This window comes from Balaenoptera ricei, chromosome 18, assembly GCF_028023285.1.
Source record: "Balaenoptera ricei isolate mBalRic1 chromosome 18, mBalRic1.hap2, whole genome shotgun sequence".
NCBI lineage: Eukaryota > Metazoa > Chordata > Mammalia > Artiodactyla > Balaenopteridae > Balaenoptera > Balaenoptera ricei.
Genome location: NC_082656.1, coordinates 23,139,049 through 24,118,017, shown reverse-complemented (window position 1 = coordinate 24,118,017; position 978,969 = coordinate 23,139,049). Strand labels below are relative to the sequence as shown.

The 978,969-nt window shown below is 40.6% G+C and overlaps 5 protein-coding genes, 1 long non-coding RNA gene and 4 pseudogenes across 28 annotated transcripts; 3 read left to right on the top strand and 7 right to left on the bottom strand.

Moving 5' to 3' along the window:
- Nucleotides 1–10,692: 10,692 nt before the first annotated feature.
- On the bottom strand, nucleotides 10,693–11,265 carry LOC132352418 (dihydrofolate reductase-like; annotated as a pseudogene).
- Nucleotides 11,266–13,816: 2,551 nt separating this feature from the next.
- DNAJC15 (DnaJ heat shock protein family (Hsp40) member C15) lies at nucleotides 13,817–83,558 on the top strand. 2 transcript variants are annotated; one of them, XM_059902755.1, is made up of 7 exons: nucleotides 13,817–13,964; nucleotides 46,005–46,056; nucleotides 48,361–48,434; nucleotides 56,628–56,704; nucleotides 63,267–63,337; nucleotides 78,628–78,707; nucleotides 83,328–83,558. In XM_059902755.1, exons 1-6 carry the CDS (start codon nucleotides 13,860–13,862, stop codon nucleotides 78,693–78,695), a joined length of 447 nt encoding a protein of 148 aa, XP_059758738.1. In that variant the 5' UTR covers nucleotides 13,817–13,859; the 3' UTR covers nucleotides 78,696–78,707; nucleotides 83,328–83,558. The 2 variants fall into 2 exon arrangements, with proteins under 2 accessions (XP_059758738.1, XP_059758737.1); XM_059902754.1 differs by lacking the exon at nucleotides 78,628–78,707.
- On the bottom strand, nucleotides 35,549–39,656 carry LOC132352573 (integrin alpha-5-like). Its single transcript, XM_059903148.1, is given in 2 exon segments — nucleotides 35,549–38,698; nucleotides 38,700–39,656. Coding segments are annotated over 2 exon segments (3,162 nt in total). The 5' UTR covers nucleotides 39,633–39,656; the 3' UTR covers nucleotides 35,549–36,469.
- Nucleotides 83,559–162,535: 78,977 nt separating the features above from the next.
- On the bottom strand, nucleotides 162,536–163,869 carry LOC132352608 (spliceosome-associated protein CWC15 homolog; annotated as a pseudogene).
- An 11,649-nt stretch (nucleotides 163,870–175,518) lies between these two features.
- LOC132352745 (adenylyltransferase and sulfurtransferase MOCS3-like) lies at nucleotides 175,519–176,230 on the bottom strand (annotated as a pseudogene).
- Nucleotides 176,231–182,371: 6,141 nt separating this feature from the next.
- On the bottom strand, nucleotides 182,372–182,640 carry LOC132352503 (dynein light chain 1, cytoplasmic-like; annotated as a pseudogene).
- Nucleotides 182,641–217,407: 34,767 nt separating this feature from the next.
- On the bottom strand, nucleotides 217,408–829,740 carry ENOX1 (ecto-NOX disulfide-thiol exchanger 1). 12 transcript variants are annotated; one of them, XM_059902643.1, is made up of 19 exons: nucleotides 829,073–829,738; nucleotides 700,035–700,100; nucleotides 642,889–643,050; nucleotides 525,630–525,773; nucleotides 492,520–492,666; nucleotides 443,903–444,049; nucleotides 442,919–443,056; nucleotides 381,341–381,511; nucleotides 379,940–380,146; nucleotides 376,034–376,267; nucleotides 365,579–365,791; nucleotides 347,985–348,091; nucleotides 343,946–344,063; nucleotides 318,317–318,501; nucleotides 289,396–289,503; nucleotides 284,740–284,796; nucleotides 258,956–259,058; nucleotides 246,612–246,697; nucleotides 217,409–218,337 (listed from the first exon to the last, which is right to left on the bottom strand). In XM_059902643.1, exons 5-19 carry the CDS (start codon nucleotides 492,605–492,607, stop codon nucleotides 218,206–218,208), a joined length of 2,094 nt encoding a protein of 697 aa, XP_059758626.1. In that variant the 5' UTR covers nucleotides 492,608–492,666; nucleotides 525,630–525,773; nucleotides 642,889–643,050; nucleotides 700,035–700,100; nucleotides 829,073–829,738; the 3' UTR covers nucleotides 217,409–218,205. The 12 variants fall into 12 exon arrangements, with proteins under 12 accessions (XP_059758633.1, XP_059758634.1, XP_059758626.1 ...); XM_059902648.1 differs by having other exon boundaries at nucleotides 442,919–443,053; XM_059902644.1 differs by having other exon boundaries at nucleotides 642,893–643,050.
- On the top strand, nucleotides 507,410–522,512 carry LOC132352281 (uncharacterized). 2 transcript variants are annotated; one of them, XR_009498644.1, is made up of 4 exons: nucleotides 507,410–507,503; nucleotides 508,259–508,309; nucleotides 517,619–517,747; nucleotides 522,357–522,512. It is a non-coding gene; the product is annotated as an uncharacterized LOC132352281 (long non-coding RNA). The 2 variants fall into 2 exon arrangements; XR_009498643.1 differs by lacking the exon at nucleotides 507,410–507,503 and having other exon boundaries at nucleotides 508,196–508,309.
- Nucleotides 829,741–865,953: 36,213 nt separating the features above from the next.
- Nucleotides 865,954–901,079, bottom strand: CCDC122 (coiled-coil domain containing 122). 10 transcript variants are annotated; one of them, XM_059902667.1, is made up of 7 exons: nucleotides 900,583–900,654; nucleotides 896,842–896,927; nucleotides 891,177–891,264; nucleotides 890,546–890,661; nucleotides 881,583–881,981; nucleotides 880,709–880,825; nucleotides 865,954–866,898 (listed from the first exon to the last, which is right to left on the bottom strand). In XM_059902667.1, exons 3-7 carry the CDS (start codon nucleotides 891,220–891,222, stop codon nucleotides 866,749–866,751), a joined length of 828 nt encoding a protein of 275 aa, XP_059758650.1. In that variant the 5' UTR covers nucleotides 891,223–891,264; nucleotides 896,842–896,927; nucleotides 900,583–900,654; the 3' UTR covers nucleotides 865,954–866,748. The 10 variants fall into 10 exon arrangements, with proteins under 10 accessions (XP_059758650.1, XP_059758651.1, XP_059758654.1 ...); XM_059902668.1 differs by lacking the exon at nucleotides 900,583–900,654 and adding an exon at nucleotides 900,296–900,377; XM_059902671.1 differs by lacking the exon at nucleotides 896,842–896,927 and having other exon boundaries at nucleotides 900,583–900,644.
- On the top strand, nucleotides 900,575–915,554 carry LACC1 (laccase domain containing 1). The gene is made up of 7 exons (XM_059902666.1): nucleotides 900,575–901,048; nucleotides 902,233–902,837; nucleotides 903,450–903,628; nucleotides 904,775–904,940; nucleotides 907,743–907,968; nucleotides 909,080–909,240; nucleotides 910,255–915,554. The coding sequence occupies exons 2-6, from the start codon at nucleotides 902,288–902,290 to the stop codon at nucleotides 909,237–909,239; spliced, it is 1,281 nt and encodes a 426-aa protein (XP_059758649.1). The 5' UTR covers nucleotides 900,575–901,048; nucleotides 902,233–902,287; the 3' UTR covers nucleotide 909,240; nucleotides 910,255–915,554.
- The last annotated feature ends 63,415 nt before the right edge of the window (nucleotides 915,555–978,969 follow it).

Below are 978,969 nucleotides of genomic sequence, written 5' to 3'. Positions count from 1 at the left end.
TTCTCCCACCTGGTGCGGGTTTCAGTATCTGCAAAACAGCTCAAAGATATTATTTTGTGTATCCCTCGATGGTGAACCAGGACCCTGCCCCAAGGCTGCACTATTGTTTCTTGACTGTTCGTCCCTGGTCTCTGCATCCCCTCCCTTTAATTAGCAACTGTTTGAACCTGTCAGTTTGGAACTCAGGGAAGTTCAAGAAGGCTGAATGAAACTTATTTCCTGTAATCAAGAAATGGGGGATACAGAAAGGCTTTTGTGCCCAGGAGCCCCACAGGGTACTGTTCAGTTTCAATAGGGTAAGGTCTGGAAGAGTCTCCAGTGTAGGAACTTCTGTTCCCCTGGAGCTGGGGGGGCACCACCCTCCAGGCACGTGGATGAGTTCACCAACGTGGAAACTCAAATCTCCTCTTTTAGGAGGTTTTATGGAGCTTAATCTGCAGGCCACCCTCTTCTCCTTCCTAGAGGTTGGGGGGTGGGGCTGAGCATTTCAAACTTCGAATCCCTTTGACTATCCCCATCCTAAGGCTACCCAGGGACCCCACCCTAAATCACCTCCTTAGCTTAAACTCAGAGGTGCTCTTAAGGAGCTCCTTAGGAATAACAAAAGGCACTCCTTGCTGGAAATTCCACGTGTTTTAGGAGCTTTGTACCAGGAACCAGGAATAAAGACCAAATATATTTCTTATCATACCACAATTAGGAACATATCTTCCACACATTTCTCCTCCTTTGGGGACCGAGAGAGACCTGGGAAGGGCTGGATTTGGAAAATGTAAAACACAATAAGTTTTCATTATAATAGATAGGTAATACACAGAACTTGTTTTGCTATCTAGTAGAAAAAGGCCTCCTTTCTCAACTATAATTTTGGCTGAGAGACAAGGACAAAATAATTATATATTCACCTCAGTCTTTCAATAAAGGCAGAAAGAGCTTTCCATTTCAAATTTGTTTTGTTTTGTACCACATGTTGGTTAATTAGATAAAACCATGTCATGTGCCAGATTCAATCAGCCTGAAAATAATCAGAAAACCGGGTTTGGCATTGTTTATGCTGTTTTGGCTCAGCTAGACAAAAGCACAAAATGTAAATTGGAGCCAGAAAATAACATATGGGGACTGGTGCCAGGTTTTCTTTCATGGGATTATCTCTAGCTGGCACCTGAGCTGCAGACACTGCTCTGGGGGACCATTGTAGACAAATCTACATGATGCTGATACCCCTTTTCCACGATTAGACAGTGGACACCTCCATGAAGGGCACTTACCTTTCTGCCTTTGACATAGGCCAAACCCGGCTTTCCAGCTATTGGCAGTCAGTCAACTGAAAATATATGCTAAAAAATGAAAACATGTTTTTGTTTGGCTTATCCCCTAGTGATTCCCTTTAGATTCACTTCTTTGTTTTTAAAATCTCCTGAAAGATTAGAAATACAGTCCTGAAATCACTCTTCAGCTGTATTTTCTTGTTATAGGTAGTTCAGTGAATATCACCAAGGAGAAGGCAGAGCAGTTCATTGTCATCCTACTTAAGTGCCGAAGGATGAACATTTAAGAAAATATCCAAGTGATCACAGAATAACAGTCATTTTATAAACCTAATCATCTGATCGATGATAAAATCCAAATTAGCTAGTTTTCCCTTCTCTTCCTGCTATATAAACTGTCTGATATCAATACACAGAGAAATAGGATTACATACTGCTCTTTTTATACTTCTTTAAAAAGGATATTCTCTAGAATATTCTAGAATGTGGTGTGGGTATTGATGACTATCTAGTATGGATGAGATTCCACCAGCAACCACCTACTTGCCACATTCAATGGGAACATTTTTTCCTTATCTGTAGGTATCTGGCATTTCTCACTATTTCATCCCTTTTGAAATTTTCTTGGTTTCCATAGCCCCATTCTCTCCTGACTTCTAGCTCTTCTCCCTCCCACTGGGGAGTTCAGGTTATTTGAGCATTTGCTGCCCCATGCTCCTTGTCTGGTGCCTTACAGTAAACACCGGTACTTTCCTTCACCACAGCCCAGTGCCGGTACAGTAGATTGGCCAGCAGATACAAATTTGTTTCGGTAACAAGGGAATACAGAAACAAAGGAAAAGCAGTCAAACGATAGTGCAGTGATAAGGTAGAGTCCTTGTTCCTCCTCAAGAGATATACATAACAATATCTTTGAACTCTTCTTCAGGAACTAAGGCCCCCACCCACGTGGAGAATTATTCCTGGAATACCACCCTGTTACCTCACCACCAACCAATCAGAAGAAAGTCACACACCCTGCAGCCCACCCCCCAAATTTTGCCTATAAAAACTCTTCCCCCAAAACTATTGGGGAGTTCAGAGTTTTTGAGTACAAGCCACCTGTTTTCCTTGCTTGGCCCCTGTAATAAACCTTTCTCTGCTCCAAACGCCAATGTTTTGGTTTGTTTGGCCTCGCTGTGCATCAGGCACATGAAGTTGGGTTTGGCAGCAAGTGGCATGAAAAAATGTGGGGAAAGGAATTTTTGTGATTAAATGAGACTAATGTGACATAAAAATCAACTGTGGTGTGCGGACTTCGTTTGGATCCTGATGTGAACAAACCAGCTATTTAAACATTTTTCATAACGATGAGAGAAATTTGGATATAACTGGATATTAGATGACAAAAAAAGTTATCAATTTTTATTAGATGTCTCAATGGTGTGATATGTTAGAAAATTCCATATTTAGCAGGAAATATACTGAAATATTTAGGGTGAAATGAAATGGTATCTTCATTTGCTTTAAAATACTTCATCCAAGAAAGGAAAATAGAGTACTTTTTGTGTGTGTGTGTGGGATCTTAGTTCCCCGACCAGGGATCAAGCCCACGCCCTTGGCAATGGAAGCACAGAGTCCTAACTACTGGACCGCCAGGGAAGTCCCTAGAGAGAGTATTGTGGCAGAATCTTGACAATTGTTGAATCTGGATTTAGGGGCTGTGAGGTCTCATTATACTATTCTTTCTACTTTTTAAATGCTTACATTTTGAAAAACAAAATTAAAGAGAAATGAAAATAAAGGGAATTTTTACTTCATAACTAAAAATTTCAGAGATGGGGTAAACTTCAAATGAAGTTTGATTAAGGACTCAGTTTCTTTTTGACCTCCTTGTAGCTTTCAGGGGTGTTTGCTGCATCCTCAGGCCATCTCTTCTAATGGTCGTGAAACAGGAGGGAAGGGGGCAGGGCACAACCTTTGAAAGAATGACATAGCCCGAGGACATGACTTAAACTGATTAGAACCAAATGGGTCCAAGATGGCAGACAACTTCCACTAGACCTTGAGCCTCAGTATGTGCTCATTGTAACACATCATCAAGCTAAATGGCACACCCACAGGAGCCATGACAGTTCCAAGACCGACCATAAGGATCAAAAAGTGGGCAGTGGCCCAATTCCTGGAAATCCCTGCCCCTTCCTAAAATAGCTGGAATACTCCTCCCACTCGTTAGCCTGTGAAATTACCCACTCCTATAAAAACTGACAACCCCATACCCTGGTACCTTTCTCACCTTCTGCGATGGCCCACACTCTGTCTGTGGAGCGTGTTTCTCTCTAAATAAATCCACTTCTTACCGATCACTTTGTGTCTCACTGAATTCTTTCTGCGATGAGACATCAAGAACCTGAGCTTCATTAAGCCCTAAAACCAGGTGTGTGATCTCAGCTGGAAGACTGTGGATTTTGGCCAGGTTCGAGTCCCAGCCGCATGGGTTCAAGTCCCAATCTGAGGTGCACGGTTTCAGTTGGGGCATCATGTGTCCTGGTTGGCCAGGGCACTCCCAGGTACATCTATTGTCCTAACACAACTATTTATAGCACTATCTTTCATTCAAATGTGATCTAGTTTGGGATGATAAATTACAAGGTCACCCTAGCTCATGGCTGTCAAACGATTGTCAACCACAATTAGGGCTTCATGCTTCTCTGTTCATGTCCACCTGAATAGAAAGAAACTGCTTTCCCTGAAGCACACAGTAAACTTCTCCTATACTCCCGATATCCCAGAAGGACTATGTGCCCATCCATGAAAAAAACACCATGGCCAGAGTGGTGGGCCCACCCTGAGAGTAAGGAACAGAGTCAGTCCTTGGGTCCTTGTTGGATGGGGCCAAGAGGGATTGAGTGTGGGGAGGAAACCACTAAAGGTTACTACACGCCTTGCATGTCCCTGCCACTGCCCTAGTTTAGGCCTCAACATCTCATACTCAGGCTATTGCAATAACTCCCTTGTTGATCTCCCTTTTCTAGTTTTGGCACATCCATCCCACATCATTGCTACCAGAATGATCTCCCTAGCATGTAGATCTGATCACGTCACTACCACATTTGACATTTTTTGGTGTCTTGCCTTGACCTATGAGATAAACTCTAAACACCTTTTCTTATTAAATAAAGCTGCGCCATATCTGGCCTTGGGTTATCTGTCTACCCTTATCCATCTTCACTGTCTTCTTTGTACTTTAAGTTTAGCCAAACTGGATGACTTGCTGTACTATTCATATACAATGCTTTCTCTACCTCGTTCCCCACCCCCCAACCCAACCCCCTTCTCACCCCCGAGCCTGCCTCATTCTTATCAATCCAGCAAACTTGTATTCACCCTTCCGTGGCCAGTGTGAGCACTCGCTTCTCCGACTCCCGCCTGGGTCTTTTCTAGAACTTACTATGTACCTGGCATTGTTCTAAGAGCTTTACAAAAGTCAATTCATGTAATCCTCACACAGGAGGTGCTATTATTATCCCCTACTTTACTGACGAGAAACTGAGGCACACTGAGGTCAATTTATTTATTTTTTGCCAAAAGTCTTTTAAAAAAACAAATGTTTAAAACCTTTTTTTTACTGAGATATATCTAAGATATATTACCAATACCTGCTTTTCTGTTAAAAAGTCTATTGAATGTAGTGTTACCTGTCTCTGAAGTGATTTAACTAATAAAAATAGACCAACGAAAATTTAACGTGGATTCCCTTTTGGGTTTCACAAGAAGGATTCCTCTTCATTCTCAGGGAAGCCAGAGAAGTAAATGTAGCTAAATCAGGAAGAGATCCTTCTGGGGAGAGAGAGGACTTAATTGTTCTTGTTTCCATCCTTTTTTTTTTTTTTTTTTTTTTTTTTTCCGCTGGTGAGGGTAACCTTAGCAAAGAACCAAAGTCTGACAACTGAGTAGTCTTTGTGGAAGATTTTTCTTTAAAAGTGGCTACTGCTGTAGGGGGAGATACCCGAGGCAGCAGTGGAGCTGGGGCAAGCCTGCAAGCAGCCAGCAATCTGCTCTCAGGAGGTGGAGTCCGAGCTGCAACCCTGCTGAGCCCAACTCCCTTCCACCTTGTTATCCTCTCCCCTGCCCGCCTCTCCTTTCTCCCCTTTTCCTGACTTCCACTCTGGAAGCTTCCCTCCAGTTCTTGAGCAGGGGCAGCAGCTGCCATAAGAGGACCTGCATTTGACCTGGGTCTTGCTGTAATTTCTCCTTTACTCCAGGCTGGAAAACTGCGACTGCAAGGGCCCAGCCACTAGGGGACACCATAACCCTCCTGTGAAGTGGAGTCTGTGAACTCCAAGAAATCAGATACAGTAAGTCCCCTACCTAAGAACGAGTTCCCTTTCTGACTTACTTCACTCTGTATGACAGACTCTAACTCCATCCACCTCACTACAAATAGCTCAATTTCATTTCTTTTTATGGCTGAGTAATATTCCATTGTATATATGTACCACATCTTCTTCATCCATTCACCCGATGATGGACACTTAGGTTGCTTCCATGTCCTGGCAGTTGTAAATAGAGCTGCAATGAACATTTTGGTACATGACTCTTTTTGAATTATGATTTTCTCAGGGTATATGCCCAGTAGTGGGATTGCTGGGTCGTATGGTAGTTCTATTTTTAGTTTTTTAAGGAACCTCCATACTGTTCTCCATAGTGGCTGTATCAATTTACATTCCCACCAACAGTGCAAGAGTGTTCCCTTTTCTCCACATCCTCTCCAGCATTTATTGTTTCTAGATTTTTTGGTGATGGCCATTCTGACCGGTGTGAGATGATATCTCATTGTAGTTTTGATTTGCATTTCTCTAATGATTAATGATGTTGAGCATTCTTTCATGTGTCTGTTGGCAATCTGTATATCTTCTTTGGAGAAATGTCTATTTAGGTCTTGCTAACACATATATATGGAATGTAAGGAAAAAAAAAAAAAGGTCATGAAGAACCTAGTGGCAAGACAGGAATAAAGACACAGACCTACTAGAGAATGGACTTGAGGATATGGGGAGGGGGAAGAGTAAGCTCTGACAAAGTGAGAGAGTGGCATGGACATATATACACTACCAAACGTAAAATAGATAGCTAGTGGGAAGCAACAGCATAGCACAGGGAGATCAGCTCTGTGCTTTGTGACCACCTAGAGGGGTGGGATAGGGAGGGTGGGAGGGAGGGAGATGCAAGAGGGAAGAGATATGGGAACATATGTATATGTATAACTGATTCACTTTGTTATAAAGCAGAAACTAACACACCATTGTAATGCAATTATACTCCAATAAAGCTGTTTAAAAAAAAAAAAAAAAGAACCAGTTCCCTTCTGAGAGCATGTTCATAAGTCCCACGAAATTAGCCTAGGTACCCAACTAACACAACCGACTATATAGTACTGTACTGTAATAGGTTTATAATACTATTCACACAAATCATACATAAAAAACAAACACAAAAAATAAAGAAAACATTTTTAATCTTACAGTACACTACCTTGAAAATACAGCAGTACAGTACAACAGCTGGCATACAAGGGCTGGCATCTAACGAACAGGCAAGAAGATTTACTAACTAGAGGAGGGGAAGGAGGTGGGAGATGGTAGAGCTGAAGGATCGTCAGCAATAGGAGATGGAGGGCAAGTTGCAATTTCACTCACGTCTGATGTTGATGGCACAGGTCTGGTTCCTTGCTGGATTCAATTCTACCCTCCTGAAAAAAATGACCCAGTGATGTCTGGGAAGTAGCTCTTTTATTCTCATCATAGATGACATGGTAGCACTGGATTGCATTCTGAACGGCTGCAGCAACCTTTGTGTACCATTCTATGTTCGGGTCCTGTGCCTCAGAAACTAAGAGTGCCTCCTCAAATAAAGAATATCCCCTTGCCATTTCCTGTGTCATGAATCTTTTCGGTTCTTCAGTTACTTCTTCTTCCTCTTGTCTCTCTTCGTCCTTTCCCTGGCCCTCCAATTTCATCAGGTCTTCATTAGTAAGCCTCTCGTGATGCACAGCAAGGAGTTCAATGAAGTCGTCCTCTTGCAGATCTAGCTACAGCTTCTCGCTGAGGGTCACTAAGTGGCTGAAGACCTCTTTGGATTCCTCATCCACCTTCTCAAATCCACAAAAATCATAAACAAATTGTGGGCAAAGGTTCTTCCAAACCCCATTCATCGTGATGGCTGTAACCTCACGCCAAGCAAAGTCAATGATTTTATAGCTTTGTAGGTGTTAGAGTCCTTCCAAAATTGTCACAAGTTTGTTCCTGATTCGTCACTTGCCTTTACTGCCTGACGAAAAGTGTAACGTAAATAATATTTCTTGGAAGTCGCTGTAACTCCCTGGTCCATAGGTTGGCTGAGTGACATAGTATTCGGTGCAAAATGCACTACTTTGACGTTGGGATGAAAGTCGTCCATGAATGGGGAGTGGCCCGGAGCACTGTCGAGCAGCAAAAGAATGTTGAATGGGATGTCCTTCTCCAAGCAATATTTCTCTACCTCCGGGATAATGCGGTGGAAAAACCCATCCTGGAAAATGGCTTGGGTAACCCAGGCTTTGGGGTTACTCTTCCACACAACAGGAAAAGAGCCCTTGGCTAGGTTTTAAGGGCTCTTGGGTTCTCTGAATGATAAACTAAGAGAGACTTCAGTGTCATGTAACCGGAAGCATTGCCACCAAACAACAGAGTTAGCCTATCCTTTGCTGCTTTGTAGCCTGGCATCAACTTTCCTCCTTACTGATGTAACTTTGGTCTGGCATCCTCTTCCGGTACAGTCCTCTCTCATCCACATTAAAAACCTGCTTGGGTAAATATACGCCTTCATCAATAATTTCTCAGAGCATTTCAGGAAATTCCCTGGCAGCTACTGAATCTGCACTCGCTGTCTAGCCACTTACTTTTACATTGTGAAGGTTGGCTCTAGCCTTGAACCAATGAAACCAGCCATAGCTGACATTAAAAGATGTGCCCTCTGATTCTTCGCCGTATTTCTTCTTCAAGTTTTCAGAACGGCTTTTAGCTTTCTCTTGAATCAGCGTTAAGCTGAGTGGGACTCGACGCTGATGCTGATGTTGCATCCACACACTGAGAAGTTTCTCCATCTCCATCACTTTTTTTTTTTCCCCACACGTGAACATTTATTAAACATTTTGAGTATTACACACAATTTGCTTCTTTTACTTAGCAATTTTTGGCATTTTTCTGTCAGTACTTCATTCTTTTTAACTGCGGCAGATGTTACATTTTCTAGACATATTGGTTAGTTATTTCCTATTAATCAACATTTGGGCTGTTTCCAAGTTTGAAAAAAAAAGTTGCAACAAATACTCTTGGGTCCATTTCTTTGTTCAGGATTAATTTCTAGAAGTGGAAGTTCTGTGTCCAGACCCAGAATATTTTGAATTTTAATTCATATTGCTAACTTATACTCTAAAAAGCTTGCACCAATTTATAAGGCAGAAAATGCTTTTTTTTTTTTTTTGATACTTAATCTAAATCTTTGCTAATGTGATGGGTAAAACATGTTTTAATTTTCATTTTTTAATTTTGTGAAGTTTAGTTTCTAACTTACTAATTTTGGTTTCTAGCAATATTCATTCTCAATTTATTACCTCTGAATTTTTAGTTTTAGCCATTATGCTTGATACTAGATTATTCTTTTGTGTAATGAATAGCCGATTCTTGTTCTATCATTGTAACATCCCATGCAATCTCACTGAAGATCAGAAACAAAGTTTTTTAAGGTCTCAGACCTTCTCCTTTAACCACCGAAATGGTAGTCTTGTACCTGCCTCTTTACTATCCCTGTGGAATATCCTGGAGTTTTTTTTTCCCCCCCTTTATTTATTTATTTATTTATTTATTTATTTATTTATTTATTTATTTATTAACATCTTTATTGGAGTATAATTACTTTACAATGGTGTGTTAGTTTCTACTTTATAACAAAGTTAATCAGCTATACATATACATATAGCCCCATGTCTCCTCCCTCTTGTGTCTCCCTCACACCCTGTCTATCCCACCCCTCTAGGTGGTCACAAAGCACCGAGCTGATCTCCCTGTGCTATGCGGTTGCTTCCCACTAGCTATCTATTTTACATTTGGTAGTGTATATATGTCCATGCCACTCTCTCACTTCATCCCAGCTTACCCTTCCCCCTCCCTGTGTCCTCAAGTCCCTTCTCTACGTTTGCGTCTCTATTCCTGTCCTGCCCCTAGGTTCCTCAGAACCATTTTTTTTTTTTTTTTTAGATTCCATATATATGTGTTAGTATACGGTATTTGTTTTTCTCTTTCTGACTTACTTCACTCTGTATGACAGTCTCTAGGTCCATCCACCTCACTACAAATATCTCAATTTTGTTTCCTTTTATAGCTGAGTAATATTCCATTGTATATATGTGCCACATCTTCTTTATCTATTCATCTGTCGATGGACACTTAGATTGCTTCCATGTCCTGGCTATTGTAAATAGAGCTACAGTGAACATTGTGGTACATGACTCTTTTTGAATTATGGTTTTCCCAGGGTATGTGCCCAGTAGTGGGATTGCTGGGTCGTATGGTAGTTCTATTTTTAGCTTTTTAAGGAACCTCCATACTGTTCTCCATAGTGGCTGTATCAATTTACATGCCCACCAACAGTGCAGGAGGGTTCCCTTTTCTCCACACCTCTCCAGCATTTATTGTTTGTAGAGTTTTTGATGATGGCCATTCTGACTGGTGTGAGGTAATACCTCATTGTAGTTTGATTTGCATTTCTCTAATGATTAGTGATGTTGAGCATCCTTTCATGTGTTTGTTGGCAATCTGTATATCTTCTTTGGAGAAATGTCTATTTAGGTCTTCTGCCCATTTTTGGATTGGGTTGTTTGTTTTTTTGATATTGAGCTGCATGAGCTGCTATATCCTGGAGTTTTCAACTTATTGACTCCTGGTCTGGGTGAACAGAATTTTTTTCAGAAGTGTGATATAAAGTAATTCACAGTCCCTCTTTTGATCTGATTTTAATAATTGAATGCTAACTCTTCTGTTTATAATCCAGTTCTGACCTTTGGACCCATCTGCCTAGCTCCTAGCTCTAGGGGCTCTGGTTGTTTCAACTCATGCTACCAGGGGACTCTCCCACTTTGGGCTGTCTTGGTAGATATTCTGCCCTAGGCAGGTGCTGGTCACCTATTCGTGACTCCTGATGGGTATTCAGGCAGTTACAGCAAGAAATGTTTCACAAATGGTATCTGGTACTGTCTAGTTAAGATTAATGGGGAATAAAAGTACTTTGCTTAGAAATAATTATCCATGGATCTAAAATCAACAAAAGCCTCTACAACAGAAAATACATAATTTTTTGGGGGGGGGGGGAGGAGGAGGCTTGAAATAGATCAGAAAACACTTTCACATTAATCGTTCTTTTCATGTACTTCAAATTTGTACTTAATGCCTTTCTCCTCCTGGACATCAGAAAGAACACCTGGATATTCTGGGATAAGTTTATATTTTTCCAAATTAATTTCTGGAAAAAATGTGTCACTTTCAAATTCTTGCATGATCCTTCTCACAAATAGTCTAAGATGGCCTGGTCTGTTCGTGGCTTCCTTATAAACGGAATTGCCTGCCACTATCCAAACCATGTCCACTCTATTTGTTAATTCTCGTTGCTCAATAAGTTTTAAGGCATCATCCAGACTTTTGGCAAGAAAAGGAGCTCCCTGTGGAGGTTCCTTGAGTTCTCTAATGAGAACTATATTAATTCTGTCCCTTAAAGGTCGATTCTTCTCTGGAATGAATGGAGAACCAGGTTTTCCTACCCATAATCACCAAATTCTGTTTACCTTCTGCTGAAGAGGTTGTGGTCATTCTTTGGAAATACCTGTATTCATTCCTGAGCAGGGGCCAGGGCAGGTCCCTGTTCTTGCCAATGCCCATGTTCTGCCCATGTACACAGCGACCATGCGGTTTAGTGGATGAACCATGACAGCGGCAGAAAACACTTCCGAGCTAGCATGTCACACTGACGCGGGGATTACCCGCCAGCTTGGCGCGAAATTCCTCCATCACTTTTCCACGCTTCTTCTATATTATTGTTGACATCATCGGCATGGCAGACTTCACACATTCCATGATCTTGTTCTTGTTCTTTAGAATCGTGCCGGTGGTTGAACGATTCATGTTATAAGAATGAACGACGTCTACCATCTTTTCGCCTCACTCCACTCTCTCAATTATTTTCACTTTAAAAAAAAATAATTAATTAATTTATTTATTTATTTTTATGGCTGTGTTGGGTCTTCGTTTCTGTGCTAGGGCTTTCTCTAGTTGTGGCAAGCGGGGGCCACTCTTCATCGCGGTGCACGGGCCTCTCACTATCCGCGGCCTCTCTTGTTGCGGAGCACAGGCTCCAGACGCGCAGGCTCAGTAGTTGTGGCCCACGGGCCCAGCTGCTCCGCGGCATGTGGGATCTTCCCAGACCAGGGCTCGAACCCGTGTCCCCTGCATTGGCAGGCAGATTCTCAACCACTGCGCCACCAGGGAAGCCCCTATTTTCACTTTTGTTTCCATTGTTATCCCTTTGTACTTCTTAGCAGTACCAGCTACAACATGCTGTTTTTACGTTTGCTTCTGGACATCCTGGGCTTGAAATAAAGGTACTGTACTACTGTACTCTATACAGTACTGTACAGTAAAGTACATAAAAGCACAACCACTTGTAGAGTATGCACACATGTGACAGTGTATTCCAGACACATGAACTAACTTATGTGATTGGACATGCGAACGCACGTTCACATTTTGAAAGTTCACAACTTGAAGGTTTGTATGTAGGGGACTTACTGTATCTTATTTATTTACTTGGCATTGTAGACTCAATGCTGAGTAGAGTGTCTGATACCTAACAGATGCTTAACACATATTTATCGAATATATGAATGGATGAATGAATGAATGACCTGTGGGTTCCAATCCAATTTATTTACTTAGTTCACCAACGTCCTCGATACTTGTGGATCAGTCTAATGAAAATTAATTTCTGTAATAAGACCATTTTTCTGAAGAGTCTTGGCATGTTTTTTTTTTAACCCAGTTCTACACGCCACCTTTTTCATTTCTGTGTGTTTGTTTCCAGCTAAAATTTCCAGTCTTCCTTCTCTTTCATGTAAAAAAGTCTTACCCATTCTTTACTGACCACCTCAATGGCTCAGTCTCCACCAACCCTCCTCTGATGACCCTGGTTAAAAATGGCCGTTCCCTCCCAGAAACACCAATCAAATTGTGGTGGTAACTCTCTTCTTAAGTGTATTGTACAAATGACTTCCATATTCTTTTTTTTCCTTTTTTCATTTTATGCTTACAATTTCCCTGAGTCAGAATGTTGGACAAATGTTACTCCCCTTCCACAGGTAAGGAGAGATTTGAAGCAGTTAATGGGTATATTCAGGAACACAAGCCTAGAAAATGAAGGAACATACACCAGAACTCAGATCTCTTCTATCCTCCTAGTCCCTTCCTCTTTATACTGCTGTATGATGCATATAGTCTTATGCTCTGGAATACATTATAATCACTTCGTATTAGTTTTATCTTCTCTACTGGATTGTAAATTCCTCCAGGCCCTAACTTCTTGGGCTTGTTAATAATATTAACTAAATCAGTAAATTAGTAGATCCTCAAAACTTTTAAATCAGGAATTAAAAAAAAAAAAGAAAAGATTTGTAAGCTGCTTTTGCAATGGGTATAAAAGTCAGAAGAGCTGCCAAGTTGGTACAGGAGTTGGAAAGCACTACACTGGCTTCATTTGTTGGTTAATTTTTGCTCCAAAAGGCTTTACTTAAAAATTAATAATAATAAATCAGAAAAATAAAATAAACAAAAAAGAAAAAAACGAATAACGAAGTGCGTCTTTCTATATCCAAGTCAGCACAAAACCATTTGTGGGGTGGAAGGTTTATAAGTTTCTTCTTTGCAATTTCACCTTACATATAGCCAACCATATGGCGGGAAGGGGTGGAGTAAGCAGATTGCCACTTCTATTGCCCTCATGGATGGGAGAACCGTGGTATTATGAAGTATGATCAGTGGTTGGGCGGGGTGTGTGTGGGAGGGCAGGTTTAGAAAGGTCTGGTGTGGGTCTCAGGAAATGTCAGGGAACTTCGGCACCGCACTTAGACTCTCTGGGTCTCTCCTGGTCCGACATCTGATGAGACCAACATCAGATCTAACATCAGACTGTAGGGCTTAAACCCAGGCTCTCAGGTCGGGATAGGGGAAGGAAGAAAGGCCCCATCACGCTTTGCCCCACGAGTCCCAACGTTGGCTTTAGGCCTGCAAATCTGAAACAAAGAAAAAAATCCTCCACATCCTAGGGCCCCCAGCTAGGATCTGACCTTTGGCTTGAGGGGACAAGTTGGTCTGAGCCTGGGCGAGAACGAGATCCCTTGGGGCCCCGCCCTTCACTAGCGCAGCGGGAGAGGCAGAGGTAAAACCCGCGAACGGGGCCGCCCTAAGTAGTTTGTCCCTGCGGCCGCCTCGTAGGCAGCGGGGCGTTCCGAGTGCCCGGCGCCGCATTGCCATGGCTGCCCGTGGCGGCGTAGCCACCGCCGGCGAGGGCCTGCGCTACGCTGAGGACTCGCCGCCCCCGACCAAGCGGTCGGACACCGACATTGACCGGAGACTGGTGAGTCTGCCGGCTCTCCTGCCGTTCTCCCGCTCCAAGCTGCCCGAGCCTACCCGCTAGCGCTCCCCAAACTCCGCCCCGCCCCGTCCCTGCCTCACCTCTCTGCACCCCCTTACCCCCGAACCGGGGTCGTCCCGGTGTTCATCCACTACCTTTGTCCCACCCCTCATTTATTCAGAGTTGATGCTCCTCGGTGCCCGGCGCTGACGAGTAGGCGTGTTCGGAGAATCTCTGGTCCCTCAAGGAGCTTTCATTCTTGTCGGGAAGACACCAGAGAACAGGCAATTGCAGACGCAGTGTGATAAGTGCTGTAGGATGGGTGTTCCCATCATGTAGGAGGAGACCCCAGTCCAGTCTTTCGGGGCCAGGGGGTGAGGCCAGGGGAGGCTTCTAGGAGAAAGCGCTGTAACCATTGTTGTAAAACTAAGATCTGAAGAATGAGTAGCGGCAGACTCGGTGAAGAGGAAAAAGCGTTTCAGGCGCCAGTAGTATCATCTACAGAGTCGTAGACCAGGGCCCAGTCAGACGTAGTAAGGGGTCTCTTCAGGCTGAAATGTAGAGCTGGGAAAAGAAACTGTCCAGTGGAAACATAATGCGAGCCGCATACGTGTTTTTAGATTTTCAATAGCCATATTTAAGAAGTTAAAAAGATAGGTGGATTTAATTTTAACAATGCATTTTTATTTAATCCAGTATGTCCACAGTGATATTTTGACGTGAAATCAATATGAACATTATTTTTTTAAAAAATATATTTATTTATTTATTTTTGGCTGCGTTGGGTCTTTGTTGCTGCTCACAGGCTTTCTCTAGTCGCCGCCGGCGGGTGCTACGCTTCGTTGCGGTGCGCGGGCTTCTCGTTGCAGAGCACGGGCTCTAGGCGCGTGGGCTTCAGTAGTTGTGGCACGCGGGCTCAGTAGTTGTAGCTCACCGGCTTAGTTGCTCCTCGGCATGTGGGATCTTCCCTGACCAGGGCTCGAACCCGTGTCCCCTGCATTGGCAGGCGGATTCTTAACCACTGAACCACCACCAGGGAAGTCACAATATAAACATTATTAATGAGATGTTTTCCTTTTTTTTTTTTTTTGTACTAAGTCTTTGAAATCCAGTGTGTATTTTACACTAACAGGACATCTCAGTTCGGACTAGACACATTTCACATACTCAGTTGCCACATGTAGTTAGTGGGCCACCTTACTGATCTGTGCTGTTCCCAAATGGGGGCCAGAACATAGGAAGCTTCTGGTAAATCACGTGAACAGCTTGGGGTATCCTGAGGTACCATTTTGATGAGTTTTAAGCAGAGGAGTGACCTGTTGGGCAGTTGTAAAGTTCTCTCAGGCTACGTGTGAGAGGAATAGATTAGTTGGAGAAATTCTGTTTTATCCCTTTTCCACACCACCTTCCGTGTTGACCCAGCCAACAGTGATAGATGCACAGCACTTTTTGTCCATATTGTTCATTGACTAGTCATACACAGTCTTGTGACGTCTTTTATGTTGACCTGTCATTTTCCAGCGTTTTTTTGTTTCCTAAGAGCAGAGACTGGGTGTTTACTTCAAGTAAGCACTCAATTGGTAAGCGCTCAGTTATTGTTACTTAACTGATAAATTTCTGGAACAGAGTCAGTGGGCTGGAAAGGTTTCAGAAAGCAATATGCTTTTGTTCAACAGACACTTCTTGAGCACTGCTGGATACCAGCCAGGTGTCATCCTTGGAAGAAGTAAATGAACAAAACAGATAAAAAGTTTGAAGTAGCAAACTCTTTGAGTTCCTATGTCTGATTCATTCCATACCACAGCCCTGTGAGGAAGGTCCTTTTCAGTTGTCACTTGAACGAGGAGACGGAGACTCAGAAAGTGGTAATTCATCCAGGATCATTCTCCTAATAAGTGGTGGGCCTAGGGTTCTAAATCCTAACACTCTTTCCACTGTGACTTGCTGACTCCTTAGAAATAAGACTTTCTTTCTTTTTTTTTTTTATTATTTAACTTTTTTTTAAAATTGAAGTACAGTTGATTTACAATGTTATGTTTGTTTCAGGTGCACAGCAGAGTGATTTGGATATATATATATTCAGGTTCTTTTCCCTTATAGGTTATTACAAAATATTTCAAAATATTGAGGATAGTTCCCAGAAATAAGGCTTTCTGAATAGTGTTCAGTCTGTGATGTGCACTGGATAAGATATTAGGTTAGGCAGAACTCACCTCTCTATGGAGAGTTGTAAAAATCTCAGTACTGGACTGATTTGCAAGGCAATTGGAGCCCTGTGGTATTTTGAAGGTAGAAATAATATTGGTGATTTTTTTTACATCTGTAGGTACTTTTCTTTGGAAAAGGGAGTGTATAGAATCCAAGCTATCAGTTAGGAGACATCTTTAGTAGTCTGGGCACGTGAAGGCTAAAGTGTAGGCCAGTGATTCTAAACCTGTCCAGCCCAGAGCCCCCTTTTTATAACAAATATTAAAGTTTCCTGTAATATCCTAAAGATTTATAGGCAATAAAAAATACCCATAAGCATAATTTTAAAAAATCAGTGTACTGCTCTAATTGAAGCATAAAGGTAAAATAAGTATTTTATTAGAAAATAACGTGTCTACTATTTAAATATGTAAGTACTCAGGCATGATTACATTAGAAGACACAGTGAAGAACTGATCAGTTGCTGGCACATTGCACCAGTGCAAAGGAATCATTGTGAGTGTGGTGGCTATAAATGCAGGCTGATTTCAGATGTATTACATTGGCAGCTCAAATACCATAAGGGCCATTGTCATCGACAAACGAATTTTTCCCAAGTTGTAAACAATTTTTGGTAAAATTTTGAATGAAACAAAGTGGAATCTTACCTCAATTTACATGATAGCTGCAATTCTGGAAAATTCAGTCTTCACTAAAATGGTGCAAAAATGATATATTTTATATGTAGTAAAGTCCTAGACTAAGATGATCATACATAGGCTTTTCACCTACTCAGTGTCCAGTAGAGTCTTTTAAAATCTTGAGCGATGCAGGCAGTTGTTTGTTGTCCAGTGTTTTCTCATATATTTTAGGACTTCTAGGATCCATAGTCCTCATCCACTAAATACCCTCCTTCCTATCCAACTTATCGTGACAACCAAAAAATGTCCTTGCAAATTTTCAAAAGGTCCCTAAGGGTCTGTTCTGCTTCTGTAGGGAGTCACTGGTCCAGGCAGTGACCAATGATGGGGTGGAACATAAGAGAGTTGATAATAATAACTTTGGGGAAACTTAGAAGTACCGAAAGTGATGGGAAGTTGACAAAGTGTAGGATAACAAAGTACAAATGGGGAGACGCAAGAGGGAAGAGATATGGGAACATATGTATATGTATAACTGATTCACTTTGTTATAAAGCAGAAACTAACACACCATTGTAAAGCAATTATACTCCAATAAAGATGTTTAAAAAAAAAGGAACAAATGACCTAAGTATGGGATGTATTTGCTAATCTTACTGAAAATAGTAGAAAATAAAATATTTGTCAAGGAATTGAAAAAGACATTTTTCATACCATTTTTTAAAAAGATGCAATTTATTTTAAAGTTTTTGAAATATATATCTGCAGTTGTAGATGTTAAATAACTGTCTCATGTAAGCTTTCCTTTAGGGATTAAGAATTCAGGTTCATTAGCCTGTTTGGGAGAGTAAAAGATAAAAATGTAGGAGGAAATACCTGCATAGTACTTTGAATAAAATACTATCTTACAATTAATTGTTTAATAATCACAAGTCATGATCAGACTTTGCTTTAGCAAAGCTGCTTCTCATGGAAAAGTAGAAAAGAAACTTTAAAGTTAAGAGGAGAATATTAACAATTTTTAAAGCAGTTTGAACAAAACTCAGTTTGTATGACTTGGTAGCCTTTCAATTTTCAGTACTTTCCTGAAGAGTGTAACTCCTAGTATTATTAGGATGATGTAACATATAAGAAAATTAGCCACATATATGTTTCAGTGTAAGCAAACCTGATACATGAAAATCAAAACCTATCAAACATGTAAATTATCAAGTGCTTATTCATTACCAAAAAAAGAGACCACTTTTATTTTTCAATTGCAATTTGAATTTAAAATATTTACCTTGAAGCTTCCCTTTGAAGAAATCACATGGATTATGTATTGTATATCCATATTTTTAACCTTGCCCTATTTTTTCCTCACTGTTCCTTTCACTGTAAAACACTGTTCCTATCATTGTTATCATAAGAGGAGGCTAAAATGTAAGCTCCCTGAACAGGGACTTTGCTGTCTGTGTATTTCCAACATATATAAAGGTGCCTGTTATGTGGTAAGCACTTTAAAAAGAAATTGTTGAATGAGTAAATGTTATTCTGGAATGGGAAGGAATGAGAAGAATGGAGTTAATAAGAATTTTCAGTTGTCTACCAGTGAGTCCTACAAATAAAAATACAAAATTCAGCTTATCTAAAGTGTAGCTCATTATATCCCCTCCCTATGCATGGTGATTCTCGCCTATCCACTACCTTGAATAATGCCATCATCACTCCACTTTCTCCCTTCTCACTGTTATTCTGTTGGTCTTAAGCATCTCTCCTCTGACCTATTGTATTGATAATAGCCTTTAAAAACAGGTCTCTTTGCTTCTGGTCCTTTACCCTTTTTACACTTCACTCAGCCATCAGTTATTTTTCTATACTACACACCTAATTATGGTACTATAATTTTTTAAATTAATTTACCAAGTTCCTTTTCATAAATTTACCGAGGTCCAAACTTCCCATGGTAATCATATAAATTGTATAAATATACCATTGTGATATACAGGACTGTTCATGAACTAACCCCTAAATGACTTACTTACGCAGCCTCATTCTCCATCTCCTTCACTGTACTGTGCCCTGTGCTATGACTTTACTTACTGTAGTTTTCTCCTCTGTCTGAAAGTCGTTGCCTGGCAAACTGCTGTTCTTTTTTTTTTTTTTTTTTAAATATATTTATTTTTATTTTTGGCTGCATTGGGTCTCTGTTGCTGCGTGCGGGCTTTTCTTTTAGCTGTGGCGAGCGGGGGCTACCCCCTTCTTGCGGTGCGCGGGCCTCCCATTGGGTGGCCTCTCTCGCTGCAGAGCACGAGCTCTAGGTGCGTGGGCCTCAGAACTTGTGGCACTCAGGCTCAGCAGTTGTGGCTCGCGGGCTCCAGAGCGCAAGCTCAGCAGCTGTGGCTCACGGGCCTAGCTGCTCTGCGGCATGCGGGATCCTCCCGGACCAGAGCTCGAACCCATGTCCCCTGCACTGGCAGGCAGTGATTCCTAACCACTGCGCCACCAGGGAAGCCCCTGCTGTTCATTTTTTAAGACTCAGGTTACTGATGTGAAGCCTTACCTGCCTCGAGTTCCCTTTCCCTAGTAGAATAAAGTTGTTTTATCCTAAGTACTTCCTTAGAAAGTCATATACAGTTTTTTATTAAATTATTTCTTATAATATATCAAAATTATTTATATATGTATAAGCACCTAGGTTGTGAAGTCTTAAGGGCAAGAACTTACATGCTCGCTTCTGTGATTGGCATTGCAGTCGATACATGGTAGTTACTTAATTGTTTATTAAATGAACAGCTATTAACTTTTTTTTTTTTTTTTTTTAAAGTATTTGTTTTATTTATTTATTTTATTTATGACTGTGTTGGGTCTTCGTTTCTGTACGAGGGCTTTCTCTAGTTGTGGCAAGCGGGGGCCACTCCTCATCGCGGTGCGTGGGCCTCTCACCATCGCCGCCTCTCTTGTTGCGGAGCACAGGCTCCAGACGCGCAGGCTCAGTAATTGTGGCTCACGGGCCCAGTTGCTCCGCGGCATGTGGGATCTTCCCGGACCGGGGCACGAACCCGTGTCCCCTGCATTGGCAGGCAGATTCTCAACCATTGCGCCACCAGGGAAGCCCAGCTATTAACTTTTATTACTACTGAGTGGCTTAATAAATAAACATGGATGTTTGGTTCAGCATATTGATGCATGTATTCTTTTTCTGTTGGATTTCTCCTTTGTGTTAGTTTCTAAGGGAGAAGAGTCTGTGTCTGTCTTGCTCACTACTCTGCCCAGAATTTAGCACAAAGCCTGTCATAGATGCTAAATAAGTATTTGTATATTTATAGATAAATGCTAAACAAATGTTTGTTGAGTGAGTGACTAGTCTCCATATTTCTCCATCACAACTACCATTTTGATGCAGAATTTATTATTTTTTTAAAATTTTCCTCTGGTACAACTATTGTCTATCTTGAAACTTAAATGTTGCAGTCTCAAGATAGAAGTTTTAGCATTTTATAACACTTTCAGGCAGTTCATATTTATCTAGAAGATTATTTACTGCTTTTGCTGTTTTGGAAGAATATAATGCCTTATGGAATTTGTAAACAATTTTGATGCTTTTTTTTCCCCCCAGCAGTAGCAGCTATGATGGAGTGGGCTGTTTTCCCAGTTCTCAGAAATTCTTTGATTCAAGATGGTGGAACATTTAAAGTAATGTGTGTTTGTGTGTGTGTGTTTTTCTGGTGGATATTTGAAACTAGGTGATAGTAACAGATACCTGACTTGGCCCACTTGTTGATTTGCTGGCATTATTTAAATAGTGCTTCTTCTCCTTTTTTGAAACATGTCTTTTAAACTAAAATTAGATATTCTTTACAGGCAAGGACCAAGGTTTAAGGATCGTTGTTCTCTCAGTTCTCAACATGGTACCAACCTTGGTTACTGCTCTATAAATCCACTGAATAATTAAATTAACAAAGGAATGAAACAACAAGATGGAAGAAAAACAGAGGATTAGAGGACATGTTTTACAGTATGATGAACTGACGGCCTTAAGGAATAAAAAAGACTAAGATAAATGATATTCTCTCTCTGATTTTTTTTTTTAAGTATTTATTATTTTATTTATTTTATGGCTGTGTTGGGTCTTCGTTTCTGTGCGAGGGCTTTCTCCAGTTGCGGCAAGTGGGGGCCACTCTTCATCGCGGTGCGCGGGCCTCTCACTATCGCGGCCTCTCTTGTTGCGGAGCACAGGCTCCAGACGCGCAGGCTCAGTAGTTGTGGTTCACGGGCCCAGCTGCTCCGCGGCACGTGGGATCCTCCCAGACCAGGGCTCGAACCCGTGTCCCCTGCATTGGCAGGCAGACTCCCAACCACCGCGCCACCAGGGAAGCCCTGATTTTTTTTTAATGGTAAAGAGAGGCATAAAATATAAGCATGTATTAAATATTAGGTGTAGTCAGAGTACACATGATACTCTGACTTCTTCTGACATGCTTTTCCAAATTTTGGTAACTTTATTGCTTGATGCCTCTGATAACACAGGCAGTCTCCAGCTCTGTTTTTAAAGTTTGTTGATTCAATTCAGTATAATAGATTTTTTTTTTAACACCAAATACATAGAAGCTATATACTAGGTGTGTGTGGGGAGGAGATGAGTGAGCCAGGATTGCCACCCTCAAGGACAGAGGGCAGCAAACTTCTTTTGTAAAGGGCTGAATAGTATTTTAGGTTTGCAGACCTTATGGCTTCTGTCACACTACCAAACTCTGCTGTTGTAAAGCAGAAGCAGCCATAGACATACAGCCTAGCTGCAATGATGTTAAAGTTTTACTCACCAAGAACTTTATTACTGTATAGTACTTACAGTATTTCTAAATGTGTTACGTGGTTTTGGTAAAGATTTTTTTTTTTAACTAATTAATTTATTTTTATTTTTGGTTGCGTTGGGTCTTTGTTGCTGCGTGTGGGCTTTCTCTAGTTACAGCGAGCAGGGGCTACTCTTCATTGCAGTGCGCGGGCTTCGCATTGCGGTGGCTTCTCTTGTTGCAGAGCACGGGCTCTATGTTTGTGGGCTTCAGTAGTTGTGGGGCGCAGACTCAGTAGTTGTGGCTTGCGGGCTCTAGAGCGCAGGCTCAGTAGTTGTGGTGCACAGGCTTAGTTGCTCGCTGGAGGTAAAGAATTTTAAGTAGAAGTTTTAGTAAGTGCCATGAATTGATACCTAATTTGTATATTTCCATTTGGGGTAACGCATTTCATTCTTTACTTCCATGCTAGAAAGCTTGTGATATACTACTATTCAGAAACAGTTTAGAATCGTTGACTCTTTTACTCTCAGTTTTGTGTCAATGGATCTCTTCCTAGAACTAAGTTTATTGTCTGTATTTGATCAATATGGTAAGATTTTTTAACTGTGAGATTTTGTAGGGGATTGTTTCAGGTGCTTGTAGTATAAAATCACTTTTGGCCGGTACAAAAGCTGTGACCATGTGGGATCTTCTCATGATTTTTGTTTTTTAATAACCTTTATTTTTTTTCTGAGTTTGTTTGTCTTCAAACAGTGCTTCCCAATCGTTTAAACTTTTTATAAGGTAACAAGTTTCATACCTGTCTCTTACCCCCATAATATTAGTAATATTTTAAATTTTTAATCATTGAATGTATAAAAATAAGGTAAAAATTAATGATATGCATGAATGTATTGAGTTTATGATATGCAAACAAATAGTTAGGGAGGAAATGAACTAACATTTAGTGAATGCTCTTTACCAGGCACTGTATTATATTCTCCCGCTTCTCATAATAACCCATGAAGTTAGATGTTACTTTTCACCATTTTACATATAAGAAAACTGAGGATCAAAGAGGTTAATTAACTTTCTCAAGGTCATATAGCTAGTAAGTGGCAGGACTAGGATGTGAAACCAATTTTGACTCTAAAAGTCCTTGACTTTTTTACTGTACCATATTATTTCTCCATCATTTAGATATCAGAAATTGATGAAATTCAACTCCAAGAAATGATACACAGTCTTGGTTTTTGTGGTAATTTTCAGAGTCTTCATAAGCTTCAAGATATGTTTTAAAATTCTGTTTTTTTTTAATAAATTTATTTATTTTATTTATTTATTTTTGGCTGCATTGGGTCTTTGTTGCTGCGCTCGGGCTTTCTCTAGTTGCGGCGAGCGGGGGCTCCTCTTCATTGTGGTGCGTGGGCTTCTCATTGTGGTGGCTTCTCTTGTTGCGGAGCACAGGCTCTAGGCGCGTGGGCTTCAGTAGTTGTAGCATGTGGGCTTAGCAGTTGGGGCTCGCGGGCTCTAGAGCGCAGGCCCAGTAGTTGTGGTGCATGGGCTTAGTTGCTCCATGGCATGTGGGATCTTCCCGGACCAGGGCTCTAACCTGTGTCCCTTGCATTGGCAGGCGGATTCTTAACCACTGTGCCACCAGGGAAGCCCTGTTTAAAAATTCTTAAACTTCAAAGCAGAGTTAATTTTATTTCACCTTAACTCAAAAAGGAAGAAAAGAATATTGTGTAATGAAATTAAGCTATAAGCATTGCTATTGTAAGAAATTACAGCCTTAAAGTAAAAGACCCTATTGTAAGGGAGTAAAAATAGCTTTCAGGAAATGGGATGATTTCCCAAGCAAGAAGAATAACCGAATTACAAGGTGTTGCAGGTAAGCCGAAAGAGAGAGTTTAAGGGGTGCTTGCCAGGGACTTCAAAGTCAGTATAGTAAAAGCTTGTAAGAGTACATGATAGGAGATGTGGCACATATATACAATGGAATATGAGTCAGCCATAAAAAGAAACGAAATTGAGTTATTTGTAGTGAGGTGGATGGACCTATAGTCTGTCATACAGAGTGAAGTAAGTCAGAAAGAGAAAAACAAATACCACATGCTAACACATATATATGGAATCTTAAAAAAAAAAAAAAAGGTTCTGATGAACCTAGGGGCAGGACAGGAATAAAGACGCAGATGCAGAGAATGAACTTGAGGACACGGTGAAGGGGAAAGGTAAGCTGGGACTAAGTGAGAGAGCAGCATTGACATATATACACTACCAAATGTAAAATAGATAGCTAGTGGGAAGCAGCTGCATCTCACGGGGAGATCAGCTAGGTGCTTTGTGACCACCTAGAGGGGTGGGATAGGGAGGGTGGGAGGGAGGCGCAAGAGGGAGGGGATATGGGGATATATGTATATGTATAGCTGATTCACTTTGTTATATAGCAGAAACTAACACACCATTGTAAAGCAATTATACTCCAGTAAAGATGTTAAAAAAAAGTACATGATAGGGAGGAGGCTAGCTAGAGACACAGCAAGATCACTTTTATGATCAGGGTGCAAAATTAAGTGCAGGATTAAAAGGGAGATACCAAAGATGAGGTATATTTGTTTCTATTGAAGAATTTGTTTTTAAAGTAGACAGATCAGAGGGTTTTCTGACTTAAGAAGTTATTTATTAAATCCTTCTAACTGGTGGGATCTTCCACAACTTTTCTTTTTTAACCTTTATTTTTTTCCCCTGATTTTAAAAGAAACAATTATATAATAATATCATATAGTAATTGAAGTAGATACCATTTATTGAATGTTTACCACATGTAAAATATTAGGTGATGTATATGTATGTCCTAATTTTTAAAAATTCATAGCAACCCAAGGAGGTAGGTATTGTTTACCTCATTTTACAGATGAGGAAGCTCTAGTATAGAGGTTAAATAACTTGGCCAAGGTTATCTTGCTGATATGTAGAGAGCAATTCAAACCATATTTCTTTGAATTCCAAAGTCTGTGGTCCAAAGATTTTGTTTTAGTGATGAAAGGTAGGTAATAAGAATATATAACTACTGTTAATGTTTTGTTTCATAGCAGTCCATTTTTTTTCTGTGTGCATATATGCTGAACATGCTGTCGTATAACTTGCTTTTATTCTCTAACATGGTCTGTAAACATTCCTCAATATATTATTTAATTGTGGATGCATATTTTAGATGTGCCTTAATTTATTTAATTATTCCCCTATTGTTGGGTATTCAAATTGTTTCCAGTTTTATATATTATAAATAATGCAGTGATGAATATTCTCATATAAAAGTTTTTATGCACCTCTCTGATTATTTTCTGAGCCTAATGACATGAATATGTTTAAGGCTGTTGATTCCTATGGTGAAATTACCTTCAAGACAGATTGTCCCAATTTGAATTCGTAGCATCAGTTTGAGAATGTTCATTGAACCACTCCCTTGACAATTGTAAGGCTTTGAGTTGTTGGCTAAATGGATGCCTCTCATTATTAATGGCCTTTATACTGGAGTGTGACAGATTGCCACGTGGCCCCATCCAGAAGTTGAAGGAGGTACTAGTAATCCTACTTTCATACTTAACAAACTGGTTGGTTTTATATTAAATGTAGGAGTTTTGAACATACAACTTCTTGTTGGAGGTTGAGGGAAGGTAAAATTTTGTGAAAAAAAAAATAGGGAATTATAAGGAGTGAGGACATCAAGGACCAGTGCTAGAATCTAACTTGACATTAGACAATTAAGTGACACTATTTTCTCTGGGTAATTTATCAAACTACCTAGTAAGAAGTTGTACAAGGCAAAAGGTTTGCGAATGGGCACTGTAGTCAGTTAGGGATGTTTCATTGAGTATGAGCTCACACTGGAAAGATAATTGAATGATTTTTATAATCTATTAAAAGACTGTAGGAGATTAAATTGTTGCTTGAAGACCTAGGCTCTGGTCTGGAATTAGGAAACCTGTGTTCCAGTCCCAGTGCAGACACTGATAACAATTGCAGTGGCGCTTCCCTGGTGGCGCAGTGGTTAAGAATCCGCCTGCCAATGCAGGGGACACAGGTTCGAGCCCTGGTCCGGGAAGATCCCACATGCCGTGGAGCAACTAAGCCCGTGTGCCACAACTACTGAGCCCACGCACCACAACTACTGGAGCCCGTGCACAGCAACAAAGAGTAGCCCCCACTTGCTGCAACTAGAGGAAGCGCGTGTGCAGCAATGAAGACCCAACGTAGCCAAAAATAAATAAATTAAATTAAAAACAAAACAACACAAACAAACAAACAGAAAACAATGGCTGCAACTTGGACAAGGCATGTGGCTATTCAGGACCTCAGTGTCTTCCTCCGTAAAAATGGAGGAAGTGGAGTGGGTTTTGGCTAGATGTTTTCTATCATTTCTTTCAGCTCTAAAAATACCAACAAAACATTGGACATCTTATGGAAACTATTGAAAACAAAAGAGAAACATATCTTTTTTGTGTGTGTGTGTGGTATCTTAGTTCCCCAACCAGGGATCGAACTGGGCCCCCTGCAGTGGAAGTGCAGAGTCCTAACCACTGGACCACCAGGGAATTCCCAAAACATATCTTTTCTGTATAAAAGTATAATGTGTCTGTTCCTAGAGTACTGTGTGTACTTCTGTTTGCACCTTTCAAAAGTCAAATAGAAATGGAACATTTCCCGAAAGAGAAAATATATAAATGAATTGGCGGGAGAAGTGTGTGATTGTGTGAGGGGGAAAGAGGCAGGGAAGGCTCATTTGAAGGTAGGCTAAAATAGTTTAGAACTTAATTCAGGAATAGTGTAGAACTCTTAATTCAGGAAGTTATTGGACAAAAATAATTTAATAAAAGTCAGTACAGGGGCTTCCCTGGTGGTGCAGTGGTTGAGAGTCTGCCTGCCGGTGCGGGGGACACGGGTTCGAGCCCTGGCCTGGGAGGATCCCACATGCCGCGGAGCGACTGGGCCCGTGAGCCACAATTACTGAGCCTGCGCGTCTGGAGCCTGTGCTCCGCAATGAGAGGGGCCGCGATAGTGAGAGGCCCGCGCACCGCGATGAAGAGTGGCCCCCACTTGCTGCAACTGGGGAAAGCCCTAGCACGGAAACGAAGACCCAACACAGCCAAAAATAAATAAATAAATAAATAAATAAATTTATAAAAGAATAGGTATACCTCTATGGATAACTGAATCAAGTTACTGTACACCTAAAACAAAACAGAACATTGGAAATAAACTCTAATTCAATATAAAAAAAACAAAAAAATTAAAAGTCAGTACAATAACAAAATGATAAAGGATATCTGTTAGGTAGAAAAAGTCCCTTTTCTCCAAATTTTAGATAATAGAAAGAACTAAGGAAAATCCTTAAATTTGAAAGAGAGAAATTTAGGGCCAGTGAATAAAATAGCAGTGACGAACAAGTTAAAGAAACTAACTCCTAGAACTAAATGAACCTTGAATTGCCCAGAAGACCAAGCTTTTTAGAGCAGATATATCTGAAGCTTCAGGCCAAAGAACACATCTCAGAAGCTTCACTGATAGACTTGACCCATCTAGCATGAAGAGCCACAGAGCACGGATGTAAAGCTTGCCATAGTTCTTACTTCCTAACAGATATCTTCCACACACTGAAGTCATCTTTCAGTATCATTCTGGTTTAATTTTCTAATTAGAATTTGGCTTTGAAAATCTTGCCCCTTTTTGGCCTGTCTGCTTAGGGTTATTATCTTGAGATGATTCCGTTTTGTTAAATAGATGGAAGTTGACTTATATTTTACAAGTTGTCTGCTCTATGAAATATTTCATAGGTTACTGGTCTAGTCTATATTTAGCATATTCTGTAGATGATCCCTGCCCTCCAACATACACATAGATTCAACTGCAATAACCTAAGGTCACCGTGAGTTAAGGGCAGAATCTCAATCAGAATTCAGGTTTCCCAGCTTCTAACCTTTGTTCTCTCCTGTATCCTCCCTTTGCCCTCTTGGTCTAGCATTGACCCTATCCTTCAGTTTTATCTGGACTCTTCTCAGAAGCCATCTATGACCCAGAGGCAGAGTACTTAGCAACTGGCCACCTGTCTACCTAACCATCTACACACACATTCATCCATCCAGTCAATTAACACTAACTTTTATTTAACCCATACGTATTCTAGGAATACAAAGATGAATAATGCCTGCTTCTTGCTCTCTAGAGGCTCACAGTTCAGTAAAGGAGACAGGTTATGAAGTTGTAGTCTGGGGTTACAATAGAGAAATAAACTGGGATGTAGAGGGGTGGGAGTATTTGAATAGGGGAGAGGGTACCGTTGGCATTGATTTCTTTCATATTTGGAAATTTACTTGTTCCTGCTGCCTATCTAGAGTCGTTCCTTTTTTCTTTGCTATTTAGTAACTGAGAAGTCATATATATACCAGACATCCTTCTGTGTTAGGGACTGGGGTCAATAATACTATCTTTATATGAACAGTGGTGAAACAGAAGGGTGGAGACATATTAGACTCAACTGAATGAGGGTAGTAGGGATATGACTCAGATACCCCAACTCCCTTACTCAGAGCCAGCAGCTTCAGAGGATGGAGAGCTTATTTTGGGAAGTGACCCGGTCCAGACACAGGTAGGGACCAGCTCACAGGGAAAACATGTAAGGGTAAGTGCAAGTTTTTTATTGGCAGCCTCTGATCAACTATCTGCTGAAACCGTCTTTCAGCATTTTACTTCCACTACTCCCTACTAGCACTGACTTACTAAATTGTAATAAAGATAGAAAAATGGAATCTCTCCCTCAGGTTAAACCTAGTGTTAAAGTGAAAGTTTTTACCAATTAAAAAAATATCAATTACTATATTATTATAGTTGTATACACCTTAAAGAGAGTTTTTAGTTAGGGCATGCTTGTTTCAAATTTGATGGAATATGTTAACACTAATTAGTAAAATCTGTGCACTAGATTATTCTCAGCACATTGGTTATCTCAGTGCAGCTGTATAAAGCAGTGGATCTTAACTCCAGTGTCTCTGCACATTGATGAGGTATCATGCGGTAACATGACAAAGGGATGGGGTTACAACCATGTGCCTTTGCAAATAGCCTAGAGGGAATCTTATCTATGGTCCATGATCTGATTTAAAATCTGGTCCTAAGAGAGGGTGTGTCATGTGTCAACTTTTGAGAGTCATTGACAACTAGAATAACCATCCCTTTATTATCCTAAGAAATATTTCTGGCTAAAAATCTAGTAAGTTCTAAAAGAAATTAGATAAATTTATGGAGAAATAAAATATAAAAGCAAACTAGTAAGGTTTTGAGGACTGGCAGGTTTTGTTTTGAGATTGTGAATCCGTTTGTAACCTTTGTGAGGCGACCTTATTGAGCCATATCTCTACCCCTAGTACAGTGCCTGGTTTGTAGTAAGCACCCCGATTAAATGTTTAAATAAATGTTGAATTAGTGAATAATGAATGAGTCAGGGCGATATGCCTAAAAGCATTATTTTCTGGTCCTGAAACACAGTAGAAATATGTATCAGCCAGGGTTCTCCAAAGAAACAGAACTAAGTAGAATGTATTATTCATCTATTTCCAGGAATTGGCTTACACAGTTGTGTGGGCTGGCAAGTCTAAAATTTGTGGGGCAGGCCTGCAGGCTGGCAACTTTCAGACAGCAGCTAAGTCTTGAGGCAGAATTACTACTTCCTCAGGGAAGTCTCAGTTTTCTTAAGGCCTTTCAACTGATTGGATGAGTCACACCTACGTTATCAAAGATAAACTGCTTTACTTAATAAAGTCAGCTGATTATAGATGTTAGCCACATGTACCAAATACCTACACAGCAACACCTAGACTGAGGTTTAGTTGACTGACCTAGCCAAACTGACACATAAAGTGAACCGTCAACAGTATCCTTGGGTTTGAGAACTTGAAGCCAAATGTGCAGCCTGGTTTGGCAAACCTACGATGAACCCAGGGACTCCTGGTACTCTCTGAGGCGACCAGGACTAGGTTGGTATTGGGACAGGACTTTCTGACTAGTCACATTTAACAAAGAAAGCTGCTTGCGTTATTAGAGACAAGGTTTGTATCAGTGGGTCCCTGAGTATATGCTAAACAGTACTTAAAAGGTTATTCGTAAGATCATCAGTTATAGCAAGGATTTAAGTTTGGAGAATTTTTTGTTCATTATATTGGAGTGGAGAAGTACTCATTTGTCCTGAGCCTGAGAGTTTTGTTTCTTGTTATGTTTGCTTTTGGGTTTTGTTTTATTGTTTCAGTTTGTTTTTGTTTTGCCCTTTTATTTACTCTCTAGTCTTGCTGTAGATATTAATGCTTGCCTATGGTTTAAAATAAATTAAGTGACTTTAAAGTCAAGCAAGTAAGATGTAGTTAACATTGCTTTTTCTTTTTACTTAATTTAAATTTTTCACTTAAATTAATTAAAAAATTGGTGCTTTGAGAGAAGTTCAAGTGTATTTTTTTTTGGCAATGGAACAGTAATGGTAAGGGCCAGGTGGATTTAGATATGAAAATCTGGGACATTCATGCCAGCTTGAAAATTTTAGGGAAGGATAATTGTAAAAATTCTCTTCCTAATGTCATTTTATCATGTCTGACACTTTTTCTGGAATATAAATTCCCTTGCTCTCCTTCTTTTGATCTGCATGTGCACTACCTCTCTTTCTCAAATTCTGCTGATTTGGCAAGCAGTCTTTCTTGTTTCTTCCCTTTTTTCTCCTTTCCACTTGCTGTTTAAATTCAAAGAGCTTTCTTTGTAGAAATTGAACCAAATAATAAGGCAGCATAAAACACTGAGTTCAGCAGAAAGTGATTTGCTTGTGATTAACCCTTGAGAACTGAACCACTGCAAGATAACAAAGAAGGGATGTATTTTGAGACAACCTGCTCATTCTTCTTTTCCATTAGTAGATGAGACCGTTTCTTCCCCAGGTGTTAGGAATTCATGTACAGCTTTGCTTGGGTTTTATTTATCACTCTCAGGGTGGCAAGTGTTCTAGAAAAGCAAGACCAAAGGAGCTTATGACAGCCCTTCCCTCTGCCCCACTTCCTCTCACAGACTTTCCTCCCAGCAAAAGGCAACTCCATTCTTCCAGTTCTGTAAGGCAATAACCTTGACATTCTTTCCCCCCAGCTTTACGGAGGTATAATTGACAAATAAAGATTGTATATATGTAAGGTGTACAACATGATTTAATAGACATATACATTGTGAAATGATCACCATAATTCAAGCTAATTAACACATTGGTCACCTCACATTGTTACCTTCTGTGTGTATATATGTGTGTGTGCGTGCGCACATGTATGTACACATGCGGTGAGAACGCTTAGGTCTACTACTCTTAGCAAATTTCAAGTATAAAACTTATTCATCTGACAGGAACTTTGACCCACATCACCCCATTTCTCCCACCCCAGCCTCTGTTAACCACTGTTCTACTCTCTGCTTCCATGAGTTTTTGACTTTTTTAGATTCCACATGTATGTGAGATCAATCAATATTTGTCTTTCTGTGTCTGGTTTTATTTCACTTTGTGTAATGTCCTCCAGGTTCATCCATGTTGTCACAAATGCTAGACTTTCCTTCTCTTTATGGGTGAATAATATTCCACTGTACACGTGCACCACATTTTCTTTATCCATTCATCATCTTCTCTCTTTTATACCTCACATCCAGTCTCTCAACAAATCTTGTTGGCTTTTTAAAAAATTAATTTATTTATTTGTTTTTATTTATTTATTTTGGCTGCGTTGGGTCTTCGTTGCTGCACGTGGGCTTTCTCTAGTTGCAGTGAGCGGGGGCTACTCTTCGTTGCAGTGCACAGGCTTCTCACTGTGGTGGCTTCTCTTGTTGCAGAGCACGGGCTCTAGGCACGCGGGCTTCAGTAGTTGTGGTGCACGGGCTTAGTTGCTCTGCAGCATGTGGGATCTTCCCCGACCAGGGCTCACACCCGTGTCCCCTGCATTGGCAGGTGGATTCTTAACCACTGTGCCACCAGGGAAGTCCCCACACATAATTCTTTGGCTGCTTAATTTTCTTCATAGCACATGTCACTTTCCGTTGTATATTTTTCTGATTTCTATTGTTTATTGTCTATCTCTTTGAAATACTCAGAGATGGGAGAGAGTCTCCAAATGGCTGCTTGAAAAAATGCCTGACTTTTTTTATTTGGAGTTTTGTTATTTTTCTTTGTTTAACAATTCAGTTACTCCTTCATGTTTTTCTACATGGATCTGTGAGTTATATTCATTTCATTTTTGTAATGAAATTTACCTGGCACAGGCCCTTAACTTCATTTTCTTTTTCTTCTGTGAGACTTTTGGATATATATACCTGGTCCAGAATATTTTGAGACATGATTATGTGTTAATTTCTTAATTAAATTTAACTATCATTTTCCATTATATTTTCCCATTCCCATCATAATTCCATTCACTAGCAGACACCAATACAGTACACAAATAATTCAAGTTCCAAAAGGCATCTGGATAGTGGGGATGCTTCTTAAGATCATTTTCATCCCATTATATTAACTTTTGAGAAGCTACTATGTACTAGGTACTTTGTTAGATTTCGGAAATCCGAAGAAGTAAACAGTCCCTACCTCCAGAAGCTCACATGTTAGAAAGGGTTTGAAATAGGTAAGCCATTATTAAATAATGTGCTATGTACTATAATAGAACTGCTAAGTACTATGGGGTCACTAAAAACTTATACTTGAGTGAGGAGATGGGTGGCGAAAGTTTTACCTGGAGGTGACCTTAAAGCTATTTGAAATAAGCAGGGATTTTCCAGGAGGAATGAGCAGAGAAGAACAGAAAGGAATAAGAGTAAAATTGTGGGTGTGAATAAAGAGCTAACAGACATCTGCCATGTTTATACAGTGCGTTGGTCATTTTTCATAATCTTTTCTCATAAATCATTTTGAGCACACTGTGATTAGGTTTTCACATTCCCACATTCCCATTTTATAGATGAGGAAATGGGCCTAGAGAGATCAGCTTAGGGTCACAGATTTGGTAAATGTTGAGCTGAAATTGGAGCCCAGGCTTGATTAACTTTGAAGCACATGGATTATACATTCAGGGGTGAAAGGGTGGAAGACTGAGGAAGTTCATGCTTGCTTCATGGGTGAAAAACATGAAGGCTAATGACAAAAGTAAAATTTAGAACAGTAAGGGCAAAAAGGAATGGGGAATGGTATGAATCAAGGATGAAGGAGATGATGATACTGAGTGGATTTGAAAGCCCAGCCGCCATCAGAAACCATAATTTTTTAATGGTGCTATGTAGTGTGTTCATAAGACTTTTCTCCGGTCAGCTTTAGCAGTCTAGGTAGAGGAGTCTTTTTTTAAATATATGTATTTATTTATTTATTCTATTTATTTATTTAGTTGCGCCGGGTCTTATTTGCGGCACGTGGCCTGCTTTGTTGCAGCTTGCAGGCAAGCTGTGGCATGCATGTGGGAGCTAGTTCCCTAACCAGGGATCAAACCCCGGCCCCCTGCATTGGGGGTGCAGAGTCTTAACCACTGTGCCACCAGGGAAGTCCCTAGGCAGAGGATTCGTTTTGGTAACTCTCCAACCACTTTAAATCAGTCAGTGATTTCATTGGGAATTTACTGTTCGTTAATTTCTGCAATGCTATTATACATATGCTTGGACATTTTAAAATCTAAAATATTCATGCATTGTGTATGGTCAAAGGGGATGCAGTGAAAACTATGCTTTTTGGCATTTTTGAGAAATATAATTTAAAGTTGCTATGAATTTTTTAAAACTTACAATACCATTGGCCAATAACACATGAATTAGTTATATGTATACATATCATCTGTATTTTCTGTGGTGACCATGATGAGATTGTTAAAAACTGAATTTCCAAATTTGATATGAATGGAATTTTTCTATTTTCCTTATATAGACCACTTTCCCCAAACACTGGTCTGGACCAGTTGTAAAAGAATTAGTTGGTAGAATTTTTAACTGATTTGTAACTGTATTAGTTTTAGGTATATATTTGCACATATATACCTTTTTTATAGAAAGATCAACTTGTTCTAAATATGTGCTTGCATAATTTTATATAGAAAAAAATGTATCTAAGAATTTATTTAGATCTTCTGCAGGCCTAGAAAGTGTTAGCTACTTTTCCATCCAGCTGAACCTTCAAAGAAAAAGTTTCAAAACTAAAACTTCCTGAAGGCAGCCTTGTGGATATTTAAAACAACAACAACAACAACAAAAATACCTTGTATGGCACCCACATTTACCATCTACTGTCTCCTACATATGTTTGACACCTATGGCCATTTTAGCTTAGGCCAGAGTACAGGTGTATACGTATCTTTCTTTTTAAATCACACTGCCTGTCTTATTTTCAGCCCATATTCTAATTTCCCTAAGTCAAAGAAGTAGCAACATTTCCCTAGTTTCTGTAAAAACACAGATGTAACGTGATATCAGTCTAGTTGCGTGAGCAATCATAGACATTTAACCTGGTTATTGCCTAGTTGGTAGACAATGACAGTACTTATGATACTAACACTTATGCCTCACTCTCCATTTTGCTTTTAAATTGTCTTTTCAATGTCGTTTTTGTTCTGTTACTGGCAATTTAGTTTTAAAGCATCATTGTTTAAAAAAAATTCAGAATAAAAATTGAAGCACATCATTGTGCTTGACATAGATCAAATATGGTGTTGCGTATATAAAAGAAATAAAATAGATCCTGTTAGCCTGAAGGTACAACACTGAAGTTTAAATAAATGTGAAATAGCATAGTGATAAAGCGTATGTGAAATTTTTTTCAACAGTAGTCAAATAGAGAAGATGTTGATGGAATTTTCTGATATTTACACAGTTATGCCAAATGAACCATGGGCTTTTTTTTTTAAGCCCCAGTATGCTTTAGATGTTATTTTACTTTAAAAAATTTAAGATCAGATAAAGGTATGGCTGAGAGTTCTGCATGAACTACTTGCTCAGATTTCAGATGGATTTTCCTGTGCTTCCTGTCTTCTGTATTTGCAACTAGATGATCTCTTTTTTCTGTTTGGGTCATTCACATATGTGGAGAGTTGGTGGAATTTGTTGTTTTAGAGCTCTCTTAAATTTGTGTCTGAAAAAAAAATACAAATGACTTTCTAGTGACTGAAAAACAGGTAGTAGATAAATATTTTTCTCTAGGAAACAAATAATATTCTTATTCTGGACCGTTTGAGGTTAAAGTTTTAACTTATTTGCTTATCTCTCTGACAGTCTTAGTATTTCCATAGAAAACTTTATGTGGAAGACCTTTATTCTTATTACAGAGTACAAAAATCTGGTAGTGCAGGATGCATAATAGTTTTAAAATTTCAAGTTGAGTTCAACTTCCAGATAATAGATTTTTGTTATCAATTGTTTATGCTCAAAAGGTATAAACTATTTTAATATCAAATTAATTGAAAATACTATTAAAGAGGTAAATCAGATACAATCCCCTTCCAATAAGTAATTTAATTCCAATAAGAAATGAGTTGTTGATTAGCTATGCTAATACTTTGTCCATTTTCAGTGTGGATGAGTAAGACTTGATTGCACAGTTTGGGGTCATTTATTGAACATTCTTGTTTGCTCCAATGATCTACCTAATTTGGGTTTGTTTTTGTTGTTTTTAAAGGTTGCAAGGCCTTTAGTGTTTATCTTTCTATAAAGTTAGTCTTCAGAAATAGAGATTAATTCTGGCATTAGCATTATTTTTCTTATTGTACTATTGTTGAATGAATGAGAAATGAAATATAAATGGCAGATCTGATATGCTCTAGGAACTCAAAGTAAATGAAACACCCTTCTTATTTCAGTGAGCGTTTGTTTATTTATTTATTTATTTTGTCAGTGGGGGCACCGGGCCAGGTTTATTGCACTTGCAACAGAGTTTAAATAAGTCCCGGGTGTCCGGAGCCAAGGTGAGGGGAGGGTTGGGCAGGGAGAGGAAGGGCAGCGTCAGTGCAGCTGGCGGGCCGAACACAGATCCTGCAGGCCGGGGACAGCGGGCTCCCCCTTTCTCCAGGGGACTGGTAGGGCCTGTGTCCGGCCAGTGTTAAGGTTCCAGATCTGTTGCCATCGTGGCCCCTTCAGGGTCCTGGGCAATTCCTGACTTCTCCTGAGTCAGAGGTGGATTGGGCCTCCAGGCCCAGGTCTGGAGCAGGCTCAAATGTAGTCCTGGATCTGCCTAGTTAGGTTACCAATGTCTGAGTCTGGGTCCCAGATCAACCCCAGGCCCCAGGTTCGATCTGGCCCTGTTCGAGTTCTGATTCCCCTTGCAGCTGGTTCTGGGCCAGCGTGGATCCTGGTGTGGGATCTGTCCTGAGCGGGGCCTGGGGCACCATCCACGGTTATTGTTCCTTGTTGGCCCACCAGGGTGGGGGCTGTCCAGAGCTGCCATGTCTCGCTCCCCAGGTTCCAGGTTCTTAACTGGGGGCTTCTGGCAGGGCTGAGGACAGATCTTTGCAGGCTGGAACTGGACAGGAAGTCGTGGTGGCACGTCTGAGCCGGAAAACTGGGATTGGATCTCCCAGTTCTGGTTCCAAGTTGTTTTCAGGAAACTCTCCAAAATGCAAAGGCTGCAGGGAGGCTGGGGCCTCTGTCCCTGGATCTGAGTTCCCCCATCCATGAGGAGGGCATGTGTAAACGAGGGTCCTTCACAGTGCATGGGGGGAGGGGATCCCCAGCTCCACACCTCCCGGCTCTGGCCCTTCAAGTATGTCTCTGGGCTGGGGAGAGGAGCTTCTCCCTGGCCCTCAGCACCTTCAGGAAGCGCCCAGCCCCCTCCCTGTCAGTAGACTGGGGGTGGGGGGACTGGACCTTCAGGATTGGGAGTCTGGGAGATCGGGAAGAGTCAGGCATCAGAGGTGGCTGGAGGCTTGAGCTGAGCTTCTTCCATGGCGGTGCCGTATGGGAGGGAGCGTTTGAAGAATCCCAGCTTGTAGAGGATAAAGATGAGCAGACCTAGGAGCAGGAGGCCAGTGAGGGCGGCTAGGGTGATGATCCACAGCGGGACGCTGTGGCTGCCCTCTGCCTTGATCCACTGCACGGCTGTGGCCACCTGCAGTTCCTTTCGGGGAAGCTGCCGAGGCAGGATTCGGTAGGGCATCTTCAGGGCTTCATACACAGCTTCACACTGCAGACTAAATGGCTGGTGTTCCCGCTGGAGGAAGGTCTTGGCCCAGACGCGGAAATGCAGTAGCAGACTTCGGCTCTCTTGCCGGTGCAGTGGCCCCAGCTCGCAGCGCAGCCTGAAACACTCGGCCTCCGGGCATTTCAGGATCTGAGGCCCTGAGGAGGCAGGGCTGCGGCCCAGAGCATCCCGTCTTTGCAGCCGGTGGTGCTGGGAACCCTCGGGATCCAACTCCAGGCCCTGTGGGTTGGGGGGGTGACTGGTGGTGCAGTTGCTGAGTCCTGTGACCCGGGTCACGTAGAGGAGCTGCTGACCTTCCAGAGCCTGGGGACAGCTGAGCTCCAGCACGCCCCGGCTAATGGAGCTGGGGCCCAGGTTGATGAGCTCATAGACGTGGTGGACAGCAGGGCCCACGTCCCCCTCTTCCTGCGGCTGGTCTCGGGGATGCCAGTCGCTCACCGGGAATAGCACTGCCTCGGGCTTGGAGACACCGTTAAGGGAGACCTGGGCCTGAGCTTCCACGGAGAGCCGGAAGGAAACCACTTCACTTTGCGAGTTGTTGAGATTCTTGCTGAGGATCTGGAAGTCAAACTGGATGGTTTTCTTCGTGTCCCTGAGGTGCGGGACTGTGAACCGAAGGCCACCCCAGAGACTGGCTCCTGCCTTCATGGGGTTGCCCAGGTCACACACCAGCAGGCGGCTCTGGTTCACAGCAAAGTAGTCACAGCTCAGGCTGGAGAAGTTCCCTGGGTGTCTGACGAGTCCTGAGTACTCAGCCTCCGGAGGGGCCGTGACGCGAAGCTCTGCCTCGTAGGCGCCGCCCTCACCCACATTCTGGGCATGGAAAGTGAGGTTCAGAGAGTTCTTGTCGCCCAGGTACACATGGTTCTGCTCCCCAAACACTTCCAGCTGTAGGTCTGGCACACAGATATTGTCTTCTCCACAGTCCAGCAAGATCTGAGCCTTGTCCTCTATGCGGCTCTTGCTCTGGTAGTGTAGGACGGGCCGAAGGCCGTGGCTGTCCACAGGGGCTTGGGGGTCCAGGGAGAAGTTGAGAGCGATGTGAATTGGGGAGAGTTTGTCTCGAAACTCTGACTCGTTCCTGAGGTAGATCTTCATCTCTCTGCAATCCTCCCGAGCCCCGTTCTGGATGAGCAGGGTCTGGGTCAGGGTGGCCTGTCGGGAGGCCAGGAACAGGGCCCGCCGCGCTCCGCCCTTCTGCTTCTGCCAGTCCAACTGGAGCTCCACCGTGAAGCCGATGGAGTCAGGAACGTGTTTTCCAGAAGCATTGAGGCAGAAGCTGAGATTGATGCAAGCCGCAGGGTTCCCCTCCAAGCTGCAGCTATGCTCCTCTGGGTTGAACATGGCGGGAAAGATGGTGAGGGAGGCACTGGCAGACACGATGGGGCGACCCCTGTACACCACAGCCTTGTCTACACCAAAGGACCCCACAATCAGATCAGGGTATCTGTTGCCATCCAGGTCTCGGCCTCCTCGAAGGGCGGAGCCAAAGAAGTCCGGCGTGTGGCTAGCTGTCCACAGGGGCAGCAGAACCTGGGAAGGCTTAGAGGCCAGGCCCCCTGGGCCCCCAGGGAATACAAACACCACTCCCTGCTGGTTCTCCCCACCAAAGGCAGCCCCAATGGCTACATCATTGTAGCCATCCTGGTCCAGGTCCCCCAGGGGGGTCAGGGAACTGCCGAATCGACCAAACTCATCATGGCCAGTGAGGGTAAGGGTGGGCATGGGCTCCATGCCGGCCGGGCGCTGCAGGTAGATGTAGACCCTGCCCACCTCCTGCGGCCGCCCATCGGCTGTCCGCTCCATGAGCAGGGGCGCCCCTACCAGCAAGTCGTCCAGCCCGTCCCCATTGACGTCTGTGGCAGCCACTGCATAGCCAAAGTAGGAGGCCATCTGTTCCCCTGAGAAGTTGTAGATGGACCGGATGGATATCTGAGCCATTAAGGATGGTGACGTAACCATAGGTGAGGTTCCCTTTGGGCACGCCAGCAACGAAGTCTTCTGTGTCATCACCACTGAATTCACCTACAGCCACAGAGTATCCCAGGTAGCTGTCATCGTAAATGGAACTGGCCTGGCGAGTCTGCAGCTGCCCCCGAACTGGGTTGATCAGGTACCCGGGGTAATAGGATTCTGCAATCTGCTCCTGGGTGGCGGACAGGATCTGGCCTTGCCAGAAATAGCTCCCTGGTCCGCCCAGGACCACACGCCCAGTCTTGGTGAACTCGGCACTGAAGCCCCCTTGGCAGTAACCCTGCCCTGCTGCCCGGCTGAAATCTGAGTGGCAGGGCGCATACTCCAGAATCCGGGTGAAGTTGTCTGTGGAGAGGTAGCAGGTGCCCACGGGATCGCTCAGCGGCTCCTTCTCGGTGCGCCAGCTGTAGAGGGGAGCACAGGCCAAGATGGAGGAGCCATGGGCTCGCACCGTCGCTCCGAACCACTGCAGGGACTTGTACTCCACAGGCTCCTCTCCCTCGAGGCTGGACGGCGGTGAGGACTCCAGGATCCAAGAGCCTTTGCTGTCAAATTCAATGGGGGTGCACTGTGCCGGGCTGGTGCCCCAGGGACAGAGGTAGACGGCACCGCCCTGCAGCACTCCTGGCTGGCTGGTGTTAGCCTTGGGCGCTCCCACCAGCACGCTGACCTCGTCTGTCCCCGGCCAGTAAAACTCCACCGAGAAGCCGAAGAAGGAGCCCGGGGACCCAGAGAGCACTGCTGGGGCCTCCGCGTCTAAGTTGAAGCCCCCGACCCTGGGCGGCGGTGGCAGCAGCAGCAGCAGCAGCGGCAGCAGCTGGGATCGGCGCCGGGGGCCCCAGCGCAGCTGCACGGCGAGGAGAGGGGACCCTGGCGTCCGGCTCCCCATAGCACCCGCTCTTCCCTGTCCTGGGGCCACCGACCTGGAGCCGCTTCCTAAACCTCCCAGAGGCGAATGACTCAACGCGGGGAGGAGTTTGCCAAACTCCCGGCTGAGCCCTCCCGCCGCCTGCCGGGGGCGGGGGGCGGGCGGGGGGGCATTCCTGGGTCCCTGGAACGCTGAGCCCGCGCCCCCCACCCCGAAGGGGCGTGGGGGGGACGCACCTCTCCACTTCCCTCGCCCCAGCCCCAGCTCTATTTTTAATTTTTTATTTTTTTTCTTATTTATTTATTTTTTTTGGTTGCGTTGGGTCTTCATCGCTGCACGCAGGCTTCCTCTAGTTGTGGCGAGTGGGGGCCACTCTTCGTTGCGGTGCGTGGGCTTCTCATTGCGGTGGCTTCTCTTGTTGCAGAGCACGGGCCCTAGAGTGCGCGGGCTTCAGTAGTTGCGGTGCATGGGCTCAGTAGTTGCAGCGCACAGGCTCTAGAGCGCAGGCTCAGTAGTTGTGGCTCACGGGTTTAGTTGCTCTGCGGCATGTGGAATCTTCCTGGACCAGGGATCCAACTTGTGTCCCCTGCATTGGCAGGCGGATTCTTTTTTTTTTTTTTAATTTATTTTATTTATTTATTTATTTTTGGCTGTGTTGGGTCTTCGTTTCTGTGCGAGGGCTTTCTCTAGTTGCGGCGAGCGGGGTCCACTCTTCATCGCGGCGCACGGGCCTCTCACCGTCGTGGCCTCTCTTGTTGCGGAGCACAGGCTCCAGACGCGCAGGCTCAGTAGTTGTGGCTCACGGGCCCAGTTGCTCCGCAGCATGTGGGATCTTACCAGACCAGGGCTCGAACCCGTGTCCCCTGCATTGGCAGGTGGACTCTCAACCACTGTGCCATGAGGGAAGCCCCACATTTATTTATTTTTTAGAGGTTCTCATGTTGGGGTTTGTGAGCTGAAGGGCTTCAGGGAAACCCATGGATTCCCTCAAATTATATTCAAAAATATTTGTGCTTTTCTAGGGTGTATATATATATATATATATATATTTGTGCTTTTCTAAGGTGTTGATCCATAGAGTTCATCAGATTTTGATTTTTTTTTAAAATACTGATTAAGTTTTTAATGTCTATAATATACATAGATGCCTGTCTTTTTTTTTTTTAATAAATTTATTTTATTTATTTATTTATTTATTTTTGGCTGTGTTGGGTCTTCTTTTCTGTGCGAGGGCTTTCTCCAGTTGCGGCAAGTGGGGGCCACTCTTCCTCACGGTGCGCGGGCCTCTCACTATCGCGGCCTCTCTTGTTGCGGAGCACAGGCTCCAGACGCGCAGGCTCAGTAGTTGTGGCTTACGGGCCCAGTTGCTCCGTGGCATGTGGGATCTTCCCAGACCAGGGCTCGAACCCGTGTCCCCTGCATTGGCAGGCAGATTCTCAACCACTGCGCCACCAGGGAAGCCCCTCATCAGATTTTTTAAAAGCTCTTGCTATCTAGAAAAGCTTAAGGAGACAGAACACATCTAAGCATACATTAGTGAAATAAATGCTATAGGTTAAAAATAAAGATCTTTGGGAGATTAGCATAAACGTTGGAGGCTCACCATGTTTAGCATCCTGTAGAGGATCCATTTGATATAGGCCTTTGCCTTGTTGTATATAGTGACTGGTGTACAGTCATGCTTGTATCATTGAGGGTCCTGGTAGTAATGGATGGTTTTTTGGAACATAGTTTAACGAAGGGGCTATTTGCAGAGTTGTGGGCATAGTTTAAAGTAACCAAAAAGGGATGAAGAATCACCCAGGGACTAGCACCAGTTGGAAACAGTTATCCACTCAGGCAAAGAGGCAAGGGGTTGGGAACTATGCTCCAGAACCCAGTGAGAGTTACAGGTATGGAAGAGGAGCCACTCAACAAGAGCCATGGCCAAAGAGGAAATATAGCAGGGAATAAGTTGTACTATTGTTTCTACCTCCTTCCACTCTTTGCTTTTCTGCTGATGCTTCCTGTTGGGAAAAAGTCTCATGTGCATAGCCTTTCAACCCCTTTTGGCCTCGTAAGAATGGGTCTTGGACTTGGAACACTTCCTTACCAAGAGATGAGGAGCTCACACAACCTGTACTTTGTGGGATTATCGTCCCCTGTTTCAGGCTTGCCCCCAGCTTTCAGTATTTCAGACTCTAGGGATAGTGTGGGATAAAGAGGGGGAGGGTGCTCGTGGGCCAATTTCCCTTTGTCGGCTGGCTGGCATCCACTAGCCATATGAGACTAGTGCACATGACTGGAGCTGATCTTACTCTGTCTCTTCTCTATGTGAGTAAATCACTGTTCTACCTAGTGCTTGACTGTTGTGTTTTCCTTCACAACCTTGATACCAAGATATAATGGGCAGAAATGTATAGAGTCCTTTTCTGGGATTGGTAACCAGTGCATGGTGTTCTGTTCAACACTTCCTCTCATTGGCCAAATCCAACCAGAAGCGAGAGAGGGCAAGTGAGGACTGGATAATGTAGTCTTTTGAGATAAGGGAAGACAGAGGTAAAGAGCAAGGCAGAGAAGGGTGGAAAATGAATCTGGAGAGACAAATGGAGAATAATCATCAGAGTACTTAATACTTAATTTGTTAAATTAAATTGAATTTTTAATTGTTAAACACAATTGAGCCTTACGTATTGTTAGATTAAAGTGAAAAATGATCAAATGTCTGATGATTTAATGTTTCTGATATAAATACCTTGACATAAAAATCTCTTTAGGATAAGGAGGCAACTATTTGTCTCATATGTATATATTTGAATAGTAGAAATAATAAAAATGATGCAATAATCAATCTATAAAAATGTGAAATTAAAATAACTCAACTTTTCAAGACTTTATGTTTTTCAAATATGCATTTTTCAAAATGTGAAAATTTGGATTATCTAATCTAGAGAAGACCAATTCATTTTCCACGGCCTACCTCAAAAACCACTTCTGTGAATCTTTTACTTGGACAAATTTAAGAGTTTATGAAACATTGTTCGTATTTCTGTTACACCACTTACATTCCTAATAGCTAGTTATTCTTATTGATAACATTAAAGTGGTTCACGTTTACTGCCTGTTTACTATGTGCCAAGCCACTGTGCTAAGTCCTTTACATACATTATTAATATTATCCTCAGAATAACCCTAGAAGTGTAGATATTATTGCTTGGTGCTTGATGCATCGGTGGATGGAACAAATTCCACAAAGGCCAGAGATCTTTATATTCTTGTATTAATATTTCTACAACATTTTGGTTTTGTGGTTATTGTTAGTATTCATATGTTTATTAGCCATTTAGATTTTTTTCTATGAAGTCCCTGACCTACTCTTTTTTTTTTTTTTAATATTTTATTTATTTATTTATTTTTGGCTGTGTTGGGTCTTAGTTGTGACACACATGGGATCTTCGATGAGGCATGTGGGATCTTTCGTTGCAGCACGTGGGCTCTTTGTTGTGGCACGTGGGCTTAGTTGCCCCGCGGCATGTGGGATCTTAGTTCCCCGACCAGGGATCAAACCCATGTCCCCTGTATTGGAAGGCGGATTCTTTACCACTGGACCCACCAGGGAAGTCCCCCTGGGCTCTTTTGTTCATTTTCTACTGGATCATCTGTCTTTTTAATGTGGAGGAATTCTCTGTATTTTTGGGTATGTGCTCATCGTTATGTGTTGCAAATGACTTCTCCCATTCTGTGGCTGGTTCAAGCTGAAATATTAAGAATACGTCAGATCTTCATAGGCAAAGATAAATATTTCTAGTCAGGTGAAAGAATAAACAAGTTTTATAAGGAAGGAAAATAAATTCACACATGAAAACAGTTGAGTACTTTTTTAAAAATAAATTTATTTATTTATTTATTTATGGCTGAGTTGGGTCTTTGTTGCTGCGTGCAGGCTTTCTCTAGTTGCAGTGAGCGGTGGCTACTCTTCGTTGCGGTGTGCAGGCTTCTCATTGCGGTGGCTTCTCTTGATGCAGAGCACGGGCTCTAGGCGTGCGGGCTTCAGTAGTTGTGGTGCGCTGGCTCAGTAGTTGTGGCTCGCAGGCTCAGTAGTTGTGGCGCACGGGCTTTGTTGCTCCGCGGCACGTGGGATCTTCCCAGACCAGGGCTCGAACCCGTGTCCCCTGCATTGGCAGGCGGATTCTTAATCACTGTGCCACCAGGGAAGCCCCATTTGAGTACTTTGGTTGGACTGAGGATCCTTAAAGTGAACCAATGGAAAATAAGCCTGGAAAACTCAAAATATGTAGCCCCTGGGAAGCTCTAGAAAATGGCAAAAATATACCTCAACAGAACACCTTCTTGAAATCAATACTCGTTTCCCTTCAGTTCAGGAGTAATTACGTCTAGACAACCTGAAAGGAACCTCAAAGACTGTTTGGTCTCTTGCTAGCTAGCTCTAGGCTTGTCCTTCTCTGCCAGGGAAAGAATCTTCCTTTACTGAGATTGCCCTAGTGCTCTGCCTGGTGAAAATGTGAATCTTAGAACTGGAGCTGAGGACTTCCCTGGTGGCGCAGTGGTTAAGAATCCGCCTGCCAACGCAGGAGACACGGGTTCCAGCCCTGGTCCAGGAAGATCCCACCTGCCGCAGAGCAACTAAGCCTGTGCGCCACAACTACTGAGCATGCAGTCTAGAACCTGTGAGCCACAACTACTGAGCCCACATGCCACAACTACTGAAGCCTGCGCGCCTAGAGCCTGTGCTGCGCAACAAGAGAAGCCACCGCGATGAGAAGCCCGCACGCTGCAGCAAAGAGTAGACCCCACTCACGGCAACTAGAGAAAGCCTGCGTGCAGCAAGGAAGACTCAGTGAAGCAAAAAATAAATAAATTTATTTTTTAAAAAAAGTCTAACTCCTTAACAAAAAAACAACTGGAACTGAGGAGGGGAAACCTAGATGAACTTTCCTCGTCTTGTCTATGAAGAGCTCTAGACTTCCAAGAGAGAGTTACTGGGTGTTAAAGTTAGAGCACTTTCATACAGTTGGCCTTTGTGTCTTGATGTTTATCCTTATAGAGTCTCCTCTTGAAGACTTGGGGCTTTGATTTCCTAAGACTTGCATTCCCTTACAGAAGTTGAAAACTGATGGCTATAGGGCTTTTCGGTTTTACTATCCATCTAGTCTCAGCCTCCATCTTATGATTTCTGCTGTACTGTTGTGAAATGACTCCATTCTATTCCCTAGTGAGATTATTGTAGCTTTTTTTTTAGTTTTTGGATTCTTATGGGTTTGCCTCTTTCACCACTAATCAGACAAAAACCGTTTCTATAGTGTCTCCTTAGTTCTGATCCTATCAAAATTTGATTTGGCTGTAAGTACCTGAAAACTGAAAATAGTAGTAGTATCTTAGGAAGACAATTTTATTTTTACCTCATGTAAATAGAAGCAGTCCAGGGGTGCTGTGGCAGCTCCATGATCATCCAGGACACAATCTCCTTTCATCTCATTGTTCTTCCTTCCTTATCCGACATGGCAGCTCCTGGTATAATGTCTAAATTGCAGCCAGCAGGAAGGAGGAATGGAAAAGGAGAAGGACATTCCACCGTCCCATGAAGGACTTCTCTGAGGCTGCACACACCACTCTGCTTATATCCTATAAGCCAACACTTAGTAAACATAGCTGTACCTAAGTCTGAGGGGGGGCTTGGAAATATGTGTCTGGCTAAAAATAGGAGTTTTGATCCTGTAGAAGAAGGGGAAAATGGATCTTGGGGGGGCAACCGTTGATCTTTGCTACATAAAACCTTCTTCTGTTGTGACATATATTTTCCCAAGGTGGTTAAGGAGAAAAGCATAGACTGATATGGAGTATATAACTAATTTAAAATTTATCAGGATGAGCTCATAACTTTAAATTCTGAATTCTTGGCTCTTACTGTAAAAATTTTACATTGATCTAGAAAGGTAGAAATAAGCTAGCTCTTAAGTTATTCATCACTTTTACTAATTTTTCGCAGTTTGACTTCTTTTCTAAACATGGATACGTTTTATCAAGTTTTTTAAATATAGCAGAGTCCATTGAGCATTGCATATGTAAAGGAGGAGGAAATATTTACCTTTTAGCTTTATAGAAGATAAATACATTAAACCCACTGTTAAGAATAGTCTATAGGAAACATTTTAGCAATAGGTAACATAAAAGCTCTTGGTTAGAACAAATTCAAATACATGGAAATTAAATGAAGTCTAGAATTATTTTAATTCACTGAAAATTAGCTGTAATCCTGAAGATTTTTAAAAATTCTACACCGCAGAGCTTGAGGAAAATGTGTTATTAATCATAATTATTCTCATTATTTAAAATGATTTACTTAAAAAACCCAGTATGTAACACTATAAGTGATAATCATTTTTTCCTCCATAGGCAGGAAGTTTGATAGCTGTGGGACTGGGTATTGCAGCTCTTGGATTTGCAGGTAAGATAAATAAAGGATATATATCAATAAATGTTGTAGGAGAAATATTTCCAAATGGCTTCTATAGTGATTCATGAGAAGACTCTTAGTATTCTGAGGTTTTTGGTTTTAAGACATACGTTCCTATTCTTTGCAACATTTATAGTCACTGAAGATTTGTCAGCGTAGCAAATCTAGATAAACTTTGTAGTGAAGGAAATTAACGATACAAAAGCTAGGAAAACTAGCCCCAATAATAATTGATCCTCCTGACATTTTTTTAGTTTGAGCTATAGTGTACTATTAAAAAATAAAATCTCTTTAATATGAAGCAGTGTAAGTGATAATGGGGCTCTTTTATTCTCCCATATTTTTTTCTTGCCGATAAAAATACGCATTTTCTGAGCTGTCAGTTCTTTCTGATGAGCGTAGCCATTCATTATAGTATATTTATCATTCATTTTAACATGTTGGTGTAATTTCTTTGACAAACCCAGGAGAATTTCTTTTACTGCCAAAATCTTTTTAGAAAGAATAATTATAAAGATTTAAAGTAAAATTGCTGTCTCTTCTAACCATTAATTTATAGTTTTAAATTGCATAGCTATTCTCTAATTAAATGTTAATCTGAGAGCATTTCCTTGTTGATAAAGATTTACATTTTTCATTTAGCATTTGTGTCTCTTAAGTTCCGTGGATTTGATCTTGTTAATTGGATCTTCTTTTTAGGTGGAGCTACATTCCATTGTGGTTGTATGCAGTGAGATCCAATAGAAAAAGAGACATAAAAGATTTTGTTTTGTTTTGTATAATATTTAATTCCACACAACTCTATTTAAAGCACCTTACCAGTAAGAACTTTAAAATCAGGAAGATCAGTGGTTCAGATTCTCTTGGTTCTTGTACTGTCAAAGTCTTGTGTCTCATATAACTATAGTTAACTACTTACTGAGGTTTCATGAGAAGAGTATCATGTCTGAAAAGGAATTCTGACAAACTTGCCCATAAACATAAAACAATTTTTGTATTAATTACTGTAGCAGAATAGGCATAGTTATTTCAAATGCAAATGTAAGATTTTTATTTGAAATTAGAGAAAGGTATACTTTTGCCAAGGTCTTCTTTCTACAATGAGAAGAATTGGTGTATGTATTCTATACATACTACTCTGTTGCCAAATTCAGTTTACTAACTAGAATATTAATAGCAGGCAGTTCTCTTTCAGGATCAAATACGACTGAAGAGTAGAATTTAGGAGAAAGTACCCCTAGACTATTGGAACTAGATCTTCTCCTTTATGGTTAAAGTAAATGTCCAGATGTCACTTCTTGAAGCCTTTAATTGCTTTTTTACATTGAGATTGCATGATTGTGGTTTTGAAGGAATTTTGAGGTACGTTAAAAGCCATATTTTATACTGTTGTAGAATCAAATGGAAGTTGATATTTATATAAGAGATTTAGATGAGTTAGGGTTCCAGCTTCATTTAATTTTACTCTATTTAATGTTCTACTTGATCTCAAGAGCTTTTTATCTCCTACTTAGATTTTATCTCCTACTTCACATCTTCCTATGTCTAGCATCCTTTGTTTTTCACTGTAACATGTTGTTTGCACAGGAATGACAGTATATTTAGACAGGTTACTTCTTATAAAATATCTATGTAGTTGAACTTTCCCAGTAGAAATCTTGATTTGCAAATAACATTATGGTTAGAAATTGAATTTAAGTTCAGAGGGTCATAACTGGTTTTCCAGCAGAGCTTTGGGAAAAGAGACCCTAGTATTAGTGGACACACATTCTGATTAGGGTACAAAAGGTAAATTAGCCAGATAACATTTTATTCTTGTTCTATACCCTCAAAACAATTTAGGACCTGTTTTTCTATTGATACTTAGTTGTCCAGACTCAGAGGAGTTTTGATTATTAGGATGCCTAAGAAAGGAAAGCACTAAAATAAAAGAAGCTTTTAGGAGAGTAGTCATCCTCAGTGAGAAATTGAATGCTAGGATGTTATTGTTTTTATGACCTGTAACGTATTAAAGTAGGATTTTATACATAACCATTGAAATTTTCTAATTTTCTAATTATGAACTAAAGCTTAATTTAATAGCTATGAAAATTATATTAAAGTGAAATCTGTCCTCCATTTAATAAATTAGAAATTTGAAAAAACGTGACTGTCTTTCTGGTAGATTTTGAGATAGTTATTAAAATAACATATATAAAGTAAACTATTAATAAGTACTATGGTGAGCACTTTGTGGGTGTTGGCTTTCATTATAGAAAATATATTATATTTGCTTTTATTCCTGTTACTATTTAGGTCGCTACACATTTCAAATCTGGAAACCTCTAGGACAAGTAATCACAGAAACTGCAAAAAAGATTTCAACTCCTGTAAGTTAAAAATGGCTTTAGTTAGAAATCTAACCTTGCTTTGATTTTAGTTTATATGCCATTATTGATAGTAATTCAGAAAAATGTTTTGGATTTTCATACAAATGTTTGTATCATTGGCAACTTTATCTACTTTATTGATTTAGTTTCTTTTAAGTTTCTTGGTCATGTTATTTTATACCTAAGCTTATTCCTGATTTTGACTTTAATTATCATATTCCTTTAAGTAGTATTACATCAACTTTGAGGTAATTTATTTTCCTTGTTTAATTAGTATTCATTTAGTGATTGTCCTGTGCCAGGGGCTAGGCATAGCTGGTGAACAAAACAGACATAGTCCCTGTCCTGATGGAGCTTACCCAAAAGTTTATTTCATCTTCAAATTTGAAACTAGTTTCCTCGTACCACCACACCTGGCTATCTATCTCAAACATAAAATTATACGATTCCAACCTTGAAACCTATAGGGCTTATACGTTCATCTACCAGCATTACAGCTACTCTGCTGAGCTGAATATAAGTAAAAAATGAATGATAGTAGGTATCTAAAAAGCTATAGTGTGGTGAACTGTGGTTTGTGACCACTGGAGACCATGCAAAGAAAACTCACTGAAGCAGTACAACATAAACATTGATTTCTGGTAAACAGAAGATCTGGGATAGATCAGTTTGGCTTACAGCAATTTGAGAATGAATGGCTTGTTTTAGCAAAGGCATTATAGGTTTGTGAGGCTTAGTTAGTCATGAACAATAACCACACTTTCAAAGGATGACATACTATTTTATGACAGATAATTAAACTCGGGGTCAAAAGAACTGCAAGTGATTTTGCAGACTTATAAATGCATGTCTGTGATTAGAGGGAGCATGTGTTTATTTTATGTTTTCCTGTTTATATTTTATTTGGCTAAAGTATTAATAGGTATTTAGCATTCATTCAATAAATGTTCATTAAGCACCTACTACATACTGGACATTATTGTGGGGAGTGGGAGGTAGTCATGAACCAGACAAAGACACTGCCCTCTAGGAGTTTACTTTTTAGTGGAAACAATTAACAAATAAATAAGATACATAATATGTAGAGGTGTTGAAGGTAGAAGTTTAGTTTTCTTTAGAGAACTAAATCAGCGTAAGAGATTGATTCTTTAACAGCAGAGAGGAATCTATATTAGATAGGTCTGGGAAGGCCTCTCTGAGAAGATGAGGGAGCAGGCCATGTGAACATCTGAAGAAAGAGCTTTCTAGTGGGAACACTGCAAAGGTTCCGAGGTGGAAATGAGTTTAGCAGCAAGAGTAACTCCAGTGGTGTATGTGGAAGGAATAGTGGTAGTTTGGGCCCAGATCACTTAGGGCCAAATAAACTGTGACAAAGACAGCAGATTTTGGTTTAAGTGTGATGGAAAGCCTTTGAAAGGTTTTGAGCACGTGGGCAACATGATTACCAATTTAGGTGATCACTCTGCCTGCTGCAAAGAGTGTAGACTAGAATGAGTCAGAGGAGAAGCTGTGAAACCTGTTAAGAGGGTATTGAGATAGTCCAGGGACTTAGGTGATGGTGGCTTGACATAGTTATTTAAATGTCTTTCCATATGTTTATGTATAGCAAATTGAGAGGCTTTCAGAAATCATTTCTCTCCTGTTATGCTGATCTTCAGTAGATATATTTATACCATAAATAGACTTGTGTTTTGTAGAACTACATTATTTAACACTGAAAGGAAAAGAGAGAAAGAAAATGAGAAACATTTCACTGCTCTGTGGAGGCTCACAGATAAGGTAGAATAGTTTAAGAGATTATTATGGGTACCCTGAATGCGGCCCCTGCATTTCTTTTTTCTTTTCAAAGGTGTCTCTATTTATTTATTTATTTATTTATTGGCTGTGTTGGGTCTTCGTTGCTGTGCGAAGGCTTTCTCTAGTTGTGGCAAGGAGGGGCTACTCTTCATTGCGGTGTGTGGACTTCTCATTGCGGTGGCTTCTCTTGTTGTGGAGCATGGGCTCTAGGCACGCGGACTTCAGTTGTTGTGGCATGCGGGCTCAGTAGTTGTGGCTCGCGGGCTCTAGAGCGCAGGCTCAGTAGTTGTGGCTCACGGGCTTAGTTGCTCCGTGGCATGTGGGATCTTCCTGGACCAGGGCTCGAAACTGTGTCCCCTGCATTGGCAGGCAGATTCTTAACCACTGCGCTACCAGGGAAGTCCCGACCCCTGCATTTCTTAAGGAGAGAAAAGTGATATGTGCCCCCTTTCCCTCCCTTTTGTGGGCTTCAAGTTAAGACAAGTGCCTTTTGATAAATCTGGCCCCTTTTCCACAAAGTACTACTCTTGCAGTTTGCAGTGAAACATCTTGGAATATCTTTATCATCATCATAATTATACCTCAGTGAAGATAGGAGTTTTTAAAATAATTCTTTAAATATTAATTATTCCAGGGAAATTGAGGAATGAAATATATACATACTTTCTCTTGGCACTGATTCCAAAGAGCCAAATTCATAAGCACACCATTTACAGTGTTTTGATTTTGTAACTGTGTTCATTATTTAATCAAATAGAGTTGCTAACAAATAGGGACTGTAGTCGTGTATCAATAAATCCCTGTCACTCAAAGGAGAATGTTCAAGGCTCAAGTTCCTATGGGTTCTCTTTTCATTTTTTTCTTAAACTTTATTCACTTCTTCGATGCTTTAACATCATCTTTTTCTTAAATCTCATCTTTCTTTTTCTCATGCTTTTTTCCCCATTCTTCTGGAATGTTGCCTCAAATAATTTTGTTCATATGGAATGTGTGGAGAGTTTGTTTCTTTCCCTCTCACTGTTATCATGTAGCTGCTGGCTTCTTGGAATCTGGTGGAGCCAGTATTAGAGGGATACTACGGAAGTCTCTGCTCAGACTGAATCTCCGTGCCCACCTTTACACTTCCCTGCATACTCTCAGCCACATTTTTTGGTACTCTCAGACTTAGCCAGATTTTCTGGTGTTCTTTTTCCTTTGTACACTGCTTGTTTTGATTTTGATTTTCTTTTGTTTGTGTTTTTGGTTTTTAGGTTGGGGTGATTTTTCTTTGTGTGTTTGTCTGAGCGCCGGAAATTTGGGGGATTTTCTCTTTATTATTGATATTCTGAAATTTCACAGGAATTTTTAGCCTTGGCTTATGTGAAAATTGTCTATTTTTTGTTCTGTAAGATCCTCATATATTTTTTCTTTATTTTTTCCTTCCAATGTGTCTCTGCTCCTGGAACTCATACAAGTGGCCTTTCTTAGCAGTTGGGTAGATTTACTTCAACAGTTTAATTGAATGAGAAGATTGGCAGTGTGCTGTGAGCACGTAGGTGTCTTATATCAACAGTCATGTCATGTCTCTTCCAAATCAAGGAGCCCAGAGGCAGTCTTGGAATCTCCAGAACCCAGGAGTGGTTGAGTACTATGTGTATTTTACTCCTTGGCATAACTCTTCAGCCCTCTGGGTTCAGTGTGATCTGCTGGTACTCTCCTTTGCTTCTCTTGGGACCTACCACCCACAGTTAGATGCATCCGAAGCTGTGATTCTCTTTCTTGGCCTGAGGGCTAAAGTGGTAGGTGGCAGGCCCTTATGCCCTATACTAATGGAGTTAGGAATGGTCTCTCTCTGCTGTACTGGTTTAATTAATTACCCTGATGTTATTTTTTGTATTTATTGACTCTGAATTTAGTCAGAGGGGCTGCTAAACTGGGGCTACTGTGATTTTTCTATATGTGCAGTCTTACCTGTTTTCAATCTTCCAGGATTTCTTTAAACTTTCTGGTTTGCTACTTGATCCATTTCTTGTTTTCTAGGCCTCTTATGGATTTTTCTTGTTTAAAATATCTCTTTTCTCATTTCAAAGGCACTTTGGAAAGCAAAAGACTTTTATTATTCAGTCTGCTGTTTTGAACCAGTACCTTTTACTTGATTTTTTAAAGTATTAATGTATATTATTGGCCCAGCTATTGTCTAATTACCTCTAATTTTTTTCTTGGGGAAAAAACCCCAAGTCATTTATCTTCTTTTGAGGCTTTTCTTTTTCTATTTGTGAATTTTTCTTTTTACTTGAATATAAGTTTTTAAAATTGGACTTACATTGTTTGATGGTTAAGTGAAATTCATGGAAATAACACTAATTAAACATCCTTCTGTGGCTCTATAAATCAAATAGATTATTACACATAATTAAAGTTTATAGTTTATGGTAAATATGTTTCTTCTCTTAAGACTGTAGAATGATATATTTTCCTGGTTGTTTGGAGGGCTTTTATGTTTCAAGTGATTGATTAAATTAGCTAATGAAGACTTTAACTTGGTTCGTTTCACATCTTCTTTAATAATATATAGCACTACAGCATTCAATGTTAATTTTAGAAGGAAAATTATTTTGATTTTTGTTTATATATATATACTTTATAAATAAAATAATACAAAATAATAATTTGTAAGGTTCAGGGTGTGTTTCCAATAGACAGCAGAATAAATCCCACTATTACTGTTCTTGGAAATTCTATTAGAAAAATCTAACCATCTACTCCATCTGTTTGATGATATAGTTGTTCCTTATTGTAATCACATTTTTTTTTAATTTAAACATTTCCTTGACCCACCAGTGTTGTCAGAAAATAGTTCTGCATTGTCTATGTCTATATATCCTAATATAATGTAGTATTGGTGTATTACTTGTAAGCTTCAAAGGGCTTACAATTTCTTTTTAAAATTATGTAATGTAAAACCTAAATTCCATATGAGTTTAGGAGGCATGATTTTTTCTGAAGTAGCATGAGCAGTTTTTTTTCGTTGTTTTCTCTGTCTGCCTTTCTGTATATAGCCCCCAAATATTAAATGTCTATCCTCAAAAATGATATAGTTCCCTTAGAAAGATTGTGATGATTGTATATTTACTTGTAAGCTTATTTGTAAACAGGTCAATGTTTTAGGGTATGAGCCTCATCCAGATGCTAGACTTTAAGTAACTTTTTCTTAGTCTCCTTTTCTACCTGGAAAAAACAAAGTAAAAAATTTGCATAGATATAATGGCTACTTTTAAGGTTAATGAGCTTTGTGAATATAGTGGAAATGACAGTTCATGAAACATCATCAATTTATGTTTATTATGCTGAAAATTTGGAGCTCACAAAGGTAGATACTCATAAATATTAGGGAGTAAGGTATGCATCTAGTAAAAATTTTGATCACCTGAGAGAAACCTTCAAACCAGCTGTTCTTCCTCTGTTAAGTTTTCTATTCCTTTATCTATATTCCCCTATATATCTCTTATTCCTTTATATATTCCCCTGTGTGTGTGTGCTTGTGTATATATACATAATTTGTCCACATTAGTATGTGTACTTAAACAATTTGATTCCCTTCCTCCCCTCACAATTTGGAGGAGGGGGTTGTTTTTTGTTTTCTTACTAGATTGTTAATTACTTGAAATTTGGAATAGTACATCATATTCCTCACAGTACTGGTACATTGATAGATTAGCATCTATGTGATAAAGGGCAGAACTTCACTTGTCTCATTTGAAAAGTTCTGGCACATAGTAGGTGCTAATGTATTTGTTGAATGAGTTAATTGCCAGGGAATTATTACCAATGGAAATTTATGACAAGCTGTTCAAAGAGAATAGCTTACACAAATGACCAGATCTGGCTCCTTAGGACTCATTTCTTAAGCTCTGATAATTTACTTGGTTTCCTTTTAGTCCTTTTTTTTAAAAAAAAATTGTATATGTAACTGTGTTTATTGTTGAAAATTTAGAAAGTAAAAATAAACATGGAGAAAATAATTATTCATAATTCTACCACCCCAAAATAACATTTTGGTGTATATACTTTCAGATTTTGTTTTATGCAAGCATACACTTATTTGTTTTTCCTTAGAAAAATATAGGTTCACGTTTTAGAAACATGCACGCATTCAATCATGTGTGAATTTTTTTCCTTCTAAAAGTTGAGTTCATGCATCCTGTTTTCTCTAAGAGCTCCTGAAGAGTTGTCTCTCTTTGCTGTCTCCCATTCCTTTCCTCCTGTTCTCTGTTTTTTTTTTTTAATTTATTTTTGTCTGCGTTGGGTCTTTGTTGCTGCGCACGGGCTTTCTCTAGTTGTGGTGAGCAGGGGCTACTCTTCGTTGTGGTGCGCGGGCTTCTCATTGCTGTGGCTTCTCTTGTTGCGGAGCACAGGCTCTAGGTGCATGGGCTTCAGTAGTTGTGGCTCGTGGGCTCTAGAGCGCAGGCTCAGTAGTTGTGGCGGGCGAGCTTAGTTGTTCCACGGCATGTGGGATCTTCCCGGACCAGGGCTCGAACCCGTGTCCCCTGCATTAGCAGGTGGATTCTTAACCACTGCGCCACCAAGGAAACCCTCTCCTGTTCTCTCTTAAACTCACTCTAATCAAACCTTCACTTCCAGTACCTTCACTAGACTTAGATTTACCAAAGGGTAAATCCAGCCGTCAGTCCTCAGTTCTCATCTTACTTGACCTATCAGAAGCACTTCAAACTATTTTTCACTTCCTCACTTTTGGCATCTGCTTTTCCTCCTCCTGCACCGCTAGGCCGTCACAGTTTCCTTCACTGATTCCTCTCCATCTCTGTGCCACTAAATGTTGCAGTTTCTAGGGCTCAGTCTTTGGACTTCTTATCTACACTCCCCCTCTAGGTGACCTCATTTAGTCTCACACCTTTAAATACCCTCTGTGTACTCATGACTCCCAGATGTTATCTCCAGGTCAGACTTTTCCTCCACTTATATAGACATTTGAAACTTAATATAACCAAAACCAATCTCCTGATGTGTGTTACCCACAAGAAACAAATAACCACTCCTTCTCTAAGTCATTAATGGCAATTTAGGCCAGAAACCTTGCAGTTATTTGCAGAGTGAGACAAAGTTTAGCAACCTGGTAGTTTATTAGAGAATGCTTTTAGGGTCAACAGCTCCAGAAGGCAAGAGGAGGAAGAAGAATGGAGGGATAATTTAAGCTGCACTGCAGTCTTAGTAAAAGGCCTGAGGCAGCCAGCCGCCGCCACCCCACCCCCCCCACCCCGCCCGGGAGCTCTGACGCTCAGGTGACTCATCGTGATTATCCCGATTTGGGGCAAGAGGCCATGAAGCTAAGTGACATCACCTGGGAGGTAAATATAGCTAAGAAGTCCAAGGACTGAGCCCTGGAGAACTACAGTGTTTATACTCTGACGTCAGCCAGTCATCAGCTAGAGACCCTCCTGCGAAGGGAGCGTGAGATTGACATTCTTCAGCCAAGGCAATTGCTGGAGTTTGACAGCTGAGTGCTGTCTGCCAGCAGCTGCCCCAGTGTCTGAGGAGTAAGTGCCTCAGCTCCGAAGGGGGATCTGTGCAGTGTATAGCAGCATTTACTGCATCATCTTTAGTTCCCTGCTTTTTCTCATATCCCATATTCAATCCAAACAAATGTTATTTCTGCTTTCAAAATACATACAAAATCTGACAGCTCTCACCTCCTCCTCTACTATCACATTGGTGCATACCAGCATCATCTCTTGCCTAGATTACTGTTATGTCGTCCTAACTGGTCTCCTGCCTGCACTCTGCACCTGTCTTCTCCACACAGCAGTTAGAGTAATTCTTCTAAAGCCAAGTCAGATCTGTTACCCCAGTGCTCTGGTTCTCCTGCCACTGAGAATAAAATCCTAAATCATTTCCATTGCTTCCAAGGCCCTCCACAATCTGGCGCCAGTTATCTCTCTGCTACTTCTCTCCTCCTTGCTCAGGCCTCTCCAGCCACGTTGACCTTTCAGTCTAGTCTTCCGGTCTCTTGGCCTCCGTGTCTAATATCCTGATGGTCCTCCCCACCTTGTCAGTTTCTCCTCTTTCTCAGTCAGCCAGTCTAGTAGGTTAAAAAGATGTCTGTCATCTCTACAGTAAGTGACTTGGTCAAGGTTATCCAGTGAGAAAATTACCGTAGAGCTTAGATAAAGTTCAAGCCTTTTGCTTCTACTGACCTGTTTTATTCCTTCAGTGTAGTGTTTATCTTGGTCATAATTTCTTGTAGAGGATTATTGTTTAGTGCTCTCCCTCCCCACCTCCCACAATTCCAAGTTGACTTCTGGAAAATACATTACTCTTATTGCAGCTGTGTGATGGGATTGAGGTCATGCCACCTCATACGTGGAACTAATTATTTCTTGCTCTTTCTTTCCTGTATAGAGCTTTTCATCCTACTATAAAGGAGGATTTGAACAAAAAATGAGTAGGCGAGAAGCGAGTCTTATTTTAGGTGTAAGGTAGGTGTGCTGCATATGTATTATTTTGTTCTGTGGCTAAGTTTGTCTTGAAAAAGGAGAAAATGTGACAATAAAGTTATCCTTATACTTTAAATTATGAATAGGAGGCAGAGGAGAAAATATCAAATTTTTACATTTTAAAACCTCAAATCTAAGAGATTATCCTACCACCCCTAAAAAAAATCAGGCATATTTGTGATGTGCCTTTATTTCTTAACAAGGAGCTACTGTATTTGAATACTAAAGTTCCAATGCAATTATCAAAATAACCTTTATTGTGACAATGAATTCTTTCTGGATTCAGTTTTCTAATTTGATATGTATCATATTTTCAATTATAACATGGGATCTGTTTCACAGTTCTTTCCTTGTTCCACAATTTGACATCTAGCATATTTCGTTATACTTGTTTTACCTTAGTATCTATTTATTGTCTAACTTTGGACAGTTTGGAGAAAGTTAATGATATTATGTGATTGCTGTATATCATTTAACACTTAAAGTTAATAATACATCCCCTACCATAGATTTACCAGTATCTCTATTTGTTTACCTTATGTTCCCTTAGAGCTCACTCAAATTTTTATGGGGGTTGGTTACAATATGTTACCTACAACACATCTTATGGTGACTTAGTCAACATAATTAAGGAGAATAGATCATAAAGTCCTATATCAACAGAATTTTTTAATCTCTTTTAGATTAGCAGATATTTAAGGCCAAACATTTTGTAATTTCTTACGACCAATCAAGAAAAAACAAAAAGGTGGGTAGGGGAGGAACAGCTCAATTTAGCTTGGTGCTTCATTTAAATATAAGAAGAGATGGGGGCTTCCGTGGCGCAGTGGTTAACAGTCTGCCTGCCAATGCAGGGGACACGGGTTCGCGCCCTGGTCCAGGAAAATCCCACATGCCGTGGAGCAACTAAGCCCGTGCGCCACAACTACTGAGCCTGCGCTCTAGAGCCCGCGAGCCACAAGTACTGAGCCCGCGAGCCACAACTACTGAAGTCCATTCCCCTAGAGCCCATGCTCTGCAACAAGAGAAGCCACTGCAACGGGAAGCCCATGCACCGCCATGAAGAGTAGCCTCTGCTCGCTGCAACTAGAGAAAGCCCATGTGCAGCAATGAAGACCCAATGCAGCCATAAATAAATAAATAAATAAAATAAATTTATTAAAAAAATAAAAAATAAAAAAAAAAGAAGAGATGGGCGCTCTCACTGAGAATACAAAAAAAAGAAATGATTTTAAGCAGGGGAACCAAACTAGGAAATTAGCTATATTTCTAACTATTCTTTGCTTTAATATTATTCAGAGTGGCATTGTTATTTTCCTTGGGCCCCCATATCATCCCATTCATAGTGTTGAAATGTGAATATGATGCACATTATTAAACCAAACACAAAAGGTTTTGAGGGTATCATTTAATATCATCCAAGGTACTCCTGTTTTTAGGAAAGATAATTAGGAGTTGACTTAAGATACATAGTTATAAAGTTTTATCCCATTGAGCTGGAAGCTGTACAAAATTTCACAAGGAAAATTGAGTGGCTAACAGCACAGACTCTGATATCAAGTGAATCTGGGTACAAATACCAATTTTACCACCTGTTAGGTGCGGGACTTCAGTCTCATCATTTGTAAAATAGAGAAAATATTAGTTTCTACTGCACAGGGTTGCTGCGAAGATGAACACATATGAAGTTTTAGCATAAACGTAGAACTTGGTAACTAAATAAATATTAGCTAAGCAGACAGATCCTCATCCTGATTCTGTTGCTGAGGCATTTATTGTTAGCTTTTCTGCCCTTCAGCTTCTTAAGTTTTGATTTGGAATTAATAATATCTGCCTTGTCAGAATTTATAATGACATGAGTGATACCTTTTTATCAAAGTGCCTACCAAATAACAGGTGCTGAATAAATGTTGGCACCGCTCTATTCCCATCTCTATCATGAATGCAGAAGCTAAATATTTGCCCTTAACACATTAAGTAGAAAGGTGGAACTTATTTGCTTTCCTCTAGCCCTTTTTTTCAGTCAGGCAGTGTTGATTTTGAGGAGATTCTTTAAGGTGTGAATACATTGCTGTGGTTCCATTTTCTGTGATAAGTGAATCCAAATGATTTAGACTACATAACAAGTAGGTAAAGACAAAATGGAGCTGACTCTGTTGATACTCTATTTAAAAACAAAGAAACCCCTATGTTACTAGATGACTATGTTACTAGATGACTCTGTATAGTCTTACATATTGCGTAAGCCTGAAATATTTTACTGAGCTGCCCAGGAAAACTTAATATACCTGATATATTCTGAAATTATGCACACATTTGTGATTTTCAGACTTTCTAAAAACTTCTGTGGAACTCTGTTTAAATGTTATTCAATAGACTGATAGTAGAAAAAGATGAGACCAAAACTGCTCCATTTGCTACAGGATCAGGGAGCACTACTCTGTTCTACACACCGCACTCACCTACTCCCAGTCAGATGCATTCCAGGGAGCAGCTGGAAATCCCTGATCTAGGCAAAATGATATTTAAAGTTATGTTTTCAATTTGTGGTGGAATTATCTATGCTGGAGATATATCAGAGCTACATTTAATTTTTAATGCTTTGTTTAAGAACTAGGATTCTCTCATCTTGCTTAATCTTTACAAGACCAGTATCAAGGAGCTTATCTCCTATATTTTCTTCTAGTAGTTTTAAGGTGTTAACATCTAAGTCTTTAATCCATTTTGAGTTAATTTTGGTGTGTGGTATAAGATAAAGGTCCAGTTTTATTCCTTTGCATATGACTGTTCAGATTTTCTGTTCCCAATAAACACTATTTATTGAAGAGACTATCCTTTCCCTCACTGTATATTCTCTATTCCTTTGTTGTAAATTAATTGACCGTATATGTATGGGTTTATTTCTAGGCTCTGTTCTGTACCATTAATCTATGTGTCTTTTTATGCCAATACCATACTGTTTGATTACTAGAGCATTTGTAATATAGTGATAGATTGAAATCAGGAAGTTTGATGCCTCCAGCTTTGTTCTTCTTTCCCAAGATTCCTTTGGTTATTCAGGATCTTTTGTGGTTGGTTCCATACAAATTTTAGGAATTTTTGTTCTATTTCTGTGAAAAATGCCTTTGGAATTTTGATATAAGTTGCATTGAATCTGTATAGTGCTTTGGATAGTACGGACATTTTTTAAAAATTACTTCTTCCAATCCATGAGCACAGAATATCTTTCTATTTATTTGTGTCTTCAGTTTCTTTCATCAGTGTCTTCTGGTTTTCAGTGTACAGGTCTTTCACCTCCTTGGTTAAATTTATTCTTTGGTATTTTATTGTTTTTGATGCAATTTTAAATGGGATTGTTTTCTTGATTTTCTGATATCTTGTTATTAGTATATAGAAACACAATAAATTATTATACATTGATTTTATAGCCTGCAACTTTACTGAATTTGTTGATTAGTTCTAAAGTTTTTTGGTGTAGTCTTTAGGGTTTTTTATATGTAATATCATGTCATCTGCAAATAATGACAGTTTTACTTCCTTCTTTCTCATTTGGATGCCTTTTATTTCTTTTTCTTGACTAATTGCTCTGACTAGGACTTCCAATGCTATGTTGAATAAAGGTGGTGAGAGTGGGCAACTTTGTCTTGTTTCTGATCTTAGAGGAAAAGCTTTCAGCTTTTCATCATTGAGTATAATGTTAGCTGTAGGCTTTTCATATATGGTCTTTATTATGTTGAGGTTCGTTCCCTCTATACCTACCTTGTCAAGAGTTTTTATCATTAATGGATATTGAATTTTGTCAAATGCTTCTTCTACATCTTTTGAAATGACTATGTGATTTTTATCCTTCGTTTTGTTACTGTGGTATATCACATTGATTGACTTTCAGATGTTGAACCATCCTTGCATTCCTGGAATAAATCCCACTTAATCATGGCATATGATCCTTTTAATGTATTGTTGAATTCGATTTGGTAATATTTGTTGAGAATTTTTGCATTTGTGATCATCAGGGATATTGGCCTGTATTTTTCTTTTCTTGTAGTGTCCTTGCCTGGTTTTGGTATCAGGGTAATGCTAGCCTCATTAAAATGAGTTTGGAAGTGTTTCCTCCTCTTGCATTTTTTGTAAGAGTTTAAGGATTGGTGTTAATTATTCTTTAAATGTTTGGTAGAATTTAGTGAAGACATCTGGTCCTGGACTTTTCTTTGTTGGAAGTTTTTTGATTGCTGATTCAGTCTCATTAGTAGTAACTGGTCTGTTCATATTTTCTAAGATTCAGTCTTGGTAGATGCTTTGTTTCTAGGAATTTATCCATTTATTTCTCCTAGGGTGTCCAATTTGTTATTGTATAGTACAGTTCACAGTAGTCTCTTATCCTTTGTATTTCTGTGTTATCAGTTGTAATCTCTCCTTTTTCATTTCTGATTTTACTTGAGTCCTCTGTTTTCTTCGTGATCTAGCTAGTGGTTTGTCTGTTTTGTATATATTCTCAAAAAACTAGCTCTTCGTTTCATTGATTTTTGGTTTTTTGGTCTTTTTAGTCTCTATTTCATTTATTTTCACTGTAATCTTTATTTTCCTTCTACTAATTTTGGGCTTAGTTTGTTCTTCTTTTTATACTTCCCTGAGGTGTAAAGTTAGGTTGTTTATCCAAGTTCTTTTTTTCCCCCCTGAATGTAGGCTTTTATTACTGTAAACTTTCCTCTTAGAAATGCTTTGGCTGCATCCCATAAGTTTTGGTAGGTTGTTCATTTGTCTCAAGATATTTTTTTATTTCTCTTTTGACTTGCTTTTTGACTTAAGACTTATTTATTTTATTTATAGAAGAATGTTTATATGCTTATGTAGCAATTGATAGTGTATTTTAACATGTTTGATAATCTGTTATTTAACCCCAGGAGATTAGAAGTAGCAAGTAACTGGCAAGTAACAGCTAGAGACTAGAACACTGGCAGAACTGAGGATTGACAACTGGCAGCAAGGAAGGCAGTGTTCAAAACAGACAGAAGAACTTAAATGGGTAGCATTTTATGACCACTTAGTATAAAGGCAAGCAAACCTCTGCAGACCTTGAGAGTTTCTTTGCACTTAATTGATACTCATGATAATGCTTTTTGAGTCATTCAAAATATGCTAGATTAGATTATTTATACCCCATTTTTTAAAAAATAGGAAATGTAATACATTTTCATAAGCATTCTTTATGTTCATGATAATAACTACTATTCTTTGAATACTAACTGTACGCCAGGCCATGCTCATCCTTTTGCTTATATAATCTAATTTGTCCTTAAAATAATCCTAGGAGTTATGCTTATGAGAAAATTTTGCTTGTGAGAAAATTATAACTCAGAGAGTTCAAGTAAGCAAGACAAAGTGTTTTTTTTGTTTGTTTTTGCCGCACCACATGGCATGTGGGATCTTGGTTTCCCCACCAGGGATCGAACCCACGTCCCCTGAAGAGGAAGTACGGAGTCTTAACCACTGGACCACCAGGGAAGTCCCAAGACAAAATTTTATAGATTATGAGTGATGGATTTAAACCTGTGTCTGAATATCTCTAAAAGTTCCTGCTTTTAGCCCCTACAGTGTGGTTCATCCATATAGATTATTTTGAGTTTCACAGCAACCACTGTGTACTTTGAGTCAGCTACTGTTATTTCCATTTGAGGCCCAGAAAAGCAGCTTAGATAAGCTAGTATTAATATTAAGTAGAAACACCAGGATTTTGTTATTATTAGTGTTAATTTTTTTCCTTACCTGGAAAATGTACTAGAGAGAAGGAGTTCCAGTACTGGATAAATTAGGTTTTGCAGGAATAATTTTAGGTTTATTTAACTTTCTCCTTTAATTTTTGTTTAGAGCATAGGCTCTAACAGCCAAGCTTTTCCCATAGGTTTCTCACAAAGCTAAATAAATTATGAGCTATGAAGCGTTTTGAGATGTTCTGTTGAAAGATAATAATAGTAAAAGCTAACTATTATGGAACATTTGCTACACACCAGGCACTGCTGTAGCACTTTGTTGGCATCAACTAATTTAATCCTTGTAATTGCTCTATGAGGACTATGTTGTTCCTAGCCCTGTTTTACAATGAAGAAACCAAAGCTCAGAGAGGGTAAAAAATTTGACGAAGGCTACCCCATCTTTTCATGGCAGTGCTGGGATTAAAATCCTGAAGTCTGGTAGCCCTAGAGTTCAAATACCTGTTTGTTACATTATATGTACTGCCTTCCCCTCAAAGAGCTTGAAGCATAAACTTTCAAACTCACAGTAATAGTCTACAGGCTATGATTCTCCTATCCTATATATTGTGTATATGTTTTTTTAATTGAGAATAAGGACTGAAGGAAAGCACATGCAGCATTGAATATGATTTATTTTGATGGTTGGTAGAATGAAGTGACAAACTGTAATTTCATATTTATCCACAAGATGGTGAAATTCTCATTAGTTTTTAATTTCTTAAAACTCATATAAACCATTAATTTATAATCTGCATTTGACACTATTTGTTACAAGCACTTTAATTTCTTTTTAGCCCATCTGCCGGCAAGGCCAAGATTAGAGCAGCTCACAGGAGAATCATGATTTTGAATCACCCAGATAAAGGTAGGTAAAATTCCTGTTTTTCACAATATGTGGATCAGAATATGCTCTGAATTCCTTTCAGTTTACTTAAGCTCATTATAAATGATATATAGCTGAAATGGAAATTTATGTGTCACACGTGTTGTGATTTTTCTTATAAATAAATGAGCCTTTAGATTGGAGTTCAGTGACCCACCGAAGTGATGCATTTATAGTTATCAGTTTTGGAAAACTTAGTTAGCGATTTCTATATATGAGTATCTAACCCCTGTTTGAGGCTCCTAACATTTTTTAATCTTTTTAAAAAATATTTATTTATTTTACTTATTTATTTTCTTTATTTTTTTGGCTGCGTCAGGTCTTAGTTGTGGCATGCAGGGTCTTTTGTTGTGGCGCGCAGGATCTTCTTTGGGGCACGCGGGCTTCTTTCTAGTTGTCGCATTTGGGCTCCAGGGCACGTGGGCTCTGTAGTTGTGGCGCACGGGCTCTCTGTCGAGGCGCATGAGCTCAGTAGCTGTGGTGTGTGGGCTTAGTTGCCCCACAACATGTGGGATCTTAGTTCCCCGACCAGGGATTGAACCCACGTCCCCTGCATTGGAAGGCGGATTCTTTACCACTGGACCACCAGGGAAGTCCCGAGGCTCCTAGCATTTTGATGGAGAAAGAAAAAACATGAGTTGTGGACACTTTGACTGTATTAACTGATTTGGGCATCATGAATTACATTTGTTTAACCTTACACATAAAAGTACAAGACTTAGAGGATATTCTCTAAATCTCTTAATGTAGTATGTCACAGATGATCCTGAATTTCTTAATTTTATTCTGGAAGGCTCTGAGGCTGAGCTATTTTTTTTTTAACTGGCCAGGTTTTAAATGTAAATTTATCTTACAGAAAGACAATTATTATAACTTTAACTACCCTACAGCTGCTTGAGAGAGAAAGCCCGTATGTTTTTTACTGTTCCTGCTCTAAAATAACAGATGGCAGAAGGTTACACTGTATTTCAGAAGTCAGAAGTGGGGGAGTAGGGGACAGAGAGTGAAGGGTTTCTTGGGTTCTTACAGACTTTCAGTTTTCTAATTATTTTGAAAAAAATTAAAAACAAATTTTGATTTCTACCCATCCTGACTCCAAAATCAGGCATTCTTTTTCAGCTTTCTCACTTAATTACTTACTATAAAAATTCTTTTCACTAAATATCATCTCCTTTGGTTTTTGCACTTGCTATTGTTTAGTGTGAATAAACAAGAGAATAAACTTTGAAAAGAGGTTTTGCTTAAAATTTCTGAACAGCTTCAGCAGTTACTAAAAGATTCATTCAACTAATTTACTTTGCATTGTGGGCTTTCAGAGTAATTGACTCAGAAAGAAATGTGTTTAAGTGATTCTGATGAACCTAGGGGCAGGACAGGAATAAAGACACAGACATAGAGAATGGACTTGAGGACATGGGGAGGGGGAAGGGTAAGCTGGGACGAAGTGAGAGAGTGGCACTGACATATATACACTACCAAATGTAAAATAGATAGCTAGTGGGAAGCAGCCGCATAGCACAGGGAGATCAGCTCGGTGCTTTGTGACCACCTAGGGGGGTGGGATAGGGAGGGTGGGAGGGACATGAGGGAGGAGATATGGGGACATTGTAGAGCAATTATACTCCAATAAAGATATTAAAGAAAGGAAGGGAGGGAGGGAGGGAATAAAGATATTAAAGAAAGGGAGGGAGGGAGGGAGGAAGGGAGGGAGGAGTTTATCAAGTGTATGCCCTTCTCTCATTGACTGCAGTGGGATCAAGCACTCATGTATTTCAGATGATTGACAAGTTGTTGATTGTGTCTACTGGCAAGGAAGTGAGCTCTAAAATGTGTCTAAAAGAATATATATTTTTAGATACCTTTAGTAAAATATAGAAAATGTTTATATATGTTATGAGCCAGTAGTGTTTAAAGAATTACTTGATTTATTCTGAGATTGTATATTTATCAGAATTGGGGTTGTTGGCTGCCCATAGTGTACTTACTAGTATCCTCTAGTCTGGCCTTGCATTGGTGGCAGAGTGGGAGGGAATGGATCTGGAAGTAGGAGCCAGCATTCTTCATCTTCTGCCTTCTAGCTAGCAGCATGGCCTTGAACACTCCCCTAACCTCTCCAAATGTCAATGTTATCATATGCAAAATGAAAGGATTTATTTCTAAAGCTTTTTTTGGATATATGATATAATGTAATACTTTTATATACCTATTCAGTTAATTAAGAACCCGTACCTTGTATTTCTATTCGGATCACATTTTTAACCTAAGAAAGATGCTTTTAATCAACAGTTGTCAACAACAAATGTGACAACTGTAGACATCTTGTCCATATAATTACTCATTCACCCAAAATTTTATAATTTTTGGAGTTTCAAAGAATTCATAGACTTCTTAAAACCCATCCATATAATGAGTTAACCCATCTTAACTCATAGTTAAGAACTCGTGCTCTAGTACAAGTATGATGATTTAAGGAATATTGCAACTACTTGAGGGAAAAAAATTCATGTTTGATGGAGTTGGGAGATGATAGCTCATAAATCTGGAAATTATCTCTTGAGAAGGAAGGTTGTTTTGTTTTGCTTCATTTTTAATGGGAAGAAGATAATGGATTTTGTTGTTGTTATTTATTTTCACAATGGTTTATATTTTCTGATTTCTAACTCTACAGTAGTTATATTTAGATAAGGGTATTCCTCACCTGGTACAGTCTGTCTCTATAAGAAGATAATAGATTTTAAATGAAAATGTCTGTCCTTGCAGAGAAAAAGCCAGGAATATTTGGGGAAGTATGAGAACGGGCAACTTTCAATTTTGCCTGCTCTTTTTACAGTTCTTTACCTGTTTGCTTGGCCAGGTCACCACTGAGTGTTATTTATAGGTGGTTGCAAACACTTGACTCCTCCAGCCAGTGCTTCTGAAATTCGTGCATATTCTTTCTCTCACCACCTCACCCCCGCGTGACTTTTCTCTTGGTTTTGCTACCAGCTGGTAAAACAAAGCGAGAACTTCAAATGTGTGATCAACGATAACTTGTTACACATTTCATTATTAGCTTGTGCAAAGAAAGTGACACCAGAAAATTAGATGTGGGAAATGACTGGAAATAAATTTTTTGTAACCAGTTTTAAATGAGCATTCAGATGTGCTTTGGTAAAAAGTAAATTTTGCCTTTTCTTTTAGTGAGATAAAAGGTTAATGCAGTAAAAATGTCTCAGCTCTTTGATCTAATGCTTTTAGAATATCTTGTAGCTTATACTTTTTTAAATTACTGGAGAAAACGATTAGTTGTTATGAAGTCAGTAGTTTGATATTAATGCCTAACGAAAATAGGAAGACAGACTAGGTAAATTTGAAAAACTATAGAACCTCAGAGATCTCTCATAGACTGTCTAATCCAGTGCTTCTCAAAGTGTAGTTTGCCTGTTCATACCAGGCCAGTTTGTTACCTGTGTGCAACAAATCAAAAACTGAAATCAAAAGTAATCATTCAGAAATCTTTATAGCCATTTGACATTGCTATGACATCCAAGAAAATTTTTTAAAAAGTGCTTCACCATAGTTTGAGGACACTGATCTAATCAATGCTGCCTACTAAATCTTTCTGCTCCATCCTGGGAAAAATGCCCTGTTAGCTTTCCTTAAAGATATTTAGTGACGGAGAGCTTCCTGCTTTGCAAAGCAGTGCACTGATAGGCAGCGGTAACTACTAAAAAGTTCTTCCTTACACTTAGCTGAAATCTGCCTGCCGCAGCACATTCTCAGTCTTTTTTCCATGTATGTCCCCTTTCAATAAACATAATGCTTTCTCTTCTTTAATAGTATTTAAATCAAAATTAAATTAAATATTGGGATTAAAAACAAGTCAAAGTAATTTATACTGTTGAATGGGTTTTCCTTAATTACCCTTATTGTAAAAGAAGCCAAATTTGACATGAAGCCCTGGTAATAATATATTACAACTTGTTACAATATATTGCATTTAAAAGATGTATTTCAAACATTTAGAAAAAGGAAGATATGATCACTAAGAGTCAACATGGAATCACTAAGAAAAAGTGATGCCTAATTAGCTCAATTTCCTTTTTTGATAGATGTACTAGACTATTATTTGTTTTAGAGGGCTCATCTTTCATTTCCCTTCATTTCAACATTTTAATTAGATTTAAGACTTTGTATAAGATAATTTTGTTTTCTCACATATTAATTTTCCTTGATAAGTGGTGAGATATTTAAAAGTAAAGAACATGGCTTATTTATCTTTAGAACCTATGTGTTTGACATTTAATAAATTCTGATTTTTTTCATGAGTGAATGAATAAGCAAATCAATAAAAAGAAGGCATACAAATTAAATGTACAGATAAAATAGTGTTGTGAAAATGAATATATAATGATCATATCAAAATTTTAAAAGACTTATTAGCTTGATGTGAAATGACCTGAAACTATTATTCATTCAGAAATTATTTATTCAACTTCTACAAGGTGTCAGAACATTGTGCTAATAAATCTTGGGATTTAAACTGTAAAACAGGGCAGGGCTTCCCTGGTGGCGCAGTGGTTAAGAATCTGTCTGCCAATGCAGGGGTCATGGGTTCGAGCCCTGGCTCGGGAAGATCCCACATGCCGTGGAGCAACTAAGCCCGTGTGCCACAACTACTGAGCCTACGCTCTAGAGCCCGTGAGCCACAACTACTGAGCCTGTGTGCCACAACTACTGAAGCCCACACGCCTAGAGCCCGTGCTCCTCAACAAGAGAAGACACTGCAATGAGAAGCCTGCACACCGCAATGAAGACCCAATGCAGCCAAAAATAAATAAAAATACAATAAATAAATTTTTAAAAAACCCCAAAAACTGTAAAACAGGGCAACTAGATCCTTGTCCTCATGGAACATACATTCTAGTGGAGGGACAGACAAAAAACAAGTAAACCTATTTCAAATTGCAATAATTGCAATAAAGGGCACAATGGCCTGAGATTATAGAATACAGGAAAGAGGCAACTTTACATGGGATGACTGGGGAGGCCTCTCTGAGGAGCCCTAAGGGATGAAAAGAAGCTAGCCATGTGAAGAGTGGTTGGAAAGTTAAGGAACTAGCATGTTCCTAGGAGGAAAGAACTTATTGTGCTTAAGGGAGAAAACTAGTGTGATAAGGGTGTAATAAGCAAGGGGAGAAGCTGCATGAGGTGAGGTGGTGCCCAGAGTTTGAAAACAGTATGCTTTATGGTAATGAAACACTATAGGTTTTGTATAATATTAATATTCCGTAAGATGTCACAGAAAAACCCGAACGACCCAATATTTGGATCGTGTTTGGCCAACCCAATATTTGAACTTTATTCTAAATAGAGTGGGAAGTTACTGTCAGGTTTTAAGCAGTAGAGTGATGTAATTCGATTTACTTTTTTTAAAAGAGATTATGTTTCTCCTCAATCTCTATTTTTATTTTTAGGTTCTCTTTGTATTGAAGTAGAAAATACAGGCAGAAAAGTTCACATCATAATATATATCTAAGTAAATTTTTACAAACATACTCATATAAACAGCCCCCAGATCAAGGACGAAAACATCACTATACCCCTGAAGAGTATGGGGTAGTTTCAAGACCCCTTTCAGTCTACCTCAACCTTAAAAGGAACCACTATCTTGATGTATATATCATAGGTTAGCTTTGTCTCTTGAATGTCTAGTCATTTGCATCTGGCTGCTTTGGGTCAACATTATCTTTGTGCAATTCATCCATATTGTAATGTGGAGCAGTCATTCGTTCATTCTCATTGATGTATAGCAGCCTTAGCAAGGCGTGCACTGTGGACCCCCAGGGGTTCCTAATACTCCTCTAGGAACTTATTTTCTCCCTTTTCAGGCCTTCTTTGGGTATACAAGGTAATTATTTTTTTGAATACCATGTATTTTGTATGAAAGCAACAGTTTTCAAACTTTTTCGTCTCAGACCAAAAAGTGTGTCAGTGGAAATGATCAACTAGAGAGATCAGTGAATTAGAAGAGATTAAATTTAAATTCAACAGGGATAAATGTAATGTTCTTTTAGGTCCCCAAAATCAATTGTGTAAATATAGGGCAGAGACTTGGCAGTGTTTCACATGAAAAAGAGCCATGGGGGTATATTTGATCTAAAGGCTATAAGGTTCAACGGTGTAAAAGCCATTAGAAATAAGCCAGTGCATTCTTAAGCTGCATTAAAGGGCACACAGTATCTGTATTATGAGACTGAATATTACCCCAATCTTCTGTACTTGTCACTCACTTATTCAACTACTATTTATTACCCAGCTGTACTGAGCTGAAGTTAGATCTTGTCCAGAATTTTGTGTCCCTTTCTGGATGCTAGATTTTGGAAGACATTGACAAACTAAGTAGTATTCAGAGGAAACCAAACAGGATGTTGAGGAGCTGGAAGCAGTGTCATATGAGGAATCATTCATTCATTCAACAAAATAGAATATAGCAGAAGTAACATTGTATGAATTCTGAGTCTAGGCCTCAAAAAGCTTTGCAGCTTCAGCCATTACCCTCTTAGAACCTGGAGACTACCATGTGAAGAAGACCAGGTTGGTCTATGCCTCCTGAAGGATAAAAGACCAAGTTGAGAGCAAGGACTAGCCATCCTAGGTAAAGTCCCAGTGAGGCCATCCTGTACCAACCAGCCCTAGCTAACCTGACCCAGCTCAGAAGAACTGCCCAGCTAATCCATGCAATAGTGAGGGAAAAAAAACATTGTTGTTGTTAGCCACTAAGTTTTGGGAGTAGTTAGGCAGAAAAGGCTAGTATGAAAAATGTCACATGATAATAAGAGCTTTTAAGAAAAATAAAGCAGAGTGGGGGAAGGGTAGAGATCAGCAGCTGGAGAGAAGGCAGTTGCAGTATTACTTATATCATCTTAAAATTCTCTGTAAGGGGATAGTATTTGAGCAAAGACCTGAGGGAGTAGGAAGTCATGCAGAAATCTTAAGAGTATTTTAGGCAGAAGGAAGATCAAGTGCAAAGGTCTTGGAATGAGAACATACTGTGTATTTCTGGAATTGTAAGGAGATTGGCTAGAGTGTAGTGAGAAGGAGAAAAGTGGTAGAAAATATGATTGGAGAGAACATCCAGGGCCAGATGATGACATAGCTGGAGAGCTAATGCTAAGAACTTTGGCTTTTACCTTTAAGTGTAATGGGAATGATATGATCTGGTTTACAATATGAGAAAGTCTGCTTTGGCAGCTATGGAGAAAAGATAGCTACAGGATGTCAAGAGTGGAAGCAAGGAAGTTAGTAGAGAAAATTGTTACCAAAGAAAGAATGATATTGATTTGCACTATGGGTTTTGTAACGAAGGAGGTAAAGAATGGTCCAATTCAGGATATATTTTGAAGATAAAGCCAACAAAGCTCATGGGGGGTAGTAAAAATGAAGAAGGGTAACTCCTAGGTTTTTGGGTGAAGCAATAATGAATAAGAAACCTTGCTATCGTGAGAAAATTGGAGGACCTCTATGCAATATCTAATACTTAAAATGTTGCATGAATATGTGAAGTCTCTCTTCTGTGCCCATATGGAGGCAGAATTATGTTCACTTAGAAGAAACTACGAGCAGTGAAGATTGGGCCTCTATAAGGAAGAGTATGCTTGTAGTTGGAGCTATCCTAGTTCCCCTTCATGAGATATCAATCAACTAGTAATTACAAGTACCTACTGGGAGCTAGGCACTGTTCTAGGCACTGGAGCTACAGCAGTGGAAAAAGTGATGTTCAAGCAAAGCAGTAAAGGTAATCTGAGATCGAAAACTGTTGGAGGACAGTTTGTTGGTGATGTAATAGGAGGTATTCATGTATTGTGTAATAGGTAAGAACCCTTTAAGACTCTTCCAACCCTAGGTTTCTGTGATTCTCTAAGGATCTGATAAACTGAATCAGACTCAAAGTATTCTTCAGAGCCTTCTGTCTGTTTTTTCTTTTTTTAAACAGCTATATTGAGATATAATTCATGTACCATATGATTCATCCATTTAAAGTGTACAATTCAGTAGTTTTTGGTATATTTACAGATGTGTACCACCATTACCACAGTCGATTTTAGAACATTTTCATCACCTCAGAAGGAAACTCTGTCATCCTTTAGCTCCACCCGCACCCCATCTCCCAATCCTCAGTTCTGTTCCCTTGATCTGTATGTTTGTCTTTGGTGCCAGTACCACACTGTCTTGATAACCTTTGCCTTGAAATAAGTTTTAATTTTTTGAAGTGTGACTCCTCTTACTTTATTGTTTTTTATAGGATTGTTTTGGCTATTCTGGGTCCCTTGCAATTTCATGTGAATTTTAGAATCAGCTTGTCAATTTTTACAAACAAGTCAACTGGAATTCTCATAGAGATTGTGCTGAATCTGTAAGTCAGCTTAGGGAGTATTGCCATCTTAACGTTAAATCTACTGATCCGTGGACGTGGGATGTTTTTCCATTTATTTAGATCTTCTTTAATTTCTTTCACCAATATTTTGTAGTTCTAAAGTGTTTTATTCTTTTTGATATTGTTGTGAATAGAATTATTTTCTTTTTTTTATTATATTTTATTTATTTTTATTTATTTATTTTTGGCTGCGTTGGGTCTTCGTTGCTGTGCACTGGCTTTCTCTAGTTGCACCGAGTGGGGGCTACTCTCTGTTGCAGTGCTCGGGCTTCTCATTGTGGTGGCTTCTCTTGTTGCGGAGCATGGGCTCTAGGCACGCGGGCTTCAGTAGTTTTTGGCTCTCAGGCTCAGTAGTTGTGGCTTGAGGGCTGTAGAGCGCAGGCTCAGTAGTTGTGGCTCGCGGGCTCTAGAGTGCGGGCTCAGTAGTTGTGGCTCACGGGCTTAGTTGCTCCGTGGCATCTGGGCTCTTCCTGGACCAGGGCTCAAACCCAGTCCCCTGCACTGGCAGGTGGATTCTAAACCATTGCGCCACCAGGGAAGTCCCTAGAATTATTTTCTTAATTTCATTTTTGAATTGTTCATTGTGAATGTATAGGAATATCATTGATTTTAATATATTGATCTCATATCCTTCAACCTTGCTGAACTTGTTTATTCAAATAGTTTTTTTGGTAGGTTCATTAGGGTTTTCTATATATAAAACTATGTCATCTGTGAATAGAGTTCGTTTTACTTCTTCCTTTCCAATCTGGATGCAGTTTATTTCTTTTCCTTACCTAATTTCCCTGACTAGAAGCTCAGTACAATGTTGAGAAGAAGTTGTAAGCAGGGACATTTTTGTCTTGGTTCTGATCTTATGGAAAAGCACCCAATCTTTCCCCCATTAAGCGGGGTATTAGCTGTGGGTTTTTCATAGATGCCCTTTGTCAGGTTAAGAAGTTACTTTCTATTCTTAGTTTGTTGAGTGTTTTTATCATGCAATGATGTTGGATTTTGTCAAATGCTTTTTCTGCACGTATTCAGGTTATTATGTGATTTTTGTTTTTTGCTTTTTATTCTGTTGATGTAGTGGGTTACATTAATTGATTTTTGGCTGTTAAACCAATCTTTCATCCCTGGGATAAATCCCACTTGGTCATGGTGTACAAAATTTTTTTAGTATATTGCTGGATTCAGTTTGCTAGTATTTTGTTGAGTTTTTTGCATTCACATTCATAAGAAATATTGATCTATAGTTTTCTTGTGATGTCTTTGTTTGGTTTGTTATCAAGATAATATGGGCCTTGTAAAATGAGTTAGGAAGCATTCCCTCCCCTTCTATAAACCATCTAGACCTGGGTTTTCTTTGCATAGTTTTTTGATTACTGATTCAGTCTCTTCACTTGTAATAGATGTATTCAGATTGTCCATTTTTTCTTGAGACAGTTTCAGTAATTTGTGTCTTTTGAGGAATTTGTCTAATTTTATATATGTTTTCTAATTTGTTGAAATAGTTATTTATAGTACTCCATTATAATTATTTTTATTTCTGCAAGGTATGATAGTAATGTCCTCTCTTTGATTTCTGATTCTAGTAATTTGAATCTGTTTTCTTTTTTTCTTGGTCAGACAAGCTAAAGGTTTATTTTGCTGGTCAACAAGCTAAGGACTTCTTTTCAAAGAACCATCTTTTGAGCTGGTTGATTTTCCCTATTGTTTTTCTATTCTCTCTTTCATGAATTTTTGTTTTACTTTTTACTATTTCCTTTCTTCTTCCTGCTTTAGGTTTAGGTTGCTCTTCTCTTTCCAGTGTCTTAAGGTTGAAGTTTAGGTTATTGATTTGAAATCTTTTTTTCTTTTCTTTTTTATTTAATTTATTTATTCATTCATTCATTCATTCATTTATTTTGGCTGCGTCGGGTCTTAGTTGAGGCAGGCAGGATCTTCGTTGCGGCATGTGGGGTCTTTTGTTGTGGTGCGCAGGCTCTTCCTTGCAGCGCATGGGCTTCTCTCTAGTTGTGGTGTGTGGGTTTTCTCTCTCTAGCTGTGGCGCACAGGCTCCAGGGCTCGTGGGCTCTGTAGTTGTGGCGCGTGGGCTCCAGAGCACGTGGGCTCTGTAGTTTTGCGGCACGCAGGCTCTCTAGTTGAGGCGCGCGAGTTCAGTAGTTGTGGCGTGCAGCTTAGCTGCCCCATGGCATGTGGGAACCTAGTTCCCGGACCAGGGATCGAACCCGCAACCCCTGCATCGGAAGGTGGATTCTTTGCCACTGGACCACCAGGGAAGTCCCTAGATCTTTTTTCTTTTTTAACCCAGGAACTTAAAACTGTAATTGCTCTCTAAGCACTACTTAAGCTATGGCCTGTATTTATTTCCCAAATTTGTCCTTGCTGTTGATTTCTAATTTCATTCAATTGTGGTTGGAGAACATAATGTATTGTTTCTATCCTTTTAATTTATTGAGGTTTGTTTTATGGCCTATCATATGGCTTCTCCTAGAAAATGTTCCATGTGCACTTGAGAAGACTGTATATTCTGTTGTTGGGTGGAGTGTTCTGTAGATGTCTGTTAGGTCTAGTTGGTTTTAAGTGTTGTCCAAGTCTTCTACTTCCTTGTTGATCTTCTGTCTAGTTGTTCTATCCATTATTGAAAGTGGGGCATTAATTCTTATTGTTGAATTGTCTGTTTCTCTGTTCATTTTTCTTAGTTTTTGTTTCATATATTTTGGTGCTCTGTTGTTAAGAGCATACATATTTATAGTAACACTTTTTTGTTTTAAACTCTATTTTGTCTCATGAGTATAGCCATTCTAGTTTGTCTGTGGTTGGTGTTTCATGATACATCTTTTTCCATCCTTTTACTTTCAATTTATTTGTGTTTTTTTTTTTTTTTTTTAAATTTGGTGTGCGTGTGTGGTGGAGGGGCCTCGCCGGCGGTGCCGCCGCCGATGCTGCCGATGCCACCGCCGCCACCCGGGCCGCCCCGCCGCCGCCGCCACCGCCACCGCCACCGCGGCCCTGCGGTGCGCCCGGCCCAGGCCCCGCGCCTCCCCGGGCGCCACACTCTAGGCCGCACGGCGGCGGCGGCGGTGGCGGCCCGCCACGCCGGGGCCTACGATTGGGGTGCGGGCCCGGGCGGCGGCGGCGACACCCTATTTGTGTTTTTGAATCTAAAGTCTGTCTCCTGTAAACAGCCTTTAGTTGGTTCATGTTTTTTTAATCCAACCCGACAACCTAATGACAGATTGGATTGTTTATTCCATTCACATGTAATTTTATTATTGATATAGTTGGATTTATGTCTGCATTTGCTTTTTTTAAAAATTTTATTTATTTATTTATTTGCTGCATTGGGTCTTTGTTGCTGTGTGTGGGCTTTATCTAGTTGCAGTGAGCGCGGGCTACTCTTCGTTGCGATGTGCGGGCTTCTCATTGCGGTGGCTTCTCTTGTTGCGGAGCATGGGCTCTAGGTGCATGGGCTTCAGTAGTTGTGGTGCGCAGGCTTAGTAGTTGTGGCACACAGGCTGTAGAGCGCAGCCTCAGTAGTTGTGGTTCACGGGCTTAGTTGCCCTGCGGCATGTGGGATCTTCCCGGACCAGGGCTTGAACCCGTGTCCCCTGTATTGGCAGGCAGATTCTTAACCACTGCGCCACCAGGGAAGTCCCTGCATTTGCTTTTTGTTCTCCATGTCATGTCTTTTTTACCCCTCTGTTAGTCTTCCTTTATTGCTTTCTTTTGCACTGAATATTTTCTAATGTAGCATTTTGATTTTATTATTTCATTATTTTTGAGGGTTTTTAAAAGTGATGCTCTAGGGTTTACCATATACATCTTAATTTCTCAGAATCAGCTTCAGATTTATACTAGCTTAATTCTTATAATATATATGGAAATATTACTTCTATATAGCTCTATTCCCACTTTCCCCCTTTTGTGGTATTATTGTTATACACATAACATCTACTAATATTACAAGCTGAACAGTACATTGTTAGAATCATTACTGTCTGCTGTTATTTTCTTAATCTATAACAGCTTTGCTCCTATACACCTTTGTGCTATTACTAGCACATGTATTATGCATGTATTATATTTCTATGTTACAGACCAAACAGTACATTTTATGCACATTTTTTTATAATTACCTTTTCAATCAGTTAAGAGAAGAAAGCAAAATAGGCATTTATATTGTCTTTTATAATTACACAGTTACATTTACTAGTGCTCTTTGCATATGTAAATTCAGATTACCATCTGAGGTCACTTTCTTTCAGCCTAAAGAATTTCCTTTAGTATTTCTTCTAAAGTGGATTGGTTAACAATAAATTCTTTCAGTTTTTGATTATCTAGGATAGTGTTTATTTCACCTTCATTTCTGAATAACAGCTTTGCTGAATGTATAGCATTCTTGGTCAACAGTTTTTTCTTTGAGGACTTTATGTTATACCACTGCCTTCCTGGCCTCCATTGTTTCTGCTAAGTTAGCTTTTTATGTTATTGGGTTCCTTTATAAGTGTCACACTGTCTTTCTCTTGCTACTGTTAAAAGATAAACTGAGGCATATTAAAAATTTTAAGAGTTCGTTTGAGCAAAAATTGATTTGAATTGGGCAGCAGCAAACCAAAAGTGGTTAGGAGCCCTCTAGTGGAAAGATTTTTATAGAGAAGAGGCAGAATCAAACCAAGAAAATTATTTGATTGGCTGTAGTGTAAGCATTTGCTTTACCTGGAAAAGTCTAGTTGGCTGTTTGTGATTAGTTGTCCTCAGGTTTTAATTTCTTAATGTTGAGAGATTTATAGCCTTAGGTTTTAGTTTGATTATGTAGTCTACTAAGGCATTAAAGCCACCTCAGTCTAATGGCCTCATTTTTTAATTAATTTAATGCTACCTTCCATATTTTCTCCTTGTCTTTGACTTTTAGCATGTTTTAATGATGTGTGTTTTAGGCCTTATTAAATTTATCCTACTTGGAGTTTGTTGAGCTTCTTGGATGTGTAGGTTATTGTTTTTCAATAAACTTGGGAAGTTTTTAGCCAATGTATCTTTAAAGATTTTTTTTCTCCTTTCCTCTCCTGGTACTCCCATTTCATGTATTTTTATGGATTTTATGATGTCCCACATTTCTATGAGGCTCTGGTGTTTTCTCCTTCATTCCTTTTTCTCTCTGATCTTCAGTTTGCATAATCGCAATCATTGTATCTTCAAGTTTGCTCATCCTGTCTTATGCCAGTTCAAATCTACTCTTGAGCCCCTCTAGTGATTTTTTTTTTTTTTAATTTTAGTTCTGTGAATGTATAATGGCTACTTTGGAATCTTTTTCCATAAATCCAGCATTTGGTCACTCTCAGAGGTAGTTTCTGTTGCTACTTTTTTCATGATGTGTGTATGGGTCATACTGTCATACTTGCCTGTTCCTTTACATGCCTTGAAATATTTTGTTGGAAACTGAATATTTTAGATTATGTATTATAGCAGCTCTGGGTATTGGTCTGCCACTCCCCACCCCCCAGGGTAGCTTGTTATTATTATTTGTTTATTAACTGGCTGGATTACTTTAGTGAAGTAGCCAGAGGTCTTCTCAGCTTGCCTCTCCTGGTGTGAAACCACCATGCCTTGTGGACTGGGAAAAGAGCTGTTGAGGTCCCAGTATTTATTCTAAGGGAGCCATGTCCACGGTAGAGCCTCTGTTCCACTTTCCTGTGACTAAGCCTCAGCACCAGGCAACTGGGAGTAGGAAGAGAAATACGAAAGTCCGTCCTACTCCTCCCAGAAGGAAAGCCCTCTGTCCAGGAGCTGGGGAGAGGTGGAGCCCTGTGTTCCTGCTAGAGCAGTCCAGCATGGAGTCTCTGCCTTGCTGAGCTGGGAGGGGAATAGGAGGGAGCCGTTTACCACAGATTCCTACCTTTCTTACTGACTTTTCATAGATCTTCTCTAGTAGATTTTTCTTTCTTCTTTTTTTTTTTTAAGACCGTTTCTAGAGGTTTCAAATGGTTGGGGGTTATTACATAGTTTTCACCAGTTTCACTGGGGAGCAGATCAGTGGAACTCCTCTGAAGTTCAGAGAAGTCAGTCTCCAATGTGCTTCTTTGTGATTTTAACATATTTCTTTTAAGATGGGTGGCTTTTAAGAACCCTTCAAATCAGCAGATGGCAATACTTCTTACTTCTGTTTTACAGATTTGGGATGTAGACATTCGTAAGTTTTAACGAGAGTTAAGGAATATATGGATCTGCATAAGGAAGACCCAAGGAAAAAAGGAACTTATATATTCTTAATCCTCGCATTGGTGTACTTTCTGTGAAACTCACATTAGTAATAAATTATACAGGCATACCTCAAAGATACTAGGTTCAGTTCCAGACCACTACAATAAAGCAAATATTGCAATAAAGCAAGTCACACGAATATTTTGGTTTCCTAGTACATACAAAAGTTATGTTTACACTATACTGTTGTCTGTTAAGTGTGAAATAGCATTATGTTTAAAAAACAATGTATGTTCATACCTTAATTAAAAAATAAACCTGTTGTAAAAATGGCACTGGTAGACTTACTTTACACAGGGTTGCTGCAAACCTTCAATTTGTAAAAGACTCAGTATCTACAAAGTGCAATACAACAAAGCATGAGAAAACAAGGTATGCCTGTACCTAACTTTGTAACAATTGTTAGTTGTAGAATATTTGCTTATTTTCTCTTGTGCTGGTTAGGATTGTTCTACCCAGATGTTTTACAGATATTTATTTTTAAAGCACCCACTCCTAACACACTTGTTTATCCTGTTTTCTGTCTCTCTGGAGTGATTTTACTTTTCTGAAACTGGTACTTGATTTAAGAAAATAAGGGAATAGTGATTCATCACTTCCTTCTCCCCATCAGGGACACGTCTCGACTCTCTTCTGTGTACTCAGAGCTGTGCTGATAATACAGAGAGATGTAAGACATGATTGCTCTTCAAGGTATTTATTATCTAATGAGTAGATAGACATATACTTTAAAAGTAAACCACAAAGCATGATTTCAATCTTCCTAAGAAGGAAGAGGACCTGGGATGGGGTTACCGGCTTGAAGAAAGTAGAAAAGGTTTATAACAACCAAATGTTTAACATGGTAAGAATTTAATAAGCAAAGAAGTTTGTAAAGAGAGTGAGAGACAGTGTGGTGTGGTGACCTTCCTGGGAATCCTGACTCCACCTCATTTTAACTCTGTGGCTAGTGTTGGGCAAGTAACTAAACTTTTTTGTGATTCAGTCTCTTTATGTAATGAAAATAAGAATTGAGCAACTGCAAAGGATAGTTGGATGAACCAAATGAAATACTATATTAGAATAATGCCTGGTTACTATGCTCATCACAGTGGTTTTGATCATGGGTTTGCTGAGCCCCAGTGATTTTTGGACAGTATGAATTGATAGTGTCATCAAACTTCATTGAGGTCAACATATATCCAGTGTTAGTTTTTCGATAATTTTGTTTAATTCATTTATTTATTATTTTTTTATTTTTGGCTACGTTGGGTGTTCGTTGCTCTGTGCAGGCTTTCTCTAGTTGCGGTGAGTGAGGGCTACTCTTCGTTGTAGTGTGCGGGCTTCGCATCGCGGTGGCTTCTCTTGTTGCGGAGCACGGGCTCTAGGCGCGTGGGCTTCAGTAGTTGTGGCAGGTGGGCTCAGTAGTTGTGGCCCATGGGCCCTAGAGCGCAGGCTCAGTAGTTGTGGCACACGGGCTTAGTTGCTCCACGGCATGTGGGATCTTCCCGGACCAGGGCTCAAACCCATGTCCCCTGCATTGGCGGGCGGATTCTTAACCACTGCTCCACCAGGGAAGCCCTGGTAATGTAAATTCTTTACATTTTTTATCATTTAAGATTTTTTGGCTATGTTTGGCCCTTTACATTTTATTATGTTAGGAACTATCTCATCAATTTGCATGTGCAAATGCACAATTCACACACAAACCTCCTAGGTTATGATTGGGATTGCTATGAATCTGTAGCTCTGTTTGGGGCAAATTGACATCTTTACAATAGTGAATTTTTCCAATCTGTGAACAAGACATCCTTTCATTTATTTAGGTCAGCTGTAATTTATTCAATGAGATTTTTCAATTTGTAGGCATATGCATAATTTGTTAAATTTATCCCTAGGTATTGATTTTTCAAATGCTATTATAAACTGTGTTGTTTTAAAAGTTATGTGTATATATATATATATATATATATATATATATATATATAGTTATTTATTTCTAGGGCATGAAAAGTTAGTTTTTGTGTATATTGCTGTCATAGCCACCATTTTGTTAAATTTGGTTATTAATTCTATGATTTTGTCTTTAGAGCCTTTTGGTTTTCTTGCATACTTAGTCATGTCATTTGTGAAGAATGATAATTTCTTTCTGTCCAATCCTTTGCAGGGACGGGTGGGGGGGGCAATAGAGGAGGACATTTATTTCAATGTCTAGAACCTCCAATGAAGTGTTAAATAGAAATGATAATAGGTATCTTTTTCTTGTTGCTGATATAAGAGCCAAAGGTTTCAACATTTTACTACTAAGTATGATATTTGCTATATTTTTTTTAACTCCTCTCACATAAAAGAAATTTCCCTGTATTCTTAGCTTACTGAAAGTTTTTATTGTGAATGTACGTTTTCTGCATTTGTTGAAATGATTATACATGTATTCTTCATTCTGTTAATGTGATGAATTACATTGATTAATTTTCTAATGTTGAAGCCAGTGTTGGATTTCTGATATAAACCTTACTTGGTTGTGAATTTAGTCTGATTTGATAAGCTGATATTTGTTTGTTTTTGCATGATTCACAACACTTCTGACTACCTTCCCAAAGTTTTATGATTTTTGAATGTGGCTTGGGCCGTTTAAAAGAAGGTGCATTCTGCAGTTGTAGGATGGAGTCTTTTAAGTATGTCATTTAGATCAAGTTTGTTCATCATGTTATTCAACCTTTTGATATTCTTATTAGTGTTTGTTTTTGTCTAATTCTGCTAGTGGTATATTAAATCTCCCACTGATTATGGATTTGTATATTTTCCCCTTTAGTTCTATGTTTTCCTTATATATCTTGCAGCTATGTTATTAGGTATGTTCAAATTTAAGATTGACTCTTTTAACCCTATGAAATTTCCCACTTTATCTCTAGTATTGCATTTTGCCTTAAAGTGTACTTCATCTGATAATTAGCATACCAATGCCAGCTTTATTTTCATTAGTGTATGCCTTTTTATACTCTTAAAAAGATGGTCTCTTATAACCAACATATAGTTTGCTGGTTTTAATTCATCAACTATATTAAGATATAATTTGCATACAATAAAATATATATTTAAATGCACAGTTTGATGAGATTTGACAAATGTATACACCCATGTAACCAGTAATATAATGAAGACATAGAACATTTCGAAACTCAAAAGGTTCCTTGGTGTCCCTTCTCATTGCCAATCCCTACCCCAACTTGGACAATCACCGTTCTCCTTTCTCCCACTATTGATAGGTTGTGTCTTTTCTAATGTTTCATGTAAGTGGAATTGTACAGTATGTACTATTTTGTGTCTGGTTCGTTGAAGAGATAAAGCAGTGCAGAATATTGGGCTCATCACAGTGCATTTCCTCATCTCCAAGATCTTGGCCCTCAACACCTGGCTGACTTGGTAGACCTCCAGTGCTTTCATACTGATGTGTTTGAATTTTATTAAAGTCTTCTAGTTGGTGTTAATGGGAGGGTTGGTTTAAAACCTGATAGTTCATGATAGCCCAAAGCAGAAGAGCTCCACTAGTATTTAGTGAAAGTACAAAGGTTCAGAGATCAAGAATGAGGGTGAGTATTCTAATTAAATGGAATCCAGATGATTTCCCCAAGAAACCTGAGCAGGATCGAAAGATTCAAAACTGTATTGTTTCCATTAAATAAAGGATATGTATCCTATATATTTTATATCAGTCAAGATTTAGTGCCAGAAACCAGATGTTTTAAGCAGGAGAGCATTTAGTGCAGGGAATGAATGGTTACAAATTGTTGGAAGGTCTAAAGGAGAACATTTTAGACTTGGCTTACAAGAATGGCTCCCCTGGTAATTACAGAGCTGCTCTGTCAGGAGAGCTACTCATTGACTACCTCGTGGACTGCCGCTGGAACTGTACGGAAAGCACAGTTGCCGCCATCACTACACCATGATTTCACTTGCTAGCAGCAGTAATAAAGAGGCCCAGCAAGGAAACCTTTCTCTTCAGCCTTTCAAATCTCACAAGAGTGCCTCTCATTGATAGATCCTAATTTTAATCAAACACTACTTGAAGAGAATATAGGAATCGTAGTTTTAGGCTTAGGAGCTTTTCCAAGTTTTAGGAAAGTAGAATGAGTGCCGAACCCACAGTTTCTGCCATGCACATAATTGAAAAGTCCAGTGTCCCTCTAATTAAAAGAGGGTGAAGGGTAATTCAATGTTATTCTGAATAAACTGTCAGTTTTTTTCCTTTAACATTGCCATCAATAAATATAATGTTTAATGAGACTTTCGATCTTCCATGCCTTTGATTTTTTTTCTTTCTGCTAAATGAGTGAGCATGTTATGGCCAGTGATTTAAATATCCAGAATGCATATCAATCAATTAAAGGTTATGTTTGAGTTCAATTAATATTTTAGTATTTGTTGAGGATATACAAGATGCCTGGCATTACACTGGTAACTCTCAAAATTTAAACAGCTTGTTACCAAGATTGACATTACCTAATTCTGAGATCATTTTCAAAGATAATCCTGAAGTCAGTTTATTTCATAATCAAGTGCATATGGAAACTTGCATCAATTTCATTTGTAATTCTTATTGTATATTCAAGGACACTCTGTGATATAATCCGTAAGTGTTTATAGCGATTCAGATCTTGATGTGAAAATGTCAGTGATATCCTCAAGGGTAAAAAGCTAAATATAGCTCCTTCAGCATTGCCCTTATGCTGTTCTGTTTCCCTGCTTTCTCCCCCCCCCCCCCCTTTTTTTTCTTTTTCCTTTTTAAAGTGGGTGGTATGATATCAGTAAAAGGCCTGGATAAAGTCAGGACAATATACACACAAATGCTATCTAGATGTTTTTGGTTTGTTGTGAGCTACTGAGGTCTTATGATGTTTTCAACAGCTATAGATCATTTGTACTCAAGGGGAGAAAAAAAAATAAAAACAAACACAAAGAGACTGGTGAACTGTAATATGATAGTTAGTTCTAGCGTTAAGCAATGAAAGTGTTCAGGACTAGAAGTTAGAAGGCGTATGATGCTTAAATAGCTTTAACGTGACAGTTTTGGGGCCAGTATTTTTGTATGTCAAATAGCGTCTGTTTGTGATTTATAATGATTCTGAATTTGAAATTCACCTCAGTTTTCCTCTTGCTCTTTGCATTAGCAATAATTCATTGTGAAGAACTCTAAAAAAGAACTGACAATTTTATTTTAGGGCACAGTCACTCTAAGTCTGTACTCCATAAGTATTATATTTCATTTGAGACTTTAAAAAATGTCAGTAATGAAGTGTGTTTTAATCCATTTACTTTTCTTTGTCCTCTCAGGTGGATCTCCTTACTTAGCAACCAAAATTAATGAAGCAAAAGACTTGCTAGAAGCAGCCACCAAACACTGATTGATGCTCAAGGACCACTGTGAAGGAGAAAAAGGGGCACCTTATAAAAAATGTCCTGCAAGTTAATCTAAATCATGACCTTCATAATTTTCATACATGTAGTGACCACAATCATTTCTTCCACTACTAAGCTATATAATAATAAAAGATGAACAATCCATCTTTGTTTTATCTTCCAGAGGAACACGTTAAAATTCAATCACTGATCTTTCCCCCTTATTTTCTTCCTCTCTCTGGTAGTCATACATTCTAAGACTTCTGTTAGTCCCGAATTCCTCCCACCCCCTCCTCCCCCCTAACCCCCCATACAAGTATAATAATCGGTAATATAACTGGAATTTGTGAGCGATGGGTAGAAAGTTTCTTGCTGCCTATATTTATGCTCGTGTTGTCCCTTGTTTCCTCAGAGGAATTTAGTACTCTGCCTATGTAAGGTGCTTTAAATATTTTGAGACCAAACACTGACTGCCATCCCGGGGAAGTGATTTGAAAGTTGATTGAATTTACTAAATGGTGTTTTGTAAAGCAGTGGTTAGGAAAGAACTCTGCTCTCCCTGAGACCCTATAACTGAAGCATGAGAACTTGGAGAGCTACTAAAATGATTAAAGGTTTACAAAATGAGCCCTGTGAGGAAAGCCTGAAAAGAGCTGGGAGAAGTCTGAGGGATTTGTATTTAATTATAGTCTTCTGGTACTCTATATTTATTCAATTATTCATTCTACAAATATTTATTAACCACCTGTAACGTGTGAGGCACTGTAAGTTTCCTCGAGAGTTACAGGTGTGAACCAGTCATGGATCCTGACCCAAAGGGACTTACATTTAGGGAAAAGATAAACCACACGAACACTATTTGAGAGGCAATGCTAAAGAAGTTCAAGAAAAGAAAACAATATTTTAAATTGAGCATCAGGGGGAGCTTCATAGAATCACGAGTAGCATAGACGTTGGCTTTAAAAACAACGAGATATACCATATGAGTGGTGACTCTTCTGTTTCCCCTGAGATCAGTCACAATTAGCAGAACTAGGATGTATTAGTTAGTTTGATTAGAGTGCAGGGTTTCTCCAAAGCAGGGTATGACCACATGGTCTGGAAGTCCTGGCCCTGAAATGTACAGCGTGTTAAATTATTTTCTCAAAACAGCCCCGGTCATCATCACTTTACTATTCCAAAAGCGAGAAAAGAGACTCAGAGGCAGAATACCAGCATTATTTTCTAGTACTCCTTTACAACCCTGGGTTCATCCCAGATAAGCTGAACTATTGTATTTCATCTATCTTAAAAATGCTTTCTTAATATTCTAGACGCATTTTTCAGTTTATGACATCCTGTAGTGGGGGAGTTTTCTTTTTCTTTTCTTAACATATTTATTGGAGTATAATTGCTTTACAATGGTGTGTTAGTTTCTGCTTTATAACAAAGTGAATCAGCTATACATATACATATATCCCCATATCTCCTCCCTCTTGCGTCTCCCTCCCTCCCACCCACCCTATCCCACCCCTCTAGGTGGTCACAAAGCACCAAGCTGATCTCCCTGTGCTATGCGGCTGCTTCCCCCTAGCTATCTATTTTACATTTGATAGTATATATATGTCCATGCCACTCTCTCACTTTGTCCCAGCTTACCCTTCCCCGTCCCTGTGTCCTCAAGTCCATTCTCTACGTCTGCATCTTTATTCCTGTCCTACCCCTAGGTTCTTTAGAACCTTTTTTTTTTTCCTGTTTAGATTCCATATATATGTGTTAGCATATGGTATTTGTTTTTTTATTTCTGACTTACTTCACTCTGTATGACAGACTCTAGGTCCATCCACCTCACTACAAATATCTCAATTTCGTTTCCTTTTATACCTGAGTAATATTCCATTGGATATATGTGCCACATCTTCTTTATCCATTCATCTGTCGATGGACACTTAGGTTGCTTCCATGTCCTGGCTATTGTAAATAGAGCTACAATGAACATTTTGGTACATGACTCTTTTTGAATTATGGTTTTCTCAGGGTATATGCCCAGTAGTGGGATTGCTGGGTCATATGGTAGTTCTATTTTTAGTTTTTTAAGGAACCTCCATACTGTTCTCCATAGTGGCTGTATCAATTTACATTCCCACCAACAGTGCAAGAGGGTTCCCTTTTCTCCACACCCTGTCCAGCATTTATTATTTGTAGATCTTTTGATGGCCATTCTGACTGGTGTGAGGTGATACTCATTGTAGTTTTGATTTGCATTTCTCTAATGATTAGTGATGTTGAGCATCCTTTCATGTGTTTGTTGGCAATCTGTATATCTTCTTTGAAGAAATGTCTATTTAGGTCTTCTAACCATTTTTGGATTGGGTTGTTTCTTTTTTTTGATACTGAGCTGCATGAGCTGCTTCTATATTTTGGAGATTAATCCTTTGTCAGTTGCTTCATTTGCAAATATTTTCTCCCATTCTGAGGGTTGTCTTTTCATCTTGTTTATGGTTTCCTTTGCTGTGCAAAAGCTTTGAAGTTTCATTAGGTCCTATTTGTTTATTTTTGTTTTTATTTTCATTTCTCCAGGAGGTGGGTCAAAAAGGATCTTGCTGTGATTTATGTCAGAGAGTGTTCTGCCTATGTTTTCCTCTAAGAGTCTTATAGTGTCCGGTCTTACATTTAGGTCTTTAATCCATTTTGAGTTTATTTTTGTGTACAGTGTTAGGGAATGTCCTAATTTCATTCTTTTACATGTAGCTGTCCAGTTTTGCCCACACCACTTATTGAAGAGGCTGTCTTTTCTCCATTGTATATTCTTGCCTGCTTCGTCACACATTAGTTGACCAGAGGTGCGTGGGTTTATCTCTGGGCTTTCTATCCCGTTTCATCGATCTATATTTCTGTTTTTGTGCCAGTACCATACTGTCTTGATTACTGTAGCTTTGTAGTACAGTCTGAAGTCTGGGAGCCTGATTCCTCCAGCTCCGTTTTTCTTTCTCAAGATTGCTTTGGGTATTCGGGGTCTTTTCTGTTTCCATACAAATTGTGCAACTTTTTGTTCTAGTTCTGTGAAAAATGCCAGTGGTAGTTTGATAGGGATTGCATTGAATCTGTAGATTGCTTTGGGTAGTAGAGTCATTTTCACAATGTTGATTCTTCCAATCCAAGAACATGGTATATGTCTCCATCAGTTTGTATCATCTTTAATTTCTTTCATCAGTGTCTTATAGTTTTCTGCATACAGGTCTTTTGTCTCCTTAGGTAGGTTTATTCCTAGGTATTTTATTCTTTTTGTTGCAGTGGTAAATGGGAGTGTTTCCTTAATTTCTCTTTCAGATTTTTCATCATTAGTGTGTAGGAATGAAAGAGACTTCTGTGCGTTAATTTTGTATCCTGCTACTTTACCAGATTCATTGATTACCTCTAGTAGTTTTCTGGTAGCATCTTTAGGATTCTCTATGTATAGTATCATGTCATCTGCAAACAGTGACAGTTTTACTTCTTTTCCAATTAGGATTCCTTTTATTTCTTTTTCTTCTCTGATTGCTATGGCTAAAACTTCCAAAACTATGTTGAATAATAGTGGTGAGAGTGGACAACCTTGTCTTGTTCCTGATCTTAGAGGAAATGGTTTCAGTTTTTCACCATTGAGAACGATGTTGGCTGTGGGTTTGTCATATATGGCCTTTATTATGTTGAGGTAAGTTCCCTCTATGCCTGCCTTCTGGAGGTTTTTATCATAAATGGGTGTTGAGTTTTGTCGAAAGCTTTTTCTGCATCTATTGAGATGATCATATGGTTTTTCTCCTTCAATTTGTTAATATGGTGTATCACATTGATTGATTTGCGTATATTGAAGAATTCTTGCATTCCTGGGATAAACACCACTGGATCATGGTGTATGATCCTTTTAATGTGCTGTTGCAGTCTGTTTGCTAGTATTTTGTTGAGGATTTTTGCATCTATGTTCATCAGTGATATTGGCCTGTAGTTTTATTTCCTTGTGACATCTTTGTCTGGTTTTGGTATCAGTTTGATGGTGGCCTCCTAGAATGAATTTGGGACTGTTCCTACCTCTGCTATGTTTTGGAAGTTTGAGAAGGATAGGTGTTAGCTCTTCTCTAAATGTTTGAAACAATTTGCCTGTGAAACCATCTGGTCCTGGGCTTTTGTTTGTTGGAAGATTTTTAATCACAGTTTCAATTTCAGTGCTTGTGATTGGTCTGCTTATATTTTCTATTTCTTGGTTCAGTCTCAGAAGGTTGTGCTTTTCTAAGAATTTGTCGATTTCTTCCAGGTTGTCCATTTTATTGGCATATAGTTGCTTGTAGTAAACTCTCATGGTCCTTTGTATTTAAGCAGTGTCAGTTGTTACTTCTCCTTTTTCATTTCTAATTCTATTGATTTGAGTCTTCTCCCTTTTTTTCTTGATGAGTCTGGCTAATGGTTTATCAATTTTGTTTATCTTCTCGAAGAACCAGCTTTTAATTTTATTGATCTTTGTTATCGTTTCCTTAATTTCCTTTTCGTTTATTTCTGATCTGATCTTTATGATTTTTTTCTTTCGGGTCACTTTGGGGTTTTTTTGTTCTTCTTTCTGTAATTGCTTTAGGTGTAAGGTCAGCTTGTTTATTTGAGATGTTTATTGTTTCTTGAGGTAGGATTGTATTGCTATAAACTTCCCTCCTAGAACTGCTTTTGCTGCATCCCATAGGTTTTGGGTCATCGTGTTTTCATTGTCATTTGTTTCTAGGTATTTGTTGATTTCCTCTTTGATTTCTTCAGTGATCTCTTGGTTATTTAGTAGTGTATTGTTTAGCCTCCATGTATTTGTATTTTTTACAGTTTTTTTCCTGTAATTGATATCTAGTCTCATAGTGTTGTGGTCGGAAAAGATACTTGATAAGATTTCAATTTTCTTTAATTTACCAAGGATTGATTTGTGACCCAAGATATGATCTATCCTGAAGAATGTTCCATGAGCACTTGAGAAGAAAGTGTATTCTGTTGTTTTTGGATGGAATGTCCTATAAACATCAATTAAATCCATCTTGTTTAATGTATCATTTAAAGCTTGTGTTTCTTTATTTACTTTCATTTTGTATGATGTGTCCATTGGTGAAAGTGGGGTGTTAAAGTCCCCTACTATGATTGTGTATTACTTTCGATTTCCCCTTCTATGGCTGTTAGCATTTGCCTTATGTATTGAGGTGCTCCTATGTTGGCTGCGTAAATGTTTACAATTGTTCTTTCTCTTCTTGGATTGATCCCTTGATCATTATGTAGTGTCCTTGTTTGTCTCTTGTAATAGTCTTTATTTTAAAGTCTATTTTGTCTGATATGAGAATTGCTACTCCAGCTTTCCTTTGATTTCCATTTGCATGGAATATCTTTTTCCATCTCCTCATTTTCAGTCTGTATGTGTCCCTAGGTCTGAAGTGGGTGTCTTATAGAAGCATATATATGGGTCTTGGTTTTGCATCCATTCAGCCAGTCTATGTCTTTTGGTTGGAGTGTTTAATCCATTTACATTTAAGGTAGTTATCGATAGGTATGTTCCTATTACCATTTTCGTAATTGTTTTGGGTTTGTTATTGTAGGTCTTTTCCTCCTCTTATGTTTCCTGCCTAGAGAATTTCCTTTAGCATTTGTTGTAAAGCTGCTTTGGTGGTGCTGAATTCTCTTAGCTTTTCTTGTCTGTAAAGGTTTTAATTTCTCCGTCAAATCTGAATGGGATCCTTGCTGTGTAGAGTCATCTTGGTTGTAGGTTTTTCCCTTTCATCACTTTAAATATGTCCTGCCACTCCCTTCTGGCTTGCAGAGTTTCTGCTGAAAGATCAGCTGTTAAGCTTATGGGGATTCCCTTGTATGTTATTTTTCCCTTGCTGCTTTTAATATTTTTTCTTTCTATTTAATTTTTGATAATTTGATTAATATGTGTCTTGGCGTGTTTCTCCTTGGATTTATCCTGTATGGGACTCTCTGCGTTTCCTGGACTTGACTGACTATTTCCTTTCCCATATTAGGGAAGCTTTCAACTATAATCTCCTCAAACATTTTCTCAGTCCCTTTCTTTTTCTCTTCTTCTTCTGGGACCCCTATAATTCGAAGGTTGGTGTGTTTAATGTTGTCCCAGAGGTCTCTCAGACTGTCCTCAATTCTTTCCATTCTCTTTTCGTTATTCTGTTCTACAGTAGTTATTTCCAGTATTTTATCTTCCGGGTCCCTTATCTGTTCTTCTGCCTCAGTTATTCTGCTATTGATTCCTTCTAGAGAATTTTAATTTCATTTATTGTGGTGTTCATCATTGTTTGTTTGCTCTTTAGTTCTTCTAGGTCCTTGTTAAACGTTTCTTGTATTTTCTCCATTCTTTTCCCAAGATTTTGGATCATGTTTACTATCATTACTCTGAATTCTTTTTCAGGTAGGCTGCCTGTTTCCTGTTCATTTGTTTGTTCTGGTGGGTTTTTACCTTGCTCCTTCATCTGCTGTGTGTTTCTCTGTCTTCTCATTTTACTTAACTTACTGTGTTTGGGGTCTCCTTTTCACAGTCTGCAGGTTTGTAGTTCCCGTTGTTTTTGGTGTCTGCCCCCAGTGGCTAAGGTTGGTTCAGTGGGTTGTGTAGGCTTCCTGGTGGAGGGGACTGGTGCCTGTGTTCTGGTGGATGAGTCTGGATCTTGTTTTTCTGGTGGGCAGGACCATGTCCAGTGGTGTGTTTTGGGGTTTCTTTGAACTTATTATGATTTTAGGCAGCCTCTCTGCTAATGGGTGGGGTTGTGTTGCTGTCTTGCTAGTTGTTTGGCATGGGTTGTCCAGCACTGGTCGTTGAGTGGAGCTGGGTCTTAGCATTGAGATGTTGATCTCTAGGAGAGCTTTCGCTGTTTGATATTATGTGGAGCCCGGAGGTCTCTGGCAGACCAATGTTCCTGAACTCGGCTCTCCCACCTCAGAGGCACAGGCCTGACACCCGGCTGGAGCTCCAAGACACTGTCAGCCACTCAGCTGAGAAGAAAAGGGAGAGAGAATGAAAGAAAGAGAGAGAAGAAAGAGAGAGAGGGGGGGAGAGAAAAAGAAGAAGGAAGGAAGGAAGGAGGGATGGAAAGAAGGAAGGAAGGAAGGAAGGAGGGAAGGAAGGAAGAAGAGAGCAACCAAACCACAAAAAACAAATCCAAAAGAGAAAAAGAAAAAATATATATATCTATATATTAAAAAGGAAGAGAGCAACCAAATCAATAAACAAATCTACCAATTATAATAAACTCTAAATACTAAACTAAGATAAACATAAAACCAGAAACAAATTAGGTGCAGTAAGCAAACCCTAAGCCTGCAGTTGCTCCCAAAGTCCAGCGCCTCAATTTTGGGATGATTTATTGTCTAATCAGGTGTTCCACCCATGCAGGGTACATCAAGTTGATTGTGGAGGTTTAGTCCACTGCTTCTGGGGCTGCTGGGAGAAATTTCCCTTTTTCTTCTGTGTTTGCACAGCTCCTGGGGTTCAGCTTTGGATTGAGCCCCGCCTGTGCATGTAGGTCGCCTGAGGGCGTCTGTTCCTGCCCAGACAGGACGGGGTTAAAGTAGCAGCAGATTAGGGGGCTCTGGCTCATTCAGGCCGGGGGGAGGGAGGGGTGCGGAATGCGGGGCGAGCCTGTGGCGGCAGAGGCCGGCGTGACGTTGCAGCAGCCTGAGGCGCGCTGTGTCTTCTCCCTGGGAAGTTGTCCCTGGATCACGGAATCCTGGCAGTGGTGGTCTGCACAGGCTCCCTGGAGGGGCGGTGTGGAGAGTGACCTGGGCTTGCACACAGGCTTTTTGGTGGCGGCAGCAGCAGCAGCCTTTGCGTCTCATGCCCGTCTCTGGGGTCCACGCTGATAGCCGCGGCTTGCGCCCGTCCCTGGAGCTCATTTAGGCGGTGCTCTGAATCCCCTCTCCTCACGCACCCCGAAACAATGGTCTCTTGCCTCTTTGGCAGCTCCAGACTTTTTCCCTGACTCCCTCCCGGCTAGCTGTGGCGCACTAGCCCTTTCAGGCTGTGATCACGCAGCCAACCCCAGTCCTCTCCCTGCGATCCGACCGAAGCCCGAGCCTCAGCTCCCAGCCCCCGCCCGCCCCGGCCGGGGAGCAGAAAAGCCTCTCGGGCTGGTGAGTGCTGGTCGGCATCAATCCTCTGTGCGGGAATCTCTCCACTTTGCCCTCTGCACCCCTGTGGCTGCGCTCTCCTCCATGGCTCCAAAGCTTCCCCATCTGCTACCCCCTGTCTCCGCCAGTGAAGGAGCTCCATAGTGTGTGGAAACCTTTCGTCCTTCACAGCTCCCTCCCACTGGTGCAGTTCCTGTCCCTATTCTTTTGTCTCTGTTTTTTTCTTTTTTCTTTTGCCCTACCCAGGTATGGAGGGTGTTTCTTGCCTTTTGGAAAGTCTGAGGTCTTCTGCCAGCGTTCAGTAGGTGTTCTGTAGGAGTTGTTCCACATGTATATGTATTTCTGATGTATTTGTTGGGAGGAAGGTGATCTCCACGTCTTAACTCCTCCATCTTGAAGCTCTCCAGTGGGGGAGTTTTCAACGTTGGCAATATTGACTTATTGAGCTGAATAATTTCTCTTTATGAGGAGCTCTCCTGCACATGGTAGGATGATTAGCAACAAGGGGCCTGTACCTATGAAAGACCAGTAGCACCCCCTCAGTTGTGAGAATCAAAAATGTTTGTGAATGTTGCCAAATGTTCCTTGGAGGGCAAAGTTGCCCTGGGTGGAGAGCTACTGCTGTAAATGTTAACTGTGTCTTTTTTTCTTTTTATAAATTTATTTATTTATTTTTGGCCACATTGGGTCTTCATTGCTGCGCACGGGCTTTTCTCTACTTGTGGCGAGCAGAGGCTACTGTTTGTTGCAGTGTGCGGGCTTCTCATTGGGGTGGCTTGTTTTGTTGCAGAGCATGGGCTGTAGATGCATGGGCTTCAGTAGTTGTGGCACACAGGCTCAGTAGTTGTGGCTCAAGGGCTCTAGAGCGCAGGGTCAGTAGTTGTGGCACACGGGCTTAGTTGTTCCACAGCATGTGGGATCTTCCGGACTACAGATTGAACCTGTGTCCCCTGCATTGGCAGGTGGATCCTTAACCACTGCGCCACCAGGGTAATCCCACTGTGTTTTCTTTTGTACGTAAAATAATGGATGGCTGACTTAATTGATTGATTCTTAGAGTCACTAAAATATGGTTCTTAAAACCCCCCTGTGTGTCCTAATTTTCTTGTGCTTTAGTATTTTTTTTTTTCTGCTCAGTGTTACCCCTGTACCTCAAATACCCTCCTAATTCTCCACATGCCCAAAGCCTAGGTATAGTTTAAGGCCAAGCTAAAATCTCTATCCCTCCTTTTCTGGTGCTTCCAGCAAAAGTAATATCGTGAATCATCAGTTCTTTGAGAGCAGGGACCATATCTGTCTTGGTCACTGCTACACTGGCACCCAATAAATATTTCTTTAATGAATGAATAAATTCCCACAGCACTTTATTCCTCACTTATGGTACCTTGTGAAACAACTCTTTGTGTAACATGACTTATTTCTTCTACAAAAGTGCAAGAGCCTTTAGAGCAAGAATCTTGTCGTTCGTCTTTGTAACCTCTTTAGTGTGGAGCACTTGGCACTTAGTAGACATCATAAAGTTGTAAGTACTAAAAAAAATGTTGTTTTCTGAATACTGTGCTTCAAAAAATGTTACCACTGATTTTGAAAGTTATGCTAAGCAATATTGGGGTACCCTCAGGACATACCTGTTAATTGACATCATTTTCTTCTCCATAATGTATTCATGAAAATTTGAGTCCCCAGCATTAGTTTGGAATTTCCTTCATTCTGTTCTCATTTATCTGCTGAGCATGTGCCCAAGAGACAGATCTGGTTTTGAATACTATCTTCCTATCACATGATCTTGGGCAATTAATCTGCAAGTCTATAATTGCGTCATCTATACAATAGAGAAAATAAGAATCCTATCTAAAAAGGTTGTTATAGGGAATAAGGTTGTATAAAGCATTTAGTCATAAAGCAAGTGCTCAAAAAATATAATTACTCCTTCTTTCAGTGTCCCATCTGGTAGAATACCTTGAATTAAGGTTTGGTGTGCCAGTAATCATTTATTTTACTCTTGAATCTGCAGTTTGGTTAGTGCATGGTGGAGACAACTCATCTCCATTCCATGCAGCATCAGCTGGGGCTGTTGGCTCGGAGGTTAACCGGGGGTGTCGGCCTGGAGCCTCAGTTCCTTTGTACAGAGGTTTCTGCCTGGAGCTACTAGGGCATCATCACACCACAGCAGCTGCAGTCTAAGAGACAGGAAGTGGAAGCTGCAAACTCAACCTGGGTCTGAAAACTGGCAGTTTTAATGGAAAACTCTTTCATGGAGCCCCCCTAGATTCATAGGGAGAGGATATAGAGGACTGTGAAAGAATTAGGGGCCATCTTTTTTTTTTTTTTTTTTAATTTATTTATTTTTGGCTGTGTTGGGTCTTCGTTTCTGTGCAAGGGCTTTCTCCAGTTGCGGCGAGCGGGGGCCACTCTTCATCGCGGTGCGCGGGCCTCTCACTGTCGCGGCCTCTCCAGTTGCGGAGCACAGGCTCCAGACGCGCAGGCTCAGTAGTTGTGGCTCACGGGCTTAGTTGCTCCGCGGCATGTGGGATCTTCCCAGACCAGGGCTCGAACCCGTGTTCCCTGCATTGGCAGGCAGACTCTTAACCACTGCGCCACCAGGAAAGCCCTAGGGGCCATCTTTAATATGTAGCAGGGCAGGGTCTGGATTTTTTTACCCCCTTAATCAAATCAGTTAAGGCATTGTCTTAATTTATTTGTTTTTAATATTTGGCCTCGCAGTGTGGCATGTGGGATCTTAGTTCCCCGACCAGGGATCAAACCCGTGCTCCCTGCATTGGAAGCATGGAGTCTTAACCACTGGACCACCAAGGAAGTCCCGGCATTGCCTTTAAAAAATTCTTCAGGAATGTAAAATTTAAGTTCAACTACCTGGTGTAGTTTCAGATGATACAACTATTTTTTAAGGTAGATATTAATTCAGTACTCAGTCTCTAAAAGGCAGAAAACTTATAAAATTGGATAAACAGCTACCCACTCAACTCCTTTTTATCTGTAAAAAGCTTATTTGAATGGTTACCTATCTTCAGTAAAGATTGCTTTTATGTATTTGCTGTCATTGCATATTCTTCTTAATTAAGTTCTTTGTTGATGTTGCAGTTTCTGTTCATTCTTACATCTTAGATGCAATCTGAGGGATTAGGAAAGACCTTTTAAAAACAAAGCAATTACTTCCCAGATTCCAGAGAAAGTGTAAGTCAAGTAGACAGTTAATTAAAGGAGGAGCACAGAATGCCATTTACAGTATAGTTGATGGTGCCAATCTCCAGCATGAAGTCAAAAGTGGAGAGAAGTTGGGCTTCCCTGGTGGTGCAGTGGATAAGAATCTGCCTGCCAATGCAGGGGACACAGGTTTGATCCCTGGTCCAGGAAGATCCCACATGCCACGGAGCAACTAAGCCCGTGCGCCACAACTACTGGGTCTGCGCTCTAGAGCCCGCGAGCCACAACTACTGAAGCCCGCGTGCCTGCAGCGCATACTCCGCAACAAGAGAAGCCACCGCAATGAGAAGCCCGCACACTGCAACGAAGAGTAGCCCCTGCTCGCCGCAATTAGAGAAAGCCCGCGCGCAGCAACGAAGACCCAACACAGCCAAACATAAAGATAAATAAATAAATAAATAAATTTTTTTAAAAGTGGAGAGAAGTTTAGTAAGGGGAAAAGTATGTTCACTGAGGGAGACATTGTTTTATTTAATCTTCAAATCATTTCCTTTATTTAGTTTGAAGTGCATTTTGGTTATTCAGCAAATATTGAATACTTACTATATCAGGCAGTAAAGATAGAAAATAGGTTCATCCTTAAAATGTGTTGTATGCTCAAACTAGATAGAAGAAAAAAGCAGATTCTTAAATATAGAGACCTTTTTTTCCCTGATACTTTTGAATTAAGAAATATTAAGAGTTGTATTATTGGGTATGCTTGTGATTACCCAGCAGGGTCATAAGAAATAACATACTTTATCCAAGTATAGAAATCCTCTGCTTGTCATGGGGGACCTTGAAAGAGCTTCTAATGATGAATCTGCAACACATTTGGCAATTAGCTTAAGGTAGTTTAATGACATTTGTGGGGGAAGATGAATTAGCCAGGCCCTTAATGTCAAAAAATATGAAGTTTCTATGACTCAGACCACTTAGGACGAGCTACAGAGGCCGCAGCAAGAAGTGAAATATACTAGGAGGCCAGCTCATTTCGCACAGTGGGAACCACACCATTCACAGAGACTCTGCACCTTGCCCAGCACCTCCTGGACAAAGGCCTCTGGCTACAAGGAGGATTTAAGGGCAGTGAGTAAATGTGTCAGCACTGAGCCTCCCTCCTAGTGGAAAAAGAGCATATCCAAAGAGCATATCCTGTTAACACTAGGTCAGTATCATCTACTTGTCAAAAATATGCCATGAATTATGAGCCAAAATTTTATTTATGGTGGAGTTAGACACATTAGGAGATTAGATGATTTATTAGCTGGAAAAGTTGAGAAGGTTCTCTGGACTTGTTTTTTAGGTGGCATCTAAGTGATCTGGATCACTGCCCACTAGTGAAATTGCTGGGTATGGTAGACAAAGAAAATGTTCCTTCTAATGATTTTTATGAGCTCTGTAGCTCCTGTTCCCAGCCGAGTGCTCTTTTCCCTTTTTTTTATTGTTGCTGAGCAAAGAATTTATAAAAAGCTTTTTCTTCCTTTTTTTAAAATTTTATTAGAAGCCCTGCTCAATTGAAATGGAAGTTCATTAAGTACTGTTCATTTCTCTTCCTGTCGTTATAACCCCGTCCCCCTCCGCTCTATTCAGCAGTGCCTGGCAGCCTGGCCAACATTTTAAGTCTGAACAGACTATTACAGAGATATAGATATGCAGCCTCCAACATCAAGAGGGAGTTCAGTGCCACATGGGCAGAACGTGATCACTCAGGCTAGAGGTCGACCGTAAATTTCAAATTAGCCCCTCACCTTAGAGGGGCAAATGACCTGGACAATTAAATCGGCGGTCGGGAACTGCTGTGCCAAGCGGACTGCCTACGTTCTCCCTCTTAATTTTCATGGCACCCCTGAGAGGCAGCTGCTATTGCTGTGCCCATTTTAGAGATGAAGAGACAAAGGCCCAGAGGAGCTTAGGAACTTTGCCAAGAATACACAGCTAGTCAGAGGTGGGACTGGGATCCGAGTCCAGTTTGGCTTGACTCCAAAGCCCACGTGCTTTCTTTACCTTTACTGCACTAATTGTAGACAGTGCGGGAATCATGGTAGAATTAAGGGGGCTTGCGTGGCTCTCGGCTCCTTCTTTGACAGCTGTGCCCTTGGGTTATAATTTGGGAGCTAGGTTTATGGCAGGATGCAGTGTCACTTGGCATGAGCAAGGAGTCCCTAATGTCCTTCCTTCTGCTCCGGAAGCCTGTGACATCCATCCGACCGCTCATAGCGAAAGTTCCGTCATAGAGTTTAGCAGTGTGAGCTTCTCTGACTTAGAGTGTGGCTGGAGGAAACTGTTGAGATTTTATTTGAAACACTGCTGGGTAAGAGCTTTCAAGGAGAATATCTAGAGCAAGGTTCAGAAAACAGCTCATGAAAATGAAGCAGCAGACCTTGGGAAGAGAAATGGAGAAATTACTCAGTATAATACAGATGAGAATAAGAAGCCTGCATTTATTGAAAGAAGTAGAGAGGCAATGAAAAAAAATTAAGGTTAAAAAAGAGAGACAACTGAAATAAAAAGAGGTAACTTGCATTTGAAAGGGAATTGAGTGCTCAGAAGAATTTTTGAAAATTGCTTTCCAGTATTCCCAAGTGTGGACTTGGTTATTGGTTCAAGCCATGCTTTTAGGCCAGATTCCACAATTAAATTTTGCACAGAGTATTGTCTAATAGAACCCACAGAACTGTAGTCACCAACCTAAGACTGGGTCTTTCAGGTTGTCACGTAACTCTCTGTTCTTTTACCTGCTCTAATCAAATGGTGAAAAGGTTTAACTCTTGGAGATTTCTACCTCCTCATGACTATAATATTCATAGCAGACTTGTGAGTTCCATGAACATAGATATACCTATATTCAAAAAATAAGTGCATTCCAAAGCCAACTCATCGATCTTTCCATTTATCCACTCTTGCTTTTGCTGTTTCCTTCTATGAATGTGGGTAACCAAGAGCTGACTTTAGAAACTGTTTACATTTTGGCTTCCATGCCTCTGGAGTAGGATGAAAATATCTAATAATATTTTTCCTCTGGTGGTGAGATGTCAGACTATATTTGCACAGTCTGCATCTCCCAGGCTGGCCTGGAATGTTGGATAGCAGTGTTGCAGAAAGAGCAGCGTGTACACACAAAAATGCAGCCTTCCCTAATTGACCCCCTCGGACCTGATGTGTGCTTTGTTCCTCAGCTTCTTGGTACGTAGGTATCCAGTTTGCATTCTGTTCCACTGCATTTTGTACTCACTTATATACTGTATTTTTGTTGGGCTTTTTTTCCCCTCATAAACAGATTTTTTAAAAATCCGATCTGTGAAAATAAATTAATAATAAATTCTGCCATGTTTGTTTTGCTTTAAAATTGTAAAGGATAAACTATAAGATACTTCTATCTATTTAGTTTTCCAAATACAATTAAAATTAAAGCTGACTTGCTAAAATTGAATTTACACTCAGTTTTTTCCGTTGTACAACTCTTGAAGAAAAGACACTAACCTTATGTGTTATGTAACTTCATCTGCCCTGTGAGCCCTCGTACAGGCCCTGCTCTAATTACTTTTTAGACCTCCCTGCTGGAGGAGATGCTCTGCCCCTTTGTCCCTCAGGACACAGTATTGATGGCTTCACTTCTAAAGGCAGCTATCAGAAACCAAAATCATAGACATGTGGATTTTCTCAGAAGCCTTTAATGAAACTTGGGTTTTCACCTCTCATACCAAAATAAGCAAGGGAAAAAATAGAAATCAGCCCAACAGTACTTTAAAATTGATTTTTGTATTTATCTTCTAATGCAAATGCCAGAGAAAATGCCTGCTTCCTGGGTTTGTTTAGTTGTTTTTTGCCTGAGGTATCTTCATGTCAGTTTTTGACCCACAGCACTTTCGACTGCATAAAGAACTCTAAACATAAGCATTGGTAATAGAAATGCTGACACAACCCAACTGTCACTCCTGGAATATGTCATTGAATGTCTGCACACATGCCAGGATCCTGTACTTGGGGTAAGTGAAGAATAAGGCCACTGTTCAGTTTCCAGCGTCTAACAGGGGGAGAGTATGGAGGGTCGTGCCCTCTGTTTCTCATCTCCCCCCCTTTCATCATCTCCCCCCACACACCGTGCCCTGGGGAATGGTCACAGCTTAATTATCTTTTGTTCCAAGGCCAATTAGACCTTCAGAGGGTACAGTGTATGTTGCCATCACTCATGCTGTCATGAGACTCTGTCCTGTGATCAAGTGTTTTCAAGTCCGTAGAGAAAGGAGGACTGACAATGTTGGGCCAACATAACATGAAGAGTCTGTGTACCATCAAACGCGAGCTTGGATCTTGTTTCATCAGGGAAGGAATATGATTTTCACAGCAGTCTGGTGCATTAAGAACAATATACAGAATCACGCAGTGAGTCTGTTATATTTGACTCTGTTAATGGGATTTACGTATGGAACATCAGTTTCCTCTACAGACGTAATTGAGTACATATTTACCGTGATATGAAAACTGCAAGCATATGTAGGGTGTGTGTAATGTTAAATTTTAAGAAACGTAATGAAGAGGAAAATCAGAGAAAACCTGAAAATATGCAAATAATGAAATTATTAATTTGAATTTTTTGCTCAAGATATATGTGAAGCAGCTATGCCCTCCATAATACTCTGTGGAAATACAACAACAGATAGATGATCTTAATGTGTTACCATCTTCCTTTTTGGATTTATTTTTTAATAGAGCCATAATGCCTGATGGGCGGTTCCTAGGTTCTGGCGTGTGGTTCAGGAATGCTCTGTCGGTTACAGCTTCTTCCCTCAGGGCTCTGAGTGGTGTCTGGTGTCAGTAGGTCTGAGGGCCCCTTGTATTTCTTAATATAAAGGGAGTAGGGTGTTTTCCCCCAAAGCCTGGCTGACGGTTACTCCTGGGGAAAGAAGAACAGCCGGGCCAAACTGACCAGGAATATCTGGAGGCACGAACACCTCGTTAGTGGAGGTCAGCAGTTCAGGCGGTAACTGCTCAGAGCGTCATTCTTGGGCAGCGGTGGGATTACCATGGTATAAATTGGCTTCGGGGGACAAATCGATCAACCAAAAGAGGTTTAACGATTTTTAGTGTTCAGTTACAATAAGGGTTCCGACTTTCTGGACCCAGTGAGGGGATGCGTGGCCGTCGACTCTGCTTAATTCTAGGCTGTGCGTCCCCCATCCAACCCCCAACACCACCATTTTTTGTTCCCAAGGCTGCCTTAGCCAAAACAGCTTTTGGTCTTTGCTGTCTGGGAGTTAGAAATCCACAATGGCAGTGAACGTTTCTCTTTCTCCTAGTGAGCCCGTCGGCTTTGTCCTCTCCTCTTCTTGGCCTCTTTTACACTCTTGCACCAGTGACACCTTGGGACCCTCGCAGCCTCGGGTCGCCTGGGTGAGATTCCTCCCAGACCATCCGTGAGCTGCGGGTCCAAGCCCAGCGCCCCAGCCTGCCTCGCCTTGCTTTCTCCTTCTGGAATACCACCCACCTGCCTGCCCACAGAGGGAGACAATGAGACTAATGAGAAAGGAATGGGAACCAATGGGGAGAAATGCACTGAATCCTCTGGACTCCTTGGAGAGAGGTGTTTGTTCAGGGCATTATTCATATTTTTGCGGGGAAGAGCAACATTGATTTTTTTTCATCCAAGAGCCATTCTGCCTTTGCACGGAGTCACCAGAGCACTGAACCTTCCTCTTTTGTAAATGGGCAAAGTGCCTCACGCATGGCCTAATAGCACGGGCTTTGAAGCTAAATTTTTTATTTCCAGCTCCAGGCATGAATTGTTGCTTCATTTTGCAGGTGACTGGGAGATCTTCTATTCACTGGAATCCGTCTTGGGTAATACTGCATTATTTTAAATTTTCTCTCTGGGGCTTGGTGTATGAGTTCGCCAATGTCAAGCACATACTCCATTACGCATAGAATGCTCTGCACGGGCTCCAGGCTGCAAACCTACCACGCTGCTGTGTTTAAAATTTTCCTTTGCAGCCCAGCCAATCAGGTGTCCGACTAAACCTTGAAGCCAATTAGTGTGTTTCACAGAGCCAGGTGCAGAGCTGCCAGGTAGCGCCTGCAAGTGAGTTGCATTGCTCTGATGGGATCTGCACATGTTTGGCTCTATATGAAGATGTTTTCACTTGACATGGAGTCATCTTTGGTCTTGTTCTCCAACCACTCCACTAAGCAGACACACCCACACATGTTACCAATTTGATCCGCTTTCAGAGGAGGATGGTACCTAGTCTTTCTCTTCCTGCTGCTAATATTTATGCTGATGCCCCTTGGGAAACTGTATTCTCCCATTCAAAGTTCTTTCAGAGGGGAGAGGACCACAAATCTTCGTTATTATCAGGGCATTTTCTGATAACACTGCATGTCTAACTTAAATTAGCCCATAAAGATCTATTTGAGAATTTTGTGCTTTCTTTTTCAAAAATATGTTTGAAGATGGCAATTTTTCTCAAAGAAAGAACACACCTGAGTTCCTGTAATTTGGGGACTGAAGACATGGGCTCTGGTCCTATAGCTCTGCAGCTAATGAGCTGTGTGCCTGGGCAAGACACAGCCTTTTCTGAGCCACTTGGATTCACTGTTCTCTAACGAGCATGTAATCTGTAGAAGCAGCACATAGACCTAAGTGTAAATCCCTGATCCACTTTCTATTAGCAGAGTGACCTGGTCGAAGTTTTGTAGCCTCTCTTTTGGTCTCCTGACCCATAAAATGGGTATAATAATATGTACCTCAGAGGGTAATTTGGGGAGATTAATGATTTCATAGATACAGATATACCAGCTTAGTGCCTGTACACGGTAGCTTTTCCAAAAATGTTCATTTTTACTTGCCTATCTCTTTGGCTTTGCTGGTTTTTTATTTCAAGTACTATACAGATATTACAACAATAAGTGGATTTTTAAAAATAATGAATACCAATACAGTTGACCGCTGAACAACGGGGGTCAGGGGCACCAACCCCCATCCACTACCCCACCCCCCAGTGGAAAATCCTCATATAACTTTATAGTCAGCTTTATACAACTTTATAAAGTTGTATAAAGATTTAAATTCTGGCTCATATACTTACTTGCTGTGTGGCTTTGGACAAGTTATATAGCCTCTATGAGTCCTCAGTTTCCCTATCCGTAAAATGGGGATTGTTTCACTTCACACAATTGCGGTGAGGATGAAATAAAGTGATGCGTGTAAAACATCAAGCACGGTGCCTGGAGCCTAACTCCACAACTGTGCACATAACCGATTTCTTTTCACTAAGCCAGCGATTCTCCACTTTGGCTGTTTCTTGCAATCACCTCTGTAGCTTTTACAACTACTAATATCCAGGCAGCACCCCAGACCATCAGACTTTCTGGAGTGGGAGCCAGGCAACAATTTTTTAAAGCCCCTCTGGTATTTCCATGTCCAGCCAAGGCTGAGCATCCCTGCGCTAGATGCACCCTGTGTGTCTCAGCCTGTCTACACGGGCTCAGCAGGAGCACAACTCAAGAAGGCGGCAGGACTGAGGTCCAAAGGGTGGTGTGGGAGGGACTCTGGGAGCTGCTGGCAGGGCCGTCCCCAGGGTCTGAGTGATGTTAATCACCCTGGGGCCTCTCCTTTTCCCACAGCATTTTTATCTAAGTGAAGCCAGCTTAAAATGGAATTCTGGGGGAGCCTAGAGAGGAATCATGTGCAGAGCAGGCAGCTTAAGGAGAGATGGTCAGCAGAAAGGGGAAGAGAGAGCGAAAGGTGATGGTGAGAGCAAGCTTACACCCGCAGGTCCTGACCGAGAAGGCACTCTGACCTTCAGGACAAGATAGCCAGAGTTATCTCCTTCTCCTGCAGGAGTCAAATCATCAGTGGGAAGTGCAGTGTGGTCAGTCCCAGAACCAGCAGCAAAGGTGTCACTGGAGAGCTAATTTAGAAGCGCAGACTCTCACAATCCCCCCACAAATCTTCTGAATTAGAATCACTAGGGGTGGGGCATAGGACTATGCATTTTAACAAGGTTCCCAAGTGATTACATGCTCATTAAAGATTGAGAAGCGCTGCTAAAGCAAAAACAGAACAAGCTTTAGAGGCAAACGGTGCTTCTGAAAGAGTTCTAGCTCTTTCACTTAATCTGTGATCTTTGAAAATTTACTTAACTTCTCTAAACTCCTATTTCCTCATCTGTAAATTGGGAATGAAAGAATTTACCTTAATCATAGACTGCCAAGGGAATTGTGGATGGAATACAGGAGTTCCGTGGACTTGGATAGGAAAAAAAAGTCATTTTTATTTTCACTAATCTCTATCTAAAATCTAGCATGCCCTTCAATTATGGACATAGGCAAGAGATCACAGTAGTATTAGTAGCCCATAACTGTCAGCGGTAGAAATCACAGATATTTTCATATCACATTACAGTTCTCTGCAATTAGATATTTACAGTATCTCTACATATCATTTGTGTTCATCTACTTCAAAATTATAGTTTTTAGACTTGCCAGATCTCAATACTTAATGTATTAATAATGAGGCACATACATTACTCTATCATAAATGTGTTTTAGTTTTATAAAAACTAATTTATTTTAAACAAATTGGTTTCCTTTGTAATTTTATTTTTTATTGCCTGCATTTGAAAACTATTCTGAAAAAGGGTCCAGAGGTTCAAGGCACAAAAAAAGTTTAAGAGAAGCCTCTCTTGCCTTGCAAGTTGTTGTGATGATTAAACAATGGAATCAGATGTGTCTAATACTTGGCAGAGACACAAATAACAGCACCCTGATTGCCCTCCTCCGCATCATCCATCATCGTGTTTGTCCTCAACCTGGACCAAACCATCCTTCAGCCTTTTCTGGGGGTCCATCAGAATGTACAGTGTCTAGTCAACTTCCCCCACAGGTATTTTTCTAGCTTATTCTGGTTTTATTGAATGAGAGTTAGTGTTTACTGAATGGCTGCTCTGTGCCAGAGAGGTGAAGTAAGCTGTTTGGGATCACACAGCTGGTAGTGGGAAAGGTGGCATTCAGCCTCCACACTGCCATGCATATGCCTACATCCAGGCGTAGGGGCACAGATGAAGGGCTCCTGCATCCTCCTGGTTCAAGAAGGCAACAGAGGGTTATCATCTGGCTCACTAAGCACCTATAATCTCTTAGTTCTTGTACATTCCATAAACATTTATTGAGCACTTACTATGTGCCTGGCTCTGTGCCAGTTGCTAGGATACCCAGCTGAGTAAGTCATGAGCCCTGCCTCTAAGAAGACACTATGTGCTCTGGAAGCACAGAAAGAAAACCCCTAACCCAGCGGGGGCAAAATGTAGAGACAGAAATGAGGGGAGGGTCCTCCAGTCACTTGGGTACAGTGTGAAGTTTAAAATGGTTAATTTTACGTGTCAACTTGTCTGGGCTATAGTGCACAAATATTTGGTGAAAGGTTATTCTGAATGTTTCTGTGAGGGTGTTTTTTTACCTGAGTCTAGCATTTAAATTGGTAGACTTTGAATAAAGCAGATTGCCCTCCATAATGTGGGTGGGCCTCATCTAATCAGTTAAATTAGTATAAAGACTGACCTCTCCTAAGCAAGAAGGAATTCTGCCAGCAGATGACCTTCACATTTGACCTGCAACATTGGCTCTTCCCTGGGTCTCCAGCTTCCTGGCCCACCCATCAGATTTTGGACTTGCCAGCCTCCATAATCACATGAGCCAATTACTGAAAATAAATCTCTCCATATATGCATACATATCCTATTGGTTCTCTTTCTCTGGAGAACCCTGACTAATACAAAATCCAACTGGAGCAGGATGGAGGAATAAGACATCTCTCAATTATATCTCCCCTTCAACAACAATTTAGCATCCATCTACAGACAAAAGTGCTTTATGGTAGTGGTGGGATTCAGCATCACACAGCAAGGGACCCAGGAAGAGTCTAGCCCACCCATGCATCAGGGTCCTTGGTCCTGCCTGTGAACCCTGAAGTGGTTCATGAACTGGCTAGAGCTCTTCTTGGCCACAGTACAGGAGCCCCTGATTTAGACAATCACCCATGGGCAAGAGAGCCTTAGTGGAAGTCCAGTGGAGAAGGTCCAGGATATCATTGGAGCAAAGAAATCAGATTGGATGCATTAGAAGGGGTAAGAGGACCAAGTTGACTTTATCCCATCAACCACCACCCCTGCCCTGGGTGGGCACAGCTTGGGGCCAAGAGAGCCCTTCTTGGCCTGTGATTTCCCCCCACAGGGGAAAGTGAGAGCATGTGAATGAGCGTCTGGCTTCTCCAGCTGTGCAAGATGCTGCCACAGAGGCCCAGTTCTCTCTCACTCCATCCAGAGTACTGAGTTGTGAGCTGCACAACTAGGGGGCTGTGAGCAGCTGGGGGGACAACATGAAGCTCATAGGTCTCCAAACAAATTCAACTAAAAAAATCTCTTCTTGAAAACATATTATAATGAAACTATCAAAAATCTAAGACAGAAACTTAAAAGCAGCAAGAGAAAAGAAGCTCACTGCTTTCAAGGGAACCCCCAAAAAGCATCAGTGAATTTCATCGCAGAAACCTTGCAGTCTAGAAGATAGTAGAATGATATATGTAAAGTGCTGAAAGGGAAAACAAAAAACAAAAAAACTTACCAACCAAGAATACTTTATCTGGTAAACTTGTCCTTCAGAAATGAAAGAGGGAGAAAACATTCCCAGACAAGCAAAGGCTGAGAGGAGTTCATCACCACTAGATCTACCTTACAAGAAATGCTAAAAGGAGTTTGTCAAGCTGAAATGAAAGGATGCTAATTAGTAACTTGAAAACATGACAAAATACAACACACTGGTAAAAGTAAGTATATAATCAAATTCAGAATATTCTAATACTGTAATATGGTAGTGTGTTAACCACTTAACTCTAGTAAAAAGGTTAAAGAACAAATGTGTTAAAAAATAACTATAGCTACAATTACTTGCTAATGAATACACAATATAAAAAGAGGTAATTTGTGACATCAAAAACATCAAAGGGGGAATAAAAAGAGTTTTTGTGTGAGGTCAAAGCTAAGTTGTTAGTGGCTTAAAATAGACTGTTAGGGGCTTCCCTGGTGGCACAGTGGTTAAGAATCCACCTGCCAATGCAGGGGACACGGGTTTGAGGCCTGGTCCGGGAGGATCCCACATGCCGCGGAGCAACTAAGCTGGTGCACCACAACTACTGAGCCTGTGCTCTAGAGCACGCGAGTCACAATTACTGAGCCCACATGCCACAACTACTGAAGCCCATGCGCCTAGAGCCCGTGCTCTGCAACAAGAGAAACCACCACAATGAGAAGCCCACACACCGCAAAGAAGAGTAACCCCCGCTCGCCACAACTAGAGAAAGCCCGCACGCAGCAATGAAGACCCAACACAGCCAAAAATAAATAAATAAAGTAAATAAATTTTTAAAAAAAGAGAACAACTGTGAAAATGATTTATTAAAAAAAGAAATAGACTGTTATATCTATAAGATGCTTTATGTAAGCCTCATGGTAACCACAAAGCAAAAACCTATTGTAGATACACAAAAAATAAAGAGAAAGGAATCATAATGTACAATGCCAGAAATCATCAGTTCACAAAGGACAACAGCAAGAGAGGAAGAAAGGAACAAGGGAACTACAGAACTGCCAGAATACAATTAATAAGATGCTGTTAGTAAGTTCTCACCTATCGATAATTACTCTAAATGTAAATGGATTAAAGTGTTCAATCAAAAGGCAAAAAGTAGTTGACTGGATAAAAAAATGAGACCCAACTATATGAAGCCCACAAGAAAGCAGCAATAACTATACTTGTATCAGAAACAGTAGACTTTAGGGCTTCCCTGGTGGTGCAGTGGTTAGGAATCCGCCTGCCAATGCAGGGGACACGGGTTTGAGCCCTGGTCTGGGAAGATCCCACATGCCACGGAGCATCTAAGCCCATGCGCCACAACTACTGAGGCTGTGCTCTAGAGCCCGTGAGCCACAACTACTGAGCCCACACACCACAACTACTGAAGCCCACGTGCCTAGAGCCTGTGCTCCACAACAAGAGAAGCCACCACAATGGGAGACCCATGCACTGCAGTGAGGAGTGGCCCCCGCTCGCTGCAGCTGGAGGGGGCCTGTGAGCAGCAGCGAAGACCCAATGCAGCCAAAAATAAATAAATTAAATAAATAATTTTTTTTTTAAAAAGTAGACTTTAACTCAAAAGCTGTAAGAAGAGAAAAAGAAGGTCATTATATAATGATAAAGGTGTCACTTCATCAAGAGAATATAAACAATATATGCAGTCAACATTGGAATTCCTAAATATGTTATTAAGCAAATACTAACAGGGAATTCCCTGGTGATCCAGTGGTTAAGAATCCGCCTTCCAATGCAGGGGACGCATGCTTGATCCCTGGTTGGGGAACTAAGATCCCACATGCCACAGGTCAACTAAGCCCGCACGCCTCAACTACTGAGCCCACACACCTGAGCCCGTGTACTGCAACTACAGAGCCCACACGCTCTGGAGCCTGTGCGCTGCAATGAAAGATCCCACGGGCCACAACTAAGACCTGACGCAGCCAAAAATAAATAAATAAATATTAAAAAAAAAAAGCAACGTGCTTCTATTCAGGTTTCAATTAAGATGCTATGAGATTCAAGTAGGATAAGAAATGAGATAAAAATTGGAACTAAATGTTATTTATTAAAAAAAAAAGCAAATACTAACAAATCTGAAAGGAGAAATAGACAACAATACAATTATAGTAGGGGATTTCAATACCCCAATATATCAATAAATAGATCATCCAGATAATAACCTTTGCATATATGATCAACTAATATTTAACATGGGAGCCAAGAATACTCAATGGGGAAAGAATAGTCTCTTCAGTAAATGGTGCTAGGAAAACTGGATAATCATATACAGAAGAATGAAATTGGACTCCTATCTTACACCACTCATAAAAATTAACTTGAAATGGGTTAAAGACTTAAACATAAGACCTAAAAAACCATAAAACTCCTAGACGAAAACAGAGAGAGAAAACTTTTTGGCGTTGGTCTTGGCAATGATTTTTTAGATTTGACACTAAAAGCAAAAGCGACAAAAGCAGAAATAAACAAGTAGGATTACATCAAACTAAAAAGCTTCTGCACAGCAAAGGAAACCATCAACAAAATGAAAAGTCAACCTACCAAAAGGGAGAAAATATTTGCAAACCATATATCTGATGAAGGGTTAATGTCCAAAATATATAAAGAACTCAAACAACTTGATAGCAATAAATAAATAAATAAATGTTTAAAAATAATAAAAAATAATTTAAAAAATAAATAAAAATTAAATTTTTTTTTTTGGGAAAAGGGTCTTCCCTGGCAGTCCAGTAGTTAGGACTCCACATTTCCACTGCAGGGGGTGCGGGTTCGATCCCTGGTTGGGAAATTAAGATCCCACATGCGGTGGAGCGTGGCCAAAAAATTAAAAATAAAAAATCTTATTAAAAAGTGGGCAGAGGTAGACATTTTCCAAAGAAGGCATACAGCTGGCCAACAGTTTCATCAGGGAAATGCAAATCAAAACAACAATGAGATATCACCTCACATCTCTTAGATATCTTCAAAAAGATAAGTGTTGCCGAGGATGTGGAGAAAAGGAAGTCATTGTGCACTGTTGGTAGAAATATAAATTAATGCAGCAAATAAGGGAAACAACATGGAGGTTCCTCAAAAACTTAAACATAGGACTACCATATGATCCAGCAATCCCATTTCTGGGTACATAGCCAAAGGAAATGAAATCAGGACATCAAAGAGATATCTGCGCTCCTATGTTCAGTGCAGGATTATTCACAATAGCCAAGATACAGAAACAACCTAAGAGGCCATCAACGGGTGAATGGATAAGGAAGATGTGATGTGTGTGTGTGTGTGTGTGTGTATATTTATATACATATATAAATGTACATATTTATATATACACAAAATGGAATATTTTTCAGCCATGAGAAGGAAGAAAATCCTGCTGTTTGCAACAACATGGATGGACCTTGAGGGCATTATGCTGCGTGAAATAAGCTAGACAGAGAAAGACAAATACTATATGATCTTACTTATATGTGCAATCTAAAAAAAGCCAAACTCATAGAAACAGAGAGTGGAATGGTGGTTGCCAGGGTCTGGGGCATGGAAGAAATGGGGAGATGTTGATTAAAGGGTACAGACTTTCAGTTATAAAATGAACAAGTTCTGGGGATATAGTATATAGGATGGTGACCATAGTTAACAAAACTGTATTATATATTTGAACGTTGATAAGAGAGCAAATCTTAAATGTTCTCACCGCAAAAGTTAAAAATGCTAATTATATGAGGTGATGTAAATGTTAACTAACATTACTGTGGAAATTAGTTTGCAATATAAGTGTATATATATATTATATATAAGTATCAAATTATCACATTGTACACCTTAAACTTATACAAAGTTATCTGACAATTATATCTCAATAAAGGTGGAAAAAAATAAAATTAAAAATTAAACAAACAAACAAAAACCCGAAGTCCAACTGGCTCTATCCACCTGTGATTATGCTTCGGTGTGCTTTACTTTTTGTCTGAATATGTCTTATATTACAAGGCTCCTGGTCTGGGATTCTGAGTCCCCAAGAGATTTTTGTTTCATTACAGACCCTTTGTGGCAGTGTTGTATCTAGGCTAATATAAGCAGTGCTGGGAAGCCTGGGTTTAGGAAGGAAAGGAAATAACGTTTATTGAGTGCCTACTGAGTGATGGGCACTGTGCATTTTACATTCATTTTAACCTCTAATTATTAGTATACAAAAAAGTAAATGGAATTGTGCCCATTTTACAGACAAGGAAACTGAAGCCTGGAGAGAGTAAGTGACTCTTCTGTGATCACCCAGCTAGCAAGGAGAATCAGAGCTGGCATCCAAACCTGAGTCTCTGCCTGACACCCAAGACAACCAAGGCCAGGCTCTTCAAGATACAGGGTGTCACCTCCCACAGAAAGTGCTAGGCCCGGGGAATAAGACCTCCAGCTCCTGTGAGACCTCACTCCCTCGCTGGCACAGCTTCCTACCCCCAAGGGGCCCCTGCAACCACACTAGCCCCTCCCGTGAGAGATTACTCTGTGCCCTGCTTGAAGCCCATGCAGAAGATCACCAAATCGCCAAATAAAGGAGCCCTTTGGTCTTAGTAGAGTCTTTGAAACATCCCACTTTGACATTGGCCCCAGAGCTTGGGTTTCACCCAGACTCTCCGGGTCTCAGTCGTGTTGATCATCAAGGGCCTCTTGACTTATTTCCATATGTCACTCCACCAGGACCCTGCCATTTTGCTCTACTGATAGGAACATCACGTGGGCAGAGCCAAAATCTCTCCTGCAGACCCAGAAGATGACATCTATTGCTGGTTTCCTTATCTGTGTTCCCTTTCATCCATCAGACAAGGAAATTAAATTGGTCTGGCACCATTGGCTCTCCAGAAAGCTCCTTTGGCTGCTCAATCTACCAAAGAGGGTGGATTTTTTTTTTAAACATCTTTATTGGAGTATAATTGCTTTACAATGGTGTGTTAGTTTCTGCTTTATAACAAAGTGAATCAGTTATACATATACATATGTTCCCATATCTCTTCCCTCTTGCATCTCCCTCCCTCCCACCCTCCCTATCCCACCCCTCTAGGTGGTCACAAAGCACCGAGCTGATCTCCCTGTGCTATGCGGCTGCTTCCCACTAGCTATCTATTTTACATTTGGTAGTGTATATATGTCCATGCCACTCTGTCACTTCGTCCCAGCTTACCCTTCCCCCTCCCCATGTCCTCAAGTCCACTCTCTACATCTGTGTCTTTATTCCTGTCCTGCTCCTAGGTTCTTCAGAACCTTTTTTTTTTTTTTTTTAGATTCCATATATATGTGTTAGCATACGGTATTTTTCTCTTTCTGACTTACTTCACTCTGTATGACAGTCTCTAGGTCCATCCACCTCACTACAAATAACTCAATTTCATTTCTTTTTATGGCTAAGTAATATTCCATTGTATATATGTGCCACATCTTCTTTATCCATTCATCTGTCGATGGACACTTAGGTTGCTTCCATGTCCTGGCTATTGTAAATAGAGCTGCAATGAACAGTTCCAATTTTAGTATATGTGCTGCCAAAGCAAGCACAAGAGGGTGGATTTATCTGGGTGTTTCTTTTTGGAGTGAGTGAACAGGCCTTTTCAGAGCCGCCCACAATTAGCTGAAAGGCCTGAACTGCCGTGCCAGGCCCACCTGTCAAGAGGATGGAGGCCAAATGGGGCAGATGGGATCCAAGCCAGGCCAGCAGAGAGCCTCTTAATTTAGCCTCGGAGTCCTTTTCCTCTCTTCTCTGGGCGCCCTGGAAATAGGACAGCGGTGGAAGACAAGAACGTGAGTCAGAGAAAACCATCCAGGAGCCTGTGTGTTAAAAACTTACCGCCAGACTGCAACAGTGATTGTTTAGAAGAGAAGAGCTGAGGGACTTCCCTGGCGGTCCAGTGGTTAAGACTCTGCACTTCCACTGCAGGGGCACGGGTTCAATCCCTGCTGGGGGGAGTAAGATCCTGCGTGCCGCACGGCCAAAAAAAAAAGAGAGAGAAGAGCTGAAAACCAGAATTAAACACTGGTTTTGCTCATGCTGCCTGGAAGGCTCTCCCTTGCCTTGTTTTTTTGGGGGAATAAATGTCTACTTCTCCATCCTTCAAAGGGCGCCCCCTTTCAGGGGCTTTCCCAGCACTGCCCCCACCCCACCCCACCCCACCACCCCCCCCCCCCCCGCCCAGCTCCTCAGGCAGAGCCCACTGGCCCTTCTTCGTGAATCCTTTGCACAGTGAGATGACCTCTTGGTGCAATTGTGGGTGCAGGTTATATATTTTTATTTTGACATGCTCCAAAAGGGAGGTAAGGTGGATTGCAAATATGTAACTAGAATGTAAAATAAACCATTTACTTTAGGTGACAAGATCAGGGCAAAGGGAGATAAGGGTTAGAAAGGTAAGAAACAACAAAGGGTGGCATTTGTGCATAAATTACGTACTCCGGGATCTTATACTCAGGTTTCAGGTGGGCCATAGCTGCTGCTCTAAGCTTTCCGGCAGCCAACGCAGCTCTGTGAGGGGTTGTGAACAATGCCCTCCACAATGTCCTTAGAAGGGACGCTATACGTTTCATGGGGCTGTGTCATATAACATCCTTTCCTGTCCACCCATGACATCGCACCTAAGTGCCCTTCAGGGAAAGCAGTTCTACAGGGCGGCCAATACAATTTTGGCCTGGTTAGATTCACAGATAGGCTTTACTGAATCAGGGGAGTTGAAGATCTTGCTGACTTCAGCGGAGATTTGGATAAGTGTTGTGTGGTGCTCATTAAGGAGTATTCATTCTTTTTTTTTTTTTTTTTTAATTTATTTATTAATTTTTGACTGTGTTGGGTCTTCGTTTCTATGCGAGGGCTTTCTCTAGTTGCGGCGAGCGGGGGCCACTCCTCATCGCGGTGCGCGGGCCTCTCACTATCGCGGCCTCTCTTGTTGCGGAGCACAGGCTCCAGACGCGCAGGCTCAGTAGTTGCGGCTCACGGGCCCTTCTCAGTGATTCTGTGCGCCTGTCAATATCCCTGTAATGAGTTCATTTCCTGCTTAAATCAGCCTGAGCTGGTTCCAGTTGTCGCAAGAAAGAAACTGTCTGATGTACAGAGCTCTTCTACTCTGCCTCTTGCCACCGACACATAGAGGGAAGGAAAGTCAAACCGCTGTGAAGATCGGGGGTGCATAAGGACATAAGGACACAATCTAGGTCGGCCCAGAGAGAGTCACTAAGAGGCATAGATAGGGAAATTGAACCAAGGGAGACTGTTCCAGTGCTGGCCCCCTGGAATCTCAAAGCCTGGAATTACATTGTCCAATATGGTAGCCAGCAGCTACATGTGGCTGTTTAAATAGAAACTTAAATTATCTACAATTAAAATTAAATACAATTAAGATCTTATTTTCTCAAGTGCGCTAGCCGCATATCAAGTGTTCAATAGCCACATTCACCTAGTGGCTACCATTTTGTACAGCAAAGATATAGAACATTTCCATCGTTGGAGAAATTTCCATTGGGCCACACTGCCCTAGAACCTTGAAATTCCAGACTGAGTGGCAGGATTACTGCCTTATTTGGTCACATCTGTCCTTTCTGGTGTTTGATGAGGCTCCGAGTACAAAGGCAGTGGGGCAGCAGTTCTATGCTTCTCTATCCTGGTGGACCTCAAATCCACACCAGCTGGCAGGACCAGGAAACGCTGGGTGTGCCCTGTGAGAAACAGTGGGGTCATGGGGAGCCCCCTTTACCCTCCTGTATGTTCGTCTTATGTTCCCTTTATACTGCTTGTTGTTGGCTGCCCCGGAGGAAACAAAAGTAAAGGCAACTTTGAATCTAGCCCGCAACATCATTCTCATCTTTCCAGGACCTGGACCAGGCTCTGCAGCCTAAGCCAGTGTAGAGGCTGCCTGAGGGATGCAGGATGTGTGTTAGCGATGGGGGCTACATGCTCACCCAGGACCTAGCATGGTGCTTGGCATATTGGAAGCACCCAGCAAACATTCACTGGATTGACATGGGTCTAATGCAGACTCCAAGGGACCTGACTTAGGACAGTCGGATAATTTTCATGCCAGATACCTTTCATCCAACGGTTGAAGGAGACGCTAATAATGACGATATGATGGTGAAGGTATGAAAAAAATGGGACTTAAGAGTATAAACTCATTATAATTGGAATTAGCCAAAAGTAGAGTACACATGTGAAGATGTTTGGAGCTATGGGAATGTTTCTCTTTTAAAATTCCTTAAATATTGTTGTAGATATCAGAGTGATTAAGAACGTTCAGACAGGTGTGATCCCTTTGGTGAAACGGCAGTAATAGTACCTACTCATGGGAACTAGGGCTCAGAGAGATGTCATGATTTGCACACTCTCGCAGACTTAGTTTCACTGCCCCAGGGCCCAGAATACTCATCTGCTAGGGACCTTCAGCCCCTGTCGTTCCCCTCCACGCCCCTGTCAGCTCTAGGATTCTATGATTCCCACCAGAAATTGCAAACCACTCAGATCAAACTTGCCCAAGAGAATCTGTGTAGCTTTGATGCACACGGTGTCCTCTATAAATCACAGTCACGGCCACAGATGTTCCTGGGGACTCCAGGCTGTATGGCCACTCAGAGCTCTAATCACGTTCTGGGTCTTAGTCCACTGCGGTGAATCCTACAGCAGAGCAGCGAGTGCTAAAGCAGAAACCCTGGTGACAGAAGGAGCTCTCTGAGGGTTTGGTGGAATAAATGACTCAAACAGTTGGATTTGTCTAAAAGCAGTGAAACTGAATTCCTTCTACGATACTGGGATAAACAAAATGTAATCTACAGCATTGTCCTAGCTCATCCAAATCGTGTCTTCCTTTTTCATGTAAGTAATTGAAAAAAAACTGCGGAGACCTTTAGGAGCCTTATCTTATTTGGATCCGATTTTAACCAGAACGCCGAACATTTCATACTGAAGGCGAGTGCAGCATTGCTGTAAACGCAGGTGAACTTGAGGGGGAAGGAGCGCCCCTGTACAAATGCAAATGTTTAAAGCGACTCAACAATTTTCCACTTGCAGCTGCCCGTTTTATCTCTCGCAAAACTAGTAATGATACAAGCAGTTGATTATGGTTTACAATAGCAATAAACCTCTCACAATTGGTTGTTTCCAAAATAAATAGCTATTCTGTTAAATGTTAAATAACAAGTCATAAACGGCGAACAACCAATTTCTTGTGGATTATTGCCTGAATAAATTTCAACAGGAATGGCAGATCATTAAGCTATAAACGCCACAGATCAAAACCATTGAAAAGTTTTTTAAAAAATCAATCAAGGAATTCATCAAGGACTCCCATTTTACAAACCAAATCACACCACACATTGTAACGTATTCTTTGGAGCTTTTCCTTTGCTGTTCATGGTTAGCTCTATTCTTGCCCAAATCCTTCCAAACTTTTTCAGAATACCTTTTTTTTTTTTTTTTTTTTGGCCGTGCTGCACGGCTTGCAGGATCTCAGTACCCCCAAGCAGGGGCCGAACCCATCCCTCACCCCACAAAAAAAAGAATACCTAGCCTGGTAGTTAAATTGGCCCATTCTGAGAGCATGCAGTTTCACTCAGCTGCATTCTATAAGCCCTACATTTAACGTCTACAATATTCCAATTGATAAAACACAGACCTGTCCACTAAGTTAAACATCTGAGTCAAAGCTCAGTGGCAAATATATTCAAACTGCAGCTCTAATAGAGGCTGTTCTTACAAGAGGAGCCAACTTCATGCGGGTGACTGACAGAAGATTCCTCGCCATAGCAACCGGGGTTATCTCTCTGGAATAACAACACTAACCTCTTTCATAACCAGTTTTTCATCCTTAAGTTTCAAAGGCAGTTGCATGCATATTGTGTGATCCTTTATTTTTATTTTTGAATGAACAGTTAGCACTTAGATAAAAATAAAACAAAACGCAGGGAAACCAAATTAATTTCGCATTCTTCCTGAAAAAAAGCGTTACAATGGGTCTTGTAGGCAGAACAGTTAAAGGGCAGGAAGGGTCCCTGTGTCTTCTGAGCACAGAGGGATGGCAGAGAGATTTTGATTCATCTGCCGCCTCTGAAATAGCCCTACTGCACTGATTTGCTTTGTGCTGTCATGGGATCAGGGTAAAGAATTTTTTTCAGATTTTATTCCTGCCTCATTATTTGACCTCATAATCCCTAATACACACACACACACACACACACACACACACACACACACAAACCCCTTAGGTATGATCCAGTGCAAAGTAATAAATGGTCTGTAGAGAATGGTAGAAAAATGTATATTCTCTCTGGAAAAACATGCATATTCCATCACCTTTTTGAAAGAAATTGCTAAATGAATCTCAAACCACCTCCTCTGTCTTATATCTAATGCTCTAGGGAAGCCATAGACATCAGTGTCTTTCAATGTCACTGAAGTGTCTCACCAGCCCCTCACAGGGATGCTGTGATAACGTTCTGGACCAGACTTCTAGTCAGAGACTTCAGTCTCTGCAAGTGAAAAGCATGGCCCTCAAGCCTCGAGGAACATGGAGGCTGTGACGGGGAGAGACAGACCATAACCCTAGATGGACCACTGCCAAACTCTCCCCATCTCTTGTCCCAGCTCGGATCCATTTCCCATTGGAGCCAACTTGATTGCAGTTGCTCTCTTGAAAGTTTGAGTGATCCTTCTCCAGTCTTGTATATCATTCAGAGCCACAGTCTTGAAACCTAGGACCTCACTGTAACCCTGGAGACTTTCAGTCCTCTACTGAGGAGAGAGTAGGCAGGAAGTGAAAAAGGTGCCACTAGGGCCAAAGCAAGAGGAATCTGGGGATATGGTTTCTAAAAAGAGCCAAATAATGTGGGGCCCTAAGAGGGGGAGGGTAGCCATCCAACAGAATCGCTCCAGGTGAATCTTTGACCTGATTTGGATTTAAGCAAAGAAACTAGCCAGAAGGCATGACAAATGGATTCCAAAAGATGTTCTGTATAGCAATTTTTTTTTTTTAAAGATTTATTGATTGATTGATTGCTATGTTGGGTCTTCGTTTCTGTGCTAGGGCTTTCTCTAGTTGCGGCAAGCGGGGGCCACTCTTCATCGCGGTGCGCGGGCCTCTCACCGTCGCAGCCTCTCTTGTTGCGGAGCACAGGCTCCAGACGCGCAGGCTCAGTAGTTGTGGCTCACGGGCCTAGTTGTTCCGTGGCATGTGGGATCTTCCCAGACCAGGGCTCGAACCCGTGTTCCCTGCATCAGCAGGCAGATTCTCAACCACTGCGCCACCAGGGAAGCCCCTGTATAGCAATTTTATCCTAAGTTTGGAAGTAGGAAGAACTCTTTGAGATCTCCATTGTATTGGACACAAACACTGCAGGCCTCCTAAGAAACCCTTCGTGGCCACCTTGTTTCCAAAGATGAAGCCCCAGTTGTTGGCTGCTCACTGAGAAATGGTGTCCAGGGCAGCACCACTGTATCACGGTTGCTTCTTGTCTTCCCTCCTTGTTTTCCACCTTTTTTCCTCTTACTCTCACCTCTCCAGGGTTTCACTTCCCAAATAAATTAGCTGCACTATAATCCTTGCCTCAAGCTCTGTATGGAGGGTGGGTGTGGAGGAAACCACCTGGATGAATCAGACTCAGGGCTGGGGCAAGGTTCTCTAGACACTTTATAGGCAAAGGAGTGGGTGATGAAAAGCATGGCCCTTCTCTTTGAGGGAATACAAAGATTCCTTCATTTGCTAAATGATCCGTGACATTACAGCCACCTTGGGAAGTTGCTTCCCAGAGGCTGAGGTTTGAGGAAAGGTTGCTTAATTGCTTTTCAGAAATAGGGTAATGGGCCTTTTTTACTCATCAGCAAAGGGCCGAACTGGGAGCAAATGAAGCCTCCTGGCATCCAAGGTGTTCGCAATTAGTTTCTCGTAAAACAGAAGAGAACTTTCTTTTAATAGTCAAAAGAACAATAGCAACAGCAGCAAAACCCCACGAACTGCTGCTGGTCATCAGACGGAGGAGACCTCATGCCCACCTTGAACCCACACAGAGGTGGCAGGGCCCTCCCGGCCCAGAGGGAGGAAAGCCGGTGCTCTACTCTGCACTCAATGGCCTCCTCACGAAGTCTTGCTCAACCCTGCGGCACCTGTAAATACTTCATTATTTACGGGTGTGCTGGTTTATTCATGCGCTGGCCCAGCATCCTGTGATCTCTCTCTGTGTTGCGGAGTCTGTGTGGGGCTGGTTGGTTGCAGCTGGCGCTAATGAGGCCAACGTGTGGTTCAATCCCCACGGGGGCCAGTGAACTTCAGTCCGCTCCTCGGCCGGAGGCCGCACCCAACCACGGCGCTTGCGTGCACTTCCGGCCAAGGGCATCCAGGGAAGGGGGCGTGGCTTAACACTCCGCCCCCACCTCTGCTGGAGAAAGTTACTCCGCATGGTGCCTTCACTCCTGCAGAGGTCAGCATGGTTTTCTCCAAGATTACCTCTTCGATCCTCTCTAAAGAGGTATGTATTTTTTAGAATCTTCCTTTTTCTTTCAGTGAGTGGGTATTTACCAAGCACCTGTTATGCGTTAAGAGCACACTCCTTTGAGCCCCTTTCTCATTTATTCTTCATGCACTAGAATGCAGTCTCCTAGGGGGAGAGGCGCTCTGTGGACCTCAGGAAATAAACTAGGTGGCGTTACAGATTTTTGTATGTTTCTGCATAATGTTAATATACTAGAAAACATTTATTCACTCAATAAATATTTATTGACTATTATGTCTTTCTTGGACACCTAGCGATACAACAGTGAAACAAAACAGCTTAAACAATTCCTATTCTCATGGAGTTTGTTTCAGTGTGGCGAGTGATAGAGAGTAATAAGAAAAGCTAGTTAAAACATATGTATGTTCCCTGATGGTAAGTGCCAAGGAGGAAAATAAAGCAGGAGCACGGATGGGGGTTTGCTGGGAAGGCTACTGCGATTGGAAATGCTGCGGTCAGGGTAGACCTCGCTGAAGCGACATTACGCGAGGACCCTTTGCCACGTGCCCTTGGCCGGAAGCGCACACAAGCTCCAGTGTCGGGTGCAGCCTCCGGCCGTGGAGCAGACGGAAGTTAACTGGCTCCCATGGGGACTGAACCCAGACATTGGCCTCATTAGCACCAGCTGCAATCTGGGGAGAGAGAGTGAGCTGCGTGGGTAACAGAGGGGAGAACGGTCCAGGCAGAGGGAACAGCAAAAGGTGGAGACCACGAGGAGGGAGCATGCGTGGCCAGTTGGAGGAACAGCAAGGAGGCCCTAGTGGCTGGGACAGAGTGAGTGAAGGTGGCAGTGGAAGATGCACCAAGGAAGCGGGGAGGGAGGGGGACCAGGGAGGGTCCACGGGCGCTCGGAAGGGCTTTGGCTTCTTTTGGAAGAAATCAGAAAAGGCTCATCAGAGACGTTACTTTGGACCCGGGTGGTACAGGGTGAGCGGTGTTAATGTGTGCGTCTGCACTCCCCTGGAGGGGGCGCTGCCGGACCTCGCGTGCGATTCGGGAGATGACTGTGCAGGTGCCGGCGTTGCCTTTTCAGACTTGAGGGCTGAGCGGAGGTAGCGCTGGCTCCCTGCCCCACCCTCGCCCCGCCCTGTCCCCCACGTACTACAAGCCTGGGAGTCACGTGTGGTCGCATGTTGGGAGCCCACACAGAGCCTGGGATTGCTTTACCCACCAGCCAGGCAGGTGGGAGCGCAGAACAGACGCGGGAGATCGAAGGGTTGAGTCATTTCTTACCTTGTAGATTACAGTCATCATTCCCACCTGCCAAGACACAGGAACATTGCCTAGCACGTGACCCAAGGCCACGTGAGTGAAGGAGAAAGCAGAGGCGTCCCGAGTTCCAGGAAGGAAGGTGTTGCCTTGGGGTTATGGAGGGGAGGGAAGGGGTAACTGTAGAACGCTTAGAGAAAGGGTGAGATTTAAGTGGGTCGTGAAGCATGGGAGCGATGTGGGTCTGTGGACAGGAGGAGGGAGGGATTTCAAGTCTTTGTCCCTGAGTGAGGAATGGTAGGACATTTGGACACATTCAGGGGTCAGGAATAGGGTGATCTAGGCTAGAACGGAGAGGCCGTGTTGGGAAAGAGCGAGAAAAGGCTGGCAAAGAGTGGGCCACGTTGTGGAACTCCTGGCATGCCAGCGGGAGAAGTTCGGACTTTTCCTGGGGGCGATTTGCTGCATTAGATGGCAGGGCTGTAGCAGACAGAACCGTGTCTGTTTCCTTTACGCCTATATATGTGTACGTGGTAGTCTTGCCAGATATAAAATACGGGAGACCCAGTTAAATTTGGATTTCAGATAAACAATGAATAATTCTCAGTATAAGTATGTCCCATGAAATATTTGGGACATAAATACAGGACACTCAGGTAAATTTAAATTTCAGATAAACAACGGACAATTATTTTTAGTGTAATGCAATATATGTCCCATGCGGTACTGGGGATGTACTTATACTTTAAAAAATTCATTGTTTATACGAGTTCAAATTTAACTGGACATTGGGTATTTTTATTTGCTAAGTCTGTCAACCCTAGTATGTGGAGCTGAATCAATGCTGCTTTCCGATGCTGTGGCCTCCAGGCCAGAACCCCTCTCCTGCTACACTAATTGGCCCGGACAGCTCTGCCACCAGGGAGCTGATTTCTTGGCCACCCTGGGTGCCGGCTCAGCTCTCTGATGTCTCCAGCCTAGGAGTTACCCCTGAGAACTGTGGGACTCCCAGCTGCCTCCCCAGGGACCAGCCGCAGCTCTCCACCCCTGCCTCTCTAGACATGGAATAGGAACGCTGACTTTGCCAGCAGAGCAGTGGCAGCGCTGAGAATCAATATCAGTCCTGTTGTGTAGGGTGAGGGAACACAGCCTGCTACCCGAAGTCAGTATTGATTATGCAAGCGGGCTGCCCTCAACCAAGCAGGCGTGCTGAAACAGGATGCTGGTGGCAGCCTGCCCTTTCATGGGGAACTCTTCAGCTATCCCTCAAAGTCTAACAGCCTCAAAAGGGAGGACCAGCAGAGTTCTCTCCTTTCACTAATGCAATGCCTTAGGGAGCTACATTGTATTCTTTGTTTTTTCTTTTTCTTAAAGGCAAACTTGAGGGGGGGGGGGAACCCATAGCCGTCTTCTCTCCTTTGGGACTGTCTCTTCTTAAATGTGGTCCATCATTCAGTTCAAGAAGCAGAGCACAGGGACTTCCCTGGTGGCGCAGTGGTTAAGAATCCACCAGCCAATGCAGGGGACACAGGTTCGAGCCCTAGTCCGGGAAGATCCCACATGCCGTGGAGCAACTAAGCCGTGCGCCACAACTACTGAGCTTGCGCTCTAGAGCCCTCGAGCCACAACTACTGAAGCCGGCGCGCCTAGAGCCCATACTCTGCAACAAGAGAAGCCACCGCAACAAAAAGCCCACGTGCCACAACGAAGACCCAACGCAGCCAAAAATAAAAAAATAAAATAAATAAATTTATAAAAAAAAAAAAAAAAAAAAAAAAAGAAGCAGAGCACAAAATATAAAAACTTGGACTTCCCTGGCGGTCCAGTGGTTAAGTCGTTGCGCTTCCAATGCAGGGGTCATGGGTTCCATCCCTGGTTGGGGAACTAAGATTCCACATACCATGTGGTGTTGCCAAAAAAAAAAACAAACCAAAAAACCCCACAAAAACCTAATAGAAGTTGCATTGAAAGCCTAGAATGTTGGGCTCTGTAGTGAGCATTTTGTATGTGTTGTGGGGTTTTATCCTTATGAGAATTCTATGAGAGGGATATTACTCTCCCATTTCACAGATTCAGAACTAGAGACTCACCAAGGCTCGGTGATTTGATCAGGGCCACATGGCCTGCCAGTGGGTCAGAACCTCGATTCAAACCCAGGTCAGTTTGACTTGTAACACAACTGCAGGCCCAAGGAGCCAGACAAGCCACATACACCGCTGGTTTGTCATGCCAGCTTGTCCTTGAAAATTCCTAAATGGGAATTCTCTGGTGGTCCAGTGGTTAGGACTTGGAGCTCAGCCACAGGCCCAGGTTAGATACCTGGTCGGGGAACTAAGATCCCCGCTCTGCGCGGCCAAAAAAAATAAAGTAAAAAATTCCTAAGTGATCAACATCCTCTGAGAAACTGCCCCTGGCTGCTCTGAAAACCTCAGCTACTTCTCTCTGCTCTTAGATGATTTCCGTTCCACCTGTGTTGCAGAACCTCTGTCGCTGTGCTGTGAAAACACTCACCTTGGTACGTCCCCACTTATCCCCGAGGTCCTTAAGGTCAAAGTCTTTTTTCTATCAAGTGTGTCCCTCTCTGTCTTCAGGGGCCAGAATATTGTTTGGCACACAGTAGACTCTCAATATATATCTGCTCTTGGATACTATTATTTCTAATTCTCTTTTCCCATTTGTTTAGGGAGCCCAAGGATGCCGTCGTGTTGGTGTGTAGCATTGTGACTGCAGGTCTTCTGCATGCCTATCTATTTTCTTACACTGAGTTTTCTATTCTCCTGTCTTCACTGGGGACTCAGCTAACTGGTCAACACCAATACTGATAGAAGGTTCTTCTGCGGTCAAAAGATTGGACCAGTGTGGATGCCAAGACGGGTATATTTGCAAAAGTCCAAGCTGGTCTCCTCAGTTGTTCTTCCCTGTGATTTGGTGGAAGGGTCGAGGGCAAAGTGAGCCCAGTGGAAGGCCTGACTTCCCAGACTCAGGGTCTTAAGGCTGATGTATTTTCAGTCACAGCAATACAGGGATGGAGTATCAGGAGAAGGATGAAAAATATGCTATTGAATGAGGATGACAGATTGGCTCTGATCTTACCTTCTCACAAAAGCTTCTTAGAAAAGTCACCCTGTTTTTGAAAAGCGTACATATTCCCACAAAACCTCTTTCAGGAAGTAGATAGGTTCATTCTCCCATGATTCTGCTTCCAGAAGGAAATGTGGGTATAAAGGGAAATGTGGGACCCCACGTGTAGTCTTGCCCTTCAGGGATGAATGGGCCGTGGAACAGGTAGTTGGTGCTCCGCATTGGCTGAGAGGGCTGGATGAATACCCAGCCTAGCCACCGGGAGCTCAAGCACGAAGGAAGTCTGTAAATGGAGACTGAAGCACTTAAACACTCCTGATCTTTGTGTTCTTCTGCACGTCCTTCAAGGGGTCTTATGACTAACAGTGATTGCCCTGTCACATTAATTCATCTCCCACAGGCTATTTTTCTTTCAGGTCCTATCTGAGGCAAAGATGACTGCGTTAAAAATCTGGGCTTGTTCTTGCTGACAGAGTTAAATTTGGTCTGTGTTTCTTCTGCACAAGAAGAAAAGTCTGAACTGCACAGAACAACTGTCTTGGGGGCACGTCCAGAGCTGAGTTTGTCTCTCTCATCTTCATCTTTTTATTGCTTTTGTTAACGGTACATATTTCAGTGGTGTCAGGATTTTTTAAGGCTCTACCTTGGGAGAAGCTCAAGAAATGGTCTGTGTTAGCATTGGTGAGGCTAAGACAGGTTTATGCATATGAGTCCGGCTGTTTATTGATCCCATGGAATGAGTAACCACTTAGAATATCCTGGCTGTGAGAAATGTAACCCTTGACCAGCCAAAGCCATTTGTCTGCCTTCCCTGTTGAGAGAAGCACATTTAAAATTCCTCACCTGGGAGGAACTTCTTGGAAAGAATATTTCATGCAAACGAATACACTCCTTGGACTTGCATTGCAATTTGGATTAGAAAATATGAGCTCGTTATGCCTGGGCATACATTTTGTTAGAGGCCATGTTGAGAATGAGAGCGTGGATCATTCCGGGAGTCTTGTGTAGGATCTATTGTGGAGTAGATTGGGGATGTATTTGGCTTCACATCTTGCGTGAGGGGTTTGAATCTTGGACTGCTGCTGCTTTTGGTTTAATGCTATATGTTGCTAGGGAGGAGGCCCAACAAAGTTCAGAATTTTGAAACAAAGCGTTGCCATCTGCTGGGAGGAAATGGAGAACAGTTCTCAATTCCCATCTTGAGAGCTTTATGGATAGTTACTGGGGGAAAGAGAACCTCCAAAAATTAAAGTCAGAGATTTATATTTTGTACACATTTTGCATTTGGGAGAATGTTAGGTTTTCCTCCAGAGGCTTGGTTTTGTTTTTTAAACTAGCCAGAGTTCTGTGAAATATGTTCTCTAAAGAATGTCGAAGAAACTTCCAATCAAGAATTTTAGTTTCTACTGCTTTGGGGGCACTAATCGTGCCCCAAACATTCTGCCTCACAACCTGCCATCTTTGAGGCCTGAGCTTGGAAGGCAGACGACTGAGTGGCATTTGAGTACCTTATTAGAAAAAGGACTTGGACAGCCCTGCCTGCTGTGAGGTAATGTGGGCTGTGAGCCCTGATTGGGACTCGGTTACGCATCTGTTGCAGCCATGTGCTTGGCCAAAGATGGAGTAGGTACACAACTACAGAAACTTTAGAAATTGACTATATATATATATGTATAAAAATTATAAATTTGTATATTATTTATAAATTTATAAATATACTATCAATATATAATATTAAATAGAAAGTTTATATCATAATAAATTATATTAAATATATAAATATAGTATATTTACTATAAATTTATAAATACATATATTATCTATGGATATTTATACATATACTCATCACATGGATTTTGAGAAGCTGCTGTACAGAGAATGACTGAGGGGATAAGACTATCCTTGTTTTTAAATTAATTTATTTATTTTATGGCTGTGTTGGGTCTTCGTTTCTGTGCGAGGGCTTTCTCTAGTTGCGGTGAGTGGGGGCCACTCCTCATCGCGGTGCGCGGGCCTCTCACTATCGTGGCCTCTCTTGTTGCGGAGCACAGGCTCCAGACGCGCAGGCTCAGTAGTTGTGGCTCACGGGCCTAGTTGCTCCGCGGCATGTGGGATCTTCCCAGACCAGGGCTCGAACCCGTGTCCCCTGCATTAGCAGGCGGATTCTCAACCACTGTGCCTCCAGGGAAGTCCCCGGTAAGACTATCTTGAACGCATTGGCTCATACTCAGCGTAAGGGATGTAGGAAGTGGTGTCTGCCCTGGTGCTCCTCTCCGAAAGTCGTGGACGTCATCATCCAGGGTATGTGCTAAAACCAGATTTCAGCACCTTTCTGGTTTTTGCCTCTCAGATGCTAAAGTGTTCATGAATCTCCACAATATCTAGGACAGAGTGCATAACTCTTCTGGTTACTTCCAGGTAATAACGTACATTCTTATTAACAGATATTAAAAACCCCCAAACAATCTGATATTAAAACTGTAATCATTCGTCCTGTTTAAAGCTCCCCTACCCACCCACTGCCATTTAGCTCAGGCCAGACTCAGGTTCAGACACCTGCAGGAAAGGAAGATAGAAACAGTTCCATCTGCTCTGGGTTAGGCTGGACTGAGTGGGAACAGGAGCAGAGAAAGGAGCTAGAGATCTTTTCCACCGGAGCTGTTGGTCTCTGCCGCTAAGGCCCTCCCCGTGGCCTGAGTCCTAAGCTCGCTGCCTGCTGGTTCCTTGTGGGGAATTTCAACAGGAGCATTTAGTCAGTAATGACAGCGCTGTTCTAGGTGCTACAGAAAATGAAGATCATCAAAATAACCCACTGATACTTATCAGAGTTTGCAAAGTGCTTTTCTCTTTCCCGATCTCGTAAAGTCTTCTCCCTCAAGGAAAGCTCTAGTTCTGAGCCTAAAAGAGGGCCTCCCCTGGAAGACTAGTATGCAGGCCTGAGGTGACCATGGGCAACCAGGTCCAGATAGGCCTCTTTGCTAAAAACTTCTTGTAACTTCTCACTCTGTGCATCTATCCTTTTCCTGAGTTCTTGGATCATCTTTACGATCATTACTCTGAACTCTTTCTCAGGTAGAGTGCCTATCTCCACTTCACTTAGTTGTTCTGGGATTTTATCTTGTTCCTTCGTCTGGAACATATCCCTTTGTTTACATTTCTATTTGTATTTTTATGTATGCAGTAGGTTAGTTACATTTCTTGACCTTGGAGAAGTGGCCCTCTGTAGGGGATGTCCTATGTGTCCCAGCAGTACACTCCCCTCTCGTCACCCAAGGGCCAGGGACCAGCTGGTCCCAGGGTAGGCCCTGATCTGCTTTTTTTTTTTTTAACATCTTTATTGGAGTATAATTGCTTTACAATGGTGTGTTAGTTTCTGCTTTATAACAAAGTGAATCAGTTATACATATACATATGTTCCCATATCTCTTCCCTCTTGCATCTCCCTCCCTCCCACCCTCCCTATCCCACCCCTCTAGGTGGTCACAAAGCACCGAGCTGATCTCCCTGTGCTATGCGGTTGCTTCCCACTAGCTATCTATTTTACGTTTGGTAGTGTATATATGTCCATGCCACTCTCTCACTTTGTCCCAGCTTACCCTTCCCCCTCCCCATATCCTCAAGTCCATTCTCTAGTAGGTCTGTTTCTTTATTCCCGTCTTGCCCTTAGGTTCTTCATGACCCTTTTTTTTTCTTTTAGATTCCATATATATGTGTTAGCATACGGTATTTGTTTTTCTCTTTCTGATTTACTTCACTCTGTATGACAGACTCTAGGTCCATCCACCTCACTACAAATAACTCAATTTCGTTTCTTTTTATGGCTGAGTAATATTCCATTGTCTATATGTGCCACATCTTCTTTATCCATTCATCTGTTGATGGACACTTAGGTTGCTTCCATGTCCTGGCTATTGTAAATAGAGCTGCAATGAACATTTTGGTACATGACTCTTTTTGAATTATGGTTTTCTCAGGGTCTTTGCCCAGTAGTGGGATTGCTGGGTCATAAGTAGTTCTATTTGTAGTTTTTCAAGGAACCTCCATACTGTTCTCCATAGTGGCTGTGTCAGTTTACATTCCCACCAACAGTGCAAGAGGGTTCCCTTTTGGTTCCGCACGCTGCTGGATCGTAGTTCTCTTGCTTCTCTGTCTGCCCCCTGGTGCGTGAGGCTGGTCTAGAGGCTTGTGCTGGCTGCCTGGTGGGTGGGGCTGGGTCTTGGCCCTCTGGTGGGCAGGGCCGTGTCTAGGGGTGTGTCTAGAGGTGGCTGTGGGCTCAGGAAGTCTTTAGGCAGCCTGCCTGCTGATGGGTGAGCTGTGTTCCCATCGTGTTGGTCACTTGGACTGAGGCGTCCCAGCCCTGGAGCCTACAGGCTGTTGAGTGGGCCAGGTCTCCATGTCAAGGACCCAAGCAAGATGTCTGCCTCTGGCCGGAGTTCACGTAGATGAACACTCCCCGATGTTACCACCAACTGTGTCTACGTCCCCAGGGAGAGGCACAGCTGCCCCTCCCCCACCTCCAAGAGACCTTCCAAGGCCAGCAGGTAGGTCTGGCCCAGACTCCTATGAAGTCACTACTTTTGCCCTGGGTCCCGGTGCACGTGAGACCTTGTGTGCACCCTCCAAGAGTGGAGTCTCTGTTTCCCCCAGTCCTGTGGAGTTCCTGCACTCAAGCCCCACTGAACTTCAAAGCTGAATGCTCTGGGGCTCCTCCTCCCAATGCTGGACCCCTAGGCTGGAGAGCCTGGCTAGGGGCTCAGAGCTCCCACTCCTGTGGAAGAATTTCTGTGATACAGTTGTTCTCTAGTTTGTGGGTTGCCCACCCAGGGGGTATGGGATTTGATTGTATCTCGCACGCACCCCTCCTACCATCTTGTCGTGGTTTCTTCTTTATGTCTTTGGATGTAGAATAACTTTTTTTTGGTAGGCTCCGATCTTTTGTATCGACGGTTGTTCTGTAGGTAGTTGTGATTTTGGTGTGCTCGTGAGAGGAGGTGAGCTTAAGGCCCTTCCAGATAGCCTTTTAGTTCCCATAGGAAATCTCTTTGTCCTGCAGTCACCTGCCCAGGAAGTCTGCTCACAACAGGCTTCCCCACACACTTTTGCTCAAATCGGCAGTCTACTGGAACTGAAAAATTTCAAGGCTCCCTGGTAAGAATTGCTTGGTTAATGTTGAAAAAGTACATTCTAGGGTTCAGAATAAGATGCCATGGGGGAAAGAAAGAAGGAAGAGAGAAACCAGAAGTCCATGGGCCACAGCAGTTAGACCTCAGTGGTTTATGGCAGGGCTGCCCTGACACTCAGAGGACAAAGGCCTGACCAGAACCAGTGTGAAATGCTGACCCGTTGTCAAGACGAGTCAGGTTGCATTCACGCCTTAAGTCCTGCACACAGAGTAAGGTTAAGCCTGAACGCCTTTCTCTCATTCACAAGAGTGCATCAAGTTTTAAAGATCCATATGTTATGTCCCCCACAGAAGGGATGTTGAAGTCCTAACCTCCATACCTCGGATGTGACCTTATTTGGAAATAGCGTCACTGCAGATGAAATCGGTTAAGATGAAGTCATATTCGTGGATGGATCTAGAGACTGTCATACAGAGTGAAGTAAGTCAGAAAGAGAAAAACAAATATCGTATATTAACGCATGTATGTGGAACCTAGAAAAATGGTACAGACGAACTGGGTTGCAGGGCAGAAGTTGAGACACAGCTGTAGAGAACAAACATATGGACACCAAGGGGGGAAAACTGCGGTGGGGTGGGGATGGTGGTGTGCTGAATTGGGCAATTGGGAATGACATGTATACAGTGATGTGTATAAAATTGATGACTGATTAAAAAAAAAAAAAGATGAAGTCATATTGGAGTAGGGTGGGCTCCTAATCTAATATAACTGGTATTCTTTTTTTTTAATTTAATTTTTATTTTTGGCTGCGTTGAGTCTTTTTTGCTACGCGTGGGCTTTCTCTAGTTGCGGTAGCGTAGCGGGGGCTACTCTTTGCTGCGGTGCACAGGCTTCTCATTGCGGCGGCTTCTCTTGTTGCGGAGCACAGGCTCTAGGCACGCGGGCTTCAGTAGTTGTGGCACACCGGCTCAGTAGTTGTGGCTCGCGGACTCAGTAGTTGTGGCTCGCAGGCTCTAGAGCGCAGGCTCAGTAATTGTGGCTCACGGGCCCAGTTGCTCCGCGGCACGTGGGATCTTCCCAGACCAGGGCTCGAACCCGTGTCCCCTGCATCGGCAGGCGGATTCTTAACCACTGCGCCACCAGGAAAGTCCTGACTGGTGTTCTTATAAGAAGGCCATGTGTAGACAGAAACACACAGGGGGAACACCATGTGATGACCAAGGCAGAGACTGAAGTGATGCACCTGCAAGCTAAGGAGCGCTGAGGATTGCCTACAACAAACAGAAATTAGGAAGAGAAAGAAATGGACCCTCCCCTTGGGTCTTCAGAGAGAGCATGCCCTGCTGGTACCTTGATTTTAGACTTCTAGCCTCCAGAATTCTAAAAGAATAAATCTCTGTTGTTTTAAGCCTCCCAGTTTATGGTACTTATTACAGCAGCCCTAGCAAACTGACGCACCCTTTTATGATGCTTACAGCAGGATCGTAACAGCATTTACTTGTGAGCAAATCTGATCTTTCTCAGGAGTCTGGGAGCTCCTAAGGATCCCTAGAGCCTACTGCCTAACACAGACCACAGTGCATGCTGGTGGATATGGGCGGAATGAACACGTTTTAGGAGTTTAGATCTCAATGGTATATTAAATACAAACAAAATATAAGAATTAACAAGGGAGAAATGACTGCCAAGATTGATGTGTGTATCTTATTTATAACATTACATAATTTCATTTACGATTTGCATAAATGAACTATTATGCCATAATCTGAAACCCCAAACAGTGGCTTTCCTCTGCAACATGAATGAAACGAAAGTCTACGTCTTGTCTCTGTAGCTTAGAGATGATTGTCGTGTTAGTCAAACAACAGACCCTGGTCTTTACCACCTCTTAACTTCTTAGCATTTTTTCTGGTTTCTCACTGGGGCTGGAATGGCTGCTGAGGGACCCTTCCTGCCTGTGAGATTTATATTATTGGAGATTTAAAGCAAACACTGTTTCAAAACTAGCAGTAGCTTCAATAACTGACTGAAGTTGATGCCCCGAGGCAGGATCTCAGATCATCAATTTAACTTACCTGGTTCCTAATGTCTGGGAAATAGCTGGCATCTGGATCACTGCTGTGTACCTGAGAGGCCACGACAGAAGGGACCCAGTGCCTTGGAAGAGATTTGTGGTATTAATCTCATTGGGTCTTTATTTCTGAATAGCAATTTAGCAGATACACAGTTGAGAGGGACAGTTGCACATATGTGTTTGCATGTGTATCCCTGCATGAACCAGAAGCAGCAGAGGTAAATGATTAAGAAGGATCCATATTGCAATCACTTATGGAGGATGTACAAGAAAATATATAGGAGATAAGAGAAAGAAAAAACAAACTCATTAGAGAGGGTCCCAATTCCTTTATTGTCTCTCTTTTCACAGTTTATCTATTCTCTGTACTTAAAGATTCTGGTTCCACTGGGTGGTGTCCTTTACTTCTTATTCAAAGGAGATCAGCAGTGACGTTTTGGGGGGTTTCTTTTTTAGACCCTGACAGAGCCCATGCCATCAACCTCATCCTTAAATTCAACATCCGCAGGCACATCTTATTCAATCCAGGCTTTAATTCAGTGCAATAAATATAGTGATTTCCTACCTTATGCCAGGTTCAATGCTTGACAGTTAAATACAAAGATAAGTAAAGCATAGCTCCAGATTATGAGGAATTTATAATCTAGAGAAGGGACTAGATGCATTATGTAGGTATGGAAGGGTCCCTTCATTTTCTATTCTTAAGGGTGATCTTGGCCAACCCTTGGAGGGCAATCAAGAAGTTAAGTCACATTGTCTCCGAAACCTGGAGTCTGCCCTAGCATCTCCTGGTCATGAGTCTCTTCTCTGCAGCTGAAGCAACAGGTAATCTCAGAAGTAACCCACTCAGAGGGCTGGACCAGGTCCACCTCTCCCTGGACCACCCTATGCTTCAGCCCCCGTGAAGTCCAATAACTCAGATGACAATGTAGATGCATGGAGTTCTTTACTGAATGGTTAGAGGTTTGGAGGTCTCATTTGGGTTCTGATCAATCCAGAGATGGTATAGGTTGCCACCCTGGGGAAACGAAAGGTGGGATCTACTTGACTGTGGGCCCAGAAAAGGCTCAATGACAAGTATAGGGCTTCTGGGCCACTCAGGACTGCAGCACTGTGGGCACCCAGGGCCAAAATATGCTCTCTTGCTACCTCCCCCAGAACTGAAGTTATGAGGCTCCCACTGAGGGCCAGCCCCACCTCCCCAGTGAGTCACAGATGGAGGAGAAGGAACTAAGAGGGCAGATACCTACCTGGACCTCCCAAAGCAGACCTGTCTGGTCTGTGACCCCCATCTCCACCCCCAGGGAGCTTGGGGACACAAAGGACCCTTTGGCCTGAGAGCAAGAGAGGGCCTGAGACTGTTCCCCACTTTTACGGCCAAGCACCCCGACCCACTGGCATGTGGGGTATGGTCCCAGGAGTTTCTTCCGCCCGCCATTCCTCCATCAGGCCAATTCCTCCTCCTCTAGCCAGAGGGCAGGGAGGGTGAGAAAGGGAACCAAAATATGCGTTCCGATACTTCCTCCTGATCTTGGAGTGGAAATTCCCTTTCCTCCAAGAAAACGTGCATGTGCTTTGGGTGCAGAAGGCAGCTAAGAATGTTCCTGGCAATGGGGCAAGAGAAACAACTGCCAGACAAACTCTCCAGAGTATTCTAAGTACGTAGAGAAGATTAGAGTTGAAATTCCAGGTAGACATTTCCTTCTCCCACACCTTCCGGACTTGGGCCTGCGCAAGGGAAGTGTCCTTCACACCTCCTCCCCTTCGATGCCAAAAGCTCAGCTTCTCTGTACACCAGTGCCGAATCGAGTCTCGGAGACAGAGTTTTGGGTGAAGCAGAAAAGGATAGCTTTATTACTTTGCCAGGCAAAGGGGGACAGAGTGCACTCCTGCCTCGAAAAACTATGTGTCCCAACTTGGAGAGGGTAGGGAGACGTTTTACAGTAATGGTTCAAAGAGGGCATGATCAGCTCGTGGGCATTCTTCTGATGGGTTGGTGGTGAGATAAGTGGGAGTCAGCATCATCAACCTTCTGGTTCCAACTGGTCTGGGGTCTACATGCTTGTGGGCAGCATACCATGTTAATCGTTAACTTCTCCCACCTGGAGGGGGTTTCGTATCTGCAAAACAGCTCAAGGATATTGTTGTGTGTGTCCGTTGATGGGGAACCAGGACCTTGCCCCAAGCCTGCACTGTTGTTTCTCTTGACTTTGTTTCTCCCTTGTCTCGCATCCCCTCCCTTCCCTAATTAACAACTGCTTGAATCTGCCCCGTTGGAACTCAGGGAAAGTCATGGAGGCTGAATGAAGGCTGTTTCGTGTAATCAAAGAAATAGGGGACACAGAAAGGCTTTGTGCCCAAGAGCCCCACAGGGCCCTGCTTGGTATCACCCTCCCCCATCAGCTCTGGTCTTGAATTTCCTCCCCCTGGTCATCCCTGTAGTGACCTCCCCAGGTCTCTCAATACTGGGACCCCATACCGGTGTTGGGAAAATGCTATGCCTTTCTTTTTAAAAAAAAAAAACATTTATTTATTTTATTTTTGGCTGCATTGGGTCTTCGTTGCTGTGCGCGTGTTTTCTCTAGTTTCTCTAGTTGTGGCGAGCGGGGGCTACTCTTCGTTGCGGTGCACGGGCTTCTCACTGTGGTGGCTTCTCTTGTTGCAGAGCATGGGCTCTAGGCGCACGGGCTTCAGTAGGTGTGGCTCCCGGGCTCCAGAGTGCAGGCTCAGTAGCTGTGGCACGTGGGCTCGGTAGTTGTGGCTCGTGGGCTGCAGAGCGCAGGCTCGGTAGTTGTGGCGCACGGGCTTAGTTGCTCTGCGGCATGTGGGATCGAACACGGGCTCGAACCCGTGTCCCCTGCATTGGCAGGCGGGCTCTTAACCACTGCGCCACCAGGGAAGCCCCTGCCGTGCCTTTCTGAAGGTTTCTTTGAGAATCTTTTAACCTACATCTTAGCCTAGGTGTGCCATGATGTTTCCTTCTCCAGCATCACGACTGCTGGACGGGGTGGGCTGCGGACTCCTGGCTGTGGACCCGGGGGAGATGTGGGTGGGCTGAGCACCTTACTAGGTCATTCATGAAGTTTACCTAGCGAGACAAGCACAGATTTTCCTCAGAGAGTGCACAGCCTCACCTTAGAATCCTACACGGAGAGAAGGGCGTGTTTCCCACTTGTCTGCTTTGGGCCTTGACTCTTGGGAAGAGTGGACGCTCACCGCCCCATCCCTCCCAGGCCCTGTGGCCATCAGTGTTACCGAGTCCAAGCTCGCTCTGCTCGCCGCAGGACGGGCCAATGAATCGGAGACGAGGTGTTCAGGCAAGGAACACGACTTTATTCGGAAAGCCGGCAGACCGAGAAGATGGCAGACTAGTGTCTCTGAACAACCATCTTATCAGGGTTTGGATGCCAGTTTCTTTTATAGAATAGAGAGAGGGAGGAGATGAGGAAGTGAAGTAAAAAGGCCATAAGATTTGCAAATGTCTCCTGGAATGGCCAGCGTAGGCGAGGGGATGTGTTCATTTCTTCTTTCTTGCAGCCATCCGCAGGTGGACCGGGTCAGGATGTACAAATGCACTTCGGTTTAACATTCAGGCAGAGGGGCAGGGTTCCCTGAGGCAGGCCATTATGTATGATTATAATAACAAAAGCAACGAAAAGCAAAGGTTAAAGTCAAAGAAACAGATCGAACCTAGAGTCTGATTTAGCTCTTCCCTGTTAACATCAGGAGATGCTCGCTGTCCCAGAGGGAGACGTGGCACCAGGCCTGTTGCGCCGCCTCAGATTAAATTGTTTTGATCCAGGTTCTTCCTGATGAGAGCCAGCAGGAACGAGGGTCTCCAGGTTCACTCTAACATGGAGATGTAAATAAATGAGTTTATTCGGGGAGGAGAAAGGTAGGGACTGCATGGGGAGTACTGACAGTTTTCAAGGTTTCCGAGACTGAAAAGCTTAAATGTAGGCAGGGACCAGAGGATACGCCCTGAAAGCAGCCCTGGGGAGGGAAATACAGGGAAAGGAGGCCACAGGATCAGACGCCGGGAGGTAAAAAAGCAAATCTAGCCCATGTTTGGGGAAAATGAGGTTCACCCTTTGGCTGTGGTGTAGGGGGTAAGGAGAGAGCTGGGAAGACTGGCAACGTATTGATGCCAGGGCTGAAAGCCAGGCTGTGGAGCTCCTACTTCACACGGAAGGCGTCCCGCAGTGATGGAAGGTAATGGAAGAGAGTGCGCTGATCAAAGCAGAACTTTAGGAAGATTGACCCCACAGTGGCATGGAGGACAGGTTAGGATGATGATGGTGGTGATGAAGAAGAAGATAATGGTGGTAAGATTCATCAAGATAGTCACGGTTTTAAGCACTTCACATCCGTTATCTCCTCTAATCCCCACGACACTCTTATGGAAGGAGATGGCCATTTTCATCATTTTACAGATAATGAAACTAAGGAACAGAGAAGTTTAGTAACTTATCCAGGGTCACCCAGCAAATAAGGAAGAGACCGGGGTACAGCCAGGAGCTCTCATCTGTTCATCCAGGCAAACCACAAGGAGGGCCTGAGCAAGAGTGGGGTGGTGGCACCAGAAAGGCAGAGACAGTTGGGCTGTCACGGAATCGGAGGCCACCTGATCGTAGTGACAGCAGGAGACTGGCAGAAGGAAAAGTGGAAAAGATCCCCCAACTTATTGCCATGGGTTTCCGGAAACAGTGGTAATATCACTGAAATAGGGGCGCCCAGAGGAGAAGCTGGTTTCCAGAACCAGATGGGGCACTGACGTAGCCACCAGCATCTTTGCTCCCAGCACTGTCAGTCCTGCAATCGCCTTCCCCCTGCTTTCCCTCCTTTCTCCTTGTCCCTCACCATCCATTCTTTACAGGGGGATCTCTCCCTGATGGAAAGCAGATCACGTTTCTCTGCTAAAATCCTCCAGTCTTCACAGCTCACCAATCTAAACTCCAAGTTCCTTACTCTGTACAACAAACCCTACCCGAAGTGGCTGCAGCCAGTCTCTCTGACTGCATCTCACAGCCCCGTGCCCTGGGCCGCCTTGCGTCCATCTCCCTGGCTTCCATTTGCTCCCCGCGCCCCTGGAGCCCCGCCCACCTGTGAGCCTCCACGTGGCCGCCGTCCTGTCTCTGCATTGCTCGGGGCTCACAGGCTCTTGCTGAAATGCTCACTGCAGAGCGGCCTGCCTGCACCGTGTCCTCTGAAGTGATTCCTCCGGTCACCGTTTATCACATCTCCCGGTCGCATTGATCGCCACTGATGTAATCCTGCTTATGTGCGCGTGTCTGTGTTAGTTTCCTAGTGCTGCTGAAACAAATTACCGCATTCTTGGTGACACAGAAATGTATTGTTTCACAGTTATGCAGACCAGAAGTCCAGAATCAGCACCACTCAGCCAAAATCAAGGTGTCAGTTGGCAGGGCCACACTCCCTCTGGACGCTCTAGAGGAGAATCTGTTCTTTTTTTTTTTTTTTTTAATGAGTGAATTGTTTTTGTTATTTGGAAAACTTTTTAAAAGAAAGATTTATTTATTATTTTATTTATTTATGTAATTTATTTTTGGCTGCGTCGGGTCTTAGTTGCAGCACGCATGATCTTTTGTTGCAGCACGCGGGTTTCTCTCTAGTTGTGACGCGTGGGCTCCAGGGCTCATGGGCTCTCTGGTTGTGGCACACACGTTCCAGAACGCATGGGCTCTGTAGTTTGCGGCACGCAGACTCTCTAGTTGAGTCACGCAAGCTCAGTAGTTGTGGCGTGGGGACCTAGTTGCCCCGCGGCATGTGGGATCCCACTTCCCTGACCAGGGATTGATCGAACCCCTGTCCCCTGCATTGTAAAGCAGATTCTTTTTTTTTTTTTTTTACATCTTTATTGCTTTACAATGTTGTGTTTGTTTCTGCTGTATAACAAAGTGAATCAGCTATATGTATGCATATATCCCCAGGATTCAGTTTTGGTTTTTTTTTCCTATTAACTTTGTTCTTTTTGTTGTTGTTTTCTTTTAGCATCTTTATTGGAGTATAATTGCTTTACAATGGTGTGTTAGTTTCTGCTTTACAACAAAGTGAATCAGCTATACATATACATATATCCCCATATCTCTTCCCTCTTGCGTCTCCCTCCCTCCCACCCTCCCTATCCCACCCCTCTAGGTGGTCACAAAGCACCGAGCTGATCTCCCTGTGCCATGCGGCTGCTTCCCACTAGCCATCTATTTTACATTTGGTAGTGTATATATGTCCATGCCACTCTCTCACTTCGTCCCAGCTTACCCTTCCCTCTCCCCGTGTCCTCAAGTCTGTTCTCTATGTAAAGCAGATTCTTTACCACTGGACCACCAGGGAAGACCCTGGAAAACTTTTTTTTTTTTTTTTTAAGGAATCATTTTGAGATATGTCAGAGCACACGGTTCTTTTTTTTTTTTTTAATTTTATTTATTTATGGCTGTGTTGGGTCTCCATTTCTGCACGAGGGCCCTCTCTAGCTGTGGCAAGTGGGGGCCACTCCTCATCGCGGTGCGCGGGCCTCTCACTGTCGCGGCCTCTCTTGTTGCGGAGCACAGGCTCCAGACGCGCAGGCTCAGTAGTTGTGGCTCATGGGCCCAGCTGCTCCGCGGCATGTGGGATCCTCCCAGACCAGGGCTCGAACCCACGTCCCCTGCACTGGTAGGCAGATTCTCAACCACTGCACCACCAGGAAAGCCCCCTGGAAAACTTTTTAAGGAGGTATTATTTTATCACTTTTACATTTGTGTTTTTTTGCTTTATTTATAATTATTATTTTTTAAAATTTATTTTATTGAAGTATAGTTGATTTACAATGTTGTATTAATTTCTGCTGTACAACAGAGTGATTCGGTTTTATATATATATATATATATATATATATATATATACACATTCTTTTTCCATTAGGTTTATCACAGGATATTGAATATAGTTCCCTGTGCTATACAGTAGGACCTTGTTGTTTATCTGTTCTGTATATAATGGTTTGCATCCACTAATCCCAAACTCCCGGTCTATCCTTACCCCTCCCCCACCTTTCCCCTTGGCAACCACAAGTCTGTTCTCTATGTCTGTGAGTCTGTTTCTCTTTCATAGATAAATTCATTTGTGTCGTATTTTAGATTCTACATATAAATGATATCGTATGATACTTGTCTTCCTCTGTCTGACTTACTTCACTTAGTATGATAATCTCTAAGTCCATCCATGTTGCTGAAAATGGCATTATTTTATTCTAGGAGAATCTGTTCTTCCCTCTTCCATGTTTTGGTGGCCTCTGGCGTTCCTTGGCTTGTGGCTGCATCACTCCAATCTTCAAGGCCAACATCTTCTCTCTGTGCCATCTTCACATCACCTCCTCCTTTGTGTGACACTGTCAAAATCTCCCTCTGTTTCCCTCTTAAAAGAATACATGTGCTTGCATTTGGGATCCACTCTGATAATCCAAGATAATCTCCCCATGTCAACACCCTTAATTTAATCACATCTACAACGACCCTCTTTCCATGTAAAGTGACATTTACAATGAGATTTCTGCATGGGGAAGGAGGTTGAGGCAAAGTATCTCCAAGGACTCCTCCAAAACTCAAGTTCTATGAAACAGTGAGTCCATAAAAAAGGAAGTACAGGGCAAAAAATGAGGCAAAACACGCCACTCTGCTTTGACATGTATTCTGGTCCAGGGATTAGGAACTGATATCTTTTGGGGGCCATTATCCAGCCTCCTATAATTTCTGTTTCCCTCCACTTGCTCAGTGGAAGAAATCTGCTGTATCTCAGGCACCTGGAACTGTGCCTAGAACATAGCAAGTGCTCAGCTGTTATTTATTAAATGATTAAATAAATTAATATAGCCAAGTGTTATTTTATTCTAAAAAGTATTTTTCATTATATGTTCATCATTTAATAATAATCCACCATACTCTTCTAACTTCTATAACAATAAAATTGCTTTGTTCTAACAGTCATCTTAAATAAATGAAAACATGATTTAACGAAATGGCACTTTATGAGCTTTAGGCAAGCAAACATTTGAATTATCTTGTTTAAATTAAATGGCTCTTTTGTGTTCAGGAGTAAGCATCACTAAGTGTGTCTATCTTGCTAATACAGTGGCATCATTATATTCTGAATTATACAATTTAATTACATGTAACTTGAAATTTAAACTGAAACATTGTTGAGGTACAAGCCTGACCTGCACATCCACTCACTACCGTTTTTTTCAAATGATGTGACACTCAGAAACATTTAACAAAATCATAGCTTTTCAGTTGCTTAAATAAACCTTAAGAAACGGACAACCCCGGTTCTAATGCTTGCTTTGCCACTTATAGGCTGCATAACCCTGGGCAAGATATTTGAGCAGCTAAGATGCTCAGGTCCCACTCTATAAAATGCAGTTCTTGAGAAGCGTGAGATGAGTTAAGATAAGCATCTCCAGTGTTCCTCTCCGCTGTCAGCCAGTACTAGCTCCCCCTTCCTCCTTCCTTTCCCACAAACATGCCAGGAAAAAAAAAAAAAAATCTATTTTAGATCTCATAACTCCTCCAACCCACACTACTATATGTAAACATATTGGCTTAAAATATATAGGTGCATAGCATGAAGGGCTGACTCTCCCAGCATGAGCTGTGCTGCTTTGCTTTCCCATCGCATTGTGAATCGAGACACAGCCACCAGCTGCTGTGTGGGAGTTGATGCCTCCCCCAGAGGGATCAGGGTCCAGGAATGAGAAGGAGTGAAGCTGAGCCCTTTTCAAAGAGGACACTCTCCTTTGAGCATCTGGTGGTTAACAAAAGCTTCATACCACAAATCAGGCTGAGTGGGCTGGCAGAGGGAAGGGGGGATTTGCCATCAGAACTGTCCAAGGGACAGAGAGAGAGAGAAGGAGACTGAAGCATGGCGACAGCCAGGTTTTCTTCAAGGAGAAACAGACTATATAACCGGGTATGTTTTTTGGAACTTAAAAAAAAAAAAGGGCCAGTTTACCAACCTGAGGCTGAGCAGGCAGCGGTATCAGAAGTCAGCAGAGTGGTGTGTTTTGCCTCATTTTGTCCCCTGTATTTCCTTTTTTAGGGACTCACTATTTCATAGAACTTGAGTTTCGGAGGAGTCCTTGGAGATAATTTGCCTCAACCAAGTTCCACATGCAGAAATCTCCTTTATGACACTCACAACAGATGGCCAGCCTTTGCCTTGTGGCTTTTGTTATAATTTATTTTCTTCAGTAATTGGTTTTTATAGAACACCATTAAGTTAAGGAGTTTATTTTTCAAGTCCCCATTGAAATTCCTCTCTCTTGTGTGTGTATGTCTGTCCCATATCAGAGTCCGCCCTGGGACTTTCTGCCCCCTGGTGGCCCCAACTATTAAGGGAAAAGGACTTGACTTTTCAGGTTAAGACTCCTGGGCAGGATTCAGTGCCAGGGAATGGGGAGGGAAGGGCAGGAATAATTAAAAAGAAATCTCCTAGCTTGAGAAAGATCTTTCTGACATTTAGTGGTGGTTGTTTTTTCAAATAGTGCCAATCGAGATTTCCTCCTTTTACAAGTAACCCAGATTCAAAGAAAAAATTTAGAAATACAAAAAAGGCACACAAAAGATAATAAACATTTGAGAATCCCAAGATTACGGTTTTTTTTTTCAGTTTTCATATTCTGTTCTTTTCATGGTATATTGTGGACATTTTTCATGTCATTATTTGTTCTTCTGCAGTGTAACTCCTAATTATGCATCGTGTTCTATTGTATGGCTGTGGAATTATTTACTTGACCAGCCCCTTCTAGTTCCCCTCACGTCCTGCCTCCTCATGCTGGTCAGGGAAGCTGCCTCTGGCATAAGCCCTTCTTAATCTTCCTTGACTTTCATCCAGACACATAAACGCTCATCCCAGTGCATTCGGATGGGATGATACAATTACAGTGTGTTTCCTGGGAGTCATCGTGGCGTGCTGTGGACTCCATCTTTGGGCTTTGCGTGAATGATATGTTAATTACACTCTGTCAAGTCACAAACTTCTATTCCCCAAGCCTGTCTCGGTGAGCTCAATCACTTGTGTTTCATGCCGCAAGTGGGAATAATTCTAATTGGTCTTTTTAAATCAGCCATGGCTGCTAACTTTGGCTCCACTGACTTGCTACAGTCAAGGCTCAGGCAATGGGAGGGTCATTGGACCAGGCCTGTATTAGACCAGGATGGGCTACGGTAGAGCCACTAGCCTCGTATTCTATGACAATCGACCCAGAACAAAGGGTGGTACCAGGGATCCCACTCCAGGACCGGGCAGTACTGCTTGCATGCTCTAGTCCCACCCCACCTGGCCCCCCGCTGTCCCTAATCCAAATGAGGCATCGTGCTGCACTGTGGCTGCTGATGAGAGGTGACAACAGGGCCTGATGACCTGATGCTTTGAGAAGGACATCCAGAGTCAGAGATTCTAAAGCTGCAGAATCTTGAATCCATCTAGAGCTGACTGGCTTATTCACTTGGATTATTCAGTCCCGTAAGGACACACACACACACACACACACACACACACACACACACCCCAACCCTTTAAAAGAAATCCTGAGCCAATAAGACTCCACCTGCTGGTCTGACCTTGACTTTCCAACTCTCTGTCTCATTTGGTGCTGCCTGAACAGCTGTCCTTAAGGGTAGCCTTGGTACGTGTTCCTTGACCTGGTTCTGATAACTTTCACCTCCTCCTCACACAGATCCATACCCTAGACATTGACACCAACTTGCTTCACCCTCCTCCCTCCCTCATCCTGTGCTACACATAACTGCTGACTTCACCGGGGTCCTTGGGTATCAGACTATGAGTTTTCACAGAAAAGAATGCCCTCCTCTTCTGGGTGATGTGCTTTGTCACCTGGACCTTCAGCTTGTGCTCTGGGTCTTATGGTGGCATTGGCACTGACGAGGCTTTACCGTGTGGCTTTGGAGGCAGTGGACACAGACACACAGAGAGGATGACAGAGGAAGACACGCGTGTAGTGGCCTGTGGTAGCTACTGATCTGGGCTGTCACTCTCTTTCTCCCAGTACCAACTTTGCCTCCTAGCTGCAGAAATGGCCATGTGCTCCCTTTCCCTGGACACAACGATCAGCCCAGGCTTGGGCGTGAGACCCACGCAGAGTTCATCAGAGTCTGTCCCTGGGGTTGATTCATGTAGCCATGTCCTGTGCCATGTGGGCGAGGAGAGAAACTGAAGCCAGTACATAAAGGAGAGCCAAGACAGCAGAAATGAGAGACAGGAGCAAAGGGAAGTGTTGTGGAGGCGCTGAACACTGCTTCTGGTCCTTGAGGTCCTGGACCCTCCACTGCTACTTCAGTTACATGAAAATCTTCAGCATCCTTCTTAACAACGGGAGCCACTTATTCTCTTGTCTTCCTTAAGCTAGTTTGTGATGGTCTCTGACACATATGGCCAAAATGGCCCGGACTCCTACACTTTCTGATGCCAGCAGGTGCCAGTTTGATTTGTGAATTTAGATGAGACATCCCTCTAGGGACTTCTGGAAATAGCAGGAGGGTACTTTGAGAAAGAACTGTTTCCTGCAGGCAAGCAGGATGAGGTCTCCTGCCATAATAATTTGGATTATAAAAGGGAAGTGTGACCTTGTTTTATAATCACAAACTAATGAAGCCAGGAATATGTAGGTTATACCCTCACAAAGTCACACAAACCTTTTAGCCAGACTGGCTCTGGCTAGATCTCCCCCATTTGCCTGGTGCCCCAGTGTCTCGGACAAGGTCAGACACGTCTGAAATGTAGCTGTGAAGATCACTTGATGATAACTTCACCCAACACTCTACAGAGAGAAGCTTCTAAGCGAGAATTGTGACCTTTTAATGGTAAGATCAATGTAGAGAGAGGAGAAGCGGGGGGAATAATCAAGGATAACATCAAGGTTTAAGGCTGGGGAGGCAGGTGTTTGGCGATGCCACTGACCTAGATTCAAAAATTATTGAAGGGAGACTAGGTACGTGGCAGAGATCTGTAATGTGTGCTGGACACATTACACAGACAGTGCAGGGCACTGAGATCCATTGTGTCTGCTGGAACTTGGAACCAGTGCTTGGAAACCAGATCTAGAACTCAGGAGAGAGAGCTCCCAGCCAGCACTTAAGAACTAGATGTCACAGGCATGTAGATGGACTTGAAACCTTGAAGATTAAATTCAATTATTTAAGAAGGTGGTTGTGTTAGTTTCCTAGGTTTACTGTAACAAATGATCACAAACTGGGTGGCAGAAAACAGTGGAAGTTTAGTCTGTCACAGTTCAGGAGGCTAGAAGTCTGAAATCAAGTTATCATGAGGGCCATGCGCCCTCTGAAGGCTCCTGAGAATTCTTCCTTGTCTCTTCCTACCTTCTGATAGCTGCTGGTGTTAAAAAACAAAATTCAACTGACTAAATTTTCAAGACCTTTATTGGCTTTATTCAGTGATTCACGAATGAAGCAACATCCCATGCAGCAGACAGAAAGGAGCTCTGAGGAGCTCTACAAAATGAGAGACTTTTATAGGCAGAAGGGAGCAGGAACAAGGAAGTTATACTAGACGAAAAAGCGACTGGTTATTGCAAGGTTACTTTCTTTTAGGGGAAGGCAGGGGTCCGCGTAGCAGATGACCTCACTAGAGCTGAACAGGTGATTCCTGATTGGCTGGTTTAAGATTCCATTTCTGGAAGAGGCTGAAACTGCAATTAAGTATTAAATCTCTTTTTGGTGACGTGGGGGTTTAGTATAAGTGACTCCATCTGGGGCCTGTCGTCTTGTTTTTAACACCGGCAATTGTTGGTTCTCCTTGGCTTGCGGTGGCACCACTCCCATCTCTGCCTCTGTTGTCACGTGGCCTTCTTCCCTCTGTGTCTGTCTATCTGTGTGTGTCCTCTCCTTTTCTTATAAGGACATTAGTGGGAATTCCCTGGCAGTCCAGTGGTTAGGACTCAGTGCTTTCACTGCTGGTGCCCGGGTTCAATCCCTGGTCTGGGAACTAAGATCCTGCAAATTGCATGGCACGGCCAAAAAAAAAAAAGAGAGAAAAAAAATTAGTCATCCTGGATTTAATACCCTTCCTAATCCAGTATGACCTTGTCAACTGAAAAAGAAAGAAAGAAAGAAAGAAAGAAGCACAACCTAAAAGTTGTGAGTTACATTCTACTCGGGGACCTTACTGAGGACTTCAGCCTGGGAGACAGCCTCTCAGATAGCTCTGAGGAACTGCCCCCCAGGATATAGAGGAGGGGTTGCTGGAATAAAAAATGTAGTCTGACATTAAAAGATTACTGCTAATGGCAAAACCCAGATATCTCAAGTTAATGATTTTAGTGCTTTCCTGTATGTGGGAAGATGCAAGAACCTGGGCTCATTGAACTTATTCCTTTGATCTGCACCTTAACTCTCTAGGGCCAGTGTCCTCTGTTTTACTCTATCCTGAGTTCCCCTCAGGGTGCACCACCCGGGGTGGCACCATTCCTTGTCCACAGCCTCATCTTAACTAATTACATCTGCCAAGACTCTAGTTCCAAACAAGGTCACATTCTGAGGTTCTAAGTGGACAGAAATTTGGGGGGGACACTATTCAACCCAACATGAAGTGAAGAGAGAAAGCAAGCAAGCTCCGGACAGAATCATGAGAAGCACTGGCATTGCAGAGGCTGGAACGGAAGTGTCAACAGAGACAGGAGGTAAAGGAAGGAGAGGTGAGAGAGGGAGGGGGCAAGGAAGCCCAGGGGCAGAGAGGCTGCTCGAAGCACAGGGGCTACCACACATCCAGAGCCGCTGAGAGGGCACGTGTCCATCGGAGAGTACTGGTGACCTCAGTGGGGTGACCGACCATCCCAGTTTGCCCATGACCGGTGGGGTGCCTTGGATGCAGGACCTTCAATGCTAAAACCAGGACGGTACCAGGCCCACCCGGACGGTGGGTCTCCCTCCTTCAGCATCCGCTGTTATTTAGAGCTGAGGGTGGAAAGAAGACAGGGATGCAGAGTAAAGGTTGGGGAGTGAGTGGGAGTTCACAGATGTACTTCCCTGAGGCATGGCTGTGGCTCTGATGGTGACTGGGTTGTCTTTTTCTGAAAATTTCACCACACTGGGAGTTTTCTCGGTTAAGATGTGGACTGGAGTTTTTAGTCCAAAGTAAAGGTCTTCAGGTAAGGTCAGCTCAGTCTCTAACATCATGAAACAACCAGATGATTGGAGATCAAAGTGTCCATCAGATGCAATGAAAGCCACTCTCACCCTCCTTGGCTGGTGAGACATTCTAGGGCACACTATTTAAATGAACCCACTGAATGTGACAGCTACCTTGCTCTGCCTTCAGAACACTTATTTTCAAAGCATTCAGCACTAGGCAAAAGCCTTAATTTTTCCTCAAAAGGAAATCATCAGGATGTCTGATTCCGTCCAGACCTTTGGATGTGTGATTTCATTATTCATAGTTGACACCCCTCTTCTGGCTTTTGATCTGTAGTTTACAGAATATGTGCATAACGAGACTCTCTTTTCCATAAACTGATCTCTTTACCTCTCAGCCCAGAATAACTTTCCATTTATTCCTCTGATAAAGTGTTGATGCCGTGAGCCAGCATATATTAAAACTATTCTTATACAAACACAGCACTAGACATATATCCAGCCCAGACCGGCATCCAGGTCACTGTCAGGGCTCCTCAAGTGTCTGCTGATGATGAACAGGAGAGGGACCTGGGGGATCTTCCACAACCATCAGATCTGGAGAAGGAATCTCTTCTGAGAACAGTTCTCACAGTCTAGCACCAGTCTCCCAATTCTGTTGCTAGCTTGCCAAGGTAGCTAAATAATCTCAGCCTTAACTCAATAATAAGCATTTTTAAAAATTATTTATTTATTTATTTTGGCCACACCCCACAGCAGGTGGGATCTTAATTCCCCCACCAGAGATCAAACCTGGGCCCCCTGCATTGGAAGCGTGGAGTCTTAACTACTGGACCACCAGGGAAATCCCAATAATAAGTATTTTAAAATACACATTAAAGCACCAATTAATTTAAGTTCTTCAGTGGCTTTCCACTCTTCTGATGAAGACTAATATTGTTAACGAGGCGTCCAAGGACCCTGCCTGCCTCGCCAGCTTCACCTACCCCGGACTATTCCTCCCTTCTGCTCTCAGCTCTGCTGCCTGTCGTTCAATTCTTCAGAGGTGATACTGTCCCCTCTTCTGCCTCCTCTGAGTTTAGTGTTCTTCATTCTCCCTTCACCTGGACATCTCCTACTCATCCTTCTCCTGTCAGCTCAATTATCACTATCTCAGGGAAGCATTTCCTGACCCACCCTATGTCCCACCCATCTACTCACCCCCATCCCTAGGCTAAATCAGAGTCCTTTATTTGCTTTCGCAGAATCTCTACCAAGTCAAGATAGGCTGGATATGTGAGCATAGCAAGCACCACCGAAATCTCAGGGGTAGATAAATGAGGATCCACTGAACTTGACACTCACCCTCCAAAGCTTGATGCCAAATCCTCTCTTGGGAACTCACCTCTCTCTCTTGGGAATTCATATCTCTATCTATCTGTCTGTCTATCTATCATATCTCTATATAGTTTTTGTAACACAATTATTTGTTAGGTATAGACATCCATCTTTCTAATACTTTATATTATTTGCGCTGCTCTATTGACTGCAACTAAATTTACAAAGGATATGTTTTGCTACAAGTAGCAGAAAGCCTAAATAGCAGGGGCTTAAGCAATAAATATGTTTTTATTTACTCACCAAGAAATCTGGAGGTAGGTAGGTGGGTCCTGGGTAAGCACTTAGCATTTCTATGACATCAAGACACTAGATTGTCATCTCATCTGTTTTTGGCTTTCTCCTCATGGTCACAAGATGGCTGCCACAGCTCCAGGCACTATATCCTCCCCTGACCATGTCCAAAAAGCAGCAAGGAGGGTCACATAAGAGTGTTCTCCTCGTGTGCCTCCCTCCTTTGATGAAGGAGGGAAAATACTTCCCAGAGACCTCCCAGCATAGTTCTGTTAGCACCACCTTTAGTCGCAAAGGGGGCTTGGAACATGAGTCTCTAGCATTTTCACTCTTTATAGTGGGAGGTGGGCAAAGGGAAGAGGGATTTGGAGTGTAGCAGTGTTTGCCATGGGAACATGTTTATTGATCTTAGTCCTTCAACCTCTGACTTGGAAACAGATAAACCATCTGTTTTCCCTTCCTGGGGAGTAGCAAGTTATTAATAAATTATGCTGCCAGAGCACAGAGAGTCCTTAAAACAAAGTACTGTCAATCCAAGGCCCCCGTTTCATTAAACCCATATTAGTTTCTATTGCTCATTTGATGGCCTCTGATTGTCCCCTAGGAGGAGAAGTATTAGCAGTAGAGGAGAAGGGGAGAACGGTCCCTCACATCTACTCTCCCACCCCCTTTCCCCAGTTGCTGAATAATCATAAGACCCCAGGCATTCCAGCCACTGTTGGGTAACCAGGGAACTAAGGCTACAGGTTCAGGGCAGGGCGATTGATACGTTCCAGAAACCTCTGTGCTAGAGCCCTGAAGAAGGCCACTGGAAAGCGGATACATTTCTGATAGAGCAGCGGTGAGGAAGCTGGCAGTGCCGGGCAGCGCTGGGCTTTCCTAAGCCCCTGAGATGACTCCTGTGTCAAGCCCACCGATGTACCTCCCCGCCTCCAACGCTGTTCTCATCTCACTATGATTTCATCTTCCCAATTCTCTTAATCTCACGATTCTCAAGAGGGTTTTAAGAAACGCTCCTTTCACCCGCACTCTTGTCTTCCTCTTCCCTCCTCAGATCCTCACTGCTTTGCTGGCCTGACTCCACTGTATCTCTCTGACACAATTTGTCTCCTGTTCCCTGGTGTTTGGGGGCACATGCTTTGCCCCCCACCGACCACTCCAGGCTCCTAGGGACCCATCCTGCTTTGGTTGGCCTACTCAGGTTTCCCAAGTCCATCATTCCAAGCCAAGAAAAGAGATCCTAGCTGTGAACACCACCTGGATCTTGGAGGTTAATCTAAACTTGAACAGGCTTCCTTGGGAGTTTTCTGGATCTGGTCTGCACCTGTCCTAGACCACGATCAGTTCCTCTCTTTCCCCTCATACTCTGGCCAGTGCTGGTCTGGCCCCCAGAAATGGGAATGATGCATGGCCTTCATGGAAAGGCCATCCCAATGGGCTCTCACCTCCACGGGCTGCTGGGGCTTGTTTGTGAGACCTGACTTGACATCTGTTTTCCAAGAGTACCAACAGACTCACAACACCAGCAAAATGTGGCCTGGCCCCTGACTCCATTAGTTTGAAAACTGTTAGTCACAAGGAATTTGCAGCCCAGATGTCAGCTGGGATCCTTGTGACTTTTGAGATTCGAATAGCATTGGCTTCAGAGCACTTGTGCAGGTGACTTAACCTCTCTGTTTGTCTGTAAAATAGGCATAATAATACTTTTATAAATTTGCGGTGATGATTCAATGAACCATTGCAAGTAAAGCACTAAGAACAGGGCCAGACATACAGTGTTACCATTAACTCTGCCCCATTTCTTCTAGCAACCATGGCTCTGAATTTCTGCGGTAGCTAAGGGGCCAGTTCCAGGGACTGTCTTGCCATCTCATGCTCTCTGGTTGTTTTCTACACTGCCACCGTGCTCAGTGCCACCCCATGCTCAATACCACCCTACTTTCTTTACTTCCCCAAATACCTCTGATCTCTAAGGTTGGGTATGCAGATGGCTTTCTGACGTTGTAGGGCAAGGAGGGGGATTTATAGTACAGTGCTACACAACTTAGATTGAAATATGACATCCAGTTCTTAAAAGTTCTTTGAACTCCACAGTCCCTAGCCTCACCATCTCTCTTTTCTGATTGCCTCTTTCCTTACCTTTATTCCTCTGTCTGCTTATGACAAAATCCTTGAGGCTTTACCTCTGCACCGAATATTCCCAGTAAGGTATTTTCTTGAACACAGATAGCTCTTTTGTCCTCAGAGGAACTCAAGTTGCAGCTTTTTAAATAAAAAAATTCTCCTCTTTATATGTTTTTCATGATAACTGATTGTGACAAGCAGAGATTTTAAATGGGCACTAGTAATAAAATGGTAACTAACAACTATCATTAGCTTGTGTTTTACAGTTTACAGAGTATGTTCAAATTCCTTATTGTCTCATTTGGATGAATTTCCTTTTCTGTTTATGCCTGAAGGGTTTACAAATAAGGGCTTCATAGCAGAGAAGGGACACACACAAGTACCCATGAATACACACATGCACACGTGCGCATAGCTCCCCGTTTTGCGTGGGCTCTGTGATGCTCGCATAAAGCTCCATGAGGGACAAGGCCCCAGATCAATCTATAGACAAAGTCATTGATGCAGTGTCTATTGATCCCAAGTCCTGGGCTGGAAACTTCTGACACCATGGGCCACCATGAGGAGCTATTACAACCTTGTTCTCCTAGTGGATACACGTATTGAGTTTCTGAAAATTCAGAGAACGGTTGGGCTCATCTTCCTCTGGGATTATTGGGTCATTTCTCAGCATGTCTGAAGTCTGAACAGGAGTGAGGCCCTGATGAATCACACTCAGCGTCTACAGTTCAAGCAGGAGAAATCTGAAATTTGAACAAAGATTTAAGTACTTCCGAGCACACCGCCTTTCATCTTCAAGGACTAATTCACAGTGTGCATTTTATACATCTTTATACGGTCATGTTACCATTCCTGGACCCTTATTTCTTAACAGTTGGTGGGTGGAGTGACACTTACAAGTGAATTCATTCAGTGGAAGAGCTTGCTTTGACACGTATTTCATTGGCAGAGGCCATACTTTCAGCACATATGTCTGTATATCCGTGTGATGCTTCATTTTGGAAAGCAACAATAACAACTGTGTCATTAAGCAACAGAGAGGCTAATGTGTCAGCTGGCCTCATAGAGAAGACAAACAAGAATTATCTTGTCAAGTCATAAAATGGATTGTGCTTTGGCATCAGGTGCCTGCTTATTGCTGGGTTCCACAATTCCAGGACTTGAATTGAACCTGTGATTTTAACTTAAGCTATCACCATGACCCCAGGCAACTTACCAGTTTCTCTCTGGCCTCTGGGGTCCTTGCCATGACTGGGATGGGAAGTTGCTGGAAGTCTACAACTTGGATCAGTCATTGCCCAGGCCTTTTCAAAGTGTCCCTGAATAGTTGCAAAAATGCAGCACAATGACTTGTCAGGAGTGTCCTTAAGGCTCTTTGCCACCATCATAGCTTTGAACACACATTTAATGTTGTAATTGGCTGATTACTTTTCAGTCTCCATCGTTGGATCAAAAACTCCAGGCAGGGACTATATCCTATTTATCTCCATATATCTAGCATCTAACATAATGCCTGGAATATAGTAATGAATTAACAGCTTTGTTGATTGAATAAATGAATGTCCCTGTCCCAAGGGGATAAAGGAATTCGTTTTCTCTGAACTGAATGATTCCCCTATGACAATGCTCACCTCTCCTAATTTCCTTTGGATCTCTTTATGTCTCTTGTGTGGTGCCAACTAAAAATTGTCACCTTTCCTCTGGTTCTACAAGGATTAAGTCACTAGCCACTGTAGTCGCTGACCTTCAACACACCCTGAAAGGAGTTTGGGGTGGAGATCAGGAAGGAGGCGCTCTGTGCTCTGGGAAAAACAGGCAGAACAGACCTTCAGATAGATAGTTTCAGGAGAAGATTTTATAAGCTCAATTTCTGGCATGTTCTCACATCTAGAAAAACACTAAGGGACTTCCCTGGTGGTCCAGTAGTTAAGACTCCGCGCTTCCCATTCAGGGGGCAAAGGTTCGATCCCTGGTCAGGGAACTAAGATCCCACATGCCACACAGCGCGTCCAAAAAAAAAAAAAAAATTAGAAAAGCACTAAAATCATTACGGAGACATCTGCTCCTCGTGACTAGCAGCAACCTTCTGCCAAAACGCGTGCTTGACTGCATGGATCCTCTCTTCGCTAAAATCATATGTATATACTAACCTCCCCCCTACGTCTTCAAGCAGTTCCTCAGAGCTCTCTGAGAGGCTGTCTCCTGGGCTACAGTCCTCATTAGGCCCCAAATAAAACTTCACTCACAACTCTCACGTTGTACGTTTTTTGTTTTTGTTTTTTCAGTCGACAGTTGCATGCAGGTAATGAATATTGATTGAGAACATTTACACTTTATTTATTCACTATCTCCCTCAACAGACATGACAGTGAATAATTTTATCATAAAATCAAATATAAGGTCAAAGGGAGGACTTCTCTGGTGGCGCAGTGGTTAAGAATCCGCCTGCCAATGCAGGGGACACGGGTTCGAGCCCTGGTCTGGGAAGATCCCACATGCCGCGGAGCAACTAAGCCCGTGAGCCACAGCTACTGAGCCTGCGCTCTAGAGCCTGAGAACCACAACTACTGAGCCCATGTGCTACAACTACTGAAGCCCACATGCCTAGAGCCCATGCTCCACCACAACAGAAGCCACTGCAATGAGAAGCCCATGCACCACAGCGAAGAGTAGCCCCTGCTCGCCGCAAGTAGAGAAAGCCCGCGTGCAGCAACGAAGACCCAACACAGCCAAAAATAAAATAAATAAATAAGTAAATAAATTTTTTTTTAAAAAAGGTCAAAGATGGGTTGGGACCATGGGAGAAGAGATGCCTAAGCTTATCCCAAGGCCAGGGGATGTATGAGTGACTTCAGCTGAGAGTGGGGCTCAGCCATCTCCTGGGGCACTTTGAAATGTGGTTGTCATGATGAGAGAACTAGCAGCCCTTAATGGGTGAGGCTCAAGGATGCTAAACATCCTATAACATTTGGGTTGGTCCCTATAATGAATAATTTTCTGCCCTAATGCCATTAATGACTCCCATAATGGTGAGTCATCTTTTCTATTGTAAGTTAGTTTAATTTCAGGATATCATGTTTGTTTCCTTCCTCCACCCTTTCCTTCCTTCTTTTTCTTCCTTCCTGCCTCCCTTCCTTCTTCCAATACTTACTAAACATCTACAGGAAATGAATGGTGAGGCTTATGAAGATGAACCAGGCATGGACTTGATCTCAGGGAGCACAGCCATCCAAGGAAAGGTATGACATGTGCTTAAAAAGCAAGAGAACTGGGACTTCCCTGGAAGACCAGTGGTTAACACTCTGCACTTCCAATGCAGGGGGTGCGGGTTTGATCCCTGGTCAGGGAACTAAGATCCCACATGCCACGCAGCGTGGAAAAACAAAACCAAAACAAAACCAAAAAACCAACCAACCAACCAAATAAACAAACAAAAAAACAAGAGAACTGGGCAGAAAATAATAAGTGGAAGACAAGTAAAGGTAAAGTGTTAGAGGAGATCAGAGGGAGAGATGTGCTTGGTGTTTTCAATGAAATGCATCTTATAAATCAATACCCAGTCATGTTTATAGAACTTTACAGTTTACAAAGGCCTCTCCTATAGAATTTCTCGTCCATATTCATCCTCACAATAACCCTATAAAGGCACTTTGTTTGTCCTCAGATTTATCCCTCACCAGTTCTCTGCTCTACTCTGTGTCTCCAGGGCCCTGACCATGTAGGCCATGCCCCACTCCCTTAAGAGCCCATTTCCAACAGGGTTTGATTAATGGGAAGTACTGGTGAGAGCTGGGAGCTTCTCCATTAAGCAGTGAGTGGCTCTTTCTTTTCTGCGACCCCACCTCCCACCAGACAGGCCTTGGTGCCTGGACTCCAGAGTTCTGCCTCCTTCCCCTTTCCTCTTCCTGCTGTTGCAAGTCTCTGGTTTCCCTTGGCCTCCCTTCCTGGGTCTCAGAGCCTCCATCACCTGACTAAGCAACTCCTTGCATGAAATTCCCTTGGCTGTAAATATTTGAAGGGGATTATGTTTTCCTAATTAGATCCTAATTAGAAGGAAATAATTTTTCTTAACATTTAGAGATAGAGAGAGGAAAGAATTAAAGGACTTTCCCAAGGTCAACCAGGTACGCGAGGCAGAGCCCAGGTCTGTCTCCTGACTCCAAATACAGGCCTTTATCCACTGCTTCATGCCCCTTCCCATAGAGAAAATAACAATGAAAAAGTCATACAAAGATTTGTCCAAGATCATATGAAAGACATATCAGGGTTTTTTTTTCTTCCTCTTTTAAGCTTTTGTGATATGGCTTTTGTTTTGATTTGTTCTCGGAAAAAGTTAATATATTAGCTAGTTTAGGGGAATGCCACACAAGTGCTTATGGATATTAGCCTGACATTTGGCAAAGTCGCTTATGATAGCCTCATGGAATAATGCATGTTGGTACAGTCACATGGATTAGCAAATGAGTGATACAAGATAAAGTCCTCATGGTACTTTATGCCCTAATATCTCAGCATATTGCTATGATTATCATGGTTAGCTCACCTTGGAAGAAGAAGAAAAGTAAAAATACTGAAAAGGCTTTGGGTTTAGAAACATTTTGATAAATATATGAATCAGAGATACATTTGTACAGATTACCACACCCTGACAAGAATATTTTAATTCCTCAATATTACTAAATTAATTACCAAATGTTACTAATCAATTGATTCAATAATAACAAATCCCTGTTCTCTGAAAAGGCCTCATGAGGAAGGGTCTGCATCTGAAGTAAGGGTCTTGGGGGATATGGGCCAGTGGGGTGCTGACCTGGGAGGGATGGACAGGAAACGGGGCTCTCCAAGAAGGCTCAGTTTGTGGAGGCTGCTTAGCCAGAAGTCCCATGCGGGGTGGGGTCTCCTTGTTCAGATAATGCCATGACTTGACTCCTATTATTTCTCCGATAGAACCAGCAACTGAAAATAAGAGTCTAGAAGCGTCAATCATGGTTTATCATGGACCATGGACCACATCCACCTCCAAGCAAATCTATCCTGCCTTGAACGCAGAGAAGGAGTAATAGGAGAAAAAGCATTTGGTGGTGCTATTTCCTTCTTTGCACATGAGACCCAAAAAATAGCCTCTCTCTCTCTTTCTCGTTTTAAGTGCATGGCACTGAATGCTAAATTATCAACATCTTTGAAGGATTGGGTTTGGATGAGTTTACATATAAATCCCAGTGATTCTCGATTGTGGGTTCCAGTGGACAATTGGAAAATTGTGGGTCATTTTTGTTAGACACAATGGCTAGGGGTCATTTGGTGCATGTTGGGATAGTAAGGACAGTTCCACACAACAAAGAATTATACTAAAATTATCGCATCTGGGGAGACCTTCAAGATGGTGGAGGAGTAAGGCGTGGAGATCACCTTCCTCCCCACAAATACATCAGAAATACATCTACATGTGGAACAACTCCTACAGAACACCTACTGAACGCTGGCAGAAGACCTCAGACTTCCCAAAAGGCAAGAAACTCCACATGTACCTGGGTAGGGCAAAAGAAAAAAGAAAAAACAGACAAAAGAATAGGGACAGGATGTGCACATCTGGGAGGGAGCTGTGAAGGAGGAAAGGTTTCCACACACTAGGAAGCCCCTTCACTGGCGGAGACTGCGGGTGGCGGAGGGGGGCAGCTTCGGAGCCACGGAGGAGAGCACAGCAACAGGGGTGCGGAGGGCAAAGCGGAGAGATTCCCGCACAGAGGATCGGTGCCGACCAGCACTCACCAGCCCGAGAGGCTTGTCTGCTCACCCACCGGGACGTGTGGGGGGCTGGGATCTGAGGCTTGGGCTTCAGAGGTCGGATCCCAGGGAGAGGACTGGGGTTGGCTGCATGAACACAGCCTGAAGGGGGCTAGTGCACCACAGCTCTCTAGGAGGAAGTCCAGGAAAAGGTCTGGAACTGCCGAAGAGGCAAGAGACCATTGTTTCAGGGTGCGCGAGGAGAGGGGATTCAGAGCACCGCCTAAACGAGCTCCAGAGACGGGCATGAGACACTGAGGCTGCTGCTGCTGCCACCAAGAAGCCTGTGTGCGAGCACAGGTCACTCTCCACACCGCCCCTCCTGGGAGCCTGTGCAGCCCGCCACTGCCAGGGTCCCGTGATCCAGGGACAACTTCCCTGGGAGAACGCATGGGGCGCCTCAGGCTGTTGCAACGTCATGCCGGTCTCTGCCGCCGCAGGCTCACCCCGCATCCGTACCCCTCCCCCCCCGCCCCCCGCTCCCCAGCCTGAGTGAGCCAGAGCCCCCTAATCAGCTGCTACTTTAACCCCGTCCTGACTGGGAGGGAACAGACGCCCTCAGGCGACCTACACGCAGAGGCAGGATCAAATCCAAAGCTGAACCCCAGGAGCTGTGCGAACAAAGAAGAGAAAGGGAAATCTCTCCCAGCAGCCTCAGGAGCAGCGGATTAAATCTCCACAATCAACCTGATGTACCTGCATCTGTGGAATACCTGAAGAGACAACCAATCATCCCAAAATTGAGGCAGTGGGCTCTGGGAGCAACTGTAGACTTGGGGTTTGCAGTATACGACTGACTGGTTTATGGTTTTATGTTTACCTTAGTTTAGTATTTAGAGTTTATTATCATTGGTAGATTTGTTTATAGATTTGGTTGCTCTCTTCCTTTTATTTTTTTTTTTAAACAGTGGTTTCATGAGCAGTGATGGGGGGGCCTCTGTGTTTTTTGTTTTGTTTTTTTAATTAATTTATTTTTTATTTATTTATGGCTGTGTTGGGTCTTCGTTTCTGTACGAGAGCTTTCTCTAGTTGTGGCAAGTAGGGGCCACTCTTCATCGTGGTACGCGGGCCTCTCACTATCGTGGCCTCTCTTGTTGCGGAGCACAGGCTCCAGACGTACAGGCTCAGTAGTTGTGGCTCACGGGCCCAGTTGCTCCGCAGCATGTGGGATCTTCCCCGACCAGGGCTCGAACCCGTGTCCCCTGCATTGGCAGGCAGATTCTCAACCACTGCGGCACCAGGGAAGCCCTCTCTTCCTTTTTTAAAACCATATAGTTATATATGTATTTTTAAACTTTTTCTCTTTTTGTGAGTGTGTATGTGGATGCTTCTTTGTGTGATTTTTGTCTGTATTGCTTTGCTTTTGTGATTTGTCCTAGGGTTCTGTCTGTCCTTTTTTTTTTTTTTAATATAGTTTTTAGCACTTGTTATCATTGCTGGATTTGTTTTTTTGGTTTGGTTGCACTCTTCTTTCTTTCTTCCTTTTTTAAATTACTTTTTAATTTTTTAAATTTATTTATTTAAATTCTTTTTTTATTTTTAAAAAATTTTTTATTTTTAATAATTTTTAAACTTTTAAAATTTAATAACTTGATTTCCTTTTAATTATTTTTTTCTTTCTGTCTTTCTTTCTTTCTTTTTTTCCTCCCTTTTCTTCTGAGACGTTTGGCTGACAGGGTCTTGGTACTCCGGCCAGGTGTCAGGCCTGTGCCTCTAAGGTGGGAGAGCCAAGTTCAGAACACTGGTCCACCAGAAACCTCCCAGCTCCATGTAATATCAAACAGCAAAAGCTCTCCCAGAGATCTCCATCGCAACACTAAGACCAGCTCCACTCAACAACCAGCAAGCTCCAGTGCTGGACACCCTATACCAAACAACTAGCAAGACAGGAACACAACCCCACCCATTACCAGAGAGGCTGCCTAAAATCATAATAAGGTCACAGACACTCCAAAACACAGCACCAGATGCAGTCCTGCCCACCAGAAAGACAAGATCCAGCCTCATTCACCAGAAGACAGACATCAGTCCCCTCCACCAGGAAGCCTACACAACCCACTGAACCAACCTTAACCACTGGGAGCAGACACCAAAAACAACAGGAACTATGAACCTGCAGCCTGCAAAAAGGAGACCCCAAACACAGTAATTTAAGCAAAATGAGAAGACAGAGAAACACACAGCAAATAGAGGAGCAAGGTAAAAACCAACCAGACCAAACAAATGAAGAGGAAATAGGCAGTCTACCTGAAAAAGAATTCAGAGTAATGATAGTAAAGATATCCAAAATCTTGGAAATAGAATGGAGAAAATACAAGAAACGTTTAACAAGGACCTAGAAGAACTAAAGAGCAAGCAATGATGAACAACACCGTAAATGAAATTAAAAATTCTCTAGAAGGAATCAATAGCAGAATAACTGAGGCAGAAGAACGGATAAGTGACCAGGAAGATAAAATACTGGAAATAACTACTGCATAGCAAAATAAAGAAAAAATGAAAAGAATTGAGGACAGTCTTCGAGACCTCTGGGACAACATTAAAAGCACCAACATTCGAATTATAGGGGCCCCAGAAGAAAAAGAGAAAAAGAAAGGGACTGAGAAAATATTTTAAGAGATTATAGTTGAAAACTTCCCTACTATGGGAAAGGAAATAGCCCATCAAGTCGAGGAAGCGCAGAGAGTCCCATACAGGAGAAATCCAGGAGAAACACGCCTAGAAACATATTAATCAAGCTATCAAAAATTAAATACAAAGAAAAAATGTTAAAAGCAACAGGGAAAAACAACAAATAACACACAAGGGAATCCTCATAAGGTTAACAGCTGATCTTTCAGCAGAAACTCTGCAAGCCAAAAGGGAGTGGCAAGATATATTTAAAGTGATGAAAAGGAAAAACCTACAATCAAGGTTACTCCACCCAGCAAGGATCTCATTCAGATTCGATGGAGAAATTAAAACCTTTACAGACAAGCAAAAGCTAAGAGAATTCAGCACCACCAAACCAGCTTTACAACAAATGCTAAAGGAAATTCTCTAGGCAGGAATCACAAGAGAAGGAAAAGACTTACAATAACAAACCCAAATCAATTAAGAAAACAGTAATAGGAACATACATATCGATAACTACCTTAAATGTAAATGGATTAAATGCTCGAACCAAAAGACATAGACTGGCTGAATGGATACAAAAACAAGACCTGTATATATGCTGCCTACAAGAGACCCACTTCAGACCTAGGGACACATACAGACTGAAAGTGAGGGGATGGAAAAAGATATTCTATGCAAATGGAAATCAAAAGAAAGCTGGAGTAGCAATTCTCATATCAGTCAAAATAGACTTTAAAATAAAGACTATTACAAGAGACAAAGAAGGACACTACATAATGATCAAGGGATCAATCCAAGAAGAAGATATAACAATTGTAAATATTTATGCAACCAACATAAGAGCACCTCAATACATAAGGCAAATGCTAACAGCCATGAAAGGGGAAATCTACATTAACACAGTAATAGGGGACTTTAACACCCCACTTTCACCAATGGACAGATCATCCAGAAAGAAAATTAATAAGGAAACACAAGCTTTAAATGACACAATAGACCAGATAGATTTAATTGATATTTATAGGACATTCCATCCAAAAACAGCAGATTACGCTTACTTCTCAAGTGCACACAGAACATTCTCTGGGATAGATCACATCTTGGGTCACAAATCAAGCCTCAGTAAATTTAAGAAAACTGAAAACATATCAAGCATCTTTTCTGACCACATTGCTATGAGATTAGAAATTAATTACAGGAAAAAAATGTAAAACACACAAACACATGGATGCTAAACAATACGTTACTAAATAACCAAGAGATCACTGAAGAAATCAAAGAGGAAATCAACAAATACCTAGAGACAAATGACAATGAGAACACGACGATCCAATACCTATGGGATGCAGCAAAAGCAGTTCTAAGAGGGAAGATTATAGCAATACAATCCTACCTCAAGAAACAAGAAACATCTCAAATAAACAACCTGACCATACACCTAAAGCAATTACAGAAAGAAGAACAAAAAACCCCCAAGTTACCAGAAAGAAAGAAATCATAAAGATCAGATCAGAAATAAATGAAAAGGAAATTAAGGAAATGATAGCAAAGATCAATAAACCTAAAAGCTGGTTCTTTGAGAAGATAAACAAAATTGATAAACCATTAGCCAGACTCATCAAGAAAAAAAGGGAGGGGCTTCCCTGGTGGCACAGTGGTTGAGAGTCTGCCTGCCAATGCAGGGGACACGGGTTCGAGCCCTGATCTGGGAGGATCCCACATGCCGCGGAGCAACTAGGCCCGTGAGCCACAATTACTGAGCCTGCGCGTCTGGAGCCTGTGCTCCTCAACAAGAGAGGCTGCGATAGTGAGAAGCCCGCGCACTGCGATGAAGAGTGGCCCCTGCTGGCCGCAACTGGAGAAAGCCCCCACACAGAAATGAAGACCCAACACAGCCAAAAATAAATAAATAAATAAATTTTTTAAAAAAGAAAAAAAGGGAGAAGACTCAAATCAATAGAATTAGAAATGAAAAAGGAGAAGTAAGAACTGACACTGCAGAAATACAAAGGATCATGAGAGGTTACGACAAGCAACTATATGCCAATAAAATGGACAACCTGTAAGAAATGGACAAATTCTTAGAAAAGCACAACCTTCCGAGACTGAACCAGGAAGAAATAGAAAATATAAGCAGACCAATCACAAACACTGAAATTGAGACTGTGATTTAAAATCTTCCAACAAACAAAAGCTCAGGACCAGATGGTTTCTCAGGTGAATTCTATCAAACACTTAGAGAAGAGCTAACACCTATCCTTCTCAAACTTCCAAAACATAGCAGAGGGAGGAACACTCCCAAACTCATTCTAGGAGGCCACCATCAAACTGATACCAAAACCAGACAAAGATGTCACAAGTAAATAAAACTACAGGCCAATATCACTGATGAACATAGATGCAAAAGTCCTCAACAAAATACTACCAAACAGAATCCAACAGCACATTAAAAGGATCATACAACATGATCAAGTGGGGTTTATCCCAGGAATGCAAGGATTCTTCAATATACGCAAATCAATCAATGTGATAAACCATATTAACAAACTGAAGGAAAAAAACCATATGATCATCTCAACAGATGCAGAAAAAGCCTTCGACACAATTCAACACCCATTTATGATAAAAACCCTCCAGAAAGTAGGCACAGAGGGAACTTACCTCAACATAGTAAAGGCCATATATGACAAACCCACAGCCAACATCATTCTCAATGGTGAAAAACTGAAACCATTTCCTCTAAGATCAGGAACAAGACAAGGTTTTCCACTCTCATCACTATTATTCAACATAGTTTTGGAAGTTTTAGCCACAGCAATCAGAGAAGAAAAATAAAAGGAATCCAAATCGGAAAAGAAGAAGTAAAGCTATCACTGTTTGCAGATTACATGAGACTATACATAGAGAATCCTAAAGATGCTACCAGAAAACTCCTAGAGCTAATCAATGAATTTGGTAAAGTAGCAGGATACAAAATTAATTCACAGAAATCTCTTGCATTCCTATACATTAATGATGAAAAATCTGAAAGAGACATTAAGGAAACACTCCCATTTACCATTGCAACAAAAAGTATAAAATACCTAGGAATAAACCTACCTAAGGAGACAAAAGACCTGTATGCAGAAAACTAAAAGACACTGATGAAAGAAATTAAAGATGATACAAACAGATGGAGAGATATACCATGTTCTTGGAATGGAAGAATCAACATTGTGAAAATGACTCTACTACCCAAAGCAATCTACAGATTCAGTGCAACCCCTATCAAACTACCAGTGGCATTTTTCACAGAACTAGAAGAAAAAATTTCACAATTTGTATGGAAACACAAAAGACCCCAAATAGCCAAATCAATCTTGAGAAAAAAACATGGAGCTGGAGGAATCAGGCTCCCAGACTTCAGACTTTACTACAAAGCTACAGTAGTCAAGACAGTATGGTACTGGCACAAAAACAGAAATATAGATCAATGGGTCAGGATAGAAAGCCCAGAGATAAACCCACGCACATATGGTCACCTTATCTTTGATAAAGGAGTCAAGAATATACAGTGGAGAAAAGACAGCCTCTTCAGTAAAGTAGTGCTGGGAAAACTGGACAGCTACATGTAAAAGAATGAAATTAGAACACTCCTTAACACCATACACAAAAATAAACTCAAAATGGATTAAAGACCTAAGTGTAAGGCCAAACACTATCAAACTCTTATTGGAAAACATAGGCAGAACACTCTATGACATAAATCACAGCAAGATCCTTTTTGACCCACCTCCTAGAGAAATGGAAATAAAAACAAAAATAAACAAATGGGACCTAGTGAAACTTAAAAGCTTTTGCACAGCAAAGGAAACCATAAGCAAGACGAAAAGACAGCCCTCAGAATGGGAGAAAATATTTGCAAATGAAGCAACTGACAAAGGATCAATCTCCAAAATTTACAAGCAGCTCAGGCAGCTCAATATCAAAAAAACAAACAACCCAATCCAAAAATGGGCAGAAGACCTAAGTAGACATTTCTCCGAAGAAGATATACTGATTGCTAACAAACACATGAAAGGGTGCTCAATATCACTAATCATTAGATAAATGCAAATCAGAACTACATGAGTTATCACCTCACACCAGTCAGAATGGCCATCATCAAAATATCTACAAACAATAAATGCTGGAGAGGGTGTGGAGAAAAGGGGACCCTCTTGCACTGTTGGTGGGAATGTAAATTGATACAGCCACTATGGAGAAGAGTATGGAGGTTCCTTATAAAACTAAAAATAGAACTACCATACAACCCAGCAATCCCACTACTGGGCATATACCCTTTGAAAACCATAATACAAAAAAGAGTCAAGTACCACAGTGTTCCTTGCATCTCTGTTTACAATAGCCAGGACATGGAAGCAACCTAAGTGTCCATCGACAGATGAATGGATAAAGAAGATGTGACACATATATACAATGGAATATTACTCAGCCATAAAAAGAAACGAAATTGAGTTATTTGTAGTGAGGTGGATGGACCTAGAGTCTGTCATACAGAGTGAAGTAAGTCAGAAAGAGAAAAACAAATACCGTATGCTAGCACATATATATGGAATCTAAAAAAAAAAAAAAAAAATTCTGAAGAACCTAGGGACAGGACAGGAATAAAGACGCAGACGTAGAGAATGGACTTGAGGGCATGGGGAGGGGAAAGGGTAAGCTGGGACGAAGTGAGAGAGTGGCACTGACATATATACACTACCAAATGTAAAAAGATAGCTAGTGGGAAGTAGCTGCATAGCACAGGGAGATCAGCTTGGTGCTTTGTGACCACCTAGAGGGGTGGGATAGGGAGGATGTGACGGAGACCCAAGGGAGAGGGGATATGGGGATATATGTATACTTATAGCTGATTCACTTTGTTGTAAAGCAGAAACTAAGATACCATTGTAAAGCAATTATACTCCAATAAAGACGTTAAAAAAAAAAAAAAGAGCACAGGAGCCTATTATGGAGTAACGCATTAAAGCAAAGGCACAATTTTTGAAAGTCTGAGACACTTTCACAGCAAGACAAAGGTGAGGAGAGAATGTACGTTCTCAGAGTCAGTTCCTTGTCTCGAAAGATGTTAAAGAAATAAATAAGATTTTTAAAAAATTATCTCATCTATCCCTAGGTGTAATACGTGGTAGGTACTCTGTTGTGATTGTCCTGCTTAAACTATAGAGTTGAGACCACACTGCTTCTGGGGTTGGGACTGGGGTCTCCCCTGAAAAAGAAAGGCTTACAGGTATCAGTTTTTTGTAAAGGAGGTGATTTATCAGGAAAAATTCTCATAGTTCTTTGGGGTAAGACATATAAGAGTGTTTCTGCTTGGAACAGATGTGGGACCACCTGCAAGAGAGAGTTAACATAGGATCGTATCAGGTTTTGTTGCTTAGAGGGGGCAACAATTCTCAGCAGAGAGAACTTGTGAATTGGTGGAGTTATCACCAAGTTTCTTTGGGCTGTGTAAGGAACAAGCTGGCCTGTTTCATCTAGCTCCACTGGTGAATAGCATCTTTTCCACATTGTTAGGTTGGTGGAAAGTGTGAGTCCCCCTTTGGTGGGTGCACTTAAATGGCTGCAGAAGCCTCTGATGTCTGCTTGGTGATGGTAGTGATGTAAATGGAAGAGCTCCAAAGGAATGCAAATTCTGAGGGGAAAAAGAGTAAGGCTGCAAGGTCCTCTCACCCCTTCCCACTTGGAAAGTCTCCTGCCAGTGCCAGCTTTGGAAGACTGAGGTTTTATTAAATTGAGGAAGTTGTGGGTAGATGCTCATCAATACCACTTCTTCTCCTTGGGCACTTTGGAAGATTACATTTCCCAGCAGTTAGTTTGAGGCTGGTGTGACCCATGAGATGTGGGCAGAAGTGATATATGCCACTGTTAGACCTGGCCCCTAAAATCTCCTGTGAGGTTCTTAGCTTACACTCTCTGTTCCCTATCCAAGTGCACGTTAGAGCCATTCTACGGAGGCAGCCCAGTTCCCTGAGTATTGCATAGTGGCAAGGTGCCCAGGAAAGTCATTTACCCTACGCTGGACTGAGACATGAATAAGAATTAAATTTCTGCTCTATTGAGTCCCTGAGATTTGAAGGTTAATTTGCTACAACATCATTGCCTAGTTTTTGTACAAAAAGGTTGAAAGAGCACTAATCAATGAAATGTTGCTGATTATCTGGAGAAAGGGGTACAGTGGTATATGGCACGGCTCTGCTTTCTGCCTGTTAATGATCTAGATGAGGACACTGGTAGTTTGCTAATCAAATTGGAAACTGACGGGAGACTGGAAGGGATACCTGTGTACCTGATGGTATCATAGAAATTTTAAAATAAGTTAAAAAAATTAGAATAATGGGCCAAAATAAACTTCTATAGGGCTAAATAGAAACACCTAGACATTTGCTCATGGCCATTTATATATCTTCTTTGGAGAAATGTCTATTCAGATCCTTTCTCATTTTTAAATTGTGTTGTTTGTCTTTTTATTGTTCACTAGTATTGGTTCTTTTTATATTCTGGATACTAGACTCTGGACAGACACATGACTTGCAAATATTCTATCCCAATTTTTGATTTCTCTTTATAATTTCTGTTTTTTTTTTTTTTTAGATTGTTAGAAACACATTACAAGCAGATTCCCTTTCCCATATTAAAAAGAAAATATATGACTGGAAGTATTCAGAGGTGAAAACTGGGTTAAACCAATTCCCAAGTCCTTATCAAATAAGGTATCAAATGAAAAGATATTTTGGAACTAAAAATTAGGGAAACCTATACACAATTTAGAAGGGGGGGAAAGAGAAAAAAACTAACCAAAATAAAGTCACAGTGTTTACATTTTACAGTCTTTAATTAAGCACAAAAACTGTACTATTTAATATATTTCTCCATGAACTTTTTGTGAAATTCAGATTGCAGCGTATCATTCACTAATCTTTTTCTTTCTTCTTCTGATCATCCACACCTTTTGCACAGTCCTTGAAAACAAAGTCATCATCCCACCTTCTTTTTTTTTTTTAAAGAAGAGAAAGGTGGGCTTCCCTGGTGGTGCAGTGGTTGAGAATCTGCCTGCCAATGCAGGGGACACGGGTTTGAGCCCTGGTCTCGGAGGATCCCACATGCCGCGGAGCAACTAGGCCCGTGATCCACAATTACTGAGCCTGCGCATTTGGAGCCTGTGCTCCGCAACGGGAGAGGCCGCGACAGTGAGAGGCCCGCTCACCGCGATGAAGAGTGGCCCCCACTTGCCGCAACTGGAGAAAGCCCTCGCACAGAAACGAAGACCCAATACAACCAAAAATAAAAATAAATAAATAAATAAATAAGCAAATATGGTTAAAAAAAAAAAAAGAAGAGAAAGGTAATTTTAAATTTATTAATTTATTTATGGCTGTGTTGGGTCTTCGTTTCTCTGTGAGGGCTTTCTCTAGTTGCGGCGAGCGGGGGCCACTCTTCATCGCAGTGCGTGGGCCTCTCACTATCACGGCCTCTCTTGTTGCCAAGCACAGGCTCCAGACGTGCAGGCTCAGTAGCTGTGGCTCACGGACCCAGTTGCTCCACGGCATGTGGGATCTTCCCAGGCCAGGACTCGAACCCATGTCCCCTGCATTGGCAGGCGGATTCTCAACAACTGCACCACCAGGGAAGCCCCATCCCACCTTCTTTTAACTTTGAAGTTGGCCTGAGGCTGGGATGGACCAGTGAGATTAGAGAGGATTTCCATTCAGAATGTTTTTCGTATGAATCCTTTTTTCTTCACCTTTTTGTTTTTGTTCTTTCCTGGCCTGCTCTTCAGCTCTTTCTTTGTTAATCTTTTCCAGTTCTGCAAGAGCTACAGTATCATCATCATCATCATCATCACTCTCTTTATCAAAGTCTTCATCTTCATCTTATCCGTTAGAGGATCAGCTGCATCAAGGTTGGCAGTGGGAATCTGGTCTAATCAAGGCTCCTTTGACACTGAAGAGGAGGTTGTATGTTCTCGGTTGGACAATCTCTTATTTTTTTCTCTCTCTTCCAACTCTCTCCTGAAGTCATGGTTCCTAACCTCTTCAGGGACATCCTGAGTGGTTTGTCTATATTTTATCTGTATGAGAGGATAGGTCTCTACTTGAATATTGCTTTGAGAGTTGGCTCAAATCACTTTCTCCTTTTCCTCTCCTACCTACTGCAGGTTCAAAAGTTGGCCTAGCTGCTGCTGTCATGTTTTATGGGTGGCTGAGGTCCAATGCACCAGTCTCTGGAGGTTATACAGACACCATTATGACTCTATAATTTCTTGATAGTATCTTTTGATGCACAAAAGTTTTTAATTTTGATAAAATCCAATGTATTTTCTTGTTGGTTGCTTGGGCTATAGGTGTCGTATCTAGGAAATTATTGCCTAGTCCAAAGCTATGAAGACTTAACCTAAGTTTTTTTCTTACATTTAGGTCTTTGATCTATTTGGGGTAAATTTATTTTGAGCAAAAATATGGTGCAAGGTAAAGGTCCAACTCCATGCTTTGCATGTGTATATTCAGTTGTCCCAGCACCATTTCTTTTCTTTTTCTTTTTTTTTTAAACAACAGCTCCTGTTTTTTGTTTTTTTTGTTTTTTTGTTTTTTTTTTAATTTATGGCTGTGTTGGGTCTTTGTTTCTGTGCAAGGGCTTTCTCTAGTTGTGGCAAGTGGGGGCCACTCTTCATCGCGGTGCACGGGCCTCTCACTATCGTGGCCTCTCTTGTTGCGGAGCACAGGCTCCAGACACACAGGCTCAGCAATTGTGGCTCACGGGCCTAGTTGCTCCGCGGCATGTGGGATCCTCCGAGACCAGGGCTCGAACCCGTGTCCCCTGCATTGGCAGGCAGATTCTCAACCACTGCGCCACCAGGGAAGCCCCCAAGCACCATTTCTTGAAGACTGTTTTTTTCCCCCTTGAATGGTCATGGCACCCTTGTCAAAAATCAGTTGAGCATAAATGTGTGGATATATTTCTAGACTTTCAATTCTATTCCATTGATTTACACATCTATCTTTATACCACTACTATACTGTTTTGACTTTGTAGTAAGTCTTGAAATTTGGAAGTGTGAGTCCTCCAAGTTTTTCAAGATTTTGGCTATTCTGAGTTCCTTGAATTTCTATATGAACGTTAGGATCAGCTTGTCACTTTCTGCAAAAAAAAAAAAGCCATCTGGATTTGTGATAAGGATGGCATGAATCTGTACATCACTTTGGGGAGCATTGCCACCAGAACAATATTAAATCTTCCAATCTGTTCACATGGGGGTGTCTTTCTGTTTAATTAGGTCTCCTTTAGTTTCTTTCAATGATGTTTTGTAGTTTTCAGTGTATAAACCTTGTACTTGTTTTGCTAAATTTAAACCTTAGTATTTCATTCTTTTTGATACTATTGTAAGTGGAATTATTTTCTCAATTTCGTTTTTAGATTGTTCATTGCTAGTGTATAGAAATACAACTAACTTTTGTTTATTTTTTATCCTACTACTGTGCTGAAATGGTTTATTAGCTCTAAAATATTTTTTTGTGTGTGTGAATTCTTTAGAATTTTCTATATACAAGATTATGAGTTTGGAAGTGTTCTCTCTTCTTCAATTTTTTGGAAGAGATTGAGAAGGTTTGGTGTTAATTCTTCTTTAAATGTTTGGTGGAATTCATCAGTCAAGCCATCTGGTTGTAGGCTCTTTGTTGGGAGGTTTTTTATCCCTTGAGCCACTCTATGTCTTTAGGTTGGTGATTTAATATATTACATTTAAAGTAATTATTGATAGGTAAGGATTTATGATCACCATTTTTATTAATTGTTTTCAGTATGTGTTCACACACACAAAATATATACATATTTTGTAGTGGTGTGAATTGATTCCTTTCTCTTCATCTTTGGGTGTCTATTAAAGATTTTTTTCTATGTCATAAATATGAAGTTTATATAAAATAGCTTGTATTTAAGATGTTATAAGAGCCTATTTTAAGCTTATAACTTCACTTACATACAAAAAAACATAATTTTACTTCTTGCCCCACATTTTGTGTTGTTAATTTACATAGTTTAAAATTGTATATCATTTAAATTATTCTAGTTATAGTTATTTTAAATAGTTTCACCTTTTAACTTTTATAGTAAACAGTGACTTACAAGGCATATCATTTTCAAATTATAGAAAATCAGAGATAAAGAAAAAATCATGAAGGGAACCAGAGGGAAAAAATATCTTACCTATAAAGGAACTAAGATAAGAATTACATCTGACTTCTCAGAAACCATGTGAGAAAGAAGTGAGTGGAGTTAAATAAAGTATTGGGAGAAAAAAACCCAACAACCTAGTATTTTGTACACTGGAAATTATTCTTAAAAAGTGAAGAAGCAATAAAGGACTTTCATAGACTATTAAAAATTGAGAGAATTTATTGCCAGTACACTAGTTTAGTCTGTTCTTGCTGCTAATTGTTATTGTTTGTGCATTTGTTTCATGACTTGTCTGAACTAATGTTGTGAAGTCTATATTTTTTTCTATGTGTGGCCACTTAAGTCTCTGCTCAGTTAGCTAAATGGTGCTGGGGAAGTAGGCTATACAGGTAGAAAATAAAACTTGACTTCTAGTCACCCCCCATACAAAAAATAATTCCGTATGGATTATAAATCTATATCTTAAAGATGACATGATAAAGTTACCTTTGGATGAGTTCTACATGATTTTGGAGTATAAAAATATTCTTAGAACAGTAAAGAAAGGTACTAACCTACAAAAATTGATGTTGATTTATTTTCCCACATTCAAGAGTAAAAGAAAATATTATCTCAACAGTTGCAGAAATTCAACATCCTCTCATGAAAAAAACAAAGCAACAAAACAAAACAAAACAAAAAAACCCCCAGAATACAAGAAATCCTTTGCTAACTAAGAATAGAAATGAGTAGTTATCATAGATGAGTATCTTTCTTTTTTTTTTTTTTTTAAATGTTTGTGGGTTGGCACTCCTAGGAGGGCTCCTCGAGGCCATATTTTTTATTTATTTATTTTTGGTTGTGTTGGGTCTTCGTTTCTGTGCGAGGGCTTTCTCTAGTTGCGGCAAGCGGGGACCACTCTTCATCGCGGTGCGCGGGCTTCTCACTATTGTGGCCTCTCTTGTTGTGGAGCACAGGCTCCAGACGCGCAGGCTCAGTAGTTGTGGCTCACGGGCCTAGTTGCTCCGTGGCATGTGGGATCTTCCCAGACCAGGGCTCGAACCCGTGTCCCCTGCATTAGCAGGCAGATTCTCAACCACTGCACCACCAGGGAAGCCCGATGAATATCTTTCTATATGTAGGTCTATCTTTTTTTTTTTTCCTGCAGCTACTGATATGATCATACAATTTTACTTTTTTTTCTGACACAGAACATTTTTAATTTATTTTTTATACAGCAGGTTCTTATTAGTTATCTGTGTTATACATATTAGTGTATGTATGTCAATCCCAATCTCCCAATTCATTCCCACCACCAACCCCACCCCCCTTCCCCCCTTGGTGTCCATACGTTTGTTCTCTACATCTGTGTCTCTGTTTCTGCCTTGCAAACTGGTTCATCTGTGCCATTTTCCTAGACTCCACATATATGCATTAATATAAGATATTTGTTTTTCTCTTTCTGACTTACTTCACTCTGTGACAGTCTCTATGTCCATCCACATCTCTACAAATGACCCAATTCCATTCCTTTTTATGGCTGAGTAATATTTCATTATATATATGGAATATTACTGTCAATGGGCATTTAGGTTGCTTCCATGACCTGGCTATTGTAAATAGTGCTGCAGTGAACATTGGGGTGTATGTGTCTTTTTGAATTATGGTTTTCTCTGGGTATATGCACAGTAATGGGATTGCTGTGTCATATGCTAATTCTATTTTTAGTTTTTTAAGGAACCTCCATACTGTTCTCCGTAGTGGCTATATCAATTTACATTCCCACCAACAGTGCAAGAGGGTTCCCTTTTCTCCACACCCTCTCCAGCATTTGTTATTTGTAGATTTTCTGATGATGCCCATTCTAACCAGTGTGAGGTGATAACCTCATTGTAGTTTTGATTTGCATTTCTCTAATAATTTGTGATGTTGAGCAGCTTTTCATATGCCACTTGGCCATCTGTATGTCTTCTTGCAGAAATGTCTATTTACGTCTTCTGCCCATTTTTGGATTCGGTTGTTTTTTTTTTAATATTGAGCTGCATGAGCTGTTTATATATTTTGGAGATTAATCCTTTGTCCATTGATTCGTTTGCAAATATTTTCTCCCATTCTGAGGGTTGTCTTTTCATCTTGTTTATAGTTTCCTTTGCTGTGCAAAAGGTTTAAGTTTCATTAGTTCCCATTTGTTTATTTTTGTTTTTATTTCCATTACTCTAGGAGGTGGGTCAAAGAAGATATTGCTGTGATTTATGTCAAAGAGTGTTCTTCCTATGTTTTCCTCCAAGAGTTTTATAGTGTCCAGTCTTACATTTAGGTCTTTAATCCATTTTGAGTTTATTTTTGTATATGGTGTTAGGGAATGTTCTAATTTCATTCTTTTACATGTAGCTGTCCAGTTTTCCCAGCATCAATTATTGAAGAGACTGTCTTTTCTCCATTTTATACCCTTGCCTCCTTTATCATAGATTAGTTGACCAAGGTGCGTGGGTTTATTTCTGGGTTTTCTATCCTGTTCCATTGATCTATATTTCTGTTTTTGTGCCAGTACCATATTGTCTTGATTACTGTAGCTTTGTAGTATAGTCTGAAGTCAGGGAGTCTGATTCCTCCAGCTCTGTTCTTTTCCCTCTAGATTGCTTTGGCTATTTGGGATCTTTTGTGTCTCCATACAAATTTTAAGATTTTTTGTTCTACTTCTGTAAAAAATGCCATTGGTTAATTTGATAGGGATTGTGTTGAATCTGTAGATTGCTTTGGGTAGTATAGTCATTATCACAATATTGATTCTTCCAATCCAAGAACATGGTATATCTCTCCATCTGTTTGTGTCATCTTTGATTTCTTTCATCAGTGTCTTATGGTTTTCTGAGTACAGTTCTTTTACCTCCTTAGGTAGGTTTATTCCTAGGTATTTTATTCTTTTTGTTACAGTGGTGAATGGGATTGTTTCCTTAATTTCTCTTTCTGATCTTTCGTTGTTAGTGTATAGGGATGCAAGAGATTTCTGTGCATTAATTTTGTATCCTGCAACTTTACCAAATTCATTGATTAGCTCTAGTAGTTTCCTGGTGGCATCTTTAGGATTCTCTATGTATAGTATGTCATCTGCAAACAGTGAGAGTTTTACTTCTTCTTTTCCAATTTGTATTCCTTTTATTTCTTTTTCTTCTCTGATTGCTGCGGCTAGGACTTCCAAAACTATGTTGAATAATTGTGACAGGAGTGGACGTCCTTGTCTTGCTCTTCTAAGAATTTGTCCATTTCTTCCAGGTTGTCCATTTTATTGGCATAGAGTTGCTTGTAGTAGTCTCTTAAAACGCTTTGTATTTCTGCAATGTCCATTGTAACTTCTCCTTTTTCATTTCTAATTTTATTAATTTGAGTTGTCTCCCTCTTTTTCTTGATGAGCCTGGTTAACGGTTTATCAATTTTGTTTATCTTCTCAAAGAACCAGCTTTTAGTTTTATTGATCTTTGCTATTGTTTTCTTTGTTTCTGTTTCATTTATTTCTGCTCTGATCTTTATGATTTCTTTCCTTCTGCTAACTTTGCGTTTTGTTTGTTCTTCTTTCTCTAGTATCTTTAGGTGTAAGGTTAGATTGTTTATTTGAGATTTTTCTTGTTTCTTGAAGTAGGATTATATTGCTACAAACTTCCCTCTTAGAACTGCTTTTGCTGCGTCCCATAGGTTTTGGATCATCGTGTTTTCGTAGTCATTTGTCTCTATGTATTTGTTGATTTCCTCTTTGATTTCTTCAGTGATCTCTTGGTTATTTAGTAACGTATTGTTTAGCCTCCATGTGTTTGTGTGTTTTACGTTTTTTTCCCTGTAATTAATTTCTAATCTCATAGCTTTGTGGCGGAAAATATTCTTGATATGATTTCAATTTTCTTAAATTTACTGAGGCTTTATTTGTGACCCAAGATGTGATCTGTCCTGGAGAATGTTCTGTGTGCACTTGAGAAGTAAGCGTAATCTGCTGTTTTTGGATGGAATGTCCTATAAATATGAATTAAATCTATCTGATCTATTGTGTCATTTAAAGCTTGTGTTTCCTTATTAATTTTCTTTCTGGATGATCTGTCCATTGGTGTAAGTGAGGTGTTAAAGTCCACTACTATTATTGTGTAACTGTCGATTTCCTCTTTTATAGCTGTTAGCATTTGCCTTATGTATTGAGGTCCTCCTATGCTGGGTGCATATAAATTTATAATTGCTTTATGTTCTTCTTGGATCGATCCCTTGATCATTATGTAGTGTCCTTCCTTGTTTCTTGTAACATTCTTTATTTTAAGTCTATTTTTTCTGATATGAATATTACTACTCCACCTTTCTTTTGATTTCCATTTGCATGGAATATCTTTTTCCATCCCCTCACTTTCAGTCTGTATGTGTCCCTAGGTCTGAAGTGGGTCTCTTGTAGACAGCATATATGTGGGTGTTGTTTCTGTATCCATTCAGCGAGCCTGTGTCGCTGAGCATTTAATCCATTCTCACTTAAGGTAATTATTGATATGTATGTTCCTGTTACCATTTTTTAAATTGTTTTGGGTTTGTTTTTCTAGGTCATTTTGTTCTCTTGTGTTTCCCACTTAGAGAAGTTCCTTTAGTGTTTGTTGTAGAGCTGGTTTGGTGGTGCTGCATTCTCTTAGATTTTGCTTGTCTGTAAAGCTTTTGATTTCTCCATCGAATGTGAATGACATCCTTGCCAGGTAGAGTAATCTTGGTTGTAGGTTATTCCCTTTCATCACTTTAGATATAACGTGCTACTCCCTTCTGGCTTGTAGAGTTTCTGCTGAGAAATCAGCTGTTAACCTTATGGGAGTTCCCTTGTATGTTATTTGTCATTTTCCCTTGTTGCTTTTAACAATTTTTCTTTGTCTTTAGTTGTTGTCAATTTGATTACCATGTGTCTTGGCATGTTTCTCCTTGGGTTTATCCTACCTGGGACTCTCTGCACTTCCTGGACTTGGGTGGCTATTTCCTTTCCCATGTTAGGGAAGTTTTCAACTATAATGTCTTCAAATATATTCTTGGGTCCTTTCTCTTTCTCTTCTCCTTCTGGGATCCCTATAACGCGAATGTTGGTGTGTTTAATGTTGTCCCAGAGGTCTCTTAGGTTGTCTTCATTTCTTTTCATTCTTTTTTCTTTATTCTGTTCTGCAGCAGTAAATTCCATTATTCTGTTTTACAGGTCATTTATCCGTTTTTCTGCCTCAGTTATTCTGCCATTGATTCCTTCTAGTGTATTTTTCATTTCAGTTATTGTATTGTTCATCTCTGTTTGTTTGTTCTTTAATTCTTCTAGGTCTTTGTTAAACATTTCTTGCATCTTCTTGATCTTTGCCTCCATTCTTTTTCTGAGGACCTGGATCATCTTCACTATCATTATTGTTAATTCTTTTCTGGAAGGTTGCCTATCTCCACTTCATTTAGTTGTTTTTCTGGGGTTTTATCTTGTTCATTCATCTGGTACATAGTCCTCTGCCTTTTCTTTTTGTCTGTCTTTCTGTGAAAGTGGTTTTCGTTCCACAGGCTGCAGGATTGTAGTTCTTCTTGCTTCTTCTGTCTGCCCTCTGGTGTATTGTGTAGGTGTATCTTTAGACTCTCCATTCTATTCCATTGTTTCATTTGTCTATCGTAGCTCCAATATCATACTCTCTTAATTTTCAAAATTTGATGTCCAGTAGAGTGGGCACTCTAATATTTTTGCACTTCAAAATTATGCTGATTTTTGGGCTTCACTGGTGGTGCAGTGGTTAAGAATCCGCCTGCCAGTGCAGGGGACACAGGTTCAATCCCTAGTCCAGGGAGATCCCACATTCCACGGAGCAGCTAAGCCCATGCACCACAACTACTGAAGGTCACATGCCTAGAGCCAATGCTCTGCAGGAAGAGAAGCCACCACAGTGAGAAGCCGTGCACTGCAACAAAGAGTAGCCTCCGCTAGCTGCATCCAGAGAAAAGCCCAAGTGCAGCAATGAAGACCCGTAAATAAATGAAGCCATAAATAAATAAATAAATAAAATTTATTTTAAAAATTATACTGATTTTTGTCTTTTGTATTTCCATATAACATTTAGAATCACCTTGTCAATTTCCACAATGAAAACACTAAAACATGTTGGTATTTTCTTTTGGAGTGCATTGAATTAATAAATCAGTTTAGAGAAATTGATATCTTGACAATGTTGAGTTTCTCAATGTATGTACATATACTTACTTAGATATTTTTTAATTTCCTCAATAATATTTTATAGTTTTCTATGTAGAAGTCTTGCATATGAGTTTTTGTTTGATTTTTTTCACAGATATTTTATGCATTTGGATGTTATTGCAAATGAAATCTCTTAAAACTATTTTCATTTTTTTCTGGTATAAAGAAGTATGATTAATTGGCATAATAGTGTTGTTCAGATAAACAGAACCAATAGGATATATATAAGTATGTATGAGGAGATATATTTTAGGAATGGGCTCATGCTGTATGGAGGCCAAGAAGTCCTTTGATTTGCTGTTTCCAATCTGGAGAACCAGGAATGCTAGTGGCATAATTCACTCTGAGTCTGAAGGCCTGAGAATTGGGCTCTGATGGCATAACTTCCAGTGTGAGTTTGAAAGCCTGCAAGCCAGGAGCACTGAAGGGCAGAAGATGGAAGTCTCAGCTCAAACAGAGCAAATTTGCCCCTTTTCTGCCTTTTTGTTCTGTTCAGGCTCTCAAAGGAATGCATGATGGTCACCCATGTGAGTAAAGGAGATCTTTAAGCAGTCTACTGATTCAAATGCTAATCTCTTTCAGAAATACCTTCACAGACATACCCTGAGATAATGCTTTACCAGCTATCTTGGCAGCCCTTAGCCCAGTCAAGTTGGCACAGAATATTAACCATCACAATTGGTATATTTACCCCATGAAAGCTGTAACCTTATAAATATGATTTTAAATTTTAATAGCTTGTAATTGTACTTTGAACTTTCTACATATACAATCTTGCTTTCTGCAAAAAAGAAAAAAGAAAAAAAAGAAGAGGAAAATGTTGTTATATTACTTCTTCCTCTCCAACACGTATATACTTATTTCTTTTTCTGCCTTCATTGTGCTGACTAGAACTTTTATTAAAATGTGAATATAGTGGGTTGTGTAGGTTTCCTGGTGGAGGGGACTAGTGCCTGTGTTCTGGTGGATGAAGCTGGATCTTGTCTTTCTGGTGGGCAGGTCCACGTCTGGTGGTGTGTTTTGGGGTGTCTGTGGCCTTATTATGATTTTAGGCAGCCTCTCTGCTAATGGATGGGGTTGTGTTCCTGTCTTGCTAGTTGTTTGGCATAGGGTGTCCAGCACTGTAGCTTGCTGGTCATTGAGTGAAGCTGGGTCTTGGTGTTGAGATGGAGATCTCTGGGAGATTTTCGCCGTTTGATATTATGTGGAGCTGGGAGGTCTGTGGTGCACCAGTGTCCTGAACTTGGCTCTCCCACCTCAGAAGCACAGCACTGACACCTGGTTCAAGCACCAGGAGCCTGTCATCCACACAGCTCAGAATAAAAGGAAGGAAGAAAGAAAGAAAGAAAGAAAAAGATAAAATAAAATAAAATTAAATTAAAAAGTTGTTAAAATAAAAAACAAAAAATAATTATTAAACAATTTTTTTAAGTAATTCAAAAAAGAAAGAAAGACCAAACCAAGAAACAAATCCACCAATGATAACAAGAGCTGAAAACTATAATAAAAAAAACATAAGCAAACAAACAAAATGGACAGACAGAACCCTAGGATAAATGGTAAAAGCAAAGCTATACAGACAAAATCACACACAGAAGCATACGCATACAGACTCACAAAAAGAGAAAAAGGGGGAAAATATATATATATATATATATATATATATATATATATATATATATATATATATATATATCTCATTGCTCTCAAAGTCCACCTCCTCAATTTGGGATGATTTGTTGTCTATTCAGGTATTCCACAGATGCAGGGTACATCAGGTTGACCGTGGAGATTTAATCCGCTGCTCCTGAGGCTGCTGGGAGAAATTTCCCTTTCTCTTCTTTGTTCGCACAGCTCCTGGGGTTCAGCTTTGGACTTGGCCCCGCCTCTGCCTGTAGGTCGCCTGAGGGCATCTGTTCTTCACTCAGACAGGACGGGGTTAAAGGAACAGCTGATTCGGGGGCTCTGGCTCACTCAGGCCGCCGGGAGGGAGGGGTACGGATGCGGGGCGAGCCTGCGGCGGCAGAGGCTGGCGTGACGTTGCACCAGCCTGAGGCGCGCCGTGCATTCTCCCGGGGAAGTTGTTCCTGGATCACGCGACCCTGGCAGTGGCGGGCTGCACAGGCTCCCGGGAGGGGCGGTGTGGAGAGTGACCTGTGCTCGCACACAGGCTTCTTGGTGGCGGCAGCAGCAGCCTTAGCGTCTCCTGCCCGTCTCTGGGGTCCGCGCTGATAGCCACGGCTCGCGCCCGTCTCTGGAGCTCCTTTAAGCGGCGCTCTGAATCCCCTCTCCTCCTGCACCAGGAAACAGAGGCAAGAAAAAGTCTCTTGCCTGTTCGGCAGCTCCAGACCTTTTCCCGGACTCCCTCCTGGCTAGCTGTGGTGCGCTAACCCCTTCAGGCTGTGTTCACGCCGCCAACCCCAGTCCTCTCCCTGCGATCCGACCGAAGCCCGAGCCTCAGCTCCCAGCCCCCGCCCGCCCCGGCGGGTGAGCAGACAAGCCTCTCGGGCTGGTGAGTGCTGGTCGGCACCGATCCTCTGTGCGGGAATCTCTCCGCTTTGCCCTCCGCACCCCTGTGGCTGCGCTCTCCTCCGTGGCTCCGAAGCTTCTCCCCTCCGCCACCTGCAGTCTCTGCCTGCGAAGGGGCTTCCTAGTGTGTGGAAACCTTTCCTCCTTCACAGCTCCCTCCCACTGGTGCAGGTCCCATCCCTTTTCTTTTGTCTCTGTTTTTTCTTTTTTCTTTTGCCCTACGTGGGGAGTTTCTTGCCTTTTGGGAAGTCTGAGGTCTTCTGTCAGCATTCATTAGGTGTTCTGTAGCAGTTGTTCCACGTGTAGATGTATTTCTGATGTATTTGTGGGGAGGAAGGTGATCTCCACGTCTTACTCTTCTGCCATCTTGAAGCTCCTCCTCCTGGATAGATAGTCTTTAATACATAAAAAAATTCCCTTCTATTCTTTGTTAACCAAGAGATTTATTTTTTATGAAAGGATGTTACATTTCTGCATCTGTTTAGATGATCATATTTTGTCTTTTATTATGTTAATGTGGTAAAATACATTGTTGTTTTTTTAATTCTCCCCTCCAGCTCTGTCACGTATTCAGATAACTTTTTGGGACAAGCAGTAATAAGAGTTCTGTTATATCTTCAAAACAGGAAGGGAATGAAGCCAAATCTGGCCTCTGTACCCTGACACTGAATGAATTCTCAGAGACAGAGTTTGGGGTGAAGTAGAAAAGAATAGCTTTATTCTTTGCCAGGCAAGGTGGGCCACAGCAGGCTTTTGCCTTCAAAATTCTGTGTCCCAGCCTGGAGGGGGTAGTGAGAAGTTTTATAGTAATGTTCAAAGAGGGCGTGATTAGCTCGTGGACATTCTTCTGATAGATTGGTAGTCAGGTAATTGGAAGTCAGCATCATCAACCGTCTGCAAGATATTTCATGGATTTCTGCGAGTCATTGCCCAGTTTTCAAGTCACGTAAATGGAGAGAGAGGGGCCACTTCCTATGCGAATCCCTTCCTGGATTACTTCTAGGATCTTCCAGCTCTTCTGCATCCCTCGATTACAAACGTTTCAAAGGGATGTGTAGAGCAAGAGGCAAACAACACATACTTTGAAGTGTGAAGTTCAGCCACAGGTGGGGTGCCCCAGAATCCAGAAGTCATTTAGAGTCGGTGACAGAAGCGTGCTCCCCTGGGCTCAGCAAGTGCAGGGAGCAGAACTTTCTGGTGGTTTCAGAGCCACCGAAGGCTTGCTTCGTAGTTCTGCGGATTAGCCACAGTGGGCTGCCCCTCGCCAGCTGCACAGTTGGCCCTGCTGCTCAGCTGCTGAATTCTGTGGGAATGCTTCTGAAGGCATCCCAGAGCGGCAGGCTGCCACTGTGAGAGGGCCCAGACGGCAGTGATCCTCAGCACTTCTAGGGTCTGCAGGCAGCCCAGCATCCGGATTATGGTTACACCACCAGACGCTGAGCATCCGCCATCCACGCATGTGGTTACTGTCTCTGTCAGAGGCAGTTGAGGGGAAGATGCAGGGATAGCAAGGCCTGCTGTCGTCGTAGTAAAAGGCTGGGATTTGGGCCTGTAAGCAAAGGCACTGGCCAACACGAGAGGCCGGCTGGCCAGCATGATGTGTCATTCACCAGGTGGCGAGTGAGCACGTGATCCGAGCAGTGGGGCATAAGGGCGTGGAGTAGGGCACGCACTCGAGGCCGAGGAGAGGTGGCCGCAGAAAAGGCCTCGTGGTGCAGCCCTCAGCAGGCCAAGTTGCTCATCTCCAAACAAGAGGCAGTCGCTTAAGCCGAGGAACGCCACCCCAGAAGTTGCCAGGTGCTATGGGTAGCTCAGCGCATCGTTGCTCACGACGCACGTTGCGCTCCCAAACCCAGCCGTCCGCGCATGCTCAGCACAGGCAGCACTAGCTGCTGGCCGAGCGCAGAGTCTCAATTCGGAGACGTTCTGGGGCAGCCGCAACACCAGAAGCACATATTCTCGCCCTGGCTACAGGCTCCAGCGCAGGGTCTGGCGCAGGCTCCGGCTCCCGCTCGTGCTGCAGCTCCAGCTCCAGCTCCTGCTCAGCCCAAAGAGCCTCCACCAGCCTGTGCTTTAGGAAATTCAGCCCCTCCTTACGCTTCAGCCTGCGAGGTGAGTACCTCCTCCCTGACAGCCATAACTGCCTGTTGTGGAAATGGTCTATACGTTGATTTTTGAATGTTTAATCAAACTTGCTTTTTTTTTTCTTTCTTAAACCCAAATCGGTCATGATGTGTTATCCTTTCTGTGTGTTATTAGATTTGGTTTGCTAAAATTTTGCGTAAAACGTTTGAATATATGTAAATGTGAGAGACGGACCTCTAATTTTCCTTTATTTAATATCCTTGGCAAGTTTTGTGCTTTCCTCATTGAATGAGCTGGGAAATAGTCCCTCTTTTAATACTCTACAGAATTTGTCAGTCTGATGTAATTTATTCCTTAAATATGTTGACTTTAAAAAGTACACAATGGGAGAATTGTGAGTTAAGTTTTATTTGGGGCAAAATGAGGACTGTAGCTTGGGAGACAGCCTATCAGATAGTTCTGAGGACCTGCTCCAAAGAGGTAAGGGGAGAAGTCAGTATATATGTGATTTTGGGGGATACAGTGCAATCAAGCACACGTTTTGGCAGAAGGCTGCTGCTAGTGGCGAGATGCAGATGTCTCCGTAATGATTTTAGTGCTTTTCTAGGTATGAGAAGATGCAAGAAATTGGGCTCATAGAATAAGTTCACCATAAAAACAACTTTTCCATATGGGATTTTTCTTCCCAGTTTACAATCTTCTTATCACAAACTTACACAAGGTATTTCTCTCAGAAGTCCCATTCAGTAGACTTCTTATATCTCATTGGCCAGAACTATGTTGACTATTAGATACAGGAGTGTTCAGGGAATTGATCATTTTCACCTGGGCCCACTGCTGCCACAAACAAGACTGGGGTTCTGTTAGATCACAGCAAAAAGCAATTAAGAAGATCTTAGTTATTTTGCTTTTGTATTTTTAAAGATTCCTCATAAAAGCAATATCATATGATATTTGTCTTGTCTTGTCTGACTTATTTCACTCAATATGATAATCTCCACGTCCATCCATTGTTGCTGCAAATGGCATTATTTCATTCTTTTTAATGTTTGAGTAATATTCCATTGTATATATGTACCACATCTTCTTTATCCATTCATCTGCTGATGGATATTTACATTGCTTCCATTTCTTGGCTGTTGTAAACAGTGCTGCAATGAGCATTGGGGTGCATGTATCCTTTTGAACCATGGTTTTCTTTGGGTATATGCCCAGTAGTGGGATTGCTGGGTCATATGGTAATTCTATTTTTAGTTTTTTAAGGAACCTCTATACTGTTCTCCATAGTGGCTGTATCAATTTACATTCCCACCAACAGTGTAGGAGGGTTCCCTTTTCTCCACACCCTCTCCAGCATTTGTTGTTTGTAGATTTTTTTGATGATGGACACTCTGACTGGTGTGAGGTGATATCTCATTGAATGTTTTTTTCAACTTTTTATTTTATATTGGAGTATAGGTGATTAACAATGTTGTGTTAGTTTCAGCTGTACAGCAAATTGATTCAGTTATACACATACCTGTATCTATTATTTTTCAAATTCTTTTCCCATTTAGGTTGTTACATAATATTGAGCAGAGTTCACTATGCTATACAGTAGGTCCTTGTTGGTTATCCATTTTACATATAGCAGTGTATACATGTCAATCCCAAACTCCTTAGCTATTCCTCCCCCCAACCCTTCCCCCTGGTAACCTAAGTTCGTTCTCTAAATCTGTGAGTCTGTTTCTGTTTTGTAAATGAGTTCATTTATATCATTTTTTAGATTCTGCATATAGGCAATAGCATACGATACTTGTCCTTGTCTGACTTACTTCACTCAGTATGACAATTTCTAGGTCCATCCATGTTGCTGCAAGTGGCATTATTTCATTCTTTTTAATGGCTGAGTAATATTCCATTGCATATATGTACTATATCTTCTTTATCCATTCCTCTGTCGATAGACATTTAGGTTGCTTCCATGTCTTGGCTATTGTAAACAGTGCTGTAATGAACACTGGGGTGCATGTATCCTCTTGGACCATGTTTTTCTCCAGATATATGCCCAAGAGTGGGATTGCAGGATCATATGGTAGGTTTATTTTTAGTTTTTTAAGGAACCTCCATACTGCTCTACAAAGTGGCTATACCAATTTACATTCCCACCAACAGTGTAGGAGGGTTCCTTTTATCTCACACCCTCCCTGGCATTTACTGTTTGTGGATTTTTTGATGATAGCCATACTGGCTGGTGTGAAGTGATATCTCATTGTAGTTTTGATTTGCATTTCTCTAATAATTAGCAATGTTGAGCATCTTTTCATGTGCCGCTTGACCATCTGTATGCCTTCTTTGGAGAAATGTCTATTTAAGTCCTCTGCCCATTTTTTTTATTGAGTTGTTTGTGTTATTTTGATATTGGCCTGCATGAGCTGTTTGTAGATTTTGGAGATTAATCCCTTGTCGGTCCCATAGTTTGCAAATATTTTTGCCCATTCTGTGAGTTGTTTTTTTGTTTTGTTTATGGTTTCCTTTGTTGTGCAAAAGCTTTTGAGTTTAATTAGGTCCCATTTGTTTATTTTTGTTTTTATTTCCATTACTCTAGGAGATGGATCCCAAAAGATATTTCTGCAATTTATGTCAAAGAGTGTTCTACCTATGGTTTCCTCTAAGAGTTTGATAGTATCAGATCTTACATTCAGATCTTTAATCCATTTTGCGTTTATTTTTGTGTATGGTGTTAGAGAATGTTCTAATTTCATTCTTTTACATGTAGCTGTCCCGTTTTCCCAGCTCCATTTATTGAAGAGAGTGTCTTTTCTCCATTGTGTAGTCTTGCTTCCTTTGTCATAGATTAATTGACCATTGGTGTGTGGGTTTATTTCTGGGCTTTCTATCCTGTTCCATTGATCTATATTTCTGTTTTTGTGCCAGTACCATACTGTCTTGATGACTGTAGCTTTGTAGTATAGTCAGAAGTCAGGGAGCCTGATTCCTCCAGCTCCGTTTTTCTTTCTCGAGATTGTTTTGGCTATTTGGGGTCTTTTGTGTCTCCATACAAATTTTAAGATTTTTTGTTCTAGTTCTGTGAAAAATGCCATTGGTAATTTGATAGGGATTACATTGAATCAGTAGATTGCCTTGGGTAGTATAGTCATTTTGACTGTATTGATTCTTCCAGTCCAAGAACACAGTATATCTTTCCATCTGTTTGTGTCATCTTTGATTTCTTTCATTAGCATCTTATAGTTTTCAGAGTACAGGTCTTTTGCCTCCTTAGGTAGGTTTATTCCAAGATATTTTATTCTTTTTGATGTGATGGTAAGTGGGATTGTTTCTTTAATTTCTCTTTAAATCTTTCATTGTTAGTGTATAGATATGCAACAGATTTCTGTGTATTAATTTTGTATTCTGAAACTTTACCAAATTCATTGATGAGCTGTAGTAGTTTTCTGGTAGCATTTTTAGGATTTTTTATGTATAGTATGATGTCATCTGCAAGCAGTGACAATTTTACTACTTCTTTTCCAATTTGGATTACTTTTATTTCTTTTTCTTCTCTGATTGCTGTGGCTAGGACTTCCAAAACTATTTTGAATAGAAGTGGTGAAAGTGGACATCCTTGTCTTGTTCCTGATCTTAGAGGAAATGCTTTCAGCTTTTCACCATTGAGTATGATGTTAGCTGTGGGTTTGTCATATATTATGTGGAGGTATGTTCCCTCTGTGCCCACTTTCTGGAGAGTTTTTGTCATAAATGGGTGTTGAATTTTGTCAAAGGCTTTTTCTGCATGTATTGAGATGATCATATGGTTTTTATTCTTCAATTTGTTGATGTGGTGTATCACACTAATTGATTTGTGGAGATTGAAAAATCACCCTTCAATACCAGCATGTAGGTCTGGCCCAGGCTTTAATGAGGTCACTTCTTTATTTCCTGGGTCCTGGTGCACACGAGACCTTCTGTGCACCCTCTAAGAGTGGAGTTTTCGTTTCCCCCAGTCCTGTGGAATTCCTGCGATCAAACCCCACTGGCCTCAAAGCCAGATTCTTTGGGGGCTCCTCCTCCTGTTGCCAGACCCCCAGGCTAGGGAGCCTGACATGGGACTCAGAACTTTCACTTCTGTGGGAGAACTTCTGTGATATAGTTATTTTCCAGTTTGTGGGTCACCCACCCAGTGGGTATGGGATTTGATTTTATCACAATCACTCTCCTCCTACTGTCTTGTTGTGGCGCCTTCTTTGACTTTGGACGTAGGATATCTTTTTTGGTAGGTTCCAGCGTTTTTTGGTCCATGATTGTTCAGGAGTTAGTTGTGATTTTGGTGTTTTTGTAAGAAGAGGTGAGCTCATGTCCTTCTACACTGCTATCTTGTTCCCTCCTCTCCTGTATGGGATGTTTTGTTTTGCATTCTTGAATTAATCTTTAACTGACTTCTTATATCTGCTGTCTTATTCCATTTAGGCTGCTATAACAAAAATACCATAGACTGGGTATTTTATTTTATTTTTTTAAGTGTAAATTCCTGCAGACTTTTTTTTTTTAATGAGTTTCTTGTGACTTTTTTTTTTTTTTTACTTTTATTTATTTATTTTTAGCTGCGTTGGGTCTTCATTGCTGTGTGTGGGCCCTCTCTAGTTTCGGTGAGCGGGGGCTACTCTTTGTTGCGATGCGCAGGCCTCTCATTGTGGAGGCTTCTCATTGCAGTGGCTTCTCTTGTTTCCAAGCACGGGCTCTAGGCATGCGGGCTTCAGTAGTTGTGGTGCATGGGCTTAGTTGCTCTGCGGCATGTGGGATCTTCCCAGACCAGAGCTCGAACCTGTGTCCCCTGCATTGGCAGGCGGACTCTTAACCACTGCACCACCAGGGAAATGGTGCACAGAAGGTCTCGTGTGCACCAGCCTTCCATGTGATTCTAATAGAGTATGCAGGAAGCTTTTTCCCTTTTAAGACCGCCTTTAATCTTTAGAGTATACTTTGGCCAAGGCAGAGGAGGGGACATAGTCTAGAGCCCAACAAATTTCTCAGTAGCCCAACTTTCTTATCAGCTTATTTCCATTTTACAGCCATAGAAGGTTTAAGGGAGTTCTACTACACGTTCATCACCAATTGAGGACTAAGGTCCAGAACACTCTAAATCAGTATCTTTTAACAAAATGAGCACTTAAGGAAAGTATTTATCAGATTAGGAGTAAGAGTTAATCCAATAGTTTCTCTCCCATGCATTTCTCAACATGCACTTCTAAGTAGTATTCTTCCATGCACAACAGTAGCAGGATGGGCAAGAATGAAACTCAAGAGTATTGAATAGGCTAGTCTATTATATCCCACAGAAACTTCAAGGAATCACCCCCACCAACCTACCCAAGATGAAATAATAGGCCATCTTCAACCCTAGATTATTATTATTATTATAGATTATTTGGACAAATCATAATTAATGCACACTTCTCCAACAGATTTATTTCTTTAAAGGAATGGATTTTGAAGAGAAAAAACATGGGGCAGAGTGGTATGGAATAGAAAATAAATACAAATATAAGCTGTTTTGCTAATTGCTTTATAACCACAACAAACTAGTACAGAGAATGCCCTGTACAAAACAACACTATAAAGATCGAGGTGTTCCCTTAGGCAAGGCTGAAGATTTCAGTCTGTGGTATTTGGAATTTAGGCTGCAGTTCTTGTGATGGATCACAGGGTATGTGGCACAGTCCATGCTTTTAACCAGATTTGAACAGGAGAATGGCCCTTGGCCCAGGTAGAAGTAGATGAAGTCTTTGGTTTCATGTGTCACATAACTACCGAAGTTCCTCCCCACGATGCAGTGCCAGGTGGGTTTGTACTTCTTGTCAAACTCCTTCTTGATATGGGCCGCAATGTGCTTCTCTATATTATATTTCTCCAGTGCCTGAGTAGCACACTCCAGCAAGTCCTGTTGCATCTCCTCTGACATATTGGCATTTTTGATCACAGCCTTTTGGTCACACATGGTTACCAAGAAGCAGGGGCTGGCTGACTGCAATGGTCTTCTGGGGGAGAGGCTGGCGAGGCTCAGACCCGTTGGGAGCAGCCAGATGGGGTATTTTAAACAACAAATATTTATTTCTCACTGTTCTGGAGGCTGCAAAGTCCAAGATCAAGATGCCAGCAGGCGTGGTGACTGGTGAGAACTCACTTCTGGTTCATAAAGTCTTCTTCTGAAAAATATTTATCTGAAGGCCTGTTCTGCCAGTTTTTCTCAGAGCACAGAGTGCCTCATTCCTGATCTCTACCCTAAACTCCTTTCAGAGTGTGTTGAAGGTCAGTGGCCAGAGACTTCATCCTTGTAGAGGCAGATGGCAAGTGACAATTTTTAATTGGCAAATATTTGATGGAAGGGACTGGTGAATTCTTCTGGATTTAAGATTCTCACTGAGGGAAAGCTTTAGATTATGGGCTTATTCCTGTAATAGAAATAGAACTATTTGGAGTTTATTTTTGGATTTGGTAAGTTGAGCTTTCCTTAGGGTACATTTCATCTAAATTTTTTAATTAATTGGCTTAAAGTTGCTCATAATAAGCTCTTATGATTTTTCCAATATAGGACCTGTAATGATGTCACCTTTTCCTTTTTCTTTAATATTTTTTCATTTTTTTAACTTTATTTTGTTTATTTTTTATACAGCAGGTTCTTATTAGTTACCTATTTTATACATATTAGTGTATGTATGTCAATCCCAATCTCTCATCCCACCACCAACCCCCCCCCCAACCCCGCTTTCCCCCCTTGGTGTCCATACGTTTGTTCTCTACATCTGTCTCTATTTCTGCCTTGCAGTCCAGTTCATCTGTACCATTTTTCAAGATTCCACATATATGTGTTAATATACAATATTTGTTTTTCTCTTTCTGACTTACTTCACTCTGTATGACAGTCTCTAGGTCCATCCACATCTCTACAAATGACCCAATTTCTTTCCTTTTAAAGGGCTGAGTAATATTCCATTGTATATATGTACCACATCTTTATCCATTTGTCTGTCGATGGGCATTTAGGTTGCTTCCATGACCTGGCTATTGTAAATAGTGCTGCAATGAACATTGGGGTGCATGTGTCTTTTTGAATTATGGTTTTCTCTGGGTATATGCCCAGTAGTGGGATTGCTGGGTCATATGGTAATTATATTTTTAGTTTTTTAAGGAACCTCCATACTGTTCTCAATAGTGGCTGTATCAATTTCCATTCCCACCAACAGTGCAAGAGGGTTCCCTTTTCTCCACATCCTTTCCAGCACTTATTGTTTGTAGATTTTCTGAAGATGCCCATTCTAACCAGTGTGAGGTGATAACCTCATTGTAGTTTTGATTTGCATTTCTCTAATAATCAGTGATGTTGAGCATCTTTTCATGTGCCTCTTGGCTATCTGTATGTCTTCTTTGGAGAAATGTCTACTTAGGTCTTCTGCCCATTTTTTGATTGGGTTCTTTGTTTTTTTAATATTGAGCTGCATGAGCTGTTTTTATATTTTGGAGATTAATCCTTCGTCCATTGATTCGTTTGCAAATATTTTCTCCCATCCTGAGGGTCGTCTTTTTATCTTGTTTATAGATTCCTTTGCTGTGCAAAAGCTTTGAAGTTTCATTAGGTCCCATTTGTTTATTTTTGTTTTTATTTCCATTATCTAGGAGGTGGATCAAAAAAAGATCTTGCTTTGATTTATGTCAAAGAGTGTTCTTCCTGTGTTTTCCTCTAAGAGTTTTATAACATCCGGTCTTACATTTAGGTCTTTAATCTATTTTGAGTTTATTTTTGTGTATGGTGTTAGGGAGTGTTCTAATTTCATTCTTTTCCATGTAGCTGTCCAGTTTTCCCAGCACCACTTATTGAAGAGACTGTCTTTTCTCCATTGTATATCCTTGCCTCCTTTGTCATAGATTAGTTGACCATAGGTGCGTGGGTTTATCTCTGGGCTTCGTATCCTGTTCCATTGATCTAAATTTCTGTTTTTGTGCCAGTACCATATGGTCTTGATTACTGTAGCTTTGTAGTGTAGTCGGAAGTCAGGGGGCTTGATTCCTCCAGCTCCATTTTTTTCCTCAAGATTGCTTTGGCTATTTGGGATCTTTTGTGTCTCCACAAGACTTTTTGTTCTAGTTCTGTAAAAAATGCCGTTGGTAATTTGATAGGGATTGCATTGAATCTGTAGATTGCTTTGAGTAGTATAGTCATTTTCACAATATTGATTCTTCCAATCCAAGAACATGGTATATCTCTCCATCTGTTTGTGTCATCTTTGATTTTTTTCATCAGTGTCTTATAGTTTTCTGAGTACAGGTCTTTTACCTTCATTAGGTAGGTTTATTCCTAGGTATTTTATTCTTTTTGTTACAGTGGTGAATGGGATTGTTTCCTTAATTTCTCTTTCTGATCTTTCGTTGTTAGTGTATATGAATGCAAGAGATTTCTGTGCATTAATTTTGTATCCTGCAACTTTACCAAATTCATTGATTGGTTCTGGTAGTTTTCTGGTGACATCTGTCTTCAAACAGTGACAATTTTATTTCTTCTTTTCCAATTTGTCTTCTTTTCATGGCTAGAACTTCCAAAACTATGTTGAATAATACTGGTTGTCCATTTTATTGGCATAGATTTGCTTGTAGTAGTCTCTTATGACGCTTTGTATTTCTGTGGTGGTATGTTGTAACTTCTTCTTTTTCACTTCAAATTTTATTGATTTGAGTCCTCTCCCTCTTTTTCTTGATGAGTCTGGTTAACGGATTATCAATTTTGTTTATATTTTCAAAGAACCAGCTTTTAGTTTTATTGATCTTTGCTATTGTTTTCTTTGTTTGTATTTCATTTATTTCTGCTCTGATCTTTATGACTTCTTTCTTTATACTAACATTGGGGATTGTTTGTTCTTCTTTCTCTAGTTCCTTTAGGTGTAAGGTTAGATTGTTTATTTGAGATTTTTATTGTTTCTTGAAGAGGGATCGTATTGCTATAAACTTCCCCCTTAGAACTGCTTTTGCTGCATCCCATAGGTTTTGGATTGTCGTGTTTTCATTGTCATTTGTCTCTAGGTATTTTTTGATTTCCTCTGATTTCTTCAGTGATCTCTTGGTTATTTAGTAACGTATTGTTTAGCCTCCATGTGTTTGTGTTTTTTTTCCCTGTAATTGATTTCTAATCTCATAGTGTTGTGGTCATAAAAGTTGCTTGATATGATTTCAATTTTGTTAAATTTACTGAGGCTTGATTTGTTACCCAAGATGTGATCTATCTTTGAGAATGTTCCATGTGCACTTGAGAAGAAAGTATAATCTGCTGTGTTTGGATGGAATGTCCTATAAATATCAATTAAATCTATCTGGTCTATTGTGTCATTTAAAGCTTGTGTTTCCTTATGAATTTTCTTTCTGGATGATCTGTCCATTGGTGTAAGTGAGGTGTTGAAGTCCCCTACTATTATTGTGTTACTGTCACTTTCCTCATTTGTAGCTTTTAGCATTTGCCTTATGTATTGAGGTGCTGCTATGTTGGGTGCATATATATTTATAATTGTTATATCTTCTTCTTGGATCGATCCCTTGATCATTATGTAGTGTCCTTCCTTGTCTCTTGTTACACTCTTTATTTTAAAGTCTGTTTTATCTGATATGAGTATTGCTACTCCAGCTTTCTTTTGATTTCCATTTGCATAGAATATCTTTTTACATCCCCTAACTTTCAGTGTGTATGTGTCCCTGGGTCTGAAGTGGGTATTTTGTAGACAGCATATATGTGGGTGTTGTTTTTGTATCCATTCAGCAAGCCTGTGTCTTTTGGTTGGAGCATTTAATCCATTCACATTTAAGGTAATTATTGATATGTATATTCCTGTTACCATTTTCTTAGTTGTTTTGGGTTTGTTTTTGTAGGTCCTTTTCTTCTCTTGTGTTTTCCACTTAGAGAAGTTCCTTTAGCATTTGTTGTAGAGCTGGTTTGGTCGTGCTGAATTCTCTTAGCTTTTGCTTGTCTGTAAAGCTTTTGATTTCTCCATCGAATGTGAATGAGATCCTTGCCGGGTAGATTAATCTTGGTTGTAGGTTCTTCCCTTTCATCACTTTAAATATAATGTGCCACTGCCTTATGGCTTGTAGAGTTTCTGCTGAGAAATCAGCTTTTAACCTTTTGGGAGTTCCCTTATATGTTATCTGTTGTTTTTCCCCTGTTGCTTTTTTAAAAATAATTAATTAATTAATTAATTAATTTTTGGCTGCATTGGGTCTTCGTTGCTGCATGTGGGCTTTCTCTAGTTGCGGTGACTAGGTGATACTGTTCATTGCGGTTTGCACGCTTCTTATTGCGCTGGCTTCTCTTGTTGCAGAGGATAGACTCTAGGCATGCACGCTAAAATAGTTGTGGCCCGTGGGCTCAGTAGTTGTGGTGCACAGGCTTAATTACTCTGCTGCATGTGGGATCTTCCCAGACCAAGGCTCGAAACTGTGTCCCCTGCACTGGCAGGCAGTTTCTTAACCACTTCGCCACCAGGGGAGCCCTCCCTTGTTGCTTTTAATAATTTTTCTTTGTCTTTAATTTTTGTCAATTTGATTACCATGTGTCTTGGCATGTTTCTCCTTGGGTTTATCCTACCTAGGACTCTGTGCTTCCTGAACTTGGGTGTCTATTTCCTTCCCCAAGTTAGGGAAGTTTCTGACTATAATCTCTTCAAATATTTTCTTGGGTCTTTTCTCTCTCTCTTCTCCTTCTGGAACCCTTATAATGCGAATGTATGTGTGTTTAATGTTGTCCCAGAGGTCTCTTAGGCTGTCTTCATTTCTGTTCATTCTTTATTCTCTTCTGCAGCAGTGAATTCCACCATTCTGTCTTCCAGTTCACTTATTCGTTCTTCTGCCTCAGTTATTCTGCTATTGATTCCTTCTAGTGTATTTTTCATTTCAGTTATTGTACTGTTCATCTCTGTTTGTTTGTTCTTTAATTTTTCTAGGTCTTTGTTAAACATTTCTTGCATCTTCTTGATCTTTGCCTCCAGTTTTTTTCTGAGGTCCTGGATCATCTTCACTATCATTATTCTGAATTCTTTTTCTGGAAGGTTGCCTATCTCTACTTCATTTAGTTGTTTTTCTGGGGTGTTATCTTGTTCCTTCATCTGGTACATGTCCTCTGCCTTTTCATTTTGTCTATTTTTCTGTGAAAGTGGTTTTCGTTCCACAGGCTGCGGGATTGTAGTTCTTCTTGCTTCTGCTGTCTGCCCTCTGGTGGATGAGACTCTCTAAGAGGCTTGTGCAAGCCTTGATGTCACTTTTTTCATTCCTAATTTTTGTTGTTTGTGTCCCCTCTTTGTCTGTCTCCATTCTTCTCTGTCTCACACACATATCGTCTCTGGGCTCATCTTTTTCAGGCTGGTCAATTATAGGCTTGGGCCAAATCTATCTTTGGATCTGTTTTTGTCAATAAAGTTTTATTGGGACACAGCCACACCTATTCATTTATTGTTTATGACTGCTTTCATACTACAGTGCCAGATAACGAGTTGCACAGAGACCATAGGCTTGCCAAGACTAAAAAAATAATTTACTTAGCCCTTTCCAGAAAAAGTTTTCTTACTCCTGATCTATGCTTTTAGTCTACTGAACGAGCCAACTTTTGTCTTTGTTTCTCCTGTGTTTATAAGTTTATTTATTAAACGTTATTATTATTATCAATAATTCATTTTCTTACATTTATTGTTTTCTTCCGTCTTGTTTATTTGCTATTATTTTAACTTCTTGAGATGGTTTCTCAGATAAATTGATTTTCAGTCTTTCTTCTTTACTACCTTATTTATGAAGCAGTAAATTTCCCTTTAAACAAGGCTTTAACTGCAACCCACAAACTTTGATGTGTTTTTAGTACAATTCAAAATATATTCTAATTTCCAATGTAATTTCTTATTTGATCCTTGGATTATTTAAATTTGGACTTCCTAATTCCCTTTGAATTGACAATTCCAATTCTGTTACCAGATCATAAGGAAATTATTGAAGATGCAGAAAATAGTTTTATATATAAGGGTATTCAGAACAACATTGAATAGAAAAAGTTGGGTAGAAACTAAATATTTAATGAGAAGGACAATAATTAAATTATGGTATATCTATAAGGTAGAATAATGTGTGGTGATTGAAAATCATATTTTGAAAAGCATTTACTAATATGGGAAAATAAAAGATATAAATAAAGGAGAAACAGAATATTGCACTTTTCACATAGCATTATTCCAACTTTTTAAAAAGGTGTATTTTCAGAGATAAAATGATAGAAAGATATAAAATAATTTTTAATGTACTTAACTCTGAATGGTAAAATCAATTTTTTTTTTTTTGGTAGCAGATTTTTCCCAGTTTTATTGAGATATAATTGCCATGCAGCACTGTGTATGTTTAAGGAGTACAGTATAATGACTTGACCTTCATGTATTGTGAAATGATTACCAAAGTAAGTTTAGTTAACATCCATCATGTCATATAGACTCAAAAAAAAAAAAAAGAAAATGTTGTTTTCCTTATGATGATAAATCTTAGGATCTACTCTCTTAACAACTTTCAAATATACCATACAGCAGTGTTAACAGTAGTCATCATGTTGTACATTACATCCCAAGGAATGTTTTTTATTTTTTTTTCTTTATATGTTTTTGTATTTTTGAAAGATTTTTATATTGAGTATGTAGTATTTTATAATCTAGAAAAAGGATCCTAAAAAAGTAAGCCCATAACTCAACTTTAATCCAGTGGATTGTGTGAACTGTTCCTTTAACACAGTCTTTTTTTCAATTAAAGTGTAGTTGATTTACAATATTATATTAGTTACATTAGGTGTATAACATAGGGATTCAATAGTTTTATAGATTATACTCTATTTAAAGTTATAAAATATTGGCTGTATTCCCTGTGCTGTACGATATATCCTTGTATCTTATTTTATACATAGTAGTTTGTACCTCTTAATCCCCTACCCTTATCTTGCCCCTCCCGCCTTCTCTCTTCCCACTGGTAACCACTAGTTTGATCTCTCTATGTGAGTCTGTTTCTGTTTTGTTATATTCATTCGTTTGTTTTATTTTTTAGATCCCACATATAGGTGATAACATACCGTATTTGTCTTTCTCTGTTTGACTTATTTGACTAAGCATAATAAGGTCCATCCATGTAGTTGCAAATGGCAAGATTTCATTCTTTCTTATAGCTGATAACACAAAATCTTTAGCAAGCTAGAGGTTCTTTACATTTTAAAATATTTAGTTCCTATATTTCACACTAATAAATGAAGACAGAGACACTTGGAAAAACCATATGGGAGGTTGCTGGTGAGGTGACACCGAGCATCTTCATCTTGTTCCAGGGAGCAGTCTGCTCCATGGCTCTAGTTGTCTTTTCTGTAGTTGAAAATGGTTTCATCCCTTGCAGCCTTGGTAGTCTTTAGTTTTATTGATTGAGTTAATACTTCTTCATCTACAAAAGTAGAATGGATTTTTAAAAAGTCCTTTTCGTTATGACAGGAATGTATCCAAGTGGATTCTATTAATTAAATATTTTGTTTTAAAAGTATCTAAGTAGTATTAGGGGAATTCTCTTCTTGAAATTTCTAGCTAGCTCTTTTAAGAACTGATTTTTTTCCTCTGTTCTTTATAGAGCAGGTCATTTGTGGAGGGATCTTATCTTCAAAGGAAGGCTGAAGAGGGACAATTTGGTTGCTTGACTGATTACTGTACACAGCTTTTCTATATGGGATGTTTTATTTCACATTCTTGAATTAATCTTTTTTTATTTACTTTTATTTTTATTTTACCTACTTAAACATGCAGCATGTGAGTTCTTTTTTTATTTTTATTTTTTAAATAATTTTTATTGGAGTATAGTTGATTTACAGTGTTTTGTTAGTTTCAGGTGTACAGCAAAGTTATACATATATCCACTCTTTTTTTAGATTCTTTTCCATATAGGCCATTACAGGGTATTGAGACATCTTGAATTAATCTTTAACTGATTTCTGTTATCTGACATTTTATTCCATTTGGGCTGCTATAACAAAAATAAAGACTGGGTGTTTTAAACAACAAATATTATTTCTCACTGTTCTGGTGGCTAGAAAGTCCAGTATCAGGATGCTGGCAGATTTGGTGTCTGGTGAGGACTCCCATCCTGGTTCATAGTCAGCTGTCTTCTTGCTATAACCTAGCATGGTGGAAGGGGCAAGGGAACTCTCCTGGGTCTCTTTTATAAGGGCACTAATCTCATTCATGAGGGCTCCACCCTCACCACCTAATCACCTCCCAAAGCCCCCACCTCCTAATACTATCACATTGGGGGTTAAGGATTTCAGCAAATGAATTTGGGGGAACACAAACATTCATTCTATAACATCTGACTTTTGTTTTCTTTCAAATGTTGATTAACTGATTTTCTTCCTCTACCCCATCACTCTTCTTTCTTCTCTAGCTGAGTTTCAGAAAACTGGTGAACTTATTTTGTATATTGATTCAGATATGAATAGTTTGCGAACTTTCCGAAGGTTTGTATTGCTCATTTTGGCTAAAAATTTTCCTGATATTCCCAGGACCCTGAATTCTTCCCTAATTCAATGAAATGGTCTGTTTTTATATTTAAACTTTGGCCTGCAAGAATAAGGCCATCTTGATAGAGCTAGCGGGTCTGCTACCTTGGACTGTTGCTTAAAAACATATTTCAGTTTTATTTAAAAGCTTTTTTAATGTGTATTCCCCCAAAGCACCTTAGGTGAAAATCAGATTTTAGTCTAGAGCTTTATACAGACCAATGTCTCTTTCTTTCTTTCTGTATACCAGTAAAATTGTGTATTTCATTTTAACCTCAATCTGCCTGTATTTAAAATATAAAGCTAAGGTTAAGGATTTCACTACTAGCAATCCCACCTGGACATCTCAGTTTCTAGATAAAATCTTTTACAGAGACTATTTTATTAGCCCCACAGCTCAACCCTACTATATATGCCAATTTATCCTATTAATCCTTAGCTACAAAAATATCAGAATCGTTTACAAGCTAAAGTTTGTTTTAGCTTTTTAGTTTTCTGAGCCTTTTCCATGCTATTTCCATCAGCTTGGGGGAGGAGAGTCTCGGACCTTGGGGACAAAGAGGTTTTAGGACTGTCCACCTACTGTAGCTGGCCCTCTCCTGCTGGCCCTTTGGCCTAAGGCCTTGGTACCTCCTGGTCGAAAAAGAGAGTGAGGCTTGCGGGGAAAGAGAGTGCCTCCCCTGGCCATTTATGGTGGGGCTCTGATGATCCTCCTTTGTTGTAAGAGGGTCTCCTGTCTTATCCAGGGAGGAATAACCTGGGACGCCTTCTGTTGCTTGGTTGGAGGTTGGAGATTCCGTGTCTGGGTGGCCTTCCTCTTTTGGGTGGGGAGATGCAAGATGCCTTGCTACTGTGTTGTTCCTCAGGTCCCGAGGTCCCAGACCAGTTGGCTTTCTTCTTACCACGTTTTGCTTTCCTTTGGTGCCTCTTGTGCCATTTGCAGGTTTTATGCTTGTGCTTAGTGGACAGGAGTCAGGATAATGGGTCTGTACCCATCTTGTCTGAACCAGCTGTTTTTAGCTGTATAAAAGGTTTTATTGTATTCACACTTCTTTTCTTATTTATAAAATGGTGCCCTGCATTCAGGGACCATATGTGATTTTCATGCCAGAAGAACTCCAGGACTTATTCTCTGCTCATATACAAAAGCAATGATTGGATTGAAATGCTGTAGAACCCATGAAATACTGCTTGGACCAATTCTGCAGTTGGGACTCAGGATGTCTTAGGACTGGGTTCCAGACTTTATACACTCATATTCAGATTTCAACATCCTACTCATGAGCTGGGAAAATATGTGTAAGTCTGTTGGAATTAGGGGCTGGGGAACCAATGCCATGTACTTTCTGCTCTTTCATGTTAAATAAGGAAACAGTCTGCCTGCTGAGTCGGAGATCTTTATTGCTTGGAAGATTTTACCTCACCTGGCTTTCTTGCCTCCCAACAGAAACTTGGCTGTGTCTAGAATTTTATTTACCAAAGCAAAGATCTCAAGGTTAACCTGGACATTACAACCACCAGGCTTCAGGAATGTCTAGTGGCAGGTGGAGAAGTCATAGAACAGAACTAATAGCCTGAGGCGTCTCCTGGGAAAGAACTTAAGCCCCGTCCACTGCTGGAGTTCAGACACAGGTGTGTATTTTTCTTGACTGTTCTCTTTCCTTCACATTCCGTGTCTAACCTCTGCACAAATCTTGTCAACACCACCTTCTAATATGTCCAGAATCCAACATCTTGTCATTGTCTCCATGGCTATCCTCCCACAAACCACCATCAGTGCTCAGTACACTGGCTCACCAGCTGGTCTCCCCTCCCCTGTAGCTCCTCCGCCACAGAACTGCAAGTCAGATGATGAAACTGCCCTGTTTAAATCCCTCCAGTGTTTTCTCCCTTGCTCAGGGTAAAATTCAGTGGCCCATAGGGCCCCACATGATCCAGCCTCTGATACTTCGCTGACCTCACTTCCTTCTCCCCTCCTCGCTTACTCCTCTCCAGCAATGGCAGCCCTCAGACATGCCAAACACCCTCCTACTTCAGCACCTTTACACTTAGAATCCCCTCTGCCTGTGGTGTTCTTCCCCACATATTCACATGGCTGACTGTTTGACTGCTCAAATGACCCCCTTGTCAACAGATCCTTGCTAACCCAGGTATATAAAATACTTTCTCCACTCCTGGGTTGCTCTTAATCCCCTTACTTTGCTCTGTTTTTCTTTATAGCGCTTGGCATCACTTGAAATAGATATGTATTTGTCTCTTTACCTCTTAGGAAAACGTAAGCTCTGTGAGAGATAGGACTTTGATGCATTCCTTCTGTATCACTTGAACCTAGAACAGAGCTTCACATGTTAGGTGTTCACTGTTTAATGAATACATGAATGAGTGAATGAATATAGATGATCTCATACATCTCTTCAAGGTGGAACTGGGAAGCCTCCTACAAGAACTCGTCATAATGAAATGAGGCATGTAAGAGTTTTAACCAAGAGCTGGGAAGGGTATTCTAAAGACTGAGTAATGACTATCCCTAGGCCCAGTACCCATTGGACACATCTTTGGATCTTTGGAAACAGTAAGATTGTACATAAAATCAAAGATTCATTTCCCTGGACTGTTAAACACGGGTACCAAAACAACACTGGTGTAGGGACCAGAGGAGAGAATTTTCCTCTCATTTCTCCATGTATAAGTTTCCTATTTCTGTGTAACACACTACCAAAACTTAGCAGCTTGGAACAATACCCATTCATTATCTCATAGTTCTGTAGGTCAGAAGTCTTGGCTGCATTCTCTGCTTAGTGTCTCACAAGGCCAAAGTCATGGTGTCAGTCCGGCTGAGCTGTTCCTTGGAGACTCTGGGGAAGAATCTGCTTCCAGGGACATTCATGATGTTGACAGGATTCCGTTCCTTGTGGCCAAAGGGCTGAGGTCCTTGTTTTCTTTCAGGGGCCAACTTCAGCTTCGGAGGGCACCTGCATTTCTTTCTACTTTGCCCCTCCATCTTCAAGGCAGCAACGGTACATCAAATCCTTGTGCTTTATATCTCTGACTTCTCTCTCTGCCATGAGCTGGAGAAAGCGCTGCATTTAAAGGGTTTATTCAGTTTAAGTTAGGCCCAGCTGGATAATCTTTCCTTTGCCATATAAAGTAACATAATCACAGGAGTGACATCTCGTTGTGTTCACAGATTCCACCCACACTCAAAAGGGAAGGGGCACAAAGTGAGGGTCACGGTGAGTCATTCTTAGAATTCTATCTAACACACTCATTGCACTGCACATCACAGCAAAGTTTGGTCCTGAAAGTTTGGTTTCGGGCATCAGAAATGATACTGATGGAGAGGCGGTGGAACCCACTGTACTTGTGAGACAAATAGTGGACTCCTGAGGACTGTTCAGCCCTGGGGAATTCTAGAGGGAAATGGGATACTTCTGGGAGTGGCAGTACCCTTTCAGCTTGGTAGACCAGTGGCACTGGCAGGAAAAGACTTGATTATGGACCCATGAGAGCTACCTTGTAGAGAACTATAGAAAGACTTAAGAAATAAAGAATTTCCAAAGGGTAGGTGATCCTGTAGCAGCAGATAGGGGCCACAAATGAATCAAATATGGGTAATTACTACCATTCAGGTGACTTGTTTGTGTATATAAGGTAGTGAGGACTGGGGAAATTTCCCCCTGTTGGAGCAGATGTTAGTAACTTAATCTGATGAGGTCTTGAAGATCTGATGCATGGCCTTCTATGGTCTTTCAGTTTCCCACGGATGGGAAACAAGTGGCACACTTACTGTGATTCACCACTCCCATGCCCCAGCGTTGGCTGACCGCATAGACCTACCTGCTGGGCCTCAGAATCGTCAAGACTCTGCTTCTGACCACCACTGCCAATGAAACAGAGTTGAAATCCAGGGTAGAACTCATCTCCCATCCCTGGACTACATTATACCTCAAATTCCAGCCATCCCAGAAACAGAAAATTTCTACTTATTTCTTATTCTAGCTGCAAAATTGCATACTGTAAATGTTAGAGGAATACCTTGACTCCCTCTATTATGTACCGTTAGTTGAATCTGACTAGAGAAAGGGAAGTAAGGAGAATTGAAATCTTTTATACATTTTTTTTTAGGGCTATTACTCAAACTTATATCAATTCTGGGATTCTCTTCTCCTAGCAGTCCCCTTTTCTAATGAATGGGAAAGGAATTAAAATGATTAGATGGCAGGAATACAGACTCATAGAGGACGTAGTAAAGTCATTTGTGCTATTTAACCTTCTTAGAGAGAACTCAGTATGTTAACATTAAGAGGTTGTGCCTTGTTCCCATGGAGAAGCAGAGCAGGCTTAGGAGAGCCGTCAGGAAGCTCAAGCGAATGCAAGTTACTGAAAGCTATGTGATCTGTTGCCAAGAGAGGCAGAGGGGTCTCTTGGGTGGTGCGGAAGCTCTGTTTGGAGGTACGAAGGTAGAGAAGGGGCTACTGGAGCCTTGTGTGGTACTGAGGTTTGAACCTTGAAGGTTAACTTTTTTTTTAATTTATTTTTTATTGAAGTATAGTTGATTTACAATGTTGTGTTAGTTTCTGGTATACAGCAAAGTGATTCAGTTATACATATATGTGTGTTTGTGTGTGTGTGTATATGTATATAATATATACTTTTTCATATTCATTTCCATTATGCTCTATTAGAGGATATTGAATATAATTCCTTGTGCTATACATAGGACCTTGTTGTTTATCCAATCTGTATATATTTAATAGTTTGCATCTGCTAATCCCAAGCTCCCAATCCATCGCTCTCCCACCCTCACCCCCTTCTTGGCAACCACAAGTCTGTCCTCTATATCTGTGAGTCTGTTTCTGTAACTTCTTTATATTGATGTCTCAAGGATGGAACTACACATCGCAGCCAGCTCACACAGTAGAGATCAGGTATTTCTAGATTAGACAGTTGAGTCAAAGAGAAAAACCATGACTCAGTCTAAAAGACAATAAACAGAGGTTACCCGTAACTTGGCCTTCCAGAGCCCAATGATATAACTCTGACCTATTCCCCATCACTTCTCATGGTCTAGGTGGGAGCCATCCCGGTCTCAAGGCTTTCTGGATGGCTGTTCTCTCTTCCTGGTCTGCTCTTTTCTCCCTCTTTGTCTGGTTAGCTATGGTTCAGTCCTCAGATCTCAGTTTAAGTGTCATGCCCTGCAGACCTGATCAGATGACCCAGTTACACACCTGCCTAGAGCCCTGTACTTGGTCTCAGTTACACTTGTAGTTACTTTTTAGTAATTCTTACTAATTAATTAATTACTTGTGGAGTTCTTTGTTTAATAAGGGTGTAAGTTCCTTGAGGGCAGGGCTTAGCTCTTTCTTCTTCACTTCTGTATCTGCACAGCTTGCCTCCATATTTAACACTCAGGCAGGGGCCCAGTAAACATGTATTGAATGAATGAAAGAACCAAAACACTAGGACATGGCCTTTGGAGCACTGGCTATGATGAAAGCGTGCTGCAGGTGGGTCTGTTATTTTTTTTTTTTTAACATCTTTATTGGAGTATAATTGCTTTACAATGATGTGTTAGTTTCTGCTTTATAACAAAGTGAATCAGCTATACATATACATATATCCCCATATCTCCTCCCTCTTGCCTCTCCCTCCCACCCTCCCTATCCCACCCTGGGTCTGGTTTTTAGTATGCCTTCCCCCTCCTGCAAACATCCACCAATTCTGAGTTCATGTGCGTAGGGCTTACTAGGCTCTCAGTTGGCTGTTTGGTATTTCCCCAGTTAAGGAGCTGAGCTGACAATGACCAGAGCTATTTTATTGTTGGAGAACCTTAACAATGTATTTCTAGGTTCCAGGTGCTGGGAAGATTGTAAACTGGTAACCAAGGTGCTGATCTGGGAAATGTCATGTGCTGTGAGGAGGTTCTCCTCAGACTGCTAAAGGAATGTCTAAAATCAGGCCACATGGCAGACGGTGATAGCTGGGAGGGAATTGTTTTGTGGTGGTGATGTGGAGGGAGGTGGATCAAACAACTGTTTCTGTTTTTTAACAGAAGCTGTGATAGTCAAAAATGTCTGCAAGACATCTGGCATTTTTATTACACCTCTCGAAACTATACACCTCAATAATATGTGCCTTACAGGCAAGGGCTCTGCTTGTTGGTTGATTGTGGGTGGTTGGTTGGTTGGTTGGCTGGTTGGTTAATTGTTTGTTTTCTTCTGGTCAAGTCTTGACTTTCTAATTGACTAACGAAGTCATGAAACTCCTTTACCTTGCCTGAAATGGGACTTTCTTGTCAGAATTAATCACGTGTGCCTTGGTGCTCCCAGAGAGGTTGGTAGACAGTTTATTTCATTCTAAGTGCTCCGCAGCAGGCAGCAGGCCATTTAGGGTAGGAAGCGCGTCGCTCAAATCTGTGTCCAGAGCCTCAACCACAGTGCATCACAAGTTTGTCCTCCAGACAGGTGTGTTGGTCTAAGCTGAACTGAATGTGTTAGAGTATTCACCTGGCCTCTCCGTCACCACCAAGCGTGGACTGGCCATGGAGAAACAAATCCAAAGCATCTGGCCCCCTTCCTTTTTCTTTGTTTCATGAGTCTTCCTTCTCTCTTCTCCCCTTCCCTCCCTTCTGTGTTTCCTTCTCTTCCCTTCTTTCTTCGACCTTCCCTCTCAGTTTCATTCTCTGCCTCTCCATTCCTCTCTCTTTCTGCGTGATTCTTTTTATTCTTCTTTCTTTGTCTGTTTCTCTCTTCTCTTCCCCCTTCCCTGTGCCATGTAATGGTTTGTAGGTGGTTAACTGCACAAGGATACCTTGCCAAGAAGAGAAGTGAGGGTGGAAATCCAGCCTACACTCTGTTTGCTGAGGCCTAAGCACTGGCATGGGGTTTTGTCTGCCCAGAGGAAGCATCTTTTTCTAATTTACAAAAAAGCATTTTTGGGGCTAACAGCAGCTCTTTCTTTCCTTAGAATACTCTCAGGGGAAGCAGTCGTTTTGTATTTTTCCCTTGACCCAGGCTTCTTCTGAATCTCAGCAGGAACCTCCTTTGCCCTTCTTCTCTCACCTGCTGACCAAACCTGAGCAGGTTAGAATTGCATTTATATCAGAAACATACCATTAAAAAAGTCTTTCTGCAATAGTCTAGTGGTTTCATCTTTTTTCTGCTGATCCTTTACTTTTTTTAAAAATTTTTAATTTTTTAAAATTTTTATTTGTTTATTTATTTATTTATTTTTGGCTGTGTTGGGTCTTCGTTTCTGTGCGAGGGCTTTCTCTAGTTGTGGCAAGTGGGGGCCACTCTTCATCACGGTGCACGGGCCTCTCGCTATCACGGCCTCTCTTGTTGCGGAGCACAGGCTCCAGACGCACAGGCTCAGTAATTTGTGGCTCACGGGCCTAGTTGCTCCGCGGCATGTGGGATCTTCCCACACCAGGGCTCGAACCCGCGTCCTCTGCATTGGCAGGCAGATTCTCAACCACTGCGCCACCAGGGAAGCCCTGATCCTTTATTTTTATTGGGACTCTTTTGAGTAGAAGAGCTAACCTTTCCATCATGTGCCTTAGGTGTTTAACTCTAATTTTCTCTTTTCAGTTGTCTACATAACTAAACCCTCCTAAGCTCTTGTTGATCCATTGGCATGGTAGTGTTTATTTAACAGTGGTGTCGGTTCCATAATTTCTGACAGGAAATCTTAAGGTGGGATATCTTTGCAAGCTGCTGGACAATCAGAGGACTGTAGACCTGGAAGTTCAAGTTCTTGGAATGCTCTTGAGGTTAAGGTCATTTCTCATTTTCATTTGTATCTGTAGTGCCTGGCATGTTGCTTGGCTGGCGCAAGATAGGCATTCATCAAGGCTGCTGAATGCCCCCAAAGAAGGGCATAAATCAAGCCTCCTTGCACTGAAGGCTGCCTAAGAGACTCATCCTGGTGCTAAAGTAACCATTATAAATCCACGTCAAGGCGGCGCACTGACGCTCACATTCAGCTGACCTGGGGTAGAGTGAGGTGATACCAGCATTAGGCTCTTGAGAAATGCAAGAAACAGGAGCATGTTAGGTTAAGCCAGTTAAAAAACATAAAGTACATGGGGAAAGCCAGTTTCCATAGAGCAAGGCCTCATGCCGGGTCCGTCAGGTTAGGAGAGCAGGAGAGATTGTTCCTTGATCTCCTGTTCCGCCATTGTGGTGACAGCAGTTTTGGTCTGCCTTTTTTTGTTCCTATTGACTGGCTTCCTGCTGTCCTCCAACCTCCCACCTCCTGCTTGGTGGTTGGTGTTAGAGTGTCCCTCAGCTTCTGGAGTCCCTCCTTTCTGGTGGCCTCCCTCTGTAGGTGCCATCATCCAGCTTTTCAGGAGGGACCTAGTGGGTTGCTGGGCCACGTCCAGCAGAGGACCCACCGCACTGTGCAGAGCCCTGTACCAGGCTGCGGCAGGGGCAGTGCCTTGTATATGGTAAGCCCCTCAGACAGGGACTGTGGGGGGAGGTATTCAAGGCTTCCTAGAAGTGGTCAGAGCGCATGGCCTTCATACCTTGTGAGGATTGCTGCTGTCCCTTGCGTGTCAAACCAGACTTTAAGGGTACAGTCATATCTCATTCAGCACTGACCCATTTAGTGCAGCTTGTCCCAGGAATACTTTTATGGTCCATAAACAAATCCAGTATGTTACTGAAACAGTCAGTAAAAGGACAGTGGAGCAAGTCAATCAGTAGAGGGAGCATTATCGAAGCTCTTGGCCACTGGGTACTTGCAAGTCATAGACACCTAGCTTTGCTTGATTCACAGTCATTTTTACTTGGCTGTGATTTCTTTTTATGTCATTGACTCAAATGACTGGCCAAAGGTGCTAGAGGTGCCTCAAAAGTGCCAAGGGAGAGTACCACAGTGGAGTGTTTTACTGAAGTTTGGGTCTCCTTCAAGAAAATGGTTCAGAAAACAGAATTAAGCCATTAGGGATTGGCAGAAATCCTTTGACATTATGAAAGAAGGACATCATAAAACTCCCTGCAGCCTGGGAGGACTGACTAAAGATTATATGGAATTGGAAAAAATGATGGTTGGAGCTTTCCAGATGTCAGGGGATTTGATGAGGATAGTCACCACCTTTTTAAGGATTATGCTATCATGATTCAGTTGGTGCTTTCATTCTGGGGAATGCGTTATTTTCAACCTCCCACCCCCATGCTGTTTCCCAAGAAATGAACTCAAGACAGTAACCAGGAGAGCCCCGATCTTTCCCCCATCCTCACACAAGTGGCACTCACTGGGATTTTCTCTGCCAGTGTGAGGAACAAATGGGGCTGAATCTGTCCTCTTGTCCCACAGTGAGTGTCACCATGAGCCCAGAATACAGTTTTCCTTTTGGGGACTTGGCAGCTAGCCCAAGCCTCCTGCCTGGGATTGGGGTTAGGGGGAATTGAGAAGATGCCGCCCAGGTCATTGTCCTTGTCCCCCTTGATCCCTCCCTTTAAGCGGCGGACTCAGTCACTGACGCCATCCATCCAGCACATTTCATAAACAGTAAATTCATTTTAAAAACCTGCCACTGAGCAGCCATCTGTCTCCATTTTGGTCAGTCTGCTATTATAACAACGCTCCTGTACTGTGAGGCTGTCTTTCATGGAAGGTTCCTTGATCTGAAGGAGAACATGTTAAACCTGGAGACAAGAGCGATGGGCCAGCTGACAGCATTTCCACCCAGTAGCCTTTCATCACTGGAGCTTGGAATTTAAATCTTGTTTTTGACCTAAGGTGATGATATTGATGGTTTCTATATTTCGCTGTGCTTGATTTATAGACTTTAAGATTACAGAGCGTTCCAACATCCTGATTTATAACTTATTAAGAAGAAGGCAGACAAATGTTGTTACCACTTGAGCATTGCTGGTGGATAAACTGAGGCATAGAGTAGTTCAGTTTCCATGGTCAGATAGCAAAGGAGGAGAAATTGGAACGTATCTTGGAGTTATGCTCTCCCTCTTGAACAACCAAGTCATCTCCCTTTATCTCTGTGTGTGTGTGTGTGTGTGTGTGTGTGTGTGTGTGTGTGTGTGTACTATTTAAGCATTTCACAAAACTGCTATACATGGACATTTTTTCTTCAGAGACCAGTCTGAATATAGCAGAGGGAACTGGAACCAGCCCTGGGCTGAGTTGTAAGAAGCTGACACCTGGATCCCAAGCCAGTTTTTAATACATAACATCCTACAGTGTTTCTTCCTGCAGCACTCAAGACCTCTCTTCACTAATCATGTTTTATTAGGGGGGAAAACATTAAACAAAACTCAAAAACCTCAACAACATAAAAATCTCTGAAACCAAGCCAAGGATGCAGAAGGCACCAGAAGGGTTTGTAGGCAGTGGGAACTCCTCTTACAAGGGAAGCCTGTTAATTTATGCTCTGTCCCCATGTGCTTGTCTCTAGATGGAATCCTTTGCAAGAGCTCGGAGTATATTTTCCTATGCTTACTTACCATCAGTGAACACCCTTAAAAGCCATTTTGGATGATAGAAGAAGAGTTTAGGTGGGGAACAAGAAGATAATATCATTATATTAGGTGGGGAACAGGTTTTCAGAGCTCTTGGGAATTTCACTATTTCCATGACTGTACCATACTTTTATCTGTTAACATGGAGACTTATCTAAAACAGTCGGATCTAATCTGCAGGTGTGGATATCAAGGAAGGCAGCCATCCTGTTGAGCTCATCCCTGCAGCATCCTGGGCTGTCACTAGCTTTGCTTCCCTCCACTTTTCTTTGAGGAAAGTGCTTGGCATTGACACATTCCCACCAGCCTCTGTGTTAATCCTCTTTGTGGCTTTCCCACTGCTTCTTTTTTTTTTGTTTTTGATGCACTGAGCACAGTACTTCCTTCCTACTGGAATCGAAAGGGCCAACTTGCCTTTGAACAGTCAGTGGATGTTAAGAAAAACACTTCTGCCTTACTCTTGTTCCTTGGGGCGATGGTTATAAGTGTCAACTTGGATGGGTATGGCACCCAGTTGTTTGGTGAAATATTAGCCTAGACATTGCTGTAAGGTATTTTTTAGATGTGGGTAACATTTAAATCAGTCAACGTTGAGTAAAGCAGATTACTCTCCATAATGTAGGTGGGCCTCATCCGATCTGTTGAAGAGGAAGAACAGGCCGCTGCTGGAAAGGCTGTACCCAAGGAGGACTGTCAGAGTGAGTGAGCTGCTCCAGGGCCCAAGTTTACTGCTACTCAGCCCGAGGTCACAGGCTGGTGTGTGGGTGCAGGTGTCCCCCGTGTCTGCCCAGCAGTTCCCTGCTGAGGGCTGGGCTGTGCTCCCAATGCTCAGGCCACCGGTGGGGCGGGGACCACTGCCGAGTGGTCTGAAGTGTTCTTCCACAGACTCTTCGCCAGAAAATGGAAATAAGGTTGACAAAAAAGTGAATTAAGAGAGTATTTACTGTGGATTATTAATGAGGATTAAATGAGGGTGGACCTGCCACACAGTGAATGCTGTATGTTTATTGAATTAATCTAGTATCACAGTCTGTTGATTTGATGTTGTAGGCATAAAAAGATGTCCGTGTATGTACTATTGTGTGAGGAGGGGTGGAGAAAACTGTGGAATGCCCTTCATAGTGTTCCCACATTGTTGGTTCTAGTTTTTCTGAAGGCATGTGGTTGGCGTGGTGGTGAAGGAAAGAGTGTGAACATTTGGAGGTAAATAAAGCCACCTTCAAATCCTTGTTCTCCCATCTGTGAGTTTTATGGTTTAGAGCAAATAATATTATCTTTTGGAGACTCCAGACTTTTTTTTTTTTTTAGTTGAAGTATAGTTAATTTACAATGTTGTGTTAATTTTTGCTGTACAGCAAAGTGATTCAGTTATACATATATGTATACATTCTTTTTTTAATATTCTTTTCCATTTATCGTAGGGTACTGAATATAGTTCCCTGTGCTCTACAGTAGGACCTTGTTGTTTATCCATTCCATATTTCCATCTGCTAACCCCAAACTCCCACTCATCTCTTCCCCAACCCCCTCCCCCTTGGCAACCACAAGTCCGTGAGTCTGTTTCTGTTTTGTAGATAGGTTCATTTGTGTCATATTTTAGATTTCACATATAAGTGATATCATATGGTATTTGTCTTTTCTCTTTCTGACTTCACTCAGTATGACAATCTCCAGGTCCATCCATGTTGCTGCAAATGGCATTATTTCATTCTTTTTTATGGCTGAGTAGTATTCCATTATGTATATGTACCACATCTTCTTTATCCATTCATCTGTTGATGGACATTTAGGTTGTTTCCCTGTCTTGGCTATTGTGAATAGTGCTGCTATGAACATAGGGGTGCATGTATCTTTTTGAATTATAGTTTTCTCCGGATATATGCCCAGGAGTGGGATTGCTGTATCATATGGTGATTCTATTTTTAGTTTTCTGAGGAACCTCCATACTGATTTCCATAGTGGCTTCATCAACTTACATTCCCACCAAAAGTAGGAGGGTTACCTTTTCTCCACATCCTTTCCAGCATTTGTTATTTGTAGACTTTTTAATGATGACCATTCTGACCAGTGTGAGGTGATACCTCATTGTAGTTTTGATTTGCATTTCTCTAATAATTAGCGATGTTGAGCATCTTTTCATGTGCCTATTGGCCATCTGTATTTCTTCTTTGGAGAAATGTCTATTTAGGTCTTCTGCCCATTTTTCAATTGGGTTGTTTGTTTTTTTGTTATTGAGTTATATGAGCTGTTTGTATATTTTGGAAATTAAGCCCTTGTCGGTCACAACATTTGCAAATATTTTCTTCCATTCTGTAGGTTGTCTTTTCACCATTTTTTATGGTTTCCTTTGCTGTGCAAAAGCTTGTAAGTTTGATTAGGTTCCATTTGTTGATTTTTGTTTTTATTTCTATTGCCTTGGGAGACTGACTTAAGAAAACATTGGTATGATTTATGTCAGAGAATGTTTTGCCTATGATCTCTTCTAGGAGTTTTATGGTGTCATGTCTTATGTTTAAGTCTTTAAAGCCATTTTGAGTTTATTTTTGTGTATGGTGAGAGGTTGTGTTCTAACTTCATCGATTTACATGCGGCTGTCCAACTTTCCCAACATCACTTGCTGAAGAGACTAGACTCCAGACTTTTTAAGACTCTCAATTTGACCCTGGCTTGATAGGGGTGGAGGTCTTGGGAAGTATGCTTAGGTGGGTCCACAGAGAATTCACCTTGAGAGGATGCATGCTTTGGTGAATCACCTTAGCTGACAACCGCTGAGAAGCAAGCCTTCTGAATGTGACACCATGTCATGCCACTGGAATCTTCCCCAATTTTGCCACAAAATTTGTCCCAAACTGCTCAAGAATGATGGTTATAGACATACTGGAAGCCTTATAAAGAGCTATAAAACTTCGTGAGTAGAGCAGCAAAAGTAATTGGGGGCAGAGGACAAGCGGAAAACAGAACAGCTGCCTTTGGAAGGTGAAAGGTCTTTCCCGTGAACAGCTGTGAGAAGTCCCAACTACTCACAAGGCTGGGGGATGGAAGGAAGCTCGACACCCCAGGGACATGGCTTGGTGACGGTGGAGGTGGCATCCATTTTTAACAGCAACAATAAAATTGGGATTTTTTTTTCTCATACTCTTGAGCACTGGTTCTTAGCCAGTAGAGAGGTTACTCCCCCCCCCAGGGGACATTTGACAATGTCTGGAGTCATATTTGATTGTCACGCCTGGGGTAAGGGGTGCTGTTGTCATCCAGTGGCGTCTAGAGCTGCTAAGCAGCCCGCAGTGCACAGGACAGCCTCACAACAAAGTATCCGACTCCAATTGTGACTAGTGCGGAGGTGGAGAAGCCCTGCTGTAGAGGCCCTCCCTGCCCTACGCGAAGGGGAGGCTCTCCTGGTGCGTGCTGTCAGACTGCTGGCAGTAAAAGCATAGGAGGCACATTGCGGCCTGTAGAACAGGACTCAAATGTATTTTGGTTGTTTCCTCCAAGACAAAGGATTTCATTCAAGACCGAGTTTGATGCTACGGGAGCTGCCACATCAAAACCAGATATTAGATCGAAGGATTTGAAACCAGTTCACCTCATTGCCCCAGCGTGATGGTGAGGTAAAGCCAAGATGGATTTCATGACAGTGTAATAGCTCCCCTGACAAAGGGATCTTGTTTCTGCCATTCATTTGGTGCTTTCTGTGTGGTCTCCTATTGCTCCAGGTTTCATCTCCCCAGTTAGAGGGCAAACTCAGAGCAGCCAAGGGCTACGGATTCTCCCCTTTTCTGGGCCTCCTGCCATTCCTAACAAAGGGCAAGCCCTCAGGAAAGAAATGTGTAATAAAGAAAAGCCACCACCTAGCTCAGTGTAGTCCAAAGAGCTGACAACCTGGAAGAAAAAAAAAAAATTAGGACAGGAAGAGAAAAACCATCCTTAGTGATGAATGTTCTAAAATTAGAGTCTGCAGTACAGGTATTGTATTTCCTCAGAATATTAATGTGCCCTCCCTGTAGTACATCATCGAGATTTCACTGGAAAATTAGGAAGGGCAAGGGAAGAGTTTCAGGCCGGAAGGATATTTTGAATATCTTAAGTGATTGAAATAAGCAAATTTAAAAATGAACTTGTTATATTCAGGACCAGATTAATGACAAGGTAGTAAGTTTTAGGTCATTTTTATGGTGGCAGATCGGAAGCATCAGAGGATTCTTGTGTCCTAAAGAGCGGTTCATCAAAATATTTTCCAGATTCTTCAAGTTGCAAGGGAACATAAAGAATGGTGTTTCCAATCTACCCTGCTTAAGAGGTTGTGACCTGTTCAAGAAAACTTAGTGGCAAAGTCAGGAGTAAAACCAATTTCTCAACTGCTAGACTGTCATCCTGTGCTGCTTCACCTGCCATTTGTCGTGGTGCCTGATATTCCACCACTGACAGGTAGGGAGATGAAAAGATGGTAGGTGTTTGGTCAGGCAGACGTGGGCATGCATCCCAGCTTTGCTGCTCCCTTTCTGCGGGGCTTGGTTAGCTTTCCTGACTCTTGGTTTCTCATCTGGGAGTAGAGAAAGTGATAACCACGAGCAGTTTATTAATCTGTGCCACGAAAGTTTCTAGGTCTCCTAAAGCTCTTTATTGTAATGCAGTTATTACAAGTTTTCATAACTTGGACGAGCGCTTCTCAGAATGTTATTCGGGAAACACGTGTTCTGCAAGATGTCTTCAGAAGTTTTCTCTGATTAATGTGTCTCATGGCTAAATAAGTGTCTGAGACACCAGTTAAACCAAGGTAAACAGACATGGGAATTCTCAGAGCCTTTAATAAGTTAATGGGTACTGTGATTCACCAAAAGGATATAATAAACAGCACTTCACAAATTTGTGTGACTATAGAACTCTTTTTTTAGTGGAATATCTCTTAGCATCTTCTGGAACATTAGTTTCTGTGGAAGACAGTTTTGGAGTTATGGTAGGTTGATTGCATTGAAGGCCCCACCCCTTGTCTGGACTCAGCTATGCGACTTATTTTGGCCAATCGGTGGTTAGCAAGTGTGATGAAAACAGAGACTTGGAAAGTCGTTGTGCGTTGAGGCTTGCTCCCTTGCTGCTCTTCGTAATCATAACCTTAATCATACTCTTCTCTTGCTCCTTCATCATTGCCATGAGTATATGCTAAGGCTGGTCTGCTGGAAGGATGAGAGACACTTACGGAGGAGAGTGGATTTGTCACAGCTGAGGTCATTGAGACATGCTTGCTGCAAGCCAACCGCCAGCCAACTACCACCAGAGACATGGTCCCAGTCAGCAGCTAGTTGAGTTAAAGTTCATGCAAGTGAACCTAAGATCAGGAGAAATTCCCAACTTAAATCACAAACCTGTAGACCTTGTGAGCTAAATAAATGATTGTTTTAAGCCGTTCATTTTTGGGTGGTCTGTTATGCACCATTATGTGTGGCAGTAGAAAATTGATAACAGAAATTGGAATGGAAACTGGTATAGAAGTGACGAATGTCTACACTCTGATCCCAACTATTCATTTTATTCACACATGCAGAATATGCTTACCCCCTCCTCCCAAGATCCCTAATGATCTCATTTAATCATAGCATCAGGCTCAAGGTCCAGGGTCTCAAGACATGCAACATGTTCAAATGTGGCTCCTGGATGTAAATTCTTTCTGACGAAGGCCTATGAATGAAAAAGGTAAGCTCTTTCACCCCAAACCTAATACACTAGGGTGAGAAAGGACAGGATGATCCTAGCAGACAACCCCATTCAAAAGGATGAAGAATGGAAGTTACATGAGGCAGTAGTTCATAGCAGTTCTGAAGTCTAGTCCTGTGAATGCTGCCAGGACCTCCTGTTCCAGAGGAGGGGAATATTCCTTGATTGGGCCTCAGTTCTGCTCCCTGAGAGTGACTCTGCAGTCCATTGTTTTCTATGGCTCTCTGCTCTACCATCCAGGATGACTTTAGTTATCCGCTCTCCTTGGCTACCTCTGTGTGCTTTGAGCAATTTTCTCACCCTCCTTTTTGTTTGTGGAAATGGGGGACCCAGAGATTTTCCTACTTTTTCAACAGTCTCAGTTTCTTTTAGTATAAATTGGTAGAACTCTTGCCAATGCGGTACCCGCAAAGTTTTTGTGAGTTTCTTATAAATCTGATGAGCCAAAAGCAAAACCTACAATTCTTTTAGAGCTAGATCTCTGTCTAGACTTAATTACTGTTATTTGGGCAAGTCAGGTTGCTGTGGGGCAAGGCTCTTAAGATTCCTAGCAGCCCTTTTGTCTAGCTTAGAGGTTCTGCTAGGTTCTGCTTGCTTTCTTTCAGAAGTCATAATAAAAGGTCTTAAATGTTTGTTTGGATCCTTGCCCCAGGCATTATTTTACTTTGAGACTCTTTTGCTGACTGAAGAGACTAGAAATAAGAAACAATTTTGTTTTCCAACCAAGTAGTTATGGTCCTTCTATAGTCCCTCTAAACTTGCTTACACACTGGTTGGTTATTTCTTGAACCCTTCTCTTTTCTTACAGGAACCTTATCAATATGTAGGTAGTGAGAGCCACTGATACTTTCAACATTCTGCCTGGAAATGTTATTACTCAAATCCCAAAGTTCAATAGGTACATTTCCTGTCTTTTGAATTACCAAATGGCAGTTTTACCAGGTTTTTTTTTTTTGCTGCTACATAATCAATGTTGCTATTTTTCCATCCTTCTATAGCAGTTTTCTCATTACTTTCCCAGCCTCTGCCCACTTCTTGGTCTCAAAGCCAATGCTACATTTTTTACTTTTTTGTTATAACAGCACCCTAATTCTAAATCTCAGTTTCTATGTTAGTTATCTATTGCCACAAATAATGCTGCATAATAAGTCACCCCAAAATTCAGTGGCTTAAAACAACCATTTATTTAAGCTCACAAGTCTGCCGACCAACAATTAAGGCTGGGGACTTCCCTGGTAGCGCATTGGTTAAGAATCCACCTGCCGACGCAGAGGACATGGGTTCGATCCCTGGTCCGGGAAGATCCCACATGCCACGGAGCAACTAGGCCCGTGCACCACAACTACTGAACCTGCGAGCCACAACTGCTGAGCCCACATGCCCAGAGCCCATGCTCTGCAACAAGAGAAGCCACCGCAATGAGAAGCCCGTGCACCGCAACGAAGAGTAGCCCCCACTCACCGCAACTAGAGAAAGCCCGCGCACAGCAACGAAGACCCAATGCAGCCAAAAATAAATAAATAAATAAAATAAATTTTTAAAAAACCCAATTAAGGCTGAATTATACTTCTTGTCTTTGACATGAGATCAGCTGGCTATCAGCTGATCTAGGGTGGCCTTGACTCAGGCCACTTGCCTCAATTACTTATATTATTCATCCTCCCATAGGCTAGCCTGATATGTTCTTATAGCCATGTCAGAGTGCAAGAGTGCACAAACCCAGTCATGCAAGAGGGCAAGCAGAAATTTGCAGGTGCTTGTCAAGCTTCTGCTGACATCTCTTTGGCCAAAGCAGGTCAATATGACCAAGTCCAGAGTTGGAATGGGAGGAGATTACAGAATTACAGGGAAAGAGGAGTAGATATAGATTAGCCATTAAATAGGGCTGTTAATAATCTCCATCTGCTATAGGAATTGTTGCTGTAAATATAAGATTTCCTGGGTTAGAACCTTGCTCCAGGGCCTCCCCGGAACAGGGCTCATTGATGTCCTCATGGGTTAGCTAGCTCAGTTTCCTTCCCTTTTCTGACTCTTCGTACATTTTTTGGAAAGTTTTCAAACCCACCTACATTTTTTGCCAGTGTCATCTTTTCAGAGTACGTTTCATATATTTATTATCTACAGTGGTTAGTGGCACCTTCTCTTATTTGTCCTAAGTTAATCATCCTCCTGGGAAGAGTGAATAGCTGATAGAAATAGAAGGAGAAGAGGGAAGAACCTCTTCTTCCAATCATTTATTTAGCTCACAAGGTCTACAGGTTTGTGATTTAAGTTGGGAATTTCTCCTGATCTTAGGTTCACTTGCATGAACTTTAAGGGGCAAAAATGATTACTGAAAGCAGAGATGTTTGAGTGTCAGTATAGTTGTTTCTGTGTAAATGTGGCTACATCTGTGTACATTTGCATTGTGTATGATATACACACGTGTGTACATGAAGTTTTATTAGTGTGTGAACATATACATGTCTGTGCACATGTGCATTAGTGCCTGAATATATGCATAGTGGTGGGTGTTCCTTCTCAGTTTATTAAAATATTCCATTATACTTGACCTGATAAATCATGAGACAGTGAGATGAGCACTTACAGGGCAAAGCCTTATGGGAAGAGAAGGAAACAGGAGTCCAAAGGGGGGTTATAAGAACAAAGCAGGAGTTGGGTGCTTCCAGGTTTGAGAAATTTCCAGCGGCAGTAATGAGGATTTCCTCACCCCTTCTCCTCCCATGTTTTTCCTTAAACCTGGATGCTGGAGAAATATGAGGTAAAACATCCATGTTGCCTTTCCGTAAAGTAATATGAAGCAGAGAAGCACAAGATAGATTTTATCCCTTCTATTCTCCCACCAAAATGTCCCCTCCTTACTGGAGATCGAAGACCAGGGATAACCTACCTAGTTCTTTCTCAGTCCCAAGATTGGGATGTTGTTCTGTTTCCCTTGAAATATTTTATATTTGAAAAAACACACCAGGTTTGTCTTTGCCAAGACTGTCTTCCAGGAGGTCTGGTGTGAGTTCGGAGCTTTCCTGGTTCTTCATTGATTTCATGAGTCCCTAAAGCCTCCCAGTGAGGCCACAGGAATCTGGAGTTCTTCGGAGGCCTCGTTCTAGTTCCACAAAGTCCACCAGGCTCGTGGGACTGGGGGAGATTTCCAGTTACCTTGTGTTAAAGCACTTGTTATTCCAGGGAGGAATCAGGAAGCTGAAGCCACTTGATATGTTAGTGGTGACCTCTGAGGGGATGTACTTTCCAACTGGCAGTGGCTGTGAGGCCATGAGATTGAAAACGTTTGATAGAAAACATTTGCTAAGGTCTATGAACTCAGATGACCTGGTAAGACCCAGATAATGGATAAAATTACAGAAAGACCCTATGAGACAGCTTGTTACCATCATCCCCATTTCAGAGATTTAGTCACGTTCCTGTGATCACTCACCTGGAATGATTCCAGAAAAATGCTCTTGAATGCCTCACTATACTGTCTCTACGACCAGGCAATCTACTCCTTCCATGGCCAAAAGGCTGGAAGCTTCATTTCTCAGCCCGTAGAAGCAAGCAGCGATATATGAGATACTTGACTGTAGGTTGGCATAGTCTAGATTTTGCTCTCTGTCCTCTGCCACCCATAGTTTGATTGCACACCAGGCCCAGCACCACAAAGCCTTTTCTTTGGCATACATTGAACCAAAGTTACCGTTATCGGCTCAAGGAACAGATGTTGAGGTGCAAAGCCCTTCCCAGTTGCTGCCCAGCCTTAGGAAGTGACAATTATCCTCACCAAGAATTCATAGCACTTTCTATTTGAAACTTGATTTACTGTCATAAAAATGATGCATGATATGTTGATTTGATGTAACAATCAATGCCTGTTTAATAAACCACCCACAGTGGTGTTCATACATTATCTCCGCCTGGAGACAGTGTTTGACTTGCCAGCCCATACTTCACATTCTGTATCAAAAAATACTAGAGAAACCAACCCTCACTTAGGCATAAACATATTCAAAGGCAAAAGATTTATTTATTGATGAGTGCCTCAACTTGACCAATTTTTAGCTTTTTCCATTCTCCTTGGAAAGAAGAATGCTTTCCAAAAAGAGATTGCTACCAGATGTCGTGGGTTACATAGCACTTGCTCAGATGAAAAGCATATGAAATGGAATATTCCGGTTTCTGATTCAGTCCTATTCTTATCTACACATAGCTCTTCTTAAGTGAACCTGACAGTGTTGGGGTTGATGTTAAGGCAGACTACTTTAGTAAACAAGAAAAAGAGTTTTACTCCCTACGGTAGCAAATAAGCTTTATATAGAAATTTCTTTGTGCAGGGAAAGATATTACAATTTTCAACACAGTAAATATATTTGCTAGATTAAAAAAAAAAAAGCATTTCATTACATGCAATGCACTTTCTATTGTACATTAACCACTTTTTTGCTTTGTATAGAAAAGTACCATCTTCTACTGTAAAATGTTTGCAATTTATTTTGTGAGTCTGTTTTTCCTGTGAAGTAAGAACATTCCATTCCATAGCCCTGTACAATACATGTACATTATAAAAGAGGTGAAAATGTGCATTAGAAACGTCTGAGCTTTATTGTTTGGGTGTCTGTACAGTTCTGAGAGCAGGCAAACAGAGTTAAAATTTTGGACCTAAACAGCTTATTTATTAACACAACCAGTCTGTAATTACTAGATTTACTGGAGTCTTTTACTTTGATACTCTCAGCAACTGTAATAGACATGTATGTTCTCTAAAATAATACTGTTGCATGTTCCAGCTACAACTGTAATTTTTCCTGACAGTGTTTCTGCTGGGTTAAAGAAAACATAATTAATACTTTATTTAATCCTTGCATACTGTATACCTAGTTGACCATCATTCAAAATGGCAGTTGCCCAGAGCCATATAGTTTCTTCCCAGTTGAATGTATATGACCCTGATTACTGTTTGTTGGAAATATGCAAAATAAGTAAAAAGGGAGTTGTAACAAAGAATTCTGGCTCTAGATTTACTCCTTGCTGAGGGTCACTGTGACGGTGACTGCCCATTTGCCGATAAGAGTTGTGAGAGTCTTTGCAGGTTAGAGAGTTGCAACTATTTTGCTTATGTTGGTCTTAACGTATTTAATGGACTATTGAACATATTTAATGGACTATTTGTGGGGATGATGCTTATACTTGTCTTATTTTATCCGTATGTTTAGAAACATATTGACTATCCCTAAAGACAGGAGTTGGCTAAGAGCAGGGAAAGGACTTGCCTGCTTTGCTTGGGATGATATGTCTAAAGTACTGTTTCTGAAGAAAACAATGCCTTCAGTCTCCCTGGCTCTGATTTGCGTGCTTTATGCATACTCTCTTATTTAATCATCACAGCGATCCTCCGACATAGGTGTTAACATTACCGTATCATGAATCTGGGACTAGCACCTCACTGGGTTTAAGTAACGAGCCTTAGTCACAAGGCCAGTGAGGGTTAGGGCTGGGACTCAGCTCTGACACAGACTGAACGCTCTCCTACATAGTATGAGAAATTGCTAAATGTTTGAAGCCCAGAAATTAAAAAAAAAAAGAATCCACTAGAAAGCAGAAGAGGGAAATTAGAGTTGGTGGAACTAGAAACACAGTATTTTTAATGATCTAATATATAAACACATTCATTATAAATTAACTCTGAAATGTTCATGTTTGGTGTGCTACACATAAAAGTACAGTTTATTCAGATACTAATGACAGACTGATTGAATATACATGTGAACCTTTTACCATTTTGATATAAAGTGAGCCAAGCTATAAGATTTTAGGAGTCTAACATCTCTTTATTTTCTCAGTTTATGAGGAGAAACTATGAGCATTATGGTAAAATAGTTCTTACGTTTTCAGGATAAAACATCTTTTATTGAGTGTAACAAATAAACACAGCACCCATTTTTAGAAAAGGGATTTAAAAAAAAAAACCATCAAAGTAAAACATCCCCAACCTTTACCAAGAAAAAACAACTTGTCACATACCATATTTATTGCATGGATGTTTGTTTAAGCAGTCTCGTTTTCTACACAATTACTGCCAACATTTTCTACTTTTGTCATTTCTTTTTTATTACCGTCAATGAAAACGAGAGGTTTATCAAGATGGAAGCAAACTTCTCTACACTTTCAAATGTTTTTGATGTGGTATTTACTAAAAGTATTTGAGTACTTTCAAGCATAGACAACTGACTTTTCCTTGCTCCAACAGAAGAAGGATACTTAAGCCAGCCGGAAGAGTTCTCATACAATGGAATATCATTCAGCCTCAAAAAGGAATGAAATTCTGACACGTGCTACAACATGGATGAACCTTGAAGACATTTAGCTAAGTGAAGTAAGTGAGATAGAAGGACAAATACTGTATGCTTCCACACGTATGAGAGACCTAGAATAGGCAAATTCAAAGAGACGTAAAGTAGAAGAGAGGTTACCAGGGGTTCAAGGAGGGGGGATAGGGAGTTATTGTTTAATGGGTACCATAAAATTTGTTGGGGATGATGATGAAAAAGTTATAATATAGTGGTGTCTGGTTATGTACCATTGTGAATGTACTTCATGCCACTGAATTATACCATTACGAATGGTTAAAAGATAAATATTATGTTATACATATTCTTCCACCAAAAAAATTGTTTTCCAAAAGGCAAGAATGCTGCCAAGATCTTACAACTGAGGGAAAGAAAGTTCTAGCCTCTATTACTGGACCTAATATCTCAATATGTTCTGATTCAGCAAATTCAGAAAATTCCTGTGTGGTCTTTGCTTTCATGCATTGGGTTCATTCAGTCGATAAATACTTAAAAGTCATGGTATGTCGTGTCAGTCTGAGGGACTAGAGGGGTGAGTGAGGGAGGTCTCCAGCCTGCAGGACATGGGAGAGACAGCTGCATTCATACATGGTTAACACACAGCGTTAGGGCTGCAGTAGAAATATACTGAAGTAGTAGTGGGAACACAGGAGAGGAGATTCCTGAGGGGATCAGGGCTTCATAGAAGAGTTAATAATTGACCTGGGTTTGAACTTTAAGAAGGAATTGGGTTGCTTTTTGTATTTCAGTAGTATGTAGTGCATTATCACTCACGTTGTCTGTCTTGGAATCTTGGATCTAAAATATTTGCAGCCTTTTCAAATGCTTTGTAATGTTTCCTTTTGTGTCTAAGCAAACTGGTCTCTGGAGGCAGGAAAACATCTTGGTTCCTTCTCTGTCCTGCTTTCTAAATATTTATAAGTAAAACCACTTTGAGAAATAATTCAAAGTAAGCGAGACATGCTTGGATCCCTCAAAGAACTTGCGGTCTAATAGGGAGATGAGGCAAAGACAGCTGGGCAGTAAATGCCTTAAGAAATAGTCAATGTGCGATGGCCATGCAGAGGCCGGAGAAATGACTTCTGGGGAATGGAGAAAAGCTTCACGGCTGAGGAGGGTCTTTGTGTTTTCCTCTTAAGGCTGTGTAGAATTTTGACAACTAGATGTGAGTAAGGTCTCTTCCTTCAGATAGAAAGATATGAGCAAAAGCAGAAAGGCAAAAAATGTTAGCCCTACTCAGGGGAGCAGTGAAAAAGCCAGCCAGAAAGCCCTGTTGGGGCCAGGGTACAAGGATGTCCAAACTTTCAATGCTCTGCTTATTCTCAGAATCCAAGAACAATGATTTGTTATTGGGTAGATTTAGGAGAGAAAGGCCAGGGTTTTCCCACTTGTACGCACGTGCAGGGGATGGTGGAGGATAAAGGAGTAAAAGCGGTGATCCGAAGGTACTGCATGGGCCTCGGGCTCACAGGAGGAGTGGGGATAGACTGAACTAGAAGCATGATGTAGTGAAAAGAAGAACGTGTTTTGGAGTCATTGGGTCCTGGTTTCAAATCCCATATTCAGAATTTTCTAACTGTGCGAATTGGGCCAAATTGTTAGAACTTCTGAGCCTCATTCTCCTTGTGTGACCAATGAGGACAATAATACTATCCTTGTATAGGGTCATCCCGAAGATTAGGGAGGATGGGGTGACAGACATATGTAGACGGCCCTCAAAGGTACCAATGTTAGTTCCTTCCCCAGGTGATCTCTAAAGTCCCATCTGAAACCAGAATGTGGGTGAAATAATTTAGAAGTTTTTTTTTTTTTTCCTGCAAAAATAAGTTATTTGCACAACTGAAGAAGTTAGGAAGTGGTGTCTTTTTGTCAGATCTAAAATAAGGTCGCACCAACTCCTTTTCCTAATCAGAGCTCTAAGCTAGGTTTACCCTGTGCAGTGTATCCTTCGGCTAAAGTGACTACAGGCAATGCTTTAAAGTATGAATGCACATTTGAAAACATCTACCAGACTTTCAATTTGCAGGTAGTCTAGATTGTGGTACCTCCCCTTGTGTCCCTACTTTATAACTGCCACTTCACAGAATTCGTTTTTTCTAATTATTTTTCAGGTCAACCTCTTAGGTCTTCTATTTTACAGTAATGTTATCTGTAAATGAGGTCATCTCCTTTCCGATTGTTGTATCCTTGTGTCTCCTGACTTTTTTTTTTTTGAAGTCTTAAAATGTTCTCTCATGTTTTATTTGATATTTTTTTCTCTTTCTCTTTTTTTTTTTTTTAACAAATTGACACTGTGTACAAAGAGTTCAAGTGGCCAGTAAAACTATTGCTTTAAAATTGTTGGCTTTACGTAACAGAGGTATAGTTTGAATTCACATCAGAGCTTTCCAAAATGGCAATAGTACAAGCATATGACTTTCTCTAATATCCAAAACCTGTTCTGGCTTTCCTTTGGCTAAGGAATAGAAAACTAGACAGCCTTCTAAAGCTGCCACAATTTCCTAAAATGCTTTGATAAAAGTTGGCATGCTTCATTTCTCTTGCTTACCCTGGTAACACTGGACTAAACAGAAAATTAAGAGAATTCAGTCAATAGTAACTTAAACAGTAGCTAGCTCGCTCTGGATAAATGTGTCAGGATGATGGTGGTAGTGGGCATTAACAGGTGGTAATGGGAAGGCCTCTAGTATTTCAACATTTAACATGACACTGATATTTAGTTTGCATCCCATAGCTCTGTTGTCACATCTTTCCTGTTACGTGGCTCACATCATATAGACACTTTTGGGAAAATGTCTTTTCCCCATTGAACTATGAGCTCATTGGGGGCGGAAGGGGGTGGGTCCTTTCTTACTCAGCTCCATATTCATGGTTTTAGCACTGAGCCTGAACATAACATATGTGTACATATTTATGGGAGGCATGAATAAGAACCTTAATTTATCAGGGCTCAGTAAAAAGAGCCTGAGGACAATAATGTCCAATAGGGAATTATGAATGTCTTTTCAGAATTTCAAAGAACATTCACTGTTCAGCTGTCTTCCTAAAAAATGTTTCATTTAAAATTAATATCTTGAATACTTGTCTTTTTAAAATAATTTTTATGTAAGGAAGCAGGAAGGAGATAACAATTTAAAGCCCTATTCTACTTGTAATTAAAGAAGGGAAGCCCAAATTCTCTCTAAACCGTTGGTCCAAGTGTGAATTCTTTAATTCCTTTTCTAACTTGTATGTATTCCAGAAAACATACAAATAAGTAAATCCAGGAATTAATAATATTAACTAATTGGCTACTTTGTTCCTATGCATGAGGACACAAAACAACGGTAAAATTTATGTTGATTACATTTGGATGTCATATCATCTTGGTATTTTCAAATACAATCTATCTATTCTAATGCTGTATAATATCCTTTTCTTAGTACTTTCCACTTTATGATTTTTATATATTCCTGTTTGAAATAACGTTTTGTCTCAATGTCACTCACTCATGCATTTACTTAATCATTTAAAAATTATGGTCTGTGAGATGGGACTGAATAATGTGAAAAATATTTCTTAAGGAAGAATGAAAATATATCAAAGAACAATTTGCAAAACCAATATGGTAGAAGTCATATTTATTGAAAAAAATTAATATCTTTGCTATAAAATTTGTAACAGGAATATTTACTGAATGTTTATTTTGATGCAGAAACCTGAATTTTATACCAAGTACAAGACAGTAGCACTAGTTTTTCTTTTATTTACATTTTATGAAAATTGTTATGCAGTCCATGTTAAAAGAACTTATGATGGAGAATTGTTACATTAGAAAAATAATACTCTTGGTAAAGCATTCTCAAGGAGTCCAATCACATCTTCTGCCTCTTCAATAAGGCAAAAGTCCCTAGAACAGCATATAACTTAATTTACAAAATACAGTAACTGTTCAGACACATATTCAAGTTTTCTTTTGGTATGATTTTTTTTCTCACTGTAAAATTACTTTTTTTTTCTCTCTCTTTTTTTTTTCTTTACTAAAACAGAAAGACTTTCAGGAAAATGTCATTGAATGATTTCAGCTATAGATTACATATACAACAACAACTCTGTAGCCTAGCAACAACCATTGCCACACCATCATTAACTTTAAATATTTTACTTGGTGAGCTATTCTCAAATGTAGCATATTTTAAGGTTTTTGCCATCATGACTGTGGAATCGTTGGTTTTCATAGCAAACAGATCTGTCACAGTATGAAGCTTTGTTTGTTTTAGGGAACTGGTACACAATTACATTTCCACTCACAAGAGAACGCCACAGATGCAACTAAAGTCAGGCTCTGATGGCTCCATAAAGGTCCTGCGCTGGACCAGCCCCAAACCTCTTGGGCTCACGCTGCACAGCCCTGGCTGGGTTCAGGCGGTTTCATATCCGGAGACTTTGCTGCTCTTCACAGTTAGTTAGGTAGTTTTAATTCCTTCAAAGGCACACAACTTCCACCTTTTTTCCAGCGTTGCTCCCACGCCTGTGAATTCCTGTTTAAACATGCGTGGCAACCTCATCAAAAGCATTTCGATTTCGTTTGCAGATATCTGTTAGAAAGGAAGAAAAGTCACTTTTGGGAAACAAGGCGGCAGGGGGTTGAGTGAAGACATGCTTTCCCAATGAGACAAACATATGTAGTTTCCTACTAGGCTGTAAAGTAATGTTCTTATAAAAGGAGCCCAAGTTCATTAAAGGGCTGAATGTGATTGGCTTCATCATCTCCTGGGCAGCTGGTGGGAAGGGGGCATGAGACAAGTGGGTGGAAAGTTTCAGGTTCACCCTTCATATGGATGACTACCTTACTGACAGCACCATGCCTGAACAGCCCTCCCTAGATAGATAAAAAAGGAGATGGGGTGGGATTTAAGACAGCTCAGAGCAAACTGATCACCACTTGGGGAAAGCTACCACTCCTCTGATACAAAGGGCAGCACTTTTATCTAACTTGGTGAGGGCCAGAGAGCATGTGGGTGGCTTTCTTGCCACCCTAACTTTCTCTTCCTTTAACTTTCACAGGGACCAGAAGACCATAAAGGTTTAGGAATAAAAATGAAACCCAGCACCCACAGCAATAAAATTCTCAATGTCCATCCAGTCATAAAACGCAGGTAGGTTTCTTAAATGCAGCTTTTTTTTCTTCTCCCAACTTTTATTACATATATTTTTATACCAGTAATTCATTTTTTCTTAAATAAAGAACAAAACAACCACAACCCTTTTACTCTAATGCAGCCATTGCTCTTTTTTGTGTGTGTTTGCATCCTAATCCACGCATATATAAAGGGATCTCAAATAGCAAGTTGACTGAGATCCTGGAAATGGAGGTCTGACATTTCTGTTTAAATTCCATATCATACTATTGTTATGATCTAAATGAGCCTAACAAGATAGTTTCTCTAAGTAAGTCTCAACAAGTGGGGATGACAACATTTAGTAAGGATGTGTGAAGACTACTGGCTTAGCACAGATTTGGGCACATAGAAATGTTCAGTGAATAAGACCTCAGTATTTTTCATGGTACAATCACTGTATGGATATCATTTTAGAGTCTGTACTTTACTTTCCATTTAACAATTAAGAGAGACCAGGGACTTCCCTGGTGGTCCAGTGGTTAAGAGTCTGCATTTCCAATGCAGGGGGTGTGGGTTCGACCCCTGGTCAGGGAACAATGATCCCACACACATGCCATGTGGCCAAAAAAAAACCCCAATTAAGAGAGACCAAACAACTGATACCACAGAAATACAAAAAACCGTAAAAGAATACTATGAACAATTATATACCAACAAATTGGACAACCAAGAAGAAATGGACAAGTGTCTAGAAACATACAACCCACCAAAACTGAATCAAGAAGAAACAGATATTTCGAACAGACTGATCACTAGGAATGAAATAGAATCTGTAATTAAAAAAAAGGAAAAAAAGCCTCCCTGCAAACAAAAGTCCAGGACCAGATGGCTTCACTGGGCAATTCTACCAGACATACAAAGAAGAACTTATACTGATCTTTCTCAAACTCTTCCAAAAGATTGAAGAAGGAATACTCCCAAAGTCATTCTATGAAGCCACCATCACCCTGATACCAAAACCAGACAAACAAACAATATAAAAAAAGAAAATTACAGGCCAACATCTTTGATGAACAGAGATGCAAAAATTCTCAACAAAATACTAGCAAACTGGGTCAGAAGACTAGATGTATGGCAAGGTGAGAAGGACTCATCTTGCCGTGGCTGGCTTTGAAGACAGAGGTAGGGAGCCATGATTCAGGGAACACAGACAGCTTCTAGAAGCTGGACAAGGACTCCTGCCAATGTTGCTGAGGCATCCTGCATCACTCAGAATCCAGTTGGTCAGTTACCCAGTTGGTGCTGAAGGAAGTTCTGTTATGGATGCACAATTAGACTTCCTTATTACTACTGTGAAGGGGTGCTCTTGAGCCTGTTGATATGGCACTGGTTTGTAAAAAAATCTATCAATCAGTAATTAAGAGTATGTACATCATGAAGATGGCAGAATAGAAGGACCTTGAGCTCACCTCCTGACATGAGCACACCAAAATCACAACTAACTGCTGAACAACCATTGATAAAAAAGACTGGAACCTACCAAAAAAGATATTCTAATCCAAAGACATAAAGAAGAAACTCAGCGAGATGGTAGAAGGGGCACACTTGTGAAATAATCAAATCCCATATCCCCTGGGTGGGCGACCCACAAACTGGAGAACAATTATATCGCAGAAGTTCTCCCACAGGAGTGAGAGTTCTGAGCTCCATGTCAGACTCCCCAGCCTGGGGGTCTGGCATTGGGAGGAGGACTGCCCAGAGCATTTGGCTTTGAAGGCCAGCGGGGCTTGAGTGCAGGAGCTTCACAGGACCAGAGGAAACAGAGACTCCATTCATTGGAGGGCCCACACGATTTCTTGTGTGCACCAAGACCCAGGGCGAAAGCAGTGACTCCATAGGAGCCTGGGTCAGACCTACCTGCTGGTCTCGCAGGGTCTCCTGGGGAGGCAGGGGGCAGCTGTGGCTCACTGTGGGGACAAGGACACTGGTGGAAGAGGTACTGGGGAATATTCATTGGCATGAGCTCTCCTGGAGGCTGCCATTTTGGCACCAAGACCTGGCCCCAACAGCCTGTAGGCTTCAGTGCTGGGATGCCTCAGGTGAAATGACCAATATGGCGGGAACAGAGCCCCACCCATCAGTGGACAGGCTGTCTAAAGACTTCCTGAGCCCACAGCCACCTCTAGACACGCCCCTTGACATGGCCCTGCCCAGCAGAGGGCCAAGACCCAGCCCCCCCCCACCACGAGTGGGAAAGCATCAGCCCTTCCCACCAGGAAGCCTGCACAAGCCTCTAGGCCAGCCCCACCCACCAGGGGGCAGACATGAGAAGCAAGAGAACTAGGATCCAGCAGCATGTGGAACCAAGTCAGCAAATGCAGATCAGAACCTACCCTGGGACCAGCTGGTCCCTGGCCCTTGGGTGACAAGAGGGGAGTGTACTGCTGGGACACATAGGACATCCCCTACAGAGGGCCACTTCCCAAGGTTAAGAAACATAACTAATCTTCCACATACATAAACATACAAATCGAAATTTAGACAAAATGAGATGGCAGAGGAATATGTTTCAGATGAAGGAACAACATAAAACCCCAGAAGAACAACTAAGTGACATGGAGACAGGCAATCTAACCGAGAAAGAATTCAGAGTAATGATTGCAAGGATGATCCAAGAACTCAGGAAAAGAATGGATGCACAGAGCAAGAAGTTACACGTTTTTAATAAAGAGTTAGAAAATGTAAAGAGCAACCAAACAGAGTTGAAAAATACAATAACTGAAATGAAAAACACTAGAAGGAATCAATAGCAGAATAAATGAAACAGAAGAATGGATAAGTGAGCTGGAGGACACAGTGGTGGAAATCATTGCCACAGAAAAGAATAAAGAAAAAATAATGAAATCAGGACAGTTTAAGAGACCTCTGGGACAACATCAAATGCACCAACATTCTCATTATAGGGGTCCCAGAAGGAGAAGAGAGAGAGAAGGGGCCTGAGAAGATATTTGAAGCGATAAAAGCTGAAAACTTCCCTAACATGGGAAAGGAAACAGTCACCCAAGTCCAGGAAGAGTGTCTCAGGCAGGACAAACCCAAGGAGGAACATGCCAAGAAACACAGTAATCAAATTGACAAAAATTAAAGACAAAGAAAAAATATTAAATTGACAAGAGAAAAGCAACAAATAACATACAAAGGAATCCCCATAAGGTCATCAGCTGATTTTTCAGCAGAAACGTTACAGGCCAGAAGGGAGTGGCACAATAGAATTAATGTGATGAAAGGGAAAAACCTACAACCAAGAATACTCTACCCAGCAAGGCTCTCACTTCAGATTTGACACAGGAATCCAAAGCTTTACAGACAAGCAAACACTAGAAGAATTTAGCACCACCAAAGCAGCTTTACAAGAAATGCTAAAGGAACTTCTCCAGGTGGAAAGGAAAATGCCACAACTAGAAACAAGAAAATTATAAAATGGGAAAGCTCACTGGTAATGGCAAACATACAGTAAAGGTAGGAAATCATCTACACACAAATATGATATCTAAGCCAGTAATCATGAGGAGAGTACAAATGTAGGATATTTGAAACACATTTGGAATTAAGAGATCAGCGACTTAAAACAATTATGTACATATATATAGACTACTATATCAAAACCTCATAGTAACTGCAAACAAAAAAATCTATAGTAGATACACACACAAAAAAGAAAAAGGAGTCCAAACAACACTAAAGACAGTCATCAAATCACAAGAAAACAAAAGAAGGAAGAAAAAAGACCTACAAAACCAATCCAAAACAATTAACAAAATGGCAATAAGAACATACATGTTGATAACTACCATATGTAAACGAATTAAATGTCCCAACCAAAAGACACAGACTGGCTGAATGAATACAAAAACAAGATCTGTATATGAGCTGTCTACAAGAGATCCATTTCAGACCTAGAGACTCATGCAGACTGAAAATGAGGGGAGGGAAAAAAGGTATTCCCAAATGGAAATCAAAAGAAAGCTGGAGTAGCAATACTCACAGAAGACAAAACAGAGTTTAAAATAAATACTGTTACAAGAAACAAAGAAGGACACTACATAGTGATCAAGGGATCAATCCAAGAAGAAGATATAAGAATTGTAAATATATTTGCACCCAACATAGGAGCACCTAAATATATAAGGCAAATACTAACAGCCATAAAAGAAGAAATCAACAGTAACAGTGGGGGACTTTTCATCAATGGACAGATCATCCAAACAGAAAGTCAATAATGAAATACAGGCCTTAAATGACACATTAGACCTGATGGACTGAATTGATATTTATAGAGGATTCCATTCAAAAGCATCAGAATACACTTTCTTCTCAAGTGCACATGGAACATTCTCCAAGATTGATCACATGTTGGGCCACAAAGCAAGCCTCGGTAAATTTAAGAAAAACTGAAATCATATCAAGCATCTTTTCTAAGCACAGCGCTATGAGATTAGAAATCAACTACATGAAAAAACCCTGCAAGAAACATATAAACACGTGGAGGCTAAACAAGATGCTACTAAACAACCAATGGATCACTGAAGAAATCAAAGAGGAAATTAAAAAAATACCTAGAGACAAGTGAAAGCAAAAACTACATTCTAAACCCTATGGAACACAGCAAAAAGAATTTTAAGAGGGAAGTTTATAGTGATACAAGCTTATCTCAGGGAACAACAAAAAAAATCTCAAATAAACAACCTAACCTTACACCCAAAGCAACTAGAGAAGGAGGAACAAACAAAACCCAAAGTTAGTAGAAGGAAAGAAATCATAAAGAACAGAAATGAAATAGAGACTAAGAAAACAGTAGAAAAGATCAATGAAACTAAAAGCTGGTTCTTTGAAAAGATAAACAAATTGATAAACTTTTAGCCAGACTCACCAAGAAAAAAAGGGCCCAAATCAATAAAATTAAAAATGAAAAAGGAGAAGTTAAAACCAACACCACAGGGGGCTTCCCTGGTGGCGCAGTGGTTGGGAGTCCGCCTGCCAATGCAGGGGACACGGGTTCGAGCCCTGGTCCCGGAAGATCCCACATGCCGCGGAGTGGCTGGGCTGGTGAGCCACAGTTGCTGAGCCTGTGCGTCTGGAGCTTGTGCTCCGCAACAAGAGAGACGGCGATGGTGAGAGGCCCGCACACTGCGATGAAGAGTGACCCCCACTTGCCGCAACTGGAGGAAGCCCTCGCACAGAAACGAAGACCCAACACAGCCATGAATAAATAAATAAATAAAATTTAAAAGAGATAAGCAAAACATTAAAAAAAAGAAAAACACCAACACCACAGAGATACAGAGGATGAGACTAGTACAAGCAACTATACACCAATAAAATGGACAACCTAGAAGAAATAAACAAATCTTAGAAAGGTACAATCTCCCAAGACTGAACCAGGAAGAAATGGAAAGTATGAACAGACCAATTACCAATACTGAAATTGAATCAGTGATTAAAAGACTCCCAACAAACAGAAGTCCAGTGCCAGATGGCTTTGCAGGCAAATTCTACCAAACATTTAGAGAAGAGTTAACACCTATCCTTCTGAAACTACTCCAAAGAACTGTACAGGAAGGAACACTCCCAAACTCAATCTATGAGGCCACCATCACCCTGATACCAAAATCAGACAAAGATACCACGAAAAGAGAAAATTACAGGCCAGTATCACTGATGAACATAGATGCAAAAATCCTCAACAAAATACTAGCAAACTGACTCCAACAATACATTAAAAGGATCATACACCATAATCAAGTGGGATTTATCCCAGGGATGCAAGGCGCTTTTCAATATCCACAAATCAGTCAGTGTGATACACCATATTAACAAATTGAATACAAACCATATGATCATCTCAATACATGCAGAAAAAGCTTTTGATAAAAATTCAACACCCATTTATGATAAAAACTCTCCAGAAAGTGGGCACAGAGGAAACATATCTCAAAATAATAAAGGCCATATATGACAAACCCACGGCTAACATCATACTCACTGGTGAAAAGCTGAAAGCATTTCTTCTAAGACCAGGAACAAGACAAGGATGTCCACTCTCGCCATTTTTATTCAACAGAGTTTTGGAAGTCCTAGCCACAGCAATCAGAGAAGCAAAAGAAATAAAAGACTTCTTTTCCAAATTGGAAAAAAAGTAAAACTGTTACATTTGCAGATGACATGATACTGTACATAGAAAATCTTACAGACACTACCAGAAAACTATTTACTAGACCTCATCAATGAATTTGGTAAAGTCTCAGGATATGAAATTAATACACAGAAATCTGTTGCATTTCTATACACTAACAACAAAATATCAGAAAGAGAAATTAAAGAAATAATCCCATTTACCATCACACCAAAAAGAATAAAATACCTTGGAATAAACCTACTTAAGGAGCCAAAAGACCTGTACACTGAAAACTGTAAGATGCTGATGAAAGAAACTGAAGATGACACAAACAGGTGGAAAGATACACTGTGTTCTTGGATTGGAAGGATCAATATTGTCAAAATGACTGTACCACCTAAGGCAATCTATAGATTCTATGCAATCCCTATCAAATTACTAATGGCATTTTCCACAAAATTAGAACAAAAATTTTGAAATTTTATGGAAACACAAAAGACCCCAAATAGCCAAAACAATCATGAGTAAGAAAAATGGAGTTGGAGGAATCAGGCTCCCTGACTTCAGACTATACTACAAAGCTACAGTCATCAAAACAGTATGGTACTGGCACAAAAACAGAAATATACATCAATGGAACAGGATAGAAAGCCTGGAAATAAGCCCACACACCTATGGTCAATTAATCTACAACAAAGGAGGCAAGAATATACAATGAAGAAAAGAGTCTTTTTAATAAGTGGTGCTGGGAAAACTGGACAGCTACACATAAAAAAATGAAATTAGAACATTCTCTAACACCATACACAAAAATAAACTCAAATGGGTTAAAGACCTGAATGTACAACTGGATACTATAAAACTCCTAGAGGAAAACATAGGCAGAACACTCTCTGACATAAATTGCAGCAATTTTTTTTTTTATCTCTCTCCTAGAGTAATGGAAATAAAAACAAAAATAAACGGGACCTCATCAAACTTAAAAGCTTTTGCACAGCACAGGAAGCCATATACAAAATGAAAAGACAACCTACAGAATGGGAGAAAATATTTGCAAACAATGCAACTGACAAGGAATTAATCTCCAAAATATACAAACAGCTCATACAGCTCAACAACAAAAAATCAACCCAATCAAGAAATGGGTAAAAGACATAAATAGACACTTTTCCAAAGAAGATATACAGGTGGCCAAAAGACATATGGAACCATACTCAACATTGCTAATTATTAGAAAAATGCAAATCAAAGCTACAATGAGGTATTACTTCACACCAGTCAGAATGGCCATCATTAAAAACTCTACAAACGGGCTTCCCTTGTGGTGCAGTGGTTGAGAGTCCGCCTGCCAATGCAGGGGACATAGGTTGATGCCCTGGTCTGGGAGTATCCCATGTGCCACGGAGCAACTAAGCCCATGCGCCACAACTACTGAGCCTGTGCTCTAGAGCCCGCGAGCCACAACTACTGAACCCACGTGCCACAACCACTGAAGCCCACACGCCTAGAGCCCGTGCTCCGCAACAAGAGAAGCCACCGCAATGAGAAGCCTGCGCACCTCAACGAAGAGTAGCCTCTGCTCATCGCAACTAGAGAAAGCCCACGCGCAGCAACGAAGATCCAACACAGCCAAAAATAAATTAAATAAATAAATTAAAAAAAAACTCTACAAATAACAAATGGTGGAGAGGATGTGGAGCAAAGGGAACCCTCCTACACTGTTGGTGGGAATGTAAGTTGGTACAGCCACTATGGAAAACAGTATGGAGGTTCCTTAAAAAACTAAAAATAGAGCTACCACATGATCCTTCAATCTCACTCCTGGGCATGTATCCGAAGAAAACTATAATTTGAAAATATACATGCACTGCATTTTTCATAGCGGGACTATTTACAATAGCTAAAACATGGAAGCAACCTAAATGTCCATTGACAGATGAATGGATAAAGAAGATGTGGCAATATTTATATAATGGAATATTACTCAGCCATAAAAAAGAATGAAATAATGCCATTTGCAGCAACATGGATGGACTCAGAGATTATCAGACTACATGAAGTAAGCCAGAGAAAGACAAATATCATACGACATTGCTTATATGAGGAATCTAAAAAAAATGATACAAATGAACTTATATAAACAACAGAAATAGATTCACAGACATAGAAAACAAACTTATGGTTACCAAAGGGGAAGTGGGGGGGAAAGGATAAATTAGGAGTTTGGGATTAACATATACACACTACTATATATAAATAAATAACCAACAAAGGCCTACTGTAAAGCACAGGGAACTATACGCAATGTTTTGTAATAACCTATAAGGAAAAAGAATCTGAAAAAGAATAGATATAGGAGGAGGAACAAAGATGGCAGAGTAGAAGGATGTGCTCTCACTCCCTCTTGCAAGAACACCAGAATCACAACTGGCTGCTGGACAATCATCAACAGGAAGACACTGGAACTCACCAAAAAAGATACCCCACATCCAAAGACAAAGGAGAAGCCATAATGAGACGGTAGGAGGGGTGCAATCACAGTAAAATCAAATCCCATAACTGGTGGGTGGGTGACTCACAGACTGGTGAACACTTATACCACAGAAGTCCACCCACTGGAGTGAAGGTTCTGAGCTCCACGTCAGGCTTCTCAACCTGGGGGTCCGGCAACGGGAGGAGGAATTCCTAGAGAATCAGACTTTGAAGCCTAGTGGGAATTGATTGAAGGACTTAGACAAGACTGGGGGAAACAGAGACTCCACTCTTGGAGGGCGCACACAAAGGAGTGTGCGCATTGGGACCCAGGGGAAGGAGCAGTGACCCCAGGGGAGACTGAACCAGACCTACCTGCTAGTGTTGGAGGGTCTCCTGCAGAGGCAGGGGCGGGTGGCTGTGGCTCACTGTGGGGACAAGGACACTGGCAGCAGAAGTTCTGGGAAGTACTCCTTGGCGTGAGTCCTCCCAGAGTCTGTCATTAGCCCCACCAAAGAGCCCAGGTAGGCTCCAGTGTTGGGTTGCCTCAGGCCAAACAACCAACAGGGAGGGAACCCAGCCCCACCCATCAACAGTCAAGTGGATTAAAGTTTTACTGAGCTCTGCCCACCAGAGCAACAGTCAGCTCTACCCACCACCAGTCCCTCCCATCAGGAAACTTACACAAGCCTCTTAGATAGCCTCATCCACCAGAGGGCAGACAGCAGAAGCAAGAAGAACTACAATCCTGCAGCCTGTGGAACAAAAACCACATTCACAGAAAGATAGACAAGATGAAAAGGCAGAGGGCTATGTACCAGATGAAGGAACAAGATAAAACCCCAGAAAAACAACTAAATGAAGTGGAGATAGGCAACCTTCCAGAAAAAGAATTCAGAATAATGATAGTGAAGATGATCCAGGACCTCGGAAAAAGAATGGAGGCAAAGATTGAGAACATGCAAGAAATGTTTAACAAAGACCTAGAAGAATTAAAGAACAAACAAACAGAGATGAACAATTCAATAACTGAAATGAAAAATACACTAGAAGGAATCAATAGCAGAATAACTGAAGCAGAAGAACGGATAAGTGACCTGGAAGACAGAATGGTGGAATTCACTGCTGCAGAACAGAATAAAAAAGAACGAAAAGAAATGAAGACAGCCTAAGAGACCTCTGGGACAACATTAAACGTGACAACATTCGCATTATAGGGGTCCCAGAAGGAGAAGAGAGAGAGAAAGGACCCGAGAAAATATTTGAAGAGATTATAGTCGAAAACTTCCCTAACATGGGAAAGGAAGTAGCCACCGAAGTCCAGGAAGCACAGCGAGTCCAATACAGGATAAATCCAAGGAGAAACACGCTGAGACACATAGTAATCAAATTGGCAAAAATTAAAGACAAAGAAAAATTATTGAAAGCAGCAAGGGAAAAATGACAAATAACATACAAGGGAACTCCCATAAGGTTAACAGCTGATTTCTCAGCAGAAACTCTACAAGCCAGAAGGAACTGGCATGATATGTTTAAAGTGATGAAAGGGAAGAACCTACAACCAAGATGACTCTACCCAGCAAGGATCTCATTCAGGTTCAATGGAGAAATCAAAAGCTTTACAGACAAGCAAAAGCTAAGAGAATTCAGCACGACCAAAGCAGCTCTACAAAAAATGCTAAAGGAACTTCTCTAAGTGGGAAACACAAGAGAAGAAAAGGACCTACAAAAACAAACCCAAAACAATTAAGAAAATGGTCATAGGAACATACATATCAACAATTACCTTAAACGTGAATGGATTAAATGCTCCAACCAAAAGACACAGGCTTGCTGAATGGATACAAAAACAAGAGCCATATATATGCTATCTACAAGAGACCCACTTCAGACCTAGGGACACATACAGACTGAAAGTGAGGGGATGGAAAAAGATATTCCATGCAAATGGAAATCAAAAGAAAGCTGGAGTAGCTATACTCATATCAGATAAAATTGACTTTAAAATAAAGAATGTTACAAGAGACAAGGAAGGACACTACATAATGATCAAGGGATCAATCCAAGAAGAAGATCTAACAATTATAAATACATATGCACCCAACATAGGAGCACCTCAATACATAAGGCAACTGCTAACAGCTATAAAAGAGGAAATCAACAGTAACACAATAATAGTGGGGGACTTTAACACCTCACTTACACCAATGGACAGATCATCCAAAATGAAAATAAATAAGGAAACAGAAGCTTTAAATGACACAGCAGACCAGATTTAGTTGATATTTATAGGACATTCCATCCAAAAACAGCAGATTACACTTTCTTCTCAAGTGCACATGGAACATTCTCCAGGATAGATCACATCTTGGGTCACAAATAAAGCCTCAGTAAATTTAAGAAAACTGAAATCATGTCAGGCATCTTTTGTGACCACAACGCTATGAGATTAGAAATGAATTCCAGGGAAAAAAACGTAAAAAACACAAACACATGGAGGCTAAACAATACGTTACTAAATAACCAAGAGATCACTGAAGAAATCAAAGAGGAAATCAAAAAATACCTAGAGACAAATGACAATGAAAACACGATGATGATCCAAAACCTATGGGATGCAGCAAAAGCAGTTCTAAGAGGGAAGTTTACAGCTATACAAGGCTACATCAAGAAAAAAGAAAAATCTCAAATAGACAATCTAACTTTACACCTAAAGAAAGTAGAGAAATAAGAACAAACAAAACCCAAAGTTAGCAGAAGGAAAGAAATCACAAAGATGAGAGCAGAAATAAATGAAATAGAAACAAAGAAAACAATAGCAAAGATCAATAAAACTAAAAGCTGGTTCTTTGAGAAGATAAACAAAATTGATAAGCCATTAGCCAGACTCATCAAGAAAAAGAGGGAGAGGACTCAAATCAATAAAATTAGAAATGAAAAAGGAGAAGTTACAACAGACACCGCGGAAATACATAGCATCCTAAGAGACTACTACAAGCAACTCTATGCCAATATAATGGACAACCTGGAAAAAACTGACAAGTTCTTAGAAAGGTATAACCTTCCAAGACTGAACCAGAAAGAAACAGAAAATATGAACAGACCAATCACAAGTAATGAAATTGAAACTGTGATTAAAAATCTTCCAACAAACAAAAGTCCAGTACCAGATGGCTTCACAGGTGAATTCTCTCAAACATTTAGAGAAGGGCTAACACCCATCCTTCTCAAACTCTTCCAAAAAATTGCAGAGGAAGGAACACTCCCTAACTCATTCTATGAGGCCACCATCACCCTGATACCAAAACCAGACAAAGATACTACAAAAAAAGAAAATTACAGACCAATATCACTGATGAATATAGATGCAAAAATCCTCAACAAAATACTAACAAACAGAATCCAACAACACATTAAAAGGATCATACTGGGGCTTCTCTGGTGGCGCAGTGGTTGAGAATCTGCCTGCCGATGCAGGGGACACGGGTTCGAGCCCTGCTCTGGGAGGATCCCACGTGTTGCGGAGCGGCTGGGCCCATGAGCCATGATTGCTGAGTCTGCGCGTCTGGAGCTTGTGCTCCGCAACAAGAGAGGCCGTGATGGTGAGAGGCCTGCGCACCGCGATGAAGAGTGGCCCCCGCTTGCCACAACTAGAGAAAGGCCTCGCACAGAAACGAGGACCCAACACAGCCATAAATAAATTAAAAAAAAAAAAAAGGATCATACACCACGATCAAGTGGGATTTATCTTAGGGATGCAAGGATTCTTCAATATACGTAAATCAATCAATGTGTTACACCATATTAACAAACTGAAGAATAAAAACCATATGATCATCTCAATAGAGGCAGAAAAAGCTTTTGACAAAATTCAACACCTATTTATGATAAAAACTCTCCAGAAAGTGGGCATAGAAGGAACCTACCTCAACATAATAAACACCATATACGACAAACCCACAGCAAACATCATTCTCAATGGTGAAAAACTGAAAGCATTTCCTCTAAGATCAGGAACGAGACAAGCATGTCCACTCTCACCACTATTATTCAACATAGTTTTGGAAGTCCTAGCCACGGCAATCAGAGAAGAAAAAGAAATAAAAGGAATACAAATTGGAAAAGAAGAAGTAAAACTGTCACTGTTTGCAGGTGACATGATACTATATGTAGAGAATCCTAAAAATGCCACCAGAAAACTACTAGAGCTAATCGATGAATTTGGTAAAGTTGCAGGATACAAAATTAATGCACAGAAATCTCTTGCATTCCTATACACTAATGATGAAAAAACTGAAATAGAAATTATGGAAACACTCCCATTTACCATTGCAAAGCAAATAAAATACCTAGGAATAAACCTACCTAGGGAGAGAAAAGACCTGTATGCAGAAAACTATAAGACACTGATGAAAGAAATAAAAGATGATACCAAAAAAAAAAAAAAAAAGATGATACCAACAGATGGAGAGATATACCATGTTCTTGGATTGGAAGAATCAATATTGTGAAAATGACTATACTACCCAAAGCAATCTACACATTCAATGCAATCCCTATCAAATTACCAATGGCATTTTTTACGGAACTAGAACAAATCATCTTAAAATGTGTATGGAGACACAGAAGACCCCGAATAGCCAAAGCAGTCTTGAGGGAAAAAAGCGGAGCTGGAGGAATCAGACTCCCTGACTTAAGACTATACTTACAAAGTTACAGTAATCAAGACAATATGGTACTGGCACAAAAACAGAAACATAGATCAATGGAACAAGATAGAAAGCTCAGAGTAAACCCACGCACCTGTGGTCAACTAATCTATGACAAAGGAGGCAAAGATATACAATGGAGAAAAGACAATCTCTTCAATAAGTGGTGCTGGGAAAACTGGACAGCAACATGTAAAAGAATGAAATTAGAATACCCCCTAACACCATACACAAAAATAAACTGAAAATGGATTCGACACCTAAATGTAAGACCAGACAGTATAAAACTCTTAGAGGAAAACAGAGAAAGTACAGTCTTTGACATAAATCACAGCAAGATCTTTTTTTTTTCACCACCTCCCACTCGCAAGATCTTTTTTGATCCATCTCCTAGAGGAATGGAAATAAAAACGAAAATAAACAAATGGGACCTAATGAAACTTCAAAGTTTTGCACAGCAAAGGAAACCATAAACAAGACGAAAAGACAACCCTCAGAATGGGAGAAAATATTTGCAAATGAATCAGCGGACAAAGGATTAATCTCCATAATATATAAACAGCTCATGCAGCTCAATATTAAAGAAACAAACAACCCAATCCAAAAATGGGCAGAAGACCTAAATAGACATTTCTCCAAAGAAGACATACAGATGGCCAAGAAGCACATGAAAAGCTGCTCAACATCACTAATTATTAGGGAAATGCAAATCAAAACTACAATGAGGTATCACCTCACACCAGTTAGAATGGGCATCATCAGAAAATCTACAACCAACAGATGCTGGAGAGGGTGTGGAGAAAAGGGAACTCTCTTGCACTGTTGGTGGGAATGTAAATTGATTCAGCCACTATGGAGAACAGTATGGAGGTTCCTTAAAAAACTAAAAATAGAATTACCATATGATCCAGCAATCCCACTACTGGGCATATACCCAGAGGAAACCATAATTCAAAAAGACACATGCACCCCAATGTTCATTGCAGCAGTATTTACAATAGCCAGGTCATGGAAGCAACCTAAATGCCCATCGACAGACGAATGGATAAAGAAGTTGTGGTACATATATACAATGGAATATTACTCAGCCCTAAAAAGGAACGAAATTGAGTCATTCGTTGAGATGTGGATGGATCTAGAGACTGTCATACAGAGTGAAGTAAGTCAGAAAGAGAAAAACAAATGTCATATATTAACGCATGTATGTGTAAGCTAGAATAATGGTACAGATGAACCGGTTTGCAGGGCAGACACTGAGACAGAGATGTAGAGAACAAACGTATGGACACCAAGCGGGGAAAAGTGCGGTGGGGTGGGGATGGTGGTGTGCTGAATTGGGCGATTGGGATTGACATGTATACACTGATGTGTATAAAACTGATGACTAATAGGAACCTGCAGTATAAACAAACAAACAAAACAAAAAAAAACAACTAATACTAAGCTTTCTTTGGGTTATTTGTATGGAAATATGTTAATATAAATGTTTCAGACATTACATGAAATTTCTATAAATCTTATATGTTCTGGTATAATGTTATAAGTCATAATTCTAGTTATTACTTTAAAATGTATACCTCAGAAATAACTAAATTTCCTTGTCAATTGCATTATTATGAACTTTCATGAAATCTTTAACCATGGTCATTTTAAAGTCTTCTGTCATTTACAGACAGTTCTGGGTGTACTCTGATGCTTTTGCAAAAATGTTCCTATAAAAGGGTTTCATCTTCAAGGAATTCATGGAAAAGACTCAGACAAGTACAGGTTTTCTGGTAACTGACTCTACTGCTGAACTGAATGAATAAGCATTTTCAGAACTCTAATGGATAACTGATGAATTCAAAAAGTGCTAACAAAAGATCAAGATGAAAAAAAAATTAATTACATGGGACTGAGTGAACTGATGAGGATGATTATAATTTTTGTGACTTTCTGTTTGAATAAAAAAATAAGAACAGATATATATCTATGTGTAACTGAATCACTTTCCTGTACACCTGAAACTAATACAAAATTGTAAATCAACTACACTTCAATAAAAAAAAATAACAAAAAAGTTATCAAACGAGATCCAGGAACACATAGAAAAGATCACACCCCATGATCAAGCTGAATTCATCACAGGGTCAGAAGAATGGTTCAACATACACAAATCAAACAATGTGATACACCACATCAACAAAAGAAAAGACAGAAACCACATGATCATCTCAAAAGATGCAGAAAAAGCATTTGATAAAATTCAATATCCATGGATAAAGAAGATGTGGCACATATATACAATGGAATATTACTCAGCCATAAAAAGAAATGAAATTGAGTTATTTGTAGTGAGGTGGATGGACCTAGAGTCTGTCATACAGAGTGAAGTAAGTCAGAAAGAGAAAAACAAATACCATATGCTAACACATATATATGGAATCTAAAAAAATAATAATAATGATGGTTCAGAAGAACCTAGGGGCAGGACAGGAATAAAGACACAGACGTAGAGAATTGAGGACGTGGGGACGCGGAAGGGTAAGCTGGGACAAAGTGAGAGAGTGGCATGGACATATATACACTATCAAATGTAAAATAGATAGCTAGTGGGAAACAGCCACATAGCACAGGGATATCAGCTTGGTGCTTTGTGACCCCCTTGAGGGGTGGGATAGGGAGGGTGGGAGGGAGACGCAAGAGAGAGGAGATATGGGGATATATGTATATGTATAGCTGATTCACTTTGTTATAAAGCAGAAACTAACACACCATTGTAAAGCAATTATACTCCAATAAAGATGTTAAAAAATATATAAATGAAGAAAAAAACCCAAATACTTTAAAACTTAATGGCATAAAAAAAGTTTAATATCCATTCATGACAAAAACTCTTTCCAAAGTGGGTATAGAGGGAACATATTTTAACATAATAAAAGCTATTCATGACAAACCCACAGGCAACATAATTCTCAATGGTGAAATGCTGAAAGCCTTCCTGCTCAAATCTGGAACAGGACAAAGATGCCCACTCTCACCACTTCTATTCAACATAGTATTGGAAGTCCTATCCACAGCAGTCAGACAAGTAAAAGAAATAAAATTTATCCAAATTGGAAGAGAAGAAGTAAAATTGTCATTATATGCAGATGACATGATACTATATATAGAAAACCCTAAAATATCCACACAAAACTATCAGAACTGAAAAAATAATTCAGTAAAGTAGCAGAATACAAGATTAACATACAGAAATCTGTTGCATTTCTTTACTTTACACTAACAATGAAATATCAGAAAGGGAGAGTAAAAAAAAATCCCTTTAAAAATCACATCAAAAAAACCGCCAAAAAACTGAGGAATAAACCTAAGGAGGCAAAAGACTTATGTGCTGAGAATTATAAGACACTGATAAAGGAAATTGAAGACGATTCAAAGAAATAAAGATATCCCATGCTCTTGGATTGGAAGAATTAGTACTGTTAAAATGGCCATGCTAACCAAAGCCATCTACATACAGATTTAATGTGAACTCTATCAAGTTACTCATGACATTTTTCACAGAACTAGCGCAAAGAATCCTAAAGTTTATATTGGAACCATAAAAGACCCAGAATTGCCAAAGCAATCCTGAGGAAAAAAGAACAAAGCAGGAGGCATAACCCTCCCAGACTTCAGACAATACTACAAAGCTACAGTAATCAAAATGGCATGGTATTGACACAAAAATAGACATATGGATCAATGGAACAGAATAGAGAGCCCAGAAATAAACCCACACACCTACGGTCAATTAATCTTTGACAAAGGAGGCAAGAATATACAATGGAGGAAAGACAGTCTCTTCAGCGAGTGGTGTTGGGAAAGCTGGACAGCCGCATGTAAGCCAACGAAGTTAGAATACTCCCTCACACCATACACAAAAATAAACTGAAAATGGCTTAAAGACTTAAATATTAGACATTACACCATAAAACTCCTAGGAGAGAACATAGGCAAAACATTCTCTGACATAAATTGTAACAATGTTTTCTTAGGTTAGTCTCCCAAGGCAATAGAAATAAAAAGCAAAAATAAACAAATGGGACCTAATTAAACTCAAAAGCTTTTGCACAGTAAAGGAAACCATGAACAAAATGAAAAGACAACCTACAGAATGGGAGAAAATATTTGCCAATGTTGTGACCAACAAGGGCTTAATTTCCAAAACATACAAACAGCTCATCCAACTCAATAACAAGAAAACCAAACAACCCAATCAAAAAATGGGCAGAAGACCTAAATAGACATTTCTCCAAAGAAGGCATACAGATGGCCAATAGGCACATGGAATGATGCTCAACATTGCTAATTATTAGAGAAAATGGAAATCAAAGCTACAGTGAGGTACCACCTCACACCGGTCAGAATGGCCATCATTAAAAACTCCACAAATAACAAATGCTGGAGAGGGTTTGGAGAAAAGGGAACCCTCCTACACTGCTGGTGGGAATGTAAATTGGTGCAGCCACTATGGAAAACAGTATGGAGGTTCCTTAAAAAACTAAAAATAGAGCTACCACATGATCCTGCAATCCCATTTCTGGGCATATATCTGGAGAAAACCATAATTCGAAAAGACACATGCACCTTAATGTTCATAGCAGCACTCTTTACAATAACCAAGACATGGAAGCAACCTAAGTGTCCACTGACAGATGAATGGATGAAGAAGATGTGGTATATATAAACCATGAAATACTACTCAGCCATAAAAAAGAATGAAATAATGCCATTTGCAGCAGCATAGATGGACCTAGAGATCATCACACTCAGTCAGAAAGAGATAGACAAAAACCATATATCATTTATATGTGGAATATAAAATGTGACACAGATGAACTTATTTACAAAACAGAAACAGACTCACAGACATAGAAAACAAACATATGGTTACCAAAGGGAAAGGGGGTGGGGGAAGGATAAATGAGGAGTTTGGGATTAGCAGATACAAACTACTATATATAAAATCGATAAACAAGGTCCTACTGTATTGCACAAGGAACTGTATTCAGTATCCTATAATAAACCATAATGGAAAAGAATATGAAAAAGAATATGTATACATGTGTATAACTGAATCACTTTGCCGTACACCAGAAACTAACACAACATTGTAAATCAACTATACTTCAATTAAAAAAAAAAAAACCAATTAAGGGAGACTAAATAGACCAGGAAGTCAAATTAACTGTTCATTTAATATTCACATCGAAAAGATTTTACATGATACGGTCAATTTTCCTAGGCCTATGAAACAAAATTTTAGTTAAATAGAGGCAGTCCTGAAAGTTGAAATCAATTGTATTCTAAAATTTTTATATGAATTGTTTTGAAATCTGAATGTATTTTTCCATAAAGCCATGTTAACAGGATTATTAGGTCCCCATGTCAACTCACAAAAGATTCATAATGAATTTGAAAAAGTAAGTTTTCTTTCAGTGAGCAATGTCCAAAGCACCTTCACCAGCATCTTGAGTTCCTTCTCACAACACTCCTGGAATATATATGGGACAGACATTATGATCTATCTTCATGTTATAGCTGAGAAAACTGAGTGAGCTACAGAGGGTCGAGTGTTATATCAGAGAAAGAACTGGGGAAGAGTTCACCACATGTGGACTGGCCCCTGGCATTGGTTTGCTCTAAATGCTCCCCATGATTGTCAGAAGCTGCGGGTGAAGAACCAGGGGTATAGTGCATTCTTTCTAAGCATCAGTCACCTGGGGCACTTGTTAAAAGCACATTCCCTAGCCTCTTCTCTGGAGTCTCTAATTCCGCCCAGTGTGGGGTGTACCCAGATTATTGTTAATAATTGCCCCGGGTCAGGCATATTTGGGTTTACATTGAGGATTTAAATCAGATACGCTTGAATTTGCATCTGGGCTAGGCCTCGAGCAAGCTGTCTGACCTTGGGCAAGTCATTTAATAGCTGTAATTCTCAGTTTCTTCATGTGTATAACAGAAATAAAAACATCTCTTTCAGTGTAGTTGTGAGGATTGTTTGTAAAATGTAACACAGGGCCTGGCACAAATACAATTTCTCTATATATCTGTCTTAGGTGATGCTGATCGAATACTACACACTAACAATCAAACCTTTTGTGGTAGATGGGTCAAGCCCTGTGTTCATAAGCCAAAGAAAACAAGTACAGAGGAGTGTGTGGTCAAACCCAGGTTTTAGTTGGTCCAGAAGGCAGTTTTCCTTAAGCTTTGTGAAGTCAAGGTATTCTCTTAACAAGCTCCCTTTTTTCTTTTGGAGGACAGTACAGGTCATCTCCAGTAGGTTCCAGACCCCAGTCAAATTCAAGTGATACCCCTGGGATGAGCAGTCTTTTTCCAGATCAAGCAGAGGCCATAGAGAAACTGACAGATGGAAGGAACAGCCATCCCACCACACACTTGGTTCCAGCACAGCTATCACCTTTTTTTTTGGAAAAGTGGGGAAGAAGCCTTGTACTGTTCATTAGGAAGGGGAGAAAAAGCTGAATTCTCGAGGGGAAAATAAAGATCTGATCTAAAGCTAATGGCTTTGTAGGAGGCCACCTGGGGTTAGGTCAGGCCATCCCACCTAGCAGTCCTGCAGCTGACTGTAAAAAGTGTTAACATCTCACAACCACTGCGAGACTTTTCCTTGCCAAACTCTTCTGAACACACTTTCTTTAATTCTCACCATGCTCTTATAAGAGAGGGAATAATTCACAAATGAGGAAACTGAGGTCCAGAGTGATTAGGTAACCCAGGCAGTAAGTGTGGAGCTGAGATGCAGATCCAGGCTCCCGGGCCTTGTTCTTTGACACTGACTCCAGTCCCCAAATGGGTTGGGGATTGTGGAGTGGGAATTAGAAATAATCCATTTGGTCATTGCCTCTGTGCTCATGGGTGGGGACCATGGGGGAGGTGTCCCTGTACAGGAGGGCAGAGCTCCTCTGTGATGAATACTGTTTTAGAGTGATATCAACATCAACAGCAAAAAAACCCCCTGAAAGTTCCCAACTCAACAGCCCATACACAGTCATATGCTAATGCTTGGGCATCCCCTCGTGAACCATTCACCAAAAATTTGCGAGCAAATCGTGAGGAATCTTGGCTCTCCTGTACTGAAAAGTAGCAACCTCTTGTTTTCCATGGTGGCTTTTGACCTGAGCCTAGACTTCAACCACAAAGGAAGCAGAAGAAGGCATGCAGCAGGAAATAGGTAGCGACCACTTCCTGAGTCCTCGCTGTGGACCAGGCACAGCGTACATGCTTTAAGCGTATTATCTCATCAAAAAGTTCATTAAACAAGCAAATAAACCTTTCACTTGCTGGAAGAAAGAAATGTAGAGGCAAAAGATCAGATTCCAGTCATGGAATGACCATTAACCAGCTTCACCATCTTGCCTAAGTCACTTAATCTCTTTGGGTATTTTCTCATTTGCAAGACAAGGGAATTGGAAAGAAGCTCATCAGATGCTCTAAGGACTTGGATTTGAGTGCTGGCCTTACCATATATTAGCACCGGTCTTTGGGCAAGCCATTTAAAATTCATCTGTCCACTAGGTTGTGGCAAAGATCTCAAACTGAGAGAATGTAATAGGTCTTTTTTGCACTTTTAAGCACAAAACAAATGGCAACCAACACTTAGTAGCACTTACTGTGTGCCAGATACTGCTGTGAATGCTCTTCATATATTAAGTCATTTAACACACATTATAGCCCATAAAAAAACCCATTTTATAGACAGTGAAACTAAGGTTACAGAGATGTTAAATAAGTTGTCCAAGGTCACACAGCTAAGAAGTAGTGAAACTAGGATTTGAAATTCTCATAATTACTTAGTTTGAATAACCAATTAGCCAGAAATTAGCATAATGAAAATTGGTGTCCTCAGAAGTAGTGAACTCTCAGTTGCTGTTGGTAGTACAAGGTAACAGCCTGATTCTGCCATGAAGATGTAAATAATGTGCACAGGGATGTGTGACAATTACGCAGCAGTCACCCTCAAATGGAATCCCATCTAAAATATCCATTTAAAAAAAAATAAAAAGCTTCTGTACAGCAAAGGAAACCATCCACAAAATGAAAAGACAACCTACCGAATGTGAGAAAATATTTGCAAAGCATATGTCTGATGAAGGGTTAATATTCAAATTATATAAAGAACTCATAAGCTCAATAGCAAAAATACAAATAATCCAATCAAAAAATGGGCAGAGGATCTGAATAGACATTTTCCAAAGAAGACATACTGATGGCCAATAGGTACATGAAAAGGTGCTTAACATCACTAAATCATCAGGGAAATGCCAACAAAACCACGATGAGATATTACTGTAAATGATCTAGAGATGATTTAAAGTATAAGGAGGATGTATAGGTTATATGCAAATACCAAGTCATTTTATATAAAGGACTTGAGCATCTATGGATTTTGGTAGTCACAGGGGTTCCTGGAACCAATCCCCTGCAGATACCAAGGGATAACTCTATTCGGGAACCAATAAAAGGAGCCTGATGAAAAAAAAATCCATTTAATAAGGCGCTCAGCTAAATTCTAGAGCATTTCCCTAAACATGTTTATATCTGATGTGAGAAGAAAAATGAAGGAGAAACTGCTTTCCTGTTAGTTTGATGGTTTCTAAACCTTTTCCCTACCCTGACAAAATAACCTATACGACATGTGACATTTTGGGATCTCCAAGACAAAGTCGAGAGAAAATTCAGTTTGTCCTTCTGTTTTACCCTATGGCCAAAGAATTTTTACTTTACAAATATCTTCATTTACTTTAATTCTGTTTTCTTCTCTTCCTTATAAAAATGTGTCAGCTCCTGTGATACTGCCTTCACAATATCCTTTCTCTTCCCGCCAACCATTTCAAGACCATTGGTCTTGAGACCTGAAAGCGTCATGGAGTCATCACGTAAACAAAGCATCCAGCACTCACTGGCTGAGCTCAGAGTGAGAGGTACCCGTTTCCCCACCAGGTGTGCAGGATTCCCTTCCCCATAACCCTTGTGAGGTCAGGGATCCTCTCTAAGCTCCTGTTTGTCAGAGATGGAACACCGCGGTCCAGGGAAGGGCTGCTGCTGGCCCAGCTGGTGAGTGGAGGGGCTAGAACTCAGTGCAGGGTTTCTGATGCTGAATCCAGCCCTGCTTTCGCAGCACTGGATTCGCTCTCTCACAAGGATACTATTAGGCGAATCAGATACACGTGGCTAAGAGAGTCCCGTGTGGCATTACGATACGGATCAGAAACGTGCCGTGACTATGAAATCTCATTTTCCCATATACCATGTATTGGTGCTGTAGAAACTGGGGAGGACTCTCACAAACATGATGCTTTTATTACCCTCTTACCCAGCTGGCTTTTATTCCAAGAAACTGGTGGTCTGTGTCTTTTTAGTCTTTGATGTTGTCAGTGGGTCCCTCCAATCCTATTTTGTTTAAAATTTTCTAACATTTATTCTTTTAGAAAGGATTGATTTGCTCTAATTAAAAAGAAAAGGAAAGATGAGAAGGAATAAAGGCTCCGTGTAACCAAGGGGCTTATGTGGTGGCAATACCACAGAGGTAATTTGTAATTTGACTTATTTTCTGATTTGCTGACTCTAGCTCAAGCCCATTGCCTCCTTGCCAGGCCACTAAGCACGTGTATAAATTGACACGGGCTGGCATAAATCAGTTGTTATGCGGGTGGTCAGCTCCATGCCCCATATCAGTCAGGCAAGGGAGGCAAGCGGAGAACGGTTCCTGTTTGGGGGACTGAAAAGACGCCGAGATAGGCTTTGTCAAGGCTGGAGAGTCAGAGAAGTCAACTGCAAACCCAGATTTCCTTCCATAGGATAAACTGATGGTTAGCCTTTAGCGCACATTTAAATCTTGTTCATCCTCATATCCCTGGGCAGAGCATGGCGTCAGCACACAGACACCTTGCAATAAACATCTGCAGAGAGAGAGACAGAACGTAGGTGGGGAGGGAGGAAGGACACAGAGGAGGAGGTATGAGAGGAAAAAGGAAAGAAGATAAACAGAAGTGAGAACTTAGGAAAAGAGAAGGAAAGAACTGGAAGGAAAACGAACAGGGAGGAAGGCAACGAGGTACGAGGAAAAGAACAGGAAAGAAGGAAGAAGATAAATAGAAGGAAAGAATTAGAGGGAGAAAAGGAAGGATCTGGATGGAAGATGAGAGAAGGAAGGAAGGAGAGAAAGAGGAGAAAGGGGAGACATGCAGCAAGGACAGCTAAAGTGCCCCAGAGGAAACCAGGAGAATGAACATGGACTCAAGGGCACTGCCTGGTGGTCATGACCCTTATGTACTTCGCCCTTCTCCAACTCCTATTTCACTCAGTATCTATCTGCCTGCCAAATTTAGCACTTCATGAGTTCACATCTGATTCTCAAGTTAGTTCATAAATATACCATTTCCTCATTTAGACTACAAGCTTTTTGAGAGCAGGGTCCTTTCTTAGATTTCTTTTGTGCCCTGGCCACTCCCCGTTCTGTTCTGCCTAGTCCCTAGACAGTGCTGGGTTTGTGAAAAGCAGTGACTTAGCCGAGCAGTCACTGGGTCCCTGGTGACCTTGTCAATTTCTCTTGCTGTGAACGAGCAGCTTCCTTTCTACTTTTCATGCAGCCAGATGGAAATCTCGTTACCTCCGAAGTTTCATATGCCTTATGCTTTCGAGAGGTGCTGTGATGTCTAGAAAACACATTCATGATAGCCTGTCTGAGCAACAGAAAACTCATTCACTCATTAACATACTGTGACAGGTGGCTATTTAGGAGAACACCAGAATATACATACTATTAAAGATTATTCAGGTGGGCAATCTTACAAACACTACTTGGAACATTTTCTCCAACCTTACTGCCTAGCTAGCTGTCATCTGGGAAAGAATGCTCTTCAGTTAAGGCTGATTTGAACCTCCTTGGAACTGACAAGATAGTTTGTGTTTCAGAGGCATGCTTCTCGTATACACATGCAAATGGTTTGCCCCTTTGGTGGGAAATGAACACTTCACGAGCACCCAAGCCTGTTACCAAACACGGTGTCATGCCAAAAATGGCAGCTCTTTCTAAAAAACTCCAGTCTCTGTGGCCACATTACATCGAGTCTGGTTTCAGAATCAAATCTTCCACTTCGTGGGTTTTGGGAAGAGGCTGCCGGTATGTAGAGGCGGGAGCTAGACACACTTGGAGAACTGGGTCTTAATCTCTTAGACAATATATAAATTGGGGGAAGAGTAGAGGGCTCCCTCCTCTTGACTATAAGACTGAAAACATTCATCCGCTGATGTTCAGATGTGACTTCCTTGCTGCTTAGGATCAGTGAGTGACCTTGAACGGCTCTGGGCTGATGTGAGAGATTCTAGATATTGATCAGAAACCATTTTCCAGATAGTGTTGCCTGTGTGGAAGAGCTTACCTGCCCGTGCCCAAGGCATGAGTTTTGAACTCAGCAAAGCTTCAAGAAGCCATCTCCTCCGACCACCCCGGCCCTGTCTCCCTCTGAATGCATCTTTCTGACTCGGTCATATATTTCTGATACGAGAAAGCTGAGCGAATGAGAGTGAGTGGTTTAGAAGAGGCAGAGAAGAAAAAGAAATATGCAAATATCATTCTCAAGAGCAGAAATAGTATTTAACTGGAAAATGGCCTGTTTGGGGATACACAGTTTTAGGGACCCATGTGCAATTTATATGCCCAGCCTAATTTAAATCAGTTCCTGTCTCCCCTTCTGTTTCTGATCATTCATATACCCAGCTGTGGCCTTTGGGGAAATCCCAAGAAAAACAGCTCTGTTACAGGCTGGACTGAGCCTGCTTCCCTTCTTCCCGTCAGCACAGGGGAGGGCAGAATCTAAATGTTATCTTAACAACAGTCGTGGTAATAGTGATGCTGTCTGATCTCAAGGAAACTGTGTTGTGCTAAGTGGAATTTTTAAAAAGCTCTTTCACTAGAGTCAGCAAACCTCCTGTGTTGCGAAGGCCGGGCCGAGTCCCCTGCTTTAATGCAGCATCCCCCTGACACTCGGTTTGTTTCTGATTAACCAGAGCAGGTGCCCCAGGCCGCTGTGCAGGAGAACCTCAGCATCAGGGTCTGGCGGCAGCTCCAGGATTATGAGCCTTCTGGCAGTCCGTGCAGGTAGAAGGCCCTGGTGGATACTTAGAGGGCAAACCTCTCATTATTTTGTTTTCTGCTTAAAGCCCCAAGGATATGGAATTCCAGTATACAGCAGTAATTTGCCCTCTGGATTAAAAAGTCTAAGTATCCTCTCAGCCTCACTGGGATAGAAAGAATATTCGGTCCAATCCCTGGCACCCAGGAGTTTTAGTCAGAACACTTTTTGATATATTTTCAGGCGTGAGGAAAGAATTCGACAGCCCCACTGAGCATTTTGTCCAGGAGGTGAAGGGCTGTCTGGGAGAGACCAAGACCCTGTATATTTCCTCTGTGAGGGAAATACCTTCTTTATTATCTTCTAAAACAAAGGTATCAGTCTGAGATGAAATGGAATTCCCCTTGACCGAATCCCTTCCGGAAAGGCCCTTCATCTAAGGGCCAGAGACCAGGTGTGTGAATTCTCTCCTTACTGAGGGAGACCACACAGATCTCACCCGAGCAAGTGAATGATGGACACTGTCCTGAGGGTAAGAATAGAACAAGAGCTCCTACCCATCAAATAATCAATTATACCTGGATGTGCACACACACACACGCGTATGCAACTCACATGTGCACGCACATTTCATAGACATACAGATCATCAACCTGCACTGATGGGCCAGAGGAGACAGGAGCCCTACAATTCTTAGATGAATGATGAGTGGATTCCTTGGCCATTTCAGCTCATACTGAAACAACCCCTACTTCTTCACAAAGGCTTCCCACTTGGGATTTCCAGAAAGGGAAGGAAAGAAATGTCAACAATACAAAGGAAGGATAATAGCAACAATAGGAATCCTTTCTTGAGGGCTTATTCTATGCCAAGTACAGTGGTGCAAGTGGCATTTCATTTAATCCTCCAGGCAAAGGTAGTGGTGATATTATGCAGAATGGTATTGGAGAAAGAAAAACAAACAAAGTAGGTCTTCAAAGCTTTCTTTCAACAAAGTAGCAACGTATCACCCCTCCTCCTCATTTCATCTGAGTTCATGTGAGCGTTTTCTGTCACCCTCCCCTCTCCCCATGGAAGTGAGGGGAGGCCACAGGGAAGGCAATGACATGATTCTGAACGTCAAGACTCTTCCAGTCTCCTCCTTCCATCTCACTCTGTATGGTCTACCCTGTCACCAGCTGCGGGAGAATAAGAGGGCATGGATCTCTATGACTGAAAAACACTTTTTGTTCCAGATGACTTCTCTCAAAGGTGAAGTATAAGACCCATTAGAAAGGTCAAGCGGTTGTGGGACTGTGAATTGATAAGATCATATGAATCAAAATTAGATGACAGTGTAGCAGGGTAATCGATACTGACCACTGAAGATTCAGAATGACTTCAGGTGTGTGTATTCAGGTCAGAGAGCTGTGGGCCTGGTCCTGCACATCCCAGGCGCTTTGCTGTGCTCTATGGAAGTGCTTCTTACTTCCATTTTCCTTCTCAGCAGGACACTTAGCAAACCGCCCAGTGACAGGCTTAGTATCTCTGTCCCCTTCCAGGGCTCCCCAAGGCAGTACTGGTTAATGCCATCACTTGATTTTCACAGAGGCCCCCTCACTATTCACTGGAATTTGATACATAAATTGAGCTCTTTTCGTCCCTTCTCTTTCAGCGCACAAACACCCCAGTGGGCTAGGAGGGTAGCTGGTCTGCAGAGGAGAAAAACTAGCCTCACAGAAATGAGGAGTGATGTCCTGACCCTGGGTATGACCCTCGAAGGGCACAGCTGAGAGGAACTTTTGTAGTCTTTTTTTTTTTTTTCCATTTGGAGAATGATGCTAAAAAACCACCATTAATACAGTTTTCTTGAGAGTCATATCAGATTTTTGTTATTTGAGGTGATCTTTCCTCTTTTGTGTGGAGCCCTTAACATAGAATCCTGTGAGAATATGGTCTAAGGATAATGCCCCATCAGTTACCCTGACATGATTTCTCCCTTGTGGTGGGAACTTTCAGGCCAACCTGCACTTTTAAATCCCTCATATGCTTTTCAAAGTAATTTGGCATCTGCTGAAAGTCATTGTCATTTTCGATAACTGCTTTTCTTTCTACAAAGACAAAAGCAAGTGAAAAGAAGACAACTCTCTGCCAGAAACTGAGTTCTTGTGAAGAAGTACAGATAATCCTCCATACACTATTATATCCCTAACCCAGCTCACGCAGCTTCGACCTGCAGCCAGCAATCAACATGCTACATTTTAGCAATGCAAGTTGAGAAAAAGGATTTACCTTGGAGTCCAGCTGCTGCATGTATGACCAGAGATATTCTATATTGGCTCCAAAAGGGTGGACGTGAAGAAACGTTGATATGATGCCTGAATTAAAAAGACAAACACTGGACATTATTGAGAGGCAAATAAAAGTCTCAGGCGAATAATGTCATCTGACCCCAGTGACAGTTTTGTCAGGCTGAGTCGTGGTCTTGCCATTTCTAACAGCTCTCGGCAAGCATTCAATAACTGCACATTTTGAAGACGGTAATGGTAACATGGCCAACAGAACACTGTCTCCTGGAACGACAGTAGTTGGAAAAGCGAGACTCTGAGAAAACACATAGATGAATGAAGGTATTTCTAAACAAAGACTCCTGGAAGCATTTCAACTACCAATTTTATGCTTGATTTGCCAATATAAAATTGTAGTTATTAGAAGGATAAAATGATCCCTTTTCTTTCCCTCACTAGACTCTGTAGTATGAAAACGGCTCCTACAGCTGTGTCAGATTCCCCTGATAATTACAGCTGCTAGTTACGGAAAGTATTTAATCCATATTTCCCCTCACTGCCACTGAAGGAAGCACAAATCCTTTGCCGTTTCCCCCTGGCTCTTGCTGTGGTTTAAAGGGAGCTAGCCTGCTCTCTCCTTCTCGCTGCTGTAATTTACAAGACCATTTTAAAAGGCCCAGGAACGGACGGTTTGGCTGGAGTTTGATTATAAATCAGAGGGCTTTTCCATCGTGAAATTCAACTGTCAACATTGTAGAGACAAATGAAAAGCGGAACGTTAGTGTCGGGGCTGATGTAAAAGCATTACCCTCCTTCCCTCCCTGCTCTTATATCCAAAATCAAAATGATGAAGATGAGGACGTCAACTCCATAGGCTGTATGCTCCTAGAAACTGTGTTCAGACTGACATTTTTGGCTTCTCTTTGAAACAGGCTTTGAGACGAATCCAATTTGAGGATAAGGCCTCAACGTTCTGTTTATTGTGATGCTTTGGTGCTCGAAAGCCAAAGGTCAGAGGGAAGACCCACACTTGTTTGAAATGCAGTCGGGGCAAGCACGGGCCAAGCACATCGTTCTGCACTAGGTCATGCTACGAACTGCAGGGTGGCCTTGCATTGACCTGGGAGAGGGTCTCATGGCCCCCTGATCTCCTGTGTGGTGCTTGGGATGTTCTGGATGAGTGTCAGTTTTTAAAGAAAAGTTCTCAGTTTATGCTTAGGCTGAGAACAGAGGACCAAAGAGTCTACGCAAGTACTTTCAAGACCTACCCTCAGAACACTGCTTTTCTGTGGGTGTTCTTGGTGGACAGTGAAATGAGGAACATAGAGACGATTAGTTACATTTCTCCGTAAAGCTAAAACCTCAGTCTTCAGAGATTGACCTTTTCCCGGAAATATAAAGAAATATTGTTTTATTCTGAGATTATGTTCTTTGTTTTTTGTTAAAATGTCCTTCTCTTATGAAGTAATGGTGACGATAGAAGGTAACAATGGTAGTTTTAATCTCTTTAAGTGGCAAATAGCCATTTTTAATATACATAAGTGGGATTGTTTTGCCCCCCTCCTACCACTTTGTTAATTTATGTTTTAACTGTATAGACCTGGCAACTACTTCCCTGTGTCCGAAATTCTCAAATCTCGTGAGGTGGCACTATAAGTAATTCTGTTACCAATAAGAGTTAAAGTATAGAATCTCATGAATGATTTACTTAGAAAATAAATTAGAAGTATTTAAAAAAATAACATTTCCATTTGCATTCCTTAAGTGGGAGAGAGGGGGCAGAATTCTTATGGGGAATTGATTTTTTTTTTTTTTTTTTTTTTTTTGGCCTCCCCATGCTGCGTGGCTTGTGGGATCTTCGTTCCCCGACCAGGGATTGCACCTGGGCCCTCAGGAGTGAAAGCACCGAGTCCTAACTACTGGACCGCCAGGAACTTCCCAAGGGGAACTGCTTCTATTTCAGGATGGTGAGTGGGGCTTTCCCTGCTGTCCCAGGCTGAGGACAAGTGGTACTATGTCTACTGCTTTCCACAGAGAGCCTCCAACAAATGGTAGGCAGACCCCTGCCCCCTAGGAGGACAGGGAAGGGAGAAGGAGTAGTCAGTGCTGGCTGGCTTTGTGAGAAGGCGAGGGTGTTCCTAGTGAGAAGCTTTTCTCTTCTCTTAAATGCGATGCTCCCAGGGACGGGAGGAGGCGCCTCAAGAGAGCGGCTTGTAGAGACTGGAGGGGCCCTGCAAGGTGGCGAAGCACATTCCTTTCCTTGGCTGGACTTCCGCTTAGGCAGCAGACTGACTAATCTGGCTTTGTGCCCAGCTGAGCACAGGGGAGGCGGTGGGGTGCTGTAGCCTTTGAGTGACACGAATGTGTGAGTTTCCCATGGGACAAGGGGGTATCTCAGAAGGTAGACGGGCTTGAGCAGCCTTACGAGTATCCCAAGGGCCCCAGCAAATAGAGAAAAACGTTTTTTATGTTAATATCCCTACAGGACAAAGAATCATCGACATCTCCTGGATAACCTGCAGCCTCTCCTATAAATGCCCTTGGGAGTGTGACAGGAAGTTAGTGAAATGCCTCCAACAGAATGAATAGGATGGTTCAGAAGAGGATGGGGGTGGGGCTGACAACTCTTGACCTAAGAAGATGAAGGAGGAAATTCAGGGATACCAGAAGTGGGAGGACCTGGAGTGGCCGCTTTTCTTGCCTCTGGGATGATGGCCTCCCTCACTGTTTACTGTCCCACAGCCCTAATCTTGGGTCTGTAACCCCAAGGAACTCTGCCCTTAGACAGTATTTGTGTGTTCTGGTTCAGTAGCAGGAATATAGTATACATTTACAATAAATGTATGTTGAATGAATTTATCCTCTAGAACTGAGAATGACCAGTGTACTTCTTTAAAATTTCTACTGTTCTATTATTGACAAATGAGGAGAAATAAGAACCTTAAAAATTGCTACCAGTACTAACCAAGGATGTAGTACTCTTTCAAAAACCAGGTAACTTTGAGGAATTTATTCATCAATGATTCCTGCCCTTAACTCATCCTGTTCATCCTGTTATGAATTCAGGACAGAGTAACTTGGATATTTTGGGCATGGAAACTTTTTATTGAAACTATTTTGCTCATAAAGCTAAGGGGAAAATGCACGTGTGATTTCTATATATCTTTCTAAAATCAGATTAGAAATCCTAATCCGGACATGAGTATTTTTCCCTAGGAGAGTATTTAGAACCATCTTAGTGGTAGCTGATATTAACAAGCCATTAGCTTTTCTTTATAAAAGTTTAGCAATTGCCACTAAATACCTGTGGGGTCAAAGCAGGTAGTTAAATAAAGGTTTTCCAAGCTTTTCCTATGGATGGCAACCAAGTTCTTCAGTATTGCTAGAGATGCAGTAGAAATGGGAACCCGTAGTCATCACCCCCCAAGTACTGCACCCCTCCTCCTCCTCCCCTTGCTCCTGCCCATCCCAGTAGCATCACAGAAGCATCAGGCATGGCGTCTGAGAAAATGTACTTTCTAGGCCCTGGTTCTGGATCAGATTCACTTTGGGGAAGCTTCCTAAACAATCAAACTAAAGCCTCTTAAAGCTCCTTTAAAGGAACAGGGATATTTCCTGAAAATGGGGGGGAAAAAAAAAAAGGGATAGCAGTAATTCAAAATCCAATGAAAAATGCTACAAACCCAGAATTGGAAACTATTTATGGTTCTCTGCAAGACCATAAACACTATAAAGGCTGGGTAAAAGGAACACTAGGAACTGAGGGTGGAGAACTCAGCCATTACTGAACTGGTGGATCTCCAAAGGGATGGACTCAACAATTGGTCTTGGCTGGTTCCATGGAGAAGCGAGGTCTCCACATGTAAGAATGGGTTTCCCAACAGTGGGAAATACAACTGTAAGTAGCTAATTTAAGAAAATAAAGAAGGAATAGAGGAGGCTGTCAGTACTCTTGAGTATCCTGCACAGTTCAGGGCCTGAAACACTACTTTAGAAAGATACACAAGCCAGCTCCAGACAGCCTGTGGCAAATCCCTCATTAGGCAGGCCCATATAAACAAGCACATAAAGCATTTTGAGCTTTTCCCATCAACAGCATCTGGTTTATTCTCATTTTTAGATGTCACCAAGACCAAGGGAGTGACATTTAAATTAACCAAGTAGTGCTAGATTTTTACTGATTCATTTCCTTAGCAGCAATTAGGTGCCAAGGTCCTAGGGACACAGCATTGCTCAGACAGACAAGGTTCCTGCTCTTGGAGAACTTATATTCTAGGTAAGCAACACAGATGATAAATGCAAAGATTAAAAAAGGAGATATTTTCAGAGGGTGGTGGGCATATTGCAGAAAACAAAACAGGTAATAGGACAGGAGTGGGGAGTATCCTTAAGCTTGGTGGAGGGCTGCTTTACAGGAGGTCAAGGAAGGTGAATTTGCCCGTGTGTCAGATGAAGAGGAGTCAGCCACAGAGAGCCTGGGGGAAGGTGACTCAGGTACAGGACCAGCAAGTGCAAAGGGCCTGAGGTGGAAATGAGGTGGCAGGAACAAACTTGGCTTCAGAGTGGTGCAGCATGCGTTTAGAGGTAGGTGAGGAGCCAGATCACGTAGGGCCCCAGTTTAAGGGGGTTGGATTAAGCTCTAAACGTAGTAGGAAACCAATGGAAGGGTTCTAAGCAGGGGCATGATATGAGCTGAATTATGTTTTCAAATTTTCATTCAAGCTGCTGTATGGTGAATAGACAAAAGGGAAACTGGGAAACCAATTAGAAGTGTTTGCAACAACCAATGGATCACTGAAGAAATCAAAGAGGAAATAAAAATATACCTAGAGACAAATGACAACAAAAACACCACGATCCAAAACCTATGGGACACAGCAAAAGCAGTTCTAAGAGGGAAGTTTATAGTGAGATAAGCTTACGTCAGGAAACAAGAAAATCTCAAATAAACAACCTAACCTTACACCTAAAGCAATTAGAGCAAGAAGAACAAACAAAACCCAGCATTAGTAGAAGGAAAGAAATCATAAAGATCAGAGTAGAAATAAATGAAATAGAGACTTAGAAAAAAATAGAAAAGATCAATGAAACAAAAAGCTGCTTCTTTGTAAAGATAAACAAAATTGATAAACCTTTAGCCAGACTCACCAAGAAAAAAAGAGAGAGGGCGCAAGTCAATAAAATCAGAAATGAAAAAGGAGAAGTTACAACTGACACCACAGAAATACAGAGGATCATAAGAGACTGGTATGAGCAACTATGCACCAATAAAATGGACAACCTAGAAGAAATGGACAAGTTCTTAGAAAGGTACAATTTCCCAAGACCGAACCAGGAAGAAACAGAAAATATGAACAGACCAATTACCAGTACTGAAATTGAATCAATAATTTAAAAACTTCCAACAAACAAAAGTCCAGGACCAGAAGGCTTCACAGGCGAATTCTACCAAACATTTAGAGAAGAGTTAACAGCTGTCCTTCTGAAACTATTACAAAAAATTGCAGAGGAAGGAACACTTCTGAACTCATTCTATGAAGTCACTATCACTATCACCCTGATACCAAAACCAGACAAAGATATTTTACAAAAAAAGAAAACTACAGGCCAATATCACTGATGAACATAGACACAGAAGTCCTCAACAAAATACTACTAAATCAACTCTAGCAGCACATTAAAAGGATCATACACCAGGATCAAGTGGGATTTATCCCAGGGACGCAAGGATTCTCCAGTATCTGCAAATCAATCAATGTGATACACCACATTAACAAACTGAAAACTACAAACCATATGGTCATCTCAATAGATGCAGAAAAAGCTTTTGATAAAATTTAACATCCATTTAGGATAAAAACTCTCCCAAAAGTGGGCACAGAGGGAACATATCTCAACATAATATACAGATTTCTTTTTCTCTTATGGACTCTTATTCTTAAAATTGTATTGATACTGGCACAAAAAGAGATATATAGATCAATGGAACAGGATAGAAAGGCCAGAAGTAAACCCACACACTTATGGCCAATTAATCTATGACAAAGGAGGCAAGAATATACGATGGAGAAAAGACAGTCTCTTTAACAAGTGGTGCTGGGAAAGCTGGACATCGACATGTAAAAGAATGAAATTAGAACATTCTCCGACACCATACACAAAAATAAACTTAAAGTGGGTTAAAGACTAACTGTAAGACTGGATACTATAAAACTCCTAGAGGAAGACACAGGCAGAACACTCTGACATAAATCACAGCGAGATCCTTTTGGATCTGTCTCCAGGAATCTCAGCTCTGCAGAGGAATAGATGTCTCTAGACACAGTCATATTTTGCTGGAAACCTACAGAGGACTGACCGGAAGTCTGGAGAGCCATCAGGGAGGGGTTATGTGAAATCTGGGTCTCCCACTAAGCCACTAGGGGACACTGGTCTGTGGGTGGCTGCAGAGTGACAAGGCATTTATGAGAAGTGGAGAGAGACAAGACTGGGAGTGGGTAGCAGAAGACTGATCAAACACTTGTGGTTTGGTCTGATGTTTCTAAGTGCCTTGGGATTCTAAAAACCTTTAATTTTCCAAAAAGCAGTTTTTTCTACTTATTTGGTGATTATAATACCTGATCTTGTACAGTTAGTTTTTTAGTTTTTTAAAAAATATCTGTCCTTCTGTCTTATTTTAACTAAACTCCTGAGACTGTATTTGGGCCTTTCAGTAAATTGTTCCTTGTATCTGAAATGGCCTTGACAACTCCCCATCTAACCAGAGGAAACTCTATTCATCCTTTAGGGCTCCCTCAACTGTCCTTTCTTCCCACAAGGCATCTGCAGCAGAAGTAGCTCCTTCTCTGTGTTTCTGATTTTAGTTTCATGGTCATTAACTACTTTCTTTCTCACTAGTCTATAAAATTCTTGAGGGAAGAGATCACCTTATCACCACCGTCCGCTAAGATACGTCTTGGTACATGGCAGGCCAGTAGCTCCTAAAACACAGTCCCAGAGGTGACTGCTTCAGTATCACCTTGGATGTTAGTTTTACAATAAACAGAATCTCTGTGTGTGAGGACAAAGATTCTGTCTTTTAAACAGGCTGCCCAGATGATTCTTTTCCACAATGAAGGCTGGTAATTTTTAGAGTAGGCTCTTGACAAATGTTTGTTGATTTACTGATACGGACATTTGTGTCTTGGAAACAAGATTTAGGTCAATGACTCATTCTTTATGGTCAGTAGCTTTCAGACAAGAACACACACCCCAGATTACTTTTCTCAGGTGCAGCCTAAATATAGCCTCAACTCTATTCACTGAAAACACCAAAAAGTCGCCACTCAACCTTCTTTAAGTGTTTTTCTCTACATTTCCTTCATCTGCTTCCTAATACCCATGTGTAAGGGGGGACATTCCAATTCAGATATAGGCTGGCTGTGAGGAGATGGGTTAAATGGTGAGTGATGGAAATGGTGGTGGTGGTAGGAGGGGCGGGGCTTGATGTGAACAGTCATCTTGGTTACCCATAATATGTATGTCCTGATCCGCAGAGGAGTCACGATGGTATGTGAAGAAGCTTGCCTGATCGTTAAGAATGTGAGGATGGTTCTCAGGGGTCTGGGGGAGTTTGGAACAGCAACTTTATAAACAGAGTTGTTGAGAAGGTTATGACTATATTTGGATGGGATTTACAATGATGACCAGCATTGACAGGGTACCAGTCAGGGCTGCTGGGATTGGAAATGTGTTGTGTTGGAATTAATTAAAAAGCAAGAGAAGATGGAGTGATACAGACCCAGGGTTAGACTGTCAACATCTCCTCAGAGCTATTTGCCTGTCAATAAAAAATTTTGATCCATTCTCCTTCATAACAATTGCCAGGGGTTTCCAACCAAACACAGCTCCAAAGCTTTGGTCCTAAACCAGAAGTATTGACTCATCCTCTCCCACACAGGTTCAACACATGCCAAATCCAACATGTAGGGCACATGTGAAAGGAACTAGGAGTTCTGGCATAGACACTAGGCAATGTCAAGCTGACCTAATGTGTGGTTACCATACAGTTTTGTTTTGTTTTTTTTTTAATTTTTAAATTAAAAGAATTTTATTGAGGTATAATTGACGTATAACAATATAGTACTTTCAGGTGTAAAGCACAATGATTTGATACTTATATATATTGCAAAAAGATCACCATAGTAATTTTAGTAAACGTGTAAATACAGTTTAATACCATACAGTTTTGAGATATAAAATGCTACCCTCCAAAACTCCCATAAAAATGTAATTCTTTTAGGTTCAGTTATATGCCAACCTGTCTTCACAAGGATTGATTGCAAAATAAATAATCTAGCAATCAATAATGAAGTGCTTCCTAAGGGCCTAGCTACTTTAGTTGCGTTGGAACATAGCACTGGATGCCCGTTCATTGTCAAGCAGAAAGTTTGGTAGAACGGTGGAACTCCCAAGGGACTCAGGATCGAAATCTGCAAAGCTCCAAGTAGTGTTACTGATGAAATTCCACTGATCTTCTGTAATGTATATATAATTTATATGTCTTAAAGACACCAATTTTATAAAATGGTCGTGAGAATCTCTGGAAAGAATATATACTCTTTTGCCCGGATAAATTAATGTCACAAATAACTAGGATTGCTCATTATTTAGGAAGCTCTAGCCTCAGTTTTATGTTTTCTGTAGATGAAATCCATTTGAATAGCTTATCTTTCACTCCCCTCTTCTCTTCCAGGCAATCAAGATTTGTGCCACTGTGCATTTTTTATATAACATCTGTGTGTCCCAAGAGGGTGTTACCTGAATTTATTCGCGTATAGCACATATGCAGGCATCTAGATGTGCTGAAGATTTTGCCAATAAGCATTTCCAATACAAGGGAGATTTTCTGCTGTGCTCCTAGCCTTTTAGAGTGACTTAGAGCAGGCCTACTGTATCCTATATGTGGGTTTAATTATTCCAAGGGAAGATTCCAGGGAAATTGCAGAGTATTCCTGACCCCTCCAGATGTATCAGAAGTCCAGGGGGCTCCCAGAATCATTCTCCCCACAAGTATTCTTCAGAAAAGAGTAGCCCCAGCACCAGAAACTCCTTTCTCTCTCTAGCCTGGTCCAGAGCAGTTTTGGACCCATATTCTGTCATTCTGTCTCTATCACAGTCCTTATACGGATTCCAGAAGCTGCAGGAGAGGTCTTTATGGTCCCTACATTGAGATTTCTACGAAACATGTTAGCAGAGAGGCACATTTAATGGCGGGGACAACTGCACCCTTTGGCAAGATCCGTTTTGCCAGTCTTGGAAACTCTTCTCTACCCTGGCATTTTTTTGGATGATTACTCTCTCTTTGACTACAAAACAGTGTAAGTACCTAGGAATTTTGGGGTAGGGTTTGGGCAGGAAGTCACATCTGTAATAAAACTTCCATTAAACAGAGTAAAATAAAATATTGTGGTGGAGAGGTAATGGAGAAATGAAGGGAAAATTAAACTCCTAAATTTAACCAAACCTTAAATCTCCAGCCTCCCTTCTACCTAAACAGTCTCATATATTGATTCAAATTGAGTGTCACATGCTGTTTTTCTTTTGCTCAACGCTGAACTTCAAATGCTAATATGAGGGACCAGTTTAAGAGACCAAAAGTGAGAGAAAAGGCCTGGAAAATTTGGAGTTGGTTGTACCTAATTTTTATTGAAGATCCCAACTTACTAAATTTTTAATCCCAAACACAGTTGAATTTACCAATTTTTAAGTTTTTTCTAATATTAGAGACCTCAGCAGAGTTGACACGTTATAAACGTGACCCTCGTATTTACTCCCATTAACCTACAGTGTGTAAAGCATATTGTTTTTAAACTTTTGAGGTGGCTGATTGAAAAAAATGTTGGTGTCATGTGTGTGTATACACATGGTCCCCAACTTACAATGGTTCAACTTAACGATTTTTTTGACTTTATGATGGTACGAGAGCAATACACATTTAGTAGAAACCATAGTTGAAATTTTGAATTTTGATCTTTCCCCCACCTAGTGATATGCAGTATCATATTCTGATGCTGGACAGCGGTATTGAGACGAAGCTCTCAGTTAGCCACACGATCATGAGGGTGAACAACCGACACACCATTCTGGACCCACACAACCAATTCTGTTTTTAACTTTCAGGCGGGTAGTCAATAAATTACATGAGATATTCAGCACTTTATTATAAAACAGGGTTTGTGTTAGATGTTGCCCAACTGTTAGCTAATAAGTATTCTGAGCATGTTTAAGGTAGGCTGGGCTAAGCTATGATGTTTGGTAGGTTAGGTGTATTAAATGCATTTTTGACTTACATATTTTAAACTTATGATGAGTTTATCGGCATGTAACCCCATCATGAATTGAGGAAGACGTGTGTGTGTGTGTGTGTGTGTGTGTGTGTGTGTGTATACACCTATAGTAATTTATATATAAGTACTGTAAAATAAATTTATATATGTAAAATAACATAAATACTGTGTGTGTATGTATATAATCTATCCATCTATCTATACAGTAACTATTTAGCAGATATTGTAAATGAACTATGTTCTCCAAGTAGAACATAAAAGGAGAAGCAGCAGCCTATTGTGAGAGGAAGGAAATAAAGAAAATGGATACCCATTCCCATTTTTTTACCGTCAAGTGGTCTATATTATTCAGACTTAAAGAGGGAGGGTTTACTGCTGATCATTAATTATGTGCTCTGTTCATACCCTGAAAGTATCGTGGGGGAAATCACAACTTTGTCACACTGAGAGAAAGAGAAACAGTTGTCAGAGTTTGACACATTTTCCAATAGAAGAAAAATCCAGTTGCCAACTACATACAGGTTCATTTTGGGTTCCTGGAACTGATAGCACATCAGCATGTCTTATGAAATTTGTGCACGGCATGTTATTACAGCTGTATATCATCACAGAGAAAAAAAAATAATTGGTTTTCCTTGGAGTAGCTCTAAGTTGATGTCATATTCAATAACCTTGTAGCTGAAAAATCTATAGATGATGGATGAAGTTGGGACTATCTTTTGAATTTAATTCCTCCTGTGCCAGCTTCTACAGGACCTGACGTACCTGTCATTTTGAGGTGAGTGCCTGCAGTATTTAGAAAATGCGGCCAGGCGGTACTTCTGCCAGATAACGAACTATAGAAGAACAGTTTGTCTCATGTGTACAAGAGCCTCGTTCCTCACTCTTAATCATGCCATAGAGGAGCCAGGCTAAACTTGGAAGCTCACGCTGGGGTCAGTGCCAAGGTGCAGCTTGAATCAATGCTGTGCATCAGGGAGTGAAGCTGGGTGGCTTCTCCTTCTCTGGATTTGAGAACTCTGGAGACAGCCTTAAATATACAGGCTTCGAAGGTGGGGTCCCAGGCACGGTACCACCCCAGCCCCATTGAGAAGACTTCCTTATGAGACTAAGAATTGCTTTTGTATACGCTGATGATCACTATCAAGTGGGGACAGGGTTGGATTGGGGGTTTGGGGTTAGCAGATGCAAACTGGTATATATAGGAGGGATAAACAACAAGGTCCTACTGTACAGCACAGGGGACTATATTCAATATCCCGTGATAAACCATAATGGAAAAGAATATGAAAAAGAATGTATACATATATGTATAACTGACTCACTTTTCTGTACAGCAGTAATACAACATTGTAATTCAACTATACGTCAATAAAAAAAAAAATAAATAAATAAAGAGAGAATATTTAGAGCTTTCTCTGGTCCTGACAAAGAAAAAGCCAACTTAGATATATTTTATGGGGCAACTGAATATGTTTAGGTGAACAGCAACTTCCTTGCTTCTTCTTTCCCCTTCCTTAGTGGCCAGCTCGTCTTATTTATCTTGGATAAATGAGTCCAGACTTGGGCAGAGAAGCCTGGTTAGACTGTCCTAGATTGGCCTAGCACTGTATCATCAGCATTTCAGGTTTGGCCTTGGGACTGACCTCAGGACGTGGACGTACCAGAGGCTGGGGATCTGTCTTGGTGTGGAACTTTTGGACTGAACCCAACCTGACGTCCAGTTGTGTCCACATTTTGAAATTCAGATTTATAACATGTGAAATGCAAGTTAATCTGTTTTCCTTGTACTCAGTTTTATGTTGGATAACCAACTAATATACATAGTTACAGAAGAGCAAAGTCCCCACTGGCTTGTATGCCCCTAATTTGAAATGTGTGTAATACAATCTTGATGAAGTTAATCCTACCTCTGACAAAGCTTTTAAATCATTAACAAGTTGGAGGTGAATTACTTAAATATTGTTTAAGTGAATTATTACCTACGAGAGGACAGATGAGGAAAACAGAATCTCCTTACCGATTAGCAGAGCTTCTTTCTCTGATTTTAAGCCTGGGCTTCTTTTCTCAATATTGTTCTCTCGGTCTTGGTTGACCAATGCGACTGTCAACACATTAATTTCCTATAAAGTTAAAAAACAAAAACATACAGGTGTTTATGTAGATTCTGTGCATTCCAACAAAAGCCACCAGGTCTTTTAAACTCTATAAGAGGTCATCGCTTCCATTTATAACTGAAGATCAACTTTTATAAGTGATTGATCTATTTGCCCAAGAGTAGAAAAGTAATTCTAAAACTTAGCCTCCTAGCTACTGCTCCCAGCAAACTAAGTAACTCTTTGCAAAAGTGGCACATTCTGTGCAATTATCTTAACTTTTTTTTTTTTTTTTAAGAGCAGGTGATATACAAGCTGGCTTTTTATTTTTTATTTATTTAAACACTATTTTATTTATTTATGGCTGTGTCGGGTCCCCGTCTCTGCGCGAGGGCTCCCTCCAGTTGTGGCAAGTGGGGGCCACTCTTCATCGCGGTGCGCGGGGCCTCTCACTATCGCGGCCCCTCCAGACGCGCAGGCTCAGTAATTGTGGCCCACGGGCCCAGCCGCTCCGCGGCATGTGGGATCCTCCCAGACCAGGGCTCAAACCCGTGTCCCCCGCATCGGCAGGCAGACTCTCAACCACTGCGCCACCAGGGAAGCCCCCAATTATCTTAACGTTTTTAATCCATGTTTTGATAAAACTCTGTTAGCAAAAACTATTTGACTTTAGCTACTTTAACAAAGTTTTTATTTCAAATATGAAAAAAAATTCCTGAAAAGCATATACAGACTCATTTATAATACTATGCAAGTAATTTGTGTGAGTGTGTAGGGAAACAGGGCCTATTGGGAAGGTGAGATAGAACTGTTGTTAGGAGTGTTTAAGGTGAGTTAAGTCTATGTCCTTACACATAACTGCAAAAGGTAGATAAAGCAAAGGTTGGGAAATTGTTTTCTCTGGACACTAGAAATGAAGAATTGTACAGCAAGCCAGTATGTGAAACACTGAGGCTGGACTATTTTTAGTTCTTTTAGTATTTTTAATTTAAAAACAGAGAAAAAGATTTAACTCATATTCTCCCAGACTTGCTATTAGGACTCAAAATGGAGAATGATTTAATAGGAGATCAAATTTAATGATCAGAGACCTGCATATACGGGATGGTAGAATCATTAGGGTAGTGGAGTCTCATTGGAGGGAAATTTCTCACTTAAGATAGGTCTTAAAGAAGGACTAGCACATTGGACAAAGAGTTAAGGATACTGTTTCCATTAGATGATAAGGACTCTGTCAGAAGGACAAAGGGTAGGTAGGGAGGGACAAAGGACAACTTAGATGGTTTGGCAGGTGTTCCCAGGACTGGAATTGGTTACAGGAGAGATATTTAGCTAGTTTATATAAATTAACAGAGTTGGCCAGATAAAAGAATATAGGAAATTATTGGGAGCATTTTGAACATGTAAAGATTTTACCTGAAGGCATTCAAATTAAGACTGGTCCAAGGCAAGTCGAGCCAGTTAGACTTAAAAGGTCATTAGAAAGATGCTCTTATACTTCTAAAAAGGGATCTTGGGAAGCAGTCCCAGTAGAAACACAATCCAGAATTTGAAAACAACAAACCCAGAGGTGTATGTAGATGGGATCAGAATATTTTATAAAGAGAAGTCACAGGGAATTCCTTCTGTGATGAAATAACATATGGATGTGTTTTAAGGGCTTGAAGAGGTATAGGAGGAAACAGAGCAGAACGGGAACTCTCATATCCATTATAGTCAAAGGTGTGTCCAAAAAAAATATGAACTAGGATGATGATTGTATTATTTAAGAAAAATATAAATAATGAAGCTCGTGGCTGAGTGGAAACAGTCTCTCCAGGAAGGGGTGATCTGTTAACAGCCTGGATGATAACTGGGGCCAAATGAAATTACTGAGGAGAGTTTAGCAGACAACAGGCCCACATCAATTGCCAACACTGAGTGGTGTCCTGAGGCCATCACACAGTTAAGGATCCAGGTTTATTACGGAAAATGAACCACAGAGGGCAGGCAGCACATGAGGAGCCAGCAAGAAATGGCAAGGGCAGGCCAGACTAAGCCTAGTCAAGGTGCTGGAAGGCACCTGTCCCCATGTCCAAAGCTGGAGTCATAAAGAAAGGGGACTTGGAGCAGGCTCCAGCAGATGCTACTGAACCAACAAGTCTACAAGGAGCCAGACAGGCCTTACCAGTGACTGTTACTTTGATGATGTTTTAGGGTTGGCTACATGAGGATGGAAAACTAAGAGTCTGTGGAAGTATTTCTTGAGACTGAATATTGCAGCCTATGCTCTGCTGACCACAAACGGTGCGTTCCTGCATGGTCACTGTCTGTGACCGTGGAGCAGACACACCTCTCTGCCAGGCTCCGACAGCAAGCAGTCCAGCAGGCCTGGCCCAACAGAGACCCAAGGCTCGGCAGATGGTTCAGCCTTTGGGTACCACTGTGAGTTCTGTCCAGGGTGGAGATGTTGCTGCATTTCTGACTCCCCCGGAGGGAGAAGAAGAACTCTGCCAGGAAGCCGGTGCAAGACTTAAGCTCATCAGGCAGGTTCCAGTTACAGTTGCATATTGTAATATGGTGGCCTCAAGAGCCTACAGAAGGGGAACTCTCATTTCCATTATAGTCAAAGGTGTGTCCAAGCATGTAAACAAGAGACTTGGGTCTTTAACATCCTTTAGTGAAGCAGACCAACTTGTGACCATTCAAAAGCGTTACTACTGACTAAGCATCCTAGAGCCTAAGCCTGCCTCAGGCATGATATAAAAGCTCAGACCCTTCAGAAAGAGACAGACAAATACCATATGATATCACTTATCTGTGGAATCTAAAATATGACACAAATGAACTTATCTACGAAACAGACTCACAGACATAGAGATCAGACTTGTAGTTGCCAAGGGGGAAGGGAGGAGTTGGGGGAGGGAAGGACTGGGAGTTTGGGATTAGCAGATGCAAACTGTTATTTATAGGATGGATAAACAATGAGGTCCTACTATATAGCACAGGGAACTATATTCAATATCCTGTGATAAACCATGATGGAAAAGAATATGAAAAAGAATGTGTGTGTGTGTGTGTGTGTGTGTGTGTGTATACACACACACACACATATAAATATATATACATATATATGTATAACGGAAGCACTTTGCTGTACAGCAAAAATTAACATTGTAAATCAACTATACTTTAATAAAATAAATTTTTTAAAAAAAGTTCAGACTAATGCTGACAGAGTCACAGAATTAATGAGATGGGTGAATGCTTTTGTTATACATTTTGGCAGAGACATAATTTAAAGTTAATATGGGTGTGTTTTAAGGGTTAGAAGACAGGACAGTAGTTTTAGATAGCCACTTGATGTGCTGTGCTTTTATCTTTTTCCACTATAACAAAAAAGGCGAGGAGTATTGTAATGACTCGTGACTCACTGGTTCCTTAGAAAAGTAAAGTTAATTTGATTTGTCTGTATTTGTAGTAGAGTTGTTTAATTTAACAAGAGAATTACAGTTATTAGTAGGTGGCGAGTTTGGGGTTGTCTTCAAAGTACAAAGTAGATATAAGCAATATCCGTACCCTCTTTTTGTGTTTTCATTTAGCTAAATTATCATCCAATGTTTGCCAAAAGAGCTCCATCATTATAACTGGTTAAAGGGAGTACACAGAGAGAAGGTGGAACTAAATAATTCCCCAAGTCAAACCCTTCTTGCATTTAAGTTAAGCCTATTTTTACTTTTAGCCACTCAATAAATATTTATGCTGCATACATATATTACATGCCTACCACATGCCAAGGAATGCTAAGTTTTAAAGGATACTGAGTCTAAAAGTGGCAAGAAGTGCATGCTTATCAGCAAGCAATTCTTATAAAAGGTCTGTAAGAAAGCTTACAGGAAATGTCAGTAGATGAAGCTGGAGAAGTAGGTAGATCTGGACAAGGAGCTTGGATTTTACCTGGAAGGCTTAATGAATGAAGAGTGTTCAACATAGGAGTTACATGAACAATTCTGCATTTTAGGATATTGGTTTGCAGGAAGTGGAAGTAGAGGCAGGGATGCCAGGTTAGAGCCTATTGCAATTGTCTATTTAATTCTGACCTTTTCATAACGAGGGTAGAACCCAAGTCAGTGATGTGCAGAGGGCAAAACATAAGAGATATTTAAGAGGTAGAACTAAAAAAAATCTGATGACCTGGTGAATGAGGAAAATGCTGAGAATGACTAAGTGCCTCAGTGAAAAGGAAAATAGAGAAAGAAGCACGTACGGGTGAAGATAATTTGTCCAAATTTGAACTTAAGGTTTCTATGACATATTGTCAAGGTATCTGAGAGAAAGTAGGATCCACAGGTTTTTGAACTTAGAAGCAAGGCCCTGACAGCTCTTTTATGGCCCATTTCTCAAGTTAGTGTTTGTAGCCCACATCCCTGATGTCTCCTTCTGGGACAAAGAAAAGGCTTGCTTATTGCTTGATATAAAAGAGATGGCTCTCTCAAGCTCACTGTCCCTCTCCTGTAACATAATCCACTGTATGTTCAGGCTTCCACCTGGGCCCCTCTATGGGGGCATGATCAGCCTGTAAGATTCATGAGGATAAAGCTGGTGAAGCCAGGACCACTGTCTTGGGAGCACAGGATAGAACCTCAAATGGACATTTGCCAAAACCTTCTCTGAGAACAACCCATCACAAAAGGGACAAATTGACCATAAGGGAGCACATTTTCAAGGATATCAGAGGATGTAACCAGTTTGTGCTTCATCTCTAACTCTATAAATCCATGCTTCAAGTCTAAGTCCTGGTCCTACCTTAAGAGTTTCACATTATCTACCCAGAATGTTCCAACTTATCTCTTCAGTAATTGGGGAATACCTTTTACTGGGATGTTGGATCATAAGTTAGAAAGACTTTGCCCCTTTCTTAAAAACTTCACTGTTCTTTTGACTCATTCCTACCCCAAATCTCTGGAATATAGAAGGAAACTTTCATCATTAGAAACATAAAATTAGAAGACTCTTTATCTTTTATCACATACAAATCCTTTACCCTGATAGTTGTAATATACCCTGAAGAATTACGTGTCTACTGGTGAAGGTGTTCCAGATTGCAAACTGGATGTGGATCAGTGCAGATGGAGGTTATTAAGGACAAATTGTTAATGGTGTACAAAGCGTACACTAGGAAGGAAACATTAGGATGGGGATCAAGAGTTTCCGCACAGTGAGATCAATAGGATTATGAAATAATATTCCAAAGGAAGTGGTAAGAACACCATTCACTTGACACAGTAAAAAGCACTCCAGACTAGAAAATGCACAATAAGTAACAATTCTGCACTTGGCAGGAGAATGAACAAGATTATCTAATAAATCTTTTCTCAGTCTACCTTTTAGCTCTAATTTCTGTGATACTTAGAAGGAATCATTAAAGGGCTGGAAGAAGAGGTTTTTCAACAACTGAAACTAGATATCATGGAGGTTTTTTTTTAGACTTCTTAAAGGTTAAGCTACTCAAAGGCAGAAATTTCCCCTCTAAGAGTCCTTGTCAATTACTTTAAGAAACGGTCAAAGTAATTTATCCATTTAGAAAAGCTCTTTTTTAATAATTTACTGAGCTAGAATTGTGCTTTGCTGTTGTTTTGGTTTTGTTCCCCTATACCTACCCAAGCCCCTAAGAACCAAGAATACGGTTTCTTCAGCCTGATAAAATCCTTTCGTTATTCCTTTCACTTCATTATTCCTGTGACCTGCTTAACTTTAGTGCTATTTGCTTTCTGCTGCAAAGCTTCTTGAATACATGGTGCATACCCACTGTATCTACTGTCTCACCACCTGAAACCTCAGCTTTCTCATTAATCACCCGATGAAACTATCCTTTGAAAGATTTTCAGTGACTATTTTCTCAGTCTTCGTACCATGTGATATTTGACATCACTGACTCTGCCCCCTTAAACCATCTGCCTCATTTGCTTCTGTTACATAAGAAGTCCTGGTCTTTTTCCTCCTAATTTTTTATTTCATCTTCATTGGTTTTTTTCTTCCCTCTGCTGGCCCAGTACACATGGATAAGAAGGTTACTTTCTCCTTTTATACTCTAACTTTGGTACTTTTGCCAAAGCTCAGTCACCACTTTTTCTTCTCTGTTTCCTTTGATCAGAGTTCTTTCATTCTCACGGGTTCAACTATCATCACACTTAACCCTTTAACTTCTGTTCCTTATCATCAACTGACCACTGGGTTTGTTTGCTTGAAATTATCACTTCCCATTTCAAATTCAGAATGAGAGGTGGTAGGAGACATACTACATGCTTAAGTTTTAGCCTTGGCTCTTCCACTAATAGTTAGTTGACCTGGGGCAAGTTATGCAACATCTTTAAGCCTCAGATCAGTTGTCTAAAAATGAGGGTGCTGGGTAGGGTCCATCACCTCTGAATAATGCTTTATGGAACCCCATCAGCTCTACAGAGGTGACATGGAAGGTCCAAGGAGCGGATGTCTAGAATTCCCACTCCATTACTACTTGCTTCTGTTTTATAATACAGGACTTCTATTTAAGGCTTCATTGAAAGGAATGTCCTTATTTTGAAAAATGTGTGAATCCAAGTCCTTCCTGATGTGGTGGTTCTTCTAAAATTCTATAATTTTATGGCTAAAGTCCAATTCACCTCACACGTCAGACTGCATTTTCTTCTAACTTTTCTGTTTCTATTAGTAGCACCGTCATTCTTCCACTTGCAGGCCTTTGATTCATTCTCTTCTATCCCCTAAGGCCTCTCTAGATCTGAATTCTATCAAGTATCTGTGAAATGTCTCTCATTCCCCTTCCGCATTTCCACCACCAGTGCTCTACTATCAGTTCTCCTCGTTTCTTACTTGTCTGTGCCTTTGGTTTCTTCCTCTTCCAGCCCACCTTACATGATATTACCAGATCAGTTTTCTAAAATGCCACTTTCATCTTGTCAATCTCCTATTTAAAACTCACTCCGATGCTTTCCAATAACCCATGGGAAAATGCCAGATTGAGCCCGGCATTCAGGTTCAATCCTACCGATACAGCCTACCTATCTCCTTTAGATGTTCTGTCCAGATACGTTCTTAGAAAGCTCTCTCCTTTTCTTCACCACCTCCTACATATATTTTTATACACAGCACAAGTCCCGTATCTCTTAAGGGCATTTATTCCAGGCTATCTGTACATTTTCCTTATCTCAGCACATTTCCCCTGTCACTTCTGTGGCAGCTGGCCACTTATACATTTGGAATAAACTGAGTCACCTGTGTTTGCTTCCTCAAAAAAACCGCCAACTTCTTAAGGGCACTCACCATATCCAAGCAAGTGAGACAGCATGGCCGAAAGGGATCCGTGTTCTAATTCTGTCACCATTATTTACGTACTAGGTAACTTTAGGCAGGGTTATCTCTGAACTTTCTTTTACATAAATCATGGATAATAACCTATACCTATCCCCCGGGGTGCTGTGAAGACCAAATGTCATATGTGACATGGTGCTTTTGAAAACTATAACCTTCCAGGAATATTGTGGCATCACTATTATCATGATTGTTACTCACTTTTCTTACCCTCAGGACTGAGTGGATACGGCACAGGTGCATAATACATACTTGGGGTCCTGAATCTAGGTGAGAATTCTGTATAAGACCTTGACTACAATTATATAAAAACATGTATGCAAAAGTGATAAACTGTCATGGGATTCAAATTGTACATATTTTCTGTTTTCTAAATGTTCTGTGGCACTGTTCTTCTACTGCTATCCTTATACTTTAAAAAGAAATAAAAAGAAGCCTAGGACAGGCAGATGCCATTTTGAAGAGCTATATGTAAGCACAGCCACTAGCTGACTACTTCACTGGGTAACATACCAAACGACATCCTCCCCACACCACACACGTATGAAATCTACCCTGTGGCCCTCCAAGGGCTGGCGGGCCCTATAGGTCCTAGCGCAAGGTGAATGGGGCAGTTGTCAAGATCCGCAAGGTGAAGATTCCCCATGTCACTTCCCACACCGTCACCGCCACACCATAAGGCCTCACACACCATGGAATCAAGGGCCCCGCAGACTACGGTCAAGATGCCAGTTAGCTACTTCAGTATCCTTTACTCAGAATTTTTTCAGAGTACCCAAAGCAATCCATCAAGTGATAGGCCAGTCTCCACTAACCTTCAGGGATTACTCGTAAGATTAGAACCATGGTCAGAGGAGGAAGGGGGATGGGGATACGTCTCACACTTTCCTTTATGAGCCAGTGACTGTCACGTAGCAGGTGCCCAGTGGCTGATAAATGAAGGAATGGCCCACAGACAATGGCCTGGAATAGTGAAAAAAAAATGATGGATTTGGACACAGAAGACTGGTTCTAATTGCCCCTCGCTGTGTACCCTTGTTTCATGATTCCTGTTTGTAAAGAGAGGGTTTTGAAGCAGATGAGCTCTACAGTGTCTTCTTGCGCCAATATTTCATCTCTGCTGCGTGCCCTTTTCCCTGACTTGGAGCTTCCCTTCAGAGTAAGGCAGCCAACTGGGTACTGACAAGATACACTTATCCTGGATTTCAGTGCCAATAAAATTAGAAGGAAGAGAAGAAGAAGAGGGAGGAATAAAACATTTAAAAAGCAAATGGATGAGAAAAGGATTGATGAGAATGAGTAACTGAGTAAGCTTCAAAATTTCTTATGGTTCAAGGGAATGCAAGAATGCATCAATCCCCAAGAGTGAGCAGGACCTCAGGAATTCTCTGTGGCGTAGAAGTCCCAAGGCCTCACTAATCTTACCAGTTGCTGAAGCTTGGTACTGTCAGTCCTGAGGGTCATGGGCGCCCCCCCACCTGATCCTTTCCTCAGAAGCCTTTGATGTCCAGGGTCTGCAGAGGGGAACCTCAGAGCCCCAACAGGCTTCAGCCGCAGAGAGACCATGTGAGAGCAGATGTGCGGAGCGCCCGCCCTCAGCCAAGAGTTAGTGATTCATCACAACACTAGCACATTTTACACACTGGGATATGAGCCACCTCACTGGGCTTCAGTTGCTGGACTCAGACCCAGAGTGCATGCATTATGTCCTAAGACAACTCCAAGATTTTCTAAGATTTCCACTCGCAAAGATTAAAATCAGTGAGACCTGGTTATGCATCATAAAAAGGACCCTTTAAGGGCTTCCCTGTGGCGCAGTGGTTAAGAATCCGCCTGCCAATGCAGGGGACACAGGTTCGAGCCCTGGTCCGGGAAGATCCCACATGCCACGGAGCAACGAAGCCTGTGCACCACAACTGCTGAGCCTGCGCTCTAGAGCCCGTGAGCCACAACTACTGAGCCCGTGTGCCACAACTACTGAAGCCCCCGTGCCTAGAGCCTGTGCTCCGCAACAAGAGAAGCCACCTCAGTGAGAAGCCCGCGCACCGCAACAAAGAGTAGCCCCCGCTCGCCACAACTAGAGAAAGCCCGCACGCAGCAACGAAGACCCAAGGCAACCAAAAATAAATGAAGAAATAAATTTAATTAAAAAAAACCTTTAAAAAAATAAAAAGGACCCTTTAAGAAAGAGAAAACTCACTGTGGTTTAGTTACCAGAGATATCCACGTAAAGCATTTCTCCTGGTGGCTTTCTTTTTAGATCATTCTTGGTTATATTTATTTAATAAACACATATAGTGCTTAATTTGTGCAGGTAGTATTATAAGAACTTTACAAATATGAACTCACCCAATCCTCCTAACAGCTCTAGGAGGTCAGTACATTTTACAGATGAGGAAAATGAGGAATGGAGAGGCCAAGGACTTGTCTAAGGTCACACAAGTAGTGAGAAGCAGACTCGGGATGTGAACCGATGCTGTCTCACTCCAGACTCTTAACCACTGTGCTGGGCTGCCTCTCTTGAATGGACTGTAATGTCAGCCTATTACAGTCCTTGTCAACTGAAAAATGCCTGTTGAGCACTGGGACGCCATCCCCTTCTGAGGGCTGCCAGCAGTCCAGGCCTCTTGGGCGGCCAGCAGGGGCTCCAGGCTGGCTGATGAGCGGTGGCTCGGGTGCAATCGTGAATGCAAAGGGGAGCAGAGCAGAAAGGCAGCAGGGGCCTGGCCCAGGAGCAGTGTCAGCTGGGATGGGCCTGGCTCTCTGCTGCTGTTAGGTGGTGACACCTTGTCCTTTGGACAAGCATGACTTGTAACCACGGTCCGTGCAACAGGCATGCAGTTTGGAAGATGTGTGTGGGGGAAAGCCGAGGTCGAGGCAGCGCTCCAAAGACCAAGTGAGGGCCACGGGCAGGACCGGCCAAGCAGGTGAAGAGACTCGGGCAGGGGGACTGGGGGAGCCCCAGCCATACCCCAAGTATGTGATAATAAAGCAGAACCACTGAGGTGATGGGATAAGAGAGAAAAGCAGGGGATACAGAAGCCATTCTAAAGGAAGAATGGACAGATTCTGTGTGTGAAGCAGAGGAAAGAATTAAAAAATTTTCAGCAAAGTCTGGACCACTAGCAGAATAATGATGCTAGAATCAGAGGTCACAAAGAATGAGAAGCACTGGCTCCAGTATTTCACAAATACTGGATGTGAGGTCTTGGAAAGGCAGCTGGAAATATGGGTCATAGGCTCAGGATAGCATCTGGGCTGGCAGGGGCTCTCCAGCCCATCTGCCGTGTCTCTCCCCCTCCCCGCAGGTAACGGGAAGAGTTGTCCCTGCCACCCTCAGAGTGTCTCTGCCTGGACTTCGTGTGCCTGCGCCACCTGCAGTCATTTCTCTACAAAGCGACAATGTCCTCAGTCGCTAGCACAGTCCCCTGCACACGGTAAATCTTCAACCAATATTTTTTGAAAGAATAAATGGTAGACTCTCGGTAATATCTGTTGAATGAATCTGTTATTACCCAGAGAGGATGAACTTCATAGGTGAGACAGACAGTCACAGGATCTGGTCAGTACCCTTGGCTGGGAGTGATTTCCCAGAAGTCTAGGAGGACTACATATAATGGAGAGGGAAAAAAACCAATGCAGTCGCTTTGGGTATTTTACATTCTTCTGGTCCCTAAATGTATTTGCTGTAGCATCATTTTAAAGTAAAATAATTTCTTTACTACTTTAGATTGAGACAGTAAAAAGTTAACTTTGAGTTTGTATCTATTATTAGTGCTTTCAATATGTTTTTAAATTAAATACTAACATTTTTTTTGGAGACCATAATATAAGCTTATAAACTTTTCCCTTTCTTTTCCTTTTTACAATTTAAGATAATTCTCTAGTTCACGTTAATTCTTTTTTTTTTTTTAAACATCTTTATTGGAGTATAATTGCTGTACAATGGTGTGTTAGTTTCTGCTTTATAACAAAGTGAATCAGCTCTACATATACATATATCCCCATATCTCCTCCCTCTTGCGTCTCCCTCCCACCCTCCCTATCCCACCCCTCTAGGTGGTCACAAAGCACCAAGCTGATCTCCCTGTGCTATGCGGCTGCTTCCCACTAGCTATCTGTTTTACATTTGGTATTGTATATATGTCCATGCCAGGTTAATTCTTAATAATAACGTTTCTTGGTTTTCTCTTTATAAATATATATATTGGCGGAAAATTTACAGAATATAGATTTTAAAAATTAACTGGAATTCTACCACTCAGATATAAGCACTATTAACATTCAGATATTTACCTTTCATATTTTATATATAACCCTCCTCCCACATACTCATATATATAATATTATGTAATATATATACACACACATGAATGTATATATATATAGTTGTGTGTGTGTGTGTATATATATATGTATGTATATATAATATATATATAATATATATATATATATATATATATATATATATAGTTGTTTAATTCTTATTTGAAAAAACAGGATTATCCCTCCTTTAGCTCCATTCATTGTTTAAAGTGTAGGTTGTAGTGTTTTATTTTAGTTTCACTATATGCCGCCATAACTGTTGCCAAGTGAAAAAAAATACACTTGATCTCAAAAACGGTTGTGTGTTTCTCTTCAATACGTAAAAAATGTAACCCATACTACTGTATCTACACAAGTGAGGCTACCCTTTGTAGCCTGAAAAAGTACTGACGTGAAAAATCTCCTTAACCAATAAAAATGGAGCAGCAAACAGAAGCTAAAGCGAAATACTTTTAAATGTATGTATGTGCATCCAGAATTAGTCAGTTTGATTCACCTTGTATAATACTGACTCTACTGTTGGTAAAGATTAATTGCATTATGGTGCTCTTGGCGTGTTATTTTCCCAGTCCATTTCTCAGTATGACATTTCGTATTTTTCTCTGCTATAAAGCACTCACTATCATAATTTTCACCTGCTGAGTTTACGTTACTAATGATAATATTAAAATTCAGAGCCTTTTTGACCTTTATAGAGGTAAATTAGGTCATGAGAATAGATGGGATGCAATCTGATAAATGGGAAAGAGAGACATTTAATTATTATTAAAGTAAAATCAAATTTTACAAGGTTTGCCAGCCATACTGTGAGATCTTAGTAAACATTAAATAGTCTCCCCTCCCCAACACACCAAAATCCAGTTCTCTCTTCTCACTGCCTTCTTGCATATGCCACCTATGAGAACTGCTCCAAGAACAAAGTGGTCTGGATTGCTGATGCATGGTTCATGATGGATGTAGAATTTGGGGTCCTCTGAATTAAAAAATAGTATGAATAAGGGCAATGATTATAATACTAATAGCTAGCCCTTGCTGAGTGCCTGGTAGATGCCAGGTGTTGGTCCTGCTATTATCCCCATTTTACAGATGATAAAATCGAGGCACAAATAAGCTAAGTACTTTCCTCAGCTCACATACCTAGAGAGTAGGGGCTGTAAGACCGGGCCCCAGGTAGCCAGACTTTGGAGCTATTAGTCTATACTGCCTTCTGTCCAAGTTACTTCTCAGGGAATCACAACTTCTGGACTTCGTTCAAGCCCCTAATCCCAGCCCAAGTCCTTTCCTTGCTGAGAACACTGAAGCCAGTGTTTGGTGATTTCCCTTTTCAGCATCTGCTGTCTCCACAATGGGCCATGTGCTCCTTGAGGATGGTGACCAGGCTGTGATCGTGTGTGCTCCCAACACACAGCACTCTGTCTACAACACCGCACTGCCCATCGTGTGGACTTGGGTGGACACAGGAGCAGCTAGTTGTGAGTCCACCTATCTTTTGTGTATTCTCCAAATGGCTGTGATTTCTTATAAACCAGAGTCTGGCAATTAGTAACTGTATATTTTCTTTTGGGGATTGAATCACAGCAAAGTTCAACACTTAGACTAAAGTCTGTGGACACCTCAGTTCAGTATAATTCGATTAGAATTTATCGAACCTCCACCACTCTCTCATCCATCAAATATGTATTGAGCACCTGCTATATGGTTGGTTTTGTGCTAGATAAGGTTCAAAGATGAATAATAGTGGTTCCTGCTCTCAAAGAACCTAAGAGTCTAGAGTATGGACAGGCATGTAAAATATATCAAAAGACAGTGTGATGTAACTATGACAAGGGTTGGCCTTGCGGGCTGTGGAAGCCCCTAGCAGCACCTAATCTGAACTGGAGTTGATAGCAGGCAGTAGTTACCCAAAGTGTGGTCTGCAGACTGATGGCCCTGGGAGCTTATTAGCAAATTCTCAGGCCTCAGCCCAAACCCTCCCCATCTCAAACTCTAAGTGGGGAGCCCAGCAATCTGTGCTTTACGTAGCTCTCCTTTTGATTCTGTTGCCTACTAAAGTTTGGGAAGTATTGCCTTAGAGAATGTAAGACTCACAGACGCATAGCCATAGGCAAGAATACTTACACCAAATTAAAGCTGTAAAATAAGAAAGTTGGATGAGTGATCCCTACTACCTCAATTCTAACTTTCACAGTCGGCAAGACTTCTGTACACATCTTAAACTGAACTGCAACGAGATGTGCTTAATCCTCAAGATCACCTGCAGATGATATAGATAAGGAAGGGTTTGCATTTCTCACCTAATCAGGCCAAACAGATTCACAGAGCTGTCTGAGGTGGCTGGAATTTCTACCTCCACTCAGTCATCAGTCAACAAGTGTTATAAATGTATTACAAATGTGCCCACCTACATAGGTTCATCACTCTGTTAGGTTCTGTAACACATACCTACACATTACCTGCCCTAAAGGCACTTACACCTGAGTTGAGAAGCTAGGCGTGTCATAACTGGGTTGTTCAGAATGTTTGGGATAATGATAAATACTGTGGGAATATGAAGAAGATGGTAATTGATTTGGGCTGATCTTAGGATAAGGCCCCAAGAAGTAGGAATTGAGCTGGGCTTCAACACAGCAGAATTTGCATTGCCGGCAAAAAGCATGACATGATAGATGGAGGAAAGCTGAATTACCAATAAAAAAATCTAACTATTTAGAGTTTTTCATGTATGGTGCACCTAGCTGAATTCGACCTGTTGACTAAAGTCATTTATTTATTCAGGATCCCAGGTCAACAGTTATTCCCAATAGCAGGCCAACAGTTATTCTGTTCTTACCAAGGGGACCAACTTGAATATTGCTGTGTAAAGTGTCCAGGAACAGGCTTCCCTGGTGGAGCAGTGGTTAAGAGTCTGCCTGCCAATGCGGAGGACACGTGTTCGAGTCCTGGTCCTGGAAGATCCCACGTGCCGCGGAGCAACTAGGCCCGTGCGCCGCAACTACTGAGCCTGCGCTCTAGAGCCTGTGTGCCACAATTACTGAAGCCTGTGAGCCACAACTACTGAGCCTGTGAGCCACAACTACTGAAGCTCGTGCACCTAGACCCGTGCTCCACAACAAGAGAAGCCACTGCAATGAGAAGCCCGCGTACCACAACAAAGAGTAGCCCCCACTCGCCGCAACTAGAGAAAGCCCGTGCGCAGCAACGAAGACCCAACGCAGCCATAAATAAATAAATAAATTTATTTTTTAAAAAAAAGAAAATGTCCAGGAACAATACCTAAGCTTACAGCGGTGAGACATGTTATACTTGTGTGTGTGTGTGCACGTGTGGTGAGGGGAGCAGGGGATTCCACCCACATAGGTTTGGGGGCTTTACATAGGTCGCACTTGCAGACCTTTCTCCTAGTTTCAAGTCATCTTTCTCAAAGCTGGCATTGGCAAGAAACTGTGCAAATTAGATTCTGAGAGTCTCATAAATGTAAGTAGCTCATTAGCATACACCAAACAGTCTGGAAACTGTCCAGACAAAGAAAGGCACTCTGAAATCTCACAAGGAAGCTGACATAACAATAAAAATGACAGTGACGCAGCATCGTGGCCACAGATCTCTCCTACAAGGGCAACTTCAGGGCTGGGAAGGCTGAGGCTTAGAGGATTTTCTTGGGGGAAGGAAAAAAAAAAAAAAAGAAGAGAAATCTTAAAACAGCAACAACCACAAAACCTATTAAGTGTTCCAAGGCTGATGAGTCTTTCTAGAAGGAACGTAAAATGTGAAGGCCTCTTCCACTGGGCAGGGGCAGTAGCTTTCCTCCCCGGCTCAACGTCTGCTCTGCCTGAATTAGGAAGAAAGCCACGGAGGGAGTTCAGGCTGAGGTGTGGCCCGAGGAAGTTCCAGGGGGCTGCAAACAGGGCGCCTGGTGCCTGGGAGAGCAGTGTGGCTGGGTGCCCCTCTGGGAGGGGAGGGCAGGCCAGGAGGGAGGGAGGGGAGGCTGCATTTGGCGGTGAACTCACAGCTGGGGCCGATTCCCACCTCTCAGGTCCTAGACAGGGCGGGGGGAATGGAGAGGGGCGCCTCCGTCAGAGCAAGGCTGAAGGAGTAGCACGCGCTTCACTTGCTCATGGGTAGTCGGAAATTTCCAAGTAGTATTTCCAAGTCTGACCTTTGTAGTTACCCGCAGGAAGCCCATCAGTATTGCATCTGCAGATTAAGATCTGAGTTGTTTGCTTCGAATTCCAGGATAAACTGCTTTTGGGGTAGAGTTTTCATTACGTGGGCATAGTCAGGCAACTACAAACACACCTTTGGTGAAGGCCGTTTCGCTACTCGAGTTGGCAGGGACGGGTGGGATGGTAACAGCAGAAAGTGATGAAACTTAGGAAGACTCTTCCCGGTACAGTCTTTTCCGCCCCTCTCCCCCTTGTTTCTTCTTTCCACCTTTCCAACTACTTTCCTTCTTTGTCCTCCTCCTACACATTTCCTCAAGGAAATACCACAGTCTAGTGAGTTCTGTGGCCCTGTGATGGACGAGGGCTGGAGACGAGCAGCGTGTGTGGTGAGAGAGAATGACTGCCCTGTTTGCAGCGTTACAGAACCCTCCTGAGACCCAGGGAGAGCTGAGCAGAGAATCCTTGAGCAAGACCAGCGTCAGGACGGTGAGCCGAGCCACGCTGACCCCAGCCCTGGCCGGCACATTTCACACCTCTCCCTCTCCTGGTCTCTGTGCTTAGCAGAAACTAGGAGTGTACAAATCACTGTAGAACATTTAATATTCTAAAAACAACAACAAGTGTCTAGGAAGCCCTATAGCTCCTGAGAAACATAGACAACTGGGCTTCCCTGGTGGTGCAGTGGTTAAGAATCCACCTGCCAATGCAGGGGACACAGGTTCGAGCCCTGGTCCGGGAAGATCCCACATGCCGCAGAGCAACTAAGCCCATGAGGCACAACTGCTGAGCCTGTGCTCTAGAGCCCATGAGCCACAACTACTGAGCCCGCATGCCACAACTACTGAGCCTGCATGCCACAACTACTGAGCCTGCGCGTCTAGAGCCTGTGCTCTGCAACAAGAGAAGCCACGACAATGAGAAGCCCGTGCACCGCGATGAAGAGTAGCCCCCGCTCGCCGCAACTAGAGAAAGCCCGCACGCAGCAACAAAGACCCAATGCAGCCAAAAATAAATAAATAAATAAATTTATTTAAAAAAACAAAAAACATAGACAACTAACAAGAGGCGACGCTCATCTCCTGGTGAGTCTCTGTTCCCTGCTGTTTTCAGGTCACTAATCCTGGTGATATGTCAGCAGGAACCGAAGCTGTGTGAGAGGAGGTGCCTCACTTTCCCCTACCATCTTCCAGAGGCACTAGAACGAACTGCTTCTGTCCACCTTTTGGGCTCCTGGCTTTTTTCATAAATGCTCCTCAACTTTCCTCCTGTTCCGTTCTGAGCAGCACATCAGGCAGTGCTAAGCTGTATCTCCTGGGAGGCCCGGTTCCTGTGACTTAGCTCTCTAGGTTTATTACACTTTAAAATGATATTGCCTGCACTCAAGTCATGTCTGTATATTCCTGTGTGCATCTCTTGTTGATGGTTTTGAGTTTCCATGTATCTTCTTGGCCATATTAGAAATAAAAAGTTAAGGTTCTGTTTGGGCTTAGAACTCATGTTGTCCTTTTACTTGGACGTTCTTCTCAATCTCATGTATTCTCTGGAGAGGGTGGACAAGCCTCATTTGGGTAGGGGTGGCCTGGGTTTGGGATCCACACAGAGAACAGGTTCTGCCATCCCTAGACCACCAGGAAGATGCTCTAGTTCACAGCACAAAACCCCCAATAACATGTTTCAGTATCATTCTTCTAAATCATTCACGAAGGCTATACCATTTGCCTTTCTCTTCAGAATGCAGACGTTCTTGGGAGCTATTTTCATCTCCTGTTGAAGAACTCAGTATCCTCTCTATGTGGTCACATCCAGACAATATTACTGGTTGTTTATCTCATCGCTTACCATGTAGGGGCTGAGCTTTAATCTTTTTAAAGCGTTGGTGGATCTCCCTCTATCCCTAAATCCCATTCAAATGGAAAAGCATCCCCATTTCAAAAGTGCTTAAATGGTGGATGTATTAACTAATACATTGTTAAAGAATACTCATTGCACACTATCCATGACAGCAAAAACCAATATTTTAAAGTCCCACAGCAGGGACTGATTAAATACACTACAGCACATCTGTGGCATGAAGTATTAGGCAGTCATTAAAAGTTGTATTAAGAAAACATTTAATAACATGGGGAAATGCTCATGATTTATAATGAAAAAAAATGTATGGCTGTAAAACTGCCCATATAATATGCTGTAAATTTGGTAAAAATGTATATATGTGCACATAGGCAAAGCTGAAGGAAACACAAAGAAGTGTAAACACTAATTTCTGAGTGGTAAGATTGCAGATGATTGTTTTCTTTATATTTTCCACAAAAAGAAAATGGCTCTTTTAAGATAAGAGCATTTTTGTGTGTGTGTGGGTACTGGATTTATAAAAGTTACCAATCTTCCATTCTAAACAATTGCTTTTGCTTCTGCATCACGTAGGATTATCATTAACCTTTTGGGGGAAGTATATTTGTCTCCAGAGTGGAAAATTTTGGTTTCAGATCTTGATTTTAGCTATATAGGTATCCATGTCTGTGTCAGACCATTTCAGTCAGCACTGAAATTTATGTCTACTTCGGCTGTTTTTGTCTAACCTGACCTGGGGGGAGAAGGTCTTTTCATGTCTCCAAACTCAACCTGTCAGCTTTATTAAACATGCACTAATCCTATTACATGCTCCAAATCCTCTAATGGCCAAGCAGGTCCAACCAGCTCCCGTCCTGACAAAAAGGACCAACTGTAGGCCCAGCTCCAGCTGTGGGAACACATGGTGGGTTGGCAGTGAGGCTCCTGGTAAGGAAACTTCTCGAGTGTTTACTGGAAACAAAAACACTAACCCTGAAGCCAGCTTTGTCCAACTTTGACAGCAGTTCCCTCTCTCATCCTTCCTTGGGGCACATGCTGAGAAGAGAGTTTATGAACAGGGTCTCCTCCGACCATCAATCCTCTCCGAGGGGGCTGGGTTGGGATGTGTGTGGTTTTTTTTCCCATGCAATTCTGGATTTCACAGCAAATGGCGGGGATACGGCTAATTCACAGCAGAAAACATGGTAAACTAGCTGGAAGAAGGCAGCTGGGTGGGCGCACGAGGGTGGAGTCGGGGTAGAGGTGGAAACGGAAGCACCAGCAGGAGAAAAGCAACGTTACAGAGGCTGTAACTGGAACGAAAGGCCAGAGTCTGGGTGTGAGCATTTAATACGTGAATGGGGCCATATATTACAGGCTAAAGGAAATATCAGTCCGTGAAAAGTCCCCCTTCCTGATTTTAGACATCTGCAGAGCAAGGGTGACCTCAGGCAGCTACAGACATGGGTCCATCTCTCCCTGAAGGAAGACAAAGTGGCTACGGATTTTCCAGTTGAGATTTTCAGGGGTCTCAAAGCTCCCTACATACCTACACGTATATACCATTCCCCTCAGACCCTCCTCCCCATGGACCCAATCCTTCCAATAAAGGTCTTGTCTCCAGAGAGTTTAGGGAAACGTGCAAACCAGCTACCTCAAGCCCATTCATTATTCGCACTGTGATATTGACCCAAAGGTGGAGAGTGAGTCCTGATGGAATGAGACAGAGGACAAGCAAGTTTTGGTGAGAGCGGGGCACGATGACAGAGTCAGCTCCATGTAGGGCAGGAACCACGTCTATATTAGTCACCAATGGATCTCCAGAGCCCAGCACAGCACCTGGCACGTGGAAGGATGGAGCAATAATAATTCCCAACGCTTCCCAGCCACGTCAGCACTGCTTAGCAATGCTCACAATAACCCTATGAGGTAGCTGCAGTCACTACCTTCATTTTAGAAGTGAAAAAAATGGTGGCGCAGGGTGCAATGAATGGCCCAGGGGCCCCCAGACAGTAAATGGCGGAACCAGGACTAAAGCCAGGCTACTTGGTGCCCAGATCTGTTCTTAATCTCTACACTCCGCTGCCTCCTTCAATGAAGTCTTGTTGATTTATTGAGTCAGAAAGGGATGGAAGGTGAAGTAAGTCAGACAGAGAAAGACAAATATAATATGATATCACTGATATGTGGAATCTAATTTTTAAAAAATGATACAAATGAACTTATTTACAAAACAGAAACAGACTTTCAGATAGCAAAAACAAACTTATGGTTACCAAAGGGGAAACGTGGCAGGGAAGGATAAATCAGGAGCTTGGGATGAACATACACACTACTATGTATAAGACAGATAACCAACAAGGATCTACTGTATAGTAGAGGGAACTCCACTCAATATTTTCTGATAACCTATATGAGAAAAGAATCTAAACAAGAATGAATATACGTATATGTATAACTGAATCACTTTGCTGTACACCTGAAACTAACACAACATTGTCAATCAACCAGACTCCAATAAAATTAAAAAAAAAAAGGGGGGGGATGGAAGACTGTGTTGAAACACAGACTGGGGGCCTTCGTACAGCCTCAGGCAGTGAGATGGTGAGAAGAAAGACCCCCAGGGGCTGGAAGGACCGTGGCGTCTGCAGTCTCACCCCCGGTGTCAGCAGGTGCTCCAGTTCCCTGCCATGGAGCCCGTGGAATGGGGCGAGGGAGGGACAGACCTTTGTGCTGAGGTGTTTCTCACTGTCTCATCTACTCCTCCTCCAGTTCAAGATCAGGGCCTCCAAGAGCAGGCCAGAAGTTACAGGAGGGAAGGATAGAGCCTGAGTTGTCTTTGTCCTCTGAGACTATGGTCCCAATTTCCTGTGGGGTTTTTCTTTTTCTTTAGCCTTGTTTGATACATCAGTATGTATATACTCTCTTGTGCTTACGTACCCGAAGGATGGTAAGCACATTCTGCAACTGGGCCAAGGGCTCGACACTAGCAGAGGTTCCGCCATAGGCATCATTAGAATACACGGTTAACGGTAGCTTTCTGCCGCAGCGTGTACTAAACTTGAAGACTGTTCTGCACACAGTATCTCTTCCATATGCTCTTAACATCTTTACTCTGACAAATTTAAAGACAACTTGAGGACTTACTTACTTACAGAGGCAACGTGAAAAACTGAAAAATCTTTTCTCTTTTGTGTTTTTTGTTTTATTGTTGGGTGGGAAAGGTGTTCCACTAGACAGTGGTAACCTTCAGTGCCACAAATTCAACCTCTTTACAGGCTGCAAATGATTTTTGTAACTCCAGTGTGTGAGCTTGAATTATGCAAGTAGAGGAGGGGGCGGTAAAAGCTTTCCTGTAGCAGAAACAAAGAGGGGGGAGAAAAAAATTCATGGAAAGCTTCTAGACCAAATTGTTCTATACGTTGCTGGCTTAAGTAGCCACTTTATTTGATTCCTCCTAGTTGTTCCTGCAACTAGGATTTCTTGCATCCTCTCCTTTCCCTTCCACTTTCTCGCTGAACATATGCACGCTAAGGATCATGGGTGGTGATACCTCTGGGAGGTACCTGGGAGGAAGGTCATCAAAAGAGATGCAAGGTGAGGACAGATATCAAATTAATTACATTCAATAAAGTAATTAAATTAATAGTAAATTTAATTTTAAATTAAATTTTAAAAGTTTTTAATTTAAGATTTTGATATCTGTTATACATAATGACCAGGGACCAGGTTAGTTATTCAGCAATCCTAGGGTTTAAGAGAGAGCTCGGAGACAGAGACCAAAAGAAAAATCATAGCTTTGCTTTTGAGGAAAGAAAATTGGTTCTGGAATAACTGAAATCTCTGAAGGATCTGTACTAAAGGCTAGTTTTAAACTTGGGTATACTAAAATATATCCAGTTCCAAATACAAGGAAAAACCTGTTTCAAATCTTAAGTGCAGTCCTCTTGGAGAAAAGGTCTTTGCAATTGATCTCAGCTTCTGGGTCTAATGCTTTTAGATTAGCCTTTCAGAAACCTCTTCTCATGGGCGTGAGCTCACAGAAGGTCTTGCACACGGGGACAAGGGTGGGCTTTGTAAGGGTGCCTCTGTTTGGGGACCTCAAGAATACTGAACAAGGTGTTAGTCAGATATTGTCGTTGCCCAATAAAATATAAAAACAATAGAAAATAATTAGTAACTGACTGACTCTAGGTGCAGCTAGCGCGTCCCATAAGCTTGGCTCTTGAGACTAAACAGGCAAAAGAGTTATTAAGTTGCAAGACCGGACACATCTTTGAGCCGCACGTGTGCATCTGTCACACTAACATTCTGAATGCCCAACAATTCTGTTAAGTCTGAATCTCCCTGCCAGACTTCATGACACAGCTATTAATATACAGAATCCCCCAGAAACAAATATGAGCAATGCAGACCAAGATTTATGGATGTGTTAATCACGGCATTATTTATAAAATTAAAAAAAAAATAGGAAGTTAAATGCCTAACACATAGGCACGTGGTTCAGTTAGTTCATATCTACATTACACAGCCATTAAGCACCATGTCTTTGAGGAACATTTACTGACAAGAAGAATACTCATGGTATAATGAGAAATCAATAAGGTACAAAATGGAAGACACTGTGATCATATTTATTGGTTCATTTATTTATGGTTTTTTCCCTTCTGGTCATATACATGCACGTGACTGGGAAGAACTAAAATAAAATACTGATGGTGACTATCTCTGAGTAATGAGATATTAACTTATTTTTCTCTACCTTTTTGTATACTTTTCTGTAATTTTCCAGTTTCATACAAACCTTTTCCTTTTCCAATAAAATATATTGCTTTAAGAAAGCAACTGTTAATTCTCACAAGAATACCCAGCTAAGCCAGCACCAGCCCACTATCTAATTATTATTAATAAATGATAATGTACACAGTTCCTATCCTTGCATGTGAATAATCAGGGTGAAAAAAAATCTATATGTCTCAGTCAGTAACCTCTGGGCCAGAAGCTTTAAAGCTCATGATCTGCACTAAAATTCATCCTGTCAAAGTACTACCTACTGTATTGAATACTGCTGATATTGATGCATGAAGAGGGAATTGATACTTGTCAAGGACGTACTCTGGGCCAGGTGTTTATATATGGGGTTTCGCTTAGTACGCTGCTGGATGAGGAAACTGAAGTTCAAAAAGGTCAAATTGGGCTTCCCTGGTGGCGCAGTGGTTGACAATCTGCCTGCCAATGCAGGGGACACGGGTTCAAGCCCTGGTCTGGGAAGATCCCACATGCCGTGGAGCAACTGGGCCCATGAGCCACAGTTACTGAGCCTGCGCGTCTAGAGCCTGTGCTCCGCAACAGGAGAGGTCGCGATGGTGAGAAGCCCGTGCACCGCGATGAAGAGTGGCCCCCACTTGCCGCCAACTAGAGAGGGCCCTCGTACAGAGGTGAAGACCCAACACAGCCAAAATAAATAAATAAATAAATAAATAAATAAATAAACCCAAAGTTTAAAAAAAAAAGTCAAATCACTGGCTCTGGTCACATGGCTACTCAGTGATCAAAATGGATTCAAACCCTCTCAGTCTGGCTTGAAAGCCCCCTCTCCTTTCACCACCACAGGGCTGATGAAAACTTCAGATGACACGTAGACTTCATTTCAGACATTTAAAAATATCTTAAAATATTTTGCTAGCGCTCCGACTGTGTGGCCAAAATAACTGATCTTTGTTTCTTTTCTTTCACACAACCTAGTGGAGGTGCTGGGGAAACTGCCCAAAGGAGACAACATGACAGACAGAAAAGAGAAGGACAGGTGAATAATCCACCTACTGGGAAACCCTTGAAAGAATAGGCAATTTTTAGAGTTGCACAAACGAGCCTAGCCCTCAGTGAGAGAGGAGGCGGCCAGTTGAGATGTCGGGCAAGTGCTACCAGACTCCATCAGTCCACAGATCTCTCCCCCAACCCGCCCCAGCGGGCAGGGTGCTGCTCCTGTCTCCTGCTTGGCCTGACTGAACCCCATTTCTCAACGGTCATCTTTGGGGGTTGATTACAAAGCACACATCATGGATTCTAGAGAGGTATTTTTAAATGTTAAAAACTTTCCTCTAAGAGAGGACAAACAGACCTTAAAGATGATCTCTTTTCACTCTTTCCACTTAACAATATATACCTTTTGACATTTCTCAAGAAAGAGCCTACAGACTAGATATTGTGTCAGGCCTATCTTTCCACGTAGCATCTAACTGAATTCAATCAGCAGATGAGTTTGTAATCCTAACAGCATCCCACGTAGTTAGAACCTCACAATTACAAAGTGCTTCCACATCAGTGATGTCATTTGCTTCTCACAGTAAGCCTGAAGGAAGGAAAAGGAGGTAATGTCACCCCCATTTTACAGATCAGGAAATTGAGACATACTGCCACTTTGTCTGGCTTATTGGATTAGACAGCAGCTTCCTTGGAAGGCACAGAGGGACTGACTCTGAGGGGGGGTGCGTATGAAAGTTTCAAAACGTGGCAGCAACGTGTCTCTGGAAAACAGGATCCTGAAAAGGGGTTTTCGGGTAAGGATGGGGTAATGAAATACTGGAGCGGGAAGACAAACACTACTTAGGTCACACTGTTGCCTATGGAGAGCTCTGGGTGAATGGCTTCCTTCCCTAACTTTCTGCTTTCTCAGTCCTATATATTCTTCAAAGCCAAACCCAAATCCCACAGATCCAGGAGCCATTCTTGAGTATCCAGCACAGAGAAACCATAATAACAACACCTTAAGATTTCCATGTGCCTTAGCTCATTACATCATGATAAGCTTTTGAGGTAGGCTGCAGAGTCAGTTTTACAAATGAAGAAAATGAAGCTCAGAGAGGTTCAGTAACTTGTCAAGCTGACACGGCTAATAAGCAGCAAAGTCCAGATTTCAAACTACATCACATCACAGCTGCCTCACCTTCCTGTACATGTATCACATCTTGTAAATTGCCTGCCCACGTGTCCCTTAGTTCATCAGCCTTTTGTTGTAAGTTCTTTGAGGGCAGACACCAAGCCTTATATTTCTTTCTAACCACCCCCTCCCACAGTTAGCAGAGCCCCATGTACACAGTAGGTTCTCAATAAGCATCATATGTTAAATATCTGTTTGGTAGGAACAGTAGTTATTAAGAGGGATTTTTTGGTACTCGGAATGTCAGGGTCTCTGCTGTATATAATTAAAACAAGAGTGAACATGGAATGTATAATTTCTCCTCGCTCTAGCTTAATCAGGCATTCATTACCATGTCTGATTCTGTGTTATGTGAAAAGAACTGCTTAGTAAGCATTTTCTATGAAGAGGATAGTCAAATACATACAGTTATCAAAGAGATTTAAAAAAATGGCGAAAACAAAACCATCCAACATATGGAGAGACAATGATCTACATGGCGTACTATTTCACCTGAGACTAAAGAACTTCCAAGGCAAAGAGAGTACTTGACTAATACTGGGAAATTCAAGGTACACCAAGGAGGAAGCAGAGTGCCAAGTGGGATCCTGTACCATCAGACTCTGTCTCAAGAGGACAGATGTTCCATGCAACCGATCGGGGTCAGAAACAGAGAAAGGTACGCTTTCAAGGGCTTCTCTGGGAGAAGGGGTCTGCTTTGAAACCTCTTCAGCATAGCAGCCATTTCACTACCCTCTTCATTGCCAGGCAAACTTAATAAATACGCATGCAATATACAATTTATTACCCTATTGGGTCTCATTCCATTTGCCCTCCCAACACCTCATTGGTCTATAGCTTTGAAAATATAAAGGGCTCGAATAAATTCACTGAGATTAGAATTTTTACGATAGACCTTAGCTCAAGTACTTCTATGTCGACATTTGGTAACCTAAGCTAACAGTACCTACCATATTTTATTGCCAAACCACACATTAGTAATCTTAATAAGCCGCTGAGACGCAGGGCTTCTGACTTCCTTTGTGTTAAAAAGTGCCACATTCTCGTGGGCATTCAACCAACACCAAGCAAGAAGAGCAAACACCAGGTTTGTGGTACCTACATTTGTGTCCTCATGGCTGTGGCCATTGGTCTCGACCAACTCCTTGGTACCCTTCAACTGCAGATTTTAAGAAAAAACAAAACAAAACAAAAAAACCCAAATGAATAAGTAAGCATTATCTACTAAGTGTATATCATCCTGTTAACCCTGATTTATATGAAGCTGCACTTTATGAAACTTCCAACAAGAAAAAAACAGATGGAGCACATAATTCTAACGAGTCTTACTGAAACCAGTTTGAGGCCAATATTTTACGAAACCTGATAGCTGGCAAGAAATAAATGGGCCTTGGTCATTATTTTTAAATAATAAATTAGAAAGCAGTTCCATAGGCATAAAATGCATAAAATTCGTTCTTAAGAATAATAAACGATTTCATTTCCTCGTTGTATTGCTATTAATTTAAACCCTGCAGTGTTTGCAAGTTGCCACTAGCTAAATGATGTTATACTAACAATTATTCGAGAATTACGTGTTTCCCCTTGTTTTAACATGCCGCGGTGCTACTGTACGTGTCCTCCTTGAGAACCTATTTGAATGACTAACATGGTTTCTGGAGGTCTAAAAGAAGATGATTTGCTTCTTTTTGGAAAGGAAGAATTGGGAACACATCTCCTTGGTCACCGAGGCATTAGAAGAAAAGCTATTTCTCAAATGAGATTTTTAACAGTGAACATCTGAAAATGCCTCTCCCTCAGAAGGCTTAGGAGTAATCAGTTATCAGGAGATTTCTGGCAACCTTTAATTGGCATTTTATCCTAGCCTGACTTGAAGCAGACACATGAAGACAGAGAATAAGGGCAAAGGGGAGCAGGTCTTGCAGCTGTTTGCCGGTACTTCTTCCTGGCTTATTATGCTTAGGAAGCAGCATCTTCTGCATCCTCTTTCTTATGCCTAAAATATTCATGGTGGGATATAAATGCTTAAAGTTTGAAAGAAAATAAATGCACCACCAATGTGTTTGATTCAAATGTTGGTTCTTTCGGGCTCTTTGTACATGTTAAAATGAAAGCTTCTTTGATTTTTGTCAGGCGATCTCAGACCCTCAGTAAGAAAACCACACGCTCTCCGTGCCAAGAGAGAGGCTCTGCCAAAGCAACGGCAACACGAAGGAGCTGAGGATGGGGCAGCTGACTGTGGGCCAGTGCAGCAGATTAAGACTCACCTCCACATCGTCCTGCTTGAGAAAGAGGCGTGCTGACCTGTGTTCTCTGGGGCTACAACACCGATGTTTCTACCCATAACAAAGACAAGGGAGCACGGGCAATGTGTGATACGCACGAGAAGAAAAAGTGCGCCTCAGTGACAGGAGTGCCATCTGTTACCAGAGGGCACAAAGGGACTTAAAAATCCCTCTCTGTTTTCCTGTCTTAAGGTTTTCCTTTCATAGGTGTTCCTCATCTTCTCCTTTTCATCAACCCTCTCTGCTTGTCCCACCTTGTAACTCGTGCTTCTGGGAGTGAAGAGCGGGGTTGGCTCAGAAGAAGGTTTTGTTACTTTCCATCGGAAGTAATGGACTCTGTCCTTGAAGCCTTTCCCACCTTCACATGTTTCCCAGTGCAAACACGCCGTCGCTCTCCACCCATTTAAGTGAATTCCATCGTCCTGCTCCATACTACCTTTTCGTTCCGCTGTGTGTGTGTGTGTGTGTGTGTGTGTGTTTCTCTCATCTCGCTCCCCATCTGTCTGCTGTCTTCTGAGGGATCCACACGGGTCCCCCCCTCTCCTGCCAGCTGAAGCTGCAGGCCAGCCACTGCTCTGCCCTCAAAGGCCTGCTCCCTGCTCTCTCCGGAGCTGCTGCTCTCCTCCAGACGGAGGGGCTAACATCTTGTCTGAGGATACCTGGGCTTGGGGATAGGCTCCAGGTGTTGGAAGCTACCACCTCTGTGAAGGAAATGAAAGGCAGGAGCCAGTGGGGCCTGGTGGGACCTGGTGAAGCTGCATCTTAGCAAACAGAGAGCTTAGGGAATGAGCCTGCCTTCCCTGGGCTGAGGGCTACGGACAGTAAGCGTCTGCCCTCACGACCTGTTCCTTCTTTTCAGGATTTCCATCAAGTGGCAGTCACTTTAAAGAGCAAACTTCCAAGTCTTCAGAGAAGGGTATATCTTTTCCTGTGTGTGTGTGTGTGTGTGTGTCTATATAATACAGTAAGTCTCCTACATACGAACGAGTTCCGTTCCGAGAGCGCGTCTGTAAGTCCAATTTGCTTGTAAGTCCAACAAAGTTAGCCTAGGTACCCAACTAACACAATTGGCTATATAGTACTGTACTGTAATGGGTTTATAATACTTTTCACACAAATAATACATAAAAAACAAACACAAAAAATAAAGAAAACATTTTTAATCTTACAGTACAGTACCTTGAAAAGTACAGTAGTACCAGCTCCATCACGGCTGCTTTTACGCTTGTTTCTGGACATCCTGGGCTTGAAATAAAGATACTGTACTACTGTACTCTATACAGTACTGTAAAGTACGCAAAAGCACGACCACTTGTAGAGGATGCACGCACGTGACAATGTACGCCAGACACGTGAACTAACTTATGTGATTGGACAGGCGAACGCACATTTACATCTTCGAAAGTCCTCAACTTGAAGGTTCGTACGTAGGGAACTTACTGTAGTAAGACTCTAGGCCCAATCAAATCTCTGGGGGTGAGGCCATCTGTTTAGGCCCTATCTATGCAGGCACTGAAAAGGTGTTTGCATGTATAGCTACTCTACACAAGTCCAAAGAAAGCTTTGTAAAGGCATTGTTCAGAGCGGCAGAGGTGTGGTTTTAAATGTATGTCTGTGTGTGGCGGGAGGCTACAGGGAGATGGAAGGAACGTGTCCATTGCCTGCTCTCATCTACAAGGATGACAGGGGCACCAGGCAAGGGGCTCTCGGGAAAACAGTCTGGTGGCGACAACAGCACCCAAATGCATTTGGCTGTTGTGGGCTCTCTTAAGCTTATGTATTCTCCGTGCCTTTGCTTGAAAAAGAGCCATCCCATGACTACAGCAGATTTAAAAATGCTTCCTTTCCAGTCACATTTCCTAGGTTTTTAATAATTTTAGTTGTTCTGAATCTTGTTCACGTTCCCCATTTATCTTTTTTTTTTTTTTTTAAGTAATGGAGAGTGAAGTGTGATGCTTTACCAAAGCCTGTGTGCGCACATTGCTCTTTAAAAACGCATGCCATGACGACAAGGATATAGCAATGAATTCTGCAAAACTTAGCATCTATTTTTATGACTGGAGTTTGGACTTCGAATCAAAATAAAGGATTTGAGTCATTTAGAGAAAGGAATTCACCCCTCCTCATCCCAGTAAATCAAGGAGGCAGAGAGAGAAAATGTAAAACAACAAAGCTCAGAGCTATGTCTGTTTGATCAGGAGCAAACCTGGACCAAATCAGCTCTACTTTGCTGAAAGCCTTTTAATAATGTAAAAGAAGAAAGAACAGCGACTGCAGGTCTCTTAGACAGTAGGTCATTGTGAATTTTGTCATCAACATTTTTTCAGTTCAATCTAACTTATCCAAAATCATATAATGTAAGCCTCAGTCTAAGTTATTAAATCTATCTTAATCATATAAAGATAACGATTAGCTTTAGAAAGCATTTTCCTCCAAAGCTATAAAAGCTTAAAGACTATCTAACATCTTCACTTTTCCCTCACAATTCACTTATACTTTTAGGGGAAAGTGACTGAAAATATATTTTTTTGAGTCCAAATCATTAAAAAGTTAAAAATCACTTGTAAAGTGACTGAGTCACAGCTGACTAGGCTCATACTCTCCCAACTTCATAGTTTTTTAAAAAAAATATCACTTTTGAAGTTATTTATGTTGTACAAAGGACCTCCTCATATACCACTGTGAGTGAGAATTTTAAAGCAATCTAAATTTGACTACCCCCAAAGGGCTACGGTTACTATATGTGATTTTTTTTCCCCTTCCATTTGCCATTCATTACATCATGGGCAGCATGTGAAGGCCAGAAATGGGAAAGCATTTCAAGAGCTTTCTCAGCTTCTCGCATGTAGATACTGGGCCTAGATTTCACTCAGCTGCCGAGAGATCCATCTTACCCTGCTGTAAGACAATAGTTTCAAATCTACTACTTATCAATGTCAGGCCACACTTTAGTATCAAAGAAAGCCAGGATGAAACGTTCAGATTTACAAACTTCACATAAAAGGTTTGTTGCTCACCCTGGTTAGATAAGTGCCCTGATGCACAGGGGAGAGATTTTTTTTAAATGTCGTTATGAATCAGTCCTTCTGATTCAGATGTCTGCAGGAGGATAGTGGGCTATGCTAAACTCATTTTCCTTGCGATTAGGCTTAAGAGGAAACGAGCTGCTTCCTGTGAAATTTATCTGCATTGCCAATGTTTTAAAACTGTATCAAAATTCATTTGTCTTCTGGAAGAAACTTGCACACATCGCTGGGGGGCTTGGGTGGTCTAAAGAGGTACCAGAGTGAAAGCAGAGATGCTGGAGAGGAGATTATAAATTCTACCTAGCAAAGCTGCTAAGAGGTGGGGAGGGGCCAGGCTGGTCATTTCCAAGATTAACTGCAGCAGTGTTTGCATATGTGTCGAACACGGGGGAGGCGTGTGTCAGTGTTGGAACTAATTCACGAGTCAGAGCTGTTGCATTCACTTACTTGTTCCTGGAGGACTTTGAGTAATGCTTGTGTGTGTGACTGCTCTTCCTTTGCTTGTTCCAATTCTGACTTTTTGTTGTTTAACTCCTCCTGGATGGTCAGCAATTGCTGTGAAAAGGATATTTAGGATAAGTAGGATTGAAGGCCAATGGAATACTGTAAGATATTGAAAACATCCATTCCAAAACATGAGGAAAAGGTTTGTACATGTCTTAAAGCTTAATCCAGACTTCAGTTGACTTTTTTTAAATGTCTGTTTCACCGCCCCCCCCACCACGTAGTGTAACAAGTGTGCAGTTAACGCCGCAGTATCAGGCTGTTTGTGATACTGATGCACAACGCTTGTTCCAGTGTTTGTGAAGGCACCTTTATATTCCTTTAAACAGATGCGTATTTGTAAAAATATGTAGAATAGTGGTAAGAAACTAAGACATTGACAGCTGAAGAAATTAAATCATAAAAACACTTAAAATAATGAGTCAACTTGTCCGAGGTTACATCATTTTACATATGACCCTAAAGCTAGCTTTACAGTAGCTCTGTAAAGCTGCTTCACCAGGTGGCTGGGAGCACAAAAGAGCCTTTTACCTTCTCTGTTATGATGGTGATGTTTTATTAGATCAGCAGGACTGAAGTCCAGACTGCAATCAATATATCAGTCGAGAAAACTGCTGATACAAGCTGTCATAACACTCAGCTATGGCCTGCACTGTTGTTTTGAAGCAGGGCCACTGAACGGATTGCTGTTAAGCCTTGAGCGTCCCCTGCCCTATCAATTGTAATGCATGGGGGGGCTTACCTGGCCTGCCAGGAGGATGGGGCTAGCCAGCACTAATTCTTTGGAACGTGGTTATATGCTAATATAGACACAGGCTGGAGAACACATTCAAGAGCTTCAAAACAGGCCCTGGAAGCAGCTCTGTCTATTCAGAGCTTCCTGACAACAAAGGGCTAGTTTGCAAAGACAGAAGTCTGTTTCCTCTGCTCCCACACATGACAAGTGCTGCACTAATGACATGAGAATGTCAGTGCGTTCCTGCCACGAGGGTAGCTGTCTCCACACCAAGGCTGCGACTTCCGGGGCTTGACAAGCTGGCTGCAGAGCTGCCTGGCCAGTTCTGAACTATCAAGGCCGGAATAAACACTGGCACTGGATTCCTGATGCTTCAGGTTGCCAAGTGGAAGGATTAAATTCAATCTTCAAAACTGCTAGTTTCGCAGTACGTTGTCGGGGAGGAAGTACTCAGAAAAACACACTGTGCCTTAACCCCTGGGCTTGCTTGTCTTGTTCCCTTGTCCGGTGCTGGATGTAGAATTAAGAACCTACTTTGGTCCCCCCAGCATAAACAGTGATTTCCTTGCAGTTTTCAAAACACTCAGCGCCCCTTATTTTACCACCTGCCCGTATCATACTCACATATGATGCAATACACACATCCCACACGGGCTCCCTTCACACGTTATGTGATTCAGTTGTGCACCAATTGATTAAAGTGCAGAAACCAGGGGGCCATGTTGTACTCTGGCACCATGATAAGTAATGAAAATGACCATTTCCAAACAGTGGGGAATGACCCTGTTTCTTTTTTTTTTTCTTTTTTGAAATGCAGATTTATTTATTTATTCGGTTGCACCAGGTCTTAGTTGCAGCAGGCGTGCTCCGTAGTTGCGGCCAGCAGGCTCCTTAGTTGTGGCATGCGAACTCTTAGTTGCAGCATGCATGTGGGATCTAGTTCCCTGACCACTGATCGAACCCGGGCCCCCTGCACTGGGAGCATGGCGTCTTAGCCACTGCGCCACCAGGGAAGTCCCGACCCTGTTTCTTTATTCTCATTCACGACCAGCCCCAGAACAGTTCTGAGAGGATCTGGTGCTCTGACTTCCATGATGCCTAGTGGATTTTTATGTCATTAGACAATTTCGAATCCACTCCTCAAACCTCCTTTAAAAATGAGCCAAATGAAGGACAGGAAATTGTCTTCAAACGTAGGTAGCTTATGTTCACTCAACTGTAGCACTCGAAGTAGCAAAATTTAGAAACGACTGATGTCCAGCAGAGGGGGACTGGCTACAGTAACGATGGTGCATCTGTGCAATGGGGCACCATGCAGCCATTAAAAATGAAGTTGCACAAGTGTCTCTGGACATAGAATTAACTCATAATATACTGTTCTCCACATGAAAAGTTCAGGCTATGAAAGGGTTTCACTGAATTTTGCAAACTATTCATAGCAACGAATCTGGATACTGTCTCTGGGTGAGTGGGCTTATGGATCTTTCTGTTAGTTTTGCTTGTAATTTTCTGGTATGTCTGTAAAGGAGCAGACACTGCTTTAGTAAGAACAGCAACAACAGCAAACAAATGAACTTAATTAAGGTTGAGGAAAGGACAAAGAAAGGAAAACCACTTGGACACAACTCTCAGCTGTTATTACCAACACTGTGAATAGATCAGAGGGGAAGTGAGAACGCCATTAGGTTTGCCATTGCATCTACACATTTACAACACTGCTTCATGCTATTAAAACGTGCGTGCGCTCGTGTACACACACACACACACACACACACACACACACACACCCTTCCCCTGACCTCACTTCCCATGTAAGCATCCATCCGTTCTCACTGTTCCTTGGAATCACACTTTTAAATTTAAAAAAAGTGTGATTCCAAGGACTCATTCCCAGTTCCTTTTCTTCTCATATGTAGGCAACCGCTTTCAACGGTTTCTATCTTTTTTATTTGAATGCGTTGTTCCAAAATATATACTGTTGTTTTGCGAGTATGCATTTGTATGTAAGTGACAGCGTTCATATTTCTTGTTTATTATGTTTTTAAGATCCATGGTGATATGTATATATATCTAACTATTGCTTCTGGTGGTTGCATACTATTTTACGGGGTACGTCCACCCACTTATACCTATTCCACTCTCCCAGGGAAGGCCCCTCGGATTCTCTCCAATTCTCCTCCCCCTGTGTAAGGCTGTAGTGGGAGATGCTAGGGCTTGTCCCTGTGGACCTGTGGGAGACTTGCCCTGCTGCATATCCAGCAGTGGAGCTGCGGGTCATGGGGCATGCCGGGGGAGTTCACTGCCAAAGCTGCGTCACAGAATGGCTGTACCAGCCCACCTGCCCACCAGTGCTATATGAGTAACTGAACCCCACACCCACACTAACACTTTGCATTACCCAACTTCCTAACCTCTGTCAGTCTAATAATATCAAGATTCTTCACCTTGGGACTTCCCCGGTGGTCCAGTGGTAAAGAATCCGCCTTCCAATGCAGGGGACATGGGTTCGATCCCTGGTTGGGGAACTAAGATCCCACGCGCCACGGGGCAACTAAGCCCACGTGCCACAACTCCTGAGCTCGGGTGCCTCAATGAGAGAGCCCCGCGTGCCGCAAACTACAGAGCCCGTGCGCCACAACTAGAGAGAGAAAATCCGCATGCCACAACTAGAAAGAAGCCCGCGAGCCGCAACAAAAGATCCAGCGTGCCTCAGTGAAGACCCCACGTGCTGCAACTAAGACCCGATGCAGCCAAATAAATAAATTAATTTATATATATTTTTAAAAAAGATTCTTCATCTTTGAAAAATCTCGTACTTTTCTGACCCCCTGGGGTTTTATGCATCTCACATGTCTGCCAGCTTTTGAGGTTTATTGACACTTCTTAAAGGGAGAGTCAAGGGTAGTGGTTTTTAAATCTGGAGAACTTTTCAAACACACTTATTCCTGGGTCCCACAGAAGACCAATGAACTCAGAATATCTAGGGGACGAACCCAGGCAATAATATTTTTTTTAAAAACCTCCACAGATAATTTTAATATGCAACTGGGAAGGAAAACCACTGTCTCTTTAAATGCTTATTTAATCCTGCTACAATGTTGCTTCTGTCCCGAGTACCCTACTCAGACTCTGCTCTTACTAAAGTCACTAACGCTGCTTTTCTAACTGCCAACTAGGATGCCAGGTTCTGTTTGCCTTGGCATGTCCTCTCTCTCCAGGCGATCCTGTTCACACCCACAGCTTCAACTGCACAGGCTCGGCTCCTGCGCTCCTGCTTTTCAAAGCTGACCTCACAGCCTCCGCCCCTCCTACTGCCCACCAGACCCTTTCCCTACAGTGTTTCAAACTGTGCTTACTATCACTCTGCCCCCACAAGGCTAATTCTATTCCCCTGGTAACCAGAGTTAAAACCTTGAGGTCCATGCCCACCCTTTCATCACCCTCACAACCTCTCTGCCCGTTCCTCTGCCTTCTCTCCAACCATCTTCACTGTCATGGTTAGGATGAGCATCTCTCTTCTGGATCTGCTTTTTCTTCCTGTCATTCACCCTACACTCCTGAGAAAATTGGCCACCTAAGAATCAAAGTGCTCCTGTGCTTAAGAAATACCATTGATCCCCCAATCTCTACTGGATAAAATCCAAACCACTGGCTGTGTCGTCCTTCCCCAGACATGCTAGGTCCTTTCATGACTCTATGAAAAGCTCACTACCCAGAATTCTGCCTGGCAGATTCCTATTCATTTTTTAAAGCCAACTTAAAGAATGTTTTCGGGCTAACGTCAACCCATATGATGACTTCATACGATAGAAAAGAGCCCCATCCTCTAGGCAGACAGGACCCTTCACTAAGGCACATGGTTGGGCAGGAGAGTAGGGGCTTGATTTCATTCCCTTTCACCCATTTGGCCTGGTGCCCTTGTCCAGGGCAAAACCCGCACAACTATAAGCAGTGGTCTTGGTTTCTTCCTCAATAAAGACCCCCTCTGATCACCCAAGCAAAGTTAGCTGTTCTAACTTCCATGCTCCAAAAGCACTTTTATATGATATATTACATTTCATAGCTATCTCCCCAACTAGCCTACATCCACCAATGGTAGGGCCCATAACTGGGTTACCTCTAACACACAGCAGGTGCTGAATGAATAAATGAGTAAAGAGGTGAATGAACGCTTGCTCTGGTTTCCCCAATTCTATGAGATTAAGCCATGATCTAGCAAAAAACAAAACAAAGGAAAAACAAAACACACACACACACACACACACACACACACACACACACACACACACACACACAAAAGCCAAAACGAGAACAATAACAAAAACAACCTGAGCCTCTATCACTGGGTAATTTATTGTTCTAGACATATGGGTGTATGAAATCTTCAGAGGAAAATAGCACTTAAGACATTTGGATTCTTTACTCTGGAAGTTCCAGATACCATCCTTAATCTATAGGGGAATATTTCTTAAAAGTCTAAGAAAATCAATCAGTGAATTTATAATTATGTTAATTTCTTCCCCATGTTCCACCAAAAAGCAAACAAATAAACCAAAACCACCACTAGAGGAAAAACAAAATAAACACCCCTAGACTATTTTCTGCATTCTTTCAAATGAATTGTTTCTTTTGTTTACAAAAGGTAAACTCACGAATCTAATATTTACGTATTCAAAACAGTGGTGATTGAAAACTGTGATTGTTCATATGACTATATGTCTTATAAAAACAATGAGATAGTCTGCAACTAGATAATTTAAGTCAGCCTTTCTGGTCTTTTTTCACTTGAAATCTGTGAGACTGTATAAGATTCTTTCCAGTTTGAATTTTTAAGTTCCAGAGTACCTCAATTACAGAAGTTCACAGGCAGTTAGAACTTAATCAGAAGAGCCTCTCGGTTGGACTGGCTGACTGCAGCATAATTTTAATTTAACACTGGGAAGTGTGGCATTAAACGGATGCACTATTACATTTTTGGTGGTTACAACTGAGTGTGTTCCAATTAGGCAATTATCCATATGCCAATCAAGTGCAAACACTCTGGCAGACAATAACAGGTAAATAAACGCCGTACCTGACACATCTTCATATTTCCAGGCCACTGATTTAATAGGATCATTTGTAATGCTCTTTGGGGATGTAGACTTCCGTGTGTAATGGGTCTTTCTCTCTGACAAATTCGAAGAGCATTATCAGTGTTATCTGGCGCCCCAGAATATGTGAGGTCACGTTTCCATTTTTACAGATGCGCGAATCATAGGCACCCAGAGGTTAAGTCATGTAGCCGAGGCCACGGTATCGGGGAGAGACCTACCACTTGCACAACTCCATTTTCCTACTTCAAGCTGTGGTTTCTACCCTGACAACCACACTGATTCGTCAATTTGAAATGGAAATCAGGACATGCCAGACTTAAAACCCTCCTAGCAACGACTTCTACCTAGGCATTCACCATTTCCACTTAAGACCGAGGCTGCTGGAGACGTGCCTTTGTGCATCCTTCTGTGAGCGCTGTGGTGGATTTAACTTTCCTTTAAAAACTGTAACCCTTTCCTTGTCTTTTTCCCTTAAATTTTATAATTTTGTCACTAAGGTCAAGTCTTTATATAGCTAACATATCAGATAAGGTTAGATTCCATGAAAGCCCCAGACTACGGTGCAGATTCTCTGTATGAAAGAACACCAGCAATGTCTCATGACAAGCTGACACTCACTGAATGGTGCCGCCTCAGGAATCTCTGGCAGGACTGGGGAGCTGCTGGGGGATGGAGCTGCTGGGTGGCATGAAACTGAGAGCATCTGACTTTGCGTCTTCCATGGTGGTGGAGGAGTACTCTTTCTAAATTCACCGTGGTGGCAGGTCACGTGAACTCGTGCCACAAGGTAGATATAATATATACTGATAGTGACTGACACCTATACACACACACACACACACACACACATTTTCTCTCTTTCCCTCTTCCCCTCATTTCAAGATTTCCCCAGTGACTGGCTCTATGTTCAGTTCTTTTAAAACAATCCAGTAACATTCAATTATCAATCAATCAAGCAATCATTCATTTATCCATTCTTTCAATCATCACTTATCTCCTAAGTACACAGCGCTGGGCTAGACAGTATGGAGGACAGGGAGGAAACAGACACAAAGTAGCCTGTCCTCAAGATGCTGGGTCACGAAGATGCTAGTCTATCCACTAAAATGAATTTAGGGTGGCACAAAATACTCTAATAGTGGCTACAACCAATGTGGTTTCCCTAGGAGATTCTCGGGGATCAGTTCATGTGTTAGGAGAACATGACCTCAGGGGATCCATTTTGAATCAGAACTTGTTCTCTACTCATTAGAAATGAGCCACCAAATACTAATGCTTAAAGTCTGGAAATATTTGAGCCCATACAGTGTCACCAATTTTTAATGTGTTTTTGCTCTTTTGATTCAGTTTTAATAAATGTTATTCCATCTCCATAACTTTGCTATAAATTCGATGCCCTACTTAGTGGGATAAGCCTTTAAAGGCCAGTAGGATATCGCCTAAGGAAACGAGGTCCGCTGGCTTCCAAAGAGAGTTTTCCACCAAAGGCCAGGGTGGGTGTGACTATGTCTGGACAGACCGATCAGCAGTTGTTTTAATGTCTAGACCGGGGGGCAACGCCTGTGGGCATCCAGCATCGCCATGTCTGCACACCTTGTCTCCAACCTGATTACTCCGCGTATTTCAGCCTGCCATCTGAACCCCACCTGTGGCCAGCTCTGCCAGATCCTTGTCATCTTGGCCTGCTACAAGGCGAGGGGATCCGCTCATTCGTCCCTTCCTGCTTGGTGAGATCCTGCTACCCAAACACAGCTCCCTGCTTCTGCTGCTTTTCTCCCCAGGCTCTCCAGACCTTCCACCCCTCAGCCCTGCTTTGCTTCTCACTGACTTCAGAACCACTTAGGAAGGGCAGCCCTAGGCCCCACTGCTGAAGTCTGCCTGTTCCCACCTCACATCTAACACTGAATCCCGAGCCAATCCCTGATTGTTGGGAAAAGCCTGAGATGTAAAAAATCAAGTGCATATTATCACAACCTAAGAGCAAGGCTTTGCCTAAAGGCAAACATATCTAACAGTATTCCTGACAAAGGAGAGAAACCTGGCTCAGGGGAAGGACAGTCATTTACTACCTGGTACCCACAACGTTCACTTTTCTCCTTGGGGAAAAAAAAAAAGATGGAATTGAACTAGTTTGAATTTTTTTGTCGCACGAGGTGGCAAGACTACTCCAAATTTGTTCTTGTTTAAAATGTCATCTGCTTCTACCTGCGGATGAAACTGCGCTTCAATTTATATCAAGGTCCAAGGGTGACCAAGCCTGTGGCCTGGTTTATCCATCCCAGTGCCTCCCTCTCTGCCACCAGCTCAGTGACCCCTGGGGGAGAAACATCTTTTGGAGAGAACCCCACCATTTAGATGACTGATAGCAGGAACACCAGATCATAGGAATGAAATTGTGCTCAGGGTCTAATATCCTATTACACCAGGCTATACATATTTAATTCCTTGGGTCTTTCCTCATAAATCAATTCCTTCAGGCCCTTAATCTTGTCAATATCTTTTCTGATATTGAATTTTAAATGCCATTCTCGTTGCTAGGCAGAAAGGCAATCTCTTACTCGTGATGGGATCAGGTTTCATTTACAACCGAGAGATGCTTGGAGGAACCTGGCCCTATTCCCTGACCCTGCTGTTAAGATCCTAATGCCGGTCAGAGCCAAACAGCCCAGGTGCAGGTCTGACAGGGCTGGCCCTCCAAGAGGTCAAGACAAGGAACCCTGGGGTCATGCCTATCGGTACCCTGGGAGCCTGGGACAGCTCTGGGAGACTGGGGAGAAGGCAGAAGTAAGGGTTTTCAAGGGTGTGGATCCTCAAGGGGGTCCCTGAGACATGAGGCACCCTGCCACCCACCCAGGGCGGTGTGCTCTGACAGGGGTTCCCTTCTCTGAACAGATGAGCAAGGGCCTGACCGAGGACACAGACACTGGAGCAAGATCTCGCGGGACGTGGGCGAAGGGAGGCCATGGGCCATAGGTTCCCTGGAGGGGAAGCGTACAACCCAGAGGGCAAGGGTTTGGAGCTGGAATGTTTCCAGGTTCCCTGAGGCTGGCCTCTAACGCTGGTGTTTCCCCTGCTGCAGGGAAAGGGAAGAATCCCTGAATTCTGTGAGCCGTGCAAAATTGCCGAAGGGAAGCAGGAGCGATAAATGTAAGACTTCAAGAGTGACCGAGAATTGGGAAACGCAGGTAACCACTGAGCTGCAGATTTGGGGGCCTAAGTCTGCAGGCAGTGGAAGGACTCCAAGGGCCCAAGGGCGGGGCTCTGGGAGCTGTCGACCTCGGTGCAGGAAATAAGCAGGTGCAACTGCACAACACTTAATGGTAATCAAACTAACCGAAGGTCCATCCACTGATTGTCAGCGTGCACCAGCAATTCTAACATAATCGGTGATAAAATCCTTTGTTGATCTAAAGCCTAACCAATTGCTGCCGTTACTGATGAGAGTCAATATACATGTGCAAGCTTCAAATGAGCATAGTTTCACTTCTTACCCTTTAATAAACATACTCGATGTAGAAATGAATTTGGAAAATGTCAGTAACATAGTCTGCTCCCATCCCACCCCTCCCCCACCCCCATATGCTCACACGGGACTCAGCTACACCCAGTTTTTGGATTTTGAGCTTGTCTCAGACACAGTGTCTCCAATCCCTGTAGCACTACATGTATTCTTACATTTCTACAGTAGATTCGAAATAAACAATGGTAGCACAGTTATTGCGAAGACTGAGAACTAAAACTGAGCTACTTCATTCCACAGGACCTCTTAAAAAATTTTTCTGTCTAAAATTTGAAACAGTGAAACATGGTGAGAACCATGAGTTGTATTATTTTTGTTGAGTGCAAATTTTAGTTCTTATGTTACATATTTTTACTGAATTTTAATATTTTACAAGTTGAAATGAGTTCTTTCAAAACTATTGACTGTTTGCCTTAAAGCTTTAAGGACAGATCAAGAAAATGTTACCAAATCAGTGGTACTACTAGCAGTTGCCTAAATTTTATCTTTTGCATTTGGATTTGTTAAGATTCATGTATTTACTGGACAATTATTTACAGACTGTAATATATTAACTATAATCAAAAGATCAAAGTTCAAACTGTTAGGTGGGTTAAAAAAATTATTTAATAGAGAGTTGTGATTTTTCCCTTACATTGTACTATTTTATTTAAAAAGTTTTTTACAGGCATAATTATATGTGAAATTCAATATAAGAAAAATTTCACTGTATTTCTTTCTTGGCCATTATTATTACTTGCTTCATTTCATGATTATTACTGAAAATAATTTTGTCGTGTAGCATAGGAGGACGTTTAGAAAAGGACCCCCTCGGAATGTCAAGTTACACCAGGCACACCCCTGGCACGCAGCCCAGGGTCTGGGCAGGAGAGGAGATCATGACCTTGGGAGGGGAGAAATGTGTCATCCGACATGGTTTTAGAGACCATTTCCTTTACTTGGATATCCTCCTGGGAGGGCCCTGTGTAAAAGACAAGATACCCTTTGGCATTTGTATAATCCAATGGAGTTACTTATCATGATACACTATACCCCGATAAGGCAACATTATTATGAAAAGAAACACAGCCAAGGATTGGAGAAAAGGCAAAAAAATAAGCCCCAGGTCATTGTCTCAAGGTTAATATGGTTAGCTCTATCGCTGACTTGCTGTGTGACCTCGAGCAAGCCACTTTACTGCTCTGGTCTCCTCTTTCCCTCACAACTGTCTCATGAGGAATGCTTTATCATTTGCAAAGCAACACATCAATTAATGTCTTGCTTACTGAACGCAGGAAAAGAAGATGCAAAAGTGGCTTAGAAGACTCAAAAACCTATTTTCTCTTCTTCAGATGATTTTCTTTTTAATAGTGTGATTTGCAGCGTCGTTTCAACTTCCTGTTTTTCACTTTCCTCACATGTTAAATCAAGATGACAATACTCATGAGTGGGATACTATGAGACTAAAGAACATCCATTAATATGTGAGGCTCCTTAATGGCAAAGGGTACTAAGTTAAATGAAAGGGCTGTTACTATCCTCTTTGCAAAAATGGACAGACTAAGGTCAAGTGAGTGGGCCTTACATGAGTGGGCACTCCTGGGGATTAATATTCATAGTGGAAGGTCTGTTGTTCAGTCCCATCCTGGCCATGGCTGGTTGTCCTCCTTCAGCCAATTTTCAAAACACAGGGCCAGCCAACTTGAATTAACACCATTCATGCAATTCCCAAGAGAAGGTGTCAAATGCATTGCCGAAGTAGGAATATATATCAGTGATATTCCCTCTGTTGCCTCTGCTGGCAATTCCGCTGCAAACGATAATCCAATTTGCTGGGATTTATTTATTCTTGTCACTTTTTTTTGGCAATTATATAAGGTGGTCATCACCCCAGCCTCTGGGCACATGTACAGCTGTTAATGTAGAAATTTAAAATATTAACATGCTTTCCAGCCAGGTTGGCCCATTTACTTCAAACAAGAACCTAATTGCACAGCTGGGTCTTGCATTGTGCCCCAAAGGCCAAAAGAGATTCGTTCTTTCTCTGCAGGGTTTATAACCCAGTCACGATCAGAGCTTATAGCTAGAAAACACTTTATGGGTGACTTGTGACCAAAATCCTGTGGCCATCTTTGGAGTTGGCTTATGCAAAGTGATCTGGGCCTCATTAACAGTTCAGCCCATGGAGAGCCAAACCATGCTCTTTCTGGCATCAATAACAGATACTACCACCATCAGTGACCACCTTGACTGCAGTTTTAGGAAAGCAGCTTTTGACTTAATGGTTACAGAGCAAGAACGTGAGTTGTGGTTTTGAGAGCTTTTAGTGGAATCCTAATTGGTGAGAAAGTTGTAATGATCTAACATGTAAATGAAGAGAGACAATACAGCTGAAAGTTCTACCTCTACATCAGCCACAGATGTCTGACTAGGAACGGACATGGGTCATCACCTATGCTGCTTAACTCTTGATTAATGGTAGAACCTGAGTGAAGCTAATTCAATGATAACAATATACCCAATTTTCCTTTGTCAGCGCAAGTTGACGTTTTTATGGCTAGGAGACTCAGACATCTAGGGGCAGGGTGAGGAGAGGAGAACTGTCCCTGAACTGAGTGCTGTGAATCTTTAGTGGCTCTGCAACAAGGTTTGCAAATAATGGGCACATTCGTCTGTCACAGAGAAAGTGTGAGGCAGAGGATGTCTGCTCGTTCCCCAAAGTCTCCACGTTATTTTAATACACTGGGGCTGGTCTGGGACCCCTCATTAGGAGTCTCAGAGTAACCAGAACCTCGTGGAGGTCTCCAAGTTTCACCTGTTCCTTGTTCCAGAGCCAAGCCCTGGGGAGACAGGTGAAGGCCTCACCAGATAAGGACAGTCTCCCTGAGGGGCTTTAACCACCTGCAGGTGGTCTCCGTGGCAATTACTTAGCCTCTGGACTATATCAGGTTTGCCCAGTCCCTGAACTGCAGACTGTCTTTAAGGAAAAAAACAAACAAAACTGCAGCAACAATAGCAGCAGCTGCAAGAGAAAAGCTCAACAGAGACTGCCACTGTGAAATGTGCCACATATTCTTAATATCTGGGGCTGAGATCCATTGGGTAAAGTAAAATATAGCACCACCCATTTTGCATAGCTCTCAAGGATGCAGACAGAAAATTACCATTTTAAACCAATCTTCTCTGCTTCTGGAACATTAAACATAGGAAGCACTAAAGAAGTGAGCTGAATCGCTCAGACCCTTTACAATAAATTGTGTCAGCATGGCCATGAATGGTAACAGCAAAAAAGGGTTCCAAGGTATAAAAATTAAGAGAAATTAAAGCTGTAGCTCTACACTTAATACCAATATCAATCTACCCTGTGATGATGTGTTCCTCCAGCCTTAGCAATCCCTCAACTTGAGATCGGCGATTGCATGCAATTTAACATTACATGTGGGAAGTCTACCCATGTCCTTCTAATGAAAATTTCAATCACAGGTTTTGCTGAAGTCAGCTGAAAGGCCAGCTTCTAACAAAGACGGCACAGAAAAGATCATCTTGTGTGATACACAGCTAGTTAAGTGTGCATTCTAGAAATAGGGAAATCAACACCAAGATTAGTGTTGATGACTTTAATTTTTTTCCAAAAGAAAGAATAGGGAGACCACATTTTTAGGGTCTGCCAATAGACTCTATATAGCAGTGATTTTTACTTCCTGATGACAATTTGAAAATGTAAATCATGATACAAGTAAGTGACATAAAGCAGTTATATTCTAATTCAAGTGATTATATCAGGATTAAGAAGGATTATGTGAGAATTACTTTGGGAAGTTTAAAAAAAACCACCTGTTTTGCCACTGAGTTCACTGTGGATAATCTTTAAAAAGATATGAAAGTTTTCTTTTATTCCAAGTTGTTACAATCTTCATTTTTTTCTGTAGTTTCATATTATGAATGGATATTCAGTAGCTATTAAAAAGGTTGTCTTATTCGGGTTTAACCTGTTAATGGGATTATATCATATTAATAGACTTTTGTAACATTGAACCAACCTTGCATTCCTGGAATAAATCCAGTTTGGTGGTTTATAAAATACCAGATTAAATTAGCTTTTAAAAAGGAATTTTAAATCTATGTTCATAAGTGAGACTGACCTGTAATTTCCGCCCCTCTTTTTTACTGCCTTTGTCCTGTTTTGATATCAAGTGTACTAGGTACACTAGCCTTATGAGTTAGTTGGGAGGCGTCTCCTCCTTTTCTATTCGCTGAACAATTTTGCAAAAGATGGGCATAATCTTCCTTGAATGTTTGGTAGAACCTTCCAGTAAATCTATTTTGGATCTGTTGCTTTGATGTAAGATTTTAAGTTTCTAACTCCAATTTTTTTATGAGCTCATCCAGGCTTTCAATTTTTTCCTGATTTAATTTTGATAAGGTTTTTTTTTTTCCTTTAGGAATTTGTTTATATCACCTGAGTTTAAAAATTTGTAGTAAAACTATTCCTGATTTTTTCATAGTTCTTTAATCTCTGTCACATCTATAGTTATAACTCATTTTCTTTTAAAATATTGTTTATTAAGTTATTCTCTTTATCATCAGTGTTGCCAAATTTTTCCATTCTATTAGTCTTTTCAAATAGCAACTTTTGGCTTTGTTGATCTTCTCTAATGTATGACTTTGTTATTTTAGTAATTTCTATCCTTACCTTTATTTATCTTTCTTTCTTTGTGTTTATTTATTTTTTTTTGTAATAAGAGTTGGATGCTCATTCCTGTTTCCAGTTTTCTTTTTTCCTTAAACAGACATTTAAAAGTTTAAAATTTTTCCTCTAGGTTCTGTTTTAGCTGCATCCCACAAGTTTTGATATGCTGTATTTTAATTATCAACTATTTCCAACTATTTTAAAATTACAACTCTGATTTCTTTTTAGACCTGTGGATTTAGATGTGTGTTTTAAAATTTCTAAGTACATAGAATTTATTTTAGTTATCTTTTGTGACATTGATTTCTAACAATTTTATTGTGATCAGAAAATATTATCACCCCTTTGAAATTTGTTGAGACTTGCCTTAAGGTCTAGTATGGGATTAATTTTTGTAAATGCCCCACATATATTTGAAAAGTACAGTTTTCTGTACAGCTCCTGCCAATCAAGATTATAGGAGCTGAGTGCTATGTAAATGCTTCATCAACTGCAAACATCAGCAGGAACAGCAAGAAGGGAACAGCAGAGCTGCTTAGGAAAATGTCCTCACTCCCTGACATCTTCTAGGGTCTTTCATTCAAAGTAGGCTTGGCATGTTGCCACTGTCCTTTAAGTATCGACGTGTGATGTAATCTCACTTTCAAAAGATTAGGAAAAACAATCAGGAAGAAATTTTAAGCACTCTATTGCCTGGCTTGGAGTCTTCTTACTACTCTTTCTAAGCCTTGGTTCCTTGATAAGTATGATAAAAATGTCAACTCCCAGGATGCAAGGCTCTTAAAGTATTTGGATAGTAGAAAACATTGTCTGAACAGAAACATTTGTGACTGCACGTACACACACTCAGCGTAAGTAAAAACACAACAGCTTATTTCCCAAGGTTGTAGTCATTCTTTCATAGCCCTGGGGCCACACCAGATGACGTCAGTGACTAATAAGCTCCTCAGCATCTAATACCAGCAGAGAGCATTCATGACCCCTAAAGACAGAAGGGCTCCATCAATCCTTACACTTCAACAAAGATTTGTCAGGAATCTGGTTCTATTCAATCAATGAGATGAGATTATTATGTATTCAGGCATGAGTAGGAAGAGCAGCAGAGGTTATGAATGAGGGAAGCTGGGGCTTCCCTGGTGGCGCAGTGGTTAAGAATCCGCCTGCCAATGCAGGGGACACGGGTTTGAGCCCTGGTCTGGGAAGATCCCACATGCCGTGGAGCAACTAAGCCCGTGAGTCACAACAAAGAGCGGCCCCCGCTCGCCGCAACTGGAGAAGGCCCGTGCGCAGGAATGAAGACCCAACGCAGCCAATCAATCAATCAATCAATCAATCAATCCTTAAAAAAAAAGAACGAGGGAAGTTGGTTTACAGTTTTCAGTAGCTGAGAATAAAACGTGTGGCGACTCAACAGTTTGTTCTTTTCTTCATCTGTTTATTTAGAGAGCTGTTGGCTACAAATGACTAAATTAGCCATGAAAGACTGGCCTTAGGTGCCAGAATTAGTCTCTACTCCAATATCAGAAGAAAAAAGAAACTAACAGTTATTTAACATGCTGGGGGGAAATCATAGCCCCTGTGTCTCACCTCATTTTTCAGGGGGCTAGGAGATCGATATAAATGAATGTAAGAGGAAAAGAGTCTCAGAATGCAAGCATGTGGAGGCCCAGTAAGGAGCCAAGGACCAGGAATCAGGAGCCACGAGCAGCAGGAGGTGAGAAGGGGGGTTGGGGGGGGGGATGCTGCTTAGCTCAGAGACTTAAACTCTATTTGATTAAAATCAGGAAATAAGTGGGCTGGTCTAGGGACTCACCATTGCCCCTCCTAGCTTCAGCAGTCTGTATTCTGCAGTTCTCTTGAGGTAAAAATAGTGGTGGAATTGAGCCCATCTCCAGTCCAAATTTTATATGTAAAGCAGAATTCCCATTATCATCACATTCTACACCTTGTTTTTTATACTGTGGGTGGACCATGAGAAATGTCCAGCAAATCGTGGACTTAAAATCAAGCACATCAATCACCAGCTGGGCAGAAAAGCAGACTGAAAAGACCAGACCAATCAACTAAGACCCAAGGACCCATGAGGGAAAGGTCGGACCTTGGAGTGCTCCTTAAGTGACCTGGCAACTCTCAGAAATCTATCTGAGCTCATGTTATCCGATGTAGAGCGGTGAATCTACATCACAGACACCTCTTTTCTCCTTCTCCCTAAATGATAAATAGGAGGATTACCTGGGGAAAATTATACTGTAAAAAGAAACTCAGCACAACAGCTTTTTTATGGACTTTACAGTTAGGTCATTACCAAGATCTTCCTGAAATAAATTGTGAGTAGCAGTGAAGAAATACAAACCACTAGGGAAGAAATATAAACCCAGGAGAAAAGAAAACAAGATGCACAGAGAATTAGTGAAGGACAAAATTGCAGGGTCCCACTCTGTATTTAAATGATTGAAAAATGTGTAATGCACTGGTTCAGGAAATGACTTAGGGTAAAATGTAAATCATGGGCGAAAACATGTATCTCTAACACCGTGAATGAGAGTCCCGGTGCTTGCCAATGAAAGCCTTCTGACCGGAATACCTGAGTGATACCTGGCTTAAAATAAATTAAAGTGGTGGTGTGGTGGAGGACATAAAAAATGGAATGTGTATGCATGGGGGACAGCAGAATAAATTACAAATGTAATTACAATAAACTACAAAACAAACGAAAGAAGAAAAAGGTGATAATAAAGGTGTGGAATGTCATTTTGCTCATCTTTCATTTATAAGCACCATTTGTAATGCCCCTTCCTTGGAAACCTATAACCAGAGTTCAAATATACTTTCTCCTTTTTTATCTTCCCCAATACTTCCAGAAAATAAAGCTGTTGTGGCCATTTACTTAGTGTGTGTGTGTGTGTGTGTGTGTGTGTGTGTGTGAGAGAGAGAGAGAGAGAGAATGAGAGAGAGAGAGGGAGACACTCAGAGACATACAGAGATGAAACAGAAAGCACCAAAGCTGGAGAGGTAATTACCAAACTGAGTAAGTCTCATCAAGTTAAGAACTTCATGAGGCAGGGTCTTTTCAGTGATCAATTGAATGAAGTGGGTGGTCTATAAAGTGAGCACCAGATTGGGCAATAAATTTGTTTAAGTTTCCCTTGATGATTCAGGGTGCTTTGTTAAACAGAGGAGAAAACTTAGTCTTTAACTAACCGTCTTACATCCTGGTACTGAATTCCCAATTCCACTCTTTGGTTACAAGTCCAGAAATGTTAACTGACTATGTCTGGCTAGCCCATTGATTGATCTTTAAAACCGGTAACACTACATGTTTATGTGCAAAGAGAGAAGAAGACTGAAAGAATATATGTGAATGTTAACCACAGTTATATCTGGGTAGTGACACTCTGAATGATGTGTTTCCTTTTATATGCTTCTTTTAGGTTTCCAAGTTTTTTTTGCATTGAGCACATACTCTTTTGTATGAAGAAAAATAAAACAAAAATCAAAACGACAAACCTAGACCCAGAAAAACTGCAGCTCCCACCTACACTTCTCGGCCTGTTTATTCTCTTACTCAGATAAAGAGGATGCTTTTCCCTCTGACTCATTCTTCTCCTTCCTCTTTGTTTCCATGTTGTATTCTTTCACCCCCCTACACTTCTCCCTGTGTTCTCTTCACAGCCTTCATTTCTGACGAGAAGGAGATGGGCTGCTCTTCCTAATCCTGTTTCCTCTCCTAACCAGCTGCACGGAGAAAGCCCCGGAGCACGACTCCCTCGCAACTGTAGCCCCACTGGAGATGATGGATAATTACATCAGCCTGGCTGGGAGCGTGACACCTGCTATACACAGGCGGCCATGTGTGCGTCCGGGTTCAGGGTTTCAGCGTGGATGAGGCTGCTTCTTTGCATGGTTAGACTCTAAAGAAATGGAGTCAAGGCCAGAACACACGGATTCATTTTAGTGTCCGTGGCTGGAGGGAGACACGACAACGGCCAAACAGTATGTGTCTGCGGCCAAAGCCCATTTTGATTTGCTGCATTCAAGAAAAGATCCATTTCACTATAAGGCTGGTACTCTTGGCCTGGAGGCAGTTTCTAAAAGAGGTGGTGGAGGGGAGGGTCATTCAAAGGTCATCCACCAACTGTGGCTGACAGTGTGCGGGAAAAGCCAAGTTCCTTTATCCTGGGAATGGCTGCAAGTCTCCCAAGGGTCCGTATTTCCTACTGCAGACACTGGGGAAAGCGGCAAAACGTAGAAGCCAAGTGATTTTAATGGTCTGCAGGGCAACGCCATTATTTCTACCCCTGGCTCCCACACGCGTTCATCTGCTAGCCTCACTGCTTTCAGAAGCGATGATTACTAATGAGGATGCATTTGATGATCAAATTAATTACGGGCAGAGCAGGAGCTCTAATGGTGAGCTGAAGCCTCCCGGAATTAAACTTTATTAGGGCTTCTCTTTCTCGTCCCAGAAGTGAAGAGATTTCTTTTCACAGTTCAAATTTAATAAATAAAAGCCACGTGTGTGTTACTTTCTTCTTGCTAGCTCTTACTCTGCTAATGTAAAAACCACATGAAGGGCTGTGACATAGTCAGAAAAGAGGCAATGGGTTTTTTGCCAAAAATATTTCTCGCAAGCAAGGAGCGCTGGAAGGGCAGAGCTTCCCCGTGTCCTGCTCCCCTGGTCACCGTGGCCCTGAAGCCCCACTTCTCTACCTGGTCCACCGTGGGGAGTTACGGGGTGACAGAGAGAACGCAGGGGCCGTGGTCAGCCAGGCCTGGGCTGGAAATCTGACTCTGCCGCGTCCACGCTGGACCCCGGGCAAGTCACTCGTCACCTCCGGGTCTCGAGTTCTACCTGAGAAGCTGGGATAAGCGCATACTCCTGAGATGTGAGTGCGGAGTGGAGAAATGAAGGAGTTTTTGAGAGTAAACTGGGGCGAGCAGGTCCTCCGGCTGTAAGGGGCGGAGGAGCAACAGCGCTGGCCACCCCAGGACCAGGAACCTCAGCTCTGGATTTGTCCAGACTTACCCTGCAAGTCCTGAGTCTTCTCTTAAACCTCTACGTGTCTTCACATTGGCCCCAGGAAAGTGGCGATTGCAGTTTGCATTTGCAGAACAGCTTTTCCAAATGCGTTCACATACATGACCTCATCTTATGGCCACAAACGCTGACCGAGGCTGGCAGGGTCCATTCTCCAGATGCAGAACCTGAGGTTCAGATAGGCTGATTTGTACAAAGTTGTGCAGAAGACGGCCAAGCTGGAAACCCTCTCCCTCCTACTGCTCTGGTGTTTTCATTTTCTTGGGCAGAAGCTCGGTGCCGCTCACGTCCACGAAGGCAGAGTATCTCCTTCCTTATCCGAAGGTCTCTGTCCAGTGAAAATGGCAAGATGCCCATAGTCCTCCCTTGTTTGAAACTGCTAAAAACTCAGGGCGGTTTCCTCTCCATGAGCTTCACTTTTAGTCCTTTGTGTCTTGTCCGGAGTCAAATGGGAATGTGCCTTAGTAACTCCTAAGCCCCTAAGCAGATGTCAGGTGCGATCATTTCAAACGGGTTGGGCTTTGCAATGTGAAGCCCTGAGCCAAGAACCGGAGCACTGGTTACTATTTCTCGTTCCAAATGTCCCCAACCATCCCTTCAAGAGTCTCACACTGCAGTGGGTACAGACATTCTGAGAGGTGCCAGGGAGTGTGATCTGCAAATGTTAGAAAATGCACATGCTGCCACCAAGACAGCTGACATTTAGCAGCCAAAGGGAAGGGGCACTGAATTATAAATGAGGATTATCATCACCATCACGCAGGCTGCTATGACAATGCATCATCCCAAGGTACTGGTTGAAGAACGGGTAGAAAATGAAATGACAAACTCTGGGGTAGTTAAGGAAGCACAACCACGGTAGACCCCAAATTAAGCAGCGTTGTGAACCTTGATATCCTGCCCTGGAACCTATGTAAAGCCACATCTGAGAGACGTACATGTTTTTATGATTGTTCTGATTCTAGCAAAATATCAAAGACTTTTAACATGAATGTGGAAAATGCCTTGTGAGTTGTTTTCTATTCAGAAAGAAAGAAACTTCATCTGGGTAAGTTGAAATAGAATAAAATAAACATGGATTATGTCTCTGCAGCCACAGCTCGTAAAAATTCCAGATATGTGTGTGAATATGTCTTTGTGTATACACATATTTTTTGAACTTTTTTTTAAAATAAATTTATTTATTTATTTATTTTTGGCTGAGTTGGGTCTTCGCTGCTGCACGCAGGCTTTCTCTAATTGTGGAGAGCGGGGGCTACTCTTCATTGCGGTGCACGGGCTTCTCATTGAGATGGCTTCTTTTGCTGTGGAGCACGGGCTCTAGGCGTGCGGGCTTCAGTAGTTGTGGCACGTGGGCTCAGTAATTGTGGCTCACGGGCTCTAGAGCGCAGGCTCACTAGTTGTGGCGCACGGGCTTAGTTGCTCCGCGGCATGTGGGATCTTCCCAGACCAGGGCTCAAACCCATGTCCCCTGCATTGGCAGGTGGGTTCTTAACCACTGCACCACCAGGGAAGCGCTTTTGAACTTTTTAACACTAAAGGTTTTACTACTTGCCCGTGAAAGTCTAAAAGAGAGACCCTTTCTCTGCACTGTAATAAGGCAATTTTCTTGCCCTGTCCAGTGATACTGAATTCTTTTCTGCACTGATGTATAATATTTTCATACAGTAAAGATGTTAAGGTTGTTACATACGTTTTCCTGCATGTAAACAACCAGATCGTCATGCATGTGCTACTTCTCAACTGAGCAATTTTGAGGTTCATGAGCCCTACTTAGGAGGAAGATCCTTCTAATATACTGCAACTTAAATTCCAAACTAATCAGTCTTTTGTTTTCCACATCCTGCATCGAGTTCACTGATTTAAATATTTCACAAAAGCTCTTAAAAGTTATCACTATAAAAACATTGAATTCTTTCTTTTAGAGAAATTTCTCCTCTTCTATGTTTACATTTGTGTTGCTATGTTTTTAGCTCTAGAGGAAGAGCTGTCTTCCCACTGCCTCTTCCATGTCTCCTCCCATCCTTCTCTTCCCTCCATCTCCAACAGCTTCTAATCTTCTGTACCGTTTGCAGGTCCATTGAAGCCTAGGCTTGCCTCCCTCCATACTAGCTGTTCCCCACTTCTCTGCCTCCTCCTCTCTTCAAGGGCAAAACCCAATACAGACTGGAGAAGAAGTCGCCCAGTTAAGCACTATTTGTATTTTCATTCATGAGGATAAGTCCCAGTGTCATATTTTTATTTATTTATTTATTTAATTTATTTTTGGCTGCGTTGGGTCTTCATGGCTGCGCACGAGTTTTCTCTAGTTGTGGTGAGTGGGGGCTACTCTTCGTTGCGGTGCACGGGCTTCTCATTGCAGTGGCTTCTCTTGTTGCGGAGCACGGGCTCTAGGTGCGTGGGCTTCAGTAGCTGTGGCACGTGGGCTCAGTACTTGTGGCTCATGGGCTCTAGAGCGCAGGCTCACTAGTTGTGGCGCACGGGCATAGTTGCTCTGCGGCACGTGGGATCTTCCCGGACCAGGGCTCAAACCCGTGTCCCCTGCATTGGCGGGCGGATTCTTAACCACTGCGCCACCAGGGAAGCCCCCCTGTGTCATGCTTTTAAAGAACCCACTTAAAAATCCAACTTCTCTCTTGTTATTACATATTGCAGCCTCTTCCTGTCACCTTTTTCAGACTATTTATCTTCCTTTTCTCCTCCCTTAAACCCCTCTAATTTGCGGATCTGCCTCCTCAGTCTGAAGCGTCTATTATCCAAAATATGCTGCCTTAAGTTCCTATGTTCCTGCCTCTTAGACATTCAGAAAATGTGCTCACTGTTCTTCCCTTCCCTTGTTTCTGGCAAGCCAGAATAACATGTAATATTCTTCCCCCAACCCCTCCCTGGGCACCATGCTAACCAAGGATTCATTCAACAACTGGATTAAGCTAAAAGCCCCTGAAACAGGTTCTTGTTCAAAATGTCAGACCTGGTCCATGTGTGTTTGCTTTTGCTTTTTCCTTCCTCCACAGGCAATTAAAATGTCTGTCAGTGATTAAACTTAAAAGAGCAGAGCGAATGGGAAGGGAATTCCATGGAGTTCTTAGTGGAGGACAGACTCTGGCCTTTGTGGAATTCCCAAATCTCCTCAAAATGAAGCCTGCCAATCAGTGAACCACCGGGCAGGAGAAGGACTCAGCTGTGGAGGTGACCTGCACTCAGCCATCAGTAAGCCACACGGAGTCCTAGAAAAGTGACCCCAGCCCTTCATCCCCGATACAAACAGGCTACCATGCATTACCTCCTGTGAGAAGGAACCTGGAGCATGAAAGAGACGGACGGACACACAGAAACCAAACCACCAGTCCTGGAATAAATAGAAATGATTGAGGAACAATAAGAATTAAAAACATTCTAATTAGTATTCTCAAAAAGATTTGAGAAGATACCGCAACCAAAAAATAAGACTGTGTGGAAAGATAGTAAACAAAGAACAGAAATAACATTTGCAAATAAAATAACATGATTATCAAATAGAAACTTCAGTGGGAAGGATAAAAGATAAAAGCTTAAACAGATACTATGAGAAAAAGGACAATGGGCACAGAGCATCAGCCTCATAGGTCCCTTATATGACTGCTGGGCATTTCAGAAAGAAAATGAAACCAGAAATGACAAGTGAACAGTTATCAAGAGAACAGAGACCCCGTTGCATTTATCCGTGTTATCTGTCTGCAGCACCTCGCCCAAGTTCTTTGTAGCACTACCTGTGAAGGCCACGGGGAACAGTGGGCTGCTGGCCTTTCTAGGATTTTCAAAATGTTTAAGGGACATGCTTCTTTTCAGAAATTAAAAAGAATTATCTAAAGTTGTCTGGGGTAAGTTCATTTTACCTGTCTTCCCCTAAAGTTTTCTGATGATCAAAACCACCACCACCCCCAGCAGAGGCACCACCCCCAGCACAGCCATCATCATCGCAGTCTTTGATATGACTCCTGCTGCCATAATAATGATCCTGGGGGCTTCCCTGGTGGTGCAGTGGGTGAGAATCTGCCTGCCAATGCAGGGGACACGGGTTCGAGCCCTGGTCTGGGAAGATCCCACGTGCCGCGGAGCAACTAGGCCCGTGAGCCACAATTACTGAGCCTGCGCGTCTGGAGCCTGTGCCCCGCAACAAGAGAGGCCGCGATAGTGAGAGGCCCGCGCACCGCGATGAGGAGTGGCCCCCGCTTGCCGCAACTAGAGAAAGCCCTCGCACAGAAACGAAGACCCAACACAGCCAAAAACAAATAAATAAATAAATAAAATTATTAAAAAAAATAATAATAATAATGATCCTGACTTTGACATGTACACGTGAGACTTCATTACATATGAAATCAGGAGGGGAATCGAACACAAACTTTTCACTATCTCTAAAAATGTACTTACTAAGCAACCGAATCGTTTAAAGAGATTTCACAAGAGATGCTTAACTTCCCTTAAGTGGTCAGATGCACTCACTGATGTTCTCGTTTCAACACACTTTCATTTATTTCTTAATATACATCCCAAAGACCAATCCTTGACCAACTTTTGGCAAAACTAGCTGGGGTTACTCTTGTATTTTAAGAGAGTAACATTATTGTATTTCTCTGTCCTCTTCTATAAAATTAGTCTAGATTAGCTTCTGTAATACATATACAGAGAATCCCACATCTACCCCTCTTTGAGCATAAGGGAAAAAAACCAATTACTTAATTTCTAAAATGGTGTTGATCGTAATAGTCCTCTTTCCCTCAATTTCTTTCCCTGGTCTCCCTTGCTGGAAATTGTCAAGGCAGCTGACTAGCCCTGGTCTTTAATAATGGCAAGCCAAGAGTGTTAGAGAGTTCTACGTGGGCTAATGGTTTACTGGCCTAAGACAGCTGGTCTGCAGATGACATTTGCTAACAGCGTTAAAGAGCATCAGCTGGAAGCATGTATGAGGGACCCTTCTGCCATAATCATCATTAGTCACTCGCAGTTTTATGACCAGCAGCTTAAAATGGTATCCTCTTACCATCTAAATATTTGCCAGTCCTATCAATATGATTTACACACGGCTTCAAAAAGAATTCTGGGGCTTCCCTGGTGGTGCAGTGGTTGAGAATCTGCCTGCTAATGTAGGGGACACGGGTTCGAGCCCTGGTCTGGGAAGATCCGATCCCACATGCTGCGGAGCAACTAGGCCCGTGAGCCACAACTACTGAGCCTGCGCGTCTGGAGCCTGTGCTCCGCAAGAAGAGAGGCCGCGATAGTGAGAGGCCCGCGCACCGCGATGAGGAGTGGCCCCTGCTTGCCGCAGCTAGAGGAAGCCCTCGCACAGAAACGAGGACCCAACACAGCCAAATAAATAAATAAATAAATAAATAAATAATAATTAAAGGTGCTAATAATTTAAAAAAAAAAAGAAAAGAATTCTGATTTTTAAGTTGGTTATTTAGAAATATGACATACTGACTTGTCCTCGTGAATAAAAATACAGATCCTGTTTAAATTCAGGTATGGTTAAAACCATAACGAGATACTAATATACACGTATTATAGTGGCTAAAAAAACAGAGTAAAACAGAACCAACTGGCCATTCCAAGTGCTGGCTGATAAGGACACAGAACAATTGGAATTCTCACGTAAACCCTCGGGAAAGCACAATGGGACAGACACTTTGGAAAACAGTTTAGCAGTTTCTTAAAATGTCAAACACACTTACCATATGACCCAGCAATCCTACTCCTAGGAATTTACCCAAGTGAGATGAAAAATTATGTCCAAACAAAGAGCCTGTAAGTGAATGTTTATAGCAGATTTATTCATATTGGCCTCAAACAGGAAACCACCCAAATGTCCATTAACTGGTGACTAGATAAACAAAGCATGGCCCTTCCTCACCATGGAATGCCATTCAGCATAAAAAGAACGAACAACAGACACATACAGCAACACAGATGAATCCCAAATTCGTTATGCTGAGTGACAGAAGCCAGACTCAAGAGGTTGTATACAGTACGATTCCACTCATATGACTTTCCTGAAAAGGCAGAACCATGAAGGTAGAAAACAAATCAGTGGTTGCTGGGAGTGGGGTGGACTAAAAAGGGGCATAAGGGACTTTTGGGGGACGGTGATGGAATTATTTTATATATTGATTGTGGTAGCGATGGTTACATGAGTGTATGAATTAGTCAAAACTCATAGAACCCTCAAAAGAGTATTTTTACTGTGTGTAAATTTTACCTCGATCGACCTAAGAAAATAATTCAGTGTGGTAACCTGAAGGTAAATAAGAATTTCAAATATGGGTATGCTTTTCTTGGATACCTAAAGATATAAACGAAAGCCCACGACCTTACTCTCCCTGTGGCAGAGACAGGTTAACTTTGTTGCCAGCTTCAGATCAGGTTAAGGCTACCATGTTACCATGGATACAAGCTATTATTTCCTTTTGTGTGAAACCTCTAATATTAAACTGTGACTCACATGCAAGGCAAGGGGAGACTAAGAAACAACCAGACAAAGTCACCTGAGGCTTTTTCATTTTTCAGAACCCTGCCCTTAATGTTTCCTCCATGAACTCATGAGAAACCACGTGAAGTCAGTGAACATATCCTTCAGGGATGAAAAGAAGAAAGGTTAGAAACTTTTTGGCTAAACTTGAAGGCAATTCTAAAAATTTTATGCTAGTCTTAAGGCTGTTAAGACTGTTTATATTCTTCTGCTTGTTGCAGAAATAATTTCCCCTATATGGATTGCTGAAACAATGACATACGAGAGACCAGCCCTCTCCTCTATCTGTTGACTTGCCTGGGAGACGATGCTTTTCTGATTTATAAAGTGGACAGAGGGCAGATTGAGGGTGGGTTTTAAAGTCAGGAGAATTCTTTGCAGTGGGGCTCAAACTGGCAAGTTGTGGGGATTCACTCAAAGCGGGTAAGGTAGAAAGATGACTCTTAAATAAGCACATATATTTAAAAACTATATTAAAGATGTGTTGCCACAGTGATCACCATGCATCCACCTAACGACTAGTGAAAATGAAAATCATAACTGCTGCCTTTGAGCTAGTGCTTTCCGCGTGCTAAGGAGGTGCTACGCGGACCCCTAGGGCATCACCTCTCCCCACACCCTGCCCTGCTCTTTATGATCCAAGAATCCCAAACAACCCAGAGCTCCCCAGAGGCACCAGGCGAGTTCTTGCCTCTGTGCCTTTGTCCATTCGTTCCTCCATTCAACAAACATATTTTGACTATCTACTCGTGTCTGCTGTTGATTGAATTGTGTCCCTCCAAATTTATATGGTGATGTTCTAAAGCCTGTACTTCAGAATGCAAGCTTATTTGGAAACAGGGTCACGGCAGATGTAGTTAAGATGAGGTCATACTGGAATAGTGTGGGCCCCTCAATCCTATACAAATTGTGACCTTATAAAAAGGGGAAATTGGGACACAGGCACACACGCGGGGAGAAGGCCACCTGAAGATGAAGGCAGAAAGCAGGGTGATGCGTCTACAAGCCAAGGAAGGACAAAGCTTGCCAGCAAACCTGAGGAAGAAAGGGGAGAGTCTGGAGCAGACTCTCCCTCGCTGCCCAGAGAGGGACCAACCCTACCAGCACCCTGCTCTTGCACTTCTAGGTCCAGAACTGTGAGACAATAACTTTCTGTGGTTTAAACCAAACCAGAACAAACCAAAACAAACCCCCAAACAAGATTCCCCCCAAAACAAAACAAACACAGTAAAGTACATTTCCTACGGACAAGGAGATTCTGCAAATGTGTGAGAAGCCTCGAGAACGGAACTGCTCCTTTAAGGGGCTGGAGCTCAGTGGGGACGCACAGCGGGGCTCCGGTGTGGACCGGCGCGGGGCGCTGACACCCCTGCATGCTTCTTCCTGATTGGCTAGCTCACCCTCACCTCCTGACTTCTTTCAGATTTGAATCTTCAACCAGCTTAAAGGTTTTTTTTTGTTTTTTTTTTAACATCTTTATTGGAGTATAATTGCTTTAAGACGGTGTGTTAGTTTCTGCTGTATCACAAAGTGAATCAGCTATATGTATACATATACCCTCATATCCCCTCCCTCTTCCGTCTCCCTCCCACCCTCCCTATCCCACCCCTCTAGGTGGTCACAAAGCACCGAGCTGATCTCCCTGTGCTATGCGGCTGCTTCCCACTAGCTGTCTATTTTACATTTGGTAGTATAAAGACGAAGACGTTGAGAATGGACTTGAGGACACGGGGAGGGGGAAGGTCAGCTGGGACGAAGTGAGAGAGTGGCATGGACTTATATATATACAGCTTAAAGGTTTTTATCAACTTTTCATGCAACCGGAGTAATCTTTTTGGAGGAAAAGAGGGCCCAAGGCATGAGGTATGAGAGACGGCCAGACGCTCCTCGTCCTGGCAAGGGCGCCACTCACCCCCAACGTGCGGACAGATGGACAAGCCCCGGGAGCTCCCCGCGGCAGCTGTTAACACCGATTTCCAAGTGCGGGGGCCTGAGCCCCGCCTGTAATGACATTTTCCTGGCTGGTTCTGACCTCTGAATCTCGCTGATTTGTCTAACACACACTGTGAACATCAGCGAGTTAGGACTCAAAGCCAAGACGCCAAAATTGCTTTTAAATGGCAGGAGATGTTGAAGACAGAATTTCTGTGACTTGGTCATTAACTTGTTTATATCCCGATCCACGCTTTTTTACATCCCTTCCTCTCAATTACTTTTTCCCTGCTTGGCGGAGGTTTCAGCAGCAGTTACCTCTAATCATTAAGACACTTTTGTAGGCAATTCAGTCTCCTGCTCTTAGAGAGCAGCCAATATTGGTGGGGGAATTTGAAAAAAATATCCTACTCACTATATAATTGCCCATCGTCTTGCTTATATTTTCCTTGTTTATAGAAAACAATCTTTCTTGTTCCAGAAAAGAGTGGTTAGATTTATATATTCAGAGGAGTAATACAAATAACCATGTGTGATGATAATTTAGGCTATATTATTCTACGATAACTCACACACCTTAAGGGTATCACATATCAATCAATGTTTTCAGATATAAATCCAGCTATGACTCTTTGATTCTACCCTCTGCTGCCAGTGCCCAGTTTTTTCCCCACCCCCTCAAGCCCTCATTTCCCACGCCCACGTTCCTTCCGCTTCCTCCAAAGCCCACAGCTTCTATCTCTTTCTTACATGAGCTGGAAAGACCCAGCTTTAACTTGAGTGTGCCAGGATGAAGCCTGTCGATCTTGAACAAAAGCAGAGATGCTGGCCTGTTTCTGAAGTTTGCCTATCACCCCAAATTCTAGTGCTTCATCCATCCCATCAACAAATATTTCTGAAATACAGAGTGTGTTCAGAGAACCGGTCTACATCCTAAGTATCATCCAAGAGAAATGGAAATGATACAGTTCACGTATTCATCGATCTCAAAAACAAACTCGCCACGCTTTTGTAGAAATCAGTGTGCCTGCTTTTAAGTTGAGAAGTTCTAAGATTACAGAACACTGGTGTCACAACTGGCAAGGCTTTTCTGACCTTTTGCCATGAGGCTAAATTTTATGTATGGAGCTTTCAAAGTCCTAGATTCTCTTCCTTGGCTTCCCACTTCGAGGGTGTAGTGCTTCAACCTATTTCTTTAGCGTGGCTTCTCCCCTGACCTTCCCCTTCCACGGTCATCAGCACTTTCCTGACCTAGCCACTTCCTGCTGTTCTTTTTTCTCCTCCACCTTTCCCAGCAAACAGCCGCCACTGCATACGCACGTCCCTTTCTCTCGAGAACAGAGACACCAGTGCGGGCGCAGGTACCTGTTGCATGCCTTGCATGGTCTGCTGCAGGAACTGCACCTGCTGGTCCTTGGTCAGGTTTTCTTCCGTTCGAAACAGCTGCTCTTTCTCCTGCTTCAGCAGCTCCACTTCGTTCCTGTAGGCGTCCAGCTGCCACCGGAGGCTGTCGTTCTCTTCTTTAAGCGCGTAGGCCTGGGCGGCCAGGGCTGAGGGGCAAACAGAATGAGTTCAAGTGAGTGACCTTCTCGCTTAGATGGACAGCCTTCAGTGCGAAGGGGATTCTAAACCGGATTCTTAACGTTTGTACCAAACCCAAATGAGCTACCCTGGGCTGCTTTATTTTGCAGCTGGTGAGCATTGCTTCTTTGGGAATTTTTCGCTATTCTATTTGTCCTGTCTTATGTATGATTGTGGGCACAGGATTGACTCCTTCCAGATTCTTGTCTCCTGACCTCTTCCCCGATCCTAGGCTCCCTCTCAGAAACTGATCCGTGTTGCTAGGTCATGACAGTGCTCAGAATTCCAGGCAATGGTCATATCTACCTTGTGGCTGTCCTTTCCCTTCCGGCAGGACGGCTTAGCTCCTTGGAGGGCCACTTTCTTTCAAATTATCAGCGGCCCCCCCAATGGAGGCATACAGCCACAGCTGCCCAGGGGAGCTGGGGATTGACCCCCACACACACTGTTCCTTCCTGCTCTACTGCCGGGTCAGACCGACTGCATGAGTCAGTTAGTTAGTTAGTTCCCTCTGACTCCTATCAGAATGCTGACCTGGTTCCATCTGTTTCACCAACAGATTCCTACCCTAATACTCCTTCCTGAAACCTGAAATTCTCTATGTGCAGATTCAGAGCTCACTCACATCTCCACCTGACTGACAAACCGAGACACTTAATTCAGGGTCTGACGCATCTCGAGGCTCCAAAAACAACTGAAATGGAATAAAACAGAGTGAATGGTTCAAAACAAAATTGAGGATGGCGACTCCCTTCCCTAGTTTCCAGCTTACTGCTTGGTGGTCTCCGCAATAATCACAATAGCTTTCTAAGCACTCTCTACATAATAGACGCTGGACCATGAACTAACTCACTTCATCCCCCCAACAAGCCTCTGATGTGGGTACTGCTCATAGCCAGCCCCTCTTTACAGATGAGAAAAATGAGGCTCCGGGAAGTTAGAGAACTTGTCTGATCCCACAAAGAGAGTAGCGTCAACAGCCTTCAAACCCAGATTGGGCTCCAGAGTCCCTGCTCCCTGTCACTGGGGTATTCTGCCAGCCAGGTGAGTTTAGTTTTTACCAGACTGTTTGAAAAGAACTCCAAATGCTCCCCCTCTACTTTCTCACCAGTTTCCCATACTTTCTTCCCCCCTCCTTCAGAAAATCCGTTCTCTACTTTTGTAAGCAAGAGAAAAGTGAAGGTATTTTAAAAGCTTGTTATCAGAAGCTTCTTTAAAGAAGTAACTTCTGGTTGGTAAGGGCATGGCATGGAGTCTCTGTCCAGGATCATTTCCGCACCCCACACCATGCCCAATCCCGATCCCAGAGCCAACTCGAGGTCAGCCTCTCAGATGTTCCACCCACACATTACCGTGCAATGGTGACAGATCTGTATGGAGGTGCTCTGAAACCCCAGTGAGTTCTCTCCTTAAATATCAACCATCAAATTACGTTAATAGGAGTTTTATAGTTGAGTGTTTTATGGTATTCTACTTTGCAAAATGATTATGTGCAGTACACACTGAAATACTAATCAAATAGAACATGCAATTAACCAGAAAATTCCCTACCTCAAACCATCAGGGATCAATTAGTCGACAAGCAGTTACTGCATATGTACTCCATGCCCGAGCCTGTCTGGGCATCTTGGATCACAAGACAAGGAGACAGAGTATGTCTCTTCTCTCAAGGAGCTTGAAATATAATAGAAACCAACACGTTTGAAAGGAACACACTCAAAGCAAGAGAGAAGAGCCTGATGCCTGGCATATAGTAGGCACTCAATAAACGTTGGTTGGATAAATAAACAAGTGACTAATTTAGTGTCAAGGTTTATGGCAAGAGAATCCATCCTACAGGAATTCACAGAGAAGAGAAAGGAAAAGGCAGACTGGATTAATAAAAGAGGGCTTTGAAGGGTGAAAGCCCAAGAACTGGGGAAGGGTACCTCACTCAGCAGCAAGAGCTGAAGCAAAGCCCAGAGATGAGAACTGAAGATAGAATATCTGGGGCAGGAAGCAGAGAAGCTTGACCAAAAGGCAAGAGTCTGTCTGGAAGCAGTGAGAGACAGGTGAGCCACGCCGGGTGACGAGAGAGGCTGAAGGTTCAGAAGTCAGGCTGGAGAGGTGGGATCAAATGGGGAGGCCAACTGAGAACCACTGAAGGTGCCCAGGCGGCAGAAGGACATGATGAAATCGGTGATTTAGGAAGACTGGTTTGGCAATGGTGCATGGAATGAACTGAAGGCTGAAGAGGGTGAATAAAGGAAATTTTATTTGGTGTATATGTGTGTGCAAAACCCAGGAACTGCCAATTTTACAGTTTTCAGGGACTGACATAAAAGCGGAAATGACCCAGGGTATACCCAGGAGTATGAGCTAGTGCTTTTTCAACACTGCGCAGCCCAACTTCAGATCTTGTCCACACCCTGAGGTACCACCTCCTGACAACTCCGTTTACCAACCCCTAAGGAAATGGTTATGAGGCATCATTTAAGAGAGGGATGTTGTAATAGGGCAAAATTACAGAAAATGCAAATGATGGAAAAAGTGTTGGCGCTACAGAAGCACATTACTACATTTCGTAGCATTCAAAGACACTTAAGTCATTTCCTTAGGAAGCTCTATCTGGCCCTTTCTCAATTCAGAGTGGCATTTTTATTATCATAACTGATAGCAGGTGTTTGTGAAGAAATCGATTAGTATGCAGGGATGGAAATCACATTTTCCAAACGAATTGCATAGTCTGCAAGATATGCTGAAATCTGTGTAGCAAAATGCAAGCAGCTATAAAGCATGTGCCAGCAACATTATTTCAATAAATTGTCTGAACATAAATACATATAGGGAAGTGCACCATCCATTATTTTAGGGCTTCTCTTATAAGCCTGTGGAATGGCACTGCTGACATTTCTTATTCTTGGCTTAAGCCAAGTGACCACTGTTCCTACCAAGTAGGATGCAGTGTCATTTGCATTTCTGGAATACGAATGTGATATCATCATATGAAAAAAGATTTAAAAAAAACCAGCAGCTGTAACTCCATCCCCTCCCATCCCCCCCCAAATCAATACCATAGCCAATCCCATCAACGTTTTTATAATTGGGGCATATAACTGATTTTCATTCCTTATTAAATAATTTCAAGCTTGATATTTGCAAAGAAAATGTTGGTTACTCATGTGGCAGCAAAGTGGTTTTCTTCTAAAGGGTGAGAAATTATATATTGACTCCACTTAACTTCTGGTCACCTGTTTGTAAACATTATTCAGCATCATGCCGCACGGAACCACCCCTCAGATGAAGCTTCCTGGAAGAAGCTAGATTATGTTTCTTGGACCAGAGCTCTAAAGGAAACAAAATCCTAATAATTTCTAACTTAACATCATTTCTCAGTGTATTCAAAATTCAGAAACTTGAAAGGACCACCCTTTCATTTCTCTCTTTCTCTCTTTTTCTCTTTCATTCTTTCTAGGACACTGTATTAAAGTAAACAGTTTTGAACAATGTATAATCAAGCTTCTGCGAAAAAACTGACCCCTGAGAGACGGCACAACCAATCCACTATTCAAATAAGCAGAAGGATTAAAAATAAACAACAGTATGCATCTTTTTATAGGAATCCCTGCAGACTGCACTGTGTTCCAATAAATAGAATATTTAGCTAACATGTGGATTACCAATTTTCAATACAATTTAAAAAAAAGAATACAGTGAGATACTTTAGATGTAAACTATTCTGAACATAACTGAATTTTCCTTTGGTGATTTTAAAGGCACTGCTGAATCCAGGGATGCCTCTGGATTATCATTCATTCATTCACCAATCAGCTATTTATAGTGAAGCCATGTGAGGAGAGCTGTGGCCTCCACGAGGGGAAGGCCAGTGTAGGCATCAGTTTATACTTGCTCAGGACCTTAGAAAAATCCTGTTACAGGGATTTTCTGATTGGATCAAAACCGAAATAACAACGTTGGAAAAACTCTGCTAAACAAGATTAAATTCCATTTCAAAACTTAGACTAGACTACTAAAATTACCAAAGTGTATGTAAGTTGATCCAAAGATTAAATTGCACTGCTGAAGAAGACGCTTAAAGGCATTACAGCATCTTGCTGCACCCTTGACTAGATCCTATATAAACCACTAGTCTTTGTATTAATTATGGTCAGAGTGACCTCCTCTCTCTCCTCCATTACTTACTGTGTTTCCATGGGAACAGATAATGGCATGCTTACCTTCTTTAAGTAAATACTCTGGTGAAAGCCTTGAAATCTCTCTCTTAGCAGCCTAAGCCAGCCTCAGAAAAATAATTAGCCCTATATGAAAATATGTAAGTTATTTTGGGTTATGTCCCTGTAAGCTGACAGTATGTTAATATCTCTTTCATGCTCAGGCAAGATGCAACTAAATAATCAAACACTTTAACATATTGTTTCTAACAATACCTGGATTTCTCAAAAACTGTCTTGGTGTCGTTGGGGGACTCTGTGTTTAACGTCCCCCCCCTCCCCTTTGCCAGATGTCCTCCTGAAATGCTGGGAGGACGCTGCCCAGCTGTGCATTTCCTCCCGACGCGCAAAGAATGTCTTTTTCAAGGTTTTCATCGGCTGCTGCCCAGAAAGGCACTTGTGATGAAAGGTCCAGAACCCAGGATGACTGGATGGGTCTGAGACCTGGAAGATACGGCCACCATATCAGCTCGCCTTCCAGCCCCCATGGCCTGGGCGCTTAGGGACCGTCCCCAGGCTCCAGCTGCCTTCCTGCATTCCGCTCCTCCTCCTGCAGGGTGCCTGGGGTGGGGGGTCCAGTGGCTCTGCTGCGGCACAGACAGCACACTGTGTCATGCTTTTCTCTGCTTAGTGAAGCTTGCTCCTGAGAGGTGACTGGCCCAGGGGCTGCCATCTGACTGGTCCTCACCGATGCAGCGTTGAGGGGGGTGTGAGGTGTACCTTCTGTTCAATCCCTCATCATCTTCCTGCTGCCGGAACGGGCCTGGGTCTCTGAGTCATCACGTGGAGGAAAGGTGCCCACAGACCAAGAATATCTGCTTTTGGACTCTACTGTGCCCAAGAAATAAACTTTTTTTCTTTGGTAAAGACACTTGAAGATTTGGAACTTATTTGTAAAACAGCTGGCATTACTCTAACCCAGAGTTTCCCAAATATTGGCTTGAATCAGAAATTCCTGGTGGGTGTGTTAAACACGTATTTCTGGGCTCCTTCCCCAGAGCTTCCAATGGGGTATGTCCGGGACGCAGCCTAAGAATCTGCATTCCTCCAAGCTCCGAGTGGTGCTGATGCTGCCGGGGCCGAGACCACACTTGGAAAGCGGCAGCTCAGGCCACGGCCGCTTCTATCGCCCGGCTTCTGAACTGGAGCTGCAATTGGCTTGTTTGGACAAATACGTCTGACAGCACCACAGGCTCAGCCTGGCATTCTGGTTCCATTCCCCGACCTTCTGAATGAGCCTCAGCCCCATGCGCTGCACCTGTGAAGGCAGTCCTGCCCCAGCCCTATCTCCATGCCCCAGCCACCTCCTTATGGAGGGAGGGGGAAACCTGGGCAAAAGGTACAGTCATGGGCTTCCCTGGTGGCATAGTGGTTGAGAATCTGCCTGCTAATGCAGGGGACACGGGTTCGAGCCCTGGTCTGGGAAGATCCCACATGCCGCGGAGCAACTAGGCCCGTGAGCCACAACTACTGAGCCTGCGTGTCTGGAGCCTGTGCTCCGCAACAAGAGAGGCCACGATAGTGAGAGGCCCACGCACCGCGATGAAGAGTGGCCCCCGCTTGCCACAACTAGAGAAAGCCCTCGCACAGAAACAAAGACCCAACACAGCCAAAAAAAAAAAAAAAAAAAGTACAGTCACTACTGTTTTCCTTCCCCCATTTTCCCCCAATAACAGTAGCAGTAGCAGCAGGAGTAGCCGTAGTCATAGGAATAGTAACAGTGGTAGTAATAGCTAATAATTTTATGTGCCAGGCAACGTTTGCACAATCTCCTTTCACCTTCCCAAAAACATGATAAATACAACTATTATTTTTATTTTCCAAGTGATGGGACTGAGTTTGAGAGATGTGGAGGTTTGCACAGCTGGCTGGAGGTGCAGGGTTTATCCTCCACAAGGGGGATTCCAGAATCTACACTCCCTGACGTGATGGCACCGGGGTGGCCCCTTGCAGGTAAGCACTGCAGCTCGAGCGCGAAGGAAACCAGGGACCCTGCTGTGGGACCTGATCAGCTCCTAACAGAGGCAAACATTCCCTTGCTGGGTCTTTTTGGGGACTGTTCTGCAGGAGAGGGGCTCCACTACAGAGGCAGAGAGGATGAGCCTATTTTAAAATGAACACATGTACATCTTCTGCAGGAGGAGTCTGGGAATGAGCCATACAGAAGTTAAACTCAGGCTTCTGGAGCCTTGAGGCCTGACTTGATCCGCTCAGGGATCCCGCCTTCTATGCTGTGTCCCCCTCCTCTGAAATGGCTGCACTGAGACCACCGACCACTGACCTCCTGGGCCTCGGCCGGTTATTAAGGCTCCATGAATTGACCATAAGTGGGTGGGTTCATTTCTGGGCTTTCTATCCTGTTTAAATCCTATTCCATTGATCTAGATGTCTGTTGCTGTGCCAGTCCATACTGTTTTGATGACTGCAGCTTTGTAGTATAGTCTGAAGTGAGGGAGCCTGATTCCTTCGGCTCTGTTCTTCTTTTGGAGAAAACTCTAATTTGAAAAGATACATGTACCCAATGTTTACAGCAACACTATTCACAACAGCCAAGACATGGAAGCAACATAAGTGTCCATCAACAGATGAATGGATAAAGAAGATGTGGCACATATATACAACGGAATATTACTCAGCCATAAACAAGAATGAAATATTGCCATTTGTGGTGACATGGATGGACCTAGAGATTCTCATACTAAGTGAAGTAAGTCAGACAGAGAAAGACAAATATCATATATCACTTATATGTGGAATCTAAAAAATGATACAAATGAACTTACTGACAAAACAGAAATAGACTCACAGACATAGAAAACTTATGGTTACCAAAGGGTAAAGGGAGAGGAATAAATTAGGAGTTTAGGATTAAAATATACACACTACTATATATAAAATAGATAACCAACAAGGACCTACTGTATAGCACAGGGAACTATATTCAACATCTTATAATAACCGATAGTGGAGAAGAATCTATAAAAAAGAATGGGTATATATATTATAACTGATTCACTTTGCTGTACACCTGAAACTAACACAACATTGTAAATCAATTATATTTCAATAAAAAATTTTTAAAAAAGGCTCTATGAAGAGAGCCGTGTCCAAGGACTCCGCCTGGTCTCAGGAGTCCCAAAGGACCAGTGTTCCAGTGCCTACCCCACCCAGCTTCTCTACGTTCTGCTTTTCTAGGTGTCCTGCGCCTTCAGCTGGAGTAAAGGCAGTGAAAACCCTTCTTCCCACAGATTCCCCAGGGTCTGAATAGGCTCAGGAAGGCCCAGGACAAGCACCAGATGACCCTCAGGTGACCAGACAAAGCACGGGGTCCTTGGAATGCTGGCATGTCGGTGTCCCCCCAGCGTCCAGGCACAGAGCTGGAGAGCATCAGAGATGCCTGCTGCACAGTCTCTTGCTATAGACAGCCTCTTGTGGTCCGGACGAACTATAATCAATCTGTTTTCCAGTAACACCTGTATTGCCACTGAAGCAGCAATCTTCCTCCAACTGCTGGCAGAAATTCCTTCAGCTGCAGTTTTGCAGGATTATTATTATTACAACTTAGCATTGACATGACATTTTCTATTTGTAGTGTGTATTATAGTCTGAGCATTAGCTGTGATTAGGGAGAGCTCACCAGAAGCACAAGGCAGGGTCTATTTCCATCTTTGTGTGAGGCCAGTGGAATAAGGGTAATTTGGAGAGTGCCGGTAAGCTGGATCTTGTTATTATAATGGCTTAAATGCGAGTCTGCAGGCACAACCGGCAGCAGGTGACTCAGGAAAAGAAAATCCTCTGTCACCCTGTCCACAGAGCTCCTCCTAAGGAAGCGGTCTGCACCGGTGGCCGTGACCGCGCAGTGCCTCTGGGCCACTCACGCTGCTGACAATTCACCTCATTCACGCCTTACCGCTTTTCCATTGACGTTATTGTATCTAATACCTCCCCCAACTCTCCCATTGCCCTTGGAGGAAAGGAAGTGAAGGAAAGAGGCACGCTCGCTTCTTCCAATAGCAGGGTGCCTGCCATTGAAAAGGTTGAAGGATACTCTGCTGGGTGAGGGATGCCCTAAGTGTCCTCAGGGAAGCACAGCTGCAGTGGGTCCCGCGAACCTCGGCTCAGAGCCTGCTCTAGGCAAGCACACTCGCCTGACCTCGGGGCTCCACGCCCAGGGATGGGGAAAATGATGCAGGTATGGACGTGGGGAGGCCGCATACCTGCTCTCCCCACCCCGAGCCCTGGTGGTCAGACCGAGGAAGAGGCTGGGGAAGGAAAGCTGGGGGTGGGTGAGGCTCTTTTCTGAAGAAGGTGGGGCAGGGCTGGGCCTTGAAGTCAGGCTCACACTGTGAAAAGCTGCAAGGAGTGGGAGTGGGGCTGTCCCACCGTGAGGACCACTTTCCCAAAGGACCCTGCCGACTCCAGAAGGAGCCCGTGCCCAGGAGACAGGGCAAAATGGGTGCAGGGAGGAGGGGAGGCTGGGCTGCCGAGGGCCCCATGTCTCGGGTCCCGGCAGCAGACACATCGAGAAGGGCAATTCCCCCCAACTCTTTTTTTTTTTTTTTTTGCTTAGGCTTCAGTTTTCTTTTTCACTTGCAATCCCTATTTCGATTTCCAAGATGCAGGTACAGTTTTTTCTAACTCTCTGAAAGCTTTAGAGAGTCTTTTTTAGGGCCATCAGACTTAGACCATACTACGTCACAGAATGGCACGGGTCTTCAGGAACAGGGCCCCCTCCCTGGCCATGTTCCCCCCTCACAGACAGCACACCTCCCCGGGGGACCGTGCCCCACTCTCGCTAGTGGTTGGTCTCATCCAAAGAGAGTAGCTTTAAATAGCAACCCTTCCCCCGAAGGGAGAAGCAACCCTTCCCCCACCTCTCATTTCTCCTTCGGCTGCAATGCCAGGGCCGGGCCGACACCTTTCTCTCCTCCCAACTGGCAGATTTCCTTCCTGTTTAACAAATGGTCACTTCCAATTTTCTTCAAGAAAGCTTCCCCTCAAGGAGTGATGTTTTTCTACTCCTTCTAAACCCCTAAACACACACACACACACACACACACACACACACACACACACACACACACTCTCTCTCTCTCTCTCTCTCTCTCTCTAATGGCTGCTTTCTACTACATAAAACATTTCCCTCTGAAATGTGCAGTGGAGGTCAGCCCACACCTGAAGCATGTTCTCAGTCCTAGGCATTGCCCTTTGCAAGGAAGAGCGACATTTCCCACAAAGCTTTTAAGACACCAAATACTTGGGCTAACAAAGATGAGTTGAATAGAAAGGCCTTCTCTTCCCTTGGGTTTTGTGCCGCACACAAACTCTATCCAGTCCACAGAGTGGGAACCAAGGCTGCTGGGAAGTGGTGGGCAGTGAATTCCCCTCCCTACCAGCCTCATCACCAACGCTGAGACTGGTTTATTTAAGCCCACGTGTTTGTGCCCGGCATCAGGGAAGAAGATTCCCATCCTCTCTAGATACATAACCAAGGCAGAATGACACTGGTATGAAAAAGTAACTGGTGTCTCCAGGCCAGCAGTCCTCGAAGTTTGTCCCACACACAGCCTCCATCTGTCCCACCTTGGTATCTCATACGTGAGAATTCCTAGACCCATCCCAGACCCTCTGAATCTGAGTTTCTGGAAGGGGGGCCTGAGGGTGTACATTTCAGCAAGTTTCTGGAGTAACTCTAATGCACACCGAAGTTTTGGAACTTCTTCACTAGCCTTTAGAGACCAGATCCCCACTTCTTCATAACTTTTTTTCGGGCTTGTGTTTCTTTCATTATTTTTTGACGCCTGCTTTCTCTCAGCCTTTTCTAACGGCTTCTCTGTTACTGAAAGGACCTACTCTCCTCCAGCTTTTACCATCCAACACAGCCTTCCAGGGTTCTCTGTCATCTGCCTTGCCTTCTCACATTTCATTCATCTATCTCCCTGCTCCTCTCTGAAGGCCGGTTACTGCCCCTCCCGTGATGATACTGTGACTGAATGCTTTCATAGATCCTCCAGGCAGTGTCTCCAAAACACATTTTTCTGACCTACTAGATGTGGTTGTGTATTACTTTTCTTTGCAGCCGTCTTTCTGGAGAAAGCTAGGCTGCAGCAGGTTTGTGGCCTGCCCCCAGGAGAGGCTGAGCTATGCCTCCGTGCTCTGTGGGAACTAATCACCCTCGACCAAGGGCCCTTGGACCAGGCTCTCAGTGGAGGAGAGGAGGCCCTTCCTGCGTGCACGCTCTCCCCAGACCAGTCGCTAGGTCCTCTGAGGCTTTTCTCTTTGGCAAATGCCCAGGCATCCCTGCTTCTCTCTCTTACCACTGATGGATGAGAAAACAGTCCTTGGCTATTCTAGCATCAGAGAAAAGCAGGGACTCTGTCTTTCTGCATCCAGCCTACTTTAATTTTTCCCTTTCCTCCCAGCTAGTCTTTTTCCCAATTAACCAAAGGATACTTGGATGCATCTCGCACAGATATTATGAGGGGGGTTCTCCACCCGTGTCACACATGCCATATTTAAACGAATAAACTACCTCCCTTTCATTTCTTCTTTCTTTGGTCCTTTATCATTGCCCGTGTCAGTCACTTCCTCTCCACTAATCATTTTTATCTTCTACTTCATTTTAATTTTCTTCTTGTTCTCATATCTTGTTACCTTACCTCTACTTGTTTTTTTGTTTCTTCTTTCCCACCTATAACTGACAGCCATCGATCTTCATGTCACACGCCAGTGGTTTCCAATCCTTTGTGCATCAGACTCGTCTGAGGAGCATTTTAATAACACAGATGCCTGGGCATTGACCCCCAGGCATTGGTGTTTGTTGTGTAAAGCTTCCCAGGTCTTTCCTGCGTGCAGCCAGGGCTGGGAACTGCTCATTTTACCTTTGTTACTGCTTAGCAGTATCCATTCTCCACATTGTCACAGTACCATTTGCAAAATGCCATGGAAACCCTTAATTGGTTATTTCTTACAACCTCAAGGAAACCCTCTTAGGATGAGCCTTATGTTACTGCTAAGAAAGCTGAGGCTTAGGGAAGGGACATCATTTGCCAAGCCACGCTGGAAACAAAACGAAGATCCCTCAAGGGGCCTCTGACCTCATCTGGTTCAAATTTATTTCTGCACTCTGTTTGGTGACTCTAAAACCTCTCTTCCAGGGACACCAATTCTCACTCATGTAGGCCACTTTCTCAGAGCTTTTCTAGTGGTTTGACCACCTCTCTTCAAACGAGCGTCAAGGTGAGCTCGGCGTTCCTCAGTCAGGCCCAGAAAATGGGAAGGAAACTTGGAAGGAAGTCTCTCAAAAACTTATTTTCAGAACTCTTGATTTCTTCTCCACTTGGATGGCTCCAGCTCACATTTGTCAACTGGACACCTCTTCTCATTACTTCTTCCCATCCTCAGAGCCTAAGTGCGACAAAATCCTGCTTTGACAAACTCAGAGTCCTTGGACAGGGAAAAGTGCATGCATTTTATAAACTGTCTGGATGGCTAAATTATAGCAATTTTTCCCTGGGAGAGAGTTGTTCGGATATTAAAACCCGCTATACATTGAGTACGATCATCTTTCTCACATCCCCATAAAAAAAGCAGTTTTTGCTTTGTTCATTAAAATGATTTGCTTTTGGTTTCTGAAGAGTATACTTTTTCGGGTAGCAATGTCTTATTCTTACTGGCAACTCCTTAGAATCCCTCTGCAAGTGCTGAAGCCCCAGGTCAGTGCTACTAATCAGATGCTAAATGCTTTAAAACAGCTCTACCCCTTTTTCTAAGTGAGAAATAGTGCTGTCTGGGCAAGTTTAGGAGGTGACCTTGATTGAATTAAAGAGGTCAGGGATGGAACAGACTTCAAATTCATATTCAGTGATTTTAAAGAAATGACTTCCCTCCAATTAAGCAGGAATTAGCATGAAATATTTTGTTTCTGAAAGGTGAAAAGAATTCCTCTGAGAAAGCAGCTCTCTCGTTACTAGCTTTTTATTGAATGTGGAGGAGAAGGCACCACGGATGGTTTTATATCAAGTGCTTTGTTAACATGGTGCGGATGACCTGGCATCAATTACAATATTCCTTAGGAGCCTAAATGTTATATAGCTGGGGCAAAAGGTTCAATTTAAGTTTTGATTTCTATTTCAAAAGCCCAAGGACTTAACAACTTTCGATTAATAAAAAAAAAAAAAAAAAAAGCTATACTTTCCATCTGCAATCATTTCAATGTAGTTCCAGGAAAAAACGTTTCAAATGTTAACCTTACTTATTTCTTTGTTGTTTCTCCTTTTAGCTCCATCCTTCACCTTGCCAAGTCCCCCATCTTTTAATGACCTGAAAGAACATGCCCTTCTTCCTGCTCTAAACAGTAACATGGTCAGTACTGTGAGGATGAAAATAGGTAATTTTTTTTGGTCTAAGCTGCAAAAAATATCCTTCGACAGATTAAAAAAAAAATAGTTCTTCCTGGTTTTCATTTCTTATCCGTTCATTTAATGAATTCTTGTCTACCTACTGTGTACAATGCAACACGCTGGCCATTCAGGGAGGAAAAGATCCCGAGCTAGTCTTGAAGGAGCAGATTGGGTAGAAGGTCCTCCATCTCAGCATGTGTTCACCTTTATTTGCTTAAAACAAACAAAGAAACAAACAAAACCTTCTACAGGGTTGGTAAAAGTTCAGATGAACAGATTTACACCACTTCTTCTCAGATACTCTCAGGTCTCACAGCTCTGCATGTTAGAGTTTATCTGCTAGTTTTGGCTCTGACTTCTGAGAGCAAGAGCTTTATGGACCCATGATCCAGTGCTATTCCAGGAAAAGGAGAATTCTGATGAGCTACTAGGATTTTTCAGAGCAGAGGAACACCACTCTCAGGTCAAAGACTGAGTCTCAAATAGTCTTAGAAGACTTTGTTTGCTATTTTCCCCCCTTAATATGGCACTGCAAGACAAATGATATCATGGTCCCATACATGTCATAAGTAAGAATTCACTAAATATTTGTTTTCATTTTATCATTGCTTTGTATTATGGTGTCGCTTAAGACAATTTCATGGAAGCAAAGAGCTAAGGATAGAGAAATGGATGGCTTTACGACGTTCGGATTATATAAACTATATGAGAAAAGTCTAGTATGGCAGGTGGAGACATTTCTTAAACAACTGACTGGTAAATCACTAAAAGAAGAATTAAATCTCTTATCCTACTTCCAAGAGGTTTGCCAATATGTGTTATCCTTAAGTTTTACCTGAAAACTTGTAATTACAAAAAAAAATATCCCCAATACAAACTTGCAGACATTATTCAGCATTCCAGCTGATTATTGTTTGGGGGTAAAAACCACATTTTTCTCATTAATTTCAAACATGGAGTAAGACGGGAGAGGACATATTACTTCTAAGATCTCTTCCCGATCAAAACTTCCCTGAGTCTGTGCATCTCAATAACACTGATATTATTGTAGGTGCTCTCCCTCAGACTTTTATTTTTAAGATTGATTGAGGGGTAGATCTCATAAAGAAAAGCCTCAGGAACAAGGAAGGACGGAGAGCACTTCAGTAAGTCTTGAAATTATATGGAGAGTCAATGAATGATTTTCAGGTAGGCTCTCCCAGGCCCTGGGGATGCAGGGGAAACATGGGATGAGATGGGAAAAGAAAGAACTAATATTGTAGCTCAGATCATTGCAGATCAATCATCACATCTGTGCTTGTGTTTAGAGAAGTAGTTTTATTTTTCTCTTTACCTTTTTGGAGAGTCAGGGAATGGAAGACTCGGGCTGTGACAGTGTGTCCGGTTTACCAAAGGAATACATAACATGGCATGATTCCTTCCTGATGTACTTTGCCTCTTCAAAGCAGTTCTTCTTCTTGCCCAAAGCCATAGAGCTGGTTGTTTTTGAGGAAATAAATATCATTCAGCTAGAAAAGGGACTGTGCCAATTTCCTAATATTTTTAAAAGCTGGCATTTCTGTTGGAATGGGCTAGAAAACAGTTTGCTGGATGCCCTGCCTATGTTGAAGCCAATCTCTTTCTAGTCAGTAGAAAGATCCAGAAAGTAATGGGAAGACTAAGCAAAAGCCCCAGTCAGCCTGGTCTGGATTAACATTTTAAGGTAATAAACATCTCCAGCCTACCTTTGCTCCCAAACGGCATCATGGTGCCATGCACATAGCAGGCATTCAAAATCCTTGGTTGATTTTACTGACTCTTACGATGCCACTTAAGGCATTTGAGGGATATTCTATTCTGGAGCTTTTTTTCCCACAACATTTAGTGGTGCCATAGAAAGGTCATTAACGTGGAAAGAAGGAAATTAGTACTGAGTTCTAATACTAATACCTAGTATTAGTACTAGCTCTAGTTCTAGTACCTTCCACTTACTATCTTGGGCAAATAACGTTAACTGCTCAACATGGGACTGCACATTCCTGTTTGTGAAGAAAGGAGAAGGTTATGCAAGGTGCTTTCTAAGGGTCTCTTCATATCTGAAGAGACTCATGGTTGCCAGTCTCCTTGTGGGTAAGAATTCAACATGTCTGCCTGGATCAGAACTTGAATTATTTCTTGGATCCTTAATTAAATAGTTACGCAAATATGATCATATTTGGAATAGGAAACTGCAAGACGATGTGGTCTAGGAAGGTGAACTATTATGGAAAATTAAAGGTGATTATTCCCCAAGTTGAAGCAAAACAGGGCAATTCAATAAACTTCTATCATCTGATACCAGTTACTATTCATGACTACTTTCAACTTTCCTGAATGATTAGAAATGGCCAGGTAGTATTCCTCAATCAATACAAATTTTACCACAGATTCTCCTGGGTAATTTTTATATTAATGTTTACTGTAGTTCAGTTATTTTAAATAATACATGTATGTGCTGTAGAAATTTTTGAGATGCACAAATAGGAAAAAAGATCACTGGTAATCACACCATCTAGAAATAGCCACTCTGAATATTTTGACCTATCTCCTTACAGATTTTCCCCTAACATATAAATTGTGAATACAACACATACACAAACACACAATTGGAATGATCTGTACATTGATTTGTAACTGCTTTTTTTTAATCACTTAGCAATATGCAGAGAACCTTCTCTCATGCCATTATATAGTTTTCTAAAACATGGTTGTTTTCAAGGCTGCTTATGGATATATGATTAATTAACCAATACCCTAGTGTTAGATATTTACATGTTCCTAAGGTAATTCAGATAACTGAAAATTTGGGTAACTGCATCAAGCGGCAATGACCCACATGCAGGAATTGGAATGCAGAGGTCTCTGGGACACAGCGACTCTAGAAGTTATCAGTACAATGGGCTCATTAAAGAACCTGCAACACCTGCCCTGAAGCACTACGATGAATCGACTCTGTTTTGCAACTTTTGCTCCAGAAATGTGTCTCCCTACTTCTCTGCTGGTAATGGGGAGTCTCAAATAAAACATCCCTTCTCTAGCCCCTTCCCAGAAAGCTTCCCACAGTGTCCTGGAGCTGGGGAGAAGGTCTGTTGAGCACTCTTTGGGATCAAGGACATGCATGCCAGTAAAAGAGACGAGTCTCTAAGCCATTTAGACATGGGAGCGCTCACTGTAATAATAATTTTTAAAATTGCTATAAACTTCAATGTCCAGCGCTTCTAAGTATCATAAATGGAAGGTGAAATTTCTAAGGAAGGGGAGAAATAATTACTGCTACTTCTGTCAATTACTTTTCCCATTAGTTATGGGGCATTTAACTGAGTGTGGCTCACTGGAATTCAATTGGATATCTGTCCTCACTTTCTGTATTCCTACAGTAGATCTTCAGGTCTTGGATTAATGAAGCTTATGGGCAACAGTGTTAGGAGTCAAGGTACAATAACTTTATGTCGCCAACTGTGTCTTGATGAACGATGCGGTATAAAAGCATAGGAGAATTAGGTCAATGGTGTTCATAAACAGTACATCAGGGCCAAGAAGCTGGTAGCAGCATAGGTTTTAATATAGTCTGGTATCGATTCTTTTGGCCAATGTCCCACTTTAACAGTGTTAAAGTCACACTTTAAGATTTCAGATGGAGAGGTAGAGAAGAAAATCAATAGATACTATCTTTCCACTACTAACCAGCTACGTATCTATAGTTCTCTGCCACACTCACATTTAAGGGACCTAAAAGATGCTGTGGGGAGGGCTGGCCCAATTTTCAGGCTTTAATGACCTCAGGTATCTACTCTGACCACCTCAAAGATTACAGCTTGGAGTCCTAAAGGTTCACGGGAAGGAGCCCATGATCCAGAAAGGACACACACGCACTTGCTCTACATTTTCTATTTTATTAATATATAAAAAAAGCTTTAAAAAGCCCCGCTTGTTATACAAAAAGGTCTGACTAAAAACATAATCATGTATGTATTAAAAAAATACACACAAAAATGCTTATAGTGTTAGGCTGTGAAGAAGAAAACGAATCAGAAACTAAAGAGTCTTTTGTAGTGTTATAACTAACAGTTTTACCTTTTATTATTCTTAATCATTAGACTTTCCAAAACGAATAGGTTTTTTTTTATATAAAAAATAGATTTCATTTTCAAAAAGTCACACGCTGCTGGAGGGCAATGAGCTGATCTACTAAAAGTGTTTTCTTTAAGCGCCAGCTAGAATCATAGGTGAGCACTTAAAAAATTACGTCAGTGTTGAAAAGGATAATCCTCGTTTGGTAATCAGAAATTCCGACTCATTAGTCACCAGCTAAGAGGAAAAACTAGGAATAAATGCCACTAAGGAATTCTTTCGTACATTTAGGAAAGAGAAAGAAGAGAGTTACAAACTTACCCAGATTCTGTCATCTAAACTCCCTCGAAAATATTCTGCTTTTTTCCAGAAGTTGTGCAAACCCCACTTAAATTCCAACAACACTGTGTTAATTTTGCTCAAATGAAAGCTGAAAACATACTTTAACATCCTGTCAGAATGAGATACTAAGAGTGTTGATAAAATGACACTAAAATAAATGTAAATTTAGATTGCTGTTATAAGTGGCCGCCTGGCTCTGCGAAGATGTTAGGTTGCTATAGTATTTTCCATAGCAACTTTGCACCTTATTACATAAATATTCCCTCAGTGTCCTCAGAGCCTGCTAAGAAAACAGGATTAAATCTACACCCCTATGTAATGATCCTGCGTCAAAACTTATCAGAAATAAATGCCCTGAAAACATAATAAACTGCAATCTAGATCATGGTGCTCCTGGCAGTTGAAAGGCATCACAGCGCTGCAGGCTGGGCACGGGCGGCTGTGCCGTGACCTCGTGCCGCCCACTGGCCATTTGTCTACATTCCTCCTGGGCCAAGGTCTCCGCACTTCTCCCTTTCTGAACATTGGCTGGTAAGTTCCTCACTTTTCTCCTCTGCCTGCCAACTACCCATCAGCCCAAGAGCCCTTCACCACACTCCAGGGACTCCTGTCACCAGGCCAGAAGCCAGGGCTTGATAGAGCCGGAGTCCTCTCTGCAAGTGTGGCTAAGCTGGGAGCATGTGCTGGGCTGTCACACAGAAAACTACTCAGAGAATAGTTTTCTGTGTGACAAGCCCAGCACATGCTCCCAGCTCCAAGCTAGTACTGACCGGCTCCAAGCTAGTACTGACCAGGCTCCAAGCTAGTACTGACCAGGCGTGAATTGATGGAGACCAAGCTAGTACTGACCAGGAGTGAATTGATGGAGACCAAGCTAGTACTGACCAGGAGTGAATTGATGGAGACCCTCAACCAGGGCTCGCCTGGGTTTTCTGGAGGCGCCGCTCAGCTGAGTGGCTGGAGCCTTATGGAAAAAATCTGTGGTCTCCGAGACACAACACACTTTCAGCAACCCAAATCGATTTGACACGAAACACACGATTATGGAAAATCTGTGCATATATGACAGCGATGTTGGGAATCCGGCATTGTCGCGGGCTACAGAAAAATAAGATTATAAGGGGGCTCCTCTTAAAGACAGTTTAGCCTCCAAATGTGAATTTACAGAGCAGATAAGCACGGTCTGGTTGGACAGGAGTGCTGCTGTGACAAAGGAATCCTGCTCCACGGGGTCGGTTTAACAGCATCTGCCGCTTACATTTAAAAGGTAAAGAAATGATTTCTACACTGTTCAGGAACATATCCATTACGAAATGGGAACACTAACTGCACAGGAAATCAAGGAACTGAAAAATCTACCCCAAATAAACACTGATTTGATTTCCTTTGGCAAGATTAGCAAGATTTAAAAAAATAAATAAATAAAGGGAAGGAACAGAGAAAAAAGCCTTGTCTCCTTGCAAATGAAGCTCTATTTCAAGAGATTAGGCATGAAGCAGGCTGCTCAGCCCACCTCGGAAGACTGATTTCATCATCTTTAAGCCATATAAGTTTTAATTAATCACACCTCCTCGTTTGGCCCTTGGGTTCCCAGAAGACATTCTGTCATGGTTGGAAATAAAACACTCGTCTTTAACTTGGCGGTGACTGATGGACACACGTCACTGTTCTACGTCTCCTTCAGATGGTCGTCACGTGTGAAAACAGAAGGTCTACAAACAGCCGATCCTTCTCACCACTGGTGCTCCTGCCTTTGGGAGTCTGCTGGGCAGGGAGCACAGTCCCAGGCATGTGAGACTGAGCCGTCTCACTCTCCACGTCTGAAGGCCCTTGTCCCTCTGCCAGGTTCTGAGCGACCCTGGAGTAAGCCTGCTAGGATCACACTCAATGTTTCCTAAAAGGAAGCTTCTGCCAGCTGCGAGTGATATGGCTCCCGTCAGGCCCCCATCAGTCAGCTGCAGGACCCTGAACTGGAATCCAGTGGCCCTTCCCTTCTGTGCCTAGGCTGGTGCTGGGGGCTGCAGTGAACCTCTTCTTGGACTCGTGCCTAAGTGTAATCTGTCTGTTGGGCATTCTTATGTCTTTCAAAAGTACTCCCATACAGGAAATAAACTGAATCAGAAAAATGAAGGCAGTCCTGGTGTTCAAAGAGATCAGGGGATAGCCCGAGAGAGCCTTATTATTAATTTTTTTAACCTAAGACTTCCAGCTATATATGAAACTGTTTAGACAGACTGAATACTGCTGATTCCAAGTGAACTGAATTATGAGTCCCTAATTTGACTCAGTTGGCTGAAAGAGCTGGAAAATCTTTGTCTGACTTCTTACTGGAATTAAAAAAAAAAAAGTCGGTACCTATTTTGTGGTGAGTTTCCATGGAAACTTGACAAGCCAGAAAACATTCTTCATAATTAAAAGAGTATTTGCTCCTATAAGGAGCTCAGAGTTTAAATAAGGTGTAATTAAAACCCAAGAGCATTTGTGCATATGGAATGGTTTAAGGGTCGTCTATTAAGCAAGGGCCGTTTTAGATTTACTCTCTTCTAAAATCTGTGTTCAATGTACAATGTATACTCACCAAATATTGGGTTAGGTACATACACTGGAGAGTGATGTTCATTCTGCTTTATCCTGAATTTAAATTAACAGCTTAAAATATATTTGGCATCAGGCGCTGTATTTCTATTAACTTAAAATGTTTATTTATCTCTTAAAAAGTATCTCACACCTCGGAGTGCAGGGTAGGCTGTGTCTAACTCTCTCCATACCCCCTGGGTCCACAGTGTCTTGAACACAAGAAGATGCTTGACAAGTGTTTGTCAATCATTAGAATGACGCTGAGTTTCAATTCTCTGGTCCATAGTCTCTTCAGCATGTGGCACTGAATTCTGGGTGTGCAAAAGTTCTGAACGTTGTGGAGAAATGAACCATTCTTGTCTGAACACGCTTCTTAATGCCTGCCATTTCAGTTTAACCAGAGTTAAGTGTTCTTAGGGCTACCATCTTCTGATCAACTTACGCGACGGAACCATCAAAAACAGGGACCAGAAGAAGGGGATTATGTAACTGAAGTCAACAAACTTTTATTGAGCACTTACTTGGTGAAGGGCCCAGGACTAGGTGTTGGGGGATGAGTAAGATGAGAAGCAGAGTCACAGTCACTGAGTTACTTGTTACACGCTCCCCACTAAGTACTGTTGGAAGGGCTTCATACGCACCGACTCACTGAACTCACGATACTGACACTAATCAGGTTCTGCCAGGGAAGCCTTACCATCTAGGACAGACCTCTCTTCTCCCTTCCTTCCTGTGCAACTCTTGGCCCTCCCCTACTGCCAACCTGGAGGGAGGGAGGAAGGATAAAGGGTGAGGGGAAGGAGGGAGGGAGAATAGAGGTGAGGGGAGAGAGAGAGGCAGAAGGAGGGATTGATCTGGCTTTTAAAGTTTGGCTTGATTGCAGCAGGAGACAGACTACTATGCAACAATACATTTGAATTTTTATCAAAAATTATCTTCACAGACTTTGGAACAGGATGCCGATTTTCTTGAATGAATGCTTCGATAAATCTGTCTTGATTTTCAAATGTATTAGCAAAACTCATTTTCACTTTTATCAGCATCTTAGTTTGGCTCCAGCAAACTCCTTTTTCCCCTTTAAGAGTCACCGGCTGAGCAGCGGTGACTGGCCCGCCCAGAGACATGTGGAAGTGACAGCCGGTCTGGCGGAACTCTGGCCAAAGACACACTGTAAATTACTATATGTGGTAAACAGCAAAAGTACAAGGAAGTATTCTTCATCATCAGAAAAGCAGAGATGCCCTGAAAAACTTTGATTAAAACAAAAAAAATTGAACCCAAGGTATCATACAAGTCCTCACATAATAAACCTTGCTTTTTCTGAAAACCGAAGTCAATTCTCTCCACCTCCCCCTCAGAAATGCAATAAAACCTGCACAGGTTTTTGTTCTAGGTGGGAGATGGAGGGCAGGGCAGGCCGGGGGCTCCCGGGAGGGAGGGTGTTATCCCCTGGGATTTCCAAGAATTCCTGGGTCAGCTGCTGCCCATGAGGCAAGGTCTCGCTGTTTTGGCAGAAAAGGAGGGGGCAGGGACTCCTTAAAGGATGGAGAAGTTTACTTCTATTTCAGGTCTGGCAATTCCTCTGTCCGTTCAGTACAGCGCTCTGTTTTCAGAGGCCTGCTTGGAGGTGACTAGACTAACACAGGCAAATTTGTACCTAAAAAAACGAGTGGCCTGTCACCTAAGGAGATACCGCTGGAAGGCCGGTTTCCCTCAGGTTGTAGGGCCTCAGTCCCCCCTTTCTGCAGTTCACACGATCTTGTCTGAAGCTTGGTCAAAAGACAAGATGGGATTCTTGCTGTTAGGCTGAGCCCCCTGAATATGCACGGCTGAAAGAACCACCACCACCTGCCTGCCTTTCGGCAGGATCTTGAGGGCCCAGCAGAATAAGGAAGGTCAGTTGCTTTCCCTTCCCTCCAATCAGTCTTGCGCTTTGCTCATAAACCACACACCACATTCTCCGGGTCCGTCTCATTTCGAAAAGCACAAAAAAGACTTTGAACTCCTCAGGGCCTGGCATCTGAACCTCGGTTCTTTCATCTCTGCCCTTGGCCTGGTGTGGAACACGCACTGTATTGTGTTCATTAATTCTGCTGACCAAGGAACGAGCCTGGAGAAAGTTCTGCAAGTTCAAGTCCTACTTCAGGCTCTTATCAGACGCCTGGGAGGAAAACCACAGAGGTCTGGGAAGAAGGCTCTTCAGTCAAACTTCCCGGGAGGACCCCTGTGGTCCCCACTGAGAGGAGAGGTCCTTGGTATCCCTGTGGATTCTTCCGGAGCACAGATCAGGGGCCAATCCTGCAGGTATATGCTTGCTGCCATGGTCTGTAAGATCTCCTCTGTGGCCTATTACTATTCTTGAGTCATTATTATTCTTGTCTTATCCCAAGCAGGCTATGAAATTATAGATATTTCTTACTTGAGAAATTGACAGGTTGTTTAAAAAGAAATGTCACTCCCCGCAAAATAAGGGGAAAAAAGCCACAGGTTCAAATCAGAATTCCTGATTGATTTCATTCTTTTCTTCTACACCTACCTTATAAAGATGTTAAGGATCCAGGTATTGTGTAAACTTGCCCCTCATCTAGCCAAAGACACACTGTAAATTACTATACGTGGTAAACAGCAAAAGTACAAGGAAGTATTCTTCATAATCAGAAAAGCAGAGATGCCCTGAAAAACTCTGATTAAAAAAATGATGAAAACTTTTTTTGAGGAAAAAAGTTATTTATTTATTTATTGGAAGAGCTCATTGAATTTAAGAAAAATCACACCCCAAACTCACTTTCTTCTTCTGATATATGAAGGTTTGCAGAAAAGAAACGCTGCGTGGAAGGTGGTTTCCTCAAATAAGCAAATCCAAACCCAGTAATTGAGCAGTCCTGAGAAATCTGGTATCGGTTTAATAAGAGACACACATTGACACATAAATGCTCGGTTCATTTTTCAGACAAAGGATATATGGCTTCAAAAAATACTGGCGTGGTGCCTGCTTTTATGCTAAGCTTCTAAAAGATTCAAATGAATGGAATTTGAGGATGAAAGGGAAAGTTTCTAAGGCAGTGGTTCTCAAACTTTAGCCTGCATCAGGATTCCGCGGAAGGCTTTAAATCACAGATTCTGGATCTCACATCCCCCCCTCCCCCATCCTCTCGAGTCTGATTTAGTAGGTCTCGAGTAAGACCCAAGAATTCACATTACGAATAAGTTCCTAGGTGATGCTAACATTGCTGGACTGGGGACCATGCTTTTAAGAACCACTGTTCTAGGGAAATGAAACTCCCCTCTGTATACGTCTGGATGCAGGAGCTTTTTCTTGTGATCATCTTATGCTTCTGGCATTCTCTTCTAAAGCCCTGGAGAAACAGAGCATTCTGACCGCTATTTATTTATTTATTGAAGTAGAGTTGATTTACAGTGCTGTGCCAATCTCTGCTGTACAGCAAAGTGACTCAGTTATACACATACAGACATTCTTTTTTATATATATCCTTTTCCATTATGGTTTATCCCAAGAGATTGGATATAGTTCCATGTGTTATACACTAGGACCTTGTTGTTTATCCATTCTAAATGCAATAGTTTGCATCTATAAACCCCAAACTCCCAGTCCATCCCTCCCCCTCGGCAACCACAGGTCTGATCTCTACATCTGGGAGTCTGTTTCTGTTTTGCAGATAGGTTCAATTGTGCCATATTTTAGATTCCACATATAAGTGATATCATATGGTATTTGTCTTTCTCTTTATCACTGACTTCACTTAGTATGATAATCTCTAGTTGCATCCATGTTGCTGCAAATGGTATTATTTTGTTCTTTTTTATGGTTGAGTAGTATTCCATTGTATACATGTACCAGATCTTCTTTATCCATTCATCTGTCAATGGACATTTAGGTTGTTTCCAGGAGGCATAACTCTCCCAGACTTCAGACAATACTGCAAAGCTACAGTAATCAAAACAGTGTGGTATTGGTACAGAAACAGACGTACAGATCAGTGGAACAGAATAGACAGCCCAGAAACAAACCCACACACCTACAGTCAATTAATCTTTGACAAAGGAGGCAAGAATATAAAATGGGAAAAGACAGTCTCTTCAGCAAGTGGTGCTGGGAAAGTTGGACAGCTGCATGTAAATCAATGAAGTTAGAACACACCCTCACACCATACACAAAAATAAACTCAAAATGGCTTAAAGACTTAACTATAAGACATGACACTATAAAACTCCTAGGAGAGAACACAGGCAAAACATTCTCTGACATAAATCGTACCAATGTTTTCTTAGCTCAGTCTCCCAAAGCAATAGAAATAAAAACGAAGATAAACAAGTGGGACCTAATCAAACTTACAAGCTTTTGCATAGCAAAGTAAACCATAAAAAAAAATGAAAAGACAACCTATGGAATGGGAGAAAATATTTGTAAATGATGCGACTGACAAGGGCTTAATCTCCAAAATATACAAACAGCTCATACAACTCAACAACAGTAAGAACAAACAACCCAATTGAAAAATGAACAGAAGACCTTAATAGACATTTCTCCAAAGAAGAAATACAGACAGCCAGTAGGCACATGAAAAGATGCTCAACATCACCAATTATTAGAGAGATGCAAATCAAAACTATAATGAGGTACCACCTCACAGGGCTCAGAATGGCCATCATCAATAAATCTACAAATAACAAATGCTAGAGAGGATGTGGAGAAAAGGGAACCCTCCTACACTGTTGGTGAGAATGTAAGTCTGTGCAGCCACAATGGAAAACAGTATGGAGGTTCCTCAGAAAACTAAAAATGGAATTACCATATGATCCAGCAATCCCACTCCTGGGCATATATCCGGACAAAACTATAATTCAAAGAGAAACATGCACCCCTATGTTCATAGCAGCACTATTCACAATAGCCAAGACATGGAACTGACCGGTCAACCTAACTGACCGCTTTGTAATCTTGATGACTTGACCATTTCGGAATCTTGATTTTGGCTTCTACTAACCAAACTAGCAAAGATCCTCTGTTCCTGGTCACCCAAAAAGGCCTGGGAGAAGTGAGGGTTTTATTCCCTTTTTGGCAAAGTTGGTGACTGTGGTTGTTCCCAGGACCTTTAGGAAACACTCTTCCCCTCAGACAAGCAGTCTCCCTTGGTGCCTCCTACGTTTGAGTGAGCACTTCTCCTGCTTGCTTTTACAACATCAAGGGAATTACATACAATTTGAGAAGAGAGTTTTACATCAGCATCTCAGATTAGGCAGAGAATATCAATCAAGGTTCTCTCTAAGCTTCTCTCCTTTTTATAACTCAAGGATTGATGCCCCTTTCTTGGTACCAAATGGGATCATCCCTTTGATTACAGGTTAGGAACTAAAATTTATTGGAAAGCAGTATAATTCTCCAGCACATTGCTTCAGAGGCTAGAAAGCTTCTTTAGGGATTAAACATGTAAGAAGTACACTGACTGAAACCAAATTTTATCTATATTTCAGCATCAGTGGTGGTTGCCACACTCTGGAGAAGGATTTTTATGGGAACAGGCAAATATCCCCAAAAATAAGTCTGGCCCCAGACCCACATACAGAGAAACAACTGGAACAATTTAAATCATTACGTTCCCAAGAAGGAATTTCAAGTTCTATTAATACAAGGCAGAGTCACTCAAAGATGAAAGTTTAGTTGAACTCAAATAAAAGTGAGTTATGTGGCCATTTCTCAATCTGTATGCCCCATCTAAGATTAGGAAGATCATCAAGGTATCTCACAGGGATGTGGCAGTTATCCACGTTACCTGATTCATCAACTCTCATTTTTTTAGTAGGGCTGTCACAGTTCTCATCATCCGACATTTCCATCTCTTCTTCTCGGCGGATGCCCATAAGCTGCTCACTCTGAGCGTTCCGGAGCTCCTGGAAGCAGAGGACCCATGGGCGTCAGAGTCAGCGTCACATGACACACCTTTCCCAGTGGTCTCTCCGTGCGTTATGACTGACATAGGAATGTCTTCACCTCCCAATCACTGCCCGACCTAATCTAGAGTGAAGTTCTGAGGGGTCTGGGGTGTGGACCAATCGAGGGATTCGGTATCAGACTTGGGAGAAATTCCTGATCACCAATGGTGAGTCAAGGGCTCTTCAGCAAGTTATTTAATCTCTGAATTTCCTCATTTGTAAAAAGGGGGACAATAACGTCCACCTGGTAGGGCCGTCGTGAGGCTCCCATAGAAATGCCTATTACCAGAACTGGAACGTAGGGGGCGCTAGGAATGTGAGCAAGAGAATTTCTTAAAAGGCCGGTCTACCACTGACCCACTGTGTCACTTTAGGGATGTTTCTTCATCTTTCTTAGTGTCAATTCACTCACTGAGATAGTGTGACAAGGAGAGTTTTGCGGATAAAAAAGTTAATACATGTGAGATACTTAGCATCATGTGAGAGACTTGGTTCATTAAGTTGAAAATGTTGACCACTATTATTATTCATGCAAAATAGTGTCCCTGCATGTGTGTATGTGCCCATGTGTGATCACATACACACACACACTCACACACACACTTCAGATATCCAAATGGTGAAATTCAAATGATGTTGGAGGACAAAATAAAAACAGATGCCTTCTTTGTTGGTGTTTTACGTTATCATGTGGGGTTTATTGTTTATGTTGTAATAGTTGTTTTAGCATCTCTTTAAGATCTAAGGGCCATTTCTTTCTCCACTTCCTAGCAAAGTGACTGCAATCAAGGTATTTAATTTCCTGAGCCTTTGTCTACTCACACATAAATGGGGTAGTAGTAATATAAGGCTGTTTGACTGCAAGAGTGTATGTGAAAACTCACTGTAAAAAGTAAAGAATTACACAATAAATTGTTTACTACTGTGCTTAAAAATCAGGACACTGTAATTGCCTACATTAAATAATTATATTATTATTTTGGATCAAGCTGTAAATTATATATTTGCAAATCCTTATCCATTCTGTTCTTTTATATGTTCTGTCCTCAAAAAAAACAAAAAACGGAGGGTAGGGTGGAAAGAGCTGCATTGTTGTTTTTCTCCCCATTTAAATTGGAGTCTCTAAAAAAAAGTCAAACAGTTAAAATAATTTCACTTCATAAAAAATCTATGAATAACAATAAAACTAAATTACAACACCTAATGTATTAATGGCATGACTTTAAACACAATTTAAAGTGCTCATTCGATGGATGGATGCATCTATATTATTCTGTTATAGGTGCTCTCAACTCTCTTCTCTCCTTAGCACACAGATTTTTAACTGTAGCACGATGGGAAGGGAATTCTGTATTGCTAACCACATTTGCGTGGTCAGCTCTGAACCCTGGGAACCACAATTGCAGAGACAAAGACAGGGAAGTCACCAAAGACAGGGAAAGGGGGAGGGCAGAAGGCAAGGTCCCTGGGACAGGGCCACCCATCACAGGGCAGTCCTGAGAGGCACCAGGATGACAGGCAGTGTCCCCTCACTTGACCATGCCACCTTGTAGAAAGAGGTGCCAATTCCGCCTCAAATAACACCATCCGGTCTTGGAGGCGGATGTCACATGTGATTAGTGGGGAAGTTTTTAGGTTGTGGACAACTAATCTTTCTACTGACAAAGAGCCCAATTTCCGAGGAGGTGGCCTGAAAATACTTGAAGCAAAGAAACTTCAGGTGGAAAGAATAAACGAGGCTAAAAGGACCTGTTGTTTAGTTCCTACAGTTAATGACAAACTGTCATACAGTAGCTGTTCTCGTGGGGAAGGGTGGCAGAAAGGAAAAAATTGGAGGAAAAAAAAAAAAAGCTGAGTCTGTTTCCACAGGGTGCCTCTGGTTCAGCAGTAAATCACTTGTACACTCTAATAAATCTGTAAAGGTGTTGCAGATAATTAACAGATGCTGTTCACAGGAACGTGGAAAAATCAAGCCAATTATCAAGCTCATATGCAACTGAGAAATCATCCACCATGTTAAATTGCCAACTGGTATTTAATCAATCGGGCAACACGTAGGAGAGAAAATCAAAGGTAATTTAGAATTCTATTTCCTACTATATCAGAAGAGGTGGTGGTGGGAGTGGCAGGGAGACACAAAGACCCTTTACAGAAGCATCTTTCTGGGCTGTGTCCCTTTCTACCTCCCAGTAGGGAGCAAAGCAAGCAGGCTTCCTTGGGACAAGGCTGGAAGCCTTCGCGTGTCCTGCTCAGCAAGGGAGGGGATGGCCCTGCACGGGGGAGGCAGGGCTGGGGGAACGGGATCCCACGTGGCAGGAAGCGTGATTTAGATCAGTAACGGATAGTTGCCGCCACTCCCAGATTAACGACAGCCTTTTTGATGCCCGGGTTTATTCAGCATCATGCCACCTGCCCTTCTCTTAACGTTTCTTTTAATCATGTCTGGTTTTATGTGAAGCCAAAAAAAAAAAAACAACAATTCATAGGCAGATCATTCCCAAATCTGAATCATAGTTTATGGATTCCAATTAGTGTTTCAGAACCCTCGATTCATGTATTTCATCACTGATTTTCGGGACACTTTCCTCATGAAAATCAACCTTGACATGGGGCTCAAGTCAGTGTCTGGGAGAGCACTGGGTAAGCATCCTTTGGTTTTCTGGTCTCCGAAGAATAAAAGAGAAATCCCACCTCTTGCATCAGTCACCAACCACCTTCTCGGTATTTGTGAACAAAATAAAAAATGTCCTTCTTAATAATAAATTGCACTAGCCTTTTAAGTGTCCCATTATTGTGCAGTCATTCAGTACTCACCATAATAACAGTGATAATAAAGAATTCACTTGGTATGCATACGGATGCTACATCAAGTGCCATTGGTATTCAACTGTAATTTAGCATTAGTTAATGGGCACTTAAAATGCTACCCAAATGATTGATACTGCAGTACTTTGTGGTTCCTCAAACTCTACATAAAACACTTATTTTACAAGTGTGAGCCCAAATCATTAAATTAATAAACCTTACCTTCTATGAGTTTGGGATTTGGAAAGAGGGGATTATCATTTAGAGAACTTTAATATTCAACATGCTAGAGACGGAGAGGCATCCAAATGAAAAACATTCTCTCATTTAAAAAAAAAAAAAAGAAGCAGCAAACAAAGACAGTATACTTACTTTTAAATTACAGGTTCAAAGCGTACACTACACTGAGGAGTTAAAAATAACAGCTGGACCACCAATGACTAATGACACAATCGGGTCCTTCCAGGTGGCAGCGAAGGTTAAGTTCTGAACTCTTGCCTTGGGGTAGATACTCACACTTCACACATGCATTGATGCAGTGGGGTGGACAGGGCTAGCCTGGACATTCACTTCCCTGAGGAAATTTGCTCTGGGGAGAGGTCTGATAGGACCTGCTGGCTAGCACAGGGGACGAAGACATTGCTTAGCATGAGAAGATGTGGGTGAAAGGCATACTTGCCATTTCTAGCCAAAGAGCAAACCGTCACCATCATGTTGTAGAACACTGAAAAAAAACTCAGTAATTTAAAAACTAGTTTTCTATTTTACGTTACACTTTGTTTTTTTTTTTTTGCACAGTGATTAGGCCAAGTGTCTTAGCTTATTTCTGAGCTCTTTGCTATGAATGGGAGAGATGCTTTTCTCCACTTTGCAGGGGAGAAAAGCACTCTGTCCTCTAAGCATTAAGTCAGCTGCTTTTCTGGATAAGGAACAAATCTGAGCTGCATTTGGAGCCGACAGTGAGGGCAGGATGACTGCCCACTGGAACAAAAACCATCGTGGCTGCAGCCACACTGTTCCCTGCCAATCCAGCTGTGTGATGGTGGTTAAAAAAGTAATAATAAAATCACCAACCTCAGAATGCTTTCGCCAAATGTCTATGTTCTTGCGCTGAGCTTTCGAGAAATGGTCCCAAGCTTTTTGTCTGGTAGAAGCGTTGAAAACGGCCACAATCTGCTCAACTTTGGTGAACAAGGAAGTCAAACAAGACAAGTAATTTATGTTGTGATCACTATAGGGAAGCAAAGCAAAGACACTAGGAGTCTATGGATGATGTCGCAGCAGAAATAACATCATCAATATCCATCCAATTTGTGCCTTTTTGTACTTACATTTTAGCAAGGTTGGGGAGGTCTCCCTTCATGTCTGTCTCCATAACTTTAGGTTAAAACAAATTCTAAATATGACTGGGAAAAGTTCATGGACATCTGCTTCCAAGCATTTGTTAGCTCTTGTCTAAAAATATGACTTGGTACATCTATACACCTAGATCTACAGATATACAGGCACTGGTGTTGACACACAAATATAGATATACAGATCAAGTAATGCCTGGATTGGGGCCTTAGAAGTAAAGCCCGGGGGCAGTGGCTGAATGAGGAAGAGCCAAACACATCTCTTTTTCGCTTTTGGTCTCCATCTCAAGGACCCCAGTGCAGCCTGCTGAAGACATTACCGTGTCCAAGTTCCAAGTTGGGGCAATGAGTAGTTGTGTCATATCTCCCTTCAGTCTCAAGGCCATTGTTACTCCTTGGTCCCCTTTTCTCCCCCTGTTGCACCCATTATAGCCAGCCCTCCAGCCCTCTGGCAGAAAATGGGAGCCACTGCCTTCACCTCAAGACAGACCAAGTCTCACCCAACCAGCAGCACCGCATGCAGATCTTATTTCAACACCATATGGCGTCCTTCGTAGTTCATCATGGCCACATACCATTCTCTGTTACTCCATTTTCACTTTCATAAGGCTCTCCTCCCTCTGGCTCCCGACCCCTGGAAGTTCTAACACTTTGACTTAATTTAGCACTTATATGGCTTCCAGGGGAGGTGCTACGTCCATGATCAATGTTGAAGGGTGGTGAACAAACGTAGATGTAGGGAAAGGGATGGGCTCTTAGCAGTGGATGTGAGAGGCGGGGTCAACCAACTGCAGATTCAATCTTGCGTAAGCAGTTATTGATCTAGTAAGCACGGGATTAAGGAAATTACAGCACTGAATGAACCATATGATTAAACCTGAACTCCTAAATATTTAGTTAGGAAGGCACAGTCAAAATGAGCTTCTTAGCGATGCTAATGCTCTACTTAACATAAATCTTTCTAAAGTGATTCCCAAGGCTCTGTTCTAAAGAAGGGCATCAAAGCTCTTCCAAATCTTCCAGGTGTCCAAGGAATGTCAAAGAGTAATAGAATAATCCCCACAGAGGAGCAACACCTGGTGCCCCAATTTCAAAAATTAGTCCATAAAATAAACAAGTGTGTGATGGAGGAAAGGAAGAAAGCAGATTCCCTTCACTTACTACACGGTAAATATCTTCTAATGCTAATAAGCAACTACTTCTCAATCTATGGGTGATTTTCACAGGGGCTTTTACATGGACCGTTTTCTAACTCAAGAAGATCACAACTCCAAATCTCCTTATTTATCAAACTTGATCATCATGTCCCTGATGAACTTGTTGCACTCGCCTGTAACAGGAGGATTTAAGCTAAGCTCGCGCTGCCCTTGAGCGTGTGCAGGTCCCCTCTCCTGCCTCACCTGGAGGAAGTAACGCTGCCAGACTAGTCACAATGAGTTGCTCCCGGTGCTGACTTTCCCCTGACCACCCACCCCCAGGGCTCTGCTCGGATGCACTGCCCGTGGCTGGCCGAGGAGAACTGGTTCAGCCCCACTGCCTGGGCTTCCTATGGCTTTGCCTGCAGGGAGGCTGGGATCATCTGGGGCCTCCAGATGCCTGCTGCACGGGCAGCACAGAGCATTCGGCCCAAAATGCCCATGGTGGAATCCACTGTCTGATGAGACTATCTGGCGGGGGTGGTGATCATGCGATTGTTAAAGAGTAATGGGTCTCATTGCTTTTAATAGTAGACCTCTTTGATCAGCATCACTTAGAAGAGTAAGACCTGTGGTGTCCTGACACCAGGCCTGAGAAGAGAGGACAGGAAGGGTCGAGGCTGAGTTATCTGGGTGATAGAAGTCAAAATTCTGCCATCAATCAGAGAAGGCTGTTAATAAAGGGGATACACTAAAGAGAAAATTATGTGGTCATACATGCATGTGTGGAGTGGGAGGAAGGTAAGAGAGACCAGGAACGCACTTGGAGGAGTACAGAAGGGAAGGTACTTAGAAGAAAGATTCTGCACAGGCTCAAGGGTAAAAATGGATCCCCTAATATCTACTCAAGGCATGTACTCTTGTAGATATTCCCTGTTTGAGGATAAATGCCTCAGTTATTTAGAACATGCTATTACCATATCCCAGGGTTTAAGTTCCATTCATTCATTCATTGAGAAAACATCTGAGATCCTCCTAGTCACCAGGCATTTGACTGATTGCTAGAAATATATGATTAAGACAAAGTCCATGCCCTTGATGAGACCATGGTCTCTAGGGAGCAAGAAAGACAAGCAGATAATTATCCTATGCAAGAGAGGTATGGATGACAGCTATGGGGACACAATAGCTAGCTAACTCAGTAGATGGAGTCAGGGGACACTCCCAAAGAAAACAACATTTGCAAAGTCTTAAATGATGAATCAATGCTTGCCCAGTAGAGAAGGCAGGGGTGGCCGGTTCAGAGGTGGGCATGGAATTGTGAAAGGACTTTGTGTGAAAGTAGGGAATAGGGCTAAAGCTGGGTGGGAATAAGTCAGGAAGGACCGTGTATGCCAAGTCAGACTGTGACTTTATACTGTAGGCTAGAGGAGGCATATCCGAGTAAGATTTGTTTGGGAGAGATGATGAAGGCTTGAATTAAGACAGAGCACTGGAATGGAGGGAGGAGCAAGGAGTCGACAGGACACGATGGCTGACTTGCTGTGAGGCTGGCGAGAAGAGAGACCAGGATGACTCAAACCTGAGAAGTACATCAGAGACCAAGAGCACAGGTGGAGGTCTGAGAAAGAAGATAAGGAGTTTACTTCTGGACAGGCTGAATTTGAGATGCCTGAAGGTCATCCAGAGGGAGCCAGAATACATACTGGAGGTTCAGAAAGAAGTCAGAATTCAGAGGTTTATCTTGAATTTTCTGGGCCATTCTCAATTTCATGTAATTGTATTCTTTTCAACAGCATAATTAATTAAAAGCAAAACTAAATGTGATTACTTTTATACTTCTTTTCTTATTAAGTTTTATACTTTCCCCCCACATATTAACAAATTAAAAAAACCCTCAACCTCCAAAAACAAAAACCCTGTAACTCAGCTTAGGTTTAAAAAATACTCGCACAGTATTTCTATGGCCCAGTTGACTTCTCTCATTTCTGTTCAGACTGCCCCTGAATCAGCCATTCGTCTTGCAAATGAAAGATCTTGGGCACACAAAAGGACTCAGCAGAGTGCTAGGATCTGCAGGAATTCATCATCACTAGTGAAAAACTACCTCAAAGAGTATGCCGTAATGAATGTGATTCAAAGACGGCATGTTTTTAAAACCATAAATCAGGATGACCACTAGGATTGGTGTCCCAGGGAAAGACCATCCTCTCTTCACTGTCTGCAGCAGGAAACACCAAAGAGCAAGTCCCTGAATCCGACTACCACTCACTACTTCTCCAGTATAACTCATACTGCTTATTCTATACACAGTAAAACTACAGGTAGTTGCTAAGTGGAATCTTTAACACTCTACTTCACCGCTCAGAGAAGACAGAAATAGTAAACAAGATGGCACTGGCCTTTGTTCAAAAAGGCAGCGTGCAGACGTTGAGCTGAGAGCAGAGCAGATTCACATCAACCGCCACCGGGGCCTTCACCACCCAGGGGTCTGCAGAGTGGTGGCTGCAGGGCCCCATAGGAGCCTATAGCAATTAGAATACTTCAGCATTTTGGAAGTGTTAACAACAGAAAGGGCGCTCCGTAAGAGAATTAATATTTACCCTTCACACCTTGCAAACCGCCCTCCCACAATTCTATGTATTAACTTTGCCTAAATTAGGTTATTGGAGAGAAATGAAAAAATTCAAAGTGACTGATTTTTCTAAAGTATGCTTGCATGTCCGTCTTAGGTGTCACAGTAGAGTCCCTAGTGCATTTCCAGCAGGTATAAGTGAACATTAGCGGAGGATAAATAGAGCTTTGAGCAAATTGCTAATCACTCTTGGCAGAGACAAACCTCTTGTTAAAAGATCAACTGAGGTATATTAAAATTTTTGAAGTTTATTTCAGCAAAAATGGATTCCAGTCGAGCGGCACCAAACTGGAAGTGTTTAGGAGGGCACCATTGACAGGAGTTGGGGAGAGACTTACAGGGAAAAGGCAGAAGCAAAGCAAGGAGACTATTGTTTGGTTGTCTCTCAAAGCCTAGTTGGTTATTTGTGATTGGCTGTCCTTAGGTTTCCATTTCTTAACCTTGAGGCATTTACAGGCTTAGGTTTTGGTTTGCACACTTAGGCCACCGCGACATTAGAGCCTCCTCTAATGGCCTCTGTGTTTAATTAATTGAACACCCTACTAGTGATTATTCATTCTCTTATACACATAACGTGCACACACGTGTATAAATTCTTCAGCATTTCAACAAAAAATCCTAAGACTAGGTAATTTAACAACCTTTTTTTTTTGTACTTTCCCCTCACCTCAAAATGTCTGGACATCTGCTGACTTCAGAACAGACTTCTTACATGAGAGAGAACTTTATCAATTATCTTGAGAAGCACTTGTCTTCAGTCTTCTCAGAAAAGACAAGCTCAGAACAGGACATTCTGGGTAAACATCCAGAAACAGAACACACTCAAACAAGCTCCCTGGGAAGGAGCCGGGCACCAAGCACAAAACCTCAGACTTCTGGGGGGCACGAGGCTCCTGATTCTTGAGCTCTGGGCAGAAAAGCTTTGGAAGCAATGAAAGAGAAAGGTTAGGTTCCTCCAAAGAACAAATCCAGACCTTTTCCTCCATGTGCTCCTGAGTGCGTGTCTTGAGTCCCCGCACCTCCTGCATCTTTTGTTCCAGCTAAGCAGCTGTGAAAGAGCTTTCAATCCATTTAGTCTCCCAAATATCAGGAGAAACCGATTAAGTCCTTACAGGCAGTAGGCCTGCCTAAATAGAGCACCTCAAACAAATCTTCCAAGCTGAATTTTTGTTTTTAATGTTATCTAGGCTCCTGATAGAGCCTTAGCTCTGTGGGGTTCAGAGGAAATCTTATTTTCCTTTAAGGGATAACATTTTCCCAAATCCTCTGTGAAGAGCTCCTAAGAGATTTTCAAAGGCGTGTAACAAATGAAAAGAGCCGAGTTCCCCCACTAGCGTTTTAGTGTTGTTTTTAAATACCAACAGCTAGGGTGGGATTGATGAGCCTTGGCCCTGGATTGCAGAATTATAACAGAGAATGGAGTAAGTGATTTGGGCCCTCTGGATGACCCAGAGGAGTGAGACAAAGCCAGAGGAAGGAGCAGTTAGTGCTGAACACGACAGGGGAAGCTGCTAGAGTGATTCCCAGAGAGGTTCCTGTGCCCTCACTTGTGTTCTGGGTCCTCACTCAGGAGCCAGTCAGTCTGGTGGGAAGCCCAGGAAACAGCATTAACTCCATCAAGCCCATACATTAAGGAGGCATGGACCAGAATTTCAAGTCAAGGAGGAAAAAGGGCATTCTGGGGTTTTTGTCTTGAGATGAGTAAAAAGAGCCATGCTGTGTAACCCTGTGAATCCATTCCAGCCCTGGTAAACCTGAGGCCAAAACGCCACCAGCAGGCACCACGGTTCTGAACTTCCTGGTGAGATGAGGCCAGAAATCTGGTTCTTTTGGGGAATGGGGTGCAGAAAAGAAGAAAAACATGCTGATCAAAGTATACAAAAAGAAACAGGGTGCTTTTGGCAAATTTTAAGCAAGCAGGAAATGGTGACATTGTTCCAATAAATGGTAAGATGTTAGGCAGACAGTGACTTTTGAAGCTCTGTATAGTATAAATCCCAATACACTTCAGGGAACTGTAGATACCCCTATTAATGCATCTGTTCAAATATTCTGGAAAGTAATGGAACAAAAATCCATGAAGCTATTATAATTTTAATGGTTCCTTACAATATATAGCATCTATTAGGCTTTTTAAAATCCAATCAATCACCCTGTCTGGATTATCCCTATTGACTAAATGAAAGTAATATACGTATATAAGAAAAAAATGAATAAAATGAAAAGTAAAAGTCTATCTTCCCATCCTGACTACCGCTCATCCAGTGTCTCTCTTTAAAGGTAACCACTGTTAACAAAGTATCCATCCAAAGAAAAAGTTATACATACAGTACACTATGTGTAACCTTGTTTTACTTACATAAAGTGCTCTTATTGATATATACACTGTGCTGTATTTTGCTCTTTTTTACTTAATGTATCTTGGAAATCTAGTCCTACGTGTATCATCAGTAAGGCTGCAGTGAACATCGTCAGACATATTTTCTGACACATTCTTACCTAAATATCTTTATAAGAAATTCTTAGCAGTGGAAAAAATACATAAAAGAGCGTATGAATTTTTAATTTTTGAGAGCTATTGCCAAGTCGCACTCCCATTTTATGCCCACAAGTGTTTTGCAGATTGTTTTCCTATCCCTTGTCAACAGCTGGTAATCAAATGTTAAATTTTGCCATTCCTGATCAATGAGAAAAGGCCTGAATTACATGATGACCAATTCTCTGAACCCGAGCTATCCACATCTGCAGTTTCCATTGTGAATTACGTAAAGAAGTCCACAGACTCATCAGAACTGCCCTTTTTATCAGTATCTGGCTTGTTGTGAAGACTGATCATCCAGCAGGAAGGGCAGAGACCTGGTTTCTGGGTATCCCTTCTCCTCTGTGACCCTCAAAATGGTGACCCTGCTTTCCTCTGGGTCACCATCAACTCCATGAGTGGTGTTAGGTAAATCAGGTAACAGTGGCTGGCTATTTCTGATTACTTAGACTTACTGGGCCAGGCACTATGCTTGATGATTTAAAACAGTGGTTTTCAAAGTGTGGATCCTGGGCCAGCATCATGGGCGTCATTTGGGAACTTATTAAAATGCAAGTAGCCCCTAGACCTACTGCACAGAAACTCTGGGGGGTGGGGTCCAGCAGATTCTTTTTCTAAAAACATTTTTCCCAGTTTTATTGAGATAGATATAATTGACATACAACACTGTGTAAGCTGAAGGTGCGCAGCATAATGATTTGCAGTATGTACGTACCATGAAATGACTACCACAAGGTCAGTTAATATCTGTCATCTCACATGGTTACAAGTTTTTTTTCTCGAGATGAAAATTTTTAAGGTTTACTGTCTTAACAACTTTCAAATACACAATACAGTATTGTTAACTATTGCTGTCGGGCTGTGCATTTCATCTCCGGGACTTACTTATTTTATAACTAGAAGTTTGTGTCTCTTGCCCTCCTTCGCCCCTTCCCTGCACCCCCCAACCTCTGCCTCTGGCAACCACCGATCCAGCAGAGTCTGTACTTCCAAGGTCCCCGGGTCATTCCAACGCATAATGAAGTTTGAGAACCTCTGACTTAAAACATTACCTCATTTAAATTCCCCAACAATGATCTGAGGCAGGTGCTCTTATCATGCCCATTTCACTGAGAAAGAAACTGAGATTCACAGGGAGGGTATCATTACCAGTCATACACTTAGCAAGTGGTGAAGCTGGGAATGGAAAATAGCACCTGTGCAACTGCAAATCGTGCATTTATACCCATCTGAATATGCATTTGTACTATGGGCCAAAGTCTCATGGACACTGGGGAGCATACCACGCCAGACCTTGCACTAGGCACTGGGGACAAAAAGATCCAGAGATGCTGTTGGTCCTTGCAGCCCCGGAGAATCCCAGTATGAGAACTGCCAAGAGGGAGGCTGCAGAGATCGCCAAGGCGGGCAGGAAAGGCTTTAACAACGGCTGGTCCAAAACGTTAAGGTGAGCAGAATTTTCTACTCAAAGAAGACAATTATTTGCGGCTGTGATGGGGCAGGAAGCTGCACTGAGCCCTCTCCAAAAGGGTACTGAGGAATGTGAAAGACAGCAAGGAAGAATCCCAGGGTCTGGCAAGAGGGCCCCTGCTCACCTGTCTACCAGACTGCAACCGACTCCGTTCGGGGTGCGCGCTCAGCACACGCTTTCATCTAAAATCCGTGCTGTCCTACTTTTGCTTATCACTGTTGTTGAATAAAAGCCTCAGCAGGGGAAGCTTGAGGTGGGGGCTGAGGGAGAGCTTTTAGGGGTCGAGGACTCGCACAGGGTTTCAGGGGGCACGCGGGCGGGCAGGGAGGGTCATTCAGCCTGCATTTCTGAGGCCGTAGCTCCACCTCTAAGCAGCTGTGTGGCCTGCAAAACCTCCACCTGTTTGAATCCCAAGGTCAAGGGGGGGGTCAGTCCTGAATATCCTTCCTACCTCTGCCATCCCATGGCACAGGGGTCTGCGAACTCTCTGTGAAGGAACAGACAGGATATATTTTTGGCTTTGCGGATCACACGGCTACCTGCTAGAGCACGGGTCTGCACACCTAAGCAGTCTGTCTCCTTAACTAGATGTTCTCTCACGTTGTCTGTGGCTACTCTGTCACGAGTCTCCCTGGACACTGTTCTTTTGTTTGAGCACAAATACTAATCGGTACTTCTTCTTCAGTTGCACAGAGAGTCAAGAACACATCATATCTGCCTTCAAGAAACTTTCCTGACACCTCACTTTTCCTCGGATCTAGCTTGAAAGTGTCCTGGCTTTGAAAGGTTTTCATGAAAGATTTTTTTTTTTTTTTTTTTTTTACATGTGATTCCTTCCAAAGTAGCTCAGAGACTGTTTCCTCACACGAGCCCCCGCCCCCTCCCCCTGATACTGGGCAGTGGCTTTTTTCCCAAGTCCCTATAACTGGGCTGGGATCAAGGTAGCAAGGTTTTCTTCCTTAGCTCCCAGGAGTTACGTATTTCCTGAACTTCTGTGTTTCACTCAACATATATATGGTAATTCTTGAAATCTAGCCTTCTACAATGCTTTATTGTTCCAGAGTATAAGACTTAATTTCTCTCTCATATTTTGCTATCATTAAATTTTAAAAGAAATGCAAATATCAATAGTGTATTACTTGGCTCAGTCACATATATATAGAGAGAGAGAGCCAGAGAGAGAACCCAGATATATATATATATATATGCAGGCTGAAAGCCGATACCAAAAAAAGCTGAACTCGGTTCTGGCGGGCTTCCAGCATCTTCTGCTATCAGCTTTGCTGTCCTGTGAAATAGAAAATTCTGTGCTCATCCTTGATTTGGAAGTTTTTATAAAAGGTATTTTCTCTGGACATTTTGTCCCTGAGAACAAAAAGGTATTTTTTTTTTTAATGAAAATTATGTTTGCAGCACTTAAAACACTGGCGAACACAGCCATCTGTATAATTTTGAAGAGAAACAGAAGACCTGCCGAGTCACTAAGGCAGTCATGGGGAATTTTTTTCCCATGCATGCACGATAGCGATGACGACCACAGACATGGGAAAACATTTTAACACGTCATAAAATTCTTTTTCGACAGCAGGGACACGGGAGCCAAATTTCCCCTAGCGGAAATTAAAAAACAAAGAGTTTAGCTGACATGTTTCTAAGAAGGAAATGATTTCAGAAAGAGCTTTTCAGGCAGGAGAAATGTGGACGAGGATGCCAATCTGCCCGAAACGGGGGTCGAAGTTCACAGGGAGATCAGACGCCCCTCATATTTCACTCCAGCACTCAGTGCTCTACCTGGCACTTAATAGGGACCCAATAAATACTGTGGATGAGTTTCATCATTCATTCAAACGCCTGAGGCTTTTAGGATTTTAGTCAAGAAAACAGATGAGGATGCGACAGAGGAGATGCAAGATGTAGCCTCTCTGACACGAGTTTTGGTGCATCTGCAGCACCAGCAGGAGGCCACACACACTCTAGGGGGCAGAAGTGGCTTAAAACTTACAGTACTGCCCGGAGATGTAACCTCCGCAGCCAGGCAGAGTCGGGACGGGCACGGAGAGTGTCATCTGATCCCCTGTTCTATGATCAGCTCCGGAGTTACTGACATCCCGGCAGGTACTTGTTGTGTGTAGACATTCAGAGATGTTCAAGGGTCGAAGTTGTTGATACGATAAGGACAGCTGAATTTTCAGAGTGGGAAGAGAGCCTAGGAGACTGTCTGGTCAAACCCTTTCACCACAGAGATGAGAAAACAAAGACTTAAGGAGCTTCAAGGCCTTTCCTAAAGTCACCTGGCTAATTTATGGTCAAGCTGGGATCAAAACCAGGATGTCTTGGTGCCTGGTCAAAAGTCTCTCCACTGTTGGCTTTTTTCGAGATCTAAGATGAGGTTGATGCCATTTCCTATCATAAACGCACAAAACAAATCTGCATGATAGTTCTAACCTTCCCAATCTCCAGGTTAAAATAACATCAATGACAGCGCTCTAATACTACTTCTGCAAAATTCTCAACTGAAGTATATTCTATGTATTTCACTTTTAAGGAGAATGGTATATTAGATCAAAGCCAGTTAAGATCACAGTTTACCCCCAAAACCAACATTTAGAATGTGTTTCGCAGTTATTAGGTTCCAGCCCAATTTCCAACACTACTTTCATTTCCACCTGTGACATATGATCAACAACCAATATTTGTATACTGAGGTGCTTACAAGAATGTTGCCTGAAAGTGGTGCAGTGAGGCAGGAAAAGAGAACAGCAAACGGTCTCTGTCTCCGCTTAGCCTAAAATTTTGCTGGAGGAAAAAACCAAAACCCCAGACCTGACGCTTAAAAGAATAATCGAATGCCCAAGTAGACAGTACCGACAAGCGCTACAGAGGGGAGGAGAAAGGGAGGTGATAATGCGTAGAATAGACAGAAAAGATTCATGGAGGAGGTGTGATAGGAGCTTCGGTTCTGGCCTGGGGAGGAGGGGAAACGCTTCCGACAAGGGATGGGGAGGAAGTACGAGTGCGGAGGGGGGAAAGAGGGCCGTGCTAGAGGCAAAGACTTTGTTTTCCGACCAGGTGGCGGCTCTTATATTCAGTGTGATGCCAGCACACTTCTTCACACCCACCTGTAAACTATAAACTTATACTTATCCTCCTCTGATCATTTTCATTTTTCATAAACACACACGCACACAGAGAAAGCGAACTGTCCAAGGAGCCAAGAGTCCTGGGTTCTAATCTGCCCATAAATTGCTAAATAACAGGGGCCTATCAGGGCTGCTCTTGGGACCTCAGTTTCCTCCTCTATAAAATGAAGGGGCTTGGGCCAACGAGGGTCTGAGGTCCCCTCCAGCTCTGACACTCAACAATATCTAGTTTTCCATCCTGCTCATACTTATGGCACATAATCTTAAATTAATATGACTAAGTCCTTCTCCATCACCTTCTGCTTCCCGTTTGCCTTTTCCCCACTTTGCTCCCTTCCCTCTCTCCTCTCTTACCAGGAAGTGTGCTGGGAAATTACCAGAGTGGGACGATCATGGAGTGTTTAAATTTTCATCAGATGTGTGTGTGTTGTAACAAGGCATGGACAACTGATCGACCTGGCATGCACATTAATAACTGAGTGTTGTGGAACATGCTTCCTCAACGTTATAAATAGCTCTTCTCTGAGCTTTGAAATGACAAGCTTTGCTCATAACTGAAAACCTGAATGTGGGCAGGCCTATGGGGAGTTCCTCTGACATATAAATGTTTAAAAAGCAAGGAAGATCAAAACCCGAAAGTCTCTCAGTTGGGAAACTTGGGGGAGTTTCTGCCCAATGGATAGGTTGAGAGGTGACATAAAGATGAGATAAGGATGATAATGAGAATAAAATGACGTAAGAATGAGATGATTCACCCGTACTGAATTTTTTTTTCCTTTCTTTATATATAGTGAATGAGATCTATCCAGCTGGCCCAGAAAGGAAGGGAAAGCCCTAGGTGCCCCACCAGTTTAAAGGATGCTCTCATCTAACATCTTTGAAAACTGCACATCCGTCATCACAGGTGAAAAATGATCCAAAGTAGAATGGATGCCATACTCCCCAAACTCTTGGTTGGGTTTAGTTGCTGCCCTTTGACACTATGCCAAGGCTCAGATGGAAACAATGCTTATTTGGTTATATTTACATAGCCCATCCTGGGGTGAAGGCCAGAGATAGGAAGAAGGTTAGAACTTAAACAAATGTTGGCAGAACTGAACACCAACAAAGTTAGAAGGTAACTGCTGGCATTTGATGTAGACCTTGAAATAAATCTCAACCTTTAAATTATTCATGGCTCTTGGGTTTTTTTCCCTTTGAACAAATGCTGTTTGTTCAAATATGAAAGCAAGGATAAGCAAGGCAAGGAGATATGCGCATTTAATCCATTTTAATGGACTCACATGCAATGGAATTTCCCTTCTCCTGGTCAACCAGTTGGCTATTTCCAACAAAATCTATATAGGGACCCACATTTTTACTGCACTCGGCGCTTTGTAATGTACCTGAATTTTCCTGGAAGTTGTTCAGTGGGCCTTCTCTTCAGGACACCAGGCCAGCCCCACTTGCTGTAATAAACTAGTTCAACAATAGACCTGCTTCCAAACCGCCTATGAACGACTCCCAGAGACTTGACTTTCTAATGGAGAGGCTGCCATGGAATGCTAGGAGCATAACATTGACATTGTGGGGATCTTTTACGTGGGAGGGAGCAACTGTCAAATAACCAGGAGATTTCCAGCCACTTTGGAGAAAGAAAGCTGAGATGTCATTCCCGAATCCCAGTGCTTTACAATCCTTATCTAATTCTAAAAGAGAACGCCAAATGTGATTCCTGTGGTGTTTGCCAGAAATATTAAAGCCGATAAATAGGGGTATGACTGGTTCTACTTTTGGAAAATATGGCAAGTATGTCGATCGCTGTGGACTTCCGCAGCTATTATTTTAGAGGCAGCTACGTGTATGGACACCAAACTCACCCTGAAGCCATCTGGGGAAGCAGAAAATGCGGTGGAGACAACCAAACATAACTCCACCAGACATGAAATGATATATTTCAAAATTCAAAGGATGAGGAAATGTACACACACCTACCAGGCTAGTCAGGTTATTGCTAATATTTTTATGGTGAATTTCATGTTAGAATTTGGTTCCCCTTTGCATCTGGGGAATTGGCGTCTTTGTAAAAGCACATAAAAACGAATGGAAAATTCTGAGATTGCTCAGTGAGCTATGCAACGTTCCCGTTCTACCTCACAGGCTTAACTCCAGCTGAGGCTCACATTGAAAGTATCTGCCATCTTCAAGTCATCCTGAAGGGTCCTGGCTATTGAGGATTCACACGAAGGCCCCTCAGGCCCTCTGTCGCTGGGGCGTGTACCCCTTGGACAGCTCTGGGGGCTGTCAAGTTCAGCTGGGGTTTTCACAATCCCTGTTGATATCTGCTGACTGCTGAAATACTTCCCAGAATCAAATTACAGGGTTAAGGGGGGAATCTCTCAAACAGTAATAGGGAGATGGGGAAGGCACAGGTTGTCAGACAGTGACAACTGGGGAGATGTCAACATGAACTTTTGTGTTTATTCTTCTACCCCAACTCTCCTAACATCCTCTAGCCTGTTACCAAGTGTCTAGTAAAATATAGCAGTTTCCAACAAAAGCACAGCTGGTGAGCTCCTTCTTCAACTTGTTTGATTACACATGCAAGGTGAAACTCTGTTATCCACAGACAGTGCTAACACCGATGCCAACCTGTTCTACAAGGTTCCTGGAAACTTCTGAGCTTACTGTTTCAGGCTTACTTCCTGCCTTCCTTCCAATGTACTCATTCATTCACTCACTCATCCCCCAAATATTTGTTGCATATTTCCATGTTCCAGGCACTTGATATATATCGATGACTAGGAGGAGAGACATGTCCTTTCTTTTGTGACGTTTATTATAATAAACCAAAACCAGACAATTCATTAAGTCATACCCATTTGGATAAGTGCCCTGAGGAACCTGAAGAGATGCAGGAATGGTGACCCTGCTTGGAGAGGATGGGTCAGGAAGGCCTCTCTGAAAGGGTGGCCTTACAGCCAAGACCTAAAGGATGAGAGGGATGGAAGCATGCAGAGTACAGGGAAGAGCCCATCAGACAGAGGGAAAAGATGTGCAAAGGCTCGGAGGTGGGAAGTAGCTTTGACGGGCTCAGCAGGAAAAAGGCCAGTGGAGAAGATGCCTCATGAGGTGAAGGAGAGCTGACGTTGAAGAGGCAAGCACAGAGAGCTTGAGGCTCGGGAGGATGAATGTCATTGTAAGTGCAATGGGAATCTACTCAAGGGATTTAAGTGGGGAAGACGTGCTCTGAATTATGTCAGACAACGTGTGAAAAATAGATTGAGCTGGAGGAAAGGCGGAAAGGGAGGAATTACACATGGCAGAAACTGCAAAATGTCTCTCTGTAGCCATTCTCCCCTCCTTCCTAACTCAGAGAACTCCAGTTTTATTCTGGAGAACAATGGGCCCAGTCAAAAAAGTATATTTCCCATTTTCCTTATAGCTCGGCATGGCCACATGTAGTAGTTCTGCACAACAAGACATAAATAGAAGCCTACTGGGGATCTTTGGGCAAGTTTGCTTTCCTGCTCTAAAGGTGCAACCCCTTCCTCTTCCTTTCTTCCTCTCCTTTTTCTTATGTGATTCCAGCTTGTAAAAACAAGATGTGATGGCAGGAGCAACAGCAGCCCTCTTAGACAACTATCTAAGAAGGTTAATATTGATAGTATCACAGAAGCCTCAGGCCTGACAGCCTTAAACCACTGAACCAGGGCCAACAAATCTGGATTTCACTGTGTATAAAAAGAAAAGGCTCCATTTGTTAAGATGAAGTTTGGTTAGGTTTTCTATTACTTACAGGTGGACACCATATTTAACTGACATACCAGGCTCTTATCATCGTTCAGGCAGCCTGCACTTGAATGGTGGCAGTGAAAATGAATAAAAGTGGGTCAATTTTGAATGTTGAAACAATGGGATTTCCTGCTGTCCTATATGTGGGCTTTGGTGGTGGGGGATGGTGGGTGTGAAAATTACTTACAGGATTTTGGTCTGCGAATTTATTAAAATGGGAAGGAAAAAACCAAAGAAGGACAGGTTTGAAGGTTAAAAGCAAGAATTTAATTTTTGATATTTTATAGGTGAGGTACCTAAGTGTTACCTATAGATAGTAATCTCCATTCTTGTTGTTTCCATGAGGTGGGATCTTCCTCCAAAATTCCTGGCCCTGCTCTAGCCCTTCATTCTCTTCTTTTTCAAGAAGCAAGTGAACAAGCCTGCCTGTACAGGCTGAACAAAGCAGGTTTGAACTGCGCAGGTCCACTTATGTATACTACAATACTGCATCATCCATGCTTGGTTGAATGTGCGGATATGGAACTGAGGACAGGGAGGGCCGACTATAAAGTTATACTCGGATTTTTCATCCTGCAGAGGGTCCAAGCCCCTAACCCCTGCGCGTTGTTCGAGGGTCACCTGTACTCATTCCCGTCTGCTTCTCCACGTGTGATGTGGTACATATGGATACAGACTCCACAGGAAGAAGCCTGTGGTCCTCGGAGCTGCCTGTGGCTGGATGCTCAACCCCCAGGTCCAGCATCAGGAACCCCATCATCGCTGCAGATCTCAACCCCATTATCCAATTCTGCTTTTATCAGGAGTAAAACACTGATGCTTGTATCCCCACGTGCTGGACTTCTTTGTCTATCTCTCAGTGGTTTTACACTTAGGTTGGCTTCTACCTGTATAATATCAGACACATCCCATTCTTTCAGCCACATGATGGGGGGCTTGTTTTTAACAAGTGCTTCTTTCAACAGGTATTGCAAGAAAAAAACTGAAATCCCTCCCCTATTCTAATGTGTGGCTGCCTTCCTATCTTCCTTGTGAGAGTCAAGGATTGAGTCTTCCCTGCCCAGTCGGACTGTAAACCGCACAGAAATGAGGATTTATTTAAACCTGACGCTAGTGAGCAAAAGGTAATCAGTGATCATTCTACTGTTCAGGCAGTGGGCTTCTTGCCATAACTTTGTAGGAACTGTATTATTAGAATGGTGTGGCCTTTCCCTCTCTCCCTTTTCTCTGCTATCAATCCACCCCACCCCACCTACTAATCAATTCTCTGCTCCCCTCCTTTAAAAGGTGGTCTGGGTGTTAGTGGACTTCAGCCTAGCCCTAGTAACCCCAACTTCAGAACTGCTGGGCATATACAGTCAGGTAAAAGGTCATTGCTCACCACCAGGGAATCTAGGTAAGGTGGTCTGACAATGGTCTCTATCAGATTCAGCAGTTCCGTTTTTCCTTTTTTTTTTTTTTTTCCTACAAAGACAGGGTGTCCCAGGTTGGTCTCATACTGGATATTTGGTCACTTATCAGAGTTTATGTTTGGGAGCTTCCTTATGTGACATTTTACGCTGTGGCAAAAATGGTCTTTTGACAACAAAGTCATATAAAACACATTTACAGTTAAGACTCTGGTTTTTCATCCCCTCCTCTCTTTCCATCCTAATGGATACCTTATGGCTGGGGTTTACACTGATGAAAGAGGTGATGGGCATTTTGGCACATTATGTCATTGAAAATAATACTTATTCTCAGAATGAATATGTAAATTGCATATATTGCCATCCCGTGTAGGGTCCTGCACCTGGTGTGGAATGGAGCGCGGCACCGTTACAAGTGTCATTTAATAGCTTTTACCAAGCAAGGGCACAGCAGCAGCTGTGAGGCATGATGCCACTGTGACATTAACTACAGACACAGAGTGCCCATAAAAAAATATATGTCCTTTGTTTTGAATAGAGCCCTGGGTAATTTCCCTAACTATTGTTCTATGAGAAAGCCCCGTTTACACCCTTTCATCAATTTAGGATCTGTACGTGAAAAATCACCGGCATCCAGTGGTTCAGGCAATTTGCTTTCCAAATGAATAAAGGACAAAAAATAATACTGCAGAAAAATCTCTACTCCTGAGTTGCCTGTGTTGACAGCCAAGGCTCACCTCAAATAAAGGATCCTGAGGAGGAGTCTTTCTGACCTTCTTTCTAAACAGAGCCCAAGGACAATGCGTGACAGTGTATTCAGGGGCTGCTTCTACTCTCGGCACGGGGAGGATGTGTGGGTCTGGGTGTAGAGCCCGCAGGTGAGGGTGGCCACCCTGCAGGGGCGGTGTGAACTGTAGTGGGTCCAGCAGGCACCGAAGCATCTGTCTGCCCCGCCCTGGGGGCCAGGCCGAGTGTTCTGCAGAAAAGCTACAGAAATGCTGCTCACCTTGAGAAGTAAGCTCTCAGGGCGGGGTCCGTGTTCCTCCAAGTTGCCACAGGACATGAAATCGGTTATGAGGTTTTGCCATTCGATATGGAGTAAGATGGGAAATTATGGGACTACTTACCCCCAAATGAAAAAAAAAAAAATGAGTACATAAGAAAAGGCAACATCATGACAAAAGAGATGGCCCCCAAAATCTTACTTACATTGAGTGAGGATCCCGGTTAAGGCATTTTTGAAATTCTCCTTGGCCTCCTCCATCTCCTGCTCATGGGTGGCTTTCTCGTTCATCAGCCGGCGGACGTGGCTGTTGGCCGACTGCACCATGGAATAGAACTGGTTTGCAGACCGCCGGTTTACTTCCCCTCGCTCAATCCAGGACAGCAGCACTGTGATGGCCTCTGAAAACTTGCTATCGTCTGGAAATGCAAAACCACCAAGTCCAAATCACGCCCAGGAAAGATTTTCGTTTTCACTTTGGTTCCTCTCTAAAGGCAAAGCACGGTCCATCCTAATGGATACGTTTTCAGAACTTGACCTTGTGAGCTTTCCTGCGACTAATGGCTCCATCATCTCTTAGCTTGTCTTCCCTCATCTAACTCCACGGCACTGCACAACCACCCAAGAAACAAAGGGTGGTTCACCCCCTCACTACCAACTCAATGAGCTCAGTTTTCAAAGATCTGTTCTGGGCATCCTTTGAAATACGGTACCACCTCACTCTTCCACCAAACCCAGATTTCTCTTTCTTAAGACTGGCTCGAAAAACTGTTATCCACCTATTTGGCCTCCAGTTGATTTCTTTATTCTTTCACCAGAAATAGCATACAGTGATACTAGTTTTCTGACTTAGAATCTGCTGAGTTATTGTCAAGATGTGGATGATAGATTAAATTACTTTTAAAAGTGGTTGTGATGTGAGATATTGTTCCCAAGGTGGTAGTAGGAATAGGTCAATTCTTATTCTACTGCAGTTCAAAACTAATTTCACTTTAGGTTTAATAGAACATATTTGATTAGGCTGAAAACTAGAATTTTTCCTTGTTTTCAACAAAAGAGGACCTGTTCCGGGGTGGTCAGTGTTTGCCTTGGAAGGCGACTGGAAACCCATTTGAACTTGGTTTGAGGGGTGTGTTGATGGGGGGAGGGGTTCTACCTGTAAATAAGTGATAAAGTTTATTTCAAAGAAATCAATATACTTGCCTGTTTGCAAATAGTTACTGGAACAGATCTGTGTTTTACGACTGACTTGGAGGGTGAAGAAGCAGCAAGTTTGAAGGAGATTAAGTTAATTGGAAGTGGAAGCTGTATGTCGGTTATTACAACATTAATTGATCCTATTGCTGAAGGCTCACTGCGTATTTTCCAGACAAACTTGAGGAGATGAGCCTTTCATCCGTATTTTTTACCCCCGAAAAAATGCGATTTAAGAGAAATATCCTAGAAACTAACACAACATTGTAAATTAACTAAACTTCAATAAAAATTTTTTTAAAAAACCCAATAGTTTCCAAGTAAACTGAGTAGAATCTGAGTTCTAAAAATAAGAAGCAAAATTAGACTAAAAGATTCAGATGCTTCTCACGATTCTGACAAATACTAAGTGACTACCATGTTCCCTCTACTAGAGGAACACCGGAGACATCCTTATACACTGTATGTGTATATTCCATTGTTTATATATTATTATATATTGTGTGCATACATATACACACACACATACATACACACTCTAGATGAACAGATAGAGGGTGATTCATATTTAGTAAAGGAATTTTATTTTATTTTACTCACCAGAGGTTTTACAATCAACCGTCGCCGTTAGTATTTTACACACCATACAAAGTCTGCATTTGCGGAGTGCTTTGTGAATTTTGCAGAGCGCTGTGGAAATACCATTAGTACCTTTTCTCCCAGAGGCCCCCTTTCAGACCAGGGCACTTCACTGCTGTGGCTGCTTCTTGCCCAGGAGGTACTTGCACTGACCGAAGGCAGGATCGCTTGACCCAGTGCCCGTGGATTCTCCAGGATGGAAATCCTGCTGTTGATGGACCACCACCCCGGGCCCTCTCCCGCCTGGGTGGTGCCAGTCTGGGCTTGGGGATCAAAGCTTTACTCCTGGGCAAACCTGCCCCCTCTGCCCTCACGCTTTGATCCGAGGAGGTAAGTGGCCTGGGGAAGGCCCACAGGGTAGCCTGCACGTGAAAGACTCAAGTTTCTTTGCCAATTTCAACCGACCCGTGAGCGAGCGCGCACTTGTTCAGCGTCACAGCTGGTTTGCACAGTTTTGTTAACTCTGGAATTTCAGTCTGAGTTCAACCCTCAGTGAACTCCAGCTGCACGGGGTTCTTATTTCATGGACCAGAGCGGCTTGTATACGATAGAATCCATCACACAACTTAACACTGCGTTCAACCCGTGGAGAGGCCCATAATTCAGCATTATGCTTGTGGGAGCCCCACTGCGACCCTTACAGTCAGAATAAATTCTGCCTCTCTCCCTCTCTCTGCCTCTCTGCAGATATGCGTTAGGAGAATGGGCCTCCGAAAAGACAGCAGAAATCAACCTAATGCTTATAAGAAATCTTTTTTTTCCCCTCTTAAAAAAATAACAACAACAGAAAAGAGAACTCTGACTTCATGGACCATTTTTCCCCTTTGCTGTGACTTTCATCTCTATGTAACACAAAGTAAAATCCTGGATGTTTTCGTTATGGGGCTTCCAAGGAGAGAGAGAGAGAGCAAGGGGGTCCCATCTTTCTTTCACCCTCGTACGGGTGCAGTTTTTTCTTCTCTCGCTTGTTGTTACGCAGTTCATAAATACCCTAATTTACTGTCAGGAAGAACACACTTAAATTTTAAAAATGCATGTTTCCTTGAATGACCTAAAAGCCAAATGTTATTGTTCTTCACTCCTAGACCTAAAGCATAAGTTCACCAGCAGATTAGAGTTAATTGATAGTTTTCAGAAAGAGAGACAGCAATTTTAGGATTAAGCAACTGAAAATACTCAGTTGAAAAAGTAAGTAGGCAAGAGACTGTCTAACATTGTAACAAGTAATAGGCAGAATTCCATTTTCTCAGTATATATGAATAAAATAAAAATATACATTATATACTGTATATATCTTATATATACATATATATATGGCTTACTACATAGTTTTGAAAACTCCCAATTTCATCCTCATTTCTGAACTTTCTGAGGCGGGCTGGTGGATGACTGATGTACTGACGTTCAAATTAACTGTGAAAACATTAGCTAACGTACGACTGGTTAAGTCTAGTCGATATCTGTTGCCATGTAAGAGGTGACTTTATATTAAATGAAGACTAAGTCAGCAGCTCCCCCTGAATGGCTACAGGAGGGTGTTGGGAGCGGTCATTTTCAATACCCAAATGAAAATTCAATTCTGGATTCAGGGGAAAGATCACAGAGAAAACAGAAAACAATATAAACTAATTTAAACAGGATTTAGATTGCAGCACTCTTAAAGCTATTCATGTGGAAAGAAATTAACACGGCTCATAAAATTCACATCAAAGATGCACTTATAAAAATTCCAAATACTTTCTGTGAACATGCATGGGTTTAACTCTGAACATGGGTGCCCTTCAGAAACTAGAATGTGCAGACATGCCTTCTCCACACAAAGAACTGGGAAAATTGGCACATTATGGAGTGACTATGGACCATTTGCTCATTAAAAATTGCCCAATGTTTTCTAATCAGCGTCTTCACAATGTCACACCTGGGCTACTGCAACTGTTTGCTCCTTGGCCTCCCTTGATCTGCAGTTTCCCCTTCAATCCGTTCGCCATTCCTTTGTCACACTCCTCTTTGTTAAGGACCGTGGCCTTGTCTCCCTACTTTTGCATGTACTGTGCACTCATCCTAGGGGCCCCGGAACTCCTGGTCCACCCGGTTAACTGTTATGCTTCCCTCAAGAGTCAGCCTAAGTGCCTTTCATAAAGGAAGCTTTTCTGCAACCCTAACATGAATTCGGTGTCCCTTTGCTACGTTTCCACAATTCCCTACATATCCTGCTATGAAAACATTAGTCACTCTATACAGTGATTGTTGGTTCATGTATCCACTGGCCCTCCCGTTCTGAGGGGTCAACGTGAGAAGAAAACTTCCAAAACATATTTCAGTCTTCTGCTCACTCTGACTTTTTCCCTTCGTAGTTTCTTTCATTATACTCTATTTCTAATAGATTTGCAGTGCATTAGTGCTGGAAAGTTATGGCAAATCCAGTGGTCAAAAGTTGGGAAATATCAGTTGATAATAAACATTTTAATTTCAGGTTGAAGAGTATTTTCACATTGTCTACCAGAGATAAATGTTCTCATGGCACTTAAGCTGGCTGGTCCTTTTATCCTTCAGGCCTCCGAGGTTATTACCATAAGCAATGAAAGTTAAGAGAGATGTCAGATAATTACACAGAAGCAGAGCTTTCCACAGTAAGCTAATCAGCTTATCCAATGACTTAAAAATCTTTTTGAAAGTTGTTTTTTTTTTTTTTTTCTAAGTTCTGGAAGGTAATAACCCTTGCATTTAGCTTTGTATTTAGCTTTTTAATTCTGGGAAGGTAATAACCTTTGTATTCAGCTTCGTGAGGACTAAATAATATTATAATGATTATCACACTTCAGTATCGCTATCTGAATCCATACCCAACTTACTTCATTTCTCGTCACATCAGAATTTGTCAACCTCCCTTCCTATCCCTCTTTTCCACGTTTACTGAGCATGGGGCACATAGTAGGCATTTTAAAAATTGCATATGGGACACATCTTTGCTAGTCAAAGATCACAAGCATGAACCTCATTTGGGGGCTTATCAAAAATGCAGCCTCACCCTACTCAGGCCTCCTGACTCAGAATCTGTGTCCTAGTCCAAGTGTTTCATATGCACATTGAAACTGGAGAAGCACTAGAAGAAATCACTCAATAAAAGCCAGGGAAACTGGTGAGGAGCTCACCTAAGTTAAAAGATAATGAAAACCTGAAATGGAAAGTAGCATCTGAGAGAGTGGCGAATACGGAAAGGCTCTGATGGGATTCTCATGAGCTTTGTGAATCCCTGTCCCCAAACCCTCCACCCCCATTTAAAGAAGAGCTGCTTAAACGTCAGTCAGCTTCATCCCATAAAAAAATGTGAAAAAAAAAGTCAAAGTCTTGGAAATGGGCACAGAGACTGCAGATCCTTTCGATGGAATGCTGGGCTAGAGGATCCTCTCCAACCCCCTCTGGGATTAACTGATTTTACAGGGATGTGAATCTCTAATTGTTATTGACTAGGCTATTTTACAACTCTTTAGGGACAGAACGTAAATTGTGAAAACGCATAACAATGCAAATAATTCTTCTCTGTAACAATGTAAATGAATTTTTGTCCAGAAGAAAATATAAGTCTTTACAAAGCAAACTCTCTTTTGAACCAGTTTTAACATCTTACTCATTCTCTCATTAATTAGTGAGTTCAGTAAAATCACTGATACAGGCTCATTTTGTATTTCTTCCCCCTCTTTGGGTGCATAGGGAGATCTGACCCTGAATTTCAGAACGATAAGTGTGACAAGAGCCAGGCCATGAGCCCTGAGTATGAAAACTGAAGTGGGCTGGAGTAGCCTGATTTCTGGTGGGTCTAGAAAGGAATGACAGGAAGGGAGATTCCATGTTTGAACAAAATGTCTCGAGAATGAGGGAAAAAAGGAAGACACATCCTACAACACTTTTCTTTCCAGAGAAATGGGGATAGACACACACACACACACACATACATATATACACACACACACACACAGAGAATGAATGGTATGTCTATACAGCTGTCCCTGATTTCTAGCTTCTGTGATAGGTGGAAATAACTTCTGGCGTACAGTCACATACTGATTCAGGCAGAATGGACATTCCAGGATGGAACAACATCCCAAATGCTACTACAACATTCCCAAAATTTCACTACGTGTACCTAAAACTTAGACAACCCTAAACAAATCTCCATTCTCTGGCTGCTCAATTAACTATCAAGAGGGGTGGTGCCTTACCTACCCTTCAAATCACGGATAGCGTGAAAGGCTACACAAATGTTAATACTTCCCCCTCTACCCTCAACATACCTACAAGTTCACTTACACACACAGAGACACACACACACACACAATCTCTCCAACAATTTAGTACCTGTGAAAATGAGAAAATTCAGCGGGGACAACATAAACATGCACTGATTGTTCCTGCTTTTGGATCAGGTAAAATGTTTCTAGATGAAATGGTCTATCTTGCCTTGTGAAGGTCAGTTAACGCCCAAGGACGTGATTCTCAAACAGGTTCCCGTGCTTCATATTTCCTTTGCCCTGAGAAGGAAGCTTGGCTTCTAGCTAATGGAACTTCGACTTGGCTCAGAGCATTATTGATTTTTTTAGTTTCTCACAACCATAAATATTGACAACCATCTCAGCAAGATGCTGGCAACCACTTCCGCGGTTTCTCCCTCTGGCAGGCTGATCGGGGGCCATTCTGTATGCATATCAGAGACTAGTCCTCAGAAATTACAAATGCTGATCGCAGGAAGACTGTATCCTGGATGACATATCAGGGAATCCCAAGGACAATGCTTGCAAAGCTTTGTCAAAACTTCACCTGATTCAGAGAGAAACTCTTCATTCATCACATAATGAAAGATTATGTGACGCTTTCCAAAGGGGGAAAAAGCACACAAAAACTTGTAAATGCTCTTGCCAGGAGAAATCCCCAGTGAATCAGGACATCATCTTTCCTTACTGTCTAATCAATCTCTCCCTTCCACAGTCCAAACATGGGGCTCCTCCAGGGGTGGACGGTCTGTGTTAGACAAAGAGAAATTCATTATCTCATCTGCCTGGTGCTACTGTTTCCAATAAAGTGTAATTATGGTGGTACTGAGCTTCTTCTCACTTTCTCAAAGCCGTGCTATAAACTTTGGATCTGCAAGCAGTTACTTCCCAGTCAGTCTTCATTAAGTTGAACTGTCTCAGAACAATGTCTATTTAATCAGCAGGGTGCCCGCTCATCTTCTTTTTTAGAATTTGTATTAACCATAACAGACACTGGGTGATCAGTGCCTCAGACGCTACACCATTACAACTCAGTGTCTCCTCTGACTTCAGAAGACCCAGGGACCACTGGATCGGGGCTACCTGGTCCCAGAAGGTCACCCCTCTCTCACCCCACCTCTGCCGGGCTGGGTTGCCTACCACTCCCGGGCTAGCGCGCTGCACTTCCCATGCATAATAGTGGGAAGAGCTTTGGATTTGCCTCTGTCACTCAGGAAACCTAAACTACACCTAAACTCTGTGAGGCAGGGGCTTTGTGTGCTGCTTCCCTGGCATCACAGTGTCAGGGATATGGCAAAGAGCTCAGCGAATACTTGTGGAGTGAGTGGAATGGTGGCCGAGGGCACATCACACTTCCCTATACTTCCCATCATGCCTCGTAGCACTGCTGGCCAGAAATGCAACACGCTCCTAACTCCAAACAGCTAAGAAAGAGAGACAGGAATTAATTTATTGAGCATCTACTGTATGCATAGTTTTACCACCGGGCAGGATATGGAGGGCCTTGTCGGTTATAATAAAGACTTGGCTAGTACAGATTTTTCTGGATAAAGCTGATTTTCCACAAGAAAATTGTAAGGATAAACGAGTATGGTGTAAAATCGGGGGAAAAAATGCTCGTAATAAACCCGAGATAGCAAGATTTCTCAGGGGAGGAAAGAAAATCAAATCCAATTAGGTATTTTCAGATTGTATTTCCATTTCCTTTCTGATCCAGGCTTTTTTTCACCTGAGGTCTTGATGGTGTTTTACATCCCCACATCAAGGAAATCATCTTCAGGGAAAGAGTTTCCTTGGCTCCTCCTGCCTAGCTTTGCAGCGTTATCAGGAGCATGGAGTGGATTTCCTCTCAGAGGCAGCCAATTTCCTAAGCAATTAAATGCTGTTTATATTCCAAACTCTGTGCTTGGGTTGAAATTGTCAAGCTTGATATTACCTGACTGTTGCCTAAGATGTCGCCCCAGCTAGCTCATTTTACTGTAACTGCCATCTATTAAAATTTCCAATCTGTTCTCTCCTCAAGGGATCACACAGTACTTGGCAAAGGTACGGCTTCCAAATTCTTCAAATTATACTCATCTATATAAATATATAGTTTTGAAATGGCAAGGTTTGCAAATGACTTTACCAAACTGACTTCCCAATCTGCTATCCTCTAACAGGAAAGGCAATGCTGTGGACCTCTTACACGCAAAGACACTTCTGTGCTGGTTTCTTAAAAAGAACCTAACGTAGATGCCAAACTTTCCTGAAACTCCTCTACAGGGTCACAGCGCCAAGGTGCTAGTTTTTGTCACTTCTAGGTGTGGACACGATCGAATACAGTTAAGCTGCTACAGCTCATTAGCTCAGACTACACAATGTACTGGATATTAAAGAAAAAATTATTTGTTCCAAAATCAACATTCCTGCTTGAGAATGTTGCTCTTTCTCATTCTGCCCACTCCTTGTGGACTCTAGTCTGAATGGAAAAGTGAGAGGACGTCTGCATTTGCATTTTACATGCTTTTTATTAAAGGGACAGCCACAGCCTATGATGGTAAGACACACCTTCTCGGAGCAGCAGAGCATGTGCCAAGGGCATCAGTAAGAGGTGCTCCATGGTTACGTCAACTAAAGAAGGTTCTACAAGGATCAGGCCATTAGCCACTGCAGTTGCTGACCTTCAACACACCCTGAAAGGAATCCAGGGCAGAGAAAAGGAATGCGGCACTCTGTGCTCTGGGGAAACTGGCAGAACAGGCTTCCACACGGGTAGATATTTTCGGGAGAAACTTTTATGAACCCACATTCTTGCATCTTCCCATACTTAGAAAAGTAATAAAGCCATTAACTAAGATATCTGTTCCTTGTGACTAGCGGCACCCTTCTCCTGAGATGTGTGCTTGGGTGCAGGCACCCCCTTCACCAACATCACATGTATGTTGACTTCCTCCTTTACCTCTTTGGAAAACTTCCTCAGAGCTCTCTGAGAGGCTGTCTCCTGAGCTAGAGTCCTCAGTAAGACACTGAATAAACTCAACTCACAGCTCTTACAATGTGAGGTGTTTTTTTTTTTTTTTTTTCCAAGTCAACAGTTTCAGTGGCAACTGCATCTGATTAGGGGTTCCCAAGGCTGGAGCAGGGGATGAGGGCTAGAGACAGAAGTCTTTTTTTTTTAAATGCTTTTTCAAAGAAATAGAATGTCCACTTTCTATCTTCCTAAAATAGGTTTCAGCAGCTTTTCATATTTCCTTTAGTGAAAACATCCAATCCACTTTAAACACTGCCAGGTATGTTCTAAAACACTCCAAGGATCAATCGCATCTCTCCTCTCCTAATGACTTCTCCATTGTTTATGGAATAAAACCCAGATCTGGTGGCAGCCCTCGGGGCTTCACCATCTGGCCCCAGGCTGCTTTCCCAGCTTCACCTTCTCTCTGTAAACTTCCAAGCAGCTCTCACATTCCCCCGAGGAGGCGACTTGCCTTTCTCCGCCTGTGCCCAATTCCCCTCTGCCTCCTTCTGTCTTTACTCCTTGAGCTCCAGCCTCTGACAAGAATGTCTTCAGGCCCTTTCTTCTCCTGGGGAAACAAATCTTGTTTATCCTGCAAGGTTCAAGTTCTGCCTCCTCTGTGAAGACTTTCTTGACACTGTCATCAACACCACTCACACTTGTCCGTGAGTTCCCAAAGCATGTTGCTCATATGTTGGTTGACAATCATGTCATTGGCTTTGTATTACAGTTCATCGTGGCCAGCGACCACGACCTGTTTTTTCATCGAAACCTGACACGCCCAATAGACTGAGGAGGGTGTGACCATCACTTGCCTGTAAAGTGCACCCATGTTGCTGGAGTCAAACAACTTTGCTCAATAATGGAACAGAACTGACACACGTGTCATCCTAACTTCCAAATCTGGCCTCTCCCCAGTCATCTGTAGTTCACTGTGGCAGGTACTAAAGCCTCCGTCTCTCTGTCTTTATCCCCCAGGGCCTCAAACCCGGGAGAGGAGCACAGAAAACAGTTAAAGAAATGACACATGCTCACTTCTAGTTCTAATTCTTCCCTAGACGTTAGGAGGGTCCCTTTCCCTCCATCTCTAAAGACAGGGACCCTATTCTGCATTTCTCTTCTGTCCTGCACGGGCCCCAGCACGGTTTCCGATAAGCCCTGTGTGGGGGGGTGGTGGTGGTGGCTTTGTTAAAAGCACAGAAGAGGTGCAAACTACAGACCTGGAGGAGCCCCGGGACCTGCCCGCCTGCAGGAGGAGACGCTGGGTCATTCAACAGGGGTAGCAAGTCAGACGGTGCCCTGCTACGGGGCTAGTGCGGAGGGCTCTTCTGCCCCTCTCTGCTTGAGTTTGGTCGATATACACACACATTCAGGGAGAAGGCTGGGAAGGCGCACGGCTCTGTCCAGGCAGCAGGAGGAAGCCCGGGTGACCCCGGTCCCATGAACTCAGCACGCAAAGGGACAGGAGAAACGCCGGGGCCCGGCGCCTGGGCATCACGCTGTTGCCCTGGCGGCGGGCGATGGCCGGTAGGGAAGCGGAGGAAGCAAACACGCGCAGCTCCTACCTTTCAGCTTCTCGGCCAAGAGCGCGGCCTCGTGCTCCGAGTAGTGCATGATGGGCGGCGGCGAGGGCGGCCGCAGCCGGTCCTCCTCCAGCTTGCGCCGGTGCCGCTCCTCGCGGGCGCGCATTCTCTGCTTGCACTCCCACTCGTAGAAGTCGTCCCGGGCCTGGGCGAAGTCCACGTGCAGCCGGCCTGAGTCCTTTTTGTCCGTGCTAGACCCTAAGCGCATCCGGTAACCTGAAACCAGTGGGAAGGCGGGTCACATCACACTGTCACAACACTGTCATGCACGACTGTCACAGTCGGGGCCAGGCCCTCAAGGCGGGCCAGGGGAGCTCTCACTGATTTCTTTTTCCCTTACAAAGGACATCCTTCCCATAGGAGGTGGGAAGCTGTTATCCTTCACCACCGCCATCCAGAAGCATGGCCCAAAGTACGCCTATTACAGATTTGGGGATAAACGCTCCACTGGGAGGTGTCTTCAAGCCAATGTTGCCAAGAGGATGATCTCAAGAACCAGGGCACTTATCCTAACTCCTTCTTCCTTCTGGCTTCCAGGAAGATCAGAAAAATATTGGGCATGTAGCTTTTTTCCCCCCTCCACTTTTAATGGCCTCAATTTTATATTTTCAATTTACTGTAACTCTGTTGCATAAGCCCTCTTCATTTTATTTTTTAGAAAGAGGTGGAGCGCGAGTTAATAAAGATTATCTATGATATTTAAAAAGATCTACAAAGTAAATTCCGCGACACCTCACTCACAGGCTATTGTTTCATTCTCCTAGAAAATGCCGCTTGCTCCATTCTCTCTCGGCAGCTGCAAAAGCCACAATTACCAAGGCAATTTTGCAATACTGTTTTATTTCCACTTATCCTCTGGGGCACCCAGGAGAATATTTTACCTTCAATCAAGAGGCCTCACCGCGGCCTTCCTTACAGCCCTCCAGCACCTCATCTGGCACGCAGCACTGCACAAATTGTCCATGCAATCTTTGAAGGCCACGGGAGCCCGTGTGAGAGCCCAGAGCTAGACCAAAAAATGGGCCTGGAAGTCTTTGGGGGATTTACTGTGAGCTACACAACTTATAAAGATTATAAGCAGAAACTTGATCTGAGAAATCAACACAAACAGAACTGAAACCAGACCGCCAGCCTAACTTCAAGGGAAGGAGGTTTGGCTTTGAGGTTGCTCTTCAGTTTGGGGTACTCAGATTTTTAAAAACATAAATTCAGGTCCCAGCAGGATCCCTGCTGTCAGGGGCTGCCAGAAGAGAGAGCAAAATAAGCACTTTTGCTGTGCAGGGACTTTGCAAATGAGGCACCACTGTGAAATGCTAGGCTGCACTGAACTGATGCTCAAGATCTTGTGGTAGATTTCAATGGATTATTTTAGCATTTGGGGTTGAAACCCAGCTGAAAAATCCCAGGAGAGGCTGGCTTCTCCCCAGTAGGGTACTTCACACCTTTGAAAAGTTACAAATGTGAAACAGATCTCAAGTCTGATTCCCGTTATGACCTTCTCCCTCCCAGGTTTAAAAGGTATTATCTCTCTAAAACTGGGAAGACATAACAATACCTATCAAAAATGCAAACATCTCAAGAGGGAGGGGATTTGGGGATGTATGTACAGGTATAGCTGATTCACTTTGTGATACAGCAGAAACTAGTACACCATTGTAAAGCAATTATACTCCAATAAAGATGTTAGAAAATAAATTTTAAAATAAGTGTTCACAAGCAAAAAGAAAAAAAAAAAAAGCAAACATCTGATCACAGAGGAGCAGAATTAATGCTAAAGCAGAGTCTATCTTGGTTGTGGGCTGTGGAAACTGAACAAATCAGCAGGCCATGGTGATATATACATAACAGCTGAGCAGGCAGAATGGCCGAAGACTGGCCAGCTGTCCCAACTGGCCAAGCAACTTTCCCCTGGTCATGTCCGGAGCATCACTTTTCAGACATTTCTGGTTCCAAAAACCACCCTCTCTTTCACCAAAACACCATCATTAAGGCCTTAAAAGAGCCCGTGATGAGGCTGAGCCTAAAATTAGCTTGGCCTTCAAATGTGATTGTGGTCCTAAAATTAGACAGGCCATCCAGCTGGGCTAGGGCTTGCCGGAGCTCTTAACACAGAAGCCGCAGCCTCCCTTCCTTCCTTCCTGCCCCTCCCAGTCAGCCTTTCAGATCTTCCCAGGACAATGCTGCAACCTTGCCAGGGCAGCCCAGGCAGAGCTGGGAGACCCCTGTGTACTCAGGCAGGTAGGCTGGAGGTGAGGCCTTTGCTGTGGGCTCCTTCTGATGCCAAGGGGTAGTCAGGCAGGGGCCCGGGTGAGAGCTTGAAAAAAATATAGCATCAAGGCATAAATCTGAAACTTTCATGTGCCTAAATTTGGAACTGTTCATCTTTGGCAATGTACTATGAGTTTTCTGATTGGGTCTAAACATTGTGTTATGTCAGTGTTGAAAAGCACCTCTGATTTACTGTAGCCCTTTCATTTAATCAGGTGGGGGTAAAGTCATAGTTGTATTGGTGGAGCTGTGATTAGAACCCAAATTCCCAGGGCAGGATTCCTTCTCTATCATCATCAGGATATTTGTGTTAAAAACCACCACTTACTGAATGGTTCCCATGTTGCACGTGCCCTGCTAGGCGCTTAATATCCCTTATTTTGATTCATTCCTCATAACAATCCGATGAGGTAGCACTATTACTATCTCGATTTTGCAGAAAAGAGAGGCTCAGAGAGAGGTTATCTTGCCTGAGACATGTGAAAGCCAGTGCCATACACTCAACAGAATCCCCAGTTGTCTAATAGATTACTCGGATGCTGTAGTTCAAGACTTTGTGAGAGAGATGAGCGTTGTATTTTTATTCGATGTTTTATCGTCCACCTCCATTCTGGAATACTTTCAGGTTTTCTTTTCCACTGTCAGGTTTTATTGGAATAAGGGTTTTAAAGTTCTCCAGGTCACTATCTAGCTCAGGAAAGTCTCTGCAGTGTTGGAGTAACCCCAAGGCTTCTGGGGTTTGCAAGACAACTTTACGGTAATAGGGGCTGACTGCAGAGTTAAGTAAACCTGGTAGTAATGTTCAGATTTTTTTTTCCCCTCTTCTTTTCCCACTTTTCCCCACTAGCTTTGCCTCTGGAAGAGGGACGTGATGTGCTGAGTGACAGACTGAAATATGCAGATGGAGACAGAGAGGGAATGACAGTGAGTTAAATCTAAAAAGACAACCTTCCAAAGCTACATTTCAATACCAGCTCTGCGATGCTTAGATTTGGCAAAGGCCTTGTTGACAGGCTCCATACATTTGCTCCAACACCCACAGGGTGGAAGGCAGGGGGAGGCTTAATTTCAACCTCTGTAAAAATTTCACTTATAAATGGCACCAGAGAAGCAGGGATGGTGGGGCGGGCTTAGCCAGGCCAAATGCACTAGCAACTGGGCGGTGATGCTGGGCCTCCTCCTCAGGCCCGAGGACCACTTTCTGCAAGGCACTCGTCTTGATCTGGTGCCCTGGTGTCTAGAAAGTGAACCACTTCTGAAAAACTGAAATTATGCTGAGAGAGGACTTTATTCCCCCAGAGAATTACATCCAATAATAATAATGGTCCTCAGTATTCATAATATTGCTTCTCATCTAAGAAGCACTTGAGAACATTAATTAGAAACTCAATGGAATTCCTAAAGCCTGGATGGTGGGACACCCTGTCTGCAGCAGGGAGGTGCGTTCACAGACTTAACAGGGAGCTTCTGGCAGCCTAAGGAAAGGGCAGAATTCCTCCTTCTCCAGCCCCAAACTGTGAGGACTTTTATTGTGCATTAAGGCAAAAGGGAATACGCTCATATTAACATAACAAAACATCACAAAGCGCCGAGAAAACCCCCTTATGTGATGCAAAGTACCAGAAAGGTAAATGGCTTTATCAACCATGAACTCCTCGGCAAAGCGAATGTGACAAAAATTCTTCTTGCTTTTCCGAATCGCTGTGATGTCACCGCACTGCTCAAAGACTTCTTGGATGATTTCCTCAGTGGCGTTTTCTGGTAATCCTCCGACAAACACGGTCTTACACCCGGGAGGTCGTTCTCTTGTGGAGGGAGGTGGAAGATCTGAGAATCACAACAAAACAGAGGGTTTTGCCTTTTAGTTATAGTTGCTTTTTTTTTTTTCTGGTTCACCTGGTGAAAGTCAAACTCGCAGACTAACTTTCTCCATTCTGAGTAATGATGGATTTCTAGAGTGATTTACACAGATGGCAGGCGGTCCTGGTTTTCAGTGCCTGTCCCCTCCTCCTCCCCACCTTTCTTTACTTTCTGTGTTCATTTCTACACAGAGTGGCTATGCTCGTCCGCGAACAGAGATAAAGCAAATGTTACCATAATTTCATTTCTCCTTCATAATACAGAGGCCCAGAAAATCGGAAAAAAAAAAAAAAAAAACACTTCATGAAGTACAAAGCATGATGAAATGAAAACATGATGAAAAACCGAGGCTTGTTATCTGCTTTGTCTTGTTGCGGGATAATGGAGCAGTAAGGCAGAACAGGGTGCAGAGCCTGAAAGCAGGCGCAGTACTTACTTGGCTGGGAAACACCAGGCCTGAAACCAACCCCTCCTTTTTTTTTTTTATTATTCACATTTAAATGAGCAAACTACTAAATCTGAGGGAGGCTGCATAAAGAGATAAAAAGCAATCTTCTGAAAAGTCCACTTTAAAAAGGCAACACTGATTAATATGAATAAAAAAAAATCCCAGCTATTTAAGCCCATAAATTTAGTATCAGAGGCTAAATGAAAAAAAAAAAAAAACTGCCCTATTTATTTCATCAAATGTATGTTTCCTTCAAGCGAACGCAGTCTGGTCCAGGAACTCTGAGATGCAGCCTCCCCGCTCCCCTCCACCACCAAACTGCTAACTGCCAAATTAATTCCGTTTTCCATCTAGCAAAATGCATTTCAGAGTTTCTCTCCCACATTTGTGAAGATGGATGGAAGTGTTCACATATTTCACACTCTGATCTGCAGCAAAAGCTAGACTTCGTTGCACGCAGAAAGGTTCTTAATGCTGGCTATTCACGCCAATCACCCATGCTCCCTTCGTGGTGTCAATTCAGCTCCTGGAATAGACACAGGGACCCACATATTTGTTTTAATCTAGAGACGAAGGACTTCTGTAGAATGATCCCCACTCTGTGTACCTAGGTGGGAGAACTTTGAGTCACATCTGAAAATGAATGCAATACCATATTAAAAAAGAAAGAAACTTAAATCGATGATCAAATACTTCTCACAGATATCACTTACTTGGGTTTTGGGGGAAAAGAGTACAGCTTTTGCAGTGGATTATTTCTTTGACGACAGCCACTTCTGTTGGCGGGGGAGGTACCAGCCCCAGGCCTGGTATCATTGGGTTAATAGGGGTGATCCCCGTCATCATGTTGAGGCCTGGATCAAAGCCTGGTACACAGATTGAGTCTGTAAAGTACACAAGATATCATTTTGGCTGGAGGATCTTAAATTAGTTTTTGTTGTTACTTTTGCTGTTTTCCTGCAAAGATGATTTGACTTTATGCTTCCTATGTTTTAGGAATTTCTCCTGGCGTAAATATAGCAATATAGAAAGCTGTTTCAGAAAGGTAAAGAGAAAATAAAAGATGAACTTAATGCTACATGGAAAGGAAGTTATATTATTTAAAATATTAACATGGCAGGACAGAACACAGCGTATTCAAGTGTAAAACCACGCACCATGAAGCTTTGCTGTGATTGTGAATGCGATTTTCTGTTTCTTAACTTCGATGTAGATGTGACTGCCTTATGACCCAGGATGTGGGAAGAATATCATTTAACACTGAAGTGCCCAATGAAAACAACTGTCAACCCGGTTTTATCAAAAGAGCCTTCTTACCCAAGTGACCTCGATTTAAGAAAGTTCAGTTTATATGTGCATATTTTATAATGATGCATTCAGGTCCAACCTAACCTATTCCCCCCAGGAAATAAAAAACAAAGAGTGATTATAATTACTAAGGCTGGGTTAGATACATGCGGGCATAAAATTAGCTATATACATTTCTGAGTTCTATTGGATAATCACACGTTCTTCCTATAATTCAATCAGCAAATAATTGACCATCCTTCTGAAATCTTTATTTGTTGTATAAAAAATACAAATTTATGCCCTGCATAAAAAATGGAAAGGCACAAAAAGGATGGGTTTTCCAATATAAACACTGAATTTTTTTTTTTTTTAATGGGATAATAAAGCAAGTCATTTCAAAGGTGATATACAGGGATTTTTTTTTTTTTTTTTTTTAATTAGTAAGACCTTTCTAAGAGTAGGGACTGCTAAGACATATTGAGTTTCTAGAGTAGCTGCAAGGGGATCCCTCTCCTGAGAATTTTTCTGTTTTCGGATAACATACTCTCACTGGTGGTGTGATACAAACATAAGCACAGATGCCCCCAGCAGTAGCCGTGGTGACCCTCCACTATAGTTCTCAGGGATGAAATTTCCTTCTCTTGTTTTCCTTTTCTCCCTATTATGCTAGATCATTCCCATTCTTCCCTCCCGCCCCCTCTCCTTTGTGGTTCTCAAGTCCAGCCAGCCCGTGCCTTAGGCCCCTGCATGGCCTCACCCTTTGCTTATCTGTGCTGAAAGGTCAGATAAGCCCAGCGGCAGGTGAAGTGACAACTATAGGCTTTGTTCACTAAGACTCTCCAGGGGATACAGAAGGACCAGCATGGACTTTTCCTTTCTAGGAAGAAGTTTATTATAGCTTTCCTCCAGCTGCTCTGGGTATTTCCATTCCTCTTCTGGGTTGAACAGAATAAGCAGGGTGATCCTGATTTATAAGCTCAAGAGGACTGCTGTCCCATTTATGAGGAAATCCATTTAATTTGACTGCATACCAGCCTTACTTCAGTAAAATGAGGTGGGGTTTTGGGTTTGTTTCTTGGTTTTGGCCTTTTTTAAGAAACCCTCAGTGTAAATGTCAAATAAGCATTCTCTTTCAAAGCAGTCACCCTGACATTCGAGGTACTTCTATAATTATGGTTCTCAGGTTCTTCTTCTCTCACACGGGGCTTTTGAGTGGACAATCTCTTGGAGCACTAGCCTCCTAGGACTCCAGGATTCTTCACTGATAATTGTTCAAAACAAAGTGAAGTACAAATGACATAAAAGTTTAGAAGTGACAGAGGCAGGACTCACACTTTGGTTATTCGTTTGAAATCTTCATCAAGTTTCACAGGTCTTATTCCCATTTCACAGCTAAAGTAATCGAGGCTTAAAGCAGTAAAGTAAAATTTCCAACATCACAAAGCAAACAAATGGCAGAGTCAGAACTAGGGTCCAGGTTCCGGATATAAAAACATCTCTTTTAACCACTTCGAAGTTTCCACCTAGAATGACCCAACTAGATCATTTACCTAATACATGCCACTACCACAAATGTACTCTACTCTTTAAAGCAAACCAAGACGTAGCCTTCTGATCCGGACACCAATTCTAAAGGAGAGCTCCAGAACAGAATGGCTTCCAAGGTCATCATCACTGAAATAACACATTGGCTTCTCAGGAGGATATATCAGAAATAGAAATACTGGTAATGGGAATACTGGCATGCTGATGCCTTTATTTAATCTCATTCCGTACATAAGATTGGTCTGTTCCTTTCCTGGCCTGGCCCTTACTATTGTTTGCCAACACAGGGTGATTTAAGGCTGAAACCACTCAGGACCACATGGGAGCTCCGTGAATTACAATAACCAGATGTTTCCCAAAATGAGACGAGAAGCCCAGTTCTTGTGTTCTCTTTTAGTTGTAGCAGACTTGTGTTTTCTTTTTTTTATATTATTTATTTATTTTAGTTTTTTGGCTGTGTTGGGTCTTCGTTTCTGTGCGAGGGCTTTCTCTAGTTGCGGCGAGTGGGGGCCACTCTTCATCGCGGTGCGCGGGCCTCTCACTGTCGCGGCCTCTCTTGTTGCGGAGCACAGGCTCCAGACGCGCAGACTCAGTAGTTGTGGCTCACGGGTCCAGTTGCTCTACGGCATGTGGGATCTTCCCAGACCAGGGCTCGAACCCGTGTTCCCTGCGTTGGCAGGCAGATTCTCAACCACTGCGTCACCAGGGAAGCCCTTGTGTTTTCTTTTTGAAGGCTGAATAAATAAATACATCTTCAGAAATGGGGACAAAAGATACTACTCTTGAGCAAAATATTTGAATACAGAGCAAGAGTTGCCTTGCTTTTTCTGAGACATTAATACAAACAGACTGTGGGGTTGAATGAAATCTGCATGGTGAGTATAGTAGCTTGAAAAGAGCTTAGCAAGGAATTAACACTTAAATTATGCTGAACATCAAAGGATCTGAGATTCAGTATTTGAGAGGAATAAGTGGGAAGGATTAGACTTTTTTTAAAAAAGTATGAACCCATTACTTTTTAACAATATATGAACAGATGAAAACTGTTTTTTCCAAGAGCACAGGAGGATCTCACCACGCGCCTGCCAGCAGCGTCTTCCGGATTCCACAGGGTAGAAGGAGTTTTTGACTGTGGCTGCTGCTAGGCTAGGGTCTGTGTCCCCAGCAGGAGACACCGCCACCCCAGCCTCTCCAGGAGGCTCTCCAAGGTCAGCAGAATGCAGCCTTTGAAGACCTTCAAGATGGCAGAGGAGTAAGCCGTGGAGATCACCTTCCTCCCCACAAATACATCAGAAATACATCTACACGTGGAACAACTCCTACAGAACACCTACTGAGCGCTGGCAGAAGACCTCAGACCTCCCAAAAGGCAAGAAACTCCCCACGTACCTGGGTAGGGCAAAAGAAAAAAGAAAAAAACAGAGACAAAAGAATAGGGATGGGCCCTGCACCAGTGGGAGGGAGCTGTGAAGGAGGAAAGGTTTCCACTCACTAGGAAGCCCCTTCGCGGGCGGAGACTGTGGGTGGCGGGGGGAAGCTTCGGAGCCACGGAGGAGAGCGCAGCCACAGGGGTGCGGAGGGCAAAGCGGAGAGATTCCCGCACGGAGGATCGATGCCGGCCAGCACTCACCAGCCCGAGAGGCTTGTCTGCTCACCCGCCGGGGTGGGCAGGGGCTGGGAGCTGAGGCTCAGGCTTCGGAGGTCGGATCGCAGGGAGAGGACTGGGGTTGGCTGCGTGAACACAGCCTGAAGGGGTTAGTGCGCCACAGCTAGCCGGGAGGGAGTCCGGGAAAAAGTCGGCAGCTGCCGAAGAGACAAGAGACTTTTTCTTGCCTCTTTGTTTCCTGGTGCGCGAGGAGAGGGGATTCAGAGCGCCGCTTAAAGAAGCTCCAGAGACGGGCGCGAGCCGCGGCTATCAGCGCGGACCCCCGAGACGGGCATGAAATGCTAAGGCTGCTGCTGCCGCCACCAAGAAGCCTGTGTGCGAGCACAGGTAACTATCCACACCGCCCCTCCCGGGAGCCTGTGCAGCCCGCCACTGCCAGGGTCCCGTGATCCAGGGACAACTTCCCCGGGAGATCGCACAGCGCGCCTCAGGCTGGTGCAATGTCACGCCAGCCTCTGTGGCCGCAGGCTCGCCCCGCATCCGTACCCCTCCCTCCCCCCGCCTGAGTGAGCCAGAGCCCCCTGATCAGCTGCTACTTTAACCCCATCCTGTCTGGGCGGGAACAGACGCCCTCAGGCGACCTATGCAGAGGCAGGCCCAAATCCAAAGCTGAACCCCAGGAGCTATGCGAACAAAGAAGAGAAAGGGAAATGTCTCCCAGCAGCCTCAGAAGCAGCGGATTAAATCTCCACAGTCAACTTGATGTACCCTGCATCTGTGGAATACCTGAATAGACAACAAATCATCCCAAAATTGAGGTGGTGGACTTTGTGTTATTTTGTCTGTATAGCTATGCTTTTACCATTTGTCCTAGGGTTCTGTCTGTCTGGTTTTTTTTTTTTTTTTTTGGTTTTTTTTTTCAGTATAGTTTTTTAGCACTTGTTATCATTGGTGGATTTGTTTTTTGGTTTGGTTGCTCTCTTCTTTCTTTTTTTCTTTAATTACTTTTTAATTTTCTTTTATTTTTAATAATTGTTTTTAAAATTTTTATTTTAATAACTTTTATTTTTTTTCCTTCTTTCTCCCTTTTCTTCTGAGCCATGTGGCTGACAGGGTCTTGGTGCTCCGGCTGGGTGTCAGGCCTGTGTCTCTGAGGTGGGAGAGCCAAGTTAAGGACACTGGTCCACCAGAGACCTCCTGGCTCCACATAATATCAAACGGCGAAAGCTCTCCCAGAGATCTCCAAGTCAACATTAAGACCCGGCTCCACTCAACGACCAGCAAGCTCCAGTGCTGGACACCTTATGCCAAACAACTAGCAAGACAGGAACACAACTCCACCCATTAGCAGAGAAGCTGCCTAAAATCATAATTAGGTCACAGACACCCCAAAACACACCACCGGACGCAGTCCTGCCAACCAGAAAGACAAGATTCAACCTCATCCACCAGAACACAGGTACCAGTCCCCTCCACCAGGAAGCCTACACAACCCACTGAACCAACCTTACTCACTGGGGTCAGACAAAAACAACAACAGAACTATGAACCTGCAGCTTGCGAAAAGGAGAGCCCAAACACAGTAAGATAAGCAAAATGAGAAGACAGAGAAATACACAGCAGATGAAGGAGCAAGGTAAAAACCCACCAAACCAAACAAATGAAGAGGAAATAGGCAGTCTACCTGAAAAAGAATTCAGAATAATGATAGTAAAGATGATCCAAAATCTTGGAAATAGAATGGAGAAAATACAAGAAAAGTTTAACAAGCACCTAGAAGAACTAAAGAGCAAAGAAACAATGATGCACAACACAATAAACGAAATTAAAAATTCTCTAGAAGGAATCAGTAGTAGAATAACTGAGGCAGAAGAATGGAAAAGTGACCTGGAAGATAAAATAGTGGAAATAGCTACTGCAGAGCAGAATAAAGCAAAAAGAATGTTGAGAACTGAGGACAGTCTCAGAGACCTCTGGGACAACATTAAACACACCAACATTTGAATTATAGGGGTCCCAGAAGAAGAAGAGAAAAAGAAAGGGACTGAGAAAATATTTGAAGAGAGTATAGTTGAAAACTTCCCTAATATAGGAAAGGAAATAGTCAACTCCAGGAAGCACAGACAGTCCCATACAGGATAAATCCAAGGAGAAACACACCAAGACACATATTAATCAAACTATCAAAAATTAAATACAAAGAAAAAATATTAAAAGCAGCAAGGGAAAAACAACAAATAACATACAAGGGAATCCCCACAAGGTTAACAGCTGATCTTTCAGCAGAAACTCTGCAAGCCAGAAGGGAGTGGCAGGACATATTTAAAATGATGAAAGGGAAAAACCTACAACCAAGATTACTCTACCCAGAAAGGATCTCGTTCAGATTTGACGGAGAAATTACAACTTTTACAGACGAGCAAAAGCTAAGAGAATTCAGCACCACCCAACCAGCTTTACAACAAATGCTAAAGAAACTTCTCTAGGCAGGAAACACAAGAGAAGGAAAAGACCTACAATAACAAACCCAAAACAGTTACGAAAATGGTAATAGAACATACATATCGATAACTACCTTAAAGGTAAATGGATTAAATGCTCAACCAAGAGACACAGACTGACTGAATGGATACAAAAACAAGACCCGTATATATGTTGTCTACAAGAGACCCACTTCAGACCCAGGGACACATACAGACTGAAAGTGAAGGGATGGAAAAAGACATTCCATGCAAATGGAAATCAAAAAAAAGCTGGAGTAGCAATTCTCATATCACACAAAACAGACTTTAAAATAAAGACTATTGCAAGAGACAAAGAAGGACACTACATAATGATCCAGGGATCAATCCAAGAAGAAGATATAACAATTGTAAATATTTATGCACCCAACATAGGAGCACCTCAATACATAAGGCAAATGCTAACAGCCATAAAAGGGGAAATTGATAGTAACACAATTATAGTAGGGGACTTTAACACCCCACTTTCACCAATATACAGATCATCCAAAATGAAAATAAATAAGAAACACAAGCTTTAAATGATACATTAAACAAGATGGACTTAATTGATATTTATAGGACATTCCATCCAAAAACAAGAGAATACACTTTCTTCTCAAGTGCTCATGGAACATTCTCCAGGACAGATCATATCTTGGGTCACAAATCAAGCCTTGGTAAATTTGAGAAAATTGAAATCATATCAAGTATCTTTTCTGACCACAACGCTATGAGACTAGATATCAATTACAGGAAAAAATCTGTAAAAAATACAAACACGTGGAGGCTAAACAATACACTACCAAATAACCAAGAGATCACTGAAGAAAGAGGAAATCAAAAAATACCTAGACACAAATGACAATGAAAATTGGGATGCAGCAAAAACTGGGATGCAGCAAAAGCAGTTTGCTTTATGGGATGCAGCAAAAGCAGTTTGCTTTATTGGATGCAGCAAAAGCAGCTCTAAGAGGGAAGTTTATAGCAATACAATCCTACCTCAAGAAACAAGAAACATCTCAAATAAACAACCTAACCTTATACCTAAAGGAATTAGAAAGAAGAATAGAAACCCCCTAAAATTAGCAGAAGGAAAGAACATAAAGATCAGATCAGAAATAAATGAAAAAGAAATGAAGGAAACAATGGCAAAGATCAATAAAACTAAAAGCTGGTTCTTTGAGAAGATAAACAAAATCGATAAACCATTAGCCAGACTCATCAAGAAAAAAAGGGAGAAGGCTCAAATCAACAGAATTAGAAATGAAAAAGGAGAAGTAACAACTGACTGCAGAAATACAAAGGATTGTGAGAGATTACTACAAGCAACTATATGCCAATAAAATGGACAACCTGGAAGAAATGGACAAATTCTTAGAAAAGCACAACCTTCCCGAGACTGAACCAGGAAGAAATAGAAAATATAAACAGACCAACCACAAGCACTGAAATTGAGCCTGTGATTAAAAATCTTCCAACAAACAAAAGCCCAGGACCAGACGGCTTCACAGGTGAATTCTATCAAACATTCAGAGAAGAGCTAACACCTATCCTTCTCAAACTCTTCCAAAATACAGCAGAGGGAGGAACACTCCCAACCTCTTTCTATGAGGCCACCATCACCAAGATACCAAAACCAAAGATGTCACAAAGAAAGAAAACTACAGGCCAATATCACTGATGAACATAGATGCAAATATCCTCCACAAAATACTAGCAAACAGAATCCAACGGCACATTAGAAGGATCATACACCATGATCAAGTGGGGTTTATCCCTGGAATGCAAGGATTCTTCAATATAAGCAAATCAATTAATGTGATACACCATATTAACAAACTGAAGGAGAAAAACCATATGATCATCTCAACAGATGCAGAAAAAGCTTTCGAGAAAATTCAACACCCATTTATGATAAAAATCCTCCAGAAAGTAGGCATAGAGGGAACTTACCTCAACATAATAAAGGCCATATATGACAATCCCACAGCCAACATTGGTTCTCAATGGTGAAAAACTGAAACTATTTCCTCTAAGATCAGGAACAAGACAAGGTTGCCCACTCTTACCACTTTTATTCAACAGAGTTTTGGAAGTTTTAGCCACAGCAATCAGAGAAGAAAAAGAAATGAAAGGAATCCCAATCGGAAAAGAAGAAGTAAAGCTGTCACTGTTTGCAGATGACATGATACTATACATAGAGAATCCTAAAGAAGCTACCAGAAAACTACTAGAGCTAATCAATGAATTTCATAAAGTAGCAGGATACAAAATTAATGCACAGAAATCTCTTGCATTCCTATACCCTAATGATGAAAAATCTGAAAGAGAAATTAAGGAAACACTCCCATTTACCATTGCAACAAAAAGAATAAAATACCTAGGAATAAACCTACCTAGGGAGAAAAAAGACCTCTATGCAGAAAACTATAAGACACTGATGAAGGAAATTAAAGATGATACAAACAGATGGAGAGCTATACCATGTTGTTGGATTGGAAGAATCAACATTGTGAAAATGACTATACTACCAAAAGCAATCTACAGATTCAATGCAATCCCTATCAAACTACCACTGGCATTTTTCAAAGAAGTAGAACAAAAAATTTCACAATTTGTATGGAAACATAAAAGACCCCAAATAGGCAAAGCAGTCTTGAGAAAGAAGAATGGAGCTGGAGGAATCAGGCTCCTGGACTTCAGACTATACTACAAAGCTGCAGTAATCAAGACAATATGGTACTTGCACAAAAACAGAAATATAGATCAATGGAACACGATAGAAAGCCCAGAGAGAAACCCACGGACATATGGTCACCTTATTTTTGATAAAGGAGGCAAGAATATACAATGGAGAAAAGACAGCCTCTTCAATAAGTGGTGCTGGGAAAACTGGACAGCTACATGTAAAAGAATGAAATTAGAACACTCCCTAACCGCATACAGAAAAATAAACTCAAAATGGATTAGAGACCTAAATGTAAGCCTGGACAGTAAAAAACTCTTAGAGGAAAACACAGGCAGAATACTCTTTGACATAAATCACAGCGAGATCTGTTTTGATCTACCTCCTAGAGAAATGGAAATAAAAACAACAGTAAACAAATGGGACCTACTGAAACTTAAAACGTTTTGCACAGCAAAGGAAACTGCAAACAAGATGAAAAGACAACCCTCAGAATGGGAGAAAATATTTGCAGATGAATCTATGGAGAAAGGATTAATCCCCAAAATATATAAACAGCTCATGCAGCTCAATATTAAAAAAACAAACAGCCCAATCCAAAAATGGGCAGAAGACCTAAATAGACATTTCTCCAAAGAAGACATACAGATGGCCAAGAAGCACATGAAAAGCTGCTCAGCATCACTAATTATTAGAGAAATGCAAATCAAAACTACAATGAGGTATCACCTCACACCAGTTAGAATGGGCATCATCAGAAAATCTACAAACAACAGATGCTGGAGAGGGTGTGGAGAAAAGGGAACCCTCTTGCACTGTTGGTGGGAATGTAAATTGATACAGCACTATGGAGAACAGTATGGAGGTTCCTTAGAAAACTAAAAATAAAACTACCATACAACCAGCAATCTCACTACTGGGCATATACACTGAGAAAACCATAATTCAAAAAGAGTCATGTACCACAATGTTCACTGCAGCTCTATTTACAATAGGCAGGACATGGAAGCAACCTAAGTGCCCATGGACAGGTGAATGGAAAAAGAAGATGTGGCACATTTATACAATGGAATATTACTCAGCCATAAAAAGAAACGAAATTGAGTTATTTGTAGTGAGGTGGATGGACCTAGAGTCTGTCATACAGAGTGAAGTAAGTCAGAAAGAGAAAAACAAATACTGTATGCTAACACATATGTATGGAATCTAAAAAAAAAAAAAAAAAAACAAATGGTTCTGAAGAACCTAGGGGCAGGACAGGAATAAAGACAGAGACGTAGAAAATGGACTTGAGGACACGGGGAGGGGGAAAGGTAAGCTGGGATGAAGTGAGAGAGTGGCATGGACACATATACACTACCAAATGTAAAATAGATAGCTAGTGGGAAGCAGCCACATAGCACAGGGAGATCAGCTCGGTGCTGTGTGACCACCTAGTGGGGTGGGATAGGGAGGGTGGGAGGGAGACGTAAGAGGGAGGGGATATGGGGATATATGTATACATACAGCTGATTCACTTTGTATAAAGCAGAAACTAACACACCATTGTAAAGCAATTATACTCCAATAAAGATGTTTAAAAAAAAAAAAAGGAGCACAGGAGCCTATTATGGACTAACGCATTAAAGCAAAGGCACAATTTTTGAAAGTCTGAGACACGTGCACCACATGACAAAGGTGAGGAGAGAATGTACATTCTCAGAGTCAGTTCCTTGTCTTGCTTAGAAAAGCTGCCCCCGTGAACTTGAGAGACAGTGAGCTCCAATTCCACTCAGGGAAAAGAGGGAGGAGGTGGAAATTGCAGGAAGAAAGAATCGAATTAAGCACATAATAGAACTTTCTTCTCGAAACTGTACTTAAACAAGAAGAAGTGTTACTTATTGCCAAGGCTGCGGCCCTGTCCAGCTCCTCTTTGTTTGGCTGGCTGCAAGCACAGAAGCAGTGAGGCCGAAGCTCAGCAAATGTTCTAGCTGTCTTTTCCCAACTGGACAAGACAGAAACAAACAAAAATCCTGTTGACTGATTCGCAGTCCAATGTTTTATCAATTAGATGAGCATCTATCAGAGGGCAGCCTGGGGTTTTGTGTTCAAGACTTTAGAGGTATGGCAGTTGAATTCATTCATTCATTCACTCATGCATTCGACATTTGCTGTGCATATACTATTACCAGGATCTGGAGTTACTGAGGTAACAGCTACATGTTCCCCACTTGGGGAAATCACAGGGTTTGAAGACAGCATAAAGGATGAGGACCAAACTCAGCAGAAGAGCTGAGAAATGTGAACAGAGGCTCAAAGGACTAAGAGTCATCTAGGAAGGGATCAGTCAGGGGGAGCCTGATAAGACAGGAGAATTCCAAACAATCATCCAAGGCTACAGCACAGTGAGCTTGTGTCAGTGTGGCCACAATGTCCTGAGGGGTCCTAGGAGGCAGATCAGAAGGGATCTTGCCGTTCAAGCTAGTGTGCCACCACTGGAGGGCAGCCACTGAAGGCCAGGTGTGCCCTGTGCCAGGCCACAGGCCCCGTGCCGTGCTACCCTCCATCCTTCCTGCTCTCTTGTCTGCTGCCCCTAGCGGTGGCTTGCCCCTTTTCTGCCCTTTCCAGGCAATGCCTTGGTAAAGAGTCTCGTATTTAAGGTGAGAACTAGATTCCATTTGAAAGAAAGGCAATAGAGGTCTGTCTCTGGTCAAGGCTGGACAGAACTAGGTTAGGTGTGGGCTGGGCTGAGGCTGAGGGGACAGAGGTAAGCTGTCAGTGCCAAGAACAAATGCGGCCCAGAAGGCAGGACACAGTGTTGCCAGAGAATAATAAGAGAAAAGAGGTGGGAGTCAGGCCAACTGGTAGCATTCTAGGTCTGGTGATGGGTAGAGATCGTTAGCAGCAGATAAAACGCAAGGCCAGCCCGGCCAGCTTTGCCAGGAGACTCCATTCGCAGGTCACAGGGCCTGAGCCACCCTGATCCACGGTTCTGACTCAGTCCAAGGGGAACTGGCACTTAGCAACCACACTGTGGGGTCACAGGTCAAGAAAAACTAGGCAGTCTAGCAGGTTACCTAATCTGGGACTCAGGCCGGAGAAGTAAGACAGGCTCCAGACACCAGAAGCGAGGGCTGGGGTTTGTAGAAGGAGCAAGACACCCTGGTAATCAGTCCTGGAGCACCGGGCAGAGCATGACCAGGTCAACCCAGCTGGATGCTGAGTCCCAGAAGCAGGGCTCTGGGATCCCCTTCCTCCTACCTGAGGGCCAGGTGGGACCTCAAGTCCAGGGAGATGCCATGCACGTGCGGGTCCCGGACCCAGGACTTGCACAGGCAGAGGCAGGCTAGAGGGGCTCGGACAACCATGCAGTAGCTCCTCTCCTTTCTTCAGAAGAATTATTGATTCAAAATATGATCTGTCAGGGGCTTCCCTGGTGGTGCAGTGGTTGAGAATCTGCCTGCCGATGCAGGGGACACGGGTTCGAGCCCTGGTCTTGGAAGATCTCACATGCCGCGGAGCAACTAGGCCCGTTAGCCACAACTACTGAGCCTGCGCGTCTGGAGCCTGTGCTCCGCAACAAGAGAGGCCGCGACAGTGAGAGGCCCGCGCACCACGATGAAGAGTGGCCCCCGCTTGCCGCAACTAGAGAAAGCCCTCGCACAGAAACGAAGACCCAACGCAGCCCAAAATATAATTAATTAATTAATTAATTAATTAATTTAAAAAAAAAAAGATCTGTCGTCCCTCGACAGAGAAACCACGTGATACTTGAGGACATTCTGTTTCCTGGGAGTTCAGGATGGGGAGACTGTCTTTCACAATGGTCTCCCGTTGCAACTGACAAGCTCTGCCCTTCTATAAGATCGGTTAAGTTCATGGACTATGAAGGTAACGCTTTTTCCATTCCATGTCCTCCTTTTCTTTAATATTCTTAAAAAATCATTTCATGATCAACAAAGGAAAGTAGTTTCTAAAAAGGTGATCTTCAAGTAAAAGGATGTGGGCACAGCTGGGTGACCACAAGGCTGGCTAGTTCCTTAACCTCTCTGGGCTTCAGTGTCTTCATCAGGTAAAGGTGAACATGAATACCAGACACGCTACATCCACAAAACGGGAGCATCAGAGAGGACAATCTGCAGGACAGCCGTCTATCGCGCCCAAGTCCGCAACCTGTAGTCAGGACCCTGGGTCTCCCACACACTGGCTGTGTGACCTCAGGAAATTTAACTAACCTTGCTAAGTCTCGTTTATAATATCTGTAAAATGGGGATAATCATATTTAAATCTTAATGTTCTTGGGTGGATTCAATAGGATTAAATAAAAACCCAAAGTGTTTAACAGAACGTCCAACACATGGTAAGTATGCAACTAATGGTAACAATTACATACAACATCAATATGTATTTTTACATCTATTTAATGTAACCTTATATAAGTATGTTATCAACATTGTCTACACATCAGAGATCATCATGGTGATGTATTTCATTTGACAAACAGTTGAGTGCCTACTAGGTGCTGGATGTTTTGCTAGGTACTTGGCCTGCAAAGACAAAGATATGAGTCCTCTCTTTGTGGAAGTAGCCGTCTAGTGGCAGAAACAACTAAACAGAAAATGACAATCACTACAGTGTGATGACACTTGTGGAACATTTAAATTAGATGTGCTATGGAAATACAGAGAAGGGGGGCATCAGAACCAGTCTGGGAGAGGGGGTGTCCTGGGTTAAACTGTGTCCCCTGAACGGGTATGTTGAGGTCCTAACTCCCCTGGTACCTGGGAATGTGACTTTATTTAGAAATGGGATCTTTGAGGATGTAATCAAGTTGAGGTCATACTTGGTTAGGGGGGGCCCCATCTAATAGGACTGGTGTCCTTATAAGAAGAAGAGAAGAGACACAGACAGACACACAGAGAGGACGGAGGTAGTGACTGGCGTGATGCAGCTGCAAGCCAAGGAACGCCGAGGACTGCTGACAGAAACCAGCAACTAGGAGAAAGGCGTGGGGCAGATTCTTCCTTAGATCCTTCAGGGAGACGACAGCCCTGCCAACACTGTGATCCCGACTTCTCGCCTCCACAACTGTGAGAGCAGACGTTTCTGCTTTAAGCCCTCCCAGCTTTTGGTACTTTGTTTTGACAGCCCCAGGAAACTAATACAGCCGGGCGGGGGTAACTGTCCCAGAAGGAACCCGGGAGGGCATGACAGCTGACCCGAGTCTTAAAAACGATGGCTTTTATATATGCAATGGGCATATAAAAAAGGTATCTCCACAATATCCTTATTGGGATCATAAACACAAAGATAGTTCTAAATATTCTCTTAGAAGAAATGTCCCAAATCGGTCCTCTGGAGGCAGAACTGCTCTTAGGTTCTCCCTCTGCGAAGAAGCAAACCTTGAAGACTGCCATATATTTGTCGAGAACAAAGCAACCACACAGATTATCAGTTAACATAATAGTGTGCTTTATACGATAAATGAATATCTACAAGCAGAGTCTCTACGAAAGCAAAACTGAAAATGCTGTTGTGATCTTTCCAAAGAGACCCAAAGGTGGAGAGGTATGTTTTCCGTTTAAACCCAGGATGTACATCCGAGGTGAGCTCCTGGAGCCCTGCTGTGCACACGTTATAAACAAAGACCTCATTCCATCAGTAAAGCCCTCTGTCCCCTTCCACGGGGGATGTGATGCTGGCAGCTGGAGGAATGTAGCCGTCAACAGCTATTTCAAGCACTGTTGACTTGAGTGAGGAAATCTGTGCCCATGTCTGAAAATATGACATGACACCACGTGAACAAGATTTTCAAAACTTCTGACCAAAACCGGTGCAGAGAAGAACTGACAGCTAGAAAGGGGTCTGACAGATCTTTCTAGCAACCTGTGCACAGGAACCAGATACATTTTGAGGGAGCTGGAGGTAAAAGCCCATCAAAGGTTCTGGGAAATTCATGCACGCTGGGGGCCGGGTGATTTGAATTCAGTGCCGGAGCAGTTTTTTTTACAGAGGCCTGAGCTGTCACACTCAAAGGAAGCGGCTTTGTGTCCCCTGGGCCTGCTGAAACACACCCTTCAGACACAATGGGCCGCACAGCTGAGGCATAAAAACCACGCTGGCAGTGCCGGCCAGGCGGGGAGTGGTTCACTTAGACAAGGAAGCAAAAGACACTGGGTGTTACTTCCAAGGTTGAAGGCGACTTGGGCATTTCCTAGTCCTACCCTCTTGATTTGGAGAGGAGAAAACTGAGGCCCAGAGAGGTTGAGTGACTTGCCCAAAGCGACACAGCTGGTTAGGAGTAAAGCTGAAATTGGAATCAAAAGTCCTGCGCTTCTTCACTGCGCATCTGCCGTCTCCAACGCCTCTCCATCTGCCTTCCTTGGGAGGCGTCTGGAGATAGCACATTCGCTAATGCCCAGGGTGGCCCATTCCATTTTCTAACAGTTTTCACAATGAGACAGTGACCCTTCCTGTGTTGACTCAGGACCTGACATCCTGTAGTTGAATCCGCTGTCCTTAGTCTGCACTCCTGAGCTGCTGCCCCAGGCCTAACTCTTTCTCCCACCTTTACTGGTCAAATCCATGAAGGAAGCTCACGGGAATACCCGCGTCTTCTCTCGGCCGCGCTCGGCACCCTGCTTCCCGCAGTCCTTCCACATGGGACGGTCCTCGAAGACCACCTTCTCTGAGGTCTGGGGTTGTCCCCAGAAACAGGCCACGCAGACGCCGACGCTCTGATCAGCAGTGCTCGCTCCCTTTCGGAATTCTGAACTCTGTGTCTTTTGCTGACTTGGTACATCGTGACTGAAAGACAGCGGTCACGTTCGAACACTTGCTCTGTGCCAGGCCTGTGTCGACAGCTTCACATCCTCTAGCGATGCGGGCCTTTCTGGCAGTCCCATCACGGAGTTGACATCACCGAACGGCCTCATTCAACTAGAACACACATGTCTTGTCTCCGCAGGATGCCATCGGGCAGCTCTGCAGTTGGCATTGTGAAATGAAATAGAAGATTTTGCGTCCTGCACTGAATTTTCCCCAGTCTGTCTTTTTAGGTTCTCCTCCTGTCTCGAATGTTCCCTCCCGGGCCTTCAATGTCTTGTACGACAGCGGGACGAGTCTCTCTGTAAGTTCCTGCCCCTTCCAAACCCCCAGCAAATTTCTCATTGCAGGTCACACTAAGCCACAGAAGGAGAGGAGATCCCCTTAGACAAATCCATCTAGACACCATCCCCCTAACGCTTATTTCTTCTGAACGCTTTGTTGTTGATTTCCACTTCGGAGGGCCATTGCCAAGTCCGCTGGCAAGCGGGGTTACCCCTACTTCCTGGAGTTGGAAGCTCGTGCTGAGTTCTTTTCCCTGCCCTGTGGCCTCCTGCACCCTCTCACTTGTTTCTATGTCTTGTCTGAATGTTCTCATGGCAAACTGTTGACAGTGAGCAGGGCATCCGTCTTGTTCCAGTGCTATCAGACACTCTTGAGCAGATGAAGTAACCTCAGGGTTTCCCTATTTCTTTTAATGGTACTTGCCCTTCCTCTCAGTTCCCAGTTTGAAACCTCTGTAGGCAAACACATCCAGGGTAGGCCTTTCAGACAGACCTACCCTTGAAAGGTTTTCTACGGCATCTTCTTTTTCCGCCCCACGGCTATTTAGATTCTCATTAGTTCTCATCCAGAGCACTGCAAAAGCCTCTTTGTGTGACCAGAAGTTTCTGTATCTTCTTCCCTCTTCTCCCACCCTTCCCTCCCCACACCCCCAGTCTCTCCCTGCAACCCCTTCTCACACCCCTGGACCTGGGATCAGCCAGCAATGCTCATGGGAGACCCACGAGAATAGGCCCTAATTGGGGTCTCTAAATTACTTCTTTCAAACTTCCTTTCACATCCCTATCTCATTAGCTGATGATTAATTTCCTCTCTGTACGATGTTATGTGACTTCGTACAGCAGGACTGTTACATAACGATAGGGAAAAAAGGACTGGATAGGCTCTTCGTGTTCTCTGCTTTGTCCTCACCGACAGGCTCGTGGCACAGGAGCAGAAACTACAGGCCAAACACTACTGAATCTTGAGAAATATTTTTGAATATTCAGTCAAGCACGTAAGAAGCACTCTTTAATTTTTAACCCATCTATTAATCCATTTATCTGCCTATCTTTCCAAGGAGTGGGGACACTCCAAGTGTATGTTGAAAGACTAGAGAATTTATGTCAACACGTTTCTTTCTGGCATTCAGTGCCTCTTCGCTCTGTAGAGCTGTTCCTCTTCTTTGAAGTCAGGGTAATAGCCTGGCGTCATACTGATATAAAGCCCGCTGTAGTCAGTGGTCATGACAGCAGAGGTGGTATTTCACAGCCTGTGAACGTCTTTATAGGGATCTTTCCTTTGAAACCTGCATCTTTCCAAGGCAATATACAGGGCCTAACCTTTTGATTTTATTTATCAACCTTGGTTTCAGTTTACAAAGGCATCTGGGAGATAGGTAACATCTCGTAAATTTAAACAGGAACAAAGGAAAATGTATTCAACGTTTAGCTTCAAAGAAAACATTCACATCATATTATTTTAAACAATTTATGTAGGTTTCAATTTAAACTTACTGTTTGAAGGGGTTGAAGGAACACAGAGTTGGTCTCTTTAAGTAAGATCAGTCCAGAGCTGTGGACTTGGAGAGAAAATTGAGCCTATTTTAAAAGTAAACACTTCATGCTCCTAAGGGAAACTGTGAATCGTGTGTTGCATTGAAATCATAGACTAATCTAACATTAATTTTTCTACTGTGTGAGCATCACCTTAACTCCTGGATCCAACACAGTCTCTGGCACCGGGTGTCACCCTCAAGAAATGTTTGTTAAATGAATGAAAGAAATTGCAAAATTCGCAGAATTGACAGAGTTCACACTAAAGGGACAAGACAATGTAATGCTTGGTTGTTGTTCAATCGTAGTGGCACTGCATAAATTCATGTAAGATTCTAGGGCAAATGATATCTGGTGTTCTTTCTGTTTAGCTTATTAACTGAACAATGAGAGCCATGAGGGTTTCTGCTAGCCATTCCTCTTGATATCATTGGGAAATGACATGATTGTTACTCACATGTGGCTGATACTGAGTCTGAGAGGCAGAGGTGTGAGGGGTGCTCGAGACCACAGAAAACACTGACGGGACAGGTCTCAGTGCTCGTCACTGGACCATCATACTCACCCTCCGGCCAGCTCGTGTCTGCAAAACACAGGCCTGATCCTAGAGGAATGGGGTGGAGAGGCAGGAGGGGGATACGGTACCACTGAAATTCATACAAAGTCAATCGGCTTGGGACCACTTGGAAAATTCAGGCCAGGAATGGATACTTTTATTAAAATTATTTATCATGGGTACAACTTACTTTCATGCCACAGGGGAATGCTATAATCTAACGGTGGCATAAGTGAAGAGCTACTTAATCAAAGCAAGCTGACAAAAGAGGTAAAATAAAAATTTTAACCCATCCACCGCTAAAATTTTACATAGGAAGCATAAACCATATTCAATAGACACTATCTTTGATTTTATATTATGGTCAATTAAGGGAAAAGTAAAGATGGAGAAAGTAAAGGAAATGTAGATTCTGGGTAGGAATGAGGAAATAAGGGGGCAAAGAGAGTTGAAGATGGAAAGAAAAGAGAAATCGGAGGGAAAGGCAGCAACAGACAGATGGAGGGACGGTCTGAGTCCTAAACTCCAGGGCAGGGTCACACTTCTGCCCCGCTGACCAGCCTCTCTGCTTCTCCATCCTTAATCTTCAAAAAAGAGGAATAAAAATACTACTTACCTTGATAGGGTGGTTGTGAGGCTTAAATAAATTAAAACACATAAAGGGCTTAAAAGAGTGCCAGGTACATAGGAAGTGCTCGATACATATTAGCTAACTACTTTAATGATGAGTATTATGTATATTTGTGTGTGTAGAACATGCATGTGTGTGCTACACTGTATACATGATACAATATTGCCTGAGTATCCTCTTTTTAAAAAAAGGCATATCTCAGTCCTCCGTTGCTTTCTAAGTTAAAGTTTTATTATCTATCCTAATTTCAAGAAGTAATTCTTTAGGTGGAAATCAGGAGGGTCTTCTAGGTAAACAACTGAGAGAGGCAGTGCTGTACAGTTTCCCCACAGGAGAAATTTCTCCGAGAGTTTAGTATCAGGAAAATACTCCTCCCTACCCCCCAAGGACCCAAGATGTTTTTCTGTGCCTGGAAATGAGAATTACAGAATTCAGTGCTATTTCCGCTCTGCTTTTTCTGCTAGGAATATTAGGTGTTATACCCAAACACACCATTCTGCTCTTCATATATCTGGCATATCTGTTTTCCCCTTAAACTTAGCTTTTCCCTTTGCAATCCTATTTTATTAACTTAAATGAACATATCTATGTTATTAAGCTTCTTTACACATACACATGCGCACACACGCATATCTTTTAAATAAATTAAAACTGAGCAGCACCAGACTTTAAAAATACTTTGTTACATCTGATGCTCTGGCCAGATTTAATTATTTACACGTTGGTGTGCATTTTAATTTAGAAAACACCAATGCCAAACCATACTCTCTGATAGCCTGCCATCTCTAGCGATATCCTGAGTAACCCCAGTGGCTGATTTTTTCAGAGAAGTAAACTAAGGTGGAATAATTTCACTAAGAAATGGCCATTTAAAACTAATTCAGCTTTTTGGGCTGAGCGTGGTATACTTTGAGGAACATTTCTTTTTTTTTTTTTTTTAATTTATTTATTTATTTTTGGCTGTGTTGGGTCCTAGTTTCTGTGCGAGGGCTTTCTCTAGTTGTGGCAAGCGGGGGCCACTCTTCATCGCGGTGCGCGGGCCTCTCACTATCGTGGCCTCTCTTCTTGCGGAGCACAGGTTCCAGACGCGCAGGCTCAGTAGTTGTGGCTCACAGGCCTAGTCGCTCCGCAGCATGTGGGATCCTCCCAGACCAGGGCTCGAACCCGCGTCCCCTGCATTAGCAGGCAGATTCTCAACCACTGCGCCACCAGGGAAGCCCCGAGGAACATTTCTTAACTGCTTGTTTTGGTCAAGTCTTCCTCCACGGTGTCAATTCCTCAGTATGAAAAACTCAGAGAACTCATTTCCCGCAAGAAATGTATGCCCCAATTTTTTTTTTTTTCCTGGAGAGTTCAAAGTTAAAAGCAGAGACTAGCTGCCAGATTTTCACTTGAAATTATTTTCTGTCCAGCTGTAAATCCAAAGAATGTTTTTGTTCTTCCTTTGGGGGTCCACCTCTCATGCTCATTCCCAGAGACATGTTGTTTTGAATTGTCACTAAGCCTTTAGGCAACACTATATTTTCAAAGTCCTTTTCCTATCGTTTAATAAGCCAGTCCTCATTACATCTCTCCAAGATCGTTCCCCCTTTAAACATGAATGAGGAGGTGGAGGTTTGGGAGACTGAAGACATTTGCTCACAGCATCGCTGGACTTGGAGGAGAGGTAGATTGCGGTCCATCCTCTCCTGGCTGCAGTGAGGGTCTACTTGCCTGTGGTCTCCAGGGAGGCCCAGGGCCCAGGGAAAGAGCTGGGATGCCCAACATTTAGGGGTCAGCCCCACGTCCACCTCAGGTTCCTCCTCGCAGATGTGAGGCTACAACCGGCCCTGCCTACTTCCCACAGTTATTGTGGCTGCCAGATGTTACGACAGGTGTTTATATGCCAGCAATTTACAAACCAGAAATCAATATACAAATGTAAATTATAGTTAGGGTTTTCCACTTCAAAGGCCTCTGGGGCTCCACAATGGTGCTAAGTGTTTATCTTGTGCAGAAAGAGAATTCAATACATTATTCCATATATTATTGTGCTTTAAAGAGTACACAGGAGCATGACAGGAGGCAGGAGGGGAAACGGAGGGAGCACGGATGTGTGTGCGTGTGTGTGTGTGGTGTACCCTCTTTCTTCTCACCATAACCTATGGTCCCAACACAACTATGCCATTCTCCACGTTAGGGTCATCCACTAAGTTCTTTTTTCTTTCTTTCTTTAAAGATTTTTTGATGTGGACCAGTTTTAAAGTCTTTACTGAGTTTGTTACAATATTGCTTCTGTTTTACGTTTTCTTGGTTTTTTGGCCCCAAGGCACGTGGGATCTTAGCTCCCCGACCAGGGATCGAACCCGCACCCGCTGCATTGGAAGGCAAAGCCTTAACCACTGGACTGCCAGGGAAGTCCCTGCACTAAGTTTTATAGCTGGAAGCACTGAGGAGCTGAGCGGCCTACTGTCCTAGATCCCTCTGAGATGTTTGCTCATTCAGTATCTACCGGGTTGCTACGCAATGTGCTAGTCGCTGGGGACACAGAGGTAAGCCAGGACCCCTGGCCCTGAGGTGCTCAGTACACTGTGATGCAGACACATGGGCACATAACTGCATTAGAAAGTAGCAGCAAAATTCGGGAGGGCTACACAGCACCTGTGCCATCCTCCTGAAAAGAGAATGTCCACACTCTGAATGACAAGTAGCCTTCCTCACCGAAAATATCTGTCTAGCTGAGCCACTGTGCCCCGAAGCCCGAGCACAGAGCACTTTGTAAATACAGTCCCAGGTCAGACGGTGGCTTCCCCTTGGGGCTGGAGCCAAGCTTTCAGTAGTGGTCATTTTTACTGCATTTATCGAATGACTTTTTTGAGGGCAGAGGATTGTTGGGTGTTTTATCTTTCTTTATCTATATTATTACATATCTTTCTCCTCTGTCTTAGTAAGGGGGGCATTCTGGATCAGCAGGCCTCCCTCAGGCTGAGTTTACATCAAAAGCGTCCATGGCATGGAGGACTGTGGTTACAAAGTACAGATCTGTCAGGGACCGAGTCCAAGGCCCAGCTAATCTACATCTGCTGGTTGAAACTGGACAGGGAATTTCCATTCTGGCTTTCTGGAAAAGTCAGAGTAGAAATGCTAGCTTGGGCCTTCATACCCTATTGTTATGGGTTTTTTTTTCTTTTGACTGTAACAAAAACAGATCATCACATTTTTTTTTCAAATGCATTTGGTAAGTCAGTCAAAAGGATATGAAACCTTTATCAAAGGTATTTGTCTTCCTTCCATCCCAGAGTGATGGGACAGAGGCGTGAGCCAAATGAATAATTTCAGCATAAAGTGTTTGTTGCACAAACAGAGCTAAGTTAAGCTCAAATCAAAGAGAGTAAATTGGGAGGTTGTATCAAGTGTATATTATGAAGGTTGATCCTGGGGCCTTTTCTGCTCAGTACCCTTACTTGATGTCTGGAACAGGGAACTCTGTGACACACTTATTAAACACCATCATCACCAAGCACTTGTGCTCAAACCTTGTGTTGGGTGCTGGGGACACAAAAAGGTTGAAGACTGGGTTTGGGCTTCACGGTTCTAGTGGGACAGAAACTTTCACGGAAAATAAAAGCGACAAATACAGAGTGACTTAATTTGTTGAAAAGCATCTCAAAATGAAATGAAAGGGATGATGGTACTTGCGGCATTACACGACTGACACATTCACAGTGGATGAGGAAAAGAAAGCCATATGTGTGAGAGGGAAATCCATGATGTCAGAGAAACCTAGTCCCACAAAGTGCCCCTCACACTGTCCCCCTTTGCCACCATTTGTCAAGGGACTGTGCCAGGATGGCTCTGAACTATTATCACCTCAAGAAGCAGAGAGGGATGTGTCAGGAGGATGCCGGCCAGACTCCCACCAAGTTCTCCTAACTGGATTCGGGCACCTCTCCCCTTGTGTTACCCCTCTGCCCCCAGCTGTGGCTGGTCCCCCTGGCACTGGCCTCTCTTGTGGCCATGGGCGCTAACTCCCCCTCGGTCTGACTTTACATTAGCCTGACGGGGATGTTTTCTGAGCTATGGTGATCACTACCCAGTTTTCCCCTCCCTCGCGCCCTCTCACAGTTCTGATTCTTTCGGATCCTTTTCCTCACAAACAGCTCCTGGGTATAGTCCCTTCTTCCTCTTGGGTGAATTGCCCTCTTAGTTGTGGGTGGCCTTGAAGAATCCATGTGGACCGTGGAGGAAGGTTTGGCTGGGGTCTGGAAGAGTACTCATTTCTTACTGAGTATTCTAGGGGTCAGGCAAGATGCTAGGCACCTTCGCAAACTTTATTCCACTTAATCTTCACTACAGCAGTTCAGGGGAAACTGAGGATGGGAAGAAATTTAAGTCAAATCGTCACTTAGCAATGGCAGAGTTGGAACGCAAACCCAGGTCAGTCTTACTGCAAAGCTCCTTTTGTCTTACCAAGACTGTCAATGACACACCGCTGAATTGGATGGATTATGGGGTTTTATCACTACACAGGACTGACTTTTAGCTGGTAAACACCAGGATGGCCATATCACCGTTTCAGGCCAGCATCTGTTCTGTTTGGTCAGTGCCCAAGACCTATCAGTTGTTAAATATTTGGGTATCATTGTTGCCCTTATCAAAACGAAATATGTGGCAAATGTTTAACTTCTGCTTCTGGCAAGGTGAGAGTCACAGAGACTGGAAATGCTCTCCCACCTGAAACAACTAAAAAGCCAGGTAAAATGTGTGAAACATGGTTTCAGATAATGGACATCAGGCAGTGCAAGACAATGATTCCTGAGAGAAGGGAAACAAACAAGGTGAGCCGTGTGACTCCGCAGCGCACTTCCAAGAGAGGGTTTCCAGGATGCAGCACAGGGACAAGGAGCCCAGGAGGAGCCCAGCAGTTTCCCCAGGTTAAGATATAGTTGGTAGTTTGGGGAGGCCAAGCGCATCAGAGCTTGCAGGGCAGAGTACTGGAGAGAAGAGAACTGCACACACCTGTACATGTACACACATGTACACACTTACATACACACACGCATATACACAGCCCAGAGATTAAAAGAGGATCCCCACACACCTGTATACACACATACACACACACACACACACACCCGCACACCCACAGCTTGGAGACTTAAAGAGGACCCACATTGAGCCTTCAGCTGAGAACTGATGATGAATGCATGTGAGGAAACTACTTAAGGCTGAGAAAAGAACCACTGAAAAGGATTAGAAGAAACAATCCATAGAGATCACAAAGGCTGGGGAGAGTCTGTGCCCTCATCAGCTAGAGTAGAAAAGCCTCACCATTCATGGGGTACTGGGTAGAATACTCTGAATGGCATTGCCTCAGTGGTAGGGCAAAATGAGCCCTGGATTAACAAAGCTTCAAAGCAAGCCTTGAAAGGTTCAAACTATTGCCAATTAACTTAAATGTCTCCTAGAATAAACCTCAAGGATATTTAGAGGAATACAAAAATATCTAGCACCTAACAAGGTGAAATTCACAATGTTTGGCAACCAGTGAAAAATTACCACATGTGATGGGCTAACCCAAACCTGTGAATATGTTATTTTACATGGCAAAGGAAGATTAAGTCTGCAGATGGCATTAAGGCTGCAAATCAGCTGACCTTAAGATAGAGAGATTACCCTGGATTATTCCAGGGGACCCAACATAATCATAAGGGTCCTTCAAAGGGGAAGAGGGAGACAGAAGAGAAAGTTAGAATGATTTGATGTGAGAAGGATTCAACCTACCATTGCAGGCTTTGAAGATGGAAGAGGACCATAAGCCAAGGAATGCAGGCAACATTGAGAAATTGGAAAAGGCAAGGCAACAGATTCTCTCCTGGAGCCTCCAGAGAGGAATGCAGACTTGATGGTGTCTTGATTTTAGCCTAATGAGACCTTCTAACCTATAGAACTATAAGATAATAAATTGTGTTGTTTTAAGCCACTAAGTTTGTGGTAACTAGTTACAGCAACAGAAAAAATACACTAGGCATACAAAGAAGCAAGAAAATGTGACCTATGCTTTGTGACCACCTAGAGGGGTGGGATAGGGAGGGTGGGAGGGAGGGAGATGCAAGAGGGAAGAGATATGGGAACACATGTATATGTATAACTGATTCACTTTGTTATAAAGCAGAAACTAACAAAGCAATCATACTCCAATAAAGATGTTAATAGAAAAAAAAAAAGAAATAACAAGTAAGTTAGAAAAGACAAAAAAAGAAAATTGATAAAGTCCATGTGTGGTCCTTTGAAAAAAGTATCAACAGAACAAGAAAATAATGAAACTATGTGTGCACCAAGTGAATTTTTAAAATGCAGAAGGAGGAAGCATGTTGAAGGCAGAATAACCACAGAAGGAGGGGATGAGGGAGAGGGAGGGGAGGAGGAACACGAGTGCTCTGCTCGACCTCAAATCCTCCCTCGGACCTTAGGGAAGAGACTGGTGTCTGATGTGGCCGCGTGTGCCCCTCCACCAACTTCCCAACTGGGCGGCGAGAGGTCCTGTGACTCCCATTCCTGGGGAATCCCATAGGGGAGGGTGACTGCGGTTCTCCGGGCTCATACGGTCCTGGTAATCCCTGGTCTGCAAGCTCTCAGAAGGCAAGGACGACACCTTTTTCACCACCAAGGATGACAGTCACGTACATACATGACACATAGCAAATGCTCCATAAATGGCTTCAAATGAAAAAACAGCACAAAAATTCTCTCTTAGCAAGATGTCATGAGTTCAAGGTCATGGAAGGGAAGAATAGTCCCCAAACAAACAAAAAAAACCAACTGATGTTTTAGAAGAGGGTATGAAGTATGACTTTTTTCTCTATTTTCTCAACTTTTGATAACCATTTGTTTATAAAACTAACAATAAAAGGAGAAACATATTAAATCCAGGATGTCTAAGTGACCTCAGAAATAGGACTGTCTGCCACCTCCCTATTATCAGGACAGCATGAATCAAACAAATATGCTCCAGATTCTTCCGTGTATTTATCCCTACTCTGGAACCCAAACAAAAGCCTGTCAATAAACTTGGAAATTAGGAAATCCAAAAAAAAAAAAAGAAAATGTGACCTATAATTAAGAGAAAAATAAATCAATAGAAACAATAACATAAATGACAGATGACAGAAATAGCAGACGAGGATATTAGAGTAGTTATAACTGTGCTCCATATGTTCAAAAAGGTGGAATAAAGATTGAACATGTTAAATAGACATGGAAGATTAAAAAATTATAAGTCAAACTTAATTAAAAATAAATCCATTTGGGGGCTTCCCTGGTGGCGCAGTGGTTGAGAATCTGCCTGCCAATGCAGGGGACACGGGTTTGAGCCCTGGTCCGGGAAGATCCCACATGCCGCGGAGCAACTAGGCCCGTGAGCCACAACTACTGAGCCTGCGCGTCTGGAGCCCGTGCTCCGCAACAAGAGAGGCCGCGATAGTGAGAGGCCCGCGCACCATGATGAAGAGTGGCCCCTGCTTGCCGCAACTAGAGAAAGCCCTCGCACAGAAACGAAGACCCAACACAGCCAAAAATAAATAAACTAAAAAAAAAAAAAAAATAAATAAATCCATTTGAACTTCTAGAGATGAGAACTACAATGTATGAGATGAAAACACAATGAATGAAATTAACAGCAAATTAAACATTAGATTAAAAAACAGTGAATTTGCAGACAATATAAACAGCAGTAGGAACTGTCTAAAAATGAGACACGGGGAAAAAATAAGAAAAAATAAACAGAACATAAAAAAAGCTGTGGGACAACTACAAGTAGCCTAATATACTTGTAATCACATTCTCTGAAGGAAGGAGGTGGAGCCAGAAAAATATTTGAAGAAATAATGGCTGAAGATTATCCAAATTTGATAAAAACTATAAACTCACAGATCCAAGAAGCTCAAGAATATATGGCACAAAAAACATGAAGAAAAGTACACCAAGACACATCATAATCAAGTTATTTAAAACCAGTGATAAAGACAAATTATTAAAAGCATCCAGAGAAAAGTAGTTATATTATGTACAGAGGAACAAGATAATAACAATGACAGCAGATTTCTTGCTGAAAACTGCAAGCCAAAAGACTGGAGTGACACCTTTAAAGAACTGGGAAAAAAATTTTGTCAATCTAGAATTCTGTACCCAATAAAAATATCTTTCAAACATGAAAGCAACATATTGACATTTTTGGACATAATAAACTAAAGAATCCAACACAGCAGATCTACACTATGATAATATTAAATAAAGTCCTTTAGGCAGCAAAAAATGATATAAAATGTAAATCTTAGTCTTATTCTACACAAAGGAATGAAGAACATGGGAAATGGTAAATATGTGGTTCAGTATAAAAGAGATTTTTGTATTTCTTTAAAAGATAATTGAATGAAAAAGTAAAAATACTAGGAATGTATTTGGGTTCATAATAAATGTAGAAGTAAAATGTATAACAGCAAATAGCACATAAGACAAGAAGGGGATATAAAATTATACTGTTTATGGTTCTTATACTATACATGAAGTGGTAAGCCAACAAGAGAGAAAATTGGAATCATGAAAGATACTCAATTGAAAAGAAGATAGAAAAATAGAAAGGATGGCACAAAGAACAGAACAGACAAATAAAACCAATTAGTAAGATTTATTTTAACCCAATTGTACCGATAATCATATTAAAGGTAAGCAGTCTAAGTATCCTAATTAAAAGACAGAGATTGTTAGACTGAATTACAAAAGCAAGACCCAACTATATGCTGCCTATAAGAAACCCATGTTAAATCTGAAGTCATAAATAGGTTAAACGTATTTAAATTATATACCATGCTAATACTAGTTAAAAGAAAGCTGGAGAGGGGGGCTATATTAATATCAGACAAAGTAGATGTTGGAACAAAAAAAAATGCTACCAGAGATAAAAGGGTCATTTCATAATAATAAAGGAGTCAAATAATCAAAAGAACATAACAAACCCCAAACATTTTTGCACTGAATAAGAGAACTAAAAATACATGAAGTAAAAATTGACAGAATGGAAAGATGAGGTAGAAAAATCCATAATATCAGTCAGAGATTTCAATACTTCTCTCTTAATAATTGTTAGAACAAATAGGTAGCAAATCAGTAAGAATATAGAAAGCTAAAATAACACTATGGATCAATTTGACCTGATTAACGTTTATAGAACACTTCTCTTAACAATAGCAGAAAACACATTCTTTTCAAGTGCACATGGTGCATTTACCAAAGATAGATCATATTTGGGGCATAAAGCAAATCTCAATAAAATTACAAAGATACAAATCTCACATAGTGTATTCTCAGACCATAATGGAATTAAATTAGAAATTAATGACAGAAAGACACCTGGCCAATCATCAAATATTTGGAAACTAAATAACATATTTCTGAATAACCTGTAGGGTCAAAGAAGAAACCAAAAGAGAAATTAAAAAGTATTTTAAACTAAATGAAAATAAATACAACAAACCAAAATTCATGGGATGCAGCTAAAGCAGACTTAGAGGGAAATTTATAGCACTAAAATGCCTAATTAGAAAAGAGTCTCAAATCAATGCACCTGGCTTCCACTTTAAAAATCTACAGAAAAAGATGAGCAAATTAAGCCCAATATAAACAGTAAAAGGAAATAATAAAGATAAAACAGGAATCAAATATAAAACCTTAAAACTATAGAGAAAATCAATGAAACCAAATGCTAATTCTTTGTGAAGATCAATTAAATTGATAAACTTCCAGCCAGGATTAGGAAGGAATAGATAGAAGATACAAACTATTAATATTAGACATGAGAAAGGTAACATAATTACAGATCCTAATAAGTATAAATTAATACTGCAAACAAATTTATGTCAATAAAACTGACAGCTTGGATGGAACAGGTTCCTTGCAAGACACACATTACTGAAGCTCACTAAAGTCAAAATAAATATATAGCCCTATTTCTATTAAAGGAATTGAATTCATAGTTAAAGTCATTCTTATAAGGAAACTGTAATTCCAGATGACTTCAGTAGAGAATTCTACCCTAGTGTAAATTAAATATTAAAGAAAACATAACCGTAATTCTTCCAGAAAATTGAAGAAGAGGCAATATTTCCCAATTCATTTTATGATGCCAACATTACACTGATACCAAGACCAGAAAAAAGCATTAGAAGAAAAGAAAATTATTAGTATCTGTCATGAACTTTGATGAAAAATTTTAGCAAACTGAATCTAACGATCCATATAAAGGATAATACATCATGACCAAGTAGGATTTATTCCAGGAATGCAAGATTGGTTTAACATTAAAAAATCAATTTAATTTACCAAAGTTGCAGACTAAAACTAAAAAATAAAACAACAAAACCCCAAAACCACAATCATCTCCAAAGATGCAGAAAAAGCATTTGAAAAAATCCAACATCCACTCTCCTAGCGAACTAAAACTTGAAGAAAATGTCCTCAACCAAATAAAGGTGATGATAAAACCTAGACGCATCCTCATGCTTAATTGTCTTTTCTTTATAAGATAAGGAACAAGGCAAGGATATCCACTCTTACTACTTCTATTCATCCATCAATATATATGACAACACAGGTGATTTTCAGGATGATTATACTGAGTGAAAGAAGCCAGAAATGGAGTACATTCTGTATGATATCATTTATATAAAATTCTGGAAAATGCAAAATAATGTATAGAGACGAATAGAAGATTCATGGTTGCCTGGGTATTGGGGTGTTGGGGAGAGTGGGTTTGAACAGGCAGGAGGGAGCATTTACAAAAGGAACAAGGACGCTTTTTGGTGTGACAAATATGTTCATTATTTTGATTGTGATGATGATTTCACAAGTGTATTCGCATGCCAAAGCTTATTGAGTTATGCAATTTAAATATGTAGAGTTTATTGTGTGTCGATTATATCAATACTTCATAGATATATGAAGTAAAATTTAAACAAACAGCCCACTATTATGCCAATTCTAAAATCTCAGAAGCCAACAGGAAACATATTGGGGATTATCGATGAACTCAGCAAAATTTGGCATGAAACATGGTTCCAGACCTCAAGCAGTTTTGGAAATTATAGATGATTTGGTAGGGTGAGATTAATTCTCACTCTCAACTCAATCCAAGAGCGAAAAAGTCTCCCAAGTAACATACCAACTTGCAGGGTTTTAGATGTCACTGTATATCTGAATTTCCTCCACAGAAATTCTTCTCCCAACTTGTTAAATTTTAAGACTTCTCCTTGGAACCATGAGCAGAATGAGAAAAACACAGATGGCTCAACCTCACTGTCATAATGATTCAAGGCAAGCAAAGCTTAAGCTGTTTGTATTTCAGATTTTAAAATAGAACTGAGGAGAGCAACGTCCTTATCCTGGTTGCTAAAATGAATATTAAGGCAAAGCTAGTTTAGATCTTGTTAATACTGCAATATGATTCTTTTCAGTTTGTAATGCAATGGGAAATCCACACATCCTTCCACTGCTTCCCTCAGAATTAGTATTTTAAATAAATTCTACTTGCTTATTAATAAATAAGGTCTATTTACTTACTCAAAGGCAACAGACCTTACAGTACTATCAACAAAGGCTTCCCTTGTGGTCTCCTGCTGCTGCTGTTTATAGGGCTGCAATTACAGGAAAGGGTTCTCAGGAAAAGAAGAAATGACACCATTACCAATGATAGGAATTCTCCCGGCGCTGTGGAGACTCTTTATTGAAAGAAATACAATGCCAGTTTGTTGTTAGCAGAATGCGTGGAGTTTGCTTGGCAGTGGTTTTGCTCCTTCTGGACACCACCCTGCTGGTTAGTGACGCTCAGCTCTGAGAATCCTCCTTCTCTTCTTTCAGCACCTTTCTGGGTTAAATGTCTCAGAACAGGAAGGCTGCCACTCCAGGGAGGCAGCACAGCAAAATGCAGGAGACTGATGGGCGGGGGAGCCAGATTGCCCATGTGTATTTTCTGGCTGTGCTTCTCACTGGCCTTGTGGCTCAGAACATATTCCTTAGCCCCTCTGTGCCTTGGGGGTACTCGTTTGTAAAAATGAGGTACTATTAGCACCTATTTCATTAGATGAGGATCAGATGAGATAACAACTCTAAGATGCTTGGCAAAATACCTGGCACATACACAATGAATGTAAGCAGTGATTACTATGAACACAGCTTTGCTGACACAACCGCAGTTGTGGAGAATGGATGACAGAAGCATCTCTAAGCTGCCTCCTTCTGACAAGCGCAGTAGGAATAAGACATAGAAGTACTTCTTCTAATGATGCAGCAAAACCTTCTTGGAAAGAGGACTGTACAAAACCAGTTTACCAGATAATAATTATACTAATACCTCCAATTACTGAGTACTTTGCATACACTGCAAAGGCATCACACACACTGTATTATTAATTCCCATCGCAACCCCAAGAAGCAGATGAGAGAACTCCCATTTTCGAGACAAGGAAATTCAGGTCTAGAGAAGTTAAATACTTTGCCTCAGCTCACATGGATGGTAAGAGCATTTCTGCACAGAGCCTGGCAGAGTCTGGCTCTTAGCCCATGGTTTTGCCACTATGCCAGGTGGTTTTTCAACCCACAAAGTGGTGCTGTGTTCTGAGCAAAGCCGTTCAGGAGGGAAACAAATCTTTCAGAAGGCAGTGTTTCCAACAATGCACAGTCTTTCGAAATTATTAAAACAAGGATAGTCTCAAGTACTGCTGGGTGAAACATACTTTCCTTGTCATACCTGAACATGGAGGTAACATCATTATTGCCAAGCCATCTCTGTCTGTCAGGAGAATATACTTGAAATGATAATGAATTTCTTTTTTTTTTTCTGCTTTTTCCTTGGTCCCTACCTGGTACCATAATTCACATCAGGCTGTTTAGTGTTTACTTCCTCAGGGAAGGATATTATGCAGAAAGCACAGAGCAAAGAAATATGTGGCATGGTGGCACCAAGGTCTCACAGGGGTTGGAAGGACCTGAAGAATCAAGATATAGAGTAAGGGGGCTTCCCTGGTGGCGCAGTGGTTGAGAGTCTGCCTGCTAATGCAGGGGACACGGGTTCGAGCCCTGGTCTGGGAAGATCCCACATGCCGCGGAGCGACTAGGCCCATGAGCCACAATTGCTGAGCCTGCGCGTCTGGAGCCTGTGCTCCGCAACAAGAGAGGCTGCGATAGTGAGAGGCCTGCGCACCGCGATGAAGAGTGGCCCCTGCTTGCCACAACTAGAGAAAGCCCTCTCACAGAAACGAAGACCCAACACAGCCATAAATAAATTAAAAAAAAAAATGACATGGGAGGAAAAGTACTAGGATGACCTTCATTAAAAAAAAGATATAGAGTAAGGCTTCCTGTTTCCCAATGGGAGGGAAGGATCCTCTGACTGATGCATAAATGAGTGCATGTTAATGTATATTTGGAGTATTTCATGAATAAAAATTAAGAAGTAGTTATAAGCAGGAGAAAATTTGATCTTATACTATCATAAGCTCATAGCTATCAGAATACTCTCAAGATTCTCAAGAAAACTTACCATGATTAACTTTTATATAAAGTAACAATTCTATTAAAACATAGTAGCCTACATTAAATTCAAATCGTAACTATTAAAAATATGTGCAACATATATATATATGACATATAAAAGGGCAAAGCCCCTAATATGGAAAGAACACTAATAAGTCAAAAAGAAACAAAGGAAAATGTTTCAGTAGAAAACAAACAGGGAATTCAGGAGAGGAGAAATAGATGCATATAATCAATTAAGATTTTGAAAAGGTCCAAACTCATAAAAAAGAGATTAGATTTGTGGTTGCCAAAGGTGAGGGGTGGGGAGAGGCGGAATTGGATGAAGGTGGTTCAAAGGTACAAATTTCCGGTTAGAAGATGCATAAGTAATGAACAACATGCTGACTAGAGTTAACACTGCTGTGTGTTATATAGGAAAGCTGTTAGGAGTTCTCAAGACAGGAAAAAATTATTTATTTATTTATTTTTCTCACCTATATGAGATGATGAATATTAACTATACCTATCGTGGCAAACATTTCATGATATATATAAATTAAATCACTGTTCTGTGTACCTTAAACTTATATAATGCCGAATGTCAATTATATCTTAATAAAACTGGAAAAATAAAAGATTTGAAAAGGTTCAAATAAAAGCAAGATTCTTTTCACTCATTAGCAAAGGTTTAAATTACAATAATAGCAGTTTTAGCAAGGATTTAAGGAATGGGCCAACATTACATGTGGCTAAGTCTACTATTATGCGTCCAAAGAATATTTACTGACATGAGAAAATTATGTCTTTTTCCTCCCTGGTAAGAAAAAGTGATAAACAATTATATATTTGAAACGACACCATATTTTTAGTATCAAATACATTTGTTTATACTTTTGTAAAAAAAAAGTGACCGGAAGTAAATATATTGATATAGGAGTGGTTATTCTGAGCCCTTAGATTACGATATTTTTCTTCTAAAGATAACTGTTATGTACTCAAAATTTTTATAATAAAACTACGCTATAAAATTTTTCTCTGTATGTTCCAAGTTCCTTTAAAAAAAATCCCTATCTTAGTTGGGAAATAGATGAGACAGGATTCATGTTACACACCCCTCTATGTCATTGAGCATGTCATTATTGAGACATGCTGATAATGTATACAATTTCTTTGTAACAGTGTTGATGTTGTTTTCCCAAGAGGATTATTTAGGATTGGATGAGTAGGCCTATTAAAAATTTAACTTTACATAAAATAATTTTTAGAACTAGGAGTCCAGTTCAGCATGGACAGACTCGTCTATGATAAAGGAATGAAGAGAATACAAATTACAGTACTATATTAACATATTGTTTTTTCTAAACAAATGATGTGCTTAATAGCTGCTTCCCATTCAGTAAATCTACAACTGGGAGAAAAGTGATAAAAACCAATGTTCACCAAATAGTAATATTAACAAACCATTGTTTACCAGCCATTGTTTACTTAGATATAAAATTTTTAGCTTTTTGTTTAATTTCCAGTTAAAAAATCAGAAGTAAAATTACTTTTGGGCATTGTAATTTAAGTGGTACAAGAACGTGACAGTTCCTTTGGGGAAATGAACTTTGAAATTCTACTTAATACTTTAGTAAGTAAAAGTTCTCTTCAGGTGCACTTTTAAAATGTTTAGAACTGATTTTAACACATCTTATTCTTTGTAGTAGCCTTTGACCATAGGCTTTCAAATTCCTACCAGCAATCAGACTTCAAATAACAAAACTTGACCTGATAACATTAACTATAGAAAAAGCCTGTGAAACACATTTTTTAAAATTGGGAGGTTAAAAAATAAACCCTAATGGATTTAGAAATGAGAGAAGGAAATTGTATGAAAGTTTTCAAGTCCTCTAGAGCTAATGTCTCATCAATATAGTTTTCCCCCAGCAAATATTAATAAGTGCCTTCTAAGGACAGAGTGGCCTCTCCCCTGCCGAACCTTACCTCCTGGTGGGGAATTGGTGGAACATAAACCATAAAGAAAGGAGCTACTTTCAGGTAGTGGTAAGTGCCGGGTGTAGGGATGTAACAGAGTTACCTGGAGGTGGAAAGGAGGGAGGAAGCCATCTGACTGGTGAAGGAAGGTCTCTTTGGAAATGTGACTTTTGATTTGAGCTCCTAATAACAAGGGGTCAGGCTGTGGGAAGTTGGAAGCTCTAGGTGAGGAGATTCTAGGCAGAGGGTATGGATGGAGCAAAGGCCCGAGGGCAAGAACAAGCTTAGCACGTTCCAGAACTACGAGGAGGCCAGTGTGGATGGAACCTGGTGGGCAAAGGGTACAGTGAAGAGATGTGAAATCAACAGCAGGGGGACAGATCATGGTTTTTGAAACGTGCTCCCTAGAACCTCCGCACCCCTACTATTCAACTGGATAATCACTGTCTTTTATGACTTTCTGCTTCCGTGATCATTCAAAAGTGTTTTAACGGGCTTCCCTGGTGGTGCAGTGGTTGAGAATCTGCCTGCTAGTGCAGGGGACACGGGTTCGAGCCCTGGTCTGGGAAGATCCCACATGCCGCAGAGCAACTAGGCCCGTGAGCCACAACTACTGAGCCTGCGCGTCTGGAGCCTGTGCTCCGCAACAAGAGAGGCCGCGACAGTGAGAGGCCCGCGCAGCGCGATGAAGAGTGGCCCCTGCTTGCCGCAACTGGAGAGGGCCCTCGCACAGAAACGAGGACCCAACACAGACAAAAAAAAAAAAAAAAAAAAAAGTGTTTTAACGTTAAAAAGATTTGAAAACGTCTGTAGTTTTAATTTGATTCTAATTGCTAGAGGATATATAGATACACACACACATATATGTATATATACATGAATGTGTATGTGACTATATAAACACACATACGTTTATAAACATATATACATATGCACAAACATGTATACACACAGACACACACACACACCTACATACCGGTGTTTTTGGGCATTTGCCAAGGATTCACTCTAGAGAATCAGTGGCTTAGAAATCGTGGCAGAGGAGGTAAAACTGAACCATCACGATTTAGAAGAGCTTGAAGCTGGGGAAGGAGAGTTAGCCACAAGCGGGTGGCAGCTTTTCCCCAGCCGGAGAAGCTCAGTATGTCAGTGAAACCTGAGATGACTAATAAAAGACACATGAATGGCACGAACAGGTATATTCTGAAAACAGCAGAGTTGGAAAACACTAACATTAGAGACGGAGTCAATAATAACAACGAAGGCTGCCAGGATTAAGTGGATCCGTGTCACTTAAGAGACATGATCTAAATAGAGAAGAAACTCAACCCACGTGGGAGAACGTTTCAACTATTTTGTTTGGGGAGAAACTAATCTTGCTCACTGGAAAAAGCCAGAAGACTAAGCAAGAAAAGACCACGAGGGGACGGTACCTAAAGAGCAAATCAGAATGACCTGAAAACAATAATGTTGGAAGATGAAGTATAATAATAAATTTGCTGTGCTTGCCCAGAGTTCCGGAAATGACTTGAGAGGGGAGAGGATGGCTTTTCGTGTACTCCGTCGCTCTTTGGAGTAAAATCTGTCTGACGTGGGATTCATTCCAATACCACAATCCATGTAAATTATGCATCCCTGTGTGTCTAGCACTGTGCTAGGCAGAGTCTCTGCTCACAGAGAGGAAAACCTACTACAGAGAAAAGGTCTGGTGTGAACATCCTCTGGCAGGTGGAGTGTATCCATTTTACAAACTCCTATCAGCAGAACAAATAATGGAAACAAACTGACCATAGCCCAGGGTCAAACCATATGGTAAGAGCAATCGCTGCCTTGGTGTGGAAGGGGAAGGGCAACACCACAGTTGGCCCAAGCTACCAGGGGAGGCTATTTGAATGGACTGGGACCTGGGACCGGAGGTGCCCTCGGAGGACCTGGTAGAATTTAGGTGGGTGGAGAGGGAGGCGAAGGTGTTTCTGAATCATTAACAGCCCAGCAAGAGCAGTTCAATCCGATCCAACTGTGAGCCTGGAAATATTGCCTAATTATTAACTAGCAGGTGAAAGAACAGAAAAAACACCTCTGGTGTCACTGCAGGCTTCCATCTGGCTGTGGGACCATTAGGAGGCCCTTTACATTACGGCTCCTGGGCGATACAAAGAAGGCAGAACTCTTGCTTACTAAATTAGCAGAAATAATTTCAACAACACCCAGAGTGAGCAAGGATGCTAAAAAGAAAACATTCAGCCATCGCTGATGAGGGTAGAAATTGTAAAGCCCTTTCAAAAATAATCTGTGATGCCTCCAGAGTAACTGAAATGACCACATCATCGGCTGACCTGGAAACTGACCTTAAAGAAATATTCCAAATGGGAAATAAGAAGTCCAAGACACTAACTGCAGAGTTAGAGTTACTTATGCTATTTGAAACTTGGGAACAGTTCAAAGACTACCAACAGAGCAGTCAAAGTAATGCAAATCGATGTGTGAGATCTTTTTCACCCAGAGAGAGAGTAAAGGTTAAAGTGCTTTTAAATATCCACTATTGGTTAAAGTGTAAAATGGGTGAAACTTTTGTCGAGGACAATTTGGCAACATCAAAATTTAAAACATTCATTCCTCTGAGTCAGTTCTAGAAACTTAGTATTTCAACTTTCCGAGCTCTAGAAACTTGGATAGTTAAAAATACTTAAAGTGTGTAAAGGGCTTTACTGATTCCAAGGCATCTCCTAATTTCCTTTTCAAAATTATATAATACACGCTACATCTGATCCCTGAAAGAAAGGATGTCATGATAGATATTATTGATAGGCCCATTTTCTAATAAGGAACATGAAGGTCACAGAGATTAAGAGATTTACCCTTACTACCCCTAAATTCATAAGCCTAGCAAGTAAAAGTCAAATCCTTTACTAGTGTTTACTAGAATTCCATAAGGCTAAATACAGTCATCTTGTTTATGTAAAATATCTCTTTGTTTAGGCATAGAACTCCATTTCACGGAGGCAAACCACTAGGGTCTGGGGAGCAATTCCATATTTTCTGTGGAATAATGGATAATACTGCGCCCACTATATCTGGGGGGAGGGGAGAGAGAGAGAGGGAGGGGGAAGAGGGAGAGACAGTGGGGTGGGAAGAGAAAGAGAAATGATTTGTTGGTCCTCTGACCTAGCATGTGTGAAAGAACAGACAAAAATAACTTATATGCAGATATAAGATGCAATGTGAATGCTTAAAAGGAGGTGAGGATTGTGAGAGATCTACTATTCACAAGTGTTGTGTATCCTTGGAGAGCTGGTTTCAAGAGGGAGGTGAGGCCTTATTATTTCACAGCAAGAGAATTAATAATTCTCATCATTTCTAAAAGCCATGTGTACTACAATGGGTTTCACAATAATCAATTAATTAACCAAAGTAAATATTTAGAATGAGTTACAGCACAAAGATATGAAATCAAGGCATATAAATGAACTTTAGACATGTAAAATCACTCTTCAGAAGGAGAGATTACACGAAAGAGAGCAATGGTGTCGCACGAGATGGCCGTGCCCAGTAATAACTTCAGTGAACACTTGTCGTCATTCCTCTGTTATTTATCAAGGAAAATGTCTGCAAAAATTCGGTCAGTACAGGCACAAAAACAGAAATATAGATCAATGGAACAGGATAAAAAGCCCAGCGATAAACCCACGCACCTATGGTCACCTAATCTATGACAAAGGAAGCAAGGATATACAATGGAGAAAAGACAGCCTCTTCAATAAGTGGTGCTGGGAAAACTGGACAGCTACATGTAAAAGAATGAAATTAGAACACTCCCTAACACCAAAATAAACTCAAAATGGATTAGAGACCTAAATGTAAGGCCAGACCCTATAAAACTCTAAGAGGAAAACACAGGCAGAACATTCTTCGACATGAATCACAGCAAGATCTTTTTTGACCCACCTCCTAGAGTAATGAAAAAAAAACAAAAATAAACAAATGGGACCTAATTAAACTTAAAAGCTTTTGCACATAAACAAGGCGAAAAGACAACACTCAGAATGGGAGAGAATATTTGTAAACGAAGCAACTGCCAAAGGATTAATCTCCAAAATATATAAACAGCTCATGCAGCTCAATATCAAAAAAAACCCACAACCCAATCAAAAAATGGGCAGAAGACCTAAATAGACATTTCTGCAAAGAAGACATACAGATGGCCAAGAGACACATGAAAGGATGCTCAACATCACTAATTATTAGAGAAATGAAAATCAAAACTAAACTACAATGAGGTATCACCTCACACCAGTTAGAATGAGCATCATCAGAAAATCTACAAACAACAAATGCTGGAGAGGGTGTGGAGAAAAGGGAACTCTCTTGCACTGTTGGTGGGAATGTAAATTGATACAGCCACTATGGAGAACAGTATGCAGGTTCCTTAAAAAACTAAAAATAGAAATACCATATGACCCAGCAATCCCACTACTGGGCATATACCTTGAAGAAACCATAATTCAAAAAGATACATGCACCCCGGACGGAGGGAGGGAAAATAGATGGGTACTGTCACTTTATACAATGAGAAATAGTACGGAATCCCTAAAATTGGGAGGGGGCAATATTAATTCAAAAATCCATTTTCTTGAGAATAAAATTTTAGTTTCAATACTTTCTACATATTTTGGCTTTATTTTTACATACACTTTAAAAATTACAATACGTTTTTCCTTAAAGGCTACTATTTTCTTTACCGATTTGTTTTTTCAGTCAAAGCACGAAAAGCGTGACTCTCCTGAGAAGTCTCTTGAAGAAATCCCTTCTCTGCGTTCTTCTCTCTGTCCTCAGACAAAACAAACAAGCAAACAAACACACCAACAAAAGGTGTGAGGGGTGAGGCTGCTACCGGAGTGGGGTGGATCCCCAAATCTTGACCACTGTCAGTTGGTACCAAGGAGTTTGAGGCAAAGCCAGGCACAGCTCTGCGGATATTTCTGATATTTATATTAGTTATTATAAATAATTCATATAAAAAAGGTGAACCACAAATAATAAGAGGAAAGAAAATGAAGCATTGTATGTTTCTGAATTGCTGCTGGAAGGAAATTCATTTTCAGCCCAAACACAATAGCACTTCACCCCTTTGATATGTCGTTGGCTGGAAATACAAGTAAGTAGAAACGAGAAACTTACACAGTCTTAGAGCTTCCTGCTGTGAGTACTCAGGTGTACGACCTGACAAAAGATAATCATAAGCCTTTAAGCAAGGTACTTTTTAATTTCTTTTTTTCAAATAGGAGAAAAAGGGGGTATAAATGGTTTGTATCATTCTAATAAAAAGAGAGCGGGTAAAGGGGCAAGAAATCAAAGGCAAAAAATTCCTTTTACAAACATTTACTGAACATGTACCGTGCTGGGAGGTGTCAGGGCACAAAGATGAATAAAACATAGTTCTTTCCCTTAAAAGGTTTAGCATCAAGCAGAAGATACAGACTGGGTGGAAGGAAGAAGGGATGGGTGGACGGATGGACAGATGGATACACACACAGATACAGCATGAGGAAAGGATGAATGAGTAAGTATGGTCTCCCAGGGAAAAGAAAGTAACCAGAATACAAAATTTAACAAGGAAGAGTTAAGGAGACTGATTATAAATGTGGAGAAATGAGCATGGTTCATTAATTTTATCCATATCTCAATTGCCTTGGGAAATATCAATAGGCTTTCCCTTTATTTTAATGTACACAGAACTCTTACAGTGAATGAATAAAAAATGTAGTCTCCTATGAAGTCTTGTGCTTAAGCAGCCAAGGTTAGAGTTTACTTGTTGCTTTGTAACCAGTTTCATTCAGTGGAAAATACAATGGCACTCCCAGACCTGGCACGTTCTTCACCAGGTGTGGAAGGAAAGGGGTAAGAGTGCCTGGATGGTCCTCTCCACCTATCAAAGATGGAGAAAACAGTCAAGATACATTATTCTGTAGAACTTAACTAGACCCTATCCAGACCTTATCTCCTCATCCATGAAATGCAAGGGCTGGACCAGATCAGGGTCAGCAGAAAGTTTTCTTCACGTCTGTACTGGTGTTGGCTGCCACTGTGGAGTGGATCACTAAGGTTTAAATGAAATATGGTATCTGAAATCTCTCTGAAAACTTAAACCCTAAACACCAGTATAAGATATTACTATCTAAAGTCCTTTCTAACGCCCAAATCTTATTTCTACTGAGTTGGAGCTCTTACCTTCCCATACAATGGATACCATGTTACGATAAATTCTTAATGATCCTTATTAATGGTTCTTAATAATTCTTAATAATGATTCTTATTTCAGTTATTTTTTGCCCCATGTCTTGTTTTCAGGTTCTCATGAACACGACTGGAACAGGCCTGGCCTTATTTCCTTTTCCTTCCTAAGCATGGGGCCCAGCAGGAGGCCACTGAAAACAGAACACGTGGTTTACTCACTCAAAAAAGGAGCCCGTCACACATCGACCGTGCAAAGGGCTGCACAGATGCCGTGTTGGCTCCTTTCCTCAGTTTAAGCCTGGGCTCGGGAACAGCAAGAGCTTTGTGAAGGGAGGTGGGTGGGAAAACGAAAACAGACACTTCTGGTTCCTCCCTACTCATGTGTTTACAAAGTTCCTAATTTTCCTTAAGGAACTGACAATTCATAAATCAGATATAGCCACGACGAAGAGCAACTACAAATACGAACAAACAAGACCGCTTATTTAGGATTTTAGATAGTCTGTCCCCTATTACCCTCTGTTGATAGGAAAAGGTGAGCTACAAAAGGCCCTGCTCACCCCTGCTCCCAAGGTTGCTTGAACTGAGACCTGATTTCTAGCATCTACACGACTCTCACCTTCACGTTTGCCCTGGGTTATTGGTTATTCAGTAGATGCCATGGCTCTGACAAAGGACTTGCCTTCCCTCTGTCGCAAGTTGTTTCTTCAAAGCCTAGAAAGATTAAAGTTCCTCGTAATGATTCTGCCACATCACTTCCGTGGCTGTGTGTGTGATTAACTCTGCAGGGGCTCTCTGGGTCCATTAAAGAACAAATACACAAACAAACAAATAAAAACCACCACTGCCGCCAGAAAGATTACTTTAATTATAGAGATACTCTTCCTGTGGTTCTTGTTAAAAGTTACCATCCTGCTTTATTTCCTCAAGATATTACCTGGATGCTAGTCACTGTGTATAGTAAGGGCTTATGTCTTGAATTTTGAGGATTTTCCTAAATCTAGCATTTCAGAGCTTTAAGAGAACCTGGACACCCTCCTTTGACAGGTGGGCATAGCAAGGCCCTCGGGACCTGTGCAACTGGTCCATGGTCATTTAGCCCCCACGTGACAGCGCAGAGGGGGATTCACACCCAGCCTCCGGGGCCCTCGTCACTCTGCTTCCCTATATGATGTTGACTGGCTTTTCCGGCACCTTCCTGCCTTCCCAGTCTTCTCTGGTCAGTCAGGGCCTCCTCGGGCCCCTGCAGGGCCTCTGGCCTGTCCCTCTCCCAGCCAAGCCCCAGCGAGGATGACATAGAAATCCAGACACGCATGACATCATCATCTTCCTCTATTATTTCCCTAAATTGCTTTTTTCCTACCATGACAAGGTAGTATTTTCTCACAGCTGGGGATGAACACATTCAAAAAGACGTTCTCAAATACATGGTTTCCGAGAGAGGCCACAAAGTTTTGAAAACAGAAAATGAGCATTTTTGAGTGATTGCCCAGTTCATGAAAATGTCTCTGGTTAGAGCCTCGTCAGCAGTGATTCACTGTGAGCGAGGGTCCCCTGCGGAGACTTTAGTTGCCTCGCATTAGAGTGTGAGGCCTATTTTTCCTGCTGAGATAGAATACATGGCTAGGAAGCATTAACTGATGGAGGTCACAAGAGTTCCAGCCAGTGAAGTGAGGAATATTTCTTTAAAGATGCCCTCGTGGTTGCAAAGCCTTAGTGAACTTGAAGACTACAGCATTTCCCCTTGCTTTTAAGGATAAAGTGTCTCTTCGCCCACAGGCATAAACCTGCAGAAGTAAAGCTTCAAGGTCAAAGATGTGCCTTCTATGAGAACAAGTAAATGTCCCTAATGAGGAGGAAAATATAGTTTATTATAGTTCAAGGATGTGTATCTTGATGCCCAAGACCTTTTTTTCCAAGATAAAACCTGGTTAGATAAGATTATACACAGTGCTTGAACATAGTAGATGTTCAAAATATGTTTTTTAGATTTGCATTGGCAGCTCCCTTTTAGGTACGTTATGGCTCGGGTACTTTTACCAAAAAAATCAGTTGTAAAATTATGTTACAGTTAAGACCATGGAAATGTAGCATCAGACAAGTTTCCCTACCCATTCCCAGGCCTAACGGGGTATTTTGTTTTGCTTTGTTTCCCCACCAGCCCAGGTCCTGAAGTACTTCAAGGAGTTATGTTCTCAAGTTTTCAGCTGTCATTTCCAGGCCTCGTGTCTCAGAAGGTTTGAAATAGGCCCTGGAATCTACAGTCCAGGGAATGTTGACACAGTGACTTGTGGAAATTACTTTGAGTAATACTGTCACAGAGCTACAATTTATGGGTGTACTCTGGTACATGTGGACGCCTCCACTTGGCTTGTAGAGGAGAAGGGTTGCCACTGCTCTTAGAACAGGAGAAAAGTCAGAACAAGGGGATCACTGTTCAGAGGGGCCACGTCTTCTTCTTTCTTTCCCTTAAAATAGAGAGTCGGCCAAGATCGCTCCCACCCCGCTACTCCTCCCTACACTGCCCTCCAATGAGGATAAGGGAAACTCACAGTTTGGATCCCTACACTATGTCCCACACTTTCATTACCCGTTGTGGAAACTGCAACAGTTCTCTGATGTTGAGAGTATTATGTCCCCTCTACAGACAGACGAACTCAAAGAAGGGAAATACGTCGCTCAAGGTTATACAGCTAAGGGAAAGAGCCTGGATTCAAACCCAAGACCTCAGGCTCTAAAGCCACCATATGCCTCTTGCAGAGGGAGAGTTCATCAATTTCTAATGAAAAGGATTTTTCTTTGCAAAGACCACAGAAAGTGTCCCCATTTATTGCTGTTATCAGCTAACTCCGCTTTCTCCTTCACACCTTCCAACCCTTCCAACCTCCTGCTTGCCCTTACCGGCTTCTCCCATCCAGTGACCCCTCCACGTTCTCCCTGACACCAGTCCTCCCCCTTTTCACTGCTCTGCCCCCAGTCTTGTAGGACTCTGTGGTCTGGCTCCGTAACGACTCTCCTGCAATGCTCATCATACCCACTTTGTGCCCTTGTCCTTTCATTTCAGCCACCTGCTGAAACCCAACCTGGATAAAAGCCACCCTCCTTCTCTCTGTGCCCCCCACCCCGGGAACATGCACCACTGCTGGGGGAAATCACGTCAGGCTCACAATGAGTGTTCATCAACCTTCCTAAATTTCCATAGTCAGCTTCTTCTCCCTCCTCCAGAGACTGCCTTCAAGGGCTCTCCCTTCTCAAACTTTTCATTCCTCATCAGCTCACTTAACCTCACCAGATAATTTTGCCTCCTACTCTTTTGGGAAAGCATCAATAGCATCCTTCAGCCAAGAACTCCCTCCACCCGTGTTACCAAATCAATCAGCCCACCTGCTCCGGATTTGGTACCTTCCCAAGAGTGAATACGTTGACTCAAGTCCATCTGACCTGTGTTAATCACTGACAAGTTCAAAGTTTCTTTTTTCCTTTGGGAGAGCTTCCTTTACTTATTTTTAGACTGAAATGTACATATTTGCCTTATATTTATGATCATTTTTGATTACTGACATTAACTGGAGGGCATGACGAGCACGGTCTTATTCACAGCAGTCAACTTTGTATTACTAAGTTATTCCTGGTTAAACTTTAGTACAGATCTTAGATTCCTGGACCCCAAGTCCTAAACTTGTAACTTTTAATGGAAATCTCCAGATTTCAAGCACAATAAATGATATGCATAAAAATTAAATAATTGAAGTCTTTTAAATTTCAATGCAATACAAAAAATCTCTACCATCATCACTCCTTCCCACCCCCCCCAAGATATATTTCCACCTGAGGTATTTATTTTTAAAAGTAAAAGTGTAAAGATAGGGCTGGCCTGAGGCAAAAATGTAGGAGGTTTTGTTTTAACCATTTCCCCCCAATTCCTGATAGAGTGGAAACAGTTTAGACAGCCAGACCTGGATTTCCATTCCAGCACTGCCTTGTTCTACCTGGCTAACCTTAGGTAAGTTAATTAACATCACCCAAGTTCAGTTCCCTTATCTGTAAAATGGGGTTAATAATATTTAGCTAGCAGAGGATTAAATGAAGCAAGGTATTTAGAGTATTTGGTACATACTAGGTGCTCAATAACTGGTGGAGTTATTACTATTATTTTCAGTATTCCCAGTAAAGCCATTCACAGCATAGCCTCAGATTATGTCCCTAGGGAACGAACACACACACACACACACACACACACACACACACACACACACACACAATTTTTTCAAAAGACTTTGAAAACTTCTGCTTGCAGCCATGAGGAAGCAACAGGGATAGAATTAAACCTTCTACTTCAAGCAACTAAAAAGTAAGACAAGATACATGAAGTGACAGTTTTCAGGGAATGGACAACGGGAAGTACAGGACAGTGATAACTGAGAGAAGAGAGACAGATGAAGTGAAACCTATGATTGTCCCTGTCTGCTGTCTAGAAAGTTTTGAGGATTTAACTCAGGGAAGAGAAACCCAAACAGAGTCTGAGGTGTACCTGAGTTCAGTGTCTGAGGAGGCCAAGCCAGCAGGAAATTATAAGGTTGAACGCTGGAAAGGAAGGAGCTAACCAGAGAGAGAGCTCTGGAGATCTTCAGATGATTCCCCTCAAGTCTTTGGCTGAGTATTGATCAGCCATGTGAAGGAAGTACCACAGCAAAAATCATGGAAAAGGAGCAGGTGGTACCATTTCTGAAGCTCACAAAGCTCTGGGAGCCCATCAAATTTCCAATAACCGGAGAGGGGAAACCTTGCAATGTACTGGGGTAGAGTTCCAAGTAGGGTCTTGCCTCAGCAGTAGGATAAAATTATTTCCAGGCCAAAGGCTTCTCTAGATCCAATTATCCAAACTTAAAAGCAAGCCTTTGAATGAATTAAACTATTTTTAAGGAATTTAACTGTATCTCAGAACAAATCTCAAAAATATTTAAAGGAATACAAAAAAAATCCAGCACCTGACAATATAAAGTTCACAATGTCTGGCATCCAACAAAGAATTACCAGGCATGCAAAGAAAGAAATAGAAAAATATGAACCATCACAAGGAGAAAAATCCACAGAAAGAACTTAGAAACATCACACATAACAGAATTAGTAGATAAGTACTCTAAAACAGCTGTTATAAATATACTTCACATGTATAAGAAGATAAATGAAAGAATAAGCATGATAAGGAGAGATGGGAAGATAAAAAGAAGAAAAAGACATCAAATCTCACAGACATCAAATAAGGAGGCTGATGGTTGTGGCCACCCTTCATATCTAACCATGATTCATGACATAAAAGCTATACTTTAGAATAGTCCAAGGACCAGGTATAAAAGTGACTTTTCCAAAATTAATACATTTTATATAATTAATTATATAAAGAAATCAAATCACACATTCAATCAACTATATAGTTATTGAGCACCCGGCTCTGTGTTTGATGATAGAGGAAATACAAAGATGAATTCGACATGGTTCTTGCTTGTATAAGTGTACAGTCTGTCACAGTCTGTTAGATAAATGATAGCCTAATTATATAAAGGCATAATGTGATATATCTACAGCTCAGAAACACAATATGTAACACAGAAAATGATAAGGCTGCAAAATAAAAGGAAATAAAAAGAAACAAGATACAGAAGTCACTATGCAATTATTCTATATTTACAAATAAAAGGCGTTGACATTAATTCAAAACAAAACTCCAATATACAGTAATATGCATGTGTGCACACAGGATAGAAAACACACAAATTGATTTTAATATAGGATTAAAACTGTTTGGTTTTTCTTTCTGTTCCCAGCTGCATTAGAATGTCTACTGTAGGGCCAGGACACAATTTTCCATTATGAAATGCAAATATCTCCCTTCAGCTCATGTTGCTGTCAAAGATATCAAAGCTGCTCTATCCCAGTGGAAGAAAAGGAAACCAAGAAAGCTAGGGAATGCGTGTGTTTGTGATGTATATGCACGTGTACATGTTACATATTTCTATGCAATATGTGTATACTTAATATATCTATACATATATAAATATACATGCAATTCTTTGAATATATTTTCTCTAGTTTTAGGCTAGTGGGTAAGAAAGTGACTTGTACAGTTCAACACGCTAGTTGAATGGTACATATACCAGAGTACAGCAGACCAAATAAAGACTAAGCTAATCAAGAGATGGAAACGAGTTTAAAATTTTCAAAAAAATTGTTATGGCATACACAGGAAGAAAGAAATTACACATCGATAATTCAAAAGAAGTCAATCTACAAAGGAGTAAATTTACAAAGCAAGTTTTTTTTTTTTATGTGCTTCATTCCATGGAAGAGAAAAAAATGACTATATTTCAAATAACTATATCACATTATGCAAGCATTTGGAAAGGACTTTCATTTCATAACAGCTCTAGCCAACAAGGATATGGGCTGTTGTCACTTGTGGAGAGTTACTGGAGGACAAGCCTTGATTTGTCTGAAGTGACATCAATTACCTTATACAGTACACAGTACAGGCAGAAGCAAATACTACAGTTTTTGGAAACAATTATCTACAAATTCTCTTACCTCTAGAAATACTGTAGACACACACATCATAAACAAAGCACTAGAACGAAAGCTCCAGGAGGGCGTGTACGTCCCCAGCGCCTACGGCAATGCCTGACACATAATAGGTACTCAATACTCCGTTCTACCATTAATCTCTTCTGGGATTTCCAGAAGTCTCTAGGTGTGAGGCCAGGTGCCTCTCACTGCTCTTCAATCCAGTCCCTATAAAACAACTTGGTTGACTTTTTTTCTCTTTTAAACTTGAGTCAGAGGTTGCTTCCCTGTTTAAAATCCTTCAATAGCCTGCACTTCAAATAAAATCTGTACTCCTTGCTTTAGCAGGCAGGATCTGGCCCCAGCCAACCTCTCCAGACATATGTTAAGCACCAACCTGCCAACCCGCCCCATGCCAACTGCCGCCCCTTGCCCATGCATACACCTACTTTCATTTCCTTGAAAGAGCCAAGTTCTTATCACCTCAGGCCATTCCACAGGGAATTTTCCGCTTTTAGAATTTTCTCATCTTCCCAAATGCGCCCTTTCTTCCTGTTCTTCCCTCCTGCTACCAGGATAATTTTCATTTATCCTTGGGGTCTTAGGCCGAATATCACTTCTTCAGGGGAACCTTTTCTGAACACACTCCAATCCCTCTGAGCTAAGTCAGGCTCCCGTCCCTCCTTTGTAACAGCCCACAACTGTAATTATATAATCACCTGCACAGCTATCTGGATAACATCTGCTTCTTTAGAAATGTGTATCTCCACAGGAACATCACCTGTCTGTCATGTAAACTGCTGTTTCTCTAGTGTCTTGTAACATACACTGTACATTATGAACTTTCAGTAACATTGTGGTGAATGAATGAACACACCAATGTACTGTCCTGCTGTCCTGGGGAGAAAAGGGTAAATAACCGTGGAAAGTATAACAGAACTGTCAAGGAGACATGAAATCAGGTACATAAATTGTGAAATATGAGTCAAGGGCCTATTTGTTTTCTGACACTTGATAATGAGAAATCTTCCAACAAGATGGAAAATGAAAACAAAAGAGGACCAAGCATCATCTTTTAGAGAGTCCAAATACTAAGCACCAGGCTACCTGCATCCCTTAATCATGCCTGTGACAGAGTGTCACCATCAGTATCTGAAGGGACTAAAGAAAGGAAGTTTGCTGGCTTGAGTATAATTTTCATCTTAAAAACGAGTATGGGGGATGGTTTATCATCATATAGTCTATCTGAGTGTCTCTGTGAGCTGATGAGATGGCTTCAGGTATAGATCCCTAGGTTACATTTTAAAGTCTCTGACTACTTCTCTTATTTCAAACCTTGAAGTCCAGCAACAGACAGCAATCTAGTGGGTCAAAAGAGAGGGCACAGATGAATGAGCTATTTGGAGATGCAATTAGAGGTTAGGCTGAGACCTGCATGAGCAGCTGAGGGCCTATTTCTAATTTCACAGCAAAAGTGTAACTAGGAGAGATAGGAGTCAATGGCCATCCATGTGCTGTGACTGCCAAAGCAACATCTCCATACCCGTTTCTTTCATGAGCTCTAGACCCTTACGTGTGACTGATCACCACGTGTTTCCTTCAACAGCTTCTTCATACTCAACACATCCAAAGAGAAACTGGCCATCTTCCCTCACCCTTTTCCCTTCCAGCCTTCCCCATCTCAGTCAATGACTCCACCATTTACACAATTTCCAAAGCTAGAAGCTCAGGAGTCACTGTTGATTCTTTACCCGCCTGACGTTCCACATGGACTCAGTCATCAATCCCTGTTTTTTTTTTTTTTTTTCTATAATTAAATGTCTCATGGGTCCCTTCACTTCTGCCTCCACCACCATGATTATTATTGCCATTATTTTCTCTTACCTGGTAACTGCTACAGCCTCCCAACTGATCTCTTTGTTGCCAATCTTCCCTCATTCCCATCAGTTGTCTGTAGGACTTAATAAAAGCACTCTGTAAAACTACAGCTCTAGATTCCACATATAAGAGATATCATATGATATTTGTCTTTCTCTGACTTACTTCACTCAGCATGATAATCTCTAGGGGAAGGATAAATTGGGAGATTGGGATTGACATATACACACTACCATATATAAAACAGACAACTAATAAAGACCAACTGCATAGCATAGGGAACTCTACTCAATACTCTGTAATAGCCTATATGGGAAAAGAATCTAAAAAAGAGTGGATATATGTATACGTATAACTGATTCACTTTTGCTGTATACCTGAAACTAACACAACATTGTAAATCAACTATACTCCAATAAAAATCATAAAAAACAAAACAAAAAAACAAAACAAACAAAAACTACAGCTGTAATCATATGACTCTCCTGCTTACTGCTTTTCAGCGACATCCTATAGCACCCTTTATCTGCTAGTGGCAGAACCACTTACGCTGATCTGTATTGGCTTCTTCCCTCTTCTCTATTTCCCCCACTAGGGTCTAATACAGGAGAGTGAGGTCTATGTCTTGTATTCCCAGTATTCAGCACATCTGGCTCAATAAACCCCAGTTAAAAGAGTGACGCTTCAGGAGATGAAAGGATTTAACAAATGCCTCTTCATATCTGGGCATACTGAAGAGGATAAAGTTGTTCCTGGGAGGATTAAACAACCCAACAAGGAAACTAGAGAAAAAATATTCTGAGGAAGCAGAGTAGAATTAAAATGAGTGGGGGCATCTGTGAGTCGGAGAGAGGAAGAGGACAGAGAGGGGACTGTCCCCATGAGTTGTAAATCTCAGCTCCTCCCAGAGTGGCAGAGAACAGAGGCACTGAGAGCAAACTCAGCTTCAGGAGAAACCTCAAGGTAGGAACCAAGGAACAACTCGGATACTTGTGAGAGGGAAGAGATCTTTTACTGGCTCCAGGTTAAGCCGTGATAAGGCACGTGGCACTTCCACAGCTAACAGGGAGGTGTGATGCCTTTTCCGAACACGTATTTGAAATACAACAAATGGCACACTGAGAAACTTCGGGTAAGAGATACATGTCCGCTTAAAGTCAGTAACAGCTAAGGAGAGATTGCTGACATTAGGAAAGAAAATTTCAAAAAGTTTAGAGCAAAGCAAGGTATAATCTTACAGTCAGAGAATATCCAGGAAATATTACCCGTTCCCAGGCAGGCCTGGGCAAGCAACTTAACACCTGGGGACTCAGCTGCTGCCTTCCAAGCTTTCCAGTTGATGATGATAACTTTGGAGAAGAAGCCAGGGTATATAGGAAGGGAGCAGCTGGTCACACAGATGGTGTCAAAGCTTGGGACTTGATATTCTTGGTTTCAGCTGATGACACCAGAGGTGGGGATCGGGGGGGCTCCTGAAAGGAGACAACGTGTATCGTAGGAAACTGGGAAGAAGCTTTCAGGCAACACCAGACCACGTGAGGATTATTTTGAAACTTGAGATTAGGCAGTGACACTGTTCAGTGGAAACACAAACAAACAAAATTGTAAACTAGATCACAAGGAAGATATCATATGTGGCAAAGAAAGATGGATGGTCCTAGAGAGGGATCTCCACAGTTGACGGGAAAAGTCTGGTGTAGATGGCTATATTCTAGTGTCTCATGAGATGCTAATAGATATTTTTAAAAGGCTAAATTATGTCTAGGGAATCCTACATAAGAGATACCACTCTTTTAAACTGCGCACTGCACATTAGCAGAGTAAAGGCTCTGAGGAACCTACAAAGAAAGCAACCTACTTGTGTTAAACCCAGAATTTGCCATGCTTGTTAGGCCACGTAAATACTTACATGACATCCACCCTACCTAACAACTGTGGGACACTGATATTCCAACAGGCCAGTTTAGGAAACCTGGATCTATACCAATGCACAAAGAATTGATAATTTAAAAAAAAAAAAAACAAGAAAAAATTTTAAATTCCACAAATCTAAAAGTATGAGGAATAAAATAAACATACAATACCATATGGAGGGAAATATTAGCTCATAGACAAAGGAGGACTTCGAGTATGGGATTTAGTATACCAGTGTACCAGTAGAATGGTATATTTTGGATAAAAGAAACAAATTCAGTGTGATGATCTCAAGTAGCACTTCATATGAAGAAGGTAAATGGGGAAGTTCATGAAAGTGGGAATGGGATTGTGGTGGGGAACATGTGGGTGATGATGAAAGGGGAGGAAAATGAAGGAGGTGTAACTGTGGGAGCTCACAGTGACCCATCAAAATGGCATGATATGGCAGCAATAACTGCATCGGATTTCCTGGGAAATCCTTTTGATTAAAATCAGAGGATATGAAAAATGTGTGCCTTGTTTTGCTGATAATTTTAATCTCTCAATAAATAGGAAAAAAGTAGTAAGGAAAGGGATTTAGTGTCAATTTAATGTTAACAAACATGGGAAGAGGCGTTGGTCATTTAGAAATATCAGAAACTTTGGGAGAAAGCCAAGCGCTCATAAAATCCAGCCTCTCCATAATTCTGTCAGAGACATTTTAGAGGAGATTTCTTGGAAAGAAGGATACACTAAATTATCTTTATGTCCCTTCTGAGACATTAAAGTTTGCCTCAAAGAGGCGCCAGCATGAAAACTGGGCCAGGAGCAACATTCTGTGTCTCTATGACTATGGGAAAAAGAAACAAATAGCACCACACATTGGGTACAGTAAAAAGATACTTTATATAAATATACTATAAAGCTATAAGAATTGAAACAATGTGGTGCCAGCATAAAAAGAGATCAGTAGTACAGAAGAGGTATTTCAGCAACAGATTGAAATATACATGAGAATTGAATTTCTGATAAAAGAAGGAAGTACATTCATGGAGGCAAGGCAAATTAGGACTATATATCAACTGTAGAGAGTGGGCAAAACCTTTCTGTATTTAGAAATGGAATAACCATAAGGGACTCATAAAGGAAATGTTAAACTTCTGTTTTTTTTAAAGGAACAATACTAAAGAGGCAAAAAACAGACTGGATAAATATTTTTAGAAAATATGAACGTCAAGATTAAAATGCTTAGGGCTTCCCTGGTGGCACAGTGGTTGAGAATCTGCCTGCCAATGCAGGGGACACGGGTTTGAGCCCTGGTCTGGGAAGATCCTACATGCTGCAGAGCAACTGGGCCCATGAGCCAAACTACTAAGCCTGCGCGTCTGGAGCCTGTGCTCCGCAACAAGAGAGGCTGCGATAGTGAGAGGCCCGCGCACCGCGATGAAGAGTGGCCCCCACTTGCCACAACTAGAGAAAGCCCTCACATAGAAACGAAGACCCAACACAGGCAAAAATAAATATAAATAAATAAAAATTTAAAAAAAAAGATTAAAATGCTTAAAAGTAATGACCAAATACAAGCTAATAAAAACATCACCCAGAACCCTATGTGATAAATGGATATAGTATGAAAGTAATATATTTACAAAAGAGGAAATATGAATAGAAAATAAATGCAGGAAAATGATACAATTTAAAAAGAGTACTTATAAAATAATTTAAAGTAAAATAAAAGGATGCCATCTTTGCATATCAAGTCAGTAAATATTAAATATGTGTTTATATTTTGGAAATTACCCAGTATTTAACAAGAAAGTTTAAAATGTTCATTTATTTTGACCAACTAATTCTACATGTAGTAGTCCACCCAAGCAAAATAATTCTAATTGCTGCAAAGCTCTATGCATAAAAAAGGTTCACTGCAATATCATTTGTTGAAAAACATCAAAAGGAAGAAAGGAAGGAATAACAGTTAATGTTTAATGAATGCTTACTATGTGTAGGTACTATGCAGTTATTGTATGTGAAGTTATCATATTATAATCTCACAACTGTCCCAGGAAACAGATACAATCATCATTTTACAGAAAAGGTAAAATGTTTTTACATACTCGAAGAGATTATGTTCTCCAAAGAAACTTGGTTAGTAAGAGTAAAAAAATGGAAATAGCTTAAATGTAAATACAGGAAAACTGTGGAAGATTTATTTAATGGATTAATCTAAAATTTTAATATAAAACTATAAAAAGGAAAAATAATTTAGGATAAGGTGCTAATTAAAAAACACAATAGAAAATTTTATATTTAATAGGATTCAAATATTTGCATAGAAAAAAGACTGGAAGAAAACATATAATAAACACTAACCAAATAAAACAGAACTTGACCCTGAGAGAGCGTCAATAAAGAGAGTCTGCTGGCAGCCCTGAGAACAAAGCAGAGTGTAGTTCAGTTGGTGGATGAGGGGAATGACGAAGGATGCTCAGGAAGAGCCCAAAAGGCTCAGACACAGTTGAAGCAGTTTGGCTAATACAGGAGATAGAGAATGTAATTCACGGCAGATACAGTAAATCTTTTATAACAAGTAGGGTTGTAATTCTTTTCATGGTAAGTTGCTGGGAAAATCATAAACTGGTCATGGTTAAAACGTCAGAAGACTCAAAATCATAAGAAAAAATCATGAATTATTGAGGTTGTAGCTTACTCTGGAAGTCACACAACATTTTCTGAGAAGAGTGGGAGATGGAGACAAGAGTAAAGTAATTTCTGCTATAGGAATATTTCAATTAGGCAGTTGAGAAAATTTGGGCAGAAACATATAAATCTCTGCTCTCAACTTATTAGAAGGAAGTATCTGTCTAGATTAGCTTTAGGGAAAAGGAGTCCAGATAAATGCATGTTCAAACCATAGAAAATGTCATTTTATGTATATACACACACATCCCACAGCAGACCAAACTGTATGAATTTTATAACATTTTGGAGAATTTTATAAATTTTATAAATATTCTAAGTATAATGCTTTCAACTCAATATTTGACTTTCCTTTTTCAGTTTCCCACTTTCCTGTCTCCTGTCCTCTCTTCTCATGTCCTTTGTTATATTAAATAAGAAACCACATATATATTTATATATGTATGTATGTGTGCGTGTACATATATGTTTGTATACATGTGCATATACATGTATACATGTACATATATGTTTGTACACATGCACACACATTTTATATAATTTACTACAGCTAGTTTAGACTTTTACATGTATGGACCATATTGACAAAAAGAACAAAAACAAACAACAACAACAAAAAACAAAATGTTTGGTCAACTCAACTCAAAGTACACAGGTTCGTGGGTGTGAAACTTAGTAACTCTCCAAAGGCAACTGGTTTCTACTTAATGCATACTGTCTACCCTCATCTAACTTGATGCGCAAAAGTGAACCATTCTTCTGACATATAACAATGACCACACTATAATAATAACTGTTGCTCCTCCATTGCAAATTCTGGGAGGGCAGGGACCGTGCCTATTTTGTTTACTGCTGGAGCCACTGCACCAGGACAGTGTCTCAAAAAATGTGTGTTGAGAGTGTGACTCCCTCTTGCAAGAGCACAGGAATCACAACTAAGTGTTGAACAATCATTGACAGGAAGACACTGGAACTCACCAAAAAAGATACTCCATATCTAAAGACAAAGGAGAAGCTGCAGTGAGATAGTAGGAGGGGTGCAATCACAATAAAATCAAATCCCGTATCCACTGGGTGGGTGACTCACAAACTGGAGGACAATTATACCACAGAAGTCTCCCCACTGGAGTGAAGGTTCTGAGCCCCACGTCAGGCTTCCCAACCTGGGGGTCCGGCAATGGGAAGGGGAATTCCCAGAGAATCAGATTTTGAAGGCTAGCAGGATTCGACTGCAGGACTTCAATAGGACTGGGCGAAATAGAGACTCCACTCTTGGAGGGCACATATAAGGTAGTGTGCACATCAGGACCCAGGGGGAAGGAGCAGTGACCCCATAGGAGACTGAACCAGACCTACCTGCTAGTGTTGGAAGGTCTCCTGCAGAGGCAGGGGGTGGCTGTGGCTCACCACGGGGACAAGGACACTGACAGCAGAAGTTTTGGGAAGTACTCCTTGGAATGAGCCCTCCCAGAGTCTGCCATTAGCCCCACCAAAGAGCCTGTAGCTTCCAGTGCTGGGTTGCCTCAGGCCAAACAACCAACAGGGAGGGAACTCAGCCCCACCCATCAGCAGACAAGCAGATTAAAGTTTACTGAGCTCTGCCCACCAGAGCAACAGTCAGCTCTACCCACCACCAGTCCCTCCCATCAGGAAACTTGCACAAGCCTCTTAGATAGCCTCACCTACCAGAGGGCAGACAGCAGAAGCAAGAGGAACTACAATCCTGCAGCCTGTGGAATGAAAACCACATTCAGAGAAAGACAGACAAAGTGAAAAGGCAGAGGACTATGTACCAGACGAAGGAACAAGATAAAACCCCAGAAAAACAATTAAGTGAAGTGGAGATAGGCAACCTTGCAGAAAAAGAATTCAGAATAATGATAGTGAAGATGATCCAGGACCTCGGAATAAGAATGGAGGCAAAGATCGAGAAGATGCAAGAAATGTTTAACAAAGATCTAGAAGAATTAAGGAACAAACAAACAGAGATGAACAATACAATAACTGAAATGAAAAATACTCTACAAGGAATCAATAGCAGAATAACTGAGGCAGAAGAACGGATAAGTGACCTGGAACACAGAATGGTGGAATTCACTGCTGTGGAACAGACTAAAGAAAAAAGAATGAAAAGAAATGAAGACAGCCTAAGAGACCTCTGGGACAATATTAAACACACTAACATTTGCACTGTAACATTTGGGGTCCCAAAAGGAGACGAGAGAGAGAAAGGACCCAAGGAAATATTTGAAGAGATTATAGTCGAAAACTTCCCTAACATGGGAAAGGAAATAGCCATCCAAGTCCAGGAAGCGCAAAGAGTCCCAGGCAGGATAAACCCAAGGAGAAACACGCCGAGACACATAGTAATCAAAGTGGCAAAAATTAAAGACAAAGAAAAAGTATTAAAAGCAACAAGGGAAAAACGACAAATAACATACAAGGGAACTCCCATAAGGTTAACAGCTGATTTCTCAGCAGAAACTCTACAAGCCAGAAGGGAGTAGCACAATATATTTAAAGTGATGAAAGGGAAGAACCTACAACCAAGATTACTCTACCCGGCAAGGATCTCATTCAGATTCGATGGAGAAATCAAAAGCTTTACAGACAAGCAAAAGCTAAGAGAATTCAGCACCACCAAACCAGCTCTACAACAAATGCTAAAGGAACTTCTCTAGGCAGGAAACACAAGAGAAGGAAAAGACCTAAAATAACAAATCCAAAACAATTAAGAAAATGGTAACAGGAACATACATATCGATAATTACCTTAAATGTGAATGGATTAAATGCTCCAACCAAAAGACATAGATTGGCCCAATGGATACAAAAACAAGACCCATCTATATCCTGTCTACAAGTGACCCACTTCAGACCTAGGGACACATACGGAATGAAAGTGAAGGGATGGGAGAAGATATCCATGCAAATGGAAATCAAAAGAAAGCTGGAGTAGCAATACTCATATCAGATAAAATAGACTTTAACATAAAAATAGTTACAAGAGACAAGGAAGGACACTACATAATGATCAAGGGATCAAGCCAAGAAGAAGATATAGCAATTATAAATATATATGCACCCAATATAGGAGCATCTCATTACATAAGGCAAACGCTAACAGCTATAAAAGAGGAAATCAACAGTAACACAATAATAGTGGGGGACTTTAACACCTCACTTACACCAATGGACAGATCATCCAGACAGAAAACTAATAAGGAAACACAAGTTTTAAATGACACAATAGACCAGATAGATTTAATTGATATTTATAGGACATTCCATCCAAAAACAGCAGATTACACTTTCTTCTCAAGTGCACAAGGAATATTCTCCAGGATAGATCACATCTTGGGTCACAAATCAAGCCTCAGTAAATTTAAGAAAACTGAAATCATATCAAGCATCTTTTCTGACCACAACACTATGAGATCAGAAATCAATTACAGGGAAAAAAATGGAAAAACACAAACACATGGAGGCTAAACAATACGTTACTAAGTAACCAAGAGATCACTGAAGAAATAAAAGAGAAATCAAAAAATATCTAGAGTCAAATGACATTGAAAACATGATGATCCAAAACCTATGGGATATAACAAAAGCAGTTCTAAGATGGAAGTTTATAGCAATACAATCCTACCTCAAGAAATAAGAAAAATCTCAAATAAACAATCTAACCTTACACCTAAAGGAACTAGAGAAAGAAGAACAAAGCAAAACCCAAAGTTAGTAAGGTTAACTAACTTTAAGTTAGAAGGAAAGAAATCATTAAAGATCAGAGCAGAAATAAATGAAATAGAAACAAAGAAAACAATAGCAAATATCAATAAAACTAAAAGCTGGTTCTTTGAGAAGACAAACAAAATTGATAAACCTTTAGCAAGACCCCTCAAGAAAAAGAGGGAGAGGACTCAAACCAATAAAATTAGAAATGAAACAGGAGAAGTTACAATGGACACTGCAGAAATACAAAGCATCATTAGAGACTACTACAAGCAACTCTATGGTAATAAAATGGACAACCTGGAAGAAATGGACAAATTCTTACAAAGGTATAAATTTCCAAGACTGAACCAGGAAGAAATAGAAAATATGAACAGACCAATCACAAGTAATGAAATTGAAACTGCAATTAAAATTCTTCCAACAAACAAAAGTCCAGGACCAGATGGCTTCACAGGTGAATTCTATCAAACATTTAGAGAAGAGCTAACACCCATCCTTCTCAAACTCTTCCAAAAACCTGCACAGGAAGGAACACTCCCAAACTCATTCTATGAGGCCACCTTCCCCCTGACACCAAAACCAGACAGAGATACTACAAAAAAAGAAAATTACAGACCAATATCATTGATGAATATAGATGCAAAAATCCTCAACAAAATACTGGCAAACAGAATCCAACAACAAATTAAAAGGATCACACACCATGATCAAGTGGGATTTATCCCAGGGATGCAAGGATTCTTCAATATATGCAAATCAATCAATGCGATACACCATATTAACAAATTGAAGAATAAAAACCATATGATCATCTCAATAGATGCAGAAAAAGCTTTTGACAAAATTCAACACCCATTTATGATAAAAACTCTCCAGAAAGTGGGCATAGAGGGAACCTACCTCAACATAATAAAGGCCATATATGACAAACCCACAGCAATCATCATTCTCAATGGTGAAAAACTGAAAGCATTTCCTCTAAGATCAGGAACAACACAAGGATGTACACTCACGCCACTATTATTTAACATAGTTTTGGAAGTCCTACCCATGGCAATCAGAGAAGGAAAAGAAATAAAAGGAATACAAATTGGAAAAGAAGAAGTAAAACTGTCACTGTTTGCAGATGACATGATACTATACATAGAGAACCCTAAAGATGCCACCAGAAAACTGCTAGAGCTAATCAATGTAATTGGTAAAGTTGCAGGATACAAAATTAATGCACAGAAATCTCTTGCATTCATATACACTAATAACAAAAGATCAGAAAGAGAAATTAAGGAAACAACCCCATTCACCATTGTGACAATAAAGAATAAAATACCTAGAAATAAACCTACCTAAGGAGGTAGAAGACCTGCTGTCCTCAGAAAACTATAAGACACAGAAGAAAGAAATCAAAGATGACACCAACAGATGGAGAGATATACCATGTTCTTGGATTGGAAGAATCAATATTGTGAAAATGACCATACTATCCAAAGTAATCTACAGATTCAATGCAATCCCTATCAAATTACCAATGGCATTTTTTACAGAACCAGAACAAAAAAATCTTAAAATTTGTACAGAGACACAAAAGACCCTGAGTAGCCAAAGCAATCTTGAGGAATCAGACTCCCTGACTTCAGACTATACTACAAAGCTACAGTAAACAAAACAATATGGTACGGGAACAAAAACAGAAATATAGATCAGTGGCACAGGATAGAAAGCCCAGAGATAAACTTACGCACGTGTGGTCAACTAATCTATGACAAAGGAGGCAAGGATATACAATGGAGAAAAGACAGCCTCTTCAATAAGTGGTGTGGGGAAAACTGGACAGCTATATGTAAAAGAATGAAATTAGGACACTCCCTAACACCATACACAAAAATAAACTCCAAATGGATTAAATGTAAGACCTGACACTATAAAACTCTTAGAGGAAAACATAGGAAGAACACTCTTTGACATAAATCACAGCAAGATCTTTTTTTGACCCACCTTCTAGAGTTAAGGAAATAAAAACAAAAATAAACAAATGGGACCTACTGAAACTTAAAAGCTTTTGCACAGCAAAGGAAACCATAACCAAGATGAAAAGACAACCCTCAGAATGGGAGAAAATATTTGCAAATGAATCAATGGACAAAGGATTAATCTCCAAAATACATAAACTGCTCATGCAGCCCAATATTAAAAAAACAAACAACCTAATCCAATAATGGGCAGAAAACCTAAATAGACATTTCTCCACAGAAGACATACAGATGGCTAAAAAGCACATGAAAAGCTGCTCAACATCACTAATTATTAGAGAAATGCAAATCAAAACTACAATGAGCTATCACCTCATACTGGTCAGAATGGCCATCATCAGAAAATCTACAAACAACAAATGCTGGAGAGGGTGTGGAGAAAAGGGAACCCTCTTGCAGTGTTGGTGGGAATGTAAATTGATACAGGCACTATGGAGAACAGTATGGAGGTTCCTTAAAAAACTAAAAATAGAATTACCATATGACTCAGCAATCCCACTACTGGGCATATACCCAGAGAAAACCATAATTCAGAAAGACACATGCACCCCAGTGTTCACTGCAGCACTATTTCCAACAGCCAGGTCATGGAAGCAACCTAAATGCCCATCGACAGACGAATGGATAAAGAAGTTGTGGTACATATATACAATGGAATATTACTCAGCCATAAAAAGGAACGAAATTGGGTCATTTGTAGAGACACGGATGCACCTAGAGACTGACATACAGAGTGAACTAAGTCAGAAAGAGAAAAACAAATATTGTATATTAATGCATATATGTGGAATCTAGAAAAATGTTACAGATGAACCGGTTTGCAAGGCAGAAGTAGAGACACAGATGTAGAGAACAAACGTATGGACACCAAGAGGGGAAAGCAGGGAGTGGGGGGTGTGTGGGATGAATTGGGAGATTGGGATTGACATGTATACACTAATATGTATAAAGTAAATAACTAATAAGAACCTGCTGTAAAAAATAAATAAATTAAATAAATAAATAAATAAATAAGTAGGGGGAAAAAATGTGTGTTGAATGAGTTAAGTGAATACTGAAGCCCTATGTATCTTTCCAGACAGCTCAAGTCTCACCTCCCTGATAACATCTTCCCTCAGAGCCCTAGGCATTGATCCTTCTGGAAATTAGTGAACCACCTCTTAGCACCTGATTCTACACATTTTTATTGCTGTTTTTGTCGCTGTGTTTTTCAGTTTGGGGAGATATGCTCCCTGAACCCTCAAGGACACTTATATACATATATATTTTTTTTCTATTTCCCAAAGCACTTGTTACAGGGCACATGGAAAATCTGCAATAAACATGTGTTATTAAATGATCAACTCTTTCAAATGACCTTCTACTTTGTGACATCTCCAACCATTTTCTAAATTGAACACACGACTGTTATTACTATTCCAAAGTGTGACGGAAAGAAAACAGGGAATGCAGTGCCAGTTGAGTTGGGTTTCTAAGTTCTGCCACTTCAATGCTGGACAAGTCACCCAAACTCTGGTCCCCTCTTTCCCTGTTTTTAACATGGGAACATGAACAAGAGCCACGACCACCATAAGTGTATACCTGTCTCAAAGAGAAGACTGTGGAATCAAATGGCATAACGTCTGTGGAAGAGTTTTGTAAATTGGAAAGCAAATATTAGCTCTTCTATTTACCCATTTAAAATACAAAATTGATGTTGCAGTGCCACCGGTGAGAGATAACTGTGTGTGGCTTTTTCTGAGAATGGCTGTTAGGCAGAAGAGTGAGGTGATGAGGGTAAGAATCTCAAGCACAGGGGCTTCCCTGGTGGCGCAGTGGTTAAGAATCTGCCTGCCAATGCAGGGGACACAGGTTCGAGCCCTGGTCTGGGAAGATCCCACATGCCGCAGGGCAACTAAGCCCGTGAACCACAACTACTGAGCCTGCGCTCTAGAGCCCGCGGGCCACAACTACTGAGTCCACATGCCACAACTACTGAAGCCTGCGCACCTAGAGCCCGTGCTCTGCAACAAGAGAAACCACTGCAACGAGAAGCCCGCGCACCGCAACGAAGAGTAGCCCCCGCTCGCCACAACTAGAGAAAGCCCACATGCAGCAACGAAGACCCAACGGAGCCAAAAATAAATAAATAAATTAAGAAAAAAAAAAAAAAAACAACAGAATCTCAAGCACACAGTCTGCCAGACCACGCCCCGGTCATAAATCCCAGACCGGGCTCAACACCTGCGCGTGGAAAGACTGCCAAGGCGCCTGTCACCCACACCCCGTGGCGTGGTTGCAGACATCTTCCAATCCAGGAGAAAGCTTACCCGACACGAGCTGCTGTCCAGGCAACCCCACGGGAACCATGCCCAAGTTATTCATAGCGGTGGCCCAGGCGGTGGGGTCCGTCACTGACATGTTCAGCTGGGTCGTGTCGATCGCGAGACTCCCCAAACCATCGGCTGCTGTGATGGGGTGGGGGGAAAGAAACTCTGACTTAGAGTCCACAGGCAATGGCGTCTCTTTGAAAACAAATCGCATTTCTAGAGACGTGAGGCTTCGTTTAAGCACATTCCCAAACCACAAAAAATAACAGCACTGTAATCTACAGCAATGCTTTCTCCAGACGTAAACATAAAAGAGTTTCCAAATATATTCTGGGAGGAAACTTAATGACATGCAGTTTATATTATACACACCATGCCATTAAGGAAGTAACCCCGGAAAAAACTGAAGAATCGCTTCCTTCTCCAGGTGAAACGTTAGTTAAGTTCCCTGGTGGAGAGGCAAAGTCAGAGGACTCTCTGGGTAAAACAAGTCAACTGGCTTAGAATAAATAAATTCATCTGTTTCCAAGTGTAATTCTGAAGCAGGCACACCCTCTAATCACGTAATAAAATCTCTAAAATCAGCTGTCAAGCAGTCAAACTGGTCCTGACTGAATTTATTAAGTGTTACCTTGTAACATATTCCGTCCTTTACAAACTATTTACATCCGTACATTAAGGAAATGCAGGTGTCTTTCTAAAGTGACTCCCAAAATATCTCTTACAAGCACAGGCTTTCATCGAAACAAAATAAACAAATAAATAATATTGAAAACAAATAGCACAGAGCTAAAAAAAAAAAAAAAAAGGTCAGCAAAATAAGTTACATTTGACTTAATGCTCTTTGATGGTCACTAGTTCCAGAGCCTGGTTTCTTTGAGGAGCCCAGGCTCCTGGTTCAATACTTATTTTCATGGCTGGGGAGGCTTTCCACTAAGACGCAGAATGCCTTGTTTGTGTTCCGTGCTGGCCAGCGACGTTTACCTGCAGCCATCATCTGAGGAAGCAGCTGGGGGCACTGTGTGATGCTTTCAACGCCGCCGCCTGCATCCACTATTGAATTACGAGCATCCTGAGGGGCGGGAGTGCTTTGATGGCTGAGTGCAGGGTCCCCACGGAGATCATCGGAGTCTGCAAAAGGGGAAGAAGAGCAGTGCGGTGAGAAAGCGTAATCGTTAACTGGGGGAGCTCTCATGGGAAGAACTGTTGTCTATTCAAAACAAACAACAACCACCACAGCCAAACAAATAAACAACAAAGAACAGCTTTCAGTGGCGGGCACAGAGGCGAAGCTGCATCCTTCTCCGGTCTCGGTCTTGGAGCCCGGGAGATGTGCGGGTCAACTGTCAAACCACCCGGAGCAGGGCTGGATGAAATAAACAGCCTGTCTGCGGAGCGGCTAGTGCCTGGCCTCCTACTGAAGAGACTTCACAGACGGGGCTTATCAGACCCTCACAGCCTGCTCCGCACATGACACATCAATGGAGAGGGCAGACTCGGGGCTAAATGTGATTTTTTTTTTTAAGTTAAAAAATTAATTGATGTTGTTATTTTCGAAGACGGTCGTCTGTGAAATGTATTCAGAGAGGGAGAAAAAGTCGGGAAGAGGGAGAAAAGAAAGCAAGGAGCTACTCCCCGTGAGATTGGTAAAGAGTGTGCCCAAATTACAATCGTCAGGAAAGGCAAAGGGAAAGAACGGCGTGCTGCCCACCCGTCAAGGAAGACGAAGAGGGTGCTGGGGCGGCAGAGGAAAAGCATTTGTTTTCTTAGTTCTATGACGAGATAAATTTAACTGGCCGCAATTTGGTCTGAATTTTCCCGAGAATTGCACAGCTTATATAGAAATGTATTTTTATAAGACTTTTCAAAGCACCTTTCTGAAAAAGACAAAAGACAAAACATTACTTAAAGTTACAAAGGGTCCCTCTATGTTGTACCATTTATAAAATGCTATGCCTTGTCTCCATCCTTAAAAATGCAAAGACATAGCATTCCTACGTACATATTTTAAGAGCACTTTCACCAGTTCAAGACTGGAAGACAAAACGTATCACTTGGATGGCTGATCTGAGAAGACTGAATTTTAAGAGCACTTTCACCAGTTCAAGACTGGAAGACAAAACGTATCACTTGGATGGCTGATCTGAGAAGTCTGAATTTTAAGTAGATTGGTAGAACAACTGAATTCGAAGTATTTATCTTTATTTAGGCACAAATTTAGAAATTTTTTTCAACTGTCTTTCTGTTAATATATATTTTAGAATTAGTGTTATAGTCTGTCAGTGTATCTAGTGCGAAGTTTGGCCCTTTTATGGTATGCTCTTTTATTTCTTTGATTCTTAGGTGCAAGAATCAGTGATCCTTTTGAACACTGTATTCTCAAAAAAACCCAAAAACCAAAAAACAAAAAAAAAAAACCCTTACTGCCAGGTGAGTGTAAGTTTAATTCAAATGGAAGCTCAGGTTTCAATATCTCAGGGATCTGTGGATATTGAGCAAATCGTTTCTATGGTCTCCACAAATCCCTAGCCCTCAGACGTAGGGGAATGAGAGATGGTGGGGAATTATTTCCAATAGTCTATCAGGAAGATAAAACACCTTCATCAAGAAGTAGTGAGTGATTTCAACTTTGGGAGCAAAGTGTACTCAGGACAAATGTTTCAAACCTCACAATTAGACTCTACCACCCAAATAAACTCAGAACGTGTTTATATATTATATGCATCATTTATCCTAGGCAGTGGATGCCATCAGACAAAGAGATTCTCACCATATAAAATACACCCAATAACATCAATACATAGCTAACCAAAATGCCTGCCCTTTAACTAGCCACACGCCAGCAACATTTCTGTGGTGAAACCTCAAAGCATTTTCCTCTCTCCACCTCCAGCCATTTCAGAACACCAAAGCAAAGTCAGGCTACAACGTGTTCATTCTTTTGCTCAAATGGCCCAGGAGGAGGAGAGGCCCTTCAGATCACTGCAAGGTCACTATTTGTCTTACTTATCTCCCCAGGGAAGTTTAGTTGGCTGGTTTTTTTTCTAGCTCAAGTTCTCCCCAAAGGGGCATTAATCACAACTTTTTTTTTCAGTCCATTGAGTCTGCAGTTCTGGAACACTGTATCAGAGAATATCCCTTTACTTTGTAGGCTTTATGACTTGTGCCTGACTGGCCATGTTTCACTTTGCCTTTTTCGCTACAGTATTTTAGGGGTGGTGGTAGCTCTCCTTGGCTTCATAACTGTTCCAGTGTTAGTTTTCACTTTAGTGACTGTGGTCTTACTAAGGGGCATAGAGTGTCCTCGGGGCCCTTAGGTTCTACCCACGCTTTCCATCTCCATCTTAACAGACTGATACTGTTTCACTGAGAATAGTAACAACACCGCTACTGTTTCATCACAAAAGTATTGCTTCTTGGCAAGCTGTGGATTGTAAACCTGAATTTATCCCCTAATGAGACGGTGACATTCTATGTATGACATCTCTTCAATCTCCCTATCCAATGGTTTGAATGACATACAACTTCATGTGGCTGCCATGTACCTAGAATGGTGACTCTAAAGGAAGTTCTATCATGTCTTAGGCATTTCCAATAGACTCAGGGATGCCTTGCAATTCTTTTTTTAATAAATTTATTTATTTATTTATTTTTGGCTGTGTTGGGTCTTTGTTGCTGCGCGTGGGCTTCTCCCTAGCTGTGGCGAGCGGGGGCTACTCTTTGTTGCGGTGTGCGGGCTTCTCACTGCAGTGGCTTCTCTTGTTGTGCAGCACGGGCTCTAGGTGTGTGGGCTTCAGTAGCTGTGGCACGCAGGCTCAGTAGTTGTGGCTCGCAGGCTCTAGAGCGCAGGCTCAGTAGTTGTGGCGCACGGGCTTAGTTGCTCCGCGGCATGTGGGATCTTCCCAGACCAGGGCTCGAACCTGTGTCCCCTGCATTGGCAGGCAGACTCTCAACCACTGCGCCACCAGGGAAGCCCAAGGATGCCTTTCAATTCTTTAAAAATTTTAAAGTGATTTGGTTTGGGAGAAAGGTGATATTTTAAATTAATTACTACCTGGTAATTTATGAATAGTTACAAGTGTGATTTTTATACTCTACTAACATCTATTGTTCCTATTGAGTACCTGCCTCTTTAAATGATTCAAGGCCATAATGCCTAATTCATCATTCCAATGAATGTCTCTGCCTTAGTTTTCTTATTTCTAAACTATAGAAAAGATGAATATTCTTAATGTTTATTTACACACAGAGATGTGGGGAGTTAAAAATTATAGCTAATAAAGCACTTGGAATATAGTAGGTGCTAATTATTATTATTTTATTTGAAAGTGTAGTGTTTCCATTAAGGTACCCTGGGATCTTTGTGTTCTACTGGATAATTATGTAATTAATTTTAAAACAGTAACACTTGATATTTCTAAAAGTAAGTGTTGCCCTAGTTTTCTGTGTCACATCTAAATTGTACCAGAATATCTCTTCCTTTTCACCGTTCCTTTATAAAATAATATAATGTAATTTAAAAGATGTATAAATTTTTCTCTCTAGGTTTTTTTTCTACCTGTGCAACTGCAAACAATTTCAAGAGATTCACGATGAATTGTGAAATTGGCAGTTTCTATTTACAGCTTTTAGTGAAGACCATCCCCAAACAATCAGATGTACAAAATGCCAAGGATAACAGTACAGTTTTGTCCAGGTTTCAACTGAAATCTAACCTGTTCTTTGTTAAGGTACATTCAAGTACAAAACCTCAGACCTAATTTCATAACTGTTCAACACGACATATTTATGCTCAGAATTTCATTGAGCTGTATCAATGGGGCAAATAGTTTTTGAAACTCACCAAGCCTAAGAAAATACTATTTGGCCTAAAAAAATGACACAGGCTTCTCCTGCTCTAAGAAACACAACTCATTCTACCTGTCCAAGGTCCCAAGGTCCCAAGGAACACAAGGACGGACACACACACCCCGTGAGTAATAAAATCCATCTGTAACTGTCCACAAAACACAGATTCCTATTAAAAGGGGGTGGAGATGAGTTAAGTCTTGAAAATTTTTCTTTTGTTAATTTAAAAGGATGATTTTGTTTGACTTAAGTCCTTAGGTTTATACCTACTTCAACAGAAGAATAATTATAGTGAGAAAATCTGATTTATTAATGTCTTGTTGAGAGTTCATTCCAAAGGAAACTTATTTCATATGACATCTGAAACTTTCTTATTTTATAGGAAGTATTCACTAGCATTATCATGGTTTATATTCTAGTAAAAAGAAAAATGCATTCCCATCCAAAGTTCTACTTTCTGCTTCTATTACTAAGAAAATATCTCACTTTGATCACCATGTAATCAGTAGGATGTTCTCTTGAGGTTATGGAAATGCTCATAGTTTAAAACAATACAGAGTATTGTTAAATAGACATTACTTACGTTTTAACCCCATGATTTTTAAGCAACCGTTTAGGAATAAGGGAGACATTTCTGCTTCCTATAATGGTAAGTGAAGTAATTCAGACTAATTCTCCCACTGAGGACAACCAGAAGAGCCTAATGTCTTTCGTCAGTTTTATAAAATTCTCACTATTATCTCTTCAAACACAAAAGGATCACAAAGACATGCTTAAATTATGGTAGAGGATTACTAAACAGGCTTCTAAGGAGAATGGGTCCTCTTACACTGATCTAGGAGATGGGTGGAATCTGCAAGTTTCGAGGCAGAGCAGAATTGCTCTGCAAAATGTGGCAAAAAGGGGTTTCCATGGTGGCGCAGTGGTTAAGTATCCGCCTGCCAATGCAGGGGACACGGGTTCAAGCCCTGGTCCGGGAAGATCCCACATGCCGCGGAGCAGCTAAGCCCGTGCGCCACAACTACTGAGCCTGCGCTCTAGAGCCCACGCGCCACAACTATTGAGCCCATGTGCCACAACTACTGAAGCCCGCGTGACTAGAGCCCGTGCTCCACAACAAGAGAAGCCACCACTGCAGTGAGAAGCCTGCACACTGCAACGAAAAGTAACCCCCGCTTGCCGCAACTAGAGAAAGCCCGCGTGCAGCAACGAAGACCCAACGCAGCCAAAAATAAATAAATAAATAAATTTATTAAAAAAAAAAAAAAACCGGTGGTAAAAAAAAAAAAGAAAAAAAAAAGGACACCAAGGCTAAGCGCTTTGAGGAGAAAGAAAGAAAGGATCTCTGGTAGCCACTCATGAGAAAAGGGGACTTCAGTGAAGAGAAATGACTAAAGCAGACCTTGAAGTGGTTCACTGGGAAATATACAATGTAAACCTTTCCCCTGCACCCTCTACGGAAATGTCAGCAAAGTCTATGTGGCTGCTTACTTCTTAGATGGAGTAGTTTTTGGAATGTTGGTACCCTTTAGAGGAGAGAGCCTGAAGAGGATTATAAGGAGGCAGCTGATAGCAGAGACTACCTAAGTACCTAAGGTACTACATGATAACGCATGATGAAGTTTTCACGTCTGCTAAATATACAGGATGTTGGTTATTAATGATTGATGTCTCCTGATTAGTGTGAAATAAGAGGATTAAGGTTTTGAAGAAAAGATTTAAATTATATTAAAGTTTATGAGGAATTAGATTTTGTGGGGGAATTTCTGATGAAGAGAATTGTAAGGTAGGAATATTATATCAAATAAAGCTAGAAAGATCCTACTCGGAAATGGACAGAAAAGTCAGCTCTTGGAAGCAGTATGGGCAGAGGATGGAACTGGGCTAAGATCGATTCAGGCAGTGCTGGACCCTGTAGTACTTTCTGTCAAAGCCATGAAATCAAAAGGTCTTCTTTAATACCTGACCTATGACCTTCTTTAATATCTTACTCACATGTTTATAAAACCACTGAACTCTTTTTCAAAGGGGTCATGATGTGACACACCTCACAGCACAGTGCACCTGAGGAGAAAAATGCCATTCCTGTTCTAAGTAGTTTTTAGTTTGCCCTTTAAGGCAAGAAGACAAAGGAGGTATGTATTCCCTCCTCTGTGTTCCCACAGTGCTCTGAACCTTTCTCTATACCAGCACTTGTAACTTCATATCCCAATTAGTTGTTTATGTCTATGTCCCTAATAAACAACATGCTTAGAATGATCATGGAAACTGGCCATTTTTGCATCCCTGCAGGGAGCAGGCATAGTACCTAGAATATGCCAGATGCTCAGTATACATATAAAATTATAATGTATATATAAATTTAAAATGTATTCAAATCATCATATAAATTACATATATAAAATTTTATATACACACACACGCACGCACACACACACACGCATGCACACACACACACGTATGTTTTTCAAATAAATTCAGGCATAGAAGGAAGGAAAGAAAGTAAAAAGGAAAATAAGAAAGGGAAAGAAGGAAGTAATAAGGGAACAAAAAAACAAAATTCAGTTCCAGGGTCCAGTCTCAAAGATTGGAGGTTTGAAAGCTAAAGAACACAAAAGGGAAAATTGCTGTTGGAAACTAGAACACAGACAAAATTTCAAGTATCAAAGACAATTTTTTAAAAATGTTAGATTTTTACAGATAAGCTCTTGGTGTGCTTAACAAGTCATTCTCCAAGATCTAAGATTCCACACCTCCCTGGTAACCAATGTAGGGTCATAAGCAGGTTACAGCGATGTTCTCCTTTTGTGAGACTTCTTCCCAGCTGCTCTTTGGAGGAGGTGAAATCTATAAATAACGGCATCGCCTGATCCATTAAGTGCTGCATTAGTGTAACAAAGGCATATACCTATAGTGCTAAAGAAGTGAAATCAGGCGAAGAAAGGAAAAGTTTCAATTTGGCATGCACCACAGAGGATAAAAAGCAGGTCTGGCCATTTCTCAAACACAAAATGCCATTAAGGGTCTGTGATTACATCCTCCATTTTTCTACTTTGTCTAGTAGCCAATTTTAAACTACAGATTATCATCCTTCCAGCTTAGGGAGGAAATGGTTACTAAATGGATGATAGTTTTACCCATGACATATCTGTCTCCGAAGAACTCAGTGTTGAAAGAGAAAAAGAGAGAATGAATATGAGAGAAACAGAAGGTCTCCCTCTGTAATGATGCAATCAAACAAAATAACCAACTTTACCAAAGAGATAACTCAACCAGCATGGCAGGATAGCAGATAAAGCCAATTATCTTTTGATACAAAGAAAAATACTGTTTGGCATTACATGTATAAGTGTAGACAAATGACAGAGGTAAAATTATTTTGTTTTCAGGAACTCTTTGCTTTTAAAAAAAATAACACTTTATATTTCTAAATTGAAGAAAATAATAAAAGAGAAAGCTTGAGACCATAGGAGTAAAGTACTTCTCTTTCCATTAAAAACTGAAAAGAAAATAGGACTAGAAGCTACTATGATAAAAACATGTAACTTCAAAGTCTTTGTAGAGACACCTTCCATACTTAGTATATTTCAGATTTTCTGAGAAGGGCAATATTATACTAGAAGACTGTTTATGAAACATGACATGGGTCAACTAATTCCCCTCATTAATGGATACCTATCAATCAGGACAAACACACCCAAGCTCATAGAACATCAAGATTCCAACCTGAGAGTTCATCACTTCTAACTTCTCCCAGATACAAAAGTCCCCAAAATGTTTCTGACAGGCAACTGTTTCAAAATAGCCTTAACAGTTCAAAAAGTCTCCCTGCAGCAAAGCCCTTATCTAGAAAACAAGATAGCTGAGCTCTGTCTTTCAATCCTACTTCTACAGTCATGTGTAGGCCTTGGGACTCTTCGAGCCCCTGAATAGGGACACTGAGGCATAACTGCCAAATAAGTAAGTCACAGACAAGTTTATTAAAATAAATAAGGACGTATCAGAGAATTCTTGCTTCCACTCAAATGACGAGTTTTTTCCTGCTGGCACCCTCTCTGTTCTCTTCCCTTCCCATTCAAAAAGTTCTACAGAATAGACAAGGTAAACAGAAAGCTGGAACTACAAAAAAACTTCACTTGAAATGGTAAAACTACAGGCTGGGGCTTCCCTGGTGGCGCAGTGGTTGAGAATCTGCCTGCTAGTGCAGGGGACACAGGTTCGAGCCCTGGTCTGGGAAGATCCCACATGCCGCGGAGCAACTAGGCCCGTGAGCCACAACTACTGAGCCTACGCATCTGGAGCCTGTGCTCCGCAACAAGAGTGGCCGCGATAATGAAGAGGCCCGCGCACCGCGATGAAGAGTGGCCCCCGCCTGCCGCAACTAGAGAAAGCGCTCGCACAGAAACGAAGACCCAACACAGCCATAAATAAATAAATAAATAAATAAATAAATAAATAAATAAATAAATAAATAAATAAATAAAAGATTACTATTAAACAAAAAACAAAAAACTACAGGTTGCCGATAGAGAGCAGCAGAGAGACCAGAGGAAGAGTCCTTTTGAGAAAGGGGGTAATGCCTCTGACATAGACTTCAGGTGGATTTCTGGCTTCAAAGACACAGCCATCAGGAGAGGTAACCTCTATAAACCATGGATGGCACCACAAATCAAAGAAGATTTTAAAATTAATGCATAGTGTATTAAGGCATATCATTCACATACTGGTCTTTTCAGCCACACTTAGGTACAGAAAGTGATTTCTGTGAACATTATCATCTTCTTATGTAAGGGAAAGCAGAGTATATTTAACTCCATAATTTGTGCTGTTTTGTATTCGTTTTTTTTTTTTTTTTTCATTACACACTCATTTTACACCTTGACCCAACCACGGAAAACATATTAAGCTACAAAGTGGAACATTTTAATTGTAGTGGGTGAAAAACTTACCCTTAAATGGCTGCAAACTCTAGTAAATGAGTTATCTGTTTTCCAAAAAGCCCTGATTAGAGCTCTTAAATCTATGGAAATCTACCTGCAATAAACCCTGGATCAGACCATGACCGGCCTGAGCTGGTTGCTCATCCTGTTTAATGTTTCTCCTCGGAGGGGCACCAAGAACATATTAGTTACTCTTTAAACTAATGTGCTCTTAATGATGCCATTGCAACACGATGAATAAAGCATTAGCCCCGCAGCAGTGATCGCCCCCGGAGCAGGACACCTCACCTCTAGTGTGTTACCGGGGGCTGGAGACCTTGTTTTCTCTTCTCTAAATGAGCAGGCACAGCCCTTGCTGATGCTCTGTAACCAGTGGGCAGGATAGTGGGGGCCTTGGGTTCCCTGGGATGGTTGGTCCTTTTTCCTCTTCAGGGAGTCAGAGATGGTGACATGGCGTTGGGCTAGTTGGGGGAGGGCTACTAGGGCACGAGTCATGCATGTGCAGCGAGATATCCAATTGGAAAAGTCTAGGCTGGCAGGGAGCATCCTAAGGAAATGCGTCAAACTTTAGTTGTTATTGGCTGTGTTTGGCAAGAGTCAAAAAGAGGGGATGGGATAAATGCTGATGGGAAGGTTCCAGCACTGAAGACAAGGTTGAAGGTCACTGTAAAACACTGCTGCTATAACCATAACTCCTTCCCTTCCTTCCCTCCTCCCTCCCCTCCCCTTTCTTTCACCCCACCTCTCTCTCTTTCTCTCTCTCTCCTCCCATACAAAGGTCTACGTAGATGTGCTGGTCCACCCCACCTTCTCCCACGAACACTCATACTCCTGACACTCAGTGCTATCTGCCCCTTAAGCATGTCTTAATAGAAACCATTCCTCTGTACAAGGGGATGGCATTTGGAGGACTAAGCTCCTCAAATGGAATCTCTTTCTCTACTCCTATCTTCCACATTAAGAACCCATCCGGCCCTGGGAAAGTCGCCTATTTTTCTAACTACGGCTGTAGTTACCAACAAGGCACTAAAGGCACTGAGGTCTACAATAATGTTGGAGTACTGAAAATTGTTTGTGTCAACCTGCAGTGAAATGCGCATGATCAAAAGCAAATAGTTATTTAATGAAATACCTATGCATTTTGTATTATGACAACTTCTCTAATTAACAAAGTTAATATCCATATAGACATCGTTTGAGTTAGAAATCATTTGTAAGTGGGGCTGTGTCGCACTGGAAAAAGTCTCTGAGCCCGCACGGTTATGGAGAAGTCAGAGCTGGCTGTAAATGAAATGAGCAACTTGTAGGAAAATAATTTCAAAAGCAGAATTATAAAAACCCTTCCCGGGACTTCCCTGGCGGTCCAGCGGTTAAGAATCCACGCTTCCACTGCAGGGGGTGCAGGTTCGATCCCTGGTCGGGGAACTAAGATCCCACATGCTGCGTAGCACCACCCAGAAAAAAAAAAATCCTGTCCAAAAGTTCTATAGACAAAATTTTATTGAATGTCACATGTGAGTGCATTTCGTATGTTTGATACGATGTGGGGTGAGGCCTCCAGAAGAAAGCTGCTGGCGCCTGGAGCCTAAGAAGTTTTAAGTGGCTGTTTTGAGGCACCATCTGGCCCCTTCCTGCCTATTGCGTGTGAGAAAAACAAAGATCCATCTCCCCTCAAACTCGCCAAACTCAAGTTCAAGATCCAATGCCATCCCCAGTTATTTATTCACAGATTACTTACATATTACCGGTGGTGATGGCGGGGGGCAAGCAAAAACTGACCCTAAAGAAGACAGATATGAGAGAAAAACATCTGGCTCCCGGTGCTGAAAGTAATTTCATGTGAGCTGAGAGTAATCATATTTATTTATGGTTTTATTATTTATAAAAAAAAGAAATTATGCTGAATGTGCTTTGTGGGAATTACAGTAATATTGCCATTGCTACCGTGGTTTATTATTTTTCACAGCTAGATGGCTTAAACCCAACCTAAACAAATATTTTAAAAGAATTCCCACTAGCATTATCACGTTTTCCCCTTTCTAGTCTTAATGAAAAAGATCATCTGCTCTTCAAGAACTCTGACGTTCTTGTTCTTGTGCATTTCTAAATTTTATGGTTTATTATGAGACAATGTTTACCGTAAAATGATGACTAAGAAAATAAGCAGCAACTGCAGTGCAGGGTATGAGGTGATGGCACTTGAGAACTACGTGGCTGCCAGCTCCAAATATTCCAAATGGACCAGGCCCTGGCCCATTAATGCAATCACGATAATGATTTTATTACTTGCACGATGAAGCAGACATGTGTTCACGCGCTTATCCAGCATATCAATCTGATACCATCTCTACAACACAAAGAGTTTTATTAATTATTAATAAGCTAAAAATAGGGTAGATAGAACCGTGAGATACATAATCATCATGAAAACTAAGTGTAGCATTATTTCCAGACTTCCCACAGCAAAATCTCCTAATACTAAACCCTTACTTTAATAGGAGACACCATCTTCATTCAAACACGCTCCCCAAACACTTGCTACCCTTCCTATCTACCAGCTAATTCAACTGCCCTTTTTTTGAGTAGTGAGATTTGCATGGAAATGCAGTGACGCAGTTCCTTTCAATCTGAGAATAAACATCAATATACATCAGGTAGATGGAAACTAATATTCTTTTAAGGACATTTTTATTTTAAAGGCACTTTTACTAATACTAATGCTTGGAATGAGTTAAAAAAAAAAAAAAAAGCTGAAGTCTATAAAGTGAAAGGAGAGTCATTCCCTCAGCCCTCCCCCAGAGGCACCCAGTGGGAAAACAGCTTACTATATAACAGCCCCACATCTCTGATTTCATGAAAACTCACAACAACCTACGTGACAGATGTTATTAGCACTTTTTTGCGAAAGAAGAAAAGCTAAGTTTCAGAAAATTAAGACCGGCCCATTTACCCCGGGTAACAAAGTTAATGACTGGCAGAGACCAGGGTTTAGTTTGTCTTAGCCTGGACCTCTATTGTTATAGATTTGGGGAACTTTTCTCCAACAAAGAGCCAGACTAGGAGGTCCCTCTTGGTTTGACTGGAGGAGTCTGGGGTAAAGGGTTAGTTCGTCCCCCGGGGATGCATTCACTCAGTAGATCTTTATTACATGCTTACTGTATGTGGGTCACTGTGCTTGAAATTAGGAATATAGTGGTGAGCAAGACACAGACCCCTGTCTCCAAAAAGTCTGCAAAGTAAGAAGCGCTAGCAGATGAACAAATACAACAAAACAGAAACAGAGTCACCGATGTAGAGAACAAACTAGTGGTTAGCAGTGGGGAGAGGGAAGGGGATTAAGAGTACAAACTACTAGGTATAAAATAAATAAGATACAGTACAGGGAATAGAGTCAATATTTTATAATTACTTTATATGGAGTATAACATACAAAAATATTGACTCACTATGTTGTACACCTGAAACTACCATAATACGTCCACTATAGCTCAACTGAAAAAAAAAATTAGCAAACCTGAGCTTGCTGCAGTGTGGCAAACTAGATACCCTTCAGAGCCTGCCTATTATAAGAAAACAACAAGTGGATTCTGGATATAACTACTTATTAATGTATTGTTAGTCTTGAAGGAAGGAAGGAAAAATCACTAAGATTCTTTGCTTCCCCCGCCCACCATTCTCCTCCTTCCCCCACTGCCCAACAAAGAGAAAGACAAGGAGGCTGAAACCAGGAGTTGCTGGCGCAGTAGGCAAACATGAAGCCAGAGTTACTTGGGGGGAAAAATGCCAGCATTGGCACTGTGCCAGGAGACAGCCTGTCATGGTGAAGTAGAGCCAGGGTCTGAGTCTCCCTCTGTCATCAGGACCTGGAAGCCTTGTTGTGTCTTTGCACGGCCCTCACCCCACCCCCATTCAGCCATCCTGACCCTACTACTTCAGTTATAAAAGTAGACAGGGGAAAGAATCTGAGCAAATCAGCAGAAACGTCTGCTGGAAAACATCTGAAGACCCAGGCTTTATGGAGAAGCACATTTTTCTTAGAATATTCATTGTGCATCTAGAGAAACAGAGGTGGGGAACATATGCATAAGATGTCTACGTAGGGTTGATCGACAGTCTGAGGGTTTTAATGGGTTAGGTTCTATCAGACAACCTCCCAGATGCCTCAGCCCCACATTGGGCTTAATTGTGTCCAAATACATGTAATGAGGGTCAATCTGTGGTCTGAGCTGAGAGCTTGGTGTAAGTATCGTTGCCATCGAGGCTTGCCTAGAACTGCTATCCCTGTGTAGACAACTTCTATTGGAATCTCCAGTTTACCAACACTCCCACCACATTTCTGCCACCTAACGAACTACGATAGTGAGAGATAAAGAGGGCGAGATGGAAAGGCTGGTCAGGGCCGTATGAGTGGGATGGCTGGGAGGTAGGGTCAGGTTACTACTCCTCTTTTCCTTTTCCTCACCCGTTTCGTGCTAGCACCCCTTCCCATCCTACCTCTCTTACTTCACAAGCTATCTCATTCCGCTGGCGGCTGGCTACCAGGCTGGCCCGGAGTTCAAGCCTGCTTTCTGCCTTCCACCATGAAGGAGAGCTACAGGAAGTAGGAAATGGGGGTACCTCAGGGCCGGGTAAAGCTGGGAGCTGAGTGAACCAGAAATCCCAACTTCTAATTCCTCTCCCAGGGGGTTGGCGACTGCAGGGGCTGGAAGCACAAGGGTCTGTGTTACTGTGTGATGTACACTTGAGTCCAGCTCCCACTGCGTGCGTATCAGGATCAGTACCATTGTGGCAGTTACTTTTTCGTTCCCAGTGAAGACAGCCTTAAACCCTGAGAGCTGGTCTGGGGATCCCATTTGTGCCTCTCCTGTAAAAACATGCACAGCGGTTTGGCAGCACAATTTGTACATCACAAGAGAGCTCTCATCACAAGTTCGCCCCGGGCCGGTTCCCTGAGCTTCTCCACTGTATGCCTTCACTCCTCATCTCACGAGTTATGTGAGGGGCTAACGCATAATGCCTCTTGGAGGAACTGAAAGAAACGAAGCATTACTGGCAACACGGTGAGACATTTTGATAGTTAAAATCCAGATCCCTTTAGATAGGTTCTCATAGAGGAATTCTTTGGATTACGTAACAGCAGCAAAACCTCCACCAACGACAATTTTGTGAGCGCATCTTCACACCAACTACTCCCCCCTGAAAAGTCCACATTCTGGTCTCTCTGGGTTTTTTTCCATCAGTATTTTGGCTTGATTCATTGTTGGTTCACACGACACCTAGAATAATAAGCTAGGTGGTCGGAGGCTGTGAGTGGCAGGGTCTGGCAGTAGCACCCCTGTTTTGGTCTGTAAACTCCTGTGGTCCAGGAGATCAAACGTGGGAAAGGCATGTAGCATTATCACCTTGATGACTTAATCCATTAAACGAAATTCAGAACAATGGCCAACAGCGGCAGGGATCTTTTGGCTATGATATCTGCCGTTGGATCACACACTCGGGAACCAGGGAGATGAGGAGGCCATTTTACGCAGGGCAGCAAATTAAAGAGAAGATGTGAGTTAATACTGAGATGTGATGCAGGATAAAATACAGGTTATAGTCGGATCCTTCCAATCAGAGTTGTATTGAGCTCAAATTGTTCCTGAATTTGCAAGCTTCTTGCTGAGTCAAACTGCAAAAATAAGTTCATATGAGGAGAAAAGGTGATTTCTGAAATATATTAAGTGTAATACGATGGTTGTAAATTTATATATGAAATCCAGAAAAGTGTTTTTCCTCCATGCCATGTGATCACAGTTTTGTTATATACAGTTACACAGTCTTATTTTATTTTATACTCTCCACTAGTTTCCTCTTTTTTTGTTTCTTTTTTTTTTAAATTTAATTTATTTTTTAATAGTTTTTTTAATATATTTTCTTATTACTTTTCATTCTTTCTTTTTGGCCATGCCCATGCAGCTTGTAGGATCTTACTTCCCCAACCAGGGATTGAACCCAGACCCACTCAGTGAAAGCGTCGAGTCCTAACCACTGGACCACCAGGGAATTCCCTGCCACTAGTTTTCTTGTATGTGCATATTCTTGACCCAAATCAATGAAAGCACATGAAGTGTAAGCAATAGGGGCCCCACATGGAGATTAACCAAGACACTGAACTGCAGAGTACTGCTTGTCTTGTCCACTGCAGCAAACAACATGCCCAGTATTAAGAAGTGGTACATGACCTAGGTCTCGCTAATGTGGGTGGAGGGGCGTTAGAACCAGAACAGAGAAGAAGCTAAGCCAACAGCCTACTCTTCAGTTTCCTCCATTTTCCAAAAAGCAAAACAACCAAACAACCGACCAGCTCTTAGTTAATACCACATTTAAAGATTACTGAGAGGCAGAACTTAAGAGCAGTAACATGATGTTGAGGTTAACAGAAGATGGTCTGCCCCTGTCCATTTACCTACATTATACTGCAACTAAATCAGGAAACCGCAGCATATTTGGTCAGAAGGTCTTTCTAGGTATATTCATAATTTCTACCCCCTCCCCCCCCTTTTTGTTCTTCAGAGAACACCTTCATAGAGAGGGGTGTTTTAAAATTCTGATCAGAATTGGCAGTGGGAAAAGAGCTGGGGAAATAATGGAGACTCCAGTACCTAATGGACACGTTTATAAACCCTATGAATTTTTAACAAAGGAACAATATCCACAATTAGATTTGAAATGAGCTTTTCTTTCTGGGCGTGCTTATGTTAACTAGATGGTGAGTGGATTTTACTTTATATTTCGTAAACGATACCAAGTGCAAAAGAAATCACGATTTAACAGAAAATGAAAGCAAACTGTTGATTGTTCCCAGATCTTTTTTCTTCTTCTAGATTTTCAGAAGTGTGGCGGTTTTCAAATTGTATTTCATTTTATTTAAATGCCACATATATGCCAAGGAACTCAGCAGTACAGAGAGTCATTTTCCAACACCCCTGATCTAAAGCTGTCTTTTTGCATTATATGGGTAAGTTTTTGTTTGTTTTCAACTTTAAAAAAAATTTCCAAATGTAAAACTTTGGGGAGAAAGACAGTAAGCTTTCCCATTTGCAAACAAAGCCATCTCAAATAAATATTGAAAAAATTGAATAGTGTAGAAGAAAATAGTGAGGCGGCGGCTATTTAATTTGCATTTTGAGACCAAAGCTTAACTCTTATCTTCATATGGCTTGAATTTCTAGCATCACAGAAGCAATACACAGCTTCCCTTTGCCCTTGGATGGCCTCCAAGGTCCTTCAGATTCTGCCTTCTGGTCACCTCTGCCGCCTCATTTCCTACAGCCCCCCTTCTCCCGGGGATCCCAGGACACGGGCCTTGTTACTGCTCCCTGAGTCTGCCAAGCAGAATCCTCTCAGTGACTCGGCACCTGTGGTTCCTCCAGATGCCTGGACATCTGCCCTTTTCTAGCCCCTTAGTCCCTTCTCTATTGAAATATCACCCTCTGCAGAGAGGCCGTCCCTGACCTACCAAAAATAGTAACTTCAGTTCCCTTCTGTCCTTCCACCAGCTGTATTTTTCTCCATAGGATTTCTCAGTATTTGAGGTTATGTTACATAACTATTTCTTTGATAAGCTGGTGTTCCATAAGGGCAGGCTGACTTTTAAAAGTTGTTTATGTTTTTCCTGCTAAATCGCCATCAACCAAAACAGCGTCTGGTACACAGTAGACATGCGTTCTCCCTTCCCCCCGCACAAATGCACTGAATAAGTAGAATGAGTGTGTATGTCTGTGTATGTGTGTGTGCACATATATATACATATATATACGTACTGCATTAGTTATTTTTTTTTTTATCGTTTCTATTTCCTGATGCTTTAACCTCTGGGCCCTTCCTGACACTGGAGGGACTGCCTCTCCCAGGGCTGGTCAATTCCTAAAGACAGCAAACAAGAGCAGCATAATCTTCAAATGCGAGCTAACCAATCCAGAGCTCACACCCTCAATAGACTCCACTATCCCCCTGCCCTAATCACCCCAGGGCTAGGCACCGGACAACTAAAGACAGCCCCTGTGCCTCAGAGCCCGAGGAAATGATTCAAACTAGCCAATCCTAAACGTGCTCACCCTGTTTCACCCGTTCCTTCTCTCAGAAACTATCATGAAGCCTCTTGCCCACTTTCTTCCCTTGCTCCTTCCGCACCCTGACCGACCCTGGTGCCTCCCCCTGTGCCCACCCACCTCCTGGGGTGGCACATACTCTCTCCTCTTAGGAACTGTGAGTGACACACTATCTTTTCAATGGCAGTCTTCTCCTGATCTCTTGGCTTCACCAGACCTGAAGAATACTAAAATCTACATTTTAAAATGCACACATACAAATTTGTTGAATGACTCATACAAGTGAAGTTCACTGTATCTTCAAGGAACATGATATATAATCATCACCAGGAGTTATGGTGTCCTTGGACTCACGATAAATAACTGTACCATTTTAAAGATCTGTGGGTAATTTGGCCCTCATCTTGGCTCTGAGATTAATTTATGGATTGATTGTTTTTGTGGTTATTACTGCTGGTGTCTATTTGACCTTCAAAGCTTGTTTTTGGATCTAGGGACCAGCAATGCAAGGGAGCAGCCCTGCCAGGTTCTTTCTGCCACAGACACAAATAATTAACACTGGATACCAAATGCCAATACACTGTCAAAACACATACAGATTTATTCTCTTTAAATATAAGGAAATAATTAGTCCTACCCCATACTTTCCTAAATTACACTGAGCTCTAAAAGTACTGAGGACACATTTCTACAGCTGAAGCACTCTGAGTTTTTCCAACACATGAGAACAAAGTTGTTTTCTTTCCATTCCAAGAGAATATAGTTCATGCTGTTCCAGGGCCCAATGCTCAGATGGCTCGATGTTCTCTGCTGGAACACACCTCGGGCAGGGCTAAGCCTGGGCCTGCAGGCATGGCAGCCGTGGAAACTGATCCTGGGAACCCGACCTTTGATTCACCCTCCCAGTAAGCGCTGGGGAGTCTGCTGGGTGTTACCCTCCTTACCCACCTGGTAAGGAGGAGAGCCCGAGGCTGGAGTCTTCAGCACAGCAGGGACGGGCCAGAGAGATAGAAAGACGTCCGCAGGGAGGGCCAGCGGAGCTTCTGGAATGAACTGGAGGGAACCTCAACCCCGTCAGTTGCTGTCTTTGGCAGGAGAGCCCTCTCTGGGATTTGACAGCCTGGGAAGCTTGACTCTCTAAGGGGGAGACAGCCACGGAGCCTCCCGCCCCATGCAGCTGTCTGCGTGCAAATTCACACCTCCTGTACTTGCATTACACAGCTCTTTCCAACTGTGGTCCCGCTGCAGACGACTGCATACTCCCTAACAGAAATGCTACCTGACCCTGCTTAAGGAATTAATCATCATAACAGAGCAATCTGCAGAAAACTTCAGAAGGGTCATAAAACTGTGCTCATGTGCTTTGAAAACATGTTTGCCAAATAAACGCGAGGATTAAGAATTTACATCAGAGCAGTCCGGAGCGCCCTCTCTGGTCCATCGGCTTTCCTTTCCCACTGGTGGCGCACTCAGCCCCCTACCCGTCCTCACGGACGGCTTCTCCCCCGTGATCCCTGCTCTTCCCTCTCTTGTCTATGCACCCTTCCTTCCAGCTTCACATCCTGGCCCCCCTCCTCTGAGAAACCTTACAAGATCAACTCTTAACAACTGCTTGCTCCCTCCAGCTCCAGAGTTCCTCCAGGGTGATATGTTCCTCTGGTGTTATATCCGGGGATTTAATGTGACTCATGAAACCATCATTTTAAATTTTGAAGAGTTATGTGTACTTTAAGCTACGTGAAATGGATGTTTTCGTGGATTTAAAAAATAGTCAAATAGCAGCAGCTTCACATAGTTCAACTTAACATGTATCAGGAAAAAAGTGTATTAGAAGAAAACCATGTGATTTTGCAGATATTATTACTTAGGAAGAAGCTTAAATAGATACTTTTTGGAGTCGTATATAAATAAAAAAGTAAATAAATGTTCTGATGATACAGACACGGCAAAAATTGTTAAGCTGGTATCCACCATCAAACTGAGGAACAAATGCATTTTGACAACCAGTGTTCCATATGCCCCTCTGGCCATTTAACATGCCCGATTTTTGTGTGTGTACATGGTTATTTTCTTTGTGTGTCTGTGTTTGTGTTTTCTCTCCAACTAGTTTCCCAGGCATGTAAAGGCAGAGAGCAATTTGAATGATCAACCTCTTAGCACAGTACCTTCTACGCAGCAGACGGACCTATGAGCAGGATTTGTCTGGTCACTTATGATGATGCTATCTCACCAGGAAACACCATTTGTTTTCCCTCTTATTATTCTAAAGCTAGAAACTGATGGGCCGTGCTGTTCTGGCCAGGAAGCCTGAGACCGGGAACAATTTATAACTCAGTACCCTTAGTAGCACTGCTTGTTAGAAACTGCCAAGAAGTGTTAAGAGGCAGTGTGGTCTGCTGGACAGAACGCAGTTGACCATCTGGACTCTCTGTTTAGCGGCACAATATGCATGGTCCCCTCCGCTTCCCAGTCCCAACAGACAGGGCCACAAGCAGGTGGGAGAGGACAGACTACGGGAAGCCACCTCCTCCTGTGACATTCTCCTGGCCCCTGACCTCTCTGTCCAGCTACTGAGCACTGAAACCAGCATCAGTTTCAGTTAAATACTGTCCTTTATAAAACGAAGCCCGCGTTTGCAGCAACATGGATGGACCTAGGGATTGTCATACTGAGCAAGTCAGGCAGAGAAAGACAAATATCATATGGTATCACTTATATGTGGGTACCAATGAACTTATTTACAAAACAGAAATAGAGTCATAGATGTAGAAAACAAACTTATGGTTACCAAGGGGAAAAGTGGGGGAGGGATTGGGAGATTGGGATTGACATATGCACACTACTATATATAAAACAGATAACTAATAAGGAGCTACTGTATAGCACAGGGAAGTCTACTGAGTACTCTGTCATGGCCTATACGGGAAAAGAATCTAAAAAAGAGTGGATGTATGTATATGAATAACTGATTCACTTTGCTGTAGACTTGAAACTAACACAACATTGTAAATCAACTCTACTCCAATAAAAATTTTTTAAAAAATGATGCCTGGGTGTTTTGAAATGTGTGGGGAGAATTATGACTCACATCCTTTAAAACATGAACTAATGCCACTCGTACGTTATTCATTTCATTTCTCTTTTAAACACATTATATATTTCATTTATCTTTTAAACACATATAAAATATTATGTGCAGTTGGTATTTTGACAGCTCTTATAACTTAGCTTTTATATTAAATCCAGTGTTTAAGGAAAAAAAAATTCTGCCTACTAACCAGTCTTTACAACCATGCACAGCACAGAATGATGTGTCTCTATAGTACCTAGGAGGTCAGTCACTAGATGTCACAATCAGAAAAAAAGTTATTGTAGAAATGCATGGTGAGGAGACAGAGAGATGGTATTTTCTTCTGGGGTGCCAGGGAAGTACCGCAGACAAGAAAAATATAGGCTGAGTCATGAAGGATAAAAAATACCTCAATAGGAAGAGAGAGAGAGAAAGTAAGCAGGCAGCTCAGGAAGGGAAAGGTAAACGCGGATGTGTGAAATCAGTGGGAGAGGCCACTGAAAGGACAAAGCTGCCTCTCTCTTCACTACTGTACACTGAAGTGAAGTCGTTCAGGTTACACTGGTCTCTGTATCCATATAATGACAGGGGTAGCTTTTATTCTCTAAGATGTTGCTTTGAGGAAAATGTCAAGGGATTTGAATGCATGCTTCCTAAGTAAAACATTTTCCTACATAAAGATGCTGGCTTATCAACTGGAAAGCTAAAGTGAGGTTTTTTTTTTTTTTATATAAAAGATAGACTGAAAAGATTAGGAAAGTCTTGACAATATAAACATGCATTTACTCCCCAACTCATGCAATACTAAAACTAGGGTTTTACTGCTCAAAGGCGTAAAAGAGATCATTTTAGTAGAAAGAAAATAATGCACAGTTTTTATAGCATAGAGAGTAATCTCAGAATTCATTAACCAAGAGACCGAAAAAATACACAAAATATTACAGATTTTAAGAGAGTTTTAAATAAAGTCATGGAGAGCAGATTACCAATGGTTTAATTAAACTAGGTTAAGAGTGGCAGGAATCTGTTCCCAAACTTCGAGGCCAGGGAAGAACTATATAACAGCCTTAATATTGACTAGCTGCAAAAAAAGTCAATAACAACATGAAGATCACTGGACTCTTAGAAGAAAGTTACTATACCAGCCTGGATTCCATAATAGAGAGGATAGAGAACACTAATTCTAATCAGATCCACACCACTGACTTAGGAAAAACATTTTAAAACACCAGCAAAAAGATAAGTATAATATGAACGCAGAGATGTCGGCTCTAATTTAAAAGAGATTCTGAAAAATAAGATTTTGATCACATAACTATAGAGTCATAATCCTAGTGAAAGAAAAGGGGATGCCATTATAGAATTCACCATGTCTTTACATGAACTCTGATGAATTCTGATTCTACAAGGATGAGAAATAAATGGAAGCAATGACACAAAGTAGAGACAATCATAAAGGTGTCAGCAGATTCCTTAGGAGAACACCGGAGAGGCCTAAATCCAGAAGGACTGGAATGAACATTTTGAAAAACAACCAAAGGTAGTACATAGAATATGTTTCAAAATATCTGAAGAGGAGGAACAAGGAAAAATTGAAATATTTGGGGGGAAGGTCATTAACAATAAACAACAAAGACCACAGAATTGTTCAATTCCCCTTTTGTGAATTTCCCCCTGCAAGCAAAATAATCCACACATGCAAGCAAAATAATTCATAAATTGGGAAGTTATAATAAACAATGCAAGCACGGAATGACAGCCTGAGGTGGTGGTAGGAGAGGTGAGAGGAAAGGCGTTAGGTGAGCCTCAGATATTCTCAATATGATCCTGCAATCCCACTCCTGGGCATATACCCAGAGAAAAACATGGCCCAAAATGATGCATGCACCCCAGTGTTTACTGCAGTGCTGTTTACAATAGCTAAGACATGGAAGCGACCTAAACGCCCATTGACAGACGAATGCATAAAGAAGATGTGATACACACACACACACACACACACACACACACACACACAATGGAATATTACTCAGCCATTAAAAAGAATGAAATAATGCCATTTGCAGCAACATGGATTGACCTAGAGATTGTCATACTGAGTGAAGTAAGTCAGACAGAGAAAGAGAAATATCGTATGATATCACTTATATGAGGAATCTAAAAAATATATATATATAATACAAGAGAACTTATTTACAAAACAGAAACAGACTCATAGACTTAGAGAATGAACTTATGGTTACCAGGGGGGAAGGGTCAGGGGGAGGGATAGTTAGGGAGTTTGGGATTGACATGTACACACTGCTATATTTAAAATGGATAACAGTCAAGGACCTACTATATAGCACTGGGAACTCTGCTCAGTATTCTGTAACAACTTAACTGGGAAAAGAATTTGAAAAAGAATAGATACAGGTATATGTATAACTGAATCACTTTGTTGTACACCTGAAACTAACACAACATTGTTAATCAACTATATACTCCAATATAAAATAAAAAGTTAAAAAAAAAAAAAAAGAAGCAAGTGTGAGACTCAATAACTGGGAGGAGACTGGCCAAGATGGCAGAGTAGGAAGACCCTGAGCTCACCTCTCCTCACCGGCACACCAAGATTACAACTACTTACAGAGCAGCTATTGATGAGAAAGACCAGAAGACTACCAGAAGAGACCTTCTACAACTGAAGATATAAGGCAGGAACCACAAGACAGGTAGGGGGGAGCAGAGATGCAGCAAAGGCAAGACCCACATCCCACAACCTGGAGGATAATTACAACTGCAGAGGTTCTCCCCAAGGAGTGAGGGGTCCAAGTCCCACGTTCTGTTCCCCAGCCCAGCGGGCCTGCACCGGGAGGATAAGCCCCCGTAATGTTTGGCTTTGAAAGCCTAGCAGGGCTTACTTTTGGGAGAGCCAGAGGTCTGTGGGAAATAGACACTCCGGTCAGACCCACCTGCTGATCTTGGAGAGCCTCCCAGAGAGGCAAAAGGCAACTGGAACTCATCCTGTGGATACAGACACTGGTGGCAGCCATTTCTGGGAGCTCGTTCCACCATGAGGACTCTGATGCTGGCAAGTACCATTCTGGAATCCTCCCTCTAGCTTTTCAGCCTCAGGATCCAGCCCTGCCCCCACCCAATAGCCTGTAGGCACCAATACTAGGATGCCTCAGGCCACGCAGCAGCTGGGAAGGGACACAGCTCCATCCGCCAGCAGACAGGCTGCCTAAAGATCCCCTGAGCCCACAGCTACCCCAGGACCTGGCCTTATCTGCCAGAGCGCTCAGGACCTGGTGCTACCCACCCGGGCACTAGCCCCAGGAACACCAGCAACCTGCAGTCAAAGACCCTGAGACCCAGCTCCACTCACCAGTGGGTCAGCAATAGCCCAGGGACCAGCCTCAATCCCTAGTGGGCAGGCGCCAGCCCCAGGAACCCCTGCGCCCCAGCCCTGCCCACCAGCAGGCCGGCGTCAGTTCTGAGACACCTTGGACCCCTCATCCAGCCACCCCAGGATCCAGCCCCCCTTACTAACAGACCAACACCGACTATGGGACACCCAGACTCTGCAGCCAGCTGTGTCAGAAACTGATCCCACCCACCAGCAGCCTGATACTAGATCTGGGACCCTTGGTCCCAGAACTACCCACCCTAGAACCTAGCTCTGCCCACCAGTGGGCTAGCAGCCTCCACACAAGGCAGGGCCTGGCAACCAACAGGCCTGGGAGCCAGCCTGCCAGACTGCCCATGGTGGTCAGCCCACCATGACAGAAGGACCCATGAAGCCCACTTAAGGGGCACCCCTAAAGCATACAGACAGCTCTGGTGACCAGCAGGAATTGCACTGCCAGGACGCCTAGGACGTCTCCTACCAAAGGCCGCTTCTCCAAGGTTGGGAGATATAACTAACCTTACAAACACATAGGAATAAAACCAGTAAATTAGGCAAAATGAGGTGACAGAGGAATATGTTCCAAACGAGAGAACAAGAGAAAACCCCAGAAGAACTGAGTGAAGACGGGCAGTCTACCCAATAAAGAGTTCAAGGTAATGATCGTAAAGATGTTCAAAGAACTCGGGAGAAGACTGGACGGACAGAGTGAGATGTTAGACGCTTTTAACGAAGAGTGAAAAAATATAAAGAAGAACCAAATAGAAATGAAGAATATAATAATTGAAATAAAAAATACACTAGAAGGAATCAACAGGAGATTAGAAGATACAGAGGAATGGATCAGCAAGCCGGAAGACAGAGTAGTGGAGATCACTGACTCTCAACAGAAAAGAGAATAAGAATAAAGAAGGACAGTTTAAGAGGCCTTTGGGATAACATCAAGTGTACTAACATTCATATTACAGGGGTCCCAGAAGGAGAAGAGAGAGAAAAAGGGGCAGAGAACATATTTGGAGAGATAATATCTGAAAACTTCCCTAACCTAGGAAAGGAAACAGACATCCAGGCCCAGGAAGCACAGAGTCCCAGACACGATCAACCCAAAGAGGACCAGACGAAGACATGTCATTAAAACAGCAAAAGTTGAAGATAAGGAGATAATATTAAAAGCATCAAAAGAAGAGCAACAAGTTACATACAAAGGAACACCCATAAGGCTATCAGCTGACTCTTCAGCAGAAATTCTGCAGGCCAGAAGGGAGTGGCACCATATATTTAAAGCAATGAAAGGGGAAAACCTACAACCAAAAATACTCCACCTGGCAAAGCTTTCATTCAGATTTGATGGAGAGATCAAAAGTTTTACAGACAACAATATCTTGTAATGGCCTATAATGGAGGGGAGTAAAAATGCAGGATTGTTAAAATGCATTTGAATGTATGAGATCAGCAGCTCAATCCTGAAACCAATGTAATATGATACTAGGTTAAATGCTACCCACTTTACTCTCTTGCAAATCTGAGTTTGTAGCAAGTTTATCAGGATGAGGTCATTTGACTTTGAGAACTTAGTGCAACTTTGAAACTACCCATAATGACTACTGGAATCCCAAGGAGTTGGTGTCAGTTTTAAAATGACAACTTACTAGGTGTGTGACTAGGGGAAAAAGACAAAGGGTGAGAGTAATCTTCATATATTAGGAGAAAAGCAGACATATATGATGGACTAGATTAGTTAAGTAATATACCAAAAAAAAAAAAAAATGGAATTAGGACCAGTGGGAGGGGATACAGCAAACCAGTTTCAGGTTCATTCATTCTTTTTCCCACTCATTCAGTGAATATTTAGTTAACCCCTACTGTCTGTAGCACCATTTCAAGTTCTAGGCAAACAAAAACTCACTCCAAAGAGGGATGGCCCAGATAGATATGTCAGTATATAGGTATGCACATAGACAAAGGGGTACATTAATTAAAACACAGGTTACTATAAAGAACAGAGAGGAAGACTCAATCAACTCTGCCAGTGGAAGTGATTTTAGATTTTCTTGAAGGACGAATGAAGGTGAAAACTGGAATAAAAAGTGTTTCAGGCATTGACAACATTATGAGCAAAGACGCTTAGCTGAAAAGTGCATGTTGTGGTATAGAAATGAGTGTTTTTAATCGCCTGGAGTTTGTGGGGCAAATGGTGAAATGGTGGGGAATGATGCTGAAAACATAGGTGCGGGCCAAGCTAGGGACTTTGATCTCCATAGGCAATGAGGACCAAACAGAGTGTTTTAAATTGGGAGCGACAGGATCAAACTTGTAATTTAGAAACCTTCTCAGAGTAAACTAAGGGTCAGCTCACAGGGAGAGAAGCTTGGGGGAGGGTAATTCTAAAGTAATTCCTAGCGCCCAGGCAAAATGGGGCAGTGGCAGTGGAGATGGAGAGAGGGAATAGACTGAGAGAAACTTTTGGAGACAGAGAGATAGGACTTGAGGAGCAGTCAGAATATATAGATGACGGTGCAAGAAGGTTTAGTTCAAAAGGAAGACAATGTGAGCTTTCCATAGAGCCGTCAAATGCTTCCACTGCTGAACTTATATAATATGCAAAGCCATGTTTGTCCCTAGGCAGGCATGTGCTTTTCTCAGTAGCCACAGAACTAGCCTCTGTGCCTGGCACACCGTGGTTCTCAGCCTTTGACGGACACCAGAGTCCCCTGAGGAGGCTTTTACAAATGCATATGCTGGTTTCCACCCTCAGATTTTTAAACAAACCCTCAGTAGATCTGATGTGAGGTCCAGGCATTTTAAAAAACAGCTCCAAAAGAGATTCTGATGTGCACCAAAATTTGACAGCCATGGGAGCATATAGTTGATAAATAACAGATTCATTAATTAAAAGAAGAAAGGGAGGGAGAGAAGGCTTCCTGCAGTTTTTGAAAGCAGCAGCTAGTTGACCTTCTATACTCAACAGTATAGTGTCGGCTGGCAAGTCTACAGGATGCCCTTTCAGATCTTCCGATTTCAAGGGTTCATGAACATGCTGTTACAGAATCCCTGGCTTTGACCCTTGCAGACAGAGCACCGGTTAAGTGATTGTTGGCCTGACTTGCAGAATCTTTTCTTATATCTCTTCCATGATTAATGACCATCCTCTCTTATGGCAACCTGTTCTTTAACTTCATAACATTTTGTGTATTTGTTAATACATATTTTTCTCCATTTGCTTTCCTCTCAATGCCTGTCTCTTCTACTAGAATGAAGTTCCATACAGGCAGGCATTCTGTTTCTTTTGCTCACGATTGTGTGTCCGGCACCTACCTAGCAAAACACAGGTGCTCAGTGAATAAATGAGCAATGAGCCAGACTTTTCTCATGAAAATGTTTAGGCCACATTGCAACACTTTCAATATGCCTACAGATCTGTCAGGAGAGTATTACAGACAGAAGAAACAGTTTCAGAAGTATTAAAATCACAAACAGCTGCAGACAAGATATTTTTAGATTTTCTTTCACGAGAAAACACTTTAGTTCCAAAAACTTTGATGTTCTATAGGATATCTCCTTATACAAAATAAGTCAAATTTTAAAATAGGGAATAAATAAAAGGGTGAAATAGGGACAGGTGTTTAACCTGAGAAATATACTTTAAGCCCTGGTCCTGTTCCTTATCTAGATCTAAAAAGTCATACCCTCAAAGTCTGATGAACCTGGGGCTTTCATATCATTTATGTGTTAATTACCAGGTCTAACAATTAGGTACAGAACAATGGGAAAAATCCTGAAGTTCATACTAGCAGAGCAATTAAAGAAGTAGAAACAGGCTAACTTCAAGAGCCAGAAATGTTAAAAACCTCTATACTAATTTTGATCCATGTGTTTCTATATGTTTGAACAGTAGTTTGAAAACTAGTAACTACTGCCGACAATAGTTACTACGATATTTAACTAACTCATGACTTTATTAAACATTTTACTACCTTGAGAGGTAATGTGATTTTTTTTTTTTTTACATAAAAAATTATCAAAAAGAGAATTCTACTTTTCCTAAAATTTGCCAGGCACCAACTATACGCTACCACTTTCACATTTAATATCTCATCTGATTCTCACAACCACTTTACAGATCAGGAAATAAAAAATCAGAGTTACCTTAGACGTATGCCTAAAACTGGAATACCGTAAGAACTGTTAATTACAATAAAAAAATTCATTGAAGAATCATGTTAATCCAGGTGAAAATGTATATTATATTTATAAAAGCATATTTTTATTAAAATGGTAAATTTAAACTTCAATCATTGGAATGATAGAATACTATGTTCTAATTAATGATATAAGTTCATTTACTAAGGAGAAAATAATATTGTTTCAACTGATGTTATCAAAAAGACGTTAAGACCAGTGATAAGATTATATTGACAGCATGTGCCCCTTGATATGATACACTGAGAAGTGTGTATCGCCTCTGTGGTATCTTTGCCAAAATTGTATAACCTCAATTTAGTTGTAAGAGAACATCAGACAAATCCAAATCAAGACATCTAAGCAGTACTCTTCAAAAATGTCACAAGTGACAGAGTAATGGCAAGGTTAGGGAGCACAGATGATGCTTGGGGGCAGAGACAATGCTTGGGAGGAGAATGACTCACCTCATCATGAAACAACGGCTGCAGAACTTCCAGGCCACACAGCCTCATACCACACCCTCTAGCCAAAGCCATGTGGCTGACAGGGTCTTGGTGCTTCGGCTGGGTGTCAGGCCTGAGCCTCTGGGGTGGGAGAGCCAAGTTAAGGACACTGGTCCACCAGAGACCTCCTGACCCCATGTAATATCAAACAGCGAAAGCTCTCCCAGAGATCTCCATCTCAACGCTAAGACCCAGCTCCACTCAACGACCAGCAAGCTACAGTGCTGGACACCCTATGCCAAACAACTAGCAGGACAGGAACACAACCCCACCCATTAGCAGAGAGACTGCCTAAAATAATAATAAGTTGACAGACACCCCAAAACACACCACCGGACGCAGTCCTGCCCACCAGAAAGACAAGATACAGCCTCATCCACCAGAACATAGGCACCAGTCCCCTCTACCAGGAAGCCTACAAAACCCACTAAACCAACCTTACCCACTGGGGGCAGACACCAAAAACAATGGGAACTACGAACCTGCAGCCTGGAAAAGGAGATCGCAAACAGAGTAAGTTCAGCAAAATGAGAAGACAGAGAAATACACAGCAGATGAAGGAGCAAGGTAAAAACCCACGAGACCAAACAAATGAAGAGAAAATAGGCAGTCTACCTGAAAAAGAATTCAGAGTAATAATAGTAAAGATGATCCAAAATCTTGGAAATAGAATGGAGAAAATACAAGAAATGTTTCATAATGACCTAGAAGAAGTAAAGAGCAAAGAAACAGTGAGGAACAGCAAAATAAATGAAATTAAAAATTCTCTAGAAGGAATCAATAGCAGAATAGCTTAGGCAGAAGAATGGATAAGTGACCTGAAAGATAAAATAGTGGAAACAACTACCACAGAGCAGAATAAAGAAAAAAGAATGAAAAGAATTGAGGACACTCTCAGAGACCTCTGGGACAACATTAAACGCACCAACATTCGAATTATAGGGGGCCCAGAAGAAGAAGAGAAGAAGAAAGGGACTGAGAAAATATTTGAAAAGATTATAGTTGAATACTTCCCTAATATGGAAAAGGAAATAGTCAATCAAGTCCAGGAAGTGCAGAGTCCCATACAGGGTAAATCAAAGGAGAAACACGCCAAGACACATATTAATCAAACTATCAAAAATTAAATACAAAGAAAAAATATTAAAAGGAGCAAGGGAAAAACAACAAATAACATACAAGGGAAGCCCCATAAGGTTAACAGCTGATCTTTCAGCAGAAACTCTGCAAGCCAGAAGAAACTGGAAGGACATATTTAAAGCGATGAAAGGGAAAAACCTACAACCAAGATTACTCTACCCAGTAACAATATCATTCAGATTTGACGAGAAATTAAAACCTTTACAGCCAAGCAAAAGCTAAGAGAATTCAGCACCACCAAACCAGCTTTACAACAAATGCTAAAGGAACTTCTCTATGCAGGAAGCACAAGGGAAGGAAAAGACCCACAAAAAAACCCCCAAAACAATTAAGAAAATGGTAATAGGAATATACATATCGATAACTACCTTAAATGTAAATGGATTAAATGCTCCAAACAAAGAGACACAGACTAGCTAAATGGATACAAAAACAAGACCCATATACATACTTCTACAAGAAACCCACTTCAGAACTAGGGACACACACAGACTGAAAGTGAGGGGATGGAAAAAGATATTCCATGCAAATGGAAATCAAAAGAAAGCTGGAGTAGCAATTCTCATATCAGACAAAATAGACTTTAAAATAAAGACTATTACAAGAGACAAACAAGGACACTACATAATGATCAAGGGATCAATCCAAGAAGAAGATATAACAGTTGTAAATATTTAGGCACCCAACATAGGAGCACCTCAATACATAAAGCAAATGCTAACATCCATAGAAGGGGAAATAGACAGTAACACAATAATATTAGGGGACTTTAACAACCCCTTTCACCAATGGACAGATCATCCAAAATGAAAATAAATAAGGAAACACAAGCTTTAAATGATACATTAAACAAGATGGACTTAATTGATATTTATAGGACATTCCATCCAAAAACAACAGAATACACTTTCTTCTCAAGTGCTCATGGAACATTCTCCAGGATAGATCATATCTTGGGTCACAAGTCAAGCCTTGGTAAATTTAAGAAAATTGAAATCGTATCAAGTATCTTTACTGACCACAACACTATGAGACTAGATATCAATTGCAGGAAAAAAATCTGTAAGAACTACAAACACATGGAAGCTAAACAATACACTACTAAATAACCAAGAGATCACTGAAGAAATCAAAGAGGAAATCCAAAAATACCTAGAAACAAATGACAATGAAAACATGATGACCCAAAACCTATGGGATGCAGCAAAAGCAGTTCTAAGAGGGAAGTGTGTAGCAATACAATCCTACCTCAAGAAACAACAAACATCTCAAATAAACAACCTAACCTTACACCTAAAGCAATTAGAGAAAGAAGAACAAAAACCCCCCAAAGTTAGCAGAAAGAAAGAAATCATAAAGATCAGATCAGAAATAAATGAAACAGAAATGAAAGAAACGATAGCAGAGATCAATAAAACTAAAACCTGGTTCTTTGAGAAGATAAGCAAAACTGATAAACCATTAGCCAGACTCATCAAGAAAAAAGGGAGAAGACTCAAATCAATAGAATTAGAAATGAAAAAGGAGAAGTAACCACTGACACTGCAGAAATACAAAGGATCATGAGAGATTACTACAAGCAACTATATGCCAATAAAGTGGACAACCTGGAAGAAATGAACAAATTCTAAGAAAAGCACAGCCTTCTAAGACAGAACCAGGAAGAAATAGAAAGTATAAACAGACCAATCACAAGCACTGAAATTGAAACTGGGATTAAAAATCTTCCAACAAACAAAAGCCCAGGACCAGATGGCTTCAGAGGTGACGTCTATCAAACATTTAGAGAAAAACTAACCCCCATCCTTCTCAAACTCTTCCAAAATATAGCAGAGGAGGAACACTCCTAAACTCATTCTATGAGGCCACCATCATCCTGATACCAAAACCAGACAAAGATGTCACAAAGAAAGAAAAGCATAGGCCAATAACACTGATGAACATAGATGCAAAAATCCTCAACAAAATACTAGCAAACAGAATCCAACAGCACATTAAAAGGATCATACACCATGATCAGGTGGGGTTTATCCCAGGAATGCAAGGATTACTCAATATACGCAAATCAATCAATATGGTGCGATACACTATATTAACAAATTGAAGGAGAAAAAACATGATCATCTCAATAGATGCAGAAAAAGCTTTCGACAAAATTCAACACCCATTTATGATAAAAACCCTCCAGAAAGTAGGCATAGAGGGAACTTACCTCAACATAGTAAAGGCCATACATGACAAACCCACAGCCAACATCGTTCTCAATGGTGAAAAACTGAAACCATTTCCACTAGGATCAGAAACAAGACAAGGTTGCCCACTCTCACCGCTATTATTCAACATAGTTTTGGAAGTGTTAGCCACAGCAATCAGAGTAGAAAAAGAAATAAAAGGAATAAAAATCAGAAAAGAAGAAGTAAAACTGTTACTATTTGCAGATGACATGATACTATACATAGAGAATCCTAAAGATGCTACCAGAAAACTATTAGAGCTAATCAATGAATTTGGTAAAGTAGCAGGATACAAAGTTAATGCACAGAAATCTCTTGCATTCCTATACACTAATGATGAAAAATCTGAAAGAGACATTAAGGAAACACTCCCATTTACCACTGCAACAAAAAGAATAAAATACCTAGGAATAAACCTACCTAAGGAGACAAAAGACCTGTATGCAGAAAACTATAAGACACTGATGAAAGAAATTAAAGATGATACAAACAGATGGAGAGATATACCATGTTCTTGGATTAGAAGAATCAACATTGTGAAAATGATAATACTACCCAAAGCATTCTACAGATTCAGTGCAATCCCTATCAAACTAACAATGCCATTTTTCACATAACTAGAAAAAAAAATTTCACAGTTTGTATAGAACCCCAAAAGACCCCAAATAGCCAAAGCAGTCTTGAGAAAGAAAAATGGAGCTGGAGGAATCAGGCTCCTTGACTTCAGACTATACTACAAAGCTACAGTAATCAAGACAGTGTGGTACTGGCACAAAAACAGAATATAGAGCAATGGAACAGGATAGAAAGCCCAGGGATAAGCCCACGCGCATATGGTCACGTTATCTCTGATAAAGGAAGCAAGAATATACAATGGAGAAAAGACAGCCTCTTCAGTAAGTGATGCTGGGAAAACTGGACAGCTACATGTAAAAGAATGAAATTAGAACACTCTCTAACACCATACACAAAAATAAACTCAAAATGGATTAAAGACTCAAGTGTAAGGCCAGACACTATAAAACTCTTAGAGGAAAACACAGGCAGAAGACTCTATCACATAAATCACAGCAAGATCCTTTTTGACCCACTTCCTAGAGAAATGGAAATAAAAACAAAAATATACAAATGGGACCTAATGAAACTTAAAAGCTTTTGCACAGCAAAGGAAACCATAAAGAAGATGAAAAGAGAACCCTCAGAATGGGAGAAAATATTTGCAAACAAAGCAACTGACAAAGGATTAATCTCCAAAATTTACAAGCAGCTCATGTATCTCAATATCAAAAAAACAAACAACCCCATCCAAAGTGGGCAGAAGACCTAAATAGACATTTCTCCAAAGAAGATATACAGATTGCCAGCAAACACATGAAAGGATGCTCAAGATCACTGATCATTAGAGAAATGAAAATCAAAAGTACAATGAGGTATCAAGTCACACCAGTCAGAATGGCCATCATCAAAAAATCTACAAACATTAAATGTTGGAGAGGGTGTGGAGAAAAGGGAACCCTCTTGCACTGTTGGTGGGAATGTAAATTGATACACCACTATGGAGAACAGTATGGAGGTTCCTTAAAAAACTAAAAATACGACCCAGCAATCCCACTACTGGGCATATACCCTGAGAAAACCATAATTCAAAAAGAGTCATAATTCAAAAAGAACCATAACCACAATGTTCATTGCAGCTCTATTTACAATAGCCAGGACATGGAAGCAACCTAAGTGTCCATCGACAAATGAATGGATAAAGAAGATGTGGCACATATATACAATGGAATATTAGTCAGCCATATAAAGAAATGAAATTGAGTTATTTGTAGTGAGGTGGATGGCCCTAGAGACTGTCATACAGAGTGAAGTAAGTCAGAAAGAGAAAAACAAATACCGTATGCTAACACATATATATGGAATCTAAAAAAAGAAAAAATGGTTCTGAAGAACCTAGGGGCAGGACAGGAATAAAGACTCAGATGTAGAGAATGGACTTGAGGACAAGGGGAGGGGGAAGGGTAAGCTGGGATGAAGTGAGAGAGTGGCATGGACATATATACACTACCAAATGTAAAATCAATAGCTAGTGAGAAGCAGCCGCATAGCACAGGGAGATCTGCTCATTGCTTTGTGACCACCTAGAGGGGTGGGATAGGGAGGGTGAGAGGCAGCCGCAAGAGGGAGGAGATATGGGATTATATGTATATGTATAGCTGATTCACTTTGTTATAAAGCAAAAACTAACACACCATTGTAAAGCAATTACACTCTAATAAAGATGTTTAAAAAAAATAAAAATAAAGCTACAATAAAAAAGTCACAATTATGAAAAACAAAGAAAGAATACAGAACTGTTCTTTTCATTTTTTATATCTCTGATTATTTTCATCATCATTCTGAAGATCAGTAGTCAATACATAGTACTGGATGTTTAAATGTAGGTTTAAGAAATTGGAATAATTCCTTATCGCATCCTAGGTATTAGCTAAATTCTATGATGTAAGCCTGTTTTTATATTATTTGCAATTTTCCCCAAACAGCTGTAATCAAAAAAGGATCCTCTATGAACTAGAGACTTCAGTTAACTGATTGAAAATTACTTTATGCTAAGCTAAATCTGTGTCATTTCTTACAAAGGCTGTACGTCTTTCTAAATCAGTATCTCAGCTCAGATTATTAGAATTATGATGGTTGTTGCCATTGTCCAAACAGGAAAGCAGGCAGACGAGAAAAGTAAAACAAAAAGAGAGAGGGGGAAATTGAAGCAAGGAGGAAGGAAACGCTATTCCCTTGAAACACATTCATTAACCTGGGATTACTGCTAGAAGCTCCAGGCTAGAAGTGAGCAGCTTGCTTCTAAACAGATTTTAATTTTTAATCCAGTGGAATAGGTCAGATGCCTCTCTCGCACCTGGAGGCCCATCCCAGAACCTACCTGCCCCAAGGCAGTACGGCGGGTCTGCTAGTAATGGTCACATTTGGGTAAACGCAACCTCTAGGCAGCCACGTGGCTCTGCGTGTTCTCATCCCAAGGACCAGCAATCAAAGTTGGATGAGCTCTGACAATGAGGTAGGGGGTTTCTCCTTAGATATTTTTTAGGAGTGAGAAAAGACACAGCCAATAAAAACATTTTTTAAAGTGGAGGCTGGAGGGGGGATATCTATGTTTGAAATTCTAATAAATAGAGATCAGCTTTACTACTTAATTAAAATTGGGTGGAGGCATATACGTTGGTCCAAATGTGATGCTCACGAGAGAAATGTCCAGGCACGAGAAAGATCTCCCGGGAAACTGAACGCCTAAACGTAGGGAGAATTGAACAGAGTAGGCCCCGTACTTCCACAGGTGGAGCTAAAACAAGCAAAGACGAACCGGGTGTGACCGATTCCCAAGCCCTCCGCAGACCTAAGATCAGCTGCGTATTAGCATAGGCAGGCCTCAGCCGTCCATGAAAATGAGCATAGGCAGGCCTCAGCCGTCCATGAAAATGAGAGCGCATATTTAAAGTTGCGTTTTAATTTAAAAGGTACTCAACATTTCTCGTCTTGTTCACTGAAAAAGGCCAACACCCGCGTGCTTTATTGATGCACTGCAGAACCTCAGTCTAAAAGAACTTGGTTTGCCACATGGCATTTGCTGAGGATGTGTTAAATGCATAGTTTCAGAGCCAAGAATATTGTTTTTCAAACTCAGCGAATGCATTATTAAAGGACTTCTGCTGTGCCCACCACTGGGGGATGGGAGAAGAGGTGGCAGTGGCCCTGCACTCTGAATGCAAAGGAACAATGACTAAGTCATTCACTATAAACTCTAACAGCAATAACCCCAAACTTACACGCCTCTGCCCCTCCAATTCCCTTTGGCCAATCTAGAAAAAAGGAAAATGGAAACCTTTAAATAAAACTCGTATAAAACTTTAGTTCCCAGCACAACATCTTTGATTCTTCGGATGGTAAGTATTTCACTGCGATGGGTGCCTGGTCCCCTTTTCCACATTCCGGGGCTACATAAGCCTTCACATCAGCCCCCAGTTCTACTTGCAGATCGAGAGTATAAATATACTGACGCCTTCCAAGAAGCTTTGTGTTAAAGTCATTAAATGCCCACACAAGTAATTTTTAAATTAACTGAACCAGAAATAATACATAATACATATCAATTTTATGACAGTGAGAAGTTATTCACTTTTAGTAAGCCAAGAATATCTGTTGTATAAATTTAAAATCTTAGGAGTAAGTCCAGTGTTTTAAATAGACTATGGAAAAGCACGAAATTTATGCCAGGTGAATTTTGAAAATAGGGGAGCCTTTATCATTCTAGGAAAAATACTTCTCTACAACAGGCAAATTCTCTGGTAAGTCCGGAAATGATTCATTTTACTTGGAAAATTATCCTGTTTCACTTGGAAAAATATTTTCTTTAAACTGCTCCCTTAGTACATTTTAAAACCTAATTTGATTTATAGACATCACTTTTACACACAACTTTTCTAGTATATATCTTTTGCACAAGGCAAAGTGAATTGGTGACAAAAATTTCTATCCCGTTAAGATGTGGGGAGCAAACACATGACCAGTACCCCAGATGCAGGCAATATATGCTAAGTTTTATGTAACACTTTCCCCTTAAAAATAAGAATATAAAATTCTTGCTTCAGAAAATTTCAGAAGACCATGCTTTTAAAATTATACCTTTACTTGACACACTTTCCAAAACCTCAGAACCCTGACGTTAAAAGAGCTGGTGCTGACATAATTTGAGTCGACCCCATAAATATGTATAGAACTCCCAGTGCACCTCATCTGCTGTGCTGAGCAGGCGATGCAAGATGACTACCGTCTGCTGGTCCTGCCTTCAAGTAGCCTGCGACTGGTCTGGCAGGACAGACACATGTATATCTGGTTGTAATGTGCTGGGATTATGTTCTCGTGGTATGAATCAAATGCTCCGGCAGCACAGAATAAAGAGTGAGGATTCTGGAAGGGAACGTGGGAGTAGGGAGGGTAGATGTTCAGCAGAAGAGATGACATTTGAGCTGGGTCTTAAAGGATGAAGAAGATTAGGCCAGGCAGGGGAGAGCATTCCAAGCCAGAGAAAAAAAACAAAAACAAAAATCAGCCCGTCCATACCAAGGGTTTAAAATCAGACTTTTAAAAGTGTTTTCCTTCAAAAAGATTCAAGTTTGAGAAGTCTAACATGACGTAAAAATCACAAACTAGATGGTTTCTTTCTCACTGGCCTGCCCTTCTCACAAGCACCCTAGATGGTTAGAAGTACATGTAACAAGGAGAGGACTTAAAGTACCTTGGTAGAAACAGAGAGAGAATGATTCCATAACTCAAGTAACAGTCGGAATTAGCACTGTAGGTTTGTGAGTGAGAAGTGCTACCAATGAAATCAGGAAAAGCATACTGCAATAATCATGCCTTTTCGGTCTGTTTAAAATACAAGTTAAATTGATCTCATTAAGAGGGTCTGCTAAGAAAAGAGTCTGCCAAGAGCTATCAGCTACAGGGTGTGTAAGAATTTTGCTCTGTGCTGGGTCCTATTAGTCAGAAGGGAGGAGAGCAAGGAGAAACCCATCATTTTCTCCCAGTCATTTAATCACATTGGTCTCTTGAATAGAGATGAAGGCTGGGCTGTAGACTTCACGTTTTGTACCGTGTCCCTCTTCTGCTACAGAGGGACAAGGAAGGGGGGAAGCAAGGTCTCCTGGGTAGACCTGGACGGAGGAAGCATGAGGCTCTAATGCCCAAGTGAAGATGCTGCTGAAAGGCTGAGACCAAGAAGAGGACAAGACTTTGATGGGTTTTCACAGGACCTATAAGCTAACGAAACTGGAGTTAAAAACCTAAGGGAAATTTAAGTTAGCTGGAACCTAAATATAATAGGTTATACTTTTGCTTATTCATTTTATAAGAGTTAATTCATTCATATTGGTATTTTTTCAAAGACGTGTGCGTGTATGTGTAAGTGTATGGGTGTGTGTGCCTGTGTGTGACAGAGAGGTTAAAAAGATAAACAAACCAAGTGTGTGGATTGTGTTCATTGTTTTCTCTGAGCCATCAACAAGTAGAGCCAAGACGTAGGAAGAGTGTATTTAGGAAGACGTGCCTTGGAGACTTAACCCTCCTATTATTCCCCATGTAAAAGAAGGCAGCTTCGGAGAGCTGAGCGTGTGGCTCTCTAGATCCACGTGTCACCCCTCCTCCCCGGGCAGGTGTGCAGACTGTGGGGCTGCCTGGATCTCGCTAGACTTGGGTTCTGGCTTCTGGCTCTGGGTCTGCTGCTGACTCACTGCATGAACTTGGGCTGGTCACGGTTATCTTCAGGTGGAAAGGAAAAGCCAGTGTTTGGATTACACACTCTGCATTGGCTTTCCTCTCCCAGTGTTCTCTGATTCGGCAGCACAACACGATGTTCTAAAGAAATGTTTTCCTCCTTCTGGGTTTCACATATTCACATTTGAAAGCCGCTGTAATAATAACAATGCCCCATCTAGTGTCAAGACAGGGAATATTGGTTCAGGAGTGCAGAGTGAGCAATGGCTCTGTGGTCCTTCATGGCTTCAGGGGTCAGAATGGCAATGGGCATAACTGCTGTCCGAGGGGGTCTTTGTCAGGTCCCACCCGCCCAACTTGGTGACGTAGGACATTTTGAAAAAGACTGTGTTTTACAGCTTCCATGTGTGATGCACAACACTAGCACGACAGGACTTTTATTAAGGTCACAAGGAATAATCTTTCCTACTCTTTTGACTGGTGGCTATTGCCATCAACATAAAAGAGCCTCTGGGCGATGGAGACGGGCAGGCAGTACCTTCCCGAGGGAAGATCAGAAGGGATCCTGGGTGAGCTGCAAGCAAGTCACCCAATTCTGGCATCTCGCAGACTTAAACCTGGGAGTTCTGCAGGGCTTTGGTCTTCCACCCTTCCCTCTTCATTTCTTTCTTTCCAAATGCTCCCACAAGGAAATCATCTCCGAGCAGCTCACAGCTCACCACACACACTTCCAACTTCCCAGGTTCTGTGCAGCTCTGTCCTCTCCTTGCTAAACGCCACCCAACAGGAAAGAAACCAAAGGAGGGAACAACTGCAATACAGGGGCAATGCATGTATCATTTAGACAAACGGTCCTCCTCCTCATGTGCCTGACTCTCCTGTGGCTTTTCTTTGGTCTCCATTAAGTGCCAGGGCAGTTTAATTTTTATAACATCGCCATGTACAAACCGCTTCATTTTGGAACCTGCCTCCCTCTCAGGACGCAGGTCAGTTTGGCAGAACGGTGTCTACCGCGTGCCAGACACCGTCTTAATGATGTCTGGGCTGAGAGAACGTAATGAGCCCAAACTCAGAAATTCTCTGCCACGCTGCCCGGTCTGCTCTCAGCCTGTGATCTAGGTAACTAGAAGCGCATTTTACTTCCTGTGACCAAGTTCAATGGAAGAGGTTTTCTCCCTGTTTTATCATCCTTATGCCTCATTCTCGTGATGGCTGGACCCATGCCAGCAGCAGTGGCTGAGGTTCTGGAATGCTCACGTGCTGGCTGGGCCGCCGGCTCCAACAACTCACCTGCTCTGATCTGTTTTAAGAAGTTGCCTCTGCTAGTCTGCCTTCTGTCCTTACCTTCTAGCCAGTCACTTGGAATTCTACCATTTACTGGCCCAGTGTGACTTCTGCCCAGCCCTCTGCCCTGGCTTGTCAGTTTAATGTGCCTCTACATTCCCCAGTCAGCTTGATTCTAAGTGGCCCAAATTGTCCTTAAGTCCGTTATCACCAGCCCCACATTCCTGCTCCAGGCTCTTCACGCCCATCCTGAGGGCGGCACATCCTTTGAGTTCAGAGTGATGGTCTCAGCTCAGTTCCACTGACCAATCAAGGTCTGGCAGCTGTGGTACTCTTGAGTACAACTGTTACCTGGTAACCAGCAACTGAGGTAGTCCCCACAGAAGACTCGCAAATGAGATTTGCCTCAGGGGGCCACCAGAACATAGTGGTCTCTGATAATTACCAAACAAAGAAAACATTTAGAATATTTACTGAAGACCTAGAGTGGTGCCTGGCATCCTATGGGGACTCAAAAAAATTTGGCAAACTATGTAAAGACATCTCTCAAATAACAAATTACAAATGTTGACAGTTATGATTGGATATTGTAAGCTCCCTCAGGATAGAGAGTCTGTCTGGGTCTATATCTGCATCCCCAGGGCCCAGCGCAGGGCCTGGCATCTAGCAGAATTGGCAAATATTTGCTGAGTTAGAATGACTTTGTTGAGAAGAGTATGTCAAAGGCACTTTTGGAGGATATCTAATTTCCCAAGAATTGGGATGAAGCAGGACTTTTGAAGATGCCCCAGACAAAACTATCAGATTGGTTGGAGCCCTGAATCTACATGCCAGGGTGTTCTTGAGGCACCAGAATCTCTGAGTCTATCCAGTGAGTAAGGACCACGACAGGATGGGTGTGGGAACTCTGCAGGACAGTCTATGACCTAACGTACATTTTCTCCTGCTGGGATCCTCGGCACCTTCAGGTTTGACCTGGGATGCAAGAGATTCTACTGGACAGCTACTTATAAGCAAAAAACGGGAATCTGGGTTTGGCCAAGCATCTTCGATGTCTGAAACACATCTGAGTGTGAAACAGCCAAGCTACAGGCCCTCTAACGGAGCCCAGCAGAGCTGCCAAAACAGCTGGGTAGCAATGAGCTAAGAATGCCATGCTTTCAGTGAATGGCATAAGGCTAGTAGTTTAGAGCATTTCTTTATTTATTTTTATGGTTTAAGCTCTCTATGAATGTATGGAACACTACACTTAGGTCAATCAAGGGTACTTGAATTTCAAAATATATTAAAATGTGTTAGTGTTCATTTCACATAAAATATAAAGCATCCATCTTTAAAGTGCTCACAGCAATCAGTGCTTTTAATCGAGCAGAAAAGCATACACAGATATAGAAATGTTTAGTCCTAGCTGGGGTCCCTGATAGTCATCTTCAGACATACGTTTACACAACAGATGTTTCAATTACGACAATAATATTTATTGAAAGGTGAACCATAAATGTATAGGCACTTGAAACATTATTTGAACAAACGTAATTTAAAATGCTGGTGAACTGCATTTTAGCCCTGCTTTGATTTTATCAGCATTTGTCAATTAATCAACGTGAACCTTGTAAAACATGTTCTCTTACGAGTGGAAACAAGCAAGTGCTTGCAGGCTTTGAAGGAAAGGTCATTTAATAATTTGCTAATTGTGCAAAGATAGATTTAAAAAAATTTTTTTTAAAAAGGGAAGCTCTCATTACCACTCTGCATAAACAGAACTTTATTTAAGCTTAAACTTGCTAACTGAAATATGGTCAATGGTTGAGCTGTGGGGTTTTTTTTTTTTTTTTTGGTATTAAATAGTGGAGAAACATTAAGACGGAAAGAAATTAATCTAGCTGCACATTTTCAAAATTTATTTTAAGAAGCTTTCCGTTGTCACCTCTGACATTTCAGAGCTGCCAACCTTGAGGCTATGGTTATAAACAAATCAACTATAACTTCTTGGCAGACAAGTGAAGAGAAAAAAGACAAAGCAACAGAAATGGGAAATGGAGCAGCGCAAAAGAGCCATGCAGGGGCAATGTTCTGGTTTCTTCTCTTTTCTGCTTTCTTCTTTGCTTCACTTCATCCTTCATTCTGCTAGATGGATGTCAGCTCCCTACTCCCTACTTCTGACTGCCTCGTTCATTTTAAGTGAGAAAGAAGCTGAGTCCAACTCTCCCTTGGGGGAAGCCAGGCCTCAGCACACCCGTCACCTCTCCTGGCCACCAAGGAAGTGCCTTAACTTCCGGGCACAGCACTACCACCACCCAGCCCTCTGCAGTCATCTGAAGGACTTGAGGAAGTTTAAAATGGGTAACGTACCTCGGAGAGCAATTTCTACCCTGGGGTCTGCAGGGCTGAACCGAGAAATCCGCACCATCTTAGAAGTAGAAGTGGAACTTGAGAGAGCGTGCCTCAAGGCGTTTGTAGGAGTCAGAATTTTGCACGGAGTTTACAGAGACAATGTTCCTTGAAGAGAGATGGGTCTTGGCAGGCGGTCTGGGCAAACCGCTTTGCTGCAGGACTCCTTTTATAAGAGTTACGAGGGCCTGGGTTGCTCTCTGCCTGCTCAAACTGGCTTATCAATCCATTCCATTCCATTCTGTTACTCGTTCTAAATAAGTCATTATTTCAGGCACATTTCCCTAAGCAGATGCAAACACTCTTTTCCTGTGTGAGACTCCCTTGGGCAAATTAGGTTTCTTGGAAAAGGGTCAAGGAGCAATCAAACAAAATACCTACTGAGAAAGAAGCAGGTGGTTTCAGGGGACGCTGTCATTCGTGCAGGCCACACCACAAGTCAAATTTTAGACACTGCTCGGGCAGTAATGTTTAATCTGATAGGGCCAGGTATGGAAAGCAAAATCCTGATATCTGTAGCCAAAGTTTCTTTTTCTCGTCATGACAAATAAGTTTTTTCCCCTCCCAGCGTTATCAAAGTATAATTGAGAAATACAATTGTATAACATGCATTTAACATGATGATTTGATATACATATGATGAAATAAAAATTCATATTTGAAGGCAAAATCAGAAAAATTTAAACAGAAATTTTCTTCTCTGCCCGTTTGGGCCTCCTGCCACCCCTCTGGTGTGCACTGTACACCTGCTTTATGCATTAACCAGACTTCCCCAATGGCAGAAAGGCCGGCTCAACCATAAAGATCAATTTCTCTTCTTCTGGCACCAGCCATGTAACTCCTTGGAAGATAACATTCCTGTCTCAATCCCGTAAGGGGTCAGGATGACCCGCCTCTCGCCTTGTATGTACAGACATCTCTGCTGAACTTTATGTATTGATACAAAGCCAATATATCATTCCCCTTAAAGACAGCGATTGGTGCAGACCACATGGGTCAAAAGACTGAGGAGATACTGGGTCCCCCCAGTGGAAGTCCTTAGCTTAAATACTTATGACCTTATTAATGTAACTAGCTATATTACTTGTATTCTTGTATTACTTGTATTGTATTACTTGTATTCTGCCTGTTTTCCAAGATTATTGTTTCTTGCATTACCAAATGTGTCACTGAGCCTCTGGTAAGAAATAATGATGACGAGGTGACTTGAAATAATTGACCAAATACAGAGTTCTGTAAGATCCATGATGCTAATAGTGCAACCCTAGATTTGGAAAGAAACAACAAGAGGGAACCGTCTCCTGGACCGTAACAGAGTCTCAGTTTCCTTACCTATAAAATGGGGTTTTTGGCTACTGTTAACAGGGCCTAGTCCAGTAATAGCACCCTGAGTGGTCCATCAACGAAACACTTGCCTTACCTGGGAATGAGCATTCCTAGCGTAGTGCGACAAATTGGTCATGGTATGCCTCCAAAACCTTGGTAGAAATTAAGACTGAAAAGGAGGGGACTGTAAAATAAGGAATGTTGTTCACCATCCAGTTCTACAAGACTCAAGTCATTAACCACTGCAGTCGCTGACCTACAACACACCCTGAAAGGAATTCAGGGCAAAGATCAGGATGCAGTACTTTGTGCTCTAGGAAAACTGGCAGAACTGACCCTTAGATAGCTGATATTTTCAGGAGAAAATTTTATGAACTCAGTTTCTTGCATCTTCCCATACTTAGGAAAGCACTAAAACCATTAACTATATCTGCTCCTTACAAAGAGCAGTAACCTTCTACCAAGATGTGTGCTTGATTGCATGTACCCCCTTCTCCAAAATCACATATACGCTGACCTTCCCCCTTTACCTCTTCGGAACAGTTCTCAGAGCTCTCTGAGACACTGTCTCTCGGGTTATAATCCTCAGGTTGGTTTGAATAAAATTTACAATTTTTTCTTAGATTGTTGATTGATTTTTCATCAATACACATATATTGTGAAATGATTACCACAATAAAGTTAATAACATATCCATACCTCACATAGTTACCTCTGTGTGTGTGGGTTTATTTCTTTATGGAAGCAAAACTGATGGTCATAAAATAATGGAAGATTTCCTTGTCTAATATTTCTAATTAAAAGTAGCTAATCAAATCCTAATTCCTTAATAAAACTGTAGTACCAATTTTTGTAAGGGAAAAGTTACTATGAAATTATTATCTGCTGTTCTCGTTATCTTATCTAACACATGTGGAATATTTCTGAAATAGATATTCCTTACTGCATTTTTTTTCTTTGAGTCATAGGGAGAAAAGTCCCTTTCGTGTTCCTTTAATATTTGCTTTTATTAACTTCAGCTTCAGTTAGCTCACTTCCGTATATCAAGATTCTTTTCAAAACAGAAGAGACAAGAGGTAAATGCAAATGTGGGAAGGGAAGCTGCTTGGTGACATGACAGCCGCTCCCTGGTAGGAGTTATTTCTACCTAAAACGTATACACCATATTAAGAAGCCACAGGGAAGAAATAAATGCATGTGGATGGTAGGTTTTCATTCGTTTCCTTGACGTCTCAGAACACTGTAAATAAGTTTGTGTGTTTCAGTTCAAGCGGTTCCACGATCTTGGAGGTCTTAATCATTTGTTCTGTTTTTTTTACTCTTTACTATTTTTTTTAAATTTTATTTTTTTATACAGCAGGTTCTTATTAGTTATCTATTTTATACACGTTAATGTATATAGGTCTTAATCATTTGTATTAACAGTTTCTGGAGTGTACAAAGCTTGTGCTTAAGGACCATGATTGGCATTCAGTGTAGTCAGACTGCATTAAGCAGAGGTACAACCTTGTTCATGGCTATCTTTGATCATCTTTATTTAACAGTAAGTTCAGGCCGATGAGGTGGCTTAGCATCCTCCTGTGTTTCAGCCTGTCAGTCATGCCCCACCAGAACACCTGGCTCTGCTGGGCACCCTCACGCTTCTCCAAATGAAACCAAAGTTGGCAAGGTAAATGGGAAGGACTGGCAAGTGGCATTCAACCTGAGAAAAAAGTTTAAAAGTGGCATATAACCCGGCAGCCCTGTTTTAAAATGTATCCAGGTCTGTGGTTTTATTCAGGTATGGTATGGCGAACAGGTTAGGAGATGCTTGCCATAGAAAAGATAGTTGGTTACATATAGTTTCCAAGAGGAAGAGGCATGAAGTGCCACATCAGGCCATGCAGAGTCACATGGAGAGGTACCAGGGTTGCTCAGGAGGAGAGGAAATAAGGAAAAAAACGTGGGCAAAAGCCTTTCCTGTGGTTTCTGCAGGGCAAGAAGGTTTAGGATTGGATAGCTTAAATAATTTCAGTGCGTTCTGCGGCACAGGGATGATTCCTAATTGTCCAGTACCTGGCCCTGGTGTGATTTAGGGCAGGGGGATAGTGTTCTGGACTGCAGGGGCCTGATAAAAAGGGGCAGGTGTGGGCATGGCCTCAGGATTGGTTCACTTGGCAATCTAAGGTGTGCTCCCAGGCAAGCTGTTTGCTGTCTGTAGGAATTAGCTAACCCTGGGAAGGGCAGTGCCTCCTTGGCATCTGCAAGACTCTAAGATGTCAAAATACATCTTATAAAATACAGAAGATAAAATAAGATTAATACAAGCCTGTCTGAAACACTTGTGAGAAGCATAAAAACAGAGCTTCTCAAACTTTAATGTGCATAGGAATTACCTGGGTATTTTGTTAAACTACAGGTTCTGATTCATTAGGTCAGGTGGGCGTTGAGATTTTGCTTTTTTTTTTTTTTTTTTTTGGCCACACCCCACAGCATGGGTAACTTCCCCCACCAGGGATCAAACCCACAGCCTCTGCAGTGGAAGCATGGAGTCTTAACCACTGGACCACCAGGGAAGTCCTGAGATTTTGCATTTCCAATAAAGTCCTTGGTGATGTTGGGGCCATGCTTTGAGTAGTTAGGGATAAGAATATCCCTTGGTCACCTTCTGCAGGGAAAAGGGAAGAACCTGACACTTGCCGAACCCTGCTTTGAACCAGATACTGCTAGGCCCTGAATACACAGACTTCATCTTGTTTTGCTTGGACAACATCCTCTGCTCTTAGGAAAAATTATCCCAGTGTTACAGGGAAGGGAACTGAGACTCAGGGTAGTTAAGTAACCTGCCCAGGTCACTTAGCTGAAAGTCAGAAGATACAAATGTATCTGGCCGAAAACCCGAATTTTTTCCCACCACAACATACGTACAGATGGTTCCACTCCAGTGGAAACTAAAATGTCTCTGTTGGTAAAGGCTTCGTAAAATATAAAGTGTGGACTTGAATCGTGGACCATTTACAACTTGAATTCTGAACAGAAGAGAAATTCTGAATGATGTTCATTATTTCAGGACCAGAAATAAATGGTGCTGACTAAATAACTTATATTTTATTATAGCTATTCGAGAAACACTTCACATGGGATTCCCTATTACACTAGTGTCTTTATTTTAAAAAGTGTCGCAGGTCCGTGGTAAGATATAAACAACAAAAGTCTGCCTTCCTCCCATGTGCTTCCATTTCTATTGCACAGAGAGAACTACTGTTAGGTTTGTGTAGCCTTCTAGAAATTCTGGGCAAATAGTAACCTTCTATGCAAATAATAAACTTTTTCATACAAATTCATTCACCCAGCCATTCATTTTTCCAGGGGGAAAAGGAGTAAGTAAAACATGCAACATCCCTCATGCACCTCACATTCCAGTAGGGGAGCCAGATCATAAACAAAAGAGTGAAATAAACATTATGTCAAATAAGGATAAATGATAATGAAGAAAAAGCCGGTGGAGTTGGGGAGGGGGCGGGGAACGTTTGCAATTATAAATGCAGTGGTCAAGGAAGGCCTCATGGAAAAGGTGGTATTTGAGTAGAGACATGAAGGAGGTCATGCTATTCCACATTGACTTTTTCCTTTAGCAATATATGTTAAAGCCCTTGCCGTATCACAACTTAAAGATCTACCTCGTTCTTGTTAATGGTTCCACAGTACTCCACTGTGTGCGTATACCATAATACTGATGGGCATTCTGTTACTTAAGCAAAGGGAATGTTTTAGATTAAGCTTGTTATCGAACTTATTAGCTGATCGTTTGAGTGGTCATAAGGAGATTTGGGGAGCATGGTATAAAGCCTGATGAAGTAGAAAGAGCACTTAGACGTGAAGCTGTGGCTGGGAGCCCTAGTGTGCCACTCGACCAGGTGACCATGTTATAACTGAGTATTCACTGAATGCCTGCTTCATATTAGTGGTTTTCCTTCTGCCACATCTTAGGCAGGGCTACATCCACCAGGTGCAGGGGGGTGTCTAGGAGCTTCTCTACCCTGAGGGCAAGGCCACAACCTACTTGCAACATTTTCCTCAATGCCAGGCTACCGTGTAACCCCTGCGGAGTCAAATACAAACCCTCCAGGTGACAAGTTTTCCACATTCCCCACACAGGAAGCACAAGCACAAATTTTAGGGAGCAGTTAACCATCTGGGCTCTGAGTACAATCTTCCTCTTTTAGGAGAAAGCACGTAAGCTTCCTTAAAACAGTAAGGAACAAAAACTCCTTACCTTCTAGTAATATTTATTTACATGGATACAGATGTTTATTAGCATTGGGCCATATGACTGAACATATTTCACATTTAATGAAAGATTCATTTATGCATTTCATTATTATCTGAGGCAGTACCTGGATGATGTCAGCACTCTGCCGGGCTCTGTAGGAGGAATAAATATCTGTGCAGTATGGTTTCTGCCCTTGTCACCTGCTAGCTCTTAACAAAGACTGGACAAGGGAAAAAATGACCGTGATTGAAAGCAGTGTGTGATCAGTTTGTGGTGCCAAGGACAATGTAACAGGAATTAAAGGAAAGGGGAGGATGCTATGATCCAGAGAGGGATCCTGGCTGAGATATAAACAGGTAGGGATGCAGGTGGAACCAGGGGACTTTGGGAAGGGATATGTGTGTGTGTCTGTGTGTGTGTGTGTGTGTGCGCGTGTGTGCGCGTGCACGCGCGTGCGTGTATGTGTGTGTGTTTTGGGAACGTGTATGAATGGAAGGTGAATATAACTGCACAGCAAGCAAAGGCCCAGGTGAGGGAAAATACAGGTATTATAAAGGGAACACAAAGTGGCCCACTAGAGCTTAAACACAGAATATGGGGGGTGGTCACAGATGACAGGAGATGTTGGTTGGAGTGAGACTGGCAGAGGGTTCTGAGGCTCCCACCTTGCAATCAGACATGAGATAAATAAATGAGTCTTGAAAGATGTCAAGAAAAGCACCATTAACCTCTTCCTCTTTTTCTGTTTTTGCTTTTATGGGGAGGAGGGGTACTGCGCACTTTGGTTTTATAACCTCTGTTTCCAATTCCAGTAATTTAAAAAACCAACTTAATACTTATCAAAGTAATATACGCCTGTAGCTTAAAAAAGCAAGTACTCCGTAAGAGGCCTATAATCAAAATCAGCCATCCCCAACTGTCTCCACCACCCCCTCCTGGCTCCTCAGAAACCCCTTTTTTGTTTGTGGTTTGCTTTTACTATGAAATGCAGAGCGAGTAGCCTCCTCTACGGGTAAGACTTTTGCCCCAAGCAGTTGCTCTCAAGTTTGGTTAATCTACGGGCTGGCCCAGGGCAGGAAGACTAACCGATAAGTCTAACCCAACTCTCCCCCGTCAAGGAGGTTGAATCCTGTCATGGGAAAGAAAGGACACCACTTTTAACTTTCAATTCTGATATTTGATTCCATATATTTAAGTGATATATGTACACTGATATTTCCTAAATGATCATTTTTAGAGATTATCTAACATCTTACTACTCTGCAAAATGAGGAAAACTTGACACTGTTACACCATCACCACCTCCCAACAAGCGTTCCTCCCCCATCTTTCCAGTTGATTAAACTGCAATTTGGGGTTAAATCGATATTCTATGTTTACATTGTTGTAAGCACGTAATATTGTTTACTACTGAGCCACGCAGTATAAGAACACACTTCCTAGCTTGTTCAATATTTTTTTCCTGGTGCTACCTTTTTCTTCCTTCCTTTTTGTGTGTATCTATTACTAATCACTCTTGACCTTTTCAAAGGAACTATAAAAGCCCTACTAAAATCATTTTTGGCGTGAGCAACTCAACCAATGTATCTCTCAGATCTGTTTTTCCCTCCACAAGCCTACCATTGAGTCCGTCCGGTCTAGTGGTTTCCCAGGCCAGCTGCCCACCTGTTGTCCTGGGGCTTCTTTTTAACACCATCTTGCGAAATCCCTGTGCCTCTCGCCTGTGTTGGGTCCCCCGCTTCCTGGATCCCATGGTTTCCTCTTTCTTGGTTTACATCCTCATTTTTGTGGAGCTCATTCTCTAGTAGCTTCCTAAGAAAAGGTACATGGGAGGTAAGTTTGTTGAGACCTTCCTTGCGTGTCTGAAAAAGTCTTAATTCTACTCTCACGTGTGCTTGCTAATTAAGCTTGTCATTTAATTCTAAGTAAAAATTCGTTCCCCTCAGAATTTTGCAGGCTGAGTTTCACGGTCTTCTAGCATCCAGTGTTGCGGTTGAGAAGTCTGAGGCCACTGGTTCTGCTTTTTTATCTGTGACCTGTTTTATTTCTCTGGAAGGTTTAGGAATCTTCTTTTTAGTCCCTGGTTTTCTGAAATCTCATAGTAAAGAAACCTTAATGAGGATATTTTCTTATCCATTGTTCTGGGCACTTTCTCTTCCCTTTAAAGTTGGAAATTCCTGTTGCTCTGGTTTGCAATTTTTCTTGAATTATTCTTTGATACTTGTCTCCCCACCATTTTATCTATTTTCTCCTTTTGGAACCTCTGTAGTGAAATGCTGAACCTTGTGGACTGATCCAATACCTTTTTTACCTTCTTTTTCCCACCCCACTATCCATCTTTGCCTGTTAATCTGCTTTCTAGAAAGTTTGCTTGACTTTACCTTTTACACCTCTGAATTTTTTTTTTTTAACTCTGAGTTTAATTTCCAAGATCTCTTTCTTATTTTCTGAGTGTTTCTTTTTTATAGAATTTACCTTTTATTTCATGGATATAATATTGTCTCCCATCTTTCTGAAGATATTATAGATTTTTAAAAGCTCTTCTTTCACTTCTTGATTATCTATATTTTTCCAAGCCCCCCAACCTGTTTCTCTCTGTTTTGATCTACATATTTTACTCTATATTTTCTTTTGGGAGCCACACTCAAATATCTGGTGATCCTCTCACTATTCATTTATATTTAAGACTTTCACATATATATGTAACACTTATATATAAAGAAAATATAGAATTTACTTACATTTAGGTACAGTGAGTCCCTACACAACTGATTAGAAACCCTGGCAGGTGTGCCTATCACCTGGTAGGCGTCCCATGAGGTAACTGGGTAGGAATCTAGCCATTCTGATAGGGACTCCAAATGCCAGTCAGGTCATTTCTTTGAGTCATTCAGTTTCTCTAGATAAGAATCTTTTAAACTCCTGTCTAAAGAGCCTGTCCCAAAAGAATTTGGAAAAGAATAGATACATGTATATGTATAACCAAATCACTTTGCTGTACGCCTGAAACTAACACAACATTGTTAATCAGCTATGCTCCAATATAAAATAAAAACCAAATAACAAAATAAAGAGCCTAGCCCTGGCTACAGGTGCTTTGGGAGCTACATTGTAGAACAGTCCAGGAGGGTCTCACCTGTTTACTCTACAGAGTTTCACTTAATTCCCCTGGTTTCACCTCTCTATCCTGGGCCTCGTTTCCCTGAGTCCAGAGCACCTCTGATTCAATTTAGCCCAAGACTATGCCTCAAGCCTCCAGCAGGGATGGAGACTTGGTAGTGGCAGTGCGAGGGTGGGAGAGGAACAGGGCCGAGCTATTCCCTGCACTCCATTCCACTAAGTACTACTAACTACTAACTACTCTGTAACTACTGTGAACTAGTCCCCCCTTTTCCAGGCTCACCCTCACACCCTTCTTAAGTCTCCCCAGGGTCCTGCAGAATGAACCTGCGGGCTTCTCTCAGTACCCCTCAGCCACTCCCCCTCCATCACTGGGCCATCTTCCCAAAGTTTGCTGACATCTCTTGTTTAGTACCACCTCCCCCTCTGTTCTCTCTCGCTCTCAATCTGTGTATAGCTTTTTTAAAATTCTTTGCTGAAATTTTAGGGAGATTTTTGGAATAAGAAGATATAAATGCATGTGTTCAATCTGACAGAACGACAAGTTACCAGTCTTATAAATTTTACTTTGTACTTAAGTACTTATTATGTACTTCACTCTAGAAAGTTTATCCAGAGAACTTTAGGTGTTGCCCTAAATCAACTACTAACTATGTAACAACTGTAATACTTTCAGGTAGGATATTACTGAAATCATTTTAATTCTCTGTGACTTTCTAGCGAGTACCAGGCAAAGTGAGTTAAACTCCTCCATAAATTTATCTTTATAGAATCTCATTATTATCTTGGCTCTAGAAATTCGGACCAATAGTCAATTTGAGGCAGATGCCACATCAATTTTTAAATATGAAGGAAGGAAGGGAGGGAGGGAGGGAGGGAGGGAAGGAAGGAGGGAGGGAGGGAAGGGAGGGAAGGGAGGGAAGGGAAGGAAGGAGGGAGAGATGGAGGGATGGGGGGAGGAAAAAAAGAAAGAAACAGACATCAAGAAAATGATTTAAAAATAGAATAGTGAGAGGATTGGCCAAAATAAATAACCATTTTAAGAAAAGCTATGTAAGTTTATTAAATAAGAAAAGAGACTGCAGAAAATCATCTGCCTTTAAGATAACTAAACAATGATCACTCACTTGGAAGGCAGTTGAATAATTTCTGCCCTGAACATTAGCTGTGAAACTCCAGTTATTCATTCAACAACTTGCACCCAAAATTCATATAAAAAAAATCACCATTATCCAGCAAGAAACTATCCACATAAGAAATTCTCACAATTACATACACAAATCACCTTCCAATTATGCACTCACCTTTTTATTGCATATATATATATGCATTCCTCACCTCATCCCCCAAACAAATTTAAGTCAGCTTGCTGGTTATCCTTTTAATATATTAGTTGAATGTATTTTTATTTTTCTGAGTATATTTCTTACAAATTTGTCTACCTAAAATTATGTAATCCTCTTTATTCTGTGCCACACTCAATTATGGGCCAATAAGCTTTTAAAAAGTTAACCATGTTGTCAACAGGAATGCTTCTAATGTAGCTGTAATCACATCTTCGAGCTTGATAAGATAAAAAACTTCGTAGTCAGATTGACCTTGTTTTGCATCCCAACTCTTCCACTTATTGAATGTATGACCTTCAGGGAGCTGATAACCTCCCCACAAGGAAAATGGACATACTATTATCTATTTTGCAGGTTGTTATATGGATGAAACTGTAAAATGCATATAAAGAACCTGACATATTGTAGGTGTCCAATAAATAAAAGCTATTAAAATCAGAACATGAGAAGACATTGATGCCTTAACTCTAAAAATACACTTTCTAAGTAAAGAGTTTTCACTTCCATTTTTAGGCATCAGATCACTGGTATGCTGGTCAACTAGAAGCAACTTGTCAGCCACTGAAAAGCAATGGGGAAGTTCTTACGGGCAATTAGGGAAAGCAATGTGAAAGTAGGGGTGTGGGGAGGAGGCCTGGAAAAAAAGTTAAACAAAGTATTTGACTTTGGATCAGTTCCTTAACCTTTTTGTAGTTTATTTAACTATAAAATTAGGAGGTTGGATGACGTCCCTCCAGATGTTCACAATAAAGAGTTCTGTGGCTGGATAATTTTGGAATATGACCCTTCATCCCATGCTTGCCCCCTCCCCCATTTAAGGCAGCAGTTTGATTTTGTTTTACCTGGCATATTACAAACTTCTCCGTGTACAAATCCTCCCCATTTTTTCCCCCAAAATATTAGCATATTTTGGAAAAGACGGATGAGCTGATCCGCAGTTTCTCATTCTATAATATGCTGCTCTGAGTTTTACTGCTTCACGTAAATGTTTGGTTAAGGAAAAAAGGGTAAACGTGACGTGTGTGAAGTTTTATTTATTGATGCTTTCTCCTATAGCAGCATATAACTTTTAGAGTGGGAGAAAAATCTATCGCCATTCCAGTGAAACCAGATATTTCTAAGTACAGTTTAACATTTCATCTATATGGTACCGTCAATGTCTTGAGCAGCTGATCACCAAAGCATCCACTGAACTGCTGCCAATGAAGACAGACATATTACTGGGACACATCTGGCAATTTTGGCAATCAGTGAATGAAATGAATCAACCATGTAGTGATCGGACTGGCTGCTTGGTGATCAACGTGACTGGAATGGAAAATAACTGTGGGATAAATTAATCCTTAGACTGCAGGACTGTACCGTGATACCAGAATAAAACTCAAATGGGTGTTCATGATGAATACATTTTCATGCTACAGTTACAAATCCAACAGTTAAATTATTTCTAATAGTAAAATACGTTCACTTTTTCTATCAATCTACCAACATTTACTTTTATCTGAAAGGAAAAGACTGTGCAAAGTGTTTGCTGGGAATGAAAAGATATAGTAGGAAAGAGGCCAAAGAACCTACCAGAAAAAGATCTAGGAGCCAGATGCTCTGTCAGTAACTTTCCACGCAGCCTTCAGTAAGTCTTTGTTTTCTTACTTTTAAAAATAACTAGCCTCAAGTAGCTTATAATTTAGTTGATTATATTTACAAATTTGGGATTTCCATTTAATGCCTTCTTACATTACAAAATCATTTTTAATTTATCTACATAGCGGAGATGAAAGTGAATGAATATTCTGATGTTCTTTAATTAACTACATGCAATGAAGCCCCCGTTTCACTTTAATTGTAGGAATTCTATGAGAACCTGTTGCAATGTGTTTCCTTCCTCTCTTGACATGTCTCCTGCCCCTCAAGGCTGCTAAGGTTTGAAAGTGTTCTAATTATTTCTATATTTTCATAAAATACTCTCTTCCCACCCCCAAAATACTTTTCCTTCTTCTCAAGAGGAAGTTTTTCAGAAAGCAATTCTGTAGAATCCAAAGGATGAGTGTTAGTAGTAGGGTGACCAACTGAGGGGTTTCCCACTGTGTAGGACTTTCTGTGCTAAAACTAGCACAGTCCCTGACAAATGGAGATTGTGGGTCACCTTGGTTGGTAGCTTGAGAGAAGGATTGGAAGTGGCAATGGATGCCTGCATCAGAAAGTTGCCATTTTAATCCTCCTATTAGAAGCACTCTTCTTTCATTGTTAACCAGCTGTAGAAAGCCATCCAACAGCAGATGGATGAATGCATTCAATGACCTTTAACTTTCTCTTACACCAGTGGTTCTCAATTCTGGCTTCTTACTAAAATCATCTGGTTAGCTTTCTTTCTTTTTTTTTTTTTTTTTTAAATGATACTATTCCCTGATTTAACTGATCTGGAGGTAAGTCCCAGTCATCAGCATATATGTCTAAAATTCCCGTGCTTATTCTACTGTTACTCAGGGCTAAGAAACACTGCTTTGCATCCATTCTGAGATTCAAACTATAGGTCTAGCAAGAGCTATTTAAAGCAAGGAGAAATCTACTTTGTTATCTCTGACTTTTAAAATACTGCCTGCAAGTTTCCACTTCATATTTAAAACAAATGAGAACCCACAAACTAAATGTATTCACCTAGGGTTCATGGTATGTTTCTCCCTTGTCATGATTATCAATCACCACCATCTACTGACATAATTTTTTGCACAAGAAACTGTGTTAGGCAGGTACTGTGGGACCACAGAGATTTCAAACTCAGGGTCTCTGCCTTCAGGCAGCTCACTGTAAAACACAGGAAGGTGACTAAATGATCAAGCAAAGGACCTCACGAGGAGCTCAAAGAGGAAACGACTATGGCCTGAGACGGTTGGGAAATCTGCACAGAGCAGGCAGGATTTAAAGAAGGCCTTTGAGGACTAGATAGGATTCTAATTAGAAGGCCAGAAAGGGCCTTCCAAGCAGAGAGTGGGTAAGAAGCAATCGGACTACCAAATTTAAACATATACACAAATAAGAAAGTTCACATTCTGAGTAATACAAACTATATGAGGCCAATTGCTGAGCAAGGGGACATAATTAGCCCTATCACTTTTTTCGGTGAGAACCACTCCTGACACTGAAAAGAAGAACTAACTTGGCAGATGAAACAGTTGGTTCAGCCGGAGCATAGAGACAAGCTTGGTGCACAACGCAGAGAACAAGCCACAGAACAGCAGCGACAGTACAAGTCCCTTCCCTCTCTCATGCTGGGCCCCCCAAAGAGACCTAATTACCCAGGCATCAAGGCAAAAGCTGCTTAGTTCATTGCCAAACGCTTGAGGTTCCTACTCTATCCGATCAGATGATTATTTAATGTTGAAGGAATACATTTAGGACAAAAATCACGCAAAAGTTATGTGCTGTCTTTTATGTCATGTTATGTGATTATCAGTATTGGTTTTCAATTACTTTTATAATGCGGTGGCCTTCTCTCTGGATTTCAGAATTAAAGCAACACTGTGCCATTTGTCCTTGACCCCTAAAATAGTTAACTTTCGTATTTATTCCAATATCTGGCCTTCATGCAAGATAGGAACTCAGTGGGTGTGGGTATGAACGATCTGGGTATGCATCATCTCAGGAAGGCAGTTGGCAAAAAGAACACTGAGAAGTAGGCACCACTGGTATTTCACACATTATTAACTTATATTACAATTCAAATAAGCTTACAGCTGGCAAAAAAAAAAAAAAAAATCTCTTCTGTAAAGTGATCTCAAACATTAACAGGCTTCATCAGAGATAAATTAAATTAGGCAGCCATGCATACTACAGCATATTAATTCTGAGTAGTTATTAAATACACTTTCTGTTATCAGTGGTGTGAACAACATTATATGCAAACAAATTCTTCGAGAGGATAGGAAATAAAGTTTATGTCTGGGATACTGTGTGCCTGATATCTTCCCATGCCTTCTTATAATGTTAAATAATCTTTTCTAATAATGGTACTGGGTTAAGTCTCCATAAATGAGTCAACTTCACTCCCAGGCAATAAGGCAAAAGAACTGCAGACAAAACTGCCAGTGTGGTTTTAGTTTTTTCCAAAGGGAGCTTTTCTACCTTTCTACTGCAATTTTTAAAAGAAGGCATTAGTGAGTCAAGCTGGAGCAAAGTTGTCCAAAACATAAGGTAGTGAATATTCATTATGTCAATTTTATGATGCATCTCATTCTGTGTTTTGGGTAACCTGTGTTGCCTGAGGATATTCAAAGAAGGAAATTATTAAGGTTGAGTGCTATTTTGTAAATAACATCCTACCATTCTCTCTTTGTTTCCTTAAATGGTAGTAATCTAACCCATCCAAGCTAGCATGCAGATTCCATAAACTAGCAGGTGGTGCTTCTGTGAAAGAAAAGAAAAAGAGACATCTAAGGGATGAAATATATCGAGAAAGGTAATATACACACATACACACATGTTACCTTCCTGGATGTACTTTTGCCATATTATCTTATTCTTTTATTAATCAATCAGGCCCTTCAATTTCTGTATCCAGAAGCAACTCAAGTTACTAGGTATGACCCTCCCACACACACCCAACCAAGTCTGAGAAAAACGTTTGACACTCTTTGTGCTTTGCACATTTAAAACTCAATGTAAGGTGACAAGAACATTAAGCTGCCCAGTGAGCAAAATGTGAGACTAATCACTATCTGTTCTTAGCCATGTGTATAATAATTGGCAAATTAAAGTGCCTGAGAATAGCTGGGCCACCTGCATGAGAAAGCATCACCCTGGAATGACTAATGAAGACAAATGTATGCGGCCAGCTTTACTGACGACAACTTCCGACACCCACAGCCTGAAAAGGCACATTACAGTACCTGTTTCATTTACTGTAAAGTAAGCACCATGTCAATTTTTTGTAATTTAAAGGCATAAAACCTAACAACCCTCAATATTTTGTATATACATACTGATTGAATTGACTGTTATTTACTTTTGAAGTAAGTTAGAAAGAGAAAGACAAATATTGTATACTAATACATATATGTGGAATCTGAAAAAATTGGTATAGACGATCTTATTTACAAAGCAGAAATAGAGACAAAGACGTAGAGAACAAACGTATGGATATCAAGGGGGAAGGGGGTGGGATGAATTGGGAGATTGGGATTGACATATATACACTATTGATACTCTGTATAAAATAGGTAACTAATAAGAACCTACCGTATAGCACAGGGAACTCTACTCAGTGCTCTGTGGTGACTTAAATGGGGAGGAAAACCAAAAAAGAGGGGATATATGTATACGTATAGCTGATTCACTTTGCTGTATGGTAGAAACTAACACAAAATTGTAAAGCAACTATACTCCAATTAAAAATTTAAAAGAAAATACTTATTTACTCTTGAAAACTCAATGTTTTTCTTTTTAAGCTGGCAAACTGGGATCAACTTGCTTATTAAAATGTTCAATTGAAACTTTATAACAACTAAATTCAAATAAATACAAATGCTTCAAAAATAATTTTGTTTTAATAAACTTGCTACTATTATTCATCCATCCGTCCATCCATTCGACATTTACTGAATACCTACTATGTGCTAGGCACTTCTTGATATTTGGCAGAGAGAGATGAATAACATATCCTTAAGGAGTTTGTCAACTATTGGAGGAAAGTTGCACGCACACAGCCAATTTCTACATGTTATTGTAGAAATCTTTTCAGAGCACCTCCCTTTCTCTTAGAGACTTCAGAGAGAAGACTCTTGAGCTGCATTCTAGGACCATATAAAGAGGGCACAAAATGAAGAGTTTTGGTGGCTGAACAAGCTTAAGAAAAGTCTTCCAAGCTGAGAGAGAAGCATGTGCAAAATCAACAAGAAGGTCATGGTCTGAGTGAGGAAAAGAAATCGCCTTCAGAGTAAATGAATGAAATAAACACAAGAGGCAAGAAAGTCAACAGATGATGGTGAACACTAGGCAAGGGTGAGAATGTGCAGGGCCCCAGAAGACATGTCTAGGACTTGGGATTTTATTCTATGGGGCAGTAGTTTGCAATACACATGCCAGGGAACCCTCGGGTCCCGGGAAGGGAGGGAGACAGACTGGGAAGGCGTGAAAAGAGTGAAGGAGAGGCCGACCAGTCAGGACTCTGGGCCCCGAAACTCTGCTTCAACCACAGTACCTTTGCCAATGTGTGTCTTCTGCTGGGCCTTCTAAATTTTTTAAATAACTTTTGAACTTGGAAAAATTTTAGATTTACAAAAGTTGAAAAGATAATACAGAGAGTTCCCATAAACACCTCACCCAGTTTCCCCTAATATTAATCTCTTCATGTTACCACCACGGCACATTTGTTACAACTGAGAAACCAACATTGGTACCTTGCTATTAACTAAACTCCGGACTACATTCGTATTTCACCAGTATTTCCACTTGTGTACTTTCTCTGTTCCAGGATCCAATCCAAGACACCACACTGCATCGAGACACCATGTCTCTTCTGTCTCTTTTGATGTGTGCCAGTTTCTCAGTTTTTCCTTGTTACTCATGACCTTGACAGTCTTGGGGAATATTAGCCAGGCATTTCACATTCACTCTGGGTTTGTCTGATGTTTTCCTCATGAGTAGACTAGGGTTATGGGTTTTGGGAGGAACGCCACAGAGGTGAGGTACACTTTCCATCACATCATATCAGGGGGCATATATCATCGACAAGACTTGGCACTTGCAATGCTAACCTTGATCGCTCGGTTAAGGTAGTATATACTGAGTTTCTTCACTGTAAAGTTAACTATTTTCCCTCTTCACAAGCTCTCTGATTTGGAAGCTAGTCACTCCAGCGCACACTGAAGGATGAGGGTAAGCTTTACTTCCTGGAGGGGGCTATATCTACCTACATTATTTGGAATTCTTCTACAAGGAAGATTTGTCCCTTCTACTCCAATTATTAATTTGTTTAATCATTTGTTTATATTAGGATGAACTCATGCACGTTTATTTTCTATTTTAGATTATAGGACAATAAATACCGTATTATCTATTTTGTTGCTCAAATTGTTCCAGCTTCTGCTATTGGTAACTATTTTAGGTTGGCTCTTCTATTCCTTTGACATGACCCCATCCTTTTGTTCTTTGAGCACTTTATTGTTTTAGGGCAAACCAGATAATTCAGTCCTATATTGTATTTTTACTGCCCCAGCCCTAGAATCAGCCATTTCTCCAAAGATCCCTAGTTCCTTTTAATGGAGGATGATATTTAGAAACTAGTATCTGGGCATGGGTGTGCTAAGATGCTACTGGGGTATCACTGCTCCCAGGCCCTCTCAGCAGAAAGAGTTAGGAATGTATGTATTCAAGCCCAGGTATATATACATAGCTATAATTGTTTCTGTATCCATCCATCTGTATATATATTACACTAAACATGAGTTCATACTAACATGTCCAACTATAACCCAGTACTAAATAGTTCATTCTGGCTTTCCCTCCTTGCTTATCTGCAAAGACCCTGACAGAGAGAAACTCGGCTCCCACCACCCATTTACTTCTTTGTTTGACTCTAGTATTTGAAACTTCTTTTGAAAACAAAATTCTATTACTTTAAAATAATAGAAAAAAGCTTGAAAACAAACACTGTAAGAGAAGATCTTTAAATTATTTAATGTAGAAAAGTGACTTAATTATATTTATATTTTTAGAAACATTATTCTGACTGAGTGAGGAATGGGTTGAAGGGGGCTGAGACTTGAGGTAAGGACAAATGTTAGAAAGCATGCTGTGTACTCCACAGAGGATATTAAAGACCTGAGAAGAAACAGCAGCTATGGAAACACAGAAGAAGGAATTAACTTGAGGGATATTTTAGAAGATTTATAAATAGAACTTAAGTGATTGTATGTGGAAAGTGAGAGAAGATGGAGATAAATATGGATGAAGTAATGGGGTAAAGGTGTCTTTTTATCTCAGAAAATACACTGTGAGGAAAGGATTTGGGAAGAAAATAATTGAGTATAAGGCATTTAAAATGGAGTATCCATGTGGACACGCTTCAAAGACCTCGTGAAATGTGGTTCTGGATTTCAAGAGAGTTGTCTAAGCTGTAAAAGTGAATTTCAGGGTCTTAAGCCCAAAAAGGAAGATGCAAAATCTTGGGACCAAATAAAAAGGCCAGGAATATGGGACGAATAAGAAATAGAAGATCAGGGACAAAAAACTATACAAAAATAATATTGAGAAATAACATGCTGAATACATGAACATGTGGTATCTCTCCATTTATTTAGGTCATAATTTCTTTCAACATGCTTTGTAGTTTTCAGTGCACACGTCTTACACTTCTTTTATTAAATTTTTTCCTAAGTCTTTTGTTATTTTTTATGCTATTTTAAATGAAATTGTTTTCTTAATTTCATTTTTAGATTGCTCATTGCTGGCATATAGAAATATAACTGGTTTTTATGTACTGATCTTCTATCCTGCAAGCTTGATGAACTCATTTATTAGCTCAACAGTTTTTTTGTGAACTCCTTAGGATTTTCTATATATGAGACTGTGTCATCTGTAAACAGAGTTTGTTTTATTTGTCCCTTTTCAATCCAGATGCCCTTTATTTATTTTTCTTGCCTAACTGCCTTGTTAGAACCTCCAGTAAATTACTGAATAAAAGTGGCAAGAGTAGACATCCTTGTGTTTTTTGATCTCAGGTGGGAAACTTTCAGTCTTTCACCAATAAGTATGATGTTAGCTGGGGGTTTGTCATAGATAATTCTTTATCAGATCGAGAAAGTTTCTTCATATTCCTAGTTCGTTGAGTGTTTTTAACAAAAGGTATTTTGTCAAATGCTCTTCCTGCATCTATTGAGATGATCATATGGTTTTTGTCTTTTATTCTATGAATATGGAGTCTTACATTCATTAATTTTTGAATTTTGAACTAACCTTGCACTCCTGAGATAAATCCCACTTGGTCACGGTGTATAATCCTCTCTACATGTTGTTGTATTTGATCTGCTAGAAATTTTTTTGTTGAAGATTTTTGAGTCTACATACATAACAAATATTGGTCTGTATCTTTGTTTGATTTTGGTATCAGGATAAAAGTACACTTACAGTTTTACATATTAGCAGGAATGAACTGGAAGATAAAAAATTTAAATTACACCTAAATTATTAAAAATACATAAAATTCTTAGTAATAAATGCACCAAGAGGCATGTATGAATTATACACTAAAAACTATAAAATATTGCTGGGAAATATTAATGAAGAGAATGAATGTACATTTATGGATTGAGAGGCTCAATACTGATGTCAATTCTTTCCAAAATGAGCCTCAGATTTAACATATTCTCAACTGTAATCTGACTAAACTGATTATTTTTAAAACTGGTAAGCTAACTCTAAAATCTACATAAATTTTCAGAAGAAATAGAATATCTAAGCCAATTTTATAAAAGAACAAAGATGGAGGACTTACACATCTGACTTGAAGACTTGCTGTAAAGCTACAGTAATCAATACAGTGTGGTACTAGCATAAGGAGCAACAAAATCAATGGAACAGAATAGAGAGCTCAGAAATAGGTGCACACTTACGTGGTCACTTGATTTTTGAGACTAGCACTAAGGCATTCCAATAAGGAAAGGAAAGGCTTTTCAAAAATAGTGTTGGAAGAATTAAACATCCCATAAAGAAGATAATAAACAAATAACATACAAAACATAATAAATATAATATTCAAAAGTTAATTCAATAAGGATCATAAATCTAAACATAAAATCTAAAACTATACAACTTTTCAAAGAAACCACAGAATTTTTTTGACTTGAGCATAAAGTTATCTTAGGATACAAAAGCCAGTGTCTATGAAAGAAGAAAAACCCCAATAAATTACACCCCCCAAATTAAAACTTCTGCTCAACAAAAAACATCCTTAAGAGAATGAATAGACAAGCAATACACTGGAATTGGAAGGAAGCAGTTGCAATGTATACATCTAATAAAATCCTGGAGACTAATATATATCTTATACCTCAAAAATAAAAATACATACAAGCAACCCAATATAAAGATAGGTAAATACTTCAATGGACACTTTACAAAAGAAGATATGGCCAATAAGCACATGAAGAAGATGTCAACATATTAGTCATCAAGAAAAATGCATATTAGATCACAATGAAATATCACTGCAAACCCAATTCTACCTTACCAGAATGGCGAAAATTAAAGAGACTGACAAGACCAAATGCTGCTGAAGATGTGTAACAACTAAAACTATCATATATGGTTGATGCGAATGTAGAATGGTACAACTACTTTGTACAAAGATATGGTAATTTCTTCTAAAACTCAATATACACCTACCTATGACTAAAATTCCACTCTTAGATATTGATCTAAAAGAAATGAAACCATATCTTCATGAAAGACTTGTTCAAGAATGTTCATGGCAACTTATCCAAAACAGAGCCTGAAAAGAACACAGGTGTCCATCCATAGAAGAATGGATTAACAAACTGTTGTATATTCATGCAATCAAATATCACTCAGCAAGAGATAGAAATGAGTTACTGATAGACTCAAGAATAGATTAATCTCAAAAACATACTATGTAAAAGAAACCTAACACGAAAGAGTATGTAGTATATGAGTCTACTTATACGGAGTTCTAGAACTAGAATTGATTTACTCTAGAGGTGGGGATGGGGATGTGCTGGGAAGGTGTATGAGGGAATTTTCTGGGGTTGACAGACACTTGGGTAGCACAGGTGTATATCTCTGTTGGAACTCATAGAAATGTACACTTAAGATCTGTGCATTTTATGTAAATATGTAAATTTTACCTAACAATTTTACTTAAAAAATAAGAATCATATAAAAAATCATAAACTTTGAATTCTAGTAATGGTACATATACCAAAGTATTTGGGGGAATTGTAGCGATGTCTACAGTTTACTTAGAAATGTTTCCAAAAATACAGTGGTTTCGTGGATAAAAACAGAGATGCACAGAGGTAAGCGTATGAGTGTTCACTGCCAATTGCTTTCAACTTTTCTGTGTGGTTAAACATTTCCATAATAAAATCTTGCAAAAAAAAAAAAGAAACCTGAAAAACCGAGTCTTTCACAATAAATAATAAATTAAAGGAAAAAGTTAAAAGAAAAAAAAAAAAGAAAGCAATCCCAACTCATAAGTTACTAGCCATGTGAACTTGGCAAAGTTTTTAAATAAAGAGTCTATGTCTAAATTTCCTTATTTGTAAAACGAAAATGATAAATAATACCTTTTATACAGGATCCTTAAAGGACTATACTTGCTAATATACGTAAAGAACAATAAGCACTGAGTAAATGTTTGGCTACTATTTTTAGTGAGCACGGAGCACCTGTGGCCATAAACCCACAAAAATAAAATGCCTCAGAAACAGAAAAGGAGGGCACTCCTTGCAATTGCCTTTGTTAAGGCAATTGTGATGTTTGTTGCATTGATAAAATCAGATTCACTGTGATTTTTGTTTTCTGTGCATGAATGTCATTTATCAGGACCCCTAAGCAAATGAGCTAGTAGAAAGGAAATATTGTATTTTAAAACACCCATAAAGCATATTTTTAGAAATGGTATTTCCTTGACTTTCATTCCAGGAAAATGCTAACACATGGCATGCAGCATGCTGGGCCCAGAAAAGAAAGCCTGCCAGATGCCACAGCAATAAATAGAGTGGGGCTTTGGAGAGGAAAAGTAAAATGAGAACATGTAACATTATGCCTCCAATACCCTTACCATCTGGTATTTAGCCCACTGAAATTATGGGGTTTTTGGAAATTCACCTTTGTAGGCCATCTTTAATTAATTTTCTTATTTATTTGTTTAGCAAACATTTAAATCACAGCCTACTATGGGCAGAGTTCTGCATGCCCTCCAGGACCTCAGCAAAATGAAGGGTGAGGTAATGTTAGAAAGAAGAAGTTCTAAGTGCAGTATAATGAGAGGTTAGTGCCATTTACACCTGCCGCCTCCTTCTTTAATATTCATTTTAAAAACACAATTTTAACATTTTCCATCGATAGGTTAAGCAGCCACATATTTTCACAAACGACAGGAATTCGCAGACAGGAAAAGAGGTGGCAGAATGTGTTACGTGGGTTATGTTTTACTTTGCTGAGAAATGAGTAAGTAGAAATACATTTTTATAAATTATATTTCCTATAGTGCTTGCATTATCATTTTTATCAATATTTTAAATGCAAGTGGAATTTCTTAATGTGGTATCTTTTACTTTCAATTTAGCAATGTTTCTGAGGAGAAAACTGAGCTCTATAATGTTGAAAACTGTCTCATTCTATTACGACTGCTCTCCTTAGGGTTTTCAAATATGTATACTTGTGATAATCCTAAGAAACTGTGATTGATGGATTTTTACCCAGAATTTTAAAACAACAACAATCACAAATTCTTTTAAATGAAAGGAAAAGTACATTCTGTTCCCTTAACTTGTCTTTATTTTGGGATTATACGTTCTCTGCTAAAATTTAGGATGGAATTTCTAACAGTGATGGCATTGTTCAGTAAATAGCAGTCCTTTGTGTGTGTGCAAATTTTCAAATGAATGGAAATGGTCTTAGACATTTTATCTGGAAAACTTTCGCCTATAGTATTTATTCAAATGTTGTCCATATTTTCAGGAAAGAATTGAGAAAAATGTCTTTCTCATAAAAAGATGTCATTCCCTTGTGGCTATTATGAAAGGAACTCCCTCTCCTCCCTCCAGTACACAACACACAAACCCTGTGCTATCAATAGAAGCGGAACATAAAATTAAAGAAACACTGACTGCATGCCAAATTCTGGGATAACAGGGAAGAGAAAGCCAGTCGGCAATCACCTCTCCTAGCCCTTATCTTCTCCTCCCACTTATCTCTCCCAGGCTGGGGATGTCCGGACTCTATGACCTCTTTCTTCAGTGGAGACACAAACTGTGAGTCAGGTGCCCTGAACTTTAATGTCTATTCTTCTTCCCCTTTAACCTTACTGTTAAGAGAAAATAAAAGGTTTTATGTCAATGAAAATATTCAGTCACTTGGAAATCATCTTTCTGGGTTTCAGCACTGATACACCTGTGATCTTAAAATATCCTTTCAATTTAAATAGTAATGAATTTGTCACAGAAGTATATTAGGAGACCTATATTCAAATAAAGTTGCCCACTGACTTTAGGTGAATCCACTGTTTTCTAAGTCAATACAAGTTGCTTAGGATGATCAAAGGCCAAACTTTTGTAATCTCTCCCCATGTAGATCATCTTAAAGTAAAATTACTAGGGAGAAATTAGGGATTTGTAAAGCAAGACAGAGAGCGTTTTTGTTGTTGTTGTTGTCAGTTTGATTAGCCACGAGCTTATACCACTGTATTCACTGGAGAGTGTATAACTGTCTTGAAATGAAACATCACATAATTCCAACAAGTATGCTCTCTCTAGTTCACCTAAATTAGGGAGGCTTCCCTATATTCATTTTGTCTCTTTCACAAGCATCCTTGAGATTCTTTGTCCTTAATTACTTACAACTATGCTTCAAGTATTAGGAGCACGCTTGAAATTTACAATTTTTCTAAGTTCCTAACACTTATTAGCTTTGTTTTCTGCCTAGACCTGTTAACCTAATTTTGTCTTCAATGCTTTTGGAAATAATGCATTGCTTATCTTTAAATTTTCCATAGCTGTTTCTATATTAAGGAATCCAAATGCAGGTTTCAATTTACTCATTATGAATTTGCTGATCCTCTAATCTGAATTAAAAACCAAATTTTTTTCATTCTTCTCCGTTACGTTTCAAATTTTAACAGATACTTTCAAACTGTATTTGAAAAACTTATAATCCAACACCATGACCAATCTTCTTTCTGCCAAGCACTGGTGTCTAAATCTTTCTTTCTTTTTATTTTTTTAAGTGCTATGGCTCCTGATATAAAAGACAAGGGAAAGAAAATGCAGAAGGATGACAGTAGGCCTATTACTGGACACATGTCCTCTTTCTCCTCTGCAGCTTCAACTTCTTGGAGGGTATCAGAACCCAGGGGCTCCACCCCAACTCCTGAGAGAACGGGTCTCCACAGGAAAGGAGAGGGAGGAAAGGAAGGCTGCAGATCTGGTGATAATTTGAGCTGAGTCCCGATACCACATCTTGTAGGCAGACAGATGAACAGAGCAGCATTTTGATTTTCTAAAGTGAAATCCACCAGAAATTAAGAGTGTGCAGTTTGTGGGAATTCTAGCACTCTTTTTTTTAAAATTAAATTTAATTAATTAATTAATTAAACATCTTTATTGGCGTATAATTGCTTTAGAATGATCTGTTAGTTTCTGCTGCATAACAAAGTGAATCAGCTATACGTATACATATATCCACATATCTCCTCCCTCTTGCGTCTCCCTCCCACCCTCTGTATCCCACCCTTCTAGGTGGACACAAAGCACCGAGCTGATCTCCCTGTGCTATGCGGCTGCTTCCCACTAGCTGTCTATTTTACATTTGGTAGTGTATGTATGTCCAGGCCACTCTCTCACTTCGTCCCAGCTTACCCTTCCCCCTCTCCATGTCCTCAAGTGCATTCTCTATGTCTGCGTCTTTATTACTGTCCTGCCCCTAGGTTCTTCAGAACCATTTGATTTTTTAGATTCCAAATATATGTGTTAGCATATGGTATTTGTTTTTCTCTTTCTGACTTATTTCACTCTGTATGACAGACTCTAGGTCCATCCACCTCACTACAAATAACTCAATTTCGTTTCTTTTTATGTCTGAGTAATATTCCATTGTATATATGTGCCACATCTTCTTTATCCACTCATCTGTCGATGGACACTTAGGTTACTTCCATGTCCTGGTTATTATAAATAGAGCTGCAGTGAACACTGTGGTACATGACTCTTTTTGAATTATGGTTTTCTCAGGGTATATGCCCAGTAGTGGGATTGCTGGGTCGTATGGTAGTTCTAATTTTAGTTTTTTACGGAACCTCCATACTGTTCTCCATGGTGGCTGTATCAATTTACATTCCCACCAACAGTGCAAGAGTGTTCCCTTTTCTCCACACCCTCTCCAGCACTTACTGTTTGTAGATTTTTTGGTCATGGCCATTCTGACTGGTGTGAGGTGATACCTCACTGTAGTTTTGATTGGCAATTCTCTAATGATCAGTGATGTTGAGCATCCTTTCATGTGTTTGCTGGCAATCTGTACATCTTCTTTGGAGAAATGTCTATTTAGGTCTTCTGCCCATTTTTGGATTGCATTGTTTGCTTTTTTAATATTGAGCTGCATGAGCTGCTTGTAAATTTTGGAGATTAATCCTTTGTCAGTTGCTTCGTTTGCAAATATTTTCTCCCATTCTGAGGGCTGTCTTTTCATCTTGTTTATATTTTCCTTTGCTGTGCAAAAGCTTTGAAGCTTCATTAGGTCCCATTTGTTATTTTTGTTTTTATTTCCATTTCTCTAGGAGATGGGTCAAAAAGGATCTTGCTGTGATTTATGTCAAAGAGTGTTCTGCCTATGTTTTCCTCTAAGAGTTTAATAGTGTCTGGCCTTACATTTAGGTCTTTAATCCCTTTTGAGTTTATTTTTGTGTATGGTGTTAGGGAGTGTTCTAATTTCATTCTTTTACATGTCCAGTTTTCCCAGCACCACTTATTTAAGAGGCTGTCTTTTCTCCATTGTATATGCTTGCCTCCTTTATCAAAAATAAGGCAACCATATGTGCATGGGTTTATCTCTGGGCTTTCTATCCTGTTCCATTGATCCATATTTCTGTTTTTGTGCCAGTACCATACTGTATTGATTACTGTAGCTTTGTAGTATAGTCTGAACTCTGGGAGCCTGATTCCTCCAGCTCCATTTTTCTTTCTCAAGATTGCTTTGGCTATTCGGGGTCTTTTGTGTTTCCATACAAATTGTGAAATTTTTTGTTCTAGTTCTGTGAAAAATGCCAGTGGTAGTTCGATAGGGATTGTATTGAATCTGTAGATTGCTTTGGGTAGCAGAGTCATTTTCACAATGTTGATTCTTCCAATCCAAGAACATGGTATAGCTCTCCATCTGTTGGTATCATCTTTAATTTCTTTCATCAGTGTCTTATAGTTTTCTGCATAGAGGTCTTCTGTCTCCTTAGGTAGGTTTATTCCTAGGTATTTTATTCATTTTGTTGCAGTGGTAAATGGGAGCGTTTCCTTAATTTCTCCTTCAGATTTTTCATCATTAGTGTATAGGAATGCAAGAGATTTCTGTGCATTAATTTTGTATCCTGCTACTTTACCAAATTCATTGATTAGCTCTAGTAGTTTTCTGGTAGCATCTTTAGGATTCTCTATGTATAGTATCATGTCATCTGCAAACAGTGACAGCTTTACTTCTTCTTTTCCGATTTGGATTCCTTTCATTTCTTCTCCTTCTCTTACTGCTGTGGCTAAAACTGCCAAAACTATGTTGAATAATAGTGGTGAGAGAGGGCAACCTTGCCTTGTTCCTGATCTTAGAGGAAATGCTTTCAGCTTTTCACCATTGAGAACGATGTTTGTCATATATGGCCTTTATTATGTTAAGTTCCCTCTTTGCCTACTTGCTGGAGGGTTTTTATCATAAATGGGTGTTGAATTTAATTGAAAGCTATTTCTGCATCTATTGAGATGATCATAAGGTTTTTCTCCTTCAGTTTCTTGATATGGCTTATGCTACTGATTGATTTGCGCATACTGAGGAATCCTTGCATTCCTGGGATAAACCCCACTTGATCATGGTGTATGATCCTTTTAATGTGTTGTTGGATTCTGTTTGTTAGTATTTTGTAGAGGATTTCTGCATGTATGTTCATCAGTGATATTGGCCTGTAGTTTTCTTTCTTTGTGACATCTTTGTCTGGTTTTGGTGTAGGGGTGATGGTGGCCACGTAGAATGAGGTTGGGAGTGTTCCTCCTTCTGCTATATTTTGGAAGAGTTTGAGAAGGATAGGTGTTAGCTTTTCTCTAAATGTTTGGTAGAATTCGCCTGTGAAGCCATCTGGTCCTGGGCTTTTGTTTGTTGGAAGATTTTTAATCACAGTCTCAATTTCAGTGCCTGTGATTGGTCTGTTTATATTTTCTATTTCTTCCTGGTTCACTCTCGGAAGGTTGTGCTTTTCTAAGAATTTGTCCATTTCTTCCAGGTTGTCCATTTTATTGGCATATAGTTGCTTGTCGTAATCTTTCATGATCCTTTGTATTTCTGCAGTGTCAGTTGTTACCTCTCCTTTTTCATTTCTAATTCTATTTATTTGAGTCTTCTCCCTTTTTTTCCTGATGAGTCTGGCTAACGGTTTATCAATTTTGTTTATCTTCTCAAAGAACCAGCTTTTAGTTTTATTGATCTTTGCTACTGTTTCCTTCATTTCTTTTTCATTTATTTCTTATCTGACCTTTATGATTTCTTTCCTTCTGCTAACTTTGGGGTTTTTTTTGTTCTTCTTTCTGTAATTGCTTTAGGTGTTAGGTTAGGTTATTTATTTGAGATGTTTCTTGTTTCTTGAGGTAGGATTGTATTGCTATAAACTTCCCTCTTAGAACTGCTTTTGCTGCATCCCATAGGTTTTTGGTCATCATGTTTCCACTGTCATTTATTTCTAGGTATTTTTTAATTTCCTCTTTGATTTCTTCAGTGACCTCTTGGTTATTTAGTAGTGTATTGTTTAGCCTCCATGTGTTTGTATTTTTTACAGATTTTTTCCTGTAATTGATATCTAGTCTCATAGCGTTGTGGTAGGAAAAGATGCTTGATACAATTTCAATTTTCTTACATTTGCCAAGGCTTGATTTGTGACCTAAGATATGATCTATCCTAGAGAATGTTCCTTGAGTACTTGAGAAGAAAGTGTGATCTGCTGTTTTTGGATGGAATGTCCTATAAATATCAATTAAGTCCATCTTGTTTAATGTATCATTTAAAGCTTGTGTTTCCTTATTTATTTCCATTTTGGATGATCTGTTCATTGGTGAAAGTGGGGTGTTAAAGTCCCCTACTATTATTGTCTTACTGTCAATTTCCCCTTTTATGCCTGTTAGCATTTGCCTTATGTATTGAGGTGCTCCTATGTTGGCTGCATAAATATTTACAACTGTTATATCTTCTTCTTGGATTGATCCCTTGATCATTATGTAGTGTCCTTGCTTGTCTCTTGTAATAGTCTTTATTTTAAAGTCTATTATGTCTGATATTAGCATTGCTACTCCAGCTTTCTTTTAATTTCCATTTGCATGGAATATCTTTTTCCATCCCCTCACTTTCAGTCTGCATGTGTCCCTAGGTCTGATGTGGGTCTCTTGTAGACAGCATATATACGGGTCTTGTTTTTGTATCCATTCAGCCAGTCTATGTCTTGATTGGAGCATTTATCCATTTACATTTAAGGTAATTATCGATATGTGTGTTCCTATTACAATTTTCTTAACTGTTTTGGGTTTGTTATTTTAGGTCTTTTCCTTCTCTTGTGTTTCCTGCCTAGAGAAGTTCCTTTAGCATTTGTTGTAAAGCTGGTTGGGTGGTACTGAATTCTCTTAGCTTTTGCTTATCTGTAAAGGTTTTAATTTCTCCATTGAATCTGAATGAGACTGTTGCTGGGTAGAGTAATCTTGGTTGTAGGTTTTTCCCTTTAATCACTTTAAATATGTCCTGCTAGTCCCTTCTGGCTTGAAGATTTCCTGCTGGAAGATCAGCTGTTAACCTTATGGGGATTCCCATAAGGGAATGTATGTTATTTGTTATTTTTCCCTTGCTCCTTTTAATATTTTTTCTTTGTATTTAATTTTTGATAGTTTGATTAATATGTGTTTTGGCGTGTTTCTCCTTTGATTTATCCTGTATGGGACTCTCTGTGCTTCCTGGACTTGATTGACTATTTCCTTTCCCATAGTAGGGAAGTTTTCAACTATAATTTTTTCAAATATTTTCTCAGTCCCTTTCTCCTTCTCTTCTTCTTCTGGGACCCCTATAATTTGAATGTTGGTGTGTTTAATGTTGTCCCAGAGGTCTCTGAGACTGTCCTGAATTCTTTTCATTCTTTTTTCTTCATTCTGCTCTGCAGTAGTTATTTCCACTATTTTATCTTCCAGGTCATCTATCCGTTCTTCTGCCTCAGTTATTCTGCTATTGATTCCTTCTAGAGAATTTTTAATTTCATTTATTGTGTTGTTCATCATTGTTTGTTTGCTATTTAGTTCTTCTAGGTCCTTGTTAAATGTTTCTTGTATTTTCTCCTTTCTATTTCTAAGATTTTGGATCATCTTTACTATCATTATTCTGAATTCCTTTTCAGGTAGACTGCCTATTTCCTCTTCATTTGTTTGGTCTGATGGGTTTTACCTTGCTCCTTCATCTGCTGTGTGTTTCTCTGTCTTCTCATCTTGCTTAACTTACTGTGTTTGGGGTCTCCTTTTCACAGGCTGCAGGTTCATAGTTCCCATTGTTTTTGGCGTCTGCCCCCAGTGGCTAAGGTTGGTTCAGTGGGTTGTGTAGACTTCCTGGTGGAGGGGACTGGTGCCTTCTGGTGGGCAGGACCGCATCTGGTGGTGTGTTTTGGGGTGCCTGTAACCTTATTATGGTTTTAGGCAGCCTCTCTGCTAATGGGTGTGGTTGTGTTCCTGTCTTGCTAGTTGTTTGGCATAGGGTATCCAGCACTGTAGCTTGCTTGTCTTTGAGTGGAGCTGGGTCTTAGCGTTGAGATGGAGATCTCTGGGAGAGCTTTCGCCGTTTGATATTATGTGGAGCTGGGAGGTCTCTCGTGGACCAATGTTCTGAACTCGGCTCTCCCACCTCAGAGGCACAGGCCTGACATGTGGTTGGAGCACCCAGACCCTGTCAGCCACATGGCCAGGGACTTGGGGAGTTTCTTGCCTTTTGGGAAGTCTGAGGTCTTCTGCCAGCGTTCAGTAGGTGTTCTGTAGGAGCTGTTCTACATGTAGATGTATTTCTGATGTATTTGTGGGGAGGAAGGTGATCTCCACATCTTACTCCTCCGCCATCTTGAAGGTCTCCCTCCTCTAGCCCTCTTATCAACAAATATGCCAAATGAGAACCCAGAGCCATCCGCAGAGCTATCATTATGATAGATACTGATAAAAATCATACCTTTACCATTAGAAAATAGTACTAATAATCTCTTACTGGGGATATCAGTACTACCAGAACAACTTCTACTTAAAAACATACGTGAGCTAAGATTGAAAAACACTTTCCTGCTGATTTCAGACATATGGGAAGCCCTAAATAGTACTGTGAAACTTGGCAGAGCAGCTAGAGGTAATGTGTGCAAGAATATCTGGCTGAAATCCTATTTTCTGATGACTTATACTCAGTTACAAACTAAACTTGGCGCAAATCTTAGCTTAGTAGAACTCCATCAAATACAACCAAAATAAAGATTAAGGGTGGGGAAAAACCCTATAAACTTGACTTTCAGAAAAGACCAGAGCATTGCTTGCAAGGGAAACAAAAGGAAATTCTCAATACTTACTAATCTTTTTATTTAGAAAATTACATTTTACAAGTGCTAAGATCAATTACAGTCTAATAATTTCCAGTACTTTGAAAAGAATAAATAATTAAAAGGAGCAAGAATTGAACCCAGGAAAGGCTCTGTCAGTTCTAGAAATAATTGCTTTTACTCTTCAATTTTTCAAAGTTTCACTTTTTTAGTGGTGTCAACTGGCTCAGCCCACTGTCATATACAAAAATATAATGGACTAAAAAACTTTAATTTCTTAGAATAACAAAACAGAATTTGAGAATAGTCTAAACACTGAGACATACAGCTCTTAAAATTTTAAGGGAGTAGACACTTGTTTTAGAGCCCTAAATAATCTGGTAACCTTAAATAGAGACTTTAATTTTAATAACTTTTGGGAATTGGTGCTCTCATCTAACTCTGATCTTTCATTTGTTTTTAGATGTTTAGTTTTCAATCACAGGAGATCTAAATGTTGAGGTTAAGTGTTTTAGTAGATGAAAGATGATTACTAGTAACACTAAAATACCTCTAAATCAAATGACCATGTAACCTCTACAAATATTTATTACTGTAACTTCTACAAATATTTATTTCTTTGTTTATTTATTCAACCATTCACCAAATATTTATTTAGCACATGCTAGGCAAAACACAAAACAACAGTAAAATCTACTAGAAAGTACAAATATATATCTGTTTGAGGATTTTTGATAGCTCCCATTTTTTGAGGCACCACAATCTAAAAAAACACTTGAGATAGATCTTGAAATATACCAAACTTTAAAAAAATAATATACATTTTTCTAATGTTATTATGAAAGCAAGAGACAAAAGGACGTATCTGATTGGTTAAATGGAAGAGAAAGGCCTCCAAAACTGGCTGACCTCTGAGCTGATGGAGAATAAGAAATGGTGCAAATGTCCTTTAAAAAGTATCTCTCAGGAATACCAATCGAGTCTCAGAGGCTAAAGATTAGAAGTAATCCCTTCTTCCTTCTTTCATTCTCTTTGTTTGTCTTTGCTCTATTCCTTTGGTCTTTTCTCATTGCTTACACATAAATATACTTGATTTAGATGGAATTAATAAAGCCACATTAGAAACTGCTCATAGAAAATTCAGTGGAAAAGGGACAGAGGCACATCTAATGGTAATAACAAAACAAAATAGAAAACTTTGTTGACAAGAAGGAAATAAAAGGTTTTCTAGTAGAGTTAAAGAATAACTGTTTCCTAAGTGCCTATTCAATGGCAGGGAGGGTGCTGCACTACCAAACGTTAAACCCATATCTACATGTCTACGTGTCTACTGTGAATGATGAGATGGGTGTAGGAAGGTGGTTGTCCAGAAAGAAAAAAAAAAGACTGGTGAATGTTCCATTATGAGAAGGTAGATACATAAAACAATTAACTACTATGAATAAGTCTAATGTCCATATGTTAACAGATAATGCTAAAAAAAAAAACCCCAAAAAAACTGTTGAGGAAAAACAAATTGAAAGGTATAAATCAGTATGATCTCATCTATGTAAACTTAAAAATAATATCCCATATATATAGACATATAAGTTATAGTATCTATGGCGATGGGTAAATAGAAAGAATGGTAATTTTTTTTCACTTTAAAAAATAGATATCCAAAGCAACTTTAGAAGTATTAACATTTTAAAATATGGCAGTGGAGATGGTGGCCAAGGTGGTGAGTAGGAAGACCCTGAGCTCACCTCCTCCCATAGCAAACTAAAATTACAACTGTTTACAGAGCAACTATCAATGAGAATGATCTGAAGTCTAGCAGAAAAGATCTTCTACAACTGAAGATAAAGGAGGAGCCACAACAAGATCAGTAGGAGCGGCGGAGATGCCATATAGTCAAGACCCACATCTCTAGGTAGGTGGCCCACAAATAGGAGTATTATCACAATTGCATAGATTTCCCCCAAGAAGCAAGGAGTCTGAGCCCCACACTGGGCTCTGAAGCCTGGGGGTCTTGCACCAGGAAGATGAGCCCACAGTATTTCTGGCTTTGAAGGCCAGCAGAGCTTGCATTCAGGAAAACCGGAAGGCTACAGAAAACAGAGACTCTGCTCTTAAAGGGCACATGCAAAGTTGCACATATGCAGAAACCCAGCGCAGAAGCAATAATTTGGAAGGAGTCTGAGTCAGACGCACTTGCTGATCTTGGAGAGCCTCCCAGAGAGGCAAGAGGCAACTGGGACTTACCCTGGTGACAGAGACACTGGTGGCAGCCATTTTTAGGAGCTTATTCTACCATGAGAACACTAGTGCTGGCAGGCACCATTTTGGAGTCCTCCCTCTAGTTTAATTAGTGCCTGGACCTGGCCCCACTCGCCAACTTTTCAGCATTAGTCCTGAGATGTCCCAGGCCAAGCAGCCAGCCTTGCAGGGACACAGCCCCACCCACAGTCAGGCTAGCACCGGGTCCAGGACCTACTGGGTCATGCAGGGAGCTAACTGGGACACAGGCCCCCTACCACCCACCAGTGGCCAGCAGCCTCTGTACTAGGCAGGGCCTGGCAACCAACCAGGCTGGAGACCAGTCACATCAGCACACAGTAATCAGCCCCACCACAACAGAAGGGTCCATGCAGCCTACATAGGGGGAGGAATACCTAGATCATATAGCTAGGGTGAACAGAAGGGAGTGTGCAGCTCGGACCCATCGATGTCTCCTATGTAAGGGCAAATTTCCTAGATTGGGAAATGTAACTGACCTACCTAATATATAGAAATAAAAGCAAATAATCAGGCAAAATAAGACAACAGAGGAATATTTTCAAAATGAAGGAACAAGGTAAAATCTAAGACGGGCTAAGTGAAGTGGAGATAAGCAATCTACCCAATAAAGAATTCAAGATGTTTGATGAACTTGGGAGAAGAATGGATGAACATAGTGAAAAGTTTAAGAAAGACTTAGAAAATATAAAGAAGAGACAAACAGAGCTGAAGAATACAATGACTGCAATAAAAAAGAAGCAATCAACAGTAGATTACATGATACAGAGGAAAGCGTCAGCAAACTGGAAGACAGAGTAGTGGAGATCACTCAAGTTGAACAGAAAAAGAGAAAAGGATTTTTTAAAAAATGAGGATATGTTAAGAGACCTCTGGGACAACATCAAATGTACTAACATTCTCATTATAGGGGTCCCAAAAAGAGAAGAGAGAAAGAAAGGAGTAGGGAACTTATTTGGAGACATAATATCTGAAAATTTTCCTAACCTGGGAAAGGAAACAGATATCCAAGTCTAGGAAGCTCAGAGAATACCAAACAAGATAAACCCAAAGAGGTCCACACCAAGATATATTAGAATTAAAACGGCAAAAATTACAGATAAAGAGAGAATATTAAAAGCAACAAGATAAAAGCAACTAGTTACATACAAGGGAACTCACAAAGGCTATCAGCTGACATTTCAGCAGAAATTCTTCAGGTCAGAAGAGAGTGGCACAATATTTTCAAAGTGATGAAGGGAAAAACCCACAACTAATAATACTTTACTGAGCAAGGCTACAATTCAGATTTGATGAAGAGATAAAGAGTTTTACAGACAAGCAAAAGCTAAAGGAGTCCAGGACCACTAAACCAGCTTTACAAGAGATGTTAAAGGAATTTCTCTAAGCAAAAAAGAGAAGAGTACAACTAGAAATATGAAAACTATAAAAGGAAAAATCTCATTGGTAAAAGCAAACATACAATAAAGCTGGAGGAATCAGGCTCCCTGATTTCAAGCTATACTACAAAGATACAGTCATCAAAACAGTATGGTACTGGCACAAAAACATACACATAGATAAATGGAACAGAATAGAGAGCCCAGGAATGAACGTACACTTATATGGGCAATTAGTCAATGACAAAGGGGGCAACAACAATACACAATGGGGATAAGACAGCCTCTTCAATAAATGGTGTTGGGAAAACTGGACACCTATATGCAAAAGAATCAAACTGGACTGCCTTCTCACACCACATACAAAAATAAACTCAAAATTTATTAAAAATTTACATGACCTGACACCATAAAACTCCTAGAAGAAAACACAGGCAGTATACTCTTTGACACTGGCCTTGGCAATAACTTTCTCGAAATGTCTCCTTAGGCAAGGGAAACAAAAGCAAAAGTTAAAAAATGGGACTGCATCAAGCTAAAAAGCTTCTGCACAGTGAAGGAAATTACCAACAAAACAAAAACGCTAGCTATTGAATGGGAGAAGATATTTGCAAGTGATATATTTGGTAAGGGGTTAATATCCCAAATATATAAAACTCATACAACTCAACATCAAAAAATGAAACAAATGACTGAAAAATAGGCAGAGGACGTGAACAGAAAGGTTTTCCAAGAAGACATATAGATGGCAATGGACACATGAAAAAATGCTCAACATTTCTAGTCATCAGGGAAATGCAAATTAAAATCACAATGAGATATCACCTCACACCTGTGAGAATGGTTATTATCAAAAAGACAACAAATAATAAGTGTTGGTGAGGATGTGGAGAATAAGGAACCCTAGTCAACTGTTGGTGAGAATGTAAATTGGTACAGCCACTATGGAAAATAGTATGGAGGCTCCTCAAGAAATTAAAAATAGAACTACCATACTATCCAGCAATTCCACCTCTGAGCATTATTCTGACAAAAACAAAAACAGTGATTTGAAAAGATATATGTACCCCTATGTTCAATGCAGCACTATTTACAACAGGCAAGATATGGAAGCAACCTAAGTGTCCATCAATAGATAAATGGATAAACATGTGGTATACAACTCAGTCACAAAAAAGAATGAAATCTTGCCATTTGTGACAACATGGATGGACCTAGAGGGTATTACGCTAAGTGAAATAAGTCAGACAGAGAAAGACAAATGTTGTATGGTTTCACGTATATGTGGAATCTAAAAACCAACACAAATGAACGAACATAAAAGAACAGACTCATACATACAGAATGTAACAAAGAGGTGGTTACCAGAGAGGAGGGGGATTGGGGGATGAGTGCAATAGTTGAGGGAGATTAAGAGGTACAAAATTCCAGTTACAAAAACAAAAATGAGTCACAGGGATGAAATGTAAAGGATGGGGGATACAGATAGCTACACTGTGATATCTTTGTATGGTGACAGATGATAACCAGACATATCACAGTGATCATTTTGTAAGGTACAGAAATACTGAATCACTATATTGTGTACCTGGAACTAACTTAGTGATGTAGATCAATTACACCTCAATTTTTAAAAATGTGTAAACACTGGGAGGAAATGCATAAAAATGCTAATAATGAAGGTTCTCTCAGGGGGGTGTTATGGGTGATTTCTAATTTTTCCTTTATGTTTTTATGTATTTCTATTTGTCTGCAATGAACATGCATGTTTTGCTTGTAAAATTAGAAAGAAAACAATAAATGTCATCAAAAATGAAAATCTTAAAATAAAATATGGCAGTAGGTACATACATCTATTATTTTCTGTAGGCTTAAACTACTTCATAATAAAATTTAATATATTTTTAAATTTTGTTGTTTAAAAGAAGAATGCTGTAGAAATTTAGGCAATTAGAAGGAGCTAGTCCAGTAAGTTCAATTTTCTTACTTTTGAGCCCAGAATATACAAGGCTGATTATTTTCCATCTTTAGCAAGAGGAACAATGGAGAGTTAATGTAGAAGCAGAAACTGTCCTTGATATGATGAATCATTGGCACTTTTGGCAAATGGATGGTCATTTCTAGAAGGAAGTGAATTACCTGAACATAATTATATTGAATCCTCTAGTTTTAAAAGAGTGTTTCAACTCATACACTATCCATGTAGGTTACTCTTTTTCTTCCTTACAGGGTGTGAATGTGAAGCTTTAGGGCCACAGTCAATGGATGCTACATTTTCATTGCTGCGAAAAATGTGTAAATAGAGTCTGGATTTTGAAGTAACAATTTACACACATAAAGTACTGACTAGCTGTGAAAGACCACAATTGACTTTTTATTTTTAAACTCCTCACAAAACTTCCTCTTGATTCAAAATTGCCATCAGACATTTTCTAATGTAATTACAAAGGAAGCCACAAACATCTTAACTTCGGATCATATGTAATTTTTAGAATTAATAGCAAGATCCGGAGAGTTTTGTTTGTTTTTAAATCCGAGTGGTAAATAAGTCTGAAACATTTCACTAGTGAGGCAAGACTCACTTGAGATATATTGTTAAACATGAGGGGTGAAAATACATCACAGATACAAGTGGTATTACACAGCCCACATTTTTCTGAAAACGTAGTCTCTGTAACTCTGAATGTACTGAAACTCTGAAAACGTAATCCTCTGCATGAGGATTAGATATATACTCACAATAAGAGAGCATATTGGCCTATAATTTTCAACATTACATGCTTGTATTTTTTATTGTATGCTATTTTTCAACTGCTAGAGCAACATGGTCTCATAAATCTAATATTTATTCTTCCTTGTTTATAGAACTAGTAGAGCACTTCAGAAAATGAGAAACTCTGAGAAGTCACATATAACTTGGTGTCCTGTGCACCAAAGAAGAGAGGACAGGAAAGTCACCATGTTTGAAAAATCGGGCTCAGGAACTCAGTTATAAAGCTTTAAATAATTAAACAACACAAGGTAACGGAGGCCTTTGATGTTATTTCTATCTCCATAAACGTGGTCTATTTATAGATGATAAATCTTATCATGTACGATTCTTCATTTTACTAGAGAGCAAAGAAAAAGAGTCCTTTAGTTCAGTTCCCACGTGCAACTCTGTACTTGCTGTGTGTATTTCGTGCAAGCTAAGGTGGAGATTAAGTGTAATCCACTGTAACAACCAAGATACCCCTACTTATAACTGTGTCTTTAAATCATGAATTCTTCTCATTTTCTTATTAAGTAACCTCTGTACTAAGGAATTCAATGATTCCTTATGTCAAGTCCAAAGAAAATAGCAGTGAATGAGAATTTGTTTTTCTATGGAAAGGCTGTGCCTGTATTACGGTAAATGTCTCAAGAGATCACACCCCTTAACAAAGCTTTTGTGGGAGAAATTTCCTGAAGCTCATTGTTTCTATGTACTTTCCTTTTAATGGATAGCCTTACTTGAGATTTGGGAAGAATCCAGAGAAATAAAAGTCATCAAGTCATTTCCTCATTCTCTGCAGACATGAAGAATGGAGGGCAGGAATGGGGGGAGCTGCCAAAAGATAAGTGAGGGACAAGGCAGAAATGTGGATGGAGGGTGGGTGAGGGATATCGGGGTTGATGGGAGAGAGAGTTTCAGCTGCAGTGAAGGGCCCTTTGAGCTACCCGCAAACTGATCCCTGAACTACCGAGGAAGCCTGTGACGGAGCAGAGAGCTGACACTGGGGTGCATGATACAAAGCAAGTGAAAAAATACTCCTTTGCTACTGACCTCTTCTAGTCTTCCCTTGGATTTCAGATGCTCTTACCCCTTCCTCTCTCAGTGACTAAGCTGATGATACCTTTGCAACACCAGCCCCACTATTTCCTCTGGGGTCCGAGCCCTGTCTTTGCTGTAAGTCCCCAGAGCTGTCCACTCTCTCCTGTTTTCCTGCACTGATTTCTGATGTTATCTTCCCCACATCCATGTTCCCCTATCAGACAACAGTGATCTCCCCTAAACACCAAACCAGAAATTCTGGTTCTCCAGAAGAGTATCCATATACGCACGTGGGTGTGTTTCTAGACAGCTGAAAAGCCAGTGTAGACCCAGAATTGAAGAATGATAGGGGGGAAGAGAATGGCACCCAGAGTTAAAAACCGGGGTCCAGGCCCGGCCCCACCATTTGCTCAACTCTGCCCATTTCAGCATGCTCAACTCTCACGGGCGACTCTCTGGTCTGGGCAATCCGGGTCCTCCTCTGCAGGGACAGGCAAAGGAGGTTTGAATTTGGTTATCACGTCAACTGGGGACGGGGTGGCGGGGTGCTGCTGGTCTTTAGTTCCTTGAAGGCAGGGCTACTAACCTTCCTATTGATAAAATCCATGGGCTGATCTTGCATCACAAAGAAGTGTCCCCCTGAAAATGTCAATAGTGGCCCCACTGAGAAACAACAATAGATGATTTTTCATGTTCCTGCAACCTGTCTGTATTCTCAAACCTAAGTGGAATGTAGAGAACTTAAGAGACTCAGAACAAAACTGTGGGGATTAACAAATTTGTGGACTGTATAATTTCAAAGGAAAAGGTTCAAAAAAATGGATTTCTCTCTCCTGAAGAGAAAAAGGATGACCTGAGACTTAAGTCTATGATGACCAATACATTCTGTCTCCATAACAGAAGAAATAAAGTGCCATGCGAGGAGGTCGGGAAACACTTAGGCTTTCTAGACAATGAGGTTTCTAAGAAGGGAGAATCTATATTAGGATTCAAAAGGAAAGTGGATACCTAGGTATGCAGGTCTGAAAACAAATAGTCTCTCATTGGTTTCAGACAGTTCAAGTGGGATCTTATCTGCAGACTCGGGAAGAACATTTAGGTAACTTCTCAAGTCCTTTCCAGCACCTCTTTTTCCGTCAGACACTTGTTACATCTCTGCACACCATAACATCCTACCAAGCTGACAGACTGGAGAGTTAAAGATGGAGACACAACCTCCCATCCGTCCTCTCCCCCAGTACGTACCACATGCCTCACCCTTCAAAGTGAATCAATCATGGGGCCCAGCAATGAAGGGTGCAGTGGGAAAACTGGAATCTAGCCCAGCACTGCAGTGAAATCTACTTTGATTTCTCAGTAGAAATAAGAGAAAGTTAAAAAAAAAAACCCCACAGTAGAGGGCCATTACGGGAGAAAACATTTGTCACCGTGGACAGAATAAAAGTCCAACCAAATGAAATAAACGTCTGTGGAAAAAGACATGTCCTTCTAGGGAAAGTACTCTGTTCCTTCTCCCTTGCTCTTCACTTAGTTTTTGTCTGCTCAGTGAGCCAAGCTTTATCTGCTCTCTTGCTCATTTTTCCATCTATGAAAGATGGGTGGATTAATTTCAGCCTTTAGGTAGGTCTTTGTCAGAAAGTACTTTCAGAATAAAAGTGGTTTACTTGGTACCATCTCAGAAGCAGAACACGCACTTCCAAAATAAAATGCTTGCTTTGCTAGCAAGCTCTGTCCTTAAGTGAGTAACAATACTGTTAGTGATTTTTCGAGCTGTTAACGCACACACATTAAACAACCACCATGGTCACCCTGTTCTATCATAATAAATCATAGGGTGAGGACCCCTTGGTAGAGCTAAATGAAAACATTCTGGCTACTGAGATTTTATAATTTGAAAAATGTCATGATGATAACACTAGTTGATATTGACAAATGCAGTTTTGATTTTCAATGTTTCAAAATATAATTTATCAGCGAGGTCTTAGCTAATTGAAAGTACTTAACAAAATCTGATCTATGTAGACACTCAATATAAATGTACTGGATCTATTCAGTTAGAATTTATGAACACAGAAATAAAACTTGTTTTAAGCCAACGTGGGGGATATTTTATTTCTAATATCCTTGTAACATCCCACAGAGTATATAATAATAAGTATGAGAAGCATCATATCAAATTTCTTCTCATTTATATCCATCTCCCAATGAAATCAAAGGATTACAATCTGTGCGCAACCTACTTCCACAGTTCTTATTGCAATAGGGTACGACTATTATCCATTTAAAAAATATCCCTCAAAATTAATAATAACTTCAGTAAGACAAATGGAAAAATTAACACAAACCTTAAGACCTCCAGCAGATCAGAAGACAAATGTGTTCTTTGGGAACTTGACTGAAACAAGGTATTCACACAACTCTTTTAAATGGAAGCTGTTCACAAAGGAAGTCCCATGGAAGACACTGTAGCTCTGACATGCCAGATGCTTCTGGAAGGAGAAAAAAAGCACACCATTAGGATGTGTCCAAAGTACCATGACTGCCAGTACCAGCCACTGTGGTCAGAAAGTGCTATAGTAGCACCTACCGCTATTATTATGGTAACCGTATTAACTGCTATTACTTTTGTACCCCCAGATCTTCTTACTCATAAATGACAGGGTGGATGGTAACCTTTCAGCATTGTGTTTAGAAACTTCTAAAGGCCAGCAGTATTTTATAACTAAGCGAACTCTGCTTTTCCCCTAATTTAACCAGACAAGGGTTGCAGGACGGTGCTCAGGTATGAGCATGAAGGCGGGAAACACTACTTCTCACTGAGAACCCACCAGCTGTGAGGCACTGGGCACAGGCTCTTTAATCTGAATGATGTCCCTGCAATTAGAGGGCACTGGCCCCATTTTCCAGATAAGAAAGCTAAGGCACAGATTCCTGAAGTCAGGTTTACAACCCAGGCATCAAAGCCTAAAAGGCCTCAGGGCTGACTCTTCCCCTCATTTCACTCTGTGGCCTGTGTGATTTAGAAAAATATTTCACTTGGTGCAGCCACTATGGAGAACAGTAAGGAGCTTCCTTCAAGAACTACAAATAGAGTTACCATATGATCCAGCAATCCCACTCCTGGGCATGTATCCAGAAAATAAGAAAACTCTAATTCAAAAGGATACATGCACCCCCTATGTTCATAGCAGCACTACTTACAATAGCCAGGATATGGAAGCAACCTAAGTGTCCCTGGACAGATAAATGGATAAAAAGATGTGGCACATATATACTATGGAATATTACTCAGCCATAAAAAAGAATGAAATAATGCCATTTGCAGCAACATGGATGGACCTAGAAAGTATCATACAAAGTGAAGTCAGTCAGACAGAGAAAGACAACTATCATATGATATCACTTATATGTGGAATCTAAAAAAAATGATACAAAAGAACTTATTTACAAAACAGAAATAGACTCACAGACATAAAAAACAAACCTATGGTTACCAAAGGGGGAAGGGGGGGAGGGATAAATTAGGAGTATGGGATCAACAGATACACACTACTATACATAAAATAGATAAACAGGGCTCCCCTGGTGGCGCAGTGGTTGAGAGTCTGCCTGCTAATGCAGGGGACGCAGGTTCCAGCCCTGGTCTGGGAAGATCCCACATGCCGCGGAGCAACTGGGCCCGTGAGCCACGGTTGCCAAGCCTGCGCGTCTGGAGCCTGTGCTCCGCAACAAGAGAGGCCGCGATAGTGAGAGGCCCGCGCACCGCGATGAAGAGTGGCCCCCGCTTGCTGCAGCTAGAGAAGGCCCTCGCACAGAAACGAAGACCCAACACAGCCATAAATAAATAAATAAATAAATAAATAAATAAATAAATAAAGAACTTACAGAAGGACTTTATATTAAAAAAAAAAAGATAAACAAGGACCTATGCTATAGCACAGGGAACTATATTCAATATCTTGTAATAACCTATAATGGAAAAGAATCTGAAGAAGTATATATACAACTGAATCACTTTGCTCAACACCAGAAACTAACACATCATTGTAAATCAACTACACTTCAATAAAAAAAGAAAAATATTTCATAAACAGAAATATTATTGACAAGAGAACAGGTAATGCTGCAATAATACTAAAGTAACTCACATACTACTAAATTGATCAAGAAAATTCCTCTCCTCATTTGCTTTAGTTTTATATCAGACATTGTCTTATTGAGTCAGGCCCCACAGAAATATAGACAGCCAACTTTAAGCAGTGCACTTCCTCTCCCACCTTCCTCCTTATGCAAAGAGAGCTCTTTGGAAACCCAGTGGTGCCCATGGGTTGCGGGGCAGGTTTGTGTGCTGTGTGTCATCAAGGAGATAGCAATGCAAACGGCCCATCTTCCTCTGATGCCTCCATGTGACCCACAGTGCCTTCATCGTCCCAGTGAAAGAGAACATCACCTTTCCCTAAGGGGAAATGTATCCCTGATGCAACCAGGAATAGAGCCTGCCTCTTCTGTGGATGTCTCTGAGGGATAGGACTGCATCTCCTCGCAGCTATATCCATCTTAACAGCTAAGGGGTGGCTGACAAGTCTCGGCAGGGCTCCATCTAGATTTCCGTTCTTATTTTTAGTCAAAAATCTACATGTTTTGGGTTGTTCCATTGCCAACAGTTTACTCTCCACCAGCTGTCCCAGCACCCACTCTTACAGTATGTTTCAGGGTCACTGCCCACCAATCAATCACTTCAAAATTCCCCTCAAAGTGCCAGCTTTTAATGCCATAGCCTTCTGTATGAGCCTTCGAACTTCTAGGTCATAACCACACTGTACTTGGGAAGCTCCTCGGAAAGGCTAGAGAAGGATAAAGCAGGAAGGTCACATGTAACTTTTTAAAATTTTTATTTTAATTTAGGCAACTAAAGCTTAAGGCATGAAGAAAGAAACAAGGAAGAACAATTGATAGAGTTTTCAGAGCTCTGCAGAACTGGAGCCTAGGATTATTACATGGGGGAAAAAAAAAAAAGAGAACAGAGCCAAACAGAGCCAGTTTATCTTTACATAAAAGAAGGAAGAAGAGCTTGACAAAGAACAGGGAATGAAAATATCTGGACCATGGAATCTAACCTAAATGACGGGAATATAAAATGAAGAGAAACTCTTCTTAAAATCTCACATACTAGCTTTCTGATTTCCTCACATCCCTTAAAAACAAAGTTTCAGGTGGTATGCCTAAATGTGTAGACCCTGTTTCCCATAAAACCTCGACGGCAATTTCCAAACATTCACTCAACCACTATTTACTGCACACTTCTTTTATGCATACTTCTTTTATTTGTTAAATTTTTATTGAAATATAGTTGATTTACAATGTTGTGTTAGTTTCAGATGTATAGCAACATGATTCAATTATACATATATGTATATAAATATAATATTCTTTTTTACATTCTCTTCCATTATAGGTTATTACAAGATATTGAGCATAGTTCCCTGTGCTATACAGTGGGTCCTTGTTAGTTATCTATTTTATATATAGTAGTGTATGTATTTTAAACCTAAGCACCTAATTTATCCCTCTCCCCCTTTCCTCTTTGGTAATCATAAATTTGTTTTCTATGTCTGTGAGTCTATTTCTGTTTTAAAAATAAGTTCATTTGTATCCTTTTTGTAGATTCCACATATAGGTGATATCATATGATATTTGTCTTTCTGTAAGCCAGACAGAGAAAGACAAATATCATAGTGCATACTTCTGAGTCAGTCAATATGTCAGATAATTCCAGGAATACTGAAAAAAGCAAGATAGCCTTTCCCTCAAGCATGTTACTGCTTTGGAAGCGGATGCAATTTGGACATCAAAAATTATGAGAAGGTGGTACTAATATGTGTTTGAGAGAATGGGGTCTGGACCAGACTGCGTGGGGTTGTTCTTGCTTCATCACTTACAAGCTGTATGATTTTGGGCAAGGTATTTAAACTCTTTAACCTTGGCTTCCTCATCTGCAAAATGCAGAAATGATATACTTCCCACATAGGCTGCTGTGAGCATTAAGTAAGATAACCTATACACACTGCTTGGCACAATAAGGGGTGCATGGTAAGAACGCATCAATTGTTAGGAAGGAGGAGTAGTGCTGTTATATAACAGAGCATGATGATGTCAGTGAGGGAAAACGTGCTCTGAAACTTTGAAGGGCTGGCGATCCTCTTTCTCAGGGATGAGGGGAATCAAGAAGTCTTCAGTAAGGAAGGTAGCATTCAAGATCAACCATAACTAAACACACACAAATAATTATGCTTTCACAGAAATCCTCTAATGATAATTGAAAAGCTAGAAAATGAGCTACATTAGAAAAAAAATAGGTCCATGAAATTAGACATTATTTTCCAGGATTTGGTGTGAAAGTAGATATCTACCATAACAACATAGCCAGGGAACGATACAAAGAAGAAAATCTATGTATTGCTACCAAGAAAGATACAATATCCCACTGGGTCCTGTTCTATTCAACTGTAATCCAAAATGACACCAGGGCTTTTTAATGGAATTGGCAAGCTCTGGGCACACCATTTTTAAACTTAGCCTCAAATTTAAGTCACAGGGCTTGTGACTCAAATCTCCAATGTGACCTTTACAGGGTATTGTTCAAGGAAACATGCCTGTCACTGCGCAGAGAAACTATATGCCGTTTTATCCCGGAAAGTATGATGAAAAGATGCACTATATTGTTATAAGCACAGAGCCACAAAAGGATTCTGGCTTTGATTCTCTAGAAGCAATGAAAACAAAGACTCTATTTGATTTTGTATCATTCACGTAGAAATGCTGTCTTATCGCATTAATGAGCGTTCCTATTTCCCCCATATTCTGGACTTTATTTAATTCAAAAGAAGCTTGGCAGGAATCTCATCATTTATGGATTTAAAATATAATGCCTCTGACTAAATCCCTTTTTCAAGGGCTTACTGAGCCACGCTACTTGTCTTTGTCAAACCCATAGGATATTGTACTGAACAGTAGAGCTAAAAGCACACAGTGACTTGAATTCTCTAACCCCTTCTCTGCTTCCCAGCCCTGGGAGGTCTGCTTAAAGAGAAGGACCTTGCAAAAGACATGGTGTCATCATTCCTTTCTCACCCTTCTTTATCCCTTCCACTGAATTAGGAAATCCTATCAACTCCTCTTCCCATTCATCCATCTCATGACATCACATTTCATGCACTACCATATGCTTTTTGCTGGTGTTCCTTCTTGTAGCTCATCCTACAAACAGTCAAAAGATCTGGCATCTTCTTTGACTGGTCTATGGTGGTGAGAAGTAAATATCAGAATAAAAAACATGAAAGAATGAATGCATAAATGAAATATTTTTTAAAATGTAACTCAAATTATACTCATCCACTACTCAAGAACTTACCACGGCTCCCTACTTTCTTAAGGATCAGATCTACATCCTCATTAGGAATACCTGTTCCCACCATCCTCTCTAACCTTAAAACAGACTATTTATGACCCAAACCCTTGGGTCAATTAGAAATAGTTTGCTCATGATATTATAGTGAATCTCAACTAGGGATACATCGTAATTACCCAGGTCAACTAAATTGGAATCACCAGAGGAAAATCCTCACTATATGCATTTTTAAAATGCTCCACAGGTGATTCAGATGTACATCACTTGTTAGGAACTGCTGCTGTGTCTCCTCCTCCTCTAGGTGTATGAACCCACCTAGCACAGCACATGGAAGCCTCACCTTTTTTTAAAATAAATTTATTTATTTATTTATTTTTGGCTGCATTGGGTCTTTGTTGTCGCGCATGGGCTTCTCACTGCGGTGGCTTCTCTTGTTGCGGAGCACCGGCTCTAGGCACACGGGCTTCAGTAGTTGTGGCTCACGGGCTCTAGAGCGCAGGCTCAGCAGTTGTGGCGTGCGGGCTTAGTTGCTCTGGGACATGTGGGGGAAGCCTCACCTTTTCAGTGAATCTTCCTAGGCCATAACAATATTCCATCCCTTCTCTAGTTTCTCATCATAGAGTTAAAACATTTCAAACTAGGAAGGATCTTCCATTGATTCTCTTGATTGACTTTGTACTAGTATTCACACCCTTGTGTAATCCCCTCTCCTTCCCCACCCTGAGCGTGGGCTAGACCTAGTGTCTTCTGATGAACAGAGTATGGCAGAAGGGATGGGAAGTGACCTCTCTCTTGCCCTGACTCTAATGATGCCAGCTGCCATGTTGTGAAGTGCTCTATGGAGAGGGCCATTTGGCAAGGGACTGAGGCCCTCAGTCCACCCACCTGTCGGGAACTGAACCCTGCCAACAGTCACTGAGGGAACTTGGAAATGGACCCTGCTCCAGTTGAGCAGGGTGAACTGCAGATCCAGCCCCAGGTGTAATAACTGTGAGTCTGGCCAACACCTTGATTGAAGCCTTGTGAGAGACCATGAGCTGGAAGGACCCCTCTAAGCCATGGCCAGATTCCTGACTGTGATGGTTAATATTACGTGTCAATTTGGCTAGGCCACGGTACCCAGATATTTGGTCAGACACCAGTCAGATGTTGCTGTGAAAGGATTTTTTAGATGAAATTCAGATTTAAATCAGTAGACACTGAGTAAAGCACATTATCCTGTGTAATACTGGTGGGTCTCATCCAGTCAGATGAGGGCCTTAAAAGAAAACAAGCTGAGATCTCCCAAGAAAGAGGTATTATGCTTGCACACTGTCTTTGGACTTGAGCTGAAACATAACTCTTTCTTGGCTCTCCAGCCTGCCCTGCAGATTTTGGACTTGCCAGCCTCCATAATCACGTGAGCTAATTCTTTGAAATAAAGTTCTCTATAAAATAGATGGGTAAAGATATATACCTGTATATCTCTCTATATTTGTGTATATATATATTTGCATGTACAGATATATACACTACACACACACACCCCCCCCCAAACACCCTATTCTGTTTCTCTGGGGAATCTGCTAAGTTTCAGGGTAATTTGTTAAGCAGCAATACCTAGCTACTATGAGACTCCTCCCCCTCCAAAGCACTATTACTTTTTAAATTCCTCTCTAATTAGGGCCTTCAAGCTCTGTCAAGGGTAGGCACCATGTTCACCATGCTTGCAACCAAACCTACAGCTCCCAGTATTGTGCCTGGTATATGGCAGGTGCCCAAAACATATTTGTTAAATAAACTAGTCAGTGATAAAGCTTTAGCAGAAGTGTCTTCCTATAACCAAAAAATAAATAAAAACAAAAAAAATACTAAACAAAACAGAAAACAATGGAACAATTCCCCAACTAAGATTCTTACTGTCTACAGCATAGGTACCTTCACAAGAGGTACAAATCAGTGTGAAATTTTTAAGGTGACACATATATCCCTTTACTAGTGAGCAAAAAAGTAGAGATGAGGAGAACTGAGACACATTTGGAGACTGGAGTGGAGATTTTATGGAGCTGGAGAATAAGACTAGAGTGTGAATTCCAGAATAACACATTTGAAATTTTGTTGACTGGCTTAGAGCTATTGGAAGTGTTTTTGTTTCAGGTGGATTTTGACTAGGAGTGTGCTTTTGAAAATAAATGTGGCATCAGTGTTCAGAATAAGAAAAAAATGGAGAGGACTATTGCTAACAGAGTGAATTAGAGAGATAGGCGTGAAAATATAAAGGAAGGCCCAGATGGAAGAAAAAGCAGAGAATAGAGGAAATTCCGTGAATTAGATGGAATTCATGATAAAAGAGAAGAAACAGTCAAAGATTATAAGAATATTTTAAGCCTGGGTTTGGTGAAAATTGTAAGAACATTGACAGAATGTGGAAATTCAAGGCGGGAAACTGCTGTGTGTCTCCATGCCCAGGAGAGTAGAAAGCAAAAATCAAAGCTGCTTTAAGATTTAGAAAAGTCACATTCCTTCCTATGATTATAAATATTGAAAACTCAAGGTCTGATAAATCCCCAAAGATCAGTACGGAATATCAAAGACTATGTCCTCAATTTTTTCAAATGGGATGTAATTTACATACAGTAAAATACACAGATTTTTAAGTGTACATTTCAGTGAGCTCTGTCAAATGTAACCAACACAATAGTTAAGATAAAGAGCACTTTCATCACTCCAGAAAGTTCCTTTCCAGTCAAGCCCTTCCAAAAGGGGAGTTCTGGTTTCTATCACCATTGATGTCTTTGCCTATACTTGAACTTCATATATATAGAATCATACATTCTAAGTTATTTTTTGTCTGGCTTCCTTTGCACAACACAGTGATTATGTAATATTAATTCTGTATCCTGCAACTATCATTCTTTTTATATATCACTGCATTCTATTCCTAATTTGTGGGTTAAATATTTTTGTGTCCATGGTCATGACAGATATCAGTGTGTATTTTTTTAATAGTGTCCTTATCAGAACTTGGTATTAAAGTAGTACAGATCTCAGAAAATGACTTAGGAAGTGTACTACTCTATTTTCTGTATTTACCTAAGATTAATATTATTTCTTCCTCAAATATTTGAAGGAATTCACTAGTAATACCATCTGGATCTGGAGGGTTTTTTCTTTTTTTTTGATTGTTGCTGTGGGAATGTTCAAGTCAATCAATTAATTCAACAAATACAGAGCTAGTCCTATTTTCTACTTCTTGTAACAGTTTTAGTTGATCTTTGTCTTACTAAACAAGAAATTTTGTCAACTTCATCTAAGATGATTTTGTCTCTTACTACTTCTCACACCCTAAAATAACAGTTCCTGCACTTATTTTTTTCCTTTCCACTTCACTTGACTAAACTAGATCCATCTCTCTAGGTTTCCTTTCTTGATATATTCAGATTAATGTTATTTTTTTCCTATTCTGTGAGCTTCTCCAGTCCTTACTAATTTAATCTTGTACTGCCTTGTATTTTCCATTATACCTCTGAAAATAGATTATAGAATTCTTGAAGGCAGAAATTATACCTTAAACTTCATTGTTCCCCATAGCAACTAGCACACTCATTTAACATTAAATAAATATTTATGAGATTACTGATTTTTCCACTCTGTGGGTTAGTTTAAACATCTACTGTGGATGAGTTTGGAGCACCTTATATAGTGCCAGGAAGCATGGAGTGTTAAAAAATAATGATAGTAACAAGAAACTAATATTGGGCATGTCAAAAGGCATAGAAGCCAAACTGAAAGAACTTCCAACGGCCAAAACTGGAAAAATTTGAGAAACAAAACAAATAATTATAGTACCAGACCATATAACCCAAAGAAAAAAAGAATAGTATGAGTTCAGAATCCTATAAATAAATGATTGAATAAATAAATAAATAAATGGGAGAGAAGAGACTAGTCTTCCTTACAGACTAAGTAGAAAATGTAGAGGGTATGTACGCTTCAGCAGTACATGGGATTAAAGTGAGAAAGATGAAGACATGGATCCCAGGAAGATTAATGCAAGACAAGATGCCTAGACAACAGTTGCTCCAGTTTGGGACAGCAGGAAGTATCTAGGAAAAGGGAGTATTGCAAAGAAGCTGAAAGTACTTAAGGATGCCATAAAGACAGATTATGGAAAGAAAAATAAAAACAATGAGAAACTCTAGGAAAAACAAATAGCTACAAAAAATAAGGCAATGTAATCACAGTATACTACTTCAGTCAGCAGTGAATAATAATGCTTACATACTCATAATAATTTTTTGTTGAGGTTTTTAACCTTTAGAGTCAATCTACTGACAAAAAGCTAACGTCTTAATATGATTAAAAAGAGAATATAAATGATATCAACCTTAGTAGTGTAAAATTAAAAGCACAAGTGAGCAAAACTAGAAAATATTAAAGGGAGAAGTTATGGAAAGGGTAATAATCTCATCTCATAAGGTAAGAAATCATTAGATACTGCCTGTGGTTAATAAGACAGAAATATAGGAATAAATATATTATTTAAAAATATGTAGGTAACAAAAGAAGAACTAAAAATGGTAGTATATTGAGAGTGGGACAGTAGTAGTACAAATAATCTAGATCCTTATTTATCATAATAGTAAGTCAATATATTAATATCTAAATTTGACAAATCAACAAATGGTGATTATACACGTACACAAACACACACATGATACAGCCAATATCACAAATATATTTAGAGCTACAGCAGCAAAAGTATAAACAGAGAAACATATAAAAGAATTATAAGCTTTTCTCTGTGTTGGGGGTGAGGTCCATTTCATTATAGGCCTACTGTATCTTCCAATTTTTAAAAGTATATATATATGTATATGTATATATATATGCATTTTATTGATAAAAATAAATATTTTTGAAATATTAAACATTTTGAATGTGAAATATTTATTAACATTTAAAAAAATCTATCTGGAAATCATCCCATTAGACTATGCTTCATAGTGTAGCCCTTAGCATTTAAATAACGGTATTTTAGAAATTAAAATAGTACATTTTAAAGTCTCAAATAGAAATGTCTTCTATAAATCCTATCTTATGGCAGGCCATATCACAGAAATATTTCAGAATACATGACAAAATAGCCTACTTTAGGGACATTAGGTGTTGATGAAATTAAAAAACTGTGGTTAAAATATTTATGAAAAATATATGAGGTGGGTAAATGCCTGTCCTTCGTGACTCTTCATGATGGCATCTGACACATATCAGAGAAAAAGGGGCACCTTGGTCTCTCACTCACTAACACAACAATGAAAAACTCCTTAAACTGGAGCCATCCTGAAATACCCTGAGTCTGTCATTTATTCCCTCTGTGATTGCCAAGATATGAAATGACAGTGTCCATCAGAATCAGGGTTTGTGAACTACATCCCTGACTTTCATTTCTAGGTGACAATACCTCCACTATCAAACATGATAAAGCTCAAAAGACTTTAGGCATAGTAGAACACCACAGAATTTATGCCACTTGAAATTTGGGATGTACCTGATGTGGCATGAATTTGAATTTTCTGGATATAATAAACTACTCTGTGATATAGATTTGGAAAAAGTAAAAATGAAGTGAAAAACTTCAAAAGGAGACAAATGTCAAAATACGAAAGACTGTAGAGTCTGTGGATGGTATTCTCATTCATCTTCAAATTTCCTACTATTCCTTCCTCCACGTCCAAACATTTCAAATAAAGAATTTTTCCAATATCATTTGATACAGGCAAACATCTGAAATTCAACAGCAGACTTTAAATAATTCCCATCTTGTAGGAGCTTTAAAAATGAATGCTGGCTTGCTTTTCCTAAAGAAAAAAAATATGCAGGCGCTTTTTTTCCCCCTTCCTGAATGAGAATTTTCCAGCTGCTGCTAAGTTTCCAGACATATGTTCTCAGGGTTGGAGAGTCCTACTACATGTATATTCTTTTTTAGCAAAAATTAGGGCTCGGAAAGGTTGACAAGTAGTAATGGACTTCAGATATCCACTGGAAGTCTTTACGGGAAGAGTTTATCTGTGTGTGTGTGTGTGTGTGTGTGCGCGTGTGTGTCTGTGTATACATATACATATACATCTAGAGAAGAGGGAAGTCACCAAAATGTTTTTGCAATGGAATAACAACCAAAAAAGTAAATAATATATAAATGTTATAAGATCCCCTTCCTATGAATGAAATCAGAGCTTAAAGAGCCTTGAGATCATGGCATGTGAATTTTCACAAGCCTTGTAGAATCAGGAAAGAACAAGATGTTGCCACCCTGCCTGCCTGCACTGCCTTTCTGAAGCATTCACATGTAGCAATGGTTGTTACTAACATTATAATTACTACGCAGTCCTTTTAAGTAGATAGGTTCCAGGAGAGTGAGTTCCATGTCTCATTTACTACGGTACCCCATCTTCTGGAAGAGAATCTGACATATAACAGGTATTTTGTAAATTCTGTGCATTAATAACAACCTTCGAATTTTATTGTATTTACAGAGCAAAGGAGCAAGTCGAGGTGGAAGTGCTTTGCAAATTCTCAAACACTCTAAGATGCCAGTGATGGCTGGTGCTATTCTGCATAATCCAATCCCCTGTTGGGGACAGCTCCTAAGGGCTCTGACAAAGCCATTCCCTGCACTTTGAATTCTAATACTGGGCTATAAAAATATATGCACCTACAGAGGTGAGAGACAGAATCAGGCAGTTGTTTGGAGTATAAACTCTGGAACCAGGCTGCCTGGGTTCAAATTCCACCTCTGCAACTGACTTACTGGCTGTATGACCTTGAGTGAGTTATTTCACCTCTTTATACTTTGTTGGCTCATCTGTCAGTTGGGAGATGATAGTACCTAACTTACATGGCTGTTGTGAGAATTAAATGGGTTACTTTACATAACTCATTGAAAAAGGGCCTGGCACACAGAAAGCATTAAGTAGTGTTGCTGGTGCTGATGCTACTATTCCTATTATTGGGTTGGCTCAAAAGTTTGTTTGGATTTTTCCATAGCATGAAAAATCCGAACGAACTTTTTGGCCAACCCAATACTACAGGGAAGCGGAAAAAATATGAGGAAATTAGGTCATGTCCATACTGTGATTTTTAAAAAATTTTTTACCAGTGCCATACAAGGATAGAGTTTATATTCCTGAATTCCTCTGAATATTCAACTTGATGCCCTATTCCACATACTTAGCTCCTTAAAGAGCCCAGTGGAACTACAGCTTAGTAAGGTATATGTTTTGGATAAAACATGGATATTAGCTGAGGCATTTAATCATGGAGGCAGCTTCAGGGTCTCTGTTCACCCTGTGCATGTTTTTCAAAGCACATGGCTGAATGTGTTTTCTCCTTCATGAAGGCCTTTTAAAATGATGTGGACAAGACAAGCTTCTTTATACATAAAACTATTTTAATTTTTATTGAGATTTGCTTTAGGAATGTTCTTAGTGTTGGTAAGCTGACACATTTTCTGACAGCAATTTCATTCAGAAGAGCTTAGTTTATGATTATTGTACACATGATGGAGTTTGTGCAGTTACATTTATATTGACTCTTCACTCCATTAGTACTGAAATCCAGATGTCACTTTACTTCAATGCAAACATACCAGATTGACCTGAATTTTTCCAGAGACTTAAAAGGAAAAATCCCAAACAAAACAACACGCCACTTCTGAACCACACTCTGTGCTGTGAGCAAGACCTTTCAGTTAGAACTTACTAAAATTAGGTCAAGGGGTTCTCTTGGGGGGAAAAAAAGTAGTTTGCCAAAGAAATTCTAAAATTTCCAAAATAAAGCATAAAGCAATATGCCATTTCACTGATTCTTATTTATTCTTTTATAGTGCTTTGGAAAATGTCAGACCATTGGTCTGCATCATTTCATCTCCTTGTAGGGGAAAAAATTGTCACCAGCAACTGCTGCTTCAAACTATAATAATCTTGCAGGTTTGTTCTAAGAGATCCCTAGAAATTTCCTTCCCATGGGTGACCATGCTAGTAACCTAGTGTAAAGCTTAGAACTGTGTGTGTGTGTGTGTGAGTGTGATTTATTTATTTATTTGTACTTTTATAAGATCAGGTTGAGCTTTTCTATTACTAGGAGGTGCAAAGATGGCTATTCAGATTTAAACCACTGCAAACAGTTACTTAAAAATCTTTCCAGCAACTAACTGCTGAACAATCATCAACAGGAAGACACCGGAACTCAGCAAAAAAGATACCCCACATACAAAGACAAAGAAGAAGCCACAGTGAGATGGTAGGAGGGGCGCAATCACAATAAAATCAAATCCCATAACTGCTGGGTGGGTGACTCACAAAATGGAGAACACTTATACTACAGAAGTCCACCCACGGCAGTGAAGGTTCTGAGCCCCACGTCAGGCTTCCCAACCTGGGGGTCTGGCAACGGGAGGAGGAATTCCTAAAGAATCAGACTTTGAAGGCTAGTGGGATTTGATTACAGGACTTCCACAGGACTGGGGGAAACAGAGACTCTAGTCTTGGAGGGCACACACAAAGGAGTGTGCACATCGGGACCCAGGGGAAGGAGCAGTGACCCCAGGGGAGACTGAACCCGACCTACCTGCTAGTGTTGGAGGGTTTCCTTCAGAGGTGGGGGATGGCTGTGGCTCACCATGAGGACGAGGACACTGGCAGCAGAAGTTCTGGGAAGTATTCCTTGGCGTGAGCCCTCCCAGAGTCTGCCATTAGCCCCACCAAAGAGCTCGCGAAGGCTCCAGGGTTGGGTCGCCTCAGGCTAAACAACCAACAGGGAGGGAACCCAGCCCCACCCATCAGCAGACAAGTGGATTAAAGTTTTACTGAGCTCTGCCCACCAGAGCAACACCCAGCTCTACCCACCACCAGTCCCTCCCAACAGGAAACTTGCACAAGCCTCTTAGATAACCTCAGCCACCAGAGGGCAGACAGCAGAAGCAAGAAGAACTACAATCCTGCAGCCTGTGGAACAAAAACAACATTCACAGAAAGATAGACAAGATGAAAAGGCAGAGGGCTATGTACCAGATGAAGGAACAAGATAAAACCCCAGAAAAACAACTAAATAAAGTAGAGATAGGCAACCTTCCAGAAAAAGAATTCAGAATAATGATAGTGAAGATGATCCAGGACCTCGGAAAAAGAATGGAGGCAAAGATTGAGAACATGCAAGAAATGTTTAACAAAGACCTAGAAAAATTAAAGAACAAACAAACAGAGATGAACAATACAATAACTGAAGTGAAAACTACACTAGAAAGAATCAATAGCAGAATAACTGAGGCAGAAGAACGGATAAGTGACCTGGAAGACAGAATGGTGGAATTCACTGCTGTGGAACAGACTAAAGAAAAAAGAATGAAAAGAAATGAAGACAGCCTAAGAGACCTCTGGGACAACATTAAACACAACAACATTTGCATTATAGGTGTCCCAGAAGGAGAAGAGAGAGAGAAAGGACCTGAGAAAATATTTGAAGAGATTACAGTCGAAAACTTCCCTAACACAGGAAAGGAAATAGTCACCCAAGTCCAGGAAGCGCAGAGAGTCCCATACAGGATAAACACAAGGAGAAACATGCCGAGACACATAGTAATCAAACTGGTAAAAATTAAAGACAAAGAAAAATTATTGAAAGCAGCAAGGGAAAAATGACAAATAACATACAAGGGAACTCCCATAAGGTTAACAGCTGATTTCTCAGCAGAAACTCTACAAGCCAGAAAGGAGTGGTATGACGAAGTGATGAAAGGGAAGAACCTACAACCAAGATTACTCTATGCGGCAAGGATCTCATTCAGATTCGATGGAGAAATCAAAAGCTTTACAGACAAGCAAAAGCTAAGAGAATTCAGCACCACAAAACCAGCTCTACAACAAATGCTAAAGGAACTTCTCTAAGTGGAAAACAGAAGAGAAGAAAAGGACCTACAAAAACAAACCCAAAACAATTAAGAAAATGGTCATAGAAACATACATATCAATAATTACCTTAAACGTGAATGGATTAAATGCTCCAACCAAAACACATAGACTGGCTGAATGGATACAAAAACAAGACCCATCTATATGCTGTCTACAAGAGACCCACATCAGAGCTAGGGACACATAGAGACTGAAAGTGAGGGAATGGAAAAAGATATTCCATGCAAGTGGAAATCAAAAGAAAGCTGGAGTAGCAATACTCATATCAGATAAAATAGACTTTAAAATAAAGAATGTTACAAGAGACAAGGAAGGACACTACATAATGATCAAGAGATCAATCCAAGAAGAAGATATAATAATTATAAATATATATGCACCCAACATAGGAGCACCTCAATACCTAAGGCAACTGCTAACAGCTATAAAAGAGGAAATCGACAGTAACACAATAATAGTGGGGGACTTTAACACCTCACTTACACCAATGGACAGATCATCCAAAATGAAAATAAATAAGGAAACAGAAGCTTTAAATGACACAACAGACCACATAGATTTAATTGATATTTATAGGACATTCCATCCAAAAACAGCAGATTACACTTTTTTCTCAAGTGTGCACAGAACATTCTCAGGATAGATCACATCTTGGGTCACAAATCAAGCCTCAGTAAATTTAAGAAAATTAACATCATATCAAGCAACTTTTCTGACCACAGTGCTATGAGATTAGAAATCAATCACAGGGAAAAAAATGTAAAAAACACAAATACATGGAGGCTAAACAATACGTTGCTAAATAACCAAGAAATCACTGAAGAAATCAAAGAGGAAATCAAAAAATACCTAGAGACAAATGACAATGAAAACACGATGATCCAAAACCTGTGGGATGCAGCAAAAGCAGTTCTAAGAGGGAAGTTTATAGCTATACAAGCCTACATCAAGAAACAAGAAAAATCTCAAATAAACAATCTAACCTTACACCTAAAGGAACTAGAGAAAGAAGAACAAACAAAACCCAAAGTTAGCAGAAGGAAAGAAATCATAAAGATCAGAGCAGAAATAAATGAAATAGAAACAAAGAAAACAACAGCAAAGATCAATAAAACTAAAACCTGGCTCTTTGAGAAGATAAACAAAAATGATAAACCATTAGCCAAACTCATCAAGAAAAAGAGGGTGAGAACTCAAATCAATAAAATTAGAAATGAAAAAGGAGAAGTTACAACAGACACTGCAGAAATACAAAGCATCCTAAGAGACTACTGCAAGCAACTCTATGACAATAAAATGAACAACCTGGAAGAAATGGACAAATTCTTAGAAAGGTATAATCCTCCAAGACTGAACCAGGAAGAAACAGAAAATATGATCAGACCAATTACAATAATGAAATTGAAACTGTGATTAAAAATCTTCCAACAGACAAAAGTCCAGGACCAGATTGCTTCACAGGTGAAGTCTATCAAACATTTAGAGAAGAGCTAACACCCATCCTTTTCAAACTCTTCCAGAAAACTGCAGAGCAAGGAACACTCCAAAACTCATTCCACGAGGCAACCATCACTCTGATACCAAAACCAGATAAAGATAGTACAAAAAAAGAAAATTACAGACCAATATCACTGATGAATATAGATGCAAAAATCCTCAACAAAATACTAGCAAACAGAATCCAACAACATATTAAAAGGATCATGCGCCATTATCAAGTGGGATTTATCCCAGGGATGCAAGGGTTCTTCAATATACGCAAATCAATCAATGCGATACACCATATTAACAAATTGAAGAATAAAAACCATATGATCATCTCAATAGATGCAGAAAAGCTTTTGACAAAATTCAACACCTATTTATGATAAAAACTCTCCATAAAGTGGGCATAGAGGGAACCTACCTCAACATAGTAAACGCCATAAATGACAAACCCACAGCAAACATCATTCCCAATGGTGAAAAACTGAAAGCATTTCCTCTAAGATCAGGAACAAGACAAGGTTGCCCACTCTCACCACTATTATTCAACATAATTTTGGAAGTCCTAGCCACAGCAATCAGAGAAGAAAAAGAAATAAAAGGAATACAAATTGGAAAAGAAGAAGTAAAACTGTCCCTGTTTGCAGATGACATGATACTATACATAGAGAATCCTAAAGATGCCACCAGAAAACTACTAGAGCTAATCAATGTATTTGGTAAAGTTGCAGGATACAAAATTAATGCACAGAAATCTCTTGCATTCCTACACACTGATGATGAAAAATCTGAAAGAGAAATTAAGGAAACACTCCCATTTACCATTGCAACAAAACAAATAAAATACCTAGGAATAAACCTACCTAGGGAGACAAAAGACCTGTATGCAGAAAACTATAAGACACTGATGAAAGAAATTAAAGATGATACCAACAGATGGAGAGATATACCATGTTCTTGGATTGGAAGAATCAATATTTTGAAAATGACTATACTACCCAAAGCAATCTACAGATTCATTGCAATCCTTATCAAATTACCAATGGCATTTTTCACAGAACTAGAAGAAAAAATCTTAAAATTTGTATGGAGACACAAAAGACCCCGAATAGCCAAAGCAATCTTGAGGGAAAAAAACGGAGCTGGAGGAATCAGACTCCCTGACTTCAGACTATACTACAAAGCTACAGTAATCAAGGCAATATGGTACTGGCACAAAAACAGAAATATAGACCAATGGAGGATAGAAAGCCCAGAGATAAACCCATGCACCTATGGTTGCCTTATTTTTGATAAAGGAGGCAAGCATATACAATGGAGAAAAGACAGCCTCTTCTATAAGTGGTGCTGGGAAAACTGGACAGCTACATGTAAAAGAATGAAATTAGAACACTCCTTAACACCATACACAAAAATAAACTCAAAATGGATTAGAGACCTAAATGTAAGACCAGACACTATAAAACTCTTAGAGGAAAACATAGGAAGAACACTCTTTGACATAAATCACAGCAAGATCTTTTTTGATACACCTCCTAGAGTAATCGAAATAAAAACAAAAATAAACAAATGGGAACTAATGAAACTTTAAAGCTTTTGTACAGCAAAGGAAACCATAAACAAGACGAAAAGACAACCCTCAGAATGGGAGAAAATATTCATAAACGAAGCAACTGACAAAGGATTAATCTCCAAAATATAGAAGCAGCTCATGCAGCTCAATATCAAAAAAACAAACAACCCAATCCAAAAATGGGCAGAAGACCTCAATAGACATTTCTCCAAAGAAGACATACATATGGCCAAGAAGCACATGAAAAGCTGCTCAACATCACTTATTATTAGAGAAATGCAAATCAAAACTACAATGAGGTATCACCTCACGCCAGTGAGAATGGCTATCATCAAAAAATCTACAAATAATAAATGCTGGAGAGGGTGTGGAGAAAAGGGAACCCTCTTGCACTGTTGGTGGGAATGTAAATTGATACAGCCACTATGGAGAACAGTACGAAGGTTCCTTAAAAAACTAAAAATAGGACTACCATATGACCCAGCAATCCCACTACTGAGCATATACCCTGAGAAAACCATAATTCAAAAAGAGTCATGTACCACAATGTTCACTGCAGCACTATTTACAATAGCCAAGACATGGAAGCAACCTAAATATCCATCAACAGATGAATTCATAAAGAAGATGTGGCACATATATACAATGGAATATTACTCAGACATAAAAAGAAGTGAAATTGAGTTACTGTAGTGAGGTGGGTGAACCTAGAGTCTGTCATACAGAATGAAGTAAGTCAGAAAGAGAAAAACAAATACCATATGCTAACACACATATATGGAACTGAAAAAAAAAAAAACCAAAAAAAACCAGTGGTTCTGAAGAACCTACGGGGCAGGACAGGAATAAAGACACAGATATAGAGAATGGACTTGAGGACACGGGGAGGGGGAAGGGTAAGCTGGGAAGAAGTGAGAGAGTAGCATTTACATATATGCACTACCAAATGCAAAATAGATAGCTAGTGGGAAACAGCCACATAGTCCAGGGAGATCAGCTCGGTGCTTTGTGTCCATCTAGAGGGGTGGGATAGGGAGGGTGGGAGGGAGATGCAAGAGGGAGGGGATATGGGGATATATGTTTACATATAGCTGATTCATTTTGTTATACAGCAGATGCTAGCACAACATTGTAAAGCAATTATACTCCAATACAGATGTTAAAAAAAAAAGAATTACCATATGACCCGGCAATCCCACTACTGGGCATATAACCAGAGAAAACCATAATTCAAAAAGACACATGCACCCCAATGTTCACTGCAGCACTGTTTACAATAGCCAGGTCATGGAAGCAACCTAAATGCCCATTGACAGGCAAATGGATAAAGAAAATGTGGTACATATATACAATGGAATATTACTCAGCCATAGAAAGGAACGCAATTGGGTCATTTGTAGAGACGTGGACCTAGAGACTGACATACAGAGTGAAGTAAGTCAGGATGAGAAAAACAAATATTATTGCATATATGTGGAATCCAGAAAAATGGTATAGATGAACCAGTCTGCAAGGCAGAAATAGAGATACAGATGTAGGGAACAAACGTATGGACACCAAGGGGCAAAAGCGGGGAGAGGGGGCAGTGGTGGTGGGATAAACTGGGAGATTGGGATTGACATATATATACTAATATGTATAAAATAGATAATTAATAAGAACCTGCTGTACAAAAGTAAATAAATAAAATAAAATAAAAAATAATAGCTTGTATGTTATGCCTATTTTAGAACAATAAAAAAAGAACTTTACCATTAAAAAATAATAATTCTTCCTGAATGAAAGAGCCCGGAAAGCTAATTCTAACTTGCTTTCCTTCTGACTGTGCTATACACTTGTAATTACACATGCTGTTTGAGGCACTTGTACCATTTTGCACAGTTTCATTACCAGATTCAAACCTATTCCATCCTGAGAACAAAAGCTGGCAAGAGGCACTCAAGTGATGAGTGAACAAAATGCAACAGAAAAGCAACAAACTGACGTGGAAATGTCATGTGAGTTGCTGAATGGCACGTAGCTCTAAAGTTTACCAAAATATTTTGAAATACTTTGCCAGTGAGCATGTAATTGACTGAAAGATTTGCCAGCACTGTTCTAGAAATGTCTAACATACTATATAATAAAGAAAACCATTTACAAAAAAAGTTGTATGTTAAATTTTTAGAGAGCTTTCAAAACCAGTGTGCTTCCCCTCCCATTTTTGGCCAAGGAAATAACTGTGATATTATCAGCTTTCATATTTTGATGTTCATACTTTCCTCACTGCCTATCACTTGCATTTTTGCATGGCAGTCAAATAAATCCGTCAATGAACCTAAGCACCTAAGAACCTAAGAAGTACAAATTTCCTGGCTCAAATTGCTATTAGTAAGATTCTGACTCATGAGGTCAGAATCTACCCTTTTAGGTGAGCATAATATTCTTCCATTCACCCATCCACCCATCCATACATCCATCTAGTCATCCATCCATCTATCCATTTTTCTAACAAATATTAGTCAAGTATCTAAGATGTGTCAAGCATTGTGCTGGCTGCCAGAGATATAACAATGAAAAAGACAGAGTTCCTGACATTATGGAATTTACAGTATAGCTTGGAAGACTCACAGTAAAAGGAATAATAATTATAATTTGTGCTAAGTCCTAGGATAAAGAAAGAAGAGCAGGCTAGATAGGAAATAGAGAGAAAGGTCATAAAGGATTCCTAAAGAAATAGCATTTATCCTGAGGCCTTAAGAATAAGTAGTACTAGGTCTGAAAAAAATGAAGGGACTTAGGGACCAGACGGAACAGCACAATGGAGGGTGTGAAGCATTAAAAAAACAAAAACAAAAAAAAAACCCTCAAAGAAGGAAGGGCTGGTGTGTAGAGAGCAAGCAGAGAAGTGGCAAGAAATAAGACTAGAGAGATGGGCACAGTTTGGGACTATTCCTCTTTTTGCCCTTCTCTGATTATTTATTGTTTTAACCAACACTGGACAGGGTAACTCTAAAGATACTTCAGGGTAACCCTGAAGTAATAATAAACAAGAAAAGTATTATTCCATTATTCTTAACACAAACCTCCCCTTGCAACCCAGTGAACTGTCTATAACTAAACATGAGCAACTATTCATCTACTCGTTCAGGAAATTTGGGGGAGCTTTTAAATGACAGGTCGAGTATCATGACCACATCTCCGAGTGTGATTTATGTTTCCTTTGTGAGACTTATAATGAGAAAAAACACAAAAGTAATGAATACATTTAAAATCAATATATAAAAAAGGAGAAAAATCACAAGTACTCCTTCAAGTAAACTTCAACAAGTAACAGTTCAACTTCAAGTAAAAGTTCTCCCTTAGCTGTTGATCACATAGTTTGCAAAACAATAGTTTTCAAGGAAAAATAAGGATCTCAACACAAGTATTTTGCATTAATTTATTATATAAACAATTGTTTTCCTAGAATACATCAAAATCTTTAACCATGAAATGCATATATTAATGCAATGCCTGTTTACATACAGACACATTTATGTACACATTTGTATGTGCATATATTTCTCTCTTAGCAGGCAGGGAGAGGAGCAGTAATTATTAGCTTTTATTCTTATATGTTAAATAGAGCAAAAATATCTATTTCATATTCACCTCTAAAGACAAAGAGGTAATTTTGGATTTCAGCTCTTTTTCTTGTTGGATTCTATTAAAATTAAAGTGGAATAAAATAAAATTCAGACCAGTTTTATACGTCCTAAATTTCCAATTGAGACTTTTTTTTTTTTTTTTTTTTTAGTCCTAACTAGTTAGTTGCATCACAGTAAGTCCCTATGGGTAGCTGCTAAATTCCTAAACCAGAAGCAACTATATTTCAGGAACATGTTTATATCTAATACCAAATATGTTTTTATCTTAATAAATTAAAAAATATCTCTCCCATCCTTTCATTTTTTCCTAAATTCTCTCTTCTCTCTTCACTTTGGCATGTGGACTTGTGGCTGCAGCCAAACGCGTTGGTTGAGAGGGAGTATTAACTGCGATAGCTGGGAGGGAACACTGAACAGTATCTTCCAGCCAACCCTCCTCTGTGTTCTCCCCACCCAAGTTCTGGGTTCTGGCCCCATGCAATTCAAACAGCCTGTTCTAATTAACCCTTCCACATTCAGTTGTCTAAAATGATACGCTGAAACCTAGCATATCAAATGGTAGGCCTACTTTGGCTTAATCTGTAGAACTTTCTTATAACCAGAGCTGTCTAATAATGGGACTGTTTACCTTATAAAGTAGGTACTCCCTTTATCTATGTCTGCTGAGCGCTGGAATATTAGGTAGATAATCACACAACAGAAAGTATAGGTGGATTCCACAGAAAAACATGGCCAGAGGTCCAGCATCCATCACCCTCACCCTCCCCAATCCTAAAATAACCTTGTCATCAGGGCTGAGGCTTCCTGCCTGCCCAACTGTGGGCTGAGGCCCCCTACCTTCCAGTAACGAGACCACTTCACAATGGTCATCGGTTCACTGGTGCCTTTCAGATACACGTCTCGTTTCATTTTCATAGCAGAGCCATGCCAGTATTCACAGACAAATGCACGGATGTTCACAGCTTTAATCCACATGTCCAAGGTCACACAACCAGGAATTGGCAGAGCTGGGACCAGAACACAGGTCTTCTGAGTGCCTACAGGTCACTTGCTCCAAAAGGGAAAAGGCTTAGGCAATGTCTAAAAAGGATTCTGGGACTGTGTGCATGAAAATCACTGATCATTGCGGGTGATTTTTTAAATGCATGCTTCTGGATCCCAGCCAAGAGCTAGGAATTAGATTCTCTGGAGGGTGGGGCCAAGAGTCTGCATTTTATCAAGCTCCCTGGGTAATTCTTCCTCGCAGTAGGGTTGGTGGACTGCTGCTCTAAGTCTTTTCTTCCATCTCTAAACTTTCTGGAGGGTTTGTCAGCTTGTCATTAGGAACATTTCTGGGAATTTTTTATTCATCATTTGAGCGTCTTATATGAACAAGTCACTGCCCTGACCCTCCCAGTCTCACATATTTTACTTAACAAATACTTACATAGTATTGCTATTTACTACATGCTAGGCCCTGTTACTTGATTAAATTCTCACCACAATCTCACGTAGGAGACGATATTATCATAATACTCGTGTTATAGATGAGGAAACACATGCACAGAGAGGCTAAAGGGACTGGCCTCAAATCACACTCAAGACGTGAGTCCAGGCTGTCTGGCTTGAGTCCGTGTGTCAACCACTGCACTAGGCTAGACCTGCAGCTTCAAAACCAAGATTTGCAATCGCCCTGACAGTGCTAGGGGAGCACTGCTCACAACACCTTCAATTTGAGCTTAAAGGAGTAATCAGCTTAGGGTTGCTCCAGGACGTCCCCCTACTCCACGCCCCATGCCTCCACGTGCTCGGTTCCCTCCGCCAGCATGCCCGGTACGCCCCCAGCCCCCTCTTCACACGGCTAATGCCTTCTCATCCGACAAAACCTGGACACCATCCCTGGATGTCCAGGATGAGTGAGAGTCCCCTCTGCTTCCCTTCCAGGGCCCAGAGCACACTGGCCTCACGGCACTACTGCACTGAGCGACACCCACAGATCTACTCCCATCTTCCACCGGAGACTCTAAACCCCCTCGGGGCGGACATTAAGCCTTATTTATTTTCTGCCGCAGGTGTCTGGTGGTGAGTAGGAGCTCCAGAGATGCTTGTGGCATAGAAGAGTGGTTGTATGCAAAGTAAGGAATGGTTATTCGCTTTATGATAGAATTTACCAAAGGTTTCTAAACCCCTGTGCTCATTTACATACCATTAATTTCTGGACAGCAAGCCTGGAGAACAGAAAGTTAAAGCCACTGCCAATTGGAGATCAATCCAAATTTCCGATAAAATAATCTCTGAAATTATCATTTAAGTCAGTGGGAAATCTTCTATGGACCTATGAAAATGCGAATAAAACTGGTTTTCAGGGACACGCCTGTACACGTTAGCGCATGCTGGCTTCGGTGCTGTAAATGTGTAAGCAGGTGGGGGAAGTGAAGCTTGGCTTGTGAATTTGGTCCTTTCCTCTCCAGCTGGAAGAAGCAAGAAATTCTGAGAGCTCTCTGCTCTCCTGGCTACTGAAGGATCAAGTTTCCCAGCTCGGCAATGACCACTGAAGCCACCTAGGGAAAACAAAATTCTTTCGCACAAGAAGAACATAGAGAACAATGGGGAGGGATTGGTTCCTTGGCTCCTGCTTCTAGAAAAGTCTAGTTGGTGTTCTGTCTAACTTGTCTCTCAGTGGCCTAGGACATCAAACAGGATAGTTGCAAAACGTTCTACAGTCTTGGGGTCAGAATAGCCTACATGCCTAGAAAGCCATCCAAGTTGTAATTAAATTCCTCAAACAAGCAAAGCGGCCCCAAACACAATATTAACTTCCCAATCTTACACGGTTTACTAAATTCTTGAGATTGCATACATGCTAAACAGACTCGCTGACATTTTTCTTCCTTTAAAAGAGATTTAGTCTTTTCCCTCACATCAAAGAAACTATATCAAAGAAATACAAAATGGAATTTGTGATTAGTAGAAACAGACCGTATTAATTTTTCCTTCTAAACAATACCCTAAGACGAAAACAGGCTAAAGCCATTATGCTAATTCAGTGATGGAGAGCTCAGATTGCCACACGAATAAACAATGTGTTTCAGATAAAACAGACTATACACTGTACCTCACAATTACATTTTATGGCGGAAAACATATTTATGAAGCTTTTAGCCTGGTAATTTAAGGGAAATGCCCTCAAGTCTTCAAGTCCCTACAAGTTTCATGTGAAACATACAGTTCTATGAATCCTATTACTTTAGGAAATAAAGTCCAGTCAATGTCTTTGAACAAAAAGTTCAGGAGTTAGTGCCCTCTGCCTTTCTTGTAGGCCTGATAGGCCCTAGTGTGGGCCAATTATCTCTGCTCTGGCCCATGGTCAAAGAATGCACTATTATTTTGAATGCACTATTATTTTCCTTCGAAATGGAGCCTATGAGACAAGTCAGGGAGCCCTGATGGCCGATCAAAGAGAGCAGCCCCCAAATAAAACCAATCTAAAGAATGCATTCTTCACTAGGAAGAACTCATCAACCATATCAATAAGGTGTCCTCTCCTTTAAATGCCCTGCCTCCTTCTTTCAGTTCATTCTCAGGAGGTGAGTTGTGAGAACTGATCCAAGCCAGTTTGATCATTCATGGATATTCGATTTCCTTTGATAGGTGAGACTGTCTCCTCTCCCACAGCCTGGCTACAAAACTCGGCCACATATGCAAACATCTACTAGCAAGCAGGCACAACAACAGGTATGTAGTCAGTTCCATGAGAAATCTCTCTTTCTGTTCTTTTTGGTGTTCCAACATCATTTTGGGTCAAAAGTTCAGTGCAGGCAGATATCATGATATTCTAATACAACATTCAGCTAACTCTTTTAGTTAGTTAAGGACAGTTTTGCATACAAGACGGTGCTGATCTATAAACCTATGGTCATGTTCAACAGGTGACTGGCTTTCCCATATTTGGTTCACTAGATTCTAACATCTTGTTCATCCACAAATCTTGAACCCCTTAATTTCACCACTGGGGGAGAAATTCTAAATCCTCCTTGTTGATCAGATGCAAAGATTACCGAAACATTTATCGTAACCATCTCATGAATCTTTCAAATACTAGCAAAAGCCCTGAACTGAATATTCTCAATTAGGAACTTCATATTAGTTTTCTATCATTGTGATGTAGATTAATTCACATACAACACACACATACACCATTGCGTCTACACTGAAGAATTTAAAAGTAGATTATAGAAAACATGACCAAGTAGAATATCCATTCATTTTAACATTCTTTCATTAAATTTCAGATTGAAATTAGTAATTCTAGGCAATACACGACAAAACTCTCTCTCCTACCCAAGTCGGAAATTCTTGCCAAATCTTACTTCCTTTTCATAGTATATGAAAGACTTGGGGGCCTAAAGAGAGCATGGGTGGAGAATATGAAAAGCCTGGGTGCTAGTTCCAAGTATGCAAATAACCATGTAGTGCCTTGTGGTTAGGAATCTTTGTGCAAAAGTTTCCTCAAGAGGTATTGTCAGAGCAACTGAGATGCATATTAATTCATATCAAATTGCAACAGATTCAACTCAATTCAATTACATTACTGAACACATGTGTGTGTCCCCCAATCTTACCATCCACCATAGATACCACCTCTGACCCCACAGCCTGCAGCACTGCACTAATCACATGCTGGTTTGGGAAACAAAACAAAAACAAAAAGACAACAACAGAAAAAACGTATCTGCCTACTAATAAGGAATATATTCTTTATCAAGGGGGGGGGGGGTCAGTGAACCTAGGACCTCTCTGACCTAAAGTCCCAGTCTACACCCAAAGATACTTGGCCCTAGAAGGCCATTGCTTTGGACAAACATGAATAGAAGTTTGAGCTTAAAGACTGAAAATATAAATTGTCCAATACTGTATTTCTACTGTATTTTAATCATTTATTCGTAAGACTAGCTCCTCTGCTGGACTAGGAGCTCCCTGAGGTCTGGGACTACGTCCTCAAGGCCTGGCTCAGTTTGGCAGATAGAGCAAGCTCATTACGTGCTTGTCGAATACACGGAAAAATTAGTGCTATGAGGCAAGAGAGTTGCCCCCAAATGAAGTATGACTTTTTAAGCTGATGTGGCATTTAAGTATTTATAAGAAACCATGGAGACTGATTAGTACAGCATCACGAATAGAATCAAATCCTAAGTATCTGACAATTTATTTGTGGACCAGAACATTTGTGAGGGCTTGTGGTTATCAAGGTGAGGCCACCTTCTGAGAAGTCAGAGGCTGATGCTCATTGGCATATACATCAAAGTTCTTGAATTAGGAGGAGAAACTCTATTTAAAAATAGGGAAATTGAAAAAAAATGAGTCTTGTATTAATGAGATTCAGATAATTCAATATTTTACTACTAAACCACAGAGATCTAGATTACTAGGGAATAGCAATTGCTTTGAGTTCACCACCACTCTGGATAAGCCAGTGTTAGCTTAATGAGCTTTCTGTGTACTGGGCTTAATAAAAAATTGTATTAGCATTTCATACAAATGAGGTAGAGTTGATGAATTACTCATAATGAAGGAAAATAACCTCTAATCCATTTTAATAATTCCCTTATTTCAAAAAATAGAAATTTATCCCTAAGCACACAGAATCCTAGAAGATGATACAAGCCTAGAGAAATGAATTGATTTGCTTTAGTCACATAGCTAATTAATGATGGAGGTAAGATTAGAATCAAGGTCTGCCAACTCCTTGTCTGGTGTACTTTCCACCACCTCAGTGGTTCTCAAATGGTGCTCTGTGGAACTCACCGGGCACCCAGAAGTGGGGCGCAGGGAGGCCTAGAGAGCAGAGTTCCACTGTTTGCCTCATGCTTTCTTTTCAGGTAGAGCCACTGGGCTTTTAGTGCTTTAGTATACAGATTTGTGGATTTCATGCCATTAAAAAAACTACTATATACAACTACCATCATGCCATAAAAGAAGAAGGGATATTTTGTTACTAAAAACATTTAGTATTAAAGAATCTCAGAATAAATGGAGATTCTTGATAAAACACAATACTGTCCTACATTTTTCTCATTTCGCTATGGATCACAGAACAAAAGCCAAACATGGAAAGGCACTGTTCTGTAGACCTGCGTTTGGGAAGCAACAGTTTTGTGGGAAAAACATAGAATTTTGGGTCTCAACCACATCACAGTAGCAGGGCATCCTTGAGTGAGTTGTTTTGTTCTCTGCATTTTATCCATAAAGGTCAATAATAATTCCTGACCCACAAACTGCAGGGGTTCTTCCTTCACAAAACATCGAGTCTGGTTATTCTCAAAACGTGGCCTCAAGACTACCTTACAAAAGCAACGTCTGAGGTGCATATTAAAAATCCACGTTCCTTGGCCCTACCCTGGATGAAGCTCTCAGAAAATGAGGTCTAGCTCTAAGAGATGTGGGTTAGAAGGCGGGAAAACCTAGGTTCTTATTTTGTCAATGGTGGTGTACCATATCTGCTCAATCCCTGTAGAGGCTGGTGGTCAGATTAAAAGGATGGAATTCCTTTGAAAATCTGCACTAACTAGGAGATAACTAAAAAGGGGAACGTGAAAAGGAGGACAAGAAGAAGAAGGGCCAGAATAAAGAGGACATCACTTATTCTCACAGTTGCTATTTTCCCATCTGACAAAGATTGTGAACGGGATCAGTGACTTTTTAACCACCCCCCCCCCCACCCCCTTTGCAGTTAAGCTATTTTCAAGCAGAATCTTTCGAGGAAAAAAAAAATCTTCCGACAGATGCAAAGCTGCTCGGGTAGAAGTGACCAGGGACCCTGTCCCTTGAGCCCCCTCTCTCAGACACCCTCCACCCTCCAGGTAGTCTCTGAGGTCCCCTACACTGGACGATAAAAGAAATACCCGCTCTCTGAAATGTCATTCTGGCTCTAGAGAAGGTAAATCTAACCATTAAGCATCAGTCATCAACCAATGCCACTGGCTCGACTATAATTAGCACAGAAAATGTAGCCACTCAATCATCGGATTCTCCTTCTTAATGAGGGATTCACGTGCAGGTGAAGTGGCTGGCATGGCACACCACAAACACAATCAATGAGAAGACCCTACCCTTAACATTTTTTTTTTAAATCCATTACTCTTCTTCCCACCAGCAGTACACAAGTGTTCCATTTCTCCACATCCTTATCAACACTTGGTATTTTCTGTTTTGTTTGGTTTTTTTTGATACCAGCCATTCTAAACGGTGTGAGGAGATACCTCATTGTGGTTTTGATTTGCATTTCTCGAATGAGAAGTAATGGTGAGCAACTTTTAAACTTGTTGGCCATGTGTATGTCTTCTTTGGAGAAAAGTCTATTCAAGTCCTTTGCCCATTTTTTTAAATTAGGTTGTTTGTTTTCTGTTGTTATTTTTGAGTTGTAGGAGTTCTTTATATATTCTGGATATTAATCCCTTATCAGATATATGATTTGCAAATATTTTCTCTCATTCAGTGGGTTGCTGAATAATATATATTTTTAATTCCTTGGATTGACTGGTGTCCTCTTAACCTGTCCGTAATTTATTTTGGATGGTGTACTGCTAGAGAAGAGAGATGGCTCTGTTAGTCTGATTCGTGCGGTTCTTAGCAAACAATACTCTATGCAGGCTTGACGCCTAAAGTTTTTTGAGGATGATTATGAAACAACGTAGGATACTATTTGGTATCACTCTTCTTTCAATAATGGCCGACAAATGGAAGTACAACTGTTAATTAAAAGCACATACTGTTGCCTGATTATGAATAAAATGTCCCAGCTCACTAGAGCATAATTTCTACAGCATTAGTGGAGAATTAACTAGCTTTATTAAAGATTGGAGGACTAGTCACTTTTTCATCATCCTTTAATTAAAACCTCTACATCTTGCACTTAAAAGTCTTTGTTTCTTACCCATTATTTTCATCCTTTATTCTGGCCTTGAAAAAAGAGGATGAAAAAAATTTTTTTAATTAATTTATTTTTGGCTGCGTTGGGTGTTCGTTGCTGCGCGCGGGCTTTCTCTAGTTGCGGCGAGTGGGGGCTACTCTTCGTTGCAGCGCGTGGGCTTCTCATTGCGGTGGCTTCTCTTGCTGCGGAGCACGGGCTCTAGGCGCACAGGCTTCAGTAGTTCTGGCTCGTGAGCTCTAGAACACAGGCTTAGTAGTTGTGGTGCATGGGCTTAGTTGTTCCGCGGCACGTGGGATCTTCCCAGATCAAGGCTCGAACCTGTGTCCTCTGCATTGGCAGGTGGATTCTTAACCACTGCACCACCAGGGAAGCCCGGATGAAAAATTTTAAAAAGCACGAAAGTTTCTAAACGAGCTTTTTATGCTCTGTAATAACAGAAAGGCATAGTTTTCTAAAATACTGGTAAAAAGTTAAGATTTTAATGTTCTTTGAACTAGAAGACCAAGGAGAAGAGAAGAAAAGAAAAGCAGTGGTCAGCAGAACAGTTTGGATTTAAAGTTCTTTTATAGTCTAAAATAAATTTATGTTCATAAACAATTTCTCCCGACTTCTGTACTCACACTAACTGAAAGGTACTATAGTTCAGGGGTACAAGTTCAAAGTCCTGAAGCAGAAAATCATCCAGTTACAGCACAGCTTACTTTACATTCTTCTTAACTTGGAATTTGCTTTGAAGTAAATGGGAGGGCAGGACATAACCTCCCTCAACCCTGGGTCTCTTCCCCTCCCAAAGACCTACCCTTGAGTGCCTGGCACAGTACCTGATGCAGAGCAGACACTCAATAAGTGTTAAGTAAACTAATAATTTAAATATATTAGCGAGGATTTGTGGGGTATTATGTGCCAGGCTTTGTGCTGTGTGCGCCACAGCCATGATGTCACAATCCCAGGGACAGCTGTTGTCACTTCACAACCACTATACTATACTCAAGTCTATATTTCTCCCCATAAACCCCAGTTATGGACTTTCTCTCCACTGAAAATTCTACTGTATGCTTCTTAAGGAAAGGAGAACTGACTTGGTATTTTTTTATATTGATTTCAGGACCCTCATTTCTCAATCCTTTTATATAAGTAGAGTTTATTAAGCTTGTTTCAGCCCAGCTGGGAAGAAATCGAGAAACAATGTATTTTTTGGTTTCATCCTTTGCCACTGAATTTGGCCTGATGCATCTTGCAAGAAATACAAATGGATATGATGTATGTGATAAAGAATCTGAGTGATGGAGAGCAGTAAGCAAGGCAGCTAACTTTCTACACCAGAATTATTATCCATATGATTAAAATATAAAGACACCTGAATTTATCTTTTCTATTTATGCTGTTTGAGTCCCATTAAGTCCATGTTTCTGCTTTCTTCTAAATATTGTTTTCCATATTTCAAACGTCTAATTAAGTAAACACAATGTAAAGTGAGATGATATACTGTTTGGAAAACCATAAAATTATAGAGTAGATAGGTTTCCATTATAATCCAATTTTCACTCTGTCATAATTTTCCCAAAGGGTTTCCCTTTGGGGTTGAAGCTTTCTAAGCTTGGTTTCAGCTCAAAACTGAATGTTTTGATTCACGTGAATTTGGAGAAGACTCAACTCCACCTTTTCTCTGCTGATCATATGTGTTTGTTTCCTGTAAAAGTAGATCAGCCTTCATTTCCCCTTTGCTGACGTAGCCTCTGCAAGACCCCCTCTCCTTCTGAATTCTTGAGCCCTTAATTACTTAAGTCACGTAAATGGCGCAGAAGACTAGTGAGACGACGTTCTTGGCTCAACACCAGCCCCCAAATTCTACCCCTTGCACATTGCACCCCCTAGCATATACTCTCTCTCTATACATAGGACTGTTGTCTTACTACAGATACCCAGAAATGCTGGATCAAATGGAATGCAGATTTTAAATAGTAATATACGCTGCCACACTATCTTCCAAAATGACTGCACTAAATTATTATTATTTCACCCTATATTCACCAACATTGAATTTTATCAATCTATTGGATAAAAATTTCTGCACTGTTACTTAATATAAAATTCCATCCTTGTTATGAGTTTGGATATTTTATTGTTCATTTTTTAATTCTGTCACTCATTTGCTTTTCATTTTGTTGTGTTAGATCTAGAAGTTATTTTTTGTAGAAGGTTGGGCATCTCTAAAAATATCTTTATGGTACCTTCATGTTTGAGATTCTGGGTTCAAAATAATTTTCCATGACAATTTAATGTTTTAAACTTCACTATATTGCAGAATCCAGGGTGGCCAAAAAAAGTCTGCTAACAATGCTTTCTTTCTTTTTTAGGTAGCTTTCTTTTTCAACTTTGGGGACAGAATTCTTTCATTACCCTATCCTAGGAGTTCTGAAATTTCATCAAGATACACCTAGGTATCGGTTGTTTTCCTTTCATTTTGCTGGAAATTGGCCAAACCATTTAATCTCAAGACACAAGTCTATCTCCAATTTAGAGAAATTATCTTCTGCTATTTCTCTGATAATTTCTTTGATTATTTTCTATTTTCTCTGCTCCCTTCTAGAACTCCTAGACAATAAATGTTTGACCACCTGGATTGATTTTCCATGCCCCTACATTTCTCTCATGCCTTCATTTTCTGTCTCATTGCTTTGGATTTGGGGAGGAGTGCCTTAACTTCCCAAATCACCATTCGGCATTCAGCATTTTCATTCTGTTATTCAGCTACTCCATTCTTTTTTTTTTTTTTCCTTTAAATTTGGGAACTTACATGTTTGCCAGTATCTCTTTCTGGTTCTCTGACTCTACTATTTCTTTTTTCTTATTTTTAAGTTTAAGCAATATCATGTTCTCCTACACTTGAAATTGTCTTTAATGAGGTTAGAGTATGCAAAACTTGATTCCCAAACTACATGTACTCTAATAAGGCACTTGAGTTTAGGTTGCTTAATGCAGAAATTGGGGAGAATTCTGTAACACTATTGTATGCTTACCTAAATAGTGAATTATGGTGCTACTAATAATAACAGTAGTTAATATATGTTGAAAATTTCCTGCTTTGTAAAGTATTTTACATGTATTAGCTCATTTAATCCTCATAGAAACCCTGTTACTCCCATTTTACAGAAAAAGACATTGATAGAAAGAGACTAATTACTACTGGTAATTATTATTACTAGTGATCACTAGTAATACGAAATACGACTACTAGTATTATTGTTACTATTACTATAATACCAAATACTACTACTAGAAGTAGAGGAGCCAGGTTTGATCCCCAGCAGAGTATCTCCAGCACCCACTCAATTAAAAAAATCAATAGTCTAACAGTTGTTTGCACAACTATTAAAACAACAAACAAATAATTAATGCAGCTGTCACACTAAGCTGTCCAACCTGTACTAGTCTGAATTTAGATGCCAAGAATGTCTCTGACTCAGTATCCCTCTGAATCAACCACTGAAGCTAGGACAACCCTCCTGGATATAGGTTACATTTTAATATCCATCTAATATTTCATGTGGCGTGTGAGCGAAGACTATCTTGGAGTAGACAGGAAATAACTAAACAAAGCATCCTATGTTCATAGTATTTCAAACAATACCTATCAGCTTTCATAAATCATCTGCTTCAATGGAGGTAACAAGCTTGACATAGATATTGTTAAGAACTGAAGTATATAATCAGAGTAGACAAGATGCTTGGGGGATTTACTCTGTGATAGAAAGAGTACAATTTCTCCAAAAGAATCAAAGCTGCACAAAGGAAAGGTGCTGCCATTCAATTATTTCTCACTTATCACTTCTGATAGGAAGCCACCTGGGAGTGACCCTGCAGAGCCTACCTGTGTTAAAAGGCCCTCAGCTAGAGTTCATCATACAAGTGATGCTAAGAAATTAAAATTACATGGCTTGGAAAATGGCTGTAGCTGAGTGCCAACCAGCAGAAATCTCTCTTATGCAGACATAATGCATCATCAGAATTTGAAAATCATTATCTTGCCACATTAGCCCTAAGTGGTGTGTAGAATCAACCAGGTTGAGAATGATTAAAGTTAAAGGAGTGTAGTTACAGCGAAAATAACAATAAATGAAACTACCTGAAGTACCACTGGCTATTTTTAAATCTTTAAGAACAAACAGGAATTTGCTAAATCATTAAAATCAAATTAGCATAATTTAGGATCTAAAATTATTAGAGTGTTAATGCAGTGATTACATTTCTTTAAAGTCGGTTAATGAAAAATCACTGTTACTTCCTGTTTGGAAGAAACTGCATTAACTAATATCATTGGGTACCATTTAGATTAGCCAGTTCATCTCCATAGGAGCCAAAATTTGTATCAGTAATACGAATGCTAATATTTTATATATAATTAGGATGAAAGCTCTTGGCCATATACAATAATAAGTAGAAAAATGAATTTTCTACTACTCTATTCAAAATATATATACAAATGAATTAAAAACTAAAATGAACAGGAAGTAAAAACAAGTTAAGTTCTAGTGATCTGTTGTACACACTGCCTACAGTTTACAACTCTGTATTGTACACTTAAAAAGTTAAGAGGGTAGATCTCATGTTACGTGTTCTCACACCACAATAACAATTTTTTAAAGGAGTTAAAACAATCTTCTTAAGGTAATGGGACTACAAGAGGTTTTGCATTTTGGTTAAAATTTCAAAATATTTAATTTCTATCATATTAAAGACTGAATCAATACCTGTTCTGTTACAAAACATTTTGTGTAAGAAATTCTATAAAATAAACAAAAAAGAAGAAAATAAAATGACCCCTAATTTTTCCATCCTGAGATATTATCATTGTTCAACAGTTTGATATTCACTTTCCAGTTTTTCTCTTTACTAGAATATTTTTATTTAAGAAATGGGACAATTTTCTGTGTCCCTTTATCACTAATAGCCATGGACTTTTCCCCATGTTTTAAAATGTTTTTCCATAACAGCAGTTCTCAAAGTATGGACTGCAGACTCCTAAGTGTCCCCTGACATTCTTTCTTTGGATCTGGGAAGTCAAATCTATTTTCATAATAATACTAAAATGTTATTTGCCTTTTTCACCATGTTGACCTTTGCACTGATGGGGCAAAGGCCATCGTGGGTAAAACTGCTGTAGCCTTAAAAAAAAATCAAAGCAGTTTTTGAGTGTGGTACAGTATCAGAGAACAATATCCACAATTATTTGAGAAGGCTATTGAAATACTCCTCCCATGTCTGTGTGGGATGGGATTTTCTTTATATTCTTCAACTGAAACATATCATCAAACAGATTGAATAGTGAAGTAGGTACGAGAATCCAGATGTCTCCTATTGAACCAGTCAAATAAGATATTAGAGGGATTCGCAAAAATCGAAAAGAACACTTACTGTCCTCACTAGTATTTTTGGTTTTGAAAAATATATTTTCCAAAAAGTGTGTGATTTAACAGGTAATATGCTTAATGTTGCTTATATATTATTTTTTATATATATATTTTTCTATTTAATTTCTAATACAGTAAACATTGATAGATATAAATCACATGAACAAAAGTTCTTTGGCATCCTCAGTCATTTTGAAGGGTGTAAAGAAGCCCTGAGACCAAAATATTTGGGAAAGGACTTTTATCAAAAGCATAGTGGTCTTTTTAATGGGCATGCCTTAAAGTATTTAACACCAGAATATACAGTTCTTGAAAGCAGGGACTACTAGGTAAATCCTAAAGGGCCTGGAGAGGGAGCTACAGCTCGTGGCAATCCTGTCCTTCCCCCAGGGATGGGCAGATTGAAGACAAAAACCAAAGGCTAAACTTCCCTCGGCTGTTTAGACAACCACATTACTCTCCTGCTTAGCTTTTCTCTCTTCTCAAAATTTTGTCTAATTTTTCTAGGATTTCCACAGAAATAATGTTCAAAGAAGGTGAAATACAAATTTATTGCAGAAAGCCAAATGACGTTTTCCTTGAACTCACCTTACACTTCTGATATCTTTACATTTCTGATAGTTTTTTTAAAAATTTCTGATCGATACTCAATCAGGTTGAGTCCTGAGCACCTTACCTTGGTCACTTACTCCCCTCCTATCTTCACGGCCTCTCAGTCAAATACTGGAGACCTGAATGGCCCTTAATGAATTAGAAGGATTATTTAAATCAGTCTTTCTTTTTTTTTTTTTTTTTTTAACAAGGTTAAGAATATATTTATAGTACTAAGAACTCATGGCCTAGTTTATCTATTTTGCAAATCTGGATTTTCTTAAATCAGGATTGTGCACGCTAAATAATTGATTTTTTTAAAAAATTAATCTAGAATTTAAAGAGTGTCTGCTCAGAGTCCAAAAGCATAAAAATTCCATAAGGGCTTCCCTGGTCACGCTGTGGTTAAGAATCTGCCTGCTAACGCAAGGAACACGGGTTCGAGCCCTGGTCCGGGAAGATCCCACATTCCGTGGAGCAACTAAGCCTGTGCACCACAACTACTGAGCCTGCACTCTAGAGCCCATGAGCCACAACTACTGAGCCTGCACACAGAGCCTGCACTACTGAGCTCTGCACGGCAGAGCCCGTGCTCTGCAAGAAGAGAAGCCACCGCAATGTGAAGCCCATGCAAAGCAACGAAGACCCAACGCAGCCAAAAAATAAATAAATTAAATAAAATTTTTAAAAATTCCATAAAATGCCATTCTCTCATGCATTAATATTGCTTTTAATGAATTAAATATATACAGAGTTAGCCACATTAATCTCAAATGGTCTCTGGGGGGCTTACCTAAGTAACTTTAAACACGACTATACTCCCTAAAATGTGTTCCGCAGTACTTAGGAATTTTCATTGTTATAGAGGCGCGTGAGTACCTATTTAAAGTAGTCTTGGTATCCACGCCAGAAGGCTAAAGAGAGTAGAACTAAAGGACAGTACAGCCACGTGAGGTTCTAAAACTGTGAACACTGGAGCTGCAGATCCTTACTGTAGTGCCCAATGAGTACGGGACTCCTTATCAATGATTTTCAAATGTGAAAGTTGAATTTTCTCTCCAAAAATGTATACTGGATCTTCCTACTTTAAATCACACCACACCCTTCTGTCCAACTCACCCTTTCCATTTTACGAGTCAACCACAAACAGACTTAGAGTCCTCAATAAACAGAGATTCTCAAGAAAGCTAAGCGTGGGGTATGACACAATCCACTTGGGTCCTCTTCTCAACTTCCTGTGGGCCTGGGATACTTGCATTTGGCCAGGTCTTGTGTTCTCAAGACTAGGCACACTGTTGCTGCAACCAGTGAATTAAATTCTTCCTACCTCTACAATACCCTTCACCCATGGCCCTACTCCTAAATGCCTACCCTTTTCCTCTCCTAGGATAAGAAAGTGATTATTTGTGGACAGGTTCTTGTTATTTTCGAGGGATAATGTTTTTGCCCTCTTTCTCTCCTATAACAGAAGGAGAAAACACGGGAAAAAACAAAAAACTAAATACTGTTCCCTACCTCATCCCCTGACAGTAATGCCATCACAGAGGAAGGGAAATGCACCTAAGCTCGCTCTTCTAAGGGCTGTGGAAAGTGATGCTGTTGGTTTCTGGAAGATATAGTAATTCCCAGGTGACCACAGTAGGAATCCGTGCTTCTGAAGTAGAGGCCTCAGGTGGCCCTTCTCACTCTGGGACTTCTCAACCGGCAACGATTTTGCCCTCTAGAGACACTTTTGGTTGTCACAGCTGGGAGAGCAGGAGTGGGGAAACGCATGCCCCTGGCATCTAGTGGGTGGAAGGTAGGAATGCTGTTAAACACCCTACAAGGCACAGGACAGCCTGCACGGCAAAGTATTACCTGGCACGAAATGCAACAGGTTAAGAAACCTTGCCCCAGTCTAATACAGCTTCTAGGTCCATGGATATAAATGGAAACACTGCTTGCATTACTTACTAGTTCATTCAACTACTTGCATTTTTGTACTGTTTTCATTATCAGAGAGATCTGATCCCCAGCTCTTACACTTACTAGCTGTGGGAACTTGGGCAATGGGCTGAAACTCTGTTCATCATCAACGAATGAAAAAAAACCAATAACACCTTCAAGACAACTGCCATGAAAATTACATTAGATAATACATATAAAATGCTCAGTGAGTAAATGTTAGCAGCTGCTGCTAGCACCATCATCATCACCAGCATTATTATCACCGCCAGATACTTAATAACTACCAAGTGCCTGGCCCTGTGTTTGGACCTGAAAGTACACTAATGAAGAAAGACTTGGAACTTATCAGTAAGAAGCTCACAGACATACCCAGTAAGCAAAAATGCAATCAGGAGACATATCCTAAGGTTCTGAAATCCTAGAGAATTGTCCCAAAGCAAGACGTACGCTCATGCGCCCCTTGACCACTTGGTGAGACCCATCTCTTCCTTCTCCTCCAGCATCACAGGGTGCTATGCTTGTCCTAACTGGGTCTTCTCAAGCTCTGTTTCCCTGCTACCTCTCCCTGCCACCACAACCCCGGGTTCTTTGGTTTGGGACCTCAGGCACTTTGTGGTGAAGAGTTACTCTCGCACCAAGAGAAAACAGCATGCAAGTAAAGTGGCATGACTTCCCGTGGGCTCAGAAAGAAGGAGGGCTGACCGTGTCACCATACTCAAGATTCAGGGGTCAAAGGTCCAGCCCAGGGGGAGCATGTGGTCAGCATGTACCATCAGTCTACCCATGCCCCGTGGCATTTTTGGCGTGTGTCAGCTAGAAACTCTTAATTTAGCAGAAATAAGCATCTTTCCAGGAAAAAATTCCCCCAGTTAAAAAATCCTCCAGAATTTATCTTCTTTATTGTATCACATGACTTTTACTTATCCCTCTTATACCACCTGATACAGCTCTGCTTCTTGCTCTGTGCAAGAAAGTTATAATTTGCACATGCACACTATAACTTGTAACTGTAGGAATGACTGCAGTGTCACATTCACTAGAATAATGACCTAGAGCATAAATAAATATGGCTTGGAAGGAAGGCATAGGCCTTATAAGAATATCCTTTAAGCCCTACAGTTCAGAAATGAAGTTCTGTCTTGCATCGTTCTACACATTCAACAGTAGGAAAAATTACTAGAAAGGTAAAAGCCCCATTTAGATGGTGCATATTTTTTGTGGATTTGGATTAATCCCAAATGATTATTTTTCCATTAATGTAGAAACACTGTGGAAAAATGAATCATGTTTTAATTGCCATAATGCTGTATCATTTATTTACACTAGAAATGACTGGTGAATCTGGTTTGGTGCTAAGTCCTAAACAAGCCAATTAGTACTCAGATTAACCTCTGTAATCACTCTCTAGCCAATTGCTTTCCATAATTTTTTCATAAAATTTGTTTGCACTCATGTTTCTTAATGAGGCAGGTAACTAGCCTTGCATTTCAGGAATTTGGTCCTCCAGCATAGGAGAGTTTATAGTATTTGCTTTGGAGAAATTTACTTGCATGTAATACAAAAATCCCCTATTTTGCTGAAAGGCTTCAAACCGTAAGAGAATACAAGATAATTAGTTTTTGGACTATTAAAAAACAGAGAGTTTCACTTAAAAAAACCCAAAAAACTCCATGGGTTCTCAACTCTATAAACCCTTCTTCAAGAAAAATACACATTCCAGACCAGAATGATAAAGGAAGCAGAGAAGTGCCTTCATGACAGGCTTCCCCCTTCAAAGTATATCATCACCTTCCATAACATTTGTCTAGTATTCTGGTTACTCACAATCTTATACGTTCGGGAAATAATATTTTTAAGATTTAATTGTGAACAGCACTAAGCCATTTCCCCTTCTGTTGGGGGAGTCCTAGGCATGTACTTACTTATGTCCCAAATCTGAGCTGAAGCCCTACATGCCCCCAGAGTCAGGTGTACCCGGTGTGTGGAGGACTGGCTTTGGACCAGTCCATGCAGACACAGGAGGAACCAAGGAGCCTCCTGGGCTAGGAAGGGAAGGAAAAGGACTGACAAGGAAACAACTTTCTTCTACGACAAGGGACAAAGATACAAGTAAAAAGAACTGATGCTGAGAGCAACAAAATGGTTCCTCTCTGAATACGGGGGTACTGTTCCAGCAGGTGCATAGGAGTCCTCGCTAGAGAAATTACAATAAAGGTAGTGTCAACAAACAAGAGCAGTTTTTCCGAAATCTCAGTGGGGCACTAGAAATGCAAGATACTAGTAGCATTTATCCAGCAGCATTTATCAATTGATGGGAGATGACACTCACTCCTGGTCTGTAGCTAAGTGCCCTGGATGTGAGACTCCGTCACCCTCGAATGGGCATCAGTAGAAAGCACAAGAACTCCCAGTCCCCAATGACATAGGGACCACATGTGGAGTCAGAGCCACTGGAAACCCTCCCCGGGGTGGGTGGGGAATCAACTTGCTGGTGATTAGCAGTAATCAAGAGGACTCGCTCACAGAATACATGTGAGACATTCACTAGAGACTCCCCAGCTGCTTGGGAGGAATCTGAGGGAGCTAGCTGGAGCCAAAGAAATGCTGTTTTGTAACTGTTCTTGTGATGTGTTTCTATTCCCAGGATGAAGGGGCTTGGGAAATACAGAAAATGTGCAGAAGTAATAATGATGACTGTGATAATAGCTACTTTATTTTCTGTGTAGTTCTCGGCATCGTTTCTGTGAATTAGGACAACTGTATCAAAATATTTCACTGGAAATTAATAAGCTCTCAAGTTAAATTATAAAAGACCCCGTGATGTGAGATACAATATCCAAAAGTATTGAACCAGGGGAAGGAAACTGCTGAAAATCAATGTTTCTTCTATCTTCTCATGATGATGAACCACAGACATAAGAATTTTCTTGTCTTATTACTGACTGAAACCAAGGAGTAGAAGAACTACTGTCTCATTCACCTGGAGTCTAAGGATTATTTGGGGGCACCCCAGGCAGCTGCCAAGTCTCTTACCCCAGGGCAAGGTCCTTCTGGCCACAGTTAACACCCACTAGGAGGAGTTCTCAGATACCTGGAAGCAGAAGTCATTCTGCAGGGTAGTACTTACTTAGCCTCTGTCCTCCAAGCAGACGACAGCGCTTCCTCTCAGTCAACTTGCATTTCCTGGTCTCTGGACATAGCCTCTCTGGACCTAGGACAGCTGCCCATCTTCTCAGCACTAGCGGTTTTCTCTCTGCTTATCCTAGATCTTGCCCTTGACCTGTGCTCTGGCCCTGGCCCTGACTTGCAATTCTGCATTCCTCTCAATACGGGTATTGTCTCAGGCAATGTCTAACTTAAAATCATGATATTTAATCTATTCTTAACAACTTTATAGGCATTCTATACGGTATCGAGTAGTAAAAGTATTCCCTTCATTTTTCTTTTATTTCATCAATTTTGATGATATCATAGAGAAGATGAGCAATTAAATGTCAAATGGCACAGCACAGGTCTGAATGAGGTCAGAATGACCTCTGACAGGACACAGGCTTTAATTACAGATTTGGGGGGCACATATGCAAACTATACTGTAGATTTTGGGGTGGATACCCTTTTCAGATTAAGAAAAGTTCCTTTTCTTCCTGGTATACTAAGAGTTACTATCATGAACTAATGGTGAATCTCAATCAATACCTTCTTGATATTATAATGAAATAATCACACAATTTTTCTCCTTTATAAAATTAGTGTGGAAAGTTACATTAAACCAATCTTGTGCTATACCTTAAACTCAATTTGCTCATGTGGTAACTTTTTTATATGTTAATTGAGTTAACTTGCTAATATTTTCTTTAGAAATCTTACCCTTATTATAGTTGTTGATAATATTCTTCAATGTCTGCAAGGAACTATACTGATATCTTCTTTTTTCATTCCTATTTTATTCTCCTTTTCCTTGTTTGACCTTGCCATTTTTAACAGACTTTTCAAGAACAAACTGGCTTTGATGATGGTCTCTACTATACATTTGTTTTAAAATACGCATTATTTTTTGCTCTTCTGTTTGTTTTCTTCCTTCCTGCTACTTTCTTTCAGTTTATTTTTCCTTCCTTGTTGAGATGGATATTCAGTGAATTAATTTGCAGTCTTTATTCTAACATATGCATTTAAGGCTATAAATTTCCCTTAAAGATGGCTTTAGTTGCATTTTTATACATGAAATTTTGAGATGTCAAAATTTCATTATCATTCAGGTAAAAATATTTTCTAATTACCATTGTTATTTCTTTGACCCATTTCATTATTTATGTAGAAGAATAATTCTTAATTTTTAAATATGAAAATACTCAAGATTTTAGTGTTGTTTTCAAGATTATTGTCACTGATGTAGCTTGAATAGTGATCAACTTTTAATACTTTGTGAGATTTTTATCCTTTCAAATATTTTGAGACTTGACTTTGATCTGGTCAAGTTTTGTATATGTTCTGTATATATTAGACAAAAATGGTTTTCTGGATTTGTTGTGTATTCAATGTTCTTTATGTGTCCATAAGTAAAGTTTGTTATAGTGTTCAAAACTTCTAAATGCTTACTAACTTTTTGTCTGTTCTCTCTATTACTGAGAGAGATATATCATAATCTCTCACTATCTGTTGTTTTTTAAACATTTCTTCTCTTACTTCCATCACTTTTTGCTCTAATTAGCTCATATTATTAAGCGGCTAAAATTTGAGGATTATTATAACTTCCAGGTGAATTAAAGCTCTCACCATTGCAAAATACCCTCTTTATATCTGGTAATGTTTTTTGCTTTAAAAATCATCTTAGTATTAATACAGCTACCACTGCCTTTTTGGGGGGGATGGAGGGACAACATTGGTATTTCCATTTTATGTTTTTTCCCATCTTTTCACTTCCAACCTTTTTACAGGGTCCTTATGTTTTATATATAGATATTGAAGTACCATTAAGTCGGGTCTTATCCAGCCTAACAACCTTTGTCCTTTAATTAGAGCATTAAGCCTATTTACAATTAATACAACTGCTAATATATTTAGATTGATATTACCATCTACTATATTACCATCTACTTAGCTTTCTGAGGATCAGTATCAACTTCAATCATGGGTCTTATGAAAATTTAAAAAATTTTAATGATAAGATTTGTACAAGTGCTTTGGAAATTATAATATCCTAAACCAAACTTTGTATTAGTAAATATTCTTCCACTGAAGATTTAAAAACAAACAAACAAAAAAACCTCTGCAATGCAGGCTCCTGAATGCAGTTTCAAAGACGTTTTAAAAATATATCAGGTATGTAGCACAGGGAACTATACTCAATATTTTATAATAACCTACAATGGAAGAGAATATTTAAAAAAAAATATATATATATATATATATATAACTGAATCACTTTGCTGTATTCCTGAAACACAGCATTGTAAATCAACAATATTTCAATAAAAATTTTAAAAATATATCAAGTAATGGCAGCACCGCACGAATATATGCACAATCTTCTAAGATGACTCCTTTGAAACAAACAAAACTCATGATGTTTGGAGTCAGAAGGTGTAAAGGAAGGGTCTGAGAAGGAAAGGGGCTTGGTGAGTTTAAGTGACAGAAAGGAAGTATGGCAGGAAGTGGTGAGATTAGTGACATGGGCATAAGCTAGATCCTGTAGAGCTTTATGGGGTTGTTGATTGTATTAGAAATGCACCTCCCAGTATATAGGGCAATGTCATGGTCTGATTTATGTTTGTAATAGTCTACTTGGGAAGCTCCAGTAAAAGCTGATTAGAATAGGCAAGAATGGAAGTGGGTGGACAATTAGGTAGCCAGTGCAGACTCCTAACGACGTCTCCCCTCCAAAGACATGTCTTTCACTTGAGAAACAGAAGGAGGTGGATTCGAGGTATCTCTCAGGGTAGAATCATTAGGAGATAATTAATAATGGCTCACGTGGGAAGTGAGGGACAGAGTGGTGTTAACACGATGGCGTTGTGATTCTGGCTCAAGCAACATGCTGATAGGAAGTGTTTGTAATGAATTTTTATCTACAATGAAGTCTAATAATTATAGACCATTTATCAAAACTACTGATTATTATCTTATCATTATCTCATTTTCATTATATAATAAATTTTCCAAATTGCAAGCTTATGAAAGCCTCTCACGGTTCTACGATCAAACTCCAATCTCTCTTTAATATTTTTCCTTTGCAGTTTTTGTGCTAAAAATGATTTCAAAGAAAACTGAACAGTGCACCACATACTATCCAATATTATTCTTCTCACAAAAGACATTATAAGGTTTGGTCAGAAACCTTCAGTGGTTCAGACCAGGTTAACGCTGACTCTAAAAAAATTAAAATGAAACTTTTGTTCTGTTGCACTTTTCACAAGAAAACAAAATTGAAGCAGACAATTCTGCTGAACGACAATTGGTTTTTCCCTAACACAAAATTTCAGTACCGCTATTTTCAAAAGAAGCATTTCTATTATAAAAACCATCATGTTTGTAATTGAAATGATAACCCTCAAAACATTTATTGGGCCTACATTTCATTTAGGTTTTCAAGTTTTGACCTCTCTCTTGAAAATAAAAGGAAAGGTTCCTAATGGAATTGTAAGACTGTTGAGTATCAAGTTTCTCTTTTTTTTTTTCCTTCAGTTATAAAAGTTAGGTCAAAAAGCATCCAAGGAGGAGTTGAGGAAAATGGCAGAAGAGTAAGACGCAGAGATCACCTTCCTCCCCACAGATACATCAGAAATACATCTACACGTGGAACTGCTCCTATAGAACACCCACTGAATGCTGGCAGAAGACCTCAGACCTCCCAAAAGGCAAGAAACTCCCCATGTACCTGAGTAGGGCAAAAGAAAAAACAAAAAACAGAGACAAAAGAATAGGGACAGGACCTGCACCAGTGGGAGGGAGCTGTGAAGGAGGAAAGGTTTCCACACACTAGGAAGGCCCTCCGCGGGCAGAGACTGCAGGTGGCGGAGGGGGGAAGCTTCGGAGCCACGGAGGAGAGCGCAGCCACAGGGGTGCGGAGGGCAAAGCGGAGAGATTCCCGCATGGAGGATCGGTGCCGAGCAGCACTCACCAGCCCGAGAGGCTTGTCTGCTCACCCGCAGGGGCGGGCGGGGGCTGGGGGCTGAGGCTCGGGCTTCAGTTGGATCCCAGGGAGAGGACTGGGGTTGGCGGTGTGCACACAGCCTGAAGGGGTTAGCGCACCACAGCTAGCCGGGAGGGAGTCCGGGAAAAAGTCTGGACCTGCCGAAGAGGCAAGAGACTTTTTCTTCCCTCTTTGTTTCCTGGTGCACGAGGAGAGGAGATTAAGAGCGCTGCTTAAAGGAGCTCCAGAGACGGGCGCAAGCCGCGGCTATCAGCACAGACCCCAGAGACGGGCATGAGACGCTAAGGCTGCTGCTGCCGCCACCAAGAAGCCTGTGTGCGAGCACAGGTCACTATCCACACCTCCCCGCAAGGGAGCCTGTGCAGCCCACCACTGCCAGGGTCCCGTGATCCAGGGACAACTTCCCCAGGAGAACGCACGGCACGCCTCAGGCTGGTGCAACGTCATGCCGGCCTCTGCCGCTGCAGGCTCGCCCCGCATCCGTACCCCTCCCTCCCCCCCGGCCTGACTGAGCCAGAGCCCCCGAAGCAGCTGCTCCTTTAACCCTGTCCTGTCTGAGAGAAGAACAGATGCCTTCAGGCGACCTACACGCAGAGGCGGGGCCAAAACCAAAGCTGAACCACGGGAGCTGTGCGAACAAAGAAGAGAAAGGGAAATTTCTCCCAGCAGCCTCAGCAGCAGTGGATTAAATCTCCACAATCAACTTGATGTACCCTGCATCTGTGGAATACCTGAATAGACAACGAATCATCCCAAATTGAGGAGGTGGACTTGAGAGCAAGATATATTATTTTTTCCCCTTTTCCTCTTTTTGTGAGTATGTGTATGCTTCTGTATGAGATTTTGTCTGTAAAGCTTTGCTTTCACCATTTGTCCTAGGGTTCTGTCCGTCCTTTTCTGGGTTTTTTTTACTTTTTAAAAAAATTTTTTTCTTAATTATTTTTTATTTTTTATCTTAATAACTTTATTTTATTTTGTCTTACTTTATTTTATTTTATTTTATCCTCTTTCTTGCTTTCTTTCTTTCTACTTTTTCTCCCTTTTATTCTGAGCCATGTGGATGAAAGGCTCTTGGTGCTCCAGCCAGGAGGCACTGCTGTGCCTCTGAGGTGGGAGAGCCAACTTTAGGACACTGGTCCACAAGAGACCTCCCAGCTCCACGTAATATCAAATGGCGAAAATCTCCCAGTGATCTCCGTCTCAACACCAAGACCCAGCTTCACTCAATGACCAGCAAGCTACAGTGCTAGACACCTTATGCCAAACAACTAGCAAGACAGGAACAAAACCCCACCCATTAGCAGAGAGGCCGCCTAAAATCATAATAAGGCCACAGACACCCCAAAACACACCACCAGACGTGGACCTGCTCACCAAAAAGACAAGATCTAGCCTCATCCACCAGAACACAGGCACTAGTCCCCTCCACCAGGAAGCCTACACAACCCACTGAACCAACTTTAGCCACTGGGGACAGACAGCAAAAACAACGGGAACTATGAACCTGCAGCCTGCAAAAAGGAGACCCCAAACACAGTAAGATAAGCAAAATGAGAAGACAGAAAAACACACAGCAGATGAAGGAGCAAGGTAAAAACCCACCAGACCTAATAAATGAAGAGGAAATAGGCAGTCTACCTGAAAGAGAATTCAGAATAATGTTAGTAAAGATGATCCAAAATCTTGGAAATAGAATAGACAAAATGCGAGAAACATTTAACAAGGACCTAGAAGAACTAAAGAGCAAATGAACAGTGATGAACAACACAATAAATTAAATTAAAAATTCTCTAGAAGGGATCAATAGCAGAATAACAGAGGCAGAAGACCAGATAAGTGACCTGGAAGATAAAATAGTGGAAATAACTCCTGCAGAGCAGAATAAAGAAAAAAGAAGGAAAAGAACTGAGAACAGCCTCAGAGACCTCTGGGCCGACATTAAATGCACCAACATTCGAATTATAGGGGTCCCAGAAGAAGAAGAGAAAAAGAAAGGGACTGAGAAAATATTTGAAGAGATTATAGTTGAAAACTTCCCTAATATGGGAAAGGAAATAGTTAAGTCCAGGAAGCACAGAGAGTCCCATACAAGAAAAATACAAGGACAAACACGCCAAGACACATATTAATCAAACTATCAAAAATTAAATACAAAGAAAACATATTAAAAGCAGCAAGGGAAAAACAACAAATAACACACAAGGGAATCCCCATAAGGTTAACAGCTGATCTTTCAGCAGAAACTCTGCAAGCCAGAAGGGAGTGGCAAGACATATTTAAAGTGATGAAGGAGAAAAACCTACAACCAAGATTACTCTGCCCAGCAAGGATCTCATTCAGATTTGATGGAGAAATTAAAACCTTTACAGACAAGCAAAGCTGAGAGACTTCAGCACCACCAAACTAGCTTTACAACAAATGCTAAAGGAACTTCTCTAGGCAAGAAACACAAGAGAAGGAAAAGACCTACAATAACAAACCCAAAACAATTAAGAAAATGGTCATAGGAACATACATATCGATAATTACCTTAAATGTAAATGGTTTAAAGGCTCCCACCAAAAGACACAGACGGGCTGAATGGATACAAAAACAAGACCCATATATATGCTGTCTACAAGAGACCCACTTCAGACCTAGAGACACATACAGACTGAAAGTGAGGGGATGGAAAAAGATATTCCATGCAAATGGAAATCAAAAGAAAGCTGGAGTAGCAATTCTCATATCAGACAAAATAGACTTTAAAATAAAGACTATTACAAGAGACAAAGAAGGACACTATATAATGATCAAGGGATCGATCCAAGAAGAAGATATAACAATTGTAAATATTTATGCACCCAACATAGGAGCACCTCAATACATAAGGCAAATACTAACAGCCATAAAAGGGGAAATCGACAGCAACACAATCATAGTAGGGGACTTTAACACCCCACTTTCACCAATGGACAGATCATCCAAAATGAAACTAAATAAGGAAACAGAAGCTTTAAATGATACATTAAACAAGATGGACTTAATTGATATTTATAGGACATTCCATCCAAAAACAACAGAATACACATTTTCTCAAGTGCTCATGGAACATTCTCCAGGACAGATCATATCTTGGGTCACAAATCAAGCCTTGGTAAATTTAAGAAAATTGAAATCGTATTAAGTATCTTTTCCGACCACAACACTATGAGACTAGATATCAATTACAGGAAAAGATCTGTAAAAAATACAAACACATGGAGGCTAAACAATACACTACTTAATAACCAAGTGATCACTGAAGAAATCAAAGGGGAAATCAAAAAATACCTAGAAACAAATGACAATGGAGACAGGAGGACCCAAAACCTATCGGATGCAGCAAAAGCAGTTCCAAGAGGGAAGTTTATAGCAATACAATCCTACCTTAAGAAACAGGAAACATCTCAAATAAACAACCTAACCTTGCACCTAAAGCAATTAGAGAAAGAAGAACAAAAAAACCCCAAAGTTGGCAGAAGGAAAGAAATCATAAAGATCAGATCAGAAATAAATGAAAAAGAAATGAAGGAAATGACAGCAAAGATGAATAAAACTAAAAGCTGGTTCTTTGAGAGGATAAACAAAATTGATAAACCACTAGCCAGACTCATCAAGGAAAAAAGGGAGAAGACTCAAATCAATAGAATTAGAAATGAAAAAGGAGACGTAACAACTGACACTGCAGAAATACAAAGGATCATGGGAGATTACTACAAGCAACTCTATGCCAATAAAATGGACAACCTGGAAGAAATGGACAAATTCTTAGAAATGCACAACCTGCCGAGACTGAACCAGGAAGAAGTAGAAAATATGAACAGACCAATCACAAGCACTGAAAATGAAACTGTGATTAAAAATCTTCCAACAAACAAAAGCCCAGGACCAGATGGCTTCACAGGCGAATTCTATCAAACATTTAGAGAAGAGCTAACACCTATCCTTCTCAAACTCTTCCAAAATATAGCAGAGGGAGGAACGCTCCCAAACTCATTCTACGAAGCCACAACCACCCTGATACCAAAACCAGACAAAGATGTCAGAAAGAAAGAAAACTACAGGCCAATATCACTAATGAACGCAGATGCAAAAATCCTCCACAAAATACTAGCAAACAGAATCCAACAGCACATTAAAAGGATCATACACCATGAACAAGTGGGGTTTATTCCAGGAATGCAAGGATTCTTCAGTATACACAAATCAATCAACGTGATACACCATCTTAACAATTGAAGGAGAAAAACCATATGATCATCTCAATAGATGCAGAAAAAGCTTTTGACAAAATTGAACACCCATTTATGATAAAAACCTGCAGAAAGTAGGCATAGAGGGAACTTTCCTCAACATAATAAAGGCCATATATGACAAACCCATAGCCAACATCGTCCTCAACGGTGAAAAACTGAAACCATTTCCTCTAAGATCAGGAACAAGGCAAGGACAAAGTTGCCCACTCTCACCACTCTTATTCAACATAGTTTTGGAAGTTTTAGCCACAGCAATCAGAGAAGAAAAAGAAATAAAAGGAATCCAAATCGGAAAAGAAGAAGTAAAGCTGTCACTGTTTGCAGATGACATGATACTATACATAGAGAATCCTAAAGATGCTACCAGAAAACTACTAGAGCTAATCAATGAATTTGGTAAAGTAGCAGGATACAAAATTAATGCACAGAAATCTCTTGCATTCTTATACACTCATGATGAAAAATCTGAAAGTGAAATTAAGAAAACACTCCCGTTTACCATTGCAACAAAAAGAATAAAATATCTAGGAATAAACCTACCTAAGGAGACAAAAGACCTGCATGCAGAAAATTATAAGACACTGATGAAAGAAATTAAAGATGATACAAATAGACGGAGAGACATACCATGTTCTTGGATTGGAAGAATCAACATTGTGAAAATGACTCTACTACCCAAAGCAATCTACAGATTCAATGCAATCCCTATCAAACTACCACTGGCATTTTTCACAGAACTAGAACAAAAAATTTAACAATTTGTATGGAAACACAAAAGACCCCGAATAGTCAAAGCAATCTTGAGAACGAAAAATGGAGCTGGAGGAATCAGACTCCCTGACTTCAGACTATACTACAAAGCTACAGTAATCAAGACAGTATAGTACTGGCACAAAACCAGAAATATAGATCAATGGAACAGGATAGAAAGACCAGAGATAAACCCACACACATATGGTCACCTTATCTTTGATAAAGGAGGCAAGAATATACAGTGGAGAAAAGACAGCCTCTTCAATAAGTGGTGCTGGGAAAACTGGACAGGTACCTGTAAAAGTGTGAAATTAGAACACTCCCTAAAACCATACACAAAAATAAACTCAAAAGGGATTAAAGACCTAAATCTAAGGCCAGACACTATCAAATTCTTAGAGGAAACCATAGGCAGAACGCTCTATGACATAAATCACAGCAAGATCCTTTCTGACCCACCTCCTAGAGAAATGGAAATAAAAACAAAAATAAATAAATGGGACCTAATGAAACTTAAAAGCTTTTGCACAGCAAAGAAAACCATAAACAAGACCAAAAGACAACCCTCAGAATTGGAGAAAATATTTGTAAATGAAGCAACTGACAAAGGATTAATTTCCAAGATTTACAAGCAGCTCATGCAGCTCAATAACAAAAAAACAAACAACCCAATCCAAAAATGGGCAGAAGACCTAAATAGACATTTCTCCAAAGAAGATATACAGATTGCCAACAAACACATGAAAGAATGCTCAACATCATTAATCATTAGAGAAATGCAAATCAAAACTACAATGAGATATCATCTCACACCAGTCAGAATGGCCATCATCAAAAAATCTAGAAATAATAAATGCTGGAGAGTGTGTGGAGAAAAGGGAACATGGCTCATTACCAGAATTTGTTTTATAAGCTAGAATAGAAGGTATCAGAGTATATCGTGTAACAAAGGTAATGTTTCACGAAACACTTGTTTCACATATATATGTGAAAGTATTTTGTGAGAATATGTAAATGAGTATTATTGATTTGTCATATAAAATGCTATTAACTCTGTGGTTTGTCATAAAAAGTGAGTCACTGAGCTACAGTATTTAAGGTTCCCCGCCCCCTTCTTCTAATAGGAAAGGACCTTATGTTAAAGATCTTTTGTTGCTCATTTTCTTCCTTGGGCTTTAAACCTTCAAAATAAAACTCCGAGCTTTCGCCTTATCCCTGTTCCCAGTCATAGAACAGAGAAGAAAATCTTGCTTCCAATGTCTCAGAAATTATCCCTTCTTTCTCTCATTCTGTGTCACATGTTGATTCTCTTTAAGTAGTCCTCAAATCCTTTAGTCACACTAGATCACTGGGCTTTTAAATATTAAGAAGATCCTCTCTCTCCTTTGGGTATCTCTTTTGTTAGAGGGTGTTAAAAACTGTCATATGATCTGGCTTTATTTGAAAATACATTCCTATCTAAATTATTGTCCAACTGAAAAAAAATTAAAAAGTACGCAGTGAATCAGAATCACTTCTGCCCTGTATAAACTTGGAAAGTTATTCATCCTCTCTGAGCCTTAGTTTCTTTGGCTGTATATTAAAGTTAATACTATCTCCTTAGCCAGATTGTTGCAAGGAGTGGAGATGATTCGTGCAAGTGCCTGACGAAAGTTAGGCATCTGATAAACGACTATTTTGAATTATAATAACATAAGAACCCAAGCACACAACTGCTTCTTATCCTTCTCCTGTATAAGCAGGCATCTTGTTTTCTACCCTCACGATGAGCACTTTTCATCTCTTTTCATCCCCTGAGTGCAACACAGGGCCTGACACCCGGTAGATGCTTGATAAAAGTTGACAGAATTGAATTTAAAAAAGGTGCTGTTGTATTTTCTTGATAAGAGAGTATCCCTATTGCCAAAACAATTATGAGGGCCAATCTTCATGCCCATATTAGCTCACTGGGGTTTTTTTTGGACTAGGAATGTAGTCTCAACAGGAAACACCCACCTCCCAAATGGTCCGACTACAAAAGGAACCAAAGTCAAGTTCCATCAGGTAAGCTTGCATCTCCCCTGACAGGAAGTTAGCGCGTCTCTCTGCTCTGGGAAGAAGCCAATAATTGAAAGCACCTGGGGGTCAAGACAAGCCGTGCACTTAAGACTGAGGAGAGAGTGGTATTTTTGCTTAATTTCAAAAGCAAAGAACGGGTTGATAAGAGAGAACAGTCGTTTTGCTCGGAAACAAGCCTATGACAAACCATACTGAATAGAGGCCAATCCTTATTTTCTTTTCCAAACTTCCTTCTCCTCCCATCTCCACACAAATACCGCACACCCCTAACTCTGCATCCGGTGCTCTGTCCTCCCAACCTCTAGCCCCTTGAGGTGACAGGTCATCTCTGAGCACCTGTCCAAGCCGACCTCGCCGGCAGCCCCGCACTCTCGTGACCACAGAGCTGTGTCTGAGGGTGGAGGGGAATCAGAGGTCTGATGATGCTTCTCTGCCATCTCAGAAGAATTCCAGGTATCATTAACACAAAAAAGTCTGTGCCTCCCATTCAAACAGGCCACATGTGTATCAGGAAACAGACAGTCATCTCCAAAGGACCCCTAGGTGTACGAAGGTGCTGAGTTTTCTCATCCTGCCGTCTTCAAAGTGACAATGAAAATACAACTCTTACAGCCTTTCCGGCTGACCCGAGGGTGGCATTTGCTTTCTATTCTGCCTTTAACTTGCTTCACAAAAATAATCTTTTTTGTCAGGTCTCTTTCTGTGTCCTCTCTTACACAAATAAGAGGCCCCAGGGGAGAAGGAAATACGAGGGTGGGGAGGGACGGACTAGAATCCCACGAATGGCATCAGTCAGTGGTCTGGTCTGTGGGCCCCCCGTGTCTATGAAAGATCGACTGGGAATGCTGAGCTTCCTGCTTCTCTCCCTTCTTTTCTGCCAGGCGGCAGGGTTACACAATTTCATAAAGCAAAGCCAAAGGTCACATGTGGAAAAACGGCAAGAAACTTTCGGGGACTTGTGGATTTTCGGAAGTTGACACCCACACTGTGCAACACTGTGTGTGTTTCCTGGGGGCGAAGGGGTGGCCGCTGCTTGTGTCAGAGGATGTTTCAGAGGAAGGTGTCTCCTCCAAGCAAATGATGACATGTCTGACTGTTTGCATCCACTGTTCTCTCTCCTCTTTCATCCGATCAAACCGGCCACCTGGTCTGAGCCACAGGGACCTCCGATAGGTGTGAGGTGGGACAAGGGAAGTGGTGCTATGTCAACTGGTGGAAGTCTTCCCGGCAATGGCAAGGGGCAACTGAACTACCGATATTGGTTTATGTTTGATTCATATATAACAGTGGATCAGCACTTGAACGGGTCTAGAAAATCCAGATAGTCATTGTTAATTGAGCCCCTATATTGTGCTAGATGATATTTAAGTGCTGGGAAGACAGTGGTGAATAAGGTCCCCGTCCTCATGGAACATGTATTTTTTAAAACTTGTACAGACAGTTTTATTAGGTGGCATTTTACTGAGGGGTTGGAACTTAGCCTGCAAGTCAAGAAAAGTAAATGAAAAAATGTAGCAAAAAATGTTGTGCTCCAGGCACAATAAACAAACAAAGAAACAATCAAAACTTTCTCTAAGAAAGAAACTATGATCACAGTACTTGGCTAAAATATTTTAAAAAGGAAACACAAAAAACAAAGTGCATGAAGTTATTGTACACAAAAGGAGACAAAGCATAAGTAATTATGCTAGACCATGAATTCTAGTGGGAACAGGAAATAGACGAGCTAAAGAACAACTTCAAATAGCGATAAGTGCTATGAAGGCGGTAAAACGTGGTCACTGGATGGAATGACTGGATAAGGAGTGGAGGAAGTTTTAGGCGGGTTTAGAGAAGGTCCTTGGAGGGGCTGGCATTCAAGCTGAAAGCTAAAGGATCAAAAGAAGCCACCAAGCTCTGGTTCTGGTCAAGAGCAGCATAGGTAGCAGACGCAAATGCCCTGGGCAACGGTGGAGGGGAACCTCGACCTGTACACCTGGAGTCTGCAAAACAATGGGCAAGTGGCAAGAGGAGAGGTCACGGGGGCAGGAGGGGCATCCCACAGGGGCTTGTGGACGGTGGGAAGGAGTTCCCATGTCACTCTCACAGCAAAGGGAAACCACTGGAAGAGACCTAAATCAAAATAAATACCCTTTGCTTCCTCACTGCATGTCTCCAGCTCACTGCCTTCTAAGGATCCATGCCTTGAAAGACTGCAGATTTCAACAGCAGAGATATGTGCCCTGCACCCCCAATTTCTACTTTTTTATTTGTGAAAAACATTCAATCAAGACCTATCATCAAAAAAAGACCTTTCAACTACCACCACAGTCTCACTAACCATTCCTAAGTACTTCAGAACGGCTTGAACAGAAAGAAACAGGAACCAGAAAATAGAAGAGTACAAATTAAATTATCCTTCTCACAACATCCCTGGGTTTGACTTGCCAAGTCTCGACGTCAGATTGAATTCCTTGGAAGTTGAGTACCTTCTGCAAAGTACCTCAGACACAGACAATGCAGGCTGGACTAAACTGCTTTTCTTCCCACATGAGTTGTTACCATCTCCCTTTGGACCAATTGAGGATTATTGTTTCAACAAGGCATGCAAGCTCATTGTTTGTTAAGCAAGCTCAGCCAACCATTAAATCATAGGAGAGATGGACCTGGCCTGTCCTCTTGCCTCTGAACTGGATCACAGTTAATTTCTCCAAGAACCCCACCCTAGGTCCAAAGACCAACTGGGGAACGAGGCTCTTTAGCAAAGCCTGAATTTTATTTTAGTTCCCTAATACAATCAACTACTTTTGTCAAGTTAATGTTCTTAAGTCTACACCTGCTTGTTTTTCCTTAAATGAAAACAAACCAGAGACAAAATATGGAAATGCAATGGTTTCAAAGAGCCAGAGAACCCACAGAAGAACACATTAACTTAATTTGTACCCCGAGATAAATGACAAGATATGTGTATAAGGGGAACAAACGTTTAAAGAAGTCATTAACGATGTGTGAAGATGAAAGTTATCTCTGACTGAAAAAGGTAACTGAAAAAGACATCAAAGAGAAAGCTCTGAAAGTGCACTTGCTAAATAATCACCAGATGAGACAGACAGAGGTGCAATCTGGGTTTGTTTTAGTCTTGTAGGTCCCAAGGGAATGCTTTCATTTTGAAATACTGGTGAGCCAACAGTGCAGGAAATTTTACTATTTGGAACGACTAGACTGAGTTAACAACGGATGATCAGATACTACAAAAAATGTGTCTTGCCTGAATACATCTGCATATCTTCAGATGGCTCGAAAAACTGCAGTGAGACTAAACAAGAGATGACCTCTTCCGAGTCACTTCTAGAAAGTGGGAATCTCTGGTGCTGAGGTATCACTGCAAACCCAGAAAAGAGAGGGGTCTGAGACCCCAAGTGCTGTCAGGTAAGGCAGGTGCAGACCTGAAAATGGTGTTCAGGTTTAACTTCCCCACTGCCAGGCGCATCCGTGTCTAGAAACCTAAGTCCTCCTCAGTAAGCTGGGGGCTAGAGAATATATAAAAACAAAATAAATTTTTATATAAAATTAACAACTTTCTGTGTCTAAAATTTGGTGATAGTCTTCTTTTGTGTATAACTGATATAAAATGCTGTTCTGAAATAAGACTTTTAGAACTAAGCTTAAATTTCTGATAAATAATCAGTACACGTAAAAAGAAGAAATAAGCTTCCCTTTCAGGGGAAATATTGGGAAACTGCCACAGTTTCTTTTTAAGTCAAAAGTAACAAAATTTCTTTTAAAACCCCCCAAAACCCAAAATAATTTATTAGAACTGTTCCAGTTTCAAATGACAGAAACCCAATTCAAAGTAGCTAAAGTAAAAAGGAGTATTTATTGGCACACTCAGCTGAAAAGTCCAAGGGATAATGGATTCAGGTATGGCTAGATCTAGCTGCTTAATTTATATTATCAGAAGCTTTCTCCTTAATTCTGCTACCCTCTGCAATGGCTTTCTTTTTAAGCAAGTTATCATTAATAGAGCTAAAATAATTACCAGAAGTCCTGTATCATATAACAACCTAAGCTTAAAACAAAACAAAACAAATTTCTTCCATGAGTTCAAGAAATATTTTAAGATTGGTCTTATTAACCTGGCTTGGTTCACATGCCATCTCTGTGGTTTGCAAGCAGGTGAGGGAGTAATACTCTGAGTGGGATGATGTCAGCACCACTTGAATTCCACAGGTTAAGAAGAGACCTGGTTCCCAAAGGAAAACTTGAGGTGTTGTTACCAGGAAAGGAATGCACACCACCATGTAAGACCAACAGATATTTACTATATGATGTCCACGCCTCCATTCACCTGTTTCCTCCTCTTTCATCAAAATCCTATCCAAACTGATTTCAGATACTGCCTCCAGCCAAAACATTCCCAAATTCCAATGAATTGTTCACTTTAAAGTGATTAATTTTAAAAAAAGTCTCTCTCCAGACTCTCACCCAGTGGTTTCAGGCCCCTTTCTGGAACTCCCACCGACTCTTGTGCTTCCCTCTGCCACCGAATCTACTACACTTTTTGAAACTCTCTGCTTCTGTGTTCATCTTAAATATAAAAAATTCCCCAAACGCTTTTTATCCTTGCCACCTAGGACCATCCTTGGCACAAAATAGCAAATATTTATGGAATTAGACTGTTGTTGACAGAGACAGTTCTTCTGTGGTGTCACACTGAATTTATTCAGAAACAGCAATGAAATAGTCTCCAGCAGACCCTACATCTTTAATGCCTCTATCTTGCAAATGGAAATCTGAAAATTCAGTCACTGAGAAATACATTTTTACCTAGTCCCTAAAGCCCGACTCAGACAAGAATAGCAAAACATTAACCGCTGAAGTATTTTAAAATAATTCATTAGGAAGTGCTAGCCTCTCTATCCACCCCACAACCTAGTAAAATAACTTTAATTCATCTCTAACTCCATTGATATTTTCAGTTTATATTGTTGATGTCACAAAAATAGAAGTTTCGTGTTTCACTACGATCAAAGATACTTCATGTAAAAATAGCCTATGGAACAGCAATACATGCCTTTTCAGATGATGTCATTTTAAACACTGCATAAATTTACTATTACTTAAAATACTAACGGCATAAGTGGATACTAGAAGATACCGCTCCGCATCTTGCAAATGTACATAGGCTCTGAGCCTCACTCCCATCTGTGTCCTCCCTCAGTGTCGGATGAAAATGAGGACCATCTCGCAATAACCCGGTTCTCAGTTCAGAACCGTCCACTTCAAGTGAAACTCTCGTGATCAAGGCCTTAAAGCTGTACTGAATCCCACATTCAGGTCCTGTTGGTTCAGGAAAGACTGATACCAAGGTCCTCGGAGCAAGGGGAAGAGAAGCCAACCCTAGCTGCGGAAGGTCTGGGGTCGGGTATCTTACACACACAATGGTGGGCGTCCCACCAAATGCAAGTTTTCATACAACATGGGGTCTTCCTCCAGAGCTCACTATCAGCTACCCAGTCTCATGCTGGAGGGAAAAATGGGCTATGCAGGACTTCCCAAGAGATGGTGCAAGCAGGCAGAGAACCACGTTTGTTGTTCTTTATAGGCAATTTAGGGACAGTTCAAGCATAGTTTTGCCTACACATCTTTCTCTTCTTGTACCTGACTGCAGATAAGGTACAGCTATCCCTTCTTGAAATAAGATGCAATTCCACTGCTCAGAGAATCAACCACCACCAAAACTCTGAAAGATAGATAAATATTACTGGCCTGGTTGATACATGAGAAAATGAAGCCTCAGAGAGAGGTTAAGTAACTTTCCCACAATAATGTGCTCAAAAACGCCAATTCTCCTCCTTCCAAAGATTACAAGACCTATCTTCAGGATACTTGTACACAGCAAAAGAGTTGCACTTTGTATTGTATTAAAAAGAGAGCTAATCTCTGATGAACATTTTGAGATGTTACAACAGAATTTAAATCACTGTTTTATGCTATTACAGCAAGGGTTTCATATCACAAAATATGCCTCTTAATATTGAAAAGCTTAGACCATAAACAACCTATATTTAAAGAGTAAATCCCTAGTGTATTTGTGTCTTATCCCAGCAACGTCCTTCAAATACTCTAATAACTCAAGAGACCTTTTTTTTTGAGGAACTTTAGGTAACTCTCAAAAAAACACAGAATCTTAAATTTAATTTCACTTGGCTTTTTAAAATAAAATCAAAGTCACAGATGCTATCCCCTCAAGACACTCTTTCTCGGATCTTCCTCCAAGCATGACACATCTAACAAAGAATGCATTGACATTTGAGGTGAGGCCTCAAAATGGGGCAATTAAATTGAGTTTGGGGGATTGCTTATCTTCTAAAAAAATTACATGGCATTATTTCTGCTCCAGGAAGCTGCTGACCTTTTAAAGCTACAAAGCATTTTTATATACCAAAAGCATTTTCTTTTGTCTTAAAAGTTACCTTGTAATTTGATCAAATTTAATAGTCATTGGTTTATAAACTGCAACCATTACTGATTATGTTTGACCGCAGAGCAAAAGAATATTTGCTATCCTAACACCATTTAAATCCCACCTAACATCACGGTGGCACAATTGCCCACAAAGCTGCTCTAGCCTCCTGGGGGCTTCCTTCCACGGCTACACCTGGCCAGGGCAGGAGAGGATGGGCCCAGTGCAACTGCGCGTGGGCACCAACCCAGACAACATGAGACTGTTTTGACTTAACACGTATACAGTGAGCTTAGTGTGTTTAAATTCTCCTCACAAACCCTTAACTCCCCTCCACCCCACTTCTTCAGTTTAGCAAACATTCACTTTATAAGGAGACTGGACTTTGTTCTTAGCCAGCCCTCATCTCTACCTGATGTTTCCGTGCATCATCTCTCCAACCTCTGCCAGGAAGGAGCGGGTTGTAACCCTGATCCTCTGAGAGATTTTTGATGTATTACCAACCCTCTTTGAGGGTTCTGGCTTAGGAAAGAAAATGCTTAAAAAGAAAATGCTGAAGTATTTATTGACAGGCTCCACCTCCCCGTGGCAGACGCTCTCTGATGTCACAGAAGGGGCATGCCAGGGGGGCCACATGCCAATTGATTTTTGAAATTCCCAGAAGCAACAGAAAAGGGCTCACCTCTGCTCTAGGTGGCAAACACACATCATAATATATTTATTAATCTGAGGCTCTTAGTTTAAAAATGCAGCTTTTACTGTATTCCCAGAACCTTCCCGCTTCCCTTTTCATTCTTATTTCCTCCCTCTTTCTTTCTCATTTACACAGAATTTTAGGGTTAGAAGAGATTTTCATGGTTAAATAATTCAACTCCCTTGGCTACACTTTCTCCTCCCTTTGTTTCCGCTGCATCTCCATGCCCCAGCTTGCTTCCTCTCATCTCTGAAACTGGACTTCCTCCTCCCTTCCTTCCTGCTTCCTCCTCCCTTCCTTCCTGCTTCCTCCTCCCTTTCTTCCTCCTCCCACTTGCTCTGAGATCGCTGCTGCCTAAGGTAGGATCATGCAGAGGCAGGATCATGCACTCCCAGAATGAACAGCAGGACCAAAACAAGCGTGACTTAAGGGTTTAGACCATGTCATAATTTAAGGTCCAGGACCAACCGACCCGAAAGGACCTACCTGACTTCATGGTCCTTTATCTGTCTTAACATATGACAGTAAGACTAGGCACTCAGTTATCTACTGAACTAATGAATGAACAAATTATTGTTTATCTACATAAGTAGCATATTTGAAGACTATCATTCTCCTTTAAAATGGAAACATACCCATAGAATTAAGGGAGGGGTTTTCACTGGTTACAGAGATCTTATTATGAATTAGTTTAATCATATTACTTTTTCCTAATTTAATCAGCCAGAATTAGAGAAAAAAAAAAAAAAGGAAATTTGTAATGACACTAAGAGGAATAAGTAATTTTGGAGCCCTGGGCTTTTTTGCAGGTGGGCAGGTGGAAGGTTGGGGGTGGAAGTTGAGAGGTCCTGAAACAAAATGGGAACTTTGGACAGTCAGAGGTAACCTAAGGACACAATGGGCACCTAAAGGTAAGAGGGGACACCAGGAGATGGCAAAGGTATATAAACAGGAAAGATGGCAACAGTGTAGAACATAAGTATTACTACTTGGCTTAGGATTATATAGCTGTAGTTACAGCACCTATGTACTGAATTGGAGAACCTGCCTTGAGTGGTCTATGAAGAAGTCATGACAAAAGTCAATGGTGAATGTAGGACTACCACCATTCCACAAGTATTTTAATTTTCCAAAACAAAACAAACAAACAAGAAAGAAAAAAAAAGCTGCCCCATAAGACACACTGGGCTTGACCCTTAGCTGCTCTGATAACAAAGTCTGAAGAGAAAGCTCATACTTCACTGGGGTCAAATACTCACCATTCCTCAGAACTGGCTCACTAAAATACCTCCTTCCTTTCTGATGTCACTTGCATGATTCAATTTTGTTTTGGTTTCTGGTCTTACAAATTGTCAGTTCCCATAGAAAATGACAAGTAGAGGGATTAAAGGAAGTGCAGGATAATGAAGAAACAAAAAGCACAGCATAAATCAGGCACATGGTGGATGTTTATTTAAGGTAGATACATTGAAGTATTGGTTTGTTGTTATTGTTTCCATTCTAGGCCTAGAATACTGGGAGAAAGCACAACATTATCTTTCCAAGTGCACTAACGCCACTTGGGAAAATATAAATAATTACAGGTGGGTCCTTGTAATAATATAATAAATACAGGAGACATTCCTTGTTATTTCCAAAGAGATTCCACAATCTTCTTTGGAGATTCTAAAGAGATTTTCCATCCCTTCCAAAATGTATACAAGATACAAAAAGACAGGTGTACACAAAGATACAACTACACATCAGAAGGAACAGAGACAAAATAGGAAGCAACATTACTAATTTAACAGTAGTCTGGATTGCAATCCTATTTCTGCCTATATTTATCTCAAAAGGAACCCTTCACTGGCCCGTATGTAATTTAAATGAGATACCAAAAGATTGTTAGAATTAATAAACTAATTCAGTAAAGGTAAAGGGTACAAAATCAACATATAAAAGTCAGTCATGTTTCCATATACTAAAAAAAGGAATACCTGAAAAATATTATATCTGAAAAAGAAATAAAGAATACCATATATATTATGATAGAATCCAAAATAGTAAAATACTTAGGAATAAATTTAACCAAGGGGGTGAAAGATCTGTATGTTGAAAATTACAAGACATTGATGAAAGAAATTGAAGAAGACACACATAAATGGAAAGAAATCCCAAGTTCATAGATTGGAAGACTTAATATTATAAAGATGTCAACACTACTAAAAGTGAACTACAGATTTAATGCAATCCCTACCAGAAAAATTTTTAAAGCCATCCTAAAATTTATAGGAAACTCTGAATAGTCAAAACAATCTTGAAAAAACACAAAATTAAAAGTCTCACACTTCCTGAATTCAAAACTTACTATAAAGCTACAGTAATCAAAGCAGTATGGTACTGGCCTAAAGACAGACATACAGACCAATGGAATACCATAGAGAGCTCCCCAGAACAAACCCTTGTATATATGGTTAAATAATTTTCAACAATGTACCTAGACCATATGATGAGGAAAGGACAGTCTCTTCAACAAATGGTGCTGGGAAAACTGGATATTCATATGTAAAAGAATAAAACTGGAGCCCTGTCTTATACCAGTCACAAAAATTAATTTTAATGAGTTAAAGACTTAAATGTAAGACCCAAAACTATAAAACTGCTAAATGAAAAATACAGGCAGAAAACTCCTTGACATTGGTCTTGGCAATGATTTTCGGATATGAGACCAAAAGCACAAGCAATAAAAATGAAAATAAACAAATGGATTACATCAAACTAAAAAGCTTCTGCACAGCAAAAGAAACAATCAGCAAAATAAAAAGGCAACATACAGAATGGGAGAAGGTATTTGCAAACCAACTATCTGATAAGGGGTTAATATCCAAAATATATAAGTAACTCATATAACTCAACAGCAAAAGAAACAAAAATCTGATTAAACAATGGGCAGATGAATAGATATTTTTCCAAAGAAGGCATCTAAATGGCCAACAGGACATGAAAAGATGCTCAACATCACTAACCATTAGGGAAATGCAAACCAAAACCACAATGAGCTATCACCTCACACTTGTTAGAACTGCAGTTAACAAGAAATAACAAGTGTTGACAATGATACAGAGAAAAAGGAATCCTGGTGCACTCTTGATGGGAATGTAAATTGGTGCAGCCACTATGGAAAACAGTATGCAGGTTCCCCAAAGAGTTAAAAATAGAACCACCGTATGACCCATCAATCCCATATATATCCAAGGGAAATTAAATCTCTATCTCAAAGAGGCATCTGCACCTCCATGTTCATTGCAGCCTTATTCACAATAGCCAAGAGGTGGAAACAACCTAAGTGTCCATCACTGAATGAATGAACAAAATAATCTGGTATATATACACAGTGGAATATTATTCATCCACAAAAAAGAAGGAAAATCTGACTTTTGTGACAACATAGAAGGACCTTAAGGGTATTATGCTAAGTGAAATAAGTCAGACAGAAAAAGATAAATACTGTATGTTCTCACTTATATGTAGAATCTAAAAAAGTTGAAATCACAGAAATAGAAAGTAGAATGGTAGTTACCAGGGGCTGAGGTGTGGGAAAAACAGGGAGATGCCAGGTCAAAGGGTATGAACTTCTAGCTATAAGACAAATAATTTCTGGGGAGTTAATGTACAGCAATGGTTACCACCACTGTATTATATATATATTTGAAAGTTGTTAAGAGAGTCGATCTTAAATATTATCACCACCAAAATAAATGGTAATTATGTGAGGGGACAAAGATGTTACTTAATTATATTGTGGTAATCATTTTACCATATGTATATGTATCAAACCATCACATTGCATACCTTAAACTTACATATATGTCAATAATATCTCAATAAAGTTGGGGGGCAAGGGAGGAAGTTACATATTTATAGTGCTGTACAATTTATAAAGTAATTGTTCATTATCTTTGATTTTTATAGTTTTTTAAAAATCTCACATTTCAAAATGATGAAATTGGTACCCAAAGGACTAATGTGACCACTACAAGGACACACAGTGACTGGTTATAAAACCAAGAACCAAACCTGGTTTCCAGCCTGAAACACTTTCTATTACACCACCAAAATTTTTCTTTTATTATATACGTTTCCAGAGTACAGCATTATAATTCAAAATCTGTAAACACTACAAAGTTATCACCACCACAAGTCTAGTTATCATCTATCACCATACAGTTGACCTCCCCCCTTTACCCATTTCACTCATGGCCCAACTGCCTTCCCCTCTGGTAACCACTAATCTGTTCTCTATGAGTTTGTTTTTGTTTTATTTTGTTAATTTGTTTTGGTGTTTTAGATTACACGAGTGAAATCATACGGTATTTGCCTTTTTGTCACCTGACTTATTTCACTTAGTATAACACCTTCAAAGTCCACCCATGTTGTCTCAAATGGCAGGATTTCATTCTTTTCATGGCTGAGTAGTATTCCATTGTATATATATACCACACCTTCTTTATCCATTCATCCATCAATGCAAAACTTAGGTTGTTTCCATACCTTGGCTACTGTAGATGTTGCAATGATCATAGAGGGGCATACATGTTTTTGAATCACTGTTTTTGTATTCTTCGTATCAATACACAGAAGTGTATTGCTGGGTCTATGGAGGACCCATAATTTTTAATTGTGGGGGGAATCTCCATACCGTTTTCCACAGTGGCTGCACCAACTTACAGTCCCACCAACAGTGTATAATGAATGGGTCTCTATTCTCCACATCTTCTCCAATATTTGTAATTTCTTGTCTTTTTTATAATAGCCATTCTAACAGGTGGGAAATGATATCTCATTGTGGTTGTGATTTGCATTTCCTTAATATTTAGTGATGTTGAACATCTTTTCATGCACCTGTTGGCCATCTGTATGCCTTCTTTGGAAAAATGTCTATTCAGGTCCTCTGCCTATTTTAATTTTTTAAATTTTTTTAGCATTTTTAAACATCTTTATTTACTTAATTAATTTTATTTTCTTAACATCTTTATTGGAGTATAATTGCTTTACAATGGTGTGTTAGTTTCTGCTTTACAACAAAGTGAATCAGCTATACATATACACATATCCCCATATTTCCTCCCTCTTGTGCCTCCCTCCCACCCTCCCTATCCCACCCCTCTAGGTGGACTCAAAGCACCGAGCTGATCTCCCTGTGCTATGTGGCTGCTTCCCACTAGCTATCTATTTTACATTCCGTAGTGTATATATGTCCATACCACTCTCTCACTTCACCCCAGTTTACGCTTGCCCCTCCCCGTGTCCTCAAGTCCATTCTCTATGTCTGTGTCTTTATTCCTGTCCTGCACCTAGGTTCTTCAGAACCATTTTTAGATTCCATATATATGTGTTAGCATACATACAGTATTTGTTTTTCTCTTTCTGACTTACTTTACTCTGTATGACAGACTCTAGGTCCATCCACCTCACTACAAATAACTCAATTTCGTTTCTTTTTATGGCTGAGTAATATTCCATTGTATATATGTGCCACATCTTCTTTATCCATTCACCTGTCAAGGGACACTTAGGTTGCTTCCATGTCCTGGCTACTGTAAATAGAGCTGCAATGAACACTGTGGCACATGACTCCTTTTGAATTATGGTTTTCTCAGGATATATGCCCAGGAGTGGGATTGCTGGGTCATACGGTAGTGCTATTTTTAGTTTTTTAAGGAACCTCCATACAGTTCTCCATAGTGGGTGTATCAATTCACATTCCCACCAAAAGTGCAAGAGGGTTCCCTTTTCTCCACATCCTCTACAGCATTGTTTGTAGATTTTTTGATGATGGCCATTCTGACTGGTGTGAGGTGATACCTCATGGTAGTTTTGATTTGCATTTCTCTAATGATTAGTGATGTTGAGCATCCTTTCATGTGTTTGTTGGCAATCTGTGTATCTTCTTTGGAGAAATGTTTATTTAGGTCTTCTGCCCATTATTAGATTGGGCTGTTTGTTTTTTTGATATTGAGCTGCATGAGATACTTGTGAATTTTGGAGATTAAACTATTGTCAGCAATCCTTTTATTCATTTACAAGTACTTTCTCCCATTCTGAGGGTTGTTTTTTTGTCTTCTTTATGGTTTCCTTTGCTGTGCAGAAGCTTTTAAGTTTCATTAGGTCCCACTTGTTTATTTTTGTTTTTATTTCCATTTCTCTAGGAGGTGGATCAAAAAAGATCTTGCTGTGATTTATGTGATAGGGTGTTCTGCCTATGCTTTCCTCTAAGAGTTTTATAGTGTCTGGCCTTACATTTAGGCCTTTAATCCATTTGGAGTTTATTTTTGTGCATGGTGTTAGGGAGTGTTCTAATTTCATTCTTTTACATGTAGCTGTCCAGTTTTCACAGCACCACTCACTGAAGAGGCTGTCTTTTCTCCATTGTATATTTTTGCCTTCTTTGTCAGATATAAGGTGACCATACGAGCATGGGTTTATCTCTGGGCTTCTATACTGTCCCACTGATCTATATTTCTGTTTTTGTGCCAGTACCACACTGTCTTGATCAGTGTAGCTTTGTAGTACAGTCTGAAGTCTGGGAGTCTGATTCCTCCAGCTCCGTTTTTCTTTCTCAAGATTGCTTTGGCTATTCGGGGTCTTATGTGTTTCCATACAAATTGTGCAATTTTTTGTTCTAGTTCTGTGAAAAATGCCATTGGTAGTTTGATAGGGATTGCATTGAACCTGTAGATTGCTTTGGGTAGTATTGTCATCTTCACAATGTTGATTCTTCCAATCCAAGAACATGGTATATCTCTCCATCTGTTTGTATCATCTTTAATTTCTTTCATCAGTGTCTTATAGTTTTGCATACAGGTCTTTTGTCTCCTTAGATAGGTTTATTCCTAGGTATTTTATTCGTTTTGTTGCAATGGTAGATGGGAGTGTTTCCTTAACTTCTCTTTCAGATTTTTCATCATCAGTGTATAGGAATACAAGAGATTTCTGTGCATTAATTTTGTATCCTGCTACTTTACCAAATTCATTGATTAGCTCTAGTAATTTTCTGGTAGCATCTTTAGGATTCTCTATGTATAGTATCACATCATCTGCAAACAGTGACAGCTTTACTTTTTCTTTTCCAATTTGTATTCCTTTATTTCTTTTTCTGCTCTGATTGCTGTGGCTAAAACTGCCAAAACAGTGTTGAATAATAGTGGTTAGAGTGGGCAACCTTGTCTTGTTCCTGATCTTAGAGGAAATGGTTTCAGTTTTTCCCCACTGCGAACAATGTTGGCTGTGGGTTTCTGATATATGGCCTTTATTATGTTGAGGTAAGTTTCCTCTATGCCTACTCTCTGGAGGGTTTTTATCATTAATAGGTGTTGAATTTTGTCAAAAGCTTTCTCTGCACCTACTGAGATGATCATATGGTTTTTATCCTTCAATTTTTAATAAGGTTTATCACACTGATTGATTTCCGTATACTGAAGAATCCTTGCATTCCTGGAATAAACCCCACTTGATCATGGTGTATGATCCTTTTAACGTGCTGTTGGATTCTGTTTGCTAGTATTTTGTGGAGGATTTTTGCATCTATGTTCATCAGTGATATTGGCCTGTAGTTTTCTTTCCTTGTGACATCTTTGTCTGGTTTTGGTATCAAGGTGATGGTGGCCTCATAGAATGAGTTTGGGAGCGTTCCTCCCTCTGCTATATTTCGGAAGAGTTTGAGAAGGATAGGTGTTAGCTCTTCTCTAAGTGTTTGATAGAAGTCGCCTGTGAAGCCATCTGGTCCTGGACTTTTGTTTGTTGAAAGATTTTTAATCACAGGCTCAATTTCAGTGCTTGTGGTTGGTCTGTTTATATTTTCTATTCCTTCCTGGTTCAGTCTCAGAAGGTTGTGCTTTTCTAAGAATTTGTCCAGTTCTTCCAGGTTGTCCATTTTATTGGCATAGAGTTGCTTGTAGTAATCTCTCATGATCGTTTGTATTTCTGCAGTGTCAGTTGTTACTTCTCCTCTTTCATTTCTAATTCTATTGATTTGAGTCTTCTAACTTTTTTTCTTGATTACTCTGGTTAATGGTTTATCAATTTTGTTTATCTTCTCAAAGAACAAGCTTTTAGTTTTATTGATCTTTGCTATCGTTTCTTTAATTTCTTTCTGATGTTTATGATTTCTTTCCTTCTGCTAACATTGGGTTTTTTTTGTTCTCCTTTCTCTAATTGTGCTAGGTGTAAGGTTAGGTTGTTTATTTGAGATTTTTCTTCTTTCTTGAGGTAGGACTGTATTGCTATAAACTTCCCTGTTAGAATGTTTTTGCTGCATCCCATAGGTTTTGGGCGGTCATGTTTTCATTGTCACTTGTTTCTAGGTATTTTTTTATTTCCTCTTTGATTTCTTCAGTTATCTCTTGGTTATTTAGTAGCATATTGTTTAGCCTCCATATGTATGTATTTTTACAGTTTTTTTCCTGTAATTGATACCTAGTCTCATAGCCTTGTGTTCAGAAAAGATACCTGATACGATTTCGATTTTCTTAAATTTACCAAGGCTTGATTTGTGACCCAAGGTATGAACTATACTGGAGAATGTTTCATGAGCACTTGAGAAGAAAGTTTATTCTTTTGTTTTTGGATGGAATGTCCTATAAATGTCAATGAAGTCCATCTTGTTTAATGTGTCATTTAAAGCTTGTATTTCCTTATTTATTTTCATTTTGGATATCTGTCCATTGGTGAAAGTGGGGTGTTAAAGTCCCCTATTATTGTGTTACTGTCAATTTCCCCTTTCATCACTGTTAGCATTTGCCTTATGTATTGAGGTGCTCCTATGTTGGGTGCATAAATATTTACAATTGTTATACCTTATTCTTCGATTGATCCCTTGATCATTATGTAGTGTCCTTCTTTGTCTCTTGTAATAGACTTTATTTTAAAGTCTATTTTATCTGATATGAGAATTGCTACTCCAGCTTTCTTTTGATTTCCACTTGCATGGAGTATCTTTTTCCATCCCATCACTTTCAGTCTGTATGTGTCCCTGGGTCTGAACTGCTCTCTGGTAGACAGCATATATATGGGTCTTGTTTTTGTATCCATTCAGCCATTCTATGTCTTTTCATTGGAATATTTAATCCATTTACATTTAAGGCAGTTATAGGTATGTATGTTCCTATTACCATTTTTGTAATTGTTTGGGTTTGTTATTGTAGGTGTTTTCCTTCTCTTATGTTCCCTGCCCAGAGAAGTTCCTTTAGCATTTGCTGTAAAGCTGGTTTGGTGGTGCTGAATTCTCTTAGCTTTTGCTTGTTTGTAAAGGTTTTAATTTCTCTGTCGAATCTGAATGAGATCCTTGCTGGGTAGAGTAATCTTGGTTGTAGGTTTTTCCCTTTCTACACTTTAAATATGTCCTGCCACTCCCTTCTGGCTTGCAGAACTTCTACTGTAAGATCAGCTGTTAACCTTATGGGGATTCTCTTGTATGTTATTTGTTGCTTTTCCCTTGCTCCTTTTAATATTTTTTCTTTGTATTTAATTTTTGATAGTTTGATTAATATGTGTCTTGGTGTGTTTCTCCTTGGATTTATCCTGTATGGGATTCTCTGTGCTTCCTGGACTTGACTATTTCCTTTCCCATATTAGGGAAGTTTCCAACTGTAAGCTCTTCAAATATTTTCTCAGTCCCTTTTTTCTCTCTTCTTCTTCTGGGACCCCTATAATTCGAATGTTGGTGAGTTTAATGTTGTCCCAGAGGTCTCTGAGACTGTCCTCAATTCTTTTCATTCTTTTTTCTTTATTCTGCTCTGTGGTAGTTATTTCCACTATTTTATCTTCCCGGTCACTTATGCGTTCTTCTGACTCAGTTATTCTGCTATTGATTACTTCTAGAGAATTTTTAATTTCATTTATTGTGTTGTTCATCATTGTCTGTTTGCTTTTTAGTTCTTCTAGGTCCTTGTGAAACATTTCTTGTATTTTCTCCATTTTATTTCCTAGATTTTCGATCATCTTTACTATCATTACTCTGAATTGTTTTTCAGGTGGACTGCCTATTTCTTCTTCATTGTTTGGTGTGGTGGGTTTTCACCTTGCTCCTTTATCTGCTGTGTATTTCTCTGTCTTCTCATTTTGCTTAAATTACTGTGTTTGGCGTCTCCTTTTCACAGGCTGCAGGTTCGTAGTTCCCGTTGTTTTTGGTGTCTGCCCCCAGTGGCTAAGGTTGGTTCAGTGGGTTGTGTAGGCTTCCTGGTGGAGGGGCCTGGTGCCTGTATTCTGTTGGATGAGGCTGGATCTTGTCTTTCTTGTGGGCAGGACTGCATCTGGTGGTGTGTTTTGGGGTGTCTGTGACCTTATGATTTTAGGCAGCCTCTCTGCTAATGGGTGGGGTTGTGTTCCTATCTTGCTAGTTGTTTGGCATAGGGTGTCCAGCACTGTAGCTTGTTGGTCGTTGAGTGGAGCTGGGTCTTCGTGTTGAGATGGATATCTCTGGGAGAGCTCTTTCCGTTTGGTATTACGTGTAGCTGGGAGGTCTCTGGTGGACCAATGTCCTGAACTCGGCTTTCCCACCTCAGAGGCTCATGCCTGACACCCGGCTGGAGGACCAAGACCCTGTCAGCCACACAGCTCAGAATAAAAGGGAGAAAAAAAAGAAAGAAAGAAAAAATAAAATAAAATAAATAGGTATTAAAATAAAAAATAAAAATTATTATTAAAAATTTAAAAAATTTTAGAGTAATTAAAAAAAAAAAAAGAAAGAAAGAAGAGAGCAACCAGACCAAAAAACAAATCCACCAATGATAACAAGCAGTAAAAAAACTATACTAAAAAAACAAAGAAACTAACAAAGACAGACAGACAGAACCCTAGGACAAATGGTAAATGCAAAGCTATACAGACAAAATCACACAAAGAAGCATACACATACACACTCACAAAAGGAGAAAAAGGAAAAAACTATATATATATATTTATATATAAAAAAGGAAGAGAGCAACCAAATCAATAAACAAATCTACCAATGATAATAAGCTCTGAATACTAAATTATGATATACATAAAGCCAGAAACAAATTAGATGCAGACAGCAAACCCCAAGTCTAGAGTTACTCTCTAAGTCCACCTCCTCAGTTTTGGGATGATTTGTTGTCTATTCAGGTATTCCACAGATGCAGGGTTCATCAAGTTGATTGTGGAGATTTAATCCGCTGCTCCTGAGGCTGCTGGGAGAGGTTTCCCCTTCTCTTCTTTGTTCACACAGCTCCAGGGGTTCAGCTTTGGATTTGGCCCCACCTCTGTGTGTAGGTCGCCTGAGGGCGTGTGTTCCCCGCCCAGACAGGATGGGGTTAAAGGAGCAGCTGATTAGGGGGCTCTGGCTCACTCAGGCCTGGGGGAGGGAGGGGTACAGAATGCGGGGCGAGCCTGCGGCGGCAGAGGCCAGCGTGACGTTGCAGCAGCCTGAGGCGCGCCGTGCGTTCTCCCGGGGAAGTTGTCCCTGGGTCACGGAATGCTGGCAATGGCGGGCTGCACAGGCTCCCGGGAGGGGAGGTGTGGAGAGTGACCTGTGCTTGCACACAGGCTTTTTGGTGGCTGCAGCTGCAGCCTTAGCGTTTCATGCCCATCTCTGGTGTCTGCGCTGATAGCTGCGGCTCGCGCCTGTCTCTGGAGTTCGTTTAGGCGGTGCTCTGAATCCCGTCTCCTCGCGCACCCCAAAACAATGGTCTCCTGCCTCTTAGGCAGTTTCAGACTTTTCCCCGAACTCCCTCCCGGCTAGCTGTAGCGCACTAGCCTCCTTCAGGCTGTGTTCACGCAACCAACCCCAGTCCTCTCCCTGGGATCTGACCTCTGAAGCCCGAGCCTCAGCTCCCAGCCCCTGCCCATGCCAGCGGGTTAGCAGACAAGCCTCTCGGGCTGGTGAGTGCTGGTTGGCACCAATCCTCTGTGTGGGAATCTCTCCACTTTGCCCTCTGCATTCCTGTTTCTGCACTCTCCTCCGTGGCTCTGAAGCTTCCCCCCCAACCCATCCCCCATGTCCACCAGTGAAGGGGCTTCCTAGTGTGTGGAAATTTTTCCTCCTTCACAGCTCCCTCCCAGAGGTGCAGGTCCCATCCCTATTCTTTTGTCTCCGTTTTTTCTTTTCTCTTTTGCCCTACCCAGGTACGGGAGTTTCTTGCCTTTTGGGAAGTCTTATGTCATCTGCCAGCGTTCAGTAGGTGTTCTGCAGGAGTTGTTCCACATGTAGATGTATTTCTGATATATCTGTGGGGAGGAAGGTGATCTCCATGTCTTATTCCTCCACCATCTTGAAGGTCCCTCCCCTATTTTTAAAAATCAGGTTTTTGTTTATTTTGTTGTTGTTGAGTTGTATGGGTTCTTTATATATTTTGGATATAATCCCCTTATTGGATATATGATTTGCAAATATCTTCATCCATTCAGTAGGGTGCCTTTTTTTTAAATAAATTTATTTATTTTATTTATTTATTTTTGGCTGCATTGGGTCTTTGTTGCTGCACGTGGGCTTTCTCTAGTTGCGGCGAGTGGGGGCTACTCTTTGTTGTGGTGCACGGGCTTCTCATTGCAGTGGCTCCTCTTTTTGTGGAGCATGGGCTCTAGGCGCACGGGCTCTAGAGCGCAGGCTCAGTGGTTGTGGTGCACGGGCTTAGTTGCTCCGTGGCATGTGGGATCTTCCCGGACCAGGGCTCGAACCCGTGTCCCTTGCATTGGCAGGCGGATTCTTAACCAATACACCACCAGGGAAGCCCTAGGGTGCCTTTTAACTGTGATTATGGTTCCCTTCACCATGCAGAAGCTTTTAGTTTGATATAATCCCATTTGTTTATTTTCTAGCAATTTTTAAAATTTTCAGAATTGGGCTAATTATACCTTGGCAATAATTAAGACTTCTAAGACATTTTGAAAGTGCAAAGTAGCTGTTATGTATAACAAAATGATACTTGTATTTTTAACATGTCTTTACACCCAAGAGCTCAAGTGTTGAATGATATATTCCTGTACATAGGTATCTCGAGATACTGAACTCTGAAAAGTAAATCTACAATAAACTCACACCCACTAATATCCCAAATCTTTCAAAAGTAAACAGAAGCTAGGATCAAGGAGAGAAGCTATGGAGGAAAAGTGCTATTATTACATCACCCTAGCTGTGTCTTAATAATCACACAAAGGACAACTGCCATCAGTAGTATATGTGTCCTCAATGATTGGTATTCTCAACCCTTGCTTCTTTACTTTCTACCCAACTTTGCTAATTTCACAGTACTGGATAGTACTCCTTTGTATTATTTAAAGTGCTCTATTTAGACATGTTCCCTTCACTAATTAGTCTGTACTTGACTTTTCCCACCGCTTTGATAAGTGAGATAATTGCGGAGGAAAGGCCAAAGCCTTTACGGTCAATCAGATGACGAGAAAAGGGAATATGGTCTTTCAGCTGAGGAAAATGTAAAACATTATGTGGCAAGGCAGAAGCTATTAGCAGAATCAATATTTCTCCTAGTACCTTAATAACTCATTATATCAAAGCCCTGACAGGATGGAGAAAACCTCAGTCTACCTACATGGAAGCTTCTAAACTGGAAAAATTCCATTTAAATTACAAAGACTTAATTGGCGTACAAAGGAAATGACAAGTTACAAAATCAGCCTCCAGATTCTGAATGTGTTAGGAGTTTTTAAATCATTAGTGCAGAAAGAAAAGCAGAAAGACAAAGAACAGTGCTACTCTCCGGGCTGCACATTTATAATTTGCAACTGGTAAATATGTATGAATATGCTCCACTGCAGCTCACAATGACATACTGCTTGATAGAGACAGCACAGAGCAGAGGAATCAAAGCAGAGAAAGGCTCAGCAGTTACAGCCCACCTCCTCCCACACTTAAAGAGTTTTCCATCTTCCCAAATCTCCCCTTACTTAAAATACTCTCATTTAGGAATGGTTTCTTCAAATGAAAAGTACTTTGATGCCAATGGACGTTCAAAGCACAGCAAAAAGTGTCCCATGGTCAGCTCTAACTGTATCATGAGGCATAAATAATAGTATTTTTTCCTAAACTTTTAACCTTCCCCGTTCTGCTTGATGCTTCCGAGAAAACAAGCAAGCAATTAAAAACAGTTAATAGGCTTAGTCGTCCAACTGTTTTAACCATAGAACTAATTGTGTTTCTTTCCTAATAGGTAGCAAAAGACAAAAGAAACATTTTGTAGTAATTGAAATGGGGAACATTAGGCTTTCCCTGAAGGACACTATATCTCCTTATTTATAGAGATGATGAATAGAGACACTACTTTGATTCTACTACACACTTTTACTTTGTACTTATAATGTTTAGTTAAAAACATTTTTTTTTTCTTACAAGCTCAAATGACTTTACTGTGGCTCTCTCAAATCTCATGGCAAGTTAAAACTGAGACTTCACATCAGGAAATTTGTTTAGAAAAGGCCAGAGCTGGCAAACCAGCAACAAAAGAAGGCCAGGCTCCCTAACATCTTAAGATATTATTCATGATTGATTAATTCTTTCTTACATTCCACAAACACTTATCAGACACTTAAATATCAGACATAGGTTTGATGAGAATTATACGGAAGAAAGTTCCCAGAAGGTTCTCTCTTCAAAGAGCTGGACAATCTAAATAGATCTGGAAGGCACACAACATCGAAAAGTTACACAGCATTACAGGATTTAAATTATAATACAAAATAATAGTCAACTGTCACAATCACTGCATATAATTACGGGCCAAAGAGGGGCTACAGTAAAATTTAAAGAAGAAATCTCTCTTGGCAGGAGTTTTCAATGAAAGGACTAGGGGAAAAGGTAAGAGAGTTGAGTGAGACAGGATGTGAGTGGGTGAAAAAAGAAAACAACAAATATTCCAACAAGCAAGGGCAAGCCAGTGAAAGCACACAGTCCACTGTAACGCAGGAGAAGATTTTACATGACATATCAGAGCGAATAAGGATAGAAAAGTCCACCCAAATGACCAGGAAGGGTAGTGGCAGGATTGCCTGGAAATCAAGGTGAGAAAGTTTTCTACTTAAAATGGAGAGTCAGGAGATGCTCATACCATCTCCAGGTCCAGGAGCATTTGGGGCATAGAAATTGCACAGGGAGGATATCCTCTCTACAGAAGAGGCAAGTTTCATATACAGCCAGAGTTGTATAAAGAAGTCCGAGCTTTCAGAAGACCTAGGAGCAAACCACAACTTCAGGGAAGGGGCACTGGCAGGATGGTTCTTGCAGAAGAAACCTGCTGATGGGAACAGAAATGAGTGTATGCGAGAGGACCCCTGTGCGGACGGCTTCCGTGCCAGGAGGGACAAAGGTGGCTGAGGTGAGAAGCACAGTGGCTCTGATCTGGTCCTATGCACAATCTGGTGTCACACAGCTTCCAGAGCTTCACTAAGTGCTAGAAATAGCACCCTCCTCCCACCTCACCTGTCACTGGCAAGGATCATATCCTAAGATGCTTTACAGTTAAACCTGTCAGGTTCCAACAGCTTAAAGAGCTGGGCTGAAAGCAAAAGATTCATTTTGTGGATATACGTAGAAAAAACAGGAATGGTAAGAAACCAGATATAAGGAGACTGTTGGTTAGGAGGTCATACCTGATGGGCCCTAGAAGACTTACTAGAACTGATATTCTTCCACCATCACCCATATTCCCTGCCTTGTGAAATTCCAGCAAATCTAGGCCCCGTGTCCCGCTGCAAGAAATCACAACAGAGAAGAGCTGAAGGGGTCCTGTCTGTGAGAGCCATACTCTTGGGCCCACGCTACTTGGAAGGCTGCGTCTGTGTCACATTCTGAGGGCTGGGAAACCAACATGGTGTTGGGTTGTCAATAAGGCAGCATCTGCTGATTTGGGTACCTCCGGGGAGAACAGGAAATGTCTTTGCTAGGCTTCGAGTTGGTAGCTGCCCTTTCCACTCTCCATAGGCAACTTGCTAACTGCTGTCACTTTTTCAGCAGAAAGGCCATCAGCCGTTGCGTCAATGCCAGGGCTTGACTGGCTGGGAGAATTCTGCCCCATCTCCAGTGTGAACTGTCCCTCTGGGTGTCCTTACTCAAGCAGCAGTGAACTGGAGAATAATTAGTTTGTTTTCACTTCCTTGAGGCTGAGCAAGGCTGGATGGGTGAGCCGGCAGGACCAGGGTTCCAGCACCACACTGAGGGAGACAGAATATTTCCAGCATGGGTCTGGGTTTGTGTCAGCAGCAGGGAAAGTCCAGCGTTTCTATCACTGATCACAGTGAGTTAGTCACTGATTTGCCTTAGTTGCTCTGACAAGCTTTCATTTATTTATTTTTGCCCCTGTGACAAGGACACACTTCCGCCTTTCAACATTAAATAGGTTGGACAATTCGTTATTTTTCATTCCTTTTTTTTTCCCCCACTCTTCCGGGTGAAGGGCAAAATGGATCATTCTGGTGAATTATAGGTGGGAAATCAACATAAGACACAAAGATTAAAGAGAAGTACATTTTTACAAGAAAATTATTGGATTTTTTTTTTTTAATGTTTTCATGTAGCAGAACTTCCTTTTACCAGCTGGTCAGTACAGTCTTGGGGATGGAAGGATCTTTCTGATTAAAGAGCATTTCTCTTCTGCCACTTCATCATCTACTTCTATCCTCTCACCACACTTTGTCCCCTTAAAGAGAACAAAAGCAGCATGAGGAAACTTCTCTTGTTTCCAGCCTCCCAGCCCTTGCCCCTCTTCTCCCAACTATTTGGCTTCCATTACGAAAAAGGTGCCACAAACAGAGCATAAGTGTGTTACTAAGGACACTTCTTCAGTTCACTGCACCACTCGCTCAGCTAAATCTGGCAGACTCACGCACATCTGGCCCACTGGCAAGTCTCAGTGGAATTCAGCTGTGCTGGTCTAGGGGAGCAGGGGGACGGCGCTTAGAGTGAGACCCACCATCTGGCCTGCTGATTCCTTAAATGTGCAAGAGTCACAGGCCACAGAAATACCTCCTCCAAACCCATGCACCCTTACTTGGTGTTTTTATAGTTTCTTTTTTTCTCATTTTCAGCACTCAATTCTCTTCTTTAATAAAAACCAGTTTTGTCCTTTGGCTGTTTATAAACCACACCGGAATGCAGTATTCTGTGCACAAGCTTACTTTCTGCACAGCATGGGAGAAAACACAGATTCCGGGAGATTTTAAATCTGTGGACCCCAAACACACTGCAGATTCTGCAGATTTAGATCTCACTGTGTCTCAGGCAGTTGAAAACAGCTTCTGAAAAGGAATACTTATTTAAATATGCTTCCTCTATGGTTCTTGAGGTATAATAAAGTATCACAAATCATAAATATCCAGAATCGTGAACAGGAGAATAAGAATCATAATTGCAGAGAATATGTGGAATTTCCTCCTTCAAGTCAGTAGCCAAAGGTAATACAGCAGGAAGGGAACCATCCAGAACAGTGGTGGGAGTGAGAGATTAGCAAAATGTATGGCTCTCAGAATGTATAACAAAGAAAATCTTAATTTCTAACAGGAATTACAACATGCCAGGAGCATGGACCACAAGAAAAAATATCTAGTTCTTCGCTGTAAGTAACTTTCTAAAAATGCTGAAATATATTCTCCTTTAATAAAGTCCTTTAAATATACTCTAACTGGGGTTTTTCTTCAAAACTAATATATGATTAAAGTAAGAGTTTCAACTAGTTCAAAAGACTAACCAAGAAATAAAGGCTTCCCAACGACCAGAGTCCCGCTTTCTAGAGATAATAACCAAAACAGTTTCATGTACAGCCCATGCATACAAAAGCATATATATCTGCATATTTGCACATGTGCATATTCGCTGGTACATGCTTAAACTATATGGAAACATTTGCTAGTTTCTTCAGATATGCTCAACTGTATATAAAATTCCTGCAGCACTGGTTCATATCATTGTCATAGATTGACTTGCTCTTTTTAACAGCTGCTTTGTATCTTATTGAACAGGTCACTATAAACACCTATATTCCTATTCATATACTTTCAGGTTACTTCCAAGTTTTAACTGTTACAAAAGAAAATGCAATATGCTTTCCTGCGGTTAGAGCTGCATATTTTGTATAGATAGACCAAAACTCTTGCAAAAATCACCTTGCCAATCTACACTCCTTCTAACAGTGTGAAAACTTTTCACCATCACTAGGTAACACCACCTGTTTAAACTGTTTTCAATTGACAAGTGAAAAATACCACCTTATTTTAACTTTTTTTTTTTTTCTTTCATCATTAATGAGGCCATGTTTCTTGGCTACTGTATTTTTCTTTGAACTAACCATTCACATTCTTTATTTTCTTTTACTGGGTTGTTACCATTTATTGATGCAAACACAGGAGCCCCTTGTTTAGCAAGGAAATTAGCCCATCATCTGTCGTATATATTACAAATACTTCTCCTAATTTTTCATTTGTCTGACTTTAGTTTTGTTTTGGAGTAGGAGGCCGTCTTCTAGAAAATTAGATGTGTTAAACAATACATCAGCAGCTGTACTGTATGCATGGTTCGAACTGTGACCTGCTTTATTCAGGTGTTAAGCTTATCTCAGGTAGCAAGGTCACCAGGACTAATTGACAGAAACTCCCTCAAGTTTCACAGAGTCACAGAGGCCCCTACAATGGGGTCACCTTCACCTTGCAGCCTCTTGCCTTATCCTCAGACGGGAACCTGACCCAAAAGTGCCCGCTCTTTTTATCTAGAGGTCACTCAAAAGGCAGTAAACATTTCTTTTATTTGTTCCCCCTCCTTCCTTACCAACAATTTTGGGAAGAGTCGGGGAGAAAAGAAAAGAATTCATTTGATAAAATAAATTCAGCAAATTCCTAGGAGTCCTTTTCCATCCTCCCAGTGATTCACCCGGATCTTATATTCCAGGGTTTTGCATCCTCTCCCTCATCATCACCACTGACATGGGTTATTGAGGGTGTGCTCCCTGTAGGGCGTTGACCGGACTTGCCACTGGTATGCACAGAATGACAGGGCAGGAGTCCAGCCAACAACGAGCTTGCCTGTACTTGTGCAAGTGGGGAGCTGGCGACAAGGTGCAAATCCTGACCCCCGAATTGTTCACTGTGTTACCGATAGCCAGTTAACCTCCAGGGCTCAGAATCCTTATCTATAAGATACCGATAAGCACAGTGTGTCAGAATAATAAGAGCAGCTACGTCACAGGACTCCTATACAGGTAAAGGAGTTATTATGCAGAGCAGCGCCTGGCACGTGGCAAGTCTTAAATGAACATGGTCTGTTAATAACAATGAGACCAGCAAACAATATAAGCAGAGTATGATCAAGTCCAACAAGCCTTACTTAAGTACTACGTGACCACAGAAAGGGGAGCCCCAAAGGATCAGGCAAGTAATGCAGCAAGGAACAAGCAGCACTTGAGAAGGAGGCGAAAGATAACCAAAGACAAGTGTGTGCATTCCGAAGGCAGGGAAGAGCCTTAAAAAAACCACCACTGCAGGGATCACAAGTAAACCAGTGTAAGCGCAACAAAAGGGGCACTGAGATAGAAGAAGGAAACAACTTTAAAAATGTAGATTGCGGAGGAGTTAACCTCTCAGACAGCTCAACTCTGTTTGTTTAAATAAGAAAATGTTGACTTACTCTTTGCTCTCAAGGAATAAACTGGATCAGCTGTTATCTCAGAAGGAGAGCTAATCCCTAACAGAAGAAAGGAAAGCTGCATTCCCAAAGTTTATCTCTAGGGCAAATGTTTGAAAAAAGAAATGCCTGTCCCACAGAAACCCTGCCATAAAGGATGGAGAACTTTCCCGGCTGGTCCCTGCAGCCCCTGGCGATAAATACGCTAAGGCAGAGTTGGAACACTACCATCCGGCTCATTCATTCATTCGTGTGTTCATTTATTCGTGCATTCGTTCATTCGACATTTGAGGACCGCCTACCACCAGGGTGGGGCTCTCCTAAGAGAGGGGTGACAGTCATGATCAGAGAGACATGAGGTGTCCACACTCACGGGGCTTGTAGTTCAGTGTCGGGGAGGGAGGAGTGAGGGGCACAGAGCATAAGAATAAACCAATGGATGAAGGAGGCTCAATGGGACAGCGAAAAGCACCATGGTGGAGACGGTAAAAGCAAGAGCTGTCGTGGGGTGGAAGGCCTCTCTGAGGAAGCGACATCAGATGACATCTGAAAGAGGAGACAGAAGATCAGCAGCAGGAAATTCCAGGCAGAGAACGATCAGAGCAAAGCTACGGCGGCTGGGAAAGGCTTGATGTGTTCCCAGCACAAAACAGCCAGCGAGGCTGGAGCTGAGTGAAGGGGAAAGTGCCGGGGACGATGCTTCCTCAACAAAAAGTGACCTCGAGTTCCAGCTCTGGACATCAAGCCCACATTTCCCCCTTCCCTCTGCCGTGGTTTTCGTTGGCAGCGCCTGCCAGGGGTTTAGCAGCTCCTCAGCTGCTGACACAGAATGCGTGAAGTCGGGACCTCAGAAGCACCCAAAGCCAACAGGTCTCACTCAGGGATCCAGGAGGGGCCCTTGGGATCCCAAGAGCCTGATGGGAGGAAAGGGAAAGGCTTGGGTGAGTGAAGGGTAACTAGGTGCTCACAGCTCCGGTACCCACGAAGACGCAATCTGGGGAGGCGGGGGGGTGGGGGAGGGTGGATTTCAACTCATCTTCAGCAGAATTTTAGTCTGATTTAGTTAAGGGAAAGACAGATGCCTCTTTTCCCTTATTTGCCTGCAAGTTTCCAAATTAGCACTTGGGACAAAATCAATTGGCAACAGCAGAAATTCCAAGGGTGCCCTGCATACAAAGCAAGACCAGGGGAATGAAGACAACTGCTGACGTATCACTAAGATTTAGGTAAAAACAAAATAACCCCCAAACCGCCATCCTAGTAAATGTCCCTTAGGATGACTCTGAAAAGCAAAACAAAGCCACTGATGGATGGAAATGAATCTCACCTAGTATGATAACTTTTAAAGGAAATTTTCTACTTTATTTGTTGGCCTCTTTTTTAAAAGTTAAAGTTTATAATCACCATGCATGATATAGTATCAAAATAACTTGTGATTGATGATAATTAAGAATTAAGAAATTCTTAAAATTAAAGAAATGTCTGCTTTTCTAAGCTGAGTTTCAACTAAATGTGTTTACTACTAAAATCATGCCTTCTCATACAAATGCGGAATGTAAGTAAGTTGCTCTGGAGAGGTTAAGGTTTACATTTTTTTCCCCCTTTGTCATTTATTAGCATGGATTAATAGGCCAGTTTATACTTGACACTAGATTTCTTTATTCTTAAAATAATAAGACCAAATTTCTCTATGAGGTCATACTGCTTTCTTAAAAAGGATGCTTATTCCACAGTCACAAGGAGTCAAACTCAATGAACTTCTCCACAAAGTTTAGGCATTTTGAACAGTTTGGGTATGGTCATTTTAGGGCAAACCATCAATGCATGGGTCAGAGAATTTTATACTTATTATACCACATGAATTCTATTCTACTAGTATTTCTAAAGAAGATGAACACCCAGGTGAATAAATGTATTTCATTTCTGGGTTCAGAATATACAAATTGTTATTTTCAATGGCAATAGCGTATCTATCAAGTCCTTCTATGTGCAGCTATAAAGAAGAAACTTTGGTTATATGGGAAATAAACTATTATCTCTGAAAGACAAAGAGCTAAAACTAGAAGCTAAGAACTCTATGAACTTAGTGTTGTTTGGACTGGTATCACTTGACAGGAGAATAATTAAAAGACATTGTTTCCACTCTCAGAAGAAAAGGTACACAACTTTGAAAATTTAATAATGTAGTAAACTATACTTATATTCTAAATAAAGTGAGTTTAAACATTCAGGTGTGTGAAAATGTTTTACAAATGACGAAATACTGTAAAGTGCAAGGACATGCCATTATTATTGGAGTTGTTTTATTGTGCCAATTATCACTAAAGTCCTGTCCATAATTATTTTTTCAGTGACCGGGCCCAGATCATTTAGAATAAGAATGAGCAGAACCATCTGATCTCCTAGAATTAGAAACAGCTAATGGAAAAAGTTATTCCATCCGTGAAATGAACGTGTTTATTCATCATCTGAGCAAAGTACCTCCATGTCAATTCCTGATTGGTTTTTCCAAGCACTTTTTTAAACTCACCAGAAAAGATGAAGCAAAAAAGATACAACTAAAACCTGATAGTGTAATTAGTGGCCTGGAAACTTGGAATAAAAACCATGTAACAACCAGATCTTTTAATAGGAAGTCAGTATCAGGGCACATTCCTTACACTTAACTCTGACGAGTTAGCAAAGTAGCACATTTTAATAGAAAATCAGCATCAAGGGCTTTTTCACCATGTCACTATTAATTTATAATATTTTAACCTCTATTATTGTTTTAAAAATCATGTGATCTGCAGTCCAATGAGTTCTATCACTTTCATCTAACCATTCTATAATAGTTTTCAATGTCTAATATGCTTTAAAATGGACAAAATTATACCCAATAAATAAACTGCTTGCCAAGAGGTACTTTGTTTAAAAAAAAAAAAAAAAAAAGGTTAAAATTGCCTGAAATGATAAATATAATTCCTAAAGTTAATTTTATCCCTGTCTAGATATGGCCCAATAAATAATTAATTAATCTACATATATTTATAAAAAGTAGAATGAGAATCAAAATATCCCTAATTTAGAGGAGAGAAACTGAGGTTCAGAAAGATAAGTACCTTGTTAGAGAAAAGATTAGTACTTAATCTACACGTCTACTGTGCTTCCTTCCTACAATCAGAGCCGCAAGGAAGAGAAACAGGATTTATAAAGTAGATTCATAAATCATGATAACATGAGTCAGGGTATGGTTAAGTAACCTCAAACATCTTTGATTTTAACAAGCTAGAAACCCAGAGCTTGATATTTATTGAATTACATACATGCCTTTCCTTGTTGTCTTGTTTACAATAAATTTATAATAAATATTTACAGGATATTTCAATTTGTGAATTCTAGCCAGTCTGCTTTCTAATGAGAATATAGCCTATTTGGGTTTTAAAGCTTTCTGTTTACTTTGGGTCTCTCAAAACCACAGAAAATGCTTCCCTACTATAAAAATCCTGATCAGTTGTACTTTCAAAACAAAATATGAAAAATCCCTAGGTGATGGATTTTTCTTTGTGATAGAATAACACTCCTTTTTTTCATTCTTTGACAATCGGCACTATTATTTATACACTTGAGTTAAATTGGATAGAATATACTTACAGCCACAATATTTTGATCAAAGGTGTCAGATAAATGCTTTGCCTCAAAAGGATAATCCAGAAACCATTTTCCCCCTTCCCTGACATGCATGAAACCTTCTATAAGAGCCGGAACTTCGTGCACTGTCCATGGAGAATGACGTACGTTACGAATACCCAACATCTGAATTAAAATTCCAGCCTTTGACAAGGAAGAGCTATCCTTAACAAACATGTCAGGGTGCCTTTGGAAGGAAGGCCGAGAATCCTCTGGCCATTTCTGTCCCTAAGAAAGAGAAAAACCACACTTTCACCAAAACCAGTGTCGGCGTGATAAACTCCTCCCGGACAGGTGTTGTCAGATCAGCCCACTCCAGCTGAGGTTCTGAGGGTCAGGTCAGATCACGAGCTGACAGAAGAGAGGGCGGCACAAATAAGAAAGAACCAAGCTCTGAAAACAAGGCCTCCAGACACGGTCATTAGTTCTAGCCTCGGCCACTCCACCTGGAGCAGGCCTGAAAATTCCAGAGTTGGGTTTTTCTGGGTCTGCCAAAATTCAACCTCCCACACGAATTTGTTGACTTGGGTCCATTATTAGTATAATCATTACTTTCATCACCACGATCATTAAGTTTATAAAACTCATTTTATTGATGAAATTAGACAGAGGAAGGCAAACAGACTCCATTGCTAAAGCCAATTTTGGTCTATTCGTAGTGGCAGCCCAGGGGACTGCACTGAGAAGCATTCCGAGGCTGGGGACGGTAGGAAAGTGCAACCTACTGATTTCACGCTGTTCATTATGGGTGCAGGCCTGTCAAACCTCCAGGGCTTACAGCACATGTAAGGTAATCAGTAAGTATTTATTAAAATAATCAATAATAATACTTCAATAGTTGCTTCAGAGGTCTTCCTGCCTCCATCCTCAGCCTTTTCCAAACCACGTTGCTTTAAAATGACCTTTTCTATAATTGTGTTGGATCATGTCTGCCCTTCTCATCCCTGGTTCTTTATTCTTATTGGGCTCACTTATGAAGCATGGCATACAGCTTATAAAAACCAGCCACGGCAGACAGATAAATAGATTGGATGGACGGATGGATGGATGGCAGGTAGGTAGGTAGGTAAGTAGGGATGCTTGCTGGCTGGCTGGTTGGATGAATCAATGAGTAGACAGAAAGAAGGAAAGATAGAAAGACCACAGATATTCACCCAGGACATCTTCATTCATCAATTGACCAATTATTAATTAGAGAATAATTTTTCTGTTCTCCTAATCCCCTTTGCTTTGGCTCACAGGCCTTCGTGAAAGCTTTGATTTCATTGTAACCCATAGGCTTGGGTAAAAGACACTCCCAGTGAGACTCTCAGCAGAGGAAGAGTCCCCTGGTGTTCCTACATGGAGAAGCATATTGAGACAATGCCTCTTTATTAAAGTCTTTTACTTGGAGTAGAAAGGGCAAGCTCCTTAGCAGTCCAGACCCTGTCTTTCTCCATTTGGCCTCTGCTGCTTTCACTCAGCTTCATCTACCACCAATCCTCATTCCCCAAGGAAAACTTCTCATGAGTTTAAATTAACATCTGCAATTGTTGAGAGCAGGAACTTTGTCTTAATTTGTCTCTGTTTTCTTAGTACCCAGCACAGTTTGGACACACTGAATAAGAATGAGATACTTTCAGAGCTTGTCAGGTTAGGAGGCAAAGGGAATAGTGATGATGTTAACCAAGACAGGGGATGAGAAATAAAAGCAGACTGTTTTGTGAGACGTAATTTGTTTCATTTGGAGATGCTCAAATTTCAAAGTTCCAGTCAGATGTGCCCCAAAAGAAACCAGAAAGTTGGGAAATCTGGTCCTAGAGCTTGGGAAAGGGGTTAGGGCTGAAGGGGGTAGTCACTTGGGAATTATCTGTATGTAGGTAGCAGTGGAAGCCATGGATAGATAAAGAGGACCTAATAAAAGACAAGAAAAGGAGATAAGAAAAGAACCCTGTAGAAAGTCTTTGGGGAAGAATTTAAGAGGCCAAAGGCATTAAAAAGTTAAAATAAGAAGGAGTATCAATCATGTTAGTGTCTCCTAATGGTCAACAGGGATGAAAAATATACTTTAAAGATTTTTTTGATGTGGACCATTTTTAAAGTCTTTATTGAATTTGTTACAATATTGCTTCTGTTTTATGTTTTGGTTTTTTGGCCACGAGGCATGTGGGATCGTAGCTCCCCGACCAGGCATCGAACCCGCACCCCCTGCATTGGAAGGCAAAGTCTTAACCACTGGACTCCCAGGGATGTACCAAGTGGGATGAAAATTAAACAGAGATGATGGATTTTACAAGTTGGGGAGATGGGGTGCAGAGAAAAGTGAGACATCATTGAGAACAAATTCACTGCAGGGAAAGGACCAGGGAAAACCAGACTGTGGTTGGTTACAGTGATGAGTATCTTTCATTCAGACTCATTACTGAGACTATGTGTGTGGATGAAAGATGGCTTGAGCGGGAAGTCTTCAGTGGCCACCTGGTGGGAGTGGAGGAAGCAGTGATGTGAAGCATGGGGAGAAGGTATCAGCAAATGCGCAAAAGCAAGAAGGATCCTACTCTTCCCGCTGCAACCTTGCTTTATATTTTGGGCCAGATGTCCTTAGGAAAATGGTTCCACGATTCCTACTGGCTTATCCCCACACCCCCACCCCCATTCCTTGTGTTTCCACAGAGGTTAAGGGAACATCAACTTCACAAGAAGATACAGTCTCTGCCTTCCCAGTTACTTCTCCTTGAAAAGGAGTAATTTATCTGATTTTTATGTTTGGGCAAAGTTATTGAGCTTGTCCATCTCATCACCGTCCTTCTTTAAAATCATAGGAGGCACAGGACCTCCTATTCATTTTGCTTTCAACAGCCTGCCACAGCTGGGGAAGACTGCAACTGTCTAGCTCTGCCTGTAACTGAAGGGTCAGTTTATACCAAAGAGGCTGTATTAAGAAGCCCATGTGGTCACAGATGTAAGCCATAGTCTCCAATTCAGTCACATTGATAAATAAACCTTATGGTATGTGCTCCATTTGTCCGACTCCCGAGTTTGCTTCTCAACTAGATGGGAATTCAAGGCAACAATCCATGCTTAATCATTACCACCTTAAAACTACCTTTCAAGGAGTTTGTTAAAGAAGAGACACAGAAATATAAGTCCTCTAATTCCTCCTTTGAGATTTGAAGGGGTGGAAGTAGATAATACCTAAAGTCCCTTTCATCAATTTCTAAACATTTGTTTGTTACTGTGTACAAGTTTGTAAGAGATAAGTAGGAAGAACCAGGAGTCAGAGACATCTCAGGAGCTAAAGGAAGTGAGAATTTCAAGTATTGTAGAAGCAGGCAGTCAACCATGTAGTATAGCAGAAAAGTCTCCTAGGATGAAGACACATTAAGAGATCAGAGGGTACCTTATCAAGAGCATTCTCCAAGAGAGGAAGGGATCAAAAGAATAAAGACTGCTGTATATAAACAGAAATGTATTTACACACCTATAGACATAGAGAAAAAGACATAGACAAACAAAAGAAACAAAATAAAGAATCAACCTGGAAAAAAATTCCTCCCAATTCCACCGGCTAGACTTCTCTATGCTTATATAAGCCTCTTCCTCCAGTAGATTACAAAACTTTGTGCTTTTGCGTCTAAATTTTCCCAGAGAAAAAAACAAACAGCCACAAAATGCTTAAAAGGAAATGCTAAGAACTGTTTTGCTCAAAGAAAAAAAACAGAGACTTTTAACTGAGGTGAAGACAGCAGAATATTATTTTGCTCTCTTGTCCCTTGGAAGCTCTGAGACCTTTTCAGAGCTTAGGTGAGGAGGGTGTCCAGGCTCTGAGCACAGTGGGGACAATGATGATTGGGGCTGGGGGTGTCACGGCACTTGTGCCTTAAGGACTAATGGGTTTCATCTGATTCATCAGTGAGCACCTCTGGGAACAGAGGGAAGAAAGCAATTTTTTTTTTTTTTTTTTGCTGCTGCTGTAAACAGAAATCTCACTCAGCCCTGTCCTGAATTCTTGCACAGGAAATCTCTGCTCACCTGCCTTTTGAGACACAGGTCTCCAGTGGGCACCCTCCAGAGGTAGAAGCAAATGTGTTCCACGCACTGAAATCAGTTGCTATGTGTTCCACCGTGGCGACCACAATTCCCAGGGGCAAAGCTGATACACGCCGGTTTTCGGCTATAATCCCCCTGGAATCTAGCCCCGCTGTTTGAGGGATAATTATCCAGCTATCCCCGAGGCCAATTCTTACAGTTTCCACATAAAAATCACCTCTTGCATGAGACGTGAAATTTAAAATCATCCCTTCACAGATATCACTGAGTCACTCCATTACCTCTGGGACAGATACAAATTATGCATTCTTTGATTCTCTTTAAAATTTTGGAGGCACAGGGGGACAGAGAAGGATCTCATTGACACTAAAAATAATATAAGGCGTTCCAGAAAGAAACAATAACTTGTGTGATATTAACTGTTCCAGAAAGAAACAACAACTTGTGTGATATTAACTGTTCCAGAAAGAAACAACAACTTGTGTGATATTAACTGTTCCAGAAAGAAACAATAACTTGTGTGATATTAACTGCTCCTCGTCCTCCAAAGGTTCCCTGCTTGGTCAAGGAAATCACATAAAGCATGGAAAACTAACAGCAGGCTTGCATGCTAATGACGGCTGGTGACAAGGACTCATTGAATGTCACTACGTCCTGTCCTCACGCTGCTTGTTTTTCTTATCTCAGTGACTTCTCCCTTCACAAGACTGATGTACCCCACGAATTAGCATCCTTCTGCATCCTTCTGGGTGTCTGCAACCACGAAGGCACTCAGAAATGTCTGCATTCGAACCCTAAGCACTCTTATGCCTGCCCTTCCCCCAATGCCACTGCTTAATACTGAGAGTTATTTGTTTGTACTGTGGAGATGGTGTGGTAGGAATCCTCTGGAGCTAGTCTGATTTTTAATCCTCGATGCTGCCAAGGCCTGCTATCACACATGTATTCTTAATTCAGAGAGGGCGAGACATTTTCTCAATTAGCATGAGTAAAACGCAATGGCTGTCACTGCAAGAATGAAGAAATGTGTCTGTTCTCTCGTGCTCTCCTGCTACAATGACCTATTTCACACCAACATCTGTTCGGTGCTGAGGAGCTATTCCAGATGTGAGCTAGCAGCACAGCCCAGCAAGTATGTTACCCAGACGTCCACAGAGGGCTACAGATGTTTCATGCCACGGTCCATATTCAACATGGCCGTGACTCATTTTTTTTTCCATTATTATTCTAATAGAAAAACCTTCCTTAGAGAGTCAGACCCATGTTAGTCAATATATTGTTTGCCTCGGGTGCCTGAGATAACCTGAAGACAATTAAAAGAACAGCATCCCCCAAAATCAGTCTTGCCACAGAGGTTAATTCAATTGCTTGGTCTTTAACGGCTGCTGGTGATAGTTTGAGGAGTTCTGTGACTGGTGGGAAAAGTTGAGATCAACTTCCATTTCCTGCTTGAAAGCCTTCCCTCAGGCAAAATGCACCAAGTAATACTAGCTTTTCAATTTAAAAATTAGAGATATCCGGAAACCACTGTTCCCTCCAAACAGGAGAGAAAAGCACTGTTCAGATGCTAAAATACGTACCACAGTCACCAAAAACATACGCCAATTCTGTACAAAATGCTTTGAAGCCCTTGACCTAATGAGGTTAGTGACAGGGACAGGGTGACTAGAACAGAGAACAAAACAGAAAGAATTTTGTGCCATATTTCTCCTGTCATTTAACCAATTTTCTCCCTCAAAATTACAACATGGATGGCAAATCTTCAAGGCTAGTGCTGCATAGGGCAGACTAAGTGCTATTTAATATGTAATATAATATGTGTGTCCATCTGATAGGAGAAAACAAGGGCCCATGGGAAGGACTTTGCAGATAGGTAGGGGTCTTAGAAGGTTATAAAGATGCCAATCAGGAAACTGAATCACAGAACAGTTACTCCCAGCCAATTAGAAAAGTGCAGTGTGGTCAATGGATTCTGCAAAGGAAAGAGTCCTTTCAGCCTCTCAGCGGCATGTACCCACTCCATTCCCTTGACCTCCGATGTATAATCCATTAATCTCTACTAAAATTAACGTTGTGGGTTAAAATCAGAGCTTGGAAGACGTTAATGGAAACGGTTTGATGTGTGCGCCATACATACTGCTCCCCAAGTTTCCCGTCTTTGTAATTCACTACCAGACAGGCGAGGACATGCAGAATGCTGGCACTTCCACGCTGATCAAAATAGACTTTCATTTTCCACTTTAATCCCAGCAGGGCATCTGTGCTGTCTCAACACCTGTCACGCTCGAATTCTCAGTCAAGAGGAACCACAGGTTTCCGACAAACATACTTTATCATCGTAGGGGACTCCCTGCTCCAGAATCACTACAGGGATATTTACACTGATTCGTTGCAGAGATACAGGGTGTGGAAGATCCAGGACACTCAAGATTCCTCCGCAGTGACTGGCATCCAGGATGAGAGACTCCGAACTGCACCATGCCTGCACCTGCTTGATGCTCTAGAAACCGTGCATCAGACTGAAATGGGACAGAGAGGGAAATGGACTAATTAAAGCAGGGTGTTCTTTTTCCTTCCCTCAGGGAAGTTTCTGCAAAGTGGGGTCTGAAAACAGAGACAAGACTAAGAAGATACATAGGGTCATGGGATACAGAAGACAAACAGGACCAGGAAGACTCAAGCTCTTTTTAACCACTTGAGAGGTAGACAAACTGGGCAAGAGACAGCAGCAACAGGGAAAACAGTATTCCTGGAGGGAGGGCACCGGAGAGACCCAGATGCTTGGCAGGAGTTTACTGCTTTACAAGGTTTGGGCTAAAGTTCACCTGAATTTAAAATTTGTTTTAAGCGCCTGTTACTAAAGACTATTTTCCACTCTGAAAGAAAAGGTGCAAGCATCAAGTATGGAGAGAATCACCTGGCCCTTTAATATTTTACTTTACTGAAAACACATCAGTATAAAGACCTCCTGAAAGGAGGCAGAGGACTGAGTACGGCCTTCTCATTTGGTGTTTTAATGAGAACTATGAGGAAGTTGGACTCCATCTGACACTTTCAATCTCTGAGGTGTCCTTGCACAAAGAAGCAAGCACTACCTGCCTACCAGGTGAGAGTTGAGAGGAAAGTCTGCCAAGCTTAGACTGTTTTCACAAAACAAACCAGGTCAGTCTCAGGAAACTCCACCACTGCTGCTTTCATTACCCTCCATGCCCTGCCTCTGATGAGTGGAAAATATATCAGCTACTCTCTGGACAGAGGCAAGTGACATAGAAGATTTCAGTAGGCAGCCTTCAGGCCATATCTTCCAGGCATCTAAAATCAGTTTTATTAAGCTGTTCCTAAGAAGTGCCTCTGCCTTCCTGCTGATCCATCAATCCTTAAACTCTTCTCCAGAGGTTCGTGTTACAGGATGCCTTTATACTGTGGTTATTAACAAGTGACCATTTATCCCAGTGGCTCAGAACAGCAAGACTAGGACTGTCACCAGAAGAATAAGACACAGATTCCTCAGTCATTTAGCAAAGTGCCGGCTGAAGTTCTCTTCACCCAATAAAACGCCTGCCTGGCCATTTGGAATTTTACACCAGGTTCTCCTTTGTAAGATCAACCAACACAGGGGGCATGACCTTCTACTAGTTACAAGGGATGAGGAGGTACACCTTGACTGTATCTAAGGGCTAATTAATGCCTGGGAAGCACATCCTAGAAATAACATTGTAATATGTAAGTTCCCAAAGACTAAAAAGAAAAAATATGAAATAACTTATATTCTGTTGAAATGTATTGACCTTGTAGTCTAACGAGAAACTTGTGAGAGTGGATAAATGGAATAAAAAATATTTTCTTCAATTAAAAAGACAACTGAGGGAGAAATGTTGAGAATGAAGAAAATGGGATCTTAAAAGCTGTCAGAGTTAACTGCCTGTCTTGGAAATGCACATCTAGTCCCATCATTTCCCTACTTAAGACTGGCCCCAAATCCTTAACAGGCAGAGTAACTGCCTGTCTTAGAAATGCATGTCTAGTCCCATCATTTCCCTACTTAGACTGGCCCCAAATCCTTAACTGGCCCCAGATCCCCAAATCTTGCCATAGGACAACAGAAGCTATTTGAGGTTTTCAAACTGGGAGAGAAGGAGAGTATCTCATCTCTCCTTCTGCTTTTTAAGACCCAACCCACCTGTTATTCAGGTTTCTTCTTTATCCAGGAAATCTTCCCACACCAATGGGGTTAGGTTCCCTATAGTGTGATCTCACAGGACTCTGTGCTTTTTCTTAATACAAATCACACTTGTACTTATTTTTCCTTGTCTCTCTATCCCCCTTGGTTCTGGGCTGTCCAATATGGTAGGCGCTAGTCACATGTGGCTATTGAGACTTGAAATGTGGCTAGTTCAAACTGAGATGCGCTTTCATGTAAAACATATATCGATCAGATTTGGAAGGCTTTATGTGAATTCATCCAGAAAGAATGTAGCCCAGCTGACACCTTGATTTTTAGCGCAGTGAGAACTACATTAGTCTTCTGACCTTCAGTTCTATAAGAGAATAAATGTGGGTTGTTTTAAGCCACTCAGTTTGTGGTCATTGTTACAGCAGTAACAGAAAACTAATACATGTGGCTGCTAGAAAGTTTATATATATGGATCACATAATGTATCTGTTGGACAGCATTGGGTTCAATTAGAAGCTTCAGGAGGGCAAGGACTGTCTGTGTCATTCACAGCTCCCTACCCCTGCCCCCAGCACACTGTCTGGTTCATGCTGGTTGGTCCAAAATAGCAGGAATGAATGAGGCAATTGAAATAGAGACAGTTCCTCTCCTTTCAGAAATTTGTAATCCATTCATTATTCTGATAAACATTGATTAAGCACTCACTCTGAACCAGGTATTGCTCAAGGCCCCGGAGGATACAAAAATAAACAAGAAGCGGTAGCCAGAGGCTGAGGGAGGAGAGGTACAGGGAGCAACTGCTTGACCGGTATGGGATTTCCGTTTGGGGATGATGAAACTGTTTTGGAACTAGATAGCAATGGTGGTTGCATAACTCTGTGAATGTATGAAACGCCACAGAATGGTTCACTTTAAAATGTTTTTTTTGTGGGACTTCCCTGGAGGTCCAGTGGTTAAGAGTTTGCCTTCCAATGCAGGGGGTTCGATCCCTGGTCGGGGAGCTAAGATTCCACATGCCTCAGGGCCAAAAAAAAAAAAAAAAACAAAACCATAAAACAGAAACAGTATTGTAACGAATTCAATAAAAAGACTTTAAAAAATGTTCCTCATCAAATAAAAATCTTTAAAAAAATATTTTTGTTATGTGAATTTCATTTCAAGAAAAAATAACAAAACAAGAAGATGGCATGGTCCCTGGTCCCTGACTTCAAGGATCTCAGTGTAGCTCAGAGTTGTACGTACATGCCATAAAGCACTACAGGCCTTATGCCAGATAGCCGTATCCAGGACACAGCTGCTTAGGAAGGAGCGATGGCCAGGTGGAGGATGGGCCTGGGTAAGAAAATGGGTGCCAGGAAAAGCTTGAAAAGATAATGGCAGCTGTTTTTGAAAAATCTTCTAAGATAAGTAGGATTTTTTCTTTTTAACCATGCAAACTGTGGAAGGAGTATTCCAGGCAGAAAGCTCAAACATTTATAGCAACCCTAAGTGACTTTTCAAACTCTTGGCATTCTCTATCATTCTCTATCAATCTCTGTCTGCTTCCACGTCTCTATCCTAATTCATAGTCCTTACAGAGGAAAGCCTTAATCCTTAAAGCCACAGCTACTGTAATTACCCACAATCACAGAACCCTTGGAGTAAAGAGCTATTTAAAATGGGAAACTACAGAGAAAGGGAAATAGGAACCAGAGACTTGATTGAGTCTATGGACAATCCAGTAAAATGTTCACGTATAGTTAGAGAGAAAGGAGGAAAAAACAAAAAAAACTAGCTTTGTTCAGAGTTTATCTGACATCCATAGGACAGCCATCTGAAGCCATCTGGCTTCTGATACAAGCAAGATGTACAGACCTAAACACAACTTGGGAAGAACACCAAGAGGTCATCAAAATCGCAGGACAGACATCAAGGCAGATGAGACCATTTGGCTTCTCTTCTGGTTAGGAAAGATTTAAATACAACCTGGAAATATCAACAAAAGTTATCTCAACTAAGAGCTGACTCAAACTCAACTGTATTCTAAATAAAGGGGAAGAGGTAAGTTGGGAAAAATATATATATATATTTTTTAAATTAATTAATTAAATATTTTATTTTTGGCTGCGTCGGGTCTTTGTTGCTGCGCGCGGGCTTCCTCTAGCTGCGGCGAGCAGGGGCTACTCTTTGTTGAGGTGCACAGCCTTCTCAATGCGGTGGCTTCTCTTATTGCGGAGCATGTGCTCTAGGCGTGTGGGCTTCAGTAGTTGTGACTCGTGGGCTCTAGAGTGCAGGCTCAGTAGTTGTGGAGCACGGGCTTAGTTGCTCTGCAGCACGTGGGATCTTCCCGGACCAGGGCTGGACTGTGTCCCCTGCCTTGGCAGGCGGATTCTCAACCACTGCGCCACCAGGGAAGCCCGGGAAAAATATACTTTGATCAAGGAGGATTTTATTTTGTTTCCAAAAATTTTGACACATATGAAAACTTTTATTTCTAATTCTTAATAATAATGAATGAAAAATCAAATATTTGCTCTCAATTCAAATGTTACTTCCTCGGAAAGGCCTTCCTGTCAAAAGCAGAATCTCTCAACAGTTATAATACAGTCACCTTGCTTTATTTCCCTCATATCATTATCTGATACTTTCCTGTTCACTATCTGTTTTCTTCTGCCCTCCTCTTTCTAGAATGTCAGCTTGATTTGAGTCCAGCTGGTATGTCTCATTCACTGCTTATCCGCAGCATCTATAACAGTGCCAAGTCATAGAAGGTACCTTTGCTGAATGAATGAATGAATGAATAAGAAATTCAAATATTATTACCTGACTTAATTCCACATCCCATCTCTTCCCCCCAATGATTTATAAAGCTTTATAACTGGAAGGCTTATTAACTTTACATCGATTCTATAGGTCATCCTCGATTTATTGAGTATTGTAGGATTAATTAAGAGCATGGGACCAGAAATCCTATTGCCTAGATAGGAATTCTAGTTCCTTATGTTTTTTTCTTCTAGTGTGTGACCTTGGGTAAGCTATTTAACCTTTCTATGGCTTCGGTTTCCTCATCGGTAAGATCAAGGTATGTCACAGAGTTGCTTGACGACTAAAAGTATCTAGAATAATGCCTGGAACCTACTAAGCACTCAATAAATAGAACTCCATAATGGGCTTAAGTCACAGAAAAAAGAATAGTGGTTTAACAAAATGTAGAATTTTTAATCCTTAGATGGTTTTAGGAGTGAGTTTTCTGTACCCAGAGGTGTTCAAACAGAGATTTAATTATCCATTTGATGGAGATATTGGAGAGAGGACTTACACAGCAGAAAGCCATTTACATGAGGTAACTTTTAATATCCCCCTTCCTATTCCTGCAACCTTAAGATCCTATGGTCATGACTAACACAGTAAACTGAAGCTAAGGAGGATATAGCACAGTTTCCCAGTGCAAAAACAAAGAGCATTTTAGGCTCCAGTACTCAGCAGGTACATCTGCACTATTTTCACAAGAGAGCTGATGTCTTTTCTGTATGTGGGGAACTTCCTGCTGACTTCTGACCATTGGTGTCTATGTTCCTGACCTCCTCACGAGACTACAAGGAATGAGGGGTAGATGAACATGGGGACCGGGGCTCAGAGGTTCTTGGAGACACAGAAAGTCAGACTTGCTTAGAAGGCTCAGGATAAAGCAAACTAAAAGGAGCCTGAAGGGAAGAAACTGCAGACGTTGAGATCTGCAAATGAGTGTTAGCTTCAGCTAACCATTAATTCTTAATCGGAAAGGAAGAATTTCAATATATTCACATTTAAAGAAGGCCATGTCTTACCACATAGAGACGTATAGGAAACTGGGAACAAGTTGACCTGTCCCAAAGAGACCCTCGATAGAGTAGGGAAAAGTAGTCTCAAGGAGTTCTTTGAGATGGCCACCAAGACAACCACCAGAGAGGGCAGGGCTCGGCGGTAAGGGCTATGTGTGCAGGGGTCCACCCAGGTGTAAGCAGCTGGTAGCGGGTCTCTTTAAAGGAAGGTGAGACCTGAAAAATCTAAATCTAGGTTCAGAGTGAAAGAATGAATCAGTGGGCTTCTTCTAAATCTGTGGTACCAAGATATAACCTGGGACACTCACGTCCTTTAGAAACACAAAATCCAACATCACCTGCAACACCAGGAACGACCATTAAATGGCATTCTGCATCCATTTTTACATTAAGTGGATTTTTATCATATTACATTCACTACAAATTAGCAATCTGCGCGTGCTGAGTCAGCTGAACTTCAGCTTTCTTAGTTTTTGTAAACTATAATGGACCCTTTTAGTACCAACAAGTAATGCTATGAGCATTCACAGACATATTATAACTTAATTCTCACCAGTGGTAGATGTGGAGCAGCTTCTCTACGAGGTATTTTTCAAGTGCTGACCAGAATAGCTGCACTAAGAACAGTTCCGTATGCTCAGGTGAATACCTAAAAATACACGCTTATTCTCCTTTCTAGCAGTGAAAGTCATTTTCAACCACCCTAAAAAAGACTTTGATGTCAATGTGTGTTAGCTTCAGCTAAGCTGTTTCAAATCCTATCCACACATTCAGGGGGATTCTTTCAAATTCTGATGAGCTAACCAAAAGTTACTTTGAAATTGTTATATTCCTTCCACACTGTTTGCATACAATTTTTAGTAAGCTCATCTTGAGTTCTAAGAACTTCAGAGTTTATTTTTATAGATAAGGTTCCACCCTCTTTCAATGGAATCCTGATGTTTTTTGTGTTATATATACAGAAATATGCTTGAGTGTTTAGGAATTTATTTTAGAACTAAAGAATTTAGTTTAAAATTTCATGTATGTATGTTATTTAGTATGCCATATTTATATTCAAGAACTTGTCAATTTTACACAGCTTGCCCTTTGGGAGATTAATTGCAGCAGATAGTAATGAAAGTCAGGATTCTGTTGAAATATATATAGACTTATTTTAAGGCTATTGGAAGAGTTAGTTTATTTGGTAGACCTTTCTTGCAGTTTCTTGCACCCTAACAAGAGCAAAATATTGGAATGGAAAGGGTCTGACTTAAGCAATTTTAGCAATCTCTGATTCCTACTGGCTTCTTCTGCCATCACTATTTAATTAATTTCATCAGAACCCCAGAGAGGAAAAAAGTTGTTTCATACATAATTTAAAATATTTTTTTTTTAAATCTTAAATTTTCTCAGAAGACATAGAACTATCATATAAATGAGAGGAAAGAAAGATTTAAAAACATATTTTCCAACCACGAGTGGTTCTAAGTTACAAATGATACTGTCTCTACTAACCTAGGGGATATTTTCAGTTGTCAAAATAAATTGGAGGAGTCTACTGGCCTAAACTGTATAGAAGCTGGAGAAGGTAAACATCCTGCAACACACAGGGCAGACATTCACAATGAAGAATTGTCCCTACCCAAAATGTCAACAGGGGACACGAGGATAAAATATAGAAGCAGATTAGGAGCAGAAAATTATTTATCTCTTTCCACTTGTGATATATCAAGTGTACAAAAAAAAGGTAATAATTTAGAATATCTGAAAACCATAATTTAAATAGCAGATCTAGTTAGTACAGATCATATCTGCACCCTGAAAACAAAGAAAATATCTTCTTTTCCAGTATCTGTCAAACAGGCACAAAATTTGACAATGTATTATGCCACAAATAAAACATCAATAAATTTCACCAAACAGGAAAGTGTAGAAAACATTCTTTTATCATGATGCAATAAATCTGTTAATTACTAACAAAACTAGAAAAAAGTATACCATATCTTCCAAAAATTTTAACCCTCTCATAATTTGGGGGTCAAGAAAATAACATCTAGAAAACAACTATATGGAAGAAAACCCCTATGGGGTAGTTAAAGCAGTGCTCAAAGGAAAATTCATAGACTTAAATAGTTTATTAATAAACAAGAACAAATAAAAAATAAATTGAGCATTCGAGTTAGGATGTTAAAAGAAACAAAAACTATAGAAAGCAGAAAAAGGAATATACATAAGTATAAATTAATTAGAAGAAAAAAGAGTAGAAGATTAATAAATAAATCAAAAAGCTAGTACTTACACTGTTAGCTAACCAAATCAAGGGGGATAAGGAAGAAAGCTGATACAATTATACAACAGAAGAAACAATAAGAGGTAAATAACACCGATATAGAAGACATTTCTAAAAAAATCGTTAAGAGATTTCTTTGCTCAACTCTATACAAATAAACTTCAAAACTTGGATGAAAGAGATAATTTTACAGAACATATGGTATCACAAACTGCCTCCAGAAAAAAAAAAGATCTATTCAGACCAATTACCATGCAAATAAAGAAAGTAAATGGTTACCCCCAAAACTGGACACACACACACACACACACATATAAGGCCTCAATGGTTTCACAGTACAATCTGCCAGAACTTTAAAGTAACAGATAATTCTAATATCATATAAACTCCTCCAGAGCATAAGGAAAAAAAGACAAGGGTGATTTCCAAGCTCTTCTTAACAAAGCAATAGTAACATTGATACCAAAACCTGACAGACCAAACCAAACAGAAAACTATAGTGCAAACTCAGGAATAGCAATACGGAAATCTGAAACCAAATATTGACAAACAGAATCCGGTAACAAATAAAATAATATGCATGGCCAGATGGAATTTATTTCAGGAATGTAAAGAACAAAAACCTTAGGAAGAAATCTGTCAACACCAAATTCCTCACTAGGGCACTTGATGTCTTTTAGAGAATGACAGTTTTCCTTTCCACATTAATCCCACCACTCCAATGACAACCACACTATGTCATTCAGCCTTCTGCATACTTTATGCTATTTCTTATCTCTTGACCTCTGCTAATTTTGTATCTGTGTTTGGAATGTCATGGGCCCCAACTTCCTCCCAGTTATAAATATTCTATCCACCCATCAAAACCGCATTTAAATATTAACTCATAAGAAAAGCTTCCTTGATTCTCGCCACAATCAGAAACCTCTCTCCTTCTGCTAAACCACTGAAAAGTGCTCTCGCTCTCTCTCTCTCTCTCCCCACCCCTCCTTCCCTCCCTCCCTCCCCCCTCTCTCTCATAGCACATGTATTTAACCCTGTATACAGATATTTATGCTTGTAAGGCACTACTTCTCCTATTAGACTGGAAACTTTTTTGAGGGTAAGGGCCATGTTTTAGGTGCCTTTGTATGCCAATCATCCCAAGCACCAATCCTTCCCTATTTGAATGTTCTGGTGCATGGACACATAAAAATCCAGAATATAAATGCAGAAAGCAAGCTGAACACTTGTGAGAAATGGTTTTCCTTAAAATGTTACTGCGTGTGCACAGAACAAAAAGTTAGAATATGAAAGTCAGCAGGGCAGTAACAACGCCAGCCTCACTCTCACCCCACAGCTGGAATCAGGGCAGCATGAAATGTGTTCAAGCTCCTGACGGAGGAACTCTAAATACCTTCAGCCAGCCAGTAATCTAACAGCAACAGCTACTGCAGAAGCCAAAAAGCTGCTAGAACCATCAATTCAAGGCATTGGGGGGGGTGGGGAATAAGTGAGTAAAGGAGTCAGAATGGAATTGTTGGTTTCATTAGCTTCTTGGTTGGTAAGCAGGTACTTCACACACTCACACACACACACCCTGCTATGCATACTCTTCCTCTTCACATTTTCATTTTCACGAAGCCCAGATATTAACCTGTGTTCTAAAATTTCACTGGAAACGTGTAAACTTGCGAGACAGTCATAATGTCGAGTTTCAAAATGTATGTGTAATTTGTTATGTGCAGCGGGGTCAACAGTCCTATCAGAACTGCACCAGAAGGTTTGCTAAGAATAGAATATTAAACAGAGCAGAGACTATGGGGTATAACGTGAGAAACTGACACTACGTTAGAACGGTACCAAAAGGTCATAATCCGACCATTGTTGATACACTTTTTGAGAACTGGACTTACAACGTAAACCTGTTACATTGCTATCAGGTGCCACTTCAAAAGCAATGATATCTAATGACATGACAAATTTCTGGATCATTCTGAATACAGGAGCTACAGTTTATTTTAAGACCACATAAAACAAAGAAGTTGACATACCTAGCGCTTTCCTAGAAGGGAAATGTAGTGCTTTATTTTTGGCCTGCCCCTCACGTTGATCCATCCCTCCTTCAGAATGTGCCCTTCTTAGATATTTGAGACGCCAGCTCTTGGTTTTCCTCCTGCTTCTCTCATGCTCCCTTATCTTTGCAGACCTCTCCTTCTCTACCTGCCCTTATATTTCAGTGGTCCCCAAGCTTCCATATGCAGCCCTCTCCTCATCTCACGCCACACTCTCTGCCATTTCAGAGCTTAATATTATTCACGGTTTCAACCCAAAACTAAAATCAAAGTCTTATGTCATCAAAATCTCTATCTCAGATAAGAATCCTGTACCCAAAATTCCCCAGGTGGTTATCAACTGCATATGCATAAACTGAACTCACTTTCTCTGTCCCAACCAAGAGAGACGAAATGATGGTCCCCCAAAGATGCCCATGTCCTAATCCCCAGAATCTCTGATTATGTGGCAAAAGGGATTTTGTAGATGTGAATTGGTTAAGGATCTTGAAATTATCTGGTTGGGCTCAATACAGTCACAAAGGTGCTGATAAACGTGAGGCAGAAGAGTCAGTGTTGAGTGATTCAATGTGGGAAAGACCTGACTGGCCATTGTTGCTTTTGAAGACAGAAGGGGGCCATGAAGCAAAGAATGTAAACAGCCTCTAGGAGCTGGAAGAACCAAGAAGGGATTCCTCCCTAAAGTGTCTGGAGGGAAAACAGCCATGCTGACACCTTAATTTTAGCCCAGTGAAACCCTTTTCAGACTTCTGGGCTCCAGAATTATAAGATAACAATTTTGTACTGTTGCAAACCACTAATTTTGTGGTAATTTGTTACAGCAGCCATAGGATACTAATATCACCAATTCTCTCCTTAGTCTATGGTACCACCTTGAAGCGTCCTTAGATTCATCAATCACTCTTGATTACCACTCTGCCACATGAGTTGCCAAGAACTACTGACTCTACCTCGTAAATTCTTCACGTTCCCTCCCAACCATCTGTTCTTACCTCCATGGGTACTCCCTGAGACAGATCTGCATCCTAGAGTCTTTACTAGTCTCCCTGAATCTACTTAAGCCACTCCCTCCCCCCAGTCCCAACCTAGGCAAGGTTAGTCTTCAAACTGTCCCCAGAGAATGTCTACATGACACAAATCTGATCAAGTCTCAAGCAAAATGGCTCACTACTGACGACAGAATGACAATACATTTCTTTACCTAAAAAAAGGGTCTTCATATTTTGACATCCACCTAACCATCCAATTTTAATCTCTGCCCTCTGTCTAAACTTGGTGCTCCACACAGCATTCCATTCATACTTGGTACTTCATCTTTACTCTCTGTCTGATGTTCCCTCACTACTTGTCTAAGTGGCAAACTCCTACACATCTTTCAACACTGAACCAACTGTGTTGGCAAGTTTTCAACAACGACCTCCTTGAAGGCTGGGACCTCTCTCCATCTCTTTCTCAGTGCCTAGCCCAGCCCTCACTCTGAACCAACAGAAGGGACAAGCCTTCCCTTCTCATGGCCTCTGACTTACGCCTGCCCTATCATTCTCCTAGTTTTGGCTCATATTTGGCTTTGGAATTACTTTGAGAAGTAACTCAGCAAGACACCATGCCCTCATACCCCTTAAATCTCAATGAACGGGTGCTAGATTTGAGAAGTGATACAAGAACAACCAACCCTGGCATCAGAGCCACTTCTTCTAGTGCAAGAACTTTACCTTAAAAGACAGACTTCGGACAAGAGGCTCTGTCAGTCTCAGTTCCGCTATAGATGAGACCTACTCAAAGCTATTCTTACACCAGCTCTTCACTTTTCCTTCTTGGTTATAAAGAATTCTGCTTTCTTTCAGTTTGCAGCGTAGATAAGTTTTTGTACTTTCAAATAATTTCCATCCCTTTTCTCTGGCCCATATCAAATTTCCTAATATTGTGTTTAAAATATGGAAATGAAAGTTAGACTCTAATATGGGCTTTATCAATGTTTAACACAGTGAGTGAATTATTTCATGATTCTTGTGTGTTACATTCTGGTTAATACAACCACAACCCAGATAATGTTGACCTTTTTGATAACAGGCCTATATTGCTGACTCATATCCCTGAGTGACAGAGTGAGAATCACTTTTTACCTGCAGAATACTTACATGTCAATTCCATTCTATACGATGGCTAGGATAATTTACCAGTACTTTTTTTTCCAGAATAAAAAAAATCTCACACTTTTGCAAAGAACTGTCTGATGCACTGACAGTATAGCTCATCATGAGTTGATGTACCACTCGATGACTGCAACCATTAGACTCAAATCAGAGCTTCATGAAGTTCCCTAGCAGTTTTCTTCACTTTTAAATATGTGCTATATATTTATGTGGGGAACAATTCAACTCCAAGTAAAAATACATACAATATTTAACAATCAGTTGATACAACTTCATTTCAGGAGCCACAAACACCAGAAATAAAGCTTTAGACAGACCATGTAGAAATAGTCTTAGGAGCTATCCTCTGATTTGATTAACCTCTGTGCATTTTTTCCGTTTAAGTCTACAATGAGAAAGACAGAGCTGAGAGCAGAGAACTCTTTTTTAGTTAATCTTCCTTTCTGAAAAGGCAATGGAAACAAAGGTCCAAATTATGTTTCTGAAGTGAAATGGGATGAGATAAACAAAAAATTTCATTCCTAATTCACTCCTGGGAAAAAATCTCAATCCAGATTAAGTATGTTTCTATTCATTTAACTAAATTAAGTTCATTTCACTTTCTCATACTGACCTGATAAAACTGAAGCATACATATTAGAGAAAAAATTTTGACATACTATAAGGATAAATTTAATATTATCTCATTAAAATAAGATGTATAAGTGAGTGGATTTGGAGTGGAAAAATCTGGATCACAGTCTTAGCTGTAAATAAATAAATAATAAATAAAAATTTTTTAAAAAAAGAAATATAAACTAGATTATAGCATAAATTGACACAGAAAATGGAACATGTGAAAGAGTGGCTGTGAGACACAGCCAATAGAAAATGACAAGAAATATATAACAATTAGTTTTCTTTATCGAAGGACACCATAAAGAAAGTAAACAGCTAATCCAAAAATGTGATGAAAGTGATACCCACAAAGGCTGTTACACAGAATATATGAGAATGCTTATATAAATCAAAAGATAGAGACAGCCCAACAGAGAAATGGGCAAATGTCAGAAACAGATATTTTAAAGCAGAGGAAGCATGAATGCCCAATAAAGTTATGAATGGATACTCAAATATTCAGAGAAATCTAAACTATGAGATACCATTTGACACCCAAGACTCGGCAGAAATTTAAAAACATACGGTTTCCAAATGTAGACAAGAACTCAGAGTATTGAGAACTGGTAGAAAATTAAATTTGTCTAACCACTTTAGAAAATAATTTAGCATCATATTTGATGGTGCACACATCCATTGACTAATCATTTCAATGAGTAAATATATTCCCCAGGGAAACACATGCACCTATGCATCAGAGACCTGAAAAAGGTGAAAGGTCTTGACAGCATTATTTGTAACAGCAAAAAAAAAAGAAAAAGAAAAGAATAAAACCCAATCTGATTATAAACAACTCAAATCATGTCCATTAACAAATCATTAAAAACTTTTGGAATAGTCATATAATAGAATATTTCACAGCAGTGAAATTAATACAGTGTGGCTACACTAATCTACATGAATAAATAAATCTCTGGAAAATCATGCTGAGTTAAAAAAAGAGCAAAAGAGAGTCTCGCCCTATCTATATAAACTACAAAAACATATAAAACAATACATTGTCTACCGATGCACACGTGAAAACCATAAGACACAGCATGATAATCCCAGGAAGTGGTTTGCTGGGAGACAGAGGGGAGAGGACAAAACTGGAGGAGGGGACACAGGGGTCATCTGATTGATTTCTAAGGTTCTATGTCTTTTTTTTTTTAATTATTTTTTATTGGAGTATAGTTACTTTACAATGTTGTGTTGGTTTCTGCCGTACAACCAAGTGAAGCAGCTATACATATACATATACCTTAAGCCATTTTTTTCACGTTCACATAACTTTTATTACAGTATACTGTTATAACTGTTTTATTTTATTACTGATTATTGTTTGTGTGTGTGTCCATCATTATTTTTTTTTAACATCTTAATTGGAGTATAATTGCTTTACAATGGTGTGTTAGTTTCTGCTGTATAACAAAGTGAATCAGCTATACATATACATATATCCCCATATCTCCTCCCTCTTGCATCTCCCTCCCACCCTCCCTATCCCACCCCGCTAAGTGGTCACAAAGCACCGACCTGATCTCTCTGTGATATGTGGCTGGTTCCAACTAGCTATCTATTTTACATATGGTAGTGTATATATGTCCATGACATTCTCTCACTTCGTCCCAGCTTACACTTCCCCCTCCCCGTGTCCTCAAGTCCATTCTCTACGTCTGTGTCTTTATTCCTGTCCTGCCCCTAGGTTCTTCAGAACCATATTTTTTAGATTCCATATATATGTGTTAGCATACAGTATTTGTTTTTCTCTTTCTGACTTACTTCACTCTGTAGGACAGTCTCTAGGGCCATCCACCTCACTACAAATAACTCAATTTCATTTCTTTTTATGGCTGAGTAATATTCCATTGCATATATGTGTCACATCTTCTTTATCCATTAATCTTTCGATGGACACTTAGGTTGCTTCCATGTCCTGGCTATTGTAAATAGAGCTGCAATGAACATGGTGGTACAGGACTCTTTTTGAATTATGGTTTTTGCAAGGTATATACCCACCAGTGGGATTGCTGGGTCATATGGTAGTTCTATTGTTGGTTTTTTAAGGAACCTCCATACTGTTCTCCATAGTGGCTGTATCAATTTACATTCCCACCAACAGTGCAAGAGGGTTCCCTTTTCTCCACACCCTCTCCAGCACTGATTGTAGATTTTTTGATGATGGCCATTCTGACTGGTGTGACGTGATACCTCATTTGATTTGCATTTCTCTAATGATTACTGACGCTGAGCATCCTTTCATCTGTTTGTTGGCAATATGTACATCTTTGGCGAAATGTCTATTTAGGTCTTCTGCCCATTTTTGGATTGGGTTGTTTGCTTTTTTGATATTGAGCTGCATGAGCTGCTTGTATATTTTGGAGATTAATCCTTTGTCAGTTGCTTCATTTGCAAATATTTTCTCCCATTCTGAGGGCTGTCTTTTCCTCTTGTTTATGGTTTCCTTTGCTGTGCAAAAGCTTTTAAGTTTCATTAGGGCCCATTTGTTTATTTTTGTTTTTATTTCCATTTCTCCAGGTGGTGGGTCAAAAAGGATCCTGCCGTGATTTATGAAATACAGTGTTCTGCCTATGTTTTCCTCTAAGAGTTTTATAGTATCTAGCCTTACATTTAGATCTTTAATCCATTTTGAGATTATTTTTGTGTATGGTGTTAGGGAGTGTTCTAATTTCATTCTTTTACATATAGCTGTCCAATTTTCCCAGCACCACTTATTGAAGAGGCTGTCTTTTCTCCATTGTCTATTGTTGCCTCTTTTATCAAAGATAAGGTGACCATATGGGCGTGGGTTTATCTCTGGGCTTTCTATCCTGTTCCATTGATCTATATTTCTGTTTTTGTGCCAGTACCATACCGTCTTGATTACTGTAGCTTTGTAGTACAGTCTGAAGTCAGGGAGCCTGATTCCTCCAGCTGTTTTTCTTACTCAAAATTTCGTTGGCTATTCAGGGTCTCTTGTGTTTCCATACAAATTGTGAAATTTTTGGTTCTAGTTCTGTGAAAAATGCCATTGGTCGTTTGATAGGGATTGCATTGAATCTGTAGATTGCTTTGGGAAGTATAGTCATTTTCACAATGTTGATTCTTCTTGATTCCAATCCAAGAACATAGTATATCTCTCCATTGTTTTATGTCATCTTTAATTTCTTTCATCAGTGTCTTATAGTTTTCTGCCTACAGGTCTTTTGTCTCCCTAGGTAAGTTTATTCCTAGGTGTTTTATTCTTTTTGTTGCAATGGTAAATGGGAGTGTTTCCTTAATTTCTCTTTCAGATTTTTCATCATTACTGTATAGGAATGCAAAGTGATTTCTGTGCATTAATTTTGTATCCTGCTACTTTACCGAATTCATCGATTAGCTCTAGTAGTTTTCTGATAACATCTTTAGGATTCTCTATGTATAGTATCATGTCATCTGCAAACAGTGACAGCTTTACTTTTTCTTTTCTGATTTGGATTCCTTTTATTTCTTTTTCTTCTGATTGCTGTGGCTAAAGCTTCCAAAACTATGTTGAATAATAGTGGTCAGAGTGGACAACCTTGTCTTGTTTCTGATCTTAAAGGAAATGGTTTCAGTTTTTCACCATTGAGAACAATGTTGGCTATGGGTTTGCCATAGATAGCCTTTATTATGTTGAGGAAAGTTCCCTCTATGCCTACTTCCTGGAGGGTTTTTATCATAAATGGGTGTTGAATTTGTTGAAAGCTTTTTCTGAATCTATTGAGATGATCATATAGGTTTTCTCTTTCAATTTGTTAATATGGTTTATCACATTGACTGATTTGCATATACTGAAAAATCCTAGCATTCTTGGGATAAACCCCACTCGATCATGGTGTATGATCTTTTTAATGTGCTGCTGGATTCTGTTTGATAGTATTATGTTGAGGATTTTTGCACCCATGTTCATCAGTAATATTGGCCTGTAGTTTTCTTTCTTTGTGACATCTTTGTCTGGTTTTGGTATCAGGTTGATGGTGGCCTTGTAGAATGAGTTTGGGAGTGTTACTCCCTCTGCTATATTTTGGAAGAGTCTGAAAAGGATAGGTGCTTAGCTCTTCTCAACGTTTGACAGAATTCACCTGTAAAACCATCCGGTCCTGGGCTTTTGTTTGTTGGATGATTTTTAATCACAGTGTCAATTTCAGTGCTTGTGATTGGTCGCTTTATATTTTCTATTTCTTCCTGGTTCAGTCTTGGAAGGTTGTGCTTTTCTAAGAATTTGTCCATTTCTTCCAGGTTGTCCATTTTATTGGCATAGAGTTGCTCGTAGTACTCTTTCATGATTCTTTGTATTTCTGCAGTGTTAGGTGTTACTTCTCCTTTTTAATTTCTAATTCTATTGATTTTTTTCTTGTTTTTTTTTAAACATCTTTATTGGAGTATAATTGCTTTACAATGATGTGTTAGTTTCTTTAACAGAAAGTTAAACAAAGTGAATAACAAAGTGAATCAGCTATACATATATCCCCATATCTCTTCCCTCTTGCGTCTCCCTCCCTCCCAGTCTTCTTTTTTTTCTTGATGAGTCTGACTAATGGTATATCAATTGCGTTTTTCTAGTCAAAGAACCAGCATTTAGTTTTTTGATCTTTGCTATTGTTTCCTTCATTTCTTTTTCATTTATTTCTGATCTGATCTTTATGATTTCTTTCCTTCTACTAACTTTGGGGTTTTTTTGTTCTTCTTTCTCTAATTGCTTAAGGTGTAAGGTTAGGTTGTTTGTTTGAGATGTTTCTTGTTTCTTGAGGTAGGATTGTATTGCTATACACTTCCCTCTTAGAAATGCTTTTGCTGCATTCAATAGGTTTTGGGTTGTCGTGTTTTCATTGTTATTTCTTTCTAGGTATTTTCTGATTTCCTCCTTGATTTCTTCAGTGATCTCTTGGTTATTAAGTAGTGTATTGTTTAGCCTCCATGCGTTTGTATTTTTTACAGATTTTTTCCTGTAATTGATATCTAGTCTCATGGCATTGTGGTCGGAAAAGATACTTGATACGATTTCAATTTTCTTAAATTTACCAAGGCTTGATTTGTGACCCAAGATATGCTCTATCCTGGAGAATGTTCCAGGAGCACTTGAGAAGAAAGTGTATTATGTTGTTTTTGGATGGAATGTCCTATAAATATCAATTAAGTCCATTTTGTTTAATGTATCATTTAAAGCTTGTGTTTTCTTATTTATTTTCATTTTGGATGATCTGTCCATTTGTGAAACTGGGTTGTTAAAGTCCCCTACTATGTTTGTGTTGCTGTCGATTTCCCCTTTTATGGCTGTTAGCATTTGCCTTATGTATTGAGGTGCTCCTATGTTGGGTGCATAAATATTTACAATTGTTATATCTTCTCTTGCATTGTTCCCTTGATTATTATGTAGTGTCCTTCTCTGTATCTTGTAATAGTCTTTACTTTAAATTCTATTTTGTCTGATATGAGAATTGGTACTCCAGCTTTCTTCTTTTATTTTTATTTTTTGGCAGCGCTATTCCCTCACATTTATTTTTAAATTTATAATATGTGAATTTCCATAGGGGTGGGAAAGATGCTCCTGCTTTCTTTTGATTTCCATCTGCATGGCATATCTTTTTCCATCCCCTCACTTCCAGTCTTTATGTGTCGCTAGGTCTGAAATGGGTCTCTTGTAGACAGCACATATACGGTTTTTGTATCCATTCAGCCAGTCTATGTCTTTTGGTTGGAGCATTTAATCTATTTACATTTAAGGTAGTTATTGATATGTATGTTCCTATTACCATTTTCTTAATTGTTTTGGGTTTGTTATTGTAGGTCTTCTCCTTCTCTTGTGTTTCCTGCCTAGAGAAGTTCCTTTAGCATTTGTTGTAAAGCTGCTTTGGTGGTGCTGAATTCTGTTAGCTTTTGCTTGGCTGTAAAGGTTTTAATTTCTCTGTCGAATCTGAACGAGATCCTTGTTGGGTAGAGTAATCTTGGTTGTAGGTTTTTCTCCTCATCACTTTAAATATGTCTTACCAGTCCCTTTTGGCTTGCAGAATTTCTGCTGAAAGATCAACTGTTAACCTTATGGGGCTTCCCTTGTATGTTATTTGTTGCTTTTCCCTTGCTGCTTTTAATATTTTTTCTTTGTATTTAATATTTGATGGTTTGATTAATATGTGTCTTGGCGTGTTTTCCTTGGATTTATCCTGTATGGGACTCTCTGTGCTTCCTGGACTTGATTATTTCCTTTCCCATATTAGGGAAGTTCTCAAGTATAATCTCTTCAAATATTTTCTCAGTCCCTTTCTTTTTCTCTTCTTCTTCTAGGACCCCCTATAATTCAAATGTTGGTGGGTTTAATGTTGTCCCAGAGGTCTCTAAGACTGTCCTCAATTCTTTTCATTACTTTTTCTTTATTCTGTTCTGTGGTAGTTATTTCCACTATTTTATCTTCCAGGTCACTTATCCATTCTTCTGCCTCAGTTATTCTGCTATTGATTTCTTCTAGAGAATTTTTAATTTCATTTATTGTGTTGTTCATCATTGTTTGTTTGCTCTTTAGTTCTTCTAGGTCATTGTTAAACGTTTCTTGTATTTTCTCCATTCTATTTCCAAGATTTTGGATCATCTTTACTATCATTACTCTGAATTCTTTTTCAGGTAGACTGCCAATTTCCTCTTCATTTGTTTGGTCTGGTGGGTTTTTACCTTGTTGCTTCATCTGCTGCACTTTTCTCTGTTTTCTCATTTTGCTTTACTTACTGTGTTTGGGGTCTCCTTTTCACAGGCTGCAGGTTTGTAGTTCCTGTTGTTTTTGGTGTCTGCCCCCAATGGCTAAGGTTGGTTCAGTGGGTTGTGTAGGCTTCCTGGTGGAGGGGACTGGTGCCTGTGTTCTGGTGGATGAGGCTGGATCGTGTCCTTCTGGTGGGCAGGAATATGTCCGGTGGTGTGTTTTGGGGTGTCTGTGAACTTATTATGATTTTAGGCAGTCTCTCTGCTAATGAGTGGGCTTGTGTTCCTGTCTTGCTAGTTGTTTGGCATAGGGTGTCCAGCACTGTAGCTTGCTGGTCCTTGAGTGGAGCTGGGTCTTAGCATTGAGATGGAGATCTCTGGGAGAGCTTTCGCTGTTTGATATTACATGGATCAGGGAGATATCTGGTGGACAAATGTACTGAACTCGGCTCTCCCACCTCAGAGGCAGAGGCCTGACACCCGGCCGGAGCACCAAGACCCTGTCAGCCACATGGCTCAAAAGAAAAGGGAGAAAAAAAGAAATAAAGAAAGAAAAAAATAAAATAAAATAAAGTTATTAAAATAAAAGTATTATTAAAAATTAAAAAATTAAAAAGTAATAAAACAAAGAAAAAAAAAAAAGAAAGAAGAGAGCAACCAAACCAGAAAACAATGCCATCAATGATAACAAGCACTAAAAACCATACCCCCAAAAAGAAAACAAAACGACAGACGTAACCCTAAGACAGATGGTAAAAGCAAAGCTATACAGACAAAATCACAAAGAAGCATACACATACACACTCACAAAAAGAGAAAAAGGAAAAAATTATATATATCTATATACAAAAAAAAGAGAGCAACCAAATCAATAAACAAATATAGCAATGATAATAAACTCTAAATACTGAACTAAGATAAACATAAAACCATAAACAAATTAAATCCAGAGAGCAAACCCCAAGTCTACAGTTGCTCCCAATGTCCACCGCCTCAATTTTGGGATGATTCATTGTCTATTCAGGTATTCCATAGATGCAGGGTACTTCAAGTTGATAGTGGGGATTTAATCCACTGCTCCTGAGGCTGCTGGGAGGAATTTCCCTTTCTCTTCTTTGTTCGCACAGCTCCTGGGGTTCAGCTTTGGATTTGGCTCCGCCTCTGTGTGTAGGTCGCCTGAGGGCATCTGTTCTTCACTCAGATGGGACAGGGTTAAAGGAGAAGCTGATTCGGGGGCTCTGCCTCACTCAGGCCGGGGGCAGGGAGGGGTATGGAATGCGGGGCGAGCCTGCGGCGGCAGAGGCCAGCGTGACGTTGCAACAGCCTGAGGCGCGCTGTGTGTTCTTCCGGGGAAGCTGTCCTTGGATCACGGGACCCTGGCAGTGGTGGGCTGCACAGGCTCCTGGGAGGGGAGGTGTGGAGAGTGATCTGTGCTCGCACACAGGCCCCTTGGTGGCTGCAGCTGCAGCCTTAGCATTTCATGCCGGTCTCTGGGGTCCGCACTGATAGCCGCGGCTCACGCCTGTCTCTGGAGTTCGTTTAGGCGGTGCTCTGGATCCCATCTCCTCACGCACCCCACAATAATGGTCTGTTGCCTCTTAGGCAGTTCCAGACTTTTTCCTGGACTCCCTCCCAGCTAGGTTTGGCGCACTAGCCCCCTTCAGTCTGTGTTCACACAGCCAACCCAAATCCTCTCCCTGGGATCTGACCTCCGAAGCCCGAGCCTCAGCTCCCAGCCCGCAGTCCTCCCGGCGGGTGAGCAGACAAGCCTTCGGGCTGGTAAGTGCTGGTCAGCACTGATCCTCTGTGCGGGAATCTCTCCGCTTTGCCCTCTGCACCCCTGTTGCTCTGCTCTGCTCTGTGGCTCTGAAGCTTACCCTCTGCCCACACCCCATCTCTGCCAGTGAACGGGCTTCCTAGTGTGTGGAAACTTTTCCTCCTTCACAGCTCCCTCCCACTGGTGCACATCCCGTCCCTATCCTTCTGTCTCTTTTCTTCTTTTTTCTTTTGCCCTACCCAGGTACATGGGGAGTTTTTTGCCTTTTGGGAAGTCTGATGTTGTCTGCCAGCGTTCAGTAGGTGTTCTGTAGGAGTTGTTCCACATGTAGATGTATTTCTGATGTATTTGTGGGGAGGAAGGTGATCTCTATGTCTTCCTCCTCCGCCATCTTGAACGTCTCTCGCTACGGTTCTATTTCTTAAGCTGTGACACACACAGATGCTGTTTTACTATTCCTCATAATGTAAATACATGTTACGTATTATTCATTATATGCATAAAATATTTCATTAAAATCCTAAAAAAGTGCTGTGGAAGGGAGTGAGCGGCAAACCCTGGGCAGAACTGGGGACTCGGCCAGGTATGTCTTTGATTCCCTCCCACCTGCATCTTTCCTCAGACTTAAAGGCACACCTTATAGGTTCCAGCCACAAATCCTGCCAAAGGATAATCAAGGTTTGGGCTCATAAAAGTTTCAGGTAACACTTCCCAAGGCACCTTTGAAATGAACAGACAAGCTTTGGCTTTGAAGTCCTCCCAATAAGCCTCACATCTGCCTGGTGTCACCTTCTCCCTGGGGTGCCCCACCCCCACCACACAAGCTCCTCAATGGAGGTGACTGGGGCGACATGCAGACCACTTCAAAAAGCTTCCTGGAGCTTCTTCTAGACTAATTACTCCTAACTATCACAATGCTCTGTATGTATTTTTCACAGTATATGGCCGGCAAGTTTTTAATCATTCATCTTAGTGGGGAAAAAAATCATTTGAACCTCTTTTGGACAGATATGAGATGTGAAAGGAATCCAAGGAAATGTACCAGTACAATGTCTTGTGATTAGATATCTATTTAAACAAAGTGAGTTCTAGATTTAAGACTTTTGTGGTTGTATGTCAGCTGATCAATGTTTCCTGAAACATTCAGTCTTTATAAACATAACTTAGTGTATTTGTGGTAATTTAAAATCTTGAGTGTCTGAGACAGGTAAAAATGTGTGATTAAGTAACTTCTGGGAAGAGTCATGTGGTTTTATTCATAGGTGATTCAAAATACTATCGCTGTTTTAATAAAACCAAATACACATAGAATGAAAAACAAAATCCTAGGGAAAAAACATTTAAGGGATAGACTACTTGATTTACTCGTAAATAATAGAACATCAGTATATCTATTAGTATGTGATTTAAGTTAATTCCTCAAAATTAGTTTGGTTGCATTTTTATTTATTTACATATTTTTAACATTCATTTATTTTTTTTTAACATCTTTATTGGAGTATAATTACTTTACAATGTTGTGTCAGTTTTGCTGTATAACAAAGTGCATCAGCTATATGTATACATATATCCCCATTGGTTGGATTTTTAAATTTTTACATCAGTATACAAAAGTTATTGGTATAGATTTTTCTATGCTGAAAATGCAATCTTAATGAAATATATTATGGAAGGAAGGAAGGAAGGGAGGGAGGGAGAAAAGAAGAAAAAAAGAAAGGAATTAGACTTTTGCTAAAGACAGCCTACATGATTCAATTAAGCCAACTTAAGGTGCACTGATATTTGCCAGATTACTAGCCTTCTCTGCAGAGAAAAGGTCCTAAAACTGCTATTGTTTATCACAAACTCTCCTAAAGTCAAATTTGGATCTGATAAAGTCAACAATTCTTCAGCACTCTGAAAATCAATCTCAAGTAGAAGTTGCTAATAATTATTCCTTTGCCGGGTACCCATACAAAAACAATGTCAGAAATTCTTAAAGTTCTACTTGATATTCTACATCAGGGGGTCCCCAACCCCTGGGCCATGGACCGGTACCAGTCTGTGGCCTGTTAGGAACCAGGCTGAACAGCAGAAGGTGAGCGGCAGACGAGCAAGCAAAGCTTCATCTGTATTTACAGCCGCTCCCCATCGCTTGCATTACCACCTGAGCTCCACCTCCTGTCAGATCAGTGGCAGTATCAGATTCTCACAGGAGCACGAACCCTACTGTGAACTGCACATGCGAGGGATCTAGGTTGCACGCTCCTTATGAGAATCTAATACCTGATGATCTGAGGTGGAGCTGAGGTGGTGATACTAGTGCTGGGGAGCGCCTGTAAATACAGATTATCATTAGCAGAGAGGTTTGACTGCACAGAGACCATAATAAATCAATTGCTTGCAGACTCATATCAAAACCCTATCAGTGAGTGGCAAGTGACAATTAAGCTGCAGCTGGTGGCAGGCTATAGTGGCAAGTGAGTTGATGTACTTCAATTGTACAGCTGCACCTGGTAGCAGGCTTTAAGTCAGAATCCAACACTTATTTTAGTCTGTACGTGGCCTGCCCATTATTCTATTTACCACTTCCGTCCATGCCTCTTTCCCGCACCGCGCACTTGTCTCAGTCACAGTTTTGGTAAGCCCTCAGGCTAACCCTAGCCAAAATTAGTAAAAAACAAACGTTGCTGGAGAGCTTCTTTGAAAAGGGGGAAAGACCCAACGAGGAGACAGCAGAAAACTCTAAGACTGCCAACAAAAAGAAAGTTGCATTTCAAAGAAAATACCAAGAGTCTTACTTAAATTATGGGTTCATTGCAACAGGTGATTCACATTCTCCAAACCCACTTTGTACAATATGCAGCGACCAGCTATCCAGCGAAGCCGTTTGGAAACTTTCAAAACTGTTCCACCAGGCTTCCCTGGTGGCGCAGTGGTTGAGAATCTGCCTGCCAATGCAGGGGACACAGGTTCGAGCCCTGGTCTGGGAAGATCCCACAGGCTGCGGAGTGACTAGGCCCGTGAGCCACAATTGCTGAGCCTGCGCGTCTGGAGCCTGTGCTCCGCAACAAGAGAGGCCGCGACAGTGAGAGGCCCGTGTACCGCAATGAAGAGTGGCCCCCGCTTGCCGCAACTAGAGAAAGCCCTAGCACAGCAACGAAGACCCAACACAGCCATAAATAAATACATACATAAATAAATAAGTAAATAAATAAATAAATAAAAATTTTTTAAAAAACTGTTCCACCACATGGGGGCCAAGCACCCTGCATTAAAAGACAAGCCTCTGGAGTTTTTCAAAAGAAAAAATGTGAACACAAAGAACAGAAGCAATTATTGAAGGCCACCACTTCATCAAATGTGTCTGCACTGAGAGCATCATTTTTAGTGGCTAACCGCATTGCTAAAGCTAAGAAGCCCTTTACTATTGGTGAAGAGTTGATCCTGCCTGTTGCAAGGACATTTGTCATGAACTTTTAGGAGAGGCTGCGGTTCAAAAGGTGGCACATGTTCCTCTTTCGGCTAGCACCATAACTAGACGAATTGATGAAAGAGCAGAGGATACTGAGGCACAACTGTTAGAGAGGATTAATGAGTCACTGTGGTACGCAATCCAGGTTGATGAGTCTACCAGTGTTCACAACAAGGCAACAATGCTCGTTTTGTGCGATACGTTTTTCAGGAGGATGTGCATGGGGATGTATTACGTGCACTTTTGTTGCCAACCAACACCACAGCTGCAGAACTATTCAAGTCTTTGAATGATTACGTACCAGGAAAACTGAACTGGTCATTTTGTGTCAGTGTATGCACAGATGGAGTGGCTGCCGTGACTGGTCTCACTACTCGGGTCAAAGAGGTCGCTTCGGAATGAGAGTCTACGCTCTGTGTCATCTGTAGAGACGTGCTGGCTAGCCAAAGAACGTCACCTGAACTTAACAGCGTTTTGCGGGATGTGATTAAAATTATCAACCACATTAAAGTACATGCCCTTAACTCACGTCTGTTCGCGCGGCTCTGTGAGGAGATGCACGCAGAGCACACACGTCTTCTCTTATACACAGAAGTGAGATGGCTTTCTAAAGGTAGTTCACTGGCCAGAGTTTCTGAGTTCTGAGAGCCGCTCCAGAGATTTCGTTTAGAAAAACAGTCACCACTGGCAGCACATTTCAGTGACACAGAATGGGTCGCAAAACTTGCTTACTTGTGTGACATATTCAACCTGCTCGACAAACTCAATCTGTCACTTCAGGGGAGAACGACAACTGTGTTTAAGTCGGCAGATAAAGTGGCTGCATTCAAAGCCAAACTGGAATTATGGGGGCGACGAGTAAACACTGGGACTTTTGACATGTTTCAAACAGTAGCAGAGATTTTGAAAGAGAATGAACCAGGGCCTTCTTTCTATCACCTATTGCAGCTTTCAAAAGAGTTTGAGCATTACTTCCCAACCACAAAAGATCCCCAAACTGGGAAGGAATGGATCCGTGAACCATTTGTGAATAAGCCAGGTGAATCGACTTTGTCCGTGCTAGAAGAGGATCGACTGCTTGAGATCTCAAATGACGGTGGCCTTAAAAGTATGTTTGAGACAACTTCCAATCTCCATATGTTCTGGATTAAAGCCAAGGCAGAATATCCTGAGATTGCCACAAAAGCACTGAAAAGCCTGCTTCCATTTCCAACACCCTGTCTTTGTGAAGCAGAGTTTTCTGCAGTGACAGCAACCAAAACGAGATCACGGAGTAGACTGGACCTAAGCAACTCACGTCAGGTGTCACTGTCTCCCATCACCCCAAGATGGGACCAGCTAGTTGCAGGAAAACAAGCTCAGGGCTCCCACTGATTCTGCATTATGGTGAGTTGTATAATTATTTCATTATATATCACAATGTAATAATAATAGAAATAAAGTGCACAATAAATGTAATGCGCTTGAATCATCCCAAAACCATCCCCCACCCCGCTCCGGTCTGTGGAAAACCTGTCTTCCATGAAACCAGTCCCTGGTGCCAAAAAGTCTGCAGACCACTGTTCTACATCACTGAAGTTCTCAAAAATATTAGCACCTCTCATAATAATTACTCAGTAACAGTATTTGGCTACTGTTTCGTATATTAACAGAATAAATACTAACGAATTCCAAGAACTGCTAGTATTCTTGGTTTAAAATTTTTGCTAAAAATTGTTTTAGAGGAGAGCAGCAGTCTAGGGTCTGGTAGCGATTGCTTCCGGGAGTGACTTCCTCACCTATTTACCTTCCGGCAGGTTGTGTGGATCGACAGTTTTGCAGACAGCAAAGGAATTCTACTGTTTTGCCCAGAGTGCACCTTCAGGTCTACATACTTCCAGGGAAAAGGACCAAAATAAAGAAAAAATTCCACAGCCTTACCCACTGATGGATCAGAAATAAAATTGTTTGGGGATGGGGTGAGCAGAGAGAGAGTCTGCGAGACCGCTAGAGGAGGGTCCCTCCAAGTCTCTGAGTCAGCTGCAAATTCCCCAATTTCCTTCTCTTGGTTACCCTGTCTGTAGTGAAACCCTTAAAATGAAACCCTTAAAATAAATTTAAAAAAAAAAGAGATGCCTCTTTTCTTTTAGCAGATGTACTCTACTAGTTGAAACAATCACAAGACAGCCCAGATTTCAGGGGAGGGGACAGAGTCCCTAAAATAAAAAAAGCAGCCCTTCAAAACCTTCAAAGCTTATCTGGAAGGTGAAGTCAATTGGGAGGAGCTACAGAACATGTTTCCTGCTTAGCAGGAATCAGAGAGGGAGGGTGGGGAAGCCCTGCTCTTGAGGACCTGTTTGGATTTGTAATTCTGTGGCTTTCCCCCACTCCAGCACACACAGGCACCCCTTTTCAAACAATTCGTCAGCCTTCCTCCAGGGGAAGATCTTGACTATTTAAAACTCAATTCATAGTGAGGATCCTCCATAAATATTAGTCATCTGAACTCCTCCCCCTTCTCCTCTTGTCAAAATATACGATCTGTTTTGCACAGAAGCTGAGAGATGGAGTTTGGAAGCACGCTGAAACTAGAAGTTCAGGCAGTTGAAACCATCTGGGTTTTTGGACCACAGTCTGATCCTCATATCTTCAAGTTCCAGCAGGATCTCTACAAGGTCAGCCAGTTGATTCTCTCTTACGGAGCCCCATCAACACCAACCCCATTTGCTCTCGCGTGGGTGAAAGTATGTGGAATTGCAAGGAAAGAAGGCAGAAGAAACTCCCAAGATGTGCAGACAATCTGCCCTTTAAAATATTTCTCCTCCCTTTGCAACCTGGAATGCGGACCACAGGAATGTAGTACGATCCTTGGACTAGACAATTTCAATCATGAGCAAGTGTGAATGTCTGTGATGAAAATAGCAGCTGACTTGGGTCCACAAACAGAGGTCAAGGACATCTTTCCACATGCACTGTTACCAGTGCCTGCCTGGTGTAATAGTGTGAATAAAGATTAGTCTGTACACGCACACACGCACACGCACACACACATTATTCTTCAAAACAGCATCTTCATATGAGGAGACTTATATTTGTATAAAATAATGTGTTTGAAAATTACAGGCAATGTAGCAACAATTCCTGAATTATTCTGTTTGTTTAGTACTTCAGTTCAAAAGGCTAATCAGTATTTTGTTTAAGCTGCAGGAAGCAGGGCCTGAGGCTGACACACAGGACCTATAGCATCTAATTTCCGGCTGATACAGTAGGTGGTTAGGATATGTCAGGCACTGTGCTGCCTTCCATTTATCACCTCACTGAATTTACACCGCAGCCCTGGCAAGTAGGTATTATCATCTTGATTTTACAAATGAAGAAACAAAGCTTGAGTGAATTTACGTAACTTCCTATGCCCCATAGCTAACTACTGGTGGAGCCAACATTCCAACAAACCCAGGCCTAACTCGAAATTCCACACCTGAGGCTACACCACTGTTTATTGGGAGCTGGGCCGTGTGGAGGCCATGGAATTGCCCTGCTCCAGTCTCCCTTCAAGACAGCCTGCTGCAGGAAGCCTGGCTCACAGACAGTTGCTGGACCTTTGAATCCACCGTGGCTTTCCTCTGAGACCACGATTCCCTGGGGCTTCTCTCCACCCATCTGAACTTGACCAGAATTGGCCCATTCCCACCCGACCTGGGATTCCTCTAAAGCTGCACCATCTAATTCAGCTGCCACCAGCAGCACGTGACAATTGAGCACCTCAAATGTGGGTAGTGTGGCTAAGGAGATAAATATTTAATTGTATTTCATTTTAATTAATTTAAGTCTAAGTAGCCCCAAGTGGCTACTGGCTACCATACTGGAGAGCACAGACCCAGAACATTTCTGTGGCTGCAGAAAGTTCTATTAAACTGCACTGCCCTAAAAGGACAACTTCTGCTTTAAAGAGATCATCAGATTGAAATCTGCAAAGATCCACAGGGGAGGTGAAAAAGACTTACCTACCTGAGAGGCACTTCCCTTTGAGATAGTCGTCCCAGAAGAGCCTGCAGACACTAGGAAGATGGTCAGAGGGGAAGAGAGGTGGATGGACAGCAGGAAGGCAGCAGCACGGAGCTCAGGTGACTCAGAGACACACTGCCTCTCTGGGGCTGGTCGCGCAGCTGGGGAAACAAAGCGTATCTTAGAAAGGGGAGAGTAGCATACCTGGGTCAATGGGGCTGAGCGAGCAGGATTTTATGTGGCTATTGAGAGAGAAGGGGAACGAGGACCCACGTGAGGTAAAGGTCTAGGTGTAATACCAGGTAGGAGGAGTTAGTTACATTTTTTTTCCGTCGGTTTCTCCTACTCTTTTCTTTCTCCCTGATTATCTGACTCTGATCTCCTTGCAAAATCCTTATTGTCCCCCGTTCTCCTCCACCCTCCAGCCACCAGAAAAAAAAAAAAAAATACCTGCAATAAATACTTTATTTCTTTTATGTATTAGACTTTCATGTTCATTAGTCTTCATGCAGATTAACTGAACATTAAATTTTTTTTCTCAAGAAAAGTTAACTGTTCTTTGAACATGTATTATGACCCTCAGTTAACATTCTTTCATTAGGCCATAGAGTCAGTGGTAAGATGAGGTTATACTTTTTACCTTCATCAGAGGTATTTTCACAGGAAAATGTGGGCTAACACTAGCTTTCTTGTATAAAATAAGAATAAAAAATCTTGCGAAAATAAAATACGCTTAAAAAATACGTACAGGGCTTCCCTGGTGGCGCAGTGGTTGAGAATCTGCCTGCCAATGCAGGGGACACGGGTTCGAGCCCTGGTCTGGGAAGATCCCACATACCGCGGAGCAGCTAAGCCCGTGTGCCACAACTACTGAGCTTGCGCGTCTGGAGCCTGTGCTCCGCAACAAGAGAGGCCGTGACAGTGAGAGGCCCGCGCACCGCGATGAAGAGTGGCCCCCACTCGCAGCAACTAGAGAAAGCCCTCACACAGAAACGAAGACCCAACACAGCCAAAAATAAATAAATTAATTAATTAACTAAAAAAAAATACGTACATACAATTTCACTTACTGAAAAGCTATAATTAAGGCAAAGGTCTTTTCTTTAAACAATCAACTTTAGGAGCGACTTGCAAATTAATGTGTTCTTTTCTTTAACAGTCATTAGCCTGAATTGGTACCTAAGCCATAACATGAGAAAATAAAAGATTCATATCAACAGTTTTAAATTCTGTAGCCTCAATTCCCAGATATACTCTTAATAGTTGGTTTTATGAATTTCTCTTTAAAATGTGTGAAATTAATACATTCATCTAAAAAGGCAACTGAGAATCCATACACAGCTCAAAAATACAAACTTCAGAAACACAGATGTTCTACCAAATTCTCACTTGCTTACTCCCAGCTAAATTCATCACTGAGCGTTAAAAAGATTTTCTAAACTGTCGAGGACAAAAAAAAAAAAAAATGGTATTATACATTCATATCTGGCTCTGTCACCATCTAGGGCATGTTACTATAGACGTTATACATCTGGGCAGGAGGAAAGGATCTATTTGGGAGCTTTTGGCTACCATGACAACTGAGTGTAAGTCTCTCAAACAGTTCGGTCTCTGCTCCTCTACTTTTAACACCACTGCAGGCCTTTCATTTTCATTCCAAAAGCCCAGAGTAGGTACCATTTTAAAACAACAATCATCACAGTAAATAATATTTACGTGTAGGAAGTCAGTTCCTAGAGCATGTTTCTCTTGCTTCTGTCCTAGTTTATTACTGTGGGTAGGACAAATTCTTTCTAATTGCAGTGATGCAGTTAAAGTAGTTTGGACTTTATGGCTTTTAGATGAGGAAGTCCTCTATTTCTGAGTTACTCAAGAGATGGTGCTTAGTGAAAAAGTCTTAATGAAAATTAGCCACCATTATTTTTCCCATGAAGAAGCCTCCCTTCTGGATGTTAAAAATCTTTATCAAAATTCTAAATGACACAGAATATGGAAAATAATAATTACAGATTTCATGTAGTCATGTTTTCTGTATATTGGATGTGCAATGCACTTTGTACACATCGTTTTATATTTATTCTTCAAAACTACCTGTAAAGTTGGTATTATTATTTAGATCTCACAGTTATGGAAACTATGGAGAAAGGTATAACAACATTCACTCCACAGATGTTTACTGAGTGCCTACTGTGTGCTAGGCACCAGGAGTATAATGGTATGAAGCATTATAGCATGTCCCTACTTCCATGGAGCTAATCATGCGTGGGCAAAGGGAAACAAACAGCTAGTAAGGGACGGAGGCAGTAACAGAGAAGCTAATTCTGGTTTGAGTGTCCAAGATGGCAGAGTAGGAAGCCCCAAACTCACCTCCTTCCATGGACACACCAATATCATAACTATTTACAGAGAAACTATCTATGAAGAAGATCTGAAGACTAGGAGAAAGTATTTTCCACAACTAAAGATATAAAGAAGGAACTGAAATGAGATAGGTAAGAGGGATGGAGAATTGGTATAGTCAGAACCCACACCGCCAGGTAGGTGAGCTACAAACAGGAGGATAATCACAATTGCAGAGGTTCTCCCCAAGGATCGAGTGGTCTGAGCCCCGCACTGGGCTCCCCAGCCTGGAGGTCCTACACTAGGAAAACAAGCCCCCAGAACATCAGGCTTTGAAGGCCAGCAGGGTTTGCATTTGAGAGAGGCAGAGGGCTATAGGAAACAGAGACTCCACTCCTAAGGGCACACGGAAATCTCACACACTCCAAGTCCAGCACAGAGGCAGTGATTTGAAAGGAGCCTGGTTTGGACCCACTTGCTCACCTTGGAGAGCCTCCTGGAGAGGCAAGAGGCAACTGGGACTCCACTGGGAACAAAGACACTGGCAGCAGCCACTTTTAGGAGCTCATTTAACCACAAGGACACTGACGATGGTGAACACCATTTTGGAGTCCTCCCTCTAGCTTATTAGTGCCAGGGACTTACCTGCCCACCAGTAGGCTGGCACCAGCGCCAGGCACACTCAGGGCGTCACAGCCAGGCAAGCTGGGACCTGGCCCCATCCACCAGCAGGCTGGCAGCCACTGCATGAGGCAGGGCCTGGTAGTCAACCGAGCCAGGAGTCTGCCCTGCATATCACCATACCCAAAGTAGCCAGCCCGCCACAAGAGAAGGGCCCACAGAGCCCACAGAAAAGCATATCGCTAGAGCATATAGCTCTGGTGACCAGAGGGGGAGTGTGCGGCTGGGCCCAAAGGATGCCTCCTAATTCTCTCTCTCTGTGCACAGAAAAAAACTAAAAATGGATTAAAGACTTGAAGAGCTGAGAGCATAAAACTTCTAGAAGAAAACACACGCAGTATGCTTTTTGACATCGGTCTTACAATATTGTTTTGGATATATCTCCTCAGGCAAGGAAACAAAAAGCAAAAATAATCAAATGGGACTACATCAAACAAAAAGTTTTTACACAGTGAACAAACTGAAAAAGTAGCCTACTGAATGGGAGAAGATATTTGCAAATCATATATCTAACAAGGGGCTACTATCCAAAATGTGCAAAGAACTCATACAGTTCAACATGAGAAAAACAAGCAACTGGTTTAAAAAATGGACAGAGAACCTGAATAGACATTTTTCCAAAGAAGACCTACAGATGGCCAACAAACACATGAGAAGATGCTGAACATCACTAAACATCAGGGAAACACAAATCAAAACCACAATGAGGTATCACTTCACACCTGTCAAAGTCAGCACTGCAAAAAAGACAACAAATAACAAGTCCTGAGGAGATATGGAGAAAAGGGAACCCTTGTGCATTGTCAGCGTGAATGTAAATTGGTGCAGCCCCTGTGGAAAACACTATGGAGCTTCCTCAAAAAAAACAGATTGCTGGTTATACCTGTCTCCCCAACTCCCATTCACACTGGTAGCCTGAAATTAGCCATGCTTGGCAAATGCTAAAAATTAGGCCTCTTTTCTCCCTGAGAGCCAAATTACTAGCATAGCACTCTCCTCCTAAAAATATATTGCCCCCCCCTACAAGGAAATATGCTTCATGAAGGTAGAGCTTTGTCTGTTTTGATCAATGCTTTCTCCACAAGACCTATAGTGCTTGGCACATTGTAAGAGGTAAATATTTGTTGAATGAAATAATATTTTGTCGTAGCTCCTACACTCAAGCAGATTGAAAGACGACTACCCAAACTCCAAAATTCCATTTTCAGAACTTGTATAAACACGTTCTGTGGTTCAGAAAGTCTGGCCCTTTCCCAAGACTACTTCATCTGCTCATAAAGGGGTCTCCTCAAAAAGGGAACCCTCCTACATTGTTGGTGGGAATGTAAGTTGGTGCAGTCACTGTGGAAAACAGTATGGAGGTTCCTCAGAAAACTAAAAACAGAATTACCATATGATCCAGCAATCCCACTTCTGGGCATATATCCAGACAAAACTATAATTCAAAAAGATACATGCACCCCTATGTTCATAACAGCAGTATTCGCAATAGCCAAGACATGGAAGCAACCTAAATGTCCATCGACGGATGAATGGATAAAAATATAGTACATATGTACAATGGAATACTACTCAGCCATAAAAAAGAACAAAATAATGCTATTTGCAGCAACATGGATGCAACTAGAGATGATCATATTAAGTGAAGTAAGTCAGACAGAGAAAGGTAAATACCGTATGATATCACTTATACATGGAATGTAAAATATGACACAAATGAACCTATCTATGAAACAGAAACAGAATCATGGACACAGAGAAGAGACTGGTGGTTGCCAAGGGAAAGGGGGCTGGGGAAGGGATGGAGTGGGAGGCTGGGGTTAGCAGATGTCAGCTTTTATATATAGGATGGGTAAACAACAAGGTCCTACTGTAGAGCACAGGGAACTATATTCAGTAGCCCATGATGAACCATAATGGAAAAGATCGTATAACTGAATCACTTTGCTGTACAGCAGTAATACAACATTGTAAATTAACTATACTTCAATTAAAAAAAATACAAAAGAAAAAATGAAATAAAGAAATAAAATAAAGGGGTCTCCTCTCTGCCTGTATGGCTGCTGAGCAAAAGATACAGGACTCGCCAGTGAACCTCAGTCCCTGGAAATACCTCCAACTGAAAAAGGGCAAATAGCAAATTGTGAGAAGTATGGCACAGCTGGCTTTCACTTTTATTGTAACCTGTTGGAACAAATACCAAACTACAGGCGATATGGTGTGCTATGAATAAAATCGCAGAAAAAGGCTTGGGCTCCTTTAAAATACACTATTTATAATGCGAAACTACTTTTTTTTTAAAAGTCAAGGAGCAGTTTACCAGGAGCTCTGAAGGCAACACCAAGCTGACAAGGACCTGTAGAGTTGCAATAGGATTCTTTCACTTATCTAAGGATAGCTCTGTGTTAAGTGGGGTGTTTCCATCAGAGACAGAACATTGCTGACCCGCTGAAAAGTGTTAACAGGATCTTAACTAGATTTTAGTGAAAATAGTTGAGTGTTAGCGAGCTTGTTGAAATCCGTGGAGGCGGTCAGAATTCTGTTGGGAAGCTGGGAGAGTCTCTGGCAAAGATAATAGACGCAAAGTATTGGATTAATTGGGCCAAGAGTACCTAGTTTGTACTTAGTGTACAAAGAGGTTCATTTTTCATAAATAACACTTTCTAACTTTCCTTACACAGGTGTTACCAATATATCCCAAATAACTCATTTATAATTGCATAGCTTATTAGTAGAAAGTTCCTTATAATTTTCCTTATTTTCAACCATTATCAGTGGTATAGTAAGTTAAGACATCCTTGGCAGCAAAGTTACCAAAACTCTGGTCTGGCCACAGAGGAACCCTGGCCTGATGTGTGTCTAGTACTTCCGTTCCCCTCAACGCATCAGACCCATTATTTCACATGATCTACCAACAATTCTGTAGGGTGGATATGACAATCCTCATGTTATAATTATGAAAACCGAAGCCCAAGGAGGTTACAGCTTACCAGTCAGGGCAAATATGGTCACTAAAATCCCAGACCACAGACTCAAGAAACCTACTGCTCTTTCTACCACAAGATGCGGGGTCTACTGGAATAAAATTTAGTCTCTTCGGGGATGTGCTGGGCCTGGGTAGATGTAAGGATGCCCTAGCTGAGCCTCAGGTAGAGCCATCTTACGGAAGCTCTACAGTCCTGATCCCTGAGTCTTATCTGGCTGAATTCCACCTTGAGCTTAGGGTACTGCATAAGGCTTACAGCCAGGAGCACCCAAGTCACTGAGCTGAGAATCATCCAGGAAAAGGCAGGAGTAGAGGACCTCTGCCTGGTGCCTACAATGCAGGTTGGCAGGAAATAATCCCTTCATGTGACACCACCTGTACAATATCTTCCTCAATGTTACAATGTTAAATGTTCCTGAAAAACGTCTTAGAAACACATCCTCTGCATTACTAAAGACACTTCAGTAACTGAATCCTTAATTCAATACATGAAAACATCATCTTATTTTGAGGGGTGAGAACGGGTAGGAGCATGGGAAGGGCAATGTATTATTTCGGGTTGAGTCTCCTGATAATAAAAATACTGGCTTTTAAACAACATAATTCTTTTTCCCAAAAACATAAATTATTTCTCTTCTGCTCAGTGTCACAAATATTTTTATCTCCTATGCAAAGAACATTGTGCTGGGTGTCAAAAGATATAAAGATGAATAAGAAATGATTTCTTCCCTCGAGGAATCATTGATCTAATGAAAAGATGGAAATCTTTCTAGAATAGATTTTTACATGTGTCTACCTTCTTAAGAATATTATACAGCTTTTCCTCGGTGACTTAGGGCATCATTATGAATATCCGCTGCTGTCCTGATAACAACAATGGGCACAGCTGTAGTTAAGTTAACCAAGAACTTGCCATCTACCTCTTTGAATTGGCTAGATGGATGGATGGATGGACAGAAAGACAGATACAAATATCCCTTTGCGCTCTGGTCTTTTTCCATTCTTCCCATGCCATATATGAACCAAAGAGCTACCGTGCGACAAATGTGCTTTGAACAAGCACAGAACTGCCTTTAGTCTTCACTGAGGCACAGGGAGGGCTGAAGCCTGCTAAGCACCCTGCTGAGTCCCCAGAGCTACCCTGAAGGTCACTTCTTATTGCTGGGCCTCTCTCTGACGTGTCACCCACCCACCCCCCTCTTGTCACTTGAATTTCCACACTGCTGGCACCCCCCCCTTCCAATCTCTGCCAATTACTCTGAGACTCTTCACTCTTTGTTGTGCTCGAATTACACTGTGCCTAAGATGCCTACAGAGGGCAGTCACAGGGCAGGCGCTGGAGAAAGGCTGGTGTTTGACGTGACACTTTTCCCAGTCTCTGCATCTTTCACAGGATCAGGTGGACACATACAAGATACTGCTCCTCTTTGCGGTCAGCAAACCCACAAATCACAATCCATCACTTTTTATTTGTGCATATCTGTGAATAAAGTTTTCTTTTTTTCCTCTCACCCCTGCACAAGACACTCATTATGCTTGCCATAACTCATTCGTAACGGTATAGTCCAATAGCTTAAAAGCTCCTTATTATTTTCATAAATTTTCTCCACCCAGCAGTTCTATTTTAATAAAATAGTCACTTTGGCTTTATTTATATTTTTATAAATAATTTATATTTCGGTTATAACGAATAATTCTGGGTCTGAGCTATGTTGTCATAGACACACAATTTGAGCTTTCTAGAAGCAGCATCACTGCCATTCCGGTGTTGCTACCTCTTACCTAATGATGACAAACCTACAGATGAGATGAAAGTTTAAGGTTCGCAGCTAAAAGGCAAAGCAATTATAAAGTATGGCACGTGTAGCATCTGATTATTTCTCTCCGTATAACTTCACACTTGCAATTGAAAAACAAAATGTTCTTGTCTTATTTGTAACATAAACCATGTCATGGAATCCTTTTATTTTTTATTTTTTTATTTTATTTTATTTTTGGCTGCGTTGGGTCTTTGTTGCTGCGCGCAGGCTTTCTCTAGTTGTGGTGAGCAGGGGCTACTCTTCATTGCGGTGTGCAGGCTTCTCATTGCGGTGGCTTCTCTTGTTGTGGAGCACAGGCTCTAGGCGCACGGGATTCAGTAGTTGCAGCACACAGGCTCAGTAGTTGCAGCATGCGGGCCCTAGAGAGCATGGGCTTCAGTAGTTGTGGCACGCAGGCTCAGTAGTTGTGGCTCGCAGGCTCTAGAGCGCAGGCTCAGTAGTTGTGGCTCAAGGGCTTAGTGGCTCCGTGGCATGTGGGATCTTCCCGGACCAGGGATCGAACCCATGTCCCTGGAGAATCCTTTTATTTTAATCTCCTTGCAGGCTCTCATTAAAGCTAGCACACATATAATTGCACTGAAAACTGATAACGATTACACTATTATGGCATAAGAATTAATGTAAGGTGCATTAACAAATATTAAAATAACTGTTACAAATACAAGAAAAACATGACTGCACTACACTCTTAGGGGCTTCGTTTATGTAAGAATTTTTCCCATCTCCTTCCTGTTCACCCAGACAACAGCCAGATAAATGACAGTCTCTGATCTTTACTAATAGCGTTGTTTTCTCAGAGAATAACTTCGTATGATCCCCCCCGTTTTGAAATTTTGCACCTCTCATGAGTGTATGAAAATCCCAGCATTTCACTTTGCCCCATTTCAAATTTATATGACAGAGTTCCAAACGCTGGGAGCTGCAAAGTGCCCATGCTTAGGACGTATCAACCATCTGCCCTGGTCATCAAGACAGAGTCCAGACATCAAAGTGCTCATGGCATTTACGTAATGTTTATGTGCTATTTTGCAGGTGATAAATGGAGTCTAGCTTTTCCAAACTCAGACCCATCTAATTCCATGCATGTGAGTACTTTTCTTGTGCTGTGTATTCAACTGTGCATGTTTGTACTTGCTCACTTGCCTCTCCCCCCCGCCCCTGCCATCTCTCTCTCTCTCTCTCCCTCGCTCTCTCTCTCTCTCTCACACATACACACACACACACACACACACACACACACACACACACACACAGTCTGAGAGCAAATCACGTAGGTGCCCCAGAAAGGCTAAAGGTTTGATACCCATTCAAACTGATATTTCTAAAGCATTTACTCTATGTTTATTAAGTGGAATTGGGGAAAACTTATTTTCTATTAAGTGTGTATCTCTTCATGGTTAGTTAACAAAGCTAGTTCACACACTGAATGCACGTATCACTTTCTCGAGCTTCAATTTCTTTTTTCACAATGTTTTGGTCTCATGGCTGGCTAAAATTAGTTACTCATACTCATGAGGGCAGCAGTAACCTACACATATAGAGTTACAAAGTGGATCGCAAAGTTCCTTGGTTTGTTTGTTTACGTTCAGGTTGTCAAAACATTTTCCACTTTTCCCTGGTCCTTTTCTCAGTTCAATCTTCTTTTCTCTTCAGTCTTCTTGGCTTCTTACGATTTACCAAACCAAGCAAAACCTTGGGAAGCACACTAACAACTTTCAAATTTAGATACTAAAAATAAATGTACAACATGGTGATGATAGTTAATAACACTGTAATATATTTGAAAGCTGCTAAGAAAATATATCTTAAAAGTTTCCATCACAAGAAAGAAAAATTGTAATTGTGTGTGGTGATGGATGTTAACTAGACTTATTGTGGCGATCATTTTACAATATATACAAATATCAAATCATTATGTTGTACACCTGAAACTAATATAATGTTATGTCAATTATACCTCAATAAAAGAAAATAAATTTAAAAATAAATAAATCACTCATTTCCAATAAACAGACCTATATAAAATACTACTCAGTATAAGAATTTCAACTGACTGTGAATTGCCAAATTTAGGTGATTGCAATTGTGGGGAGGCTTGCTGTAACATTGTGCAACATATCTAATATAGTTCAGCAATGCCAACAATTATTATTGTTATCTTGCTCCCACCCCTATGAGGGGGCTGGAATAAACTTTGTCTTGCCAACTGCCTAAGTGTTACACATGGAAACCTGAGTTAATAGGTGCCATGTTTCCTGTTTACACCAATGATATTCCATTGGTATACATTGGTGCCAGAAGAAGCTGCCTTTCCTTAATTCAGATCTGTTCACCCAGATACACACATGTATCCCTGGATCCGTTAGGCATCAAGAATTACAATACTTGGAAGACTAATCCTCCAGTCTAAACATTTAAATGTTAAATGCTAAATTATGTTGCAGGATCTGAAGCAGGATGTTGCAGGATCTGTTGCAAACATGACTCAGTCACACATCTGCTGCAGCCCTGTCCAGATGTCAGAATGCATGTCATTTCGGATTAATTTATAATGAGAGAAATCAAGGCATGACCCATGTAGTCTCAAAGGTCTACTTAGGATGGTGAAGACCTATGATGCTCCCTGAAGTATGGCTGACTCTCCGATCTTATTAAGGATATATGTTTCTGACATTTTAAATATTTTAAGTCAGTGATTTTAGCCACTTGGGAAAAACAATGTTGCAGCATGTAATTTAAGGTCATTTCAACAGAGCCAGTTCAATCTTAAATCATCATTTCTAATGCATTCTAGCAATGCCTCTTTTGTGAAGTCACTCTGCACAATAGTGCCAGTGACCATGGAATGTGACTGAACAACAAATTACTTGTAGAGTTTGCAAAACAAGTCAACCTCTCAGCAGTTGACAGCTTTGCCTAAGAGCCTGTGCTTGCCCCTGGCATGGTACCTTGCTCTTCTTCATCAGTTTCAGCAATGCCACATTGCTTTCCAGCCTCCTAACTCACTGGCCTCACAAACACAAACTCCCTAAGTGCTCTCAAAGATGCTGGTTATCACCTTCCGGGGAGACACTTTCTTTTCCTTTCTGCAAACTCTGCGTTTTTTTCCTGTCATTCATATCCAATCAATCACTGTCAACAGTCATCTTCACATATGAATGAATGAATACTAATATTATTAGAGAATTCTTGGTAATCTGTTTTGTGGGTAGAGTTGAAAGGGGGTGACCGTAAGCAAGCAATCCAAAGGAAAATCATTTCAACTACTCTGAAAGTCGACCTCTGTGAAGCAGTCAGAGAGAGCAGATTAATGTCCCAGGTAGGCTCATTGTGAATAAGATGGTGTGTATTACAGCTAGGAAGGGCTAACCAAGTAGATCTCACTTGACCGGCCCAGTTGACAGTAGCAGAACATGTTGGAAATGAAAACACAGATATATCCTGTATGGGTTACTCATATTCTTGTAAGTCACTAATTTGAGAGTATCATATTTGATGATTGAGAAAGATCTGGAAGGGAATTGGATTATCATTGACAAATAGTTCTAAATGGATAGAAATAACGTCTTTGTTGGTGCCCCATCTGTCATCAGCTATAAAGGGCAGATTTTTTATTATTATTATTATTTTTTTTTTTTTGCTAAAGTCATAGGAATAGAATTATGGGTTCTTTCCAAAAGAGTAAAAAGAAAGCAGACTTTATGACTCCTGGAAAGTTTTTACCCAAGAATTCCTGCAGGGTGATTTGAAAATTAATGCTTTTTCCTCCAGGGGAACTTGTATAAAAAAATTAATTTGATAACCAATTAATTATCATCAATCTCCTCAGTATTTTTCTCACCAAGACTTTTATGACTCTCAGAATAAATCAGCAGCATTATGATCTGTGCCTTCCACTACAGCCCAGTACTTTGTTCCATAAGTGCAATACAATACATTTCAATTCCCATCGTCTAACACTATCTTTGCAAACAAATATTAAGCCTTACATTTTATAATAAATAGTTCCGGATGATAAAAACTGTACTTAAATATTTCTGAGCGATAACAAAAGTTTACACTAGTTGCCTGCTTAGTTTTTTCAGACATTGCCAAACTGTTTTCCAAGGTGGCTGTACAATCTCACATTCCTACCAGCAATCTATCAGTGATCTAGTTTCTCTGCATCCTTGCCAGCATTTGAGGTTGTCACTAGTTTTAATTTAGCCATTCTGATAGATGTATAGTGATTTGGGATTGTGGTTTTAATATGCATTTCCATGACGACTAATACTATCCAACGTTTTCACATGCTTATTGGCTACCTGCATATACCCTTTGGTGAAATTCTTCAGGTCTTTTCCCCACTTTCTAATTAGATTGTTTTTCAGTGTTGACTTTTGAGAGTTCTTTATATATTCTAGGGTAGTAGTTCTTTCTCAGATCAGTGGTTTGCAAACATTTTCTCCCAGTCTGTAGCTTATATTTTTATTCTCCCAACAGAGTCTTTGGCAGAGCAAAACAATTTAATATTAATGAAATCTGAAAAATTCTGATTTATTTATTTTTTCTTTTGTGGATCATGCTTTTGGCATCAAGTTTAAGAACTCTGTCTATGCCTAGATCCCAAAGATTTCATCCTACTTTTTCTAACAGTTTTGTACTTAACTCCATGATCTATTTTGAGTTAATTTTTGTATAAGGTGTGAAATGAAGATTGAGGTTCATTTTTCACCTATGAATGTTATTGCTCCAGCACTGTGTGTTAAAAAAGGTATCCTGCCTCCATTGAATTACATTTGCACCTCTGTCAAAAGTCAATTGTGCACATTTGTATGGGTCTTTGACTGGGGTCTCTAGTCTCCTCCATTGATTTATGCATCTATCCCTCCACCAAAACCACAGTCTTGATTATAGTGTCTATATAATAAGTCATGGAACTGGGTAGATTGAATCCTCTCATAATGCTTTTTTCAAAATTGTTTAAACTATTCTAGTTCTTTTGCCTTTCTATATAAAATTTAGAATAATCTTGTCAATAGCCACAAAATTGTTCCTGTGATTTTGATAGGAATTGCTAGCAAACCTATATATCAGCTTGAGGATAACTGACATCTTCCACTCCATGAACATGGTATGCCTTTCCATTTGTTTAAATCTTTTTTTATTTCTTTCATAAGTATTGTGTAGCTTTTAGTATACAAGTCTTGTACATTTTGTTAGATTTACACCTAAACACTTCTTTTTGAGCAACTGTAAGCAGTATTGTATTTCTAAATTTCTGTGTCAATGTGTTTATTGCTAGTATACAGAAATACAACTGACTGTATGTCTAGTTGCATCCTGTGATCTTCCTGAACTCACTTATTAGTTCTAGGTTTTTTTTTAAAACATAGACTCTTTGTGATTTTCTATATATACAACCACGTTGCCTGTAAATAATGGCAGTTTTATTTCTTCCTTCCCAATCTATGTGTTTTTTGTTCCTTGCTTTATAGTACTGTTGAGTAAGAATGGTGAGGGTGGATATCCTTGCCTTGTTCCCAATCTTAAGGAGAAAGCATTCAGCCTTTCATCTTTAACTGTAAAGTTCTGTGTAGGTTTTTTTTGTAGATTGTCACATATCAAATTGGAGAAAACTCCTCTATCCTTATTTTTTAATCATGAATAGGTGTTGAATTTTGTCAAATGTTTTTTCTGCATCAATTGATATGGTCATGTGTTTTCTCTAACTTATTAATATAGTGGATTACATGGATGGATTTTCAAATACTGAACCAGCTCTTTTTCCATGGAATAAATCCTACCAGGTCATGGCTTATAATTGTTACATATATTGTTAAATTCTATTGATTACTATTTTGTTAAGGATTTTTGCATCTCTATATGAGAAATATTGGTATATAGTTTTCAATTTTGTATTGTTTTTGTCTGGTTTTGGTATCAGGGCAATGCTAGCATCCCACAGTGAATTGAGAAGAGTTCTCTTCTATTTTCTGGAAGAGACTACAGAATTGGTATTAATTATTCTTTAAATCTGCAATAGACCTCTCCAGAAAAAAATCAACTGGGCCTGCAGATTCCTTCTGGGGGAGTTTTAAAATTATGAATACCATTTCCTTAATAGTTACAGGTCTATTCAAATTATCTACATCATATTGGGTGAGTTGTATTATTTTGTGTTTTTAAAGGAATTAGTCTATTCCATCTAGGCTGCCAACTTCATGTAGGTAAGACTGTTCATAGTATCACCTTTATTTCCTTTTGAAGCCTGCAGGGTCTGTAGTGATATCTGTTGTTTCATTCCTGATGCTAGTTATTTCTATCTTCTCTCTTTTTTTCTTTGTCAGTTTTGCTAGAGGTTTGCCAATTTTATTGATTTTTTCAAAGAACCAGTTCCTCGTTCTATTGATTTTTCTGTTTTTCTGTTCTCAATTTCACTGATTTCGACTTTTACCCTTATTATTTCCATTTTTTTACTTGCGTTGGGTTTAGTTTGCGGTTCTTTTTCCAGCTTCTTGAGGTGGGAACTTAGATTACTGATTTAAGACTTTCCTCATTTTTATATGAATTTAGTCCTATGAATTTCCCTCTCAAAACTGCTTTAGCTGCTGCCCACAAATTTTATATTGTATCTTCATTTTCATTTAGTTCAACGTATTTTTTATTTTCCTTTGATACTTCCTCTTTGGCCTGTGGATTATTTAGAATTATGTTGCTTAGTTTCAAAGTGTTAAGAGATCATCCTGTTATCTTTCTGCTATTGATTTCCAGTTTAATTCTATTGGGGTCAGAGAACATACTCTATATAGTTTCAATTGCTTTAAATTTGTTAAGTTTGTCTTATGACCCAGTACATAGTCTTTCTGGTATCTGTTCCATGGGCACTTGAAAAGAATGTGTATTCTGCTGTTGTGTGGAGTAGTTTCTAAGTGTCATTTAGATCCTGTTGATTTGTTGATTAATGGTGTTATGAGTTCTTCTATATCCTTGCTGATTTTCTGTGTAGTTATGCTGTCAACTGTCAAGAACGGGACGTTGAAATCTCCACCTGTAATTGTGGATTTGCATATTTCTCCCTTCAGCTCTATCAGTTTTTGGGTTTTTTTCACATATTTTGTAGCTCTGTTGTTTGCTGCAGTCACATTTAGGACAGCTATATCTTCATGGTAGATTAACCCTTTTATCGTTATATAAAGTTCAGCTCTTTCTCTGGTGATTTTCTTTGTCTACATTATCTGATGTTACAACCTTGAATTCCTTTGATTAATGTTGGCATGATATATATTTTTCTGTCCTTTAACTTTCAATGTTCCTATATTGTTATATTTGAAGTGAGTTCCCTGTAGACAGCATATAGTTGGTTTTTGTTTTTTAAGCCATCCTGACAATTTGTCTTTTACTTGATATTTTTAGATTGTCTGCATTAATGTAATTATTGATATATTAGGGTTTCTGCCATCTTATTTTTAATTTTGTTTGTTCTGTTTTTCATTTCTCTATTTTTTTCTTGTGCTTCAAGTAAGTGAGATGAACACTGTAGAATTCCATTTTGATTTATCTGTAGTGTTTTTGAATGTATCTCTCTGTATAATTTTTCAATGGCTTCTCTAGGCATTACGTATATACCTAACTTGCCACAGTCTATTGGTGGCATCATTTTACCAGTTCAAGTGCAATAGAGAAAACTTACCTACTTTTATGTCTCTTTACCTTCCCTATTTAAAATATAATTGTAATCAATATTTCCTCTACATAAATTTAGAAGCTATATCAGACAGTGTTATAATTTTCATTTCAACTACTGAACACAATTTGGAAAATTCAAGAGAAGAAAATCTAATATATTTACCCATATTTTTGCTTACCACGTTATTTCTTCGTTTCTGAGTGCCCTGAATCCCTTTTATTTATTGTTTCCTTTCTGTTCAGAGAAATTCCTAAAGCCACTTTTTTAGGACAGGTCAACTGGGGTCTAATTCTCTTAGTTTTCCTTATTCTGAAAATGCCTCGATTTCCCCTTCATTCCTGAAGGATATTTTTACTGGGTTTAGGACTATGAGTTGACAGTTCTTTTCTTTCAGCACATGAAAAATATTGTGCCACTTCCTTCTGGCTTCCATTGTTTCTAATGAGAAATCTGCCCTTTTAATTATTTTGCTCCTGTAGGTAAAGAGTTGTTTTCTCTTGCTGCTTTCAAGACGTATCCTTGAAAATAGTTTTGAAATTTAATTATAATGTGTGGTGGTGTGGATCTGTGTTTATTCTTTTGGGGAATGTGTTCAGCTTCTTGAATCTGTAGGTTTATGTCTCTTGCCAAATTTAGGAAGCTTTCAGCCACTGTATCTTTTTTTTTGGCCATTATAATTTCAAGTTGTTTTTCAGCACACCCTCCTTTCTCCTTTCCTTCTGGTACTTCAATGCCATGAATATTAGATTTTTTGTTATAATTCCACAGGTCCCTGATTCTCTATTCATTGAGAACTTTTTTCCCATTCTATTTTCCCTCTGTTGTTCGCATTGGGTTAATTATTCTCATTCTGTCTTCCAGTTCACTGATTCTTTCTTCTATCCCCTCCATTCTGCTGTTTAGCACATCCACTGAGATTTTTATTTTGGTTTTTGTATTTTCAGTTCTAAAATGTCTACTTGGTTCTTCTTTATATTTTACGTTTCCTTGTTGAGACTTTCTATTTCTTTGCTGGGGCTTTCTAGTGTTTTCATTTATTTCAACAGTGTTTGTAGTTGCTTATTGAAGCGTTTTTATCACGAATGCTTTAAAATCCTTGTTAGATAATTCGGACTGTCATCTTGATGTTGGCATGAATAGATTACCTTTTTTTCATACAACCTGAGATATTCCCGGTTCTGGGTACAAAGAGTGATTGTCAGTTAAAACCTGAACATATGTGTATTACGCTCTGAGACACTGGATCTTATTTAAACCTTCTATTTTAATAGGCTTTCCCTGATACTGATCTGATAGGGATAGGGATGATACCATCTCATTATTGCCAAGTGAAGGTAGAAGTCCAGGTTCCCTACTGAGCCTCTATTGACACACAAGTGCGGGATTTTGTTAGATGAGTATCCATTTTCAGTTGTTTAGCCCTTGCATTTGATTATATCGCACCTTTATTTTCCAGAATTTTTTGCCTCATAGTCCTTATGTGCTATTTCAGCAACAGTGGGAACAGAATATTCCAAGAATAGGGCAGCAATAAAATATCATTTACAAAAGGAATACAATTAAAACACCCTCTCCCCAGTTAAAGCTTATTGCCATTAATATATAGTCCCTAAAACAGGTTTTATTTTGTTTAATTCAAAAGATGAAGCTCCTTCTTTTCTCTACAAAGAAACACACGCACAGAAAAGGATTAACTCCTTGCAGACCTCAATGTAGTATATAAAGGTGTGTGTGTGTGTGTGTGTGTGTGTGTGTGTATACAAACTTCTGATAATATTTGCTCACAGTAGAATACTTTGGGGAAAGAGGAATGCATAAAAATATAACTCTACATAATACCATCTAGCTATAAACTACTCTTACATTTTCTTTGGAGTAGTCCACTCTAGTTTCTTCCTATGCACTTATTATTTTCTTCTCTTTATAAAATGGGCTTATACTATAATAAATACCATTTGGAACCCTGCTTTATCCACTTAACATAATAATGGGTTTTCCCATTTGGTTAAATGGTCTTTAAAAACATGAGTCTTTAATGGCTATAATAATATTCTACCTTATGAAGGTGCCATAATTTATTTAAACATTCTTCTATTTGAGGATACGTTTTTACATTTTTGCTGTTTTTAATAATACTGGAATGCATTTTTTTTAACATAAATCTTTGATTTTTTTTTTTTTCCCTTAGGGCAGACTGCTAGAATTTGCATTACTGGATTGCAGCTACTAATAGCACAAGGCTCCCTCCAAGAGCAGGAAACACTGGTGTGGGTCAGGGCCAAGTTAACTCTTGGCCGTTGCATTGAAAAGGGTTTGCAAATTCTGCATCCTTCTAGCAACACACTGTTGGGGTTCTCTTTAGGGTACTTATATCCTGTGCAGTAGTGTGGCCAGGCAAGCCTGAGGCTCCTCCAGCTTACACCAAGAACTAGTTGTTTCCTCTGTTCCTTAGAAGAGCTGCTGGGAACCAGGGAAACTGAGTCATGTGTGTGCTTCCTCTGGTCTGTATCCTGTCTCTTTTCACCACTGGAGTAGTAAGGGCCAAGATGAGAGTGTGAGTCAGCGGAACAGTGTGAGACATTTTTTGCAGGAAGCCTTACTTGCTAATTTATTTTAGGACAAATAAAAGAGATTCCATGCTGTAAACAAATAGTATCTTTAAAACAAAATTGGGAACACAATTATCTATATGTAAGTACCTTTCTGTCTGTCTGTCTATCTATGATCTATCTATCACCAAAATTTAGGCGACTCGATAGTTTCATCACACTGTGATTGTGTTGTATCTGATTACATATTGCTCTCAATAAAGTACTTTTAAGCTATTTTCTTTTCCATAATAGATCTTGTAAGTTATTTAACTGTAAAAATGTACAATACCTTCTAATGTTACATTCTTTAAAACAAGACTGTGTTCCACTGCCGACAAGACAAACAGCAGTACCTTTACACAAAAGAAGAACTCATTTGTCAGCTTACTTTGAAACACGCAATTTCCATCAGCTGTTTGCTCTTCCTAGAGCAGACTGAGCGGGGGAGAATTTACATTTTATTTATTCATGCTCTTTGTTCATTTTTCTATTGAGGTGTTAGGGTTTCTTTTTCTCATGAATTTGGAAAATTCCTTTAATTACTGATGATATTAACCTTTTGTCTGTCTTATTTGTTGCAAATATTTTCCCCAGTTTTCAGAGCCAGTTGATTCTGTATATGGTGCATTTATTTTTTACAATTCAGAAATGTTTAAATTTAGTACATTAAAATATGTCTTTTGCTTTAACATTTTTTCTTTTGTATAGTTAGTATACCTTCCCAAGTCTAAAAGCACATATATATTAAGCTATAAAAATGATTTTAATATCATTTTTGAGAAATCATGATTCTTCATTGATTTTGATACCATTTTTATCATATATTAAATTATTTCATCTACTGGATCTTTTAAAGCCCTTGTAGTTGTACCACTGTGTTATCTGATGATTCTTAGATTGTTTACTGAGGGAATACTGAACATCTTGTAAGGCAAGTATTCTTTCCTCCACTGCCATTTACCTTTTCTTTTCCTCAAAATTTTAACTAGCTCACCCATTTATTCTTCCAAATGAATTTCACAGTCAATAATTCAAGTTTCAAAATAAAAATTCTCTTAGATTTTAAATGTAAAATTTAAATTTTATGATTATTAAAGATGTTTACACCAGTAAACATGTGAAAAGGTACTGACTTTTACTACTAATCATAATAGCACTGCAAGTGATCTGCCATCCTAAAGTAAATAAAAATTTTTAAGTTTGATAATGTTTGGTGTTGGTATAAGTATGTGGGAAATTAGCACTTTCATAGACCACTGATGACAAAGGAAATTGGTAGTTACTTTAGAAGAAGTTTGTCACATCTGTCAAAATGTAAAATGCGTGCACCATTTGATCCAACAATTTCCCTTCTAGGACTCTGTCCCACAGACATTTTTACACATGTACATAAAGATACAAGGTAGGTCATTGTACCATTGTTTGTAATAAGCCCATATTGGAGTCCACATAAAAATCTGCCTCAGGGGAATGATAAACTATGGCATGTCCATACAGTGGAATATTGTATAGCTATTAAGTAGAATGAAGTAGATTTATATGTAATAATATGGAACAAAATCTCTAAGATACAGTAGTTCCCCCTTATGTGCAGTTTCACTTTCTGAGGTTTCAGTTACCCGCAGTCAACACAGTCCGAAAATATTAAATGGAAAGTTCCAGAAATAAACAATTCGTAAGATTTAAATAGCACATCATTCTAAGTAGCATGATGAAATCTCATGCCATCCTGATCTGTCCCATGCGGGACGTGAATCATCCCTTTGACCAGAGTATCCCACCTGTTAGTCACTTAGTAGCTGTCTCAGTTATCAGATCAACTGTTGCAATATCACAGTGCTTGTGTTCAAGTCACCACCCTCTTTTTACTTAGTAATGGCCCCAAAGCACAAGAGTAGTGATTCTGGCAATTCAGATGAGCCAAAGAAAAGCCATAAAGTGCTTCCTTTAAGTGAAAAGGTGAAAGTTCTTGACTAATAAGGAAAGAAAAAAAAATTATATGCTGAGGTTGCTAAGATCTATGGTAAGAACAAATCTTCTGTGAAATTGTGAAGGAGGAAAAAAGAAATTCGTGCTAGTTTTGCTGTTGCGCCTCAACTGCAAAAGTTACAGCCACAGTGCATGATAAGCACTTAGTTAAGATGAAAAAGGCATTAAATGTACACGATAAGATATTCTGAAAAATCAAAACTACAATGAGGTACCACCTCACACCAGTCAGAACTGCCATCATTAAAAAGTCTACAAATAACAAATGCTGGAGAGGGTGTGGAGAAAAGGGAACCCTCCTACACTGTAGGTGGGAATGCAAGTTGGTGCAGCCACTGTGGGAAACAGTATGGAGGTTCCTCAGAAAACTAAAAATAGAACTACCATATGATCCAGCAATCCCACTCCTGAGGACATATCCAGACAAAACTATAATTCAAAAAGATACACGCACCCCTATGTTCATAGCAGCACTATTCACAACAGCCAAGACATGGAAGCAACCTAAATGTCCATCGACAGATGAATGGATAAAGAAGATGTGGTACATATATACAATGCAATACTACTCAGCCATAAAAAAGAATGAGATAATGCCATTGGCAGCAACATGGATGTAACTAGAGATTATCATACCAAGTGAAGTAAGTCAGAAAGAGAAAGACAAATACCATATGATATCACTTATATGTGGAATCTAAAATATGCCACAAATGAACCTATCTATGAAACAGAAACAGAATCACTGACATATAGAATAGACTGGGTGGCTGCCAAGGGGGAGGTGGTTGGGAGAGAGTTGGAGTGGGAGTCTGGGGTTAGCAGATGGAAGCTTTTATATGTAGAATGGATAAACAAGGTCCTACTGTAGAGCACAGAGAACTATATTCAATATCCTATGATAAACCATATGGAAAAGAATATTTTTTTAAAAAGGTATTTTGAGAGATAGACACACATATTCACACAACTTTTATTACGGTATATTGTTATAATCGTCCTATTTTATTATTATTTTTAGCCTCTTACTGTGCCTAATTCATAAAGTAAACTTTATGATAGGCATGTATGTATAGGAACAAACAATATATAGAGGGTTCAGTACTATCCAAGGTTTCAGGCATCCACTGGGGGCCTTGGGATGTCTCCCCCACAGATAAAGAGGACTACTGTATATTATTAAATAAAAAATAAGTTTGAGAAAAATATGACCAACATAATGCTATTTCTATTTTAAAGTATGCCTTCGTGTGTGTGTTGCGGGGAGGGGTAGTATGTGTATGTATAAAAAATATTTAGAAGGGCAGACACTAAAAGGGTAATTATATTTACTTCTGGGGAGGTAAGTGAAATTAGAGAGTAAAAAGAAAGACTAAGTGTTAATCTAAGTATTTGTACATTATTTTACTTATCTACTGTAATATTGTGTTCATATACAACTTACATGTTTTAAATTAAATAACTTAAAAGCGACACCTAGTCACTATTAACGTTATCTTTTCCTGGACTACCATTTTGGGTTTCTATGTGTTTATTTACTCTCTAACTGGGAGAAAGTTATTCATACTTAGTTGGCCAACAGATAATATGTGTGAGCTCCCGGCTGGCAATGCCCCTCGGGTGGTGGTTTCTGAATCCCCTTCTGAGTTCCACCTTATGGTACTTGTTAGTCTGGAAACTTTTAGGGTTTAGCTAGCATTCATCCCGGACTACCCTAAGTGACTGGGGTGAGATTTCTTTTTTCCTCATTGCATAGTTCTCTATCCCCAAATCCCAGCAAACACAGAGTGAGAGAAAAGCTACAATTCTTGGTGTGTTACATGGGGAAGGGACTCTACCACCTGGGATGGATTTTATTCTTCCCCTTCTGCACCACCCACTCAAAAAGGACAGTAAACTACTGGGAATTGCAGTCTATGAAGATATATAAAAATTTGGTGCAGAGGAGAAGCTCTGCTACAGTATTTTTTTTTTTTTTTTTTTTTTTTTGTCTGTGCCACACGGCTTGCGGGATCTCAGTTCCCCGACCAGAGATTGAACCCGGGCCCCAGCAGTGAAGGCCCAGAATCCTAACCACTAGGCCACCAGGGAACTCTCATCTGCTATGGTATTTTGAACATGTCAAAAAGCACATGACCCACAGGAGAGAGCTGCTCAGGCTTTCTACTGGTACAGAAATCCAATGCTGGCCAACAACTTTTATTCTCAATTCAGCTCTATCAGCCTCGTAATCAGTAGAAATTCCTTCAGGAATCCTGCAAAAGGCTATCAGTCTTATTTTCCACTGGTATTATGTCTTCATCTTTTTCTGTGTCACCACTGATACTTAAATGGAAAGTTGGGAGAGGCTGTGTCAGGGCCTATCAGCCAGATGACACTATAAATGTGTTATTTTGCAAATAAAAATCAAGTCCAAAAACATAATGCAACACTGCTAATGGACAAAAGAGGCCATAAACACAAAAGGTGTATGTGGACAAACACAATCCTTAGAACTTTTCTACACCGCAGTGGTGCATCTGCCACTTACTAACCAAGCATGGCGGCTCTCCAGGGCGCTAATTCTCCCAAGGACCAAATACCCATTTACTGTGTACGTGTGCAGAGAACAGGGAACGTTTCAATGACAGCTGCTCTGAAGATCAGGACGAAGGGGAGAGAAAGGAATGAAAAGCAGAATTACAATACAGAGAGACCAAAATCTGAGTGGAAATAAAGATAGACAGTGGGGAATAAACAGGAGATTAATGCCTATGAAGTGATGAAAGAGGATAGAGTCCCAGAAGAGGTACCAGAGAAAAACTCTGTAAATTATCAGTGGGAAATGGAAGCTCTGCTGGGAAAGACCTTCAGTCTAATTTTTTTCAAACTTAAAACTGGGATTTTTGTGCCACCAGGAAATAATAGGTAAGCGGGGAAGCTAAGGCAATTTATCACAGAGATCATTTCCACTGATAAGCATTTCTTTGTTTGAACAAAGGCTCACTCTTAAAAACCAAGTCGCAACTGAACTAACAACTCAGTTTCCAGTGACCGATGTTCCCTGTTAAGAACAAACAAACAAACAAAAAAACTTCCAAAAAACATAATATAAAAAGAGTGAATATACGATATATTTTTGGTCTTTTGACAGAGATAAATGCGCTAGAAGGACACCTGCCACTCTTTACTTTAAATGTGGAAATCGTGGGTTGGCCTAAAAGATGTAACAGGTTACAGAAAAACCCAAATGAACTTTTTGGCCAGCCCATATGTTCAATTCATATACCTTCCATAATTTCCACATGTGAGAGGTGAGAATATGTTTAAAAATACCCGGTATCAGAAAAATATGATGTATATCAGGATTCTGTTGGATCTTGTCAGCTACTCATAGCGAGATAAGGCAGCAAAGGAGGGGCCAGAACTTGCACTAGACTTGCCGCTGGAGCAAGTGCATGTGTGCAGAGTGGGCAAAGCATAATGCTCATGCTGACCTCTACTCAGGACAAAAGAAAGGGAGTCCCAGGACCCAGGGCCATATGCAGAAAGAGGCCCAGCAGTCCTGGGAAGCCGTCCTGCAACGGTCCACAGACACTTATCTGTCAACGGGGAAGCAGCAGGGCCCTGTCCCTGGGCTGGACTTCTCCCCAGCATAGCCACTGGTGCAGCCAGTGGAGTTAGTTGGGCCTCGATCCTACAAGAGAGACCAAATGATTGAATAAGAAGAGAGTTCTGACCTGGACTACATTCAAGCCACCGGAGGTTTGGGAAGTCAAGACACAGAAGGTTTGTTGTTACTAAGAAGGTTAACATCAAGAAGGGTTAACATCAAATGGGCTGACAATGCACCACTGGGACTGGGAACCATGCCCAGGGCCATGCAAGTAATAGTGACACGTAGCAAACACTACAAAAGGGTCTCCTATTAGTAGGAGTAGCATAACATCACATCCAATTTCAAATGATGGAATCTCCTCAAAGGTGAAATTTTGCACTTGAAGTCTGTGGTTAACAACTGTTTCATGGAATCGTGGGACGCTGACCCTGGAAAAGCAGGCAGACCGTCAGCTCAGGCGGCCCAGGCTTCAGTATAACTTGCCGCCTAGCTTTGAGCGTCGTCGCCTAAGCTTCCAGGGCCTCGGTTTTCTCATCCCAACAGTCTCTATGGCCACCTCTGGAAACTCTTGAAGGCCATGAATTTTTGTTATGAGGCTCCTATCACAAATATAATCTTAGCAAAAATGATCCTATATTGTGGCATTCCTACTTATTCAGCAAATCTAAAGGGGATAATCACACTCCAAAATGGACATTCAGAACAGTCCAGCTTCCTTCACCCAAATCCTTTGAAAAGCAGACATGGTAGCAAGCCAACCAAAACCTTGTTAAGACTGATCATGAAATAAATCATGTTCATCCCAGCTGAGCACAGTCTCCCTCACCCCTCTGTGCCCAGCTCAGTCTTCCCTCCATCAAGGGCTGGTGTGTCAGGACCGGCTTTGTCCCGCAGCAGCTGGGGGCCATCGGTCCTGGCTGCCCTCTGCAGGCTGGACACAGCTGTGGCGAGGCTAGGCAGCTTGAACAGTGTCGGGTTTCATGAGGAGGCAGGAAGGAGAAGGGCTGATCTTAGAGACACACAGGAAGTGGGGTGGGGGGACTGGGTATAAGGGACACAGGTGTGCCCAGCCCAATCCAATCAGGAAGAGTTCCCAGCACGACCCAGGGTTCCTAGTACAGGTTGCCCCTGTAAGCAGCTTTTTTGGCAGGAAAGAGCTCCTTGCAGGAAAGGGGTCTCTGCAGGAGGCCCCTTTTGTCTTGTCACTAACCTTAAACCCGGCACCCCCATGCTCTACTCAACTCCAGTCCCAGCACACCTTTCAAATCTTTGATCACACAATACCTTGCCTAACTTGTTGGTTCCTTCCATAGATCAAAGAAATAGAAATGAAGAATAAGTAATTAACATATGATGAGATCTCTTCCTAGCTTCCCCTTCACTAACCTCACGAACAAACTGTGTGAACAAGGTAGCATCTAAGGAAAGATCACAAGAAGTCCACAAGCCTGCACAGAGGGGGATGGGGACGACTCTGAGCCCCCCATCTCAATGATTAACTGAGGTTACTTCCCTTTTTCTCTTTAAAAACTTTCCTGGCTGAGCAGAATCTTTGGAGGTGTTTTTGTGGGGGGACACTGAGTCCACCATCTCCCCAGATCGCCAGCATTCTGATTAAAAGCAGCTTTCCTTTCTACCAACATTTGCCTCTCTCTCGAGTACTGATTTTTGAGTGGTGAGCAGCCAGACCTGAGTTCGGAACCCCCCCCAGTTCTCCAGGGAACGCCACCCCCAGATCAGTCCCACTCCAAACACAAGTCTCAGCCAGAGTCTCTCCCAGGCCCACAGGAGCCTAGACAGCTACATGGGGACCTCCCAGGCCTAACTCAACCAGCACTTCTCTGTGGTCTTGGCACCAGAGGGGGAAACTGGAAAGAAAGGGGCTGGAGGGGAAAAAAACTTTTATATGGTTCTAACTTTATGGAGAACAGCACAAGCTTTCTAATGGTGCCGCTTGGAAGCACATTGGCGTAAAGCCCAGGGGACTCCGCTCACAGCACCTCATCTTTCATAGAATTCCAATCCTGGCACAATCCTTGTATGAGGATTAAATTTATTCAGAACCAATTTTCCAAGAGCTCAAAATATTGTACACAAGTATTTGTTTTTACTAATCTACTAAACCTTTACAAAATTCCTTTTCCTTTGGTTAGAAATGAACAAAGCAGGGTTAATCTCTTTACATCTTTTTCAACCATGGAAGCACAACTGAAAGGGAACAGACAATCTACCGCAGGTAATACAGAAAGTTAAGGAGGATCCTCGGAAAAACCGGTCCTGAGGGGAGAAAAAGATCACTAGCACAAGCCTTTGCCTCATGAAGCCCCATAGCCCACGGACAGCCAGCTGAGGCCAGGCCTACCCAGAACCCTCCGTATTCTCAGATACCCACAGAACAGGAGGCAAATTCAGAGGATGTACAGATTGGGTTTTTCTGATCTCAGTGGGCAGTTGCCACATTTGAATTCAAGTCCTTTAAGAATCCACTCACAAATGCTGAGCGTCTCTGCTTTATCTACAGAGATTTTCAAAACACTCACCTCCTGTCTCTCCCCACTCTTAATAACATCATCCCCCAACATTCACTGTGTAACTGTAAAGGAGCAGGACCCATGGGGCCTTCTGGGGATAACCCCTCTCCCCATCTCTGAAGTACCCAGACAACTGTCTCTGATGCACATTTCCTGAGTTGTTTTACAGATGCTAAAACCCCCACCAAATAGAAGACTTTACTTGATGGCCATGAGCACACAGCCCCCAGACCTACTGGAGCCTGAGGACTGATAGTATTAATCCCTGTGATACCGCCCTGGTATCTCACGATCAACCAATCAAAGAACTGTGCACGAGCTGATCACACACCCTGCCATGTGACTCTCCTCTCTCATTCTGCCTTTAAAAATGCTTTCCTGGGCTTCCCTGGTGGTGCAGTGATTGAGAGTCTGCCTGCCAATGAGGGAGACACGGGTTCGAGCCCTGGTCTGGGGGGATCCCACATGCCGCGGAGCAACTGGGCCCGTGAGCCACAACTACTGAGCCTGCGCGTCTGGAGCCTGTGCTCCGCAGCAAGAGAGGCCGCGATAGTGAGAGGCCCGCCCACCGCGATGAAGAGTGGCCCCCACTTGCCGCAACTGGAGAAAGCCCTCGCACAGAAACGAAGACCCAACACAGCCATAAATAAATAAATAAAAATTTTAAAAAAACAAAACAAAACTCACTGCTCTCAATCTTTAAAAAAAAAAAAAAAAATGCTTTCCTGAAACCCATCAAGGAGTTCAGGGGTATTTTGAGCGCTAACTGCCCTGGATGCCTTCTGCTGCCTTACAATAAACGCTGCGCTTTCCTTCACCTCAACCCGGGGTCGGTAGATTGGGAAGCCGACTCAAGTAACATAATGAATCTCTAACCATTCCTCAACAAACAAGCCTGAAGATGGCAGGCACATTTCTTCGCCTTTGTCCTACCAGCATTTTACAAGGTTGAGAACGATGGATTTCAGTTTGAAATCCATCATTACAAAACTCTCCTCATCTGGCAAAGGGAAACATCCCGATCACAGTTCTCTACGGAGCATCATTAGAGGAAGCCAGAGAGAGAGCAGGAGCAGGAAAACGGGTCAAAGAGCAACTCTTTAACTTACGGAAGTGCAGGCCACTCTGCCCAACTCACAAAATCACAGCCTGCTTTATTCAGCTCATCCCCTCACGACCATGAACAGACGAGGAGATTTTTATCACTGCAGTCTCATTCTACAAAATAGGACTCCATTTCCTCATCTTTCTGGATGGCCATGAGATAATGTACATCTTGTAAACAGAGGTTGGTTACTTCAGGGAGGGGGGTAGGAATTAATTTCAAACCTATCACATAGTTTCAAGTTATTTCCCGTGAGATTTCATACCGGTGGGGGGGGGGGGCAGCCAGCACTGGAAGCCATAATTTCCATATTTATTGGAAATTGCATCTCAGCCAAAGTGGTACATTGTGTCCTCACAGCGAGACCTCACCCAGAGAAACAGAATTAACTCACCCTATCATCATAAGTGTCCAGGGTCTTTTTCAGAAAACTGTTAATATTTGACCCTCTAATTCACAGACTGTTTCTTTAAATGCACTGCATTTTAGCAGACTGTAATTTAAGGAACTGATTTCTAACCTAATAAACTTCTTTGCCAACTAAACCAAAGAGTTTCTATCTGTGCAGTGCATAGGAAGTGATAATAGAACCAAATGGCTATTTTTTTTTGAATCAGACGTCTCCCAGCCAGATTGCTTAGCTGGGTCTTTATTTATTTATGTACATATTTTCTTCTCTAAGGCTGTTTCATAATCTTCTAAAATATATTTTTATATAAAAATATGTATTTTTATATATTTTATATATGTGGAAACTATATGTGCTTATGTATGTGTTTAAATGTCTGTACACATGTGTTTATGTGTGTATGCATGTGTATGTATGTGTGAGTGTGAGTATGTGTGTACAGACTGGCACAAATTTAGACTGTGAGGAAACGAATGATAAAGGATGCTGCATATTTCATGTATAATATATCTGAATACTGGATTTTACAACCACTGCTGATGGCATTATGCTGTTTTCTTAAAATTACATTATGCACATCATGTAATTAATTCACTGAGGCTTCCAGCTCAGAATACAACCCCCCACAAATCTGGATTTTTAGTTTTAGTTTTCTTTTGTTTTAGGAGTATTAACACCTCTCTAAGAAGACAGCATGGGGTTGGCATGAACATTAACACATACACCACAAAAAATGTGACACATACAAACTCTTGCATTAAGAGAAAAAGTTTGAGAAATTAAGTAAAATTAGTTAATGAGAAAATAAATTGGCTATTATATAAAAATGTTAAGAACCCAATATTTTCTTAAGGAGATTTGCACTGAAGATAGTTGACATTAGCCTTAGATCACCAGTACACGATTTGACTCATTAACCGAACTGAAATACAAATAAACTGTATTGATTAGGACAGTCAGAGTTAGGGACAAGCATTTAACCTTTGGAGTTGACAATAGTACCCTCCCACAGTACATCCTATGGTAGATCAGGAGTCTGACCCAGCATGGTTTTTATGTTTTTGGGTGGTTTTTTTTTTTTAATGTCTTTAACAATGCCCTTTGAATCTATAAGTGATTTATTTAGAAATTTTTCAATGCTGTTTTTATTAAATAAATGAAAGTCTTTCTCTACTGTTATTCTTGGTTTTATTATATAAAAATATATATTTTGGCAGCCTTGCAAAATTAATCTTAAAATATTTCCCCAAAATTATTACATTCCAAGTATATATCCTCGAAAAGGAACATCTGTTTCATCTCTGAGTAGTTGAAATCATGTAATGTTTATGCCCTACTTTAAAATATCATCTAAGGAAAAAAATTAAATTTTCAGGTTCATCATATCTCCTTTCATAGCTCCTCAATTCCAGGATATGTATTTTTTTCACATTTTAACATTTTTGAAAATGAGATACATCCTAAAATAATAGCCACATTAAATTTGGGTTTACTCTTTATTTTCTCCTAAAACACTATTAATGCATCTAGCAATCCACAGTGTAATAGACATGAGAAAATACATTATTTTCCACACGCCTACGACTTACTAAGCATGTATGTTCTGCCACATGCTTAATATAACAGTACTTCTCACACACAGAAATTCCAAGAAGCAGCCTAATACCCCCAATCAATCACCTTTTTGCTTGAAAGAGAGGGAAAAGGTGGCACCAGAAGCCACCAAAAAGAATAGAAAAGTGAAATACACACTTCTCCAGTACGCTTTTTGGCAAGCAATGTTCATGTGATTCACTTCTGGCCAATGAGAAGAAAGCAGAGAAGTGGCAGTTCTAGGAACGCTTACATTCAACCAACAAAGAGAAAAGACTTGGCTGGTGTGACCTCTTTTCTTCCCTTCTTCCTGTCTTACTCTTTAAGGATAATGGTACCAAGGCTCAGAGAGGTTAAAATAACTCACCCCAAACCATGCAGTTGGTAAGTGGCAAGGCCAGAGGCAAATCAGCCTCAGGGCAATAGGCCAATTCCTTAGGAGCTAATTTCTTCACAGTGCTAAATAAAACGTTACTGGGGTAATATGCACCAGTCAAATCAAATTTCATCATGCAATCCTTTATGTAACTAGCAAAATGTAAAAACAGTACTCTCAGGTAGTTAAAAGCCTGTCCCATTCCCCACCCACTCACCCACCCACACAAAGAAAGCCTGCCCAGAATCACTCATCTATCTTGTTGGAGTAACCCACCGTTACTGCCCCGTAAAATTCTGAAATCAAATAAGCATGGGTGGTGCTCTCTGACTCAAGCAATTGAGAGATTTTATTATCTAATATGTAAATCTCTTAATACACATCCCAACTGCTTGATTTAGGACACACACACACACACACACACACACACACACACACATAGACACAGTCTACAGTAAAATCAAGAAAAACTAAAACAGAGAAACTTTCACTAATTTTACCCCCAGAATATTGATCCTGCCTTGACCAAAGTAAATAAATCAGTGTAAATAAGTAAATAAGTAAATAAAACAGTGAAGCTGTAAATACATTATATTTTCCTTACAGACAATCATTTTCCCCATGCCTTCATTCAATAAGTGTTGAACAAATATTTAAAGACTAGAGATTTGGAGGGATGTCTGACCAGGAAGCCCCACACGCCTTGGACCAGAACTCAGCAGAGCCGGAACTCAAATCTCAGGTCTTTTTGCCTCCAATTCTAGCTTTAGGACCTTAGGAATCCTGAGCCCAAAAAGTGAACCTAGTAACCCCACGCAAGTGAGAAACTAAATCCAGATGCCAGAGCTCTGTCCAAATTTGCTGAGCACTTGCTCTGAATAAAGTTCTACCCAGAAGGTGATACACATTAGAATAAAACATGCTCTTGCCCTCAAGGCCCTTGAGTCCCTGTGACCATTGTGTGATTTAAATAATTCAACTGAAATCAGAGACATTATCAGTAATAGAAAAAATTTAAAAAGAAGTCTCATGTGCCTCTTAAGATATCTCAAATTAAAATGAAGCTTTCCATTTGACAAAACCCTAAAATATATACTAATCAAGATAAAAATGACCAGAATGATAATGGCCACACTGATAACATTTATTATTAAGCACTTACTATGTACCAGGCACTATTTCAAATGCTTTCCAACTTCTAATACACAACAAGAGCATTAGATATTATTATTATCCTAATTTTACAAATGAGTTCACAAAAAAGCTTAGAGAATTACTTCATAACTTGTCCAAATTTACATATGCTAATAACCACTACACAATTCAGCCTCCAATTTCAAAAAATCCTGCCACTATTCTATAGTTCTTTAAAAAGGGATAACAACTCCCATACACACACGTACACACAGACACGTAGTTTTATCTGTCTCTATAGGTCTGTTTGCTTTGACTATCCCAAAATTTAATCAATATCAGGAAAGAAAGCTAGAAGGTAGAAGCTGAGAGAAATACTACCCATATGGAATGGGCCATTTGTGGTAAAAAAAAAAAAAAAAAGAAAAAGAAAAAATCAGTAAGGTGAAGAAAATGAAGAGTTTAACAAGAAAGTTTCCAACACTTCATACTTTAATTGTGAACTGAAGGAATTATTGAGGAAAAATATTTTTAGAAAAGCTTTTAAATTTAGCCTGTGGGTGTCACTGACACTAAGGTCATTTCAACACAATGATTTTCAAAGTAATAGAAACAGAACTTAGGGTGGAAGCACCCAAGAGACGATTACAGTAGAATCAACACTGATTTGCTCCAACGTTCCAGGAGAAGAAAGTATAGACCTCATTTCCCCAAGATTCTGCTGGGATTGGATGTCTTTACTTAATTAACTGCTCATCCATGATACTATCTGAAAAATGCTGACCCTGCAGCTTTGTGCAGACGACTGCTGTTGCCTCAACAACCCTATTTATTGGAATATCCATTTTCCTGTCTAATAGAGCCCAGAGTTGGAACTTCCTCCACTTGAGCTGATTTTCTACTGCTTCATTTATGCTATAGCTGTGTTTGTACTAGGTGTGAGATATTTATCTCCATGATCATATACAGTCCAAGGTAAAGAAAAATACAGGTAGAAAATGAAAAGGAAGAGACACTCCTTTCACTGTCTTTCAAAGTAGAACAATTACAATTAGGTAGGGGAAAAAAATACCTGTAAAAATGAACTCAAATCATTTTTTTACTTAGAAAGGAAAAACTGCTGACATAAGCACACTGATGTAAATTGTGTATGTGTGTCCTGTCTCACCAATGTGCAAGTTTCCCTACTGGATTATAAGGTTCTTGAGGACAAGGGTTAGATTCAAGAAACCTCATCTCTTACATGGGATGACGCCAAGGCCTGGGCCGTGGTGTCTGTGTTCCCCACCGTGTACTCTCTGGTTGTGAAGGAGCTGAGATTTGCCGATGATCATGGCCAGGTTAGTCACTACAGACCCAGGGCAGCACCTTGCCCACCGGAGGCGTTTATTTAATATGAGTTGGACTAAATAGAAATAATATCAGCATTACCCAGTTACCTCCATTAACAACCAGTTTAGATGAGCTTTGATATTTTCCAAATTGTTCGTTTGTTTTCTCCTTTTAGAATTGTTACTATTTAAAAGTTTAGGCATATGGTAATACTTAGCTGGAAGTAAATATTTAACCCAATCTCTACTAAGTAAAGTCCTTAACATTTTATATACAGGCTGAAGACATACATAAAAATATACATATACATACACACACACATTTGGAATAAAAGCTGGTCTCGTCATAGAGTGCCGTTTTCTACGTGGTAGCAGCAAATAGAGATTTACACTTCAGGAGAAGGCAGGCACCTGACCGTTTATCTTCCTTCAGCCCACCAACTTCCCTCTCCCCGTCTACCTCTTCAGTCATGGGTGCCTTCGTATTCAGAACACAGCAGCTGCTTATTTTAAAAAGTCCAGAACTTCACAGCTGCTCACTGTGCTTCCTCGTTCCATTCCCACTGCAAAGCTGTCATGTTGTTTGTCAAGTCTGAAAATTTCTTTCCTACTTTTCATAGGAGACATTGATTAAATCGATAAAAATAGAATCCCAAACTGTCATAGCTCTTTCAGTCATCTTAATTCATTGTAATTAGTTTTTAAATATTCAGTTCCTGATTGCCCATAAAACTGAGGGCATCACACATGCGTGAGCTGTCGTTATTTCTTAATACTAGCAGTGGTAATAGTAAGGTACCCGTCCATTCTTCCCTGTGGTCTTTATACTTTCAACCCTGATTAGCATGTGTGTGGCTGGTAAATAATTGATTGATTTGATAGTGAGTGACATATTTTGAAATCTGCAAAGCATCTTATGCTGGGAATTTAAGCCAACCCTTTCTTTTCCCGAGATAGCTCTGGGCGTTCCTGCAATAATAAGTTGGAGCAGATCTTGACTTTCCTATTAGCATCTCACAATTTATGAGCTTCTGATAGCCATGGGATGATTTTTAAAGGATGAATTTAATTCCCCAATGCACCAAGATAACTAGAAAAATAACAGACAATAAATGAGTGCTTTAAAGAAGGAATTTAAGAATTTAAAGCTTCACCCAAGCTGAAAGTAATCAAAAAAACTTTAGAATGGTCCTGAACTGACTTCAATATTTCCTTGACATTATTAAAGGAATGTATCAGCTTTGAATAACTTACTCCATTTAGGCTGCACAACTATCCTATGATGCAGTAGTCATTATCTACAGTTGTTATATGAGGAGATTGAGGCTCAGATATTTTAGGCAAATTACAGAACTAGGAATTGGCAGATCTGAAGTTCAATCCAGATCCAGCTGCATTCAGTCTAGATCCAGCCACATTCACAGCCCTCACCAACCCCCAGGAAGAATGTGAGTCCTTGAACTTCCTGACATTTACAGCACCGTGTGGGTCCCAATATATCAAGTTTAAACCTAAAAAAATTCAAAATTCATTTATTTCATGGATTATCCAAGGCTTTGGGGTTCAATTTATCACTGGCTACGTACTGAGTAGGAAATGATAGGGCTACAATTTTCAACCATGATCATAAGTAAAGATTTAACATATTTGGGGAATTATTTGAAAAATCAAATATAAAGAAACTTGCACCTCAAATAATAATTTTCCCAGTAGAATTTGCCTAGCAAGTTTATTGTGGAAATCAAAGAAAAGTTGTGTATTGTTCTAAGCAAAACTCTTTAGGTAAGTTTCTATCAGTATCATCCACTGTCAAAGTGTCAAATTCTTACTTTCGTTACTCCTGTAACCAAAGCTGATCAAACAATCACACGCCTTCTGCACGCTCCAGGTAAACCACTTTTAATTAAAATATCCTTAAATTACCAATTCATTAGAAATTCTGAACTCCATGGTAATTGAGAATTTAAGCAACAAGTTTGGCTGAATCACCATCCAAAAATACTGAGTAGAACTCAGTAAGTGAAGAGAATTAGAAATGAATTTTTTTCCTAAAGAGAATTCAGATTATATCAACTCACTGGTACAATTCCATGTATTTAAAGACAAACACCTTTGATAGGTCATTATTAGGAATTTAGCTAATTATGCATTAGTTTCTATTGGGAAGCTTTACTACACGTCTTGCGATGGAATTTATACCAGACTATCTTTACAAGGATGTCTGTAAATTAAACAGCCTGGAAGGATGAAGACGGCATCTCCCTCCAGGACAGAGGACGGACTGGTTACCTGACCAGGATAATAAAGGCTGAGTACATTTGCCAGCAGCTCTTTATAAGACTGATGGCTTCCTAAACTCTGCCTTCCTCAGCTGTGACACAGACCCACCAGGTGTGAAGTACCCCCCTGGGGTCACTCAGTGTTGCCCCCCTGGGAAGTGGGGGACAAGGGAAACTGACGCAAGCAGGAAGCTCACGCCGCAGGCTGTGCCACGTGGAATAGAATCCTTTGTGTCTGACCCAGGAGTTTTGTGTCTTTTTCCAACATGCATGGAACTGTGGCAGGCTCACTTATTAGCTCACAGGCAGGGTAAAATCTCAGAACCTTCACTGCTCTTGACAGTTATGTGTGATTGATTAAGTATTTGCAGAGGCTCACTAACTCCAGGGGAAGTTTCTGCACCTCCCTCTAAAGCCTGAAACTCACAGCCATCACTTGCGCTCTCACAATCATGGCACACCCACTACAGAAAACCACCTTCCGAGCTTCCCTGGTGGTGCAGTGGTTGAGAATCCGCCTGCCAATGCAGGGGACACGGGTTCAAGGCCTGGTCTGGGAAGATCCCACATGCCGCGGAGCAACTGGGCCCGTGAGCCACAACTACTGAGCCTGCGCGTCTGGAGCCTGTGCTCCGCAACAAGAGAGGCCGCGATAGTGAGAGGCCCGCGCACCGCGATGAAGAGTGGCCCCCGCTTGCCACAACTAGAGAAAGCCCTCGCACAGAAACGAAGACCCAACACAGCCAAAAATAAATTAAAAAAAAAAAAAGAAAACCACCTTCCTACAAGACCTGGCCACCTGATAGCTACTAAAATGAGGGGCGACGGGAACAAGCGGAGGACGCTTGTCCACTGCCGGGTTATTAGCGCCATCGTGACCATGGATCTATACGCCCCAAACAAGATATCCTTCTTACTCCCTGATTGATTACATGCTTTCCCAGGCTGACCTGCAAATCCCTGCCATCAATCAGTCTCATGGGAAGAAAATCTCGGATCTTGCTCCCTCTCCTCAGGCTACCCCAAGGGTGACACAAGCCAGACAGGTTTTTGAGGCACGGAGGTGCCCCAACTTGCTTCCTTTTCCCCACCTTTCTGGTCAGGCTCATGGACAGTAATAACCAATATTTACAGGGCACGTCTCAATAATCATTTGATCCTTCTCCCACCTGGAGATGCAGACCATCTGTAGGCTCTCTTCACAGAGGCTCAGCGAATCCAAGGGGCTTCGCCCAAACCCACAACTGGTAACTGATGAAGCGGACACGTCAGCTCGGGGCTTCCAACTCTTTCTTCTGTAACCGTCCCACCCTCTGTACGCCAGGAAACCCAGAAGCCCAGCAAACGGTTCAGCCAGGCGCTCAGACCGCGGCTCCCCCGCCTGCGCCTCACAGGGAACGCCCACGGGCGGCGCGGTTCTGCATCCTCCCAGCACAGCCAGCATCTTCCACGTCCCCGCCCCGCCCCGCCCCGCCCCGCCCCGCCCCGCCCCGCCCCGCCCCGCCCCGCCCCGCCCGGGAGGAGGGCTGCGCCTGCGCACAGTGCCATCTGGCCCAGGTTCCGGAAGCGGAAACCCAGGGGTCCAATCAACCACCCCGCAACACACCTGCACAGGAACTGAGGCTGTGCCCTCCAGCCCCCACTCTGGCCCTCTCATTTGCTCCTTCTGCTACTCTCTGAGTGGCCCCATGAGAGGCAGGGGAGTACAGTGGTTAGGGAGCAGGGTCTAGAGCCAGAAGACATGGGGTTTTTTAACCCTGGCTCAATCACTTATTAGTTGTAAGATCTTAGGCGACTTATTTAACCTCTTTGTGCCTTAGTTTCATTATCTGTATAATAGGGATAATAACAGTACCTCTGTTACAGGATTGCTGTACAGATCGCGTGAATTAAATAAAATTACTCCAAACAGGCCTATACTCAATAAATGTTATCTGTCACCACCACTACAGCTGCTATGAGTCCCCACTGGACACACTGATCCCATTTTGGTTAGCACCCCAATTTCTCACCGTCAGGCCTGGGCCTGAATTCAGGTGAACTTCTCCAAGTTCCCCACACCCAACCCTACAAAACCCTACAAAACAGCAATCTAGCCTCACCCACCCTGCCATCAGAAACAAAACTGTCAAAGAGAGTGTGACGAGCTCCAGAAATCTTTCTTACTGAATGAATAAATGTGTTGGGAAGACTCTGTCCTTCACAATATATATTCTGGAAATACAATGTTCTGGGCTGGAGCATCCTCTACCTGCTCTGTGAGTAAATCCACATGGTAGGCAGAATAATGACACCTTTCCCCTCCGCACCCAAGATGTCCACATCCTTTTCCCGGAGCCTGTGACTATGTTACCTTACCTGGCAAAAAGGACTTTACCGATGTGAGTAACAAGGACATTGAGATGGCAGATTTTCCTAGATTATCCAAGTAAACCCAATCTAATCAGGAGTCCTTAAAAGCAGAGAAACTTCCCCAGCTGTAGTGAATCAGAGAGATGGCAGTCAGAAAGATTCAGCTCATCATTGCTGGCTTTGAACATCTTGAAAGGGGCTACAAACCAAGGAAATGTGCGTGGCCTCTAGAAGCTGAAAAAGGCAAGAAAATGGATTTCCTCTGGAGCCTCCAGAGAGGAACGCAGCCCTGCTAACAGTTTGATGTTAAACCAGTGAGACCTGTGCTGAACTTCTAATCTCTAGAACTTTAAGATAATAAATCTGTACTGTTTAAGTCGCTAAGTTTGTGGTAACGTCTTACTGCAACAGTAGAAAACTAACAGAGTCCCTCTGGATTCTCCTACTAGGGAAAGACCACAAGCCAGTATCTGGGCACTATGCTGTGGAATTAAGCAACAGAAAACCACATACTTCCTCACTAATTCATTCTTTCATTGAGTCACTCAATGAACTTCTGAAGCACCTGCCATATGCCAGGCACTGTTCTATGTGCTCCAGCAAACAACAGTAAAACAGAGAGAAACAGTTGGCTGCTGTTCCATGGAACTTATGTCCCAGAGGTAAGAGAGAGAGACAATAAACAGGCCAATAAAGAAATAAAACAATTTCAAACAGTGATAGGTGCTGTGAAGAAAATAAAACAAAATGAAGAGATAGAGAACACTGGGGCAGAGCCGGGGGAAGGAAACCCCAGTCTGGGTGGGAGGAAGGCTCTCTAAGAAATGACATTTGAGCTGAAATCAAAAAGGTACAAGGAGTCAGCAAGGCAAAGATCCAAGTCAGATCCTGAGCTGCTAACCCACGGCTGACCGAGGCATTCTTCCTGAGAAGGTAAAAGATGAAACAGCCACTCTGAGAAACTGACGCAACTTCTTGCTCCAAAGAAAAGTACACCGTGTGAATTGCTTTGCTCATTTTCCTGTGCTCACTCTTCACAAGCATGACTTTTAAGGCTTTATTTTTTAACATACTTTATGAGCAGTGCAAAGGCAGCATTACCCCCAGAGTCCCTGATATCACTCTCAGTGAGATCACTCAGTGCTCTCCTTATCTGAATATGGATACGGTTAGATTCCTGGGACGGCTAGATTGCTCTCATTGTGATGGATTTCCCTGTGGCTGGCTGTTTCCTGTATCAGTGACACTGGCTCCAGGACCAAATCCATTGCTCAGGTTCAGACCCAGATGGAGAGCCAGAGCCGATGCAGACCCAGCTGGTTCCCCTGCACTCTTAATTAGGAGACAAATATCAAAGTCTCTAGATGGTGAGTAAATGTGTAAACTTCTCTCTCCTGTCTTATCAGGTAGGAATGATGGTCTTTGCCATCCAAATCACACGTACACACAACAAGCCACTCGATTTATCTATTATTGCTAAATAGTATCTTGCTCTGACATCTATGGTAAAATAGTGAAAGCCACTCCAATTTTGCTTAAGACTGTTGTAGTGTCATTAATTATTTCTCACAATTGCTCCTTTCATAGGTTCTTTATGAAGGTCAACCTAGAATGGCCAAGCAGTCTGTCTCAAGCCAGCGTTCCCAGACATACACAAACAATCCAGAGCAGTGCAAGCCATCTTGTACACCTGCTAAGACTCTCTCCCACATATACTTTGCCATGTGAGAACGTTACAATGGTGAGATATGCAAAATGATTCCAGTTTTAGAGCTATTCTACCCATTTTTGTTGCTTTATATGTTAACGTAAGAAACTTACATATAGACTTCATATTGAGTGGAAAGCCTTTTGTGTTGGCGAGTTGGGGTGCAGAGTTAACACTTCACAATGATAATTCACTGACCCTGAGGATGGTGCTCAGATTTTAGAGCCAGAATATGAGTCTGATTTCCAACCCCACCATATAACAACTATACGACCTTGAACAGGACACACCTCTGACCAAGCATCAATCCTTTCTTCTCTATAGATTGAAGTCGAAAGAAACGCCCTTTCACCTGTTTCCGAGGGTTCTCACAATTCCAAAATGAGATGTACTTTGTGAACTAAATATAAGTGTAAACGCAAAGTCCCCCCCGACCCCGGCCTCCTCACTCATGGTGCTACAAATATGTTGCGTTTAAGGCAAAAGCCCGGGTCCCGGTTCTCCGCACTCCACCCAGGATTCCTCTCCTCAGTGACTCCCTCTGGGATTCCCTGGTGCTTGTGGGCGTAGCTGTTCCTGCACCTGAGAGCATGCCTCTCCTCTTCGCTGTGCTTTTCCTCGGCTCCACTGACCTTCGTTGCTCTGCCATCCACAAGTCACCATCGACCCCCCGCCCCCAACAACATTCTCTGGACAAATAACTTCCTCTAAAACGCCAACCTCCAGGCCCGGCCATCAGGGAAACCATTTCGGGCTTTGCTCTTTCAAAAAGGGACCACCAAGAAGAAGTCGTTAGGCACTGAGACCGGTTCTTTGCAGGGACTAGAAAACTTTATCTTTAAGGGCCAGATAATAAATATTTTAGGCTTCAAAGGCTTAAGTAATGTATCTCTGTAACACATTCTTGTTTGCTTTGTTTTTACAATGCTTTAAAACCGTAAAAACGATTCTTAGCCTTTCATCCTTACAAAAACAGGTCACAGGCTGGATTTGTCCCGAGGGCCGGAGTTTGCCAATCCATGCCGTATGCCACAGTCTCATTCATGCCAGAGCATACTTGTTTGTGTGTGTGTGTGTGTGTGTGTGTGTGTGTGAGCAGGTGTCTTCTGTTGGTAAGGGGAGTTGAGGGGAAGCTAGTTAAGTCAGGAGAGGTACCTGGAGCCTCTGTTCCCTTGGACACCCAGTCTGTCGCTCAGTCTGGTCCCACGGGCAGATTTCTTCCCACGTGGCTTTCTCTCAGTCCAGCTTCTTTTGGGGAATCCTAAGCCACGGGAGAGATCGGTCCATGTCTGAGCTCCAGAAGTAAGCCAGGCTCAAGTCCTCACCCTCAGGGCTCCTGAGCGCTATGTAAATCAAGCATGTGACTTCCATGCCCCCGAACATTCTGTGACAGAAGGCCGCTCTGCCCACAGCACATGGATGGAACCTGGGGGCTGCAGTTACTTATGATACAGTCCAGCCCGGTAAAAATGCATCACGGAGCCACCCAAAATATTTTAGACATTTATAATCTGCTATGCTTACTACCAGAAAAGAAGAGGAGGGGGAGGGGGAAGGGGAGGAGGAAGAGGGGAGGAAGGAAGAGGGAAAAAAGAGGGGATGAGGAAGGGGAAGAGAAAGACTGCAGAATATTTCGCTTGGATGTCATTATTACCACAAAATCATTTCACCTGGTACTTATATCACATTTATCAAACACTGTCACATAATCCAAAAGCAAAAGTACGATTCCCCACCATTCACAGTTTCTAAAGGAGAGAGAGTAGATTTGGTCTTCCTTTGGATGTTTTCCCCTCTTCAGAGAAAACTTCATTTCAGTTCTTCTTGATTTTCACATATATGCCGTAAGTTAAGGCCTCCCCAAGTGCAGAGGGTGCCCATCTGCAAATTAGTAAGTGACGCCACCTCGGCCCACAAAGGAGCTAGAAAATGGGGCCCCTTCGGCTCTGTGTCTCAGCACAGTCTGGTTACTGAAGGTGCCTTTGTCGGGGGATGAGTGGCGGGGTGGAAGGCACCTCTTACCCTGGCAGATCCAGCTGTGCCCAAGGACACCCGTGTGGGTGAGCAGAGCCAAAATGGCTTCTCACCCCGACTTATGTCCTTGCCAGGCTGCAGGACAACACACAGAGGCCCTGACCTGGTCCGTGAGTCAATGTCTACAGGCCGGATGAATTTAGTCCATTTTATGCAACTACTAGCACTATGCTGACACAGAAGCTGGTGATGATATTTATGGCGTTGACTATGCTGGTGCTGGTGCCATCACCAACTTGTCAGCTGGAGATCCTTTGCTCGTTGTCACTTAAGGAGGGCTGATTTTGAGAGGGACGGAGACATCTTAGAGACAGAGAGGGTAAAGCCGTCCACGGTGTGGGTAAGTTGTAGGAGGAGGGTGACTGACAGCCATGAAGATGAGCGGAAAGAGAAGGGTAACTAACGAGTACAACAGAGCCGACAGCTGAAGCTGAGGACGGAAGCCTGTTCCCCGCAGAGGCTTCTGAACGCCTCGCCTGGAGGTTTAAACGGAAAGAGGACTTTCTTCAATAGTGGGAAGGAAGGTTTGGGAAACCTTGTTTGCGCTGATGGAAGACGTACACAGCTGAGAAGCCAGGAGGCCGGTGATGAGGCTTCAATCGCCTAGAGGGGAAAGAACAGACACAGGTGGGGGCCTGGAGATGCGTGAGGAGGAAAATCTGAAGCTGCCCGGAAGCTGCCGGGGCAGAACCAGCGATAGGTTGGAAGGGGGAGGGGGGAAGGGTGTGGTGGAGTCAGGGCTGACTGGAGTTCCCGGCCCAGGAAAGGACTGATGGCTGTGTTTTGGTTGCCAAGACAACAAGCCTAAATGGCAGCAGGAGAGGCCTCAGAGTCTCTCTCTGGGATCCTCCTGCTCTGGGTCATGCCGTGCAGACCTGATCCTCTTCCATTAAACGTACAATATGTACTCTTGTTGCGTGACGTATGTTTATCACCTGAAAGGACTCTCCCTCCCCATTGTATCAGGATGCTGTGGGTTGCAATCATGCTTCAGAAACACATATTTTTCAGCATTGTTAAGGGAAACAAACATCTGTGACAACTAATCCGAACCCATTCACAGGACAGATAAATAAAAGCATTCTAACCTGTAGCATTATATATAACTTCTTTAAACAAGGAGAACGTTACAGCAGAGCTCTACCTTTCCAGCAAAGCATGTACTCCATATCTTCCTCTGGAAACTAAAGATACTACATATAAATTTGAAATCATATATTTCTTCAAAGCATTAATTTTTAACAAGGCCAAAATTGCTAACAACCAGGGAAAGTACCGATTTATAAATTACGTGCTCGGTACATAGTATACATTGTGAATTTGCATGCATATTAAATGCAAATAACCAGAAGAGCATAACATTAAAGCTTCAAATTTATATGTGCAAAAGCCAGTAAATCCTAACATTAAAATTCTTCCCAGAAAATATTAACTCCCCACATCCCCTGCAATGGCTGCACAGTCAGGGGAGTGGTCTCAGCACAGAGTTCAGGAAGAGTATAACTTGTATCACCCATGCCACCCACTCACCAGACGGAGCAGACGAGACCGTCTGCATCCTGTGAGACAGAAGTAAGGTGCTGATGCTGCCCAGCTTTTCAAAGTTTCTTTTTTTTTTCTTTTTTTTTTTCATAATTTGACAGGAAAAAAGGTACCACCAAAACTGCCACTTTTGAATCACTAAGAAAATCTTTCTTCATTGTAAAGATTTCAACATTGAGGAAATGGGACAAAACACAGCTAACTTTGCTCTTCCACTAAAGTAAAAATCAGAGGTATGTGATGTCAACTTGGTAGGCTTTGGTGACCAGTTATTTGGTCCAACACTAGTCTAGCTGTTGCTGTAAAGGTATTTTTGTAGATGTAATTCACAGTATCCCTCAGTTAACTTTAGGTGAAGGTGAGTACCCTGGATAATCTGAGTGGGCCTCATATAATCAGTTGAAGGCCTTAGGAGCAAAAACTGAGTTTCAAGGAGGAAAAAGAATTCTGCCTGAAAACTGTTAACACAGAAATCCTGCCTAGGGCTTCCCTGGTGGCACAGGGGTTAAGAATCCGCCTGCCAATGCAGGGGACACAGGTTCGAGCCCTGGTCCGGGAAGATCCCACATGCCGTGGAGCAACTAAGCCCGTGTGCCACAACTACTGAGCCTGCGCTCTAGAACCCACGAGCCACAACTACTGAGCCCGTGTGCCACAACTACTGAAGCCCGCGGGCCTAGAGCCTGTGCTCCCCAACATGAGAAGCCACTGCAATGAGAAGCCTGTGCACTGCAACGAAGAGTAGCCCCCGCTCACCGCAACTAGAGAAAGCCCACATGCAGCAACAAAGACCCAATGCAGCCAAAAATAGAATAAATAAAATAAATTAATCAAAAAAAAAGAAATCCTGCCTAAGTTTCCAGCCTGCTGACTTGCCCTACAGATTCCAGATTCAAGGCTACGACATCAACTCCTGCCTGCTGGCCACCCCTATGAGTTTCAGACTTGCCAGCTCCCACAGTTATGTGAACCAATTACTTAAAATAAATATACTATATGTACATACACACAGGCATAGATGTGTGCATATCTATTGATTCTGTTTCTCTGGAAAACCCTGACTGATACAAGACTCAAAGGGATTTCCCACTTAGAACAAAGTGTTCAGTATTATAATCCATCCTGGTGGTTGGGTGAGTGCTGCTTGATTTTGATTACAATGTAAAAATTAATGTATTCTCTTTTTAAAATTTTTTTATTGGAAGACATATAACATTATGTTAGTTTCAGATGTACAACATAATGATTCAAAATACGAATATATTGCAAAATGATCACCGTAAGAAGTCTGGTTAACATCCATCATCACAAATAGCTATAAATTTTTTTTTATTGGGATGACAACTTTTAAGATCTACTCTCTTAGCAATGTTCAAATGTACAATACACTGTTATTAACTAGAGTTACCATGTTCTACACTACATCCCCACGACTTATTTATTTTATAACTAGAAGTCTGTACCTTTTGACCACTTTCACTCATTTTGTTCAAACAGCTCCACCACTATGGAGTGCAGGACTTTCTTGAAAATTTCCTTCCTGATACTCATTTAAAGACTTCTCACTCTAAGAGGCTGACTCTAAGAAGAATAATGCGGAACTATATTTGTAAAAGAGGCTCATGAAGATCTTTCTGGTGGTTGAACATCTGCTCAGCAAGGCTGCTTTGGGGGCTCGCCTTGCTGTATTTATATTGTGAATTCTCTGTGGATGCTAAGTCTTGGGGGATGGAACTCTCCCCTCATTTATGCCTAAAAGCACAAGTCATACCATCAGCTCTAGTGAAGCAAATATCCCTGTCAAGTTCAGATCAATTTCACGAGTTTAATGCCACTCTGACTGCTCCTTCTCTGTCTCCTTTCCTCCCTTGGCCTCACAAGGCAGCTTACTGTGTGTGCTCTCCAGCCTGAGCTCTTCCCATCTCCTCTCTGTGACATGGAATGCTTATCCCCACACCCGGATCCAATTACTGTGTGTGCGAAGCCCATCCCGGGCCTGTGCTCCCTTCCCAACAGCTAACTCTTCTCACACCCCTTTATCTATTGCCGACTGTAGGATCTCCCGGGAGTGGGAGGAATGAGGGAAAGGGCCATAGCACGTCCAAAGGAGAACCGATCAAATTTCTATCTTTTGCAAACTGTTCCATTGCCACGGTTCCATGACTTGTAAGCTGGGAAGAGAACTGATCTATTCTAGAAGGCATTTGGACATCTGCTGTATAATCTTTTGGATACGCCCTCTTTTATTTTTCCGGACTGGTAGGGATGGGAGGAGTTCTCCGAGGCAGCCCCCCAGACTTGACTGAAAGTTCTCAGTAAGCTATCCTCATCTTCTGTCTTCTCTATCAGTCCTGTCACCAAGGCCAATCTCTTCTCCTTCTCCCTTCCTCACTGCAGCTCTTCTCACCATGTGCCTGCCTTCTCCCTCTTCTGAGTTACTGTATAACCCACAGCAAGAATCACCTCCCCCAATATACACTACCAAATGTAAAATAGATAGCTAGTGGGAAGCAGCTACATAGCACAGGGAGATCAGCTAGGTGCTGTGTGACCACCTAGAGGGGTGGGATAGGGAGGGTGGGAGGGAGACGCAAGGGGGAGGAGATATGGGGATATATGTATATGTATAGCTGGTTCACTTTGTTATACAGCAGAAACTAACACACCATTGTAAAGCAATTATACTCCAATAAAGATGTTAAAAAAAAAAAATTACCTCCCCCAAATGTCACTTTGATCAATCATGTGACATGTTGCCAAGTGTTCCAAATGCTTCTTCTGAAATTAAATTTCCGCCCCCCGGATCTCAAGTCCACCAGCTGACTCCCTGCTCTCCTCCTTTCTAGCTGTGCCCCCAGCTCACAGGCCCCACCCCTGTGCCCTGCCCCCTCTCTGCTCTCCAGAAGGCGGGGCTAACCTTTCTCTCTTAAGACTCCTCCCCTAATACGTTCCTGCTCTCCTCTGAATCGCTACTCAGAAGGAATTCCCTTAACATTAAAAAAATAACCCCCGCTCGTTTTTCACAGGGAAAATTCAAGAGGTGATGGGCTTCTGGATCCCACATCCCAAATAACTAACTCACTATGGTTTTCCACCATTCCTGATTCAGATCCTGAGGTTGGGACTCACGTACAGCTCACATCCGGGAAATCCTGGGGCAAAAAGTCAGTAACTACCTGAGTAATAACTCGCTTGATTTCATCTGAAAACACCCCTATTTGTTCCGTCCTCGGAACAAAGTCGCAAATGAGAAACCTCCCCCGGAATTTAACCTTTCCTCTCGGCAAATTCTCTTAGACACGGAAACTAATCTACACAAGTATTATTAGGCATGCATATCAGAATATATTTCCCATTGTGATTTATGCACATGTTACATACAGTTATGGATGTATTTTTGGAAAATTGTTTTTTAAATATTTAATAGCCATTAAACGGGTAAAATAATACTCTGCTCCTTATGGAACAGTGAAAAGTCATCCTAGCACTTTTTGCAAGTATTTGCAATTGTAATCAGTAATGCAGGCAGAAAGAATGCCAATGGTTTTCAATCATCACTGGTAAAAATGTAAATTCTTTAAAATTAAGACTCTGAAGTTCACCTGCATTAATCTACTGCTAATGCAAGCTGGGACTATTTTCTAGGATTTTGAGTGGCTTAACATCATCAAGACATGTCACAAGCTCCATCCAAATTATTCAGTGCATACCATGCATTATTCTGAACCTCTCAGAAGATGAAACAAGGAGAGGCAATGAGAGTGTCTGAAGAACAAAAGGAAAAATGAAGCACGGAGACCTCAGGCTAAAAGTATAAAACCCTTGAGAGGGTTTTAAGGACATTTTAGAGGCCTGAAAAATGAGAACAAATCAGCAGGCCCATTAACTCAGCAGCGAATTAAAGCACCATTGTTTCCAATTTCAGCCTTGAATATGGAGGGCACCAAATGGACCACGTTCTGCTTCCCCTCTGTAGAAGGAGAGCGAGAAGTCACCGCTCTGTATTCTTAAGTGCCTTTCTTCTTTTCCAGTTAATTTAGTGAAAGAGTGACTATCCATTTCCTAACTCTTCTCCTAAAACATTATTACTAACTTCCCTAGGACCATGTTAAAGGGACAGCAAGAAAATAAACAATTGGAGATTCAAAACACAAGTTCTATTCCCCATTAATTTCAACTTCTTCCTTTTAGTAAAAGATGAAGTTTACTATCTTCAGATGTATTGTTCTTTACCTTCATACTTCAGACAAAATGGTAAAATACAGCATGTGGTTAATCCACAAACTGAAGAGCCTCTGAATTTAAGAAGTGGGCCATATTCCACAATACATATATTTTATTGTCTCATCTCATGGAAACGGGCTTCAAAGCAGCTCTTTCCAATCCTTGGATGAAGTAAAAGGTCTGAAAGATCCAATATGACCACATGAGAGATATTCCTTGAGAATCAATTTGTATTTATACCAATTTGTTCGTAACACAGTCTCACCTGTTAAATAGTGCTAGGCCCTCAGGTTAACTGCTTACAACTTTTTAAGTCATTATTTGGGACTCTGCTTCCACATCTAGAAATCAGTGCATCCCAGCTGGTAGGTGTCAGCACACTGCTGTGCTGTGACTTGGTTCCAGGTTTGCTATGAGGTCCTGGCACCCCTCAGCCTCAGAGAAGCAGGTGGGGCCCCGTGCAGCTGGATAGGTCACAGCTGGCCATCAGCTTCCCCAGAGTCCAAAGGCACAGTCCCCACTGCTCTGCTGAGAAGCACTGCATGTCCAGGGACACCCATGTTAACAGGCCACTGCAGAAGGCACCACTGCCCTTCTGGAGAAGCGGCCCATGCAGTTGGGGGAGGCATTTGCATTCCAGATGTGCAAGGTACAGCTGGCTGAAGGTGGGCCTCTAGTAAGTTGGGGAGGGGGAACTGGTGGGCAAAGCTCCTGGTATCAGTTCCCCAAATTCTCTCTTTATGGGTTTCAGAAACTTCTTTCCACTGGGGGCTAATGTGCCCTTTCACTGGCATCCAAGCTACCTATGGGATGACTGCTCTGACAATGAACACGCATTTTACCAATCAGGGCCCCGTCATCATTTTTAATTACTTCATAGAAAAAAAATTCAAAGGGCAGTATCGGAGTATTGCATTTAGAGAGCAAAGAAAATGATTAAAGCTCTTGGATTTTTTAAACATAATTTTAACTGCTGTAAAATTTGGAATAGTGGTGAAACAGCTTGAATATTTCTTAATCGATGCTTGTGTAGTATCTGACAGCGACTAATATGAATTCCAAGAGGAGAATCACTGACATCTTGAACAAGAATTCTATTTAGCTATTTCAGGCAAATAGCAATATGAAAAGAAGTTATGTTCATGAAAGCAAATTCAGGTTTCTCATTAGAAAATCTGAAAAGATTTTATTTGGAAGTTTCTTAGCTATACAATAGTCCCCAAATGGATGTCCCCAGCTTACTGTGTTATTAAGTATCTGTTCCGATGTGCGCCACATTGAGGCGAAATTGAGAACTGATTTTAATAACATGCTTGTATCACTATTTCTTGGTGTTTCAATTTTAGGCGTTATCTATTGGCCTTCCAAAAAGGAAGATGAGGGTTGGTTGGTTGGTTAGTTTTCATCCACCTATACTTGTCCCATGTTCCTATTCTCAGAATTCTAGCACAATTTTGGTTATATTAAATACCCATTTTATATCATTATAGCTACAGAGACATTATTAGTATCTGAGTCATGTAATATTCTATGATTACATTTCCTTTTCTGCATTCCTTTTTCTCATTCCTGTTACATTTCATTGAAATGTTTCATTTCAGTGTAACAAATCAGTGTTACATTTCACTTTGGTTAGTTTCCTTATATAATTATCCTGAGGTTATCCCCAAAGCCGCCCCCAGATTTGTAAATTTCCTCTCAGTAGGAACAGATCAGGTGTTTTATCAATTTCATCATCTTCAAACTGAAGCCCTCTACCTACTCCTGTTGAGATCAGTGGATAACTTGTCCCTCTGCACAGCTGGCTCTTATGTTGGTCCCGTCTCTGGGATCTGGGGTCTTTTTGGTTTACCCTGTCATTTATTGGAGCACATCATAGTGTTGTCAAGTTTCATGACAATGTACTGGTATTACCTTTTTATTGGGAAACTCCTATCTTTGGTCAGGGAAGACTTTGTTGAATTATTCCTTTGATGGTTTTCTGTCCTCTGTTTTCTATATTCTCTCAAGTTGGTGCTGCTGTTTTTGGACGTTGGACCTCATGAACCAATCCTATAAATTTCTTATTTTTTCTACATTATTTTCTATTCTTTCTCTTTTACTTCACATTCTGGGAAATTTCCTTAACTTTATCTCCCAACCCTTATAAATTCTCTTCTGTTTTCACAGTTGTAATATCACACCTTATTTATCTGAAGATACAAATGATTTCTTTTTTTAAGATTTTTTCTTCCTGCAAAGGTTCTGTTTTCCTCCAAGTTGCTTTTTTTCTGTTTGCATGTTTTAGTTTCTGTCTCTCATAATAGAGACTTTCCTTAAATGTCTGATGATCCTTGGCTGTCTGCTGGTAATTATTGGTGAGGCCTGAGAAAGTCAACAGGAAGGTTTTGTGTGTGGGGAGGGGTTGATTTGAGATTTATTTTAGGATTGTTCTAATTAGGCCTCTTCTTTGGGAACCCCTGATGTCAGTATCCTCGAGTTTTAGTTTTAGGTCATAATCCCAGGGAAGTCTCCTGCAGATAGGATATCATCCTGGCTGCCCTCAGGCTAGGGGGCAGGGAGAAGAAGGTAGTTATGGTTCTCAGGATTTGGTAAATCGGTGCAATCTCCCTGATTTCAAGACTATATAAAGCAGCCGCATAGCACAGGGAGATCAGCTCAGTGCTTTGTGACTGCCTGGGGGGGTGGGATGGGGAGGGTGGGAGGGAGGGAGATGCAGGAGGGAGGAGATATGGGAACGTGTGTATATGTGTAGCTGATTCACTTTGTTATAAAGCAGAAACTAACACACCATTGTGAAGCAATTATACTTCAATAAAGATGTTTAAAACAAAACAAAACAAAAAGACTATATAATACCACTTGACTTTTCCTGATACCTTCCAATCCAGAAACCTCTATTTTATCATTTGTACAGGAAAAAAAAAAAGTCTCCATTCCTATTATGGAGTGAAAGAGGGGCAGTTAGTTACCTGCTTGTATAAAGTTGGGGAGCAGATCTGAACTTTCAACCAATACTCCTAATTTTAGTCCTATCTTCACTCTCATTTCCAAGGGGTTCTTGTTGCTGAAAATTCCTGAGCTTCGTAGAAGTCGTCAGTGTAAATTAGGCTACTTCTTCCTTTCTCCTCTGCTCAGTAAGCTATCACTCATCCACCTGTATCCCAGATTCCAAAATGCTACGGCTGTTGCCCCATCCCTTTGTTCTTATAGATATGTAACTTAAAAAAAAATCCCTTAAGTGTCACTTTAATCGTGTTTCAGGAAGTGCCAGGAACTAAATAAAACATGTACCATATTTAACCTGAAACCTATTACTCACTCTTCATCCTTTCATGTTGACATTGAAATGGGGATTACTCAATTTTTAAAAAAAGAATTTTAACCATTTAGACAAGACTCAATGTTCAGGTGGAATAGGAAGTAGGGAAAAGAGAAATTTGGGGTGAAACTGAATTTAATAATTGTATGTTTTTTGTAAACAAGGATGTCACATTGTCCTAATGATGCATTGGGCATTGTGGGAAATAAAAATATGTCCTTATTTCAGAACAGCCTTTAAAAATTCTCAGAAAGATTAAATATTAAAGAGGTCCTTGAATGGATGATTAGTCTAAAAAAGGGTATCTGGAGGGAGGAAAACCATGACAGAAGAGTGGAACGGTGAGAGGCAAACTCAATGGAGGAAAAAGGACTTAAACTCAGTTTCGAAGAATAAACGTTACAAACATTTCTACTGTACAGTCTGCATAATGTGTATTAGATACAAAGTGATCAATTGATGGAGAAATAAGATTTATTTAATGCAGACTAAGGCAGAAAGGGAAAAAAGCTCTTCTACTTAAAATACAGCTGCTTTAAGTTTTTACTCTCAGTTTTTCACCATAGTGGGTCATTACGATGTTGAAATCATTTTTTAAAATACCAGTTTAAGTTCACTACAAACTTGTGAAAAGAGATTCAGTGAACTATACTTTTCAGTGATGTTCAGGTTTTGAAGTTACACTCCTATGGATACTGAAAACACCATTATCATTGAAATACCTGCTGGTAAAACAACCTTGTTACTGTGTGCCTGCAACCCTCTAGTTCCTAACGCCATTTATCTCACTGAAATAAACGTCTTCACAGCATGATTCTTGATAACACACAGATTTAAGGACTATCATGATTGCCTTGGGCAGCCTGACTCTAATTGGATGGATCTAGATATGAGAAGAAGAATTCCGAGGAGAGCATTGTGCCTGTTTGAAAATGGGATGATGCCGTGCAAAGACCAATCTGCCTTCGGCGTCAGGCCTGGGCAGGGGCAGGTGGCAGTTCAGTGTGGATGGGCTGTGGGAGAAGTCTAAACGCAGAAGCTCTGTGGGGTGGGGAAGGGACTCTAAAGCATAATGAGCCTGTAACTTGGGAGACAAAGGGGAGACACTGAAGTTTTCTGAAGAGGCAGTAATCTCATCAAAGAGATATTTCTCAAAATCATGGAATCTGCCAGTGCTCTACAGGGCCGAAAACCAAGTCACAGGCCACTGGTCAGACCCTAAGTAACACAGAGGTCCAAGGTCACGCGAGGCCGGCCTGGGCTGCGCGCAATGGACGTGTGAGAGAACTCACTGCAGAGATCAATGAAACTGAATCATCTCTACTTACAGTACGACGGACACAGTCCATCAAGGAAAAGGGATGGGACTGAATTAGTACCGACGAAAGGACTTACTTACACTGAAGTTGTGTTTCAACTAAATCCATGGTCTCCTCTGGCTTTTAATTCAAGAAATGTTTGCTGAGTATCTACTACGTGCGAGGCAGACGGGCTTTGCTCATCACTTTGTCTCGTTACCTTATAAGCTGTATGTCAAAAATTCCAGCTAATTGATTTCACAGACTGATTGATGTTCTTCAGTAAGAACAACAGATTGATTCTTTTATAAACAGCAATACTAATTCTTCCATTATGTTCTTCTCTCCCAGTGCACAGAGTCCAATGGACTTTAGGGCCAACTCGATAGGAAGAGCAGAAGAGAGGCATTAAGAGAACAAGGTCCATTAGGCCCAATATTGCCTCAATTACTTTAATTCCATTATTCCTGTTCATATTACTCCTTTAATCGATCTCTCCTTTCAGTTATTCATACTTACCCTTCTCAAAATCACAAGTAATAGGATTATGGTCTTTTGAGCTCAGTGGCAGCAGACTTTCAATATATTTATATGAATATTTATATAAATATATATTTATATTTCTGAATTTGTGATTGTCTCCAGATCTGCAATGGAGAAGTCTTAAATTGAATCAAGTCTTCCAGAGGCCATCTCTTAGAAAGATGCAGAGCTTCTTAATGCAATATAGGTGCTTTTACCTGTTATGTCATTTGTCACTCGCTGTCAAGACCAGGCTTAATGGCTTTCTAAGTTTCTTCTTCCCATGTTTCAGCCTTAGGGCGGTTTAACTACTTTTCAAAGTGGACCGCTTTTCTGTTCGTATCCCAGCTTTTTGTTTAATGTAATCCTTCTCCCTTCACCAACAATTATTCTGCCCTGCAAGAGTGTCATCTGGACCTTATATTAACCACTGCCTCTTCCATACGACAAGTAATCAACCCCTCGGTTCCACCTCTGTAGCAGCCTTACAAATTAAAGGAGCTCTGTTTTCCCTCCACTCTTAGCAAACATCAATGCAGCATTTATAATATGTAAGAGGCTGCACTTTGAGCACAACAGGACACGTAATAGGTATGCAGCCCGTTTCCTCAGCACCTGCCGGCCCTTCTGAGGGTGTTATAGAGCTAACCCATGAGATACGAGAGGCATGTGACACTGTGATGTGAGGAGTCCATTGAAAGTTCCCTTGCAGTGAGGAAGGGGTAAATAACTCATGAGTGGAGAAAAGTTTCATAAAGGGGATGGATTTGAGTGATGTGCTGAAGGATGGGGGGTTCTGAAGATGGAGGCTGGAAGGACAAAGGAACAAACTATGTGTGAGAAGCAAAGCAGGTGAGTGCAGCCAGGACAGATGATTTACAGAGTAAATGACCCAGCAATCCCACTACTGGGCATCTACCCGGAGGAAACCATAATTCAGAGAGAGTCATGTACCACAATGTTCATTGCAGTTCTATTTACAATAGCCAGGGCATGGAAGCAACCTAAATGTCCATCGACAGGTGAATGGATAAAGAAGATGTGGCACATATATACAATGGAATACTACTCAGCCATAAAAAGGAATGAAACTGAACTATTTGTAGTGAGGTGGATGGACCTAGAGTCTGTCATACAGAGTGAAGTAAGTCAGAAAGAGAAAAACAAATACCGTATGCTAACACATATATATATGGAATCTAAAAAAGAAAAAATGGTTCTCATGAACCTAGGGGCAGGACAGGAATAAAGACGCAGACGTAGAGAATGGACTTGAGGACACAGGGAGTGGGAAGGGTAAGCTGGGACGAAGTGAGAGAGTAACACTGACATATATACACCACCAAATGTAAAATAGATAGCTAGTGGGAAGCATCCACATAGCACAGGGAGATCAGCTCGGTGCTTTGTGACCACCTAGAGGGGTGGGATAGGGAGGGTGGGAGGGAGACGCAAGAGGGAGGGGATATGGGGATACGTGTATATGTATAGCTGATTCACTTCATTATACAGCAGCAACTAACACACCATTGTAAAGCAATTATACTCCAATAAAGATGTTAAAAAAAAGAGAGAGAGAGAGAGGGCGCTGAGCTCTTCGAGAGCCAGGTTAGGAAGCCCTGACTTCCCTCTAGCAGCAGTGAGGCTGGGAGGAGTTTGGCAGGAGATAAGCCTGTTAACACAGGCCGCCTCCTTTCAAGGTGCAGGATGAACCCGAGGCAACAGCAGGTTGCAGACCTGAGATGGAAGGAAGGCTCACAGTATGTAAGGGGAGCTTTTCCATCGATGCCTGCTTTCCCGCAGAGCCTCAGCCAGCCCTACACCCTCCCTCCCACCTCACGCTCCAGCAACACCGCCCGAAAAGCAAGCAGTACACACACACCCTGCTCCCCACACCTCCCTGCTACGCCGCCCGCCCTTTCTCCTTTAGGATGTTCTCTCTCCACCATATTGGTCCATCTGGCAAGGTTCTCATTCTTTTCAATCTCCACTCAAATGCCACCTTCTCTTTAAAGCATTTCCTGACTTCCCCAAGCCAACTTCGTTGCTCTTTTTCCTGTGTGTGAGGAGCACATAGTAGAGAGCCCCATCACAGCAACAACTTCCGCATGACCATCTCCCACCTAAACTGTAACCACCTTGACGTTATCCCCAGAGCCACTCTTGGCACATGTGAGAAGGACAATGCTTGAATGGATGAATGAGTGAATGAACAAATGAACAAACTGAGTGGTCATATAAAAAACAAAAGGAAGGAAAAGCCGCGAAAATGATGGTCATGGATGAAAAGGGGAAAAAAAAGTAAAAGTATGAAAGAATTAGAGAAAACTTGAGAGAGCTTAGTAAGAGCTAAGTGTCAGGGCAGCAAGACATGGAGAAGCATGCCGAGCTTCGGCGTCCTCTGCCCGAAGCCCTTTGCTCTTCTTCATGACTTTTATATTATCAGCTTAAAAGCTCTGAGTATAAACTTACAGATTTCAAAGAAACAAAAAAAGAACCGTCAGGAGACAGGCAGAAAAAGAACCCAAAGAGAACAAACAGTAAGATTCGTATCTTAACTTACCCGTGTGCAAACATGTTCTGAGAAAGTCTGATAGAATCTTGATTCAAAGTATAATTTCTTTAATTAAAATGTTTTCCGTGTATCATAAAAACACTCTAAAATTTCAGAGGTCTTAAAACTACCGTGTTAATTATTAACTAAAATAACATAAAAATCAGTTCCCCTTTTTTTAAAAATCATAGTTTCACAGTGAATATGCGTATTATTATCAATTCCACGAAACAGGTATATCTGAACTTTCAGAAATCTCAGATTAGAGAAATTGGAAAGTGCAAAATGGAAGAGGGGAAAAGACTTAGCAACCATAAGTTAGTTTTTAGTTTTCAAGACACTTGAGGTTTCATTTCTGGTTTATTTCTCTTTAATGGTACAGAAGTGTTAGGTACACACAAAATAACCTAGTTATTAAAATAAGATTTATTAGAACGTCATAATTGTAGCAGTGCCACTTTAGGGTACTAAACAAGCTGTTTAAGGACTGTTTAACAACCAAGATGCAATTGCTCACTGAACTCCACACATCATCATCAAAGAGCTCTTCCACCATCACTCTGATATGGTCATTGTGTGACCAAAACAAACTGTTTTACTTTTAATTTAGGCCTGTAGACATTCTCACACACCAAACGAGGGGATTCACATGGAAGTTATTATAGAAGGATAGTAAGCACTTGTAATAGAGGGTAGTCAGCACTTCAATAAGATGGAAAAGACAAGCAAGCAGTGGAGGCGCCAGGATGAAGTTATACAACCATATACGATGGCATTTGGTGGAACCATGCCTGCAGGCATCACACACACCATAAAAATTTGCCTTGTGATTCACCAGTTTTGTTAGGACTAATGTCAGCGTGAAAAAGGCTAAAATGAATTTTTATTTTCATTTTCATTTTCTACGGCCTGTCATCACCTTATAAATCCAGTGCTGTCTAGGCCAACGCTATCCCTCGGCCATGGGATGACCTGCAGCCCCACCCCCAGGAATAGGAAAGCTTCCGTGGGGTTGGGAAGCCTGGAAGTCAATTATCCCAGCCCACCTGATGTCCAGCCTTGGGGAGGCCAGGTGGGAGCCACACAGTCTGTATCTAGATGTTGGCCTGCCCACCTGCAGCACTAACCCGGGGCCTGAAATCAGTTCACAGGGTCCTGAAAGATGCCTGCTTCATTCCCAGGACCAAGTCCCCACTGGCCTTCGACCTCTCTCAGCAGGAGGCTTCCTTTTGGGACAGAAAGGTAATCCTTTCCTGGAAGTCACAGTAGATACGTCCAGAAAGCTCTACACTTGCAGGAAATAAGGGTTTTCTAAATAAACATCGCGGAGGAACGGATCATTTAAGTGCTATCTTGAGACCAGGATCCTCGCATGTTACCAATACTCAAATCTAAGCAACACGCAAAAGACCATCGCTAATAATTTCTACCCGAGGAAGCACAGAGAAGAGAGAAGACACACGGGAGCAGACCTGTTTCAGGACTGCATTTAGAGATGAGAGCTCTGGAACAGACGTTAAATTTAATAAGCGCAAAGTGATGCAGCTGGAAAGAAAGAATAGCCCGGCTAAGTATGATTTCAATGGTATTGAATTAGCTGGAAAGATATCTTGATGTCCTGATAGAGGTGGCATGTAAATTGCCAGTTCAGCCTGCCATGCAGTAGAGAAAGAGGGCCTGGCTCACAGAAAGAGCTACATTTTAGAAAGTCTACTTGCTCTTACTTTTAAAGGAAAGCTCACGTCCCGTTTATGATGTTGTTGAACTTGGACTATCCTAAAAGTAAGAGGTCGCTGAGGATAAGGGAGCAGAAGAGCTGCCCACCTCTGGTCACTGCACTTTGCTTTTGCCAAATGAATTTGACCACGGTCATTACGGTCTTTGCCATTCACTCATTCAACCAATATTAAGCAACAAGCTTTGTGCTAGTTTCTTTAGGGCAAACCAAGAGGAACGAAGTCCCCTTCCCTTAGATAGTGTTATGGGTTGAATTATGTGTGCCAAAAAGTATGTGGCAGTCTTAATTAAATGTGGCCTCATTTAGATGTAGAATCTATGCAGATGGTCAAATTATGATGAAGTCGTTAAAGGAGTCCCTAATCCAATATGACAGGTGTCTTCAAAAGGGCAGAAATTTGAACACAGGGATAAACAATGCAAAGACACAGGAAGAAGATGGCCGTTCATAGGCCAAGGAACACCTGAGGCTACCAGAAGCTAGGAGAAAGGCATGGACCATATTCTCCCTCACAACCCTCAGAAAGAACCAAGCCTGCTGACACCTTGATTTCGGATTTCTAGACTCCAGAACCATGAGATGATAAGTGTCTGTCATTTAAGCCACCCAGTTTGTGTTCCTTTGTTACAGCTTCCAGAGAAAACTAATACAGACTGGGTCACAAAAGAAGCAAGGCCGATGACAAAATTGCCATGGTCAATGGAACTCCTGTGTGGGTCTATCCACAGATGGTTTGATTCAATTAACAGGGCCAGGTTCAGTCAATGGACCAGAGATCAACACCATCTACGTCCGTTCCATAAAGACCATCAAAGAAAGAGATGGTTTATATCCTATACAGAGGCTGACCCAATGTTTAATACTCTAAAAAGATGATTAGAAAGAAAGAAGCCATAAAGGTTAACGGAAAATTAATCTTGGTGACCTACTGGGGCAAATCAAAGTTGTGGGACATACATTTATTTAAAAGGAAAATGCAAAGAATCTTTAGAAGGGCAACTTCAGGTAAGGGGACAGAGATAAGACTTTAACTAGAAGAGTCTTCAGTATTCACCTATTTACATCAATGTTGAAAAGATCAAAGCCTTCTGATAAGGTAATAAAGATGAACAATAGCAATAACTCTATGTTAACACTGTAGAAGATGGAAAGAGAGTCCAGGTGACCAGTCCTGTTTCCTCCCTGGATGTCTACAGAGTCCCTGTTGTAGGTACTCTGAGATGCTCCCCAAATGCACATTAGTTCACTGAGACCACCCATGACTGGCCCTCTGCACCCCGGTATAAGTGAGTAAAACGCACACAAGAGAATGATGTCAACTGAATGTCAGCTTAATCAAAGCTGCATCACTTCTCATACAGTGACAAGCAACCTGCCAGTGGCCGTGCTCGTCGCTTGCTGTACCCACCATCCCTTTACCTGAACATGGTGAGCGCTCTCTCCTCCACGGTTTATAAGGATGGCATCATGCTGGCTGCAAAGGACCTGTAAAATAAAGGCAGCCGTGTTAGAGAAAACGTCCAACAGCAAACTCAGAGAGCTGTTGGAATATACAAAAGCAGATGCAAGGTTTCGCTTGCAAAGTTCTGTCCATCTTCCAAAGAATATTTCTGCTTTAAAAGTCGTCCTTGTTGCTAAAGTAGCTACACCAGGGCTGGGGTCAGGGCCAGGGCTCCCCAAATCTGGAAAAGCCTACATAAATCAAGCTGTATATTAGTTAAGGGCAGTACAACCTAGAGTATCATTTGAAAGCAGTTTTGGGGGGCTGATCAGTACAGGGTTACTCTTTTTAAGTGTAGGAAAGACTTCCTGCAAATTTCCAAGTTGACATAAGGGTTAGATATTTCTACGTTTTCTCTTAGGAAGTCTGTGGTTCCTCAAACTATAAAAATGCATCTACATATTTCCATAGAATAAATCCCAACTTTATTTACTAGAAAGTATTTTAAAATCGTGTTACTCGAGTCAGGTCTACAGACCACTAACATCAGCATCACCAGGGAGCCTGAAATGCTAAAACCTCCTGAAACAGAATCTGTATTTTCACAGGATCCTCGAGTGATTCCTATGCACATTCATGTCTGAGAAGCATGGTTTTGAAGCTCCTTATCTATCTGACCTGCAATTACTAGAATCACAAGAAATAGGTTGCCTGAAACTTCAAGACTGTCCTCTGGTGTCCAGAAGTTAATGGAATCACAGTGCCTTTATTATAGCTGAATAAAGTCCCCAGAAATCCCTTACTGCTGGCTAAGTCAACTTTTCTCTTCCAGAATACATGGGCTAATTGTACACTTATACCTAAAGCATAGTTGATTCTAGAAGACTATTGTTTTACACTTACAAAAACAGCACCATAGCCATTCATTCATTCCATAAGCAGTTACTGAACATCTATTTAGATGCTCCATGATATCCAACATTGGGTCAAGAGCCCAAAGTGTAGGGGAAGAACAGAAATTACAATAGGAATGGGAGCTCTAATAGGGAAAGGTTGGCACCAGAAGCCAGGGTGCAGAGGAGGGCACTGGTGCACACTTAGAAAGCACCTGACCCAGACCTGGGACACTGCGAGGGCTTCCTGAGCTGAGGTTCGAAAAAAGAAGAGGAAAGATGTTTCAAGAAGCAGCCCACCTGTAGGCGCAGTGAGTGTGGTGCTGGGTTAGGGCAAGTACCCAGCCCAGCGATGAAGGAGTCAACTACCTTTACTTAGAAAAAATATTGGATTGTGACTGTATAGAGTTGTTTTTCCCAACTGCTTTGAATATTTGTATGCACGCGCTCTAAAGGCGGCAGCCGTTAGGAACATTTTTTCCCCTTCAGCTCCCCTACCTGTAGACAAGGAGGAATGGCAGACATCAAATGCAAGCAGCACTGACTCAGAAGTCTGCTGAACACTGCAAGGGGGCAGGGACAACAGAACTGAGTCTCCGCATCTGCTCTCTGATCACACAGAGTCACAGAGTCAATGCAGCTGCAACCAGCAATACAGGGACCATAAAGAGAATGGCATTAAAGTTAATACAGGGGCTTCCCTGGTGGCGCAGTGGTTGAGAATCTGCCTGCCAATGCAGGGCACACGGGTTCGAGCCCTGGTCCCGGAGGATCCCACGTGCCGCGGAGCAGCTGGGCCTGTGAGCCACAATTACTGAGCCTGCGCGTCTGGAGCCTGTGCTCCGCAACAAGAGAGGCCGCGATAGTGAGAGGCCCGCGCACTGCGATGAAGAGTGGCCCCCACTTGCCACAACTGGAGGAAGCCCTCGCACAGAAACGAAGACCCAACGCAGCCATAAATAAATAAATAAATAAAATTTAAAAAAAAAAAAAAAAAAAAAAAAAAAAGTTAATACAAAAGTCAGGAAACTGTCTTCAGGGAGGGACACTGGCTCTTTGGCTGCTGCATCGCTGGGAGCAATTGAAGGCTCTCGGTGAGACCACAGTGTGCATGCCCCTCTCTGTGCCTGTCTCCTCTCCCTACATTTAAGTAGTCCTTATCCTGCCTCCTTCCCCCTCACTTCCTCTGACTCATTCTCCTTCTCCCTTACCACCTCCAAGTGCCCTCCCATCTCTAATTCAACTCTCTTCTTCTCCTTTTCAATCCGCCTGCTTTCTCACCCCCTCCTGCTATGAGAAGAAGGAGATGAGGGAGAGAAGCGAGGATAACAGAGCATCTTTCTACCTTTCCCCCCTTGACCTCTTTTCCCTGTTCCTCACTAATGTGCCCATACTTCTTTCCCCTCTTCTACGCTCTCTCCTTTCCCAGAGTCGAACCTCTGTTATCAGTGTGTAGCCAGACCTCCCAGGCACAGAGCTTGGAAATTATAGGAAAATTGCTGGGCTCGTCTGCTGTCCCATCGTCACACTTGGAGTTCGCAGATTCTCCCAACCTGCTGCCAGGTCAACAGTTGAGAAGGCAAAAAAAACAAACTTTAGGGACTTCCCTGGCGGCACAGTGGTTAAGAATCCGCCTGCCAATTCAGGGGACACGGGTTCGATCCCTGGTCCAGGAAGATCCCACATGCCACGGAGCAACTAAGCCCGTGCGCCACAACTACTGAGCCTGCGCTCTAGAGCCCGCAAGCCACAATTACTGAGCCTGCTCACCACAGCTACATAAGCCTGCACACCTAGAGCCCGTGCTCCACAACAAGAGAAGCCACCGCACTGAGAGGCCCGCGCACCGCAACGAAGAGTAGCCCCCGTTCGCCGCAACTAGAGAAAGCCCGTGCGCAGCAATGAAGACCCAACGCAGCCAAAAACAAATAAATAAATTTATTTTTAAAAAAACTTTATAAATGTAGTAAGCTAGCATTTTCTTAGCAGTTTTTAAAATGTAGAACAATGCTGGGCTATTCAGCTGCTGTGCTCAAAGGGTACCGAGACGTAAAATATACTAGGCAAAAGGATTTCATCCTATCTCTGTTTTTTCCTAAGGACGCTCCCTTCAACCCACCATGAATCCAACCCTTTCCTTAGTGTTCGTCTTACCCCTCTTTGTGCCGATCCCCCAAACCCTCCTGGAATGACTGAAATGGGCCTCATTACAGGCAGGAGTTACCAGAGTGCTTCCTGACAAAGACACAATGCAGCACACAAAAAGGCTCATTTAACGCCCCATCAGGAAGCCTTACAAGTTACAGCTTAATAAATATACGAAGATTATTATAATACAGAAAATGTCTGGTACCACCACTTCCTGCATGAAATGCACTTACAGAGTACTCTACAGAGTCGGCTGTGATATGGCAATCTCACACATACTCTTTGAATTACAGAAAAGCAATTTGGCTTTCTTTAGGTATTTTACTCTTATTTTCACCCCTGTGAACGATCAGCAAAACTCTGTAGACAAATCTGCTTTGCTCACCCTTTTATCCCAGCGCCTAGATGTAGTATGTGCCCCTGGCATATAGTATATGCTCCCCAAATGTATGATGAATGAATGAGTTAATTAATCAAAGAATCAACTGACCAATCAGTATTAGCCTAAGACACAACAGAATTAAGCAGCTGGAGGGAAATACTATGGCACACGGATGCACTTTGAAAATTTCCCCTAGGCTTTTGGCAGTGGCACCTAATCATAAGGTAAACACAGGGCTGTGGATGTAACTCACCTCCAAGAAGTAGAAAGGGCAGAGGGGCTGACTGGGCAGGGATACTGAGTGGTCAGATGTGACAACTAACATTCTAATAGCAAATGAGCAAACAGAAAAACTCTAGAGAACAGACAAAAGTTCTCCAAAAAAAAATACAGTAGCCTGGGATAAATTAGTCAGTCCCTCCATTTGTTCCCATGATACTTTGTCCAGACCCTAAAATTACTGATGCTCTCATCACACCTTTACACTTCTTCAACAGTTCCGAGTCAAACTAGGAAGTAAGGACCTGATCATAGCTCACCAAGATTTCGTAGGCAAGCCAAGAAGGCTCCAGAACGGATTCGCTCTGTAGACCAGGAAAGGGAATGCAATCCTATCTTGGAAAAGGGAAAGAGGAGACACGACAGGTGGAGCTAGGTCTAAATAGAACCCCAAGGGGTCCTGCCTCTCTGGATTCATGTCAGAATTCAGGGACCAGGTTAGCAGTTCCCCGAAACAGGGATGCAAGTCACTCCATATCAACCAACCAAGAATTAGAGCAGAGCTGGCTTAGCCAGCAGTGTAATTTGTTATATCTGGCTCTGAATCTCTTAAAAATGTATTTCATCAACAGTATATAATCAATAGTATTTCTAAAATCAGCATGTACTTTCTTTGTGTTCAAAAATCATGAGTGTTTCTTTTTAACGTTAACAACATTAACACCATGAAAACCATTGGGCTGAGATGGTCACCCCTCCAGAAAAGGCCTCTTCAGAAACCCATCCAATTTTCATGTAGAAAGAGCCTCCTATGTTAACTTTCAACTCCACTGCCCCCTCCGACCTGAAACAGTTTTAACGAAAGCCCTGCACTCACATCTGAAAAGAAGGATTTGCCTCTTGAGGAAAAAACTTTGACAACTCTAGGACACATGTATTTTAATTTAAATCTGACCCAGAGTAAAGTACCTCAATGACCCATCAATGGAAAAAGAAAAAATATCTTTAAACAATCCCTAGATGTTACTTAACATTACCACATCTGCATATCATGAGACCTAGATTTGTTACCATTCAACAGACAGTGCTTTCTAATAATAAGGAATAGAGGAAAAGATAGCATGTTTTAATCTTTCGTCCCCTTAAGTTTCAGTTTGAGGTTTCTGGCAATATAGTTTCCTAGCTATATATGGACCACAGACAGCTCTACGATTTCAGTGTTACCTATACAACATTATAAATATTTAGAGGAAGAAAAATAGTTGTATTTGCCATCTGTATCCACTCCCTAAAGCTCTACAGCTATGTTTTTGCACTGGTCACCACCCAAAGCCAGTTCTGAGTGCCAGCTCCACCTGTGATTCACACAATTCCTTTTCCAGATCAACTCCCTGTTCAGTTTACCAGCACCTCAACATTTGTGGATTTCTTCTAATCTCACCTCAATAAGCGACTGCTTATGGGAGGATAAAAACCCACTTCTTCCCACAACATTTGGGTGCATGTGTGTATTTGAGTGTTTGTCTCTCATATGATTTCCAAGTGAGAACTCAAGGTCAAGTAGACAAATAGTGCGTACACAACAAGAGTTACCACATGAAAACAGATCAAGGAAGGGGGGGCCCCCTCCCATCACTTCCACTACATCCCTGAAAGATATGATCCAGATAACCCCCTTCCCAGCCCCTAGATCCAGCCAACCCCTCCATTAAGCAGACCTTCCTGAGAGAGGGGTCTGGGTGAACGCCACTGTAAGAGACGGCCACATATTTCCACAGTTTATGAGGATAAAGCAATTACAGCTTCAGCCATTCATGAATAAAGCCTCTTTAACATTTTAATGAGAACATTAAACTCAGCTGCACTTGGTTTGGTCTCCCTAGAAAGTCTGTTAGGTTGAAGAAAGTTTCTTCAAGAAGCAGTAATGAAATTGTAGGTCTCTCTGTGCCGCCAGGGCATGACCGGGCCACAAACACGGGCTGCCTGATGTCTCTCCTGAATGAGCCCATATATTCTGGTAAGGCTACCGTTTGGTAAATGAGAAGAGGCACTTGGAGAAATACCTTCCTCTCTGCAGTATTTGTGGGCTTGTGTGTGCTCACTCATTTTATATCTGACTTGTCTCCTAATTCGTTTTTAATGTTATACACAGCTTGGAGTACAATGTGTGACTCAATAAATGTAAAATTATACTTTTCCGCTATTTTCCCTTAATCATTTTCTACCGCCTCTGTTCTCTCTTGCACAAGGCTCCCAACTGCCGCTTGCCTGGAGGCCCATTCAATTCAGCAGACAACCAAGAGAGCTTCAGAAGCCGAAGGTGAACAAGAAATAATTCTCAGACTCGGTGACTTAACATGAATGTCTGCCTCTTCCTCCGAACAAAACCTGGAGCAGTGTGAATGAAAGAGTTTGTCACCTTGAAGACCAACTAGGAGAGAAGAGTAAAGCTAAAGCAGGTTCATCTATTGAAGGTCACTGATGCATTCAACTCTCCCAACATTTACTGAGCATCTGCTATGCACTAAGAACTGTTCTAGACGCTGGGGCACAACCAGGAGTGAGGCAGACAAGACTTTCACTCTCACAGAGCTTGAAATCTTGCGGGAGAGACAGGCAGTAAACAATAAAAGAAAATGTCAGAGGGTAACAAGTGCTAGAAAGAACCTGCAAGAAGGTGATGTGACAAGAGAGGTTAGTTAAAGGGGGGACAGGAAAAGGTGAGGAGAGCAAAAAGCTAAAGCAAAATCCTTAACGTCATGGAAAGACAGGAAGAATCTCCAATGCATATCACTAAGTGAAAGAAGCTATTCTGAAAAGGCGACACACTGTATGATTCCAAGTGTATGACATTCTAGGAAAGGCAAAACTACGGAGACAGTTAAAAGATCAGTGGTTGCCAGGGATGAGAAGAGGGAGAGAAGAATAGGATTTGAAATATGCTTTGAAAGAAGAGCTGACAGGATTGGTGATGGATAGACTGGAAATGAGAGATGAGGGAGAAAGAGAAGTCAAAGATGATTTCTGCATAAGAAGAGAGACCATTCCCCGAGAGAGGGAAGACCCTTGGGAAACGACCTATGAAGACCACACAAGGTGCCATGTGGAGCCCTAAGGAAGCAGTGGGGGTCCGAGTTCACCAAGGGAACTCAAGGTCAACTTGCTTGACCTCTGCCTTAATGTGAGTAGCAGATGTGTGCATGTGTGTGATACATACACTCACATACGTGGATATATGCAAATATGTGTCATGCTTAATAGATGGGTTTTGCAATTCAAAGCAAATCTGAGATCATTTCAACAATCTTTCAAGGAATAAAGAGAAAGAGTTGTGTTATTGTTGTTGTTTCCATTAACGTGCAAGGAAGCTGAGGGCAAATAGGGGGAAGAGTCTTTCTGGAGGTCACACAGCAAGGGGTCAGCAGAGCTGAAACAAGGAACCAGGCTTCCCTGCAGGAGTTCACACCACGCATCACACCCTCTGAAAATCATCCGGACCGTTCAGGGCACCCGCGAGCACCACACTTCATGAGGGAACACGCACCCCGGATGAGGGAAGGGTGGGGTTGATGCGGCCTCCTTTCCTATAGCGAGCTCATCCCGTCTGGATGCTATTGAAATCATCCATAAAATGTGGCTGACAAATCTAAGAAATCAATAACATGAAAGCAAACCTCACAGAGAGCAAATCAAATATTCAAGTGCAACGGGACACTGATTTTTAAGAAGCAAGGAGGCGCTTTTTTTTTTTTTAATTTTATTTATTTATTTATTTATGGCTGTGTTGGGTCTTCGTTTCTGTGCGAGGGCTTTCTCCAGTTGCGGCAAGTGGGGGCCACTCTTCATTGCGGTGCACGGGCCTCTCACTATTGCGGCCTCTCTTGTTGCGGAGCACAGGCTCCAGACGCGCAGGCTCAGTAGTTATGGCTCACGGGCCCAGTTGCTCCGCGGCATGTGGGATCCTCCCAGACCAGGGCTCGAACCCGTGTCCCCTGCATTGGCAGGCAGATTCTCAACCACTGTGCCTCCAGGCAAGCCCGGGACACTGATTTTTAAACAGACATGTTAATTATGAACAACACGGCCTCTCAGGCACTAGCCCTTCAGAAACCTCCTCAGGGATACACATAAGGAGCTTCCTCAGAAATGGAAGAAGGTGGCCTAACGCCACCTCTTCATACACCTCCCCAGGACCTCCTCCCCTGTGCCTTAGGTTTCCCGAAGAACACCCAAAGCACTAAACACATTTTAGGAAAAGGGAAAACCAGAGTTGACAGGTCAGGTTTTTGCAATATTATTTAAAGGAGTAAAATTCAACTGGATGAAATCACCACTAAAACCATTCCGGTGATGTTTGAAGAAGACAGGGGGCAGGCCCGGGAGGAGTGGGCACGCTATCTTGTCTGCATGCCACCTCTACATGGCTTCCAAATAGACTCTCCTCTTCCATCTACCCGGCTCTCCCTCATCATCCACCAGGCTCTCCCTCATCATCCACCAGGCTCTCCCTCAGAAGCTGCGAGGCCTCCCACCTCGACGTTTTGAAGTCTGGAAGGGAAACAAAGAGGGGCTGTCTGCCTCTGTGTTTCCCGCTGTGAGTCATACACTCCCTGCTCTTACTGAATGTAGGGTGTTTGTTTTCTTGTTGATTTGCAGACTTCCTCTCTGCTGCTCCTCTCTAATAATGTGTTGCCAAAGGACCTCTACAATGGCAGGCACAGGCCGGCTGATGGACAAGACCACAGCAAGTGGTACCCACAGTAATGACTGAGAGCGCCCAAAGGAGGCGGCTCGGGAGAAAGGAGTTTTGAGACGCTTCGTCAGCTGCACCCTGTCCTCCTAGCTGGAGATTGAGAAAATCATTTGTCAGCGTTAAAACCACATGTAAAGATGGGAATCACTCCCCCTACAACATTGATTTTCTTACCGAATGCTTTCACAGAGGCACATAGGACTGACGGGCTCTCTGCACACACAGAGGAGAGTGGACACCTGCCCTATTGTTAGATAGATGCTCAGGCAGCTCACTCCCTGAAACTACACACAGGCTCCCATTCACATCAATATCCTCCACCAGGCCCTATCTCCCTGTCAGCTCTGCCCTACAGAATCCTTTGTCCTGCTTGTACACATCATTTTCCCTAACTCTGTCTTCTCCTATCAGTAAAGTTTTCTTGCTTTTTTGGTAGTGTGGTTATTGAGATTTGCAAAGAGAGTTCAGGAAAGACAGATGGCAAGAAGAAAGGCAAACTGGGGATAATTCACAGGGGACTTGATTCAGAGAGTCTGCTCCTAGGAAAAGCGTAGTCAGCGAGCAAGATGGGCCGATGGTGGGAGGCCTGGAGGGCAGACGGGCACACAAGTAGGAATGACCAGAAGCAAGCAGTGCATTAGAAACCAGGGGGGCATTCGAAGCAGTGGGCTTTCGACACCACTATGAGACATCTTAGAGGCAACCCTAGAGGCTGGAAGCAGAAGGTTGCAGGATGCCAGCGGTACCTGCCACTAGAAATGGCTAGGAACGGAGTAGGCAAAAATAAGGCAAATGCTCACACTTTTGTCCCTTTATAGTCATAACGATCCCTCTGTACAGCCCTATTTCTTGTCTTTCCTTCACAGCTTGGGTCCAATGTCAAACGCTCTTTTATCCTCACAAGACACCTGAGACCCTGGCCAGACAATTATCAGAGTGATGATCCTATCTTTACACAATTAAATGCTACAGCTTTCTTTGCCAAGCATTTTTCACATATACTGTGTCTTTTCATTCCCATAACACTATGTGACAGAAACACTATTAAATCAGTAAATCCAGGCTCAAAGAGATTTAAAAATTTTGCACAATGCCACCCAAGTGAAAGAGCCTTCATTCAAACCCAGATCTTGTGGCTTGAGAGCCTGTGCTTCCTAGAACACGCTGTTAGTATATTTCTTGTTCCCTAACTCTATGTGCTATAAATTTCACCGATCTAGGCTTCACCAATTCAGAGCTGCCGAGGCGATAAACCACCATCAAGTGATACCCCACTTACTTGGAATCTGGGAGGTGCTACAATAAATGTGCATCCAATATCGTACAGGGTGCCGGATGAGGAAGCTACCAACCTAAATGTGGAGAAAAAGAAAGCTTGCCTTTGTTTAGTCATGAGGCCTACATCACCAACTTAGCACCAATATGCAATTAAAAAATTAATTAGCTAACTACAAATGATTTAATTCTGTTCTCACGGCTAATCAATGTTTTTTAAAATTCAAAAAAATAATTCCCCCACATATAAGAGGTATAATCTTAAAGTAGTAGCACTGAGTCTATAGGCTAAACTTAAAAACCATCACGGTCATATAGTTTTGTCATGAACTTTTATTATTTATTATATTATCCCGTAGCTCAAATTACTATTAATTCATATCTGCACCTCCTTAAAGAGTCCAGCATAAAGCTGGTCTCCAGATACTTGCTGAATGGATGGATGGATACATAAATGAACGAATGCATGTGTCCATCAAGCTACACTCCATGCCAGTGGAAGAGGGAAATGCCACTTGCTTCAAGGACAATGGACCAAGCCACAGAGACACAGATCCAAATCCTGCTGTTTACCAACTATGTCATCATGGGCAAATTAACTCCCTCCTTGATTCTGAGCTTCCTCATCGGCATATGGGGATGACAGAGTGCCACACAGAACTGGGGTGAGGATCAAATGAAGTCACAGACTTGGCACACTGCCTGGGATGCAGAAGTTGCTGTAGCTTATTTATTTCCCCCTCTCTCTCCCGCATTTAGCGTGACCTCTTTCATCCCAACCTTCATAATGGTGCTTCAGTACACAAAACCCTGCTGTAAAGTTAATGGCCAAACATCAAATTTATTTACAGTGATGACCAATGTCCCCTCCACTAACATCAAACTTATTTATTCATGGTCTAGAGACAAGCTGTTATGCATAAAAGGTGTTCAACAGATTTCGATGACTAAATGTTTTGAGGACTAAAATGAGTAAATGTCCCAGAGAAGTGAAGCTCATCCATACTCTTTATATTTGAAAGCTAAAATGTAATGTATACTTAACCACTTTGCTAAAAGAACAGGTCGAAAGAACTTTAACTTTTTCTTGACTCGGGGCTGTCAACATGAATTTAAGTTTTAGCACTGGAATAAGAAGTTACAGGGATTTCCCTGGTGGTCCAGGGGTATAGAATCTGCCTTCCAATGCAGGGGACACGGGTTCGATTCCTGGTCAGGGAACTAAGATCCCACGTGCAGCAGGGCAACTAAGCCCGTGCGCCGCAACTACTGGGCCGACACACTCTAGAGCCCGTGTGCCACAACTAGAGAGAGAAAACCCGCACACCACAACTAGAGAGAAGCCTGCGCGCCATAACGAAAGATCCCGCGTGCCGCAACTAACACCCGACGCAGCCAATAAATAAATAAATAATAAATAAATAAATAAATAAATAAGTTATAATTCCTTGTACGCTTTTTAAGTCAGTAGATTTGCTAACACTAAATGTTCCCAGATTTCGACACTGTGGTCACAGCTTTCATTTCTTCCTGTGGTCAGCGGCTTCATCCCCTGGAGGGCATGAGACACTGGGGAATTAACAAGACAAAGTCCCCGTCATCGTCAATATATGTATATGTGTAGCTGATTCACTGTGTTATTAAGCAGAAACTAACACACCATTGTAAAGCAATTATACTCCAATAAAGATGTTAAAAAAAAAAAAGAGTTTATCAGGACTCATTCTCAGATATTTCTCATCTGTGGCCTCATGACACATATGTTTGGTAAGAGCTTGAAGGAGGGCCTGTATCCTTCCTAGACCAAGGAGGACTGCTCTACCCCTAATGTCTTCCACATATGAGGCACTCAACAAATACTTATAAAGTAAATTAATAGGGTAAATAGTATGCAACCTTTGTAATTATCATTTTCTATGTGAAGACTTTATTCTAATCCATGACCAGGTCCCTTAGTTGTTTGAGGCTGTACTTTTTCATCTGCAAAATAAGGCAGCTGGGTTAAAGGATCTCTAAGATCCCTTCCAACATTAATCTTCCATGATCCTATACTTCTAGGCACCTGTGTATGTTCCAGATGATAGAGCTGCTGGAAATCCGACTACCAGGTAAGTGAGACCTTAGAGGACATAATGAATAAACAATGCATCCTTCACCCTCTAATACAGACATCTTCACAAGAAGATATTATCCTTGTACCATGGCAACAAATATAAAAAGAATGAGCTCTCTTATTTCTCTCACCCCTAACGTCATACATAAGAGTAAAAAGATTGACCTTGGCATGTAAACATATTGATCCATTTTTTTCCCCCCGTATCAAATGTTCGTAAGTGAAAAACTAGTATATCTCCAAAGTCAACTGCATTCAGGCAAATAAAACCTTAAAGGAATTTTTTTTTTCTCACAACTAAATCTAGTGCTTTCATTGACGCTCTGTTCCCAGCTATTTCTTGGTTCATATATTAACTTATCAGCTACATTTGTTTAAATGATACTACAGTTTCACTGTTTGCACAGAAATATAATTCAACTCCTTTAAACTAGTCTAACTTTCTTAAAACTGAAACTTCTAAATTAAAAAATTCACACAAACAGGAAGCAGATACTTTCAAATGCCAAGTCAAAGATTTGTCAACACAAATCTCTGCACAGCTGGGAGGGCACTTATGGGCACAGCTTCTCCCCTGGAGACAGAGGACGCCTTGGACAGCTTTCTCTCCCAGGTAAGAGGTAGGACGGTACACCTGTAAGTCCATCCTACACGAATTCAAAGTATACTTTCCTCCAGCGTTGTACCAAATCTCAAGGGAATGGGAAAAATGAATAAAACATATCATCTCTGCCTCAGAGGAGATGCATCTAGGCCAAGTGAATGAAAACGGCGACACTGGCAAACAACTGCCTGGGATCGGAGGCTAGCTTTGCCATAATTAGCTGGAAACCGTGGGCAAGTTACTTAACCTTTCTGATCCAGCGTCCTCATCTGCATAGTAGTGCTAGTAACAGGACCTACCTCATTAGTGCTGTTAGGGGGAGTAACTACGTTACTGCTCTTCCTGGCACACAGTAAGCACTCAACGTTAGTACCTGTATCGTGATTATCACCATTATGAACAGACAACCCATGAGTTGAAAATTTTCACTGTTTTTATTTAGCAAAATTGAAGCTATAACAGATCCTAGGAAATAAAAGGAAAAAACAAAGTGGAAAATTATTTTTCCAACAAGTTTCATTTTTCTTGTGTCTTCCTGACAAATCCTAACCACATCTATTCCTCAGAGAGATGTAAAGATGGTGGTGGGTAGGGGTGTAGAGAAAGATGTAAGGAAATATGGAACAGAGAGAAAAAGAGAAGATAAGAGGGGGCAGGCAAGAGGAGCATTCCTGAGTTACCTAAAACCATCAGGTAGACGGGAGCTGAACAAAGATGGAGAGAACCTTTGTTGCAGCCTTGCCCTGGCTTGTTTCCTTCTCTACCCAGAAAATCCTTCCTCAAGCACTGAACTACCATACTTATCTTTTCCTCACCACTCTGTGCTTTTCTTTCCACTGTTTACACCTTTGTTTTATCGAATATTAGGTGCAGAAAGAGCCTTAGTAGTCACCTAATCCAGTTCCCTTATTTCATACGTGAGAAACACTGAGGGCCAATAAGACCAAGTCATTTACCCGGGGCGGGACAGCCTGGCAATGGCACGGGCAACATTAACATAGGAATCCCGGTGCCCCTGGTCTGTGCTGTCTCCCTGAGGACAATAAAACGAGGACATTTACCCACATGGAGTCTGGCTGGCCCTTATCCCATCTGGCAGATATATAAGTTTTTTATCTTGGGAAGAAAATCTTGAGAAATATTCCTAAATGAATTAACAAGAAGCTTACTGTTTTTAATTCAATAAACATGTTTTATTATTAACTTCATTGCCTGCTAAGCCTGAAATTAGGTTTTTCTATGCTTGGGCAGGTCCTCCTTCACCAATAACAGAACAATCAGATTTCAATTAAACAGATATTCTCACTTGGGCCATACACACACACACACACACACACACACACACACACACACACACACCCCCAAAGAGGCATTTAATCAAAGCACAGTTTGAGCCCATTCTTGTTGTTACTCTTCCTGCCTGTGTTTAAGAGAAGTAGATGTCAAATGTTACAAGATAAGGCTCTCTGAATACAGAGACTTCAAATCATTTATCTTCCAAAGTAGGAACAATTTCTTTGCTATTACTTCCTATGCTATTTCTAATCCAATAACAAAAGGCAGCCTAACCGCTGTACTCAACAAGCTTTTGTATCTGGCTTCTCCGAGTGCCCTCGGTATGCTTTGCCCAAACCAGGTCAATAGTCTCCTAAAGCCTTGACTTCCCTTCTTCCTAGCTTTCAGTTCCACAGTGGAAGACTCACACTGCGAAACCAGAGTCTTTTAGTACCGTTTAATAATATATACTTAAAAATAAACACTGTAAGTATGTTTTTCCGTTGTGGTTATAGCTCAGATCCTTAAGTGTTAAGAATCGGGCTAAAACGTTTTGAAGCAAGAAGAAGCCCCTGGTTTGCTTACACTCTCCCCCTTTCCCTTTCCCTGCTGTGAGGGTGGCTTCTTTCTCATTTGCTTCACTACGTGGGGTTTCAAAGCTGTGACCTCACTGTGATTAAGGAAGAGACTTTGGCCATCTTCTCACATTGTTTAGACTATAGGAACATCTGAATCTGGGCCACTAATAATAACTCAGCTCTGTTGCCTAAAGAAGTGTTTACTTTTAGTAGACTAGACCCACATAAAGCCTATTTATTAGAACTGTGCTTGGTAAGTGTTGTTTACATGGATTATACTCTACTACTACTAATATGTGCTTTGTTTTTCTTATTCTCTTTATTTTTCTTTCACAGTCGATATAGGCTGGCCACCAACGGTGGTGGTCCTAGTGGCTGCCATTCTCATTCATATGAATCCAATAATAGGAAAAGCAGAACTCAACATTGCAAAAACAAGTGTGGAAATCAAACACTGAAGCTTGGGAAGAGTTGAGCCCAAAATTTGAAAGTTTCTAAGAAAGAAAAAAAAAAGTTGCTGCATCCTCCTACCCTGCCTGCCAACTAGCAGTGGCAGTTCAGTCTCTCCAGATGCCTCTCAAAAAAAGAAGCACCACAAATGTAACAGGAGCTGAGATCCTGGGGGAAGCAATTAGATTTAAGCCGTTTTCAAAATTCTGTAAAAAAAAAAAAAAAAATGAAATCGGAAAAAAACCTCCACACCTGGCACTTGACATTTTTACATGTTCTGCTTAGCGCCTGTGGAATAACCCTCATATAATGACTAGTTGTCACGTTTATAAAATAAACCTCGGGTTTTTAATGTAATAGAATAGAACCACTAGGCTAGGAAAACAAACCACTTCAGAGGAAGAATGCGGCACATCACATGTAAACCTCATCCTCTGTCTTTAGAATATCAGCCAAAACATGAGAAATTAGGCCAAGGTCAATGGCAGATAATTGCAGAGAAGTTCTCCTCCAATAGCTGGCTGTGTAATACTATAAGCTTCCTGCAACTGTCTAGCAAAGCCAGGGTGGGGACAGTCCTATAAGGCAAGAGGAATTTTTAGATCCTGCCTCCACCCCTCCAATACAAGCTCCTCAGTGGCCCTTTGATAAGTGATGACAGGAGAAGCTGGGATGGGAAAGAGGAGCAGCTTCAGAAAGGACAGCAAGTGTCTCCTCAGGTGCAGAAGCAGGTCTGGGTTTCAGCTGATGGTAGGAACCAAGCACCTGGGGTCCCATGCCTCCTAGAGTTCACCACACTAATTTGATGCCTATTTGTGAGTCAGGTATAACCTTTCTTAATTAGATGCACAGCTGACATGTCAAAGACAACAGAACCAGGCAAAAAGATAGTAAGGCTTATACAAAACCAACTTCAGTTGGGTTTCTGAGATGGTTTCTCTTCACTCTAGGATGAAGTGGCCACAGATCTATCTCCAGAGATGATTTTGTAAAAGCAACCACTCTACCCCTCAGGCCCTCACTCACTCCTTCACCCTGTCTTAAATATGGCATCAAAGTAACGGGGTCCAAGAAGTGAAGAAAGAGGTAAAAGGAAACATGCCCTCTTGAAAAATATTCCAGGGCTCCTGGGCAAGGACATGCTTTTGTTATACTATGTGGTTGAATGTGAAACATCCGAAGATGAAGATGCAGACGTCTATGCAAGAAGCAACTCACCTGTCAGCACCTGATCTTCCTCAAGTTCTACCTTAAATATAACCTATTCCATGAGGTTGTTCTGATGTCCTAACCGGAAATAACATCTCCCTCACTTGAGTTCCCACGTCCTTTTCTGTTTTGTATTTTAGCCATGTATGTAACTGTCTTATTGCCCCTTTAAGCTCTTTGAACAATGATATTTTACTGAGTGCAAAGAATGAAATATAATGAATGTCAGATTCTTGACTACGTGGTAGAGACAAGTATGTCAGTTACTGAGGAACCCAAGTGGTCAGGGGGGACTTTACCCAACTATACTTGATAGGACATCAGAGCTACACTGTCAAAGGAAGGAAGAAGAGTGTATCTAAAATTAAGGAAGACGTAGAGAATGGATGTGTGGCCACAGGGGAGGAAGGGGAGGGTGGGATGAATTGGGAGATTAGGTTTGACGTAAATACACTACCATGTGTAAAACAGATGGCTAGTGGGAACCTGCGGTATAGCACAGGGAGCTCAGCTCGGTGCTCTGTGACGACCTAGATGGGTAGGATGGGGGGTGGGGTGGGAGGGAGGTCCAAGAGGGAGGGGATATATGTATACATATAGCTGATTCACTTCGCTGTACAGCAGAAACTAACACAACATTGTAAAGCAATTACTACGCCAATTGAAGTAAAATTAAGGAAGAAAATAAGCAAAAGTCTGAGGTCCCAGGATGTCTCCAAACACATTTATTTAAAGTCTAGTAGGTTCTAATGACCCTCCGAGAGGCCACAAAGGGCAATCCAAGGTCCTTTTAAGACGGGAACATCAATCCCATGATGGCGCTCCTAACCCACACCAGTAATGGTGATCACTAGAGGATAATAATATCTTTGTTTTTGAGGTCCTGGAACGCCTCTGAGCACCATCGGCCTACAGAGAATCTTCGGAAACAATTGAATTCCCACGTTTGCATTCACCACGCTGAATGCTATGACCTCTATGGCAACAAGAAAGGATTAAGAGCTTAATGAAGCCAAGGCTCCGTCATGCGCAGTAGCTCCTGCCAATCATGGTCAGTGACAGGTTACCTCTTTCCATGAACTTTTTGGAACGATATTTTCCCTAGATAGTTACAGTATGGGAGCACGTACATTGTGTCAGCCTAACCTAAAAGTTCCATGGTCACAGCTAACTAGTATCAATATGCATATTTGAGCTTTGCAATGGCTTTCAGAGAAACAGTGTTTAGAGTGTTTCTTTAGAGCTAATACTTTTTAGAAATAATTGTTCCTTCAGCGTTTGCTTTCTTTCCGGCCTCACTGTGCAAATCATGCTGCTCTTCCTCAACTTTCCCAAGATCCCCAAGGTCATTCTCTACGGTGTTGGCTTTAAATACGACTTGGTGCCAAAGATCCCCACTCAGCTTTCAAGTTCACCTGGATGACACTGGCCCACAGTGGGTCTCTTCCTGTTTCCATACATCCAGATCTAGTCGATCGGCATTTTCTGCAAAGAGTTTCACTTCCCAGGAATTGCAATCTGCCTCTTGCATAGTTTCCTCCCATTCCCCTGGGTAGGTGGCCGCCCAGAAGGCAGCAGGGAGGAGGAGCTTTTTGATCCGATGAAGCTTCTCTGCAGGACTCACAGCTAACGGCGAAGAGCCGGGCTGGTAGTTCTCTGGGGAGAGCAGGTGACCACAAGCGCAGGACTCGCAGCTAATGGCGAAGAGCCGGGCTGGTAGTTCTCTGGGGAGAGCAGGTGACCACAAGCGTAAGGGCTCAGCTGAGAGTCACTGGGGCGCCTTGCTGGCCGCCCAAAGCAGGTCCTCCAACCTCGGAGCGGTGACGTGTTAATGGCTTACGTAATGAAGAAATGAGTCGATGTACTTGGCAATTCAGACTTGAACTATGTAAGGCCTCGATTCAGAAGGAAATTCTGAAAGACAAGTATTAAATGGTGACATATTTTTTTTTTCTTTAAGGTGCTGGTGGTGGGGAAGAAAGGCTACTAAATGATAGACATCTGTGTTCTTCTGCTGTTTCCATCCTTCTGGACTTTTAGACGACTGTGAGCTCCATGTTGAGCCCAGCTAGTGTTGCCCCTGAGCATCCTGGGAAATGACAGCACCTTGGCCTGCTGAGCCCAGACCCATTACTTAGCAGATTTGCCCTCCTCAGGAACTGAAGAAGCTTGCCACGGCCTTTTAGAAGACCCAGGGCAAAAATCAGCACACTTTTTTTTTTTTAATTTACGTTTTATTTAAGTATAGTTGAATTATAATGTATTAATAACTGCTGTACAGCAAAGTGACTCAGTTATACGTACATGCATTCTTTTTCATATTCTTTTCCATTATGGTTTATCACAGGATATTGAATATACTTCCCTGGGCTATCCAGTAGGACCTTGAACGAAATAATGCCATTTGCAGCAACACGGATGCAACTAGAGGTTATCATACTAAGTGAATTAAGTCAGAAAGAGAAAGACAAATACCATATAATATCACTTATATGTGGAATCTAAAATATGACACAAATGAACCTATGTGTGAAACAGAAACAGAATCAGGGACCTAGAGAATAGACTAGTGGCTGTCAAGGGGAAGTGGGGTGGGAGAGGGTTGGATTGGGAGCTTGGGATTAGCAGTTGCAAACTGGTATATATAGAATGGATAAACCACCACACAGTTTTAAACAATGAGAAATCTCCTAAAATAAATGAAGTCTTGGCCAACATAAACCAACCAAGGGATCAAAGTGATGGATGAGACCTTAGTATAGATAACCCTTCAGCAGGCTCTTGCCATGTCATGGTTAAAATGGCAAAGGAAAGTGTCTTGACATTCTAAACAAAGAACAAATGATAGGCAAGGCTTAGAGTTTGGGACCTCATAACAAAAGATAACCCTAAGGAGCCGTTAGGATATGCCAGGATTGTATTTATGTTATCTCACTGAATCCTCATAACAATCTTTTGAGGTAGATGGTAGCGTTAATAACCTCATTTTTAAGATGAAGAAACTGAGGCTTAGTGAGCTTAATTAAGTAAATCATCCAAGTCTCCCCAGTTTGATGGGATTTGAATACATGCTATCAATTACTTATACCATCAGTGGCCAAGGAGATTTTTTAAATCAGAATTAGCCTATTTCCAAGAGATTTTGGAGGATGAAGGAAAGGGGTGAGCAAGAAAAACAAGAATTCCTGGGAAAAAAAAAAAGCTGTGAAAAATAAAAAGAAAGAAACTGAGGAAAACACAGAATTTCTCCCTCACATTATCAGTTCATTTCTCTTATCTGGCTTAATGAGGCAAAAGGAGATTCTAAAGTCAGACCGTGTGAATGTTTGCCCATTAAGACTGGGGCTTGTTCTTAGCCAAGTGAGTTGTCTGTTAAACACAGTTTCCCATGTAGACTCAAACCTCACTCACATGGTGTCGCTCTTAATCAAGTGTGATCTGTCCCCGTGTGGCTATTTCAAGCGGTCAACGCCCAGGAACTGAGTTTTCCTACTGCGTCTCCTCCTTGGGGAGGCCGGGGAGGGGTGGTGACACCATGGGAATGGTGTCTGTCTTCTTTCCTGTGACTCAACCGAATATGTCAAAGAAATGCTGTTCCTGTTGGTCCTGCAGCAATACATGAATTATTCCATCTGCCAAGCAAATTCATGTGGAAAACATCAGGCTACCTCTATCTGAGTGCCATGGAAAAGTGGGCAAGGCAGCAATGAGAAGCTCCTCAAGCAAAACCAAACCACAAGAGAGGTGAACTTTAGCCACTTCTGTCATTCCTCCCATAAAAATGTGTACGCACATCTCCACCTTCCTCTCGCCAGAATCGGGGAGAAGAGAATTTCCTTCCTCCTCTGGGCTCTCATAACTACTTCAGACCAACTGCTAAATTACAGTGCTTACCATATTGTCCTGCCATATATTTTAGGCGTCTGCCTTCCCACTTAGGTAATAGCTCCTTTTATCCCCTGAGTATTTGAGTCCCATGCATCTGGCATCGTGCTTAACAAATATTGTTAAACAAACCAATGGAAGAGTGAATGTAACGATGAGTGAATTGACAACTTGATCCAGGGCTCTGGCTAACTAGGGCAACAAGAAATGTTCTCTTTCCTCTATTGTTTATGACTGAAGATGGCTGACACTGTCACACTTAGAGAGGGGGTGGGGAGGGATAGATCACACCCATTTGTAGTGTTAGATGTCTAGGATGTTTGGACACTTAATGAATGAGTGCTTCATGTGTGGTTATATGTGCATGTGTTTTGCATTTTCCTCTGCTCCTGTCTCTGTAGAGTTCATCTTTCCCACCTTGTACCCAACAAGCCTACCTATCTCATAATTTGCTCGTTTCATCACTTATTTTCTTTGGACTTAATTAACTCAGTTAGAATCCTTACTCTAAAAAAGGCATTCTCCTTCTTCCTATAAGTTCCTGGAGGGAGGAAAGTGCAGGAAATCTGACTTGGTGTCAGCATACTGCGCTGCCCACAACCTGCCAGCCATGTTCCAGGTATGATGGAGGCTAGAATTGCAGCAAGACTCAATACAGACATGGCCCCTCCTCTTGCAGAATTTACAGTCAGTGATAGAAAGAGAGAGAAATAATAAGGTGAGTAAAGCGTAGTAACTATGACAGAGGAAACGCAAAGTGTTATGAGAGCACAGAGGAAGGAGATCAAACCTAATCTGGAAATCAGGAAGGGCCTCCTAGACAAAGTCCTTTTAAGTTTTGACCTGAGAAATAAGTAAGACTTATCCAGGTGAAAGAGGAATGTAGGAAAGAGGAGGGGAAGATCCAGAGACAAGGGAGAACACGATGTACGTGAAGCACTTAAAGAAGTAAAGAATGGGGGCTTCCCTGGTGGCGCAGTGGTTGAGAATCTGCCTGCCAATGCAGGGGACACGGGTTCGAGCCCTGGTCTGGGGAGATCCCACATGCCGCGGAGCAAATGGGCCCGTGAGCCACAGCTACTGAGCCTGCGCGTCTGGAGCCTGTGCTCTGCAACAAGAGGCCACGACAGTGAGAGGCCCGCGCACCGCGATGAACAGTGGCCCCTGCTCGCCACAACTAGAGAAAGCCCTCGCACAGAAACGAAGACCCAACACAGCCAAAAATAAATTAATTAATTAATTAATTTTTAAAAAAATTAAGTGGATATTAATGATTCCTTTAACGAATTTTCACTTTCCAGCAAAAACTTTAAAAAAAAAAAAAAAAAGGAAGTAAAGAATGGCTGGGGTTTAAGTCAGGAGGCTAGCTCGGGCCTCAGCTATTTTATTCTCAGGGCAATAGAGGTCACTGAAGGATTTTAACCAAGGTGGTGACATCTGGATCTGAGTTTCAGGAGAGAGACTGGGGTTGTAGAGAAAGACATATAGATTTGGGAGTTGTATCATTAGAGTAGGCTAAGTGTAGCAATAAATAGATCTTCAACATTTTCCTTTTAGCACGATTACTTTGGATGCCATATGGAGAATGGATTATAAAACTGTGAGACTAGATACACAGAAACCACTTAGGATGCTGTTTCAGTCGTCCGGATGAGGATGGTAATGGCAATGATGGAGATGGAAAGAAGTAGTTGGGTTCAAGAGAACATTAAGAAGGCAGAATTAACAGACTATGACAACCCTAGGTCAGGGGATGGCACAAGGTTCCTTAAAGGGCCAGAGAGGAAAAACTTAGGCTTTGCCAACCATACAATTTCTGTCACAGCTACTCGACCCTGCTGCTTGGGTGAGAAAGTAGACATAGACAATATCCAAGGGCACAGGTGTGCCTGTGTTACAGTAAAATTTTCTTTACAAAAAGCAGGCCAATAGGCCAAATTTGGTCCAGGGCTGACGTCTGCAGACCACTGGAGTAAGTGAGGGATGCAGTGGTAAGAGCGTCAAAAATGGTCCCAAGCGTGGGGCGTGGGCCCCTGGGTGGCCGGCTTACTATTCACAGAGAAAAGGACGCTGGAGAAGGAGCAGGGTCAGAGAGAGGGAGGTGTGGGCAATGTTTAGACAAGTTGAGTTCAAGATGCCTGAGAGACATCGCCCAAGCTCTGGGTAGAGATACAGAGATTTGGGAGTTGTCTTGGGCAGGGTAGACTAAATGTTATAAACAGACCACCAAAATTCTGTGGCTTTAGTCGTAAGAAGTTTCTCAGACGGTGATGCCAGAAACTCTAATGGGGATGGGGAGAAAATCATTCCAGAAGCCTGTCCAATAGCAGCACCCATGTTACTGAGTCGCAAGGAGGACAGTTCAGAGAGGAGCTCTTGCAGGAGGCTTTTGTGGGTCAGGTCTGAAAAAGGCAGCATGTCCGCCCACAACCCACTGGAGAGATGTCACCCACACGGCCACCTAACTGCAAGGAAGGCTGGGGAACACAGTGGAGCTGTGTGTCTAGGATCAACAAGGGTAGAGTGGATTTGCAGGGAAAGCCACCAGGATCGACCGCCAGAGTCAAAAATACCTACACAGGCCAGAAGGCTTGAGGGTGAATAAAAGAGATTCAGGCAACTGAGAGGAGTGAGACCAAGTCCAGGGCCCCGAAGAACACCAAAGTGAGGAGATCCAGCAAAGAGGAATGACAGGAAGAAAATAAAACTGGGAGAGTGTGTGAGATATTTAACGAACATATGAAGAATGAGCACAAATTTAGTCCTTAAGCATCAAGCCCACCTCTGACAAGCTGACACGTATTTGGTACCTCTGATATTTAGACGAAAAAGGAGGCAAATTGCATTTAGGAGAAAATGGTAAAATCAGCTCTGCCAAAAAAATCTATCAGGAGGTTTTCATTACCATTCAGATGGACTGCTTTAGGGCTACATCATACAAAATTTTTTTTCCATTCACTTTTGTGTCCATAAATCAACCTATACAGGTAAAATGTGTTTTTCTGCATTAAAAATTTTATGTGGTCTTATATGCATGAACATATTAATATAAATATGAATATATGCCTGTCTGTGTACACACACACACTCAGCACTCCTAGGGTTCATTACCACAATGCATTTCTTTCTCACTTCCATTTTTTTTAGCAATTTTCCGTACTCTCTGCTTTGTTCAAGGCCCCTCCACCTCCTACCTGACACGTTTGCATGTCTGGTCCTGGCTCCCAATGAGAAGACCAAGGAAAATAAGTTGGACTCTGCTCTGATGACATTTGAAGCACTGTTTCATTATTACAAAACAGAACAGAGCCTGTAGCTTACATAAGAAAATCCAGGCCAGAACACCTATGCCCTGTCCACAGCCCTTCTGAGCCCAGAAGACCTCAGCTGGGAAAAGAAGCATCTGAGATCTTACAGAGCTCTGTCTACCAACCTTCCCTTTTCACTTTCTTTAGAATGTAAAGTCTTTGGGGTATGGAAGCGGCTTCTGAGGGTTTTGTATCGGAACACTCTTTTCAGCAGAAAAACAGCCAGCCTTGCTTATAAATAAGTTTAAAAAAAAAAAGAAAGACAAGCAGATTTTAAAAAGATGATCTGCCCAGGTGGTACATAGATGCTAAAGAAAGCAAAATTAGTAACCTCATCTACTTGCCCTGCATAAATTATTAGTGTACTCAACCCGACCAAGTGACTATTCATAAGCCTGACCTCAAACACCGTGGGGTTCAGTAAATACAAATTGCGGATGGTGACAATGTTACCCTTATTTCCTTACTTAATGACACGCAGGTGGCAGTTCAGTGGCACAAATCATATGCACTTTATTCTTCCTTCACTGCTCTTCACGTTGTAACTCATATCAGAGGTGAATCTAACTATTGGAAATAGCCTCCCAATGAGCAAAATTGATTCTTCCTTTCATTTGACAGAGACCAGCCCATGTGTACAAGCAAAGAAAAATTTTGTAAGCAGTACTTCTGCTCTGGCTTCTGTGATGAGATATTCTGTGAGCTCCAACAAGTCTTTCTTATTGTTGCTTTTATAGGGTCATCACTATTCAAAGTCAGCTAGCTTCAAATATCATCTGCAAAGCACATCTAGAAATTGAGCTGCTGATGCAGATAATGTATGAATCTGAGAAACTGCAACTTGTTTCCCACTGGCTAGATTACATATGTAGTGTCTTTAAAAAAAAAATTCTAGACTCTTTCAGCTGTTTCGGGGGCAGCTGTGGGAGAAGGGCAGGAGTTCACCAACATGAGGTACACAAATGTCACAGGCATTTGCTCAAAAAGAGTATGTGAATGCAAAATACACAATTTGAACACTCCATCTGATGCTTCAAATGGCAGCTGGGTTGGAAAGCCCAACAATTTTCTTTGGTCAGATTCTCCTCTCATCTCTGTCGGTCTCCTAAAGCTGCCAAGTTAACTCTGCCATCTCTTCCTCTTTACAGGATGGTCCTGTCTCCTCCAAGTCTAGAAAATGGAGGCCATTCAGCCATGCTGGGAACCCTGGACCACCCTCCGTTCTCCCACCTGCATCATGAATCATCCTGCTTGAGTCATCACCAGACAGCCTCCCATCAGCCCCCCTTCTCTCCCTCCACCACCCCTTCCTTAGTTCAGGTCGTTGTCACTACAGAAACGTCTAGTGATCTCCCTGCCTACAGGCTAATTTCTCTACAATGGATCCTACCCATGAAAAGCAAACAAAATCTATCTAACACATAAATCAGGCAGTATCTGGCTTCTGCTTAAAACACTTTAATGATATACACCATCTGAAAATAAATCTGAATTTCTTACATGGCAGCAAGAACCCCAAACATTAGGCACCAGACCATGGCTACAACCTCATTTACCATGACATATGCCTCCAAGTTCTCTCTCTCTCGCTCCCTCTTTTTCTCTCTCTCACATACACACACACACACACACACACCCTCCCTCTTACTCCCCGCCCCTGGGACCAGTCACACTAAAGTCTCTGCCTAGAATGCATTCCTCGTTCCCCATCCTGACCCTCACTTGGCTCCTCCTAGTACGTGTTTATGGTTCATCCAGGGACCACCTTTTGGCAGCCTTAGGACACCCTCTCAGTGCTCTCCGAATACTCTCTAGCCAACTCTGCAAGTGAAAGCTGATACTGCTATTCAGTGACGCATTTTTGTATCTCTGAGTTAGCAGCATGGTGATCTACTGAACAGAGTAGAGGGAACAGAATTAGATCCAAACCCACGGGAATTTTGTGTATGATGAAAGTGGAAAAGCTATGGACTCTCAAATGATGGTGTTCGTATAATGGGTTAAACATGTAGAAATGATAATTTTGGATACTCAGCAGATGTCTTTCCCCCAAATTAATTCCACATAGATTAAATATTTAAATGCCTAAAAAAAAAATCACAGAAAAATTAGAAGAAAATTTACAAGACGATTTCTATAGCCCAAGGGAAAGGTTTTTCCAAGCATGATTTTAAAAATCAGAAACTATAAAGACTGATACATTTAACTAGCTAAATAAATAAGTAGCTTTTTAATTGGAGAAAAGTACTATAAAGCCAAGTGAAAAGACAATCAACAAATTGAGAAAAATGCCTAGTTGGTACATTGCCTGGCACCTAATTTATTTTGAGTAAATTGACTTATATAGCAGAGGGTTAATCTCCCTAGTATATAAAGAACTCTTGTGAACCAATACAAAAAGACAAACCTCCTATTAGAAAAAGCAAAACTAATGACATAAAAAAGTACACAAATTGCTTCTAAATTTATGTAAAGTTTTCAAACTCCTAAGTCAAAGCAATTCAAATTTTCAATGATATTTTGCATACCAGGATGATGAAGATTAAAAAAATACTCCGGGTTATTGAAGGTGTAGGAAAAGGGCACAGTTAAATACTGCTGATAACAGAGTTCTGGAAAGCAGTTTAACAGCGAGACTCAAAATTTCTGACACAGAATTTTCCTCAGAATTTATCCTAGAGAACAATCTACACATCCATCAACAGGGAGTTGCTTAATAAAACAGAGTAACTCTTTATACTGTATTATCATATACCCACCACAATTCAAGATATAAGCATATTTACTTACATAGAATGCTATGCTACAAATTTTTTTAATTGAGTTAAAAAAGTGTATAACATCCGCCTATTTAAAATATGTTTGTTCATATGCACAGAAAAAAAACAAACACTTGGAAGGATATTTACCAAAATGTAAATAATCATTATCTCTGAGAGGTGGGAACATGAATTCCTTCTTCATACCTTCTTTCTTTCTTCTTTATAGCTTTTCGTATTATCTGACTTTTTTTTTAACACAGCATGTATACTTTTATAATTAAAAAACAATTACTGGGACTTCCCTGGCGGTCCAGTGGTTAAAACTTCGCCTTCTAATGCAGGGGGTGTGGGTTCGATCCCTGGTCAGGGAGCTAAGATCCCACATGCCCTGGGGCCAACAAACCAAAACATAAAACAGAAGCAATATTGCAACAAATTCCATAAACACTTTAAAAATGGTCCCCATCAAAAAAACTTAAGAAAAAAAAATTACCAACAATATAACTACTTCCATGGTTTGAAAAGGATGAATAGGCAAGCAGATTCAAAAGGGGCCTGGTCCAGGGTCTTCTCCCTGAGAATGGCGGTTTCACTAGCGTCCTGGGTTTTACCGCACACATCTTGAGATGGCTTCTGCACATCCTGAAAGAGGTACAGCTGCAGCACTGGTTTTGCATTTTCAAAAGTTGCTGGGCGCCTTTGCACTTCCATTCCACCAATTCGTGGAAGAAGTGGGCCCACGCCTTCCAGAGCCACGTCATCATGGTCAAAATAGAAGCCCAGAGAGAGAACCTTTGAATTTAAACGCACTCTTGGATTTGTGGTTCTGCATGCTCTCCTAACTGCATGGAAGTACTTATAAGGTATATATTCTTGGACAAATCTCTTAATGTCACAGAGCTCTTACTTCTTTATTTATAAAATGAGGGTAAAAGCCTACACAACACACTGAACCAACCTTACCCACTGGGGGCAGACACCAAAAACAACGGGAACCACAAACCTGCAGCCTGCAAAAAGGAGACCCCAAACACAGTAAGTTAAGCAAAATGAGAAGACAGAGAAATACGCAGCAGATGAAGGAGCAAGGTAAAAACCCCCCAGAGCAAACAAATGAACAGGAAATAGGCATTCTACCTGAAAACGAATTCACAGTAATGATAGGAAAGATGATCCAAAATCTTGGAAATAGAATGGAGAAAATACAAGAAACGTTTAACAAGGACCTAGAAGAACTAAAGAGCAAACAAACAATGATGAACAACACAATAAATGAAAGTAAAAATTCTCTAGAAGGAAACAATAGCAGAATAACTGAGGCAGAAGAATGGATATGTGACATGGAAGATAAAATAGTGGAAATAACTACCGCAGAGCGGAATAAAGAAAAAAGAATGAAAAAATTGAGGACAGTCTCACAGACTGCTGGGACAACATCAAACACAGACAATATTCGAATTACAGGGGTCCCAGAAGAAGAAGAGAAAAAGAAAGGGACTGAGAAAATATTTGCAGAGATTATAGCTGAAAACATGTCTAATATGGGAAAGGAAATAGTCAAGTCCAGGAAGCACAGAGAGTCACATAAAGGATAAATCCAAGAAGAAACATGCCAAGACACATATTAATCAAACTATCAAAAATTAAATACAAAGAAAAAATATTAAAAACAGCAAGGGAAAAACAACAAATAACATACAAGGGAATCCCCATGAGGCTAACAGCTGATCTTTCAGCAGAAACTCCACAAGGTAGAAGGGAGTGGCAGGACATATTTAAAGTGATGAAAAGGGAAAAACCTACAACCAAGATGACTCTACCCAGCAAGGATCTCATTCAGATTCAACAGAGAAATTAAAACCTTTACAGACAAGCAAAAGCTAAGAGAATTCAGCACCACCAAACCAGCTTTACAACAAATGCTAAAGGAACTTCTCTAGGCAGGAAACACAAGAGAAGGAAAAGACCTAAAATAAAAAACCCAAAAGAATTAAGAAAATGGTAATAGGAACATACATATCGATAATTACCTTAAATGTAAATGGATTAAATGCTCCAACCAAAAGACACAGACTGGCTGAATGGATACAAAAACAAGACCCGTATATATGTTGTCTACAAGAAACCCACTTCAGACCTAGGGACACATACAGACTGAAAGTGAGGGGATGGAAAAAGATATTCCATGCAAATGGAAATCAAAAGGAAGCTGGGGGGGCTTCCCTGGTGGTGCAGTGGTTGAGAATCCGCCTGCCAATGCAGGGGACACGGGTTCGAGCCTGGGTCTGGAAAAATCCTACATGCCGCGGAGCAACTAGGCCCATGAGCCACAATTACTGAGCCTGCGCATCTGGAGCCTGTGCTCTGCAACAAGAGAGACCACGACAGTGAGAGGTCCGCGCACCGCAATGAAGAGTGGCCCCCGCTTGCCACAACTAGAGAAAGCCCTCGCACAGAAACGAAGACCCAACACAGCCAGAAATTTAAAAAATAAATAAATAATTAAAAAAAAAAAGCTGGAGTAGCAATTCTCATATCAGGTAAAATGACTTTAAAATAAAGAATGTTACAAGAGACTTGGAAGGACACTACATAATGAGCAAGGGAACAATCCAAGAAGATATAACAATTGTAAATACTTAGGCACCCAACACAGGAGCACCTCAATACATAAGGCAAATGCTAATAACGGCCATAAAAGGGGAAATCGACAGTAACACAATCATAGTAGGAAACTTTAACACCCCACTTTCACCAAGGGACAGATCATCCAAAATGAAAATAAATAAGGAAACACAAGCTTTAAATGATACATTAAACAAGATGGAAGACTTGATATTTCTATAGGACATTCCATCCAAAAACAACAGAATACACTTTCTTCTCAAGTGTTCACGGAACATTCTCTAGGATATCTTGGGTCACAAATCAAGCCTTGGTAAATTTAAGAAAACTGAAATCATATCAACTATCTTTTCCGACCGCAATGCTATGAGACTAGATATCAATTACAGGAAAAAAAACTGTAAAAAATACGAACACATGGAGGCTAAATAATACGCTACTAAATAACCAAAAGATCACTGAAGAAATCAAAGAGGAAATCAAAAAATACCTAGAAACAAATGACAATGAAAACATGACAGCTCAAAACCTAGGGGATGCAGCAAAAGCAGTTCTAACAGGGAAGTTTATAGCAATACAATGCTAGGTCAAGAAACAAGAAAAATCTCAAATAAACAATCCAATCTTACACCTAAAGCAATTAGAGAAGGAAGAACGAAAAATCCCCAAGTTAGCAGAGGGAAAGAAATCATAAAGATCAGATTAGAAATAAATGAAAAAGAAATGAAGGAAATGATAGCAAAGATCAATAAAACTAAAAGCTGTTTCTTTGAGAAGATAAACAAAATTGAGAAACCATTAGCCAGACTCACCAAGAAAAAAAGGGAGAACACTCAACAGAATTATAAATGAAAAAGGAGAAGTAACCACTGACACTGCAGAAATACCAAGGATCAGGAAAGATTACTACAAGCAACTATATGCCAATAAAATCGACAACCTGGAAGAAATGGACAAATTCTTAGAAAAGCACAACCTTCTGAGACTGAACCAGGAAGAAATAGAAAATATAAACAGACCAATCACAAGCACTGAAATTGAGACTGTGATTAAAAATCTTCCAACAAACAAAAGCCCAGGACCAGGTGGATTCACACATGAATTCTACCAAACATTTAGAGAAGAGCTAACACCCATCCTTCTCAAACTCTTCAAAAATATAGCAGAGGGAGGAACACTCCCAAACTCATTCTATGAGGCCACCATCACCCTGATACCAAAACCAGACAAAGATGTTACAGAAAAAGAAAACTACAAGCCAATATCACTGATGAACACAGATGCAAAAATACTCAACAGAATACTAGCAAACAGAAACCAGCAGCACATTAAAAGGATCATACACCATAATCAAGTGGGGTTTATCCCAGGAATGCAAGGATTCTTCAACATATGCAAATCAATCAATGTGATACACCATATTAACATATTAAAGGAGAAAAGCCATATGATCATCTCAATAGATGCAGAAAAAGCTTTTGACAAAATTCAACACCCATTTATGATAAACTCTCCAGAAAGTAGGCATAGAGGGAACTTACCTCAACATAATAAAGGCCCTATATGACAAACCCACAGCCAACATCGTTCTCAATGGTGAAAATCTGAAAACATTTCCACTAAGATGAGGAACAAGACAAGGTTGCCCATTCTCACCGCTATCATTCAACATAGCTTTGGAAGTTTTAGCCACAGCAATCAGACAAGAAAAAGAAATAAAAGGAATCCAAATCAGAAAAAAAGAAGTAAAACTGTTACTATTTGCAGATGACATGATACTACACATAGAGAATCCTAAAGATGCTACCAGAAAACTACTAGAGCTAATCAATGAATTTGGTAAAGTAGCAGGATACAACATTAATGCACAGAAATCTCTTTGCATTCCGATACACTAATGATGAAAAATCTGAAAGAGAAATTAAGGAAACACTCCCATTTACCATTGCAACAAAAAGAATAAAATACCTAGGAATAAACTTACCTAGGGAGACAAAAGACCTGTATGCAGAAAACTATTAAGACACTGATGAAAGAAATTAAAGATGATTCAAAACGATGGAGAGATATACTATGTTCTTGGATTGGAAGAATCAACATTGTGAGAATGACTATACTTCCCAAAGCAATCTACAGATTCAATGCAATCCCTATCAAACGACCAATGGCATTTTTCACAGAACTAGAACCAAAAATTTCACAATTTGTATGGAAACACAAAAGACCCTGAATAGCCAAAGCAATTTTGAGAAAGAAAAACAGAGCTGGAGGAATCAGGCTCCCTGACTTCAGACTGTACTACAAAGCTACAGGAATCAAGACAATATGATACTGGCACAAAAACAGAAATATATATCAATGGAACAGGATAGAAAGTCCAGAGATAAACCCATGCACATATGGTCACCTTATCTTTGATGAAAGAGGCAACAATAGACAATGGAGAAAAGACAGCCTCTTCAATAAGTGGTGCCGGGAAAACTGCACAGCTACATGTAAAAGAATGAAATTAGAACACTCCCTAACACCATACACAAAAATAATCTCAAAATGGATTAAAGACCTAAATGTAAGGCTAGACACTATAAAACTCTTAGAGGAAAACATAGGCAGAACACTGTATGTCAAGAATCACAGCAAGATCCTTTTTGAGCCACCACCTAGAGAAATGGAAATAAAAACAAAAATAAACAAACGGGACCTAATGAAACTGAAGAGCTTTTGCACAGCAAAGAAAACCATAAACAAGACAAAAAGACAGCCCTCAGAATGGGAGAAAATATTTGCAAATTAAGCAACTGACAAAGGATTAATCTCCAAAATTTACAAGCAGCTTATGCAGCTCAATATCAAAAACCCAGTCCAAAAATGGGCAGAAGACCTAAATAGACATTTCTCCAAAGAAGATGTACATACTGCCAACAAACAGATGAAAGGATGCTCAACGTCAGTAATCATTAGAGAAATGCAAATCAAAACTACAATGAGGTATCACCTCACACCAGGCAGAATGACCATCATCAAAAAATCTACAAACAATCAATGCTGGAGAGGGTGTGGAAAAAAGGGAACCCTCTTGCACTGTTGGTGGGAATGTAAATTGATACAGCCACTATGGAGAACAGTATGGAGGTTCCTTAAAAATCCAACAATAGGACTACCATATGACGCAGCAATCCCACCAGTGGGTATATACCCTGCGAAAACCATAATTCAAAAAGAGTCATGTACCACTATGTTCACTGCAGCACTATTTACAATAGCCAGGACATGGAAGCAACCTAAGTGTCCATCGACAGATGAATGGATAAAGAAGATGTGGCACATATATACAATGGAATATTACTCAGCCATAGAAAGAAACGAAATTGAGTTATTTGTAGGGAGGTGGATGGACCTAGAGTCTGTCATACAGAATGAAGTAAGTCAGAAAGAGAAAAACAAATACCGTATGCTAACACATATATATGGAATCTAAAAAAATAAGTAAAATGGTTCTGAAGAACCTAGGGGCAGGACAGGAATAAAGACGCAGGCGTAGAGAATGGACTTGAGGACACAGGGAGGGGGAAGGGTAAGCTGAGAGGAAGTGAGAAGAGTGGCATGGACATATATACACTACCAAATGTAAAACAGATAGCTAGTGGGAAGCAGCCGCATAGCACAGGGAGATCAGCTCGGTGCTCTGTGACCACCTAGAGGGGTGGGATAGGGAGGGTGGGAGGGAGGGAGATGCAAGAGGGAAGAGATATGGGGATATATGTATATGTATAGCTGATTCACTTTGATACAAAGCAGAAACTAACACACCATTGTAAAGCAATTATACTCCAATAAAGATGTTAAAAATAAACAAATAAGTAAATAAATAAATAAAAAGGATGAATTCAATGGAGAAAGAAGACAAAAACAGTGTTCATGTGAATGGGTGGAGAGAGCCGGGTCATGTGTCTAAAAGCGCTGCTATTTTAAGTAAATTACACGAACAGGAACAGGGGACACTCATATAAAGTTCATCCTCCTTAGGTTTGCCAAACCCAACTGATGCAATACCACAAGACCACCTGAACTACTGAACAGTTCACACTATAAATTTACTTTACTGAACCTTTCTCATACACAAGACCAGAAGAACATATTCTGACCCCAGTGAGCCTAAAACAAGGATGAACTGTTCATTGTCAGAACAGAGGAAGTAGAGCTAATTTCCTCCCACCCTCGCTCTGACAGTTTGCCTAGTTTTAGTCAGAAAAAAAAGGTTGGAAGACTTTTCAGCTCTAAGAATAAATCCATGAGTAGGTTACCAGGACATGTTGTCAGTCTACACATATGTCCCCCCTCCTTTATTTTTTTTTAATGCCTACGATTAGCTAATAGTTATCACAAAAACAGATGGGTATCAGAATATGGTTAGGAAAACAACAAACAAAATGTCAGCTAACTAAGCTTTAGATTCTACATATTTTATTACTCAATATAATTTTAAGTCCATCGCTTTAAAATGGGGCGTTTCAACCATGGGGAGTAGGAGAAAGCTAGGACTTAGTGATTGGTCTTTCTGAAGAAAAAAGAAACAAAAGTTATTTCTAGTGACCTTTGATTGTTTACCTTCAAGCTGGCTAATCAGATGTAAATTGTCAGCTCATGGATATGCATAATCAACTTTATTCCCTTTGCTAATTGAGAAATAGAGCTGTTCACGTCAAGAAACATTTGAAAAATGCACCAAGCTTGCTCAGTGGAGCAACTTCTTTATAAAAGTCAGAGTTTCCATATGGTAAAATCATGGAAATTAGGCTTAGGGAAAAAAAAACAAACAACAACAACACTAAGAAAGATTAATTTGCTACTGAGCTAGTCTGGGCTGGAACAAAATCAGTCTTAACCTCAAACCTGGGATTTTTAAAAACCACTTTTATGTTCACAAAGAACTCCATCAGCCCTTATGAAAAAGCATTCCATCACTTTACAACTCTGAGTTCCTCTCCTGCTGTGATTATGCTTCCCTAGCTGGCAGTGGCTCTTGGCTTAGCGGTCACTTTGCCAGGACACTCACTTACCTACTGAACTTGGTTCACACAAGTCAGTCCTTCCCTTTCTTTAACTCTCCTTAAGTCTTTTTAGTTTTCTTTAAAACTGACCACCAAAAGGTAAGTGGGTCTCATTTCAATTGTGTAAAAAGGGGACCATATATTCTCTTGAGTGACACTTCAAGACTGCTCCCATCTTTATAACCTCAGTGGAAGCATCCATCATTTCAGTTATTGTTGCTGTTCCAGAAGACGTGATTGAAGCAGTGGCCAGCTGCAAGGACCACCCTGCCTTCTCCGATTCTGAGATAAGACCCATTTCCACCCTTATTCAATGACTCCCTTGTTTTATGAAACCCAATTTTTCGCCCTCTTCTTTGAGACAGTCCTCATTAACGAACATTCTCTCCCTTGTAACAATGCGAGTAGAACCCTCTCCTTAACAGTTTGGTGCATTTTGTCTCCCATGTGGTGCACTGAAGAAATGAAAAGCCACCGCTAAGTGTAAGCCCCAACCCTTCTCCTCTCACAGGGACGGCCAAAAACTGCTCTGTTTCTAGTGAGGATGGAAAACCCAAAGAACAGAGGGACAGGAGCGAGGGCTCTGATAGCACAGTCCAGTCCGCAGCCCCCATCAGTCCAGGCGAGGGAGGGCACACAGTCGGTGGGGCTTTATCCTGAGGGAGGTCTGACTTCAAACTCACTCAGTCATCAGGCCTCACAGAGCAGCATGTTCACAAGACGCACCTGCCAGGAGGTCTAAGCTCTTCGCAGAGGGAAACATAATTAGTGGAATTAGCACGTGTTTTGAAGAATGGTCCCTCACTCCATCCCCACTACACAGGGTCCTACCTAGAGTTACTTAACCTCTCTGAGCCTTGATTTCCTCGTCTGGAAAAGTGCTTTAACCAACCTCCCCACAGTCAGAGGGCCCACCGTGTTTCAGTGAAACATTCAAGCCCTTTCCCCTTTTACCTTTCAATTCTCTAATTTTTTCTTTGTTTTTTTTTTAATTAACAATTTTATTGAGACACAATTCACATACCATAAAAATTCACCCTTTTAAAGTGTATAATTCAGTGGTTTTTAGTATGTTCAGAGTTGTGTAACATCACCGCTATGTAATCCCAGAACATTTCATCATCCCCAAAACGAAACCCCTCGCCCGTTAGCAGTCACTCCCCATCCCCCCATCACAGCCCGCGGCAACCACTAATTTACTTTCTGTTTCTATGGATTTGCCTGTATGTCTTCATGGCTCATCCATGTTGCGGCATGTGTCAGTATTTCATTCCTTTTTATGGCTGAATCAAAGTCCACTGTCTGGATATACCGCATTTCACTTATCCACTCATCAGATGATGGACATGTTTGGCTAATGTGAAGAACGCTGTCATGAACATTTGCATACAGGTACCCCTGTGGGCCTAATGTACTGCTAGCTCTCCTGGGTATACACCTAAGGGAAGAACTGCTGGGTCATATGGCCCCTCTATGTCTAACCTTTTGAGGAGATGCCACACTGTCTTCCAAAGTGGTTATACCATCCTCTTTGCTTTGGACCTCTTTGGGTTCCTTCTGTGTCTGTTTCCTGGTTGTTTTGGCTCAGCTGGGAAGTAACTGGGGTGATTGCAAAGGTATTTTCTACAGAATGAGTTCTTTTTAGCCACCGTAGGTAGAGAAAACACAACAAGGTGGTTGACGTGTGTGGGGGCCACATACAGTGGTGCCGTGCGGAGCACACAGACAGGACGTCCACGGCAGGGCAGCAATGGTGCCTGGAGTTCAAGAACCAATTCAGGAAGTTCTGAGTGGGTTTCGATGTGGTTTAAATTTCTAAGCTCTAGAGTTATATCAATAAACCACACAAATATAAGCACACTCACATCTTTACTTCAGGGGCTTACCATATAACCAGGACAATACAACAGGAACATAAATAATGACAAAATATGGTTTTAAAGAAACTAACATATGAGAGAATAATTCCTGCTGGGCATATCAGGGAAGATTATTTTGGAGCAGAAAGCATCTTTACTAGCTCTTAAAGGATAACTAAATTTATGAGGAGGAACTGCATCTCAGACAGAGGAACAGTATAAGCGAAGGCACCAAGTGAAGGAATGAGAAGAGGATTAGAAAAACAGGAAAGTAACAAGGAAGAACTGACATTCTAGCAATTGACTGAATGTGCAAAGTGAGGTACAAGGTGGAATAAAAGATGACTCCCAGGCCTTTGGCATGGAGTACAGGATAGATGGTAGTGCCATTAGCAGAAATAATGGCAAAGGCTAGAAGAAGACCTGGCATGAGAGGGAAGCAATAAGTTAGTTCCCTTCCAGACATATCAATATAGAGAGTTTAAAATCCAGGGGAACATATGCAGGTGGGGTCCACTGGGCAGAAAAAAATACAGAATTGGAGCTTAGGAAATAGTTCCTCATGGAGGTCATTGCTGAAGCCCTCAGAGTGAGTAAGAGGAAGAAGAAAAATGGTCTGTTTCAACTTATACCCAAACAGGAAAGCCAGTCCCCTGGGGAAGCCAAGGAGACCAGGACTAGGCAGGGCCAGGATGTGGGAAACAGACATAACTTTAGGACTGAGCCTTGAGGAAGGCGGCCAGCTATTCAACCACAATGTTCTGAAGGACAAGGCAAACTCAGACTTAACCAGGCCAATGCTGACATTTGCGAGGTTTAGTCCGGTAGGTCAGGCACAGCAGCAGGAATTTCCCCTCAGAGAGGCCAGCCATTTCCGAGGGGTTCTCCTGCACTGACTGAGGAGATGAAGGGCAGGGTCCAGCCTCCCAGGATGAGCAAGAGCTGAGCAAAGTATCCAGGTTCCATCTGAAGGGATGGGTTCCACCGAGACTCCGGTTTCCACTGGCTGGACAGACCCAGCGGGATGTGGGGAGGGAGGCCTTGGTGTGGATGTGGGTACCAGGACTCACCCTGTCTCCTCACTCTCAGCACCTGGCCTGGTGGGGGGAGAGGGCAAGACTGACTGGGGCCCCATACGCTACAGGAAGTAAAGCTTCTGGTGTGCTCTCTGCCCTGTTCAGGAAAGGCCCAGAAAGCCAGTGACGCCGAACCTTCAGATGCTCTCAGTTACTCCAGAATCAGGGTTGAGGAAGGAAGGGATAGAGCCGTACACAACATCCACATTTGTGAGGACAAAGAAGGAAGAGGGAGAAAAGAGATAAGGCAGGGAAAACATTCAGACAACACTCTATACATCAGTGAGAGTGACGGTGACGCAGGAGAGAAGCGGGTCAGGAAAACTAGAGGGACAGAGAACTCAGAAGAAATAAGCAGGTCACCAGGGAACCCTTCTGATTCCCCCTAATCGTCACCAAAATGTTCGCTTCACTGTATCCAACAGTGATGCGCTCCCGCAAATAATGCTTTGTTGGCCCATTTTTTTAAAGCTCTCCTTTTGGTTTGTGGCAACCAATATGTAACAGTGGCAACTCCTGTATAAATACCATTTGGTGAATACATCCAATCTTGATCTATCCATAGAAACTGTCTAAACAGTGAAAGAAAAGATCAAAAATATAAATTGGAAATATGGACCTCCAAAAACTCTCATTTCTAGAATAGCCAGAAACATCTCGGAAATGCTGCAGAACTCCAAGTCACGACATAAATAATAAAATGTAAAACTCAGTGGTTATAAAATAGACAGACTGTGAACTAAAATTTAAGCAATTAAATTATATTATAAAAAGGTATCTTTTGGAAATTTAAAAGGTAACAATTTTAGTACAAAGAGAAACTCACAAAAATGCATAGTTGTTTTTCCCCCTGTCTTTTATCAAGACAAAAAGTAAAACAAAAATCATCTTAACACCGAGATCAAAAATAGAAAATTTCAATCAACACTGCTGTACTTTTCACAAAATTATAACAGGCTGAAAACTGCAAGCAGCACATGTCACGTCTTTTGCACACTTCACTAAAGATATATTTATTCAAAACAAAATGTCTCCCGGTGATCCTGCTGTAGAAGGAACATGAGTCATATATGCTGAGAAACTCTTCTCACAGTTTTAACCTGTTAGGGAAAAAAAAAAAAAAAAAAATGCAGAGCTTCCAGCCCATCCACTAGTATAGAGGCCTGTGAAGAACAATTTTAGTTTTAAAAAGCAAGAATTGCTTTGGCACTTTGAGGCCTGATATCCAACATTGCAGATCTAGAAGCAAAGAACTCATCCCAGTTCATTACTGCCTTACACCTTGAGAAGCAATTGCACGACTCGTTCTGAAACCTATACAGACACTGGGACCAACACCACAAAGCTTGTGAAGGACAATCAAAAGCCCAGCGGATACTAAACCAGCATGGTGGCTCAGGCCCTGCATGGAGTATCTCCTGGAAAAGCTCGGTGGCCCCTAATATCATGCTGGGCCCGCAATTTAGAATGACTTGATGGAGGAATGTCGCCTATGGAATGATCAATAAACCAAACAGACCACTTCACGTTTACACAGAGTGGCTTCTGGTTCACGGTTCTGATCTGGGGCTCAACAGAGGAACCCACACACTCCCCTGTTAGGGAAAAGCATCAAAGAGATTTGTTTTCATTCTCGGATGGAAAAAGTGCTGTGGTCCAACAGCAATTGCTAGAAGGGGAGATACACTCCAGAGCTTCCTTAAAGTTACTCCTTTTCTGAATACTAAAGAACTTTTCTCAGGCTTTTTGAATGAGCTGAAAACCAGTTTCGAAAGATAAGATATTAAACCATTCCTATAGGGAATAAGAACACTGGAGATTATTTACTTTGCTGTAATTACTCTGGCACATAGGGAGATTAGCTTTCAAATACTACTAGGTTTGCATACAGAGATTTCAATAATGGAGAAAAATTAGTTCATGTTTTGAATATTTAGGGGCTTAAAATATATATTACTGCTAAAGAGTGAACACCGGTTAATACCTGTGCAGTGAATAATAATTACCAAAAACATTAACTGTTCCCAAGTCTGCATTTCTTTCCCCCCAAACCATCGTTTTTTAGAAGCATCTTGATTTTTATTGGAGCCAATGGTAAGTGAAAATGTATTTGTACATTCACAAATGAGTTTGCGTTTCATAAGTCTTGGATTTTAAATCAGGAAGCAAGCCAGTCAACACTCTCACCCAGTAAGGGCAGAAATAAAATCTGCTTTCGACGTAAAAAAAAAATTTTCAGAAAGAGATAAATGGCCTTTAAAATTTCATTATTTACTAGGATATTTTGGGGGGGTTTTCAAGATTATTTGCGCCATGACTTTAGCTTAGGACAAAACGTATTACTGCAAAGGTTCTCATAGCATCCTGAGCTTTATAAGCTCTACCCTGCCACTTGTTATCTTTTAGGGGAGGAGGTGCTAAGATTAAATGACAATGTTTACATGATTTTTTTTTTTAACTTTTTACTTTGAAACAGCTATCGACTCCCAGAAAATTACAAAAGTATTATAGAGTTGTGTGTACCTTTAGCCCAGCTTCCCCCAAATGGTAACATCTTACATATCTATAATATAACATCAAATCCAGGAAACTACATTGGTATGATACTCTTATAAAGACTACAGGCCTTATTGAGATTTTACCAGTTATTACATACGCTCGTGTGTGCGTGTGTGTGAGTGTGTGTGTGTGTATGTATTGTACTTCTGTGAAATTTTTATCCCCTGTATAGATTCAAGTAACCACCATTCCGAACAAGAAATGGAATTCTATCCTCCCTCACCAAGGAACTCTCTTATGCTTCTCCCCCCATCTCATCCCTGTCCTTGGTTACCACTAACATATACTTCATCTCTATAATTCTGTCATTTCAAGAATGTTATATATATGGAATCACATATTATGAAACCTCTTGAGATTGGCTTTGTTTTTCACTCAAAATAATGCCCTTTAGATCCGTCCAAGTTTTTGCATGTATTAGTAGCTTGCTTGCACCCTTTTTATTGCTATCATTTTAATCATCATACAAACTGGGTTCAAAAATATAATGGTGGATTTTACTGGATCGATAAATAATACTCCTCTTATGTCCGAAAGCAAATGAAAGCAGTCATATAATAGGGACAGAGATATCAGTGTTTTACTGTTCAATCTGATTGGAGAACATGGTTTTACATCTGCTGCCAAAAGCACTGGCTAACATTCTACTGCAGGATTAAATTTATCCACTGGCATAAGCTAGTAAACTACTGGTAGACAGATCGGAAAGTCTGGAGCATGCTGAGTTCATACTCCCCAACTCACCTCTCAAGAAAGGTCAAACACTCAAGAGGCCTAAGTGAGGAAACATTGTGAAATGGGAAATGTTCTTTCCATATGCTTCCTTCCTCAGGTGTAGTGTACAAATTTTCTCTCCTCCACAGAAAGACAAAGAGTATGGAATAACTATGCCACCCAACAATTCAGCTTTCTTCTCTTGTCCCATTCACCATCTTTTTGCTCATCCCCTTCATTTATGGGTAGCCAGAAACGTGGCTGTCTCCCTGAGTAGAGACCACTTATCAAGACTGTAAGTCTGGGCAACTTCAGATGGCATTCTCAGCTACCTCTTTTAGGCTTCTCTGGGAATCTTACGCATCTACCCTCCTTCTACTGTCAAAAGGCCCAGTGATGAGCCTATTCCTAACATAGTTCCATAGACTATCTCAACACTGTTTCTCGATAGTGGATTTTTACTCAGGAGTTAGACATTCAAAGCAAAACGTATAACCAACAGGCAATACGCTAGGAGTTGAGAGAACTTAACATAAATTCCGAATGAAAACTGTATCTGCTTTGTTTTCCCCTGTTTGTTCAAAAAGAAATCGCTAACTACAAAAATAAGCTATATTTACCAATTCTATATCAGTCTTCCTTAAGAAGCTGTCTCTTTATTAGCTTCTCAGTTTTGTATTTTAAAAAACAACGCTGTATCTAATGGAATGTATTTCATTAAAAAAACAATTACATGCAATTGATGGCAAAACGGTAAACTAGAACAGGCTGTTGCATCTCTTACCCAGGCAAAAAATCTAAAGAAAATATCCTTTTTTTTTAAATTGAAGTATAGTTGATTTACAATGCTGTGTTAGTTTCTGGGGTACAGCAAATTGATTCAGTTTTATATATATTCTTTGAAGAAAGTATCCCTGATAACAAAGAACTAAAATTCTAAAATACCAAGATGTCAGGGATAAGGAATGATACCAAAGATAGATGTACTCTTGTACTTTTCTTAATAAGGAGGATTATGGGTAACAATTAAATTAAGATATTGACAGAGAAAACTAAAAAGAAGGAAGTATCTCAGTAAGTTAGGGAGAACCACCTAAAGAATAAAAACTGAATGAATATCTTTTTAAACGAACAAAAGAAAATTTGATATATCCAAAGAAAATCAGAAGAAAAAAGGAAAAAAGAAAAAGACATAAATATAAAATGTGAATAAGATGGCAGAAACAAGTCCTGATGTAACAGTACATAAAGTCATTATAAATGGCTCAAATTCAACAATGAAGACCTGCAGAGGAGTTCTGACTTCTAGTAATGGTGGAGTAGCTTTTATCAGACTAACCTTCCTGCTGAAAATAAGTACAAACTCTACACAAAATATAAAACCAACTCTTTGAAGGTACTGAACATAAACCAAACAAAAAGGAGAGCTGACCTTTGAAAGAAAGAAACCACACTGGGTAAGATCTACTTTTAATACATCTTTTCCCCTGGGACAGTGTAGCTGGAATTCAAGCAGAAATCCACAGTCTTGTTGGTTTGAGGAATCAGAGGACAGTGTCTGAGGCTGCCAGAGCACTGTAAAAAGTGGCCAGTGTTGGGGTGGAAGTAGGGAAACCCAAAACCTACAGTCTTCATATAAATCCTTGGCTGATTACATAATTGTGCATGCGTGGGGCAAGACTCCAAAGAGCACAGGAGAAACTAACCAATGGAAGGCTGAAAGAACTAAAGAGATATTTCATCAGCTGTTTATCTCAGAGGAAACAAAATTTGCAATTCAAGTCCTGCCAACTTAGGGGTGATGTGGGAAACAACTTGGGCTTTCCAGTGATGCCACAGATGGGCCATGCCTTAGAAGAAAAGACTGTGTTGAAATACTATTTGTCCTAGGACTAAAGGCAAAACCAAAATATGCCTACACTAACAAAGTCTTTTACCAAGCCTCCATAAGTTTAATGTAATTTCTATGTAACCCAACTAGCTGCTACAACACAACAATATATTCAGAGGAAAATAACACAATCCAGAGTGTCTACAACATATCATCCATGATATCAGTATGCAATAAAAATTCACTAGATATGAAAATAAGAAAATGTGACACATAATCAAGAGAAAATTCAGGCAATGGAAACAACTCTGATGTTGGAATCATCAAACAAAAACTTAAAAATAATTATCGTAAAGATGTTACAAAATCTATATGAGACTTTGGGTCTGAAGGATGACTAGCCAGGGAATTTCAGGAAATGTACAGAAGCTGTAAAAATAGAACACATAAATCCTAAACTGAAAAATACAGTATCTGAAATTGAAAATTTTAATGAATGGAATAAACAGTAGATTGGCAACAAGAAAGAATCAGTAAACTTGAAGCGAGGTCAACAGAAATCATCCGAACTAAAGCATAAAAATCAGAAATAAACAAATAAATTTACTATCATTATAGGGTCTCAATAAACTGAAGGATGTTACAAGGTAGTCTAACATACTTATAATTGGAAACCTCAGAGGAGAGAAGAAATAGACAGGAACAGAAAAATTATCTGAAAAAAATACTGACTGAAAATTTTACAAATTTTATCAAAAACAACAATGACAAATCCAGGATAAATAAAAAGAAAACCACACCTTGGAAAATCATAGTCACACTGCCAAAAAGCAAAAAAAAAGAAGAAATGAAAAATGGTCTATATATGGGGGGGCAGTGGGAGTGGAGGGTTTGGGGCAGGAGAGAGGGAGAGAATAAGAATGACAACAGAACTACTGTTAGAAATAATATAATAAAGGCCAGAAGACAATGGAATGACATCTTCAAAGTGCTGAAAAAAACAACTAAAATTCTATATTTGGCCCCAAAAACAGCTTTCAATATCTTTCATTTAAAAAGTGAAGGCAAAATAGAGATATTGTCAGATAAGCAAAAGTCATTTTTAGCAAAATATCTGCATAACAAAAAAGACCAAAGAAGTCTTTTTTGGATGAAGAGAAATAATACTGAGATCACTTTAGATATTGGATATCAAATATTGAGATCTATAGGAAAGAATGAAAAGAAGACAAATAATATATGGATAAATATAAAATACTACATATATTCTTCGATTTTTAAAAGTCAGTTCACTAATGCAAAAGCAATAGTAATGTATTGTGGATTTTATAACATATGTTAGAAAAAATATGAGCTATCAATAGCACAAAGGCAGACAGGGATGAAAATAAAAGTGTACTGTTGTAAGGTTCTTCCATTTTACATACAGTTTTATAACATTACTTGAAGGTAGTCTACAATGAGATGAAGCTGAATGTTTTACTCTCTAGAGCAACCATTAAAAATAAAACAAGAGATACAGACAAAAGACAAAAGAGGATATAAAATGGGATACCCAAAATATTCAATTAACAAAAAGACAAAGGAGCAACCAAAAAAAACCCCACAAAATAGAGGGTACAAATACAAACCGAATAGTAAGATTGCATAATTAAACACAAATATCAATAATTACATTAAATATATATAGATTAAGTCATCAAATTACAAAGCATAGATTGTTAAACTAGAGAAGGAAGCAAACAATTACATGTTCTATAAAAATGAGGCACTTTAGAAGTAAAGACACAGGTTGAAAAAAATGGGAAAACTATAATTCACATAATATGACGCATAAGAAAGCTGGTGTGGCTATGTAAATATCAAACAAAGTATACTTCAAGCCAATGGATATTACCAGAGAAAATAAATTATTTCACAAAAAAACGGGTATTACTTACAGGGCCATTTCATTAAAGAATAACAATCCAAACATGTATACACCTAAGAATCTTAATAAACATAAAGCAAAAAAAATGGCAGAAATAAGGGGGAAAATAGAAAAATTCACACATAGTTGGTGATTTATAATATCTCTCTCAGGAAGTAATAAAAAGAGAAAAAAATAACCTGTATATATGAGATTTGAACAACACTATCAACCAAATTTAACTTGAAATATATATAAAATATAAAACTCAACAATGTACAATTCACATAACACACATCCTTGTCAAGTACTTTGAAGAATATTCAATAGGACAGACCATATATTAGAACATAAAACAATTCTCAATAATTTTTTATATATTGAATATCATACAGAATGTTATCTGTCCACAAGGCATTTAAATTAGACATCAATAATTAAGGTCTAGATATCCCTCCTCAAATATTTGGGTCCAATGAAGAAATCGTAAGAGAAATTAGAAAATATTTAGAAATGAATAATAATGAAACACATCATATAAAAATTTATTAAATGAACTAAAGAGTGCTTAAATGGAATTGGTCACTTTAAAGAACTTGTATTAAAAATAGTAAGGGTTTAGAACCAATGATCTCTGCTGCCAGGTTAAGAAGCTAGAAAAAGAATCACTTTTTAAAAATAACTAAGGGACCCACTACCCTCCCTGGAAACCAGGGAAGCTGGCAGATACCTCCTTTGCCTTCTCCCTCTAGCCAGCTCTAAGTCACTTGTATCTCCCTGAAAGGAGCTGGTACGCAAATCTGGCACCTCAACACTTTGGATCAGATGGACCTAATACACACACGCATATACATATATATATTCAGTTATATATGTATAACTGAATTACTATGCTGTACACCTGAAACTAACACATTATAAATCAACTATACTTCAATTTAAAAAATGGTATTAAACATTAATAAAAAATAAGTCCTAATAAATTAAAGAAGGTTGATATATATCAAGCATGTTTTCCAACCACTATGGTACAAAACTAGAAATCAATTATAAGAAAAGAATGGAACATTCACAAATATGTGAAGATTAAACAAAATGCTACTGAACAATCAATGAGTCAAAGAAGAAATCAAAAGAGAAATAAAAAAAATCTTCACACAAATAAAGATGGAAACAATATACCAAAATTTATGGGATGTAGCAAAAGTAGGGCTATGCAGGAGGTTTATAACAATAAATACCTTTACTGAGAGAAAGAAAAATCTCAAACAACTTAATTTTACACCTCAAGGAACTAGAAAAAGAGGAGCAAACGAAGCCTCAAGTTAATAAAAGAAAGGACATAAAGATCAGAGAGGAAATAAATGAAATAGAGGCTAAAAAATCAATAGAAAAGATCAATGAAACTAAAAGCTGGTTTTTGAAAAAAATAAACAAAATAGACAAAGCTTTAGCTAGACTCACCAAAAAAAAAAAGAGAAAGGACTCAAATACATGAAATTAGAAATGAAAGAGGGGATATTACAACCAATGCCACACAAATACAAAGGATTATAAGAGACTACTATGTAAAATTATATACCAACAAATTGGACAACCTAGAAGAAATGGATTAATTCCTAGAAATATACAACCTACAAAGACTGAATCGTGAAGAAATAGAAAATCTAAATAGATGGATTACTAGCAAGGAGACTGAATCAGTAATCAAAACCTCCCCCAAAAATGAAAATCCAGGACCAAATAACTTCACTGTGAATTCTACCAAACATTTAAAGAAGAATTAATATTAATCCTCAAATCCTTCCAAAAAATAGAAGAGGAAGGAACACTTCCAAACTGATTTTACAAGGCCAGCATTACCCTGATACCAAAACTAGACAAGGACACTACAAGAAAAGAAAATTAAAGACCAATATCCCTGATGAACACAGATGCAAAAATCCTCAACAATATGTTAGCAAACTAAATTCAACAGTACATTAAAGAGATTATATACAAAGTGATCAAGTGGGATTCATTCCAGGGATGCAATGACAGTTCAATATCTGCAAAACAATCAATGTGATACACCACATTAACAAAATGAAGGATAAAAATCATATGATCATCTCAGTAGATGCAGAAAAAACATTTGACAAAATTCAACATCCTTTCATGATAAAAACTTTCAACAAACTGGGTATAGAGGGAACATATCTCACTATAAAGGCCATATATGATGAGCCCAAGGCTAACATCATATTTAACAGTGAAAAGCTTCAAGCATTTCGTATAAGATCAGGTACAAGAAAAGGATGCCCACTCTTGCCACTTCTGTTACTGGAAGCCCTAGAAAGAGCAATTAGGAAAGAAAAAGAAATAAAAGGTATCCAAATTGAAAAGGAAGAAATAAAAATGTCTCTATTTACAGATGATATGATACTAAATATTAAAAAACTAAAGGCTCTACCATAAAACTGTTAGAACTAAAAACCAAATACAGCAAATTTGCAGGATACAAAATCAATATATAAAAATCAGTTGCGTGTCTATACACTAACAACAAAATACCAGAAAGAGAAATGAAGAAAACAACCTCATTTACAAAACAAAAAAAATAGGAATAAATTTTACCAAGGATAACGCATGTATGTGGAACCTAGAAAAATGGTACAGAGGAACTGGTTTGCAGGACAGAAATTGAGACATAGATGTAGAGAACAAACGTATGGACACCAAGGGAGGAAAGCCGCGGTGGGGTGGTGGTGGTGGTGTGATGAATTGGGCGATTGGGATTGACATGTATACACTGATGTGTATAAAATTGATGACTAAAAAGAACCTGCTGTATAAAAAAATAAATAAAATTAAATTAAAAAAAAATTTTACCAAGGAGATGAACGATACATACACAGAAAAGTATAAGATGTTGATTAAAGAAATTGAAGAGGACACAAATAAATGGAAAGATATTCCATGTTCATGGAATGGAAGAAATAATATTATTAAAATATCCATACCACCCAAAACATTCTATAGATTCAGTGCAACCCCTATCAAAATTCCAATGGGATTTTCCACAGAAATTTTTCTTTAAAGTCATAAAATTTATGTGGTACATTAAAAGTTGCTCAACATCACTATCATCAGGGAAATGTAAATCAAAACCACAATGACATATCACCAAAACAATCTTTAAAAAGAAGAACAAAGTTGAATGATTTACAAAGCCTGATTTTAAATTTTACAAAAATGTTACAGTAATCAAGCAAATGAAGTAAATCAAGGGAATAGAAAAAAAAGTTGAGAAATATGTGTGGACATATATGACCAATTAATTTCCAAAAAGGGCACAAAAATCATTTAGTAGAAAAAGTATAATCTTTTAAACAAATGATGCTGAAACAACTATAAATCTGTAATGAAAAAATGAGCCACAAAAGATACAGAAAAAGTAATCCAAGATGGTTCATAGGCCTAAACCTAAAAACTAAAACTGTAATGTGGCTAGATGAAAACATAGGAAAATACCTTTTTGTCCTTAGGATGGCAAGGATCTTTCTGCACACAAACCCACGAAAGGTTAGGCAAAAAAAACTGATATTACTCACCAAAATGAAAACTTCTGCTCATCAAAAGACATTGTTTAGAAAATGAAAGACAAGCCATAAATAGGAAGAAAATATTCAAAATACACATACCTGACAAAGGACTTGTATCCAAAATATTTTTTATTCTATAATTTAATAATAAAGAAATAGACAACAAAATAAAAAACAGATCAAAGAGTTAAATAGAACCTTCACACAAGAAGATACAAATGGTCAATTAGCACATGTAAAGATGTTCAATTAGACGCCACTAGTTATCTAGGAAATGCAAATTAGAAAGCCATTTGCAGTTTTTCATATACCTATCCCATGATTCAATAATTCCATTCCCTGGTATTTACACACTCTATTCCTTCTTCCACCAAAAAAGGCATTGTACATAAATGTTTATAGCAGCCGTATTTATAGTAGCCAATTAATAAAAAGAACTAAAAATTCCATCAACAGCCTGATGGATAAACAAAGTGTGGTATATCCATACAACAAAATTATGCACAGCAATAAAAGAAATGAACTTCTGACACCGACAACAATCTGCAGAAATCTTAAAAATATCATGCTGTGCTAAAGACGCCAGACATGAGTATATAATGTATAATGTCATGTATATAAATTTCTACAACAGGTCAAACCAAGATATATTGATAAACATTAGAAAAGTGATTGTATCTGTGCTTCAGAGCAGGGTGTGGAAAGTGACTAGAAAAAGGCAAGAGAGCTCAATCTAGGTGATCAAAATTTCCATACTTTGGAGTGTAGTTATACAGGTATATACATTTGTTAGCTTCATCAAAGCATACACTTAAAATCAGTACAGTTTATATGTATCAATTATAGTCTCTCCACCCAAAAGACAAATATTCCCTAAATGACTCTAAAACACAAGCAATATCTTGTTTATAAAAATCACATTTTTAAAAGGGATATAAAATTATAGAAGTGAAAAGATAAAATATATATATATATGTCAAATAATAAATGAACCAAAAGAAAGCTAGCATAGCATTCTTAATATTTGACAAAAAATAGAATTCAAGGAAAAATCATAAGGGACAACGAAATTACATGTTAGTAAATGGAAGAGTAGGTTGACAATATGAATCCATAATGTACAAAAATGCACCTAACAATTTTGCCTCAAAATATACAAAATATGGAGAAAAGTGGATATGTCTAAAATTGTAATTATGATATTAACTCACACTCTTGGAAACTGATGGATGACACAGACAATAAGGTAGCAAAACAATAAAATATAATAGCATAGTGAATAAACTGAAACTAGTAGCTTTAAATAAGACTCCACCCAGAAGCAGAGAAACGTGTGTTACAACACTCCTAAAAACTGATGATGTAATAGGCCACAAGAAACAATAAATTCCAAAGGATCAACATCATACAGAAAGTGTCCCGGGGCTTCCCTGGTGGCGCAGTGGTTGAGAATCTGCCTGCCAATGCAGGGGACACGGGTTCGAGCCCTGGTCTGGGAGGATCCCACACGCCGCGGAGCAACTGGGCCCATGAGCCACAACTACTGAGCCTGCGCGTCTGGAGCCTGTGCTCTACAACAAGAGAGGCCGCGATAGTGAGAGGCCCGCGTACCGCAATGAAGAGTGGCCCCCGCTCGCCGCAACTAGAGAAAGCCCTCGCACAGAAACGAAGACCCAACACAGCTAAAAATTAATTAATTAATTAATTAAAAAAAGAAAACCTGAAAGTTATTAAAAAAAAAAAAAAAGAAAGTGTCCTATGACCATACATAATACATAATCAAATCAGAAATTAAAAACAAAAGGGAAGCTAAAAAACAACAAAAAGAACCTATGTCTGGAAAATAAATAACATACCACAAGAAAAAAGACTAGGGGTAGGCATGGGCCAAGTGTGTGAAGGGAGTCAAAAGGTACTAACTTATAACTGGAAAGTTATAAAATAAATAAGTCATGGGGATGTAATGTACAGCATGGTTATTATAAATAATAATACTATTATCTATAGTAATATTACATAATATACTTTTATTATGTTGAAATTTGCTCTGAGAGTAGATCTTAAAAGTTCTCATTACAAGAAAAATATTTTGTAACTATGTGTGGTGACAAATGTTAACCAGACTAATTGTGGTGATCATTTCATGTTATATACAAATATCAAATCATTATGTTGTACACCTGAGACTAATATTATGTGTTAATTATACCTCAATAAACATTAATTAATTAGTTAAAAAGAATAAAAACACAGATACAACTACAAGCAGAAAATTTTAAAGGAGAAAAGAATAACTGTTACACATTCTTGAAAATATTAAATATCAAAATTGAGATGAAGTAGAAACCATCATTAAACAACAGGCATAAAAAAACAGTAATTGTAATAATGATAAATTTAAAAAATCTCTTCCACAACAAATAGATCAGGCTCAGATCATTTTGCCAGTGAGCTCTAATTTGAAGGAATAGAAAAATCCCTACCTCATACACTAAATTGTTAATGTATATAGGAAAACAAAAAAAGCTGTCTAATATGTTGGAGGAGAACACTGGTATCTTAATGATAAAACCTGATAAGGACAATGCAAGAAAATTCCACTAATCAACATATATGCAAATATCCGAAAGCAAACATCAGCCAATCAAACCCAACAAAGTATTAAAATAATAATGGAGGAGAAGGAGGAGTCGTGATCAAATAAAGTTCACCCTGATATCCAGACATATCTTGTGTCTGGAAAATAAATATCCTGATAATTCAAGGATAATCTGACATGAGAAAATCTATTAAAGTAATCAACCACATTAACAGATGAAATGATAAAATCACGATTATCTCAATAAATGCAGAAACAACATTTGAAAAAGTCTAACAATGATTCATGTTAAAAATTCTCAGACTACTAAGAATGAGGGTAATTTCTTAACCAGAGAATGATTATATACCAAAATCTACAGCTACGACCATAACTGAAAAACTTTAGACACATAATGTTACCTGCGATCACTACTTCAGGCCAACAATGTGAGACAAGAAAAGGAAATCAGAGGCATAATGACTGAAGGAGGAGAGAAAAAACTGATTAGCAGAAAGTGTGACTATCAACATAGAAAAAATTTAACACAATCAATAGAAAATACAACCATCAACATAAAAAAATAAAATAAGCTAAACCAAGGTAAGAATGAACAGAATCAATATATAAATAAATTTAAAATAGAATAAGAAATTTGAGCAAAGTGGTTAAATTGAAAATCGGCTTACAAAAATCCATAACATGGCCTACAAAAGTAATAACCAAGTAAAAAATATAAAAGAAAATAACATCCACAAGAAAACAAAATATCTCTAAATTATCTTCAGAATGCACAAGTCCTTTACGGAGAAACCTTAAAACTATGTTAAGATCAGCTGTAATGGATACAATGGATTAATGGAGAAATATTCCATGCATAGGAAAAAATTGTTGTTAGTCCCTCATTTCTGTTTCCTACCACAACCCTTCTCCACCTCTCTCTGAAGTCTCAAAGTCTAATTCCAAGCTGATCTAGAAGTAGCATTTAAGTTCCCACTGGCCACCCTCCGTGAAGGTCTGGAGTACCCTTCCAGATACTCGCTTTCACCAAGATTCCTAAGCCGTACACCGCCTATTAGAGTCAGATGTCTCTCAGAGGAGAGAACTGTGTTCTTATACTTCCCACTGAGTTGCAGCACTGCACACCTAACCACAGGTGCACACACTCATTCACATACACAGGCACACACATGCATCCACACTCACATGTTCAGGGTTAGGTGTTGGTTTCTATGGCTTTGCCTGCTCTAGGCTGCCTTTCTGTCTGGGAGCTGGAGCTGATCGTGCAGTGACTAAGCATTCAGGCTCGCCCTGAATCCTCCCCAAACCAATGGAAACAACCAGTGGCTGGGAAGCTGTGAGATAAGGAGAAGATCACAGGTGAAAGGAGTGGACACTAGAAATGCACCAAGTCCTAAGGCATTCATAGGCAAGACACCTGATTTAAGACCTCATCTCAACATAAGGAATCCAAAGCAGCAACCACCAGGGGACCCAGATGCAGCTCACCAAGTATGGACAACCTCAAAACGTGCAATGGGACAGCCAGAACTCCGAGCGACTAGCCAGAATCCTAAAAGGGTTTGCTATACCCTCTGACCATGGATCTAATGGGCCACATCACCTCCTAACCCCTAGCCTGTCCAGATGAATGAGTCTCTTGCCCAATTCTGACCTCCTGTCTCAGGCTGCTGGAGAAGATATCAGAACTCATATGCTATCTCTGAGACATGATAAGGGCGATGTTTTTAAATTCACTGGAATTTTCATATACAAAGAAAAGAACTTATAGCCTGTTCACCTAATCCTTTCTTCAAGCAGATATAGTTGAAAAAAGTCAAGATTTATATCTCTAACTGTAATCATTTTAAAAGCAAGAGAGGGAATTAACAGTGTTTCATTTTGGGGGGAAATCGTCTAAAGTGAATATGAATTACTTACATTATTATTGAAAAATCACATATATAAATCTGATGTTTCTCTCAGGACGATGTTTGCAGATTTACAGACCCTATGCAATCTGAGAATAAAGAAGCAAGGATCTTATTCAATTATTCTCGTGCCACACAGAGTAAACGTTCTATAAACCCACCATGTTGTCTTTGCTCAGGCCAGCCTGGACCACAGCTGCTCCTGCACCTAATGAGTTCTGCACTCCCATCCTCCATGCCTTGGCACATGTTTTCCCTCATGTAGAAATCCTTTCAATGCCCCTCTCTTTTTTAAATTGAGTTATAATTGCCATGTAACATTCTATTAGTTTCAGGTATACAACATAATGATTCAATATATGTATCTATGGTGAAATGATTACAATAAGTTTAGTTAACATCCATCATCAAACATAGTTACAATTTCTTTTCTTGTGATGAGAATTTTTGAGATCTACTCTCTCAGCAACTTTCAAATATGCAATACAGCATCATAAACTACAGTCAATGCCTCTCTTTATCGACCCCTCCCCTCAATGGCTACTCAGCATCACCTTCTCCTTGAAACTTTCTTGCCAGGTGCCCAAGCCCATAGGGCTCTCCCAATTATAGCTCAGTTTCCATCTGCCTTGCATTCGACTTACCTGTTTCTCCAGTAGGCAGAGCTGGCATCATGGGTATGTGACCTGTGAAGTCACACGGAGCCCCACTCTCACGCCCTCACTTGGTTTGATGCCCTCTGTCAACATCTTGAAAATCTTCCTAATTTTATCCTTGAACCTGTGTTTTGTAAGTGAATGGAGCGTGAGGAGAGGAGTACACAGCACGTATGTCCACAGGGCTTCTCCACCTCGTTGCAGAGAGCTTTCCCGATGCCCCAGGAGGACGGAATTCCGGGGACCCACAATGTGTGCGAGCTTGGCAAGACTCAAAGCACAAGGTAAGTGTATTACATTGATCACTGAGTAGTGAGTAAGTGGAGGCACTGAATGCCCAAAAGGCCATGCTTTTTATTTGAACCAGAACTTGATTTGACTGTAGAAAGAAGGCAACAGTTCTAAGTGTTAGCCAAGCGTTTATGCTGAAAATAATGACGTAGAAAGAAAAGGAAAGAGAGGGTAACCCATGGTTTTCCTTTCGTTTCTTCATTACTTATCAGTAAGCAAAGGTAGAGAGTGTTAGGCAGAATATGTACATAAGAAGTGAAATAAATAACTGAGGTAGTTTTGTTCAGTGTTTCCACTGTTCTGATAAGAACGGGACACATAGGAATTGTGTAATTTCTGTGACTCCACATACAAGTTTAGTGCCCTTATATTTACATTTAAAACCTGCATTGCATAATATAAAAATGAATGGTAAAGTTCATGCTAATATTTTAAATTTTCAATTATTCCTTACTTAGAATGACATTAAATAGCAAGTAAAAAACAAAACAAAACAAAACATAAGAAACCACAAAAGAAAGGAAAAAACTTTATGTCTTACACTTTTAATGGCCTCTTTTCCCGTTTTTGAACAAGGGACCCCACATTTTCAATTGCACTGGACCCCATAGCCAGCCTTGCCCCTAAGACTTAAGTTTCCAGAAGGCAGAAACTCTGCTCTATCCATGGCTATGTGATTGCAGCACCTCAGCCCCTAATTTGAGTTCATTCAGTAAACACCTGTTAGATCTCGAATGTGGTGGGTATAATAAAGAACAAAAGATCATAGGGTCCCAAGCTAGGAAAACAATAATCTGTCTCTCTACTCCGTGCTCGGCAGACCACAGCTGGGGTAGTAAGCTCAGTTCCAGGGGTCACATTTGAAAAGGGATGCAGAAAATAACCCATCAAAAGGTACTGGGCTCAAATTGTTTTGGCAACTTATTACCTATATAACCAAAGGGAAGTTAATTAACCTTTGTGAGTGTCAGTTTTCGCTTTTGCAAAATAAGGATAATAAGGTATTAAAAAAACAAGACCTAGGAGGACCACAACCACTGACTTCTAACTGTTGAATGTCTGTCACAGAGAAAACAGAAGGGTTAAGAGTGACATGTAGAAACCAATGGGAGGAAACTTCTGAGAAGGCAGAAAACCAGTATGAAGAAGAATTTCTGAAGAGGCAAACGTGGGCCTGCCTGGGGATACAGTAAATTCTCTATCTCTTGAGAGAGTAGAGGAGTACTTGACAAAGTTTTAAGAAACATGTAATATCAGATAAAGATTAGGACATACAATAATAACAATGATTGCGGTAGATATGGTTTCCTGATACATCCTAAATGCCAGACACTATGAGAGCCACTTTACCATGTACTATCTTATTAAATCATAACAACCAATCCACAAGGTAGGCAATATTTCTCTTATTACTTTTATTCTTACTCTGAGGATAAAGGAGAAAGTGTAATTAATTTATTCATGATCACAAAGCTAGTTTGTTACGAAGACAGCCACCTTCCACTGAATTTTCTTCAAACTCTGAGATTCAGAAATATTGGACAAATGCTAAATAAGAATGATTACAAATCCCATGTCTGAATGTGAAAGACTCCCAAGATGCTCCCCTCAACTTCACACAAATGTGACAATCTCCATGTGAATCATTATGAGGAAACCTAAAAAATGCAATAAACTGTCAAGGAGAATCACATCATTACATTATCAAGCAGACCTTTAAAAAATCCAGGAGACAAAAGACGTTTTCTTTCCTAGACTATCCACACAGTTACTTAGCTTCCAGCCTTCCCCATACTGTTATGCCATCTGAAGAAACATTCGAGGTTCTGGAGCTCTATCACTACACAGACAATCCCTAAACACTGCCCTCACCTTCCACCTTGCAGGGCAAGTGAGAGCCTGGGCCTGCCACTCAGTAGTTTTGTCCCATTTTAATATAGGTGTTGCAGCTTTTTATACTTACACATCTTGAAAATCACCCTAGGAAAGCCATATTTGGGTGCTTGGAAGTCTGGCAGGTGTGAAATTACCTCTTGGCAGGACAGTATTCACTTTCCCTTGCCTGTTTCCTACCACTTAAGCCCAGGACATGATTGAAACCAACATCTGTAAAAGCAAAACTGGGATGCTCATTTAAATGCTTCCATTTTCAAAAAGTTACTCAGGAGCCATGTAAGTGTTCTGTATTCTACCCGTTAGGATTGTTTTGAAATGACATCACCACGAATTTCAACTGAAAATTCAGAATTAGAAAACAGCCAACTCTATCTGCCATTCCTAAAAGCACTTCAAACTCTTAAACTTCTTCTATTCATTTCAAGTAGGAAACAAAGCACTCTGTGAGTACCAATGCATTTTTAGCACACTTTTGCAAAAGGGAAAGCCCAAGACAGGAGAGTCACTGAAAGCACTCAGATTTAGAACTGAGTTGATACCACAGCCAGAAATGGGATCCAAGACTCCTTCTGACCAGGTGTTGCTCTCCATCAAATTGGTGGTAGCATTTCAAGAATCTATACAAACGCCTGGAGGAAAAGATAAAAAAACAAAAAAAAAAGGAAGACAGAAAAAATATATATATGAAAGAAAGAAGAACTGGACCAAACCCTCAAGCTACAAGTAGGAAAAAAAGGAAATTAGACTCCTGAATGTTTCATTAGGATAAAAATGTCCAAATATAAGCTTTGCCACTGCAAACAATTATTCTGTGCTATCTGATCAGCAGTACAACACCTTATCTCTTCACATCACTAGGCTGTTTTTATATGTGAAACTACATGATATATTACACTTTAATACCTATCTGCTTCAAACATAGTAGAAAAATACCTACACAGCATAAATCATACATGACATCACACTAGGTCTTTTAAATAATGCTGTGAACACCAGGAAGATTCTGGGGGTCCATTTTTCATGTTCTTTTTGCTACTGTCCAAATGGAAGTGCTTACTTTGCCTCTCTACCAGTTCCTTTCAATTAAATAAATCAAATGTGTACAAAGGACTTTTCATGCATGAAAGGTACCAAATGCTTCTGTACAAAGAGGAATGCCATATCTATCCTCCTCAGGACCCAGAATGCTAAATTCAAACACACCTGGTCTAACCTCTGTATACTCCCCTGATATGTCTGATACCTCCTCTGATTTGTCCTCCTTTTGACATCTCTGTTTTATCAATACCTCCAACCCATGGATGGAAAGGACAGAAGAGGGAATTCCCATAGCACCCATGCTTCCCTCTCTCCTTGGCAGCATGCGGAGAGAGGGAAGCAATCTACTTGTCTGAACCTGGGCACTAGGACAATTTTATTCACTTGTGTGTCTCCCCTGACTAGCACAATAGTAGCAACTCAATAAACACCAAATGCATATGTAAAGATTAAACAAAAATGAGTCACGTTTGCCTTATGTTTTATAACCCTGGTAATAGGTTTTGGAGGAAATTCAACTAAAAACTGAAATGAACTTAAAGATTCTGGTTCTGGATTGTTTCCAATTCATATTTATATAATTCATCCTTCCTCAAAAGAATACACTTTTCCTTTCTTTCCATCCCCGCTTTTCTGTCCTTCCCCCTCCCCACCTCTCTCTTTCACACACCCAGCTTCTATATAAGTCTATGCAAGAAATACACTTTTACATTATTCAGTTACCCTGCTTCATCTTGCTATGAAGTCAGCATATATGAGATAATGACAAAGGAAAAATTATCTGACTCTATTATTCTCATCATGAGAGCACAGGCCCACTGAGAGACGGGGAAGGACAGAGCATGACTGCCAGCACTGAATGCTCTGCTGTTTGGCAAGACAAAACTGAGGTAACATTTTCTTGCATATCAGGAATTCAAACATTATTACATGGCATGTATGTCCCAACTTCCCTGATTATTAAGTTGTAATTCTAAAGCATTTGACCTTGGCAGGAAAGGATAAGCTAAGATTATCCTGACTGGTATCTAGAAGAAGTGATGAGCGCATTTTCTTTTTTAATTCTGCTTTTATGAGGAGCTCCTTTCCCACGGGTTAAGCTACCATCATCCAATCACTCTGAACATGGCAGGATGACTATAAAGGACCCTGCTTCCCTAAAATGCTTGAATGTTAAGGGATCAGGATATGGTTAACTGGGCCTTTATAATCACCACCAGTCTAAAAAGTATGGAGAAAATGCTGGTGTAGGAAGATCCTGAACTTACCTCCTCCAATGGACACAAGAAATCTACAACTATATATGGAATAATTCCCATGGAAAGGGACCTGAAAACTGGATGAACAGAGCCTCCAAACAAAGGGTAAAAGGACAGCCTTGACATGGGGAGGAGAGGAAGAAATATGGTCTCACCAAGGAAAAAAATACACCAGCCATGGTGATCCACAATTAAGAGCGATCACAAAGGTAAAGGGAAATCCCATAAAGTTATCAGCAGAAACTTTATGAGCCAGAGGCAGTAGCATGACATAATCAAAGTGCTAAAAAAGAAAAACAAAAAAACTTCCAACTAATTCTCTACACAGCAAAGTTTATCACTCAGAATACAAGGAGAGATCAACAGTTTCCCAGATAAGCAAAATCTAGAGAAGTTCATCATCACTAAAGTGTCTCTAAAAGAAATGTTAAAGGGACTTCTTTAGGCTGAAAAATGGCACTAATTAATAATAATAAAACTTGAAAAAGTAAAAATCTCCCTGGAAAAGGAAAATATGTAATAAAGGTAGTGAATCAATCACTTATAAAGAAAGTATGAAGGTTAAAAGACAGAAGTAGCAAAAGTAACTAAAATTACAGTGATTAGTTGAGGGATACATAAAATTTTAAAATGTAAAACGTGTCATAAAAAGTATAAACCATGGGGGGAGGGAGTAAAAAGATAAAGCTTTGGAATATGTTCAGATTTCACTTGCTACCAACTTAAAAGAGGCTACTATTTACATAAGATGTTATAATTGAACATCATAATAACCACGAGGAAAAAACGTCTAGTAAATACACAAAAGAAAATGAGAAAGGAATCTAACCACTAAATAAAAAGACACTAAATAAAACAACACTAAATACTAACTGCCAAAACACAAGAGAGAAAGAAAAGAAAAAAGGAACTACAAAAAACACCCAGAACAAAAAACAATACAGGAGCGCTGAACCAAGATGGTGGATAGAAGGACATGCTCTCACTCCGTCTTGCGACAACACCAAAATCACAACTAGCTGCTGGACAATCATCGACAGGAGGACACTGGAACTCACCAAAAAAGATACCCCACATCCAAAGACAAAGGAGAAGCCACAATGAGACGGTAGGAGGGGCTCAATCACAGTAAAATCAAATCCCATAACTGCTGGGTGGGTGACTCACAGACTGGAGAACACTTATACCACAGAAGTCCACCCACTGGAGTGAAGGTTCTGAGCCCCACATCAGGCTTCCCAACCTGGGGGTCTGGCAACAGGAGGAGGAATTACTAGAGAATCAGACTTTGAATGACAGTGGGACTTGACTGCAGGACTTCGACAGGACTGGGGAAAACAGAGACTCCACTCGTGGAGGGCACACACAAAGTAGTGTGCACATTGGGACCCAGGAAAGGAGCAGTGACCACAGGGGAGACTGAACCAGACCTACCTGCTAGTGTTGGAGGGTCTCCTGCAGAGGTGGGGGGTGGCTGTGGCTCACCGTGGGGACAAGTACACTGGCAGCAGAAGTTCTGGGAAGCACTCCTTGGCGTGAGCCCTCCCAGAGTCCGCCACCAGCCCCACCAAAGAGCCCAGGGAGGCTTGGGTTGCCTCGGGCCAAACAACCAACAGGGAGGGAACCCAGCACCACCCATCAGCAGTCAAGCGGATTAAAGTTTTACTGAACTCTGCCCACCAGAGCAACAGCCAGCTCTACCCACCACCAGCCCCTCCCATCAGGAAACTTGCACAAGCCTCTTAGATAGCCTCATCCACCTGAGCACAGACAGGAGAAGCAAGAAGAACTATAATCTTGCAGCCTGTGGAACAAAAACCACATTCAAAGAAAAACAGACAAGATGAAAAGGCAGAGGGCTATGTACCAGATGAAGGAACAAGATAAAACCCCAGAAAAACAACTAAATGAAGTGGAGATAGGCAACCTTCCAGAAAAAAAATTCAGAATAATGATAGTGAAGATGAAACAGGACCTCGGAAAAAGAATGGAGGCAAACATTGAGAAGATGCAAGAAATGTTTAACAAAGACCTAGAAGAATTAAAGAACAAACAAACAGAGAGGAACAATACAATAACTGAAGTGAAAAATACACTAGAAGGAATCAATAGCAGAATAACTGAGGCAAAAGAATGGATAAGTGACCTGGAACAAAATGGTGGAATTCACTGCTGCGGAACAGAATAAAGAAAGAAGAATGAAAAGAAATGAAGACAGCCTAAGAGACCTCTGGGACAACATTAAACACAACAACATTCGCATTATAGGGGTCCCAGAAAGAGAAGAGAGAGAGAAAGGACCAGAGAAAGTATTTGAAGAGATTAGAGTAGAACACTTCCCTAACATGGAAAAGGAAATAGCCACCCAAGTCCAGGAAGCACAGAGAGTCCCATACAGGATAAACACAAGGAGAAACACGCTGAGACACAGAGTAATCAAATTGGCAAAAATTAAAGTCAAAGAAAAATTATTGAAAGCAGCAAGGGAAAAACGACAAATAACATACAAGGGAACTCCCATAAAGTTAACAGCTGATTTCTCAGCAGAAACTCTACAAGCCAAAAGGGACTGGCATGATATACTTAAAGTGATGAAAGGGAAGAACCTACAACCAAGATTACTCTACCAGCCAAAAGGGACTGGCATGATATACTTAAAGTGATGAAAGGGAAGAACCTACAACCAAGATTACTCTACCAGCAAGGATCTAATTCAGGTTTGATGGAGAAATCAAAAGCTTTACAGACAAGCAAAAGCTAACAGAAATCAGCACCACCAAACCAGCTCTACAACAAATGCTAAAGGAACTTCTTTAAGTGGGAAACACAAGAGAAGAAAAGGACCTGCAAAAACAAACCCAAAACAATTAAGAAAATGATAACAGAAACATACATATCGATAATTACCTTAAACATGAATGGATTAAATGCTCCGACCAAAAGACACAGGCTTGCTGAATGGATACAAAAACAAGACCAATATATATGCTGTCTACAAGAGACCCACTTCAGACCTAGGGACACATACAGACTGAAAGTGAGGGGATGGAAAAAGATATTCCATGCAAATGGAAATCAAAAGAAAGCTGGAGTAGCTATACTCATATCAGATAAGATAGACTTTAAAATAAAGAATGTTACAAGAGACAAGGAAGAACACTACATAATGATAAAGGGATCAATCCAAGAAGAAGATATAACAATTATAAATATATATGCACCAAACATAGGAGCACCTCAATACATAAGGCAACTGCTAACAGCTCTAAAAGAGGAAATCAACAGTAACACAATAATACTGGGGGACTTTAACACCTCACTTACACAAATGGACAGATCATCCAAAACGAAAATAAATAAGGAAACAGAAGCTTTAAATGACACAATAGACCAGATAGTTTTAATTGATATTTATAGGACATTCCATCCAAAAACAGCAGATTACACTTTCTTCTCAAGTGCGCATGGAACATTCTCCAGGATAGATCACATCTTAGGTCACAAACCAAGCCTCAGTAAATTTAAGAAAATTGAAATCATATCAAGCACCTTTTCTGACCACAACGTTATGAGATTAGAAATGTATTACAGGGGAAAAAACGTAAAAGACACAAACACATGGAGGCTAAACAATACGTTACTAAATAACCAAGAGATCACTGAAGAAATCAAAGAGGAAATCAAAAAATACCTAGAGACAAATGACAATGAAAACACGACAATCCAAAACCTATGGGATGCAGCAAAAGCAGTTCTAAGAGGGAAGTGTATAGCTATACAAGCCTACCTCAAGAAAAAAGAAAAATCTCAAATAAACAATCTAACCTTGCACCTAAAGGTACTAGAGAAAGAAGAACAAACAAAACCCAAAGATAGGAGAAGGAAAGAAATCATAAAGATCAGAGCAGAAATAAATGAAATAGAAACAAAGAAAACAATAGCAAAGACCAATAAAACTAAAAGCTGGTTCTTTGAGAAGATAAACAAAATTGATAAACCATTAGCCAGACTTATCAAGAAAAAGAGGGAGAGGACTCAAATCATTAAAATTAGAAATGAAAAAGGAAAAGTCACAACAGATACCGCAGAAATACAAACCATCCTAAGAGACTACTACAAGCACATCTCTGCCAATAAAGTGAACAACCTGGAAGAAATGGACAAATTCTTAGAGAGGTATAACCTTCCGAGACTAAACCAGGAAGAAATAGAAAATATGAACAGACCAATCACAAGTAATGAAATTGAAACTGTGATTAAAATTCTTCCAACAAACAAAAGTCCAGGACCAGATGGCTTCACAGGTAAATTCTATCAAACATTTAGAGAAGAGTTAACACCTACCCTCCTCAAACTCTTCCAAAAAATTGTGGAGGAAGGAACACTCCCAAACTCATTCTAGGAGGCCACCATCACCCTGATACCAAAACCAGACAAAGATACTACAAAAAAAGAAAATTACAGACCAATATCACTGATGAATATAGATGCAAAAATCCTCAACAAAATACTAGCAAACAGAATCCAACAACACATTAAAAGGATCATACACCATCACTAAGTGGGATTTATCCCAGTGATTCAAGGATTCTTCATTATACGCAAATCAATCAATGTGACACACCATATTAACAAATTGAAGAATAAAAACCATATGATCATCTCAATAGATGCAGAAAAAGCTTTTGACAAAATTCAACACCTATTTATGATAAAAACTCTCCAGAAAGTGGGCATAGAGGGAACCTACCTCAACATAATAAAAACCATATACAACAAACCCAGAGCAAACATCATTCTCAATGGTGAAAAACTGAAAGCATTTCCTCTAAGATCAGGAACGAGAGAAGGATGCCCACTCTCACCACTATTATTCAACATAGTTTTGGAAGTCCTAGCCATGGCAATCAGAGAAGAAAAAGAAATAAAAGGAATACAAATTGGAAAAGAAGAAGTAAAACTGTCACTGTTTGCAGATGACATGATACTATACATAGAGAATCCTAAAGATGCCACCAGAAAACTACTAGAGCTAATCAATGAATTTGGTAAAGTAGCAGGATACAAAATTAATGCACAGAAATCTTTTGCATTCCGATACACTAATGATGAAAAATCTGAAAGAGAAATTAAGGAAACACTCCCATTTACCACTGCAACAAAATGAATAAAATACCTAGGAATAAACCCACCTAGGGAGACAAAACAGCTTTATCCAGAAAACTATAAGACACTGATGAAAGAAATTAAAGATGAAAAGATGATACCAACAGATGGAGAGATATACCATGTTCTTGGTTTGGAGGAATCAATATTGTGAAAATGACTATACTACCCAAAGCAATCTACAGATTCAATGCAATCCCTATCAAATTACCAATGGCATTTTTTATGGAACTAGAAAAAAAATTTTTTAATTTGTATGGAGACACAAAAGACCCCAAATAGCCAAAGCAGTCTTATGGGAAAAAAGCAGAGCTGGAGGAATCAGACTCCCTGACTTCAGACTATACTACAAAGCTACAGTAATCAAGACAGTATGGTACTGGCACAAAAACAGAAACATAGATCAATGGAACAAGATACAAAGCCCAGAGATAAACCCAGGCACCTATGGTCAACTAATCTATAACAAAGGAGGCAAGGACATACAATGGAGAAAAGACAGTCTCTTCAATAAGTGGTGCTGGGAAAACTGGACAGCCACATGTAAAAGAATGAAATTAGAACACTCCCTAACACCATATACAAAAATAAACTCAAAATGGATTAAAGACCTAAATGTAAGACCGGACACTATAAAACTCTTAGAGGAAAACATAGGAAGAACACTCTTTGACATAAATCACAGCAAGATCTTTTTTGATCCACCTCCTAGAGTAATAGAAATAAAAACAAAAATAAACAAATGGGACCTAATGAAACTTAAAAGCTTTTGCACAGCAAAGGAAACCATAAACAAGACGAAAAGACAACCCTCAGAATGGAAGAAAATATTTGCAAATGATTAAACGGACAAAGGATTAATTTCCAAAATATACAAACAGCTCATGCAGCTCAATATTAAAAAAACAAAAAACTCAATCCAAAAATGGTCAGACCTAAATAGACATTTCTCCAAAGAAGACATACAGATGGCCAAGAAGCACATGAAACCTGCTCAACGTCACTAATTATTGGAGAAATGCAAATCAAAACTACAATGAGGTATCACCTCACTCCTGTTAGAATGGGCATCATCAGAAAATCTACAAACAACAAATGCTGGAGAGGGTGTGGAGAAAAGGGAACCCTCTTGCACTGTTGGTGGTAGTGTAAATTGATACAGTCACTATGGAAAACAGTATGGTGGTTCCTTAAAAAACTAAAAATAAAATTACCATGTGACCCAGCAATCTCACTACTGGGCATATACCCAGAGAAAACCGTATTTCAAAAAGACACATTCACCCCAATGTTCATTGCAGCACTATTTACAATAGCCAGGTCATGGAAGCAACCTAAATGCCCATCGACAGACGAATGGATAAAGAAGATGTGGTAAATATATACAATGGAATACTAGTCAGCCATAAAAAGGAACGAAATTGGGTCATTTGTTGAGACGTGGATGGATCTAGAGACTGTCATACAGAGTGAAGTAAGTCAGAAAGAGAAAAACAAATACCGTCTATTAACGCATATATGTGGGAACCTAGAATAATGGTACAGATGAACCAGTTGGCAGGGCAGAAACTGAGACACAGATGTAGAGAACAAACGTATGGAAAGCGGCGGGCGGATGGGGGTGGGGGTGTGATGAATTGGGCGATTGGGATTGACATGTATAAACTGATGTGTATAAAATTGATGACTAATAAGAACCTGCTGTATAAAAAAATAAATAAAATTAAATTTTAAAAAAACACCCAGAAAACAATGAACAAAAAATGGCAATAAGTACATACCTATCAATAATTAATTTAAATGTAAGTAGACTAAATTCACCAATCAAAGACATCAAGTGGCTGAACGGAAACAAAAAGAATACCCATTTTATATATCTGCCTATGAGACTTACTTTAGAAGAAAGGACATACACAGATTGAAAGTGAAGGGATAATAAAAGATATTCCATGCAAATGGTAATGAAAAGAAAGCTGAAGTAGATATATTCATACCAGAGACAATAGACTTTAAAGCAAAGACTGTATAAAAGACAAAGAAGAGTGTTATATAATGATAAATAAGTCAATCCATGAAGAGGATATAACATTTATAAATGTACATGCACCCAACATAGGAGCACCAAGACACATTGTAAATATTAATGAACTTAAAGGCAGACATTGAAAGCAATACAATAATAGTAGGGGAATTCAACACCCCATTTACATCAATGGATAGATCATCCACACAGAAAATCAATAAGGAAACACTGGCCTTAAATGACACACTTGACTAGATAAATTTAATAGATATATACAGAACATTCCAACCAAAAGCAGTAGAATAGACATTCTTCTCAAGTGCACATGGAACATTCTCCAGGATACATTGCATGCTGGGTCACAAAACAAGCCTCAGTAAATTTTTTAAGAAAAGAAACAATACCATCTTCTCCAACCAAAATGGTACAAAACTAAAAATCATCCACAAGAAAAAAAAAAAAACAGAAAAAAGCACAAAAACGTGGATATTAAACAACATGCCACTGAACAACCAATGGGTCATCTAAAAAAAATCAAAGAGAAATTTAAAAATACCTAGTGAGAAATGAAAACAGAAATACAACACACCAAAAATTATAGGATGCAGCGGAAGCATTTCTAAGAGAAGAGTTCATAACAATACAGGTCTACCTCAAGAAACAAGAAAAATCCCAAATAAACGATCTAACTTCATACCTAAAAAATTAGAAATAGAAGAACAAATGAAGTCCAAAATTAGTGAAATAAAAGGAAATAATAAATATTAGAGAAGAAATAAAATAGATTAAAAAACCAATAGAAAATATCAATGAAACTAAGAGCTGATTCTTTGAAAAGATAAACTAAATCAACAAACCTTTAGCTAGACTAACCACGAAAAAAGAGAAAGGACTCAAATAAAAATGAAAGAGGAAAAGTTATAACAGATACCACAGAAATACAAAGGATCATAAGAGACTACTACAATTACACACCAACAAATCAGAAAACCTATAAGAAGTGTTTAAAGACCTAGAAATGTGCAATCTTCCAAGAATGAATCAGGAAGAAATAGAAAATCTGAATAGACTGAATACTAGTGAGAAGAGTGAGACAATAACCAAAAATCTCCCAACAAACAAAAAGCCCAGGACCAGATGGATTCACTGGTGAATCCTATAAAACAGTCAGATATTTAATACCTACACTTTTCAAACTCTTCAAAAAATTGAAGTGGAGGGAAACCTTCCAAACATTGTATGAACTGACATTACCTTACCTTGATAACAAAACCAGACAAGGACACCACAAGAAAAGAAAATTACAGGCAATATCCCTGATGAACATAGATACAAAAATTCTCAACAAAATATTAGTAAACTGAATCCAACAATACTTTAAAAGGATCATATATCATGATCAAGTGGAATCTATTAGAGGGATGCAAGGATGGTTTGACATCCATAAAAGCAGTCAATATATCACTTAACAAAAAGAAATATAAAAATCATAAGGTCATCTCAAGAGATGCAGAAAAAGCTTTTAACAAATTTCAACATCCATTTGAGATAAAAACTCTCAACAATTCAGGTATAAAGAGAATATACCTCAACGTAATAAAGGTCATATGTGAAAATCCCACAGCTAACATCATACTCAACAGTGAAAACCTGAAAGCTTTTCCTCTAAGATCAGGAAGATGACAAAGATGCCCATTCTCACCACTTTTATTCAACATAGTATTGGAGTTCCTAGCCACAGCAATTAGACCAAAAACACATCCAAATTGGAAAAAAAAAGAAGTAAAACTGTCACTATTTGCAGATGACATGATATTGTATATATAAAACCCTAAAGACTCCACCAAAAACTGTTAGAACTAGTAAATGAATTCAGTAAAGTCACAGGATACAAAAATCAGTATACAGTAATCTGTGATATTTCTATACACTAATAACAAACTAGTAGAAAGAGATATTAAGACAACAATCTCACAATTACATCAAATAGAATAAAATACCTAGGAATAAATTTAACCAAGCTGGTGAAAAAATCAATATTGCTAAAATTTGTTAAAATTTCCCTATTACCCAAAGCAATCTACAGATTCAATGCCATCCCTATCTAAATTCCAATAGCATATTTCACAGAACTAGAACAATAATTCTAAAATTTGTGTGGAAACACAAAAGACCCCAAATAGCAAAGACAATCTTAAAAAAGAAGAACAAAGCTGGCAGTATCACATTCCCTGATTTCAAACTATAATACAAATCTATGGTAATAAAAACAAGATAGTACTAGCACAAAAACAGACACACATATCAATGGAACAGAATTGAGGGCCCAGAAATAAACGCATACATATATGGACAATTAATTTATGACAAAGGAGCAAAGAACATATAATGGAGAAAGGATAGTTTTTTCAATAAATGGTGCTGAGAAAACAGGACAGCCACATGCAAAAGAATGAAACTAGACCATTATCATACACCATTTTTAATTTTAAAAATTAAAAATGTATTAAAGACTTCAATGTAAGACCTGAAACCATAAGATTCCTAGAAGAAAACATAGGTGGTAACCTCACTGACATCAATCTTAGTGATGTTTCTGTGGATCTGACTCTGAAGGCAAGAGAAACAAAAGCAAAATAAACAAATGGTACTACTTCAAACTAAAAAGCTTCTGCACAGTGAAGGAAAATATTATCAAAATGAAAAGGAAAACTACAGAATGGGCAAAGATATTTATAAATCATATGTCCTATATGGGGTTAATATCCAAAGTATATAAAGAACTCATACAACTCAACAATTAAAAACAAAACCAAAAACCCTGTTAAAAACAGGCAGAAGCTCTGAATAAACATTTTTCCAAAGAAATTTCCTACAGATGGCCAACAGGCATGTGAAAAGATCATCAGCATCATTAATTACCGGGAAATGCAAATCAAAACCACAATGAGATACCATCTCACACCTTTTAGACTGGCTATTATCGAGAAGACAAGAAATAACGGATGTGGAAGACAATGTGGAGAAAGGGGAGCCATCATACACTACTGGTGGGGACTGTATATTGGTACAGACACTATGGAAAACAGTATGGAGGGTCATCAAAAACATTAAGACTAGAACTACCACACGACTAAGGTGTTTACCCAAAGAATACAAAAACAGTAATTCAAAAAGATATCTGCACCCGTATGTTCATTGCAGCATTATTTACAATAGCCAAGATATGGAAACAACCGAAGTGTCCATCAATAGATAAATGGATAAAGAAGATGTAGTATGTATATGTATTTGTGTATATATACACACACAAATACATATACATACACACACACACACACACACACACACACACACACACAGGCAATGGAATATTACTCACCCATAAAAAAGAATGAAATCCTGCCATCTGCAACAACACGGATAAAGTTATCATGCTATGTGAAATAAGTCAGCCAGAGAAAGACAAACACACAAACATATGATTTCACTCATAGGTGGAATCTAAAAAAACAAATTAACAAACAAAATTAAAAAAAAAAAAAACTCATAGATACAGAGATTAAATTACTGGTTACCAGAGGGGAAGGGGTTGGGGCATGGGCAAAATGGGTGAAGGGGGTCAGCTGCATGGTGATGAAGAGTAACTAGACTTGGGATGGTGATCACTTTGTAGTATATACAGGTGTCAAATTACAATGCTGTATATCCAAAACATATAATAGATAATAATAATATTATTAACATTAATAATAATAATATTATACAGAATACGGAGCTCAGGTTCACCAACTAGTGATGTTATTCTCTTGCTGTGAGGTGTCCCAAAGAGAAGGCTCAAAAGAGCTAACACATTTATCAGCCGAAGTCATGCTCCTCTCCCTGAGACTAGGCCAGGAATTGGACAGCAAGAATTTTACAAATATTAATAAAAGCACATCTTTTGTCTCCTGTGTCAAGTTTATCTTCCACCAGTAATAAGTTTCTGCAGGAGCAGTAACTGCTGGTCACTGCTGCTGTTATTTCTACAGCCACCTAATGCTCCTGGCCAGCTATGAGCCACTTAAAATAGTTTTGATGCTCCTAACTTTCTTGGTAACCAGATATGATCCAAGGAGCGCATGATGACAATATTATTTTTCAAAGCAAACCACGTATTTAGACAACAAAGGAATGAAGCAAAGTATGGTCATGCAATTGAAAAAATGTAAACCCACAGAAAAACACACATGAGAGGACAAAGAAAATCTTAAGTTTTTAAGCTCTGACTTCTGTTATGCAATTTCATGTCTCAACTTTAGTCATTCAGTGACCATCCTATCATCTGCATGAGATTAAAAAATGAACTACTAGCAAACACCTGAATCCCCTCAAAAATATACACGTGCTTTAACCAATCAAGGACAAGGAGAAGAACAGGCTTAAAGGAGGAAGTAGAAATTCTCCTTGGATCAGAATTCAGCCCTAAAGAGACTAAAGAAAACATATTGCTTCTTTTAGGCAAAAGCATTTGAACTTTGGCCTCAAGGCCAAAGTCCTGCACCAAGGAACACCCTGAACGTCTGTCTCCATCTTTTCTTTCCCCCATGCAAGTGTTGGTTACTGACACTCCAGCTCTTTCCTGGAGCCCTTCTTGCCATCTCAGACTCCAGAGTAAAGGCCGATGTCCCCCAAATCATTTTAATGATCTCAAGTTACATCCTTTTTTATGATCATTCTGTGGCTAATTCCTCACTACATGTGTTCAACTGGATGGAAAGAAAAGAGCAACACCCACCTCCAGATGCAGCAATTATCCCCCACCACCCGCTTTGCAAGGATAACCAGAGGTTCCGCTTTGCAAGGATAACCAGAATTGTGCTGTCCCTCACTCTCAGTAGACGGGCGTAGACACAGATTAAAATGAATTCAATCCACGTTCTTTTCTACTTGGCTGGCAGACAACCTAAGTAGACCATCATTACAAAGTGGTTCTAGAAAGTTTGTTTTAGACGTGGTCGGGGGCTCACCACGAGGAGAACGGGGCTGGCCAAAGATGGTGATGGAGTCCACAGGTGGCTGCTGTGGAGGAAGAGGGGACGGAGTGGAGGCCAGGCAAGAGAGTAGAGAAGCTCGTGCTCTGAATTGAACCTTGTGTCGGATGGCCAAGGGAACGACAGGATTACACAGCCTCCCTCTACTCTCCTTCCCGTCCCACCCTCCCCACTAGCCCCACCTTTAATCAAATGTATGAAGCCATCTGAAAAATATTATCAACTTTGAGGGGGTTTTTTAATGCTAAAATCATCGCCCTTATTATTAGGCATTTGCTTATTGATTCTTTCATTTTAAAGAAGTCAAATTTTCAGGTTAGTTGTAGATCCCAAATAGCCATATTATGAATAGCACATCTGATAGGAACACTAATATCACCAATCCACGACAAGAACTCATTCTAAATTTAAAACAAAAGCCTCCACTTACCCTACTTTTTATTACAGGAAATGTCCCATAGTCTAAAGTGCTCATAGCTGTGGCACCAGCTGTGGGGATTTAATACCTCTTGGGCTTTTATGAATCCAATTTCCCCTCCTTTTATTTTCCTTTGCTTTTTTCTTTTCTTGTCATCTTTCTTTTTCTTCTTCCCTGAAGAGGGATGAAGGGACAAAACTAAGGTGGGGATAGGGCACGTGACCTATGAATCAAACTGGCCAGATTTTCACAAGTCAGAGCACATTCTTTTCCTGGAATGGTCCTCAGAATAAAAGAAAAGAGTGGAAACCTCAAATTCATAAGTTGTAGTTCAATGCCATTGCTTAATGTGGAATTAAAGACAGTCTGAACAAAATAGCATCACTTGTCAATTTAAAGGGGTACAAAGCATTTTATTTCTTTCCGTGTCTATTTTCCAGGCCTCCTTAGATTGCAAGAATTCGCGGGGTGGTGATATCCGAGTCTAGCATAGTGCTCACGTCTCGGGCATTCAATACTCCATCCCTTCAGTGAACATCTGGAGAGCTTGGGCAAATACATTATTGTTTCCCATAAAGTGCACTGAGATCAAGGACTCTCTGGGATGGCAACAGAGTCTGAGTAAAATAAGAATTTAATATCTTCATTTGAGAAAATGAATGCTGGATTAAGAAAAAAGAAAAAAACATTTGTTCACAGCAGAAATTCTTGCAGAATGTGAGATGCGGTGGGAATTTCTAAGAGAGGGGTATGGTGAGTCGTATTTCCCAAGACTTATCTGCCCACTAACTCCTTGGTGTTACATGTCACTAGTCAACGTTCTATAAAACACACGTTGGAGAGGAAAAAATGGACCACATATTTACAATCCAATCATGCATATTTATAAAATATTTTGTCTGAATTCTTTTTAAATGGCAGATGGAGGTGTGTGAGTAGAATCAACAAGAACATAAGCGACTGGGAGAGGAGGGTGGAGAGAAGGTGTCTGCCCTTTCTTTGGTCACTTAAGCTCCTAACGAGCTCCTGGGCACCCAGTTACCTTCCAACTCAAACCTGAGCCTCTCTCTCAGCTTTATTCATTCAATCAAGAGTAATAATCATAATAACCACTTAGTCCAGTCCTTTTCTTCCATACGTGAGAAAAGAGAGGCCCCAAAATAGGTATCTACTTTGCCTGAGGTCATTTAGTGAAAAAGTGGCAGAAGATAGAACAGAAAATCCAGTAGTTCAAATATCCAACATTCCCTAAAATTGTATTTACTCAATATGTACTCCAGATCTAATATAGGCTAAGATGAAGTAGAAAATCTACATCAGTATTTATTTAACTCAGATTAAAATACCACTCTTGATTACAGTAAAATTTGGCTTTGGGGATAACTCAGCTAGGCCTAGGTAAACATCCTCTCTTGCATTATTTATGGAGAAGGCAGCCGTCTCATGTAAATATGATTCACACTGGAAATGGTGGAATCCCCTCGGCTTCTACTCTGGGAGACCACCCTCCCCCCCTCATTTCTGGGTAGGATTCCCTCCTCTGGGGGATCTCTGGAAAATCTCCCCTACCCTAAATTTGGGTTCCCCTCTTCCCCGCTACCCATTGGGGTGGGGAAGCTTTTCCACTCTCACAATTTTACCCACCCTACATATGCTAATAGCTCCCAAATTCATAACTGTAGTTAGCCACCCTAAATACTTCTGCAGTAAAGCAGCAAAGAGAAGAAAAGAAGGGAAAGAAAGGAAGGAGAGAAAAGGAGAGAAAGGTGGACTCTCCAGGGCTCGCCTTCCAGGAGAGAAACTGTTTCTATCCCATGGCGCATCAAATTAGGCACAGCCTCATTTTCGTCCATAAACTTGATCCTTCACTTTTGCTCCCAGTTTCAACTGTTAGTGTCAGCAGTCCTCTAGATGCCCAAACAAGAAATCTGGGATTCATTCTATACTACTCCATTGCCCTCAGAACTTACATCCAATTAAACTCCAGGGTTGGCTGCTTTTACCAACAAGATTCCAATTCTCCCTTTTAGCTTGGATAACTCAAAAAGTCTCCCCCCAGCTAGTTTGCATGTCTCTGGCCTTATTCCCACCCTCGAGCCCATCCTCTATTCAAGAAACCATTCCCCAGAGATCCTTGTAAAACACAAAACTGTCTCCACCTCATCTGTGCTCAAAACCCTTCAGCAGCACCATATCACCTACAGCCCTAATTCCCTAACGTAGGCTCCCATGTACCTCTGTCCAACAGCTAGCCTCACCATCACGGCCCCGTACTCCGTGTGGTCCGGGAACTGCTCATGGCTTCCTGCTGTGCCTGCGTTACTTCTGACCTCAGTGCTTGTTCATGCTGTTCCCGCATCCTCACCTCGATTCTGCAGGATTCAGCTCAGGCACCCTCTCCTCCAGGAAGCTTTCCCTGGTTTGGGCTAGTCTAGCTATCCATTCTCAGTACTTCTGTGATACCCTGTAACCTGCAACTGCTCTCTCACAGGGCTTCCTCAGTCTTCCTTGATGGAGTGTCTCACCCCTGAGGGCAGAAGCAATGTCTTCTTCCCCTCCAGATGCCCAGTTCCTAGCACAGTGCCAATTACATAAGAGGTACCCAATAAATGTCTACTGAATGAATAAAACGAGTAACCAGCTATGACAAGCACAAACCCACTAATCCCACCTTGTCTCTGCGTTCTTCCCCACTTTCCAGAACCCCTGCCAAGTTCTAGGTAATGGCCATGGGTAATCACATCAATTTGCCATACACTAGCGATTACTCCAATGTAAACTTCACTCATTCGGCTGGCCTTTCCAAGCCAGTTTTAATTAACAAGGTTTTCTCTGTTGAGATGTTTCCCGTAGAGTGTTTCCTGGACTGAATTATTCTGATGTGTGCCTCAGTTCTCTGTCACTCTCTATGGATGGAGCCTTCTACAGTAATTGACAGAGTTTACAGTTTTTTAAAAGTTCCTGTTGAAGATATTTCTAAGCAGAATATTAGAGCCACGTGTTTTCACTCAATCATAATGTCCTTCCTCAGCCAAATTTATTTAGGCTTGGTCCCTGTCCTATTTTTTTCTTTCTTTGGGAATAATTTGAGAAAAAAAAAAACCCACTTAGCCATTCTGGAGTGAGAGGAGATTTAAAAATATTAAAACATACTTTACAATGAAGGTGCAACTGCTTTTGGCTCAGAATAACCAGCATAATTCAAAAATGCATTCAAACTACATTTCAATTTAGTATCTAGCTTAGTCTTCCTGATGAAATCACTGTCTAACCAGCTTAAAGCAAAATAAAATATTTTCAAGTTAAAAAGGACTAAAGCTATCACTTCTGACTAAATGCAATCAGCATAGTATTTTAGCAGAACATCGTGATTATTATAATACATAATAATAATAAACATTTCTGCCATCAAGGTCTTTGGCACTGCAGAGAACAGAAAGGAGCTTGCCCCATGGACTTGTAAGGTAAATTAAACAAGCAATATGAGTCGCACAGGTTTCACAGGTTAGAGTTAATTAACATTTTATCCCAAGCAGAGAAGGAAAAGGGAAAGAAAATTAAAAATCAATATTAACAGCATCAGAACTCACTTCAAACCTTATAGGAGTCATCTGTAATGTGAATATAATTTAAGAGACTTAGAACATCACCAAGCCCAGTCTGATGCCCCTTGCTCCTGCCCCTACTCAGCTAACCCTTAAAAACAGCATATTTGCATGGTTGATTCTTATACAGCCTTACACAGCCAGTGGCAGACTTGCCAAGAGACACAGGACAGATTAGCTGAACTCCAGGGACCCACTCCTGTTGTATGACTCAATTTTCTCTTTTTTCTTCCCCCACTCCTTATGACTAAGTATCCAATAACAGAAAATACACTGAACCTAGATTTATCTCATAGTGTATTTATCCTTTTTTAAATTGAAGTATAGTTGATTTATAATATATTAGCTTCAGGTGTACACCATAGTGATTGAATATTTTTATAGATCGATTATACTCCATTTAAAGTTATTACAAAATAATGTCTTTAGTTCCTTGTGCTATACAGTATATCCTTGTTGCTTATCTATTCCATACATACACCCCAATGTTCACAGCAGCACCATTTACAATAGCCAAGAGATGGAAGCAACCTAAGTGTCCACCAACAGATAAATGGATGAAGAAGATGTGGGATATATGCACATGGAATATTACTCAGCCATAAGAAGAGTGAAATTTTGCCATTTGCAACAATATGGATGGACCTAAAGAATATTATGCTTAGGGAAGTAAGTCAGAGAAAGACAAATACTCCACATTATCACTTACATATGGAATCTAAAAAATAAAACAAATGAATGTATATATCAAAATAGAACAAACAGACTCATAGACATAGAAGACAAACTAGTGGTTACCAATGGGGAGAGGGAAGCAGGGAGGGGCACGATTGGGATATGAGATTAAGAGATACACCGTGGTTATTTTTAAGTATATACCCTCAAATCCTTTTAACCAAAGACTATTTGAAACTGATGTATAAACAATTTAAGCTTCTAGAATACACTTCCATTCTCATAAAATTAATTATATCTTCTACCAAGTCATTGAAACACACATGCCAAATAAGGATTAAGGCCCAATCAGCCCCCTACCACTCAAAAAAATATTTTAAGTCAATTAGTTTCCAACTGCTCAGTACTGAAGAACCAATACCAAAAACAGTACCCTTAAAAAAAAAGACAATGGGCTATTAGGTGAAAGAATAATAAGATATATTCCTCTCAAATCTTGCTCCAAGATTTTTTTTTTTTTAATTTATTTATTTATTTATTTATTTTTGGCTGTGTTGGGTCTTCGTTTCTGTGCGAGGGCTTTCTCTAGTTGCGGCAAGTGGGGACCACTCTTCATCGCGGTGCGCGGGCCTCTCACTATCGCGGCCTCTCTTGTTGCGGAGCACAGGCTCCAGACGCGCAGGCTCAGTAATTGTGACTCACGGGCCCAGTTGCTCTGCGGCATGTGGGATCCTCCCAGACCAGGGCTCGAACCCGTGTCCCCTGCATTGGCAGGCAGACTCCCAACCACTGCGCCACCAGGGAAGCCCGCTCCAAGATTTTCTTAAATGAAAATCCCCACAAGAATTAAGTTGGTAAATTCCAAAAGTTCAGCAGGGTTCAGGCAGCACTGTCTCTTGATGTTTTTGGTTTACTGTCCCTCAGCACTCACTGGATTCTCTCTGGCCTTTCGGTCCACCCCAGGAAAGCAAGACAAAGCAAGTTCTCCACCTGTCCATCAAACTGCCCTGGATGTGGCAGAGGCCAGGCTGCACACGGGACAGCTCACATCACTGACACAAATTACAGCTAATTGCACAGGGCCCACGCACAGCATAAAAGACAGCCCACATCCAAGAGACCAGGCCAGTCACAAGAGACACCTCACTATTAACTAGTCCCTTCCTGGAACCTCCCTCCATACCTAGTGGTAGGAGGTAAACCTCTCTCCAGGATACACCTTCAGACCTGGATGATCAGACCCCATTCCCCACAGAAAGTATATGTATCATGGGGGAATGGGGAACAAAAATATAAGGATTTCATGTACCCTAAATAATCTTATACCATTCTTACAGGGGAACAATAACATATATATAACATATAATAACATATATATATATATACACACACAGACACACATACATATATATATAGAACATATATATATATACACACAGATTTATATATGCGTGTGTGTGTGTGTGTGTATTATAACACTGTATTTTATATAATGGTACATTTCCTCTTCTGTAGCAAGATAAAAGACCAGATAGTAATTGCTATGTGAAAGGTCCAGTAACTGTTTTTGAAGAACACCATCGGTTCAGTTACTTCCCACACAAAGAACTGAAAGATAATAACCTCTATGCACAAACGAATCTTGGCCTTTACAAACGTGTCAGAAGCATCAAAAGGCATTAGCGTAAGCCACATCCAACGTGGTGATTTATCCTTGGACTTTGTCTGAATGTTCCGAAGTAAAACAGAGACCCAGTCTTTAAATACACCAAAAGCACTGCCCTTTAAAAAAGCTTTTTCATCTTTCTTTGTACCAGAGACTTGTTTTTCAAATACATTGTTCAGATTGCTGATCTGCAGGTTCAACCCCTCACCAAGAGGCTCTCTGCATCTTAGACATGGAAAAAAGCTTTAGCGTTATTCTGGGGTGAACTGTGTCCCCCAAAATGGTATGTTGAAGCCTAATATCTGGTATTCGTGGATCCAACCTTATTTGGAAATAGAGTCTTTGAAGATGTAATCAAGTTAAGATGAGACCATTACGGTGAGCCCGAATCCAATATGACTGGCATCTTTATAGGAAGAAGAGAACAGATGCTGACACACAAGGGCTATGTGATGACCAAGGCAGAGACTGAAGTGCCATAGCACGAGCCAAGGGGGCCAAGGACTGCCTTCCACCGTTGCCAGCAAACCACCAGAAACTAGGGAGAGGCAAGGAAGGATTCCCCCCTAGAGGCATCAAGGGGAGCATGGCCCTGCCAAGACCTCAATTTCAGACTTCTGGCCTCCAGAACTATGAGACAGCAAATTTGTGTTGATTTAAGCTACCCTGTTTGTGATACTTTATTATGGCAGCCCTTGGATACTAATACAGGGGGCACCTCTTCCATCCTTTTACCTTGCAGCAGGACTTCATGAAAACTTCCCTGATTGTTCGGATGGGGGCTAAGTCGAGCCCATAGAAGCCCCCTCCATAATCCATGCCAACAGATAAGATCCGCTGACAGCAGAAGTTTTTATCTGTAACCAAAAGAGAAACGAAAGCGTTGCTGCAATCTGCCACCTTCAAACTTGAAAGTATCTTTGGAAACTGCTGAGGTCACCCTGCCTTCCTTTCCCTAAGGGACTCATCCTGGAGAAGGCAGTAAGGCAGATCCAGAAGTGCCAGCAATCAACTTCTGACCTGTCATTTGCCTTTCAGAACACCCAGATGTAAAGAGCCTTTAGTAACTTGATGTTTTAACGTCCGTAGGTATGGGCGCATAGAGGATGACAGCTCTGGATTATTTAATGAGGTCACAGCATGTACTTCCAGCAACTGAGAAAACCAAGCATTCCTGTTGAAGAGATGGTAATAAAGAGGGATGTAAAGGAGAATCCAGTTTGCTTTGTTTGGAACAAAGGTATGTGGGATATACTCCCAAGGACAGAGGACAGCTCTGGAGACACAGAATCAGAGAACTTACCATGAGAACCAGTCATATTTTTAGAGATCGCATACCATAATTTTACAGATGAGAAAAACCAGGCTCAAGATACATCTTTAGGACTTCACTGCCAACCCTGACCTAGGCAGGCCTGCTACCAGACTGCTGTCTGTCTGCTTCTCAGTCTCCAAAGAGAGGGGTGATGGTGCCTGTTGATAATGTGCTTTTAGACGCCCCAGCTAAAGCCAATTTTGTGCCAGCACAAAAAACAACCAAACAAAAAACCCTAACGTTTTAAAATGGAAAATGGGTTTGGGAAAATGGGGGACACATTCCTACGCCATAAAATGTTAATCAAAATTCTCAGTGTTTAAACATATCAGAAAGCATGACATTTAAGGTAACAATCTAGGAAACTGGGCCTTTAAAGATCACAATTACAACTTGGCTCTTCTGAACAGACATAAAAAAATTCCTCTCTGCTATATATAAAAACAAAACAATAATGTAATCAATAAAACACATTATAGTATTTACCAAACTGAAACAAGCAATAAAATTTATTACCACTCATTTTCAACCACACAAAGTACTTGTAGAATCGGGAAGTATGAAAGAAGAAGGCAAATGTGGAGCAAAAATGAAATGTGAAAGGTAACAGGCCACAGAGAAAAACAATTCAAAACCTAAGGACAGTTAACACACATAGATCTCATCACTCCAGAAGGCTGTTCAAGGTTAAGACTGCAAAGAACACAGGTCTTCCATTTAGTACTGACCGCAGCATGGAAATGATGGGAAGAATCCTTGCTTTCTCAGACTTCCCGCAAAAGTGCAGCATTATAGAAGGTAAAGTGAGCAACAGAGAATGATGATCAAAACCCATTTTCAGGACTAACTACTTCCATTTTCCTCCTTTTATTGATTTTTTTTTTTTAAACCTACTTTGCACTCTCTCAGGCAGCTTGGTTGCAGGGCACATCGTTTAATGTACCTTATTGATTCAGTCGTACACGTTTATACTTGTGTAGAAACTTTTGCTACAGTGCGTTTATTGATCTTTTAATTATTAACGGAGGTCAGAAAACCTGTAGAGTTTTATCGTAAATAGTTTTATTTGCTCAACTTACGGCAAGAAAATTATCAAAAATGTTCAGCAAATGAAGCATCGTGCTTTGCTTATTCCCTCTAGTCAATGGGTTATGTTTCTGAAGTGCTGTCAGTAAGATTTTTTTTTCTAAAGTCAGGATTACATCAGACTGAACGACTCATTTGGATGAAAATGTCTTTTATGTTTTCAGTTTCTAGAAATATTCCTGACGTACCCTTCATGTGGCCCTGGGAATGGCAAGCAAGTGTTCCCTTTCAGTGTGGCCGTATTCAGATGACACCGAGCTCGTCGGGTGAGCAAGCTTTCTGGCAAAGTTGCCACAAGGTTAAGAGCCTGTGCTAATGTTGTTTACAAACTGTTAATTTGGGGTGATGTCCTTGGCCAGTGAGATCGGTGCTGGGGAAGAGCTCCCATCTATCTGGAATAGTTCAGGAACGCTCTGAAGCAAATGGAAGAGCCTTGCATGCTCAAAAACAGGAAGGAGGCATGGAAGAGAGGGGTACCTGTCCGCCTATTCAGGCCTTCACTGCTGCTGACAAATGCAAAGGTTTCCCGGAGATCCAGACCAACGTTTGCTTGAGGAACCCTGCATCAGTCACTAGGCCAGTGTCCAGGCTGTCTGGTAATTACTACAAATACTTCAAGATATGTAGCCCCTCTATTAATCTTTTTTTTTAATAGTATATAATTGTTTAAACTTTCTATTTATTTATTTATTTATTATTTTTGGCTGTGTTGGGTCTTCGTTTCTGTGCGAGGGCTTTCTCTAGTTGCGGCGAGCGGGGGCCACTCTTCATCGCCGTGCGCGGGCCTCTCACTATCGCGGCCTCTCTTGTTGCGGAGCACAAGCTCCAGACGCGCAGGCTCAGTAGTTGTGGCTCACGGGCCCAGTTGCTCCGCGGCATGTGGGATCTTCCCAGACCAGGGCTCGAACCCGTGTCCCCTGCATTGGCAGGCGGATTCTCAACCACTGCGCCACCAGGGAACCCCCCCCCCCCCATTAATCTTAATGACCCAACTGCACAAGTGATATGCCTCACCCAGAAAGCATAGTTAGTGCATTTACATACCGTGAGCGCAAAGCAGGATAACATACTCAACAAGGAAGCAGACGAGGCCTGACCTTCCAGAAAGGGCCACCTGATTTAAGGTCTGGTATCCACAAACATTAAATGTTATCAAGCAAATCATAATTTGTGAATATCATGAATATACCTTGACTTTTATTATTTAAAATTCACGTATAGCTAATCTGCCAATCACACAGAACACACAATGGGCCCTTACACAGCCAACGTAACTAAAACTGTGGGATCTAATTCTTACGCTGTTCCACGTCCCACACAGAGGACCAGCCTCACTTGAACCAATTCTGATAGGAGAACAGGGGCTATGATTTTAAGCCATTTTTCTCTTTTTTTTTTTTTTTTCTGTAGAATTCTTACTTTAAATTAAACCTAAATTCATAACCGTAATTAGTTTCCTTGAAAATCTTCAGTATTTTAAATGAAAATGTGTAGGAAAATATTATTAATAAGATGGTGTTTTCCAAATATTATTATAAAGCATTGGGAATGCCATAGTATTTGTTTTACAACATGGATACTTTCAAAAGCCCTTTTACCCAGGCTCAAAGAGCACACAGTATATGATACAACCTAGAGGAAAATAATTTTATAAATTAGGCCATAGTTTTTTAGATATAAGGGTCTTTAATCAGTTTTTCAACATAACAAAATGTAGTTATACAGTCAAGTATAAGGCAAACAATCCAGTAATTTAAGGAAAAGCTCTGTGTGACAGTAAGTGAAAAAGAAAAAAATATCTGACACCAAAAACATTTATTCTATGGTTAACTGCCTTTCTCTAGTGTCATATACAGAATTACAATGGAATTAATTCTTAAGTTATCAATTAAAAAGATTAATTGGTAAAGATACATTAGTCAGCCGTATTTAAATGGTCCACCTCTCATCCACATTTAAATAGAAACAATGCTTTCATTTGCTACTTTTCAAAGCGAAGTGCCTTCCAAATAATAATCCTTTAATTGCATATCATTAGAGATGTTTAAAAAAATAATAAAGAGAGTTAATGTCTAACAGGCATACCAAGATGGCAATTGATTCCTTTTGTGTTATGTTTGCTCAGTTCCTTTTCATGATACCTGACCGTTACAAGCATCTGAAGTATAGATGAATGAATGATTTTTGCCTCAAAAACTCTGAAATCATCTCATTTATTCATACTAGATTTGCTAATCAGTAACTCAATTCTTCTGAAGGCCCAATATTCCACCCTAATTAAAGCTGCAAAAGAAGAGGCACTGCCTTTAACCCAACTCGTTTCTCCTTTGGGAGCCCTTCCATGCCATTTCCTCTCCAAACCTTCTCAACTAGCACCCAAGAACTTAACCCTCCACCATTCATGACTTAATGGGGTTGCCTCTTTTTTTTTTTTTTTTTACATTTTGGCCATGCCGCAAGGCTTGTGGGATCTTTGTTCCCCACCAGGGATTGAACCCGCGCCCCCTGTGGTGGAAGCACAGAGTCTTAAACCACTGGACCTCCAGGGAAGTCCCAGGGTTGCCTCTTTATGGATGGTATCCCCAACTTTGACCAATCTGCAAAGGTACATTTTTTTTTTTTAAATCTATCCTTTCTCCCCTTTCTTCTGTCTGCTACTGTTTCCTAGGTTCCAACCATCTAATCAGATTGATACCAATTGTTCACTAACAATCTTATACGGATTCGTTCATTCAACAAATACCCACTGAGCACCAGCTATATTTCAGCACTCTTCTAGGTGCTGAGGATGTATTTGTAGACAATATCAGACCAAAATTCTTGCCTTCATGAGAGGCTAACACAATACATAAACTAATTAATTGATAATAAATATATATGTATGTATATATGTGCATGTATATATTCTGTTAGTTCTAAGAGAAATAAAGAAAAATAACATAAGAGAAGAGCTGCTGTGGTGGGGTTGCATTTTAAATAAGATGGTTAGATAGGTGATAGCTGGATAAAGGCCTGAAGAAAGTGAGAAAGTCTTGTGGATAGATATGGGGGAAAGCGTTCCAGGCAGAGGACACAGCAGATTCCTAAGTAGTGAGTCTAACATTTCTGAGACACAGAAACAAGGCCAATGTGTCTAGAGTGGGGTAAATGAGGCAAAGTGTAGTGAGTATTCGAGGTACCGAGGACCACTGTAAAGACTTTGCTTTTACTCTGAATGAGAAGGGAAGCTACTGGAGGGTTTTGAACAAAGGAGTAATATCCCTTTTTATTTTTAAAACATCTGTACTGAGATACAATTGACACACCATACATTTATCCATTTACAAAGTGTACGATTCAGTGGTCTTTAGTATATTCACAGAATTGTGAAACCGTCACCACAATCAACTTTAGAACATTTTCATCACTCCAAAAAGAAACCCCACACCCCTCAGCAATCACTCCCCACCCCCCAAACTCCTAGCCCTAGGCAACCACTAATATACTCTCTGTCTCCATAGAGTTGCCTTTTCAGGACATTTCATATAAACTGCATCATGCAATACGTGGTCTTTTGTGACTGGCTTCTTACACTTAGTATAATGTTTTCAAGGTTCATTCTTGTTGTATCATTTACTAGTACGTCATTTCTTTTTACTGCTGAATAACATTCCATTGTATGGATATAGCACACTTGGTTTATCCAGTTATCGGTTGATGGACATTTGGGTTGCTTCCACTTGTTAGCTGTTATAAATAATGCTTTTATGAACATCTGTATACCAGTTTTTGTACAGACATGCATTTTCAATTATCTTGGGTAAATACCTAGAAGTATGCTTGCTGAGTCATATGGTAACTCTATGTTTAACCTTCTGAGGAACTGCCAAGCTATTTTCCAAAGTGGTTGAACCTTTTTACATTCTATCAGCAGTGTATAAGGGTTCCAACTTCTCCATATCCTCAACACTTGTAATTTTATCTGTCTTTTTGATCATAGCCATCTAAGCTGGTATGAAGCAGCACCTCATTGTGGTTTTGATTTGCATTTCATAGATGGTTAATATTATTGAGCATCTTTTTGTTCTTATTGATCATTTGTACATCTTCTTTGGAGAAATGCCTGTTCAGATCCTCTGCTCATCTTTTAATAGGGCATGTATTTTTATTACTGAGTTGTAAGAGTTCACTACATATCCTAGATACAAGTCCCTTATCAGATATATGGTTTGCAAATATTTTCTACCACTTTGTGGGTTGTTGTTTCACTTTTTTATGATTTGCTGTAAAACACTAAAGTTTTTAATTTTGATGAAGTCCAAGTTATCTATTTTTTTCTTTTGCTTTCTTGTGCTTTTGGTGTTGTATTTCAGAAACTCTTGCTTAATCCAAGATCATGAAGTTTTATAGCCATGTCTCCTTCTCAGAGTTTTATAATTTTAGCTCTTATATTTAGGTCTTTAATCCATTGTGAAATAATTTTTGTATACGGTGTGAGAGAAGGGGGTCTAACTTTATTCTTTTACATGTAGAAATCAAGTTGTTTCAGCATCTACTTGGAAAGGACTATTCTTTCTCCACTGAATTATTGGCTCCCTTGTCAAACTAAATTACATTTTAACAGGATTTGTCTAACACGCTTTGTCTGTTGCCCTTAAATGGGCAAGGGCAGAAGTACAGAGACCAGTTAGGAGGCTACTATCATAAACCAGGTAAGAAATGCTGGTGGCTCAACCAGGAGGGTGGCAATGGAAATGCTAAGAAGTGGTCAAATTCTGGATATGCTTTGAAAATTGAGCGGATGAGACCTGCTTAGAGATTGGATGTGGGTGTGAGAGGAAGAGAGGACTTAAAGTTGACTCCAATATTTTTGGTCATGATGTCACACAGACTACAATTTTGGCTTGGAGAAGAGTGACATGATCACCTGTGCTACTGTATTAAAAACAGATGGTAGGGGGATGAGGGCAGAGGGACCATTCAGAAGGCTACTGTGATAATCCCTCTTTGGGGATTTATCTGAATTGTCATTAGTCCTTCTTAGAAACACAATGACTAACCTCTAACAAATTAATTGTGAGAACTACAAATCTCACCACAGGTCAATCGAGAAGATATTACAGGCTAGATGGGATTTTAGACATCCTTCAAATCATACTCCTCCAGAAGGTATTCACTGGAAGAAAAGAGAATCTCATTTCCTATTAACTCAGAAAGTCTTTCAAGCAGCTCTTGTAGCAGACTTTCTAATAGGTCCAGCCCAGGGGGTTCTCAGGCATAAATCTTCAAGTTCTATGAAAACCCTTCAGAAGATGGTCAAGGCACAACTCAAATAGCTCATACCCCTGCTGGAAAAAAGCACTGCACCTCTAGTGTTCCTTAAAGAGACTTAATCTTCCTCCCCTGGCCTCAGAAGAGGCAGGTGAAGCAGGATAAGGACTGTAGCACGCAGGGAGGGAACAGAAGCATTTAAGCCGTCTCATTCTTCATAAAAAAAAGGTGATTTTCTTCTGGATTTAGCAACTTTCCACTCCCTTCTATCCTAGACAAGATTTCCGTTTCAGTGAAAATCTACTGAGTCCACAGGGCACAAGGAATAGCTAGTGTTCCTTTCAAGAGAAAGCAGGAGGCTTGCAGTCTTCTCCGAAAACTGGCTCTAGGCAACCTTGAACTAGTTCTGAGAACTTGGTATCCAGACAGACAAAAGGAGTCTCAGTTCAAGACCCTAATAAGCCTCTCAAGTCATTTTTTTGTCAGTGAAGCAACAGCTAATGAGGAAGCAGTGCCTCTCAGCACTAGAGATATTCAGAGGAAAGGAGGCCAGGGTACCATGTCAAGGATTTCCAAGGCACACAGAGGAAAATGTAAATCTGTCCCCAGGGCCTGGAGACAAGACAAAGACCAAATGAAATCCTAGAGTAGGTTGTTAAGCTGTTATGTGTAGAGGAATGGAAGGCATCTGATGAACCACTCCAAGACTGACATTAAAACACACAACCCAGGGCTTCCCTGGTGGTGCAGTAGTTAAGAATCCACCTGACAATGCAGGGGACACGGGATTGAGCCCTGGTCTGGGAAGATCCCACATGCCGCGGAGCTACTAAGCCCGTGTGCCACAACGACTGAGCCTGCACTCTAGAGCCCGTGAACCACAACTACTGAGCCCGTGAGCCACAAGTACTGAAGCCCGCGTGCCTAAAGCCCGTGCTCTGCAACAAGAGAAGCCACCTCAATGAGAAGCCTGCACACCACAAGGAAGAGTATCCCCCGCTCGCTGCAACTAGAGAAAGCCCGAGCATAGCAGCGAAGACCCAACACAGCTATAAATAAATAAATAAATAAATACATTTAAAAACAAAAAAACACAAACAACCCAAATGTAAATATGAAGACTATTTGCTTCAATTAAGTCTAAGCTACAGGAGTGTGAACTTTCATTTCTCCTCGGTGTACAGCTCTGCCAGTGCTTTCACCATTATTAAAGTGTGTTTATACAGGGTTTGGCTTTTCATCTATTATAGAAAAACTACATCTTGCCAACAGCACTACAGAGGCCTAAACACAGTAAATCCTCCGTTGACCTTGAACCCAAGCTAAAGCAGTCATTCTCCTTGGTGCTGAACTGCCTAAATAATGCACTGCATAAATGGCTATGAATATAAATTACATCTACAATGCATCTTAGCATCCATGGATTACCAACAGGGTATGTGTTTTTCCAGAAGGCAGTGTTTGTAGAGGCACTTGGATGCAGGCAAAATTCTTAGGGAGATAACTGGGAAGGCACTCGCTGGCAGAGGACGACCATGTGTTTATTGAGCAGTAGGAGTGTGCTGGGGCTTGAGTCCCACAAAGGAGGTGGCAAGGCTGCAGCAGCCTCTGGTCAGAAGGCTTCACAAGGGCAGAGGAAGAAGAAGTTGCTTAACAAAGGACATGCAAGAAAAAGAGATGACTGCAATAGAAAGCTCAAAGTGGCGAAGCATCATGAGACAGGTAACAGAAAGCAAGAGTAGAAGAAGACAAAAACGTCAACCAGAATGTCAATAGCATGGAAAATGGCACTTCCATAAGAACCACCAAGAAAATGTAACAAAGTGGAAAAGTGTTTATAACATAATGTTAAGTGAAAAAAGCAAGGTATCACACGATGAATGCAAGACATAAAATCATGTACACAAAAGGTTGAAATCTGGAAGGGAATGTAGAAAACTCAAAACCACCTGATAAGTGTGGTAGAATTATGGACAGATCGGTTTTCTTTCAAAATTTCCTTTAATCTTATGGTAAAGACACGTGTACACACACACCATATTGTTATAGGCAATTAGAATATATGTAAATATTCACTGCAGCTCTGTGATGGTTTAACAAATGTGAAACAATTCAAATATCTGTCTACAAGGGACAGATCAAATAAATTCTGGGCATATATAGAAAATGACTTCCTATATCACTTTAAAAATTGAGGGGCTTCCCTGGTGGCGCAGTGGTTAAGAATCCGCCTGCCAATGCAAGGGACACGGGTTCAAGCCCTGGTCCCGGAAGATTCCACATGCCGCGGAGCAGCTGGGCCCGTGAGCCACAATTACTGAGCCTGAGCGTCTGGAGCCTGTGCTCCGCAACAAGAGAGGCCGCGAGCGGCTTCCCTGGTGGCGCAGTGGTTGAGAATCTGCCTGCCAATGCAGGGGACACGGGTTCGAGCCCTGGTCTGGGAAGATCCCACATGCCGCGGAGCAACTGGGCCCGTGAGCCACAGTTACTGAGCCTGCGCGTCTGCAGCCTGTGCTCCGCAACAGGAAAGCCTGCGATAGTGAGAGGCCCGCGCACCGCGATGAAGAGTGGCCCCCACTTGCCACAACTAGAGAAAGCCCTCGCACAGAAACGAAGACCCAACACAGCCATAAATAAATTAATTAATTAATTAAAAAAAAAAAAAAGAGAGGCCGCGATAGTGAGAGGCCCGCGCGCTATGATGAAGAGTGGCCCCCACTTGCCACAATTGGAGAAAGCCCTCGCACAGAAACGAAGACCCAACACAGCCATAAATAAATAAATAAATAAAATTTAAAAGAGATAAGCAAAACATTCTCTCTATAAATTTGATCTTTAAAAAAAAAAAAAAATTGAGGTATAACTGTTTGTACTGACATGAAACTATGTCTATGAGACATGGCCAAGTAAAATTTTTAAAAGCCAAGATACAGAAAAACATGCATGGTATAAAAATATTTTTATGAAAATAAATAGCTACAACAGTATTTGTTGGTATTTACACAGGAAAGAAACAGTATGGAGTAATAGAAAAGGAGGGGAAATCATGGGATTGGATGTTTTCATTTCCTACATTAATGTATTTCTGTAATGCTTGAATTTTGTACAATATAAACTTATATTACAGGTGTAACTGGAAAAACTTCTTAAAGAGTGAAAATTGAATCAAAAAATTTTAAAGCAACTAGTATATGTGAACAAACTTTAGAAGTATATCCTAGGGTAACAGGGGTAAAACATAAGAGGAGCTTTGAAAAACAGGGTGGATAGGGCTAGGGCAGGGCAGGGTATAGACAGGCAGTGCAACTAAGCGAATGAAAAGCGCAGTCATGCTGAGCTCTAACCTGGGCAGTAGCTAACCAATCACCCTGAGCTGAAGGGCAGTAGGAATGCGAAAACCATCTGAACCTCAAAGGAGAAGGTATTTCACAGGGTACAAAGGACCACTGTCCATCCACAGAGTTCTGAGAAAAAGTGACAGGTAATTTCTGAAACGCAGAAGAGAGGAGGTGGCAAAAACATGGAAAAACAAGGTTGAGGATGAATGGGTAACAGTGACTAAAACAGAACAAAAGAAAAATAAGAGGCAAGTAAACAGAATTTATGAGGGGACTCATAACATACAGCTGATTTACCAAAAGCCAGTCAAGCACAAAGTAAGCTGACTCCAAACCCATTAACCTGAAATCTACTTTCTTGCTTCCAAAAAGCAATCAGAACTTCAAAATGCAGTTTGTCTTCCCTTAACAAGTCCAGCAAATTTCAGTTGAACATCGCTCTTCCTATATATCCTGTTAGTCTGTGTCACCATGTCCCAGATGTTCCTGGGAATTGGAACAGCTAATTTGTTCAGTTACCAAGCCCTGCCGTCCAGTTCAGCAGGCTAGGAGAGCTGCCAAGAGTAAATGGTACCCCTCAGTATAAATAGTAAAACGATCGGCTGTACCACTCACAGGCACATCTAAACCACTATGTGCCTCAGGTCCCTAGTCTGAAAAATGGGTACAATTTCAAAGAACTGTGAGATTCAAATGACAGACGAATGATAACTCAGTGCCCTGGACATAGCACAACACTTAAATGTTTCTGAATGAACAAATGAACCAATGTACTTTGGTGCTATATGTACTTTTTTTTTTTTTTTTTTTAAGTATAGCTTACTTACTTACTTACTTACTTACTTATTTATTTATTTATGGCTGTGTTGGGTCTTTGTTGCTGCACACAGGCTTTCTCTAGTTGTGGCAAGTGGAGGCTACTCTTCATTGCAGTGCACGGGCTTCTCATTGTGGTGGCTTCTCTTGTTGCGGAGCACAGGCTCTAGGCACGAGGGCTTCAGTAGTTGTGGCACACAGGCTCAGTAGTTATGGCTCGCGGGCTCTAGAGCACAGACTCACAGTAGTTGTGGTGCACGGGCTTAGTTGCTCCGTGGCATGTGGGATCTTCCCGGACCAAAGCTCGAACCCATGTCCCCTGCATTGGCAAGCGGATTCTCAACCACTGCGCCACCAGGGAAGCCCCTATATGTACTATTATTGTGCACGAAACAAAGGTATGCTGCAGTAAGAGCAAGTAACTTCCTTCTAACATCAAAGTCTCCCATTTACTGCTTCTACTACCGTTATTGCCCTTCCTGGGCATCTGTAACACATCCTCAATGTTGAAAGTGTATTTCTGTGCTTTTTGCCTTTTCTCTTTAGAACTATAAGGTCTAAGATGGTGAGGGATGTTGACTTCAGACTTCATGAGCAGGCAAATAACCAACTAACACTATAAAGCCACGCAGAGCGAACCTTCTGGGGCCAACCTCTATGTGGTGGTAGTGAAGGGGATCCCAGATCCTTTGGTGAGGTAAAACAGTTTTGAGCATCTAGATGTGCACAGCACATCGAATGGGATACCTCTTACTTGCAGCACATTAAGATGAAGCAATACCCTCTAGGCTAGAGTTTGTTAATCTAGGTCCTTGAATACCAAAGGGACCCATGAATGGAATTAATGGAGGTACTTACACTCAGATGGGAAAAAAGTTAGATCTTTATTTTTACCAATATCTAACTGAAATTTAGCATTTGCTTCAATTATGAATTTAGGCAACAAATCATGGTACTATTAGCAGTACTTGTACATATGTCACCAACAGAAGCCATAGGTATTTTCATGTCTCATTATAATTGATGCTAATATTTCAAAATATCATGTATGTTTATAACCAGCTTGAAATTACAGTGGCTATTATACCCATTGCCAGATCAAATATAATGTGTTAATCAAGGAGCCCATGTATTACTACATAACAAATTTGATTTAATACTTTGATAACTATAATTAATATAATTGGTTCCTTATAATTCTATGTATTTTATCTTATGCATTCACATACTTTGCTCTGAGAAGTAGGACATGAACTCTACCAGACTATCAAAGATGTCCATGACACTAAAAAAGGTTAAGAAGCCCTGCTCTAGGGCTTCCCTGTGGCGCAGTGGTTGAGAACCTGCCTGCCAATGCAGGGAACACAGGTTCGAGCCCTGGTCTGGGAAGATCCCACATGCCGTGGAGCAACTGGGCCCGTGAGCCACAACTACTGAGCCTGCGCGTCTGGAGCCTGTGCTCCGCAACAAGAGAGGCCGCGACAGTTATAGGCCCACGCACCGTGATGAAGAGTGGCCCCCGCTCGCCACAACTAGAGAAAGCCCTCACACAGAAATGAAGACCCAACACAGCCAAAAATAAATAAACTAATTAATTAATTAAAAAAAAAAAAAAGAAGCCTTGCTCTAGATTATACTGTCCAACAATTGAAAGCACTGTGCAGGCTTGAAACACTTTTAAATGTGAAGGTGAAAACATCTGAGAATCTGCAATTATCCTGAGATGTACGAGTTGCTTATATTGACCAAAAAGTTCAAAATTAATAACATGACTTACATAATAGAGTAGCCTATGCATGAGACAGTCCAATTTGAGTTCTTTTTATAACCTTTTCCCATTGGGTTAAAAACACAAGCATCTGAGTCAAGAACTTAGCTTTGAATCCTATCTCAAATGTACTGTCCGGCCTTGGGCAAGCCAGTAAACCTCTCTAAGCTTCATTTTTTTTCCTCATCTATAAAATGTGAACGATAATACCTGCCTCAAAGCATTACTAAGACGATTAAATAATACATACAAAACACTAAATAATACATGCAATGTACTTAGCACAGCACCTGATATAGTAAGTACTCAGTAAATTGTAGTACTATTACTTCTTTATTTTAGTCATTAATGGCATTTGAATTATAACTTATATTGAGTCTTTAAGATGATTTCTTTAAAAGGTTATATAATCAAGAGGTAATATAATACACTGCCTCAAAACACAGACTCTGAAGACAGACTGCCTGGGTTTGAATTTTCCTCCAACACTTACAATCTGTGTAACTCTGAGTAAGTTCCTCAGTTTTTTGAGATTGAGTGTCTAGATCTGTAACATAGGGAAAATAATCATATCTACCTCATAGGGTTGTTATAAGGATCAAGTTATAGCCATATGCGAAGCACACTGGAAAGTGCCAGGCAAACGGTAGATACTTGGTAATCATCAGCTATTATTACCAACATCATCATCAATAGTTATTATATAATGGTTTCTCATCATGTTACATAGAACTCTTTCTTCTTCCTTTCATCTGAATTTTAGTGATGACTTATCATAAATGAAGTGGAGTCAGTCCCATTTAAACGAAATTATTTACATGAATATATTTGGACATTAATAAGAACAAGGCAGGGAGGAAAGTCAGCTACAATAATTTCCTAGGAGGGATTAGAAAGACCCCACTTCCCATGGCTTCGCAACCAAGTCAAAGCTTACACAAGAAGGATTCTTTACACTTTGAAAGAAATGCTTCCTTCATGGCAACCGATCTGTGTCATATACGGACAAACACACCTACGTTTTTGTACACCTTTAAACAGGTGCAGAGAGTGGCCTCTGTGGCCCAGGCAGGAGCTCACCTTGGAGAAAGGAGCCATGGAAATGCTGGGCTCGGTGACAACAGCAAGGGCCACGTCAGCATCACGGGAGCAGAGATGCACCTGTTTCCCAGCAGGGGACTGGCCTTGCTCCTCACCTGGCAATTAGTAGGGTTTGGCTTAATTTAAAACCTACACAAACCACTGATCTCTGAGAATGTGACTGACATTATTTTTTTAACTAATTATCAGAGTTAACAAACACACTCACTTCTCCCCATCTTTTAAGGTAGCTGAGTAATTAGTAACTCAGCAATTAATCATCACAGCAAAATTATGAAACAAGTGAAACTATTCTCACCATCATTTTATTTCATTGATTTTTACCTCTGAGCTTTAAGAATTCAGGGTTCTTTGCTGAATATAATATTAACCCTCCCAGCAAGACAATGAAAATTAAAATCAAATGATGAGGGACTTCCCTGGTGGCGCAGTGGTTAAGAATCCACCTGCCAATGCAGGGAACACGGGTTCGAGCCCTGGTCCAGGAAGATCCCACATGCCACGGAACAACTAAGCCCATGTGCCACGACTACTGAGCCTGAGCTCTAGAGCCCGCAAGCCACAACTACTGAGCCCATGTGCCACAACTACTGAAGCCCGTGTGCCTAGAGCCCATGCTGTGCAACAAGAGAAGCCACTGCAATGAGAAGCCCGCGCACCGCAACAAAGAGTAGCCCCCGCTCGCCCCAACTAGAGAAAAAGCCCACGTGCAAAAACAAAGACCCAATGCAGCCAAAAATAAATAAATAAATAAATTTATTTTTAAAAAATAAATAAAATGATGATACATACCCCAATAATTCTAATATACTATAAAATCAATGTTTATCACTATTCCCAGTACTCGACAAAAATGGAAGTACCAGATCTGCTTTTTTTAAAATAACAATTAAAAGATTGCTAAGTCACTAGTTTTAAAAGTCAGAAGCAATAAATCTTTAGGTTTTTCCCAGATGCACACAGAGGTATTCCATGGAGATTTAGTTTTCCAACACATATAGCTAAAGGTTCATTCCCAGGAGGAAGGAAAACAAGAAGATTTTTGTACCAAGAAAGCAAAATTTGGCATAATCTGGGCTTAGTGGCCAAAGATTATCAGGTAGTAGAAATATTTGCAGTGTAACCAAGGCAGATTCATAATTAGAGGACTCTCCTCTTCGGTGCTCAACTCGTGCCAGTATTATTATTTCCAACATCCCTTAATGGCGGCCAAAGTAAAACATTCCAGCTGAGGGATTCACGGTGCCCTTGCAATGCTGGCTTTCAACACTGCAGGCGCTTTGCAAAGCACCCAGGGAGAGGTGGACCTGGTCTTTAGTGCTTGGACCACTGGAGCTCAACCACATTGAGATGCCTTCCAAATCTCCAGGCTGCTGAGCTTGGTTCTCAACTCCAGGCTGATGAGATTCTGCAGTAGAACAGTTTCGCAATTTAGATTAAGGTGAATCTCGGATCTGGAACCTTTTGACAAAAGAGCCTTGGAACAAGATTGGCAAAAGTTCCCTCTCTGTCAACAGGTGGGGTAAGGGGAAGACAGGAGAGAAATCCAGGAATGGATATCCATCTGTATGCATCTGCACAGTTGACATTAGGTGCCAAATTTTCCATGTGATCACATTTGGGGCGGGGGGCACATTCAAGATAAAATACTTTCACAGGAAATGATCACATGGAACCTTTAGCAATGGAAAATTCTCTTCTTATTTAAAATCCTACATATCCTTAATTATCAGAGTTAAGCATTCATTCTAGGGTGAAAATAATCTTCCTTAAAATACAGCCTGTTACTGCCCAGATGTGCCTATGAGCTAAAATCCTAACTCTTCAGGATGATAAGCAAGTCCTCTATGGTCTGGCCCCTACCTACTTCTCTAGGTGCCTTTACTTCCACAGCTGCCAGGATGCTAAATCTGTGAGTCCTCAAATTTTTTGCCACGCTCCTTCACACCTCTCAGCCCTCACTGAGCCTCCATGAGGCTTGGAGTGTTTTGTCTTTGCAGCAGTTCTGACAAATGCTTACTCATCTTTTACAGCTCAGTGAAGATCACCTCCCAGGAAAGACTGACCACTCCTTTCTTTGTGCCCCCGACAGACCCTGTACCACTTCTGCCTGCTACAGCCCTTTACTACACTGTTTCTTAATAGCTTTATGGAGGAGTAATTCAAATTCAAGACACTGCACATTTTAAGCGTACAATTTCATAAGTTTTAACATACAGCTATGAAGCCATCACCTCAATCAAGATAATGAACATAGCCCACTAGCTCCAAAAGTTTTTCATGCCCTTTTGCCATCTCTCCCTGTCACCCCCTCCCTGCCTTTCCCCATCCCGAGGCAACACTGTTTTGCTTTTGGACACTATAAATTTATTACCATTTTTAATAGTTTTAAATATATGGAACTATACAGTATGTATTCTTTTGGTGGGGATGGAGGGGGACTTGTTTCTTTCACTCAGCCTAATTACACTGAGCTTCGTCCATGCTATTGCATGAATCAACACTTCATTACCTTTTATTCCTGAGTCGTTTCAGCACGGACTGAGCTATGCTATTGTACAATGAGTTTGCCCTTTCAACTGTGGATGAGCATTTGAATTGTTTCAACTCTTTGGCCATTACTAAGTCCAATACTACGAACATTCACATGTAACTCTTTGAACAGACACATGTTTTTATTTGTTTCCTCTTGGATAAATATTCAGAAGTGGGAATGGATGAATCATGCGGAAGATGTTTGATTTTTTTTAAGGAACTGCCAAACTGTTTTCCAAAGTGGCTGTACCATTTTGCGTTCCCACGAACAAAGTATGAAAGTTCATTTCCTCCATAACATCATCGACATTTGATACAGTGAGTTGTCTTAATTATAGCCATTCTAATATGCCTATTGTGTTATTTCAAGGGAGTTTTAATTTGCATTTCCCTAATGATTCACGATGTTGAGCATCTTTTCTTGTTAATTTCTTCTTCAGTGAAATATCTGTTCATATTGCATACCTGTTATTTTAGTGGGTTGCTTGTTTTCTTATTAAGTTTTGAGAATAATTTATATATTCTGGATGCAAGTCCATTACCATATGCATTTGGAAATATTTTCTCCCAATCTGTGGTCTATCTTTGCATTTTCTTTCTTTTCTTTTTTAAAATTTATTTATTTATTTATTTATTTATTTATTTATTTATTTTTGGCTGCGTTGGGTCTTTGTTGCTGCGCGCGGGCTTTCTCTAGTTGTAGCGAGCGGGGGCTACTCTTCGTTGCGGTGCACAAGCTTCTCATTGCAGTGGCTTCTCTTGTTGCAGAGCACAGGCTCTAGGCACGAGGGCTTCAGTAGCTGTGGTGCGTGGACTCAGTAGTTGTGGCACTCGGGCTCTAGATCGCAGGCTCAGTAGTTGTGGGGCATGGGCTTATTTGCTCCGTGGCACGTGGGATCATCCTGGACCAGGGCTCGAACCCGTGTCCTCTCGCATTGGCAGGCGGATTCTCAACCACTGTGGCACCAGGGAAGCCCCCTATCTTTGCATTTTCTTAACAGTATCTCTTGAAGAGCAGGAATTTTAAATTTTAGATGAAGTCTAATTTATCAATTTGTTCTTTTATGGATTGTGGTTTCTGTATCATATCTAAGAAATCTCTTCCAACCCAATGTCACAAAGATTTTTTTTTCCTATGTTTTCTTCTACAGGATTTATACTTTTAGGTTCTCCTTATATTTTATAATCTATTTTGTGTTCATTTTAATATACACTATAAAGCATGGTTCAATGTTCATTTTTTTTGCTTATGGATATCCAATTGTTCCAGAGTCATTTCTTGAAGGAACAGTCTTAGGCCACTGAATTGCCTTTGCACCTTTGTCTAAAACCGGCTGTATATATATGTGTGTGGATCTATTTCTGACTCTCTGCTCTTCCACAGTAATCTATTTGTCTACTGTGACACCAGCACCACACTCTTGGTTACTAAGCTTTATAAATCATGAAATCAGGTAGTTTTAGTCTTGCAACTTAGTTCTTCTCTTCCAAAGTTGTTTTGGCTACCTAGTCTAGGATCTTTGCGCATCTATGTGACTTCTTAGATTCACCATTGCAATTTCAAAAACTGCTAGCATTTTGATTGTGGTTGCATTGAATCTATAGATCAGTTTGGGGAAAACTGACATCATAACAATATTGAGACTTCTGACCATGTACAAAATACATCTCTCCATTTATTTAGGTCTTCTTTAGTTTTTCTCAGTAATATTTTATGGTTTTTCAGTGTATAGGTTTTGCACATCTTTTGTCAGATTTATCCCTAAGTATTTCTATCCTTGATGCTACTGTAAACGGCATTTTTTATTTCAATTTCTGATTGTTCACTGTTAGTATACCATAAAACAACTGATTTATTCTTGAATTTTTGAATTTTATTTATTTTTTTATATACCAGGTTAATATTAGTTATCCATTTCATACATATTAGTGTATATATGTCAATCCAATCTCCCAATTCATCACACCACCACCACCCCCCTCCCCGCCACTTTCCCCCCTTGGTATCCATACATTTGTTCTCTACATCTGTGTCTCAATTTCTACCCTGCAAACCGGTTCATCTGTACCATTTTTCTAAGCTCCATATATATGCGTTAATATACACTATTTGTTTTTCTCTTTCTGACTTACTTCACTCTGTATGACAGTCTCTAGATTCATCCACATATCTACAAATGACCCAATTTCATTCCTTTTTATGGCTGAGTAATATTCCATTGTATATATGTACCACAACTTCTTTATCCATTCATCTGTCGATGGGCATTTAGGTTGCTTCCATGACCTGGCTATTGTAAACAGTGCTGCAATGAACACTGGGGTGCATGTGTCTTTTTGAATTATGGTTTTCTCTGGGTATATGCCCAGTAGTGGGATTGCTGGATCGTATGGTAATTCTATTTCTAGTTTTTTAAGGAACCTCCATACTGTTCTCCATAGTGGCTGTGTCAATTTACATTTCCACCAACAGTGCAAGAGGGTTCCTTTTTCTCCACACCCTCTCCAGAATTTATTTGTAGATTTTCTGATGATGCCCATTTTGACGAGTGTGAGGTGATACCTCATTGCAGTTTTCATTTGCATTTCTCTAATAATTAGTGATGTTGAGCAGCTTTTCATGTGCTTCCTGGCTATCTGTATGTCTTCTGTGGAGAAATGTCTATTTAGGTCTTCTGCCCATTTTTGGATTGCATTGTGTGTTTTTTAATATTGAGCTGCATGAGTTGTTTATATATTTTGGAGATTAATCCTTTGTCCGTTGATTCGTTTGCAAATACTTTCTCCCATTCTGAGGGTTGTCTTTTTGTCTTGTTTATGGTTTCCTTTGCTGTGCAAAAGCTTTTAAGTTTCATTAGGTCCCATTTGTTTATTTTTGTTTTTATTTCCATTACTCTACGAGGTGTATCAAAAAACATCCTGCAGTGATTTATGTCAAAGAGTGTTCTTCTTATGTTTTCCTCTAAGAGTTTTATAGTGTCCAGTCTTACATTTAGGTCTCTAATCCATTTTGAGTTTATTTTTGTGCATGGTGTTAGGGAGTGTTCTAATTTCATTCTTTTACATGTAGCTTTAGTTTTCCCAACACCACTTATTAAAGAGACTGTCTTTTCTCCATTGTATATCCTTGCCTCCTTTATCATAGATTAGGTGACCATAGGTGCATGGGTTTATCTCTGGACTTTCTAACCTGTTCCATTGATCTATATTTCTATTATTGTGCCAGTACCATACTGTCTTGATTACTGTAGCTTTGTAGTATAGTCTGAAGTCAGGGAGTCTGATTCCTCCAGCTCTGCTTTTTTCCCTCAAGACTCCTTTGGCGATTCAGGGTCTTCTGTGTCTCAATACAAATTTTAAGATTTTTTTGTTCTAGTTCTGTGAAAAATGCCATTGGTAATTTGATAGGGATTGCATTGAATCTGTAGATTGCTTTGGGTAGTATAGTGATTTTCACAATATTGATTCTTCCAATCCAAGAACATGGCATATGTCTCCATCTGTTTGTGTCATCTTTAATTTCTTTCATCAGTGTCTTATAGTTTTCTGTATACAGGTCTGTTTTGTCTCCCTAGGTAGGTTTATTCCTAGGTATTTTATTCATTTTGCAATGGTAAATGGGAGTGTTTCCATAATTTCTCTTTCAGATTTTTCATCATTAGTGTATAGGAATGCAAGAGATTTCTGTGCATTAATTTTGTATCCTGCTACTTTACCAAATTCATTGATTAGCTCTAGTAGTTTTCTGGTGGCATCTTTAGGATTCTCTATGTATAGTGTCATGTCATCTGCAAACAGTTACAGTTTTACTTCTTCTTTTCCAATTTGTATTCCTTTTATTTCTTTTTCTTCTCTGATTGCTGTGGCTAGGACTTCCAAAACTATGTTGAATAATAGTGGTCAGAGTGGACATCCTTGTTTGGTTCCTGATCTTACAGGAAATGCTTTCAATTTTTCACCATTGAGGATGATGTTTGCTGTGAGCTTGTCATATATGGTCTTTATTATGTTGAGGTAGGTTCCCTCTATGCCCACTTTCTGGAGAGTTTTTATCATAAATAGGTGTTGAATTTTGTCAAAAGCCTTTTCTGCATCTATTGAGATGATCATATGGTTTTTATTCTTCAATTTGTTAATATGGTGTATCACATTGATTGATTTGCGTATACTGAAGAATCCTTGCATACCTGGGATAAATCCCACTTGGTGATGGTGTATGATCCTTTTAATGTGTTGTTGGATTCTGTTTGCTAGTATTTTGTTGAGGATTTTTGCATCTATATTCATCAGTGATATTGGTCTGTAATTTTCTTTTTTTTGGAGTATCTTTGTCTGGTTTTGGTATCAGAGTGATGGTGGCCTCACAGAATGAGTTTGGGAGTGTTCCTTCCTCGGCAATTTTTTGGAAGAGTTTGAAAAGGATGGGTGTTAGCTCTTCTCTAAATGTTTGGTAGAATTCACCTGTGAAGCCATCTGGTCCTGGACTTTTGTTTGTTGGAAGATTTTTAATCACAGTTTCAATTTCATTACGTGTGATTTTTCTGTTAATATTTTCTGTTTCTTCCTGGGTCCTGATGCGCACACTACTTTGTGTGTGCCCTCCAAGAGTGGAGTCTCTGTTCCCCCTAGTCCTGTCGAAGTCCTGAAATCAAATCCCACTAGCCTTCAAAGTCTGATTCTCTAGGAATTCCTCCTCCCGTTGCCAGACCCCCAGGTTGGGAAGCCTGACATGGGGCTCAGAACCTTCACTGCCGTGGGTGGACTTCTGTGGTATAAGTGTTCTCCGTTTTATGAGTCACCCACCCAGCAGTTATGGGATTTGATTTTATTGTGATTGCGGCCCTCCTACTGTCTCATTGTGGCTTCTCCTTTGTCTTTGGATGTGGGCTGGTTTTTTTGGTGAGTTCCATTGTCTTCCTGTCGATGACTGTTCAGTAGTTAGTTGTGATTCTGGTGCTCTCACAAGAGGGAGTGAGAGCACATCCTTCTACTCTGCCATCTTGAACCAATCTCTAAACAACTGATTTTTATATATTGGTATTGTATCCTGGAATCTTGCCAGAGGTCACTGGCATTAAGTTGCCATCTCAATGCCTCGGGGGACAAAGGAAGTTGATCACAAGGACATACAGGAAAATGTATGCTGTGGAGGTACATTTGCTAGGGGAAAAAGAGGAAATAAAGATATCTCCTCTGCATTCCTGTTTCTATATCTTTGGCCTAGATGCTTCGAATGAGTCCTTGAGCTCATTAGCCAAGTGGTTTGGAAAAAATTCTAAGATTTAATGCATATGGTCCTTCCTAAAACAGTTTCTGCAATGGGAAACAGTATAATCCTTCAGCACAGAAGAGGAATTCCAGGGAGCCCATAACAGTAATGCTTCACCTTCCTTTTGGCCTTGATTCCTTTAGGATGGTTTCTGCTTCCTCATCCTTTTATAACAAGGTTTCCTTAATAGGAATCTAGCCCTTACAATTCGGAACAGGTACTTAAACTGGAGTGTGTCCTCTATGTATCTACTTGTATTTTGAATGATTAGTCTCAGGTTCCTGACTCTGAATTCTACATATGACATCACGCTGACTGCCTGTATAAGTGAATCTGCTTACGTTCTTGTTCACCCCACAACCATAAATACGATGCTCGCTCCACAGTGCAGCATATCCTGTTTGCTGCACTGATTCTCTGCAATAGAAAACTCCGAGGTCACATGTTCCTCCATCCTTCACATCCCCAGAACTCTATCTGCTCAGGACATAAAAGAAAGGATACCATTGTTACAAACCCCAGAACACAAAACCACTTCTCTGTTCCACACTGCACAGAAAACCTCAAAGCATGTTCCTAATAGAAAGGATTTGGGGTAGAACGTGAGCATTTTCAGCTATACACGCGTCTCCAGATGACCATCACTGTCAGAAGCATCATCTTTTAGTATGAATGACACACTGTATGAAGGGCAGAGCGAAAAGGAGACACCAGGGGAAAAACATACAGAATTAACAGCAAGGAATGAAATCTGGTCAAAGCTCCCTAAACCTGCTTCCTATTTCTCTGTGTTGACATACAGTCATTCAGGAGGCCTCTGTCACTGCCTTAGTCAGGGCCCTGCATACCTGGGAAGCTCTCATCCCTCCCACTCTCACACACTCTCTCTGGTTATAAAACATTACCTGTGGGTCATACATTTCTTCCATATTAAAAATAATTTTTACAGCCATAATACATTTTACAGTGTAACATTAGAAAACACAACAAAGCCAAAATAAGAAAACAAATCATCATTAAACTTGCCAGCCAGAGATCACTGCTCCTAACATCTGGTATACATTCACCCAGACTTTTCTCCCCTGTACAACATTTTCAACAAAAATGAAATTAGAAAGTTATCCACAGTTGTTTTCTAAATTGTCAAGTAGGTAAAAATGGCTGGAACACGTGTTGATTATTTTTTGGTGCGATTTTAGCAAAAGAAGTAAAAACGTTACAGAGAGCGTTAGACCTTCAACAATAATTATGGTGTGCAACCTGCACTCCCTCCAGCTGCCCGTGCTTTATTACTAAAATGAGCAGAATTAACTAGCAAATGGAGAAATCCCTTACTAATTAGAAAACCATAGCCAGAACACTGTCACTCAACCAGGTGGCACGAGACACCCCGTCCACAGACAGAGCTCTAAGCATCCTAGAGGTACATATGACCACACACCTGGGGTGGGAAAGTGGGAAAAAGATAAGGCCATGTCATTTCTGCTGGGAAGGAAAAAAAAAATTTAGTAAGTGCAAGAGGTCCAGAGAAAAAGAAGTATATGAGGTGGGAGATACAACCCACCACTGGGCATTGTTCTGTACACCCACGTCTCTCACTGGGCTGGAAGTCCTCAGCAGGTATCATATTCCTCTTTTTTATCCCCAGTGCCTGGCACTTAGTGAGGATTTGCTGGAGGGATTTAGGGGCTGTCCCAGAAGCAGCTGAGTCGAAATTGGATGGGTGGAAATTAGCCTATGTAACACACTCCAAAAAAGATGAAAATATAATCTTCTCTAATTATAACTGTCCCACTGAGATTTAGGCAGAAGTCAACTGTGCATGTGTTAAAGGTAAATGTTTGTAAATAAGCTGGATAACACTAAGAACCCTTAATCCAATATCTTAACACACACACACACATGCACACACACACGACTTTCCAACTCCTAGTCAAATATATTTTCACTAAGTACACTAAATAGTGTACTTAGGTACACTAGTGTACAAGGTTAATGTGTGCTATGAAGGGAAAAATGGGTTGAAGATAATTATACAAGATACCTGATGTGGTATATTAATTGCAAAACAGCCCCCAATTCTCTGTTCCTCCCTGTATCTATACTCTTGGATATTTAACTTTGCAATTTGTCCCTTCAAGAGGTAGATAGTCTATGTCCCCACTCCTTGAATCGGGGTTGGCCTTGTGACTTGCTTTGAGTAACAGAATACAGGGGAAGTAAAAGTGTGCCAGTTCCAAAACTAGGTCTCAAAAGGCCTTGTGAACTTCTACCCTCTCAGAACCCTGCCCGGTCACCAAGCTGGGTTACTGGATGAAGGGAGACAAGAGGCCATGTGGTTCCACCGTCCTCATCACTCCAGCTGACAGTCAGTCAACCACCGGACCTGGGGCCAGCCAGCCCTGAGCCATGCTGCCATGTGCACCCAGATGCAGAACATTTCACCAAAGAATCAGGGGAAAGTAAATTAAAACCACCATTGAGATACCACTAAATACCCATCAAGGTGGCTAAATAAAAAATAATAGTAACACCGAATGTTGGTGAGGCTGCAGACAAGCCAGAGCACATGTACGTTGCTGGTGAGAACGGAAAACGCGACAGCCACCGTGGGAAACACTTCGGCACTTTCTTATAAAACTTAACATGAAACTCCCACCAACTGCGCTCTTGCAACTGCATTTATCCCAGAGAAGTAGAGACCTGGGATACGTTCAAACAAAAACCCTATACATGAATGTCCATAGTAACTTTATTCATAGTAGTCAAAGACTGGAAACAACCCAGAAGTTCTTCAACAGAAAATGGGTAAAAAACTGGACTACTCCTCAGCAATAAAATGGAACAAATTACTGGTACACACCACAGCTTAGATGAGTCTTCAGAGAGTTACACTGAGTGAGAAAAAGCCAATCCCCCAAGGGCCACATACTACATTTATATTTATATATTTACTAGGGAAATGACAAAATTATAGAACCTGGAAAACAGATTAGTGGTTGCTGGGGTCACAGCTATGGGGAGGGGGCAAGAGGAGAGGAGACGGGTATGGGAATAACAAAAAGGGCAATGTGGAGGACCCTCGTGGTGGTGGAAATATTCTGTATCTCGACTGTATCATTGTCAGTACACTGGTTATGATACTGTGTCATAGTTTTGCAGGATATTATCATTTGAAGAAACTAAGTAACAGATACAAAGTATCTCTCTATACTATTTCTTATAACTGAATACATATCTACAATCATCTCAAAATAAAAAGTTTAGTTTAAAACTAACTACCTGAATGGTTTTGGGCAAGTTACCGAGTTGACTTATAAGCCCTGGGCTCCTTATCTGTGAAACAGGGATAGAATAGTACTTAGCTAATAGGGCCTAAATTAGATGGTTAAGTGAAATGATATTTATAATGCTCTTAGAGGATAGTTAGTATTCAATAAATGTTATTATTGATAACAGTAATAGCAGTAGTAACAATGCATATAGTAACAAATAGTAATAAATAAATATAGTCACATATAAACAAGTATTTTTGTTTGTTTAATGTCCAGCCAGATTTCGGGGCACGGGGCAGGGCATGACAGCAAGGTAGACAGTAGCAATTCATGTGGTCCAGTTGCTTACTAGAAAAGAGACCTAAAGCAAGGGAAAGGAGACCTTATTTGCTCAAGGACAAGGAAACTGAGAAAGACAGCTCTATTTTACAAAAAGCTGTAGAATGGAGCAAAGAAAACATGTGTCAGAAAGATAAGTAAATGAAAACCTGGGCTGGAAATTGATTAGTCTCTACGATACACCTAAAGATATGTAATTAAACATATAACCCAAGAGTTAAATTAAACTTACCCCATTTAACTTTGCAACCCCTCCGGCTATGCTCCACAATGCCTAATAAGGAAATGTCTCACTTTAAAAAAAAAAAAAAAAAAAGTGATGGAGAGGGATCTGATGGAGAGGCCAGTTATCTTTCAGCGTTAAATGTTAATTGTAAAACTCTAAATCAGAGCTCGGTGCAGACATTACAGGCTGCACATCAGAGTCAGCGGGATAAGCATTTTGAAAATAAGGATTAATGGTTTCCATTTTATATCACCTTGCAATGATAAAGAGTGATGTCGCTTCAGTTTGTAGATATAAGCAACATTTTAAGATACTTACTTCTTTGATGGCATCTGAATCCAGCCAACGTACAAGCACATCAAGCTGCACTATATTTAAATGTATCCATCCATCCATCCATTCGTTCATTCAACAGATAATTACCGAACATCTCCTTTGTGTTTGGTACCATATCAGATGTTGCAGCTACAACTATGAGCAAGAGTGACATGATCTCTGCCTTCATGAGACTTATATTCTTTCAGGAGGGTAACATTATTGCTTATTGACCACAAAATGTTCAGTAACGGGAATTACAGAGGGGCTTTGGGAAGACCTCACTGGATGCAGAAGCATCTACTCATCTGAAAGGTTATCATCAACAGGAAGTTAATCTCTTCCATACAATGTGAAAACAGCTCAATTTTTTTTTTTTTTCCATTTAGATAATGAAAACAAACACTTCATTTACCTGCCGTCATCAAAGAGTATTCTGGCCCGGCTAAGTGTATTTTCTATAAAGCTGGAAAGCATCACCCTGTGCTAAAATTTTATTTACAATTTCAAAACACTAAATCCTTCTAAATGCAACAAGTTGTACACTCCTCTGCATCACTAAAACGGACGGATGACTGGGATTTAGTCTCTCTTCAACGGCCCCCCTGGTGATCTCTGAGAAGAATGTCAGTACCACCTATTCACTTTGAACTCTGCCCCGGTAGGTAGAGGACCAGAACTCTGGCAGCCGGCTGTAGCCTGCTGTCCGTCCGTGCCCTCCCCCACCTCTCCTGGTAACCCGGGGGCCATAACGCTTGTTTGAGCCGCATCACACACCCCAGCGCAGGGACACGGTCTGCCTCCTTTAGGGCCCCCTGACTCCTGGGGCACGAGTCCCTGCTGCCTGCCTCCGCCACCACTCCTCCGTTCTAACCTGCTTTCTTCAGCTGTGTCTTCTTCTCCTGTATTTTCTAAGCTAGATCAAAAATGAAAATTTCCAAGGGAACCCAAACAGCAGGCACCATATCTAAATTTGAAGTAAAAACAGGTAATTCCCTGGCGGACTAGTGGTTGACACTCTGCGCTTCCACTGCGGGTTTGATCCCTGGTCGGGGAACTAAGATCTCGCATGCCTGCGGTACAGCCAAAAAATTTAAATAGATAAGTAAACAAACAAAACAAAGTAAAAAGACCTTTTGCCTAAAACAAAAGTCAGATGCATGGCATTTGTGAAAAATCTTTTCAGGGGGCCGAGGGGTACTGGGCTTTCCTGACTTTACTTCCACAGCATTAAAGTAGAAAAAACAAAGAAATAAACACCACCGACCTGGCAGTGCGCATTATGCAATTGATATTATATTGCATTTTTCCCTACGAAGAGCTCAAACATTTGTACTATTGTTTATTTTCCCCAAATTCCTGAGATACAGAACAAAACAAAACGATAAGCAAGTATAATTATTAATACTTTGAGAGGGAAGTTGTGACGACCAAGATTCTAAGTGAGTTGCCCGAAGTCACAGAAAGAGGCCTGAGGGTCTTCCTGCCCCCCGGTCCTCATTTTGTTTTCAGGAAACAATGCTTCCCAAGCACTCCAGAGCAAAACTGCCCACAAGATACCTGATTTTCCTCTCAGATATAGAGAAACAGAGGTAAGAAAAAGCAAGTTCCTCAAAACTAAGATCAGTAAAAATCTTTTAATAGATGTTTTCAGTCTGAAGAAAACCACCCTATTTCATACAAAAACTTACGGAAAGTACCTCAAACTTACAGGAAAATACTCTCATCTTTCTACACCATCAGATGGACTTGTCACCTTGAAATTGCTGAGATAAGTGCAATAACTCTCAAAGTACTTTTCATACAGTGGAAAAAGTCACACCATTCTCTGACAGTATATAAAACTATCTACACATTTTCACAGAAAGGACTTTGCGTTAGCAAGTTACAAATATCAACTCCTCGCCCACTATTTCTGGACTAGACTGGATTGTTTTCAGATGAATTTCACTGTTGCGACCCGCCTCAACTCGCTAATCAACCGAAGGGACCGTGGCGCCATCCTTTCTCCTCCTTTGCGCCCCCTGAATCTCCCAGGATTCTTGTTATATGATATTTTAAGTGTTCACAATGTTCTCACTGCTTTAAGCCAAATCTGTGTCACTTCCCAGCCTCAATGAGTAAAATACTACAAACTTTTACAGAAGAGGAGTTGGAAACAGCATTCCAAGCAGTCAGCAGGAGAACAGGAAGAGAAATGAAAACAATAAAAATAAAAGCAGGCGTCTGTGTCCTTCTTTAGGTCAGGCTGCCGCCTCCTGCAAATCTAATTACTGCTCATCCTCCTCCTTTTTCTACACCAGATGTCAAATAAAGCTGGACGTACTAGTACAGGTAGGAGAATAATGTTTAAAGTGCCCGGCTGCACGTGACATGGCCAGGACTGCTGAGATCCGTCTGGAGGGATAGCTCACTGTTGGCAAAAGTATGCAGAATTCTTCTGGCAACATCTCCACTACTCTGAGAAGCGCATCAATTAAAGCAGCTCAGGGGCAATTTAAACTTTGTTACCAATTCGGTCTCTCTTTCCACTATGTGCTTTCTGCTTGGAGCTCTAAGATAAACGTGAGCTGCAGATGTAGCCTCTTCCTCTTCCATGCATATCTCCCTCCAATTTTCCCTTTACTCCCTGGGCTGTTGACAGTTTACCCTTGAGAAGAAAGAAGAAAAGGTGTGCAGGTCAGGAGAGATTCTTTATTCTACAGGAAAGCCAAGTCTCAGTTCTCTGAGATAATTGGGGGTGAGAAGTTAGCTTCCTTTTAACTCTCAGGTTTGAGTTTCTTCCTTATCAACTTCCTCAGTTGTTTAGTTAACCAGGGGATAAAATTTGAATTTAACTTCCTACAACTGTTCCTGTATGTCCTTTAAGTGGTAGTGCTACTAGTTAAGTATTGAACCAGACAAAACACAATATAGAAAAAAGAGTAGAAGCTGGATCTCTTGCCTCCAACCAGAGTAAGCCAATGGTATCCATTTTCACCAGAAGGAAGTTAATAATCTGGGACAAGCACTCACTTGGAATCCTACCATCCAAAGAAAAGGCACTGTGGGTAGCCAACTGTGGGAATTAGGCAAGATATTTACTCTCTTACTATTCACGAGGCAAAACATACTTATTGTACCTAAAGTCAGAAGATATTTTAAGAAAAAAAAAAGTGTCACGTTGTATGAAGCCTGAAGTATTTATGGACTATTTATATTTTAGTTAATGTAATTAAGAGGGTGCCTAAATGATTCAGTCAATTCTCAATTATTCCTACTAATGGAGCTGATCAATACAGTGGAGAGCCTAAAATGGCAGCCCATGTAGCTTAACGATGGCTCATAAATCTACACTCTTTATTACTGGTATACGGGTGCACTGAATATTCTTCAGATTTAACAGAATTCATCAATTCAAAGCAGTTGAGAATCTTAGAGGGTCATTCTGTCCAATCCTCTTCTTTTGCACCCAAGGGAAATTTGGCTTAAAATGTTTAAGGGACCACTGTTGTTAAATGGAAGAGTCAGGTATCAGTGTGACCACTGCAACGGACATTGTGAAGTGGAGCCCTGTGGACTATATTTAAAAGAAGTCTTAAAAGCAACTAGTTGCTTCAGTTAGTGTCTTCTATCCCAGGCCCTATCCTTAGTTCATTTCCCAAAATACCAGTAACAAATACTAACTACTGAGACCCTCCTCAGTACAAGTCTCTGATGGATTCAGTACTCCAACGTACATAGGACTTAATGTCCTTGCATCTTTCCAGGGCTGTTGATTGATGTCTTCCTTGAGGAAGTAAGCAATTAGCAATTTTGATTTAAAAAATGCGTCACTGAAATTTTTGCTAGCCTGGAATAAGCAAAAGGCTTTTGTAGATCAATTATGCAAGAGGGATAACATAGCAACTTAAAAATAAAATGTGAGCACAGTCTGGAAATAGAGAGTTACATGCATCAGCACAGACACAGAAGACCTGCAGAGAATCTGTATCTTAAACATATGAGAATGTATCCTGTTCCAGGAGAATTCCAAAGGAGACTCCACAGCTTTGCACAACCTTCCCTGGCAGGACGTGTCAATGTTTACCCTCTCACCACCACGAAAAACACCAATTTAAAACCTGCCTACTGCAGTTTAATAGGCGTAGTGGGTTTTTTTCTCATTTTGCCAAAATGAGGTCGGCAAAAACATAAACAGGGCATGTGATGCCTCCCAAGTGTCACTCAGTATCGCAGAAGAAAAAACGGCCCAGACCTCCCTCTCCCTAATCCCAGCCCCCGCCCTGAAATATCTATGAAAATGTTTTTAAACGTTAAAAAAAAAAAAAAAATGAAAATGAGAGAGTTAGAGAAATCCTTGAGATGTTTGTGAAAGAAAACACTGCTGGAACAGAATGCCTTATATTCCACAAGGAAACATCCTCATAAACCCAGCTGAGAAATGAGCCCACTTTTAAAACGGCACAACCAGGAGCCGGGATAATTACAATAGAAACACTTTATTTCAAATCATGAAAAGAGTTACACTTGATCTTGTTGTTAGCAGGGGCTGTGCAGACAGCAACATTAACTGTGAAATGTAAGGGCAGATAACAGCTGATTTGAAAGGGGATTGTGTAAATCCAGTTAAAGAGCAACTTTAGAAGATTATTTTCAATTACTGAGATAGCATCATGGTTCTCAGGAAAAAAAAAAAATGGAAAGGTTTGTTCTTTACACCACATACAGTGTATGGAATCTAACAAAACCGCCTGCTTTCAAGCAATAATCTCAGCCAGCAGCTAATAGGCCTTACCTCCACTTTACCCTCCCCTTCTTCAAGTCATTTTCAATTATTTCCAGCACTCACTCAGCTCTGTGAACAAAAAGTCATTTCAACCAGAGAAACAGCTTTTAAAAATCCCCTTCAGGATAATTACTAAAAGCTTTTAGATTTCCGAGTGCCAACTATACATAACCTGGGAAACCTCTAACCTAGGGCCAGGGTCAGGCAGAAAAAGCATGCCTGTTGGGTTGACGAAGTAGCGTTTGCTTCACCTGTCAGAACATTTAACTGAGCACATCTGGGCCTCGGCCCCGCCTCCACTGTCCCTGCACCTCAGCTCATACAGAGAACACACACATTCACACGCCGACCAAAATGCAAGAAGCCACATCTCTAGCTACCTGAGCTAACCCTGTCAAGTGAAATCCCCACTTGTCATTTTCTTTAACATGGTTTGTGTAGAGGGTGCTAACGATTTATTTACAAAAAAAAAAAGAAAAGAAAACGTAAATAGGAAACAAAGAACCTAGTGTAAAGGAGAAACGTCAAACTAGGAAGCAGAGAGCCCTGTACCTTCCTGGCTCTGTCACAGACAAGCTATGTGACGTTCCAAGCCTCATCTGCCCGTTCTTGTACTTGCCATGTGTTCCTAGTGCTCCAGCTGCTTCCCACTACTCTCCCTGGACATAACTATGTTCTGCTGTGCCTCTGTGTCTCCCCTTTTTTTTTAATTTTTATTAATTAGTTTATGTATTTTTGGCTGTGTTGGGTCTTCGTTTCTGTGCGAGGGCTTTCTCTAGTTGCGGCAAGCGGGGGCCACTCTTCATCGCGGTGCGCAGGCCTGTCACTATCGCGGCCTCTCTTGTTGCGGAGCACAGGCTCCAGACGCGCAGGCTCAGTAGTTGTGGCTCACAGGCCTAGTTGCTCCGCGGCATGTGGGAATCTTCCCAGACCAGGGCTCAAACCCGTGTCCCCCGCATTGGCAGGCAGATTCTCAACCACTGCGCCACCAGGGAAGCCCTGTGTCTCCCTTTTGAATGACCTTCTCTACCTGGAGAACCGCTTTGGAGCCCAGCTTACTTCTCACCTGTGTGAATGGTACCTCCACTCCCTGGTCACAAGGGATGGCACCTCGCTGTAGGCGCCTCTAACACTATCTGCATCAGTATGCCTACGACACAGGGTTAGTTATCTATGCCTGCCCACTTCCTTCTGCAGCCTCTGTGCTCCTCGGGGACAGGGATCATCTCACCTCTGTACATTCAGAACTGTCGGAACATGAGAGAACATGCAGTAAAAGTTTATGAAATAAAGAATGGATCCATGAAGGAACGAATAATGAACTGACATTACCAAATTTCAGTTTCATCACCTTTAAAGAAGGGATAATAATCGTTACCCAGTTCATTCAGAAGTCATGATGGTCAAAAGATGAGATGGTGCTTTGCACGTTGTTAGGTGCCGTACAAATGTACGTAATAATGATGATAAAGATGGTAATATACAAACAAACACCACAGTGTACAAATATAGTATATCTTCACATACAGTAAAAAAAAAAAAAAAAAGTTATTATTCCCCATACCTACCACATGCCTACACTCAACTCAACTTCAATATTCTTTTCTCAGGGAGAGAAATTTAAAATTTAGCAAAAGAGGACACTTCACTGTCCAAAAAAAAAATGTTCTCCTGACACTAAAACTAAATATGTAGAAGTCAGAGAATCATTAAAGTCTCTTTACATGTGCTTCTCCTTCCATTAATTAACCACAGTTTTCTGCACGGATGTGTGACTAGATTCCACTCTGTGATGGCCACTGAATACTGCAGATTCCACCCGCATACTGTCACCTCAAATGCAAAACCGCAAACGGAACTGAAGGATCTTGGGAGGGACCAACAGCAGAATGATGATCTCACACTTCAGCTGCAGGTAACTGAGGACTATATGCTGAATATAGCATATGTTTTATAGTTTTTTATAGTTTTTACAGTTTCTCTTCAAATATCTCTGTTCTTCCTAACCAAAATACTCTCTTGTCACAAAAAGAGAAAGAATTCTCTCACTTGATTAAGACCGCTGCTGTAACAGTAAGAAATCCTAAAGCTGTTCCCATTAGCTTGAGGAAGCATAGTGTCCTCTCCTCACTCAAGCCAAAGCACCATGTCCCCTGCGGGCCTGGGACAATGGGGCATTGTCACTGCTATAGCTCAGTTGTAGAAGGAACGGCTTTGGTACACTGATGCCTAAAAACCCATACGCTACACAACTGTTCCCTTAGTTATATGTCATGATTATTTTAAGGTGAGAAAAGACTCTAAAATGACATTCATGTCCCAACGTTCCCCTCGCTCAGAAGAACTAAACAGATGTAGTTTCTAAACGTGTAGACATAGTCAAGGTCAAGCTACGACCAGTCAAAATCCTGCAAAAGAGTTAAACGAAGCTGATCATTGGCTAGAAGGCTGGAAACGGAGAGTCCTCACTCTAAGGATGAAAAACCTATCCCAGCTGAAAGCGATCATAAGCGAGTTGGCCCATCAGCTGCCCGGCCACAGCTGTATCCACCGCTCTGCTCACCCAAAGAGATTCATGCTCTCCTGGTGCCAAAATAAATGTCTCTCTTAAAAAAAAAAAAATTGCCCAATTGAAAATAACTCTCTAATCTGCATCCTTTCAATAGAACTGAAGTGCACTTCACCAACACAGAGCACAGGCATCTTGAATTAGCAGAGAACTATTTTTAACACATGAAGGAGAAGATATGAAATTAGTTTCACGGGGAATGAGAACCTTGGAGATTATTTACTTTGCCTTAATTACTTTGACTCACCATTAATTTAGCTTTCCTAGGGTACTAAATATTTCACGCTAAGATTTGGAGACTAAAGAGACAGGAGCACAGATTCGGAGCACGGGAAGTCTGCAACAGCATCTTCTACACTGAGGCACGGATGCCCCCGTCGGGCATCGAAGGCCATTCACGGTGTGCCACTCAATGACACTTGCAGTGGCTGTTTCTGTTGTTTTCCACCCTGGGACCAGGAGCTCTGCCCTGAAGGATGCAGGGAGCCAAACTTTCTTCAGCTTCTGTTTAGCAACTCGGCCAATAGCATCACTAGTGCTCACGGCTACTCACGGCGACTGCCAAATAGGGCAGGCCACAGAGGCCTGGAGCCAAGGAGAGAAGAGTTTGGGCTACACGCTTCAGGAAGTTTTTAATGATCAGCGCAACCGGGCAATGGAGTTGATTCCCAGGAAAGATGACAAAGGAGCTACTCTAGCAGATATTCTGTAACGGCTTCATTAGAGCATCAGTGGGAAAGGATGCGCTCAGCCCCCACCAAAGCACTAACGATGAGTGGGGTCTACCACGTACAGCCGGGCACTCGCCAAAGCCTCGCACGCTCCCCCGTGGCTCTGAATCACCTTGGCCACTGGCAGACATCACAGACACGGGCTGTGCTCGGCAGTGGACAGGAGCCTGAGGACAGCAATTCTCTGGTTCCCACTCGCAAGAGGAGACTCGCTGGGGCCACTCAACCTGCTGGTGCTCCCCGGCTCCACGTGGTATTCGGCAGTGAGTTGGGTGGCATCAGGCAGAGACTCAGAGAGCTGCAGCCCTCCTTTTGACCCACGATCAAAACAACTCTTCCTTATTCTAAATGTCAGAAGAACTGACCCTGTCTTACGTAATTCCATTCCCGTGAGGTTAAGGCATTACTTTTCTCCACGAAGCATGCTATACCCTAACGTTCTCTTTTCCCGTATAAATGTATTTGCACCCTGATACCGTTGTGCTTCATTTATAAGTTGACCTTTTTCTTCTTCTTCTTGATGAGGATGTTATTTGACTTCATCGAGCCATATCCTTCTAGTGTTCTGAACCCAAATCAACAACGTAGCAGCCAAGTTCACGCATCTCCAAAACTCCGCCACTTCTCTACCTGGTGATAAAATGCTGTCGTGGAAATATGTTTCTGTGACAAACATATCTCATTTAACAATAATAATTTATATTTCTTTAGCCTATGCATAGCTTTGGAACATGCTCACGTATTTCATACGTTTTATCTTACCTACGTTTTTCCATTTGGCCCCTTTCTACATGTCTCATGCTCATGAAACTCCCACCTTGCAGTCAGTTCCTACAGGGAAGCCTGTCCTCTTTCTCACTGTTGATGCAACTTCTTTGCTTTCTGGGTCACACACCTCATTTGGGCCATTCGCACTCTCGGTCCCTTTTATCATTTACAATTCTCAGGTGAATCTCTTCGATGCCATATCTTAATACTAGACATTATATTCCTTCTTTTGCATCATCAGAAAAAACAAAGCGTGTTGCTACTAATCATTTCTACTGGGGAGACAAGGAGCATCACAGAACACAGGGTTCAAAATTCCCACCTCGTCCACTTACCAGCTATGACAGTGGACCAGTTACTCAATCTGTTTGAGCCTTGGTTTCCTCTTATTATTGGCATAAGAAAAGGTTGCCATGAGGATCAAACAGGATGGCATCTGAAACTGTGCCTGAAAATACTCAAAAGTATGCTAACTGTAATTCTCCTGCTAGGTTTCCATTCACGCACCATTCTCATTCACACTAACAAACGCTATCCCGGCAAACAGCATCTCACTGCCATTGGGTCCCTGAAAGTGTGTCTTCCCGTGAGCTTCCCCACTCACTTCCTCCAAAGGATGACCAAGGTACACAAGGTCCTACCATCCGAGAGATCACTGATTTCCAAGTTAGCTTTTTCCTACTAAATTCAACTGCAAGAAGTTCGGATGTACTACAGTTGAAAGTGCAGGGTAAATGTATGAATGACCATCCTCTCCCAGCATTTCCAATCATGTCTGGCCTGTCTTCATATCACACTGAGATGTGAGATAGGCAGCGACGGGGTGAATGCAGAGCACGTGCCGATGGCAGCCAAAGAGCCCATCCCTGAGCCATCGCCCATCAAGCACTAGACTTGCAGCTGGTAGAATGCATTCCTCTCCATCCTTTTCTCCTTGCCTTCCTGGTGAAACATTTTACACCACAGAAGCCTTGATTAACCTTCAATGCTTGTCACGTCAAATTTGTCTTGCTCAGAGAAATTGTGACATCTGAAATTCTGCTGTAAGTCTGAAGTCTCCACCTAAAGATTCAAAAGCTAAAAAGTAAAAAAATAAAAACTCCCAACAGGCAGTTGAAGGATTTCAATGTATAACTGGCAAAAGGGTGGTTTTATAGCTTAGATGGCTTATGGCTATTAACTGTAAAATGGGCACACCCTTTGAACCAGCAATTCTTCTAATAAGAATTTACCCAAATGAGATTATTGCACAAGTGTAAAATGATGTACCTACAAGCATGCTTAGAGCAGTAATGATTTCTAGATTGAAAAACTGGAGACAAATGTCTATCAGTAAACCTAGGGTAAAATCTAACAGCCGACCTCCTCAGCAAGCTGCTTCCCTTCTTTTCTACCAGTACTCTGCATTTCCTACACACGAAGTCCAGAGGGATTAGCATGAACTTCTACCCAAATCTGAAGCAATCAGAACACTGCCCTGGTCGCTTCTTTTTTTAACTAATTAATTAATTTATTTGGCTGCGACATGTGGGATCTTTAGCTGCAGCATGCATGTGGAATCTAGTTCCCTGACCAGGGATCGAACCCGGGCCCCTTGCATTGGGAGCGCAGAGTCTTAACCACTGGACCACCAGGGAAGTCCCTGCCCTGGTCACTTTACCTAGAATGGTCCAAGTAGAAGGAAGCCAGGATTTTTTTTTTTTTAATGATTTGTTTGTTTGATGATTAAGTGAAGCTCTCTTTCTCTGGACAGTGAATGGGCCCCTAGAACCACAGCTATTCTGCCACCATGAAGAGCATGAAAAAGAGCAGGGAAGGGAAAATTATAAAGAAAGAAATCCTAAATCCCAATTAAATCATGCCTGAAGACCCTACCTCCCGGATTTTTCAGTATGTTCCTATTATCTAAGCTAGTTTGCCCTGGGATTTGCATTACTTACAATGAAAAGCATCTAATACAACTATTCAGTCACTAAAAAGATGAGATATATTTGTTGACATGGAAAGATGCCCAGAACATGTCATTAGAACAACACAGCAGATTACAGAAAAGCATGTACAGCAAAATTCCATTTATTTAGAATTTTATCTGTATCTTGTGTGTGTATGTACGTGTGTATATGTAATATATATATGTATGTGTGTATATATATATATATATATATATATATATATATATATATATATATATATACACAGAGAGAGAGAGAGACAGAGAAAGACAGACAGAGACAGAGAGATATTCCTGGAAGAATTTTACTAAAATGTCAACAATGGTTAACTGTATTATTTCTGAAGAATTTTCCTTTCCTTTTTTTTTTTTTTTTTTAATTTTTATTTATTTATTTATTTTGGCTGTGCTGGGTCTTCGTTTCTGTGCGAGGGCTTTCTCCAGTTGCAGCAAGTGGGGGCCACTCTTCATCGCGGTGCGCGGGCCTCTCACTATCGCGGCCTCTCTCATTGCAGAGCGCAGGCTCCAGACACGCAGGCTCAGTAGTTGTGGCTCACGGGCCTAGTTGCTCCGCGGCATGTGGGATCTTCCCAGACCAGGGCTCGAACCCGTGTCCCCTGCATCGGCAGGCAGATTCTCAACCACTGCGCCACCAGGGAAGCCCTTCCTTTACTTTTTGTATTCTTGTATAGTGTTTGCTCCCGTACAACAACGTGCATTTTTGGGGGAGGGGGCACAGAAAAACCAAGCTTTAAAAAAAGCTGGCTATTTACTGATTCTGTTTCCCTCTAGTGTAAAATAAGTGGACGGCTTTACCTCATGTCCCTCTCCAAACCCAAATGTTCCGAGGGAAAAAAAAAACAAAAAACTGAAGATGCTACCCAGGCACTCAAAATATTATTTCATTATAAAATTCATGACAAAACAATGAAACTGCTTGAAGATCTGAATTTGTACATGCTGAAAAAGAAACACAGCCAGAGGTGCCTAAGTGTCTTTCTAGAAGAGTGGAAATAATATTAATCAAAAGGAAACATCTTCTTCAAGAAGCTGAGCACTTCATTTTCCAAAAAGGGAAAGTGGCAGTGGCGGGAGGGCGGGAGGTACAGAGGGGGTAACACACGTGACAGTGAGCAGAAAACACCCAGGGGTGGCTGGCGTGGGGGGCCATCACAGAGGGTTTAGCCCTCGGCTGCTGCTGGACACCCACACCCTTCTCTCATGGGGAAAACCTCCCACCCCGAAACCTAACCCCACTCCTCAGCAGTGGAGGACAATTACAGTCACTTTAAATCACTTCAAGCAAACTAAAAACTAGATGTTCTCTGTGAGCTTTTTCAGTTCTAAAGCTATAATCTAACCAAACATATTACGTAAATTGTTGGGAGGAAGAGGATTATCTGAAAGATCCAAACACCACTAGGATAGAAACATCTGAGTGGCTTAGACTTGGCTCGAAGTGACATCTCTGAGAGGAGGCACTGGGTTAGAAACACGTACCAAAGGCAAATGGAAAACCGAAGTCAAAGACAAAAATCTTGATCTGTTTATTGGTGATTTTTACTACAGCTTGTAGGATCTTCTGACTATAAAGTCTCAAAAACTCTGGCTCTAAAATCAGTTAAGTGAAGTAAACATCTCTTTGAAGTAGCAGGAATCCTGTAGATATAAGGTAACTCCAAAAATACTAGGATGGGGGCTTCCCTGGTGGCGCAGTGGTTGAGAATCTGCCTGCTAATGGAGGGAACACGGGTTCGAGCCCTTGTCTGGGAAGATCCCACATGCCGCGGAGCAACTAGGCCCGTGAGCCACAACTGCTGAGAGCCTGCGCGTCTGGAGCCTGTGCTCCGCAACAAGAGAGGCCACGATAGTGAGAGGCCCGTGCACCACGATGAAGAGTGGCCCCCGCTTGCCGCAACTAGAGAAAGCCCTAGCACAGAAACGAAGACCCAACATAGCAATCAATCAATCAATCAATCAATAAATCTAAAAAAAAAAAAAATACTAGGATGGTTTGTTTTACAAGTGAATTTCCTGCACTTGTCTCTTTTACAATAAATTACTATACTGTACCTACACTGTATTTCATGATAATGCCATTGCTCAAAGTCAGTCACCATTTAATTCTGGGAGAGTCCCAATACTCCACGAAAGGAAAGAATCAAAGATAAACACCACCCATAAAATTGTCTATATTACACATTTGCGTTTGCGATCAAATTAAAGATGCATCTCTGGAAAGCATCCCTCCCACTCAAAATCACAAGCATGCCCTAGGTTATCCATTTGTCTCTTCTGTGTCTCGTTCTAATTCATCCCACTTGGATGGACTGTTGGCAGCCTTCAATCTGAAAGGGCATCAGAATGAGAAAGAAGACGCTGAGTGGTTCTCAAACCTCAGTTCCAGTAAGAACCCCCCTTAGGGACCCTCTTCAGTCCTTCTGCACCAGTATCTTGAGGTGGGCTTAAGAAGCTGTACTTTTAATGAGCGTCCTACATAGATGTGAACAGGGTATGGATCACCCTTTGGGGAAGAGTGATGTAGGTTATTACAAGGTGACCAAATCACTTAACAGATCATCAAACCCGATTATATGACTCTCCTTGGATCATTCCATTCTTCTCCACATCCATGGTCACTACTCTTGCCCCTTGTCCAGGAAGTCATTACCACCACCTCTCCCTGGAGTTGACCCTAGTTTCCAAGTTGGTTGTCTTGCTTCCGCTCTTGCCCTCTCCGATTCCTTCTCCAGAAACTTGCCAGAAAGATCTTCCACACTACAAATCACACCACATGACTCTCCCCGAAACCCTTCAATAACTGCTTAGCGGGTAGGGATTTCCATTCCTGGGGATGAAAATGTTTTAGAATAGACACAGGTGGCAACTGCACAACACTGTGAATATACTAAATGCCACTGAATTGTTCACTTCAAAATGGTTCATCTTGTGTTATATAAATTTCACCCCAATTAAAAAAAAAAGAAAAACAAAACAAAAACTTTTCAGTGGTGCCCCACTGCACTCAGGCTAAAATTCAAAGTCCTCAGCCTGGCCTGGTAGGTCTGGCACCATCAGGCCCTAACCTACATCTCGGAGCCTCATTCCAGCCGCCGTCACCCTCACTCTCTGCACTCCAGCCACACTGGCTATCTTCCAGTGACTCTTTCTCACATCTGGGCCTCATACATGGGACCCTCCCCACCGCCTCGCCGTGGGATAACCCCAATCAACCTTCAGGTCTTCATTTATACATTACTCTCCCTTCCCTGACCACCCTCATGGTATCCTTTCAGAGAAATCTGGTCTCTTCCAAGAACTTATCATGAGCTCCAATTACATAATGATTTTTGTTTCACTTGATATTCTTTCCAGTAAACTACGGACTCCCAGGAGGACAGGACCAGGGATTTTTGTTCGCTACTGCATTCCCAGCACCTAGTGGGAACCTGGAAACCATAAATACCTACTCATTTGGCACAAAGATTATGTAGCATGCTTTGCTCCAAAAGCATTAAATCTCTACTACAAAATTAGTATCGAGCTAGGTCAGAATATGATGGGAGATTTAAAATATATATGTCAAGGGCTTCCCTGGTGGCGCAGTGGTTGAGAATCTGCCCGCCAATGCAGGGCACACCGGTTCGAGCCCTGGTCTGGGAAGATCCCACATGCCGCGGAGCAACTAGGCCCGTGAGCCACAAATACTGAGCCTGCGCGTCTGGAGCCTGTGCTCCGCAACAAGAGAGGCCGCGATACTGAGAGGCCTGCGCACCGCGATGAAGAGTGGCCCCTGCTTGCCACAACTAGAGAAAGCCCGCGCACAGAACCAAAGACCCAACACAGCCATAAATAAACAAATAAATAAATTTAAAAAAAAAAAAAGAGCCTCTTATAAAAAATAAATAAATTAATTAAAAAAATAAAATATATATGTCGACATTAATAACTAGATGAGAAAAATCAGAAACTACTTAGGGCCAACTCAACACAGTATGGAGAACCCCCACCAGGCACAGAAAGCAACCTCTGCCTGCTACAGCACCTGCTTTGTGTTTCTGGACAGAATCAAGTCCCCGATGCTCAAGAAAATGCCATTTAAAAACTCTCTCCTGGGGCTTCCCTGGTGGCGCAGTGGTTGGGAGTCTGCCTGCCAATGCAGGGGACACGGGTTCGAGCCCTGGTCTGGGAAGATCCCATATGCCGCGGAACAACTGGGCCCGTGAGCCACAATTACTGAGCCTGCGCGTCTGGAGCCTGTGCTCCGCAATAAGAGAGGCTGCGATAGTGAGAGGCCCGCGCACCGCGGTGAGGAGTGGCCCCCGCTTGCCGCAACTGGAGAGAGCCCTCGCACAGAAACGAAGACCCAACACAGCCATAAATAAATAAATAAAAATTAAAGAAAAAAACTCTCTCCTTGTGCCACTGCACATTGCTGAATAATAAGGAAAGAAACGGAGGCTGTACCTTTTCAGAAAGATGCAACTGAACTGGGTAAAAGACCAGGCTTCAGATGGATGTCAGGAGAAACCGCGGGCTGCCCTCACATGGGCACCACTTTCTTGAAGGAAAGTGCGTAGAGTCCAACCCAGGAAGAAAGGACCTTCAACTCAGTCTGTTCTGAGGGATTTTTTTTTAAAGGGAAATAGAGGAGAAACTCACATAAGAGCAGGCGTAATTGGTATTTTGTTACTAAACAAACTGTTCTTCAATGATTGTAGGTGTGCAAGTGATTTATTCTTTCCAATCTTGCATTTGTATTAACTAGAACCCTAATTTGTCCAAGAGGCTGAAGTGTGTCTTAATTACTCGCCTTCAAAGCTTATGCCCATTTAAAATAAGCTTATTTCTTTTCCATTGTCAGCTCACCCAGAGCCACCTAATCCACAGTCCTCCCGCCCGGCTCTCAACACTTGGGATCACCGTGCAGAGCACAGGCCAGCGAGTGGCCCAGCTCCAAGGAGATCCATCTGTGCAAAATTCTGTGCACCAGCCCACAGGACATTCTCCAGCCCTGTTCCCCCTGCAAGGGCAGGAGAACGTCAGGACCTGAGCACATTTACTACCCATGCCATAGGCTATTTTTCAATACTTAAAACTCTTCTTTAGCCGAAGCTTTGTACTTTCCTAAGCCCCAGTCCTTAGACCTGGTGGTGAATTTAGAGTAACCCCATGTGCGCTGCAATGCCTAAAGGTACTGCTCCTGACATCTGAGGATGGGGCACCTACAACTGGGTTGTCTGTGCGACCTCTTGGCATCTTAGTAGGAGATAGCTCGAAAGCTTTCTCCTTGCTCCAACTCCCAGCTCTCTGTGCTTGGCTGGGGACCCCCCCGGAGAAGGGACAAAGCTGCCCAATGCGGCCAACTATGGGACCAATATGGGAGCAACCAACAAGACTGCTCTCCGACAGGGGAAGGAGCCCGAGCAGAGTCCTTAAGGTAGTGCGCGAGGCCACCATGCCAGCCGGCCACCAGCTTGGCTTCCTCTGACGTGGCTTCTAAATTTGCTTTAGCCTAGAAGATGCTACTTGAGTCCTATTCCCTTCTTCCCAAAGCATCCTTATTAACGTTCTTACCAATGATTTTGTTACAGAACCACATACATTTCTATAGGAGAGGAGGTGGAGGACCCTGAAAACACATTTAGAAAGCATACTTGTGGGGTTTCCCTCGTGGCGCAGTGGTTAAGAATCCGCCTACCAATGCAGGGGACACAGGTTCGATCCCTAGTCCAGGAAGATCCCACATGCCACGGAGCAGCTAAGCCCGTGTGCCACAACTACTGAGCCTGCGCTCCAGAGCCAGCGAGCCACAACTCCTGAAGCCCGCACGCCTAGAGCCTGTGTTCTGCAACAAGAGAAGCCACCGCAACGAGAAGCCCACGCACGGCAATGAAGAGTAGCCCCCGCTCGCCGCAACTAGAGAAAGCCCACGTGCAGCAATGAAGTCCCAACGCAGCCAAAAATAAATAAATTAAATTAAATTAAAAAAAAAAAGAAAGCGTACTTGTGCAGGAAAGTGAAGTGCCAGCAAAACCAAATCCTTAGGTAGCAGAGGTATAACCCGTAAACCAGAGGACATTCAGGAGTGAGTCATGAGACCGACATGTTAATACGGGCATAAGGATATTACACATGGAGATGAGGTCAGTAAGAACCACCGGCAGAAAATAAGGTAGAGATGGTTAGTAAAAGAGGAGCTCAAGGACAAACTAACAAGGACACTAGGAGAGGTTGCCAAAATGCCGAATAAATTTGACAAAGGGAAATTAGTGCTTGGAAAACCAGAGACTAGGAGGGGATGAATAGTCAGTAAAAGGATGGAGGCTCCTGGTGGGAGGGGTGACATTCCAAACGCAGGTACTTTCTGCCAGGATTGGAGCTGGCCAGACTTTTGCAGCGGAAGAAGCCAGAATGTCAGAAAGAGGAAAACGTCATCAGAGTTACACCATGCCCACGCTTTCAGGACCTGCGGACTGTCTAACTAGGAAAATAGGAATCTCTTCAAGTATGTTTCACAGAGGAAATTTACGAGAGAGAATTGGTTACTCAGGTGATGGGGGAGCAGAGAGCCTACACATGACAGTGAGATAATCCAGACATGAGCAACAGCAGGAAGCTGCCGCCTTGCCTAGGCTGACAACAGGCAACGGAAGGAGGGGGTGCTGCTGGAGTCCACGGGCCAAGGTCACTCGTGAGCAGCTAGAACCAGAGAAGGTCTGTCAAGCATGAGTGGCGCTACCAGGGAGGGATTCCCTCTGCCCGCCGCGCGAAGCTGGAGGAAAGCAAAAAATACCCTCCCTGGCTTTGCCCTTCTCCCTGCTGTCTCCCACGTGCCTTCCACGGGCTGAACACAGCAAGCCAGCTGACTCGGAAACCTGGGTGAACAGCCTGCAGGGGTGAGCCTCCGGCACACGGAGGGGAAGGGGGGGAAGGCCAGGAAGCCTGGGGCGAGGACCAGGAGTCACAGCGAGCTGTAATAAGCAAGCCTCTTTCCCAACAGATACACTCTTAAAAGGTTTGTTTACTGCCATATAACGGTCACACAGGAATAAATTAAGTGGAAGCCATACCTGCCGGACTGGCCTGTTGACCTTCCTGCTGCGTGCCGGTGACCCTGATCTATTCTGCACAGTCCCCGAGTTGCACGGGTTGGGGGATCTATTCTATAGTAATACCCTTTCTTCCGTTACAATTAATCCAGGACTAGTCTTAAAAAGTGCATTTTTTTCCCAAAATCCTAGGGGAAAAAAGGTTCTTTGAAAAAATTTTAAAATATAAGTATTTAATAGGAGAAAATATACGCATGCACGCCTGGGCCCACACACCCACCAATGAGTACAGGTGAAACTGGGGAAACCTGACCAAGACTGGCGGACCTCAGAGATCCATGTCCTGGTTGTGACGCTGCCCTATAGGTTTGCACGACGTTACCACAGGGGGGAAATGGGTAAAGGGTACACAGGCTCTGACCATGTTATTTCTGACAACTGCACATGAATCTGTAATGATCTCCAAATAAAAAATTTAATTAAAAAATATCATAAATATGTGCCTACTCTTCTAAATTAATAAGGCCTCTTCCTTTCCCCTGTGTTTCACCCATAGCGTCTCCGGTCTGTACACTCACAAGCGCAGTGTTTCTACCGTCAGGACTCTGATCTCCCGGTGAAGCAAGGCCCAGTAAACCCTGTGCTGGCCCCCTCTACAACTTCTCAGAATTCCATCTTCTCTCTGTCATTGGCTCAATGCTACTTTTGCAGAAATATGATGGTGTTAGGTTGCTCTTGTTTGATTACTCAGCCTTTGCCTTTCTGACTGCAGACGGAGCCAGGACCTCAGTCTTCATGCACGGGACAATTAGGAGACTGCCTGATCTTATTTCAGATCAGCTAACAAGCCTTAACCTGCTCATTTCGTGATTAAGAATTCATTTCAAAACCGCTCTCTTTCTGGATGTATGCTTCCCTTCTCCCAGCCTCCACACCCTTTGATCTCCTTTGGGAGCTGGTGGCCTAAGAACCGGCAGGAGAAACTGCAGAAAAAAAGCCTGGCACTTTGACAGACCAAGAGGAAAGAGCCAGCCCACTCCCAGCTACCACTCATTCACTTAGCTAAAATATAGGCTACGGGAGAAGCGGGGAAAACAATAGATAGAAGTGCATGCTAGGTCTTCCAGAAACTGATGCTGGATGAAAATCCCTTCTTAGCCAAGAGTACGAGGGGAAAGAATCACTATTCTTCACAAAATGGACACGCGCCACAGACGTCCCTCCAACTCTCCTCTACCACTCCACGAAACCCGCCTGTAAAATATAACTTTCTTCCTTTAATGATCTGGTGGTAAATTATTTATATGCTTCAATTTATCTTTCTGACTTCTTTTATTTATGCCCAGAACTGTACTACTTAACTCTAGAGAGCCTGACCACGATTACAGGCAAGGCAGAGGCGTCTCAGCCCTTTAGGGGGTATCAAGCTGGAGGGACAGCAGGCCGAGCCGCGGGTGGAGGCCTGATGTCTCCGTCTTGGGATGAGCTAAGTGAGCACGCGTCTCCGGCCTCTTGGTCCTGCTGACTTTTCCAGCCAGCTTTCCACCCAAATCATTCTTGCATCGTTTCCCCATCTCCAGCCTCCCAGCCACTATCTTCTCTGTTTGTCTAGGCACCGCCACCTCCTAGCTGGTCTCCAGGCCCCCAACTCTTCCTCTATCAATCCATTCCCCACACACCTGCCGGCAAGGTCGTTCTCAGCTGCAAATCATGAGTAACGATGCCCTCACCTTGATTCTTCAGTAGCCCTCTATCACCTGAGGCCGGAGTGCCCAAATTTGCCTAATGAAGAAAACCAGTGGGGGCATTATTTGAAAAATAAATGAAGCAGATTCTTCAGTATCTTCCGTTGGGTTTCTCCAGAAACAGACCTTGAGACAGAATTTATTTACTTTTTGCCTTTTTTTTTTTTTTTCTTTTGGCCGTACTGCGTGGCATGCAGAACTTCCCTGATCAGGGATGGAATCCGCACCCCCTGCAGTGGAAGCGTGGAGTCTTAACTACTGGACCACCAGGGAAGTCCATGAAAGAATTTAAATGCAAGCTATTCTTGTGGGAGCGGGTCCTAGGAAGGACTAGTACAGGAAAGGAAGGCAGCCAACAAAGCCCAGATTATCGATCAGACAGCCACCATGGGCAATGCCATCAGTCTCACTAGGGGATCCTGGGACACAGCGTAGGACACACATCAGTCTCTGCACCTGATGGGCCAAGATGCTAGCGTATTGCCACCCAGCTCTCTTCAGTCATTGGATGAGGTCCACTCCTGGGGCCATCTAACTTCGCTGCCCTACAGCTGCCCCACCTGTGAGAGAGAAAGCCCTCAGGTGGAGAACAGTAGGTGCTTGCAGAAGAATTCTGCAGATGTGCATGGGAGCGGTGAGCATCCGGGCATATGAATGTGTCTACTTGACTTGGCGTGTCCCTGGAGAGTCTGATTCGGGGGGCCGGGGTTGGGACCCAGGAATCAGTACTGTGGCAAGAACGGGGAGACTGTGAAACACTGACCCATATCATAAAGTTCAGAATCTTTGATGGGTCTTACTAGTTCTTCCATGGTCTGCCCCCTGCCCTGCTCTCCAAACTTCCTCTCCCCTCGCCCCCCAGCACAGTCACTTGTAAACCACACTGAATTTGTGCACTTCCTGCAAGTCTTCCCTGCAGGCAGCATATTCTCTGCTACAAGCAGGAACTGTGCCTTAATAATCTCTATGATCCCCAAAGCCAGATACTATGCCAGTCATATAGTAAATGCTCAATAAATGTTTGTTAAAGAAATCATCCTAAAAGGAAACAGTATGGTATTACTTACATAGGTTCTGTGGACATAACTATCTTCCCTATCTCTCAGAATAGTAGTAAAATGAAACAAATATCTATTGAGCCCCTAATATACGGAAGACACTCAGGAATCCCTTCAGAAAAGCTCTATAACCTTTGATCAGCATACACCTTAACAGACACTTGCTGCTACAAAACTGTGAATTAAACCCTACAAGCGAGACAAACAACGGAGGTAGTTGTGCAAAGGTGAAGGATGCTTTACGGGGAATTGAAAGCCTGTCAGGCTTTACCCGACCTGGTGATTCTGCCAGGGCTGTCCCCAGAGACACAGTCGCCCTTCACATACTTCACAGAGATGGAGCAGGATGAAGAAGAAAGTCTTATTTCAATGCCACTGATCTCTCAGGATTAAGACTTCTTCCAATCACCAGAAATTTGGTACCTGGGACCTCGATGGTAACTCTGGGCTCTATCCCTTAAATGCACAACAGCTTCTGTGGTTTTCAAGCTACTCAAGATGCTCTCTTACAAACCAAAGCAGAGGTCTGGACAGTCGGAGTCACTAAAGACCTCATCGGCGGCTTTTCTCCCCGTCTGGGTTATTAACCACAGCGCCCTGGCCACACTCCAGTCTGGATAATTACACTGGGGCGAACAGATTTCACCCTCCAGCTCCAGCTAAATAAAGTATTCCTTCGGCCCAGCTGCCGTTACCTTTGTTATGCTGCTGTGGGCTATTAAAGAGCTCTTCTGTACTTAGGATGGCTGTATTTGTGAAAAATCAATACCCTTGGTATAACTTTCTACACCGACAAGAAGTATATTCCAAAATATCACTGGCTAAGTTAGTTGTTTTGACATGTTTTTATACAGGGCCAGAAACAATTAGAAAAGTACAGTCACTTCTCCTCCATTTCCCCAACTTTTGCTATTCATGCAGATACAGACTGAAATATTTGCAGCATCACATAAAGGAGGTAGCAGGTGCGTACTCCACAAAATACACGCTGAGTGTCTACCACGTGGCAGGCTCTGTTCCGGGCACTGTTGTAAGGGTCATGGGTTATGTTCTCAGCATAAACTTGAACTTTTTCCAAAGGGAATAATTCAATTTAATGCTTCCTCTGCTGCTACATTTCTGAGAATCTGAATACATCATCTTTACTTAAAATCTATCATACACAGGTCTCCCAATCAAATACTATTTCCGTCCACTCTTTAAAAAAAAAAAAAAAATCTACAGGACCTTAAACTCAATGTGTATGTGGGTGGGTGTGGAAGTATATGTGTGTCTAAGAATGAGAAAATATGCTTTCTTGGCCAGCTTGGAAGGCAGCAAATGGGATGCTGCTTGGATAAATATTTATTTGTTTGCTTGTTTAGCAATCATCCTATTTGTGTGGGTGAGAGTTTACAGGTTATAATAGCAGAAGCTGACATAAGGGAATGGAAAACGCAAATATCTCTTGTTTAAAGCTTCTCTTTACTGTATGAAAAAAATACAAATCAGGCCCTTTGGTGCTCTATCATTAGGATGAAAACCATGAAAAGGAAAAGAATGCAAACACATATGCATACACACATTCTCGTGAACATGAAGATAGGAGAGGGAAGTTAATTAAATTTCAAGATTCCAGTGGAATAAATTAAATGTATGAACTACAGGATATTTAACATCATGCCACGCAAAGAGAAATGGTTCTGAATTTTTTTAAATAATAATAACCTTAAAATTCAGATTAATCCTAGAGGATCCAAAGCAAGCACTTGTCCTGAACAAACTACAACCAGACTGTGAAAAATGATCTTAAAAATCAGTGACGTTCACTTGAAATCTGCGAAATTATTATTCTGCTTGGAAATCCTTCTAGCTAGAACAAGTTATAGCAGACTTCTAAAACTAGGTTAAACATGCTGTAAATCAATTTATTTCCCCCTACAAATCTGCTACAGTGCATGCTTTTCTGGTGAAAATGGCTCTGCAATGGTACTTAATACTGTCACTACATTGTTTCTCCAACCAGTCCAATCCAAGTTTTTCTTCCAGTTAAGGTGTATTAAAGTTAAATGACTACCTTTGTCATAAATAATAAATAACAGAATACAGATTCTTTAAAATAGCATAAGGAACCTCAAAATGTATCACACATGCAATACATTGCCTAAGTTTAGAAAAAAGCCTTAATAATGCACATGTGATCCAAGTTCGCCATCCAGTACTCCATTCATTATCATTTCAGAGTTCAGAAGCAATATGCACTATTGCCATCTCTCACAGATAGATGACTTGTCCTCCACAAGCAGGCTTCAGGTAATACATTTGGCAAGACAGCTTTGATAAAAGACTGAAATGAAGATTATGCAGCTACACAAGTCTGTCCCATGTAGTCTATTTTTTTTTAATTTTTATTTTATATTGGAGCATAGGTGATTAACGATGTGTTAGTTTCAGGTGTACAGCAAAGTGATTCAGTTATACATATACATGTATCTATTCTTTTTCAAATTCTTTTCCTATTTAGGTTATTACAAAATAATGAGCAGCGTTCCCTGTGCTATACAGTAAGTCCTTGTTGGTTATCTGTTTTAAATATAGCAGTGTGTACATGTCAATCCCAAACTCCCAATCTATCCACCCCGCCACCCTTCACCCCTGGTAACCATAAATTCGCTCTCTGTGAGTCTGTTTCTGTTTTGTAAATAAGTTCGTTTGTATCTTTTTTTTTTTTTGAGCCGAGATCACTAGATCAACAGTACGTCTCTCACGTTGCAGACAGACCACAACACGTGATTAATTAGCTGTAATGGTTAAACTCTTGCAGGTGTACAAGCTGACCAACACAATCCTCAATCTCATCCCCGTATAAAATTCATTTACAGAATAATAGATCATTAAAGGTTGTGCAAAGATGTAAACAATTACCAAAGCAAGGGACTGGGCTTCCCCAGTTTGAGGAAAGATGTGGAAAGTCACAGGACTTTGCGCGTCTGAGGGCTGAATACACAATGCATCTAAAACCATAATGTAGCCTGGTGTCAACACTGAATTTTGACTCCCAAATATTACTGTATTTTCTAAGTATCTTTATTAGGATAAAAATCTTGGTTACAAATTCTGTGTAAAGAACAAAGAAAGAATAATTTGAGGGAGGAAACAGGAGAAATTTTTTCAAGTGTGACCTAAGACATCCTGGAGATGACTCTGTAACCAGGCTCGAGTTACAACACCTAACCGTGCCTCAGTGTCCCTTAAAACTAAAGGGTTAGGTGAAAGCATCAGTCTCTAACTCCCTCCTGGCAGTAAAATCCAGTCACCTATTTAGGTATCACAGAGAACTCAAGTTTTTGTAAAATCCTAAGAGCATCTGACGGCAGCAGAAAATGTGCTTACGGTGCTTAATGACTATGAAGGGAAGAATGAGAAGGGTCTAAAGAATCCTCCCAGTCTTGCATTTTTCAGTTTATACTAGGCTTAGGAGGGCAATTGAAATTAGATGCTTCATTTCATCCCACAATAACAATATAATTCTTATTATAATAAAAATTTTAAATGTACATTTTAAAAACATCCCCAAAAGGAAACAGCTTCACCTTCCTCAAATGAAAGTTGTTAGTAGATCTGTCTCATTTGGAGGGTTGCGATGCTTGAGCTACAGTTATGAGTGTAAGGATGTGGAAGCAGCTGTCACTGCTTTGTTTTTCATTCACAGTAGGTGGTTGCCGAGCAACAAAATACTATTGTCTGTTTCCATGATCTATTGGCCAATTTTACTGGTGATAATGCTTTCCATAGTTTAAAACAGGGCCACCGTTTGCACAAGAAGAAATGAGAAAAAATTCTAAGGATGACAATAACATATATACAACTAAACACACTGAATGTACCCCCAAATTATGTGTATAAATATATAGCTGTGTGCTGATATACATACATATATTTTGCGTGTGTGTGTGTGTGTGTGTGTGTGTGCGTGACATATACATTTTTGTTCTACCTACCTCCAACCCATCTCAATTTGATAGGCCAAAAACTAGAATCTAAATCCCTGAGGGCAAATCAAAGCATGACCTGGAGATATGAAAACATAGTAAGAATTATTTTCTCAACAATAGCAATAATTTCCAATTTTGCCAGATGTATCAAATTCTGTCCCTTGAATACAAAGTTCTTCAGTCAGAAAAGTAATTCTACCTATATAAAAATTATAAATGGAAAGCCTTTACTATCTACTTTGGAATCATCAAACATATTTAATATGTTGTTTTACTTCAAATCATCTGCTACCACTGTGTACAAAGATAATAATTCAAATGGGAATATTCTGCTTTTCTTTACACCCAAGAATCTTAACATATATTCACTTTTTAAATAATTGAATTGTGCTCCCTGGAATAGCCTCATGTGATTCCCCACTTTGTTTTGATATTGGTTCCTAGGGAATAACAGTCATGCTATGTTACTCTTGCATATTTCACTAGCTTACAAATAAAATAATGCACAGCGTACTCACTATAAAGTTGTCAACATTAGCTTGCATCAGTTGCTGTTTGTTTTCCACTGACAAGGTTTCTAAAGATAAGAATTACAATATTCTTAGATGTAGAGACACAACATCAAAACAGCCTGAAGGAATTAAAGCTGGAAGGTGCCAGAGGCAATCATGCTTTGAAATGAGGAGAAATCAGTGTCACGCACACACATATATTTCTGCAAAGACCCTAAATAATGCCAGAACAGTCTTTGGATTTTATGCAATGCTCATCCGTCTCCCTTCACAATATACCAAAGCACTTTAACTATTTAGTGCATCCCTCTAAAGGAGCCTTTGAAATTCACTTTTTGAAATTTATTACCACTTGCAAATCGATATATTGCAAGAACTGGAATAAGCAAAACCCATTACGTGGATTGACATTATTACTATAAAATCTATCAAAAGGGCAACGTTAGCAAAACAGAAACAAAGTGTGTTAAATAATGAACTGAATACTAGTCAAAATTACTTTTCCGGACAGAGCCATATTCAGCAAAACGCTCCCGGGAGCGCCCATCCGGGTTTCTCCTTCACGTCTCACCCTACACACGACCCACTTCCTTCTCCCTCAGCTTCTCAAGGTTGCTCACCTGTGTCTGGCCCTCACCAAGAAACAATTTCCTTCTCACTTTCTCCACCCTCTTCATAACCCTTAGGCACCCATTACTTTCTCCAAACTACCAGACTCAAGTCTGCAGCCCAGTTTGCCACGAACCTCCCCATAAGCACTTGTTTCCCTCATTCTTCTAGATCTGCTTTAAAAATCTCCACCACAGAGCAAATACAATACTAATAAAAAGAAGGTTACAAGCCAGTTTTTTCTTTTAATATCACAGCAGCAAAATGTTGAGAAAAAAACAGAAAAGGAGAAAAGCAGGAGCGCATTTGGAGGAAGGCGGATGAGAGTGTAGCTATATACACAATGGGACGCGAGGATCCAACCGGGCCCGGCTTCCCCACCTGTCGACCCCACCTCCCCCATGTGCGCGCCGCGGGATGACAACCACAACACTCCAAACCACCCCCCCTCCCCGGAAAGGAGGCGGGGTTACGCCTTCAGCCAATCAGAACCCGCAAGCCCCAGGTGTCCAACCTATGGGGTGGCCGTGGCAGTGCAGGGGGAGGACGTGGGGTGGTCGGGGAGGGGCGGCGTCCGTGGGAGGCGCGCACGTGTGGAGTCCGGAGAAGAGGGGAGGCGGCAGGTGTCCGGCTACCGAGGCGTAGGCTCTGCACCCTGGCAGCCGCCGAGTCCTGCTGCCCAATGCCTCTTTTGCCTTGGGCTGGACCGGGCCTCCCGCCGAGGAAGACCGGTCCACTGTGTCTGAGTTCCCCGAGTAAGGGGACAGTCACAAATAACAACAATAGTACCTAGTTCAGAGAAGGCGGGGAGGAAAGTTTCCGGCCCGCACCCAGAGGAGTCCGCCAGGGCTGGGAGGAGAAGGGATGCAGGGCGGGAGGGTGACAACCGGGAAAGAAGAGAGCAGCGGGAGGGCTGCGCGAGCAGGACGCGGACCCGGGTGCGGTTCAGGGGGCGGCGGGCAGCGGGGTGCGCTGTCCAAGGTGCACAGAAGGTGGGAGGCGCGCGGCGGGCGCGGAGCCCGCAGCCAACACTGGCTGGCGGCGCGGGGGAGAGCTGAGAATAGCTCTCTGGGGCGCCAGGCGCCCCCAGGCTCGTAAAAGTCACCCGGCTGGAGCTGAGGTAGGGAGGGGAAGGGCGCGGGGGGCTGCGGTGAAGCCCCCACGCTCCCCTGTCCCCCTCCCTACCGGCCTCACCTCTAGCTCCATTCCCCTCCCCCCGAGCCCACTCCCCTCCGAGCCTCCGTCCTGGTGCCGCGGCGGAGGCGGAGGCGGCGGCGGCGGCGGGACCGCGGAACCCCCGCTCCGAGCCCGGACGCCCCGGGGATGCTGCGGGCCCCGGAGCAGCTTACCTGGGGCCGCGGTACCGGTAGCGGAGGCAGCCAGCCGCGCGGACCCGGGCGCGGCGCGGCTCCTCCTCGCCTCTGCGTCCTCCTTCTCCGCTTCTCCCCGGACTCGGTCCAGGGCACGGAGCTCTGAGACCGCGCCGGGCTGCAGCTACCTTTCCCACCGCCGCCTCGGCTGCGCTACCGCAGACAGAGGACGCCCAGTGGCGGCTGGAAGCCTGTGTGAGTAGCGGCGCCGGAGAGAGTGGGATCTGCTGAGCGGCGCTGGAGACTCCGCGGCTCAGGGCGCGCGGCCGTGCGCACGCGCGCCGGCGAGTGTGTGTGTGTGTGTGTGTGTGAGCGTGCGCGCGCGCGCCCACGGGAAGGGGGAGTCGCGAGGGGAGAGGGAGAGAGGCCGAGAGACACTCGCAGGGACCGAGGCGAAATTCTTCGCCCTCGGAAATCCGTAAACCAGGGAAAGGAGGATCGAACGTGCGTGTGGCCCGGGGGAGCTGCCCGCGGGGCGGTGGCAGAGGAGGAGGGGAAGGCAGCGCGGCGCGCGCGGGCTCCAGATCCGAGCTGGGCTGGGCCGAGCGGAACGCGCAGCCACCGATGCAGCAGAGGCGGCGCCCGCAGCCCACTGTCGCGCTGCTCCCTCTAGGGAGGGGCCGGGCCGCTCGCTCCCGCCACCGCTGCTGTCCGGACTTCTCGCCTGGGCGCGCGGGAACGGGGATCGAGCCCCCACCGTGGCCACCGCAACCTTGGAGGCGCTCGGCCCGCTGAGGGGCCGAGCGGGGAACCCGGCGCACGTGGCCGATTACCGGCTGGAGCCGGCGCGTGCAAGAGCTGCGGGCGTGGAGTGGGCGGTGGAACCCGGCCGAGCGCGGCCTGCCGCCTAGACTGGGTAGAGGAAGCCGGGCGGGGGAGCGAGGGTGAGGTCGGTCAAGGGTGCGGTCAGCAAGCACAGTCGAGGGTTGTGAGGGCTTCCACTCCAGGCGGAATGTTGCCTTTTTTTCTTCTCGGAGGCCACTTTTCCTCGAAGTTATCCACTTCCCAGGTAAAAGTGCCGGCTTCCTCTTTGTTCGGATTCAGCTAACTGTGCAGGCATCCGGCTTCTTTGAAGTCCGACTTCTCCAAGAACCGGCCAGCCTGGCGCCGCTCTTGGCCCTTTAAACCTCTACTCTCTCATTCATCCGAGCTACATTGTATACCGTAGAAATAAAATTTTCAGGCACATTTACATGCCCCTTCTCCTAAAAGACTTCTTGTCCTAGCGGTATTATTTTCCATGCTTGTTTTAAATTCTGAATGCACTTTTATTCCCTCAGGAATTTCTTAAAGGGTCATAAGGTCTGGTTGATACTTGAAATACCCTTCCTGGCAAGAATTCTCGGGCAGGGGCGGGGGCAGGGTTTGTGTTTCGTACACTTTTTCATGCCCTCCAGTACTGAGCCCAGTACCGTGTACTTTGTGTGTTCTCTATAAATGCTGAATGAATGACATTGTCTTCTAGCTTCACATGTCCTGAAGGCGAAGACTTGGATGCTGGGAAAGTCATTACCACCCCACCAGACTTGCTTGATTTTAACTTATACCATTTCCCTGTGTGTGACTATTTTCCCCTCTGGCGGCCAGAGCCCCAGTGCAAAGAATGACAGCAGAGAGTACTGACCCATTGTGCAGTCTCACCAAGGTGCTGGCAGAGATCACTCTGCAGGGAACCCGATGGGGCACCTGGGTGTGAGAAGGCTAAAGCGTGCTTCATTTCGGTCCTGGGGGAATCCAGTCTCTCAACATGAAAGTCACATTTCGTTAGCAGTTTATAATGTCTCTTCTAGAGCAGAAGGACAGGAAAAGAGGTGTAAGAGAAATGCACGTTTCTGATAGCTTGTCGGGTACAAGATTTTCTCTTGTAAAGAGCATTACTTAATGGCTACTTGCCAATACATGCAGGGTCATCCCAGACTACTAATTCTGCTGTAGCACCAAGCCCACATCCTTCAACCTTGGTATTTCTACAGTCATTCTCTTAGAAGCAAAAGTCCTCGATTTTACATTCCATGCTAAATTTCAGTTCCTTTGAATTCAGGCTCTTCTATGAGCTGCTTCTCTCTCCACTCATGATATCACAGCTTTGAAATAGAACTGAAATTAAGTGAAAATTAAAATGGATTTAGTTGGGTGCTGCCGTCTGTTCTCTAGTGGGAGTCCCTTTAAATGATTCCTCTTCTGTCACTCAATTTACAATCTTCTTAGAAGCCACTTGTTGTGATATGGAATTCTTGTGCTTTTTTGTTAGGTTGAAAGCTTAGGTATTTTAAATTTTTACTTGAAAGGAAGCTCTAGAACTTGCAGGAGGAGCAGAAAAACTCTGACACCCAAAATGGACTCTTGACAGCCAACCTTTAAAATGGCTATGAGTCAGAGTCTTCCAAAATAATTTTAAATAATTTTGTTTTGCTTAAAAAGTTGCCTTTATGGTTTCATTCAACAGCTTCCCAAGTGCTTGCTTACTTGGTGGGATGGAAGAATGGAACAAAGCCATAACTTCTCTGATGAGCACCAAAGGGATTAGACTTGTGTTTGTAAAAACAAATACATTTACAGGAAGCCAACATTTAAAAATAAGAATGTAGGCTTGGAGCAATCTTAATGTATGTTAATTTAAAAGATAAACCATAGAAAGAAAGACTAACAACATAAGAGATAAAGTGTTTCTGACCCGCTTAAAAGTTTAGAGGACTAGCTAGGATTAAAATGCTATAAACCATAGCTCTTCATGCTAGCTAAACACTAAATAATAATAAAATGTTCTACCGAGAAATTCATTTTCATGTTATTATCAGTTGAACTGAGAATTAATAGCATAATTATAAAGGTTCGATTTTTCTTCCTAAAAAGGGAATGCTCCTTAACGTAACTGCTTTTTTCAATTTGCAGCAGTGCAATGAACTAGTCAAACATTAACTTCCTTAAAAATACTGGATTGGGAAAGGGTGGGGTGTGTAGAGAAACCCTTTAAACTGATTTGACTACAATTAACTAATCTGCCCATCTAAAGTTATAACAAAAGCTTTCTACCTCTGAAGACTGGTAAATTTAGGCTGTGAGATGTACCCTGAATTCCAAAATCAACTCCTCATGCTGGGAGCAGATTGCTCCAAATTCCCTCAAGTGAGAAGGCAGGGACCGTTAGCTGAAATGCTGCTGTTGAGTTTAGTGGTTGTGAGCACGCATAAGGATACAGGTAATTTCCCCCATAATTAGGTCACAGATCACTTAGTGCATTAGAGTTTTAAATGATAAAAAAACACCTTGACTTGCACCTGGACCCAAATGCCAGCTCAGTACAGAGTGTAGCATGGGGACAAGAAGAATTTTCAAGTTATCCTGTTTCTCTTCATGCTCTTATACATTGTTTTATTCCAGATATTACTTAGGGCAATTTAATTCTAACTGGAGATCAGGCATATTTAGGGAAGTCAAAAATCAGAGGAAAAAGGTTATAGTGTATTCCAAGCAAATGTAGGTGGGCTTCCAGAGTTATCAGTGCTGACATTCCGGAGACAGGCGAAAATATTAAAGACCACAGGTTCTTAATAGTTTATGGAATAATGGATTTCCTGGAAGCTGAAGAAAGCTCTAGATCCTCTCCTCTGGAAAGTGAGCATATGAACACAAAAAAAATTTGAATAAAATTTCAGGAACTTAAGGGAACACCCTCTGAAGCTCAGGTTAAGAACCCCTGTCTAACATAGATCCTTTGCACATTGATACGTATGGCTAAAGGGAAATGAATTGGTAGATATACTACTATCCTTACTTCTGTTTTTAATCCAATAAGTTATTTGGTTGTCAATACCAAGAAGATGCATAAGCAAATCAGTAAACCCCACAAGTATTTATTGAGTACCTACTTCATAATCAGTACTATCCCTAATGCCATGATTGCTACAAATAAAGTATAAAATGCAATCTCTGCCTTTAAGGAGCCTACAATCTAGCTATCATTATTCTTGGGAACAAAAAAGTGAACATAAGCATAATTTATCACTTGACCAGGTACAAAAAACTTCAACTTGAATTACCAATGTGACTTAATGAGCCATTTGTTAAGTAAATAAACCATTCCATTGAAAATTGATTAGTGGCCAAGGTATATATGCATATTTTCATATTCATATTCCCTAGTAGTAATAACAAATTACCACATGATGTATAAGGTAAAAAGCTAGTCTGTTGCTGAATTCTGAATTTTAGACTGGGGATAAGAAGAAAATTACTGACAAGAAAGAAATCAGCCATATTGGCAATGGCAGCTGTGGATTAAGTATCCCTGGAGATCCCTGGGCAGAGTGGAGTTGATTAGAATATGCTAATCAATTTTATATAGTTTATATTTCAACTGATCCACAAATTAGTAGGACCACCCATGTATTTTGAAATTTCTGTATCTACAAAGACCCTTCCGTCTATTCTTGGATAATTTTAGTGTAATATTTTATTATGACTCTCCTTAACATTTCTTAATTTTTGCCCTCTGTTCTTTTCACTTATTAACATTATTTATTTTTGGTTAATAGAACTTTTGAAACTACAGCTCCTTCACTCAATTCATGACAAACTTATAAAGAGGAAAAGCAATAATCCAAGGAAACAAGAGGTTTTCAGTTAAAGGAAGTGTTACCATGAACTCCTCTCCCACTTAAGGGTGGCACGAACATAAAGCCAGTCACATAATTAGAGCTGTGGAAAGCTCAACCATCCATGTATTGACCACTTACATAGCCTGCCTCTCCAAGGGCCCCAGAGGCTTCATGTGGGGATACCAGGACTACCAGTCACATCTTTTCACTTCTCCAGAGGCAGTCTTAGTGTCATATAAAAATGGCACTGGACATCAAGTTGTAAGATCTGAGTTCAATCCCAGCCTGGCAAACAAGTTGCTATGAGACCTTTGGCAAGTCACTTTCTGAGCTTCAGTTGACCCTCCTGTGTAATGTGGACAATAATAACTACCTCATTGGTTAAGAAAATTACAATGTGAGAAAGGGTTTCAAATGTTGTAGGAGCTAAGTAAGTCTGCGCAATCTTGGATTTAAATCAAGTGTGTGGCAGAAAATTAGAACACGTATGCGAATGGGAAGCTCCTGTAGAAACGCTGGAGCCTTTGTTAGACTATAACTTAAAGAACATTGAACTGATTTGATGATTTCTTGGAGTCCCTTCCAAGGATATAAGAAAGCCACAGACAACCAGAAGTTGGCAGAAACCGACACATGCAGGAAATTGTGGGTTCCATAATTCTAGAGGTGTTGTAATTCTGTAAATTCTGCTGCTGTCGCAAAACCCAAGCTTTTGTGTTCATTTGTTTTTAATTAGTCTCTGTTTTTCCTGTCACACAGATCCTGCTTCCCCAATGGTGTTTTGAGCTGCTAACTTAGCTATAGGAACATTTATTTTACAGATTAAGACCAACTGTAAAATTTATTTTTTTTAAACAAAAATATTCACTGTTTATTCCTCCTTAATTGTGAAAGCAGTGTGTGTACTCATTGGGGGAAAACAAGCAATACAGAAATGTATAAAGAAGAAAAAAAATGCTGTAACATCACCTCTCAGGGACCAACCAACATTCCTACTTTTGTGTATACCTTTCCAGACATTTTCTTTGCATCAGTTTATTGTTTTAAAATGTCATTCAAGTCAACGTATCAGCCATTTAAATACATGCTAGCATTTTAGCAAAAACAGTTAAACTCTTTCACAAAAAGATTCAAAAGTGGTTTTGGGTTTTTTTTTTTTCCTTTCATACTCTTCCTTTTCAGGATGGATTCTTTGCTCAGCAAGTCCTTTAAACAGGATTTTACCAAGTCATCCTTGAAACCTTCCCTTTTTACTTCCCCATTTTCACCGCTTCTAACAGTGAGTACTTCTTAATGACCCTTTAAAAACTTAATCTCACCTTGAGCTGCCATGTTCTGGAGTCACAAGCCCTGCTCCTTGGCCTCTAGCCATTCTGTGGATGCTTTGCATTACTTAACCTCCACCCCCAAGATGAGGTACGGCTCTGACCTTGGATCTGGTACTGAATTCCCTGATGGAGCAGGAAAGATTCTTGATTTCAATAAGTAACCAGAATGTTCACTGGAGTGACCATCTACTGGTTATACAGAAGGTTGGCCTGGAGGTGGATTATTTGCATTCATGTTTTGTGTCAATTGCTGCAGGCAAAATTTGGGAAGTATGTTTTATTTTGTTTTAAGAGGCTATAAACAGTCCTTCAAGACGAAAATGCTGACTATAATTCCAAAAGAATCTCCTACTTTTGCAGTTGAGCATGCTCACTATTTCACCCAGGAAGCTATAATTATTAATGAAACATAATAACAATGTTTATAATTTTGTTGATTTGTTAGTTGTACAGAGCACAAGCTCCCAGAGTAAAACAACCCCAATCCAGGCTATCCCATTCTGCAAATCCAGGCGACCAGGACCTCTGGCATCACTCTTAAAATGAAAGCTAAAGAATTGACAGTAGGAAGGAAGGAAACAAAGAAAACAAGGTGAGATTAATTATCTGTAGGAGTTCTCTGAAGAATATACACCCTACCTTGTGAATTATGAAAGTTTTAAGGAAATAAGTTACCACCTTGTATGTGCAACTCATCTAAGAAAAGAATGAGATAATAAAATGCAACATATGAGACAAGCTATAATCTTGGAAATTGTATACATGGCATAGCAATATGCATTAAAAAGTTTTAGAGAATTGATAGCATGTCTCTAGCATTCATCAAAGAGAGCCATCATGTTTAGCAAGTCAGAGAATTTCAGCAACTAGAAAGGTGTACTTTTGTTGCACAGGATCATTTATCTTGATTCTTTCCTGTCCTAGATGCTGCAAGTTTATGTCTGTAGGTCCACCTTGCGCTAAGAAGTGGCCTTGGGCAGGAAGAGGTACCAAGTTTATAGCATGGAATCTGAAAGGCGAGGTGAAAGAAGAAAGTCTGAAACTGGGAGACAGGACGAGGCCACTGCTCCAGAACCAAGTCCATGAGAGTTGAGTAGCCATGGAATGCCCCTCATATGTGGTACTTGGCTTGGCTGAAGCTCAAAGAGATGGATGTGTTCCACTTTTATTTCTTTTGACCCCATTATCAGAAGTCAGCCTTTATTTCAATTAATATAATAAGGCCATATTTGACCAGAATAATTAAGAAAAATTAAAATAAGTACCAAAATAGTTTTAAATTTTAATTACTTTGTGGCAGTTCTGCTAAAATATAGTATGTTGTATATCCTTTAATCTTCACAAACTAAAATCACTGGAATGAATATAATATTTAATAATAAATAGAGAGCATAGAAAAGTAAAAATATTATGGGATTTAAGATCAAATTGAGCTAAATTTAAATCATGGGTCTGTCACTCTCTGGATGAACATGAGTAAGTTTCTCTTTTTTGTTTTAGAGATCAATAAAATTAACTTTTTAAAAAATTGAAGTATAGTTGATTTACAATGTTGTGTTACTTTCAAGTGTACAGCAAAGTGATTCAGATATATATACACACATATATATACATATACACACATATATATATACATATATGTCTATGTGTGTGTGTGTATATATATATATATATTCTGCCTCTCTGGAGAACCTGGACTAATACACCATCCTCCACCAACAAATGGACCTTTGAGTGTACATGTCTGCTTTCTCTGTATTCCTTCAAGGTGTCAGCCATCTCTTCTTGTTTCTTCAGTGTGACTGATTGTAGATTCTTCTCTGCTCAAAACAGAACTCCATTGCATAGACTTGGGGACACCTATTTTTCACTACAAACAGTCTCTTTTTACTTATTTCCCATGTCTAGGCTATGTTCTGAATACGTAAAGTATTGATATCTTAAAAAAAAATGCCCAGCAGAAAAGGCATGCATCTGCCTACCCTCCTTCATGTTCAACTCCCCACCCCTCATATCATACCACATGTTCACCGTTGTAAACCAGTTTCTTGTGATTTCAGCTAGCATGAATCATTTGCTCAGGACCAGACCACTCACCAATTTTTTGAAACTGCAAAACTGGGGACCAAGCCTCACACCATGAAGATTTCATTAAGGGTTACATCCTGTGTGACCCAGCCTGAACATTCAGTGATCTTCATATCATAACAATCACAAGTTTTTGGAAATAAATGAACTCAAGTTCTTTTCCATATTTAAGACAGTCCAAGGGTCAAGTTTTCAAATGCAAAGATCCGGTCTGTATATTTATATTTATATTTCTTAATCTGTGTTGTATAAGGGATTTAATCAAAGTATAAAGAAGAGTTTCCAGACAAAGAAAGTGATTGCATCCAAACTGAGTTAAGAAAGATGATGGGATTGTCCTCTCTGAAGATCTTTATAAATAGGTCTAAATAAAAGTATTTATACATAGTATTTCCTAAAGGCAGACATTGATAATCAAGTACTCTTCTAGTCAGATGATTCTCCAATACTGTAATTTTCTATTCTCTGAATTGAAAATTCAGAGTAGGATAATATATTTTGATAGTTTTATTCCATGACAATTATAGAAGGGAAAATGAAAAGAAATGGAAGTTGGCCTTTAGCAGCTATTTTAGTGAGACAATCTTCATTTCAGGTTTCTGGAAGGGAGACAATAGTCTGGGAGAGAAAAACAAGATTTTGTTCTTATTGTGGTAAAAGATATTTTGCTAAAGATCTTGTTCTTATTGTGTGCATGTGTGTCTGCAAGAGACAGAGAGAGAGAGAGAGGGAGGGAGAGAGGGAGAGAGGGATAGAGATCTAAGCTACCTGCTATGGACTGAATATGTCCCCCCAAAATTTGTTATGTGGAAGACTGATCCCCAGTGATGGTATTGGTATTAGGCGGTGGGGCCTTTGGAGGTAATTAGGTCATGAGGATGGAGCCCTCATGAATGGGATTAGTGGCCTTACAAGCCTTACAAGAAGCGACATGAGAGCTTGCTCTCTACCATGTGAGGTAGCCCCCGCTCGCTGCAACTAAAGAAAGCCCACGCGCAGCAACGAAGACCCAACACAGCCAAAAATAAAATAAATAAGTATTAAAAAAAACCCAACTTCACAGTGACATTCCTTAAGAAGGCAGCGTTTGCCCTGAACAACCATTTCACGAAATTCTTCTAATAACTGCATTACTGTGGAAACCAATGGAATTGACTTGTAAATTCTACAAATGGAATAAGATGAGAGTAAGGGCACAATGCATCCAAATTCAAGCTTCATAGTGCTTTATTTTAGACTGTTGACTTATGTGATGTGAAGATGGAAAACACATCTTAGAGTCAGAAAACCTGGGTTCAAGCCATGGGTCTCCCAATTGCTGTCTTACTTTCAGTAAGTTATTTTACCAACGCCTGCCCAACTTTTTCATCTGTAAATTAGAGATAATGGTGATGCCCATCTCACAAAATTATTATGAAGATTAAATTAGATTGTTCACATAAAAATTTTGTAAAATCTAAGGCATTATATAGATGCTAAAATATCTGGGGGGTATTACTACAATTGTTACTACTTAAAAATATTAATAACTTCAAAACTATAGGATCGCAGTCAACCATGAGTTGAACTACTTGGCATAGTTTCTAGAGCAAAATAAAGAACATGCTTGTTGCTCATCTCATGCCAACATCAATGTTTCCCCCATCAAGGACACAGCATAGTATAAAGCATATAGTAAGGTGTTCAGTACATCTTGTTGGACTCAATTGCCCCATGTTATGTATTCCCTTCTTTTTTTTTTTAATTGAAGTATAGTTGATGTACAAAGTTTCAGGTGTACAGCAAAGTGATTCAGTTATATGTACATATATATACATATGTATATTCTTTTTCAGATTCATTTCCATTTTAGGTTATTACAAGATATTGAAAATAGTTCCCTGTGCTCTACAGTAGATCCTTGTTGTTTATCTATTTTATATATTATAGTATGCATCTGTTAATCCCAAGCTCTTAATTTATCCCTCCTCCTATCCTTTCCCCTTTGGTAACCATAAGTTTGTTTTTTATCTCTGTGAGTCTATTTCTGTCTTGTAAATAAGTTCATTTGTATCATATTTTTATTTTTTAATAAATTTATTTATTTTTATTTTATTTTATTATTTATTTATTCATTTATTTTTGGCTGCATTGGGTCTTCGTTGCTGCACGCAGGCTTTCTCTAGTTGTGGTGAGCGGGGGCTACTCTTTGTTGTGGTGCACGGGCTTCTCATTGTGGTGGCTTCTCTTGTTGCAGAGCACAGGCTCTAGGCACACAGGCTTCAGTAGTTGTGGTGCGCTGGCTGAGTAGTTGTGGCTCGTGGGCTCTAGAGTGCAGACTCAGTAGTTGTTGCTCCGCGGCATGTGGGATCTTCCCGGACCAGGGCTCGAACCCGTGACTTCTGCATTGGCAGGCGGATTCTTAACCACTGTGCCACCAGGGAAGTCCCTGTATCATATTTTTAGACTCCACATATAAGTGATATCATATGATATTTGTCTTTCTGTGTGACTTACTCCCTTCTTTTTACTCAACTTCTTTTCTTTTCAATCCTCCTGTAGCTTTCTTTTTATTTTACATTAGGTTAAAAAAAATATGTATTTTACATTATTTCACAAGAAGCAAACATCCTAAGGACTATGAAAAATGCCCATAGCACTTTCCATCTAAGAAATTCGTAGGCCGGGCTTCCCTGGTGGCGCAGTGGTTGAGAATCCGCCTGCCAATGCAGGGGACACGGGTTCGAGCCCTGGTCTGGGAAGATCCCACATGCCGCGGAGCAACTGGGCCCGTGAGCCACAACTACTGAGCCTGCGCGTCTGGAGCCTGTGCTCCGCAATGAGAGAGGCCGCGACAGTGAGAGGCCCGCGCACTGCGATGAAGAGTGGCCCCCACTCGCCACAACTAGAGAAAACCCTCGCACAGAAACGAAGACCCAACACAGCCAAAAATAAATAAATAAATTTATTAAAAAAAAATAAAAGAAAGAAATTCGTAGGCCTTTTATAAACACATTAATGTCTACCTTGAATGTTTTCTCATCGTTTTATCATGCATGTCTGCCTAGTTTAAAACCACAGGGCAGGAACTCTGTCTAATTCTGTTTGTAAATCAGGGAGTGAGCATTGTTGTTCAATACATGCCAAGAAGCAACAGCTTGCATGTGAGGTGAGTAGGTGGAAATTATTATTTCTGTCTATTGCAAGGTGAAAATAAAATGTGTACTTTACAGTTTTCAAAGCATTCTCATATCGATTATCCGGTTTGTCCATCACACCAACACTGCAAGGAAGCTAGACAGGGCAGTTTCACTAACTGCCCTGTCTAGGCCCTATCTAGGCTAACTGTTGTTAGCCCCCTTGTATGAAAGCAGAGAGTGAGACTGAAAGGTTAAATGCCCTCGCTAATATCCCTCAGCAAGTCAGCAGCACAGCTAGGGAGGAATCCAAGCCTGCAGAATCTCTGCCCATGCTCTTCTTAACTGATACCACAGGAACTTCATAGCCATAACCAGGACTGGTCTGTGAACATGTCAGGAAGCATATCTATTTTCTCTCCTTTGAATATGTGCACTTAACTCTGACTGGGGTCCACAGCAAGTGTTTAGTAAATAGTCGTTTAATTAATTAATTAATATTATGGATATCGTATTGGCAGGATTCAAGAAATAATTATTGAATTCATGGCAAGGCCTGACACCCCTGCCATCTAGGCTGCTGCTCAACTCACGGAAAACCGTTATATATTGCTAATTTTCTGTTTCATTTAGCGAAATTTGTGATGCCAGCTTTCAGTCCTGCTTTCCAATCATATCATTCTCCCAACAAGTTGCTATCCCTGATCAGTAGCTCAGGCACATAGCCATTTCTCTAATAGACTCAACTATAACTTGCAAAATATAGTAGAAGAGCCCTTAAAAGTTTAACTTTTCATTTCATTAAGAAAATGTGTGATGTGTTTATTGCCAGAATCTTCTGTGTTGTCCGGAAGTCAGGCCCTGATACCAGGACACACATGACTTGTGATTGAGAGACTGCTATTAAGGTCCCCTGTTTGTGCTAATGGCTTATAAGAGTTCTGAGACATTGGTGTGCTTACATTGAGCTTTGAAAATTGTTGGTCACACAAGCTGGATTGTGCAATAGGGGAGTTGGGAATTGTAGAGAGTAAGGAAGGGGAGGGTATGAGAATGGCTGTGCATTTCTCAGCGGCTGCTTTTCTTAGATGTGGCCGGAAATAGTAATCCTCTCACCAGACTAGACTGAGCCAAAGGAACTGCTCGCTCACATATTAGTTGCTAGAGTGATCTTCAACCCTTGATGGTGCCAGAATCAAATGACAATGCACGTGTTTGAATGTGCACTAGTTTAGGGACAAAATCGACATCCTCCACAGCCTTTATATATATATGCTTTCATTTTGCAGATGCATGTTAGTCTTTTAGTAGCATTTTGCCTAATTAGCTTTTCAAAATGGTTCATCAAGGAAGTCAGTGGTTGAACTTCCTGTCTTATTTCTCCAAATCATAATCAATTCTGATTATGAACCAAGAGACTACCAACCCTTTCTCAGCCATGCAGCCTCTGTTAGATGCACATATTGGTAAATTCAGCTAACTTTGTGTCCTCAGTTCAGTTTTTCAATTTCTAGTAAACTGACAAACAAAACATCCATCAAACTATTTCTCTTGCAAGAAAATCTTATGTAAAATGAAGACTGTATGATAGAATGTTGTAATAACATTTTGAGAAATTGTAGAATATACAACCCCGGATTCATGAGTGCATCCAATATCAACATGTGGTAGTTCAATGTTATTATCCCTTCAATAAAACCATCTGAGATTTTCAGTACTTTTCCAACTTTCATATCAAATGAGAGATCTGAGAGACATGCAGAGAAAAGGACAGAAGATAGTGGGTCCCAACTCCCTACACCATGACCCTTAATGTCTTCTTTATGTTTATTTTGCTTAACCTTTAATTTCCATATCCTGATCAGGCATATATTAACTAATATCTCTGAGCAGCACAAAATAATATATACACACATACATATTGACACTAGCTAAATTAACAAACCTAAACATCTAAATATCAACCAGTCCTATTTAAAGTAAAACATAGACAAATACTTGTTAGGTGTTACTCAAGTAGGGAAGTTAATTTTCATTAATAGGAGTCAACAAATGAATGGCTCAGAAACAACATAATGTCTTCCTTTTGGTGTTCTGTTAATTCTACAGTTTATTTCTACTGTACTTAATGTTTTATACAGTGTTATTCTTGTTAAACTTTAAATGCACTAATAGAGGCTTTTAAAAATGATTCTATTTTTATTTCTCTTAAAATTATGTTAAAAAAATTATCAACAACTAATTTTTTGTAGTTGTAAATCCATATTTTCATATATAAAGTTGTTTAAGGGCCCACCTATGTTCTGAGTTAATTTTTAAGCGAGTATTGAGCTATTCCTATTTTTCAGGCGCTGTGATAAAATACACCAGTCACTTCCTATAGGGCATGTATTATTATCCTCATTTTTTATAGATGACAAAGTTCTGCTTCAGAAAGTTTAGATAAGTTCCCAAGGTAAGAAAACAAATAAATGCTAGTATCTGAGAATCCAGATCTGTCTTTCTCCAAGGCCTATGCTCTTTTCAGTATATCATGTGGCCTCTCAAATTTTAGAACCATCAAGGTTTACATAGATACAGCACGCAAACATACACACAGCACTGTAGGATTCTTTCCTTTTTAAAAATAGTCTTGGCATCCAGAAAACAATTGCATTGGAAAGACATGAGTATCAGTAGTGAACTTCTGACAGTTTGGTATATACCTGCCTTGGCTTTAACCTTTACAAAATCTTAAATAGCATTGGACCAACCTTGAGGAATCAACCTTGCTCTTAGTAAATATGATTTGTGAAGGAGACAGTTTCTCATTTTCTGCACTTCTAAACAGTTGTGTCACCAGGTATAAAAACTAACAGTAGATTTAATAAGCTATTTATTTCAATAAAGAGAGAAACTCTTATTATTCACCAAGAATAGACTGCATTTGGGGATACTATAATAGATGGCGGAAATAACAATTGAAATTCTGAATACATTAGAACCCCAGCGTGCTGCAGACCAATTAAAATTGACAACCAAGTGGAGCAAATACACACAGATAAATATAGAAAATTCAAGTTGTTTTTAGGGTGATTTCCCCCCTTTTCTCTTTACTAGTTGGTATTTTTCTTCCTTCTGAATATTCCAGTTCATTTTGTTAATCTTTTTCTGCTTGGCTTCTGAATTTTTATCAAATCGAATGCCGACAGACATCAAATTTTAATTCGTAGTAGAATACCTTGTCACTTTGATGTACTTAGTGCTCTGATGTTGGGAAACTATCACTAACTAGAAATACTAGCTTTTGTAGACAATATATAATTTTCATAATCTTAAACTGAGATGGGCAAAATAGACACTGCACTAAATGTTTCAGCCATGTGTTCACCTCTCTGTATTAAATTAGTATTGGCAGCTGAGTAGGAGATTACAGGGTATGACTGCTTTAACCTTCAATAGTAAATGATGCTTGCTGAATTGCCTCTGTGTGCCTCTAAAGCCCAAGAAGCTTTAAAATAGAGGTTTGATGCTAATGATGAGAAAACACAGTAAATTAGCATCCCATAGGTTGGGGGAGGGTTATGACTAAATTTATTGCTAATGGAGATTATGGAATTTATTTTTCTGAAGTTTTTAGAAAGTTTTGTGTCAGGCATGACTGACTCTAGGAGATTGTTTGATATAACACCATAAACAACAGATACCACTACTTGAGTACCTCTTACGGATCATGCACTGTACTGGATGCTTATACTATCGAGTTTCATTTTCATAATATTCGTATGGCACAGGCATTGTTATCACAATTATACACATGGTAAAAATGATGATCAGGGGGCTTCCCTGGTGGCGCAGTGGTTGAGAATCTGCCTGCCAATGCAGGGGACACGGGTTCGAGCCCTGGTCTGGGAAGATCCCACATGCCGCGGAGCAACTAGGCCCGTGAGCCACAACTACTGAGCCTGCGCATCTGGAGCCCGTGCTCCGCAACAAGAGAGGCCGCGATAGTGAGAGGCCCGCGCACTGCGATGAAGAGTGGCCCCCGCTTGCCGCAACTAGAGAAAAAGCCCTTGCACAGAAACGAAGACCCAACACAGCCAAAAATAAATAAATAAATAAACTCCAATCTCTTAAAAAAAAATCAGCACCAGTTAAATTAGTTCAGTTAACTGTTCTAACACTCAGCTTACATTTCAAAAAAAAAAAAAAAAAAAAAAAAATGATGATCAGACAAGTTAAATACTGGACCCAGGGTCCTATGATTAGACCTGGGACTGGAACCACAGAGCTCACACCAGTGCCCCTCTGATCTCAGTGACCTACACACATGGGTCACACATTCGTTCTTTCTCATGTCAAAAGACACAATGAAGGGTTTTTTCATATACGTATTATAGCGTTTGAAAAAAAATGATGTTAGAGAACAGCTATAGGTATAATCCCAATACAAACATAATTTCATTTAAACACAAGTGCAGTTCTGGCCTGAAATTGATTTTTAACCTACATCTTTTTTGAAGAGGGAGCATCTGTAGAGTGTACGGGGGTGGGTGGAGGAGGAGAAATACAGCTGTCTCAGCAGCACTGAAGGAAAAGGAGCAAGTTAAATGCATTCTACACTCAAGATTAATAATCCTCAAGTACTTTTCTATTTAATAAATTGTGACAGAGTTACTCAGTGTAGGTCCAGAAAAGGACAGAATGATTGGGCTTCTTGTAAGAAATCCTTTTTAAAAATGGAGGTTGGATTTATATTATTGTAAAAACAAATAGATTTGGGGGTGAGGGGAATGTTTCCTTGCTGAATTAACTTGTAAAAAAGTAGCAAACAGTGCCATCTACTGGGCTTTAATTTTCTCTTTGTTAGAAGTTTTGCAGACAGAACAGTTGTGTATATTCAATACATATACACAACATAAATAACAAAACACATTAAATAAGAAAAAAGTTTGCTACCCATCATGAAGATTCCAAAATATTTTAAAGTGGCTGTTTGTTTCTTTATGAATTCATTTAAAGTCACTTTACTCTTGGTATTAAAAGAAATAGTCAATAAAAACAAAATAATTGCCTTCACAATTATTAGATATTAAATATTAAAAAAAATCTTTCTCGGAAGAAAGTTAAATTACCCTACATGGAAGCATCATCAAGTAAAAACTGAGCGACATCTCCCCAGGTTTGCGAAATAACCCATCTCATCTGCTCAGCTGACAACTCTCTAACCTCAGTCCGATCCACCTCAGAGGCTAACACATTTCCTTCTTCACAAAGAAGAGGAGGAGAAAAGAAACACATAACCTAGGAAGGAGGCCAGGGCCTATGTAGTGTGAACAATGCTCATTCTATGAAGCCCACATGGTGGAAAAGAGCTGGGCTGGATGTGTTGTCCCCAACTCTTCCCAGGAGGACTCAAGGCGCTAGGTGTCACCTGGCTTCTCCACTGGTCAGTGTGCAAGGTGGTTCGTGATCCACGTCCTGGCAACACCCAGCACAGTGTTTCTCAAACTGAGGTCCTCGAACCACCTGCATCAGTATCATCTGGGGAGTTTGTAAAAGACTTATGTTCCTGGCCTGAGTCGTAAGATGTGTTGAATCGTAAACCTCTGGTCTGGCACCCAGACATCTTCATTTAACAGGCTATTCTTATGCACATTGGGGTTTGATATCCGTTGTCCAGCACCTTGGGGTTGTTTACTCTGTAGCCTCTCTGGTGCCTAAGATCACACTGCAGGTGGGTGAGCCTCCAGCGATCCATCCCAGGCCTTTCCTGCCAGGTCTGTTCTAGAACACTGTGTGCCTGCACACCAGCACCATCCGTGGCATTTTAAAAGTTGTACATTACTCAGCCATGAAAAAGAATGAAATAATGCCATTTGCAGCAACATGGATGGACCTAGAGTTTATCATACAAAGTGAAGTAAGTCAGACAAAGACAAATATTATATGATATCACTTACATGTGGACTCTAAAAAAATGATACAAATGAACTTACTTACAAAACAGAAATAGACTCACAGACATAGAAAACAAACTTATGGTTACCAAAGGGGGAAGGGGGGAGAGATAAATTGGGAATTTGGGATTAACAGATACTACTATATATAAAATAGATAAACAACAAAGACCTACTGTATAGCACAGGGAACTATATTCAATATTTTGTAACAACTTATAATGGAAAAGAATCTGAAAAAGTATATATATATGTACAAGTGAATCACTTTGCTGTACACCTGATATATTGTAAATCAACTATATTTCAATTTTAAAAAATTGCTGATGACATACCAAAAAAAAAAAAGAAAGAATAAAGCTTTCCACAACATTGATTTACTTAAAATAAAAATAAAAAATAAAAATTGTCCATTCCTGGGTCCCATCTCAGTGATTCTGATTCACTGGGTAGGTCCCCAGGCCACCCCAATGTACAGCCAGTCTTGGGAAGCTGCAGCTCTGGGGAAACTCCAGGACTACCCCGACAAAGACTGTCTTCAGGAAAACTATGGAGCAGACAGCGTTTGTTGGCTGTCTCCCACTGCCTTTTGAGTGTCCCCTCCTTCCTCTTGACACCCTACCTCTCCCTGTGGGCCGCTCCTCTCTCTTTACTCCCCATACTCGGATACCTTTCATTTATCCCATTCTTGATCAGTCTTGTTAATGGCAACTAACCTCTCCCAGAACTTTAGCTTTTAATGAACTTAAGTGACCACCAGATGGCCTATAAAGTCTAGAAACATAAAATATGATTTTGTCATATATTGTAATATAATATCAATAAATCATTTATTTATTCTTTTTCCAACTATGTTCTCAGATTTGGTGCTCCTTCTTTAGATAAAATGCCAATTGCTTTGGCCTGGTAAAGGCTCCCGGGTGTGGTGGTGATGCGTGTGTGTGGTTCACAGAGTGTGTGAATGTGTGGCAGTGTGGACAGAGGTTCAGTTACGCAGCCTTCTGTGGAAGCTGGCTCGTGTGTGGTGTCACCTCTCCTGGAGATGCTGGTGCAGTGAGGCCGCCTGACTGTCAGCAAACCAAACCTGTCTCTGACTCCCCCAAAGGACAATAGTGACAGCAGGGAAACGCATCCCCAAGACCAACAACACCCTCCTGTCACTTAACTACAGCCAGTTCAGCCTCAAACCCAGCTCGGGTATAAGCCCCCTGTGAAGTCTTCTCCTAGTTTAGCCCTGTCCACAGTGATCTCTTCTTGTTTAAAACCATAGCACGTACAATCTGACCCACTCCATGACAACTAGTCACTGACTGTTTTTAAACAGTTCTTAAGTTGTGTTGAAGAAGTAGGGCGTGAAGAAAGATGATTTGAAAGTGAACATTTGCAATAATATGGAACATGAGATCAGTGCTACAATTCTTTCCAACTCATTGGAAATATGCTCATAAGAGGCAGAGACCATGTATTTATTTATATCTTCCATAGTGTCTCATGCAGAGCTAATGCCCAATACATAGTGGATCATTTAATGCAAATTTTTCTTTCCTAACTGTCTTCAGGGCTAAGACATGAATAGCAATTTTTGGATTGCTCAAAAGCTCCTTTAATGCAGGATTTGTTGACTATTCTGCAGATTGGTGATTACAGTCAACAGAATAGGATTATATCTGAGATTGAGACCCTCTGAACATCACTGTCATGAAATTTTGATTCAGCCTCTTCCCAGACCAAGTCCTTCTTCACGTGGTGATCTTAAAAGCCTACCTGCTGGGCTTCCCTGGTGGCGCAGTGGTTGAGAATCTGCCTGCCAATGCAGGGGACACGGGTTCGAGCCCTGGTCTGGGAAGATCCCACATGCTGCAGAGCAACTGGGCCCGTGAGCCACAGCTACTGAGCCTGCGCGTCTGGAGCCTGTGCTCCGCAACAAGAGAGGCCATGATAGTGAGAGGCCCGCGCACTGTGATGAAGAGTGGCCCCCGCTTGCCGCAACTAGAGAAAGCCTTCGCACAGGAACGAAGACCCAACACAGCCAAAAATAAATTAAAAAAAAAAGCCTACCTGCTTTATTCCATCAAGCCCTAACTGGCTCTCCAGCTTCTTTCTTCATGCAGAACTGCTCCCAGGGCAATTCCATTATGCTCTAAGCACAGTTTTTGCCCTACTCCCCAGACTCCACCACAGCTGGAAGACACCTCCTCTTCTTACTGGTTGTCCGTTGACCTTTTCCAGTGGGTCTCAACTTCAGCTACATACCAGAAACATTTGAATAACTTTGTAAAATCCTGATGCCCAGGTCTCTTAAGCAAGTCTGATTTAATTGCTTTGGAGTGGATCCAAGGATTCAGTAGTTTAAAAAATCTCTCAGGTGATTTTAATATGAGAATTGAGAACACTTCGCTTTTCTTGTGCTCGAGCTAAGAAGTTCCTATTTTGCCTTTCTCCTCAAATTTAAGTCAGAATTCCTGACTTAAGATGTAACTATTAAAAATTAATATATGCAAATATTGACATTTACAAAAAGTAGGCAGACAGTGATATAGACTTATAAATCCAATTATAATTATATAAATACAATGTATTTGTATTTGGAGTGTTATACTCTACCTTACTTCCATCACCTTATGGAGGTAACTAAAATCCTCAGATATTTTAAAGGTTTTAAGGCTAGGGATTCCCCGAATGTGTTTAAGAACCACCTAGTTAATATATGAATTATAAATTGGTGTGAAATGGAAAGCTCTCATAAAACAAGACCTTGGGAATCTTCACCAATGTTCCCTCTTCCCAAGCATTTCTTCCAACCTTTAACGCTGGAGAAATTAAGGAGTTGAGAGATGTAATTTGCTTTCAGGAGAGGATGGCCTTGAATGGAATTTAGAAGCAATGTGCTGCCCAGTGGATGATGTTGCCAGCTGTCATATCTAAACCGGTTTACTGCCCACTCAGTGCACCGTTTCCAGGATTTAGATGTTAATTAACTTTGAGTACAATAGCATAGGATACTTCTCAGCCCATCACTATGTTTTGCATGGCTCATCAGTGCCTAGGAGATATGTGAATGGATATACGTGTGTAATAGGTTTCACTAAAATAAAATGATTCACATTAGGACAAAATGCCCTCCTCCATCCATTTGAAATTGTTGCATTTAATTGTATTCCACACTATTGGATCCCTACTGTCAGATTCTGTCAGTAATCAGTGGAGATGATGATGGGATAAAATCTGCATGTCTAACATGTATTTTATCAGCAAAAATTAGCTGGTCTGAAATACATAATTAGTTTATAAAATGTGTTTTTGAACACATTTAAAGAATGAGAGTTTTTAATCTGCCAATTTTGCTGAATAGGCATTTATGGGTATATAGGGAACTCTGCGGACAATTATAAAAGAACTCATAACCAATTAAGGGATGAGCCTTAGAAGAGTAATATGAACTATTGACCTGAAATTGTTATGAAACCACATCATCCTTCCAAAAATATATTCTGTTTTGTGAGCTGAAAACAGCCATTTCTGTTTCTGTTCCACCTTCCTTGCTTCTTGTTTCTTTTTTAAGAATTTTAACAGATTTTCTAGGCTTGGGTATTGTTACCTTTCTAAGGATTCAGAGATGTGTAATTGAAAAATCAAAAGATTTGACAAGTCAGAAAGCCAGAGTGAGAAGCAGCATACATAGGTGTGTGATTCTTGAGAGACCCCCCATCCATGCTGCCTCCTTTTTTTAACTGCAGACCCATTATGTAGGTTTATTTTCTTTGTTCTCTTCTTCGCATTAACTAACCATGTCAAAGTTGACCCAGCAGCATCTGGGTCTTTAGAGATAAAGTGGAATCCAGTGACACAGTAACATCACATATTTCTAAGTATGGAATTTTGTCCTTTTAGAATGGTTATTAATATTGGATAAATGCCCAGGTAATGGATATTTTTGCTAACTATTTTGTAAATTAACAGAGAAGATCAATAGAATAGCAAATTATCAAAACATGATGGTCCCCTGCTGCCACAACAAGGACAAGCTAAAATCTAGAAAGTAGATGGTGAACAGAAGCCAACTTCGTGACAATTAGCAATTAGCAGTGACTTGTGGATGTTGAGCTACTATTGATCAACTGACAAAAGAAGAAAGAGGGAGGGTGAAGGGGAGGAGAGGAGGGGAAGGAAGCTCTTTCTTCACATTGTTCTATTAAAGAAGACTGTTGTTAAATCTTGAATGAGAAACCAGAAGGCACTCCTCATTGGATACCATGATTTACATGGTTACAAACTGATTAGAGTAACTCATTCCTCCTGCCTCCTATAAGATAACGGCAATTGACAACTCCCTCTCTTCAACCATTCCAAGAAAGTCCAAGAAAATGTATTGCAATGCACGAAAACTTGGCCTACATTAATAGATGATTAGGGCCATGTGTTACACAATTCCAGGGACAACATTCTAGAAGAGACCTACTGTTTTAGCAGGTATGACTCTCAAACCACAAACATAACTGTGCAAAAAATAATATCCATTTACTTTCTAAAACTCACCTTAATTTCTGACTCCGGACTTCCCATCACTCCTGCTTGGAGGAAATTTTAACTTCTGCTTCTTTTGGAAACTTCCTCTATGCTCAAAATGTGTCATTTTTCCGGGATTTTGCACCTCACAGCAAGTGGACACCGAGAGGAGCCAGGTTTGAGCCGGTTCAGGAGGCTGCCGGTTGAAGTGAAAGGACCCCAGCAGAAGGAGACTGTGGGTGCACCCCTAGAGGGCAGGCACTGCAGGGGACAGTAAGAGGTCATTTGGAAGGTATCCTACTAGAGAACAGTGCAGACTAGAGTGCCCTGACTAGGAGATATTTAAATCATCTGCACATACAACTTGGGAGAGAAAGAGAGTCTACATTTGACAGACTACGAACAGCAAAGCTAAGTAAATAGGCCTTTGCTCTTTGCTCTCGGCCCTCCTCCTTCACCTTGCGGGTGGGGAGAGGAGGTCATGGTACTGGGAGTTGGAGTGTAGAAGAAGACAGCAGTAGAAGCAGCCTGCACTTCCTAATCCTGGTACGCAAACAAAGGCAGGAGTCAGACCTCAGCTGAGAGAACAGAAGTCTTATTGTAAGCAGGAAATGACAGTTACATTTATGCTTACCTAAAGATGAGACTGTAGACATGGTTTGAAAATGACCAGAAATGCTATGGGATTTCTTGGAGAGGTTGCCAAGTTGTAGAAAGGATACACAGACCAGGACATGGATGGAGACAGTGGTTTCCTGATGGTGTCCCACTGAATTCACACTCATTGTCTCTTTCCACGTTCTTTGTCCCTCCAGGCTGGCGGCACTCTGATGCTTCCATGTTGTCCTTCCTCCACAGTCACAGCCAGTGTTTGAAGCCGTTCTGCTCTGGGTTCTTCTGCCTCCCCAGATATTTCCTGAAAGCTGCATCTGACTCCTGCTCCAGGACCTCCCTCCCTGCGGAAAGCCTTTCTCTTCCTCCTCCTTTTTGCAAACTTGGTTTGCTCCTGCAAACATGTTCTCCCTTATGCGTCCTCCATAAGGAGTGTAAGTTCTTCTATGGGCTTAGTTTTATTTTTAGAAAGAAAAGCCAGAAAGGATAGGGGCTATTTTTACTTTCTACACCTGAAGTAGTAGAGCACAGAGAGCTATTGGCTTGAATATGGAAAAGAATAAAAGGAAACATTAGGTGAGAGAAAATACAAATTATATGTCAAAATATTACTCAGCTCCGCTTTGATTTCCGGTGGAATTTAGTAATCCTTGATCTGATTGAATTTTCTACTGGATGCAGAAGACATATGTACTTAAGCTAATCTCAGTATATTTTATACCTTGGTGCGCTTGCTTCTTCCCCTCTGCTACATGTGGGCTGAGAAGCAGCACAGTGTGGTGATTGAGATCACCAGGGTTCAAATCCCAGCTAAGCCATGATGTCACTATGGGACCAGGTACAACTTACTTCACCACTCTGTGTCTCAATTTCTCCATATGCAAAATGGGAATGATGGTCGTAATAGCATCTACCTCCTGGGGAAATTATGAGGATAGAATTAATGTTTATAAAGTGCTTATGAGAAAATAAGAGACATAGCAATGCAAAAGAGGTGCTTGCTGATGATAATTTGCTTGTTCTCTTACATTCTAGAATCTCCATGGGGTGATAAATTTGCTACATGCATAGCATTCCTTAGCTAGATGGTCTTTCTTGAGACCACTCCCCAGACTGGGTCATTCTCTCAAGAGTTCCCTGTATTACATCTTCAGAGCACTTACTATCTCTGCAATTCAATAAATAACCTCGTAATAATTTAACATCTGTCTTCCCTGCTCAGTTATGAGCTCTATAACTAAGTTGACTCCTGAGATCCCTTATAATTCATGCAAATGTCCGGGGCTTTCTGATTCAGAGTCAGCCTGGTATTAGGTCAGATCTGCTGTAAGTTTGGGGGTTATAGGATATATTCTAGCAGGTTTCGTTCAAGCATGTTTTTAAAAAATTTTTTACTTTCATTTTTTTAATCAAAGTATAGTTGATTTACAATACTGTGTTAGTTTCAAGTGTTAGATTCAGTTATACATAAATATGTATTTTTTCTGATTCTTTTCCATTATAGGTTATTATAAGATATTGAATATAGCTCCCTGTGCTATACAGTAAGTCCTTGCTGTTTATCTATTTTATATATAGTGGTGTGTAACTGTTAATCCCATACTCCTAATGTATCCCTCCCCTGCCTCTTTCCCCTTTGGTAACCATAAGTTTGTTTTCTATGTCTGTTAAGTCTTTTCCTGTTTTGTAAACATGTTCATTTGTATTATTTTTTAGATTCCACATATAAGTGATATATAAAAATTTTACTTTCCAGGGGAAGGATAAAATGGCATCAACCCATTAGCTGCTTTTAGAGCTATAACCAATAAAAACATCTGGACTTAGTTTTTGGCTTTAAGAGAGAAATTAAAAAATTTAAATTGCTACCTCTTCATATTTATTCCACATATTTTAAGACTTTAAAAAGAAAAAAGTATAGGTTCCTTAAAGGCCTTGTGGCATGCTCCAAAATTGTTAGTTTCCAGTTTAACTTAGACTAATGGGTTGGTTGGCTGAGGATCGCTTGCAGGAGAGGGACTGACTTAATGATTACAGAGAACACTGATACGTGTAGACTTCATGTTTTGAAAATCATTATGATGGAATTATTATAAACAATAATATTCATAGAACACCATGTGGAAAAGCACACCATAGTTATGACTTCATAGCCAAAACAACCTAGAAGAGTTAGATCCAGCAGATAAACCAATAATGTAGACACTCAGAGATGGGGTTCCCTTCTCTCCCTCCATGAAGCAGCCCTCCCAACCCCACCCGGCCTCAGTCTCAGTATATCTGATTCAAACATTCTCCTTTACTCTTTCCCAAGAGTAATTAGACCTGCATGCTGTGGGTATTCCAGCACATGATGGCTGTAGTTTGAAATATCCAATTTTTTCCTTTCCTTTTCATCCAAATCCTGTCCATCATCCCCAAAATAACTCATATTGTTCATTCCTCGGAAAATCTGTAAAATATGTTGGTACCTGATTATAATTGCTCTTTCAGTGTCGCTGAACTGATTCATCTGTTTCACGTCCTACTGGATGAACAACTGGGTATAAGATAAAGGAGAAAAAAGACTATATATTGTACTTTATATTATGTTGCCGAGAGATGCAGTTAGTAGATGTACAACTAATAAATGATCCAGAACCCTGGAATACTTAATTAAATCAAGTTACATATTTGTGTGGTGCCCTAGCAAATGTCTAGCATGGGCATTTAGGCTTCCATAAATATTAGCACTTCACTTGTAATTTGAGATGTTGAATTTAGTTTTAAAATAGACCAACAAGCCACACAAACTACTTCCCAGGTATGTTTTGAGTTCAACATTCTTTTTTACAACTTCTATATTTACCACTATACCACCAAATAGAGAGAACAGACACTTAAAATGATGACCCTATGGTAAAATTCCATAATTTTTTTTAAGAAAGAAAAGTTAAAAAGCGTTTGACCTACCGAGTTTATTTAATCCAATTTCCATCCCATCTTTTGCTGTGCCTCCTGATCCTGGACAACAGAACATTGCTGAATAAACACTGCAAAGCTGAACTTAGTAGGTTCACCATGGATTTACACTAACCGCAGATTTACTCTAATTGGTGTCATTTAGATCATTAAAGCGAATCCCTTTTATTATGGCTTTATGGCAGTTCACACCATTTTCATTTTCCTCAAATGACTAACTCTACACTACTAACGCTACACTGTCACCTTCAGCTGTTTTTTCTTACACTCTATCTAATCAAGAACTCCTTTGATTTCCCTTTTCTTTAAATTATCCTTTTCCTTTATTCAGTCTCTATTTTTTTCATCCTGACTCAGGAGGGCTCTTTCTTCTGAAGGCTACTCCCTTCCTCTCTGCCCTGAAGCCTGTCCCCTCCTGGGCTTCCAGGATGCACTCCACGAATAGCTCCCACTCTCTTGTATCTTCAGTGCTGCCTTTTTCATGAGCCCTGCAAGCATGGTCAGATTTCCCAGGCCCAAGGAAATCCTTCTCTTAACCCTTCTAGCTACCCTACAAGTTCTCTTGCATTTCTAGCCTTTCATTTACTATGTCATTTCTCAAAAGTGCAGTCAATATATGTTATCTCAGCTTATCCACTTTTTTGTTTGGATGTACTGCATTCCACCAGTCCTCATACTGAAGGCCACAAATTCCAGTCCTAAGGGGTAAGCTTGTGCTTAGATTCTAGGACAAAACTACTCACAAGGAAGCAACTATCACCCCTTAGATTCAGTTTTGAATCTCTGTAGCAAGTGCTCCCACTTGGAACTAGATTCTGCCTATGTCACTGCTACTAGAACTTACTGAAGCTAACCACCTAACCAGCTACATTTTCTGCCTACCGCTAACCCCCATTGCACTCCTTTTGTCTCCCTTTGCGTTTGGACAGATAGATATCAGAACATTAACTTTACTATTGATAAAGCTGATTGGTGAATGTTTCTTTACATGTTTGGCTGAATAGTTTTATTAAATTGAACTTTCTCCTATAACAGCAGCCCAGAATGTGCCCTCTCTGCACTTGATTTGCAGTCTGGCTTATAAGAAAAAGAGTCGGGGGTTAAGCCTTCTTCCAAATCAACAAAAGGTAAGTCACTCAACTATTGGGACAAGTGGAAGTTCGGAGATTAGCTGAAAACATTCCTACCATAATTTTCCATTCCTGAAGCGTAGATTGGACGTTCTCTTCCCTTTATGGAAATATGAGCCATGGGGAATAAATGGTCTACACTATCCATCCTCTGCCTCCTTGCTAGGGCTTCTCCTAACTCCTGCGCCAGAAAGCCTATCTAGTCTTAGCCACCGTGCCAACCCTGCTGCTGCTGGAATACACTCACTCCTTAACCTTACACACTGGTTTCTGGCTCAAAAATCAACCATAAGATCTTAACTACTCAATCCAGTGACACCTTCCCAGTCCTAATCTTCTCTCACTTCTCAGCTGTAAAATTCCGATCACTTCCCATTTGACTGTGGAAAAAGAGGCAAAGATCATGGGGTCATGCATTACAGTTTTGTACGTTGTTTCTTATATGATTACCATTGTTTCCAATCAGAAGAGAGTTCTCTTAACAACCAGGTCCCTCTACTCTAGGCTTTTGTAAAATCAACATTCATGTTAAAATGACTTCCTACTGATGTAGTAGAAGAATAGGAGCTTTGGAGTAAAATCAGATCAGAGGTTAGGTTTGAGTCCAAATTCTGACACAAACTAGTTATATGACTTTAACTTTCCACTGCTTCAGTAATTTCAATTATAAATTGAGAATTTTGTGAACTAATTAATACTAATTGTATTAATAGTAGTTAATATGTATGGAATATTTAATTCTAATCACTAAGGACTTTATCTGCATTATCTTATTTAATCTACAACTCCATGAAGTAAATCATATGATTATTCCCATTGTACAGATTTTAAAATGGAGACTTAATGAATGTAAGAAACTTGCCCCGAATCACACCACCAATGAGTGATAGTTTGGAATGAATCTAGTGAAACAGGTATTAGAACTCAAGTTTATATAACTCTAAAGTTAAGGCTCTTAACTGTGTTTTTCTTCTTTCTCTACACTTACTGTACGCAAAGACCTCCTACGGTGTATTGTACAGAAAATGAAGTCATTAGATAGCATTGTCACCATCATCATCATGATTGTCATCATTACTGTTACACAAAGGATTACATTCTAACTTGGCCAGCGGTCTTTGTGTAGTCTTTTCTCAATTTAGTTTATTATCATGTATTTGCTAAAAAGGGGTCTACTCTCTCTTTTTCTCTGAAAACCTTATTGTGTTATTCATGTACTAGAAGAAAACATGGGCATGTTCCTTTATGAGTTAGGTACAGGGAAAACTTTCCTGTGACACAAAATACAGAAGCAATAAAGGAAAACATTGATAAATTTAACTGCATAAAAATAAAACAACTTTGCATGGCAAAAGAAGTACTATAAACAAAGTAAAAAGACAAATGACAAACTGGAATAAATATGTGCTACTTGTATCACAAACAAAAGAGTATTCTGGCATCAAGATAGATGTATTGACCAATGAAATAGAATACAGAGCCCCAAAATAAACCATCCCATATATGGTCAAATGATTTTTGACAAGAGTGCCAAGACTATCCAATGGGGAGAGGACAGTCTTTTCAACAAATAGTGCTGGAAAACTGGATATCCACATGCAAAGGAATGAAGTTGGACTCTTACCTTATGTCATACACAAAATTAACACAAAATGGATTAAAGACCTAAATGTAAGGACCCAAACAATAAAACTCTTAGAAAAAAACATAGAGGAAAAGTTTCATGACATTGGATTTGGCAGGAATTTTTTGGATATGATACCAAAGCACAGTCAAAAAGAAAAAATAAATAAACTGGATTTCATCAAAATTAAAATTTTCTGCACATCAAAGGACGCAATCAACAGAGTGAAGAGGAAATCCATGGAGTGGGGAAAATATCTGTAAATAACATATTTGATAAAGGATTAACATCTATAATATATCAAGAACTTCTACAACTCAACAACAACAAAAATTAAAACAACCTAATTAAAAAATGGAGAAAGGACTTGAGTAGACTTTTCTCCAAAGAAGATATACAAATGGCCAATAAGCACATGAAATGATTCTCTACATCACTAAGGAAACATGGCCCAAAACCAAAGTGAGATATCACTTTATATCCATAAGGATGGTTATTATAAAAATAAAATAAGTGTTGGCGACGATGTTGAGAAATTGGAACGCTTGTACATTGCTAGTATGCTAACATAATCTCTCAGGTTTGGGGAGTGAGTTCAACATGAGTGATCAACATGATATGGCTACCATAAAAGCCTTTGTAAACTTAGGTTGCATTAATAGAAAACTGAGTCCCAAGTATGGAATGAAATAGGACTCTTCTACAGGTGGTTGATCAGACTAATACCTTAAGTGTTGTTTTCTGTTCTGCATCTTTCATAGGACAATACCAAGGCAGAACACATCCAGAGGGATGTGACTACGATGGTGGAGGAATATGAACTAAAGTCACATGAGTTGTTATAAACTGGGAATACTTAGCTCAGAGAAAACAGTTCTTGGGCTGGATATGGGCTATATATTTCCGGCGCTTTGAAACAGAGTTCATAGCCACTTTAAAAAATATATATAATTAAAATATACTGTTCCTAATGTTTTGCAATCTACTTTTCCTCTTAATTCATTCAACAAATTTATACTCTCAGTAATATGCATATAAATAAGCTCTTTCTCTCATTATTTTTAATAAGGTATATTTGGCTTTTCATTTTTTTATTCACTCCACTCCAGGGCCCACCATATTAAATAGTGCTGATATTTTTATTCAGATTCAAAGAATGCTTACAATTTCAAGAACTTGGGTATTCTTTGAACTTATTTGCCTAAACTGTGATGCATTAGCAATTAGAATAGTTAATATCACAGAATACACGTTTTCCCTTTGGTATATGGGATGTTAAACTATGTTACAATGGTCATTTATTTATCAGCAACTCAGTGCTTTTTCTCAAATGGCCCTGGTTAAAGCAGCCATAATTATACTAAACTATATCTGAAATTAAAGCATTTGGGAAACATCCTAACGAAAGCTCAAAACTCCCTTTCTACCAGAAAATTAACACTCTCGAAGGCCTAATAAGCATGGTTAAGGATACTTCTGATGCCAAAACTCTGAAAAGCACTCAAAACCCCTGTGCCATCAGCTAATGGAATATTGCCATTCTAGGGGGAAAAAGTAAAGAATATTTGAAAATGATTAAAAGAGAGGGCATTTTTAGTGGTGTAAAGAATAATATAATAGACATAGGAAGTTGGTTTCCTGAAAATGATTTTGCTACAGATGTAATTAGGAAAGATATAAAGTGTGTCATTAGGAAAAATTATATTAGAATTATAGTTAAACTCCACAATTATGCATAAACCATATAGAAACAATAAAAACAAAGTGAAATTGCCCCAAATTATCCTGAATAGGCATTACATTTATGATTAATGTACAATATTCTATTCAGAGAAATGTTATGGTTTCCATTTTTAATAAAGATTTTCTTTCTATTTCCATACAGTCCTCCTTGTTTAGTTGTATTTTCATGAAGCTTTCACAGCTTTCTTCTTTAAAAGATGGAACAGTTTACATAATTTTTCAATATATAAAACTCTTTTAAAAGCATGGTTCAAACTGCTTATAATTGAAGAACACAAGAGCATATTTCTTGTGGCTTGTTAAACATGTTTACTTTCATTAGAGTTACATAAAAGTTTCATTTCATTTTCTAAAAAAGCATTTAAAGAAAAGTTTTGGTCTTTATAAATATTCACATATTTTGGTTTAAAATCATAAAAGTAAATTTTGGAAGTAATTTTCACGTTCTTTTATAAATAATAAATTAATTGTCTGTTATTTGGTATCATCCTATGTCAATCAAATGATCCCATGCCAGACTATCCATAATTAAGCCCAATATAAAAAAGCTTAAAGTTATTTTAACCTATTTTAAACAAGGAACTCTACATAAGTTCTCTAAATTATAAGCCAATATTTATTTTGATTCAGAAATCATGGTATAGATTTCTTAGTACTTCTAAGCTACAGCATTGCAGAGAAACTGAGGCATTTTAAATGTAGTTCAGCTTTATAGTAGCTGTAACTGTTGAACTTGGTTCTGAGGCTGTGTTAGAGTTGACTCCTGAATGTAGGAGAGAGAACCTGAAGCAAATTTGTGAAAATACATGCCTACAGAAGACCTAGAATTTTGTTTTGGCTGGTGGAAAGGGTTTATTGTTAAATAGAACGGGAAAAAAATGGGAAAAAAAGGCAGTGTTTACTGTTTAGTCCTGAAATGGATTTTGTGTCTTTGGAAAGTTTTTCTTTTTTCTTTTTTTTCCCAGAAGAGGCATTTCAGGCTCAGTTTTTACTCAAAGAAGATAACTCAAGAAATAGTATTAATAATAAGATTAGAGGTAGGAGAGACTGACGACAGGGATGTTGGGAGATATTGACAAGAAGAGCAATGGTTGATTATCTTATTCACTAATTCATTCAACATACACCAGAGCACCTATTATGTACGCCAGGTATCTGCTTGCTGATGGCAGTGCAAAAGGGAATAAAATAGAAACTTTCAGAGTCTGGTGAGTGAAGACAATCATGAGAAAATAATTGCTTTGCAGCCCACCTCAAATGTCACCTCTTCTTTTAAACTCTTCCACCCTCGTCTGGAATTAATTACACCTTATTTTGTGTTTCCACAGGGTTTGGTTTATGCTTCTATTACAGGATGTTTTATGTTGTATTTGAACCTATTATATACATGTCCCTCTTGCCAACTAAATTAATCTCCTGAATGGAAAGAACCATGACATATTTGTTTTTGCAATTACCTAACAAAGAAGGCAGAACGTGAGATTTGTTTCTTTGCCATCATCAGCTCACTGTGCTGGGCTTTCACGCATACTAGTCAGCTTCTTTTTTAGATTATGTTACAAAATGAAAGCGGATATTCAAACTTTGTTCCTATTGCTGGGCCCTACTTCCATAAGTGTAGGACATTTTGCAGAATTTTAGCTTATTTATATATCAGCTTGAAGTTTTGAGGACTAGTAATACTAATGTTTACAAGTGTTTGGAGGCCAAGAGCAAGAAGTCTTAATAACTTTAGCCTAGGTTAAAACCATTTTCACAACACTAATAATTTTTTTTATAACTGTTACCAATTTTATATTTTTTGATGTTGTTAATGTAAAAAATCACAAAGATATTATAAAATACCCTTAGCAATACTTTTAAAGTGACTGTAAATTTTCTGAAACCATGATGACAGATGCTATGATTTTGATTTTTTATGTTGAAATGTTCTGTCTTCTAGATCCACATTTCTTTGTAATATTCTGAGTTAATTACTCTTGATCTGCGACAGACTGTTATTCTAGGGTTTTGAGTTGTAGGTGGAATAATGAATGATTAAAAAGGAGAACTGCTAATTTAAAAAAATGGAAAAGATGGGAAAGGATGTTTTGAAAGAACCAGGATGATTATATGAGGCCATAGGATCTGGGGATGTGCACACGTGATTTTTTCCTGTCCCTGTCTTTGTCATTTAGTTGGAATGAGAGCAGCCAAAATGTTTTCCTTAAATATCACCCTTTTTGTCTGGCTGCATGAGTCTTTTAATAAGCCTGTCTAAAAATCACATGAGCTCAGCACAGTTGAAAAAATTTTAAATTAAAAAATTGTTAAATTCAAAATCAAGATTTATTTAATAAATTTATAGTATGTAGCAACATGGTAGTTCCTAAGAATACTAATATCAAAAAAGATTAATACAAAGTAGTGACTGATTTATTATACTTGAAGGCTCATAGTGTACTTTTATTGTTGTACTAAATAAATGGAATAAAGTTTGTGTCTTTTGGCTTGCCTTTTTAACTTAAAGCAAATAAAAATATCAAAATTATACTAAATGGGATAGTAATTAGATTTCAAAGGTGCTAAGTTTCTTGCTTTTTTTTTTTTTTTTTTCCTGTTGCTGCTGCTGCTGGAAGCAGAATTGATCTGGAATGAGGAACCGGAGTAGAGTAAGTCATATCTTGAAAATAGAGATTTCAATGTGTAATTATTTTTGCAAGGTGACTTGGTTTGGGATTCCCAGAAGCAGACTCCAAGCAAGTGATTTATTAGTGAAGTCCTCCCAGGAGAAATTGGTGAGGGAAGCAAGACTGGAAAGAAAAAAAAGCCAAGCAAGGCTGTAATAGCAGGTAAAGTCCTTTTGAGGGTGGCAGGACTCCCACAGACAGTGTTGGTGAGAGCTAGTGGAGGTAAAAGCATAGCTCACTTGGGAGAGGGGTGCTCCAAAACGATAAAAAAGAGATCTGAGAGGGTCTGGGCAGAGCACTGACTGCGTCAGTGTTTCTGAGAAAGTTTATCTCTGGGATGCAGTTCAAAATAAAGATGGAGTCTCTTGCATAAGACAGTTATAAATGAAGAGATTGTTTTCAATGTTCAGGATCTAAATTTAGGCAAGTGAATTAAACTTTGGAGTTACACCAAAAATGAGAATTGGAGTCTGAAGATGATACAACTGGGGCTGTGCAGAGACTGAGAAAAGGAAAGCTCTGAAGAGGAAGTGGAATTTTTTGCTGGAAAGAAATGGAAGAAAAATGAGAGAATTAGACTAATTATTAGGAAACTGTGCCTGAGTAAATTACATTGACAGATTAATTGAGATTGAAAGGCTTAGAAGATGAATAATCTAAATTAGTGAAAGATTAGAAAAAGAATGGACTCTTCTGAGAATTGAGTGCTTTATACAAATTTGTATGAACCACAAATTAAAATAATATCAACATTATCTAACTTCCCAGCCAAGTCAATATTACATCCAAGGGACGGAGGTGTCCTCAGAACGGTCTCCCTCTAAGGAATGACAGACACTTGACAGTGGCTGTACACAGTCTCAGTGGGAAAGGTGGATGAGGAGAAAACTGTGTAATATTTTCAGCCAAGTATATGTGCTGACATCTGGCTGGCTAACTGGGCATGAATTAGTTAACACTAGTCATTGAAGACAAAACAACTCATTTTTGCAGGATTGTTATATTTTTCCCATATCACATACATAAAGAAGCACTATGAAATCAAGGAGAAATAGTCTTGAAACCACCTTGAGGAAGCTTCTCCAATACAAGCACGAGGATTACAAATTTCTAATCTATGTAAAATAATGTCATGGGGAGTAATAAGTAATACATAATAGATAAGGTGGACGATATGTCTTGACTCAAACGTTTTGGACAAAAAAGAAATTTGAAGGTGTATCTTAGACTGGCAGTGTATTATCATTGCCTCTAAATTACCTGTGCTATGTGACAGCAATACTGGCAAATATCTGTAATTTAAGTGTTTTATTCCAATTCTGACATGATTGTTATGCCAGAGAGCTTTTTGAGTAAGAAGCCTTTTAAAACTATTTATCACATGAACTCTGGTTTTGCTATTGGAATACACCATCTCATTAATTAAAAGAGTGAAGTTTCATTATTTCATGTCTGTCTTTACTGGGTTATGTAAACAGCAACTCTGCCATTACTAAATCATATGCTATTTTAATTTTTCTAAAAATGTAGACCTCATAGCCATCATTGAAATAGAACATTACAGGAGAGAAAAAGCAATTTGGAGCATCCCATTCTTAGATATGTATTGAATAAATCTATTCTGTTATTAGTATCTGTTTCAATTTATTTTTCCTGGTTTCATTCACAGTTCAGTAACATTCAGGAGAAAGTGCTATATGGTAGCTAATGTGATATAGAAGACCCATTACTTATACTGCCAAATTTATCAGGAAAGTAAAAGAACAAAAACCAAAAACCAAACCCTTCCCTTAGAAATACATTATAAATTCAAGTAAACAAATATAGCATAGGTTATTTATGACAGGCACACAACTTTTAGCTACTGATCATTAGCTTTACTAATCATTAGCTTAGTTAATGAAAAATAAAATATAATATTGAAAATATGAGCAACTAGTAAATCAAATAGTTTTTAGTTGAAAAACCGTAAGTTCTTAGTCTACTGACTCTCCCCACCAAAAAATAGTCCTAAATTTCCACAGTATTGATATAGGCCTTAATGATTTGTATGGATGAACAAGGGATTCCATGTTCAATGCAAGATGATATAGGAACTTCGATTATTAATTGTAATCACCTATGTGAACTTTACAAGGTTCCAAAGCAATTTTTATAAGCAGAATTTCACTTTTCTTAGCCAAAATGTTTTACTAATACTGACTTTCATGTACTGATGTCACACAGAGTGAAGTAAGTCAGAAAGAGAAAAACAAATACCATATGCCAACACATATATATGGAATCTAAAAAAAAAAAAAAAAAATGGTTCTGATGAACCTAGGGGCAGGACAGGAATAAAGACGCAGTTGTAGAGAATGGACTTGAGGACACAGGGAGGGGGAAGGGTAAGCTGGGACGAAGTGAGAGAGTAGCATTGACATATATACACTACCAAATGTAAAATAGATAGCTAGTGGGAAGCAGCCACATAGCACAGGGAGATCAGGTGCTTTGTGACCACGTAGAGGGGTGGGATAGGGAAGGTGGGAGGGAGATGCAAGAGGGAGGGGATATGGGGATATATGTATACGTATAGCTGGTTCACTTTGTTATGCAGCAGAAACTAACATGATGTTGTAAAGCAATTATACTCCAATAAAGATGTTAAAAAAATAACAAATTTTTAAAGCAGTTGTAGGTTTATAACAAAATTGAGAGAAAGTCACAGAGGTTTCCCACGTACTCCCTGGTCCCACACATGTACAGCCTTCCCATTTATTAACATTACTCACCAGAATGGTACATCTTTTTAAACCAAGGATGAACCTACACTGACACATCATAATCACCCGAAGTCCACAGTTTACCTTAGGATTCACCCTTGGTATTGTACATTCTATGCATTTGGACAAATGTATAATGACATATATCCATCATTACAGCATCATACAAAATATTTTCACCGCCCTAAAAAAATCCCCTGTGCTCCACCTATTCATCTCTCCTCCAACCCCCCACCCTCAGCAACCCTGGCAACCACTGATATTTTTACTGCCTCCATAGTTTTTCTTTTTCCAGAATGTCATATAGTTGGACTTATGTAACTTTTTCAGATTGGCTTCTCTCACTTAGTAATATACATTGAAGTTTCCTCATATCTTTTCATGGCTTGATAACATTTCTTTTTTAGCACTAAATAATATTCCACTGTCTGGATATACCACAGTTTATTTATCCATTTACCTACCAAAGGTCATCTTGGTTGCTTCCAAGTTTTGACAATTATGAAAAAAGCTGCTATAATCATCTGTGTTTTTGTGTGGACATCAGTTTTCTACTCCTTTGGATAAATACCAAGGAGTGTGACTGCAGGACCATATGTTAAGTGTACATTTAGTTTTGTAAGAAACTACCAAACTATCTTCTAAAATGGTTGTACCATTTTGCATTCCCAGCAGCAATGAATGGGAGGGTTTCTGTTGCTCCACATTCTCATCAGCATTTGGTGTTGTCAGTGTTACAGATTCTGGCCATTCTAATAGGTGTGTAGTGGTATCTCATTGTTTTAATTCTCATTTCCCTGATGACATACCATGTGGAGCATATTTTCATATGCTTATTTGCCATCTGTGTGTCTTCTTTGGTGAGGTGTCTGTTAGGTCTTTGGCCCATTTTTTAAACTGGTTATTTGTTTTCTTATTGTTGAGTTTTAAGAGTTTATTTTATATTTTGAATAACAGTTCTTTATCAGGTTTGCCTTTTGCAAATATTTTCTTTCAGTCTATAGCTTGTCTTATCATTCTCTTGACAGTGTCTATTACAGAGCAGACATTTTTAATTTTAATGAAGTCTAGCTTATCAATTATTTCTTTCATGGGTTGTGCCTTCGGTGTTGTATCTAAAAACGACATCACCATACTGATGGTTAGCTAGGCTTTCTCCTATGTTATCTTCTAGCAGTTTTATAATTTTGCATTTTACATTTATGTCTGTGATCTACTAACTCTAACCCTAACCCTAATCCTAAAAAAAAGCAGAAAGAAAGAAAATAACCTAGTTCTGAGTCATGGACCAATGCTGATTGTGTTACAGCATAAGCCACTTGAAGTGTTAGCCATAATAAGCCATGCAAATTCCTAATAGGACTACTAACATTAGGCAAACAAGATTATCAGGTTTTATGTCAGCTGTATTCTTTTTCTGGAAGGTTGCCTATCTCCACTTCATTTAGTTGTTTTTCTGGGGTTTTATCTTGTTCCTTCATCTGGTATATAGCCCTCTGCCTTTTCATCTTGTCTGTCTTTCTGTGAATGTGGTTTTTGTTCCACAGGCTGCAGGATTGTAGTTTTTCTTGCTTCTGCTGTCTGCCCTCTGGTGGTTGAGGCTCTGTCAGCTATACTCTTACCGAATCTTATGCACATAGAAAGGTGAGGAGAAAATGGACCTAAGATACCTTTTTGATGTTATTGCTTTGAACTCATTAAATCCTAAAACTGAATATTTAAAAACCATATCTTCAATAATTAATGTTTTATTTCTGCTTCTAAAAATTTGACGCAATGGAGCCACAAGAAGGAGTGCTTTTATTCTAAAAGGCACAAGTTTGTTGCTGTGGACATAGTATATGACTTTCAATGAGAAAAAATATATGTTAGTCTACATTGGTTAACATTAAGAGCTGGTATGTTTGCCTTACATGATGTTATAAATTCAATTTAGCTATAGAATAGTAAGAAAGAACATACAGACAGAAAAGTGAACAAAAAATTGTATACATTGCAACACTCTAAAAATATGTTATCCAACAGCAAAGAAAAATGATTGTTACCTTCTGGATAAAAGAGAAAAATTAAGTAAATATCTGAAGCCTTGAACACATAACAACCTTATTATAAATGTCAACATTTATGGACTGCTTTGAAGCCAGGGATAAAAAAGCAGGTAGTTTGAAACAGACAACCATTTAAAATATCTTAATAATTTAAATCATTGTAACTTCAAATGCTTCTTTTCTTCTAAATTTTTGCTTCATGTGCTAGTGAAGGCAACATGTTTATAAACAGGCATTCATGAGTACAATATATCTTATACACTCAAAATATTCATACAGAGTCTTTCACTATTCTTCTGTGAGCCTTCCTATTGTCTCTCTATTGCTATCAATTATCGGGTTGGAAGGCATTTCAGCAAACAGATGACTGATTCAAAGAAAAGAAAACATATCTGTCATTAAGAGAGCCCTCTGATAGTGGATGTCAGCTGTTAAGACCCAAAGGATTTTCTCACCTTTCTATCCTGTAATTTTTGTGGCATAGTCTGTGCTCAGCATTACCCTATACTACATTACCATATGGCCATGTTAATCTTTCGTTCCAATGCATTTTCTCAGTTCAGCTGCAGTTTTTTCCAGCTGTTGAATGTTCCATTGCCATTGTCTTCTCTTTGACTGAAGCTTGTTCACCTGACAGTGCAAACGCTTAAGAATTGCACCGTATCTCTTATGTTGTACCTATTAAAAGAAGAGCACACGTCAATGGGCCTTGAGAAGGAAAAATAGTAAACAGCCATAAAGGATATTTTGACTACTCTAAAGAGGAAAGCACTTGATTAAAAATTACTTACTGTAAATAATAATGATAATAAAAATAAACAGTAATTATAAGTATTCAACACATTACATGCTAGATACTGTGATGAGAGCTTTTTACATATAATTAAATTCTCATAACACCTTATGATGTAAATATTATTATCCCCACTTTTGTATAAACTGAAGATCAAAGAGTTTAAGTAATGCACTCAAGGTTTCACAGCTAGCAAGTGATGGTGTTTGGGATTTGAACACAAGGGAAGCATCTGTGATGGAGGGCCTTCTACTTATCAAAGCAGGTTCTGGTTAAGAGAAATAGTTTCATTTCCTGTATCTGGTGGTTCACTGAAACATAGACCCATTGATCTAAAAGATCCAGGAGATCATGTAGGCCATTTCCCTGCCATTAAGTAGATCAGTATTTATGCTGAGACAGACAAGGCTACAGCGGAAGGCAGTGAGGCACAGTGGAAAGTGCATGGGTTAAGGCTGAATAATATTTCATTGTGTGTATACACCACAGTTTGTTTATCCATTCATCCATTGATGGACACCTGGGTTGTTCCTATTTTTAGCTATTGTGACTAACACTGCTATGAATATGGATATAAATATATCTTTGAGACTCTGCTTTCACTTCTTTTAGGTATATACCCAGAAGCAGAATTGCTGGATCATACAGTAATTCTATTTTTAATTTTTCGCTGAACTGCCATGCCGTTTTCTACTCTGGCTGCACGAGTTTACATTCTCACCAGCATGTGGGATGGTTCCAGTTCTTCACACACTGAAAGTATTTGATATTACCTGTCTTTTTGATCGTAATCATAGCCATCTTAGTGGGTGTGAAGTGGTACTTCCAGTGAGTGTGACAGTGGTATTGTAGTAAAACACCCACTTTAAAATGAACTGATTGAATAATAGAATAGTGGGGCTGGGAAAGTTACTTCTTCATTCTCATGTCTATTTAAGAGAGCGCTCTAGTCAGTCAGGAAGGTGATTCTAGGTCAATACAAAGAAGAATCAATTTGTCAAAACACCAATTCACCAAATTTGTCAAAATAACCAATTTGCCAAAATAAGTTTATAGCTTAAGATGGCTGTAGGGAGACAAGACTCTGGGTTTCTGGGGCCTTAAGACTCTGTCCCCGACCTGTCTCCCCTTCTCTCTGTAACTCAGCTTTCCTTTTAACTGGGACCCTTTTTACTGGGACCCTCAGTACAGTTTCCCCTCTCTCTTTCCCAGCTCCTCCCTTAACTTGGAGCTTCTTCACCTTTATTATGCCATGGCTCATTTTGATAGTATATGAGGACTATGGACTTCTTCTTAGAGTGTTTTTAAATGCATAAAATAAAACATACATGATTACAAAAGAAACCAATTATATGGAAACACAGTTCTGCAGAGCATCAGGGGAACTAGGACAGAAACACTGTAAGCATTCCAAAATACTGATATAAAAACAAAGTTAAAACTTGTCAACTAACACTTCACATAAATTGCTATAAACTTTAAACATCCTTTTAAGTTTCCAGTTTTGTTAATTCTGCAAAGTCAGATAGTTCATTCAAATTGGTGAACTAGGCCTCCTGATATATTGGCAAAACAGAAAGTGACTTTAAAAGAATTATAAATAAATTAGTAAACAGAAACATCATATTAGATAATGAAACTATATTCAAAAGAATATTTTTAATATATCAAGTATATTCAAAGGGATATATATCAACTTATATGTATATATGTAATACATATCACTGCATATAATATTTATTAATATGTAATAAATATATCCATTGATATATCCAACAGCATACATTTATAGGGAGAATATAGTCACTGAATATGCTTATATACATGTTCATAGAATATACTAATAGAAATCAAATAACTAGAACAAAATTTTGGTTACTCCATAAATCTTATTAGCCTGATTCTAAAATTATTCTTCAGCAGTGAAGCTGTGAAACTAATACACCATGGATCAGAGTAGAGACATGCAAAGTCCCCTCAGTGGGACTCTAGATCACCAGCCTCAGCTAGGTATCACAGGAGGTATTAATATAAACAGAAAGACTATATCATCAGAAGGGATTATGTGAAGAACGTAGCACAAAAATAGGCAAGTGAAGGAGGCATGTGTTGGTAGTTCCCATCCAGTGACTACCTGATAAGAATAACGCTGTTACGGAGATTGGCTCCTTGAGTGTCCAGAGCCAGAGGTCAAGAACACTCCAACTCAAATGACTGACTTGATTTCCATGCTCAGTAACCAGCTTTATGATAATTTGCCTTCCAGTGTAGTTTCCTTACAGGGAGAAGAAGCACTGATGACTGGTACGTTTTCTGACTTCCTTGAGAGTTTTGTTTATTATTGTAAATTAATAAACTGGCATTTGAGTTTTATACATCAGGTTCTTGTGAACTCTACTAGCACTTCTCCATGTCTACCCAACTCGATACTTAAAATGTTAATTTTCTAAGCCCACAAGGCTAAAAGGAGGTTTTGGCCAAGAAGTGACTTCGTAAAGGTGAAGGTCACATTGTGAGCCTTCTTGAAGGCCAGCCAATTGTTCAGCCTCTATTGGTATAATTCTGCCTTTGGTATGTGTCAATATTCAAACTTGAATACCATTACACAGCTAAGGATGAAGTGGTTCTGGAGAGAATACAGCTTTTTTTGCCTCTAAGAAATGGAGGGGTTACTATTCTTATTTAGTTATTGTTACACTCAAGGCAGAAATAAGAATAATAATGAAGCAGGGGTGGTGCTCAGAAAACACAGTGGCAAAAAGAGTGGCCTCTTCATTCCCTTCACTCTAGACACACTTCACTTCTAGAATCTGAGTCCAAGTACGTTCTCATCTTAAGACTTTTGCACTTATTTTTTCCTTTGCCTGGAAAGCTATTCCTCAGATCTACATGACTAGCTCCTTCACTTCTTCACATTGTTTGTGTTTTGAAAGTGAAACCAACTCTGCATTCCTGAGATAAACTTTGCTTGGTCATGAGTTACTAACCTTTTTATACATACTAGAGAATGTCAATTTGAAAATATTTTGCATCTACGTTCATGAGGAACATTGGTCTGTAATTACTTTTCTGGTAATGTTCCTGTTCATTCTTTGTGTCAGGGTTATGCTGGCCTCCTAAAATAAGCTGGGAAGAGTTCCACCCTCCATTTTCTGAAAAAATTTGTATAGGCTGGGTATTATTTCTTCCTTAAATGTGTGATAGAATTTACCAGTGAAGCCATGTCAGTCTGAAGCTTTCCTTGTGGGGAGGGTTTTAATTATGAGTTCAATTTCATTGATTCCTACTTCACACCATTTATATAGCCTAATTTTAAATGGACCATAGGTCTAAACATAGAGGTAATTTCTTCCTGTGTTACTGATGGTATGTGCGCTTTTCAAGGAATTTGTCCATTTCATCTAAGTTGTTAAATTTATTGTTGTTTATAATAGGCCTTTATCATCCTTTTAAGTCTATAGGACCTAAGGTACTATCCCCACGATCCTCATGATTTTGATCAGTATTGTTATGGTTTATCAATTTTATTAGTCTTTTCAACTTTTGGCTTTGTTGATTTTCTCTGATTTTCCATTTTCTATTTCACTGATTTCTACTATTTATTATATCATTTCTTCCTATTTGCTATTGGCTGAATTTATTCTTATTTTTCTAGTCTCTTAAGATGGAAGCTTAGATAATTGCTTTTAAACCTTTTTTCTCTTCTAATATGCACATTTAAAGCTGTAAATTTTCCTCTAAATACTGCTCTAGCTATACCCTATGGTTTTTTATATGCTGTGTTTTCATTATCATTCAATTTCAAATATTTTCTAATAATTCTCATGATTTCTTCTTTTTTTGTGATTTCTTCTTTGACTCATGGATTATTTATAATTGTGATGCTCAATTTCAAAATGTTTATGTATTTTCTAGCTTTCTTATTGTTACTGATTTCTAATTAAATTCTGCTGTTATCAAAGAATACCAAATTCTTTGAAATTTATCATCCAGTGTATTGTCTATCTTGGTGAATGTTCCATGTGCATTTGAAAATAAAGTATAATCAACAGTTATTAAGTGGAGTATTTTATATATGGTAATTAGGTTTAGTTGGTAGATAAGTTGTTCAAATGTTCTATATGCTTGCTTACTGATTTTGCATATTGTTCTATCAACTATTCAAAAAAGTTGTTAAGCTCTCCAATATGATTGTAGATTTGTGTCTTTTTCTTTATAATTTTGTCAGTTTTTGCTTATGTATTTTGAAGCTTTATGATTAGGTAAATACACATTTAGTATTATTATTTGTTTCTGGTGAATTGACTGGCCCTCTTCAACTTTGATGGTAGTCCATATCTTAAAATCTACTTGATATTAATACAGCCACGACCAGCTTTCTAAAGATTGATGTCTTCATAGTTTATCTTTTTCTATCTTTCAAACTGTCTGTGTCTTTATATTCAAAGTGCATCTCTTGTGAAAAAGTTATGTTCACAAATTGTTTTCTCAATCCAATCTGATCATTTTTACCTTTTAATTGGAGTGTTTAGTCCATTTACATTTGATGTAACCACTGATATGTTTGGGTTTAAGTCTACCATTTCAGTATTTTTGTTCTATTAGTCTCCTTTGCCTTTTTTATTTATTTCTTTTCTGTTTACACTCAGAGTGGATCACAGACCTAAATATAGAATGCAAAACTATAGAACTCCTAGAAGATAACACGGGAGAAAGCCTAGATGACCTTGGGTTTGGTGACGTCTTTTTACATACAACACTAAAGGCACAATCCATGAAAGAAATAATTGATAAGCTGGACCTCAAAAAAATTAAACCTTCTGCTCTGTAAAAGACACTGTCAAGAAAATAAGACAAGCCAGAGACTGGGAGAAAATATTTGCAAAAGACACATCTGATAAAGAACTGTTATTCAAAATATACAACAAACTCTTAAAATGCAACAATAAGAAAACAAATAACCAGATTAAAAAGTAGGTCAGAAACCTGAACAGACACCACACCAAAGAAGATATACAAATGGCAAATAAGCACATGAAAACATGTCCCACATGAAATGTCATCAGGGAAATGAGAATTAAAACAACAAGATACCACTACACACCTATTAGAATGACCAAAATCTGCAACACTGACGGCACCAAATGCTGGTGAGGATGTGGAGCAAGAGGAACTCTCTCATTCATTGCTGGTGGGAATGCAAAATGGTACAGCCACTTTGGAAGACAGTTTGGTGGTTTCTTACAAAACTAAACATACTCTACCACATGATCCAGCAATCACACGCTTTGGCATTTACCCAAAGGAGTTGAAAACTGATATCCACACAAAAATACAGATGTTTTTATAGCAGCTTTATTCATAATTGCCAAAACTTGGAAGCAATCAAGATGTCCCTCAGTAGGTGAAAGAATAAACTGTTGTACATCCAGACAACAGATATTATTTAGCACTAAAAAGATAAATAAATAAAACAAAAAATGAGCTATCAAGCCATGAAATGTCACAAGGAACCTTAAATGCATATTACTAAGTGGAAGAAGCCAATCTGAAAAGGCCACAAACTGTATGATTCTAACTATACAATATTCTGGAAAAGGTAAAACCATGGAGACAGTAAAAAGATCTGTGGCTGACAGAGGTTGGGGGAGGGAGGGATGAATACATAGAGCAAAGAGGATTTTTAGGACAGTGATACTTTTTTTTTTAATTAGTTATCTATTTTATACATATTAGTGTATATATGTCAATCCCAATCTCCCAATTCATCCCACCACCACCACCCCCCTGAAACTCTTCCGTATGATATTATAATGGTGGATACATGTCATTATACATCTGTCAAAATTCATAGAAGGTACAAAACCAAGAGTAAACCCTAATGTAAACTATGAACTCTGGGTGATAATGATGTGTCAACATAGGTTTATCAGTTGTAACAAATGTACCACCCTGGTGGGAGTTGTTGATAGCTTGGGAGGCTGCCAGGGGGCAGAGAGTATGAGGGAACACTGTACCTTCTGCTCAATTTTGCTGTGAACCTAAAACTGCTCTGAAAAAATAAAGTCTATTAAAAAAATCAATAACCATCACTGTTCTTGTATATTTAATGTGACTTTTTTTCTGGCTGCTTTTAAGATTTTTTTTCTTTGTACTTGGTTTTCAGTAGCTTGACTATAATTTCCTTAGATACAGTTTTCTTTGTATTTATCCTGCTTTGGGTTTGATAAATTTCTTGAATCTATGAGTTATTTTTTTAGTCAAGTTTGGAAAGTTGTTGGCCAGTATTTCTTAATATTTCTGTTCCTTTTTCTCTCTCTCTCCTCATCTCCTGGAACTCTAATTACCCATATGTCACATTGTTTAACATGGTCTCACAAGTCACTAAGGCTCTATGCATTTTCTTCAATTTTTTTTCTTTTTCTCTGTATGCTTGCTTTGATGACTTCTACTGATCTGTCTTCAAGCTTAAGAAAGATCTTGCTTCTGTTGTGTCTAACCTGCTATTAATTACACCCAATAAATTTTTTCAACTTTTTCTTCAGTTCTAAGATTTCCATTTGGTTCTTTTATATGATTAATATTCTTTCTCTTTACCCATTACTGTGTATCCATCTTTCATGTAGAGCAGGGGTCCCCAACCCCGGGGCCGTGGACCAGTACTGGTCTGAGGCCTGTTAGGAACCAGGCCACACAGCAGGAGGTGAGAGGTAGGCGAGTGAGCAAAGCTTCACCTGCCGCTCCCCATCGCTCGCGTTACCGCCTGGACCATATACTCCCCCCATCCCTGTCCGTGGAAAAATAGTCTGCCACGAAACTGGTCCCTGGTGCCAAAAAGGTTGGGGACTGCTGCTGTAGAATATTTAACATATTTAATCATAATTTTCCGTCCTTGCCGAACAACTGCTGAGTCAACTGTGACTGTTTTTCTTGATTAATTGTCCTCTTAATTATTGGTAATACTTCTCTATTTGTTTACATGTGTAAGAACGCTTTTTATTAACTGAACAGTGTACATATATTATAAACTCTGGATTATGTTACTTTCTTCTGAAAAGTTTTGAATTTTGTTCTAACAGTCAGTTAAGTTACTGGTGGATCATCTTGAACTTGTGAGACCTTATTTTATACTTTTGCTAGAGAGTGTCCATTTCAGTTTTGTTCTTAGATCTAGGCCTTGTCTTTAGTCTAGTTTTGCGTTAGTTCTTAGTTCTGAGTATGGTCTTTACTCCTAAAGTGTGGCAGTAGTAGCAGTGGGCAGATGCTAAAATCTCAGGTCAGTTCTTCAGCATTGTAGCTGTTTTTCCCCACTGTGATCCTTGAAATTTTACCCCCGCCCCCAATGCAACTGCAGTTCAAGTTAAAGCCAAGGATTTGAAGGGAGATAATACAGAAGTTTGAGGCTCCAAATAAGGCCAAATTTAATATTTACTCAATCAACCTCATGATGAGGGGTAGGAATACCTAAAACAGTATAAAATGATTTCAAACATAAGTTATTATTATTATTTGTGGTGATAATTATTAAGAGAACATATTAAATATTAGTAAGATCATGGAACTTATCTTACGACCCAGTAATTCTACTTCTTGATACAAAGGGTGTGTGTACTATGTTCACTACAACGTTACTTTTAATAGTGAAACGCTGGAAATAATGTCTATCAGTTGTGGCATGTTTATATAAATTAAGGTATAGTCATACTGTGAGATATTTTGCAGCAGTTAAAAAGAATAATGTAGGCCCATAGGTACTAATATGAAAAAAAACTGTGATATAGGTTATTGAGTAAGTAAAGTAGTTGCAAAATTATATGTATGGTACTTTACGTAATCTTCCCCTATGCATAGATGTGTGTACATGCACATGTATATATATACATATATACATACATACTCATGCTTAACCAAGTGCACACACCAAACAGCGGTTGCCATTAGGAAGAGGTGAGTGTGATAAGAGAGCAGTGTAATGGCAGGCAGTGGTCAAAGGAACTTTAGCCTTCCCTCTAAAATTTTAATCTTTTCCACAGAGAATATATTTCCACAGAAGTGAAAACCATTTTTTAAAAAGATTGGGAGTAGAGTCCAAAAGACATGGACTCATATTCTATTCTGTCCCTTATCACTAGCTATATAACCTTGTACAAGTTATTTAAATTTTCTGAAATTCTGTAAAATATGTTACTGTGAGAATTTAAATGGGATAGCCTACACAAAGTGCTTGAAAAATACCAGGCACTCAATAAACAACAATAGATTTAATAATACTGAACATTTCTTCTTGTACCTTTTGTAAGATAGAATAATTTGTTACCATGTTATCTAGCTATCTGAATCATTCTTACCCTGCTTTTAGTTTACCTTTTTACCTTTGCTTCTTTGGGTTTTTCATGTAGGACCGGCTTTCTAGTTGTGTAATCATTTCTGTGGCTGACCTCAGTAAATGAATGGATTAGTTAATTGTGTAACCTGCATGTTGCATTGTAACAAGTGAAACATATTTTGTTCCTGATCCCTAGTAGCTCTGAAAGCACTCTAAATTTTTCCCTGTCCTTTAAATTTGGAGCTCAAATTGAACAAAATTTAGGCAAGAGTAACCGTTAATAAATCTTAAAATGCTTTACACAATACCTGTTATCACAAAATGTTACTTGCAGCACTCATCATTTGCTAAAAACTTCTTAACTGCTCTAGTTTCCCTTCCCTGAAAACTCTTGGATTTGGCAAATAACATGGTTTTAAAAATGACTGTTGCTTAATGCTTTGTATTTGAAGCTTTGTGCTTGTATGCTTTGTATTTTGCTTCCCCACTTTTTTTCGTCAGTGACTCATAACTTATCTTTATTTTCCTCTCTATAGTTCCTTTCTTCTAAAATATATATAAAGACAGACAAGAGACAGGGAAAAAAGGCATTTTGGGGTAATTATTTTGAAATACTTCTTTCATTCAGATATGGCCTAAAATTACCAAAAACATTCATTTGACTAAAAAAAAAAAAACATGTAAAATTCAAAAACCATTTTCAGTTTTTCTTAATCAAAAAATGTAAAAAGCAATATTAATATCAAGATTAAACATGCAAAGCACAAAATATTGAAAGAATTAAACATTAGAACAAAAGAATACTATAATCCAGGCAAAAGATGACCATGAACTGTACCAAGGCCATGGCTAAAAACATCCAGAAGGAATAGAAAAAAAAAAAAAAAAGACTCAAAAAAGAAATAAGTAATAAAAATCTTCTGGTATTTGAATTTATACTCTTAAAAAACTAGTTGTTTTGAGAAAGAAGTTACTTGTGTCAATGATAAATTCTCATCAAGCAATAAATGAAATTGTTGGGAAAAAAATGCAGTGTTCTCAAGACAATGCTGTGGCTGTGGTATTTGTCCTTCAGTTCTATATAGTTTATTACAGATAATCTCTAATTTCTTAGATTTTCATTTTTTCAACCATAACATTGTGATAGAATTGAGGACTACTTTTTAATGCATTAGAGTTAATAAAACTAATATTAAAAAGCCTAAAAGGATCTTTAGTAACCCTATTATGAAAGCTTAAAAAAGAGCTTATTAAATTTCACGATAAGAAATATAATGATGAAAACATTAAAAACTGAAGTCTCAAGCTCAATGACATTCCATCTAAATCTATCATTAGTAGACATTTACATCACCCTTTACCACTAAAAATACCTATGTACACTTCTGCTTCTGTCAAAATAAAGTAGATGCATTTCATATACCTATTCCTCATGCTAAGTACAACTAAAATCCCTGGACACTGTATATAATATTAGCATAAGAAGCTTCTAAAAGGTGGAGAGAAGAAGGCAGACTGGCTGGAGACCTTAGGACCCTAGGAATGACTTGGTAATGAGTTCCCTGGGTTTTCATTTTGCCTCATATATCCCAGACTGGATATGGGGAAGACAGCAAGCTGGAAATGCCAATAGGTGCAGACAAAAACAAAACAAAACAAAACAAAACAAAAAAACTCCAAGAAAAGCCTGCTATCTAGCCAAAGGACCAGGAAAAAGGCAGACTCTGCAAGACTGAACACTTTTAGGTAGTAACTACTAAAGTCAAACACCACAGAGAAAACTATGGCCCCCCCACCACCCACACTAGCAAAGCCTACACTTTCACCATTGCTGGGCTATTACAAGGTGCCCCGGTCCTCCTGCTGGGCCGGTGTCAGAGAAGGCTGACTGGGGAGCCAGGACTTTTCATTCCCTCTGGAAAGTAACAAACCACATCCTCTGGTGTGAGTGGAGCCCATCTGGGGAGGCTGGACTTCTACTCCCATCTAGTGGTAACAAGGCATTCTTCCCCCTCCTCACTGGGAGAATGTCAGAGGAGGCCTAGTGGAGAGTCAGGGCTTTTACCACCGCTCAGTGGTAGCGAGGCCACATCTACACGGGAGCAGTAAAGAGGTGCTCCTGCCCTCCCAGCCACGGGCTTATCAACAGAAGCCTAGTGGGCAGCCAGAACTCCCACTTTTGACTAGCAGTAACAAGAAGCCCTTCTTCCCGCCGTGAGTGTCCATGGAGACTCTGAACTTCCAGTACTACCTGGAAGCAACAATGACCCAGAGTCTTAAAACATAATACCCAACATGTCCAGATCTCAATAGAAAATCTCTCATCAAAGCAAGAACCAGGAAGACCTCACACTGAGTAAGAAATAACAATCAACATGTGCCAACACCAAGAAAATGCAGAAGTTAGCATTATCTGACAAGCATTTTAAAGCCGATCATCATAAAAATGCTTCAATGAGTAATTATGAATTTCCTGAAACAAATGAAAATATAAAAAGTCTCAGCAAAGGAATAAAGGATACAAAGAACCAAATGGAAAAAACACAGTAACTGAAATAAAAAATTTCATGGGATGGTTCAATAGCAGAATGGAGGGGATAAAGGAAAGAATCAGTGAATGGAAGATAGAACTCAAAGGATTACTCAATCTGAAAAACTGAGAGACAAAAGACTGAAAAAAAGAAACGAAGAGGGCCTCAGGGACCTGTAGAGCTATATCAAAAAAAGACCTATGATTTGTGTCATCAGAGTCCTGGAAGGATAGGAGAAAAGAGGGCAGAACTGCAAAAGTATTCAAATAAATCAGAGCTGAAAATTTCTCTAATTTGGTAAAAGACATAAGCCTACAGAATCAAGAAGCTGAGAATTTTCCAGATAGTATAAATCCAAAGAAATTAGTTCCAAAACATATAACAGTAAAACTTCTGAAAACTAAAGACAGGAAGGCTTGAAAGCAGCAAGAAACAAATACCTTATCTGCAGAGAGAAAAACAATTCAAATGACAGTGGATTATCTGTTAGAAATCATAGAGACCAGAAAGAAGTGGCACAGCATTTTTCAACTGAAAAGAACTGTCAACCCAGAATTCTATATCGACCAAAATATCTTTCAGAGATGAAAGGGAAATGAAGACATTCTCAGATGAGAAAAAAGAAAAAACCCAGAGACTGCCACCAGCCGACTTCTCCTAAAAGAATGAATTTAGAAATTTTCTAAAGAGAAAGGAAATGACAAAAGAGGAAATCTTAGAACATCAGGAAGGAAGAAAGAATATGGTGGAGTAAAAATATGGGTAAATACAATAGACAAATGGAGAGGGCATAGCTAAAGGGTATGGGGTTTCTTTTGAGGTGATGAAAATTTCTAAAATTGACTATGGTAATGGTTACAAATTATCTGTATTCATACTAAAACCCATTGAATTATGCAGTTTAAATGGGTGAATTGTATGTATGTGAACTATATCTCAATAAAGCTGTTTTCAAAATCAGCATAGTGGTAGCCTGAGGAAAAGGGACAAGATAACTTTCTGGGCATGATGCAAAAGTTTTATATCTTGATCTAGGTCATGGTAACCCAGGTGTATGTATAAATTGTCAAAATTAATCAAGCTAAACCCTTATAAATAGTGTACCTACTCTTATGACAATTATACCTTAATAAAAATTACTAAGAATCTCAAATTTCTCTCCAAAATGCTTTTACCAATTTATACTCATACCAATAGTATTTTAGAATTCAGGTGGTCCACATCTTACAAATTCTAATATTGATAATTGACAGGCTAAATTTGGGGCCTTACTGTGGCTTTAATTATTAACCCCTTATGGTTAGCGAGGTTGTTCATCATTTCCATTGGGGTTTTTTTTTGATATTCATGTTTTGAAAGGTAAGACTTTTCATACCATTTTACCAATGTTCTATGGCTTGTTTGAAATTTTCTTATCTCTTAGTCACTTATGTATGTTACAAATACCCTCTCTCAAAATGAGCCTTGTCTTCTTTATTGTTATGCTGCATCTCAATAATCTAGAAATTTATGATACAGTCAAAAGTAACATTTAATCATGCAGTTTGCATATATGTCTGTGTATCTTTTAAAATAAATACTTCTGTAACACAAATGGTTAAGTTTGTCTCCTATATTGTCTTCAGTCCTTGTGGAAGCATGTGCATGTATGTGTTAAGAGGTAGGAATCTAATTTTATTTCAAAATTGTCTTTATTTTTTCATATGGCTAACTTGTTTGTACCATTTATGATGGATTATTTCTGGATTCTTTTTTTCTGTTTCATTAATCATTTTTTCTATTTCTATGCCACTTATATACTGTCTTACTATTATAGTTTTATAATAATCTTGATATCTAGAAGGGTAAAAAAATACCCATTTATTTAGATTGCCAGTAAAATATAAGATAAAATCATGGTGTTTCTTGAAGAGAATGTTTTGTAAAGGTGAGGGTTTTTGTCTTCAAATTCCTCAGGTTTTTTTAATTGTGTCAATTAGTCACAAACAAGTTGAAAATATACATCTTTTTATTTTCCAAAGTAATTTTTAAGGGTGAAAATTATTTTTTGCCCTTAACAACGTACACTTTTCCATTTCTGTTCTGCCCTCATCTAAACAATAATGACTATAGAGGTCTGCCAGTGGCACCTCAAATTTAGTCTCACTTTTAATTTTACATATCAGTTTGTTGTTTTTAATTGGACAGTTGAAAATTACAAATAGGAAGTCAGAGGGGTTTAGAATACCAGTACTTCCATTGTCTTTACTCTACTTTGAAGAGTCTTTAATTTCTGTCTAGGAGTGGTCATATTTTTGACTGGGTAGCTTCTGCTTCCTTTTTTTTTTATGTTTATAGCAACTTTATTCATAATGGCCTAAACCTGGAAGCAAGAAAGATGTCCTCTAGCAGGTGAATGGATAAACAGTGGTACATCTAGAGAATGGAATTATCACTCAGCTCACTATCAAGACATGAAAACACATGGAAGGATTTTAAATGCATGTTGCTAGGTGAAAGAAGCCAATCTGAAAAGGCCACATACAGTATTAGCCTCTGATTTCTAGCCATTAATTGGGTACAAAATTGGTGGAATGCGACCTGGAAGAATTCTAGGCCAGATTTAAATAAGAGTGAGTACTTGCTTTCTTTGAATGTATTACTATATCTGAGTATTTTTGAATGAGGGAGTCTCTATACTTATCTATTAATGGTTTAGACTTATCAACTGCTTTTTGTAGTTCTTTTTTGTTCTCTAGCTGTTTTGGGAATTGAGAGTAAACCATGGAAATTATGACTATAGTAAAAGTTTAAGAAATGATCCCATAAAACATTGAAATCCAGATAATTAAGACTTACCTCTATTTCTTTTCTTAATTTTTCATGTGTCTTTTTTTCTTCCTCAAGAAAACAAGTTTTTTCAATGATGGATTCTTTTACAGTTATAATTTTGTCCTTTAGGTTTGTAATGTCTTCCTGTATGTTTATAGAATTTAAAATATACACATCAAACAATGAATGGTCAATATAAATCCAAGATTTTCAGTGTTTCTGTAATTTAAGAAAACTAGCCATCACATTTAATTTTGATAAATAGGATTAGAATATTACTTCTATAGGTACGAGGAACAAAGAATGGTTATTCAAACAAGCAAACCTTAGATTTGAAAATATGGAAGTAAAAACCAAATGAAAATAAGACATAAAGGAAAGTGGTAGTCACAGGGGCAATTGCCCAGCTATGATATAAAGGATATTTTTTAATTCTTTAGCAAGAAATAATAGATATTTTAAGTTTTTATCTCCCAACGTCTTCAAAGAATGTTAAGAAAAAGATGCTTAGGGTATAATTATTAATTCATATTGTTTGTGTAACAGCTTTAAGCACACTAAATTGATTTTAATTGGTCTGGATCCATTAGCCTGGAAGCTAGAGTTTCAACATCTTTGTGAGTCACACCTTCTGTAACAAATGGATTAATTGTTTACTGTGATTTTGTTTGACTATATATTTTTATTAATCCACAAGGGATTTGGGGATGTTTCCTTTATGGATTTGCACATATGGCATAGTTGTTACATAACTCATGCACTTATACAAGTTTTCAAATTTCTGAATCGAGTTAGAGCACCCATGGGTATTTTATTAAGTTAATGATAAGTGTATCACTTAGTAAGTGTACTTGCAATAAAAGGAATAATAGAAAACATTTTAATAAGTGGTATTTCAAACCTGTACTTGTTTCATCAGGTTTCCTTCTGGATTTTGGAGATCCTGCATAAGTTCCTCTTTCATTGTCTTTAGTTTTTTAACAAGGTCTCGTTTCTCATCGAGTTCAGTCATGAATGACCATTTGCTCTCTACCTCTCTCAAACTATCTTTATGTGCTTTTATTTTTGCATAGTATTCATTATATCTTATCATTTGTTCCTCAAAATCTTCTTGCGCTGCCTCTATGTCAAATTTAAGCTTCACATTTTCTGTATGTAAGGATTTGATTTGATTTTCCAGGTTTCCACACTGAAGTCTGGTATTCTGTATGGCAGCATCTTGCTGATAAATTTGCCTTTCTGTTTCTTTAGTTTCTTCAGAGACAGATGCTATTTGTGTTTTAAGCTCATGAAGTTCATTCTGTAAGATATTTCAACATTATTATTATTAGTTCATGATATTCAACATGAAAGAAAAGTCATTGTTTTGATCCATAGTGTGTGTAGAAAAATCACTTAACATAAAAAATATATATTTATCAGATATAGAAAAATTGATGCATAACAGGAGACATGTAATAAAGTAACAAAATTATTTTATAATCAGAGGGAGCCCAGGGTTATATATTTCTTATTTTTTAATGTTCATCTAATTCTAAATATTAAAATTTTATCCTTTGTCTTAACATTTTATATGTAAAAGATACTTTACAATCATTTTAATAATATATTTGTGGGCAATCAGAAGTACAAACTAAAGAAAAACTATATGATAAAACCCTGACTTGAAAACACAAAAGATCTAGGTTCTAGTTTCCTTACTACTATTTACTAGTTGGGGTGATCATACATAGCAAACTTAATTACCCTATTCAAACGTCACTGTCTTCATTTGTAAGATGAGTTTAAAGGTATATTTAGCTTTGCCTCTCTGAGGCATTTGGCATTTCTAATCAGCACCTCCTTTTTAAAACCTACCAGCACTCTTCTCTGCTTCTCCTCAGATATCTCTGAGCATTGCTTTTCAATCTCGATGGTTCCTTCAAATACAGGTTTTCCTCAGGGTGCGGTCATCATAATTTCCTCCTCTCATTCTGTATATACTCCTTGGGTAATCTTATCCATACTTAGATCTTGAGATAAATATATGTGCTAATGATTCACAGAATATAAGTGGCTGTTAAGTCCTATACCCAGCTGCCACTGGCCATCTCAAATTCATCGTGTCCAAAAATCAGACTAATCCTCCCCTCCCCGATCCCATCTTGCTCTCCCTTGTATCAGTCACTTATTGTCAGAACCACAAAACCTCGGTGACATATAACTAGTGTTTATTGCTCATGTGACGAGAAGCAACTGGGCTTGGCTAGGTGGTTCTGTTGACTTTGGTTGGATTTCCTCAAATGTCTGGAGGTTGGCTGGCTGTAAGATGATTTAGGTTGGCTTCAACTGGGCCAACCGGGGTGTCTTGGCTTTGCTTCACATGTATCTTATCCTCTAGTGGGCCAGGCCAGGCATGTCCTTCTCATGATGATAGCAGATGCAGAAGAATGGAAGCCCAATTATGGAACAACTTTTTCAAACTTCTGTTTGAATAACATCCCAGCTGGTCACATGATCAAATCTCAGTGGAGGGGTAGAAAGTATGTCCACCCATTATGGGAGGGCATTATAATGATAAATGGCAAAGGGTGTGGATATACATGAGGATGAAGATTTGGGACTAAAAATACAAATTACCACGCCCCTATGTTCCCAAACTTAGTTAATGGTATTCCTTTGGGAGTCATATTTAATTCCTCCCTTCTCTTTATATTTAACTATTCATCAAATTCTGTAGATCCTCCCACCAATACAACTGTAGGCCTTTATCCTTTTTCTTCTATCCAGTATGGTCGTCCTCTTTAAATGAATCTATAATTTGGGGAGGGAAGCACTTCACTAAAAAGGCAGACCCAGCCTATCCTTTTCTTGGCAGAGACAAGAGAGGGAAGTACAGTGAAAAATACATCGTGCTGATGAACTTCAATCTTTATCTCCAGCTCTAATATTTAAAATGCCCACTCGACAGTTCTATTTGGATATCTAATAGATGTCTCAACTACACAGGTTCAGGAAACAACTTTTAATTTGCACACCCAACATGCTCCTCTTCCAGCTTTCCTGATTTCCATAAACTGTACCACTTTCTACCTGGACACTTAAAAACCTAGTAGTCGTTCTTGATTCTTCCCTTTACCTTAACCCCCACAACCTATTTACCAACAAATCTTGACGGTTGGGCCTCCAAAATATATAAAATCCCAGCTCACTTCTGACCAGTCTTTGTAGCATAGTCCAGCTTCCAACTGGTCCCCCTGTTTCCATGCTTCCTCCTCTCCCCCAACTAGACTCCATTTCTCAGGCAGAAGAATCCTTTAAAAACATAAATCATATCATGCTACTTCCCTGCTCAAGATCCTCCAGTGGTTTTCCATTGCACTAATAATAAAATTCAAATTCTGTAATATGGCTTTTAAGGCCATACATGCTCTAATCCCTATCCACTTTGCCATCCCTCTCGTGTACTACTCTCCCCACTTCCAGCCTCCTTTTGTTTATGAAATACGCCTAGTTCCTTCTCTCCTAAGGGCATTTGTAATTGTTCCCTGCACCTTAGAATTCTCTATCCCTAGCTATTACCTGCTGGGGTCTTTGTCTTTCACAGTTCAGCTTTATTATTACTCCTCAGAACAGTCTTCCCTGAATCAAAATATAAATTAACTACCCACCTTCCTCCCCATTATTCTCTACACATAATCCTATCGTATTCCCTTTGTAACACCTCAATCAATGGAATTACTTTATATCTTTATTGCTTGCCTGCCTTAACTAGAAAGTAAACTCCATGGGTGCAGTAAACTTGTCTAACTTCTTTACCACCATCTTCCCTGTAGTTAAAATAGTACCTGGCACAAAGTTGGTGCTCTATAAATATTTAATAAATGAGTGAATGAGTGATGTACATGCAATGGTCAGGAAAGGGACACATGACCTGTCAACTAGATCAGGCTGTTGACCCTATTGATCAATATGGGGAGATGACATTCACACTAATTTGGTCATCATCTCTTCTCTTTCTTGGACTGACATAACTAACAGACTGTTGACTTTTCTCCCTGGCTTTATTCAATTCCTCCTCCAATCCATTTCTACTCTTCCACTAGAATTATATGTCTTCTTGTTGTTGTTGCTGTCTCTCCCTCCTCCTGCTTCTCCTCCTCTTCCTCCTCCTCCCTCTCCTTCCTTCTTCCTTCTTTTCTTCCTCTTTCTCATCTCCCTCCCCCTCTTCTCTTTCCTTTCTTTGTTAATGGATTTATTGAAATATAATTGATATAAATAAACTGCACATATTTAAACTTTACAGTTTGACAAGTTTTGACTTAACTTTTATGATCATGAGACTGTCACAATTAAGACAGTGAACCTATCCATTACCCACATGTCCAAAAATCAGACATGTCCCAAAAAGTTTCCTCCTGATCCCTTGTGATCTCTCCTTCCCTCCTCAGCCCTCTGTTTCCAGGCAAACATTCATCTGCTCTGTCACCAAAAATTAGTTTGCATTTTCAAGAATTTTATATGAAAAGAATCATACAATATATACAATTTTAGTCTCACTCCTTTCACTCAGCCTAATTAGAGACTCATCCATGTTGTTAGATATATCAGTAGCTCTTTCTTTTTATTGCTGAGCAATATTTCTTGTATGAATATACCACACTTTGTTTACTCATTCATCTGGTAGACATTTGTGTTGTTCCTAGTTTTCCAGTGGGCATACACTTTTATTTCTCTTGGGTAAATGAATAGCTAGAAACTGAATGTATGGGTTATATGGTAGATATATTTTAAACTTTTAAGAAACTGTAAACTATTTTCTCAAATGGTACATCACTTACATTCCAAAATAATTGGGTCTGAGAATTCCAGTTCTTCCATATCTGCACCAGCACTTAGTATGGTCAGTCTTTTTTAAATTTACCCATTCTAGTGGGTATAGAATGAGATCTCATTATGATTTCAATTTGCATTTCCTTAATAATTGATGATACTGAGTATCTTTTCATGTGCTTGTCTTTTGCAATATCTTTTTGCATGAAATGACCATTGAAATCTTTTGCCCATTTTTAAACTGGGTTGTTTGCCTTCTTGAATTGTAAGAGTTCTTTATATAGTATAAATAAATTCAAGTACATTGTCAGGTATGTTTTCAAGTATTTTCTCCCAGTCTATGAAAACCCAAATGCCCATAGAGCCCCAGCAGGTATACCTCACATTCATTTTCATAACAGTGCCTTTTGAACAGAAATAAAAAGGCTTTTTTGTTTTTTTGAAGCTTGTGATACTAGTTATTTATTTATTTATTTATTTATTTATTTATTTATTTATTTTTGACTGTGTTGGGTCTTTGTTTCTGTGCGAGGGCTTTCTGTAGTCGCGGCAAGCGGGGGCCACTCTTCATCGCGGTGCACGGGCCTCTCACTGTTGCGGCCTCTCTTGTTGCGGAGCACAGGCTCCAGACGCGCAGGCTCAGTAGTTGTGGCTCACGGGCCCAGTTGCTCCGCGGCATGTGGGATCTTCCCAGACCAGGGCTCGAACCCGTGTCCCCTGCATTGGCAGGCAGATTCTCAACCACTGCGCCACGAGGGAAGCCCCTAAAAACTTGTTTTAATGAAGTCCAATTTTTAAAATTTTTGTGTACTATTTAAGAAACCTTTGCCAAACCCAGAATCACTAAGTTTTTCTCCTATATTTTCTTCTAGATACTTTGTAGTTTCAATTCTTGTATTTAGGCCTATGATCCATTTTGAGTTAATTTTCATATACAGTATGAGCTGAAAATTGAAGTTCACTTTTTTTGCATGTAGCTGTCCTCCACAACTTGTTGAAAGATTATCCTTTCTCTAATGAAGTGCCTTGGCACCCGTCTTAATGAGCTTGGGCTTCTATAAAAAATAACAAACAAAAAAAAAATGGAAAAACACCATAGACTGGGTGGCATAAACAACAGAATTGATTTCTAACAACTCTGGAGGCTAGGAAGTCCAAGATCGAGGTGCAGCAGATTTGGTTACTGGTGAGAGGGCTATTCCTGGCTTGCAGACAAACGCCTTTTTGCTGTGTCCTCATATGGCAGAGAGAGAGGGAGGGAGAGAGAGGGAGAAAAAAGCTCTGGGGTCTCTTTCTCTTCCTATAATCCCATCATAGGGCCCCCACCCTCACAACCTCATCTAAACCTATTTACCTCCTAAAAGCCGCACCTCCAAATATCATCACATTGGAAGGAACACAAACATCCTGTCCATGAGAGCACCTCTGAAATCAATTGTTATGTGTGGGGCTATTGCTGGATACTACTCTGTTCTGTTCCATGGATCTATATGTCTATCTCTATGCCATGTTACACTGTCCTGATTACTGTACTCTATAATAAATCTCAAAGTCAGGTAATATTATGGGAGTTCCCTGGTGACCTAGTGGTTAGGATTCTGGGCTCTCACTGCCGAGGGCCCGGGTTCAACCCCTGGTCGGGGAACTGAGATCCTGCAAGCTGTGTGGCGCGGCCAAAAAGAAAAAAAAAAACCAAAGTAATAGTAGAACTTCCAACATTATTCTTCACAGTTGTTTTGGCTACTATAGGTTCTTTGCATTTCCATAGGACTTTTAGAATCAGCCTGTCAATTTCTCTAAAAAATGCCTGCTGGGATTTTGATTGGAGCTGCTTTTAAACAATAGATAAAAGAGAAAGAACTCACATGTTAACAATACTGAATCTTATGATTCATGAAAATGGTATATCTCTCTATTTTGGTCCTTAATTTCTCTCAGCAGTGTTTCACAGTTTTCAGTATACAGGTCTTACATATTGTCTTAGTCTGCTGGCGCTCCCATAACAAAATACCATAGACTTAGTGGCTAAAACAACAGAAATTTATTTCTCACAGTTCTGTAGGCTGGAAAGGGTGTCAGCATAGTCAGGTTCTGGTGAGAACTCTTCCTGGCTTGCAGAGGGCCACCTTCTCACTGTGTCCTCACATGGCAGAAAGCAAGCTCTCTGGCATCTCTTTTTATAAGGGCACTAATCCTACCATCAGGACCCCATTCTCATGACCTCATCTAAGCCTAATTACCTCCCAAAGACCTCATCTCCAAATACAATCACATTGGTGATTAAGGCTTCAACATATGAATTTTGAGGAGATACAAACATTCAGTCTATAACACAAAACTTTCATCAAATTTACCCCTAAGTATTTCATAGTTCTGATGTTACTGTAAATGATAATGCTTTAAAAATTTTAATTTCTGATAGTTTCTTTCAATATATATAAATACAACTGATTTTTATAATTAATCTTATCTTGCAACCTTTCTAAAGTCCCTTATTAGCCCTAATAGCTTTTTAATAATAGATTCCTTAGGATTTTCCAAAAATAATCATGCTATCTGTGAATAAAAACAGTTTTACTCCCTCCTTTCCAATCTGGATGCCTTTTATTTCTTTTTCTTGCAAGGAGTGGCTTGAATTATCAGTACTATAGAATGAATAGAAGTGATGAGAAGACACATGCTTGCCTTATCCCTGATCTTAGGAGAGAAATATTCAGTCTCTCCCTATTAGGTATGCTGTTGGCTGTAGGATTTATGTAGATGCCCTTTTTTAGTTGGCTGGAGTTCTCTTCTATTCCTAATTTGCTGGAAGTTTTTATCTCAAATTGATGTTGGATTATAACAAGTATCTTTCATGCATCTAGAATTCTCTTTCTAAAACATAAACTTAATCATTCACTCTTTTGCTTGAAGTCCATCAAAACCCTCCCATCACCTCTAGAATAAAGTTCAAGTTTTTTATCATGCTATACATCTCTTGTTGCTTCTCAAAATACATTCTATGCTATTCCACTACCAAACTACTTATAGTTCTATGAATGTACCAATTTTATTTCAGGACTCTGTGAATTTTTTCAGGTTCTTTTTGTCTGGAATATCATCCTCCTCACCCCCTAACCCTCAAACCTATCCCAGACACCTAATCATTCAAGTGAACTCCAGATATTTTTAAAAACTCAACCGATCACTCCTCTTTCAGTGTTAAATCTGTGCTTACGCTTCTACTGTTGACACCACTTCCCTGCATGTAATTATTTGTTTACTTATTTGTCTCCCTCTTTAATAGATGGTGAGTAGTGTAAGAGTGAGGACAATATTCAGCAAAATGCTTAATAGAAATTAGGCCCTCAATATAAGTGAAATAACATCTGTAAAACTCTTTGAAGATTGAAAATTTTTATAGAAAATTTCTTTATAGAAATCTAAGACATTATTATCTTTGCATTATATCCTATTGTCAACATGTATCCTTTTCTGAAAGTGACTAATACAATGCAAATACTTATAAGAAATCTATATTACCACAAAGGTATAATTATTATCATCATATCTCTGTTGATGCATTAATACCTAAAGCCATTATCAAAATTTGGTCCCATACTGCCTACCAGGGCCCCAGCAAGGATATCTTACATAATGTTTACAAGTATTATTTCATTTAATTGTCATGAAAACCTTACAGGCAGGTCTTATTATTATCTCCATTTTACAAATGAGAAAACAGAAGCATGGAGAGATTAAACCATGGAACCGGAAGTAGCAAATCTCTTCTTTCAAACTAGGCAGTTCAGCTCTAGAGCAGCAGTCCCCAACCTTTTTGGTACCAGGGACAGGTTTCATGGAAGACAGTTTTTCCTTGGCCTAGGGTGGGGGACTGGGGTGAGATGGTTTTGGGATGATTCAAGCGCATTACATTTATTGTGCACTTCATTTCTATTACCATTACATTGTAATATATAATGAAATAATTATACAACTCACCATAATGCAGAATCAGTGGGAGCCCTGAGCTTGTTTTCACTTGCCACTCACTGATAGGGTTTTGATATGAATCTGCAAGCAACTGGTTTATTATGGTCTCTGTGCAGTCAAACCTCTCTGCTAATGATAATCTGTACTTGCAGCCGCTCCCCAGTGCTAGCATCACTGTCTCAGCTCCACCTCAGATCATCAGGCATTAGATTCTCCTAAGGAGTGCACAACCTAGATCCCTCACATGCGCAGTTCACAGTAGGGTTCGTGCTCCTATGGGAATCTAATGCCACCACTGAGCTGACAGGAGGCAGAGCGGTAATGTGAGCGATGGGGAGCGGCTGTAAATACAGATGAAGCTTCACTCGTTCGTCTGCTGCTCACCTCCTGCTGTGTGGCCCAGTTCCTAACAGGCCACAGATCGGTACCTGTCCGTGGCCCGGGTGCTGGGGACCCCTGCTCTAGAGCATATTCTTTTCATTTCTATGTTACATTTAATAAAAAAAACCTTTAAAAATTAAATATACTGTTTTTATTTTTGCTCCTTTAGCTATATTAACAGAGAACAGTTATGTCTAATTATGCTGAATACAAAAACAAGTATGGCTTCCAGATGCCTGTGGTGGAATTATGAACATATTTTGAAATTTAAGGAACACAGAAATGTTCCTTATCTACCTGAAATGTTCACTGGCAACTAGTAATTCATGAGCCATAGCTTTAAGAACACAGGCTTAAAAACTTAACCTTCCTTCAATTCAGAATTTTAGGAAAAACTATCAAATAGAGTGAGTTTAAAATAATTCTATGTGACATATTTTTTATGCTTATTTATAGTCACAGTGACATTGTTGAATGTTTGCACGCTGGATGTGTAAAATGGTCCATGAAACTGGAATACTCATGTAGACTTTACTTAGGGATACCAGAATAATTTAGAAGGTGTAAATATGAAAAACAGACATTTTAAGTTGCCTCCTCAGAATTATTAAGTTATGCTTAATAACTTCCCTGTTACAAATTTAATATAGCTTCAGAGAACATAAAGACTCATTTAAAAGACTGTGTGAAACAGGTTACCTGCAAATGGAACAGAACTTTTTTGTTTTTTTCTATTTCTGATGTTTGTGATTGTTGTTGCTGTGCAACTTGCTCGACAGCATCAGTTAATGAAGATGTGTCTTGTTTAGCCAGAGCTAGACAAAATAAAGTACATAATAAAAATCGAAATGCAAACATTCTAAGAAACATGTTTCTTCACTCAAAGTCATGAAAATGGTTATGTTTTCTCAAAAATAAACTAAATTTAGGGTTGGTACTCTTCCTTTTTGACTATAAACAAAACCAAAATCAAAGGCCATAAAAACAGACAATTCAAAGTCACCTACTGCAATATTATACCTGTTACTTTATGGAACAGTATAAATATTTTGATTGTCCTAAAAATTATTATCTAGACCATTTGCACATATACTACAATTATAGTGGTACCATAACCATTTCTCAATTGTAGTTGATGAATTTTCATGATAGGCCTGCATTTTCAGGTTGTTATACTTTTTCTAAACATTCTATAAGTTTCCTCCTGGTAAACTTTAACAGCTTCCCTCTATTCTAATTTGCTACTAATTTTAACACAATTATCCTATCATACTACTTTTTTGTTACCGCTCATCTTTTAGTTATATATTTCTGAAGATAGCTTCATTACCTTCTTCAGGAGCTCCTTGACTCTTCCTTTCTTTGTTGCCTGACATTCTTGTGTCTCTTTTCCCCTTTTTAGTTCACCTTCTTTACCCCTACAAAATAATCAGTGTAGATAATCTTTCACTTTTCTTTTTTTTTCCGTCATGTATTAGTGATCCTGAAAGTAAATTAATTGTCACATATCTCACAAGGATGACAATGACACTCATCATCAGTTCCAAGAATTAAAATACAATGATTGAGTGAGTGAGTGATGACATTCGTCATCAGTTCCAAGAATTAAAATACAGTGATTGAGTGAGTGAGTGATGACATTTGTCATCAGTTCCAAGAATTAAAATACAGTGATTGAGTGAGTGAGTGATGACATTCGTCATCAGTTCCAAGAATTAAAATACAATGATTGAGTGTTGTATTAAAATACAACAACAATGGTTGTCCTGCTTTTCAGCTCTTATGATCCTGAGAAGTTTCTTAATTTCTTTGCTCATCAGTGTCCTCATCTGTAAAACCTCATAGGGCTGTTGTAATAATTAATGTATGTAACATGCTTAGCACAGTAACTGACATAGAGTGAGTAACTAATTATTCTGGATTAGTAGCTAGTACCTCTAGAACTATTATGAAATGGATTCTAAAACTATAACCAGAATCTGTGAAAAACAGTGCCAAGATGAATTAGCAACTTCTGTCTTGGGTATCAGATGCAGGGAATATGGCACTCCTGTGTAAGGCCAGGGTAAGCCTTACGCAAGTTTAAAATCACCATTCAATCTCTTCTATACGTAGGAGAAACTGATGAGATGAAGGGGTAGATTTTTTTCTCCCCTGAAAGATGGAGAGAAAGAGTTCTTTCCTGTACCAGCGCAACAAATGAATGCTGAGTTGGCAGAGTTAAAGGCATTACCAGTCTTTGGAAAAAGAGTATCTGATTTCGCCTGTCCATTCCTATACAAAAGGAATCATACAATTTTGTATGATTAATAAAAGGAATGTAGTGTTCCTGCTTAACATTTGAACATATGCATTTTTCTTTTTAGATGACATCCTTTTAAAAACATCTTCTCCCTAAAACCACCTCGTTTCTCTGAAGTTCATGCCATCATGAGCTTCAGATGAGTAAAGTAAGAAAAAGTAAAAAGTAAAGTAAGCTTTACTCTTCCTTATTGTTATCAGTTGACTTCTAAATCTCTACCGTTCACTCCTAGATTATAGTATATGACTTACTGTGTCTCTATTACTACTTTTTAAAATATTTCTTTGGAATTTCAACATCCACACAGGTGGTACTTGTAATACCCTGACTTCTCAGTTCTTTGATGTTTTTCCTTATCCATCCTCCCCAGCCACCCACAGAGTATCACTACACCTCATCCATAATCTCAGATTCAAACACTTATTTTTCAGCTTATCCCTCCTAGTATTTTGACTGTAAGAGCTGTTCAACCACATTGACTCTTCTACATTTTCATGGTCCCTTAGCCTTTCATGTACTCACGTCACTTACCCAGCTTAGATTCCTTTGCATTCAACCTCACTTTTCTTGTACTGCTCTCTCCCTGTCCTACCTTCCCTGGAAAACTTCCAACCAGTTGCTTTGCTTACATACTAGTAGCTGAATACACCTCAAGAAAAGCACACACCTGTGCTGTGGTCTCACTTTAAATTCAAGACACTTTATGTCAAGTGGGCCCTTGATGCTAGGCCCCTAGGATTCATCAAGTTTCATGGATGATTATTTCACTCCTTCTTCTCTGTCTTCAAACCTCCCACATCTCTTTCCCCCTCCTCTTTCAGTTGATAACCCATCTTCCTATTTAACTGAGATAGTAGGAAAATATCAGAGAGGGTGGTAAATCACCCCATCTACCAGTCTTCCTGGACCTATACCTATATACTAGTCTATTCTTTTCTTGCAGTGAATAAAGTGTACTTGCTCTGACCTAGGGCCAATCCTCTACTTCTGTACCCCTTCCTCTCCTACTCAAGGACATTGTTCCTTCAAACGTCCCATCAAGAGAATTTCCTCCTTTATTTGGTCAAACATATTATCCTGGACAGCCTATCGTGTAATCATCAACAACAATAACCACTTTTGCTTGACACTTTAATCTCTTTCAGCTATTGATCCTTTTCTTTGCTCTCTTTTATAGCCAAGATCCTTGCTGTCTACTTCCTCTCCACCTATTCTTCTTGAACCCACCAGAATTAATCATTTACAACTCTAAAGTTCTTATCAAGGTATCTATGACATCCACATTGCCACTTCAATGGCAAGTTTGGTCCTCATCTTCCTTAACGTATCCATATCATTTGACACATTTGATCATGCCCTCCTCTTTGAAACAACATACTTCTTGGTTTCCTTTGCTGGCTCCTCCTCACCTTTCTCATTTACATTAGAGTGCCCTAGCAGTCAGTCCTCAGGCCTCTTCTTTTCTCTAAACTTACTCTGCAGGTAATGCCATCCAGTTCTATAGCTTTAAACTCCCCTTATAGGCTCACAACTCCCAAATTCATATCCCTAACCTGACATCCCTCTTGAGCTCCAGACTCATACACAATTTCCTACCTGATATTTCCACTTGAATTTCTTATAGGCATTTCAGCTTACTATGTTCCAAGCCGAACTCTTTATGTCTCTGTCCACTCCATCACTACCCCTAAACCTGCTCCTTCATGGTCTTCTCCATGCCAGTAAATTATAAGTTCATTTTTCTTATTCACACTCAAAACTCTAGAACATTAGCAGGGAGGTATCTAGAAGGGTATAGAGCCCAAGGCAATTTAATCAGCCTTGCCCAAGATAATCATAAATGAGAGCTCATTGTTGATGTTTCATAGACCCTTTGGGAAATCATTTGAGATATTCCCCAAGTATGTGGCCCAAGACTGCTGCCCCAATTGTTTTACCTAATAGACAAATCAGAATCTTGACTCTTTTCTTTCTCTTATATGCTGCATGCAATTCCTTTGGCAAAACTCACTGGTTCCACCTTTAAATTATATTGGAATCCAACCACTCCTTCCTTACCTCTTCCAAATACTATCTTAGCTAAGAAGCCTTCCCTGATAATCCCTCTAAAACATGACCTTCATCCCCCATTTCCTTACCCTGCCTCATTTTTCTTAACAGCATTTATCACTTTTATCATTTTTCTTTTTTATTTCCTTTTACTAATGTAAGCTCCATGAGGGAAGAGAACTAGAACAGTGCCTGGAACATAACAGGTGTCTAACTATAGTCTATCTCCACTTCAATTGACCCTGTTCTACTGACAGAATAATGCTTCTGAAACACTGTTCTGATCACATCAAATAGCAACCAATCTTTCAACTCCACCTTAGATGCATCTTCTTTAAGAAGTTCTTCTTGATCTTTCTGGGTAGATATGATCTCTCGCTCTCTCTTTTTAGTACAATTGTTTGTATATCTCTATTATACCAAGATAGATAACAGTCTAGGTCTCAGGGTAAGATAGGGCTAATCTTGAATCTAGGTTGTGCCACTTACTAGTTTATTAGGTACATTCTTTCTGACCTGAGCCTCAGATTCCTTGTCAATAATAGTACCTTCCTCATTAGATTTTTGTGAGGATGAAGTGAAATAATGAATATAAAGCATTTAGCAAATTCCTGCCACTCAACAATTTCTATTCCTACTGTTTACATTATTTTATACTATATTTCCCTATTAGACTATAAGCTCCAGGAAGTCTTACTCATTTTTGTATTCTTTAAAGTATTTGATGAAGAAACCAAAAAAAAAAAAAAAATTAAGAAAATTAGATTTATACAATAAAAAATAAAGTAACTGGTACTTCTTGATATCTATTTCTGAAGCAGCATAAATTGAAGAACTCTTGGGTGATATTTATTTAAACCAGCTATTCATGAAAGGATATCTGGTTTAAAATTGAGGAAGTTTTCATTTTTTCTGGATCTCTACTGTAGAATGGACAAAAAATAAAAATGAAAACAAACTACTGTCATCTACTGATAATTCATTACAATTGCATAAATCAATAAAAACAAGAGTTTAGAGACTAGACAGTATTAATTATTCTTTCACTCAAGCCACGTATGTCGGTACATATTATATACAAAGCATTGTGGGAAATATAAATATGAATTAAGTGACTGATTTAAAAAAAAACACCTTATAATACCTATAGTATTTGATAGTAAATATCCAAATATTACTTATAAAAAATCATTTAGGCAAAACACTCTCAACTAAAACAGTAGCTTTACAGAAAACAATGCAATGGAAATACTATAAACCACCATGTTCTATATTAACTATAGCCAACATTTACTAATTACCATAAGTACTTTCACATAGATTATCTGTTTTATCCTTCAGAGCAATCCTATAAGCTAGACATGATTTTTACCTGTATTTTGTAAATGAGGAAACTAAGACTTGGAGAAATAAGGAAATTCGCCAAAGGTCATACATCCAAGCAGGAAGGATGAAATTTGAAGCAATTAGGAGGCAAATTAACATTTATTAGGTATTTAGTATGTACTAAAGCATTGTGATGAGCATGATTTTTGTGCACCATCTCATCTGAATTCAAGAGGCGAGTGCCTGTAATTGGCCCTTGGGAGGAGATTTTTAAAAGGCCATGGTTTGAGTCTTTGGAAACTCATCGTCTGGTACCTCCCTTCAAGTTAATGAGCAAAATAAAGCAAGGCTGTCAAACTCCCCTAGGGCTTTGAGAGCTTCTGGCTTAAAAGAATCAAGACGAGGCAACTGTCCATGTGTGCCCATGTCACGTAAGCACCATTTTTCATCCTGAATGGAAAAAGCTCCTATGTGGACCTGCCAGGCAGTTTAAGTAGTTAAGTTGATAATTACCTCCTACCCCCTTTAGAACATACATTTTATTAGAAAACAAGGAAAGAAAAATTACTTAGTTAATTTTCACATAAGTGTGAAATTGCTTTGGTTTTTGTTTTCCAAGTGGGAGGGGGAGTTTAATATCTGAAGCTGATGTTTAACTGGGGAAGCTAAAAAAAACTGACCTGGGGAAGAGAGAAAAGATTTCTTGGAATTGAGAGTTTAAAGTTATGTCTATATTTGTCATGAGCATGATGGAATCAGTTCTGGATGGTTCAATTCCAACAATAAATTAAAGAGGAATCATGGGGGAAATGTAAAAAACTGCACAAATGAGTAAGAATCAATAATACATACTTCAGGTAAAAAAGATGACAAGTCTTTTCAACCACATGTTTTCAAGAGAAGTTATATCATCAGAGTCATCCAAAAAGAATAAATTAATTGAATCATTAAAAGTGTATTGCAGGGCTTCCCTGGTGGCGCAGTGGTTGAGAATCTGCCTGCCAATGCAGGGGACACGGGTTCGAGCCCTGGTCTGGGAAGATCCCACATGCCGCGGAGCAACTAAGCCCGTGCGCCACTACTACTGAGCCTGCACTCTAGAGCCCACATGACACAACTACTGAGCCCGTGTGCCACAACTACTGAAGCCCGTGTGCCTACAGCCCGTGCTCCGCAACAAGAGAAGTCACCACAATGAGAAGCCTGCGCACCGCAACGAAGAGTAGCCCCCGCTCACCGCAACTAGAGAAAGCTCTCGCGCAGAAACAAAGACCCAATGCAGCCAAAAATAAATTAAAAAAAAAAATGTATTGCATACCTATTATATACCAGAGTCTTAGAATCTGCTGAAACTAGGGACTTTTCTCTTCCTTGGCTAGGTAATGAGATTCAAGTTTCAGGATGCTGAAAACAGAAAGAAACCAGAGGATTGGAACTGTTCCTTAACTTTCTTTCAAAGACAATTTAGAGAACATTCAGATATTACTCATTGATAGCTTTAAGCCAAAGGTGGGATTCCTCTGAATGCACAGATAGTACTGGACTACAAAAACATCTCGTTTTGGGGTGTAGACATACAAGGATTGGTCTGCAGCTGAAATCTAAGTTTTAAGGGATGCCCAGGCAACTGTTTGAAAAAGAAATTATAGGTCTTTGGTGAAATCCAGTCATAACCTCCCTGCTTGTCTCATTCAGGACAGTAAGGGGAAAAGTCTTTTATTTTTACTCTATAAACAAGTAAACATGATTTCTAAACCAAAAGGAGCTCGTAGCAGGTTGAATTGTGGTCCCCCAGACAGATGTCTGTGTCCTCACCCCCAGAAACTGTGAATATGAGCTTATTTGGAAAAAGGATGTTTGCAGGTGTAATTAAGTTAAAGACCTCGAGACGAGATCATCCTGGATTTAGGGTGGGCCCTAAATTCAGTGACAGGTGAGAGGCTGAGCATGCAAACAAACAGTGACTAGGCCATATATAAAAACAGGACTCTGACCCACAACCTGCAGCAACCAACGCAGGAAACCATCCATCATCTACAGTAACCAGCTAGCCTGCCATTCTATAAGTCAGACTCGTAGGAAGTCAGACCACTATCTCTAATAACAATTCAGGAGCCAAACATTAACCCCTGTAACAAATGGCCCCCAAATGGCCAGTGCTTGATTAATAAAGAACAGCTTCCCTAGTTTTTGTCCCTACTTCCAACTTAGGACTAACCAGAGAAAGCCAAATATGCACCCTTAACCAATCACATAGGATGTGCAACTTCTAGTGAGCCCACCTACAGCTTCCCCAGGCCAACAGCCTGCAATCAGGGCATACCTGAAGATTTCCCTTTTTTCCACTATAAGCTTTCCCACCCCACTGCCTGCCTTTGAGTCTCTGCCAAAACACAAGTAATGTGGCTGACTCCCTTGTTCTAGCAAGCTCTGAATAAATAGCCTTTGCTTACTCTATGATTGGCCTTTTCTTTATTTCCATTCAGGTGTCTTTATGTGAGAAAGGTACAGGGAGATTTGAGACTCAAGACACACAGGAAAGTAGACCATGTGAGGATAGAGGCATAGAGCCCCAAGTCATGCACCCCAAGGCAAGGAACACCTGGAGCCAACAGAAGCTGGAAGAGGCAAGGAAAGCTTTGAAGGGAGCACGGTTCTGACACACCTTGATAATTCCCACATCACGCTGAATGCGCATGCTGAATGCTAAAGGGTTAGAAAGCTACTCTCCAGTGAGTCTGCCCACTTCCGCTCCTACCAGTGGAAGTGTACATCTGACAATGACACTTGTGTTTGTTCCTGAACCTGTTTATGCCAGTTGTACTTGTCACTGTGCTTTCATAATTTAATTAAATATTATGTAAACCAATGAAATAGTGTGGAAATAAAGTTTGTTGTTTCTTTAAAAGCTATGTTTAATATTTTGGAAAGACCCAATTAAGGTGAGTTGTTTGCATGTGTGAGATAACTATAACTGATTATAAAGAAGAAACCTGCACTCAGCTTCACAAGTGCCTCTAGATTATTTTCCTCTTAAAGGAACCGAATCTTGGGAAAGCTTAGCTGATGGTTGAGAAGTGTAGTTTATGGAAGAGATATGATGCAGAACTCTAATCAGGAGGCCATGTGCAAAGAAAAGGCCTTGGACTTTCTCAACAGATTGGCAAACAAGCATATAGTTGTTTTAGGTTAAAAAATGTTTAAGGTATTGTGGTATACTTTTTCATAACTCTCTGGTTTAACTGACTTTCCTTTGAAACAGTTTTATTTAGATATAATTTATATACTACCATGTTCATCTTTATGAGGTACACAATTTAATGTTTAATTGACTTTTTCAATGTACTGCTTGGTTACGGATACAGATTGCATCTATGAGAGAGCTTCTCCTATACAAACAAAAAGCTAAAAGAAACAGTTAATTCTGCTTAGCGAGGGGATGGGGATTCAAGGTGATGTTTGAGCATGAAGGGTCTTGAACAAGTAACAGCTAAAAAAAAAGCATATAAAAAGAAGAGTGCTCTAAGCAGAAAGGATAGCTTATGCAAAGGATGAAATCATAAGGTGTTCCAAGGAACAGCCTTTAGTTTGAGTGGCTTGGGAATAGGGAAGTTGTTTTTTCAAATCTAATTATGCCTCTGAATCACCTGTAGAGATTAAAACGAAACAAAAAGCAAAGCAAAACAGGCCGAGACTTGACTCCCCGAGTTTCTGATTCATATGTATATCTGGAGGTGGTGGAGGCGGGAGCTCCCTGGATGTATATTTTTTAAAGTTCTGCGTGTAGTTCTGAGGTGTAGCCAGGATTGAGAGCCACTGGAGCGGGGGGAATGGGGGTGACGTAAGAGAGTGCTAGGAGATGAGGCCACAGCCCAGTACCAGACGGTGAAAGGAAATGGCATATAAATACAATATAACAGCGAACTTTCTCTTCCCTGACAGCTTCCCTATTCTGAAATATTTCTTTTTTAACTTTTTTTTACTGTTACCGCTGCATGACAGAAAATGAATTCCCCCCGTTGTCTATAAAAACAGAGAGAAATGTTTTCACCCAGCTTTGTAACTAAAGACCTCTATTTTGCTCACAGTAATATTTCACATAAAGCAAGCTCAGGGCACAGGGGGTCAGGTGCACCACATAGCACTCAGTGCTCTTAATAAATGCCCAGCAAAAATGATGAAAGTACAATTTTTGACAGAAACCTCTGCCAGATGACTGAACAGTGGGTTCCTACTCTGGGTTGGTGACGCCATAGAATAGCAGCACCTGCCCACCTCAGGTGCTCCTCTAAACTCCCAGATGGCTGAGGTTCTTCCTCTCGGGGACAGGTTCTTCAGCACTTATCGTCGGAGCGACCGTCAGAAGAAAGGGACCCCCTCCTTCCGCCATAACCAGTTCCCCAGGAAGCATCCTTTCTCCTACTCTCTGAAGGTTGGAGATATTTCCCCTTGGCCAGAGCGTCTGCCTTCCATATACGTAGGAGCTGTTCAGTATTTTTAAATAAATGAACGTTATGCTCTTTCAGGGCAGAGAAAGGATGCTAATTTACATTTCTATCACAACTCTAAGGGTCAGCGCCTTCTAATTTTCTACTCCTGGCGCGTATTTTTTCAAAGGGCACCTAGGACCTCCGTTTATCCACACACGTGCAGGAGCTGTAAAGTTTAGTCAGCAAGTTAGGCAGGATCAGCAAAAAGGCAAAGGCGGGGTTCAGCCAACTCGTTTCTGGAAACAAATAAAGCAGAACCGTTAAAAAAAAAAAAAAGTCTACCTCAGGAGGCACGTTACTTGAACTTGGATGGGACAGAGTGCCAAGTGCTAACGCAGTGAGGTTCTCAGGCCTGGGCTCTGGGGAGGAAACCGAGGGTCCCCCGCGCTGCCGGGCCGGCGACTCGTTGCGGCCCGGCTGGGAGCGCGGACGCCGGGAAAGGGCTTCATCGCCCCCGGGCAGGGGGGGGCGGTCTACGACCCGAGGCCGCTCGGCCGCGCGCCCCTTCGGGAGGTCCGCCCCGCTCCCTCGCGCCCCGCCCACCCCCGCCCAGCCACCGGCCCGCGGACCCGCCTGGCTCCGGTCACTCGGTCGGTCCGCCGCTCCGCTTCCCGTTCCTCCTCCTGGCGCCGGGCGGCGGGTGTGGGCTGGCGCCCTCCTGACCCGGAACTGCTGACGGTTCCCCACGGTCGAGCGCGTCCGACCCGAGGGTCGCTCCCCGGATCGCTCCCGCCTCCCCGCACCCAGCCCCCCGGCCCGGCCTCCGCGGCTGTCGCGGGGCTGCCGGGCGTGGGCTCCGTCCGTCCGCGGTCAGGCGGGTGAGGCGGGACGGGCGCCGCCCGCCCAGCGCCCGGGCACAGGCTCGCGGCCTCCCGGTCTCGTTCAGGCTGAGGACTGGGGGCGGCAGACGCCTCAGAGCTCGCCGCCCACCGAGTGTGCAGCCGAAGGCGACGCGCGACGGGCGAGGACGGAGAACGGCCTCGGGTGTGCGGCCGGCCGTCGGAAAATCTCGAAGGGGCGGGAGGAGTCCGGCAGGTGAGGATCGGCGCCCCACGGGGCCGAGCGCGGACCGGGCGGGTGGCAGAGGCGTCGTGGGGCTTTTCACGGTCCAGAGGGAGGGGGTTAGGAGTGGCGGCAGGAGAAAACCATCCGGGGCAAAGGGGGTCACCGAAGGGGTCACCGAAGAGAGACCGGCAGCCTGGGGTGGGGGAGGGCAGGGGCTGGGGTGAGAAGATCTGTGCGCGGGGAGTGAAGAGGAGGGCAGGTGGGACGCACACCTGATCCAAATTGCCGTTGCTTATGAGATAATTGCCATACCTGAGTCCTGCGTGAATCCTGGAGTCATCCCTGCTTTTATCTCCTTAAAAACGCATTTAAAAAAAATTGAAGTATAGTTGATTTACAATATTAGTTTCAGGTGTACAACATAGTGAGTCAATATTTTATAGATTATATGCCGTTTAAAGTTATTATCAAATATTGGCTATATTCTCTGTGCCGTACAATATATCCTTGTAGCTTCTTCTATACACAGTAGTTTGTACCTCTTAATCCCCGACCCCTATCTTGCCCCTCCCTCCTTCCCTCTCCCCGCTGGTAACCACTAGTTTGTCCTCTGTATCTGTGAGTCTGCTTCTGAAAAACAGCAATAACAAAATGCAATTTTTCTGAAGGAAAAAAAAAAGCAATTAAGAATTAAAAGATTTTTAATTTTTAGGTGCAGCTCCATTTAACCTATTGAACTCGAGACCCAGGTTTTCATATGAAGGGATGTAAATTAGCAAACCAGTCATATCCGGATTAATGATGTATCAATAAGTGGACACCCTGTAATTAAAAAATGGGACTTTGTCTAAGTCAACAAGTAATTCCCTGCTTAAAATTTGCTACCTGCACCATTGTAAAGCAATTATACTCCAATAAAGATATTAAAAAATAAAAATTTGCTACCTGAAAACAAAACAAAACAAAACAAAAACTTGTTCTGCTGGAAAGATGTAAAGTACTTTCACAAAATGAATTAAGAGATGGCTTTGCTTTTCATTGTCCTGGTTCTGACAAATAGTGGACTAGCTTTTCTGGAAGGAGTCTAGATTCACTATTTTGGTTACATTTTTAAGTCAATGCAATTCTTTTTACCCATCCACAAGTTTCTGTTGTTAACTATAAGGAGATTGATACAACTTTGTATTCTTACTTATGCTAATTTTTCGTTACAGGTGATTTTGGGGGGCACAGAAACCTTCTTTGAAGAACTTTGTACAGTGTTGAAGGATGGCAGAAGCAGTGTTGATAGATCTCTTTGGTTTGAAATTAAACTCTCAGAAAAACTGTCATCAGACATTACTAAAGACATTGAATGCTGTCCAATACCACCATGGTGCCAAGGCCAAGTTCCTTTGCATAATGTGTTGCAGTAACATCAGCTGTGACCATGATAATTGTGAATTAGAAACAAGCAATGGATTATCTGCTTTCCTGAGAGAATTTGAGACTGTTAGCAATCCCAGCATGGCTGCCTCATTGTATACCATTAAACAAAAAATTGATGAAAAAAATTTGAGCAGCATTAAGGTAATTGTGCCTGTGCACCGGAAGACATTAATGAAGGCTTTTATTGGTCAACTCTTCACTGATGTTTACAGTTTTGAGTTTGAAGATTTACAGATGACTTTGAAGGGAGGTCTTTTGAAACAGCCTACTGAAATAAACATAATCACAGCTCAAGAACTAGAAGCAATCCAGAATGAAATAGAAACATATTTGAGAAGTTTGCCAGCCCTGAAAGGAGAATTAACCATTATCACATCTCCTTTGATCCCAGGTACGTTAAACACCATCTGTTGTTTTTACTGGATGTGAAAAACCAGTCTTTCTTTACAGGTTGTTCACCTCTTTTTGCTTCTTTCTTTTGTAGACTGTTGTGAATTTATGTGTTCATTAGCATCAGTTACAACATGGGAGTGTCATGCATGGCCTTGTAGTGTCAGGGGTGTCAAGGGATAGCCACCCTAAATAAATAAATTCTCTTTATGCAAATTCAGCTTTAAGACAAATCCCCCAGCCTTCCTTTTAAATGAGATTTATGACCGTAAGCGTTTCCTGCTTAGAAATTCTGAAACCTTAACTCATTGGTGCTTTCACAGAAGAATGAAGTTTACTGTGAGCTATGTGAGCTATATGCTATTGGGATAGCAAAGACAAATGGAACAAAAGATACCCTTTGAAGAGCAATAATCCCACAGAGAAGGTAAAACAAACTCAAAGCATTATGTCGTAAGAATAGATGGAGGTATAAAGAGCTGTAGAAATCAGAAGGCAGATAAACTAACGCAGGATGAGGTGATTAGGGAAAGTCTTAATGAGAGACTGGGTTTGTAATGCTTATGGTCTTTTGTATGTCATGTTTTTAATCTTCATTGTTTATCTTCAACAGATATTTTCATACATGGCTTTACTACAAGAACAGGTGGGATATCTTACATACCAACTCTTAGCTCATTCAATCTCTTCAGTAGTTCCAAACGGAGAGATCCCAAGGCTGTTGTTCAAGAAAATCTGCGTAGGCTGGGGAATGCAGCAGGATTTAATGTGAAGAAATTTTACCGAGTAAAGGTACAATTTTGTTTCTTATTTTGGAAGATGTAAAGTATATTCTTATTTATGTATGTATGTATGTATGTATGTATGTATGTATGTATGTATGTATGGCTGTGTTGGGTCTTCATTGCTGCACGCCGGCTTTCTGTAGTTGCGATGAGCAGGGGCTACTCTTCCTTGCGGTGCGCAGGCTTCTCATTGTGGTGGCTTCTCTTGTTGTGGAGCACGGGCTGTAGGCATGCAGGCTTCTGTAGTTGTGGTGCACAGGCTCAGTAGTTGTGGCTTGCAGGCTCTAGAACGCAGGCTCAGTAGTTGTGGTGCATGGGTTTAGTTGCTCCGTGGCATGTGGGATCTTCCCGGACCAGGGATCAAACCCGTGTCTCCTGCATTGGCAGGTGGATTCCTAACCACTGTGCCACCGGGAAAGTCCCTAAAGTATATTCTTGACTCTGCTAATGACTACATGGACTTTAAATAAGTTATTTAACTTTTGCATCTAGTGTTTTATCTAAAATTTAGTATAATGTTTGTGATTATTTTTCTTAGAGCTGTATACCATAACCTAAAGATCAATTCTATGTAGATATATATATATATTTCACCTGGAGCTCCTCATGTCTAAAAGTATAGTGAATTCTCAGAGTACAGTACCACTGCCCTTTTTGATTTAGAAGGAAGATTCCTGCATGGTGGGAGAGAAAAGCCATTATTAATCAACACTAGGAGGAACTAGGGTACAACTGATGAGATAATTGTTTCTTACAGAATTCTAGCATTACTTGACTCCAGGAAAAGTAAAAATATCATTGATTTGGAAATTTAATTTCTTTCAGTAAATTAGTACTTTGTGGAAAGTACTGCGATTAGAGATTTACCCATCTCTACTGGGAGGTATTCATGATGGATGGACTATTTTGAATTTTTTAAAATGTTTGTTAAATGTAAAAGTCTGCTTTCCTTTGAGGAAAATATACAGAGATTATCACAACATAAAGTTAAATAAGTAACTTTGTTATTTTATCATATATGGACCTGATATATTTAATGAATGCTTGTAACCTTAAACTGGTTATATAATTTTGTACAAGATGCGTAGTTTCAGAAAAGCTTATGGTATGAGAAACTCTTCAGAACATTTTTTTCTCACATCTTTGGTTTTAGATTGATCATGCCAATGATGTCTGGATTATGGGAAGGAAGGAGCCTGAATCTTACGACGGAATCACCACAAATCAAAGAGGAGTCACAATAGCGGCTCTTGGTGCTGACTGTATACCGATAGTTTTTGCCGATCCTGTCAAAAAAGCATGTGGGGTTGCTCACTCTGGTAAGTGTACTTAATTAAGCATCTAGGATTTTACCAATTTTTTTGGTACAGGAAAAATTATAATTTCTTTCTGATGGACATTACAAATAGTTAATTACTACCCATGGTGGTAAGTGTAAAGATAGGGGAGAGCTAGCAGACTCTTAGGACAGGAGTAGATAAAAGGAGTCCCTAACTCAAATTATATGAATCAGAGTATAATTCCCAAAGAAAGCAGTACTTAGGCTGATTCTTGGGGTGATTTGTAGGATTTGGCTAGGTGCCAGTGTTTCTCAGCAGGGGTGCTATTAACATTTGGGGCAAGATAGTCTTACACTGCAGACCAAGTTTACTTGGCTTTTGAAATTCTTCATGACAGTAGCACTCGGAGTTGTAATAACCAAAAAAAAAAAAAAAAAAAAAAAAAAAGCCTCCATGCTTTTCAAAACACTCCCAGGGAGTTGTACTGCCTGTAGTTGAGAACCCTTGAAGTCCAGGTAATAGGGAATAGGAAGTTGAGACATGTCGGGTCGCAGAAGGTGTTTATGAAAATGCAGAAGCATGTGTAAAGGTGTGGAGGTAAGAAAAAGCAAGATATGTTTGGAAAACCGCATTTAGTTTAATATGCTGTAGTCTAGTGGCTTTAACTATTCTCTAAAGATAAGAACAAAGAATTTTTAGGTGCTGTGTTGTGTTAAGGTTATGGAATTTTGTTTTCTGGTGATTTTTAAAAAAATACTGTTTAGACTATCCAGTGGTTATGAGTCTATGTAAAATGAAGAATGATCTTTTAGATTTTCTTCTGCCTGTAAATCAGCGACTACTTTGCGTTTTAGACTATAGATAAATAAGAAAGTGGTGAATTTTTCTTTTGATCTAGCTAAAGTAATGAATGACTAGAAGTCAGTAACATTGTCAAAAGTTACTTAAAATTTGAGTCTTAGTTCCTAGATATAAAACGGGAATATTATTTGCTACTTCCTGGGTTTTGAAACATTAAATTCAAAAATATCAAAGATAAAAGAAACAGTCTTGAAAAGGAACAAAGTTAGATGTCTCACACGTCTCCATTTCAAAACTTGTTATAAGGCTACAGTAATCAAAACAGTATGTATGGTGCTGGTATAAAGACAGATGTATAGAGCAATGGAATAGAATAGACATCCCAGAAATAAACCCTTGCATATATGGTCAAATGATTTTTCACAAGATACCTAGACTGTACAATGGGGAAAGGACAGTTTCTTTAACAAATGGTACTGGGAAAACTGGATAGTCATATGCAAAAAAATAATGTTAGACCCTTATCTTATGTCATATATAAAAATTAACTCAAAATGGATCAAAGATCTACATGTAAGAGCTAAAACTCTAAAACTCATAGAAGAAAGTGTAATCGTAAATCCTTGTGATCTTGGATTAAGCAATGGTTTCTTAGATATGATGCCAAAAGCACAAGCAACAGAAGTAAAAATAGATAAATGGATTTTGTCAAAAGTAAAAACTTCTGTGTATAAAAGGACACAGTAAACAAAGTGAAAAGTCATTCCAACAGATTGAGAGTAAATATTTGCAATTCATATATCTACTAAGGAGTTAATATTCAGAATATATAAAGAACACCTACAGTTCATCAACAACAACAAAAACCAACTTGATTGAAAAATGGGTAAAGGACTTCAATAGAACATTCTCCAAAGATGATATGCAAATGTCCAACAAGCATGTGAAAAGATGCCCAACATCGCTAATAATTTGGGAAAAGCAAATCAAAACCACAGGATATCACCTCACACCCATTAGGATGGCTAATATTATAAAAAAAAGTGTTGGTGAAGAGAAATGGAAACCATAGTGCGCTGTTGGTGGCAGTATAAACTGGTGCAGCTCCTATGGAAAACAGTATGTTGGTTCCTCAAAATTTTAAAAATAGAATTATCATATTACCCAGCAATTCCATTTCTGAATATATATCCAAAAGAATTGAAAGCAGGATGTTGACAGGATATTTGCACACCCATGCTCATAGCAGAATTATTCACAATAGCTAAGAGGTGAAAGTAACCCAAGTGTCCATCCACGATTGAATGGACAAGCAAAATTCATACACTGGAATATTATTCAGCCTTAAAAAGGAAGGAAATCCTGACCCATGCTACAACACTGAATGAATCTTGAGGATATTATGCTAAGTGAAATAAGCCAGTCACAAAAAGACAAATACTATATGATTCCACTTATAGGAGGTACCTAGCGTAGTCAAATTCATACGAACAGAAAGAAGACGGGTGGTTGCCAGAGACTGGGGAAGGTGGAAAGGCCAAGTTCTTGTTTAATGGGCATAGAGTTTTAGTTTGCAAAATGAAAAAGTTCTGGAGATTGGTTGCACAGCAATGTGAATAGACTTAACGTTACTGAAGAGTACGCTTGTAAACAGTTAAAATGATAAATTTTATGTTATGTGTTTTTTCCCATGATTTTTAAAAGTGTGCATAAAAAAATGAAGGAGAGAGAGAAGACTAAGAAGATATAATTCCAGTGGAAACTGAAAGTACAGAACATTTTAAAAAGGAAGTGGAAGGGACGTCCCATTAAATGTCTCTTCTGTGTCAGGTGCTTTGTATAATATACCTCATTTAAAAACCAGTATTTTAATTAGTTAGTTGATTATTTGGCTTAATTAATTAATTTTGTGATTCATTTACTATTTCTGGACTTTGAAAAATACATAAACTGACTGCTAATTTTTAACTTAGATATAAATTATGATGAAATTTTCTTATGTTTTAACTTTGCTTATCTCTTTTTCTTCTTATTTACCAGGTTGGAGAGGTACTTTGTTAGGTGTTGCTATGGCTACAGTGAATGCTATGATAGCAGAATACGGCTGTAGTTTGGAAGACATTGTTGTTGTACTGGGGCCTTCAGTAGGACCTTGCTGTTTTACTCTTCCAAGGGAATCAGCAAAGGCATTTCATAATCTTGATCCCAGATGTGTACGGCTCTTTGGCTCACCAAATCCCTATGTTGACATCCGTAAAGCCACGAGGTATGTTTGATTTCAGTCCAGAACTGCAAGTTTGATGATTGCTTATTGCTTCTAAAATGAAGATAATTTTAGAAAACAATTAGTAACGCCAAGAAAAATTCAGGTGGCAGGTATTTAAGTAGCTGACATATACACTTACACAAAAACTAATTTTAAATATGAAATCTTTTCTCATTTAAGTTTGAATAACAGCAGTCTTCTGATCTGGTATCTCTTATTGATTTAAAAGTGAAGGAAGAAACAGTTGGCATTTAGTTTTAAGAGATCTACTTAAACTTCATATAGAAAAGTTGGCACTTTTTATAGAAAAGCATGGCACTTCACAGACATTCCTCAGCTAAATTCTCCTAAATATAATAAACTATCAGGAAACTGATATTTTTAAATTATTCCTATTCTCTAACTGGAGGAATATATTTTTCAGCAAAAGTACTAGATAATATAAATACATAGATACTTTCAAGTTTTTTATGGTCCCTTGCATTTTTGAATTTACGAAATTTTGCTATTAATAGATAATAAAAATTATTTGTCATTTCTACAAAGGAAAATTGAGGTCTGATTTGAATTGTGTTTCTTTTCCAGTCAGCAAAACCTTACCCAGATTCTGCCTCATTTAGTACATAAGTAGAAAGGATTGAAATTGATTCTTAAATGTGACCTGTGAAATAAGTGTCACTAATTTATAGTCATATTTCATACCATAAAGTGTTTGAGGAGAAGCAACTTTTCTGTGAAAAATCTGGTTAATAGAAGGAAAGGAGGCGGGAGAGTCAGATGACTACAAAGCACGCTCTGTCTGAATCAATTGAATCTTGTCTTCAAGATTCTTCTTAAATAAGTACTTGATTTTGCTTATAGAATCCTGTACCCAGATCATGTCTGCAGGACAATATGGAGGTTATACAGTTCACATATGAACTTAGGTGATTAATGGTGGTGAAATCTACCATTTCCTGACTTGTCCCTGTTCTGTAACTGAATAACAATTTGCATTGTTCCAAGCAGATCTTTCCCAGAATTCTTTTACACCAGTATCCATACTTTTTCCATATTGCTTTGGCTGTTGGTAAAATAAACCTTCTGTCTTTTGAAAAATCTTTATCCTAAGGATTCTTCTAGAACAGGGAGGAATTCTACCACAGAATATTCAGGACCAGAACCAAGATCTCAGCCTCTGTACCTCCTGTCATCCTGACAAGTTTTTCTCCCATGTCCGAGATGGCCTTAACTTTGGTACACAGATTGGCTTCATATCAATTAGAGAATGAGGTATAGTAGCTTCTCTCTCCCTGCTCCCCCTCCCTTCTCCTCCCTCTTTCCACCTTTCCCGCCCCGCATTTTAGAAAATAATTAATTATATTTAACTTTACTCCTTTATTCCTATAGGAAGAACTAATTCTCTACTTTTTAGTGAAGCAATAGTAGTAGAACAGTTAATTTTCTGTGACGTACTCTAATATAAAGAGCAGCTACTTCTTTTCCTAGTTAATGAAGAATATATTAATAAGTATATATAAAAGTATAAAAATAAAATAATTTTTTCATTAAAAAATCATGTATGTATGCCATTTAACTCTCCTATGTACTTGACACCTGTATATTTTCTTTTTTTTTTGACATCCGTATATTTTCTATCATAACATCTTTATATCTTTCTTTTTTAAATTCTTTTGATTTTTGAGAAGAAATCTTTACATAAAAGTTCTAAATTCTATAATAATAATACATACACAGACCAGACTGGTTTTACAACCAAATTTCCAGCCGATTATCTATAGTAGGAGTTGGTCAGTTTTCTTTAAAGGGCTAGATAGTACATATTTTAGGCTTTGTGCAACATGTAGTCTCTGCTCAGCTATTCAACTCTGCTTTTGTAGAGCAAAAGCAGACAGGAGCAGAAATGAATGAGTATGTCTTTGCTTCAGTAAAACTTTATTTACAAAATAAAGATTTGGTCCACAGGGTATGGTTTGCTGACACTTGAGCTACAATCATAGAGCAAGACTGAACGTAATTTCATTAAATTAGTATTTCTTAGAGATGGATTTTTTTTTTTAGTTGTACAAAAAATATTTTGTGACAGTGATTTGGCACTGACCCTTTAGCATATACCTGATTTTCTTTAAGGTTACTTTTAATTGAATTAATATTGTTTTTAGGCTTTACAATGTCTTTAACTCTTTAATATACAAAAGGCTTTGATAGATTTAGTGATTCTTACATTGATATTTTAATAGCACTACTAATGGCTTCCTCATATTTGATTTCTATGTATTTTTACAGATACTTGACTGGATTTTTGCATAACTATTTCCTGCTTCCTTCCAAACCAACTGTAAGAGAGAAATTTAGCTGTTTGATATACTTAAAACAAAAAGGATTATAATGAATAATTCATCTTTCAGATATATTTTCATTATTACCCAATGCCAAATGATTTCATTGATTCTAACAATAACTGACACAAAATCAAGATGATGTATTGGGTTGGCCAAAAGGTTTGCTCAGTTAATGAATACGTTGTTCAATAATGTTCTTGGTGAAAATGAAAAATGTGTCCTTTATTTTTACTTAAACCCAAATGAACTTTTTGGCCAACCCAATTGTTTATATGTTACACAGATAAGGATTATTCTTAAAGTTTGTACTCTGTATTTGTTACGTAAATCAGGAATAGGTCTATTCAGTTTAGTATTTATTGGGTAGCCTCTATTTGTCAAGTATTGTTTGAATCATAGGTGAAATCAAGATGAGTAATACTTTTTCCCTTTGAGTCTAATGCAGTGGAAGAGATAAACACTTCTAACACTTTAATTTTAATAGCCGAAGAGTACAGGAGAAGGGAGGATTAATTCTATGTGGAAGGCAGAATAGAGAAGGTATTACAGAGAAAATGACTTACCACATGCGCCCGAAAGATGTATAGGCTTTTGACAAATAAAGAACAACCATAACAGGTAGAGGGAATACCGTAAAGTAGGGCATGAAACTGTACATGTATAATATGTTCTGGAAAGAGAAGGGTGTGGGCAGGAGTTACTGGAAAAACAGGTTAGAAACAGATTAGTTTGGGTCTCGAATGCCATGTCAGAGAGTTTGGAGTTTATTTTCCAGGCAAAGAGTAGGCATAGAAAGCAGGAGAGTGTTTTTATGTCCTTGGCATTATATTTAACAGGATGGATTTAACTTGTGAGAGACTAAAGCAGAGAGATTAGTTAAGAGGCAGTCACGATACTTTTAAAAAGAAATAATGAAACCTGAATGCAGTGGAAATTAAAACAGAGGCAAGAGTAGATGAATTAGCGAGACATTTCAGAGATGGAATCTGCAGATCCTGTTCCTAGATCATGGAGGTAAGAGGTGAGGAAGAGTGGAGAAGTCCCTGATGCCTCCACAATCTCTGCTTGGCTGACTACCTAGAGTGGCAGCAAAGGTGGGGAGGAGGTTTGGGGCAAGGGGGAGGGATGATGAGATTGACACACAGACTGAAGTACATCCAGATGGAAATATGTGGTCAACAATTAGAAATAGAGACCAGGAACCTGGGAGGGAGTCGCAAAAAAGACAGCAATTTGGGAGTTGGCTATGCAGAGGCAATGCCCGAGTCTGCTGGAATAGGCTGTATCATCTCCGTAGAAACATAGAGTGAGAAAAAAGGAGGTCCAAGGATGAAACCTCATGCAACACTTGCATTTGGAGAGCCAGAAGCTGAACCAGTCAAGAAGATTAATCCTGGAAGAAAAAACATATATATAGTCATTTTGGAGAAAGAAGCCAGCATAGATATGAGAGGTACTCAAAAAGAAATCTTCAGGGAGTTCCCTGGTTGCCTAGTGGTTAGGATTTGGCGCTTTCACTATGGAGGCCCGGGTTTGATCCCTGGTCAGCATCCTGCTTGCTGTGCAGCATGGCCAAAATACAAAAATAAGTAAGTAAAGTAAGTAAGTAAAAAAAAAAAAAAAAAAAAGAAATCTTCAGAGAGAAAATAAAATGAGAAGAAACCAATGGATTAACCATGTTGAGCTGTTCTATAGGTCATGGTGGTGGAGTCAGATTTCAGTTCTTTGAGGAAGAGGATGCACCAGTGTCAACCCTTCTTCGCTAGTATTTATTGGAGAAAATAAAGCACCGAGGGCTGTATTTTGAAGCATGGGGTGTGTGTGTGTGTATATATATATATATATTTGGGAGGGGGGATGAGTAGTCTTAAGTGTATTTGTAGGCTGAAGAAGGGAGTTAGGCTGTTTTCACTTGGGAAAAATGGTATGTATGGTACATATTTTTAATGTGAATTGTCACATTATACCTTAAAAAGATTTCTTATTTCATACATATATTTCTTACCTGAATATGCAGAAAATTACACTTGTTTGGTACTTATAAAGGACTTTCAAGTCCATTACCTCATTTTACCTTTACAGGTACCCTGAAGTACATGTCAGATGCCATTCCTTTTATTCAGATGAGAAAACTGAGCCTCGTTGAGGTAGAGGCTAAAATCACATAATTTGTGATAAAGTAAGATTTGAACCCACATCTTGTGACTCCAAATATCATTTCAGATTTTAGAGTTAATCAGAGCTATCTAAATTAAATGTTTACAACTTTTTGTTAATATCACGTATCCATCCACTCAGTCAAAATTTTGTTGAGGTGCTAGGGTAGGTTAAAAATTATAGTTATGGCCCTCAAGATATTTAATATCCAGTGAAAGGTGACATTCAATAAAGCAACAATTTTAATACTGTGATATGTGTTGTAAGGTTGTTTAATTCTTTTATGTAACTCATAGCTCAGTGTGAAATTTATATAAAATACCTCATTTCTTCCAATTTAGGGAAGGCATTAAATACAAATCATGGGACAAACTCATGCAATCAAACTCATGTAAAATACTCTTGTTTCATGATAACAATAAGATTAAGGAATAATTCCATTGAGAAAGATGGATAATTTTCCAGTTCTTCACTGTATATTATTTTGTTGAATGCAGAGTATTAGGCAGCCATGTTTTACTTTATGTACCAAAATACTCCAAAACCAAGTAAAAATTATGTTTGATTATCTATGATTTTGTATTATCTGTGTTAAAGCATAGAATGAAAAGTTGTCTCCTTGCTGTTTTACTGAGTGAAAAGTATTGATTCAGTAACTCAAAAACAGAATGTTTGTTGTTAAATAGTCATATCTTATTGCCTCTACAAGATCTCTCTCACTTTTAAGCATTTGTATATAGGTTTCTGGGACTTTCAGGGTGTAACTACAATGATGACTTTTAATAAGTTTTGTTCTGTTTTCAATCTAAGCACTACTACTAACTGCACTTAGAAGATATAAGTTGTCATTTTAGTAAGACGATAAATTAAGTTTGTAAATCAGAGTGCATGACATGATTTTTTAGAGGTACTAATTAGCAAACTAAAATTTATCTAATTGTAATTTTAAATTCTGAAGAGTAGCATAGTGATTAAATATGCTATACTCCATTGCTTTATAAAGCAAAGGAAAAAATGGTCTTTCCACTAGGAGGTAGTATTTCTACAAGTAGCTCTGCTCTGTTTCTTGGTATAAAGTTGAACCAATCTTAATCTCTGTATTTATTTGTACAAAACACATATATGGCTCTTACTTTAGATGCAACTTATTATAGTTCAAGTTAGGTAAAAACATTTAGGAATCCTCACCTACCTGGGTCTCACTTCTACAGAATCTCCAGTAACTGCTTTTCTGTAAGTAGATTGGGGGGTGGGGGGGGGATTCAAAGAAGCTTATTCTGTGTCACATGACAAAAACATAAATGATACCCATGGATTCAGAAGCTGGAAATAAGAGGACAGTGACATATGAACTCATTTTATATCTCAAAGTGGGATTTGATACTTGTTTTCACTCAGTTGTCCTAAAGTTGTACTTCCGATGTATCCATCTTTTTATGTGAACTCTTAGAGAGTGCCACCAATCTTAGACATGGATCTGTGTGTGTGTGCTAAATGGTAAACAAGAAATATGTGCCATGTATGGTACATAGCCTCTTTGCCCCAGCTAACGTAAAGTCACACAAAATACATTGGATGCAGTGGAATCATAGATTTCCCTCTATAAAGATTTTGTAAATCGGGCAGTAAAGAATGGAAGCGTGGTCCTTATGCTCACTGCATGTGTTTATGGGAACTCTGGTCTAGAGCACGTCCATTTCCATTGTAGGCAGTGTTTTCAAACTTGACTTGTGATTTCAAAGATGAGGCAGCTGCTGTAAGTAATGCATTGTTCTGTGCGAGGTCATTGCTTAATGAAGGAAAAAGAAATCTGCCAGTACTGCTTTTTCTGGATTAATGCATTTGGTTTGGACTCACAATGATCACATGTCAGTTGTGTGGAGACAAACTTCTCATACTCTCCGTAGATGCATTTTCTTTGTAGAGAAAGAAATGCTTACATCATGCTCCCTGTGTCTGTGCCAACTGCCTGAGGTGAGCTATGTCCTTTCTGTATCTGGAGCAGGCTTTTTGTTTTATGTAGTTCTCAAAAGGCTGGGGTGTCCAGTTACTGTATCTTATTAAACAATTAAAATTTCTAGCAGATTCAATAGCTCAAAATACCACATTCCTTTCTAACAACAACAAAAAGGGAACTCTCATTCCCTGAGAAACATCTGTAGAAAATAGACCTGTTCATGGTGACAACTGAGTTTTGAATTTTTATTATCCTTTATTTTCTTCTTATTTATTTTTGCATCACACATTGCTACAGTTTACATCTTACCAGTGCTTCCCTATTATTTCACTTTCCTTAAGTACTTGTTTTAGTCTGAATCTAATCAAACTCTAGAGCTAATTATCAATGTATAAGAAATATGGGGGAGGGAGGATTAAGTTAAAGGATACCACAAATTTGGGGCGGTAAAAAAGTGATCCACTTTTTGAAACTGGTCAAGAATTTTAAAAAGGATGGGAGATAACAGCCAAAACCAATATGTCAACTATACTTCAATAAAATTTTTTTAAATAAAAAAATAAAGTGGCTATATCATTTTACCAAAGAAAAGATAGGAGGGGGACTATTCTGGATTAAAATAGATTTATTAGACCTAACAGTCCCATGAAATGAGTGGGCCTAGTTTGGATTCCAATGAGAAGAAATAAACTATAGAACATATTTTTGAGACAATTGGGAGAAATTTGAATATGATCTAGGTATTAAATGATGCCAGGAATTATCAGTTTTTCTAGAGGTTAATGATATTGAAGTTCTGTAAAAAATATCTATGTTGATCTGTATTGAACTATGTAGGAGTAAACTGATGTGTTACATGCCAGTTGCTACCAAATGTTTCAATAATAATAATAATGATAGTAATAATAAGGATATGATGCAAACATGGCGAAATCTTGAATTGTTAAACCCGAGCGATGGTTATCTGGGGTTTCATTGTACTGTTTTCTCTACTTTGGTGAATGTTTGAAATTTAGCCATAATTTTTAAAAATTTAAACTTCTTGCACTGCTAGTAATATTTAAAGTAACATTTTTGTTTAGAAAAAGTATGTACACATTTCAGTTTTCTTTATTAAAGCAGAAGATGAACATTGTCAACTCATTCTTTTATATGCATGGTGTGGGGAGTGGAGAGGAGAAAGCAAACATATCTGACTGTTGGATTCTTGTTTAAATGAAGAATATGAGAATTATATGCCATTTATATTAACACAGGAGGTCTATAATTCACAAAATAGGAAACAATAAGGAGCCATACTTTTCTGCTAAATAACTATCCTAAAATAATAAGCTTACTTTTACATTTTCTATTATATTAAGTGGAATCTGGTTGGTGTGATGATTCCTTTAATGAAAAACTACATGGAACTTCCATCCTCTGGCATAAGAATAGTCTAGACTAGAATAAAAGTGTATGGCTTAATAGCAGTTTATGGTAAAAGTTAGTGTTTTTCAATGAGAATTAATGGGACTGCCAAAAAACCTCATGGGATCCCAGGTTGCCATATAGAAGTATACTTCTAGAATGAGCAAAGCAATGTTTCTATTCTGTTCTAAATTGATTAGACCATACTTGGGGTATTGTAGTACATTTTGGGAAGTACCCCTTAAACAAGGTCAGAGAAAAGCAATACTAATGGTGAGGGGGCCCAAAGCCAGATTATGGGAGGGATGCTCAAAGGGACTAGAAATGATTAGCTTGGAGAAAAGAAGTCACAGTGGAATTTAAACAACACACCATAGATATTTGAAGTACAGAATGCTGACGGAATAGAAAAAAATAGAACAAATTAGTGGAAATTATAGGAAGACTGATTCTGGATTAGTATGAATGTTGAGAAAGGCTATCTGCCATGGGCCTTAAGTACTCCAGGGAGGCCCTGTTTGCTCTTTTTTTTCCAGGACATTTATCAGGGTTGTGTTTGCAGCAAGCAATCTTGAGGGATAGGTTAAGATACCATTTTGGAGAAAAGGCAGACTTGCTTACCACTTATTATAAAAGTGAATTCCCCAAGCTCAGTGTTCTTAACCTAGGACAAAAACCTACCGTGTGCATAGAATACACCTGAGCCCCTCTTTGGTGCCCCCATGGGACTTGGAGGGAAGGGAACTAACTCAAGATATGATGTTTATCCTACTTGTTAACTATGAATAATGAAATCTTTTGTCTCTAACTCAGTCATCTCACATCTTCTGCCAACACTGGTGAAACAGTGATAGATTAATTTATTAGCTCATAGGTAGGATTAGATCGATAAATCCCAGATCCAACAAAGGAGAAGCACACTAGTTCGTGGGTTCCCTATTGAGAGGTGTTCAAGTGAATGGATAAACCTCTATTTAGGATACTGCATAAACACAGCAAAAACCAAAGCCCCAGACTAGTTTTCCTTAGACATTCAATGTCATGCCAATTGCATAAATTTTATTTTTCTTTTTAGGAAAGACAGTATATAAGTTTAGACTTGTCTGTAGAATACCAGAAGATTCTTATTGAGTTACTCCAAGAGAATGTTGCTATGCCCCTCCAAGTTGAACCACTAGGAAATCCCTATATAAACATGGCCTCAATACATATTTAAATGACCCAACTTCACCCATTGTCTCTATGTATCCCTAATCTCATATTCTTTATTTGCCTTCAGATGAAGGGAGACTCAAAATTATTATGCCAAAGATGTAATGCATCTCTGATTTCACGTCAGAGCTTTTAGCACCCTGGGGAGTCAAGACTGGAATCTCGAATCTCTGCCTTGACAGCCCTCTTTCTGCCCTATGACAAGTTAAGTATCTCTGACTTGTCTTATTGGAAATTCATGAACATAAGTTTTATTAGCATTAATGAAACTTTAGTATCTAATGTGGTGGTAAGCACACTCAATATTTTTCTTTCATTGCTGAAAGCCTTTCATAATATTTACCAGAATACTTTGAAAAATGTGTATTAAAATCTAGTCTGGCTTTCTGAATGAGTGGTGTGATTCAGGTTTGGATCACATATGATATCACTGAACATAAAGTTTTAACACTAGCATCATGGTGATAACCTCTCACAGTCTTCCTTTGTCTTTTCCTTTGCATATGATTTGTGCATCATGCACATTCATCCACTGGGTGGCAATGTGTACTCAAGAATGTTTACTGTTTCTAGTTCCCTCAGTCTAACTGAAATTAAGCCATCAAACTTTTATTTGGAAAATTGTCATTGTATCAAATCTTAAGAAACAATATTGCCTGAATTCAAGCTTCTACCTACAGAGATTTTAATAATGTTAATACTTCCTACCATTTACTTTCAACCACATTCTTCTCCCAATATGTTCACAGGCCACACATTTGCAAAATAGATGATCCCTCATGCTCTTCTCAATCCACGCCATTTTATAATTATTCATACCTCACTCCTTAAATACACACATGCCCCTTCTATGTTCCCCTAAACTATATTCTGACCCCAACACTCTTAGTTCCCCACCTCTCATTTCTGTGGCTCTTGCCTGACAATGAATTTTCCCCTTTTCCATTTTGTTTCTTAAATACCACATCTCCTTCACAGTGAAATCAAGAGACACATCATTAAGCTCCTATATAACATAGTATACATGCTCTCTGGTTCTGTACTACATCCTAGATAAGGAGAGCAGATTCAGGAGATGCATTTATTCTTGGGAACTCCTGTAGTTCCCTTTCACTTGACTTAATTGTCCAAAATGCAGAATAATACTAATTAACTAGCTCTATGTAAGATTCATCTTCAAGTTAAGAGAGGGAAAAACTTCCAAGAAATTAAATTGTATATCAAGTGTGATTACAACATGAGAAAACCCACAAAACTTTATATATTTTTTTAAAATTGAAAATAAAAGGGCTTCCCTGGTGGCGCAGTGGTTGAGAATCTGCCTGCCAATGCGGGGGACGCGGGTTCGAGCCCTGGTCTGGGAGGATCCCGCGTGCCACGGAGCAGCTGGGCCCGTGAGCCACAATTGCTGAGCCTGCGCCTCTGGAGCCTGTGCTCCGCAACAAGAGAGGCCGCGATGGTGAGAGGCCCGCGCACCGCGATGAAAAGTGGCCCCCACTTGCCGCACTGGAGAGGGCCCTCGCGCAGAAGCGAAGACCCAACACAGCCATAGATAAATAAATAAATAAAATAATTTTTAAAAAAAATTGAAAATAAAATAGTAGTAATAGTAGTTGCATTAGATGGTGAGATTATGAAAACTTTTGTTTCCCCTTTCTGCTCTTCTGTATTTTTCTATATTTTCTATTTTTTCTCTATATTTTAATGAACTATACTTTTTTGAAAAGAAAAAATAATATCTAACTGTGCCTAAACCATATTTTATCTTTCTCTTTCCTGGATTGAAAACCTCCTTTTTCTTTCACATATCCTTGGCTGTCTAATTTTCCAAAAGGTACTTAATAATATTTTGACGTTTCCTTGAATCTCCACATGGTGCTGAGTGTGATGGGAGGTTTGGCTCATGCTGTCTTTTTTTAAAAACAATCTTTATTTTAGCATAGTTTTTAGACTTACAGAAAATTGTAAAAACCCCCTGTACCCCACATCCACTTTTCCCTATTACTAACATCTTACATTAGTTTGGTACATTTGTTGCAATTAATGAACCAATATTGATACAATATTGTTAACTAAAGTTCATACCTTATTCAGATTTCCTTTGTTTTCATGTCCTTTTTTCTGTTCCAGGATCCTATCCAGGACACCACATTACATTTAGTCATCATATCTCCTTAGGCTCCTCTTGGGTGTGACAGTTTCTCAAGCTTTCCTTATTTTTTCATGACCTCAGCAGCTTTGAGGAATACTGGTTAGTTATTTTGTAGAATGCCCCTCAACTGGGATTTCTCTGATGTGTTTTTATTGAATAGACTTGGATTATGGACATTGGGGAAGAAGACCACAGAGGTGAAGTCATATCAAGGGTAAGTACTATCAGCATGACTTAGCACCATTGATCACCTTGCTGAGGTAGTGTTTGTCAGGTTTCTCTATGATAAAGTCACTCTTTCATTCCTCCTTTCCATGCTTTACTCTTTGGTGGTGTGTACACAGCTACATTTAGTAGGGAATTATGTTCCACCTCTGTGAAGGGAGAGTATCTACATAAATAATTTGAAAATTTTCTGCACAGATTTATCTACTCGCCTCCCTTTATTATTTATTCAATAATTTATTTATATCCAAAGGAAACAAAAACACACATGCACCCCAATGTCCATAGCAGCGCTATTCACAATAGCCAAGATATGGAAGCAACCTAAGTGTCCATCCATGAATGGATAAAGAAGATGTGGTACGTATATACCGTGGAATACTACTCAGCCATAAAAAAGAATGAAATAATGTCATTAGCAGCAATATAGGTGGATTTAGAGATTATCATACTAAATGAAGACAAACACAAATATCATACGATATCATTCATATGTGGAATCTAAAAAATAAAGTGAACGAATGAATATAACAAACGGGACAGACTCACAGATAAAGAGAACAAACTAGTGGTTACTGGTGGGGAGAGGGAAGGGGGGAGGGGCAAGATAGGGGTAGGGGATTAAGAGGTACAAACTACTATGTATAAAATAAATAAGCTACAGGATATATTGTACAACACAGGGAATGTAGTCAATATTTTATAATAACTTTAAATGGAGTATAATCTGTAAAAATTTTGAATCACTATGTTGTACACTTGAAACTAAAATATTGTAAATCAACTAAATATTTCAATTAAAAACAAAATTCAGTCATCCCCAATGAATCTTTCTGTACTTTTAGTACTGATATGTAGCTTCTCTTCAGGCCCTACTTAGAGATTCTACATACACCAACACAGACCCAGAGATCTGGTGACTTTCTTAGGTCACCCCGCAGTTAATAGTATGGAACCGGATGCCTACTCACTTGACCTTCGACCTTCAGATCAGAGCTCTTTTCACCACAGAGCTTTGCCTCATTTAATAATTGATTTATACATTTAGCTCATTCATTTGTTCAACAAAAAATGCCTGAGTAGGGCTTCCCTGGTGGCGCAGTGGTTGAGAATCTGCCTGCCAATGCAGGGGACACGGGTTCGAGCCCTGGTCTGGGAAGATCCCACATGCCGCAGAGCGACTAGGTCTGTGAGCCACAATTACTGAGCCTGCGCGTCTGGAGCCTGTGCTCCGCAACAAGAGAGGCCGCGATAATGAGAGGCCCGCGCACCGCGATGAAGAGTGGCCTCCACTTGCCACAACTAGGGAAAGCCCTCGCACAGAAACTAAGACCCAACACAGCCATAAATAAATAAATAAATAAATAAATAAATAAATAAATAAATAAATAAATAAAACTACAGATTCCTTGACCCTACCATCAGCTTGATTAAATCAGAATTAAAAAAAAAAAAAAAAAAGCCTGAGTAGCTGCTTCATACCTGACACTGTGCTAGGATTTGCAGGTACCTACAAATTTGGAGAGTTTATACCACTTTAAATAGAACCTAAAATTGGGTAAACTGCCACCAGGTGGCGTAAACCCTCAGACTGGCAAGGATATTTGTAAGTAATTTGTAGGTAACCATTCAGTTTTTTCTCTTAGACATTTTTTCAAATTCAGATGGTGAGAACTGGTCTAAATGTGTAATCCAGGTTTATCATGTTCTGCAAAGGTGCAGCCAATCTTCCAGCCTCCCAGGCAGAAATCTTTGAGTTATTTTTGTTTCATTTCATGTTTTACTTACTGAGTCACTGCTTGTTCAAACTGGCTTCTTCCCTTACCTATAGCCCCTTCATAAAAATCTCCAATTTAGAAGTGTCAGGGTAAAAACACCCTGGTCTGGTCTCAGCCTACTGCAATTTCACTGCTGCTTCTGAGCCTTTGCTCCTGATGTTCTCTTTCCCTGAAATTCCTCCTTTAAACTCTTTCATCACTGACTCACCCATGTTCAGCAAACATTTGAGTAGTCATGGTGATTGGTAATATATGAAGTCCCAAACTACATACTGTCTCCACATACTGCTGTGTTCCTCCCTACCGTTCTGAGGGTAGAGGATATCTAGTTGGTAAAATTGGTGTATGAACAAATATATTGAAAACATTTACCAGGCACAGTGGTGACAAAAGTATCAGCCTTGCAGAGATGGTCAAGAAAGAAATTGGCCCCTGGGTTAGGACTGAAGTTAACTCAAACAGTGTAAATGGATACAGAGTTAAAGATTGTTTTACATAGTGAGATGAAATGGCATGGTATTTCAAAGTCTGACAATTTTAGCATAGGTAGAAGGTATGATGTATGTAGGCAAATGCTCAAAGTTGGTATGAAAAAGAAAGGCAGGGGTCAGATTATGAGGCCCTTTGAATGACACGCAAAAACGTTAGGACTTTATGCTTTAGACATTAAGAGTCATTATAATATTTAGAAAGGAAGATGACACAAACATTTGCATTTTAGAAAGATCATCTGCAGCTGTATGTGGCATGGATTGGAGAGAGGTGAGACCAGATATAAGGTAACCAGTTAGGAAATGACCATAGAGCCTGGGTGGAGAAACTAAGGCCTGAACCAAGGAAGAAACTGTCTGAAGGAGATGCAGGGATGAATCTGAGATTCAACAGAATTTGATGAGGAATCAAATATGAGAGTAAGAAGAGTGCTGGGTAACCACCAGTATCCTGATTTAGGTCACTGGGTGAGTGGTGATGTCATTAAGCAGGATAGAGGATACACGAGGCTGAGCAGTTTTTAGGTGGTGGTGGTAATGAATGTCTTGAGTCTACTTTGGGACATATTATCTGATTATTTGCACTAATCAACTTCATACATTATTAACACACAGGTTAGAACAAAAAGTCTCTGTAAAGAAAAATCTCCTACTACCACTCATCAATCTAATCAATATGCAGTCAAAAATATTTTAGAAGGGCTTCCCTAGTGGCGCAGTGGTTGAGAATCTGCCTGCCAATGCAGGGGACACGGGTTCGAGCCCTGGTCTGGGAAGATCCCACATGCTGCGGAGCAGCTGGGCCCGTGAGCCACAATTACTGAGCTTGTGCGTCTGTAGCCTGTGCTCTGCAACAGTGAGAGGCCCGTGCACGGCGATGAAGAGTGGCCCCCGCTTGCCACAACTAGAGAAAGCCCTCACACAGAAACGAAGACCCAACACAGCCATAAATAAATAAATTAATTAATTAATGAAAAAAAAAAAAAAAGAAAGCAACTATTCAAGCAGAGATGATCAAATGGACATTTTACAGGGGAGATGGTTTGAATGTGATCTTAAAAGTGGCTAAGCTTTGGGTGGATGAAGGTGTGAAGGAAGGCTACTCTGAAAGGCATGAGAACAGGGAAATGCAAAGGTTTCCTGTCTGAGAATACAAGGGTATAAGGGTATTGGGGCCAAGCTACTTATGTCAGAGCAATCAGTAGTCTTTAAAAAAAAAAAAAAAAAATCTTAGGAGTTAAGTGAATGGATCTTGTGGAACACATATTCCAAACTTTCCAAGACAGTTTCACTTCCTACAGTATTATTCTTTTTAATAAACACGAGTCATTAAATATATAAATTTAAGATGATTTAATTTTTTATCTCTTGTAAGACTTTTCTCATAAGTAAGTTCATAAATTATTAAAAGGTTTAAGGTATGAGTCCTGCTAGTTAGGAATCTGCAGACTAATCCAGACGAAGAACTCAACACCCAGTGAAGAACCGCTTAGTGGTAAACTGTGTTGGTGTAAGGGTTCGTGGTGCATCCAGAAAGTGGCTGTCATTTTGGACAGAGAGGGCTGTGCTGAGGAGAGGCTGGAACTGCAGCAAAGCTCTGAAGAATGAACAGTATCTGAAAGTCAGACATTGAGTGAGGAGAGCAGCCTTAGGAAAGGAATCAAATTGGAAATAACCTCAACGTGTCCACGGGAGATGGAGGACCATGGCCTATCTATCTTGATTAGTCTTTTGACTCAGCCACAGAGACAGGCTGCTAGGTGGTGTGACTCCTGTTTCTGCCTTCCTATATCCAGCTCCTCTTCACTTTGTGATCATTTTTCTAAGGTATAATGAAAATTTCTAGTTGTGTGGTTTCCAAGGTTTTTTTTTTTCATTCCCTTCCTGACTTGTTCCCATTTCCATCTCATTCTGAATTTTAGCTTTTCTTTTTAAAAATTTTTTTATTTTTATTATTATTTTTTAACCTCTTTATTGGAGTATAATTGCTCCACAATGGTGTGTTAGTTTCTGCTTCATAACAAAGTGAATCAGCTATACATATACATATATCCCCATATCTCCTCCCTCTTGCGTCTCCCTCCAACCTTCGCCATCCTACCCCTCTAGGTGGTCACAAAGCACAGAGCTGATCTCCCTGTGCTATGCGGCTGCTTCCCACTAGCTATTTTACATTTGGTAGTGTATATATGTCCATGCCGCTCTCTCACTTCGTCCCAGCTTTTCTGACCTTAGTCCTAAAAGCTTTTGCTAAGTTTTAGGATTCCCTAGTCACCTTACTTTCTATTTTGGGTAAGATTCCCATTTTCCTGTGAGGTATACATGCAGTCTTTTGAGACAATGTTATTGGAATTCCCATTAGAGGTAACTGTACAATAGTGAGCTATTCTTCTAGTATATTTTCAAGAACTGTGGATAGATAAACACACGGTACTGAAAAATCCATAACGTAAGGTGGATATATAATCATGCCTCCTGCATAGTAGCCATCTGATAAATCTTTATAAATGAATGAATTTTATGTAATAACCTATTAAAAAAAGAATACATCTTTTCTATTACACATTTTTCAGAAGGACTTTTTACTGCCAGAGCAAGAAATACAGTAGAGGCTCCAGGGATAAGTGGCGAGGTCACGTTTCTTTTGAGATAATTCCTTTGGCTTCTCCTTTCAGTCAAGTCAAGCTCTGACTCCTGATGCTGTGAGGTGAGGTGAGGGTCAGGGACCTTGTGTGTCAACCCCCTTCTCTCCAGGGGGCCCTAGTTCAGGGATCTGTAAGAAGTGTATCAAAACATTAGTCCAAGTGTCTGACTCCACTTCAGCTATTTGTGTTTGAAATTTTGTATTTGCAAACAGTTTGCTCTTTAAAGTTGGTGAACATTCCTTTTATAATTTGTTTACACTGTTTGTTGGACACGCTACTAATATTACTGATAGAGCAAAATTAAAATTAAACTAGCCTCACTCTGATGGTTGATTATAAATCCCAAATTAGCGAAGTCCAATTAATGAGGTTTTATTATCTACGTATATATGTGTATGTATACAGGGTTACGTGTATGTGAATTAAGAATGATAGCAATTTAGAACTAGAGGGACACAGGGAAATGAATTCTATTTAAAGCCTACATTTTTGCAGATGAAGAGATTTGCAACTGGTAAATTGTTCTTCTTTTACCCAAGAGACTAGTTCTATATTTAAACACAATCCAGAAATACCCTCCTTTACAGACGTAACTTGCTATGACTCCACAGCTCCACTGAGCACGTACATATTATGTAATGCTCTCACTTCTATTAGCTGTGTCTTATCACCTCCCATAAGTCTCCAGCCACTTGGAAGACAGAGATTTTATTTGTCTTTGCACAATCCCCACAATACCTGTCCCAGCCCATCCCCATGTCTGATACTGGATTGAGCATCAATCAAACCAGTAGGCAGCCATGATCCTGCACTGAAATCAAGGAAACAACCATTAAGGTGATAGATCTCTTGTGAGCTTTGCAAATTTTCTTCTGCTCCAGTACATCTGACAGTTTCCGCAGATAACCTTGTTTGCTATTTGGAGTCCTGTGGGCTCTACTCTTCTCCTGATAGTAGGAAGATGTGCCCTTATGCTAAGCCTCTCCCATTTCGTTGTTTCCCTACTCTAATACCAACAACTGCAGTGGGCTGCACTGGGTTTGCCATTCTCTGGTTTGGATGCAGTTTAGAATTGCCGCCACTCCCCAGTCCCCTTTTTGTGGTGCCCCTCAGCTCAACCTCCTCCATCCCAGCATGCTGGGTGGTAAGTAATGCAGGCAGCATGTGTAATCCCACCCTGAGATCTAAAGCTGTTGCTTGCCTGGCACTGTTACATAATATAAATGGATATTGAATAATTCAAAAGAGTGAATTTGGACATTAATTATTCACTCAACAAATATTTATTGAGTACCTAATATATACCATACCAGACTTTTTCCTGGGTGCTGGAGATGCAGCAGGTAACAAGATCAAATTTCTGCCCTCATGAAGGGCATTCTAGTCAAGAGGGATACAATAAACAAATAAATTAATAGATAAATAATATAAAGTCACTGCTAAAGAGTAAGTGCTGTGAAAAAACAAGAAGCAGGGAAAGGGAATAGGAAATGACATCACTAATCAACATCACTAATCATCAGGGAAATACAAATCAAAACCTCAATGAGCTATCACCTCACACTGTCAAAATGGCTATTATCAAAAAGACAAGAAATAACAGGTGTTGGTGAGGATGTGGAAAAAAGGGAACCCCTGTGTATTGTTGGTGAGATTGTAAATTGGTGCAGGCACTATGGAAAACAGTGTGGAGGTTTCTCAAAAAATTAAAAATAAAAAAAAAGAGGCATTGCCGCTGAACGGGAAGTCATTATTATTGTGACAAATGTTTCTGAGAGGTCATAGTTCATTTATTGAGTGTCTTTCATTTGCTGGGTACTTGTTGGGCATTTAAGATTTAGAGATGGATACGACACAGTCCCTGCCCTCAAGAAGCTCCAGGACCGAACTGTGAACAAATCAAAATGTCATGGAACGAATGCAACAAAAGCATTTACAACTCTCCAAGCTTGCTTTATTGTTCCCACTTCATACATTAGAAACCAAGACTCAGGATGAAATGATTTGTTCTGTATTATACCACAGACAAAACTGAAATCCAACATGGGGATAGGGAGTTAAAACCTAAACCCTTCCTGTCATTCTATACAACCTTTCTCAGAAAGTGAATGCAGAGGTGATCCAGTCCAATACCTCACTGGAGGCTGGAATCCTTGTAATCTTAAGTAGCAAAAAGCCAACATCTTAGTGAATTGGGCCCCATGATAATGGATGTAAAATGGATTACATATGCTTTGTCCTGCTTTATAATTCTACCCTTTTTACCCATTGACTTAGATTGCCCATCAAAATAACATTTATAATATTAAGTAGTGAGTTAGATTTGCATACCTATCCTGGGCTAGTAGAAATCTGAGATGTCCACTGGAGGATACTTTGGTCAGTTTTTAAAATATCTGAGTCACAGGACATAGCCTTTTAGTGGATTGAATTTTTGTTAATATAAACTATTTTGATGATAAAGGCAAAACCGAATAGATCATTAGGTCATCCATTCCTGAGAAGTTAAAAGGATTGTGGACAGTAATATGGTATCCCGAGGGCTGGAGTGTATGTATAATTACAACTTTCAGCTCTGTTAGCCACTATGAAGCTATTACTATAATCTTCTATATCAGTATTTGTTAAGTGTGTCATAACAGTTCCAATATGAAATGGCTCTTCATATCTGTTCAGAAAAAATATCTGTGAGCTAATTTTTGCAGAACATTTACCATAACTCTGTTAAGACAAATTATAGGTACCCTACTATTGTTCCCATGTTAAGAAAGAGAAAGTAAACTAGAGCAGGAAATAAAAAATATGCGCTTCACTTGGGTACAGTAATAAGTCATTCGAAGAGTCCAAGATAGGACAGGATTCTAGTGGCTACTAGTGTGGATTAATAGAGTTTTAGATTTTAAAACAAAACTTTTGGGGAATGTTAAGGGCACAAAAACAAACCCACCCACTAAGGCTTAATTTTCTGTAGCCTATCAGAGAGAAATTTAATGAGCACATTTAATGCTCAGGCAAGAACTGGGATAATAATGAAAACTAGAAAGGATTAGAAAGCTTGGTGAATCAGAACAATGTTTCTGTGCCATCATTTTACACTGGAGGATGTTTTCATTTTGTTCATTTCTTATAGTGAGTTTCATATTGGCTACTTGAGGTCTGGTGTTTGGTTTACTTCAGTTCCAGTTAGCATAATACTGAACGCCAATGTTTCGTTACTTCAGTTTTCCCTCCTTTCCCGATTCCCAAGCTTGTCAGCACTAGAGGAAGACCTTCCATGGAAGCTCAGTATTGAAAGTCTGTCTCAGTATTGAGGGTTTCTTACACCAACAGAGACCCTGCAGCAAAGCTGCAGATGTTGCTTTCCCACCTTGGTGGTGGAGCATTGGAGCTGAGTTGGGCCCATTCTTCAGGTAGCCTTCACTGCTGAATCTGCTAGAAAACACTTTCAATAGACCTCTGGTGGAATCTGGAAAATAATGACAAGAAAAAAAGTCACTCAACTGCAGGTCTAGATACTCAGAGAATGTTTTATTTACAGTGGGCAAATATCCTTAAGAGAGTTTTAGGAGCTGTTCCCACATGTGTGTTTGATACAGAAACAGGATCTCAGTTATTTCTATCTCTGGAGGGGATATTTGTTTACACAACAGAAGGGTGAGGTTTTAGAATGTTTTGTCTATGAACCTATGTGAGCAGGCCCCTAGTATAAGGAATTAGGTCTATTAGGATCTATCCATTATTACTATCTAGCTATTAGGGTCTATTAGGAATTGATACATTTTCTTTTTATTATTTTTCTTTTTTGTCTTATTTTTAAAAAGAGAAGTGGATGGAAAAATGTATTGGCCCTCTTCCTTTGGATCAGAAGGTAAACATTCTCTCGTTATGGAATAAATTATTTGGAAAAGGGTAAATTGAAGAGTTAGAACAATTTGAGATGGGAACACCCAGCCTATTTCTCTGCCAATAATGGACATTACCTCATGACTATGTTTGAAATTTTCCTCAGCCTGCTTGTAAGGGCTGGAATTGATCAATTCAAGCATTTCCATGACACCAACTTGATTTTTCTCCATCTGAATTTCACACAGTTTTCTTCTAGCTAGAAGGTAATTTGTTTGGCTCATTATAAAAAATGTTGAAATGGCAAAAGTTTCCAAGATAATGTCTATTTTTTTCTTTCTTTTGGTAAAACCAAACTGCTTCAACAGTCAATTGCCTAGTTAAATGATTAAATTCTTAATTATTCCCATGGCTTGCAGGATTATGGTTGTAAAAACATTAAGTCCTACAGAAAACTTATGTAACTTGTACTAACATCTTTTGGAAATGAGATCCTTTCTTCTTTAAAAATTCTGCCATTTTTCTCTTCCATAGAGATTGAATTACTTGTTTACCCTTTTTGTTTAAAGGCAGACTATTCGATTTCTCTCAATTATTACATCCTTTATTATAAATATGACTCAGCTGAACATTATTGTGACCTGTTTTTTAAAAATATCTTTCTTCCCTTTATTTTGGGGAATTGAGTTGGTGTGCTAGTGCTTTTCTTTCCCGTGAAGGAGCCCTATTGTTCTTGTGGTGAAGGCTTCTAATTTACTTGGACATCTTAGGACATAATTTGATTCTTTTATAGTGGTTGGACTTTTCTTTCCTTTGGACCAACACCTATTCTGTACCTTTCCCTTTTTGTACTTTTTTCTACTCATTATTCAGATGGTCTTTCTCTTCTAGTATCATATTATTTTAATGATTGTAGCTTTGTAATATATATTTTTAAACATCTTTATTGGAGTATAATTGCTTTACAATGTTGTGTTAGTTTCTGCTGTATAACAAAGTGAATCAGCTGCATGTACACATATATCCCCATATCCCCTCCCTCTTGCGCTTCCCTCCAAACCTCCCTATTCCACCTCTCTAGGTGGTCACAAAGCACTGAGTTGATCTCCCTGTGCTATGCAACTGCTTCCCACTAGCTATCTACTTTACATTTGGTAGTGTATATATGTCAATGCTACTCTCACACTTCATCCCAGCTTACCCTTCCCCCTCCCCGTGTCCTCAAGTCCATTCTGTACGTCTGCATCTTTAGTCCTCTCCTGCCGCTAGGTTCATCAGAATCTTTTTTTTTTTAGATTCCATATATATGTGTTAGCATATGGTATTTGTTTTTCCCTTTCTGACTTACTTCACTCTGTATGACAGACTCTAAGTCCATCCACCTCACTACAAATAGTTCAGTTTCATTTCTTTTTATGGCTGAGTAATAATCCATTGTATACATGTGCCACATCTTCTTTATCCATTCATCTGTCGATGGACACTTAGGTTGCGTCCATGTCCTGGCTATTGTAAATAGTGCTGCAATGAACACTGTGGTACATGTCTCTTTTTGAATTATGGTTTTCTCAGGGTATATGCCCAGTAGTGGGATTGCTGGGTCATATGGTAGTTCTATTTTTAGTTTTTTAAGGAACCTCCATACTGTTCTCCGTAGTGGCTGTATCAATTTACATTCCCACCAACAGTTCCCTTTTCTCCACACCCTCTCCAGCATTGATTGTAGATTTTTTGATGATGGCCATTCTGACCAGTGTGAGGTGATACCTCATTGTAGTTTTGATTTGCATTTCTCTAATGATTACTGATGCTGAGCATCCTTTCATGTGTTTGTTGGCAATCTGTATATCTTCTTTGGAGAAATGTCTATTTAGGTCTTCTGCCCATTTTTGGATTGGGTTGTTTGTTTTTTTGATATTGAGCTGCATGAGCTGCTTCTAGATTTTGGAGATTAATCCTTTGTCAGTTGCTTTGTTTACGAATATTTTCTCCCATTCTGAGGGTTGTCTTTTTGTCTTGTTTATGGTTTCCTTGCTATGCAAAAGCTTTTAAGTTTCATTAGGTCCCATTTGTTTATTTTTGTTTTTATTTCCATTTCTCCAGGAGGTGGGTCAAAAAGGATCTTGCTGTGATTTATGTCATAGAGTGTTCTGTCTATGTTTTCCTCTAAGAGATTTATAGTGTCTGGCCTTAGATTTAGGTCTTTAATCCATTTTGAGTTTATTTTTGTGTATGGCGTTAGGGAGTGTTCTAATTTCATTCTTTTACATGTAGCTGTCCAGTTTTCCCAGCACCACTTATTGAGGAGGCTGTCTTTTCTCCATTGTATATTCTTGCCTCCTTTATCAAAAATAAGGTGACCATATGTGCGTGGGTTTCTCCCTGGGCTTTCTATCCTGTTCCATTGATCTATATTTCTTTTTTTGTGCCAGTATGATATTGTCTTGATTACTGTAGCTTTGTAGTATAGTCTGAAGTCAGGGAGCCTGATTCCTCCAGCTCCGTTTTTCTTTCTCAAGATTGCTTTGGCTATTCGGGGTCTTTTGTGTTTCCATACAAATTGTGAAATTTTTTGTTCTAGTTCTGTGAAAAATGCCATTGGTAGTTTGATAGGGATTGTATTGAATCTGTAGAATGCTTTGGGTAGTATAGTCATTTTCACAATATTAATTCTTCCAATCCAAGAACAGGGTATATCTCTCCATCTGTTTGTATTATCTTTAATTTCTTTCATCAGTGTCTTATAGTTTTCTGCATACAGGTCTTTTGTCTCCTTAGGTAGGTTTATTTCTAGGTATTTTATTCTTTTTGTTGCAATGGTAAATGGGAGTGTTTCCTTAATTTCTCTTTCAGATTATTCATCATTAGCGTATAGGAATGCAAGAGATTTCCGTGTATTAATTTTGTATCCTGCTTTACCAGATTCATTGCTTAGCTCTAGTAGTTTTCTGGTAATATCTTTAGGATTCTCTATGTATAGTATCATGTGATCTGCAAACAGTGACAGTTTTACTTCTTCTTTTCCAATTTAGATTCCTTTTATTTCTTTTTCTTCTCTGATTGCTATGGCTAAAACTTCCAAAACTATGTTGAATAATAGTGGTGAGAGTGGGCAACCTTGTCTTGTTCCTGATCTTAGAGGAAATGGTTTCAGTTTTTCACCATTGAGAATGATGTTGGCTGTAGGTTTGTCATATATGGCCTTTATTATGTTGAGGTAGGTTCCCTCTATGCCCACTTTCTGGAAAGTTTTTATCATAAATAGGTGTTGAACTTTGTCGGAAGCTTTTTCTGCATCTAGTGAGATGATCGTATGGTTTTTATCCATCAATTTGTTATCCATCAATTTGTGGTGTATCACACTGATTGATCTTCATATACTGAAGAATCCTTGCATTCCTTGGATAAACCCCACGTGATCATGGTGTATGATCCTTTTAATGTACTGTTGGATTCTGTTTGCTAGTATTTTGTTGAGGATTTTTGCATCTATGTTCATCAGTGATATTGGCCTCAAGTTTTCTTTTTTTGTGACGTCTTTGTCTGGTTTTGGTATCAGGGTGATGGTGGCCTCCTAGAATGAGTTTGGGAGTGTTCCTCCCTCTGCTATATTTTGAAAGAGTTTGAGAACGATAGGTGTTAGCTCTTCTCTAAATGTTTGACAGAATTCACCTGTGAAGCCATCTAGTCCTGGGCTTTTCTTTGTTGGAAGATTTTTAATCACAGTTTCAATTTCATTACTTGTGATTGGTCTGTTTATATTTTCTATTTCTTCCTGGTTCAGTCTCAGAAGTTGTGCTTTTCTAAGAATTTGCCCATTTCTTCCAGGTTGTCCATTTTATTGGCATACAGTTCGTTGTAATAATCTCTCATAATCCTTTGTATTTCTGCAGTGTCAGATGTTATTCCTCCTTTTTCATTTCTAATTCTGTTGATTTGAGTCTTCTCCCTTTTTTTCTTGATGAGTCTGGCTAGTGGTTTATCAATTTTGTTTATCTTCTTAGAGAACCAGCTTTTAGTTTTACTGATCTTTGCTATTGTTTCCTTCATTTCTTTTTCTTTTATATCTGATCTGACCTTTATGATTTCTTTCCTTCTGCTAACTTTGGGGGCTTTTTGTTTTTCTTTCTCTAATTGCTTTTGGTTAGGCTCTTGATTTGAGATGTTTCTTGTTTTTTGAGGTAGGATTTGTATTGCTATAAACTTGCCTCTTAGAACTGCTTTTGCTGCGTCCCGTAGGTTTTGGGTCATTGTGTTTTCATTGTTATTTGTTTCTAGGTATTTTTTGATTCCCTCTTTCATTTCTTCAGTGACCTCTTGGTTATTTAGTAGTGTGTTGTTTAGACTCCATGTGTTTGTATTTTTTACAGTATTTTTCCTGTAATTGATATCTAATCTCATAGCGTTGTGGTTGGAAAAGATACTTGATACGATTTCAATTTTCTTAAATATACCACGGCTTGATTTGTGGCCCAAGATATGATCTATCCTGGAGAATGTTCCATGAGCACTTGAGAAGAAATATGTTCTATTATCATTTTCTTAATTGTTTTGGGTTTGTTTTTGTAGGTCTTTTCCTTCGCTTGTGTTTCCTGCCTAGAGAAGTTCCTTTAGTATTTGTTGTATAGCTGCTTTGGTGGTTCTGAATTCTCTTAACTTTTGCTTGTCTGTAAAGGTGTTAATTTCTCCGTCAAATCTGAATGAGATCCTTGCTGGGTAGAGTAATCTTGGTTGTAGTTTTTTCCCTTTCATCACTTTAAATATGTCCTGCCACTCCCTTCTGGCTTGCAGTTTCTGCCGAAAGATCAGCTGTTAACCTTATGGGAATTCCCTTGTATGTTATTCGTCTCTTTTCCCTTGCTGCTTTTAATATTTTTTCTTTGTATTTAATTTTTGATGGTTTGACTAATATGTGTCTTGGTGTGTTTCTCCTTGGATTTATCCTGTATGGGACTCTCTGCACTTCTTGGACTTGATTGGCTATTTCCTTTCCCGTGTTTGGGAAGTTTTCAAATATAATCTCTTCAAATATTTTCTCAGTCCCTTTCTTTTTCTCCTCTTCTTCTGGGACCCCTATAATTCGAATGTTGGTGCATTTAATGTTGTTCCAGAGGTCTCAGAGACTGTCTTTAATTCTTTTCATTCTTTTTTCTTTATTCTGCTCTGCAGTAGATATTTCCACTATTTTATCTTCTGGGTCACTTATCCGTTCTTGTGCCTCAGTTATTCTGCTATTGATTCCTTCCAGAGAATTTTTAATTTCATTTATTTTGTTGTTCATCATTGTTTGTTTGCTCTTTAGTTCTTCTAGGTCCTTGTTACACGTTTCTTGTATTTTCTCCACTCTATTTCCAAGATTTTGGATCACCCTAACTATCATTACCCTGAATTCTTTTTCAGTTAGACTGCCTATATCCTGTTCATTTATTTGGTCGGTGGGTTTTTACCTTGCTCCTTCATCTGCTGTGTGTTTCTCTGTCTTCTCATTTTGCTTAAATTACTGTGTTTGGGGTCTCCTTTTCACAGGCTGCACGTTTGTAGTTCCCGTTGTTTTTGGTGTCTGTCCCCAGTGGCTAAGGTTGGTTCAGTGGGTTGTGTAGGCTTCCTGGTGGAGGGGACTGGTGCCTGAGTTCTGGTGGATGAGGCTGGATCTTGTCTTTCTGGTAGGGCCACGTCCGGTGGTGTGTTTTGGGGTGTCTGTGAACTTAGTATGATTTTAGGCAGCCTCTCTGCTAATCGGTGGGATTCGTTCCTGTCTTGCTAGTTGACTGGCATGGGGCATCCAGCACTGGAGCTTGGTGGCCGTTGGGTGGATCTGTGTCTTAGTGTTGAGATGGAGATCTCTGGGAGAGCTTGCACCGATTGATATTACTAGGGGCCGGGATGTCTCTGGTGGTCCAATGTCCTGATCTTGGCTCTCCCACCTTAGAGGCTCAGGCCTGACACCAGGCCAGAGCACCAAGACCCTGTCAGCCACACAGCTCAGAAGGAAAGGGAGAAAACAGAAAGAAAAAATTTATTAAAATAAGAAGAAAAAAAAAAGAGAGCAAACAAACCAATAAACACATCCACCAATGATAATAGGCGCTAAAATATACTTAGATAAATACAAAAATCAGACACAAATCAGTCATTGACAGCCGACCCCAAGTCTACAGTTGCTCCCAAAGTCTACCACCTCAATTTTGGGATGATTCGTTGTCTATTCTGATATTCCACAGATGCAGGGTACATCAAGTTGATTGTGGGGATTTAATCCGCCGCTCCTGAGGCTGCTGGGAGAGATTTCCCTTTTTCTTCTTTGTTCACACAGCTCCTGGGGCTCAGCTTTGGTTTTGGCCCCACCTCTGCATGTAGGTTGCACTCAGGCATCTGTTCCCACCCAGACAGGATGGGGTTAAAGCAGTGGCTTATTAGGAGGCTCTGGCTCACCCATGCTGGGGGGAGGGAGGGGTACGGTAGTTATAACTGGAATGCAGGGTGAGCCTGCAGCGGCAGAGGCCGGCATGACATTGCAACAGCCTGAGACGCACTGTGTGTTCTTCTGGGGAAGTTGTCCCTGGATCACGGGACCCTGGCAGTGGCAGGTTGCACAGGCTCCCCGGGGTGGGGACTGTGGATAGTGACTCATGCTTGCACATAGGATTCTTGGTGGCAGCAGCAGCAGCATTCGCATTTCATGCCCATCTCTGGTGTCCGAGCTGATAGCCATGGCTTGCGCCCTTCTCTGGAGCTCATTTAGGTGGTGCTCTGCCTCTTCTGGGCAGACAGGGAAGGAATCCCCTCTCCTCACGCACCCCTAAACAATGGTCTGTTGCCTCTTGCGCAGGTCCAGAATTTTTCCTGGACTCCCTCCCAGCTAGCTATCGTGCACTAGCCCCCTTCAGGCTGTGTTCACACAGCCAACCCCAGTCCTCTCCCTGGGATCTGACCTCTGAAGCCCAAGCCTCAGCTCCCAGCCCCCACCTGCCCTGGCGGGTGAGCAGACAAGCTTCAAAGGCTGGTGGGTGCTGGTTGGCACTGATCCTCTGTGCAGGAATCTCTCCGCTTTGCCCGCTGCACCCCTATTGCTGCGCTCTCCTCCGTGGCTCCGAACCGTCCCTCCCGCCCAACCCCCATCTCTGTCCATGAAGGGTCTTCCTAGTGTGTGGAAACTTTTCCTCCTTCACAACTCCTTCCCAGAGGTGCAGGTCCTGTCCCTATTCTTTTGTCTCTGTTTTTTTCTTTTCTCTTTTGCCCTACCCAGGTATGTGGGGATTTTCTTGCCTTTTGGGAAGTCTGAGGTCTTCTGCTAGTGTTCAGTAGGAGTTGTTCCACATGTAGATTTATTTTTGATGTATTTATGGGGATTAAGGTGATCTCCACGTCTTACTCCTCTGCCATCTTGAAGGTCCTCTCTGTAATATATTTTGAAATTAGGATGCCTCCAGCTTTATTCTTCTTTCTCAAGATCTCAAGATCAAAGTAGCTTTTGGCTATTCAAAGTCTTTTGTGATTTCATATGAATTTTAGAATTATTTTTCTATAAAAAATGCCATTGAGATTTTGATGGGAATAGTATTGAGCCCTGTAGATTGCTTTGGGTAGTATGGGCATCTTAACAATATTAAGTCTTCCAATCCATGAACATGGGATGTTTTCCATTTACTTGTGTTTTTAATTTCTTCTTTAATTTCTTTCTTCAGTGTATTACAGTTTTCGATGTACAAGTTTTTCCAACTACTTGGTTAAGTTTATTTTAAGTATGTTATGCTTTTTGATGCTACTGCAAATGGGATTGTTTTCTTACCTTCCTTTTTGCATGGTTCATTGTTAGTATATAGAAACGCAACTGGTTTTTGTATGTTTTTCTATCCTGCAACTTTACTGAATTCATTATTAGTTCTAAGATTGTTTTTGGTGAAATCTTTAGGATTTGCTGAGTATAGGAACATGTTATCTGTAAACAGAGATCATTTTACTTTTCCCTTTCTGATTTGGATGCCTTTTTTTTGTTGCCTAATTGCTCTAAGACCTTCAGTACTATGTTGAATAGAAGTTCACTGCTAAATTTCAATCAATTACAAGTCACAGTGATTCAATCTCTGAAATATATTTTCCTTTTCTCTCTTTCATTCCATCACTGCTGCCACTCTGGTTTTTGTCACTTCTCTCTCTGCAATAGCCGAACTGATCTCTTCTTGATCCTAGGTTGCTCCTTTCAATTCTTTTTCCACCTGCCAATGGAGTGAACTTTCAGCAACAAAAATGCTCCCTTTCTTAAACACATTAATGGCATGTATTCCTATAACTTTTGGGACAAAAATAACATTTTGTTTTTTAGCTTAGCATGTAAGGCCCTTCACAATCTGATTTCCACACACCTCTCTAGTTTCATCTTTTACCAGTCCTTCATACAAACCATTTACCAAAAAGAACTCCTATCATCATCTAAATATTGTGCACTTTCCTACTTCTGGGCTGTGGTGCAAGCTCTGAACATCATAAGATCTTTTCTAGAATATCTTCTCCGAATCTGCCTCTTATCCTTCTACTCATTCATCATCAGTCAGCTCAGTGTCATTGCCACCCAACTTCATTCAATGTCCTTCTTTTGTGCTCTTATAGTGTGCATATCATACATTCGTCTTTTTAACTAGATCACATGCTTCTAGAGTTGTTACTCTATGCTTTAATATATTTTCTAGTATAGTCATTGATTATTTTTACATTCTAACAAAATAAAAGAATTGAGGGGATATCTATTGAGGGAATTGGTGATGTTGAGCTGCAGAAGAGAATGGTGTGGAAGGGTGAGGTGGGCAACAGAGGGGTGGTGGATCATGATACCTGTTTCCACATCTGAAGTCTTTCATAATGAAGGGTTTATATGTCCATCTTGGGGAGATTGCAGGGGAGCAGATTTTCTCTTGATGTAAGAAAAATGAACAGAGTTTTCTGAAGAAAGAATAGGCTACTGGGTCAGGAGGAAGTGAATAAATCACTTCTGGGTCTGTTTAGAGAAATGCTGGACTGTTTCTCCTGATTGAGTAATGTTTCTGTTGAAGGAAGGAATTCAGCCTCTTCTGGAGGGTTTGATCAGATGGCCTATGACATCTCTTCCAACTTTTACATTCCACCATTATTTTCTAAAAATAAATAAATAAATAAATAAAAATTACAGCTTCTTTAAAAGAACAACGAGATACCACTATATAGCCAATAGAATGGCCAAAATCTGGAACACTGACAATACCAAATGCTGACAAGGATTTGAAGCAACAGGAATTCTTATACATTGCTGGTGGGAATACAAAATGGTACAACCACTTTGGAAGACAGTTTAGTGGTTTCTTACAAAAATAAACATACATCTCCAGTAAACATATAATCCAGCAATTGTGTTCCTTGGTATTTACCCAAATGATTTGAAAACATAGGTCCATATAAAAAACCTCCACACAGATGTCTATAGTAGTTTTATTTATAATTTCCCAAACTTGGAAGCAACCAAGATTTCCTTTAGTAGGTGAATGGATAAATAAATTGTGGTACACCCAATCGAATATTATTCAGTTCTACAAAGAAATGAGCTATTAAGCCATGAAAGATACAGAGGAAGCTTAAATGCATATTACTAAGTGAAAGAAGCCAATATGAAAAGGTGACATACTGTATGATTCCAACCTAATGACATTCTGGAAAAGGTAAAACTATGTAGACCATAAAATGAAAAGTGGTTGGGAGGAATGAATAGGCAGAGCATAGTTTGTTTGTTTTTAAGGTAGTGAAAGTACTCTGTGTAATATTATAGTGATGGATATATGTCCTTATACATTTGTCCAAATCCATAGAAGGTATAACACCAAGAGTGAAACCTAAGGTAAACTATGGACTGTGGGTGATTATGATGTGTCAATGTAGGTTCATCCTTGGTAAAAAAAAAAGTACCATTCTGGTGAGTGATGTTGATATTGAGAGAGGCTGTGCATGTGTTGGGGCAGGGAACATAGGGGAAATCTCTGTACCTTCCTTTCAATTCTGTTGTAAACCTAAAGCTGCTCTAAAAGATAAAGTCTTTAAAAAACTAAATAGGGCTTCCCTGGTGGTGCAGTGGTTGACAATCCGCCTGCCAATGCAGGGGACACGGGTTCGAGTCCTGGTCTGGGAAGATCCCACATGCCACGAGCAACTGGGCCCGTGAGCCACAATTACTGAGCCTGCACGTCTGGAGCCTGTGCTCCGCAACAAGAGAGGCCGCGACAGTGAGAGGCCCACGCACCGCGATGAAGAGTGGCCCCGCTCGCCGCAACTAGAGAAAGCCCTCGCACAGAAACGAAGACCCAACACAGCCATAAATAAATAAATAAATAAATAAATAAATAAATAACTTTATTTAAAAAAAAAAAACCAAAACACTAAATACAGCTTCTTCACACTTAAACCTTGAAAACAGATTGACCTACATGGTACTACTTAGAAGGTTACAGTGAAGCCAAAGGAGCACAGGCCCCTCTCAGAATTCAGGTTTGAACTTATTTATTGCAAAGGTGTTTGATAGTGTGGCTTCCTGATTTCTGTCGTTCACCCTTTTCCTCATCAGTATCCCATTCCTGATGGCCAACATCTAACAGTACAATGATCAAGGAACAATGTTTTATGTATCCTAAGATACCTATCTTGTGTTACATTCCTTTTTGTGCTTGAATATCTACCCAATTAGATTGTGAACGATGTCTTAACTTTTTACGTACCCTCTGTAGCTTTTATATCTGTCCTTAGCGAGAATTCCACAAATGATTGTTAAGCTGAATTGAATTTAGGCTACAGGATGAAACAGATTCAGCTAATCCATTCTAAAACATTGTAGTAATCTACCAGAGGGATAAAAATAGGGGGGAAAAAAAAACAAACCATGAACATGGGACCTCAGGATACTCTGGCATTTCAGTTTCTGAAATGTGGCAATTTGGTAGTACTGGCAAGTTGGGAAGAGAGGTATGCCAATTACAGGGTGAGGAGGTGAACAGTACAGCTGAGAGTCAAGAGGAGTGACACGGACTGAGCACCTATGTCCTGACTTAGCCCCAAGTGGTCCTCAGTAGAATCTAACAGGTGGACCCTCCTGGGGATCCAGGAAATACTGCAAACACAGGGAATTCAGTCCATTGTTAATGTTGGCCAGATCACAGACAGTATGAGTTAGGAAATACCAGAATTCACAAAGCAAGAATGTTTCTGTCTTTTTCATACGCATCTAAAAATGGAATTAGCTACCAAAGAGAAAGAAAGAAACAACCAGATTTTTCAAGAGGAGGAGGAGAGGTTTTAATTCCTCTTTTTTTTTTCTTACAGATTTTTCTATGGCTGGCAAAACTATGCTCGTCAATCCTTTGGTGTTGACAGCAAAGTATCCCACAGTATCTGCCAGGTAGCTGTTGATCTGTAAATCATCCACCTTTTCCCAGACGTATTGCCTCTGGAGGGCCCCTGTGGGACAGCATCCTGCTTGAAGCTGAAAATAATTGCTGATCTTTATAAAGGCAGAGAGAGGCCTGAGGGAAGGAATACTGGACATAGAGACTAGTGGCATTGGGGAAAAGGGAGCTGACCAGTTTGCAAAGTAAACTTTTCCTCAAAAATTCAATTGAAAGCATTCACAAGTCTGCACATCCAGCCTTGTTGGCTGGTCATCTGCGGCAGCAGAGTTCAGATATGATGCCAGAGCTATGTGAATCCTGTGTGGAGAGACGTTCCCGTGATGTGCCCTGTGGGACCTACTGCCTTCCCGCTGACAGCATCATCTGTTCCAAAAAAAAAAAAAAAAAAATTATGCTTCTAATTAAGACTGAAGCTGAGAAATTTTCCTGACAGGGGTGGAAGTCGTAGCATGCATGGCCCATTAGATTTGCATTCTTTGTTCAGTGGGACATGAAGTCACTACTTTACCAACAAATTGAAACACCGAGGATATTCTCTCTCTCTGACTTTCCTACATACAATCACTACACCGCCCCACACACATGCATGAGACACACACATCCAGTTGCTACTTTAGAGTAAGCTCTTTTTTTCTTTTATAGTTTCAGGTGGAATCAATCAGTCAATCAATTTCTCTGTGTGTCTCTGTCTCTTTCTCTCTTTCTTCAATATTTCCCAGACTTGTGGGGGACTTTCCCTCCAGATTTGGTGGTTTTAAATTCAGGACAACCCTGATAGAATAAACACTTTTTACCACTGAGGAGATTTGAGAAAAATATGCCTCTGTCCCTAAAGGAAATAGCGAAAGTTCATTCCTAACAATTTTTCGAATGGGCATTAACTGCTGAAATAAGTGAAATAAGTTGACAGTTTCCCACAGTGGCTAATTTGAAGGGGACAAGAGGTACCTAGAAGTACAGAGTTTGGTGCATTTGGTAAAAGTAAAACAGCCTCCTTACTTTATAATGACAGCTTGTGTTATAGATTTCTTCCTAAAGTAGAAATGTTGCCAAGGCAATACCTTGGCAATCTTCTACATGGGCTGCTTTTTACATTAATCCACACAGGCTTCACGGACGTTAATCTTTACAACACACCTATGCAGTCCAGAAAGGCAGAATATATTGTTTTAGTCTGTTTTTCATGAAGGGAAAGAATAATAGAAGACAAATGTTTCTGGTCTCCACTCGCCTTTCCAGGACGCGCTGTCAATGACCAGACCTGGGATTTTGAAATGGCCTTAGGACCTCAGCCCAGGACTGTGGAGAAAAGAGAGCAGGAGACCTAAAGAGAATGAATGCAACAAGCCAGATCAAGGACGCAGCTGATGATCAGAGCTGGAAGGTCTGCCACTGAGACAACGTGGAGGCCAGGGGGCAGAAGCCCAAAAGGAACCAGAGCCAAAAGTCACAGTTAGCAAAGCTCAGAGCCAAAGCACAAGACAGGAACCAAAGAAGCAATCAACGCTGAGCAAGAATGTCCAGTGTCAGCATTCAGAAAGTGCCCTCGTGACCTCCCTTGGTGCAGTAGCGCTTCCTTATCCCCAGTGTGGGCAGCCCCTCTGGAAAGCAGCCCCTACAGCTGGGCTTGAGGAGTGATTAACCTTGGAGTCAGGGGGAGCTGTTTCAATTTTTACTAGCCTTCCACTATGAGGAGACAGAGACAAGATCTTTATGCCCAAGATGTCTCTGGAGTCATAAAGTTCACCAAAGTGGTATCATAGGGGCAGGGCTTAGACTAGGGTGGGCAAGTGAGGTGCCTAGGGTGCCAACCTTAAGGAGGCATTCACTCGTAGTGTCAGACAAATGCAGGTCGCTGAGCCTCAGAGAGGGGAACGATGCTTCCCTACCCAAGGCTGGGCAGCACTGGCCTTGACACCCGATGGCCTCTGTTTCCCTTTGACATTGGTCCACAAGTCCATTCTGAATCAGAGTCTGGGGACCCCATGGTGTTTCTTGAAACAAAATATATGATTAATATTTAGCTTCTCCCTGGCATTTAATAATGTAGGATGGATGAAAATAAACTCCTAAATCAATGTAACAGAAAAATGTTGGTTAACACCATGGTAAAGACATTTTCTGTTATCCATTGGCTGGCCAGGAAGTTCTAAATACTTTCCCAAGAGTATTTGCTTCAGAAAGAACAAAGAAAGTTACTGAGAGACCCCAGCAAATGTTTGCTGAATGAATAGATAATGAATTAGAACTGACAACAGGGAGAATAGGACTCACATGAACCCCATGAAAATATTCAGTATTCTTCATTTTAGTTCCATCTGGTGGTTAACAGGCTTGGTTTATTTTATATACTAAATTTTTTCAAGCGATATCTATATTAAGTGCCCACAAGCTTTTCCTCTGAAACTTATCATTTAAATCACTTTAGTTGACTCTGATCTCAACCAAGTAAGATGTTAAGGAAAGAACAAGTACAAGAGAAATAGTATAAAACTTTATCCAAGAAGACTTGTTGGTTAATTTTGCTTTGGGGTGGTTGTGAAGAGCTCCCTCAAATCCATATTCTAAATCTAAATAGGAGTATCTTCAGTTTTTCAGTCAAGAGTGATTTTCTTTCTTTCTTTTTTTCCACTGGGCTCCACAGATTGGGCTGTCTTCTGTCTGCTTCTGAGGCTGTCATCCATCTCCAGGGTTTATAGTTGCTGACAATGTGCTTCAATAATTCACAAGGAACAGGACCCGTTTTGTGTTCCCCCTTTTCTCAGTTGGCTCAGTGATGCAAAGCAGATTAAAAGCATGCTTTTTGTCAGTGAAGTAAGTCGAGAGGTATCAGAGACACCCTACGAGGAATAATAACTGAAGGAGTTACTGCTATTAAATGTTTTCCACCAAAGCACAACTGGATAAAACCAGAAACGCACTGGGGTCTGCCCGGCACCCTTGAATCCTGCTCGCCCGGTGACTGTACTCAAGACTCCCCTGTCTAGCCTCCAAAATGTGGAGTGGATTTTTTCCAGCTCTCAAGGTTTAAGGAAGGGAAATCTAAGGACAAAATGAAATTCTAAATTCACTCACTCAATTTATATAACCTGTGGCATTTGTTTGCTAATTATCTTGGTAAGATGTTTAAGTAGCAACTATTATGCATTCTTTCCATAACTCTCTTCCAAAGAAGATGCCTTTTATTTCTGGGTAGCCTCAGACAACAGAGCAGGAAAGAGAAGGCCACACAGCCATGACTTTCACTCTTCAGAGAAGAAGCCTCCTGGGGACGTGCCGTTGCTCGTGTGTCTTTAATATTAGATGTAAAAAGTTCTGTGTCAGGCTGAAGTCCCCAGACTGGCCTCATCTCAGAGGAGGCCGGAGCCTGTCAGGGCTCCCATGTCAGGGCTCCCATGTCCTGACTTTGTTGACTGATTTCTGCTTATTGAAATTCAGCAGCAGCAGCAGCAGCAGAAGCTGCCTCCTCCCTGTTGCTAGCTCCTATCCCTGTGCAAATAAGACTGTGGCTCAAAGGCTTTGTAAACCACGATTTCCAGGGCCAATTCCAATACCCTGGTGCCTCTCTGAAGCCAAGAACCAGACCCACACCAGAAGGTGGACACACCCCTCCAGATACAGAATGGACTTATTTAGGTTCATGCAGAAACCAAAGAGGAAAGAACAGGGTGGATGATGCAGTCCTATACTGGCCCTTGCAACCGAGCTGAGGGCTGCTTCGTGGCGCCTGGCTGACCACCGCAGCTGCTCGTGTACACATAGCGCGCCCTCTGCACGACCTCGGCCTGCCTTGCATCTTCAGTTTGATTTTGGCATTAGTGGTTTTCATAGATTTTTCTCCCTCATATTTTCCACATACCTCATATCATTATTAAAAGTGTATTTTGGATAGACTGGTCCTAGCCATTGAGTAAAAAATTCTGCTTTTGAAAAGTATATTTGTAATGGAATATTGCAAGGCTCACGATCTGGAAATCAGCTGACATCTGCTATGTTCTTATATGTCAATACATATAAATGTACACAGATATACAGATAGATAGTTCTACACATAAAATATTAACTATATTTACATGCGGTTTTCTTTAGGTAAGTAAATACAAAACTTAACCTCAGTTCCACTTGGCTTTTGGCAAGAAGTTGGCACCTAGTTTTTCATCCAATTGGCAAATGCACATAATTAATAAATGAGTTTAAAGGATACAATTTTTCCTTTTGTTTTCTTTAAAATGCAATTTGAGATTGGAGTAAAACAGAATAAATATCAATGGAGGCCCAAAACCTTACAAAAACTTTAATAGGATAAGCCTGTGGTAGCTGGAACCATAGCCCTTGAGGTCTACACTGATCCAGAAATTCCAGTCATCAAAACCTGACTTTTTTTTTTTTGTTTTTGCTTCTTCATCATATTCTGAAGCTTGTGGTAGCCCTAAAAGGGTTGCCAGTTCACTCTTACAACTTTGCCCCAGGCTGAGGAAAGAACTGACTCCAAAACGTGTTCTGACAATGACACCGTCACAAAGGTGAGTCTTCTTGGTGTTAAAACTATCATGGCTGCAGATACAGGGGATGTGCTCTGAGGCTTCACTGCAGGGATGCTGGGCGCAACTAGCTTCCCCAGGTGGATGCCACATAGACACACCAAAACGCAGGAGTGGGTACGTGACTGTGAGAGGCACTGGTCCTATCACGTACTGCACCATCAGAGACTCTGGCTCAGCAGAGCACTGGAGTGGTACATTCAAGGCATAGCTGAGGCAGCAGCTTTGAGATTAGGGTAAGGAGGTGGGGGTCATCAGCTAGGGTGCACTGTGTACTTGATATCAACGAATATTATATGGTGTGACATCCTCAGTAGGTAGAATACATACTTCCAGGAGTTAGGGGTCGGGGCAGCAATGGCCCTGCTTACCATCACTCCGTTACCTGCTTGGAGAATTTCTCTTCCTCTCCTTGTTTCTCTGGGTTCTGTCCTGGTTTCTTGTCCTGGTTCCCTCTGGTCCTTCCACCAGAGGACACAGAGACCTATTAAACTATAATCGACAGCTCGGCACTTTGGGTTCCTTGTGCCAAGGGACCAACAGGCAAGAAGGGGGTGACTCGTGGCATCAGGAGGAGATTGGGAGACTGTCTGTCATACAGCGGAAGCAGAGAAGAATATATTTGGCACCCAAGTGATTTTTTTAGGTGCCTCTTGGTACTACTTTGCCCAACGTTGACAGTAATAGGCCAGTTCAGAAACCTTAGTCAGAGAAGGACGTGGTGACTGGGAGCTCAGACCCCTCTGGTCAGGTTCATGCCACCAGGTAAGATACCCAGACCTGTGGAGGTGCTAGGTGAGGTTGAGGAGAATATAGAATGGAGGTGGAGGAGGAGACAATGAGTTTCACTTGTGATCCCAAGACTGGCTGCTCAGCTGGGGCTGTGTTTCTTGCCACTAAACCTCAGTAAGTTTACCTGAGGAAGAATACACCACTGTCTTAACAAAGCTGCCTCCAGAATGTATAAAGAGCAGTGGATTCAAAGGGTGGACTCGTGAACTCCATGAAGTGCTACCTAGACCCTCATTCAGTACCAAAAATACCTGTTCCCCAAGCTGCTGGGAGTGCTGCAGACAGATAGCTTTTGCTGTCAGCTTACTTTGGGAATTGTCTCAATTGAAGAGAGCCACTGGCATCCAGGAACTGGTTGACCTGGGGATGTCAAACTCGTTGCCTCTTGCTAAAATGGTATATCTCTATATCTTGCAGCTTCAGAACTCAACTGTGCGGTTTGCTGAGGTTTTTGTTAAGACTGCAGTTGTAGCCCAACATCTTCACGTACTGCACCATCAGAGACTCTGGCTCTGATGTATCTTCATCCACTCCTCTTATTTTCCTTCTTTCCTCGGGTGTTGATCAAGAGAACCTCTAATAAACTTCCTACATGCAAACCGCTCCTCAGTCTCTGGTTCCTGGGGAACCTAACTTGCAGCAGTGTTAAGAAAAAAATGAAACAGGGAAATGGAATAAATATCAGATATCAGGAGGGGCTGCTCTAGTTAAGATGGTCAGGTAGGACTCCTCCAACAAGTTGATATTTGAGCCGATGTGTGAATGATGAGAAGGGGCACAGAAAGATCTGGGGGGAGTAGCCTCCCAGACAGAGGAAAGTATGAAGACCCTGAGGGGAGAATGAGTTGGACATGTTCCAGAAAAAAAGGAAGGCCAGTGTTACGTGTGATAAATGAAAAACAGGCCGGTAGAAAAAGCTGCTGGATCATGGAGTTTGAACTTTATTCTAAATACAATAAGGAATTATTAACAATAATTTAAAATATTACTTTGACTTCTGTGTAGTGAATGACTTGCAGATGTTGAAAGGAGAGTCAGGACGAATGGTGAGTTATAAGGTCACCCAGGAAAGAAATGGGGCGTTTTGGACGAGGGTGGTGATGGTGGAGTGTGATTGATTTTTGCTATTTATTTTGGAGGTGAATCTAAAAGAAGTTGTGACGGGTTACGCGCGGGACAATGAAAAAAGAATAATTAAAGATGACCCCTAGGATAGGCCTGAGCAACTGGGGCCACGTCACTAATTGGAATCTGAAAGACTAGCAGAGGGGAATGTTTGAAAGGAGAAATCTAAAGCAACCTGAGGATGGGGTACAAAGTTCCCAGAGAAAAGAACAGATTCAAAGGTTATATTACCTAATTAAGTAGTGAATTCAACTTTGTCAATCTTTTCCATCCTTCTGTGCTTCAGTTTCTTAGTTTTCCAGTCTTTCCTAGGCAGTTATGAGATTTTGCAGGCCTCAATCTATAATTATCTATAAACTGGTTTAAGTTTCTCAGAGATTTTGCATTTTCAGCCACCTCCCAAGTGACACTGATGCTGTGGTCAGAGGACATTTTGAACATCAAGGTTCCAGTCAGACAGACCCAGTTTTGAGTTATTTCCCAGTCAATTATTAGTTGTATAATACTGGGGAAGTTTAAATCTTCTCAGAACTTTCATTTCTTTCAAAATAGGAACAATATACCTACTTCATAATGTTACTGAGAGAATTAAATGATGTCATGTCTGTAGAGCATAAAGCAAGCAACCCAGCTCCTGACTCACAACAGGGTTCACTAATTTAGTCTCCCTCCCACTCCATCTCAAAAAGGGTGTCTATTCACAAATTATATTAGAATTTAAAAAAAAATCATTATAAGGCCATTGGCATTCAGAGAATTAAGATGTGTGGTTTTGACTACAGCTAAGTAACTCCAGTGGTCCACAGAATGTAGTCTTTTGAATTTTGCTGAACTACATATGTAAGTCCTATACACTGAGGTGACGGTCATTGGCAGTAGTGAGTCACTTTCCTGGGGTGAAACCTATCAAGGTCAAGCATCCTCATCTCAGACCAACTTTATGGTTCTTAGCTCATCGTCCCATCCATGCACATTTTGTGAAGCAAGAAAATCTCTGTATTTTATGGAAAATGCCCCTGCTAAACAAAGGCACAAACAGAAAAAAACAAACAATTCGAACCAACCAGTGAAGAGTGTTGGCATGAAAGTGAGGAGAAAGGTAAGAAATCTAGGAAATAGATGATGCTTATACAGCAAAATAGGAGTTTGGGATAAATTATGGAGTGGGAATGCCACATTGGCGGTGGTTTGGATTCACGATATGAATGCTTTTACCATGTGCCCCATAAGGAAATAAGGAAAAGTAATTCACAAACTATTTCAATAAATTTTCCAGACAGAATTCATACTATTTGCTTTATAAATGAGTCTACTCCTCTATTTATAGAATTATGAAGGTCTTAAGGGGTCAATTAAAAGTTTTTAATGATGATTGACTGAACTTTACAGAAAAAATTCTATGCTACAATGGTATCTGTGATTTGGGGAATTTGTAAATTGTAAAGTGGAAATTGTTAACCATCGGATTGGTAATCACATTGTAAAGAGAGAATTGGCATCTTTAATTTCTTGATTTACAATAAGACCATGGTGTTTGTCAATAGATATTCAGCACCATGTACACAAAGTACAGGGGCAAATAAGACATGGATACTGCCCTCTTTTGAGGAAGGGAAAACACTGGCTCCATGATGCAAATATAACCCTGAAAATTAGGAGGGTAAATTGTCTTGGGGAAAGAATATTGGGATCTATGACTGGCAGATGCTCATAATACAGGTGCATTTAAAACAGCTGTTAATCCCCTGGTAATCAAAGAGACAAAAGGGAGATATAATTTATTATGATACTAAAGCACTGAGCTAGCTCTAAGAAATCTGACACATCCTAGAAGTGATCAGCAAATCTCAACACTTTTGCTTTCTCTCAAGTCACTTAACTTTGACTGGATACTCTCTGTGGTAGCTAGGGCTAAAACACGCCTAAAGATAGATATATTTCCACAAAAAAATAATTTTTATACTCACATCCATAAAAAAAGAAAAACCAGCAGTCTCACTTTCACAAGGCTCCGATCAGTCTCAACACCATGGTGTTCCTTTCATTTGAACCTTGTAATCCTTGTAGGATGGATGATCCCACATTCCATGGTTGTTTGAAGAGTCTTGAGTTGAATTCTGTGGACGTGTTGGTCTGTGTTGCAGAAAGACTGGTATTTCCTAGGTCAGGTTAAAGGGAGTGAACCACAGGATTGATTAAAATTCAATTGGACACTAATTCCTTTGTATTATCTTCTGGAATCCTCACTTAAAATGCAGATGTTCTAGGGAGGGTAATACGTTAAAGAGCATTAAGGAGTAACACTATCAAGAGAGCTGCCGAGGTCAATTTCCATCCTAATAACTTCCACAGAATGTCACTCATTCTTAGAAGGCTGTTCAAGACTTTTTCAAGAATTCACTTGAAAGTCTTATCAGAGAGTTCCTGGTCTCCTGAGTGGAGATAGGCTAACCACTTGTATTGCCCCAGTGAAATGGGGGGAAAAAATGTAGTATGGCATACAAGCAGTCTTAATCAAAGGGGGGAAATAAACTCTTGTGAGTGTCTCCCATTTCCCGGGCTCTGTCCTTTGAGCTTTGCATACGGCATCTCATCAAATCCTTTCTCCAGTGTCATTATGCTCTTTTTTTTTTTTAACATCTTTATTGGAGTATAATTGCTTTTCAATGGTGTGTTAGTTTCTGCTTTATAACTAAGTGAATCAGTTATACATCTACATATGTCCCCATATCTCTTCACTCTTGCCTCTCCCTCCCTCCCACCCTCCCTATCCCACCCCTCTAGGTGGTCACAAACCACCAAGCTGATCTCCCTGTGCTATGTGGCTGCTTTCCACTAGCTATCTATTTTACGTTTGGTAGTGTATATATGTCCATGCCACTCTCTCACTTTGTCACAGCTTACCCTTCCCCCTCCCCATATCCTCAAGTCCATTATCTATTAGGTCTGTGTCTTTATTCCCATCTTACCCCTAGGTTCTTCATGACCTTTTTTTTTTTTTCTTAGATTCCATATATATGTGTTAGCATACTGTATTTGTTTTTCTCTTTCTGACTTACTTCACTCTGTATGACAGACTCTAGGTCCATCCACCTCACTACAAATAACTCCATTTCGTTTCTTTTTCTGGCTGAGTAATATTCCATTGTATATATGTGCCACATCTTCTTTATCCATTCATCCGATGATGGACACTTAGGTTGCTTCCATGTCCTGGCTCATTATGCTCTTATTTCTATCAATCACCGTTTTACGGATGGGAAACTGAGGCTATGGGAGGTTAAGTAGCTGCCATGAGGAGCTGATCTTGGAGTCAAGGTTGCCCTATCTCCTTTCAAAGCTCATTAACCCAGGAAAAGAGATCTTACCTAGGAAATTTGGTCTAAGGCATTTTGGTTCTCTCCCTCACCACCCAGGTCCATATAATTCTGACTTGTACAGAGGCTCTTCAAGAGAAGGAATGTAGAGGATAAAAGGTTAACATGTTAAGTATTATGAGACTTATTATTGAGCAGGACTGGAGTAGCAATGGAAGGAAGGCTATTTCCCATGTCCTATTTTGAAGAAATGCCTCATTTCTTTATTTTTAGAATGTTTAGAAAATTATTCTGTGACAAAGCTAAACATAATCTTACCATATGATCCAGCGATCGTGCTCCTAAATGAGCCAAAACTTAGGTCCACATAAAACATTGTGCACACATTTTTACAGCTGCTTTGTTCAAAACTGCCAAAATTGGAAGCAACCAAGATGTAATTCAATAGGTGAATGGATAAACAAATTGTGGTACATTCAGACAATGGAAAATTATTTAGTGATAAAAAGAAATGAGCTAGTGAAAAAGACATGGAGGAAACAGCGCATATGGCAAATGAAAGAAGCCAGTCTGAAAGGCTACATACTATATGATTCTCACTATATGACATTCTGGAAAACAACTTTAAACAGAGTAGAAATATCAGAGGTTGCCAGGGGTTCAGTGGGGTTGGTGGGGTGGCGGAGGGAGCTGAACAATTGGCACACAAAGCATTTTTGGGGCAGGGAACTATTCTGTATAATACTATAATGGTGGATACATGACTATGCATTTGTCAAAACCACAGAACTGTACAACACGAAGAATGAACCCTGATGTAAGCTATGGACTTTAGTTAATAATAATGTGTCAGTATTGGTCCATCGATTGTACACACCAATGTAAGATGCTAGTAATAGGGAAACTGTGGGCAAAAGATGGGGTGTCTTGGAAACAGAGTATATGGGAACTCTCTGTACTTTCTGTTCCATTTTTCTATAAACCTAAGACTGCTCTAAAAAGTACATTAATTAAAAAAATCATTCTAGGTCTAGACAATAATATTGTACTATAATTATGTGATGTGATAAATAGTGCTACAATGGCAATCATATTACAATACAAAAGTGTATCAAAGAACATGTTGTACAGCTTAAGTTTATACAGTGTTATGTGCCAAATATATTCAATTAAAAAAATCATTCCAGGACTTCCCTGGTGGTCCAGTGGTTAAGACTCTGTGCTTCCACTGCAGGGGAAGTTGTTGGGGAACTAAGATCCCGCATACTGTGTGGCATGGCCAAAAATTTTTTTTTAAAATTCAAATATTTAAAAACAAAACTTCAGGTGGATACAGTCTATGGACCACCACTTTGTGATCTCTACTGAAAATGTTTAGCTTGGTTTCCAGCACTCAATAAATGCTAGTGTTCAACAAATTAAAAAAAAAATAGAAAGTAAAAAATTAAAAAAAAAATAGAAAGTAAAAAATTAAAAAAAAAAATTCCAGAACTATTCCATTCTTCAAATGTCTTATTAAACTATAACAGATATAGGTAGAGAGAAAAGAAGGAATAAGAATAGTGTAAAGGAAAGGAAGAGGCAGAAAAAATATGAGAATTATAATAAGCTAAAAAGAAATTTGTGCCAGCAGGGGGAAAAAAACGAGATTAGAAATTTATAGAGCCTTCTCTTTGTAATCTTCTTTCTTCTTTTCTTCCTTTGTTCTTTTCTGGGGTATGGGCTGGGTAGAAAGACTTCAGCAAGCTTAGAATGTGGAATACGATGACAGCATAGACTCGTAAAAATAGTCTATGCACATTCCCCCAGGCAGGCATTTTACTTAGGGCTGATGGAAGCCTAAGATATCTGGAACAGTCTATATTTATGAGATGATTAAACTTGAGATGGTTAAACTCTAACTTCTGGGTGGTTGGGGGAAGAGAATGTATAACGTGCTGCCACTGGAAGAATCATGGGGCTGAACAGTGGGGAACCAGCTTTCAGCTTGGACTCCAAGCGTAAATAGGGCAGATGGGGGGGGAGGGGTGCAGGGTGCTGGAAATCAGCGGTAGAGGCGATATGGAGGCTCAGAGTGAGTGAGAAGAAGGAGCTTAGAGGATTGGAGAGGTTCTCTTCCAAACAACTTTTCTTTTCTGTTGAGGAATAATATTGCTACAATGGCATATATATATACACACACATATATATATATAATAGGTATTATACATATATTAAAGTGCATGAATCTTAGGCATATAGTTGGTTGAATTTTTATCTGTGAACATACTCATGATCCACAAACCATATCAAGATACAGAATATTTCCAGTATTTCAAAGAGCTTCTTTGTGCTCCTTTCCAGTCAATACCTCTGTCCTCAGAGGTAATCACTCTGATTTTTATTATTAAAAATAGTGCTACTATGAACATTGGGGTGCATGTATCTTTTCAAATTAGAATTTTTGTCTTTTCTGGATATATGCCCAGGAGTGGAATTGCTGGATCATATGGTAACTCTATTTTTAGTTTTTGAAAGAACCTTCATATTGTTCTCCATAGTGGCTGCACGAATTTACATTCCCACCAACAGTGTAGGAGGGTTCCTTTTTCTCCACATCCTCTCCAGCATTTACTATTTGTAGACTTTTTGACGATAGCCATTCTGACTGGTGTGAGGTGATACCTCATTGTAGTTTTGATTTGCATTTCTCTAATAATTAGCAATGTTGAGCATCTTTTTGTGTTGGCCATCTGTGTGTCTTCTTTGGAGAAATGTTTAGATCTTGTGCCCATTTTTTGAGTGGGTTGTTTGTTTTTTTGGTATTGAGTTGTATGAGCTCCTTTTCTTCATTTGTTTAGTTCTATATACTGTTTACTATCATTGATTCATTCTTGAACTGTGCCAGAAATACAAATCTCTTTAAATATATTCAATTACAACAGGTAACTATCACATCATTTTTTTTTTTTTTTTTTAAAGACATCTCTCTATTCCCCTTCTAGTCTGGACTGGCTGATCTCTAGGCCTGCCACACCAATGTTGCCAAGGAATTTTCAGTCATTACCATTTTTGGGATTCCCTTTGCCTCTCTCCTATGTTGGATCCATTGTTTCCTAGATCCTGTGTCTTCTGCTTTCTTGCTTTCCTCATTGTTTTGATGGAGCACACCTTGTAGCTTCCTAGGAAAGAGTTCATAGGAGATACATTTTTTGAGAACTTGTAATCTTTATTCCAGTTTTATAATTAATCAATCATTTGGTATCTTGTTACAATGAAAAGCATTTCCCTCAGGATTTTGAAAGCATTGCTCCAGCATCTTCTAGATTCTGATATTTCACTTTATGTTATTTTGCAGTAGTTGTAACAACATGATGTAATCAGTGTGAGTTTGCTTCCTAATCTTTGTATATTTTTCACTCCCTGGAAGGTTTTAGGATTTCCTATTTGTCCTTCGGCTCCTGAAATTTCCTGACTATAGGAACTGATGTGGATCTTTGCTCAAGTATTGTGCTGGGCATTCTGTGGGTCTTTCCATTTGGAAGCTATTTTTTTTTTTTTTTTTTAGTTCTGACACATTTTCAAGTTATTTCTTTAATAATTTCTCCCTGTTTTATTTTTTTCCTGTCTTTCTGAATATTCCATTAAAAGGATGATGGACCTCCAGGTTGATTCTCTAATTTTCTTATCATCTTTCCTATTTTCTCTCTCATGAACAGATATGTCATACTTTGTACTTGATTTACTAAACTTTGTCTTCGATCCCTTCTATTAAAATGTTCATTTTTGCTCTTTTTTCCCTTATTCCCAAGAATTTGTTTTTGTTCAATAAATGTTGCTTTTTTACAGACTCCTCTTACCTATTTTATTTTTATGAGGATTAGTTACAGTTTTTTTTTTTTTTTTGAAGTTTTCTTCTGTTTCATTCAATGCCTCTCTTTGTTTTGTTTTGGTCTGCGTCTTTCATATTGTAGGTCTTTCTCAGATTTACTGTTATTATTGGCTGTGTGTTCATTATTATTATTAATGAAAAAGGTTGCTTCTAAGTTCTGAATGAGTAGGGCGCCTTGCTGAGTAGTGGGCTTCACTCTAAGATAATCTGGCTGAGTGTTTTCTTAGAGGAACCCCAACCGTCAATATCTGCAGATCTTTTTGCTGAGTCAGTTTCCCTAGATATGAATCTTCCAATTTCACGCCTGAGGGTTATGAGTTCTTGCAGCATTCTGGGACTGAGTGGGAGAAAGTGCTGCGATGGGGGTGAGGAGGGTTCACCTTTCAGAAATTTCACATTTGGCCTGTTTTCCCTGTATTTAGTAGAGCTCTCTAGCGAGGTGAGGCTATAGCTCACCAGTGAGCAAACCTTTTGTTTCCTTTTACGGTGGGGGAAGAGGTGGTCTGAGGAGGCTGACGAGGGAGATCTATGAGGTTAATTTTTTCTTATACAGATTTTCAACTAAGCTTCTGGTTTTCAGCCTCACCTGAACACCCCACCTTCAGAGGTAATTGATACCCCAACTACTGAGGCTTTCGGTGGTTTTTGTCACATGCACCTGCTTATTTCTGGAGTTACCTTGAGGCTTCTCCAGCTCAAACCACTTCCAGGCTTTCTCTAGTTTCCTAAGTTAGTAGCTACTCATCCATAAGACTTTCAGCTTTCAAACTTTTATTGTCATTTCTTTTCCTGTTCTCTTTATACTTGTGGATTTATATGTTTTATTGCCTTTACTGCCTCCTTAGTGAGGTTTCTGGAGGGAAAAGAGTAAACATTTGTGCTCAATCTACATTTTAACTGAAAGCTGGTTAGTCAATATGTAAGAATTTAAAGTCAGTTCTGGATGTCTCTGAAACATAAGTAAGTATTGCTACTTTTTCACCATTGTTCTAACAGCAGACTGATAAATAAAAGTGCCCATACTCGGTATGTCCCTTGGGGAATGTTATAGAATGAAATGGGAACCAAGAAATGGATCATTGCCAAGGAGACATTTTGGGACTGACTTTTCTGGTCATATTTAGGATCAAATCCCCACAAAAAGGTGACAACATTATAATATAAAACTGCTGTTCTGGATCTGTTGGCTTGACTATTACAGGAAAAGAACAAAAGAAATAACAGAATATAATAATTATCAAACGTGGTATATTTTTAGGAATGATTATTTTACTCATTTGATGCAAAGACTAGAAACCTAATCTAAGATTCCAATGGAACGTTCAGATTTTATTTACCAGAAATCCTCCAAGTATGTGAGCATATTTTAAATACATTCTACTTATGCTTTTTAGTCTTCATGGAATTATTTCTGTATTTTACAGATAAATGTCCCTTGTGTTACAACCAGTCATAGGTGATGATTCTGGTTATTCAAAAAAATACACATCTGTTAAGAAACCTGACACCAATTTGTGATAGTGGTTTCTTTCTTCCATTTTGCTTTGTGCAGCTGGAAAATTAGGCTACTTTTTTTTTTTTTTTTAAAGAATGGAATAAACCCCAGCAATTGAGGGAGTTTACTGACATGTTCCTCACATGCCATCATTCCAGAGCCTGATCTTGGATAACTACTTTATTAGCCTCCAACACTATGAACGAAGATTTATTTAGCATCAATAGTTGATAGTTTGCCACTGCCAGATTTAGATGCTGCTATAATATTACATGGCCAAGAAAAGTACGAGATAGGAAGAAAATATGGGAAAGTATGTTTGAGCCTAGCAAAGTAATAGGGTAGATAGAAAACTCCTCTAAAGAGACTTCAGAAATTTTGAGTTTTTCAGACTATCCAATTACATGGAGCATTTAAAGGTGAGGAATGTGGAGAGAAGCTGAATGGAAATTATTATTTCAGACATGTGAGGCTGTATGCAGGAGTTGGGAGTGAGAGAAAAGAATGAAGGGAGTGAAGATTAAGTAGAGGAAGGAGATGCGTAAAGTGTGCTGAGTTGGGTGGGGAAGAGCCTAGACACCGAGAGTGTCTCGTGCGTTATGTATGAACTGTGAGCTTTTTAGTGAATGGCAGCTGACGCTGTAGCAGAAAAACTGACGGAGTGCTGTAGAATTTAGAGTCTGGAGCTGATGTAATACTTAGAAAGCTGTGACGCACGTGATCCAATCCCTAAGCCGTGTCACTTTACAAAAGTGCAGTAGAAACAGGCAATCCAAGCTTTAATATAGTTCTCAAAAATATTTGAGGAAGCACAAGTATGTGACCCAGAACATATTTTACTAAAGTCTTTTCTAACCTGCAGTCTCCAATTCCCAGACGGTTATGTGTGCAGGGCTATTGACTCATCTGTCTTTATTGAGCAAATTGCCTAATAAATGAGAATAGAATCTGGTTTCCAATATTATTAGCAGGTTTTTGAGAAAGGCATTGGTATAAATATTGTTCAAATAGCTTCTGGATTACAGAAGGCTTTCTGCTGGCTATCCTTTTCTTTGCATCTAACCAAGTTTAAGGGGAAAATGAGCCACCTATGTTTCTTGACCTTCCCACAAATAGTCTGAATTCCATTGGTTGCCACAGCATAGCCTGTGTCTTTGTGATAGAAGCTTTACTGGAGTGATAACCGTTGTTACTGAGAGAACCATGACGCTCCAAGTCCTTCTCCTTGAGTTATTATCTGCCCAGGAAGGATGCTGAGTGGAGGATTTAAAGAAAAAAAAATGCTTTTTTGAAGGATCCACAAATCCCTATTGTGTATGCCCATGTGAACACCAATCCAATGGAAAAAATTTACCATGTTGCCCTTTTTAGCAATAAGGGCTTTTGTAAAGTGTTAATTGAATGATTAAAATCTGTACTAAAAGTGTATGATTAGAAAAATTCCTCTAAAAATCAGCACATCTGAAATAAACCAATTGATTTAGTAATTCAGCCTAAGGAAATTTTATCTTGATAAGTTACAATTGTGAGAAAAGTTCAAATTTGTTTATCACAGCAGACTAAAGGGCAGATCCATTTCATTTTTATATTAAAGAATATTTTCCCAAACCCAGGCCATAAAGTCATGTATAATTAAAACATAAAATATGGTTGAAAAGTCTACAACAAAAATTATCCTTTGTTTTAATTTTTCACCCTTGAGAAATCCTAGAGTAGATTTATAACTCTTTATAAAATCAAATCAGAAGAATAAATATTCAGTAAGCACATATGATGGGTCAGGCTTTGCCTTAAATCTTATGGGAGAAACAAAGAAAGTTCCTGTCTTCTTAAAATCTGGTAGAAGAATATCGTTAAGAACTGAAAGTTCGGGGCTTCCCTGGTGGCACAGTGGTTGAGAATCTGCCTGCTAATGCAGGGGGCACGGGTTCGAGCCCTGGTCTGGGAAGATCCCACATGCCGCGGAGCAACTAGGCCCGTGAGCCACAACTACTGAGCCTGCGCGTCTGGAGCCTGTGCTCCGCAACAAGAGAGGCCGCGATAGTGAGAGGCCCGCGCACCGCGATGAAGAGTGGCCCCCGCTCGCCGCAACTAGAGAAAGCCCTCGCACAGAAACGAAGACCCAACACAGCCAAAAATAAATAAATAAATAAATAAATAATAAATTTATTAAAAAAAAAAGAACTGAAAGTTTAAATAACATCATAATATATAAGTAATACTTTAAGACAACAATGGAAAAGCACATACAAGGCTAATTGTGAATACAAGTCAGATGTTAAAATTCCTTTGGGAATCAGTAGTTCAGCTCTTTGGCTAAAGAATAGAGTTTCTAAAATGGTAGAGGAGACAGGCCCAGAAAGTAAAATTGTGTTAAAATTATGGGTCTTAGATGCCACGCTAAGATTTTAGAACTTGATTTTGTAGGGAAACCACTGAAAGATTTTAATTCTAAACTTAAATGGAGAAGTGACAAAATCAGAGCAGCATGTTGGAGCGGTGACTCTTTCAGTTGTGTGCAGATGGGACAGAGAAACTTCAGACACCGAGATGGCTTAGAAGGTACTGCCATTGGGACTTCCCTTGTGGTCCAGTCGTTAAGACTCTGCACTCCCAATGCAGGGGGCCCGGGTCCAATCTCTGGTCGGGGAATTAGATCCTCCATGCCGCAACTAAGAGCCCACATGCTTCAACTAAAAGATCCTGCACGCGGCAATGAAGATCCCGTGTGTCGCAACTAAGACCCTTTGCAGAAGGAAGGAAGGAAGGGAGGGAGGGGGGGAGGAAGGGAGGAAGGAAGGAAGAAAGGAAGGAAGGAAGGAAGAAACTGCCATTTCCCAGGTTGTTTAGGTCCCTCCGTGGAAATGGAATGGACCTGCCATCACCCCAAGTTTAGTTCAGGGGTCTAGACTGATGATGCCACACACACACTATGAGAGCCTGAGAAGCGTTATTACTCACATACTGAGACTTTTAAAGGAGAGCAGGACAAACTCCCAAGCAGGTCCAAAGGCTTGGGAGATCCGGAAGGGACGACTGGGTTGGCTTTTTATGATGGTTAGAGTGTAGGGATGGAGTGAGTGTCCCCTCACATGTGCTGAGGCTTGCGTGACCTGAATTTCCTGCTGGTACCAAAGGAGGGAGCACCCAGGCCTCTTATCATCTGGCTGTGGGGCAGCAGGAGAAGAGGAACGATGTGGCTGGAAAGTTGTCAGCAGACATCAAAAATGGAGTCCGATTCTTTATAACGCACATATAGGGCGGAAAGAGTGATAGAGTGTCAAATGAGGGTGCTCTGTCAGTATTACACATGAGCTCTAAGTCTCCACCTGATAGAACCTGCACTGTGGGAGGGCAGGTCTCTGGAAGAATGGATTTCCATGCGCATGTGGTTATATGACTTTCAATTTACAGGCCTATCGAGGGCCTTTGGAATGTCAAAGAGGAGGTCTCTAGGGCTTTGAAATAAATATCCCAGGAACTCTTGACCTTTTGTTCATTGCATTTCTTTTTTAAAAAAAATATCTAATATATTGCTTATGTTTGGAGAAAGATTTTTTGAAAGATGCAAAGCTGAATGGGATTATTTGCATCTGAGATCAGTCGTAGATTCTGTTGTTCAATAAATCAGTCTGTTTTGGTTTGAGCACCAGTTCCATGCTGTCAATCTATATGTACAGTAATAACTATCTAGAAAACTTGTTTAAAATGTCTGTTTCTGCTCTCAACCCCAGGGATTCTGGATGAGAGGTTTTGCGTGGATCTCAGGAATGAGCCTCACGACAAGTGTTGCTGATACAGGGGTTTACAGGCCTCACTTGAGAAGCACTGCCCCATGGTGTACCCAGGACGGCACCAGGTATTGCAGAGGCTTCAGGCAAAGTTTAGCATGATCAAAATCAACAAGAAGCTGACTGCTTTGCCGGCTCTTTCTCTGCTTAATCAACTTTTAACTTCTGCACCTATTAAGTTTGTAAAAGCAAAAATAAAATAAAAGCCAGGACTACGGTTCTGTTTAATTACTGTTCAGGAGTTAGCAGTGCTTGAGTGCTTACTATGAGAAAGGGCTCTATATGCTTTTTCTAATTTAGTTTTCACAAAGTCAAATAATTATCACATTACACTGTAGAAAATTGCAGCTCGTAGGATTCAGTGACTTGCCTAAGTCACACAACCACTAAGTGGTAAAGCCAGGTTTCAAACCTAATTTTGTCTAAATCAAACTTGTGTTATAAACCGTAACACTCTATTTACTGTCAGGAGCCCGGGTCTAGCTTTGCAGTCTCACCTGAGTGATGATGGTGGGAGGTGTCCCATGGCACTCAGAGCAGGGGGAATATTAGGCAGTTGCCTGCTTAGTTTTCCCACATACTGACAGTAGAATAATAGATGTTGGTTTGGTGTCCTAAGGGTCTCTGTCTCCCAGGGTAGAACCTTCCTCATTGACTGGCACATCAGCCCTTTCGTGAGCTTCTGGAAGACTTGAATTTTGTAGGTTGCTTCCCTGTAAGCACAGGTTGTCTGGTTTAGAAGAGTACTTTTTGGACCACTTTCAAGAGGCTGAGAGGAACTAGGGTGGCTACAGGACAGTGAGTGAGGGAAAGGGTGATGGGATTTAGGGCTAAGAAGGTATACAGGGCACAGATCAGACAGAGTTTGGAGGTCATGGTCAGAAATTTGGTTTTCAGTCTAAGTATGGTGAGAAACACATGGAGTGTTTCACACAGGGGATTTAGTTCTCTGATTTTATGTCTTAAAAAATAGCCTTTTGGTTGCTATGCAGAGAATGGATGAGAGGGAACAAGAGTTGAAGTGGGAAGATGGGTAAGGAGGTTGTTTTACCTTTTTAAAAAAAATTTATTTATTTAATTTTTTTATTTTTGGCTGTGTTGGGTCTTCGTTGCTGTGCGCAGGCTTTCTCTAGTTGCTGTGCGCAGGCTCTAGGCACACGGGCTTCAGTAGTTGTGGCTCTAGAGCGCAGGCTCAGCAGTTGTGGCTCATGGGCTTAGTTACTCTGAGGCATGTGGGATCTTCCCGGACCAGGGCTTGAACCCATGTCCCCTGCATTGGCAGGCGGACTCTTAACCACTGCGCCACCAGGGAAGCCCACCCTCTGACTATTTTAAGTGTGGAAAAGTTCCTCATGAAGGAAAAGCCAACAAAGAAAGAAAACTGATAGTTCTAGGCTTAATGCAGCAGGAGCAGAGTAGAACTCAGAAAGAAATTTTTAGAGGCTCCCCCACCTCCTCCCCAAAGTAATTTTGGAGAGAAGGTAAGAAGAGGGAGAGAGAATCAGAACTTGAACATTTCAGATTTCATTTTTTGTTCCTTTTTATCCTTCTAAAATCCACCCCCGCCCCCCAAATATTTTTCTCCTCAACTTTAGCAGTGTTGACTCTGACAGCCTACATGTCAGGCAGGTGTCTAAGATGATGATACTCTCTGTAGGAAATTACATATGTAAATATTCTTCCCTTGGAGAACTGAAGAAAAATATGTTTCTTGACGGTGGCTAAGAACCCAGCTCTGGAGTCATTCTCCATCACACAAATTACTCTGTAGTAGCTTGAAGGTGGCACACTCGGTGTCACAAGACAAGTGTCTCCTTGTCCAAGAAACATGACTCAGACTGCCATGAGACCAGAACAGAGTGGTGGTTTCATAGATGCTGTGCTTTTTCCACACATACTACATAGAACTCCTTTGACAGCAAGCTATAGAAACCCAACTTGAATTACCTTAATGAAAAAGGGTATTTATTGTACGCATAGAAACATGTCTCCTGGAAACTAAGGTCAGAAAAATGGCTGGGCTTCCAGAACAACTGGATTAGGCTCTTGAAAACCCTGACTCCTCACATTCTTTTTTTTTTTTTAACAGTTTTATCTACCTGACAGAAAGATAGCTGCTGAAAGCCCTCAGAACTTTAGCCACTTAGACAGAGAGAGAGAATGTGATGCTCCCAGTCCCAAGTCTAAAACTCCTGAAAAAAGAGCTTGTTGGCTCTGCTTGAGTTAGGGTCTTACCCCTGTGAGTAAGTGTCAGAGGAGGGTAACACTGGGCTAACAGAGTGGACTCTACAGCATCCATGGAGGTGGACAGGAGCAGCTCTTCGAGGAGAGTTGAAGAAACACATTTTCTTCAGAGGTCTCCAATGATAGATAGAAAGGTACTAGGCAAAAAGCCCCATACGTATCCACTGCACAAGAAATTTTGTGTATGTGAATGTTGATGGAACTAGTTCTCTTAATTAAATTAATGACCGACCTAAACTATCAAAAAGCAGGAGAACACTCAATCCAAAGAGATATCTAAACATCAAGAAAATAGAATGAATAACAAATAAAGGTTGGCATTGTATTTTTCTGTTAACTGTCATCTGGGTAAGCCATTTCAGAGAAGGATTGACCTCTTTGCCTTCTATAATTAAATGGTATCTTAATCTCCACGAGCTGGATTTTCCTACAATGAGGTAAATACTCGTTTACAAAGTATTTATAAAGTTTATAAGAGGGCAAAGTCCCTCTTAACCTCTCCCCGATCTTCCCAATCTGATGAGTGAAGACATTTACCTCCGTTAACATATAAATATATGGATAATCTACATAAATAAATCATGGACATTTTTACATTTCAATAAACATAAATCCTACGTTTTTAAAAAATAATTTACCTTGAAATAATTTCAAACTTAAAGAATACCATATCCCCCCATCCAGATTCCCCTTTATTAGCATTTTACCACATTTACTCCTTCATTTTCTGTCTTTATATAGATATAGAGATAGATATACCCATCATTATTAGTTTTTTCCTGAATCGTATGAGGGAAAGTTGCAAACATGATGCTCTGTCATATTTAGATCCTTCAGTGTATATTTTTCCACATCATATCCCCAAACAAGGACACTTTCCTACCTTTCACCATACAGATTTTCCAATCAGGAAATCAGCACTGATACAACTGATGACACTACTCTCCAAAGCACAATCCACAGACGCCTTTCACATCTCCTCAATGGTCCCTAAAACATCTCTTTCCCTTTCTCATTCAGGACCCAATCCAGAATCAGGAGTTGCATTTAGTTGTCATATCTCTTTAATTTCTTTTATTTGGAGTAGTTCTTCATTCTTCCCCTGTCTTCCGTGGCCTTGACATTTTAAATTCTGTATCTGTATATAATTCTATATTCATTCTGTATAATGTCCTTCAACCTTGGTCTGTGCAATGATTCCTCAGGCTCAAACAAGAATGCCCATGCATTCTTGACAGCAAAACCCCCAGAAATGATGCTATCTATGCTCTTCTCAGGGCACCACACAGGAGAAAATATGATGTTGACCCATCCCATCATGGTAATGTAAACCGTGATCACCCTCCCACCCATTTTAAGAATCACTTCTACAGGGACCGGGATGGCTGATGAAAGTGTGCTGCTAACCTCATTTTTGTTGTGCTGTGGAGGTGTGGGAAGAGGGACAAGGACTCTTCATTTAGATTTTAATGTTGGACAGACCTTCTGGAAGAATCTGAGCAGCAGGAACTCAAGATAAGGGCTTCAAGAAACACAGAGAATGGTCACAAGAGTGTCAAAAACTTACAAAACTAGAACTAACCTGTAAATTTAATGATTGCTCATAGAATTATAGAATAAAATAAAATTTTAGAGCTGGAAGGGACTGTCATAAACATTTAAAACAGATCTCTAGCCCATCAATTGTTATGAATTACTGATTGGTTTTGTTGATGGGCTTCAATGTTCCTCTCACCTCTTTTTCCTGGCACTGCCAGTGGGGAAGTTCCCAGTGAACCGCTGCTTTAGGCTGGGTTCTCCTGAGACTCCTGAGACTGGGAGGGTACAGAGATGCACCTGCCTCCTTTGGCCGGGCCCGAAGGGAAGGGTAGATCCAAAAGATAAAAACACTGGAGACACAAGGACAGTCCATCCCCATTCTTAAGGTCATTTATTCATGTTTTTTGTCCTTTGTTTCATTCCAAAAATTATTTAAGATTCTACCTGAAAACATTTATACAATGCTACAGGATAACTGAAGGAAACTAAAATAAAACCAGAGACAAGATTAACACACAAAATCCTTGAAATACATTGCCTGAAGAGGTCCCAGATTTGGTTCTGAGCTTCCTGGCTTCCAAACAAAATGAAACATGATTGATTACAATGTTTAGAGTGTCTAAAAATGAAAAATCTCTTTTTTCAGAGATGCACAGCTCTTCCTGATATTGAGAACTGAGAGAAACATCTCCTGTGATTTCCCAAGGAGAACGACATCCTCAACAATAATTTCTGTGATAAATAAAATGGCAAGTGTAGAATGACTTCCTCTTCTTACCTCCCTGGATGCAGGTCAAAGAGGCCCAATGCCAAAGCATAGCTAGTGTACAAGGGACCAAAGCGATGAAATCAAAAGCAATATTTTTCTTCCTTAGCTCTTTTAGATTCAAGAGGAAGGAGTGGATTCCTATAGCCTTATGGTAATCTTCCGTGAATGACATTTCTTAAAACTAAGCTTTTTATTAAAAAAAAAGTTCCACAAAGAACTTCACAGTATATTGTCTATTTACCTAACCTCCAGGTTACTGACAAAGGGAAGTGCCCTACATATATTTTAAGAATAAACTGAGAGAAAGGCAGGTTTGACATCTCCTTATGGCATTTTATGAATAATATGGGGTCTAACCAGGGCATGTGACTGCCCCAGGGCCAGCCCCAGCTTCACACAGGGGTTGGGTAGAGGATGTACCCTTAGGCAGGGCCAAGATCTTCCCCAGAAAGTAGTTAATTGTTTAACTTGAACACACAGACAACTCAGGCCTAGAAGCATTATGGGTTAATACATGTTCACAAAATTTTCACTGGAAAATGTTGCCATTAAGTGACATGCATCACCTAAAGTGTCCATTAAAAAAAAAAACACCTCAAAGACACAGTTTAATTTAAAGAACTAATGTAAAATACTATTTAATACAAACTAATTAAAATTTAGGATCTCTGAGCTCAGAATGATAGGATTCTGGAATGGTCGATGTTCATTTGTTCTTTCTGGTTATAGAAAGCTGTTCTGGAACAGCTGTCCAGTTTATGACACCAAACTATGTCATCAATTTCCAGCTATGATGGAATACCTGTGTTCCTGCTGGAAAACAAAGAGCCATTAAAAAAAAAAGTCTTGTTGCAGCCCTGCCAAAGCAGTCAGGACCTAAGGACCTAAGAAAAGGGAACAGCAGAGAGGCGTTTTCTGATTCTCGATCTAGAGCAAGACATGAGACTCTGGGCAGAGGACTGCTACAAGGCACATGATTAACCAGCTAAAAACATTAACTCTTATAAAGAGATAATTAAGTGAAGAAAAAGTAAAACAGAGGCATATAGAAGTCACTAATCATATATAATTATGATATAATTATATGATATAATTATATATCAATGTCCAGCCACTGGATCAACATGTAGGCCCTACTAGGGGGCAGGGAGATCAATCTCCCCTTCCCACAAGTGACCCCCAAGGGGCTGTGACCTTTGCACCCCAATGTACACACAGTACCCGGATCAGGGGTGGGTGAGAGGCTCACCCCCCCCTAGAGTCATCTGCCTAATGCACTGTGGTACAGCCAGCCCAGGATGCCACCCTGGAGTGCACATCCTATCCCAAGATGGTGTGGAGCACATCAGTTCTACTTTACTTCTTCTGGTGGGAAGGGGCAGGAAGGGGAGGCTGGGCATGTCCTGAGGCACCAGGGAATGAGAGGGTGGGTGGTTGAGAGCCTGTCTGAGGGAAGGCAGTTGAGATGGGCCCTCCTGTGGGCCAAGCCTCCAAGCCATTCGTACATGCTCCATTGGCTCACTTATTTTTTTTTTTTTAATTTAATTTATTTATTTTATTTATGGCTGTGTTGGGTCTTCGTTTCTGTGCGAGGGCTTTCTCTAGTTGTGGCAAGCGGGGGCCACTCTTCATCGCGGTGCGCGGGCCTCTCACTATCGCAGCCTCTCTTGTTGCGGAGCACAGGCTCCAGACGCGCAGGCTCAGTAATTGTGGCTCACGGGCCCAGTTGCTCCGCGGCATGTGGGATCTTCCCAGACCAGGGCTCGAACCCGTGTCCCCTGCATTGGCAGGCAGATTCTCAACCACTGCGCCACCAGGGAAGCCCTGGCTCACTTATTTTAAAAACATAAGTCAAAGATAAAATTAAGAATTTCAAGACAACACCATTAACCCCAAGCCCAAGACCCTTGTGAACATGGGGCTCTGTGACTGCATTGGTGGCATCCTTGGGAAGCAGGCCTTGGTTGGAAGTGTTGTCTCCAAGGTTATGGGGCCTGGTCATCATGTTACTTGAGTCCTCTTCCTGTGCTAACTTCTTTCCTGCTTCAGCCTTTGGTTTTCGATGTTTTGTGCTTTGTTTTAAAACACATCATTCTTTTTCTTGCTAGTAATTAGTTTTACCAGTTCCCCATGTCTGAAATCTTCCATAGAAAAAGTTGAATGAATGTGCTGCTAATTTTCAGGGATAGTCTGTCAATATTCTTAATTTAAATTAAAAAATACGTCTTAATTGATTTTAACTGGGTTGGGTTTAATTTTGTCTCTGTGATTCCCCATTCTTCTTTATTTTGATCATCAAAGGCACTATTTAATTCTCCAAGGGACCTCTTCTAACATACTAGTTTTCATGGTTTAAGTGGAAAATTAGAATATCACACTGGTTTGCAAATCTGGATCTGACGAATGAGAATATTGTAAATCGAAGCTCTACTTGGAAAAATACATTTCAAACTCCCAAAGAGGTAGATATGATTTTTTGTTGGTTGTTTTTATTTTTTCTTCAAGACTTCTGATAAAGAGTGAAGCCCAGAGCCAAATACTCATACTAAAAATACTTTGGGTTAAGATTGACTAATGCCTGTAAAGCCCCTCTTCTAGAAACTTGTATGAGATTCTCACATGGGCAACCAAGACAAGATCTTGAAATTATAACTTTTCATGGCACAGCTGACACTCTTTGTTTCCTGGCTCCAAAGAAAAGTATAATCTTAACATGTATCCAATACCTCTTAAAATACACTCTGACTCATCTCTCAAACTCCAGGCCCTATATTCCTGCTGTAAATTTGATATTTAAATACACATTGAAGCCTCAGGGGATGTGAGCTTGGTTAGCGGGGAGCCCTATTTATAATCTGCAAAGTCCATTTGTTTTTCTTATCTTTCTAAGAGATTTCTGGCTCAGTCAACAAAGCGGAGTTGGAAGCTTTAGTAAAGAACTCAGCAGCTTAGGCAATGTAATGAGGAAAAGAGGCCTTCAAGGAGGGAAGGTTATAGAATGCAAGTCCGTGCGCCCCACACAAAGTGAGGCCAAACAATAACAAAGTTTGGAGCAGAGAAAGGTTTATTGCAGGGCCATTTCAGGAGATGGGTGGCTCATGCCTTAAAAACCCTGAACTTCCCAAAAGCTTTCAAGCAAAGCCCTTTTATTGGAAAGGTGAGGGAGGGGCGTGGTTAGTTGTTGCACACTTCTTGGTATTAGATCCTTTGTTCTTGAGGTCAGTTCATGGTCAGGTCATGGTCAGGTCATGATGTTCCTGTCAACCTCCACCAAAACAGATGTTATTCTCTGTTCTGACAAGAAAGGGCAAGGTCCCAAGGCTCAACTTTAGCCCTCCAAGGTCCTGGCCAAGAGGATGGGGTCCCTTGGCGGGCTGGTTACCCTGCCCAGGAGCGCTCGTCCAAATCCCAGTCTGGGTCCTCCCGCCAGTGTCCAGGCCCAGATGAGGAGGCAGATCTCAGCTGGTGGCACCCTCAGGGCCAGGCCCCCAGGCCCTGCCCAGCCGATGTCACTAAGGGAGCCAGGCACCCAGGACCCAGCCGGCCCTCAGGCTTTTCATTTAAACTGGAGAGAACCATTTGTATAGGATCAATAGGAATACACTTTGTAGCAAATATCAATCAGGTTAATTCCCAGCTCGCCACTAGTGCCCTTCTTTGACAATAGCCCCAACCATAGAGGTGGACCTGAAGTAATGACGTGCAATGTCCCTGCAACTTAACCCTGACCTCTGGCCACCTCCGAGGGGTAGACAGTTGATCTAAGCTGGACCAATGTTTGAAACTTGAGCAGAAAGACTGAAGCTTGTTGAAGCTGTTACCTTAATGGCAGTGTCCATATACTCCAGCTGCTGAGGCCTCCATGGACCACGACCCTCGGAGACAGACCCCGCCATTAGGTCGCGGAGGTGGGGATGGGGGAGAGGTTTGCTGCTGCTTCAAGGCCTGGGCCCGGCCAGTGGGCGGCTGTGGCGAGGGCTCTGGAGCTCTGCGGGACACAACGCTCAGTCTTCCCCGGGGCTCCCTAGCTCACCCGAGGCCAGAGGGCCTGGAGGGCCCCGGGGAGAAGGCCGCGATCCACCTCTCACCACACCCTCTGCCGCAGGGACCACTGGGAGCTGACTGTTGGCGGAGCAGAACCTCTAATCACTGCGCTCAGGGTCTCGTCCTAATGGTCTCGCGAGAATGGCTTCGCTCAAGGTCTCCCGCTGACAACCGTGCACCCGCCCCGCCCCTATTACAGGAATGCACACTTTGAGGGCCAGCAAGACCGGACATGAAGCCTGGACAACTGGACAGGGCAGTCAGAAGTCATTCTCTAATGACCCCTGACTTTTGCTCAGACCTCCAAAGAATACTTTGTTTTACCTGTCTAGTGCATGGGAGGGGTGGCAATAACTGAAATAATGTGGTATTGGGAGGTCGTGGTGACAGGACGAGAACGGGAGTTTCCAGAAGCTTGGCTGGGATGCCCCGATTCAGTGTTAACGCTGGAGAAGGTTGTACTGGCTTGAGAGAATTGACCGTTAAATATTCTGGTAGCTTGAAAATGGCCACGGGAATTGGTATATACTATAAATCAAAGTCCCCCCACCCAACCATCCACTGGTCCAGGATTTGGTTTACCAATACTGCAGTGTCTGATTTTAAGCGTATACTGTTTTCTGGAAATGTTCTCTGGCTCCCTCTGATTGCCTGTGGTTCTTCCTTTGTGGCATTCTGAGACCCTTATCTCCATTTATCACCGTTATTTATGCACCTGCTTCAATTCCTGGCCGTATAGGCCATAACGTCTAGCACAATAGATGCTTAACAAATGTCTCTTGTATCAAAGGACCCATGAAATGCATATTTTCAGACTCACATTAAAACTAAGAAAAGATAGATCTTTACTAGCAGCATTTTTTTCATTCCTTTTTTCATATATGTAACATTTAGTGAGCTCCTATCATGTAACAATGTACCAGGTCCTGAGGATTTACCGCAGAGTAAAGCATGTTTCTTTTCTTCAAGAAGCTCACAGTTTTTTTGAGGAAGACATATATAAATAACCACACTGCACTTACATCTATATACTGATAATAAAATATGAACAGAGTCATGTTCAATTTTAAGAATGAGTGTGTTAGAGTATGAGTGTGTTTTTATAAGAAGTGTGTTAAGCATCACTTGTAATGACATGAAACTTGAAACATTATAAGTATCAATCAGTAAGGGACTGGTTAATTAAATTATGAACTGCCAATAAAATGGAATGGTATGCAGCCACTAGAATCAGGTACAGTTATGGATGCCGATATGGAAAGAATCTCAAAGATGTATTTTTCAAAGGAAAGAACAGCACAGTGAAAAGTTGCATGTATATAATAATCCTTTTTTTACTAAAAGGATATATACATAAATATATTTGCATGTAAGAATGCTATTATATGCATACACAAAATTTTTAAAGGAAATACAAGGTGGTTATCTTTAGAAGAGATTGTAGAGACGTAGATTTTTTTTACTTTTTAGTTTTAATATTTACATATTTCAATTCTCTATTATAAATTTCAGTGGAGACTATGAGACCGTTTAGTTTTCTTCTTCATACTTTTATATAATAAATAACTCTAAATGTTGTTTAGAAAACAGTGAGGGACGCCATTAGTATGTTTAAATTTTATATAACCATTTGGTAATACTTATCAAAAATTTAGAAGTGCCTACCTTTCATTCCAGTGTTTTTACTGCCAGGTATGTATCCTACCAAACAAGAGCACAAAGGTAGATGTACAAGGATGTTTGGCCCATCACCTAAATTGGCGAAAATCAGGAGTGAAATGCCCATGAAAAAGAGACAGGTTGAATGAATTATTACAGTGCATCTAAGCAATAGCATATCAGGCAGTGGTTAAAATAGATAAATAAAGTCTTGAAAAAAATGCTCCTGGTTGCAAAGCAGTGTATTACACCCTCATTATAATAGTGAAAATATTATATTCATATAGATAATAGAGTCACATCCAATGAGGGGATTCGGTCTTCAAGCAAATTCATCAGCTGAGAATCAACTACAATCAAACCTGCATCTACAAGCACTAGGACCACACTCAGCTGTGAGACGTTCGCCCTCCACAGGCCTGGAAGCAGCTCTCCTGAGGGTCAGCGGAGTCCCAGGCTCTCTCAAGGCTCTGTGCTCCACGGAGTAGAATAAGTAGCCTGAACTTCTATTTATGCTGCTTTCTCTTTGCAATTTTCTCTCTTTCTATATATTTTTATTATATGTGCATCAGTTGGTTTGGTAGGTTATAATGCAACTCCAATACATAAAGGTTTATATAGAGTAAAATATCTGAAGGGCTCCACGGCAAAGCATAACCATTTACTTCTGAGAAAGAGGTGGAGATAGAAAAAGAGAAAATATTTTTTCTTTGTGCCTTTTGTATTGTTTGAGTGTGTATTATTTTATACATGCTAAAATATATATTTTATACTTAGTATTTTATACTAAAAAGAAATTTTAAAAATTGATACGGCTAACAAATTTAAGGAAGTGTGGAGGGTATGAGACAAAGGTGTGTTGGGAGATTGAATTTGATTCTGTAGATAATGAGAATCACATGGAGATTTTAACCTCGAAGGGTGGTGATATTCCAATGGATATTTTTGGAAGATAACGTATAGGATTGAAAATTATAGGTGGCACTGGTGAGAGGTAGACTGAGTTTATGAATTAGTTATCTTTTGGTTTTTATCTAAATAATGAAGATATTCCTCTACCTAGTTTTGCACTGGAAGTTCCTAGGGTACAGTATTTAAGTCCCTATGTGGCTATAAGAGAGACAGATGGTCAGACATTCAGTCCCCAATTCTATCATCTCTACTTTCATCCTCATCGTGTGTCCTGGCATCCATTAAGTGTTTATAGGTGTCTTGGCAAGAGGGAAATTCAGGCTCCTTCTGAGTCATATGAGTGGACCAACAGTGATGCAGGGAAGAAAGCTCCCAATAGAGGTCAGCCTTGCTGGAAATGCAGAGATGGACAATCCCTGTTCCTAGAGTGGTCAAGGGTGTCAGGGTGCAGCTTGAAAGTTGTCATTTGAGGGTGACCTGGGTTGTACTCAGTGGCACTGACTCCCGGCTAATGGCCCAGGGCTCTTTGAGTTATAGTGATTTCAGTTCCTTCCCCTGGTGACTTTCGTAGGGTGCTAATCTCCTCCAGGGCAGGTTCAAATGAAAATCCCTGTGTGAATGTTAGGTGAATGAGAGTTCAATGGGGTACCAATCATTGGATTTGAAATACTTCATGTTGGGTGAAGTGGCCCAGAAACCCTCCAGCAGAAGAAGAGGCAGGAAGGGAGGTTATGCCTCATCTGAGTATTGATTTGACTCCAGAATGTTGTCTATTCTTGTTGGCAAATACTGCATGCTGTCCAGGAACATGGCTGTGAGGCTGGGTGAGGTCCTCTGCTTTGGCAGAGCCCTATCCTAACCCCAAAAAGCTTTTGGGGGAAGGTCACTTCCTGTCCCTTGTTCAGATGAGATAGCTTTAGTCTATAACAAGCCTGAGGCCCGTGTTGATACCATTTATAGAGAATGTTTCTTTCATTATATACCTAGCCAGTTCCTAAGACAGGCCTTCTGAGGAAGGATGGATCAAGACCATGTCTAGTGTCTCTGTCACATCATAGAAATTAAAAAACTATCCCCTTAAAAAAAAAAAAAAAAAAAAAAAAAAAAAAAAAAAAACAAACTATCCCCTTTTCTGTTTCTAACTCAAATCCAGTCTACTGGCTCCATTTCTTTCTACCTTTCTGGTAAATTTATTTTGGACTTTTGTTATCCTCTTTGCCACTTACCTTGATTGGTAACACCGTAAATAGATCTTTCCAACTCATTCATTCATTCATATCTTCATTCATTTATTTTTTTGACAAGTACTGTGTTTGTTGAGTGCTTGTGTGGGTCAGACTGTGTGAGGCATTAGGAATATAATGATGAACAAAGAGAGTCTCGGTCCTTACCCTCATGTTGCTTAAAGCCTAGAGCAGGACTGAAGTATGAAACAAAGAATAACAGTAAAACACAAAGCCACGACTGTGAGAAGGCAATGATGGAGTGGTACAAGGTGAGATTACATAAAAGGAGAATCATCTGGTGAGGAAAGTCAGAGAACGCTTTGCTGGGGAGGTGACTCTGCTGAGCTCTTTTTTCAGAAAAGCCTGGCTTTTGGCCAAGTTGATCAACTTCGTACCAGAAGGTGAAGCAACATTTCCAAAGTCACTCTAAAAGAATGAGAAATAAAGGTCAATGGCACTTACTTGGCCATATTCACAGAACTAAGGGCCATTCAAGTGACTCTGAAGGACACAAAAAAAACAAGAACAAAACAAAACTAAAGAAAGCAAACAGGTACCCTGCTCTATTTATTAAAATGTTGCTTAATATTGATATAATAACGCTGAAGGATATAGTCCCTTCCTGACACCTGAATCTGTGGAGTTAAAAAGACAACCATTTTCCACTTACTTTGGACACTTTTTCCCTCTGAATGTTCTGTTCTGTCACCAGCCTACTGAAGCCCTTTTCCAGTCATGTTTTCAATTTGTCAAGGTCCTTCAGGATTTTGATGAGCAGTTATTTCTCTCCTCCTCACAAAGAGACCTGCTTTAAGTTGTCTATGACTAGAACAGATTGAGTTATTTAACTATCATGCTGAAGAAACTTTGAGAGGTAAATACAGGTGTCAGCAACACATTCTGCTTTCTGGAATCACAGGATGGAATTTCCAGCCATAAGCAAGGGTGCTAGTTAGCATTTCTGGTTGGAGAGTCTGACTAATGAGCTCCTTTCCCAGGAAACAGGAGTGCCAGTCGCCTGGTTATTAGCAGTTGTAAAACCGGGCCCCACGGGTGATGTGTTACAGACCTCTCTTCAGAATTCCCCCATCTAAAAGAAGACTCATGAGTCAGAATTTTGGGAACTGCACAGGTAGCCATCTTGAAATTTCGGGGAAATTTGTCTGGCTTACAAATCATAAAAATAAATAGATGCTATATATTTTGAAAGAGACACAAGGCTGTCTAAGTATGGGGGAGATTGAAATGGATACAAACATACATATACTAACTTCCTCTTCCTCAATGAGATCCTGAAAGATGATGGCTTCCAGGGCATCATCTGGACGAAAATGATCACAGTTAGTTTGAAGTGTTTAAGTCATTAGATGCTGTACAAGTCACAATGCAGTGGACTCACAAATTAAGCAGGATTGATTGGTAGTAAAATAAAAAATTAAGCAATATATGGAAATGTTCAACTGTTAAGAAACTGACCAACGCTAACATGTAGCAGTAATTAAAATAATTCCAAAACAATAAAGCTCATTAATGTTTAAAACAGGGAGAAACAGTTCATTTAAAGTACATATATTTTGTACTTAAACAGTGTATTTATTTTTTCACATCCATTATTCCCTGTGAGCATTATTACAATCCCTTTTTTACATGCTGATATGAGTTTATTTCTCATTTCTGATTATAAACAAAACACGTTTTTCATGAATAATTCAAAGAGATAGAAGAAGTGATATAAAGTTAAAAGCAAAATTCACAGGAAATCCCAACTGAGATCACTATTGTTAAGGATTTTGTCAACATCCTTGCAGACGCTTCTATGTATATATACAGTAGATACCCGTGTAATAATTTTGCATTTGCTACCAGGTTGATACTTTGTAGTATATACACAGTCAATAAATATTTTCTTCCTACTCCCTGGGAAGGAAATTTTGTTCACTTAGTATTTTCTTCTCTCCCTACCTTATTATTCAGATTATGGTAATTACTACCAAAGGAAGAGGGAAGAGGGACTGGAAGAGAAGGAGATGATCAATTTGGGAGCAAAGTTTGTGGATGAGACTGGAAAAGCTGTTGGGGAGAGAGAGGCTTCAGGAAGGAGCTATAATATTACAGCGTGAAAGAGGACAGGATGAAAAAGGTGGGTTGCAAAAGATATTTTAAGATATGGTACTGTGAGTTAGCAGCTGTATGTCCTTTAATGTTTTCTGAAAGTTGAGAGCAAAGACTGAAATTGCTTGGTAAAGCCTTTTGTTAGCTGAGCTGTTTCTGTGAAGGTCATGGTGCTGAGACTGGATCTCAGAGGGATATGGGATTTATTTGATTTATATACAAAGGGGATTTTATCAACTATGCTGCCTTGTAATTCCTTTTCTCTCAAAAATACGTCATGGCGCTTCTCCTCAAGTCAACAAATATAAATTTCCATGATTCTCTTTAGTGGATTCTCTGGTGGGAAAACACCATATCTTTATAAACGGGCCCATGTTGGTGGATGTTTAGGTTGTTTCTAATGGTGATGAACATCTTTGTGCATCTTTACATGTTTATGTGACTATCTCATTGGTATAGACTATTTATTAGATATAACATTTTACATTTTAAATTTTATTACATAATGCCAACAAAAAGTCACACTAACCTATACCCTCACCGAGTATAAAAGTCCCATAGCCACCCAGATTCATTCTTATCATCTTATTTTTTTGGAGAGGATTACCACAATTTGGACAATATATCTAGAGCATACATCTTAAGAAGCTGAAACACAGGAAGACTGAGGGACCCTCATCTAAGATGTTAGAACTGAGTAGTTCTAGTCTGGTGACCTCTCTGTAGGTGTCTTGTGCCTGGAAAAGCCAAATGACAATGACGTCTGTTAGGCCACACGGAGACTAATGCCACCCAGAAGGTAAAGAAAGATAGTGAAAAGTGGCGAATGAAACTATTTTCAGTTCAACTCATCTGTGTAACCGGGGTGCACACCATGGTGATGAGATGATGTGTATAAAAGTACTTTGTACATCGCTAGACATTGAGGTACCACTTGGGAAAACAACTGCCCCCTTCGTCTGTACAGTTAGGGCTATGTGTGTTTAGCTAATTGAAAAATCATAAGCATTGTGGTTTGACCTTGCATCTCAGTGTCATTTTTATCTTCTGCAACCTGATATACAAATTCCCAGTAAAAGAAGCATTTGATATTACAAAAAAGTGCTGACAGGGTCATTGCCAATCTGGACCATGTTTCCTTGTGATATCCTGCTGATTCAAAGCCAGAATGTCCAATGCTGTGCTGTCTTGTAGCAAATGTACTATAGACAGTATCTTTCTCTGTCAATTTGTGTCCCCAGGTTGCCTCTGACCTTGGCCTATATTGATTCTATGCTTATTTATATTCATTTTGTCTCTAGAAATGTGGGTCCAGACAGCCCTCTCTGAGTTTATTTTACCAGCTCAGATCTTGCCTGACTTTTAAGGATTCCAGTCACCAGAGCAGCTGTGTTTAACCTTGTCTGTTAGTCCCTGCCCAAGAAACCCATCCGAATTGGCAATACTTCTGAAAACACAAGTGAGACTAAATTACAAATGGAGAAAGCGTCTGGGTTAAAATAAACAGTCACCAGACAAAAGCTATCTGCTTCCATGTTCTTTTTTCTGTAGGAAAAACAAGGAACCAGATCTGATTTTATTCTTAGGTGAGATTTGTTGTTCTATTTAAAAGCACTTATCTCAGAATTTCTGAGTAGCAATAAGAAGTGGCAGTGGGAGGAGTGGTTTGCAGTGCAGTTGTCTGCTTGTAGTAATAAAGATTCAAATCTAGTTTCTGCAGTTCTGCCTTTGGTATCTTTATTTTGAACTAGAATAGCACAGAAAAAATGGATTGAAGACCTTGTAATTGGAGCATGTCTTATGTTTCCTAGTTACAGGGACCTTCAGAAGATTAGATTTTTCAGGATACTTAAAAGCACAGAAAAGCAAAAAAAACCTCCTACCTCGCTGGTAATTCCTCTGTGAGGACAGGACAACCTCTAAGGTTGGAAACCTAGGTGAGGGGAGAAAATCATTTCTCTTAGCAGAGGATAATAAATAGTAATTATTTTCAACTATGTCTGCCCCTAAGAGATAGTCTCACCATCCCAGAGACATGGTCAGTGGGAAGTGGTCTCACTCAGTATGATGAATTGCATTCTGCTTTAATTCTGGGGACCCTCAGATAAGTACACACTGGCCTGCTTATCTTCAAAAGTTGCCCATGCAATCTGCAAGTTAAGAGAAGAGGGCCAGGAGGCCTTCAAGATGGCGGAGGAGTAAGACGTGGAGATCACCTTCCTCCCCACAAATACATCAGAAATACATCTACATGTGGAACAACTCCTACAGAACACCTACTGAACGCTGGCAGAAGACCTCAGCCTTCCCAAAAGACAAGAAACTCTCCACGTACCTGGGTAGGGCAAAAGAAAAAAGGGAAAACAGAGACAAAAGAATAGGGATGGGACCTGCATCTCTGGGAGGGAGCTGTGAAGGAGGAAAGGTTTCCACACACTAGGAAGCCCCTTCGCGGGCAGAGACTCTGGGTGGCCGAAGGGGGAAGCTTCAGAGCCACGGAGGAGAGCGCAGCCACAGGGGTGCAGAGGGCAAAGCAGAGAGATTCCCGCATAGAGGATCAGTGCCGACCAGCACTCACCAGCCCGAGAGGCTTGTCTGCTCACCCGGTGGGGAGGGCGGGGGCTGGGAGCTGAGGCTCGGGCTTCGGTCGGATCGCAGGGAGAGGACTGGGGTTGGCGGCGTGAACACAGCCTGCAGGGGGCTAGTGCGCCACAGCTTGCCGGGAGAGGGTCCGGGAAAATGTCTGGACTTGCCTAAGAGGCAAGAGACGATTGTTTCAGGGTGCGTGAGGAGATGGGATGCAGAGCACCGCCTAAACGAGCTCCAGAGATGGGCGCGAGCCGCGGCGATCAGCGCGGACCCCAGAGACGGGCATGAGACACTGAGGCTGCTGCTGCTGCCACCAAGAAGCCTGTGTGCGAGCACAGGTCACTCTCCACACCGCCCCTCCCAGGAGCCTGTGCAGCCCGCCACTGCCAGGGTCCCGTGATCCAGGGACAACTTCCCTGGGAGAACACACGGCGCACCTCAGGCTGTTGCAACGTCACGTCGGCCTCTGCCGCCGAAGGCTCGCCCCGCATCCGTACCCCTCCCTGCCCCCGGCCTGAGTGAGCCACAGCCCCCGAATCAGCTGCTCCTTTAACCCCGTACTGTCTGAGCGAAGAACAGATGCTCTCAGGCAACCTACACGCAGAGGCGGGTCCAAATCCAAAGTTGAACCCCGGGAGCTGTGCGAACAAAGAAGAGAAAGGGAAATCTCTCCCAGCAGCCTCAGGGGCAGCAGATTAAATCTCCACAATCAACTTGATGTACCTGCATCTGTGGAATACCTGAGTAGACAATGAATCATCCCAAAATTGAAGCGGTGGACTTTGGGAGCAACGATATATATTTTTTTTTCCTTTTTCTCTTTTTGTGAGTGTGTATGTGTGCACTTCTTTGTGTGATTTTGTCTGTATAGCTTTGCTTTTACCATTTGTCCTAGGGTTCTGCCTGTCCATGGTTTTTTGTTGCTGTTGTTGTTGCTTTTTATTTTTTCTTTTATTTTTATTTATTTATTTATTTATTTATGGCTGTGTTGGGTCTTCGTTTCTGTGTGAGGGCTTTCTCTAGTTGTGGCAAGTGGGGGCCACTCTTCATCACGGTGTGCAGGCCTCTCACTATCGCGGCCTCTCTTGTTGTGTAGCACAGGCTCCAGATGCGCAGGCTCAGCAATTGTGGCTCATGGGCCTAGTCGCTCCACGGCATGTGTGATCTTCCCAGACCAGGGCTCGAACCCGTGTCCCCTGCATTGGCAGGCAGATTCTCAACCACTGCGCCACCAGGGAAGCCCTTTATTTATTTATTTATTATAGTTTTTAGTGCTTGTCATCATTGGTGGATATGTTTTTTGGTTTGGTTCTCTTCTTTCCTTTTTTCTTATTATTTTTCCTTTTTTATTATTTTTAATTTTTTTATTTTTAATAATTATTTTTTAATTTAATAACTTTATCTTATTTTATTTATTTATTTATTTTTTCTCTCTTTTCTTCTGAGCCATGTGGCTGACAGGGTCTTGGTGCTCCAGCCAGGTGTCAGGCCTGTGCCTCTGAGGTGGGAGAGCTGAGTTAAGGACATTGGTCCACCAGAGACCTCACGGGTCCACGTAATATCAAACTGCGAAAGCTCTCCCACAGATCTCCATCTCTACGGTAAGACCCAGCTCCACTCAATGACCAGCAAGCTAAAGTGCTGGATACCCTATGCCAAACAATTAGCAAGACAGGAAAACAACCCCACCCATTAGCACAGAGGCTGCCTAAAATCATACTAAGATCACAGACACCCCAAAACACACCACCAGACGTGGACCTGCCCACCAGAAAGACAAGATCCAGCCTCATCCACCAGAACACAGGCACCAGTCCCCTCCACCAGGAAGCCTACACAACCCACTGAACCAACCTTAGCCACTGGGGGCAGACACCAAAAACAATGGGAACTACGAACCTGCAACCTGTGAAAAGGAGACCCCAAACACAGTAAGTTAAGGAAAATGAGAAGACAGAGAAGCACACAGCAGATGAAGGAACAAGGTAAAAACCCACCAGAGCAAACAAATGAACAGGAAGTAGGCAGTCTACCTGAAAAAGAATTCAGAGTAATGATAGTAAAGATGATCCAAAATCTTGGAAATAGAATGGAGAATATACAAGAAAAGTTTAACAAGGGCCTAGAAGAACTAAAGAGCAAACAAACAATGATGAACAACACAATAAATTGAATTAAAAATTCTCCAGAAGGAATCAACAGCAGAATAACTGAGGCACAAAAACGGATAAGTGACCTGGAAGATAAAATAGTGGAAATAATTAACAAAGAGCAGAATAAAGAAAAAAGAATGAAAAGAATTGAGGACAGTCTCAGAGAGCTCTGGGACAACATTAAACACACTTACATTGAATTATAGGGGTCCCAGAAGAAGAAGAGAAAAAGAAAGGGACTGAGAAAATATTTGAATGGATTACAGTTGAAAAATTCCCTAATATGGGAAAGGAGAGAGTCAATCAGGTCCAGGAAGTGTAGAGAGTCCCATACAGGATAAATCCAAGGAGAAAAGTGCCAAGACACATATTAATCCAACTATTTAAAATTAAATACAAAGAAAAAATATTAAAAGGAGCAAGGGAAAAGCAACAAATAACATACAAGGGAAGCCCCATAAGGTTAACAGCTGATCTTTCAGCAGAAAGTCTGCAAGCCAAAAGGGAGTGGCAGGACATATTTAAAGTGACAAAGGGGAAAAACCTACAACCAAGATTACCCAGCAAGGATTTCATTCAGAGTCAACGGAGAAATTAAAACCTTTACAGGCAAGCAAAGGCTAAGAGAATTCAGCACCACTAAAGCAGCTTTACGACAAATGCTAAAGGAACTTCTCTTGGCAGGAAACACAAGAGAAGGAAAAGACCTACAACAAAAACCCAAAACAATTAAGGAAATGATAATAGGAACATACATATCAATAATTACCTTAAAGGTAAATGGATTAAATGCTCCAACCAAAAGACATAGCCTGGCTGAATGGATACTAAAACAAGACACGTATATAGGCTGTCTACAAGAGACCCACTTCATATGTAGGGACACATACAGACTGAAAGTGAGGGGATGGAAAAAGATATTCCATGAAAATGGAAATCAAAGAAAGCTGGAGTAGAAATTCTCATATCAGACCAAATAGACTAAAATAAAGACTATTAAAAGAGACAAAGAAGGACACTACATAATGATCAAGGGATCAATCCAAGAAGAAGATATAACAATTCTAAATATTTATGAACCCAACATAGGAGCACCTTAGTACATAAGGCAAATGCTAACAGCCATGAAAGGGGAAATCGACAGTAACACAATCATAGTAGGGGACTTTAACACCCCACTTTCACCAATGGAC

Excerpts from the sequence above, each read along its gene's own strand:
- DNAJC15 (XM_059902754.1), top strand. The coding sequence starts at position 13,860 with ATGGCTGCCCGTGGCGGCGTAGCCACCGCCGGCGAGGGCCTGCGCTAC. Across the intron at positions 13,965-46,004 it reads CCGACATTGACCGGAGACTG|GCAGGAAGTTTGATAGCTGT; the intron begins GTGAGTCTGCCG and ends TTTCCTCCATAG. Across the intron at positions 56,705-63,266 it reads AGTCTTATTTTAGGTGTAAG|CCCATCTGCCGGCAAGGCCA; the intron begins GTAGGTGTGCTG and ends ATTTCTTTTTAG.
- ENOX1 (XM_059902643.1), bottom strand. The coding sequence starts at position 492,607 with ATGGGATCCAGGAAGCGGGGGACCCAACACAGGCGAGAGGCACAGGGA. Across the intron at positions 444,050-492,519 it reads AAGAAGCCCCAGGACAACAG|ACTCCGATGATCTCCGTGGG; the intron begins GTGGGCAGCTGG and ends CCCCTTTTGCAG. Across the intron at positions 246,698-258,955 it reads GAAAGAAGCTCTGCTAATCG|GCATCATATCAACGTTTCTT; the intron begins GTAAGGAGATTC and ends TTTTTAATTCAG.
- CCDC122 (XM_059902667.1), bottom strand. The coding sequence starts at position 891,222 with ATGTCAGGCAACAAAGAAAGGAAGAGTCAAGGAGCTCCTGAAGAAG. Across the intron at positions 890,662-891,176 it reads TCAAGGAGCTCCTGAAGAAG|CTCTGGCTAAACAAGACACA; the intron begins GTAATGAAGCTA and ends TATTTTGTCTAG. Across the intron at positions 866,899-880,708 it reads AATTAAGAAAAGAAATAGAG|GTACAACATAAGAGATACGG; the intron begins GTAAGTCTTAAT and ends TTCTTTTAATAG.
- LACC1 (XM_059902666.1), top strand. The coding sequence starts at position 902,288 with ATGGCAGAAGCAGTGTTGATAGATCTCTTTGGTTTGAAATTAAACTCT. Across the intron at positions 902,838-903,449 it reads CACATCTCCTTTGATCCCAG|ATATTTTCATACATGGCTTT; the intron begins GTACGTTAAACA and ends TATCTTCAACAG. Across the intron at positions 904,941-907,742 it reads ATGTGGGGTTGCTCACTCTG|GTTGGAGAGGTACTTTGTTA; the intron begins GTAAGTGTACTT and ends CTTATTTACCAG.